This window comes from Prionailurus bengalensis, chromosome B2 (assembly GCF_016509475.1).
Source record: "Prionailurus bengalensis isolate Pbe53 chromosome B2, Fcat_Pben_1.1_paternal_pri, whole genome shotgun sequence".
Taxonomy (NCBI): Eukaryota; Metazoa; Chordata; class Mammalia; order Carnivora; family Felidae; genus Prionailurus; species Prionailurus bengalensis.
The window spans coordinates 52,949,634-54,076,034 of NC_057349.1; the positions used below are offsets into that span (position 1 = coordinate 52,949,634).

The 1,126,401-nt window shown below is 38.0% G+C and overlaps 6 protein-coding genes, 1 non-coding gene and 3 pseudogenes across 35 annotated transcripts; 7 read left to right on the plus strand and 3 right to left on the minus strand.

The window, feature by feature from the left end:
- Positions 1–5,806: 5,806 nt before the first annotated feature.
- COL21A1 (collagen type XXI alpha 1 chain) lies at positions 5,807–181,747 on the minus strand. 2 transcript variants are annotated; one of them, XM_043591678.1, is made up of 30 exons: positions 181,508–181,743; positions 133,140–133,265; positions 129,048–129,599; positions 112,403–112,571; positions 112,076–112,292; positions 109,345–109,518; positions 108,222–108,299; positions 106,394–106,402; positions 106,000–106,083; positions 98,626–98,688; positions 84,303–84,356; positions 84,159–84,212; positions 66,127–66,180; positions 64,968–65,021; positions 63,870–63,923; positions 63,699–63,752; positions 46,732–46,785; positions 26,996–27,040; positions 24,897–24,950; positions 23,654–23,707; positions 20,660–20,713; positions 18,991–19,062; positions 17,047–17,082; positions 14,139–14,183; positions 11,239–11,271; positions 10,505–10,651; positions 10,360–10,414; positions 9,669–9,869; positions 8,407–8,484; positions 5,807–7,081 (listed from the first exon to the last, which is right to left on the minus strand). In XM_043591678.1, exons 2-30 carry the CDS (start codon positions 133,225–133,227, stop codon positions 6,894–6,896), a joined length of 2,874 nt encoding a protein of 957 aa, XP_043447613.1. In that variant the 5' UTR covers positions 133,228–133,265; positions 181,508–181,743; the 3' UTR covers positions 5,807–6,893. The 2 variants fall into 2 exon arrangements, with proteins under 2 accessions (XP_043447613.1, XP_043447614.1); XM_043591679.1 differs by lacking the exon at positions 106,394–106,402 and having other exon boundaries at positions 181,508–181,747.
- Positions 181,748–229,929: 48,182 nt separating this feature from the next.
- On the minus strand, positions 229,930–230,034 carry LOC122490678. Its single transcript, XR_006299218.1, has one exon. It is a non-coding gene; the product is annotated as a U6 spliceosomal RNA (small nuclear RNA).
- Positions 230,035–395,169: 165,135 nt separating this feature from the next.
- DST (dystonin) lies at positions 395,170–891,401 on the minus strand. Of its 20 annotated transcripts, none has more exons than XM_043591680.1 (105): positions 890,775–891,401; positions 890,143–890,177; positions 824,895–825,095; positions 768,856–769,063; positions 662,841–662,902; positions 624,043–624,132; positions 621,687–621,764; positions 619,457–619,549; positions 594,655–594,821; positions 577,235–577,347; positions 577,036–577,142; positions 574,758–574,877; positions 572,556–572,651; positions 572,323–572,450; positions 568,608–568,701; positions 568,141–568,295; positions 566,386–566,851; positions 566,169–566,297; positions 565,929–566,006; positions 565,658–565,819; positions 565,463–565,567; positions 563,062–563,157; positions 562,334–562,459; positions 561,559–561,711; positions 561,011–561,165; positions 560,679–560,805; positions 560,010–560,193; positions 558,457–558,614; positions 557,542–557,720; positions 556,410–556,548; positions 555,467–555,660; positions 553,917–554,079; positions 553,120–553,203; positions 552,270–552,377; positions 551,644–551,742; positions 541,469–541,597; positions 539,198–539,286; positions 538,088–538,223; positions 534,747–537,008; positions 531,450–534,674; positions 531,173–531,322; positions 530,771–530,986; positions 530,434–530,583; positions 528,879–529,112; positions 527,500–527,652; positions 525,585–525,818; positions 524,877–525,143; positions 521,021–521,569; positions 519,783–519,959; positions 512,732–512,855; positions 509,205–509,413; positions 508,264–508,581; positions 507,579–507,745; positions 505,817–505,973; positions 504,781–504,907; positions 502,225–502,284; positions 501,176–501,417; positions 499,836–499,965; positions 496,609–496,808; positions 494,416–494,911; positions 491,540–492,883; positions 478,352–479,592; positions 475,211–475,372; positions 473,309–473,479; positions 470,572–470,738; positions 468,053–468,212; positions 467,526–467,852; positions 466,922–467,006; positions 465,476–465,717; positions 464,371–464,577; positions 454,523–454,642; positions 454,219–454,326; positions 451,984–452,202; positions 448,134–448,337; positions 446,711–446,942; positions 445,597–445,823; positions 443,549–443,671; positions 443,316–443,417; positions 440,575–440,676; positions 438,510–438,683; positions 438,021–438,176; positions 434,378–434,575; positions 433,900–434,028; positions 431,752–431,919; positions 430,760–430,915; positions 430,350–430,556; positions 426,929–427,048; positions 423,747–423,916; positions 421,915–422,074; positions 419,320–419,514; positions 418,669–418,797; positions 415,324–415,467; positions 414,031–414,219; positions 412,681–412,810; positions 410,659–410,822; positions 409,007–409,169; positions 407,545–407,699; positions 407,301–407,375; positions 406,384–406,401; positions 403,550–403,667; positions 402,158–402,229; positions 401,023–401,222; positions 400,488–400,598; positions 397,264–397,387; positions 395,170–396,444 (listed from the first exon to the last, which is right to left on the minus strand). In XM_043591680.1, the coding sequence occupies exons 1-105, from the start codon at positions 890,953–890,955 to the stop codon at positions 396,182–396,184; spliced, it is 24,465 nt and encodes an 8,154-aa protein (XP_043447615.1). In that variant the 5' UTR covers positions 890,956–891,401; the 3' UTR covers positions 395,170–396,181. The 20 variants fall into 20 exon arrangements, with proteins under 20 accessions (XP_043447615.1, XP_043447618.1, XP_043447619.1 ...); XM_043591683.1 differs by lacking the exon at positions 478,352–479,592 and adding an exon at positions 623,414–623,512 and having other exon boundaries at positions 491,412–492,883; positions 531,450–534,602; positions 534,675–537,008; positions 890,116–890,177; XM_043591684.1 differs by lacking the exon at positions 478,352–479,592 and adding an exon at positions 623,414–623,512 and having other exon boundaries at positions 491,412–492,883; positions 890,775–891,031.
- LOC122489651 lies at positions 722,642–723,017 on the plus strand (annotated as a pseudogene).
- LOC122490219 lies at positions 826,437–875,179 on the plus strand (annotated as a pseudogene).
- Positions 891,402–891,426: 25 nt separating the features above from the next.
- Positions 891,427–954,240, plus strand: BEND6 (BEN domain containing 6). Of its 2 annotated transcripts, XM_043591702.1 has the most exons (8): positions 891,427–891,836; positions 916,138–916,357; positions 928,652–928,687; positions 930,499–930,676; positions 944,085–944,305; positions 946,344–946,536; positions 947,390–947,526; positions 953,606–954,240. In XM_043591702.1, the coding sequence occupies exons 2-7, from the start codon at positions 916,238–916,240 to the stop codon at positions 947,515–947,517; spliced, it is 876 nt and encodes a 291-aa protein (XP_043447637.1). In that variant the 5' UTR covers positions 891,427–891,836; positions 916,138–916,237; the 3' UTR covers positions 947,518–947,526; positions 953,606–954,240. The 2 variants fall into 2 exon arrangements, with proteins under 2 accessions (XP_043447637.1, XP_043447638.1); XM_043591703.1 differs by lacking the exon at positions 928,652–928,687.
- An 11,176-nt stretch (positions 954,241–965,416) lies between these two features.
- On the plus strand, positions 965,417–975,972 carry KIAA1586 (KIAA1586 ortholog). Its single transcript, XM_043591704.1, is given in 5 exon segments — positions 965,417–966,567; positions 966,843–966,926; positions 971,628–971,708; positions 973,458–975,470; positions 975,472–975,972. Coding segments are annotated over 5 exon segments (2,448 nt in total). The 5' UTR covers positions 965,417–966,462; the 3' UTR covers positions 975,637–975,972.
- A 32,821-nt stretch (positions 975,973–1,008,793) lies between these two features.
- ZNF451 (zinc finger protein 451) lies at positions 1,008,794–1,097,519 on the plus strand. Of its 8 annotated transcripts, none has more exons than XM_043591705.1 (15): positions 1,008,794–1,009,108; positions 1,009,659–1,009,742; positions 1,018,573–1,018,653; positions 1,041,935–1,042,060; positions 1,047,170–1,047,281; positions 1,051,927–1,052,077; positions 1,053,314–1,053,440; positions 1,061,624–1,061,777; positions 1,062,285–1,062,432; positions 1,065,719–1,067,328; positions 1,071,621–1,071,764; positions 1,073,088–1,073,218; positions 1,074,255–1,074,441; positions 1,083,658–1,083,726; positions 1,095,347–1,097,519. In XM_043591705.1, exons 1-15 carry the CDS (start codon positions 1,009,088–1,009,090, stop codon positions 1,095,391–1,095,393), a joined length of 3,192 nt encoding a protein of 1,063 aa, XP_043447640.1. In that variant the 5' UTR covers positions 1,008,794–1,009,087; the 3' UTR covers positions 1,095,394–1,097,519. The 8 variants fall into 8 exon arrangements, with proteins under 8 accessions (XP_043447640.1, XP_043447641.1, XP_043447643.1 ...); XM_043591706.1 differs by lacking the exon at positions 1,095,347–1,097,519 and adding an exon at positions 1,092,624–1,092,947 and having other exon boundaries at positions 1,008,825–1,009,108; XM_043591708.1 differs by lacking the exon at positions 1,074,255–1,074,441 and having other exon boundaries at positions 1,008,825–1,009,108.
- On the plus strand, positions 1,060,900–1,061,036 carry LOC122490727 (annotated as a pseudogene).
- Positions 1,097,520–1,098,810: 1,291 nt separating the features above from the next.
- BAG2 (BAG cochaperone 2) lies at positions 1,098,811–1,123,144 on the plus strand. Its single transcript, XM_043591713.1, has 3 exons — positions 1,098,811–1,099,121; positions 1,110,629–1,110,738; positions 1,112,602–1,123,144. The coding sequence occupies exons 1-3, from the start codon at positions 1,099,009–1,099,011 to the stop codon at positions 1,113,012–1,113,014; spliced, it is 636 nt and encodes a 211-aa protein (XP_043447648.1). The 5' UTR covers positions 1,098,811–1,099,008; the 3' UTR covers positions 1,113,015–1,123,144.
- The last annotated feature ends 3,257 nt before the right edge of the window (positions 1,123,145–1,126,401 follow it).

The following is a 1,126,401-nucleotide window of genomic DNA, read 5'->3' on the forward strand; positions in this document are numbered from 1 at the left end:
CCAAACCATGGTTCTCACGCTGACCCCGCCAACATTTTCAGGAGAGGCCCCTAGAAGATGCAGTCCTGAGCCCCGCAAACCCGCTCTTCCTAGGTCGACATCCAGGTGGAAGCCCAAAATGTTTGGTTCATTTCCTATCTCGTGCTACACCAGCAAGCCCTCACCTTCCTGGTGTGACTGGGGTACATTCTGAAAGTTATCTGTGATTTTAGTAGAATAAATTGATGGTCTTTTATTTTCCCCTCTGCCTCTGTCTTTTCCTCTTTTATCTACACTTCTGTCCTCAGTGCCACTGTAATGAAGTTATTTTAACTATTTTTTTAAATTTTTTTTTTATTTTCAGAGAGAGAGAGAGAGAGAGAGAGAGAGAGAGCAGGGAAGGTGCAGGAAGAGAGGAAGAAAGAGAAAATCCTAAGGAGGCTCTGCTCTGACAGCCTAGATGCAGGGCTCGAACTGTGAGATCATGACCCGAGCCCAAATCAAGGGTCAGATGCTTAACTGACAGCCACGTAGGCACCCCTGTAATGAAATTTAATTAGCTTCTCCACTTCCAACTTGCCTGTTTTCATCCACTCACACTGTAGTCAGAGTGATGTATCTGTGAGGCAAATCTCAAAATCCTGCAAGATTTTTTAGTATCTTCTCCTTCCCTTTTTATCCCTTTTTCCTACTCCCACTATTTCCACCCTTATCTTTTGCCACCTCTAGCAGCAGCTTTCTAAAACCTTAAATAGAGAATTACTTCCACTTCCATTGAGCTGTGTTCTCTGGCCCAAGGCCTTTGTAATAGCTATTGCCTCTGCATGGAAGGCAAATCCATTACACCAGAATCTCGGTAGAGCCGAAACAAGAGAATTTTTTTTAAGTGCTAGGTGATTGTAATGTAACATCCCAGGTTGAAAAATCACAGTAACTTAAACCTTTTGTTTCAGAGATAAGAAAACAAATTCAGAAAAGTTATCCGAGTCATCCAATATTACATGTCTCAGGGCTCTCTTTACCTTTTTGTTGTTGTTGTCAAAATGATTGATTACTTTTTTTAATGTTTATATTAGAGAGAGAGAGACAAAGCATGAGCAGGAGAGGGGCAGAGAGAAAGGGAGACAGAGAATCCAAAGCAGGCTCCAGGCTCTGAGATGCCAGCACAGAGCCTGATGCGGGGCTTGAACTCACAAACCATGAGATCATGACCTGAGCTGAAGTCAGATGCTTAACTGACTGAGCCACCCAGCCTCGCCAAAATGATTTATTTTAAAATTTCACTTTGAATGTCATTCTGTAAGAGCTATACACCTCTCAAATTTGATTTCATTTTTATTTTTTGAGACAGTGCATGCAAGTGTATTGCACGCAAGTGGGGGAGGGAAGAAGGAGAGGGAGAGAGAGAATCTTAAGCAAGCTCTACTCTCAGCACAGAGCTGGACTTGGGGCTCAAACTCACAACCGTGAGATCATGACCTGAGCCGAAATCAAAAGTTGAATGCCTAACCAACTGAGCCACCCAGACACCCCTCAAATTTGATCTTTTAATACTATTTTGAAATAGCAACTGAATTGGGGACATGATGGAAAAACTGTCACTGTGTCTCAGTTCTCCCTTATGCAGAATGATACTCCAGTCAGCTATTTCAAATGCTCATTTTCATCTAGTATATCAATATGGGACTTTTAAAATCTATCTATCATGGGGGCCTGGGTGGCTCAGTAAATTAAGTGTCTGACTTAGGCTCAGGTCATGATCTCACGGTTCATGAGTTTGAGCCCAGCATCAGGCTCTATGTTGACAGCTCGGAGCCTGGAGCCTACTTTGGATACTGTGTCTTGCTCTCTCTCTGCCCCTCTGCTGCTCATACTCTATCTCTCTCTCCCTCAAAATAAATAGATGTTAAAAATATATCTATTCAAAGTTCCTCTGTGAAAACCTACTTTTGAAAATGCAAAACCCAGAAATAATTTAGTGAGTAGAGACAGCAATGTTCCTTATTTCAAATGTGTTATTTGGAGCAAGATAAAATTTTTCTACGTACCTTTTAAACTAAAGTTTTGTTAAGACATTCCAGAGAAAACTTTACAGCTCAATTTAACTAACTTATGGGCTTATTTCTGGTCTTTTCCCTTAAAATTGCAGAGACTTTTAATCTGAGTTTCCCTCTGTGTCCCCCATCACGCCCCACACTCCTCAGAGATTAAGCTCTCAAGGCTTTAGTCACAGAGCTGCTAATAATCTCTTGTGCTGGCATTTTATACAATCTATTGTACCAGGATGATAGGATGTCTGGTTTACTCACTTATAAACTCTAGATAATGATAAGGGCACCTTTCTGCATGCCACGGGCATAACAAAGCTAAAATACCAGTCAACTGGCCAGATTAGTAACTGAGGAAGAGCAGGAGTGAGTTTCAAATCTCTCCTTTGACAACACAGTTATCAGTTTGAAGATACAATCAAAGCTCCTAGCCATAGCACTTTAACCAGATGAACTGAATCCTACAAAGATAAAGCAGTCAGGCAAGACATCAACATATAAACAAACCTCATTAACTGTGGCTTAGGTGTGCAACTTACAAAAACCTCGTGAGCTTGTTTTTTTTTTTTTTTTTTTTTTTACCTTTGGGATAATAAAGTTTTGAGGATACAAATCTAACCATGCTTGAAAAACTGAGAAAATGTACACATTAAGTATATATACAGTGATAGTTGATATAATTAATAATACAATGAGAAAAAGATCATCCCAGCTTGGTTCCGGATATGAGTGGATATGTGTATTCTGCTGCCCTCTACTGGGCATCAAAGAATGATTTTCGGTTCCATCTCCATTGAGAATCTTTTCACAATGGAAATTAATTACTTGGTGAAGTTCTAAGAACCAAACATAAAATACAGTTCATTAAAAAAAAAAAAAAAGTTAACAAAATACAAATAAAATACCACAGACAATAAACCCCAAGGGTTTGATGGGTTTTTTTCCCCTAAATTGTTCCCACTTTACATTTTAGACCAAGATGATCAAAAATCTGGCTGAGCTTTTACTGAGAATTATTTTTATCCTTTTAAAAATTTTTTAATGTTTATTTATTTTTGAGAGAGAGAGAGAGAGAGACAATGAGCGCATGAGCAGGGGACGGGCAGAGACAGAAGGCGACACAGAATCTGAAGCAGACTTGAGGCTCCGAGCTGGCAGCACAGATTCTGATGTGGGGTTCAGACCTATGAACTGCGAGATCATGCCCTGAGCTGAAGTTGGACGTTTAACCAACTTAGCCACCCAGGCACCCCAGAATTATTTTTATCCTAAAGACTGAGAGTTTCATTCTGAATTGAAACAAATCGGATTAATCAGTTTTATCAGTATTAGTTACACAGATATAAAATGTTTTGAATAGTTAAAATTTCATCTCAAGATTTGCTAATGTCACACTGTATGTTTCTGGTAAATTATCTAACTTTATTCCATGAAATAATTTTTTTGTTTCACCTAATCCTAATACTAATCTTGCTTTTAGTTAAGTACTATTAGTATTTCTTATTCAACATATACAGAAATCTAGGCAAAAAAATAAATTTTCTGAAGACTCATACCAGAAAAAGCAAGTGGCAATTTGAACTCAGGCAAATTCATTACAGAAGTCATGCTCTTGTGACTATGTTAAAGGGTATACATGTAAAATGGTGATGATGGACATTACAATGCAAAATGTCCTTGCAGGAAAAATTCACTCACCTATTCATTTGTGAAAGTCAGTACACCATGGTTAATTTCAAATTTGTCAAAGGCAGAAATATGTTAGGACATAACATGTATCATGATAAATCACAGAAATATTTCATCTTGAGATACCAATTTTAAAAGTAGGGATACTAAAAGTAAATATGGTTTATATTCCACAGGTGATGTTCTCAGAATTCTCCCTGCTTTTCTAACTCCCCAGCTTTTGCTCATTTCCATTATCTTGACATGACTTGGTTAGGTTAATGCCTCCTCACCTTTCAAATGTGTTTATAATCTTTGCTGCAGGGAAGTTTTCACTACTTTCACATCTGTTTTATGAGCTTGTGCAGAAAATAACAAAATAATATTTTATATGGCAGTATTAAGACTGGCTGGCTTAAACAACAGAAATTAATTTTCTCACAACTACAGGCTGGAAATTCAAGATCAAGATGGGCTACCTTCCTGGCTTGTTGACAGTGGCCTTATCAGTACGTGTTCACGGGACCTTTCCTGCATGCCTGTAGAGAGAAAGAGATTGTCCTCTTTCTTTTCTCATAAGGCCACCAGTCCCATAGGATTCATTACCACCCATAAGCCCTGTCTCCAAATACTGCCACATGGGGTTGGAGCTTCCACATATGAACTTGGGAGGGACATAGCATCATCCTATACATTTCTATAGCACTTCTCCTTTCTTAGGATGAATGTATTGGAATCACCTGTTTACTTACCTACATCTCATTACACACAAGTAACTGCAGGCTAGACAATGCAACTATTCTGCCACTATATCCTTGGCCACATGGTGAGTGGTGGCTAAATGAATTAATAGGTAACACTAACTACCTATTCTGCTCCTTTAGCATGTCTTAGAAAATGCCATAATCACCTAGGAGTTAAGCCTAAACAGATACCTAGGGCTTTGCTGGAGATTGAATATCCAAACAAGCCTCATGCTATGGCTAGAATAAAAAAGTCAAGAAATAAAAGATGTTGGCAAAATGTGGAGAAAAAAGGTACCCTACTGGTGGTAGGAATGTATATTGGTGCAACCATTGTACAAACTAGTATGGAGATTCCTCAAAAAATTAAAAATAGAAATACCATATGACCCAGCAATTCCACTATTGGGTATTCACCCAAAGAATAAAACAATACTAATTCAAAAAGATGTACACACCCCTATGCTTACTGCAGCATTATTTATAGTAGCCAAATTATGGAAGCAGCCCAAATGTCCACAGATAGATGAATGGATAAAGAAAATGTGGTACACATATATACAATGGAATATTACCCAGCCATAAAAAAAAAATGAAATCTTGCCATTTGCAACAATATGGACAGACCTAGACGATATTACACTGAGTAAAATAAGTCTGAGAAAGACAAATAATACATATAATTTCACTTATATGAGGAATCTAAAAAACAAAATGAACAAACAGAAAGCAGAAACACCCCCATAAATATAAAGAACAAACTGATAGTTGCCAGAGGGGAGATGAATGGCAAGACAGGAAAAATAGGTGAAGGGGAGTGGGAGATACAGGCTTCCAGTTATGGAATGACTAAGTCGCAGGGATCAATGGCACAGCACAAGGAATACAGTCAATGGCACTGTAATAGCGTCATATGGTGACAGATGGGAGCTACACTTGTGCTGAGCACAGCATAACGTATACACTTGTTGAATCACTACGTCGCACACCTGAAACTAATGTAGCTGTGGGTCAACTATAGTTCAATTTAAAAAAAACCAAAAATGACAAAAAATTCTTGTGCGCTAACTCTGCTACTGAATGTTATGACTTGAGTCTCCCCCAACGTCCTCATCAAAGTGGCAGGATGACCTGTCAGTTAAACTAAACGCTGATCAACAGTCACTCCAGGAAGCAGGTGCTTCACCCATTTGTGTGCGTAGTATACCAAATGAATTTCTAAGTTCTTATTTCAGATGATTGAGCTTTTCAAGAATAGGGTAAATAAGTCAATAAAGTATAACCATTGAAAACAATGACCATGTGATACGGATACTACACTCAACAATCAGGTAAAATTATGTATTTTAAAAAAATAAAACACTGCAATCAGGCCTGTACAACACTTTATTGAACTTTGAATAACAAGCATGTAACAAAATTTAGAGCATGATTAGGATAAAATATCTCAAATATGTTCCTTACAAAGGCATTAAGTACAGTACACAAAGACTAATGTTTTAAAGTCTGCTAAAAATATCAAGACATACTAGAATCTGTGGAGTTACCTTTCCTCTCAACTAGAGCATTTATTCCCATTAGCTTTGCTACAATGAAAGTTAACATATAGGACCATACACATGTAATAAATGAAATGGAAAATGAAGGCATCCAACAAACATTCCAATTGCTAAGCAAGTATGAAGAATAAAGTCTTTTATTTCTGAACCATCATTTCCTTTGACAACACCAGGTACAATGAAACTGTTTTCCAAAATGTTTTTAATGTTATATAATTTGGACCATTCCCATTGGAACCAATAGTCTTTCTTAGCATACTCATTAATCAAATTTGAGAATTTGCAAATGTACTTAAGAAACACCTTACTCTCATACAGAGGTGACATTCAAAACACTGAACAACCAGCAGCCCGTTGTCCCTACCCACCAAGCACAGATGCTGGAGTAAATGACTGGCATGGCAATACAGTCTGTCCTAGCTGAATATCAGCCCTGATGTTATTTCCAATGACCAGACACATGTTTTGGCTAATGTACAAGCATGTGCTATGAGATATGAAACATGAAATTCACACAGACATGAAACTGAACTCAAATACTCTGCTGCATGGAGGCTGAATGTGAAATATTTCACAGTGACTGAAATTGACTGGCTAACAGGCAATGGTGTTGTTTTTTTTTTATATATATAATTCAACTTTGATTAAAATAAATGGACTTATAAGACACCCTTGAGATTTAGTTAATGCTACTAATCCAAAGGCTCTGAATTACTGAGGAGCCTTTAAAATCAGTATATGTGACCTTTCATATATTTTTCCTTAAGAAAAAGTAATAATAAAAACACCGAGGTACTTTAGTTTCTTTTCAAGGGATTATGTTATTATCTTCCTGAGATGCAAAAGACCATAAAAGAAAAGCACCACGCCTAGGTTGCTGAATGAGGCATCAGACACTAATAGTTTGGTCCTTTTCTAAATGGATCTCTTCCAACAATTACACTAAAACATAGCGATGGATCGCAGATTCCAGGGGGGCCTGGTTGTCCTTGGATTCCAGGTTTTCCATGATCTCCATCTTTGCCTGGGAGACCTGGGTCTCCTGGAGGACCTTCTTTGCTTATTCCAGGAGGACCCTCTGGACCTAAGAAGGGACATGATCAATATATGAACGGAGGAGTTTTGGTTTTTGATGATGATATAGGTGATTCTGTAAGAAATGGAAATGGGAAAAAAACCAAATCCTAAAAGTTTTACATATTTGCACTAATGTGAAAAGAGAAGTACTCTCTTGCTAATTCTATATACCTTCCATTTAGAAGACTATGGAGAAATGATCAGTAATTTTTATAAAACCAGGCTAAGCTATATCAATATAGCAATCACCCTGCTGATTAAGACACTGAGCTAACATTCTAATATTTTAATTGGTGGGTTGTCCAAACTTATTTCTTCCTTCCAGCATATCTTCTGCCAATTATTATAAATTAGCAAGTGAGAGATGAGTAAGCTAAAACTCTACAACTCTACTGAAGTCACTTTTGTGCCATTTTTGCAGTAAAATGATTTTTCATTACACACGTTTTTAGGTTTCCATATTTAAATACAGTGCTATTACCATGGCGTAATTGTGATCATTATACACACAAAGGTGTTACAGCACTAATTTGAGAACCACAGCCTAATTAGCTCAATTAGCATGCTCAAAGGAAGGAGAGTTAACAGGATATTATGTGAAAGGTGATGACTCAAAGTAACAAAAAACATTCAGGGTGTGAAATGGAGCAGCATAGGTTGAGGCACTCTCTACTACTAATAATTCCTGCTGCTACCACTAAGAGACATTTAGTCAGCATTTAACTACAACTGTAGATACTGTTCCAAGCATTTTACATGAAGACTTTTGAATCCTTTCATCCCCGCAAAAGCCTCACGATGTTCTAACATCTAAAATAACAGTAATAGCACCCATTTACTGAAAACATGATTGTTACACACTGTTCCAAAAGCACATGTATTAATTCATATCATTTTACAATAATGTCATGATGCAGGCAACATCTCATCACCATTTCACCAATGAGGAAATGGAAGCCTGACGAAGTTAAAATAACACAGCTAGCCAAGGCTGCCCTACGAGTCCACCACTGCAGGTGTTCTGCTTCCCTGAGAATCATAAAGAGCGAACACTGATATACACTAGATAAGCTTGGGTGACTAAAACCATTCCAGAAGTATTCTAAGGACTAGTCTTCTAAGGCATCCAAATGATAAACAAGAGAAAATCCGGAATGATTGATCAATAAGCTGGAGGAAGAAAATTCTAGTAGTTAGAGCTCAATATGTTCAATGTGAATCATTCAAAAAAGGAAACAAATGTCTTGATTTCAAATTTTTTGACATAGATTTATGCAGATTTTCTTAAAGCCAAATGTGCAGCAACACTTAGGAGCATGTACCAGTTCTTACCTGGGGGACCAGGAGGACCTTGTTCTCCAGGGTACCCAAACCCTTGGTTCCCCTTTGCCCCGTTTCTTCCTGGTAGGCCTGCAGAGTGTCAAAGATGGGAATAAGCTTACTTTTCCTATAAAATCACATCCTGCTAGATTGCTTCTTTCAAAGCTGTTAATATACACATTGGAAGAAAAATAAATTTGGGGGTGCCTGAGTAGCTCAGTTGAGTGTCCGACTCCTGATTTCAGCACAGGTTAAGATCTCAAGGTTTATGGGTTCAAGCCCCACCTCTGGCTCTGCACTGATGCGTGGAGACTTCTTGGGATTCTCTCTCTCTCAAAATAAATACAAACTTAATTTTTTTTAACAAAAAAAGAAAAATATTTTTAAAAAAAGCTTGCCACTTATTTATTATTACTAATGGGAAACAGAATTTTTGAAGCAAAAATTTCTAAAATTATCAGTGATCTAGAAGGATCTAATATTGAAATATTGAAAAGGAAAATTGTTTGGGATTATTAACCCTTGTGTTATTCATAGTTGTTTATTACTTTGATTGAACATCTCAATTGTTCACATAATACTAAATAAAAAGGAAAGAATTATCAACTGATATTTCACATAAACATTCAAAGACAATGATAAGTAAGTTGTGGGCTATTAAGAAGTTTGGTGGCAAAATATAATTTTTCCTATAATAGAAAAATTCCTAAGGTAACAGAAGTTACTGGAGTCAAAATAAAGGAAAGTGTGATTTTCTATTTAAAGACCTTCTTATCAAAGACTCAGGCAAAATCTCTAAGTGCACTATCAATAATTTCTAATTTGTAACTTCACAAGCTTCAAACTTTAATTTTTCTCTACTTTAGAATATTGCTTTAAGAAAACAGAATTGCTTTTTAACTAGTTGAAAAATTATTTTATTTTTTTATTTTTTAGAGATAGAGAACAAGCAGGGGAGAGGGGCAGAGGGAGGGGAAGGGAGAGAAAAAGAGACGGAGAGAAAAAGAGAGAGAAAGAGGGGGGAGAGAATCTTAAGCAAGACCCATGCTCAGCATGGAGCCTGATGTGGGCCTCAATCCCACAACCCTGGGACCATGACCTGAGACAAAAATCAAGAGTCAGACACTCAACTGACTGAGCCACCCAGGCACCCTGACAAATTATTTAAAGACTCAGGGATACGAAAAGCTTTTTGGCATCATAAAACCAAAGATCAACCCTTGCCTTAAATCAATTTAGAAAGCGAATACAAAATATGTACACAAGTTCAGCACCTTTTAATCCTCTGGCACCTGGACGTCCAGGAGCACCCACTAATCCAGGAACACCATCTCTTCCTGGCAAACCAGGAAATCCTCGAGGACCTTCTGGGCCTATGGGACCCGGTGGCCCAGGAATACCAGGAGAACCATGTTGAGACTGGCAATGATCACAACTTTGAATTCTTCCACTCTGAAGTAAGACTGGTAGCTGAGCTTAAAAACAAAGAAGCCCCACCCCTTAAGTTTAAATAGGCATTGGTAAAATCACTAACCACTTTTTTCACAATTTATAGATGCCCATCTCTTGACCAATAACTTCACTTCTAGGAATTTAACTGTGGAAATACTCTGTTCTATGCAATCATTTTATTATTACAATCACTTAAAATGGGGGGGGGAGTGAAAGCACCCCCAAAAAAATAGTGTAAATTATAGACATCCATATTTATGAATTACATTATCAGAATTATGTCAGAAAATTTAATTCATGTGAAATAATGATAAATTGTTTTATTAAAAAGATTATAAAAGAGTACATATTATTTTCATTTTTAAAAAATTACTCATCTAGGGAAAAAAACAGGAGTTTATAAATTTCCTTTATTTTCTTCTAATCTTACTTATATATTTTATAATTTTACCAATAATTACTATTATTTTACCAATTTTAAAAAAGTTATTAAAATCTCTGTTTGAGACTCACCTCTTAATACATCGGTGCAAACTTGTCGAATAAACTGTTCTGAAAATTCTCTTCCCTGCATCAAATTATTAGTGGGTTATAACATGTACATACCAAGTAAAAAGCAATGAAAACATGAGAAATTGGAAAGAAGCAGAATACATACAGGCTTTCCATCCAATCCTGGAGGTCCTTGAGGACCTGTTTCGCCTGGCTGCCCCTGGGGACCCATAGGCCCCATCAGGCCGTCCACCCCAGACTCTCCTTTTGGTCCAGTGGCACCTCTGATGCCAGGCTCTCCCTTTTCACCTCTCTAAAATCAGAAGAAATCTTCAAAAGTTCTGTTTCAATATTTCAGAAGGTATAACTGCATCATAAAAGTCCTTAAGGATATGAATATTAACATATACATACATATATATATAAAGTACATTATGTAGAGAACAGCTATGAAATGCTGTTATTGATCAGAGGGGAATTTTCATATCATATTCAACTGCCATTTATCCATCCATCCACCCATCCATCCAACCCCACAAATCTCCTCAATTTATTCAACATATTGTGTAGGCGATACATGTAGCACTAGAGAAACAACAAACGTGCCAGTCTTGTTCTCAAAGAGATTACATTCTAGAGAGACAAATACAGAAACACAATATTCTTTGTTAAATTTTTGCACAAAAAAAACTTAGCTCCTAATACAGATGAAGAACCAATAATATTCACAAATATGCAACATTTCACACCTAATTCAACAAATCTACATATTCTGAAAATCACTATTAAAGAACTACTGAAGAATGTGAAAGGCATTTTCTGCCAAAGCTAGATTTATTCAGCACTGAAAACTGAAGCAGTATGGACTGAAGAGAGAGCATAATACATGAAGAAACATACCTCGCCTTTTGCACCATGATGACCTTGAATTCCCTTTGAAAATTAATAGGAGAAAAAAAAACATAATAAACCTGCAAGGTACAGTACTATTAGCATGGTGTGCACCTGTTACCACACATTTAATCAAACTTTACTTTTCAATCTGAAAAGTACTGATAGAATTAGTGAAAGAATTACACATGATACTCTCTCTGCCTTTTTAAAGGAGACTAATGACTAGGTGATATGCTACCTGGATAATATAAAATTGTTAATTTATGTCACTGTTTCATTCTTAGATGTGAATATTTTTATATGCTGCAGGTCAAATATGTAGGTTAGAATGGAATTCTATGTGAATTCTATTTCAGTTCTATTCTGGATTTTAAATATGTTGCTATTTTAATGTAAATTAAACTCAATCAGGTAATATAAGGTATGTCTATTCTTTTATTTGGTGATTAAGATAAGTATTCCATTTTCCCAAGTTTATGTTCTTAAAATTAAATTTCAATTGAGTACTATTTATAAAAGATGGAATAAAGCAAAGATGCCATTAAAGGCGATTAACAGGGAAGAAAATACCCATTTGTCCTATGCCTAAACCACTCACTGCTGGCAATTCAGAGATTAGAAAAGCAGTGTGATGTATAATATGGTATTCTTCCCAAGTGATATTATACACACTGGGGAGCTCACGCATGAAACTCATTCACCGTTAGAATCACTGAATACATCTGGATGGTTCTATTAAATGATTTCCCACTCATCTCTCACATATTCATTACAATGGCAAATTATAGATGATAAGAGCTTTCAGGAAAGGCATGAAAATTTCCCATTTTTCAAATTCATTGTACACTTGGGCTCCAAAATCACCTGATATCAGTTCTGGGAAAGGGTAGAGCTTGCACACACACAGGTAGGATTTCATTATTCAAGTTTCAAATTAAAAGTCAGAGTTCTGCAATTCACTATAAAATTTAGCACATGACATTTCACACAATGAAACTTGAATTTGCATATTTATTTTGCTTTATTTCTAGGTCCCTTAAACATGGATACCCAGATTGGACAAAAGGGAAGACAAATGGGGTAAAATCAGAGTATGGCACAGAAAGAGACATACTCTCAAATTAAAACAAGAGCATAAAAACACTAAGTTTCCATGTAAAAATATATTAGTGAGTAAAACACTTCAAGATTGTTCTTTAAATATTGAAGTTTCTGCAGAAATGCTGAGGTGTTCCCTCCCAGACATAATCCTACAACTGGAGCTTGTGTAAGAGGAAACACAGAATAGGAAGTTCTCAGGACTAGAACTGAGTTAGAGCTGTGACTGAAAACACCGGTTATCTGAGAATCCACTGGGATGGTTTCATGAGAGGAACCCAACATGAAGGCCAAGAAATCACACACTTGCAGCCCTTTGTAGGATGACAGGTAACTAATAATGTTTACATTCTATTACAACTATTCAGCTGCTGAGAAGCAACAGTTGCTTTGACCCCCAGGTACTCCATTAGGGCTCAGTTACCGGTGGTGAGAACACCAGCATGCAACAAATCTTGGGCAGAAGTTTTCTAGGAAGCCCAAACCCTGCCCTAGGGTGGCCAACCACTATTTCCCTTGAGAAGTGAGGGGAAAAAAACCAAACATGTTTAGGGAAGTGTGAAGAGAGTGTTATCTGTAAGCCAGTGAGCTAGCTAAGTTGTGAGCTCAGATTCCACAGGAAATAGCCTTCTTCTCAGAAAGTTCCTGTAAGAATTTTTGGTGAAGGGCCTGGGTTGTGGAGGTTGAATGGACGAGGAAGTTAAGGTTGTCCTATGAGAAGAGCGGTTTATAGATACTGTGTGATTGACTTAGAGAAACCTAGGGGGTCAGTCTGTGCTGCCAGGGAGGAGAATGGGGTCAATGCTGGTCATGTCATCAAGTGGATCTAAGTGGAGGAGCAATAAAATTAAAAGACACATTTTACTGAGCATAGACGTAGACAGACAAACTTCGTCTTTCTCCTCTTTTGCTCTTGCTGTTGGCTTCTAAATTCTCAACTCTTTTGAATATCTAGCACTCACCTTCCATCCTATCTTACACACAACCCTGTGACCACATGCTTTTACACCTCTCTCCAATGGTCTCCGATATCTCCAGGTGAGGGACATAGAGACCCCTGTCCTTGAAGACATCACTCACAGTTTTATCCACCTATCTCCAGAACCAGTGTAATTACTGAATCTGTCTTGAATGTCACATTCGAAAGAGGTCTATCCCATGAGGGGATCATATGTACAGTCTGTCCTTTCAGTGTGGACCAAGTTGGATCTGAGCTTAACTACTGGCAGTGCAGCAGCAAACAAGCTACCATTACATACAAATCACTTTTATGCCACTTTTGGTCCAATTTGGCTGTGACTGTACTTACATGCCACATGGCAATCTCACTGAAGATAACATTTGAAAAAGTCTCTAGTGTAGGAAATTGTATCTCTGAACACACAAGAGGGAAACAAGAATATTCTTCCACTGCTTATAGGCTTCAACTACTCCCATTTCAAGAAAAAAATAAAGAGTGAATAGTAAATATGGAGATACTATCATTGTATGGCTGCCTTTGGCCAATAACTATTGTAGAAAGTAAGTGGAATTGTCTACCTTTAGCCATTTACTTGAAGAGAAAAAAGCATGGAGAAACAAGTTTCATAGTCACCAATCAGTATAGGAAAATGAAAACATAAAACATATGATTAAAGCAAAGCATTATCACCACCACCATCTGGCATTTTCTTCCTCAGATGCTTAGAATGAGCACTACCATCTATCTACCCTTCTCCCCACTTGTTCCATTTGCAAATAATCCTCTCGCAACACCATCCAGTTATGTGGTTCATTATTCCATTGTCCATCAAAGAAAACAAAAATACCTGTGACCCTGGAATCCCTTGTCTTCCATTTTCTCCCTTTTGACCCTTTAAAATTTAATAAACATCATTGATTAGCTTGCACACATATAATGCAATCTCATATAAGACACAAACTATGTATAACACTGGTGTCAAGAAGAAAGGTCACAAAAAGCAGTGATGCAAATATGCAAAATGATGTAAGAGATAAAGAAGTTAGTCTCTTAGAGGAAGAAAAAAAGAGAATCAACCCTAATATTAACGATGTGAAAAATAATTTAAAAATTCAATGGTTATGGATATGTTATTAATTTCAATGACATAATTATGTTTAGTGTTGATTATGTACATGCAAGGACAAGAAGACATCTTTAAAGGAGTTTTTAAAGATGAAAAATATATTACAAACGTGGAATACTACTCATACATCAAAAAATAAAAGGAATCTTGCCTTTTGTAACAACATGGATGGGACTTGAGGGCATTAAGCTAAGTGAAATGAGTCGGATAGAGAAAGACAAATACTGTATGATTTCACTTACATGCGGAGTGTGACAAAACAAAAACAACCAAACAAGACAAAACAAAAAACTCGAGCTCACAGATACGCAGAACAGAATAATGTTTGCCAGGAGGAAGGGGAGGGTGAGATAGGTGAAAGAGGTCAAAAGATACAAACTTCCTGCTATAAAACAAAAGTCATGGGGATGCGTGTACAGCATGGTTACTGTAGTTGATAATACCATAATGTGTATGTGAAAGTTGCTAAGAGTAATTCTTAAAAATTCTCATCAAAAGAAGAAAAAATGTTGTCACTATGTATGGTGATAGAAGGTAACTAGACACATGATGGTGATCATTTCACAGTGTATACAAATTTGAATCATTATGTTGTACACCTGCAATACAGCTGACCCTTGAACGATGGTAGGGTGACGGGTACTACCTCCCTCAAAGTCAAAAATCTGTGGATGACTTTTGACTCCCCCCAAATTTAACTACTAATAGCCCAATGTCGACCAGAAGCCTTACTAATCATATAAATTAACGTATATTTTGTATATGTATTATATTCTATATTCTTACAAGTTAGAGAAAAGGGAATGTTAAAATCATAAGGAAGAGAAATACATTTACAATACTGTATTTATTGAAAAAAATCTGCATGTAAGTGGAACTGAGGAGCTCAAACCTGCATTGTTCAAGGGTCAACTATATACTGTTATATGTCAATTATACTTCAATTTAAAAAATACTGCAAAAATATTTTGAATGAAGATCTTTAAATCAGGACAAATAAGAAGAGAGGAAAATTAACAAAGGTATAAACACATTTGTCCATTTAAAACATACTTGTGGATATCCATCATATATAATGCATGGTACTAACCCCTAAAGTACTACCTCATCCCCATGTGGGATGAGATAATTAGCAGTTTCTGGGAAAACATATACCCAGATAATAAAACAGCGACTTATCTAGTTACCTACATTTTAAATCACTCTAGCACTGTTGATTTATTCATTTATTTACTTAAGTGAATTCCCAATATTTATTGAATGATACCTATTTGCTGGTTCGTGGGGCACTGAAACAAAAACTGGCATCATCAAGTTGCTTACTGTGTGGTGGTAAAGTTAAGTCATTAAATCAAGAATGATGAAACTGCATAATTAAGCCTCTGGGCTGGATACTATGGGGACAGAGGAGGGGGCATCTGAGAGAGGTGCATCCTACAGGGTGGGGAAAACTACTCAACCTTAAGTGTAGGCTTTAGGGATAAGTAAAAGAGAGCCAAAATAGTCAAGTCAGGAAGCACTTCATGGAACAGACTTTATCTTGAAATGTGTGGGGCACCACAGAAGGATTCCTAAGCGGATGTGTAGCTTAGTTATTGCACGCTGGTAGGAGCATGAGAGGAAGCGGGGAGGACACTGGTAATCTGAGACCCATGACAAGAAATGATTAGGACAGTGCGGACAGGGAGAAGGGGCCAAGTTCAAGAGAGATTTAGATGTGAAACTACCTGTGAAGAGAGAAGAGACTGAGTTTTAGGATGGCTTTCAAGCCTTTTTCCCTGAGATCATTTCATGGGTCTACCAATTACCATGACCAAGAATAGAGTAGGAGCTGGTTTATGGGGAAAGGTGATAAGCTCTGTTTTGGACCTTTTGATGTGTGCACATGACACATTCAAACTCAGTACCAAGAGGGAAACCGGAATATGTGGGTCTAGAGTTCACAGACACTTGCTTAAAATCTACCTCACTCCTAATTTCAAAATTACAGAAATCATAATAATACTTGAGTATCTTTAGTAAAAGGTACTGAATCAACAGCTAAAAAACAATTGTTGACACTGAGACCTCAGCAGATCTTCACTCTACTATTACTTCAATTTGTAATCTCCTTTTATGCCTCCAGAAATCCTAGAACACTTTGCCCTTGTGGTAACACACCCAAATGAAATATCCTTTTCTAAATCACCCTAGATTTCCTCAACCTGATTTAATTTTTTAGTATAATTCTGCTTCCAATGATTAGTTTGAACATGTTTTATATTTGGTGTTAAATATAAAATCTTATCACATTTATTTGTGCCATAAGCCATTCAAATAATTTCTGGAAACATACATAATATAGATATGTAATATTTCAAATAAACATACTAGAAGTATGTAATACAATCTACATATGTTTGGTTGAATCATTTGATTTCCAAGTTTCTACGACAGTAAAATAGAGAATAATCTTAAAAGGAGATCTGATGTTGTCCGAAAAGTTTAGAAGAAAAGAAGAAAGCTGAGACTTAACAATTAGATACTGATGGTGAAGCAGGAAGGAGCCGGAAAAACCACGCTACAACTAAAAAGAACAAAGCCCTGATTTTATTGCCAAGCAAAAATTTTTAAAAAGCCAGCAACATACCTGAATGCCTTTTTCACCTTGACTTCCTTTGTCGCCCTGCAAAAAGGCAGATTAATGTCTATCATAATCTAGGATATTCTGTATCCTTTCAAGTAAACATATTTTTCTGCAGGAAAGAAATATATATGGTCTCCTACAAATTCCACAAGTGCCTTATATGCAGAAGCAGACTCCAAAAGGAGAAAAATCATGTTATGTCAAAATGTTCTAAGTGAATACTTTCTTGTGCTCTTACATTTCAAAGGAAAAATTATTATAATTTCTAGTTTACCAGAAATAAGAAAACTTGTCTATATTGATCACAATCTGAGGTTTAGCAAACAAACATGAGAAAACTCATTTCGGAAATTGTTTTACAAAATCAATCTGAAAAATCTTCCATTGAGCTAGTAGTAGCCACAAATTTATAGGAAACAATGAAGCAGAATATAATATTGAAACGGTATTTTTGAAAACATACACTTCAAAAATGAATTTTGGGGGTAAAATCCATATTCCATAATATAAATATTCCTGGGACTTTTCAGCTAGAGTAAACCTTCCAGACCAACTAAGTTCAATGTCCTTGTTCTTAGATCATGAATCTGCAAATCAGGAAAGATAAGCACTTGCCCTCAGATGAACTTGGACACTGTTTCCAAATGTCTTTCCTCCCTCACCATGCTCTCTAAACATTAAGAGTTTTGTGTTACAGACAACAAAATACAGGTGTTCTTTTAAAGGGCAAGTTTTGAACAAGAAATTTCTCGAAACCTCAACATATAGTCCCAGTAGGTTTATGTAATATTCACCAAGGTTCTGACACTTAATTGCTGCCCTGAGGGTCATCCCTGTCTCAGCAAGTGTTGCCTACTGCTCACTGGAACAAAACGGTCAATGATCATACTGGTTATAATAACCTAGGGGCCAAGTGCATGATACATGAGAAACAGAAAAATGAAATGGTAGCAAAACCAAAACAGCAAGGGATATAAAGGTGAAGATGTAAGAGTTTGTATCTTTTCCAGAATTAAAGTCAACATATTTACTTTTAGACTGAAATGTATATATTTGCAGTGGCATGAACTTCTTTGGCAAACGGGCTGTCAGTTGTTGCTTAAAACCACCAAACAAATACTATTTATATAGATACAGCTTCATGGTTCCTTTTTGAGGAGAGAGAGAGAGAATATGAATCTAAAATGTTGCTCTCTTACCTCACCAAAACATTTTATATCAGAATACATGATGTGTATTTTAAACTCCTTAATTTCAAATGAAATTCTATGCAATATAATCTTTCATAAATGGGAACTGCATGGTCAAGTGTTCTGGGTGTAGTTTTTACTATTTTAGACCTTTGTCCCAGTTTTGATAAGAGTAATATTCACATTTTAGTAAGAGTGCCAGACATTGAATACTTTTCCTAAAATAGTCTTGACTCACTTGGACCGACTGCAAAACAATCTGAATTTACAGGTTTTACTTAATAGAATGTTTATATTTTCTGAGCTGCATGCCTCATCCAAGGCCTTCATCTAGGAGACAATACCCATGCAGGAATGTGAAAGATGAGACACAGCTATGGGCATGCGGTTGATCATATTACACATATACCAAATATAAAGGTCATTAAAAGTACAGTCAGTCCAAATTGTGCTACTTTCACAAAAGGAAGACTTACGTGCTAATAGCTGTTTAAAAGTTAATTTTATCCTGGGGCACCTAGGTGGCTCAGTCGGTTAAGCGACCCACTCTTTGTTTCCTCTCGGGTCATGATCTTGAAATTTCATGGGTTCAAGCCCCTTATCGGGCTCTATGCTGACAACACGAAGCCTGCTTGGGATTCTCTCCCTCTCTCTCTCTTCCCCTACCTGACTTGTGCTGTCTCTGTCTCTCTATATAAATAAATAAATAAACTTAAAAAAAAAAAAAAGTTAATTATATCACCTAAACAATGCATACCTTTTTTCCTTGAACTCCCGGCAAACCTAGGTATCCCGGTTCTCCTGGGGGACCTACTGCTCCTGGTTCTCCCTAAGTAACATAGAAATTACATAAAGATTGCAGACCTATTGCTTGCGAAAGACACCACTGTTTTTATCTCTACATAAATCCCAAATGTATAACTGATGGTTACAAAGTTTGTTGACCTTTAGTTATTATTGCAGAAATAGTAAAGAATGAAAAGTTTATGGGAGTCCCAACAAAACTTGTACCTTTTCCTATCTTTGTAAGTTAAAATAATTCTGATAGCATAGATTTTAAAATTTTATACATATTTTTCATCTTTATTTTATAGCTTCAACAATAAATAGTAAAGCAGTGATAATAAACATAGGTATCTCGTTTTGTTTGCTAACACTTTCTCTTCCTCCTTGAGACTGCTTATTCTCACACTGCTACTTTAAAGAACCTATTTTATTGTTAAAAAACTGGTGAGGAAACAGTACTAAAATTGTTGAAAATCTCATTATTCATTGTTTTTATTTTGTTATATATTTTCTCACAAACACACAATACACAATTTAGTTACTAAGGTTTTCTCACTACATAAGGCCTAATTTATGTCTTTCACCAAGACATATGAATATTGTGATGTTCTTTATATGCCATTATGTTTTTAAAACATAATTTTAAATTACAGAATAGTACTTAACTGTAGTGATTTATCATCTTTAATAAAATGCCTATTGTTACAATTGGTTTTCACAATGTTTATTTTTATAAACAATATGGGGGTGAATGTCTTTGTAGTTAAATCATATGCACACTTATGTTGGTTCTTCATACACAGGGAAAAGTATTTTCTTAGAAGTAAATTCTTGAGTTGTTTTCAGTACAGGGAATATTCCATGACTTATCCCAATTTTTCTACTCTGCATCATCCCACAGGGATTATTTCCTTCATGGAATAAAGATTCCTTAAAAGTCTTAAGTAAGAACATTTCCTGAAAGTATATAGTGACGAATTATGAATGACATTTAGGTAATGTCTGTAAGACAGGGGACGCAAACCTGAATTTGCCTCATGGTTTTTGGTTTGAGTTTTACCATTAGTCCCAAACTCTATCACATTAACTAAAGCCTACTCTCTTTTGTGGAAACAGTTTTGCCCTCTTTACTTACTAGGCCCACTCCTGAGCTATTGATTATTACTCTAGATGCTAAAGGCTTGAAAAGAATTAAAATCCTATTGAAATAAACATCAATTATTTGGTTTGGAGGAAACTGGTATAAGCAGCTCTGAGTCCCCACACTGAAGCCCCATCAGGCAGTAAACAAAGGAATAGCATCACTTGTGAGAGTCATACACACTTCCTTTCAGTTACAGAAGACAGGGATATTCTCTGAACCAAAGAGTAGGTTCATATAAGCATAAGGCTTTTACCATTTCTAGGAAAATCAAGCCAAAATATATTTTGTCTTTTTTACCTAAACTGTGAGAAAGTGTCCCCAAAACAAATTAAACCCCCCATTGGCCATTTTCTTTCCTCAATGAGAACTCTGTGATAGAGGTAATCCTTAATTTCATGTAACTTTTCTTAAGGGATACACATGGTAATCTCATCAAATAATAAAGGGGACTTATAATAGTTTGAATGTATTTCCAAATGTATCAAATGATAATTACCTTTAGCCCAGAAGCCCCAGGCATCCCTTGAAGTCCAGGTTCACCTTTATTTCCCTGTCAATGCATCAAACCATTTGAGGTAAAAAAAAAAGTCATAATATATCTGATATAGACACTTAAGGGAACATCTTTTAAATAATTTTTATATTTCCAACTTTCCACCTGTTTGAAACACAGACTCTGTAGGTTAAGCCTATTTATTAAGAAAAAAAATCTTGTAAACAAGGAATGGGTCTGCACATTTATAAAGCTTTCCAAAACTGTGTTTTAAATCTAGAAGCTCCAAGTAAGGGAAGAAATTCAAATCCTCAGGCACAAGTGCTAATTAGCTGGGTCTCCATACCGCACAGGCCAGAGCCATGGATTTTGACAACATCCTATACATTGAGAATCTTCATATTTCCCTGTGTCACTTTCTCAGGATGACTCACCTTCGGTGTGCAATTGAAGGAAAGAAAATTAGATTCAAACGTACAGTGGCTTTAAAATATATATATATATATATATATATATATATATACACACACACATATGTATGTATTACATATATATGTATAAATATATGTATAAATGTGTACACACACACACACACACACACATGCATGCATATATGAAAAGAAAACTTTGTGTTCTTTGTCAGGATTTAAGTGAAGTCCTTTCCAACAAAAGTTTGAAGGACAAGACCAACTTGACAAAGAATACAAAATTATACAAAGGGTGGGATATACAGAGAGAATATGTCTGCTGGCTAATAAGAGAGACGGTCAAAGGTACTGTTGGTTTTCATACACATTCTGATACCTAAAATCCCAACCTGGTTCTGGCAAAAGCCAGAACCAAACTGGGTACACTAGTAATTAAGGTAACCAACTGCATTTTCAGCTTTTGAAAAGTTTTCTAGGTTGCTCATGTTGAGAAACATATGAACACAATATTTGGACTTCATTAAGCATTGAGCACGTAACAACGTTATTAAGCCATGGAGCATTGGTTCCTTAAAATATCTAATTTTACAAGTGATTCAGCAGAAATCCAGAGGTGACAACTTGTTTCAAGTCACATGACTTGATTATGTTACCTATCCTAATGTCATTTAGATAATAATTTTAAAAACTGGAATATAGTATGGTTCAGTAGCTATTTTCTAAAAAGGTGTTATAAACCAAATTAGAAGTTTTCTAAAGATCTACCACAAAGTTTCAGCCTCATCTTCGCCCTGTTTAATACAGCTTTGTTTTTTTTGGTCCCACTCTAGAATTCATAGCAACTGATAAGGCATAGTTCACAAACATATTAGTTGACAAAATAGGCAGGGATAAAGTAACACACAGGTAAGTAACCTACAGCTGATGGGCTGACTCCAGCCTAATGCAGGCTTTTGTAAATAAAGTTTTGCCAGAAACAGGCACATCCCTGTTTGTCCACTGCTGCTTTTGTATTACAACAGCAGAGTTGAGTAGTTGCAACAGCAACTATATGGCCCTCAAAGATTCAAATATTTACCATCTGGCCATTTGCAGAACACCTGAGCTAACATACTACATGAGGAGAATTTGAAGTGTTTCACTGAAAAGATTATATTTAAAAGGTAGGATTTTAACATTTCAAATCTATTTTTAACAAAATAATTGCACAAGTACAAGATGAGAGGAAACGAACTTCTTAGTAATTCATGTCAAAATAAACAAAGTGATTCTGGAAACAGCCACTTGCCTTCCCAGCCATATCAGCAGAATCTACTCAAATGGCAGATAACACAAAGTATTGTTATAAAACCTTTTACAGAAGTTCCAGTAGATTTAATTGACCTCCTGCTCAGTGTGAGCTAACAATGTGAAGTGGCTGATGAAATCTTAGGTTGAATTCTTAAGAATTAGAGCATCCAGAACACCCTGGGGGATCCATCGTATCCCAGTTACTTAAGAAATATACAACTACTCAGCATCTTCTTAGAAAATGACTTTGAGAAATTATGGAGAATCTCCACTTGGCAGGCCCAGTCACTCAAGGGTTTTATACCAACTCTGTGCACCCTTACTACTACCAGGACTCCACACTCCAAAGATTCACAAGGGTCTACCATTGGTGAAAGGGCAGATACTTTTCCCATGATGTTTTATCCTATTTCTTTCTCTAAGTAATTTAGAAATTAAAAGTAGAATAGATTAGGTTGTCTACTCATCTACTCATTCTGCATGCCAGGGTCTATTTCCGGGCAACATTGTCTAGTTAGAGGGTCAATGCTTCTAAAACAGCAATTCCATCATTTCCTTTGGAAGGTTGTCCTACATTCTCTAATCATTAAATAGTTGAGAATAGTTTGAGTCTAGCCAGAATGTACTTGATTTGACCCTTCTAGTAAACCAAGAAAAAAAAATAGTTCTCTTAGCACAGGATTCTATACACCTAGAAAATGGTCAAACCATGGTATTTGGAGTTGCGATTCTATCTTGAAAATAACCTAACCTGACATCCTGAATATATATGTCAGGTTTGCCTGACACTTTTTAAAGATGAAAGTAAAGATAATACACTATTTTACCCACAGTCCTGAAGGAGAGAATGCCTAATAAAACCCACTAAAAGGCATTTTACAATAAAAACTCCATATACATTCTACTAAATAAAAATATCAAGAAGAGGACTCAGAAATTGGCAAAAGTCATCCTCAATCAAAACCACTAATCCTCTATATTGGTGGGGTTTGACATGAAACTCCACAGAACTCCACATAATCCTCAGTGCCCGTGAGATGACAATAAAGGAGAAGAGGGTCAAGTAGTGAGAGATTCTGGACTTTTTCCAGCTTAAACAAGACCTGCATTACATTAGCCTACTTTATACAATTCATTTTGTCTAAGGTTTCATTCTTACAAATGACTGTTCATAGAATTAAAACCACACTTAAAATCAGTATAATTGAAAGTTTTGCTGAGGCACACAAATGGTAATTTTGCACAAAGTGTTCTGTCTTATTAATTTCATTTTATTTACCTTAGATCCTGGTGTTCCAGGCTGACCCGGTGAGCCATCACGTCCCATCATACCCTATATTTTTAAGTGGAAGTTTCAAGAGTTTTATTTCCTTCAATAAAGTATAATAAAAAATCTAACTATGCAAGATAGCCCGAAGGCCAGCAAAGACCTCTTAACGTGGTTAATCAAATAACCTACAAATAGCAAAAATTGCTGGAGAGCTAGTAAAAGACAAATGTAAAGGAAAGTTCATTTTTTTCTACATTCTTACTTTCTTCCTTATGTCATGATGACTAAGAATTAGGTTTCTTGGGGTGCCTGGGTGGCTCATTTGGTTAAGTATTCAACTTCGGCTCAGGTCATCATCTCAGGGTTCCTGGGTTGGAGCCCCGCATTGAGCTCTGTGCTGACAGCTCAGAACCTGGAGCCTGCTTCAGATTCTGTGTCCCTCTCTCTCTCTGCTCCTCCCCCACTCATGTTGTTTCTCTCTCAAAAATAAATAAATTTAAAAGTAATTAAGAATTAGGTTTCTTTATAGATGTTATCCTGGTCAACTTTACTTCCAATTTCTATTTTCTTAAATGATATTCTGAAAGAGTGACAATCTAATAAATTCTCTGAATATAACAATCTCTCTTCAAGTTACAAAATAGTCATATTTTTAACTAGCCATATGACTCAAAACAACAATAACTAGCAACAAGGAACTGATTTAATTTGGAGTCTACTTTATTTTTTAAGTGTTTATTTAGAGAGAGAGAAAACACAAGTAATGAAGGGGAGGGAGGGAGGGAGGGAGGGAGGGAGGGAGGGAGGGAGGGAGAGAGAGAGAGAGAATGAATCCCAAGCAGGCTCCATGCTTAGTGTGGAGCCTGACACAGAGCTCAATCTCACGACCATGAGACCATGACCTGAGCCAAAATCAAGAGTTGGGATGCTTAACCAGCTGAGCCACCCAGGCACCTCTGGATTCTACCTTAAATACCAAAACAAACATTAAAAAAACATTGCTTTCTCTTAAATATAGCCAAGGAAATGTGATGAGCAAAAAATATTCAATTAATATCATCAGGAAACATAATCTCAGTATGGTCATATTGAAAATACCATGTCATCACTATTATGCTTTGCTATCAATTTAGTATATTATTTCACCTGTAAAATGTAAAATACACTAATTCATAGCATAGGGTGCAAAATATTAGAAATGGCACATAATAACTATATTTCATATATCCTGATAATAATGACATTAACCTACAGGAATCCCTGGAGCTCCTTTTTTTCCTAGTGGTCCTTGAGGCCCAATTTCTCCCTAAAAATCAAAAACAGATCAAATTTAAAATTGTAAGTTATCAGTTCATTTCAGTGAATTTCCTACCAAAGCATTATAGAATAAAAATTCAATACCAATCAGCCCAACTGCTTCCCCTTTCTCTACTGTAAAACAGAAGCAACACAGTGTAAAAAACATGGTACATGGTATCTTAAAGATCTGAGCCAAGGGTCTATGGAATCACTAAGTCAAATATTTTTATTAGGAAATCATCAGTGATACTGTCATTGTTTGAAAGGAAGATCTGGAAGTTCACACAGAGTTGGTGAGGAGAGACAAGAGGGGGTAAAAATCACATGAAAAAATTTCTTATTTATCATAGATTAAGAAGTATGACAGTTAACATAAATTAATAAAAAATAGGATAGAGAATAATAGCATTTTTACTTCAATTTCTCAGATTTCTATACCCTACAAGCTAACTAGGTACTCCAAGGGAGTCTGAATCTTGAACATAAAAAAAACAACAAACAAACAAACAAACAACAACAAAAAAACAACAACCAACTCTGGAAAGAACATCTTCTGTGAGGGAGTTCTGGTCTTTCAAGAAATGGGTGAAGTCTTCAAAGATCCCTTATTTTAATTAAATACACTCTGGGTTGGGGCTATGATTAAGAGGATTCAGAACAATGTAGAAATCTTGCCAGAGGTCAAGATGCAGAAGAAAAGGCCAGAGGCATCTAGAATGTATGTTCAGCTCTTGGGAAACTGAATGGTGGGCTAACAGTGGGAAGAGGGCAAGAATCTTTAATACCTATGATGACCCAGGACTCTTAAAGGGTGCTGACATGGTACCCATGGCAACCAACAGGAGGCAGCTAGCTCTCCATGCCCCAATTAGGCTGACAGAACCCATGCCAATTAACATGAAGCAATGAGCTCATATTCAACAAGAAAGAGGAAGCAGCAAGCCACAAGACTGAGAGTTAACAGAAATAACAAAGGGCATTTGGTGGAATTGTTAAAACAGAATTAAGAACAATACATGAGATCTTTACTAATTAAATAATGGAATCATGAAAGACTATTAGGACTGCAAATGAAACAAGAGGCTATCAAGAATAAAAAGATGTTATTAAAAATTTAAACTTTTAGAAAAGTATTTTTTTAATCAACTGCTTAAATAACAGATTAGACACCGTAAAGGAAGAATAATTGGGCAATATATAAAAAAAAATTAACCAGAATGTAAGAATTAAAGATATAAAAATAAGATACTCTTTAGAAACATGGAGGGCAATATGAGAAGGAATAAAATTTCTCTAACTGTAATTCCAGAAGGAAGGAATAAAATTGGAAGAATTGTAATTTGGAGATAATGGATGATGTTTTCCAGAGTTAATGGAAACAATACCACACAGCCAGGATCAAACTGAATTCTCCCCAGGATGACTAAAGAGGCTGTGTATCTAGATATACTGTAATGAGTTTTAGACCAAAAAAACAAATAAACAAATAAAATACCTTAAAAGAATCCCAAAGAAAGGGACAGATCACTTACAAAAGAACAATACTTGGAATGAGAGCAGATGTTTCATAGTTAATAATGGCAGTCAGGAGACAATGGAAGAAAATCTTCAACATGTTAAGTGAAAATAATCATCAACTCTGAGTTGTATACCCTACAAAATTATCTCTCAAAAGCAACAGTAAAATAAACATATTTAGAATTAGATAAATCTGAAAGTTTGTTACCAAGATATCTGTACTCAAAGAAATGCCAAAGAAATAGTTCAGAAAACAGGAAAATTATCCCAAAAGGCTGGTCTAAGAGCACAAGATAGAAAAGTAACCAAATAAAACAGAAAGCATATGTATAAATCCAAATTAATATTATCCATATAGAACAAAACAAAAACTAATTATAAGGACAAATAATACTTTCTGAAATTATATCATATTTCAACAATTAACTATTGCCACTAATGTGGTAAAAATGCATTCTATGTGAAGATATCAACACTTTGCACTTGTAATAAACAGATCTAGGCCCAAATCTTTCAACTTTAATTAATACTCACCTTTTGTCCCATTAATCCTTGATTTCCAGGAAATCCTGGTAGTCCCTAAAAAGTAATAAAGTAGAATCTTAATTAAAAAACAAAACTATATAGAGAGAGAGAGAGAAAGAGAGATTGATTGAGAGACAGACTGTATCATTAAAGAAGAATAAGTCCTAATCAGATTTTTAACTGGTAAATAATGCAGAATTTCAAACCTGTATCATCCACTTACATTATAACACTGCTACTGATAATAATCCAATTTTGGAAAAGAGAATATTTATGAAATTCATTATTATATGAACATCCACTGATATTTAAAGTTTTAAATAAAGGCTTTCAGAAAGAAAAGCTTATGAGGGTATTAATTAACTTGATTTTTCTTTGAGACCAACATAAGTGATATTTAAAATAAGAAGGAGATTCATTTGAATATATTCCTATATTATTTAAAATGAATAATGCAAGAAAAACTATCACATCATAGGAGTTCGGATTCAGTACAACAGTTCCAAAGGCGCCCACTGTCTCACAACCATAATTAAAAACTAACAAGACTAACCAATATCCTCCAAATTGAGCCTTGAAACACCCAGGAACCTAATTTCTTGTATGAAATATGTCAATCTTTGTCCTAATGATTTCCTTACTGACACAATCATGAAGAATATGCAGTTCACATTTGAGAAAGAAATACAGAGAGCTCTTTCACGTGTACAATCCACATGTACAAGTTCTAGCAAGTTTCAGAGAATATTAATGCTCATTGTATACATTTGAAAACAACAGCACATTCGTTAACGGGAAAGCAATTCGACCGTCAATGAATTTACCAAAATAATCTTTCACCACCCAAAGCAAACAATGATGGTACTAATCAATTTTCATTTTTATTCATTTCTCTTAGCTCCTTTCTTGATGACACTGCAGTTGAAAGAAGTAACATTTGTATGTATATATCTATGTAGACTCGGGCAGGAAAAGGAACTTGAAAGACCAGGGAATTGGGCCCCATCGGTATTTCTTTGAAAGCCCTCTGCATCATCAGGGCTTTCGAAGAACAGCAGTACTCCTCAGAAAAGCAAGGCAGGTGGTGGAGAGGCCACTGTCAATGAGATCAAGTTATCTTCTATTCCAGGGAGAATCGGCCATTTACTTGATTTTCACATCTTGATTTTATTAGCACAACACTGGTCAATGTGTTAGCCACAATTATAGTGCAAGACACATGCATACAGTTCTAGTTTTAAAATCTGAACTTGAATCATAAATTGGAATTCAATTTGATTCTATTTGGCTCCATTTATTTTGCCACAGCACCATACCCTTTGCAGAGAAAAGATGTATCTGAGCAATGACCATCAACCAAGGGCTTGTAGTCTAGTTGAAAACACAAACCTTTAAAAACATACTAACTAGAAAATGACATAAAACCGCATACATTTTAAAGTGATGTTATAAAATATGAGCATGGTGTACCCTAAAACATAAAGTAAAATTAAAGTATTTGACTTGTATGTATAAAGAACATAAAATGATATGAATTATATCCTTCCAAGGTGGGAAATACATATTCTTAATGTAATCAGTTAAGACTAATATTGTTTCAAATAAAGGCCTCCATTTCAATAGACCATAATTTGGCATGAAACCATCTGTAATCAGCTCCCATTCAAATACACATATACACAAACCCACTATAGGTTTAGACTAATTTCTGAATTTAAATAAAATCTGTAAACTCTTATCAGATACAAGATGGCCATACATTGTTCTATAATGAAAGAGGTGCAGCTGTGGCCATTCAGTGTCCTTTAGCCCCACGAATCCCTAAAGGGGTTGTGCAATTGCTCATGATACTGTCAGACCTGAGGAACTGAGTATCTTGCTGCATGGTGCCCTTTATTGTTTAGTTTCATCACTATTCAAGTCTCTATGCCCTCACACAATCAATATCAGTATGAATCAGCTACAGATATCCCACCCCTACTCCTGTTTCTGAAGCCAATTTCAGGGTCAGAAAGGCTACATCCTCACTGTGGAAGAAAATCGGAGTTACACCCAGGCACCCTGGCCTCCACCTCCCAGAAGCCTTGAGAGCCCCCACAATTCATTTTCTGGATCCGATTTGACATCTTATTATCTAAATAGTTATAATATTAAACTTGGTCTATATTTGAATAGAGCCTCAAATGTTATTTCAGCATATCAGATACTGAGGGTATTCTGGGGGGGATTCCAGATCTGAAAAAAACAATTCTTTTTCCTATTGTCTGCTTAACATGTTAGTAAAACATTAAAATATATTTCAGAGATATGAAGTCATGTATTTTATGCTCAACTATGCCAAGAACTCTTATTTTACAAATATCAACCAAAAATATGTAAAACTACATAATATTAAAAAAGAAAATGTAAACCTGATTTATGAAAGCAATTCTTGGCAAAACTAACATAATACCATGAGCATGCCTAGAATAAAGACTGTTGACAGACTAACCAGAACTGAAACCAATCAGAGCTATATTAGTTAATAAAATTCTCCTATATTTTATTTTCCTGGGCTTCCACTTATTGAAATTCACTAAATTTTGCCAATTTTACACTAGCAGAAATATTATTCAAAACCACTTGAAATTTAGCAGTTTGCTGATCCAAAGTATTTAGTAACAATTACTTCATACAATAAATGTTTTCCAAGCAAACTATTTTATATTTCACTTTTGGCCTGTGTGGTTCTGGATTCAGGCAACTGTGATAATGTGTAAATAAGGACAGAAACAAGCATTTTCTTTGGTAAGAGTAAAGGGGCATATTTCCCCCCTTCTGTGATTTCAGTTTGGGTTTGAGCAAGAGCAGAAAGTCAACTGGAAAATCCTGCATAATGTTGTGGTGAAAAAATGTAGACTTAAAAAAATGTTCTAAAAGCTTCTCTGTAACCGTTAAACCATTGATGTATAACAAAAAAGTAATTAAGAGTTGAAATACATATTTTAGAATAAAAAGTTTGGCCCTTATTTCCTAAAGACTACTTTACAAAGAAGAAATGTGTCCATGATACATTACTTGGAAAAGATAAAACATCACTTGATACTTTCTCACGTCCCATGAATGCATTTACCTTACCCCTGAAATCAGAGCATCTTGGATCCAAGCTGCCTGTAAGTAATGCAATATTTTCAGTGTAGTAAAAACAAATCTAACCTGTTAATGGTGTTTTTCAGAAGTTTTTATTTATTTAGAGAGTGTGCATGCATGCACACATGAGCAGGGGAGGGGCAGACAAAGAGGGAGACAGAGAATCCCAAGAAGGCTCGGAGCTGTCAGCACAGTGCCCAGTGCAGGGGTGGAACTCACAAACTGTGAGATCATGACCTGAGCTGAAATCAAGAATCAGACACCTAATTGACTGAGCCATCCAGGCACCCCCATTAATGGTATTTTTCAAAATTTGTAGAGTGGTAGAGATATTTAATATACAATTATCAATATATTAGAAGCATGTTATGTTTTCTATTACATCAAGAAGTGATGTGTTTGTTCCTAAAGATTCATGAAGAAAAAGCACCTATGTTGAAAGTATTGTTCTTATTAGCTACAAAAAATCACAATGATTATTATGATTATTAGTAAAAAGCATAGTGGAAGCAGTTACAAGTTTTGACAATGAAGTCAGCCAGCCCATTAGCCGGTGGCTGATGGACTCCAGGCCTGTTATTTAAACTGTGGAATCTTAGTATCCCCATTTTTTATATGATGAAAGTAATGGGATCTGCATCACAGAGTTGGTACATTATATTAACTCTCACAAGTGCTCAGCTCAATGCTGCACATTAATGAATACATCTTCATGACTGTCTTTTCACAGCTCCTCCCTGACCTTTGAAAGTTGTGAAATAGATGAAGTCAATTCTCTCCCATGTCTCAAACTTTGTCCTCCTTCTCCAATGCAGGATGTTTTGTTTGTTTGTTGTGTTGTTGGGTTTTTGTTTTGTTTTGTTTTGTTTTTTGTCTTTCCACCTTTCTCTACCTTTGTTTCCAAAATCTCCCAGTATACCCATGATTGATTCCAGCAATCTAAGGCTTCCCCTTGGGGGTGCCAAGATGGGATTGCCCCTCATCCATTAACTGCGCCTTTTCCTGTTTGGCTAACTTTAGGACTTTTGCTTTTTAAACATTTATATGTAGTTCATCACAATTGTTTCAGAAAAAAATATAACCAAAAGTTTCAAATATATTTTCAGCTGATCCTCATGGTTTTCAATCCTTTTATAAAATTCCACACTAACTGACAGATCACTATGAATGATGTACGAAAGATTATTCTGTGGTAAGAGAAGTTCTAAAGACAAGTAACTCACAAACATAGCTGCCAAACCTAAAAGAAACCAATATATACATACTTGCAATAAACCCATAATAAGGAAATCACCAGCTTTACTAAGTCCCTGAATACTTTAACACAGTTTTACAACTGCCTTTAATCATCAAGGGGAAAAAAGTAATCTGAGTAACATTGGATGAATTTATTCTTCCCTAGCCTACAGATCAGGACCCACATGGGACTGGACCCAAAGTATCCAAAGATAAGTCATTTCAACAGAAAAATGCTTTGGTAAATATTTCTGGGATACTCATGTTTATATACAACAGAAAATGTCACCAGTTTGACATAAATAGTTAACAGGGATATTATCAGAAGGAAAAAGTGATCTGGGAGCCCCGTACAAAGTTGCTTAATGTTACAGGCATTTTTCTTTGACATCTAAAAGCATTTCTATGTTTTTTTAAACAGTATATTTATTTTGAGACGCAGAGAGAGAGAGAGAGAGAGAGAGAGAGAGAGAGAGAGAGAGCACACTCAAGCAAGCAGAGAATGAGAAGAGGAAGAGAGGAAAGAATCCTAAGCAGGTTCCACGCTGAGTATAGAGCCTAACTTAGGGCTCGATCCCATGACCGGGAGATCATGACCTGAGCCGATGGACGCTCAACTGACTGAGCCATCTGGGCACCCCTCTACATTTTTTTAAAGGCCAAAAAGATATTCTAAACAACTTTGTTATTGTACAAGTATCATTTTGAGGGACAACACAAAAAAGAGACAAATGTTTAACAAATTAACATACCTAAAAACTCAGAAGAGAAGGGGGACAGGTTTCAGAGACTCAGGGACGGTCTCTGCACTACCCACATCATGGGAAGGTTACATAACCACCCTGAACCCAGGAATCCAGAAAAATAACCTGTCCCTTTACATTATTAGCAAGTGATATCATGCATGTGAAATATATTAGTGAGTTAAAATGAATGTATACATATAGACACATTCAATTCCATTTGAAAGTAGTTCCAAAATTTTTTCCTGCTTTAGAATTTATGATCCTCTGAGAACCTAAAAAATATAGACCATATTTTTTGGTACATGGAGCTTCACCATATAACTCAAAATGTGATGAATTTCTCAGTAAGGAAAAAAAAAAGAAAATGAATTTTTCAAAGACCTTTACAGTCAACTCAGTTGCTTAGAATTTATACACTTTTTAGAGAAATTGAATTACTCTTTAAAATTTTTCATATGATAGAAGTCACCAAAAAAATTTTTAACATCAAAGGTGAAACTAGTTTGATGATGAAAACAAATGAATTTTTAACCTTAATAAAATAAAAACCAATTATATGAAAATTACATCTAATTAGATGTCCATGTATCTTTTATTTATAACCTATTTTTTAAACATGCATATATTGTTACACCAAATCATATTTATTGTGCAACTCAGCCCACTGTGAATTTTGCTCTGCTTATAAAATGTATGTCCCTATTTTCCTATTGAAAAAGGAGATAGTACACTAAAAAGCATTCACTAAAAGGAAAAAACTTAAAGGAAATTATGTTTTCTATGGACTCATGACAAATTACACACATTTAGTGGCTTAAAAGAACATCAACATATTCTCTTAAGGTTCTGTAGGCCATAAGTAATGCATGGGTCTCACTGGGCTAAATTCAAGGATTTGTCAAGGCTGCACTCCTTTCTGGAATCTGTAGTAAAAAAAAATCATTTCCTGCTCAGTCAGGTTACTGGCACAATTCAATTCCCTATAGTTCAGGGGGATGGGGGAAACAAACAAAGTGTTCTGTTTTCTTGCTAACTATAAACTAAAGACCATTCCCAGTTTCTAGAAGTTACCACAATCCTTGGATCATGGTCCCCTTCCTCCATCTTCAACAGCAGCAACTGGCTGGTCAAGTCCTTCTGGAGTTGAATCTTTTTGACCCGTTTCTCAACCATCTTCTTCCACTTCTAATTATTTGGGATTAGACTGAGCCTACTCAGATAATCCAGGATAATATCTCCATCTCAAGGTCAATGAACTTAAATCACAACTGCAAAGTCCCTTTACAATGTGAGGTAAATGTCCTGGAAACTAGGATGCAGATATCTCTCAGGGGGAGGAAGAGAGTTATTATTTTGCCTACCACAGAAATATTACCTAAAATCCAAGGACCAGATAGTTTCTAATTTATTTAAATGTCTCCAGGGTACTGAAGATGGAGATCATTGAAGTTCAAATTATGAGGCCACCATACCCTAATAACAAATCCAGTCAAGAATAATACCTAAAAAAGAAACCTCCAAGATCATCTAATTTAATACAAATGCAAATGGATTTACTATAATGTTAGTAAGTCAAATATAGCAGCGCATTAGAAAAGCAGAGAATTAACAGGGCTTGTTTCAGGATGGAATGAATGTTCAACATTAAGAACTATACCCATATGATACATTCATGTAAGTTATTAATAGTTTAAAGGAAGAACAATACAAAAATCATCTAAAAAGTACTGAAAGTGAATTTTACACAATTTATCACGCATTACTAAAAATTCTTAAGAACCTAAGACTAGAACTTGGTAAACCTAAACCTCAATCCATTGGAAACCGAATGCAAACATCATACTTGGTGAAACACTAGACATTTCTGCTTAAAATCAGTAATAAAGGCATAAGCTATATTTAGAAGTAGCGATTCCACTTACAGGAATGCATCCTTCCCCAAAATATTGCATAGTATATGGGAATATATATAACATCAATAGGAGAAGTTAGATGAAATACATCATCCATGCTATAAACAAGATAGACTTTATATTCTCTAATATCCAGATATGGCAAAACATTTATAATACTATGAAGTGAAATAAAATTTCAACAGACATGACTTTTTATCTTAAAAATGTGTATGTGTTCTGTTTATGCATTTGTATACACAAGTTTGGAAAGAATCTTAATAAATGAATAACGATCGTTATCTCTGGGCATGGGGATTGGATTTGGGTAAATGAAGGCAGATTTTGAAATTTAAAACACAACTTCTATATTTTTTTTGCCTATTTCAGAGAAGTTAAGGTATATAAAAATGAATACATAAATATAAATAAAATAAAATGTACGATAAATAGAGGCATCTAGGTGGCTCAGTCAGTTAAGTATCCAACTCTTGATTTCAGCTCAGGTCATCATCTCATGGTTAGTGAGATTGAGCCCCACATTGGGCTCTGCACAGACAGCTCAGAGCCTGCTTGGGATTCTCGCTGTCCTCTCTCTGCCCCTCCTCCCGCTCATACTAACATTTTTTTAAATGTACAATAAGTAATAAAAGTTTGCCCACAGTTTTACATTTCAAAACTTTCTCAGAAAAAAAATATATTTCCCCTCACATTTAAGTCATTCAATAAACGACTGCTAAATATTTATTTTTCAAAATAAAAAAGTAAAGATTCTAATGGTTGTGGCTATTGGGCTAAACACACACACACACACACACACACACACACACACACACACACACACACACCCATAGGGGTGCCTGGGTGGTTGACTCATTGGGTATCTGACTCTTGATTTCAGCTTAGGACCCAGCCCCACATTGGGCTCTGTCTTGACAGCATGGAGCCTTCTTGAGGTTCTTTCTCCTCTCTCTCTCTACCCCTACCCCATGTACTCTGTCTCTCTCCCTCTCAATATAAATAATTTAAAAAAAAAACTAAAATAACAAGAAGTACAGTACAACCTCAGAGATTGACTCACTGCTGTGACCTGAGAGGGTAACATGTTAGCTTAGTTTTCACACCTTGGTAGGTTATTCTCACAGATAACTTTTCACGCATTGCTAAAGACATACTGTTAGACAAAGGCCTCAGTCTTCCCATCTAGGGAAGAATAATAAATACTGTGTTTAAGAAGCAATTTCCTTGAAAAAAAATACAGGCATTTGGCATTTCTTCCTCACCATTTCTTCCATTTCTCTGTAACAGAAGTAACAGAACTTTTCTAAATAAAAATGGTAACACATCAGGTCTAAAAATTGTTTTTTTAAAGACTATAAACATCTTCAAAGCAAATATCTAGGATAATTAATAACCCACAAGTTTCCTTCAAGTCATAACAAAATAAATTTAAGTGACCAAATTCCTATCTTTGTGAGGATTTATCTATCTTCATATAAATAACTTTAGTCTTATTCAATTACATGTAGATTTATCTCTATTTTCCAAGACAGATTTGCTTCTCAAGTTTTGTCAAAAAGTTATAAATGATCTTAAATACACCAAGAATACTGAATCCATTTGGAAATATAATTTCATATTATTATTCATGGCAATATTGAAATTTATTTAGTCAGAGAAAGATATTAAAGCACATAGAACCTTAAAAAATAATGAGGTAGATAATAAGATAATAATTCCATTTTCATTTGCTAATGTCACTAAAATTAATTTTTCTCCTGGAATAGGTAACTTTGTATTTCTACTACCTTCATATTTCTCTGTTTTGATTAACCTGTATCATAGTCTTTAATATCACTAGTTTTCTTTTTTTTTTTTTATCAGACACACATAAGATAGCCATTAAAAATGCAGTTTCCTTGGTTTCAGTTCCTAATTCTGATACATTAGGGCTGGAATGGGCCAAGAAATGGATTTTTAATAACCATCTCTGGAGATTCTGGTTAAGGTACTCTGGATCAGAGCTGGAGAAACACTGTTCTACGTGTACTGAAAAAAAAAAGACTCTTGAACGTTATTTGCATTGGGGTGTTAAGCTAGAATAGTCATCAAAGAGTTTTTTATTTATGATTATCTACCAATTAAATTTTCTTATAATCCATGTTATGTCTCTCTGGTCAAAAACAACTATAGATCATTTCCCCACCAATTTTTAACCCTTCATCAAAATTCTTAATACTCAGCCTTTCATGATTACCTTCATTTGCCTTTCATGGCATTTAAGAGTCTTAACCTACCACAGGCTTTTCATATAAACCTTTGTACAATATGTTTATTGAGTAAATTTTCTATTTCTCCTAACTGGAGAACAATTGTTCCATCTAAAGCCACCGCATACAGTGTTGTACATTCTGTGATTGCTAGGAAATATTAACACCTGACTCCACATCTCAATAAGAATCTGCAACAATTCAGGACAACTAGGTGGCTAGGTTGGTTAAATGTCTGACTCTGGCTCAGGTCATGATATCACGGTTCATGAGTTTGAGCCCCACCATCAGGTTCTGTGCTGACAGCTCAGAGCCTGAAGCCTGCTTAAGATTCTCTCTTATTCTCTCTCTCTCTCTGCCCCTCCCCCGCTTGTGCTCTGTCTGTCTCTCTCTCTCTCTCTCTCTCTCTCTCTCTCTCTCTCAAAAGAAACACTAAAAATTAAAAAAAAAAAAAAGAATCTGCAACAATTCTAAAGTTCTCTAATGGTGGTTTCCCATTTTGTGTGATTAGTCATTCCATTCTTAAAATCCATTGTTCAGAAGTTCTCCATATTCCACCTAAATCCATCAGTTAAGTGCACTCTTTTTATGTAGCCAGCAGAAAGAAAATTCTATCACAACAAAGAAATTATTCATTGTTTTTAAAACTGATAGATCATAAAACTCTTTAGCCCTGATTTTAGTATTAGTTTATCAAATCAGTCTTCACGCTTCACCCGCAAGAGATCTTCACTGAAAAATCCTAGTCCCTATGTTCTACTAAAACTATTAAAAGAAATTAATATTCCAATATTATTTGATAATTTACATTGGATTGAACCATTAGGGTAATACATGACTTCTAGAATATATTCATAAATACTAGTCTACTCATGATTCATACACTCTTTTGTTAAAACATACCTTGGGTTTTTCCCCTACAACCCCTGAATTATCTATCTATGCCAAAAGCATTTCAAAGCCACACATTTTTAAGGAACCAAAATTAAAACAGTAAAGCAGCTATGACTTAACTAAGCATACATTTCAAACAATAGAACACCTCAGTATTCAAAATTATAGAAATCATTTTTATAAACCATCTAAGTACCTAGAACTATTGGCAATCAATTAATTATTAGGAGCTTACCTCATCATCAAAAATAAAAATGCACATTGGTATAAACAAGTATTTTTAAGTGCTCTTTCTCAGATATTCCCCATATGTATTTTACACACCCTAACATACTGAGAATATAAATGATTTTCTGATGTTCTCAGGGACATCAAACATTTGTCTAGTGCTCAATGTGGTAACCACAGTCAAGCATTTTGAAAATATTTCTTAAAATATAAAAACAAGAGCTGTTTAGAATGAAATAATCTAGTTACCAAAGTGTGCACTCCACATCACATCAACAATGTATTAGTTTCCACACTTGTGAAAATAGAACGAATGGAAAACATTCTCATTTCGTCTAAAACAGCCACTAATATGGATCATGAATCCAGTATTAAAATAAATATGCCTTGTCTTAAACAACACTGTTAATTCTGTAGTTTCATGCTTTGAAAATGGAGAATGTATTTGGACTAATTCAAAAGTATCATATGATACCTTATAACAAGATTAAAAGTATACAAAACAACCCCAGCCCCTGTATGACTAAAGAACATAATTTTAAAGTCAAAGTCTTGAAAGCTTTGAAACCTAGACTAAATATCCTGTACATATGGTGATGTAAGCTTCCTGTCACCCATTCTCCAGAGGTGGATGTAATCAATCCCCATGTCAGTGAGAAGTGAGCCTATGTAAGCAACATGAAGATTCTATTTACCCATATTATATGTTAACCATTCTAAGAACTAATCACACGTCATTTCCTAGGTTCGATTACATTCAACGCTCTTGTCATTTCAGAAATTGATAAAGCCTTTTTGAATTATAAGGAAACAAATAAACAAGAGAAAGACTGAAATAAATACATTTTAATGCTGATCAATAATTTTACAATGAACATATTTAAAAGATTTCTTCAGAACAACAGAAAAATGATCAGTACCATAAACACAGAGCCCCCAAATTTAAAATCCATAAAGTCACTTTATTAAAGTTGTTTGATGGTGCTCTGGTTTACTCTTCCAGTGGAATCATTTATAATGGAAAGAATTAAGTGAATCCTTTGTTAAATCTAGTGGGATTTTATTAACTAATTTATACAGATAATGTGCCATTTGTTTTTTATGTTTAAAGAAACAGATACAATGTTTTCATATTTTGGGAAACCAAAAAATTGCAGATATCACCGAACAAAGTTAATCACTCCTGCAGATAAATCAGACTTATACATTATTTTAGATAAAACCAACTTCAAAATTCATTCTAAGGGTTTACTCTCAATCAGGTTTTAAAACATAACCCACCCTGGAATCAGCAGGGGATTATTACAATAATAAATACAATTCAATTTTTCGAATATTCTAAGTTGTTAAATGCCAGCTGCCTTGATACTAAGAAATGCCATGTGAAATTCTCAGGAAACATCGGGTTAAGCTTGTTTCACTCAACACATAACAAGGATGTGTCCTTCCTGGTGCCTGAAAGAAGAGTGGGAAAAAGATGTTACAAATCTCTACAGAATATTTTAAAAAGCTTGTTACTCAAATGCCAATCAAATAGGAACAAAAACAGAACTTGGGTTTTTCTCTTCGTAATAATTTCTTCCTTCTCAATATAAATTAAAAAATACAGTCAAGTAGGTAAATAAGGATACCTCCACATTGCTAATATAATAAAGTGAATTATTCCACATGGGAAACCACCATAGCCTTTTGACATTAACTTTCCCCCAAGAAGTTTATGGATGTCTTTGGCTTATAAGCAGAAAAATGACAAGTCAAATCACCACACCAGAGAAAAGGCAATTAAACAAAACACCTACTCGTCTCTTAAGTACATGATGACTTGGACCAGTTCAGCAGCTAACATTACACCATACACACAAGCACAACATGGGGGTTTAGAAATTTTTGAAAGACATGAGGAAAGGAAACAGAAACCTCTATGAGCCAATGTCCTCGAATATATAGTACAGGGAACACCACATCTTCATTCCTAGAAAAATGATACAGCGAACATTTCCAGAATAAAAAAGGCTTAACACATGCATATTTTAGAAACGTGTGCTCACCTCCATAGCTCCAGAAAAAGTGCCATCCTTTCTCTCATCCTCATGGAGCTCCAGGGATCTTGGCTCAAAGAGTGGAGTCCAGGCCCTGCTTACACATCTTCGCCATGAGCCACAAGGGGCTGGCTGATCAGGAGAGAAGTAGCAAGCAAACGCCTCAGACCGTCTGAGGAAAAATGTTACCCTAAATACAGCATGTCATCAGGATTGAGCAGCAGGACAAGAACAGCTATGACAAAGAAGCAGTGGAAATGTTGACACCACAGATAATTTGGCCAGCAACAATGGGCCATGGGAAAGTAGCTGGTCAACATGATGATTTGCCCTAAAAGTTCATTTGGTCAAATATGGATGTTTCCAGTTTTTGTTTTTCAACTAATTGAATTTGGTGTGTTGGTGCCCTGTCATCCCATCCACTTAACTGCCCAAGGTAAAATCGGAGTGATTTGTGAAAACACATGAGGATTCCTTGAAGCAATCTGATTGTTCTCTTTTTTAAATTTTTTTTTCAACGTTTTTTATTCATTTTTGGGACAGAGAGAGACAGAGCATGAACGGGGGAGGGGCAGAGAGAGAGGGAGACACAGAATCGGAAACAGGCTCCAGGCTCTGAGCCATCAGCCCAGAGCCTGACGCGGGGCTCGAACTCCCGGACCGCGAGATCATGACCTGGCTGAAGTCGGACACTTAACCGACTGCACCACCCAGGCGCCCCAATCTGATTGTTCTCTATTCCTCCGCACAAAAATGAAAATGTCATCTGACAAGCTTAACATATTTTAAAAACAGAACAGAAAGGAAACACTGTAAGCCACTCACAATCCAGACCTCAATTTTTTTTTTATAATGTATTACAAAAACAATGGCATGCTCAGGGGAGAAAATAAACTACAGATAAATAAATGGAACATAACAGACATCAAAAACCAACCTGGGGAAAAAATAAGCCAAGTAACCAAAACAGGATTAAACTGTATGTTTACTGTGCAGATTATTTTTTATACATACACATTCATATAGTACCAATTTTTTTAAACTATGTTTAAATCCATATACATTTTGCACAGTTTATATATATAACACATTAAGTATCAGACATTTAAACTGTTCCAACCGTGCAAGACCTATGGGCCAAAAGTTACCAAATCGAATGACACAAAAATAGAAAAATGAGAAGTTCATGCATTAAGGTTTAAAAAACACTTGACAGGGGCGCCTGGGTGGCGCAGTCGGTTAAGCGTCCAACTTCAGCCAGGTCACGATCTCGCGGTCCGTGAGTTCGAGCCCCGCGTCAGGCTCTGGGCTGATGGCTCAGAGCCTGGAGCCTGTTTCCGATTCTGTGTCTCCCTCTCTCTCTGCCCCTCCCCCGTTCATGCTCTGTCTCTCTCTGTCCCAAAAATTAAAAAAAAAAAAAACATTAAAAAAAAAAAAACACTTGACAGTTTAGCAAAATTTCTAAATCAGAAGATATCTGTGGCTGGGGAGCCTTGCTTTTAACCAAACTGTCACTGAAACTTGTTTACCTATGTGCTTTAACCCCAAATGGTTTTAATCGATACATGTGCTACTACTAAGTGTGTGATAGGTATCAGTATGTGCTCACACGCCTTTTGACACGGGTCCATTCCACAAATGATTTGATAACAAGCCCCCGTGTACTACTGCCCTGTGGCTGCTGTAAAAAAAAGTCACCACAAACTTGGTCATTTGAAACAAAAGAATTTTATTCTCTCACACTTCTGGAGGCCAGAAGTCTGAAGTCCAGAGCTTAACAGGGTTGTGTTCCCCCCAGAAGCTCTAGGGGAGAATCCATTCTTCATCTCTTCCAACTTCTGGTAGCTGTCAGCATTCCTTGACTTGTAGCTGTATCACTCCCACCTCAGCCACGTTCTCACCTCTGCCTCTGAGAGACTTTAATTCTGCTCTCAGCACCTTTGAACTTGTATCAGCTACCCCTCAGGCAATCCAGGATTGTTTCTCCATCACCATATCCTAGTTTAATCACATCTGCAAAGGCCCTTCATTCAAGTAAGATAACATTTACCAGTTTCAGGCATTAGAGGGTCTGATTATCGGGGGGGGGGGGGGGGGGGGAGGGGCATTTTCAACCTAGTACACCCTAGTTATTCACAAAATCCGCCTATAATTTCCTTGAATCTGACCCACTATCTCCTATTGGAATTGTATTAGCCTCCATTTGTACATGTCTATTCTTTTCTCATTACCCAAAGCACAGGACACCTATTTAAATGTCTTTGTTATTATCCAGCAAGTCCCATGTGAAAATATCGTACGATCATCTCCCCCAGTACAAACTTATTCTCCCTGCTCTCTTTCCTATTTATTGCTTGGTCTCCCTGTGCTATCATCCATGCAGTAGAACTTTGAGAGTCATCCTTTTTCATCATTAAGTAACACATGCAATTGATCCTCGAACCCTGCTGGTCCACCTTTCAGTTCATTTCAAACCAGTCCCACCCCACTCCCTCCCACTCTCAATGTTCATGCCCTAGTTGTACTGGGGCACAGCCCAGCTAGACAGCTGCAAGGCTCTGTCCTCTACCTCAGCTCACCTTTGTCTATTCTCTTTTCTGCTGTCTGAATCACCTCTCTAAAACTTTCTGAATTTGGGGCACCTGGCTGGCTCAGCTGGTTCAGCATCTGACTTTGGCTCAGGTCGTGATCTCACAGTTCGTGAGTTCAAGCCCTGCAAAGGGCTCTGTGCTGACAGCTCAGAGCCTGGAGCCTACCTCAGATTCTGTGTCTACCTCTCTCTCACTCACACTCTCTCTCTCTTCCTCAAAAATAAACATTAAAATTTTTTTAAACTTTCTAACTCTGATCAACTCACTTGCCTACTCAAAACCTTTGAAAAGGTCCCACTGCTGTCAGATTTAAGGGCGAACAGCACAGACATATGGGGCCCTTTTGGATTTGGCTGCTACCACCCCCACAACCTCATCTTCTATTTCTATCCCATCCTTTTCATGTATCCTAAGCAGCCTGAACTAGTGTCAGCTTTTTGTAAAGTATCATGATTTCTTATACTTTGACGCTGTGGAATATGCTACAGGTTCCTGCCTTGCCAGGCCAAACAACTAGACAACTCCTATTTATCTTCCAGGATTTGGCCAAGAGACTAGCTTGTTTAGGAATGTATCTCTATGTGCTTTAAACAAGTGAATTGTACAGTATGTGAATTATATCTCAATAATGCTATTATTAAAAAGAAAAGAAGAATGAATTGGGCCAAGTGATGATCCCAAACTCATGTAGTGTTACACACATCTTCTTCAACTTTGCAAGACCCCATGTGCCTACCTCCTTAACATTTCTACTAAACTATCTACTGGCTCGTGGGACTGTTTGAGGGCAGGGCCCTCACAAATTAATCTTCACATTCTCCTGGAATAGTATAATGTCCGGCACAATGAATGATCAGACTATAATCCTTAAACGGAGCATTCCGTGGTTGAAACCAATTATAATAAGTCCAGCAAGTGTTAGAACTGAGTATCTGGTCACCTGGGTTGAAGTTAAGTACGTATAATTTGGCACTTAGAAAGTAAATCACCTTTGGGACTAAATCACCATTAGAATTGGCCTATACTAGACTTTAAAATTCAAAGTATGGGCATTTGAATGTAATTATACTTTAGACAATATAATCTTTTCCCAATGAAATATAGCCTTTGTCCTCAATTTGAATTCCAGGAATTAGGGTTCATATTTATCAATCTGCTTACAGGGATGAACCATGATCTGGCTGCTACGAGCTGTGTTTAATTAGCTTTAAAGCATTTTTCTAAGAGCTTCTGCCCTTCCAATTTAAGCTCCATTAATTTTTGGCTGCCACATTATAAAACAAAGTGAACATGTCCTTTTTAGCGGGGCTAAATCATTCATCATAAATACTTACAACCCACATCCACATGCAATGGAAGAATATTCATTTGTTTGCATTACCAAATATAAAAACTTTCATTTTCTCCTGTTTTCAAAGCTTTTCCACAAATGGTAAAGATCAATCTTCCCAGGATGTTACTTCTAACAACCAAGTTTTCATTAATGGCCAAAGGAAGGGACTAATCTGTAATTACATTCTTTATTGTAAAATAATACACATCACAAGAATTCTATCCAGATAACGTGGGCCAATTTTAGATGCTTAATCTATTAATTGCTTTCCTACGAGAATATGTCTTCTGGCCTGGGAATCCTGGCTTCTCCAGAGGTTTGCAGGAAAGAGAAAGAGAGGGAGAGGAGGGGTAGGGACTGTTCTTGCCTTCCCTGATCTGGTGGGACAGACCTGGAGAGAGTCCAAAGAGTTACACTTGGTAACTCCCAGTCTTCTATGTCGCTGGTTTAGAAGAGATTACATTCCAGATACTTCCACCGTCCCACTACCATGATTCCCTGCCCCAGCACCTTGATTGCCTTGGAACTTTGTAATTAGCTTTTGTTTCTTTATCCCTTTACTGTCTACCTCCTCTGCGAGTCTGTACGGCTCCTTGAGCAGTCCCGGTGTTTCTCTCACTAAAACCAATGCCGTATACATTCTGGGAACGCAGTGAAAACAGGAAGGGAGCAAAGAAAGAAAAGGTTTAAATCCGAAGGGCCATCCATGTTGCCTGGGATGGAATTTTATCCTAGTGCAAAAGTTCTAGATGAAGGTAAATCTTGAACAAAGTGGGAGCAGACAGGGCACAAGAAAACACAGATGGGCATCTGCTTCTGGCTGCTGTAAGGAACAGGCATCCTTGGAAGAGGAAAAGAGTCCCTGAGGGTCCCTAATTTCCTATTTATCCTATCTGGCTTAATTAACAGGATCCCAACAGTATTATTTTTAAAGTAAATATATGCCACTCACACTGCATAATTGCTCACATTTACACTTGGTCAGTCTACCCTTTCTAACATCGCTTCTGTGGGAAGAGTCACAATTCCAAATAACTGACTCAAAGACTTAAAACACAATCAACTCCAATTATAACCTGTTTTTCATTTCAGTTGTCTCTTATTTCCCTCTCCTCTTCCATTTGAACTTTCTCTCTCTCACCTGTCTGTCTTCTCTTGTCCTGCCCGTGTTCATGTGCATGCATGCACATGTGCTCACACACGTGCATACATACACACACACACACTTTGTTTGAAATAAGAACAAATAAACATACCCACTCTCATATCCAGTTACCAAGTCCTAGAATTCTTCCTCAATAATAAAAATTATGAGTCAGACATCCGGTGCTCACATTCCATTCCAATTCACACCCAGAGGCCTTATTTTGCCCATGCCCAGTCTGTCAAAATAGTTAGCAAATTGACGTCTTGATTCTAGTCTCTTCTCTTTTCAATCCATCCTGAATCTATCAGGAGCTCATAGTTGCCTCTAAAGCACTATTTTATATCACATTACTCTTGTTTTCTCATGTCACTTCCATGCAAGTGAAAAAAGTTTACTTCCCGAATTACTTCTCTCCCAAATTGGAGTTGAGGATCTCCATATTATGATTCTATCCAACTTCCCAACTTCACTTCCTACCGCCCAGTAAGGACCTATCAGTGCAGCCTCAGGACCTCATTAAGATCAGTTCATCATGGGGCACTGGGTGGCTCAGTCGGTTAAGCATCCACTCTTGGTTTCCACTCAGGTCACTATCTCATGGTTCCTGAGATTGAGCCCTGCATCAGGCTCTGCGCTAACATTGTGGAGCCTGCTGGGGATTCTCTTTCTCTCTCTTCTTTTCTCTCAATAAACAGTAAAAAAAAAAAAAATCATTTCATCATTTCTTGGGCACACACTTAACCATCCCAGCCTGTGTGCCTTTACTAATATTCTTTCTCCCTCTTGTCTTCCTTTATTTCCCAGTCACCCTTTCAAGATAAAATCAAGCCCCAAATCCTTCATAAATATTTCTCATGATACAAGATTCCCTTTCCATACTGCTTCTGCACTTGAGATAATTCCCTGCATTTGTGCAATGTTCTCACATTTTTTTTCATGTTTCCTATGTAAGCCTCCCAACAACACAGCAAAGTAGGTATGGTTAAGTATGCACACTTCACAGATAAGGAGAAAAGTTTTCAAAGAGGCAAACTGATTTAGCCAAGCTTGCACAGCTGGAGTGTGGCAGAAACTATCTTTAAACCCTGGCCTTCAGATTCCATGTTAAATCCCTACTTGGCATTTACTAAAAACTGCCACAGGTTGGCAAGGATTTGCATCATTTTTTTTTTTTACTAGATTATAAGTTCCTTGAAGGCAGTAGCTGTGTAGAGAACTTGCACTAATGCATTATAATACACAAGATGAGAAGTTAATCAATATATGATTGCGGCATCCTAAGAGGAGTTCAGTCTGTCCATGTAAGAGGCTTTAATGATTCCTCTCTCCCTCTTCTGTCCAGTATTTAGACTCTGAGGGCTCACGTGAACATGCTGTGATAAACTGCAATATATCTTGGCGATTTTTAAATTTCTTAATCTAGTTATCCCCAAAACAAACTGCAAATTCCCTAACAATAAGTAACTTTGACGAACAAAATGAGACCTGCTGATCTTTAAATGTTGGCCAATGTCGGCCAGGAGTTGTAGGAATAAAAGGCGGGGGAGACTGTAAGTGAAATTGAGTCCCCTGGCGCACTTGCTAAAGATACATATGTTGAGGATTCAGAATCGGTACTTTCTCCATCATGTTTCTTACCCCAATTCTTTTTTTTTTTTAATTTTTTTTAATGTCTATTCATTTTTGAGACAGAGAGAGACAGAGCATGAATGGAGGAGGGGCAGAGAGAGAGGGAGACACAGAATCGGAAGCAGGCTCCAGGCTCTGAGCCATCAGCCCAGAGCCCGATGCGGGGCTCGAACTCACGAACCGTGAGATCGTGACCTGAGATGAAGTCGGACGCCCAACCGACTGAGCCACCCAGGCGCCCCTCTTACCCTAATTCTTATTGAACGCATGATCCCAGAAAGCAGACTACAAAACAGCGAACCAGTGACAAGGTGACACTGACTAAAGGGTCAGCAACAGACCCTGTTGTTTGTATTAGCCATTTGTTTGCACAGGCGCAAGTACTCGTGATCATAATTCATACTGCACGGGAACTGTCTGCTGGCAACATTCTTCCTGTTTTGCAAAAAGGACTAAATAGTTCACTATTTTACAGTGTTCCATAAAGAGACGTTACGACATCTCAGACTGAAAGTTACTGAACAAGAACAGGGCATCTGACAGGAGCACTTAGAGATTTCACGACAGGAAACGAACCTCATCTTTTGGAACACAATTAAGAAGATACTCACAGGCTCTCCCCGTGATCCATCCTGACCTGGAGCACCCGGAGGTCCCACTTCTCCCTTTTAAAGATAAAAAAAGAAAATAGAGAATTCTATTTTCAGGCATGCTTATAAAACAAATATATATAAGTGAGTATTAAAGCACATTAGATACAAACATAAAAATTACTTCCAGATTATTAATAACGCTGCATGGTGACAGACAGCAACCGTACTTACAGTGAGTACAGCATAATACACAGAATTGTTGAATCATTATGTTGTATACCTGAAACTGTCTATAACACTGTGTGTCAGCTGTACTTCAATTAAAAAATAAGTTAAATAAATAATAAAATAGCAAACAAAACTTTGACTAAGAAAAATTCTAACAAGAATACAAGATTTTTTATGTATAATTATAGATCTCTATTAACAAATTAGGTAAAAAGCCTAAATAAAAGGAGATACATATCCTCCTTATGGATAGAAAATCTCTTTCATAGTTTTGAAGCTATAAAGTCTTCATAGCATAAGGATGTCAGATGTCTCCAAATTAATCAAAATTTAGTACAATTTCAATAGAAATTCCAAGGAGATTTTTGTTGTAATTTGGCGAAACAATGATAGGATTTCAATAGAAGAACAAATTACCAAAATATAGACAATCTAGGAAAAGACCAAGAGGGTGAAATGAATCCTTTCATATTTTTATCTTCCTTTTTACTTTAAAAATGATCATTCTGTTGTACTGGACCCAATGAATTAGAACATTCTTTTGGATCTATAAGAATTGATCATTCTAGGGGCACCTGGGTGGCTCAGTCGGTTAAGCGTCCGACTTCGGCTCAGGTCATGATCTCACGGTCCGTGAGTTCGAGCCCCGCGTCGGGCTCTGTGCTGGCAGCTCAGAGCCTGGAGCCTGCTTCAGATTCTGTGTCTCCCTCTCTCTCTGGCCCTCCCCCATTCATGCTCTGTCTCTCTCTGTCTCAAAAATAAATAAACATTAAAAAAAAAAATTTAAAAAAAAAAAAAAAAAAAGAATTGATCATTCTAATTTGACCTTGCAAGCAACAGTTGCATTTTAAAAACAAATAAAGCTTTCATTAAATGGATTTATAGGCTATTACTTGAAATTATTTGGCACTTTCATTTAGTATCTACCTATTAAAAAAAAAAACTTGTTTAATGTTTATTTATCTTTGAGAGACACAGAGCATGAGTGGCAGACGGGCAGAGACAGAGGGAGACACAGAATCCGAAGCAGGCTCCAGGCTCTGAGCTGTCAGCACAGAGCCAGACGCGGGGCTCGAACCCACAAACTATGAGATCATGACCTGGGCTGAAGTCAGACACTTAACCAACTGAGCCACCCAGGCGCCCCATAGTATCTACCTATTTAAAATAAACATTTTATATGTTTAAAATGCTTATTTTTAGGTAGCTATAAAAACTATCCTAGTTTTCAGTTTTACGCCTTTAAATTACTATGTTCAAATTATTTAAGCATCCTATTTTACATCCACCTTTTAGCATCCTCAAACTTTTTCCCAAAATGCCAGTGTATACAAAAGTATCTGACACTCTGCTTATAAATATTAGCTGAATTTATTCATAACATATGTAACATTTACAGATCAATACAGCTATTAAACTGCCGAGACACAAATAAGGGGTAGTGGGGGAGAAGCCTCCTAAAATACACACACAGACACAGACAGACACACCCTCAAACATTTAGGCTTTCTGAAACCTAACAGTCATTAGGAGCCATATTTTGTTTTCTGTCCAGCCAAATGTTGCATCATAACAAGCAAAGTTCTCTGCAATTATGCCACACTTTCCTTCATACCAGAAAAAACATTTCATTCTACATGAGAGCAAGAAAGTAAAACAAAAGCATTTTTCTTGTAAATGCTTCAAATGCCTGAGTGGAAACAGATCTAAGGGTAAAGAGTCTCAGAATACACGTACCGATGCATATGCCAACATTGTTTTACAGAGTTTCAGATTCTAATGAATTTCCCAAAACTGTAAAAAACAAACCACAAAACGAAGAACCTGGCTAACATAATCAGCACTTAGAAAAAAAACTCAACCGTCTCACTTTATGTAACCAGTGTTCTCCCACTTTTATGAATTCTTGCATTTCATAGGCCCAGTGAAATACCAGTGAAAGCCAAATATTTCATCTGTTCCAATTTTATTTACAAACACCAGCTGACAAGTGATGACAGAGGGAGCAAAGAATGATGTTTCCTGTAAATTAACCACATTGGGAGGGGGAGTGCTGCTGGCCTGATGGTTCTACAGAAAAGCTAATGAAAATATCAGAGAAACAAGGATATATGTAGGATCCACTAAGTTTAAAAGCTATAGGTTACCAAGTCTGAAAAATTAAAGAAAGGGGATTTGTCAGGACTTAATAAAACAGAGAAATCCTACAATGACTACATCTAAACTCAACATTAAGATTAACAGGACGGACGATTCATTCCCCCACATCAGCCAGCTCAGCCTCACTTCATGTGGGAACTTCAAAACACAACATTTCAGACCTAACAAATCAGCAGCTCTGGATGGTGGAGCCCAGCAGTCGGTTTTAACACACCCAGCTGACTCTGATGATGTGAGGGACATGGTGTATCTTTAAATCATTAGGCCACTTACCTTCCCATACCTCCAGGTACTGTCATATGTGATGCTAAGCAAATCTGTAGTTTAGATCTTCCGTATATAAAGGGAGGAGGGCAGTTGTCAAATAGGAGAAACAAGTAATCTGGAATTACATGACTACTTTAGCTGACAAAAAAACTGTCTCCTTTTACTACTCTGAAGACTTCGTCTTATTTTTTTATTCTAATTAGCAGAGGGTTTTTTAAAAGCTTACTAATCATCATCAAGGATTATCAATAATTAAGTCCCCAAATTATTTGAGGATTTATTTTCTTTCTATTCCTACTTCTTAAACATAATGATACATCATCATATGAACAAAATATCACTATTTTATTATCTATCACTAGATAATAAATAGTAATAAAATATCACTATTTTATTATCTACAGTGGTGATATTCATACTAGCTGCAACAGAATCTCCTGGAGAATTTGTTAGACTGAAAATTGTGGACTTCACCCCAGAGTTTCTGATCCAATAGGTGTGGGGTAGATGTCAGGAATTGGCATTTCCAACAAGTTCCCAGAAAGTGCTGGACGGTGGCCACCGGGACCACTGCTCTAGCCCACATCTCAAGAGACTTATACATCCTTGGTTTCGCTTACCAACACCTCTCTGTGTGAACTATAATGACACTGTACAGTTTTACACTTGGCACTGAGTTTTATGATGGCTATGCTGTTCAACAGGTATCTTGTTTATGGAAGTGTTGTTTTCCTGAGTTGTACATTCTTTGAAGGCAAGGAACATATCTACATGAGTGTTTTATCACCTACAATATTTAGAATTGTGCTGAATGAAACGCATGACTACATGTAAAGCTTTATGTCCCCTTCTTTAGAAACAACTAAAGAGCATATGAAGGAAGGAGGACTTGGCTATTTATTCTTAAATACTTGATTCCAAGAGGATAAAGGAAATGGGGAGAAACATTTATGCACAACACTACAGCACTCGCTGTTGTGAAATTACGGAGTTTGGTTATCATAAGACAGTGACAAATAATCTTTACCTAGAAGTGTGCTCTTCATTCTCTGAATAATGTTTCATTGGGAGATGAAGGATGATTTCTTTGGAGCCATTCTCCATAAAATAATTAAATGCAGTACACAACTAACCTGTGAAGTGCAGTATTGTGACGTAACCTGATCATCTGATTGCTTTCATGACCTGGAGAACCTGACACAGGCTAATTTGTTTGGCTGGTGGAAAACAAATGCCCCTAGCTCTAATCTATCATTTTGCATTCTATTATTAACTTCTTATTTGATATAAAATAACTGAAAAGATGCTATGCTAAACATTATCCCTAAATCCAATTTCTACAGCTAATGTCAACGACGATTTATTCCACAAAAAGCAGCTATTTTTAAGAAGGAAATTTAACCAAAAACAGATACGTAAAACTTGCATTGTATGTGTATTTCCTTTCATGCTGTGGTCACTGGTACTTACCCACAAAAAAAAAATTAAAATAATGGAGAATAATTTAGTTTGTGGTCATAGCAACCCTCAAAATCAGGTGTGTGACCACTAAAATATAATTTAATTTTGAGGAAGTTCCTTACTTTGTTACTAAATACTTTGACTTTGATCTTAATTCATGGTTTATTCTTAGTTTGTAAACAAATCTCTACCATACCAAAGGATATACTGAAGATATAAGACTAGGGAAGCTTCTCCCAGGTTACCAAATAAATAGACAAGAAGTTTGGGACCCATCATGCATAGAGGGGAATCACACAAACTAGGCTTGGAATTCTAGCCCTGCCATGTAAATGACCGCACTTCCGGATAAATTAATTAATCTGCATTAATCTGACCATAATGGCTAAGTGGCATTAATACTCCCAACTCTCAAGATTCTTTTATTAAGAAAACAAATTAAGAGGCTTTGTCGAAGTACCTTGCACATCTCAAGACACAGAAGGGAAGATTCATGAAAGTTGGCTATTTCATTGTCATCAAAAAATTGGGGTTTCAACAATCCTTTACCTTATGATTTGTTTTAGTCTTCACTTTTTTCAAATAATATGGTATTTTCATATTTGTACTGCTATGGCTTAGTATTATCATTTAGAAAACATGAGTATTTTTAAAAAGATGGTCAATATTTTAATCTAGCTAAAATACCACAAAAATAGTAGAGGTCATAGTTCCATCATCATTTCCTATATTGGAGAAAGATTATTTGGCTATAACATGATTTTTCAACAATTTGGTGAAAGACATTTTCAGTGGTTATTAAATTATGGCTACATGATCTAGGACACATTATTAATCTCCTCATTCTTTAGTTGCCTCATCTCTAAGAGGATAATTTCTTTTTTCCACTTGTAGTTCAATGACTTTTGAGTTTAATGGGAGAATGCATATACAATGCTGGAAGAGAGCCAGGCATGTAGGAAGTATCCATAAATTGTGTCTGTTATCATGTGTCCTGTCCTGTGTTCACTTCTCTCCAGATCCAGTTTCGACGCCATTTTTCAGTATTTCAATTGCTAACTGAGATTCTTATCCCTTTGCCTCACTGTTCAAGCACAGCACTTGCTTATGCAAACCTCAATATTGAGTTAATCAAACGGAAAGCCTCCTCAGACCCACTCTTGGGCTTCTAAGTATAGCAATGGGAGGGGAAATATAGTACCACTGTTGACCAGATGATAACTTCCAGCTTCAACTACACTTCAAAGCAGCTTCTATAGTTTCTTAATCTCTTCTGTACCACATTCTCCACAGAGTTAAAAGTTCTTTAATCAACAGAAATTCCTTTTCCCTGCCTCTCAACAGGTGATAATTTACACTTCCTTAGAGGACAGAGAAGTTAGACATCTTGCCACCAAACCAACAAACTGTCCTGAATTTACATCCACCCATTCTTTTTTTCTTCTTCTTCTTTTCTTCCTCCCCCTCCTTCTTCCATCCTTCAATTCTTCCTTCTTTCCTTCCTTCCTTTTTTTTTTTTTTTTTTTTTTTTACAGTGAAAGGGTCTCTTTCCCACAACCTAAGATAGTCCCTTCCAATTCCGTTCACTCTCCCATTCCTTCCCCTCTGCAAATGAGACAGTTATCAGTATTTAACTACTTGCTGGACATGTACTCTTAAATGTGCCACATTATAATTAAATGCACACATTATACTTCTCATTTCTCCACCTTCCCAACCAAAGGCATACTTAACCTATCCCAATAATTAATTCCATTGATTAAATAAACATCGAGGGGCACCTAGGTGGCTCAGTCTCTTGAGCATCCAACTTCGGCTCAGGTCATGATGTCATGGTTTATGAGTTCGAGCCCCACATCAGGCTTGCTGATGACAGTGCAAAGCCTGCTTCAAATCCTCTGTTCCCCTCTCTCTCTGCCCCTCACTCACGCTCTCTCTCAAAATAAACAACGTTTAAAAAAGATTCTCTCTCTCCCTCTGCCCCTGTCCCCCACTCTGATAAATAATTAAGAATAATTAAATAAAAAGCTAACTTCACTATACATAAAAAGGAGATGCTCTAGAATTAAGAAGCCTAGTAAGCTGCTCAAACTTTTACACCCCTATTACTGTAGGTCCAAATACACATAAAACATTTCAAATTGAGAAGAATCTGCAGACAATATTTAAACAAAACTACTAAATGAAAAACAGAAAATAAGAACCCAAACATTTCAGTCAATTTCCCTCATACAAAAATAAACATGAAGCAGAAAAAAAAAAACTGAAACAAATGCTATAACCTGGATTAATGTTACACAAGCATTTTCAGATGTAAGGGAAAAAAAATGACAACACAAAATAATCTCAGATATTACGATTAAATTACCTGAAAACAAGGGAGAATAGATTTAATATTTTTAAAGGTACTGAGGGGGAAAAAAACTAAACGTACCCAATAAAAATGAGTTTTTTAAAAAGATAATAAGGGTCAGAAGGAGAGAACAGAGTCAAAGAAGTCACAACACATCCAAAATTAGAGTCCTTAAGATATAAATCAAAATAATGTAATAGAACTTCTATTTAAAACTATAATCCAAGAGGCACTCTAGGGTGGCTCAGTCGTTTAAGCATCCGACTTCAGCTCAGGTCATGATCTCGTGGTTTGTGGGTTTGAGCCCTACATCGGGCTCTGTGCTGACAGCTCAGAGCCTGGAGCCTGCTTCAGATTCTGTGTCTCCCTCTCTCTGCCCCTCCCCCACTTGTGTTGTGTCTCTTTCTCTCTGTCTGAAAAAATGAATAAACATTTTAAAAAATTTAAAAAACTACAATCCAAGAGAATACTCCAAAATTAAAAGAAGTCCTGGATCTACTTTATTATAAGGATTCTGGGGCAATAAATTCTTAATTCTGGGACAAGCTATGCTATCAGACTTTACACATAAAGGTGTTTTGTTGTTGTTGTTGTTGTTTTGGGTTTTTTTAACCCTCTGGGTTACCATACAAAAAAAAAAACCTGAAGCCACTTACAAAAGAAATATAATTAGGTTGCTACCAGCAACATACATGACAGCAGTGGAGGAACATCTCAAAGATACTCAAAGAAAAACAGTGAGACAAGAGCTTATAATGTCAGTGACAAGACAGTGACAGCTAAATTGTCATTCAACTAACAAGAATATAGAAAACATGTTAAGACATAAGAATTCAGAGAACACTGTATTCACAAGCATTTCCTAAGAAATACACTATAGAAGCAGCTTCTATAAACCACAATGATGACTATAACTGATAAATATACCTGGGGATGAACCCTGAATATATTTAATTGCAGATTTGAAACAAAGGTGGGCAAAGAGTGGAAAATAGCTTATAAATATTAGAGCAGGGGAGGGGCAGAGAGAGAGGAAGAGAATCCCAAGGAGGCTCCATGCTCAGCACAGAGCCTGACACGGGGTTTGATCTGATGACACTGAGATTATGACCTGAGTTGAAATCAAGACCTAAGTGACTGACCCGCCCAGGTGCCCCACTAAAAGTAGCATTAATGAGAAAACACTGCACATTAATATCAAGGGAATACAATTGAAGCAATAATCAAAAAGAATACGTATAATTTAAATACTGGAAGCAAAAAATAGGAAAAGAATGAAAATAAATGAATTCAATTCCCAATTGTAAAACCTAGAAAAATATAAGAAAAAAGAAAGAAGTTAGGAAGTAGTATAAATGTAATAACAAAACAAAAAACAAAACAAAAAAACAAAAACAAAAAAACACACCAAAAACCAGAAATGGAAAAATCAGTGAAGTTAATAATTAAATTACAATGTTGGTTCTGTGAAAAAAAAAAAAAAAAACACAAATAGAAAAACCACAATCTCATATAATCAAGCAAAAACAAAAAAACAACAAAACAAACAGAAAATGAAAGCATAAATATTCAAACAAGTAACAAAGAGAGACAAATTACTGAAACCAAGAACTTTTTAAAAACTATAGAGGAATTTGCACAATTTTATACAAGTCCTTTGAAAAATCTAGATGGAATGGCTCATTTCCTATGAGAATGAAGTTTACTATTATTGACCCTATGAGAGATACAGTGCTCAACTTAACCAGTTTCCATGTAAGAAATAGGAAAAAGTTATCACGAAACGATTCAACACAAAAAGCATCAGGCCAAGATGACAAAAGAGAAAATGAGGAAAAACCCTGTGGTGCATGAATTCAACTGTAACTGTGTTAAGTTATTACAAAATATCAGGAATGAGAGCACATTAAAAAATCCTACATTAAACTCTATTTTTTTTCTTCAACGTTTATTTATTTTGGGGACAGAGAGAGACAGAGCATGAACGGGGGAGGGGCAGAGAGAGAGGGAGACACAGAATCGGAAACAGGCTCCAGGCTCTGAGCCATCAGCCCAGAGCCTGACGCGGGGCTCGAACTCACGGACCGTGAGATCGTGACCTGGCTGAAGTTGGACGCTTAACCGACTGCGCCACCCAGGCGCCCCCAAAAATCCTACATTAAAAGGACAAGAATATGACACCAAAATAGGCACATAGATCAAGGGAACAGAAAACCCCAAAAGAAGCCCACATTTACATGGTCAATTGATTTTTGACAAAACAGCAAAGAATACACAATGGGAAAAAGTCTCTTCAGCAACTGATGTTGAGAGAATTGGACAGCAACATGTAAAAGAATGGAACTGGACTGCTGGCTTACACCAAAAACAAAGATGACATCAAAATGGTGGAGTGCCTGGATGACTCAGTTGGTTAAGGGTCTGACTTTGGCTCTGGTCATGATCTCAAAGTTCATGGGTTCAAGCCCCACATATTGCTCTAAACTGATTGTGTGAACCCTGCCTCAGATTCTCTCTCTCTCTCCCTCTACCTCACTTCCCCTCCCCCACGTTCTCCCATACACATGCGGGCGCACTCACTCTCCCTCTCTCTCAAAAAAATAAACTTTAAAAAAATTCAAAATGGATTTAGTACCTAAAGTTAGATCTGAAATTATAAATATCCTTACAGAGAACAGAGGCAGTAATTTCTCTGACATCAACCATAGCTACTTTTTTTCTAGATATGTCCTCTGAGGCAAGGGAAACAAAAGCAAAAATAAACTACTGGGAGTACATCAAAATAAAAAGCTTCTCAGGGTGCCTGGGTGGCTCAGTTGTTTAAGCATCTGACTTCAGTGCAAATCAAAACTACAATAAAATATTACCTCACACCTATCAGAAAGGCTAAAATAGAAAATAAAAGAAACAAGTGTTGGAGAGGATGTAGAGAACAAGAAACGCTTGGGGTGCCAGGGTGGCTCAGTAGGTTGGGCATCTGACTTTGGATCAGGTCATGATCTCATGTATCATGAGTTCAAGCCCCACATCAGGCTCTGTGCTGACAGCTCAGAGCCTGGAGCTTGCTTCAGATTCTATATCTCCCCTCTTTCTGCCCCTCCCCCACTCATGCTCTTTCTTTCTCTAAAAAATAAACAAACATTAAAAAAATTTTTTTAAAGAAAAAGGAAACCTCATGCAATTTTGGTAGGAGTGTCAACTGATAACACTACTATGGAAAACAGTAAGGAGGTTCATCAAAAAGTTAAAAATGGAACTACCCTATGATACATAATTGCAATACGCAATAGGATAGTTACCTAAAAAGTACAAAAACACTAATTCAAAGGTATACATGCACCCCTAGGTTTACTGCAGCATTATTTACCATAGCCAAATTTTGAACATACCAAGTGTCCATCTATAGATGAATGGATAAAGAAGAGATGGCATATACATACAACAGACTATTATTCAGCCACAAAAAAGAATGAAATCTGCCATTTGCAACAACACGGGTGAAGCCAGAGAGTATAATGCTAAACAAAATGTCAGAGAAAATCAAACACCATATCATTTCACTCATATGTGGAATTTAAGAAACAAATGAGCAAAGGAAAAAAAGAGAGAAACAAACCGAGGAACATCTTTTATTTTAAAGATTTGTGGGGTGTCTGGGGAGCATCCAACTCCTGATTTTGGCTCAGGTCACGATCCCACGGTTCCAGGGTTGTGGGATCAACCCCTCTGTTGGGCTCCAAGTTGAGCATGGAGCTTGGTTAAGATTCTCCCTACCAGCCTGCCCTGCCCCTCTCCTATTCTCTCTCTAAAAATAAAGTATTTATTTATTAAAAATTGTTTGCTTGTTTTTTACTTACTTATTTATTTATTTATTTATTTATTTATTTATTTATTTATTTATTTTGGAGGGGGGAGAGAGAAAGAGAGAGAGAGAGAGAGAGAGAGGCAGAGAGAGAGAGAGAGAGAGAGAGAGAGAGAGGGAGGAGAGAGCGAATCTTAAGCAAGCTCCATGCTCAGCACGGAGCCTGATAGAGGGGTTGATCCCACAACCCTGGGATCATGACCCGAGCCAAAATTAAGAGTCAGACATTCAAATGACATAGCCACTTAGGCACCCCAAGACTTGTAACTTTGGAGAACTGATGTATTACCCTAGGGGAGGTAGGTGTGGGACTGGATGAAACAGGTAATGGGGATTAAAGAGTATACTTTTCATGATGAGCATCGAGTAATGCATAGATGTGTTGAATCACTATCTTGTATACCTGAAACTAATGTAACACTGTATGTTAACTATACTGGAATTAAAATTTCAAACTTCATAAAATTAGTTAATTAAACAAGAATAATGCAATATTATAAATAAAGTATGTCAACAAATTGAAAATGAAATGAACAAATTCCTTCAAAGACACAAATTAGCAAAACTTACCCAAGAAGGAAGAAAAACACTAAGTATCCCAATATTTAGTAAAAGAATTTAATTAGTAATTAAAATCTTCCTCAAACTTAAAAAGCGTATATAATCAACATACCAACCATCGTATTTTCATGTTAGCAAGAGAAAATTTTTAAAAATCTATTCACAAGAGCATTTAACAAAATAAAATTTTTGCATATGAATTTAACAAAATCACATACAAGATCTGCATGCTGAAAACTACAAAACATTTCTGAGATATATTAAAGAAAGACCATCTAGGTAGAATGATATACCATGTTCATGGACTGGAAGAACTCAATATTATTACAACCAGAACTCTCCTCTAATAAATGTAAAGATATGTACATACTCTCCCCTCTGTGAGTTGAAATTTTAATCTCAGCCCCTCTGTCCTATCATAAGTAGGAACTGGACATAGTAACTCAATTCCGTAAAGCATGTAAAAGGAAAAAAGCAGTAACTTCACAGTGAAGAAACCTGACAAACACTACCATAACCAAATGATCAAAGTTAATATAATCAATGATTAGTGAAGTGGACAGCATATATACTCTCTGATGAGTAGGACAGTTCACCTTTGTGTTATTCTTCCCTTCCCACCAAAACCATAAATAAAAAATAAAAAATAAAATACTTACAGTTACAGCCTAATCATGAAGAAACTATCAGAAAAACCCACACTGAGTGATATTCTACAAAATACGTAATCAAAGTTCTTCAAATTGTCCAAGTCATGAAAAACGAGAAAAGGCTGATAAATTGTCATTGATTAGAAGAGACTAAGGAGACATAACAAAACAATGCAATGTGGAATATCCTCAATTAGATCATGGAATAGAAAAAAGACATATGAATAAAATCCAAATAAAGTATGGAGTTTAACTTATAGCAATGTGTCAATATTGATGTCTTACTTTTGACAAATGTACCATAGCAATATGTTAACATCAGGAGAAAATGGACAGAGTGTGTAAGGGAACTCTGTATACTGTTACTTGCAACTTTTGTATAAATCTAGAATTATTCCAAACTAAAAAGTATACTGAAGCTTAGTAGTTTGGTAGTTTCTTAATAAGTTAAACCCAAATATTCATCAACCAATGAGTGAATAAATAGGAAATATCACAATAAAAATGAATAAAGTACTGTATAGGCCAAAACACAGAAAGAACCTGAAAATGTTCTGTTAAGTGTAAGAAGTTAGCCACAAAAGTCCACATACTGCCAAATTCCCTAGCAAATATTCATAACAGGAAAATCCATAGAGACAGAAAGTACATTAGAGGTTGCATAGGGCTGAAAGTAGAGGGGGAGTGGTTGGGAGGAAATTGCAAGAGACCACTAATGAGTATAGGGTTTCTTTTTGAGGTGATTAAAATGTTCTAAAATTAGATTGAAGTGACAATTTAATAACTCTAAGTATACTGAAAACCATTGAATTGTGTGTACAATAAGTTAAATAGGTAAACTATATAATGTGTGGTTTATTTATAAATAAAGCTGTTAAAAACTGAACTATAGTTTACACTTGTGGGTATACGCATGCAATCATGCTACCCAGATTAATATCAAAAAGGGCAATAAACTCAAAAAAAAAAAAAAGAAGCCCAAAGTTAGCTGGAGGAAGGAAATGATTAACATCTGAACAAAAATAAATAAAATATAGAATACAAAAAATAGAAAAAATAGGGGCGCCTGGGTGGCGCAGTTGGTTAAGCGTCCGACTTCAGCCAGGTCACGATCTCGCGGTCCGGGAGTTCGAGCCCCGCGTCAGGCTCTGGGCTGATGGCTCAGAGCCTGGAGCCAGTTTCCGATTCTGTGTCTCCCTCTCTCTCTGCCCCTCCCCCGTTCATGCTCTGTCTCTCTCTGTCCCAAAAATAAATAAACGTTGAAAAAAAAAATTAAAAAAAAAAAAAAAGAAAAAATCTCCTTGCCCTTAAAAAAAAAAAAAAGAAAAAGAAAAAATAGACAAAGCCAGAGTTGATTTTTTAAAAAGATATAAAATATGGACAAATCCTTAGTTATCTAGACAAAGAAAAAAGAGAGAAGACCCAAATAAAGTCAGAAACAAAAGAGGAGACATTACAATTGATGCCACAGAAATGAAAAAGATCACGAGGGACTTTTATGAATAATTGTATGCAAAAAAAAATTGGACATACTAAAAGAAATGGATAAATTCCTAGAAACACAAAACCTGCCAAAAGTGATATAAGAAGAAAGAGAAAGACTAAAAAGGCCAAAAACAAATGAGGAGACTGAATGAGTAATCAAAAATCTTGCAATAAATAAAGTCCCAGGACCATAGACTTCACAGGTAAATTCTACTAAACATTTAAATATGAATCCTTCTTAAAATGTTCCAAGAAATAGAAGAGAGAACACTTCCAAATCATTTTCTGAGGCCCGTATTAGCCTGCTACTAAAGCCAGACAAAACACCACAAGGAAAGAAAACCACAGTATCCTTGATGAAGGTGCATGCAAAAGTCCCCAACAAATAGTAGCAAACTGAATTCAACAGCACATTGAAAGGATCATACATCATCACTAAGTGAGATTTATCCCTGGGATACAAAGATGGCAGTATATGCAAATCAGTGTGATACACCACATTAGCAGAATAAAGATAAAAATCACATGATCAAGAAATGCAGAAACAACATTTGACAAAATTCAACATCATTTCATCATCAAAACTCTCAACAAACTAGGCACAGAAGGAACTTAATAAAGATCGCATATATGAAAAACCCACAGTGAACATCGTATTTAATGATGAAAAACTGAAAGCTTTTCCTTTATGATCAGGAACAACACAAAGATGCACACTCTTACCACTTCTTTTCAACATAGTACTAGAAGTACTAGTTAGGGAAATTAGGCAAGAAAAAGAAAGAAAAAACATCAAAATTGGAAAAAGAAGTAAAACTGTCTCTGTTTATAGATGACATAATCCATATATAGGAAAACCTAAAGACTCCACAAAAAAACTGTTCAAACTGGTAAATTCAATAAGGTTGCAGGATACAAAATCAACATATAAAACTCAATTGCATTTTTATACACTAACAGCAAACTATACAAAAAGAAAATTAAGAAAACATCATATTTATAATAGCATAAAAATAATAAAATACTTTGAAATAAACTAAACCAAAAAGGAGAAAGACTTATACACTAAAAACTATAAAACATTAATGAAAGAAATTAAGGAATAAACAAATAAATGAAAGTCATCTCTAGTTCATGGACTGGAATATTTTTTATTGTTAAAACATCCATTACCACAAATGACCTACAGATTCAGTTCAATCCCTATCATAATCCCAATGGAAATTTTTATATAAATAGAAAAAAGAATCCTAAAATGTGTATGTTCGATCCAGGAAACAAAAGCATAGGCAACAAAAGCAAAATTAGTCAAGTAGGATTACATCAAACCAAAAAGCTTCTGCACAAACAAGAAAGTCATCAACAAAATGAAAAGGCAACCCAAAGAATGGGAGTAAACATTTGCAAACCATATATCTGATAAAGGATTAATGTCCAAAATACAGAAGGAACTCCTACAACTCAACAGCGGTAATAACACCCCTATTTAAACATGGGCAAAGGAACTGAAAGGTCATTTCTGTAAAACAACATACAAATGACCAAGTATATGTAAAAGTGCTCAACATCACTAATCAACGGAATGCAAATAAGGGTATCAAAGACATATCTGCAATGCCATGTCCATTGCAGCATTATTCACAATAATCAAGACATTAAGTAACTTAAATGTGCACTAGTTGAATGAATAAAGAAACTGTGATATCTAGATAGATACAGATAAGATATACAGACACAGACATAGAAATATGGTTCATCCTCAAAAAAAGAAGGAAATCTTGTCATTTGTTACAACATGGATGAACCCAGAAGACAATGCTAAGCAAAAGCCAGACACATAGTGACAAATACTATATGATCCCACTTATATGGAGAATCCCAAACAAACTCATAGAAGCAGAAAATAGAATGGTGGTTTCCCAGAGATGGAGAGAGGGAGAGAGAGAGAAGACTGGTCAAAGGGTACAAAGTTTCAATTATACAAAATGAGTAAGTCCTAGATATCTACTGTACAGCTTAATGCCCAGAGTTAACAATGCTGTATTGTAAACTTTGAAATTAGCTAACAAGGTAGACCCTATATTAAGTGTTGTCATCACAAAAATAATAATAATAAATAGGGAGGAAATTTTTGGAGGTGACATATGTTTATGGCATTGACTGTGGTGATGGTTTCATGATTATATACTTATCTACAAACTTACCAAGTGGTATATATGAAATATGTACAGTTTTTGCATCTCAATCATACCTCAATAAAGTTTTTTTTTTTTTTTTTTTTAGGCTCCAAAAGGGATCTTCATGCAAAGCTCCAATCAAAAAATGTACAAAGAAACTAATTCCTTATTGAATACATTCTCTGACAGGTACTATGCTGGGTGCTCTATCTTTCTCAGTCCCTATACCATACCAATCTATGTAAGTAATATTTATCCCGTATTTTAAATGGAGAAAACTGAAGGTCAAAAAATTTGCCAAAAGACATACAGTTGATTAGAAAATGTCACTGAGGGGTAGAAATCCAATTCAGTTCTATTCTCTAGACTTAACTACCCCAAAAAACCATAATCTCATTTCTTGTGGCACATGGGCTTTTGATAACAGAAGACAAAGGAAAATTAAATTAGATGAATGCAAAATTTGAAGTTAAAGAGAAAAATCTGTGTTCTTTAATAGAGACTAGATTATACACTCCACAAAAATAAGGGCTGATATAGTTATGTTCCCTTCTGTACATATAGAACTTAATAAACATCAATAAATATCTGCTTAATTAACAAATGGGAAATAAAATACAGAATCACTGAAATATAATTAACAACACATGACTGAGCTCTTAAAACTAAGCCCCAGGGGCATCTGGGTGGCTCAGTTGATTAAGTGTCTGACTTCACCTCAGGTCATGATCTCATTATTTGTGAGTCTGAGACTCCTGTCGGGCTCTGTGCTGACAGCTCAGAGCTTGGAGCTGCTTCAGATTCTGTGTCTCCCTCTCTTTCTGTCCCTCCCATGCTCATGCTCGGTCTCTGTCTTTCAAAAATAAATAAATGTTAAGAAAATAAATTAAAAAAATGAGCCCCAATATTTTACATTCAGGAAGCACTATTTATAATCTTTAAGAATCATGGATATTTGGGTAACTTACATAATACTGAGGCAAATAAATGAACAGTTTGTCCAAAGGAAAAGAAAACAATGGTGGACAAAGAAAATATGGACTGGATTTCTGAGCAAGTTTGGCCTCATGATTAGGAAACCTGATGACATCTCTAAATCCAATGCTTGACCAAGCAGCCTCATTGGTTGATGGATTACACAAATCCTCTCCTTAAGTACTCAAGAAACTCATAGCAGAACAATGATGTGGGCTGTTAGCATATTCCAGACACATGGACTTAAATATATATACATGACTGGTATCTTTTCATTTAACAAGCTATAGCACAGAAAGCCCATTCCTATTTGATAATTAACCAATCAACCATTTATGTAACAGTAAGACGGTGCTAACCCACCATCGTGTTTTTCAGAGCCATTGACTTTTTCAGGGTTGGTGAAGGATTGACTTCCCAGTACCTCTTGCTTTATTTCTCCCATACTGACACCACAGAATTGATAAAGAAGTTGTTAAGGTTAAGGATGAAGTCTTCCTACCTCCCACCCAAAACTTCAATCCTTTGGGAGCTAAGAGCTATGTACCTCTGCCTCTAACCCACCAAACAAATTCAGTTTCAATGGCTTATCAAAGAAGTTCAACTTTCAAATATCCAAGGATTTTATTTCTAAGACATAGGAATTCACAACAGACTCCAAAGAAACTTACTTCATTTTTCAATTACAGTAATACAACTTTTAGCTCATTACTTTATACCAATGTCATAATGTAAAAAGTTAAATGTCAGTACATTTTTCAAATGTTCACTCACAAGTTACAGAATTCTTTTTTTAATGTAAATACCTTGTAACCAGGACTACCCATTAGTCCATCCTTTCCATGTCTTCCTGGTTCTCCCTAAAAAATAAATACATGTAGTTTAATATATTTTTGCACTAATTTTTATTTCTAAAGAAAGAGAGTATAAGATAATTTTTAAGTAAAATACTCAAGAACTTTTTCTGTCAAACTCACAGCACGTCCAGGAAGGCCAGGAAAACCAGCATTTCCCTTTTCACCTTTTGCACCCTGTATTAAAAATAAATACTTAAAAAGAAAAAAACAATCCATGCAAAACTTTTATTTTTATCTTTTTGTTCTTATTACTCAGAAAAGCTTAATTTTGTTTGTTTGTTTAGCTTTCTGACTCTGTGCTTGTGCCTTCAACACTTCCTCAAAGATTTTCTGCTCCTCAATAAAGAAAGCAGGCTTGACTTTGGCATGGGCACATTTAGCACACATGGAACCACCATGGGCCCTTCTAACATGTTTTTTTCATTTGAGGCAAATTCATAAGAACTTTAGGTCTCACAGCACAAACTCTGACGTTTGCCTGGGCACACACACGCAGATGTTGGTGCTTTCCCAACTTTGGTGGTAGTAAGGTAAACAATCCTATTATCAGGCATTCTGGACAGCCTCATTTTGCTAGAGGCTGTATTGTAGAATAGCCTATGACGGCAGTTGGACCGCTGTGAATGTCTCTAGACACCATCCTCAGAGGAGGTACAACAATGATTTTTAAATTGCAACTCAAACTTAAGTTAAAAAGTGAGTAAGTGAAACTCTTTATGTAATGACAGAATTCATGGAACTATAGCTTGTGTTGGCTCTATGACTTTTGGCAAAGCATTATTTTACCAGGCCAGTGGACACAACATAAAGATATCAAAATTACGGTGAATGCAGGATTATTATAAGCATCTAAATACAGAAACCACATCTCGCAAAATTAAAAAGCAGTGTATCTTAAACACAATATGAAGAGAATATAATCTGCCTTCAATGTGAAGAAATCAGAAGGCCCATAACATTGATTCTCCAGGGACATGCTGTTACTACTTCTCCCAAGGAATCGTTCTCCATAAATACTTTAAAAATTCAGAATAATCAATAACACAGTGTACACCTAAACCAGTTATTTTTAGGGTTTTTCATTATTCTAAATAAATCTCCTGAGAAAGATGAACAAAGCTAATTGCTGAAATGGTGGCTGGGAAAGAAATTCAAGTTTTGCATTTCCATGACATTCAAAGTTCCATATAGATACTTTGTTTTACAATCCATACTTCCCTTTTTGCCATAAAATCCAGTTGATCCTTTATCTCCTTTGGGGCCCATTTCACCCTAAAAGGCAAAATATAAATATTGGGTTTTGTTTTTTATTAAATTTTTAATTTTAATTCCAGTATTTGTTATGTCCCTTTTTATGTGATTTAACCAAGTGATTCTTCTGTGGGTACTTGAAGAAAATGTATATTCTATTTTTCTTGGATGGAAAGTGGTTTTATATATATCTTTTCAAACCATGTAATTTTAAGTATCCTTCTAGTAAAAAATGTTCTTGTTGGAAGAAAAATAACTTTAACTGAGGGTCCTCATTTAAAATAAAATATATCAGACGGCAAGTTGGCCAGAGGCGGGGGCGGATGAGCGAAACAAGTGAAGGGGATTAAGAGTACACTTATTATGATGAACACTGAGTAGTATATTGCATTGCTGAATCACTATATCATACACCTTAAACTAATATAACACGGTATGTTAACTAACTGGAATTAAAATAGTGAATTTTTTAAAAGTATGAAAACGTCCCTTACAGATTAAAGAAAAAAAGCAACACCAATTATAAACAAGGTTTAATATGTCAACATAATATAAAATAATTTAAAGTTTACAAAAGCCCTATGTTTAAGGCTTTATTAAAAAAAACAAGGAAAAACAAGGACAGATGGTACCAAAATAGCACCTACAGTTCAGGGCTTATAATTAAAAGAATTTCCATAGAGGGGTGCTGGGGTGGCTCAGTCGGTTAAGCTTCCACCTCTTGGTTTTGGCTCAAGTCATGATCTCACGGTTCGGTTCACGGGTTCGAGTCCCACATCCGGCTCTGCACAGACCCTGCTTGGAGTTCTCTTGCTCTCTACCCCTCCACCCCCCACACCCGTCTCACGCACACGCTCTCTCTCTCCCTCTCTCAAAAATAAACAAACTTAAAAAAATTTCCATATGGTAAACTTTACTCATCAATGTTTAAATACCATAAAATTTGTGTCTGGAAATTGTAAAGAAAATTTGTAAAAGCTTTCTGTACACTATGATAGTAACCCATTTATTTTAATATACTTTCATTTACACATAAGGATTTATTTATAACACACTTGTAGCATAAGTAACTTTAAATTCAAAATAAAATATGATGTGGTGAATATTAAGACTAGATTTTTTCAACCTTTAATCCTGGCATTCCATGAAGCCCAGGAAAACCAGGAAGTCCACGGTCACCCTGAAAATAAAAGTAAAATTAATGAAAGAAAATACATCAGCCTAAAAAATGTCATCATACATTCTGTAACTTCACCCTGGTCAAAGTCTACTGGAAGAAAAAATCTTCCATACGCATACATACATACGTTAAAACCATATGTCTATGAAAGATCAATCCTCATTTATCAAAGTTTCCTTTATGATCAAATAAGGAAAGTATTTTGAGACTAGGTGAACTTGCTCCATTCTGTGGAAAATGCTGTTGGTATTTTGATAGGGATTGCACTGAATCTGTTGATTGTTTTGGGTAGTGTGGGAATCTGAACATTAATTCTTCTAATTCTTGAGTATAAAATATCTTTCCATTTGTGTCATTTTCAATTTCTTTCATCAAGTGTTTCATAGTTTTCAGAGAAAAGGTCTTTCACCTCCTTGGTTAAATCAAAAAGCATGGAGACAAATGAAAATGTAAACATGATGTTCCAAAATTTGGGGGAAACAGCCAAAATCTATTAGAAGTAATACATGAATTCACTAAAGTTGCAGGATACAAAATTAATACCCAGAAATCAGTAGCATTTCTACACACTAATAATGAAACAGCAGGGAGAAAAATTAAGAATCTCATTCTCAATTGCACCCAAAAAACTGAAATACCTAGGTATAAATGTAACCAAGGAAGTAAAAAACCTATACTCTGAAAACTATAATTCAATTTAATCCCTATCAAAATACCATCAGAACTTTTTATAGAACTAGAAAAAAATAATTCTAAAATTTGCATGGAACCACAAAAGATCCCAAATAGTCAAAGAAATCTTGACAAAGAACAAAGCTGGAGGTATCATAATTCCAAATTTAAAGATCCCCTGCAAAGCTGCAGTAATCAAAACAGTATGGTACTGGCACAAAAACAAACACATAGATCAATACAACAGAATAGAGAGTCCAGAAATAAACCCACACTTACATGGTCAATTAATCTGTAACAAAGGAAGTAAGACTATACAACAGGGAAAAGACAGTTTGTTCAATTGATGGTGAAAACTGGTCAGTTACATGCAAAAGGATGAAAGTGGAACACTTTCTAACACCATACACAAAAATCAACTCAAAGGGACTTAAGACCTAAATGTGAGACCCAAAACCATAAAAATCCTAGAAGACAACAGGGCAGTATTTTCTCTCATATTGGCCATCACAACATTTTTCTGGATATGTCTGCTAAAGCAAAGGAAATGAAAGCAAAAATTAACTTTTGGGACTATATCAAAATAAACAGCTTTTGCACAGCAAAGGAGATTATCAATAGATCAAGAAGACAACCTACTGAATGGGAGAAGACATTTGTAAATGATATATCCAATAAGGGTTTAATATTTTTAAAATGTAAAGAATTTGGGGCAGATGGGTGGCTTCGTCAGTTAAGCATCCGACTTCGGCTCAGGTCATGATCTCACGGGTTTGTGAGTTTGAGCCCTGAGTCAGGCTCTGAGGTGTCAGCACAGAGCCTGGAGCGTGTTTCGGATTCTGTGTCTCCCTCTCTCTCTGCTCCTCCCCTGCTTGCACTCCGCCTCTCTCTCTCTCCCAAAAATAAATAAACATTAAAAAAAAAAAAAAGATCACTCCATTGAATACACCCTCGACACGTTGTGTACGGTGTTAGAAAGTGTTCCAGTTTCATCCTTTTGCATGTAACTGACCAGTTTTCACCATCAATTGAAGAAACTGTCTTTTCCCTGTTGTATAGCCTTTCTTCCTTTGTTATAGATTAATTGACCATGTAAGTGTGGGTTTATTTCTGGACTATTTTGTTGTATTGATCTATGTGTTTGTTTTTGTGCCAGTACCATACCTGCTTTGGATTCTGTCTCCCTTGCTCTCTGCCCCTCTCCCACTCATGTTTTGTCTGTCTCTCCCAAAAATAAATTAACATTAAAAAATATTTAAAAATAAAATAAAATATAAAGAACTTCTACAACCCAACACCAAAAAAACAATCTGATTTTAAAATGGGCAGAGGACCTGAACAGACATTTTTCAAAAGAAGACATACAAAGGGCCAACAGACACATAAAAAGGCACTCAATGTCAGTCATCATCCAAAAAATGCAAATCAAAACCACAACGAGGTATCACCTCACACCTGTCAAAATGGCTAAAATCAAAAAGAAGTAACAAGTATTGACAAAGATGTAGTGAAAAAGAAAACTGGTGCACCCACTGTGGAAAACAGTATGGAGTTTCCTCAAAAATTAAAAATAGAAATACTATATAATCCAAATGCCACTACTAGGTATTTCCACAAAAAATTCCAAAGCACTAATTCAAAGATATATGGCTTCCTACGTTTACTGCAGCATTATTTACAATAGCTAAGATATGGAAGCAGCCCAAGTGTCCACTGATAAATGAATAAAGAAATGTGATATGTATATATACTTGCATATATAATGGAATATTATGCAGATGTAAGAAAAATGCTATTTGGACCTTTCAGTAATATGGATGGACCTAGAGGGTGTTATGCTAAGTGAAATAAGTCAAACTGAGAAAGACAAATACCATATGTGGAATCTAAATCCAAAACAAATGAATAAACAAACAAAAAGCAGAATGAGATCTATAAATACAGAGAACAAACTGATAGTTGCCAGAAGGAACGGCAGTGGAGGGGGGGTCAAAATGGGTGAAGGGGAGTAGGAGATACAGGTTTCCAGTTATATAATGAATAAGTCAAGCAAATAAAAAGCACTGTATGGGGAATAGAGTCGATGAGATTGTAATAACATTGCAGTATGGCAGATGGTAGCCACCTTTGTGGGGAGTGCAATATAACATAAAGAGACACTGAATCACTATACTGTACGCCTGAAACTAATGCAATGTTGTGTGTCAGCTGCACTTAAATAAAAAAAAATTTTTTTTGAAACTTAAATCTTAATTTTTAAGAAAATTATTTATTCACATATTTTAAAGAGTAAATTTTAAAGAGTTATTAGAGTGTTTTAAAACCCTCCCAAGGCCGCTCTTTTTTTATTCTAAGCTTCCGTATCTCTATGAGCTCAAATCACGTGGTCACACTGCTACCATAGTTTCAGTTTCTAGGCTTATCTACTGACCTTCCTCTGTGAAAGAAGAGAATCAGCCTCTCATACCATCCAACATCCTCTCCCCATCTCCACTTGTAAGAAGCAGAGATCCCCTTAACTTTCTATTAAAGCTTTGGTTAAATCAATAGTCAGTGTTTCTTATATTAAGATTCACAACTAAGCCATCAATATGTTGATTGCTTGCCTTTTCCTGACCAAATGTTTGTTTTACCTACAGTTAACAAATAACCTGTTTTGGTAAGGGGGGAGGGGGTACACTAGTTTCCTATAAACTTTTTGTAATATTGAACTCCAATCTATCTCCAATTGTCAAGATCACTTCAAAACAGAATCACATACATTGCAAATTTGATATTCTTTGTCCTTCCTACAGCCTTCTCATTTGTTTCAATATACATTTGCTGTTCTATCTGTATTTATTCCCTTGTTAGGGGAATAAATCATCCAATCGCTTCCTCAAAAGGAATTTATGGGAGACAATCTTTTGAAACCTTAAATTTCTGAAAATAACTTTATCATATTCACTTAAGTAATTAATTAATTCACATATAAAAGTATGGTTTAGATTTTTCTTTCAGACGTCTGTAGGCCCTGCTCCATTCTCTTTTTGACATCAGTGTCACCAGTGAGATGTTTGAAGCCTTTCTGATTCTGATCATTTGTATATGGCATATTTTTGGGGGGTGGTTGTAGTGTTTTCCCTCTTGGAATGCTTGTAGGATCTTCCTTTTAGTTAGGGTGTATTACAGTGTAAAACTGTATAATACTAAGCATGGATGTGGTCTATAATCATCCATTATGCTAAGCACTATGGAAGACTTTCATCCATAATGACCCCATGCTTACACAGGTGGACTCAGACCACACACCCAACTCCATCCACATTTCACATTAACAACCTTCCCTCGGCTACCTCTAAGCATACTGTGTTAGAAGGCCCTCAGCAAGACAGAGACAAGAAAGAGGCCTGCAGACCGTGGGAATGGGCCTGGGGTGGTCTGTACAAGGAGTGCCAGGACCAAGGATCTGGAATGTGGTGTACAGGTGGATCATGTGCTACAGGACTGTCTCTGTGTTGGCCCTGAAGACACAGTGTTTCCTATCAAGGAGCTCCGCTGAAGCAGGATCTATCAGGAGTTCTGCATCTCTGAGGGCATTAATGACCGTTTTTCCAAGTCTTCTTCACATGTCTTCTGTCAGTTTCTTTTTAGACTTTTTGGTATCTTTAATTTTCCTAAGATATTTTCTGGTTCCTGGTGGTCAGTTCACCTGGAAGCTGATGATAAGCTCTCACTGAGTACTGTTCATTGAGATTCTCTATACATGGTGTGGTTAGGTCATTTCAGCTCTGGGTATCAGCGGATTCCCCATAGAAAGATCTTCTTTGCCTATAGTTTTGTACATCTCCACCTTTTCTTTCCAGTCTAGAAACCCTCAGTCTTATCCTCCCCAGATAATAAACTTTCAAGTCCTACCACAGTAGAAGGGAAATTCACTTAACTACACAGAGGTGAGGAAGGGATAGCAGGATCTCACTGTTCTTAAAGGAATATTCAACCATGTTTTCATTTTTAGCTCTACCTTCAATCCACCTCTATTTTCAAGAATACTTTGTATTACCATTTCCTAAGCTTTTGGGGTACCTGTGTGCATGTGTGCACATGTATGTGTGTGCACACACACAAACAGGATTCTCTCTCAAATGAATCGTATCTCTTTCTATTTTAAGATTGAGCTTCCTTGGGTCTTCGTGGGAGTTTAAGAAATAGAGAAAATGTGTATGTTCTACCCTTCATCTTCATCAAGAAGCCCTAGTGACTTACTGATACTTCAATAGTAATATCCAGAGCACCTTGTCCTGTAGGAGATAAGTTCACAACAGTCCACTGTTACAGGAGACAGCAGGACAGACACAAAAGAAGGAAGATACAAGTTGAAAAAGTATGTACATGGTATCATTTCCAATTATTCCCATTATTCCCATTCCAATTATTCCCATGGACACTTTCCACCAGGAGGCTTTAAACCTCCTGGACAGGGTTGCTATGACCTATTGTGTAGGGCCCCAATATTCATTCAGACTTATCCTGTTTTATTCTGAACCAATTGCATTCCTTATCCACGCTGGTTAATTGCAGGAAAATCTGGGAATGTACTTATCTGTCTAGACTAATACAATATTGGCCTTAATCAAAAAAAAAAAAGCAGCCTTAATTTTAACAACAGATCTATTTCCACAGAAATATTCCTTTATTTTCCATTAGTGAAAGAATGAGAGCCATTATAAAATAAATTTTTACAGAGAAGGAGCCAGGGCTAAAAGTCCAGGAATTCCCTTATCATCTCCCATAATAATTGATGGAAAATAAAAAATAAAAGTTACATTATATTTCAGATCCATCTGTATTACATTTGGATCCTTTACTTTATAAGTGTATCTGATACAAAAAGTATACTAGCTAATGGTTATACCCAAAAATCTATTCGCCTTATACTACCAAGAGAAGATTTTTATCTGGGCACACAGCTTCCTAACCAGTGACTATATTTCCTAGTCTTCTTTGCAGTTAGGAATGACCACATAACTAAGTTCTTGCTAGCAGAATGTGTGGGGACTATGAGATGCAACTTCCACATAATTGATTAAAAATAAAGTTATTGTTATGACTTCTCTTTCTCCCTTCCCATCAGATTACAATGCAGGTAAGACAGTGACCAGTGATACAGCCTTCACTGTGTAGAAGAGAACAACATTCTCAAGGAGACTAGACCAATAAGAAGGAAAAACTTGAGTCCTTGAATAAGTACATAAACTGACTACATGAGAAAAATAAACTTCTTTCTCATTTACATCACTGCATTTCAGGGTCTGTTTCTGGTCTAAACAGGAATATTTTTTTTTTTGGCTTGTAAAGAGTGTTTTCTCATGGGTAATAGCTTTCCCGTGACTACTTACATTTTCCAGTAAAGATTAAAAACAATCTGAGTGTGTGTGAGAGAGAGAGACAGAGTGAGAGAGAAGATCCACTAAAAGTCCACACATTCCAGGACTTATTAGTCCTAAAATCCAATAATTTAACCAAGGAATAAAAGAAAAAAATAAATTTAGGGGGAAACCAAGAGAAACAACAAGAAAACTGGGTATTTGGGAATTTCTTTCCCCTACCATATGTATGTAGACTCCTAATTCAAGAACCAAAACTACCTTTTGGAAAAAAAATTTTTTTTTCCTTTATGCTTGGGGCAGGTAGGAGTAGTAACCGTTTCTATAGAGAGAAAAGATTAAAGACTACCTGAGCTAGCTCTTGACTGAGCTGAGACAACTCCTTGATGGTCAGGATAGACTAAGTTACACTCTTGATAAAATGGAATTTAGGGGGATAATAAATACTTGATAAAAATACAGAAGAAAGGGGGAAAATTAGGATTCCCTATTAAGACTGGACAAAGTCCCAACTAAGACTTCCATTCTCTGGTTACAAGTTATAGAAGACATATTCTTCAAACTTTAATTTACCAGAGATAACAAACAAATCTCAGATGAAATGAAAAGACCAGCAGCATTCACCAACATTTGGATGGAAAAATTGAAAATCTGGACAAAGCTACCCTCACATGTACAAGCAAGAGTTTTTAAGTAAAATAAAAAGGCAAAGCATACATGTTAACACATAGCAGTTAAGAGGGGAGAGGAGAGAGAGGAGAGAAATGTAGTGAGGAAATGGTTGAGGAATATTGACACAATCTACAAAATACTGAACACAAAGTGTTACCCATCCACACTGCAGTTAACCTCTGAACAATGCACAGGCTGGGGGACCAACTCCCATGCGGTTGAAAATCCACAAGTAAGTTCTGACTCTGAAAATTTAACTACTAATAGCCTACTGTTAACCAGGAGCCTTACAAATAACATAAACAATCGATTAATGCATATTTTGTATGCATATTATATACTGAATTCTTAAAATGAAGTAAACTAGAAAAAAGAAACCATGAAGAAAATAAGAGGAAATATGTTTATAATATTATACGATATTTACTGAAAAAGAAATCCATGTTTAAGTGCATATATGCAGTTCAAACCCATATTGTTCACCTAAGTTATACCCATGGTTTAATATAAGTGGTTGCAAAGAAGTGGTAAAGTTAAGCCAAAACATCCACAATGGGCATGTAATGCAAAAGACAAATAAATGCTCTTGTTTGGTCATCTGCTATTGTAATCTAAGCTAATTAATACAAAACTTGGTATAGTAGGAAAAGGAGTCTGCCAAAACAATATTAAATAATATATATGGCATTGGCTTTGAGTAATGAAAAAAATTAGTTTTTGTTTAGAAAATGGCAATTCGTTTAATATAATGGTAAATATTTGATTAAAATTTTGCAATACTTGCAAAGGTAAATAATACATCAAATTAACTTAGAGCTAGAGGCAAAGAATTAAGAAAACAGAATGTTAGTATCATGAAGTGACTGGTATTGGCTATACTTGAAAGACCCTGTAAAAGAAAGAAGCTCAGAAAAGAATCAGCCAATTTGCAAGTAGTAATGAAAAGCAATAGACCAAGTCCGAAAACATGGAGATTGTAAGATACAACTTTGTTCTCATTGCTAATAGGTAAAAATTGAAACTGGAGAGGACCTTTAAAAGAAGTTCAATTAAAATAGCCTCTGTGAAGAATCAAATCAAGGGGGTGGCCATAAACACTACTCTTAAATGCTCTGAATCAGTGAAAGTGGGTCCAATAAATTCCTTCAGGCTGGACAGAATGGCTCAAGAGAAAAAAAAAAAGCCTAAGAGTGTAATAGATGTCTGATAAATTCAAGTCATCTATCATTAATTATCAGTAGTTAATTAATTAATACAGAGAGGGCCATGACTAAAGCAAGGACTGTGGATGCTGCTATTGGCTGGAATCAAAAGCCAAAGATAGAAAATTAGAAATATTCGTCTGCTGTTGAGAGAGTTGTACTACCAAAGAAGCCCTAAACCATAAAAGACTCCACAACTGTTTGAAACTTTAAGAAAAAGACTCACCCAGCATCACCATTTTTAATGTTTTTCTAGCCAGTTGTGACTAGCCACTGAATTTAGACAAAATATAGAACAAAGCAAGATTAAAAACTAGAAGAAAACAAATCATCGTTAGGTATGATTATACATCTAATACACCAATATACCTAATACCCTAAATCACTAATTCAGTTAATTGCTGCTTTAAAAAGGTAATATAGATGTAAAGGATCTGTATGCTGAAAACTATAGAAAGCTTATGAAGGTAATTGAAGAAGATTTAAAGAAATGGAAAGACATTCCCTGCTCATGGATTGGAAGAATAAATATTGTCAAAATGTCAATACTACCCAAAGCTATCTACACATTCAATGCAATCCCAATCAAAATTGTACCAGCATTCTTCTCGAAACTAGAACAAGCCATCCTAAAATTCATATGGAACCACAAAAGGCCCCGAATAGCCAAAGGAATTTTGAAGAAGACGACCAAAGCAGGAGGCATCACAATCCCAGACTTTAGCCTCTACCACAAAGCTGTCATCATCAAGACAGCATGGTATTGGCACCAAAACAGACACATAGACCAATGGAATAGAATAGAAACCCCAGAACTAGACCCACAAACGTATGGCCAACTCATCTTTGACAAAGCAGGAAAGAACATCCAATGGAAAAAAGACAGTCTCTTTAACAAATGGTGCTGGGAGAACTGGACAGCAACATGCAGAAGGTTGAAACTAGACCACTTTCTCACACCATTCACAAAAATAAACTCAAAATGGATAAAGGACCTGAATGTGAGACAGGAAACCATCAAACCTTAGAGGAGAAAGCAGGAAAAGACCTCTCTGACCTCAGCCGTAGCAATCTCTTACTCGACACATCCCCAAAGGCAAGGGAATTAAAAGCAAAAGTGAATTACTGGGACCTTATGAAGATAAAAAGCTTCTGCACAGCAAAGGAAACAACCAACAAAACTAAAAGGCAACCAACGGAATGGGAAAAGATATTCGCAAATGACATATCGGACAAAGGGCTAGTATCCAAAATCTATAAAGAGCTCACCAAACTCCACACCCGAAAAACAAATAACCCAGTGAAGAAATGGGCAGAAAACATGAATAGACACTTCTCTAAAGAAGACATCCGGATGGCCAACAGGCACATGAAAAGGTGTTCAGCGTCGCTCCTTATCAGGGAAATACAAATCAAAACCACACTCAGGTATCACCTCACGCCAGTCAGAGTGGCCAAAATGAACAAATCAGGAGACTATAGATGCTGGAGAGGATGTGGAGAAACGGGAACCCTCTTGCACTGTTGGTGGGAATGCAAAGTGGTGCAGCCACTCTGGAAAGCAGTGTGGAGGTTCCTCAGAAAATTAAAAATAGACCTACCCTAGGACCCAGCAATAGCACTGCTAGGAATTTACCCAAGGGATACAGGAGTACTGATGCATAGGGGCACTTGTACCCCAATGTTCATAGCAGCACTCTCAACAATAGCCAAATTATGGAAAGAGCCTAAATGTCCATCAACTGATGAATGGATAAAGAAATTGTGGTTTATATACACAATGGAATACTACGTGGCAATGAGAAAAAATGAAATATGGCCTTTTGTAGCAACGTGGATGGAACTGGAGAGTGTGATGCTAAGTGAAATAAGCCATACAGAGAAAGACAGATACCATATGGTTTCACTCTTATGTGGATCCTGAGAAACTTAACAGGAACCCATGGGGGAGGGGAAGGAAAAAAAAAAAAAAAAGAGGGTAGAATGGGAGAGAGCCAAAGCATAAGAGACTGTTAAAAACTGAGAACACACTGAGGGTTGATGGGGGGTGGGAGGGAGGGGAGGGTGGATGATGGGTATTGAGGAGGGCACCTTTTGGGATGAGCACTGGGTGTTGTATGGAAACCAATTTGACAATAAATTTCATATATATAAAAAATAAATAAAATATGTTAAGAGGAATAAAAAATAAATAAATAAATAAATAAATAAAAAGGTAATATATAAAAAGGTTTTTATATATAAATAGTAACCAAAATGAAAGTATATTAAAGAAAAGGCTTCATTTATAATAGAAACAAAGGACAGAACAATTCTAAGATATAAACCTGAATAATGTTTAGGACCACTATGGAAAAATTCTAATATTTTATTAAGTTTCAAGATTGAAAATAAAAAATTAAATAAGTCATAATCTTAAATAGGAAAACTCAATATTGAAATTATGTCAATGATTCTGTAATTAATCTATAAATTCAAAGGAATCCTAATTAAAACATGAATAGGAATTTCTAAAATACTGAAGGAAAGATATTGAGCTTTATCTGGAAAAAATAAGCATGCAAGTATAGCCAGGAAAATTTTGATGAAGAATAATGAGGAAGTACTAGGACTGCCAATATTAAATCATATTATGAAGTGACAACAATTAAGAACAATTTGGTGTCGGAGAGGATGTAGACAGATAAATGGAACAGAACGGAAAGCCAAAAACACCAGACCCAAATGAAAATGGAAATTTAGTAATAATGATGAGTTTTCAAATAAATGGAGAAAAAAGTGATATTCCATAAATGTTGTGGCCATTGGATATCCATTTAGGAAAAGAGAGGGAAAAATATGACTGCTCATCTACCTTTACTCAAAACAACAAAATTTTAAGGATTAAAATATAAATTAACAAGGTCTAAATATATATTCAAAATGTTATAATGTGGAATCCTTCTATATAGACACAAACATAAGGAGAGAAAAAAAATATCTCTAAAATATTTAAATTTTATGTGTGGCTGAGATTCCAAAAGCCAAGTCAAAATACATAATATAAACCAGGAAAAAATATTTTCATACAATTTATGAACTGTAATAACAATCAGCTTTTAAAAAAATCAACAGCCCAGTAGAAAGCAAAAAAAAAAAAAAGATATGACTAAAAAGCATATTACAAAGAAGTAACAAAATGCCCATGACAAAGTACTCTACCTTAATTACTAATACAAAAATGCAAATCAGATCATTACCATTTATAACTTGTACTGATGACAATTAACCTTAATGAAATTCAGTTTGAATTTGAAGAGTTTGAAGAAAGATGGGGCATCTGGGTGGTTCAGTTCATTAAGTGTCTGACTCTTGATTTCATCTCAGGTCATGATCTCTCAGCCCCTATACATGTGAGATCCAGCCCCTATACATAAGGCTCTGCACTGACAGCACAGAGCCTGCATGGGATTCTCTCTCTCCCTCTCTCCCATGCATGTGTTTTCTCTAAATAAATAAATTGTAAAAAAGAGTGTGAGGAAACATATTTTCACACACTTGCTGGGAGGTACAAACTTACTACAAGTTAAACAGGCAATTTGTATCAAAGTTTAATTATGCATTTAATCCTTTGATCCTGTAATAAATTCCAGTTCCAGGATGTTTTCCTATGGATATTCTCAGAAAAAAAATACTGAGAAATGAGAAATATATACAAAGATGTTCATTCCAGTAGTGTTAATACATACATACACACATACACACACGCACACAAACACACACAAAAACATATTAAGAACCAGAACATCCCTAATTTAGAGATTTCTTACAGTGGATAAGTACAGCCCGTAAAATATATAGCTGTGATTAACCTTCTGCCTATAGTTTCTTTCATGAATTGTTAACTCCCCTGTAACTTATAGAGATTTTGAGTATGAAACTTTTTTCTTCTTTTTGAGAGAGAAAGAACAAGCACCAGTGGGGGAAGGGCAGAGGAAAAGGGAGAGAGAGAATCCTAAGTAGGCTTCATGCTGTCAGATCAGAGCTCTACTACTGTATCCTAAGCTGATGCTGTGCTTCTAATTAATGATAATTTGCTGAATATGCAAAATATTTTCATTTTCTAAAATACGGTAAATACTTTTGAGTCTTCCAAAAATATTCTAATAAAATAATTATTTTGAGGAGTCACAGTCCTGATTGCACCCGAGCTTACAAGAGAGTAGATTCTAAGAGTATACCAAGATTTACAGTAAGATGGTTCCAATTCCACAGGTTGCTTCCAAAACTCTCATGATTCATGAACATGGCTTTGAGAGCTTGTCCATCCCATAATCTGATCTAGAATCATATCGTTTTCAAAGTCAAGATTATTTATGTGCATTGTTAAGAGAATATGAAAACTATTATTTTAAAAACCTCGTTCTTCAAAAACTTCTCAGTGTATGCATGTGTTTTTAATGCATATAATGCTTCGTTCAGTAGCAGAGGCATATAGTTCATAGATGTACATGGAACTACATGCGCGAAAGTCTTTTACTGCAAAGAGCTGACAACTTAAAAGTCTGATAATCTATGATCTAGAGTGAACAATCTCCCTTCACTTGAGAGAGATGGAAACAGGAGTCGTCTCTCATGGCACAATCGGTACGATCTAATCTCTTTCATCCAGTTCCCCCGTCCACCTATCTGCATGGCTACTGACAGGCATTCAGGAATTCTCTTCACAGTGCAGGCAACAGGGTGAAAAATGAAGAAGTCACATGGTTCAAAACTATTCTGGCTAATGCAGAAAACAACAAGGATAACAACAAAAAAAACAGACTAAAATCAAGACATTTTATTTCAACCCCCTGATTCTTGAGTAACTTTAGACAAATAATTTAAGTTCTTCATTCTTCAGTCATCCCAGCTGTTAAGTAGGAATCACCTACTTCACAATTAATATAAAATCGGCATAGTACGGCTTACTCTAGTAACTTCATAGGGCTTTTTGGGAGGACTTCATGTGATAAGAAATGCATATGGATAATATCGATACAAAACATGTCTAAAAATAAAACAGAAAAAGTGTACACACAACAATGAACGCCTTCAAGCACTCAATACATCAGAAGCCTTACATATCTCGGGTTGTTCTTTGTTCTCTCCCATAAAAACAAATGGGAGGCCCAGGCACTAATGATTTACTGGAAATTGTTTAAATCTGCTAAAATGTTTCCTCTCTTTAATACAGCAGTGGGCAATCCCCTTGGGTTTGGAGATCATGACTGAACTGGTCAGGCCTAGAAAAAAGGTAGGTTCGTGAGCTCCTACTACAGAGGCACTGCCATAGCTTCTTAGTGACCAGAGTACACCCAAAGAGAAGATGAGAAATGGCATTTACAACCAACAAAATATGAAGCACTCTGTAAAAATTAAATGTAAGTTTCAAGTTTCTCAAGGGATGCCAGTAGAGAAAAACAAAATGGGACAGAAAAAGGCATTGCAGCCAACAAATGAGGCGGGGCCTGGAGTTAATGATTCTTTTTAATAAACTGAGATGCTGAATCCATTACAAAGGCTTAAAAGAAAAGAAGCTGCAAGACCAGAGAACAATCAAGACGTTGTAAAAGTATCCACAGAAGTAATAAACACCTGGGCACACACAGGTCAGCACCCTATGTACACAAGAGGCACTTAACAAAACCTGACCTCAGAGCATATTTAAGGAAGGCACAATTAGTGCTGCTTTTTTGGAAGAAAAGCCTCTAAGAAAAGGATGTAGAAGGAAAATGTGGTACCACACCATCCATAAAAAATACAAGTTTTTTCCGAAAATCCCTGGTTTTAACAATTCCAGTTTCTTCATATTCAGATGAAGTAAAGTATTTTATTAGAAAACAGAATGTGTGGGGCACCTGGGTGGCTCAGTCAGTTGAGCATCCATCTTCAGTTCAGGTCATGATCTCACAGTTTGTGAGTTCAAGCGCTGTGTTGGGCTCTGTGCTGAAGCCTGGAGCCTATTTCGGATCCTGTGTCTCCCTCTCTCTCTTCCCCTCCCCACTCATGCTCTCTCTCAAAAATAAATAAACATTAAAATTTTTTTTAAATAAAGAAAAAAAAGAAAACATCGTGCATATGCATGTATATCTAATATTTTTACTTTATTAACTATAACACTGATCACATAAATATATTGCTATTGATATACTTATCACAAATATGTTTATATAGTTAACAAATAAATTTATATTCATTAAGGTTTATATTTAATAATATTACAATAAATGGACTCATTAAGGAAGGAGAGGAAGGGCATAGGACTGAACTCAGTCGGCAACACTCCAACATTTAGTGAATGAATATAGAAGACAAGTCAACAGTGAAAAGGTAACCAATGAAGGCAAGAGAAAATCTAGGGAAATGTGGTATCTTAGAAGCCAAGAGAACAAATTGTTCCCAGAAGAAGGGAAAAGTCTGTTGTGTCAAATGCTGCTGGGACATACAGCAAGATAAGCAGAGATCACTGGAAAACAATGACCATTGGATTTCAAAGATGGTAGATACTAGTCTAAATACACAGCAGAAGTGTGGGGTGGAAATCCTACTAGAGTGAATTAAAGGGAGAAAGGGAAGTAAGAAAGTGCAGAGAGAATAAAGGCAAACTTTTCTAGGGTGTTTCTACTATAATGGAAAGGAGAAATGGGGTGGTAACTAAAGGAGACTATATGGTAGAGGAGGGGGTTCAGTTTGGTTGGTTTCAGATGGGTCAGCCTTTAGGCTATTGGTAAAAAATTAACTAAGAAAGAAAAAACCATGACATAGCAGAGAAGGGCTAATTAATAACACAAAGTAATGGAGAAGGATAGGATCCAGAACATAAGAGGAGGACTGGACATTATGGACAGTTCAACCATATTAACAGGAAAGAGGGCAAAATTTAGACACATACACAAGTAAGAGGGTAGACAGTCATTGACATCATCTTTATCATCACTAATTTACAGGTGTTTAATTTTGGCCAAGTACATGCATAGCCTATTTAACCTTCACAACAAAACTATGAAGAAATACAATAGCACTCACTTTCCAGATTTTGAAATCCAGGTTTAAATAGATTAAGAAGCATGGCTAGGGAGTTAAGCAGTCTTAATTCAGACCCCAGTCTATAAACCCATAACTGCTTTAAGCCTCCCACCCTCACCCCCATCCAACCTTGGCCATGAGCACACCAGCATTTGGGCCTTGGGTGGTGGTGTTATCAGAAAGCTACACAGTTTGATTACCCTCCTTTTCTGAGAAAGAAGAAAAAAGTGGCAACTTCACTAAGCCAATTCTATTTCTCCCTCTCATGTCACTCTTGGCTTTGTTTTAATTTTTTAAACATTCTTTTTTTTTTGTCTTCAGACATTGTAAGAAGTAAAACCACACTAATATATACTAAGTTGGTCCTTTATTCTGTTCTCTCCACATGTATATAGGCACTCTCTAATAATAATTAACCATATAAATCACTGTAATACCACTTAATCTTTTGACTTTGGAAGTGCAGTCATGAAAGTAAGGGATTGATTTGAAATAAGGAGATCTCATTCATCACATTATACTCTTGTATGGACACTAAGGACAATGGGAAAGTAAAGTCTTGAAGGGACAATTTCAATGTTAAATGATCTAAAGAGGAAATTAAACAAAATGTGTAATTCACTCCATAATGTGACCTTAGATATAATTACTATCTCCCATGTGTTGAGAATTGAATTTTCCATAGAAAGTTTCATACTCAACTCAAAAACCCATAAATACCTATCATCCCATCAACACAGCTTAATATAAGTTTTAACAAAATATATTTCTCCCTATGATTTAAATACATGGGTCTCCTTAAAGTTGAGGAAGTGTTTTGAAGTACTTTTTCTTAAATTCCAAAGAATAGCTTCAAAACATATTATAAAATGAGTTACCAATTGAAGACCATTTGGTGAATTGGTGCTCCTTTTTAACTTTATAAATCGGTGGGGGGGGGGGGGAGGGGGACCTGCAAAATCTATACACACTCTACTGTCTGATATGTGAGCAACAAATGCTAAAGCCAGCAAGAAAGTGCATGTAGTTTTAATTTTCTTAAGTGGAAACTCCTACTATGGGAGTTCTCAGAAGAAATCCACAAAATGGAAATGATTCTGGGAAAATATCCTAATGGAGAACAGTGTTGTGTGGAACAATCTCTCAGAGGATGCTATGTGATGCCTGGAAAAAATGTCCTGTACCACCACAAGTCAAAGTCATCTCAGGGTCTATTTTTCAACCTTCCTATTTCTGAAAATTAAGGAACTATATTCTAGAGGAAGAACCAAGGAAAAGTCTTTAACTTATTCATTTACTGCAACTCTAGATAAAGAACACTCTGAAGCCACAAGGAATGTGAGAAGGAAATTTAGATGGCACAGCACACGGTGATCTCAGGCCCACAGGGACTGTGTCAGATCAGACTTTATACCCAAACAACAAATTTCAGAAAACAAGCAACTCTTGAGTGGAATTATTACTGGACTGAAAACAGAGACCTTCACATCATCTTCACTCATTTTATTCAAGAGAATGTATGACTTTGTAAAACTCATGCCCATCTATGTTGAAGACAGTACCATGACCCCATCCAACAGAGCAGTTAAAGATGTGACTAATCAAATTATTGCTATTCTTCTACCTTCAAACAGGCACTTTACTTCAATTCTTTTAAGATGAATAAAAAACACCCTCCTTTTTATATCTGGTTTCTAAAACCCAAGGGAAAAATAGACAAATTTATGCATACACCCATAGATATATTCATTCATATACTCACACTTTCATTACCTCCCTGCCATCCCCAAATCAGACTAATTGTGACAATGTTAAAAAAACAGCAGTGATCCTGTAAACCAGAATATAAGTGAGGTGTCTGCCACATGGACTCCTCAGAACAGGTATCTTCATGATCTCAGTGGAATCCCCCATTCACCTGGCAGAGGTCAGGCTATCCCTCTCAACATTGCCACAGCATGAAAGTATAAGATATGCTCCCTATCACCTCTTAATATATACCTCCATTGTTTAAGATAGGCAGAGATTTCTCAGTGGCTAAAAGGATTCATAGAGGCCACATAGAAGACAGGAGGATTTTACGCTTCTTCTTCAGGAATTTTATTGACTGCTACTGTTGTGCTCTGTCCTTTAACTCTCCCCAGATTATAAAGCTGCCCTGACCTATTCCATCTTTTCTGGCCACTAAACCTATTTGCCCTTGGGATTGTTTCAACCCATGTTATGCCCATGACATATGCCAACCTACCCCATGCTACATCCTAACTGCAACCATGCTACTTGGATGAACAAAACAGAACAGTACAAAAACAACTGTTTATTTAAGAAAGACCGTGTACCAGAGCACCTGGGTGGCTCAGTTGGGTAAGTGTCCGACTCTTGATTTCATCTCAGGTCATGAGATCAGGTCGTGAGATCGAGCCCCACGTCAGGCTCCTTGGTGAGTGTGAAGCCTACTGAGGATTCTATCTCTCCCTCTCCCCCACTTGTGCAGAGAGAGAGAGAGAGAGAGAGAGAGAGAGAGAGAGAAAGAAAGAGAGAAAGGCAGGCAGGCCCTGCACCAGGAAACATACTAAATATTTTTCACACATTATATTGTCTCATTTGATCCTCAATAAACCTATGAAAGAAGCACCAGATAGGTATCTATTAAGGAGAGGGACATATTAGAATTGGGCTATCTGTGGCTAACAGGAACATATTTCATTCACATAGTTCTCTCCCTTCTAAGAAGGTAATCCCCCCCTCAGAGTTTAACCACAAGGAGAGAACACGGCATCAGGGCAATGCCAATACCTGTTCCATCTGACAGTAGTCATCTAGTTACAACCAATTTCATCTAGTGACAAAAACCTGCTGTGAGCTTTATTAGCCAATGACCACTGACAAATTTCTGAGCCCACATATCTTGCAATTCACCAAGGGGAACACTACTGAATGGGAGTCGTCATAGGTAACATCCTTTGTCTTCCTTGAATGACCAAAGTGACTAGACACATTTTTGTTTGTGTGCATTTACCTTTTCACCATCTCTCCCTGGTTCTCCTTTGTAACCTGGTAGTCCTTGAACTCCCTAAATCAAGCACAAAATAAAATCCGGTTAGTTATGTTTTGGGTTCACTAGAAACGATAATTCTACAATGTGTATCTATGAATCACATACTTGTATGCCAGGGGATCCTGGGACACCTGGTGATCCTGCAATTCCTTGATATCCCTAAAGAAAAGTAAACACAAAATAATTAATATTTCATCATACTCACTAAGAGCAGGAATCCAGGATTCACTCTTGTCTGGAATGTCTTACACTTAAGACTTCACTTGGTGACTGTTTAAGAAACAAAAATAACAAAGTTTCAAATGCTGAATAAGGAATTAATATCCTCCAGTCTTTAGGGAAAAGGTCTCAAATATCTCTAGATTAATAAAAATAAACAAAAATGCTTCAATTAAAAGGAAGCTTTGGATTTGCAAAAACAGAGCCAATGTTCACAGCTCCCCCCCAAAAAAATGTTTTGCACACAGAAACGTATTTAACATATTCGAGAGAAAAACACATAAGATTGGAGGATTATACAAATGGACTACATTTTGAAACCACCTGATTAATGGCCATTTGAGTTAATCCTTGGAATAAATTAAGACTTGATAAATGTTATTCCTCAGAGTAAGTCTTTAACAGCCTTTGGACTGCTCATTTTAGAAAGCTGCTGATGTTACCCATGAGCATGGCTGTGACATGTCTCCCCCACCTCCCAAGGCTGGGCTGTCTGTTGAGGCAAGGGTCACTTTGGTCTCCACTGCTTCTTACATATCCCTCCAGAAACCGGGCCTTTGGCAAAACAGCACCACTGTTTCAACAAGGCAAACTATTCATTCTTCACTCAGCACATGGCAATTAAACTCCAGAACAAACTTGCAGGCCCTCAACATTTGTCTAGGTTTCCCTAGGTCAATGTCACGTTGACTTAGACCACCTGGCACCTGCAAACACATTTCATGTTCTTATTCAGATCCCATCTCTCTCGGGTCTTACTGTTTGGATATAGCTTTCTGTTGTCAACAATATTAAAACAGATGTCATTAGTGTTTCCAATTATATCTTCATTGTTAAATCCAAAAGCTTCATTTCCATGTGGCTATTTACGGCTGCTTTTTGTATTCACCCACTCACTTGTCAGCACATTTTTAGCTATGATTTTAGAGATAGCAAAATTCCCTGCTTTACCACTCCCATTTTCAAATATTCCTTTTACTATTCTTTGCTAGGTCTAACAATACTAATAACAATAATAGTTGTCTCAGCAACATCAGTCTTATTGGTTTTCTCCCTTTACATTCACTCACATTTTTTATTCTGTAAAATGCTCTCACTCTCCAAATGATAGACTATATAATTCCTACCACCAAGCATGATCCTTTCCTTCATACTCTTTCAGTTCTTCACAGTTTATCAGAGTGTATCATCATGCTTCCTCCAAGATGTCTCAACAAATTCTTCTCTTGAATCCCTGTGCCCAATCCTTAAACATTTTGCTTCACCAGTGAGTCACTCGTCATTTTGCTTCACCAGTGAGTCTCATAACAAACCTTTCCACGCTCCATATTAAACAACCTGCAGCTTTCAAGCCCAACATATGCTCTCTGGGTGGCCACTGTCTCAAGTGTCATGGGATTATGTGCCCGCTTGATATGGGAAACCCAGTCCAATTCATTTCTTTATTTGCAGCACTGAACAGAGCATTTGGCATTTTGGGTTAATCAAACTTTGGAAGAATTTACCTTCATGTAATCCACACTGCATAAAGTGTGAAAAATCCCTTTCCCGAAGGAACGAGGTTATGTTTGGGCCGCTACCGGTAGCAAATTCAAGTTTTAGTCATGCCATGTGGTTCGTGTTCCCAAGAATGGCAGGAAGAAAGAACAAAGTCAATTCACACCGTTTGCTCAGCCTCTTATCTCTACCACTCTAGTGACCACTGAATCTCTTTCCTTCAACCACTTTGCAATCAGATAGGTCTGGAATTAAATTTCAACTCTGTCACTGGTAGCACATGCCCAAGAGAGTTAGGTTACTTATAACTGCTGCCACTTAGGATGCCTCCAGATCCTTCAAAAACCTGTATGCACTTCTCTGGACAGTCTGATAGGATTTACAACAGGCTGCCGTAATTGGGAGAAACAATAATAGCAATGATTTATACAGAATTCACCAGAGTCCAGATTAAGTACTTCACTTAATTCATGTAACCCTCACAATCACCCTTTAATTAATGTAGGTGCTGTATTGTCCTTATTTTCAGATGAGGAATCTGAGGCACATAAGATTAAATAACTTGCCCAAAGTTATTCGTTAGTTGATAGAGTCAGTGGGAACACTCTCTTATCAGAAAATGCTTCATGGTAGATCTGATCTTATGATTCTAGGATAATTAATCAGATTCAAAAAAGCATATTTGCCAGGCTGCTTTTAAATTGTTTAGAATTCTGAGTGCCCAAAGAATATGAATGTTCATAAAATTCCTCAAAAGAAAGTTACCATGGAGATTGGCTATTTATCAAAATGGCCGGTCATCTGCAAAGTTCACTGTAATGAATTATTTTTTTCACATTTTTTCAAAAGTTAAGCCAAATGTTGTATCTGCTTTATTACTTTTTTTACAAAACGAATCTTTTATAGAAGATCAAAAGCTGTTCTCTTCTTCGAAGAAGTAAATTAATATGATCCATTTGTTAGAGAAGACACATCACATTTTAATGGATTAAAGCAATGTGGAGATGCCCCAGACTGTGTTCCCAGCTCACCTCTGACTCATAATGTGACCTCAGGCCGAGTGATCATATCCCCAAATCCTGGGAGGCAACTCAATAAAGTGGAAAGACAATGAATCTTGAAATTGGAAGACCTTGGGCTGAATTTTTGCTCCTCCCTTTACTTTCTACAGGATTTTGACTAACTTTGCCTAGCTAAGTGTCAGTTTCTTACCACAAACCAGGATAACAGTGCCCACTTCACTTCTGAAAAGAAACAAACGGAGTCACAGGTGAAAATGCCTGGCAGATGCTAAAAACTCAAATGTGAGTTTTTCTTTTTATGTTCTTCAGATTCAATGGCTATTGTACAAAACCATGAGAACACTTCTGCAAAATGTGTGGCACCACAAGCACATGAGGAATGGCAGATCCAGTCATCATCATGATTTAACCCTTTTGCAACATTCACATAGATCTAATGGTGAACATGTGAACAAGGCTTCAGTGTATTTTATAATGGCCCCGTTTGTTTTGTCTTTTGAAGAGTTGCAATACAAAAAATAACAAATGCTTCCCACAATATGAGAACCAAGTTGATGTGGGATTTTTTTTAACTTACGGTGAGAGGCATTCTAGAAAACTTAGTTATATAAAGAAATTCAAAGGTTATTTTAAAAGCTAGAGGAAGCATGATTAGTAACAAAATTAAGAAAAATCAAAACCACATCCAAGCTGGGGGATACCAGGGTAAACCACCAGAAGAAATTGGATGAAATTCAGAAAAATAAAATTTGGACTAAAAATCAGGAAAATAAAGGTTAACAGGGAGGAATATTACAACACACAACAATTTCCAAGAGGAGCAAGAACTAAACACTGGTTGACTCATAGCAGGGTACACTTGAACAAGGAAAATGCCCTGAAACAGAAAAAATGATAAGCTTTCCATATAGCTCGCTGAGTTTTTATTGTTCTGAACACATAGGCTTCTGTGTTTTCAGGTGGGCGTGCAAATTTCACATGATCTTTGATCAATACTGTTCGACACTAATTTTGCCATTTTGCAATTATTAGCAGGTCCAAATATCCACCCTACGGCCATGTGCAAGATTTCTGACAGTAAAGTCTTTTCCACGTTCACAGAAAGTCTTTTTGTAAATGAGTCATTTTTTAGGAAAAAAATATTCTCACTGCCAAATTGTAGGGTTGAAGAATACAGAATCAATTTAATTTCCTTCCATGATTCATAGTTATAATGCTCCAGGAAAGATGTATAGCATTGAAATGGAAATTAAGGAAATAAAATCAGCAAATGTGCAAGGGTCACAATCTCTTCTGAGCCCAATTCTGATCAGGCCATAAAATATTCTGCCAATCTAAACATACAGATCTTCTCAAGTAGTGAGGAGGATAGAGTAATCAATTTTCTTTCAGTGCTCTAAACTCTAAAAATGAGAATAAAATACAGAGAAATCATTTTGGATGTCACTCTTCTTTCTGAAATTTAAGAATGTGATTCAAAGTTTATTCTATTACATTAATTTTCTTCAAAGTTTTCCAAAATTCCCACAGATACTCTTAAGTATACAGCCATGGTAACTAAGTAACCTAAATCAAGTGTATATTTTTAATATCCACTGTGGATTCTTCTTGCCACCAGCACACTTTATAGCTCAACACAACTAAATTCAAAAAATATTCATAAATCTGTCTTTTCATGTGTAGCTAATGTAGAAACTCAACTCATTTGCCACCTAATTGAACTACCAGTCCAGTAGTTTATATGCTTTAACTGGCTGCTCAAATTACTTGACCAATGCATCTCATTAATATATATAAAATTAAACCCGAGCTAAGATCTAAGAAAGAACTGGAATGCTATGGGAGGTGAAGAGTAGATAGGGAAGCTTTCTGAAGAGACAAGCTCAAAGGAACACTAAAGGAAGCGCAGTGCAGAAGAGGAAGCCCTTCAAAATGTGCCATGAAGCATGACAAGATGAGACATATCCATGGAGACAAAAGAGACAGCACATGGGGAAGCATGCTGCAAACAAGACTGGACCAGTAGACTGCAGCTTTCATGCATAGCCTGTGGGTCTTATGAAGGATTTTTTTAAATATTTATTTTTGAGAGAGAGAGAGAGAGTGTGTGAGAGCAGGGGAGGGGCATAAAGAGAGGGAGACACAGAATCCAAAGCAGGCTCCAGCCTCTGAACTGTCAGCACACAGCCCAATGTGGGACTTGAACCCACGAACCGTGAGATCATGACCTAATCCAAAGTCGGACACTTAACCAACTGAGCCACCCAGGTGCTCCATGAAGGTTTTGGTCTTTAACCAATCCACTATACCAGAAGGTCAGACTGGAGCTCTGAGAAGCTTGCTTGCTACACTATGGAGATAACAATTATAAGTGGCAGGGGGAAGCAGAAAGACCAAGTGGGAGGTTCCTGCAGGAGAGAGATAATGGTAGGTAGAACCTGAGTCCATTCAAGGTGTATTTAATTCAACCTGATGATGAGCTACAGGATATCAGGAATCTGAAGTTATAGTATGATGCCCAGGTTTCTGATTTGTGCAGTGGATGGCAGATAATGTATCACTAACTGGGGGAATCTGGAGTAAAATACTATTATTTGGTTGCCAAATAACAGCACATTTTTTTTAATGTATTTTTGTGGACTAACATAAAAAATTTACATTTGACAATGGGAAGCTATAGACTTTTGTTGGGGGACAAAATTTCTACTCAAAGCAGACTACATTTACTATAAATGAAATTTATATCTAATTCTCTCACCCTTAAGTAAGAGTGGATGAGTGATAAATATGGAACACATCACCTGCTTTCCTATGATAGTTTGCCTTGAGCTAAGCACATAAAAGAAAAACACTGCCTACCTTTGACAACCTCTATCGATGCAGCTTGGTTCTCAGATTCACAAAACTTAATTAAACTTAGGTAAATTGCCTCATTCCCTGAGTATGACTACACTTGAAGTTATACTAAGCTTATTTCAAAAGGAAAATGTACAGTGTTGCTGGATGGCTCAGTCGGTTAAGGTCTGACTCTTAACTTTGGCTCAGATCATGATTTCACAGTTCATGAGTTCAAGCCCTGAATCGAGCTTGGTGCTGACTGTGGAGTCTGCTTGGGATTCTGTCTCTCCCTCTCTCTCTGCCACTCCCCTGCTCACTCGTGCTCTTGCTGTCTCTCAAAATAAGTAAACATTTAAAAAAACAAAAGGAGAATATGCAACTTTTTAAGGTAACCAATAGCATCTTTAATAGTTCTTAACTTCCTAACCTAAATTTCTAATAGTAACATTTTCTATTCAAAGAGAAGTGACCAATAACTAGCCTCATTCTCTTTCTGTTCTGCTATATTTTGTCCATAGTAATTACCACAATCTGGTATCACTTATTATTATTATTGTATATTCATTATTGTTGTCCCTCCCTAGCGGAATGTGAGCTTCAAAATGGCGGGTTTTGTCTTTTTTGTTCATTGCATATCTCCTCAAACTATAACAGTGCCAAGAGCAAAGTAAATACCCAATCAATATCAGGTATATGAATGGATGAATGAAAGAATGAATAAGAAAACAAACATATAAATGTTTATGGTGCCCAACCAGTCACTACTACTGATGGCTCTAAAATAATGGCAGAAACAGCCCTGCATTCATACAGATTACAATCAAAACAATACAAAATATAAGCATAAATTTATCTTTAAAATCACACATGCTAGTTGTGTTATCAATCAATTCCTTCAAGAATTTAAACAGACAAGTAATGGGGCACCTGGGTGGCTCAGTCGGTTAAGCGTCCGACTTCGGCTCACGTCGTGATTTTGCGGTCCGTGAGTTTGAGCCCCGCGTCGGGCTCTGTGCTGACAGCTCAGAGCCTGGAGCTTCAAATTCTGTGTCTCCCTCTCTCTGACCCTCCCCCGTTCATGCTCTGTCTCTCTCTGTCTCAAAAATAAATAAACATTAAAAAAATTTTAAAAAAACAGACAAGTAACATTTCTATATAATATCTACACACACATCATTATTGTATATACTATCCATAATATAAAAAAAAATAATAATAAGTAATGTACTTAAGAGGCCCATGAGGAAAACATGGAGAGATCCATACAGGAGATTTACATAAGGGGTGTGTTCGAGAAAAATGAATTAGCTAGTGGACCAAGCTTTGTCTAGGAAAGCTTTACAGAAAAATTTTAAATCACATTTTATTTTACAAAAGGGAGATAAACTACCCAAGTGGAAGATAGTTCATTTGAGGCAAGTGGTCCAAATTTTAGTTTACCAGTAAGACTCTCACGAGGGGTTTGATCAGGTGTGTGCGTGTATTTTATAGTACGGGGAGACAGTGAGACAATAAACCTTTTTGCTAAAGGAATCCAAACTGGGGTGAAGTAAGAGCTCAGGTAGAAATAGTTTTCTCTAGATGTGTATTGTATACACATTTCAGTAAGCCTCTTCTTACAATTCTCTTTTCTAAGCTAAGTAACAGCCATTCCTTTGGCTTGTAACCTCATGTACCCCATTTTCCAGGCCTTAATCTTCATGGAACTCAGCCCCAAATTGCCCACAGCTCTTAAACTGTGGAGTCCACAACTAGCACCATGTTAAGAGTCTGAGGAAAACATAAAAACTTGTCTCATGGGTCTTATTGTTCTACTACTAATTATTCACCTCCTGTCACGCTTACTCTGCAAGCGTAACTGCCAGATTTCTTCCCTTTCCTTCCATTCTCTACCATCATTCTCGACTAATTTTAAAACAGCACCTCTTGTTTGGATTACACCTGAGGTACAGTCAATTCTCCCTGACAGACATTCTTCTGAGTTTTCACTCTCTCCCCATCTCTCTCTTGTAAGTCAAATCCAAATTCTACAATTCCCCATAGTATCCTAAACCAAATCTAACACTTCAAAAGCAGGACTGTCATCTTTCTTAATATAGACATTATATATTTACTAACAATGCCAAGTATTGCATCAGCCTTTCAGGCAACCCCATTACAAATCCCTTTTCACCACGGTTAAATTTAAATAACACTTCCCAGACAAGTAAGAGCCATACGTTTATTTGGGTTGAATTTCACTACATTAGAACAGCCATTCTCCAAGTTCGCTAAATCTTTTTGGACCTCCATGTCACCCCAAATGCCAAAATAAATTCCAAAAGTGAAATCAAGAATTAAAAATTCTCAAAACTCATAATACAGTAAATGAATACAGTAATGTTCAAAAAAAAAACACTGGAAGAAATAACAGAACATTTAATTGTGAGAAAATTTTACATTACTAAAAATTAAAACAAAACTATAAACCAAATAAATAATTAAAAGCAACATTTACAACATAGATGTCAAAGAATTGATTCTCTTAGCGTATCGGAAGCTCTTACTAATCAACATGAAACATACTATCACTCCTATAGAAAAGAACAAGAGGAAAATCACTCTGTCAGACTTCTATATTCAACTACCACTTAAAATTTGTACTTGAACAGGGGCAGCTGGCTGGATCAATCAGTTAAGCATGCGACTCTTGACCTTAGGGTTGTGGATTCAAGCCCCAAGCTGGATGTAGAGATTACTTAAAAAAAAAAAATTTTTTTAATCTTTTTTTTCCTTCAGGTAGGCTTCACAGCCAGCGCAGAGCCCAACATAGCACTTGAATTCATGACCCTGAGATCAAGACCTGAGATCAAGAGTTGGATGCTTAATGACTGAGCCAGCCAGGCACCCCAAAAATAATCTTTCAAAAAATTCTACTTTACCATCTGATAAAATTTAATATATCCTAAACCAAACTCTTAATTTCCCTTGCCCTAGTTTCCATATCCATCCTTCCACATCTCACTGGAGTCTCCTTTGACTTCTCTCCCTCAAACTCAGGCAGGGTACATCATCAAATTCCATCAGCTCTAACTTCAAAATACCTCCAGAAAGTCAGCAGTTCTCTTTGCCTCACTACTTACTATCCTGATGCTAGCTGCCATCATCTTACTCCTGGGTTATTTTAAGAGCCTCCTAACTGATCCTGCTTGTGTCCTCATCTCCCTAAAATCTATTCTCAACTCAGACGTTAGAGTACTTTTGTTTGTAAGTAAGTTACATCACATCAGTCCTTTACTTAAATCCTCCAGTGGTTCCTCAGTTCACTTCAACTGAAAGCCAAAGTCATCACAATGGCCTGAAGAACCCTATTTGATCTTCCCTCCTTTCTCCCTCCTATGTACACAAATTCATCTCCTACTAACCTGCCCCCTCCCTCGTATTTGTAGTTTGATCAAGTCAGGTAACTTTGAAATTCCCCATGTGTGTTGACTACTTCTGTAAAGTTGAACCCTCCATAGACAGCTAGCCACTTTCTGGAATCTCTAGATGACACAGGGGTACAATGAAGGGGTGGGGGTGGGGACAGAGGGGTGCTGCATCATGGAGTGTGGCTCATTGACCAATCTATTCTTCTGTCTATTGGTAGCACTGTGCTATCAATATTCCTGAATCACTTAAGCCAATAATACAGAAAACCAACTCCAGATTTTGACAGTTTATTCTAGCTTACCTTTCTCTCTCAGTAAATGTGATGGCCTTCATGGAATCTTAGAAAATCAACATTGGACAGAACATGGGCCTCATCTGGCACCATCTTCTCATTTCCCAGATGAAGAAACTGAGGCCCATGAAACCAAAGCAATTTTTAAAAGCAAAACAGAGGGCAAAACAGCCTCGGATCTCTCCAAAAGCCAGAAAGGGCTTTGGTTTCATAAAGTACTTTAGTTCATGAAGAGTACTTAATAATGACAGAAAACAGACAGAAACAAACACTACTACAAAATCATAAAACAGTTCTATATATTTTCATAGTAGGCCTTCTTTCAAAAAAAAATCAATGTCATAACAGTAGAATGTCTTTACTAATAGCACTACTCTGAACTACCTAGCAGGATATAGAAATATTTCCCCTGCTTCTCTGTATATAATGATAGAATAGCAAAATAGTAATATGCTCAGACACTGCTGATAGAAATCGAGAAAGGAGGGGAAGAATTTGAAAATCGCTCTTTCATTTTGTTTGAAGGCATTTTCCTTATGAAAATCCGTATTTCTCCAGAATGGAATAATTCCTATTTAAAGCTTTAGTTGACTTGGCCTGGTTACGTGAAAGAGATTCAAGCTGCTTATTGAAGGGGATAGCACAGAACCAAATCCAAACAAAGCAGAATTCCCTTCGAATTGTTCCATCCAACTTTCCTTGGTCCAGATGGCTTCAATCGCCAGCCAGAGACTCCACCCACACCTTCCCACTCCCACTGTGCACTGGCCCTGGACACACACTAATGACCTTCAGCTGTTCTGGCTCCCAGACTCACTTTCTCTTCCTGCCCCAACTCCTATCTCCTACAGATTTCCTAAAGGAAAAAGGAGAGATTTAGGAAAAGCTGTACCTGTGGGTAAACAGATTAACATTAGAGAAACCGGTTTCTTATTGCTGCTGTAACGAATTATCCCAAACATAATGGCTTAAACGAACACACACTTGTAGTTCTGTAGGTCAGAAGCCCAACATGGCTTTAGGGAGCTAAACTCATCATGTCAGCGGGCCTGCATTCCCTCTAAAGGTTCTAGGGGGAAAAGTGTTCTTTCCCTTTACCAGCTTCTGGATGCTACCAACATTCCTTGGACATGGACACCTCACCCTGATCTCTGCTTCTGTCATGACATCTCCTCCCCTGACTCTGACACCCCTACCCCCCTCCTATACGGATCACTGTGATTATACCGGCCACTCAGATAAATTTCCACAGGATAATCTTTGCATCTCAAGATCCTTGATTTAATCATGTGTGCGGACTTCCTAATCAATACATTTACAGGTCTTAGAGATTAGGATGTGGACATTATTCTGTCTTTTCTCTAACATCAGATAGTCTCTAATACCATCTAACCTCTAATATCAGGTACTATGTACCTATCCCTATAACTATACATAAAGTCATATACACATACAAACACATACACATGTACTCAATGAGATGACATAATAAATCCATTATAGCTCAGATAAAAGTCATAAAGCAATATCCATGATTATTAGATCAGGCTTATTGCAACTAGTTTCCAGTACTTCCTTCTTGACAAAATATTTAATAAGAAAAAAAAAAGCAAACTAGAGCTGATAGCCTGTGAAAAGCTTGCTCAGCACTCACCTCGATTTATTGAATAACTTATACTAAATTATTATTATACAACTAATTAATATTAATTCTATAACTAATTTAATATAATTTAATACACTTATATATTTATAATTTATATATATTATCTATATTATTGAATTTATATTGTTAACATATATTAATTATATAGTAATATATTAATTACAATATATTAACATACATTAATATGTATCCATGTATATTAATATATTACATATACTAACATTACTAATATATTAATATAAGTACTTATATAACTAATATTTATAATTATATAACTAATTAATATTATAATTAATTGTTATACTAAATTATTATTACTGAATAATTTAGTAGTGCTCTCAGAGGAGCTCTGTGTCATTACGAGGTGCCAGCAGCTGATATTTCAGCATGTCAAGTGTATCTGCTTCGGAGGGGGAAAGCACCACAGCTACCAGTACCCAGACAGAGTAGGGCCCAGGAAAGGGTCTCCAGGGCATCCCACCACCCAGTGTGATTAGGGAAGAGTTCACACAGGGGCTCAGGCAGCACCATTACTGGGACGCAGGAGTCACAGTGAGGAATGCCACCAAGTCACATGACACTTTAAGTTATGAAGTGAGAACAGCTGGGATATAAGAAACTCCAAGGAAAATGTTGCCATGTTACAGGAGTTGAGGCTAAAGGCAAAGAGGAGATGTTAGATTAAGAACCCATTTGTTTCATTCAATTCAAATGTCTGATGATAACATTTTTCACCTTCTTTCCCACAAATCGCTACCAAGCTACTTCTGTAATTACCAGCTTGGCCTACAACGGCACAGAAAGATTCAAATGCCCATGCTGTATACCAATGTCCTCCCACCTACCTAAGGGTTTTCTTCCTGAAAACATCCACTATCGCCCAAATCACGGATATTTTCCCCCTCTGCCTCATTTTCATCATCATAAAAACATGTTACAACATGTCCCATCTCTTAGTTTTTTTTTATTTTGAGAGAGAGACACAGAGACAGAGAACACTCAGGTGCATAAGTTGGGGGAGGGGCATAGAGAGAGGGAGGGAGGGAGAATCCCACAAACTGTGACATTATGACCTGAGGAGAAACCAAGAGTCGCAGGCCTAACTAAGCCACCCAGGCACCTCTCTCCCATCTTTTAAAAAAAACCCTCCTTTTATCCAACATCCTAACCATGCAACTGCTCCATTCATCTGTTCCTCATTCTACCCCTCAGAAAAAGCATCTATATTCAGTCATCATTTTACTTCACACTTTCTCTTGAACCCATTTCAATCCAGCTTTTATACCCACCTTCCCTAAACCCCATTTATCAAGGGCCCCAATACCTCCATCTAGCAAATTCAATGGACTAGGCATAGAGCTCATTTTTCAAAACTTCTTAGCAACAATGACCCAACCGAGCACTCCCTTCTCAAAATGCTTTTTTCCCCCTGGCTTCTGGGGATGCCACCCCCTGCTGATTCTCCTCCTACTTCATTGGTCTTTCTTTCCCAATTTCCTTGGCTGCATCTTCCTCCCCTTTTTCCTCTAAAGACAGCCCAAGGCTCAGTCCACTGCCTTCTTCTCTTCTCTAATCTGTGATTACTCTCTAAATGATCGCATCCACTCTGGTGGCTTGATATAGATAAATCTACAAACGAAGGAGTCCCAACTGTGTATTTTCATTCCCTGAACTCACATCCCTGAACTCAAGATTCCTCTAATATCCTAGCAAGCACCATGGGCATCCTAGGAGAAACAAGGCATTCTCTCCCAGGGCTGTCCAGCTCAGTAAGCTGTTCACACAAAGATCCTCGGAGTCTTCCTCGACTCTTTCTTTCATGCCTCACACCTAATTTGACAGCAATTCTGGTCAGCTTTACATTAAAAAAAAAAATCCAGAATATGACCACTTATCTTCCCTTTCACCACATCAACCCATCCAAGCCAGTCTTACTTCTCCCTTAGAATCTTGAAATAACCTCCCACACATCTCCTGTTTCCACTCTTGCCCTATATAATCTACTCTCCACATAATATTCATATTTATCTTTCTAAAACATAAGCCAGGTCAAGTTACTTCCTATCTCAAAATTCCCAAATGCATTGTCATCACACTTAGAATGCATCCCAGTGTGTCAGTTGAGCAGCACCACCCCAGCCACCCGGCAGCTCCTCAGCTCTCTACAGCTTTTTGTGACCATTTTGCGACCTCTTCCAACTCCCTTCTCCAACAATCTCTCTCCAGAAAGGCTCACCTGTGTACCATTTTCCCACACAAAACCGGCGTATGAGACCCCAGCACATCACTACTTCTTCAAAAGTTGGCTATATTTTTGTATTGAATTTGTCAGCAAACCTCTCTCAGGAACTAACAAGCTCCTCTATCCTGATGGTTGGGATAGTGATAGTCTAATATCAGGCTGTGGTTCCTTCATTCCTTAAATATTACTGACTCACAATACACACCTTCCCATCTTTCATGCAATAAGTTAATGTTTCATGATAAAGAGATATTTTGGATGACAATTATCTAACATTTAAAAGCAAATTCCTCATGTTTATTTGCTGTTATAAACATGTTGACAGCTGAGCTATCTGAAAATATTTGCCTAGAATGCTTTAAAGTGGATTTGCTTTATGTTTCCTTAATTCAAAAGTCTCCCTACAGTTCTCTTGAAACTTACAAGATGCTATTTTTTTAGTCAATATATTCCAGTGCACATATGTTCTTAGGAAAATATCACTTTTAAAAAGATCTTCAACTTGAAAACTGCCATAGACATGAAGGAAAAAGACAAAAAGATTTCTGAACCTAGCTATGCATCGATACTCACTAGACAACTTTTTAAATGTAACAAAGATGCATGCAGTTTGGGGATAATGCACCTAAAAAGTGACTGGAAAGCTGATCCTATTGACCCAACCAGGCTTAATGTTCCCCTCAGCTTAACTAAACTTCAGACAGCCTTCTTCCTGACCCTAGGCTCCTGATCTCCCTCTTCTTAGAGCATTTATACTCTAGAAAATTTGTCACTTTCTCTGACCCTCTGAGTGGCATACCTTTTCAAAATTTCTTGTCAGTTTTGCAACTAGCAACGAACGTCTTTCTCAAGGACCTAGGAGCCATCCCTTTGAAATACACTCATCAAGAAAGGGAAGTACCCGGATCTTCCAGTCTCTGAGGGAGGGTAGGACCCTAACTTTGAGAAGTGCCAATTACCAAAGACAGTTGCCCTAATCACACAGGAAAACATCTGCCAAACTCAGGATAACTCAATTCCTGCCACCCCATTGATCACCCACCTAAAGTTCTCCAGTACTTTTTCACTAGCTCAGGCCAGCACGCAAGAACCCTTCCTTTGTTTCACTGAATAGAGGTCAATCTCTCTCCCTATTACAACAGTCTTGAATAAAGTCTTTCTTGCCTGTTTAACTTTACCCAGTGCAGTTTTTACTTTGACATAATCCCAGTACTGGAGATGACTAAGCTTTCAGTACTCACAGGCTTACCATCTTGACCAGATTGTCCAGGGTAGCCGGGGTTCCCAGGCTGTCCAGGTTCACCCTAGAAAGGAAAAAAAATCCTCAGTACAAAATGACCAACCATAATGATGCAATCAGATGCCTTCAAGGTTCAAACCAATTCCATTATTTGTACCTCTCTGTATGTTAAAAAACAAAACAAAACAAAAAAAAAACCATAAGTCCCAAAATAGGGTTAGAAAAATGCCATATTTTAAACACCCACTTTACCAAATAAAGGCTTTTTATTATGCAAAATTTTCAAGGATTTATTTCTGTGAGTATATCAAGTATAACAAGTGAGATACTTTTCACTAATGTAAAATGTCAGTATTTATGGCAGGACATTTTTAGAATTCTAAACAAATTAAGTGTCATAGCTAATATGGTTTCAATAATAGCCATCTTTCATTTGTAAGTCTACAGTCTTTATTCTAAATGTTACACTACAGATATCAATGACCTATAATGTCATAATTAAATTCACAATTTTTTTTAAGTCCACAGGCTCTATGATCTTACACATGGGACTCAAGTTTAAAGCTGTATGACACTCATTTCTTTTATTCCAGTCAATGCGTCTCTTTAATAATGTTAAAATTTTTAAATCTGATTATTTACATGAAAGCATGGCCAAGCCAAATAAATCTGCCCAACCCCCACAGTCTTTCACACATTTAATACCTAGAAATGAAGAAATGACCTTTGCCTTCACAATCCAAGGATGTCCAAAGAACACTATTCCCTACAATATGACAATTCACCCAGGCACATTTTATGGAACTCTAGTATGTTGCCCAATGGCATTCAGACGGTCACCACCCATAAAAAAAGGGAACGTTTTTTTGTGAGGTAAGGGAGTTGTATAATTTAATTCTAAGAAATACTTCAAAATTAATGTATTAATCTATTACTGAGTCCATGAGATCCACATGGGGCATCTTGCTTAAAAACATATACTATCAGTAAACTCCTGCCTAGAGGTAAGACAACTGATTTCAGTTCAATAATTAATTATTTAAGAAATCATTCACACAGGACCCCAATAATTGTAAGTTAACTAAACACCAATACTAAGGGTACTTTCACAGACCCAGATCTGCTAGTCTGAAATACTACTTCAGGCTACTGGTTAGGGAGATTTGTTCCTGAAAAATGGAACAGGAAAAATGGAAAGAACTATGTGAACTCTATTAAGTGGCCAATGAAGGAAGGATGGGCTTTTCACTTAGGAGCTGCCCACGAGGCACAGCACAAGGAAAGGCTAAGAAAAATGGAAATGTCATTTTTAAAAGAGAGAAAGAGTAGCTATAAATCCAGGGAGAAAAATAATGCTGAAACATGTAATGCCTTCCTGAAGAGACAGAATTTATAATTCTAACCCAAGTACTTCCATTAAGGAGTAACACTCTGGTTCTCTAGGTAGTTAGCGTTTTCTCTTTTTTATTTTTATTTTTTAATTTTAGAGAGAGAGAAAGAGAGTGAGTAGGGGAGAGGGGCAGAGGGAGAGAGAGAAATAATCTTAAACAGTCTCCATGCTCAGCGTGGAGCCCTACATGGGGATCAATCCCATGACCACAAGATCATGACCTGAGCAGAAAGCAAGAATGCGACTCTTAACTGACTGAGCCACCCAGGCGCCCTGAGTTTTACTGTTCTTATTATGAGAGGATCCACCTTCATCTCTGGCCTCCCTGCCATCCTTTATCCATGTTCAGATTGGACCTGAGGTCTTTCAACACATTCCATTTTTTTTTTTCTCTTGGCAAGAAGGTTCCCTTCCTTATCCACTTAAGAATCAATTATTCCTCCCCTGTTCTCTCACTCTCTCTCTCTCTCTTGAAAATAAACACTAAAAAAAATTTATTTTTAAGGGGCGCCTGGGTGGTTCAGTCAGTTAAGCGTCCAACTTTGGCTCAGGTCATGATCTCACAGTTCCCAAGTTCAAGTCCCGCATCAGGCTCTGTGCTGACAGCTCAGATCTTGGAGCCTGCTTCGGATTCTATGTCTCCCTCTCTCTCCCTCTGCCTGTCCCTTGCTCTCCTCTCTCTCTTGAAAACATTTTTAAAAAAAGAATCAATTATTCCTTTTTACTTGATGTCTTTTTCTTTTGAAATACGATAGCAGCTCTTAACTGTTTCCTTATTCTTAAGTAGAATTCTTTCAGTTTTTCCTTGATTAGTCTGCATTTATCATTTGAATTCAGACTCTTTGCAAACTCTTCCTTTTTTGGCAGAAGAGGCAGGGGTTGAAAATGCTATCAAGTAGAGATTCAAGAACTATTTGCCAGTTGATTTAAACTTTTTTAAAGTTTATTTATTTTTGAGAGAGAGAGAGCACAAACAAGGGAGAGGCAGGAAGAGAAGGAGAGAGAATCCCAAGCAGGCTCCGCAATGTCAGCTCAGAGCAAGAGGAGGGGCTCAAAACCATGAACTATGAGATCATGACCTGAGCCTAAATCAGACACTTAACCAACTGAGCCACCAACATGACCCTACCAATTGACTTAAGTCAAATTTCCTGTTAATGACCCTCTTTATTTGCAGCATATTAATCATCAGCAAAATCTAGGATATTAAAAGGATCTTAGAGGGTTTATTTTTTATGACAAAGCTGAAATACAGGTTTGGGATAAGAAGAAATGAGATTTGTGGTTTAATGCTGCATAAAAGTACAAAACATACTTAACATTTTACATAAATAAAAACTAGGTTTCAAGACAAAAAAAAAAAATCACTCACAAGATAAATCCAATGTGACTTTGTAAGGACCATATAACACTGGTGAACGGGCCCCAAGAGGGAAAATAATCTCTTTTTCAGGTTCTATTATTTCTGGCAGGTTTTACTGGCTATTTTGACTATTGCCCTACTATTTATTTGCAAAAACTCAGGAAGGGTTGGTGTTGTTTCCATAAAATTGGGAGAATAAAGTAAAACACTAATTTTGGAGAGACGACCAATCAGAATAAAAATTCAATTGTATTACTGTAATAAAAGCTGATGCTCAACCTTTGTTAATTATATGCTACACACTGCTGTAAGAGATTTACATATGTTAAATTACTTAATCCTTTTAATAATCCCATGACACAAGTAATTTCATTATTCCCATTTTCTGTATAGGACAACTGAGGCCCGGAGGGGTAGGTCACTTGCTTAAGGTCACACAGCAGTAGTGAAGATGTCACTTGAACTCAGCCAATGCAGGCCCAGAGTCCATGCTCCTAAACACCACTGTCCCTGCCCACATTAAAACGCATACACTGATTAGAACCAGACCTGGGGACTGCTAAGAAACTTAACATGGAAAACAATTTCCAAATACATTACATGAGACATAGGGCCTATTGTACAACTGTGACTAAATTCCCAATCCAGTTTCTTCTAATTTAGTTGAAACATTTGCACATTTTGAATTTTAGAAACTATGTGTTCAGCTGAAAAGCAATACTTACTTATGTTGAACTGAACTCGTGCCACAGGATTTTTGAGTTGTTGACAGGAGTGGAAATGTCATGGACTAAGCTAAAACATCTCTGCATCTGGCCTCTCAAGTCGTGTAAATATGAATAATTAAAGTAAGAAACAGTTGTGCTTGCAGAAGCAAGCTAATAGTTTAAGTTGCTCATCTGAAACAAAGGTCTTTGGAGCCCTTCACCTAGGCCCACATCCCAGGTATTCAAGCCCTTTTCTCAAAAATCCTCGTGCCTTCATGCTCCCCTGAAGACTTGCAGGAGTCCTGACCTACGACCTATTCCCTCCTCCCAAACCAACCTCTTCCCTCCCTCAAAACTCAAACACCCACTCACAGGATAGAAGGAATCCACTTAGTCTGGGGAAATCTACATAAAAATGTGAATGCCCGGTGGCCCCTGAAATTTTCCAAAGGCTTTTGTATTTTAAACAGAGGATACTTTGATAGCTCAAAGAAATCCCTAATCAGTGGACTGATGAGGGTGAAACAAAGGAAGTCAATAGAGATAGATACAGCTGGAGAGGGGGAGGCAGTAATTTCAGAGGAAAGGATTAGTAAGAAATTGCTCCTTCCTAAAAAGAAGACAAAACGCCTTCTTTCCACTTCTGAACTAATAGCTCTAATATCAAGGTTAGATCAAATGTGGGAGTCTGCCCCCACAAACGTTCCTATGACTACTCAAGTGGAGAGAGAACCTGCCAGTCACAAAGGTCTTTTGAAAGGGGGTGTTTGTAAATTGGGGATTGCCTGGATCTCCCATAGCACAACAAAGGCATTCCATCCCACACAAGTCAACTGGGAAGAGGGGTGAATCTTATTTGTTCAATGATTTCATAATTCGTTAAATTAAAAAACTACCATCATTAAGCACTGTTAGACACTGGAATTTCAAAGGAGAATTTAGTTTTTATTAAATGTAAAGTGCTTGCATAGAAAAATTATTCCAACAGGTTTATTGGATCCTCCCTATATTTGACATTAAGAATGCAAAATGAATTAGCTTTTCTTTAAGGAACTCGCAATCCAGTAACAGACATATATTTCTATGCTTTTTATAGAGTTATAATGCCATGGTAAGTCTAAGTACAGGCTACCACAGTTAATTTGACCTAGTTTTCCAATAGGGTTGTCCTATCTTTTGGAAACTCAGAGAATTCTAAACAGATGACTTTCTTTATCCTAGAATAAGCATTTACCCACCTACCCACACAAGAATTTCACCTCAGTTTCAGTCTCAGGAGTCAACTATCAGCTCCCAGAAATCTATTTCTGGTTAGCAGGAATACTAGATCTGTTTTTCACAGGTAACTCTATTTGATGGTTATCTACAAAACTTTCCAGAGAGCATCTAACAAAAATGCCCATTAAGTCTCAGTTCAATCTATAAGTAAAAACACTTCATCTATTTTAGTTCCAGTTGTGCTGGTCTAATTAAAACCCTATTAATTCCCCAAGCCAGAAATTCTCTAAAGGAAATACAACTCAGAGTGTTGCTAGGGATTCTGTTTTTCACATGCAGGTCCCTGATGTGGGCTAGGAACCACCTCCAGGGGAAAGAGCCCTAAAAGGATGGAAGAGTATGTGTGTGTTCCTGTTCTCCTGCCAGATTTTCTGAAGAAAATGGAAAGCAGATCTAGAAGGCACGCCAACTTGAAGATTGGTGGAAAACTGCAATTTCGCTTAAAGTAGTAGGTGGCAATAGTGTGAGATTATGACTAAGAAAATGAACATGAGGAACACATGGAACTTGGAAACACTGGATGTCAGAGGCTTTACCAGATAAGACAAAGGGTGCTCTGGAACTTTGCTGTAGAAACACATGTGAATAAAAACTGATGTCACTTCAAGACACCTAACAGATCACTAATAAAGATTCAGAAAGCATCAGAGGCATCTGATGTCTCCCCAAAAGAAGACAAACCTTAAGATACCCTAGGGGTGGCCAGAACCTCCCTGGGAGTCAGGAAAGCACTCTGGGCTTTGAGAGGTCAGACATAATGGGACTCTCATTTCCATATTATATATCTTACAGATCAAATAATTCTTATGTATAATATTTCAAATTGAATTTATATATATATGTATGTATATATGTGTGTATGTATATGTATGTATATATGTATACATATATGTATATATGTATGTATACATATATGTATGTATATACATATACATATACATATACATATAAGCCCTCTGTGGGGCTCTGCACCGACAGCACAAAGCCAGCTTGGGATTCTCTCTCTCTGCCCTTCCCCACTCATTCACCCCCCCAAAATAAATAAATAAACTTTAAAAGGAAGAACACTTAGATTAACTTACCTAAATACCATTTAAAAATACTTTATAATAATAAATTGATTATAATATACTGAAGTCAAATTCCAAACCAAATAGATTTTCTTTAAATAAAATAATGAATGTGTACTTTTATTTGTTAAATTATATTTGTTTCTTGATTTTAATGCTAGACCTGGAGTGTGTCATGAATTATCACATAAAAATGGACAGGAGAAACATGCATAAAAGATAGGAAGAATTAAATCAGATGAGCAGTTTAAAATCTAAAATTTTCAGTGATGGTGACTAAAACACTTAAGGAAATTCCATCGAAATGAACATCATAATTCATATTTATTGCTTGGTCACCTCAGGCAATAAATGATCAATACACAAAACACTCTTTTTGGCTAGGGAGTCATACCTGCTTCAAAGTTAGACATCATTTTTATTTAAGTGATACTGTAAAATACTATTAAATGAATAAGATTCACATAGAGTAGACAAACCACTTAACGTCTCAGTATCAGGCTGGGTCTAAGTGATGCCACAGTAAGTATTAACTTACACTTAATCATTCATATTTAATAGCATAGAAACATGTTCAAAATATTTAGTTATATAAAAAGTAACTAGTTGAGAAATAGTATGCACATCATGGCTCCAATCACATAAAAATGTGTAATACACAAATAAATATGTAAATGTTCATATACACATACACACAATTAACATATATACATACACAAATCAATATATGCAACTGGAAGATGTGCATATATGAGTATCACTAATAGACCTACTCCCCCAAAGTGATTATCACATAATTAAGTAAAATTAATAAATCTCTATATGCCTGTTTTTTAGAATTTAGAATTAGACATCAAACATAATGTTGAAGTCAATTTTAATATTTCTACTTCATTTTTCTATCTGAAAGTCATTTCTTTTTATTTTTAAAAAAAGTTTTCTAATGTTTATTTTTGAGAGAGACACAGAAAATGTGTGAGTGGGGGAGGGGCAGAAACAAAGAGAAAGAGAGAGAGAGAGAGAGAGAGAGAGAGAGAGAGAGAGAGAATCTGAAGTAAGCTCCAGGCTCTGAGCTGTCAGCACAGAGCCTGATGCAGGGCTTGAACTCACAAACCATGAGATCTTGACCTGAGCTGAGGTTGGACATTTAACCAACTGAGCCACTCAGGCACCCCCTATCTGGAAATCATTTTGACAAACTGAGAATTTCGAACACATCTCAACAAATGCCCTTTCTTCATTTTTTATTAGATTGTAAGGAGGTATGGTTCTTGGCATCTGGCAGCAGTCTTTGAGGGTGGTGGGAGGGAACCAGATAAACCAGCAAACAAACTAATAAAGTTCCCTCACTTTACTGTGGGCCAGGGGAATCAGTTCTAGGTTCAAAGGCACTTACAGATTAGAATATGCTTTTTTAAAAAAATCACTAAAATTCAGGTTTTAAACTGTTCTAAGACACTAGGTAGAAATTTCAATAAAGGGTCAGCGGTGCCTAGGAATTTTGGGCATTTGCTCAGCTCTTTTGTTTGTGGGTTTTAACAAGAAAAGCATGTTAGGCAGTACTCACTTTGGGGCCTTGCAGTCCTGGCTTTCCCGGAGGACAAACACAGGGAGCTGGAGTAGAGCCTACATCACTGGGACCGTTGAGGCACTACAAAGACAGAAATGGAAATAAACAACAAATGTGGGAAGACACATACATATGCATGTGTACACAGGTATGTGTATGCACCTGCATGTCTGTGCGAAATGGTAAAGGTATCTCACACTGACTTTCCAATTTTATTCAGACCAATCCAATACGAAATTCTGAATCACAAAAAGCTATGAAAACGAAATACACTCCAATGACAGAAAAAATGAGTTCTATTTGTCTAATATACTCACAGTTGATGGAAGCAAGCTAAACAGTCCCACAGTACAAATACTACCTTAAGGAGAATAATAGTTTCCAGGCCTACCTCACCATTCTGAAAGAAAAGGAAGAACAAATGGGTTTTAAAAGATGCTTTTAATTTTTTCTAAATTTTCTTCCTAATTTACAGATATTTCATTGTCCAGGTTCCAGATACATGAAGTATTGGAACCGGCAAGAGTTAAAACATTTGTTTGCAACTATCCTTAAAAAAAGTACCTATTTGTACATGTTATGAAAACATTTACAGTAGGATAAAGTAAGGAAATGAACAACAACGACGAGTGAAAGGAGTAAACGAAAATGCCAAAGCAGCTTGGTATAATGGCCACTCAGGAGCAAAAGTACCTCGGTGAGATTTATATGCCCCCTCGAACTTTCTGGAAGTCATTTAAGAACCAGAGGAAAAAGCCAAAACACATCTGAGAAAGTCACAAATTCCACGCATTAAATTTTATGCCTTTTACTTTAGGAGAACTTCTCACTCAACAATCTGTTTCTCAGTGAATAACACATGATTTTAAATAGGTTAATAATCTTTCCAAACAATAATAAATTCAATCAGAAGATAAGAAAGTGGGAATAAGATGCAAAAGGCAAACAAGCCTCATGAACTCACACCTCAGAGGAAGGGAAGAGACATAAAAACACAAAACAGTGGCTGTGAGGACTGAGAATCCACCATTTAATCCTGGGCTTTCATGATGTGGGAGGGTAATGGTAATGGCCATCACATCGATGAAGAAATATCAACAAATAAGTATATAAGATGGACTCTCAAATGCAATCACTTATTAGTACTTTTAGGAGAGATTAGAGATTCATATTCTAAGCTATAAATATCTAAAATAAAAGTTACGGTGTTTAAACAACTACCTATCTAAAAGACCAAGAATGAATTATTTCTAAAAGGTTCCATGTTGGATTTTATTATAGATCCTTCATAGCACTGCTCCACATCCTCAAGTTTTCAGAACATGTGGATTTTCAGATTATTCACAGTTTGATAGGAAAAAAGGAGATTATGACAGTATGACTTTACAAACTAAAAGAACTATAGCATGAGCTCAAATGTCACTGGAAACTTTTACAATATTCTGCCTTATCTGCATTACAAATATATATATGTGTATATATATATGTATATATATACATATACATATATACATATATATGTATGTGTGTATATGTGTATATATATATACATATATATATATATACACATACATACATACATATAGGTCCAAGGAGAGAGGGATTGATTACACACACACATACTAGGAGCAGACATATATAATCAGACTAATATTTTAGCTTATAATTATTTCCTCCTAACACATTAATGAATATAGCTACATAAATAGAAAGTGGCTTATAACCTAGAAACAAGAAAATCTTACTTAGGTAACAACAACAAAAAGAAACCTATATATTCCTTATGGTTTGAGAAAACGTGCTGATGAACAGGAAAATGAATCACTTCCTATTCTTCAGAATTGTGCTGTGTGGGGTATTCTGTCCACACATTTAATGAAATATAGAAATGTATTTACACTCTACATATTCAGACAAAGAATCCTATGTTTTTCTAGAGCAGGCCCAGCCCTGCTTCACTTGAGTACTGGAAATATCACATGCTGAGATGTGTAAAAAATACTTCCTTGTGCTCTTCCATTCCTATGTGTACAGAGATACATTATAATTTTATTTCAATTATGAAATATGTTTTAATCAATGTAACTTTATTTGCACTGACAATTAACAAACAAATTAACGCTGTATATTTAATTAAGGCTCACACATTATCTGTCATTTGTTTATTGCTCTGAAAGTACTGAAGCAACACTCGGGGGAAAATAATCCATCCTACTCACAAATCCAGGAATCTCGCATGCCGTCTCTCTGTTGTTCTGTTCTGGGTCACAGTAGATTCGCAACTTCTGGACATCAAACTAGGAACAAAACCCACTCAAGTTAAAATTGAGGCACAAGCTAATAGCTTAAGAAAAGCAACCCAAATACATGAGCTGTTATGTAAGGTTTAGCACTCAGCTAAAACATAAAAACACTAAATCTGAATACCTAAGATACAGTTGAAAGATGTGATGCAACATAATTCATAACGAAAACTCTAGCACTAAAAACAAATCTCTGATGTCCTTCAGGAACCAGTGGAGCTTTTATTATTATCTCTGTATTAAGAGCTAGTCTAGAGAGCATTTCCTAGGACACTTAAAAGCTTTCCCAGGCTTTCTGTGTTTATCCTAAATCTCTGCAACATTTCTGATTACAATAGAGTCGGCTTAAGAAGTCATCTTTCGTTTCAGACACTTAGTTGATGGCATGGAGTGTTATGTGATGAGTAGGCCAAACACCTGTTTCTATTTAAACACTACAATTTGATATGTAACATTAATACAGAGAGACCATGTGCATAATTTGGATGTGACAGTCTTCCCTTAATAGAAACACAGAGGGAAAAACACACCTTTTCAAACAAAGCATTTTTCAAGAAATGGCTATCTTTTTATACACACACTTCTCAAACCACAGATAGATACTCCAGCTTCAAAAATATTTCAAAAATATCAAAAATTAGTTTTAAGAAGAAAGAACACCAAGATGCATTCATCTTATTATATCCTCACAGCTGCAAACAAATTTTATAGCCCCTACTCACAGCTCCAATCTTACATTTTCTTTTCCAAATTCGTTATCTCCTGGGAAATATGAAATTAATGTTTCCTAAGAATGTAGAATTCTACCCTTAACCCAGGGGAACATTTTTCTAAGAATTCCTATAAAATCTATTAAGTCTAACTTTGCATTTTAATACACACTCAAAAACAAAATCCCACTAATAAACTGAATACATTTTAAGTGTCTTAAAGGAATTAATAATTAAGTCAAATGCAGTTAAATGTCATAAATACTACCACAAAGGACAGCAAGAGCTCCACTTTATACAATGCAAAAAGCAAATCATTATTCATCTACCTGAACGGTTTCTTCTTTCCCAGAATACTTTCCAATTTGAGTTTGCCCGCTGATGAAGATCCCTAAAACTGGATGTAAGGGCTTGTTTTCAATCTGTTGATCATCGATATACAGAGTTACATCTTGTTCTGTTACTAAGAGACGAATTTGATGCCAGCCTTCATCAAATAATGTCTATAGGAAGAAAGTATGGAACATTCATGAACAAAATGCTAACGATCTTTCATTTTCTTTGTTTCCATTCCTTCGCTGCCAACCATAAATCCATACCACACAGACGGTCTGTACCATATACTAATTCACCTTGACCCAAGCGGGACCTTAAACGCTACTAATTAATTAATCCCCATTTTCCAATACATATTCATTACATATTAGTAGATGTATCAATTTCCTGAAGCAATTCCTTCCAGGTCACAAAAAAAGTTCCTTATGTCTGAATCCAAATGGCTTCTCCCATTCTTCATCCTATTTACTTCATTGCAACTTTGCACCCTTAACGAGTCCATCTTCCTTGATATCCTCATTCAACTTCCATGATTCAAACCATCTTGATCATCTTCGTTTCTTTTTCTCCCTTTGCTTATTCTGTTTCTTCAAAGGCTCCTCTTCCTCACCTGCCCTTTGATGAGGTCATTCTCCACAGGTTTGTCATTGACCTTTTTCATTCTCCCGTTTGATTATCTTACAGGAAGGACAATTATTACTTCGATGGAATAACTCCCATATCTACATCAACAGCCTGGACCTCATTCCTACATATGGGACCTACAATTCTAATACTGGCTAGTATAATTTTACCAGGATATTTCACAATCAGACTGAGAGAATGTGTAAGCAAAATGAACTTGAACTATCCCCAAAACTTTCTTCCTTTCAGTTTCCCTCAGATAATAATACTTCAGTTTCTAAACCGCAACAAGTGTCTTTACCTCTTGCCCTCCCCTCAGTTCTAATAATAACCAGACGCAAAGTTCTACCAAATATGTCTTTTGACTCAAATTCACTTCTCCCTTTCCATTCTCATTACCATCGTTTAGGTTCATGGATATCTTGCTTTATCTAAATAATTTCCAAACACATCTCTAATCCTGCTCTCTCCAGGCCATTCTTCATACCTCTACTACCATTAATCTCTCTCACTAGAATTTCATCAAGAGAAGATACCACATCTTATTAATTTCCGGATTCCCAGGACCTATGCCAATTCCAGGAAAGAAATGCAAGTATTCTTTGTGAAAGCAAAAGGAGGAGAGTGAGCTGCTTTGACCATGGCACACCTATTAAAGGCTTTTAGATGGAATCCTGTCATCCACTGAATGAAGTCTAAATCCCTGTGTATGGTTTCCAGGTCCCCATAAATTGAGTTCACACCTTGTTAGCTCTTTCTTTCATGTATCTTATACTCCAAATGCAGGGGTAACCACTTTCTACCCTTTAAATAAAAACCCTGCATTTTATTATACATGATTACTCAATACTGAACCACTGACTTACATATCCTTAGCTCTCTTCATCAAAATCCTATTCGTTCTTCAAAGTCCCATCCAAAAAGCAGCTCATTAATAAGTCTTGTCCACATTTTGTATTAGAATCTACCTTTCCCTCCACTCTCCACTAATACTTAGTACTCCTATTAGATATCAGAGACCTTCAATCTTCCATTATATATAAGTTCCTTTGAGGTATGAAATAGGCCTTATTCATTTGTGATTTCTTACAGAACCTAGCAATTTGCCTTTAATAAAAATAAAGTTTTTAAAAATTTAATCTGCTTACCATATGAAATTGCATAGATGCATAATTTCATATACAACCTTGTACTCTTCCTAAATTATACAATATAGTGTAAGACTACCATAACTATAATAATGACCAAAACATAACTGTTTTTATCTCTACATCTGTATTCCGAACATATTTGACTTGGAAAATAAACTTTTATTTTTAGTTTATCAATTTTATTAAATACAGCTTCCTTCTGGGGAAACAAAAAGTCCTCCCAATAATTGTGAATTCTTTACCCATTATCTACCTGTATTTGATGTTCTAACAAATGTCTTGCTCTCAGCATTTTGTAGGACATGGTAATGTAAGAACAACCAACCAGACTTTGAAACTGACAAGACTTAACTTCAATTCCTGATGTCACCACTTACTAGCTGTGTTATTTTGAGGTGGGATTTATTATCCCTGCATTTTTTTTTTCTGTCTGTACAATGAGAGCAATACCTTCTTCCTTGGGTGGATATTATAATTACGCGTTCAGGGCATCTAGTAGTAGGCACTCAAAAAATGTGAATTAGCCCCACCCCTTAATCCCATTTAAGAAATAATTTGCCTTCAGGGCACCTGGGTGGCTCAGTAGGTTGAGAGTCCAATCTCGGCTCAAGTCATGATCTCACTCCTCATGAGTTCCAGTCCTGATGTCTCACAGCTCAGAGCCCTAGAGCCTGCTTCGGATTCTGTCTCCATCTCTCTGCCCCTTCCCTGCTTGCACTCTGTCTCTCTGTCTCTCTCTCTCTCTCTAATATAAATAAATATTGAAAAATTAAAAAAAAAAAAGAAACAAATTTCCTTCATCTGTTGCTTTTATTCAGTAAAGCAACATTAAATTATGAAGTCAGTATCTTTTCAGCCGTGTTAAAATTATGGCTCCCTTCCTCCAAACACACACAAACCTGCTAATACCACCATGAATACCACCATACTCATACCCAGGCATATTTACCTTAACTTGGGAGTCAGCAAAGGTGACCACTTGTGAGCCATTAATTATGCTGGTTGTTGTAAACAGTAATGTTTTATCCACACCATTTAAGGTAACAGCTATTTGTGGCCTTCCGTCAATGGTTAAAATTCTCCATAAATCCCACATTTTCTTGACCTTAAATCTCTGAGTGGAGACAAATACATATGATGGAGGAAGGCCTTCTGGGAAAACATTGCTAGAAAAAGAAGAATATGCATAAGCTTAAAGAATTCTCAACATATCTACAGACATACCAAAAAAAAAAAAAAAAGAAGTCAGATCAACACATAATGTCATAATGTTTACCTTGTGAATTCTGATAAGTCAACTTTAGATGTTACTTCATATCCTTTTATCTTTGTTGGTGAAAGCGGGATTCTTTTCTTAACCTTTTTCTTTACTCCCAAGCCTAAAAGAATATCAAACCCTTTCTCATCGCGAGCTGCCACTGGAATTCGTGTTGGACAAACAGATTCTACAAATCCAAAGCAAAAGCAGTATACGTTAATTAGTCACAGATTACTTCGACAAAGAAAAAATGTCAAAGGAGAAATAATAGAGAAAATAATAAAATCTAGATATGCACACAAATGTATGTAAATGCATTGTCTGAAAAAACATGCAGGAGTGATTTTGGCATTCGAAGTCTCAAAAGTCTTTTTCCCCCTAAAAAGGGATAAAAGTAAAACAAATATAAAAGAAACACTTGCTAATGTACTGTTTTAAGAACAACACCATGTTGATGTTTTTACTTCACTATTTTGAACACGAAGCAACCTGATACCAGTGGGGTAGGAGAAGACTGGAATGGCATTCACGATTCTCATCCAGTATTTGGTGTTAATTTGTCACATGACCTTGCAGAATTCTAAATTTCTTGGATCTAGGAGATGAACTCTAAGATTCCATTTTTGCATTCACAGCATTTGAGGGGTAAAAAAAGTAGGTGTCGTTCTTGATATTCTTTCCAGTTTAAGCAGTTAATAATTCCACAGTTCAAAGCACATTGTTTCTATTACTCTGGAAAAAACTGTGGGTCTTTTCTGTTCATGAAAGTACTCAAAATGAGGCTATTATCTCATCTATTATTACATTAATCATATTTATAAATAAAGACTATTTCCTTAAGAAAAATCATTAAGATTTCTATTATACAATCGTCTATATGTTATAAAAATATGGCATGCTTTTTGCTGAGAAACTAGCACCTAAAATTACGTGGAAAATTTTACATGGTTGAATGTAATTAAGCTGTTCTGTAGATATGTTGCAGTATTTTCAGATTCTTCCAAAGTCCTCATATAACATACATATTGAGCATGACTGCTTACATTTTATAGAGCAGCTAACAAAATAAAACAAGAACTCCACTAAACATACTTTAAAACAATCATTCTTACACAACATTAAGAAGAGGGAAAAGTATCATATTTACAATACAATAAAAAGTAATGAGATGGATTTTATGAGCCTAACACATACAGTCATAACTTACACCATAGAATACTGGAAATAAAATAAAGGTTTGATAGAAATAAAATAAAAAGTATTCCTGGAAAAGGAGGGACATTTTTCTCTTCGGGTCTTAAGTTTTGAAGTGACCCAATGAATTACAACCGTCTTTCTCTGGTAAGCTTGGAGCTAACTTATGGGGAGATACAGGAATGAGGCAAACACGTTGATCCAGTGAGCTTCATGAGACTGCACACCATGATTAACCCCCACACCATCCCAGCAACGCAGGGCTCACTTATTCCCTCTCCCACCTCAGAAGCAGGGTCTGCCCATTAAGCTCATACATGGTCTAGAGAGGAAGCCAGAATACACTAGCTCCCCAGGCTCACTGACTCAAGGAGAAGAAAACCGAAGGCACGCTGCCAACCATGACCAGTGACGTTTAACAAACTCACTAATCTGAAAACTCATTTTCTCATTCACCGGTAAGGAGCTAGAAAGGGATGAGAGAGGTCAGAAGAGTCAGTCTAGTTGAAGTTACTCCCAATGAAAACATGAACAGCAGGGAATGTGTTCCTAATAACACTATATTCTAGAGTTTAAATCATAAATCAATCAAATTAAATAATTCCTGTCATGATGCAGGGGTTCTTTTTTGGCAGGCGGTGGGGGGAGGTATGCAGAACAATATATGAAGCCTCATTTCAGATGCATTTGATTTAAAACTACAAAAGAAGGAAGGTCAGCTAGAAAGAAAATGTGTGAAACATTACATCATAAGAATATTTAGATCTGAATTACTCCTTTGATTTGCTTTACAAATGAGAAATTCTAAGATGTTAGATAAAGATCTCAGACTTCAAACAAGAACTTTAGCTTTAGACTTAAGCCTCTCTCTTAACCTCTCCTGAACCTCTGGATTATCATCTGTGAAGTGGGAACAATGATCTCCTTCACAGGGATTGTCTGAGGATCAAATGTGATGTATGTGAAAGTGTTTGTGACTCCAAAATGGCCCATAAGTGCAGGGGATAAAGCAATTACTGTGTTCATTCTTTTGCTATAACAAAGTCCTTTAGACTGTATTGTAATCCCCACGATTTCATGGGGGAACAGTGTAGCATGGCTTGTGAAATCAAGAATGTACCATACAGCCATGTTTTCATTGCTACCTAGCACATCTTATTAGGAAAAATGTATTTAACCAACTATATTTTCTTGAAGGTAATTTTTCTTCCCAATTTGTTCACCTGTAAAGAGAACAGTAAGATATCTTAATACATGGGATCTGAAAAAAAAGGTAGTTGAGATGCTCCGATACCAGTATTATGTTTGTATATACCTAGTTATAGGAAACTGGTAAAAGAAGCTTCCATAATAAAATGCTACGTTTTATAGATGGAGCAATTATTTTATGTATGGAACAACCAACAGTTCTGCACAAACTTCAGCGGAAACCTAGGGAAATAATTTCCCCCACTGTGTAGAAAAAAGGAATATATGCATAAGTATATAAACCACATCTAGAGAGAAGTATGGAAACTGGAAATAAGAACTGAAACGTGGAACTTATCATTCTAAATACGAGACAATTCAAATGCTAAGAGAGACTCAGTTGGGAGCCTGTTATAACACCCACAATAAGTAATTATAACAATCTAGACATACCAAGTTATTTTAAAGGAATGTATTCAGGAACAAGGGTAAAGGAAACAGAAGACCTAACTTCACAAATGATTTCCTATACCAACTACACAGTTTCAATTTCATTTTATATTTATATGTTCAGAGTATTCAGAATAGGAATGCTTTCTGGGATGAGTAAAGATTATTTATTTTAAACACTAGGGTCCAGCAATGTCTGCTTTTCAGTTTGGATGGCTTATTTTTGCTTTTCTTTCTCTTGCCTTTGGGGATAATTATCTAGAAAAATGTTGCTAGAGCTGATATCAGAGATATCACGGACTATATTCTCTTCTGGCAATTTTGTGGCTTCAAGTCTCACATTTAGAACTTTAATCCACTTTACTTTAGAATGGGAGAAGATATTTGCAAATGATATATACAATAAAAGGGGTTAATATCCAAAATTTACACAGAACTTATAAAACTCAATACCAAAAAACAAACCAATTAAAAAACGGACAAAGGACATCAATGGACATTTTTTTCTAAAGAAGACATACAAAGACATGAAAAGATCACTGATCATCAGGGAAAGACAAATCAAAAGCACAATGAGATATCAACTTACACCTGTCAGAATGGCTAAAATCAAAAAGACAAGAAATAACAAGTGTTGGTAAGGAACAGTGTAGAGGACAAGGTAAATTGGTACAGCCACTATATCAAACAGTACAGAGGTGACTCAAAAAATTAAAAATCAAAATGCCATATGATCCAATAATTCTGCTACTGGGTAGTTACCCCCCCAAAAAAAACAAAAATATGAATTCAAAAAGATTAGATGCATCCCTATGATTGTTGTAGCATTGTTTACAATAGCCAAGATATCAAAGCAACCTAAATGTCTGCTGATAGATGAATGGATAAGGAAAATGTCACACACACACACACACACACACACACACACACATGAATATTACAGAGCCGTAAGAAAGGATGAGATCATGCCATTTGCAACAACATAGATGGACCTAAAGAGTAGTATGCTAAGGGAATTAGATCAAAGAAAGACAAATGCCATATGATTTCACTTACATGTGGAATCTAAAAAAATTAAGTAAAATAAAATGAAGAAATAGACAAAAGACAGAATCAGACCTGTAATTACAGAGGACAAATCGATGATTGCCAGAGTAGAGGGAGGTAGGGAGATGGTCAATACAGGTAAAGGGGAGTGGGAGACATAGCTGATCATATTTTAATAGACATATAATGGCAGATGGTAGATACACTTGTGGTGAGCATAACATAATGTATAAACTTTTCCAACACTATGTTGTACACCTGGCCTTAAAATTATACTCAAATCAAAAAATTTTTAAATGATCCATAGAACACAGAAAAAAATATTTGCTTTTCTATTAAATCTTAGGGCTTAGTAATATAATACAGTCTTACCAAGGTCATAAAAACATGTTTTATTTAAAATTCTGCCACAGACAAGGACACAAAACCTATGTCTTGAGTCTAACTAGAACAAATTCCAGCTATACTTTTCCACCTATAAGTTAACATCATAGGAACACTAATGAATACATTATTCCAAAATATATCTGGCCTACTTTCTAAGTGCCTATTTAATCTAATTCCACATTGCCACACTATTTATATGTTGCCCCTCTCCAGAAGTCAAATATTTTATTCAGAACAAAGGAATTCTATCAAGATCTGTGGTCAGAAACCAAAAGTAATTTTACTGATCCACACCTGATAGTCCAATAAAATAGAGTTGCCTTTGGGGCCTCTGGTGCAGATCTGTGCAAGCCAGCTTCTTAAGACTTCCCGCATTGAACTTGGTTTTCATGATAAGGCAAACATGAGTACATGTCCAATTGATACACACCCCTCAATGGTATTCAGAGGCAATTTAATACATTTGCCTTTCTGAATGTCTATTATATCATGTACTTTAATATCATGCACAGGTTCATTAAAAGAAAGTACAGTCACCATTGTTTCAATTTAGTACCAAGGTACTAAATCACATCATATTAAAAATATAATAATATAATATATTAATTGTATTAATAATTAATTAATATAACATAGTAATATAATAGCAAATAATAATAAATATAACAAAATCACAAAATCAAAATAAATTATGGAAGCACAGAGCCTCTTACCAAAGATTAGTTAAATAAGAAAGAAGGTAGCCCCATCATCACACAATTTCTTTTCTCATTACAGATTGAATAATTTCATTCTCCTTCACCATCAAGTAATCCCACTGCCTTGAAATCGAGGTTAATTTAGAGTCAACAGTTCTCATCTAAGGAAGATGTCTGCCAGATGCATGGCTGACAGGCAATGGGACACAGTAAGTACAGATTTCAGCGGTAAATCAATGAGAACAAGAGACTCTTATTACTCTTTAGTATAACTTGTGCACCAACCAGACAAGTCAGAATCTTTTGCACCATTAAGTAGCCTCACTGATCATAGAATATATTATTTTTAACAATAAGAAAAATACAAAAAGTAAAAATCATTTTTGGCTTAATAAATAGTTAAGAAAGTACAATTTTAAAGTCTTACAAAATTATACAAATAACTCATCTGGTTTTGCCATTTTTCATTGTAAAAGCACTGATTATGTAATGTAATGAATTTTCTTGGTTATTCCTGCTTGAATACTATAGATGGAGAAAGGGTAATGTGTCTTGCCTTTACACACCCAGACAATAGTATGTGTATAATTCCTTTACCTCATTCTTTACTCCTTGTTTCATTTTTAATTTGGCAGAGCTTTTGTAAGATATTGCAGTTATGTATCATTTTAACATACACACCATTGCTTTTTTTTCCTTAACCATCTTAGCATGTCCCTAATGTTCCTCCTATACATGGATATTAATGTTTATAAAACATGACCTTTATCACCAAAGTTAGAGTCGTTACTTAACTCAAGATCACACTTCAAGAAAGTGATGTTGACAAAGTTAGGAATCAAACCTAGACCTGAGTTTGACTCCAGAGACTGGGCTGGAGCACCATATAATCATAACAGCTTCAGGTCTATAGAAAAAAAATCAGCCGGGGCGCCTGGGTGGCGCAGTCGGTTAAGCGTCCGACTTCAGCCAGGTCACGATCTCGCGGTCCGTGAGTTCGAGCCCCGCGTCAGGCTCTGGGCTGATGGCTCAGAGCCTGGAGCCTGTTTCCGATTCTGTGTCTCCCTCTCTCTCTGCCCCTCCCCCGTTCATGCTCTGTCTCTCTCTGTCCCAAAAATAAATAAACGTTGGAAAAAAACATTTTTTTAAAAAGAAAAAAAAAAGAAAAAAAAAAGAAAAAAAATCAGCAGACAGTGCTTTACTTTAACAGACATTGTATGGAGTTTTTAAAAATGTTTTTATTAAGGCACAATCTACATTCAATAAAATGCCCTAATTTCAACTGCACATCAACCGGCACATATTTACATGCTTATATAACTAGTACCCAGACAAGACAAAGAACACATCTAACACCATAGAAAGTTACCTCATGTTCCTTCACAGACAATAACCACCATGACCGGAGGCCACCACTGTTAGGATTTCTATCATTGATTAGTTTTGTCCATTCTTGAACTTAATATAAATAAACCATAGAGTATACTCTTTTACTTGGCTTTGCTTGCTCAACAAACATCTGTGGGATTATCCATGTTGTTGCACCTAACGGTGAATTTTTCTTTTTTTGTTGCTGTGTAGTATGCCACTGTATGAATTATAGTGTATTATGATGTATCGATCCACTTTTATGTGGGCAATCATTTGAGTTGTTTACAGTTTTTGACTATTTTTAATAAAGCTGTTATGGACATTCTTGCAGATGCTTTTTGGTAAATATATGAACTTATTTCTCGTCGTCATATATCTGGGAGTAGAACTGTTGTTTCATAGGGGATCTATATGCTTTACTCTAGCAGACGATGCCACAAGCTTTTCCCAAGTTGTTATACCAATTTTTTATCTCTACCAGAATGTCTGCTGCTACTTTAAAAGGAAGGAGGTGTTATGAAAATGAAATACATAATTAGGGGACAGAGATTATACATGATATTTCAAAGAGAGAAAAGAGCTTTAAACACTCGTAATGAAAATTATTCTGAATATTTTGCCTTTCATTCCTTTCCTAGTCATAATTAACTCATACAACTGCATCTAGATCTAATCATAAACACTAACAACAAGATCTGTATGCCATAATTTGTCAATTTTCTAAATCATGCCATAATCATTCTACTTTTCCAATGAATAATCAAATATCACTTCTCACGTAAACTATAAGCTTACTGTGTTTCTTTATTTGTAGCAAACATAGCTCTTGCCTCTCCAATTAAATGGAAAATTCTTATTTTGGGATATACCCTAAGTCCCTCACAATGTAAGTTCCCTTCAACTCAGATTAGATTCAAATCCTTTCAATCTACAGATAGAATACAAAGTGATTCCCCTAATGTTTGTTGAGATTTTATGGAATATTATACTCAATCCTTTCCTATCCATGAGACTTTATCCCACCTCCCATCCCCCATTTCTTCCTGCCCAACTTCAGTGGTCAGAAGTTCATACTATATGTATACCAATAGTAAAGAGGAAGAATGTAAGTCAGTCAGTTTTATAAGAGAGCAGAGAAGTTAATCACATACATGTTATAAAATCGTGAAAGCTAAAATACTGGCCACCTCCAAAAATATCTCAGTTGTCCTGGCCATGATTGTTGATATGTGTATCCTTACCCTTTGTGACTTCTAATGAAATACAGGTAGAATTATAGAAGTAGGATAAGGCAATGCACTAGGCCACTATTACAAAGCACTGTAAGGCTTGAATTAGATCCAACAATCTCTAAGCAAAGAGCAGTTATACAAAGTATGAGCAGCTTTTGATGGGAGGAAAAGAAAATCAGAAGTCCTAAACATCATTCCAAGTTAAACTTTATTATGGTAGAAAGCACTGGCAGGAAAAGAGCCTCTAAGTTTTATCGCATATAAGATACCAAAGTTCCACTCAAGCAGGCACTCGCCCTCTCTTTCTATCTGTCTCTCTTTCTCACTGACTCACTCAAAGAAGATAAGGCTGAAGATGCATAGTTAATTATCTTCTGACATCTGGCCTTTGGCCCCATTTGAGCAAGTCAACATAATATACTCTCTTAAAAAATAAATTTCCTGCATCATCCAAAAGACAAGATGGCAGGAAACAGAACAGTAAGAAAACACAAGTAGTTTCTGAGAGGCTATTCTTTACCTGAACCTGTACATAGTCAAGCTCAACGTACCTAAATTAAAACATAGGTCCTAAAACCGAGTAATTCAAGCCACAGGCTGCTGGATGCTCTTAAAGACACATAAGGAACCTGATTTACTCAAAGAAACAGAAGAGTGATGTCAGCAAGATGGAGGAATAGGAAGTCCCAGCCCACATTCCCCCAATGACACACTGATTTAACAATAATATACAGACAAAAATACCTTTATGAAAACTCCATATTTGGGTTGTGAAGTTGAAATATCCCAAGTGAACACAAAGCTAATAACAGCCTCATTGAAACAAGTAATATGAGTAATTAACTGTACCCACAACATTCCCTCCCCCAAGCTTGTACAAGTAAGTGCCAGGAGAGAAAGCCCTAGTTTATATTGTCCTTGGGTGGAAAAAAGAAGTGTGAAGCATGCTTCCAGGGGGCTTCCCAAGAGACAGGTTTTAGTCTCACCTCATTTAGAGCACTGACAGAACCAGAATCATTTAGATGCCTGGAAACTGCTGAAAACAAAGAAGAGTCAGTTGCAGGTTGGAGGAGGGAGCTTTTTGTGGCTAGCATGGCTCAGCATGATCAAGAGAAACATACAACTGGAATCTTCTCCCTCCGGAGAAAGAGAAAATAGTGGAGCACGTATCCAGCACTCTAGCTTTTCCAAGGGCTACCTGAGGAAATGATACTGCTCTTGCCTAAGCATGATGACAGGGAACCAAAATACTTTGGATGCCTAATGCCCACTGGGAACAAGGTGGGGAAGCTTATGGTTACAGAACTAGAAAACTTAAAGAGGTACAAACAAATACTAAAGGGAGTGAGAGATTATGAGCTCCTGGGGAAAAAAATAGCAAGCCTCTCTAATTAAGAAATTGCTCACTCAATCCCAAAGAAATGGCATCCCTCCATAAAAAGGCTTCAGGGATTCCCTCAAATCTCTAGACAAACTAACTGATGAGGGACTTCCCCTGTACAAAGACAACTGGTAAAGATTGACAGGGATGACTATTTTTTTTAAATGTGTGGATCCCAAAACAAAGCTGTAAGATACACAAAGAAACAGGGAAACATAATCCTATCAAAGGAATAGAGTAACTCTCCAGAAGCAACCCTAAAGAAACTAAAGAAACGGAGGTGTATTATCTGACAAAGAATTCAAAACAATCATCATAAAGATGCCCTATGAGCTCAACAAAATGATGGCACAAACAAAATGAGAATACCAACAGAGATATAAAATATAAAGGAAAACCAAAAAGACATCTTAAAGCTGAAGAATACAGTAATTGAACAGGGGGGGAAAAAAAAAAAAAAAAGAACTGGAGAGGCTCCAAATCAGACTTGACCAAGCAGACAAAAAGAATCAGAAAACTTAAGGATAGGTCATTTGAAACTACTGGGGCAGAGGAACAAAAATTTAAAAGGTTGAGAAAGATTGAAGAAAGCCTAAATGACTTTTGGGACACCATTAAATATACCAAATACATGTTATGGGAGTTTCAGGAGAGAAAGAGATAGGATTTAAAGTAATAACCAAAAACTTCTCAAATATAGGAAATAAAATGTACATCCAAATTTAAGAACTCAAAGAAATCCATATCAAGACATATTATAATCAAATTGTCAAAAGAGAGAGAGAGAGAATTCAGAAAGCAGCATGAGAAGCAACTTGTTATACACAAGGGTAGCCCCCCCACCCCATGACTATTGGCAGATTTGTCAGTAGAAAACTTTCCGGCCACAAAGGAATGGGATGATATACTCAAAGTGTTTGCTTAAAGAAAAATACTGCCAAATGAAAATACTATATCTGGCAAAAATGTTCTTCAAAAACACAAGAGAAATAAACAACTTCCCAGATTTAAAAAAAGCCTGAGGGAGTTCATCACCACCAGATCGACATTATAAGAAATATTAAGAAAGTCCTTTAAGTTGAAATTTAAAAACATTAAACAACACAAAAGCATTGCAAAATATAAAACTCACTGGTTAAAGTAAATATATAGACAAATTCAGAATACCATAATACTGTAACAGTGGTATGTAAGCCTCTTTTAACTATGAAATAGAAGTTTAAGAAAAGTATAAACAATACCGTAACTGTAAAAATATGCTAATACAGTATACATACATACACACACACACACACACACACACATCAATATAAGATGTTGTAATTTATAACACCAATGACAAAGTGTGAGGGGGGCAGGGAGAAGCAAAAATGTAGAGTATATGTGAATGCAATTAAGTTAATAAGTTATCAGCTTAAAATAGATTGCTATAACTACATATTTTACATAAGCCCCATGGTAACCACAAAGGAAATACCTATACAAGATACATTAAAAAAATAAGAAAAACATCAAAATATGTCACTACCAAAAAAAAAAAAAGTCAACGAAAGACAAAGACAGAAAGAAAGAAAAGAAGGTACCAAAAAACATATGACTGAAAACAATGAACAAAATGGTGATATTACATCTTTCCTTCTTGCTATTTCAGATGTAAATGGATTAAATTCCCAGATAAATTGCTGAATGGAAAAAAACAAGATCCAACTATGTACTGTCTATATATACTTTAGGACTGTGGAGACACACAAGCTCAAAGTATAGGGATGGAAAAAGATACTCTGTGCAAATAGTAACCAAAATACAGCAAAGGTGGCAATACTTAGACAAAACAGACTTTAACTCAAAAATTCAAATGACACAGGGGCGCCTGGGTGGCGCAGTCGGTTAAGCGTCCGACTTCAGTCAGGTCACGGTCTCGCGGTCCGTGAGTTCGAGCCCCGCGTCAGGCTCTGGGCTGATGGCTCAGAGCCTGGAGCCTGTTTCCGATTCTGTGTCTCCCTCTCTCTCTGCCCCTCCCCCGTTCATGCTCTGTCTCTCTCTGTCCCAAAAATAAATAAATGTTGAAAAAAAAAAAATTCAAATGACACAAAGAAGGACATGATATAATGATAAAGGAGTCAATTCACCAACAAGACATAACAATTACAAATATATAGGCACCCAGTATCATGCCACCCAAGTATCTAAAGCAAACGCTGGCAGAACTGAAAAGAAAAATAATAGACACAGAAAACACAGTCATAAGGATTTCAATAGGCCACTTCCAATAATAAACACAACATCCAGACAGAAGATCAAAAAGGGAACACAGGACTTGAACAATACTATAGACCAAAAGGAGCTAACAGACATATACAGAACATTCCACCACGTATCAACAGAATACACATTCTTCTCAAGTGCAAATGAAACATTCTCCAAAACAGATCACGTTAGGTCAAAAAATGTCTTAACAAATTTAAGAAGACCGAAATCATACCAAGTACATCCTCCAATCACAACAGAATAAAAACTAGAAATTAATGATAGAAGGAAAAATGGAAAATTTACATATACGTGGAAATTAAACAACATGCTGAGTCAAAAAACAAATCAAAAAAGAAATTAGAAAATATCTTGAGACAAACAATAACTAAAATACAACATACCAAAACTTTTGAGATGTGGCAAAATCAGTACTAAGAAGGAAATTTATAGTGATAAAAATATACATTAGAAAGGAATAAAGATCTCAAATAAACAACCTAACTTTATTCATCAAAAAACTAGAAGAACTAAGCCCAAAATTAAGAGGAGGAAGGAAATAATCTATTTTAATAATCTTTAAGATAATTAAGATTAGAGCAGAAAAAGACTTGTAACTAGTCAGGATATTGAATCAGTAATCAAAAATCTCCCAACAAAGAAAAGCCCAGGACCAGGTGTCTTCACTGGTGAATTCAAACAAACACTTAAGGAATTAATGCCAATCCCTCTCAAACTCTTAAACAAAACTGAAGAGGAGGAAATACTTCTAAACTTTTTTTTTTTTTGCCCTGATACAAAAGCCAGATAAAGACACTACAAGAAAACTAAAGGTCCATATTCCTCAAGAATACAGATGCAAAAATCCTACACAAAATACTAACAAAATGAATTCAACAGCATCCTTGAGATGCAAAAATGATTTAACCTAAGAAATTAATGTGATACACCGCATTAATAAAGCATAAAAGTTACGTGATCATCTCAATATATGCAGAAAAAACATCTAACAAAATTCACCCTTCTTTCGTGACAAAATGCTCATCAAATTAAGAAGCAATTTACCAGGGCACCTGGGTGGCTCAGTCAGTTATGCATCTGACTCTTAGTTTCTGGTCAGGTCATGATCTCACAGTTTGGTGAAATGGAGCCCTGCATCAAGTTCTGTGCTGACAGAGCAGAGTCTGCTTGGGATTCTCTCTCTCCCTCTCTCTCTGTCCCTCCCATGCTCACGCTGTCTCTCTCTCTCTCAAAAATAAAATACAAAATAAAAAAAGAAGGAATTTACCTCAACATAATAAAGGTCATATATGAAAAGCCCACCGTTAACATCATAATCAATGTTGAAAAACTAAAAGTTCTTCCTTTAAGATCAGGAACAAGACAAAAGAGGTTAGAGTGGGAGAGAGCCAAAGCATAAGAGACTCTTAAAAACTGAGAACAAACTGAGGGTTGATGGGGGGTGGGAGGGAGGGGAGGGTGGGTGATGGGTATTGAGGAGGGCACCTTTTGGGATGAGCACTGGGTGTTGTATGGAAACCAACTGGACAGTAAATTTCATATATTGAAAAAAAAATAAATTTCAAATGAAAAAAAAAGATCAGGAACAAGAGAAGGATGCCCACTCTTGCCACTTCTATTCAACTTAATATTGAAAGTACTAGCAGAGAAGCAAGAGTAATCAAATACTAATGAATAAACTTAACTAAGGAGGTGAAAGACTTGAAGGCTGAAAATGACAAAACACTGCCACAAGAAATTGAAGAAATCACCAACAATAGAAACATCTCACGTTCACAGATTGGAAAACTTAATATTGTAAAAATTTCCCTATCACCCAAAGTGATGCATCTCTATCAAAATCCCAAAAGCCAGACACAGAAGAACAAACAAGGAATAATTCCACCTTTATGAAATATCTAAAGGAGTCAAACTCCTTACAACAGAAAGTATAATGGTGGGCTGCCAGAGTGGGAGGAAGAAGGAAATGGGGAGTGGCTGTTCAATGGGCACAAAGTTTCAGTCACGAAATAGGAAAAAGTTCTAGACATCTACAGTATGACACTGTGCTTGTAGTTAACAATACTGTAGTATACACTTAAAATGTTTAAGAGATTAGATCTTATTGGTTTTTTACAACAATAAAAAAACAATAGGAAAAAAAGAAAAAAATTAGACTCTCAGATAAAGAAAGAAATCATTGCCCATTATAAAAAGATCATCCTGAAATAAGAAATGTATTGCAGGATGCAGCTTCAGGGAAATGGTAGTCTATGAAGATGAAATAATCCATGTGAGAACAAAGAGGTGAATAATATTTTGCTCAATGTGGATCAAATCATAGCAAGAGTATAAAGGTGAACAATATTAGGAAATGGTAATCCTATATGATAAGCACCTCGAGGTAAAATTTAACCATTTGTCAAAAAAAAAGGAAACTGTCAAATGATTCAAATACAAATTACATGATTACAGCAATGCATTAATCATACTTTAATACAGTTATTAAAAAGTCAAGTTCAAAGAACCTCATATACTGCTCTAAGTACAATTTCAAAAAATCACATTTTCAAAGATGGCTATTGTACAGCATGTTTGTGAACTGAATAGACACAGACATTACTTACATTCTTTCTTTGAGTGTGCATGAAGAGATTTTTGGCAAGATTTCCAATTTAATTTTTTTTTACAGACTGGATATTTCCAGTCTGTAAAAAGAATTTTTTACCCCTTTTAAGCACAGCTACTCTTTCATGTGTAATTAGAATTTTTTAAATAGAATACATTTACCAAAATACCTATCTACAAAAAATCTCTGAAGTAGTACAAATACATATTTAATCAAATTTTATTTTAGGATACAAAATAGTAAAATATCACCATGAAAAGTCTATTTTAATAATAATATATACCTAGCTTCAAAACCACAGAATTCTAATTCTAATATGACAAAGCATTTAAACATCTATGTATGTCAAATTATTTCTCAATACAACTGGGAAACAAATCTACACCCCTCTGTTCTGTTCAAGATGACAAAAGTCAACACAGTCTAACTGTTAGAGACATTAAAAAAAAAAAACTGTGATGACCTTTTCTACTTGATACAGTACCTTTTTAAAAGTTTGATTAAATAAAATGCTTAATTTCTATACCTTCTTAAATAATATAAAAAAAAATGATTAAATGTTTTTTCTGTACTATATACCCAAAACAAATTTGAAGAAAAAAGAGAATGAAACTTTTTCTAAGCCACAATCATTTAGAAATATTTCTAAAATTTTGTTTTAACATTTATTTATTTTTGAGACAGAGAGAGACAGAGCATGAACGGCGGAGGGTCAGAGAGAGGGAGACACAGAATCTGAAACAGGTTCCAGGCTCTGAGCTGTCAGCACAGAGCCCGACGCGGGGCTTGAACTCACGGACCATGAGATCATGACCTGAGCTGAAGTCGGACGCCTAACCGACCAAGCCACCCAGGCGCCCCTGGAAATATTTCTATGAAATGTTAACCAACCTATTTTTGAAGATTTTGTAGGTAAACTGGGGGCAAAAAAGCCTTTCCATGTTACACAAATATTATTTTTAGGTATATTGTATATTAAAGGACTATAATATTAAAAATAAAAGATACAAATTACTTTCCCCCTAAGTAATATGAACAGAAGCATGTGTATATCCTAATAGCATTAATGTTTACTAAAAATACAAACTTTTCCATTTCCACGGAGTTATCATAAACACAAAGTTAGATTTCATGGAATGATATAAAAATAACTGACTGATAAGTACTATATTTTCAAATGTTCTCTCACTAACCATAGAAATTTAAGTCTCTCTCAAGTGCAATTTTTAACATTTTTCCAGAGCTTTAATAATATTAGTAATTTGACCTTTGTTTTTGGAAGAAATGAGAGATTCTCATTCAGAATTCTGTACAAGAATATTCACTGTTATTTATAGTAGAAAAACTTAGAAATGAACTAAACACCATCAACTGATGAGTGGATAAAGAAGATGTATCTTCTTTATCCATACACACAGACATATACACATACATACATACAATGGAACATTACTCAGCCATCAGAAAAGAATGAAATCTTGCCATTTGCAACAACACGGATGGAGCTAGAGTGTATATGCTAAGTGAAATAAGTCAGAGAAAGACAAATACCATACGATTCCACTCCTATGTGGAATTTAACAAAACAGATGAATACAGGAGGAACAGAGAGGCAAACCAAGAAACAGACTCTTAACTGTAGAGAATAAACTGATGGTTACTGGAGGGAGGTGGGTGGGGAGATGAGATAAATGGGTGATGGGTATTAAGGAGGGCACTTGTTGTGATAAGCACTAGGTATTGTACGTAAGTGGTGAATCACTAAATTTTACACCTGGAACTAATATTACACTGTATGTTAGCTAACTAGAATTTAAATAAAAACTTAAAAAAACAACTAAACATGCAAAAATAGAAAAATTATTCAATAAATTATCTTAGGAGACTGAGATTGTCTGCTTTCACATTAATAGAGGATGAAAATTATACACACAGTAATAGAATATAAAATAATAAGAAAATAGAGTATGAAATAATATATACAATATTATTCTCATTTAGGCACATGAATAAATTCTCAGACACGCTGAAATAAAAGAGAAAGACTGGAATGAAAAAGACAAAAACTCATTAACAGGAGTAATAATGATCATGTGTGATTTATACATATTCTTGATCTTTTTTTTTTTTTTTAGGTTCATTTATTTACTTTGAGAGAGAGAGCTGGGGACAAGCAGAGAGAGAAAGGGAGAGAATCCCAAGCAGGCTCTGCAGTGTCAGCACAGAGCCAGATGCAGATTCCATCTCATGAACCATGAGATCATGACCTGAGCTAAAATCAAGAGTCGGACACTTAACCAACTGAGCCACCCAGGCACCCCACATGGATTCATATTTTTTTTAGTTTATTTTGAGAGAGAGAGAGAGAGAGAGAGAGAGAGAGAGAGAGCGTGAACTGGGGGAGGGGCAGAGAGAGAAGGAGAGAGCGAGAATCCCAGGCAGGCTCCACACTGTCAGTGCAGAGCCTCATGTGGGGCTTGCACCCACAAATCGTGAGATCATGACCTGAGCCTGAGTTGGATGTTTAACAACTGAGCTACCCAGGCACCCCTCTTCATATTGTTTATGTGTCTTTATTTCTACCATCTCTACAACACACATATTGTGATCAAAAAGAAAAAGCAACAAATATAACAAAGTATGACATTTTCCAACTGTAGATTTTTTTCAAGTAATTTTATCCAGAATAAATGAAACACAAAACCAAGTGTTCATTTCAGTTCTAACATCATAGATAATTTGACATTAAATATAACTACACTGGTATAATAAGCACAGGTTATACTAAAATGTTAGAAAATGCAATTATTAATTGTTTCCAGATTCTATTAAGGCTTACCTTCACAAAGTTTCTGCTTCATCACTTCCCTTATTTTGGATATTGCAATATAGTCTTCCACATAAAACACGTAAGTAGATGAAGGCTTATTGGCGATAGCTCTAAGTTCTGCATCCTCTGTTTCTGAGCCAACACCAATAGCAAATAAAGTGATTTTACTGTCTCTTGCTGCTTCTGCTGCATCCTTAACTTCATCTTGAGATTTACCATCCGTAAGTACCACTGCTATCTTAGTCAGAAACCGTGAGGACTTGGCAAAAAGGTAATCAAGAGCAAACTGGATGGCCTTTCCGGTCCTTGTGTTTCCACCCAGGTAGTGTATGGAGTCCATTGCGGCCATCAAGTTCTCTCCTGAATTGTGGCTTCCAAGGGGAATTTCCAATACAGGATAGTCACTATACTGGACCACTCCAACCTGAATAAACTTTGGTCCTATGTCAAAATTTTTTGTGATATTGGCAAGCCATTTTTTCACTATTTCAAAGTTTTCTGGACCAACACTGTAAGAGCCATCTAAGATGAAAACTAAATCTGTTGGAGCCGTACGACAACCTAAGTGAAAAAGAAAACCATCAGAGCACATTTGCTGTATAAAAAGAAAAACATAGGCAGTTTTTACTGCATGATTTTGAAGTAACCAACTGGGGGAGGGAGATCCTTTCACAACATACATGTGTATCAAATCACCATGAGGTACACTTCAAATATCTTACTATTTCCTATGTCCATTATACCTCAATAAAGCTTAAAATTTTTTTAAAGTAACCAGTTCACTGGAGCTATGTGGGATTAAATAAGATATACCGCCTAGCTCATGAAAATTCTTTCTGAGGGCTATTATTTTTGTTGACATTTTTTATTCTTTTATCTTAATTTAAGGATTAATGACTGAGCTTTAAAAGTAGGGAATAAAAAAGACATGCTGTATATGACATGATATCTAGATATCTCTTTGTAGGGGCAGGTATTACCGTAAAGCACCATTTTATTCTATTTCCCCACCCAATAAATGAAAACACAAAAATAAGCAAATAAATTATTTTCAGCTATACACTAGTAGCATTAAGTTATCAATGAAATATGGTTCGTTTACTGATAACCTGAAGTATTTACAATAATAAAATAAACCAACGAATAAGGGAAAGAAATTTAAAAAGAAACTTTCTGCCAACTTCAGGATTCAACTAGTCAATAAAGATCCATATTCTTTAATATAGTTAATAAAAGCTTAATAAACTGAGATCACCAATGCAGGTCCAATATCTCATTGTCAGCCAATAATATACTTGTGCTAAGCGAATCTATGTTCAAAAGTATAAAGCTATTTATTTCTCCAGAGCAATAAGGATTCTCGTTTCAAGATGCCAGGAAACACATGTGATCAGCACACCTTACATTTCTATTAAGGAAAATAAAAAACTACCGTTGGTTTAAGTTACACTTAGACAAGTTCTAAGCAGTTGTGGGGGAAAAAATCTTACTGGTCTTTTCCACACTGCACAACATGCCTCCAACCCTATTTCATTCTTTCAGTCTATATATATATTTTTTTTTTAATTTTTTCAACGTTTATTTATTTTTGGGACAGAGAGAGACAGAGCATGAACGGGGAAGGGGCAGAGAGAGAGGGAGACACAGAATCGGAAACAGGCTCCAGGCTCTGAGCCATCAGCGCAGAGCCTGACGCGGGCTCGAACTCCCGGACCGCGAGATCGTGACCTGGCTGAAGTCGGACGCTTAACCGACTGCGCCACCCAGGCGCCCCCAGTCTATATATATTAAATACCTACTCTGTGTTTGATATCCTGCTAGGTACCAGCTTCAAAGATACATAAGATATCTCAAATAGATATCAAAGTCTAGTCAGACAGACAACTGGCTGCTTAGGGAAAGTACAAAGTATTCTGAGAACATTTAGGAGGGGGTAGCAACCTAACTGTGGAAAACCAGGGTAGATTTTGTGGGGAAGCTGACTGGGAGTCTGAGGTCTGAAAGGAGAGCTGTAGCCAGGTGAAGAGGAGGACCTCCTAGTAAGAGGGGACAGTAAGTGCCAAGGCCCAGAGATAAGAGTCAAACACTGCCCAAAAGACAAACTGGTTCATTTGAGTAATTCCAATAGTTTGAAATGGAAACAGAGCATGCTGAACAGCCATACTTGCTTTCTCTTTCTCTCACTTCTGCAAAGCAACAAAAATACTACTGTTTATGGCCCATATGATAAAGGTCACATATCCCTGGAGATGGTAAGTTGGAAGAGAATGAGATGAGTCAAGGTAATATGACAACAAATTTTGTTGCAAGTCTTGTGTTTTTACTCAAATCAATGGTCTCCCTTAAGTAGTGATCAGATGCCCAATTTAAAGTTATAATGGTTTATTTTCCATAGACACTGCAAATGAGATATCACAATTGCAAAGGACAGTCGTGAAGGAAAAAGCAATGTTTACTGACAATTAGTATTTGCATTTTCATATCTCCTTAGAAGTCAATCAATCAATCTCTCTCTGCTTTCCTTTCCATTCTTTTCCTCATCTTTGTCTACTTCCATATCTAGGATGATGACAGGGCTCACAGGAAGATGCCTCAATTTTAAAATTAACTCACCCAACACAGTAACCAGCAAAAAGAAACACTATTGTCAGGTGAACATGCAGTCAAGAAATTACTTCCCCCCTCCCAAAAACTTTTTTCAATGCCAAAACATAGATTTATCTCAAAACCGTAACCATGATTATGATGCCACTCTTAAGGTGGTGGGGAAGTCCAAAAAAGCCTGAGGGACTCTAATCCAACATCCTCTGCCATGGTGACCACAGCCAGGGTTCAGGTTAGGGACAGCAGAAATGGAATTCTGCCCCAGAGGCGAATTTTCTAACCCAAGGGAATGCAATTCTTCTGGGGTTTTTTGGAAGCTGGACTGGGATTACAGACATCTGCTTTCGTTCAAGACACAAAAGGACAGGCAAGTTATGTTTACAGAGTTCTTTAGAGTTGTCCTTCCTCAATGCTATGAGACTCATTGTCTAGACCTGCTAGTGTTTGTGTGCCACTTGATTCAGTATTTATAAACTCTAACCAGGTTGTTCTTGGCCCTTCATACCCCTTTCCAGAGCCACGGAGCATATATTTCACAACTGCCAGGTGAGCCAAGAACATGGGTACAAAAGCAAGTATTGCCGTTTATAAAAGCTAGGCAAAATACCACTCCAAGAGACTTCTTCCTTAGAGAGATGAAATTACCAGTGTCACCGGGGGGAAAAAAATGGACTAAAGAGCAAAGGCATAGTTCTAATACTAGTTATGGCACTAATCAGCTGTGTGACATTAGGTAAGCCCCTTAAATTTTGCTGTATCTCTTTTCCCACCCAAAAAACCAAAGCATATCTACCTTCTATAGTGCTTGGGTTGATTAACCTATAAAAGTGTTATATAAACATTAAATTTATTATTGTTTTAATAAATTTTTAGCAAGTTGTCAAACCATATGATTTAAGTGTTAGAGAAACCATAATTAATTTATAGTAGGGTGTCTACGAGTTTTCAAATATGATTATAAGCAAAGTTTTTTTTTTTAAAGCATGATATCTATAAATAATGGCCTGGGTAGCAGAACAGCGATTAATATAACCCTCCTTCTCTAATGCAAGCTTTCCTACAGGCAATCAGAATAATAATCACCATTTACTCAGATGTCACTGTGCTAAGCCATTAAAATGCATTATCCTGTTTACGTGGATTATCTCATTATCTCTATAAGGTAACTTCATAGGATGGTCCTGATAATCATCCTATGAGGTAGATACTTCATCTTCACATCACTAACCTCATAAATGGCTGAGCATGAACTCAATATGAGACCATTTATTCCAAAGCCTGATGGGTAAAATAAACAATTACCACAGAATTTTCTCAAAATTACCTCTGATAGAAGTTTTTCCTCTCAGCTAATACGTAACACAGCAATTCATTTTATTTTAGGGCATTACAACATTAAAGACAATAAGAATAAGGTCCTTAAAAGAATTGCTTGAGCTCCACTAATTTGATTTCTACAATCGATTTGTTGATAACAAAAATGCTGATAGTTCTTACTTGATCTTATTTCTCCATCTTCAGCTAATACAGAATTCTGAAGAAGCAGGACCGAAACTATCCAAAGAAACATATTATGGTGAGCCATGTTTCTTCTTTGGTTCTAATATTTTGGTTTTAGGATTCCTAAAAAGAGAGAGAGAAAAAAAAAAAAGGAAAGTTAACTATATTAGAAAAATAAAGACAAATAGCTAGTCATTATTATAAGTCTAGATTTTTTCATTGTAATATCCAGCTGGAGTACAGTTTTTAGTAACCTTAGAATAATTTACATGTCCAAAATAGCCATATTTTTTAATGTTTATTTATTTTTTAGAGAGAGAACATGAGCAGGGAAGGGGCAGAGAGAGAGAGAGGGAGACACAGAATCCGAAGCAGGCTCCAGGTTCCAAACTCTCAACACAGAATCTGACGTGGGGCTTGAACTCATGAACTGCTAGATCATGACCTGAGCTGAAGTCTGATGCTTAACTCACTGAGCCACCCAGGCACCCCAGAAATAACCATATTCTAAATATGTTATGCAAGAGGACAATGAATAGGAGCTGAGGAAAACTGTAAGTCTTTTAATTCATAACTATCTTGAAAAGGTATAAACTTTTCTAAAACTTTGGGCTTTGCTCAAAATATTTACTAGAATTCCTCCTTTCAGCATAGCCTGTAGAGCCTTAACACATTCTTTGTATTATCTCACTGGGAGCAAACATTTTTCTTTTAAAAATGGATTTGCATTTAAGAAACACTTAAAGGGCATCTGGTAAAAATATTTACATAATAAAGCAAGCGGATTTTAATTTTTTTGAGCATTAAGAGCTATTTTATTTGATTCATAAACACTCAGTTATATGACCTTAATACGTCTTCTAAGTTAGTCCAAGGACTTCACTTCTGGTTAGAATGTGGAAAGTTGCAAGACACTATCATTCCCACCAACGCCAGATAAACTACACAACTATAGTCTTTTATACCCACTGGGAAAGACAGGATTTAAAGAAACTTAAATGAGTAAAATTTCAAAAGTTAGCAATCCTTTATACGATAGAAGAGATTCTGGGCTGATTTCATCCCTAGCAGAAAGGGAATCCTCTTCAGGAGGGTCCCAGACACAGAAAGAGTATGCCCCTAGTCAGCAATACTTGCCCATGAGTCTTAACAGAGTACATGGAACAGACAAATACTACAGAGAAAATTGAGAACAACACGGAACAACAAGAGAGATCTACCTTCCTCTCCCTGTTCAGGTATCCAGGGAATTCCTCAAATGCAAATCTTTGGCATGCTGAAGGGGGGGTGGTGGGGGAAGAAGCAACAGAACTCAACAGAAATCCCTTGGAGACATGCCAGTTCTTACCTACAGTGGAGAAAGAAAGAGAATTCAAAAAGCAGAAAGCTGGGACACCTGGGTTACTCAGTCAGTTAAGTATCTAACTGAGGCTCAGGTCATGATCGCACAGTTCATGGGTTCCAGCCCCACATGGAGTTGTGTGCTGACAGTGCGGAGTCTGCTTGGGATTCTCTTGCTCTCCTGCCCGCGCGCGCGCGCTCTCTCTCTCTCTCTCTCTCTCTCTCTCTCTCTCTCTCTGTCTCTGTCTCAAAATAAATAAGCTTAAAAAAAAAAGCAGAAAGCCAAAGAAAGGACGAGAGAGAAAAACAGAAATTGTAAATACAAAAGGCTGGAAATCATACTGACAAGCTGAAAGAAACTTCCCAAGGGTCTCGCAAGATGTGAGAAGAAGCAAGAAAAATCTGATTTTTGATCAGGATTAAAATACTCAGTATAAGCACATCCAGAGATGATGTAAAATGGCTATCATAAATATGTTAAAGGATCTAATGAGTAAGACAAACAACAATGGGCAAAAATATGGGAAATTTCAAAAGAGAGATGGAAACGTTAAAAAAAGATACAAACTGAAATGCTTGCCATGAAAAATATGTCAAAAAATAATTCAGGGGTGCCTGGGTGGCTCAGTCAGTTAAGCGGCCAACTTCGGCTCAGGTCATGATCTTGCAGTCCATGAATTCAAGCCCTGCGTCGGGCTCTGTGTTGACAGCTGAGAGACTGGAACCTGCTTCAGATTCTGTGTCTCCCTCTCTCTGCCCCTCCCCTGTTCACTCTCGTTCTCTCTCTCAAAAAAAATAAACATTAAAATTTTTTTTTAATTCAAATAAAAATGTGACATTTTAATGCTCACATTTCAGTAATCATTGAATTAGACAAAAAAAATTAATGATTGTACAGGTTTCAAAAATATCAACCAACCACCTCACTGACATTTACAGAACACCTAACAGCAGCATAATATACATTCTTCTCACTTCTATTCAAAATGTGAATATACTTCTATTCAAAACCGTACAGGAAGTCCTAGCCACTGTCATACTCAAAATGAAAATAAAAGATATAAAGCCTATAAAGAAATAAAACTATTTATAGATATGATTTTTCCATAGAAAACTTTTTGAAATCTACCAAGACATTAGTTGAATATGTCAATTTGGCAAGGCCACAAGAAACAAGGGTAGTAGGGTTTAAGTTTATATACTAGCAATAAAATTGGGGGGAAAGGGGAAATGTAATACTCTATTTAATAGTATCAGAAGCATCCTAAACCTAATGAAAAATGTGAAAGACCTCTACCCTAAAAAATATAATACATTTGTTGAGAGCAATTAAAAAAAGCAAATAAAGAATCTATATTCATCAATTAAAAGACTCAGTCTTGGTTACATGTCCATCCTTCTTAAACTGACCTATAAATTCAACACAATCCCAATTAAAATTCCAGCATATTTTTAAAAGAAAGTGATGAACTTATTCTAAAATTATATAAAATTCAAATGATTTTGAATTAGAAAAACCATCTTAAATGGAGAACAATTTTCAACAAAGAACCATCTTGATTAAGAAGAACAAAATTAAGAGAATTTATACTACTTGATTCTGACTTACTATAAAGCTCCAATAATCAAGAAAGTGTGCTCTCGGTATAAGGATAACCATACAGAATGGAACCCAGTAGAGTTCAAAAACAGACCCACACGTCTCAGTTGGTTAAGCGTCTGACTTCAGCTCAGGTCATCTCACAGTTCATGGGTTCAAGCCCCATGTCAGGCTTTGTGCTGACAGCTCAGAGCCTGGATCCTGCTTCTGATTCTGTGTATCTCTCTCTCTCTCTCTCTCTCTCTCTCTCCTCTCCTCTCCTCTCCTCTCCTGCTCATACTCTGTCTCTCTCAAAAATAAATAAACATTAAAAAAATTACTTAAAAAAAAACAGATCCACACTTACGTGGTCAATTGATTTTCAATAAAAGTGTCAAGGTAAGTGAATAAGAGTCTCTTCACTAAATGGTGCTGGATCAACTGGACAAACACAATAAAATGAACCATCTCATCCTGCATACAAAAATTAGATAAAGCATAGACCTAAATGTAAAAGCTAAAACTATAAAGCTTCTAAAAGAAAACTTAAGAGAATATTTTCATGACCTCAGGATTAGGCAAATTTTCTTAGGACACAAAAACTACTAGCAACTTTAAACATGGATACATTCGATTTTGCCAAAATAAACACTTCTGTTCCTCAAAAAACACCCTTAAGACACTATTCACAATACTCAAGAAAAGTGACCCATATCCAGAATACATACATTTTTTAAACTTCTACAGTATTACTCAGCCATGAAAAAATAAAATAAAATCTTGCCATCTGTGATGACTTGGATGGACCTACAGGGTATTATGCTAGGTGAAATAAGTCAGTCAGAACAAGACAAATACCATATTATTTCCTTCATATGTGGAATATAAGAAACAAAACAAATAAAGAAAACAGAAATAGACTAAGAGGCATAGGAAGCAAACTGCTGACAGCCATACAGGGGTGGGGTTGAAGGGCTGGGGTAACAGGAGAAGAGGATTAAGAGGTACAAACTTCCAGTTACAAAATGAGTAAGTCATGAGGATATAACAATACAGGAAATATAGTCAGTAGTACAGTAATAACCATGTCTGGTGACAGATGGTAGCTACACTTATTGTGAGGATCATTTTGTAATGTATAATATTGAATCACTGTGATACACCTAAAACTAACAAGATATTTGTGTCAATCATAGTTCAACAAATAAAAATAAAAATATTCTTTAAAAATAAAATAATTTACTGGCAAAAAAAAAACCTAAAAATCAACACTAAAAGGGAAAATAATCTGGGGTGCCTGGGTGGCTCAGTCAGTTTAGCATCTGACTGCAGTTCAGGTCATGATCTCACAGTTCTGAGTTCAAGCCCCACATCGATCATCTGTCTCCCTCACTCCCTCACTTTCTGCCCCTCCCCTGCATATTCTCTGTCTCTCTCTCTCTTTCTCTCAAAAATAAACATTTTTTAAAAAAGGAAAACAATCCATTTTTTTTTAATAACGGGTAAAATTCTTGAACAGATACATTACATAGATACAGAAATGGCCAATAAACCTATTAAATAGAACTCATCATTAGTCATCAGGGAAATAAAGGTTAAAAACAATAAAGTAACATTTCACACCCACTAAAATAGCTAAAATTTAAAATTGACAGTATCAAATGTTTTTTTGAGACTATGTGGAGAAATTGGAACTCATACATTGTTGGTGAGAGTGGAAAATGAAATAACCACTTTAGAGAACTGTTAGGTTCAGTCTCTTAGAAAAGTTAAACTATGACCAACAATTCCTCTGCTGGGTATAAAACCTAAAGAAATGAAAACATGTGCCTACAAAAAAACTTTAAGGATGTTTATAGTAGTTTTATTCATAACTGTCCCAAACTAAAAGTAACTCAAGTGCTATCAACATGAGAACAAACAAACAAGTTGTGTGGTATATTCACATAAGGAAATAACACACAGCAATGAAAATAAAGTGAACTATTGTTATAACCAACACATGAACAAATTTTAGATTTGTTCTGTGCAATGAAAAAAGTCAAACACAAAAGAATACATAAAGCATGATTCCAGTTATGCGAAGTCCTAAATCACAAAACCTACCCATGGTTCTAGAAATCAGGAAACATTTGACTTAGATGAAAGAATTCAACTGGAGGGGCACCTGGTTGGCTCAGTCGGGTAAGCGTATGACTCTTGATTTTGGCTCAGGTCATGATCTCACGGTTCATGAGATCAAGACCCACACTGGGCTCTGAGTGGCCTTGGAATTCTCTTTGTTCCTTCTCTCTTGAACTCTCTCTTGAACTCTCTCTCTCTCAAAAATAAATTCATAAAAACACTTAAAAAAAAAGAATTCAATTGGAAAGTGGCATAAGTAAACTGACTGGGTCATAGAAACATCTACACTTACAGTGATGTTATTCTGGTGTATAAATTTATCTAAGCCCATTAAACGTATGGCTGGATAATTATATAATTTGTTGTATATAAATTATACCTCGGTGAGAAACAATCCAACATCATCGCTGTCATTTTTCAAATTAGGCTGGCCCCTCTGGACAAAAAGCTATAAAGGTCAAAAAATGTCAATGAGAAGCATTTTTGGTGAGTCATCACCAGGATGTACTATTTTATGGTAATAAGTTATGCTAATAAATATTGACTGGCTTCCACCCCAAAAGCATCAAAGTGAAGTTATTCTGCTCCTCTACCAAAATCATCTTTACTATTTTTATGTAGTATCTAATTCCTTCAGAATTCCTGGGCTAAAGTTAATTGTCTAATTTTATTCAATTCTAGATAGACAGCTATTAAAGTAGATGATATAAAAAGGGCATTAAATACATGTTACAGTCATATTATTTAGCCTTTGAAACATAACAAACATAACTGGAATGTTTCATAAATGTTTTATAACTATTTCATTGTACATATGCTTAAGTGCAATGCATATAAACTGAGACATGTCCCCTGTTAGCATGTACGTCAATCACCTGGGGAGTCTGTTAAACATATGGATGCCCTAGCCCTACCCACTAGCTTCAGACTATAGAGCAAGGGAACAAACATTAAAAATAAAAAGTTTCCCATATCCATATGCTACTGTATGCCAAAGTTCTAGAAATTCTGATGTAAGGTAATACAAAAAATGATAAATAAGGAAAAAAAATTTATTTTTTTTTTCAACGTTTATTTATTTTTGGGACAGAGAGAGACAGAGCATGAACGGGGGAGGGGCAGAGAGAGAGGGAGACACAGAATCAGAAATAGGCTCCAGGCTCTGAGCCATCAGCCCAGAGCCTGACGTGGGGCTCGAACTCACGGACGGCGAGATCGTGACCTGGCTGAAGTCGGACGCTTAACCGACTGCGCCACCCAGGCGCCCCAGGAAAAAAAATTTAAACTCCTACAGTTCCTATTCCCCTGGTAGAGAAGTTAGCTAGCAACTCCAAATTGGAAAGCATTACTCAGAGAATCTCTTCAATCAAAAATGTCTCAAAATTTGCTACTCAAAAGTGGTCATATGCCACTCTTAAACATGGAAAATCCTGGAAACAATGTCTTGAAATGTCTTGGAAACATTTAACCTTTTAATGCTATAGGAATAATTCTTGATCCAGCAGAATGCAGGAATTAAACTGAGTTCACCTGTTAATGTGGATATGCATTAGGCTAAATGCACACCATGTAATCCAGGGTACAGATTTAACACTGCCACTAACTTTACCTTAATATCTTTCCCATAATGTTCAAAAAAAAAAAAAAGGAAATTGATGATCCATAATCTTCCTTTCAACTACAGAAATAATGATCCATATTCTCTGACCTCACATTCTTGTGATAATGAAAATGTGTAGTTTACAATGGTTGAGGCTACAGCACTTCATTTAATCTTGGGAAGTGTTGAAGAAAATAAGGTTTGCTTAGGTACCATGGCTTGCCTGTCACATGAGCTCTAATCAACAACAGACCCAACACTTAAACTCAGGTTCTCTCACCTAGAATTCTTGACTATTTTCATTCAACAATAAACAGTTAATAAGTGCCTATTATGTGACAGACAGGTCTGGGAATTCAGCAGCGACCAAACTAGATAAGGGATCTGTTTTCATGCAGTTCCTGTTCCAGAGGCTAAAGAAGTAACTTAGTGAGATAATTTCACATAATGGTAAATGCTGTGAAGAAATACAAATAGTAACATGTAACTTGGGGCCAGGAGAGGAAGGGCTCTTGTAGATTTAGAAGTCCAAACAGGCCTCTAGAAAGATGCCATTTGAGCTGACAGCTGAGTAATGTTAAGGAGCCAACCTGCCAGGAACTGAGGATAAACCTTCCCTTTTGCAGATGGAGAAGTTTGGTTTGTTCTACGAACAGAACAAAGGTCAGTGAAGCATGAGTGTAAGAGCAAGAGAAAAAAATGGCAGGACTAAAATGACGTACCAAGGCCTGCAGGCAGTATGTTAAATTTAGGACTGTCTTCCCTAAATGCCAAGTGAATCCAATGGAGGGTTTTAAGGATAGGTGCATCATGATCAAGTTTTTGTCACATTTAGTATATCATCCCACTTCCCAAATCAAAGAGCTTTAAAGCTTATTTATTGAGAGAGCACGTGCAGGTGTGTGCACACAAGTGGGAAGAGGGGCAGAGAGAGAATCTCAAACAGGATCCACACTGTCAGCACAGAGCCCAACACAGGGTTTGAACTCACGAACCTTGAGAGCACGACCTGAGACAAAAATCAAGAGTTGGATGCTTAACCGACTGAGCCACCCAGGAACCCCAAGAGCTCTATAAATTTTAACACTTGATTCTCAGAGAAAGCAAGACAAAGATCAACTGATCAATTATTATCCTTTTTTACTTTTTACTTCTCTTCCATTTCTTTACCCTCTGTGTTGTATCACATTTCACTGTCACAGTCCCTAACATTTTATTAAAATCAAAGTAACTACTTGTGAGTAAATTTGTGAGAACAGTGGATACAAATGAAAGCAAATTCTGTGTCTCTCGTCTCCTTGCAGTTAATGTTTCTTGCAGTGGGTCAGTGGTAAAGGCATGGGAATCAGCAGGAGGAGCCATCAGGAATGTAATACAAGCTTTCAAAATAAGGGACTGTCAGGAAAGATGCCATCTCAAAATCTGGTTGCTGTGCTCGGCTATAAAACCTTCACATAAAACTGAAGACTAAAAATAGTCCCCTCCTGGGACACTAACACTCAGGCTTCTTTATAGGCTCTGCCTTTAAACTACGTTGTAAAACAGGAAAAGGTGGAGAAACAAATGGCAGTCCTCACACTCTCATGCACACATACACACACACATCTATTGTGTTCTAGATTTCTGACGTTATTATAGAAAGAAGCATTAAGTGGGACAGATAGACTTTAAAAGGGCAAAATGCTGGCAAACCAGAAAACAAATTAAGAAATAATTCACCTATATACATATGGATGTATGTAGAGTTTGGTCTAGAGTCTGAGTTATCATTAAAACAACAGAACTATGGTTATAACATTTGCCATTTCACAGATCCAAGCAAGCCCCCCCAAAATAAATAACTAATCAATGCTACCTTGATTGTGTGTAACAATTTGTGGATATCTAAAAAATGGCATTAGTTATATTTCTCTAAGCAACAATCTAGTGTGGTAGGGCAGATGGGTAATTATAAATCCCCATTTCACAGACAGACTAACAAATTCAAAGATATTATGTTATACCTTGCAGAGTTTACCTTCCTGCTGCAGAGTGGGTGACTACTTTCGCAATTCATTTGTACATTACACAGCATCCATTAAACCCACACAAGACAAAACTCGGTTGTCTGTAGTTTGGTGGAGTGGTTTAAAACTCCATCTGGCCATAGGAGCTTCTGAATACTCAAGCAACAAAATACACACATCTGTGCAGGCATTCAAACTGAGGCCAGTAAAAGACAGCCAAGGAACATGGAGCACAGTATATTTTATTTGCCTATGCCAGCAAATCCACTGAAATCAGGCCATAGGATTCTGTCGGTAATTTAAGCTATGCTTAAAATGTAGCCCTTTTTTCTATCCGTAAATTCCTCTTATATTAACATATATTAGCCTAATTTTAATTCTTTTAATTCACCTCTAGTTTTTGAAACAAATTATTATAAAGGTAAAGACATCAATTTCCAAAGAGATAGCTAAGAAAATTTTTCAACATCTAACTCAGGTCAAATTATTCTCCAGCAACTTAATCTTCCAATTCATCCATGTTACACCAAAAAGAATGCTGGATAACAAGTCATGAGGTGTGAGTTCTAGTCATGCATGTCCCCTGTCTGCCTACTTAGAAAATAAAACATAACCATATGCAAAGTTAAACAGCAATATGGGATAATAAATACAAAATATATGGTATAAACAAAAGAGGAGCCAGGGTAAAGGAAATAGGTGGAAATGAACATTTTATGTTCATCTCAATTATGGTTTCTAAATACCATTTTCCATTAAAAGGAACCAGGGCTCTTTGGGAAAACAGCAGATTCCAGATCTATAACGACAGAAATCTTGTCATTACAACAAGGAAGTCTCAAAAACTACGGGGATTAGATCAAAAGGACCAGAGAACTAAATTGAGTAGCAATGAAAGCATCTGATCGTTAAAAATAATAATACAGTGGAATGAAGCATAACAATTTGATAAACCTATGAGTTCATAATGATAAATACAAAAAACACCATAGGTCACCTTTGGAGGTTGCTAGTATACAAGTAAAGAAAGACAAGAATTTTCTTTTCCTACATCTGTGATACTTCAGGGTAATAAAACAGTTGATGAAGCAACAGTTAATAAATGACAGGAGAATAACAGAATTAGAAAATCACATTTTGCAAGGCACCTGGATGGCTCTGTCAGTTGAGCAATCGACTCTTAATTTTGGCTCAAGTTGTGATCCCAGGGGTGTGGGATCAACCCCCCACGCGAGGCTCTGCACTGAGCATGGAGCCTGCTTGAGATTCTCTTTCCCTTTCCCTCTCCCTCTCTGTCTCCCCCACCCCGACCCCTCTCCCTAACTTGTGCATTCTCATTCTCTCTCTCAAAATAAAAAATAAAAAAAAGAAAATGACATTTTGCAATCTCTCATGAAATAATGGATCTGGGCAAGGATCACTAATGCTCCTAAAGGTCAGGCAGGAAATTAGGACACATGTATTAGACCTGTCTAACAAGAGAAAACCTGGGTAAAAAGTAAAATTTAGAGTCATTGACAAAGAAACAAAATATCGCCAAGAAAAAGGTACCAAAAAACAGGCAAAGGATAGATACAAAGCATCATTATCATCTAATTTAATAATATACTTAGAGTTCTCAGTGATCTTTAAGAATATTTTGTACAGGATGTGAAATGCATGGTTTCCACAGTAAGATGTTTCTGTAATAGCTTAGCGAAGCAGGAGAAAATTATATTCTCAAAAATTATTAGAACTATTTTTATCCATTAATGACGTGTATCTATCTGCTAAAAATCAAGGAGTGCAAGCATTATGTGGCTTAGAAAATATTAGACTGGGTTTTGCAAGATTGTATTAGGCCTGATTCTGCTATATCATATGAATTTAAGCAAGAGAGAAAGGAAGAAATCAGCTGGGACTGCTCCCTGGGACTTGGTTTTCTTTTCCATGAAAAGAAAAAGGTTGACCAGTCAGTCTGTGATAATCAGCAAAATCAATTTACATGAAGTCTTGATGTTTTGTTTTGTTTTTAACAAAAGTATAATTACACCATTGTGTAACCTGCTTTAAAAAAATAATCATAGGGGCACCTGGTTGGCTTAGTTGGTTAAGCATCTGACTCTTGGTTTCAGCTCAGGTCATGATTTCACAGTTTCTGGGTTCAAGTCCCACATGAGGCTCCACGCTGACAGCACTGGACCTATTTGGGATTCTCTCTCTCCCCTCTCCCATCACTCTCTCTGTCTCTCTCTCAAAATAAGTAAACTTAAGGGGCGCCTGGGTGGCTCAGTCGGTTGAGCGTCCGACTTCAGCTCAGGTCATGATCTCCCAGTCCGTGAGTTCAAGCCCCGCATCGGGCTCTGTGCTGACAGCTCAGAGCCTGGAGCCTGTTTCAGATTCTGTGTCTCCCTCTCTCTCTCTGACCCTCCCCCATTCATGCTCTGTCTCTCTCTGTCTCAAAAATAAATAAATGTTAAAAAAAATTATTAAAAAAAATAATAAATAAACTTAAGAAAAATGATTAAAAAAACCAAATCACAGACATTTAAGAAACAAGTTTAAGAGCCAAGACATTTTATTTCACTAGATAAGAAACAAACACATAGTGTTGGGGAGATTTACAGAAGTTCATCATGTAGTACAGAGAGCTTTCATTTATATTATTGATTGTTCTCATCCACATAACTCTTCCTTGTCCAAACTCCTCACAACCAATCACATCAACTACTTCACTAATGGATTTATGTGTAGAAGAATGGTCTCCCCAGCGAGTAAGTGTACTTGTCCATGCAAGACAAGGATTCAAACCATGGTCACTAATCACTGGGAAGTTCTCAACTCTTGCTGAGCCATAGTTTTTTCATCTGAAAAATGAGTATGATACCACAGCCCTTCTAGGACTCTTATAAAGATTAAATGATATAGCAAAGGTCTGGCTTGTGTGAGGTTAAATAGCAGCAAGGACTTACATTTCATCCTTTACCCTCACTAGATGCCCAGTCACAAACAGGAAAGTATCTTATATATGTCTTTTGAATTCCACAGAGCCCTTAATAATTCTAAGCCCACAGAAGGCAATGAAATATTTGTGGCATCATGGACTCAATACATACTTATTGAGAACCAGTTTGTGTCAGGCTTTGGGGTAGGCATGGAGAGAAAATAAAAATGAAGAAGAATGTCACAGCTCTTTGGCTGAAGATTTTTAAATCAGCTACACACTCAGTAACAAGAATATTAGAAGTATGAAGTAATTTTAACATAACTTGGAATAATTGTGACTGGAGGTTGGCCAAAGTATTTAAAAATACAAAACAAAAATAACAAAAACACATAGTCATTGTCATAACTAAATAGGAAAGATTGTAGTCTATGACCATTGTTTATCTCCCTAAATGAAAGTGTCCCTTGGGGTTAAACTTTAATGGGCAAATGTGAATATTTGTCTAATTGGAAACCTGTTTTCTTTTTCTTGGAGCAGGAAATCACAGGAAAAACATTGTAGAGATTCAAGTTCCATGATAAAGAAGAAAAAACAAAATGGGTTTTCATAGATGGGATGAAATCATGTTTCCATGGAAACCCTGAATTGGTTTGTTGCAGCCCAACTTAAGTTGGCAATTTTGGCTAATTTCAACTATAAAAATAAATTTGGCAACTTGAAAAATTTATCCATACTATCATAAAGTAATTTTCAAATGATAGCTAAATACACGGAAAGGATCTCATTAGATTAAACATGTATTTTTAATTTCTTTAATTGTTGCCAACTTCACCTGGCAAAGATATCATTTAAATTGGAAACAAATCCAATGAACTAAGTTGTGCCAGAATAAACAGAATCTAGAATATGGTTGTCTTTTGATTCTAATGTTGGAGCAAGAACAGGGACAAGAACTTCCTCTATTCCAGACTAGCAGAGTCTGTGGGTTTAATAGCATTTACTGAATCATGATAACCAAAATAGACCCAACATCCGATTCCAAACAGGCAAGGCTACGTTTGTTTTGGGGGTTTTTTTTTAGATTATTTTTTTCCAAACTAGAGATCCAGCTGATTATTGGCATATGGCTGTTAAGCCAAAGAAGGCATCAAAGTATTTATGTTTTATAGTAATATCTTTAAAATATTTTTAAACATTTTACATTTCAACAATTATGTTTTACACTTACTAAAGGTTTTACCCTTCTTTAAGGACCTCACTGTTCTACAAGGATTAGCTCTAGCCTTTGAATTTGTTTCATATGGATTTCTTTTGCGTGATCTCAAGCACTTTAGACACAACAAGAGCCAAAAGGCAAGCAAACATATACCTGATCAACTCTGAATTCAAACTGTCCAGTCATACAACCTTGATCAGCTTTTCCCAACATCCAGTAACTATCCCACAATCACATTCAACTAAAGCTTAACCTCCTATGCGTCATTCATATGACAATTCCGCAACTGGGAAACTTACAACTAGTTCTTAACAGATTATGCTTCCCTTGATTCTTTTACTTGCATGTTCCATTCTCTCCTTGCCTTCATTGCCAAGCTTCATGAGAGAAAGAGGTCTTCATTTTTTTCCCTCCAATCCCTCACTTCCTGCTAAAGCGTGATCCCACTACAATCCAGTGTCTGACTCAAGCACTCCTGTTTAAGGCACCAGTGATTTCCTAAGGGCCAAATTAAGTCAACTCTTTCTAACCATCTCTCTTAACCTCCCCTGCATTTGGCTTATATAGATGGCTTTTTCTTTTTATTGAAAATTTTCCCCTAACTCTTCCTTGACACCACGTTCCCTAGGAGTGACTTATTCTCAGACTTCTCTTAGAGTCCCTCCTATAGTAACCTTTATGTGATTAGGTTCCTGGGGTTTAGCCAGAGCCTCTGCTTTTCTAATTCTTCACACTCTCATTGAAGAACTTCATCCTCCCCTACAGCTTTAGCTTCCACTTTGATATCACCACACCACAAATGTTTATCTCCAGGGCATACTTAACTCTTGCATTCAAGAGTCCATTTCTGTTTTTTTTATTTATTTATTTTTGAGAGCGTGGGGGCAGACAAAGTAGACAGAGGATCCAAAGCAGGCTCTGTGCTGACAGCAGAGAGCCCGATGCGGGGCTAGAACCCACAAACCACGAGATCATAAGCTGACCAGAAGTCAGATGCTTAATCGACTGAGCCACCCAGGTGCCCCAAAAGTCGACTTTTAAATAATTATATTCAAAACTCTGCAGAACATCAACTTTTAAACAACCAATATACATCTCCGTTTCAACAAATCTTAAAGTGAGCTCAAAATCTACTCGTAAAAAATGGCTATTCTCTATTCCCTATTCAAGAAATGACCCTACCATTTACCCAGCTATCCTAAATCAGCATCATGTGTGTCTTGCAAAAGCTGTTTTCTGTCCATCCCCTCTCACAACTAATAACAAAATCCCCAAGGATCTATATATTTGCTCTAAACCCACCACCATATTCAGAGGCTGGGGCTTTATGATTCCATACCCATCCAAACTAGTGAAATAGATGCAGAAGAAATATTTGATAATTTCAACACACACTCATTACCTTGAAATACACAATACTATTTACTATATGAAAGTAAAAAGTTTTTTATTATGATAAAACCAAAAATCTTTGTAAACATAATAATTAATGGTGAAATGTTAGAATAATTCTCCTTGAATAAAGCCAGAAATAATACAAGGATGCTGCAATCACCACTTTTATTTAGCTCTGTAATAAACACTATCTAAGAAGATGACAAAAATAAGGTATAAGATTGAGAAATGAATAAAATTACCAAAATTCTTAGGGAAAATATCTAAATTTAAAAATCTACATTAAAATAATTAACAATAACATATTTTAAGAAAGATGCTGCATATAAAACTACACTTTTAAAAATCAAATACCATTCCATTTACTCTAGCAGCAAAAAATTTCAAAAATTACATTCTGAGATCATTCACAATGGCAGTAAAAATAATGGCATATCTAGGGAGACTAGAACAAAACTATAATTGAAGGACAAAAAGTTTTAAATATAGGGAAAATAAATGTGTTCATGACAGGACTTAATATCAAAAAGGTAACAGATTTTCCCTCAAATTAATCTAAACATTTAATGTAATTCTCATCAAAACCCTTGTGTTTTGTGTTTGATTGTGGGTGTACAAGTTGAAAAGTTGATAAAAAAAAAATCAAATGAGGGGGAAATAGGCCAAAAGTAGCCAATTTGAGGAAGAAAAATACGGAGGAATAGATTTATACTACCAGATATCAAATTTTATTTTAAAACTACAATATTTATAAAGACTCAGTATTGACAAAAGTTTAGTCCAAAACAGTGGGTATCAATAAATTATGGCCCTAGAAACAAATCTACCTACATATAAGAAATTGTTACAAAAGAGAAGTATTATTACAAGTGAGTTCTGAAGAGATGGACTATTGAATAAATGTTCTGTGATAACTAGCAATCATATGGGGGAGGGGAATTATAGATAAAATTGTACCCCTAGTGACACCATATACCAAAGCCAAGTACAGATGGATTAAAGACCTAAATGTATAAAGCAAAACTTCAAAACGCTTAGAAGAATATATAGGATACCCTCTTAACAACAGATAAGGAGGAAATTTATATTTTCATAACAAATGACATCATAAAGTTAAAAGACAAACCTAACCTGCAATAAAATATCTGCCAGGTGCACTTCCAACCAAATATTGATGCCTTGGATATTGATGCCTACATTCAGAAGAAAAAATAGAAATAATCCAACAAGACAATAGGTAAAGATTGTGAATGAGACACTCAAGAGGAATCCTAGATGTCTATAATGAAAATATGAGCAATCTTCATAATTGAAAAATACAAAATAGAACAAAATACTATTCACACCCATAAAAATGTTAACAAAAATTAAAGAGATATAGGAAAATAGCAATTCATACTCCTAAAAATGAGAATACACTAGTACAGCTATTTTGAAGAGCAATTTACAATGCTTAGTAAAGTTGAAAAAAGCATATGCTATAATCTCATGATTTTATTTCAAGGAGTACCCTGTGAAAAATACACCTATGTACAAAAGTAGATTTATCAAGGAGACATATATATCACTGCAGCATTATGTGTAACCAGAAAAAAACGGAAACGGCCTAATTGTCCATCAATAAGAGGGTGAACACTTATTTCAAGACAGTAAAAATGGATGTTCTAGGGCTATGTGTGCCAATATAAGTGAAAACAGTAAGTTCCCAGAGGAAATAAACAGTATGATGCCATCTACATAAATGTTAAACTTTACACAATAACAATGTATGTTGTTTGGGGGTACATAAGTATAGACTAAGTACAAATATATACCTGGGAATAACACAGCAACCTTCAAACAGCAATCATTTCTGGGCTTGAAGAAATGAAAGGCATGAAGATAGATCTCTAGCTGTTTATCTGAAATTTTATTACTTAAAAAAATACAGGACTGGGGCACCTGGGTGGCTCAGGTCATGATCTCGCGGTTCATGGGTTCAAGCCATGTCAAGGTGTGTGCTGACAGCTTAGAACCTGGAGCCTGCTTCAGATTCTGTGTCTCCCTCTCTCTCTACCCCTCGCCCATTTGCACTCTGTCCTATCTCAAAAATAAACAAATATTTTTTAAAAATTTTAATACAGAAATATCTGAAATAAACATGAGTGATGGGTTCATTGGTGTTTATATTATCTATGTTTAAAATATTCTCTAATTTTTTAATATTTAATTAAATGTTTAAATTTAACAATATTAAAATCCCTTAATGGCTTCCTATTGCCTTCAGGACTCAGCTCTAGCCCTCCTCAAATAAGCCCTTTCATGATTTAGTCCCCACCTAACATTCAAGAATTATCCACTCCTGCTAAACATCACAATCTGTGTGCTACCTTCCATAATGACATCTTTCCCACTCTCAGAGGGACATAGGATTCTGCCTCACACCAGAACTTCAGAGAACCTTTGATGTAACAACTGCTTATATACATGTCCATCTTCCTCCACCAAAAGGTGTTTCAGAGTGCGATCATATATTAGAAACTCATTAAATGGGGGATAGATACCTATACACAGACATCCATTGCTGAATGTCAGCCTTGTTTCCTACCAGCTTTCAGTTCACAGAGACATGTTCTTTGCCAGTAAAGAACTGGGCATAAACACTTGTATGACATTAAGTGATTCTAGGAGTTTGGGTGGCCACTATCCCTCCTCCTACATGTTCACTTAATCCAGATTTCTAGTTTTCAAAGAGTGGTGCTGCTACTTAAACTACACCTGTACTCTCTTGGGGCCCCCCATTCCTGTTCCACAACCTCAATGTGCAGAAGTGTCCACCATCCTGACCTGGCAGTGCAATTACCTGTAGATCAAGATGGAAACATTTCTGAAGATTTGTCCATATCTAGGCATTTCTGTAATTTCCTGCACAGACTGCTAAAAGATCATAGGCTTTTACTTAAAGAGATTTAAATCCTTCATCTACCACTTACTTACTTACACTTACTGTGTGACTTAAAACAAGTTTCTTCATCTCTCAGAATCTTACTGTCCTCTTCTTTTAAAGTGAGAAGTCTACCCTATGTACCTTGAAGGGTTATTGTGAATGCTAAATGAAATGGCATAAAAGCACCTTATAAAGCCTCTCACACATTATAAGAAGTCAAAACTCAGTAATTTTTTTCACTCCTCCTTAAATTTATTTAAAAAAACTATATATAATATATATATAAAATACATACATATATAATATGTATAATATAATATATATATAATATATATATAATATATATATAAAATACAATGCATACATGAGTGGAAAAACAACAGATTGCTCTAGTTGAAAAGAATTCCCCATTCTGTCCTAAATAATATAGATTACATGCAAATTTTAAGCAGGCATCCATCACTTTCCTGTAAGGTAATATACATTCACGTGCAAATGTGTATCTCTTAGTTGCCTGACTAGCGAGTTCCCAGACACAGAGTTTAAAACCACCAATTTCCCCAAGCCACACTATGCTTTACATATTATAGGCAATCAGTTAATTACATTGATGGCTCACCCACCACTGTAAGGTTTTTTTTTTTTTCACAACGATAGAGTGATGCTAATTCATCTGCATTTTCTGAGATGACTTCCTTTGGGGTCACACAACAGTGGAACGATTGGCTAGGACAAAGTGTACAGAATGCCATTGTGGAACACTAAAAGTCAACTGGCACACAGGACCTACTGCTACCCTAGTAGCTATGTTCCAACCAACCAACTAACCAAACCAGTCCAGAGACCATCCAACCCCACACAGAAGACCAACAATATTGTTTTTGGAGAAGAGCTTATTTTTAGAAAATCCATATTTTAGCTTTGAAATTGTGAACCGAGTAGAGCCAAAAGGTGATAGAACCAAAAGGAAAAACAACAAAAAGATATCCATCCCCTATTCGCACACACATAAATTTCTTTTTGGCCAAGGATGTCATTCAAAGCCCAATCCACACTAGGATGACTCAAAGAAATGCTGAGAAACCCGTCCTCTCCCCTGCTCTATTCTGTTATCCAAGTAATACCCATTGGAATCATCAACAGACCTCTTGATTACAGTCAGCCTCACACAGATGTGAGAGCCTCAATAGTTATATACAGCCAATACTATGTCAGCATTATTCAATGCCTCTGACCATGGCAAGATTCCAGTTCAATTCCTGTCCCTAACCACCTGTAGAGTCTTAGAGCTATACTTTTCTTAACATGTGTCTTTTTACTCAGGGCAAAACTTAACACATGAGGACTAAGCTGCATTTTTCTACACATTTATATTTTTTAAAGAAACAATGAAAAAATTCGAGGACCTCTGACTCAACATTCTTCATATTTAAATAACAAGATGAATTAGTCATTTCTTTCTGAAAATCAAGTACATGAGAAAATAAATTTGTATATTTATAAGGTAAGTCCTAATTACATTTTCCAAAGCAACTTCAGTGATATGCATATTCTTCAAATGTGTGAATTCTTATAAAAAAAAAATGTGGCCAGTCCATATTTTTAAGAAACTTTTTAAGTGTAGAGTTTAGTGGTAATTATAAAATATATCAAGTTTCAAAATAAGAAGAAATATATCAAGTTTCAAAATATTCTCAAATGTGATAGAAGTATGATGTTAGCTTTTTAATTAAAATAAGATTTCTACGAAAGGACATGTTACGAGTTTTGCTGAATGGTATCCTCTGTCTGAATAATTTGGCCAGTAAACAGAAGACATAATTTGGTAGAGTCCCACTATTTGGTCATCTGAAGCCAAACTACCAATTAAGTCAAGCTTTTATCTCAGTTAATCACCAGATTAGAACAGAAATCCAGCCCAACTGTGGGCTCCATAGCAGTGACAACTAAGGATTGACTTTTCTCTGAGACTCAGTATAGCATGCATTAAATGCCATCAACAAATAAGACACTTCCTACTAAAAGAAAAATAAAGGGAATGGCCCTTAAGAAAAATGGACTTATTGACTGAAAGGTACCAGAAAGTCCTTCCAACCCTGTTTCACTGTCTGTTCTTACCAACAGATAAGAAGCTGGAGCTCAGTGGGGTACCTGGGTGGCTCAGTCGGTGTTAAGTGTACAGTTTCGGCTCGGGTCATGATCTCATGGCTCGTGATTTCAAGCCCTGCATCAGGCTCTGTCCTGACAGCTCAGAGTCTGGGGCTTGCTTCAGATTCTGTGTCTCCTTCTCTCTTTCTGCCCCTCCCACATTGATGCTCTGTCTCTCTCTCTCTCTCTCCCTCTTTCAAAAATGAATGAACATTAAAATTTTTTTAAAAATTAAAAAAAAAAAAGCTGGAGCTCAGTGAGCTTAAATATTCTAACCAATTTCAAATGCAATGACAGAGCCAATATCAGCACCAAGGTCCAGTGGTTCCCAAAGCAATGTTCTCCCCAATCTAACATACTGCCTCCCTTACCTGGGAGAAGGTTTAATGTTATTGCTCTAGAAGCAACCTACAGTTGTCAGCCCATGGCTTAAGCACAAAGAAGGCTTCTATCCACAGATAGAAGATATCCCAGGAACCTCAAAACAGCTCCACCCACTCTTTAACACGTAGTAAGACACAATCCCACTCCAGCCCCAGCTCTGCAAAGCTGCAGACGCACAATTCTCCTCGTCACCGGGCCCCTCTGACAGCTGCAAGCCACAACATGTGTACAGAGATCGGAAGCCCACTCTATTAAATATCAATGTCATGAGGACTACATGTGATCATGGAGGCTCAAGCATTTCACATACTGTGACACGTGAAACACGCTATTAAAAATTCTACGTCCCCAACTGAGAAGATAACCCATTCCTTCATCTGTATGATAAAACTATCTGAACACAACTTACTACCTTTTTCTTCAAAGAGGAATGCATTAAAACACTTAACACAACACTAGCTTGATATAAAATATCAGGAAGGTCCTCAAACTTTTCTAAAGTACTTTGCTTTCAAAGCAGAGAAAACATACTTGATGAATATGAACATTCAGGGGTCTTCTACTCCTAACTGGTCTCTAACATTACTCCAAGGCATAAAAGTAGTTCACTTTGTAAAAATAAAGTGTAAGAAAACCATCATGAGTAACTTCATGGAAGTTGTTAACCATATCATTATTTTGTTCTTAATACACTTCCCAACACTTCTTAAAGTCATGGGCTTTTCCTTAACTCCATAATGAGACCACTACGTGGGTTGTCACTGCAGTACATCTACAAGGAACGGCTCCCACTTAGATGGAAATAAAACACGTCCCTCATTCATTTCCATTGCAGAGAAAATACCCAATATACAGTAAGTACTCTGTAGTTCCCATCACATGAGCACCACTTTAAAATAGTACCTGTTTACCTTGTGTGAAATGAGGCCTATTGCATAAATTCTTGAAATGCCTTTTAATTCTTGGAGTAGGTTTTATGTCTCCTCTCTTTGTGTTGAATATAATATATTGAACACATCTGTCTGGGATTTCTGAACTGGTATTTACTACTTCACACTTTTTAAATCTTGGATTCATTTTATATTCAGAAGTAAAACTAAAGGGTGCTGTCTTTATCTCAGACACAATCTTAATATTTCTCTCTGCCCACAGAAAGCAGGAAGGAAAAAAAGTTTCAACTGATTAGTATGTACGTTAAGTACTCTGAATGACGAAATCGGTGATTAGGTTCACAGAGAAAAATTATTCTAGAGGAAGGAGGGTGTCCCCATTATAATTTTGCACTGAAAATTTGCAAAATTTTTACCAATTTATGTGGGGTGAGTAATGGTAAAACCAAAGTGGTGAAACCTCTTACAAATTCAGATGATTTAAAATTTAAAAACCTGATTTGGTTTACAGAAATGTAATTAGCAAAAACGACATCTACTGTATCTATTGCTTTAGTGAACCATATCTATCCTTTGTGGTATCATCAAGATAAATTCCATTTAGTTACACAGTTAAAATAGTATTTTGCCAAATAGCTGACTTCTGTTGCGATGAATATTTTGTTTCTCTATTCACTGAATGTGATCCACTGAAATAGTGATTTTTAAGCATTTACTGAGTACCTGATTTATCGAATGCCTGATAAGCACTGAGGTATTATGAAGATGTAGTCATCAAAGCACTTAACTATGTAGAAGAAGTTTATGATAAATGCATCTTGCTTCTTCAAAAAACTAAGAGCTTTTATGGGGTAGACACTTTTTATTTTTAACAATAAGAGTATTACTGCATAATACATAGTAGAAGCTCAAATAATATTGTTTTTATGGTTAATTATATGTTCATTCATTCACTGATTATTTATTACATGCCTTTCAAATGATATAATACATGCCTAGCACATTGCATGGCACCTGGCATACAGGAGGTGCTTAATAAATGTCATGTTAGATGGAGAGATAAATAGCAAGCCAGCTACGGCTTCTATCAGGAAAAGGGCACACAATATACGTACAAAGAATTTTGATGCTACAGAAACACAGAAAATAGCCTAACTGAATCCAAGCAATTAACTAATACTGGTTAGCAGAGGGAACTAAGGGAACATTATGAAAGAAAAGTTAGAGTCAATGCCTCAGTATCAAAACACAAAGCAAATTTAATATCACTGAATGATATCAGTGCTACCTATGCCTAACTGATGTCAACCTTATCTATTTCTTACTTACTCAAGACTCAAGGAAGACCATCAGTCATTTTATGTTTTATTTAGGAATGGTTTTTACAACTAAGAAAGAGAATAACATTTGAACACTTATTATAGAGTCAGATGAAACCCAAAATGTTGTCCACACTCTGCCTGAACTCATCCAAAAACAGAAAATTTGCTATCTCTTAAATGCTACAAGGTTCTTCCTGATAGTATCCTGAATAACAGCTAACTTTTATTGAGATCCTATATGAACCAGGCAATAGATTCAACAATTACATAATTTCATTTAATCCTGTAAGCCCTTGAAGTAGCAACCATACCATTAGCTTTACTTGACAATAGGGCAGTGAGGCTTAGAGAGATTTAAAGGAAAGTAGTCACACAAAGGCAGAGCTGGAAGTCTTAAGGAAATCCCTCTGAGGTCGTATGACCTCTGCTTCCTATTACAATTCAGTGCTGGTCTTGAGGCAAAAACCTCTCTTGTTAAGTGATATTCTGTAGGTCCAGTTCTTCTTTTTGCATTAAATGCACTACTGTGTACTTAGCTCAGGGCTTCTCAACTTAGGTTGACATTTAGGACCAGATGACTATCATGGGGTCTATCCTGTGCATTTTAGGATGTTTGCAGAATCCCAGAGCTCCACCCCACAAGATGACAGTAGTACCCTCTTCCAGTTGTAACAATCAAAAATGTTCCCAGACATGACCAGAGAATAAAATCAATGCCAGTGAAAATCACAAATTTAGTCAAAAGAGGCTTGCCTCAATGATTGGCAGTTAGAAGACTTAATAAAACTGCTTTTGAACTTGGTTAAGTCTTAGATTTCATAATAGAAATCAACCACCTTATTTATAGTCCTTCACCCAAAGAATAAGGCATTAAGACAAAAATAAAAGCATCAGTTTACAATATTAAAAAGATTTAAGCTTATTGGATAGCCCTTCAGTTTCAGATGTGACATAAAGTCCATTCTTTTACCATCAGTGTTTCCGGGATTTTGCTTCTAGTTCAGAATCAAATGTTCTTATAATAGGAGATATTTCTGCCCCCCCAAAAATGATCAGGCAAATAAATAAACTCACCACACACAATTCATGGCTTGCTTATATTTGCTTTTAACTTTTTTAAGTAAGCTCTACCCTCAACATGGGGCTCAAACTCACAACCCCAAGATCGAGACTCTCATGCTCTATCAACTGAGCCAGGCACCCCTGCTTTTTACTCTTTGGTCATGAACAAAATTCTTTTAAAATTGGAAGCATTCTCCTACTATTTTACTCTGTGTTCACAGAAAACTAATTGTAAAAGACTATAATGTTCTCTATGAGGATTTTTATTATATTCCAGTCACTCACTTGATAATGGTGGTTATATTTTTCATGTTTCTCAATCCATACCTCTGCAAAGCTCTAAAATCTCATACCTATAATGAAATTGTTACATAATCTTGAGTCTTTAGTGCATTCAAAGATAAAGAAGTACCGCTTCTCTGGGGAGTAAAGTTTAAGGCATGTAATCCATCTCTATGATGAAATGCAGATTTCCTACTAGAAGACAAATCATTCATTTAAATCAGTTGAGTAGCACAGTACAAAAAGAAAATTCATCTGGTTACATTTAAGGCTCAGAAAAAATCATGTACAAAAAGATTCTTTGGCTTTCAGCCTAGAGGATTTTCATGTGATTGTCAATTGGATATATTTTCATTCAGTTTAAGCTCATATTCTTCAAAAACAGGGGCTCCCCAGGAGGTGTTAAGAGAATTTCAAAGTGGATCACACAGATCAGAACACCCAGATCCCAAAAAACTAAACCTCCTTGATGACTTTGGCAATGGTAGCCAAGTGGATTAATTCTGTGTCCTTTACATTTCTGCTCTCACACCAAAGAGATCACATGTGAATGGTTCATATATTTATGTTCTGTTAAATGCTGAGAAGGTACATATTGGGAAGAGGGAAGAGATATCCTTGGTCTATTCATAATAAAAAACTTTTGCAATCCCCCGACAAACTACACGAGGCCACTCACTTCTGAGATATGCAGTAGTCCTACCAATATCACTTTCTATGGTTATCAGTCCATGTATTAGCTGTGTTCATCTGAAGAACGGCTGCTAGTGACTGACAATAATATCAATAGAATGGAGGACAGTACCATATTTTTTCCTGTATTCTTTGATTCTTTATTGTCTAGATCATATCTTTTCCTTTCCACTGAAGAGTAAAAGTGTCCTCCATGAAGACAATATGAAGGAAAAGGTCTGTACTCGCTTATCTCACATTTCTATCCAGGCTTTATTTGGATGCCTAAGCAATATTCTTCACTCTATACCATGCTTTGCAGAAATACTGATTTGTTTGCTTTTCCAGGTAAGTAAATCATTACATTTTAAAAATTAAAAATATACGGAATTCCTCTAAAAATGTAGGTATTAGATTTACGTCATTTTCTATATATGGTGGCCAATAAAGTACATTAAAATTTTCTGGAGGCCAGCAGTAAATGGTTTCTGGTGATAAGGAAAGTTATTACATTGGTCTTACACCAGTCAAGGAGTAATTCTAAGTTCAAAAATTATATAAAAATTTTAAACAGTGTAAAACTGTATTTGCACAATGCACTCATGGTAAACTACCCTTAAATCAAAGATGCTCGGGAATGTAATGCTGTTAGCTATTGCCAGAGTAACAAAGTGCACCATACCTCCTCTTGATTAGCTGATATGTAAATAAATATAAAATTTTGCATTTTAATTGATTTTTCTATTGTAAAGTGTTACAAGACAATTCTACATGGTATTTCTGCACCCTCCTGAATCAGCTGTTGTTCTGGACTATTTCCAAAGATTGCGGGAGAAATCCCAAACAGCCTTGGGAGATGGATAGCGTCTCCCTCCTGAGATGAGGCCAGACTTGTTTCCTGACTCAGTAAAGATGATTTCTCCCTCCAGCACAAATGTTGGACAAGTCTACTAGCACCCTTTTAATAACAGGGATTTCTTAAGTTCAAAATTCCTCAGCTGTGACCTAAACCACTGCGTATTCCAGTATCCACCTGGGTCCCTCCACACTGCTCTCATGGGACTTTCATGGGCAAGAAGAACCCATGTAGACATGAAGCTCGTGCTGTCTGCTGTGTTGTGAGTAATAAAGTCCTTTATCTCTGACCCAAGAGTCTCCACTCTGCCTAAAACTGTGTCAGACTAACTTGTTAGATCTCAAATAGGGTAAAATCTCAGAACTTTCACAGTTCTTGATATAAACAAACACAGAAGAGGCACAGGAATTGTAAACGTTAAATGAGAGGCCAAATCACCATGTATAACTGAACTCCATGATTTATCATGTAGATTTACAATTTTCCTTAGCAAGAGTATATGTTATAGTCTATACTTCATGTTAGACACAATTAAAACAAAAAATACTGATTATTTTAATATTTTCTATTCTGACACCTACCTTCTTCATTTCAATAGGTGACTACTGAAGTCCCAGTCTTGGGATGTCTAGGTGGCTCAGTTGGTTAAGTGTCCAAATCTTGATCTCAGCTCAGGTCATGATCTTAGTTTGTGAGGTGGAGCCCTGCATAGAGCTCTGCATTGACAACACAGAGCCTGCGTGGGATATTCTCATTCTCTCTCTCTCTCTCTCTCTCTCTCTCTCTCTCTCTCAAAATAAGTAAATAAACTTAAAAAAAAGTAAAACAGTGACACTATGAGGCTTTTGTTTTCCTGACATTGCTCTATTTTGCCCTTACTACAAAAAAAAAAAGAAAAAATCAATATGAGCCATTTGATGAAAATAATGGTATTAGATTTCACTTGGACAACCATGCTGAAATATTACAGTTGGATAGTATCCGATTCTGTGTAACTGCATTATTTATACACAGTTAACAAAAAGTACTGCTTTAACTATCACAGCCAGTGAACCAAATCCCACCAACCACTTTTCCTAGCTTTTTCAATACTGATGATGATGGAGAACAGCGAGCCTCTTGAGTAAGATACCATGCAATATAAATTGTAACATAAAAAAAAAAACCACTCAAGACAATAAACAGGAAAAGAAAGACAAAATCCCCAAACCTCCAGGAAAAAAAATCAGGAAGAAATTTCCCTTTTTTCAAAATTCTAAAAATAAACTCACTCTAACCACTAAATTAGTCTAAACACCACTGACTCCTTCGAAGCCACAATTTAAATTTTCTTCCCACAAAACCCTTAAAGTGTTCCATTTTCCTTTCACATTATGCAAGTTACAATAAGGCTTCCATTAAAGCAAACAATTTCCTCTGTATGAAATGGCCATTTCTTTAAGTCATTTTGAGACCCTGAGCTATCAAGAAACTAAGCACTAGACCAACTGATCATCCCTGATTCAGAACACCTGCTGCTGAGTGAGGCACTGACTCAACACTTCTGAGACTCTTTTGTTTCGCTTTTAGTGGTTGCCACTGGTTCATAATAAGTAAACTTGAAAATTTTAAGCAGCTAAGTTCTCTGCTCAAGTACAGAGGGAACCTACATTAATTGGTGGAGTGACAGCAACCAACACCTACTCTGACAGCAGTGACCTGGCATTTGACTGCATAAAGGATGCCACTTGAGTAAATTTTCAGCTTCTTCCTGGACAAAGGAGGGACTCAATGAAAATAACCTACATCATAAAAGAATTTGGTCAGGATATTGGCACAAAAATATCATTTTAAAGAAAAGGACTTCAACTGGCAAGGATGTGTCACTGATATGACTCACAGGCAAAATTTTGAAATTTTTAAATATATTATGGCCTTTACATTCTTTTTTTTTATTCTCAAGTTAGTTAATGTACAGTGTAGTCTTGGCTTTAGGAGTAGAACCCAGGGATTCATCTCTTACATATGACACCCAGTGCTCATCCCCCAAAAATGCCCTCCTTAATGCCCATCATCCATTTAACCCACCTCTCCATCCACCTACCCCTCCATCAACCCTCAGTTTGTTCTCCATATTTAAGAGTCTTGTATGGTTCTTCTTTCCCTTCCCCTATGTTCATCTGTTGAGTTTCTCAAATTCCACATATGAGTGAAATTATAGATCTGTCCTTCTCTTACTTATTTCACTTAGCATAATACCCTCCAGTTCCATCCATGTTGTTGGAAATGGCAAGATTTCATCTTTTTCATTAATGAGTAGTATTCCTTTGTATATATATAACCACATCTTCTTAATCCATTCATCACTTACTGGACTTTTGGACTCTTTCCATAATCTGGCTATTGTTAATAAACATTGGGATGTATGTGCCCCTTTGAATCATCAATTTTGTATCCTTTGGATAAATTCCTGGTAGTGCAATTGGTGGGTTGTAGGGAAGTTCTATTTTTAATTTTTTGAGGAACTTCCATGCTGTTTTCCAAAGTGGCTGCACTCAGGTTGCATTCCCACCAACAGTGCAACAGGGTTCCCCTTTCTCCACAACCTCACCAACATCTGTTGTTTCCTGAGTTGTTCATTTTAGCCATTCTGACAGGTGTAAAGTGGGATCTCATTGCGGTTTTGATTTGTATTTCCCTGATGACAATCGATGTTGAGCATCTTTCCATGTGTCTGTTTATGGCCTTTACCTTTTAAATATATTAATCATTAAGAGAGCATCTTGCCTTTTTTAATCTTAAATCTCTAAAACGTATTTATAGAAGTTACAATGCGATTTTGTGATTTCGTCAGCTTATTTCAAATACTATTCCCAAGAATCAACAAAGTACAAATACTAAATAGAATTTGTTTATAGAGTACAAACACCAAACAAAATTGTTCAAAGAATCCATAGGTCTTGAATTTTACATTTTTAAACCCTACATTAGTAATGTTACCAGTGGTTAATGCATTCATGAAACTCTTAGCGATAGTGGATTCCCCAACCTGGTAGCTTTTACAATCAAGAATATATACCAAGGTAAGTCACTTTAATTTCCTCACTTAGAATAACAGGAATGTAATTTATCTTTCTAGGAATTAGAGAAAGGTAACTTCTTACCAAATGCCCCCTATCATTTAATTTACACAGATCAATTAAATGATTACACTTTTTGAGAGATAAGCATTTGCCCGTCTCGTTCATGATAGTGGAGGGAAATGAAACTACCATCGAATGTTTTTTAAATGCTTTCTGAATTAAAACTATATAAAATGAACTAGTTATTCAATTATATTAATGTTACCTGGATTTTCAGGACAGAATTCACTGGGGATGTTGACCATATAAATACACCAAAATGTCAGACTTCCAGTCTCACCAGCAAACCTGCTAACTAGCTGATCTGGTTTTAGTCACACTGTATTCAGGAAACCCCATTTTCCTAACTTAATTTAAGTTGAATTGTTTTTGTGGTGGTGTTCTTTGGTTTGCTTTGCTTTTATGGGACGATGTACTGCTTAGTAACTCCAGTACTGCAGTTTATATGAAAATCAGATGCTCCTCACTTCCACAAAGAACCAAACAAGGTGACAAAACTAAATTAGGCAAGATTTAAATTAGTTTGAGAATGAAACTTTTGATGAGACTTACCAGACATGAAAATGGGCCATTGAGAAAATACTGTGGAGATTTTTTTTTTTTTCAAGTAGGGGGAGGCCACCAACAGTTGAATGGACTTGGAATCACCCAAGTGCTTTTTCAAGCCTATAATGGTGACATGGAGGCTCTTCAAAGAAATTAAGAGAACAACTCTTTCTCAAGAACTAAATGCAGAATGCAGTTCCAGACCACCAAAACTCTGTGATGCTGGTTTGTGACCCTGACTCAGAGTCAGTGGGATGCGCTAGGAAACCACAATTCTTGGCAGATGCACATCTTATGTGCAAAGGCTTACCAGATGTGAAGTTCATATGATCCATGCTGAGCAATAGAAACAAAAATGAATTTGCTGTGTAATCTGACATGCCAGTTCATTCTATGAGCCAGCAGGGAATAGGCCTGGTCTAAAGCAAAGCTATGAAGTTTGAACTTGAGCAGAGAAAACTTCTTCAACTCCACTCCACCTCCAATTAAAACCAATCTCATATGCTTGTTAAACCCGAAATCCCACCAAAATTTATTTCTTTAAATTAAGAATTCCTGAGGTGCCTCAGTGGCTCAGTTTGTTAAGCGTCCTACTCTTGATATCAGCTCAGGTCATGATCTCACAGTTGGTGAAATCGAGCCCAATGTTGGGCTTCTTACTGCCCGTGTGGAAACTGCTTGGCATTCTCTCTTTCTCCCTCTCGCTCTGCCCCTCCCCTGCTCATGTGCACTTGCTCTCTCTCAATCTTTCTCTCTCTCTCTCAAAATAAATAAATAAACTTTAAAAAAAATTACAAATAAGAAAAAATAATTCCATCCCTGTTAAAATGGAAATTCTCTTGGGAGACATAAACTGTTATCAGTTATTTATACTTCAGTGTAAATGAATTTCGAATCCTGTCTTGACAGCTGGTTTTGATAAAAAGAATACATGAAGCTTGGTTGTTTAGATTGTAAGAGAGAAAAAAATCTTCAAGAGATACAAGTTAATAAATGAATAATTACCACTGTTATCTGTCTATTCACTCAACAATATTTATGAGCACCTACTATTCTTCAGGCAATATGCTAAGCACTGAGGATACAAAGATGAAAAAGCATAGATAAAGGCCTCAAAAAGCATAGGGTTTGGTGGAAAGACATCAAACATGCAGTTACCACAGAGAAGCAAAGATGTTAATGAAGGTGCGGGCAAGGTGCAAGAGGAGCTCAGAGAAATCAATACCTAAATCGGCCTGGCAGAGAGGAGACAGGAAAGTTTTCCAAGATGAGGTAGAGTTTGACTTGTACCCTAAGCAGAATCAGGGATTTTATCTTCTTGGGAAGATAAGAAGACAGTACCTGGTTATGCCTGGAAACATCAAAGAGCGAGATGTGCTCAGCAAAACAATATTTCTTAAGTAAAGGTGCCCGGAGTGAAGTACCTGTGGGGTATGTATGGGAGGCAGTATCTTAGTCAGCTTGGGCTGCCATAACTACATACCATAGCCCAGGTGGGTTAAACAACAGGCATTCATTCTCTCACAGTTTTGGATATTGGAAATCTGGGATCAGAATGCCAGTATATTTGGATTCTGGTGAGACCTCACTATAGGTGGGCGCCATCTTGCTGGCTATGTCTTCACTAGACCTCATCTGTGGGGAGCAGGGGTGGAGGGGAGAGGGAAGAGGGTGAGTTCTCTGGTGTCTCTTCTTATAAGAACACTATTCTATCATATCAGAGCCCCACCCTTAAGACACATTCAGTTCATAGCAGGTGGTGAGGGAAATGAATGACAAGGATGGGGTGGCTACTTAGGAAACAAATCATGAAGAGCCTTTCGTATCAAGTAAACAAGGATCCATTTCGTCTGTAAAGCTCATTCTAGGATTCCAGAGGGATTTTGACGCAGGGAGTGACATATTCTGTCTCACATTTTAGAAAGCTCACTAAGGCTTCAAAAGGGAGAATGACGCATGGGAAATCAGATGGGCCACAGAGAGGCAGTGAGGGCCTGATGCACAACAGAGGGAATAAGAAGAGGTAAGAGATATTCAGGAGCAAAAACAGACCAAGTTTGACTGATTATATCAGTGTGGAGAGGAGAAATGAGAATGACCCCAGCTCTGGCTTATGCATCTAATAGATTGCAATGTTCTTTCCTGAAAGAAAGAACTCAAGAAGGAAAACCCAATTTGTTTGCTTGGGAATACAGGAGAGAAAATTAAAACCTTATCAGTTTTCAGGAAAATTAAGTATAAGTTTCATATGTGGTATGTACATATGGAATTGTTTACTTGGCAGCGGAGTGTACGAACTCACCATGTCCCAGGAGTAGAGTAATGGGAGATAAAACTGATGCTAAGCAGAGTGAATGGATATGGATCCTACTCTGGCTTACTATCTGCTTTTGAATGCCAAAGGCTGAGATTTTCATCCATTAAAATTATTTGTATTGAACTAAACTTAAACATGTAACAGTACAAGATTAACTAAATAAATGCTGGTTCATTTATATGATGGAGCATTACAGAGGCATGATATTCATGCATTCCAAGAATAGTTAAGGACATTAAAAAAAGAGAGAGAAAAAGCAAAATACAAAACTATATAGTAAGCTAATTATAAAAATATTTTTCACATAGAACTGTCAAAAATTGTTACCTCCAGGCAGGGGCATTACAAATATGTAATTTTTGAATTGTTTCCTCATGTTTTCCAAATTTTTTATAAAGAATATATTGTTTTAAAACCAGAAATAAACTTGTTTTTAAACTGGTATATGTTTTTAGGCAAAGTTAGTATTTTTTTAAAAAGGCTCTCTCCCACCACTAGCAGAAACATAATTATTCCCTACCAATCAGGAGATGTTAGGCCATGCTAAATAGCAAAGATTTCCAAAACTTGTAGTGCCTTGTAACAACAAATGTTTACTTTTTGCCCTGGGATGGCTAGGGGCTCTGTTTCACATTCCTCATTTTAAGACCCAATCTGAGGCATATGGTCACTTGCCATGGCAGAAGTAAAGAGCTCTAACATGTCTCAAACTGGCAATTATATGTGCCAGTCCAGAAACACTAGTCAATTTCCATCAAACTCACTGGCCAGAATGAACATAGGGCTAGGAGATGTAAACCTACCATGAACCTGAAATCTATTTATTAACAGAGCTAATAATGATCATATACAACTAGAAATTCATCAGCCCCCAAGAAAAACCTATGGATTTTTTTTTTTGAGAAAGAGAGAGAGAGAGAGAGAGAGAGAGAGAGAGAGAGAGAGAGAATGACTGCATTGCCAGATATGTCACAATGTAAAATATATTCCTGTGGGTCATGTGAAAACATTTTCAAAGTCATCATTCTGTGGGTAGACAGAAACATAACGTAGATAGAAACATAGCCACGTAGACAGAAACATAACAATTTCCATACCAGGCTCTTCTAATCCTATATTCTTGGACTACCATGAATGATTGGGAAAACTTGTTCTTCCTCCATGGTATCCATCTCAAAGAACTAAGTCCAATTTTTACCTTTTGTTTGGTATAATGCTCTCTCAGTAATAAATTAAGAAACAGCATGAAGTAACTTACATTGTTAGCACCTTCTGAGAGTATTAGTTTCATTACTTTTAATTTCTCCTAAAATAAAAAATTTCAAGTTTCAAAACATTTCCCTTAATTATACAGATCCTCACTTTATTGGTTTGTTAGGAATATACACAATCTTATATTAATTTAAATGGCATTCTTGACCAAGAGAATGGTAATAAAACTTTTTTACTTTGTATGGGTATTAACTTCTAAAACAATATCATGAATGATTATCAGGCTTACTTATGTTTTGACGTTTAAGGGGAGAATCCACATTTCAAAATGGTAAAATACCTATTGTACGCAACTCTGGTCACAGAATTAATATTCCCAATTTTCAATATTCCACTTTTTATCTTCAACTAAGGAGATACAAATTTGAAACATGCATACTCCATATGTTTGTTTTTGGGGAAAGTACAATGTTTGTCAATTTAATTTCAAATTTCTCATTTCCAAAATGAATCCTTCTATTACTCTTTCTTCCATCCATGGGAAATGTTTATAAATGCTTACGTAAATGCATGAGCTTCAACCAGTCATTATTTTCAACCCTTCCCCCCAAATACCCTGCCATACTTTTTCCTACCTCCCCTTCACAGCACTACCAGTTCCAAAGCCATCCTTTTGTTTCTACAGAGAAAATACTGGTTAAACCGCCAAGAATAACAAAATGCCTCATGTAGTACAAGCTTCTTTCACCTCCCAAATGGCTCCACTGCCACTTAATTAGATATGCCAGAGAGGCTTCCTGAGGGAAAAAAAGAGTCAACGGGAGCTAATACAATCTACCGTCCTGACATTCAAGAGAACCAAATAAAACATGACTCAGTGCATTTAAAAGAATGGAAAATGAAAAGACCATCCTCAAAAATAAACTAGTGTGCAATTTTTTACCATATAAAAGGAAGCTCTGGTATGAAAAAATGATGAACATCCTGCATTTGTTAATTGAGGAAGCATTATATTCAGTTTAGTAACAGTAACTTGTTTAAAAATGATGAATCATAATACTCTGTTCCTTCCTGGCCTTATGCAGCTAGGTGTGGGGAAAAGAGGATTGTACTGGCAGCTGGACCCTCCACATCCCAGCAAGGCCTCTAAGACACTACAAGAATCTGAGCAAGAAAGCAAGCTCAGCAGGATGTCAGTAGCTCCTCTTTAAGACTAGGAGGTGAGGACCCGAGTGAGGATCTCTTCCACTTTAAATTTTCTGCAGTCCTACTCTCTTAAATAACTTACCTAATTATTTATTCCATTAAATACAAGATTAATAATTAGCTTCTTTAAACCAAAAAAAACAAACAAAAGGTCATCTCTTGCCATTATTCCAAACTGGATCTACTATTATGAATTTTCTATAAATTAACATCTTGTAATCGAAATTACCATACCCATAGCATTTCTTTTACATTCAGAGAGCTCCAAAGACAAGCACAGTATCATTCTGATCATTCTCTTTTTGTGATAGCTACTCTTTTTATGGTTATCAGACAAAAAGCAGCTCCTTGGAAATCCTCCTCCTTTTAAACAAATGAAAAGCACTATACAAATCCAACTAAATGCTTATAGTTTGGTTTTGAACCCTAAATGTATAATTTCTTAAACTATTTTACATTGTTCTCCCCCAACACACACACAACGACAGCAAATACATACTAGTCAAATTTGGATCAAATCTGGATTATCTGTCAACTGGGTGGCAAGAAACAAGTAGTACAGATCTTCTTAAATGGTCGAGAGTTTGGGAAAATATACAGTTGGGCATTGGAATGTGTTTTATTCTTCTATTTGAATAAAACAATTCCTGGCACTCTAGAAATTGGCAATAATGTACTTCAAACTGAGTAAATAATGAAACTATCCTAGGAAAAAACCAACCCAAGAGAACTAGAAAACAGTTTAGTTTGTAAATATTTTGGTTCACATCTTGGAATTGAGAAGAGTATGCTTTGTTTAAAACAGTATTTTTAAATCCCTGCTATATAAGACTAGTGTGTTAAAGAGAATGAATTATAGGAGGTGACACTGTCATTAAATATTTATAAAAATTCTTGCAGAAAGGAGCCCAACAGGGATCACAACACACAAACTCAAGATCGTATTATTACTATATAATTTCCCCCTACAATGCAAGATACTCATGACTTGGGAAACTCTCATAACTCACTGCTCACTCTGAACTTGGTTGGTTCCATTCTCTTATAGAGATTTTCAAATTCAATGGTCTAAAGCAGAAACAGCTGCACTGGACTTTGTTCATGCTGGAAAACTGACATTTCTCTAGCAAGTGCCAAGTTCAGTCTCAGAATTACAGTATGTCAGACTTTATCCAAAAGGAGATGCTCTTATTTTCATACATCATCCAAATGTTGTTCAGAAGAAATTGCAAACAAGATCCCTGAAGTCATATTAACCAGTGTCCCAAAGGAACAATTATGGCTGTCCACATATTGTTTGGTCCAAAATATTCATTTCATAGCAGAAGTAGTAAAGCAGGTAACAAAATGAGTTCTTCTCCTTTCAACAATTACAGGTGTTTTAGAATATTGTCGGATTAGCACTGTACATGATGTCTTCACAACTCCATGCCCTATACTGCTGCGAAGGTCAGAGGAAACATATTACTCAGAGCTAAAAGAAAAAGTATTCTCAGAGCAGGAGGAGGAAAAGTTCCCAGAAAGAGATAGAGTAGGAAGTGATTTGCACGAATGAGGAAGAACAAATGGCCTGTTGGACATTATTCAACTCTTTTCCATTTGTATCCACAGGAAGCCCTGAGTATGGGCTCTTAGACTGGATTGGCAAAGCAATTTCAGGTAAATTCCCCACTAGCAAAACCGGAGAGAAACAGGAAAAAGCCATGTCCAGAAGAGATTAGAATGCCCAACTCCACAATCATTAGGGGCAAGCTATGGGAAACAGGACAAAATCCATATGGTAGTAAATACAAAATCACAAAGAAAAAGATATGAACAAATATTCAATAAAAACTATCATCATCATAGAGGAAGATACAAAAATAGAAAATATAGTAACTAACACCCATAGAAAGAGTTAATACAGTCAAAAGACAACTGGCTTAAATGTACTTAATATATTCAAAAGTATATGTGAGAATATTTGACTATGGACATTAATATATTGAGAGATACCTGAGATAACTGAAGAGGAAAGGAGTGAAACAGAAAATCAAGTGAAAGAATTCTACCAAGTTATAATGCAAAAGGACACTAATTTTATAAAATATTAAAAAAGAATTTTCAGAAGGAAAAAAATTAAAAGACATATGAAGAAATAATGGAAGAAAAGCTTTCAGAGCTAAATAAAGACCTGAATCTTCAGACTTAAAGTGTCTCACAGGTTACAAATTGCTTGAATGTGGGGGGAAAAAGACCTCTTTTAGACACATACTGGTGAAATAGCATAATTCAAAGGATAAAGAAAAAAATCTTAAGTGTTTTTATGGGGTGGAGGAGAGAGGAAATAGAGAGGATACTTATTTGCTCTCTCCAAAAAAAATTACTAGGGGATAAACAAAATTAAGAGCTAGTTGTAAGATGTAATTTTTTTTTCACTTAAAAGGATTTGCCCCTACCCCTAACATTCCTCCAAGTTAAACTTCTGTCTAAAATTATTACTGAAAAAAAGTAATAATGTGCTAGAAATACAAGCTCTCAAACTGGTAGCTGGTGGGGAGTGGGAGATGGAGGGTGGTCAAGATGATAGAAATCATGTACATAAGATAAGTTATCTGAGGGAGGGGAACAGATACTAACCAGCTATTAGTAGGAAAATATGTTTTAATTTATATAAAGAAATAGAATGATAACTATTATTATATAAACAGGAATATAATTTCCAGAGATAACTGGTAAGGGAAGAAAAGGAAACAAATTTAATTCCAAACAAAGACAGAAAAAATAACAGTAATAATTATAATCAAGAACAAGAAAGCATGATAAAAACAGAAAACAAAGGAAAATGCAAAGAAAGAGAGAGTCCAAACATTTTAGCAATCATAAAACGTTTAATGGGTTAAATTTAGTATTTAGCATTTAGAGGTTTCAAATTGTAGGTGTTTTTTTTTTAAGGTCCTCCTGCATGTTGCTTACAAGAAACCCACCTACAACATGTGTTAAGTTCCAAGAACACTTCAAATCAAACTCACCTGTACTTCTTTGATGGGAGTACTAAGGTGACATCAGAAGAATACTGTGCTCAAGAGATTACAAAAATGAAAACAAATTAAATCTAAGCTTAATATAAAACAAAATGGCTCCCCAACGGAGAGTAACACCTAATGCCAACATGGTAGAAGGTTTCTAGTGATGGTGTTTAGAATTCTGCCACTTCCAGTTAATTGGTTACTGTAATTTGGGTAAGAGCACTGATGACCTGCAAATGAAAATTCCAAACAAAGCAGAGCTAAGAAAGACCCCTGGATGAATGAATAAAAGACTTTGGATTTAAAAAGATCACACCTGGATAAATAATGGACCAACTGCCACAAGACAAAATTCAAAAGAAACACAAAAAAATCCTGGGCTCCAAAATCTGGAGTGTAGAAGGCTCAGTAGGAATCTGTTGGCCTCACAGCTGGAGGTCCAAATAGACTAAAAGGTCTTAGCTAATGGTAAACTGAAGTCATTATTGTAAACTGGCTGCCAACAATTAGTTTGCTCTTGGGCTACACCCTTTCTATTCAGCAACCAATGGTCAGATAGAATCAAGCTTCAAATGTGTCTAGAGAAGGCTGAGGAGACTGGAGATGTAACTGCAAACAACTACAAAAAAAGAAGCAGTGTCAGAAATCTGATGTTTCACTTTGTTAGAAATAAGCCCGTCAACCCAATCAAAGGAGGGACACAGAGACTTGGAGCACAGCCAAGCCAGGCTTTTATCACCATTGTTGCAAGAGTGGATGTCTGAGGGACAGGCACACTCTGGGCAGTTACAGCAGACAACTTATCTCCCAGCATGCAAGTCCCTCCCCTGATTCCTCATTGACTGAGTACTACAGAGGTTACAGCCTTACCCAGACATGGCCTGTGCCCATATAAGGCAAAAAGTAGTCTGATTGGAACAAGTCTACATTCCCTGAGGTGACACAGACACTTCAGTTCTTTGGCACATGCTCATTGCAAAGCCCATGAAAATAAGCCCGCAAAAGGGAGAGGGGAAGAAGAACCAGAAGTGCAGTATCCAGGGGTTTGGGACGCCAAGGGGTGGGGGGCAATTCATACATATTTCCAATAGGTTGTAAATCTACTGTTAACTAGACGGCTCAGCTTTTATTTGTATTTCTGAAAATGAATCATCTCCCTTACTTCTCATAAGTTGTCTTCAAATACTGGCAAGGCTGCCACGTGGAAAAGAAATTAAGATTCTCCCTGTCACTCCCAGAGTACGGAATTAGGACCAGTGCCTGGAAACTCCAGGAAGGAAGTTTTCAGTTTAATTTTAAAAAGTTTTTAATAAATGGAGATGTCCCTCAAACTGAAAATTTCCCATCACTAGACGTGTCTGGAATTGGACAATACTCAGTAGGTATGCTACAGGGATAAGCATTACTGGTATCAACAGCATTTATACTGTAAACGATTATTTTTAAGATAATTTCCAAACCTATGATTTATGTTGACTGGGGTGTGTATCTAAACTGAATCATTTATCCAAACTGCACCATGCTTCTAGAAGCAGGATCTATGAAGCACATCATGACAAAAACAGACCACACCGTCCACAGTGCCTACCACCAGTATTAGACCATTTAGAGCTCCAATACAGTTTTATTTTGCCTCCTAAAAATTATACTTGAAATAGTCCATCTCCAAATGGTATCATAAGCAACCTGGGGTCATGATCAACATCAATCTATTAGGTGCCCTGGTAGCCACTGAAATTAAACTTGCTGACTCATCACTTCTCTTGTTTGGGGTTGTTGTTGGGTTTTTTTCCTCTTCATATAGCACATAGTCAATGTTTTTATAATCAGCAACATGTCCTTGTTGTGAAAATAATGAAATACACAGGAATGGTTTCCTTGGGAGTTTCTATATCTCCCCTCCCCCTTGATATATCAAAATTGCTACATTTTTAGATTTAGAACTTCCCAACTCCCTAGTGAGAATCACGGATACAGAAACTGAAACCCATTCTTGTGGATTTTGCAGGTAATAAAATACACCTTGTTCCTTTCTCCTTTTACCTTAGAACATACCGATAGATGGCTCTGAGAAAACAGAAATCCCAGAAGATTTTTAAGAGAGAAAAATCAAAACATATAGTTCTTTAGAGTCTAGAGTAATAAAGATTAGCAAAGTCTTGCACTCAAGAGAAGCAAGGCTACATGTCCTCATCACTAAGGTCTGGAAACAGTACAGTATATAAGTGGATTCCTTAGGATACTGGCTAGACCAGCCTTTCTAAGAATTTGAAGTACAAAAACAATGAAATAAACAGTAAAAACTTTCTCCTACAGCTCACTTGATGATAAATGCTCATCTTTGAAGATAAACTGGAAGACAGGATGAAGTAGAAAGTGTACACACATTTATTTTTTAAGTCATTAGTACTTAAATTAAGTTTGAAAATGTAAAATTATCTTTGTTTCTCTAGTCTTACTTAGGCTGCTTTAGGCTCAAAGTTCAGAAACATGGCAGGTTACTAGAAGGGAAATTTCAGATTCAGCTTGGCAGCCATATCCAAAATGTTTAAATGCACAAATTCATTGCATTACTCAAACTTAGTATTTAATAATGTAATACGTCTGGCCAAAAATTGTCCAATGTGAAATTACACTACCCAGCTAAAAATTAAAAATATTTAGAGGTATAGTTAAGGAAACACAGATGCACAAAATGGCTTTAACTATTCTATATCGGTAACTGGCCATTCATTTAATTGATTTAAAATGAATTAAAGATCAAAAATATTCACATTTTCAAAAAAAAAAAAAAAGAGGTTAGAGTGGAAGAGAGCCAAAGCATAAGAGACTCTTAAAAACTGAGAACAAACTGAGGATTGATGGGGGGTGGGAGGGAGGGGAGGGTGGGTGATGGGTATTGAGGAGGGCACCTGTTGGGATGAGCACTGGGTGTTGCATGGAAACAAATTTGACAATAAACTTCATATATTGAAAAAAAAAAGATCAAAAATATTCACATTTTCTTCCAGGGTTCTGACATGTATAGCCTAAAAATAATTGATTCTGATCTCCCAGTGCCTCTAACTTTCCTCTGTCAGGCCTCAGTCAGTTGAATTCAATTAATCATGGGGTTTTTTTTGTTTTTGTTTTCTGGGCTTTTTTTTTTTTTGGTTTGGTTTTTCATTTAATAGACTAAGTATTAAGTCCAAATACTTTGTAGAAACCTATGTATATCATATATGTAGAACTCACCACTGTTCTGAGAACATAGATCCAACTACAGATGCTAATAGTAAACATTCAGACTAACAGGTCTAGTGGGGGCAATTAATACACGAATGCAAATAAAACAACCTTCTTAAAGGACCCTACTGTAAGCAGCAATAAAACAGGGTGAGGGGCTTTGTGATGTGATGTCCAAAGCATCCATGGGGAAATTTGCTAAGAGAATACGAGTCTTTGAGGACAGGGATCATGTCTCATTTATTGCTACATCAATAAGATCTAGTTTAAACTACAGAAAGAAGTAAAAAATATATTTTCCATGTGGATGGATTAATGCATTTCCTATACAAATGCACTGAAATCCAGGCTGCAACAGTACAAAGGCACCTGGCTGACAAAGCAAATGGATACTCAAATCCAGGGCTACACCTGCCCATTGAAATGGCTGTCTTCTAATTTTCACAAAGCTGTGATAATGGGCTATCTATGGCCCTGACCAAAGAGATCTCTGTAATTGCTAAATCCAGGAGCTCGTCACAAACCACCTCTAGCTGCAAACAAAACTTGAGGATACCCTCAATCCCATGAAACCACCATAGTGACCTTCTGGGACTGTGCCATCTAGCAAAGAAGGACAGTCTTGCAGACTCTAGATCAATACTCACAGTCAAAAGGTGTTGCTCTCAAAGGCCTCTGTTACTGCTGCTAGTGCACTGCCAGCTTCAGGAGACTCCATCCCCTGCGTCCACACTTTCCTATTCCCCATCCCAACATGGACAATGGCAAAAATCTACATGTGCCTCTTCATGACCCAGGTTGTACAGAGGATATTTTCATCGAAATTAGTAACATGTTTTCCAAAAGATAGATATCCAAGTCCCAAGTGTGATAAAGCTGAGAAGCAGGGAGAATACTATACTTAGTATAACAAATTTGAGCTAACTTGAGTACTTTTTATCTGCCAGGCACTATGCTGAGGTGTTTATTTGAATTATTCCATTTAACCCTCCTGACCACACTAGGAAGTAGGTCCTATGCTCCTGACTTGACAGAAGGGCAAATTGAGCTTTACAAAGTTAAATACCAAGCACAAGGTCACACAGGTGCTAGGTGTCAGGGACACGACTACACAACACCCATGATCTCAGCTATTATCTTACATGCCCTCAACATCTTAGAACACAGAATATTCTTTGGGCCTTCACAAGGAGCAATAAACTGATATTCTGCTGTTACAAAAACATTCTTTGTCATTTTAGCCATGCTTTACCATCTGTAATTCGTAGTAAAGCCATGCTTTACCGTCTGTGTCTTGTTTGTAAAAGCATATGTGGCACAATATGTACTTTATGAATTACAAGAATATAAACTAATCACACTGTAATATCATCTCGCATTTGTATGAGAATTCCAAATTACAATTTCAAGTGTTTCCATCCGTAAGTCATTAGGCATTCATTTTTGCAGTATAAAAGTAACACACGTATATTAAAAAATAGACAAAACACAGAAAAGCAGAAAGAAAATACCATTCTACCAACCAAACACAACTGTTAACGTTTTGAGAAACAGGCAATTCAGAGCTCAAAAATATAATTTCATTACTCATATAAACCTGATTTCCCCCACAAACCCATAATTCAGAATCAGGGAAAAAAAATGTTTTCAAGTGTTGACAAGACCAATTTCTTTAAATATAATCCCCACATGGAGGCCGAAGAAAATTGTGTTTAGCCATCATGAAAAGGCATTTACAATTTTCTTGAAATAAAAAGATCTGTTATCTCATTATTCCTCGTCCACTGTTGTCCATCTTTAGTGAACACTGAAAAAGCATGTTCATAGAAATTTTAGAAATGCATTCTACATTTCCCAGTAGACTAATTTCCTAAAGGATTCTATCCCACATTAACTTAAACTCTATATATAGATGTCCTACGCTGAAATTCTTTACATGCCCCATATGGCCTCAAACGGTGTTTTGGTACGTAAAAACATACAAAGAGCGAAATCAAAGACTTTACAATCACACCTGCCCAGCTGTCCCTTACTGTAGGCTCTTCCAAGCTACTAGCTTTCAGGGAGTTGGTGGCAGGCTGGGATGAGAATCCAGGTTTCCCATTTCCTGGTCTAGGGCCTTCTTGGGAATAGTAAGAGCATTTATTGATTTAGTATTTGACGTGTAAGTATTACTATTACTGTTTAAATGGCAGTATAGAAATGACACATAACTTAGGCAGTAGGTACCTACTTGGCCCACTACATACTACTCACCTGCTTGCTTCCATTAAATAGACTTTGAATTAGGTTCCAGGTGCCTCCAATTCCCTGCAAGAATATGAACCCTGTCTCTTCTTTTCACCCCTGCTCCCTCCTCATTCCAAAGAAACCCAAGTAGAAACTCTACCTATACCATTCTAGTGAAGACAGTGACCGTGTCATCCCTGCTTCCCCCAGTTTTTATTTCACTCTTTCTCATTTCAAACCTTAGTCCAAAGGTGCTAGCTCACAAGTGTTTTGAACAGAACTGTCAAAGGAGCTATAAAATGGAGAAAAGGCAGACTGCCCAAGGCAAAGGGAAATTTCTCCAGAAAGTGGTGAAGTGCATACATTCTCAGGACCCTAGGTGTTAATCTTCTCCACAGTGCCTCTCTCTAGAATCAACTCTTCCTTCTTGCCAAGATACCCTTCAAATCATATTCAACCCTTTCTAAAGATTGATACATGGTAGCATGTCAAGTGTCAGTCAAAAATGGTTGAAGAAACTAAGCGACACATCAGGCAGTGACTGATTATTCTAAATTTAAATCAGAACTATTTTTGTATTATGCATTTTTTTCACTTACAGAAATTTACAAAATGTTATTTTTATATAATAAATTGAAGGGAGTTTCCCACAAAAGAAAGAAAGAAAGAAAGAAAGAAAGAAAGAAAGAGAAAGAAAGAAAAAGAAAGAAAGAAAACTGCCAATTGGCTATTTATAGACTTACTAAACTGAACTTAGCAACTTCTAAGAATCCCCCTAGGATAGCCAAGCACAGGGTGAGCCCTTGATCATTATTTGATGACTGGCTGAACGCTTACAAAGAATGTTCCTGTCTTAATATTCTATCTAATTCTGGAAACTACTGGAAAACACAGGCCTAGACATATCCCACAAAGTGGAATCAAATTCTCTTCCTAACAAAGTAGCAAAATACATATATAATAGGATTTTGTATTTTTGAAAGTATTTCAAAAGTTGTTTCAATCATTGAATCATCTATGGATTTGAAAGTTATAACACTATGACACCTACATTCTGGTGTTTATATCTGCCCCAACAGTGTAATAAAACATTTAAAAACTAAATTTCCAAAGAATATTTTTAGAACAACTTTCTAAAAGCTCAAACTTCACTAGAACTTCCTTTTACTTTGGATTTAAAAAAAAATTGTTGGTCCTTTATCTTTTCTTCTTGCCACTGATAACTCTAAAAACAGTTAACAAATAGCATAACTTTGCAATCATGGCTGAATTGACCTAAATCAAAACAACACACACAAATCAAAACAAAAACTAAACACTGAATCAAACACAAGCAACGGGCAGGATTCCCAGAAGGTCACTAAACTTGGACGTGAGAAAATTGTCAACGTTTCCTGAAATTTTCAAAGATATCTCTGAGTTTTTTCATTAGAAAAGCCAAAATGCCAAAGAAACAACAAAGAGAAAAAACTAAATTGAATCATTAGAAAAGACAAACCTAGTAGGAAAAAAATCCTTTTCCCAACTGACAGCTATAAATTTATTAGCTTGGCATTGTGGACATATTGTTTTCTGTGGTTTTCATTAAGAAAATCTTTTGAATAAATAACTCTGAACGCAAACTGGTTAAGTGGGATGGGTAGATCTGTAGCGTTCCAAAAGCATTCTCGATCTTGGATTATGTGCCTTTGTCACATCATCTGACTTTTCAGAAGGCAAAGTAGTTGAATGAAAAATGTACTGAGTAGAACACAGGAAATCTGATTTGTTATCCAGTGCTATACATGAGCCTTTCACCAAGAATGATGCCTCCAAGCCTCCGTTTCCTCTTTATATTACAAAAATTATAATACCCTTTAGCATTCTAAAAATTCTATGAGTACCTGGAAATCCCACGGATATTAATGTGTGATGTTACAGAACATGTTAAGAACATGATTACTCCTTTTCACAGTACATTAACCCAACTGATTATTTTTTAAATCAGCTTGGGCACCAAAATTCTAAAAAAATCTCCTCAGGTGATACCAACGTACAGTCAAGCCTGGGAAGCAGTGGGTTAAAGCAGGGATTCTCAAAGTGTGGTCTTTGGCCAGCAGCAAAAGCATCTGGGAACTTTTAGAAATGGTATTCAAAATGTTGTATTATTTTCTGAGAAACTTGAAGTACTTCACTTATTATGAAACAAATTCTCCCACTATTTAATACAGAAAAGCCATCACATGAACATAACCTATACTATTTTTTTCTTAGGATCCAATTTTCAGAGGTAAAAACAGAAAAGAGAGCTGCCACTTAAACCATTCATTAATTCCAAGACAAAATAACAGTAAATTCTTATTAAGCATTTACTAAGAGTCAGGTTTATATATGCTAGCTCATTTACTCCATACAACCCTGCTGAGGGAGGTAGTGTTTCCCCAATTTTACTAATGAGGAAACAGATGCAAAAAATAAAGGTATATAACTTATCCAAGTTCAAACAACTAATAAGTGGCTAGGCAGCACGGCCGAACAGTGTCCTCAACCATAAGATGGAGAAGAAAGTTAGGGAACTCGGCCTCCATGTCTGATTCTCTAAGTGAGACCGGATCACGTGCCAGGAATAAACATTCCTCCTTTGTTTCTCACAAGAATGATAATGAATCTAGCTAAAGAATTACTACTGCATGCTAAGAAATATAATCCAAAGATAATAAATACAAAGTAAAACATAGATCCATTCCAGTGATGTGTTTTACTCACAAGACTTTCAAGATTGGCCTTCATAGTAAAACCAACCACTTTGGAACAAAATAGGCCCCTGAAACCAAGTAAATGAATGCCAGGTACCTCTCATCAAAACCCTTCTCTAAGTGAGCCAGGTTATGTAAATCAAATGCAGTTAAGCTAGCCTCTCAAAGAGGATCTCTGCTCCAGTCCTTATGCCTAAAAGTTGAGAATCCTAAAATCACCGCGGGGGCATTGCAGCATTGATCATTCCTAATTGGCCACTTACCACAAGCAGTGCTGCCACATCCTGTCACTGCAAATTGCGACATCACAGGCTCTCTTGGTTCTTCAGATATATTATCCAGAACACATAATTTGATTACTGGAAGTCTGAATTTTCTTCCACATGCCCTTCATTTTCCCCATCAAGAGATGTGCTTCTGATCTCTCCTCCCACCCCCACAGCTACTTCTCATCTCATAATGAGTGAAACAGAACACTGTACTTCTATGAAATTGTAATGACAGTTACCAACATTAAGTTCTAATTATATTCAATTTAATAACATTCAATTGTAATTTCAAAAGTATCCTAATAAAGACCTGATTTCGCAAATGAAGGAGTTACTAAGATGCTTATGTGCTGGAACCTCCATTGCAGTTTAGTCTTCCAGAAGAAACGTAAGATTCGTAATAGGCAGGTACTGTTAGTTAGGTGTGAGGGTGGAGTAATAAAGCAGACGCTGGCCACACCCTCAGAGCCACCCCAAGGGTTATCATCCACACCTTCAGAGCCACTTCTAAGGGCTAAAAGAACAGGAAAGGCCTAGCCACAGAGCTGACTCAAAAGTCACAAGGGGACTTCTAAGAGCTGAGAATGAGCACAAAAGGTGCAACCTGCCCATAAGTACCTTTAAGGTCACAAAGAAAGCTCATTAGACACAGTAATAGTATAACCTCTGGCATTCAAAGATGCAAGATAAAGGCACTTTAAGTTCAAAATCTAATATTCGCTTTATCCCTGAAATCAAAGGATAATCAAGATTAATTTCCAGGTACAGAATAATCTGGCATCCTTTTTGGAATTGATACCCTATTTTTTCATGAGAACTTTTTGGTCCAGATCAGTTCCAATCAAATACCGAGCAAAGAATTGCTTTTTGTGTATGTGGTTTGAAGCATTCTGAAGTTATTGCAGCTCAGGAGGAAAAGGATTCTTAAATTACCTCACCTCCCCTTTTTGCCAGTTTAGGCCTGTCCTTGCTGTGTCCTCATTTTGCTTTCCCTGATATTGTCTTGAACAAACCTTGATGTAAGTGGATAAGGTTTCATTCTATTCTCACTCACAAGCACTTAAACACCAGGGGCGCCTGGGTGGCTCAGTCAGTTGAGAGTCCAACTTCGGCTCAGGTCATGATCTCACAGGTCATGGAGTTCAAGCCCCGTGTTGGGCTCTGTGCTGACAGCTCAGAGTCTGGAGTCGGCTTCAGATTCGGTCTTCCTTTCTCTCTGCCCCTCCCCCACTCACGCTCTATCTCAAAAATAAACATTAGGGGCGCCTGGGTGGCTCAGTCGGTTAAGCGTCCGACTTCGGCTCAGGTCACGATCTCACGGTCCGTGAGTTCGAGCCCCGCATCAGGCTCTGGACTGATGGCTCAGAGCCTGGAGCCTGCTTCCGATTCTGTGTCTCCCTCTCTCTCTGCCCCTCCCCTGTTCATGCTCTGTCTCTCTCTGTCTCAAAAATAAGTTAAAAAAAAAAATTAAAAAAATAAATAAACATTAAAAAAAAGTTTTTTAAATACTTAAGAAACACCAGATGGTACTTCTCAACTGGTTCTCTTGAATGCCACAGCATGCCACTTTTAGATGCTCTTTTACCATCTGAATTTTCTTTTGTAAGGAATGATACTGTGGAGGGCCAGAGTTCAAGACTATTTAAATGTGAATGTTAATAGATTATAAAATCCACCCGATGTTGAGATACTTCACCACAGATAGTGAATAAAGACTAATTGATTTGAAGCTAATCAAGTAAAAAAAAAAAAAATTCTAGAAAGTTCCATTAAAAACATGCACTAATATTACAAAAATAATTTGAAAATATTCCTGTGTTCACATTCTGGTAAAAAGTAAATACTGTAAATTCTAAGGGTTAGGTTGACATATGAATACAACATCTAATACAGTATTAACATATTTTTCATTTCAAAAAGTATTTGGGGATTAGGTTTTTTCTTAGTTTGAGTGTGGTGTGTATTTCAAGCTAACAAATATTTACTATTTTAAACACTTTAGTATTATTTCATTTAACTTTGACAACAATGTGAGAATTAAAAGTATGCATTATTGTACTACCACAGTCCCCATTTTACAGATGAGGAAAGTGAGGCTCAGAAAAGTTATGCAACCCTCCCAGAGCACAGGGAAGCAGAAGAGCACATTTTGAACCTGAGACTTGAGCCTCAAAGCCTCCTGTTCGTAACCACTACCTGTATTTTCCCCAGTTCTCTAAACACAAGCTCGGTACCTGTCCCTTAGCAAGCCTATATGTGACTACAGTCACAAACTCGCACAGCAAATACCAGCTTGGAAAATAAACGTTCTCTGTACAGGATGTCTTGCTACAGTTAGCACTGTGTTCACCACACCACACATGTGCTGGGGCTGGAGTCATGCCTATTCTAGCTTTTTAATCCAATGTCAGATTTTCTAATCCATTTAAGCTTATTTGCAAAGTCATTCTATTTCTGTACTAATGACTTAGAAACAGCTGGAATCTTTTCAGCCAAAATTTTGAAATCTCAGATCTCTATTAAAAGAAAAAAGGAACCACTTCAGATAATCCAGAGACCTGCAATGCTGAATTCCCTTTCACTCTGGAGAACTGGCATAAATTCCTTAAACCTCCAACTGCTTTAAAAAAAAAAAAAAAAAAAAAAGTCCTGTAATGTACACTGATGACAGGGATGATCTGGAATCTTGTCACTGGGAGCCAAAGATTCATGTTATTACAACTAGAAAACTCCTATGTACATTTCTTCTTTGGCTTCATTTCAACTCTAAGAACATAAAATTCCTATTCTCCCCTAAAGTATGCAAATTCCACTATGTCAAAATTGCTCAAGATGATAGCTAAGTCTCTATACCCTTTATAGGATCCTCCAAAGTTCCCAGTATGATTTTTTTTTTTCAATATGGGTAAAACCCTACCAATGCATACCTCGGATTTTCCGAAAAGTATGGTTTCCTTCTCCTTCTGTGGAGGGGAATCTGCAGGTGTTTGCGCGTAATTGAGATCCAACCCAATAGTTCTCAAAAGCAAGCAAATGCTAGCATCACCTGGAGAACTCAAATAACACAGAGAGCTAGGCCCTACTTTGAGAGTTTCAGTCTGTGCCCTAAAGTGTCCCTTCAAGTTCCCAGGTGAGGCTCCTGCTGCTGGCCAGAGATTACACTTTGAGAACCACTGCTTTAACTCACTGGTTTCCAAACTATTCCACGTGGAAATCACCTGAAAAGAGTTGGGTTTTTTTTGTTTGTTTGTTTTGCTTTGTTTGTTTCTTTGTTGTTTTTTTTTTAATGTGGACGCCCCAAGCCCCACTCCTAGAGACTCTGATTTAATTGGCCTGGGGTCCTGCTCAAGCACCAAGTTTGTGAAGCTCCCCCACGCGCGCGTACAGCGCAGGAATCTTCAAGAGCCTCTGGGCAGCGTCCTGCGCGTTCAGCCACTCTCCCGGCGCGCCACGTGTGGACTCCACCGCCTCTTCCAAGGGAGACGTTGGGCTTAGGGGGTACCTCACCGCACAGCATTCGTTCTCGGGGCCAAACACCTCGAGGCAGAAATCAGCACCCATCGAACCTCCCGTGATCCGTTAGCACTCAGTAACTTTGCAAGACAAACCCTGACATCCCAGCCTCCAGCCTGGGTGCGGGACTTATCTCTCAGTTCACCAACCGTTTCAGCGCAGGGAGAAACTGTACCCTCAGGCCAACCAAAACGTCAGGCTGCAGCCCCCCTGGAGGGCCATCAGGGAGAGGGGAGAAGGCAGTGTCACCTTACCTGGCGCAGCGTCCAGGGTCGGGGTGGCGTCGCAACCAGCTGCGTGTTGCACCAAGGGTTCGGGGGCGTCCCAGGGAGTGACCTGCCCCAACCGGGGCAGAATCTGGGCCGAAGCGGGCTTGCTGCCCTCCGCCCCGAGCCCCGTCTCCCCGCAGCGACCAGTGCCGAGCGCCGCGGCTGTGAAGCCTGCTCTCAGCCCCCTGGAGGCGGAGCCCGGGAGATAAGGTTCGCGCTCCCCACCCGCCCCCTTTCCGGTGGGCAAGGCCAGAGGGTGGGTTTTGGATCGCGATCTCCAAACTAGTGGAACCCTGGTAGAAACACGCTCAGTTAAAATCCTGCCAGGACCAGAAAGTAGACGACTGGAGGGGCGGACTGAGGGACTCCCCGGGAAGCGGGAAGGTTAAAGGCGACTTTCAGAGGGTGAGAGGGCAAAAGCACCAAGGGAGCGAGGACCTGGGGAGCGTCGCCTGCACTCATCAGAGGTGGCCTGCCTCTCTTGGCCCTTGAGAACGGCCCCCAGGGGTCGCCAGGGTTAGTCACCCTGCTCCGCCCTGCAGCTGACTGTGGTACCTGTCTTTGACCTAAGGTAACAGCTACCAGAACACTTGAGGGGAGTTCACTTTCACATAGGTAGGCGGTTGCCTTTGCGGCCCTAAAAGTTACAGGAAGTCCTGGAACAAGGTGACTGCCTTTGTGACAATAAAGGAATACTCATTTGTTCTGTCCATTACTCACAGAGCGCAAGAAAGTTCTTTCACAGTCCTGTGTTTACAATTCCATTGTGCCCTGGCTCCCTTTACCCCCCTCACCTGTCACTCTCCCCACTTCTCACACTGCTTCCCCACCCCCATGTGGCCTGTTTGCCACCAGTGTGTTTTTCAGTTCCTGCTTCTCTTCATTCAGGTATCACATGCCTCTTCCAGACAGTCCTTCCTGAACACTATAGCCAAATGAAATTCACACAACCATTCACATTCCCTAACCCCACTTTATTTTCAACAGATTACTCACCACTCTTTGAAATTGTATTATTTGTTCTTTTGTTTTGCATCCATCTCAAGGTAAGCTCTATGAGCGAGAATTGGTTTTGTACCTCACTTTCTGCATCTACAACAATACTTGGAACATAGTAGGTGCTCAGTAAATATCAGCTGAATGAATGTGTGAACTAATTTATCTCCAAGGGAGAATGTTCACAAAGAAATGCCTTCCTTCAATAACTGAATCCTAAATTCAGGTCAGATACAAACATCTTGGGAGAATTGTCATTTTCTGCATTTCTTCACTCATTCATTTATACATTCATGTTATAGTCCATTGGTATGCAAATATGTTTCTTCCTAGGTCTTATCAATGAAAACATAACAATTTCCCAATAAGGAGACATAGATAGCAGCTATATATATATATATATATATATATATATATATGTGTGTGTGTGTGTGTATACATATATATATAGCTGTAATTATCTGGGGACATGTTCAATGACTTCTTAGATTCTCAAAGCATGACCCTCTGCTTTTCATGTATTAAATGATTAAAAGCTTTCCATGTATTCCCATGTCTACATCTCCAACCCACGTCTCTTTCTCCAACTTTTAGCTGGACATCTTTATTTGTATGAATGACAAGCACTTCAAATAAAATGTGGTCAAGCCTGAGTTTATTATCTTTGTTTTCCTCTTTAGAAACCTGCTCCTCCTCTCTGCCTTCTTGCCTTTCTCAAAGTCACCACCAGTCATTCAATTGCTCAAGCTAGGACTTTGCCTCAGTCTTCATTCTAAAGTAAATATGACCCTCTCCTGATTAAAACACTAACATGGTTTTCCTTTGCTCTTAAGCTCTGAATTCCTTAACGTGTCTCCACGACTTTTCTCCACACTTAGGACTTGCCGCTTCCTCTCCACCTTCTCACCCCCTTATCCTTGAAACACTAGCCATACTTAACTTCCGCTGCCTCAAACCCTCCGTGCCCAGACTTCTGACTTTCATAAACTCTGAAATAATGCATTTGTGTCATTTTAAGCTGCTAAGTTTTGGAGAATTTGTTATGTGACAATAGAAAACGAATACGGTGACCATAAACCCAGATATTCTAGCAAAGTCTGAATTCCCTGGGCTATTTTCTCGAATAATATTAATTAGATATTAAAAATAAATTATTGTATTCCTCAATAAATACCTTATTAATGGGGCCCCTGGGTGGCTCAGTCAGTTAAGCATCCGACTTCAGCTCAGATCATGATCTTGCAATTCGTGAGTTCGAGCCTGGCATGCTGACAGCACAGAGCCTGCTTCGGATCCTCAGACTCCCTCTCTTTCTGCCCCTCCCCAGCTCGTTCTCTCTCTCTCTCTCTCACTCTCTGTCAATAAATAAGTAAACTTAAAAAAATATTTATTATTTAATTTTATTTGTTTAATAAACTTATTTATTATTTATTAAACACTTTAAGACTTGTCCATAAACATGTAAATTTAAAATTTAGAAAACAGAACATGCTTGCCAAATAAAATTTCCCAATTTTTGTTTTAGGACATTATTGTATCAAATCTATAATATAGCCTCTTCCTCCTCGGTAACAGAGAGCTTAGTCATAGATCCCAAAACCAGAACAGAAGAGACCAAAAAAATCCTTCATTTCCTTTACAGTCCCCTTTATCTCATCTTGGCCCCATCCAAACCCAGAATATGGATATAGAAGGAACTGTGTTACAAAAAGATTGCCTATAATTGATATATTGCTCTCTTAGAAATGCCTTCTGCCCTGACTATTCAGGGCTTAATCCTGCTCAAGCCAATAATTTTTCCTGTTCTCCAGAAGAATAAGCCTATATTATTGCACTTTAAATCTCAAATTTGCAACAGCTAAAACATATTTAACCAATCTACCACAGCTGAGCCACACAGCGACAACTAAAAGTCAGTACCATTGAGAAGCAAGTGTCATATCTGTATTGCTCACCATTATATTCCCATGTGAACAATAAACAAATATTTATTGAATGAACAAATTGGCTAATGTGACAAGACCAAGGGAGAACAACATGAGTGTATATACACTGAATGCACTGATGTTGTTCCAAGCATCAGGCTAGTCTTTTGGGATAGAGCTGCGAACCAAACAAGCCCCTGTGTTCCTTCAGAAGTAGCTAAAATCACCCTCAGTTAATGCACCATTCACAAAGGCAGCAGTTCTCCAATACTCTCTCTCGGATTGCAGGCAGGATCATCCCAAGCCAATCTTACCCTTTAAATCAAAGGCAGGCATGAAGGGAGTGAGAAGTACGATAGGCAGCTTGAAAAGGAAAAGGTGAATTACCTGACAGTCTTGGCGATGCACATCACAGAAAGCAACTCTGGATGAGTTCAACAGCAAAGGAATGTATTAGAAAGATAGTGGCCACAGAAATGATAGGAAGCCTAGAGAATCAGGCTCAAAGACAGACTGGTCGGGCCAAGATTTGTGCAGCGATTACTGCCCAACAGTCCAGTAAAGGCAACACAGCATGAGAAAACAAACTGTGTCTATTCTTCCTGCTCATGCAGCACTCTGCCTAAGACCCAAAGTCCAGAGAGAGAGTCCAGTTAGCCTGGCTTGGGTTCTAAGCCCACTCCCTCATCTGGGGATCTGACAGACCCGAAGCCAGTGGTGGAGAAACATCTGATCCTAGTACACCAGCTGACAACCAGAAACTAAGCATTGTCTGATCAACCTGACCGTAAACTCAGCTGTACCCAGTAGCACTCCTTCAAATGCAGCGTGGACTTAAGTAGTTCCCAAAGTCATGAGGAAATTGCTTGACCAGGTGGCCAACCTTGAGGCAGTTCCCATGTGAGGACTATCCAGGGTGCTAAATGAAGAGGCTTAGGTCACATGCTCCATCCTTGGAGTCAGGAGCAGAGCCGACCCAGGGCCCACAGACTGGAAGAGGGAGATGGCGTTTCTTCAGATAGAATCAGGGCTCTGTTAACTAAAAAAGAGGAAACAAACCTGAGAGAAAGGGATATTAAAAAGCAACAAATGTTCACCACATTTACACCTTTTGCTGTTCAGGCTCCAAATAAAGTTTTTTCCCAAGTGAAGAGAACCCAAAACCTCATCAGACATGCAGCTCCAAATCCAAGATGTGCATTTTTCTTGGTCAGGTTTAAATGGTCCAACAACCATGACTAAATGATAAAATTAACCAATATCAATATTAGAGAGAGAACAAGTAACTTCAATAAAGACCCCCAATTTGGTTTAAAAAAAAAGAGAGAGAGAGAGAATAAAATATATACCACCACTACTGTCAATATATCCTGCTAAGCAGGAACAGCCAAGACTGTTCCATGGAAGAGAAGTAGGTGTCCTGGTCAGCACACTAGTAGCTGCTAATTCTCTCCCAGGAGCATCTCCTTTGATCACTGATCAAAGGACATTGTTGCCAAGGTTGAGGTCTATCTGAGAAGACAACTTCCTTTAAACTCTAGGAGGCTTCTTTCAATTCCCGAGGCTAGAAACTAAAGGTCATTAACTTATCGAGTCATGTCCTTGAATCTAAACATCTACTGAGGATTCCAGTTTCCGGAAAGTAGTTTCAGTGTTCTGACCATCTCCTAGCCTCCATTTAAGCAATTATCAACAGGAATGTGGGGTGGAGAGTCTTGTCCAGTCTGACCTTTGACTCCAAACAAGAGCCAGCTACATTTTTGCAATAAATGTCATTATCCCCTCTGACAATCAGACACTTCATAACAAGAGGTACATGCAAGGGTCCTGGAGAGTAGGCTTCTTATTTCCTTCTGTGGTTCCTACCTTCCTACTGTTGATCCTACAAGCTTTATCATTGGCCAGAGAACTTGGCTTTTCCAACTATCCAAGTCCCCAGAGCACCAGGCTTTATGCCATTTCATTTTATAGGCTGCATTCAGTGACTATAAAAAGGCTTTCTTTCACCCAACTTTTCCTGTTTTTGAAATGAGTTTTAGCTCACGTGTCAATTTCTTCTAGTGTCCTACTAAAATATATCCCCAAAACATCAATACCTTCACATTTACCTTCTGTGTTTCTGAAAGACTCAAATGGTCTGAATCCCAGTTTACTACAGGCTACAGCTTAACAAACTTTCCTCCTATTGCATAATAATGGTGGCCAACTTCCTAGCCCTGGATAGCATCTTTTCCACCCTCCATCCTCCCTTGCCTAGATAATTTTACATTTTAAGCATTGTGACTTGTATCACCCTACTTCTGGCCCCAATTTCTGTATCAATTAGGGCTTCCTGGTTACAAGCACAGAAACTATTTCCAATCTACACAGAAAATGAATCCTTTTGAAATATATGAGTAGGTCACAGAAGGTCTGGAAAACTACATTAGGAAAAGAAGAACCAGATGAAATCACAGATGACAGAACTACTTAGCATGTTTAAAAGGATACCACTGGTGGTAGAAATGAGCTACTTTTCCCATTCATATATTAATCTACTCAATGTATAAAGATAGTGAATTTTATTGGCCTAGGTTGGGTCATCAGTCAACCCCTCAGATTAGGAAAGAACAAGGCATCTAATTGTACTGGCCTACTAAAACTGCCTAGCATGGAAAAGAAGAAATCCACAAAGGAAATCAGGATGCCTCGTACCATAAAAAGAAGGAATGAGTGCTGTGTGTGCAAGACAAAATAAAACAGCTACTATGGAGAAAGGAAAGCTATGCTATTTCCTTAGGACTTTTTCAGAACCAACTGTAGAGACTACTTTCTATTCCTTTCAACACCTACATTCTTGTATCATACACACACTTTGATGGTTAAATCCAAAGGGTTAATATACACTGATTGTATTCTAAGTAGGTATGGCATATAATAGCCCTACCATGGAAATAACTGGAAAATACTTCACATCCCAAAGGTCCATGATTTTTCAGTAGTGATTCTAATGGTCCCTAGTTTTGGCCCCCATGATAACATTACTGGACCACTCAATCCACAGAACAAATCATCCACACAGACTGGTTTGGGGATGGACAAATGACCCAAATTAGGCCAGGCAGAGATCTCTCTGGAATTGTGGGAGGGAGGGAAAGAGGAGTTTTTGTTGTTGTTTTTCTTGGATTTTGAACCTTAGGGACCATGTAAGTCTGAATCTTCCTAGAAGACTATAACTGAGAATGGAAACAACACAGACATCAACAGAAACACAGGAAGAAAGTACAATCAACAGATATCAGTTGAATATCTACATCCAGCCATTACTGAACCTAGTCCTACTTCTAGATTTTTTCCCTTAAGTCAATAAATCCCTCTTTTGTTTAAACCAATTTGAATTGGGTTTCTGTTACTCTCAGTGAGAAGAGTCCTAAACTGAACACTCAAAGCTGAAAGAGCCTTAAGAAAACAGAATGTCAATATAAAATCATTTAGTGTCTATTACTAGGTATTTATCCAAAGAATACAAAAATGCTGACTAGAAGAGGCACATGCACCCCACTGTTCATAGCAGCACTATCAACAATAGTGAAATTAGGCAAAGACCCCAAAAGTCCATCGACTGATGAATGGATAAAGTAGATGTGTGTGTGTGTGTGTATGTATATATATATATATATATATATATATGGAATGGAATATTACTAGGCAATCTAAAAGAATGAAATCTTGCCATTGGCAACAATGTAGATGGAACTAGAGTGTATTATGCTAAGTGAAATAAACTTGTCAGAGAAAGACAAATATATGATTTCGTTCACATGTGGAATTTAAGAAACAACAGATGAACATGGGGAAGGGAAGGAAAAATAAGATAAAAATAGAGAGGGAAGCAAACCATAAGAGACCCTTAAATACAGACAACAAAATGAGGGTTGCTGGAGGCAAGGTAGGTGAGGGGATAGACTAAATGGGTGATAAGCATAAAAGGGGTCGCTTGTTGGGATGAGCTCTGGATGTTCTATGTAAGTGAGGAATCACTATATTCTGCTTCTGAAACCAGTACTTACTATATGTTAACTAAATTGAATTATTTAAATAAAAATATAAATTAGTTAATAAATACCATGTTTTGTTATACATGAAAAAAATCATTTTGTATCTTAAATCCTTCTTAAATTTATAGCTTGAGATGCTAAATATCATTGCTTAATATTAGAGCTTGACATCAAAAATGAATATTTTTATTCCTTTTAAAATTCCAAGATCCCAGGGCACCTGGCTCAGCAGTTAAGTGTCCAACTCTTGATTTCTGCTCAGGTCAAGATCTAGGATTGGTGAGATTGCTACACTGGGCTCTGAGCTGACAGCATGGAGTCTACCTGGGATTCTCTGTCTCCCTCTCTCTCTCTGCCCCTCTCCCACTCTTTCTCTCTCTCAAAATAAATAAATAAACATGTTTTCAAAGTAACAAATGTACATAAAATCCCAAAAGCTCAAGATAATTTGACTCATATTCTAATTTTGTTGGGTGACCTACAGTTATTATTTCCGAGAGCAGGTTCTCAGATCGAAATGTGAGACACGTAAATCAGCAGGAAAAGTTGCAAAAAAGTACAAATTCACCAAAAGTGCAGTCAGAAAGAGTTAATTATTCCATTTCATAGCTTCTCTTTTTTTCATTCAGAGTCCCAAGTTCTTCTAGCCAAGAGAACACTGAATGAATTCACATTCCCCAAGGTTTGGGTCACATTTCTTACATTTTTATTTTAGGGCTAAAAGGCAAATTCAACTTCCCTAGATTTAAACCATAACAGAAATGAGTAACTACCCTATTTCCAGCCAGCTGTGGCAATGATTTCTTGTTAGACCCCTTTCCACAGAAACTCTTCAAAAGATGCTTCATTATGGTTGTTACTGTCAAGATGGAAGAGGCGATTGGCTTTTGTGGTGAAGTCATTTATATACAGGCATCATCAAAAGTAAAAGGAAGATAAATTCTTTGTTGGTTAATTTACTTATGATTGAAATTTTGTATCTAAAGTGAAAGTACATATTCAATACTGGTGTTCCTTTGAGTTACAGTTAAAAGTTGGAAATAGAGGGGTGCCTGGGTGGCTCAGCCAATTAAGCATCTGACTTTGGCTCAGGTCATGATCTCATGGTTCATGAGTTGGAGTCCTGCACACGGAGTCTGCTTTGGATTCTCTGTCTCCCTCTCTCTCTGACCCTCTCCCACTGTGCTCTCTCTCTCTCTCTCTCTCTCTCTCTCTTTCTCTCTCAAAAATAAATAAATAAACTTTTTTTAAAAAATTGGAAATAGAGGCCTGTCCACAAGGATTCCACAAGTCCCTGAATTCCTTATAGACATGGTTAGTAATGGGCTGGGATAGATTAAAAGAGAGAGAGAGAGAGAGAGAGCTCACTTCCCATTAACTTCGAAGTCGGCAGTGATATGTATCAAATTAGTGTTTCAAGTTCCAATGGATGTGTGAGTGTGCATGTGTATGTGTGGGGAGGAGGGGTAGAATGAGAAATATTTGAAGATACTGAAGTTGTTTAATGTATTTTTCTAAAAATTTTGTATTTTCTAGAAATACTGGTTCTTTAACTTTTCTTAAAGGTCATATTTTATTCCCCTGAGGGTTTGCTTAGCATCACTCTGAGATTGCTTCAAGGGTTGCATAGGACTCTGAATAATAGTTCATTCAGGGAATTATCAGTGATAACCACTTGGAGAAGACATCCTACAGTGTTCTGCTTGCTTTAAAAAGGAAAGACAATCCAGGGCACCTGGGTGTCTCAGCCCAGTCATTTAAGCATCTCTGACTCTTGTAGCTCAGGTTATGATCTCACGGTTCATGAGTTGAAGCCTCACGGCAGGCTCTGTGCTGACAGTGTGGGGCCCACTTGGGATTCTCTCTCTCTCCCTCTCTTTCTGCCCACCCCCCCTACTTGTGTTCTCTTCCTATTTTAAAATAAATAAATACATACATACATAAAAAAGAGAGATAACCCTATACTGTTTAATTTCCCAAATCATGTTAATAATCCTAGATTTTTTTCTGTCATAATAAGTCATTTATTACCCAACTTACATTTTCACCCAGGCAAATGGCTCACACTCATATTCCCTTACATTTCAGTTCTGTTTAATTCCCAATACTTTGTTTTTATATAAGTCACTTTGACCAGATTTAAGAGAGATTTCATCATATGCCTTATGAAAAATTAGGATGTTGATGAAATGATACCTATGGTCCCTTCCCAGATCTAAAGTGCTTGAACCTCTGTGGGACAGGCAAGCCATAGTCCTAATCAGACATTATAACCTGCATTTTGTTTTCCTATTTCTCATGTTCTCTAAATCAGAGCTAATTGAACAAACTGTATTCTAGATTCATTACTCTCTTTTTCAATTCTGGGTATAATATCTTTCTTTTCTAACCTTCTAGACTTATTGTTGTTCTTAAAAGGGAGAATGTATGTGTACTGAGTGTCTATATAGATTTTGCCCCAGTCTAACTGCACAGAGCCCTGTAAAACTAATCTTTTCTTAAAGACATACATGACTCTTTTCATTAGATGCAATCTCTAGAACTTGCCGTCATAAATTAGGCCACCTGCCTGCCTGACATCTTGTTGTAAAGGAACAGGGAGAGAAATATCTCCCTCTCGCTCTGCCAAGGTTTTTCCCTGGCCAAAAGCATACTCAGGAAGCCTCAGTGAAGCAGCAAAGGGCGGGGATGAATGCCTTGGCTTGGCTGTCTGCCTACCTTGCAGAAATGCCAAGTTATTCAAAAGAGCAGTCCCTCTTCTGTAGCAGATTCATCTGCTAGAATCTGTGCACAGGAGAGATGTGGCTTTCCCCTCAGGCATTTCAGGAGCTCAACTTTGATAAAGCCTTTGAGCCTGAATTTGAAAAAGCCACAATGTACCTGATTTAAAAAAAAAAAAAAAAAAGGAAAACAACAAAGGTTTAAAGAGAATCCCAGCCCATTTCTCACCATAGCTGGGCTCTGAGAGATGTGATACACAGGGTAATCACAATCGCTATACACTTTCCGCAAACGTGAACCGTGACAATTCTGAGAGGTCTGCTTGGCTCAGCTAAAAGAGCCTCACCCAAGGTTCTCATCTAGTGACTGATGAATTATAAGGGCATTAGGATTATAGAGTCTCCCTATAAGTTTTTCTGATTATTTTTCGTAAGGACAAGTTACAAGACTCTGGAGTATTTTTAGGAGGCACTTTAACCCATTAAATAGTTGCTGAATAAACATGAAGCTCTCTAGATGCCAAGCAGCCTAAGACCAGGCTAAAATTAAAGCTAATTCAATGGTCTCATATCTCTTTTCCACCCTAGTTACACTCGCCCTGCTCTTCTTTAAGGATCTGGAAAGCTTAGTCTGAGGATGGTTTCCAGGGCTTCTGATCTACCCCCTTTATCTCTGGTGGATATAGGAATGTGGACAGAGATGGAAAATATTCATTTCATAGGCATCCATTGTGTTTTCTCTTCAAATACTAGCAGAATGAATCTTACTTCCTGCACTTTCATGTCTAGTGTCCCTAAAAGTTTCTTACTTAAAAGAAATATATTTTCCCTATGAAGAGAAAAAAATGAAAATTTTTAGTGTCAAATTAGATCCTTGAAAATGTAACAAGTAAATAGTCAGAATCAGAATCAAGACATCACTTTTATGTAGTGCCAGAAGTAAAGCTTCAAAGAAAAAGAGATTCAAAACTATATCCTCCATGATATAAATTAGTTTCATACTAAGGATGAGTAAAATCTAGACTTAAGATTTTGAACCCTAAATATCTATTTTCTCACTCCACCAACCAAATAACATTAAAATGAGGGTTTCATGGCCCTTTTCAAGGGCAAAGCTATATGCTCTTTAGTCTCACATGAGAGTGAAACTAATAGTGCTTCCTCATCTGGAGGTAAATATATTGATCAATTGATGGAGAAATAAGTGTGGGCAGGTTCAGTTAGAATTTTAATGTTAAAAATGCTATAAATGAGGTTCATAATAAAATGGAGGTGGCCACAGCGTGGTTTGAAGAGGCAGAGGAGAGAACAGATGAATTAGAAGATAAAATTATGGAAAAAGAGGAAGCTGAGAAAAAGAGAGATAAAAAATCCAGGAGTACGAGGGGAAATTAGAGAACTAAGTGATGCAATCAAACAGAACAATATCCGTATCATAGGAATTCCAGAAGAGGAAGAGAGAGAAAGGGCTGAAGGTATATTTGAACAAATCATAGCTGAGAACTTCCCTGATCTGGAGAAGGAAACAGGCATTGAAATCCAAGAGGCACAGAGAACTCCCTTCAGATGTAACTTGAATTGATCTTCTGCATGACATACCATAGTGAAACTGGCAAAATACAAGGATAAAGGGAAAATTCTGAAAGCAGCTAGGGATTAACAGGCCTTAACATACAAAGGTAGACACAAAAGGGTAGTAGCAGACCTATCTACTGAAACTTGGCAGGCCAGAAATGAATGGCAGGAAATCTTCAATGTGATGAACAGAAAAAATATGCAGCTGAGAATCCTTTATCTAGCAAGTCTGTCATTCAGAATAGAAGGAGAGATAAAGGTTTTCCCAAACAAACAAAACCTGAAGGAATTCATCACCACTAAACCAGCCCTACAACAGATCCTAAGGGGGACTCTGTGAGTGAAATGTTGCAAGGAGCACAAAGTACCAGAGACACCACTGCAAGCATGAAACCTACAGATATCACAATGCCTCTAAACCCTTATCTTTCTATAATAACACTGAATGTAAATGGACTAAATGCTCCAACCAAAAGACACAGAATGGGTATCAGAATGGATTAAAAAAACAAGACCCATCTATTTGCTGTCTACAAGAGACTCATTTTAGACATGAGGACACCTTCAGATTGAAAGTGAGGGGATGGAGAACTATCTATCACACTACTGGAAGTCAAAAGAAAGCTGGGGTAGCCATACTTATATCAGACAAACTAGACTTTAAATTAAAGGCCGTAACAAGAGATGAAGAAGGGCATTATATAATTACAGGGTCTATCCATCAGGAAGAGCTAACAATTATAAATGTCTATGCACCAAATTTGGAGGCCCCCAAACATACAAAACAATCACAAACATAAGCAACCTTATTGATAAGAATGTGGTAATTGCAGGAGACTTTAGTACTCCACTTATAGCAATGGATAGAACATCTAGACAGAGAATCAATAAATAAACAAGGGCCCTGAATGAGACATTGGATCAGATGGACTTGACAGATATATTTAGAACTCTGCAATGCAAAGCAACAGAATATACTTTCTTCTCGAGTGCACATGGAACATTCTCCAAGACAGATCACATACTGGGTCACAAAACAGCCCTTCATAAGTATACAAGAATTGAGATCATACCATGCACACTTTCAGACCACAATGCTATGAAACTTGAAATCAACCACAGGAAAAAGTCTGGAAAACCTCCAAAAACATGGAGGTTAAATAACATCTTACTGAAGAATGAATGGGTCAACCAGGCAATTAGAGAAGAAATCAAAAAATACATGGAAACGAATGAAAATGAAAACACAACAATCCAAACGCTTTGGGATGCAGCGAAGGCAGTCCTGAGAGGAAAATACATTGCAATCTAGGCCTATCTCAAGAAACAAGAAAAATCCCAAATACAAAATCCAACAGCACACTCAAAGGAAATATAAGCAGAACAGCAAAGACACCCTAAACCCCACCGAAGAAGAGAAATAATAAAGATCAGAGCAGAAATAAACAATATACAATAAAAAAAAAAAACAGTAGAGCAGATCAATGAAACCAAGAGTTGGTTTTTGAAAAAATACACAAATTTGATAAACCTTTAGCCAGGCTTCTCAAAAAGGAAAGGGAGAGGGCCCAAATAGATAAAATAATGAATGAAAATGGAATTATTACAACCAATACCTCAGAAATACAAGCAATTGTCAGGGAATACTATGAAAAATTATATGCCAACAAAATGGACAACCTGGAAGAAATGGACAAATTCCTAAGCACCCACACACTTCCAAAACTCAAATAGGAAGAAATAGAAAAGTTGAACACACCCATAACCAGAGAAGAAATTGAATCAGTTATCAAAAATCTCCCAACAAATAACAGTCCAGGACCAGATGGCTTCCCTGGGGAATTCTACCAGACATTTAAAGCAGAGATAATACCTATCCTTCTTAAGCTGTTCCAAAAAATAGAAAGGGAAGGAAAACTTCCAGACTCATTCTATGAAGCCAGCATTACTTTGATTCCCAAACCAGACAGAGACCCAGCAAAAAAAGAGAAATACAGGCCAATATCCCTGATGAATATGGATGCAAAAATTCTCAACAAGATATTAGCAAATCAAATTCAACGGCATATAAAAAGAATTATTCACCATGATCAAGTGGGATTCATTCCTGGGATGCAGGGCTGGTTCAATATTCGCAAATCAATCAACGTGATACATCACATTAATAAAAGAAAAGATAAGAACCATATGATCCTGTCAATCAATGCAGAAAAAGCATTTGACAAAATTCAGCATTCTTTCTAAATAAAAACCCTCGAGAAAGTCAGGATACAAGGAACATACTTAAACATCATAAAAACCATTTATGAAAAGCCCACAGCTAGTATCATCCTCAATGGGAGAAAACTGAGAGCTTTCCCCTTGAGATCAGGAACATGACAGGGATGTTCACTCTCACCGCTGTTGTTTAACATAGTGTTGGAAGTGCTAGCATCAGCAATCAGACAACAAAAGGAAATCAAAGGCATCAAAATTGGCAAAGATGAGTCAAGCTTTCATTTTTTGCAGATGACATGATATTATACATGGAAAACCCGACAGACTCCACCAAAAGTCTGCTAGAACTGATACATGAATTCAGCAAAGTCGCGACAGAAAATTAATGTACAGAAATCAGTTGCATTCTTATCCACTATTAATGAAGCAACAGAAAAACAAATAAAGAAACTGATCCCATTCACAATTGCACCAAGAATCATAAAATACCTAGGAATAAACCTAACCAAAGATATAAAAGATCTCTATGCTGAAAACTATAGAAAGCTTATGAAGGAAATTGAAGAAGATACAAAGAAATGGAAAAACATTCCGTGCTCATGGACTGAAATAAATACTGTTAAAATGTGTCAATACTACCCAAAGCTATCTACACATTCAAGGCAATCCCAATCAAAATTGCACCAGCATTCTTCTCGAAGCTAGAACAAGCAATCCTAAAATTTGTATGGAACCACAAAAGACCCCGAATAGCCAAAGTAATATTGAAGAAGAAAACCAAAGCGGAAGGCATCACAATCCCAGATTTTAGCCTCTACTACAAAGCTGTAATCATCGAGACAGCATGGTATTGGCACAAAAACAGACACATAGACCAATGGAATAGAGTAGAGACCCCAGAATTGGACCCACAAAAGTATGGCCAACTAATCTTTGACAAAGCAGGAAAGAATAGCCAATGGAAAAAATAGTCTCTTTAACAAATGGTGCTGGGAGAACTGGACACAACATGCAGAAGAATGAAACTAGACCATTTTCTTATACCATTCACAGAAATAAACTCAAAATGGATGAAGGACCTGAATGAGAGACAGAAAACCGTCAAAACTCTAGAGGAGAAAGCAGGAAAAAAACCTCTCTGACCTCAGCCACAGCAATTTCTTACTTGACAAATCCCCAAAGGCAAAGGGATTAAAAGCAAAAATGAACTATTGGGACCTCATAAAGATAAAAAGCTTCTGCACTGCAAAGGAAACCATCAACAAAACTAAAAGGCAACTGACAGAATGGGAAAAGATATTTGCAAATGACATATTGGACAGAGGGCTAGTATCCAAAATCTATAAAGAGCTCCCCAAACTCCACACCCAAAAAATAAATAATCCAGTGAAGAAATGGACAGAAAACATGAATAGACACTGCTCTAAAGAAGACATCCAGATGGCCAACAGGCACATGAAAAGATGCTCAACGTTGCTCCTCATCAGGGAAATACAAATCAAAAACCACACTCAGATACCACCTCACGCCAGTCAGAGTGGCTAAAGTGAACAAATCAGGAAACTATAGATGCTGGGGAGGATGTGGAGAAACAGGAACCCTCTTGCACTGTTGGTGGGAATGAAAATTGGTGCAGCCGCTCTGGAAAACAGTGTGGAGGTTCCTCAAAAAATTAAAAATAGATCTACCCTATGACCCAGCAATAGCACTGCTAGGAATTTACCCAAGGGATACAGGAATGCTGATGAATAGGGGCACTTGTACCCCAATGTTTACAACAGCACTTTCAACAACAGCTAAATTATGGAAAGAGCCTAAATGTCCATCAACTGACGAATGGATACAGAAATTGTGGTTTATATAGACAATGGAATACTACTTGGTAATGAGAAAGAATGAAATCTGGCCATTTGTAGCAACATGGATGGAACTGGAGAGTGTTATGCCAAGTGAAATAAGTCAGGCAGAGAAAGACAGATACCATATGTTTTTACTCATATGTGGATCCTGAGAACAGAAGACCTGGGGGGAGGAGAAGGGGGGGGAAATGTTATAGAGAGGGAAGGAGACAAACCATAAGAGACTCTTAAATACTGAGAATAAACTGAGGGTTCATGGGGAGGAGAGGAGGGAAAGTGGGTAATGGGCATTGAGGAGGGCACCTGATGGGATGAGCACTGGGTGTTGTATGGAAACCAATTAGACAATAAATTTCATATAAAAAAGTAATTTGTAATGTTAAGTCTAAAATCAGTCATTCAAAATACAAGTAAATTCATGTAGATAGGCAAAGCAACCCTCATCTCCAATTTATACAGAATCACGTACAAACTTGGATGAATCGTATTTCTCGTACTATAGGTAGGTATTTCTCCATTACATACTTCTATTTACAATGACTGAGGAGTAAGCAAGTGCAATGAGGTCTCACAACAGGATGTATCAAGAGCAGAGGCTGCATGATTCAGGGCTGTATTGAAAGGAGAGATAAAAATATAGAGCATATGAAACTTATCCCCCCCCCACCCCGCTCAGCAAATCCTCATAACTAGCAAGGTTGGACTTGATTAACACTGTTTTATTATTGAACTTAAAATAGTTTAAGGTGGGGTAGGATACAGATTGTATTGCCAAAAAGAAAATCTTTGTAGCTCTCTTATGCTTCTGGTGGGAAAAGAACTTAGTTTGAGCTTTCTGGAAAGAAATTTGGCATTATGCATCAGAGGCCTTAAAATATTCATACCCTTTGACACAGTAATTTTGTTTTTAGGAAAATACCCAAATAGAATAATCAGAAAAGTAGGCAAAGATTTGTGCCCAAAGATATCAGTTAAAACATTATTTATAATGGGGAAAAGATTTAAAAAAAACAAATTGTGGGTTGGTTAAATGAAAGGTCAGCAAACATTTTCTATAAAAGCCCACATAGGAAATATTTTAAGCTTTGCAGACCATGCTGTCTCTGTCACAATTACCACTCTGCATCGTTGATGTGAAAACAGCACAGACAATAGTAAGTGAGTGTGGCTGGGTTCTAATAAAACTTTACTAATGGACACTGAAATTCAAATTCATGTAATTTTCAAATAGCATTAAATATTATTGTTTTGATTATCTTAAATATTTAAAAATATAAAACCATCCTTAGCTCATGGGTTTTACAAAAACAGGTAACAGGCCAGATTTTCCAACTGATTGATTAAATTATAGTATCCTCATTAAAATTATATGTTCATGTTTACTATCAGCCAAAATTATACAATTTGGTAGGGAGGTGGAAAGGGTGGAAAAAGGAGACAAAGGAGAGACTGGAAGATAATATGCTAAAATATTTATTGTAGCTATTTCTAGATTGAGAGATTATGGGTGATATGTATAATTTTTCTTTCATTCTTTAGTTTGTATTTTTTTGTATTTCCCACAATAAGCATATGTAATTCCATGATTAAAATGATATTTTAAGAACAACTTTTTTGGCTAAAAGGATTCATTTCTTTCTCATTCTTTAAACATTACTCAGAAACTTTGGACTTTCTGAAATTCTTGACAAAGCTTGCACTCTTTTTCAGCAATAACATTTAAACAACACCGTTTGTGTAAATAGAAGCTCTCAATTCATTTATTTTTAAGGGCATATCATTTTTTCAATTATATTAATTTTTTAAATTATTTTAAATTATACTAGATCTTAGCCTCAAAGTCAGGGTGTCTCCCTTACTTTTTCATTCCCTTCCCAGCCCTGCACACACTTCAGCTCTCCCCAGCTACTCAGCAAGTGCATGCTGCCCCAGCTCCCCGTCCTGGCATTAAAAATCCTCCAACTACTTCCCTCTGTCTGCATCTCCAATATACTTTCTCTAACCTCCGAGGCTTGCCATTCAAAGTCCACCTGCATGCACCCCATTCCCTCATCTCTTGCTCACCTGCTATTGGCTCCTGGTCAGTTAACAAGCAGCCTGTCACCTGCTGTGTCAGTGCTGTGGTGTACATACTAGATAAGGACTCATTCTGTAGGACCTCCAGAAATATCTTTATATTTATTTTAAAAGGGGGGTTGGAATCTTAATATCTTAACTCAATTGAATAATTAGCTGACGGACAAATTTCAGGCATCTGAGCCAGCATTTCCCAAGTGTATTTCACAAACACTTGTCTTAGGAGATATTGCAGGGGGGAAAATAAGATCTACGTTCAGATCATTTTGAGAGATGCTGCTTACAGTATTCCATTTTTGAGACTCATGATTCATAATATATATTCATAAATATAAAAGCTTTTAAAGGCTTTGCAAAGTCCAAAAGTAAAGGTAACCCATTTAACTTGTGTAATTCATTGTACCCCAAATTTATTTGTGACTTCCCTCTGTATTGCCCCCTCCCTGCCTCTGTACTTTGTTTTAATAGAAACACATAAATATCAAAAACATCCAGCAGAAGCAGTGTTCCCAAGGAACACTCTTGGAGATACCCTGACCTGGTTAATAGAAGAGCTGATTGGGAAAGTGGAGGTGGGGAAACTAATATGCTTAGCATCCCTCAAATCATTCTGCATTGGATGGTGATGGTCTCAGACTCTAAATCTGGCCCATTCTGGCCCAGGTTCCACCATATTGTCGTGGCTGCTCTAGCACTGCCGCCATTTGCATTTCTACTTAGACTACTGAGTGCCTTCAACTCCCTCCTTCTCCACTTGCTGCTTCTCTTTCTATCAATCTCTCTGATTCCTCGCCACATGTGCTATCACTCTAGTGCATTCCCATCATTACTGAGTCCTCACTCACCAACTGTGTATTTAAATTTAAATTAAAAGCACCATAGCTTTCCTTGGCTTCTGCCAAAAATTAGCATATGTTTTCAGTATCCATGAGACATACACAGCTGACATTTTTAGAAAATTACATTCCATTTGCAAAAACATATGTATCCAACTGTGATGAGATTAGATGTTCCCACATTTATTTTTCTAAGAATTGAACACATCCAATATACAGTCTTCTCTGAATGCATCTCATTGTCTCTCTTTTGGCAATATCTTTCAAATGTCCAATCACCAGGGACCTCTGCATTAATCTTTAATTCAATTAATAGCTTCTTAGAAAAACATGTACTTTTTCCAAAAGCAAATTTCTACAGCCAGTCTGCAAAGGATACAGAATAAAATATTGCTTCAGTTTACAACAGCCTTCATGAAACCTATTATTTTAGATTGTAAATACGTGCCCCATATAACTAGAGCTTAAAGAAATATATGGCCAGTTCAGTATTTATTGGTTTCCAGGCTACATTATGGTATTCTGGATTTTTTTTCTGGAAATTTTCAGATAAGTCTCTTTATCAAGGGGGAAAAGCATGACATTCTTTCTCACGTTAACATTTGGATTCTAACCCAGCAGGAGTGACCCACTGCCACTCCACCACGCACATACACAGCATGTTTCAAATTCAACAACAGGGAACAGGCAGAAAGTTTTAACCAAATAATGAGTCTGGTTTCACAGGAGAATATTATTTAGGAACCCAGGCTCAAGCTGAATTATTTTTTATCCTCCTTCAAGAAATGACTCAAAACCTGATGGAGTGATTCTTCTATAACCATGGATTTAACCCAAAAGAAAGTTGTGAGGTACTGTTAAACATTACAGGCAATGTGTAACTTGAGTGAAGATTCTTTAGAAAGTGGAAATGGAAGATAACTTTCTTCCCAAAGAAGACTGTTTTTGGAGTACAATTTTGCCTTAAATAATAAAAGCAAATTTTCACTGTCTAAATGAACTCCTTTGTCTTTTGGTTTTCTTGCCTTATTTTATAGCAAATAAGGAGTTAACCATAATTCCACTACAGGGAGCACCTCTCCTCTTGCAAGATGGGATGCTGCCTGATTCATGAATCATTTAATAAAGCCAATTAGATCTTTAAAAAAATATAATTCCACTAAAAATCCAAAGATCTTCCAATGGTCTTCGAAGTTACAACCTCTCAGACCTCTTCTCCCACACTTTCCCTCTCACTTAATCTGCTTTGGTCATAATGTCACCCACTTGCAGAAACCTGAAAGGAAGTGCCTTCTTCAATTTTGTACCACAGGCATCTCTCTTGCCTCACCCTGGGCATGGCTCTAATCCAGAAGCTAACACTGCAGTCGGGAAGATTAATCATTGTATTAGGTGAAACTAAGTTATGCTGCAATAACAAACCAGTCCCAAATTCTGGTGGCATTATTCAACAAAGAATTATTTCTTATTCTCACCACAGGCAGGCCAGCAGGACCCTCTGCTTTACCTAGGGAATTACTCAAGAAACTTAGTGATAGCAGCTTTATCATGTTGTATCCCATCTCTCTGGAACATGTGGTCTCTGGTCACTATCGTGGAGGAAGAATGTAGACTTTACCCTGCCTCAGCCCAGGAGTGACTCATGTCATTTCCTTCACATTTCATTATCCAGAACTGCAAGAGGATTGGGAAAGATAAGGAAGAAAGTAGAATATTTGATAAACCTTACTGTCTCTGCTAGACACACATATATAAATAACTACAAATGAATACAACAGATATGAATTTTAGTTATTAATGTACCTGGTTACTCAAACCTAGGCTCTTTCTTAACCCCAGGCTTTTTGAAACATAAGGCTCCTTCTGCCTGGCATATTCACCACAAATGCACCCCACTGCCAAATCCTACATTTGGCTGCTCAACCTTCAGGTCTTGGCTTAAACAGCATTTCTTCCAAGAATCCTTAAATAACCTTCCTTCTTTCAACCTAGACCCTCTACTGTGTTCTCATTTGCTTTTGTCACAATAATAATAGCTAGCATTTATTTTCTACTCTCCACCAGGGACTGTTCTGAGCACTTTCCATTTAATCCTCCCAATAAGCCAATGAGGTGGTATTGCAGCCCAAGCTCCCTAGAAAACAGAGCCTAAGATGAAAATATATATGCTAGTCTTCTATTCAGTGGGCAATCCCAGAAGCACTGGAGCCTAAGAAGAGGCCAAAGGGGCAGGAAGGACAGGGAAGACATATAAGGAACTGGCATACAGAGCTGTCCATGGTTTTGTGACATGCTAGGTGCTCACAGGAAATCAAGAGATACTGAGAGAGGCAGAAAAGTATTATTCTCTGAAAAGTTCATCCCAGTCTCCAATTAGACTGGAAGTAGTGTTTCTGTAGACACTAGACCTAGTAGCTGCAGCCTGGCTTCCTGCCCAAGAGAAGAAGACAAGCGGTTACAAGGACTGCTCCAGCTAGAAAACAAGGTGAAAATGTGGGTCTGGGGTAGTAGACAAACCCATGCCAAAAACATTTGGTTCAGGTAGTTGTGATTTATTTCAGCTTTCAGCTAAAGCAATTAATGCACAGAAACATAACAATTAAACAAGATTACACAGCTAGAAACTAACCAGGATACAAACCAGGAAATGTGGCCCCAGAACATGTGATCTCAACCACTACACTGCTACAAGAGTGCAAACTCCATGAAAGCAAGAAATGCTTTCTCCCCAGAACCCATCACAAATATAGTCTGACACATAGTAAACATAGTAAATATTTACTGAGTAAATGAATACGTTTAGGCTTAAATAAGTGGTATTTCAGGAAAAGTTAAAGAGATCAGTAGGAAAGAGAGATTATATTTTACTGGGGTGCTGTGGAAGGTTCCATGGCAGAAGTGACATCTGTGCTAGATTTTTTAAAGATCTAGAAAAAAGTTGACCCAGTAGCACAAAAGCCATATTTGGCTTCCATACTGAAATGGAAGGTTGAAATAAGGGAGTGGTAGGAAATAAGGCTTAAAAAGTACATTGGTATTGAATTGTGGAAGCCTCACCATATTCAATCACAAGATGCTTAAGTCAGAGAGAAATTCGAAACTGTACATTCCAAAAGACATTTCCACTTGTAACAATGCCCACAGCCAAGGAAGTCAAAAGTGTGCCCCATAATATCTCCAAATCATGGTTCATTTAAGCCATGTTTTAGTCTCTACTCCAGGAACCCACCATTGTTCACTCTGTTCTAGGCAAAGGTTCCATTTTGTTGTTACCCACATCTCTATGGCTAAAGATGAAGCTGTGTTCTTGTTTTCTATCAGGAGAAATGGAAAACAGCTGTTTAACATTCTCTTTATAATATGCTTCATACAATTTAGGCAGTTATTTAAACATTTTCCTGATATTTGAGCATTCACTCAGCATAGAGCATAAGAGATACTATAAGAAATATTAGAAGAAAGGGGTGCCTGGATGCAAAACCAAGAAAAGTGACCCCAGAACATGTAGTCTCAACTACTACACTGCTACAAGAAGGCAAACTCCATGAAAGCAAGAAATGCTTTATCCCCGACTCTCGATTTCAGTTAAGCATCCGACTCTTCGGCTCAGGTCATGATCTCACAGTTGGTGAGGTTGAGTGCCACATCGGGCTCTGAGCTGACAAGCACAGAGCCTACTTGGGATTCTCTCTCCTTCTCTCTCTGCTCCTTCCCCACTTTTCTCTATCTCACTCTCAAATAAATAAATAAATAAATATTTTTTTAAAAAGGAAATCTTAACAGAAAGAACAAATGATAACATTGGCTTTAGAAAGAGAAACGCGCACGCACACACACACACACACACACACAAACTTCTTAAAAAATCTATAAAGAATGAAATTATATTCCCTTATGGGAAACTCTTTAGTTTATAATGTTTTCCTTGTGACACATAAAGCATTGTCTTTGTGATAAATGAAGTCTCTCTGGAACTGATTATAACACACATGGGAAGCAAATTGCTGAAATAAATTTTTATTTAGCAGCATGAACATTCCAAATAAATTCACAAGAGTTTCATAATGCTTCCATTTTCATTTGCATTTCCATTTGGTTAATGGCTTCATGCATCAGTAGGAGCAACATAAATAGAATAATCCACAAGTCACCCTTCTGCCACTGACTCCGAATCCCACCACTTGCCTTCAACTTAAATATCTTGTGTACCTTGGAAGACATCGCCTGGTTTTCCTTCTACTTCTATGGCTGCTTTTTCTCAGTCTCCTTGGAATGCTTATTACTATCCCCCAACCATTAAGTGTCAGAATTCCTCAAGGACCAATCTTAGACACTTTCTTCTTTTTCATACTATCCCGGTTCCCTAGAAGATTTTCTTCATAAGACTTGCAAAGTTATATCTGCCTCAAGACTTGGCTGCTAATGTACAGCTGAGCCTTGAATGAGGTGGGGTTCAGGATGCCAACCCCCACACACTTAAAAATCTGTTTGTAACTTTTAGCTCCCCCAAAACTTCTTGTTGGCCAGAAGCTTACCAATAATATAAATAGCCAATTAGATTATAGTGTGTATGTTATATGTATTATATACTATATTCTTATGGTAAAGTAAGCTAGAGGAAAGAAAATGTTAAGAACATCATAAAGAAGAGAAAATACATTTAGAGTACTTTACTGTATTTATTGAAAAAATATAAGTAAAAAATATACTAGAAAAATGTAAGTGGACTCGCACAGTTCAAATCCATGTTGTTCTAAGGTCCCCTGTACATGTAACTAATTGCCCATGTGACATTGACATCTGAATGCCCACCTAGCACCTAGAACTCAACTTATCAAAAACTGAATTTGTAATACATGAACTCTCAACCTGATCCTACTCTAATGCTTTCCTTTCTCATCCCCTTCTCCTTTAACCCTATGTCTAATCAAATATAATCTAATCACCAAGTCCTATAAATATTATCTCCTCAATATTTCTAATCTATCCACTTTTATCCTTCACTGTCACCATTTGCCTAGCACAAGACACTGAAGGAGGATGTTGAATGGGACTTTCTTGCTTCCCAGGAGCCATCAGTAGTTCTTGATGAGGTTTTTTTCCCGTCTTTACACATAGAGAAGGAAAGGTACCTCTTGCAATCCAGTGAGGGACAAACTAGAAAAGAATCACTCAGAGAACTGAGATGCTTACACAAGGGGAGACTGGCGTCTCAGTCCATGGCAGATATCTGCTTACACAGAGGTCTTGTGGATTTGCCCATTGTGCTTATTTGAGCAAGAGGAGAGGACAGTTGGAGTGAGACGCCAAGGCTGAGACAGGGCTGGCACTGAAGCAGTCCACAGGCAACTTGGAAAAATCAGCAATGTGTGGGTTTGCCATGGGTCAAGTGGATGTCCCACAACTCTTGATGGGGATCCCAGACAAAAGAGGCTCTGGAGGGGACTGCCAGGGCAGATGCTAAGTGGGGAGTTGGAAGAGGTAATAGAATGCATGCAAGTTCTTCATGAAGAGCCAGAATTTGGATGCTTTTTGCATATGCGTCACTAAAGGTTAGTCAGTGTTAGTCCAAAAGAAAAAAAAAAAAAAACAGGAACTAACAGCTCAAGGACTGTAACAGAGCCAACCAAGAAAGAGACACTGTCCTTTTCCGTTCTCTCCTCCCTACTCCACCTACCAGAACAGCCTGATCCAAGAACAAACAATTGTACTCCCCACCCCCAGTGCAAAGTGGGTCTAAACTCTACTTCAAAAACACTTGTTACATAAACAAATGTGGGAGGTATCAGAATTCCAAATCCCTGTACTTAAAGAAGACTCTATATCTCATAGTTCCCATATGTGACAGATCGTGTCATCTTAATTCAGTGAACAGGGGGCCTGCTTCCATCTGTGTCATTTAATTAGACCTCTTTATGTGCTTCTGCAGGGTGCACAGGGTTGCTTTTTATATTTTCACTCTACTTGGTGATGACATTTTAGGAAAAAACCCTCTCCTAGACAGTTTTAAATAAAATTCTGTATGCTAGTTGGAGTCTTATAAGTGTAAAGTTTGTGAGATATAAAAATTAAATTCCATCTACCAATGAGAAGAAAAAGTAAGTAAATACACACCAACTAAACTTTCCTGAAAGACGAAAGCCTCATGAATTCTTTTTTAGCAGTTACTAAAGCCTGTCTCCAAGTGCTTTTAATAAAGCAATTTTACTCTGAATAACCAATCACTTTTATAGGCCTGTTATCTAACAAAAATTGCCAACACAATTATGATTTATAGCTTCATTAATGCCGATGACAAAGGACAGTGAATTTAGTCAAAGCTATCTTAGGTCATGGTTATTCTTGCCATCAAAAATCAAACTGACAGTAATATTTCCAACTCTGTAGAGAGAAATTAGCTTCATAAATAACATAAACATCTAATATAAAATTAGAAAATGTACCCTTTTTAGAAAGTACTGAACATTCTAGACCAGGAGTCAGAAAAATGCAGTGCATGGACCAAATCCAGGCTACTGCCTGTGTTTGTGAATAAAATTTTATCAAGGACAACCCCAGTGATTTGTTTACATATTGTCAACAGGGGCTTTCACACAAAAACAGCACAGTTGAGTAGTTGTGGCAGAGACTGTATGGCAACAAAGGCTAAAATATTTACTACCTGCCATCTTACAGAAAACTTGCTAACTCTTGTTCTTGCTGCAATGCATTATCTCTAGTTATGCTAGAATGGCTGCTCTCCTTTGAAAGAAAAGTAACTGAGTACCTAAATCTTTTCTGGTAGGATTCATTTAGAGATAGATAGATAGATAGATAGATAATAGAATGATAGAATGATAGATAGAATGATAGATAGATAATAAATGATAGATGAATAAGGAAGTTTCTACTTACATATAATATTTTCATTAATAGCATCTAAAGGAAATGGGGGGAAGGACATTTAAAGTGCTTTACTAATCTCATTTTAAGAATCATTTTTATTCTTTAGATAATGTGTTTGACAAAGATTATCTACCTCAAACTGTGTTCAAGAAAAGAAAACAATTTTACCATTCTTTTCCTTTGTTCAGTTAACTATTAACAGAATGTATTGACTCAGTTGCATCAATATATTTTCCACAGCATACAGCTCAGGCTGAATGTACATAATTAACTTTAAAATCCGGTTAATTTAAACTTGACTTTAATGTAAGGAACAGATAATAAACACCTTCTTCAATTCCCCTTCCAAATAGAGATCTAAATTACTAATCAGGAGTCTCAATACAGCACATATTCACACACACACACACACACACACACACACACACACAAATTATCTCTCATATCACCTAAAATAAAAAGGGGTTATAAGAGCTGTACATTGACATTCAATATAATAATATTAGTAGCCATGTCATTGAAAGCTAACAATGTGCCAGTACCCCAGAGACTGTCTAACTCTTCAGCAAATCTGCTTCCTCCTCTTCTAGGGACACAGCTGGAGGTCCCACTAATGGATTGTTCCTGGTCCACAGAAGTCTCTGGTACATGGTCCTCCATACTCTCTCTTCTCATTGATTCAAAGGAGATGATCCCAGCAACCTGAAAAACCACTGTTAAAGAGGGGAGAGCTCCAAGATGGAAGAAACCTCATTCTCCAACCAGAGTTTGGAGGAGAGCCTGCTGTCAATCAAGATTCCCCATTTTGTACATTCTGTGAGTGAGAAATTATCCTCTGTAATTCTTGCTCCATGATACCTTTGCTGACTTGTTTGTTACCACAGGTAGCATAGCTCCAACAAGTATTCTCATTTAATCCAAAGATATTTTTGTTATTACTGCTATATATTTACAATGTCTACCATATACACTAGTAATTTTTATTAATATTACCACACTAATGTGTAGCAGATTCTTAAAATGTCCTAAAACTCCTTGATCTTAGAAACCCACATACCATTTTCATCACATTTTGCATAAGTCATTTCAGATTTTAAATATCTTTGTTAAAACCAGAAAATACTCAATAAACTACAGATAAGCATGTGAACTATAACAATGCCAATATTGGTTTGTGAATTCAGAAGAGATGGGAAGTGGCTAATAAGGCAAGACTTATATTTACACTCCTGACAAATAAATGATATTTGTGCTAATTATACAAAGGCAACAGAAATCTGACTCAAATTATCATTGGTTAATTTCCATAAGTTTTTTTTTAATACTGGCCAAAATTAAAGAGCTCTGAGCATCTTTGATTTGTTGGAGCATGAAATAATATGTTCAAAGTGGCAAATTATGTCCTTTAAACCTGGATTTATTTCAAAACAATTCTGAACACTTTGTGCTATTTACATTGCAATTTTCTTTTTGTATATTTTCTATTTGGCAAGCACAGAATTAAACAAGCACCAGAACCTTTCATCTTCCTTTCCCCATAAGAATTCCTACCACCACTCTCCTCTCCCTTGAGCATTAGATCCGTCTTATTCAGCTTATGTGAATAGGCTAAAATAACCGTGGGATGTTTGAAAAACTGTAAAATAACTGCCTGGGGGTTACACTTAATGATCTCAAAAAGCATTCCAGCTGACACAACCCTACGTAAAAGCCAAAAGGGAGCAGGAGGTATGACAGGAGGGGGTTGGAGATGGAAAGGAAAAGAAGACTTTTTTTTATAAGAATGTCATTTTTGTCTTCTCGTGCTCTCATTATGTGTTGCCTACCCAGGAGTCTATAAACACTGCACCATCAACATTCCCTACAATGAGCCAAACTCCTAATAATAGCCTGAGAGGCTTCCCTCTCCCCATGCCCTTTTCCCCCTCCTCCAGATATGCAGGATATAAACTACACATTCGTGTATGTATACAGCATGGTGCATTTTACAAAGCCTGTTCAAATCTGTTTTCGCTAATCTCTAGGACAATAAGGTCCTATTCCTTGTGGCTGAAGAGGTGCATGGTCATAATCCAAATGAAAAAACTGAGGCTCAGGAATGGCAGCAGCTTCCCCACATCACACCAATGCCTGGTGAAGAATGGCCACTGCGCTAGGACCCTCCACAGACCTCCTTAAACACCTTCCTAAACACCTGAAGACTTCCACCTCCATGAACACCCTCTCTCCTGAAATAGTAATAAAAAAAACTCTAATCTCCTAGCCTTTACATAAACTATGCTCATGCACGAGAATGAAGTTGCCTAGCCCAGGCTAGGAATCAGTGGCCGTGGAAGGAGGCTGCCATGGACTGGGGACGTGTGTTGCAGAGCTGGCTGCCACGTCTTTGCTTGGGCCCGCTGCAGTTCCTGGAATCTTTGATAGTAACAGCAGGGGCCAGGAGTGCCTGTCTCCTGGCAGCCAAGCAAGAGCCACTCCTCTCTGAGGCAGCCCTCCTGAGAACCATCCTGTTCCTATTGCCAGATTTGATAACTCCAGGGTCGTGCAGGAAAAATACTGGAAATACTTAAGGGTGATTCACAAACCTCAGGTGCAAAATAAAAGCTGTGTTCATTTAATTGCTTTACAATATCAAAGGAGGTTCTTTTATGAGTGTTAGGTTATGCCTGTGAACAATACTGTCCACGAGCAAGAGATGAACCAGAAAAAGGTGTTAGTAAGAGCATGGAGGTGACTTCTGTCCACCAAGGTCAGATAGTTTTATATTTTGGCTGTATGAATCAGATGAGAATTTCTCCTCTGTCTCTAAGACCACCAACCTCCCCCAGTAATTAAATTAGTGTTTAATAGCAATGAAAGGAAACTAAGCCTGATAAATCATTCAATCCCTCACATGTTCATTTGAACACACCTTCTCGTCCCTCCACTTACCTCCTTTGTCCTACATGAATACAAACACACACAGATAATGTGGGTACCACCTTCCATTACATCCATGACCTTCCAAATAATCTATTTTACTTAACTACTATCGATGAGTTACCATCCATGCATGTCTTTCATTTGCTTAATTACTTTTTCATTGATTCGGTGAATATTTATCCAGTGTCTAGTATGGGCCAGGTCCTTGGCTAGGTCAGCTAATCTCAATTCCACATACCTTTCCTGTGGGGCTCATTTACACATTTTCTTATTAATATCATTCACTCAACAGGTATTGACTAAGTCCCAAACCATCAAGAGGTAAGTTTGAATAGGTGGCACAGAACCAGGCTATTATTGCTTTATTCTACTTCCCTCCAAGTGTCTCAACTCTTCTCCAAATTCCTGCTATTACTGTGGATTCTTTTGCACAGTTGGACACAGCTCAGTGTAGCTGTCCCTTATGGAGCCTCCAGTCTCCAAGGCACTGAACCAGTCACTGGAGGGGAAAAACAAACAAGACACTATCCCTGCCCCTCAAAGCCTCCCCAGTCCAGCAGGTGACTATACTATGCTGTGCGGAGGGCAGTCAGAGAAGCCCAGTCAAAGGCTGTAGGCAGGAAAGAAAGCAGGCTAGAAACATGTGTAGCTTGTACATTCTGTGACCAGGCCAGGAACTTAATACACATGACCTTGCATATGAACGATTTTACGATCACCATTCTACGTGTGAGGAAACTGAGGCTCAGAAGGGTGAAATAACTTACCTAAGTCTGTCTGACCCACAAGGCAAGAATGTTCATTCCTTTACACCAGACTTTCCCACAGTCGTCATAGCTCAACAGCCCTGCCTTCCGTATTCTCTGCAGCTTCTATATCCCAGATGCTCCCAGATGGGGAGGCTTCAGACACAGGACCACAATCTGTCAGAAAGAAAGAAAATGGGAGCTTTTATATGTCTTTGAAGAGAGTGACCTTTTAAAGGATAGTCACAATATCAAATAACAATGACAAAGTTACAGTTTACAAAGTCATTTATCATTTAATGCACACATGGTAAATGCTATGGGAGTATACTAAAAAAGGTTTTTTGAAAAATTAGTGTGATATGGAAAAAGGAAACTTCACCCCCAACCACCACCAACATTATCATCATCGACCTAAACAAGCACTTGCTATGTGAGCTCTAGACTTCAAGAATACTTTCAGAATTTTATAAAAGTAAAATGTCCAGCTCTGCTGATACTCTTCCTCATCATGGGCCAAGAGAATGCTTTACCAGTGCTCTGTTAACTTATCTGTCTCCTTCTTTATCCCTGTTAACTTTCTGCTGCTAACTTGGAGTGGCACTTCCAAGGCCTATGAGGTGAGTGTGCTTGCCTCCAGATCTCAAACAGAAAAATTAAGAAATAAAAGAAGTACCCACTCCTTGTATCAATTGATCATGAATATGTGGGAGGCTGAGCACAGGTGTGAATCAGATGGCACCTAGACTTGGCAGATAAAGTCTATAATTAAATAACTCCAATACTCTAAGAAAAGGTCAAGTGTCATAAGTGGGTATGGGGAAAAAAATAATCTGGGAGTTCAAAAAGGAGAACTATTGAATTCTAGAAACTCTTAGAAAATCTTTAAAATGGAATAATTTCACGGTTGTTTTGGAAGATGACGTGAGTGGGTTTTTAGAATTGCTGTTTTCTAAGTGGTAAGTTTCCATTCTAAGTATTTTTGGAGGAATTCTAAAAGCCCTGGTGCCTTCAAATTATAGTTCCAGGAATGCCAAATAAGCAACTGTTGATTGGGGTCACACACAAAAAGTCTGTGTTCCCAGATTAGAGAAGCGCTTCAGAAAGACTTAGTATTGGTTGCCATCAAAATTGTATTACAATTATAGGTAGCAATGAAGATTTTCATGGAACCCTGAAAGAAAGAAGAAAAAAAAATTGGAAAATTTTAAGCTGAAGAGAGAGACATTAGCTCCTATTGGGGGGTGGTGGTAAGTTTCATTTTAAAATAAGATTTTATCATCTCTTACACACATGGTCTTTCTATAATAAGAGAAAATAAGTTTAGAACAAATGTTCCCAGAGAAAAAAAAAGAAAATCACAAACAAAGGTACAAAGAATAGAGCCATTTTTCTATTGTTCTATTATTATGAAACATGAGAAGACCCCTGGATGCCAGATACCTGATATAAATGGTTCAAAGTGTGTCCAGCTTACGATGGGAAACGCTCCTCTGTGCTCAGACCAGAATGCAGAGCCTTGAGCAGCATGTAGACTTCTTCCAGATGCATTGATTACATGCTCAATTATGTAAACCAGATCCAGACACTTGTTTAGCTCACACAAGTTTCAATATAGGAGGGTTTCCCCAGAAATGTGTACATTGATGTTTCCCCAGAAATGTGTACGTTGATGTTAACCATCTTGCAAAGAAGGCTATCATCTGTACACAAGTTACCCAGATGATGGATTATGTTCCTCCAACAAAAATGATCCTTCCTTATACAGTAAATAAGACTCCTTGCCATCCCAAACCATGTTGCAAACCTACTACAGGGTCACTGAGTTGATGAACTCTGGTTCTTAAAAATTATTTATGTCAATAATCCCCTTCATCGCTATAAAAAAATAAGAATATGCTGTATCCACTTACCAGGCTACATAATAGCCTACTCATGTGAACTTTCTTCCCATGGCTTTCTCAGCAAAGATGTTGTTTTATGGATGAATCTCATTTAGAAAATTTTCCATGTAGGTCAGGAGAAACTTCTATTTCAATCCATTATAAACAATGTACTCTAACATTCATTGAATATGCTCAAATTTTTTGAAAAATAATTTAGCAATCTTTATAAAAGATCTTCAAAGATAAAAGCCTTAGCCCAATAAAATCCTCTTTTTAAGTATATGTCCCAGGGAAGTCAGAACATGCCTAAAGATTTATGTGCAATGTTCTCAGTGTCATACTACTCACAAAACTGAAAAAAATAACAAAGTCCAATTTTTACCATAGTAAAAAATCATTATGAACCCATTGGTTGGAACAATATAAGTCATTAAAATGTTTTTTAACAAATATTTAATCATGTAGAGAAATTCTCATAATTCAAAGTTACAAGAAAAAAAATTAAAGAGGGAGAATAAAAACTCACTGGGAAGCCATCTCCAACTTCACAACTAAGTATAGGCATGAACCAAATGCATGCTTAGAATATACCAAGATGCTAAAAGTGTAAGAGCTCTATTATGAATAATTCTTATTTTCTTCTCTAACTTTCCTGTATTTTAAAAGTATTTACAATGAACATGTACTAGTTTTTTACAGGAAGACATAGACCAACACCATTTCTGTCAGTGTTGCTCAGTGATAGAAAAACAGGTATGATTGTTGGTGTGTGAGGGGACCACAAATAAGGAAAGAAGGCCAGTCTCCAAAAGATGAATGAAAGCCATAGAAAAATGTGAGCAGCCATTTGTAGCAGGAACCAATGTTTTAAATAAAGAAGCCTTGCTGAGGAGTATGCCTTAACTCAAAAATTCCAATAAAAGAGATGTAGTCTCAGGAAGGCAGAGCAGGGACACACACACACATGCACACACACGCACACATGCACACACGCACACAAAACCTCCTCAGCTAGAGAGAGGGAGAAACAGAGAGAAGGAGAGACAGAGACAAAGAGACCTCAAACAGTAAAAACAACAAGAGTGGCCATAATTCTTTAGCTGTCAGTGCCAAACCAGGTGTTTCAGGAATTGAACTCCATCAACCTGTTTATAGTCTGCCCAGAAGTTCCATCTTCTGGCTAAGATCTGTCTACCCTACAATTTACCTACTCCAAAACACTCATCCTTCTCCATAATATGCCTTGTTTTTCCAAGTTTCTGGGTCTATGGTCACGTTTTTTCCCTTCTCCCCTTCTCTTTGCCTTCAAACCAAGTCAGATTTAGAGAGGCATCTGGTCATTAGAAATTTTTAAAGTTCCCAGGTAATTTGAATGTGCAGCCAAATGTGGGGAATCACCTATCTGGTCTCTGTTCATTTCTATTTTTGTGTCTGTCCCCCTAGCACCACCCCTTACCATCTCCCACAAATTGAATCAATAAATAACAGGGACTTGTCCATTCATTCATCCCTTCATCCAATGGGTATTTACTATGTGCCTTTATGTGCTAGGCATTATTAATTTTCATATCTGACCTCCTTTGTCTCCTTCTTCCTGCCCATTCAACATCTAGCATATAGCTTGGCTTAGAATAAAAACTCAATAAAATTGTGTTTTAATTCACTGAAATCATCACTAGGGATTTCCAGCCCTTAATCACTGTCTTAAATCGCTCTTCTTTAAGAGTGTCAATTAGCTAAGGTGTCAGGCACTTAACTTCTTTTTAACATTATACTAACTTTGTATATTTTAGATCTGGAAAGGATCTTAAAATCCAAGTGTCTCTAGGATACAACTCTAAGGATAGTGTTTGTTATGAACAGTCCATCTCACACAACACAAGGAGTTCATACATTTAAAATGTAAGTACAATGACTTCACAAAAGAATATTTACATGGGAAGTAGAAACCTCATTTCTTTTCGGTTAGGATAAGAAGGAAACACGTGACAAAAAGGTGACATCTATTAAATTAGTGTAAAGTCTTCTCGAGTACTCACATGATATGGTATTTAACTGAAAACTCCTGAGGCTCCCTGTTCTCTATTGAGTAAAATCCAAAGGCTGTTCCCACTCTTTAAACCCTTCCTTCAGGGCCGTGCTCCCTCCCCTTCCAACCCCTCTCTCCTCCTCAGCCCACCTTCTCCTAAAGGCACTATTTGTAATAAAGTTTGCTAATCTCCCAAACATGGTTTGCTTACTCTTTTCTTCCTGCCATACACATTCTTCCCTTCTGGGCTCTCACATGAAAAGGGAATGGCAATACTAATTTTTTTTTTTTTTTGCCTTTCCCCTCAGGCTTTCATACCAGCAGTTAATTAAATGTGGATTTCCACTAGCTCAATCTGTTTCAGGAAACAGAAAAGTCAAAAAGAGCAAAGGACTTAAAGTCTCCCTTGATAAGTCCTAATTAACTGGCCAATCAGAAATCATCCTAGTGTTTAGGCTAATAACTATGCCCAGGTATGATGATTTCATGCAAAGTTTAAATAGGACATACTCAGAACAAGTTAGAGAAGAGGATATCCATAAAAGACGGGTTGAGGAGAGGTCAGTTTGATTCAAAAGTGCATGCATTTGAGCACTCTGCTGCCACTGAAGTTCAGTTACACATACACACGCACACGCACAAACATATGTACACACAAGTACAAGTGCACACATACATGCACGTGTCCATACACACAGAGAGACACAAACACATACTTGCACGTGTCTGTATACACCTACACGCAGATACATACTAACATACTTGAAAAAAAACACACATATACTACTCATACATAGCTGCACATATCCATATCCACACATATGCACATGTACACAAATGCACATGTATTCACACTCTTATTTTACCTCCCAAACAAAAGTCTAAGTTCCATGAGGCTGGTACCATGTCCTCTACTTGTAAATTTCCACAGCACTTGGCACTGAGCTGAGCCCACATGAAGTACTCAACAAATACAAGTTAACTCAAAACGTTTACATAATTTTCTACATTGGTATGTCTAAATTTACTAATCATTTGACCTTCTTTATATAACTTCATATCTTGTTTTTCCCAACTGAAAACTGTGAAAAACCCCTACTTTTCTCATAAAATTATAGGGATGCTCAAAGCTCATGATCCTGGAGCACATGCACTTTTGTAAAGGGGAATGCAAGTTTGATAAAGTTCATAATCTCATCAAGTTCTATATAAAATAAGACTGGAGATGAAAGGAATGTTCATAGAGAGAGATGGAATAATCTGAGGAGCAGGAAGTTTAGATTTTCTTTTCTGAAAAGAGCAGCCTTGTTTTGTTTGCTTTTTAGCTTTTACGTGTTTAAAGATAATGCTGATTTGACTTTAGTGTTCCATGTTACAGTATCATACTAATTGTTCTTAGGGAAATAATGAATAGAAAGTGGCAGAATTATTGAGGACATTTCAGGCCTGTGAATGGATTTGCATGTTAAGAGAAACCAAACACGATCCTCGGATTGAGGCTCAAATACACATGAGACATGACATTAAACCTGATCCACAACTACATCTAAGCCCTTCAAGGCTACTTGATATACTTGAAGCAGAATGTTTTATCATAAAGCTGTATTTTTCAAACTCTTTTACATTGTGGCCAGGCAGTGGGAAGAATAATGCCCTCCTACAATGTCTACACTCTAATATTCAGACCTTGAATATATGAGGCTAAATTCAGGACCTAAAATAAGTGACAAAGCAGGCATCTTTACCCAGCAAGCACCTTATAGGACTATCTTTTCTCTCCTAAGGTTATCTGAAAATATGTGGCTCACAAATCTTTTAATAGTCTCTGACACCTACATAAGCCCACAGTAGATGCTCAGTAAATATATCTGAATGAGCAAATAAATGAGCAAATAGATGAAGAGATGAATTTGGTTGACCTTGGCACATCTTTTAGATCAGGATTTTTCAACCTCGGTACTATTGATATCTTGAGCGAAACAATCCTTTGTTGTAGGGGACTGTCTGTGCATTATAGGATGCTTAGTAGTATCCCTGACCTCTCCCCACAAGATGCCATTAGCATCTCCCACCAATTGTGAGAATCAAAAATATCCCAATCGGGGGTGCAAAATTGTTCCTGGTTAAGAACCTCCACTTTAGAACAAAGGTCCTCAGCTATGGTTGCATGTTAGAATAACTTAGAAAGACTTTCAAAAACCCAAGGCTTAGACCACACTTCAAATTAATCAAGTCAGACTCATTCAGGGTGGCATCTAGTCATCAGTAGTTTCCAAAAGGACTCAAGTGATTCCCATATGCAGCCAAATGTTGAGAATCACTTCTCTAGCTGCTCACTATTAACACTGTGGTCTTTGGACCAGCAGCTGGGCATTACCTTGGGAGAAATGGAGAATCTCAGGCCCTACCTGAGACTCAGACTCAAGATAGAGTCCAGGCAGGAGACAGAAACCACACCAATTATTTAAACAGTGAGAATTTCATATAAAGAATTGTTAACTGGAAACAAGATGAGGATGGCAGAGTGGGAAGACCCGAGCTCATCTCCTCCCGCAAACAAACCAGAACTACAACTACTTGCAGAACGAGTATCTCTGATAACTGGAGATTAACAGAAAAGACTTCACACACAACTAAGGACATAAAGAAAATTCACACTGAGATGGGCAGGAGAGGCAGAGACACAGTCTAATCAGGATGCACATCGCTGGAGCAGCAACCTGCAAATGAGAGGGCTATCACAATCATAGAGACCCTCCCTGACAAATGAGGGGTCTGAGCCCAGCATTGGGTTCTCCAGCCCAGGGGACCTGTACCAGGAAGAAGAGACCCCCTAAGGTCTGACTTAAATGAGCAGGTCTTTTGTCCAGGAGAGCTGGAGAGCAGCAGGAAACCAAGACTTTGCTCTCCAAGGGCACAAGTACAATCTTACTCACTCTAAGTCCCAGTGCAGAGGCAGCAGTTTGAAAAGTACCGTGGTTACACTTGAAGGCGAATCACTGACAAATTTTAGGGCATATGCCAAAGGGGCAGGGATCTGTTAGAATATTGTCTGATGGAAGGACTGGCAGGCATCTCTTTTTTTTACTCCCCTTCCACCTACCTGGCCTGGCACTGGTGGGAGCCATTTCTGATACGGTCCATGTGCTGTGCCAGCACCACTGGCTCTGCCCTGGGGTTCCCCTGCACACTCACCCTGCCCAACCTGCCTACCCCAGCCAGGGCACTTCTCGAGCAGTTCCCTGCCCCATCACACCCAGAGGAAATAAAGTCTAAATAAATAAGTAAAAAGATCAAGGAAACTAAGAGGTAGTTCTTTGAAAAGATAAGGAAAATTGATAAATCTTCAGGAAGATTCATTAAGAAAAAAAGGGGGGGGCCTGGGTGACTCAGTCAGTTAAGTGTCTGACTCTTGATTATTTCAGCTCAGGTCATGATTTCACACTTCATGAGCTCGAGCCCTGCATCAGGTACTGTGCTGACAGTGCAGAGCCTACTTGGGATTCTCTCTCTCTCCGCCCCACCCCCGCCCCTCTCCCACTCATTCTTTTTTGTCTCTCTCTCAAAAATAAATAAATAAACTTAAAAAGAAAAAAGAAAAAGAGAGAGAGGGCCCAAATAAACAAAATCAGAAATCAAAGAGAGATTACAACCGATACCACAGAAATACAAAGGATCATAAAAGACTACTACAAATAATTACATACCAACAAATAAGACAACCCAAAAGAAATGTATAATTCCCAGAAACATGCAATCTACTAAGACTGAATCAGGAATAGAAAATCTGAATGTATTTATCCCTATTAATAAAATTGAATCAGTATTCAAAAATTTCCGACAAACAGAAGTTCAGAACCAGATGGCTTCACAGGTGAATTCTACCAAACATTTAAAGAGTTAATACCTATCCTTCTCAAACTATTTCAAAAAATGGATAAAGAAAGGAAGGCTCCCAAACTCATTCTATGAGGCTAGCATTGCTCTGATACCAAAACCAGACAAAAACACCACAAAAAAAAAAAAAAAGAAAATTACAGGCCAATATCCCTGACGAACACAGATGCAAAAATCCTCAACAAAATATTAGCAAACTGAATTCAAAACCGCATTAAGAAAGGATCATATACCACAGTCAATACAAGGAATCCCTTGTATTCCAGGGATACAAGGATGGATGGTTCAGTATCTGCAAATCAATCAACATGATCCACCACATTCACAAAAAGAATGGTGAATATCATAAATCATATGATCATCTCAATAGATGCAGAAAAAGCATTTGATAAAATTCAATATTTGTGATAAAAACTCAATAAATGTCAGATATGATAAACCCAGAGCTAAAATCATATTCAACAGTGAAAAGCTAAACGCTTTTCCTCCAAAATCATGAATAAAACAAAGATTCCCACTCTCGCCATTTTTATTCAACATAGTGTTGGACGTCCAAGCCACCAGCAAGCAGATAAGTAAAAGAAATATAGGCATCCAAATTGGAAAAGAAGTAAAACTGTCACTATTTGCAGATGGCATGATACCATGTATAGAAAAACCCCCCACCAAAAAAACTACTTGAACTAATAAATGAATTCAGTAAAATCACACAATATAAAATTAATATATAGATTATATATAATAGATTTGTATTTCTATGTACTAATAATGAACTACCGGAAAGAGAAACTAAGAAAACAATCCCATTTACAACTTATCAAAGAATAAAATATCTAAGGATCAATTTAACCAAGGAAGTGAAAGACCTATGCTCTGAAAACTAGAAGATAATAATGAAAGAAATTGAAGATGACACAAATAACTGAAAAGATATGCCATGCTCATGGTTTGGAAGAATTAATATTGTTAAAATGTCCATATTACCCAAAGCAATCCACGGAATCAATACAATCCCTATCAAAAGATCAATGGCATTTTTCACAGAGGTAGAACAAGTAATCCAAAACTTTGTATGGAAACACAAAAAACCTGAATAGCAAAAGCAATCCTGAAAAGGGAGAATAAAAGCTGGAGGTACGATACTCCCTGATTTCAAGCTATACTACAAAACTACAGCGATCAAAACAGTATGGTACTGGCACAAAAACAGACACATGGATTAATAGAATAGAATGGAATAGAGAGAGCCCAGAGAGAAACCCATGCTTACATGGTCAACTAATTTTTGACAAAGGAGGCAAGAATATACAAGGGGGAAAAGACAGTCTCTTTAGTGAATGATGCTGGGAAACCTGGACAACTACATGCAAAACAATGAAACTGAACCACTTTCTTACACCAAAATGATTTTTGAGTTTATTTTTTATATGGTGTAAGAACAAAAAGAAAACACTAATTTGAAAAGATATTTGCACCCCTTTGTTCATCGCATTATTTACAATAGCCAACCTATCGAAGTACCTATCAATAGATGAGTGGATAGATAAAGGGTAGTATACACACACATACACACACACACACACACACACAATGGAATATCACTCAGCCATAAAAAAGAATAAAATCTTGCCATTTGCAACAACATGGGTGGATCTAGGGGATATTATGCTAAGTGAAATAAATCAGACAGAAAAATACCATATGATTTCACTCAAATGCAGAATCTAAAAAACAAAACAAATGAACAAACAAAATAGAAACAGACCTATAGATACAGAGAACAATCTGGAGACTACCAGAGGGTAGGAGAGTGTGGGAACAGGCAAAATAAGGGAAGATGAAAAGGTAGAAACTTCCAGTTATAAAATAATTAAATCACAGGGATGTAATGTAAAGCATAGGAAATTTAGTTAATATTGTGGCAACTGTGTATGATTTAGCTAGATTTAGTGGTGATCACTTCATAATGTATATAAACATTGAAGCACTGTGTTGTATACCTGAAACTAATATAATAGTGTATGGCGTCTACACTTAAATAAAAAAAAAAGTTTTTAATTGTTCATTAAATTATTAAAGTTGTTAAGTAGGTAATTGAAAGAGTAAAAATAAAGGTCAACTATATTAGGGAGATAACAACTGCAGAAAGCAGTGACCGCCTTTAAGCTTAGGGAAATACAGGAAAGAGGTTGAAACCTCTGACAGGGGACTTGCATGGCCAGTGCTGGGGTCTCTGAAGGGCACAATGAAGTTCATCTTGAGAAGGCTGGAAAAACTGAAAATTGCCACAGGAAGGACGTGCTGCTCCCAGATGGGAGAAGCACTGCTGAGGTGATGTTCACAGGGGCAGCAAGTAGATCCTTTCTCCCTCCTCCAGCTCTGCAGTCTCCCTCTAGTGCCCCAACTGGAAAAGTCTATCTAGCATGGAGCCAGCTGGCAAAGCATAAATGTGGTTTGCAGAGTCCAGCCCTTGCAACACCATGGGGAGCTTGAAAGTGTGGGTTTGGAGTTGAGAGACAATAGTTTAACAAAGGCACATCCACTGATTCAGAATCTGCATTTTAGCAAGATCCCCAGGGGGTTCCCATGCACATCAAGGTGTAGGAAATCCTGCTGCAGAGTCTGTCACTTCTTTTATCAATCCTGACTTTTAAACAAGTTACCTTAAACAAGTTACAAGTTAGTCAGTAGCTTGGCGGCAACCCCCTACTTGCAAATAATCACAATGCCAATGGTGTATTATTGTGGTTTTATACGTCTTATTGTCTCATGTGTCAAGGGAGAAAGAAATGAATTCAGGCTCTGTGTTCTCTTAAAAACTCAGTATTTCCCTCTGTTTTTCCCCTTCTAGTTCAAAGTATTACAAGCAAAAGCAAGTCGGCATTCTTTTGTTTCTTAGCACTTCCTTAAATGGCTAAGTAAAATCCAAAAACTTCAAGTGCGCAATTAATATCAACACAACAAGAGCCCTCAAGGAGATTCTGGGTCCTTTAACTCACCAGGGGACCAGTAAGTCTGAGAACTGAGTATTTCTTTACCACACAGCCGCCTCAGCTTCTCTCCGGGAAAGAGGCTGGAGTGTCTCACTCCACCAGGCATCTGGCAAATGTGCCTTGTTCGCCACGAGATACCAGGTGGGAAAGCATGGAGGCTCAGTGCCCACACACGGACGCAGCTGAAGAACATAACTGGTCTGCAAACGTCCTCCTCCAGAGCATCAGCGTGTTCTCCATAGCGTCACCTTGGCATAGCCAGCACGTTCCCAGGACAGGGGGTTTATTTGTGAACGTTCCTGGTACGCTTCTGCCACCCAGTGGACATCCTTAACTCTTATGCTTGGACTTCAATTGTGAAGTCTAGCGTTTTGAATTTATTTAAAGCTGAAGTATAATCGTTCCTAAAAACTGCCAATCTTTTTAATAAATGCATTAGAAAGTTATTTTAAATGGAATATATTCACACATGTGGGCAAGTGTAAACAACATATGCACACATATTCAATTTTACATAAATGGAAATTTATAGTATGCTTTTATAGTGAAAACACAGCTCATATGAAAGTGTGAATGAAAACAAAATGACTTTTTTTTCAAATGTGGGAAGATTCTTCATAGTTCCAAAATACACTAAGATCAGAGTTCCATATATAGGTACATGTTCAGTTTTTACGTTCAAACATTATAAATTCTCTTTCAACTTTGGCATGAAGTAAAAAAATCAAGTAACACAAAAAGTGTCAAGTATTTTGATTCAAAGGTTCACATTTGTTGCAGGCTTGCCAAAATATTTTATTTTATGAGATTGTTTTGTTTGTGTATAGGGTCATTTTTCTCACATATTTTATCAACCATGGATTCTGAGATTTTTAAGTTCTTTAAGACAATCCATGCGAAATTTAGGGATTATTCTGAATGTGGATGAGTAAATTGATGAGTAAATATGCTGACAAAATATTATATGACATTCTTCAAAGAACAACAAAAAATTGTAATTCCTAATAATCATGTATTTACTATGTAGAAACTAGAAGGCCAGATGTCTTACATTAAAAGGGGGGGAAACCCCAGTTTTAAATCATCTTATGAATTTATTCATGATTTTTGATAATTAATGAAATAAAATATGAGATTATAGATAAAGACCCTTCTGAAAATTTCATATCCTTAGGCAACTCTGACTCAATTGCTAGCAAACATATTATAGAAATCCTGCTCTTGAGTAAAAAAAAAAAAAAAAAATCAAAGAAATTTAAGAAACGTTAAGAAAAGTTTAAGGAGATAGAGAAAACACATGAAAGCTATTTGACTTTTAAATTTCATTAAAATAAATAAAAAGTTACATGACAATTTCCAAGCAGTTAGCTAATTATGCAAAAATGATTTCAGGCATTAGAAACTATCATGAAAAGGGAGAAAGGTTTTTATCGTGTTATGTTTCAACTGAACTTGAACTATAACAGCTGAGATGCACCAGCTCCTTTTGGAATTTATCCTGGTTCATTGCAAAGTGCATATGGCAAAAACTGCATGTGGTGAGTCAAACTCAATTAAAATAAGACCAGAAAATTGATTTGAAATGGCAATTTAGTTGAACCAGAACTGGACCCAAATTATTTTGTTACTCTACCAATCAAAATCATTCCAAACTCCTATCTTCACTTTACTAAACTAAATAAGGCTATCATTACAATTGCATTTTGATGTTGAATCGTACAAAAAGGCAAGATTAAATTAAGTAGCAATTTTCTGCTTCCTTTATGAGTTTGCTGCAATGTGTGAGGGCTTAACATTTTTTGCCTTTTCAGTCAAAATGAAAAATCAATTAATAATCCACAGCACAAGAGTTTGTAAAGGGTTGAGAAACAATGCATATCAGATATGTGATTTGTAAATATTTTTTTTCCCATTCCACAGTTTCCATTTTTTTTGGTTTGTTTTTGCTATAGAGTTGTAGGAGTTCCTTATATATTTTAGACATTAAAGGGGGGTTGTTAAATTATGTAAAGCTTCAGTTACACTAAATGAATATCCTTGTTCTGTCTCCACAGCTTTCCTTTTCCAGAATGTCATATGGTTGTAATTATGTAATACACAACATTTTTATATTAGTTTCTTTTTCTTAGCAATATGCATTTCTATGTCTTTATTGCAGCTTGATAGCTCATTTCTTCCTATCACTAAATAATATTCTATTGTCTGGATATACCACAGTTTATATATACATTCATCTACTAAAGGACTTCTTAGTGCTTCTAAGTTTTGGTAACTATGACAAAAGCTGCTGTAAGTGTTCACGTGCAGGTTTATATGTAGACATAAATTTTCAACTCGTTTGTGTAAATACTGAGGAGCACAATCGCTGAATCATATAACAGCATGTTTAATTTTCTAAGGAACTGCCAAACTACCTATCAAGGAGGCTGTATCATTTTGCATTCCTATCACCTGTCACTTCCTATCCTCACCAGCATTTGGTGTTATGTGTTTTGGATTTTAGCCATTCCGATCAGTATATAGTGGTATCTCATTGTTTTAATTGGCAATTTCCCAAATGACAAATGATATGGTCATCTCCCTGTTTATCTTCTTTGTTAAGGTGTCTGTTCAGATCTTCTTCTCATTTTTAAGATTGGATTATTTTTTTTACTGAGTTTTAAGAGTTCTTTTTAAAGAAAACCAAAGTGGGAGGCATCATAATCCCAGACTTTACCTCTACTACAAAGCTGTAATCATCAAGACAGTATGGTATTGGCACAAAAACAGACACACAGACAAATGGAATAGAATACAGAACCCAGGATTGGACCTACAAATGTATGGCCATTATCTTTTGGACGTTTTATAGCTTTTCATTTTACCTCTAGGCCTATGATCCATTTTGAGTTAATTTTTATGAAACTCTGTGTCTAGAATCTTTTCTTTTTTCCATATGTGGACATACCATTGTTCCAGCACCATTTGTGAAAAATATCCTTTCTCCATGGAATTGTCTATGTCAAGGATCAATTGACTATATTTGTGTGAGTCGATTTCTGGGCTCTCTGTTTCACTTACGTGTTTTCTATTCTTTCATCAACACCACATTGTCTTGATTATTATAGCTTTATAGTACATCTTTTTTTAATTAATTAATTAATTAATTAATTAATTTGAGTACGGGCACCTGGGTGGCTCAGTCGGTTAAGCGACCGACTTCGGCTCAGGTCATGATCTTATGGTTGGTGGGTTCAAGCTACACATCAGGCTCTGTGCTGACAGCTCGGAGCCTGGGGCCTGCTTCAGATTTTGTGTCTCCCTCTCTCTCTGCCCCTCCCCCACTCATGCTCTTCTCTCTCTCTCTCTGTCTCAAAAATAAATAAATGTTCAAAAAAATTATTTATTTATTTGAGTATACTTGACGCTTTATAGTAAATTTTGAAGTTCAGATGTGTTAATCCTCCAACTTTGTTTATTTCCTTCAATATTTGACTGGCTATCCTGGGCCTTTAGCCTTTTTATATAAACATTATCATCAGTTTATCAATATCTACAAAATAACTTGCTAGGATGTCCAGTGGCCTTGCACTGGATCTATAGATCAACTCAGGAAAAGCAGACAACAATATTGAGTTTCCCAATCCATGTGTATGGAATACCTATTTATTTAAATCTCTTTTTGTTTTTGTTCATCACAGTTTTACAGTTTTCCTCATATAGATGTTAGATATATCTTGTTATACCTATTTTTCTTTTCTTTTTTTTTGTACTAATGTAAACGGTACTGTGTTTTCAATTTCAAATTCCAATTGTTCATTGCTGTTATGTAGGAAAGTAACTGCCTTTTGTGTATTAACTATGCCTCTTATAAACTTGTTATAATTCCTTATTAGTTCTGGAAATTGTTTTGTTATTCTGTAGGATTTTCTACATAGACAATCCTATCATCTACGAATCAAAACATTTTTGTTTCTTCCTTCCTAAATAGTATCCTTTCTTTCTTTCTTTCTTTTGTTCTTTCTTTCTTTCTTTCTTTCTTTCTTTCTTTCTTTCTTTCTTTTTTGGACCTACTGGATTAGCAAGGACTTACAGCACAGTGTTAAATAGGAGTGGTGAGACATCCTTGCCTTACTCCTGAGCTTAGTGAGAAAGTATCTAATTCCTCACCACTAAGTATGATTTTTAGCTGTAGATTTTTCATAGATTTTTTTATCAAGTTAAAGATGTTCTATTCTCAGTTTGCTGAGATCTTGATTTACTTTAATTAATATTAGTATGTTTCAGCATTAAACTCAGTCTTAAAGCAAGGTGGGCAATATATCATCTTTCCTTTTCTAACCTAAAACTTCTAAAATAAGAGTATGTCCAACATACATCATATTTTTAAATGAAGAAAAAAAATGATAATCCAAATAACTTCCAGTGGGTGAGATAAGTAGCAATGACATTTTCCAGTCTTGAATGAAAACTATATTTAAGCAAAATAACCCTCCAATTTTCTTGGTCAAAATCACTTCTTTAAACCATTATGTATACTAATGATTTTAAATTTTTGCCTATGACACTTAGCTATGTCTCCAATTACCTCAACACATATAATAATATTTTTAAACTACTATTATGTTCCCTCTAATTTTCTCAATACAATCATAGGTGCCATGTGCAATAAACATCCAAAGCAATTTTATAATTTTTATCATTGGCTCTGGATTGTTTACAGATACACTGTACATTATGCCAAACTTCTCCTTGAGACAATATCTGGACTGTTTCTGTTATGGTAAACCAACACTTGGGAAAGAATATACCACCACATGGATGGCCAGATTGAAAACTTCATGTGAAATTCCCACAATACTAACCACCAAGAAGAGCTCTCTAGAACAATAAACTACTCTTACATTTTATCCTCACAAAAGTAATTCATAAGTGTCCATAGAACACTTAAGAAATGCTTTACCACAGGCATTAAATACAAGAAACAGATTACAGGAATGAAAGTATGACATGTTTTATCAAAGTGAGAATATGTTTCCAAAATACTGACTTATCTAGCAATCCAAAGAAGGCTCAACCTTAGCTATTACCATCCATGAGATATCTAAGACCCCTTTGAGCATGTACTCATTTCTTGAATTTTCACAGTCAACAGAACTCTTGTTGCAGCTTGATAATACAGCCTACTACTATATTAAATTGCTAATCTCCCATAGAGATCCAATATGGATCTCAGATATTTTCTAATTTTTAAAGAGGGGGAATTAAAAACAAGTTGAAATGACAATATATATGGGTAGAAAAATGACTGAGTACAGATCAAGTTTACAATGAACCTGAGTTATGCAGAATGAATATAATCTTGCCAAGTGAAAACTAGTTTCTATCATTCTCTACCCTTCAAAGTCACCTCAGTAAATTCCCCCCAAAACCTTCATATCTCAGAATTTCCTTCTAGTTATCCATTGTTTTGTTTATTCTCTTCAGCTTAAATAAGGTGAAACCTGAGATTACTTTTCACTGACCTTAAAACTTGGTTAGTAGCCATCTGGCCTTACAAAGATGGGCAGGCCCCTGTATGTGAGCCAACATACATATTTTTACTTTGCTTAATATTCTGTCATGTTGTCAAATAATTCTAATATTTGAAAAGAATGGTCGAGAATAGTTATTTACTATGTTCTTTCATTGACTGTAATTTCTTTTTATTTGGCTTCATGGGCAACTGGTTGGTATAACTCCAAAGGATAACTTAGTTTTTTATTTATGGCAACCTGAAAACTAAAGTCCTCAAGAAACAAACATGATTTATAATGACGATAAAATGAGATATTGGGAAATAGGAACAAGTTATACACAATGAAGTTATGGTTCTCAAAAGGTCACAATGCTGTAGACTGATGGCCTCTAAATACCATTACTATGACTCAGAATGTGTCCTTTGAACAGCTGAGCATTATGTTACAGTTAGGGTTTAAAAGTTGGGAGCCTTCTATTATTTTACCCTCGGTTAGGCCTCAATTCTGCAGTGTGCATTCTTCAGGGGTACACATATCTCCAGACCTGCAAAAGGGGCAAATGGAAGTAAGTGAAATCCTAGTAAAGAGTAAGAATATCTGTCTCAAACACTCAAAAGTTGTGTTAGTGTGAGCCAATTTTTTGGTTTTCATGACATTCATTTTATATTATGGAAGCAATACGAATGCTAAAAGAAAAAAATAACTTGCACACGGTTGTTATCAAACACAGACAGATTAGAAGGGGCCAAGTCTAATGGCAAGGGAGGCTGTGGCCACAATTCATGAAAGAGATGATGGTGAGTAGAACTAATGCAAGTCCGCAAGTTTGGAGAACAGCAACAGACTGGAGATGTATTTAACTGGTAGTATCAACAGGAATTGACTTTTAATTGGGTGGGGTAGGGAAGGGCCAAGTATTGTTCCCAGGTGTCTGTCTTGGACAGTTATAAACTTAGGGTGTCTTTCTGTGGGAGAGTGAGCATAGGACATGGAATAGATTGGACAGTGGGATGGCAGAGGGATGAGAGTTAAAAGCAGTTGGTTTTATTATGCCTATAGAAAACCCATATGTGCAATTGGAAGCTGGATATATGGTCTGAGGTAGAAGGAGAAATGGTGTGAAAATAGTAATGGAGAGTGAGGGATACCATTCCACCCTTAGCCCTGAGTCTAAGGGGTTGGTTGGTAGGTGATATAATTCAAGGTAGAACCAAGTTTTATTTTATTTTATTTTATTTTATTTTATTTTATTTTATTTTATTTATTTTTTTCAATATATGAAGTTTATTGTCGAATTGGTTTCCATACAACACCCAGTGCTCATCCCAAAATGTGCCCTCCTAAATACCCATCACCCACCCTTCCCTCCCTCCCACCCCCGATCAACCCTCAGTTTATTCTCAGTTTTTAAGAGTCTCTTATGCTTTGGCTCTCTCCCACTCTAACCTCTTTTTTTTTTCCTTCCCCTCCCCCATGGGTTTCTGTTAAGTTTCTCAGGATCCACATAAGAGTGAAACCATATGGTATCTGTCTTTCTCTGCCTGACTTATTTCACTTAGCAGTTCCATCCATGTTGCTACAAAGGGCCATATTTCATTCTTTCTAATTGCCACGTAGTACTCCATTGTGTATATAAACCACAATTTCTTTATTCATTCATCAGTGGATGGACATTTAGGCTCTTTCCATAATCTGGCTATTGTTGAGAGTGCTGCTATAAACATTGGGGTACAAGTGCCCCTATGCATCAGTACTCCTGTATCCCTTGGGTAAATTCCTAGCAGTGCTATTGCTGGGTCATAGGGTAGGTCTATCTTCAATTTTTTGAGGAAACTCCACACTGTTTTCCAGAGTGGCTGCACCAATTTGCATTCCCACCAACAGCGCAAGAGGGTTCCTGTTTCTCCACATCCTCGCCAGCATCTATAGTCTCCTGATTTGTTCATTTTGGCCACTCTGACTGGCGTGAGGTGATATCTGAGTGTGAACCAAGTTTTAATTAAGGAAAGGAGGTAAAGGAAGTCTTTAGAGAAGAAGTTGGGGATGTGGGGAGGTTGCTGTTATTAGAACTCTTTTGCTACAGCACAGGTATCAACATACCATAACTTCACGGACATCAACCACACAGACCAGAAGCAGACAACTAACCCTTTCGTGTTTGCATTTACATTTGCTCTTTCGGAAATATTTGGCACTATAGTTTTATAGCATTTATAGTTTTATAGCATTAGTTTATGCAAAAACATAGTATTCAATTTTAAAAATTGCAAACCAGAACCTCTTCTTAGAAATTCATCACCTTTGGGGCATTTGGGTGGCTCAGTCAGTTGAGTGTCCGACTCTTGATTTCGGCTCAAGTCATGATCCCAGGGAAGTGGGATCAAGACCCATGTTAGGCTCCATGCTCAGGGCTTACGAGTCCCTCTCTCTACCTCTACCCCTCTCCCCTCCCTTGTGTTCTCTCTCTCTCTCTCTCTCTCTCTCAAAAATAAAATAAATATAAATTTAAAATTTAAAATTTTTATTTATTTATTTTTGAGAGAGAGAGAGAGAGAAAGAGATAGCACAAGCTGAGAAGGGGCAGAGAGAGAGAGGGAGACACAGAATCTGAAGCAGGCTCTAGTCTCCGAGCTGTCAGCACAAAGCCCAAAACAGGGCTAGAACCCATGAACTGTGAGATCATGACCTGAGCTGAAGTCGGATACTTAACCAACTGAGTCACCCAGGCACCCCCCAAAATAAAAATTTTTTTAAAGAAATTCATCATCATAGAGCTTGAAGAAACCTTAAAATCACATAACTCCTTGAAACGACTTGCATTCAAGGCCATATTATTAAAGTACAGATTTCTATACCGTCATAAGTAAAAGAATAAAATAGTTTTATTCATGTGCCATTGGAGATAAAAAATATCGTCATCTTTGGGGCCCCCGGGCGACTCAGTTGGTTAAGTGGCCAACTCTTGACTTTGGCTCAGGTCATGATCTCATAGACTGTGAGCCCCTCATCAGGTTCTGTGCTGACAGTGCAAAGCCTACTTGGGATTCTCTCTCTGTGCCCCTACCCAACTCACGTGCACACACACTCTCTGTCTCTCTCTCAAAAATAAATAAACTTAAAAAAGAATTTTTAAATAAAACAAAAATAAAAATTTTAAATTTTTAATAAAAAATAAAATATTTTAAATAATATAATTTATTTAAATTATAAAAAATTTTATAACTTCATATTTTGTAATATCTGGGAGGGGATCATCAATGTGGAAGGCAAGAAAGTTGCTTACATTTCTCTGACCTGACACTTTTTTTTTTTCTTGACGGAATGCTTCACAAATTTGTAGGTTATCCTCATGCAGGACCATGCTAATCTTCTCTTTACAGTTCCCATTTTAGTATTTGTGCTGCTAAGTGAGCACTGAACTGGCACTTTTAGCTGTGTTACCTTTAGCAATTCATTTGATCCACGGACCTCCAGCTCCAAATATGGAGCTGAATTCGATCATTTCATAGATTCTGTTCAGCTAAAAATCTTTGAACCCACAAAAGGAACAGGCCCACAGAAACTTTCTTCTTTAGAACAGTGGCACAACAGGGAATTTCAGCTCGATAAATTTTAGAATGCTAAATTTGGATTTGGAAAATTAGAAATTGATTTTGTTTATTCCTCCAAATATTTAACTTGTATATTCATAGAGAAAATACTGTGACTCAGATACACTGAATGGTTCCTGGTAAAGACCAAAAAAAAAGGGGGGGGGGACAGAAAGAAACACAGAAAGATAGAAATGCATAAAGATATATCACAAGTGTTAATGACATATAATTTTAAAATAATAAAATTATCATCCCCCTCCAGCCCAGCAAAATCTGATAATGCATACTTTTGTTAATATATTTAATACATTGAGGAATATTGCTTATAATCACTATATATAGACAAATATGAGAAGATAGTATTTTAGTTCCCAAAGAAACATTTCATATTTTCATGTTTTATGAACCATATTTTATATGGCTTAATGTTTTCTGATTAGACCCTCATCTTCAACATCTTTTATCTCAGTTCTAGTGTAGGCTTCACTTAATTATGCCTATGAAAAATTTTCCCTCATAATGTCCCCTAATCCTGAACTTTCTCTAAGCTCCTCTTAAACTGAGTAATATATGTCTTACCTTAACATTATTTAATATGTTCCTTAAATAAGAAGAGTAGAGTTGGGAGGTTTTCACTCATATTAACTCATATTTCCCCTGTGGTTAAGAGATCCCTTTTCTCTACTCCCAAAAAATCCAAATATTGTTTTAATTTTACTTGCATTCTCATATATATTTCCACATTGTAAGCTATTTTCTAAAATATGAATCAAAGTAATAGGAAAATTAAACAAATCTGGCCAGCTTAGCATTTTCCATATTTAGTTGTTATATTTTTTCCTTCAGAACAAAACTCCACATAAGGTAAAGAAAAGATAGTAAATATCAGAAAGATTATGGAGCCGCCAAAGTGTGCAGGAAGCCAACATGAATATGAGGAAATTCATGAACAAATCTGCCCAAATGTGTTTATAAATGATTAAATTAATGGATAAAATGTATGGTTCTGGAATTTGCTTGAAAGTAATCAGGGTTGGGGGTGAAGGTGGGGATAGGGAGTGGGGAATAGAGTACAGATTAAACAATACTATATGTCATGGGATGATAGTTGTTTAACATGGGTGATGGGTACATGGGGTCTGTTATATGATCCTTTCAACTTTTGTGTACGTTTAAATTTTTGTAGAAAAAATATTAGTCTGTTACACCAAATGCTTAATTTATAAATAATTAAACTAGGCATTTTTTATCCTGAAATATCTTTTTAAAAAAACCAAACTACAGTAAATTATTCACTCATTAAATATAAATGTTTAATAAAGTAATCATAGATTTTTATACACTAGCTTCCTTTATCAAATAATGTATTAATCTTAAAATGTGCTGGCGACATTTTGGAGTATATTCATCAAACATAAGCTAATAATTATCATTCTACCTTTTTTTCTTTTTATTTCCTAGAGAATTATGCAAACAGGTTTGGCTTCCCATTGCTTACTTATTAGCTCAAAACACACTGAGCTAAAGTGAACAGACCAGGGTACAATTATTCAGTCTGTATTTGATTGGCAACTGATAAGCACTGCCCCCAAATCTGTTCCATGGGTTGATTGATTGGTGAATATTTAATCCATGCAGATGCTCAAAATTAATTTGCTGCATCAGGACTCCCCTTGATGCTTTATTCACTCAGTCAGCATCTATCAAATACTCTCTCTTCTTTTTTTAACCTTAACCAACTCATTCCAACAAATATATTTTGAGCACCTATAGTGTGCAGGCCACGGTTTTAACCTAGGAATTATACTAAGGCTCATTTGCTGCTCATAGAAAAGGACTCAGAAAAGCACATGGGAAACTATAAGACAAAGCAGAATAAGAACAATACTACGGTGGGCTGAATAATGGCTCCTTCAGAATGCTTACATCTTAATCCCCCAAACCTGTGAATATGTTACCTTACATAATAAAATATACTCTGAAGGTGACATTAAATTAAGGATTTTGAGATGAGGAGATTATCTGGATTATCCAGATTAACACACTGTAATAAACAAGGTCATTATAAGTGAGAGGAATACAGGAATGTCAGAGATTTGAAGATGCTATGCTGTTGGCTTTGAAGATGGAAGGACCCATAAGCCAAGGAATGTAGGTGACTTCTGGAAGCTGGCAAAGGTAAGGAAACAGATTGATTCATAAGCACAATCCTTCTAATGCTTTGGTCTTAGCCTCATAATACCCATTTTAGAGTCCTGACCTCCAGAAACTTGAGACCTTCAGAACTTGATTTATGTTCCTTTAAGCCACTTTATGTTTTTAAGTCACTAAGTTTGGGGGTGATTTGTTACAGCAGAAATAGGAAACAGGCAGATAGGAACAAAATTACTTCTGACTAGAGACATCAAGAACAGTTTTCTGGAGGAGATTAAATGGAAATATAACAGAGAACTCACTTCTGCATCCTTTAGATCTGTACTGTCTAGTACAGTAGTCACTAAATACATGTGACTAAATTTAAACTAGTACTAAAAATAAAATTTTTAGAGGATTTAAGATGGCATAGAAATAGGGGGACCCTAAGCTTGCCTTGTCCCTCAAACACAAGAAATCAATCTGAGAACTGAGAGAACAAACAGCATGTCCACAGTAGAAAAATGACCACTTCATGGAAAGTAGGCGCTGCGGAGAGTGGATTTGGGGGAGAAAAGAGCTGCAGGTGCTGCAGAGGGGAGGGAGCCCTGGTCACGGAGAAAGGAGCAAGAGAGAGAATAAGAGTGAAAACATGCACAGGGAATTATACAAGAAAAACTTCCCCAAAACCATTGACTGGGAAAAGGAGAGGGGGTGACCATTGCAAATTTTTATAAGCAACAGAACTCAAAGTCTGAAGTTGTAGAGTTCTGCACCATCACCAATGTCATACCTGGCAGGATTCGTGATGCTCTGGTGGGGAAGAAAGGCAGAGACCCTGGAGCAGGCAGCATGGTCTGAGGATCCCCTGGGTCACAGGTGGACAAACAGTTCCTCTTCTTGGAATGCATTTGGGAGTGATGGCACAGCCTCTTCAGGGACAAAAGACCCAGTGGTCACCATTGAGCTGCCTTGTTCACTAGCATAGGAACAGGGATGCTGGCTCAAAGCAGTAAGCCTTGGTGCCAACTTTCTTTTGCACTTTGTCATAAAATCAAAGCTGCTGCTTGGTCTTATGACCATTTTCTGGGACAAACAAACACTGTTTGCGCAGCAAGACCCTCCTCCACAGGATCAGAGTGGGTCCATGCCACGGGGGTCTCCGAAGTTTGGAGTTTTGAAACCCAGCTGCACCTGAGATAAAATACAGGGGTGCTGTGCCGTCTGGCAGGCAGAGAGCTCAGAGGCAGGCAAGGTGAAGGCAGATCTTGTGGAAGCCAGCTACAAAGGGGGGTGATTGTTTGCTCTTCTGTGAGGGCTTCCTGAGGAGTGGCAGGCACACAGTCCTCACTCCCAAGACAGATATGAGAGACAGCCAAGCCATTTCCCTCCACAACACTGACCAACTTCTGTAAGCAAAACAGCAATGCCAAGTGGAGGCTAGAGCTGCTTACACCTGCGCCCTGCAGGTGCATCTCTACTAGGTCAAATCCTTTGAGAATCAGCTCAGGAGGCCCCACTCCACCAAAGACAGCACAAACCTTTCATACACCCCAAGTTGAAGGATCATAGGTGCTGAAAATCTTCAGCTCTAGGGGTAACAGGATCTAGCTTCCTTTGTTTTTGTATTTTTTATGGGATACAGAAAAAGCAACTTTTAAATTTTATTTTATTTTATTTTATTCTTTATTTTTTATAATTTTTTGGATCTATCCTCTTTTAACAAGCAGACCAAAACAGACCTATGATTTAGCTTCCCTTTCCTTTTTTTTTTTTTTGACCTCTTTTTAATATAGCTATCATTCTCAGGAGCAACCACAAACAAAACAAAATAAAACAAAAAGAGTGTCCTTGACAAAATGACAAGTGGAGGAATTCACCCCAAAAAAAAGAACAGGAAGAAGTAATGGCCAGGGATTTAATCAATACAGATATAAATAAGATGTCTGAACTAGAATTTAAAACAATTATAAAGACACTACCTGGGCTTGAAAAAAAGAAAATCATAGAAGACAATAGAGAATCCCTTACTGTAGAGATCAAAAAAAGAAAAAAAAAACTAGTCAGGCCAAAATAAAAAACACTATAACCGAGATGCAAACCTAAATGAATGCCAGGACAACAAAGATGGATGAATCACAGGGATAAATCAATGATGTAGAAGATAAAATTATGAGAAAAAATGAAGCTGGAAGGAAGAGAGAAATAAAGATATTGGATCATGAATGTAGACTTAGAGAACTCAGCAACTCCTTAAAATGTAATAACATTCATACCATGAAAGTCCCAGAAGATGAAAAGGGAGAAAAAGGGGCAGTTTTATTAGAGCAAATTTTGCTGAAGACTTCCCTAATCTGGGGAAGGAAACAGACATCAAAATCCAAGAAGCACAGAGAACTTCCATTAAATTCAACAAAAGTCAGCCATCATGAAGACATAGTCAAATTCACAAAATACTTAGACAAGAAGAAACTCCTGAAAGCAGCAAGAAAAAAAAAATCCTTAACCTACAAGGGAAGACAGATAAAGTTCACAGCAGACCTATCCACAGAAACTTGATAGGTCAGAAGGGAGTGAGTGGCATGATAAATTCAATGTGCTGAATGAGAAAAATATGCAGTCAAGAGTACTTTATCCAGCAAGACTGTCATTCAGAATAGAAGGAAAGATAAAGAGTTTCCCAGACAAATAAAAACTAAAGGAGTTCATGACCACTAAACCAGCCTTGCAATAAATATTAAAGGGGACTCTTTAAGTGAGGGGAAAAAAGACGAAAAGCAATAGATTACAAAGGAACAGAGAACATCATCAGAAACAACTTACAGGCCACACAAAGGCACTAAATTCATATCTTTCAATAATCACTCTGAATATAAATGGAAAAAATTCTCCAATCATAAGACAAAGGTTATCAGAATGGATAAAATAAAAAATAAAAAGACCCATCTATCTGCTGCCTACAAGAGACTCATTTTAGACCCAAAGATGCCACCAAATTGAAATTGAAGGGATGAAGAGCCATCTATCATGCTAATGGACATCAAAAGAAAGCTGGAGTAACCATACTTATATCAGACAAACTAGATTTTAAACAAAAGACTGTAACAAGAGATGAAGAAGGGCATTACATCATAATTAAGGGGTCTATCCATCAAGATATTACATTATAAACATATATGTCCCCAACTTGGACACCCAAATATATAAATCAATTAATAACAAGCATAAAGAAACTCATTGATACTAATACAATAACAGTAAGGGACATATGATCTAAGCATAAAATCAATAAGGAAACAATGGCTTTGAATGACACACTGGACCAGATGGACTTAACAGATATAGTCAGAACATTTCATCCTAAAGAAGCAAAATACAAATTCTTCTCGAATGCACATAGAACACATTTGAGGGTCACAAATCAGCCCTCAATAAGTACAAAAGGATTGAGATAATACCATGCATATTTTCAGACTACAATGCTATGAAACATGAAGTCAGCCACAAGAAAAAATTTGGAAAGACCACAAATACATGGAGGTTAAAAAACATCCTACTAAAGAATGAATTAATTAACTAGGAAATTAAGGAAGAAATTAAAAAGTATATAGAAGCAAATGAAAATGAAAACATGATAGTCCAAACCCTTTGGGATGTAGCAAAGACAGTCCTAAGAGGGAAGTATATTGCAATACAGGCCTAACTCAAAAAGTAAGAAAAGTCTCAAATACACAACCTAACCTTACATCTAAAGGAGCTAGAAGAGGAATAGCAAATGAAGCCTAAAGTCAACAGAAGAAGGGAAATAATAAAGGTGAGAGCAGAAATAAATGGTATAGAAACAATAACAACAACAAACCAGTAGAGCAGATCAACAAAACTAAGAACTGGTTCGTTGAAAGAATTAACAAAATCGATAAACCCCGAGCCAGACTTATCAAAAAGAAAAAAGAAAGGACCCAAATAAATTAAGTCATAAATGAAAGATAAGCAATCACAACCAACACCACAGAAATACAAACAATTATAAAAGAATATCATGAAAAGTTATATGCCAACAAACTGGGCAATCTGGAAGAAATGGACAAATTCCTAGAAACATACAAACTACCAAAACTGAAACAGGAAGAAATAGAAAATTTGAACAGACCCATAATCAGCAAAGAAATTGAATCAGTAATCAAAAATCTCCCAACAAACAAAAGTCCAGGTCCAGATTCCTTCCCAGGGTAATTCTACCAGAAATGTAAGGAAGAGTTAATACCTACTCTTCTCAAGTGTTTTTTAAAAAAAGATATGGAAGGAAAACTTCCAAACTCATTCTATGAAGTCAGCATTACCTTGATTCCAAAACGACACAAAGAACCCACTAAAAAGGAGAAGCACTGGCCAATGTCCCTGATGAACATGGATGCAAATATTCTCAACAAGACACTAGCAAATCGAATCCAACAATACATTAAAAGAATTATTCATCACGATCAAGTGGGATTCATTCCTGGGCTACAGGGGTGTTTCAGTATTCACAAATCAATCAACATGATACACCACATTAATAAAGAAAGGATAAGAACCATACGATGCTGTCAATAGCTGTAGAAAAAGCATTTGACAAAATATAGCATTCATTCTTGATAAAAATCCTCAACAAAGTAGAGATAGAGCGAATATACTTCAATATCATAACGGCCATATATGAAAGACCCACAGTTAATATTATCCTCAATGGGGAAAAACTGAGAGCTTTTCCTCTACAGTCAGGAACAAGACAGGGATGTCCACTGTCACCATTACTATTTAACATAGTACTGGAAGTCTTAGTCTCAGCAATCAAACAACAATAAGAAATAAAAGGCATCCAAATTGGCAAGGAAGAAGTTAAAAATTCACTATATGCAGATGGCATGATATTCTATATAGGAATCCCAAAAGACTATACTAAAAAAGTGCTAGAACTATTACATGAATTCAGCAAAGTCACAAGATATAAAATCAACGTACAGAAATCTGTTGCATTTGTATACACCAATAATGAAGCAGCAGACTAAGAAATCAAGGAATCGATCCCATTTATAATTACACCAAAAAACACAAGATATGTAAGAATAAACCTAACCAAGAGGTAAAAGATCTGTACTCTGAAAACTGTAGAACACTTATGACAGGAATTGAAGATCACACAAAGAAATGAAAAAACATTCCATGCTCATGGGTTGGAAAAACAAACATTGTTAAAATGTCTATACTTCTCAAAGCAATCTGTATTTAATGCAATCTCTATCAAGATACTACCAGCATTTTTCACAGGGTTAGAACAAATAATCCTAAAATTTCTATGGAACCACAATAGACCCTGAATAGCCAAAGCAATCCTGAAGAACAAAATCAAAGCTGGAGGCATCATGATTCTGGACTTCAAGCTCTATGGCAAAGCTATATTCATCAAGACCATATGGTACTGGCACAAAAACAGACTCATAGATCAATAGAAGAAATAGAAAATCCAGAAATGGATCCACAGCTATGTGGTCAACTAATCTTCAACAAAGCAGGAAAGAATATCCAATGGAAAAAAGACAGTCTCTTCAACAAATGGTGCTAGGAAAACTGGACAGCAACATGCAGAAGAATGAAACTGGACCACTTTCTTACACAATACACAAAAATAAATTCAAAATGGATGAAAGACTGAAATGTGAGACAGGAAATTATCAAAATCCTTGAGGAGAACACAGGCAGCAACATCTTTGACCTCAGCTGGAGCAACTTCTTACTAGACATGTTGCCAGAGGCAAGGGAAACGAGCAAAAATGAACTATTGGGACTTAAAGATAAAAGTCTTCTGCACAGTGAAGGAAACAATCAACAAAACTAAAAGGCAGCCTACAGAATAGAAGATATTTGCAAATGACATATTATATACAGCATTAGTATCCAAAGTCTATAAAATACTTATCAAACTCAACACCCACAAAGAGATAATCCAGTTAAGAAATAGGCAGAAGACATGAAGATATTTTTCCAAAGAAGACATCCCAATGGCCATTAGACATGAAAAAAATGCTCAACATCACTCATCATCAAGGAAATACAAACCAATATCATGATGAGATACCACCTCACACCTATCAGAACGGCTAAAAGTAACATAAGAAACAACAGGATTTGGTAAGGATGCAGAGAAAGGAGAACCCTCTTGCACTCATGGTGGGAATGCAAATAGTTGCAGCCACTCTGGAGAATAGTATGGAAGTTCTTCAAAAAGTTAAAAATAGAACTACCCTATGATTCAGCAATTGCTCTATTAGGTATTTACCAAAAGGATACAAAAATATATATTCAAAGGGGTACGTGCACCCCAATGTTTATAGCAGCATTATCAACAATAGCCAAACTGTGGAAAGAGCCCAAATGTCCATTGACTGATGAACGGATTATGAAGATGTGGTGTATTATATATATAATATAAATGTTAATATATTAATATATTTATATATATGTAAATATATACACACACACACACCACATCTTCATAATCCATTCATCAGTGGACATATATATATCATCATGTGACATATATATATATATATATATATATATTACTCAGTGATGAAAAAGAATGAAATCTTGCCATTTGTAACAACTGGAGGGTATCATGCTAAGCTAAATAAGCCAGTCAGAGAAAGACAAATATCATATGATTTCACTCATATGTAGAATTTGAGAAACTTAAGAGATATGATCATAAGGGAAGGGAAGGAAAAATAAAATAAAAGCAGAGAGAGAGGCAAACCATAAGAGACTCGTAAGTACAGAGAACAAATTGAGGGTTGATGGGGTGGAAAAAGTGGAAATGAGTGATGGGCATTAAGGAGGGCACTTGTTGGGATGAGCCCTGGATGTTATATATGTAAGTGATGAATCACTGGATTCTACTCCCAAAGCAAAGACTACACTTTATGTTACCTAACTTGAGTATAAAAAAATTAAAATTTAACTAATTAATTAACTGATTAATAAAAAGATGTGGTATGTATACAGAACAGAATATTACTCAGATGTCAAAAAGAATGAAACCTTGCCATTTGTAATGACATGGATGGAGCTACAGTGTATTATGCTAAATGAAATAAGTTAGTCAGAGAAAGGCAAAAACCATATGATTTCATTCATACAGAATTTAAGAAACAGATGAATTTGTGGGAAGGAAAAAAGAGGGGGGAACAAAAAATAAGAAACTTTTAACGATGGAGAACAAACTGAGGGTTGATGGAGGGAGGTAGGTGGGGGATGGGCTAAATGGGTGATGAGTTTTGGGGCGCCTGGGTGGCTCAGTCAGTTAAGCGTCTGACTTGGGCTCATGGCATGATCTCACAGTTTGCGTGTTCGAGCCCTGTGTCGGGCTCTGTGCTAACAGCTCAGAGTCTGGAGCCTGCTTCGGATTCTGTGTCTCCTTCTCTGTTCCTCCCCTGCTCACGTTCTGTCTCTCTCTCTCTCAAAAATAAAGGTTAAAAGAAAAGAATTTTTTAAATAAATGGGTGATGAGTATTAAAGAGGGCATTTGTTGGGATGAGCACGGGGTGTTGTATCTAAGTGATGAATCACTGACTTCTACTGGAACCAATATTGCACTGTATGTTAACTAGAATTTAAATAAAAATTTGGGGACAAAAGAATTTTTAAAAAATGTATATTCAGTTTCTCAGTTGCCTTAGCGACATGTCAAGTGCTCAATAGCTACACATGGCTGATGGGTACTTTGTTTGACAAGATAGATATAGAACATTTCCCTCATTATAGAGAATTCTTTTGGGCAGCCCAACTTAGGATTCTTAAAAATGACAACAATTTCTGTTATTCCCCTGGGATATGCTATGCTTCTGATATATTATCTTAGCCAGGGTGATGGGCACAGGAACATGGCAAATGCAGAGGCTTCCATCTGACCTTCGATTGGTTATTAATTGTGCTCAGTCTTTTATTATCAATCCTGGCTGCACAATGGAATGCACTGGGGAGTTTTTAAAAATACTAATGCTCAAGCCCTTCCAAATAAACTGAACCAGAATCTCTAGGCGAGTTTGAGTATCATTATTTTTAGTGTTCTCCAGATAACTCTTTAATAGGACTATCACTGAGCAATAATTTTATTTAAATATAAGTACTAGTATTGGAAAGGGCTTTCTTTTTATTCTCATAAAAGTTACTTGGAGGCCATTTACAAATACATAATTGCGTCAAAATAATGTGTCTACCTAGTTCAGTCTTATAGTAAAAATAGGGGCACTTGTACCCCAATGTTTATAGCAGCACTCTCAACAATAGCCAGATTATGGAAAGAGCCTAAATGTCCATCAACTGATGAATGGATAAAGAAATTGTGGTTTATATACACAATGGAGTACTACATGGCAATGAGAAATAATGAAATATGGCCCTTTGTAGCAACATGGATGGAACTGGAGACTGTGATGCTAAGTGAAATAAGTCAAACAGAGAAAGACAGATATCATATGTTTTCACTCTTATGCGGATCCTGAGAAACTTAACAGAAATCCATGGGGGAGGGGAAGGAAAAAAAAAAAAAAAAGAGGTTAGAGTGGGAGAGAGCCAAAGCATAAGAGACTCTTAAAAACTGAGAACAAACTGAGGGTTGATCGGGGGTGGGAGGGAGGGAAGGGTGGGTGATGGGTATTGAGGAGGGCACATTTTGGGATGAGCACTGGGTGTTGTATGGAAACCAATATGACAATAAATTTTATATTTTGAAAAAAAATAAATAATAAATAAATAAAATATGGTACTGGTGAAAAAAAAAAGTCTCATAGCAAAAGCCTTACCATCTAATGCCGAGGAGTATGTCCAGAACAAATGAAGAAATATGTATTCATTAATACATTTATATATTTAATATAAATATATATTTGAATATATATGTTACATATAATTACATATTTACTAATATTTATAATGTTATAGAATATTTAAAACACAGTATATAAACATATTTCTATTAGTATATATGTTAATCTTTTTTCCTTTCACCAGAAATCTCTTTGACTATTTGGTCCATGAGCATACTTTAGGAATAGACATTTAAAACATGGGTTTTAGGGGCACCTGGGTGGCTCAGTCAAACATCCAACTTCGGCTCAGGTCATGATCTCAAGGTTTGTGAGTTAGGGCCCTCCTTCAGGCTCTGTGCTGATAGCTCGGAGCCTGGAGCCTGCTTCAGATTCTGTGTCTCCCTCTCTCTCTCTGCCCCTCACCCACTCACACTCTGTGTGCGTGTCTCTCTCTTCCAAAAATAAATAAACATTAAAACGTGAGTTATAATACCTGGCTCAGATGTTGCAACTGAACAAGATAACAGGAATAATAAACAACTATCACTTACGGGTTTTTTTTAAGGATAATGTCTTTTAGTTAACGTTAGATTAATCAATCACACAATTGCTCCAGGCAAGAGGAAATGAGAAGAATAAAGTTCGAATTTAGTTGTGTGTACCTTTATAGGACTTGGTACTTGGGAGAGATGGCTTAGCCAAGTGAGAGCTGACGTCCAGCTGCCAGTGTAAATGTCAAAGTCTCACATTGTTAGACCATGTTGAGAACAAGCATGCTGGAGATGACGGGCAAAAGGACATTTTTCCAGGGACTGGCTGCATGGCTTGTGCCCCTGCTCAGCTATCTTTTAAAAGATAGAGTATGGGTTTAGCAATGAAATGCCAATGCATTTTTTAAAATGTATTGAGGTATAAATGACATAGAATACTATATTAGGTTCAGGTGTACAACATAGTGATTCAACATTTGTATACATGGTGAAATTGTTACCACAGTAAGTCTTGTTACTATCTGTTACCTTACAAAGTTAACACGACATAGGGACACCGGGGTGGCTTAGCTGGTTAAAATTCCAACTTCAGCTCGGGTCATGATTTCACAGTTTGTGAGTTTTTGCCCCACCTTGTGCTCTCTGCTATCAGCACAGAGCCCAGTTCAGATCCTCTATCTCCCTCTCTCTCTCTCTGCCCCTGCCCCGCTCGCTCTCTCTCAAAAATAAACATTTTAAAAAAAACAAAGTTAATACAATCGTATTGACTCTATTTCCTACCAATGTATTTTAAAAGACACCATTTGGATAAGGAGAAAACTTTCAAAACTCTTTGTGCTAGCCCATCAAACTCTAGCTCTAAAGAATACAATGACTCTTTTCCTGGCCAAGACAAATGTACAAAGATCGTGAGTAAAAAGAATAAACCAGAGAATACAATTCTTGGATTAGTGAGCAGAGACCAGTTCCAGGATATGAGTTGTTAGATTAGAGCATTTGTTAGAAAACATGTGTTCCTGGGATAATGATGGGAGCGGTCCAGATCATAGCCCCTTGGCAGTGAGTCACTTGGGCCCCTGCATTGCCACCCCACGCATTTCAATGCCTTTTCTAGTCCTTTCTCCGATAAACAATGAAAAGAAGAAAGAACATTGGGAAGGCTGCTAGAACCCTTCGTAGTTGGGGTAAAGAAAAATTACATTCCTTATTTTCATGAGAGGGTTAGATCTCAATAAGGTAAGTTTCCTTCAAGTGGATCCACAGTATGGCTCTACAAATTTATAAGAGTTTTACTCTACTTTGAAAGACAGCAGCTAACTAACATGGTTATAGCTGTGTAAATGTATACGTTATACATATATACAGACATATACATGTGCATATATGTATATAAGTCATCATATTATATAACTAATCATTTTGATTTAAAATCACAAATGCATATCTGTATGTATAGATATAGATATAGATATGGATCTGTAAAAATAATTAGTGAACCACAAGATATTGAAACTGAAGGCTCTGACTGAAAAAAAAAAAAAACTTGCCCTTAGAAAACTTCAGCTTAACAAACACTTGTGAGGATTCATTAAATGCTCGGCTGATTCCTGACTCCACTTCCACTGAGGAGCAAATAAGACAGACATGTAACTACAGTGGCATCATCAACGGCAGAGGAATGTTCAGGACTCTGTGTGAGCATAGAGGAAAGACATGTAGCCTAATGTGATATCAGGAAGTCTTCTTGGTGGGGGTGACACCTTAACTATGTCCTGAAAAAAAAATGAGTCATGATATGCATCATTCTTGCTGAGTGAGGGTGAGCACTAAAGAGTTATGGACAGAATAAAGAACATAATGAACTAACAACAAAATTTTGTGAACAGGAAACTATAAAAAATTAAGCAAACCTGGAATATGCTGTAAAAGTGACTGCAGATGAGGCTGGAAGGAAAAGCAGAATCTAGATTACAAGGACCTTGTTTTAAAGACTGAACTTCTCTTTTGCAACCACTCATATTTGCATTTTAGATTATTCAGTCTAGCTGTAGTATGAAAGATTTAAGCGGATAAATAACGGAAGCAGAAAGATGAGTTACAAGGTTAATGCGAATAAGCAATGAAACCTCATCAACTAGAGTAATGGCAGTTGGGAAAGAGAGAAGGGATGGAGTCTGTGATTATTTTGATGATAAAACATAGATTTTGATGACTGATTGGAGAAGGAGTAGGAGAAAGAATTGAGACTGGCCCTCAGTTTTCTTGCTTGGGTGATTAAGAGGATGTTGGTATTTGTTAGGGAGTGATGAGTTTGAGTAAGAACATTCATTGAATGAAAACTTCTAAGTTCAGATTTATAATTTGCTTTGAAGTATCTGTCAGAGATTCAGATAGAAATACCCAGCAGATGCTTGCTACATGGATCTGAAGTTCAAGAGAAACTTCAAGACAAAAAGAAAGAAAGAGAAAACTACTGGGAAGGTCAAAGAATATGACTGGGAGTAAAAAATACAATAATGCATAAGACATGAGGTTGCCAAAAATAACAATGACAAACACCATTTGGGACACATCAATGCCACTAAGGTACATAAAGGGACAAAAGCATGTCCTTGAGGGACAAGGAAGGGTTAGTTAGGAAGAAAGATAGCCAATACAAATTGGTATCAAAGAAAACAAGGGAAGAGAGGTTTATAAGGAAGGTATAGTCCAGAGTGGCAAAAGCATCAGAGAAGTCAGTAAAGACGCTGGGTTCACAGCCTCCTACACTAGGAAGACTGGCCAAATGACACATGTCTTTAACGCAGCTGGTAGGAAACTAACGTGGCCAAAGTACAATGGGCTGGAATGATTTTGGGTTTCAGAATCACACAAAGCTTGATTTGATTTCTTGTTCCACCACTTACAAGGGTGGTGAGTTACTCTCTGATCCTTAGTTTCCAAAATTTTCAAAGTTAAAATGAAATAATGATAGCAAGGTGTCAGTATGGTCAGGTTCTAGTGAGAACACATCCAGGATTATAGATAGCATCTTTTGGATATGTCCTTGCATAGTGGAGAGACAGATCTCCCTCTCTATCTCTCTTTCTCTCTCTCTCTCCCTCTCTCTCCTCCTGTTCATATAAGAAGATAGTTCTATCAGATTAGGGACCCACGCTATGACCTCACTTAACCCTAATTACCTCCTTATAGGCTCTGTCTCCAAATATAGTCACACTGGGGGTTAGGGCTTCAGCATGTGAATTTGGTGGGGAACACAATTCAGTCCATAGCATAGCCATTCGGATCACTGATAAGAAGGGAATGGATATTCCAGTCAAGTCACCCTCCCTCACAACATATTCTTTGAATAAGAATAAGCACCTGAGGACAGAAACATGGATAGAGGTATTCCCATATACCCTCCCCCCCCTTGCCTCTGCCTTGCCCAGCCTATTTTCCCTTCTCTCCTGCTTTGCCCAGAAATAATGCTATGGAATTAATAAAGAGAATAAGGTTTTTAAAATTGTATTATTTTCCTAAAAGAGAAAGAGCATATATCCTTCCTTCCTTAAAATAACCCATGCATTAATTTTCCTTTTCAAGATATGACACATTTTTTAAAATAACATCAAGGACCTTGAGCCCTCCCCCCATTGAATAAATGTGCAACATGTGAGTTGTGAAAGTGTGAAAGAAGATTCCCTGCCTGGGAGGCAGGAAACTTGGATTCTAGGCTCAGTTCTACTGTAAATCATCTGTAGCACCTTGGGTAATATATTTACATCTTGAAGCTGGTTTTCTCAAATGTAAAATGCCTGGGTTGGATTTAATGGTCTTAAACTTTGTTCCATTCCTAATGTTATATAATTCTAACCATGTCAAAAAGTTTCTAAGTTTCAAAACTAAGGTTTCCATAGTCTCCAACTCGAATTGTCTATTAGAGTTCGATAAGCCTAGTTTGTGATTTTCCATGGTAAGAAATAGGCAGAGACTGTGATATTATGGCTCTTACACAATGCATTCTCTAAGTAGAACAGAAGCAAAGAGTTTTCCTTTATAACTTTTAATTAGTGCACAAGGTTGCTTTCTACATATGGCAGAACAGTGACCGTTAACCCAAGAGCATACCACTAGAGGGCAATACAGTAACATAGATTGTTATGTACGTTGGCATTTCATCCTATGGTGGATCACCTGTAAACATGATGTAATTGAATGCCTGATCACTGCCATTATTATGGGATGTCACTGCAAAGACAGAAGCCAAACTAAAAGAATAAAAATTTTTAAAAAATCAATGCAACTGGGAATTATTTAATACCAGCATGATAAATTTAGACACTTCGACTGATTATAAACAAGGCAAATGCATGAATATCAATCCCAATAATGGATTCTTTCCTTTTTATCTAGGTGTCTGACCATACAGTACAGTAAGGCTACATTCAGCTCCTTTTAAAGGATATTGCCTCATGAAGGCACCCTGACCTATTCCCTGAGCAGGGTGCCTGTGTCCTCCACCTGTGACAGCCCTCCCGGGCCTGCAGGCCTAACTTCCTCCCCTTGATTGGATCCCACAAAAACAGATAACCCATAGCTTGACCAACCAGCTATGAGGTAGCTTCACACAAAAGTTCTTCACAAATGTGGCCAGGGATGACTGGTTGCATCAACAAGTTTCTCTCACTCTGAAATTTAAATTTAGACCTATGGAGAGAATCAGTCAGTTGATTGCAGGAATATATACATGAGAAGAAAGTAAAGACTGATGATCTTGGATGCCTGCTGCTGAGTGGCCACTAGAAACGCTTATCTTTAGATCCAGGTTGAATCTTGAATCTTTCTCATTTCCAAATTACATTTCCTGTATTCTAGAAGCTGTTCCTCACTTCTTTTGAGATTTCTCTCCTCTTCTTTCTCCCTTCCTCTCTCCCTCCCTCCTCTCTCTCTTCCTCTTTCCCTTCTCTTCCCTCTGTATTTGCCTTCCTCTATTTTTACACATAGATTATTTTCAATTACCTGAGTTAGGCTAACTGGGTCCTTTTTCCTTCCCCTGAAAAGGGAGCTTAAAAGCACACCTTACAGTAACTGTAATGTTACCATGTAACATTTTCTTTTTGTACATGGTACTTAATTAAGTGTTACTATATTGCAATAACACAAACATGTCCTTGAACTACAAAGGAGTCATAAGTTTGTTACATGTTTGCTAAGAAAAACTACAATTAAAAATACGCATTTGGGGGGCACCTGGGTGGCTCAGTCAGTTGAGCAGTTGAGCGTCCAGCTCTTGATTTTAGCTCAGGTCATGATCTTAGGGCCCTGAGATCTAGCCCTGCTCTGGGCATAGAGCCTATTTGAGGTTCTCTCTCTTTCTACCCCTCCCCTGCTCAAGTTCTCTCTCTCTCTCTCTCTCTCTCTCTCTCTCTCTCTCTCTTTCAAAAAAAAAACCAAAAATATACATTTTCAAACAGATTATTCTTATTTTTATAAAAGAATTATAGTTTTATATGAATACTGAGATGTTTTTGAGCAGCAGAGTGTGTTGCAAATATCCAAATTGTAAGCCTGTTCTAGTCATTGAGGCATATTACTTCTCCAGAAGTGTCATGTAGGATTTGAAGACCACAGCCTCCTGGAGTTTCTTGCTATCATGCTGGTCCACACTCAACCTCTAGCAATTCATCGAAATTATCATTCAAATGTCCCTACCAGTTTATGGCTCTAGTGGCTTCTACTCCCGTTAAGCAAATCTCGGCTGTGACTGTCTGAATCCACCTATCTCAATCCACCTGTGAATGTCTGAATTCACCTCTCTCCACATCTCAGGGTGGCAGTTTGCTCCACAAGCTCAGTTCTCTGATGGGTCATGAAAAGTCAATGATTTTTAGTTTGTTCAGCTTTTTTTTCTTGTAAGGATGAGAGTGATGACTTATGAGCTCTTTCCATGTCAGAACTAAAACTACAAGTTCAAAGATGACTTACTGACCTTTACCATGCACCTGGTGCCGTGCAACCCATTTGATAAGCGTCCATGTCTTTAATTCTCCCCATAACATTATGGCTTTGTGCTGCAACCTCCATACTACCACAATGCCTCCTTGTTGCAACCAGCTGCAGACCCCTGGGTGAGTCCTCTTCACTGTGTGAGGATTTTAATTCCTTGTACAGCAGTTTCTCCTGTTGTAACTTCGAGCAATTTCGAGATCCATGTAGGTGATTATTCCAATATTCCAGACCCTCAGTCCCTCGATCTCCCTTCTCTCCATAGTTGACTGTGCCCTTCATGCGATCTCAGTTACCTACCTGCATAGTCATATCACTGGCAGATTTGCCATGACAAATATGAATCTCTCCATGATCTCAATTTCAAATTTGAATTTTTCTACCACTACCTCTTATCTCCCCAGCTCAATCCCTCTAGTTCTTCTGCCCTCCAAAACACTTCAAAGACAACAGATTCTCAATCTCTTAATAATACTTTTCACTGATCCCTGCTGTCTTCATCATCCATGCTCTTCTCCATCCATGGGCCATCATTATAATTAGACTCTTGTCTAGAGCCTCAAGTCACATGCCTTCTTCATTAGATTCTTTTCGTTCAACTGTCACTCTGGTTAAATCCAACTCTGTCTAATCCTAACCCTGTACCTGTGAAGTCAAATCTAACCCTGTACCTGTGACTAAAAACGAATATTCAACCACCTTGACGGGTCATAAGTCAAATATGTGTCCACTAGCACTTTGTAATACCTGGAAATCCAACAACTTGCTAGTACATTTTCTCTTCCATTCCCCTAGAGTCTTCCTCATAAATGTTGGGTCTTCAAACCTTCAAACCTTCATCTGCCTCCTCACTCTCAACTGACAACCATACTTCCGATTACTATTTCAGGGGGAAAAAACTATCAAGAGAAAACTTCCATGCTCTGTTACCACCACCACCACCCACTTATCCTGCACCTGTGCCCATGTCCTCTGCCTTTATTCCTATTATAGTTAATCTTACATCTAAATAAGACCAGTCTTCCCATGCGTACACCAGATCCTTTCCCTCTCACCTTCTCCACCATACCTTTTCTGACATCAGTGATTTTTCCTTCTCTAATGGATTATTCTCATCAACATACAAACATGCTGTAAACACTCCTATCTTCAAAAAGTATATATTTAGTATCGATCCTACTAGCTACTATCCCACTTCTTGGGCCTATTTTTCTTTCTTTTTGGTTTAATTTATTTAAAAAAATTTTTTAATGTTTATTTATTTTTGAAGGAGAGAAAGACAGAGTGTGAGCAGGGGAGGGGCAGAGAGAGAGGGAGACACAGAGTCCAAAGCAGACTCCAGGCTCTGAGCTGTCAGCACAGAAGCCCAACATGGGGCTCAAACCCACAGGCTGTGAGATCATGGCCAGAGCCGAAGTCAGACACTCAACTGACTGAACCACCCAGGCGCCCCTCTTGGGCCTAGTTTTCAATAAAACCTCTTGGAATTGTTTGTACTTGTCTGAAACTACACACACATACACACACACACACACACATAACTCTCTAACACTATCTCCTGCTTCTTCCTCTCTCTTCCTCTACTCTAGCCACAGGCCTCTTTGCTGTTTCTACAACTCACTAATCAGAACCTGTCTCAGGGTTTCACATTTTGTTTCCTTTACCTGGAAATCTCTTTCCTTTAATATCCACATGGCTTATACCTTCACTTCTTCTAGACTTCTCCTCAATTGTCACCTTATCAGAAAAGCCTAACAAATTTTTCTAAAACAACAATGAGCTCTCTCCCATCACTCCACCCAGGATTCTCTTCCCCCCTTCTCTGCTTTGTTTTATTTTTTTTCCCAGAGCATTAGCATCTTCTGAATTTTTTTTATGGGAGAGAGAGAGAGAGAGAGAGAGTAAGAGCATGAGCAGAGGACAGGGGCACAGGGAAGAGAGAGAAAGAGAGAGAGAGAGAGAGAGAGAGAGAGAGAGAGAGAATCTCAAGCAGGCTCCACACTCAGCACAGAACCCAACACAGTGTTCCATCCCATGACTCTGGCTGGGATCATGACCTGAGCTGAAACCAAGAGTCGGATGCTGAACTGACTGAGACACCCAGAACGCCCCTAGCATCTTCTAAATTTTTAAAATTATTGATACACACCAGTAAAATGTAAACTCCATAGGAGAGGGATTTTTGTCTGGTTTAATTATTGCTTTTATTCCACAGTGCCTGGACACAGGAGCATTTAATATGTATTAGCTGAATGAATACTAAATTTTGCAGACAAGGAAACCAAATTCACAGACACTACATGCAATGGCTCATCCACTGGGAGTACAGAACTGGTAAAAATTGTAAAACTTCAAATTAAGCGTGACCTTCAGGGTGCCTGGTGGGCTCAGTCAGTGGAGCATATGCAACTCTTTATCTCGGGGCTTTGGGTTCAAGCCCCACGTTTGGTATAGAGATTACTTTAAAAACAAATAAAATCTTAAAAAAACAACACACACACACACACACACACACACACACACATACACACAAACCCACCATCTTCATCACAATATAGTTAGGAATCAATTATTCATGGATCTCTCACATTTCTGCACATTTTATGAGCAGAGGCACTAACTGGTTTTGCTCCAGGCTATATTTCCATGGGTATTTATATACTGATCAGTCCTAGAAATTAGAGATGGAATCTACCTCCAGAACAAAGAGAAGGCATGCTTGCTGGTCATTTTTTAAAAATTGGATTCCCTAAGTTCAGTGCTTCTCTCCTGTAATGAAACCTACCACATGTATAGGCACAAATCTAAACCCAACACATTGGCCCAGTGGAACGTTGGACACACAGAACTCACACAAACATGCTGCTTGCTGTGCTGTGAGTAATAAACTCCTTTGTCTCTGAGTCAGAAGTTGTGACTTCTGCCATCATCAAAACTGTGGCAGGCTAACTTGTGAGCTTGCAAGTAGGTACGATCTCATACTTTTCACAGTTCTTCACAAATACTACACTACTGTTCCGAAGTGCCCCAAGTAAATTCTAGCAGTTTCTATCTCTGATTCTTAGAATCCCTAAATTTACCAAGAATATTGGTTATAGTTATCCCTTAATTCTCTGTTGTTGGCAATAGATGAATAGATTTTTGCCAATGTTTATATTCAACCCAAGGTGCCAGGTAAATCCTAATCAATGTGTTGAGGCACAAATGAGGGCCGTTCCTACTAGACAAGCCAGGGCAATATTCAGGCTGCTCACTGGACCTTAGTGAAAAGAGTAATTGGGCACTGATTTGGTGTTTGTCTGTCTTGTCCTCACTCTTCTCCATTCTAGGTGGTGTCCTCTGTATACTAGCCTGTTACCTCTTTTATCTAGTCTAGGGACAGGAAAAGCTTGCATTGCTAGTTTGAAGCTGAGTCCCTCCAAGAAGTTACCACCTTTGTTTCCTGCTTTACACTTTCCTCAAAGCAGTAGGGACTGGGCGCCTGGGTGGCGCGGTCGGTTAAGCGCCGACTTCAGCCAGGTCACGATCTCGCGGTCCGTGAGTTCAAGCCCCGCGTCGGGCTCTGGGGTGATGGCTCAGAGCCTGGAGCCTGTTTCCGATTCTGTGTCTCCCTCTCTCTCTGCCCCTCCCCAATTCATGCTCTGTCTCTCTCTGTCCCAAAAATTTAAAAAAAAAAAAAAAAAGCAGTAGGGACTGAACATTGACTGGGTTAAAGAGAAACTCTCAGAGATCAAATAATCATGAACTTGTTTAGGGTGGTCTCTGTTAGCCCAAATAGCATCCAGTTCCTAGAGCTAACACATTGCTTAGTACTCCCCTAGGAGGACAATCTCTCCATTCACTGGCCCTGAACATAACATGGCCCTAGACACCTGGACAGGAAAATGGCAGCAGCATGGAAGACAGACCCACCCCTACACCTGATTAAGGGAAAATGAGACAGAACCAGATGTCCCACCACATCTGGATAGCCATGAAATTGCATCCACTTCTATCATAGTAATATAAAAATTGAGACCCTCTATATGACTGTGTCATTCTTCCAACAGATATTTAATTAGCATTAGTTGTGATGACTGACTACGAATTTTAATACAAGGCAAGAGCAAGCTGGGAGAAACACATGATTCTATTTTGATGTAATACTTGATTAGATATGTTATCTTCCATTATCAAAGCTCTTCATACATTTTAGTTAAGCATATATATACAAAATTAAAAGATAATTAAGCATTGAAATCTTTTGATCTATCTGAAAGGAATCTAAGGCAGTTTTTTTTAATAATGGATTCTTCATTTAGATTAAATTTATTATATTAAAAATATACTTTAGGGCGCCTGGGTGGCGCAGTCGGTTAAGCGTCCGACTTCAGCCAGGTCACGATCTCGCGGTCCGTGAGTTTGAGCCCCGCGTCGGGCTCTGGGCTGATGGCTCAGAGCCTGGAGCCTGTTTCCGATTCTGTGTCTCCCTCTCTCTCTGCCCCTCCCCCATTCATGCTCTGTCTCTCTCTGTCCCAAAAATAAATAAACATTGAAAAAAAAAATTAAAAAAAAATATATATATACTTCATAATTCACATATGTTAATTCAAACTTGAGAAATTAGAAAAACATACTGAATTAGAAGCAACAAGATAATCATAATTCTCCCTCTCAAAAAGTAGCTGCAACATGGGTCCTAGCTTACCTGTTGTTTTCTCTTACATAAAACTACCCTCTTCCTCATTTCACTAGGTTCTCGAACTTTGCCAGAGGAAAGATTCTAAAAACTAATCTAACTGCAATTCAGTGATATTGCGTCACAAATCAAAAAGACAGCCCTGTCTTTCTCCCTGGTTAACAATGTTACATGGTGATCAGCTGAAACGATTCTAACAATATTTCAAGACATTTATTGCTAGAAAAGTAACTATTTTAAGTTAGGAAATTCTGAAAGACCTCTAATAAAATAACCATTAATTCAACTCATCTGTTCAGTTAAAAACATAAATTTCTATCTTGACTCGATCGGGAACAACGGTAATCAATAGAGGAGTGATTTAGTCTTAATTGAGACTAGACAGAAAAATCTAAAACTATCTCCAAAAGTTACTTGCACCGGACACCTGGGCTTGATAGAGGGAAATCTTAACGGAAAATGGGAATTTCTTCCATCCTAGTTACATACTTGGGAAATGGTTCGTGGAAATGCATGCATCTTCAGCATGGATTTTTTTTTCCTTTTTACATAAACCAATATGATCAAGTTAAACATTCTAATTTGCAGTACATGATATAAAACTTAATTACTTTGATTTTATTTTTGTGAGCCTCCTAATATTACATATTTTCTTCAAATGTTCTGAAGCTCTGTAAATATTTTAAAACACGGACAGCTTGGTTTTAGAGGAACTCTGGATTTCAGAAATTTGGGAATACATTGGGCAGAAATAAAAAATTATCTAATTTCATTAAAGGCAAGTAAAAATATGAGACTCATGCCACATGGTCTGCAGTGAATTTCAACAATAGAATAACACAGCTCCACCTAAGGAATGGAAGAAACTAAAGTAACAGGTTCAAAAATAAGGAAATGAGCATGTCTCCAGAAGCCTATCCATGGTAAAGAACAAATATCAGGTAACAGGTCAGTGGCTATAAGTCCCCCAGTAGAAGAGTCCAAGGGGAGACAGGGGTGGTCTGAAGTCAATGAGGCACTTGGATAATTTCAGAGAATTATGCCCACCTTGGAATATGGTTGAAGGTATGAACTCGACAAATCCAACATGCCTGAACTCAAATCCTGACTTTACCAGTTAGTAACTAGATACTCTTGGGCCAGCTACTGTCCTCAGAGCTTCAGTTTCTTCAAAATGGAAATGGAGATGGGCGTCTGGGTGGCTCAGTGAGTTAAGCATCTGACTTTGGCTCAGGTCATGATCTTGTGGATCATGAATTCGAGCCCCTCATCAGGCTCTCTGCTGTCAGTGCAGAGCCTGCTTCAGATCCTCTCTCTCCCTCTCTCTTTCTCTCTCTCTCTCTCTCTCTCTCTCTCTGCCCCTCCCTCCTCTCAGAAATAAACATTTAAAAACTGTAAATGGAGATGATCACAATGCTTCTCTCCTAGGATTGTTATGAGGAACAATGAACAATCATCCACATAATACACTTAGCACAAGGCCTGGTCACAAAGCAGCACCTGCAGCTGAGGAGTAGTGTTGAGAAGAGGGAAGTTGGTAATTAGGAACCAATTTGCAATCTTAAGGAATATAAAAAAGACACAGTAAAAACCCATAAACGGGGGGTCAGGCTGTCCACTGCACAATCAGGAGTTGGGTCATTTACTACCTGCTTTAAAATAAAAAAGCACATTTTCTCATTTTACACGCAAATATGACTTGGAAGCAACCTAGTAGTTGTTACAATATATAAATTTGTCCAACCCACATTCTGGTTATATTCACATCATTAATTCAAAAATTCATTTTCTATGACTCATAATCACATGGTTTCTAGAATGCGAGTGAAGAATTAATATGAGTCATCTTTTCTAACAGCCCTAACTGTATAATGTCTTTAAATCTTGCTTTGTCTAAGTTAAGCAGACTTGCTTTCCAAAGGTCACAACCTCTTCCTCTGCCAAAGATCTGAACATTTTCTTATTAGATCTTTAATTCTCTGCAGACTGCCCAGTGTGACCATGAGGTTTAATAACTTCTCATCTAGAAAGACAGTGCACGTCTTTGTCCACACAGATTAAGCTCAGCTCAGTATCACAATTTGCAAAATGCCCCTCTTTATCTTCTACAAGTGAAAACTCACCTTTATTCCTTATCTTCCAACTTGCGACATCAAATATGGAAAATAATTAGTTGATTAATTAGCTGCAGACACTTGACATTCTGATGCAAACTGTAGCTCATATTTTGCCTTTAGGAACATTTTAAATATTTCTGTTTTAAGAGGCTCACATTTTACTCCCTTTCTTCCAGATTCTTTAATTATTTCTCAGATCTTTAATTACATAAGTCAAAATAAATTGGTCATTATATAAACCAAGTACATAAACTTGTCTTTATAGTGACAGCCGCAAATAGTTTTAAGGTCAACTATTTTTAAAATACAAGTTCCTTTCATTAAAAAATTCTTACATATTTTAAAATCTATCCCAGTTCAAATTTGATATCATAGGATTCATACTGAATTCTAGGTATAAGACTCACTAGCTTTTGTACTCCTAAAGCCAGTGTATAATTGTCTCTTCATTTGCCATTAGTTTTAAGTCATGTTCCCAATCTCAAGAGCGGTAATTGAACTGGAAAAAAAAATCAAGTAGAGACTCTGCTTGTTATGTTTTCCACAAAATCCCCAAAGCCAAGGAAATACTGTTGAATTAATAAGTCACTATTAACGCATTAATGTGAGTCACAGAAAGACCAAACCTCTTTCAGTTTGATGAAACCTATACATTTGGAACCATGTCAAAGGTAGAAACACTTTAGATCTTATCTACAAAAATCACCTGGAAGAACTGATAACTATCAATGTTTGGAATTATTTCCTTAAAGGATTCCCAAATTTTTTCGAGATATTCTCTGTAATTCTTTGTAAATATGGGACTCTACCGGTGTGCCCTGGTGGCTCAGTCAGTTGAGTGTCCAACTCTTGGACATGACTCAGGTCATGATCTCACAGTTCGTGGGTTTGAGCCTCATGTCAGGCTCTATGCTAGCAGCAAAGTCTGCTTGGGATTCTGCCTCTACCTCTCTCTCTGCCCCTTCCCCTCTGCATGCTCTCTCTCTCTCTCTCTCTCTCTCTCAAAATAAATAAATAAATAAACTTTAAATAATGGAACTCTACCAGTACTGTATGTTTTACATCTACTATTTTAAAATATATAACTGAAAAGCATACTATCAAGTGGTAAGTAGGGAGAAAAATTCTAATCAGCAAATTCTGCTAACTGAGCTCACAGTCTGCTGCTCCATGATCACTGGCCTGATGAATCCAAATCTTCCCCCAGCAGCAAGGCTCCTGCTTCATGGATACAGTTTTGAAAAGGAAAGTCCATATAGTTCAGAGCCTGGGTTTAGGACCAGAGGAAACTTGGATTCAAATCCCAGCTTGGCCACCTACTTACTATAGCTGAATGACCTAGAGCAAGTGATATAACCTCTCTCATCTCAGCTCTCTCATCTTTAAAATGGGAAAAGCAGTATCTATTCACAAATTGCTTGTAATAGCATGAGGCAAATAGCACAGGCTCAAACATAATAGCTATTATCATTATGATTATTATATGACATGTATCTACTGCCATTTCAAGTTTAAGGATTCTTTAACTATAAAAACTAACTTCTTAATATTTTGTGTGCATATAGTCATACCCTCACACTCTCACACATCTGATAATTATGAGCACGACCCTCCCCGGTTTCCTGGTTCTGTGAGCTCTACCAGGGTCACAGGGCTGTAGGGAAGGAGATGGGCATGGAGGAAGTCAGCGTGGAGGCAGTCAGGAAAAGTAGTTCACATTAGTAACTAGTCAAAAGCCAAATCTGTATAACCACATTGGACCATTTCCTCTCTTGATATTTAATATTACTGCCTGAATAATGTAAACTGATTTTTTTCCCTCTACATTTACAACAGTTTAGTTCAGAGGTGAGAGGAAATGAAAAGGGTTGTTTGTCAGGAAATAAGTTCTCTGTATGCAGCTGAGAATATGCACTCAACAAAAGTTGTTTATGTAGCAATATACCTAAGTAATACCACAAACTTAAGTCACAGATGTAGTTAATGCAATGACAAACTCAGAACGCATGAAACTTTTGGATGAATCTCAACTAGTCTCCTTCTGTTTTATCATAGGTGTGACATGTGGTCCCAGTTTCCTGAGCTAAGCTTAATAAAAGTTTCACATATAGGCCAGTGATTCATAGGATAATCTAGACATCTGTAATTTCAGCATGGCAAAGATACCACAAAATTAATTTTCTTCAAGGAAAGAATCTTTAAAGAATCTTACCAATGAAACTTCTCATTGATTGTCTCATTTGACAATCAAACACCACGTGGCAAAATAATTTTATAAAAATAAAAATTATGATCTGCTTTTTCTTAAAGTATTCTGTTCAATATAACCTATTATATCTTAAAACCACTGGAAGTCTAGAACTATATTTGGTTTGCTATATTGTACAAACAAACTCAATTCTCTGAATATAAGCATATATTGATCTCAAAATATATCATTCATGTTTAAGAAAATGTAATTCATGGATTTAAATTTAAAATGTAAACATTAAAATTTAAAATTATTTGGAAATAATTTGGAGTTTATTTGAAATCATTCCAAGTAAATTTGGAAATTATTAAGCTGGACTTTTAGTAGAAACCAAATTAACTGCTGCATTGTAGAAATAAAACTACTTGCAAAAGGACACAGAAGATACAGTGTTAATATTTCTGAAACACAAAAAAAGAATAAGTTAATAGTAAATATAGTCTTTATCTAACTATGTAAATCATAAAGAAAAGTAACATTTGGGTAGTAATTACCCCTTAAGTTTTAGAACCCAAGCTCCAGGCTGGGAAGAGCTATCGTAGATAATCAGTAAGATGGTGGGATATTCAAAACACCCTTTAGGTATTGAACTTAGCTGTGAATTGGGGAAAACATTTTTTCCTAAATTGGAGTTATTTTCTTAGGATGTATTACTAGTGTGGAATTTCTAACTCAAAATATGAGGGCTTGTAATACATGCCACCAACCTGTCCTCCAAATGGGCTGCATGCCTGTCCTTCCATTAGTGGGACAGTATGAGGTGGTGTTTTTTTTTCCTCTATTGCCATTGTCAACACTAAATTATATCAGTTTTTAAAAGTGAATTTACCATATGAGTTTACAAAGTAGAGAGTGACATTATCACCCTGCTTAATTTTAATTATGAGCACCACCCTCCCTGTTCTCTGGTTCTATGAGCACTACCCAAGTTACAGGGCTGTAGGTAAGGAGATGGGCATGGAGGAAGTCAGTTAAACAGCCTAAACATTTCTAGATGTTTCTTCACCATTTGTAGTCCTCCTTTTCCAAATTGCTTATTTATGTCCTTTGCCCATTAATCAATTGGCATGTTCTTAGTCATCTGATTTCTCTGTAAAAATTCTTTATACTTTAAAAATTACAAGGACATGTTGGTCAATATTTTACCAATTTGTCATGTGCCCTTTAATTTTCATTCTATTGTGTTTTCCTTAATAAGTTTTAGATGTTCATGTACTTTAATTCTTTAAACTTTTCTTCATTTTATGGTACATTTTTTGCACTTATGTTTAAGAAGGTCTTCCCACTCGGAGATAAGAAATTGCCATGTTTTCCTCCAACTTATGGTTTCATTTTTTAATGTTTTGAAAGAGTGTTATGGAGGTATCACTGACATACAATCAACTGCACAAGTTTAAAGTGTGCAATTTGATAAATTTTGACAAACACATACACCTATGAAGCCATCACCCATTCAAGATAAGGAACATATCTATCACCCACCAGTGACATTGTGATCTGTTTGGTCTTCATCCCTGTTTCCAGAGATTTGGTCTTCATCCCCAGCTGGCACAAAGCTCCTAAAATCTTTGTAATTTCCCAGGTGCATAGAAAGATATAGGTGTCTTTTGTTAAGTTAATGAGGTGGCTTTTGGCAATCCCCTAAAGAGGGGGCTGGTTGCCAGGAAAACCAACCATGTGATTAGAGGGTTGGAACTTTCAATCCTACCCCTCTGAGTTTCAGGGAGTGCAAAGGGGCTGGAGATTGAATCAACCACCAATGGTCAATGATGTGATCAATCATGCCTTTGTAATGAGGCCTCCATAAAAACTCAAAAGGAGGGTGTTTGGAAAACTTTCCGGTTGATGAACACATAGAGGTTCTGGGGAGGAGTATGTTTAGAAAGGGCAGGGAAGCTCTGCATCCTTTCCCCATACCTCACTCTATGCATCTCTTTTATCTGGTTGTTCCTGAGTTACATCCTCTTTTTTTTAATAAACAGTAATTGAGTAAGTAAAATGTTTCTCTGAGTTCCATGAGCTACTTTAGCAAATGAATAGAACCTCAGGAGGGAGTCATGGGAGCCTCTGATTTAGAGCCAGTTAAAAGTATGGGTAACAACCTGGGCTTGTGACTAGAATCTCAAGTGGGGCGGGGGAGGCAGATATGTAGGACTGACCCCTTAACCTGTGGGATATGACATTATCTCGGAGTAGGTAGAGTCAGAATGAGTTAAATTGCAGAACACCCATCTAGGGTCCCTAGAATTGCCTTTTGGTTTGGCGGAAGCCCACCTCACATACATGTTTGAAATGAGCAATTGAATCATTTACCACCTTACAGCATTGCTGTGTAGAGTAAGTGAAATGATGTATGTAAAGCACTTTTGTACACTTTAGCCTGACATACAAAACACAATAATTTTGAGTTATAAGTGTCATTACTTCTAGACCCTGGTGTGGTGGCTTAAAGCAGCTGTATGGAGCAAGACAGTCATAAGTTAAACATAAATGACAATGAAGTTGGGCTGTTGCCCGTGAAAGAATGGCTGCATGGCCAACAAGAAGCTTGTCAAGTGGCATTAGCTTATGACTTAGTAAATTATAGAATCTATTCTTTTGTTTTGGTAAGTCTTGATTTGCTAGTGTGCCAAGAGTAAGTCATTTCCTTAGAGAGACTAACACTAGCTAGGATCACAAGTAACTGATGCAGAAGAAAGCCAATGTGTGAGCTGTAATAATAATTATAAGTGCCACATGGGTTGGATCCCTAGTCAATGTAGCCAGGACTTCTCCCTGTGGATTGTCCCTGCACTATGAGAGACTGAATATAAAAATAGACAATAGCCAGACCATATATAAACATTGAAATTTGACCCACAACCTGCAGTAATCTACAGGTTATCTGCATTAAACAGGAAATCAACTCCTTATCTGCATTAAACAACCCAGGAAGCCTGCCTGCTATGAGTCAAATGTGTGGGAAGTCAGATTGCCATCTCTGGTGACAATCCAGGAAGCTGAACAATAACTCTCTAACAATCATCCCCAAATGATCAGGACTTGATTAATAACTGACAGCATCAAAATTAGGACCAACCAGAGAAAACCAAATATGCACCCTAACCAATCACACAGAATTCCCCAATTCTACATAGCCTGCCTTCCACTTTCCCCTGCAAACAGCCTCCAATCAGGGCATACCAGAAGTCTTACTTTTTTCCTACGATTTGGCTATTCTACTCTTCTGTTTGCCTTCAAGTCTGCCAAAACACAAGTGGTGGCTGACTACCTTGCTATAGTAAGGTAGTCATATAAACATATAAAGAGTCATATAAACAGCCTTTACTTTTCTCATCTGATTGTCTTGGTTTATTTCCACAGCTGTATGGGTAAGCCAGGCTGAGCCGCCCACAGGGAGACCTGCCATGGATACCAGTTTAGTTTCTTCATTGGTAATTGCTCAGGAATCTTGAAAAATGCCTCTACTTTGTGTAAATTTTATTATTTTAGCTGGGAGAACTTGGGGACTGCCTTGCTATTGACTCAATTCACTATCATTTATTTGATGACAATGGTAATGATGACAGCGATGGTGATGAGGACGAGGAGGACAAGAGGAATAACAACAACTAATGTTTATTGAACTCTTGTAGTATTCTGAGTTCTCTGCACTTTGGTTACACAATTAACTCATAGAATACCCCCCAAATTCTCAAAGTACATCAAGTCTCATCTGAGGACTTGTTAGGACTGTAAATTCTCTGTCCCTTCCCCCCATCTACTGACTGGTCCTCCAGGTGATTCTGATGCCACTAAAGTTTGAGAGCCAATGGAATACCCCATGACATCATTTTAATTCATATCATTTTAAGATAAGAACAGTGAGGTACAAGGCAGCTGTCTAACTTGCCCATATTCACACATTTAGGAAGAGATAAAGGCTGGGTTCAAACCTGGACAGTCTGATTCTCTATACTGCCTCTCTAGCTACGAGAGAAAATATGAAAAGTTTCCAATTTTCTTTATCTACTTGGTCTATGTGGATACTATTCACTTTGTGAGTTGTAATTAAAGTGGCACAAGGACAAATGGATGAAAATAAAATATTCTGATATTAAAGATATTTTCCCCTCAGAGCCCTGAAGAAAGACCAGCCTTAGAGATTATATAAATTTCCAAGATCAACTATTTTTCCCAGTAACCACTTTTGCCTTAAGGCTATGTAACAGGGAATTACCCAAAAACACAAACTGAGATCAGTCTCAAACAAATGAGATCACTTATGTGAAAATACTTTTTAAGGAATTATACAAATTCAAGTTACCGCCATTATTGTTAGCTAGACCCAGTATCTGCAAATGATCCCCCTTGGTTCCTCTCTCTGCCCTGTGATTTAAGTAGTGTCTACTCAATGCCAAAATGTTGGTCAATGTACTGGGAGAAAGAAATCTGTTAAAGCAGTTATTTGGTACTGTCTAGTCCAAAACAATGGGTAGATCATTTTCCATCCAGTTATTTTGGCAAAACCAGCTGCTTTGTTTTGACTAAGTAAATACTTTCTATGCCTTTTTCCACATTTCAGTCTCCATGAATCCTCCTTTGCCACCCTTGTTTCATGGAATTGTTCTTAGCTAGACCTCAGCTTACTCTTCCAAAATATTGTCACACTTCTTTCTCTCTTCCAAACATGCTCTACCAATGCATTTTTCCTAGATGTTTTTCTCTATCCGCCAGCATAACAACTATGAGTGGACATGACAATATCGTATGACCTGAGTTTTAAAAATTTCCTGGGCAATGAACCTCTTTGCTATTATTTCCAACGGGTTTCACAAGGGCTTCACTACATAATAAAAATAACAATAGCAATAATAACTACTACCTTCAATGAAGCCCTGGGATGTTCCAAGATCTTCTAGTTCTCATTTCCACCCTCCCAGCCTGGACAGTGAAAGGATATATTCCCCTGAAAATAAATAATTTCTGTAAGGCGTCCTGCCCATAAACAGTCCTTGGCTGACATGAAAATGTTATAACATACTAAGAATCTTTACCTTTGTGACTCCTAATTCCTGCTTTCAACCACCAATCCGGGTTTCTGATTACGGTCTCAGCTCTGGAACCACACATTCCATTCCATGCCATGTAATCTTGGGCCTCTTAGGCCTCAGTTTTAATGTCTATGAAATGTAGTGAGGATAAATTGAGATAATGCACATGTAACCAGCTTACTGATATGTCTAAATACAGTGGAATACACACAGAAATGGTTTTCCTTCTCTCCATGTGCTGCCATCACAATGTGCTATAGCAAACCCTTTTAACTTCATTTTGGAGATATTCCATTGATTTGGAGTCATTTGCAGGTATTAAAATTAAAAGTCCCATCTACAAAAATATTTGCAAATGACATATCCAATAAAGGGTTAGTATCCAAAATATATAAAGTACTTATACAACTCAAAACCATACAAATAAAAACCTAATAATTCAATTAAAATTGGGCAGAAGACATGAACAGACATTCTCCAAAGAAGACAAACAGATAGGCAACAGACCCATGGAATATGCTCAAAATCACTAATAATCAGGGGAATGCAAATCAAAACCACCATGAGATATCCCCTCACACCTGTCAGAATGACTAAAATCAAAAACACAAGACACAATGAGTGTTGATGAGGATGTGGAGGTAAAGGAACCCTCATACATTGTTGGGGGGGTGCAAACTGGTGCAGTCACTGTGGGAAAGAGTATGGAGTTTCCTCAAAAAAATTAGAAATAGAATTACTATATGATCCACTAATTCCACCACTGAATATTTACTCAAAGAATAAGAAAACACTAATTCAAAAAGATACATGCACCTATATGTTTTTTGCAGTATTATTGCAGTACAATAGCCAAATTATGAAAGCAATCTAAGTATCCATCAATAGATGAATGGATAAAAAAGATGTATTTATATACAATGCAATATTTTTCAACCATAAAAACAAATTAAATCTTGCCATTTGCAACAACATGGATGGACCTAGAGGGTATAATGATAAATGAAATAAGCCAGAGAAAGACAAATACCATATGATTTCACTCATTTAAGAGACAAAACAAAGTGGGGTGCCTGGGTGGCTCAGTCAGTTAAGTGTCTGACACTTGATCTCAGCTCAGGTCATGATCTCATTATTTGTGAGATCAAGACCTGCATCGGGCTCTATGCTGACAGCACAGGGCCTGCTTGGGATTCTGTCTCTCTCCCCCTCTCTCTGCCTCTCCCCTGCTCATGCTCTTGCTCTCTCTCTCTCTCTCTCTCCCTCTCTCTCTCTCAAAATAAATAAATAAGCTTAAAAAAAGAAACAAATCAACGAAAGAAAAAAAGCAACAACATCAACAAAAAACAAAGTCTTAAGTATAGAGAACACACTGATGGTTACCAGAGGGAAGGTGAGGGAGAGAGGGGATGGGTGAAATCCCATGATTTGTGAAGGTGAGGGATGAGTGAAGGGGGTTGTGAGCACATTTGTGATGAGCACTGAGTAATGTAAAGAATTGGTGAATCACTATATTGTACACCTGAAACTAATATAACACTATATGTTAATTATACTGGAATTTTTTTTTAATTCAATCTAGTCCAGACCAATGTAAAGTTAGTCTCACATCCACTTGAATGCTCATTTCTCCACCTGAAGTGTCATTAACAGTCACTGGCTTTTAAACCGGTCATTTTCCTTTCCCTATTCCAATTGCTACATGACTGAGTTCCAAACAGTGAGTGACTGGGTGTATTTAATGCTAAACAAAGTTATGCTGAACTCTGGTTTGGAAGTTCTGCATATACATTCTCATCTGTGGTTCTAGTTTTTGCATATGAAAATAAGAAAAGGAATAACATGTTTTTTTCTGTACCTTGGGGAAGGAGATAAGTCAGGAGCAGGCAAACTTTAGGAAAAATTAATGTTTGATTCCAGACATGCATATACATGGTTTGTATTAGAAAAGAGCCGTAAATATCCTGGATTACTATTATGGCATAATTGAATCCCATCTAGACCACACAAGAGTTTGTTATTTTACTTCAATTCATTCTAATATATTATTTCATATTATTTCTTCTTTCACAAATCCCATTGGCCTGAGGAGGAAACTCAGTCATCCACACTGCAGTTAACTCTGACTCCATGTAAGTGAGCAAAGGAATCCCCTAGGAAGAGGGCAGCTGACCTGCCTATGTGCTAACCACCTGGATTTTACACTGACAAGACAAAATCAATGTGTATACCTTGCTTTATGCTTTATAACATGCTTCCACATATATTAGAATTTTACCATCTGGCTTATATGTCATTTCTATTTCCATTTTAGAGATGGGAAAACACTCAAATGTGTTTTGCCTACAGGGACTTGGCTAGAACACACTGGAACTGGAAAGCAGCAATTTAAAATTAAAATTATCTCCTTTTAATGGAAAGAGAAATGGAGACACAGAAAGAAACTGTAAAGCTCAAGTCACTGTGCAAATTAATAAGACTAGTGGAAGCAAAATCTGGACCTTCTTTCTTGCACATGTATACTTTTGCCAACACACCAACTGAAAATTCTGGGCTAATGGGGTCTTCTGTTGTCAGTTCTCAGCATTTGGGGGCAGGAATCCTGCAGAACATGTCCAACCAGAAATTTCCTGGGACCCCAGTCAGTTCCTCAGCAGGAAGAGACTCCCCTAGAGCTAAGTGCTGTAGGACCCATTGCTAACAACTCATAGCTGATAAAATCAAATTAAATTTTAAGGTGGAAATTGCTAAGGGAGGGACTCCATTACCTGTATATGAACAGAACTTTGGGCTGTTTCTCAAGACAACCCCAGGAAAGTGATATTTCCACGTTCCTATGGACCCACCTATAAAACGTCTCTAAGGCTCACAGGAAGCATTTCCTTTCATAGTAATCACCACTGGAGCCACCCAAAGAGAAGGCAGGACTTTGATAAGCAACTGAGTGTCTGTATCTGATCTCTGAAAAGATCCACAATATATGTTGCTTTCTGTCCTAAGGAGCAGCTGTTCACCAGTACAAATTAGACTTGCCACTCTAGTCCCATTGCCCGAGAACCCCCTAACTTCCCAGTCTGTCATTGTAATAACCTCCAGAATGCCTAATAATAATTCATGACAAACTTTTAAAAACTGCATTTTTCTTGCATATGGAAGCAAAAACTGTCAACTTCCATCACAATTTAAATGCTGAAACTTAGCTCTATTTTTGACAACACATTATTCTTTCTGGTTAGGGGAGCATTGTTTATCTGCTTTTGCCCATGGCTCTTTATACATTTCCTGGAATGGACATGAAGGTTACCTCAGCCTCTCTCAGATGCCTCCCTCCACTTTAGGAGCAAAGTCATTTTCACAATAACCGTTGATGATAAACCAGTGGGAAGTTGAGAGTGGTGGATAATGGTATTTGACTGTTGATTTCAGCCAGTTTTTATTGTGAAGAGCAACCCCAATTGCAGAGTTCAAATTTACCTTCAGAGTTTTTCTACATTCTTTTTTTTAAGTTTGTTTATTTATTTTGAGAGAGTGTGCATGCACATGTGCACATGACCAGGGAAGGGGAGGGGGGATGCAGAAAGAGAGAATCCCCAACAGGCTCTACACTATCAGCACAGACTCTGACGCAGGAACTCATGAACTGTGAGATCATGACTTGACTCAAAATCAAGAGCCAGCTGCTTAACCAACTTAGCCACCTAGGTGCCCCTCCTACATTCTATTTTTGTGGCTAGTTATTCAAATAAAATACATTATTCAATATCATAGAGATAGAGCAACTAAATTCATTATCTTACATATTTCACCAAGGACATTTTCCTACAGTGTGCCTGCCATCATATAATAGTAACAGTCACTTACAACTTACTGTAATAATCAAAATACAAAAAACTCTATTTCCAGAATCAGTGTTTCCAAGAGCATTTCCAATTTCCTATTATTTCCCCATGACAATGATTTACAAATAAGAAAAAAGAAAAGAGATGTTTCACAAGAAAATGCCATATAAAATAATTTTATAAAACTAAGTTTCAGATATTTTAGGTAATTTTTCAAGTAACACTCATCTAACTACAAAACAACCTTTTCTAAACATTAATGATTAACAATGTCTCATCATAAATCATATGTATATTTACATAACAGACTAAGGTTCCTACAGTTTTCTTATGACAAGTTGTACTAGACATCAGTTATTAAACAGGTTTCAAACTCATGCATTTATTTATCCACATATATTTTTTGAGCATTGATCGTATGTCAGGCACTGTTCTGACTCTGGGGATAAAGCTGTGTACAAGTAGAAAAAAATCCTCTCTCAGAAAGATTGCTCCATAGGAGGGTATTTTCTAACATTGTCCTTTGCTTTTTAAATTTCTAGTCCCCTTATTCCGGTCCAAAAGTCTCTCTAAAGCAGGACTTCTAAGGGCCTTCCAGTGGGCTACTTTGTTATACAACTCAAGAGGGCACGCATACTCAAATGCCAAGAAAATCTCCACAGCTACACAACAAAGCACTTCTTTCAGTGGAGACAAATGTAGTACAACTCACCATCCTGCAGGAAGCATATAGAATAGGTTCTACCTAGTCCCTAGTGCCAGAATGTGGTACCTACTTCCAAAATGGTTCCAACAATATTCACCTCATGGTATTCATGCCCTTGCATCGTGCTTTCACATGCCCAGCACATGCCCTGCTTTCACACTGAGTCAGGGTAGGTTTGTGTGACCAATAGAATGTGGCAGAAGTCACATTGCATGACTTCCAATGCTACACAAAGGCACTGTAGCTCCTGCTTGGCTTCTTGAATTGCTAACTCTGGAATGTCAGTGGCCGTGCTGTGAAGACATTAAGCCACCCTGTAGAGAGGCCCACATGGAGAGGAACTGACGTCTCCCACAACATCTGGGACTAACTTGATACCATAAGCCCCCTGAAGTGGAACCTTGAGCTCCAGCCAAGCTTTCCAATGACTGTAGCACCATCTGACACCTACCTGTAATTCCACGAGGAACCTCAAGTCAGAACCACTCAGCCAAGCTGTTTGTAAACTCTCGACTCTCGTTGCCTGTGAGAGATAATAAATGATTTATTGTTGTGTTAAGCCGTTGAGTTTTGGAGAGATTTTTACACAGCAATAGATAACTAGTACAACAGGCTTAGTATCAGCCGAACTCTTGAAAGTGCCCAGACACTACCATCTCACCCATAAGGTACTTGTTGTAATATCCTCTTCCTAACTTCAGGGAATGCTCTCTGGAAGTTCATAAGCAGTTGATACAATAAACTGATAGAGGTTACTGTGTAAACCATTGCAAATATGTTAATAGTATATATTTTCTCTACTAAAACCTTTGTATTTTTAACAAATCCTTCAGGTTAACAAACATTAGGTGTTTTCCCATATACCACTGAGCTCACCCCTCTGTGGGGCACACTGGTGAACAGAAAAGACTCTTCCTTTAAGAGCCTTATAAGGTAACAAAGGAGACAAAAGGCAGACTATGATTTGAGGCAGATAGCGTTTGGGTTGAGATTGGAAAGAGGAAGAGAACTCTAAAAGAACAGAAGTGTATGAACTAAGGTCCATGACTGATGAGGATGATATCTGGGTAGGTGACTGTTTGTAATTTTATAATAGCAATAATAATGAGTACTCATCTATAGGGAGCCTATCATATGCCACGCACCAATACATGATCTAATCTAATCTTCATACCCCAATCTGTGAAAGAGATATTATATCCTTTTTACAGGTAAAGAAACAAAGGTACTGAAAGAACAAGCCACTTTCCCAAGATCACCCAGATAGGAAATAGTGAAGTTGGAAGCTGACCTCACATCTTTTTCATGTTGAAACCAACACAGTCTTCCCACTACACCACAACAAAAACAAGCAACCTTCCTAAAGACTCAGAACATATGCATGCATGATTTCTGTGTCTTCCAGGGCCACTTACACAACCAATCTTCTCTCCAAAAAAATGCCATTAAGATGTGTTGACAGCTTAGTTTTGATTTTAAAGAAGCCAGTATGTCTTTAGACAAATCAATTCCAGAAGGAGAGTTTTGGAAAAATGCTGTGGTAACATAATGCATCTAAAAATTTCCAAGGGAGAGAAAGAAGCTGTCAGAGTAAGCCCAAGGGGCTTTTTGGTGAAAACACATTTTCCTCATTGCTCATGTCTAAATCTCTGTCTTCTCTCAACTATTCCAGGAGCCTGACTGAGTCAACCTCTGGCAAACTTAAGCACCACATATATTTTTATATGGCACCATTCACTTTTCAACACTTGGCTTTGTATTCTGACAATTTAACTTAATCTTTGGGTGAAAAATGAGTAGGACTGCTTTTCTTCATTTACCCCCTACCTTTTTTATAAAAGTACTTTTATTTATAATTTATATACAATAAAATATGCAACTCTTATGTGGACAACTCAGTGGAATTTTACATATGTATACATCTATTTATCTACCACCCAGATCTACATGTAGAACATACCCATCACCCCAAAGAGTTACCTCATGCCCTTCCAGTCAATAACCACAATTATCACTATTCTGACTTCTATCATATCAATTACTTTTCCCATTCCCCAAGTTCATATTAACAAATTATATGCACTCTTTTGGGCCTGGCTTCTTTTGTTCATTGTTTTTGCATTTCATTCAGATTGTTGTATGTATTAGCATTTACTTTATCATTGATGAGTACTATCCCACTGTACTTTTATGAAATAGTAATGAGAAATTATTAGATCTACTTGGTCAATATTTGAGTTCATCTTTTGTATTATTTGTGTCACCTCAAAAAATTACATACAACAAACCAGACACGCAAGACATATAACTTTATTATCTATAACCATCTCATCTTGCCCTGTTGTTCCTACTTTCACTGGCAGCAGAAACATACAAATAACAATTAAATATAACTTGATACCTTCCAGCTTAAAACAATGTATGTTGGTCCAAATTGATTTGGAGAGAATATGAATTCAACTCAAAGGTCCAATCCCCAATGAGGGCTATTTCTGCCTTCCCAGTGTTGTGGCTGGATGGAGGGGAAGATGTTCCTGTCTTCAGGGCAGCAGGCAGTGGGGTTTCAGACAAGAGCCACACCCAAGGTCTTTGCTGGTCTGTTGCCCACTGAGAATCTAGTCCTTTGGGTATTAGGATGCCACAGCCACTCACTGTAGCACTCTCTGGTCCCTGCCAGAGCCTCTTGCAAGAGGTTTCTACACTCAGCAATCTCCCCATCCCAACCTCAGCCCTATTTAGTCAACCAGTCCTGTCACCACATCTGCATCCCCCTTGGGTCCCAAAAATTCTCAGCTGCCTTTGCTGTACCAAACTGGAGAAATATGGGCTTTGAGGACTTATTTCTGGCCCATCAACTTAGATTCTTCAGATATTCTTAAAGTATCACCAGAGCAGCCCCATGCTCAGCATCATGTTGAACACAATACCTACATGGCTTGGGATTCTCCTATGAAGCATTTGAGAAGCTTTGAGTAAGTCCCACACCAGGCATTTCCTAACCTGTCTGGGTGTTCCCTGCTGCCCCCTACTCAGCCCCATGCCAAGGTTCATCCCTCAAGAGAAAGCCAAATCATTCCTGTCTGACCTCTTTGCCCTGTTCTCCTACTTCTCCCTCTCCTTTGTGTTGGGGTTGTGCTATAGTCATTTCATCTGCCTTCAAACCCTATAGTTTACAAAAGTGTTCTCAAAAACATTTTCAAAATATCATCCCCATACTCCTTTCATTTTTCTCATTTATCCATTCATTCACCTACTGTGGCCCACATCATTCCATAAAAGAGTAGTCGGGACTAGTGTTATAGTGCTATATAGATGTCATGATTAGAGTAAAAGAGAGGATTCTCTTCATTTATTGAACAACTGTTTACTGAGTGCTTACTGGGGCTCATGTTCTTTAGCATATAAGAAGGGCAGTTGGAGAAACCTGCTCTCTTCTCATAAGAAGCTGAGCCCAGAAGAGAAGGCGGTCATATTGAAAAAGGAACTAAGGCATATAACTGTGAGGGGCAAGGTGAGGAGTTCTAAGGTGATATATGGGATGCAGCTCAGGGCACACCCCACCTTCCATCTCCCTCATTTCCATTTCACTTTCCCTAATACCCCCACTCCTGCCCCCACAAACACTTTTCACATAACCACTCTGGGAATTCTTGCTTCAGTCATGGGAAATTCTTCCAGCCAAAGTAAGATAAGGAATAATGAAGATAAGGAGGGAGAGGTTGGTCTGTAATCCTAGCAGGTGAGCTGGTTGGAACTCAGGGCAGTAAAAGAGGCCAGCAGGGAGAGACAACTTGCTAGGAGACCAGAAAGAGTTGAGCACTGAAAATAGCCATGAATCTCAGTCAGAAATGTTAGGGAAGCAGAGAAGACAAATTTATTCTCCTTTATAATTCAGACTGGGCCAGCCTCCCTCCAGACACTTTAGGATTAGAGAAGAGGGAAATTTCCGTCCTTTGGGAAGACAGGGAGGTGGCCCTTTATAGCCCTATAAGTTTCTCCTTTTGTGAACTTTTCTTGTCAGAATTTACTATAAAAATTTTCACGTCATCTATGAAACTCAGAAAGACAAAAGGATTTGGTGTTTTCACTCAATTTCAAAAAATAGAACAAGGTGGGGGATAAAAATTCAATGTGGAAGTTTAGAATGGTTAAATCAGAAGATAAAAATGCTACACTTGTCCTTATCACTTACAGAGGAAAGGAAAATAGACTTTTCCTTTATAGAATGTTCCCTCAGGGGAAAAATGTCCCTAAAGCAGAGAAAAAAGCAGAGAATTGACTCTGATTAAGAGAAATTAAAAAGGCATTCTTTTAATCCTTGTCTAGGAATCAAACAAGCCTTGAAAATAACCCACTACACTGATAATTACCAGTTTAGTGAGACAAATGCTTTCTTCCCAGGCACCTTTAGACTAAATACCCCAGGGAGAGCAAAATGAATTGAGATAAGAAATGAAACTAGAGTTCCTTAAATTTCATGCTTTTTGTAGACAGAGTTTGGGAATCCATGAAGACCTTTTCCCACCCCCAAAACGTTAACCACATAGACTGAGGGGTTGAGTCACCATAAATCAAAATAACCTTTAGAAAACAAACTCAGCATGCAAAGCCATAATTATCTCAAGTTGCATTCTTACCAGCAAGTGGTTTTTTACCAAAGAAATTGGAGATGCTAAGGCTATCACCAAAGTGATCAACTTTTAAAAATCATCAATCAGAAAGAAAATAATTCAAAATTTCAGAGCAGTGATTTTGAACTTTTCTGCTTAAAAACCTGGGGAGGAGGAGTATAGCAATAATTTAGAGAAAATATAAAATAATATTCCTGTCCTTTGAATTAACCAGCCAGAATTATTTGCCATTTCTTCTTTTCCATTATTATTATTTACCTTATATTTCATTCTTTTTTTATTTTAATCAAGAAGCATTTTGTTGTTAAAAGAAAACAATCCAGAAGTCCACTCGAGTTGGTCCTAAAAGGGGTTTTATCCTAAGGAATTAGGGCATCTGCCGGAAGCCAAGGGCAGAAACACCGATGGCCTGTACAGGGGCCTGGGACACCAATAGGAACCAAGCAGGATCCTGTCTCCATCTTCCTCAGGCACTGACATGGATCCTTTGTCAGATCCTTTCTACATTCCCCCTTTCTTTCCACAGTGTAGGTCAACACACTTCCTTACTAATTAGTCACATGTCCCCAGAGGTCTGCTCAAAATGGCAGTTTCACATTAGAGTCCACATCAGCATGTAAGCCTAGCCAATTCAAATCTTGGTCCCAACTCAAAATTATAAGGAGAAGGAATCTGACTGGCCAGTAATGATCAAGTATGCACTTCGGGTCCACTCCAAACTTGGAGTGGGGAGTGTGTGCTGAGGGTCACGTGACCTGCCGCCAGCTCAGCAGGAATGAGACTGCTCCAGATGAAAGCCTGAAAAAGCCTAGGCAGGTGGAAAGAGCCACATGAAGGAGAGGTGAGTGAGGAAGGGTTGGCAACCTCTCAGAGCACTTGTGTTACAACCAGGGCTTAGATGTTTCATCCTCCAAGAGAATGTTACCTAATGGTAAGAGAAGAGCAGAGAAATGCCTTTTTAGCATTTTTTTTTTTTTGAGAGACAGAGGGAGAAGCAGAAACAGAGCAAGAGGAGAGGGAGAGAAAGAATCCCAAGCCTGTGCAGAGCCTGATGCAGGGCTCGAATTCACAAACCATGAGATCATGACATGAACTGAAACCAAGAGTGGGATGCTTAACCGACTGAGCCACCCAGGGCCCCTCTTTTTAGCTTTTTAAATAAGTGTTTCTTTTTATTCCTCAAAGGGCATTGCGTGTTGTCTCTTACAACATTAAGGCATTAAGTGGTGAGTACTGAAAAAATAAAGAAAAGGCAAGCTAAAATACATTTCAGGGAAATATTCAAGAATATCAGTGATTTTTCAGTTTGCTTTTGTTTTCTGAACCTGTGTCAAAGGACTTAAAGTTCTGACATCTCTCCTCCAGATGACTTAATTTAATTAGTAATCTAGAAGAAGAGGACATAAATATTATTGGGTATGTACCAGAACTGTATTCAAAGACTCACAACCAGTTGGGACTGCTTTCTACCAGTTAGTAACCTGGGGCTTTGGACTAGAGAGGACACACTGCAGAGCCAAGATGGCAGTGATGGCTAAACCCCCAAACCCAAGAAGACACCCCAGCCTCAGCTTAGCCCATTCCTTCAGCAACCCACAGAGGCCCCAGGTTTCTGTCTTTGACAGTAGAAACACTTGCCTGATGCAATGTTGGCTCATTATTTTAAAACTTTGGAAATACAATTTTCTGTAGTCAAACTTCAAATGGTTATGGTGAAATCTGTCAATGGAACATTTAATCAGTATTTATTTAACACCTACTCTGTGTCCAACCCTATGCTGTGTGTTAAAGCCCTGTGCCATGTGCCTGGCTCATGCCAGGCATGAGCTTATAACCTAGCAGGTACTACAGATTCTACATATTAGAATCTATAATTAGACGCCCAAACTGGTGCAAAGAGCTTATGGTCTATATGACTTTGGTAGCTCTGCCGAATTATCTTTTAGGTTCTTTATTGTATTCCCCGGAGGCCACTGCAGAAGAAAGTGATAAGTATTTTTGCCGTAAAGTGACTAATGTTAAGAGAGATACAAGAAAAAAGGTCCTATCAAAAGAGAAGGGAAGAAATTCACATTATTTTTCCCTTTCTCTTACCTCTTACAGCTTCTCCAGAGGGCAGGCCCATTCACCGTAACTGCACAACACACAGGAGGCTGAAACTCAGAGGAAGCCTCATTTTTCTGGATAGAGGAATCAGTAACCAGGACCTGGAGCTGGGGAGTATGGCTGAAATCTCAGAAAGGGGTTCCCTAATTCTGTATGTGAATTGACACAAGTCCTGTGATCTCCCTCAGGAGAGGGCCTTGAGAACTTAGTTATGAGATAAACTATAACCCAGTTCCAGACTAACCCTGGGTGGCCAAGAGCAGAGACCCCAAAGCATGGCAAAGCCTTTGAAGTCTGTGCTGACACTGGAACCACCACTGAAAGAAGGTGAGACAGAATTGGCAGTCTGAACCTCATGGGCTCACTGCCTTGTAAAACAAAATAAAGCAAAAAAAAAAGACATTCTCCAGATGATTTTAACAGGACACAGAGTCTTGCCACATAATATTCTGAATGTCAGAGGTGGGACTAGGGTGAGGTAAACGAAATATTTGCTTTGGGTGCAAAATTTAAAGGAGAGCAGGACCAAAAGACTCAGTGATGAAGATAAATGATATTTTAACACAATATCTTAAAAAGTCAAAATTGATGCAAAAACTTCCATGATGGACAAAATATAAACATTTTAACTAAAGACAGAATCAGTATTATTAATTTTTCCTTTTGTATGGAGCTCTAATATGGCTCAGCAGAGCACCATTACTGATGCTGGAAGCAATGTGGAAAGGAGCCCCTTCATGTAGTCTATATGGTCAGTATCCCAAAGTCCGAGGCAGAACAGAGAGGGATAGAAAGTAAATTCAGACAGAAAAACAGAACATATCCAGGACACCAGTATTGGTGACTCAAGTACTGCAACCACCATATATCACAAAAGTGGACAGGTGTGCCTCTGAAAATGAGGATATGTTGAAAGGGTTTACAAGGAGCAGGTGGACTCCCTTGCTCTACCCAGCAGGAAACCAGAGCTCCCAAGGAATTTAAATTAAGAAAATAGGACTAAGGAAAAAATGCAGTTGATGAAAGGGAGGATTGAATTAAAATCTGCATACTAAACCATGGACATTCCCACCGGAAAATTGCAATCTCCTTTCTCTCTGCACCCTGGTCTAAGAATACGAACAGAGAGGCTTATCAAGCATTGACTTATCTCCCATCCTCAACAGTAGACTAGATATTTCATCTTAGGAAGAACCCAAGAACCCTAAAGAAAAGACCTGAAAATATCAACTTCAGTGGTGGTAAAACATGTCTACAGATTATTTAGCACTTATCCCATCGAGAAGTGGAGTCCAATTTCCTTCTCTTTGACCATGGGCTTCCTTAGTGGCTCCCTCATAGTGACCACAATGTTATAGAAGTGATGCTGCAAGATTTCCCAGACTAGGTCAGAAGAGAACATTCCTACAGCTTTCATCTCACTCTCCATCTTGAAACACATGCCTTTGGAACGCTGAGGTTCTGTGTAAAATGTCTATCTACTCTGTAGCTGCCACACTGGAGAGACCACAGCAAGACAGAGAAATGACTGAAGAGCCCCAGGAGTTCTATTCTCCAGCTATTTGAGTCTTCCTAGCCCAGGAGCCAGCTATGTGAATACAGAAGCTTCCAGAGGACCCCAGCTCCACACACTCTGACAGCAATCTTATGAGAGCCAGTGGAGGAGAACCACCTATTTGAGTCCACTCAATCCCCAGAATCATGAGAGGCAACAATAACATTTAAGTATTCTTGTTTTTTTGTTTTGTTTTGTTTTTGCCACTAGGTAGACACCTATGTTTGGAGTGGTTTGTTATGAAGCAATTAAGTAATCAGAACTGCAACATTTGGAGTTCTCCCAAATAAAAATGTGGGTTTCCATCCAGTTATCCCACAGTTGTTTCCAAATGGCTATTTAGTCTTTACATGTAAATATGAATAACCAGTTACAAATCATCTCAGGAAAGCTATTAAATAAAAGGTAAAGACCAAAGCAATCAGGAAAGAAGTAACTTTGAGCAAAAAGAGACAATGCAGGGAACAGAAGAAAACCTGAACATAAGTTTGAGAAAATCTACCAAAAAGTAGAACCAAAACTTTTAAATGTGCAAGAGAAAAAGAATTGAAAAGGTAGAGAGTCTATCCAAGAGGCCCAACATCTGATGGTAGAAAATGAATAAACTATTTCCGCATACAAGAACATAGATGTATTTCACAAACAAATGTTGAATTAAAAAAATAAAAACATAAAAAAGAACACACTGCATGATTTCATGTACACAAAGTGAAAAACAGGCAAAATGAATCTATTGGAGCTAAGAGTCAGATAGCAGTTGTTTTTGAAGGGGTAATGACCAGGAAGGGCCAAGACATGCAGGTAATTTTCTGTTTCTTGGTATGGGCATCAGGCTTATAGGTGTGTTCACCTCATGAAAATTTGATCTGTTACACTCATGAATTATGCATTTTTCTGTGTATATGTTCTACTATAATTAAAATCTCATTTTAAAAATTAAGGGATAAAATCAATACATGTATTGATACTACAAGACAAGACTGAAAAAAAAGACTCAGGACCTAACTCATATAGATTTCCACTGACCACATATAGGACAACTTAAATTAAGTGTTAAGGATAAGAAGAAGAATAAATACAGTGGAATAGAACATATCTAACATGTAAAGTCCATGCTAATAAAAAGCAGTTCTCACTGATCACCCTGGATAATGATGGAAAAACAATTCATTACTTCAAGTAAAAAGAAAGAATCAGGCCTGAATTCTACCATTCCTATACAAATTAAACCTCAGAAGGAGTGAGGAGTTGGTAATGAGATTTCTCTTTATAGATCACTCCAGTTAATCAATTATAAGGGATGATAGAACTAAACTGTAATCACTTTGCAATCCCCAATAAATTAATGGAACAATGGTTACTAAGATCACAAAAAGAAAGACAAGCAGTCATTACGTGCCTCATGATGGGAGTATTTGCCACCACCTACAGGAATGGTCTTGTTCAGGGGACTGAACCTGATTCTGATCAGCCCTCTAAATACAACTGCCAATCTCCAGAACCACAGCAGACAGAGAAGCTCATTAAACAACAACACAGGGATTCAATCAGCAAAATCCAGACTATGGGCAACTCTACAGGACAAATAAATAGTTTTTCAATGAAAAAAATACAAGGAAAAAAAGAAAGATGAAAAGGGAAGCCTATAGATTAAATGAGACTTAAGAGTCCTGTCAACCAATTGTAATGCCTGGACCTTAGATGAGTCATACCTCCCCCCTCAAAAACTTTAAAAGATAAATAAATTAATAATACAAATAAATAAACAAATGCATGAATGAGACAATCAAAGAAATGTAAACCTTGTGGCCTATTTGATGTTATTTAAAAACTATTGCTCTTTTTTCAGGCATGATAATGGCATTGTGATTTTCTTTTAAAGTGTCTTTATCTCTCAGAGACACACATGAAATTCAGAAAAAAAATTTGCTTTGGGATGATTGGTAAAGATGTGCAAAGAGGGTGCCATTATGAATGATGCAGTATAAACCAAGAGTTGATGGTTGTTGAGCAGGGGGATGGGCCCCAAGGGGCCATTATACTAGAATGTTCTATTTAATATAAAGGCCTTTTCTCATCTCATGTATTACAATTATTTAAAAAAAAATAACACTGATGAAGTTCCTAAATGTACAAGCCCCCAACTTGAGGGCTTTGGCACCAAATTTGAACTTTCAAAGAGAGGAAGAGGAAAGGCGCAGAAGCCGAGGAGGAGAAAGGAAACACAAGGTTCTGTGTAGTAATCTCCCTCCTCTCTTGGCTAATTAGCAGCAAGGCACCATTATCTAAAAAGAGTAGGTCAAAGCCAAAGCCCCTGGCAATTAATTGCAAGACTAAGTATTTATTAAATAAAATGTCTATAATTTTATTGTTATTATTCATATTTAGTAAGCAGTCTTTATATTTTATTTGAATAAGGACCTCAGATTTTTTAAGTTTCTTTCTCCAAAGTCATGTGAGTGAAAAGCAGTAGAGCAGTGCAGTGAACTGTGATAGCTGTATCTGTCTTTCTATCATGACTTCTAGAACCTTAAAGAAACTCTTCCTTGGGACGCCTGGGTGGCTCAGTCGGTTAACTGAGCCACTTCAGCTCAGGTCATGATCTCACGGTCCATGAGTTTGAGCCCCACATCAGGCTCTGAGCTGACAGCAGCTCCAGCAGCCTGGAGCCTGCTTCAGATTCTGTGTCTCCTTCTCTCTCTGCACTTCCCCGATCATGCTCTGTCTCTCTCTCTCTATCTGTCACTCAAAAATTAATAAACATTAAAAAAATTTAAGGAAACTCCTCCTTGACTCCTTGATTCCATGTGGCTACAAACTCAGTGTATATCACAAGAGTGGTCATGAGATGCAGATGCACCAGTTAGACATCCCTATGCACTTAACCACAGAAATTGATCAATATTGGACCCAAACCCCAAAAAGAGTCACTTGGAATCTTTTCAGATATTCGCGTATGAGACCATTCTCTTTTTCATGGCTAAACTGGTAAGATGTGAGTCTAGGGCTTCCCGTGTCCTTCTTTTCCAAAATATGGAGAAAGTCTGCATACAGAATTAGGCTAAGCAAAGAGGGTATAAGATTGTTTGAGATCCAGAATCTAATCATGACTGTAGCTTGATCTATCTCCAGACTTCAGAGTTACAGGAACCAAAAAGCTTCTGTTATGGGTAAGCTCATTTAAGTCAGGTTTTAGCCATCTGGGGCCAAAGAACACCAACTAATGGAAGCTTTCCCTCAATTTCAGGATTCCCAGACAACCATGCCACCTCTTAGAAATTTCATCTCCTATCAAAATTAGAGGTCCTTGGGGGTTATTCTAATATGTTGGCACACATTATATTCCTCTGGGATTTTCAATAGTCATTCACTGAATGGATGATCACTGAGTATCTACCAGGTGTAGTAGACACCTATCTTTTGTCTGCCCAGTAGTCTTCTTTTTGTAGAAACTGCTCCTGCTCTTAGCTTGATCCACAATTGAATAGCTCAGGGTGGACAACTGATCCAAGACAGCCAATGAGTGAAACCTACAAAATTCCTTAGACTTTTGAATTTGAGACCCAGAGAAAGATGGCCCTATTCCTCTGCAAGGGAGGCAGTCATGAGACTAAAAACTCAGTAACTATCCATGGCCACATTTTCCCATGTAGGAGACTAATGGTCACACAGAGAGAGGAACAGAGAAAGAGAAAGGGTGAGAGCTTTGTCAGGTTTTGCTATTCCTGAACTCTTCCTGAACTCCAGCTATATCCCTGGCCTTGCTAAATTTGGATATTTCAACTTTTCCTGGGATTCTTTATTTTGTGAAACCTAGCTCTAATTAATAGCTATCATTCATTTGTAATAATTTAATGTAATCAGGTGCAATGCCATGGTCACCCCACCCTCAAGATGCTTAAAGGATAATGTGAAGACAGGTACAAAAATGCAGTTGACTTCAGAACAGAGTGATACGCTCTGTGAAGGTAGTGAGCACAAGGCACTATGCAGCCCATGGAAGAGGCACCCAGAAAAGCTTTCCAGGGGAGAAGCCAAGATGGCAGAACAGCATGGAAGTTTTTTGTGTGTCTCGTGTCCATGAAATACAGCAAGCCCAACACTAAACCATCCTGCATACCTAGAAAACTGATTGGATGATTAACACAACAATCTGCACAACCTGAACCACAGAATTCAGCAGGTCTGTGGCGTGGAGAGGTGAACTTGGTTTGCTAGAAGCCACAGAGGGCAGGAAGCTGCTTTTGCGGGCAGAGGACAGAGATGGGGGTGGCGGGGTAGAATATGGGAAAAGCAGCCTCCCCAAAAGCAGCTGGAGAGAAAGAGGAAAATTGGAAACAGCCACAGGGACTAAACTAAAAAGGGAGAAAGGAGAAAGGAGAGGGTTTAAATTCCATTAAGACTGTAAACAAGGGGAGTGCAAAGTCTGCAACTCAGCAGCTCAATACCTGGTGGTGCTCTGGTGGGAAGGACGAATCCCCAGGAACAGACTTGGGTCCAGGAGGTTCTTGGGCCACACGGGAAAAAGCAGTTCCACTGCTGGAAGGACATTTGGTAGAGACTGTTGAAGCCACCTGGTCCAAGCAGATCCCAGAAAACAGCCACATTCGCTGGTGCTGGAACAAGGTCATTAAGGGTGAAGCCTGGTGCCAGATGTGTGTTGTGATTTTCATAATCCCTGAACGCTGCTGCTACACTATCTCGCGAACTTTTTCCTGGGCAGATTGGCACCTGGCCACAGTCTCAGGGCACCAGCAGCAGCAGCAGGATCGAGCAGGCGTTCCTGGGTGCAGCTGACATTTGGCCATTGCTCGGTGAGACCCTCCTGCATAGGAGCTGAACGGGTCAAAGCCATAATCCTTCAGAAGTAAAGGGCCGTGGAAAACAGTCGCATCTGAGACAAAACTCAGGAGAGAGGTACTGCCTGGGGCTTGGTCACGGACAGTGAAGAATTGGGGAGTGGACGAAAGCTGATGACAGAGGACAGATACGCAATTGCTGATCGGGGAGGACAGAGTTCCGATACTAGAGACTCGGTACCTGGGTAACGCCATTTTCACTGCTCCCGTGCATGCACATACACACCTAAAAGCACCACAACACTCCACCCCAGTAGGCTAGCAGCGCCATCTAGTGGAGAATGGAGCCATTACACTAACCCCTGCCCAACTGGGCCAACCTCACTCTTCAAGAACACAAGTCTCACTGCCTGCTTAGTTTATGGACTATAAAGCACTTCATAGTCTAACTTCTAGGGGAAAACGAAGTAATTTTAGTCCTATTTCAATCTGATAGCAGGTCTATCTATTCAATTTTCTTTTTTTTTCTCTTTTTCACTTCTTTTTCTTGAATACAGAAAGAAAAAAATCCTTTTTATTTTCAATTTTTATTAAAAATATTTTTCTTTAATTTTTTTACTATATTTTTACTTTTATGTAAATTTTTTCAAATTCTATTTTACTTCCATCATTTTATTTTACTGTACTATAGTGTATTCATTTTTCAAATTTTCAAACGATTTCGTTTTTTTCCTCTCTTTTTTCTCCTTTTTGTTTCTTTTCTTTTTTTGAATACAGAAAGAGAAAAAATTCATTTTTATTTTTAATTTTTATTAAAAATATTTTTCTTTAATTTTTTTCTACTATATTCCTTACTTTTGTGTAAATTTTTTCAAGTTCTATTTTACTCCTATCGTCTCATTTTAGTCTAATTCAGTGTATTCGTTTTTTCAAGTTCTCAAATGATTTCCTCCCCCACACTTTTTTCTCTCTAATCTGTCAAACCACTTTCAACACCAAGACCAAAACACACCTAGGATCTAGAATCATTTATTTGATTGTGTGTGTGTGTGTAAATTAATTTCTTAACTTAATTTTTTTTAATTATAATTTTTTTTAATTTTAATTTTTCTACCTCATTAATTACTTTTCTCTCTTCAAAATGACAAAACAAAAGAATTCACCCAAAAGAAAGAGCATGAAGAAACGACAGCCAGGGATAACCAACACAGATACAAGCAAGATGTCTGGACCAGAATTTAGAATCACAATAGTAAGAATACTAGCTGGAGTCTAAAATAGATCAGAATCCCTTTCTGCAGAGATAAAATAAGTAAAAACTAGTCAGAATGAAATAAAAAATGCTATAACTGAGCTGCAGTCATGAATGGATGCCATGGCGGCAAGGATGGATGAGGCAGAACAGAGAATCAGTGATACAGAGGACAAACTTATAGACAATTAATGCAGCAGAAAAAAAGAGGGAGATTAAGGCAAAAGAGCACGCTTTAAGAATTAGAGAAATCAGTGACTAATTAAAAATGAACAACATCAGAATCATAGGGGTCCCAGAAGAGGAAGAAAGAGAAATAGGGGTAGAAGGGTTATGTGAGCAAATCATAGCAGAAAACTTTCCTAACCTGGGGAAAGACACAGACATCAAAATCCAGGGAGCACAGAGGACCCCCATTAGATTCAACAAAAACTGACTATCAACAAGGCATATCATAGTCAAATTCACAAAATACTCAGGCAAGGAGAGAATCATGAACACAGCAAGGGGAAAAAAGTCCCTAACCTACAAGGGAAGACAGATCAGGTTTGCAACAGGTCTATCCACAGAAACTTGGCAGGCTAGAAAGGAGTGGCAGGATATATTCAATGTGCTGAATCAGAAAAATATGCAGCCAAGAATTCTTTATCCAGCAAGTCTGGCATTCAAAATATAAGGAGAGACAAAAAGTTTCCCAGACAAACAAAAATTAAAGGAGTTTGTGACCACTAAACCAGCCCTGCAAGAAGTTTTAAGGGGGACCCTCTGAGGGGAGAAAAGATGAAAAAAAAAAAAAAAAAATATATATATATATATATATATATATATATATGAAAAGGAACAAAGATTAGAAAGGACCAGAGAACACCACCAGAAACTCAAACTCTACAAGAAACATAATGACAATAAATTCATATCTTTCAGTACTCACTCTAAACGTCAATGGACTCAATGCTCCAATCAATGCTCCAATCAATGCTCCAATCAATGCTCAAAAGACATAGGGTAACAGAATGGATAAGAAAACAAGATCCATCTATATGCTGTTTACAAGAGACCCACTTTAGACCTAAAGACACCTTCAGATTGAAAGTAAGGGGATGGAAAACCATCTATCATGCTAATGGTCAATAAAAGAAAGCCAGAGTAGCCATACTTATATCAGACAATCTAGACTTTAAAATAAAAACTGTATCAAGAGATGCAGGAGGGCATTATATCATAATCAAGGGGTCTATCTACCAAGAAAACCTAACAACTGTAAACATTTATGCGCCAAATGTGAGAGCACCCAAATATATAAATCAATTAATCACAAACATGAAGAAACTCATCTATACCAATACCATAATAGTAGGAGACTTCAACACCTCACTCACAGCAATGGACAGATTGTCTAATCAAAAAGTCAACAAGGAAACAATGGCTTTGAATGACACACTGGACCAGATAGACATAACAGATATATACAGAACATTTTATCCTAAAGCAGCAGAATATACATTCTTCTCCAGTGTACATGGAACATTCTCTGGAACAGACCATATACTGGGACACAAATCAGCACTCAGCAAGTACAAAAAGATCAAGATCATACCATGCATATTTTCAGACCACAATGCTATGAAACTCGAAATCAGCCACAAGAAAAAATTGGAAGGGTAACAAATACCTGGAGACTGAAGAACATCCTACTAAAGAATGAATGGGATAACCAAGAAGTTAAAGAGGAAATTAAAAAGTATATGGAAGCCAATGAAAATGATAACACCACAACCCTCTGGATTGCAGTAAAGGCGGTCATAAGAGGAAAGTATATAGCAATCCAGGCCTTCCTAAAGATGGAAAAAAAATCTCAGATACACAACCTAACCTTACACCTTAAGGAGCTGGAAAAAGAACAGCAAATAAACCCCAAAAACAGAATAAGACAGGAAATAATAAAGATTAGAGCAGAAATCAATGCTATCGAAACCAAAAAACAAAAAAACAAAAAAACACTATAACACATCAATGAAATCAGAAGCTGGTTCTTTGAAAGAATTAACAAAATTGATAAACCACTAGCCAGTTTGTTCAAAAGAAAAAGGAAAGGACCCAAATAAATAAAATCAAGAATGAAAGAGGAGAGATCACAACCAACACAGCAGAAATAAAAACAATAATGAGAATATTATGAGCAATTATATGCCAATAAAATAGGCAATCTGGATGAAATGGAAAAATTCCTAGAAACATATACACTACCAAAACTGAAATAGGAAGAAATAGAAAATTTGAACAGACCCATAACAAATAAGGAAATTGAGCTAGTAATCAAAAATCTCCCAAAAAACAAGAATCCAGGGCTAGATGGCTTTCCAGGAGATTTCCACCAAACACTGAAGGAAGACTTAACACCTATTCTCTTAAAGGTGTTCCAAAAAATAGAAATGGAAGAAGAACTTCCAAACTCATTCTAGGAAGCCAGAATTACCTTGATTCCAAAACCAGACAGAGACCCCACTAAAAAGGAGAACTATAGACCAATTTCCCTGATGAACATGGATGCAAAAATCCTCAACAAGATATTAGCCAACCGGATCCAACAATACATTAAAAAAATTATTCACCACGGCCAAGTGGGATTTATACCTGGGATGCAGGGCTGGTTCAATATCTGCAAAACAATTAACATGATTCCTCACATCAATAAAAGAAAGGACAAGAACCACATGATCCTCTCAACAGATGCAGAGAAAGCATTTGACAAAATACAGCATCCTTTCTTGAAAAAACCCTCAAGAAAGTAGGGATAGAAGGAGCATACCTCGAGATCATAAAAGCCATATATGAATGACACAACACTAATATCATCCTCAATGTTGAAAAACTGAGAGCTTTCCCCCTAAGGTCAGGAACAAAACAGGGATGTCCACTCTCACCACTGTTATTCAACATAGTATTGGAAGTCTTAGCCTCTGCAATCAGACATCACAAAGAAATAAAAGGCATCCAAATCGGCCAGGAGGAGGTCAAACTTTCACTCTTTGCAGATGACATGATACTCTATATGGAAAACCCAAAAGATTCCACCAAAAAACTGCTAGAATTGATTCATGAATTCAGCAAAGTTCCAGGTTATAAAATCAATGAACAGAAATCGGTTGCATTCCTATACACCAACAATGAAGCAACAGAAAGAGAAATCAAGGAAATTGATCCCATTTACAGTTGCACAAAAAAACCATAAAATACCTAGGAATAAATCTAACCAAAGAGGTGAAAAACTATACACTGAAAACTATAGAAAGCTTATGAAAGAAATTGAAGAAGACACAAAAAAATGGAAGAAGATTCCATGCTCCTGGATAGGAAGAACAAATATTGTTAAAATGTCACTACCCAAAGCAATCTACATATTCAATGCAATCCCTATCAAAGTAACACCAGCATTCTTCACAGAGCTAGAACAAATAATCCTAAAATTTGTATGGAACCAGAAAAGACCCCGAATAGCAAAAACAATCTCGAAAAAGAAAACCAAAGCAGGAGTCATCACAATCCCAGACTTCAAGCTATACTACAAAGCTGTAATCATCAAGACAGTATGGTACTAGCACAAAAACAGACACTCAGATCAATGGAACAGAATAGAGAACCCAGAAATGGACCCACACATGTATGGCCAACTAATCTTTGAAAAGGCAGGAAAGAATATCCAATGGAATAAAGACAGTCTCTTCAGCAAGTGGTGCTGGGAAAACTGGACAGCAACATGCAGAAGAATTAACCTGGACCACTTTCTTACACAATACACAAAAATAAACTCAAAATGGATGAAAGACCTCATTGTAGGACAGGAAGCCATCAAAATCCTCGAGGAAAAAGCAGGCAAAAACCTCTTTGATCTTGGCCACAGCAACTTCCTACTCAACACGTCTCCAGAGGCAAGGGAAACAAAAGCAAAAATGACCTATTCAGACCTCATCAAAATAAAAAGCTTCTGCACAGCAAAGGAAACAATCAGCAAAACTAAAAGGCAACCAACAGAATGGGAGAAGATATTTGCAAATGACATATCAGATAAAGGGTTAGTATCCAAAATCTATAAAGAATTTCTTGAACTCAACACCCAAACAACAAATAATTCAGTGAAGAAATGGGCAAAAGACATGAATAGACATTTCTCCAAAGAAGACATCCAGATGGCCAACTGATACATGAAAAAATGCTCAACATCACTCATCATCAGGGAAATACAAATCAAAACCACAATGAGATACCACCTCACACCTGTCAGAGTGGCTAACATTAACAACTCAGGCAACAACAGATGTTGGCGAGGATGCAGAGAAAGAGGATCTCTTTTGCATTGTTGGTGGCAATACAAGCTGGTGCAACCACTCTGGAAAACAGTATGGAGGTTCCTCAAAAAATCAAAAATAGAACTACCCTGTGACCCAGCAATTGCACTACTAGGCATTTATCCAAGGGATACAGGTGTGCTGTTTCGAAGGGACACATGCACCCCATGTTTCTAGCAGCACTATCAACAATAGCCAAAGTATGGAAAGAGCCCAAATGTCCATCAATGGATGAATGGATAAAGAAGATGTGGTATATATATATATATATATATATATATATACACACACACACACACACACACACACACAATGGAGTATTACTCGGCAATTAAAAAGAATGAAATCTTGGGGCGCCTGGGTGGCGCAGTCGGTTAAGCATCCGACTTCAGCCAGGTCACGATCTCGCAGTCCGTGAGTTCGAGCCCTGCGTCAGGCTCTGGGCTGATGGCTCGGAGCCTGGAGCCTGTTTCTGATTCTGTCTCTCCCTCTCTCTCTGTCCCTCCCCCATTCATGCTCTGTCTCTCTCTGTCCCAAAAATAAATTAAAAACGTTGAAAAAAAATTAAAAAAAAAAAAGAATGAAATCTTGCCATTTGCAACTACGTGGATGGAACTGGAGGGTATTATGCTAAGTGACATTAGTCAGTCAGAGAAAGACAAAAATCATATGACTTCACTCATATGAGGACTTTAAGAGACAAAACAGATGAACATAAGGGTAGGGAAACAAAAATAATTTAAAAACAGGGAGGGAGACAAAACCTAAGAGACTCATAAATATGGAGAACAAACTGAGGGTTGCTAGAGGGGTTGTGGGAGGGGGGATGGGCTAAATGGGTAAGAGGCACTAAGGAATCTACTCCTGAAATCATTGTTGCACTATATGCTAACTAATTTGGATATAATTTTTTTTAATAATAATAAAATTTTTAAAAAAAGCTTTCCAGAAGCCATGCTACTGTGGGGACTGAAGGACAATGGCGGGGCTAGACCAGGGAATCTCAACCTCACCACTACTGACACTTGTGGGGCTGATAATTCTCAGTTGTAGGGGGGCCGTCCTGTGACTCATAGGGTATTTAGCAGCATTCTTGGCCTCTACCCACTAGATGCTGGTCGCACCACCACCAGCAGCGGCCATACAAATAAAAAATGTCCACAGACAGTGCCAAATGTCCCACAGGGGGCAAAAAATTATCGTTTCTACCCAATGTCTTCATAATAACCATAGAGGGAGGGGTGTGCTGCATGAAATGCAGCCAACGTAAAATAATGACTGCCTTATGGAATAACAATGTGATTTCCTCATAAAAGGTATCCTTTGTGGCCAAATGTTGACAGCCTGCTTGCAACTTAAATTCCTCAAGCAGTTCCTTGGAGCATGCCTTGGGAAATATGTTGACACATACTTGTTTCTGTAGGATGAATCCCTTGGCCACCAAGTCCTGCTGTGAACCACTTCCCTCTGAAGAGGCTATTGTGCCTTTGCTGTAGATGATTAAAATTTCTCCATGGAGGAGTCCTGCTGCCCATTTACAAAAATAACGTCAACAGCCCAATTTTCACAATCCTGAAACATCATCATGGCAGCATCAGTGATTCTGGTTTGGGGTATGGTGCAGAAATACTATGGATGCCTCCATTTGTTTCCCAGAAATCGCAGCCAAAGGCCACTCGCACCAAATTCTGCAGTACCCTCTGAAATGCTTTCTGGGTTCTCTGAACATGCCATACATAATAAACTGGTTTCCTTATAAATAGGGTACCTGATGCCAGGTAACATGAACGGGTATGATCACTTTTCATTTCTTCCAGCTACTTATGAAAGGACTAGCCATAGTTCTTATGAAGTCGGCTTTCTGTAATCTTGAATCTTCCCTCGGTGCTGTAGTTTGCCTGAATGATCTGTCAATCAGAGAAGGCAATACCTACCTCAGGGGGTTATAATAAAGATTAAAGGGTCATACACAGTACTTCACTGATTTGTAAAAGTACAGTTCCTCTGCATCTGAGCATCTCAAGAATGGGAATGTATCTTAAAATCTCTAGCATCTAACTCCCCACCAGGAGGGAGCAGCCACAGTCTTCCTGTCATCGCCTGCCCCTGCACTAACGTATTGTTGACCCCGGTGACACGACTGGCAACTCTTCAGCTTTCAGCCAACAGACCATTCCAGAATCATCTGAGGAAGGAGTGTGAGTCCTGGTTGTTGTCTGAAAACCCTCTGCTGATACTTAAAGGAAGCACCACACCAAACTTTGCAGAAAAGGCGTCAGTGGTGTGGAAAGAAATCCCAGAGGTCATAGGGAAGCATCTTCTAAGGAAAGCTGTGTCACCCACATTCTTACAGGTAACAAAGAAAATGTTGGGTAGAGAAATAAGAATCTCAACAACTCTGAAACAAAAAGGGATTCAATAGAGTCTGAATGCAAAAACAAAACAAAGCAAACAAACAAAACAACAACAACAATCTTTCAGGGATTCCTTAACCAACCGAATTTGTACTTTGCTTCTTGTATATGTGCAAGGGTGATCAGTAATAAAAAAGAACATTTAGCTAAGTCCAAAATAGCTCTTGCAATATGTATACAACAAAAATTGTATGTTTAACTGCACACTTTTTCTTCCTTAATGATGCATAAAATGATGGTGTACATCACATTTGTTTTAGATTTGAGGGAATACAACACAGAGAAGGCCAATACCATGGTTCACACCTAGCTGGTTATCAACAAACTGTAGATGTTGTTGCTAGGATTTCATAGTTATCAAATCTGGTCAAATTGAGAGGCAACATTTGAGAATACAAATTTATTCTGTAAAAAAAAAAAATCTCCCAAATCAGGTGTGATACAGATGATGCTATATAATAGCTTAACCATCAAAGTCCTCTCTAAGCTATTGATTTCATGTTGAATTTGCATCCTCAAATAATAACTTAACTCCAAAGTGTAATTTCAATCCTATTCTCTCTTACACTCTTTCCCTAGTTATCTTGTCCACGTAGCAGACAGTCCAACAGCATCAGAAGGCAGGCAGAGTGAGAGAACTAGAAATTAAAGCCACACTCACCCACTGGCTTGCACACCCATAACAATCCTGTACATTGTTAAGCTTCTAGTACTTTTGGTTAAATCTCAATGGAATATAAAGGAATTCAGAAGAAAGGAACAGCTTCTGAGTATAGAATTCCCCCAAACATAGCCCCACGTCAGAAGAGATACTCAAAGAATATAAATTAAAGAAGAAAAGAAAAGATCTACAATCTCCAAATGTTCTGGGAAAAGAAGTCACATTTGTTGATATTTTTAATTGTATGAAAATACCTGTTATGGCCAAATGGATAAAAAGACATAGAGGAATGTATGTGGAACTTTTGTTCTATACAAACAGTAAAATGTGAAGTGTTTTCCCTTCTCAAAGACATGACTTCCATTTAATAGGTGTTTACCTAAAGCAAAGCATATTTTGTATACTTTCAGTGTTAAGGTTTCTACACAATACACTAAAGGTACAATACACTAAATAATGTTTCTTAAAACTTTCCCAAAATTTAACAAGAATTTTGATGATGAATTCAGTCCCCAAATGTAACTTTCTGTCAAAAGTTAGCATAGAATGGGGCGCCTGGGTGGCTCAGCCGGTTAAGCGTCCGACTTCGGCTCAGGTCATGATCTCACGGTCCGTGAGTTCGAGCCCCGTGTCGGCTCTGTGCTGACAGCTTAGAGCCTGAAGCCTGTTTCAGATTCTGTGTCTCCCTCTCTCTCTCTGACCTTCCCCCATTCATGCTCTGTCTCTCTCTATCTCAAAAATAAATAAATGTTTAAAAAAAAAGCATAGAATATATCACTCCTTTGGCATCGAAATTATTCTGTAGTAGAATTTTTCTGATAATAGGTATTTTCCAAAAACTAGTTCAAATGTATATCACATCATATAATAATATACACTACAATATATGTATAAAAACATCCAGTAACCTTAATATGAATGCTTGCAGTTGAACCCCAACAGGATTTTGTTCCCTGTAGTCTGTACCAGTCACAGGGCCCCACCTGCTCCCTTTCCTGTCCTATAAAGCTTGGAGATCGGCCTCTTCAAAATGAACCTCTGAGCCATGTCTGTGTTGTTGAGATGATTAACCATCAGAGGGCAGCAAAGCATCTCATAATACCTTTCCTTCAGTTTTTCATTCACCAAGTTGGATCATGGAATGAAGCTGTTGGTTTTCTTGTGAGCCTTTTATTATATCAGTTAATGAATTACATTTTTTAAACTTGGAAATAAGAGGTATTCAGACATTTGCCATTGATTTTCCTAAAAGTTATGTCTGAGCACACCCCCAAAGTTCTCCATATGAGTAATATTCCCATTTTTTAGTAGTGCTTAAGATTGACACATTAGGGGCACCTGGGTGGTTCAGTGGGTTTAGCGTCTGACTCTTGATTTTGGCTCCGGTCATGATCTCCCAGTTCGTGAGTTCGAGCCCCGCGACAGGCTTTGCATTGACAGCACAGAGCTTGCTGGGGATTCTCTTTCTCCCTCTCTCTTTGCCCCTCCCCCACTCACTCTCTATTTCTCTCTCTCAAAAATAAACTTAAAAGAAAAGATTGACATATTAATGCAGGATGAAAGATAAAGACTTCCAGTCTTAACCAAGTAGCATATTAAATTAAACTGGGTGATTTTGGCAGAAGGATTCTTTGCAAGATTGATGTTCTATTATGTGAGTCTGAAAAGCAAGACAAAGGAGAATTGCTGGCGCCTCTGAAGTCTCATCCGAGTCTTACATCAAAGGAAATGAAATGTATTCCTTAATCTAATTTGAGATTCTCTTTAAGTATAAAGTCGTTGCAAACTGAGGGACAATAAACTAGTGAGATATGATGTGTCCGGAACACCGCTGCATAATCTTATTTGCACTGCAAATAAATAACCACAAAACAAAGAATGCCTATTGATTATCCTAAAAAGAATGACAGACAGTGGTATTGTAGCACTGATTCTTTTTCATAGGATTTTAAATCATTCTCCTGGAATTAGAAGTCCTTCTAAACACAATGGTGATGAGAAAGCAGAGGGCAGAGACTAATAAAAGCGACCAGGGAGGGCCAGGAGGGTGTGTGCTCCATGCACAGAAAGGGAATAAAGCTGGTTGCATTGTGCCACGGCATCTGTTTCGGCTTCACACTGGTGTGGCAACGTGGACCACTCTGCAGGTTACAATAGCGGAATTCAAAATTGCAACATCAGGGAGAACAGATGCTACAGACCAGGGATGAGCATGAGATTATTGCAAACCTGATGAAAGACATGAAAAGGCCCTTTTATTAAAAAAGAAAAAAGAAATCCCTGCCACCATAAGTGTTGTGAACCTGAGAACCAATGGAAGTGATGGGGCCACAAGAGTTCACAGAAATAGAAACTGTGAGAGATAAGGGAGATGATTCATTTTCCGAAATACCAAATAAAAGCTGTGCTGTCTAGTTAACACTGGGTTTACAACCTATTGGAAATATATATGAACTCCCCGTCCCACATAATGGAGTCCCAAACCCTTAGACACTTCACTTCCTGGTTCTTCTTCCCCTCTCCGACTAATGGGGGCATATTTTCCTAGGCTTTCAATGAGCATGCGCCAAAGAACAAAGGAGGGACTGAAAGTCTCTGGGTCACCTCAGGAAATGGACATTTGTTCCAATCAGACTACTGTTTGCCTTACCTGGGCATAGGCAACCCCTGAAAAGCTGTAACCTCTGTACTACTCAGCCAATGAGGAATCAGGGGAGGGACTTTCCACTAGGAGATAAATTGTCTGCTGTAATTGCCCTGAGCGTGTCTGTTGTCAGACACCGGCTCTTGCAAGAATGTCGATTAAAGCCTCACTTCACAGTGCTCCAAGTCTTCACATCCCTCCTTTGATTGGGTCAGTGAGCTTATTTGTCACAAAACTAAGACAGCAGGAGATGCAACACGCAAGAGCAACAGGTAAAAGAAAATGTCTTGGCAAAAAGTTGGCAGCACGATTTTAAAAGGCATTGACTGAAAAGCTTTAAAATAAAAATGGTATCAGTTGAAGAGAGCAAATACCCAGGGCACCATTCCTGGGAACTAAATGGGTACATTTGAATAACAAAACCTATTTCTATAAGCCTCAGGTAGAATGCTGGAATTATTAGCATCAACCCCCACCTTTTTCTTTTCTTATTTTTTAATTATAATAATATGGATTTAAATCTTAATCACATAAAGGACACAAGACAGGAAGTCAGAAACCTGTAGTTTCTATTATTTGCTCATTATGTGATTGAGACAGGTAGTTTAGCTTTGCCGACTCATGATTCCCACAGTGTAAAATAAGAGGATTAGACTACACTACATCCTTCAAAACAGCCAGGGGAATGTCCATCTTCTGAGTTTCTCCCAGTTCATGCTCTGTCTCCTACATGAATAACCAGGGCATTGATTAGTCATGATTTTGATTGCAGGTTGCACAGTTATTTGCTTAACTTCATTTTTAATGTGATAAACATTTTTTAAAACAAGTCCAAAGTTGGAAATAGACTAAATGCTCAATGATAGGATATTATTTTTCATAATTGTGATATATCATTGGACTATCAGGTATCCATTGGAAATGACATAGATCATACAGTGGCTTGGGGAAAATGCTCATACTAGTTTAATCACAGGGAGAAAAGGAAGCTGCAAAACAGAATGATCACACTTTTTTTTTTTTTTAGTGACACCGAAATGCTAACAATGTTCATCTCTGGTTGCCAGGATTCATTTATATTAAGAACAGAAGGCTAAAGCATAAAAATTAAAAAGTTAACAGCAATTGCTGATTTGTAGGATTTTTTATGGTGTGTGTGTGTGTGTGTGTGTGTATGTATGTGCTTTTCTACAATATAAACAACACAAAGACAACTGATATCTTTTTGAAAACTCCAAAAGTCCCACTTCTACTATAGCCCTTGCAAGAAAGCCAAGCTCAGAGTGCCCTTGGGTCATTTACAAGGATATTGGGCATTGTTTTCAAGCAGACAGAACATTTTCCTTTGGCTCACTGGCCATTTGGCCTCCCAGCAAGAACAACCACCTTCCTGGTCACTGAGAGGATATGAATCAGGTCTCTAGGTTAATGGAACACAATGAGCGCTTGCCCCTGGAAACCCCGGTGAACCTGTCCCATGACCCATCCAATGCCTCACACACCAGCCGAGGCCCCACCTGATTTTACCAGATGAGGGAACACTGACAAGTAGCGAATTCAACCAAACTCAAAAGATAGTCTTGCAAGTGAAAGAAGAAAAAAGTATGTAAAGTGCGATCTCAGTGTTTTATTTTAAAAACTTATAACAGTAATAACATATGAAGGAAATTCACCAAAATGTTAGTCATGATTATCTCTGTGTGGTGGAACTATGAGTGCCTTAAATTTTCTTATTTTGCTGATCTCTGTTTTCTAAATATTTTACAATAAATATGTATCATTTTATAATTTTAAATACAATGATTAAGGGGCGCCTGGGTGGCTCAGTCGGTTGGGCGTCCAACTTCAGCTCAGGTCACGATCTCGCGGTCCGTGAGTTCGAGCCCCGCGTCAGGCTCTGGGCTGATGGCTCAGAGCCTGGAGCCTGCTTCCGATTCTGTGTCTCCCTCTCTCTCTGCCCCTCCCCCATTCATGCTCTGTCTCTCTCTGTCCCAAAAATAAATAAATGTTAAAAAATTTTTAAAAATAAATAAATAAATAAATAATAAATACATTGATTAAGAGTTATTTTGTCATTTTAATCAAGCCAATAATTTGGGATCCCCTGGTTATAAATACATCCATATCCAAGCCCATATTTATAATTATTTATAAATAAGTATAAATTTATACTTATGAAATATAAGTAATAGCTCTCTAAAAGACTGAATGGTTACAGTATTGGGATTTTTACTAAATTTACTCAAATGGCCCTGTGTTTAATGGTGGCCAGGTTTGGCTTTTACTACTGGCATCCCATCTGGGGTCTGTCCTTGAAGGAATGTTCCTCCTCCCTCACCCACTACTGATGGGGTTTTGGAGTAGTGGGGGTCCAGAGCTGATGGCCAAGAAAGAATTCTTGAGACGTCTTTGGTGCAAAAAGGTGGTGTTATTAAAGCATGGCGACAGGGCCATGGGCAGAAAGAGCTGCAATGAGGTTGTGAAGAGTGACTGGTTATATACTATGGAGTTGGGGGAAGTAAAGGCAAAACAGATGCCTCCAGAAGGACTTTCATATGCTAAAGAGCACTCAGAAGATATCTGAGGCCTTGCTATTGTCAAGCTAAAGTTGTTTTTCCTCTAGCAAGCCATCAACATTAAGACAGGAGGGGTTTCCTGAAGAAATGTTATACTCTGTATTTGCCTGAAGTATTTGTCAATGGGCTGCAGGTTCTAAAAAGTTTTCATTTTACCTGCCATTTCCTTCTTTGCTCCCCACATCAGTATGGAGGGGAGGGTAAGGTTGGGACTCCAGAAAACTGAGTCTATATGTTTCTGGAAATTAGGCTATTGATAAGATTGCCTTTTTCTTGTAATTTACTAAGACATCTGTAAACTGATGGAGACTCCTGCCCTGCATGACTGTGATCTCTATCAGTTAACCATTGGTTTTCCCTTTACCTTTGTTCCTGGGCAGCCAAGAGTGCCTGAGGAATGTCACACATCCTGGAGGGGGGTTGGGGGGGGAGGGACAGGTTGCAGGGTGTCAGCTTGTCTTCTGCTCCCTCATCACAATGAAGACACTTTTCTCTATATTAGGGCCCTGCATCTCCCATTCCTGCTGACTTTTATAAGCAAGGATCCACCCTCACCACTTCTACCTCCCAGCCCCCCCAGCTTCCTAGCCCTTCCATGAAGGACCCAGCAACCTTCCCTGGTTTCAGTGTAAGTCTTCCTATTGGGAAGCTTGTGATTCTTCCACATGACAGAACAGGCTTGAACCTCACCCCGCCCTACATTGTCCCTTGAGTCCCAAGGGCTCACTACAGCTATACCTCTATCTCAACTTCTATGAAATGTTTCTACTCTGAATCTCTGTCAGGGCCAGGTATGATCAAAGGCCACAGGAGACTAGCAGTGGCTCAGTAATTTCTCTGAGGCATTCTTTCATGAAGCAGGAATGGCTGACACCTACTATGTGTAGACCTGCATGGAGAAACAAATTAAACTAATAAATGAAAGCATGCTTTGGGAGAGTGAGGACTCACTTCCACGACCTTCTGGGGACAAGACTTAAGCCTCTTTTTACTAAGTCACTGTCCCAGATAGCAGAAGGACCAGGCCATACAGACATCATAGGCATCTTGGGATCACACACTTACCATCTATTTTAATGCTCATAGCTGTGTAAGATAGGCTTTTATACCTTCATTTTGCTGATATAGAAACTGAGGCTTGCAGAAGTTAAGAAGGTTAGCACAAGTCACACTGCTGGTAAATGTTAGAGAGAAACTTAAATACAAGTCATGTGGCTTTGTACCAGAGAGTCTCTGCTGTATCACAGTTCACTGTGGGAGTTATTTTAAATTTGGTCACCTGTGGCATTACCAGCTGGTTGTGTGTTTCAGAAGATTTGCTTCAGATGGAAATAAGTGAATCCTGGGAGAAACCTACCTGAGTGTGAGAGGTAGACCTGAGGTAATATTTATCAATTTGTACTCACCTTACACATTTTGGGTGAGGCAGTCTTCCATGTTTCAGGGTGTTCAGCATTCCTGATACCTGCCCACTAAAATCTGATTGGGATAATCCAAAGTGCCTCCACACATTTTTAAACACCCCTGGAGGGACTATGCTTTCTCCAGATGAGAACCTCTGATCTAAAAGTTGTGCCTGTATTGCTAATAGGTGACAACTGGAAACAATAATTGTACCAGTGGGAAAAAAATTACTAGACAGGGCAGATAATTTGAACTGAGCTGACCTGGACTAAGTCGGAGTTTGTATTGAACATCAGATTTGATGGCTGATGTAATCAACAAACTCTCAATAGGTTGGCTGCCAGGATAAACGCATTATGAGCATAATGAGTGTTGTGTGATTTTATTAGAATGGAAAAAAAACAAATATCTACATCTTTGACAGAGTATGTGCCTCTCTCAGCTGTCCTTTGAATTGGCAAGGATGAGTTCTTTAGTGTCCCAGACCCTCATTAATGTTAAATTCTTTCTAATTGGCAAAGGGAGTCATCGAGACAGTACTAATGGACCCTGGCAGAAGTAGCAGTGTCAGGTGCTGTAAATGAGAGAATCTAAGCAGCAACCTTTCAGAAAAGAGGCAGACAAGAATTAGAAGCCTCAATGATCCCCCACCTCCATGGAAACAAGTAGTTTCTTTTACTAGCACACAATGCTTTTACACAGATACCATCTTCAAGGGCTATTTTCTCCTGGATGTTGTTAACAGATGAATGAGCTTTCCTGTTTGACTAGGAGAGGGGATTGTGTGCTAGACCCTTTGGGGAGACCCCTCCCATAAATCCAACTTATCTCCATCCATAGCTAACCATCTGAATCACACAAGCAGCTGGTGAAAAGAGCTTTGTGCTGTGCTGTTTTTCCCATCACAAGCCTTGCCTGGTTCTCAGACAGCCAAACTGGGTGCCTTTCATTTTCTCTTGGATGGCTTTAGGGCTACAATTTGCTTTGCCATGAGTAAAGATTACATGGCAAAAGCAGCTCTGATCTTATTCTACCCAGTTTGCTAGATGATATCTCACTCTTTAAAGAGCCCAGAAAGAAAGGATTCAGAAATTCAAGCAGCCTGCTCTCTCTCACAGAAGGCATAATCATTTACCATAGCTACGATTGGGGCACTTTTCAGGCTTATACAAGAGGGACTATACAGGTTTCAAGAAAGTATTTTGGTTCCATTTTTGTTTCTGAGTCGCTGGAGAATTGAATTCTCTAAAAGCCCTGGGGTGTTGTGTAAAATTCTTTCCCCAAGAGAGGATGCTGGGATGCTCATATTATCTAAAACATTGTTTCATAGGTAACAATTCCAGAAAACATAATTTTTGAGGTTCCTAAAATAGATTCGAATACATCCTTTAATCTCAGGAATATTAAACAGTCAGGAGTCAAATTTATCAGGAAAAAAAATGACAGCTCACCACAAGCCTTCCCCCAATCTATTATTAGAGATTCTCAAATCTCTAATAATTTTAAATAGTTATCTGTACTTGACCAAAATGACTCATCAGTAATAATTTATCTTCTTTATTGTTCAGTGTTCCCCATATAAAAGCCTACATGATAGATTCCTTCCTGAGATGAAAGCTAGGATTCTTCTCTCTCTCTCTCCCTCTCTCTCTCTCCTACTGGATGGACAAGGAAGATAAAGAGATCTGTGTACCCCTTAACTGTCTCTTGATTCTAAGGTCAGTGCTAACCTGACCTTTATGCTCCAAAGAATAGTTTAATATTAAACTCGTTTAAATAGCTTGATATTTAAAACCACTCTTACCCTTTAACTTCTTGGTTCTTGAGTTCTTTTTCCCACCCTCTTGTTTTAGTGGTTTTGCTAGTTTGCTGCTTGAGATGTGTTAATGTAAGCTGTCTCGCCCCTGCTTTGGCTATAGGTATGATACAAATATAGTGTTTAGGATTTTCTAAAATATTCCTAATCTCAGATTTATTCCCAATAGTTTATCTATTTCCTTAAGGCCAGAAGACCATCCAAGGTTATAAAACCATGAGTTCCAATGTGGCAGTAAAATGTTCTCACAATCCTCGTATGCTAAAGCCTCACAGATGGGGAGGGTGGTGAGCTGGTTTGCCACTGAACAGTTCATTCATTTCACGGATTTGACTCTGAACTTCTACATCCTCTATAACAATTATTTCTTTCCAAGTCTCTTTTCATTTCACTACATTCTTCTCTTAAAGTAGGAACCCATCTCAGTACATGGGATTTTAAAGTCCCCATGAAGAATTTCAACAGCCCCTCCAAAGGAAGGAAGGAAGGAAGGAAGGAAGGCAGAAAGGAAGGAAGAAAGAGAGAAGAGAAAAGAAAAGAAAAGAAAAAAGAAAAGAAAAGAAAACTAGGAATAGAAGAGAACCTTTCTGGGGCGCCTGGGTGGTTTGGTCGGTTAAGCATCCGACTTCGGCTCAGGTCATGATCTCACAGTCCGTGAGTTTGAGCCCCATGTCGGGCTCTGTGCTGACAGCTCAGAGCCTGGAGCCTGTTTCAGATTCTGTGTCTCCCTCTCTCTCTGCTCCTCCCCTGTTCATGCTCTGTCTCTCTCTGTCTCAAAAATAAAATAAACGTTAAAAAAATTTTTAAAAAAGAAGAGAACCTTTCTTACTAGCTTTTACTGAAGACTAAAATGTCACAATTAGAGGCGCCTAGGTAGCTCAGTTGGTTAAGCATCCTCTTCTCGATTTCAACTCAGATCATGATCTCATGGTTGTAAAATTGAGCCCTGCATCAGGCTCCATGCTGAGCATGGCGCCAGCTTAAGATTCTCTCTCTCTGCCCCTCCCCTGCTTGCACACTGGCTCGCTGTCTCAAAAAAAAAAGAAAGAAAGAAGAAAAAAAGAAAAGAAAAAAAGAAAATGTCACCATTAGAGATGGATGCTTTGATTTAGAGATTTGTCTCACTTGAAAAGTCAAGGAAAGGATGAATGCAAATGTGTCTCTAACCTTATGGAATTTATGGAACTCAATGTATATTATTGAGTTTATTGGATTCCTTTTCTGAAATCACATTTTTTTTTTAATTTTTTTTTTTAATTTTTTTTTTCAACGTTTATTTATTTTTGGGACAGAGAGAGACAGAGCATGAATGGGGGAGGGGCAGAGAGAGAGAGGGAGACACAGAATCGGAAACAGGCTCCAGGCTCCGAGCCATCAGCCCAGAGCCCGACGCGGGGCTCGAACTCACGGACCGCGAGATCGTGACCTGGCTGAAGTCGGACGCCCAACCGACTGCGCCACCCAGGCGCCCCAAATCACATTTTGATAGGAGGAAAGGGGTTTAAAAAAATTAGAAAGGCTGCAGATACCGAAGCTGTAGCAGGAGGAGGTACCTGGGTGGCTCAGTCGGTTAAGCATCCAACTTTGGCTCAGGTCATGATCTCACAGTTCGTGGGTTTGAGCCCTGTGTCAGGTTCTGTGCTGACAGCTCAGAGCCTGAAGCCTGCTTCAGATCCTGTGTTTCCCTCTCTCCCGCCCTCCCCCATGCTGGTGCTCTGTCTCTCTCTCTCTCTCTCTCAAAAATAAATAAAACATTAATTTAAAAAATTAAAAAAAAAAAAGAAGAAGCTGCAGCAGGAGAAAGCATGGGAATGGAAACAAGACTAAAGGTAAGAAGATCTGGCTCACCAGACAAAACCTTGATGATGGCACAGCCTTGACAAAGCTGAGCCTGTTCAGTGCTCACATTCATCCCATGACACCTTTCTGCAAATTGGGGAGACCAGTGGACCTGTACAGGAACAGGCTTTTAGCTTTGATGGCCAAGTCTTACAACAGGAAAATCTTACAAGTGTCTGGTTGAGATCATGTCAATTCTCAGAAGCTGAGTATCAGGAATGAGAATGGGCTGCTTCCATTTGAAAAGAAATATGTTGGTTTTGTGTTTTGTTTTGTTTTGTTTTGTTTCGTTTTGTTTTGTTTTGTTTTTGAATGCAGCAACATCCAAATGTATGCCCAGACAGTGCCAAAAAAGCAACTAACCGGGAGGAGGATGTCATCTAAAGTCATATTTCTGTCTTTTTGTGCAAGCAATATATTTTGTGGAACTCTGCCCCTCTGTCAGGTTGTGAACAAAGGGAGAATTCTTCACTCCTGAGGCCATGTGGCAGGATCAATTAGGTTGATGGGATTTGGTTTGAACTCTAGGCCAACATCTCTCAAAAGGACAAATGCAGGTTTCTTCCAGATGAGTGTTCCCACAGTACCACGAGTGGAAAATTGTTTTATGGCAAGAAAAAGCAGAATGATTTTAGCAACTGATGAAGCAATAGCTTGTAAGAGATTTAATTCTCACTGGGCCAATTTGTGTTCAGAGAGAGAGATGGTCAACCATGCAAGACTAATGGCATTTCTAAGGTCTTGGGGTGTTCTTTTTACTATTAAGAACACACCTGTATACACCCCACCTTCACTTACTTAAAATATAATCTCCTCAAAGTTACATCTAGATCAGAAGTTTAAAATTTCAGGGCACCTGGATGGCTCAGTTGGTTAAGCATCTGACTCTTGATTTCAGCTCAGGTCATGATCTCATGGTTCATGGGATTTGGTCCTGAGTAGCTGTCAGCACACAGCCTGCTTGGAATTCTCTCTCTCCCTCTCTCTCTGCCCCTCCCCCACTCACATTCTCTCCCTCCCTCCCTCCCTCCCTCTCTCTCTCTCTCTCAAAATAAATAGTTAAAAAATAAAAAAAATAAAAAGAAGTTTAAAATTTCAAGAATATATGAGGTCTCTAGGATCTTACAAAGTTTAATGGCACATCAGAAATATGTAAATTTAGTAGCTTTCCCTTTTAGTTGAATCGATATTAAAATATTTAGAACTGATTGAAAATGCCATTATTCATTGATTGTATGTATGATAGATGGGGAAATCAGTCTCTAATGTCTCCTTCTTCATTGCTGCTAATAGAATCCTAATTTTGTTTGTTTGCTCATCCCTTCCCCATATGACTCAGAGTGTAAACCTGATTAGTCTAAAGCCACAAAGGTCATTTTATTTCCCTTGCCAGTGATTAGTGTAGGAGTGGGCATGTGGCCCAGATCTGGCCAATGAAATGTGAGGGGAAGTCTTCTGGGGACTTCTGGAAAAAATTTCCTCCATCTAAAAAAACAAACAGAAGTAAGAAAAAACAGTCACATTTTCTACAGGATAATTTTGTGTCTGAAATGATACTTTGAGACAAGGAGGGGAGATAATAGTCTCTTACAATACCCTGAAAATACCAGAGCAGAGAGAAAGTAACTAGATGAATGAATTAGCCTGCTCTAGAGCATCTACTTCTGGACGTCTTGTTACATGAAATAATAAATATACTCATTATTTAAGTCCATTTATCCAGTTTTCTATTCCTTGGAAGTGAAATAATTCTTTTTTTTTACTTTTATTTATTTATTTTTTATTTAGAGAGAGAAAGTGAGCAGAGGAGGAACAGAGAGAAGGAGAGAGAAAGAGAATCCCAAGCAGGTTCCACACTGACAGTGTGGAGCTTGAGCTCCCAAACTGTGAGTTTTTGACCTGAGCCAAAACCAAGAGCCAGACCCTTAACCAACTGAGTCACCCAGGTGCCTCAGAAGTAAAATAATTCTTAAAGGTTCATCATACATACCCATAAGCATTTGAGTACAATTGCTTTAGTTAAAACACTACATAATGAAGTCAAGCATTTCAAATTTGTAGTCATCTCAACACTCCAGTCGGAAATTATTCAGCAATCTGTCCTTTGATTCAGTAAGGTGGAACTGGGAATGGTATTTGCAGCATATTTGTATTTCTGTATTGCATAAATGATTCTAAGAATTAAGATAAATAAATCATTCTAGAATAATCTCACCCTTTTAAATTATTCCCTCATTTATTGATCTATAATCTGTTATTCATGGACTAGACAAAAATAAAATTTTAAAGCTCTACAGCTACAGACTTTAAAGGTATGTTCTTTAGGTACGTGGATTAATCAGGAAGAGATAAAATGGCATTTTCCATAACGATTTTAGATGAATAATGAAATGCACAACCTGACTCATGGCAGTGGAGAAAACTAAATACTGAACAGTTTGGTTTTTCTGTAGCTGAAAGAAAAGCTTGGTTAAGAGTGCAGAAGTGACATGCCAGGCAGTGACCGCTTTGTAGCTTGATTAAAATTCCAGTTGGTCATAGTTGGAACCTGGTCCTCACTCCACACTCTCTTCTTCTCACTCCCATTAAAATTCATTTACACTTCCCTGGTTTCAGAATTATCTGCTTTCAGCTGCCAGGGAAAGTCCGTTTATATTTCTTGGGAGCAAAGCTTCAAGGTCACTTCCTACCATTAATTCCCTGTCAGCAAGTGTCACTCAGGGCATTTCCTGTTCCTACTCGCAATAGCACTGAGGAAGAGAAATTCTCAATGGTCTCTAATTTTCAGTCCTCCACAGCAGTTTGCAAATATGTGCTGGTGAGCCATCCATTTCATTTAATCTTAACTATCTCGGTAGAAAAATGTCAACATAATTTCTCTACTATAAGAGAGAGTCTCAGTCCTTGCTAAGACTCTATCTGTTAAATGGGCAGCACAGTATTTTCTTCCATCTTTGGAAATGAACTAGGTTGAGTACAGACTGCTTAGAAGTCACTGCAAATAAATCCTAGGTATGAATCCAGAATATCTGCCTTTCGCTGAATATCAAAATACAATTGCTTTAGTCATCTTTATTAGCTAATCCCTTTGTTCAAATGAAAACATCCCATTAAGTAAAAAAAAAAAAAGTATTTTAATCATTGATGACGTTGTAGAGAAGGAATAATCAGTTAATAGAATGACCATTTTCACTTTCTGATTACATATGCAAGACCACAAGGAGAAAGCTTATTGAAATTTTCCAGTAAATACATATGAAATTATAGAATGCTTTGAATATCTGATCTTATTGAACGTATTTGATAAGGAGAAAAATATTTTGGTATTACTGATTTTATATTATTCAGATATTAAAAATAAGTCTGTATTCTACAAGTGGCTCAGAATATATCAGAACGGGAATTACCAGCTAGTGTGTTTTATTTTCATCCAAAGCTGATTTTTTAAGCACTAAATTAAGCTATTCTTTTCACAGACTACCTGTGAGGAAAACTACAAAATATCAAGGAAGAATATAAAAGCCTATTTAAGTAAATGGAGAGAAACATTATGTTCCCGAATTGGAACATTTTCCAAAGACAATTTGACAAAATGATTCTAAAATTTATCACAAAAACTAAACTGGCACAAATAGCCAAGCAAATTCTGAAGCACTAGTGAAAAAGAAGGAAGTCTTGCCCTCACATATGAAGTCATATAATGAAGTTACAATAGTTCAATCACTGTGGTAATGGTATGAGAAGAGACAAATGAATTCAAAATAGAAGACTCAGCAAATGCCTGCCTAGACCATCAAAAACCATCCTGCACATCACACAGCAAAAGAAATTCCAGATGTATGAGGGAGTTAAATGTAAAATTGCATCCATGAAGGAAGTGGGAGGAAACACGGGTGAAAGTATTTGATCTTGGGGCCCAGAGGCTTTTCGGGGCATAAAAGCAGCAGAAGAAAACATAAAGAAAAGAAAAAAAAAACCTGGTGTATGTGACTGCACAAGAATATAAATCTTTCCATTAAAAAAAATCCTGAACAAAGTAAGAAGGTAAACAACTGTGAAATCTTTTTGCAAGGTTTGATAAAAGGAGTTATAGGTTTAACAGAGAGAGATCATTCAAATCATTTAGGATAAATTCCATGCCCCGTGAACAAAGGTCACGAATTACATAAACGTCCATAAATCTGGAAAATAAAGCTCCACCTCAATGATACTCAAATAAACACAAATTAAAACAACCATAATACAGACTTATGCAGAACCATCTAATATTCAGAGTGATTGTAGAGATGTTAGATGTAATCTTTGCCAGGCACAAACATGTGTGTCCTGTGAATTAAATGCAAGAAAAATGCTCATGAAAAAGTATATTACAAAACAGTTGTGCTGAAGGTTTGTAATTACAGCAGACCCCCACCATTACCAGAGTGGAATACCTTCCAAGACCCCCAGTGGATGCCTGAATCTGTGGGTAGTACTGACACGTTTGTATACTATACCTTTTCCTATATATACATAACTGTGACATTTAATTATAAATTAGTAAGAGATTAACAACAACTAACAATAAAATAGAACAAGTATAACAATATAGTGTGACAAGAGTCATGTGAATGTGGTCTCTCTCTCACACTCAAAATACCCTATTGTACTGCGCTCACTCTTCCTGTGATGATGTGAGTATAACATGCCCACGTGATGAGATGACCGGACATCAATGACGTCAATGACGTGGGCGTTGTGACGTAGCAGGTAGCTGAAACTGCAGAATGTGAAACCACAGATAATGGGGAGACTAATGTATTCAAAAATATATGCTTATGTGTAAATATATGCATAGAAAATGACTTGAAGTCTCACAGGATTTTATCTACAGGTTATGGGATTCTAGGCTATTTTAAATTTCTTAAAAAAATAGATTTCTTTTTATCTTTTCTGTATTTGTCTTTTACTTTATTGATCCAAAGACAGAAACCACAAATGCCTCCTTTTCCCCCTTGGAGTCTGATTTCACTCTCTCAGGAGCAGCCACTTGAGGATACTTCTGCTCAGAACTGCCTGATTCAGACCCAGATCTGAACAAAAAATCTCTGTTCCCAGCCTTCTTCCCAGGGTTCAACTTCCCCCAGCTTTAGGTCCCTCCTTGAGCACATACAGTGAGAACTAATCAGAATCTTTCTGTAAAATGTGAGGTTTGTCAACTATATGAAAATTAAGCAGTAAAATTTGACAGACACAGCAGCTAAATACAGGGAGTGCTAACATCCCATTTAAAATAACTTTGGTCCCTCGGATGAGGGCACCGCTACATGATTAACGCAGAACTTTACCCGATGGCTGATGTTATTCCTACATTTTTCAAATGCTTTTACTCAGACCTTTTCAAAATAAACCGTAGAATTGGGCTTTATGTGCTTATATGGCAAGGTTGCTCCTTGCGATACCGTCACAAGGCTAAAGCATAAAAATCTAGTTAAGAGTTCTTGCCAAAACATGAATCAGTTGCAGCAGAATATTCTGAGCTCTGTTCTTCTTTTTTTCCATTCTCTAATATTTCTTCACATCGCAGCCCAAACAATCGCTCATAATTAAACTGAGTGAAGGAGCAGCCCTGGCAGGAAATATACTTGGCAAGGCTCCCACAGCTCTTCATTGTCTTCCACACAGAGCAATTACATCAGTTCCTTCCATTTCCAGAGGAAGAATGGATTTTGCAGAGCAACAGATGAAAATAAGAGGAAGGAGGTGGCTTATTTACATATTCCAAATCAGGTTAATGTAGATTTTTTTTATGGGAAAAGGAAATGCCTTAAAGAATTGAATAGTCATTGAACAAATCTGCTTTCACTTCCTTCAGGATCTACACCATATGCTGACCACAACCTCTGCTCACCAGTTACTCATGTCTGCTGAAAACCTCCAGGTTCAAAGGGAAATCTAGTCAACAAGTATGATAGATTCCAGAGTCTAGAAACCTCAAGAGAAGTTAAATGCCAACCATGTTTGAAAATGTAAAAATGTATCATCGTGGAATTCTTCAGCCTCTGCTATTTACTCAGTCGATTCACTGCAAATCCCAGTGCAGAAGAGGATTTACAGTCTAATGGTGTACACCAAGATAGTGTAAGATGAGGTATGTCTTAAGAGTTATTTGGCTTCAGCTCAGCTGGATGACAAAGCATCATGTTCAACCTGCTGCATCCTGAGGATGAACATCTTATCAGCTCACAGGCATGTCCGGGGCCAGGTGCCCCATCCATTTAGGGTCTACTAGATAAAGAGAGATTAGCTCCAACCTAGACTTACCCAGCCACCCTGAACATCCTTTCCTCTTCTACTGGTTTGCCCCCGCTTGGTAGCCTGGAATTTATCACGGTTCCCTAGGAGAGGACAATTAGGTTGAAGGGCCGGTTCTCACCAACCCAAAATGTGCTGGAGCCATGCAAAATCTACAGTCCAGCCTCCCACTGAGACCAGCTAAGAGAACCAAGGTCTCCATAGGAGTGTCTCAGCCATTCAGGAGCAATGAGTACCTCTTTGGATGCTAAGAAGACATTAGACTTCCTTTTCCATTTCAGAAATTCCTGACCTCTTACTCATTTCCCTTGGGCTAAAGCCCCAAAGGCCTCAGCCCCCTGCGCCATCAAAGAAGGAAAGATACAAGGCAAGCAGGAAGTAGTGTCCATCACCCATCGCCAAAACCCTGCTCTGTGAAGCTGAGATAAGCCCCCTCATGTCCAGGGTGAGCCCATGAAAGACGGAGACCAGAGACCCAAGGGGGTCAAGGCTATACATGTCCTGCCTGCCCTGAGGACTGAGAGGACAGCTCCAAGGTATTCATCCCTCCAAAGAATAAATCCTTGGGATGTGTCTTACACCAGAAAACTAATTCCACAGGGTTCCAGGTATGCCAATTCCTGGAAAGGAAAGGTTCAACCCTTGATCCTGTGCTTACAAATGGATCCCTGTACAAAACCAAAAATTTTTAGAAATAATCAAAATAGACACCTGGACCCTGCAGTTGGACACTGGCTCTCAGAGTCTCTACAACTGGAAACAATATTTTTTCAAACACAGGAGAAAGAAGCAAAATTAGAGAAAATCTGGGGAATTTTATCTGAGGATAAGGCCCAATCTATAAGGTTGGCCAATGGGCGTGGTGGTTCTCTCCCTCCTCACCCTGGTTTGTCCATGTGCCAACACACCAAGAGTATTCAGAAAGTATTGGCAGAGGAAACTCAGTAAAAATGCCCCAATAAAGAAACAAGAATATGATTTCAACAATAATGAAAGCAGCACCATAAAAGGCAGGAGTCTCTTGTTTACAAGTGACAGATGCTCAACTAAAAGGGAGTTTGTAACTTAAGCCAAAAGGGGAATTTATCAGCTTACATAAATAGGCCAGAGTTGTTTTTTTTTAAAGGCTCAGGCACATCTAGATTCAGAGGCTTCAATAATATCATCTGGGTTTTGTCTGTTTCTTCACTTCTTGGCTTTTCTTCCTTCTCTATGTTGGCTTACTTCTGCAGACCTGTTCTCCAATGACTAGCAAAGGTAGTTACTGTAACGGTGTTGGTCATTCTTTTGTTCTGCAGCATCTGGAACTCCTCTCTCTGCTTAGGGAATTTCCAACCTCATAAGTCTTGGTGGGACACGTGCTCTCCCATTGCGGAAGCTGCAAATGTCAGATGCTTGTCTTCCCAAACTGCTTTGCAGCTGGGGTTCAGACATGTAACCCAGACGACACCAGTCAAACACAGCCATCCTAAATTTGGAACCAGACACAGATAAAGCAAAGAAAGAGCAAAGGGAAAAAAAAGAGAAAAAACATTCTGAGGGCCTCCCTGACAAGCTCATGTTCCTGGGACACTGGTGGCCACATTGTGGTGGTTTCTAGGGCCCTATTCTCATAGTGTCAGCTCTAGAACCTGGAGGATTTTGTGCTCAGCTATGATGGCAATGCTGTCCTTGCTGGACCCATCCTGAGGCAATATGGGACCATATTTCTGGTTTTTGAACAAAGCATCTGATTCTCTGGCCATCCCAGGGATTCCTTCTGCTATCCACAAACATATTTCTACTTAAATCATCCAGAATGGGTTTCTATTGCTAGCACATAAGAACCTGACTGCAAACAGCTGCCCCAGATTCACACTGTCTCAGTTTAACTCCACTTGAAAAGGAGGTTCTTTAAGAGTGTATATCAATCCAGGCAAGGATTCCTATCAATGTTTTGGGGATCACATACCCACTTCTACCCCAATCATGTTGCTAGAAGAATGGGACTCTAAGATTGGCTTAACCTGTGTGAAATGTCCATGTCTGTGGCCAAGGACAATGGACCTCATGAAAGACAACCTCACAAGGATCTTACAGAATGGAGGAGGTAAACTCTCCCCAAAGGAAATAGATGTCTGTGATAAACCCTTTCCTGTTATATAGAATTTTCCCTGCTCATTGACCAGTCTTTTAAAACTGACAAACACCAAACTACAAAGAATTGAAAGAACAAATCTTGTTTACCTCTTCAGAAGAATAAAATAGGATACTGTAAAGTAAAAAAGGCAAGGAATAGGAGAAGTAGGAGGGACCTTGTGTATGGATTTTCTCAAAATAAGATAAACTATGTTTTCTTCTCTCTAGGCCTTGGAAAGTTTGTAGAACATATTTTCAATAACATCTAGACATAATTAGGAAATCACTTCTAAACAAAATCCCCACCCTGCTTTCTTTTAATTATCTCCCCATTTCTGGTCACCTAGAATGTGGTGAGATTCTTTAGTCTATGGGAAGATGATTCTCCTGGTGGACGTTTGCCAGGAAACCAGGCTTCGCTGAGGGAAAAAAAAACCCAGCTCCAATCATTACATAGTGTCGCTGCACCCCAGAGAGCAGGAGCCCCACCACATGCTGAGTAGACTCTTACATGTTGCCAGAACTCTTGGGAAGTAGGACTCAGCCGAAGGCAGAAAGCCAGTTTAGAAGAAAAGTGAGAGAAAAGCAGGGCCAGAGGGAATAGGATAGAAAGAATGTTAGAGAATGAGAGGGGGGAACATGTACGAAATTGCATCAAGGTCAGCAAAACCCTAATATAAATAGTAACAGCTGTATGCCGAGTCCCTGCAGAAGGAGTCTGTGTGGGATATTTTCCATTTGGCTTTCCAGATCCACTCTCCATGCTTCCCCGCTTTGTTCACTGACCGAGAAGTCTGAGCCATGTGGACGGCATCTATCAGTTCTCTGCTGGCTTCCAGTTGGGTTCAGCCAGTGGGAGGCACCAGCAGAAGATAGAAAAGTAGGAAGAAAGTGAGTGAGGTCTGAAATTTTACTTTCCTGCTTCTCTCCCAGCAAGACCACAGCCCCCATCAGGAAGTCGTCTCTATGTGGCTACTTGTTCTGGGTTCTGCTCACTGCCCCTTCCCCAGGCCCTTTCATGGCCGGGGTGGAAGGCACTGTCTTCTGTTCTAGCCCTAGTGCACTGCTCCATCCCTTATTGGTTTCCCTAAATCAACCCCCATAGAGTAAACAGGTCCCTTTACATAGTGGTGTTTATACCCCTTAGTTACATCAGTTGAGTATCGCCATCAGTTTCCTGCTGGGTCTGTGACTGACACAAAATGAAAACATTCTCTGAAAGACCCAATGACTGACCACAGGCAGCCTAGGGTAGGGGGTGGGGGGTGGGGGAATGGATAGATTCAAAGGCAAGAGAACAAGCAGAATTGGGATGAGGGTAGTAGATGTGTTACATTCAGTCCAGACGTGTTCTTAACATTGCATCCAAGTAGAGATGTCAAATATGTGAACGAGGGTCAACGTTTCATTTTTGGAGATGGAAGTTTAGGAATTCCTCACAGGTAAGTAGACAATAAAACTAGGAAAGTAGATAAAGTGGTTCAGGAAATAACAGGTGAGAAGAGACTCTTGATTATAATTTTTAAAAAACTAACAAAAGCCTCAAAGAGCTAAATTTCAAATGGGGAAGACAGACTGCGATCACCAACTTTTATAACCGAAGTCCCTGTAAATTTGAGATAATGTTTCTTTGAAGCAAGGAAGGGCCTTGTTAGAAAAGTTCTGCTCCACTTAAATGTCAGCATACATTTCTACAGAGATCTCATCATTGCTGTCATCCAGGTGACAAAATGGCCCAGAGATAAAAGTGACCTCCAGAGGAAAAGATTACATTCTTGAATAGAAGCAATTTCTTTTGAGAAAGAAATCATTAAGAACTCAAAACTTTAAAAAATCCTAAGTAATTCCACTTAAATATACATGTCCTTTATAAACTTTCAATCATATATTGTTTTTCTTGTAGCGTATAGTGAAACTATATATCCACATAAATGACAAAAGATGAATGAAATTTAGGTTGAAGTACATGAAACAAATTAGCAGGTGGCACTAAGAACAGGACTTGGTGAAAAATATCAAACAGGGTTTTGAAAACATGAATGGACATATATCCCCCTGTATGATATATCCATACAATGAAGTAGTTCTCTGCAACAAAAAGAAGCCAACCACTGATATACTCAAAAACACTATGAATCAAAACATTACGCTGTGTGAAAGTAGCCAGAAACAAAAGAGGCCACAGTGTATGATTCTATTTATATAAAGTTCTAGGAATGGCAAACTAATCTGTAGTGACAAAACAAAGATTTCATTGGTTGCTGGAGTCACGAATCAGACCAAGATAGACGGAAAAGAAAACTTCGAGTATGATGGAATTATTCTGTGTCTGGATTGTAGTAGTGGACTCATGAGTGTATGCATTTGTCAAAAGTCATTGGATTGGATACTTTAAGAGGACATTACTTGTTGTACAAAACTTATACCTCCACAAAAGTGATTAAAGAAAAAAAAATGTTGAGAAATTCTGTGGGCAGCTGATGCATTCTCCAGGACATGGGTGTGTAATGGATAAAAGGGAGCATGGCAACTGAAAAGGGGCAATCAAGAAGGAGGAATAAGCCAGTGGAGAGATGACACTCAAGTGTCAGGAGTAGGGCTTTTAAGGGGAAAGAGCTGACTGGTTGTCAGTATGATTCTAAGAAAAGACCTGTAGGATAATGACTGAAGCTTATCTATTGGCTGCAACATTTGAGGAGACAGTTACCACCTTTGTCAGAGAAACTTCCAAACAGTGGGACTGTGGACACCAGCTGCCTGGGAATCCACAGTGAAAAGGAAGAAGAGGACATGGAGGCAGAATGTAGAGACTTGTGTTTAGGCACCCCGGATTAGAAAAGAAGGTAGACTAAGATTCGACAGTAACCAGAGAAGGAACAGGGGAAGGGGGGGATTTTTTTTTTTTGTAATGGGAGAAACATGAGAATCATTCTATGCAGAGAGAAATATCTCAATAGAGAGGAAGAGTTTCACCCTACAACAGGCCAAGGAGAGGCAGGCTCCCAAAAGTTGAACTTGAATATGAGGGCCTTCATCCCTCATGTAGAAGAGGGGAAGAAAGTAAGGATGAGCGGATGTGTAGATAAGTCTCAGAGATGGAGAACAAGTTCAGACATTTTATACCTTATGGCCTCAATTTTTTCAATAAGTTAAGGGTCATGGAAATTTGATGTGAGGCACTAAAATAGGATAGGAGTCTTAGGAGACTGTGAATAGTCAGAGAAAAAATGGAGGGGTACATGGAAATACTCTGAAGATGGAGGGGGATGATGGATGACCTAAATTTTTTATAATTAAAGACCCATGGGGAGGACTGTGTGGTGTCCACTAGCAGGAAGAAAATTAAATATAGATAAGATATAGATGAAGTTAGATAATATATAGATAATTAGGCTAAGGCAAAATAATGTGTACTCATCAGTTTCCTCCCTTCTCCCCACCTACTCTCCTTCCCTGAAATTTATATTCATACAAAGAACCTGTTAAATTTAGAGGAGGAGGGGACGGCGAGGGTGGAGGGAATGCTCTAGTATCCTCCAGTACCAAGATGTGATCAAATAACAGTAGATATGACCTTGGCTAAAATAAAATAAACTGGAAATTAGAAGAATGCTAAACTTTGTCATTTGGGCAGTAAACACACACACACACACACACACACACACACAAGCACACACACGCAAGCACATGCAGTGGTAACATACTACATACTTTTTTAATTCAGTATCTCAGTGAGCTGTCTCATTCTCTTATAAAGCTGCATGATATTTCATAGTCTTGATGTACCATTATTTCTTTAACCAGAGAGTTACTTTAACAAGACGTGTAGCTTGTTATTAAGACTCATGTTTTTATAAATATTGCTGCAGTAAATAACATCATATGTACGTCATTTTGCAGAGAAATGAATACATCTATAGAATGAATTCCTGGGAGTGGGATTGCTAAGTGAAAGGGCATGTGACTTACTACTTAATATCGTATCATTTTACACTCCCACAGGCAAAATATGAGTGCCGATTTCCTCACAACCTCTCTGAAATGGCACTCTGAAAAAACTTACTTTTCTTTAAATTTTATTTGAGAGAGAAACAGAGAGTGCAAGTGGGGGAAGGGCAGAGAGGGAGGGAGAGGGAGAGAATCCCAAGAAGACTCCTCCTCACTGTCAGTGCAGAGCCCAACCTGGGCTCAATTTCATGAACTGTGACATCATGACCTGAGCAGAAATCTGGATACTTTTTGCTGACCAACTGAGCCACCCAGGCACCCCTAACAAAATTTTTATCTACACTAGTCTGATAGTTTTTTTTTTAATTTTTTTTTCAACGTTTATTTATTTTTGGGACAGAGAGAGACAGAGCATGAACAGGGGAGGGGCAGAGAGAGAGGGAGACACAGAATCAGAAACAGGCTCCAGGCTCTGAGCTATCAGCCCAGAGCCTGAGCTATCAGCCCAGAGCCTGACGCGGGCTCGAACTCACGGACCGCAAGATAGTGACCTGGCTGAAGTCGGACGCTTAACCGACTGCGCCACCCAGGCGCCCCTAGTCTGATAGGTTTTAAAATGACATCTGGGGGCGCCTGGGTGGCTCAGTTGGTTAAGCGGCCAACTTCGGCTCAGGTCATGATCTCCCGGTCTGTGAGTTCGAGCCCGCGTCGGGCTCTGTGCTGACAGCTCAGAACCTGAGGCCTGTTTCAGATTCTGTGTCTCCCTCTCTCTGACCCTCCCCCGTTCATGCTCTTTCTCTGTCTCAAAAATAAATAAACGTTAAAAAAAAATTTTAATAAATAAAATAAAATGACATCTGATAATTTTAAATTAATTGGCATTTCTCTTAATCTGAGGGAGATCAAGTATCTTTGTACATACTCAGGAGCCATTTGTGTTTCCTGTTCTGAGATCTGTCTATTCATTGCCTTTGCCCGTTCATTTTTCAACTAGGCAGTTGTTTTTTTTCTTACTGATTTTAATAAACTCTTTTTACCTATATACGCTAGGTCCTCATTATTCATGAATTCCGTATTTGCAAATTCACCCACTTATGAAAATGTACTTGTAATCCCCAAGTCAATATTTGCAGTGCTTTTGTGGTCATTCTCAGATAAGCACAGAGAGGTGAAAAGTGTGAGTCACCCAACCCTGCTCCCAGGCAAACAAGGTCAAACAAGGTCAAACAAGGCCATGCTCTGCCTTCTTGTTTCAACTTCCATTCTGTAAACAAGTATCCTTTTCATGGTCTACTTCACACCGCATTTTTCACATTTTTGAGTTTTTGTTGGTAATTTGGCTGTTTTAAATGGCCCTCTAACCACAGTGCTGAAGCTCTGCCTAGTCTTTCTAGGAGCAAGAGGGTTACGATGGGTTTTATTGAGAAAATATGTATGTTTGATAAGCTCCGTGCAGGCACAAGTTATAGTGCTATTGGTTATATTACACAAGGTGTCTTTACACAGAAACATGCATAGAACGAGGTTATGTATGGACTGGTTGACAAAAATGTCGTGACCAAAGCTAACAGGAAAGTACTCCTGAATTTCCCCTAAGAGAATGGTTCAGCATTTGCTAATTCAGTATTTACAGTGACTTTATAGAACATAAGACTAATGTAAATAATGATAACCACTTGGGAAGTGAACCCTCTGTGATATAGGCTGTAATTATTGTGCTCAGCCTGTCATTTGTCATTTAGTTTGGTTTCTTTGGCAAGGATATATGTTTTTTTTTCATGTAGTCATATTTATGAAGTTTTGTTTACTATACATCTCCAGCTATTGTGACTTGTTTAGAAGAAAAAGAAGAATGAGTGGAATAAACACCTGAATCCAGGTGTTACCTGCCATCTGGTCTGTGGAGCTCTGCCCAAGCAGAAACAAGATATCTCTCCATCCACTCAAATAAAACCTACCTGATACAGAGGAAAAGAAAGATTATATGTCTACTACTTCAAAGGGAAGCAATTAGATTCCCAGGAGTGCTGTTTCACTTTATCCTTGAAATATTTACTTGGGGATGGCATGAGCCCATGGCTTCAGTTACAAAGAAATGCATGAAAATGGTCACTTCCATTTCTACAAAATTTGCAGTAGGAATATTATTATACTTTGGAGGTCACATTAACTTTCACCCAACATAAGCTACAAAAGTTACTTTGGGCAATTATAATAAAACTTTCCCTTTAATCAATTTTGACTGGGATCATCTCCAAAAGAATGAAGACCTACCTTCTAGCAAAATGAGGACTATTTGGTCAATTACCAGCTAAGAGAGTCCACAAGTCGTATTTAAATGAAGCTGAAAGTGACAAACTGATTCCAAATTATAAGTCACACTTCTAGCCCCTCCACTTGTCAAATCTCAGGCGATGGCTGATTTTCAGACTCTGATAGCAACACCCTTACACAATGACACCATGCGAAAGCTTCTCCTTGTCCATTGTCCTCTCTGCCAGTAATTTGGCTTCAGCAACAGATATGAATCTGTGACCTACATGCAAATAATTCTTGATGACATGCATACAGAACTGTAAAAGGAGACTAAACAAAATCACCTGATTTGATACGTGGTCAAGTTTATCACCACTAGGGCGGCAAGCAGACCATACCTGTCAGAGCTGGTGAGCTTTACTATGTATGACCTGTACAGTTGCACCACTGAATTTTTTTTTATTTTGGTGATTAATCTGGTAAGTGTAATTTAAGTGCCCTGGAACTGCACTGGAAATGCCCAAGTCCTCCCTCCTAAGTAACCACTAGTCATTCCAGCATATACTTGTCTTTCATATGGAACAAAAGAATTGTATTGTCTCCATAGCCCCACAATTCTGTAGACAAATCAGGTGATTTTGTTGTTGTCTTTTTAAAGAAAACCACTTTATGAAGAAGCAGGCATCATCAGAGGTGAAGTTGGGAAATAGGTTCTCTGCTCCCCCCAGCCCCCTTCTCTCTCTTCCTGCACCAGGATGAACTGTGTCCCCATCTCCAGCCAACACAAAATTCATATATTGAAGCCCTAATCTCCAATGTGACTGTATTTGGAGATGGGGCTTTCAGGAGGGAATTAAGGTTAAATGAGGTCATAAGGGTAAGGTCCTAATCCAAGAGGATTGGTGGCCTTATAAGAAGAGAAAGAGCTCTTTCACTCTGGCTCTCTCTCCATCCACATGCACTCAAAAAAGGCCATGTACCCCACATGGAGAAGGTGGCCATCCACAAGCCATGAGGGGAGGTCTCACCAGAACCTGACCATACTGGCACCCTGATTTTGGACTTCCATCCTCCAGAGCTATAAGAATATAAATGTCTGTTGTTCAAGTCTGCGATATTTTGTTAGGCCAGCCCAACTAAAACCCTGCCTGTCCTTGACTTGGGGCCTGGTGTTTTCATGCTGGTTCTGAACAGCATGTGTGCAGCCATACATTTCCCCACACTGTCCCCCACCCCTATCTCAATAGCACCCACAGTCCTAATCTTTCGAGCAACTTCCTCCTCCTCCCAGTTAATCAAAACCTTGCCTCTGACTTCTATTCCCTTGGAGAAGATGACTGGATGATCCAATCAACTACTTCCTGTTATAGTGTCAATGTCTGGTAATGATTTGATGTCACATTCATTTCTCCCTCAGATACATCAGAGGCAGAGCAGGTCTCCTGAAACACGTCCACATTCCCCTCACAGATTTTGATAAGGGCAGAACAAACCTGACAATCCTGAGCTTATTCTGGAGCTGAGCAGAGGAAGGGGGATGAAGAAGCACCACCCCCCAAAGGGTAACTTTGAAGGCAATCTACTTCCTTCATAATCTTGCCCAGTACTTTTGGGAAACTGCCCAGGTCTTTGGCTTCCTATTTAACAGTCCTTCCAGCCTACCCTGTTGCCTCCATCAGGAACTTTATTACAATAATAACTTTTAAAAAGTTGAAAAGTGATCATCTCAGACAATGAAGCCGGTTGCCAGAAGAGATTTTAGAGAGTAAGGGAATCTTTCAGAACACCTCCCCATAGTTCGACATTTTTACTTATCCATTTTTTAATGCTTATTTATTTTTGAGATAGAGAGCACCAGCAGAAGAGGGGCAGAGAGAGAGGGAGACAGAGGATTTGAAGCAGGCTCCACACTGACAGCAGCAAGCCGGATGTGGGGCTCAAACTCCCATAAGATCATGACTGAGCTGAAGTTGGACACTCAACTGACTGAGCCACCCAGGCGCCCCTATTCATCCATTTTTAAGTGAGTATGAATTTTAGTCTATAAAGTCAAAGATGTAAGAAATGCCCATTTTAAAATATTTTTCCTTAGATTAAACTAAATGTAACTCTTAGCCCTCTTCCTGCTCATTTGTGTGGCATCCATCTCTCCCAAACTCCTTTTTGACCTACAGTCACACCAGAATCCAAAAGGCTAGGTAGCATGGAAATTGGGGGAAAGACCAGTAATGGTCAGTGTCTCTCAGGTGCCCCTGATGTCCTCATCATCGAGCCCACACTGCTTCCCTGAACAGGTGTCTCTGCTCCTGCACCAGGAGTGTGGATGATGCCTCAGGTACAATGACCATTTGCACCCCACTTTGACCTTCTGACTTGATCTAAGGGAAGAAAAAAGCTCTTCTCCTCTGATTGTCCTTCAAAGAGCTTAGCATAAACTTGTCAGAGCTGAGGCTTTAGGAAAACAAAAGCCAGGAAGAGAAGTGTGTCACAGACAACTTCTGCTTCCGGCCCAATAACAAAAACTTTCTCTAAGCCAAAGGAACATCAAAAGGATTGGTTACACTTGGGGAAATGGGAAAGGGAAAATGCAGAGAGAAAAAGTAATATTTTCCTAAATTATCCTGGTTCCCAAACAACAGGTCCTGAGTAGAAATATCTGATACAATTACAGACAAGTTCTTGCTGAATGTGATTAGGCAGCTCATAACAGCACCAGCCTGGGGAGAAGACTCACTCCCTACTTTGTTAATCATTTTCCTATAAACCATTTCACCTCTCTGGAAATGATTTTTCCATTTATGCATTCAGTGAACTTTTATAGGCCTATTCACTGCAGGAATTTGGAGAGAGTGTGATATAGGTCTTGGGGCTTAAAGACATGCCTTGACCTCAAGTTGCACATAGTCAGCAAATAAGCCAAAGGGTGTCATTGCAAGGACAGAGATGTGCCTGAGATGCTAGGTGAGCACCAAGGAAGGGAACTTAACATGGCCTGGAGGGGAGCAGTCTAAGCTGAGTCTTGCAGGAGTAGGTGACATGCAGGTCAAGGATGCTAAAAGGTTGGCGCTAAGGAGGCAACACTAGCAATAGAAGTGATGTATGAGGACCCTGGAGAGGCTGGCAGGAATCAAATCCCAGTGCAGCTTGTATTGGCCCCTAATACCCTAGAAAAGCTTTGGTGGAAGAAGTTGTATGCTTAGGTTTGCTTTTTTGTTTTTTTAAGCAACTTAACACAAATTTATTATCTTATAGTTCTGCAGGTCAGAGACACAGGTCTCACTGGGCTAAATTCGAGGTGTGCGCAGACCTGAGTTCCCTTCTAGAAACCCCAGAGGAGAATCCATTTCCTTGTCTTTTCCAGCTTCTAGAAGCTGGCCACATTGTTTAGTTTATGACCTCCTTCCTCCATCTTTAAAGTTAGCAAAAGCAAGCCAGTCCTCACATTCTCACAGACTTTTTTTAGAGAGGTGAAATTCATGTGACATAAAATTAACCATTTTAAAGTATACAAATCAGTGGTATATAGTACACTCACAATATGGTGCAACCACAATGTATACCAAGTTTAGAACATTTTAATCACCTCAAAAGGAAATTCCAGGCCCACAAATCAATCACTTCCCCCAGCTCTAGCTTCTGGTAACGAGCAATCTGTTCTCTGCCTCTATAGATTTACCTGTTCTGGATATTTCGTATACATGGAATCATATAATATGCGACCTTTTGTGTTTGTCTTCTTTCACTTAGCATGTTTTTGAGATTCATGCATGCTGTAGCATCTATCAGTACTTCATTCCTTTTTGATGGCTGAATAATATTCCATTCTATGACTATGCCACATTGTCTATCCAGTCACCCTTTGATGAACATTTAGGTTGTTTCCACTTTTAGCTAATATGAGTAGTGCTACTGTAAACATTTGTGTACAAGTGTTTCTTTGAGTGCCTGTTTTCAGTTCTTTTGCATACCTACTAGGGAGCAGAATTGCTGGGTCACATGGTAACTCTATGTTTAACATGTTAAGAAACTGCCAACCTGTTTTCCACAGTATCTTCACCATCTCACCTTCCCACCAACAACATATGAGGGTTCCAATCTCCCCACATCCTTGCCAACGCTTCTTAATTTCTACTTTTGTTGGTCTCTGTGTGTGTGTGTATTATAACTAACCTAGCAGGTGTGAGGTGGTGTTATTGTGGTTTTGATTGGCATTTCCTTAAAGACTATTGATACTGAGTATCTTTTCTTTTTTTTTAAGTTTATTTATTTAGTTTTAAGACAGAGAAAGAGTGCAAGCATGAGCAGGAGAGGGGCAGAGAGAGAGAGAGAGAGAGAGAGAGAAAGAGAGAGACAGGAGACAGAGAATCCCAAGCAGGATCTGCACTGTCAGCACAGAGCCCGACATGGGGCTCGATCCTACAACCCCAGGATCATGACCTGCACCGAAATCAAGAGTCAGACATTCAATCAACTGAGCCACCCAGGTCCTGTGGGTATCTTCTCAAAATTTGTTTTAAATAACTGAATTTGGAAGTTGTGTGAAAGATAGATTTAAAAGAACGTGAAAAGAAGTTTGGAAAATGAGTTTTCCAGATGAAATCTGGTGAGGCAAGGAATAAAAGATGAGAATAGGGAAAGAGAAGGAAAAATAAATTGGAGAAATATTTAGAAAGTAAAATTACCAGAATTTAGAGACCAGTTAAGTGGGGGTTGGAGGACAGGGAGAAGTCAAATTGCCCTTACTATCCTCCTCTGTAAAACAAAACGGTGGGCCATATGACACGGAGTGCTGCCCAGTGAACATTCTCTCAGAATGACTTTACCTTGCAAATATCAAAGAGGTTTATGAGGTGAAATTTACTCAGGGCTTCTCAAAATTGATGTTGCACACATATATTAACTGCTTATAAAAATAGGCCCTTCTCCATTGCAGGAACAGATGAGACAGGATAAAATTTAAGTGGAAACAATTTAATTATTTAAAATTTAATTGTTAATTAATTTAAATAATTAATCTAAACCAAGGTATCCTCTAAATATCAGTCATTGTGTTATAGACAACATTCCACAATTCAAGCGCCAAGGATTTATCACTCTGATAAAGTCTATTACCCTATCAAAAGGGGAATATGAATTCTAATGGAGATTACCTTTTAAGATCTACCAAATGCAAATATGTCAATGCTCCAATTCCCAATTAAAGGCATAGAATTTTTATTCTAAAATAGCATAATTCCATGATGATAAGGGCACAGTTACATAAGGACTAACAGATTTTATAATTTATAATTCTCTTAATTTGAGATCTGGCTTTCTCTATTCTTACAAAAACATACTCAAGTTGGCACATTTTAAAACTTAGACCTGATTTGATTAGATCCCAAACAGTTTTATTAAGAACAGTTCTTCAAAGCTATAAATGAATCAACAGAATGTTGTTTTTTATACAAGCATTCTCTTAAAAATTTAGGAATGAATCAAATCCATAAATAAATTTAAGTGGCATAATTCCAACAAGCAAGAACTGTACCCATTTGTAAAAGGTAAAAGTGATAATATTATTATGTCTGCTAATGCCAAATCAAAACAGTTTGTGCTGAATTGGACACATGAGATTATGTGCTAAAACCCGCACAATCACTGTAACACTGTCTTTTTTCAAAGACTGAGGAATCCTTTAGTTTTATTATCACTAGGTCATTAAGACAGCAAAAGAATGGAAGATTTTGCCCTTCATAAGCTATATTAAAACATCTTTCATTTTCTCAAGTGCTTTTCTCCCATTTATTCACAATTATTCATCACTTCTTTCTCTGAGCTTAGTCACCTTGGAGGCACACATTCCATTCAACCATTAAATTGAATTACCATCTTACCAAGTAATTTATATTCTCTCAATCTTTTTCCTAATAGGATATAAAATGTACATTTTTCTAGTATTCAACCTGATCATAAAACCGTTTCCACTGAGGGTTCATAGAGAGGCCATAACAAAAGTTAAAGGTTAAACTGTGAGGTTTGTGAGGAAAGGAATTAGAGAAAACATCTTCCCCTGGTGTTGTCTCCCACAGCTCATATACCAGGAACATTTTCATCCCCATGGGCTCTGCTGGGTTTAAGGCCTGCCTCAGGTCCTGACCCAGTCCTATGGGGGTAAGCAAGCGTTATAACTTCTGATCCTCCTTTTCTTCCCATCCACCAATTCCTTTGTGCAGGATATTAGGAAACTAGAAAATGTTCCTCTTTGTCTCTAGTCATATTTTCCATCTTAAAGTCTATTTTTCTCATCTTAATATAGATACTTCAGTTCTCTTATGGTTGCTGCTTGCATGGAATATATTTTTCCATCTGTGGTGTAATAAAAAGTACATATTTGGTCTTTATCCCAAGTCCCTGGCACAGAACACCTAAAACCCTTGGAATTTACTGTCTTTTGTATGTTAATGAGATGACGATTCAGGTGGGGAGAGGGGCAGGGGCATAAATAGCTTAAGAATGCCAGAAAAACCAACCATTGATTAGAGTGTTGGAACTCCCAGCCCTAACCTCCAGTCTCTGGGGAGGGAAGAGGAGTTGAAGATTGAAGCCAATTATCTGATGGCTGATGATTTAATCAGCCAGGACTACAGAATGAAATCCCCATTAAAAAAAATGCTAAGGGTTCCTGGGTGGCTCAGTTGGTTAAGCATCCAACTTCTGCTCAAATCATGATCTCATAGTTTGTGGATTCGAGCCCCGGGTCGGGATCTATGCTGACAGCTCAGAGCCTGGAGCCTGCTTCAGATTTTCTGTCTCTGCCCCTCCCTACTCACACCCTGTCTCTCAAAAATAAATAAATGATTTAAAAAAAACCTTAAATCATGGGGCTTGGAGAGCTTCTGAGTTGGTATGCACATCCATGTACCAGGAGGGTGTGCACTCTGACTCCATGAAGGAAAGAGGCTCCTGGGCTTGAAACCCTCCTGGACCCTACTCTATGTACCTCTTCATCTAGTGGTTCATTTGTATCCTTTATAATCAACTGTAACAGTAAGTAGTACACTTTATTGAACTCTGTAAGTTGTTCTAGTGAAGTACCAGACCTGAGGTAGTGGGGTACTTGTCATTGGAACCCCCAAATTTGTTGTCATCTGGGAAGAAGTGTGGGTTGCTTGGGAATCCCATTTAGAGTTGGTGTTTGAAGTGGAGACAGTCTTATGGGACTAAGCCCTTTCAACTGTGGTCTGACACTAACACCAGGTAGATAGCATCAGAATAGGACTGAATTGTTAGACATCCAGTTGATGTGAGAGAATTGGATTGGTGTGGAAAATCAACACAGATCTGGTGTCCAAAAAAATTCACACCATCTTTTAATTTCCACCTAGTTGTATCTTTGAAACTAAAGCATGAATCTTGAAGATGACAGATAGTTAGATCTTGTTTTATATCAGTCTGACAGTCACCACCTTTTAATTGGATTGTTTTACTTCTTCACATTTAATATTATTATTGATATAGTTGGATTGATATTTTACTTTAAAGTTTCTATATGTCTTATGTCATTTGTGTTCTTCTGTTTTTTCCTATACTGTGTTTCTCTGTAGTAAATAGACATTTTCTTGTGTATGATTTTATCCTTTAATAATTTTTGGATTATTTTTGAGTGATTTTTTTTAGTGTTTGCTCTAGAATCAATAATAAGTTGTTAGAATCTACTTCAGATTTACACTAACTCAATTCCTATAATATATAGAAACATTGCTCTAATATAACCCTATTCCCATCTCCTAATTTTTGTGTTATTATTGTTGGGAATATTAAAGCTATGTATGTTACAAACCCAAAGATTACAGTGTTATTGTTATTATTTTGTACAATCTTATGTCTAAGAGATAAAAGGGGAAACATCTATTTATAGAGGGTTATTTTTCTTGGTTTTAAATTTTTTTAATGTTTATTTATTTTTGACAGAGACAGAGAGAGACAGAGCATGAGTGGAGGAGGGACAGAGAGAGAGGGAGACACAGAATCCGAAGCAAGCTCCAGGCTCTAAGCTGTCAGCACAGAGCGTGATGTGGGGCTTGAACTCACGAGCCATGAGATCATGACCTGAGCCGAAGTCGGACGCTGAACTGACTGAGCCACCCAGGTGCCCCTATAGAGGGTTTTTTTTAAGTTTATTTATTTATTTTGAGAGAGAGAGAGCACATGAATGGGGAAGGGGCAGAGAGTAAGGAGAGAGAATCCCAAGCAGGTTCCCCACTGTCAGCCCAGAGCCTGACACAGGGCTTGAACTCGTAAACCTTGAGATCATGACCCGAGCCGAAAGCAAAAGTCAAGATGCTTAACTGACTAAGCCACCCGGGTGCCCCTATTTATAGAGTTTTTTTATATTAATTGTTTTATTTACCACTTTTGGTTCTCTTTATTTCTACATGGGGATTTGAGTTACCATCTGATTTCATTTTCTTAATCCAGTAGTTTACTTTCCTCTCCTGCTTCTTCGTGTTCTTGTCAAATATATTATACCTATATGTTATAGGTTCACCAAAGTAATTATACTTTCTTTTATAGCTACCTGCATAATTACCTTTACCAGCACACCTTGTTTTTTTATATGAATTCAAATTACTCTCTGTTTTAATTTCTTTTCATCATTAAGAACTTCCTTCAGTATTTCTTATAAGCTAAGTCTATTAGCAAGGAATTATCTCATTTTTTGTTTATCTGGAAATTCTTTATTTTGCCTTCATTTTTGAAAGATAGTTTTCCCAGGTATAGGACTCTTGGATGGAAAAGTTTTTCTTTCTGTACATTAACATGTTATCCCACATTCTTCCAGATTCCACTGTTTCTGACAAAAAAAAAAAAACAGCCATAACCTTATTGGGATTCACTTGTACACATAGAATCATTTTTCTCTTGCTGGTTTCAAGATTTTCTCTTTCTCTTTGACTATGATGTATCTGAGTGTTGATACCTTTGTGTTTAACTTTCCTGGAGTTCACTGAGCTTTTTGAAGAGTAAGCTAATATTTTTTTTTGTTTTGCTTTATCAAACTTGGAAAATTTCAGCCATTATTTCCTTCCGAGTTTTATCTGACTCTTCTCTCTTCTTTTCTTCTAGGATCCCTATTATATTAATCCCATAATTAAGCATTAATTATGCAACTAATGCTATCTCACATTTTCTGAGACTTCATTTTTCATCATTTTTTTCTGTTCCTCAGATTGTATAATCTCTATTAATCTAGATTCAGGTCTGTTGATTTTTTTTTCTCCTACCAGCAAAGTAGTCTGTTGAATCCCTCTAGCAGATTTCTATAAGAATAGTTCATCTATAACTTCCTGTTAGCTTCTTTTCCTAAACCCAGCAATTTGGTTCTGCCTTTCTGAACTGACCCAAGCTTGATCCCCAATTACTCCTTCCTGAGAGATTTCAGGACCTTGTCTCTACCAAATTTCATGGAAGTTTGGTCAGCATCTTTGGAGTCATGCTGCAACTATCTACTACCTGTAAGGCAAATGCCATTATTCCTGTTTTAAATAAACAAGAAAATTTAAATTCAGAATTGAGCAGTAGTTTGTTTAGAAAATGAAGGACTAGAATGCAGATCTTCAGAATTTTAACCAAACCAGTTATTGGGTTTATATAAGAATCACCTAGAGATTTGTTAAAAATTCAGATTCCTGGCTCTAGTCATTCTGATTCAAAACAATTGAGGTAAAACTCAGGCATCTGAATTTTTGACAGCACTTCAGATGATTCTAGTATAGGGAATCTGAGAATAATAATATAATGGACAACCAGTTACATGTTCAAAAGCAGTAGGAAGAGAACAACAGCCTAGCCAGGAAAATTAAAGGATGGGAAATAAAAAGAAGAGAAAGCATCCTCGTTTTCTAATTAGAGAGATTGTCACTAGTCTGAAGTCAACAGCAAGGACTTCAAGCTAGGACTTAGCGGCCCAATAGTTCTTACCCTTAATAGGAACTACATAAGAACATTATCTTAGTAAAAATATTATCCTGAATATGACTAACTTTCCCAACTCCAAATAATTTTAAAGAAAATTCTAACATTTAGAATATCTTAAGCCTTTAGCAGAACTGAGAGTTTCAGGGATGCCTGGGTGGCTCAGTCGGTTAAGCATCAGCTTCGGCTCAGGTCATGATCTCACAGTTTGTGATTTCAAGCCCCACATGGGGCTCTGTGCTGACAGCTCAGAGCCTTGGGCCTGCTTCAGATTCTGTGTCTTCCTCTGTCTCTGCTCCTCCCCCACTGACACTCTGTCTCTCTCAAAAATAAATAAACATTAAAAATTAAAAAAAAAAGAAATGAGGGTTTCAAAGTAGTATCTACAGATCACATCTGGAGTTGGATGATTTCCCAGAATATCAGCTTTTTAAAGTTTTGTATTCCATCTTATTCCAATAAGGTTTGAGATTATTTCTGTAATATATTTTGGTACGTATATTTACTAAGTGTCCATTACAACAGCCTTTTTTTTTATGTAAGTAAATAGAACAAGACCCTGACCTCAATGACTCAAACAGAAAGATGAATACATTGATTCAAACATAGTCTGTGGAATCAGGCAGCCCTAGGTCTATGTTCCAGCAACTTTCCTTATTAAGGTGAAATCATGGGCTGATTATTTGACTTCTTCTATCCTCAGGTTTTTTGTATAACAGAGAAAACAACATTGTCTACCTCACAGGATTTTGTGGGAGTTAAACAGTATATTTCTCAAAACATTAAAGACAGGACTATCTTCCAAACTTATGGTGAACATGAGACAAAGAGTTATTTAACTCATTAGTGAAGAAGCCAGCAGAATGACAAAGCTGATTCAAAGGGGTATGGGAGAGGCTCGTACACATAATAAAATGAAAGAAAGTGTTGGAATAAGATTGTTAAATGATTTAGAAAACTGGTTACTATCTTATAGAGTAACAAAACTGAAGTTATCTTTTCCATAGAAATTATTTGCATCTCTACCATTTAAAAATTATTTGAAATGTATCAGTCTGCTAGAAATTTTCATCTGATTCCATCTGGGCCTGCACCAAGAGTAAATAGAAAGTCAAACAAAGATGTATTCCTAGACAATTAGATAATCCTTGAATGGTCCTGTCAGACAATATTACAGCATGGTAAGACATGCAGTCATCATTTTGCCTTATTTCCAAGTTTTGGATAATTTTTCTTAATACATATTTAGCACAGAGCCTTCTACATAATTAGTGCTGAAAATATGATAGCATATTTATTATTTCTATCTTTACAACCCAGCTCTGCTGCATACTAGCCGGCTGATCTTGGGCGGTGTTCTCTCTTTGCTCTAGTTTTCTCAACTACAAAATGAGGATAATACCTCCCAGGGCCATTGTGAAAATTAATAAGGCTTTAATAAGTGCATAACGCTTAGTGTCTGGCACACACTAATCACTAAATAAGTGAAAGTGAATTCTTTCATTCCCCAAGTCATTTGATGTCACACTACAGCCAACATTTTCACAATAGAAGGAAATAAAAGGGAGAAAAAATATTGCTGTGATGTCAAGAGGTTGGGCACAGCTGGTTGGAGGATGCCTGAAGACCTTTTGCAGCTTGAACTTGGACTAAAGAACAAGCTATTTATAGCTGGGCTGGGAAACCAGCTTACCCTTACCTCAAACGTTATTAAAGTGAACATATTCCAGGGTTCTGAAAGCAAGATAAATTTTATACGCTTGTTTGTCTAGGTTTTGCTCTCATCCTGACATTGTAATAATACACAACATACTTTCACAGGTTACCACATGAACTGCCTGATGTTTTCAGACCAAATCTAGGCCTATGTGTCCATGACGTCTTTCCCTGGGGACGAAAACGTTAATTACTTTTTACTAAGACCAGCTTCCCTAACATGTTTGACAGCCGTATTTGACGTGGAAATAGAAAGCAAATGTCATCACCCACCAAACACTCTGTACAATCACAGCCCGTACAGCTATTTTCATATTTTCCCCTTTGTGCAAGGAGCATCTAAAATGTGTATAGGGAAAACTAATTATTGTCTTCCCAGCAATCTTCTTCTGCCACTAGCACATTGACCAATGATCAATGATCAGCTTATGCTGGTGTAAATAAAATATGCATCTGAGCTTTTCCATGAGTCATTATATGAAGGATAAAGAGCATAATTATAAATACCCAGAACCCAGAGACTCTCCAGCCATTTATTTTTTTAAATACATGAGTATTAATAGAAATAGAATTGATGGTAGCTCTGGTGGGTACAAATTACTGGGCGGCCACCAGGAGTTGTGTCTCTCTCCTCTCCGGTCACGTGTCCTAGGTTGTGAATGCAGCGTCTATGAAGCCTGAGAGTTCAGCACACTGTGACTGTCACAGAAGATGCATTTTAATAAGCACATAACAAGAATGAGAGGGGATATGTGTCATCCTTTAGCCAATGATTAGTGTTAAAACAATTGTCATGGCCTTTCCAGAAGTCATTTGTTCTTCCCTACTTATTTGTCTGGCTATTCCTTTATTGATTTACCCTCTAATAACTATATTACTGATTTCAGATCATCTGTATGTTATAGAAAATAACAAAGGAGTAGCCAAAAGCTCTGCATAATTCCACCACCTAAATATTATCCTACCAACATATTTTTATTTGATGTACTTCTAGTGTCTTTTCATGATGGAGAGAGAGAGATAAACCATACCTTTGTATACTTTTGTACATACATTTGTAACCCGGCTGGCAGGTAAGGTTGGTTCCAGTTATCTAAGTCTGTACAACAAACTTCCTCCAAACTTAGGGGCTTTAAAAACAGCAACCTTTATTTTTCTCACAAATCTAGAAGCTCACAGTTTGTGCAGGGCTTGATGGGGACAGCTTATCTTTCCTCTACCCTGTGTCAGCCAGGCAGCTTAGAGACTAGGACTGGCATCATCTGAAGACTCTCTCTTATGTAAACCTGGTGCCTAGCCTGGAAGAGCTGAGCTGGACAGCTGGTTGTCCTTGGGCATCTCTTGTTTTCTATGTGCTCTGTCCTCATGGTGTCCCCAGAATGGTAACTTTTTTTTTAATGTTTATTTCTTTTTGAGAGAGGGAGAAAGAGCACGAGCAGGGGAGGGGCAGAGAGAGAAGGGGACAGAGGACCTTAAGTGGGCTCTGTGCTGACAGCAGAGAGCCCAACGTGGGGGCTCAAACTCATGACCAGTGAGATCATAACCTGAGCCAAAGTCGGATGCTTACCTGACTGAGCCACCCAGGTGCCCCTCCAGCATGGTAGCTTTGGGTAGGCAGGGTTTAGTACATGCCAACTTAGGGTTCCCAAGGCTTGTGTACAGCTGCGGGTGGATAATATCACCTTCTATGACTTAGCCTTAGAAAAATGTAGCATTGCCTCCACCACATTCTATTTCTTTAAAACAAGTCACTCAAGCCAAGCCATATTTATGGGGAGCACAAACTGCAATCCACCTTCTAGGAGGAAGTATCAAAGAGTGTCTGAACATGTTTTAACCCCCCAGGGGAACTTAGCAACTAAATGAATGGTTGAATCAATAAACAGAGAAGGGTGAGCCACTTCTGAGAAAGGTTAAGAAAATATTTTGACACGAATCATCTATTTCTTCTGTGTGACATTATATAGCCCATCTCATTCTTGAAATATACCTATTAAAGAAAATGCATACTTTCCATGACAATAAACATTTGTTGGCTAAATGAATTTAGCAAGTCATGAGTGTCTTCCTATATCAATGAATATTTTCACAGTACAATTTTAAGGGTCGTACTGTGGGTATATCATAACTTATGTAATCAATTGCCAGTTAATCAATAGATACTAGACTATTGTTGTATCAATAACTCCATGATTAACACCCTAGAACAGAAGTCTCTATTATGTTGAATAAATTCATGAACATAGAATTTCTGGGTGAAAGGAATACATATTTTTAAAGTTTTGAATAACTACTGAAAAAATGTCCCAGTTTTTTTTTAGTAGACTCTATTTTTTAGAAGAGTTTTAGATTCAGAACAAAATTCAGCAGAAGACACAGATTTTCTATATACCCCCTGTCGCCACACATATATAGCTTTCCGACTATCAGCATCCCCTACAAAAGTGGCACCTTTGTTACAATCCATGTACCTATACTGACACATCATTTTCAGGGTCCATAGTTTACATTAGGGTTCACTCTTGGCGTTGCACAATCTATGGTTTTGGAAAATGTATAATAATGTATATCATTATAAAAACATACAGAGTGGGGCGCCTGGGTGGCGCAGTCGGTTAAGCGTCCGACTTCAGCCAGGTCGTGATCTCGCGGTCCGTGAGTTCGAGCCCCACATCAGGCTCTGGGTTGATGGCTCAGAGCCTGGAGCCTGTTTCCGATTATGTGTCTCCCTCTCTCTCTGCCCCTCCCCCGTTCATGCTCTGTCTCTCTCTGTCCCAAAAATAAATAAAAAAACGTTGAAAAAAAAAATTAAAAAAAACATACAGAGTATTTTCAAAGTACAATGACATATATCCATTATAGTTTTAAACACATAGTTTTACTGCCCTAAAAATTATCTGTGCTCTGCCTATTCTCCTTCTCTCCCTGGTAGCCCCTGGCAAACACTGATCTTTTTACTGTCTCCATAGTTTCACCTCTTCCAGAATGTCATATAATTGAAATCAAACAGTATGTAGCCTTTTCAGATTGGCTTCTTTCACTTGGTAATAGGTATTAAAGATTCCTCCGTGTCTTTTTATGGCCTGATAGCTCATTTCTTTCTAGCACTAAAAACATTCTATTGCCTGGGTGGACCACAGTTTATTTATCTGTCACCTACTGAGGGACATATTGGTTGCTTCCAAGTTTTGGCAGTTATGAATAAAGCTGCTGTAAATATCTGTGTACAGGTTTTTGTGTGAACATAAATTCTCATCTTACTTGGCTAGATACCAAGGAGTATGACTGCTGTATAATAGGCCTATGTTTAATTTTGTAAAACACCACCAAACTATTTTTTAAAGTGGTTAATAATTTTGCATTTCCACCAGTGATGAGTAAGAGTTCCTGTTGCTTCACACCCTCAGAAGCATTTGGTGTTGTCAGTGTCCTGGATTTAGGCCATTCTAATAGATTTGTTGTGGTATCTCCTTGTTATTTTAATTTGCATGTCCCTGGTGACATATGATGTGGGGCATCTTTTCATATGCTTATTTGTCATTTTGTCAAGGACATTGGCCCATTTTTTAGTTAGTTTCTTTGTTTTTTTACTGTTGAGTTTTAATATTTCTTTGCATATTTTGGATAACAGTCCTTTTCAAATGTGTCTTTTGCAAATATTTTCTCCCAATCTGTGACTTCTCTTTTTATTCATTTGACAGTGTCTTTTCTGAATCAGAAATTTGTAATTTTGATGAAATCCAAATTATTGATTATTTTTTTCATAGATCATACCTTTGGTGTTGTATCTAAAAAGTCTTCTCTAAACCCGAGGTCATCCAGGTTTTCTGTTATCTTCTCAAAGTTTTGTAGTTTTGCATTTTACATTTAGGTCTGTGAGCCATTTTGAGTTAATGTTTATGAAGGGTGTATCTTCTGCGTCTAGATTAATGCAATGATAACCATTTAGTTGTTTAGGTCCATTTTATGAGAAGCCTATTTTTTTTCTCCATCATATTCCCATTGCTTCTTTGCCAAAGATCAGTTGGCTGTATTTTTGTGGGCCTATTTCTCAGCTTTCTATTTTATTCTGTTGATCTCTCTGTCTATTCTTTCACCAATACTACACTGTCTACACTGTCTTGATCACTATAGCTTTCTACTAATTTTTGAAGTCAGTAATGTCAGTTCCCCAACTTTGTTCTTGTCTCTCAATATTGTGTTGGCTGTTCTGAGTCTTTTGTCTACTCATATGAACTTTAGAATAAGTTTATTGATCTCTACATAATAATGTGATGGAATTTTGATTGGGAATGCATTGAATCTGTAGATCAAGTTGGAAAGAATGTACACCTTGACAACATTTGAGATTTCCTATCCACAAACATGGGATATATCTGCATTAATTTAGTTCTTCTAATTTTTTTCATCAAAGTTTTGTAGTTTTCCTCATACAAATCTTATACATATTTTGTTAGATTTATACCTAAGTATGTTATATTTTGGAATGTTAATGTAAATGGTACTGTGTTTTTCATTCCAAATTTCACTTGTTCATTGCTGGTATAAAGGAAAGGAATTGACTTTACATAATGGTAAACATGCTATAATCAATTATTAGTTTCAGGATTTTTGTTGTTGATTCTTTCAGATTTTCTCTACAATCATATCATCTGCAAACAGTTTCATTTTTTCCTCCTACTTTATATACCTTTTATTACTTTTCCTTGTCTTATTGCATTAGCTAGCATTTCCAGTGTACTATTGAAAAGCAGTGGTAAGAGCAGACACCCTTGTCTTATCCCTAATATTAGAGAGAAAGCTTTGAGTTTCTCACCTTTAAATGTAACAGTAGCTCTAGGATTTTTGTAGATATTCTTTATCAAGTTGACAAAATACCCCTTTATTCCAAGTTAACTGTTTTTATTATGAATGGGTATTGAATTTTGTCATATGCTTTTTCTAAATCTATTGATATGATCATATGATTTTTCTTATCCTGTTGATGTGATGGGTTACATTAATTGACTTTTCAGTGATGAACCAGCTTTGCATACATGAGATAAATCCCACCTGGATTTGGCATGTAATTATTTATATACATTGCTGGGTTTGATTCACTAATATTTTACTGAGGATGTTTGCATCTGTGTTCATGAGAGATATTGGTCTGTAGCCTTCTTTTTTTGTAATTCCTTTGTCTGGTTTTGATATTAGAGTAATGTTGGCCTCATAGAATGAGTTAAGAAATATGCCCTGTGCTTATATCTTCTGAAAGAAATTGTAGAGATTTGGCATAATTTCTTCCTTAAATGTTTGGTAGAATTCACCGGGTAACCCACCTGAGACTAGTGCTTTCTGCTTTAAAAAATTATTAATTATTGATTCAATTTCTTTAGTAGATATAGGACTGTAATTTGTGTTGTCTCTCTCCTTTTTTCTTGATTAGCTTGACTGGAGGTATATCAATTTTGCTTATCTTTTCAAAGAATCAGCTTGTGTTTCATTGTTATTATTTGAAAAAAACTGTTATCTGTTAGATCATTTAAGAATAAGAAAAATAAGTTTTTAGTTTACTTTCGCTTATTCCTTCTTTGAATCTCTTCCTTCAGAATCACAAGTTCCTGATCTATGTCACTTTTCTTCTTTCTAAATAACTTTTAATATTTCTTGCAAGGCAAGTCTACTGGCAAAAAATTCCCTCAGTTTTCGTTTGTCTAAGGAAGTCTTTATTTCTCTTACACTCTTAAAGGATAATTTCACAGAATTCTAGGTTGAGGGGTTTTTCTCTCAGCTATTTAAATATTTTAGTCCAGTTTCTTCTTATTTGTATCATTTCCGAGAAGTCAAATGTAATTTTTATCTTTCTTGTTATATAGATAAAGTATTTTCCCTCTGGCTTCTTTCAGGATCTTTCCTTATTAATATTTGCTTTTCTGTAATTTGCAAATGATATGTCTAGTTATAGTTTTGGGGGTGTTTGTAGTTTTTGTTTATTTGTTTTGTATTTATCCTGCTTGATGTTCACTGAGTTTCCTGGATCTGTGGTTTTGTGTCTGACAATTTGGACAAATTCTCAGTCATTATTGTTTCAAATATTTCTTCTGTCTTTTTCTCTGTTCTCCTCTGACATTCCCATGATGCATATGCTACACCTTTCGTACTTGGCCCACAGTTCTTGGATATTCTGTTCTCTTTTTCTCAATATTTGTTCTCTTTGCTTTTGGGGTTTTAGGCATTCTATTGATATATCCTCAAGCTCTAAGATTCTTTCCTCAGCTATGCCCAATCTACTAATAACCCTGTTAAAGGTATTCTCTGTTCCTGTTCTAGTGTTTGTTTGTTTGTTTTTTATCACTACCATGCTTTTTGGTTCTTTCTTAGAATCTCCATGTCTCTGCTCACATTCTCCTGATCTTACATGCTGTCTACTTTACCCATTAGCACTCTTTGCATATTAATCACAGGTTTGTTTGGTTTTTTAATTCCCACTGTGATCATTCCATCATCTTTGCTATATCTGAGTCTGGTTCTGATGCTTGTTCTGTCTCTTTAAACTGCATTTTGTCATTTGGTAGGTCTTAAAATATTTTCTTGAGAGTCTAGCATGACTTACTGGATGAAAGGAACTGTTGTAAATAGCCGTTTGGTAATGTATGGGTAATGTATGGGGGAAGATTTCTATAGTCCTATAATTAGGTCTCAGTGTAATGTTTGCTTGGATTACGATTCTAAGCTGATATGTAAAGCAAAAACTGAAAAAAAATGCAATTTAAAAATAACTTAGGAACACAGATCCATGCCAAAGGGACGTGTGGTGTAATAGTATTTTATATCAATTGTGCTTCTCAGTCTAGCATTATTCCACTTCTTTTCCCATGAACTGCTTTGCTATGGACAATTTTTAAAATTCTGTATCATAATTTCTCTTACTTATATTTAAATAATTACCAAATATATAGGATTTTATCCTGTGTCTCTCAATATGCTTTCAACATTGGAATGGATTCCTTCCTATTGATCTATTTCTGATTTTGTTTAAAATTATGGCCCAGTTTTCATATGCAGTGTAAATGGCTTTTGTTGGAACTGGAAATTGTGCTTCCCAACCCCAGCTTTCCTCTAGCTCTGCTTTCAATTAAAGCTCAATTTCACTCCATTGTTGGCCATATTATGAGATGCATTATATAAAATCTAATTTGCATATACTGAAACATTAGAAGCACACCAGAGGCACTTTTTAGTTATTTAAATTCTAAAATTATTCCTTTATCCCACATCTGGTAGAATCATGTAATGTTCACTTTTTCTTAACCTCTGAAATTCCCCTGTGAGCTGTTAGCATTAGATGAAATCATCTTCAAAGACTTTGAGAAGAACTTTTTCAAAGAGTCATACCTCTAGCATCGTGCTTTTTTGTTTTATTCACACATAAAAAAAGTCCATATTCACATGAACAACTTAGCTTTACTTATTTCTATGAACACCATGGCATTATATTTATATTTAAGTAAGTCAGAAGGATCCATGATTTCTTTGGACCTCTCTCTCTCTCTCTCTCTCTCTCTCTCTCTCACGACATCCAAGATTGTAAATATTCTAATATGGTTATGACCTCTGTGGTTGTACAAAGCAGAAACCCAACACAAGCTACCTTAAACCTAGGGGCTCTAGCAATAAGTAACATCATTAGGCCTCAATCTCAATCTCTCTTCTCCTTTCCTTCATTCTTGCACAGGCATGTCTCTGTGGGACAGGATGGCCAGTAGCACCTTTGGCTATAAAGTCTGCCAGCTCAATGACCACAGTGAGACTGTACCACACTGGACTGATTTGGATTAGGTGATCTCCCTGAACCAACCACTATATCCAGAGAGTGTACTCATTGAACAAGCCAGGTTGTGTGTAGCTCCCAGATCCAGGCTCACACAAACACTTGGACCGAGAGTTGGGGAGGGGTAGTTCCCAGTGGAAAAATCAAACTGAATGCCAGAAAATAGTGGTGTATTATGGGCAGATACACAAAATAAATATCCGTTACACTCCCTAGATAGTTTGGAGAATCAGGCATCCTCACAAACCGGATCTGACTCTTGAGTCTTCTTATTCATCTACTGTGTTCAAATAAACCGAATGATTCAGTCAGCAAATCAGGTCAGTGAGAAATATTTGAAAACTTGCACTGTGTTGAAATATGGACTCCAAACATTTCTCTTCCAAGACAGTATGCTGTCACTGTTATCATTGTATGCACCAATACAGTAGCTTTCTATAGTCATCACAATGATAAGAAGCCCAGCACCAATGAAACAGAAGGGTTAATAATTTCAGTTAAAGTGACATATTTATCTCATCTTCCAAAGTCTACCAAAATCACAGTAAAATTTTTCAAGCAAAAACTCACTAGTAGAAACAGAATCGTAGAAGAGATGACAGCAAAAGGATTTTCGAAGCTGGAAAGCAGATGGACACGATTTTGGAAAGGTGAAAACTTGGCCAGCAGTGGACACAGGACCCAGAAGCAAGTCAAATCAAAGCAGAATGGATGAGAGGTTAGGAGCACCCAGTGGAGTTCAGGTGGGTCCAAAAGCAGAAGAATCTGATAAAAGTTAGGCAGTGGAGTAGAGAGATGTCCGGACCTGCCTTCCAAGCCAGAGTAGCATGGAGACTAACCTTACAGCACTCAGGTAGAAGACTGGAGGTGTAGTCACTGGAGAGGTGAGAGGAAGGAGAATGAATATTGGCACCCCAGGCATTGCTAAGTGTAGGAATAGAGTTCTGAAAACATGTGGGCCTTAGTAGAGATCTATACTAAGAAGTGAATTCCCAGCTCCCTTCTCCCAAACATTTTTAAATTTGATTTTTTAAATACAGATATGGTTGACATATAACATTGTGTTACCTTAAGGTGTGAAAGATATTGATTTAATACATTTTTATATTAGGATTACCACCATAAATTTGGTCCTGGATTTCCAGGTTATTATGAATATATAGTTGTTGAGGTAGAAGAATTGAACATACTTTGTTAACACTTTGTTAGCTTTACTTAAAGTTTTTATGTTTACACAGATATAGCATATGGGTCTCCATTTATATTTCTGCTTCAGTTTCAAGAAACAAAATTCAAAACAAACATGAATAAGGAATCTTGAGGAACACGGACAATATAGGGAACATATTAAAAACAACAAAAAGCTTCACTATAAATGATATTTGAGGATGTCCATCGACAGATGCATAGATGAAGATGTGGTGTATCTATACAATGGAGTATTACTTGGCAGTCAAAAAGAATGAAATCTTGCCATTTGCAACTACACGGATGGAACTAGAGGGTATTATGCTAACAGAAATTAGTCAGAGAAAGACAAATATCATATGACTTCACTCATATGTGGAATTTAAGATACAAAACAGATGAACATAAGGAAGGGAAGCAAAAATAATATAAAAACAAGGAGGGGACAAAATGTAAGAGACTCTTAAATACAGAGAACAAACTGAGGATTGTTGGAGGTGGTGTGGGTGGGGGGATAGGCTAAATGGGGAAGGAGCCTTAAGAAAGACACTTGTTGGGATGAGCACTGGGTGTTATACATAGGGGATGAATCACTGGAATCTACTCCTGAAATCATTATTGCACTATATACTAAATAACTTGGATGTAAATAAGTAAGTAATAACATTAAATAATAATAAAAATACATAAAAGAGAAAAAAATAAATGATATTTGAGGGAAAAGAGATAGGAGGAGACACTGCTAAGAGAACAGAGTTCCATCCCCTCCCAGTGACTCTGCCTCTTTCCTGACCTACACAGCACCATTAACTTGAGTGAACAGGGCTCCCTCAGAGTTTCTCATGTTCCATCTAAGAACATCCCCTTTTCAAGAGGTTCTACATGTTCCCATTGACACCATCTTCCATACCGCTATAGGATGGTTCCACAAAGTTCTGTATGCTCATGGTAGAAACTGTCCCCCTCCCACATTTCACTACCATTAGGCCTGAGTCTGGGGTCCTTCATAACTGAGAAAAGCAGCAATACTAGAATCTCAGCCCAATGGTTTTGTATTCCCTTAAACTGGCCCAATTGTACTCTTTCCAAGCCTTAAACATCTACTGTGACCTCTAGAACATAGGAATAAATACAAACTCAATCACAGCAATCACTCAATCCTCCATTCTCTACTTCTTTTCTGAAAATTCCCATCATTTTCTGGTTCTCAAAAAGAAAAGGCTTATCCTAAAGCCATAGCTTCCTATATGCCCAATGCAAGTGGTGGCTGCTTATCTCCCACATCCCACACACCAAAGAGCCTGGAGGAAAGAAGGGTCACCCTTCTGCTTCTCATCACTATTTCCATTTCTATCTGTTCATCCTCCTAACCCCTCAGTTCCTCTGAACCTAACCCTTCAGTTCCTCTGAAGCTCAGTTATACACACTCTATTGTCTACCATCTTTATTAGATTTCTCTATATCTCTGGGTTGCTTCTCATTCCATGACAATTCTGGCATCTAACTTGTGGCCACTTTATTCTACACTGCTTCAGTTAGAACGCCTGGCAATGTCAACATGCAGAAGACCAATCCAATATCTTGTCTGCTCACTTCCTTGAATTGCCCTCTTCCAATGATCCTTTCTCCAGCCCACCTGCTCCCAGAGTCCTTCATTACTACTTTGCATACGTGATCTGCTCTTCCATTTTGCCAAGCCCTCTTGGCCAAGTCCAGTTCCACCTACTCCACATAGGCACCTTTGCAGTTGAACATGGCTGGAAAAAAATCAGGCAGCCATGCTAACTGACCTTACTTTAAATTTGTGATCAATAACCCCACATGGGCCTTCAGGACTGATCTGCAGCACCAAAATACTTTCTTCTTCCTTTTTCACTCCTGCTTTCCTAGATTAGTATTTTATGCCTTCTCCTTTGTCCTCAATCCTCAACATCTCCATCACCATCCTTACATTCAGTTGATGCCCTTGCTTCTTATTTCACCAAATAAATAGACATGGTTAGAGGTGCCTGGTGACTCAGTCAGTTAAGCATCTGACTTCAGCTCAGGTCATGGTGTGTGAATTCGAGCCCCACCCCAGGCTCTCTGCTGTCAGCACAGAGCCCACTTTAGATCCTCTGTCTCCCTCTATCTCTGCCCTTTCCCTGCCCTCACACACATTCTCTCTGTCTCTCTCTCAAAAATAAACATAAAAAAAAATAAAAATAGACATAGTCCGAAGAGAACTTCTACATGCTACTATCACCAAATCTCCTAGTCTACCCTGCATCTGTACTTTTACACTCTGCTTTTACTCCCATTAAAAATGAATGAGTGGTCCTAGCTCTAGTCCAAGACCAGCACCTTCACTGTTTACTGGATTCCACCATTACCCCTACCTTCTCAAGAACAGATGGAATATAGTTGCCCTCTCCCTTATACTGCATCCATCAATTTTCCTTCTCAGGTAGATGATTCCTATTGGTACCGCAATTAAGAAGGAGGAGGAGAGGGACACTTGGGTGGCTCAGTCGGTGAAGTGGCTGACTTCAGCTCAGGTCATGATCTAGCAGTTCGTGGGTTCAAGCCCCACATCAGGTTCTGTGCAGGCAGCTCAGAGCCTAGATCCTGCTTCAGATTATGTCTCTCTCTTTCTCTCTCTCTCTCTCTCTCTCTCTCAAAAATAAATAATTTTAAAAAAAGAAGGAAGAGGAGGAGGACAAAAGATACTATACTTGAACTCATATCTATCTCTAGCTATCACTGCATTATGCTGCCACCCTTTCAGTGAAACCCACAAAAGAACATCTATAGTACCTGTACCCAGTTCCTCTGTTTTATTCCCCCTTGATTCCATTACAATCAGATCTTGGCCCTTATCACTCAGTCAGAATGAATTTTTCTGTGTCAATGCAAAGGTTAATCCTCAGTTTTCATTTTACTCAATTTTACAGCAGTATTTGATATAGTTAATTCCTTCTTCCCTCCAGAAACACTTTCTTCTCTTGGTTTCTAGGATAATACTCTCAGTTTTCCTCCTGCTAGGCCAACCAAGCATAACCAGCATCCTGTGCTGGTTTTTCCTCACCTTCTCAAACTCTGAATGTTGGAGTAGACTGAAACTCAGTTCTTGGAGCTCTTTTCTTTCCTTTTCATTAAATATCATGAGACATTGCACTACTAATTTATATCTCTAGCCCAGACTTTTCTTTTGAAACCTCTTATATCCAACTGACTTCTTCATAAATGAACTTGGCTTTCTAATTTTATCTCAAATTGAACATGATTAGAACTGAAATTTTAAATTTCCCTCCCAACCTGGCTCTCCTTATATCATCCTCATAATTATAAATGGCAACAACACTCTTTCTGTACTTGGTCCTAACACCTTGGATTCATTCTTGAACCCTCAATAGTGAACTCTTGTTCAGAATCTGGCCACTTCTTACTCAATTAGTCAAGTCTGAGTCACCATTACCTCTCACCTGTATTATTGCAAAAGCCTCCCAACTATTCCTTCTTTCACTATGGCCCTCCTGTTGCCCATTCTCCATGGGGCAGCCAGAATGATATTTTAAAAGTATAAGTCAGATCATGACTTTCCTCTGCTCAGAATCCTCTGTGATCTCCACCCCTGTTCCCTTTCTGACTTCATCTCTGGTTTCTCTCTCCCTTAAGGGCTCTGGACACACTAGTCTCCTTGGTTTTCCCTAAACTTTCCATATTCCTGCCTCCAGGCCTTTATACTTTTCATTTCCTCTGCCTGAAAGGCTCTTCCCCATACCACATCTTACTCTCTCACTTCTTTCTAGTCTGTTCACAAATATCACCTCATCATTGAAGCCTTTCCCGACTCTCCCATGTAACCCTGCAGCCCCTCTTCCAGGGACTCTCATCTTCCCTTTCCTCTGCTTTGTTTTTTTCATGGACTTATAACTACCTAACTGACACATTAAATATGTTTTTTGGGTTTGAGCTCCCTGAGCACAGAGATTTTATCTGTTTATTCACTGCCAGTTATGCAGAGCCTAGAAAAATACCTGGGACATAATAATGGGTGCTCACTATTTGTTGAATACATGACAGAATGAAAATAAGTTGAAAAACACGAACAGAAGCCTATAAAAGAGAGGAGTTAGAAAACAAACTAAAGTGCTCTTGAATATTAAAATACAACAGCTGGAAATAGAATCTATTAGACAGGTTTGAAGATAAAGTAGAAAAATTTCTCCCAGAAAATACAAGGGAAACCCAAGAAGATGGAAAATAGAAGACAAAAGATAACAAAATTGAAGGATTGGAATAAAAGGGAAAATACCCCAATTCTGAGAATTCTAAAAAGTAAGATAAGAGCAAAGAAATAATCAAAGAAAGAATTCAATAAATTTCCCAGAACCAAAAGACATGTGTTTCAAGATTAATGTTTGCACCAAGGGAATCCAAAATTACACAACACTCATGTAAAGATATTGGGCTATATCATACAAAATATATATGTATTTATCACTAGACCAAGCAATCCCACTCTAGGACTCTATCCAAAAGAGATACTTGCAAATATGCCAAATGACATATGCACAGGGATATTTGTTATACAGTTATTTGTGTAATAACAAAATGCTGAAAACAATCCAGATGTCTATCAATAGGAGAATGATTGAATAAACTATGTTATCCAGTTGTAAGTAAAATGTTTGAGCAATAGAAGAAATGTGACCATAAATGGAAAACTAGATAATATTAAGGCATTATTATTTATTTTTACAGAGGTAATAATGACATCATAAGTATGTTTAAAAAATTTATCTCTTAGAGGGGCGCCTGGGTGGCGCAGTCGGTTAAGCGTCCGACTTCAGCCAGGTCATGATCTCGCGGTCTGGGAGTTCGAGCCCCGCATCGGGCTCTGGGCTGATGGCTCAGAGCCTGGAGCCTGTTTCCGATTCTGTGTCTCCCTCTCTCTCTGCCCCTCCCCCGTTCATGCTCTGTCTCTCTCTGTCCCAAAAATAAATAAACGTTGAAAAAAAAAATTTATCTCTTAGAGATGCATATTGAAGGATTTATGGGTGAAATAATAGATGCCTTGTATTATCTTTAAAATATTCCCAAAAAAAAATTTTTTAAAAAGGGATGGTTGATGTAAGCCTGGAAAATGTTTATAATTATTTAATCTATATGATTAAACAACATTGTATGCAAGTATTCATTACAGTATTCTCTTTATTTTTTATTATATTTGGAAATTACTATAATAAAATATTTATTTCAAACACAATGGGTTTTTATTACTATCATTAATGTGTATTATCCAGAAATTAGTATGTACTGGAGACAAAATGAAAGTCCTAAAAGCTGAGAGAAAGGGGGAGAGGAGAGAGAATAGGTGCTGTAAAAAAGACCAAGAATTATAAAGGCACTGGACGACTAAATACTAAACCTGATATCAGACAATGAAAAAGTGCCTTCAAAATTCTGTGGAAACAACTCAAAATATGGGAGAAAGTATCTGTAATCATATAACTAACAAGAGACTTGTATGTAAAATATTAAAAGAACTTTTACAATTCAACAATAAAAAGACAAATAACCAATTAAGTTATCAGCAAAAAATTTGAATAGGCATTTCTCCAAAAAAAAATACACAAATTTCCAGTAGGCACATGAAAAGATATCCAACATCATTAATCACTGGGGGATGCGAATCAAAACACTGAGATACCACTTCACATCCACTAGGACAGCTATAAAAAAAAAAGACAAACAATAACAAGTATTCACAAGGCTGTGGAGAAGTTGGAACCCTCATACATCAGTGGCAGGATTGTAAAATGGTGCAGCTCCTTTGGAAAACAGTTTGGTAGTTCCTCAAACTGTTAAACATAGAGTTACCGTATGACCTGCAATTCTGCTCCTAGGTATATATGCAAAAGAATAGAAGACATTCATCCACATAAAAATGTATTATGCAAATGTCCATAGCAACATTATTTTTTTGTTTAATGTTTATTTATTTATTTTGAGAGAGAATGAGAGCAGCATAAGCAGGGGAGGGGCAGAGAGAGAGGGAAAGAAAGAGAATCCCAAGCAGGCTCTGTGCTGTCAACGTAGAGTATGATACAGGTCTTGATCCCACAAACCATGAGATCATGACCTGAGCCAAAGTCAAGAGTTGGACACTTAACCGACTGAGCCACCCAGACACCCCAACGGCATTATTTATAACAGCCAAAAAATGGAAACAATCCAAAGGTTCATTAAATGATAAATGAATAAGAAAAGCTGTTATATTCTTACAAAGGGATTTTATTTAGCCATAAAAATGAAAGAAGTATTGATATTACTATATGAATGAACCTTTAAAGCATTATGCTAAATGACAGAAGCCAGTCGCAGAAAGAACTTATTATATAATACCATTTATATGAAATGCCCAGAATAGGCAAATGTACACAAACAGAAAGATGATTTACGGTTGCTAAGGACTTGGGATGTGGGAGAGGACTACAAATGATTCAAGGTAGCAAAAATACTGAGGAATTAGATAGTGGTAGTGATTGCAAAACTCTGTGGATATACTAAAAACCACTCGACTGTGTACTTTAAATAGATTAATTTTATGGTGTGTGAATTATACCTCAATAGAGTTGTTATTTAAAATATTGTGAAGATGTGACCATGAGTGATGATGCTGGGTGCAGTCTGCGGCTTAATCAGTTGGCATCTACTCTTTGTCTTATTTGCTGATTAGCCAAACATCATTAAAGGTGTTCAAGCAGCCTACTCAATTTACTAATCCAGAAATTGTTAACTATTTTGGATTTGCAATCTTCCCAACTGAATCTAGTGAAAATGCTTTCTGAATTCATAGTAATGATTAAAAATCCACATTCATAGACAGTCTATTCTTGACTTACCTATGTAAAATTATTTTGAGTTGGAGAACAAAGAAAGTTGAAAAACCGTTCAAAGTGATGCTCAAGGGGTTAAGCTAAAGAGAGAGACAGAGAGTCAAACTGTGACTTAGAGCAGTGGTTACACCAAGACATGATGAGCAATCAACCACAGAGTCTGTTTTGGTATCTCTTACATTGATGAGCAGTTTGAATGATCTCTGCATGATAAAAATGGTTTGAATCAGTGGTCATATCACAGAGAACACAGTGCAATGTTGTTTTTACTCTACTTCACTTTTTGAGCACGAACTTGAATCCTCAGAAGCTAAGTTTATGAAAATAATACACATTCAGGTGAATTATTGTACCTGTCATTGCAAAAGCTAACAACCTTATTCAGATGAAACAGCAATTGAAGACATAGATTATTGATGAAAGGTAAAAACATGACATCAAACTTGTCACTGTTTTTGAAAGTTTATCACTTACCTGAATAAGAATCGGATGAAGATGAAGAGTTTAAAGATCAGACTGTGTTCTCTCAAGTCTAGGATTCCAATTTTTGTGGTAGGATCCAGTTGATTGATGGAAATGAATGATGAAGGGTTAGACTTCATCTCTCTCCGTGGGGCTTTGTGGGCATGAAGACTCCAGAACATAATGACTGTGGCTGAGGATGACATTCATCATTCACTTGCAGATCTTGAGGGGTAATCCCAGCCTTCCCTATGGAAACATTCATTTGAAAAGGCTTAAGAGAAACAACAAAAAAGTGTAAAGTAAGGATGTAAATATAAGACTGCACCTTGCCGGAAATGCTTGTCTCATGCAAAAGATGAATGCACCTGAATCACATGCACGCAGGCCACACATGGTGAAGGCAGTGCCTGTGAGCACCTGTGTAAGACAACACGCCAGAGCAGGAATTTGGTTGCATGTTTTTCTGAGATTGTTGGAAGAATACTCATCCTAAGTTCCTATGAAATCTTATTGTGGTTTTATCTTTGTTGTAACTTTTCCTAAAAAGTACTTTAACATTGTCATTGTTGTGGTTTTTATGCATGCTGTGAATGCCTATTTTCATTTTCCTTCCTTTTTAACCATGAATGTTGGAATCAGTTTTCAATGACTGCTTAGCAAGTACCATTAATAATAAATTTCTTTGAGATCAACAGGCCTAACTAGTCAGTCATTGATTAAGACTACTGATGTGTATCAAGGAAAAATTCCTTTTTATCTAAGATACTTTTGAGTGGTAGGACTCCTATCTACTGATACAAAGATGAACTGATGGGGCCAACAATGAGTACATTGCTCAGCATGCAGTCCAGCTTCAAGTCTCCCACTTTGTTCTTGCTGTATATGTGTGAGCATAACACCTAAAACCAGTTCGCTGCTACCATTTGAACCAGATAATTTAACTATACATTTATCTCCTTACCAAGCAAAACAGTGAAAAACAATATACTTAAAGAGCTTTTAGGGAAAAAAAAAAAAGAGACTTCTGGAGGGTAATTTTTTAAAGTCTTCTAGATTCTGATGCCAAATAACTAACAGTAAAAGTAATTGCAGCAAACTCATTATAAGCCATTTTTATTTTTACTTGTAGTCTTCTCAAATATTTATCCCTAGAAAGTTAATCTTGGTTACATTGTGCTACAGAGTAAAATAGCCTGTAATTTCCGGCTGTTGGATTTTAAGTTAAGATTCTCACCTACAAAATAAGAGTCAGTAAGAGTTTTTTTTTTTTCCTAACTAAATTCGAAAATAATGTTCTCTTTTTAAAGATTTTTATTTCATTTTATTTTATTTTATTTTATTTTATTTTATTTTATTTTATTTATGTTTAATTTATTTATTTGGGGGGAGGAGAGGGGCTGAGAGAATCTTAAGCAGGTTCTGTGCTGTCAGCTCAGAGCCCAAGGCAGGACTCTATCCTAGGACTTGGGTCACAACCTGAGCTGAAACCAAGAGTTGGATGGTTTAACCAACTGAGTCACCCAGGTACCCCTAAAAATAATTTTAAAAGCCTTAATTAGACCTGTTCAAAAACCATTTTAAAGATCAGCCTCAGCAACAGACATCAAGTTTATCTGGGATGAGTCTTTGGGATTCCAGACCCAGAATTCTTTAGTGGCTTTGGCCAAATGGAGTCCTCATATGTTCCAGGCCTTCTGAATTTTAATTGTTTCCTTTGGGAATAGTTTTCTGATGGAATGTGATTAGTAATAATGGCTATGCTATATTTAGATCGTCTCATCCATTGTCACCCATTCCCATCCCTTTAATTTTGGGTAATACACATTTCTCCATATGATGTACAGGAATATATTTGAAATCAATGCTAGCTCAAGCTGATGATAAATGGCTGCCAAGTGTCAAAGCTACTCATTTTTCACCGATTGTGTTCAAAGTGCAGCCTTAATGGTCATTTTTTTCCTTTTTAATGTCTTACTATAGTACCTTAACATGAGAGTTATTCAAAGTGTTTGCTCTTTCTCAACATTTTTCCTGACTCAAATCAAAATGGATATATTAAAAAAAAAAAAAAAAACAAACGAATGGGAATAAAGACAGCAGGGGGCGTTGGTTTATTTGTATTTTCACTTTCATTAATTGGAGATACAGAGATTGAAAAGAAGTTTAAGGATTGAAAAGAAGTTTAATTTAAGTTTAATTAAGGATGAGGTAAGATTTTTGTTTTATATTTGGTCACAAGAAAAAAAATCAGTTAAAAATATGAGTATTGAAGGATGTTACTTCAAAAATAATCAAGTTTCTGACTAACTCTGTATCTTTACCACTGAATAACTATGAAAGGTCAAATGGAATATGGTTTGTTTTTAAGGAACAATTTTATCATTTACTTTTAGGAACATGATTAAAATGTTACATTTGTTTCACAAATGTTTCACATATTCTTACCAACAGAAAGTATCCTATGACTTTGGTACACTGCATAGAAGACCGCTTATTTCATGGGTGCCTGGGTGGCTCAGTCAGTTAAACGTCCAACTTTGGCTCAGGTTATGATCTCATGGTTCATGAGTTTGAGCCCTGAGTCAGGCGTTGTGCTGATAGCTCAGAGCTTGGATCCTGCTTCGGATTCTGTCCCCTTCTCCCTCTCCCTCTGCCCTTCCCCTGCTCATGCTCATGTTTTGTCTCTGTCTCTGTCTCTCTCTCTCTCTCTCAATCTCAAAAATAAATAAATATTTAAAAGAAGAAGAAGATCAGTTATCTCAGGACTCCTGGGTGGCTCAGTATGCTGAGCATCTGACTGTTGAATTGGGGTCAAGTCATGATCTCAGGGTTGTAGGATAGAGCCCCATGTCGGGCTCTGTGCCAAGTGTGGAACCTGCTTGAGATTTTCTCTCTCTCTCTCTCTCTCCCTCTGTCCCTCCTCCTATTCATGTGTTCTCTCTCTCTCAAATAAAATTTTTTAAAAGATCAGTTATTTTAGTTATTTTGATATTTGTTAATTATACTAAAGAAAACTGTCTTAAAACAGTATTTATAGGGGCGCCTGGGTGGCGCAGTCGGTTAAGCGTCCGACTTCAGCCAGGTCACGATCTCGCGGTCCGGGAGTTCGAGCCCCGTGTCAGGCTCTGGGCTGATGGCTCAGAGCCTGGAGCCTGTTTCCGATTCTGTGCCTCCCTCTCTCTCTGCCCCTCCCCCGTTCATGCTCTGTCTCTCTCTGTCCCAAAAATAAATAAACGTTGAAAAAAAAATTTTAAAAAAACAACAGTATTTATAAATTGCCACTTATAAACTAAACCCTGTGACATTTAATAAAATTATTACTCAGCAGAAGTTAACATTTAATAGTGTTTGTAGGGGTAGGGAAAATCTACACATTTTAAATCACTTTTTTTTTGCTGCCTAAAATTAGAAAAATGATTTCACTTATGATATCTTATATGTTATTTTACAAAGATATTATTAATTTCTACCCATAAAAATGTACTATATAAATACTTGTTTTACATAATAATTCTATCCACCAAACTAATTATTTTCAATAAAATACTATGGCTTAGATATTTTCAAAAATTCTGAGAGAAAATAATTTCCAACCTAGAATTCTATAATAAGTCAAATAATCGATTGTGAGGGTAGGATTAAGACATTTTGGAACATGCAAGCTCTCAAAACATTCATTATTCATGCAAACTTTCTTGGGAAGTTATCAAAGAATATGTTCTAAGAAAATGAGGGAGCAAACCAAGAAAAAGAAGTATAAATCCATTAAGCAGGTGATCCAACCAGAAGAGAGATGAAAAGAGTCCAAGGTGATGCTGAAAGCAAACCCAAGGACAATAGGCCCAGAAGAGAGCCATAGGGACCCAAGGCTCCAGGAGCTATCCTCCAAGAACTGGTGACAGTGACAGACAACCTGATAGGTAACCACCTTTTAAGAGATCTATGTCTCTGGAGGACAGTCTGAGAATAAATAAGAAAAAAACACAGCAAATGGGGGGCCTGGGGGGCTCAGTTGGTTGAGCTTTGAACTCTTGATTTCAGCTCAAGTCTTGATCTCATGATTCATGGGTTCGAACCCTATGTCAGGCTTTGCTTGGAAGTCTCTCTCTCCCTCTCTCTCTCTGCCCCTCCCCCACTTGCATGCATGTGTGCACTCTCTCTCAAAATAAATAAATAAATAAATAATTTTTTTAAAGAGAAAACACAGCAAAAAAATATTTTGGGAGTATTTTTCTTGAACACTACAAAAACTATTATGTGGACTCCGAAAACAAAACAAAAGAAACAACAAAAAATGACTCTTAAATACAGAGAACACACTGGTAGTTGCCAGAGGGAGGGGCAAAATAGATAAAATGATTGAGAGGTACAAACTTCCAGTTATAAAATAAATGAGTCACAGAGATGAAAAGGACAGCCTAGGGAATATAGTTGGTACTATTATAATAATGTATGGTGACAGATGGTGACTACACTTATCGTGGTGAGCACTGAGTAGTGTATAGGAATGTCAAATCACTATGCTTTATACCCGAACTAATATAATATAATGTTGTATTAATTAATCATACTTCAATTTAAAAAATTATTAGCTCCAAGAGAAAATAAAGTTATGCAAAATGAGAAATGTAATAGTACATTAGGTGACTTAGCGGTTAGTAAGTTTTATATGAGAATTATCATATAAGCAATGTATACTGAACTATTATTATATAAATACATGGGGGGGCTGGGAGAGGGGAAGTTGTGTGAGTGTGTGAAGACTTGCATTTGTAACATCTGCAATACCCTAGGCCTATTGGAGAGGGAGCTATGAGAACTCCATCCTCTTCTGCAAAGGAGACGTCACTAGAAAATAGCTAACACTGCATAAACCAAAACTCTCAATATAGTTATATGTTCAAAACAAAGTTTTAGGTTTATTTATTTATTCTGAGAGAGACAGAGAGCAATCAGAGGAGGGGTAGAGAGGGGTGCCCCTAGTTATGTTGTTTAGAAAGATGGAGGCAAACTCCAAAAGAAATAGCGAAGAAAGTTGAAAATGTTTGCCTTTGTGAAGTAGAAATTAAGGTGAGGAGTGCTATATTTTTATAATAAACATTGTGGAACTGTTTGACTCTGAAAATATAACTTGGATTAAAATATAAAATTTGGGGGGTGCCTGGGTGGCTCAGTCGGTTAAGCGGCCGACTTCAGCTCAGGTCATGATCTCACGGTCCGTGAGTTTGAGCCCCGCGTCGGGCTCTGTGCTGACAGCTCAGAGCCTGGAGCCTGTTTCGGATTCTGTGTCTCCCTTTCTCTGATCCTCCCCTGTTCATGCTCTGTCTCTCTCTGTCTCAAAAATAAATAAATGTTAAAAAATTTTTAAAATATATATATATAAAATTTGGGGGGCCCAGTTGGTTAAGCAACCAACTTTTGATTTCAGCTCAGGTCATGATTTTACGGTTCTTGGGATCGAGCCCTGCATGCAGCTCTGTGCTGACAGCATGGAGCCTGCTCGGGATTCTCTCTCTCTCTCTCTCTCTCTCTCTCTCTCTCTCCCTCTCTCTTGCCCTCCCCCACTCACACACATGCTCTCCTCTTTCTCTCAAAATAAATAAACTTTAAAATATATATATAATTTTTTATGAGAAATATAAAAGTATACATACATAGTCAGAACTCACTTAATTCTAGCTACTATTCAGTATTCAAATCTACACAGGGAAAGAAAAATCTTAAAACACAGGCTCAAAATATCTTGAATATAAGTCTTTAAGAAGTGGTCATTAACTTTTCAACGTTTATTTATTTTTGGGACAGAGAGAGACAGAGCATGAACGGGGGAGGGGCAGAGAGAGAGGGAGACACAGAATCGGAAACAGGCTCCAGGCTCTGAGCCATCAGCCCAGAGCCGGACGCGGGGCTCGAACTCACGGACCGCGAGATCGTGACCTGGCTGAAGTCAGACGCTTAACCGACTGCGCCACCCAGGCGCCCCGGTCATTAACTTTTGAGGACGATCAGTGACTCCTTTCAAAATCTGTTGTGAATCAAGATCTCTCTACCCAGAAAAGTGAACTCAAAATTCCAGAAAGTTCACAGACTTCCTGAAGCTCATTCATAAATCTTCTGGATATCCACATATCACAATTTAAGAACCCTTATTTCAGAGAAAATAATAAATACGCTCGTATAATGTCAAAGCCTTGAAATGGGCCACATGAAAAGGGTTTTTTTTACTCACCTGAGTGGCATTTACAAAAGTGGCTGTGATCACAAGCAAGAGGTGAGCCATTACATCTCCCATACAGGTCTACTGTTCCAAGTAGATCTCAAATAACACCAGACTTTAAGCCTCTGAAATTACTTCCTTCTCTCAGTGGTTTTAGGACTAGAGGGTGGTGTTTCTCTCGCATATTAAATAGATCTCTTTGTTTCAAAACAAAAGAAAGCATACTTTGGAGATTTGATTGCACAGGATCTCCACACATTTCCTGTCTATTTGCAATGCTTTGTTTAGTTGGAAAGTGTAGGTCCACAGTTTCATCTTCTGGACCCAATTTGGCCATAAAAGATTAAAGAAACCAAAAACAGATTCTTTTCACATTAAAAATGATGAAGGCCCCATGGAATTTGGTATATGAATGTTTGCACTTAGCATAGAAAGTTTTCAAAACAACTACTGAGGCAAACCAGAATTGGCTAAGAAAGCATATTTTCCAGATTTTGTGTCATTTGGGTCCATTTTAGGGTTTTTGAAACATGTTATAGAAGACATGCACAGAAAAAAAAGAAAAGAAAAACCAAGTGAGGAAGCCTGAGGTAAAGTACTAGTTTGCAGCATCTTTGAACCAGTGAGTTTTCACAGTTGTACAATGACTATCTGTTGAGTAAGAATTAATGCCAATCACCCCCTTTAGTAATCTGTGATTCACATGCAGCCCATTGCCAAATTAAAAGGATGCCAAATAACATTAGTTACAAAATGCAGAAGAAAATTTAAGTTGCTCTTTTTTTCATGTTGGCAGGCCTCCCTACCTGAAAGAAATTAGTAAGATTTTGCCAGATGCTCACACAAAAGAAAAGAAGCCTTGTTTATTTTTTAGCCTTTTTAGAACTGGTCAATTGCAAAGCTATCTTCTCCTCTCCATTTTTCTTTTTAAATCATAAAAAGCTACCTCAGAAAGTACTCATTTTCCATATTTGGGCCTTTGTTCAATTGAATTTCACCAAAGCCCTCTCCGTTTCTTTGCTCTTTCCAAAAAAGGGCCTCATGAACAGGAATATTTGGTACAGTTATTTTTCACTATCAATTATGAGGCTTGCCTTATATGTTTTCCACATTAAATGAAAATAAATAAAGAATCTAAAAAAATTTTTTTAATGAGAATTAAGAGTAAAATTTGGAAAAAAGGTATATGTTAATCACATGCAATGAATCATATGGACATGATAAAAGACATGTCAAATAGTTCAGCACTTAACTAGTAGCAGTTTAGAGAAGAAGTCTTTAAGAGGCTCCACTACCTATAATCACCATGACCATCAGAATCATGGGTCAGATCCCAAACATACCAGCTCACCAGTGCGCCTCACCAGCACACTCGGCCTTAATGAGAAGCAAACTAAAAGTGCATTTTTTATTCTATCAGATTTTTTTCACTGACCTATTTCACTACCCACAACAGGACAGTTTGAAAGGGACTATTTAACAATACTTTTTAAATAGTGAAGAACGGCAATTAGAAAAGTAGATTAAATGTTTCAATAAATCAGTCAGAAGCTCTATTTACACTAAAGTCATTAATACTCACTAACCACCAAAGTTTTCCCCTACTTGTCTTATTTACTGGTTTGCTAACTGGAAGATGGATGGGTCTATCAAACTTTAGAGTTAGAACATTCTCCTGGATGGCATGACCAAAGATATAAATCTACTTCAGCTCTGTAATCCCAATGCCTCAGAGTCTTGCCTAATTCTTCTTTACTTCAAATATTTAAGAGACTGCTTTGTGTTTTTTGGACCCATCCATATATACCTGGAACAAGTCAAGAACTCCATTTACATTTCTTGCCTTTCAAGACTCTTTCCTTGATTGCCCTACAAAGTTATAGCTGAAGCTCTTAGTTGCCTAGACTAAACCCTGTTTGCATCTGAGTTACTTGCTTCCTCCAAAAAGCCAAAGGCTTCACCAACCTTCCATGGCAATCTCATCCCCATTGCTGTTGATTGGCTTAGGACTAGTCCTGTGAGGCAATTTTGGCCACTCACTCACCAAGAGAGGTCCTCTGGGGGCCACATGGGAAAGATATGGTCTTAAGAGGAAACGCAAAAAGAACAAAAAAGATCCGTGCTTTCTCTGGGAACATTGTCCTGTCTAGAAGGGATACTGAGGATTGTTGTCACCTCTCATTACCAGCTCAAAGATAAAGCTGATTCTCAGTGGCTGGTAGGGCCAAGGGGGTCACACAGAAGCAAAGACAGAGCCTAATAGGTTATGCCTGAAACCTGCCCTCCTTCAAGACATCCTGTAATTTGAATTAATGAATCCCTTATTGTTCCAGGGAATTGGGTGCGGTTTTTCTGACCCTTTCAGCAGACAGCAGGCTAACGTATTCAGAGGATAAAATCCAGAGGACCTTCACCCAGAAGATATTCCTTTTGGTCTCTGCTTTTTTCCTTGCTAATATTCTCATAATTCCCACTCTCCGGATATAATAAGTAGTTTAAAAAGATCAAAGGGAGAAATATCCAGACCAGAACACTCATAAAATTGCCCTCAATGCCACCTGAAATAGGCCGGGTTTCCTGAAAAGATCTTAAGGTATATCTTTGGGAAAAGTTTGGAAACTAAATTATAACAACAGAGTGATCTTGTGGGCAATAACCCATTCATGTTGGGGGTTTGAAGAAAAAAGTGACAATTCTTAAAACAAAGAACTATCTAGAAGTCATAGAAATAAGGATAAAATAGAGAGGGATAAAATGAAAAAACAATAGCAAATGTAACACAAGGATATAGTTCTCCTCACCCAAAGGAACTTAATATAGTTTGTTTGAAATGTTTTCCTTCTAAATAAATCGTATTTTAAAATTACCAATGGATAGGGGCAAAAAACAACTTCATCACCAGTTGTATATTATCAGCATTAAAATATACAACTCACACTTGTATGAATAGGCTCTTGAACACTGTAGAGGTGTCTACAGAGAGCGAGGTCTCCCCAACTTGCATAGACAACAAGGTTTTTTTTTAATGAACTGTAAACATGGAGTAGAGGCCCAAGAGTCAAAGGTAGTGTCACATTGCCATGGGCTCCAGCCTGTTGCAAGGATAGCACTCAACACATCAAGTGAGGAATAGAGGGCGCTGATCCCACAAGCTCCCTGCACCTCCCGGAACATCTGGGTGAGCGTCATTCTGGGTTTTTTTTGTTTTTTTTTTTTTTCAAACAGACAAAATTGACTCTTCAGATGGAATTGATAGAAAGTGAAAGACTGAGTCTAATGTGGTAAGAAGCTGTTAAAAGATTAGTATTGGCTTTTGGTGGAAAAACAATTATGCAAAATTACATACACATCTGCCACACACCCAGCAAACTATCAGAGAAGCCAGACTTTCTTCACATTTTACTTCTTGGACCCTTTTCAATTTTCAAATAGAATCCAGTGCTCTAGTTATTGCTTACATGCATTTTCTTTAAATAAACTCAGAACAAACTTAGAAAGCCCGATATTGTTTCCTATAGAAAAATTTTTCCCCAACCACCTCCCCAGCAGGAAATCAAAGTATAGCCTCTACTTCTGTAGTGCTTTATAGTTTTCAAAACTCTTTAACGGGCATTCATTTGACAAAGAGCATTCATTCATTCATTTGCATTATTTCATTTGGTAAAAAAATAACAAGCTTAAGCTTCTTATAGCTCTGCTTAGAGCAATTCTACAAAGATAAAAGGGCATGCATTCGTGTTTCCTGTCTCATCCATTCATTCATTCATTCAATAAGTATTTATTGTCTATGAGGTGCCAGGAGCTATTCTAAACACTGGGAATACAGCAGTGGGAAAAAGAAATGGACAAAACCCCTGTCCTCGTGGTACTTGCGTCCTCAGAAACACGATGTAACTGTTTTACATATATCCATTTAGTTATGGGCCCATCAATGGCAAATAGCTTAGTTTTTCTGTGTTTCATTATAGAAGGAGATTTAAATAATTAGTTGAAGGAGCAAGACCCCAAACCTAATACACTGAGATAGGGCACTGCTTAACATTATGAAGAAAGTTTATTAATTCATTAAGGAAAAAAATCAGGCTCCTTTGATGTATTTCTCAAGTGAGAGAGGGGGTTTTCCATATACCATAAATCCAGCAAAGAACAATGAACATCACAGTACTTCTCATATCCATTTATCACACACAGATTCACTATGTGTAGGACCTATTACACTTATTTTCACTTGAATATTTACATCAATTCTTAGATGTTGTTAAAATTATCTATATTTTCCAGATTAAAGCATACACACACACACACACACGCACGCACGCACACACGCGCACTCACATGCGCAATCTTGGAGAAATGAAGTAATGAGCCTGAAGTTAAAATTGTTGTGAGGTCTCAGTAAGTCAACAGATATATGATATGCTTAAAACAGTGCCTGAGAAATAGTGAGCATTAGATAAATACAATGTATAACTATTACTCACCAGATTTAAAGATGAGAGAACTAAGGTCCAGAGAAGTAACTGGTCTAAGGTGCAAGGCTGGTTGGTAATCACCTCCTTCCCCAGAGTGACTGACAAGGAACCTGGCTGGGCCTGATCTCCTTCATCCTGGGGTTTGTCATATCCAGTCCATCCTACATACCATAACATTAGACAGCCACCGATAGAGGACTGTTTCTACGTCATGTTTGAATACATTTGACTTGGGTAACAGAAATCAAGTAGGTAATATAACAGCCACTAGGCATAAGTCTAACCACCTGCTACTATAGAAATGGGAAAACAGGGTTCTGATAATACTGGACATAGGCTGCTCCTTTTATTGGGGGAAGGACAAGGTTGCAATGACAGTCCTAGGTAGAGGGGAAGTCCCCCCCCCACCCTGAGGAGCCAGGACAAGGCCAAGGGCACCTAGAGGTTCCCTCTCCCAGGCTCTCTTTAGTGACTAAGACATTTTACCCGGTGCAGTGGCATCATGGTTAGTTAGCATTATTACTTCTTTAGACTGACCCTGCTGGATAATATAAAGGAACTTTTGGGGGGAAGCACTTTAGTCTAAAGGCATCTCTTTCAAGGCTGGGCAATAGGCTTTTCCCAGGATGCTTCAAGAACAGATTATGTTTACAGAAGCCTCTGTGCTGCAACCGTCCCTTCCATAAGGCCTCACAGAAGAACGCTCTTCCTTATCCGTAGCTGGCTCTGGCAGTTACAGGTGGACACAATGGGAAACTGAGCAGAGTCTTGCTGCCTCCTCAGGGACTGTCAGAACCTCTTCCCACCTGTGGGGAAGTTAGAGCTGTCATCTGGCCTCCTGGAGGTCACCACAGATTGTGGGTCAAAGTTCTATCTTTATAGGTGGTCGGACCCTTGTCCCTTTGCATGTTCAGTCTCTCATCTTCACACTGAACACCCAGACCGTCTCCTACTTCGGCTGCCTGCAGGCTCTTTTCCATTGGCCCTGAAAGCTGCATGCTGCGTAAGCTCCAGCTTTAGTTACAAACCCCAAAGCGCCCTAGAAAGCCAAGTACGTGTGTCAAGCAGCTCTGACCTGCGGTATTATTCATCAAGGACCTGGTTACAATGGCAATCCTTACAGTTTTAGAAAGGAATCTCACTAAGAAGCCAGAGACAATCATCTGGTGTCACGTGGGATAGACTTCTTGGTAAAAAGATGAACAACAAGAGAATTATGAAATCTTCTTAGTCTGTTATTTAAAAGATGCAGGGGTGCCTGGGTGGCTCCGTCGGTTAAGCGGCTCAGGTCATGATCTCACGGTTCATGGGTTTGGGCCCCATATTGTGCTCTGTGCTGACAGCTCAGAGCCTGGACCCTGCTTCGGATTCTGTCTCCCTCTCTCTCTCTGTCTGGCCCCACCCCCTGCTCACACTCTGTCTCTCTCTTTCTCAAAAATAAATAAACACTAAAAAAAATTTTTTTAATGGGGCAAAAGTATCCAGCATCCTTCAATGCTAAAAGCATATAAAAAAGCTTAAAAGCCTTTGTTGCCCTCTGTCTCATAAGTGCACCCACTGGTCCAGGGAGGCTTTCGAACTCTGGAGAGGACCACATGTGACGAAATATCCTCCAGAGACCCGAGGTCACAGAGGCACTGAGACGTCCTCAAAACCCTTTTCCTCCAGCAGCCAGGAATCCCAGAATAACAGAGCCTTGCGAGGTAACCTTGGCTGAGACACGCAAGTCACACTGGTCGTAGAGTTCAAGAGGAGGTCAAGAGCCATTCAGTGCACACCACCCAATTACCGTCTATTTGTGGAAAGCGTAATTGTGTATTTTTGTTAAAGGACGACCATATGCTGAGGAGAATTGAGTTGGCAGCCTTGGTGTTTAAAGGATCCATATCATAAACAAAGTACGTGCAGAAGGAAAATTTTACAAATAAGTATTCGACTCCAAGGGAGATGGGCTGAGATGACAGATGAAAATGAACTCTGTGTAGCATTTAGTCAGGTCAGAGTGCCCAAGGTGACAGAAAAGTCACACAGCTTTCTTCAATGGACAGGCCCTGAAAAACGAGTTCCTCCACAAGCAATTCATTTACTTTCCAGCCGACCACAAACTTACCCAGTAAGCCATGAAATTGTGTCTGGAGGCAAACTGTGGCAAGGCCCAGGAAGACAGTTTATCACGTTTTGGAAAGGCTTTTAAAAATTAAAAATAGGTAAGACGCTCCATGAAAAACTAGATACCTCGTTGTGGGGTGAATCTCATTAAATTAAAAAAATAGCACCACTGAACTCTCCATTTATAGAACAAAGGTTGAAATGAGGATTTTTAAAAGGATCTCCAGGGGCACCTGGGGTGGCTCCACCAGTTAAGCATCAGACTTCAGCTCAGGTCATGATCTCATGGTCCGCAAGTTCGAGCCCCAGGAGTTCGAGCCCCGTGTCAGGCTCTGTGCTGACAGCTCGGAGCTTGGAGCCTGCTTTGGATTCTGTCTCCTTCTCTCTCTGCCCCTCCCCCATTCACACTCTGTCTCACTTTCTCTTTCAAAAATAAATAAACATTAATTAAAAAAAAACAGGATCAAAAACTAATACTCAATGTATATTTGTAGGCTCTTTCCCTGTGTCTGTCTCTAAGGAGGATTCTAGGCATACTTCTGTTCTTATTTTATATTCCCAAGTAGCAAAGAAGCTGACTGGCTTGATGAGCTCCGGGATGCTGATTGCACAAAATGTAGAGAGTGGGAAAGCCAAGAGCAATTGAAAGCTCATGGAAGGTGAAGTCAACCCACATGATAGTTGAGCCAGGGCAGATGGGGGAGGGAAAAGAGGGCTTCTACATCAATTAGGTTTAGAGTAGCCAATCTTGGAGATGAGTCTGAAGTGAGAGGAGACTTTGCAGCTGTTGTAGTAGGTAGAGAACTTGGATATGAATAATATAAGGGAAAAGAAGTTTCAAGTTTTCCTGTGCTTTATGAAAGCACACTCCTTTCTCTCCTGTTTGCTCTCTTAAAACAAAACAACTTAGTCTTTTGAGAGAGATGATAGGAAAGATTTCAGTTTCTTTTAATTATGTGCTGTTGTTGCTAGTCTGTGTTTTCAATGCCCACCCCCCCCACCCCCACAGTGACTGTGCCATATGACAACAGGGCATTATACAATTTCATTTAACAGTTGGCCTAAGGGTGCCTAGTTTTTGCCCACATCCCAGCTCTTCTCCTAGCCCCACCCCCACTTCTTGTGTTTATATCCACTAAGGTACTCTCAGAAGGAGAGACAGGATGGCCTACAACATCAGACTGCCACCATTTCTTAATGGTCTGGTCTCCCCTACCGCAATGTGGTTTCCAGGAGGGCCATGGTTGGACCCTACTTACTTTATCTCTGTATGCAGTGCTGCGTAGCATGGGGAAGTCCCTCATCAAGTAAATGTCATCCAGCCTCATGTTCTAGCCATTACCTCCTGGCTCTGTCATTGGCAAAGCCTGTAAGGGACCCAGTGTAAGTCAGCCAGCATTCTCTCTTCCAGCACACTTCTGGCACTTCCCTCTTTCTTTTCTTTTCCATTTATCCCAGAATAATAATGAATGCTGATGACAGGCACTGTACTAAGCCCTTTATATTCATTGCTTGCACTAATTCCCACAACAATTCCGTGAGGTAGGCATTATTTTTCCCATTTTGAGGTTACAGTCTGAGGCTCCGAGAAGCTTCACGACATGCCTAGGACATAGCTAATCAGTAATGAAAGTGGGACCTGAAACCCACTGGTTTCAGCCTTTTCACTGCTGTGCCATGAGGAGCAGACTGAATCTCATGTGCAGCCCTTCAGCCAGACCCTACCCTGGGTTACCAGAATCATTTTCCACCACCTCCCCACACGCCAATTCAAGAGCACCACCAGGATTCCCTTCACGTGTCCCCACAACTTTGCTCCCCTATTGCCTCCTACTGAAAGCCCCTCTTGCTTGACGCTCTATTCTACTCACCCACGTTTGAAGACACAGCTCAAATGTCTTCTCTGTCATGAGGCCATCTCTGTTTTCTCCACTCTCCACACAAAGATGGGTTTGAACTCTCTTATAATACATAATACATTCTGCCCCAAATTAGAGCAATTCTGATGCACATATTTTACCTTTTTTACCTTTTTTTACCTTTCCAGTGAGGGCATAATGATAGCAAACACATATGGCACTTACTAAGTGTCTGGGAATAACTCCATATGGTATGTGCTATAGCACAGACATCAGTAAACTTGCCTGGGGTCACAAAACCAAGTAGCAGGGACAGGGCTTGACCCAGGCAATTCAGCACCAGTGCCCATGCCATGAACCATTGGACCAACCTGCCTACATATAGCGAGATCACAATAAGTGTTTGCTGAGTCAAAGAATGTAAGAATATACAACTGCATGAATGCAAAGCAATCAATTTAGTGTAAAATTACACAGGCCATGGGGCACCTGGTTGGCTCAGTCAGTTAAATGTCCGACTTCGGGTGAGGTCATGATCTCGCAGTTTGTGAGTTCGAGCCCTGCATCCGGCTCTGTGCTGACAGCTCAGAGCCTGGAGCCTGCTTCAGATTCTGTGTCTCCCTCTCTCTCTGCCCCTCCCCAGCTCACACTCTGTCTCTGTTTCTCTCTCTGTCTCTCTCCCTCTATCTCTCTCTCTCAAAAACAAACATTAAAAAAAATTGTTTTAATTACATAGACCAGTCACAGCATTTGGTTTATCTGACATCCAGTTGCTTCAAATTCATAGCATTAAAAGGAATTTTTATGGAGTCATCACTGACTTATTTTATTCATCCAACAAAAATCTTCTGCAGACTCTGTGTCAGGCCCAGAGCTAGAAGCTACATGAGTCTGTGCCCTTGAGAACTCACACAACCCAGTGGGAGATGCACTGGGGTTGGTTACATAGACACACAATGTCTGGAACTTTATAACTAACTGTACTTGGCTGCCTTGCAGTTGTGAACCAGTGACTAACGCAGTGTCCAATCTAGGTTGACTTGCCCTTCCCCAGGTGACACTGTCTGGAGACATTTTTGGTGTCACGACTGGGGGTGTAGGTGATCCTGGCATCAGGTGAGTAGAACCCAGGGATGCCGCTAAACATCCTACCAAGCACAGGACAGGATGACCCCAAAAACAAAGAGTTCTATTGCCCCAAATGTTGATAGTGCTGAGGTTAAGAAACCTTGTACCAAAAATGTAAAGAAAAAATCCTGTATCCAAAAATCAAAGAGTCAACTAGCAGATAAATAAGTCTTGGAAAACTAATACATGGCACAGTGATTACAGACAACAGAACTGTATTATAAACATTTAACTTGCTAAGAGAATAGATCTTCATTTTTCCCAACACTAGAAAAAATGATAATTTTATGATGTGATAGGCATGTTAGGTCATGCTACAATGGTAATCATACTGCAACATAAATGTATCAAATCTATATGTCATACACCTCAAACTAACACAAGGTCATATGGCAAATATAACTCAATTTTTAAGAATCAGAGATGAACAAAAAGCTCTCATTTGAGGTACCTCCCAGACTTCTCAAGGAAAAGAAAGGCCTGTGTAAAATTGAAAAAAATAAATTAAGCCACAGCACTGATAAGGAAGCAAACAAAGCATATGCAGTAAGATAAAATCAAGTTTAAAATATCCTTTAATCTGCAGTGTTGGCAAATTAATCTAATTACCGGGAATTTTGCAAATGCTGTCAGTGGTGCTGGTGTGCCGGAAGGAGGAAGATTCAATTTCTAGCCTTCCCCAGAAATTCTCTTAGGAAAATCTGCCAGTTAGCCCTCCTTGCGTGCCACAGAGCTGAGGTTCTAGAATGAGAAACTGCTTCATGTAAGATAAAACATTCCTTCCAAACCTGAGGTGGACAGGATGCCTGGTTCAGGAATACCCATTCTATTTTAGAGATTAAATACAGATGCAGAGGCCACCTCCTGCAGACCAGACCTCCACAGGAATGACATGACAACCCCTTTCCTGGCTGCACAGCTCTGGGTGTAGGCTGCTCTTGGGCTTTTAAGGAATTCCAAAGAGGGGTCCTTTCCCCGAAATACACTCACCCAACCCTAAGGGACGGGAAGCATTCATTCTCCTATAGGACAAAGGGGGTAAAATACAGGGAATAGCACCAGGATGTTTGCGTTCAAATCCAGCTCCACCCTGTCTTAGCTGTGTGATCTAGATATACTTAACCTCTCAGTACCTTAGTTTTGTCATCTGTACAATGAGGGATAACCCATTTCATGGGGTCCCTGGAGGAATGAAATGAATTCACTTGCAGGCAAAGCATTGAGAATAATTCCTTGCACACAAGAAGAACTATAGAAATCTCAGTTATTCTAAGTAGAGCGTGAATCCCTTGGAGAAAGAAGCTTCATCTCATTGTTACGGATTTCCCTGGGCCTAGCATAGTGACGGCATTACTCCCAGAATATGTGACAGTGATTAAACTCCCAAGTGGTTTTACTTTGGTTTGATGTCAATATTTGTTTTATTTATTTTTTTTAAGTAGGCTTCACATCCAGCATGGAGCCCAATGTGGGGCTTGAACTCACGACCCTGAGGTCAAGAGCTGAGCTAAGATCAAGGGTCTGATATTTAACCTCCTGAGCCATCCAACTGCAACCCTGATGTCAATATTTGACTCATGGAGCTCCCTCATCAGTGTTAACACAAATTTGAGCTTTTGACAAGTCACTAGATTATCTGAGAACTTTTTCCAAGTTTACTTAGAGTTATAAGAGAAGTCTCACAGAAATGTAGATTTAGTTCTTTAAATGCTTTTTGAAAGTGTTTTACTCAATATGGAGAAAAGGAGCTGACAAAGGTTCACCTGGTGCTGGGGCACAAGAGTGGGAGGTGGGAAGAGGAGAACAAATATCAAAATGTTTTCTCATTTCCATCGAGATTTCTTCTTTGATACATTTGTTAATTTTTATTTCTACTTTTTATTGAATAAAGTGCCCCAATCCAAGTGTATGGCACGACGCATTTTACAGATGCCTAACTGTTCTAAACCACCAGATCCAAAGCTAGAAGGAACATTTCTAGCATCCCGGAGGGTCCACTTTCCCTTTCTTAATCCCAAAAGGGGATTAAGCCACTCTCCAACTTCCATCACTATCAAGCAGTTTTGTGAGTTCTTGAACTTCGTAAAAAGATACCTTTCTATGTTTTTCTTTCTGAGAGCTTTATTGTTTTCCTTTTCATGCTTAAGTCTATGATTCATTTCAAATACATTTTTGTGTGTATATAATGAACTACGGAGCAAGTTATTTTATAATCCAATTCATCCATTACTATTTATTGAAAACACTGTCATTTCCCGCCTGAGGTGCAGAGGTACCTTTATTATAAACCAGTTGACCTCTACGCGAGGGTCTGTTTCTGGACTTTCTAATAGGCTTTCTGTGTTCCTTTGGTATATTTGATTATCCTTTGTTAGTACCATACTGAATTAATTATGGTAGTTTTATGGTTTTATAATTTCATAAGTTTTAAAATTTGGTGGTGTACAAGTCTTCCAATTCTGTTCTCCAAATTGTCTTAGGATTCTACGCATTTCCATAAACATTTTTTTTTAATGTTTATTTACTTTTGAGAGAAAGGGAGACAAAGAGAAAGAGAGAGAGCAGGGGAGGGGCAGAGAGAGAGGGAGACACAGAATCCAAAGCAGGCTCCAGGCTCTGAGCTGTCAGCACAAAGCCCAATAGGGGGCTCAAACTGTAAATGGTGAGATCATGACTTGAGCTGAAGTCAGACACTTAACAGACTGACACATCCAGGTACCACAAATTTTAAATTCAACTTGTACATTTCTACAAAAAGAAAAATAAACAATACTTGGCTTGGATTTTTATTTTTATTTTTATTTTAGAGAGAGCACACACACATGCGAGGGGAGAGGGGCAGAGGGAGAGAGAGAGAATCTTACTTAACGCAGTGTGGAGCCTGATACTGGGCTCAATCCCATAACTCTGGGATCATGACCTAAGCCGAAATCAAGAGTTGGATGTTCAACCAACTGAGCCACAAAGGTGCCCCCAGAGAAACAACTTTTAATTTTGTTGATTTTCTCTGTTTATAATTGCTTTCTATTTTACTGATGCTACTTTTGTCTTTATGGTTTTGTTTCTTTTACTATCGTTGGGTTTAATTTGCTATTTTTAATCAAATACTTTTGATAAACAGAAGCTTAGATCGTTAATTTTCAACCTTTCTTTTTTTCTAATATTTTCTTTAAAGCAATAGATCTAAGCACTGCTTTAGCAACATTTGGCATGTTTTGATATGCCATATTTTCAGTATCATTCACTTCAAAATATTTTTTTAAATTGTTTTAATGTTTATATTTGAGAGAGAGAGAGACAGAGCACAAGTGGGAGAGTGGCAGAGAGAGAGGAAGTCACAGAATCTGAAGCAGGCTGCAGGCTCCAAGCTGAGCTGTTAACACAGAGTCTAACGCGGGGCTCGAACTCGTGAACCGGGAGATCATGACCTGAGTCAAAGTCAGATGGTTGACTGACTGAGCCACCCAGGAACCCCTTCAAAATATTTTCTTAATTTTTACTGTGATTTCTTCTTTGACTTATGAGCTAATTAGAAATATGTTGCCTAATTTCTAAACAATTGGAGATCTTTGTTCTGCTGAAATCTATCGTTCTGTTTTTGAAGACAGCATCTATATTTCTGTTTTTGCTTCTAGTTTAACTCCACTTTGATCAGAGAATATATTGTGTATTATTGTAATCCTTTCTAATTGGTTGAAATTTGGTTTTGGGGGCACCTTGGTGGCTCAGTTGATTAACCGTTGGACTTCGGCTCAGGTCATGATCTTATACTTTGTGGGTTCGAGCCCTATATCGGGCTCTGTGCTGACAGCTCAGAACCTGGAGCCTGCTTCAAATTCTGTGTCTCCCTCTCTTTCTGCCCCTCCCCTGCTCATGCTATCTCTCTCTCAAAACAAACAAACAAACAAACAAACAAACATTAAAAATTTTTAAGAAGAAAAGAAACTTGGTGTTTGTTCCAGCATATGTTCTGTTTTGGTTCTGACTTTAGTATCATGTATGCTACAGTTTGGGAATACTGATTTTTTTGTCTTATTTTATCAGCTGCTGAGGGAGGTATTTTTAAATCTACACCTATGATTGTGTATTTATATAGTTCTTTTATTTTTGTTTCATATATTTTAAGTGTATATTATTAGATACATACACATTTAGAATTATGATTTCCTACTGAACTGACCCTTGCATTATTATGAAATATCCCTCTTTCTATCCCTAGTTACCTTGCCTTAAATGTACTTGGAGAGTCATAGCTGTACCAGCTTTCCCTTGGTTAGTGTTAGTATATCTTTACCATCCTTTTACTTCCACCCTATCTAGGTCCTTATATTTAATGTGTAAATTACAAACACAAAATATTTGGGATAACTTTTTAAATCTGGTCTACCAATTTTGGTCTCTTAATCATAGTATTTAGTCCATTAATGTTTAATGTAATAACTAACAATTTTAATTACTAACTAATGTAATTACTATTATACCAATAGCATAAGTTTACTATCCTGCTTTTTGTTTCTATTTAACCTTCTTGTTTTTAACTCCTTTTTCCTGCTTTCTAAACTTCTGTTTAATCAAGTATTTTCAGTAATCTACCCTATCTTTTCTGTTGGCTTTTAATTAAGCATTATCATATTATTCTTTTAGTGGTTACTCTAAAGATTCTAATATGCATCTCACTCTTGACTACAATCTACCTTAAATCAGTACTTTCACCACTTTGTCAATAGTGCAAAACAGTTTAACCCCATGTACCTTTTTCCTGGTTTTGTGCTGTTGCTTTTGAATATTTTTCTCTCACAAATGTTATATACCCCATAAGACATTACTAGTATTGCTGCTTTAAGTTGCAAATATTTTTTTCCCACATTTACCTTCAGTTACCCTTCCTGGAGATCTTCTTTTCTTCCTGAAGATCCTTGGGATCATTTTCTTTTACTCTGAATAATTTCCTTTAAGACTTCTTGTATTAGGGGCGCCTGGGTGGCGCAGTCGGTTAGGCGTCCGACTTCAGCCAGGTCACGATCTCGCGGTCTGTGAGTTCGAGCCCCGCGTCAGGCTCTGGGCTGATGGCTCAGAGCCTGGAGCCTGTTTCCGATTCTGTGTCTCCCTCTTTCTCTGCCCCTCCCCCGTTCATGCTCTGTCTCTCTCTGTCCCAAAAATAAATAAACGTTGAAAAAAAAATTAAAAAAAAAAAAAAAAAAGACTTCTTGTATTCAAGTTCTGCTAGTTACAACTTTGCTCAACTTTTAATTGTCTGAAAATGTCTTTAATTTGTCATAATTTTTGAAGGATTTTTTTCAGAATATAGAACTTTACGTTGGCATGGTTTTTTTGCCCCCCTTCAGCACTTTAAAAATATGATCCCACTGACTCCTACTTCCATAAGTTTTGTTGAAATGTTAACTATTTGTCTTAGTATTGCTCTTTGAAGAAGATCTAGTCTGAAGCATATATGTTTCTTACTTATCCACATTTTCCATATCGCTTCCCAGGGAAGGAAGCAACCCAGCTCAGTGAAAGAGCCTGAGAAGAGTGACAGAGCCAGGAGAGTAAGTGAGTGCTAACATTAGGAAAGGGCAGGATGCAAAGCTAGCGAGAATGAGATGCACAGGGGCTCGTGGATGATGATGGGGCAGAGATGGCGAGGAGAAGTGAAGAAGTCAGAGGATTCATAATAGGCAAGAGACTCTCTAGAAACTAGGAACATGGAAATATCAGAACTTTCTGACTGTGAACACATTGCCCAGTGTAATGGATGCCAAGCGAGGCTGACAAGCACCCATAATGAGAACTATTCTTACAGAGGCTCTTAGGAAATTCCCATAGAACTACAGTTAGTGAGAATGATTTCTTATTAGTGCCTGTTAAGATAATAATAGTTGCATGCTTGCTCTGTAACAGGCGTTAAACTGAGGGCTATGGAGGCTGCCTCAGCTCATGCTCTACTAACCTAATGGAGGGGGCATATTTTAATCCATATCATAGAATGGCCACAAAGACTTGGAAAGGACAATTTGCTCAAGTTCACAGAACTAATAAATTGTGGAACCACAGTATTAACATGGGTCTGCTAGATGGCAGAATATTGTGTTTGGTAGGGGTCAGTGTATGTGGCTGAATATCCAGAATTATTTAACAAATGTTTATCCAGTACTCACTGTGGGCCAGAAAGTGCACCAAAATTAAAGAACAAAGGGGCCTTACATGCATCTAATCTTCTTATTTTGAGTGTGAAAAAACTGAGACTTTCAGAAGTTGAAAGAATTTGTAATAAAGTGACATCCTATCTTTGTCAACTATGAATGTGAGACAAGAGCTGAAAAGAACAGAAAGAAATTATAGATCTATGGATTTTTTAATGCTTATTTATTTTTGAAAGAGAGATAGAGGATGAACTGAGGACGGGCAGAGAGAGAGAGACATAGAATCCGAAGCAGACTCCAAGCTCTGAGCTGTCGTCACAGAGCCCAATGCAGGGGTTGAACTCACCAACTGGGAGATCATGACCTGAGCTGAAGTCAGATGCTTAACCAACTGAACCACCCAAGTGTCCCTATGGATTTTTATTTTAAAACATTTAGGGGGTGCCTGGGTGGCTCAGTCGATTGAGCTTCCGACTTCAGCTCAGGTCATGATCTCATTGTGGGTTCGAGTATTACATTGGGCTGTGCACTGACAGTGCAGAGCCTGCTTGGGATTCTCTCTCTCTCTCTCTCTCTCTCTCTCTCTCTGTCCATCTCCTGCTTGCTCTTTCTCTCTAAATAAATAAATAAATAAATAAATAAATAAACAAACTTGAGAAAAAGAAAACATTTAGGTGGTGACACCTCAGCCTCTGCCTCCCACAAAGATCAACAATTACATAGCTATCCACAAGCCAAAATAACTCTGGGGGAGCTCAGGAGTCCATTTTAGAAACCTCAGCAACACCATAGAACAAAAACATTGAGAATAACTGCATTTAAAGGGAAGGAAGAACAGCTCCATTCATCCTACATCATTTCACAACCTCCCACCCCACACCCCAAGGCCAGCACTGTTCTATTCTGGAGAGGAAATGCTCTAGCTAGAGAAAGTTCTCTTGCTGGGAAAGGAAAAGCAGATGATTAACCAGCTTCTACAGTCTTTCCAGATACCAGCTTCTACCTCACTCCACCTAGACACCGGCAAAGCTAGATGTAGAGAGACAGTCGGGAATAAGGAAGAGCAAGGGCTACCAGTATCAGCCATGCACCAGGAGGTTCCCAGTGACCTGCTTTGCCAAGGATCCCAGCAACTTTTGCCACTGAAAAATTCAATGACAAGCACAGTCGCTGTACATCGCCTGCAGATTTTACAGGTTTTTCATCCCACAGGTATTTTCCAGCCACGTGATTCCTCTCCAATTCCTAGCCTGCCCACCCCCAGCAGAGCCTAGAATCCCCACTAGCAACCCTCAGCCTCTGCAGCTATAGAAGTACAAAAGGCAAGGCTATAGTCCCTGTAGTGGGCCCTCATTCACAAGTGCATGCTTGAAGCTAGCAGCTCTGGCTGTGCACCTGCACACCCTTGCCCTGAATCCCATCACCAGTCTCCTCTGCTGTATACATGCCAGTGGGGAGATCCTGCAGCTACAGGGGCACGACGGAGAGCCAAAGCCCTTGCAGCTGCTCCTGGGCCTGGATGTAGGCCTCTCATGTCACTGGCCTTCCATCCTGGGCTTGCTTGCAACTACTGTGCACCTGCACCCTGCTGACCAAGTCTAATCACCAGCCTATAATGCAGTGTGTGCACCAGTGCCAAGACCCTGAGGCCATGGCTGCAGGCCTCCAGCTTTCAGTGTACCCAAATCAGAATAAGAAAGGAAGACATAAAATCATCTTTGCTGATGACATAATCTGTGCAGAAAGAAAAACCCTAAAAACCTCCACCAAAAAAACTGTTAGACTAAAGAAATTCAGTAAACTTTCAGGATATAATATGAACATATAAAAGTCAGTTCCATTTCTATACACTAACAGTGAACTCACTGAAAAAGAAATAATGAAAACAATCCCATTTACAATAGCACCAAAAGCAATACAGTACTTATGAATAAATTTAAGAGAGGAACTATAAGACAAAAAATATTAGACATTAATGAAAGAAATTGAAGAAGACACAAATAAATGGAAAGATATCACATGTTCATGGATCAGAAGAATTAACATTGTTAAAATGTCCATGCTACCAGGGCACCTGGGTGGCTCAGTCAGTTAAGCATCCAACTCTTGATCTCAGTTCAGGTCTTGATCTCAGGGCACTGGTGGAAAGACTACTTTTTAAAAAGGCCCATACTGCATCTTTTGGGATGAGCACTGGGTGTTGTATGGAAACCAATTTGACAATAAATTTCATATATTAAAAAAAAAATGCCCATACTAACAAAAGCAATCTACAAATTTAGTGTAATCCCTATGGAAATTCCAAAGGTAGTTTTCACAGAAATAGAAATAGTGATCCTAAAATACATATGGGACCAAAGACCTCAAAAAGACAATGCAATCCTGAGAAAGAAGAACAAAGCTGGAGGCATCACATTTCCTGATTTCAAACTGTACTAAAAAGCTATAGTAATCAAAACAGTATGTATGGTACTGGCATAAACACAGATACATAGACTTAAAAACCAGAAGTGAGAGCCCAGAAATAAACACTTGCATAATACTTGACGAGGGAAGCAAGAATATCCAACAGAGAAAGGCTAGTTTCCTCAGTAAATGGTGCTGGAAAAACTGGGTGTTCACATGCAAAAGAATGAAATTGGACCCTTATCTTCAACAACCTTACGAAAATGAAAGCTAAGACCTTAAACTGTAATGCCTGGAAAAATATAGGAAAAAAGCTCCTGACACTGGTCTTAGCAATAATTGTTTTGATATGACACCAAAGCATAAGCAACAAAAGCAAAAACGAGTGGAACTACATCAAGCTATGAAGTTTCTGGACAGCAAAAGAACTAATCAACAAAATGAAAAAGCAACCTACAGAGGGTCAGAGAAAGGGTGGAAAATATTTGTCAATCATATACCTAATAAGTGGTTCATTTCTAAAATATGTAAGGAACTCAAACAACTGAGGATTATATCCTGAGAATTCAACAGAGAGGGGTGCCTGGGTAGCTCAGTCAGGTAAGACACCGACTTGATTTCAGCTCGGGTCATGATCTTAAGGTCCTGGGATAGAGCCACTTGTCAGCTCTGCACTGGGTGTGGAGCCTGCTTAGAATTCTCTCTCTGTGTGTCTCTTTCTCAATAAATAAATAAACATTTAAAAATCTATATTAAAAAGGAATTCAACAGAGCAACAACAGGAAGACCCCTAGTACTATCTAAGGGATCACTAATGATTATGATAAAAAGAAACTAGTGGGGTGCCTGGGTGGCTCAGTCGGTTGAGCCACCAACTTTGGCTCAGGTCATGATCTTGCGGTCTGTGAGTTCAAGCCCCGCATCAGGCTCTGTGCTGACTGCTTGGAGCCTGGAGTCTGCTTCAGATTCTGTGTCTCCCTCTTCCTTCAACCCTCCCCCACTCATGCTCTGTCTCTCTCTGTCTCTCAAAAATGAATAAACTTAAAAAAATAAAAAATAAATAAAAAATAAATAAAAAGAAACTAATGAAAGCATTTAAGAAGAAATTTGCCTGCAATGGTACTATAAGTGAGCTTCCAGAATATGGAGAAGTAATTCAGCTACTGGGAGACCAGTACAAGTATATATGCCAGTTCCTCCCTCACAGAGATTGGACTGGCTAAGGACGACCAGCTGAAGTTTCATGGGTTTTAAGTGCTTTTGGCTCACTGAAGCTTAAGTGAGGATTTCCTTGCAATGAGCAGAATTTCCCTTCTATCCCATGTCATAAGTTTGAAAACCTCACAGCTTGTATAATGTAACCATTTGGGGTCTGCTTTTAACTTGGACTAGTGTAACTCCTTCATCCGATAAACTGAAAAGAGCCATGCTGTCTAGTCTTGAAGTCCCTCATTTAAACAGAGGTCAAGCAGTAGGCGTCTGGCAGTATCTGGCCTGAAACCAAGCAGTAATGTGATGTTTCAGTCAAGCCCAAAGCCCCAAGATCACAGCAGGCTACATCTGGCCAGAAGCTCATCAGCTCTTCCTCTTCAGAGTTCCCTGACCTAAGAGAATGTCACCACCTGAACAGCCCGCGGCAGAGCTGAGAGGACAGGATGAGGTAAGACGTCGGTGGCAGTCGTGCTGCTAGAGGGAGTCCTTGGTAGTCAAAGAAAGATCCCTGGTGTCTCCAACCTGCTGCAGACAGGGCTTAGAGTCACCATCTTCTCTCTAGTGAAGTGTGATAGGACATCTGGCTTGCCACCAAGGTTTTTTTGACCAGACATATCCGTAGCTAATTGACATCCAAACACCAGAATGTGAGACCAACCTTCTATCAGAGTTAAACTTTTGACAAGGGAACAAATTTCAAACTGATGTATCAGTCATGTAGCTGGCTGTAGACCTTGCAACTTACTAGCAAAAGCTACCCCAATGTCATGTGAAGTAACACGCTGGTTTTTTATTTAACTTTTCTTCAGTTTTAATGTTATGTAATGTATTTAACCCCCTACTTAAACAAAACTTGCTTTCAGAAACAAAAAATTAAATTAAATTAAAAAATGGCCAGAGAAATGGAGTGTGGAGAAAAGGGAACACTGGTGCACTGTTGGTAGGAATGTAAATTGGTATAGACACTATGAAAAACAGTATCCAAAAATTAAAAATAGAACTACCATATGCTCCAGCAATCCCAGCTCTAGGTATATATATACACACAGGAAATGAAACCACTATCTCAAAGAGAAATCTGCACTCCCATGTTTATTGCAGCATTATTCACAATAGCCAAGATATAGAAATAATCGAAGTGTCTATCAACAGATGAATGGATAAAGATGTGAGATAGATACAGATGTATAGACATACACATAATTGCATATTATTCAGCCATGAGAAAGAAGGAAATCCTGCCATTTGTGATAAGATGGATAAATCTTGAGGGTAATTATGCTAAGTGACATAAGTCAGACAGAGAAAGACAATACCGTATGATCTCACTCACATGTGGAATCTAAGAAACACTGAACTCATAAAAACAGAGAGTTGGATGGTAGTTGCCAAGGGCCAAGGGACTGGGGAAATGTAGAGATGTTGGTTAATGGGTATATACTTCTAGTTATAAGTTGAATAAATTTCAGGGATCTAAGGTACAGCATGGTCACTGTAGCTAACAATACTGTATTGTATACTTGGAAGTTGCTCTGACAGTAGAATCTTAATGTTCTCACCATAACAACCAAATATGAGGTGATAGATGTATTAAAAAAAACTTATCATGGAAAACACTTTGCGGCATATACATGCTTCAAACCATCACACTGAATACCTTAAACTTCTACAATTTTATATGCCAATGAATAAATTCTGGAGATCTAATGTACAGCATAATGATTACAGTTAACAATACTATATTTTTTACCGAAAGTTGCTAAGAGAGTGAATCTTAATTGTTCTCACCACACGCACATACATACAAAGACAATTGTGTGACGTGATGGAAATGTTAACTAATTCTACTGTGGTGATTATCTTGCAATATATAAGTGTATCAAATGAACACATTGTATACCTTAAACTCACACAATGCTATTATATAAATTATATCTCAATAAAGCTGGGGGGAAAAAACTCAAAAGATCAGACATGTAAATATTCCTTAGAAGTTACTCCCTCTTCTGTTCAGTTAGTCACTTAGGATGAATATGAATTAAAGGAAAATTTGAATCAAGGAAAAGTGAAGTGGGATTAACTTTTCCTCCCCACCGAAACCTGTTTCCAGGGTGAAGTCTGTGACTTCTATGCCTTTTTGTATTTGCATTTTCACGGTATGCTGTTAGGTACCTTTCGTGGAATTATCCTTCAATGTGTTTATAATGACTGTTCATAGACTGCTTGGAGACTGGTCTAATTAAATATGGCAACTGAAAGAAGCAGGACTTCCCCAACAAAGGACATGTGGCTTTTAACTGGAGTCTGGGAGACTGTAAGCATTCCGCACTTTGGCCCACCAAAAACTTGGAATGTGCCATTACAATGGCACCACATGAGATGTATTCACTGAATTAACATCTGGGTATGGTTATCAGTTTGTTTTCATCTGGAATATTCATTTTTAAAGTTTGGCCCAAGCTTCCCATTTATTTTTCAGAAGGTATATAAGGTTCCAAATACTTTAAGCAATCCGTGGCAGGCGTCAACCTGGCTCAATTTTTGGAAAGGACTCACAACAGAAAAACCCTGTGAGCAAAGTCACGTTCACGTAATTCGGGCAGATTGCTGTGGGGAGGGGAATCAGGTTGATACTAATTACATAGCAAGGGTGTTCTTTCTAGAACCCACAAAAGTAAACTTGAATCCAGTTCCAGGAATCCTCGTCGATTTCTGTCATGTAGCCTGACTAACAAGCCATGAATCATGGGAGGGCTACAGCCATGATGATTCTTATCTTTAGCCAGTACGGAACCAATGCTGGTGATAATGAGCAGCCATTTTCAAAGTATATTCCGCAGAAAGTTGATAGGAAATTAATATGGGAAAAATAACTTTAAAACATGTCTTGCAGGCAAGTAAGTTTGACACATGCCAAGTGAAATTGAAGGTAAATGAGTTGTTTGTGACAATATTTTAGAATGTTCAATGGTCTATTGTGCCTCTCCAAACTTATTTGAATATACACTTCCCCCATCCCACCCCACCCCCCCCCCGACCCGCACGCCCAAGGATCCTGGCTTCATTTTTCCTTTGCAGTGTGTCTATTCCCCTGAAGGGCCGATCACCATCCACTCTAACATTCAGCTTTCTCATTTCCAAAATAGAGTAACACTTATTTTTATGGGTTTAATATGGGGATTGAGTAAAAGTTTAAATACATATGTATTGCCTTGTAAATGACAAAGTATACAAATGGCTGTTTTCAGGCCTGGGCATATCTGGTGATAAAGACTAATGTGTACATATCTCTTCACACCTTTTGCTCTGTTTAAACATATCTGTAGCCCTTCCCAGCTTAAAAGCATGAGTATAATATCTTTCTTGGGCAACCTCATCTCTGATTATGCTACTTTGACCTCTGGTTCTTACAATTCTATCCGTGGCCTCATTATTGCATCTGTTGCACCCAATGCTAATATATACATATTCACAGCATTTTCCCAAATGCGAAACTCGGGGGAAACACAGGATTAAACAATGGTCAACAGATGTTACACATTTCATTTCAGCAGGATGTCTCAGAGCCTTCGTTATGTATGGCAATATGACCCTCTAAGAGGGATCTATAACTTACAGCATATTTTCCAAATTTATTTTACAATGGAACTTCACTTTTCTTGTGGTGTATGTGGGTCCCCGTGGTCTACAGAACACACATTTGGAAATGCTACTGTATAGGCCTGATGGAAATGAAAGGGCTCCACAGCTAAAGACAAGGAGAATCTCAGAGACCATATCCCCAGTAATCTCACACTGTCCTCTGATACTGATCAGAGGTTAGGAATGACATTTAAACTTAAGTGTGAAGTTATGGGAGCCAAATGTACCTACAGCACCCAGTTTACTTACATGAGCATAAAAATCATTTTGATAATATCACAGCTAAAAAATTTCACAGACAGCAAAATCTTGAGTAACTTAAATTTTCCTGAACATATTGAATTTTCTGGCTAATTCTAGTTAATTTAGGCTAAAAATATTTATAAAATCTATAGGTATACTTTTGGACTTTGTCAATTCAGTAAGTAAACACAATTGAAGCATGTTTTAACGTTTGAGTTTTTTTATTTGTGCAGAATGTGTATTATCCAGTGATTATAATACCATCCTACACAAGTAGAAGATTCTGGGGATTTGTCTTCAATCTTTTCTGATCTACAACATTTCCTAGAAGCTTTGTTGTTGTTGTTGTTGTTGTTGTTGTTACATTACCAAAAGTTTGTTTTCTGGACATATGCATTATATCTTAGGGTTTAGGAAGGCCAATAATTATCTTAACACCCATATTCTATTACTAATAATTGTAACTTAAAAATTTTTTAATATTTATTTACTTTTGAGAGAGCATGAGCATGGGAGGGGCAGAAAGAGGAGGGAAACAGAGGATCCGAAGCAGGCTCCATGCAGACAGCACAGAGCCCAACGTGGGGCTCGAACTCATAAACCGAGAGATCATGACCTGAGCCGAAGCCAGGCGCTCAACCGACTTAGCCACCAGGTGCTCCAATAATTATAACTTTTTAAGCTAACAACTTAACGGAAGCAATTTACCATTCCAGAAACAATTCATATTCTATTATTAATAAAACTGCAACATTGATGGTCTTTGTATAGGGTAGCTCTCTACACCACAAGACCCTCCTCCTCTCTCACTACATCCCAAAACCATAGATGACAGGGACAGGCTGAATGTCAGTCCCAAGCTTGGCCAATCAGATTCCTTCTTGTTGGAACTTGGAAATGGAATATACAATTTTGAGTGCCTGCACTTCAAGGTAGTATTTATTTTGGGTCAAGGGAAGCCATAGTTCCATAAGCCAATGAGAGCAAGTGATTTATCTATTATGACACAGGTTCAACCACCACAATAAAGACAAAAATAAAATGGCTTAAATAAGATAGAAGATCTTGTTTTTCTCTCCCAGGTAATAGTTGGAACAAAAATTGTCCACACTTGATATAGCAAAACCTCATTGCTGGGGACACAGGCTCCTTGGAGTTTGTGGCCTCATCCTTAGGGTTGCGTGGTCCAAAATAACTCTCTACCATATACATCCATAAGAAGAAGGATGGAGTAAGGAACATGCCCCCTTAGGGTCACAAAGTTGCATACAACACTTCCACATCAAACCAGAAGTTGGTCACATGGCCACACCCAGTTGCAAGAATGTCTAGAAAATATTATCTTTTGCTGGAAGGCCATGAGTTCACCTCAATGCTAGGGTTCTGTTATTAAAAGGAAAAAAGAAAAATGGATGTTGGAGATTCTGTGATTTCCCAGTTCCTGGACACCCATCCGTCCTTACTGCAATAGAAACTAGGTTCTATGAAATTCTGTAGCCTTTCAACAAGCCCTATTGTTTCTAGAGCTAGATTGACTTGGTTATTTTTCTTGCAATTGAAACAAGGCAGATAACATTTATTGCATTTATTGAGCGTTCACAATGTGCCAAGGGCTTTATGTGGATTATCTCATTTAAACATCGTAGCAATCCTACTAGGTAATTACTGTTTTTTCTCAGTTTTACACCTGAGGAAAATAAAAGGCTTGGGAAGGTCTCACAGATAGCAGGTGGCAGAGAATCATCTGAACCTGAATCTTAACCCTTGCCCCATGTTGCTGCTCTTCATCACCACCAAGGTCAGGCATGAACATGTGCACCTACAGGGTGAGGCCAGGGCAGGGCTGGGGCCTGGGCCTGAGCTGACTCACTAAAATGAGGCAGGTACCAAGGAATGACATGCAGCAATGTGACCTGGGAAGGAGCTCGGCAGGAGGCAGAAACTCAGTGTCTGGGATGAGCAGTTGAGTACGTTAATCTGAATTGTTGGGGGTGTCCACTGGGCACAAGGATGATGGATCCTGGAGCAGGCAGGCAGGCTGGCAGATGGACAGCAGTGGATAAGCTCATCAATAGGATTCCTCAACACTAACATAGAACCCTGAGAAGAGCTGTTACAGACCCCATGTTTGTGTCCTTCCCAAATTCATATGTTGAAACCCTAACCCCAGTGACGGTATTCAGAGATGGGGCCTTTGGGAGGAAATTAAGTCATGAGAGTGTGGCTCTTATGATGGGATTGTGCCCTCTCAGAAGAGGCACGAGAGAGCTTGCCTCTCTGCTCTCCACCAGGTGAAGATGCAAGGACGCTGCCGTCTGCAAACCAGGAACAGGCCATCACCAAGAACCCTTTGTGGCCTCAGAATTGTGAGAAACAAGAGTCTGCTGCTTAAGGCACCCAGTCTGTGGTAACTTGGTACAACAGCCCAAACGGCCTGAGACAAGGGCCTCTTAAAGGCCTGGCAGAGACTGCCAACTAGACAGTCCTTTACTCCTTCCAGGGAAAGGAAGGGCTCCACTTAGCATGTTAACTGCATCCTGATTGATTGCAGTTTTGTGCTGAGCACACTTACCTCTGACTCCTGAGAGAGGTCTGACCCGATGACTCATTGCCTAGAGGCTTGTCTATCATGACACCTTCTGTCCTTGTGTGGCTCAAGCAACATGGAACCAGTGCTGCTGTTGGAATTAAAGCAAGGACAGGATTACTGGAGAAGATGGCGGCATAGGAGGACGCTGAGCTCACCTCGTCCTGCTGATCGCTTAGATTCCACCCACATCTTCCTAAATAACCCAGAAAACTGCCAGAAGACTAGCAGAACGGAGTCTCCAGAGCCAAGTGCAGACAAGAGGCCCATGGAAGAGGGTAGGAAGGGTGGAGGGTGGTGCGTGCCACACAGACTGGTGGGAGGGAGCTGGGGTGGTGGAGGGGTAGCCCCCCGGCAAGGGAGAGCCACCAAGTCAGACTTGCAAAAGCAGAGGGGCTGGATGGAGTGTGTTCTGACAGCCAGCAGGACTTAACATCTGCAATGTTATAAGTCAACAGCTCTGCTCAGAGAGTGGGAGGGCAAGAGGACACCAGCAGAGAGAGGTGTTGAGCCCTGGAAGACAGAGCTCAGCTTGGCGGGAAACAAAGGCGCTGTGAAGCGCCATCTCCCTCTCCCATCCCCCAGCAAAAATTCCAAAGGGAACCAGTTCACCGAACTTGCTTGTACCATGCAAACACCCAACTCTGTGCTTCTGTGGATCCATCCCTCTGACGGGTCAGCCTCCCTCCCAATGCTGCAGGGCCCCTCCCACAGGGGACTACCGATGGCAAAGTGAGCTGAGCCTGCTCCTCCCACCCCTGTGTACCTTGCGGATCCACCATGGCTAATACACCAGATCCCATCGAAGTAGCACCACAAGCCTGGCAGTGTGCAAGTAGCCCAGACAGGTGCCACACCATTCCACAGTGAGTCCTGACCCTGAGAGAGGGGAAGATAAGGTACACACCAGTCTGACTGTGGCCTCAGTGGTGGCCTGGGGACAGACATCAGGTCTGACTTCAGCCCCGCCCTCAAACACAAGTTGCTCCAGACAGCACAGGGGAAGTGCCCTGCAGTTTGGAACCACTGCAGGAACTACCTAAAATGATGAAACAGAAGAATTTTCCTCAAAAGAAACTCCAGGAAGTAGAGACAGCTAACGAATTGATCAAAAATGATTTAAGCAATATGACGGAACAAGAATTTAGGATAATAGTCATAAAATTAATCGCTGGGCTTGAAAAAAGTATAGACAACACGAGACAATCTATTGCTATAGAGATCAAGGGACTAAGAAATAGTCATGAGGAGCTAAAAAATGCTATAAATGAGGTGCAAAATAAAATGGAGACAACCACAGCTCAGATTGAAGAGGCAGAGGAGAGAATAGGTGAATTACAAGATAAAATTATGGAAAAAAAGGAAGCTGAGAAAAAGAGAGATAAAAAATCCAAGAGTATGAGGGGAGAATTAGAGAACTAAGTGATGCAATCAAACGCAACAATATCCATATAATAGGAATTCCAGAAGAGGAAGAGAGAGAGAAAGGGGCTGAAGGTGTACTTGAACAAATCATAGCTGAGAATTTCCCTGATCTGGGGAAGGGAAAAGGCATTGAAACCCAAAAGGCACAAAGAACTCTCTTCAAATGTAACTTGAATCGATCTTCTGCATGGCATATCATAGTGAAACTGGCAAATACAAGAATAAAGAGAAAATTCTGAAAGCAGCTAGGGATAAACATGCTCTAACATATAAAGGGAGGCCAATAAGACTAGTGACAGACCTATCTACTGAAACTTGGCAGGCCAGAAGTGAATGGCAGGAAATCTTCAATGTGATGAACAGAAAAAAATATGCAGCCGAGAATCCTTTATCCAGCAAGTCTGCCATTCAGAATAGAAGCAGAGATAAAGGTTTTCCCAAACAAACAAAAGCTGAAGGAATTTGTCACCACTAAACCAGCCCTACAAGAGACCCTAAGGGGGATTTTGTGAGTGAAATGTTACAAGGACCACAAAGTGCCAGAGACATCACTACAAGCATGAAACCTACAGACATCACAATGACTCTAAACCCATATCTTTCTATAATAACACTGAATGTAAATGGACTAAATGCTCCAACCAAAAGACATAGGGCATCAGAATGGATAAAAAAACAAGACCCATCTATTTGCTGTCTACAAGAGACTCAGTTTAGACCTGAGGACATGAATGAAAGTGAGGGGATGGAGAACTATCTATCATGCTACTGGAAGTCAAAAGAAAGCTGGAATAGCCATACTCACATCAGACAAACTAGACTATATATTAAAGGCCATAACAAGAGATGAAGAAGGCGTTATATAATAATTACAGGGTCTATCCATCAGGAGGAGCTAACAATTATAAATGTCTATGTGCCAAATACAGGAACCCCCAAATATATAAAGCAATTAATCACAAACATAAGCAACCTTGTTGATAAGAATGTGGTAATTGCAGAGGACTTTAATACACCACTTACAGTAATGGATAGATCATCTAGACACAGGATCAATAAAGAAACAAGGGACCTGAATGATACATTGGAACAGATGGACTTGACAGATATATTTAGAACTCTGCAATCCAAAGCAACAGAATATACTTTTTTCTCAAGTGCACATGGAACATTCTCCAAGATAGATCACATACTGGGTCACAAAACAGCCCTTCATAAGTATAAAAGAATTGAAATCATACCATGCACACTTTCAGACCACAATGCTATGAAAGTTGAAATCAACCACAGGAAGAAGTCTGGAAAGGCTCCAAAAGCATGGAGGTTAAAGAACACCCTACTAAAGAATGAATGGGTCAACCAGGCAATTAGAGAAGAAATTAAAAAATATATGGAAACGAATGAAAATGAAAATACACCAATCCAAACACTTTGGGATGCAGCAAAGGCAGTCCTGAGATAAAAATTCATTGCAATCCAGGCCTATCTCAAGAAACAAGAAAAATCCCAAATACAAAATCTAACAGCACACCTGAAGGAAGTAGAAGCAGAACAGCAAAGACAGCCCAAACCCAGCAGAAGAAGAGAAATAATAAAGATCAGAGCATAAATAAATAATATAGAATCTAAAAAAACTGTAGAGCAGATCAACGAAACCAAGAGTTGGTTTTTTGAAAAAATAAACAAAATTGAGAAACCTCTAGCCAGGCTTCTCAAAAAGAAAAGGGAGATGACCCAAACAGATAAAATCATGAATGAAAATGGAATTATTACAACCAATCCCTCAGAGATACAAGCAATTATCAGGGAATACTATGAAAAAATATATGCCAACAAACTGGACAACCTGGAAGAAATGGACAAATTCCTGAACACCCACACCCTTCCAAAACTCAAACAGGAAGAAATAGAAAAGTTGAACAGACCCATAAGCAGTGAAGAAAATGAATCAGTTATCAAATATCTCCCAACAAATAAAAGTCCAGGACCAGATGGCTTCCCAGGGGAACTCTACCACACATTTAAAGCAGAGATAATACCCATCTTTCTCAAGCTGTTCCAAAAAATAGAAAGGGAAGGAAAACTTCCAGACTCATTCTATGAAGCCAGCATTACTTTGATTCCTAAACAAAATAGAGACCCAGCAAAAAAACAGAAATACAGGCCAATATCCCTGATGAATATGGATGCAAAAATTCTAAATAAGATACTAGCAAATTTAATTCAACAGCCTATAAAAAGAATTATTCACCATGATCAAGTGGGATTCATTCCTGGGATGCAGGGCTGGTTCAACATTCATAAATCAATCAATGTGATACATCGCATTAATAAAAGAAAAGTAAAAACCATATGATCCTGTCAATCGATGCATAAAAAGCATTTGACAAAATTCAGCATCCTTTCTTAATAAAAACCCTCGAGAAAGTCAGGATACAAGGAACATACTTAAACATCATAAAAACCATTTATGAAAAGCCCACAGCTAATATAATCCTCAATGGGGGAAAACTGAGAGTTCCCCCCCCCCATCCCGAGATCAGGAACACGACAGGGATGTCCACTCTCATTGCTGTTGTTTAACATAGTGTTGGAAGTGCTAGATCAGACAACAAAAGGAAATCAAAGGCATCAAAATTGGCAAAGATGAGTCAAGCTTTCGTTTTTTTGCAGATGACATGATATTATACATGGAAAACCCGACAGACTCCACCAAAAGTCTGCTAGAACTGATACATGAATTCAGCAAAGTCTCAGGATACAAAATGAACGTACAGAAATCAGTTGCATTCTTATATACTAATAATGAAGCAACAGAAAGACAAATAAAAACACTGATCCCATTCACAATTGCACCAAGAAGCATAAAATACCTAGGAATAAACCTAACCAAAGATGTAAAAGATCTGTATGCTAAAAACTATAGAAAGGTTATGAAGGAAATTGAAGAAGATATAAAGAAATGGAAAAACATTCCATGCTCATGGATTGGAAGAATAAATATTGTTAAAATGTCAATACTACCCAAAGCAATCTACACATTCAATGCAATCCCAATCAAAATTGCACCAGCATTCTTCTTGATGCTAGAACAAGCAATCCTAAAATTTGTATGGAACCACAAAAGACCCTGAATAGCCAAAGTAATATTAAAGAAGAAAACCAAAGTGGGAGGCATCACAATCCCAGACTTTAGCCTCTACTACAAAGCTGTAATCATCAAGACAGCATGGTATTGGCACAAAAACAGACACATAGACCGTGGAATACAATAGAGACTCCAGAATTGGACCCACAGATGTATGGCCAACTAAACTTTGACAAAACAGGAAAGAATATCCAATGGAAAAAAGACAGTCTCTTTAACAAATGGTGCTGGGAGAACTGGACAGCAACATGCAGAAGAATGAAACTAGACCACTTTCTTACACCATTCACAGAAATAAACTCAAAATGGATGAAGGACCTGAATGAGAGACAGGAAACCATCAAAACCCTAGAGGAGAAAGCAGGAAAAAAATCTCTCTGACCTCAGTCTCAGCAATTTCTTACTTGACACATCCCCAAAGGCAAGGGAATTAAAAGCAAAAATGAACTATTGGGACCTCATCAAGATAAAAAGCTTCTGCACTGCAAAGGAAACAACCAACAAAACTAAAAGTCAACTGACCGTATGGGAAAAGATATTTGCAAATGACATATCGGACAAGGGCTAGTATCCAAAAGAACTCACCAAACTCCACACCCAAAAAACAAATAACCCAGTGAAGAAATGGGCAGAAGACATGAATAGACACTTCTCTAAAGAAGACATCCTGATGGCCAACAGGCACATGAAAAGATGCTCAACATCACTCCTCATCAAGGAAATACAAATCAAAACCACACTCAGATACCACCTCACGCCAGAATGGCTAAAATGAACAAATCAGGAGACTACAGATGCTGGAGAGGATGTGGAGAAACAGGAACCCTCTTGCACTGTTGGTGGGAATGCAAATGGGTACAACCACTCTGGAGAACAGTGTGGAGGTTCCTCAAAACATTAAAAATAGATCTACCCTATGACCCAGCAATAGCTCTGCTAGGAATTTACCTAAAGGATACAGGAGTGCTGATGCATAGGGGCACTTGTACCCCAATGTTTTTAGCAGCACTCTCAAAATAGCCAGATTATGGAAAGAGCCTAAATGTCCATCAACTGATGAATGGATAAAGAAATTGTGGTTTATATACACAATGGAATACTACGTGGCAATGGGAAAGAATGAAATATGGCCCTTTGTAGCAACGTGGATGGAACTGGAGAGTGTTATGCTAAGTGAAATAAGTCATACAGAGAAAGACAGATACCATATGTTTTCACTCTTAGGTGCATCCTGAGAAACTTAACAGAAGACATGGGGGAGGCGAAGGAAAAAAAAATGGTTAGAGAGGGAGGGAGCCAAAACATAGGAGACTCTTAAAAACTGAGAACAAACTGAGTGTTGATGGGGGGTGGGTTAGGACTATTGAGGAGGGCACCTGTTGGGATGAGCACTGGGTGTTGTATGGAAACCAATTTGACAATAAACTTCATATTTAAAAAAATAAAAAATAAAGCAAGGACAACTTCCACAAAGCAGCTCATATGACTCAACAGGAGAAGGTGCTTTGGATAAAAGGTCTTCCCCCTGGCTCTGACCAGTAAGCAGACAACACACACCCTAATTAATATAGCGTCAAAATGAACTGTGCTTACCTTTTCATAGCAGAATAATTGGATGACTCTCGATGACATCTTGAGTTTAAGGAATGAAAGTTCCAAGAATCACAGATTCTAGAGGTGGTACACCTGAGAGGAATCACATGAATTCATCTAAAAGCAAAAATTCTGAAGTTTCTAATGAGAGATGAGTCAACTTAGTTTCAAATAATTCAGATTGCCGATCTTCTTTCTGTATTATTTCTACCATTTTTCTGCTGGACTCAGAGGTTTCTTGCCTTCCCAGTTGCACATGTGTCTCTAACAGCAGATGCCAGCTCAATATATTCAGAAATAAGTAGCATTTTCTTCTTTTTAAAATTTTTAATGTTTATTTTTTTAGAGAGAGAAAGGGACAGAGCATGAACAGGGGAGGGGCAGAGAGAGAGGGACACACAGAATCTGAAGCAGGCTCCAGTCTCTGAGCAGCAGAGCTCAACATGGGGCTCAAACTCACGAACTGTGAGATCACGACCTGAGCCTAAGTCGGGTACTTAACCAGCTGAGCCAACCAGGTGCCCTAGAAATAAGTGGCTTCTAGTAGAATTTTGGAATCATAGAAATCAGACTCCCAAGGGTTTTCTAACAAGTCTTGGACCTAATATTTGCCACTGTGTCTTCCTGCTTGTAGAAGGGGTTCCAGGGTGGGGTACAGAAGATATTTTCTTCTACTGGCAGACTAGAGAGATAGGAAAAGATGAAAGGGGCATACTCCTTTCACAAATGGAATTAAGATCCTTGAGTGATTAGATCATAGGAGAAGCCTGGGATGCAAAAAATAATTAACAGAGGGTAAAACCTCAGAGAGCTAACTATGATAACTTCCATAGGGACAGCCCAATCTAGGATACTACCAAGAGACAGAGAACTATTAAGATTTATTAATAACATTCATTAATAAGATTAATTTTTTTTGTAAAATTTAGGTCAGTAGTTCTCAACCTTGACTCTGTACATTAGCATTCCAATGCCCGGGCTGCAATGGAGCCAATTAAGTAGAAGCCTCTGGGGGTGGAACCCAGCCCTCAGTTGTTTAAAAATCTCCCCAGCTGAGTCCAATGTGCAACCAAAACCGAGAACCACTGATTTGAGCAAGATTTGAGAAAGAAAGTTTGAGAAGATCAGCACATGTTATTTGGAGCATTAGGTGAGTTTCATATTCAAGAGTTAGTTGCGGGGATAGGGTGCCTGGGTGGCTCTGTCAGTTAAGCGTCCGACTTCAGCTCAAGTCACGATCTCACAGTTGGTGAGTTGGAGCCCTGCATTGGGCTCTGTGCTGATAACTCGGAGCCTGGAGCCTGTGTCTTCGGATACTGTGTCTCCCTCTCTCTCTCTACCCTTCCCCTGCTCACACTCTGTCTCTCTCTCTCTCTCAAAATTAAATAAAACGTTAAAAAAAATTAGTTGGGGAAGGTGGAAGTATTGATCATCTCCAAGGAAACATACCAGGTACAAGTGAGACCTGGCAGATGGGAAGCAGCAGATAACAAGAGATCTAGGTCTCAGAAGTAAAAATCTAGGTCCGTGGGGTTTGTTTAAACAATGGAGATTCTCAGGGGACCCAGAACTGGCTGACTTCATCTCTTCCTCACTGTGGTGCCCGCTTACTGCAGAATCTCAAGGACTGTGTTAGACTGGATCACAGCTAGTGGAGACGGGCAAGAACCAGCCTCAGAAGCAGATGAAGATTTTACACAGGCAGCTGAAAGGAGTAGGGAAATGAAGCTTTATGGAATATCCCACTACTACAGAGAAAGATGTAGTTAGTTAGTAGAGGGGCCCAGTGATTCTGTTGCTATTAAATCTGGTAAGTTACTCAAGGTCTAGACTAGTTAAAAGATGAGACAAAATGGCCAACAAGCACATGAAAAGATGCTCGGGACCACTAGCCATTGGGGAAGTGCAAATCAAAACTACAAGGAGATATCACCCTGCCCCCATTACGATGGCTACTGTCAAAAACAAACAAAACAAAAGTGTTGGCAAGCATGTGGAGAAATGGGAACTCTTGTGCACTGCAGGAGGGAATACAAAAGGTGCAGCAGCTTCGGAGAACAGTATGGAGGTTTCTCAAAAAATTAAAACTAGTACTGCATGATCCAGCAATTTCACTTCTGGGGATATACTCAAAAAATAAAAATTGAAAGCAGGGCTTTGGAAAGATATATGTACATCCATAGCAGCGTTATTCACAATAACCCAAAGGTGGAGACAATCCAAATGCCTGTTGATGGATGAACGGATAAACGAAATGTGGTCTGTACACACAGTAGAATATTGTTCCGCCATAAAAAGCGAAGGAAGTTCTGACACATGCTGCAACATGGATGAATGTTGAGGACATTATGCTAAGTGAAATAACCTAGTCTTAAAAAGACCAACTTGTATGATTGCCTGGTTAAAATGGTAAATTTTGGATTACGTGTATTTTGCCACAGTGAAAAATAAAAATTATATATAACCAGATATTTTTAGGTTAGAAAAAGCAAGGTGTAGTATTGTTTATATTATGATGCAAATACTTTCGGCCAAGGAAGAGGAATGAAAGTTTGTATAATCTCTTATTTCTTGCTGTATTTGTGTGTATACATATTTCTGTGTGTGTGTGTGTGTATGTGTGTGTGCGTGTGTATATGTGTATGTACTTGTATTCATACCAAGAACCAGTGGGAAAATAAACAAAATGAATAAAATGGGATGAAGGGAAGAGAGATTGAGACTTCTTGTGACACCGCTGTAATAGTTTTGATTTTGAGTCAAGTAAATGTATGGCTTATTAAAAATTAAGTTGTTAAAATAATAAATCTAAGGACGGGCAAAGCCAAAGACAGAGAAGAGGCAGTGGAGCAAGGGTTGATCCTCTGTGGGCCTCTTGGGGCCTAATATTTAATAGACACATCAACAGTGGCTTTCTTCCAAGTGTCTGTGGTACCCATTTGTCTTTGGCTGAGACGAATGTGAGATTAAAGGGAAACTCTCCTAGGAGACAGCATGCAAAGGCGTGAGAATTGCAGAGCTGGAGGCAGGGGAGTGCCAGCCTGCCCGGGGCTGCATGAGGCCCAGCATCTTGCTGAGGATGGAGGAATCCATGGGATTAGGGCCTGGACATGTTCCCACTGAGCTGCATATTACATCTGAAGGGAACCACAGTCCCAGGAGGGAGTGAAGGCCATGTCACCCTGGAGGAGCAGAGAACATAGGACTCAAAGGGGAAAGAGCAAAAAATAAGCTGTAAACTAAATAAGCTAGATTCAAAGAGGAAGAATCCTGGAGTGTCTCAAATGCCACTCTTTGCGAAAGAAGTTAATGTACATCGAGTCCTCTCTCCCCATACTGAAATGTAGTGTCCCCAACTAACACCTTGATGCACCAGCTTTCTCTGTGGAGACTCAGTTTACAAACTGTACACTCGCTCTGGACCCCAGCTTAGCTTGACCAGCATCCCGGCAGGCTTGAAACCACGGATATCTTCTCTATTTCCCTCTCCTTCTACACCCAGGCAATGCTAATTCATCACTTTGGTCTTTGGTTGGCAAAGCAAAGTGGGTCTGGTTAGGGGAATATTATTTTTCCTGGAAAACTGTCCCGTGTAGCACACGTTCTTGTTGGATACATTTCCAGAACCAGTATTGTTAGGTCAAAGTATACGTGCATTTAAGATTCTGATGGATATTGCCAAATTGTCTCCTAAAGAGGCCATTCAATTTTCACTCTCAGCAACAGTGCATTTTGAGGGTCTGTTCTGTCATGTTCTTGCCAGCACTGTATACAATCAGACTTTTCTATATTTGCCAAACTACTAGGGGAGAATGTGATCTCATAACTCTTATATTTGAGTAGAGTTAGCCATTTATATTCGTATTTATGTATCTATTTATTTATTTAGAGTGTGTTCATGTTAACGGGGACAGGGTAGAAAGAGAGGGAGAGAGAGAATCCCAAGGAGACTCTGTGCTGTCAGTGCAGAGCCTGAAGACCTGAGCCAAAGTCAAGAGTTGGACACTTAATGAACTGAGCCACCCAGATGCCCCAGACATTTATATTCGAATGTGAATTGTATTTTCTGGTCCATTAAGAACATTTTAGCCTTTGCCATTATAATATTTTCCCCAACTTGTCTTTTGACTCTGTGGTAGTTTTTGTGATGAGCAGGTGTTTGTCTGTCTTTCCTTCATGATTCTTATATTTTGTATCTTGCTTAGAAAGGCTTTTCCCACTCTAAAATTATATTTTAAAAACTCATCTCTTGGATTGTCATGCTTTTTCAGTTTTGCTTTTGGTAAGGTGCCTTAACAGAATCTTATTTTTAGGTAAGGCAGGCTTCCACCAGTTGAAATAATGAGAACATTTTATAAAACTGGGCATATTTCTTGTATAGCTGTTCCCCCCAAGAAGTTATGGCTCTGGTTTCACCTCTCTAGGGGAATTTTCAAGTATTTCTCATAATTGTAACCTAAAAATACATCTATAGAAATATTGCTACCTCCGCGCATATGCACAACTGAGTTTTTATGCCTTGGGCAGCCTGCATTCTGTTCTGGCACCCAGACAGAGATTGTTTTTACAGTCTTAACAACTGTTTCCAGTAAACAGATTACATTGCGTGGGAGAACCAAATTTGAAAGGGGCCCCAGTTGAACTTCCATTATTTGTCAATTATTAGCATGAAGCTACTTAAAGGTTTCATGTGACAAGTCTTTAATACCATGGGCTAGAAGCTGTCCATTAAGGAAGAATTGTCCTAAAGGGTTTCATTCAGAAACATTAAGAAATGTTTCCAAAGCAATGGTTTCATCAACTTCAAAGTAAGGCCAACTTATAACTTATCTACTTACGTGATTTGGAGAGTCTGCCAGAACTATTCTAATCCCTACCTCTAAGAGGAATACTCCCAGTGTTTTATCCTTAGGGAACAAAACAGAAAATATACTTGATACTGCATCTTGGTGGTGAAAATTCCAGAATTCGTGGTAGGAACACAACCCTCCATATAAATATATTTCCAAGGATCTCCACCACCAATCAGTTCAAGAAATATCAATAAGGAGCAAAATGTTCTCTTTCATATCTCCACTGTCCCCTGTACCTACCAGGGGCTGGACAGCAGTGAGATGATCCTGCCAAAGGAACAAGAAACAGAGAAAATGGAAAGACCATAAAAAGCTATTGTTCCTCAAAGCCATAAACTGTAAAGTCATTCTGTTCCTCCCCAACCCCTAGCCCATGAAGATGATGAAATCTGGATTCCACTCTCCAAAACACCCCACCTCTGCTTCTTCTGCCCCTCAGAGCCTCAAAAACACGTCTGCATGTGATCATACATGTTTTTAATCACCAGCACCTGGAAACATAACGTTTCCCAAGCAGGGTAACCAGATTCAGCAAATAAGAATGGAAGGTGCTCAGTTAACTCTGAATTTCAGATAAACAATTAATAATATTTAATATAAGAACATCCTATGCCATGTTTGGGACTCAGACTAAAAATTTTCATCGTTATCTGCAATTCAAATTTAGCTGATGTCCTATATCTTATATAACAACTCTACTCCCAAGGCAGCCACCTTAGAACAGTTAAATGAATAAAAGTTCTTTCTCATCATGAAATAAAAATCTGTCTTCTACCCATTGGTGGTCCTTCAGATATTTAAAGAAAGCTGAGGAAGCACTAAAGTCAGACAGCTTAGGTTGAGTTTTGTTACTTTGTGACCTTGGGCAGTTTCTTTAACCTCTGTGTTTTCCATCTCCGAAATGAGATAATATTACCTGCCTTACAGGGAAACCGTTATTATTGTAGCTCTTAAAAGCCCCAAATAATGTCGTTCAGCCTAGTCAAAGTGATGGTTGGAATCAGCCACAATTCTGAGTAATGTTAATGGAAATTTAGAGAAGACTGTTTTCACTAGGGTAAAACACTAAGATTGCTGTTAACCTGTCCTGGAGGATGAAGGGGGATATCAGTTAGAGAATGTTTAGAACAGTTAGAGGATGCTTAACTGATGATTACTCTCTCTATATTCTGTATCCAGTCATCATGACATTGGCTCCTAGGTCTGTTGTCTCAAAAGTACAAAGAGCAGCTGCAGAGTATTCACAGGTGTCAATAGTTATTTCTGAACTACAATAACTGTGGTCTTGAGAGACTATATTCATCATAGAGAATAAATGTTAGTTGTTGGAAAACAATTGTTGTCAGTCCATGTAATAATTTAAGTGAATTTTTTCATCAAAGTTGTGCTAAGTAACCTATTAACTATGATTTCACTGATCTGTTATAATCAAAGTAATTAGCATACAAACTGTGCAGATTCTCCTGCAAAAAGAAATTTCTTTAGAATAATTAACTTGAAGGAATTTATATTAAGCACACAATATAAACTCTTATTCTTCCATATTATTACAGCCTTTTCCAATAGGGTTCTATGCTGTATCCTAGTCCCTTACCTGAAGCTGCCCACGTTAAGATGTGCCACAGTGAAGCAGGACTTTCTCCTCTCTTGTGCTGGGCCTTATATTTCCAGTAATAAAGCTCAAGATCATTTGAAACATCACCAACTGACTTCCACAGAGCTGTCAGTTACTCAGTTACAACCAATTCCTCTATATGCTGTGGATAAATTTCTTATATTTTGCATTTGGTTTCTTTGTTCCTAAATTTATAAAACTTGCTAAATTGTAGCTTTGATTTGTAGGTGGAAATCTAGCATATCCAGATTGTTTTTGTACTCTTCTAAATCTTTATCAACCATATATTGACTTCTTTGTTGTCATTGGTCACAAAGCAACATGCTTTTTTTTAATCTATATATTTGTTTTTAAAAATATTTTGTGATTTAGAAACTCAAGCTTTGAGGCAGGATGACTGAGGAATTTTAGGTTTAAAGCTAAAAGAGATTCCTTCTGTGTTGCAGTATATCAGAGGGAAGGGGTTTTTCTTACCACCAGTTGCTTGGTAACTAACATTCAGGTCAATTAACAGACATGCGTGACCAGATGGCTAATCACTCTAGTGTATCTACCTAACAGGGAGGCCATACAAGGGAGGTAATAAAGATGATAACAGGTCTTTGCAATATTCTGAGCTTAGTAGAAAAGCAGATCAGCTTTATTTTGCATTTTCAAACATGTGTTCTAGAATCAGGTGATCATTTTTCCTTAATATTTGTCCACAAATCTGTTAGTAGATACACGTCACATAGTTCAGTTCTGGCATTTAAAGTTCTATATATAGGTTTGGAACAGCTTTCTATCTGGCAGTGGGGAAGAAAAGGGACTTCTCTCCAAAGGCCATCCTTGATCTTAAGAGACCTAAGCCCGACATACCAAAGAGAAGAGGCAACTGTAAGCCAAGATCACTGATCCTTGGCACAGAAGATGGACTCTTCCATCCAGTTGGAGCCATAATTCAGCTTAATCCTAAACACGTTTATATATTATCCTCTAAAGCTAAGGATTTCCTTGCAAAGCTGAGCACAAATTGTGCATTTTGAATATACATCATAGTGTAAAAGGACCACATTCCTTGCTGCTTCCCAATTGTCGTTTTCTGCCTTTCTCTCTCTCTCTTTTTGCCTTTCTCTTTCTAATCTTTCCCCACATTTAGCTGTCAGGTAATTAATGTTTGTATGAACCAGGTGAATTCTGTTTTTTAAAATGTTTTACTTTTTTGTTGGCAGGAGAAGCAGGATGGGGAATAATATGTTTTTAGTTTAGTTTTTTTTTTTAAGTTCCTAAAGTACTCAAATTAAGAACAGATAAAGCAAGAAACTGATTAATAAGATGTGGGCCAGGACACGAACAATAACGCCAAGAAATAACCACTCACACAGTAGCTTGGTATAATAGATGGGCTTTGGGTTCAACCAGAACTGGCTAGTAAACATGGATTCTTCTACTTATTAACTAGGTGATTTTGAGCATGTAATTCTCAGAGCCTCAGCTCACTCCCCATTCCTTTCATACCACTGCTATCTGCCAACAGCCTTGTGAGGGTGGGAGGAGTCAAACTCCAACATGGCTCTAATATTCCTTTAGCTTTTCCCTAGAAACGCAGCACCTAGGGGAATTGGTACAGCAGCTAGGGGAGAGGATGGAGCTTGCTTGGATCTATTGATCCAGTTGTTCTGGAACAGGTACATGTAGGAAAAGTTTAATCATCAGACACTAGCTATATGAGCTATGTCTTCAGAGATCCAGAGAGTCCAAGGACATTTCTTATGCCTTGATATATTGAAAGACCCCAACCAAACATTTTCTTACGCTTGTATTAAAAACCTGTGTGATATGCCTAAAATGGCATGACATGATAAGGTATAATTAAAGAGCTAAAAGAAAAAAGTAATAGAAGTAATAAAAACTAAAGAATAGCTCTGTCCCCTGAAAACCAATGTATGTGTTTGGTATGAAAAGTGCTATCTGGATTGTCTCTGGGTTAACAATAACTCAGAGGCAAGCTGGCGTATACCTACTGTGAAAAACTCTAGTGTTGCTTCATTCTACATGACATTTCTTGGATAAACATTGGTTTGAAGTTCACAAAACTGTGCCTGCTCTTGAGGTGTTTTGTGCACTTCGGTTTTCTAGACAATGCTATGAAGCCATTCCTCTGAATATGAAAGTGATCCTACTGGCACCAAGCAAATGTCAAACCACACTGAGACATGTATACAAGGAGGGAGGGCCCATAAGAGCATGTTTTATCTTTTGCCAAACTTTCCCCTGCTTCACAAAAGGGTATGTGTCTCTTAAAATGCATACGCTGCAAATGTAAGATCCCTTGGAAAAAAAACTTGAACGAGATACTACGACCAACTAGTTAATTCCTTGGAGCTCTAGGCCAGCAGAGGAACATTTAGGTGCCAGTGACAAGCACATATTCCCAGCCGTGAACATTGGGTGTTCTCCAGTAGAGCAAATCTAATGTATCCATAGAACAGCAACCTAGAGCCTCCAGAGTTACAAAGGAAGGGGAATTAAGACGAAGGAAATTGAGGCAAGGCAACATTTAACCAAGGGGTGAGGTGGGTTCTAGTGAGTTGCCAGCCTAGAGTCTTCACTCCATCAATCCTCTCATTGTATTTGAAGAATGTTCATTAACTTCCCAGTGCCTCTCCATTGTCCCTATTAGGGAGCCACTCATGTCCATTTGTACTCTACCCTGTTTTTGTTGTTGAAAATGTCAGATAACACTCCTGTGGCCTGGGATAAACAATCTTTGCCTGGATGATTGTCTTATTTATTTCCCAATATGACACTTTTTAAGAAAGTGAAGCTTTGGAGAAACATTCCTCTTCCAAACTAGACTATGTTGAATCGGCAATTGAATTTTGATATGTCACACTCTTCACGTGTGATGAAAAGGACTTTGAGATTTTTTAGAGATTTTAAAACCTGTTTCTTCATTACATAAGTGGGTCAAGAGATTAGAATACAGCTTTTATGATTTAGTATGATGGTAGGCAGCCTTCAAAGATGGCCTCCAGTGATCCCTGCCTCCTGGTAGTCAGGCTCTTGAGTGTGGGCTGGACCTAGTGATTTGTTTCTAATAACATATGGCAAAAGTAGATAGGATGTCATTTCTGTGCTTAGGTCATGGAGAGTGTGACTTCATCTTGTTGGACTTTATTGGTCTTTTTAGTTTGCATACTTTGATGAAGCAAGCTGTTGTGTTGGAGGGGCACACATGGCAAGGAACTGAGGGTGGCCTCTAGCCTGGCAGCTAGCGAGGAACAGAGTCCCTTAGTCCAACAGTCTATGAGTTAACTTGACAACAAACTAACCAACCAATGAGTGAACTTGAGAGTGGATCATGTCCCAAATCAACTGTGACACTGATGAATGAGGCCCCAGTGGGAACCTTGACCGTAGTCTCATAAGAGATCATGAAAGCAGAGGAGCCAGTTAAGACTCATATAGATTCTTGGTTACAGAAACTCTGAGATATATTGTTTGAAATCACCCAGTTTTAGGGAAATCATTGTCCAGAAAAGGAAAGCAATATAGGTATCATTCTATTTCTACTTCTAAAGACTAAAATACAGATAAACAACTCAAGCGTCTTTGACTTTTTTTAGTTTAAGTATGTAACTAAGGATACCAACCAGAAAGTACAATATGACTTCAAAAATTTTAAACAAAATAACAACTACCTACAAAATTTATCAGTGACTTATTCTGAGTAGTGGGGTGATTAGCAATTTTATTTTCCTCTTTGTACCTTTGTGCATTTACTAACCTTTCTACAGTTAACAAACATAGCTTTATAATAGAAGTTGATAATGAAACATATCACTAAATGTGTAAGAATCCCACTTCCAAAATGCAGTCAATATAAATCAAAGGATTGTACTAAACAAAATTATTCACTGAATTAACTACCTTTTATACACGGTTCGACAAAAGCAAAGGATTCTGACACTTTTATATAAACTGACATTTAAAAGATGCATTTTCAGAGTAGGGTGAGAGCCAGATGAGCAAAAGAACATATGCGTGAAAGTACCAACATAATCTGAAATATATTTAAGTGATAGATCCAGGATAAATGCCTAGGACCACCTTGTAAAGCCCTATTGTCAAACTAAGTAAAAAATGAAGCAGGAAAATCTGAATGTACATCATTCCTTACATATCTTAATTAGATATTTTTTGTTTAGGTCACATTATATATGTTTCCACACCTGAAGTTAATTTTTGAAAAACACTTGCCTTGAAAATACTATACCATGACATGGTGAATGAAGAGTTACAATATTTATCCACATATATTTTCAATGAACTTAAACAAAAGGCAGAATATTCAAAAGTTTAATTCAGGTAAGGCATTTAGATTACTTATCTGGCAGCAAGAAGAATCAGGGCTCTGGTAACTAAGCGATGAATCAACTTTACAGGGAAACATTTTACGCATCTTGTAGTGGTTGGAGAGAAAAGGGATGTTAAATATTAGCTATCTCAAAACAGACCATCTTCCTCAGCAAGCCAATTTTAAAAGGTTGCTACTTTTTTTGGAACTAGCTAATTTGATGAGACATGAAACAATGGAAAATTAGTCTAGTTATGGAACACAAGACATTTCCAACACTCCAATTATCTTAAGATGAAGTTTGCTGCTCTGGAAAATCCAGATGTGGTGTGGCTTCCTGAGAGAGGTCACGATCGTGTCTTCTTTATGAAGGTGCCATCTTTAGAAAAGAATGTGTAGGCCCTGACATAATGGTGACGTGTAGTGGAATGACTATTGGTCTCAGTATGAAAATATTTATCTACTCATGTTCTAGCTGTGTAAGCTTGGAAAAACAACCCCCCCTTCTAGCTTCATTCAAATTATTCATTAAATGCAAATAATACTTATCTCCTATTTCAATGACTGGTTGAGAACCTCAGTAAGATATTTATTTATGTTAAGAGCTTTACAGACCAAAGTTGACATACAAATGTTAAGACTAAAAGAATCAATATGGGCATAATCAAGTATCTGAAGAAGCAAAAGATTTCCCAGGAGAAACAACTCCAAATTAATCACTGATGAGATACTGTAAATTTTTTTAATGTTTATTTACATTTGAGAGAGAGAGAGAGAGAGGGAGAGAGAGAGAGAATGAGCAGGGAAAGAGCAGAGAGAGAGAAGGATGGAGACAGAATGTGAAGCAGGCTCCAGGCTGTGATCTGTCAGCACAGAACCCAATATGGGGCTCGAACTCACGAGCCATGAAATTATGACCTGAGCCGAAGTTGGACGCTTAACAGACTGAGCCACTCAGGCCCCCCCCCATGATGGGCTTTGGAAATAATGATGTGTTCCTCCCCCTCCCCAACCCTGAATTTTTGGAGACTAGCTAAGCAGGGCTACAACCACAGATAACCACTAGCAAAGGCATGTATCTTTGCTTAACTAGGAGCAGAGGAGAAAGGAACTGTAGAACATACTTCTACCCTGTGGAAAAATGGGTGAGTAGTGGCAAAAGAAAATAGTGTAGAACAGTGACCTCTAAAGCAGGTTGTACACAAGGTGACCGCAGGGGATGTGGGAAAATAGGATATCTATTTCGAATTCCATTTTGTTTAAAAGAAAGAGGAGGAAACTAACCTTCACAAACATTTACGTTGTCTATTTCAAATATGTACATATACCTATATTGATGTTGTTAAAGATAGATCATACTCTAAGATTATGTTGAGCCTTGCAAAATTAGCTAATGATAAAATACATGCAAGAAATACCTTGGAAGAAATTAACATGCATATATTGGAAGGGTTTGTTCAAAAAACTTTTATTGATAGAAATATGCCATCAAAGAGGGCTGGAGACCACGGGCATGGAAGTTAGAGTATAAGGCCCTGGGAATTAAATATCCTAGTCTTTGCCCTGGGGTAAAAGTAGTTATATTTTAGTAATATTCTAAACGAATGGTTTGTTTTTAGGTGAGGATAACTTTTGAAAGCTTCTTAATCTCTATTCTCATATCCTATGCAGTCTTTTAATTTCAAATAATGGAGTATAATAGAAGTGTGGTAAAACAATACAAAATCCCTTTGAACACATTTTGCTTTGCATATAGTCTTAGCATGTTGGAAGCAGAAAGAATTCCGTTTTTGTCATCCTTCATCCTAACTAGATAGCCAACATTTCTATAGGCTCTGAAATTACATAAAATCAACCCAAGCTTTAGAATTCGGTAGGTTGTCAGATTTTCGTCATATGAACTATTTCTTGCACAAACGTGTTACCCATGACTCTATTCTCTGCCCAGTAGATTTTGATAAGCATGAAGTCAATCCCTAACATGACTGAAGGGAACTTATTAAAGTACTTAAAGACACAGTGTCCATCCTTGCCTTCTTTGTGGGACCCCCAAAGGTAAGTCACGGCCAAGTGGCAGTGTCATCAGATACACACACAACAGCTTGGGCACTTGTACTGTTGGGTGGTTATCTCCTCACCCAATTGACAATAAAGCACATGCATTTCAAAGCATCTTGTCAAAAAAGGAGTAAATCATTGCACTACATTACAGTTTCCCTTGTAAATGCTGAAAGCAAGTTTTACAAGGATAAAAAAAAGGCGGGGGGAGGGGGGAGCAACATCCTTTCCTAGTCTCTCCTCCTTTTCAGCTTTACAGGTCAATTCCTGACAGTCACAGGGCACCTCCCAAGCCCTTCCACCAGCATGTGCCATAAAAGGAACCAGATCTGATATTTGGCCAGGCCCATCTAGTTCTGCACTGAAATCAAAGAGGATGCTCCATTATTTCAAAACAAGGTAGCAGTACATCAGAACTAGTAAGTTTTGATTTTTTAAGATAAACAAGCTACCCCATGGTTCCCTAGTGCTTAAGAACTGTTATTTAAACAAGGAGACCTTTAGGCCAAGGTGGCTCTAATGTCTTAATTGCAAACCAAAGTTTAAGCCTGTAAATGCCTCAACGTTAAAAATCAAAATACCTTGGGATGCCCAGGTGGCTCAGTCAGTTAAGTCTGGCTTTGGCTCAGGTCATGATCTCACCGTTCATGGGTTCGGGCCCCACGTTGGGCTCTGTGCTGACAGCTCAGAGCCTGGACCCCACTTTGAGTTCTGTGTCTCCCTCTCTCTCTACCCCTCCCCCCACTCATGCTGTTTCTGTCTCTCAAAAATAAATAAAACATTAAAAATTTTTAAAAAATCAAAATACCAAGGACAACCAATTACAAACGGCCAACTAGGGCTTAAGCTATAGTCAATCAATAATTTCCTTACTTTCCTTCCTTCCTTGCTTTTGTCTACTCTCTATCTCTCCCGAGCTCCTGTCAGTGGAGCACTCCCAACCACTTCCAGTTTGGTGCTGATTCCAATAGATTTTTGCTCAAATAAACCCCTACATTGTTTTTAAAATGTTTATTTCTGAGAGCGAGAGTGCCCAAGTGGGGGAGCAGAGAGAGAGAGAGGGAGAGAGAGAATCCCAAGCAGGCCCCACACTGTCAACGCAGAGGCCAACACAGGGCTTGAACTCACAGACCGTGAGATAGTAACCTGAGCAGAAATCAAGAGCCAGACACTTAACCAACTAAGCCACCCAGGCACCACAAAACTCCTAAAGGTTTTATAAAACTCCTAAAAGTTTTATAAAAATTCCTCAGTTTGTGGCACCTGAGTGGCTCAGTTAGCTAAGCGTCTCTTTGTTTCAGCTCAGGTCAGGATCTTATGGCTCCTGAGATCGAGCCTTATGTCAGGCTCTGCACTGACAGCTGGGAACCTACTGGGGATTCTTTCTCTCTCTGTGCCCCTCCCTCACTCATGCTCTCTCTCAAAATACATAAATATTTTTAAAAAATTAATTTATCTTTTAACAGAACCAAACTTTTAAGATTTTTAGAGTTGATGGGGCACCTGGGTGGCTCAGTCCATTAAGTGTCTGACTTCAGCTAAGGTCATGATCTCATGGTTCAGGAGTTCAAGCCCCACAAAGACTCTGTGCTGACAGGTCAGAGCCTGGAGCCTGCTTCAGATTGTCTCCCTCTCTCTCTACCCCTCCCTCACTTGTGCTCTCTCAAAAATAAATATTAAAAAAAAAAAGATTTTTAGAGTTGAGATTCATTTCAATGTCATGGTTTTTTTTTTTTTTTTAAAGTTTATTTATTTTTGAGACAGAGAGAGACAGAACATGAACGGGGGAGGGGCAGAGAGAGAGGGAGACACAGAATCGGAAGCAGGCTCCAGGCTCTGAGCCGTCAGCCCAGAGCCTGACACGGGGCTCAAACTCACGGACCGCGAGATCGTGACCTGAGCTGAAGTCGGACGCTTAACCCACTGAGCCACCCAGGCGCCCCTCAATGTCATGTTTTTTAAAGAAAAAGAGAGAAAAATGAAAGAAGAGACAAGGAAAAGGAAGAAGGTGTGTGTGTAGGGAAAGAGGTGTGTCTGCTACATTCCCTGAAATTTATGGGGGGACTCTTCAGAAGTCAACCTGTGGGTAAAGGATTAGTTTAAGAGGAAACAAAGATCAGGCATCAAAGTTTGAAAAGCTCCCCATGAGGGCAACTGCTGATAACTATGAGCAGTTCCTTAAGAATTCTCTGAAGTATTTTAAACCACTTGTCTTTCTTCAAAAGCTTATTTAACTTATAAAAAAGAGAGAGAGAGAGAGCAAAATCCCCAGGTCTTTAACAGGGGTGGCATTCAAAGAGGCTGAGATAAAAAACATTCCCTTAAATTTGTCTTTGAAGTAGAAATGTGATCACACGCCAATCACCGAAGGAATAAGGACAATTCCCACTGCTTTCTCGGATGACATGTTTATAAATGCATGAATGACAACACGTGATCTGTTAGGTTAGGATTACCCTTTTCCATCAAGGACTCCCACCTGAGACCCATGCTTGGCGAGAAAAGGAACTACTATCACTTAAAAGCGGCACCTAATTTCTGTCAGTGGAGACTCCAGGCCCTTCTCTGTTGGCCTCTGTGAACAAGGCCAAGCAGGGAAAACATAATACTATCCCCATGAGCCTCAACAACATTTGCTGAGATAAATTTACGGAGTTCTGGGGAGAGTCATAACCTGTCACGCCCTAATCAGGATTGGCCATTCTTCTAACGGCCATTTTTTGTATTTAGGAAAATTTGATCACTCGATTTTTAAATGTACACAGGCCAGAAAAATATCACTATATTGTCTTAATAATAAAATCAGCACCCTGTCACACATCCCCTGGTTTTAATTCACGTTTTTTAGTGATTTGACTGATTTGCTTGTTGATGAACTGTTTCCCCCTTGAATAGAAGATAGCAAGGAACCTGCAGCCTCAGGGGAACACAGGAGCTTGCACACGGTTGGTACTAAAAATATTTGTAGAATACTGAATATATGTTAATGTCATTCTTAGTACATACCTTATTGTGTCCCTGTGTTTTGATGCCCCCCAAACTTACCCTGTCACACTATTAGTAAGAATACATCAGACGTACAACCTTTATTCAAAACAAACAAACAATAGAAAAAGTTCTTTAAATAATCAGGTATTCCACATGTTCAAGTGAATAGGTTTTATTAAATGCATACTAATATCTTTCTATAGTATGTGAGTATACATAATAAATTAAAATGTATATATTTATTAAATATAGATATAATACCAGAACATGATTATTTCAGATGAGAAATCAAAATAAACCCATTTTTAAGTATCTTTTGGTCACTCCAAATTGATATTGCTCATAAAAAAATACACGGATTTTCCCTGGGGAAAAAAATTAATTCCATAGCAATGTAGTTAAGGGACATGTTTTATTTCATAGCTTTCTGCAAGCAAAATTGCTTTGATACAAAATGAGTTCAATGATACAGGTGCTACTGTCCACTCAAGCAAAAGAAAACCTCACATTTATATGAATGCACTTTATAATTATATTCTTACAGTATAATAGGTCTAATATCCGGGACGCCTCTGGCCTCATGTGAAGCAATGGCACAGAAATGCTGTAAGGTTCTCGAATGTCATAGCACTGGCAAGTGCCTAAAGTAACTTCCTGTGAGTTCTCTGTCAGACACTGCTTAAAGAACTGTACGTGGTTGTGTTCGTCTGTCTGCCCTCCCCCTTTTAGTTTACATTTTAATGATCTCAAAATGTATGCCCGGTGTGTGTCTTTTGGCTTCTCAGAGTGTCTACAAAAGCAAGAAAATGTCATGAGGTATCCTTAACGTTAGCTGCGGCTGTCGTGCTGTGGCTGTCGGAGAGGATGAGGACTTACCTGTAGGTACAGTCACCGATTCTAGTGTGTGCTCCACACCTTACAGTGCGGAAATGTTAGTGCATGTTAGACTCTTTCCTCCCCCTCACATATGATGTGACTTTAACCCCCAGAATATCTGACAAGAAATTATACAGATAAAATAAGAAGACAAATACACAAATAAGGCCATCTGCAGAATTTTAAACTCAACTCCTTGCAATTATTTCATAATAATTTCTACATCATATTTTACATCTTTCAAACTTAAATAATAAACGCTCAAGGAAGGGCCGCGGTGGAACCAATTGCACTATCTCTTTGAGGACTTGTCCAATTTGCTGGCAGGTGATTTCCTCTGGGGCGTGGGGATTTTGGAAGGCTTGGCTGTGGAGGGCCGAGAACCTGCTCGGGGCGTAGGCCTGTGTGTCTGGGGGACAGTCTCCACATCTGAGCACACAGACTGGATTTCCGAAATGTCAAAGTCTGACGCATCACTGCCTCGGCGGCTGCTGGCCCTGCTGCCAGCTTTGCTTCCGGCTCGGCTTCCTGGTCGGCTGGGAGTCTTCTTGGGATCTGAGGAGAGAGGACGGAGTTGAACCACCCTCATTACCGGGTCCATTGACAACACATTCTTGAAACCTAATGCCACCTTTAATCTCAACACATTTTTTTTGTCACCTAGCAGGCACTCAGCAGACACTTGTGGATTCGTGGCCTTTCTGCATTCCCTAGGGTCGGTAGCCTCACTCTAAGTCAATGTAATATACAAAAAGGTAGGCTTACAGACAAAAGGTAGGTTTGGGCTTAGACAGGATTCCATTTCCTACAAACAGATATAAGGAATATACCTAGAATTTAACATTATGCTTTCCAAAGTTTAACATGTGTACCTAGGGATGTGTGCAGGGCAGACATGGGGCAAACGCTTTACCCGAGGATAAGTAATTAGAAGCACAGAGGAATTTAAAAGAGAAGTCTTGAAATTTTAAAGAAACTTCATGCTTACTGAGCCCACAACCCCAGGGACCAGGTTCACTATTCTGTGAAGAAGCAGGACTAGCACGGGTGTAAGGCCCAGTCCAGTTGGGTTTTTCCAACCACCCAAAATGGAGCCCAGGAAACTTGTAAGCAGACAGAAGAGCCAAGGCTTCCAGCGTAAAGGGGTAGGATACTGCTCTAGTTTTTTTTATGTTCATCTTCCTTTGATACTTTCCAAAAGGGATTTTCTTGTCATTTATCCCCTACCATTGTTGGAGGACAGGGCTATGTGTCGTTTTGAAAGAATACAGCACTGTCAATTTGTTATTTCATTCGCCATGAAGAAGAACAGGGACTTTCACCTTCAGATCATACCGCAAAAAGCTATCACAGAAAGAGCCACATCACACTTACCAGCAAACTGTGTTCGGACTCTGGCGGCTGCGGTGGTTATCAAGCCACTGTCGTCCCCAGAGTGGAAGCCTTTCCCTGATAAATATCCTGGAAGTCGAAGCTTGCTTCCTTGTATTGGTGTTCCCTGTATTTAATCAGTGAAAGGACATTTCAAGAAATCGTTCCTGTTCCACGATATTCCACTGACACCACGTTACAGATTGGTGGAAGCCCCTGCACTGGGCCTCCTCAGGAGGGGGAGTGGGAGAGGCTTTTCGATTAGACGTGGCATGGGGTTCTCTCCACTTGCTTCTTCCCACTCATTCCTTATTCCCTCCCTGAGTTAAAAAGGAATTCATATGGAAGAGAAAACACAGAAATAGAGCTCCCCAAAGGATAGCAAGGGGAAAAAAAAGGCAAATTAAACCGTGAGCACATTAGTATCTTTCAGGTTGTCAGTGAACATTATGGAGTTAGAAGAGTCTTGCCAGAAAGGTAGGGAGTGCATGGTACAGAGAGAGAATGGGACTCTGAAAAAGCTGTGCTTGAATATTCTGGTGCCTCCAATGCTTTTAGGGAACCAGCCAGAAATAAAACTGACAGAACAATAAGTAAATGATGCCTCAACAGTCTTCATTTAAACAAACTTAACTGCAAAAAAGAGGCAGTGACATTTTACAACTTGGTACCACATCACTTCATCTACTTTCATTTCCTTCTATGGTCTTTATGCAGGAGACACGTGGGCAACACTTAGGGAAAATTCTTTAAAAATTCTTATAGGAGTTCACAGAGAATGCCTAAAGCAATCACAACCATGAGATTTTATTATAAGCCTAAAATCACTGCATTTTTTCCAGACCACTACAACATTCTGAAAATTTCCCCAAAGTTAACAAAATAAGCAAATCTCCCATGAAGTATAAGGGATGTCACTTGCCTCAATGAACTCACAGGGAGCTGCTCAGAGGAAATGAACCTGTACAAATTATGTGGGCATTTTTTATTTTTATTTATTTTTATTTGTTTATTTAATATGAAATTTATTGTCAAATTGGTTTCCATACAACACCCAGTGCTCATCCCAACAGGTGTATATGGGCATTTTTTAAATAAAAATTTTTTTTTCTAAAACCAGAGTGAGCAAACATGAGTGGGCAGGAGGGGCAAAGGGAGAGAGAATCTTAAGCAGGCTCCATGCTTAGTGCAGAGTCCAATGTGGGGCTTGATCCCACGACCCTGGAATCATGACCTGAGCTGAAATCAAGAGTTGGACGCTCAACCAACTGAGCCACCCAGGCACCCCATGTGTCCATTTTTTTTAAAAATTAGTTTTTCTCATATTAGTTGTAAATGTGTATGTAAGACATTTTGATATATTAGAGTTGCAATTTAATATAAATGTAATATTCAAAATTCTTTACATATGTATTCTATGCATACATTTAAGGACAGAATTAATATGTGATTTGTATACGTATATAACTTAACTCTTCGGGGCGCCTGGGTGGCTCAGTAGGTTGAGCATCAGACTCCTGATTTTGGCTCAGGTCATGATCTCACAGATTGTGAACTGAGCCCTGTGATGGGCTCCATGTTGACAGTGCAGAGCCTGCTTGGGATTCTCTATCTGCCCCTCCCCTACTCGCTCTCTCTCAAAATAAACATTTAAAAAAACCTTAAATTTTCAAAATACTTTCATCCATGTAAGGATAATTAATCCTTACATTCCCCTAATCACAACTTTTTTGGCAAATGTGAAAAATGAGGGCCTGAGGAGGGCAGTGATCTGCCCAAGATCTGACAACTTTCATCTAGTTAAATTCCTAAGTTTAAAAGAATCTTGACAACCCACAAAAGAGTGAGGACCCCCAAATTATGAAACATATCACCCAAGGTGGCAGAATTCATTGCCATGTAAAATCATTCTTCTTGGAAGGCCTTGACTGCTCTTATTTTAGGGTCACCAACCCTACCTAGGATTCTCACAGACCCCTCCATAGAGGTATATACCTTAGTTGTTTTCTCTCTTTGGTTGTTTTGTCTAATGAGGCTATTTGAAACGAAACATAGTTTTATAGTAGTTTAAATAACATACTTAAACTCTAATCTGGGGGAATCTCTAGTTTTAAAAAAATTGGCACATAGCAGCATAGCCCTAAATATTTAAAACATATATGTTGCTTGAGGCCTCTTGAACTGTTCTCAGTTTTTGTTACACTAGATTCACCATAAGTGACAGGGTAGAAATGAAGGGTCAGGGAATGAGGAAGAATTGAAGAATGGATTGTTTCTGCCTCAATTCTACCATTACCAGTAATGACATTTTGAATCATGAGAGTAATGAAATTTTCTCTGCTTACCTCTTACTACTGATGTGAGGATTAAATAATAGATTAGAAAGTGTTTTGAAAAGCATACAGGGCTTTTTACAGGTACCATATATGACTTTCATAAAAGGGTCCTGGACTTCATTTCAAGCAAAGTTATTTAGGGACATCACCCCAATTATTGTACCTCTAATCAAGTATGTGATCATTTGATACCTATGTGTGTGTCATTTTACAGAGAACTTTCTTTCAAATATATTTGGTTGATTTTCACTTGAATGAAATGGTCTGATATATGAGCTAATTGGGCACATTTTACATGACCTAAATATCTTATCTCCATAAATCCTGCCATATAAAAAGCTGAAGCACACTTAAATAATAATCCTTAAAGTCTAATAAAGACACATACCTATTGAAAATGCCAGATAACTTTTTTCATACCTAAGCCACCCCCCCGCCACTGAAAACTAAAAGGCTTTTATGTCTTACCCACCCAGTGTTCTTGTGCAGAAATAAATGTAGCATACATTTGGAAGGACCTTGCTCACAGTCTACACTTAATAAATATTCTTTTAAGCAAATACTTGTAAATGACATTGCCTCTCACTCTCACCTGAAGGGGTATTGTTGCATTTCTTGCCCAAATAATGTCTAGAAGCACAAGCATACCATGAGCTCTAAAAGAAACTTGACATAAGTCTAATATAATCTCCTGTATTTCACTCTCCCAAGAGAGAAAAGACACTCTCATGTCTTCCCAGAAATGCGGAGTTGTTTATTATTTTATAGAAGTCTGTAAAAAGACGTGGTATTATCAAAAGTGCATGTGTTAAGGGAGAGGTAAAGCAATGTTAGTGGGTGACAGTTTCAGTTAAAGAAGACTGTTAGACTAGAATCTGGGCCTTACGATACCTCTGCAGACGGCACGGAAAAGTCTGAGCACTCTGCTGGTTTACAAGGAGTTGACATTTTGCTGTTTGTCAACCATGGTTTACCATAATTGCGTGTTAAAGGATGGAGAATCTGTATGGAACAATGGCAAATCAAATGTAAAGGACAGCAGATAAAAAACAAACCACAGAAAGAGATATTCATAGCAAAGAGTAATGTTTCACAGTAAGAATGATAACGATTAAAAATAAGTGGAAAGATTGGATGGCAAATTATATACATCAAAAAAATAAAATAAAAAAATAAAGCTTTATTTAAAAAGAAAAACCAATCTGAAAGGTAACCAAAGCCCCTAAATAGACAGTCTCCATATGAGCCACAAGGCAAAAGCACATATGTAGATACATGTTTTTAAATCCTTCGTGCATCATATTGTGAGAAGGGATACAAATGGAGAAGACAGGTCCTTCAAATGCTGGGGTCCCAAAACATTCAAAAGTATACCGGAGACAGTGACTGCATGGGAGAAAGACAACCTTTCCCAGCTGAGTCTTACCTTGGGTGTGCTGGTGGCAGGGACCTGTGGAGAGGCCGCCTGGCCAGCCTGACTGGACACAGATGTTGAGCGGTTGGGTGAAGCTCCTCGTGACGAAGGCCGCGATCTTCGGCCCCGGGGCCGGAAGGCTGCCATACCCTGACTGGCACCATCTGCTAAAATGAACTTCTCCCGAAGTTCCATGTTTGTCCTTCCTTTGGCTGGATTACGTGGCACACAACGAGGTACACAAGCAAAAGAGGAAGGGGGAGAAAAAAAGAGACGCTCAATCAATTTACGGGAAGAACAACCAGCTGGCACCACAGATTAAGTTGAGGATTTCAAGAACATCTTTTTGCCATGCCAACTCCAACTCAGCATAACAAAAAGTTAAATGCATTCCTTTACAATGCATTCCTTTTGGATACAAGTAAGTTTGGGAAAGAAAAAAAAATAGTGTGTTTATTCTAACACTAGACACCAGCAAGAATAACCACTATTAAAGAAAGAGTCAGCATGAAAATGGAAAGCTCATGCTAAAATATTGTTAATCCACCAGCTACTGATGCCCACATGGTTTCATCGCCCTTTCTGCACACTGAGAAGACAAGCCAGTAAGGCGGGGACTGTGTCTTTTGCATGTACTACTGAGGTAAGGAGAATGCCAGTTTTTTAACACTGGAATTAATTAAACAATAGAATTACACAGAATGAGAGATGGCTTGTTAATCATGATGACAACATATAAACTCTCAGGTTCTTCACTTAAATGAGGCAACTAGTATTTTTATTTTATGCCTCCAAAAAGTCTGTTTAACCAACATGCAAATAACAAACACCAGACCCAAGGATAGGAGATAATCAGTGATGCAACACTCATACAAACACATATGCACACGGAGAACACTCCACAAGAACCCAATGAGCAACGTGTTAGCATGTGTTTGATCACTTACAGAACACCTACGTGTGCAACACACCGGAAGTGTGTCAACGGTTCAGAATTTAAATTTGGAAGCACCAGCTCAGTTGGATATGAGTTAAGCCATACGCGATGGATGAAGCATGTTATCTTAAAACAAATGATTAAAGCGAGAATGTAAAAGTAGGAAAGAGAAAAGGTAAGAGGGGAGAGGCAAAGAGAGGGGTTGCCAACCTATAGTAGGCTGAGTAGTAGTAATTGAAGAGTTTGATTCCGAACGTAACATTTTACTCCCATGATGATGAACTAGAAAAAATGACACAGGATACCAATCACATTAAAGAATACTGTTAGCAAGAGAAGAAACAAAGTACAGTAGTTGAATATGCAAAGGGTGCTCAGATCCGGCTTTTAGCACACATTTTAGAAGAAAAGTTGCATCAGGAAAAGAAGCACTCTGAGATTTGACTCCATAAGAAAAACCTATTTGGAAGACTTGGCCGCAGCCACGATAGCCTCTCTAAGCAACTCGACAGGATGCTACACATTCTCATTTCTTTGCTTCATAAATGAAGGTACATTACTTCAGGCTGCATTTACTAAGAAAGGGAGTTTTTGTTATTTTGCCCCTTTTTGGGGTGTATCTGTGACTTGCAGAGAGCAGAGCTACCTGTAGGGTTGTATGCTGATCGAAGGTGCCCTTGGCAGAGCAGGGCTCACTCTGATACACCTATGCATCCAGGTGCCAGCACTATATTAACAAACAGGCCCCACTGGAAGAACCCCGGCCTCCCGCAGGGTAGCCTATCAGTATCAGCACAAACATCTGTGGTTGTTTGTTTAAGAGGAGCAAAATGAGCTCACAGGTTAAAGAAAATCACAGAATTTTATTGTTTCCTTTTTTCAAAGAAAAATGGACCTACTAAGTAAAGGGGACCTAACTAGAGACTGCAATCAAACGACCATTTGTAAGGTAAATCAGTTAAGAATTCCAAAATCGACTATGGGATCTGAAAGATAAGGAAAATTAAAAGATAATCAAGGACTCTGTGGCTGGTAGATATGGAGTGAGCTATACAGTAGCATATGTTTATATTTTTAATGTGCTAACCTACAGCTTCCAAGTAAGCGTCAAGTTAGCAGTTGATAATTAATTTTTAAATGTTTAGGTATTACTTTCCTTACCTTCCCCCAATTTAAAGGAAAAAAAACTTTCACTTTTAAACTTTTACCATCCAGCATGTTCAGTCTTCTTCACCTCAGTTTCCTTTCATTTTACTTCGCTATTTAATGACAGATGAACTCTTTTCCCTAGTTGATGTAATTACTGACTTTGAAAATTGCATATGGGAGCATTTCATTAAAAAATGAATACATCTACTCTAGTCTTTCCTGTCTATCACTCTCATAATTATCCAGAAGAAGTAAGAAAAAAAAATGAGAAGAACATGGTTTACATGATTGCCGAAAGTTCTTTGGGAACTTTAGGCTGACAGAGACCAATGTGAAATGTTCATTATCGTAATAAATAACCAAAATTAGACCCAGCATGTTTTTGATGCTGGGAAGTAATACAAAATTGGTATACTTTCATGGTATTATTATCATAACATAGCATCTCCTTACCCCTGCAAGGATCATTTTTCACCAAGAACTCATCAAGCGCCATCCATCCGCCTCCAACACGAACCATTACGGTACTTCGTAGGATTCGAACGAGCCTCAGCTGCTGGGAGTCCCCAAACTGTGAAGATGAAAGACAGAACCTCTAATTGTCAACAGTAAGGCTAAACACCTAAGGATGATATGCAATCTGCAGTAGCTTAAGCAACCAACTTAAATTTCTTGCTTAGTTCACAGCGATTAGTAAAATCTCGTCAAAAGGGGTTTGAAATGATCTGCGTTAGACTGCTGCATGCTGATTTAGCCCAAAGGAAACAGTTTGAAAAAAGCTACCAAGGTTATCAAGTGTAATATTGAAGCTTTGTTCCAGAAATGAATTTTCTTTATGATAGAAACATTAGTAAGGCAGTAATTGAAAGATGTTTCTAGAAATTAAACACAGACACCAAAATAAGCACTGGCCCACCTGCCAGGGCTTATACAAAATAAGATTCTAAAGAAAGCTTAGTAAACTCTGATTCTTCTTCATTAAAACTTTCTCTTATACTAAAACTATTTTCCACTGAAATCTGCAGGAATAATCTCCATAAGCTCATTCGGTTTTCCCTAAGAGCAGTTTTGACTTTAGAGAGATAAAGCAGTAAATGAACATGACCAGCAAAAATTTCACAGTCAACTAAAATTTCTGGATCACTAATGATCTGGTAAACCAATCTGTCAAAGGCTGGATTAGTGTGCCATTTTGGATTACTGTACTATTAGAACAGCCAGTGACACATTATTACTGATACAGCTTTCGAATCTAAAAGGCTTTGTCTTAAAGCTGTTTGTACCATAATTACTGACACTAATACGCAATTGTGTTCTTACCCTTTCAGTGGATTTCCAATCACTTGGATATGCTACAAATTCTGCAAGTCTGGAATAACCGTCTAGAGTACAGATAGTTTTTGATCCTAAGATTTGTTTTGAAAGCCCATGAGAAATAATTTTATACTTTGAAATCATTTCTAATAGGCTCATGTTCAGCTTGTAAAAATCACCATACTGATTTTCATGGTTGCCAACTCAACAGATACCATAGCAAAATGAACAGTCAAGTAAACATAGTTTCTTTTAAAGGCAGGTAAGAAGCAATTGTGACTTTGACTATTTGTCTGGACTCATGATGGGTAAACGGAAAACTTCACTTTAAATAGAAAACAATCTGCTGCTTTTCAATATGCTTTAACATTGAGTTTCAGGAATAGAACCTAAAACAAAGCCAACCCATGACCCTGAAACTCAAAAGGACCTGGAGAGCATGTAAGATGCACCAGCAGGAACTCATGCGTTTTACATCAACCCTTTTTATATTGCTATTTCTAAAGTAGTCCATTTTCAAGCCTTGAGATTTAAACTCTCTTATAATTGAACCGGTTCCTGAAATGTAAATTAAAATTTTGAAATTAAAATATATATTTATTTTGTTAGAAAAAAATTTGGTGCTGCTAATAAGCAAAGGAAAAGGAAGGGATTTAAAGAAAATTACCCTTAAGAAACCAGATAATTAGACAAGATACTTTCAATCCAAGATTATGTTCAAAACAAAAGGAGAATTACTATTTTATAGAGATATTTCAAGTCTAATAAATATAAATTTTTATTTTGAGAATGTATTTTCTAGACAATAACATTGCCTTCAGAATTTCTCTAATTTTCCTAACAGCCAAATCGTGATGTAGGAAAAAAATAGATTAATGTTGCTCTTTGTGTTTTCAGTAAATAAAACCATTTAAAGTGAGCATTTTTCTCATCCTTTCCACAAATAAAAAATACTACCCCAATTGTTAACTCATAAAATAATAATAAGTGAATATGACAGTAACTTTTTATATATTATACTTAATGCCAAGTTTTAAAGACATCAATTCGAAGGACCTGAAAATTTCTATTTGAAAAAATTATGTGCTTGCAATAAATGGGAGTAAGAGGGAATTTGAAACTTAAGCTACAATATGGCTTAACAACTGAGAGGCAGAGGAATATCTAATATGATATGGTCAGGTATTACAAATAGTATGCTTCTTTCCAAAAGCATACAGGGAAGAACTCTTCTCCTGTTTAAATCAAAACACAATTTCTCTTATCTTTAGTTCTAAAACTTGTGATCATGACACAGTGCCACTGGACAGTTTATACTGACTTCAATGTGAAGTCAAAATGGGATAAAGTGTGGTTTAGGATTTCATATGGGAGATACATGTCCTCAAAATGAATGATACCAGTTAAAACCTCCAGAGTTAAAATTTCTACTTGGAAAATGCAAAGCCCTAAAATTGATGATTTAGGACAAATAGGACAATAGCTGCTTTGGAGAGAACACATTACTTGTGGCTGAGTGCCAGGGAGACTTCTCACTTCTCTGTCTTCCCACGTCATTGCCTGACGCTGGTCCTTCTCTAGCTACTGTAGACCATGTGACCTCAATGGTTAAATACAGTGTAGAGATGTGTGCAGAATCAAATTTGTGTTCCAATGAGTATTTGCATAAAATACATATAACATATTATTATAAACTGGAATTAAAAATTGCATTTGCAACACTGTGACCAGTCAAGCTACAATTTATTATCTGGTTTGCTTAAAAGTAATCTCCTCATTTAAGACACACTGCAAAAAGGAATCCTGGATCAAGGATCCTTACAGCATTTACAGAAACACCACGCCAACCAACAATGTAGTAGCTAGGGCAACAGCATGGGAAAGATTGGCCATGGCAAGCTTTAATGGCTATGAATTAAAGTTAAAAAAAAAAAATCATTGGGAACTTGAGAATACATTCCACTGGTTTATACCTGATTTCCCAGGAAGAACTGATAAAAAAAAAATGAAAAATGGAAGAAAGACACAATTAGTTCAATAGGAAACTTTCTATATGACTCTAGAACACACACACACACACATACACACACACACACAATCTTTCACACTCGGGGCTCCTGGATACAGTACCTAGTTTAGAAATGTGCAGGTACCCATGTGTTCAGACTTTAAACCAAATAGGCAGAAAATTTCCTATACAAGTTTTTTTGAAAAGCTTTGGGTTTCAAATTTAGGTTAGAAATTCAAATATGTAGATGAATCTTTTCCAATGTGGAAATATACAAATTAAAATTTAAAAAAATTTCATTTGTAAATAACAAACTGTATTAGGGAAACTCAGCACATTTCCTGTCTAGCTACTACATATAAGAGATATCCCAAAACAGAGAAAAAAAAGAGAGAGGAGTGACAAAGTCACATTAGTCTTCAAATAATTGTTCTGAAGAAGGTGGACTGAGCTTTTGAGACTTCGAATGAAAGGAAAAATAACTGTACAAGTGGAAAACATTGCCTCTTTTTTCACTTTTCTAAAAATGAGTCAACATTTTTAACTTTATGGTTCTGGCTTGGAATAGCTTTGTTACTAGAAATATGAAAACTTACCTGTAGTCATAATAAAATATATTATAAGTCACACGAACCAACTTGAGTATGTGAGATGTGTTTTCCTCCTTAAAAGTAACGTACATGTCAAAGATATGTCCTAATTTACAAAATGCAGGCTATGTTTATAGAATGTAAAATGACAAAAGTTGGAATTTTATAGACCACTATATTGTGATGTGAGGTAAAAGTAATTAGCATTCCTGGAAAGCAATGCAGATCAAATTGCATACAAATTTCAATTTTTCTCCTTCAAGAGAACTAAACCGTTATTTTGCAGACTTACCCTGTATTTGTTATCTCCGATCTGTTCAACTTGAAATCGTTTTGCACATTTACACTTAGCTACTTGTCTTGTCACCTGCCAAAAAGAACAATGAAATGTCCACTTTAATGTTATTACACACTGCGGAATCCTTAAAACCTTGACAGGACAACTCAAAATGAAATAAATAAAATGGCTGCATGGGTTGTGCAGGATATCCTGGCAGCACAAGACGTTGTTGCAGGTGGCGGAAAGATAATGATACCTCATCCTCGATTTTGTCGGCATCAGTGACAGGTTTATATGCGTCTTTATTCGGATGAAGGGCCGCTACAAACTCATAGTAGTCAATGTATCCATCGCCGTCTCGGTCAAAGATGTCTGCAACTGCGCTCATCTCCAGGCGGCTGGTTGGAAACTCTAAAATTTTCAGATAATAGTAAATAGCATTACTGAGGTATAACTGACAAATAAAATTGTAAGACAATCAAAAGTGTATATTGTGATGATTTGATACACGTACGCACTGTGAAAGGATTCCTCCCATCAAGTTAGTTAACACATCCATCACCTCACATATTTATCTTTTTGTTTTGTTTTGTTTTTCTGAAAACTTAAGTTCTACTCAGAAAATTTCAATGACACAGTACAGTATTATCAACTATAGTCACCACATTATACTTTAGAACCTCAGACCTTACGGTGAAAGATTGTACTCTTGTACCAGACTCTCCCTATTTCCCCTCACCCCCACCCCCAGACGCTGGCAACCACTTTTCCACTCTGAGTTTAACTCTGTATTTAGATTCCACGTATGAATGATAATTAGGATACTCTCAGAATAAGCCATACTACATTCCCAATGAAAGTTTTTAAAAACCTAGCTATTTACAGTAACATTTGACAAAAAGATTTAAGCTTTAAAAAAAAAAAAAGGAAGAGGTATAACATGTTAATTCTGCCTCAAGACATTCTTGATTGTATTATTTTGATCTTAATGCTGCCAGTTAAATTATCAGGGTCATCAAATATATTAAAATCCTTTTAAGAAGCCGATTGACATCGAAACAAACAAAACCAGTGTATAGGACCTGCATTTATCTTTAATGACTACACCAGGGTGAATCACTTGAAACTGCTATTTTTCTAGTTCAAAAACTGTTTCATATTAGTAAGTTTCATATGGCTCAACTACCACTTTACTTAAGGAATATATGGATTTTATACATACGAATATACACATTCATATGATTGTATTAAATTTCCTTTAAGAATTACTTCCAGTAACATCTTCCAGAGAAGGTATATCCATATGACTAAACTACCAATAAAGTGACAAATACCTTAAGAATTTTTAAAGAGTTCTAATTTCCTACTAATGACAATGATCAGAATGCCAATTAGAACAAAAAAAGGGAAGAGACTGACTTGCGTTTATTGATTTCCCATTATATGTCACGCCAAACAATCTAAGAATCAAATATTATTAACTTTATTATCCTAATGAGGACACAGCTGCAGTGGAACAAGGAATATACTAATTGTGGTTACACAATTACAAGTGTGCCTGAATCCAAACCCATGAATTTTACCAAGGGCACTTTTCACTGACGGCTGTGACTTCACAGCCAAGTTTAAAGGCGATGCTTTATTGGTAACACAAGTGTAAACGGTGCTTATTTTCTTTAAAAATTACATCATTTACAGTCACCCCTGTTGGGACTTACTTGAGGAAAGAATTCCATCAATAAATTCTTGTCGGGTTATTTTCCCATCCTGATCTTTATCAATTCTCCTGAAGAAGTCCATCACTCGAGATTTCTTATGATTCATCCATCTCATGTATTTTTTGCGCCAGATATCAAAATCAAAGTTAGCAAATTCCCTCAGCTGGAAAGGACAAAATGTATTTTGGTTAATTCAGTGCTCAAATTATATCTTACACTTTATGAATAAAGTTATTTTTAATATTTTAATATTTTTATCTTCTAGATAAAGCACCTATCTTTCCCACTTCAAACAAAGGTATGATCTTGCACAGAGAACTCAGAAACATTTTTCCTGTAATTTCACTAGTGTCACTGGCTTTTCTTTACAAATAAAAGTTCCTCAAAAAGTCAAACTGAAAAAAAATTTTTTTTTAAGTTTTTATTTATTTATTTTGAGAGAGAGATAAAGACAGAGACAGAGAGAACACAAGCTAGGGAGGGGCAGAGAGAGGGGGAGAGAGAGAGAGAGAGAGAGAGAGAGAGAGAGAGAGAGACAGAGAGAATCCCAAGCAGACTCTGTGCTGTCAGTGCAGAGCCCAATGTGGGGCTTGAACTCACGAATTGTGAGATCAAGACCTGGGCCAAGATCAAGAGCTGGATGCTCAACCAACTGAGCCCCCCAGGCACCCTCAAACTGAAAATTTCTGATCATGCCAATGTGATCATGTCCCAAAGTAATAACACCTCTAGAAAGTTCTCTGCCCACTGAGCACCAGGCCCAGCGTGGTAGCACTTACCTCTGTTCTCTCTCTGCTATTTGTCATTCTACCTCCTTTAGGCTTCTAAAAATTTCCCAGTTTCAGAATCTGAAACTCTAAATCTCAGATCACAGAATATAAACAATGAAAATATATGAACTATAAACGGTTACATTTTCCAGGTAATACCAAGCAATCATATGTCAAGCTTGATCTTTTCTTTTGAATTTTTTTAAAAATTTTATTTGAGAGAGAGAGAGAAAGAGAGAGAGCAAGCAGGAGAGGGGCAGAGGAAAGGGAGAGAGAGAATCCCAAGCAGGCTCTATGCCACCAGCACAGAGCCCAACATGGCGCTTGAACTCATGAACCATGAGATTATGACCTGAGCCAAAATCAAGAGTCGAATGCTCAACTGACTGAGCTACCCAGGCGCCCCAAGCTGGATCTGATTCCTTTTCTTACGGAGTCAGCTTCTGCTTATGTTTAAACATTATAGTTTGACCCTTGAACAACATGGGTTTGAATTGTGTGGATCCACTTACATGCAGGTTTTTTACAAAATAAAAAAAGACGTATTTTCTCTTCCTTGTGATTTTTTTCTTGTGATTTTCTCAATAACATTTCCCCTCTTCTAGCGTATTTGATTGTAAGAACACAGTATATAACAAATATACAAAATTTGTGTTAATTGATTGTTATCAGTAAGGATTCTGGTCAACAGTAGGCTATTAAGCAGTTAAGTTTTGGGGGAGTCAAACGTTATACGTAGATTTTTGACGATGCGGTGTGTGGAAGGGTGTTGGTGCCTCTAATGCTCATGTTGTTCAAGGGTCAATTATAATTTTTTATTACACTGATTCCCTAAACCCATATCCCATATATCAGGGGTGCAGAATGTATGAGTTTTCTAACCTCTTCCAGTCTGTCCAAGGCATCATTAAGCTTCCTCCTTCTTTCCAGTGCGAGGAGCCAAACTTGCTGCCATTTGCTCACCAACAAGTTGACCCTGGGATTTTTGGTTTCGATTTGTGTCTGTGATCCAGAGGGATATAAGCTTGATGCTGGGAAGCGCTTTCCTGTTAAAATACAACTTTAGTTAGGAGGGCAGTTTCCAGGGTTCTGAAATATGTTAAGGCTGGGCCTTTATCGTTCCCAGCTAAGACTGAATCACCTTAATTATTTAGAAATATCCTATTTAGATGATGCATAATGTTCAAGTCCAAATCTGTTTTACTTACCAAGGATCTTTTGTATAAATTAGAGAAACATATCTTGACAAGGGCATTTAAATACTGGAATGATCTCTTATAAAATTATGTTTAAAAGCATTTTCCAGCTTAAAATCCATGCCATTTCAATGACAATGAATTACCTTGTGATCTTCTCTCTTGTTAAGGGATGATAAAAGAGATCTCCCAGGACAGTGAGACTTATCTTAGAATAAGCTACACAAACTCAGCTGCCCTTCTTAGAAAAAAGGCTGAAAGGAGGGCAGGTGAGGGCAGGAGACACTGGCCATTCATTAGAGTCAGAGCAAGATACTTTACAAGTTCCAGTCAAATATCTAAGTGTGTGTAAAATCCCAGCGTTCATCCAAATCCATTTCCCGCTGAGATTGCATGTTTCCCGTGCATAGTCTCATACCCCAATTTCCTGCCTTACTAAAGTTTTCTCCCTCTTTTCTGGCTATTTTTCACAAGTTTTTATAATGTCACAGAACAATTGTCTCAATGCATTTTCCTCATCTACCTGATTAAATGTGGCCTAGAAAAACTACTGGCCTAAAGTCATACAGGAAGTGAGTGTCCAAGCTGGAAAATGCCCAGAGTTCCTAACTCCTATTGGAGGTATCAATAGCTAATATTTATTGAGCATTTAACTAACATGCCAAGAAGTATGCTAACCACCTCACACACATCAGCTCATTTAATTGTTACCAGAATCCAATGAAGTTATAATTATTCCCTTATACAGATGAGTAAATTGAGGCTCAGACAGAGTTTAAGTAACTTGTCTAAGGTTATATCTCCCTAGTTGGTAAGTCGTGAGAAGAGCCAAGGAGTCTGTCTCCAGAGTTCTTAATCACATTGTTACCTTGCCCCCTTGTGCAATACAGTAACTAAAAGATCTGAAACCATTTTTTAAATTAAGGCACTATTCAGAAATACATCAAATATACCACTATTCAGAGATAAATTTTGCTTATTTTAAATCTTCTCCAAACCAGCTATTAATTGTTTTAAGTGTCACTTTTGACACTCTTTTGTGGAGTCAAGGTAGTCTGAGAAGTAAATAGAACCTGAAGTCATATGAACATGGGCAAAATCTATTGGACTGCTGGTCACCAATGAATAGTTAGGTCATGAACTTTACCCAAGTCATGGTTATTTCTGTTATATTCCATCTTAGGGCTAGTTATATAATGAAAGCAAATGGAGATGATGATTTCTGTTCTTGTTGCAAATTTTTTCCAGTTTCTTCTAACTAATCTAAAAGATACCCTTCAAGCAAATAAATTTACACACAGAGACCTGGATATATCTTTTTCTTTATTTTTAAATAAGTTGCTACAATATTTGAGCCCACGTATTCTTTCAAGGAAACCTTTTATGATAGAGAGCTCACAGAATCACCAATTGTTCTAAAATTTCAAACGACAATTCAAAACTAACTTCCTTGCTTAACCATATTCATTTTAAAGAAATTAGGGGGCGCCTGTATGGCTCAGCAGGATGGGTGTCCAACTCTTGCTTTCAGCTCAGGTCATGATCCCAGGGTTGTGGGATCGAGCCCCATGTCAGGCTCTGTGTTGAGTGTGGATCCTGCTTAGGATACTTTCTCTCTCCCTCTGCCCCTCTCCCCTCCTCGCATTCTTTCTCTCTAAAAAGAAAAAATAATAAATAATAATAACTAAAGAACTTAGCCACTGCTTACTTCCTGCTCGTCCCTTATCCAGGACTGGAATATGGGACTGTAATGAGGCAGGATCAGCTGCCCTCCTCTTGTAGGTCTTGGTAACTTTATCCACATCAGGTTGTTTTCTGGTCATTTCCTCCATGAAGGTCTGAAATGTCAATGTCAATTAAATACAAGTATATCAGAGAAAACTATCTTTAGAAGTGAACTAAAAACAAAAGGATAAAAGGACCATGCTATTATTTCTGGAAAAAGGAATAAACATGTTGCATCTTTGGGGGAAAAAATGTAAGCCCACATAACAAAGCATTTACTCATATGTAAAGAATATAAAATGTGATACCTGTTAAGTAATTTCAGCATTGTAACAGTGATTTGTTTTAGTTTGAAGACCACACATAATCTGCCTGGGTATCAGCCCAAGCTCTTTCTGAAGAATCTTAAAGTGAGCATTTATCTGCAAAGCAACTAGTTAACTGGGTTGGTGCTTAGAACTTCTTTGTAGCACATTTCACTTACATATTTGAAATATTTAAGATGGCTCTGATGTACAGTGATGTAAAGCATCCACATTAAATGTGGATATATTTTAAATAGTCCTGTTAACATATATGTTATGCCAAGGCAGATAAAAGTTATTCACGTTAAAGTTTCCATTTAACAGGTTTGACTATCTTGCCATTTCTTATCTCATCTCCTTAAGCTTACTGACTTACATATCCCAATATCTGGAATATGTGGCAAAGGCACAGATTGTGGTGAAAAGGGGTGAAAAAAAGAGGAGGGGGATAAAAGTGAAAAGTGGAGTAACACATTTCTGGAGTATCTGTCACATGGAAGAGCTCTCATCACAGAGAACATGGCGTGAGGCACTTCAGGGCCATTTCAGACATGGATGGCTCATACCTTCATTAAGATATAATAGCGATGTTAACTCTTAGCCAACTAAGCTTACCTTTAATAATGTATATTAAACAGACTAACAAGCAAACAAATAAGTCAGCGTTAATGTGACGCCCATCATTTCAAAGTTTAAAACAGATTAGGATAGAGCACTGGCTTTTTTTTTTTTTTTCTTAACAAGACGATGCATTCCCTTGTAGACAGGATATATTTGAAATACTGGCGTATTGGTGGACATCATGGGAGATGCTCAGCACCAGACAGTGGAATACACAAGCAGGGAGCAATAAAGAAGGGAGATCGCCGAAAGAGAGAACAGGATGGGACAGAGCTGAAAATAAAGGTAAGGAATTAGAAACCCAGGAGGAACGACTTGAGGACATGAAGGTAACAAGCACAAAGCAATCTTTTGAGCAGTACGGTGGTGAAATAAAGAACCAGGGGTTAGGATGAGATTTATTTTACCTGGTGCTCTGCAATGAGGGCTTTCACCTCTTCGATTTCCTGGGGGATGACTTCCTTGTCCTTATCACTCAATGTGGTTTCAGCCCATTGCAGCCAAGCCAGCAAAGCTTCCAACAATTCCTGTTTAGCAATGAGCCCAGCCAGAGCACTTGCTAATCTCTGTTGATGCTGCTTTGCCCAGGCCAACACCTGTTGGGGAAAAAAAAAATTTCCCTGAATTTCTTTCATCTTAATTATTTAATTGATATAAAAACCACAAAATTTAAATGTAAATTGGGATCATCCTGGGCTGGACTCATAATACTTCCAGTCTTTCTATATCCCATCCGTGGTACCAAGAGCCAGCTTGCAGAGATGGATGTCATACACATCCCAGATTTCCTCTTGTTTTCTAATTTAAGTTCAAATATGCACTTGCTGGGGGCGCCTGGGTGGGTCAGTCGGTTAAGTGTCCAACTTGGGCTGAGGTCATGATCTTGCGGTTCATGGGTTCGAGTCCTGCATCAGGCTCACTACTGTCAGCACAGAGACCACTATGGATCCTCAGGGCCCCCTCTCCAACTGCCCCTCCCCTGCTCGTGCTCTCTCTCTCCCAAAAAGAAACATTGGGGCACCTGGGTGGCTCAGTCGGGTGAGTGTCTGACTTTAGCTCAGGTCATGTTCTTGCAGTTCATGAGTTCGAGCCGCGCATTGGGCTCTGTGCTAATAAACAACTGAGAGCCTGGAGCCTACTTCAGATTCTGTGTCTCCCTCTCTCTCTCTCTCCCCCTCCCCTGCTCATGCTCTGCCTCTCTCTGTCTCTCAAAAATAAATAAATGTTAAAATAAATAAATAAACAAACAAACGTTAAAAAATTCAAACATGCATTCTCTGAAGGATCAGGTATGCTTATTCCATGTAGCACTGAGCAGAAATAAAAATAGCTAAAATCTTAAGATACAGAATTCAGTTCATGCATGCACTTCATTCCACAAGCATACGCTCATCTGAAATACAATTCAAGTGCTGGCTTATCCAACAGAGACAGTGTGTAAGTGGGACAGAAAGTAATACAGTGAACCAAATATTTGCCTTTCCATGTTGCAGGGGCATAGCTGCAAAACTATTTCAACTTTTAAAAATAAAAGTGGACTTCAGAGACAGGTAATGCACACTGGAAGGTATTTTAAAGAGCATTTTTCTTTGCAGAGGCCTCATGTTCCCACGGTCATAAATGTATCGCAGTTGCCCAAGTTTCCACACCCTCATTTTCAAAGCTGTTGCTGCTCTAATGATGACCTCAGACACACTGACCTCCTCAAACCTGGCCCGGATGATGGTTATCCAGTGCTTAATGGTGGTGATGGAGTCAGGATGGCACATGGCCAAAACAGCATCTCCCATGCTGGTAGCTTTATTCAGTGCGGCTCTTTTTTCTTCCAGTTTCTTCATGAATTCCTACAGCAGAAAGAAAGACTTCGATTAACTGTTGGCACTGGCTGAAAACAAAACTCCAGGGATGTGTATGTGACTGTCACAGTTAAATAAAGAAGAACTTCAATTGGTTTATTCACAGCTGGAAGAAATTCACTAATTGGGGCATTAAGAGAGAAGGGACAAAAATGGGAAATGAAGTACTTTCTAACAAGTATTTCAAAGTTCGAGGATAGGGTGACATCTCCTGCTTTACAAAGTATGTTACACAAAAAATACATTCTTCTAGATCTGGATATATTATATTAATAGAGAACAGGACCAAGAGAGACAGTAATAGCACAGACAGAAATAATACTGATTGCAAAAAAATATGTTCTAACAAAGAAGACAAGAAGGTTGTATATTTAAAATAGCATGAACTGTGCCAGGAATTATAGGGATATGTACCAAAAAAGTGCCATGGAAGAGAGAAGGCTCAACGAGAAATGATAAATATTTGGGGTGAGGGGGCCCAAATGTCTAGCAGGAAGGAGTCAGGGAGAGGCTAGAGGTGCTGGGGCCTGATCACCAGACAGCCTGTGTGAGAAGAGTCCCTTTCAGAGGCTAGTAACAGCCATTCTCTGCCCTGGAGGGGTGAATAAACCTTAAAAGGCTTCGAGAAGCTTTTGAATCACCTTTTGGCAAATGTCTTACACATATACCTGTACTTTACACCATCTGAACTGTAATTCATAGATACATGGGTCACAGAACTCTGAAAGTGTGGTTACAAATGAGCACCTCTGCCTTAAAAAAGGTCACATGCTTCCAAAACCCCATAATGAATGTCAGGCATCTACTAGCACCCAATCCCTCAGGCTGACAAGGGGCTGCAGACACAGTTGACGATCAGTACTACTCATGCCATGTGATCAAGGTGATGATTTGAAAATGTGTTTCCTACAGTGTCTTGTTTTCCAGGTCTGTGAAGCTGTCACATAGCTCCTACTCTGGTATTTTGCTAAACTAACCTGTTCATATAGATATCTACTGGATATGAAGGTCCACAAGATCAGAAGACTGTGTCTTATTCAATTGTGAGTCTTTGTGACTGAATAAATGCTTTTTTTTCACTTTTATTTACACATTTTTCCTGCTGTGGCATCAAGGCTTGATTAACAATATACTCCATTAACATGACCTACTTTTTAAATACCATGACCTACTTTTAAAAGTATTTTAATTTTCCCCAATATAGATCCACTTAACTGGAAGGAAAACAAAAACTTTACTGGGAAAAAGGTAACAGGTCAGTAACAGGTTGACCTACTGGAAGAGGTCAACAACAGCTGTGCTCTTCCAAGGACAGGTGACCTGACCACGTACTTTTACATCACTCCTAACCTAGCAGAGCCAGAGTCCTGCCCAGAATGCTGTCGACTGGACTAGCAACTCCCTGCTTGCATTCTGTGCCCTTCCAACCCTGAGTGCTAAGTGGTTAGTGCTCACCTGGGAAAGCTTGCCAGTTTTACAGAGGGGACTATACCGAGAAGCCTCTAGTCCTGGAGCTAAGAATTTAAATACTCTGTTTTACTTTTATTTGGTTGGAGTGTGAAGGAAGCAGGAGATCAGAAAGAATGGATGATGCTACTGCAAATTATTATTACTAAGCACCACTTACTTTTATAAAATTACATGTAATTTTTCACTATTTAAAAATATTGGGGTGCCTGGGTGGCTCAACAGGTTAAGCATCCAACTCTATTTCAGCTCAGGTCATGATCTCATGGTTCATGAGTTAGAGCTCCATGCTGGCAGTGGGGAGCCTGCTTAGGACCTGCCCCTGCCCTGCTTGCTCTCAGTCTCTCACTAAAATAAATATATTAAATAAATAAATAAATAAATAAATAAATAAATAAATAAATAAAATATTTATAAAGATAATTTGTTGTAAAAAACAAACAAAAAACCCCACAACACTACCTCTGCTCTCAATACCTGCCTCCTGGTGTTTCTGGGGGTTCCTTGCTGCTGTGAGGGTGGAGATACCACCACGAGGCTCCTTTCTGTAAGGTGTCAGACATGCAGCCTGGGCTCCAAGAGGCTATTCTAAGACCAAAGTATGTTAGTGGAACTCGATGCTGGCTGATGGTCAGCCAAGATTAATGTAAGAGATTTTCAAAACATTGAATTGAATCAAAAATTCACAATAAATTTGCTGCAATTTTCCTACTCTTATATTCTGCTTCAAATTTAAATGGTTTATGTAGCATTTCATTCTTCCAGATAACGTTAGACAAGCTCGCATCACTTTTGTTAATGACAAGGCAAGATTTCATTGCTATAGGTTAGGCAATCCATCAGTGATCACTGTAAGCAGTCTCCACAAATGATGGAATCCATGTGACACCAGAACTCATGATGTATTTCCAACTTGACCATGAAAGATAAGCTTATTCTGTGGTGTTAAACAGAACTTTTAAATGGAAATGTTGACATCAATACTGCATTGAGTGTTAGCATTGCAAATTCCTAATTCTTTAAAGTCGAGGGTTAAAAAAACAAACAAACAAACAAAAAACATGTGTTAACATGTATCTGGACCACTCTCTTAAGGGTTTTGCTAGTTCTACGCACTGTTACAAAATACAGGATGACCTGAAAACTCAATGGCCAGATTTTTACTTTGGTTAACTGTTCAACAGTGCATCTACTTACAGAATTCATTTTTAATTTATAATTTATACTACAGGCTACTTCTCAAAAGAATTGAAGTGGATCTCAATTAAAACCAGAATTGACAGAGATTTAAAAATAAAATTTGAACAAGTTATTCAGTTACTTGTCTTACTTACAAAGGTCAAAATTATTAACTTACAATTCCAATGCATTATAAATAAATTTATAAATGCCAAACGCTCATTACGGAAGTTTCGTCTTTGAAATGCACATACAAGTGCAATGAAATCGGCCAGTTTTGGTCAGAAGCCAAATAACTCCCTAGAAAATTCCCTGATTTTAGAATAACCACCCTCTTCATAAAGAAACCATGAAAAGATAGCTATACATATGTAGGGGCATGGGAACATACCTATGTAAGCCAGGAGGACACAGGTAAATTCTCAACTGTACCAGTATCTTTAATTACTTCTCAGGGAGGGAAATATTCATGCATTTGATATTTATGATCCTGGGTCTACTTGATTTTCTCATTTAGTTTTACTTAGCATCTATATAACTCACTTTATGCTGATCAATGAGAGTCCGAAGAGCATCCTCATCATCTGGGAGAGCGCCATGGAAACGAAGGGTTTGCTCCGCCTCGGCCAGCCACTCCAGGAGGGCATGCACCACCGAGTGAAATTCCTCTGCCTAATAGTTCACACACACACACACACACACACACACACACACACACACACACACAGAGACACCGCAAATAAGATCCCCAAATATGCTTGTTAGTATAGATTTCTCTTCTCAGTGAAAAAAAGTCTTAAACTGATTAATGATATGCATTATTCCCATTAAAAAGATAAAGATATATGGTGCTACTACATTTTACAAATGTAATACCTCTAATATATCACAGAGGCCTATATGAAGATTAATTCACCATTTGAACAATCTGATTTTAGATACAGGGCAGCCCATTGCACATTGAAGCTGAAAAATTAATAGAGCAGCACTTTTATGTAAAGATGAGGCAACTTCCTCTGTGAGTAATTTAAATTCTTGTCAGGAAGACCAAGGCAAGGATGTTCTAGGAATCTCCTTCTCATGACTGTCCCAGTTAAGAAAAGGGGGAACGGAACAGTTCCTCACAAGAGCAGTTCTCGTTGAGGCTTCGAAACCTTTCTCACTATGTCCAGATGCAATCTGCATGATATTTACCTGACGCAGGGCTGCTTCCAATCGGGTCTGCTTTGATATAGAAAGTGCACACACAGTCTCCCAGCGTGTGCTTAGTTCCTGCATCTGGACCTTGACCCAGGAGGAGTCGTCTCGGCTGCCCTCTATGAGCTCTCGTGCCGAGCGCTTCAGGGCCTGCACGCTGCTGGTCCTCTTCCCCAGTTCTTTCTGGAAAGCCTAAAAGACCATGTTTTTAGAAAAATTAATTTTTAATTATAAAATCAAGCCAGTAAAAGACACTGCTTGGAATATACGTACACATGACATCATGTACCAATCTCTAAGACCTACAGCTTAATGACACATACTTTTCACAGAATCTTTAGAAGCTGAGTCGTGGCACACTGCTCCCACCAGAGCACTGTTAAGAACACGGTCTTGTATAAATCTGTTCAATCTTGTAACATTCTCCTGAGTGAACAAACCCGATTTTTTTTAATGACACATTGGATTTAAATATTGGCAGCTATTCTTTATTTCAGTTTACACAAAAGAATCAAATTCTTTTTTTTTCTACGATTCTTTAGTATGGCATCCCAGCTCCTCTCAAATCATTACTCTAAGTGCCTAAATGTGCTGGCTACCTCATTACTCTTAGTTAATAAACATATCTAACAGACTAACAAATAACTAAGCAGTCCTGGGCTGTCACATGGGGGTTTTGGAGGTAATGGCAGGGAATTGTACAGGGACTTGCCATGCAGTCTTCTTCTCTGTAGCATGGCTTCAACTTTCACAGTATCCTGAGAGCTAACCTAGAATGTCAAACTTTAGAGGCTTAAATTTTTGTCATTTTGGAAGAAAAGCTTCCCCCCACCCCTTGCCTAATTTTGATGAACTCTGAGGTGCCAGGAGTTGAACTGGCTTCCTTTGACCACAGACGTAATCCAAGAAATGAGCCCAGGGTACCTCATTTCTGATCCAAAATTCTGTATATGCAGCTAGATCTTTCAAGTAACTAATGTTATGTATAGAATAAAGTTAACTTATTTTTCTAAAAAATGGTCACAAATGAGTATCACTAATCACATTTTATAATTTTGGCTATATCCATGAGTTTCTATTCTGACAATCAAATCATTCATAAAAAGGAGTCCATCTAAAACAAACCAAACATAGTGTGATGAATTCTTTGCTTGATTTCACTCTGATAGTGTTCAATGAGATGTGCCTGCAGATAAACAGACAGACACACAGAGACACACATCCATACACAGGCATAGGAAATACAGTGTCTATACAATCTGTTTGTGATAGGACGAGTCCAATAGTTCTGAGAAGACTTTCCAATGTACTTTGTATACTTAAGCCTGAGCCTTCCAATTGCATTACTAATGCTGAATGATTAACTCATTCTTGATGACCTTTAATATATAAAAAAACCTGGCAAGTGTCGAAGGGAGTAAATGTTTAGACAGTGAGTTTATACAAATGGCATTTATGTAAAAAGTAACATTACACTATTCATTACTCATTGAATGAATGCCAGGGCATAAAAAAGTTTATATTAATCATGCACAAAACATTTGTTTCAATACAGGCAAGTAACAAAACTTAAATTTTTTTATTTCTGTAGGCCTGATCCCTGTCCTTCATTTATTCTTTGATTTTTTGATAATATTCAAATGTAACACTCTTTTATAGATATAATGAGATAACAGAACCAGAAGAGGGGAAATAAATATGCTGAAAGGACCAACCATTTAAAAAGGAATAGGTAAGATCAAAACAGGATAGCTAGGGAAATATAAAGAAAACATTTTAAAAGGAAATGAATTTCCTGAACTCAAAAATAATGAAGAGAAAGAAACACAACACGGATTCACATACAGTGCTGTATGATACCTGTATATAAAGTCTACTCTGATACCACCACTCCACGTTAGTACTGTGCCCGCGAGGTTGTTTTCAAGGTTCTTTAGGTTGTAATACAACGTTTTACCATAATTTAGGACTTTATACTCCGTATCAGCTGGATATCTTGTACATTCCTTTTTACCGGCACAAAAATTTCGAATACCCTTCAGGAGGTTGCAAGAAACCACTTTTCTGAAGTAATAATCAAGTCCCTCACAGCGTATACTGATATCTCATCAATTGCTGCAGTTAAAGGGGCAAGTTTAAAACAGTTTTTAAAAACAAAAAAGCAGCCTGTCTTGACCCCCAGAGATCATGTTACAAATCCATACACTTATGCAATGACCAAGTTCCGGGTAAATGAATGAAGAATTTTAAATTATATTCCATAATTCTTTCCATGAATAATGAAAGACTGTAAAACATTCTTGGAACATGAAGCACCAGAGAATAAAATCATTTTCTAAGTTCTAAAAGGGTTTAGATTTGGAAGGTGAAAAAAGAAAAAAAAAGTATCTCACTGATAAAGTACCTTTTCTGACTCACTTTTAAAGTTGGCTTCCTGATTCTGCTCGTAGGTACACATATATCATTATTAAAGACTGGTATGTAGTATGATATGCAGTCTCTAGTTTTTAAAAGGCTGAGTTAAGGGGTTACATTTTCTTCTATACTCATGATAATCAAATGAGATAAATAAAATGTCCCAGATAATGATACCTTGTGATTATCGATCAGATTCATCACTAAATCAATGTCTCCATGGACAGGCTGGTCTTCTGCCAGCTGGGGTTCAACTCTATACAGCCAATCAATGAGGGCCTGCAAGGCATCGGTGAATTGTCCAGAAAATAACAGGGCTTCCTCCAGTTTGTTTTGTCTGAGGAAGAAGGTGGAAAAATCAATGTGAGCAACAAAAAAGCCACCTTACATATCTGAAAATCTAAAATCCATTTATGAAGGTTGAGAGTACTCAAAGAAAAAATAATATATTGGTACTCACTGCTGTTTCTTTGCTTTCCTTAGAAAATAACAAAACTTTTCTCAAATTTTCTTTTTTATTCCTTAAATACATAGCATGTGTTCTCAGAAAATTCCCTCATCATCACCTCTAGAAATCAATAGCCCTTTGGTTTCTTCGTAAAAATATATGCCTTAAAATTTTTTAATATATTGTTTCAATGTTTATTTATTTATTTTGAGAGAGAACATGCATGAATGGAGAGGGGCAGAGAAAGAGGGAGAGAAAGAATCCCAAGCAGGCTCCATGCTGCCAGCACAGAGCCCAATGCAGGGCTTGAACGCACAAACCATGAGATCATGACCTGAGCCAAAATCGAGAGTCAGATGTTGAACCGACTAAGCCTTCTAGGCACCCCTAAATTTTTTTTTTATATTTTAAATTATCATATAGTAAGCTTAACTTTTCTGGGTGTACAGTTCTATGAATTTTAACACATGTATAGACTCATGTAACTATCATCATGATCAAGAAACTGAACATTTTCATCATCCCTCAATCTGCCAAATGTTGTCTATAGTCCTAGCCTGCCCCATCTTCATCCCCTTGTATTCACGTATCTCTCTGCCACGAAGTCATTTATATGACTTAGTAAAAAAGCAGATAACCTTTTGATATTGAAGGTTTTAAATATTTTTTTAATATTTATTTATTTATTTTGAGAAAGAAGGAGAGCAGGAGTAGGCAGGGGAGAAAGAGAATCCCAAACAGGCTCTATGCTGTCAATGCAGAGCTGGACCAGAGGCTCGATCTAGTGAACCATGAGATCATGACCTGAGCTGAAATCAAGAGTCAGGCACTTAACCGACTGAGTCACCCAGGTGCCCCAGGTTTTAAAGCTTTTTAAAACCCAACCCCCAAATTTCTATATTCCTTCCATATATTCTTTAGAATATATTTTAATTTCCTTTTCTAATATAATTTTATTATTAGAATATAATATTCCATTCAATCTTGATACTGACAAAAGTAATTAGACTATGGATCTATGAAATATTTGAAAACATTTCTAAGATATTTGAATTCTTCTACTACTACATATTTCAACTGGTTCAAGTGTAATGAGAAAGAAGACTGGGAAGGAGTAGATGGAAGTTGGAAGCGAACACTGGGGTCAGATTGGTAGGACCTTGCACGACACATAAAGGAGCCTGTGTTTTGGCTCACACTCAAGGTATAATAAGTTCCTAAAAGGTATGAGAAAGGGAAATGATAAGATCAAACTTATTTTTTAAAGAGACCACCCCAGTAGTTACATGGAAATTAGCTTATGGAAAACAACAGCAAGTCAGCTATCAGATAATATGCTTAGAGAATGATACCACTTTTGAGTGAACTGAGGAGTTAAAAATAAGTAAAAATGAACAACAAAGCCTTCTCCGTGCAGATACTGTGTAAGTGGGGCATTAAAGAGAAGAAACAACTTCTTAAAGGAGGTATTTAGGTTCCTAGAAAGTTCCCACAAAGCATCACTACTGTATGTTTGAAAGAAGCCTACAAGGTAACCAAACTGCCTTAAAGAACATTTTACCTTTCCACAGATTTTCCACAGATGGTATCCCATTTGTCTCTGAGTTCACTCAGCATGTCATCCAGTTTCAGGTTGTCATCAGCCAGGGAGGTTTTCTCCTTCAGAGAACGTCCCGTTCTGTTGGTGGTGTCATAGACAGAATGCTTGGCTCCGAGTGATTTCTGAAACTCCTATATATTTAACAGGAAAACAATGTGCATTTCTACTTAGGACTACTAAATAGGTAACAGACATCACAAAAGGCATCCCTAATAAAAGGAATCTAAACAGAGGAAGACCTCAGCAAACAGGTAAGATGGTGTAGTGCTGTTGTCTACACAGGAACACACCAGGGTAGAAAAGAATCCTTACATTTTCAAACTGAAGAAGTTATTTTTCCCAGAAGCCTAATATTATGAAGAAAGTGATTTCAAAGCACAACAAATCTTGAATCTTTCATAGCTATAAACCACAAATAGTATACTAGTTATAATAAAATGGAATTGCTAATCTGCTATTGAGAAACCCAAGATTTTGGAGAGGACAAAGTAGTTAACACTCAATGAGTAACTAAATAAAGGTCTATGTGGACACAGAGTGACTCATAATGTGTAAATTTACTACAGGTTTTATTTTTTGTTTGTGGGTTTTTGGGTTTTTTGTTTTGTTCTGTTTTGTTTTGGTCAACTAGATCTGCTGTCACACATTTTGGATGTTTACAATGATGATACGTATAATTTCATCTGTGAGCCAGGGTGAGGGGCAAATAAGACCCACATCTCAAGAATCCTATGTTCCGGCCTACTGCCCCTTCAATTCACACCCCTTGGCAAGCCTATACCCCTCCTCCCCACCACTATGATGCCCTACGAACGTCTCTCAAGATCTACAGATTACTGTTCCAGTATCAAATAGCTATATTGCTAATGTGACATCTATACTTTCCTATTTTTTACATTGTTAATCTGCATGTTTGTGTATGAAAATTTCTATGTGTGGGAAAGATGGATTATATAATCTGTCTACACAACTCAATTAAAAGCTTTTCTAAAGTAGGGACACTGTCTTTGCAGGCCTCTCTCATTATCATCTTACATTTTGTGTTTGTAAGTGTGTAATACCAAGAATGAGACCACTGCTATTGCATATACAATCTCAGAGATGGGAAGGAAGGAAGGTCAACTTAATGGGCATCTTACAAGCTCATAATATATTATGGAAACACTAACACAGTGATTCTAACTCCTGGTAGCACATTAGAATCACCTTAGAGAGTAAAATGCTATGCAAATGTATAATTTTCTAAAATAATCTTGGTTATCATTACCTAATGCATTTTTATTGCCTTTAAAACCCAGACACTTTAGGTGTCTTAATATGACTAAGATATTTACTTGGTCTTATAATAGGAGGCCACTACATCTGGGATTTTTTTGTTTTTAGCAATAAACACTATTACAATACCACACTATTTCTAAAGTTTGCTTTCTGTAATTATTATTTTTTTCTTGTTATTCTAAATAGAATATTAGGGGGCGCCTGGGTGGCTCAGTCGGTTGAGCGTCCGACTTCGCTCAGGTCACGATCTCACGGTCCGTGAGTTCGAGCCCCGCATCAGGCTCTGTGCCGACAGCTCAGAGCCTGGAGCCTGCTTCAGATTCTGTGTCTCCCTCTCTCTCTGGCCCTCCCCCCATTCATGCTCTGTCTCTCTCTGTCTCAAAATAAATAAATGTTAAAAAAAATTAAAAAATAAATAAATAAATAGAATATTAGTTATAGAATCATGGCATTGACAAATTTTCCTCAAAAGAACAGATACATAAAAAAATGTTACAGCTGAATACAGGATAGATGAACACTCTTTAAAGACAGAAGAATAGCCAAAAGAGGAAAGAAAAGACTTATTTTAAAATTGGCTTCATGTGCCTTGTACCCTTATCTCAGACAAATGCTGACTTTGGTAACAAGTCACACCAGGAACAAGAGAGGATCTAGAAGGGTTCCTCGCGTATTCTTATTTCTAGGATTCTCCAACTTAAACACACAATATACTTTCCTAAGACTCCATGACATGATATCTATGTTCAAGTTCAAACAGGCAGTGTATTTTGAGAAGGAGGCTCTCGTTTCTCCATCAGGGGAAGGAAGGAAGGTGCTGCTCCCCCTCACTGTGCTCTCAGTACTGAACATGGTGGCAGCTCACAGGTAGAGGGTGCCAGCAGAATGAGCCACTCACACGCCCGCAGCTAGTCAAAGAACAGCTTCTTTCTGTCATCCTAGGATCGTGACCTCCCGAGGTGACTTAACAACCAGCATGGAAGCTATCAATCGGTATGAATATGATGGCTAGAATTTTCTGATGATGATAAACCTTACATCACCCCATTTTTTCCAGCTTTCAAAAAATTACCATGTGTCAAGCAATAATAGAAGATAGATAAATAGATAGATAGATGCTTAAAACTTTATAGTTTTTGCAGGAACCACTCTCCTTTTACCTACTGCACTCACCCTGAAGGCTGATGATCACTTTATAACCAGAATGACAGACCCAAATTCAAAAGAGTTGAGAAAGATGGGGGGGGGGGGATGTTCTTTGAATGCAATGTAGTAGGAATATAAAAGGCAGAAAATATAAAATAATATGTTTCTGCATCTTCTAGTCTACATAAGGAAGCCACTGACTCTATGTCTTTGAGGGTAAGGATAGAATTTCATATACCACATATACATAACAAAACACCAGTTTGTGCAGAGGCAACCAATTTTCCCCACATAACTGTTTGAAAGAATCTATCTGGCAAAATTTATATTACTTTTTGCTATAAAATTATCTTCTGCATAGCATTTGGCCTATGAAAGAAATTACAAGACAAGACAGATAAGTGAAAAATTGAGACGCCAACACTTGACCCCCTCTCAATCTTTTAAGTTCTAGATTGTAGAACACTGCCAGCTTTAATTTTGTATATTTTTTGTTAACAGTAATCCTAGAATGATGGTGGGATGGTCAGCAGAGAATAAAGATATTATTGCTACTTGACCAATGTGATGGGCAGCTGGTTTTAAATTTAACAGAGGTCCACAGAGGACATCTTTTTTTTTTTTTTCTAGTGATGAATAAATACACAACCAAGTAAGGATTTAAAAGGTGATCTTGAGATACAGAATGACATATATGCTATTCCTAATTATAGACCCACCTTATGCTGTGCAAGCTGTGTTTTTATCTTGTCTGGATCATTGGCAATTTCCAGTTCAGAATCCAAAGACTTCTCTGACTCCTCTAGCCACTCCATAAGTTTACTCCAAGCTTCATGGAACTGTAAAAGAAATACACATCTCAATCCAGAGAATTTCCTGGTATGCTCCCTATATTTTTAAAATAGAAATTAATAGGGGCGCCTGTGTGGCTCAGTCAGTTGGGCGGCTACTACAGCTCAGGTCATGATCTCGCGGTCTGTGAGTTCGAGCCCTGCGTCGGGGTCTGTGCTGACAGCTCAGAGCCTGGAGTCTGCTTCAGATTCTGTGTCTCCCTCTCTCTGCCCCTTCCCTGCTTGCTCTCTCTCTGTCTCTCTCTCTCTCTCAAAAATAATAAACATTAAAAAAATAAAATAAACAAAATAGGAATTAGTATTAATAAAAATGTTTAAAATACTTAATTCAAATTTCCCCTAAAAAAGAAGAAAGTAGTAGCTTTACTGGATTCGCCATGTCTTACTAACTCTTGGCTTCTGTGGTCAGGCCCCCACGGTCACTTTGTTGTAACTCATTGAAACATACAAACTTTAACAAAAATAGAAATGAGCCTAGAAACAGGGAACACCAGGGAGAATTTCCCTCCCTTTCCTTCTGCTTAGCAATTAACGTAAACTCTCAAGAGAATTTGATTTGCCCACTGCTGTCACCGACAGATCTAGGTTTACTTCTAAGGTGTTTAATTCCCATGTTAAGGAACAGGAACAAAAAGGGAAAGACAAAGGGTAAAGTTAATAAGCTCGCCTTAAAAAGTAAAAGAATAACAACAATAGAAGTCCGTAACATTCCTATTTAATACAAAAGGCGTTCAGTATCTTTACTGCTACTACCAAAATCCTCAACTTAACGCCTGGGCCTCACTTACTGGTTTTATATGTAAGAGCACCCAGAGCACTTGAATTCTAACAAAATAGAATTCTCTTTGGCCTCCATGATTTTGCAATATTCTGGTGCTATGTATACTTGGCTTCAGCCACAGTCTCTTTTCTGTTTATCACAGAGAACTAGCGGGTACTATTTTTGGATCCCAAATTGTGAAATTGGTTATAAATTATTTCTCATAATAAACTTCAGTGAACGGATACATAACAAAAACAGAAGTAATCAAAATAAAATCTGCTTTATATCAAAGCACACTAATAAAGAAATAACAAGAAGACATTTAACAATCAGCACAATAAGAGCACGGGATCACAAAGCTGGCAGCGCCCGCTGAGATCACCTCATCACAAACCTGCTCTCCTGACCCCTCCTTCCCACAACTCCAATCAATTTAAATACAAAAATAAAGAGGCCAGAAGAGGCATATAAACCGCCAAAGTCAGAGAACTATGATCGACATCTGAGCCCCAAACTAAGAAAGTAGGATAGTAAGAAATAAAGAAATAGTCACAGTGTTTGGTGGTCTTACCACAATTAATATAGGCTATAACAGATGGTAAGTTTAATGACACAAACGCACAGGTTCTAAGACTGGTCCTGCTTTAAAAACTATTTTTAAGCCACATAAATACAAGAAATGCCATACTTTTGTACCTAAAAGCAGTAGAAAATTCTTACAGATTAAGCCAAATGAGAAAATAAAATTGACAACATGGAGAAAGGAGAAAGACTTCTATAAATTAGATGTTCATAACTCAAGAAATGCCCATACTACCGAGGACACTGCTCGGTGCAGAGAAGAATGTCAGGCTTATCATTAATACTGTCTCATAAAAACAAGAAGAGACCGATTCTATTCCACAGTTTCACTGATAACATTGAACACATCATACATCCCACTCAAAAAAAGAAATAATACGGCATGTAATCCTACAACAATGCAATTTGTCATTTCTAAGCTTTAACAAATGTATGCTGAGAGCATTAATCACAGAAACATTTGACTCCCAGACATCTTTTACATCACCCAACTGAGCCTGGATCCCCAGAAGAATGGAGTCCAATACCAATTACAGAAACACGGAACTGAATGGGGCAAAAGACTCATTATAAAATTCAGCATCAACGTTACACAGAGTTTCTAGTAAAATTCAAAGATAGTTGCCAAACAAGGTGGGCACATCTCTCTCCCAGAGTACAGAGACACATAATTCTACCTCTTTTTTGTGTTTAGCCTAAGAATGGCATATTAATAGTAGGTGAAGAGAGGGGAGTTCCTTGTGAGACCCGTGAGATTCTCTAGATGAAAAGAAAAAGGAAAAAAGAAGCCTTAAAAGGTTCAAACAATTCATTTAAAAGCAGGGTGGACAGCAATAGCACTGCCAGGAATTTACCCAAGGGATACAGGAGTACTGATGCGTAGGGGCACTTGTACCCCAATGTTTATAGCAGCACTCTCAACAATAGCCAAATTATGGAAAAAGCCTAAATGTCCATCAACTGATGAATGGATAAAGAAATTGTGGTTTATATACACAATGGAGTACTACGTGGCAATGAGAAAGAATGAAATATGGCCCTTTGTAGCAACGTGGATGGCACTGGAGAGTGTGATGCTAAGTGAAATAAGCCATACAGAGAAGGACAGATACCATATGGTTTCACTCTTATGTGGATCCTGAGAAACTTAACAGAAACCCATGGGGGAGGGGAAGGAAAAAAAAAAGAGGTTAGAGTGGAAGAGAGCCAAAGCATAAGAGACTCTTAAAAACTGAGAACAAACTGAGGGTTGATGGGGGGTGGGAGGGAGGGGAGGGTGGGTGATGGGTACTGAGGAGGGCACTTTTTGGGATGAGCACTGGGTGTTGTATGGAAACCAATTTTACAATAAACTTCATATATTGAAAAAAATAAAAAATAAAAAAATAAAAGCAGGGTGGAACTGTATCAAAATACCAGAGAAGAAATGAGAGCTTGTCAACAAGCGTAAAGATTCAGAAAGGTGAGGAGTACCGAGCAGCTTAGACACAGAATCAGCCCTTTCAAGGAGCTGTCTGGAGGGCCGGTGTCTGCCTCTCAGCCCTCAGAGTTTGTGGACAAATCTGGCTTAGGACTAAACACAAGGTAGCAATATACTAAAGTCTGATGACTTACTCCAGCTATGAGAGTGGAGATTGCAAGCACAAAGGAAAAAAACAAACAAACCCAGTAACAAAAAACTTGAGCCTCTTTTTGGATCTTAGTAACAGTGGGTCTATGAAGCCAAGCTATAATCAGTCTTTTCAAGATTAGTCCCCAGGACCAGAAGGTGCTAGGGCAAAACATGATGTTCTCATTGAAACTTAGGCCCTTTTCGGATATAAACACCTTGGCCCTGTGCCATGATTATTACAACCAATACAGCCTACAATAAAAGTACTTGAATGTCATCATATATATTTCAATACCTAGAACTGATTTATTGACTAGTTTAGAAAGGTTTACCTGCTTGGCTCTTTTCCTTGCATCATCCAAAGATCTCCCTCTTTCTACTAACCGCTGAACCACTTTTTCCCACCGACTTTGTACACTGATCAGTAGATTCTTAATTAGGACAACGTCTTGTTTCTGACTGAAATACTTCAGGTGGGTCCCAGTTTTGTCCAGCTCTATTATCTGCTCACGGTGAGAATTTACTTCATTGGCGAAGACCTTTCCCAAAAAGAAGGGTGGAATTAGAAACACATGAAAAACTGTTCTGTTTTATAAGTGCTTCTGGTATATCATAAGCTGAAACCATTTTAAAGGACAAAATAAAGTTTCTAAACTACCAAATTCATACTTCTGACATGAAAACAGTCTGTGGTCTAAAAAGGTCTGAAATAAGAATACTATCCATCTGAGTTACATCATACCTTGTGTTCATCGATTTGAAACAAGACTGTGTCCAAGATAAGACTTGGCCGAGAAGCTACATTTAGGGTCTGTTCAGCCTGGGTTAGCCAGTTGATGAAGTCTTGGAGGGAATTATGGAACTCCATTGCCAAGTTGAGGGCCTCTTCCAGTTTAGTCTGCAAAGGCAGATCATTTAGTATTTGATGATAGTTAAGTGTCTTCCCCCCAGTTTAACCACTCTCTGGCAGATTTCCTTCCCATCCACCCTTTCTTTATACCTAATCTGTATTTCTGTATTACCTAAACAGTTTATGAGTGTAATGGGCCTTCACTAAAATAATGGCAAACCAAACCCCTTTTAGTAGAGTGAGAAGATCTCCCTGCAGCTAAAAATAATCTGATATACACTAAAATTGTGATTTGAGGTCAATGAACCACAGAATGCAATTACTAAACAGATGTCTTTTGTATCTTTATATAAAAAGAAAACTTGACATTCACATGATTAATCTGGGGGGGTCAAACTGATGTGAAATATATATACATTATGGTCTGTCAGTGAGGGAATACAATCTAGTATTCCTTGCCTATCATTATTCTTGTAGCATTAAACAGTGATATTTTTAATCCCTTTTCATGGACTTTTGTCATGGAAGTGCTTATTATATACACAATCATCTCACTCTCTTGACCTCCCTCTTTCCCTTCCCACTATATACATAAGTAAGTGTGATTAGAATTATTTAACAATACAGAATTCGAGTGGTTCACAAATTTAAAAATACACCTAGAAACACGTGATCTATGATCTGTGTTGGAACAGACTGCTTTAACTCTATCTTCCTGTGTGAAAGAGAATACTATTTTCAATTGACCCCATGATACCTCCAAATGTATACAAAGAAAATTTAAACATGGGGTCATTAAAAGTTCCACTGCTAATTCTACTCAGAGATTAAGTAAATCTCATGAAATAAAACATTCATTCTATTACATTAATTAAAGCACATACTTTCCTTTCATTGAGTTTGGTTTCCACCGATTCCCATTTTTCTTTCAAGTTATTTATGTCTTGGTCAATTGTCTCTGCAGATTTGGGGCATCTTGCAAGCATCTGCTGGCCTTTCTGCATCAGACTTTTGTATGTTTCTTCTTTAACATCAAAGGCAGCACAGATTTCCTACATTGAGATATCCCCCCAAGTTAAATCATTTTTAAGAGAATAAAATCTAAGAGTTCCTTTCCCAGGTCATCAATCCCAAGCCCCTCATCATACAGTCACCTTTATCTAACATACAGAATAACTGTGACACATTCAAATATTTCACTATATTAAAACAACACCTAAGCCTGTAGACATATCTGTCTGCCAGAAATCTCAGAAATGGTGCTTTCATTATCAATTCAGTCCAGCATGGTAAAGTTGGTAAGTAACTTTTATGTTATCAAGAAAGGTTTCACTGTGCAGTAACCAATCAGCTCGGTGACCCCGAGCAAGTGATTAACTTCTCTGAGCCTCGTTTTCCTTCTCTGTAACATGGGCTTTCTAAGTCTCACCTCAGACTATGACAGTGGCTATAATAATTTTTGGGATAGTTTATTTCTGTGCTCAGAAGGCACACAACGAATAGAAAGTGAAGGCTCAATACACTAAGATATTTTAAGTTGATTGTTCAGACTTTAGAATCACAAAAGACAAATTCGGGATACTATGAATATTACTCTCATTTATAACATCTTTAAAGCTTTCAACTGGAATGCAATGTGTGTCTTCTACAGAGAATACAAAAAAATTATGAAAACAAATTCAGAATTTAATATCAAAACAAGAGTTACATTCATGTAAAAACTTAAGACCAGTTCTCCACAACACCTGTATGATGGTTACTTCCTATCCAAATCCCCAAACTCAAAATTATTTACAACCAAGTGTGGTTTCAATAAGCTCTCACAACAACATTGGACATCTGATAAAGAATACAGGCTTGGATGTATAATGGCCCATTTCTTTTGCCCAATCCCCAAGCATATCTACTCTTATTTCTCAAGATACTAATTGTCAGCATTTGAATATTAAAAAAAACTTTCTGATGCAAATTCACAAGTATAAAAGAGGATTAGTTTTCAAAATATGAAACAGACTGTTTTATCTTAAAACTTCTAAACCTGAATTATAATGTAAATGAATAGGAAATGCCAATAAATCAAAGTCTAAATTCAATTTGTCAGTCTCCGTTTCTGTGAAAGAAAGCCAGAGTCTCAAGTTTCATTATTTTTTCCTCTTTTAAGAGTGGACAGTGCCACAGAATCTGGGTGGGAACAGCCCATAGGCACAATGTTCCCACTGGACAATGAACTAAACAGAAGCCTCCCTTGTTCACAGCTCATATAGGTGTGAAGTTGAAGATACGGCCCTATCACCATTAAAACAAACAAACAGGGGTGCCTGGGTGGTTCAGTCGGTTAAGCCTCTGACTCCTGTTTTCGGCTCAGGTCATGATCTCAAAGTCTCCAAGTTTGAGCCCCACCTTGAGGCTCTGCACTGAGGGTGCAAAGCCAGCTTGAGATTCTGTCTCCCTCTCTCTCTGCCCCTCCCCCATTCTATCTCTCTCTCTCTCTCTCTCTCTCTCGCTCTCTCTCTCTCACACACACACACACTCTCTCTGTCTCACTCACTCAAAATAAATAAACTTAAGAAAGTAAAACAAATAAACAAGTCACTGTTGAACAGAACAAGAATATATTTTCCAGCCTTCCATGAAACTAGATGGGAGTATCATGCTTATAGCAATAATTTTTAAGTCAATTCTGACGGCTTTCGGGATTTTTCTTTTCACTGAAGGTACAACAGTTTATAATTTACACAACGTTTTATTACTATCCACACAAGTTCATCATTTTATGGGGCAAATTAGCTTCTAAAAAATACCTAGACTTCTAGGTACTTCTGGCACACTCATCTCTGAAATAAAGAATAAGTTCTGACTTGAAAAATTTAATCAATAAATGGTGTTTCTAGCACTTACACATAAAGATTTCTGCTGTAAAACTGTATATCCTTTAAACTTTCTCCCACAATTTATTGGTCACCAGGACCCACACAAAATGGTCAGTGTCTTTCTTATTCTGAGGCTAGAGCTGTAGGAAATAATATACTTACCAGGTGGGCATTAAGCTGCTCCCTGGCTGTTTCCGGTAACCCCCCCAGAGGTTTGGAGGCTAACAGATGACGCTCCGTGTCCGTCAGCCACTGCTGCAAATCCTCAATCTCACCATGGAACCCTTTGGCCTGGAGTGATACAGAATTTTAAGTCTGGGCCATAAACACATTGTCACTTTTAAGGAGAAAACAATGTCTGAGGGAGCCCGGCCTGCTAAGCCTCTCTCTGCGTTCTTAACAACAGGCAGGTGCAAGTGGATTTGCCTTGCCTTTCTTCATGGTGAGAGCTCTGGCAGATAAGACTATTACACTAAGAGCCAGAGGGCTGCCTTCTCATCTGCTGTGTTCTTTATCCCACTTATTTTTACTCCTCTCCTACGGTACACAAATTAAACAGGGTCTGCAAACCAACGAAAGAATTCCATACTACTTTGGTCTGGAAGGCCATGAAAGGCTGAGAATCTACTCTCTTATTCACCTGGCGCAAGGCACCATCCAGCTGCTGCTTCCTTTGTTCTGTTTTTTCCAAAACATTTTGCCATCGTTGATTTAGAATCTCTAGCTTGTTCTGAAGGTTGCTTGCTTCTTCTCCTGCACTTGATGCAATCAGATCATTTCCTGCTTTGTTAACGGCTTCCACTGTGGACTGATGGGCTAGTACATCATTTTGAAGCACCTGAAAATATGAAGAGAACACTATGTTTGCTAGCTCATAACATGTTAATAGTGCTTTTAATGCAACTGTTTTATTTGCTGAAGATAGAACATTTGGAAACAAAACCATCGTCTACAGAAAGTTTTAATACTAAGAAAGTGTTCAAATGGTGGACTTCTTTTCCCTTAACTTTGCAGCTTTCCTGGATATACCTTTAGTCTACCTTGAAATGATTATCAAAGAACATTTTGCTAGTTCTTCCCATTAGAATAACCTTATATTGAGGACATTAAGTATCTAGAGATTATAATTAAAAGGTTATGAAAGTTTTCATTTGATTCAAAATCATTTTGATTGAACTTAATTTTCATGTCTTAAGTAAATAACTTGAAAAATATTTTGATTTCTATATATCCATTTTCAAATACAAAATTATTACATTCTTAGATAATGCCATGCTTTACAATTAACACTCTAAGAGGAAAAAAAAATTACCACAGACTATTCTTCAAGCTTCTCTCATTGGAAAGATGCTACAATTAACTGCTAAGTAGACAGGAATCTTATGATGCCCTGACAGTAGAGGAAAAGAGATTTCACTGGACAGCAGGAATACTCAAGCCCAGCAATCAAAAGTGTAGCTGTTCCTTTACGAGAAAATGCACATTTGAAGTGTTCACTACAGATTCCAATAAATAACACCTTCCTTATGTGCAGTGAAAATATCAGAATAGACCAATAATGCTTAAATGTGCTAACATGGGACAAGAATGTTAAGTGCAAAAAGCAACCACAAGGCTAAAAAAACCCTGAAATTACACTGAAAAGAATTTCACTTTAAAGAACAAACAGAGCTGGGGCACCTATTTGGGGTGGCTCAGTCAGTTAAGCATCCGACTTCAGCTCAGGTCATGATTTCGCAGCTTACGGGTTCGAGACCCTCTTCGGGCTTTGTGCTGGCAGCTCAGAGCCTAGTGCCTGTTTTGGATTCTGCGTCTCCCTCTCTCTGCCTTTTCCCCAGCTCACACTCTGTCTGTCTCTCTCTCTCTCAAAAATAAATAAACATTAGAAAAAATTTTAAAAAAAGAACAAATAGAGGTTAGGAATAGTTTCAAGAAAACCGCAGTTATGTTTTTGGAAACCAGAAGAAACCTTCCTCTCATGTTAGTAAGGGCCAATGGTAATCTTTCCCTAGATTCACTGACTCAGGGTTAACAACAGGAGAGAAAAGAAACATCATGTATCATCCTACATAAGGCATCCCACATCTGGAGGGAAATCCAGAACAGGGGGATTTTTAGTGAAGAGCACTAATCATCTGTGATAACTGTTTTTCTGACGATATGCACTCATTCTCTGAGGCACCTGTTAAGGAAGTTAAAGGCTATAAAATCAACTGAGGAAACATTCCCTCCCTTCCTCCAGCAACTGTGCTAGTGATTTTAAGCCCTTTAACTTGTGACCTTTGAAAAATGGAAGAAGAAGGGAGGACATATCTCTAACTGCTCAAAGGTAGATAAACAGAAATAAAAGATCCCTACCTCATGCCCGGCCAAAATAACTGCATCGTGGTGTCTCACTGTCCCACCTCTACTGGACTCTACAAAAACTCCTGTCACTGATGTATGTTGCATTTAAGGACAACTGCTAAGTTGGAATAAACATATTTTTTTTTATGCAGAGTCAGTCTGACCAGTCATTACTATTCTTAGAAAGGTATAAAATAGACATTAAATAATAAAAAATATTGATACAAAATAGGTCCTAACGGCTGGGCAGTTAGATATGGCTGGGCAATGATCATAAATAAGACAGAACCAGGTAAGAGAGGGAAAGAAATTTAAATTAGGGTACGGTTCCTGTGGGGAAAAGTATGAAAGAAGGAAAACTACCGCAAGAATACTAAAAAACTCTTTATCATAATAGGAAAGTGCCAAAAACTCACCTTTCATTTTAAAATGATAAAAATTATTAAACATTTTCTCTTTGATAATCAAGGAAAACTTATTTAAGGTCAGAATTTACGACATAACCTTAGGTAAGATGCCTTATTAATGTGAATGCTCAAGTTCTATGAAAGACTGGACTGTCAGGATAAACTCGACCAAGCATCACCTTTTATTCATTAAGCCTATTGACTTAAGAGATAGGGAATTTTCTTTTCATCTGAAAAAAAAAATCATTTATCTCACTTCTCCTGGCCAAGTCAATGGCTTTGGTCATTTGCACAAAGATTCTAACAACTGGGTCTCAGGATTTATTTTTCTAGTCAAATGAACTTTATCGTAATAAACTAGAATTCTGCTCTCAACCCCCCACAAGTTCTGCTCTGATGACCTACCTAGGCTGGATATCATCTAAGCCTTGAAGATGCCTCCGGCTATCAGTTTGGGGCCCACTGTGTTGAGCTCCATGCTTTCCTCCTCCCTAAACTCTCCAGGTTATACAGAGATAGGGTATTTTCCATTAAGAATTGTCAACCAAGGGCCACAGAGATGACAACAATGGGCACCTGGGTGGCTGAGTCGGTTGAGCATCTGACTCTTGATTTCAGCTCAGATCACGATCTCACTGTCTGTGGGTTGGAGCCCTGCATCGGCCTCTGCACTGACAGTGTGGAGCCTACTTAGGATTCTCTCTCTCCTTCTCTCTCTGCCCCTCCCCTGCTCTCTCTCTGGCTCTCTCTCAAAAATAGTCTAAAATATAAAAAAAAAAAACTTAAAAAAAAAAAAGAATTGTCAATCAAGTATCACAAAGATGACAACATAAAGTTGTTGTGTATGTACCTCAAGATATAATTAAAATTTTTAACTTAATTTATTTTTTAATTTAAAGCTATCCATCATGTTCAGGACATATAAAAACCCTCTTAAACATAATAAATATTGCTTAAAACTAATTCAGAAAGAAAAGGACTAAGACACAGAAAGCCAATGAGAAGTCAGGGAGACACGGAGACTAAAGAACAAACCTCCACAGAGTGAGAGATGCACAGGCAAGCAGCAAGATGTTAGACATGCCAAACACGCAGCAGGTGACACACACATGGCGCTAAGGGCGACCAGAGGAAAAACATACACACAGCCTGCAGCGGAACAACATTTTGAGCCTATGACTTTTTTAGGGTATCCCCAACCACTTTTAAAACTAGGCTATGTCAATCCAGTGACAGGGATAATCAGGGATTTAAACCAGTATCTGCCACGCAGCCTGGAAATTTAGCTAGAAGTTTCCCATCCTTGCCGTTTTGGATAACTGCCCTGAACAATGAGGAAAAAAAATTGTTTATAATCTTTTAAAAAGTGTGTTTTAAGGAGCTTAGCCTTCAGTTACAAATGTCAAATATGAACCTGAGCTATCACCATCAACTTGAAAAATACATAAAGAGGAAACATACCAAAACAAAACTCTGATGACATTAGAAACGCATAGAGAAGAAACACGACACGCAATCACAGCTACATACATGGTGCTTGGCGAGTTCAATTTCAATGGCCTTAGGGTCTCCTCCCACAGGCTTCTGTTCACTCAGCAGGCCCTCAGTGTGTGTCAGCCAGGCAAGCAGCTCATCCAGGGCATGCTGGAACTGGCCCAGTGCTAACAGAGCACCTTCTAGCTTATGCTACAGAAACAGTGGAGAGGAAGAAAATCCATATGAATTCGATATCATGAATGACATACATTTATAAAAATAACAAGAGCAAAAAAGAAAAATCAATTGTTGCACATTGTGTAATTCTGTAAGCATATCCAATGAAGCCCAATTATACCCTACATTTTACGTTTGACATTCCTTGTGGTTAAAAATGGCATGTCGAGAAGCAGGAAGAGTTCTAATAAAATAAGAATTTATGTAGGGGCTTCAAAAGTTTATGTGCTTAATCACCTATTTTATTTTTTAATAATGATTTTACCTGAACTTCTCTAACTTCCTAACAAAAGTCTTGGTGTTTACCTGTCTGTTGATAATTCTTTCATCCAGACTATCCCATATCAATTTCAGCTCCATCAATGGGTCTTGAACAGTGTGTTTGTCGCTCTCTTCTGTTACTTTCTTCAGCAAAAGCTCTGCTTGATGATTTAGTCTCTCCATTTCTATCTGTTGTTGGTAGGCCTCTGATTTGAATTGCTATTTTTTAAAAAAGGAGATATACAAGGAAAATGTGTTCTAAATCAAAACTTTAAACAATAAAAATTCTATGGATTCAATATTTATTCTAATTCATATTTACTATGGCCAGGGAGATGAAGAGGAATAAAATCTAACACAAAAGAATTACAAATAAAAAAAGATGAGAGAAATATACTTTCTTTATTCAATGTTTTATAAATGTTGGAAAGATATTTCTAATTTTGACATCTCACTTTTGTTCTCAATAGTACAAATTTAAGATATTTCCAGGTTAACCTTATTCCAATGCCTATTATATTCAATAAATGAGCTTTGATACAGTGACCTATATGAACCCCCCCAAAAAAATCTCTAAGAAACCCAGATTAACATTTATTTCCTGCTCAAAAACAGTGCATCCACTGAACATTTTATGTTTTCTGTAGCTGTGCTGTGTTCGTTGATATTCAGTTATTCCTATGCCTAACCTACTGCTGACTCAGAATAACATTATTTTTCTCCCAGCGCTAACATGTATTTAATGATCTTGGCTTTGGCAACCAACACAGGTTAGCAAATGGTTGCTTGTAGGAGGAAACTGTCTTTCACAAAATATTTATTTTTTATCTGTAATAGTAAATCATTAAGTAATACGTTATTAATGACTAAATAGTCCCTTAATTTTTTTCAAACATAAAAATAATAATTAAAAATAATAACTAAGGTATCATGAACACTTTCTTTGTTCTAACAAACTTATAAAGAAAATAATTTTATTCTCAATTCAAGCTAAGGACACAAAAGTGAGACCAGTTAGAGAACTGTCCAGAGGTCCTTTGGCTAAGTAAGTGAATGCACTGGGATGTAATCTCAAGACAACCTAATCTCAAAGACAGCACTCGTAAGCAGCCTGCTGCATGAAAACTACTGAGATATACGCAAATATCAAAAAAAAAAAAAATGTACACATGTAAATGTACAAAAAGTATATCATGTGCTTACTACATGATCCACATAAAGGTAAAGAAAATAAAACACAATCTAATAATGGCAACGGTAATAATTTCTAAATGAAATATTCTATATCACACATAGAGATGAAAATGCTATAATTTTAAAGCCAGATAATAAATGTATATAAACATCTAGGAGAGTTCATTGAAAATGGCATGATGTCTCTTTGGATGGGGACTTGAAATTAGGAAGGAAACAGCTGATCCCACTAGGATAAATGATCATCAGCACAGAGGAATTCAAAGAGGAAACAGTCCAGCCACTTACACAGCTGGAGATCAAGAACCACGAAAGTAAAAATTACAGAGGAAAGCAGATAGAAAACAATAAACATTTTTACAAAACAAACATTTTGGGAAACACTATTATACCAAGGATGTTTCTTCAGCCTGTTAGACTAAATGGATTACTCTGACCCACTGAAAAAAACAAAAATGTTATATGTGTATCGAGGACAATGATACACCATTGAATGAAGTTATAAAAATCCTTACAGTATGAGCTACATGTGTATAAAGTATACACCCACACCCTCCCACCCCCTTCCCCTCTTCAGTGTGCTCCCAGCATAAGGATTTCTGAAAGGCTATAGATCAAATCTTAAGAGAAGTTGTATGTAACATTTTTGGGTAGCTTTTAAAAAGCCACCTTTTTGGTTATCATTTTCTGACTTTTCTATAATGAATAGGTATTGATTTAATAAGAAGAAAACTAGTATTTTGTATCATTTAATGAGAACTTATATGCTGCTTATTATGTAATTATGCTATATTAAACTAGTTTCACAATCAAAATGTTAATACTTTAGCTATGTAAAATAAATTTGTGTCAAGAGTCCCATGAATAAAGAACATAAAAATACAATCTCTGATAAATTAATGAACCGCACGCATACCTTTAGCTCTTCAATCTGCTGCTTGACAGTTTCAAGATCTGTTCCAATTGGTGACATTGAAGCTAATTTACCACCTGCAATATCTACCCAGTCAAATATTGCCTGAAAAACACATTAGCCCATGAGTTATTAGTACATCTGAAATTGCTATAACATCCCAAGTGCTACAGAAAAGTACAATCATAAATCTATACAGATATTATGGAATGAGCCTATTTTACAAATTAAGATGGTTCACCTAAATAAGTAAAAGAAACAATATGATGAAAAAGTTGTCCCAAATATGCAATAGATAGAACCTTCAATTCTGCAACCAACTTTGCAAAGGAAATTCTTTTCTGAATGGAATCTTAGAATATTAACAACTTTCAAAAAATGCATTTGAAAAAGTTTTATAAATTCAATCACATGAAATAGACATAAGCATAGAGAATTCTAAGAGGAAGATTATGTAAATATATTGAAAGAAAAAGATTTCAAAGCCATCTGTTTTTTCCAATAAAGCAGGAAGTTTATTGTTTAGCACTTGAGTAAAATATTTGGCCCAGCTAAAGCCTTACACATTATTTAGATTAGCATAAAAATCCTGCACATACCACAATTAATATTATGACCATGATTCTGAATTACAACCTAGACTACAGAATCTATTTTTCCTGTTCTTTTTATGTAATATAAACATTTTAGGAAGGCACAACTCACATTTCTTTCAGATACTGAATGCACAAAATTATTCTGGACTTTAATGAAGTTGCCAGACCATATAGTAGGAGGAAGAATCTTGGAAACTATCTGTTATTTTCATTTATCACTAATAAACCCAATAACTTAAGCAGTAACCTGGGAAATTATATATATATAGATATATATAGATATCTATAGATATATTTATACATATATATCTATAGATATATTTATACATATATATCTATATATTTATTTATACATATATATTTAATGAGAACTTATAAGCTGCTTATTATGTAATTATGCTATATTAAACCAGTTTCACAATCAAAATGTTAATACTTCAGTTATGTAAAATAAATTTGTGTCAAGAGTCGCATGAATAAAGAACATAAAAATACAATCTCCGATAAATTAATGAACCCCACGCATACCTTTAGCTCTTCAATTAATAAAAACATATATATATATATATATATATATTTTTTTTTTTTTTTTTTAGTTTACAGTCAAACCCTGAAATGCCTAGAGCTTCTGGACCTTTCAACATCTCGTTCTAGCCAATCTCAGCTATTTAATAAATCAAGTGGCCCTTCATTCCCACAGATGATGCTCCTAACCTATAATGGGCCTTGTCTGTCTAGCAGGGGTAATGAGAGAGTAAAAGTTAAGGTGCCTCGGGGCACCTGGGTAGCTTGGCTGGTTAAGCCTCCCTCTTGATTTCATGCTCAGGTCATGATCTCATGGTTTGCGGATTTGTGCCCCACATCAGGCTCTGCAATGACGGCATGGAGCCTGCTTGGGATTCTCTGTGTCCCTTTCTCTCTGTGCCCTCCCCCACTTGCATTCTCCCTCCCTCTCTCTCTGTCTCTCAAAAACAAATAAATAAATAAACATTAAAATTTAAAAAAAAGGAAAGTCATAGCACCTAGCCAGTGACCTCTGTGGCTAATGGCTCCTGAGGTCAAAAGGCTGCAAATGGTGGCAGTGCCATCTCCAGCCATGGAAGAGGGCACAACTCAGTCATTTATTAATAATACATACAAATCATGACCTGCTCCCACAAACTGAGGGCTGGAGCCTGACTAGTTAGTTCCGGGCCACTGAAACCTAACCAATCATTTAACTCTTTGGTTAAAAAGTGGGAGAAGGAGGAAAGTTATATAAGATATTATTTGTGGTGAATTTTTTCATATATTTCCAAAGTTCAAAACACTTTCAACTGGCATGAAGCCTGGCTTCTGATATTTACTTTTACAAATATAGAAATGGAATGGCATAATAAAAAGGAAAAGATGTTCTCATCTGAGCTTTAAAAATAATATTCACTTGGTGTTATGGAAATACTCAGAAGGGCTTTTTCCATACGGTAGGAGGGTTGACAGATTCAACACTGGCCAGCCTGTTAGGAAATGGAATAAAGCTGAAGAAGGTAAGGAGAGAAATGTCCCTGAGCTGGCCTCCACCAACAAGACAATTTTTCATATGAAAAGGGAAACTTTAAAACATGGTTAATAAACTGAATGAGAACCGTTAAGGGGTGTGAAAAACAACCGTGAAAAGGAATTACGTGGATGGAAAGGAAGAAAAACATTTTACACAACAGATTATGACCTAATGAAACAGAAATCTATTTTAGTTCAACGGGGAACACTGGCTTCAAATCAAATCTCTTTTACTTCTGACTTTAGTTAAACTCAGGGATATTTTTAGATAGTGTTTACTCCTTTCATCTTACTCCACTCAACTTTAGAAGAGAACTTCGATTCAGCTCTCATTTCACTGTCTGGTGTGGAACCATTAACATTTTCCAAAAATCAAAATTTTTCTTTTCAAAGTAAATTGCACTGTGTGTATAAAAATGTAGTGAGATGTGTGCATAAATCTACACATCTATCCATTGTCAGAAATACCTTCCAAACGGCAAAACATACACTGAAGTAGGTGAGCCTACTGCACACGTATCTGCGGTGCTGGGGTGGTGTCAATGTGTAAATCCGCACGCGTCAGTCAGCCCGATTCTCCTGCCAGGAGACACGCCGCAACGCCCTTACCTGTAGTCCATCCTGGTACTGAACGGCAGCCTGCATGGCCTCCTCAAGTTTGTCCACCCGGTCTTTCCAAGCCTTATTCAGAGAATCCCAGGCTGAATTTAACTACAATATAAATATCAGAACTCTTTTAGTGTCATTTATTAGGTTTGCAACTATTTTTTTCCAAATGTGCTTTAAACAAAATCTTTTTTAAAAAAGCATTTTGATGAGAGTAGGAAATACACTAGCTGTACCTCATCTATACTCTTTTTGACAATGGGTTTATCAGGTTCCCCACATGCAGCAATGAGTTCAGAACCCAGGTTGACAACTATATCCAGCTCTTCCTGTAGTCCATCAATTTCTTCCTTAATGGCCTAGAATAAGAAATGACAGCCTGAGAGTTTTAAGCAAAAACACACGGGAACTAAAAAGATGGACACAGAGACATTAATTAGAGTTATTTCTAGGAAGTGGGATTATGGTCAATTTTATTTTCTTCTTCTTCTTTTCTAACTTTCTGCGATCAATTTTTTGAATAAGAAAGAAGAAATATTTTAAAGAAAAACAGCATCCTTTGTAATAAACATGTTTTATTCTAAAAACAATATTTAAAGAATTAATTCTACATAACAAATACCAGAACAAGCTCCTTTAAATATCAATAACAATGAAAAGTGTAGAGATATATTTTGTTTTTGATACAAAATAGTTTGGGCAATATACATTTATAATTTTCTTTATTTTTTTGAAGTTTTTAAAAATCTATTTTGAGAGAAAAGAGAGAGCATGAGCAGGGGAGAGGCAGAGAGAGGGAGAGAGAGAGAGAATTCCAAGCAGGCTCTGTACTGTCAGTGCAGAGCCAGATGTGAGGCTCAAACTCATGAACCTGGGTTCATGAGTCGAACTGCAATCAGGAGTCAGACACTCAAGTGAGCAAGCCACCCAGATGCCCTGGCAATATACATTTAAAATAGAGGTTGAGTAATCTACAACAACAACAACAACAACAACAACAACAACAACAACAACAACAAATCTAAAGTACTCCTATCCCTATGCACACAACCAAACCAAGCTTGCAGACACAGAGAACAGATAAGGTGGTTGCCAGAGGCAGGGGATGTGGGTGGGAGAAATGGGTGAAGGGGGTCAAAAGGTATAAACTTCCATTGGTTAAAAAAGAAGTCATGGGAAGCAATGTATAGCTTGGTAACTGTAGTTAATAATACTGCATTGTATATTTTAAAGTTGTTAAGAATAGAACTTAAAAAAGCAAAAGTAAAGCACAAGTTCAAAAACTTCTAACAAATTAACAATGTTAGTAGATTTAAGATAATCTAGCTTATTATGTCATTTCCCTAGGACTTATAAACTACAAAAAAAAATAGGAGAAAAATGCAGTGTACTACTTCTGCTTTAATCTTCTTGGTTAAATATATTTATTCACTCAAGAAACATTTAATAAGCATAAACCAAGCCCAAACTAGGCATTGGGGATATAAATAAAAATAGGGCTATTCCACTCAAGGGGATCAAAGTCCATTAGGAAAAAGAGAGATATAATCAGTAAGTTATACTATGTGTAGAGTCCTTTGCATGAGGACAGCATTATGAGAACACAGACAAACTTTCCTAAGTATGCAAGAAAAGATTTTTCATGAAGGCTTGCAACCCAAATGACCCTTGAAGTTTGAGTGGGATTTGCCAGAAGAGTGGTAGGAACATACGAGGGTGAGGTAACTAATCCGCAAAGATAACAGAGACTAGAAAGAGCACACCGCAGTGTCAGGGGAAGCCACTTTCTAATAAAGGAGCAGCACTCAACCAAATGGCTTTGAGAACACAGGCATGGGCTATGCTGGGATGTAAAAGGCCAGGACACTACTATCGGGTGTCTGGATTTCATTCTGTAGGCAGTGGATGCCTCCGAGTGGTTTTGAGTGGCGATACGGTAAGAGTAGATCTAGAGAGAGGACAAGGTTGGAAGTCGGGCAAGGAAAAAGACTCTGCAGGTAGGGATACCACTATGGATTACTTCAGAAGCCAAAAACGGAGGGAACAAGGGCCTGAAATAAGGCAGGAGGAGTTGAGATGAAGGGAAACTTTAAAAATACATACTCTCTCAGTGAAATATGTGGGTATAATCTATTTCCTACTATATCACTATGCATTCTACTTTTGGAACCAAATATAAACTGTAATAGAGTAATTCCAAATATTTACCAAGGGAATCCAGGTTTCATTACAACTTACTTTTTTTTTTTTTTTTTTTTTACTTTAAAGGAGATTTTCTGCTTACCTCTGCTGCTTCTTGCTGCTGTTTTACTACTGAGGGATCAATTCCAGGATCCTCCAGATCCCGGATGAAATCTTGTGTGTCTTTAGTGGTTACGACCAATGACATGTGATCACACCAGAACTTTTCTGCTAATTCCATTACATCCAGTAGTTTGGCTTCCCTTTCTTCCACAAGTGTGTGTATGTTCTCCCAAATGAAAACCATTTGGTCAAGCTTATCCTGAACAGCTATGGCACAAAATAGTATCAAAAAGGCAATATGTTAGCCTCCATTTAAGCAATAAAGCAGAATGTTTTAGTTTACACAGAAACAGTGATTCAATTTGCTAAGTATCTAAAACTGGACCCAATTTTAGTTGACCACAGTCTAGTGAGTATCACTAGACCCAATATAACATATTCTAGACAAATGCAAGCTCTCAGGGTATCCTACTCCTCCTGAACCAAGGCTCTTTCTGACAAAAGTAGACACTCAAGGGTAAGTGAGCTCAGACTAGACCTAAGTTTACCAAGTTTGAAGTTCACCAAGGCTGACCTTCATTCCAAAGAAAATGAAATAACCACTTAAGCTCTCCAAATCAAAAATACTGATGTCTGTTCAGTCTCAGGAATATAACAGTGTAGGATATGTATTTTGGGCTTGTTTCTAGAGTAACCTTATAAACTTCCACTAATCCATGTATGTACTCTTCCTTTTGACGCCCAGCTCTTATCTTTAAGATGGCTGGCTAAGGTCGTGGTTGCCATTTCTGTGGCTACAGGATACCCAGTCTGTTGTACGCATTATAAAAAGTAGTGTGTAATTAGTAATGAGAAAAAAAAACAAAAACAAAACCTAGATTTGTCCCTTAGCATCATGCTTTGAAAAACTGGTTTCGAAGTCCCAAAGAACACATGGCTTTTGCATAATGGCACACTTTGTAACACAGAAAAACATTAACAAGGGATTTTTGTACATAGCTCTTCAACCCCAATGGTAGTACCTTTTCTAAACTCTGGCATTTTGTTATGCAATTGGACCGTCCGTAAACACCAGGACAATTCTAAATGTTTAGAATTATTTAGAATTATTTTAAAGGTAAAGTTCAGTTATTTCCTTATTCTGAAATTATTACCTTTGGCAGATATGTCTTTGTCAGTGCCCTCAGATCTCGCAATCATTTCCTCTCCCCGCTTTTTAAGTGTTTCATACAATGGTTGTAGCTTCTCCATGTCTACTGACACATTCTTATTCTCACTGATCTGCTCCTTAATCTTCTCTACCTCAGCTGAGATCGAAGGCGGCTGCCTCAAACGCTCCACGATGCGTTCCAGGCTCTCAAGGATCTGGTCTATCTTGTCGTGGAACTAGAAGTGAATCAAAGGGGTCATTTATGGGGAAAAGGCCTGTGATATCAAATGTCATATTTAAATGAAAACAAAAAAAAACCCCATATAGTTAATGTCACAATCAAGAATTAAATCTTAGCTACTTTGTTAACATATCTACCCAAATGAGTGTATTCGTTAAGAAACAGTATACGTTAAAAAAAGAAAGAAACAGCATACGTTAATATATAATCGGACTAGCTGACATAAGCATTTTACCTGTTGCCTCATTTTATCATAATTCAAATTAATTTTAAAAATTAAGCCCAATAAGCTGTGTGTTTCTCTATCAAAACTGTTTTATTCATCTATACTCATTATTTTGACATCCTAAAAACGTTATATTATTAAATGTAAGATTCAAGAACATTTTTTATTAGAATACATGAATTTCTTAAGTTCTAAATTTTCTGAATTGAAAAATGTTAAAAAATGAGACCAAACAAAAACCTCCCTGACAGAACAGAAGTTTGAGCTCCATTCATGGTCAAACACATAATCAGATTCATGAAAGAATTTTAAAGTTTTGTTTGCAAAGGTACCATGGGCAATAAAGCAAAGTCATAAAACCTTGTTCAGTCATGGATTTTACACTCTCCTCAGTTTTAAAAGAATCATCATTCAGGATTATGAAAAATGGCCCACTCCACTGTCAGTGTATATAATAACAAAAGCCCAACTGTGCAGATGGAAAATCTGTAGGTAATTTCCAATTCAACTTCTTGAAAACAGGTATTTTCAAAAAAAGAAAAACATGAATTTCCAACTCTACATTGTTTCCTTCTAATTCAGTCTACACAGTCTTTCTTCTTATTGCCTTCATGGGAGTGTCTCATTAATAATGATAATAGCACTTTTCTTTTAGCTCTCCCAGTGGCAAATATTCCATTCTACTTTAGATGGACACTTAATTAAATATTTGAACAGTGATGTCAGTTGTATGTTTTTTAAGGCATTGAAAATTATTTTGTATTGTATCTGCAAGCAGGCAGAGAGAAATATAAGGATTGGACCGAGCAAATACCCCTTTTGAGAGGCAAAAACATCAGTACTCAGATTTAATGTAGTGAAATAATTCTGGTTCAAATTTAATCAGGAGATCCAAGAAAATGTTTTTCCATGCTCTGCCATTTAAACGAACTCAGTCATATTTCTGGTATAAATGATTACCTGAGTAGATTGAGAAATAGCTTCATCCAATGCCACGGCTCGCTTTTTGACATCTTCTTTAATTTGACTGTAAAGGGTGTCAGCTGCCACGTACTTCTCTTGGATAGAAAAGCCTTCCCCTGGGCTCAATTCCAGTAACTGTGGCCCAGTTTTGTTCATCTTATCTATATGAGGCTTGTGTTCGGCTATCAACTCTCGCAGTTGCTATAACAAACCAAACAACTTCTCAGTATCTCAGGGTCACACTTCCATATTACAGCTGTCTACATGCCCAATGCATCCAGCTGGCAAGAAACTCCAAACACCCTTCCCATCACAAGGCATTTAACACAGGACGGCTCATACTGCTCCTTGCCAGCAAGAGATGCCCCTGACACAAAGAATAAACAATAGTCTGGTCACGTCAAAGTCTCTTTAAGGGTACGTACAAAACTGCTCGTTGAGTGAAATAATGAATCCCAGTTCATTATGCATTTCCTATCAAGAGCAGTACACACTCTGACAAGGGTCATATTACATAAAGAATTATGAACTCACTATGTCCCCAACCTATAGAGATTAAGCCATAACTCTCGGTGTCCCTTTCTGTACACTCATGATATATGCAAAAATTCTTTAAAAGGGAGGAAGGAAGGGAAGGAAAGAAAAGGAAAGAAGTTCAGCAGAAGGCAGACATAATGACAAGAGAAAAAGTTAAGAGGATATAAGGCCATAAGGCATTGTAGTTATGTATATATTTAAACCAATATAAAATGTGTATATATAGGTTACATTACATATACCTAAGTATGACTCCATTATATGTATATATGTGATACCTATAATATACACATGTGAATAAATCCATCTGTATTTTAGAACGTTAAAGGCTACAGGGTAATCAATCTATCAGACATGTCTGTATACTGAGCATTATTGGTAAGGTGTGTTTAAAGAAAAATATATGACACATGAAATATCTTGCATAATGTCATCTAATCAAGAGATACAATGATATTTATGCCGATAAGTGGGTGTGTAATGGAGCCCCATTCCTTCTAGGAAGACAAATAAATCTAGAATATCTATACTCCATAGAACCCAGAGCCTCCACTGAGCAGTGGTTCATGGACCGGATCCAAAGCTACATCCATCTTTGCTTCCAGGTCTCTCTTAGGCTAGCCTCCCTGCACCATTGAGACGCCTTCCATTTGTACCACAGTAGTGATTAGGATCCTTAATCAGAAGCTTCTTGTCCTCACCAGAAGGTTTATCTCCAAATTATTTGCTACCTAGCCCCTAACAAAAACTTCTCTGAGAGAAATTATATTCAGGAAAGACAGTCTAGAGAAAAGCTACCAATCTTCTCCTGTAAACATTTTAATTTCTATCATTCATCAAGAAGAATCGCCAAGATAGCCACATATCTAGATACTTATTGAAAGTGCTCACTAAAATCAGTCATATAAATTATTTTGAAAATTATTAAGGAAATTGACATATCATTAACAAAGATGTCTTTTTTTTCAAGGTTTAAATCCTTTATTTTATTTATTTTTAATTTTATTTTTTTATTTTTTTAAATTTACAATGATGTATTTTTGAATACAATGCTATTTTTGAAGTTTTTCTGAAGATGGTCTCCAAACTCTTAAAAAACAGCTAAATAGACATAAATTCCATTAAAAGAAAAAGAAGGGGTTGGTCCTAATCTAACATGCTGCTCATAAGGATGTCTGTGATCTAGCTCCTGAGTGGTCCAGGCTGAGATTCTCTTATTTTTGTTTCATATTATGAGATCATCTATTCATGCTGCCTTAAGGAATGGGGGTAATAATGGTAGTAACAGCTAATAAACAATCTCACAAAAAAGCAATGTGTTACACACATTCTGGTTTCAGTACTCTACAAGGCATGTTGGTAAATCAAGTTTACACTCTGAGTTATCAAGAGACTCTCAGGTAAAATGAGAGATCTCTGCTGAGATGTCCCCAGTTGCCTAGCTTCTAGGTAGATCTCATTTGTGTAGCACCACTGTGAAACTCCTTAGTTTGGGAAGTACTGAGATGACCCTTTTTCAGACCATTCCTTTTTTAAACATCTGGTACTACCAGATGCCTACTTGGGTGTGTGTGTGGAGAAAGGGCCCAATGGGTGATGTCTTCTGCCTCATATGTAACAAAATGATTCTTGGCAACATACTGTCATACGGGTCGAGTCACAATGGAGATAATGAGTGTGACCTCAATGTATCTACCATATAATAACTGGTTCTTGGAGCCATTTTTCATTCCTGATCAGAATGAACTAGAAGATCTTCCCAAACAAATACAGCAGAGGATAAGGCTGTGGAGCTGCAGAAAAAAGGCTGTTCTACAAGGCTGTAAATATTATGAATAATTTAGTTGAATAATTTGAAGACTCAGCTACAAAGTTTTGTAGTTCCTTTATACATAAAACTGTACATTTGAGAGCTGAAAGATTATGCTAAAAAGAGAAAATTAATTCCACCTTGAAATTCAGTAATAATTCAATAATAATCTCATTCCATTATTTGATGTTATGACAGAAACACAGCTGCTCAAATCTCACCTCAGAATTGAAGAAATCCACGTTAACATTTTATATTAAAACTTATTCAGTGGATAGGCATCAGGATTTCTGCCACGAATAAACCTTTATACCAAAATTAAATTCAATTCTACATAATTTCTAGGTCTTTCTCCTGTTGCTTTAGATAGAACTTAAAATTTCCATTTTGCATTAAAGTGTTGACTAAAGCCCTCCTAAACAAACGCTTAGGGATATTCCTCAGTGCCAGTACATTAAAAAAGTAAACAAACAAAATAAGGGTGGCACATTCTTCAAACAATGATGTAATACACCACTGAGTTAAACTCTTCCTGTGTGCGCGCACACACACATGCACACACTTGCACACACACATGATTAATCTCAGAGTACATTTGTATAGATCGGGGAGACAGCAACTAGGTTCACACATCCATGACAGCAACAACTCCAGAGTTTTTCTGACAGTCTTGAACCCCCTCTCTCATTCAAACCCTTGCAAAATTTTAAGCCATGTTAATATTTAAGTAGCTGCTGAAATGAGGGCTTCATAATGCCATTTTATTTATGTTTAAAACATGATATATTTGTAGATGTAAATATACTCTCTAGCTTAATCGTATACGCTTATAGGAGCAAAAACAAACATCAAAAGAGTTCCATGCACATAAGGTTAAAAAAAAATGGGAAACAACTTGTTTTTGCACCTTTAGCATTCTCCCTTCTCACTGACTTAGCTTTTACATTATTTGTGTTTTGACACGCTGTCATATTGTCAATTTCCTCCAAGCTCAATGGCCTTGTCTGTATGATGCCGCTTTGATGTATTTCTACTATTTGCTTATATTCTAGATGTCTCCAACCAATACATATTAAGTATAAAACTTAGTCGACATATGTAAATTAAAAGCAATTCAACATGCATCAATTCAAAGTACTTCAAAAAGCTTATTTCGCTAACATTTAAAAATGAGCACTTTGCTTTTGCACCAGGATGGCTTATACTTCATACTATTCTAGGAAAGCTGGGATGTAATTGATGACATACACAATGTGGCCTCCCCACATGAGTCTTTCTCACTGTAACCCTGGAAAACAGGTGAGCAATATGAGGTAAGCAACTGTGCAGACCAGAATACAGTATTGCTAAACCCCCCCAAAATAATGTAAAACATCTAACTGCATTTAAAAAACACCATCCCAGTGCTCACTTTGGCAGCACATATACTAGAAAAACAGCATAACCATCGTGGTTCTCTTTCAATGGGGAATACAACATTCTCTTTAATACCCAGCTTACCCGGTGCTCTTCCTGCTGTTGTCTTAGAGTTTCATATTCGAGGGCTGGGGCAGGAAGCTGAGAGATGATTCTTTGTGTTTCTGTCAGCCATGGCCAAAGTTCTTCATATGTTTCCCAGAACTGGTTAACCAGGGACTGTGCTCGTTCTAGCTGTAGGTACCTCTCTGAGTTTATCTGGCAGATGGCATCATAGTTCTTCAACACCTTGTCCAGTTTTTTCTAGAAAATAAGATAATGAAATGTGCTTAGCTGGCTAAACAGGCCAAACAGCACATATACTCCAGAATGTTTTTTCTAGCACTATATGCTTAGTGCAAAGCAGGCACTCACAGATGTATGTTAAACGAAAAAAATCATTAAAACCTATTTAGATTAGGGGCACCTGGGTGGCTCAGTTGGTTAATCATCCAACTCTTCACTTCGGCTCAGGTCATAATCTCCCAGTTCGTGAGATGGAGCCCTGCATCAGGCTCTGTGCTAACAGTGTGGAGCCTGCTTGGGATTCTGTCTTTCCCTCTCTCTGCTCCTCCCCTGCTCACATGCTCATGCTCTTGCTCTCTCTCAAAAATAAATAAATTAATTAAAAATTTTAAAATGTATTTAGATTGTAACTATTTCTATGTATAAACATTCATTTTAAATTTAAAAAGACCCTTTGGGGGCTCCTCGCTGGCTTGGTCAGTATAGCATCTGACTCCTCATCTCGGGGTTGTAAGTTGGAGCCTAGCATTGAGTGTAGAGATTACTTAAAAATAAAATCTTAAAAAGAAAAATAAAGATCCTTCGGGTTCATCCATATTTTTGCACAAGGCACGATTTCCTTCCTTTTTAAGGCTGAATAATAATCCCTTCTATGCTAATGTTGTATCTTACCACAACAAAAAAACCTTTCACATATATATGTAAAAAATAGCAAAAATGTGGAACCATAAAAGTACAACTGGAGATCAAGATATATCCACACAACAGGTTTTTATATTATCATCAAAAATCATGGGATTTAATGACAGAGAACAAGCACCCCCCTCCCCCCGTCAGAAATATTAGGTGACAAAACCCAAAATATGAATAAATAAACAGACTCAGGTTTTTATGAAAAAGACAATGAGCTCTCCAAACATAATAAGCCAAATTCTTCAACTATCCTTCTAGGTCTTATAGGCTTTCTGGGCTAGAAAACAAGTCTCATATAAGTCTAGCGACATTAACATTACTTTCTGGCCAAAAGTAAAGACTCCCTCTCACAAGTGAAGTTATAAGAGGAATTGCTAGCAAAATTAATTGCACACATTAGAATCAGAGTAGAACATTATACTATACACTGTATTTTATGCGGTGATCATAGTGATCTAGATTACGGTATAAATTTACATCATAAACTAATAGCAGAAGATAAAGCACAACAGGAATCTAATAAACCACAGAATGACACAGAAAATATTTCATGATGATCTCTATTTTTCATGTCAGTCTTTATAAAAATAATACAGGGAAGATTAAATTATAAATAAGTAAATTGCCAGAATAAATAAAAGTAGTATCAATATACAGTTACATTCTATTACTTTGTCCATGGTGCACCTTGAAACCAATGCGTACTATTTAAAGAGTAATCTTAGGCATAGACATTTGCATATTTTTTTTTTTGCTATGGGATAGTTTCCTATCAGAAGCATTAGTATACATTAATTTCTTTAGTCTGCTGAGATGTCTGAATGTGAATTGAACTAAACATTTTTACTTGTGACTGATTTTCCATCAATTTAAAGGATCATTAGAAGTCTAGAAACCAGATGCTTTCTTAATTATTCAGCTCATTTTTTTCCTGTACAGCTTACCAAAATTTTATACAGAATGGATTTTAGCATTAAAGAGAACCATATATTTTGAAGCATACAGACAACAGGTGACATATAGAGTGATAATTTATACCAATAATAATGGCAATAATACAGCTAACATTAACTGAATGTTTAATGTGTGCCAGTTATTCAAGGATGCAAATTTTAATAGCTTTAGTGTCTATTAAAAAAAGTGTCCCCAGGGTGATTCCCTTAAGGAATATTCCTTTTACTTTTACTCTGTAAGTTTGAAAAAATGCCTTATTTAAATCTCATGATTCAGATGTCCAAATCGCAGCTGTGGATAAAGAAAATGTGCTGCTCTAGGACTGAGCACTCAATGCATGCCATTTATTTGAGGGTCTCAGCAGCAGCCACACAGACAAGATTATACCTTCATTGATTGCTTCTCCTCTTCACTGCACGTGGTCATGATTTTATGTCCAGATTTCACAAGCTCATCAATAATATCCTTGTGTCTCAAAATCTCCATGGTGAATTTCTGTGATTTACCAGAATAAAGATAAAAAGAGAGAGAGAGAGAGGCTGTGTGACTAAAATGAAAACAATCAGGCAAAGTAGTTAAAAATACCAAGTTACACTAGAAGGGTCTTGTAAAGTAAATCATGCAATCCCACGTTCTAGATTGGAGCACGTTAACAAGCAATTTTGATATAACTGGAAATGTACTTCTTCACCTTTTGAAGCTGCAGCTGAGCAGAGGTCTGGTCTTGCTCAAGCCTGATGTCACCCAGAGACATCAATTTCTTTTCGGTTTCAGTAATCCAGGATAATTCAGCATCAGCTGCTTGGTCAAACTAAACAGAAGATGAATAATTAGGTCAGTAAGTTCCTGTAACTGGTGCCAGAAAAATACCTACCTAAGATTTTTTAAAATATCCTAATTACACAAGTGGAAAATTTGAGCTTATCTCTTTATGGCATCCTGAAATAATTCATGGTAATCACTCAAGTTATAAAGGAGAAGTTCCCACAGAATAATTAAACACACGCTCTTAAAACACATTGAATCTGTAACATGGCATTAATTATTCTGGGACAGCTAAGTCTGTTACCTTCTTTTTGGTTGTTATAAGAATTTCCTCCGTAAGAGTACTATCCAAATTAAACAGCTAAGAAAGTGGGTATCATCTTTCAATCGCTGCATTCATCACTTTAATCCATATGATATGCAGACAGCACTCCGCTACTGACATATAAGATTCCTAGCAAAACTCATGAAATATTCCCATTTATTTATCATACTATGTGTGTATAAATGTATGTGCAAAGTATGATTGTGTATGTAGAGTATACCTGCAAATGTCTCATGTAAAATTTTTTATATCTCATTTAATAATTCACTTCCAAGAGCGTTCTTAAATATTTTACGAGGTTTTATTTTCCTGATCTTAACAATAATTCATGGTAGAAATTCATAAAGTACAGAAAAATATACAGAAGAAAATTAAAACCTGGAGTTAATACTGTTGGTATTTTAGTGAATTTTATTCCAGAAGTTGAAAAAGATTTATAAAAGTCTGGGCTAATACTGTATAAACAGTTTCATATCCTGCTCTTTCATTTATTATGAACATTTCCTATGTCATATTCTTTGAAATGTGAATTTTAAATAACATCATTGTATTCTAGCATACGTGGATATTTTCATTTAGGCACACTGCTTTTTTTGCTATTATATAAACAGACCTGTAATAAATATAAATCTCTGCTGGCATCTTCAATTAGTTCTTCAGGGTAGATTCCTAGAAGTTAACTACCAAGTCAAAGAGCATGAACTTCTTCATTACCTTGCATGAGACAGAACCTGATGCCTTCTAGGACCAAACAGGTATCATAAATGAGCAAAGTGCTCCCACAAGCACCAACGGTAAATGGTAACTAACATTGGCCTTAGTTGGAAGATTTAATGGGAAACAGACATTGCAAGCACTCAGTTACAGTACTGCCAGAACTTTAAATTTTTCAAGAGAATCTGGAAATCTAGATGAGAGCAGGGGATATATAAGTGACGCAAGAGAAGAGTAGAGATAAGATACTAGGTTAGAAAATAATTCATACGTCTAAAACACTCTGCGACACAATGCAGACTCACGGGAAGACGGAGATGTGCTTTCCCTGTTCCTCGTAAGCACACCTACAAATCCCCAGGCGTTACATACACGCCCACGTTACATACGAAACACACATAAGACTGTGAAAGGAGACAGAAGGCAGCACAACTGCTGTGGACCTTGGTGCCCGGGGAACAACACACAGTGGTGAATTCTCTGGGTTTTCTTCTTGCCTCACACATCCTAGACTGGACACTGGAGAAAATGGAACCCGGAAACACCAAGAGGCACAGACAAAACCCCAAGAGAAGTCTGCCCCCTCAGCCAGATGACCAGGAAAGGGGCATCCTAGCAAGACACAGAACTTTTAAACAATAACCACTCTGTCTAGACTCCACAGGAAAAAAGGCTGTGGTCTCACCCACACTCATGCCAAGGAAGGCCTACACTTTCGCGCTCATGAGCCTACATATCAAGGTGCTGGCACTGTTGCCAGGGTGACGTCAGAGAAGGCCAAATAGGGAGATGCAACTTTTGGTGCCACTGGCCAGTAACAAAGCTCCTGCCCACAGTATCAGTGGAGATCATGTGGGGAGCCCCCACAAGCAGTCATGAATTGCCCCTCCCTATCTCCTCCGGGGTGGTTCAGAGAAGGCCTAGTGGAGAGTCAGGATTTTCACCATGGCTCTGTGGTTAACGTAGCCACCTTCACTGAACTTCTGGAAAAGACTGCTCCGACAGCTGGAGGTCTAATCCCTACTCCCAGCCGGCAGAGATGAGGAGCACCCCTGTCAGGTGTCACGAGAGGCTGAGTGGGGAACGTAGACCTCTGCTTGCACCCGGCAGTACCCCCAGCTTCTTCTGCCAGAGTGGTGCCTGAGGAGGCCAGTCCAAACGGAAAGTTTAATTATGACCCAAAACTCCTAAGTTAGCAGCAAGAACCAAGGCCTCCAACTGAACTAAAGAAAGATCATCAATGGATGCCGATACCTAGATGACAGAAATGTTAGTACAGTCTGACAAAAATTTTCAAGGAACAATGATAAAAATGCTTTAATGAGCAATTTTAAACACCACTGAAATGAATGTGAAAAATCAGAAGGCGTTAGCAACAAAAATCCTCAGCAAAGAAAAAGGATATATAAAGAACCAAATAGAAATTTTAGAACTTAAATATATAATAACAAATAAGGTCAGAGGATGAGATCAATGAAGGGCACAGAGGAAAGAATCAGTGAAGCAAAAGACACAACAACAGAAATTACCCAAGCTGAATAATAGAAAACAGACTGGAGGAAAAAAAAAATCAATAGAGCCTCAGGGACCTGTGGAACTATATAATACAAGATCTAACATTCCTGTTGTTGGAGTCTCAGAAGGAGAAGAAAAAGAGATTGTAGAAAAAAAAACCCTCAAATATTTTAAACAATGATAAAATTACAGAAATGCAGAAATAACTTCTGGTTGTCAGGAGTTTAGGAGGGAGCAGAGGTGGGAGGCTATAAAAGGGAGATATGAGGTAGTCCTACGGTGATGAAACGTTCTGTATCTGACTGCATCGACATCAACATCCTGCCTGTGATACTGTACTATACTTTTGCAAAACGTCACCACCGGGAAAAATGGGTAAAGGGTACAATGTGACTGTCTCTATCTTATTTCTTACAATTGCATGTGAATCTACAAGTATCTTAATAAAAGTTAATTAAAAACAACAACAACAAAAGGTCTGTGTGGATAACCTCTGTGTGAGCTCCAGTTCACATTTTCCTTTTAGATAATATACTGCCAAACTGCCCTTCAGGTAGGATATACTGATTTATACAGCCACAAGGAAAGTTTTTCTGTACCCTCATCACCATGGGGTACAATTTATTTTTAAATAATATTTTCCAAGCGTATCAGTGGACTTCCCTTAATTATAAGGAAATAATCTGCCAGCAGTAACCTGGCACAGACTTGAATAGCACTGATTAAGAGTAATGTTACACTTTCAATCTCACAAAGAAAGAATAACAAATTATAGAAGTGAAAAATACTTAATAATATTATAAATTATTATAGTTTTTTCCTATATATCATGAACCCACTTGTTTTCACCTTTGCCAAATAATGAATGAGTAAATAAATACTGACGCTATTTGCAGGTCAGTTTCTTTTAGTCAATGGTTCAGATAGAAGAAAAATTTAGTAATCATGTAAATAATGGGTCCCAGCCAGGAATACAATAGAGGTATAAAAAAAAAAGGAATACAATAGAGGTGTAAAAAAAAAAAAAACTCAATTGCATAAGGATATGAAGGAGGAGATAGGGCTTAACAGACCTTTCCTTAACCTCTAAACTGCTGCCTGAATAATATCTGATAGAAACCAATACCTACCAAAACAAACAAACAAACAAAGAAACACGATGCAAAATCAGGCTGCTTTAAGACTAACATAGTGTCTGGACAGCAGATTGGAACACATTTGCCACATTGGGCTGTCCTTCAAGTGTCACACATTTAAGAGGACCAATGATATGCTGAACTTGTTCCAGACAGAAATTCAGAGTTTTAGTCCACAGACTGGGGTGAGCTCCTTTATAAGGGCAGTACTTCTAAAATGACTGTGTGTACATTTATACATTCAAACAGAATTACTCATTTTTCCTGTATTTCCCATAACTTTATACATTATTTTTTTAGCAAAGCCACATTTTTCATAAAACTTATTGAAAAGGCTCCTGGTTTGCAGACAGTAGTGTTAATAAATGTTTTTTTTTCATTGATTCGTTACTTTTTCTGCTACTGGGACAAACCAGAACAATGTGGCTTCCAGAAAAGAATCCATATGAAAGACCATATGAAAAATTGTATCTTAATCTGGTTCAGTAATTTTTATGATGTTAGTTTCAAACGGAACTACTCATTAGCAATTATTCACCAATGTGAAAAAGAAAAGAAAAGAAAAGAAAAGAAAAGGAAACGAAACAAAACAAAACAAAACAAAACAAAACAAAACAAAACATTTCGAGGCACCTGGCTAGCTACCTCAGTCAGTAGACCGTGTGCCTCTTGATCTCGGGGTATTGAGTTTGAGCCCCATGTTGGGGGTAGAGATTACTTAAAAGTAAAATTTTAAAAAAAGAAAAGGAAAGGAAAAAATTTCAACTAATTCAGGAGCTTCAATGTAGAAAAAAGAAATCCTCATGAAAAACAAGTAGAAGAGCCTTCATAGTTAGATTATTCACTTTCAAGATATATACAATGAAACTTCAAGGTAAAACTTTATTATGTGATTCCCTTAACGAATGTGAAACTGGGCAGAACAGCCCAGGCCTTTGTACCTGAGTGCAAGTGCTGCAAGATATCTGAATAAAATTTAACAGTAATGACTTTTTTCCTCTACTGGTCCCTGAAAAAACAAAGTGACAAACCACTCCGCTTGTTTGTGATCAGGCAATTTTCAGCACTTATATGACAGTCCTAGTAAATAAAGTCAGCCTATTAGTGTTAATATTAGTTTAAATCTATTTCTCTTTCTCTTAAAAAAAAAGAAAAAAAGAATCCAGTGAAAAATAGTATGGGGATACCATCTAAGTTGCCAAAATGGAAAGCTGAAACTAAAACACTGTTCCTTCAACTAAGGCAAATATTTGCTCTGCTAAAAGAAAACAAGACTGCAAGCAGAAATTTCCCTCCTGTCTTTTGAGATTTTTTTAATTAAATTAGCAAATATTTATTGTTTAGCAACAAATGGAATAGCCCCAGGGTCTTCATTAAGCAATTTACAGGGAAGCAAGGCATTTTATTTACACCTATAAACTTTCGAATGACTATATGTGTACATTTCTAATAGACCATAAAGGCTGCTTATTTTACAATGTGAACAATATGGAGAACCAGTTTATTAGACCAAATTTTAATAAACTTGTTTACTGCTCACTCAAGTAGCAGAAATTGACTTCAAATAAATTGTAGATAATATTACCATCCATAATTGCATTCTAGGAAATATTCTACTAGGTTTTATCAGTGGAATCTAACCACTGACCTACTATAACTCTTATTATAGTAGAACCAGTATTTCAGAAATTTCCAACAAGACTGTGAAAGACATTTAAGATTTTATTTATTTAAAAAAATTTTTTTTAATGTTTATTTATTTTTGAGAAACAGAGAGAGACAGAGCACAAGCAGAGGAGGGGCAGAGAGAGAGGAGACACAGAATCCGAAGCAGGCTCCAGGCTCTGAGCTGTCAACACAGAGCTCCATGTGGGGCTTAAATCCACGAACCATGAGATCATGACCTAAGCCAAAGTCGGGTGCTTAACTGAGCCACCCAGGCACCCCTAAAGATTTTATTTTTTAAGTAATCTCTACACCCAACGTGGGGCTCAAACTCAGAACTCTGAGATTGAGTCGCACACTCCACCAACTGAGCCAGCCAGGGACCCTAATAGTGAAAGACATTTTAATTGGCTATCTCGATTCCTGAAAAACGCTCTAAAACAAAAATGGCCAGCATTTTACTGAACACACTAAGTGCTTCACATGCAGTATCTTCTCTAATCCTGACAACAACTGCATCATCTGGGTATTACCATCTACTCCATTTACAGTTGAGAAAACTGAGGTAGAGAAAAGTTACCTGACTTACCAGGGCTTACCCAGCTAGTAAATGTTGGAGCTGAGACTCAAACCAAGGTGGTCTGACCCCAGAGACTGCATTGCTAGTTGCCCTATCACTGGTGCTCATATACAGTTCGGGCTTCGTGAACTCAAAATATGCATGCAATTTCACCAAAAATGGCTCATATACCACAACCGTCAATAAATAGTAGGTTTTAACTTCTTAAACATTTCTCCAGTCTCTGACAAACTACTTTTGTGTTTATCTAGAGGGTTTCTTTTAAGTGGAAATAGAGGCTTAAGAAAGGCAAAATGATAAGTGAACCTTAACTTCAAGGACGTCCTTTTACTCCCTTCCCCCGGCTGAGGATCTTATCACTTTTCCTTGATTAGCATTTCCTTCCATTTTGCTTTGCATTATTCATAACACAGCCCATATTTTCCCACCCCCAACACCTGGAGGGTCTAAACTAATCTCACTTCCGTGGGGGAGGTTTCCTACTAGTTCTTTAAAAGAAACAAACAGGTGTTATTTTTTTTTCCAAGGCTGATTCCTAATGACCTGATGAGTTGCTTATTTTAATTGCACCCAAATCACCAACCTACGTGCCTTTAATATAAAAGGGTCATTATGGCCACTCAAGCCAAGCAATTAGAACTGTTGAAGAGTGTCTGGGATTCCCAGATCCCGTGAAATACACACATTTTAGCAACTTCTGACAATTGTGCATATTAATATGAGGCAAAGGACAATGAACTTCTCTGAGGTTAAAACAATCACAATGGTGTGAATTCAGGCTATAAGTCTGCACATCTTTTAAGCGAAAGTACCTCCCCCTATTTCCACATTGCTCATTTGGTTCAATTTGCAATTAGAGAAAGAAAGCAACAAAAAGAAAGCAACAAAAAGATGCTACTTCGTGCAGGTTTAACAGGCAAAAATATGTACAGTTTCTAACTCAGATGATGGCATGTATTGTGAGAAGGAGAGACCTGTTTTGTTTTGTTTATAAAGCTCACCATCACTGTTTACTAAAGCTGCCTTGTTCTCCTCAGATATTTCCTAAAAGTAATGAATGGGCCTAATTCTTATAAAAAAGCATACTCTCTTCAGAATGTCAATGCTTGCCAATCTGTAGAGTCAGATGCATACAGTCCTCACTCATTTGTCCATAATAGAGGCAGTTTGATGATTTTTCAAACAGCAATAACTACTACTCAAATTTATAAAGGGTTCTGTCATAGGCCTCCATGATTTCAAAATTCAGTGACACATATTCTCAAAACTGTTACTATCATATAGGATAACCATAAAAAATCTAACCACATCAAATCAGAACTTTTCTAAAAACTCTGTTTAAACAGGGTGGTTACAAAGTCATGCCAATTACTAGACATCTGCATGCTCCCTTCCCTGTCCTTTTCAAACTAATTCTTTTCTATGTTTTCTTGGATATCTTTTTTTTTCTTTTTTTTTTTTAAGTGGGCTCCAACACGGGGCTTAAACTCACGACCCTGAGATCAAGACCCGAGCTGAGATCAAAAGTCAGTTGCTTAATTGACTGAGCCACCCAGGCACTCCTAGACATCTTTCCCATCGATGTTTGGAAGCCAATATACTCTGCAACAGTGACCTGACTCACAAAGTCCCTATGCTTTTCTTGAATTCCAAAAAGCAGGTTATAACATTATACAGGAGGTAGATCTGTATACAAACAGCCTTAATGCCGGGCAAAAGGTGAAACATCTTAATAGAAATTTACTTGGAAACAAAACATTCAGTTATTTAAAATCTGATTTAGCCAGGTTATTAAGAAACAAAGCATCAAATCTATAAATGTAAAAATTACCACTTCGTGTTCAAGACATACATCCTACCCTGTCAACTTGTGGGTGTGGGTATGTTGAAGGTAGGGACCTGGAAAGGAGTAGCTGTTAATAAAACAAATTGTATGTGACTATAGGTATGTCTAAAAAGATGGGACGGAGGTCAGATCACGTCCATTGTTTTAGATGGAGAAGAGACACAGAATGGTGCTTGGTCCGTTTATACACCTTAAAACAGTACAAAATGTGTGGCTAACATCCGAGTCTCCAGATATTTTTGCACCATCTCTTCTATACTGCAGAGACGAATTACTATTGTGAAAACAGAAAACAAATATTTTAGTGCCAAACTGTACTCTGGTGCTAATTCCAAGTATTTATAAGTGAGCAAAGTTATGAAATGACTTCAGTCATAAATTAGCTCCTTTATAAACTTGAAAATTATGAGTTTAGAAACATGTGAACAACCAGAAAATATCAGTGGCATTAGCATTAGCTGTATGACTTATTGGTAGTAAGACACTAGGTCTTCCTCTCTCAGAAGGAAGACTGGAAGGATAGAGATCATATTATTTACACACTATTTCTTCCACGAGTTTTTCCTGTATTCTTTCAGAAAATCTTAAAATTTTCTATAATGACTGTGTCTCTCTCTTTCTGCCCCTCCTCCACTCACAGTCTCTCTCTCAAAAATAAATAAACATTTAAAAAAATACAAGCTCAACCTGTCATCTTGCCCTTTTTATGCTCTTATTTCACTGAACTAACCACCCACAGTCAACCTCTCAAGAAAAATCATACTCCAAGAGTACAGAATAGTAGTCTTGCTATTTAGGGAAATCTTCAGTGCCAATTCTGAAATGTGGATATAAGTTTTGGGGAAAAAAATCCAGTGTTTTCATACAGTTGAATAAACTTCACAGATAAATACATTTATCCTCCTGTAATAATGAGGCATACAGACTGTGCCGAACTTTGAAAACTGAAGTCATGCAAATACATTCCTCAGGCATGAATGCTCTCCCTCACAAAAATTTCTAAGGCAGGCCTTCCGCTATCATTGTATTTCATCAGCTTTTGTGATTCTAGAGCATGGCCCTGAAATGAGGAGTGAGGCATTATGCCACATAAATTATAATACAGAACTATATAAATTACACTTTTACAGCAACCTTAGAAAATTAATTTTGGATGCTCCCACACAATCTGCTTGGTTTGTGGCTCTGGTGTTCAGCATGTATTAGTAAAGGCTTAGTTATGTGCCTTCCAGAGCTCTGCTCTGAAGTACCCTGCAATAGCACACTAATCCTGTCACAGAAGGTCTGCAGTAAGAGTCTGATGACTTAATGTAAATAGTCTGAGATAGTCAATAAAAGTTAATCAAAACACATATTATAAATTTCTATTTCCAGGACCCCACTCATCACCCAGAGTTTTCTGAGGGAGCTGTGGTGAGGGCTGGGTGCCTACAAAACTCTCTGGAACTCTAAACTCTGCATGAGTCACAGACAGGTCAGAAACAACCCTTCCCGCCGCCCCCCCCCCCTTCAGTTGAGAAAAAACACGACATCACCAACACAACTGTTTCCTTTTTAGAAAGAACACAGCCTCTCTTTGCCATTGCTGTATGTAAATGAATAGTCAGTGTGGACTTATGTGATAACTCAAAATATTTACTCACATACAGATTAGACTTAGCCAAAGCATAAAATTAGCATTAGCAATTCACATATATGTAAGCGAAAAGCACTTTGTTTGGAAAGCAGGGCTGATCTTCCCAGTGACCGATTTGCTAAGGGTATAAATCTGGGCTACAATGAGGCAGATGGCTGTTAACAATGTACAGATTAGCCTTGCCCTGCCTCGCACTCAGATGTCGAAGTAACCCAAAATCTTTTCAAATCCCTCCTTTCATTTTTGAAGCATAACAAATGAATGGAAACACTATTAATAGAAATCTTTGTTCAGGTAAAGGCTCTGAGAACCACCAGGGGAAATTTATTGCCTAGACAACAAACCGCTTGTCCCTACCTGCTGTGATCTCAGAATGGCCGCATCGATCTCCTCCACCTTTTGAGTGATGGTGTCGCTCACTAATCGGTAGCGGTCATTGTCCTCGGCCACCATTTTTTCCAGTCCTTCCCTCGCCCTCCAGGGTACCAACTCCAGTAAAGCACTGCTCACTTCGTTAAGGGAGTCCAATAAGGCTTTGCTGTCCTTAGCTTCCTTTTTCAGTTCCTGGAAACAGAATTCAGAAAAGATACAAATCTGTGGGTAATGCTTAAGAGTTAGAACAGGCTTTTCCTTTAACTGTCCTCAGGGCTAACATCCTTTGCAGGTCAATTATGCCAGGCATTGGTCCCTGAGTTTCAGTTAAGTTCTAGAAACCTTTGCTATTTAGAGCTATTTTGTAAAAAGGAAAAGTGTTTCCTGAGGAGTTCCAAAGAACAATTCATTTGTCAACACGGCAAAGATTTTATCTTTGAACTTTAATATAAATGTTTAAAATTCGGGAAACAAAACCAAGCAGGTTCACATGTATTATTCTTTGCTTTCTGGTAACCTCTAAGTAATCAGGTACTAGGAAAGTAAAATAAAGAGTAAAGTCCAAGCCAGAACTAAGTGACCCTCAAAATGAGAACGTAGTGGCTTTAAATCATCCCTGTTGAATCATTACAGGCTCAGTGAGCCTGACCTCCCCGGCTCCCTTCCACCCACATGTGATCATACTTCAGGGATGATAAAACAGAGGCTATCTCTGAAAAGAAAACAGCATGACAGAATACCACTTCTGCAATATAAGTAGAAAAGCTACCTCATGCTACGCATCTATCTTACATAAATATTGTTGTTCTAAGCAAATTATGTGTATCTCTGAAACAATGGCTTTTTTTTTCTTTCTGTTTTCATCATTCTGTCTCTTGTGTAATAAACTATACTCCCAACCATAAGACTCTGGAAACAAATTATAAATGCAGGGCTTTCATCTCTGGGCTCTTCGAAGTGTTACACAATTGATCTCCTGCCAATTTCTATTGGGTCCCCATCAAGGCATCCTTCAGCATATTAGTAACGACACGAGACTATCACCCTAAACGGTAACAAACGGATCCAAAATGCGTAAATAAAAGCCTACTTTTTGTCTCGCTTGGGCTTGGCTTGCTGCTTCTCCCGTCAGAACCTGAGTTTCGTATGAAAGTAATTCCACCTCCACTTTGTCCAGCCAGGTGCAGAGCTCTTCACGTGTGGAGTGCAGGCGCCTGGCAAGCTGCAGTGCCTGCTCCAAGGTCTTGGCTACATCCGTGCTTAATTTAGTAATGTCTTTGTACCTTGCTTTAATGGCTTCCAATTTATCTTGAATGATTAAAACTTCATCACCTAAAATTTCAAAGGCGTGTTATATCTCGAGAAAGCAAAGAAAAGCTAGAGGGAGGGTTTCTTCAGATATTATTGTACACTGATGAGATTTTCTCAGGGAGGAGAGACATTTTTCCAAAGATGATCTGACCCAAGAGAAGCCTTTTTCTAGGTTTTAATCCTTCCCGGGATTTCTGGCAAATCTAAACAGCTCTGAAAATGCCAATATAAAACCGGAAGGGGTTACAGTGCCTGCAGTTATGGGAAAGCACCACCTTCACAACTAACTATATGGCGTTTTCAGACTTCAAGCACAGGAGGTAAAAACTGCTTGGGTTCCAACACTGACTTTGCCACTCGTTACCATGCACAAGATCCTTAACCTCTTTGTGCCCTTGGTTTACTCATTATTACACAGGAATGAAAGAATCTACCTCATAAAGTTGTGATAAAAATTCAACAAGTTTATAGTTGCAAAGCGTTTAGACCAGCGTCTGGCATGTGCATATGTATATATGCAAATGTGTGCGCATGTGTGTACGTGGTACATGTGTATGGGATATGAATGTGTATATATTAAAAATAATAAACTCATCTGCACTATTCCAGTTAGGTCCTCGCTCTCCTCTACCTCATTTTCAGACACCCAGAGAAATTGCATCCTGGGCTTGAGACTCCTGGTTCAAGGTTCTAGACACTACAGTGAACCCCTCGCAACTCACAATGAATGTTACTGGCCCATACTTGAATACAGATGCTAACTGGACACAGGTACAGTGAAACTTTCCTGTGGCCAAAGGAATTACTAAAACGAATTAGACTGTATCTGTTTTCTTAGTAAGCGTAAGCATGGAGAAATGAAGTGTGTGCATAGCCAGAGAATTTGTCACTGAACGCAAACTATCTTAAAATTTTAAAAACTGGTCTACAACCTGCGTACTCATGCAGAACAACTGCCTCCCGCAAGTGGAAAATGAATGTAACCCTGCTATGTGCTATGAGTAATACACACAACTTCCATTAGGAACTCAAGTGAGATCATGAGAAAAAAAGTGAGCTCATATCCCAAAACCCCCTTGGATCAGTCTTCAAAGAATTCTGCAGAATGAAGTCTTGGAGTGGCCTCAGAATTATAAAGGATTTTGTTTTTCTCTTATCCCTAAAATATTTAGAAAGCAATGCAAAAATGCTAATTGCATGATGATCTGATTTGAAAGATTCTCACCTGTTGTTTGTTTCAGTAGTTCTAAACCATTTAGTAATGCCTGATCTACATTTTGTTTTCTGAGTAGGATGTCCTCTTGCAGAACCTAAGACACAGGTACGGTTTTTATGTTGGGGGGAAAAAAATCAGAGTTAGCTTTGGTTAATCTTAGAGAACTCTGTGTTTCATAGAGATTTAAGTAGACACCTCCCATTTTCAACTATTAATCCCTGTTCCCTTATTTTCGCCTTCTCTTTAAACCACCATGGCCCATGTTCATCTACCCTAATTCACACACTCTCTCCTTTTCAGAAAACAGACTTTGTGAAGATATTGGACGACCTGTTAATTATGAGTCTTCATGTACAACAATAAAATAGCAAACGAAAGGGGGGAATCTGGCTATTGGATAAATTCAATCTCTTTTTAAAGTGACTCCATTAGAAGTAATCTGTATATACAGGCAAAGTCTTTTTTTGGGTATAGCAATTCCCCTAAATCATAAGAACATAAAATAATCCAGAAATGAGAAAGACTTAGAAAATAATGACAAGTGAAATGAAAAAACAAAAGAAAAGAAAAGAAAAGAAAAGAAGAGAAAAGAAAAGAAAAGAAATAAAAATACCCGAAGTTCAGACTGCTGCTTCCATAACCCCTCAGGGCTGTAATCCTGGACTGAGAGCTTGCTCAGTTTGTCATGCACTTCATTCAGCCAATTCATCAGCTCAACTTCATCTTCCCCAAAAATCTTAGCATTACATAAGGCCTGCTGGAGGAGCTCAGACCTGCTGTGACTTTTCTCTTGAATCTCAATGTACCACACTTGAGAGGAGTCTAGTTTACTTTGCACCATATCTTTATCCTCCCTGGAGCTCAAAACCTTTAAGGATTGGCCAATGCTAACAGCCTGGTGCAAATGTTTATTGTGATTGATGATGTCATCTTCTAAGGCCTAAAATAAAGTTTAAGAAAAGAGAAACAAAAAGGATGGACAAATAAAAATGAAAACATAAATCAAATGAAAGAATGACATTTGAAATGGGCTTAGTTTACAATTATGCATAACACAACAGTACATAACTCAAATTTATGACATAAAACCACAAAGGAAATGGAAAACTGAATCTTACTAACGTGCAATGGTTATCTTACTTTGTGCTGTGCAATTTGTTCCTCAAGTTTAGACGCTTGGGTTCCTATGGGCTCACAGTTCGCCAGCTTCTTTTCTATGGTTGTAAGCCACTCATTCAATGGTTCTAGGGTTTCATGAAATTGCTGTGCTACCACTGAGATACCTTCCAACTGACGATTCCTATAAATGTGCCAAGATAAAGGTCATTTAGGGATGAAGAATGTGTGAAATAGTCAACAAACTTCTTTACTCAAGCTCCTGCATTCTAAACATTTTTTTGTGGAAAACAACTAAGGTTAAAATTAAGATCTGTCACATTTAAAGGACATGCTAAAATAGCTATCCTATTAAATAAAATTAAAGGTGAAGCACAGGCCAATCCCAAGCAGCTAAATCTTATGAAACTCTTAAGAAATCTGGTTACAATAATAGCTATGTAATAATAATAATAGTAATGTCATAATAACAATAGCAGCAATAATAATGACAATGATGACAATAAAAAAAAAAAACTTATTGAACACATATGCTGTGCCAAGCCTCTGTTTTAAGTGTGTTATATATTAATTAACTTCAATCAGAGCACCAGTTACTGTGACTTCCTTAATCAACTGGTCAAAATTGGATTCAAATTTTGAAGACCATCTGTAGCTCCCCCCAAAGTGGAGTGAATAGTGACTCCTTCTAAAGTAGTGTGTCGGGTCTATTCCCTCCCAACCCCCGCCAAAAAAAAAAGTACAGTGTCAGGTATATTTCCCAAAAGCAACACTTAATATTTTATGGATTAAAATATCATGAAAAAGGATTTCTTTAGACTTTTACTTATTTGAATACACTTTTATATAGTTTGAAATGCTCTTAAAAAACACATTAGTTCTTCAGTTAAAATGGTACCATGTAACTGAAAACCGACCTTCCGCCACCCTCAGTTTTTACCTAGGGCAAGAGATTGTGCCCGTCTCTATACAGAGTACCTGACTCAGTACCAGATCCTGGGACCAAGAGTGGTTGTCATAACTTTTTATCATGCATAATTCTTAGGTAATTGCATGATTTAAGAAATTTGCTTTCTATGGAGACCAAGGGAATTCTGGAAAATTGGCACATGCTACTGAATATAATTTCTGTGTATATCATAAACTACACATTTATATATCTCTTAAAACTTTCAGATGAAACATATTTGATCTTTAAAAAAATGAATATAATTATTTTTGACTTCTAAATTATTACTAAAATTCTTTTTTTCCTTTTTTAAAAATTTTATTTTAGAGACAGAGAACACACACACGTAAGCATGTAAGAGAGAGAGAGAGAGAGAGAGAGAGAGAGAGAGAGAGAGATCTCCAGCAGGCTCCATGCTCAGCACAGAGCCCAATGCAGGGCTCAATCCCATGACCCTGGGATCATGACCTGAGCCGAAATCAAGAATTGGACGCTCAACCAACTCAGCTACCCAGATCCTCCACATTCTTTTTTTTCTAAATTCAAATATCCAATCATCTAGAATCAGTGAAAATAAACTATTTTGTGACCATATTTAGTTTACTGTGATTTAAATTGTGAGTGACTTTATTAATCAGCATATAAATCATAATATGACCACTATCCTTCTATTTAATACCACTGTGAGGAAGGTTTAGGAAAAGAAAGCCATTGTGGTGGTAAAGCAGGGATCTAGACATGAATTCATTTCATTAATTCATTTATTTTTAAAAAGTACTGAGAGTATCTCTCATGGCAGTCAGGGTACAATATCCTGGTAATTCCACAAATGGAATAATCTCCCGAAACGAGACTAAAGGACATGAAGCTTTTAGCCTCCTTAGGAGCATCTCATTCTACGGTCCTACAACTATAAAATATAATTAATTCTACTCCAGTATTCAAGATTAGACAAATCCTCTTCTCTTCACCATTGTAGTTCCAAAGAAGGTAGCAATTTATGGAGATAATCATTCTGTTCAGTGGTTCGTCTAGTTTCAACCCACCCAGTCTATGTGGCTGTGGTTACACTCCAGTGTAGCTACTACTCAACACAGGTCAATGTGATCCCAACATGGAGAATGCAAAAAAAAATGTAATCAAGAAACATGTTGAGTGCAAAAGCCCATTACATGCTTCCATAGCACTCTATATTTTTGCTCTGAAATATCACATTTGTCATTACTTTTCAATGGCTATAAAACACTGACTGTACCCTGAGGACAGAAATGATCTGTCCAGCTCACCTCTAAAGCCCAAGGCCTAGCTCTATGCCTGATGCACAGTGGGCAGGTAGTAACTGCGTTATTAATAAATAAATGAATTACTCCTGAGGGAATTATTTTTATAAAACCAAGTGTTGAGATGTATCTGGTGACTACAAGACCTTACCAAGGGAGGAGGGAGGACAGCGGCACCACAGCCCTTGCTACCTGTTCACATACATGATAAACATAGGAAAATGACAGTTTGAAGAAAAGCAATATCAAAATGCAAAACATCAGTAATTAAAGACTTTGCTACTTTTTCAAAAGACCGGAAGTATGTAAGTTACCGTGTTTCAGCTTTACTAAGCAATGCCTCCCATCTACTGTCCAAGAGACTCAGCTGCTTCAGAATCTTTGCTTTGTCTGCAGGTTCTGCTGTTGCAGCAATTTTTTCTCCTTCACGTTTGATTACCTCCACAGTCGATTTGCGGTCATCCAGCAATCTTTGGAGAAGCTTGACACAGAACATTAAATACCAGAAGCAAAAGGGGAGGCGGGAGGGACAAAGAAATAATTGTGTTATCGGAATGGAAAACACAGTCTAAGTACTTTTGATATGTGACAAAATACATATTCTGTATAGATTCACATAAAAAGAAGCAGGATTTTAAAAATGGCTCATTTTGTTTAGTGATTCATTACTATTGTGTCAGACACTGTGACGGGGGCTTTTCATAGCAGATAAAACTAATATTGATAAGCCCGCTAAGCCATTCACTATTAATTTTTAATATAAAATAATAGGGTAGAAGGTGCTGCTTCAGTATAAGTCCACTGCACAGAAAGCGCAAAATTCCCATTACTGTAAAGAAATGGGAATACCTTAAACATTCAACAATCATGTCCTTTTGAGATAAGCTTAAGATATTATAAATCATTACTGTTTTCAAAACCTCTCCCCATGTTAAATCATTATAGAGAGGGAAGTTGAGACTCAGACCAACTTCACAAGCCAGTGATGCTAAATCTAGAGACTCTGGCCTCCCTTTACTAGGTGGGACTAGCTCCTACAATCCTTCATTAGGATAGAAACTAAAAAAGAGACTTCAAGTATCATGTCCAAAATGAACGGGGAATGGAACAAGTCAGAAATCCCCCAAAGCTGGCTAAATAAGACTAGTATTTCAGGATTCAGAGGCAGAAAAAAAAATGCAATTTAATTCTAAGAAGCATTTCAAAAAACTCAGAATGGAATGTTTGAAAGAAGTGGCCAGACCCAGGATTACTTTGCTCTCATCTAATCAAAACAATTATTTCATGAGCAAGTGCTATGCATAAGCACTGGTCAAGAGCAGTGAGGAAGTCACAGGTACGTAAAACGCTAAATACTTCACTGATTCCTTATTCTGACCCTGATGGATAATTAAAGGATTAAAGAAATGTACAGTTACCTAGAGGTAGCAAGCTAAGACAGCACCCTCTCCCTTTCACTTTGAGACCGCCAAATCAGGTGGTAAGAGGAACCAACATGTTTAAAAAGAAGAGGAAGAAACGCAAACTCTCTTGACACAGGTTAGAGTCATTAGAAAATCAACGAACCACAGGTGATTGAGGCAGTAGAGAGAACTCATTAAGTGGATTACTTCTGATAAACTTTAATAGCAAAGCCTCTAGCAATTAAGAAAGCAAAATCCACATCTAGGTCTTGTTGGTTAAACATAGTTCATTAACTTTGGGAGAATAACAAAGGTTTAAATTAAATAATGAATGGTAGCAATTATATTGCCATATATAATATTATACATCCTTATTACTTTATTACATTCTTATTCTTTATTACTTTATTACATATTATGAATTACATACTATTTAAAAATCATTTTTTATGTTTATGTTTCTTTAATCCTTATCTCCAAATCTATTTCTAATAGGTTAATTCCCAACATACTAGAGTCCTCAAAGAATTTTTAGAAATAGTACTGAATGTCAAAACTAAATTAAGCCTCTTAATCCATTCCTTTCTTTTTAAGATTCCACACGGGAAAAACCTTGCCAATGTGCTGTGTGCTAGGCCCCTCCCATGTGCCATTTCAAGTCATGGCTGACAAATTAGTACTGAAAATGTCACTAAATACGTCCTAACTGACCATCACCATCTGGAGCACAAAATGGTTTTTTTGGTATGTTATCATCCCTTCAGCAAGTGTGTCTTTCTTTCCAACTTGGTCCTGTATTAGTAGTGTCAAAAGACACAACACATTCTTTAGCATATATGAATCAAATATTTGCTTCTTTCGTACAGGCCGAGCCACAAGAAACGGCCTGTATTTAATCTATAAAAAAAAAAAAAGGAGTGAGAAATACAGGGTGCTAGTTATGGAATGAGTAAGTCACAGGGATAAAAGGCCAGCATGGGGAATATAGTCAATAGAACTGTAAAAGCATTGTATGGTGATACATGGTACCTCCACTTTTGGGGAAAATAGCGTAACATATAAACTTGTTGAATCACACTGTATTCTACACGTGAAACTAATGTTACATCGTGTGTCAACTATACTTTTTTTTAAAAAAAGGCAATTTCATACAGATCAATCTGCTATGTAAGGGAATGACGACATTTCCGCCCAAGTTACCTTTTCAGTGAGTGAAATCTTCCTTGACGACTCTACTGGAAACTGCATACATACCCACCCCCAGACTCCACTCCAGCACTTCCTGTCCATCCTTGCTCTGTCACTTCCTACTTATCTCCCACCCCTGCTTTATTTATCACTTGCTAACTTACCACCATGTACTTACTTTGTTTACAGTCTCTCCCTCTTCCTCCCTGTCCACTAAACCTTAAACTCAGTGAGGAACTTGCATCTTTTCTGTTCAGGGATCACTGCCAGCAGCTGAAACAAAGTCTGAAACCTGGCAGATGTTGAGTATATATTTGTTGAATGACTAAAAAATAATACCTAGAGCATCAACAACCAGTCAACTAGAATATCCTATCACTACAGAGAGTCACAAGGTAAATCTTTACTCTCATGGTTATGATGGGACATGAAACACAATACAGAAGTATCACGAACTTACTTTTTGCTCTTGTATCTGGGCCTTCACCACTTTGAACTCGGCTGATGGGGGCTTCTGGTTGGCCACAAGCTCCTCAGTGTCTGCCATCCAGCTGAGCAGGGACTCCAGGGCGTCCTGGAAGCGCCCACAGTGCAGCAGTGCCTCCTGCAGCTGGGCTGCCCGCTGAGCTACCTGCAGAGTTTCCGTTGCGACGGCTTATTTACTGGTTTCACAGAAAATGCAGTTTGCCCACCAGCCACCACTGTTCATGCTCATCTGCCCATCTGGTCACAAATTTTCTTTTCCAGGGCATCTGGGTGGCTTGGTTGGTTAAGCCTCTGACTCTTGGTCTCAACTCAGGTCATGATCTCACGGTTTGTGGGTTCGAGCCCCACAGTGGGCTCTGTGCTGAAAGCATGGAGCCTGCTTGGGGTTTGGCCTCCCTCTCTCACTGCCTCTCCCCCTCCGTCTCTCAAAAGAATACATAAACAAACATTAAAAAATGCTTTTTCTTCTCCTTTTCACTTAAAATCTGCCCAAAGCACTGACAGTGGCCAGGACTGTGGTGGAAAGGAGTCAAAGTTTAGCAAGCAAGCCAGGAAGAAAAGGTTACCATCCCAAACGGTAATGTAAAAGATGAAATCTTTGAGACTTTGGAAATACCCACTACATTTATGATTAGCAATGAATAATTCAAATATTTTAAGATTACCGAAAGAAACAATGTCTTAGTCATTTTTATTATTATCCTTTGACTTCATATTTTATTTCCTACTGATGAATATTTTAAAAGACTACATTAAAAAAACTTATAGTAGAGAGAAACAGATTTTTATTTTGCTAGGAAAATTGCCTGTGAAGTATCCAATTAAATTCTGCTAGCTCCAAGTCCTACAGGCTTTTTGGACAAACCGGACCCTTTGTATTCTAGTAAATGGAGTCTCTGTGTCCTACACAGAGATATCCTATTGCCCTTCTCACAGATCTTTTCCTTCAGGACTGAAAAAGTAGTTGGCAAGATGTTTTAAGCACTATTGAATATATTTGCACCTGACACTACATTCCAATTGTGTTTGAAGAGCACTACAGTACGAATCAGACTTTAAAGAATGATAAACGTAGTTCTGAGATCTGGCCACAATTGCCTAAGATCTCAAAGCACAGAAAACTACAAGAACAAAAACCACCACCCCCAGATAAGCACAGTCATCCCCTAACAATGTCCTGATAATTTACGTCATGCAAAGGGCTACCATTGTGTTTCAGCATGATCTCCTTAAGACACCAGAGCATTGTCTTCCAGTGTTTTCCCTCGTGGGCATTTAGAAAAAAGTGGGATCTACATCTCATAAATGAAATGCCATTTAGAGTTAATAGTCTATAGTGAGGGTGGTAAACCCTTAGTCCAGGACTGAAAGAGAGACACGGTGGCTTTCACTTGCACAGCGTGACCTATTATACAATGTAAAATTAGTTGCTGACATTTGAAAATTAGGCTTCACAGAAAAAGTGAGATTTTCAGGTTCCTTTGAAAATAGGCAGACTATCTGGCAACAGTGAACCTAGATCCCTACATGGAATGATTTGCTGGAGCTAAGTACTGGCTGTACCTTTGAAGGTGTATGTGCTCGCTCAACACAAGGTCATGAATCACGGGCCGCCTGCCATCACCCTGGCACTACTGGGCCTCTATGAAAGTCAAGTTAACGGCAGGGAGAGGTCCTATTTCACCCAGCTTACTTGTTTCATTTATGCTGCCCACTGAAGCCCTGTGGGCATCCAAGTTTGGGCTGCCGAGTTGACAGCAACATAAAAAGGTAGGCATGTTTAGGGAAGTTTAGCTACTATAAATATGATGAGTCACAACAAATGCTAGAGAATAATAATCAACACAAATGACAATAAAGGGAATGGAAAAATTACCTTCTTATTGAGAGTCTTCCACCTTGCGTTGACATCATCCAGGTCATGCTCCAAACCCTGGGTGCTGGTGCTTTTAGCAGCACTCTGAATAAGGCCCTGACCTAACCAGTTCACATCTTGCTGTTTAACCTGCAAAGGTTCAATCTCTTCTTTTTGGAATACCTGCAGTTGGAAGAGCAATCATTTATATAAATTACCTTATCTAACAACCACCAAATACAAACATTTGTTCAATGATCGAGTATCGGTTATCAGAGTTAAAAAGAATTTTTGTTGGCTATTCATATGTGACAGCTACCTTATGAATAACAGTAAGAAACTAAACTTAATATAAATTCATATTATCAAAACCACTCAGGAATTTTAAAGAATGATATTCTAAGTACCTTTAATCAGATTACCTATAAAACCAAGAAAAGAGTTTGTGTCCTCTCTCTACTGCTTCATTAGCATAAACCAGATATTTTCTATCATTCCAATATAACTCTAGTAAAAACAGTATGGAAAATGCAAAGGGGCAAAATGGTAAGATGGGCCCAAGATCAGTCTTCCTGGGCATGGACCCTTACAAGCTCCTCTAAGGGTAACTGCTACTAGCTGACAACTGAAGTTTGAGACTCAAACTGGGAAAGAAGATAACTGACAAGACAATGAGATGAGCCGAGAGGTCAATCTATAGCTTGCCAGAGGAGCCCAAATACAGAGTTAGGAAAAGAGAAAAGACTTAGGCAGGCATAGTAAATAGAATAGATCCTTACCCATCCAGCCCCCTCAATGCCTAGTGAGATGCCAAAGGATTTGCAAGAGCACAGAGACCTCACCCCACAGACGTGCTCACACACGTGGCCAGCACAGCAACTCCAGTGACTCTATGGTCACCCCCTGTACCGCCAACCATTTTCCCACGCCCTCCCTCTGACTCTCAGTCTCATCCAACTAACAGTCCTCCAGTGCCTGTTACTGGCAAACAAATCTCATGTATTAGAGTAAAATGCAAGTTCCATGAATGCAGAAAGTTGTCTTGCTTATAGTCATTCTATGTCCTGGACTTACCACAGTACCCAGCATGTAATATGTACCTAATAATTATTTGCCGAATACGTGTCAGTACAGAAAAACTGTATTTACATCTCGGAGTGGATGGCATTAACTCCACAGAAGAGAATACTGATAATACGTTAACTCTTTCATAGACATACAAATGTTTAAAATACAGGACTTAAAGGATTCCATAAAGAAAAAGAGATGAATTTAACCAAAGAAGGGAAGTTTCAGCTAGATACTAAGACACGACCGAGTTTGGGGTTTGAGTCATTACACCACAGGGCACCATATGACATACCAGTAGTCCAAGTAAATGAACAGCCAACAGAATATATGGAAACATTAAAAAGGCAAGTAACAAAATAATACTTAAAAAATTACAGAGGTAGTATGGAAAATAATTTTACACAGTATGGAAAATAATGGAGAGGCTACAAGAAAAACTGTCTAGACTCTGGCCTAAGGCATGGCGCACAAGATAGTTCTGTGTTATTGCATGTATGAGTAAATTTAGGAATAGCAAACAAATAAATGATCATTTCCCTTAGAAGTCTCTCTGCTAAAAGCCCGAGTTTCTTCTTGTATATAAAATCCTTATAGGCAATTTCCATACTGGCTAATTGTTTCTATACAGCAGTGCTGAATATAAAAAGTCAATTACACATCACCAAAGAAATAAGAACTCCTCAAATCACTGAGGAAAAAAAAAAGTTTTCATAATTTTGTGGCAAGGTGGTAAAAATAGAATTTGAAACTGAGATGCTACTTCTTTTCTATACCACTTTCTAAGTTAACTACTTCTAGGAACTAAGAGCTCTGGAGAGGTTTTACTACTTACAAAAAAGAAGGAGGGACAGTAAGAGAACTGCTGCATTCTTAATTCCAGGAACTTGTCTGGTATAGAAGGATTCAGGGAAAAGTTCTACATTTCCTGTCAGATAATGCTCAGGGCAAAAAACCCTAAGATAACATTCTAGTAAATTGCCTTAACCCCTGATCTTGGTGTTAAAGAAATCAATTTTAAGGCTGCATATCAGAGTAGGTCTGGGTGAGTCGTAATTTTCTGAAGTGCTACAAAAAATATACTAAGGGTTAAAGAAGAAAACTACGAAGGAATTGTATATTCCTAAGGGCTCAATTACTTCCTACAAATAGACTGCAAAATCCTTTACATTAAAAAAAAAAAAAAGTACTTTTAAGCCTTTAAACTAGTATGTCATCTCACGCAAGCTGAAGGAAAGGGCAACGCTGCCTAGAGCAATGACTTCATAGGCTGGGAAGAGGAACGTTTCTGATACTGTCCAAATTCCTTATCTCTCAGTGGTAACAAATACCTATGAAGAGAGACTTTCCCCCTAATCTAACCCATAAGTACACAAACACAAAGCTTAAAATAAAATAAAATTACCTCTGAGGCAAAGTTTACCAGAAGAGCTTTGTAAAAATACCAAAATAGCTGAACTTCAATCCGAGTGGGAAGAAAAAAATTACAGGCTTGACAAACAGCCTCTACTTATTACAAGGCTGCACCCTTTACTTTCTTACCTCCTTCACCGCTCACAAAAAGTTAGCAGCTATAATGACTGCAAAATACAGCACAGCTTCTCTACTTCCGTGTCCAGAGCTACTGACAGAATTCTGATTCTCAGCACATTTTAAATGTCCTTAATTTGAGTAGCCTACTTCGCAGACCACAACAATAGAATACTGTGTGTTTGTACCTTCATGACTAGGCCTGCTCAACCTTAATAAATACAACAGAACTACCCTTAAATGGCAGAGTCTTAAACCACAATTTGTGTAAAAGCCTCATGTTCACATAAACTCACAGTGGAAGCACTCTAAATGCAGGGGAACAGCCTAGAACCTGCACAAGCAACAGTAGGAATCTAAACAGCTGGGAATAATCATTCTTAAAAAAACGTCCCTAATTAAGTTGTTACAATGATCCCCTTATCAATACCTGGCATCTGGTGGGGTATTAGGCAAACTCCCAAAATAGACGACTGGGTTTGATCATTATTAGAAACACTAGTGACCACTTTAAAAAGGAACCACAAACGCCGGCATTGCAGTCTCACATTCCCCATTAATTACCTGAGCTGACTGAAAGCCATTACAGACTGTGTCCAATATTCCTGCCTGGGCCCTTGCTTTTCTGGAAGCTGCTTGCTTTCTTACTGGTATGAATTTCGGGGAACACTTTATTGGGACCACCTCCATCTCCCGGGAATAAAGGGGCACCTCCACTGCCTCTTTAGATGCAACGCTGGATTCTTCCGAATCATCTGGTGTCAACACGGTCACATTTTTTACTAAACTCGTGCTACCACAATCTGCATCGTTTCCCTCCACATCTGTGAGAGAGAGATGTAAATCCTCAGAATTTTCCAGAAATTTCCCACTTTGTGCCGTGATTTGGGATTCTCCTGATCCATAGGTTTTCCATTCTTCTCCAGTGTTAGAAATACACTGGCTTTCCCCATCTCCTGACATAATCAATGGATCACACTTTACAGTGCTCTCTTCTAAATCATTCTGCAGAAAGCAATTTTCACCATGGATTTCCCTTTGACCATTTGCACCTTTTGTTTCATCTAGTGGAGGAACATCATGCAAAATCATTTTGAAATTTTCATCAGGGTGGGCACTTCTACATGAAAGCAATGGGATTTTCTGCTCACTAATGGAATAAACAGAAAAAAATGGCCTGTATTGCTCTGCCATATGAATATCTTCAGCTGAAGATAAGCTTCTAATTCGTGACTGGTCTCCAGTTAAAATGCCCTGTTTTTCTTCCCTCTCTGCTGGAGGGCTACATAAACCAGAGTCATCCTCCTCCGACGTTAGAGAATTAGTACCCCATCTGCACTTGGTGGCCTTGGGAACAGCATCTGACATATCAGTAGGTTCAACAAAAGAGCTTTCACTTTTGTTTGCATAATCCATAAAATTGGCTGGGACAAACATTCGCCATGACCGTCTATGTTCTTTCTTTTCTGCATGGGACTTGGCTTTGGGTAATCCGGTGGTTCGAATGATATCACTATTTAGTTTGAGCGCATCAAAGATCATCTTTTCATCTAGTTTGTTAGCTTCACGACCTCTCAGCTCAAATACACTGGAAGAAGCAAGGGCACCGTTAGAGCATAGAGAACTAACATCCAGTGTTCTGTGACTGTAGGGTAAAGTCCGATCTGTAAAATGCCTGGAAGAGAGGCTACCCTTTGAACCAGAGTCTATCTGTTCATTCAGCCTAACAGTATCATAGATTGACCGCTGTGGGACATAACAGTCTTCGATATTTAGGTCCTCCTCTTCTTCACCTTTCCCTACACATGGGGGATTCTGACGTAAACAGTCTGGTCTGCTGAGTGGCTTCCCCATTTTGTAGACAATTAAAACAAATATTGCAGCTCTTGACACAGAAAATAAGAAATAAGGTAAAGCATCTTTCAAAAAAGTATACTTCTGGACAGCACTATGAAGTGTCGTCAGCATAAAGATACGCTCAAACAATATAGGTTGTGATATAGGAGGTGTTTAAGGTCATCAGTGCATCAGTCTTAAATGCAACTATCCTTTTACCTGGTTGTTTTTAAAATGATTCTTAAAAAAATAAAGTGCATTGAGAACAAAGAACAGAAATCTCCTTCCTCCCCCCTTCCCTTATCCCCCCAGGTTCCCTTTCACATACTCCAAAACACAGAAAACAAACAAACACACACAGTGGCTCAAACACTCAAAACATTCCACTGTCAGTCCATTTCCCTTTTTAGTCTAATTTTGCATCTGAGATTTCCAGGTTAAAATTTCCAAATGAGCAAGCATTTTAACAGGCTAGGCTGAATGTTAATATCGGCAGAACTCTGGTTAACTGTAATCCACTTAAAGAAGGCTTGCAAAACTCCATCTCCTTTATAAATAAACCATGCTTCAGAAACTTAAAAGACAAACACAGGGACCATGTATTGTTCAGGTCAAGGCACAAAAACAAATCCTCAGCGAAAAATAAGTTGTCGAATGCTGTTAAGAAAGTTAAATTTTTCTTTTACTTTTTTTGGGTGTAGCTATAAATAATCTTGATTCAAAAGGCAGTTTTTCTTCCCATATTAAGCTTCTTCGAGGCTACCCAAAGGAAAAAAATAGACTTTTGGACAGCCAAGCCAGGACAATCCAGCAACCGTTTAAAGTAAACAGAAAGCATGGTGTGCTATAAACTCCCCTTTAAAAAAAAAAAAAAGAACAAGAAAAAAGAAAGTCATTTCCAAAGAGTCTTATCTGATCTTCCTTAAGGCTTATTCCACCTGAGGAAACTGTAGCAAAGAAGAGCTCCGGGTTTCCTCTAAGGCACAAGCAGCGTAATTCACATTCAGCTCAAAACCAAGTCTACTCTAACCTTTGAAATTGACCAATTGTGGCCGCGGTTTGGCTTTCATTTTAGCTACAGCTGGAGAGAGGCAGAGGTGGCCGGTGGAGGAGGCAGAAAAGGAACTCCAGCAGGGACGTCCTGAGCGGTCCCCAGCTCCTTAGGGCAGTACGGTCCCCGGGAGGCATCCTCCCGAGCCAGGGCGCTTCCAGCAACGCCCTCTCTCTTCAAGCAACAGCTGCTACGTCCCTTCGCAGAGCAGCGCTCCGGGCATGCAGCTCCCTCTCTTCGCTGCTACGCCCTCCCGCGACTTAACTTCGCCGTCATCTTTTCTTTGACTCCTGGCCCCCTCTCGGGAGCCGGCGGGCTGTTTCAGGGGGAGGTACCTAGAGGCCGAGCGGCTGCAATGCAATAGCTCGGTGGTGACATCAGCGCACATCAGACCCAGTCATGGAGCTGGGGAGAGGGGCGGCTCGAGTTCAGAGATCCTCGAAATCCCACCAACTATGGAGTTCAACATAGGGAGAGATCCGAAGAGCTTGCAGAGGCAGAACCTGACACCAGGGGCTCCCCGAAGGTATCCTTTCGTCAACGCCGGTCACGGCGCTCATTTGAATATTAAATAGCGGGGGCGGAGGGGGGGAGGTAAGAAGAAAGGGACTACACAGGTCACCACCTTTCGGCTGAAACCACACCCTCATATGCTGCATTTGCACACCGTTTAAGTAGCATTTGCGATGCAAAGTGCGGATCACTTTGGATCCAATGTTGAGTCATTCCTTTTAAAAGCCCAAGTTCAAGTCTAACTGTTCTCCAGAGCAAATTATTCCTGTGGGCACGGCCCTGAGCATCGCTGCCATGAATATCAGTAGTTACTAATAACCCCACACAGTCCCCTGGAGCTTAATGCAAGGCCCAGGCAAAGATCAAGGGCAGTCAGTAACTCTGGATATTTAATAAACAAAATCATTTCCACAGATTGTTATCTATTGAACGCTCTTTGAAAACACTGAAAATAAATTCAGCAAGAAAAACCTTAACCTCTGTAAGAAAAATTAATACTTTTAATTAAATATTATAAAATCTATCTATTCTTTAGTTTACAAAATAAGCAACATTACCAGAAGTAGCAGAGTTACAAATAAAAGTAGATTGTTTTTTCTCACTCTCACAAAACAATCATCATTTGAACATAAATGATGTGGCAGGGAACTTTTGTACTTTTAATAATAACAAAATTATTATTCCAAATATGAAATACTGTTCCAAAATTATTTTTATAAACTTAAGTATTAAATCTTTTTAAAAAATCTATCTGTAACCGGAACTCTATATGTAATAACACCCATTCAACAATTATTTGATGCAATTCAGTATGTGGCTATCAATCATTAGGTTGGGGAAAAAAATATATATATATATACATATACACACACACATATAAAGCCATCTATAAAGAAAAATATGTATAAAAACACCTATCAATATCACAGTATCAATGCCCATTTTCATAGTCAAGAAGTGAAATATTTCAACAAGCACTAAATCCTATGGTACTTAAGCACAGAGGCTATTGTGAGATGCTAATAAGATTTTTTAAAAAAGTGCACACGGTTTCCTTGTTTGAACAGTAGATTGGGAACTAGGCTGAGAATTAGAAGAAACCACGGGTTTTACTCCCAACTGTCACTGTACTGATATGTAAGACTGGAAAGCTGTGTATTCATGATAATATTAACATTAAATTTTCCATGAAATGTGGATGAGTACCTTTCCCTAAACATTCTGAGATCCTCAAAGAACTTTTCCCAAAAATGGCCCCAAATCACCTTAAACTCTAACTCTGAATTATTAGCACAATATTATTTTGGCTTTACATAATGCTAAGAAAAGCAAAATGTAACCTTCACAGTTGAGGTGGCTAGTGTATTTTTTTTAACTACACTTTTAAACTACATATATAATTTGTTCATAAATACAAGCATCATCAAAAAGTGCTATCTATCAAACACCACAGTAAACACTGGCAAAACACTAGTGCACACCCCTGTCCTTATACAATTTCTTATACAAGTCCTTATACAAGGACACCCCTGTCCTGCAGAGATACAGCACCCCTGTCCTTATACAATTTATGGTACAGTGGAGCATACGGATGGGGAAATGGGTACAATATACAGTTTGGAAGTAAGGAGTGCTGTGGAAAAATGCTCTTTGGTGATTATGTTTAAGTACATGCCATTTATTTAATAACAGAATTCCTGTTTTATTAAACTAATTTCAACTAATCCTATAAATGATGAGCCTAATAATTGTTTCAAGTTAAAATTTGAACTATTAATGTTATACTGGTAGTTATGACAATTATATACATACCTACATGTGTTTATAAAGATATGGATATATAGATATACCTTTGTTACTTAAAATCACATTCCAAAAATCTATCTGGATAACTAAAGAACTCTTACATTTAGAGCAAAACTAGACTGGTTTATCTCTTCCTCCCAAATCTGACTTATTTACAGCTACTTTATTTTTTTTTTTACTTTTTAAAAAATGTTTTATTATTTTTAAGCCAGAGAGAGACAGAGCATGAGTGGGTACGGGGCAGAGAGAGAGGGAGACGCAGAATCTGAAGCAGGCTCCCGGCTCTGAGCTGTCAGCACAGAGCCTGATGCAGGGCTTCAACTCACAAGCTGTGGGATCATGACCTGAGCCAAAGTCAGACCCTCAACCGACTGAGCCACCCGGGCGCCCCTGTTTACAGATACTTTAAATGTGAAAGTTTCTGATACTAACAAAATTAAGCTATATTAAACTGTTAAATATTAATCATTATATCTAGATCTCTCACATTTTCATAAGAGAGAAATACACAATGAATAAAATAAGCAAAGTTTTTCTGAAAAATAGTCAACACTGTTATTTCATATATACAAAAGTCATAATGTTAAATGTTCCCCAAATGTGACTTTACTTACTTTATGTTGCCTACTAGATGTGATCTAGCTAAAGTATCTTCTAAAGGCAGATGATTTTGGAAAAGCACACAAATTCCAACTGAAAAATGAGCAAAGTAGAACCACGTTCTCATTTTATTTTTCTAAAGTTAAATTAAGTCTTTGAAAAGAATAATTACTGAAAACTCTTAGAATTAAGTGCAACAATCCATTTCATAGAAAAGCTAAAGGCTAATTTTATCAACTGATACATAGAGTTTTTAGAGCTGAAAGACTGGCGATATTAAGAAACTCAATGTGCAGTAAGTAGAAAATGTGTGAGTAAATGCAATATTATCCATGAAAACTGACAGAAGTATTTTCCCGGCCCAATGGCTTGCTACTGAAATCTGGATCAGAAGGCAAACAAGAAACATGTGATCTGTTGGGGTTTTTTGTTTTTTGCCGTGATGCAAAAATAAGCCTTAGGAGCAACAAATTCTGTTCTTTCTCAAACAGATGCACCACTAGATAATTAAAACTGAAAGAACCCATGTTTTTAGTTTTCAAACTAATAAACTTCTTCACATAAATGACTAAAGGATTTTTGAGGGTATTTATCAGATGGATATGCAATAGCTATTTATTTCAGTGGAAATAGTTTATATTTAAAATAAAGTAGGATATGCAGACCCCACCACAAAGGAAATAACTTTAGAAACACTTAACAGATTTACTGTTTGATCTTGATGGGAATTTATCTTGATGTGAATGTTAGCTAATAGCTTTAATCGGCACTTGCTATTTTTCCTGTGAGTTACGGAAATACTGTTTTTCTTCTATCTTCAATATGGTTTTCAGATGACAGTGGATAAAAAAATTCTACCTAACATAAAGTGATTCTATATGTAACATTATTAATTGAAATATATGCATATGTGCACTGTAACTTCTAAAAGGTAAAGTTCTTTTAAGCCATCCAGTAAGCAAAACCAATGCACCTGTTAATGATCCCCTTCAACTTCCTTCAGAAAACCAAAAACCAGACAAAACCTGAAAACACTTTTCATACTAAAACACTACCAAAGAAATAAAGTAGTCTTAAAATTAAGGTGATTAAAGGCAAGTGAGGAACAGGATAGGTGAGCACAGAGATTTTCTCAGGGTATTCTGGTTCCTGGACAGCTCCAAAAGCTCTTCCCTTAACTTACAATCACAGCATTTACCTCTGTGAGACACTGTTTTATGAACGACTGTAGATGGAGACAACCATTTATAAAACATTTACAGGTCAAACTTTTCTTAACAGGAAACCAATGTGTAATTTTATAGCCACAAAGCAAATTCTGTCTCACATGCACAAAGACACACATGCACCTTTAAGCAACTTTCCACATTAATAAATTATGTAGAACACCTTTTATCTAAAGGGACGCCTATGATAATGACAGTAGAAGCTGCAGTTTTGTGCTCTTGGGGGATTGCTTTAAAATGGTGATACAGGTTTACCCCGTTAACATCAAAACAACCAAAAAAAAAAAAAAAAGAAAAGAAAAAAAAGAATCCCCATTCCTACCCTGCCTTATAAAATCTCTGGCTAAAACTGCCGTCAGAACAACCTACTGTAATTCCCCAATCTTAATTGAAGCAAGAGAAGAGAGGACCACGCAGCATAAAGAGTGACAGCGTTAGTTAGCAAAAAGCAGGAAGAGAACCCACAGTGCCAACTTCCCTTTAGTCACTCCTTTCAGTACAGTACATTCTCGTGTTTGATGTATGAAGGGGGGCACCCCTGTGTTATGCTATGTCATATTCTCACAGGAGAATATGAGGGATTACTGATAGCACACAGATCAGCGCCGGCTCTTTGTGGCATGATTATGGTGGTCTCTGCTTGGGTAGGATTTCTCTCTTACCCAGCATGTATGATATTCCTTCTTCCTAAAATCTTAAATTCCATGTTGATGTAGCTGATTGAATGATGTGATCTTCCCATAAGGTCTATGCATCAAGTTATGGTTTCTATAGTGAGAACATTTTCATTTTTAAAAATACTAGAGGAAAAGCATCGTGCAAGTGCCTTGCTAATATACTCTAATTAACAGAAGTCCAGTCAAGTAAGAATTTTTTTCCCTAAGAAAAACTTCTTATGCAACAGCCTTATTTAATATCCTCCTGTCCTCAACAAAAATGGGGAACGATTTGTCATGGGCCTCTACATAACAACACGGGCACCCTCTTTAAAATCCACTGTGTTAAAGTGTATCTTTGGATAATTTTATCTTTAAAAATATGGTGACATCACAGACGTTGTTTTAGGATCATTTCATAAATATCTTAGGAAGATATTTGGAAAGTGATTTATTTCAGCAATACTATTTACAAATAAGGCTCAAACTGCCTGGTTTCACTTGTCTCATGATAACTGGCATTGTAGCTCACCCACTATCCAAATGAAGACACCTGGGTTAAACAATGACTTTACCTGGACCAGAGAACATGTATCACAGCAAATTAGGCAGGTGTTCTATGGTTTCAGCTTGGCTTAAAAATTCTCTGCTCCCAGGACATCTGGATGGCTCAGGTTAAGTGTCAGACTCTTGATTTCAATTCAGGTCATTACTTCATGGTTTGTGAGTTCGAACCTCACATCGGGTTCTGTACTGACAGTGTGGAGCCTGCTGGGGATTCTCTCTCCGTCTCTCTCTCTCTCTCGCTCTCTCTCTCTCTGCCCCTCCCCATTTCTCTCTTTCTCTCAAAATAAATAATTTTTTTTTAAAAATTTGGGGGGCACCTGGGTGGCTCGGTCAGTTAAGCATCCAACTTGGGCTCAAGTCATGATCTCACAGTTCGTGGGTTTGAGCCCCACATAGGGCCCGCTGCTGTCAGCATAGGATCCTCTTTGGAACCTCTGTCTCCCCCCCTTTCCCTCCCCAACTAGCGCATGTGCACAGTCTCTCTCTCTCTCTTTAAAATAAACATTAAAAAAATTCTTTGCTCTATGTAGTACTATTTCAATTTTCAAAATAAAAAGAAATTGGGTTAGAGAGCTTTGTACTGGTGATATGTTCATTTGTGGGGACAAACTGAATGACAATTTGGGGCAGCACCAGAGTGGCCAGAATAAACAGTAAACAGGTTCTGAGGTAAAACATTTTACCATGGCCTAGATAGAGGTGTGAAGGGTGTATATGCTTATTGAAACATCAAGTTTCTTTGATCTTCACTGAAGTTAAATCAATTCAATACAGTGATAGTGATTACTTCAGGATGATCAGAAGATCTGACTGGCTGTTGATGACATCACAGGAACTGCTGGGACATGTTCCTTGTATGCGAGTAGGTTACATGTGTCTTTGATAAATAAAAATGTGGAAATATTAATATTACTTAATAACGTCATTTAGACTTGAAGATAATCTTAGGCTAGTAATCTTTACCAGGAGGTAGGGATGGGGGAACACCAAAGGAAATTTTTCCCCTTCTGCCTAGGAATGGATGACAGTGTGCATAGAATTTAATGTAATATAGAGAAGTATAAGTAGAAAAATGATACTTTAGTTATCAACAGTAATAGAAAACACCTCACACTGCATACATTTTAGTCCAATGACTAATATTTAGAAGTCAGAAAACATATGGTAAACAGAACTCACACAATCAAAATAGTTTAAAGCCTTCAAGCTAACACAAAAGGTAATATTTTCAAAGACTTGGAATAGCTTTCACTGACAGTGAATTAGGACATTTGGTTGAGAACAGCATTTGTTTTTAATTATTATGTTTGGGTTGGTATCTTAAACATGAATTAATTTTGAACTTTCAAGGATATTAGCTGCTATTTCTTAGGATAATTTTTAGGGGAAAAAAATGGAAGCAGAGAGGTCTGCCTTATCTAGTTTAAATAATCCATTACCCTCCCAGTGAATAGAAGACACCTCCTACTGAGTAACTGGGTGATAGCTACTAAGTTTCAGTCATATTCCAAACTTGCTATTATGGAAAATTGTTATAAGATTTTATCCATGATTGGGTTCAACTAAAGCTACCAGATAGAGTAATGCCAAACTAAATTACATTTCAAAGTCTATAATAAACATAGACCCAGTACTTCAGTTCTCTTCTATTTTTAGAAATCATAAAAACTAATAGTTATTTTTAGCAAACTATTAGTTTTTCACTTGATACAGATTATTCTACTTGTTTTAATTTTCCTAAAATAGTATGTCAAAACTAATGTTCAACCAAAGCCTAACTGTCCAAGGAAAACTAAATTAGAATCTGAATTGTACACAGATTAATTGGCCAACTTAATCAAGAGAGACACCATCAGGAAGACCATGAACTGTTTGGTTCTGATTCCACCGCAGCGGTGGTGGTCACCGTCATCACTGCATCACTGATGACGTCATTACAGCATCCACGCATCAGGTTCTAAGCCAGGTTCACACACATTTACTTCATGTTTCTCACCACAGCCGGTTTTATAAAACACTTTCATCAAGTAAGTATTCCTGGTGTTTTTGGTTCGAAATGGACAATGGTTACTTAGCTCACCCAAATTAGGCTACAGAAGAGATGACTCAAAATTTCCCAGAGAAAGTATCAGATGTGCATCACGATGAGTCAAACTGACACAGTGTTCTGCATTATTTCCACCAAAACATCCAAGCTGTGATACTTACTACCTGTGTGACCTTGGGCAGGTCACCTAACCCCTGGCTCTCAGCTTCCTTACACAAGATGGGGATCATAATGATAGCATCCATGTTTCAGGACTGTTAACAGAACTAAAGACAGGATTTAGAATAATGTTTAACACATACTAAGCCCTCCGTAAATGTTAACTGCTTGTAACTGCTTTTTAAAAAACATACATGTACAAATAAACAGAATTAGTGACTGTATGCCACCATCTTTATTTTACCACAACAACATTCTTGTTATTTTTTCCCCTCTGTTGCTGAAATATATTAAATGCAGGTGATTTGTCCACTTGGGAGCTTCTTTTTGAGTCCCTAGGTCTCAAGACACTGAAGTTATGTCAAGATGTTCTTTATTACTAAATTTCATTAAAATCAATCAACTGCTTCCAAAGTAATCAGAAAAGAGACAACACAGCATGCTAAGTGGTTTATTTTAGAAGAAGTGACCACTTTATTTCTCTTCACAATCAAACAGAACAATCTCTGTAACATTAATGGTAATGATGCTTTAGTGCTTTTCAGTTTGCAAAACACTTTCCATGCAGTGGTGAGAGTGCTCGTCCTACCTTGCTTTTTCTTACTTTCAAAAGAATTCTCTGCATGGAGAGCCCATTTTTTTCACTGTATTCATGCTTGGGAACACAAAGAAGGAGGTATCGACAAGCAGTGGCACCAGTATTATTACTTTTGCCCATTTTCTTACAAGTAGTTGAAGTTGTAAAGAGAAATGAAGGCCTTTTTCCTACACAAATTCACAGAAAAATCCAGAGAAATGATAGGTTTCACAAAAGCACTGAACATGCTTCAATTTCATTAGGAAGAAGACTACTTGATTACTGTCATTTAAGCATTCAGATTTTGTCAGGGTTCTATAGAAAACTCCAGGGACTCACTTATCAAGCTCTCCCCCAGACCTGTGATGCAGCAATGGCCACAGAACATTTTATTTTTTATTATTTTTTTAAAGTTTATTTATTTATTTTGGGGGAGGGGGAGGGGGAGGGGGAGGGGGAGGGAGAGGGAGAGGGAGAGGGAGAGGGCGAGGGCGAGGGCGAGGGCGAGGGCGAGGGCGAGAAATACAGCACAAGCAGGGGAAGGGCAGTAGGAGAAGGAGACAGAGAATCCCAAGCAGGCTCCATACTGTCAGTGCACAGCCCAACATGGGGCTCAATCCCGTGAACCCTGAGATCATGACCTGAGCAGAAATCAAGAGTCGGCTGCTTAGCCAACTGAGCTGCCCAGGTGCCCCAGAACGTTGTTTTTCCGAGAGTGAATTCTCTCATAGGAAATCTCTATTTTGCAAAGCAGAAATAGGAAAGTTTGACAGAGTAATTAGGGAAGTCAAATCAACTGTAAGGTAGCTTTTGTGAAAATTAATTGAGGGAAACCTCACTAAAATGGGAAGTTCAGCAGGGGGAGCTCTCATGCCCTACCACTCAGTCCTCAATTGCAAATCCCACAGGAACAATCAGACCTCGCAGGTGGATACTACTCTACCGCAGGGCAGGCAGAAGGAAGGACTTAACCCTCCACCCCGATCCCCACAACAGTCCAGCCCAGGAGAGACAGAACAAGTCAGCCAGTGAGAAGCCGCTACACTTTCAAACCCCAGTTTACTCCAATAGACTTTTTGTTGACAACAGCCTTCTCTACTTCTAGCCTTCCTCCATAAAACAATGTTCCTCTCCTTTGTTCTCCAGACTTGCCTATGGTTTTGCCCTGGCATGCTTGTCCCCCATCGCAATTCTCTGCTATTCTCAAGTAAGTCTATCTTTTGCTGGTAAAGTACCTGCCAGTTTTATTTTTTAAGGTTAACACTTCCTTCACCTTCAGAAATCAAGATCTATACAGAATCACAGATTTTTAAGCCCTGAAGGAACCAGGCCTTAAACACATTTTATAAATGTGTTTTATGAATACCAAATGACCATAATAGTAATAAGAAGTTATTTTTCAAAAGTCAGTCACCTAAATGGCGTTGTTAAAGATGAGCAAAGGAAACACTATACCAAGTATAACAACGTAGAATATGATAGTCCATCTGATTCATATTCATTTCTCATGGGAAATAATTTATAGTTTTGCAAGCTCTATTTTCATTTGGCCTTGTTTTATCCTTTAGGTGCTAGTGGTGGGACTTACCGTCATACTGGTCTTTACTGCAAAGCAAAACATACCTCATGAATAGAACAAGACCCACGCCAACCCCAAAGACTGATATAGGTCCCATGCAGTCCCAATACTTAGGACCTCCTTGGTGCAGGGTTGAACCTGTCTTTGTCCACTGTGGAGATGCAACTCTCACTCATACTGTCATAAATGAGGTCGAAACCAGTGACACTGAATGCTGCCCACCATTTTTATCTAATGTTCCATTTATTAAGCATCACTCAGTGCCATCAAGTGGCAGATGTTTCTTGGCACGGAGGAGCTTGCAGTCCAATCAAAAATAATTTTTTTCCTAATCCTCTGGAGTGTGAGCCCAAGATCTTTGTTTTATAAAACCAGGATTACAACATGGAACTCCACTCTGCTTTTACAAATATGAACTTCTGGAAGAAAAAGTTTACAAAAGAAATTAAATTAAGAAGGATAAGAAGACTATAAAAAGGGAAAGAGCAGGAACAGACTATAATTCACCATCTAAACAAAATGCTGGGAGACAAACATGAAGAGAACAAGCTTTTTGTGTTATACGCTGGCCTCTGCAGCAGAGTTCAAAACATGGCTTTGCTCACTCCAGATGTCAGTTGTAAATGACATCAGACGCAGACTCTAAAATGTTAGTTTTAGGCTTGCCTAAAACTTTTCAAGTACCCTTTGACCTCTTGATATTATCTCAGGTTTTATTCCATGAGGGCCCAAATCCCTAGTAAGCTTGCAAGTCCCCACATGCCTGGATGTTACCCCCATAACATGCTCCTTCAGGCTCAAACGCTCGCTACATGACAGCCATATTAGAAGGTTCTACAAAATAGGCAATCTCCTTCAGATACCAATTATAAATTTATTTTAATAATGAAAAATAATAAAAATTTATTTTTCTAATAAAAATTAAAAATAAAGATATGAAATAAAAATTCTCTTTAAAAGTGAAAATTAAAAAATTTTTTTAAATATAAAAATGAAGAATTCCCTACCTTGAACACATTAAGCTGTTGGTTAATGGTCTCTGTTTCCATACCAACAGGGCCTTGAGACTCTTCATGTTCTTCAGCCTTCTGAAGCAGAGTAGAGAATTCCTTCAGTTTGCTGTAGAATTCTTCAAGACGCTCAACCGTCCCTTCAACTTGCTCTTCTCGGGCTTGTGCTCGGTCCAGTAACTTGTTGCATTGTTTGCTTAAAGCTTCCAAGTCCCTTTTGATTCCAACAAGATCAGGAGAGGTTTCTTCCATGGCCAGCATCCTCTTGCAGGTTTTATTAGCATTGTCGTTGCTTGCTATGAGGGCTTCTAGTTTCTTCAGAAAGGCTTTGATATCCTCCTTTTGCTTTTGCAATGTTTCTACATCTCTCCCCACTGGGGCCATACTATCTAGTTCATCATCGAACTCTGCAAACTGAGAAAACATTTCTCGGATGGTATTCTGAAAATGCCCAATGCCCTGAAGCTTGGTTTCTAAGAATGAACACCTTTCATCAACCTGTTGACTCAATGCACTATGTTCTTGAGCTAAGGTTTCTGCTTGTAATAAAACATCAGAGGTTCCCTTTGAGTCTGAAGCTTCTACCACAAGGTCTTGTGCAAGCCCCTTGACCAAATCTACCTGATGTTTCAAGGTCTGAAGGGTCTTCTGCTGAGTCTGCAACACAGTCAGGTATTTGTTACTGTAGGCCTGGGGTCCTAAGGAATCGTAGACATCTAGCTGCTCCTTTGCACACTGAAGCTGCCTTTTAGCTTCTTTGGAAACTTCTTGAAATTCTTTAAACTTCTGGGCCATGTTCTCCAGAGAGAACTTCTTACTGTGAAGTTGCTCGGTGACCATGTCTACTTTCTGGATCAGTGATTTATTCTCATCTGTAACAGCCTCTTTATCTACCTCACAGACACTGAGCAAGCTATTGGCTGAATTGTTTAGCAGTTCTACCATCCCCAAGTGTTGGTTCATTTCCTTCTGCAGAGACTGTAACTTGGCAACAGAATTCTCTGTTTCAGCAGGATCCAAGCAAAATTTTATTTCCTCCAGGTTATTTTGACATTTGTCTATCCATGGCCGGAGAGTCTCTACATGCTCTCTGTACTTGAGGGCTTTTTCCAGTGAATCTTTTACCCTGTCTTCCCGTTCTTTCACCTGCTTATTAAATCCATCCCAGTTGGTTTTAATTGAGTTAAGTTGTAACTGTAAGGCTGCCTTCTCAGACCCTTGTGTTTTTAACAAGAGATTTTCACCTTCTGCAATGGTTTTTTCATAAATATTAGACTGAGCAGACAAAGTTTTACTAAAGTCTTTCTGATCTTTAATTAAGGACTCCAAGACATCGAGTTTGGCTGATATGGGGGGACACTTGTTTTGCTCTTCTTTCTTTGTATCCAGCCAAGCCTGAAAGTCTCGAGACATTTGCTGAAATTGGTGAGAGCTCGCACAGGCTGACTGAAGGTGCTGAACATGATTCTCTAAAAATGAAATCACAGACATGTTTATTTTTCATCAAAATGTAATTCTGTCTGCGAAAAGCCAAGAGAAAGACCACCAAATAAACGTACAGAACTGGCTAAAAGGAAAGCCTGTTAGCACTAACTGTAAGAACTACAAGTGAGCTCAAGTCCGACATGGAGGCTGAGGAGGAGCAGGAGGGGAGCACCACAGGAAGAACAGAGGCTGTCAAGGCTAGATCCTGGAGCCAACTCCATTCCAGTACGAGGAAGTGATAACTGTTCAGAGTTCACGTTATTCTGGTAAATAATCCACCTCCGGTAAAATTTGACTTTTCCACTTCCGTGATTTGTACCTGTCATAGGGGCACTACGGAGCACCTGGGGACTACAGGGGTTAGGGTTCCAGCCTGGCCTCTCAAAATGCTGGAAGACCCTGGACAGATGACTAAACCTCTGAGCCTCATTTCCCCAAATGTAAATTGGCAAAATCAATAGAAGCTATTGTGGCGATTAAATGACAGCACATGTAAAGTTCTTAGCTTACTGCCTGTCACATAAAAGTGGTTGTAACAGGAATAATCACCAACACGCTAGCTAATATTCATTACCAATATCCTGTCAAAATAAAGGAGTAAATCTGAAACGGCTGCTATGATCAATAAATAAATCCAATCAATTAAAAAAGTATAAACTGAGTATTTACTAGGTGCAAGGCACTCAGTGTTACTTTCAAACAGAACAAAGATAGCAGCCAAATGCAGGCCATTCTAACGTGCAGTAACTCACTACCACTGCCTCTGACACATCCTGGCTCATCTGTCACAGAATTATGGCCACAGTAGGTGAGAGAGAAACATAGTGCCAAATGCTTCTCTTTCACACATTTCTTTAGAAAAGCTGTCTGCGGCAGAATGAAACAAAGTAACTGTAGATGAGAAAATGATACAAAGCCTTTTTAATAACTGTATTCATCTGTTTTTCTGATGCAGTGAAACTGTCACAAGACAAAAACGTTTAGATCTTTTACCTTATTTTATTTATTTTTTATTTTTTTTAATGTTTATTCACTTTTTGAGAGACAGAGACAGAGTGTGAGCAGAGCAGGGGGCAGACAGAGAGAGGGAGACGCAGAATCCGAAGCAGGCTCCAGGCTCTGAGCTGTCAGCACAGAGCCTGACGCGGGGCTCGAACTCACAGACCGCGAGATCGTGACCTGGCTGAAGTCGGACGCTTAACCGACTGCGCCACCCAGGTGCCCCAAACATTTATATCTTTTAAAAACCAGGTTGAAATATCTGAAATTTCAAAGGGCCTTCGTTCAAGGGATTTTTGCCAATTATGTGTGCAGAATTTCCCCGATGTTGCATCTGCACGTGAACAGAGAATGACTCTCTGTGCTCATGTGAGTGGCCCCTTCTCCATCTACAATTTCAGTGAGGGTAGACTCTCTTTAGGGTCCTAGCTTCCTGGCAACAGCTTGGAAATACAGAGCAGGCAATACTTGATCTCTATTTCCAGGAAATATATGTATTAAAAGAAGACAGACCAACCTGTTTTTTGTTCAATATCCTTAAATGACTTTATGATGCCTTCTAGTTGCCTACTCAGTTCTGCTTTCAAGTACTCTTCTTTAACCAGTGCTGACAAATCCTCACAGAGGGCCTGGGCCACCTTTATCTGTTTCATTTCCTGCTCTAGTTCCTGCTTCATTTTTTGGGCTGCTTCCAACTGCTGGTTCATGGCATCAGGGTGCGTGCTCACAGCCGCACTAGTGATGAGTTTATTATCCAAGTCACTCAGTTTATCAGAAAGGCTTCTCAGCAGGCTTTGATACTGTGTGCTCTTAATAATGGCTTGGTCGATCCAGTCACATCTGTCACTCAATTGTCCTGTTAGGCTGTCCCACTTTTGGGTCACAGCTGCCAGTTGCTCTTTCACAATCCCATGGAAAGAGGGGTGTTCACCAGGTCTGCTCAAAATGCTCTGACCAGCTGCAGTTAGCTGCTCATATTGAGGCTTCCGAGTATCAAATTCTTGCAGCAGGATCTAAGGCAAAGAGGTAACAAGGGTAAATAAACATACAAGTTAGTGGATAATTATGGAAAACAGAGCTTTGAGTTTCTAAACAGACATAAATGGTATTTACTTATCTAGTTTTTACTTTTGTTTTTTAGTTCCTGTTTTCCTAGCTTTTATTTCAAGGGCAGTGCAGTTATCTTAAATTAATCCAAAGAGCAGTGGTGCTTCACAGAGATAACATTTTGTCTAAAATAATATCCCTCAAAGGGGAAAAGAGAGTAAATATAGCAGTCTGGGCAAAATGAACAAAAACCCATGTACAAATTTTCATACACAAAGACAAGCACTGCTATTGGACAAGTTCATATCACACAAACACCAAATTTGTATTTTCCTACTTGTAGTTGTCTCTTGGTAGGATATTTTAAATGCTCTCTATAGCATTTTACACCAAAGGAAATGTTCAGTGATAACAATGTTAGAATACATTAACTCATGGTGCATTGATTTATAAAAGCTCTTTTAAATATAAGATTATTGACATTTATACTCTATATAAAAATTTTAGCCAATAAATCATGTTGCTCAGAATGTGCAGGCTCAACACTGACTCTCGTTATAAAATGAATGATCGAAAAATTTCCTTTTTATATTAAGTTTTTAAATGTTTATTTATTTTGAGACAGTGTGCGTGCATGTGTGTGAGCCAGTGGGGAGGGGTGGCTGGGCGGGGAGGGGCAGAGAGAGAGAGAGAGAGAGAGAGAGAGAGAGAGAGAGAGAGAAAATACCTAGCAGGCTGCGTGCTATCAGCGCAGAGCCTGATGTGGGGTTTGATCCTACAAAATGTGGTATCATGACCTGAGCCAAAAACAAGAGTCAGACACTTAAGCAACTGAGCCACCCAGGCACCCCCTAAATTGTAGTATAATATTTTATCTATCTTAGGGAGACTACCAAGACTAGGGGCAATTGTTTCTGCCAAATATTTATTTATATCTTTTGTTTTCACTATCTTCAGGGTAAGAACATAATATGAACTAGGACATGTTGACTCTAAACTACCAACACTGATTTGTGTTTTCAAAAGTACAGGATTAGCCGCACTGCTCTAATACCACTACATATACAGGAGGAAATCTAACTGGAACCACAATGGAGCTTTTTCTCTCTGACTTAAATTTCATGTATTTTTTTTCTCCTTGTGGATTTATCCACTTTGTAATTAGACTGGTCTAACCCACTCTGTTTCAAGGTTCCCTCTCTGTTTTGCTTACTCTTTCTCCTCTTCTTATTCTGTCTTTCCACCCCTCAGGGCTGTATTGCATGAGTTTTACAAGTTTCATTATCTTCTACCACAATCAAAATGAATAAAACCTCAAAGGAGCAATTTCTAAACAATAAAAAGCATATACCAGCTTCTCATAAAAATGTAATTACTTATACAATCACATTAATATTTCAAAGAAGGCCCTTTTTAACAGGGTCGGCACAAACCACAATATGACTCAAATGATCAAGGGACTTGACACACTCATGGGCTCAGGAGACTGATGCCTCCTGGCTTTGGTTCCCTGGGGGTTTCCCCACTAACCTCAGGATGTTATCTTATGGGCATCTGAAACATGACAAATACACTTCAAGGCAGTTTAAGCACATACTGTCCACAGCTAATGTATTTATAATGAAAACACTTGTCTTATTAAGTCAAGTCATGTAACACTCACCTGCACCTGCTGCCTTTGTGTGTTTAGCATATTTGGGTCAATTGACAAGGGCCCAAGAACACTGACCATCAGTTCTTTTTCCACAAGCCACTGTTTTAACTGAGCCTCTACCGTCTGGAATTGGGTTAGATTATTAGAGGATTCTTCCAGTTTTTGTTGTCTATCAACTGTTAATTGATTGAGTTCTTGCCACTTAGAATCTAAAAGAAAAAGATAAAAATAAAAGAGGTGTTTGGTTTTTATACATTAACATCACTACATGTATGAAGACTGCAGGATAGGACTCAGAATGATACATAGGTGGCTATCATTGCATCTTTGTAACTCTTCTTACACAGTCGATTAAAGCCTACTCTAAGGGTTAACGGCATTTAATGATACAGATTTTATGATGCTGGTGCTGGGTATCAACCGAAGTACATGAAAAATAAATTTGAATCTGACCCTAGAAGATAATGTAGAATAATATGGAATATTCCTTAAATCAAACAGGATCCGGAGACCCTCATTTCTTCTAGAGGTCCTATACAGTCTGTTTATTCAACAATAACTGCCCTACTAGAACGATGAACATTAATTCTTTCCTTTAATAGGAAATCTTCAATGATCAATTCTGGGCAAATGACTCCCACGTTTGTATATCCACACCCATTCTATTTTATTTAAATCACCACTGACAACCAGCTGCTTGAAAGTTACACTAGGAAATCTCACCGAACCTTCACACTTAACATAAAAAAAATCACTTTTTATTCCTATCGAAACTGGCAGATTTTTCCGATTTTAGATTACTTTGAAAGGTTATTCTCTCTTCCACGTCACTGAGAAACAATAATTCAGAATGTTCTTTCATGACTCTCCGAACTCCTATATCCTTGATCATAAAACCTGAAACCCATCCTTTACATTCCTAGTGTCCTAACGCCATTTTGGTCCTCATCATGGTGTGCCTAGACTAGTGTTTCTCAAACCCCAGCTGCATTAGAATGACCTGGAGAGATACAGGTTGCTCGGCCCCATCCCCAAAATTTACAATTCAGGAGGTCTGAAGTGGGGGCTGAAATTCTGCATTTCTGGAAAGTTCCCAGGTGACACTGATGCTGTTGCTCCCAGGAGCACACCTTTGAGAACTACAGTCCTAGACTACTAGTCTTACCACGGGTTTCCTTGTAATTAGGGTATCCCAGCTGCAACCAATTTGGTTCTAAAATAATTTCCCTTAAAAAAATCACTTAAATATGTAATTTCTGTGCTCATATCCTTCAATAACTAACTCCTCACCACCTAGATGATAAAATCGGAAGACTTCTGCCTCACATTCAAGGCCTCCCACAAACTGACCCTAATCCCTAACAGTAGAGGGTATGCAGTCTGAGATGAAACCTCTAAGCTAGCCCTGTTTATCCTACCATTATCATCCAAACAGGCTTCTGCTTACCTAAGCCCCATACCTAAAACAGCCCTATCTCCTCTCTGTATACCCCAGCTCTGTCCTTCGTCACAATTCTACTAGATTTCTCTGCCAGGAAGGCTTTCAAGCTGTTCCCACCCTCACACAGTATGCTCTCTGAGGCCAAGAGTTATTGACCAGCATTTGAACACATTAGTCACTCAATAAACAGTTACTGATGGGCATGATTAGTTGACCTGACAGATTTTTTCATCTAGCACAGTACAATAAATGGCTGTTTTTAATAGAACCCAGTCCCGAAAACCTCACCTGATAGCATCATTCTATATGGCATGTTCCAATCAAATATAATCTGACAACAAAATAATGCAATTCAAATAATGAATTGGGAGGGAGAAATATCAAAATCTTATCGGGAAGATTTTTTGAAATATGCATTTCTTACTCTCACCCCTATTCTCAAATATCTTGATAATACTGTCCTAAGTAACTCTGATACCCCAGGTGACAGCCACTGAATTAGGGACAAATTAATTATAATGCAATAGGAGTCTATAGTTGGACTAAATACAGCTTAGAACATTAGGATCCCTTAAAATAACTTTTGAAACTAAAACATATTTACAGATTTCTAAATTTATCATAGCATATCTGACTCTAATGGAAGGACAATATTTAGCTAAACATAATGGAACAATTGAAAGTAAAAGAATTCTTCTTATAATCATAGTAAACACACAGCAGTTATTATGTGCCAGGTACAGCTTGTCTGAGCCGTACACACATTAATTCATTGAATTCTCCAAACAATACTATGAAGTAGGGAAAATTAGTACCATTGTCTTACGCGCATTTTCCTTATCATTATAATAGTGAAATGGGGTGATAAGATAATAGAGCTTGTGAAGGAAGTTCCTTGTTTAGGAGAAACCATTTCTATGGGGACAGGATAGAGATGGGAGGATAACTCTAGATAAAGAGTGAAAATCACTAGATTTCTGTAGGGAGCTACTTTTTAACCCTGATGGGGAAGAGAAGAACACACAGTAGGGGCCAAACGAGTCCCAGAAGGAACTTCATGAAGGAGAAGGGAGTTTGTCTTTTCCAGACCAAAGGGAATATATATGTGTGTATGTATGTATGTATGTATGTATGTATGTATATATATATGTGTGTGTGTGTGTGTACATAATACATACACACACACATATACACATGTAAGAAATATTTAAACTAAAATATAATAAAGTATAAAAAAATAGAAACACCAAAAATCAAGTAAAAAACCAGTAATGAAAACATGTTACTCAGTGCATAGCATTTTATTTCCCAGTATCTACCCTCTTTATAAAACTAAACTTAGTTATGGTGTTTAGCAAGAAAAATACAAGATACCCCAAGTCTCAGTACAATATAATTTGAAATGGTATTTTTAGGGGCGCCTGGGTGGCGCAGTCGGTTAAGCGTCCGACTTCGGCCAGGTCACGATCTCGCGGTCCGTGAGTTCGAGCCCCGCGTCGGGCTCTGGGCTGATGGCTCAGAGCCTGGAGCCTGTTTCCGATTCTGTGTCTCCCTCTCTCTCTGCCCCTCCCCCATTCATGCTCTGTCTCTCTCTGTCCCAAAAATAAATAAACGTTGGAAAAAAAAAATTAAAAAAAAAAAGAAATGGTATTTTTAAATATGCAACATTTTAAACACGAAATATTAAGGCAAATTCAAAAGTAAACCGAGGCTGTTGGATAATTTTTTTTCTGATAAAGACTGTGATTAAAAAATAATTGTGCTTCTTTCTATTGGTGGACTCTGGTTAACATACCAATTTCTGTCAACATCTGTTTCCATTTGGGGGCCTCAGGAGTATCTGGGTTCTCCTCCAACAGCTCTGTCAATTTGTCTTTCAACTCCTGCACTTTGTTTACATTTTGCTTCAGTTCTGCCTCAAATGACTAACAAAAGGAAAAAAAAACTGTGTTAAAGTATGTCAATATCAAAAGACAAAAACACAATTACAACAGACGAAAATATCTACTGTTAGGTGCTGAAATGAGTGAGGACCAGAATTCAGCAGATAATTATTCTCCTTTCCTCTTCTTAACCAATCTTCAACTATCTGATAAAGGAATCCCAAAGAGGAACACTACTACTGTGGAGAAAATTACTCCACTTTCTGTGGAGAAAATTACTCTACACCCTAGTACCTAGGAATAATTTCTTATTATCCTCAAACAAATCCCTTTGGAAAAAAGGAAGATGGCATCAATATTGTAACTGAGAAGAAAATCAGTCTGGATAAAAGCTGGCAGGTTTGAGAATCTACTAGTGAGTCAATGCTTTTCTGGATAACACATTATAGAATTCAGATACAGGTAATCACATTTGTAGACATTTTTGCCATAATTGCCACAAAAAGTCATTTCCCCCATCTTGACAGTTGCAGAAAGAAATGCCATCTATTGAAGAAAGGGAAAGCATAAGCTACCCTATTTTATGCTGGACAGAACAAATCCCTAATACACCTACATAAATCTTTTCTAATAGTTGACTGGTTAAAATCCCAGACTTAACACGATTTAAAGGTGGCAAAGCTGGGGCATCTGGTGGGCTTAGTCGGTAGAGCATACGACTCGTGATCATTGTAGGTTGTAGGTTTAAGTCCTATGTTAGGTGTAGAGATTACGTAACAATAAAATCTTTAACGTTTTATTTTTTGAAAGACAGAGAGACAGAGTGTGGGTGGGGGAGGGTCAGAGAAAGAAGGAGACACAGAATCTGAAGCAGGCTCCAGGCTCTATGAGCTGTCAGCACAGAGCCTGACATGGGGCTCGAACCCACTAACCATGAGATCACGACCTGGGCCAAAGTCAGACACTTAACCGACTGAGCCACCCAGGCACTCCTAAAAATAAAATCTTTAAAAAAAAAAAACAAAGAAAGGTGGCAAAGTTACCCCAAACAGTTCACTCATCTTTGTAATGTCTGTGTGTAAAACAGATTCCTATTATCATCACTTTCTACAGAAAAACATATGAAACAAAACTGGCAAATTACTTGCTGAAGGTTATAGAGCTAGAAATCACAATAGGGGTCCTGAGGGTCCCATCTGAATGCTAGTCTGTTCTTTTTTAGGTCTTCAATAAATATATCCACAGAATATACCTTGTTCTGTTCAACTTGAGTCTTCACAGCTTCCGCATCTGTAGGCGTAGGTGCCTGATGCCATTTTGTTGCAGTTTTATTCATCTTCTGTAGCCACTGCATCATTGCACTTGATTCTTCCTGAGCCTTTTGCAATTTGGAGAGTTTGCTATTCAGTTCAGATATTTTGTCCTTAAGTAAGAGGCCAAGATCTTCATAACCATGGCTTATGTCAGTCATATCCTTTTTAATGGATGTTAACCCTGAAAGTAGAAAATAAAATAAAATCAGATGGACACATTTTCAAGACAGTTTAGAGTTAGAACTCTAGAAATAAGTTTGCTTTACATGTTATTCCCTTGTATTTTCTCTATATTAAGCCTACCATGATAAAGTCATAGAATTTTTAGAACTAAAGGGTTAATATTTCTAAAAAAATTTTTAGAATTGTAATACTATTTAATAACAAACAATTTAGGTACATTGCATAATACCAAAAACCATAAAATGCTATATATTAATTTCTTAGAAATCAAACTCAAGGAAATAGCTCAAAGAATGTTATTCCAAGTGACAAAATATCTTAAATTACTTAACCAGAAAAAAGGAACATAACCAAATACCAAACTGAACTACCAGGTTTCACTAACTTCAGATGAACAAAATTGCATGGAATGTTATATTAATATGATACTTATGGCAAATGACTATGATAATAAATAATTATTTTAAGTCAAGGTTGAAATTTCGATATAACTACTGTTCATCTCTAAAGATTTTTTCTCAAAAACAAAAACAAGGGGCGCCTGGGTGGCTCAGTCGGTTAAGCGTCCGACTTCAGCTCAGGTCATGATCTCACGGTCTGTGAGTTGAAGCCCCGCGTTGGGCTCTGTGCTAACCGCTCACAGCCTGGAGCCTGTTTCGGATTCTGTGTCTCCCTCTCTCTCTGACCCTCCCCATTCATGCTCTGTCTCTCCCTGTCTCAAAAATAAATAAACATTAAAAAAAATAAAAAATAAAAACAAAAACAAAGTTACTGTAATCAATAAGCACTTAAAGTTACTATTCACCTTTATTTGCCAAAATTTCTTGAGTATCTGTGGCTGCTCCTTCACCATTTATTATTCCACCTGCAAAATTATTAACACTGAAGTAGTCATAGATTTCAATAGTATTTCTACACGTTAACAGTAGACTGCATTAACTCAAACCCCATAAACAGTAGTCATTTACAAATGTTACTGCTATTTGAAAATGTAGACCACTGATTCAATTTCTAAATCAAATAAAGGTCGAAAATTTTAAGAAACTTTCTTGTCTATAAAATTCATTCTTAAAGTGGTAAGGTAACATGATCACTTTAAATACTAGTGTCAATAACTTTAGATTAATACAGTAATCATTAAGTATTAATTACAAAACAATTTTGTGATAAAATTGCTTTATTGCTAAATTTTAGTGATAATGTCCTTGAAGCTCAAAAGTTGCTCACTATGTAAGTGTGTTGCATGAAGCATAAGTGACTGACAGACAAATCCTTACTTAAAAATTTGAAAATTGTCTGGTACAGTTACACAGTGTTATTATGGGTTTAATGGAAACAGAATGAGGTACAAAGACATGAAAAGTTAAAAGTAAAACAAACACACAAACCCTATTACTAAAACCCACATTATGTCAACACAGAGACAGAAGAACACAGTGGTTAGAAATGCCTGGGCTTCAGCGTATGAGTCACCTGAATTTAAATCCCAGCCCCGCTAATTACTAGCTGGGTGACTGGACAAATTAATCACCACCCCAACCGAACGGGTGGGGATAATAATACCTAATTTAAATGCAAGAACACTGTAGGTATTCAAGACAGTTAACTGACTGCCTAGCAAATAGGAACTACTCAGTAAGTAGTAATTACTCCTCTCTAATTATATAAACATCTAGCCTTGGTTCCTTTTTGATAAGTAGAGTATTAAAATACTGAATTAGACTTTCTCATGTGAGTTTGCATTGGCTTCCTATCTAAAACACTAGACACATGAGAACAAGATTAAAACAATAATATTTCAATATCTAAATCTTAATCTAAGTTTGGTCTCTTTAAAAAAAATCACACATTGACATTTTGGTTGAAAGTGAACATATCCTGATGATGCTCAAAAATGATTCCTACCATGCTTGTTAGTTATCAAGAGTAGGAAAAAAACTTTTTTTTTGTACCTATTGCAAATACAAAGTGGACCTGAAGAACTAAAAGCACAATAGAATTCCTTTTCTAAAAACAAAGCCAAACAAAACACTTGACATTTCAGGAAATGTGATTAGAAGAGAAAGGAGAGGTCATCACACCATATATAACATTAAGTGGGCCCTTAAATGGGGTTAATAGAGCGGAATAAATGGTTGAGAGAGGCCCAGCGGGAACATCAGTCTCACAAGAGGGGCAGCTAGGGGGCTGGGAGGGACAGATAAACCACAAAGGATACTCAGATATTCTCAGAATAAAGATGCAAGATTTGCCTCCATCTGTTCTTGTATTAAAAAAAAAAACACACCAATTTTAACAACATAAATATGTTTTAAACTATTGGGGCGCCTGGGTGGCTCAGTCGGTTGAGCATCCGACTTCAGCTCAGGTCGTATCTCACAGTTGGTGAGTTTGAGCCCCGTGTCGGACTCTGTGCTGACAGCTCAGAGCCTGGAGCCTGCTTCAGATTCTGTGTCTCCCTCTCTCTGCCCCTTCCCCACTGATGCTCTGTCTCTCTCTGTCTCTCAAAAATGAATAAACATTAAAAAAAAAATTTAAACTTAAAAGCATATCCACAACTTAAATGGACTGTAGAATCATTACTTATACATGACTCTCCCCTTGTGTTAAGTGGCTCAGTCATGACTGCAATTTAGATATGCTATAGTTGTTTTCTGTACAAAATAAAGTAGATGCTAAAGGAGATGGGAATTTTTAATTTTTTTATTATTTATCTTGTTGAGAGAAACAGAGACAGCACAAGGAGAGAAGGGGCAGAGAGAGAGAGGGTGAGCGAGAATCCCAAGCAGGCCCCGCTGTCAGTGCAGAGCAGACACGGGGCTTGAACCCACGAACCCTGAGATCATGACCTAAACCAAAACCAAGAGTTGGTCACTTAACCGAATGGGCCACCCAGAAGCCCCTAGATGGGACTTTAATTTTTTAAAAAAGGAGAGATTCACCCTACACAAAAGAACTGCTTCTTTCTTTCACCTCTCCTTTCCCAGGAGACCAGACTCATTTATCAAATATTTCAAAGAGGATTTGAGCATCTCCATTAATTACGGTAAAAAAACCAAATTAGAATCTGCTCTTTCCTCTTCCCCAATCTAAAGCTCCCTATTCTTACGTATCAATCTGGCTACATTTCAACTGTAGCCTCTAAGAAAATGAACAGAAGAGGAATCTGAAATTTGACTCATTACAGATACTCCTCCATATGGGGAGCATACTTTTAGGGCATGCATATACATGCCATCTTTCTTGTCACTTTTCTTTTGTGTTTACTTTATGCATCAATTTAAAAACTAAGGTAAATGAAAGTAACAGGGTCAGACCCAATTCTTAGGGGTTTCTCCACGGATGTAAGTAAAGCACATACCTGATTTGACCGCTGCTATTGCCTTTGCAGGGGTAGTGACAGCACTGATTAGGTTACATAGTGAGATCCCACTGTTGTTTACTTTCTGAATCTCTGGTGTTTTTGAACTCCACTTCTCTTGTAATTTCTTGAGATATGAAAACACATTATTTTCCAGTCTTCATAATAGTTTCAAAGTTACACATTATAATTCAATTTCTTTAACATATCTTAAAGCAATGATGACTGTGGGTCCTGATTCATGGGGGCACGGATAGAGAAAAAGGCACCATCCCTACGTGACTGTTAACACTGTGCCCAGGTGACTGTTAACACTGTTAGCGGTGAGAAGTGAGGTATGGTCCATCCTGCATTCTGCTCCTAGCCACAGTGGAAGTCAGGCTATTTCTAGCTGCCATGGATTCCAAAGTAACTGTCAACTGCCAGTCTGAAGACTATACTCAGTAGTGGCCAAATTACAAGAAGAAAGGTACTAGAAATGATTTTTTTAAAAATGGGAATTCAGAGTTCTATTTAATAGTGAGTTTTAATCATCAAAATTTCAATGAATTTTTAAAAACATACATCTCCACAAAGTTGGGAGTTGGGATAACTGCTGTAACTGGTCATAACTTTTATGATTTGAATCAGTTGACAAGACTTGTACACTATTTGTACTAGGGATTCAAATACTGGTTACGGTGATGTATCTGAGCTAGAGTTAATTGCTGAGTTGAAGAGCAGGGTCTTTTACGTAACGTTATGAGAAATGGTATAAAAACTGAAGCTAAGTAGAGATTTGATGGGGAAGTAAACTTGGGTACTAGAACAGGCAGCCACTAATAAATATCTTTCAAAAATCAAATTAAGTCAAAGTTTGTGTTCTTCCTCAAAAGGATCAGAGCTATGTTATGACTTCCAAGTATCACCAAAATATACCGAACATAAATGAGGATCTAACTTAATATGATATTAGATAAAAAGAAACCACTAATAGTCTTTTAACCTCTCATGACTCACACAGGCAAGTAAGAATTAGTATTAGATAATGATTCACCTTAGTTTCTTCCAAAGATTTTCCTAAATCCTCTGCACCAAAAGAAGGCTGCACAATAGGAACTCTTTCTGTTGTTTCTTCTATCCATGACTTCAATGACTTAACAAGGACTTGGAAAGCATCCATCTGTTCTTGACAAGAAGATACAGCTTCTTTTCTAGATAACAAAATTATGGAAGAATTTAAGTCTCCGACAGAAAATACTCCAAAGAAATAATTACTAATAAATAAATTATTATTCTTGTATCAAGCTTACTATTAAGAAAAAAATATTCCCCTATGCACTCTCTAACCCTTGATAAGAAGAGGAAAGGTATCATAGATCCAAGTGAAATCAGCTAAATAACTATTTTATTCCTCAGGCACACTCCACAGAAAAAGATAGGAGCAGTTAAGAAATCTGTAACCCATATGGTAATGGCACTCTATAATGCTACATAAACTCTAAGGCTATATAAACAGTTTTAACATTATTTAGATTCAGCAAACTTTGATCTGTCCACTTTATATGGTGCTTAATGCCAGCAGGCACAGAACGGGCAGGGAAACATTTACACATCACTGACATGAGGAAAACATCCTGCCATCTAGTGGTTTCTATTCGACACTACAGTCCTTCTAGTGGATGGATAAACCAGGTGCCTCAGAGAGTACAGTTCTCTCCAAACTCTCCAAACATGAGGTGAGACCTGGTTACAAGAATGTTAACGACCACCTCCCCCACAGATCCTCAGAACGCTCCCCAATGAACTCTAGGATCTTTCTGTACACTAAGCACCTTGGAGGGAGGGCACATGCCCAGCAAGGAACAGCTGTGAGGACAGTCCCATTTGGTACATGAATGATGACCTATGGATGGCATGTGCGCATGTGCATGTATGTGGAATAGCAACATAGAAGAGTCCACTGAAGCTGGACTAATTACTGATGACTACATGGTCTTAAAACTGGACCATTCTGAAGGAAGAAAAAACCTAGAGTTGACCTAGGAAAAAGAATATTACTTCCGTGCAATGTGAATTAAATATTATGTGACAAGATGGAAAATGTAGCTCTGGAAATAGTATAGATAATAGCACTCAAAAGTTTTAGGTAGAGGATCCTGAAGAAATTAAGTATAGGTAAAAGATAAGTGTTTTCCATCTTTGTGGGTTCTTTAGCAAAACCAAATGTATATTCCAAACTAACATGAGATCAGAAATATGTAAAAGTCTAGCCACAAGGTTTATTTCTAAAAAGCACAGCTTTTTAGCTCAACTTAGGTTCATTTTCTCGTTTCTTATTTATTCATGGAATCATTTCTTTCTACAACTCTTTAAAAGGTAAACTATTTTACGTTTTAAAAAGGCCATCAAGAATCATTTTAAAATTGCGCATAGCTTCTGAATTGAGCCCAAAAAGCAATGAGCCATGAGCTGTCTTTCAAGGTTATTTCTGCTTTTGCAAATAAAATGTGCTATTCGCCAAAAACTTCAGAGACTATAGTGACTTTAGATTATTTTCAGTAAAACACCACCACCACTATTTTTCTTCATAATACTCTCTACTTTTAGGAAAAAGTACCGAATTTCCTTCCTAAATATTTTAACAAAAATGCACTTAATTTTAATCACAAAAAAAATGTTATCAATATAAAAGCACTTACAAAGTAGTCATATGCTTATTCTCAAGTTTTATTTCAGGTATTGACATAAGCAAAGAAAAATAATTCATTCTTTAAGTGTCAAGTAGACTAAAATCCAATTTCTTAAGGAGTGCTTACTTTTGTTTGATGGTATGCTCCATTTCCTTGAATTTCTTTGACAAATTATTTGTTTTTTCAAAAACCAGAGCCTTATCACCTGGCAAGCCATGGCTGGAGATCTCCTTCAAAAGACTGTGTAAAACTTCAAGATCTTTCTTATGTTCTAAGAATTCAGAAGTTGATTCCTACAAAGGATTTAGATATTTAATTAATAGAAGATACTGCTAGATTTTCAGATGGCATTCTATCTACCAAGAGGTATGTATGGAACCAGAATGGCTCTCCTCAGAATTTCACAGAAGAATGATCCCGCCTGTAGTCAGTACTCTAAATATAAATAAACATGCAGTAGGCTGTTTGAAAGATAACATAGTAAATTTATTTAATTTAAAAACGTACTCTTCATACTTTTTGTGGGTTCTGGCATATAAGGTACTTTTAAGATCTTTAATATGTGCAAACTGTGTATGTGAGACATGGTGTTCATTTCTAATCAATGAGCAAAACATGTTAAGGAGAAGATGGGGTTTGGGATTTTTAAAGGAGGGAAGCACAGATCCTTACCAATCTATCAGCAATTAATCTATCAGCAATCTATCAGCATTAATAATGATCGTTAATTATAATTTCGCTAATACATGTATGAGCTGGTCTTAAATGTTAATATACTTGATTAACCTCGTGATTATTAAGGAAGACACACCTGCATATATTGAGACAATTCACTAACGTCTTTTCCTGGCACATCTGTGTCAGTAAGAGCCTGAGTTTTTGTTTCTAAAAACGTTTGGAGCTTTTCTGAGAGGTTCTCAAAGAGTTCTACTTTGGTTTTGAGCTCCTCCATCTTGGCCAGTTTTTCTTTGTGTTTATGACTAGCTTCTGAAAACCGAGCAGACAAGTCTTTCATCTTGGCCTGCAGTGAGGATGCAGTGGATGGGTCTGAGGTCTCCATAAATTTCTTCACTTTTTCATTCATGGCATTTATACTGCTCTGACGACCTGCAATATCCTGTTCCAACATCTGAAATGAACCAAATAATGTGTATGTTTCACAATGATGTTTACAAATAGTATCACAGAGTGTTAAAAACATCACTATTCATAAAAACATGAGCTTGAACCACCTGTGACTGAGGCAAGTTAACGTTGGAACTGACTGACAAGTCTGATCTGTCCCTGGAGGAACACAATCCCAAATCTCTTCAAGAGAGACTGGAGAACAGCTGGCAAGTTGCCTGAGCAAGGCAGGAGGCGGCTGCTACTCAGCAGCCCCTGGGATCTAATGGAGCCCTGGGATTATCCATGGTCCTCATTTTTAAAAGGCTAGACAACAACAAGATTGATCTGATTAACCTCATGTGCAGCTGGCTGAAGCTGTGATACACACGATAGGGCTCATGTATGTGTAAGCCCTCTGAAATGAATTACACTCATGAAAAAGTATACAAAGCTCTCTCTATACTTCTTCACAGAAAAACTGTTCTGACACATGTGTTTTGGTGCAAGCAATACTGTCCAGTTATACTCAGGAAACCCCTTTTTCTATATCCTTAAATTGATCTTAAATCTACCCCTTCTTGGGACTTTTTAAACATTTTTTTTTCATCTAAAAGTGTTTTTTTTTTCTTTTTAAATGTCACTTACAATGTTTTTACTGATCACATCCTGAAGAGCAGCAGAGTTTAAGGGCACTTGACCTTGTTCTTTCAGAGAACTTTCCACACTTCCCATCCAGTCCAGCATTTCATCCAGGCCATCCTGCACACTCAGTGAGCGGGTCAAGGTTATCTGGAGTTTTTCATTTCGTTCATTAACAGACTTGGACAGATCATCATATCTCCCAACAATGTCATCTAATCCAAAGAGATCAGGAAATGTTAACCATGAAGTTCTCTTTGACCTATTCCTTTTCAAAAATACACTAAGGTGAGTCACAAAACTTCCATACCAAAATTGGAAAAAGGAAAAAGTTTAAATGATAAATTCAAAATACATAATCAGAGCACCATCTAAAAACTTAAAAAAAGAAGGAAAGCATCTCAGTGGAATATAAAAAAAAGAATTATTTCTTAAAAAATAGTTCAAATATATGCCATCTGCATTTGAAAAGAGATTTTTGGATGCATAAATATTTGAATTGTCGCAGAGACTGTTAAGTGGTCTAAACTGCTGATGTTTGGAATAAATATTGGTTCTCAACCTGACATTTCAAATTAGCCATACTTGGTAACTATATGGGGGGGTAAAGGTGACAGTCAGATACAGCTATTCTCAAGAAACAATACACAGCTATAAAAAGATTTATCAAGAATTAACCCTCACATATAAAAAGTTATCTCTCCCATGTACACATATGCATTCTCTGTCTCTCTCCCATCCCTCCCTCTCTCTCTCTCTCTCTCTCTCTCTCTCTCTCACACACACACACACACACACACAATTAAGCTTCTGTCATCCTTCACATCCTAAGCAAAGTACTCAAATGCACAGAAATTGACAGATCCAAACATGAGAAAATAAATATAATCAGAAAACAGATAATGAAAATTCACTCAAAATAAAGAGGGTTGAGGTTATGCTTCTAAAATATAAATAGAATGTATTTGAAAAGTTTGATAGCAGACAAAAGGGAAAAATAAATGTTAACAGCTTGACCTATCTCAGATGAGATTAACTTTCTTTTCAATTAAGATGCTAAAAAAAACAGCCCATTCTAGCCAATTTTTCACTCAAATATAAAGTTCTATATTTTAACATCCTACATTCTGTACTGCAGACCAAAAAAAGTTCAAAGAACAATGATTTTAAATGTATTAATCTCTCTCTGGAATAATCATCAATTTGTCACTCACTGTACAATAATTTGAAACATATTTTAATTACTTCTGAATGCTTTAGTTGGATACATTGTATGTGCAGTTAGCAGAAAACTTTGACCTGAAACCCCTCTCTAAAAGTGAAATATTTTACACGTTGTGTTTGGTCCATGGAACATAATCTATGTAAGCAATATTTCCCTTTGATTGTTTTAATATATAATGAGAAAACAGTTTGACAAATTTTCACTAAATTGAGAGGTTAAATTTAATTTAAAGAGACAATCATGCTTCTGCCACAGAACATAATGAAGCCCTGAGAATGTGGAGGCGGAGTGGAGTGGGGGGCATAGGGGAGTGCACTGAATATGCAACAAGATTCTATCAGCAGACAAAACAAGCAGCAAGTTCAAATACAAGCCCTGCTTTGAAAGTCACAAGAGAAGATACTCTGAATTGCACGTAGTGATTGATTACCAGGTGAACTGCTTCTCAAATGGGCAATTCTGTGCATCAGCAGGGTAACGTAGGCAATCTGTTTAGCCTTGCTAAGGGACGTCCCACACAAAGTCAGCTATTTTAATAAAATTAACACATCTTGAATGTTACTATTTTCGTATTTCTTAGTGATCAAATACTGTCACCGAAGTCAATTCTTGCTTTTACTAAGTGAATATTGTTTTATAAAAAGTGACAAAATGAAATCTACTGTAAGAATATTAATTTTTTAAGTGGTTGGTTTTCTTAGAGGTCACATAGATCTTAGAGAAATTCCTCTCTTAAATATATTTTCACATATTCCTAGAAACTTATACCACATAAAAATTTTAAGTCTTAAAATAATGTGTAATATGTGGAGTTTTAAACTAATAAAAATGAGACTATGTACAATTAACAGTGGGAAAAATGTCAAAATGCCTCTGCAAATAACAGCAACACATATAACATAGTCTTTCTTTCTTCTCCAAATCTCTGTGCCCAAGTCTTTAAAGCAGTTGGATGCAAATGTGGGATGTCAAAATGGTACACTGGTATATAGGAACAAAATGTTAGACCTTCCATTCATATTTTTTACCTTATACTTTAAAATGTTATGTTTTTGTATTTTATAATTATAATACACATAATGCAATAAGACAGTAACATGTACGTAACTTATAAATACACATGCATATATGAGGGTGTATGCTGAAAATTATTTGATAGAGGTGCGTGATCAAAGAAGTTTAGACATCTTTAAGAATGTAAAAAAAGTTTTCCTTCTACAGAGCAGTTTTAGAAAAGCAAAGCTTCGTCCTTCTCTTCATCTAAAATTTCTGCTCAGATTTTAATTCACACTTTCTTTGATGTGAAAACACAGGCCCAATTATCGTATAAAACATTAAGTTTTCTATTTCACATGTAGAAATATATAATAACCTGAAACCACACATTAAATAATATGAAAAGCAGCAAAGTCAAAGCAAAACATACAGTAAGACAGCAAGCATTTATCGATACCCCCACTGTGCATTTACTATAAACTAAACATTAAGAGTGGATACGAAGAATAACATGCAATAGCTCTTTTCTTAAGAAATGTTGACTCTGAGAGGGCACAAAAGCACCAACATAACTGGATACAAGTTTCTAGTATCACCAAAGAACTGGGGCAACTGGAACCCTGTGAGACCCCTCAAAGGCTTCTAGAAAATGGAGAGCTGGAAATGTTGGTTTAAAGCACATCTCTTAGCCCCACGCTCCTGCTTTCAACAAAGACAGACCCTCCAGGGAGTCTCTTTTGGCTACAGGATTAGAGGCTAGCTCTGCCCAATGCCATCAACCAAAAGAATCTGAAGTTCTACTTCCTGTGGTGAATATTACATAGAGTTTCTGTTACATTTTCTAAAAATAAAACTAAACTTTAAATATACTCCTCTCAAAGAATACAACCCCCACTCCCAATATACGTGCCGAGAAAAGCCATGCCTCTTCCCAGATTGAGAAGCACCATTTCACAGTGAAAGGCCATAAACAACACAATACACACTAGTGAACGTGTTCTCCATATCAGAATATCTTCATTTAGGATTTACCCGGGAGATGGGGCGCCTGAGTGGCTCAGTCGGTTAAGCATCCGACTTCGGCTCAGGTCATGATCTCACGGTCCGTGAGTTCGAGCCCCGCGTCAGGCTCTGTGCTGCCAGCTCAGAGCCTGGAGCCTGTTTCAGATTCTGTGTCTCCCTCTCTCTCTGACCCTCCCCCGTTCATGCTGTCTCTCCCTGTCTCAAAAATAAATAAATGTTAAAAAAAAAATTAAAAAAAAAAAAAAAAGGATTTACCCGGGAGAAAGTGAACAAGGAAATCAATACTCACCCAGTGTTTTCTGGATCTCATTCTTGGCTGGAAGTAAAGATCCTCTGGCATCTAAAAGGACTTCGGCCGTTTTTTTCAGTTTCTCTACAGCCACCTGCTGATTGGATATCTGCCCTTGCAGAGCCTGGAGGATTGAATGCCTCAGTTATACTCAGTAGGACTAAATGGTATATTTCCAGTATAAAAAAATTGCTTACAGTAAGATAAAGTTAAATTGGACAGAATAATCTCTTCATCATTACAAACTTAGAGTCCTTAGAGTAAGGCCAGTTATAAAGTGGTGTTAGCAAAGACATCAACCAGTCAGGATAATACAAATTCAGTCTTGAAATTAACCCTTGAGCATATGTTCATGATACGTGGCCTGATTCTCGATCTTGCAACCCTCTACCTCTAGCCTGAGATCCCCTTGAGTCCCCACTTTGAGACTTCAGAGGATACCCTCACTAACCACCAGAAAACAACAACAAAAATCAACCTGACAAAAAACCTCTGGGACTCTGACTCCAAGTAAGGAAACAATTAGGGATTTCCATTTCAATACAAAATCATGTTTATATCTGTTTATTCAACAAAAGTTACTTAACATCTAACAAATCCAAAATACCTTGCTATGTTTGTGAAGATCCAAAAAAAAAAAAAAAAAAAAAAAAACCCAAACAAACCAGACATAAAGCTCACCCACAAGGATCTGACAGTCAGAAAGTGTTAAGTGCTACTGGAAACTGAGAAGAGGAATAACTGGGAAGGGAACTGACATCCACCTCCATGGTGGTGAGACTGAGGTAAGTCCTGAAGAAAACGTAGATTGAGGCATGCAGGAGTGGAGAGGGGTAACAGCTCCCTGCAGAGGGACAGATGGGGACAGAAACATCCTAGGAGAAGGGGAGGGTCCCAACCAGTTAGAGAATGTGTATGGGTGAATAAACAGTACCAGGACCGGGAAGGCTTCAAATGTCTGCTAAGGAGTTTACATTTTACCCTGCAGCAATGGAAAGTTATTCAGGGCTTTTGAATAGGGACTGACATGCTCAGAGCTGTCTTAAGAGAAGGCTAAATTTGTAGCACTGTGTGGGATAAACTAAATGGGTAAGAAATGAGGGAGAGACACCAGTTAGGGGCAACTTAAGCAGTTGAGAGGCAGTGTTCTGGACTGGGAAGGTAGAATTGGTGATGGAGTAGGGGAGGGACCACAGCACTTGATAACTGGTTATCTAACACTGTGCTGTGTCATATGATAGCCACTAACTACATGGGGCTTTTTAAATTTAAAATTAATTGAAATCAAACAAAATTAAAAATTCAATTCCTCAGATGCACCAGCCACATTTCAAGCACTAAGTAGCCAAGGGTGAGGAGTGGTTACCACAATGGAGAGATTACAGAATACGTCCACCATCACAGAATGTTCTATCAGACATCACTGCTTGAGGGGGCAGGAACAAGAGAAAAGACAAGAGAAATATCCAGAGTTTTTGAGCCTAGGTAATTAATGGAATTTGTAAGTGAAAGTGGGAGCAAAGGAGAGTCTGGGAATTTATGACTTCAAAGTACTCTTAGGACCCTCATATAGGAAAAAAACCCAAGGGTGTCGGGGTGGCTCAGTCGGTTAATCATCTGACTCTTGATTTCTCAGGTCATGATCTTGCAGTTTGTGGGATCAAGCCCTCCATCAGGCTCTGCACTGATGATGCAGAGCCTGCTTGGGATTCTTCCTATCTCTCTGCCCCTTCCCCACTTGCACACTCTCTCAAAATAAATAAACATTAAAAAAAGAATTAAAAAAAAAAGAAAAAAAAACTGAAGTTGGAAAGGGAGTTGACTCTGAACACAGGCTGGAACTAGACATAAAGCACTGGAAGCCAAGACCCATGGTGAGACTGCTAGAGAAGAAAGTGGGAAAACACTGGAGAAGAAGGCCATAAGGAATCACAGAGAGTTCTACGTAAGTGATGAGAAGGGAAAAAACAAACACAAAAAACCTATCATCAAGGAGATGGAAATCGCTGGAACAATTCTGTCCCCAAAGGTTACAGGAAGACAGAAAGTGGAAAATGTTATTAATGTCATCTGCTTTAGAAAGGATACTATAACCTTGAATCTGAAGAGAAGCCCCCATTTCTCTAAGCAGATGCAGCTCAACAGGTAGGACAAAGAGAGAAGTAGAGGCAAGAACCACAGATAAGTCTTCCAGAAGTTTGGCCCGGCATTCCTAACCCCTCTGACGTAGCTGTGTCTAAATGGGCCACTGTCCACATGGGCCCCATGCTTGGCTTTCATTTCACTGAAGCTACTCAAGGTCCTCTTCCAGTCTCACATTCGGATTTCAAATTCAAATTCCCCTATGTCCAACTGTAGATGAACTCATCCCTGGCCATGGGCCCAGGTTTCCAACTGGCTCTTGATCATTTCCATCTGGGTGTAAACAGTCACCACAGACTCAAAACACTAAATCTGAACTCATCATCTCATCCCCTACACCTGCAAGTCTCCTGGTGTTGCATCAGGTGATCCAAGTAGTAACTCTGAGGCTCCTCCTAGACTCTCCCTCAACCCTCCTTTCCACATGCAAATCCACCACCAGGCCCTGACAATTTTACCTGCTTAACGGTGTTTCTGTTTTTTCTTTAATCAGACCTCTGTTCTGTATTTCGGGATCACTGCAGGATAATCTCTCACTCAACTCAAAAAAGCATCCTAACTGTGCTCCCTGTCTCCAGTGTCTTCCCTGATATAGCCTCCCCAATGTGTTCTATCTAAAATATATACTGACTAGATCACTCCTCTCTTTAAAATCTTTCAGTAGCTTCCCAGTGCCTTCATAAAAAAGGGTTGAGTATACTCTAAAAGGTCCGATGAAATCTATTCCTTAATTCTATCTTCAATATCATCTTCCACCTCCTGTTCCAGAAATGTCCAACAACACAGCTATTTTGCTCAGGCTGGACCCAATGTTTAACATCTCTACATACTAACCTTCTCATGCAACCTACCCCTCCCTGTTATCCTGAGCCTGGCCTCTTATTCACCCTTTCATAGTCAGCTGGTAACCCTCCTAACTTTCTCTTCAGCCCTAGTTCTAAGTACTCCCTGCAGGTTCTCCCATAAATGCCCTGTGAATATTACTGGGTTTGTCTCTTCTTTTAAACTGTAACCTCCTTGAAAACTAGGAATTCATTCCATTCAGCTTCCTTTTATCACTGCCTACACAATGTCTGGCATATAACATTTCTAGAATAAGTAAATGAATGAAAATAAATAAAAATATCAAGTATAAGATCCAGAAAGATCCTCTTCTGTTTCAGCCTTCATTTCAGACTAAAGCAAATGCCTACAGCCAATCACAACTATTTCCTCCACTAATTTTTATATTCAAGAAAACTTAAATGACATATGGGCAGTACATATATGTCAAAAGGCCCACTAAGCTGTGGCCAACCTGTGATTTGTGATCTGTATACCAGATCCTAACGTTGTCCCAAGAAGCCAAAGAATCTGTGTCAGAGTGGGTCTGTCTAGGAAATTCTTCCAGATGTTTAGTTATAGAAAGTATAAAAAATTCCTCAAGACAGGAACTTTACCTAGAACCAGACTGAAATCTAAGACACAGCTTACCTGCATTGCATGCTTATTTAAGAGATGGAATAAGGTTATGGATACCTCCAAAAACAGATTTTTTTAGAATGTGCACTCTCCAAGGGGAGAATCAGGGTTTCAACATCTGTGTCTTCACAAAATCTTACAGTGGGCCTAGCACATAAATGTCTACCAAATAAATATGTGTCAAAGTTCTACAAAAACATCCAATACCAAAGATGGCCCTACTAAACATCCTAAAACTTAGAAATGGATTACAAAAGAAGCATTTTTTTTCTTCCCCTCTCCCTTTCAAAACATCCCACGTCTTTTCTCTGCATAATTATGTTTAAGAGAGTCAACAGTTTTTAATTCCCAACATGTATTGGGTTATAATTTGGTGATAGCAGCGGTTTACAATACTACTTTAGGATAAAACTGCAAATTAAAATAGTCAAAAGGGTACCATATGTAGTTTTTAATGGATCTCAATGACATTAAAACATGAAAGAGCATCTATGACCGGAAATACTGAAAGATTATGACCTTGGGCCCCTTGCCTGGACCAGAGAAGCGTGAAATCTGTAAAGGGCACTTGTCCAACTCATAGAAGATTCCTGACTTGACACTATCCCTGAGATCAAGGCAAGGCTACAGGGTGGATACTGCCAGGCAGCATGACCTAGCTCCACACCTGCTCCCAAACCGAGGCCTCTCAGCTGGTCCCCAAATCCTGTCTTTCTGTGCCTCAGATGGGACAACAATTTTGTTTGGTCCATGGATTTTCCTGGAAGCCGATCCTGAGGAGGTCATTATAGCTCAGTGGTATCAGAGTGCAGACAACTCAGCTAACAGTCATTTGAATAATAATGATAATGACAATGTGCTATTGGGAGAATTATTTCACATGAACCGACTTGGGTACCCCCAAATCACATTATCTGCCCAATAGAATATGTTAGCATTGCAAATGTAGACAAAACAAAATGTGGTAGTCTTATGTGTTTATATTACTGTTAAAGAAAAATAATTTTACATGTTAATAAAAATGAAAGAAATGGAGACTACCCAACCCTCATAAAAATTTATCCTTGCTACATGCTGAGATCATCTGTGAGGAAAATATGAACGTATGCCAAGAACAACTTCAATTGCACATTTAATTTTTTAAATTATGCTGTGGCTTAATTAGAATTTAATCTCCTTTGAGACATTGCTCTCCTCTTTACTATTTCTTTGGCTGCCTTGTGACTGAAAGAATCTTCTTCCACAACACATACCAAGTAAGTTTTCCTGTTTTAGAATTAATCCATGTATCTGTTTAACTTAAAAGCCATAGCATTCTTTGGGGTTTTTCTTTCTCTTTTTGCTCCAGTTATAAAAAAATTACTTTCATATAGTATGTAATCAGTTTCCTGATAGAGACCTAACTTGAAATGTGTTGTATTTTATATACTTTCCTATACTAAAAGCACCTAACTTTTTTTTAATGTTTTATTTCTTTTTGAGAGAGCATGAGCGGGGGAGGGGCAGAAAGAGGGAGACACAGAATCCGAAGCAGGCTCCAGGCTCTGAGCTGTCAGCACAGAGCCCGATGTGGGACTTGACCTCATGAACTGTGAGATCATGACGTAAGTTGAAGTCAGATGCTCAACCCACTGAGCCATACTGTCTTTTGACACATAATCAAGTGTGACCTGAAAACTTAATTAAGGCAGATTTGTTCCAGTGCTCGTGGGAAAGAAAGAAAGAAAGGGTAAAAGCAAAGAGGTCCAGGACTGATAATGCACATCTAAAGGAAGGAAACAACCCCGGGAGGCAGCACCACTGCAGGGATTCTGACCTGGAACTGGACCTCTCCCGGGTGCCTAATGTGACCGTGAGTAAAGACAGAAGCAGCGCCCTCCACTCTCCTCTCCTCCGGGCACCTCACCTCCCTCCTTTCATCCCGTGCTTCCCATCCCCATCTCTCTGCCTTGGCCTTAACCTGCCACATTTCACTCTGGTATGACCTCCAGGCAGAAGCTGCCAGTCTCAGGCAGTAACTAACATTACAGTACCTGTTTTCCTTGTAACAGCACAATAATAATGATTTTTTGATTCTGTAACTAACAGAGGCAACTAAACTCTGAACTGTAGTTGTTTAACGGACAATACTGTGTTTACTTTCTAGCTACAGCAGCAATAAGTGACTGCTACCCACCTGCTAAAAGAAAAGACAGAACAGATTTATGAAATGAAACTTTCAAATTCAAAATTATCAGTCACATGGAACAGGAGTAAAACACTTCAAAAGTTATCTCACTACATTAAGATTTTAAAATAGGCTTTCGGTTGCACAAGTGCTCAGTCGGTTGAGCCTCCAGCTCTTGATGTCAGCCCAGGTCATGATCTCCCAGTTCGTGAGTTCAAGTCCCATTTTGGGCTCTGTGCTGACAGCAAGAAGCCTGTTTGGGATTCTCTCTCTCTCCCTCCCTTGTTTGTGCACTCTTTCTCTTTCTCAAAATAAATAAATAAACTTAATTTTTTTTGAAAAATAAATAATATACGCATTAAATTGAAGATTAATACCCACTCTTCCATTGTGGGTATTCCAAGACTTCAATTATTCAGTCTGACACCAAGCCTGCATTTTTTGAAGAGCAGGTAGACTTTTTGAGAACTGTGCTAGGTAATAACTGAAGTTTATGTCTCTAAGAATTACAGGGATACTCAATAGGAACACCAATCCTGGCCCTCAGACCCCAGATGGGACAGTGACATCCATTCTTCCTTTTCACCTGTTCATTCTTGAACAAGTATTTACTGAGTACCCACTTTGGACCATGTACTCTTCCAGGTGCTGGGGAGGTAGCAGTGAGCAAAACGGAGGAAAACACACCTACCTTCATGGAACTTACTTGCAACGAACAAAATAAAGAAGTGTAAAGATAAGTAAGTGGCCAGGGCAATAGTGGTTTTTCTTTAGGGAGGAGGGAGCAGTGGGATGTCAGCCATAACAGCAACATCCAACAGTTAAACAACAGTGGAAAAAACAATCTTATTAGAAAGAGAACTGAACTGGATGGTGAATTAGAGTTGCACCTCCCTTTAGAAAGACAAGTACTTGGGGTGCCTGGGTGGCGCAGTCGGTTAAGTGTCCGACTTCAGCCAGGTCACGATCTCACGGTCCGTGAGTTCAAGCCCCGCGTCAGGCTCTGGGCTGATGGCTCAGAGCCTGGAGCCTGTTTCCGATTCTGTGTCTCCCTCTCTCTCTGCCCCTCCCCCATTCATGCTCTGTCTCTCTCTGTCCCAAAAATAAATAAATGTTGAAAAAAAAATTAAAAAAAAAAGAAAGACAAGTACTTTTCCCATACTTTATTCCCCTTTCCTATGTGAAACCATTGCACAAGTGTGGGGAGACGGATGGCTTTCAGTAAGACGACAGAAGGGTTGATCTCTCACTTTTCTCTTTCTTTCTTGCTCTCTCTCTTACCTTGGTCTCTTCTAATTGCCTTTGCAGATTTTTAGGGTCCACAGCAATAGGTTCAGATAAGTGTTTGCTTGCTGTGACCTCACAGGCTTGGAGCCCAGAAAGAAGTCCACATGAGGCATCTTCATAGTGTTGATATTTATCCACCAAGTCTTTAAGATTATTCCCGAGGACATTGCACTAAAAAAAAAAAAAAAAATCAGAAGAAAAAAAGCGTGGGGGATTAAAATCCCACTATCTTCGCATGTATTAAAAACCTTAGGACCTATGAGTAATGCAACCTGGAAAACACCAGACTTTAGCCAAAGTTCGCGAAACCTACAGGACTAAGATTTTCTCTTTTACATGCAGAAGCATCTTCAAAGAGTAACAATAAAAACAAAGAGGTAGTTCTAGATTTATACCAATTCAAAAACATATTTACAAGATCTGGGTCTTACCCCAGAACAAAGGATTTAGGAATCAATCACCAGAGGAGGCAAATCTACCAGGGCACATTCCCAAGGAGTTTTATACACCATGTGTACAGCCATGTATTTGATGGAAAGGTTTTCAAAGTGCTTATAATAAATCACTCATATGTTACACAAGACTGATGTTGCACAAGGAGGACAAATAATCTAGATCAGAATGAAGCAAAGGCCAATAATCAATGATGCTCTTCAAACCATCTGTGCAACTTGGCCAGTGTGTTCAGCTTATACTGTAAACAGGGAAATGTTCTTCGTATTGTTTTGTTTTTAAACAGAACTCTTCTGCTTGTCCACAAGAAGAAGCTGAAACAGTCTGTTAGCCATTAAGTATTAAAATAGTGCACTGATCAAAGATATCTGCAAAACAAACAAGAGTCATATATGTGAAGGGAATTATCCGAGATGAAACGTCACCTCCCAAGCCTGAGAGGATGCAAATTAGCAAGCAAATTAGCAAGCCACGCTTTGGGCTCGGAACCAAAACATATACGCCACCTGGTGGTCAAATCAGATGCTGGCATTCTAGAGTTCAGGCTGCCTGGAAAATGCATCTCAAAACACTAACTAGGTATAACTTTAGGCTCCTAACCTTTAAACACGTTTGCAGAAGTAAAGCACATGCATAAGAAAGACGGAATGAGGATGAAACCACCTTATTTCCTCTGCTTCAGTTCTTAGATTTCTCGCCTCTAATTCCAAAACAAAAGTTAAGAGGGACAGGGTGAAAACTCTAGTCATAGTCTGATCTTCCCTTAAAAATGAAATTACCTTCGAGTAGAGAGACCTGAAGCGATCGGTAGCATGATCCAATTTTCTCTGGACTTCTCTGTGGGTTGCAGAAGTATCAATATTGTCCTGGTCAGCCTTGCTACTGCCGCTTCTCCTGCTGCAAGATTTGGCCGCTTCTAACACTCTGTTTCCAGAAATTGTGATGTACCTCAAGTCCCCTTTGTGAGAAATGACGTCTTCTGAGAAACTCTTCTGCCGTTTCAGTTTGGTCATTAAACCACTGAGGTCGTCAGCACCTGCTTCCAGGTTTTCCAGTTCTTGTTCTGACTGCTGCAGCCAGTGTTCAAACTCGCTATAATCTGCATCGAACTTTTCTAATTCTTCCTGCAGAGAATGCGTTAATTTCATTTTCTTCTCCGACTCGGCCAGTGCGGTCTCATAATGTGTTTTCAGTTCCTTCATGTTCTTCTGCAGTTTCTCTTTTTCCTCAGGAGAGAGATAGTGACCCTGTTTCTCAAGCAAGGCTTGTGCAGACTGAGTGGCCATGAGGACTGCTTGGTGCTGAGAGACGATCTTCTCATGTTGGGCCTGCGTGAAAACAAATCAGCCGTAAGGTCAGAGCGGCGATGGGGTGACACTGAGGTGTCAGGAGCCCAGGACTGACAGACTTGCTTCTCATTAACCTTGTCAAGGTGCACAGTGTATCCCGTGTACTGGTGCATTTCAGAAGAGCATGCTCTGACCACTCTAACCTTACTTCTGAGGAGGTTTCCCAATCTTCTCTAGAAAGTACTTAGATGATCACATAGGACAAGTACTGTTTTTGAGAAGTTTGGAAAAAATGTAATGAATTTCTCTTCCACGTCTAAAACAAACATCTACAGTATGATCTCAATTTACTCACTGCTTCCTCACAATCACCTTAAAGGGACTGCTAATGTCTTCAGCCAATTATTGAGCAGATAAATACAATATTTTAATTAAGAAATGATCCTGAAAAGACACATACATAGGAAAAAGAGAATTTGTTCCTTTTAAAGCTATAAAAATCCCATGACAACAATTAAGCGAGAACAATACACATTCAGAGGAGCCCAATGAGATCAAAGAGAATGCTGGAGCTACTTTGCTTCTCTGGCCCTCAGCTTCCTGCATGGGGAGAATGGAGACAATTACCCCTGCACGTCATGGGTTTGCTGAAAGGAGTACATGAGGTCACACGTGTAGAATACCTGCTGACGAGCCTGGCACGTACCAGGGGTTAAAATACACTGGAGTCCCTTTCTCTCCAGCCATGGCAGCTTCTTCCATTCCCCGCAATATGCCATATAAACGTGGCAAAAAGGAGAAGAATCCTTTTGGGTCATTTTCCACATTTCTCATAATGGTTTACAGGGAGTCAAAGGGCCTGGTAACATTAACGCCGAGCTCTTTTACTGCTTGGCTGTCTCCCACCCTACTTGAGGCACGCCAGTCTCTCAAATACTACCTCTTCCCTCACCTTGTTAGGCACCTTGTTAGGACCTCTTCCTCTGGCTGTTCTCACCAAATGGTTCTTCCCGCAGGTATCTGCCTCGCAACCCCCTTCCCCTCTGACATGTCCTCTCTATGTCTTCGCACAGATCTCATCCTCTCATGCAGCCTACTCAGATGATCCTATTTAATGCTGAAGAGTGGCTCCCAGCCCCACGCTCACCCACCTGTACCCAACGCAGCAAAACCTCACCACTTTCTAACATCCCATATCGCATAACATTTAGGTATTTGTTGTCTGACCTATCATCCTCACTCTCCTAGTATGCAAACACCATGACAGGGAATTTCATTTGCTCACTGGGGAATCCCAAGCACCTAGAGCAGTGTTGGCAACAAGGGCTAAATAAGAATAACTATATGCTGTGAAGTAGACAGGACCGAGAAGCACCGCTGTAGGGCAACTGTTCACTTTCAAGTCTGATCCCCCACTAGTCAGCAGCGAACTACCTGTATTCTCACTATCCGTAACAACGCCTGCCACACTGTGGGCACAAGATAAATATTTGTGTCTGAAGAACATTTCTCCCACAGACTGTGTCTTTGGCATTTGAAAAGGAACCACATACTATTCTCCAGTGGGTCTTCTGAACATAGTAAGTTAGACATACAGAACACCTTAGAAATTTCTGATCCACCCCCTTCCTTTTAAGGTGAGGCAACTCGGGCTGAAGGAAGAAATGCCATGGCTGAGGACATGTGGCACAACTAGAAAGAGCTAGAAACAGGCACTGGGGCTATCTCTCCACTCTGCCAGGACATCAGGAATTCCTACAGCACTTTCAGAGTCCGTATTCTTAGAAGCAAAAAGATCAGAAGGCAAACCTCATGCAGTGAAACATCTTTATGTCTCAATCCACCCACCCGTATTTTTCACTCCTTGTGTCAAGTTACTAACCTTTCCTGACTGCTATGTAATGGACTCATAAGGCATTCCTAAAGGAATTCATTAAGTTTTTCATTTTAAGAAATAATTATAGCAAGGTTCTGTAAGAGCCCCCAGAAACCATAAATATAATAAATACTTCCACTTTTCTTCTGGTTTAACTTAGATTTCCTGTAATATAAAAACCTCCCGGACAGCATTCTATTCCAAAGACTACAAAAGACAAGGACATTGAGGAAAACACACAAAACTGCAAAAGTGCCTCAAAGTCCAGTCATCTGACTGCAAAACCCAAATGCAGAAATAAAATGATCAATTGTGTGACGCTGTGAAAAAGGTTTTTCCAAAGTTGCCTTTGGTTCTGTGGTAGCATTACTGTTCACTTCAATTCACACTCACACCACAAATTTTTAAAAGGCTTTTCATTCCTCTTCTCAGCAATGCCCTTGACTATAGAGATGAGCCAAGGCTCAGGGAGAACGTGAGAGAGCTCAAGAGTGCACAGCGAGCTGGTCTGCAAATATGGAGTAGAACTTAGCACAGCAACTGAGCTCATGGCCTAGTTTTAAATCCAAACTCCAGCCCTCACTAGATATATAAACTTGGGCAAGTGACTTCTTCTGTAAAGTTACAGTCTCCCTACCTGTGAATCACGAGTAGGATGTAGCCTCAGAGGGAGCTGGGTGGACTGAATGTGTTGAGATGGAAAGAGCTAAGAAGAGTACTTGGCCCACCATAACTTCTCTATAAGTATCAGCTTATTATTACTTCTATCAATTCCTTAGAAGTCGCTTCACTTAGAAGAATGCCATAGCTAATGATTTCTCATTGTTTTTGAGTTACTTAGAATTCTCACAGTAACTTACATTTGACATGATGAACCTAGAAAATGGGACTTTACTCTTAATGGTCATTAAGGTTTTTAATGTTTTTGAGAGACATTTAACGGTTTTTGAGAGACAATTTATTTTGAAAGAGAGAATGAACATGAGAGCAGGGTAGTGGGAGGGGCAGAAAGAGAGGGAGAGAGAATCCTAAGCAGGCTCCACGCTGTCAGTGCAGAGCCCGATGTGGGGCTTGATCTCACTAACTGAGATCATGCCCTAAGCTGAAATCAAGAGTCGGACGCTTGGGGTGCCTTGGCTCAGTGGGTTGAGCATCCAACTTCGGCTCAGGTCATGATGTCGTGCTTCGTGGATTCAAGCCCTGCGCCGGGCTCTGTGCTGACAGCTGGGAGCCTGGAGCCTGCTTCAGATTCTGTGTCTCCCTCTCTCTTCAGCCCCTCCCCCACTCATGCTCTGTCTCTGTCAAAAATCAACATTAAAACAAAACAAAACAAAAAAGTCAGACGCTTAACTGACTGAACCACCCAGATGCCCTGGTCATTAAGGCTTTGAAAGATAACTCAGGTGCTCCTCTCTTTAACCGACCTGAAAAACAGAATTTGACAATATCTCTATGTGTAAAATAACCAACCTTAACTTTCTGGTATTGCTGGTTCAGATTCTCCTCAGTGGTTCCCACTTGTCCATCAACATCAGTTTCCAACAAGTTACCATTAACTTCATCCTCTTCTCCAATCGCTGACTTGCCATCACCTTCTTGAAAATGAGTCCCGTTCTGTTCAATTACCTGTCTCTGTCTCATCCCTGCCCTTTCTGAATCTTTGTCCACATTTGACAGCCAGTCCAAAAGGTTTTCTATTTTGGTTTTGCTCTCTTCCAGCTGCTTCACAGCTGCAACCTGGGCAGAGAAAGTTCACAGTAGGTATTCTGAATGCAGGCTGAGGCACTAGTTTTAAGATCATTTAACTTTAGAGTGGGGATACTAAAAGCTGACACACACTGAAAACTGAATGCAGTGAAATTAAACCTTAGAGCAACAGGCAATTACTTGGAAGTTTCCACTGTCCTTAAAAATTTTAACTACAATTGATAAGTCCTCATGTATTTCCCAAGTAGAAAGTCTTAGAATCCCACTTAAATTTTTTTTTTTTTAAGTTAAACAAAGCCAATTCTTTAAGCTTCTGTAGTATTTGGTCACTTACATAACTGGAAACCCAGAATTCTAGTCTCTGGTGCTCAGCATTGCTTACTGCTGCCTGGGAACACTTAAAAATTCAAGTGGCTGTTACACTAATCATTTTCAACAAAGCAACAGTGTACCATATATTTGAATAAAGACCTTTTCAGTTTCTTCTTTGATTGCTGTTGTCACAACTTTATCCAGCTCCTTTTTTGACTGTTCTGCCTTTAGATTAAGCTGTTCACACTTTAACTTGGCTTCATTAAGTTTCTGCTCAATCAAAGCCTTATCTTCTTGTGACAGCTTTTCACCATTCTCTTTCAAGAAGTTCTCTGTATTTTTCACTATTTCTGCCAAAGCCTGTGCACTTCCTTGCATATCTTTCTGTAATTCCTTATAACACAAAACAAAACAAAAAAAAACTTATTAAATGATTACCTATTTAATTCTTCCAGAGTTGTAATTCCAAAAGAGGGTGTGAGCAAGGAGAATCTAGCATACAGAGTTTGACAAAATATAGTCGAGTTGAGCTGGTTACTTAAATCACAATATTTAACATAATTCAAAATCTCAAACAGCATTAAAGAAAGGTGTCAGATTTTCATATTTCACAAAGGGATACGGTTTATAAAACACTGAAAATAATGAATTTAATAATATAATCTATACAAATTGGCACACACCAGGTATTCTTACATCATGTGAGCACATTTATAAGAGCTTTTAAATACATGGTAATATTTTTATTCAATTTCTAAACATTTTTTTAAGTTTATTTATTTTTCAGTGAGTAAGAGAGGGAGTGCCCGCACACGTGCACGCCTGAGCCAGGGAGGAGCAGAGAGAGAGGCAGAGAGAGAATCCCAAGCAGGCTCCACACTGTCAGCACTGAGCCCAACGTGGGGCTCGAACTCACGAACCGTGAGAGCATGGCCTGAGCCAAAATCAAGAGTCAGACGACTGAGCCACCCAGGTGCCCCTACATTTATTTTAATATATATCTCTACTCAGGATAAAAACAAAGTAGTTCTCCCAGTGAACTAACATTAAGTTCTAAACCCCAAAGCTCTCTAAAATGCAATGTTTGCTTCTTTGCCCCAGCTGTTACAGCTCCTCTCAGTCTAGATTTCTTTATGGAATTTTTATTCTTCTCTTCCTCCTTTACTTTGCATTTTCGTTCTTCATATTACACCGTTTGAACTTTCATATTATTTTTTCATATTTTTAATTTCAGCCTCATCAAATTATTCTAAGAAGTATTTGATCATGATCTCATGGGTTGGGAGTTCAAGCCCTATATCAGGCTCCACACTGACAGAATGGAGCCTGCTTGGGATTCTCTCTCCCTCTCTGTGCCCCTCCCCTGCTCATGCTCTCTCTCTCTCTTTCAAAATAAATAAATAAAACTTGCAAAAACAGAAGCATTTGAACTGAAAGAGATACTAGTTATTAAGCCAATACTATGTGACATTAACTGTGCTAGTCACTTAATTAACACACAGTATTTACTTAACTCTTAAAATCAATGAAGTGTGACCGATGAAGAAACTGAGGCTCAAACAGATTTGGTTATAAAGCTAACAGTGTGGAAGAGTCTGGGATTTGAACCAAGAGCTAACTAGTTACAATGAGAGTGTTCTTTCTCCTGATACCAATATAAATTATATCTTTACCTGCCATCACGATTTGTTCACCGAAAAGGAACAAATTGTAGAGAAAGAGGAAAGGAATAAGAAGGCGTTAAGAAAGAGAACGAGCCCAAATAAATGGCTATTTCACCTGATGTGCAAGTGAATGAGCTGGGCTTAAATACATCCAAGTTTTAACTCCTCACACAAGGTATTTCCATTAGCAACCTCCTTTTGTATCTCCTTCCCTGAGTATCTCACCAAAACCAGTCAAGAAAATTACCTGGCTTTCTTGAAATGGAAATGTAACTCTTGGTATAAAGTTTAAAGCTCAAGCCTGGAGCCATCTAAGTATGTCTTGGCTCAGAAAAGCTAAAACGATTTGGTAATAATAGCAATCAAACTTAACAGCAACATAGACCTGCTGATGCAAAACCAAATTTTACCTCCTGCTTGGACTGGTACTCCTTCAACTCGACCGTTCCATCTCCAATCACAAAGGCTTCTTGGTGACCGATCAGGCGGTTTTCAGTTTGGGTGAGGAGATCACATATCCCTTGGAGTTTCTCTTTGTACTCCTGCTGACGCTCTGCCACGATCTAAAGCGGGGCAAAATCAAAGCATCTTAAATGTGTGCACATGAACTATTGTGATTACTCCTAATTAGAACACACTTTGCAAGTTCTAATAGAAAAATCAGAACATATCTTGCAAGATTTTCTGAGTATGCTGTAAACATGATAGCAGTGGGGTAACAAATTGAGCAAGGTGACACAGAAAGTGAAAGCATGTCCCATATACAAAGGAGGAGATGTGTGGATGAAACTGCTCAGCAGAATACTGGCCATGCATATGTGTAAGAGATGGAACCTCTGACCGACAGGAAGAAACATTCCATTTTCTTAAGCTCTTGAAACCTGCGATACACACAATTAATTCTGCAAAAGGATATCAAAACAGAAGTTAGTTGTGATTTGTCTGTGAACATACTTAATACGTGTATATAGGTTATCATGCTAGAGACAAAACCTAGGTGCTTCAAGAAATAACAAAAGCATTTGCATGCAATATTTTTACTCAACCACTATGCCTAATTCCATTCCCACCCATTTGCTCATTATTGTTATTAGATGTATATTCTAATATAATTCACTAAACTAACAGATGAATTTAGTAAGTCAATACTAATACTTGCATTTTTCACTTTCCTATTACTCATACACTAGTTATTCATCTGATAGCCACTGATCATGTTTCCTAGGAGCCTAACACATACCAGGCAAGCACTAAGTATTTTATATTCATTTTTTTATTGATGCTCACAATCCTACCCAGGTAAGCACAGTGATTATTTCCAGTTTATCACTGAGAAAATGGTGGTTGAGCGGCTTGCCCTAGACCACACCCATCTGGGTGCAGCTGGGACACACTAAGCAGTCTGGCTCCACAGCCCACACTTTGCACTGCCGTGGCATACTGCCTCCCAGAGGAAGAAGACACCGTAACCTTCTTTATCCATATGTTCATCAATTTATCGAAATTTCTGAGTACTTCCATATTTCCTACTACACGGAAAAAAAAAAAATCAAGACTCCCACTTGAAAACAGTAGTTTCAAGGAGTCACAAAAAATCAAAATTAACTATAGCATTATTATGGAAAACAATATTGTTGTATACTCCAGGATCTCTACATTAACCCTCTCCATTAACTGCCTTTCCATATTGCCTTTGCATATTACACCATGATCCTTAGGTATCCTCATTACGGGTTTCGCACGGAAGAACTAAAAACAAAGAATGCCAACTCGACAAAGAAAGGCAAACCTTCTGATCATCAAGATCTTGTTCTAGCTGTAACTGAGTCTCTAAACGTTCCACCTGGGTAGTTACTGATTCCTGTACATCAAGAAAACACTTCTGAGTTGTATTTAACAGCCTCAGCAGTTGTTTGCTTTGGTTGGGAGACAGGTCTTGTGCATATTCCGAAATGAAGAACTGTACATCAAAAGCCGTGGTCTCCAGCTGCACTTTGGTAGGTCCAAGGTCTTTTAACACATTCTGTGAACAAAACAGTACAAGGTACAAAAGGGAGCTAAGCCATAATATAAAGTTTACATCAATAATATTTTTAAAATATGTTTCTTATATCATGGACTGAAGGTTTTATTGACATTTTTCATGATTTGTTTAATCAAAAATCTATTCATCACCTAGTAACAGACAGCAATGATAAAATTATTTCAGTACTTTGGTAATTAATATTATATGGAAAGACAACACCTGTAAGAACATTTTAATCTTGCCTGCCACATTACATTTAAAATGTAACTCAACAAAAAACAAAGACCCAACTTACATATACATGGCACGTTAAAGGGGGAAATCAACATTAAACTATTACTTGCTAATATTTACAATATCCATATATTTATGGTTGCTCATAAAAAAGCCAATGGAGAATTTGAAACATAAATTCAATGAGTTAGAATTTCAGTTTCTGACTCACCGGCCAGGAGCCTAAGCATCATTCATGAGGGATGCCATTCAAATTAAGAACTTGGGGAGAAAAAAAAGCCATGACAAAAGTGACCAGTACATAAATACTACTTAACTATGATGTATTTATAAGAATAATTTAACTATTATGTATTTATGTGACTAATAAATAAATACAAATTTCAAGATGTAAGTGGTGGGAAGAGAGTGGTAAGGCAATTGGAACAGCATCAGAAAGACATCCACAAAGTTGTGATTATTTTACAGTTGTGTGTATAACCATAAACGTGTGTGACACAAACATCTTCTAGAGACAAAGAAAGGAAATAATCATTTTAGATTTAGCAGTCATGTTTTGTTCTACACATTTGTTATTTTATTTATTTTTTAAGTTTTTTAATGTTTACTTATTTTGAGGGGTGGGGGGGGGAGGAGCAGAGAGAGGGAGAGAGAGAATCCCAAGCAGGCTCCACACTGTCAGTGCAGAGGCCGACACAGGGCTCGAACTCACAAACTGTAAGATCGTGACCTGAGTCAAAATGCAGAGTTGGATGCTCAACTGACTGAGCCACCCAGGTGCCCCTACACATTTATTATCTTAAACCCAGAAGTTTTTAGAAAAAAAAAATTTTTTTTTAAAAATGGGGGTGCCTGGGTGGCTCAGTTGGTTGAACATCTGACCTCAGATCAGGTCATGATGTCACAGTTTGTGAGCTCATGTGGGGCTCTGTGCTGACAGCTCAGAGCCTGGAGCCTGGGCCTCTCTCTGTGCCCCTCCCCCACTCACACTCTGTGTGTCTCTCTCTCAAAAATAAACATTAAAAGAAATTTTTTAATATGGAGGTTTTTCAATGCACTTCATCTCATTTATTTTGATACTTGCCTTGAGAAGTTGCAAACTTTTCTTCACATGTTCAGTATCTTGAACATTCATAATCTCAATATCCTTCACAGATTTGTTCTTCTCTGATATCCAATGTGAGAACAACTCAAGTTTCTGCAGAAACTCTTCATGGGAAACTGCTAGTTTAGACTAGAAAATAAAATTGCGTGTTCATTTCTGTCAATCCCCAAATTTTGAATTCCTACAAAAAATGGTTCTGTTTCAAGGGCTAATAGTATGAAAATAAAAGACTTCATCTTATGACTAAATTTTCAAACAATCAAAATTCTCTTCAAGACTCAAATTCTGACTCAGCGTGAACAGTTTCAATGCCTACCATTTCAGAGTCAATCGCGAGCGTGACGCGTTTCATCCTTTCTGAAGACACACTGCTGAGGGAAGAGAAAGCAGTCTGCAAACTTTGGTGGCCTAGACTCAATTCCTCAAGCTGTTCTCTGGGGAAGTCACTGGGAAGGGAGTTTAAAAACTCTTCGGCCAACTTCATGTCTTTTCTTAAAATAACAGCAATTGGAGCCAATCCCAATTCAAATGTCTGCAAAAAATATATATCCCAGAACTATTCAGTGAGAAACACAAATATAACTATTATTTTATATGTAATAGCATATGTAGCATATTACATATTTAGAATATAATAAATAAAATAAGCACAATGCTTATTTTTTCCTAATTAACACCAGCTGACTACCATTCATAATAGGCAGCAGACAGTTCTCACCTCTAACTGTTTAAGTTGGTTCCTCAATGTTTCCAGATTATTATCCAGAGACTCCTGGTTGTCTAATGGGGGCTTCATATTTTGAAGTAAAGCCAAATACTCGTGCATTTTTGATGTGTGCTGTAAACACTGCTGTAACTCACTGGAAAACTAAACACAAATTTGGACATGTTAAATCAATAGCCTTTACATAGTTTTTCAAAGCAAATAAAATAAATGGGATTATTCCCAAATGCTTCATGCAGCTACTGCCATTTGAAATGTAATATCAACTTACTTGTTCCATTGAGCTATCTCCTGAAGTCACTCGTTTTGACCCTGAAATACTTTCCAGATGTTCTGTGATATCACTGCATAGCTCCCCCAGCTTCTCATCACTCGGCAATGCCGATGCACACGCAGTCGGGTTTTCAAGTCCGGTATCTTTTAGGTTTTGTAAATTACGGGAACAGTGGTTTCCTTCTTCACCTTTAAGATCATCAAGAATGTGTGACTTTTCATCCACAACCTCAGTAGCAGTGGATGATTTTTGATTCAGGTCTCTGACCTGTTCTACTTTCTCTGAATATGTGTCAGCAAGCAGCTTATAGAAAATATTTTCAAGTTGCAATGGAAGTACTTTGGATGTAATACCTCTTTTCTCGAGCTCATACTCCATCTGGGTTAATTCTTTCATCAATTCAAATGCTCCAGTAATTTTCTGGCTATACTCATTCTGCTTAAGTATATTAAGGAGAAACTCAGACTTAAGATTGGCAATACAGAATGGATCATCTCTACTCTCTGCTTTTAGTTCTGGTGAGTTATTCATGGGGGAAACTCTAGAACAGTCACCAATTTTAGAATCACTGGGCACACTAGATGCTTCTTTTGCCAACTGTAATGTGTTTACCCTTTTAATTAAGCTTTGAATTAGAATTTCAGTGTCTGAACAGACTAGAGATTCTCCAACTTCTTGAGGATTCATAGGACCTTCTTCCAATCTACTTTCTACACCCTCAACAAATACTTGAGATGACTCAGGAATGTGAACCTCCTTTTCTTGGAGTCCTAGAGACAAAGCTTGTTCTTTTTGCTGCTGTTGCTCAATTGCTTCCATCTTACCGTGAATTTCTGAAAATAAGTAGTCCGTGCTTAAAGGGTTACTGGAGTTATCATTTCTTATCACATTTGTGCAGAGTTCTGGTGACACAAAATCAGTATTTTCCCCAAAGTCTTCCACGTTTTTAAGAGGAAAGATTGAAAGTGCGCTTTCATTCCTTTCTGGTGTGAAGTGACCAACTTCTGTTCCCCCTTCTGAGGCACTTTCGTTACTACAAAGATCATTCTGTTGGGCTGTCTCATTTAGAGGTGAGACTTCCTGGGTAAGAGCTGTCTTCTCTTTTGCATTATTTATTCCGAACTGTATGTCTTCTTTCACAGCAGGGGAAGCCATTAGAACACAGCTTGGTATATCTCCATTTGGTTTCAATACATCTTTTGCTTTTACATCTTTGGCACAATGTTTTAAATACGTGAACAGGTCAGATTCTTTGTCAGGTCCATCAGTGAATGAATCTTTCTCAGTATCTGTATTCCCTTCAGACAATGGAATGTCTGAAAGAATGTCATCACTGATCACTTTGGAAATTGAGGATTCAAATATCTCTTCAAGATTCTCAAACTGAACAGGACTTTTGCTGACCACTGTTTGTAGATTCTGTGGTTCATCTGCAAGAGTTACAGTTGTTTTTTTCAGGCTTCCTTTCACATTATGTTCTTCACTATCTGTGACTGGTGGAAATGGAAATTGATCATTCACTAAATCAAGATTCTTCCTTGTACTTTCACCAGGCAGAGGTCTGAGAGACCTACTCTCTTCTTGTAGCCCTTCTCTAAGCACATCTCCTTTACCTGAGCACATTTTATGAACATATGTTTCATCTTCTATTAGTATACCATTTTGGTCACTGTTCTTTTTAACTAGGCCTCTTTCAGGTACTTGATGATCTTTGGCACTTACACAGGCTACGGATGACAAATGGCTTTCCTCAGCAGGTTTTCCTGTTAAATCAGGCTCAGGACAAATGATTTTATCAAAAGGAGAGGAGTCTTGAACGGTCACATTCTCAAAATACTGATCTCCACCTTTCACAGTGTCAGTAGACTCTGGCTCTTGAATCAACTGAAACTTTACATTCATGGGATCCTTATCTACTTCAGAAGTCGAACAGGTATTAGTATTATTTAAAACACCTACAGAGCCAGAGGTGTTTTCTGATTCAGTGTCTTTAGTGATAGTCAGCAATATATCCTTAAGAGCCATGTCATGATTCAACAGGTCTTCTTTGCTTTTTCCAACAGCCTCGGGTGTACATTCTGGAAGGTTGCTTCTTTCAGTAACTAAGCTATTTTTACTAGTTGATTCTAGTTGTAAAACATTTACACTTTGCTGTTTTTCTGAACAACTGTAGTTGTGCGCTTTATCCGGGAGAATTACTTTAGTAACACTTTGATTTTCACGACCGTTTTCCTTTTCACTTACTGTGGTGGCACGCAGCTGGCTATTCATACCCTCATCTTGGTATGGGGGCTTTCCATTTTCGCCTTCTACTCCTTCTTCACCGTCACCATCATCATCATCATCAGAATTGTCATCATCATCCTGCTCATTACTGTCACATACATAATACCCATAACTTTCTTCACTTTGCACAGAATCTAAATGCTCAGTATCAGATTTAAATTCTTGTTCAGCTATATGTTCTTCTTGTCTCCTTCTCCAACACCCAGTGTCATCAAATGTTAGAGAAGCACTGAAGCTCTTTTTTCCCTCTACAATTTCATAATCAGCCAACGAGTCACACTCATCACCTTCAAGGCTGTTTGCGCTTTCACTTTCTGATACAGTTTCCAGCAACTGTCCATTGTCCTTGTCTGAGTCAGCTGAATTTGAGCGTACTCTTTCACCAGAATCGAATTCAGCTTTCTCAGTACCTGTGAGAAAACCCTGAGGAGACCGTGTGTCCTCCCTCACACTTAAGCTATCAACCAGTGCTCCCTGGGTCATCACAGAATTTTCAATCTCTTTTGAAACATCATAAAAAACATCACCAGGAGGAGCAGCCCCATCATTTTCCTCTTGCAGTGTGGCATAGTCCTCAGGCTGTAGACAATCACAATCATCACCTTCAAGAAGCAGAGAATCATGGTCGTCGTCTTCAAACAAGGGGGTATCATAAAAATCATCATCACTATCTGTGTCTGTTTCTGTCACACTGTGCTGATCATCCAGCAGTGACGTCTCATAGTCACCGGCGCAGATAGTTTCTTCAAGCAGCGATGTACCACAGATACGAGATGGGTTGGCATTATCAGTGTCACCCTGTGGAGTTGTGGCACAGGAGTACTCTTCCACTTGGGACTCATTTTTCCCGGCTTCAGGTTTCTGCTGAGAAGCAGCGTGCGGTTCTTCATCCTCACCATAAATATCTGAATTATATTTATCATTGTGAGATGGTACCTGAGAAGCAGCGTGCGGTTCTTCATCCTCACCATAAATATCTGAATTATATTTATCATTGTGAGATGGTACCTGAGGATCACTGTCACCTGTATTTAAAGGATTTTGTTGACAGTGTTCTCCCTGTAAACTGATATTGATAGCTGCAATTCCCAGAAACTGGTCTTGAAACTTTTCTCCCATTCTTTGACCCGATAACATGGTTTGGTCACTGAATGACAAAGTAGAGTCTTTACATTTGTTTCCATGGCTCTCTGTGGTATGTAAATCATTAAGACTTTCCTGATCATTCCTCAGTTTATCATGACTTAGCAAGGCACTCAGCCTGGGAGAATAGTCAAAGGTTGTCAAATCCCTGCTTATATTATCTTCATTCTCTTTTTCATTCAAATCACTGGTTCTACTAGTTTTTGATTTCATAATAGGATTTGTTATCGAGTCACTTGCAAAGTTTTGAGTATGTTTAGAATGACTACATTCACCTGCATCTTCATTTATTCCAACTTGACTTTGATTTTCACAGTTTTTGTTTTCAGAGTCTTGTCTAAGCATGCTAACTGGTACAAGTCCAGGCTGTGTTAAACACGATACAGAATTGGGAACATGCACACTGGATGAATTCTTAACTTTATGATCAGTTGCTATTATATTTGCCAGGTTTTCTGACTGATGAAATTCACTACTGGTAATGTTATTTCCCATTTCATTAAACTCTTCATCTACGGCATTCTTTCTCTCCTCAGGGATTTCTTTACACTTAGGTTCTCTGCAATAACATTTATCAAAACTAGTCAGTGAAGCTACACTGTCATCCCTTCCTCTACTTGGAGCATTATTCAGAAATACACCAGGGAGTCCTAAGACATCAAGACATTCTTTTACGGGTGTGTCCTCAAACTCGGCACTAGAGCCTTCCAGTAGCATACCAACAGCTTCATTCAAGTCTCCATCGTATAACAAAAGCCTCTGCCCTGTGTTTGCATCCATATAGCTATTTATCATCAAATAAGACAGGAATAATTTTTTAGTTTGTTCCGAGCTCTGAGTTGCCACTGGCTCTTCTCCATCAAAAACATCCTCTTCTTGCCTGTAATCTTGGACTGTGGATGGTTGGAATTTACAAAAAGAGAGCCATCTTCTGGCATTTTTACAAGCTTCTAAATCTCCCAAATCTGGCATTTTATCAGGCAGTATTATACTTTTTAAAATCGATGCCGTGTTATTATCTATAATTCCCAGCTGCTTAGCAACATCCAAACCAATGACTTGAGAAGTTTCTGGAATATAAAGAGCAGCTATTTTCTGCCTGCCATTCAGGATTTTGTATGCCAATTCATTTGTAATCAATTCTTGCTGCAAGGAAGAAGATGTAGGAAATATTTCACCAGAGTGAGGCCAGATGAGTCCCACATAGCCTCGCTGAGCCTCTAGTACCAAAAGAGCACTGCTCGAAGTTATGAGATCACACTGGACTGCTTCATCCACGGTTAAACGTTTAGCAGGATTTGAGTGGATGATTCCACCTGTTTGAACCTGATATGTGAGAATACTGTTAGCCGTGTCTCTGTCAATCACCCCTTCCATCAAAGCTTCTTCAACAGTCATTCTCTGACCAGAATTGCAATTGATCAGACCTCCAGAAAGCAGCTGTGCGCCTAATAACCTAAACATGGTTTCCCGGTCTATGAGACCTTCATGAGCCGCCCTTAAAATGCTTATGTTTCTTCCACATTTTAATGTTATTCTACCTCCTTCTTGTGGTCTCACAGGTAGAAGCCGCATCCCAGTGTTTTCCTGTAGAATACTTCTCTGTATAATATCTACTAAAGACACCTTCTCAGCGGTGCAGGGGTCAATAAGATCCTTACACATATTTTGCCTCTCCAGGACTTTAGAAAATAACGCTGAAGAAACCAAGTTCTGTTGGAAAGCCTTCTGTAGGGTCAGCTGTTCTCCGGTGGCTGGAATAACTAGAAAGCCAGTGGAAAGTAGTATCTCAAGCACTCTGACGGCCATAGATTCTGATATCATGCCTTGAGCCAAAGCTTCCAGCACTGGAATTGTGGTAGATGACATGGTGGAAATGATCTCCTTTGCTTGATTTAGTTCTTTGAGTTGGCATAAAACTTGTTCATCAATAAGGCCATGACTTTCGGCATCTTGGAGGTCAAAGCATTTTCTTAATTCTGGTGAAATCAGACCAGAAATCATCAGCTGTGTCTCAAGCAACCTGATTCCTGTGTCATAGTCAATAAGGCCTCTTAAAACTGCCTGAAAGACTGACAGGACTTCTCCAGTTGTCTCATCAAGGGTGCCTGCAATCACTTTAGCCAGCTGAAAGGAAAATACAAAATTCTCAGGTCAGTGTGTGAGCCAAGGGTGGGCAGAATTTCATGAAACTTAGTTGGCATTTTTTTAAATAAATAATACACTTCAACATGAAAATCCTCTACTTACCAAGGCGCAGCAATGCTGTGAATGTTAGGCAGCTCAAATGCACAAGTGATCTATGTCAGTGATCTATTCAACAGCACAGGATGTGATAAAAGCTTTGAAAACAACATGCATCTGTGAATTGAAAACTTAATATTATGTACATTAACAAGGTTAGTGAGGACACAACAGAGTAAATGATGATAGTGAGAAAACAGAACACATACCTAAGAAGGCAAATCATGCTCTCTGCAACTGGGTGGGATTAGTCGACTGACATGAAAGAGAGTATCAAACCCCATGCTATTGATGTTTACAGCATACAGACCTTGTTCGCAGACAGTAAAAATGAACCAGAAAAATTGTTACATACCCCCAAAATGTGACAAGTAGTGTGTAAAGTATTCCAGGGAGTAAGGAAATTGAATATAAAGATAACTTTTTCAATACTGAATATTGTGTTGCAAATTGTGAATATGTATTGTCACGTTTCAAAAGTTTAAGGACAGGCCAAATTTTAAGCGATTTCTGTTATATTGTAAGAAGATGCTAGGGCATCCTCACCATGGCAGATGGCCCAGTTTCACTCAAATAAATCTCATGGTTATCTCTAAAAATCAAAAAAGTTCCTAACATTCCAATGTCATCTTTAGAGATGACTCAAGGTTACTTTATACGTAGTAAAATACCTAATATAGCAGACGAATGGCTTTTAAAGAGAAGAGTTAGAAAAATGAATGATTCTTTTCTTTTACCATGCAAGGCAGAGATTAAGATGTCACAGAAACTGATGACGGCAAGTGTAGGACTGCATTAATACACAACACTGAGATCTCTAAATAGTTAGATAAATTCCATCCATGTTTTTTCCATGTGCACAAATCCAAGGTCATTTCTTCCTCATTGACATATATTTCTACAACCATGCAGTAAAGCTAAGAATCTTGAAAGAGCATCGTGTTTTAAAAAAATTATATTACCTTCTCCTCTACCTTTGTATCTCTTAAGGTTTGTGATTCTTGTAGTTGTTTCAGAGATTCACTGAACAATGAATTATAACTTTCTTGAAGAGATTTCACTTGTTTTTCCAATTCATTTCTTTCTTCATCTGTCATTCTAAAATAACCAGAAAGTATGAAAAAAGGAATGCAAGGCTTCAAGTGATGAAGACGACATATTAGGCTCAATGATTTTGCAAAGTAGAATCCTTTTCTAAATAAGCACGTGGTCATAAAATAAACCCTAAGATACAGATTGCTCAAGTCTCAGAATGACTGTGTATGAAAATTAAGAATGGCCCTTACACATCCAGGAATCCTTCTCTTGCCTGAGAAACAGACTGGAGGAAAGGATATGAATTAATAGATCAGCACTTCTCCAGCATATACACATTTCTAAAATAACAATTGCTGTTACCCGACAGAGGGAAATATCCTACTGTTAGTTCCAACACAGAAATGGGACAGAAAGATACCATTACTCAAGATGAAACTTGTTCAGGCTGAAGTATGAATAAAGATAAAAAAATTACAAGGAGATTAACCTGATTCTCTAAGGTACAAAACAAAGTCATTGTGGAATGATCCTGGGGACAGCCCCAAAAAGGATTTAAGAAAAGGATAGATTTCTTCCCTGCCTGAGGCACTAGCTGAAATAAATGAAGTGCTCTTTTGGAAAAAGTGGGACCAAACTATGGAAAATCAGGTTGCTGCAAGTCTCAGCAAAGAAAGTGAACAATATATCCACACACATTTTCGGAAAAGTAAAGTCACAGAGAATACTACTTAGAATTACTCTTGCCTTAGAATCTTTACTACTCACTAGCTACTGATCTTTAATCTCCCTGAACTCATTTCCTTCTCACTAATATCTGGGAATAATAGGTACATTTCAGGGTTTTGGTAAACACTAGACGTGACTAAAAGTGACAATTAAATTGCTAAGTTTATAGTTGTATGTTATTATATTAAGTAAATTTCTAATTGGCTTCCATTTTTTAAACCTCAATTAAAATTTATCATCTTTTGCTTTGTTGAACATTAACATCACTTCTCTATGTTGAATAAAAGAGCTAATAAAAACCAACATACTTGTCTCCATGTTTTGCCAAAAACAGCTGCATGGTTTGAAGTGCTTCAGATAATTGTTCCTTCTTGGTTGATATTTCTTCACTGGAAATCTGCAAGGTTAAGAAAACATGCTCAAACTCTCCCCCTCATCAAGACTAGAAAATAGTAATTTTTAAACATTAATCAAGTTTTAATTAAGATCCAGATGAAGGGACTACTTTCTGGGTGGCACAAGTCAATAACCAATCAGTGATTACCAGTGTACAGGCCTGAATAAGAAGAGTACTTTATTTAGAATGCCAATTAGGGAAAGTCTCTCTCTCTAACCATAATGCCATCATTTTCATAGGCAATAATACTACTACATCATATGGTTGTCGCATTTGTCACAGCCCAACAGTGAATAAAGGTTGCCTTAACATCCCAAGTGGCCAGAGATTTTTCACTGGCCCAACGTCATCCTTGCATCAAAAAGATACATGAACGTGGAACACTACTCCAAAAGAGTGTCTTCTTTCTCCCATGCTCTTGTATACCCTGCTCTTTTTGAAAAAAAATTATGGTGAAAGCATTAATCTGTAGATATGCAGACCAAGATTAAATATTTTCGATTTCTAAACTTTGCAAAATTCATCTATGAAAGAGGAATAAAATTTATCTGTTTAGGGAAAAGCAAGAAGTTGTAACATTTTTTCCCAATTACGCAGTGTATTACTTCTGAATACTTTCAGAAATGGACTGTTAGTCTTTTAAACAAGCAGAAATGAGAGGAAATGATGGGCAAATGAAAAGTCTATTTTCTCCCAATGTACTCTATTCAGAACAAAGTCAACTTAAAGTCTGTTTTTTTCATGACTACAGGTAATCATGAAGCCATAATGATTTTTAATACACACATTTATTACTCACATCAAATTCCCTTAAATTTCACTTGACACAAAGGCAATCTTTATTAGAGATGTAGGATTTTGGGCATGATCTGCATTTAAAAAGTGTCTACTAAATCCAGTAAAACGAATTTAGTGAAGTTTTGGGCAATTTAAAAGTGCAGAATAAGAAAATACCAAGGTTTATCATCCACATTTCTCAAAAGAAACTTGTTCCCCCAAGAAATCCTTGCTAAGGTTTATGTTCATATTTTAGTTCTTTCTCTGATAGGGGGGAAAAGGAGAAAATAGTTTAAGCTAAATATTTGTATAAAGTTGCTTTGACGGTTTGGGGTTTCAGACACCAAATGTAATTGCTTGCCAACTTCTGATTTCTTCCACACTAATATGAAATGCAGTATGTAAGACTATGAGCTAATATGGCTTTATTTCAGTTGAATACTAATCCAAGTATATACTTGGGTCTATATACTTCTCTAAGGGGAACCGCAGATAAGTTACATCTGCCCTCATATCACAGGCAAAATTAGACAAGACACTGAAGTTTTCTATTTAATTATGTCAATAATGTCTGTTTCAACTGATGACAACTGAACACTGATGCAAAGCTAGAAGAGGAAGCTAATGAGAGCCCCATCATTTCCTAGGGTCAGGCAGCGGCAGGAGGGCAAGTTGAGAAAAATGCTGCTTAACTTAGTGGAAACTTATTTTTTTTTTAAATACAGCCTCAATTCCAGTGTCAAGGCCAGCATCATCAACGCTGGACCTTAGCTATCGATGCCCTGAGAGATTCAAGTAGCACCTTCCAACGGCCATCACGGAGCACTAACATCTCACAAGCTGCAGCTATCCAACTAGTGCTGAGCAGCTGGAGAATACAGCCCACAGCACAAAAGAATTCATTTAGGTGCGGGAAATAATCTAGAATTTCCAGTGACTGACTAGAGAACACTTCTTTGTAAAATACAAAGCACAGCTAAATTAAATCCTCAAAAATGTTGATATCATAGTTTGTATTCGTTGTTCCTGAACCTTTTTGTTAACCTTTGTGAGAACGAGACCATATCTTTATGATAAGGAGTGCATGGATTTAATCTGGGCACAAAATAGGATGACTCTGCTCCTTAGCGACTCTCTTCACTATAATCAAGAAGCAGATCTAACCATTGGAAGAAGCACTAATAGTAAGACTAATAGATGTAGTTCAGGCTTTGGAATCAGAGACACCTCTTCTGCTGCATACTGTAATTCCTTGGGCAAGTTTAACCTCTCTGGCCATCATTGTAATTGCCTATAAAATTGGGGAAAATTAAGGTAAAGAACTAAAGTGGTTTTTTTTAGTTTGACTGCTTCAACTCAGTAAATTCTACCATTATTATGTTTAAACCAGAACCTCAGTGAATACCTTTTGCTTAGAGAAGGGAGATTTTCCAGCCTTCTCGTCATCTCTCAATGTCTTGGTGATATTTGATACCCATTTCTGTAATTCTTTGGCTTTTTCAACATGTTCTTTCTTTTCTTCTTCCAGTGACTTCTGACAAGTGTGAGTGGTAAAAAAAAAATATATTCCAGTAAATGATTGAGCTATGAAACTGACCTCTCCACAGAAAACAAGAATGTAGAAATATTTTTTCATCACACCAGGTTACTGAGTATTTTATTCATTTCCTTAACCATGTTTATCACACCACATAGCAGATGTACTTCCAAAATGTTTATGGTGGCAAAGGAAGCTGTGACATTCTATAATCATCAGTCTAAACTCCCAGCTGGTCTACCAATATGACAAATAAACTCAATTTTATTCATGAAGCACTAGAAGATCTCTGAATTGCTGCTGCCTTTGCATTCGCATTACAATCACAATTGTCTTCACAGAAAAGTATCAAACAAGTGAAAGCTGAAAGAGGCGTGAATGTGTACATACATATGAAAAATGCACAGAATGAAGAAAAATCTTTCCCCCTTTTCCAACACACAATGTTACTTTTAATTACAGAGTCCACCTGGAAATGGGAGATTGTGGTAAACATTTAATATGTAAAGAAAGTTACAATGTACAGAAAAATTAAAAACTTTTTCACTTTTCAAGGCCATCTGAAACACAATAGCTTCAGGGATGTGGGAACAAATTTACATCTTTCTCTTTGATTCTATGGTGCTTTTTGAGGTGCTCTTTCAATGAGTGTAATGGATCACTTAACAAATGGGAGCCCTAACCTCAGGCTGGATCTATTCAGTGACGAGGAATTCTGAAGAAAGGATGCTATGAACTTGCTGGAGTTCATCAAGTTTACCCCATATTCTAGATAAAATACCTTTTGGGGGGGGGGCGCGGTAGACAAGACTAACCTAAAAGCCAAAGGAAACCATTTTGAAGAAGAGTAAATATTTTGCGACTCTCAATTTAAAAATTATTCTCTCTTCTGAACAGTCAGCCATTTCCAGCCCTCAAGAAATAAACAGCCCTTTTGAGTATGTGACATAGTTGCTAGACTGTCTATTTAACTCATGTCGTCATGCTCTGGATGGATATGAAGTAGACAGCATCACCCCCATGCACAGTTACTTAAACACGTGCTATTACGAAGAATAGTAAAGGCTAGAAATTCCCGTCATTAAAGGTTCAGATACTTCTAAGAGTTTAAGTCCTGTGTGGAAATCAAAATCAGCTTTTTCTAAAGCTTCTTTGTATGTCAACTTTCTTTTTGTTTGAGGGCATATTATATTTCTGACATGGGACTTTTGATCTTTGAGTTTCGTAGCAATGAAAACATCTATAATACCCACTTGCAGAGCCTCTTCTAGTGACAGCCGGGAATGAACCTGGGGCTCTATCAACCCCCCGGTCAAGTACTGGAATTCCAAACATCTCATTCCCATTTCCTTACTGATGATATTTGCATTCACAGCCTCCGCCACTGACATCACTTTGTTAGTGACTGGATGGCCGATCCCCGTGATTACTAAGTCACACTGTCGCAGCTGCTGGGCAAACCCCTCATCAACAAGGCCTCTGTGCAAAGCTTCTGCCACTCGGTACTTTTTGCCGGTGAGAGGATCAATTATGCCCCCTGTGCTGACTTGGGCTTCAAGGCATCTGAGGGCAGTAATCCGGTCGACCAAATTTCTGCGGGAAGCCTTTAGGACAGAGATCCTTTCCCCAGTAGTGGTCAGCCAGTACCCCGCAATAGGACTGTGCAAATCCTTCTTGGGAACCAGCCCGCTCAGCAGGGAGTCGGCAAGTTCGGTAAGTGTGATGAGCCCTTCCTGGTACTTTTTGACCAAGGCTTTGTCAACTGTTCCCTGCTCGATAGCCTCATTGATATTGAACTGTAATCCTGTTTTAGTATCGGTCAGCATATGAGAAGGATGCCCATAAGATTCAAAAAACGTGGCTTCCTTCCACTGATACTGTTGCCCTGAAAGCTCAAGATAGGTACTTTTGTCAATTAGGTTTCTCTGGAAAGCCTCATATGCAGTCAGTTCTGCTCCTGTTTTAATATCTACTACAGAAATCCTATGGGTCTTCCCTACATTGAGATTGGAAATGCTCCTCTCCCCGAAGGGAAACAAAAAGCACTGGCAATCTACATCAAACACACACATCCGCAGTAGTTCTGAGTAATAGAGAGCTTGCTTGTTATTGGGATTAGGAAAAACTCTCGTGTTGCTGGATGGCTCGTGTAAAAATTGGAGGATGGCATTATTTAACAAGCCTTGCTGCACAGCAACTTCGGGAGGAACGCGGATGCCTCTCACAGGGTCAATGACGCCCCCACTGGCAATCTGGGCCTCCAACATATGTTTACCTTTCTGTCTGTCAAGCATTCTATTTTCCATAGCTTGGAACACTGACAATGTCTTAGAAGAATATGAATACCCCAGGGCTGCCTTCTCTGCCTCAAGGAGTCTAATTTTGAATTCGGGGTCAATAACTCCTTCAAGGATCGCATCTTCAACAGAGTAGGTCTGACCTGAAATGGGATTGATGATAAAGCCTGTTGCGGCTTGAGCTTCTAAAAATGCTAAAGCCATCATTTTGTCTATTATGATGTTCTTGGCTGCCGAGGCAAATGAAATCTTTTCTTTTGTGGATTCTAGATAAAGCCCTGCAATTGAGGTGGCTCTCGTCAAAAACTTGCTAAGAGTTTTCTGAACTTCGCCAACGGTCTTGAGACCAAGTCGCAGCTGCTCTACTGTTTTCATGTCCAGAAGCTTAGCTTCAACCAACTGCCTGGCGGTCACAGTGTGCCGGAGACCTTGGAATTTAAATTCATCGTCCCTAACTGAACACACATGATCGCCATCCAAATTCTGGAAGGTCTCTCGTTCTGAGCCTTTCTTAATAAACTCTCTCTGGAGTCCACCGGATGCTCTGCACCCTTCCAGCATCCATTCTTCAGCACTGGGACCTGGGTTCTTTTCTTGTTTTAATGTGGTGACTTCTGTGTGCATATCATACTGCTTGCTCTTAGCTATCTGTAACAGGAATTCATGAGACGTTAAAGGCCATCTAAAGAACGTGACGTCACTTTACCCATCCTTAATCCAAATATACTTCCTACAATAACAAAAGTAAGTAAAGAGAAGAAAATTTTCAAAACAAAGAGGGTTCAGGGACAAGTAATATTATTTTGAGAGTGTGAGGTTTACCTGGATGACAATAAAGGTGTTAAAATGGTATGTTTAGGGACACCTGGCTGGCTCAGTCAGTAGAGTGTGTGACTCTTGATCTTGGGGTTTTAAGTTCGAGCCCCACACTGGGTATAGAGATTACTGAAAAATAAAATCTTAAAAAAATGAAATGTTTAAAAAAGATGAAATGTGTCCCCAGAAACTGTTAGAAATTAAAGTGAACTTCTTGGTTTTCCTAGCTTTTAAAACAAACAAAAAAAACATTCTTCAGGGATGCCTAGGTGGCTCAGTCATCCGACTCTTGGTTTCAGCTCAGGTCATGACCCCATGGTTCCAGAGGCTGAGCCCTGGGGCCGACTCTGTGCTGATAGCATGAAGCCTGATTGAAATTCTCTCTCTCACCCCTCTCTCTCTGCCCCTCCCCTTCTCACGCATGTGTGCACTTGCTCTCTTTCTCAAAATAAACATTCAAGAAAAAAATGTCCATCGGAATATAATACCATAGATGTCACAGTATAACTATTACATCTGTGTATTTGATCTCAAACATTTAAAAACTAAAGAATGATAATCTGTAGTAAAGATTCAAGTCAATCACTAGAAAATGATAGCATTAGTTTCTGCCAGAACTACAAAGGGCCAATCTTGCTCAATGTTATTAAAAAATTTAGTGTAGCAGAGAAAGAAAACACAAGAGGAAACTTGACATGAGGTAGCTGATAAGGTCTCAGAATCCAGAGTATACCTCTAAGGGGGCCAAAAGCTTCGCCAGGTCCATTGCACATTTGTCATCCTGATACCTAACCGGTGGCCTGGAATTGTACAGAGCTTCATCTCTTATCTTCTCGATTTCTGACAGTTTTGTAATAGGGTTTGCCTCATCGAAAGTTATCTGTAATTCAGTGCTTGTCTGCGAAAAATACTCAGAGTAACACTGCTGGCTTTTCTCTTTCTCAAGCGGTGCCCCTGATGGCCAGAATTGGACTTCCTTTGGTATCTGGTCAACAACCCGATGTTGCCATTTTTCCTCTGATTGCTGTGACTCTCGCGTCCTTCTCAGCAATGGAGATCTGGTCGCTGGGCGAAGCTGCCCCGTGTTCCTACAGGACAGTTCTCCGGTGTGCTGACACTCCTTTACTGCCATCTCAAAATCCGGTTTGAAGGTACAGTCTTTGGCTGGGTTCTTTTTTTGGATTTCACACTGGAGCAAAACTAACTGATGCTCGTGTTCCTTTATCTGTTGATCCATCTTTTGCTTCAGGCGTTCAACTTCACGTTTCTGGGCTACCAGCTCATCTTCAAGTTTCTGGCACTTTTGGTAATGATTTGCTTCCACATTCTGCCCTCGTTGCATTTGCTCACGATACTGCTGAAGCTGTCTTTCAAGTTCTCTAATATTTGTCTCACACAGCTTGGCGTTCTCTTGAGCCCTGCAGTTTTCTTGCTGGAGAGACACAAAGTCAAGCTGGATGCCTGAGATATCCTTTTCAGTGATAACTTTGGAGTCCATTAACTTTTCCATCTTTTTCCGAAACTCCTCTGCTGAGCGTTTGAACTTGTCAGATTCCTCCTGAAACAGAAGCATCTTTCTGTGGGTCATCTGCTCCTCTATGGTCTTTAAGTGCAGCTCGTCTTGTACCTGTTTCAACCTGTTATTTAACTCCTGCACCTGAGCCTGCTGCAGCTGTACCTTCTGCTCCCCTCGTCGCTTCTCCTCTTTGGAAGCGGTCAGCTCTGCACTCAGGTTTCTAACCTCCTTCTCAGTATTCTGGATGATAATGTTCTGCTGGTCACACTTTTGCTTAAATTCACTGACTAAATTTTGACTTTTGGCCAGGTCTTCTTCGAGGCATTTAATTTTTCTATGGAAATCCTGTTCTGTTTTTGTCTGCTTATGCAAGTGTTCGTTTGTGTTGCGTAGCTGATCTCTAAAACCATCTGCCTGAATTTTCAGGGCCTCACATCTTTGCTGGATAGCCTGTTTCTCTAAAACCACGTTCGCCGATTCGGCCTGAATTCTCTGCATCATTAACTTGGTTTCATTATTCTGCCTCGTGAGCTCATCGACCTTTTGTTTTAGCGTTTCTGCACACTCATTACTTTTCTTCAATTCTTCATTAAGCTTCTGGATCTTATCATTATTTTCTTTTTCAGCTTTAATGTTTTGGAGCAACTGTGCATGGCTTTTCTCAAACTGTTCTTTTAGATGATCCGACTTTCTCTGGCAGAATCGTACTCTTTCATTAGAGGATTCCTTCTCAGCCTGAAGAGAATTCACTTGTGAATTTAAATGCTGAATATCTCTCTCCGTTACAGCACGGGTCCTAGTGATCCTGTCTACTTCTCTTTGCAGCTTCCCTTTTTCCTGTTGAAGACATTCTAATTCCAGTTCATAATTGTGCTTTATTTTCTTAAGATCATTAGCTTCCTGCAAAACTTCTTCAGCTTTGTCTGTGGTTTGGTTCAACTGCCTACTAAGTTCTCTGAGCTGTTGAGAATACCCTTCCTCCACCTGATCCTTCCTTTCCAACTCTAACTTCAGGCACTTCAGCGTATTATTTGTTTCATCCAGTTTTTCTTTTAGCAAACGAGCCTTTTCCTCAGATGAAGTTTTTTCAAGTTGAAGGGCACTGAGTTCGTACTTCAGCTCTCTCATGTCTTTTTCGGCCTTTCTATTGGCGACAGTTAGCTCATCTACCTGCTGTTTGAGTTCTTCTGTTTTCTGTTTGTCTGCTGTTCCCCTGTATGACGTAGCCTGGGCGACTGCACAGGCAGGCGACGTGTTTTCTCTACACGAATACTGCATTTCAGTTATTCTTCTTCTCGCTTCCCGTTCAATTTTCTGCTTTTCTTTCAACTGTTCCTCTGCTATCTGTTTTTGAAATGTTAGGTCTTTTTCCATCTGCTTTATCAGCTTCAAGAGTTCCTCCTCGTTGTCTCTCTTTCTTCTCAATTCTTCCATCAATTTATTTTTTTGTTGTTCCAGGTCATTGAGACTCGAATCTTTTCTTTTAAGATGATCTTCCAGGGTCCTCCTGGTGAAGGTGTTCTCCTCTAACTGGTTCCGGAAGTTCAGGAGGTTTTCTTCCACTGCTGCCCTCTTGGCCTCGGCCTCCAGGGTGAGCCTTCGCACCCGCTCCAGCTCCCGTTCTGCAGCCTCCTTCTCCCTCACAATGGTCTCCAGCTCCCTGCGGTACTGCTTGGCCTCACTCTCGGCCCTGATTTTCTGCAGAGCAATGTCTTCTACGTTTCTCTGCTGCTTTCTCAATTCATTTTCTGCAGCCTCCTTGACCTTTGGAAGTTCTTCCTCTGCTCGAGACTTCTGCTTCTTTAGTTCAGCTACCATTCTCTCCAATTCACTTATCTTTCCCGTAAGTTTGCTATTCTCAATCATTGTTGCCTTTTGACGCTGAAGCAGATCTGAATATGCCCCATGTTCAGAAGTCTCCTTACACTTTTTAATCTACAAGAGATGTTTAAAAGTGTCAAAGTGTTCTATTCAAATTTATCCACAAAAACCTGAAGCGATGCTCATAAAAGTACTTATAAAAACAAGGGAAACAAATCGCAGAACAAGCACCACCACCACCACCACCACCACCACCACCTTCCAGAGAGGAAGCTTCAGAAAGCTGGCAATGGGAAAAGCGAAAAAAAAATCCTTCATGTCAGGTTTGCTAACCCAAAGAATCTTTTCTTGTCTCTCAAGAACAATTTCATTTTGGGGCGCCTGGGTGGCGCAGTCGGTTAAGCGTCCGACTTCAGCCAGGTCACGATCTCGCGGTCCGTGAGTTCGAGCCCCGCGTCAGGCTCTGGGCTGACGGCTCAGAGCCTGGAGCCTGCTTCCGATTCTGTGTCTCCCTCTCTCTCTGCCCCTCCCCCGTTCATGCTCTGTCTCTCTCTGTCCCAAAAATAAATAAACGTTGAAAAAAAAAAATTTTAAAAAGAACCATTTCATTTTAAAAATTAGGTAGGCTCAAGATTTTACAGCAAGAAAGGAGGGACCTCACAAAACATACAGCGTGACCCCAACCTTTTACAGATGAGGACACTGAGGTGCAGGGAGGTCAAATACTTTTGAAAACCCTCACAACAGGTGAGTGACAAAGTGGGAAGTAAGACTCACAACGGCGCCCTTTCAGCTTTCACTCACAACTTAGTCCTACAAGCTAAGAACATAAAGGAACCGAATGACAATTAAGAATTTAGTTTTCAATATGTCACCCAATGGAAATTTAAAATGATATTTACATCTCTCTGTTTTATGGTTAAAGAAACAAAATATGGAGTTTTGGTACTACTTTAAAGAGTCAAAACAAGAAATAATACCTAACATGGGGAAGGAGGAAAATTATATAAAAACTTGTAATTTCTCAAGCCAAATTCCTTATTTGTTTATACTTGCCATATTATGACAATTATAATAATCAGAGTTGCTAATGCAAAGGCAGCTATAGTCCCTTTAGAAAAGATGTGCTTCATATACTCACAGATTTTGTTGTTGTTGTTAATGACATGTCTCATATGAATCCACCTTGACAAGTACCTTTAGATACTCCATAAATATAAAGATATTTGTTAAATACAAATGCTTTTAAAAATATAATTAGGGAGCCAGCTCCAATGTATAGAATAAAAAAAAATTATTTTTCAAATGATAGAAGAATCAGTCTCAGCTAAGAGGAATACATTCTGCATTGACTACAGGACTACATGATCAGGGCTAGTATATAATCCAATTTAATTTCTCTTTATTAATACCATCGGACTATTAGTTTCATATCACTAACTCAAAATTATCATAATTAGAAACAATTTAAACAGGAGTAGTGAAATTATTCTAGGTAGCAGATTTTTTTTTTCTCTGAGAGGCTTTGAATTTTAAGAATTTAATTTACATCATAGACCACACATCTTATACCACTTCTTCTAATTTTTGATCCCCAATAATTTTGACAAGAATATCAGTTGTTTCCTGCTAACCTAAATATGGTTTCTCCTAATAAGAATGTGAATATAAAAACAAATCTCATCACAACATGCAAAAATTAGTGCTCTATTTTATTTTGTTATCAGGATCAACTGGTGACACTGAATCATGCTACCTGTTTAAATATCAAATTTTCAGTATTTTTTTTGAGGTGATTTCTGTTTTTTTTTTTTTTTTCATCTCAATTCCTTATCAAAATCTTTTAAAACTTAGCTGTTGCTAAGAGGTTTTGAGCTGTTTTTTTCTTCTGTCATGTTCTGAGGTTAGAAAAATGAAAAGTCAGAAAGGACATGCTGTCCTTTAATCCCATCAATTAATGCTTGATATGTTTTTCTCTCAACACAGATTAGAAAATCTCTTTATCCATCTAATACCCATTATACTCCACTAACATTTCTTTAATTGGGTTTCATCTTTTGAAATTAACTTCTATCCCTCTTTGATTTTATGTTTATTATTTAAAAAATTCTGCTATCAGACCAAGACATCCAATGTAGGTCCTTGCAGACTGTTTCCTGGGTCTGAAAACCGAACTACGTATCTTTTATAAGACACTGCATTAATATGATCCTTTATTGGTGAATTTTTAATCAGGAATGTGTTCTATCTATTTTGAGTTACAGTCCCTGCATGGTCCTCCATAAATTCTATTGTTTTGACTTTCAATCCAATACGAATCTTTTACATTTCAAAAGATGACAAGCCTAATCTCAGGCTTTCTGAAATATTTTTTTGTTCTATCAACTTCTAGTATTATACCTCATCAGATAAACTAAGCAAAGTGGCTCATGTATGTGCAAATCACATATACACTATTAAGAAAGGAAAAGGACTTATATTTAACTACTAAATATGCAATCTAAAAGATCTACATATCATTTTAAGTGGAATCATATCTCTCAAAATCTAAAAAGGTAAAAAAAAATTATAGATGTTCTTTCACTGATGAGAGATGTATACTGATTATTTGGTCACAAATATTCTGGTTCTCCTTTTTAACTGAAAAGAAATCTAGTTATAAAGACTTGCAATTAGCTACGTTAGTGAATTAGTTGCAGAAAACTGTTAACTCTGAACAGACTAAAATAGTAGAAAATAAAGTAACATCTATTAGACATTCACTACCATTTACATTCTCTCATTATAAGAAGTGTTAACATTAAGTATAATCATCTTCAGAATTATCAACAGCCTAATTTAAAACAGCTAATGCCTCGCAATTTATTTACTTTAGCATTCTGTCTACTATTTTTGTCTGTTCTGAGGTTAGGCATAGAAAACATATTAAGATAATAAAGCATAGCATTATCCCTTCAAAATTAGATACAACAACTTTTTATGACAATGTATTTTCATCAACTGCTTGCTCTACTTCTGAATATATTTTGTGAATGTAGAATAAAAACACAGAAATCCTCCAAATTAGAATGGTACTTAAATAGTCTTTTTACCATTCACCATAGATCTTTAGGAAAAATCAAAATAAAAACCTCCACAATTCTTAAAAAGTAGTATCATTTTGTGCAAAAACCTTTCTTCTAAATTGATTGATTTTATGTTTTAAATCCTTAAAGATGTAAATCACTTTAAAATGCTTAAGAGAAATGTGTTTAAGTAGTATTTCTGTAGACATTTTAACAGTAGTAACTATACCTCAAAGAAGTATACTTCTCAAATGTGAGAAAAAATGAAAAAAATTCTGCCAAACTACCAACATTCCATAATATAAATAGAGCCATGACTCTAATAATATTAGCATCTTAGAGTGAAAATCAACAATGTCTTCCCTATTTGAGAGAATCTTAGAAACAAACTAAAAAATCCTAGGCTTCTACTCTTTCTCATTGTGATTTTCTAATTAAATAATTACTTCTCAACCATGTACAGTTTTTTTTTGTTTTCCCAAAAATATTATAGTTCCTTTTAGTTAGCTGTTCATAGTTAATGGTTACCTCCTCCTCTTCCAGCCTCTTTAATGAATCACCAGCAAATTTAATATATTGTGTCATGAGGGTGACCAGAGCAGTATATCGGGTCCTTAGGTCCATGAACTGCAAATAATGAAATAAATAATAAAAACACAATCTCCAGTGGCTCTAAGTGAGTTTAATGAATGTTGATTAATAATTATAACATTAACTAGGCTTTGTGACAGTAAAATACACAACTGCCCAATAGTGGTAAGTAGGCAGGAATGAGCTTCTTACTGCTGTGCAAACCATACTACATGACAATTCTCTAAATGTAATGATGAAGTACATTTATAATTCTCTGTAATTAATACTTAATCTTGGAATAAAGCTTTTCAAAGGATTTTCTAGAACCCTTAATAAAATGTATTGTTTTAGGTAGAGAGTTTCTTTTTTGGGACAAGGAAAAAAGTTCTGGAAATGGGCAGTGGTCATGTTTGCAAAACAGTGTGAATATACTGAGTGCCACTGAACTGCACAGTTAAAAATGGTTAAAATGGTACATTTCCTATTATATATATTCTACTACAATACAAATAGATAATTATAATTCTTTCAGTAGTGTTTCTCTCTTTTATGTCCCCTCCCTTCTTTCATGCTTTTACTACCTCTTGAATAATAAGATCTGCTGAGCTCTGCATTCTTCGGCGTTTCACTGGAGATTTTTGTTGTGAATCTACCATGGCCCGGTAGGTCATTGTTTGTAATTCATAGTCCTGTATAATGGAGTCAATAAGACTAAATTACTTAAAGCAAAGCATTGACACTTCATTCTACAGTGACTCGGTGACTTGATACAGAGAAATGGAACCTAGTTTCACTGAGCAACATTACAAAATTACTGCAAAACTACACTTTAAGGAATCTATCTAATCCTGGAATGTTTCCAAGGCGGTAATAAAAATAAGAAATATTTAGGGTGATCAGAAAAGTTTCCTAGGTCTCTTTAGAAGTTCATGGGAACATTTAGTTACAATATGCTAGTTATATTCAGCCTCCCTTTCCTCTGGCTGGGCAATGGAAGAGTAGGTCTGATGGCTAAAGCCCAGGCATTGTCAACAGCTTCAAACACATGGGAACTGTCTCCTAAGAAAGTCAAGCTCTTCCAGGGAATATTCTAGCAATAGTAAAGAAGAGAGACAGACAGAGAGAGAGAAAGAGAGAGACAGAACATACACAAACATGCACAAAATGATAAAAAAAAAAAAATTTCAGAGCTATGCATTTATTCTGGGGTGTCGTGTGTGATTGGGAGAAAATGAATGAACCCGAGGCTGACGTGTGCCTCACATGTCACAAAGAATTATTAGGTAAGTGTCACAGGGTTCAAATGAAGATTCTCTGTTTTTACTTTTTAACACAGTGGAATTATTTGCAGAGGCTTTTTTTTTTCTTCAGTATTTTGTTGACTCACATACCTGAACATTGAACTTGATGCAAGTAACTGAATCTTCTTACCTTCACTGTAGTTGAGTACTGTTCTGCATATTTTTGACACTCATCCATTTTGCTCTGTTTCATTTCTATTTCGGACACCAGCATCTATAAACACATAGAGTTTAGAAGAAAGAGAACAAGGAACTCTATGCTATTTAACTACTAAAATGCTCAGGAACTAAGAAATAACCATACCCTTTAATAATAAAGCTCTTTAGTCCTTTGTACTTAGTATGTAGTGAGGCAAATTACAAACTTCTAGATTAAGCCACATAAGTGACCCAGCCTCAGGGGGCTTCCAAAGCAAAAATTACTAAACTCCCCAGGAATTATCCAAAAGTGGACTGAAGGCCTTGGCCCCCCCCCCATTCCTGATCAAAGTGGAACTGGACACTATTGTCCCCTCAAGATGGAACAGAAATCTCAAAGAATTCAATTCTCTGTCAAATGTGGCTGTTTAATTTTCTACAGACACTAGCCATTTTTATTTATTTAAGATACTGCAAAACTATTGTGGCCACCAAAGTGCCAAAGAGATTTCCATACTAATGATTAAATGACCATACTTATGAGTAAATGATTAAATTTGAACACTGTCCCAACGTGCTATTTTCTAATGCCTTATATTTTCAAAAACGACTTCTAAGAAATCAAAGTACGTGATGGATGTAAGTTTGGACTATAGGATTTTAATATTTATGATTTACTCCTTGCCTTCCTCCAGATAGTTGCTGGCTTTCTTTTAACAAGGTAAAGGAAGATAAGGGTCATGACTCAACCAAGGCACAACCTTAGCATAAGGAACTGTTTTTACATACCTTCTGTTGATTCAACTGTGTGGCTAGAGTTTTACTATTTTCAGGCTGATTTTCCTGAATTTTTCTCTGGGTAGTTTCAACTTGCTGGATCCAATCATCTAAAGGGTGATAAGTATCTCTATAGTACTTCAGTGATTTGCCAATGCCTTCTAAGTCCCGTAACCTAAGAGAATAAAAACAAGATACTCATAGTTTCCAACAGTATCCCTTAAGAGAGTGCAAGGTATAGTGAGACATACAACGCACTAGGTACAACAATAGGGATAAGTGTAAAGAATTCAAGGCCTATCTCCAAGGGACTCACTCCATACTGGCTTAGGTTGAATATAAACATTTTGCCCTGGGGTTGTACAACTTAGTAGTTCTGATTTTTCTAGGTTCAAGCCCAACAGACTAAAACTAAAAATCAAGAAAATTGGAAACTTAACCATAATTATTATCAATTGGCATATCTTAAATACCCAAAGCTTGCATCCAATGGCAGTTCTCTTTTGAAATAATGACAAAGTATTTCAATAGGTGGCTCAACATGGACTCAGAGAGCGCTTTCTAGGAAGTGTGAGAAAAAAAAAAAAACCTCAGTTTCTATGATTTTAAGACTACTATATTAAACATTTACTACATAACATATTTTACAGAAATTAGATAACATATATTTGGACATAATTTTACTTCTCAAGAATGGCCCTGTATTATAAAAGCACTTTATTGGCATTAATATAAACATTACAATGAATGATAAAGGACAGGACTTGATTTCCTTTAAGATGAGCCCTAAAACCATCCCATTTGCTTTCACTTTTTTACTTCAGTCACTGGGTGAATGATTTCAACTTTCTTGTAACCTAAATTAAAATGAACATCAGGTCATTACAATCGCTTTACACTTCTTAGGTGTAGTATAGATTGATTCATACAGCCCTCTCAAACACATGATCCATGTTCTTACTAAGTCTTGGTTATTTGAATATTGTACATTGGCAATAACTCATAGAACTTTATTTTTTTCCTTCAGAAAAGACGAGTAGATTTACTATACCAATGCCAGAATACATCAGCAGTTTTAGCAAAATAGAGTTAAGGGGCTCCTGGGTGGCTCAGATGGTTAAGCATCCAATTCTTAATTTTGGCTCAGGTCATAATCTCAGGGTTCATGAGTTTGAGCCCCACATCGGTCTCTCTGCTGCCAGTACAGAGCTTGATTAGGATTCTCTCTCTCTCTTTCTCTCTCTCTCTCCCACTCTCTGCCACTCCCCCGCTCTCCTTCTCTCACACTCTCTCTCTCAAAATAAACATTGAAAACATTTTTTAATTAAAAGAGTTGAAAAACATTTATTTTGAAGTTAACTGTCTTGCTAAAGCCCACCAAAACAAAAAGAAATATAATTAGATAGAGCTCTTGCAATTAATCAAACTAACTATATATGGAAAGTAACTCTGTGAAATTAACTATATATGAAGTTTTAAAAAACCTAGTAACTTTAGATTTTACTAGAACACAAGGATAAGCATTATATCTGTGCTGAAACTGAACACAAGAGGATACTAACCTGTTGTCAATCTGAACGTGAATATTTTGCCACCTTTCAACTAATTGGTCTGCTTTTTCTTTGTGCCAGTCAAAATCAAGGTCCCGTTCTTTATAGGTTTTAAACATTTCATCACTGATGGCTTTAGCTTTCTGCAACTCATCCTCTAATGCATGGAATACCTCTCTCTTTTCATCTACTTCAGACCTCCATTGCTAAAATACATTAATGGGTGAAAGTTATAAAAATGTGTCAGCCACTCACTAGGCAAACACACTCTTTACCTAATTTTACAATTTATGTACAAATGACTGATATAAAATAAAGACTATCTTTCATAAACAAAAATAATATATTAGTTTGAACCATATGAAATTATCAATATCTGACTGCACTTTGATCTTTAAAAAAAGCAATTTTATAAAGTTCAGCCTAAAATAATTTGCATATCAATAAAAGAAAATTAAGCAAGACTATTTCTTAAGTATCTACTAATCTCATTGGTTAAAAGTGAATACTTGCATTAAAAATCAAAGAGACCATTTTTCACTCCTTCGCAATAATTTTATATTCATGCTTTATACATAGAAATATCAATACAGACGAGTACAATTACCTGTCTACTTCCCTTCTTGAATTAACTCCTCTACTTACATCCTTAATGTCTTAACTGCCTCTTTCAGCAAGAGAATCTACTAAAAATAATATAATTTTTAGCTTCAACTCCTTTTGCTCACATGAATTGATTATAAAAAGCTATTATCAAAAAGATGCAAATTTCAAATGAGAAAAACTATCCACAAACTAAAAATGACTCATTTATGCTAAGGTATGGCTATAGAGAGATATGAAATGAAATGAATATAAATATATTCAAATTAAGTTATTTACTTAATGTTTGAAGATCCAGGTGCTGGAGAAATAAAGTATGACCTTATAAAAGAGCCAGAAGTGAGACACATACCTTTAAGGTACTTATTAGATTCTCAATATTATTCTTGTCAGCTATAACTGCTTCCTCTTCACACAGTTTAGTTTCATAGAGTTTTACCAGGGCTTCTGCTGCTTGAGTGTTTTTCAACACCAAATTAACAGTTTTCAGTCTAAAAAAGAGAATGCAACAACAGCTTCCTATTAGTAAATGTTTATTTTCCAATAACACAGTCCTGACGCACCATAATGACGCACGATACAGCTGTTCTTCATCTTGCAGCACTGAGACATTTACTACGAGATCAACATTCAACTAACTCTCTTCTTAATGGAGGGCATGTGCTCTCATGCCCTGCCCTGCAAATGCTCTTTTGCAAGAGATTGCAACATAAGGTGGTCTTCTTTCAAACCTTATTTAGACCAAGCTCTAGAGGAAAAAATACTATGGGCTCCAACAGATGTGGGATTAAAACTATGGGCAAAATGTGGGAACACCTGTCCACATATGCTCTAATCTGAGGCACATTTCCTTTCAATATGAAGCATAATAAATCCATGGAAATATTTAGTACATTTGTTATTAAAACAAAAAAAGGGAGTATTTACTTTAATAAAGATGAATGTTTTAAATGAACAGCATGTGTATATAGGACAGTTGTATGAAGCAAATTAAAAAAAAATTTTTTTAATGTTTATTTATTTCTGAGACAGAGAGAGACAGAGCATGAGTCGGGGAGAGGCAGAGAGAGAGAGAGACACAGAATCCGAAACAGGCTTCAGGCTCTGAGCTGTCAGCACAGAGCCCAACGTGTAGCTCGAACTCACAAACCATGAGATCATGACCTGAGCCGAAGTCGGTCACTCAACTGACTGAGCCACCCAGGCACCCCATGAAGCAAATTTATATTAAGACAGTGGTTACAGGGGTGCCTGGGTGGCTCAGTAGGTTGGGTATCCGACTCTTGGTTTCTTCTCAGGTCATGACCTCATGGTTTTGTGGATTTGAGCCCAACACTGGGCTCTGTGCTGGCAGCATGGAGCCTGCTTGGGATTCTCTCTCTCCCCCTCTCTCTGCCCCTCCCCCACTCACACTCTCTCTCTCTCTCTCTCTCAAAATAAACTGTAAAAAAATAAAAATAAATAAAAAGACAGAGATTACATACTTATCTATGTAAGTGGAAGACATAGAATAGACTTGGTTCATGTTCTGAATGACCACACCGAGCTCAGACCGTAAGGTGGGCACTGATGCAGAGGTTGCTGCTTGACTGAAAAATTCTTCACATTTATTTGTGATTGTTCCCAAATCATCTTTAAGTCGCTCCAGCTCTTTCTTTAGTTTCTATAAAACAGAGAATAAACATAGGTATTGGGCTGTCACTGCAGATGGGGCATCTTTCCTAAAACAGTTTAAAAACACACAATTTACATTATAATCACTGACTTAAAAAGCTACATATTCTTGGGGCGCCTGGGTGGCGCAGTCGGTTAAGCGTCCGACTTCAGCCAGGTCACGATCTCGCGGTCAGTGAGTTTGAGCCCCGCGTCAGGCTCTGGGCTGATGGCTCAGAGCCTGGAGCCTGTTTCCGATTCTGTGTCTCCCTCTCTCTCTGCCCCACCCCCGTTCATGCTCTGTCTCTCTCTGTCCCAAAAATAAATAAACGTTGAAAAAAAAAATTTTTTTTAAAAAAGCTACATATTCTTTACTTTTTCTTTATCATGGAAAGTAAGCCACAGCATTCAAGTCTCATAATCAGTAATTCCCTTACTGCCCATCTCCTTGGGCACAAATACCTAACTCCGTGCTTCTGCATTCAGCAGGTGGTCAATAAACATAGATGACTTTCACTATGACAAGTCCAGTAATAGGGTACACATTTCTACATTTACCGGAGTCAAATATAGAACTGAATTACAGAATCCTGCTTCACAATAAGAAATAAACACATAATCAGATCTCACAACGTGACCAGTGGGCAAAGCTGAGCATATGAAGTCACTGGAGTTTGACAGTGAAGGCCACCGAGACAGTAATTTACCTTAAGTTAATTCTGTCCCAACACATTTACGAATCTCACCTCCTGCTCAGTGATTCTGAACACACTTTCATGCAAATCATCTCTTTCCAGTGGAGTGCGGATCTGTCTAATCAACCGATCTTCGCAACTCTCTAACCGAAGTCTAATGTTTCGAACTTCAGAGATGTACAGGTTATACACAGATTCCTCTTGCTCCTCTGTGAACGTAAATGTAACGTTTAGAAAATACCTTGTTTTCCGTCTTCTGGATGCTGCTGTTCGTATCCTAATGTGGCAGTGTTACTACTACTGGGACATAGCTGGTTGAACCACTGTTACCAGGCATTCACCAAAATCTCACCCTAAAGATATAAATCTCGAAACAGTGGACATCACAGTTTATGAACAGTTAATAATATTTCCCCAAAAGTGCCAATTTCTGATTTATTTTTTAATGTTTTATTTATTTTTGAAAGAGAGAGAGTGAGAGTACACAAGTGGGGAAGGGACAGAAAGAGAGGGAGACACAGAATCTGAAGCAGACTCCAGGCTCCGAGCTGTCAGCACGGAGCTGATGCAGGGCTCAAACCCAAGAACTGTGAGATCATGACCTGAGTCAAAGTCAGATGCTTAACTGAATGAGCCACCCAGGTGCCCCGCCAATTTCTGATATGATGTCCAAGGAAAGTAAATATATTATGCTGTTTTATGATCACAAAAATGTGAATTATATTAGCTGCAGATTAATTTTTTAAATTAAAAACCCTTAAAAATGAAAGGTAGGTAAAGAATTTGTTAATGTTTCAAAAAAATTTTTAATAGATTACTAATAAATTCTTTTGTCTCTAGGTAATATCAAAAGATTTCAGAATAAAATATATATTTAACAGAAGTTAACTAGACACAACCTTTTCCTCTAACCCCTGTATAAAATCCAGTTTGGATTATGGGAACTCTCTGTACTTTCCTCTCAATTTTACTATGAATCTAAAACTGCTCCAAAAGATAAAGTCTTTAAAAAAAAAAAATCCAGATTCGGTACATAGAAAAATGACTGAAACTAAAAGATCATTCGGAACATTGCATTACAAAATAGTGACAATACTGGAGGGTGCCTGGGTGGCTCAGTGTGTTAAGTGCCTGACGTTGACTCAGGTCATGATCTCATGGCTTGTGGGTTCAACCGCCACGTTGGGCTCTGTGCTGACAGCTCAGAGTCCGGAGCCTGCTTTGGATTCTGTGTCTCCCTCTCTCTCTGCCCCTCCCCTGCTTGTGCTCTGTCTCTGTCTCTCTCAAATAAATAAAAATTTAAAAAATTAAAAAAAAAAAGAAAGGAAATGCTGAAAAGCAGATGTGTTAAGAATTCACCATTTGTCATATTATTTGGTTGGCATTTTTTAATTAGTTGATCATTTAGAAATAAATGAACCTCTCTTGTATCTTCCTACCACAAACATACTTTTAATTTCTATGTCTGATAGGTAGCACTGTGCCTAACTATCATAGGTTGGGTAATAGAACACTCCTAAGATCAAGATTCCCACTGACAGCAGAAAATAGCCTGATCTAAACACCTATGGAGGGAAAAAAAGATAAAGACTCCCATGCTTTACCTCTTTCTGCTGATTTAAGAAGTTCTTGATAATACTGCTTACATACATTAACCTCCTTTTCCAGTTGCGTTATATCTGAGCCTGAAAATATTTGGGATTCCTGGCTATCTTCCAGAAAGTCTTCAAAACGAGACTGCAGGTTACTCAGAACTTGTTGATGTTCACCAGGTAACATTGTCTTTATCTAAGGAAGACCAATGATCCATGTAATCAAGTGATTATGGTACTAAGAGCTAAATTTAAACAGGACAGTTCTTAAGTTAGGGTCTCCTGGTACACATCAGTTCATATTGATAGCCATAAATAGAAGAACCATTTGAAATTAATGCAATTCTTAATTAACATTTTTGAGTTTTAAAAGATGAGGAAAAACAAGATTATAAAACATCAAAAAATGAAATCACATTATCCCATAAGTTCAAACACTATAGCCTGTCTCCTTATCAAAATGTATTAAGCACTGAATGAAATGTGATCTCCAGATTTCCCCAATTCTTACAAAGTGCCTGTATATAGCAGGTATGTAACAAATAACCATTAAATGGATGAATATTAGCATGGCTCTGCTGGGCTCCATCCTATCCTGTAACAAAAACAAAATTCCACCCCTCGTGCTAATGTGCCCCACATTTTTGGACAGATCAGGCTGATGTGTAGATTTATACTTACTGAAGCCACATTGCTAGCTCGAATTCTATCAATTTCATTGATGAGATAATGCCAGGACACTACACTCTTCATGTTTATGTGAGACTCATGCCAAAGAGTCAGGACATTCTGATACTGTTGCTCAATTCTGAAAAATATGAAAAACAAACAAACACTTAATTCTTTTCACTCCCTCTGAAAACATGCTACAATTTTTCTGTTTGTGAACTATCCCGTGTTTACTAGTTCTAGATCCTTCTGATCCTGTGGGCCTTGACAAAGTATTGATTGTTTCTTCAACCTTCAGAGAGCCTCCAAACCCAGTTCTACGTGTTTAGTGAACACATACACACCTGTTTGCAAAGTCAACTGCTTCTTTGTTTGGTGGAGGGACTGTGAAGCACACAGACGGGACCATAGCCTCATTCCCAGTGGGGCTGATGACCTTCCATTTCGCACGGTGAGAATTGTTGGCCAAAACACATTCATCATCTTTGTAAATGGTTATCTGGTTTTAAATGAAGAAAAGAATAACGCAATGAGGTCACTATCAACTAATCCTTTATCATACCCAATCTTGGGATTTTTTTGTTTGTTTGTTTTTTGAGGTAGAAAACTCTACCACGAGAACAAGCAATATGACCTCATTTTTAAAATATTAAGAATAGGGGAGCCTGGGTGGCTCAGATGGTTAAGCATCTGACTCTTGATTTCAGCTCAGGTCACGATCTCACGGTTCATGGGTTCAAGCCCCAAGTTGCACTCTGCACTGACAGCACGGAGCCTGCTTGGTATTCCCCTCTGCCCCTCCCCTGCTCACCCTCTCTCTCTAATAAATAAACTTTAAAATAAATTAAGAAATACAAGAACAGTGCCAGAAATTGGTCTACTTCTACAATACCTCAATTTGTCTGTAGTCACAGATAGCTTTGATTGGAATAGAAGTTTTGAGTGGACAGTCAGGATTCCTCGGCTTCAGCTGAATTATTGTTTTTGCTCTCCCCATCAGGCTTGCTACTGTGCTTTTATACTGTAAAAGTTCTTCTTTCTCTTCCTAAGTAATACATAAGACAGATATTGAAAAATAAAAGACTTGTACTCTCTCTTCTTTTAGGGCTTTACACAAACAAAATTGCATCACAAAAGTCCCTGACCACCTGGTTTAAACATTCAAGCCCTCCCCGCCCCCTCTGGCATCTCTCATTCCCTTGTCTTTATGAGATGTTTTTTTTTCCTCTTTAGCATTTACCACTATGCTACCTATATTTTACTCATTTACCATGTTTACTGCCTGCTCCCCCTCTCGCACAGAAGCACCAGGAATGTGGGGATTCTTGTCTCTTTTCTTCACTGCTCTATCTCCAGTACTTAAAATAGTGTCTACCATATACAAAGTGCTTACAGTTATTTGTGAAGTGCATGACTAAACACACACACACACACACACACACACACACACCACTATCAAAACATGTATTTAAAACATGAAGGCAATCACATAAAAAACACTTTTGTTGTAACTGTTACAATAAAACTGAATGTTTAAATGCCTGATCAAATGAAATACCAACAGTACCAATAAAATATAAAGTTCTGCACACATAACAATATGATGAAATACTAATCTACTCCTGATTCACAAGACTGATGAAATGCACAGGTTCTTGCACTGGTACCATTGACTCCTGAACCAGGTCTTCCAGTTTGTGAATGCTGCTTGATCTGTCACAGCTGTACTTCCGCTGAATGGCGTCCTTGAGATTCTTCAAGTAATCAGTAGCTTCTTTGGCATCATTGAAAAACTATAAAAAGATGAAAACCGGCAGCTCAAGTTTATTCAATGCCAGTCAAGCACAGAGTTGTCAAGTCCAAGTACCAGAGCCCCGTGGACCCCTCATGAGTAGGAAGAGAATAAAATCACAAGACAACTTAATAGTCACATTCCTCCTTTACCCAAACAACCACTGTTGAATTTGGATGATTGTCAGTAAATGCTAAGTGTCTAAAGCTGATATCTGTATTGTGCTTTGGCCCTATATTATTCTGGCTAAAGCTTTGTTTTACTTGAGGGTCCAAATAATTTATGAGTAGGAGTGAAATTCCAATATTTTAAAATTCCTGAAGAATAAAAAAAAAAGAGCTCTTTGTAATGACTCTTTATAATGAAATATTTCCTTGTAAAAGGCATTTATAAAATAAAGATTTTCTGACATTTTAAAAGGCTTTTAAAGGATTTCCTCCTTAATACAATGCTTCAGTCTATCCTATAGGACATTTTTCCCATATACCCTACAAAGAAAATATTTCAGTTTCTTTCCCCTGCACATTACATACATGTCCTCAATAAATAGGGAGATGCTTTCTGTAAATCGGCCCAAATCACGCTGTGATCCCATTCACATACCTCGAAATACGCGGTGTTTTCCTTGACGTGCTGCTCCACACACTGGCACAGCTGTAAGACCCAGCTCCATTGTGTCTGCATTGCCGCTCGATAGGCCTTGAAGATAAAAATCACAGCCATTGTAACTGGCTGAAGAGGAATGACATATACATACGACAAAGCTTTTAAAGGATTAGAAACTCTGCTATCGAAATAGGTGATGAGATCATTTTAACAGAGCAAGACCTGAAAATTAGGGTAGTGAAATGTCCCTCTAATACAAGAGCTCTCACTTGCACAAAGCCAGTCCTAAAAATCTAAATCTAAATTTAAATTAAATCTAAAATAAATATTTAAAAATGCACATAAAAATAGATGGTTCTGTAGTTTTCACTTGTTTTTGTTTCTAAAACTAGGCCAGCAGTTCTTGGGGTCAGGGGGGTGACTTACATACTTGTTTTTGCCAGAGAGGTTTGGGAAGAGTGAAGAAGAGAGAGGGCAATCCTTTATTTCTGTAATTCTGGAACTATAATTATTATAGTACTAGGAATCTTTATTACAAATATTTTCACTTGAATTTTGAATATAAAGTGAATCTCTTGTGAGAGCAAAAAGGTAACAGAACACCTACTTCATAAAGAAAACATAAAACACCCTTTCATATTTAAGATGCAATTCACTGACTTCCAGAAGAGGGCGATGTAGATACTTTAATGACTCAAGTAAGCCTGTCACGCTTCCCCTCCTGGAAAAAGTTATTTCTGCTGAGCTATGCTCAGGCAGGCTTTCTGAACGGAATATACAGTGTAGGAATGGAAATCTGGCAACATATCACAGTCATATTACCTGCACCCTCAAATTAAGCTACTTTGAGCAAATTGGCTGTAAAAGACATATCATTGTGAGTTGTTAGATTATTAGTTTATTTTTTCACATAACGTATGAAGAAGTGTTGATAATTAACTAAATATTACCCATGTGCCCACAAGACATTGGATAGGCCAAAAGAATCATAAAGATGACTCAAGCTTAATTTTATCCCTCAAGAAATTTTTAATTAGATTAGCATTTCTACATAAAAGTAATCAGGTTCACATTCACATTATCCAATCCCATTAAAATTCTTAGCCTGTAATCATATTTCCTAACAGTTTCATCTCTACCTTGAAGATTACTCTATTTTTAGTTTAGTATCATACAAAAGTATATCCAAATCCTTCGTTATTCTAAAGTGCTTTCCCTAATGCTCCCCACTACTCTTCTAGCTCTTTAACTGGCTCTTTAATTGGCATTTCATCTGCATGCAAGACTCTAATTTTTTTTGTTTTTAATGTTTGTTTATTTATTTATTTTTGAGAGAAAGAGAGCACAAACAGGGAAAAAGGAGAGAGAGGGAAGCACGGAATTTGAAGCAGGCTCTGAGCTGTCAGCACAGACCCAACGCGGAGCTCGAACCCACAAACTGTGAGATCATGACCTGAGCCGAAGTCAGACGCTTAACTGACTGAGCCACCCAGGTGCCCTAAGACTCCATTTTTCTATGAAGCAGGTCAAATATAACATTCCCAAAACTTCCTATTGAGGCCTAAAATTTCACTAATCTTTTGTTTTGTGGCAATTTCAGTGAACAAAGACTATCAGATTCCTCTCCTCACCTGTGAGAGTTTGAAGCATGTCACATTTTAAGTACAGCTCCATCTTTTCCCTCTGGCAATATACCACATTTGTCCATGTTTGATGCATGTCTCTCTTATATAACACCCCTTTACTTTTAGAAAGTCACTAACTCTAACTAGTACATATTAGGACTAAAAAGTAAACACACTACCACTACCGCACGGGAAACCTGATAAATCCCATACCACTTCTCCATTTCTGGATGTGAAATGTGTGCACTATGCCATGTGGCTTTGACAGACTGTTGTTCCAATATACCTCACAAAACTAGATTGTGAATAAAATTATTAAGTTAAATAATAATTGTAAATACTTCCTGGGAACATATGTAACCAGAGCTGTACTAAGTAGTAAGAGTACGTTATTTGCCTCATCTTACTACAATGCTATGGGTTAGAGGATCGCCCCCATTTTGGATAGGAGGCTAAGTCTGGTTACATGGCTTGCACGATACCACAGTATCAGGGAGGAATAAAAAAAGAGCCTTCATATTTACTATAATACATCGCTTTAGCCATGGGAGTTGACAAAGGTACCTTTATTCTAAGTGACAGGTGAGTAACACAGAAAAAGCAAGAGAGCTAAAGGCAAGAAGCACTATGATTTGTCAGAAACATTATTTTTAAGTCACGTTGTATTAAAAGTTTGATAGTTTGTATTTCTGAATTTATCAGCAATAAAAGAATCTAAAGAGTGACTATCAAATGTCAATATTCGACCATGACCGTTATGCTTCCTGACTTACCTCAATTGTCAGTCTGGCTGGGTGATTTTCCGAAAGTAGCTGCTCTGCTATCTCCTGAACTGATTTAATATTTTCTTCCTTTTGATCAAGTTCTCTCATTAATTCCTAATTTAACAAAAAATGAAGAAGTGAGGTTAGAAAAAGATCTACACCTGATATACAACCTTGGCATTCAATGACAAAGGCCATACTCACAGCATGGTAATCTTTTTTCCGAGCTATGTTGTTATTTCTTTCACTCCAGTCATAGGCAACTTCCTCCTCTTCTTTTTCATTCAACCAAATAAGTTCATTAGTTGCACGAGTTACAAAATTATGGAGTGTATCAAGGTGCCGTTCCTGATTCCTGGATGTATTCTTTGTAAGAAAAATCATTGTTAAGAATCATGTCTTTGCCAAATAGAGATAAGGGAAACAGAAAGTAAAAACAAAACAAAACAAAACAAAACAAAAAAACACAACTTACCAGGAGTTTTGCATACTGACTCTCTAATCGGTGTAACTTTTCTGCATAAGTTAGTTTAAGAGGTGCCGTCATTTGGATCTATAACATGGGATAAAAAGACATCAAGCTTAGGGATCCTAAGGAATTCTGACTCATACTCACTGTATCTATTATTTTGTTATAGGCTCTTTATATATAAAAAAAAAGAGCAAAACAATAGCTAACTAAAATGAAATATATACAGATTTTAAATTCATATACCTCACTGATTTTAGCTTCTTTAAGGCTAGATTCAAATTCTTCAATAGCTCGGTGAACGTTTTTATGATTCTCTAAATGGCTTTCAACACTTGGCAAATCTGATCCCCATTCAGTGCGGTCCAGCTGCACCTTTAAACAGAAAGATACTAGATTTAAAAAAAGAAACTAAGAGCAATAAAGACTAAAGACTAAAACTTTCAGGTAAACATTTTTTTACCTGCATCTCATCAACCCAATTCAAAAGATCTTGAACAAATTTCATGTTGATTTCCTCTTCTGTTAAATTCTGATCCAGCAAAGAAGACTTTAGAAGGGGCTTTCGGATCTGCATCAATTTCAGAGTTTGTAATGAATTGGCCTCTACTCCTGAACTGAAACTTGGAACTAATCCTCCTGATGGGAAACCAGGTGTATAAGCTGGAGTGACAGATGGAGTCAGACGGGAAGTCAGACCTGATGACAGGCCTGATGTCACACTAGAAGGGGTCAGGGAAGGCGTTAAACCCTGGGTCAGCCCTGAGTTCAGACTGGGGTTTAAGGTCTGTGCAAATCCTGAGTTTAAACTTTGAGTAATTCCTGATATCATGAGTTTTGTCTGTTCCGTCGTCAGCATGCGCCCTTTGCTGTACACCGAGGAACATTCATTCCTCAAGGCCATAATTTCATCGCGGAGTTTTGCAACCCTGGAAAGAACATCAGAAGACGTAAACTATAACGCAAAAGGCATTTTTCACAAAGTGTGAACTCTAATGCCAACTATGGACATTAGTCAGTTAACAGTAATGTATCAATTACTGGCTCATCAATTATAACAACAGAATCACACTAATTCAAGATATTACTAATTGGGAAAGGTGTGTATAAAGGGGCATAAGGAAACTCTGTATTTTCCAATCAATTTTTCTGTAAACGTGAACTGCTCCAAAAAATAGTCTATTTAAAAAAAAAATCATGGGGCACCTCAGTCGGTTAAAAGTCTGACTTGCTTTTGGCTCAGGTCATGATCTCACAGTCTTCAGATTGAGCCCTGAGACAGGCTCCACGCTGGGTGTGGAACCTGCTTAAAAATCTCTCTCACTCTCTCCCTTTGCCCCTCTCCCCCCTTGCACGTGCTCACTCTCTCTCTCAAAAAAAAAAAAAAAAGTCCTTGTAATCATACTGACAAAATTTGGCATCACAATTTTTTTCACTGAATTTGTGCAATAAGCACTTTCCATATTATCACATAGTCTTTCTAGTGAACATAATTACTGCACTACAATGTCATCATTCTATTATTTGACATGTAGGATATTTCCAAATTTTGTTATTATAAAAGATTTCTGACATGAACAAAACACTTATTTATTTATTTATATATTTTCTATATTTAAAATTATTACAAATTCCTGGAAGTGAAATTACTGGGTCAAAGCATCATTTACAATTTTTGCTTAATATGTATTATATACATATATATAATATATACAGTCTACATACTGTATATATTATATACATATAATATATACAGTATATTATATACATATAACATATACAGTCTACAACCTGAAAGGGTTCCATTCCCTACCCCTAAACCCACTTCTCAGAGACACAGAATTTTATACATTTTTTTTCAACATTTTGTTATAAATATTTTCATGATAGGATAAATCGATAACTTAAAAAATCAGTTATAAAGGATACTTTCTTATATTTTCCCTTTTCAAATGTCATACAACTATTTTAGCCGTAAGTATATTACTGCAGTATTCCATATTGTATGTGCTATAAAGTATTTTTCTATTACTTATCTTTGAAAAACAAATACCTATTTAACATCTCAAAATACATCTGAATTAAGGCAACACACATTTTCAACTGAAAAGAACATAAGAAATGTATTTCATAAAACTGCCACATTCTACATTCCCATCACAAGTGCCCATGAAGTGATTACACAAAAGGATAAGGTATGAGTACGTAGCAATCTTACCTCTGTACCAACTGATCTGCCTGGTAGTATTTTCCATCAATAAGAATCTGTACATCGATTACATGCTGGCGTAAAAGGTTCTCACATTCAAGTATATACCCGGCAATTTCTGCTTCATTCTGAAACTGTACTCCTGATTCTAATCTTTTAGAATCCTGTATTTTAAAAGAACTCAATATTAATTTCATGAAACAAGTTTCCAAACTAGCCTCAAATATGAAACTCAAAATACTGGAATGCAAAGCTACTTATTAGGTCTTCTCTGTTTTACCTTTTGGTTCAAAAATATGCTTTCTCTTTGCTCACTCTTCCTCAAGAGAGCAAACAGTGATCGCAATCTTTAACAAACTTTAAGTTTCAGTAGAAGACAATACCAAGAATCAACTAAATGTTACACAAAAATTTTATTTCACCCAAAGGTACAGACCCCTCCACCATAATCCCAATGGCTCCTAAAATTAACTTACAGACTGGAGAGCGTTTCGGGCAAGTATCAGTTTGTCTTCACAGATGACACTGTCCCTTTGAACTCGGTTGGCAATCTGCTGCAACATTTCCAACCTACAAGAAGGGACAAAATAAATTAAAGCCTTGCCCTTTGAAGTACAGAGTTTACCGCCCCTGAAAAATAATTCCCCACCAAAAGCAAAACACAATCCTACAACGAGGATTCCATACCTGTGTCCATCAAAGGATTCATTGCCGAAGCTAATGCAGGAGTTGATCAGAGTTGGACCACAATTAACCGAGAGAAAGTTTTCATTTGAATCAAGACTGGTTCGAGTGCTAGTAGTGTTACTAAACACAGAATCACTGCTACGGTAGCTGTAACTACTACTGTGCATTTTTGTTCCTGAAACGATGTTCTTTCTTTGACCATTAAAAGTAGACTAAAAAGTAGAAGGTCTGCTGAAAGCTCTACTTCTAACGGTGAAAACCACAGCTAAATGTTACAGCTTTAATAGCTCCTTAAATACGCTCCAACTTGCATATTCAACATACAGCAAATAATGTGCTGGTAACCATTCAAAAGAATCTCGCCTAAAGCCATGCGTTTGCTAGCTGAGGTTTGCCTTTTGTAGCCTGCATGAAAACTCTACAAGTATGGACAAGGCAGGCTCATCAGGGCGTCACTGAAAAATATTTGCCAAATATTTTCATCAAGAGTCATCCAGTTGCAGTCACCTAAAAAACAACTCAGGTGCCTCTCACTGAAGCCCAGGTACAATTGTAAAGGTTATTCAGGCAATACCAATCACCAGCTTAAAAATACAAATATTCAATCACAGCCTGACTTTTGTAAAGGGCCAGGTCTGTCTCTCCTGGCTAAAAGCTGGTACTTATAAGCACATGTAAACAAGTGAGTTTGATGAGAAACAAAGTACATTTCCATTTTAACCTCTATGTCATTTGTTTATTAGATTAAATTAACTGGAAAATTATCCATTTGCCTTTTTTCACATGATGTGCTCTCAAGAATGTTACTTAATCTTACTACTGTTACTTTATATTTTTAAAAGCCAAAGCAGTATGGGAGCCTGGGTGGCTCAGTTATTAAACTTCAGACTTCGGCTCAGGTCACAATCTCATGGTTTGTGGGTTCGAACCCCGTGTCATGCTGACAGTGTGGAGCCTGCTTGGGATTCTCTCCCTCTCTGTCTCTCTGTGCCTCCCTGACTCATGCTTTCTCTCTCTCAAAATAAATGAATAAACTTTAAAAAAAAAAAAAGAAAAGAAAAAGAAAGAAAGAAAGAAAGAAAGAAAGAAAGAAAGAAAGAAAGAAAGAAAGAAAGAAAGCCAAAGCACTAAAGTAGAAAAATATCAATGCAATGCTTGCAAATTCAACTTGTCTGTGCTTGTTTTTCCTTTCTATAGGTTATTACATGGCAAAAGAACATTGGTTACTTCTCCTTTACCTTTTACACACTCTCACTGCACATGGTTATTACTTGCAGTTAATAGTTAATGCCAAAAAACTTGTGTCAAGAAAAATGAAGGCGTTTATCCAACCAAGCTCCTAGAGTATTTTCATATACCCAACACTACAAAGCAAAACTGTTGCTTCTCCACTCTAAAGGTAGCTATTTTTCTTTTCAGATGGCAAGAAAGGGGAAATTTGAGAGTATCATATCAAATATAGTTAGTAAGCAGAAAAGCTTGAAATAATAACAGCAGCATTAGCATTTATTAAGCAATTATTATGTGCCAGGAAATTAACTGATCATTTCATATGCATGACCTCATCACATACTTATAAGCACCAAATGTGGTAGGTACTATTACATCCTGTTTACAAATAAGGAAACTGAGGCTTAGAGAGGTTAATGAATTTGTCTAAGATTACACAGCTTGCAAATTAAGCTAAAAATCTAATCCAGGATTCACTAGCTCCTGGACCTTGAACTCAACCACTGCATTAAAATCCGGTTACTATTCTGACAACTAAAAATCTACTCCATTATCCTTTCTGAGACATACTTTTCCATTACTTCTGATGATTAGTTTAGTGTATAATTTTAATCACCCACAATTATCTCCTCCATAAAAGGTTCACCCTGGGTATTTCAAGCTTATTTTGGCTAGATCCAGTTATGCAGATAGAATATTATACTTTAACAGAAGTGTAATCAGTATTTTCATAAATAACTGACACGTTAGCCTTGCTCTCATATCTTCAAGGCATTATTCTTTCCTATTTCAACAAGACGGGAGTCATGTGTGGAACACAAAGAACTTGAGTACTCTAGGGGCTCCCTGTGTCCCAGGCAATGCATTAAGCACTGGCAACACAAAAGACAGCAAAACCAAGTCTGTCTCCACATTCCTGGCGCTCATAACTGTGAACAGGCAGCCCTGACTCAAACGATCACAGAAATAAATATAAAATTACAACTGTGATATGAAAGAACAATACATGTAAATATGAGAGTTATAACCAAGACATCTGAACCAGCGTGGGAGACCACAGGAAGTTTCGTGAGGAAGTAACACTGGAGCCGGGATCTGAGATTGATCAGGAGTGAAGAGAGACATGGAGGATGAAAGAGACTTCCCTGCCAAAGGAACAGATGGTGCAAAGATCCTGTGTATGGAGGAGGGCAGGATCTTGGCACATCAGGGCTCCTGAGAGGCAGCCAGTGTGGCCACAGGGTAGGGAGCAAGAAGGGTGTGGAGTGAGAAGGCCAGAGAGGTGCACCGGACCACACAGGCCTATACTGTGAGGGTCAGCCCCTACGGAGCTCCCTTCCCCAATGCCATACATAGGACAGGCTGTGAGGGAAGTACTATAATGGAGGCAAATCCACTCAACAAATATCTCCTAAGGACTAAGCAGTGCTTTCCCAGGCACTGGGAGAGAGAGAATGGGAGAGAGAGAATGATAAAGAGTCAGTGATGATTTCATGGAATAACTGCGTTTGTGGAAGTAGGAATTTGAACCAGCATATCCTGAGTGTTCTCTAGAGGCCACTTCGCTGCCCTTTAAATGGAGACAGACTCGGGGCACCTGGGTGGCGCAGTCGGTTGAGCGTCCGACTTCAGCCAGGTCACGATCTCGCGGTCCGGGAGTTCGAGCCCCGCATCAAGCTCTGGGCTGATGGCTCAGAGCCTGGAGCCTGTTTCCGATTCTGTGTCTCCCTCTCTCTCTGCCCCTCCCCCGTTCATGCTCTGTCTCTCTCTGTCCCAAAAATAAATTAAAAACATTGAAAAAAAAAATTTAAAAAAATAAATAAATAAAATAAATGGAGACAGACTCGAATCTGGCTTCCATTGCCCCACGGAAGGATGGCCTTGGCAAAAATATAATAAAAAACGAAGTAAATGAACTGTTGACCTGCAAATGGATCCAGGCCCTGATGACTTAAATATAGGGGAAATGCCCACAGGTAATTTAGATTATTAGAGGAGACTTCACACACCAACCCAGCTTAGCATGTCCTCCTATTTGAACATTACTTCACTGATTTACTCTTCACATCTCTTGGATGAGTTTCTGGATAAGAAAATGGGAGAATCAGAAAGACTAAGTGACTTATCCAAGGTCATGCAGCAAAGGAAATGAAAAATATAAATGTTGGTCCTAGGCCTGCCTGGCTCCAAAACTTAAGTTCTTCCTATGAGAACAAAGAGACACCTCCCCGTGCCCAACTTGATACCCATGGCAGAAAACATCCCCAGGCCTACCTTTCTACTTCTGGTCGAAGTGCCTTCTCTCTCTCGAGCATGGCAATAATGAGTTTCCCCCACTCTTTTTCTATGTCATTTGGATGATAACCTTGAAGTAGTTTGATGCGTCCAAATTCTATCCAAATCTTGAGAAAACAAAAAAATGTAGTATGAAGCAAGGATGTAAAAAAAAAAAAAAAGAAAAAAGAAAAAGATTTATGTTTGACAATACAAAGGCAATTCCTACTTACCTCTAATAATTTATATAGGCGTTTAATTTTTGATTTTTCTGTCTCCTTTGGTGGAATTTCTGTTTCTTTAAACTGTAAATACTGATTATAAAGTGCCTAGAATGAAAGGGAAAATAAATGAAGGCCCAAATTTCAAAGACCTATTTTCATTACCGCACAGTGTACCACTTCAAATCCCACTTACTATGCTATATGCATTCAGTGGAATTGCTTTATAAAACTGACACTCAAGGACAATACTGATTCCCAGCTAGTTGGTGACTAGGTTGCAGAACGCAAGATTTGACAAGGGTGTAATTACTGATGTGTGTCGGGATTTAACATGTGCCATGCAGGGATCTGGATAATAATAAGCCATGGCAGACTTTAATATGGTTCTAACTAAAAATCTCTCATCATACAAACAAGAAAGCATATCTTTTAAAAGATTCACTTTCCAAATGCTGCCCTTTAGCTTTCAGTTTTTGGAAAAATAATCTGATGCAATTCCCAAAAGGAAAAAAATGTTCTCTTCTGTATTATGGATCTATCCTCGAAAACAGAATTCTTATCATATAGATAGGGCTAAATCTTGATTCCAGTGTCCCAGTAAAATGACCCCATGCTCCATTATAGTACTTTAACTTGTTGGCCAAGTTAACCAGATCTTTTAATAAACAAACATAGATGTTATTTGTTACAGCTATTATTATAGAAGTTTCAACTACATAATTCAATTATCTACTTTGTAGATACTAATTTGAAAATATCTTAAATATAATATTAAAAAGGACCTTCATAAAAATTATATAGATAAAACATATCCACATTAATAAGTATATACAAATCATTTCATTTTCATTCATGTTGTTTTTCTAAAAAAATTCCGTATAAATCTTCAGGCAGGATTTCTGAAGGATTCCATTCAACGTTTTACTGGTTAATGAAATTACTGGCATTTCCCCATGATGTTTTCGTCTATGTATCATGTGCTGTCCTAGGCACCAGCAAATAATCTGTGTAGCCACTCAAATTTCTTCCAAAACCTTAAGAATTTGCATTAATCAGAAGCCAATCCAAATTTACCCAAGTGTCTGGACAATAGGAACCCACTTGGAAATAAGCTGAACCTCAAATCTGCAAATTGCTTTGAACTCAAAATGCAATGTTTCAGGACACCCACTAGAAAATAAGCTCAGGATGCCATTATGTTATGTGCTAACCACCATTCCTGGTAGATGTGGTGAAAGAAGGGGGACATCTTTCTGGCCCCGGGAAGTTTTGCATCCACAAAGGGAGACATCACACAAACAACTTCAGGACACTTAAAAAGCATCATATCAACACATGCCAAGTAACTTCACGCCAAGGACAAACTCCCCATGGCAATGTGAATAAAAACTGTTCCAAAGATGTTCTGTACGGATGCATGAACACGATGAATAATTTTAACAGGACCCACCCTGGGTTATTACAGATTTTGCAATTCCAGTTTGATCAAAAAACAAAGCCTATAATTCAAGGAATTAAGACTTTATTGTTAATATTCACATTATCCGTTTATTAAAATAAAGCAGATTACTTTGTTATTACAAATCCAAATATACAAAATGAGATGATACTCATCAGTAATTTTACATATCTATAATTCTTTTATATTTCTAGGGTGTTTTTGCCTCAAAGAGTTGGACCTGTTTTTAGGTAGCATCAAACGTCTTACGAAATGGAAGTCAGGTATGTGTTTCTCATTTCATGGTGAAATAGAGTATGTGCTTCTTGCTTTACAAAAAGAAACCTCTACAGGAGTTTTTAACAGGGTTTAACCACAGGCACAATCCCAACCATGGTTAAACTTGTACCAGCTTCCCAGAGCCCTTCCTGCCTGAGCCATATGGTGGGTTCCAAGCATTCCCCATGCACCAAAAGCAATTTGGCAATGTCAGTTCCAGGGTCTCTCAAATTATATCTTTTAACTCCCAACAATTCAAAGCTAAGGGACTATAAATTTCTTTAAGGTGTTATTGCTATTATGTTTTCATTATTAACGTTTACCTCCATTTTCTTTGAGTAATGGGAGATGAATAAATTTAAAAACTGCCTATTTATTAGTGGCTTGCCAAGGGAAATTTTTCTTGAACTTCTGAAATTATGGAACTATTATAACATTATTTAAAAGTTTAATAATCAAGCCCAATCCTTTGTAACTTCTACAGTGACACAGACCTTGAGTTCTACGGGATTATTAGGAAATGTTCTCTCAGACATTGTGGTCACATGGTGTCTAATCCACTGAATGAGGTAGTTCACCATATTCTGGTATTCAATCCATTTGACTTCAACATCCTGGAACAATAAAATGACAGACAAGATCCATGTCTGCAAATAATAACATTCATATCTAACACAATTTAGTCAAAGGTCATTCTGTGAATGTATATGTCCTTAAGCTGGTCAGTCAGAACCAGCTCATTGTTTTCTCACTTTTCACACAGCCCCACATAAAGAGATGTGAAAACATGCCACCAACATCTGACAACGAAGACTGACCTAATGAGTGTCACTTCTGATCCAGAGATGGTGGCTGCCTGGGGCACTATGTTAAGATGGCTTCTGAGGCTGCATCCAAATGCAGCAGGAAGAAACACTGTGATCATTTTGGGGTTTTCCAGGCACCCACAATGAGGGAGTAAGAGCGTGCACAAGCCAAGTTAGCTGCTATGTCCTCCAACCTTTCTAGATCTAAATCCACTGTATACCTGAACTCAATGGTCTATAGAGTATGCAGGAAAGCAGACAGGAATAAAAATTATAGAAAATGTATGTGGTAGGATTACTCATTAAGCAAACCTTTTATAAAAATGGAAAGAAACTGGAAGGCTGTCACCTGCTCTGTTGAATTAAAAGTATTTGACAAGTGCTTATTGCATTCAAAGCATTATACTATGTGTTGTAATAAGAATTTAATACTTTAAGACATAATACCTTTTATCAAAGAGTTACTGTCTAGATAGGGAGGCAGGAGAGTCATAATATAAACAGTTAAGCAAAATGAAAAGCAGTAGTTAATTAAGTGCTGAAATAACTGAAACAGGTAGTATATGATAAAGGCTGAGATAAGAATCAGGTCATTATATATGTGCCTCAAAACAATCACCAAGTTATTCTTGGGAGAGAAGTCCTTGAGCAGTTCTGCAACAACCAGTAAGTGTTGGGGGGCGGAGGGGAGGAAGAGATAAAAGATAGGGAGCCCCAAGTGAGTAGGACTCTGAACCAGAAATGCCCTGGCTACCAGCAAACAGCCTGTGTTGAAACACTGTAGCTAAAAAAGGAGGTATGTAGAATTTTCAATGTCAGAGTATCTAGGCTGGACTTCACCTAACAAGCTATATGTAATCACTGAACGTTTTCAAGCCAAAGACATCAGGTTTTAGGAAGATCAATCTGGTGACCGTGTGCAGTGCTGATGGGAAGAGAAATAAAACAGAGGCAGAAAAGTGTAGAAAAGCTGTCATCCTAGTAAGGAGTACGAGGCAGGAACGGGGTGAAGGCAGGGAGAAGATAAGGCAAGGAATGGCCATGAGAAACTTTCTCAAGCAACACTCAACACTCAACTGTTGACAGACATCACAGTAAAGGATGAGAAGGAGAGCAAGTTACTCAGGGATCAGAAGACGATACACCTCTGAGAGAAAGAACAGGGAGAAGAGAATGGAAGTAAGTCCAGAAACAAAAGCACACAGAGGTGAAAAAGATGAGCTCCAAAATCTTCTAAGTAAATTAGGAATAAAGGTATCTGCAAGGGAAAGGGTGAGAAGTCCAGGGTGAAGGGGCTCATCCTCTAACGCACAACTGATGGTTTCCCGTTCTCTTCCAGAAATGCTTCCATATGTGTTCGTATGACCACTACAAAATGCACCGTTGAACTGAATTACACAAATGTTTGGGAAACAGTGGACAAATGAGGAGCCCAAAGCTCTCTGTACCACATTTCACTCTGCTTATGAAGTAGCTTGTTAATTTGGCAAAATCAAATAACCTTCCTCTAGATAATCACCTTTAAATCAGAAAAACAATTCCTAGCCAACTTATTTCATGAGATTATGAGAATTAGTAACATTGAAAGTGATCTCAGGGGTGAGATATTCTGCAGATACAGAAGGACATCAAACAGAGCAAATATAAAACAGCAGCAAGTTAAAAAGGAAAAACTCCAAAATTCGGTGCTTTAGAGCTTTTAATTATAAAATTATATGTAACTCTAAACAGCTTACTTTATGACACAGAACAAATGTTTCTGAGTTATACTTTAATTATAATGGTAGAATAGTGTCATGAAAATGCAAACAGTACTGGTTCATTAAATAGTATCTTAACTCAAATTCTTTAAAGAATATTTCACATTTAAATACTGTAAAAAGCTCTATCAAAGAATTCAGTTAACTGGTCATTAATTGGTCATTACTGAATCCGCAGCTTCAAGTAGGGAAAAATCAATACTCACATTTGCACCAATGCCTTCGCCACCTTCAGGGACTTTGGGAAATGCATCATAGAGAGATGACACATAAGTTATTACTGATTTTTCATCAGGTGAGGAGACATCAACATCTAAAAGCAGCCACATAAATTATTTCAAAATGTTGACAGATTACTTCTGACCAGACTTTCATGCCAGTCTACATCTAGTCAGAACAACTCACCTTCAGGATCCAGAAGTCTTATAACTCCAATTTTTTCTGCTACATAAAAAGCGTGCTCTAAATTTGCAAGGTTGCTTTGAACAGCAACAGTATTCATGTCTATCAGGTCCGGCCTAGGAAAAAATTCACTGCAATCAGTTAAGTTTTCTCACGTGCTAATTCAACATTACACGAACCTGTTTATCTATTTACATACCATCTCTGCAAATACTAATACTAAGCCTATGTTGAAATACAGAGATTTTCATCAAATATTTAACAATGCTTACTCTTCTCAGAAACTTTTGTGTGCTGGGGTGCTTGGATGGCTCAGTCAATTGAGGTTCCAACTCCTGGGCCATGATCTCACAGTTCTTGAGTTTAATCCCCACATCAGGCTCTGAGTTGGCAGTACAGAGCCTGCTTGGGATTCTGTCTGCCCCTCCCCCACTTGCTTGTGTACTCTCTCAAAATAAATAAATAAGCTTAAAAAAAAAAGATTCTCTCTCTCTCTGCCCCTCCCCCCGCATGTGCTTTTTCTCTCTCCCAATAAAAAAAAGAAAACTTTTGTATGCCAAAACCAAGTGTGGCAAGGAAATTATAAAAAGTTGGTAACTTTCAACAAAGTCTACAAATTCCTCATAATCGTAAACTCTACTATTCCAACAGCATCCTTCCAATCCAACTAGCATCCTCTCAGTTTCTCCCCAAACACAAATGTTTATGATGAATTCAATGCTGCTTCCTTGGCACCCACCGCCCAGTGGACAGGATGCCATGTGCTGTGATTGCTGTCGACTCATCTTTGCGAGCACTATCATCCTTTGTGAAGCCTTCACTCATCTTCACAACCTTCATTTTTCTCTCTGCTGCCTGAACTCTTTACACACTCCTGGGCCTGTGCTTGTCACTTTGGCCCTCAGAATAATCATACGCTTCCCTGCCCTATTAATTCACTATTTAATGTGCATGCACATCTTGCTTCTCACAACCAGCTAACTCTAAGTCAGCAAGAACCATGTATTAATAAACTTTTGTATTTTATCCTTCTGCTGAGACAAAGAATGACAAAGAATTAGCAGACAACAAATATCTAGCAGTAAGTTGGTAAGTAGGTTGGCTAATTAGTAATTTGAATCATAAATGAAAGACTAAAATAAGCACTAGTTTACATCTTCACAAGCATCTATGTGCATGCCTGTGTACATGCACACAGGTGCAAGCAAGCGCACACACACACACACTCATATACCAGACTTCAACCCTTTCTATTTTGTGAGACTTGCATGTTTTACTAAACCACAGGGATACTTTAAAGCTATCTCTGTCTATATACAAGACAGGAAAAGGGAAAGACTTCCCAAATACTCCTTGCATAGACAGCGGCAAAATGTGGTAGTTGGAAACTTAACACAAGGCAAAAGCCAGTCAGGAAATGTTCATCTCAAAAGCAAAGCATTAAAAGAATGCAAAAACAAATGTGGAAACAGTAAAGCTCAAAAAGAGTGGTACCCACCCTCAAAATCACTAAGAACCCACTCTTATCAAGTTCTAAGGCTGGCTCTTAACAATGTCCCACAGACATTCTGGTTTGCTCAGAATAGTCATCTGGGAACTGCAGAATGAGTGGGAGGGCTCAGAGGTCATGGAGAAGGACTGAAATGCAAATTATTTTGAATACTACTTGGAAAGCTGTTTACATGAAAAACTCTTAGGAAGGTAAACAACAATTTGCAGTCTTCTTTTTATCTGATAAGAGAGCAGACCTCAAAGAAATCTACTTACAGTTTTACAGAACTTTCAAAGTGTTCAGAACCTTGAAATGTAGCCGCCATGACCTACCTACCTATTTCCCGGGAAATTATTAGCAAGTTTGTTAATGTTTTTCATATGCACCAACATGATTACTTAAAAGTGATCCTACATTTATTATAGGAACAACAAATCTACTGACAACAATAGAGGTAAGTTACATACCTCTAAAAATAATATTTTTTACTCCCAAAGAAGTATTTTTGAAGAATCTGCCAACTTCAAGATTACTAAACAGGTGAATTTAGGTCTAGACAAAAACAAATATCTAAAGTTCAAAAAACTGTTTTGCTTCCATAAAGTTCACACATTTTGAAGAAATAAAAACCAGCCTTTCTGGGTTTGCCAAATCTCCCAACAAGAAAGGGCATGTTGTTATACGAACCCTGCCATTAGCAAGAAAGTAAACAGTGAGTAATCCCAGAGGGAATGAATAAAGTCATTGAAGAACCAAGTTTTTGACTAAGAGAATAAAACATAAAACTTCCTTCAGAATGACATAGTCATTTCAGCACAAAGGCAGCTGTATAATACACTGAGTTGAGATAAGTCACCTCTTTTATCATGATATTTAACACTTTAATGGAACAAAAAACGAAGTGACATTCCTTTATTAAAAGACTGCAGTAGAGAAAATTAATAAAAAAAACAAAGAAAAAAATTGTAAAACCACTATGAGAAACGAACAGCCTGAACGTTTTCAAAATCCTATCCCTCTCCAAACTCATCTCCTAACCATTCAGTCATTTTCAGTCTTCTACTCTGCCTTTCCTCTAGCTGTCTGGAGCTTCCAGAAGAGGCTTGTGTTGTAACCTATCTTTCTTCTTCTTTACAGGCTCACTGGGATCATATAACCTTTTAAAACTTTACCTGTTTTCCACCTACAGGTTTGTATTTTCATTCCAAAGGTTTCATTCCAGCTTAAGATCTCCTTTTTGCGGAACTTTAATAGGAAATTTTGTTCCCATTTTAGGTTTGACTAACCCAAGTCTACACTACATTGTAAACAGGTACAAGACAACAACCATGTTCCTATATTGCATTAATTTTTCTAGTTTCCCTATTTTCTTCAAACCTTTCAAAATCATATAATGTAATACTCTGCCACTGAAAGTAATATATGTTAGTCTTTTATGGGAAAAGGGCCATCCTAACTCTTAACTTGTGTCATTATTCTGGAATAATATAATCTTTTCTGAATGACTCAATGTTCACAGATAGCACTTTTAAAAAACATACATTTTTATCCTACCTTTTTTTTCCATAAATGATTAAAAACAGCTTACAAAGAAAAACACAAGAAGATACCACAAAGTAGGGACACCTGGGTGGGTCAGTTGGTTAAACGTCCAACTCAGGTCACCATCTCATGGTTCATGAGTTCTCAGCCCAGCACTGGGCTCTCTGCTGTCAGCACCGAGCTTGCTTTGGATCCTGTGTCCCCCTCTCTTTGCCCCTCCCCCACTCGTGTGCTCTGTCTCTCAAAAATAAACAAACATAAAACAAATTTTAAAAAAAGAAGATACCACAAATTATATAGTGTGAGTATAAAATCAAGATAAGACCATAAGATGAAACTGAAAGCAAAGCCAAAAGTGCAAAGCACTTGTACGCATGCTCAGTGCCCTTAATTTGTTTAAAAACATAGGACCAAAAGGTCTCAAAGTGGCTACTGCCATAATACAAAATAATTTTGGATAAAAGTAATGTTTATCTTTCATATAACACTCATGTTAAAAGAGCATTCTCTCTAAACAAAAAAATTATACAATAGGCTATACACATACACACACACACACACACACACACACACACACACACATACAAAACTGCAGGCATATATACATGTATATGGGCATTTATATTTATGTTTATATTTATATACACATATACACACACATATACATACACACACACACACAACACACATATATAGACAGACATATATTTTATATATGTTACCACCCACATTAATAGATAGCCAAACTAACAGAACATTAAAACTACGTAAGATATTTTTTGGTACAGACACCCCAAAGTAACTTTTCAGTCCTCAAATTCTTTATTATTATATTAGCTCACATGAGAATTAGATAGGATTCTGAGAGAAAATTTGACTTATGCAGTATTACAAATGGCTAAAGATTAGCACAAGACACACTACCTAAGACTTCCACATGACATCATGCCAAACACTGAAATGCTCAACTACAAGAAACATGAAACCAAGTCAGAATACTTAGACTTAGAAACGGCCATTGGAACACCCTTGAAGGGACACTGATAAAAGTTAGCTAAGAGAAGAGAGCATTAGTGCAGACACAAGATTAACAAATTCCAAACCAAAAGTATGATAATGGCTGCAAGGATAGATCTAACATTAGTAGTCAGAATCCAAATCAGGATGTTTTTTCAAAGTATGCAAAATTTATTTAAATTCATAGGGTTTACTGGGTTGTGTTGGCTCTCAATTGGCATTCAATCATTATTTACTGTGTGGGTATAGATGTAAGTTTTGGCTATCCAGGATCTGAACCCTCTTGAGAAATTTTCCCTTTTAGCAATCACGACAGAAAGAGAAACGAGCAGAGTCCATTTCTCAAAGCAAAAACACATCGGGTTTTTGTCTCTTTCCTTCGCTCAACAAATGTCCACTGCATACCTCACCCCCATACATGACACGACCTGATCAACTCAGATTCTTCCTGTAAGTCTTGCTTTTCTACATTCCCAGATGCTGTCTACTATCCTCATGTGTGTATTTGCCACAATTCATTCTAACTCTGCACTTGCCTCTCACAATGGACAGCAGGCTGCCTGAAGGCAGACCTTGTTTTAGCCATGTTTGTATCTTCAATATCTAGCATGATGCTCGGCACACGAATATTTGAAAAATGAATAAACTATAAAGAAATGGATAGCTTTGAGGACTGGAAGGTACCATCTGGCACCTGGTTCAAATTCCTGATTCCTAGGTTTGTTCCTTTTCTTTTTGTTAATTTCTACAGATAAAGCTACCATCGATAGCTTCCAATCAGGATTTCACACCCTTATCAAAATCCACATGGGACAGAACACAATGCCATTAACTTCTCCGTGAACTAAACAGACACACATCTTAAGGTTTCCTAAAGGCTTTCTCTGCTAAAAACAATCTGAAAACAGGCATGCAGTGAAAACAACAAGCAAGGGATAAATTACAAAGTTTCAAAAAGTGTAATTATCACTCTGAATTTACAGATGAAACAATTTAAGCTTTAAGAGATTAAGTAATTTCAAGAATGCAAGCTGACAAGGGCAGTCAGGATTTGAACCCAGGTGTATCTCTCTACAAAGTCTGAGCAACGTGCTGCGCTGTGCTGGCATTATAAACTGAAATCTAATTAAATCGTAACATCCGATATGAAGCTGAAAAATCAAGATAAAGAAAACAGAGAAGAATTTATGCTTCTGCTGGTGGGGAAAGTGATAATGATGATGGTAATACAAGAAACACAAGATAGTGTGTCTGTGCATGCTGGCATATCCGGAAAAATAAACTGTATGAAATAAAATGTAATTCCAGACTGTCACCCAAACAGTACTCATCAATATATACTGTAACAATGTTTTCCACACTTGGAATGGTGCTAGGCCCTACTCTAGACTGACAGAATATAGAGAAAGGCCTGGTTATCTGTATTTTAACAAGGTTCTCCCCTTCCCCCAGGGTGATTCTTATCAGGCAAGTCTGGAAACTAAATCATTTTAAAATCCTTCTTGCCTCTAATACATTTCTCATTTTCTTTCAAAATCATCCATATTCTGCACTGGCAAAAAAAAAAAAATCCATAACACTATCAGATAATTATGTAACAAGACAAACACAAAGCAGACACAAACACAAACATGCCTACTGCCTTAGACTCTCAGTAGGAGACAGCAAGCCTTTTCCCTCTTTTCCAGGGCTGATTTTTATTGCTTAAATCAAGAGGAAAAGAACACGTTTAGGATTGGAGGGGATGGGGCGGAGTCACATTTCATATTGGCCCAACTCTGGAATAGACTGTAAAACGAGGTAGCTGACGAAGACAGCTTTTGGTGACAGATTGTTTCATTGAAATAAAAACCACTTATATAAACTTCGCGATAGGAGATATCAGATCACGTGAAAGGACACTGAGCAATAATTTTCTTTCTCACACAAAAAACCAGAAAGTAGAATGGTTATTGCCAGCGTTTGGGGGGTGGGAGAAGAGTTCTGGAGATAGATGGCGGTGATGGTTTAGCAACAGTGTATTAACATACCAAATGGTAAATGTTACGTATATTTTACCACAGTTTTTCAAACTTTAAAAAAAAATTTAAGGGGCGCCTGGGTGGCGCAGTCGGTTAAGCGTCCGACTTCAGCCAGGTCACAATCTCGCGGTCCGTGAGTTCGAGCCCCACGTCAGGCTCTGGGCTGATGGCTCAGAGCCTGGAGCCTGTTTCTGATTCTGTGTCTCCCTCTCTCTCTGCCCCTCCCCCGTTCATGCTCTGTCTCTCTCTGTCCCAAAAATAAATAAACGTTGAAAAAAAAATTTTTTTTTTAAATAAAAAAAAATTAAAAAAAAAATTTTAAAGGACCATTTTTACATATTTGAGCGAAAAGGCTCTACCGAGATAGAAAGAAGTAACAGGGCTGTGACTCAGGTGTCCTGTGACTTAGTCCTAACTTGTTCTCTGACTGTGAACATGCATCCAGAAACCCGTGTCTCAGGTTTCTCATTTCTCCTACAAAAAAGTGAAAATCAAGGATTACAGAAAATCAGGAACTATAAGAATCGTCTGGAATTCCAGGGACTGTCTTGAGATTTGTGTGGCAGTGGAAGAAAGCCATTTTAGGTCTGAAGAAGCCAACTGATTTGTCCAAGGTCTCAAGAGAAGATTCATGTGAAAGTACCTGTGAAACTAAATATAAACCACTATATACATGGGTTATTAAAAAGCATCCACTGGCATGTAACCAATGTAATGAAAATGTCACAGAAGGCCTAACTTGGCACTTCGGTAACACTAATTCTAAATAATTCTTCCCAGTCAACAAACTAGCAAGTTCATTCATTCGCTCAACATTTAATAAGCACCTACTATGTGCTGGGCAGAGAGGCACTAAGAATACAGGCACTGGGCATACGAAGAACTCAGAGCTCTAAAGGGAGTTCAGGAGTAAACCAGGAGAAAACCTGGTTGGAAAGAACACCCTGAGCACCAAGGCAGAGGGGGAAAAGCCTGCACATGTTCAGGCCTGGAGGCCACGTGAGAACAAGGAGACCACTGCCTGGGATGGGAGCCAACATCAGGAGGACACATGGTGAGAGATGACTGGAAGGACGCAGGGGCAGAGATAATGCAGAATCTCATGAACTTTTTTTTTATGTTTATTTTTGAGAGAGAACATGTGCACACACGTGTGCACAGGGAAGGGGCAGAGAGAGAGAGAAGAAGAGGATCCAAGGCAGGCTCTGAGGTGTCAGCACAGAGCCCAATGCCGGGCTTGAACTCATGAGCCATGAGACCATGACCTGAGCTGAAGTCAGACGCTTAACTGACTGAGCCACCCAGAGGCCCCAAATCTCATGAACTTCTTAAAGGATTTTGAATATTTTTCTAAGAACTAATGCACTGAAGTGCGTTAAGGAGGTGACAGGACTAAATGATCAGATCTGAGGTTAGATGCAGAAGAAATCTCAAGTGTTGAAAGTATTCCCACAGAAGCCAGTAGGAAACCATAGTGACTGCAAAAGAATGTGGCAGCAGTGGAGAGAAGCAGACAGGGCAGGAGATATTTCGAAGGTCAAATCCACAGAACTTAGGGGTGTGGGCATGGATGGGAGTCAACACAGAGAGAAAAGAAAGTCAACAGGCAACCCCCCAAAAACTCCCAACATGTACTGGCCTTGTGGCTGAGTCTACAAATAGATCTGAGCAGGAAGAGCCCAAGAAACAGGAGGAAAACCAGGGCAGTGTGGAGCCATAAAAACCAAAGAAAAAAAGACTAGTATTTCAAGAAGAAAAGAATGGTCAGTAGGGTCAAATACAGAGGAGAAAAATGAGGCCTGAAAACGACCCATTGGATTTAGCCACATGGAAGACATTCTTGACCCTAGAAGAGTTTTGGTGGATTATGGGCCCAGAGGCCAGAAGAAGTGAGGTGAGGAATAAATATAGAGTAAAGAAATGTAAATGGAGGGTACAGACAATTCTTTTGACAAGTCTGGCCTTTAAGGAAAGGAATGATGTGAGGCAGTAGATGGGAAAAAAGCATGGAGTTAAGAGGGGAATTTTTTGTTGTTGTTTTATTAGCCAAGAGGCTTCAGCGTGCTTAAAATTCAAGGAGAAAGATCTGTTGAGGGAGAAAGGTTTAGTGTAATGAGAAAGAAGGTTTCTGAGGCAATGGTAGAGATGGGATCCAGAGCACAGGAGGAGGGATAACAGGCCTTGGAGAGGTGGAGGAGGAATTGGTCTGTCAAACGGGAGCAAAGATGGGCTGGGATGGAAGCAAACAAAGTCAGGTCTGTATCTTTGGTAGCAAAGAGAAAGACATTTCACTTGCTGGTGTCAGTATTCTCTGAGAGCAGGAGTGCAGATCATCAGCTAATAGTAAGGGGAGAAAAGGCAGTATGAGTGAGAGAAGGTGTGAATTAACACAATAGGAAAAGACTGCTGATCAGAACCAGTTGAAGCTGGTAAGCATGAAGTCACAGTGAAACTGATCATCTGCATATGACTTTTCCTGGTACGCTTCACTGCTTGAGTACATGCACAGACAAAGCAGGTAGCTGGGCGCGCACAGGCTCAGGCTTTGCTGGAAAACTAGTATGTACTCAGCAGCATGCAAGGAATTGAAAGGAAATTATGTGGAAATAAAAAAAAAAAAACCAAAACCTCCATTTACCTAGAAATCAGTCTTAGAACAACGTCTGTACTCCAGAACACGACGCACCTACTCACACACAGATGCATGAAGCCACATATGTTACTCAACATTTGTTCTCTGATAGATCACACAATAACAATATGTATTCAATATGCCTCACTTATCCTATGGCAGTTCAGCAGTTACCATAACAAATTCCCGTAGATGACTGTTTGGATTAAATCATGTTCAGGCTTAGCATGTTTTTACTGTTCTTATTGGTACAAAAAGTATCTCCCCTCAGCCCCCTCCCCTCAGCGGAAAAAAAAAAAAAGGACAGCAAATAAAGATGAACATGCAAGAGACCCACCCATATTTTTGTAAATGGGTGTACATATTCCTTTATGCTCCTATTTGGGCACGTATTGTAGAAGGAAACAAAGCCATGAAGGTAATTTTCCCTTTCTCAGAACTAGATGCCTCAATTTATTTCAAATTTTCTTCCTATTTTTTTCTATAAAGTAACTCTCTACCAACAAGACAGAAAGCAAAGTATGAAAAATGCTATGATTTACAGCGAGTTTTGTTAGTACTTCAAGATTGGAACCTACCAATGGAAATTAAAAGATACCTAAGGAGTTATAAGTCTCAATTCACAAAGAACAATTAACCCCATAACAGCCTCATACACTTTAACAAACACAGAGAATAGTATTGATTTTGATAGAGACCTAATTCTTTCAATACCTATATTTTAGTGAAGTTAAGTAAATCTTACTCTCTAGGGGATAAATATGCCTCCAAAAGAGGGATAAACTTACTTTTTAGTCTGATAGAAAATATTAAACCACTTCATATAACAAAATAACATAGGAACAGGAATCTGAAAATGAGTCAAAATAAAGACATATTGCAACAAAACAGACGGACCTATCAAAGAAAAATAGATGGATAGAAGATATGTCAGCTACTCTTGCAACATAAGAGAAATCTTAGTGTTAGAGAAAGGTAAGAAAATGCCGAAGGGAGCCAGGACGAAGGAAGCATATGTCAAGTTTCAAAGTAAGGGGAGTATTTCAGCAAAGCCCAGCTTCTCTTGTGCTTTACGGTCACGTGCCCTGTTATTAGTGGGTGGGCAGCAGGAAGGGAAGGAATCTGATGTTTATTACATACTTCCCAAACCTCTGGCATTGTGGCCCACATTCTCTTGTATGTTACCTCAAGACCACCCCCACTGCTGGCATTCTAACGTCTTAAATGATCACATCATTCTCAAATTTGCCAACTTACTTGGTCATTTTCCCCTAAACTCTCAACACATTCATGTTTAGACTAATAGCTTGCACACCAGAGGGAAACATAAGCCTGCAATTTCAGCTCTGGCACATACCTTAAAAGCTGAAAAAAAATTGTATGAATAAAAGGGTAAATTAAAAAAGAAGAGAGGGCACCTGGCTGGCTCAGTCAGTAGAGTGTCTGACTCTTGATTTCAGCTCAGGTCATGATCTCATTCATGGTTCATGAGTTCAAGCCTTGTGTCAGGCTCTGCACTGCTGGGATTCTCTCTCCCTCTCTCTCTGTCCCACACCCACCTGTGCACACTTGCATGCTCGCGTTCTCTCTCAAAATGAATAAACAAACTTAAAAGAAGAATAGAAAAAAATGAATGGGGTTTAATATCTGCTAGGATGTCATTAACAAATAATGGAATGTTTCTTTCTTAAAGGCATCATGGAGGGGAAACAGTACAGAAGGGTATTTCAGTGCAACTCTTCTAGCAGACAATTCAGATATAGGTCTTAAAACTTTAAATGCATTACCCTTCGACCTAGAAATTCTACTTCTAGGAACTTGTCAAACCAACACACTCACACATCTGCAAAACACACAAAGTCCAATACAATACTTTTTAATAGCAAAAAAAATGTAAAGTCCATCAACACAATACTATTAAATAATGTTACATCCATACATCAGAACACTCTGTAGCATTTTAAAAGAATAAGGTAAACCCATTTCTGCTGATATGGAAAGACATCCAAAATAAATTAAGGAGAAAGAAAAATGTGAAATAACATATATGCCATTCTCTCAACTGTGTTTTAGAAAAGATTATAATAATGTTCAAGATTCGGTGCTTATGTAAATTATACCTCAACAAGCTGACCCTCCCCCCACTCTGCCCCAAAACAGGTGTTTGTATATTCACAGAACATTTCTGGAAGACTATGAAAGAAACTGAACAGTTGTCTCTAGGGAAGGGGACTGGGTATCTGGGGAAAGAGATCACATTTCAATGCATTCACCTTTATTCTATTTGAGAATTTTACTATGTTAATGTATTACATTTTGTTAGTTGCTATTTTTTTTTATATAAAAGTCACAGATGCAAGTTGAAGTAGGGTTGTGGCAAGAAATACCTACAGGAGAACCTACTATAAAATTTACCAGGCTTTCACAGTGAGCTCTCAGAATTCAACTGTGTTGAGTTTATCTGGTAAGGCAAATAAGCAATTTGATTTTGCCTCAAAAACTGAAATACTTGTGACTTTTCCAAAAATTATAACCTTCGGGGCTCTGTGTCTTTGCCTAGCCCATGGCCACACACACACACCAGAGACCATACTTGTGTGTATGCGCACACACATACACACACCCTCAGACTTCTGGGTTCTGCAGCCTAAGGGCAGACCTGGTTCTGAAGGGAAAAAAATCCCCTCATCAACACTAATCCAACTTCCTATGGGAACATTTCAAACCCTAAAGGGCCTCCTCCCAGTATTAAACCAGTCCAATCCAGTTCAGCTTGTAAGGTGTGACTGAATCCAAGCATGCGGCTTAATCACAGGCCTCCAGGTCAGACTATTAAACATGATGATTCTGACCACAGCCTTACAGTCTAATCTTCCCAATTACAGCATCTTTAAACATTTAATGTAATGAAATATGATGGTCCCATTAAGTTCTAATTCAAAATGCAAACAATGAACAAAATAATTGCTATCCAACTACACACTCAGACAAGTGAAAAGCTTCTGGCTGCCTGATTAGAAAATATTTAAATGGCGTGCTCCTGAACACAATCTATCCTAAGAAAGTGGAGTCCTCCTTGGTTACGTAATGTATGTAAAACATGCTTGTGAAAAGAATGCCAAGGGCCTCAAAAGGAAATTCAAACCAGTGAATGGCATAAACTAAAAACAAGACTAGGACAAACAGAAACTATTAAGCAGAAATAATCTCTCTGCCAAACACACCACCCCTCTACCATGTGAGTCGTGACATATTCATACCTTTCCATCCTACCACCTTAGGTTTTCACCTGGCTCTACCGCACATGTTGCCCTGTTCTTTGTGGCCTGTGGGCGCACATTCATGTTCATGCCTGCTCAGGCAGACATGTTTTCACAGTGAGTGCTGCTGTTTGGGAACTTGGCTTTCATCAATGTTCTGGGGCAGTTATCTGCATGCAGTGACTGATAAAGTAGGACAAGTCAGGGGCTGAATGTCAAGCTAGAAGCCAGAGCTTTATTTCTCTCAAAAAGAAAAACAAAATCAGTTTTACTGTGATAACTGAGCACACACTTAAATGAGAGCACAGAAAAATCAGCTGAACGGTCTGACTGTAACACCTACTATGAAGAACATGTGTTACTAATGGGAATTTTAGTCCTCTGTATCCAAACTCTAGGAGAATGATTAATCTACTGCAGTTTAGAATCCCAGAGGCTGTTGATTCTCAGTTAACTCTACTTCTCTTGCTCATAAGCTACTTACTCATCAGATGCTTTTGTGACATCCTTTTGATCTAAGTCCATCAAATCCAGTCTACCTTGTTATTCTTTTGAATGAAAACCAAGGTTAGGGGCAAGAGTGAGGCTTATTTACCTAAGATCTCTTACCAGCTGTGGTTTTCAGGGAAAAGATTTTAATACGCTTTCAAGAAAATTTAAACTATACAAACAAAACAAGTGCAAACTAGTACAGATATGTGGTAGTTTTATTATTTGAATTCTTTCCACTGAAAACTGAACACAACAAACAGACGTTCCTAGAAGGAATCGGGAACAGAATTTCCTAAAATAGAACAGAATTTCCTAGAAGGAATCAGGAACAGAATTTCCTAACAATTTATTTATTTTATTTTTAATTTTAATTGATGATTTTAATTTAATACAATGTTGTATTAGTTTCAGGCATACAACATAGTGATCCCATAATTCTATATATTACACCATGCTCACAATGATAAGCAATAATCATGGTTACCATCTGAATCAATGACCTATTTAAGTAGAACCTATAAGAGCTATCCTTTGTAATCTCTTCCACTATATCATAGTACTTTATCATTCTTATTACCCATTGCATAATCCAGGTTCTTCACCTTCTTGGGGATAATATGACATACCCAAAACTACAGAACAGTTCATTTGTGGTTTTGCTCTCACTTATGCTGAGTGTTTTAATATTCTCTTATTATCTACAATTTTCCTCACATTATGAGATGCTGCTAATGCCATTTTCACTGACGGCTAATTCTAAGTTATGTGACTGATGTCCCTCACTAATTTCTTACGAGGGACAAAGATCTTAGTTGCCATTTATATATATACTATTCATGTAGACATTTCTTAAATTCATCGAGAATTCTCATGTATCTTTGCTGAATATCATTAGTTTTCAACACTGCCCTAGCACAGTTGCTCAGGTCAACAGTTCCATTTCTGGATATCTAGTTTACCTGCAGGGTATTATGGTAAGTAGTTACACAGAAGCATATGAGGACTTGAGACTCCTGAGCTGTCACCTCCATCATTTAAAAGGTATGTCGAGTACATTAGTTTCCCTTTTGAGCCCCAGTTTCTTCAGTAATTTAATAATGTGATCATTTAATACGCAGATAAAAATGGAAATAGTGTCATCTATTTCACAGGACTGTGATCATTTTAAAAGCTACCATATATAAAAACAGCTAACACAGAAATTGATACATGGTCAACAGTCCACACATATTTCTTGGGTGCCTTCTATGCAACAGTTACTTTCTTTTTAACTTCAGGGATGGTTTTTATTGTGTAATGTCTATAAATTACTCTTACTATAAAAATTTCTTTTTTATTTCATGTTAGTAGAGTACTGCTTACTGGGGTTAACAAACATTCTCTCCACTTCATAAGTCATATTCTATGTGGGAACACTAATAAAATTATGCTAGGCAATCCAAATTAATGTACTTAAGTTTTGACAGTATTGACAGCAACACAAAATCTGAAGGGTGCTATCATTCTGTCCCCATTTCAGATCAATATTTCTAAATCTTCAGGAGATGTGTACACAAAAATCTGACCAGATCATTTACTACAATACTTGTTTATTTTTAAATGACAAATACGGGGCATAGGAAGCACCTGGGTGACGCAGTAGGTTAAGCGTCCAACTCTTTGATTTCGGCTCAGGTCAAGATCTCATGGTTCAAGAGATTGAGGCCTGTATGTGGAGCCCGCTTGAGATTATCTCTCTCTCTCTCTGTCTCTCTGTCCTTCACCCACTCATGCTAGTACTCTCTCTCTCTCTCTCAAAATAAATAAATAAAACCTTTAAAAAAATAGTTGAAATGACAAAGAGTATCCACTTTCCTTGCAATCTCCAGAGAAATCTTTCATATTCTCTCTGGGGCGTGCAAACTTGCTTCATGAGTGGCACCACAATCCTCCGCCCATCCACTCCAGGAATCTCAAGGTTCTTTCCTGCTAAGCCCTCACTCCCTGTCAAGATCCTTCTCAACCGAGTACTCCATACAGTTAGGCTTGGTATTTAAGTAGAAACCAAACCCATGTACCACCTCAGATCATTTTTATTACATAGGTCAAATGAAACTCATATAAAAAACAACTTTTAATCTAGAAATAGACCCCCAAACCCAATTAAACGGATATGTTTCCACAGCAAGTCCAAATACATCACAAAATTTAGGGGAATAATTATCAAGTAAAAACGACTATAAATTAGACACTACTCTCTAAATGTGATTATTGCTGTCCAATATCCAAAAATCTTCTTACAGTGATATTTCAATTGTTTATAACTTTCTCTTTCCCCTTTAGAGTATTTTAAAGCATTCAACAGTGAAAACTATGTGTAGTTCAACCCCATCCATTTCTTACACATGCTAGAAGAAAAGTACTCGATCATTTTTTAAGTAAAAAGAAAAGCCCAAGTACTTTTTAGCTAAAAACAGTTCTACACATGAAAAGTTTCTTCCAGTGAAAAAGGCCACAGTAGTATTTTATGAGGCACATGATGATGAACATAAGCAACAAAGAAATCTTGTGAGCACTTGAACCTGATACTCGGTATTTCTACCATGAATTCTAACAAGGGAAAACAAAGCCAACTAGGAAATCAAAGTTCAAAGTTAAAACTAAACAATTCTTTTTTTTTTTTTAAGTTTATTTATTTATTTTGAGAGAGAGAGACAGAGAGAGCACGCACACGCACGTATGCACATGTGAGAGCAGGGGAGGGGCAGAGACAGAGAGGGAGAGAGAGACAATCCCAAGCAGGCTCCAAACCGACAGTGTGGAGCCTGACATGGGGCTCGATCCCAAGAACCATGAGATCATGACCTGAGCCAAAGTCAGAAGTCAGATGCTTAACCAAATGAGCCACCCAGATGCCCCTCTTCTCTTTAAAAAAAAAAAAAAAAAGATTTTAAGTAATCTTTACACCCAACGTGGGGCTTGAACTCACAACCCCAAGATCAAGAGTCACATGCTCCAGTGAGTAAGCCAGCCAGGTGCTCCAGTAAAGCTAAACAATTTTCTAAAATGATCACTCTGTCAAATTAAAAGTTCAAAGCAAATAATATTCAAAAGATCCAAATTCTCTCCTAAAGCAATATGAGCTCTGTAATATTAAACTTCCCCAGGAAATTTCAGCATTTCTGACACATATGTAGGAGAAAAAGACACAACATGTATATACTAATTTGTACTTATACTCTTTCACAAGTATTGAAGAGACAATGTCCGGAGACCATTGTTTTTAAAAGTCAATTATTTTAGAATAATAGCTGGCTTCTAAATGCTTTGCTTCTACTTAAAACACTTCAAAGAGAAAAGAGCACACACTCAAAGGTACATCATGACATAAATCCTTCAGGTATAACAATCCAAATATTTTTATTTAAAGGCCAAGATCTTACCATCCCAGGTATAAAATATATCCAATTATGCAGCCTTCTGATGGCCTCATGTTTTAAGTCACATAGAAGTGCAGTATGATGACAGCAATGTCTGTACCGACTAAACCCTCTTGGCACTGTGTTACTTAAGGAGATCTGGTACTTTATTTTCAACAAGTGTAGGCGAGTTGATTCTGATTTTTCTTATTAATCAGGCAAACCATACCTACCTCTACTGAAATGTCGTTCCATAAAGAAGCAGACTATTACAGTGTTATAAAGGGGCTCTGGGTGCGGATGCGTGGGAGATTCATTACAGTTTGATTGATGTTAAAATTTCCAAAATAAAAAAGAGGGAAAGAGAAAAAGATCTCTCCCCTTTGTAAAAAAAAAAAAAAAAGAGGGAAAGAGAGTAAGGTCCTCAGGGGAGTGAAAAGAAAAAAAGAAAGAGAAGGGAGACAGATGGGGAGAATGGGATTTTAAATCAAGCAGACCGAGATTAAAATCTCAGCTCTATGATGTATTAGCAGCGAGACCTTGGCAAACCCAAGGTTCCTCCTCTGCAAATGTGGGCTAATAACAGTTCCTGTTTTGTGGGACTGTTAGGAGATTTGAATGGGATAACATATGGAAAACAATGAACAGAATGCCCCACGTGTAGAAAGTTATCAAAATATTAACTATTCTATATAATTATTATTTTTATCAAATAAATTTGTTAGTCCAATGAGCTATAGCTTAAGCTTACTCTACTTAGGAAGACATTCTCCAACAACATGATATAATTTTTTCAAAACTAAGAAAAGTTACTGAGATCAACACACGTATTGTTTTCAATAAATATTTTCTGGGGCTCTAGATCCTTAGAAGACATTAAAAGCATAGAGTCAAAAGCCAGAGGCCCCAGGTCTGAATCTCAAAGCTGCCACTTGCTGTGTGACTGCAAGTAAGTATTTACTCAGTGCCTCAGTTTTTGTATGGTAACTGGGAATGATGATATAGGGATGCTGTAAGAACTAAATAAATCAATATATGTAAAAACTGCTTAGGATGGTGTCTGGCACTTTATAGTAAGTGCTATGTCAGTGTTAACGGGGATTCAGTTGTTAATAATTCTCATCCAGAAAACTGTTTACGACCCCAAAGTTGTCCTCTTTTGAACCCAGCTACTCATCAGAGTAACCAGTGTAGGAGACTGTAATTTGGACATGTGTGAGCTCTAAGTCTGAACTAAACCCTTACCCTACAACTCACCAGTTCTCCATTTGTACAATCATGCTCATCCACTTGAAGACTCTATATATCAGAGCTTACTGTCTTCCAAGTTACTAGCAAAATCCAAAGATATGATATAGCTCTGTGGTCTGTGTGTATGCACCAAGCTTAGAGCGATGATCTCGCAGTGGTAAGAATCTGATGTTTCTACTTGTACTTGGTCTGTATTTTCTAACTTTCTGCCATGCACATGTATTGCTTCTATAATAATAAAAGGTTATTTTAAAATCTGGAAATGGAAGAAACACTTCTCATATTTGTCTAAGAAAATAGACCCCACAAATTCCATACCTGTATTTATGAATGATGGCATTAAATAGTTTTCCATCTCTCCAGCAGGTAGTGAAATTTTCACACCGTATTCCAGCATAACCCTCTGTTGCCTGCTGTGTCCACAGTAGCAATCTCTCCTTCGCAGACATATCCTCTGACTCTCCAGTAACATGGATATCAGATATCTAAACACAACAGAAAGTGTTAAAATATTAGGAAGAAAGCCAGCTCAGACTGAGAAACTACTATGTACCAAGCACTTCATTAGTGTTATTCTACTTAGTCCTCATAACTCTCATTGGAAAGCTAAATGTATTTTCCCCATTTTACATACAGGGAAACTGAGTTTCAAAGAGGTTCATAGATAGAAAAGGAGGATTTAACATAAGCACCTAATTTTTTTTATTATGCCAAAATGTCACAGCACTGAGAATTCTACATTCCTCTTTATTAATCAGATCTGTAAAATAATCCAACCAAAGGTTTTGCCAAGTTCAAATGGATCCAAAGTAAAACCTACAAACTAATCTTTATTACCACCTGCAGAGCAGGATTTGATCTGACAGGTATTCTGTGTAAAGAACAAAGAAGGAAACTAGTACCTTCCCCAATTAACTACATTACATAACAATTTGACCTAAAGTCTCTTTAATTTTCTCATGAGTCCTTTCTCAGTTTACTCAACAGGATACCTTTATTAACTGATTTTTTTTCCCTATACTTTGTTCATTTTCATTTAATTTTCTAAAAGTCTCTTTCACTAAATAAAACAGGTCACCAGTTCACATGATTGACATTTTCTTAAGAACCTCTCTAACAAGGGTCCTACTTAATCTGCTGATAATGATATTAAGGCACAAAGTGACTTTACCAGGGGTCACACAGTGATTCCAAAGCTGGGATTAACACCAAGCAACAACTGTTCCCTCCATCAGTGCAGGATGAAAGCCAAGGGATCAAGAAAGACAGGCGGGAAGCCAGGATCAGGATGAGTAAATAAAGAATTGGAAGCAATATATAGGGAGGCACAAGTCATTTTGTAACAGGAAAAAAATCACTCAAGTCATGAGGTTGGCTTCTAGTTCTGGCCACTACTCCCACAGCTTTGAATAATACATTTCATGTCTGTGAGTCAACTTCCTCATCTATAAAATGAGGAGGTAGGAGGGAGAAGCAGATCATGTTTAAGACTCTCGTCAATCTAGTCTTGCCCAGAGACTGTAAATACAACACAGAAGTCAGAGGTCAGAAGAGCCAGAGTCAAAGAACTGAAAGTAGAAAATTTTACAGTCCCAGACTGAAAAAAGCCTTTGACATGCAGCAGTGCTAGGCTCAGACAGGAAGCCCTTTATTCCTCCCAGCTGCCACAAGAGCCGGAGGCCAGGCCAACCAGGAACCTGGTGCAGGCTGCAGCAGCAAAAGCCCACGCCAGGCCTGGCAGCCTCTAACACCACCACCTGGACATGATGGCGGGAGCCACACACACCCTTTCTCCAATATTCTGCATAGATCTCCATGCCCTGCAGAGCTTGCTCTCAGCCACAGTATGAGACATGCTCCTTGACAAATGATTTGAAAGATGAGCTCAGGGTGTGCCTGGGTGGCTCAGTTGGTTAAGCGTTCAACTCTTGAGTTTGGCTCAGGCCATGATCTCACAATTTGTGAGTTTGAGCCCCTGTCCAGCTCTGTGCTGACAGTGTGGAGCTTTCTTGGGACTCTCTCTCCCCCTCTTCCTCTGCCCCTCCCTTGCTCGATCTAAATTAATTAATTATTTTTATAACAAAAAAAGAAATAAATATGAGCTCATGGTCTCAATTTAATCATCTTTTCTAAGAACCTGTGCTAATCTCCACAGCATGAAAAGAACTATGTGCATGCATGAACACATTATATAGTATATACAGGACAAATTCCTTTTTCTTTAAATGTGGGGAAATAAAGAGCAGAAAAATCACCAATGTTATTCCACCCCCAACTTCCAACTGATACCCTGATCTGAAATTATGCTAGAGAGCCCTTCTAGTACATCCCAGGAGTTTAAATTCCATCTCCACCATTTATGTTCAAGTTACTCAACTGTTTCAAGACCATCCTCTGACTTGTAAAATAATGATGGTAATAGTTATTATGCTAGGTCATCAGAATTCAACACGAACACAGTGTAATGTCAGCAACTTTACTGTTGTGGTTATTATTATTCTTTTTTACAAAGGGAGAAGCAAAAATTTGGCTTTATTATTCTCCCAATTCTCCTACTGTAAAGAGAAGTAAAAAGTTGTTTTTTTTTTTAATGTTTATTCATTTTGAGAGAGAGAGAGCATGAGTGACAAGTGGGGAAGGGGCAGAGAGGGAGACAGAGAATCCCAACCAGGCTACCCACTGTCAACACAGAGCCCAACGCAGGCCTCGAACTCACAAACCATGAGATCATGACCTGAGCTGAAATCAGGAGTTGGACACTCAACCAATTGAGCCACCCAGGTGCCCTGAGAAGTAAAAAGTTTTTAAATTTGTTGCCTCAAGCAAATCAACATTTATAAAAACAAGGGTTCAGAGAAACAAATCTAGGAAACTATAAACAAGAAAGTTATGCCTCCCGGCAAAATCTCACAAGAGGCTTCTCTTAGTCTTTACAAATTATAAAATCAACTGCTTCTGGGAACCCTTACCACAAGGGAGCTCCGTGGGTGGTAATCACAACTAAATAAAGAAAAGGGAGAGAGTTGAAAAGGCGGGAGACTATTTTCTGCTGGTCAAGAACGTTCCATGCCAGTCCAGTCACTGAATTCTCTCTTCACAAGGGAAGTCAGTAAATTTCAACTACAAGGTAAGTTTAATAGGTTCAAGTGCTGCTCAGCATTTTATCCCAGGAAGGATATTAAAGGGGGAGTTCTGAGGTCGAAAAACGGTCTAAACATCAACCAGGAGAAAGCAGTATGGTCTAATTAAATAAATTTCCAATGGATGAATTTCAGACTGTTACTCCCACACACTACTTCAGGTTATTACACATGCATACACTATTTAAAAAGCTGTGATTTTCAAATGTATATTCAAATATTATGAACCAAACTTTAACATAATTAAAGACTACTAACACACTGACTCATTTTCAGCTTTTCCTGCCATTTCCAATTACCTGAGTATTATTCCTATAGGGAAACTCAAGGTATTTTTTAAAATGTCCTGTTACCATTAACTACTACCTCTCTTGAGTATATCAAACTTTTCATGATACTGTGCAATCAAAACCAAAATGAAAAATAAATTAAACTCTAAAATTTATGTCTGCAGTTGTCATTGATGACCCCTGATTTAAAATCTATGCATTCAGCACAACAGTCTGAACCCTCCCTCAGTGAAAGGTCAGGTGTGGTTCTAGGAAGTAATCAAGCTTCCTCCTTTCAGATCCTGAAGTCAATACGGAGACCAGAGAAGGTTTCCATTCATGCTGCCTGGGTTCAAATTCCAGCTCCAAGAGTAAACAGGACCACAACCCAGAGCCATCCACATCATCTAAAATCCGTTTTCCTCATTTAAAATACTTAAATTATGACAGAATTTCTACCTCTTTTGAGTGGTTCTAAAGATTCAGTAAAATAAATCCACATCAAATGCTTAGCACAGTGCCTGGCATACAAATGTTAGCTTCTCCCACCACAATTTTATTAGTAGTATTTGCCACTTAAAGTTTCTCACCAACAATCTGTCAGCTAGCACCTAAAGCAAACAAAATCCTTTACACCAGAGTTCCTTTTGGAAACTTGAAGCCCTCATGCCTCACATCCAGGTCATTGCTGGCCACCACCCAAATTCGAGCTCTTCCTGTCACTGAGCCTCCTGAGCCTGTATTTCATCCCTGTCTCATCTCTCCTGACCCAGCTTGCCACCACTCTCAAGCTTTCCAGAAATATCTATTCCAGGGTAAACAAAGGCTCCTAAAACTTCAGTACCTTCACTGCCTCTACTATTTTACTGAACTTGGTCTGTCCCTCTCACCTCCGGTCAAGTCCCACATACCACCAGGCAGGGCAAGCATATTCTAATCCCCCAGTGATGCAAAAATGATAGTTTTCAAACCGTGACCCATAGGTACAAAGACCTCACTTTTACACTGTAGGCCACTCACTCTTATATCACCACCTTCTTCTCCTTAAAAATGATCCCTGTGGGTGGGAGATGGGCTAGATGGGTGATGGGCATGAAGGAGGGCACTTGTAAGGAGTACTGGGTGCTGTATGTAAGCGAATCACTGAATTCTGCTCCTGAAAACAGCACTGCACTGTGCACTAACTAAAATTTAAATTAAAAAAAAAAAGATTCCTGCATCCCCCAAAGATCTGACACCTGGCTCAGTGTGTACCTGGCTCCATGCTGTGCCACATCCTCACAGTCCTTCTTCTCTCCACTTCATCCACTCACACATCTATTGCTACGTCCTGGACCTCATCATCTTACACCAGAACTAGTCCGCCTCCGATATTTAACTTCCGATAGTGACTTCCTGTTCTTCTACCACTTTCATTCCCCAACCCTAGGTAAAAACCACTTATCTGGCTTCACTTACATCTCACATTGCTTGATATGCCTCATTATGATCCATTCTATGAGCCCTCTTCTATCTTCACCTCTTTCTCTAGCTGGCCTGCAACACGTGATCCACCACTTCAACCAACTTCCTCAACTCCCTCACACCCTTCTCCTCGCCCTGCAAGCCCCCAGCCAAACCGCAATCCTGGCCAAGTTAGCTGCACGTCTCCCCTACTCTTCCCTATGCTATAAAGCTCTACTAGAAAACTGCAGTTCCATGTGGACTGCTGCCACCACAGGTTCCAGGTCTGCAATTCAGCTAAGCACGCTAAGAAAGCTGGCACTTTTTCTTGGTGTCCTAATTGGCCAGTTTTTCTATCCCTCACAATCTCTCTTTCAATATTCTTTACCATTTGCACGAAATTCCCTACCGTACCACTTCCTTATTTACGTTTAGCGTTCACTTTTTAATCTCCTTCTTTATCGAGAAAATAGCAACATGAGTAAGAACTCCTTCACTGCCCTGCCCTGCTACCAACAAACTTGGCTTTTGCATGACCTGCTTTTCTCATATGCTCAGAATCCTTCCACCTCCTGTCTCCTGGGGAATTCTCACTCTATCAATCATCCCCTCCACATCTGGGTCGTGGCTCTCAGTATTTAAAAATGCCCATCTCAGGGTGCCTGGGTGGCTCAGCCAGTTAAGCATCTGACTCTTGATGTCGGTTCAGGTCATGATCTCACAGTTCATGAGTTTGAGCCCCACATCAGGCTCCACACTGACAATGCCCATCTCTTCCATCCTAAAACAAAAATAAACAAGATTTATAAACTCAATTCCCTCTTCTTATCACTGTCTCTCTCTTCCAGTAAAGCAACTGAACAAAAAAAAAACGCTCTGTAATTTTCATGTTTTTTAAATAGACTTTATTTTTGTATTTTTTAGCTCTATTATCTTTACTCTTCAACCTGCTGTGATGTGGCTTCCATCCCAATCACTCCACTAAAACTAAGTAGCGGTGACCAGACAGGAAAGTGAGGGAGCTTCCTGCTTGTGACTCGATTTTCCCAGGAGAAAAAGGAAATCAGATGGTAAAATGTAACAGAGCAAGTTGTAAGCACGAAAGGAGGGAGGTCACGTGGTACCTGAAGAGCTGAAAGATATTGTGAGCAATCATCTACGACCTCCTCTTCCATAGTCTCACTTAATCAATAAGCACTCACAAATGTCTGCTAGTACCACTACGAGGAGTTGGTCATACAACCACCCTCATGGAGCCTGCAATTTAATGACAGAAAAACATCACAGAGAAGAGCTCAAGGGTTGCTTTCCAATCTGTCCATTCTCCACTCCTGATCTGTCTGAGGCATCTGTCACTGGCAGTCTTCCTCCCTGACTTTCCTGATGTCACTCCTTCCTGGTTTTCCTCCTGCATCCTTGGCCATTTGTTCTCAGTTTGCAGTAGAGGCTCCACTGCTACCCTTCCTTTAGTGCTATTCCCCAGGCTCAGTCCTCAGCACCCCCGCTTCTTCTCACGCCTCCTGTACAATCTCACCTTCTACAATGGTTTCAACTTCCCCCTTCATACCAATGACTCTGGGATCCCCATGTTGCTCCCAAAACTTACCCCTGAACATAAGACCCATAAATTCTAATTCCCTAATGAACACTTCTGTCAAAATAGTAAAACCAATCATATATTGAGCACTTCAGTGAGCCAGTGTGTTGAAGCACTTCCCAAATATCATCTCATCATCATTAGATACAATCTCATTTTACAAATGATAATGAAGCACAAAGTGGTTATGTGACTTGCTCAAGTGCACACAAACTACTAACAGGTAGAAGTAACACCTGAACTTGCATCTACCTGGCTTCACTGTGCTTTATCTCACAACCTCTTCAAACCCACTATAGAGAAAGCTGAATTTCTCTTTCTCCATCTCACTCTTCCTTCTGTATCTGTAGCTCAGAGGATGGCCTCATCATTTACCCAGTTGCTCAGAAATCAAAAACGCTGAAGTCATCCTCGATGCCTTTATCTCCATCTGTACCTATCTTCAATTGGTCACACAGTCCTATGCAGCCTCTTCTCTCCTCCCTCCCCTTCAACACACACCCCCAAAAATTCCTCATACTACAGCCCCACTGAACCACTTCTTGTTCCTTCAAGAACAATACATTTCCACAGGACACTATGCATTTATATATGCTACTACTTACCTACAGAATGCCCTCACCAGCTGCCATCCCACTCAACCCCTTCACTCATCCATCTCTTTGAAGAAGCCCCAGCTGATTCAATCTCCAGGGTCTGTGAGAGATGTCCCACCATCCTCTCTGCTTCCACAGCAGCGCATACACACACTACTGTAATAGCACGTGTTGTGTATTATTATCATCTGTTGATACATCTTCTGTCCCTCTAATATGTGAGCAAACGTACACAAAATGACAATGTCTTATTCATTTTAGCATTACAGTGTCTTAACTCTGTCACTGCTTGGCACATAATAGATAGTAAATGCCCATGAGCATATATCTTTGTGATTGAGTTAGGCACCTCTGGAATTTAAATTATTTCATTCAGGCAACCAGGATACCCTTGATCACTTCTGCTTTAGCATATACGTCAAGGTCCCACAGGAAGGAGAGGCTTTATTACCTACACTGTGCAAACTCCAAGCAAAAAAACTGATGCACCCATAAAAATGTCACTCAACCATTTTTTGTAGGTTTTTGCTTACTATCTAAACAGTAAAAATGACATATTTGGCAACATTTTCCAAAAAACTTATTTTGGCACTGTGTAAAAATAACCTAAATCTAGTATTCTCCAAGTTCAAGGAAGAGTATGATGGGAGGAGGCTGACATGTTTGAATTAAAATGTCTTTATATCCCAAGTCCAAGTGAATGCCAATGTCAATCTTACAGTATCTTTTAAGACAAAATTATGATAAGTCTAGAATGGTATGGGGTTCAGCAAAGCTTCCACCTTCTTCTAGAACTGAGTCTCACTACTGGAAATTTGAAGTTCGTATGAACTGTCAAGTTTTGGTCTGGCTTTCCACTTTACCTATAATCAAAATAATTCTTTCTGCTTATTTTCCTTAATTTTTCAACTAAGCAACTTCACTGACTTTTTTTCTGGCTTATCTGCTTTACATGTGAAATTTCAGTAAGTAGTTTTCACTTGAATTACAGAGGAAATGTTATTTCCTTCCCATAAAGTCAAGAATGTGGTTGTGCCGTGACATGGCCAGAGCAAGAAAGGGTACTTGGCCGTCTACCACCACTCTATTTATGTGTATTCCTCTTCCAAGAGGACAGTCCAAACCGAAATTTGGAAATCTACAAGGTTTTTATGTGAAGAGCAAGTATTTTCCAGAGCCCTGACAAAAGCTGGTTTACAGAGAACAGTTCCAAGCTTTAAAAATACACAGCATAAGGCATTCTCAAAAATGGCATGGTCATGTTATTAGACAGTGGGTTCTCCAAATGGGATTCTAAAAGTATTGTTCCTACTGGTAAATCTCAGAAAAATCTAACCATTTGGATAGGAAGTCCCAAAACCCATTTGAATTAAAAACATGCCTGCTGGCTATATATTTTGGCAAAATTATTTTAAACCATTTAGGGCATTAAAAAAGAATCCAGATACCAAGTATATGAAGTCATTTTCATAGTTCAGGATCCTGAGCCTTGAAAATAAAGAAGTCACCATATCTGTTTTTTTTCTTTTCACTCCATATAAGATCAAAAACTGAAATTAAAAAACCAAAAACCTCAGCCTAAAAAAAATGCTACCAACAAAACAAAAACCCTCATACTCTTTCCTACATTCACATCCCTTATTCCCACATCACCTCTACCCTTACACTCAACACTAAGATTTTACTACATAATTTCCTTTTTTCCTCTTGGCAGAGCTGAGACAACATACAATGATTGAAACATTAATAAATGGAACTAAAAGAAGGCCCAAGGGGCTTTAGGAGAAGTCTCTGGGCAGGGGAGGGGGAAAGGGTGCAGACATTATTCAAACAGAAGAAAGAAAGCCTGACCCAAATTCACACAGTTCTAACTGCGGTAGAACCAGGCATGTGCCTGCTCAGGGATGAGCTTTGTTTCATAGTGCACATCTGACCAAATGCCTCATAGAGCACCATCAGGAAATGTGAACCGCAGTCTCACCAAACAGCTCAGAGACACAATACACACCCAACAACAAATGGACTGTTTGCTTCTGCAAATGGAACCAAAGAATCCAGTGTTGGAATTCTCAAAACATAAAAGCATGAGTTGCTCCAATGCTCCTGAAACCTCCCCATGGGTGTTGACTCATTGTGCCACTCAAACTCATGCATCTGCTAGCTTCCCACATCCCTAAGGAAGACACGAGCATCAGTAACATGGATATATTAGCTGTCCCAAGACTGTTTCTAGGGGAGAGAAGGGTCTTATATTCCCTGTTTTCTCTCTTTTCCCACTACAAACTATCGAATGGCAATAATTACTATCCTTGGTCTGGACCATCACCTCTAGTCTCCAATGTCAATACTAAGGACATCCTTTAAGACACAGTCATGAGACACCTGGAATAATACTGGGCTCAAGCGAGCTTCCACCTCCTTCTGGAACTAAGCCTCAGTGTCTGGATTAGTAATAGTCTCCTAACTAGTCTCATTGCACCAAGTCTTGGCTTACTTTCAAATGCCATTTCAGGTTGTTCCTGACTCCACAGCCACAGTTTTCCAGTTCAGTTTTGGCTGCTCTCTCTAAAAAAATTTTTCTAACGTTTATTCATTTTTGAGAGATAGAGACAGAGTACGAGTGGGGGAGGGGCAGAGAGAGAGGGAGGCACAGAATTCGAAGCAGGGTCCAGGCTCTGATCTGTCAGCACAGGGCCCGACGCAGGGTTCGAACCCACAAACTGAGATCACGACCTCAGCCGAAATCGGACACCCAACCAACTGAGCCACCCAGGTGCCCCTGGCTGCTCTCTCTAGACTCAAGCCATCTCCTTCCTATTCTATGCTCAAACCATCTGAACTTTGAACCATGTGAACCACATGCTCCCTCTCTCCTAGGGTCCTCTGTTCAAGCTACTACTCCCCTTGGAACATTCTCCTCATACTCTGCCTAACATGACATAGATTAGGTGCTCAATATCTGCTGAATAAGTGGAGGGAGGGAATATACAACGCAAGATCAGAAACATGTTTCATGTTTTCATTTGAGATGAGTGAGTTTTAACCTGTCATGTCATGTAAGACTTGTCATTTTAGAAAAGTAAAACGTTTCCAATTAAGCTCACTTTCCAATAATAATAGAATGCCCTGACTACTGCACAAAAGTACCCAGCAAGCTCAAGCCCAGAGAGTACTCAGTGAGAACCCAACATTAAGCAGTGAAACTGAGCTTCATCTAAATCATTTTTCTAAAACAATTCCATAAACTTGACACAACAGACTACCTCAAAATGCCTTTCCAATAAAAGAAAACAAGCCAACATAACCCATCTCATAGCACACTCTGATTTTATTCACAGCTTATTACTAGATGACCCACTTACTGCTAACTGAATTGCAACAGCCTCACTGTGCTGGTCAGCTGAGGCCATATATGTGAAAGTCCTCTGAGCAAAGTCAATGCCACCAGACAACTGGGAGATAGGAACACCCTATTTTTACAGATGTTGTCATGGTTCTGGCATGCACTAAGAACACAAGAACAGCCAAACTGCAAAGCTGAGTCAGATACTCCCTAAAAGATTCACTTTTTAAAAAAATGCATGTATTTCATTCTTCTATACAAGGCAAATCATGCAACATTTATTTTTTTATTTTTTTAATAACTGCAATTTGTTGAAAAGATTAAAAAGCTTAATCAAATTTACTACTTAAAAAACTTATGTGTAACATGGGAAAGGCAACATCTCTGAAGTAAAAAGAACTAAGATATTCAGCTTAGAGAAAGCTATAACTATACTTAAGGATTAAGGAATCAGGGGAACTCAAGCTGAAAGCACCCAAAGGCACTTGGAGGATTCCCTCGTTTCACTTGTGAGCAAGCTGAGGCTACAAGAAGTGAAGTGACTTGACCAGCATCTCCTGTGGTAGTAGAAGGCCTAGGGTGTGGACTTGGGTCTTCTAAATTCCAATTTAGAATCAGCAAGACGTTTCTCCTTCACATTTACAAAAGAAATCTATCCTTACAACTCCCACTAATTTTTTCTCTGGGTCAGTAGCCACAGTGGGTGCTTCCTTTCAGTGTGCCTTCTGCTGGGAAAATGGCTGTCCACACATAGGTCACGAAAGAGCACCCTCTACCTTTGCCTTAACCCCTGAAGTCAAGACCCTTTTCACCGGAGCTTCTCAGTCTCTATCCTGGCAAAGTAGCTGATATATAAAATTCTACACATTTTCAGAGGAAGCTACACCCTTGGATCTCTGACATAAACTGAAGGTCAGGGTTCACAGTAATTTTCCTCACTAAACACAACACCTTAACTGACAGCATTTCCCCCACAGAATGGTAGATTTCCCCCTGGCATCATGCTCTCTTCTACTCTCATACCAGAACTACGAACGATAATGTCTCTGAAATGTACATGTACTAAGGTGTCCATAACCAATATGAGCTCCAAGAATTGGCTCATCCCAGGGGTTATTTCTATTCCGACAGGTTGACAAAATTTTTAACTAATTACAGAGTTAGATGAATATACTGTCTGACAAATGATAGGTATTCAGTAAATATTTGCTTAAGATATAGTGAGAGGATGAGTAGAGTTGGGGAGACAGAAGGAGGCAGCCTACTCTGCTTATGCATAATGCCTCATGTCCATAGGAACAAAAGAAATGCCCTGTTACGAATTTGGAAAACATATAGCTTTTCTACTCAGCAGATGGTTACAAGATGTTTCCTCTTTTCCACAGCAGCAGAAGACACTAATAAGATAGAAGTTATCAAGTACTTAACCAGAAGTTAAGTAAGTCCTTTTCACATATATTACCTCATTTAATGCTCAAAACACACCACCCTGTTTCACAGATGGGGAAAATAAGACTGGGTTAAATTTTAGTCTTCTGATTCAAGATTTCATAAGTTCCCTTTCCTCTGCCACCCCAAATCTGTACTGACTTCTTAAAACATTCCAGAAAAAGCTGTGCCTACCAGTGAACCATCTCATTTTATAAAAGCAAAAACTGATCTAATGGACACAGTAAATATAGAAATGATAGGTAATCAAATGTTCTTCCTTGTACAACACAAAACAACTATTGGTTTCAGAGGGTTGGACACAAGAGTGGTATCAAAGGAAATTCAATTCCTTCATATATTTGTTAAAATAAAAGAGGTTATATTCTATTTGAGAGAGTTCTGGTATGAAGAAGAATGAAAGCTGCACACTGGAAAAAATGGACCTCAAAATTCTTCTACCTCCAGAATTTCTTAACATAATTGTTTCACGAGTAAAAGTGTAACAATGAGAGGAACACTGGCACAGAGCCGTGGAAGGTTGTGACCTGTGTTCAATTCCAGACCCCACCACATACTAGCCCTGTGGCCTTTCTGGGCCTCAGTTTCTTCCCATGTGAAGTATCTCCTCATGGAGATGCTGAGAGCCTAAAACAACACACACACAGGGTTCAGAACAGCACCTGCCCCCAGTGAGCAGAGGTAACTGTGCACCAGGTGGGGACTACTGCATAAACTCTTTGATTCACACTACTCGACAATGTAGTCAGACAAAAGCAAATCCCATATTGAGTTTGTCAACACAGGCAAATATTTCCAAGCCAAGATGTTTGCTTCCAAAGACAACCTCTTCAAAGATGTTTTAACTATTTTGGCAGAAACAAATGTAATCAACACATTTTTAGTCAGTGCTTCCAAGTTTCAAAAATGTGTGAAAATGCTCCACAAAATATTTTTAACAGCAAAGATGGCACAAATATTTTGAAAATTCTATCTGGCTATAACGGTCTCCCTAAAAGGAAGAGTTAAATAAAGGACAAAAGCAAAAAGTTGATAAAGTTCAAGTACTAATGCTTTAAATTTAGGAAATGCTCATTTATTTCTTAATCAAATAAGGGGGAAAATATAACTATTCTCTTTGTACAGCAAAGGCTTTAAATTTTTGCACGTCCTTCATTTAATTGAAAAGATCAAAGCATTGTAATACTGAAAAAGACCCAAATTCTATGCAACTATTTCAAAACAAAATTTTCAGAAACTGGTTATGAAATCCAAGTAACAACTAACAATGGTAAACATTTTTAAAAATTAATAAATGCCTTCTCATTTTAAAAGATGAAATAGTTCAGAAAGGAATGAGTTAGTCAACTGTAAACCAAATTACCTTTGTTTTCAAAATTAGTAGACCAAAGCTATCATATAAAAGGAAAAGCATTTAGATTTTATCCTAGTGCTTGAATTCTAATAAAGAATTCTGGAGTCTAAGATTCATAAAAGACTTGGCCAAAGAAAATAATATCAAATAATTATATTTCAGCAAGTTTGAACATTAATATATTCTTCTAACATTTTGAGGTGGTTCTCAATTTAAGTTTTAAAATATGAAAGTTAATTAAAAATTAAACTCTTCATTATTTAGAGACTGATAATATAATTTCTACAATATCCACACTCCTTATTTCTCATCCTCTCTCCTTGGCTTCTTTCCTTGGTTACTGAACTATACGTTGGCAATTCACCAAAAGATGAAAAGGAACATAGGAAGAGTTTGGCTTTCATTAGTTAATAAGTGGCTACGCAGTATGGTGGGAAGTTAAAGTTCTTCATGATTACCATCCCAGAGGCCTAACTTCCAGGTAACTAAGTTTACAGTCATGGTCCCTGTCATTTGTTCTACACAAACAATGGGATATACTCTACGCAGAAAAGAGCTATGTTTTATTACTCTCAAAGTGCCTCGTTTTGGTTCAATATATAACAGGTACATAATAAGTGCCTGACAGAGAAATAAAAGAAGAGAGAGATGGAGGAAAGGGTGAAAACAGTAAACAAACAAAAAGGTACGCAGTTACATACATGAATTCATAGATATTTAAAAGTGAAAGAGAGGTATACGGGAAAAGGTAGGTAACTTGTATCAGGTTAAGAGTTCAGCTTGGTAAAAATATGTGGGTCAAGCTCTTCCACTTACTGGTTGAGTGACCTAAGCAAGTTATTTACCTTTCCTAAGGCTCAGTTTCCTCCTCTGTAAAATGGAGCTAAAAATAGAACCATTCCATAGGCTTGCTCTGAAGATTAAATATCACAACAGTGGAGTGTCTGGCATATAGTAGGACTCAACAAATACCATTATTATTAATAGCAGTTTCATGATTTAGTCCAATATTCTCCTCTTCTAGGAAATGAAACTGAGCTTAAAGAAATTTAGGGGCGCCTGGGTGGCACAGTCGGTTAAGCGTCCGACTTCAGCCAGGTCACGATCTCGCGGTCCGGGAGTTCGAGCCCCGCGTCAGGCTCTGGGCTGATGGCTCAGAGCCTGGAGCCTGTTTCCGATTCTGTGTCTCCCTCTCTCTCTGCCCCTCCCCCGTTCATGCTCTGTCTCTCTCTGTCCCAAAAATAAAAAAAAGCGTTGAAAAAAAAATTAAAAAAAAAAAAAAAGAAATTTAAAAAGTCCAAGTCGTACAGCTCTCTGGGCCAAAGGCTGACTAGAACTCAGACCTCCTGCCTCCTGGGCCCCAAATCCGCACTGCTTATCAGAAAACCTACATTGAGGGGGACCTGGGTGGCTCAGTCAATTAAGCATCCGACTTCAGCTCAAGTCATGATCTGGCAGTTCATGAGTTTGAGCCCCATATCGAACTCACTGCTGTCAGCCTGTCAGCACAGCACCTGCTTCGGATCCTCTGTCCCCCTTTCTCTGGCCCTCCCCCACTAATACTCTCCCAAAAATAAGTGAATATTACAACAAAGGAAATGAAAAGAAAAGAAAAAAGAAAAACTACATTGAGAAGAGAACAAGATGCAAATGCTAAGCTAGGGTGATGCTGGTTCCCCAAATTCAGCATTTTTAAGAAACATGCTTTTTTTTAATGTTTTTTTAACATTTATTTATTTTTGAGAGACAGAAAAACAGAGCTTGAGCAGGCGAGGGGTAGAGCAAGAGAGGGAGACACAGAATCTGAAGCAGGATCCAGGCTCTGAGCTGTCAGCACAGGGCTCGACGCGGGGCTTGAACTCACAAGCCACGAGGTCATGACCTGAGCTGAAGTTAGACACTTAGCCGACTGAGCCACCCAGGCACCCGGAAACATGCTTTTAAGAAGTATATGTCTAAAACATATGCCACGTTCTCTTATGCTCCACTAAAAGATACTCTGATCAAGTTAACTCAGGGGTAAGGTGCTTCCCATAAACATTCCAGATAATTCTACTGCAAGGACCCTGGAGTCACACTTGGAGAAGCACTGCTGTAGAAATAAGAAGCATAGGGACCTTCCTATCCATAGTCTTGGGCATTAGAATCATCTGTGGAGCTGTACCCTTATCTATTACATTAGAATCACAGGGGTGACATCCAGGCACCTGTTTGTTTTTTCAATTTTTTTAACATTTTATTTATTTTTGAGAGAGAGAGAGTGTGTGAGCAGGGGAGGGGCAGAGACAGAGGGAGACACAGAATCTGAAGCAGGCCCCAAACTGTCAGCACAGAGCCTGATGCAAGGCTTGCACCCACAAACCACGAGATCATGACCTGAGCTGAAGTTGGATGCTAAGTGGACTAAGCCACCCAGGTGCCCCCAGGCCCTCAGGTGACACTTACATGTGGTCAGTTAGAGATTCAATGGCCTATAAACAGAGAAGACAGCCATCTTTGCTGAGGTCAATGTAACAAGACTAGAAAGAGGTGGGATTTGTGAAACTAGAGAAATAAGAAAGCTTTGTGGGAAAAGCTCAAGGATAAAGGTAGGAGACCTTGTCACAAGGTACAGGAAGCATGTAAGTCTTAGACAAATAAATCCCTGAAGAAGGTGACTGCAATGAGCTCATTCCTCCCTGTTCCCAAACATGATCTGCCTTTTCCACCACTGTTTATAACACTCATCCTTCACAGATGAACATCAACTCCTATAAACATCAACCCCTGCTCTGACCTCACAGCAATATCCTTCAGCACTTTGACAATTAATCTAAGTAGGTTGCTGAGCAGCTCAAGTCAGCTACTGCCATTTACTGTGCTGCCTTTAAGGACATTACTTAACCTTAATTTTGAATTCTTCATTCTATAAAAGAAGAACTGTCAATTTTGCCTATTCATACAGTTGTCAGGATAATCAAAAGCCACAATGTTTCTAAAATCCTTTTTCTAATTCCAAAGCAATACACAAACCTAAGATACTCCTTTTTTTTATGTTCAACTCCTGATCGGAGGCAAGATGTAACAGGACTCTGAGATTTTATTTGGTAGGCACTCAAGCAGCGGCTGGCTGAGCCACCTCCACAGAACCCCTGCGCCTGGAGGAGCATTCTAGGTCAGCATAGGATGGCAAGGATTTAAAGGGGAGGTAGGTCGGTCACCTATACTAAGAATGATAAATTTCATAGGACCAGGGAAGTTAAAGTCAGAGGCCTGCACTAAGTCGAAGTTTAATAAAAGTTCAGAGAACCGTACACTATTCTACTTGGAAGCTAACTTAAAAGTCATCAACCTCAATCCTGCAGACAAATGACCAAGAGAAAGAGTGGAATCAATAGGGAAGATATGAAAAAGATCCTGAAGGATTAAATAAAAGGAATGCTAGCTAATCAGTCATTTCTGAGCTGTAATGCTAATAAAAGGGGTTGAGGGCTCTCATTTGCATTTGATTCTCCAACAAAAAAAGTAGAGTCTGGGGCGCCTGAGTGGCTCAGTTGGTTGAGCGTCTGACTCCAGTTCAGGTCCTGATCTCACAGTTCGTGAGTTCAAGCCCCACGTCAGGGGGGGCTCTGACAGCTCAGAGCCTTGAGCCTGCTTTGGATTCTGTGTCTCCCTCTCTCTCTGTTCCTTCCCTGCTCACACTCTGTCTCTGTCTCTCTCAAAAATAAATAAAGATTAAAAAATATTAAAAAAAAAAGTAGAGTCCAATGCAAGATAAATAGTTCTAACCAAGGTAATTAAGCAAACAGAATCAAACACCTCAAAAGGTGACAGGAAGAATGTCCTAAGAGAAGTTACCTAAGCTGTCGGTTCTGACACTTTGTAAGCCCCAGAATGAAGAGTCTTTTTCTGGACTGCAGGAAAATAAGACATCAAACTCTTCAGACAATGACTATCCCATTCAGTTTTCACCCCAAAAGATGTAACGCTTTGGTAAGTACTTCCACATCACAATTATTTAACAGATCTAACTGGCAGGTTTGCACCTTCTTTTCACATATATTTACCACTGAAGTTTCAAAAATCTTCAAAAATATTCCAATTAGAAAGGTAAAATCCTTGGCATGAGGATAATACAAGGCGGGGGGGGGGGGGGGAAAGAAGGTCTGTGTAGCACTTAGGAAACAGACTTTGATTTTAAGAATTTCCAATATTGAAAAAATTTTAAGGCTTACAAGAAGCCAAATTATACAAAAAAAAAAAAAAAAACACCTAGAAAACATGAAGCAAAGCAAGAGGTTGCATTAGTAAACACGGAACAGCTAACTCGTTTCTTTTCGCGCTGACATGAACTATATGCTTTCTTTTCGAAAGGTAACCCCACTGAAAACTGTAAATATTAAGGGATGACATAATATTGGCAAGGTGTGGTGATGTATGTAAACAAAAACATCTTCAGCGATTTCAGCAGCTAAGGCCCAAAATGATCATGCACACTGACCCTCATAAAACTTGATTCTATCACTGTGTCAATGATCTCTGCTGACCTTGCCAAGACTGTTTATCATCACATACCCCATTTATGTCCGGAGTTTGCGTAAAAAGACAAAGTTAGAAGTAGCTTAAAGAAAAAGCCATCAAATTCCAACTAGTAACATGTAGAGGCTGTTTTGGGTAACACATGTCTCAAGCAAGTAAATAAATTTTACTTACATTTAAATGTAAGTAAATATACATTTTGCGCTTATGTTTACGTTTTAAAGACAAGTGAAACCCCAGAGAAATAACTCATCTGAAGCTAAATATCAGTGTTAGGAATAAAGATCTCAACTTCCTGCCAGATGGTATCATACTGAAATTCCTATGACATGCTGCCCAAATGGTTTCTGATTTTAGATGGGAGCTGAGGAACAACTCATGTAACAGAGACAAAATATTTGGGTGATTTCCTCCGTGCTACCCATCCCAACACACACACACACACACACACACACACACACACACAAACTTAAAGCAAGTATATGAGTGTTCCTATGCATGAAAACCGATAGAGAACTAGAACTGACTTTTCCAAACTTCTCAATTAGCAAGCCAGCACTGACCGATAACTGTATTGTATTCTGTCTACATTTGTCATGAGGCTATTGTCTTCTCATGACTATTTTCTGATTCAATTTTGCCTACAAGTTTCCAAAAGCTATTCCACAGGAAAAGTCAAGAGATGTGAACTACAGAACTTCAGAAGATGTGCATTCTCTTTCAATGAAGCTTTTTTAAGTCTTCCGACGACAACAAAAATGTATAGGGGTTTAAAGTGTGATCAAAGAATGTGGAAATCACAGAAAATAAAAATCACAATAACCAAACCTAAGATTACAGACAATAAAACGCACCAAGAACTCTCCAACTTCCACACAAGCTAATATGAAAATAATTTAAAACAGACAAATTACAGAACCTCCCTCGGATTATAAGCACCAGGAGTACTTATTTTACACCTGCAACTCAGACTCTGCATTTCACTTACCTCATTTCCATCTGTGCCCCTGGAAGCAGAGAACACAATAGTACAGAGGGAATGACATCTCTTTTTTCCAAAGTGAAAATTGTTTATTTCATGAGGGCAGAATCTCTCAGTGTTATGCTTTTCTTGAACACTGCTATAACTTTTTGATGGGTCTTCAGAAAGCCCACTTTTTTCAGAAGATCTCTCTGTACCATAGTGAATGGAACTTAAGCTGGCTGCCTTTCGTAAAGAGAAAACCTCAGTTTTCCTTTGGAATGTTATTTCTCTCCTGTTGACAGCATCTAAATGTTCCTTCCTCTTTGCACAATATGGAGTGCTGTTCTTTTCTGGAATCCTTTCGTCCAGATCACTAACTTTTACTTCTGTTTCACTGTCATCAGCAGGAGAGGTGTCCACATGGTAAGACCGAATGCTCACAGTACTCGGCACAAGTTTCTGTTTATCATCAACTACAACTTCTGTCCCCTCTTGCCGAATACCACTTTCCGGTGTGAGGTTTGGGGCGGCAGATCCCTCCAGCACCAGTCCCCTGAGTGAAAAAGCAGGCTGTTCTCTTGAGAGCTGAACGCTGCTCTCCCTCTTGTCTTCATTGTCCTGGCTTGGCTCTACTGAGTCTGTGTCACCTACAGTTGTCTTGACCGGTTTTCTCCTGAAATATTTTCTTCTGGGAGAGTATTTTTCAGGGCTCAAAGGAGTTTTGGCAGGATCTAAATACTGTTCTTCTTTCTCAGCTCTTACACATCTGCAGACATTCCCCATTTGATATGCAGGAAATCACAGTTCCACAGATTCACTCATTTCAAAATCCAGGGCTTACCTCGATCTTCCGCATTAAGTCTGAAAGTCCCACTCTGACCTCTAATTCCTCAGACTTTGTGACCATCCTCTTCAGCATGAAGCCATTTTGCTTATGAGAAAAACACATGCAAGAAATGCCATGGCATCTTGCCCAGCTGGGTCCCTGTGTCTCATTAGACACCGTGGCTTATTTCTGGCCACCAATCCTTTTAGACAAACATTAGTGTTCACGGTAAAATTACAATGCTGCTGAGCTTTCAAGGCAAACCTCAGCTTTATCACACGAGAAGACTCTGACCCTCACTCTAACTTTCGATTTTCAGAAAAGCACTTACGCTACCAAAGTTTGCATTAACCTTTGAAACTACTGGTGGTTCAACAAATCTGAGAGCAAACAAAAAGCAAATACAGGAGTAATTTAACAAAATGTCTTTCAAATTTAGTTTCAGAGAGTCTCTACCATATAATTTTTTTCTTAAGAAAAAACAACTAATTTTGGTACTTGCCAAAAAAAAAAAAAAAGGCTCAAAAATCTATGTAAATTATACTCAGACTTTTTAAAAACATCAGCCATTAAAAAAAAACCCAACAGGATGATTCAATAGCTGAAGGAGAGATAATAAATGCTAAATTCCTAAAAATATCAATTAAAATTATTTCTAAAATCTTATAAAATAGTTTCTAATATTTTTCATATTACATTTTCATATGACACCAATTTCCAAGCCATTTTCCTTATGTGATCATTAGTATTTTCACATAAGCAAATTGATAAATTTTATGATTTAAAGCATAAAATGCTTAGCCAAAAGAAACACATGAATGTGTTTCTTTTACATGAAGGAAGGCAGTTAAACTTCATATATAACTTTTGTAATTGTACCCTAGTTAAATATTATGCAATTTTACTAGGGTCTTGCTGTAAAAATAGTAAATCAGTATGGAGCCTGATTATCTAAGGTGTGCATATTTCTAAAACTGAGTCACAGATGTGGTAAAAAGAAAATTAGTATGGCATGACTGGACTTACACGTAAGCAGATTATCATTTGACTCATTAGAAAAAAAAAATAATTGCCATTCTCTAGGTAGACTGATCAGAAGACGGAACTCATTATACTTTTCTAAATAAGAATATCCAATTAAATAGTCAAGTTAGCAATGTTGCTGATACTTGTCAATAGGCCTGTGTGATGAGGCTTTCCTTAATGATTCAAAGAGATAATGAAACAATCTCCAATGGCAAAACTGAGTATCCTAGGAGACAAACCGGCAAAAATAAAGGCTCAGATGTGGGTTTATTTTTAATTTGATTTTCAATGTCTTCATTGGCAATGGAACATTATTCACGAGAATTTAAAAGTATAATGGCTAGAGTCTGTACTGGCAAGATAAAGGCACAACTAACCAGTGATGTGCATCCCATCCGCCATTCCTTCTAGCCCTGCCAGTCTGAGCAACTGCCCCCTCTCCCAGAAATGGCCCAACTTTAGTCTCTGCCTGGAAGCTAGCATTCGTCCTGCAAAGTCTAGCTCTAATATCAGTAAAAATTTCCCTTACTCTCTAACACCTTGCTGATCCTACCACAACACTCCCTCCTCTGCATCCCCATTTTTATTTATATTGCATTGGACTCGTCACCAATAGATTTATGAACATTGTCCCAACAGATAGAACAACATACTTCATTATCTTAGTATCTCTGAATCTAGCATATGGTAACTATTGATAGAGGATTACTGTGTTGATAATGCTTATCTTCAGAGAGCCTGACTGGAAAAGAGATTCAACTTGTGATACTGGTAATAAATATATTTTTAATAACGAATTGATCTTTTAAAGTTACTTCCCTTATTTATGCAAAGTATAGAGACAAAACAAACAAAAACAACCAAAACTCACTTGGAGTGAGGATGATCACCACTGCTATAAATAGCCTTTTATCTTGGCATAATCAGAGAATCATTCTAATCTTAAATTATCAAAGTACTATGAAAAGTTCTTTCATTCAAATAAGAAGAAATATTTTTATTTTACCAAAACATTGTTGCATTCCACTTTAAACAGATCTGGGTCTAATTTTTAAATATTGGTGATAATTTAATTTAATATGCTGTAGTTCAGGTCCTAAAATACACTGGAACTCATAATACATGCCACAGGACCATTAGGATTATATTAGAAGTACTTCTGTGGCTGGTCTTCCTTTTTCTCCCAATGACAAAATGCAGAGTTTCTTAACACAGAATTCTTTTTTAAAAAGTTTATTTATTTATTTTTGAGAGAGAGACAGAGAGTGAGCATGTGGGAGCACAAGCAAGGGAGGGCCAGAGAGAAGGGGAGAGAGGGAATCCCAAGCAGGCTCTGTGCTGTCAGTGCAGAGCCCGATGCAGGGCTCGAACCCACAAACCGTGAGATCATGACCTGAGCCAAAATCGAGTTGGACACTTAACCAACTGAGTCACCCAGGCTCCCCAGTATATAATTCTTTTTTGAATGACATTTTGCTTTATATCTCTTCAAACTTAAGGGTCTATATAGACTGATTCTAATTCCCAACCATTTTCTCACATTTTGGTCTGACATTTTCTGGTTTCTGCTCCCAGTCGCTTGGGAATGTTTTCTCCAAGGTCTCCAAAGTCTTCCTTCTAGACAAAACTATGGCTTAGTCTTCATTTTCTTATTTCATACTGCTCATCATTCCTTTATAATTGAAACTCTTTTCCCCTGGCTTCAGCAATACTAGATTTTCAAGTTGCTTTCATCTATCTCTCCAAATGTTCCTTTTCTGTTTCCCCAGATGGAACTTCTTCCTCCTGCATCCCAAATCATGGGCCTTCCCTAAACTTCTGTCCTTAGCTCTTCATGTATTCAAGAGGATTCTCTCAAATCCTCTGGAGATCCCTCTCTCCAACACTTTTATACTGATAACTCCAAATGTGTCACCTGTAGCCAACTTCCCAAACTGCTCAGTGCACAGATGCACAGGACGCCCGCCACACCATCAAACCCACCCGGGAGGTCATTCATTCTCCCCTGACTATCACTCTGTTTCTCTCAGTCATCTACTGGTTTCTTGTTTGTTTTATCTGTCAGGCGCAACGGTTCAGAGTCAGCCTTAATCCCTCTCCTTCGTTCTCTGTGCTCTGTTGCTAAGCCCATTCCTTTCTTCTTTCAAAATGCCATCCCTTGGATTCAATTTTCATCCCCATCTGAGTCCTGACCTTTATCACTCTACTCTGAGATCACCACCTCGGCTTCTTAGCTTTTGTCTCCCTAACTACAGACTCTACTCATTTCAATTTATTTCATGAAGAATTGATAGATTTAGTTTCCTCAAACATTATTTTTCAGGTTCAGAAGGGTTAAGTGATGCACCCAATGTAATCAACTGCCATAAGTAAGAGTTAATGGTGACACTTAGCGCTGCCTCCCACCACAGTCTGGGTGGCTTTCTACTGCCTCACAGCGCTCTTACTCTGACATTCAAATTCCAGCCACAGCCTGTTTCCCAACTGTGTCAGTAATGATGGGATTGGCTCCCTGCTCCAACAGGCATTTTGTCTTCCCATGTGGGGTTCCTGCAGTCTCTACCCTACTAAAAGTTGTGGGACCTGATCCACTGAGGACTAATTAAAGGATCCCCAGGGGCACCTGGGTGGCTCAGTCAGTTAAGTGTCCGACTTCAGCTCAGGTCAAGATCTCACGGTTTGTGAGTTCGAACCCTGTGTTGGGCTCTGTGCTGACAGCTCAGAGCCTAGAGCCTGCTTCAGATTCTGTGTCTCCCTCTCTCTCTGCCCTTCCCTTGCTTGTACTCTCTCTCCCTCAAAAATAAACATTTAAAAGAATTTAAAAAATAATAATAATTAAAGGATCACTGAGAATGCTGAGGAACTACATATGAAATGTGCTTTTCAGCCAGTTCTACTTAGCCTTTACCCAATTCTAGAAACAAGGTCTTGGCTCTGGGCCCAAATCCTTGCTGTGGTTTAGTGCTCAGTCCCCTAATCCCCTAAGGCAGGAGTGCTCTAATAATTGGGACCCTTAGATCTTTAGGGTCTTGCCTCCAGTTCCTGCTACTGGATCACCCTGACAGCAATACCTCCACACTGTGGGAACATTCACCTGTATTAGCTACCCTGTAGTCAGGCTGGTGACACCTAGTCACCTGGGTCTTCTCCAATTTCCTACCGCTGTAATTTTGTTCACCTGCCTGTTCAGGTGCTGGGACTACCTAGACTCTAATTCCTATAGCTCTCCATACCTGTCACATTTATCCTGCTCCCAAATGAGCCCCAGGTACACTATTTCCCACTATTCCCTTACAAATCTTAAAATCCAATAAAACTTGCACAAATTAAGAAATAAGTATTATTCCTCCTGTGATTTGGTTCCAAATCCCAGCTCCTTCCTGAAGCTGGCAAGCTACCTCTTCCTCCTTTAAGGTCCAACTGAACAGCAGTCATTCAGTATGACTTGCCACATGCCTACTATGGGTCAGGCTGTGGGCTGCACAGAGAATATGCATCAGCAGGAAAATGGTTCATAAACTAAAGCAAGTTCCAGAGTTAGGATTCACCTTAAATCAAATAAAGATGTTTTTTGTTTGTTTGTTTGTTTTCAAAAAAAAAAAAAACTAAAAAATCAAAATAAGCCCTCAATGAGCACAGATTTTTTATATAAATCATAGTTAACAAATCTGCACTGACTCTCCTCAAATCCAATTTGAGAAAGTACAGGTCTACACAAAATACAGATTCTTCTAATTCAGGAGATACCGTTATGAGAATTATACTGCCATCTAGTGTCTATCAACAGGAAAAAGGAGTTTGCACAGCTGAGAAACCATTATACCAATAAAAACCATTCTAAGGATTGAATCATAAAATTTTTATGTATCTAAATCAAGTAATACTATCCAATAAATAAAAGAAATGAGTCTGCATTCCATAAAAAGAATCTGTGTCTTCCAACACTGAGACTGAAACCGCTTAAAAGTAGAAGTTAAAATCAAAATGGCTGCATTAATGCTTCAGGGAGGTTCAATTTTAAACTAAGTAACCTTTTTCCTCTCTTCCGTAAACCTCCCTTCCTCCCTTCTTAGCCTTTTGCTTCAGGAACCCAGAGCCACCTAGAAAACATGATGAACTTGGCTAGTAGTAGGTACACAATTCCTGTGGAAACCAGCTGGATCCTGTATTTCCCTATAAAATCCTGGAGCCCCTTCCTCCAGGTGGGCTTGTATTTTGAGGGCCTGAGCCTGCTGCAGTCTTCTTTGCCCAGCAAAGCAACAAAGCTATTGTTTCTCTTAAAGCTATTGTTCCTCTTTATATCCAAACTCTTGTCTTCACCATACATATTTGGGCTCCAGAGCATAGAGGCCAGTTTTCCACAACAGGATTACAAGCATCTTAGAATATTTAAGCTCATCAATACCAGGAGACAGGGTGCAAGGTTCACAGGCAGTATGTTACTTGAAAGGAAAAATTCAAATGTACTTTTTAAGAAGGCTGAAATTTATTTTCTTCCATAGGATGTAAGTGCATAATTTATTCTTCATATGAACCACTTGAAAATCAGCAATGAGAGGCTAAAAGAAATGATAACTAAGAAAAATTAAGCTTACCTGAAAGTGCAAAATTATTGTCCATATTAATCCCAAAGTCAACTTGGGATTTCCATCTGTTATGTCATCATTTCTAATATTCACTAATTTCACCTGTGTTATATGGAAAGAAGAAATAAAGAAAACTTTTTCAAACCAGCACATAAGTTATACTTACCTACATAAAATCAATTCTAAATTACACAAAGAAAAAAATTGAGTGATCTAAACACAAGTAAATCCTCAAAATATTGTCTTACTCCCTTATCTCTACTCACTTTAGATTGCAAATTATAGAGTCACCACAAAGGAAAAAAAAAGGGCGTTACTCTGTTTTTTCTTCTAGAACAAGTATTATAAGTAATCACTTTCCAATTGAAAAATACTACTGAAGTTGGGAATTCTTAAATACTTGAGATTTTAATATTAGACACAATTTTATCACTTGAAAATAAGCTTTATTTTGCTGTAACCATTAAGATACTGTTCTGAACCATAAAATAGTTTAACAACTTTCTCATACTTCTGTCACAAAGTGGGAAAAAAATTAAAAAAAAAAACTAGCATCTTTTTTCCATTTATCTACCATAAATTGTTACCAAGATAAATAAATATGTAAGTCACTGGATATTTGGAAGGCTGCTCAAATATGAAAAATAAAAATAAAAACAAACAATAATACTTAAAGCTTATTAAGTATCAAATTATGCATTTTCAGGTAAACAAATATAGTAATGATACCTATCATTTATATCCTGGATAAAAATAATTAAATATCATGAATCAAACACAATAATAACTAACATCTCACTTCCTGGACAAAACACTGACAAAAACACTTCAGACAAGGAAACATAATCAACCATCAGTCCTTATGAAAACTTCCACTAGAATTAATAATAAGGTAAACAGGAGTGCCTGGGCGGCTCAGTTGGTTAAGCATCTGCCTCTTGATCTCAACTCAGGTCATGATCTCACAGTTTGAATTTAAGCCTCTCATCCTGCTCTGCGCTGATGGTGCGGAGCCTGCTTGGGATTCTGTCTCTCCTCTATGACCCCCACCCCCCACTTGTACTCTCTCGCTCTTTCCAAATAAATAAACCTCAAAAATATTTTTTAAAAAAGAATAATAAGGTAAATAAAAGTAACATTTAACATATTTAAGCACGCAGTGTTTATCTGAGTTTAAGTAAATCACTGTAATGTTAATAAACTAAATAAATGAATAAAAAAATGGTGTTTACCTCTCCCCATTTTCCTCCCTTCCTTTTTTCCTTATTCCATTAACAAGCTAAATTGCTGCCACCTCTGATTTCTCATTGTTCGCAGTAATTTTCCATTCCCCTGATTTTCTTTCTTTCCTTTTCTCTACTATTTGAAAAATTACCAATATTTTGGCTTATACCACTATAATACCACAATGCCACCAAATCAAGATCATATCCAATATGGTTTTCATTCTTTAACCATGACTTCTTCTAAAACCTCAAGTTAGTTGGAGGTTGTTGTTTTATTTTTAACTCCTGTTAATTACCCAATATTATCTATTTATAAAAAAAAATATTGTCATACCACTAAGTATTAAAAATGCTTACACTAAGTTTTTTGAAAGTAGTCCATCAACTATTTTTTATAAAAATAATTTTATGGGGCGCCTGGGTGGCACAGTCGGTTAAGCGTCCGACTTCAGCCAGGTCACGATCTCGCGGTCCGGGAGTTCGAGCCCCGCGTCAGGCTCTGGGCTGATGGCTCAGAGCCTGGAGCCTGTTTCCGATTCTGTGTCTCCCTCTCTCTCTGCCCCTCCCCCGTTCATGCTCTGTCTCTCTCTGTCCCAAAAATAAATAAATGTTGAAAAAAAAATTTTTTTTAAATAATTTTATATACTAAGTATAAATAATAAAGTATTGCCCCACTACTAAGAACTTTTCATAGGCATTCTTAACATTCTCTTGCTACTAAAAGGTCATTAACTTCCTAGGCAAAGCATTCCAATTCTAACAGAAGGAAAATCAGTAGCTCTTATTCAGATGGAAATGCAGCCACTTATAATTCCTGTGGGCTTACACCTACTATTAACTTCCTTTTCTTTGGAGCAAATGTTTGAACATATTTTTAAATATTTGTCTCTCAAAAGCACAAAATTAAACATTATAATTGACAAATGTAACCGTTTCATCCCCTGACATGTTCCTATCTAGATGTACTCCATCACATATGTTTATATGATTATAGTCTTTGAAAAACATCATACCTGGCGTCTTTTCAAATAGTCAAGTGCAATTTGTACATTCTGTAGTCTGTGAAAACGCATCCGACCTTTTTCTCTGGGCTAAGAATAGAAAAATGCAGGGTATAAAAAACACTATAGTTTCTGATACCACTGACCATGCTAAATACACTTATGATGTATACTCTATAAATACACTTTATGCTCATCTTAACATATCAAAACAGGATTTAATATTTGGGTAAACCCATTAGATTTTTTAAATTAAAATTAAATTAAATTACATTAAATACTTTTAATTGTTTTGTATTATTTGAAATTGAATTTAAACAAATAGGGATTTCTCCAAATGTTTTATTTAAACATATGCTTTATTCCATTTTGCTTTATTTAAACAAAAGGAAAAGAAAAAATGCTACAGAACATACAGACTTTTTATAGTCATTATACTACAATTCTAGCCTACAGTTTATTAGCTTTGGATGCACAGAAAGAATTAAATACCATTCCCCATTTTGCCTTCTTAATAAAGTCTATTGTCAAGCGGGTTTTTATAATTATATATGTATGGCATGTTAATGAAAATGAGGTAAAGTAGCATGCAGTTAGTATAAAAATCACCAAGAAGGAGAAAGATGGAGTCTTACTTAGCCATGATAGAGGAAGAGAAAAAAGCAATTAAAGCCATATATTTCCTCTTTATTTTATTTTAGCTTTTTCACAAAATCAGTTGGACTCTAATAGTTTTACTGCTTAGGGATGGACATGACTGTTTATGATCTCAGGAAAACTGGCAATCCATAATTCTTTTCGTTGGTGCCGTTTTCCTTGAGAAATGTAACAAGTTAGCAGACGGAAAACATAAGGAGATAGAGCTGAGAAGATGCTTAACAAAAATACAAAGAATGGAGTTGAAATTTTTCACATAAAATCTCCCAAAAGGAAGAAAAGAAAAAAAACACTGACAGCTTAGCTTCTCAAATATGAATATTGAGAGCCAAGGCACCATAATGAAAAGACAGCAGAGTACAGAACGGAAAAATAGGTTCTATATAAACAGGTAGAAATAATGTTGGTAAATTCACCCAATGGATCCAAAAAAAAAAGCACAATTTCCAAATCAGGGGCACTTGGGATGTAGATGACAAAAGAAGCATTATCTGTCTTGCAAAGGTGGGCTGAAGTCAACTAAGTGTCATGAAGATGAAACAGTTCTATAGGTTCTACCAGGAATCCAGATTTTAAAACTTTCCCCCCTTCTAAATAAAAATAAGACATAGAAAATACATAAATAATGTCCATCAAATACCTACTGTCAGTATGATTTAAAGCATAAACTTAAATAGGAAATAAATTTCCATAAGTCCCTTCAAATAAAGCAATAGTTGCCACATTTGAAATATAAATTCCAGAAGTGGAACAAATTTGCATAAAAATTAGCAGGCTAGTTGTCAAGATTTCCACATTTATATAAAATGCATGTAAAATTCTTTAGCTAAAATGGCATCATATAATTCAATCACATATGTTCAATTACCATGCACTGCACAGTAACGTCTAAATAAATTTAAAGAGAAAATACTTCCTTTGTCCAATTTTTTTGGTACACACACATCTACCTCACTATGGGTTTTGGTCCCTTCTATAATTTTCTAAAAAGGAGCCCGAACCCATGGGTTACTTCTCTATCACGTTAGCGCTCACCGCACTGTAATGGCTAGGTTAGTCGAGTTATGGGGGCCGACACCTACCCCCTTATCCTCATCCTCCACATCCTCATGCTGTTCATATTCGCATGCTTCTGTTGCACTCACCAATCGTAAGGTCTTCAAAAAATCTCGCTCCCTTGGCTAATGAATATAACAGACACAAGATAGGACAGCAAAGACACAAGACAGACCAGAAATGAAAAGAAGAGCATGAACAGAACATAATGAAGGAGAACAAGTAACCAAGAAGGGGAAGTAATGTTCACAAAAAAGGAAATGACACCTGTGGAATGGGTTAGACCATTTTCCAGAAAGCAATGTTTATTTCCTTGCTATTTGTGAGTCTTTTAATATGTGGTTATATTATGCATCCAACCTCTGCTAAGCAAAAAAACCCAAAGGTAAAAAAAGAAGCAAGAACAAAAATAGTAGTTTTATTATAGAACTGATTACATAAGCAAAGTAGTCAAAGGGCTTCAATCTCCCAAATTCACATCACTTGAAGTCTGAAAATGATCAGGAATCTAACCAGAACTCTTTTTGCAGGCAGAATTCACAGCTCTAAAGGCGAATGTTGCAAAAATCTGAACAGTCTCTACCAACAACACACTGGTCCTTACGTAGACAGCATTACGTGTTCTTCAAACTAAATTAGGAAATTTAAAACTTACCAAGGTATCTCCCGAAAGAACCTCTAAAAGAGAGATTAAATTGTGTCCATCCCTTAAGTCTTCATAGAGATCATTCACATGTTTTCTAACCTACACAAAGAAAAGCAATTTAACTTTTGGGTCTAGAACGTAGATCATCTTTAACACAAAAACAAGAACAAGGACAAGTAGGAAACATTCCTCATACAGTGTTCATTCTTGCAGCAATATTTTCACTTTGATTTTCTCATTACTTAAAAACTAAATTTGAATTTAAAAAAAACTAAAAAAAAGTAAATTTCATATTAGTAATTCCTAAAGACAAACAAAATTGTTATCTTTTTAACATACTAGAGTTACTATAAATAAGCTTGGACAACTACATAGGGTTACAATTTTTTAAATACAGGCAATGGCAATAACCTTATTCATGATTCCCGATATAACAGCCAGAGCCACCTTAGCAAGACAAGCAAGTTTTCACCCCTCCCCCTAACCCGAGCTGGTCTTTCCTCCTATTCTTTGTGCCACTAGATACAGAAGGCCAGATATACACGTTCCACACTTTAAAATTCCAGAAATATAAGCTAGGTGAAGGGCCCATGAGACTATAGTCTTACTATTTTTGAAATTTCCTTAGTCTCTATATATTTTTCAAAAAAATTTTTAATTCACGTATGTCAAGTTAGAAGACCTCTGCCCAAACCATCCTGTGCACAACATAAATCTTCTTGTGACAGGGGGTTTTTATAACCACATTAACACTAGCACAAAGTTAACACCTAATCTATAATAGCTTCTTCCTCCATTCCACAGGCCTGATTTAAGCTTGTGACTTTAGAGCACAAAACACCAAAGATTTCCCAAAAGCTTTGTTCAGTCTGCCAAGTAGGGATATCTCCTGTAAATACTTGGCCTGCTCTAAGGTTTGTGCTAGAGAGACAAATGTCAAAGCAGGCTATTAAGATGGCTGTTCCACAGCGGGTTGGCATGTTTCCATTTTCTCACCTTTTAGTGATTCCAGGCTGCATTACTTTGTGTTGATCTCATTAAAAGAGTCAAGGAAGTGGCCCAGAGGCAGAGACCAGAATCCCACCTACATCACACATAGGGCACAAGCCCTATATGCTTGCCAGTTGGTGTGGTAAACTCTCAAAGGTTTTGTACATATAAGTCAAACTTCTTTGCATTTCCAAAATGTCAAGTGAATATACAGCACAAAATAATAACAAGATCTAAACTATGATCAAAACTATCTGAATGCATAACAAGCAAGGGCTAAAGTAAACTGGAAACAAACTTTTGATGGTTAAGTTTTTCATCCTAAAAAACTTCAAATACTATTACATTTTATTATCTTAGTTGACTACATACATATTTTCCAGTTATCTGTGTCAGAAAATACTTTTTATTTTTTTTATTTTTTTTTTAATTTTTTTTTCAACGTTCATCTACTTTTGGGACAGAGAGAGACAGAGCATGAACGGGGGAGGGGCAGAGAGAGAGGGAGACACAGAATCAGAAACAGGCTCCAGGCTCTGAGCCATCAGCCCAGAGCCCGACGCGGGGCTCGAACTCACGGACCGCGAGATCGTGACCTGGCTGAAGTTGGACGCTTAACCGACTGCGCCACCCAGGCGCCCCGAAAATACTTTTTATTAATGAAGAAAAATTCGCTTGTTTCATATTAAACTTACTAATTCCTATGTGTTTTTGCCTAAATCACAGAACTTTTTTTTTTTTTAATTTTTTTTTTTCAACATTTATTTATTTTTGGGACAGAGAGAGACAGAGCATGAATGGGGGAGGGGCAGAGAGAGAGGGAGACACAGAATCGGAAACAGGCTCCAGGCTCTGAGCCATCAGCCCAGAGCCTGACGCGGGGCTCGAACTCACGGACCGCGAGATCATGACCTGGCTGAAGTCGGACGCTTAACCGACTGCGCCACCCAGGCGCCCCTCACAGAACTTTTCAATATTTGATTACCTATCTAGGGATCATTAGCTCAAATAATGTAAGTATTAAACTTAGGCTCAACAGCTCTAAATAACTGCTGATATCAATAGTACCTATAAAATGTCCAGTAACACTGAAAGTGAGTCAAATTACGTTAAAACAAGTGTCCCCATCTTCACAGACTGACATTTTATTTTGATTTCCTAATTCCTGATAAATATCAGCTGAATCTTTGGTGTCACAAGATAACAATTCAACAGTAAAATACAGTTTAAAAAATGTTTCAGTTTCCTAAAAAAAAAGAGCATAACATATTTTAGGCAGTTCTAATTTAGAAAATCTGTAAATATCCAAAAAAGTTATAAAGTGATTATCCCTTCCATTTGGGATACCATTAAATGACAATCCCCTCAAGTTCTCAATTATATTTCAGAGATGAATCAATTTTCAAGAATATTTTCAGGAACACATCTACCACACGCATGACACATATGCATGCAAATAAGCAACCTAGAGAAATGAGTACTAATACTTTTCTTTTTTTTAATTTTTTTAAGTTTATTTAATTCTTTTGAGAGAGAGAGAATCCCAAGCAGACTCCACAATGGCAGCAGTGCCTGACGCACGAAACATGACATCATGACCTGAGCCAAAACCAAGAGTCGAAAGCTCAACTGACAGTCACCCAGCACCCTTAATGCTTACTTTTCTACTCACTCATTGGAGCACTGTAAGAATTCCTTTAGTCCCATTCCAAACTATGAATTTAATTTACAAGACTAAGGACCTACTTAAAAACCAGGCAGAAGAGTTACGCTTATCAATTTCTGCACATCGATGCCATCTAGATCTAAGTACTTCCCTGTGCATCTCCAGTGTAACGAGAAGGCAGCCTAACTCTAAAAGAGCCTGAACCTAAAAGAGATCACATTTATATAAATAATACTATGTAGTTCCTGATCCTGGCTTAATCTCTCAAAATAAATGACTTTATTGTACAGGTCTGACATTCTCAGCGCACGATCAGGATGTGGCCTGCCATGACAGGAACTAACACATAGTGCTGAGAATTCCATGCTCTCTGGTCCACTGGACCCGCCCACGCACTGCCAAAGCCACATTTCAATCCACATCCACTTCCTTTGTCATTCTCACTCTCAGACAGTTAAAGATGAAGTGTGATTCTGAACACTTATTTCATAGGAAGGCAATTTCACAACTTGCTTTTTGCCAAATCAAACTAAACCTTCTTTCTGACATCAGGGACAATTTCCAAAATCAGGCGCCATTTTTCATCATCATATATATGCCAACAGTAAAGAAAAATTAAGTTAGATATGTGTAGAGAAGGATAATAATAATATGATGCCATGCAAAACCAAGTTAGGAAAAAAGAAAACATGTAATAAGGGAAAAAAGAATGAGGAAACCTGCATTTTAGTCTTGCTTCTGCCACGGGTCTCATGAACTAGCACCAGCTGCCTATCCTCTCTAGGCCTCAATTTTCTCATCTTCAAAATAAAACTTTGCACACAGGCCTCTAGTCTAAACCAGAGAACAAAAATTCTGTGATCTGAAAATGGTACAATGGAAAGCTGTCCTTAAGTCTTATGGCTTAACTTCTTAAGAATTTTAGGAGAGAATACAGAAATACACTAATTTAATTTCTGTAATACTTGAAAAAATCCTGAGGCTATACTGCCTATTTTTCCTGCCTCAAGTGATTATTCTGAAGGTTCACGTAAATACTACATATAAAAAATGCCACACAACTGCAAGAGATACCATTATCATCATCTTTATCTTGCTATGTCAAGCAAATGTTACCATTATTAACAATAATAAATACAGGGACAGTTGGCTGGCTCATTCAGAAGAGCATAGGACTCGATCTCAGGGTTGTATGTTCAAGTCCTACCTTGGGTGTACATATTACTTAAAAATAAAATCTTAAGAAAAAAAGGAGTTATAATAATAATAGTAATAATAATAATAGTAATAATAATAAATGCAAATACATACACAATGAACTATTCCTAGGCACCTGAGGTTGTCTGTGTTCAAGTGCTTGTATTTGCTCATTTTTCTGACCACCAAAGAATGGGATGAAAGAAAATGTTAATCAACTATTAAAAGTCAGCAAATCTGCATTATGGGGAATGAGTGGTTGTGGATGAAATGAGTGGAAATAATTGGGCTTCTCTAGAAATAGCTCATCTAGTGACCAATTTATAAAGAAAAAAAGGAATTAAATAGTTAAACTGACACAGAAAAGCTTTTTATTTTGTCCTAAGCCTGAGTCATAGACATTTGGCCTGGTAACTTTCCTTCACAGATGACTATACTAACTGCCAGCAGTCTTAACCTTCTGCTTCAATTTTTAATAAAACGTTCTTTCTTCTCATTTTGGAAATTTTCCCCCGTGGGGCAAAAGAACTGTCTGAATAAATCGTGCTACGGGAAGTGATGAGCAAAGTGAAAGCAGTCTGAGATACTCTGGGATTAAATTATATAACTTGAATTACATAATAAGGATGAAGCATCATTTTCTGTATTTCATACAATTCTAGAATTTGCAGTGCTTTTTAAAAGGTGCGCACTGCATTGCATCTGCAGTTCGCCCCTAGAGGGCACTAATCCTTTGCTTAAGAAGAGTATCCTAAGGAAGGAAAATAAAGTACAAAATGGTGGGGAGGGCACACCAGGAGAGAGATTATAAACAAGGTGATAGTGATGATGACATAAGCAATACTGCAATTCATTTTTAAGATATATATGTATATATTCTGCCAGATTTACATCATCTAAATGGCTTAAATGACCAAAAACCCTACTCTGAAAATTTGTTAACTTTTGATTGTTTGGTTTGTTGTTGCCTAAGTCAAATACAACTTTGAAGATAAGATCATCATCTAGCTGTTCATTTAAATACATTTAGGGGCGCCTGGGTGGCGCAGTCGGTTAAGCGTCCGACTTCAGCCAGGTCACAATCTCGCGGTCCGTGAGTTCGAGCCCCGCGTCAGGCTCTGGGCTGATGGCTCAGAGCCTGGAGCCTGTTTCTGATTCTGTGTCTCCCTCTCTCTCTGCCCCTACCCCGTTCATGCTCTGTCTCTCTCTGTCCCAAAAATAAATAAACGTTGAAAAAAAAAATTTTAAAAATAAATAAATAAATAAATAAATAAATAAATAAATACATTTAAAACTGCCTTTTTTAAAAGTCTGATTTTGTAGTGGTTGTTGTTAATCTAGGAAAATTCCACAATGTTACTTCCCACATTTAAACTTAAAGTTACCATGTAGCTGCAGTTCGGTTCAGGTCACTAAATCTTTACTGAGCGTCCATTACATGCCCGGGTGTCATTTAACTTGTAAGTGTACAAAGATGAATAATAAGAGAGTGCCGCCTCTCGAAGCCTTCAGACTGAGGTGACAGAAATGGAGAAAAGAGCTTAATGTTCCAAGAGGAGGGAAGAGCAAGAACAAAGACAACCAGGCAAACATGCACACAACTGTGTTGTGAGCTCCGAGGAAGGAAAGCAGCCTGTGAAATGAGTGAAAGGAGAGGCAGAAGGTGAGGTGGGGAAAGGTGGGCTGGGAGACCCGGCGTGACAGCTTTGCATGCCACTTTGGGAAGAAGCTCAGACCTTTCCTGAGCAAAGAGAACCACAGAAGGCTCTTAAGCAGAACAAGGACTCAGTATCTCTGACCAATATAAAAGCTTCCTTGTAAAGTATTATCTTGAGCAAAAAATAAAGTAAAATAAAGTATTATCTTAAACCCTAATCACAGATAAAGCTATTGAGGGTCAAATCTATACACAATAATGAGGAAAGGTCTCTCAGAAAAAAGCAGAGGGAGCCTTCTATCAGTAAATCTTGGGTAAAATGCACACATCCCAGCACAGCAAGGGGCCCAACAGCAGCCACAAGAAGCATCCAAAGTCCTCTCTTAAAGAAGTCCTACATCCAAAGGATACAGTATTCTGGAAAACAACTAGCTATCTTTAGGAAGGAACATAAATAATAAAAGAAGGCTTGTCCCAAATAAGATCGCCTCACAGCCTACTAATTGAGTGAAGAGAAGAGGGACAGTCAGCTTCAGTGAAAACTATGAATTAAAATGTTTTTCAATGCAATTTTTTTTTACTTCAAACCAATACACTCATGAAAAATAAGCTACCACATTCTCTTGGGAGAGATCCTTAGAAATTCTAGTTCAAAAAATAAAAATAGGGAAGAGGAGCAAACATAAAATTAAATTAATCTATTAATATATTACCTTACTAACTAGTGATAAGTAACTAATGTTTTTAAAATACACAGATATGTTTTAAAACAATATATATTCTTGGGTAATTATGAGACAGGAAAACCAAAGGGACCCCATGAAAGAAAGAGATGGCTTTTTTTTTCCTTTGCTTCTTTTCATGCTTCTGTTCTTGCTAAGACCCTACATGTCCCTCTTACACACGCTTTAATGTATATCCTCCTAATAAAGGACAAGGAGTTAATGATTTCTTTGGAGTCTTCCAACCAATAGATAACATCTAAGGAGTGACCAGGTAGGTTGCCATGAGTGTTCTCCAAGACCACTGACTCCAAACACCTTGATGTCAAGACCCCTGGCTCCAGAGCATTAGTGACTTATGGAGGACACTTGAGCACTCATCCTAGTTGGACAAGTTCCTGGATGCCTGAGAGAACATGTACACCAGACCACCGACCTCAGTTAAACACTCCAGACCCCCTCCCCCTGGGGTGTCTGGCCAGGTCAGGCATTGGCACATGCCACTCTTGATTTCTGGGTTGTAGGTTTGAGCCCTGCATTGGGTATAGAGATTACTCAAAAATAAAATCTTTAAAAAACAAAAACTCCAGACCCCTAAGCAAAGATGAGACTCATGCTCCTTCTCCTGAGTCTCCTAGACACCATTGTCTGTAGCTGCTCTATGTCGTCAATAAACTCGGCTCTTCTTTCCTGTCAGCTCACGGCTCTTGGTTTTTTTTGTTTTTTAATTTTTTTTAATGTTTATTTATTTAAAAAAAAATTTTTTTTAACGTTTATTTATTTTTGAGACAGAGAGAGACAGAGCATGAACGGGGGAGAGTCAGAGAGAGGGAGACACAGAATCTGAAACAGGCTCCAATCTCTGAGCAGTCAGCACAGAGCCCGACGCGGGGCTCAAACTCACGGACCGCAAAATCATGACCTGAGCCGAAGTCGGCCGCTTAACCGACTGAGCCATCCAGGCGCCCCTAATGTTTATTTATTTGTGTGTGTGTGTGTGTGTGAGAGAGAGAGAGAGAGAGAGAGAGAGAGAGAGAGAGAGACAGCGGGGGAGGGGCAGAGAGAGACGGAGACACAGAATCCGAAGCAGGCTCCAGGCTCTGAGCTGTCAGCACAGAGCCTGACGTGGGGCTTGAACTCACAAACCGTGAGATCATGACCTCAGCTGAAGTCAGACACTTAACCTACTGAGCCACCAGGTGCCCCAACATGGCTCTTGTTTGATTTCCATCCTGTGAGAAGCCAAAGATCCTCTTGGCTGGTCCCGCAGGGACCCCTCTGGGTCCTCGGACCAGCCTGCCTGCATCAGTTAGTTGCTTTATCTGAACAGTTTTCTTTACTCCAGTACTATTTCTTCAAGAATTGTGAAAGAATAAAAGCTACAGTTTACATTCTACTTAAATTACTATAAATTCTAAATTGGTGCGAGCAAGTATAATGGGGAAATATCCTTGTCTGCTATAATAAAAGGCGTGTCATGCTTTTTTTTTAGTAAATATATTAGGTCAGCATTAAGGCCATACTTAATTCATATTCTTTACTGTTTTATAAAACTATAAAGATATTTATCATAAATCTTAAGGTATTAATGAATAAAATAAGGAAGCGTTTAAAACAAATCAATGTTGATCCTGGGCAGTACAAATAATCTGTCTTCTTTATGTTGGAGGCAGTAAGTTCTTTGACAAAGAAGATTTCTCTTTTAAACTTTCAGGTTTATAATCTATAATCAATTTAAAAAACAAAAGCAAAAAGGTCTTCTCTAGTCTTTCACTAAAAGGTAGAACATTAGATGGTTAAATAAAATAAAAGCATTTATTTTACTAATAAACACTTTTAAGATTTGGGAACAGTTTAGTCTTCACCTACATATTTTTTATATTCTCTTTTGCACAGTTTCACTATTATCATAGGAATCTTTTCAAAAGGCTCCTTCAATTTTTAAAATTTTGCAAGCGTGCAACTATTTTCCATAAAAATCTGTTTTGGGTTTGGGATAGTTGGTTCTGGTTTGGTTTAGTTTGGGTTTGAATCCTCTACATTTCCTTCCAGTTCTTCCCTCTAAGGGAAGATGGGGGAAAATTTATTTTTGTGTGTATTTCCCCATCAGCCTGCAGATCTTTGATCACTTGCAGAGTTGTATAGTTCTTGTGCTGAGCAATTACAAATAATGTCACTGAAAGAGAAAAATGAATTCAAAAATCAATTACTCTACTTACTTTTTTGCATCTGTCCACTGTTTTATTTGGAGTTAATTTTTATTAAAGATGTGGGCTAGACAACCTCTGTACTATAATGTCAGACCAATGAACACTGATTTATAAAGAAACCAGCATTATCCATTCCACGTAGTCTTTAAATGGAGTAGGGAAAGGAAGGATGGGGTGCACTATTTTAGCTGAGATTTAAAGGATGTTTCTGTCCAGTATTTTGTCACCAAGGGTTAAATCTAATGATGTTTGGCAGGAGGATATGGATATCACCTTTTAGAAGTTTTTCAAGTATCCTCCTAGCTCATTACTTACATATATCTTTCTTTAAACCATTTATGACTTGAAAAAAAAATCACAGTAAAAGCTATTCTATCAAGAGCAGCTCTCAATAATAACATAAGTTAAAGAGAAGGAACCAATCACTAGCATTTTTGTTTTAAACTCTACACTCAACACAGGACTTGGACTCACAAATCCCAGATCAAGAGTTGCTTGCTCTACCAACTGAGCCAGCCAGACACCCCTCATCACTGGCATTTTTATACTCACCTCTTTCTGGTTCACATTCTCACAATTTGGGCAAAAGAAACAAAAGGCTGGCCAAAGTGGGGAGGGCTATAATCACAATACTTCTAATGAATAATTAATAAGCTAGTCAATGAGACTAAATTTTTTTTTCATTAAAAACTAAATTTTTGGGGCGCCTGGGCGGCGCAGTCGGTTAAGCGTCCGACTTCAGCCAGGTCACGATCTCGCGGCCCGTGAGTTCGAGCCCCGCGTCAGGCTCTGGGCTGATGGCTCAGAGCCTGGAGCCTGTTTCCGATTCTGTGTCTCCCTCTCTCTCTGCCCCTCCCCCGTTCATGCTCTGCCTCTCTCTGTCCCAAAAATAAATAAATGTTGAAAAAAAAAATTTAAAAAAAAAAAAAACTAAACTAAATTTTGATGTAAATGTGTGACAACAATAATAATTTAATAAGACAAATCATGAAAGCTGAGCAGAATACTATTATAATAGCTAGGTACTACATGAGTTCATATGTGCCAACTCCGAAAAAACATAACTAGACATAAATTAAGCCTATTTAACCTAGATGGTCTGTAACTACAGCATCAAAGTCCTACCCTTCACCACCAACATTTTGAAAGATTCCACTGTATTTTCAAATTCTAGTTTCAAATGAAAAAGTTTGAAACAGAATTGTGCATATTTTTCAGTAAAAATCATGTAAATTCTTTTAAATTGTTAATTCCTTTTATTTAAATTACAGTCATGACCAAAATTTACAACTAGTTCACAAAATGTGCATTTCCTCAATAAATCCCCACTTAAGGACTCTGGGAAGGTTACACCGGTATCATAAGTCAGGATCAGATTAGTTACTAGAAAATGGTGATGCATTCAGGTAAATATATTCAGTTCCCATATGAAAATGAAGACAGCTCCTGGAATACAGAAACCTATCAGTCATTCGCCCCTTAACGCCAAGTCACTTCATCTGACTGATTTTCTTCTTAACACCCATTATCAATTTCAGAGAAACCTTACGTGGTTGATGATTAGATGGCATAACTTTTTTGGGAGGAGGGGGGTGGGTGGAGAGTCTGAAGGAAGCACTGCAGTGCAGGGCATGGTAGGATTCCAGAGTAAGAGCTTTTAACACTAAGAAGGCAACAGGAGAACTCTGGGTAGCTGGTGAGTGGGGACAGAAGAGTCCAAGAAAGAGATATAGAAAAGTGACAAAAATGTCAGCTACTTCACAATTCTGATTAAAGCTTGTTATGGCACCTGCTTACTGAATGCTTTTGAGTTGAATTATCTCCTTTGGGGCATTTGTCAGATGCCCTATAGAGTGTCAACGGCTGACATGTTACACAGTAATTCAACAATTAAGTAGATACTTGTCCCCAAAAAAGAACTGTCCTCTCTCTTTGTGGCACCATTTAAAATACCTTTTACAACTGGACCACTTTCTTACACCATACACAAAAATAAACTCAAAATGGATTTAAGGACTTAAATGTGAGATACTGAAACCATAAAAATTCAAGAAGAAAGCACAGCCAGTAATTTTTCTGACACTGGCCATAGTAACATTTTTCTAGATCTGTCTCCTCAGGCAGGAGAAAGAAAAGTGAAAATAAACTATTGACACTACATCAAAATAAAAAGCTTCTGCACAGCAAATGAAAGCATCAACAAAACTCAAAGGCAAGCTACTAAATGGCTGAAGATATCTGCAAATGGTATATCTGATAAAGAGTTAGTATCCAAAATATATAAAGAAATTATATAACTCAATGCCCCCCAAAAGTAATCCAATTAAAAATGGGCAGAAGACATGAACAGACATTTCCAAAGAAGACATACAGATGGCCAAGAGACACATGAAAAGACGCTGAAAAGATTCATCATCAGGGAAATGCAAATCAAAACCACAATGAGTTATCACTGCACACATGTCAGAATGGCTAAAATCAAAAACGCAAGAAACAACAAGTACTGAAGATGTAAAGAAAAAAGAACCCTCATGCACTTTTGGGGATGAAAACTGGTTCAGCCACTGTAGAAAACAATACAGAAGTTCCTCAAAAAATTAAAAATAGAATTACCATATAATCCAGTGAACTACTGGGTATTTACCCAAAGAATACAAAACGCTAATTCAAAAAGACATATGCACCCCTATGTTTTCTGCAGCATTATTTATAATAGCCAAATTATGGATGAGCCCAAGTGTCCATTGATAGATAAATGGATAAAGAACATGTGGTGTATGTATACACACACACACACACACACACAAAATGGAATACTACTCATCCATAAAAAGAATGAAATCCTGCCATCTGCAACAACATGGATGGAAAAAGACAGTATAATGCTAAGTGAAATAAGTCAGCAGAGAAAGACAAATACCATATGATTTCACTCATATTTGGAATTTAAGAAACAAAGAAAACAAGAGACAAAGCAAAGAACAGACTCTCAACTATAGAGAACACAGAGATGGTTACCAGAGGGGAGATGGGTGGGGCATGGGTGAAATAGGTGATGGGGATCAAAGAGTACATTCATCTTGATGAGCACTGGGTAATGTACAGAATTACTGAATCACTACACTGTATGCCTGAAATGAATATAACACTGTATGGTAACTATACTGGAATTTTAAAACTAATAAAAATTAAGAAAATACCTTTTACAACACCGTTGCTTATAGAAAAAAATAGGTACTATCTCAGCATACACACAAAAAATGGAGAATCGGCTAAGCCTTCAAAAAGGAACTTCATCTTACTTCATGGATGATGTCCAGCATGCTTCTGCCAGTCCTCAAGCAAACAGTGAGCCACTTGCTGGAAGGCTTGCAATAGGAGTCAGGCTCTAGGCTGGGGAGGAAGCAAGGCCCTCATAGAGAAGGGGGAGTGCTAGGCGAGTAATCAAATCCACCTGTGGAGAAGGGGCCAGGGAAGGTGGAGCCAGCAAGTGCAGATATCTCCTGGTCACAGCACCCCGGCTACTTCCCTTTCGGAGCACTGGGCAAGAGACTACCAAGGGAGGCGATCACACAAGTGGTAGCTTCATCTCTTTTTAAGTATCAAGGGCTGGAAAATCTATGGGGTCTCTCAGTAGCTTCTTTCATAGTTTTTTTTTTTAATGTCTATTTATTTGTTTTGAAAGAGAGAGCAAGCAAGCAGGGGAGAGACAGAGAGAGAGAGAAGGAGAGAGAATCCCAAGCAGGCTCCATGCTGTTAGCACAGAGCCTGACGTGGGGCTTGAACCCACAAACCATGAGATCATGACCCCAACCAAAACCAAAAGTCAGACACTTAACTGACTGAGCCACCCAGGCACCCCATATTTTATAGTTTTAAGGCCTTTACAATACTCTGACACTCTCTGATACTTTACACATAAATTAATTCACTCTTCTTTAAACATAAGCCCATTTCCTCGAGTCCTGACAAACCACTGAGAACAACTGGTTGTATCCTCTACATTAAACCTTTGAAATAACCCTGGATTATGACCAAGACAACTGTCACAGGGAGATGAACAATGAAACTATTTTTAAAGATACTTCTAGATGATGAGATTCCTCTATCTTTGCTACAATCCATGCTGATGCTTAACACCTCTTCCCTGTTAAAAAAAAGCTTCCTTAAATCCAGATGAAATTCCAACTCCCCAGTACCATGATGTATATTTCCAAAATAAAAACACTGAAAAACATATTTAGGAAACTGGCAATTTTGAACAGAGTTACAAACACAGCTTTATTCTATTAGTCACCTAATAAAAATTTTTTGACAGAGGTTCTATTAACTGTTGTTTAAAGTAATCCCTGTAACAGAATTATACCTTCTGTAGGAAGATTAAAACTCTCAAAGATGTCTTTAATTTCTTCAAGTTGATTCACTTCTTAAATGACATTACAATTTTGCCAAATTTCCAGATTCCATTTACTCAACCAAGCCCTGTGCACCACAAATACTCAACGGCTAATCCTCCCAGCTGTTCACGACCAGAGGAGATGCTGTATTTATGCCTCATACTGGAGCCTCAAATCTAAGTGTGAGTGATTTTCTCTCCAGCCTCAGTTCTGAGCACTCTCTCTTTTGAACTGACAAGACTCACCAAGAGTAGGCTTGAGCTAAGTAACACCTAGCAAATCAGAGACCCCATGTGCAAAGGTGAACCACAGGACACAGCTGTGGGTATAGTGCAAGACATATAGGCCAGTGCTTGAACAATAGAGCGCTCCTTCTAATCCCAAAGGCGAAGAGAATGTGAAAAGAAAACTGAATGCTTGGGGCGCCTGAGTGACTCAGTCAGTTAGACGTCCAGCTTCAGCTCAGGTTATGATCTCACAGTTCGTGAGTTTGAGCCCCATGGTGAGCTCTGTGCTGACAGCTCAGAGCCTGCAGCCTGCTTCGGATTCTGTGTCTCCCTCTCTCTCTGCCCCTCCCCCACTTGTACTCTGTCTCTTTCGAAAATGAATAAATGTTAAAAAAAATTTTTTTTTTAAACTGAATGCTTGAGGTCACATTCTTGAAACTACCCCTGTCATCTCTCTCCACTTATACTCATGGTATTCCATCCAACCTAAAATGCTGCTCTGCTCCCCCTCCTCTTCTGGCTATTGAAATCTTACTTTTCCCTTCCAGGTCAACCTGTAATGCCACCCAGACTAAGAAGGCTTCTCTTCTATGTTCATATATTCCATGGTTTCTTCCAGGACACCAGTAATCATTTTCCTTATAGAATCGTTTTATGTACATGATGTACTCAAACATAAGCCCCTTAAAATGACAGGGCCCTGTCTTAGGTCCTCATTGTAAATGTGGCATGCTTTTGCACAGTACTTTTCATATAGTAAACATTCAAAGACGGTTTGTTCAATAAATAAAAGATTAGTCATTTGCACTCTGCTTGTGAATGTAGGCATGCCCTCAGCTGTGGGCCCTTGAATGCCTGCCCAGTTACAGGAAGAAAAGAGCAACTGAGAAAACAGATCAAGAACTCCATTGGGCCATTTCCTAGCAAGGGATCTGTCTTTGCTCCCAGGGCCTATCATGGCATCTATGAGAGTTAGTACCTAGCTTCATGTCCTATCACACAGTTGGAGCTCAATAAATGCTGCTGAATGATTAACACACAGAGGAGAAATGTTCATTTTGGCATGCCAACCGTCTAAGTATTTTCCTGAACCCATCTAAATTAGTTTGGTGTTCTGATAAATCAGGTTATCATAACTTAATAATTAATCTTATAACAAAATGTTTTAAATAAAAATAGACATAAAGATCACTGAAACATAATAAAGTCCTAAAAGAGACCCACATATTTATGGCTTTTGACAAAATAAAGAGCAGAAGAGCAATTCTGTGATGAATCTTTACAAAATGATACTGAGAAATTCAATATCCACATGCAAAAAGAACCTTTTCCTCAAAATGGATCAGAGACCAAAACGTGAGAGCTAAAACCTATACAATTGCTAGAAGAAAACATAAGAGCAAATCTTTCTGACCTTGGGTTAGGCAAAAATTACCTATATATAGCACCAAGGGCATAAGTGGTAAAAGAAAACCCAATAATAAAAGGACACACAACCCAACTTAAAAACAGTCAAAGATCTGAATAGACATTTTGCCAAAGAAGATACACAAATGAGCAATCAACGTGTGAAAAGAGGCTCAACATCATTAGATAAATACAAATCACTATCACATGAGAGAGCATTTTGTACCCACTGGGATAGCTAAAATCAAAAAGAAAGTCAGTAAGTACTGGAAAAGATTTAGAGAAATTGGAAGCCCCACCCCTGCCCCCACATGGCTAGGGGAAATATAAAATGGTGCAACTCTAGAAAACAGTTTGGCATTCCCTAAAATGTTAAACTAGATTTACCATATGATCCAGCAATTCCATTCCTAAATAAATATCCAAAAGAAGTGAAAAAACATAACCATACAAAGACTTGCATGTTTATGTTTACAGCAGCATTATTCATAATAGCCAAGTGGAAACAATCCAAATGCCACTCAACTTTTAGATGAATAAACAAAATGTAACACATCCTTAGAATGGAAATACTACTTGACAACAAAAAGGAATGAAGATACATGCTACAACATGGTGAACCTCAAACACATTGTGCTAAGTGCAAGAAGCCAGAGAAAGGACACATTCTATTTTTGTGAAATATCCAGGAAACATGAATCTTATTGATAGAAAATAGATCAGTGGTTGCCTAGGGCCAGGGGGAGTGGGGTGCACAGGGCAGATAGTTACAGGTTTCTTTTTAGGGTGATGGAAATGTTGTAAAATTCTGCTTGTGGTGAGAGCTGCACAATTCTGTGTTTATTAAAAATTATTCAATTAAAAGGGCACCTGGGTGGCTCAGTCGGTTAAGCATCCGACTTCGGCTCAGGTCATGGTCTCAAGGTTGGGTGAATTTGAGCCCCAAGTCGGGTTCTGTAACTCAGAGCCTGGAGCCTGCTTCAGATTCTGTGTCTCCCTTTCTCTGCCCCTTCCCTACTCAACACTCTTTCTCTCTCAAAACTAAACATTAAAAAAAAAAAAAGGTTTTTTAATCATTCAATTAAAAATAGTTCAATTATACAATTAAAACCAATGAATACTGCGTGTAAATTATACCTCAAGGAAATATGTTCTTAAAAATATTTTGATCACACTTTCTTCGAGTTAATGAATGGCAGCAACATTTGCACATGAGAAATGTTTATACTCACAACAATTCAACAAGAATTAATAATAGTGCCCAGAACATAGGACAGGATGTAAGACTGTTCTAATGCATCAGTATACTCAGCTAAGATACATTTTAAAAAGAGCGTGACTTGTACTTACTGAAAAATTGTTATAAATATAATCAATTAATAATTAAATAAAAGGGCGGATCATAGTACTAATAAAGCTGGAAAAGCTGTCAATGCCAAACACTATAAAACCTTTATGCCAGAAAGGAGGTATATATTAAAAGAGCAAAAAGCAAATATAATCATAAAGGATTACCTACTAATCTAGTAGGAAACCTCTAATTTAAGTGATAGAAGAAACATTTCATCCACTCTATCAGCATTGTTCATTGAACTTGCTACTTGAAGTGGCATCTGCAATGCATATTATCCTCCATGACTGTCTTGACTCAAAGAGGATAATCACAGAAATAAAATTTTGCTTTAATAAAGCATTATACTGAGCTGGCCTTTTCAACTCCGTATTTTAAAATAAACCAAAGAGGGAAGCTCATTCAGAAAAGCAGCTATGGTATAAAATCACATTCCCAGAACCATAGCTAGCCTTATATATAGGAAAGGAATGCTACCTTCATAAAGGGATTCAGGGAAACACAAGGTGTCATATCTCATCACTAAAGTGAATATACACAAAACCTTTCCTAAAATATATGTAAAACCATTCCATCCACCAGAATCAAGAAACTTTTCCTACAAAAACCAAATAGTAAATATTTTTGGTTTTAAGGTCATATGATGTGATAACACAAAAGTGAATGGTAGCAGCTGGAGTCAATACAACTTTATTTATAGGGGCACCTAGGTGGCTCAGTCAGTTAAGCATCTGACTTGGACTGAGGTCATGAACTCAGTTTGTGAGCCCAAGCCCCATGTCGGGCTCTGTGCTGACAGCGTGGAGCCTGGAACCAGCTTGTTGTTCTGTATCTCCCTCTCTCTCTGCCCCTCCCCTGCTCACACTCTGTCTCTCTCTCTCTCTCTCTCTCTCTCTCTCTCTCTCTCTCTCTCTCAAAAAATAAACATTGAAAAATTTTTTTAAAAATACGACTTTATTTATAAACACCAAATTTGAAATTTCATACAATATTCATGTGTCCCAAAATATTATTTTTCTTTTGTTTTCAATTCTTTAAAAATGTAAAAACAATTCTTAACCTCATTCACGGTACCAAAAAATAGGCTGTGGCCAGATTTGGCCCTGAGGCAGTACACCTCTAAGCCCTCCCCCACCAAGAGTTCCAGGTTGAAACACAAACACCTTTAGGACTAGCAAGCAGCCCCTTAATCATGATCAGTCCGTCACTCTAGGAAAGAAGATGAATCATTCAATTGCCTTCTCTTGCTGTAGCAAGTTAAGAGTTGAAGCAACGGTTTTTATAAAACTTGCTCTTTTCTAATAATAAAAGCAATACATGTCTTTGCAGAAAAACTGGAAAACAGTTAAGACTAAAGGAGCTATTCCACAATGGAATAGAAAGAAAGAAAGAAAGAAAGAAAGAAAGAAAGAAAGAAAGAAAGAAAGAAAGAAAGAAAGAAAGAAAGAAAGAAAGAAAATATAAGTAAATAGGCAAACAGCTCAATATGTACTAAGGTGGAGAGGTGAAAGGGAGTTGGATGATAAAAACAGACTTGGGCTCTATGGATAACAGTAGCCCATGCTTTTCCCGTATAACTGATTACCTGGTAGACTTCCTTCAACTCATTTTCTGCCTTCAACTCAAGAGTCTTAAATATTTCAAATGGAGAAAACCAAAAAAGAATATGCTAGAAAAAGATATGTATGAAATAAAAATTGCATCACATAGAAATAAAATAAAGGAGGGGTGCCTGGGTGGCTCGGTCGGTTAAGCGTCTGATTTGGGCTCAGGTCATGATCTCCTTGAGTTCGAGCCCCGCGTCGGACTCTGTGCTGACAGCTCAGAGCCTGGAGCCTGCTTCAGATTCTGTGTCTCCCTCTCTCTCTGCCCCTCCCCACCTCGCACTCTGTATTTCTCTGTCTCTCAAAAATGAATAAACGTTAAAAAAAATTTTTTTAATAAAGGAAATGATAGAATTTGACAAAAGTTTTCTAAAAAGGGACAAAATAGTTTCTTCAGATATTTAAGAGCTGCCGTATAGTTTCTATCATTCTGGAGGGCTGGCCCAAGATAAATGAGTGGAAGTCACAATAAGCGAATTTTAGACAATGAAAAAAACAGCTCAGTTACAACCCAAGAGAACCAAAAGTTTAAGTTGTCCATTAATTAGAAAATCAGTGACCCATAAGAAAGGCTGTGAGAAAATATTTCTGCAATGACAACCAAATTAACTAGATCCTGTCCAAATCCGGATTCTAATTAAATTAAAATTAATTACATTTGCTTAAAAGCAGTCACTTTAAAACTCCTGTAGGATCTCCCAAAGGGATGTTAGTAGATACTCTTTGATAAAAAGAATCCATTACCAAGTGAATTTGTGACACACTGAATTAAACAGGGTTCTTTACCACAGAAGTTCTCGGTCTTTAATATGCTAATCTATACCATAAATCTCTTCAACCAGGGAATGCTGCTTTCCAAATTCTTTTGGCAATGGAAACTTTTTTTTTTTTTTTCCACCAGGACATCTCACACCATCACACTGGTGTTCCTGGGAACCTGATTTGAAAAATGCTGCTCTTCTGCAAAAAAAAAAAAAAAGTTTTTTATCTGATCTTGTCAACTCTGGAAAATTAATTTTTAAATTCAGCAAGAAAAGTATCAATAAGAAATTACGTTTTTACAAGAAAAAAGTGTGGAACTTAATGACCTGGATTAAACATTAAAATTACTCTACTATATACAATGCTCAGTGTTAAAAAGAAAGCCACAGACCCAAGATGGAACCACTTGGGCCAGGCAAAGTCACAATACTGGGGCTTAATACCTAACCTAATTGCAATTTCACCCTCCCCCACAAATGAAATTTTAACTGGTCAGTCAGGAATTTTCTGGTCAGCACCAATGAGGTAATCTGTCACAAAAGCCCTTGATATCCCCCAAAGGAAGATGAGGTAATCTACCTAATGAGAACCCCCAGTCCTTCCCCCTAAGGGAAGGTGACCCTGCCTGGAATAATCTTTTCTTTTGCTAATAACTTCCTTGCCCCACTCTCCTTCCTATAAAAACTTTCTATTTAATATGACTCCTTAGAGCTCCCCTCTACTTGCTAGGTGGGATGCTGCCAATCCATGAACTGCTTAATAAAGCCAATTAGATCTTCAAATTTAGTCAGCTGAATTTTTCTTCCTTAACTTAAGTAAAATCAAAGTGTCTGCAAACAGCTTAAGTTGAAGTTGATATAAAATAAAAATTAAATGTTTAAAACATTTGGGACTGTGAAAATTAATAAAAGGAAACCTCACTAAAATGGAGTTGAGAGACCAAAAAGGAGACCTGTCACACCCTGATACTCGTGATCAACTGCAGACCCAACAGGAAGAGACATACCTTGCAAGCCAATATTACTCTTACTACTGCTTTACTCTCCCAGCAGGAGAAAGAAAAGGTTTCCTCTTCCCCCAGCAACAAGCAACAAACAGCCCAGCCAATGAGAAACCATCACAACTCAACCAATGAAAAGCCACTGTACTTGCAACTCCCAGTTGACTCCAAGGGACTTTTTGTTTATAACAGCCCTCCCAACTCACCCCTTTCCACTATAAAATAGTGCTCCTCTCCTCTGTTCTCTGGACTTGCCTATGGTTTTGCCTATGTTTTTTGTTGTTGTTGTTTTTAAGTAGCTTGCTTGTACCATATTACAATTCTCTGCTATTCCTGAATAAATCCATTTTTGCTGATAAAATAACCTGCAGTTTTATTTTTTACGATTAAGAGGAACAGTAACAAATTGTGAAATAAAAGGATAGGACCAAAACTCATTAACTCAGGACAGCAGATCTACAGGAAACATTTCTACTTTTAGAACTTGTCAAGCAACAATATTTATCTTTCTGGTATAACTGTACTTATATCTAAGAAATGGGATTTATACACTGTTTAAGAATTCAGCAGGTAGTACTTTTTGGAGATTTTAACATACTGGGGGGGCTTTTTGTTTGTTTCTTTAAGAAATACTAGAAAGCTGCCAGTGCTCTTACAGAAAACATAAGCGTCAGATTCTCTGCTCAAGCAAACACAAGCTGTGTTGTGTTTGTGGCTCTGTGAACTACTTTATCTAGGTAAACTCAATCAGTGATGTGATGGCTCATAAATAATACATTTAGCTGCCAAACACTCATAGCATCTCACCTCAAACTGTCATGCCCATGGGAGGGGGAAAAAAAAGGTGTTAAAGGGAGGCTTTGCCAGACCATGAAAAATACATTCTTTATTTAGAATTCACCATTTAACTGGTGAATCTATTATTCACCAGTAAATGACTGGTGAATCTATTATTCACCAGTAAATGGTGAAATCCATAATTTTAATATTACTATAAAACCACCACAGCTGTACATTTTAGGCAGTGTCCTCTTTTCAATATATAGGCAACATTAGGACTCAATCCCATGAAAATGCAAACATCAGGACCATTTTAACCACTGCTATAGAAGACAGGTCAAACCTGAAGTTTTATGATGATCTTAAAAATCTATAGATACAAAGAGGGCACTATTCTCTCTGTTTTACAGATGAGCCAACAAAAGCATAGGAAAAGTCATGGTCACATCTCTAGTAAATAGTCAAGGGAAGATGTGAATCTAAGCAGCTCAGCTGAAAGCCTGTGCTCTCAGCCACTACACTATATACCACCTTCCCTGGATTCTAAAGGACAGTGATGAAAGATGCTATAAAAAGTAGGTATAGGCTAGAAAAACTAAGCCAAGGCACATTCCAGTCATGGCCAACTTATTTCCATCCTGGCCTCCTACCTACAACTAACTTTTTTTCTTGAATCTGTCTGAAACCCTACCAGGGATTTACCTTCCAGCAGGATGGCCAGAGGGCTCTACCATTCGTGGGCTGTGGTGAATTAGGCTCTCACCAGTCTTTCCCAGCAGGCTTCCCTCCTGACCCTAACTGAGACCAACTGCCCTGAGAGTCCAAGATGGAACATGAACACTCTGAAAAACAGTGCCTTAGGAGGATACATACATGCACTGGAGCCTGGGGTTAGAAAAAAAAAAAAGAGGGTGATTCTAAGGAATAAAGATTTAGAGTGAGGTTTAAGCTTAAACCTATTTGGGGGTGAGGGGAGGAGACCTCTTTCTCCTCTAGTGTATTAAGTCTCCTTGATGTCAGGACTTGAGCTCTTAACATCTGTAAAACAGGACATGAATCCAATAAGATCTAGTGGGCTAGCCTGAGGACAAGCAGCATTACCACATATTTTAGCCATTTGGGAAATGCAGCTCTCTAAAAATGACTTATAAGGTTGAAACTAGACCACTTTCTCACACCATTCACAAAAATAAACTCAAAATGGATAAAGGACCTGAATGTGAGACAGGAAACCATCAAAACCTTAGAGGAGAAAGCAGGAAAAGACCTCTCTGACCTCAGCCGTAGCAATCTCTTACTCGACACATCCCCAAAGGCAAGGGAATTAAAAGCAAAAGTGAATTACTGGGACCTTATGAAGATAAAAAGCTTCTGCACAGCAAAGGAAACAACCAACAAAACTAAAAGGCAACCAACGGAATGGGAAAAGATATTCGCAAATGACATATCGGACAAAGGGCTAGTATCCAAAATCTATAAAGAGCTCATCAAATTCCACACCCGAAAAACAAATAACCCAGTGAAGAAATGGGCAGAAAACATGAATAGACACTTCTCTAAAGAAGACATCCGGATGGCCAACAGGCACATGAAAAGATGTTCAGCGTCACTCCTTATCAGGGAAATACAAATCAAAACCACACTCAGGTATCACCTCACGCCAGTCAGAGTGGCCAACATGAACAAATCAGGAGACTATAGATGCTGGAGAGGATGTGGAGAAACGGGAACCCTCTTGCACTGTTGGTGGGAATGCAAATTGGTGCAGCCGCTCTGGAAAGCAGTGTGGAGGTTCCTCAGAAAATTAAAAATAGACCTACCCTATGACCCAGCAATAGCACTGCTAGGAATTTATCCAAGGGATACAGGAGTACTGATGCATAGGGCCACTTGTACCCCAATGTTCATAGCAGCACTCTCAACAATAGCCAAATTATGGAAAGAGCCTAAATGTCCATCCACTGATGAATGGATAAAGAAATTGTGGTTTATATACACAATGGAATTCTACGTGGCAATGAGAAAAAATGAAATATGGCCTTTTGTAGCAACGTGGATGGAACTGGAGAGTGTGATGCTAAGTGAAATAAGCCATACAGAGAAAGACAGATACCATATGGTTTCACTCTTATGTGGATCCTGAGAAACTTAACAGGAACCCATGGGGGAGGGGAAGGAAAAAAAAAAAAAAAAAAAAAGAGGTTAGAGTGCGAGAGAGCCAAAGCATAAGAGACTGTTAAAAACTGAGAACAGGGGCGCCTGGGTGGCACAGTCGGTTAAGCGTCCGACTTCAGCCAGGTCACGATCTCGCGGTCCGTGAGTTCGAGCCCCGCATCAGGCTCTGGGCTGATGGCTCAGAGCCTGGAGCCTATTTCCGATTCTGTGTCTCTCTCTCTGCCCCTCCCCCGTTCATGCTCTGTCTCTCTCTGTCCCAAAAATAAATAAACGTTGAAAAAAAAAAAATTTAAAAAAAAAAAAAAAAAAAAAAACTGAGAACAAACTGAGGGTTGATGGGGGGTGGGAGGGAGGAGAGGGTGGGTGATGGGTATTGAGGAGGGCACCTTTTGGGATGAGCACTGGGTGTTGTATGGAAACCAATTTGTCAATAAATTTCATATAAAAAAAATAAAAAAATAAAAATAAAATAAAAATAAAATAAAAATAAAAATGACTTATAAAAGTCCCCATTCATATGTTAAGTATTCTGTACGAATGTAGAGTCAAAAACTGACCTATTTTTTTTTAATTTTTATTTATTTTTGAGAGTGTGAGTGGGGAAGGGGCAGATATAGAGGGAGACACAGAATCCATAGCAGGTTCCAGGCTCTGAGCTGTCAGCACAGAGCCCGACACGGGGCTTGAACCAAGAACTGTGAGATCATGACCTGAACTGAAGTCAGATGCTTAACCAGTTGAGGGGCACCCAGGCACCCCTCAAAAACTGATCTTTCAATGAATACCATGGTCTCCCTAAATTTTATTTGAAAATCAGTAGTGTATTTCCATGGAGTTTTACTGAATGACAAAGAAGAGTACCTGAACAATTCTGATAAGAAATTCTTGACACAAACATCAGTGTAAGAACATATTAGCAGAGTAAATCAATAGTTCAGTGCCATCGGGCATATATGCAACAGAAGTATGCAATAGTTTTCCCAGCTCCAACAATTTCCCTCTGAAGTCATCCCTCTTTCCCTTTTTCAGAAAGCAGAAATTTCTTTTATATTACATTAAGATCAAATAGTTCTAGTGTATGGAACAGTCGAACTTGACCCACTGCTACCTTTGACACCCTGACCACTTTCATTATCAAATTATCTCAAATTCTGAACCCTCTCTGATTACTGACTTCTATCTCCTTTGCTACTTGTCTTGCTCTGTCAGCCCCTTTGATAACCAGTTTCTGAATTCTCCCTTGGATCTGCAGTTACAGCAAACGCTGATTAGGGCCTGGAAACAGGGCTTTCTTGCATTCTATGCAAAGGAGTATCTCAGACCTACATAGAAACTTAACTACATCTGCATGATGAGGTCAGGGCACATGACCCCAAAATACAGCACTTTAGCATACTGAATGTTTTACAGTGAAGGGATTTGGAAAACACCAAGTCCTGGAAGGATTTTCTGACTCCCCACATCTTCTTCCCTGAAGCAGGTCATAAGACCTTCATGTGAGAGGTTCCCTCCCTGTACCAGGAGGAAAAGAGCATCCTTATCTCTAAAGACAAAGGGACACTGAAATGTACTGAACAACTAAGCCTTGCTAAGTTTCCCATAAGTTTATTACCCTTAGCTCATACCCTTTTGTGCTATCACATTTTTCTATGACTTTCTACTCTTCATCAAATCTCATATAGAAACACTCAGGCTTAATCATTTTTTCTGGCCTTCATTTCCATATGAAAGCTTCTGTATCCCAAAATTTTTATTAAATACATTTGTATGCTTTTCTCTTGTTAAACTATTTTTTATTGTACAGTCCAACCAAAAATCTAGAAGGAGAGAAGGTAAAAAGGGTTTTTTCTCCCTTACATGCAGTAAGTCTGCAGAGAATCTACTAATTTTATTAATATATTAAGAATTTCCAAGGTATCTAGCTCCAGCCAATATTCTTCTAAATTCTGAATTAATGAAAATAGTGGATAAGTATAGCAAAACTAATTAGTACTTTTAGATAAATTAATCTCATCTATGAATATGGGTATTCATGGCCACAAATAGAAAAACTGAATTACACAGTGGAAATAACATGAAAAGCTGTCAGAACATGGAAAGTCTGGCCCTGCTAATCATGACCTGTTTGGAACCTCAGTTTTAACACCTACAATGAAACAGATCTTTTCAGCTTTAAAAGAAGAAAGTCATCATAAATTTATTTTTCCTCCAGCTAACTTTTATCTCATTCCTACCCAAAGCAATCTTTTCACTTTCCCCGTCATAGTAGTTACTATACTATACTATATTACACTATACTATACTATAAACTGGGAGAAAGTTTCATTTGGCTTTACATTCATTCATTAAGCAACCAAATTCCTCAGTATGGTCTGAGGAAAACAGCAGTGTAACAGACACTATACTAGATTCCAGGGACACACTATTTCCTAAGACAGAAACAGCTCTGTCCTCATGCAGCTTACAGTCTAGTACCAAATAAAACAAATCTTCTGGGGCGCCTGGGTGGCGCAGTCGGTTAAGCGTCCGACTTCAGCCGGGTCACGATCTTGCGGTCCGTGAGTTCGAGCCCCGCGTCGGGCTCTGGGCTGATGGCTCAGAGCCTGGAGCCTGTTTCCGATTCTGTGTCTCCCTCTCTCTCTGCCCTTCCCCCATTCATGCTCTGTCTCTCTCTGTCCCAAAAATAAATAAACGTTGAAAAAAAAAAAAAAAAAAACAAATCTTCTGCTTTAATCTACCTACTACAGAATGCATACACTTCTTCTGATGTCAAGGCCCATACAATATGATTTAGAATGTTAGCATCACTGGGGCACCAGGGTGGCTTAGTCAGTTAAGTGTCCAACTTCGGCTCAGGTCATAGTCTTGCAATGTGTGAGTTCGAGTCCCACATCAGGCTCTATACTCACAGTGTGGAGTCTGCTTGGGATTCTGTTTCTTCTCTCTCTCTCTTTCTCTCTGCCCTTCCCCCACTCTCGCTCCCTCTCTCTCAAAATAAACTCAAAAATTAAAAAAAATAAGAAGAAGAATGTTAGCTCCACTAATCAAAGTGTAATTTTTTTCTTCTTCAAAAATGCCTGAGTCAATACCCTTCCTCCAAGTAAAACAACTACTTTCAGGAATGCTGCTTGGCTTCTTTGCACAATTTTATCTGTATCTCCAAATTCTTGTAAAGTATATTGATTAGAGAAGAATGCAAATAAAAATTTATGGTCATGTGAAGAGGCCAAGCCATAATAGCAAAGACAAAGTATATAGGGATATGGCTGAGAGAAATCAGAACCAAGTAAAGTGCAATGTATCCCAACATATTGCTTTTTTCCCTTACTTCTCTATCTTCAGTTCTTCTTAATCATTCCTTAATTTTGTGCATCCTGTTGTGGCATGATGTAGTGGTAGGACAAAGTTTTTCTGTAGAGACAGACTAAAAAGCTCAGTCCTGACACATCCTACCTACTTCATGCTGGGTGGATAACTTAGCCTCCCCGAGCCCCTGTTTCCTCACTGGTAAAAACAAGGATTAAATCAGATCATGTATGTTATGTATCCAGTCAAGGATCTGGCACATGGTAAGCATTCAATAAAAGGTAGCGATGGTGACAGAATAATGATAATAATGAATAAAGAAGTCAAAAAGAAGGAAAATTGCTATTGATCACAAGATAGAATTAAAATCATCTGATGAAATTACTGAGTAAAATTTGGTGTCCTTAATTTGAAAAGGTAGTCTACTATATTCTCGACAAACACTAAAATCACTTGTAAGTGTTTAAATGACTCTCACAGGAAAAAAGTTTGTCTTCTTGTCATAAAGCAACTTTAAGTTCAAAAGGCATTTTGCTATTACTTCATCTTCCATTTTATCCCAATAAACCACTGTTCTGTATTCTTCAAAAATGTTCATGTCATAGAAGTCTGTAAAATGGCTATACAACTGTTCCCAGAACAGATTAAAGAGACATGCCAACTAAATGCAGTACCTAGGGTAGTTCAATTTTTAATTTTTTGAGGAACCTCCATACTGTTTTCCAGAGTGGCTGCACCAGTTTGCATTCCTACCAACAGTGCAAAAAGGTTACCCTTTCTCTGTATCCTTGCCAACATCTGATGATTTAACTACTACTAGGTATTTATCCAAAGGATACAAAAATGCTGATTCAAAGGGGCACATGCATCCCAGTGTTTACAGCAGCACTATTAACAATAGCCAAAATATGAAAAGATCCCAAATGTCCATCAACTGATGAATGGATAAAGAAGATGTGGTGTGTGTGTGTGTGTGTGTGTATGTATATATATCTATATATATCTATATCTATATAATATAGATATAGATATAGATATAGATAGTATATGTGGTGTGTGTGTGTGTATATATATATACATATATATATACATATATATATATACACATATATATATGTATATGTATGATAGAATACTACTTGGCAATGAAAAGAATGAAATCTTGCCATTTGCAACAATGTGGATGGAACTAGAGGATATCACACTGAGTGAAATTAGTCAGTCCAAGAAAGATACATATCATATGATTTCACTCAGATGTGGAATTTAAGAAACAAGACAGAGGAACATAAGGGAAGAGAAGGAAAAATAAGATAAAAACAGAGAGGGAAGCAAACCATAAGAGACTCTAAAATACAGAGAACAAACTGAGGGTTGCTGGAAGGGAGGTGGGTGGGGAAATGGGTGATGGGCATTAAGGAGGGCACTTGTTGGAATGAGCAGTGGGTGTCATATGTAAGAGATGAATCACTGGATTCTACTCTTGAAGCCAAGACTACACTATATGTTAACTAACTTGAATTTAAATAAAAATAAATAAGTAATAAATATTTGCAGAGGGATGGATTAATTAATTAATTTGCTCATTCATTAATTCAATACCTAACCATGAAGTGGATCCTACCCAGGAAGGAAAATGGTGCAAAAAGATCAAGCAACAAAACTTGCATGTAAACAATATATTAAAGTATCATACCAATGTAAATGTAAGAAGTTGATAACCATGAAAGAGAATACGCCTATTCTTGGGAAATGGATACTTAAATATTTAGGGGCAAAGGGCCATGGTCTATATAAATTACCTTCAAACTGTTCAGATTTTAAAAGTATAGATATACACTTACATACATACACACATATGCACAATGTCTGGGGAATGATACAGCAAAGAGGGTAAATGTTAGTAAGAGGTCATTCTGGGTAAACAGGTTACAGTGATCATTGTCCTATTTTTATTTTTGCAACTTTTTAAAATGTAAAATTATTTCCAAACAAATAGCTTAAAAATATAAAAATAAATCTCTGATCTATCCCTATTAATTAGTACTTCACATAACCTGTCATCTAAGTCATTTGAATATGTCTTCCTGGTCTTGAAAAGGATATTAGATACCACCTAGTTCAACCTCCAACCAAAATACTAATCATTTCTAATCCATCTCTGATAGACTCTAACTAAATCCCCATGAGATTCTGGTGGAACTTTATTACTGGCTAGGGAGTGAAACCATGGCTAATTGCACATCAGAGAGTTAGAGTTGTCCATACATGCATTAGGCTGAGTGGGGACCCGAAAGAAACCAGGTCCTAATCCCTGGAAACTGTGAATGTTGCCTTATTTGGAGATGAGTCTGTACAAATGTGCTAAGAATTTTGTGATGGGGAGGTGATCCTGGATTATCCCAGTGGGTCCTAACTCTAAGTGTCCTTATGCAAAGAGAGGCAAAGAGGATAACACTGAACAGAAGGAGGCAATGTGACCACAGAGGCAGATGAGAATAATGTGATCACAAGACAGGGAATGCCAGCAACCAGTAGAAGCTGAAAGAAGCAAAGAACAGATTCTCCCCTAGAGCCTCTGAAGGGAGCACGGCTTTGTTAGCGCCTCGATTTCAGCCCAGTTAAACTGATTTCAGGCTTCTAACCACCAGAACTGTGAGGGAATAGGTTATATTGTTATAAGTCACCAAGTTTGTGTAACTTGTTAGAGCAGCCATAGGAAACTATAAAAATATACCCTGCGATCAAAACACTTTCTTGACTACCTATTACTAGGCACTGAGGCCGTTTGCAGATACTTTTTTACACCCAGTTTAAAATCTTCAAATCTGAAATTATCCAGCTATCCTCTTTTTAGATTAAAAAAAAACGAAAACTGTACTCTTTCTTATAGGACTGTTCTACCAATATCTGAAAACACCCATCACATTTCTCCTGATCCTGTCTTCTCAAAACTAACTTCCCCATTGTTTTTATCATTCCTCCTCCGAGAGATGGTTTCCATGCCGTCAACATCATGACTTCCTCCTTACAGACTTTCCCTTTTACTGTCTCTTAAAACGCACTGCCATGAACTAAACAAAAAAAACCCTAGATATGGCCCAATCAGCAAACAGTACAAAAGAGCTATATACTCTCAGCTCTATTAAGACAGCCTAATTCTATTAAGACTGCATTCAGGTACACCACTGTTATAAATCTGAGGTCAACAACCCCCCTAGGTCTTGTCACATGAATTACTTCTATACCAGACCTTCTGTATCATACAGATGAACATGTCAATCTTTGAAACAGAACTTTACATCTTTCACTGTCAAATTTTGTCTTTTTGATAAGCCTAGAGATCTAGCTTTCTTGATCTATTACACTGGGTATTCTTCCCCTCTACAGGTCTGAACAGCGGGCCTTCTTTGACTTCAACTATCTGCTACAAAGCAGATTTATTAAATTAAGAGTCCCCTGGGGCAAGCCAGTAGTCATCTCTCTGTATGCTCATTACAATATGGAGTTATTATGTGAACACACAGTCAATCATGTCATAAAATTCACAATAGCCACACTTACTTCCTTAAAGCCTGTGTATGAAATGCAAGATTCTTCCTAAAATGCCAGTTACATTATGACACTCTTGTCCTCAAAAACTTCCAACATTGTTGGCTAACCATTCACATCTGTTTCTTACCTGGCTTCATTATTTACTATCCAATCTGATCTCCTTCCAGCAAATCCTAGCAATCCGCTACCTCACAGGCACTGTGCTCCCCCACCCCTGCCACCCTCTCTTCTGCACCCAGCTTAAGTCCATTTCCTCCTCCTGACACAGTCTCTGACTACTCAGAGGCACCCCAAGCCTCCCATATCTAATCTCTTAAAACCCTTACACTTTGCCACTCCTGGCACACTTTATCCTATGCTGCCCTGCCTAACTTTAATGGTTTAAATGTTTAATGGTTTTACACATATGGAGATACTTACTATCTCCAACAAAATAGCTCAATGGGGGCACCTGGTTGGCTCCACTGGAAGAACACGTGACTCTTGATCTCAGGGTCCTGAGTTCAAGCCCCACAATGGGCATAGAGCTTACTTAAAAAAATAAAATAGTTGCATGAAAACAGAATAGTTCCTAAACTGTATTTCAAATGCAGCTCTTATTATACTAAAGTTACAGCAAAGTTGAAAGTAAACATAGTGTTAATCTGAACTTTTTTCTTGATGAGGAATTTATCACCAAGGTATCATTCTTCTTCATGATGAGAAGACATTCGGAATTTCTCAATCCCAAGCTATATTCATCTACATGGAACCATTTCATACTCTTCCATACATCTCTTACTATCTTGAAATCAACGATCTCTTCACATTTGTAAGTCCTGACTTACTTCTCAATTCTACACATTGGGCCTTTAACCAGACATTTCCCCAAAAAGCTTTCAAACCTTCCCCCCTACCTACACTGTTAATCTCTTATATCACAACAGAAATAATTTAAATGTCAAGTCATATTTGTAAAGAAATCAGACAAATGTCAAGCTCAGCTTCTCTTTCAGCTTTAATCATGCAACTCTAAATTCATCCTTAAGAATTAAGTGTAGTCGGGACGCCTGGGTGGCGCAGTCGGTTAAGCGTCCAACTTCAGCCAGGTCACGATCTCGCGGTCCGTGAGTTCGAGCCCCGCGTCGGGCTCTGGGCTGATGGCTCAGAGCCTGGAGCCTGTTTCTGATTCTGTGTCTCCCTCTCTCTCTGCCCCTCCCCCGTTCATGCTCTGTCTCTCTCTGTCCCAAAAATAAATAAACGTTGAAAAAAAAAATTTTTTTAAAAAGAAAAAGAATTCAGTGTAGTCAAGACAGCAAAAGATCTGTAGTGAGGCAGATTGGAATGCATTTTTCACTTCCCCTTTAGACTGTTGTCTAACCTATGGAAAATTATATAAGCTCTCGTAGCCTTAGTTTCCACACAGTCCAAAAAATTACTAGGTGCATGACCTTGGAAAATTATGGAAATTCCCTGTGCATCAGTTTCACCATCTATAACATGGGGATAAAAATTATCAGGCCAGACTATAAGAATAGTTGTGAGAATTAAATACACTAAGACATGAGAGTGACAGATCCTGGCACATGGTTACCTCTCAAGTACTATTAGCAGCTATTATTAAATATTGGCCTTAAAATTGTAAAGTACCTAGCATACAAAAAAAACACAGCTATTGGGGTACCTGGGTGGCTCAGTTGGTTAAGCATCTGACTCTTGATTTTAGCTCAGGTCATGATCTCACTGTTCATGAGATCAAGCTCCGTGTCACGCTCTTCGCTGGGATTCTCCCTTTCTCTGACCCTCCCTGGCTCACACACTCCCTCCTTCCCTCTCTCAAAATAAATAAACTTAAAAACATTGCTATTATTTTCTAAACCATATTAGAATATTTGCTGGTTATAATAAAACTGATGGTTATTGAAATATTTATCCATTTGTCTATGACAGGGGTTCTCAAAATATGCCCCCAACTTACCAGCATCAGCATTTTATTAGAAACACGAATTCCTGGAACTTGTTAGAATGGAAATTTTTAGGCCTTATCCCCAGTCTAGTAAATCAGAAACTCTCAGGTAAGGCCCAGTAATCTATTGTAACAAGCCCTCCAAGTGAGTCTGATGGAGCTAGAGTTTAAGAACCACTCATATAAGTCTAAGATCTTTAAAAAATATATCTTATTTACAGACTCTAAGAACCAAAGCACTGTCTTATACTTTCAGAAGGTGTATTTATCATTACCCTTTATGAAGTCAATGCTTCAAATATTCTCCCATCTCATCTGTGCCCACAGATATAAAATCACTCAAGAAGAATGTGATGGTCAAGAACACGGAGCAAATTAGAGCTTTTTCTCTATTCTCTGAACGCTATCACTATGTTCTCAGCATGAGGATTTACATTTCCTTCTAGCCACCAAATCAGAAAATAAAGAATGGTGTAATTGATTCAGTGTAGCCATGAAGTCGTTGACTTTAAAATGTAGGCAAAGAATATCCATGCTATGAGTAAATGAAGAGTTCCAAAGATATGATGGAACAGAGACAAAAATCAGATAGTCAGTTGGGTGTCTCCCATGTGGCAACCAAGCAGGTTAATACCAAATAGGGTGTGGTGCAATATTGGAACCCGGGGCCTCTTCCGCTCCAAATGCATTTATATATCAATAAATTAAAATTCAGACCAAATATTCTATTATACAACATTAAGGAATAAACTTACAGTATAGCTAACCAGTACTGAGGAATCTATCTCTACTATAAACTGCCAGTTAGATGGATCCAAGGTAAGGAAAGCCCCTTGTAAGGACTTCTTCAGATTCCAACGTTCTAAAAATTGTTCAGCCCCTTCAATTATTCCTCTTTAATGCAGCCTCTCAGCCATGGCTCAAATGCTAATTCTGGGTCCAAGTCAACAATTAAAGAGAATCTTCTGATCTTTGATAACTGTTGAAGTATTTCAGAAAATTGGGCCCTCTTGGTGGATCAGTCAGTTAAGCATCCAACTATTTTGTCTCAGGTCATGATCTCATTAATTATGAGATCAAGCTCCTGGTTGGGCTCTGCGCTGACAGCTCAGAGCCTGGCTGGTATTTTCTCTCTCCCTCTCTCTCTGCCCCTCCCTATCTCACAGGCACACATACACATGCATTCTCTCTCTCTAAAAATAAATAAATAGGGGCGCCTGGGTGGCGCAGTCGGTTAAGCGTCCGACTTCAGCCAGGTCACGATCTCGCGGTCCAGGAGTTCGAGCCCCGCGTCGGGCTCTGGGATGATGGCTCAGAGCCTGGAGCCTGTTTCCGATTCTGTGTCTCCCTCTCTCTCTGCCCCTCCCCCGTTCATGCTCTGTCTCTCTCTGTCCCAAAAATAAATAAACGTTGAAAAAAAAAATTTTTTTTTAAAAATAAAAATAAATAAATAAACAATAAACAAACAAAAAAATGGCTTCATTGTTTCTTGTTTTCACCAGAGTAAGGCAAAAGTTAAATCACGGGTATTTAAACCTTAGGTGCTATTTCTTATACTATGGTCTTGTTGATTTCTAGACAGCAAGACAGAATTGCATGTGATCACAAAAAAACTAAAAAGTGATAGAAGATCCTCTAATTTATAAACTTCCATAGGTAAAATGGACATAAAAAATACTGTAAGTAATAGAAGACTGTCATCAATTTTATGTTTTAGAACAACCCTCTGGGTAAAATTTAGCTAAGTGAAGTCACAAACATTTTTGATAACAACAAGCTCATGGTTTTTTTTTGTTTTGTTTTGTTTTTTTGTTTTTTTTTTAAACTTTTTTTTTTTTAATTTTTTTTCAACGTTTTATTTATTTTTGGGACAGAGAGAGACAGAGAATGAACGGGGGAGGGGCAGAGAGAGAGAGGGAGACACAGAATCGGAAACAGGCTCCAGGCTCTGAGCCATCAGCCCAGAGCCCGACGCGGGGCTCGAACTCACGGACCGCGAGATCATGACCTGGCTGAAGTCGGACGCTTAACCGACTGCGCCACCCAGGCGCCCCGAAGCTCATGTTTTTTAATACTATAATTAAAATTATGCTAATAACAATACATAAATGTTACCTAAACCAGTAGTTTACCTCAATATCCAATTTGCAAGGTAAACAATCCAGTCTACTCAGGGTGTGAAGAGACTTACAGAGGAAAACAGACTTGAATGTGTCAACTGGATTTTAATAAAAGTATTCTTTTTTTTATGGTGTTTTTTTTTTTTTTTTGAGACAGAGAGAGAGACAGAGCATGAGCAGGGGTGGGGCAGAGAGAGGGGGAGACACAGAATCTGAAGCAGGCTCCAGGCTCTGAGCTGTCAGCACAGAGCCTGACGTGGGGCTCGAACTCACGGAGTATGAGATCATGACCTGAGCTGAAGTCAGACACTCAACCGACTGAGGTACCCACGCACCCCTTAATAAAAGTATTCTGAAAAATAATGACTCAAAAGGAAAACACTCTTGCCAGAACAATCAGTTTAAGGACAGGCTTAGTCCTACAACTGAAATACCAGAACACTAAAATTTAAATATATTTAGAAAAATGCCAGAGTCATCTTGTTCACAGCAAATGGAAGTTTTAATTAAGCAATCTATTTACTTTAAAATGTAATTTTAGCTATGATGAATATAAATCAAGGCTATATTTTTAATATGGTTTTTTTTATAAAAAAAAAAATCCTAACCAAATATTTTAAGGAAAAAAATGTTTATACACATGGATATAATAGTAACTCAATCAATCATTTATAAACTTTACAGTGTTTACCTTTCTCAGTCATATAAACTTTTAAAAACTGACCATGCCAGAATCATCCCCTAAGCACTGGGCATATGCTATTTTGCAGCTGCATAAACCATAACTTCCTAAATCACAGGGAGTAATTACAAGTAGTTAAAACCATAGGCAGAAAAAAGTAAACATAACCTCATAGCCAAGGGAGACCTGCTGGCAGATCTGCAACATCTCACACTGCACACGGAAAACAAACACCGGACACAGCCCCTCATTCTAATTTGTATTCTCATCCCAGGACTTCTGGTGCAGCTCTCCCAGTAAAAGTTGGTGTGGAAAGCTTTCCCTTCTGTAAATGAAGGAAGAAAATTGGAGGATGTGGAAGATGCCCTCCAGTTGTGAATCTAAGTGAAATCACAACTGAGGAATAAAAATGGCCAACCTTTCAGAAGTATGGTGGGTCTTCACTGATTCCCTTTCTGTGAGGAGAGTGTGTGGGAGAAGAGGAAAGAGAGGAATAAAAAAGAACTGTGAGCCCCAAGATCAACCCATAAATGACTGGGCGCAGGGTATAGGGAGGAGAGGAAGGTACAGCTAACAGGATTACCTCAAATAAGTAATTCTTCAGTGTCCCAGCAGGACTCTAAGGCAAGAAGGCAATAGGTCAATCTATCTCCTCAACAGGTTCTGAACCTAAACCCCAGCTTTTTCTAAAATGAATAAACTAAAAGGGAAAGTACTTGAGGCAAGGAAAGGGACTTGGATGAGGGAGGCAGAAGGGTTCCAGAGGCAACTTATACAATGTGCCAGTTATCATGCTTTATGCTTAAATGGATTATGTCCTTTAACTCCTCACACTAATCTATCACTGCCACCATTTTACAGAGGAGAACCTAAGAAGGTTAAGGTCACACAAATAGTAAACTGCAAAGCCTGGACACAACCCCCTGTCTGTCTAACCTCTCTTGCCTCCCATCTTTGGCTTACATGTCACAGACTAGCAACTTTGAAGGAGACATTCTTCTTTCAAAGACAATTTGCTCTAAGTTACCAGAATATATAAGTTATCACCTGAGAAGAAAAACTCAGTAAAGGAGTCTGTTCTGGGACTAAACCTCTCAATCACCTCACTGCCCAAACAAGCAGAACTCCCTGGAGTTCTCCCAGGACAGTTCTCCCTGGAGGCAAAACTGTGGTGGAGAGAACAGGGTAAAATAAAATAAATTAAAATAAATAAAACAATAGCTTAGAAAAGGCAAACTTTGTAAGAATTATTTCAGAAGATGGAGAATAATTCCTAGCTGGAATTAGCACTCCCAGGCAGCTGAGCCAAGGGCAGGGTCTCCAGACCCTGGGCCCCACAGAGCCATCCCGAGGCACAACTCTGGGGCTGTGAGAGAGCACTCCTAGTGCACAAGACAGCCATTCCTGCCCTCTCTTCCCCCTTTAACCACCTCCCTCGCCTCTCCTTCTCTCTTTTTTTCCTATAATTCCCCCTTTCCTGTAATTTTCCTCCCTTCCCCATGGTTTAAGGACTACTTGTGACTACAGTTAAAAGTGACAAAACATAAAGAAGGCATGTAGAATTATTCAATTATCTAAATGATTTCATTCCCAGTTTTTTCTCTCCTTACCCATTTTTACTTTATTGACCGCTTTGTCGTGGTCCTCCTTTCCCATGATCCCATTTTATTGCAAACTCTATAAATAACATACTTCTCATTCACTGAAAAGGAATATGGTAAGGCAAAAAATATATGGGACCTGCTACTCTCCTTTCTCTGTTTCTCCCTTGAAGATGTTCAATATTTCAAGTGAAGAATATAAAAAAATCAATACAGAAAAAATACTACTTTCAAATATGAAAATTTTTACTTAAAATTCATATACTTATTTTATATTTCCCACTAATTGGATTACAACCAAATGGCTACCTAGAGCAAAAGCATCCAGCATCTTTTTTCTTTTTTCTTTTTTTTTTAGTGAGACAAAAGAGGCTGACAACATAGTGCAACATTCCTCAACCAATGCTTGAATGAAACATGGAAAAGTTCTCAGAAGGCTGCCCTTTCTCTGGTTATCTAACAACAAAACTAACCTTAACAGCCTGGTGCCTCTAAAAGTTTTAGGATATTGGATTATTTTTCTTCACTTGAGGTTAAAGCTATAACTTCAGACATAAAAGAATTAAAGATTAAAAACTATGTTCTCACATATTTGAGTTTTGTGCCAGAAATCTCAGTGCACAATTCTTAAGATTATAAGGGAAGACTACTTTGAGCTGATACTAGACCAAATCAGAACAAGAATGTAAGTAACTGACAGTGGTAGTTAGCCAAGACTATGTAGTCTGACTTTCCCCCACTCCCTAAAATGAATTCTCATTTAATAAGAGTTAATTTTAAATTCTGACCCTATAACATACTCCAAAAAACAAAAACAAAAACAAAAACAAAAACAAATAAACTAATCTGACTGAAACCCTCATCAGTTGGATTGGCATCTATCTAATAGCTATTGCACATAAAAATAACATATTTTCCCCATTCTTACTGTGTTGCAGCAAAAGTAAACTTTAAATCTTGAGATCTGTCATTTTATTTAACAAAACAAAACAAAACAAAACAAAACCAGGTCACATATTCCAGGTAAATCAGGCTTTGAACCTTTGCTGTCTGATTCTGAAGGCTATGTGTGTATAACCACTAAATTAAACCACCTTGGGCAGCTGCTAGAAGAATTAAATGATTTAATGTTTACAACATATATTACACACAGTGAGAATACTCTTGCCAAACACTGCGATGGGTCCTAGGAGTAAATAATATAGCCTTTGTCCTCTAGCAGCTCGAATGGTATTTTGACATTTTTAGCAATGGAAATCTCCTTTTACTCAACCATTCAATTTATGAACTACTTATAAAATGAATGGCCCGATCCAACACACCTGGCACACAGTAGACTCTCAATAAATACCTATCCAGGGCCCGTGCTATGGTTCCTATAGAGGCTGTGTTTCTACTTCTACTTCTCTTTGGCATCCACTGCCAGCAGTTGTAACGTGATTACCAACCTGGAAGTATAGCAGCTATGCTCCAGAAGATGTAGGACAACCCTCTGTGCCCACTGACATGCCCACCCCTACACAGCCACAGCTACAAAGGTTGCTAGGGCATCAGCCACCAAAAGGGAACCTCTTCATCAAAAACTTTGCTTCCCTTGGATTCACCTCAGAAATGGGGAAATCTTGTCAGTCTTCAGCTCCAAAGTTCCATACCCTTAACCTCATAATCAGCCCACCTATGCCCCAGCCTGTGGAAGAGTCCCACTCACACTTTGTGTGTGATTAGACAAAAGCTTGAAAGAGGGTAGGTACACGGCTGGTATCTTTTGTTAGTATTCACAATATATTTCCTAACAAAACCATCATAAAGCAGAATGTCTCAACCTCTTATCTCTTGCCAACACATCAAAGGATTCAGCTCCCATCAACAACAGAACTTATTCTCTCTTTTTTTTTTTTATAGAAATTCTCACTTGGAGAGTGGGTGACATGGCCTCCCTGAAGGACATATCAGAATTTGGGGAAAGAATTTTGTCAATGGGTAGTGAGACAGAGGGGACTACAACATCCCTCAGGTAATTTTGATATGTCCCTTGAAATAAGAATCACTTTTATAGAAGGCTATTAGATGCTAGTACATTATTGGTACTACTTTGCTACATGATGCTTTAAATACGATTAGTAGAGTAGCTTTAAGAATGTAACCACATTCAAAATAATGTGGTTTGTGTGTGTGTGTGTGTGTGTGTGTGTGTGTGTGTGTGTGTGTGAGAGAGAGAACTCTTTCTAAGTCTCACACTTAAAACATTACCTGTTTCCAACTTTAGGACTGTCTGTAAGAGGGGAAAAAAGTGACTTATAGTTCATTGCGAAGTTACACAGGTGCTTTAGCTGAGATTTATAGGGTGGGATCCAATAACTCCATGAAACTGTATGCAAATTTTGTGTGCATGTGTATTTTTCTAGAGAGCCTATATCAGATCCTCAAAGTGTCCCATAGCACACAAATAAATATTAATTTGAGAACCACAACTATTTACTACACAGAGAAACACAGACATTAAGCCAATATCAATGTCATACTAAGTACAAGAAGAAAAAGAAGTCTAGACTTCAGTCTCTACAATCCATCTTTATTCTCATATAAGTAACTGTCTGCCATCCACATAAATCTGAGGCCAGAACCTGGTCTGAATCTTGAGAGAGAAAAAATCTTACTGGAGAATTACAGTTTTTCCATGCCCTAACACATAAATATTTACATACTTCTTAAACTGCTGAGATTTTTTTTTAAGTCCGATAATAATAGGTTTTTCTAACATCACAGAATGCACTATAATCACTGGGTACTTATTTTCTCACCTTCATCATTACCTACAGGCCACACACCAGGTAATCACAGATGCCTAAAATGCATATGAAATGCTCTGGAATTTAAACTTTCAAGTTGGTATTGAAATGCTATGCTTCAGGGGCACCTGTGTGGCTCAGGTGGTTAAGCCTCCAACTTTGGCTCAGGTCATGATCTTGTATTCGTCAGTTGGAACCTCTGTGCTTATAGCTCAGAGGCTGGAGTCTGCTTCGGATTCTGTGTCTCCCTCTATCTCTGCTCCTCCCCCGCCCGCACTCTGTCTGTCTGTCTGTCTCTCTCTCCCTCTCAAAAATAAATAAACATTTTAAAAAATTTAAAAAAAGAAAAGCTAGGGGTGCCTGGGTGGCTCAGTCAGTTAAGCATCTAAGTTCACCTCAGGTCACGATCTCACAGTTTGTGAGTTTGAGCCCTGCATCGGGCTCTGTGCTGACAGCTCAGAGGCTGGAGCCTGCTTCAGATTCTGTGTCTCCTTCTCTCTCTGCCCCTCCCCCACTTGCACTGTGTCACTCTCTCTCTCAAAGAAAAATAAACATTAAAAAATTTTTTTAAAAAAAAGAAAAGCAATGCTTCAGAGTTATACATTACTGCACAATAAATTAAAGTAAGCAAAACAATTCCAAGATGTGAAAATAATAAACTGACCTTCATGAGATGCTGATTTATCCATTTTGTAAACGTTTTCTTTTGAACTTTGTCCCGTTCATCTGGAAGGGGGAAAAAAAGATATAAAATGAGGTTGGTAAAAACTACGACTTCAACTGTGATTATGAAAGGTATTCGAAAAATACCGGTTAGTACACTTGAATTTTCCTGTTAAATTTTGCCAACTTACAGCTATCTGTAAGAAGGTTAGAGATCCATCTGTCAGACTGGTCTCTGCCCAGTGTTGTATTTGCCAGTGCTACTCCATTAGACAAACCCCTCTGCGCATTCTGTTGCATATACTCCATCACAACTATCACAACCAGGAAGTTGTGTAACAAAAACCTTACTACCTTCAGGTGAGCCCTTGCATTGAACTTCACAAAGCACTTGACCACATATTACATCCCATCTGGTCTTCCAACTAAAAGAGGGAAGAGTAGGTAGTGTCATTGCCATCTCACAAAAGAGGAAAACAAGATTTAAGAGAGGTTAAACTATGCATATTCAACAAAATATTTAAAACTGTGATAATTACATTCAGGTCCGTTGGCCGAAATAAACTCTGGTTTAATGACTAACCATACTGCTTTTCTCCTAGACTCCCAGTTTTGAATTGTTTGGTAAAAAAGAATACCCCAACTAGATCCTCAGTATGATACACCCTAGTTAACACAGACATGGTACACAGAAGGCTGAGGGATGGCTTCTTGTGATTTAAAGAGAAAGAACACTAGAATATTGTGGTTCTTCAACAATTATTTCAAAAGAGAACCATAATCTTCCAACACCCAGAACTGACATTCAAAACTACACTACCTTCTTCCTTCCTGGTTCTAGGCAGCAATTCCCTACATACTCGTTTCCATTCTTCCTCCTTTATGCATCTGGGATAGTACTTTCTTCTTCCTTGGTGGTCTTCTCTCCTTCTCTGCCACAGTTTGAAGCTCTCTATTCTTTCCCTAGGGGTAGGCTATGTCTCACTCTCTTCCTCCTCATTCTTCATCCCTGAGTGTCCTTAAACTATTTTAATGGAGCAGAAGTGCCTTTGAAAAATTTGTTCTATTTATTAAAAGTATTTATGGACATTGTTAAGGGGATTGGATTCAGATAGCTGTGTAGCAACATCCTAAATTCACCTTCTCTTACTGACACACCAAATCTACAGCCACATGTGGATGAATTCCCTCTGAAAGGGACCTGAAAACTAGCTGAACATCTCCTCTACAACAAAGGACAAAAGAACCACACTGAGACAGGTAGGAGAGGCAGAGACACGGTTTCGCTGGTGCAATGACCCACAACCAGCAGAGATCTCACAAATATGGAGCATCTCTCTGACTGGCAAAATACCTGTGTCCCACATCAGACACCACAACCTTTGGAACCTGCACCAGAGAAATGTGCCCCCAAGACATATGGCTTTAAAAAATAACAGGGCTTATATCCAAGAGACCCAAAAGGCTGTGGGGAACAGAGAAAGTCTACCCTTAAAGGACTCAATCACCCAGTCACTCAGCACAAAAGCAGCAATTTAAAAATGCACCTAGACCACATGAGAAGATTCATTAGCTCATCTTAAAGCTTCTGCTGGAGGTGCAGGGGCATACTGAAATTTTCTCTGGATATGGAGGTACTGTCATTTTTTTACTCTCACACCAGTTTGCTAGCACCAGTATTGGCAGGCACCATTTTTGGACTCCCTCATCTTGCTCATCCTACTGGGCTTTCCCAACCCCCACACAACTTCTCTGTACCCCCCTCACCATCCTCCCCCCACTACAGCCCCACTTCAGCTACTTTTGTTTTTTGTTTTTTGTTTGTTTTTTTTTTTAGTAATCTCTACATCCAACATGAGGCTCAAAACCACAACTCTGAGATCAAGAGTCGCTCTTCCAACTGAGGCAGCCAAGTGCCCTGTGGCCCAGCTCCACTTCAGCCGGCAGGCAGACTTATATCACCCCAGGCTCCCCCAAAGCACTGCTGAAGGTTGTGGGCTAGCCCCAGCCCTAGGCTCCCCTTTGACTCAGCCAAAGCCAGTGGGCACACACAGTGCACACAGGAGTGACCCCTTAAGCACTTGTCTCTGGTGGCCAGTGTGGACTGCATTGCTGGGCTCCATGAAACTAAAACAACAGAAGAGATAGTTTCTGGCAAGCTACCACCCCCAGGGCAAAGCACAAATATTAGACTGAAACATGCCCCCAGTCTTCCTGTGAAAAATGCCTATTTACTGTTCTTGGAGCATTAGCCAGAGGGGCAGGCTTCAGGTTTACCATACGGCTGTAAACCACAGAGGAGTTCTCAGACAATATAGTCTGGAAGACGCATCTCTGCACTCTCCCTCTGCCTTGCTACAGCTCACAGGTACCTCCCAGACAGGAGCTTATACACTTATCTGGAGCTCTGAGTTTTGCAACTGTTGCCAAAAGGACATCTCTAAATCATGTGGTCTGCAAGCCCAGCAGAAGTTATGACTGTGGTCCCACAGGACTGTATATATTTGCATACTTTAAAAGGTATGCCAGACCTGCCTCAGGGTCTGGTTTCCAATGAGCTGGAAAATAAATGCTGGCTGAGATTACTCCCTTTGAAACACTGAGAGGAATTCGCACAATCTCAACAACTGAGACCTGTCAAGAATAAAGTAGGCTGCTTGAATAATCACAAAGGTTTGAGAGACAACCAAGAGGTAGGGCAAGGTTGAATGATAAAGTTCATTGCCTATACAAAACCACTCCTTCAAGACTGAGAGAGGTAGGTGATTTGCCTGATACACAGAAATGAACACAGAGAGACAAGCAAAATGAGGGAACTGAGGAATATCTCCCAAGCAAAAGAACAAGATAAGACCCCAGGAAAAAAAACTTAATGAAATGGAGATAAGTAACTTACCTGATAAAAGTTTGAGTAATGGTCATTAAGATACAGAACTTGAGAGAAGAACAGATGAACTTCAACAAAGATAAAAACATATATATATATAAGAATATACCAAATAGAAGTTATAGAGCTGATGAATAGAACAACTGAACTAAAAAACACATCAGAGGGGTTCAAAAGCAAATTAGACGAAGCAGAAGAAGAGATCAGTGACCTGGAAAACAGGGCAGTGGAACTCACCCAAACACAAAAGCAAAAAAGAAAAAAAAATAATTTTTAAAGGGGAGACAGCTTAAGGGACCTATAAAACAACATCAAGCAGAAACATTTACATTATAGCAATCCCAGAAGGAGGAGAGAGAGAAAGAAAGAGAGAAAAGGGCAAAAGACTTTTTTGAAGAAATAATGGCTGAAAATTTCCCTAACCTAAGGAAGGAAGGAGACATCCAGGTCGAGGAAGTACAGAAAATCCCAAACAAGATGAATCCAAAGAAACCCACTCCAAGAGACATTATAATTAAAATGTCAAAAGTTAAAGAAAAAGATAGAATCTTAAAAGCAGCAAGATAAAGACAACTTGCTACATACAAGGGAAATCCTGTAAGACTATAAGCTGATTTTTCAGCAGAAACATTGTGGGCCAGAAGGGAGTGGCATGATATATTCAAAAGAAAGGAAAAAAGGAAAAAACTTCCAACCAAGAATATTCTACCCAGCAAGTTTATCGTTCAGAATTCAAAGAGACAAAGAGTTTCCTAGAGAGTCAAAGGCTAAAGGTATTCATCACCACTGAACTGTCCTTCCAAGAAACTTCTTCAAGCTGAAAAGGCACTAAATAGCAAGAAGAAAACATATGAAAGTAAAAATTGCACTGAGAAAGCAAATATATAATAAAGGTAGTGGATTTACCACTCATATATCTATTATGAAGGTTAAAAGATAAAAGTGGTAAAATTAACAGTAACTACAATAGCAAGTTAAGGGACAAAATATGTAAAATATGGCATCAAGAACACAAAACATGAGGGTGGGGGGAAAGTAAAAAGGTACAATTTTGAGAATGTCCTCAAATTTTACTATCAACATAAAATTGATAAAACTGTTATATATAAGAATGAAATAGCTGAACCTCATGGTAACCACAAAGCAAAAACCTAGAGTGGATACACAAAAGATAATGACAAAGGAAACTAAACATAACACTAAACAAAAGTCATCAAATTACAAGGTAAGAAAGCAAAAGATGAAAGGAATACAGGGGAACTATAAAAATAGCCAGAAAACAATGAACAAAATGACAGGAAGTATATACTTATCAATTATAGATTTAAATGTAAATGGGCTAAATTCTCCAATCAAAAGACACAGAGTGGCTGAATGGATTTAAGAAACAAGACTTATCTATACATTGCATACAAGAGACTCACTTCAGATCTAAGGACACACACAAACTGAAAGTGAAGGTATGGAAAACATACTCTATCCAAATAGAAACAAAAAAAAGCTGCTATGGCTATACTTACATCAGATAAACTAGACTTTAAAACAAAGACTGTATAAGAGACAAAGAAGGACATTACATAATGATAAAAGGTCCATCCGACAAAAGGATGTAAAACTTAAAATATTTATGCACCCAACATAGAAGCATCTAAAAATATAAAGCAAATATTAACAAGACCTAAAGGGAGAAATTGAAAGCAATACAGTAGTAGTATGGGACTTTAACACCCCACTAATATCAATGGATGGATCATCCAGACAGAAAATTAATAAGGAAACACTGGCCTTAATTGATACAGCAGACCAGATAGATGTAATACATATATACAGAATATTCTATCCAAAAGCAGCAGAATACACATTCTTCTGAAGTACACATGGAACATTCTCCAGGATAGATCAAATATTAGACCAAAAAACAAGTCTCAATAAACTTAAGATTAAAATCATGTCAAGCATCTTCTTTGACCACAATGGTATGAAACTAGCAATTAATTACAAGAACAAAAGTGGAAAAACCATAAGTACATGGAGCTTAAACAACATGCTACCAACCAATAGGTCAATTAAAAAATAAATCAAAGGGGTAATCAAAAAATACCTTGAGACAAAAGAAAATGGAAATACAACATTCCAAAATGTGTGGGATACAGCAAAAGCAGTTTTTTTTAATGTTTTTTTTTTATTATTTATTTTTGAGACAGAGAAAGAGCATGAGCAGGGGAGGCATAGAGAGAGAGGGAGACACAGAATCTGAAGCAGGCTCCAGGCCTGTGAGCACAGAGCCTGACATGGTGCTCGAACTCACAGACCGCGAGATCATGACCTGAGCCAAAGTCAGACACTCAACCGACAGAGTCACCCAGGTGCCCCATAGCAAAAGCAGTTCTAAGAGGGAAGTTCACAGAAATATAGGCCTGTCTCAAGAAACAATGAAAAGTTCAAATAATCTAACTTTACACCTAAAGGAACCAAAAACTAAAAGCAAACAAAGCCCAAAGTTAGAAGGCAGAAAATAATAAAGATCAGAGTGGAAAATACTTCCTCAACTTATAATGGGGTTATATCCTGATAACCCCATCAGAAATTGAAAATATCATAGGTTGATTATGTATATATTATGCCAAAACCTATGTAACACCAAGCTTAGCTTAGCTTAGCCTACCTTAAACATGCTCAGAACACTTCTTAGCCTACTGTTGGGCAAAATCAACTAACACAAAGCCTATTTTATAGTAAGTGCCAATTCATCATGTAATTTATTAAATACTGTACTGAAACAAGAAACATAATGGTTTTAAGTATATCAGTTGTTTACCTTTGTGATCACATGCCTGATTGAGAGCTGCAACTGACACTGCCCAGCATCATGAGAGAGCATTGTACCACCTATCACAACCTCAGAAAAAGACCAAACTGAGAGAGTGACTCAGTCAGTTGAGGGTCTGACTTCAGCTCTGGTCATGATCCTGCGGTTCATGCGTTCAAGCTCCGCGTTGGACTCTGTGCTGACAGCTCAGAGCCTGGAGCCTGCCTCAGATTCTATGTCTCCCTCTCTCTCTGCTCCTCTCCCATTCATATTCTCTCTCTCTCTCTCAAAGATAAACATTAAAAAAAAAGATTTTTTTTTAAAGAAAAAGACCAAAATTCAAAGTATGGTTCCTACTGAATGCATATCACTTTCACACTGTAGTAAAGTTGAAAAATTCTAAATCGAACCATAATATGTCAGGGATCATCTATACATAAAATAGAGACTGAAAAAAAACAAAAACACAATAAAAAAAAGATCAATGAAATTAAGAGCTGGCTCTTTAAAAAGATAAAGGTGACAAACTTTACCTAGACTTACCCAGAAAAAAAAGAGAGTTCAAATAAATAAAATTAGAAATGAAAGAGAAGTTGTAACTGATACCAAAGAAAATACAAAGAATCATTAAGAGATTACTATGAACAAATTATATACCAACAAATTAAACCTACAATGGATAAATTCCCAAAAAACATACAATTTTCCAAGAACGAATCATAAAGAAATAGAAAATCTGAATAGAAAAATTATCAGTAAGATGACTGAATCAGTAACCAAAAACAGTCCCAACAAACAAAAGTCCAAGACCATACAGCTTTCACTGTTGAGTATGTTAGCTGTGGGTTTGGCATATGTGGCCTTTATTATATTGTGGTATGTTCCCTTTATACCCACTTTACTTTTTATCATAATGGATGCTGAAAACTGTCAAATGCTTTTTCTCAAATATTGAGATAATATAATTTTTATCCTTCATTTTATTAATGTGGTGTACCATTTTGATTTTTTTTGGAGAGAGAGAGTTGGGGGATAGGTGGAGGGAAAGGGAGAGGGAGAATCTTAAGCAGTCTTTACGCTCAGCATGGAGCCCAACACAGGGCTCGACCTCGTGACCCTGGGATCATGACCTGAGCTGAAATCAAGAGTCATACACTCAACCGAGCCATCCTTACACCCCTCATTTTGACTGATTTGCAAATGTTGAACCATCTTTGCATCCTCAGAATAAATCCCACTTGATTATGATGTATGATCCTTTTAATGTATTGTTGAATTCAGTTTGTTAATATTTTGTTGAGCAATTTTGCATCTAAGTTCATCAGTGATATTGGCCTGTAATTTTCTTTTTTGTGGTATCCTAATCTCCGTTTTGGTATCCATGTAATGCTGGCCTTATAAAATGAGTTTGGGAAATGTTCCCTCCCCTTCAATTTTTAGAAATAATTTGAGAATAGCTATTAAATCTTTGAATGTTTGGTAGAATTCACAGATAACCAAAAGCAAATGAAAAGGCATTCAACATCACAAATTGTCTGAGAAATGCAAATCAAAACCACAATAAGATATCACTGCACACCTATTTAAAATGGCTGTTATCAGAAAGACAAGAAATAACAAGTGTGGGAGGGAATGTGGAGAAAAGGAACTCTCATGCTCTGCTGGTGGGAATATAAATTGGTACAGCCATTATGGAAAACACTATGGAGATACCTCAAAAAAAATTAAAAACAGAACTACCCCATGATCTAGCTATTCCACTTCTGGATATTTATTCAGAGAAAATGAAAACACTAATTCTCAATGTAAAATCTCTAGGTATGACTCTCCTTATGACCAATGCTATCAATAATTGTTAACCAACATAATCATTCACAAAATATGTATTAATTCTTCCGTTGGCCCTTTTGGGGTATCATCTATACCTCACTCACCTTTGCCTACCCCACAGTAGACGCCAAAATGTTTTTATGCACTTAACAAATAAATATGCCCATAATGGGAATTATGTTTCAAAAAGCACAATCGAGTTCAAGATAATAATATGTAATTATTTATATACATAAATCCTTGCATACAATAAGCAAATGAAGCATAATGGTGTTTTAAATGTCTTTCAACCTTGCCATTACTAAAGAGTTCAGAATGAACCTAAATTACTAGTACATAAGGCAAGACCAAAGAAAAAGGAGCAACCTATTAGTCCTACTTATGATTAAAATGTAGATTCTATATATCTTTCATTTACTCATTCATTCCAACATCTATCGGGCCATATGATGAGCCCAGTGTCATAGTGGTACTTGAATCACCATGCTGACAGAGCACTGGCCCTTGCTCTCTGGAGGACATCATCTAGATAAGGCACCTGGCATGAAGGCAATGTGATGAACATACTAACTGAGCAAATGATGTGGCACTCACCATGTAAGCAAGCACAGCTGAGAGAAAGACCAACCCTGCCCAGGGCAATCAAGGAGGACAAGTAGATTAGCAAGACAGAAGCCAGCTATGTGTTAAAACCCACGTGTTATGATTCCCTTCAGAGTTGCTTCCACTATCCCAACATACTGTCAACTTTCAAATGGAAGTGCTGAACACAACTCAGTCATAGACTGGGTGCTGAGGAATCTAGCCCTGCTATGCCAGTGAACTTTGGACAAGTGAATGAAAACAACAGAACCCCTGCACCAAAGTCTAGCACTCGTATCACCTTTCCGGCAGTGCTTTTCCAAGCCTCCAGCAAAAAGAAAACAGAGTATGGGAAAAAGAAAAATCACTTCTTAGCGATATCCGCATTATTCCTATCCAATTAATAATCTAGGACCCTAATGTTAAATCATCAAGAAAAACATTAACATGAATTATTAATTAAAAATCTTCATCGTTAAAGAATAGACAGCTTCCATATCACGTTACAGAATATGGGATTAAGGCATTTCTGTAACTCTACTCCAAAATTTTATTAATTTATTGAATCGTCATGTTATAACACAATCTCTAACAAATTTACTCTCTATCATTAAATTTAACATATACACATTATATAAACTCTTCTCCTCTTGGCACATAATGGTTAATAAAATATATTTCTTATTTTCTAAATTAATAAAAAGTGGTCCTATATTTTAAGGAATGTGAAAAAGTAGAACATGTTCTAAAAACTAATCGTATGTTGATTAATTTCTTATCTACATGATCTATCAAGAATGGTGATTTAATCAAACAATTTACCTCCCAGTACAGACAAGAGATTCACTTAAATAATACATAACTCTAAAAAGGCTATTTTGACTGCTCAGGTTTGGCTGTGGTGGTTTTTGCTAGGAACTCAAAAACACCGCTGAAAATGTAAGATGGGAGCTAAATATCTGGCAAGTAATGCTGAGGTAATACCCGGGGATTATGACTCACAACTAAAGTACATGCATAAGGGGAGAAGGTTTAAGCTAAGTAACACACACAATTTGTAGGTTCTGATACCGTTTTCTACCAGTAACAAACCTAAATCTTTTCTTTCAAACCCTAATAAACCTAGATGACTCCCATTCAAGTATATCAAGTTCTTTTAAATGCTAGAAGCCTCCCACAGTGCTACAATAATGAGGAAAGAGGTAATGTCAACTTTAAGGGCCTCAACTTTCCTCAGGAAAGCAACTTACAATCAGAGAATAATTTAAGTCTGGGGAGAATGTGATTTGCCACTTTCCATAGGCATTATTTCAAAAGGGAGTTATTTCAAAAGGGAGTATTCCAGATTACACCATCTAATTTTCCAATTACAAGTCTCATAATGCTTCTTTATTTCACTTCAGTAAGGGATGTCTAACTTTGAGATTTATATTTAGGGCAATGTTACTATGACAACAAAAAAGGAAAACAATTCCTGAGATTTTAACTGATTTTACTGGTTTTACAGACTATCCAGTTATTTTTCTGAATGAATTTTTATAATATTCCTCTACTGGAAAACTATTTCATTTATAGAGTAAGTACTAAGTAAAAATATACATCTACAAGCACATTAAAAAAGTACAACCTGGCTGAAAACATGTAATGACACAGAACACAAAGAGAATTTGGAAAAACACAAACGTGCAAAAAGAGCACTGATTATTATTACAAACTACACTGCCTGGTTTTCAGTAAAATCCAATCAAAATTAAATCCACTTAGTATCACATGTAAAGTAAATATTAATATTATTTAAACACATATCCTATGACAACAATATGGTGAAAAATCTCTCCAGGGAGCCTCGGAAGTGGTTATGTGAGCCTGGCCAGATTTCTGAAGGGTGCCCCACAGTCTGCTAAACTCCCGCCACACGAACCAACACAGGGAATGCAACTTTCCTTTCTCAGTTCTGCAAACATGAAAGTGGTATTACAGGTGAGACTACTAACCCATACAGCACATCAGCCCCACCAGCTTGGCGTTCCAGTCTTGATCATTTTTCATGAGCTGCCCCATCATTCTGCGAGAAATGTGTCCAACAGTTCCCTAAGCTTTTCGTACAAACTCTGATGTGTCAGAGTCCTGTTAACTTTCTATGTAGAAAGAAAAACACTGACTAGACACTCCCACTTGCAAGCTGAAAACTAGTCAACTCCCCCTTTTAAACAAACATGAGCAAAGCCAGCCTCCTGCACTATTTTGTACAGAATATATACAACTATTATTTTTTAAAAAGCTTAATTATCCATTTTTCCTTTTAATTTTAAGCTGTTCACATGAAGTCCCTTAATTTAAAAACAGAGTTTTGATTTCCTAAGTTTTTTTCAATAAGGCAAACCAATAGGATGTTACATTTCACTGCTGAACTAGCTCATCACATTCTCTAACACCCCAGGCAGAATTCCCCTGGAATAAAAGACAACACCCAGCCTAACTTGTTTAACTCATCCCTGAAATCCATGCTATGAAGGTGATTTAGAAAGCTCAACTTTATATGCTAGATACATATCCTTCAGGGGGGATTCCAACAGCAAGAATTTGTGTACATTTCACAAATATTTTCACTTCAATCACAATTCTTTGAGCTGGACGGTACCTCTTCATTTTAAAGACAGAAAAACTGGGGCACCTGGGTAGCTCAGTTGGTTGGGTGTCCAGCTTTGTCTCAGGTCATGATCTCACAGTGTGAGTTCAAGTCCCGTATTGGGCTCTTCACTGACAGTGCAGAGCCTGCTTAGGATTCTCTCTTTCCCTCTCTCTCTGCCCCTCCTCCACTTGTGCTCTCTCTCTCTCTCTCTCTCTCTCTCTCTCAAAACAAATAAATAAACCTAAGTTTATTAAACTTAACCTACCTTTATTATTAAACTTAAGTTTATTTATTTATTTTGAGAGACAGCAAAAGTGGGGGAGGGGCAGAGAGAGGGGCAGAGAGAGAATCCCAAGCAGGCTCCACACTGCCAGTGCAGAGCCCAACACAGGGCTTGAACCCATGAAACCACAAAATCATGACGTGAGCCAAAACCAAGAGTCCGACGCTCAACCAACTGAGCCACTCAGACACCCCGACAAATAAACCTAAAAAATACACACACACACACACACACACACACACACACACACCCCAAGGTTTGGGAGATTAAGAAACCAGCCTAAGATTCCATAGCCTAAGTGGGATCTTAAATCTGATTCCAAAACCCACTTCTTTTCTATGTTATCAAACAACAGAACCCCTAATCTAATAATGCAAGAAAAACAAGGGGTCTCCCCTCAGATTTATGAGATCTTCACTTCAGAGCATGAATGAAAAAATGTCAAGAGGTGAGAACCCCTGGGGTCCCTGGCTGGTCCTGAGTGCGAGCTCCACACTGGCTGCAGAAATTACTAAAATAAATAAAGAAATAAAATTTTAAAAAGAGAGAAAAGAATGAGAACCCCTGTTCAAAGAGGCAACAAACCAAGCATCTTCAAGACTCTGATGTTGTCTGAAACATTAAACAAACAGATCTACGTGAATAGAAACTGTACAAACCATAACTCAAAAACAACAAACAATAACAAAAAGATCACTAGTTATTTTCAGCAATAAGAGAGCTAGCAAATTTGCTCATGCCACGGGAAAAGAAACTGCAAATATAACAGTTGCCAATATGCTTTGAAATTATCCATATATGATCTTTAACTTTATTCTCAATATATCATAAATGAAAAAATATCAATTTCTACAGAAAAGTTTAAAGTATCTACTTAGTATTCTTCACTTCCTTTCTCTCCCTTTTGAATTGTCTTTGTTTTATTAGAGCCTCTGTCTCCCCTATAGAATAACCTGAGCCTACCCATTTCACTGAAAGAGGATTTTATTTTTTTTTTTTTTTTAATTTTTTTTTCAACGTTTATTTATTTTTGGGACAGAGAGAGACAGAGCATGAACGGGGGAGGGGCAGAGAGAGAGGGAGACACAGAATCGGAAACAGGCTCCAGGCTCTGAGCCATCAGCCCAGAGCCTGACGCGGGGCTCAAACTCACGGACTGCGAGATCGTGACCTGGCTGAAGTCGGAAGCTTAACCGACTGCGCCACCCAGGCGCCCCGAAAGAGGATTTTAATAGTAGCAATGTGGAAGCACTTACTATTTGCCAGGTATTATTCTCAGCAACATACATACAATACACATATATATACTGCATATTATCCTCACAACAATTCTTTGAGATTATGCCTACTTACAAAGGAAGAAACAGAAGCTTAGAGGTTCAACAACTTGCCCAGGATCATACAGTTACTAAGGCAAGGGGTAGGAAGAGGATGCAATTTGCAAAAGCACATTCAATATTGTAATTTCATACCTGCAAAACAAAATGCTAACTTCTTAATAAGTTAACAACAAAAAGTAAAAAATGAGCCTTGGACAATTCCTCAGTGGTGAAGATACACAAAAGATGGAATTCGCCTTCTGCAGGTAAGTCATTCTCAAGAGTACAGGAAGGCTAATCACAATGCTTTACCAAGAAGTCACATTTAGGGGAAGGATGAGTTTTCTGTTTATTAATAAATAAGGTTCAGATGTGAATTTCAAAAGAAGATTGGACAATACTTTGCAAAACGCTCTATCTTTTAAAAAAGAAAGAAAAGATGAAGTGTTGAGTGATGTGGAAAAAAGTTGGGGGAGGGAGGAATAAGGGGATGGGTCTAGTCAGTTTCCCCACCACTGCCCAGAAATAGCTCTGTAGTAGAATACAGTGAAAATAGCAAGGCAAAAGCTCTAACATTTCTCATGACAGAAGGAAAACTGGCTGGAAAAAATAGTTGGAATCAGTGGGAAGACCAGCTCCTGAAACTGATGATAATGTACAGTTGATGACCAGGGAGCTAGGTAAAAATGGATCAGACCTGATGCACATCACCACCCCTCCCTCTACCCAGTCCCACCTATGGCCCTGTGATCAGACAGCCTGCACCCAATCATCACCTAGGGGCTCTGCCCCTCATTCTCCTAACAACTCCCTTGCCCACTTGATGTGACCCTCACAGTGACCCTAGCCAATATCAGCTGTTGACTGGAGATTGTAGGTGAAATGGTAAGAGGAAGGGAGTCCTTATTCCCATTTTAGTTGAAAAATCTTACCAAATATTCCCAAAGAAATATCATTATGGTTTATATGAGTATAGAGCTACTACTAATCCAACTTTCCCCCACTGTTCTGTGTGACCACAGACTTAGGACTACAGACCTACAGGAAGATACTTAACATTTCTGACCTTAGCCACAACATCTGCCCCCGTCCCTGTTTTGTTAAAAAAGCAAGATTCTTATTTGGAAAATTTCACCAAAATCATGCCATGAAATTATTCATCTTAAAAAAACACACACACTTTACAAAACAGTGGAGGACTCCATGGGTGAAAGCATACCAATATTATTCCCTGTAAGTTCTTAGCTTAGTCACTACTGCAAAATCTCATAAACTTCAAGCCTGATCTCCCAATAATAAGCACTGTTCTGCCTCTGTTCTAATTACTTTCATATTACTTTAAATTTAAATTCCCAATGCTGATGGATTTCTCAGCTTTCGTTTTTTACAACTATTATTTTTTAGATCTGAAGCTAAATGAAATTGACATTATTTTCTGTTGCAGTCCCTCCTTGATGAGAGCATAATTAGTCTACTGCTTCTGAGCTCCTTAGTAAGTATGACTAAAAACCACACTTAAAAAAGGGTTATTGGAATATCTAAATTACAATCTTCATATAGAAGTCCTTTACATTTTCAAAAATCCTTAATCCTTCTGCCAACAAAATGAAGATAGCTTAAAGAGGAGATATTTCAAGATAAGCACTGACAACGCATCTCAAAGAGTTATACTATCTGGCAGTATATGAAGAAATTATACAATATTAGAAATGAAAATGAGAAAAAATGTTTCATGATTTTATTTTTAAAAAGATTTTTTTAACATTTATATTTGAGAGAGAGAGAGAGTGTGTGTGTGTGCACATGAGCAGAGAAGGGGTGGGGAGGAACAGAGAAAGCCAGAGGCAGAATCTTAAGTAGGCTCCAGGCTCTAAGCTGTCAGCACAGAGCCCGATGTGGGGCTCAAACTCACAAGCCCCGAGATCAGGACCTGAGCCAAAGTCAGACGCTTAACTAACCGAGCCACCCAGGCGACTATAAAAAAGATCTTATTTTTAAGCAATGAGGGCTTGAACTTAGAACCCCAAAATCAAGAATCACATGCTCTACCAACTGAGCCAGCCAGGTATCCTAAGAATGAGAAAATTATTTAAACAAATGAAACCATTAGAAGAAAATACAGAAAATTGTGTTTTAAAAATAGTTGAGTAGGAAAAGTGTTACAAAACAAGTTACAAAACCCCTGGGAAAAAATGAACACATAGAGGCAGACAAGGGGCAACTGAGAAGCTCAGTCAGTTAAGCGTCTGACTGCAGCTCAGATCATGATCTTGCAGTTTGTGAGTTTGAGCCCCAAGTCGCTCTGTGCTGACAGCTCAGGGCCTGGACCCTGCTTCAGATTCTGTCTCCCTAGCTCTCTGCTCCTCCCCCACTCATGCTTGGTCTCTCTCTTTCAAAAATAAATAAACATTAAATTTTTTTTTTAAAAAGGCAGACAAATTTGACAAAGCACTGATATAACAGTGACACTATAAATGATGCTTAAAAGAAAGCATAACTGAGAGAAAATATATGCTACATAGGTAGTATACACCAAGAATATCCAAAATATATGAATAATTTCTATTAATCATTAATAAAAAAGACAGCCCCTTTCCAATTACAAATGATTTGAACATACAATTTGAAAAAGAAGGAATGCAAATGGCAAATAAAAACACAGAGAGGGGTGCCTGGCCGGCTCAGTTGGTGGAGCGTGCAACTCTTGATCTCTGGGGTCATGAGGTCAAGCCCCATGATGGGTGTAGAGATTACTTAAAAAATTAAAAAACTTAAAAAAAAAGACATGGGGAAATGCTCAACCACCCTTCTAATTAGGAAATGCATGTGAATCAAATGATTTCATAACAGCATAAATTTATAATAATAACTAATGCAGAGAAACTGGTAGTCCCAAACAACATTGGTGAAAGTATGTACTGGCAAAAACTTTTTTGATGAAAATTTGTCAGTATTCATTAAAAATTAAAATGCATATAACTTCCTGAACCAACAAGTCCACTTGTTGGAAATTTAAAGCACTATGTGCTTATAAATGATTAGCATACCAGGATGTTTACTATAGCAAAATATTTGAAACTATTTAAATGTCAATCAATAGGAGGCTAGATGAATGCATTATATGTTACCCATCCTACAGAATATTAATAATGGAAACCTTGCACATAGTGACATGAAAAAGATTCCAAGAAAAAAAAGCAAAATACTGAACAAATATGTATGTGTGTGTGTGTGTGAGTGTGTGTGTGTGTGTATAAGATGCCCATCAAGTTGGAAAGAGCAATGTCATCAGAAGAGGGTGGAAGCTGGAAGGAGTGGAAATCAGTGTGATATACTGCCTATTTCATTCTTCATATTTCTATACTGAGTGTTTGAATCTTCCACAAGGAAAACATGAATAATAACTATGAGAAAAAAAAGGTGTTTCAAGTTCTTTTATTCATTTATGTATCCAACACTCTGGCAGACTCTATAGAAGATACAGAAAAAAAACTAAGACATGGGCCAGACTACCCCTACTCAGATCTGAAGATGGAGCTAAACACTTCAGGTATGGCTGGGTTGCTCTTACGCTGCTGGCTGCAGAAGGAAAGGGAGAGCAGGAGAGAGAGGGGAAGAGAAAAGGGAGGGGAATGGGAAGGAGAAAGGTGCGTAAGAGGTTGGGAGAAGAGGCGGAGGCTCAATTGGTGATGTCTTTTCAGAGGATGATTGCCCAGGCTGGGATACAAAGTGATGACACTGTAGAAAGTCTCTGCAAGGAGAATCAATAACTGAGAATATACTCAGAAATTACCATGCTCAGAGGGCGTCCTTGTTTGAAGTTTAATTGCCACAGAACAAAATATAGGAATTGTTCTGCTCTCCTTTGCCAGGAATACAAAAACAGGACAAGGATAGAATGTGCTAAGTAAGCTGAGGCATAGATGTAGAACAATAGAGGCCATCAATCTCTCCACACAAATGCTTTTTGGTATATCCCCTCTCCTGCTATCACCACTCCCCACAATCAATGATCAAATCCCCTACTTCCCTGCCAGCGCAGTGGCTGTGGGCTGAGGATCCACAGTATCAGATCCACATTACAGTGGCTAGGAACAAAAAAGTATTGGGTTCTGGCTCTGACGGATTTATTGGTATCTGTTCTCATAACTGGCCAAGAACTGGGATATAAAACACCGACAATCTGATTTTAACCTAATTTCTCCTACCTGAGCACACTAAATGCTCACATGTAAAGAACTAATTATAGTTACACCGCTAGAACATTTAAGAATTGTATATGGTCTAACTGCTGTCATTCTGAGTCACAGTTAAGGGTAGAAAGCTTTTTTTCTTTTTTTTTTCTTTTTTTTTTCTTTTTTTTTTTGTAGGCTCCATCTCTAATGTGGGGCTTTAACTCACTACCCTGAGACTGAGAGTCACATGTTCTACTGACTGAGCCAGCCAGGTTCCCCAAAGGTAGATAGTTTCTGCAATTCTTTATCTGTGTTACATAACTTAAGGAAATTAGAGTTCTTTTAGAGTTTTCAATCTTTGCCTTTCTTTCAGATTCAAAGGTCTGGTTAATAATATCCCAGGGGTGGCTGGTGGCTCAGTTAGTTAAGCATCTGACTATTGATTTCGGTTCAGGTCAAGATATCATGGTTGTGAGCTCAAGCTCCACATAGGGCTTGGTACTGAGCATGGAGCCTGTTTCAGATTCTCTCCCCTTCCCTCTGCTCCTCCCTCCTATGAGTGCATGCTCTCTCTCCCTCTCTCTCTCTCTCTCTCTCAAGAAAAAAAAATTCATAGCCCAAAGTACATAGTTATTATATAAATTGACAAAACAAAGAAACATCATTTCCACATTATTTATATATGAGAAAATTCACCAAGATTATGAATACCTGAGATCATGTGGGGTTTTAAAGTCCTTAGTTTTGAAAACTTTTACAATTGTAACTACCATATGGAAGGAAAAACAGAACCACTCACTTAAAATTCAAATTAATACAAGATATCCTCAAAAAATTGTCAAAGATCTCCAATAGCCCAGAGAAAAATACAATCAACAAATTATAATTAATGCATACAGTGTCTCAAATTCCTTTCAGATTGTATTTGTTAGTTTCTGAAAGAATATTTCTTCTTTCCTTTATGTTTTTTTCTGTCCCAACCAATACCTTATTTAGACAATATATGCCTATGTAAGTTTATTTTTTTATGTTTATTTATTTATTGGGGGGGGTGGGGATGGACAGAGAGAGGAGGAGAGAAAGAATCCCAAGTAGGCTCCATGCAGCCAGCGAAGAGCCCAACATGGGGCTTGAACTCACAAACCGTGAGATCATGACCTGAGCTGAAATCAAGAGTCAGACGCTTAATCAACTGAGCCACCCCCGTTTTTTTTTATGTTTATTTATTTATTTATTTATTTTAATTTTTTTTTCAACGTTTTATTTTTATTTTTGGGACAGAGAGAGACAGAGCATGAACGGGGGAGGGGCAGAGAGAGAGGGAGACACAGAATCGGAAACAGGCTCCAGGCTCCGAGCCATCCGCCCAGAGCCTGACGCGGGGCTCGAACTCACGGACCGTGAGATCGTGACCTGGCTGAAGTCGGACGCTTAACCGACTGCGCCACCCAGGCGCCCCTATTTATTATTTATTTTGAGAGAGAGAAAAAGAGTGCCCATGTAAGTTCATTAAGTAATTAGGTGCCTCTAGACTTTAAAACATAAAATAATAAAAGTAATTTCCCTCTATATACTTCACTATCTGCTCCATTTGGTAGGCTATGAAGACAAGGATAAAAGACCTACACAAACATGAGTCCAAATCCTGGCATCAACACTGACTAACAACTTCAGATTGGGAAAATGGTTTAACGTGTGTTAACTCAAGTTTCCTCATCTATAAAACTGAGTGACTGTCATCACGTACATTACTACATACCAAGTACACAGTATTAATATAAGCACTAAGATGAGAATAGTATAAATATGATAGAGTAGACCTCAACAAATACTACGGGATTCCTAATCATTTTAATTCAATTAGCAAATATGTATTAAGCACCTACAACAAATGTCAAGTGTCAAATTCAAGTCAAAGTTACCATGGCATGCGCTACAGAATTTCACATCATCTCACAACTACTACTGTATTTGTGTATCAGGACCTCCATTTTACTCGTTAAAAATAAGTACATATCAAAGAATTTAAACCGGTCCAAGGTTTCTCTAAACAAGGAAGCAGCAGAGCTGGGATTTGACCCAGAATTTCGAATGCTCTTTCTACTTTTTACTACTACAAATAAGACATAGAGTGACTCAAACCCATATACTCTCTAGAATCAAGGAACCTAGAAAGGGACTTAAGACAAACAGGCGCTTTAATTTCTTATCATACCAATTCCAGAAAAAGAAAAGAACAAAATAAAATGCCCTCAGTTATTGAAGAAACTATCTCTCCAGTAAATAAACTGCATAAAACTTCTCTATATAGTGAACTAGAAAACAAAAGAGAGAAATCCTTAATTCTTCTCAAGGTGACAGAGTAAATCAATGCAAAGGACAAAAAAAAACTTGGGAGTTCCTATCTCTCTATGGTAATAGACAGTGGGTTATTGCACAATAGAACATTCTTATTCTGTTTACCTTGAATATAATCAGTCTTTCTTGATAAGTATTGGCTGATACCATGAACATGTCACAGTAGCCCAAGGAACAAAACCAAATATAACTTAATATACGGTCTAATATTCATCTAACAAATTTCATTCTCCATGAAAGAGAGTGACCTACAATTCTTTTTTCTTTAAACAGAGGTATAATTGACATCTAGGAGTCTTAGTAACTTCTTTTATAGAGTTGTGATCTCTTTTACTTTGAACATGGATTTGAGTATTTTTTCAGGTTGTGAGGCTACATTTCTCAAGTCAAAGGAAACTAGAGGGTGATTCACAGGCACAATACTATTCACTCCTTTGATACAACAAGGCCAGTCATGGAGTGAGTCAACAGCAGGAATAAAGAATAGGGAACACCCAAGACAACTACTCTGAACCACTGGAAAAAAGTTTCAGCCGGGGCTTGTTTTATAATAAAATTATCTCCCACCCAAAGTTTTGTGTTTAAATGTAGTTTTCAGCATGTAGGGCAACTGTTTCAGTTATAGCATCACCACACATGCCCCAGTGGGCTTCAGAAACCACGCAGCCAGTGACCTAAATTCATCCTAGAAGGGCTGTGGTGGCACCACCGTGCACCTCCCCCACCCTCCCCTCCCTGTGCCCCCCGCAGCCGCACCCATGAGCGCACATGAGCAAAAGGAAAGACGCACATACTAATAAGCTTCTGGAGTGCCAGGAGACTTCTCCCTGAGGCTTAATTCCTCTTGGGGGGAAAAAGATCTTCAAACTTGTTTTAGCCAGAGATGCACTCTGCCAACCAAAGCTTACCCAGAACACAACAGGTAAAAAGGATGGAGATGAAATAGCTCTGACTGAAGTGACAGGAGAAAAGAGCTTCTCCCTAAATTACCCCCTAGAGAACATCACCTTTCCACACCGCAACTTTCTATAGGACTCTTGTCCTGTCCACCTGCTTTTTTTCCTGGAACATAAAATTTTGAAGAAGTGGATACTCTTCTCAGATATCCTTCCAGCAACTTTTAAAATATTCTATGCTCCTTTATTTTCTACTATTAGAACAGTGATCTCAAACTTTCAAATTCCATGACTCTTCTAACTATCTTCATAAGAAAGTAACATGTCACACTCTAGTCCCCTAAAAGGAAGAAAAAAAGAAAATATATGTAAGAAAAGAATAGATACTGCAGTTTTTTTCTGTTTCCACATGTATTAATGAGTTGATAAATGATATAACGAAAATCAGGGCTAGCAGAGCGAAGGAGAAATTGAATAATGATGTGCCAATAATAACAGATGCATATAAGGAAGTTTTGCTAATTCTTTGTGGTAAAAATAGGCACCCTGAGGTAGTGCTGGTGGGAAATTCTAGTGGCAATTTGGCAATACTATTAAGAAGCTTTTAAAATGTTGGTAACATTCATGTGTTCTGACATAGTAAATACAATGCTTGACATTTCTAGAATACTTACTGTGTGCCAGGCCCTGTCCTAAACATTTTATATCTTCACAGTGGAGGTCTATTATTATTCTTAATTTACAGATGAGGAAATGGAGGCAATGAGAAGTAATCTGTTCAAGGTCAGACTCATAACTCTGATTCTATACTGTCTCTGGGATACAGTCTAGAAAATCCAAAATTCAGAATACCACTTATGTAAGAAAATATTCATTTCAACATTAAGTACAATTTTTGTCTGATAATATTCAATATTTTTAAGGTATTATTATTACCTATTAATAGAAAAAATGTAAAATAATCTAAATATCCAAGGATAGAAAAATGATCAAATCATTTATGGCATAGCCACACAATGATTATTCATTCACTAAATAAATTATACTTAAGAGTTTCAGTGACGTGAAAATGTCTATTTACAACATCAATATTTTCTTCCAATTTTTCTTTAAGAAATAAATAAATATATATGTTTCTTCAAGAAATAAATATATATATACACATATGTATGTATATATACATACACACATGTATGTGTATATACATTTATACACTTATGTGTGTGTGTGTATACACACACACACACATATATATTACAATTGAAAGGGAGGGTTGCACAGCAGGTATTCTTGTGAGATTTTTGAGACCTCCTCAATTTCTACAACTTTTTTAAATGTCTCATGCCTTGCCTTCCTCACTGCTACTGGTATCATTCTGAAAATGTGTAGCTACTTCTGAACTACCAGACTCAGCCATTTAAAATACAAAGGAATTTTTCCCAGGAGACCAGCTACCAGGTTCCCTCAGAGAAGAGGGCACCACCATGTGGTCCATTAGCTATAAACCAACTGAGCATTCAGCAACTTCTGCCTGGCTACTTAAATGGAACTTGTAACTAAAATTTATGTCAATAATCAAGTACTTTCAAGGCCCCTAAGCCCAGAGGTGTGATTCGGGAATCTGCTTTAGACCAAACTTATTCCAAAAGAAAAAGTGGAGGGAGGGCATAGAGAAATTGTTAGTTTAAACCTCAGACATCAACTGACACCTAGTGCCTAAAAGACTCAAAGATTAAAATATACAAATTCAGTCTCCATTTTTAATATACAAATCTCTATAACTAAATTAGCAATGGCTTGAATTGTATCTCCTACAAAGCTTAGATTTACATGTCCCTAAGTATTAAACATCTCACTAAAGCTCCTACTATTTCCAAACCCAGTCCTTTTTTTTTCTTTTAATGGGCCATGCTTTCTTCAGAAGATAGCATTCCATTAGCTCAACAAGCATCTCTTGAGAACCAACTAAGTGCCAGGCGAGTACTATGCATAGGCAATACAAAATGGAATGAATGAGTCATACAAATTGCCTTGATCCAGCGGGAAAGAGACTGGGAAGCCAAACTGTGAAACCACATGAGAAGCTATGATAGAACTGTGCAAATGAGCTTAGTCGACTTTTTACTTTTTTTTTTAAATGATTTTTTTAAGTTTATTTATTTATTGGGGGGATGGGAGAGGGAGAAAGAGAATCTCAAGCAGGTTCCATACTGTCGGCGCAGAGCCAGATGCGGGGCTCAAACTCATGAAACATGAGATCATGACCTGAGACACCATCAAGAGTCACTTAACCGAATGAGCCACCCAGGCACCCCTTAGCCATTTTTTTTAATTGAGGTTTAACTAATAAAATAAAACAAGTAAATATTAAGTGTTCATTCAGTTCGGAGTTTTGACAATTGTTTGCATCCTATACCCAGCACCCAAAACAAGATATATAACATTTCCATCTTCCTTGTGGTGCTTTGCAGTCACTGTCACATCCCTGCACCCAGGTCATCTGATTTCTATCACTTATAGATTAGTTTTGCTTTTTCTAAAATGTCATATAAATAGATCCTATCTGAGTCCAGCTTCTTTCACTCAGCATAATATTTTTTTAGATTCCTCCATGTTGTGGTGATTTGTTCCTTGTGATCACAAAGAGGTATTTCATTAAATGGATGTTTATTCATTCACCCCTGATGGATGTTGGGGACTTTCCAACATGACAGCAATTTATGCCACTATGCATAACGCTGAGTTTTATCTTTTTTGTTTCAACCCTTAGATTTATATTTGTGTGTCTTTAATGTAGGGGGCAGGGAAGGTGGAGAGTGTAAGGGAAGAATGAATAGGGTATGCAAAGAAAATAGATAAGGGAGAGAAGGCAAATTTATGAGAGAATTAAAGGTGAATAGGCATGGATAAAGTATGTGATGCATCTGGAAGAATCATGGATGGTTAGACCCAATTAAAAGGTCTGTAAAGATATGCCATGCTAAGGAATGGGGAACTCCATCAGCAAGGCAACGGAGAACAGTAAAAAGAACTTTCAAAATGAAGTGTTTTCCTTTCAGCCTCAGTGAGGCAGTATAGAACACACCAACTTTGAAGGCAGAAAGGCCTGGCCTCAAATCCCCACTCTACTACTAACTCTGTGGGCAGGAACAAGTTAGTAAAACTCCCTAAGATTTATTTTATCTGTAAAATGGAGGGGCGCCTGGGTGGCGCAGTCGGTTAAGCGTCCGACTTCAGCCAGGTCACGATCTCACGGTCCGTGAGTTCGAGCCCCGCGTCAGGCTCTGGGCTGATGGCTCAGAGCCTGGAGCCTGTTTCCGATTCTGTGTCTCCCTCTCTCTCTGCCCCTCCCCCGTTCATGCTCTGTCTCTCTCTGTCCCAAAAATAAATAAACGTTGAAAAAAAAATTTTTTAAAAAATGGAGAAAATACCACCCATTTCAAAGACTTGTAGAGATTCTGGAAAAAAAAAGAATAATGAATGCTATGTAGCTAAGAGAATGCTCAGCATAAAATAGTAGCTCCTCTTAATGCTGTCTGATGGATTTTAGTACACTCATCTCAAACATTTACAGGAATCTAAGTGACGGCAATACATCAGAAGCATCCTTGATGGCTTCTGCTAATCTGACACTACTTCAGTGACTGCAGATTTATCAATGAGATCTCTGGTAACCCATTTTTAAATTAAGTTAACCGATTTTCTCAGGAGAAGATTTTTAAGGAAGATACGAAAAGAGTGAGCACAAGTTAACAAAATGAGGTTTGGAAGCAGCAACGGAAAATTTATCATGGCTACAGATTCAACTAGATACTTGTTCATAGGTTATTGATACCCTAAAGAAACAAGCCTGATGGTCCAGTTACAGTAATGATGCAACAGCATAGCCAGTTAAAGGCTCCCTAGCTTTACCCTGGGGCAAAGACGATAGTAATGCTTTAAAACAGAACTTCCTGTTGGGGCACCTGGGTGGCTCAGTCAGGTAAGTATCCAACTCTTGGTTTCAGCTTAGGTCATGATCTCATTGTTCACAAGGTCAGGCTCCTTGCTGATGGGTGCGGAGCCTGATTGAGATTTTCTTTCTCTCTGCCCCTCACCTGCTCATGTGCACATGCTCACTCTCGCGCACTCCCTCTCTCTCTCTCTCTCTCTCTCTCTCTCTCTCTCTCTCTCTCTCTCATAAACAAATTCAAAAAAAACTTTAAAACAAGACCTTTCTGTTTACATAAACCATTTCAGAAATCCACTTAAATACTACTGATCTTACAAAAGAAATTAAGACTGTTTTAGCAAAAGGGATGAGAAAGAAATTAAAGTATTATATAGTGATACATGCTATTCCAACTGACCTCTGGTAGGAGCATAACAACTTTTATGAAGTGAAACCCTTTAAAGGAAATTAATTCAGCAGAGGAAATAACTAACTTTTTTGCAGATAATGACCTTTTAAAAAGTGTAAACAAAATACACTGACATTCATACTAAAGGTAAATTTTTATCTGACTTTGCACATTTTTTAATTTTGTTTCTGCAGATGGGGTGTGCACAACTCATTCTTTTTAGAGTCTATGCTCTTAACTAAGAAATCCAGACCTAATTTACTTTAGAATGTCGTCTACCACAGGGCCTTCAGAGTAAATGTGTTCAGTCAGACCATCTCCTTTATCACCAGTTCCACTCTCCTGGCAGCCTCATGAATATATATTAGCTAACTAAGATTTATTAACTAAATCTAAAATGGCTTAATTATAGCAACTGTAGACATAGCCCTTGAAAAGACCAAAGAGCTATGTAAATATGACCACCAAAATCAAAATGTTACATATATTAGCTCTGGATTCAAACAAACTGAGCCATGAATATTTTAGTGTAATAAAAGAAATGACATCATAGTTCCAAGATAAATTTCTAAGACATATACATATACATATATATATACATATACATATATATATACATATATATACATACATATATACATATATATATATATATATATTTTTTTTTTTTTACAGGGGGAGAGACAGAGAGAGTATGCACAAGTGTGGGAGAGGAGCAGAGGGAGAGAGAGAATCTTAAGCTCCATGCTGAGCAACACAGGGCTCCATCCCATGATCCTGGTATCATGACCTGAGCCCCAACACGGGGCTCGATCCCACGACCCTGGGATCATGACCTGAGCTGAGAGTTGGATGCTCAACCAACCAAGCCACCCAGGTGCCCCTCTAAGACCTAAAAATATTTTTTAACAGTCAAACTACACATAAAGTATTGAAATTAAAACATATGTTCTTTATTTCATAAGTCCTGGATAATTTCAGCTAACTATAAGTTATTTAGAGGTTAGGTACTTTTCAGAATCAGAAATGGATCAGACAGGAAATTGGATTATAAAAGTAAATATAATTGGATTATCTTTTCTATTTCACTGGCTTGTGGTAATGCCACCCAATGCCTATTTTTTTTCCAGCTTCAAAATGTATCCCAGGACTAGAGAAAATACCCAGGAGGGCATGTTCTAGAAGAAGTGGAGTGGATTGCTGAAAGGAACATGCAATACAGGGATATTATGAGATATGATAGAAGTATATAAAATATAGCTTCTACCATCAAAGAAATCTAACTATTTGACACAAAATGGGAAGCTTCTTGACCCCACGTAGCATGGGAACTGAGAGCACAGGACTAGTGTAATCTTGAGCACTCATGACAGACTTGCGGAAGGTAGGAGAAGCCGTACACACTCGGTACAAGGAACTAGAGCAGAAGTACACAAAAGGGGATGAGCATAATGTGAGATGAGGAAACTAGTATATGTAAAATCATGCTGTACTCCAGAGTCTGCAGAGTGCTTTCACATGATCATCCCACATTATATGCACATACATTTGATGAGGAAGATACTTATTCACATTTAAAGATGAAAAAACCAAGGTACTAATAGATGAGAGTGATTTATCCAGCATCACCTAAGTGGTAAGTAGGACTTGAACACAGGTCTTTGGATTACAAAGTCCCATAGTCCTGTAAACTATGTAAGTCCAGCAAAGACACGGATTTCAATGATGTCAAATTTAAAAAGACTAAAATTTTCACACACCTTAAAAGCAAGTGTAATAAGATAACATTTTGAAAATCACTTACACATCTTCGTTTGCCTTTTGGCATAAAGTGTTCATCGGCCTTAAAAAAAAAAAAAGGTTACAGAGGGGTGCCTGAGTGATTCAGTCGGTTAAGTATCCAGTTCCTGGTTTCCACTCAGGTTATGATCTCAGGGTTCATGGGGTCAAGATCTGCATGGGGCACTGCAGCACGGAGCCCGCCTGGAATTCTCTCTCTCCTCTCTTGGGCCCACTCCCACCTCAAAATAAATAAACTTTTTAAAAAAGTTACAGAAATGCTACAGTAAGATGAATAATCACTTCTGACTTAGAAAATAGGATCATTAAGCAACACTGTGTAACTTTGCTAGCCATGCTCTCTGTTTATCTAGACAGAGTTTGACAAATTGCTTTATTCTTTCCCCTATCCCTACCTCCTTTTAATCAGGGACCTCATGTGGCTCACAGAATTCTCCTCCAGCATAGAAAACATACCCCCCCCCCCTTCCAGTTGTAACAGCAGAGCCACAGGACTAGTTGAAGGGAATATTTGATACAGGGAAATGTGGGATATGAAACAGGTATATTGTGGGAGAGAACATAAAGAGGCTAGACCAATTTTCTAGGCCCAGCCTTTGGCCCTGAGAGAAAGAGGTTCATTCACAGTAACGAGTGATGTGGAAGGCAGAGGGGGCTCTTAGCCCTGCTCTGTATTGGGTACCCTGTGAACGGGGCCATCTGTGGCTCTACTTAGAATAGACCAGACACAGGAGTACCTGTGAGTCTGGCTGGGGCACTGGCCACCGGGGTCATCCCTGGCAAGAAAAAGAGGCTCTATATCGCAAGGGCTGGAGAGCAGATCATGTGAGTCAGGAACAACTGAGGATCCCAGCCAGACTTTAGATACTTGGTAGCACCAACAAACCAAGGTGAAGTCAAGTAAATGATGGGCACGGCAAAGCCACAAGAATGGGCCCCAGTTCACTGTTTGCTGAGTTGGGAATTGGTGGTGCCAGGCATCAGGCAAGAAGAGGCATCGCCCAGAAGGCAGAGGTAATAATAAGGAAGATAAAGACCCTGGTTAAGTATGGGTACCTTGTTTCCCCATAAAGGCAAGGTTGCAGAAGCCACATCTCTACTTATAGGTGCCCAAAGAGAAAAGGAGAGAGACTACTCCCTAGAACTAATAAGCATTTTTATCCAGGAGAGTCAGAACAACAGAGATTATTCAAAAGACCACATCAGACTAAGCTTTACAACAGATTCAACTCTAGTAATTTTCTTGACTAATCAGAAATGGTAGAATTCATGAAGACGGCCAGAGATATTATAAAGTTAAAGAAAATTTTTTCTTGGCATTTCCAAGTTTAACCATGAATTAAATCTTTCAACCCTACCGCAACAGGGCAGAAAATCTGCTTTACACAGAGCACAACGAAGAGTGATGCTATTTTCTCAGAAGGGGTATTAAGACAAAAGTTCTGTAAGCAACTGTATGTGGTATGGGGATGAATCACTGACTCGAAGCTAGTTCGGTCTTGCATCAATAATGGCTAATATATCCTTTCAGACTATTTCAAGTGTAAAACAAAGGGGGGGGGAACCCCATGATGGAGTAGAACTATACCTTTAGAAAAGTGGAACCTGAAACAATGCAACTTTGCATTACTGAGAAACGATGACAGACAGCCCCATTATGTCTATACCAGAGATGGGATTGTTCTTTTTCAGGAAAGGCTTTAAGAATTTAAGCTAAAACAGTGACAGTCTGTACACAGATGTGTGCCATCTGCTAGTAAACATCAGATGTCCTTACAAATCCAAGTGTTTATAATAATAAGGAAGGAATGGCTACAAGTCATATGTGAACACAGATGTAAATCAAAACATTCGTAAGCTTACTGTGCATTTTCTAACCATTTTCTGTCTATGCTGCACCATATAAGGTGGCCAAAGTTCCGGCAAACTAAATGGTTCTTTTCAAATTAACAGTGCGTAGCAAAAACTGTTGATGACTCTCGCCATAATCCCTAGTAAGAGAAATCCTGATCTTAATGGGGTCACATGGTTGCCTCAAATAAAAACTATACTTCCCCAGCTTTACTTTCAGCAAGAGTGGCCAAATGATAAAATTCTGACCAGTGAAATAAAAGCACAAGTATCATATGGCAACTCATATGGCACCTGCCAGGGCCTGGTGAACTCCTTATGCCTTCTTCCCTCTTTCCTCCTCTCTACAGGCTGGGAAGCCAAACTGATGGAAGAAGTCCACACAGTCATCTCAGACCACGAGGCTGTTTCAGGAACAAGGTAAAAGGACTCTAAGTCGCTGATGATGGTGGTATTCAAGAGCATTTGTATTAATCAGCACTGATGAGACAGAGCTTAGCCAGCCCTGGACTAATTCCTGATGTACTTCCTTCACATGATAGAGAAGTAAACTTCATTTTAAGTCCGTGTTGTTTTAATTTGCAAAATAGGGTTATTATTAAACTGATTCTCATCCTAACCAAATACAGGGTTTTCCAGCAAACTGCTACTGAGTCCTTTAAAATGGAAAATTTCAGAGAAGAGAAATAGATAGCACTTATAAAGTACAAAGTAAAGAATTCGTATAATCATGTATACCATGTATCCTCTCTCAAACAGATCCCCTAATTTTCAGCTAGATGCATGGTCACTGGGAAGAAATATACATTTCCCAGTCTTCCTCGAGTTAGAGATGGCTATGTCCTGGCTAAGTTCTGGCCAGTGAATGTGAGAAATGACTGCGCTGTGTCTAGGGAGTACCCTTAAAGAGAAAGGCAGTGCCCTTTTCTGTACTTCCTCCGTCCAGATGCCTGGAATAAAGATGCAGTGGCAAGCATCTAAGAACCATGTGAGGGTAACAATGTAGGATGGCAAAGCAAAATGATAGAAGGAACCTTGTTCCAGTTACTACTGCTGTGTAACAAACCACTCCAAAGCTTAACTATGCAAGATAATCATTTCATTAGCCTGGGGAATTCTATAGGTCAGAAATTCAAACCCAGTACAAGGGGACATCTTGTCTCTGTTCCACAGTGTCTGAGCCTCAGCTGGTAAAACTCAACAGATAGAATGCCTGGCAGTTGGGGGGCTAGAATCATTCGGCAGCATCTTCACAACTGTAGGGGACCTTATTTGGGGCAGTCAGCCAGATCACTCATAGGCAGCCTCCCTACTGGCCTCACAGAATAACGACCTCAGGGTAGTCAAACTGCTTTTGTAGTAACTCAGAGCTTCAAAAGCAAGTGTCCCAGACAAGGCAGAAGCTGTATCACCTTTCCTGACCTAACTTCAGGAAGTCACATCGCATCACTAACCCCACATTCTATCGGTTCTGAGTCAAGTGTCCAACCAGATTCGAGAGGAGAAGGCAACGACTCCACAACCTTTCAATGGGAAAAGCAGCTAAGGAACTAAACACATGTTTTACCACCACCACAATCTGTGACCCTGAGCATCATACTAGCCCTGGCCAAACTCATGGGCCTGAGCTGCTTACCAGCCTGGATTCCCCCACTAAAGTGGAATTAAAAGTGATCATTTTTTGAGCCACTGTTAATTGTGGGCCTCTGCGGTAAAATTTTAAAGAAATACTATGCACCCCAATATTTAGAAACAGATCAAACACAATTAGCAGTAATGTCTATCTCAAAAAACTAATTTTACACCTACGAAAATGACCCTGTAATTACAATTCATTTTCTATTATCAGCTGTCGGCATATCTTCTTCAGGCAATATTATTAATGAAAATTAGAAACCCCTAATACACTACAACCCAGTCATTAGCATGCTTCCCACTTCCCTTCCTGGCTTGGTGCATTATGGGGTTTCTGAGCCCAGACAATAAAGATGCTGACATAGCCAAGAAGCTGCAGCCTGAAAAACAATGAGTTCCAGATGCATGCACTGTGCAAATGTGACTGAATGGGCCCCGAAGCCTTTCATATCACAGCTACTCCCCCAAAGACCCTACTCTAGGCCGAGTAAAGCACTCATTCCACCCGCCTTTCCTGTCATGCATTTATAACTCAGCAAAGAGAATTTAACAGTTTTACAGGATCATTTCATATTCTAATCATTTAATATACACTGGATATATCATTATCCTTTTTTTTTTTTAATTAACAAAAAACAGAATTTCCACATCCTCAAATCCTCTCAAAACAAAGCATGTAAAAGGATCACTGGTTCCTTCATTCCCCTCAAAACAAAAAAAAAAAAAAAAAAAAAAGGAAACAAACTTTGAGAGCATTCTAATTAATAAACTGTACAAGTCTGATGATTTCAAAATACACTTAAAACCACATATTGCTTTGAAATATTGCTTTGATGCAAATATGTAAATATGCATCTAGAGGAGAATATTTTATACCAAAATCCATGAATGCAGAATTCAGAAAAATAAAGGTTTTTGAAACAGGTTAAGTTAAAATGAAGTCCTACAAGTCAGGTCCAGCTGCGTGATATGAGGGAAGCTACTTGCTCTCCCTGAGCCTTAGTCACATAGGTCTGTGAAATGGAACCAACTGCCAAGAAATGTCACAAGGATTAAATACAGCACCCGGCACAAGGCAGATATTCAGTGTATGTTAGATCCACTTCAGTTCAAGGACCACTAACTCACTAAATGACTATGCAGACCACCTAATGTCTCCACAGCCTCCTTTCCAGATCACAAAATATTCCATCTCACTTGCAAAAGGTATCAGACTGTGCCGGGGTTCCAGTAAACAGAGAATACAGGCAACATTCACTGAAATAGAAAAACCACAGGTTCCCTTTGATAGAATGGCACTGTGACTAGACCATTTCGTGTGCTGCTGTTGCTGGATGACACAGACTATAATATCCCCAAGAGAAGGCTGACAGATCTGTATTCTCTATACTGTCTTTGTCTGTCAATCACAGGCAGAACCAACAGAATGCTGTTTCATCTGCAGCCTGGCATGGTCCCTAACGGGTCCATGTCAGTGCTGTCTCCTGGAGCACACTGGAGACAGCATGGCAGTCAGGCAATGCTAACAGTGTTTTTTCCAACAGGGCTTGGGGTTCATCTTTCTCACAGGTTTCCTCCTATATTTAGCAAGTGACATTAAGAACGGGGTTTGTGGTTTATGAAACATAAGTCTATTACCTATTTAAAGGATACCTCACCTGCAAGATGGATCTCTATATATTTAGCTCCCTAGGAAATGTAGGAACATTACTTTTTTAAAGGAGCTTTTGTTACAGAAGAATTATTTTAAAATATTGAGAAGAGCACAATAAACTGCCATGGATCCATCACAGAACTTAAACAATTATCGACTCTCAGACAGCATATCATGTCATCCATGAATATTTCAGCATGTGCCTCCAAACAGTAAAATCTTCCTTAATATCATGAAATAAAAGTTCAACATTTTTTTGTTTGGTGTAGGATCTCAGTGACTTAAACACATTGCAGCTGCCTGATATGCCTCCTTACTCTCTTTCAATCTATAGGTCCCCTCCTTCTCTATTTCCTTGCAATTTATTTGTTGAAGTGGGCAGATCATTTGTCCTATGGTTTCCCAGTTGGAATTTTGGTGATTGCACCCTCAATGTACCAGTTAACACATTCCTAATGTTTGCTATGAATCAGAAGTTAGATCTAGCTAATTGATAAGAGTCAAGCACATAAAATCTGTCTGTCTCTTTTTTTGTAGCAGCCATTAATGATCATGGCCTTGAATGCAGTAGGCATAGAATAGTAGCATTCCAACTCTGTCATTCATTTTTCATTTTGAAGCGAAACTATTTCAAGACACTTGTTGGGATGAGCACTGGGTGTTAGACATAAGGGATGAATCACTGGAATCTACTCCTGAAATCATTATTGCACTATATGCTAACTTAGATGTAATTTAATTTTTTAAATAAAGTAAGTGAAATAAACTCGATACACAGGAAAAAGAATAAAAATAAAAGCTAAACTATTTCTGTAAAGAGAATCTTTCTTCTATTAAATATTTGTTTACTCTCAGGTATAGGTACAGGTTCATACACATAAACACGTAATACTTTCGCTTTATTTCAAGTTTCCAAATATTGAGTTGGTTCCTAAAACTTTCCAGGATGAGGTGGCTGCCAGACAAAAAAGGGGGTGGGGATTAAGAAGGAAAGCTTTGTATTTCTAAATTTCTAGATTTTCATAAGCCATGTTTTCAGACAGAGAGAACACAGGAAAAGCTTGATAGGGAAAAAGATGCTCTATTCTGCACATAACAAGTAAAACAGTTGGCTTTTCTAGTCTAAATTCATCTTTTATTTTAGTTTTTCAGTTCTGATATAAATTCTTTGCTTTATAGTCAGTAAATCTCTCTGGTAAACCAGATGCTAATTGCTAGAGGAAAACTTGACAAAACTTGAGGAAAAAAACTAAAAGATTTTTTGCCATTTAGCAAATAATATGTTGGCTTTACCTTTTCCCTATATATGATAAGTTAAAAAAATACTCTGCAGAAAGGGTATAATCTTGTTTCAAAAAATAATAATAAATAAGTACCTATAAATGGAAAACATAAAAATGTGAATACATAGTTTCACACATTTTATGACAAAAGAAGGGAAGAATGTACAACAAACTGTTAATACTAGTTACTGCAGGAGAGGCACCGGGGTGGCTCAGTCAGGTCAGCCTCTGACGTCTGATTTCAGCTCAGGTCATGATCTCAGAGTTCGTGAGCTGGAGCCCTGCACTGGGCTCTGCACTGACAGCACAGAACCTACTTGAGATTCTCATTTCTCTCTCTCTCTCTCTCTCTCTCTCTCTCTCTCTCTGCCCCTCCCATACTTGTGTTTGCTCTTTCTCCCTCTCAAAATAAACATTAAAAAAAAAAATACTAGTTACTGTGGGAAAGGCAGAATGGGGAGAGAGGAAAACAACTTTGTATTGATTGGTCTGCTTGTTACAACAAATTTGTGTTGCTTTCCTAACTTGGAAGCTGATGATTGATAGCAACAATATATAGGTTAAACAATTTTCAGAGTCCAAGAACAATAGGAGCTTCTTTTACTTCTAGATGCTGAAAGAACATCCATAACATAAAAAGCCAGCAATAAAGAAACAAACTAGGATTATAGTGCCTTCTGAGAACTGCTGATGGACTGACTACTGAAAAGTGACAAAAGACTACAAAATCACTCCCTAAGCCTGCAGACGCACAGGACAGGATAACTGACAAACATACCTTTTATTTTGCACAAGAGAAGATCCTCAAAGGAACAAGTGACTCTCTTTTTAAGAAGACAAGGGACCCTACATATCAAAAAGGTATGTACCATAGTTTTGATATTTTTGTGTTTGCCTTCTTAAATAATATTACAATGTTTTAAATTACTAAATTTTTGGTATTCAAGTAGGATTTTTTTTTAAGAAATCAAGTATTCAGGAGCACCTGGGTGGCTCAGCCAGTTGAGCATCCTCTAACTCTTGATTTTGGCTCAGGTCATGATCTCACAGTTCGTGGGATCGAGCCCCATGTCAGGCTCTATGCTGACAGTGCAGAGCCTGCTTGGGATTCTCTCCCTCCCTCCCTCTCTGCCCCTCCCCTGTTTGCATACACACACACTCACACTCTCTCTCGTTTTCTCCCTCTCAAAATAAAAATCAAACTAACATGAAAGAAAGAAAGAAAGAAAGAAAGAAAGAAAGAAAGAAAGAAAGAAAGAAAGAAACAAAGAAAGAAACAAAGAAAGAAAACAAGCAAGAAAACAAGCACTTCCTGGCTCTTGGCTCAACCAGAAAGCTACCATCACTGGCTTTGAATCTCTTAAGTAGGGAAGATTAAGAAAAGATGACAATAAGGATGCCAGAAGCCACATTACAAGAGAAGTCATACTAGCCTCTAGCCATCTTCCTGGCTGAGTACCTAGAAGGAGTTGGAAAATGGCTACAGATTATGGCCTTGAATATTCCTTTCAATTAGAATAGATTCAAAAGGAACCTTACTTTAACAGAAAAAAATCAAGTGAACGGTAATTCTCAAAATTTAAACATAAAAATTTTCAATGAAAATGTACCACATAAACACCACATAAAACTCTGCAAACAGAACCACAAAAATAGAATTCAAATATAAATTAATCCAAAATCTATCTACCAGGTAAATAAACAGTATAAGCTACAACTATCTTTTTTTTTCAATATATGAAATTTATTGCCAAATTGGTTTCCATACACCACCCAGTGCTCATCCCAAAAGATGCCCTCTTCAATACCCATCACCCACTCTCCCCTCCCTCCCACCCCCGATCAACCCTCAGTTTGTTCTCAGTTTTTAAGAGTCTCTTATGCTTTGGCTCTCTCCCACTCTAACCTCTTTTTTTTTTTTTTAATCTTCCCCTCCCCCATGGGTTTCTGTTAAGTTTCTCAGGATCCACATAACAGTGAAAACATATGGTATCTGTCTTTCTCTGTATGGCTTGTTTCACTTAGCGTAACACTCTCCAGTTCCATCCACGTTGCTACAAAGGGCCATATTTCTTTCTTTCTCATTGCCACATATACAACTATCTTTTTAAGGAAAAAAAGAAATCAATTATAATAATTTCAAGATGACTAATGAAATCACAAGATGGTTCTGCTACATACAGGGAGCATCACATCCCAATGCTGTCCATAAACCAGGCCTTCCTGGATCCCTGGTCTTCCCATCACATCAACAGTCTTTCCCTGAAGGACCAACCCTTTTAGCAGCCACAGTGATAATAGTTAGGCCATGAGAACCATTCTGTCCTTTTCCATAGAAAAAAAGGTAGAAAAAATAAAGAAAGAAACCAGTTACACAAGATCCCGTATTACAGAATTCCATTTACTTGAAATGGCTAGAATAGGCAAAACCATAAGGACAGAAAGTATGCCTTATGCGCTGCCTTAGCATTGGGGCAGATAGAGAAAATAGGGCATGACTGCTAAAGGGTATGGGGTTTCTTTTCAATGTGATAAAAAAATATTCTAAATTTGACTATGGTAATGGTTGCACAATTCTGTGAATATTCTAAAAACCACTTTAACTGGGTGAATTACACGGTATGTGAATTCTATCTCAATAAAGCAATTACAAAAAAAAAAAAAACTAGGGGGTAGTTAGTTCTCTGTAAACGTGTTCCTTACAGAAGAAATTAAGACATAGAATAATCATGGTTAAAATGAGATTTTTGACTATAGTAGGATGACACTTCCAAATAATACTGCAGAAAAAGGATGTATTGATGAGTTCAGTACATATAGGACCGCCAACTCTGTCCTAATTTCTTATATAGAAAAAGTGACAGGGGCACCTGGGTGGCTCAGTCGGTTAAGCGGCCGACTTCGGCTCAGGTCATGATCTCGCGGTCAGTGAGTTCAAGCCCCGCATCGGGCTCTGTGCTGACAGCTCAGAGTCTGGAGCCTGTTTCAGATTCTGTGTCTCCCTCTCTCTGACCCTGCCCCATTCATGCTCTGTCTCTGTCTCAAAAATAAATAAATGTTAAAAAAAATTTTTTTAAAGAAAAAAGAAAAAAAAGAAAAAGTGACAGACTCTTGTTTTTAAAACACAAAGATAGAAACGTTCCCTAAATTCAAGTAAAATCCATCATAATCCATGAAGACAATCACTGTATATTACAAACCTACTTATAGATATTATATTTGCAATTTTTTAGTTTTTTGTTTTGAAATAATGGGACTTAAAAAAAGTTACAAAAATAGTACAAAGAATTCCAATATCCTCTTTCATTCACATTCTCCAAATCACAAGATCTTTCACCGTCATAACATTAGCAACACACTCTTCCTGCCTAAAATGTTGTTACAGAGAGGCAAAAAATTTTTTAAAGAAATACTCCATTTCCATAAATTACAACCTTTCTTGGAGGCAGGGGGAGACGAAGAGGTTGACATGGTCCCTACTGGCAACACACTCTTTCAATGGCTTCTCCCTGGTCAATTACTAAATGAGAATTCCAACTGCACATGTAGATCTAATGTAGCTGTCAGATACTGATCAGAAGATGCCCTGCAAGTAGTATCGCAATCTGGCAAGAGTCTAGGGCAAACATGATACTTGCTTGTATGCACAATCACCCTGGCACCAAATGCATTTATAACCATGTAGTATGTAAGTATATAAAATCAACACATTGCACTCCTTAAACTTACACGATGTTATATGCCGATTTTATCTTAATAAAACTGGAAACAATTATTTGTACAGTTTTTTAAAAATACAGATGGCTAGGCTTCACCCTAAAAGATTCATACATGCCTGGATTAGGGTCCTGACATGTTAACCCCAGTTTAAAAACCTATGAAAAACCTAAGCTTGAATCCTACAACTGTGCTTACACTTCCTTCTGACAAACTCAGAAAAGGATTAATCAGGTTTTCACTCAATGACACATCAAATCAAGAAATAAGATCTTCCACCAAAATCATTTTTTACCCAATAATTACATACGGAATCTTGATTTATGAACATGAACAAAGCTTTTGCTTTCAGTATTCATGTGCTATTATTTAATGCACCTTACAGCTGAGCATCCAAAACCACAAAAGCAATTTATTTCTATTACTTAACAGTATTCTACCTACTCGTGGCACAGATGTCAACCTTGAGCAATAGTGTAGAAATTTTAAAACAGACTCACATAATTCAAAAGTAAAAAAGGAGCCTTGGAAACCATGTCGTGTGGCCTGCCCACCTTCTCCTAGCCCCAACAGAGATGGGCTTTAAAACCTGCTCCTCCAGACTCTAGCACAAGAGTGCTATCTGCAAACTTTTAATACACTTATCTCCACTCACAGTTCACACCACATCCCCTCATACTATGTATGTGTGCACGTCCATATCCCTCTCCTGATTACACTTCTTTAAAGACAGAAATCCCGCCTTAACTACTTTGTTCCCCTTCCTTCAATGTCATTCACAGTTTCATTCAAGAGACAAGCAATAACAGAGCACCTGGGTGCCCAGTCAGTTAAGCGTCCAACTCTTGATTTCAGCTCAGGTCATGATCTCATGGTTTGTGAATTCGAGCCCTACATCAGGCTCTGCACTGTTAGATTGGTATTCTCTCTCTCTGTCTCCTCTCTCTTTCTCAAAATAAATAAGCTTTTTTAAAAAAACAAAAATAACCTTTAAAAAAGACAAGTAACAATAGCAAGTCATGCGATAAATGTCTACTTAACAAAACACTGTAAAATAGTTGCACAACTATTTTCTCCTTACCTCTTTTTTTTTTTTTTTACCTCTTACATATTTTTAGGTCAAAACCAAAAAAAAAGTGATTTCTTTTTCTTGATTAGTTTATTGTAGTCATTCAACAAGCACTTATTTTAACACCCACTATGTACTCTGTACCATAGCTAAAACAAATTTATGAAAATAACACATATACAGAAAGTAGTTCCTCTTTGTTTATCCTTAGGGATATGGCATCTATGGCCATATGTTCTAATTTTCTCCTTACATATACCAGGCATATTAGCATAAGCATTAATTTATTTATGCCTCATTTATCTGATCATTTGCCTAGTATATGAAAATGCTTCTGCTCTCTGCTTGGATCAAGTCTCTAGCTTTCCTCTTTCATCAATTAATTGAGAAACAGAGAAAGAAAGGGGGAGAGAGAGAGAGAATAAAAGCAAAGGGGTCATCTACCATTTACCCCCAGAAATATAGGTTCAACCTAACAAGGAACTCCAGTGCTTTTTCTTGTCATCTGTATTTTTTACCTTCAAGAATGTACTCAGATTAAGTACACAGTTAACCTAACGTTTGCAAATATTTTTGCTATCTAGCATGGAAGTATCTGTCTAACGTAACTGAATACCACAAATTTACAGGTTAATAATCAACCTAACAGTAGTTACACTTCAATTCTAAGAAGTCTCCAGCCCAAATCTAAACACCCATCCCTGAGTTTCCTTCCTAATAACCTAAACCTCTTCCCAGTGTGCATACACGCAGGTACACATGCCACATACAATCCCAGATGCTTTGAGAAAGACACCTATCTGGTTGGACCACTTCCACCTGGACAGGACTCTCTGATCGTCACTGCCCAGTTTTCCTGCGCTCTCCAGTGGCTAAACAGAAAAATGCAAGTCACCAACAAGCAAAGCAACAAGCACATTTTCCAAGACTATTTTTGGTCCAACTACTTTAACAGCAAATAACATTTGCTATTCAGGCTGGCAGCCTTTTCTTCTACTTCCTTTGGTCTCTGTCAATATTCTGTAACTTTTAGTGTCCCATTCACATGCTGGTTGGCCTTCGATGCCCCATCTGCACTAGCAGCCTGAGATCCCCTAGCTGCAAGTCAGGCCTCTTTTTTCAAGTCCAGCTACCTCACTATTTGTGGTACTATATGGAAGAATGACCTTGTTTCATTTATCTTTATAGTTCTAGCAATAAGCACAGAGATGGTATTCAAATAGTTCTGTAAAGAAGGGAGAAAGTTAGGAAAAAGATGTTAGGAAGGGTGTTAAAAAGGAGGTAGGCAAAGGAAGAAGCAAAAGACATCAGTTTCAGACCCCAAATCTACACACGATTGCCTGCCACTAGCTGGCTATATGGGCAGGGACAGCTTATTCACTGGGCCCGGTTTCATCACCTATAAGATTACTGGACTACAGTCTATGACCTCTAAGATTCCATGACCTGTACGTTCTACTGTCTTATTCTCTTATACAAATGCTCATCATGCTAGTGAAGGTCACCACAGAAACACCCATTTTCAATGAGATTGTTAAAAGCAAAGCCTCTACAACCTCTTTCACTACTTTCATATCTCTGAAGATGTCTTTTCTCCCCTAATTTTATGCTGCAAAATATTTTTAGTTTCAATAGAAGTGGACATGGAAATCAGTAAGTGAGGACTTAATTATTTTCAAATTATGAATTTGGTAAGAATTATGGTACATTATTTGTAGAATTATGGTAAGAAGTCACTGCAGGAAGATGTTAGGTAAGAACTGGATCTACCAAGAAAAGGAATGAATTCTGATCAACCATTTGGTAGAAATAACATAGGAAACACAAGCATGCCAAGACATCATAGAGGGCCACGTGACAGAATAAAGGTACATGCAAAAGTCAAGATATGCAAGACTGATTTGGGGTCTGAGTTTTGAGGCACAGGTAATGAGAGGCAGCAGAAACCAATCTGCCTAGAGAGTGGGGACGTGATGATGGTGGGGAAGTATAAATTACAGTTATCAGACAGACAGCTTGAGGCCCACCAAGCAGACCCAAGTTAAAGAATTACTAGTGTCTGGAAAAACCTCCAAGGATTTGAATGAGAATAAAATCCTTGGTCCCTGACAAACTACCAGAAGCAAACTTTCCAGGAGTGGACTTACAACGGCCTCCTCTTCAACCTTCCTAAGCAAGAGAAAACCCATCAGTTCCTTTGAAAAATATCTACACTCTAAATATTCTAAAAACACCTGAATAACATTTCCTCTCAAGACTTGGCAAATTTGATTTGGGGTTCACTGCATTTACATGAACTGTATGTGGGCCAAGAAAATCTAAGTGAAACTATTTGTCTCACTCAGCTGTGCACACGCACAACTTCTTACACCACAACTTCATGGGACGAAGAACCCCAATCCACCTAAGCTAACTGTGGAAGCTGAACCTCGTTTCTCAAAGATATGTTAACCAAAACATGGCTGCACATTTTGTTAAAGCTTACTGGCCTGAATCTTTAAGTCAAAAACATTGCAATTTCTATGATAAGGTATGAAGAGCATTTTCTTATAAAACAAAAGTGCCTGGCAATCATTGACCCATGTTTCATGACCTTTTCACATCACAAATGTCACTCATTCATGGACAATGTCTCTTTCAATCATTCCTTCAACAAACACTCATTGAGTACCTACTATGTGCCAGGTACCAACCAGGCGGAGATCTAGCTTTGAAATCCTGGCTATCAAGCATTGCCAGCTTTCTACAACTTGCCATCTCCCATCTCAGACATAGAAGGCCTTTCTCTGCAATTGTTATAGCACCTTTAATAGTCCAGATTATACAGGGGAATCCCAATTCTCTTAAACGAGAAGCACAAGTGGACTACTAGTGTTCTCGAAATCTACTGAGTCGGTGGTTTCTCTTCTATTTTAACGTGGCTGATGCCCTTAAGCCACTCATAAATAACACAGTAAGGAAAACCTATTATTACCACCAAAAGCAGCTGCACCTTGTCACTAATCAATAAATTTTCTCAAACACTATTTTAGTTTGGTTTAAATACTGACTTCATCTTATAAGTCCCCAGGTTTAAGGATCAGGTAAGATAAAATGACTGGGCACCAAGCATCCTTTCACACAATTAATGCCCTAGCAGTCACCAAATCATTCTTTCATCATTCACTGTTGAAAATTAATATTTATTAAAAACCTGCTATGTTTTATGAGGTGGGGACACAAAGAGCCCTGCCATTTGGAACTAAATTCTAGCAGAGAAAGAGACACAATGAGCAATAACAATAAACATAACAAGTAAATATATCCGATGGTAAAAGTGATGATAGCTACGGAAACAAGCAGAGAAGGTCAAGAAAGAGTAAGAGTGTATAGGGTCAGAGCAGGGAAGGAGTTAAGTATAAGTTCAAATAAAATGATCTGAGAGTCCTCATTGGGAAGATGGCAGACATTTAAATAAGACTTGAAAAGGAGGGGGTGTAGCTCAGTGGTAGAGCGCGCACTTAAGTAAGACTTGAAAGAGATAGAGTCAGCCAGGCAAATATCTGGGAGAATGACATTCAAGGCAGAGGCAATGGACATTGCAAAGGCCCTAAGACAGAGTGTGCCTAGTGTATTCAAGCAAGATCAAGAAGGCCACTGTGTCCAGAAGGAAGAGATTGGAGGGAGAGAGCATTAAGAGATGAGGTCAGAGAGGTAACAGAAAAGCTGGCTACTGAAGGACCACATAAGTCATTTCAAGGACCTTTAATTTGACTCTTCCTGATATGAGATGCCACTGGAGGAATTTGGGGAGAAGAATAACAGATCCGACTTATGTTTTAAAAGATCCTTATAGCTTTTATATCGGGGGTGGGGGGAGATTTTCCAAGACAGAATACTTATCAAGTGCTTATCCCTGGGGTAGAAAAATTAATCCCATCTAGAATAGCCAACACAATACTGAAGGATAATAAAGTAGGAGGACTGATACTACTCAATTTCAAGATTTACTATAAAGCTACAGTAATCAAGACAGTGTGGTATTGGCAAAAGAACAAAGAGATCAATGGAAAAGAATAGAGAGCCCAGAAATAGACCAACACAAATATAGCCAAATGATCTTTGACAAAGAAGCAAAGGCAATTCAACAGAGAAAGGATAATCTTTTCAACAAATGGTGCTGGAACAACTGGACAGTCACATGTAAAGAAAAATGAATCGAGGCACAGACCTTTCACAGAAATTAACTCAAAATGATCACAGGCTGAAATGTAAAATGTACAACTATAAAACTTCACAAGATAACACAAAAAAATCTAGGTGGTCTTGTATTTGGTGGTGACTTTTTAAATACAATAGCAGTAACACACTCCATGAAAGAGAAATAATAAATTGGACTTTACTAAAATTAAGAACTTCTGTTCTGCAATAGACACTGCTCAGCAAATGAAAACATAAGCTACAGATCAAAAGAAAATACTTGCAAAACACATATCTGAAAAAGGACTATTATCTAAACTATACAAAGAACACTTAAAGCTCAACAATAAGGGGGCACCTGGGTGGCTCAATCAGTTGGGTGTCCAGCTGTTGATTTCGGCTCAGGTCATGATCTCACGGTCATGGGATCAAGCCCCATGTCACACTTGGTGAGGAGTGCAGAACACAGAGCCTGCTGGCAATTCTCTCTATCCTTCTGCCCCTCTCCCACTTGTGCACGTGCATGAGAGCACTCTCTCTCTCCTTCAAAATAAATAAATTTTTAAAAAGCTCACTCAACAAAAATAAGAAAACAAACAACCTAACTGAAAAGAGGGCAAAAGATCTGAAGACACCTCACCAAAGAATATATACAAATGGCAAATAAGCATATGAAAAGATGTTCTACATTTTACATCATTAGACAATTGCAAAAACAAACAACAATAAAATACCACTAAACACCCAAATGACCAAAATCTAAAATAACCGACAACATCAAATGCTGACAAGGACATCAAGCAACAGAAACTCTCATTCATTGCTGACAAAAATGGAAAACAGTACAGCCACTTTGGAAGTCAGTTCAGTTTCTTACAAAGCTAAACACAGTCTTACCGTATAATCCATTAACACCCTCATAGATATTTACTCAAATGAACTGAAAACTTATGTCCATACAACAATCTGCAAATTGATGTTTACAGCAGCTTTATTCATAATTGACAAAAATTGGAAGCATGCAAGATTTCCTTCAATAGATGAATGGATAAACTATGGTACATCCATACAATAGAATATTCAGTGTTAATAAAAAATGGGTAAAGGGGGTATAAATTTATTTTTTTAATTTTTTACTGTTAACAAAAAAATAAAGAAAAAGAAAATTGAGCTATTAAGCCACAAAAAGATATGGAGGAACCTTAATAGCATACTGCTAAGTGAAAGAAGCTAATATGAAAAGGCTACATACTGTAGGATTCCAACTATTAGAAAAAGCAAAAACTGCAGTGACAGTAAAAGATCAGTGGTTTCCAGAGGCTAAGGAAAGGGAGGAAAAGAGGGAATAAACAAGTGGATCATTTTATTTTTAGGGCAGTGAAATTCATCTGTATGATACAATAAAGGTAGATAATACACATTACACATTTGTCAAAACCCAAAAAACAGTACAACAACCCAATGTAAACTATGGATTTTAGTTAATAATAATGTATCAATATAGGTTCATTAATTGTAATCAATGTACCACATTAATGCAAAAGGTTAATTTAACAAGAAGGAAATCTATGGGAAAGAAGGGGTATATGGGAACTCTATAGTTTATGGCCAATTTTTTATAAACTTAAAACTGTTCTACAAATAATTATTCCTACCCTCAAAATCCTTATTCTCTCATTACATTATACATATCCTGCCCACTTCCAAAAAGGAGTTAAGATGACACACAGAAAAAGGATAATACAAGCAGAAATAAAACATCAAAAACCATGTCTAAGGAAAGCAATACAATTATACCAAAACGTCAGCTAAAGAGTTACTTTCAATATTCTTTTGCTTATTTCCTTCCATCGAACCCCATTATATTTTCTCATTGCTCCGTGAATCGGCCCTTCAGAGCACCTATTCCAATTATAATTTGGCCTATATGATTTCATCAATGTCTGTGCTCACGTTAAATTGCTCAAAAGCACATAAAGAAGTTAAGTAATGTAATAGTAACCAGGAAGTTATAAATTTATAAAGTTATAAACTGAGGTTTAGACAAGTTAAATAATGAAAGGCCCCAGCTTAAAAATAGCATAGCTGGGCTTTCAAAACCCAACTGACTTCAAAGCCTCATAGTCTTGGCATTACACTATAAAGTATGATATAATTTCTACACTGTATGTTATCTTCAAACTGTCAAAGTTTTAAAGTGATTCAATAAACATAACTCAGTGGTTCAGATGAAAATCAACCTAACTCAATCAAAAAATACCACAACTGTTCCTAACTGCAGACTCTCTTAACAGATTAAAACCCAGAGTGTGAGATGCCCTATTTTATTCTACACATCTGCCCAGAGCTCAGGGCTCAGGTCTACTGCTTATAGAACACAACTCTGCCATGTTCTCTTTATTTGAGTCCTGGAAAGTAATTAGTGTTTCACAAGACGAACTAGAATTTTCCCCAGACTTGTTTTTGCTACACCCTTTAACATGTGACTCGAATGCCTGCTGCCTTTAAAAATGTAAACAAATAACCAGCCAGGAAACTAAATTATCAAGGGGTAAGGTAGGAGTTTGAGAAAGGGAAAGTGCTATTTATAAAAGTATCTCTTCTGGACAATTTACACACAGGTCTTAGAGCTACCACATCCCAAAATAGCTTATCATTTAAAATAACTCTGTGACCACACAATTATCAGGAGATATCTTAACTACATTCCTGTTAGATAATAGAATCTCTTCAAAAGGGAATAGAATTATAAACATTACCTAAGAAAACTGGGTATTACTTTAGAAGTTCATAAATTCTTTCACAAAGGGTCCCCAATTTAAGCTAATGCTAATCCTCGCACTGGTATGTGACTAAAATTGTCTGCAAAGAGCAGTTGTCCAACTGACATTCTGACTCTGTCTGTAATGTAATAGTTAAAGAATGTGGTGTCATTTAAGGAGACACTATAATTTTCTGTGTTGAATGTAGACTATTAAAATGTTTGTAAACCATTAAACAATAAAAATTATTACTTCCAACCATTCTAAATGTACAAATAATCACCAAATGAGTACAAAAACCTGGATCAAAACAGTCAGGTGTATGGTCTGTTTTTGACTACTTATGGGCAAAATGCTAAGGTTCCATTTTCCTATCCAAAGAACGAGAAATATCTGTATACTGCCTGCCATGAACACAAACTGCACATACTAATCACACCTACAGAACCAAACTGCAACATGTAAATGGGAGCCACTAATAGTTTAGGGATCATAGGTCCCTTTAAGAACGTGATAAAACCTGTCAAATTTCTTCCAAATATACACAGTACATGTACATGAAGGCAAACTTTTACCTCAAATGTATGGAGTACCTGACTTTTAACCTCAGTTTAAAAACTTCTAACCTGGAGAAAAACCCCATTGCAAGACTGCTAGACTTGCCCTATGGTTTCCAAGACACTAGGACAGTGACTTCTATGTAAAGTGTTAATACTGCAGGTGAGAAAACACAGTGTCACTAACAAAATTCACTCTGAAAAAGAAACCGCAATGGGAACAGTGAAGAGTTACACCCTACTATGTGGGGTCCAGGCTGTTTTAAATATTAAGTCTGTTCTTAAATACTGAGAACAAACTGAGGGTTGATGGGGGGGTGGGGGAGAGGGGAAAGTGGGTGATGGGCATTGAGGAGGGCACCTGTTCGGATGAGCACTGGGTGGTGTTGTATGGAAACCAATTTGACAATAAATTATAATTTAAAAAAATTTTAATTTAAAGAATTAAATAAATATTAAGTCTGTGAAAAAAGCTGACCTATCAAAATCTCAACGTTTAAAGTAGATATAATTTTAGACTTTTTAAAGCCAATTTCTGTTACATACGCACTTTATCATTTGGTAAAATCAAATGTCAAATTTATGCATTAAAAAATATAGAGCAAATTTTCAATATAACATCTGAATTATTTCATGTGATAGAAAATAAGAAAATAAGAATTTCATGTGATAGAAAATTATTTCATGTGATGAAAATATTTCATGTGATAGAAAATAAGATAGAAAATTAGTTATTTATTAGCTAAGCCATGAGAATAAGTCTCTTAAACTGACATTTTTACTGCAATGACACTCTCTGTACTAGCAGAGCACAGGGGAGGAGCCTGCACGGTGGAAACAGCACTCCACTGTGAGTCAAATACCTTCAATCTGTTCCTTGAACTGCAACTGATTAGCCATGTGACTCTGATCAAGGCATTACCTTTCAGAATCTCAATTCTAAAAAAAGTCATAAAATTGAGGGATATACTATATGATCTTTAACAATCTTAATTATATTTGAATTTATGAGTCTATCCAAAGTAAACAATGAGAGTCAATTAGTACGACAGAACAATCAGAATTACAAGTAACTTTATTATAGGTGGCCCTACAATAACTTTTCAAATATGAGCTAGTTCCCTCAGAAAGGCTGGCCTATAGTTAGGTCCACTCAAAGTCACTGGGGATGACTCCAGCTTCCAGGATGACTCCCCATAATCCATATCTTCTGTTATTCACACCCTTATGTAGTCTTGTCTCACACTGTACCAGGGCTGCCTGTGTGACCAACTGCATACGGTCCAAGATTAGGTCATAAACAAAAGAGTCTTACCCTCCAGTGCCCACTCTCTCGTCACTGCTCTTGGATCTCTGGCTCTGAGGAAAGCAAGCTGCCATGATGTGAGCATGTTGTGGCTTCTGGCCGACAGCAAAGAACTGAGGCCGGCCAAAAGCACATGAGAGAGCCCAGAAGCAGACTGTCTCTGGCCCCCACCGAGCCTTGAGATGACTCCAAGAGCTGTCTGCCACCCAATGGGTTCCATCTTGTAATGTCAGAAAAGGAAGGAAGTGCTCAAAAAACAAAGCAACAGGGGCACGTCAAAAACACACAGGGGCCACCTGGGTGGCTCAGTCAGTTGAGCATCGGATTCTTGATTTCGACTCAGGTCATGATCTCACAGCTTATGGGATCAAGTCCCACATTGGGCTCTGCACTGACAGGGCGGAGCCTGCTTAGGATTCTCTCTCTCCCTCTCTCTCTGCCTGTCCCCTGCCCACACACTCGCTCTCTCTCTCTCTCTCTCTCAAAATAAATAAGTGAACATTTTTAAAAATTTTTAAAAACAAAAAAAGACACATAGGAACCAGCCTGCAAGAGCATCTAATGACCAATGCTGGAATACTTTGAAAAACAAGACAAGTAAAAGAGTACTGGATTACACCCAAAGTATAAAATAAACATCCACAAGTCCACATTGATATAAATGACTAAAGGAATAAAAAGATAAATGGGGGAGAAAATTTTTCCTCAAAGAAGAACCCCAAACAGTTTATGTAGATAGTCCTCTCTCAAGGACGTGAAGCTTAATTCCTCATCCCATGTGTACAGGCTGCACTTAGTAACTTGCTTCCAAAGAACGGGGTATGTAAAGATGAGGGAAGGAAGAAACCCAGCAAACATGACCTCAGAGAGGTAATCAAGATTAACACCACAGAAAGTCAAGTTGAAAGCATATGCCCTTGATATGATGAGTTAAGAAGGGCACTTCACCTCTGTGGTCCTTCTTGAAAAACCCTGTAATTCCAAACCACAAAAAGGACATCAGACAAATACAAATTGAAGGACATTCTACAAAATATCCAAAGAGTACTCCTTGAACTGTCAAGGTCATCAAAATACAACTACCCTACAACCCAGCAACTGCACTACTAGGTATTTACCCAGAGGATACAAAAATGCTGATTTGAAAGGGCACACGCACCCCAGTGTTTATAGCAAAGCTATCAACAAGAGGCAAATTATGGAAAGAGCACAAATGTCCATGATGGATAAAGAATGGATAAAGAAGAGGTAGTGTGTGTGTGTGTGTGTGTGTATGTATGTGTGTGTGTGTGTGTGTGTGTGTGTGTGTGTGTAACAGAATACTCCTGGACAATGAAAAGAATGAAATCTTGCCATTTGCAACAACGTGGATGGAACTAGAGCATATTACACCAAGCGAAATAAGTCAGAGAAAGACAGATATCGTGATTTCACTCGTATGTGGAATCTGAGAAACACAACAGATGAACATAAGGGAAGGGAAGGAAAAATAAGATAAAAACAGAAAGGGAGGCAAACCATAAAAGACTCTTAAATACAGAGAACAAATGAAGGGTTGCTGGAGAGGAGGTGGGTAGCAGATGGGCTAAAAGGGTGATGAGCATTAAGGAGGGCACCTGTTGGGATGAGCGCTGGGTGTCATATGTAAGAGATGAATCACTGGGTTCTACTCCTGAAAACAAGATTACACTGTATGTTAACTAACGTGAATTTAAATTTATAGATAAATAAATAAATCTTAAAAACAAAAACAAAACAAACAAACAAAAACACTTGTAAAGTCTAAGAAAATGTCACAGCCCAGAGGAAACTAAAGAGATAACAACTAAATATAATGTGGTATCCTGGATAGGATCCTGGAATCGAAAAAGGATATTAAGGAAAAACCAATGAAATCCAACTCAAGTATGTAGTTTAATTAAAGGCAGTATGTACGAGGGGCGCCTGGGTGGCGCAGTCGGTTAAGCGTCCGACTTCAGCCAGGTCACGATCTCACGGTCCGTGAGTTTGAGCCCGCGTCGGGCTCTGGGCTGATGGCTCGGAGCCTGGAGCCTGTTTCCGATTCTGTGTCTCCCTGTCTCTCTCTGCCCCTCCCCCGTTCATGCTCTGTCTCTCTCTGTCCCAAAAATAAATAAACGTTGAAAAAAAAATTTTTAAGGTAGTATGTATGAGTGTTAGTTAGCTGTGACAAATGTGCATACTACCATAAGACACTAACAACAGGGAAAACTGGGCACAGGGTATTCAGGAACTATCTGCACTGTCCTACAAGTTTTCTACAATTTAAAAACTTCTAAAAAGTTCTTTTAAATTTTTTAAAAACTTCAAAGAGGTTGCATATTTTGAAAAATGTTCTGAGAAAAACAAGACTCTGGACCTAAGCTTCCTACTAAAAATATTTTTTAAATAGACCAATTCTACACCTAAATTATTCATTTTTATTTTTTAAATCTTTAAAAAAATGTCTTGCTCACCAAACCTCCTTTATCACACCTAGGGATTTTATTGTGTACAGCATTACAACACAAATGGTCTACTTAAAAACCACAGTCAAATCAAGACTTGAAGGTCTTCTACATACCAAACAGAAAGAGAGTTTTGAGGAGACAGACACTACGACAGCTTGATTTGAAAATTTTAACAATTACACTAGTGGAGTACATATGCAAGTTTGGGCACCCTAACAGGGCTTATTATGTCTTACAAACTAATTTACTAGAAATTAAGAATGAATGTTGCTCATCTCCATGCTGAGATGAAAATGCCTATCTGTACTACTTACTGTTCTTTCCTCAGTAGTGGTTCCTAACACTTTACTTGAATTAACCCTGCTTTCTCTATGCAAATACTAAACGGCATGTAATTAAACTCAGAAATGCAAGAAAGTATAAACAAAGAAATACAAGCTATTTTTGTCTTGAGATGCAACAAATAGGAAGCCCTGCTTCCTGCCCAAACTCGGAACCAATTGAGAAATGAGATAAAATGGATAAAAGATAAATCTTAAGAGAAACAATTTAGATATGTGGATAAGATAGGAGAAGAAAGCAAATAGGAGACCAAAACTTCAGCTTTATTGCCAATAAAACCTAAATTGGAGAACATTACTTACCACAGACAAGGAGGTAGTGTCCAAATACTGAGACTCATAACTGAACAGACTTGCTGTCCCAGTCACAGGCAGCACGGTACCCTGCAGATGGAACAGCATGTCCCTATAAAACTTACGGCATGGTGGAACAGGCTGAGCTACGGGCAGCTTGTTCATAAGAGACAGAGGAAGAAGCAGTGGTCCACATATGCCTGCTTCCTCACTTCAAACTCACCAGTCAGATTAAATCCCCTCTGCTCTCCTGAAAAGGTGTAGGAAGGTAAAGTACTACACTAATGGACTCTCCATCACAGGAATGAGGAATAAGCATCCCCCTCCACAAGAAAAGAGTGAAACAACCAACATGTATTTAGTTGCATCATGTTAGGTACTATATAAAATACTAAAAAATGCAAAAGAAAGCCTAACAAAATTTAAATATGCATATCCCTTGGCTTCAGTATTCCATTGTTGCAAATTTATTCTATGTATGTACACACGCAGTTTGAATAGATCTAAGAAGTACTTGCATTCCAAGGAACTGGATTACAAGGAAATGGGAGATTTTCACTTATCTCTGTCTCCCCTAATCAACATCATGAATTTCGAACACAAAAATAAAACAAAATTGTCTAGGGCAGTATCACTGTGCAGAATTGAGGCAGGAATATAACAAACAGATTACAGATCTGAGAGCCTGCTGGAGCCCAAAGTCTTCCTTATTTTTTATTTTGTTCTTACTTAGTTTCCTTAGTTGAAGGAAGCTGAGCATCTATAGGCCCCTACATCGATCTATTTATATTCACATATCAACATTATCACTTTATAAACCTATCACTGTGTTAGAGCTAACTCTCTGAGAAATCACCTTCTCATCCTTGAGACCCACCTCAGTACCTATCATACATGAGTTAAATAAGTGTGTGTGTGTGCGCGCGCACGCACGCGCGCGCATCTCAAATTTTGTAAAAACAAAACTAAACAAGAGTCTGCTTCCAGGACATGATTCATTCCCCCACCTCCAAGCCTTAAGATTGTGACAAGAGGTAGCCCTTATAATTTTCATGTTCACCCCATTTTTTAAAGATCCCTCACATTTGACCAATGTGTGCTTGTTCTGCTAGCAGATAGGAAACCTGGTTTCTTCAGAATTGAACACTAATCTTGTCTGACCTTGTTCCGGTGTTTAAGTTCCTGATCAGTCCACAATGAAAGCCAAAGACCTACTTGTTGATCTCTGTGTTCATCTCCAAGCCCTAGAGTTCCTGATTATCCCTCCCCTTGAAATCATGCTCCTAACATTCCAGTCTATTTTAACCCAAGATGTCCCTAAGAATAATGAAGTGTCGCATGCATTGATAGCAAAGGTCCATCAATAATGAGAAAGAAAATCACTCATCACTTGGATGTGTGTCACGTGCCTTTTTAAAACTCATACCCTAGAAGATCAGACAGCAACTGCCATAACCACAGATGGCTGAGAAAATGGGTTCAGAAATATTTTATGGGTATCATTATATTCATGAGAAAATAGCCTAAATTCTCAACTCCAAGGTCAGACAGAAATCCTCACTATGAGGAATCTTGCACTTCTTATGATCTTATTAGTCTACTAAAATGGGAAATTAGTTGCCTAAAAAGCTAAATCTAAGTTCATCACTAGGCAGAGTGCAATTTCCCTGAAACCATGATTTACTGCATAGTAAAAATTATCTACCAATTTGTAGATTCTAACTTATTGAAGTGTTGAGTTTTGAATTAGAAAATGTCATCAGAGTCTGAACAAAGACAGTTAACAGTAACACTCAATGAATTTACTGAGTTACCATGTGCCAGGCAGTATTCCAAGCAATCTACATGTAATAACTCATTTCATCTCACAATAACTATGATGCAGGTACAATTACTACTTCCATCTTATAAATGAGGGGCATGAGGCACCAGGGTGTTTAAGCTACCAGAGTCTGAGATAGCACAGGGGACTCTGCATCTGAGCATATATAGTGAAACTTCCCTAAGGTAAATGCCCGTGGAATGAACAATATTCTATTAACAAAAATTAAGTATGTGCATCCTTTTTACCATCTTTGCTTTTACTTCAGATGAATAAATTGATGCTCAGGGAGATATAGTAATTTAACCAAGGCCACTTAAACCAAGACTTGACTTGGAAGTACAGGATCTCTAAAACAAACTAGACTAAATATTTTGCATTCCTAGACGCTGGAGAAATGATACAAAATAGCTTGAGGTATTTTATGAACTGAAGTACTTCATTATCTAAGACAGGCTACAATTCTCACCAGGGTTAGCATGCAAAAACGTGAAACACTATAACATACACCACAAAAGATAACATTAGACTTCCAACATTTCAGAATTAAAATCAAAGAGAAGAATACTAATTACTCATGGGGGGTTTTTTTTTGGTCATCATACTTAGGGATTATTAATGATTCAATAAATGCCAGACTTTGTTTTTAAAAAAGAAAAAAAGAAGCATGGCTATTAAGGAATTCTAACTTGGAATGGTTTAATAACTTCCTTTGTACAAGTGAGTACAATATTAACTTGATAAAATCAATATTAGGAAAGAAAAAAGACACAACTTTCATGAAATACACACTCTCTTAAAAATGAAACTCTAAACATTTAAATTTAATTTTGACAGTTACGAAGAGAAATGCTCTATTAAACTCTTCATCATCAGATATTTTGAGAAGCAAAGCATATGAAATAATTGTGCAAGATACACTAGTTGGTATCTAGCTCTTGAAAAAAGGACTGGAGATTATTTGCACAATCAAGAGAAACCTTCTCTGTATAGTGACTATGGAGAAGAATGCAGAGTTAAGAAACTTGAGTTCTGTCATTTAGACACAGAATCTACTTTTTTTCAAGTATTAACAGCATCCAGGTATTTTTCAACATGAATATACATTTCTATAACACTCTGTTTCAGTTAAATGATGGATGCACCATAATCTATTTAACCAATTCCCCAATATTAAACAATTATACTTGTTCCCAACTTTTTATCATTATTATATACAGTGCTATAAACGACACCCTTGTTAGCCTTTTGTGTACGCTTATTTTCCCTTATAATAAATTCTTACAAGTGAAATTTCAGGCAACATGAAAAAATACATTATCCTGCAAAAAGACTATATCATTTTTAGTATTAGCAAAGATATTATTTGAAATAGCACAACATGAAACACATTTAGATCTAATTTTTAAATATTTGTATTTTATAACCATACATATACAGAAATGTATCTATCTGCATGTATATGTATACATATATACATACACACAGCACACAAATACATCTCTATTATATAAGCAGTATCTGTTTAAATACTGTGTTTATTTATCTATTGCTATGGTTAAAAAAAAAACTGTGTAACATAAAAATTACCATCTTAACCATTTTTAACTATGAGTTCATTAGTATTAAGTATACTCCCATTGTTGCACAACCAATCTCCAGAACTTCTTCATCTTGCAAAACTGAAACTCTGTACCAATTAAACAACCATTCTGTTCCTACCCCCACCTCCACCTCCACCTGCCATCCCTGGAAACTGCCATTCTACTTTCTGTTTCTATGAATTTGACTAGTGTAGATACTACATATAAGTGTTATCATACAGTATTTGTCTTTTTGTGACTGGCTTATTTCACTTAGCATAATGTCCTCAAGACACACCTATGCTGCACAATGTGTCAGAATTTCCTACCTTGTTAAGGCTGAATAATAGTCTACTGCATGTACAAACAACATTTTGTTTATCCACTCGCCCATCAATGGACATCTGGGTTGCTTCCAACTCCTAGCTATTATGACTAGGGCTGCTATGTAAAATACTGTGCTTATTTACAAATATTTATAAACACAGTAAAATCCTTTATTAGGAGTCCTTGGCACAAAGAATTCCAATTATTTTATTAAGAAGAGCAGATAATTCCACTTTATATGGCTTACAACTTCACCCTACAGAGGCAGGGGGTGAGGGATGGTAGAGAAAGAGACAGGAAAGTCTATCCCTTCCACCTCTCAGCCCCCAGAGTTCTCATATTGAGCATGGAATCACTGAGTCACTACCGGGAACAGGAACTCTTCCTTGCCTGACCTCAAAAGGTATCAGGCTTCAGCCTCTACCAGATGGAGTTCCAGCAGTCCACCTCCAGCTAGAGACACTCCCTCGTTTCTCCGTATGCACAGGCTGCTCCGTGGGTGTTCAGATCACACTTCTTGGAGACTGTCCTGTTACTCTTCCTGGCCATGCTTTCACTTACTAACATTGGGAATCCATTATTTCTCCAGAGCTGGTTATCTCTGACTTGCCAGAAGGTTAAAATAAAAATATTTTTTTTTGTCCAATCCCTATGGTTTCTCACTTATACTTACTATCTACTATGACAGACAGTAGGTGCTATGATGCCCGTTTTACAAAAGAGAAAAAAATAAGGTTCAGAATGCATTAGTCATTTACCCAATGTCACAAAATTTTATTAATTTTTTTATTACGTTTCTTTACTTTTGAGAGGCAGAGAGAGACAGAGCATGAGTGGGGGAGGGGCAGAGAGAGAGGGAGACACAGAATCCAAAGCAGGCGTCAGGCCCTGAACCGTCAGCCCAGAACCCGATGCAGGGCTCAAACCCACAAACCGTGAGATCATGACCTGAGCCGAAGTCGGACACTCAACCGACTGAGCCCCCCAATGTCAAAAAATTTGAAAAAGCCACACCAAACTTGGAAAATAAGTCTATAAAATTTAAAACTTCCAGTCTTTTCACTATTTTATGCTACATCTTACAAATTCTCTTGTTAATTCTGTCACTAACACCTACGGCAGATAAAAACCATTATTCTCAGAACATCAAGTTTACACACTTTGGACACTTTCTCATTTAGAAATCTACAGAGAACACACACCTTTTTCCTCTTTTTGGGCTACGTCTAAGAATATGTCATCAGTAACTAAATATATCTGCCCTGTGTATTTACTTTAATTTGTTCAGAAAGAAACTACATTGTGCTAGTTGGCAAGTTAGAAACAAAACATGTTTCATTACCTTATTTTCTAAATTACTCATGAGCTTAAAACATAGCATTAACCATATCCCTGGGTGAAGGAGTGTGATAATGCATTAAAAAATAAAATAATAAAAATAGGTTTATACTAGCCCAAGAAACCTAAATGTACCCAAAGATTACAAAGACCAAACAAAAGAAAGCAGCCAGATGCTTTCAACAAAAGAAATGCCCATTTCCCTGCCCTTGGCCCACAGTACCAAAGGTAGTTTGGTCAGAAGCTGCCCAACAGGAATGGTACTTATTAGAGAGTAATAATCAACCTAATAAATTCTTCCACACTTGGGAAAGTTTAAGGTGAGAGATAAGAAGCAGAGACACCTAGAATGAACAAGAAAAACCATTCTAGGCCAAGAGAACAAGCCAAAGGCTGCCTTATATTCAAGGCCACAATGTACCCTCACACTAAATCCTTTATCCTTTAATCCTTTTCCAGTAGTCTGAGTGAAATCTCTGTGCCCTGAAACCAAGTAAAATTGGTAAGAATAAGGTGAGGTAACTGATGCACTATTTTATATACGCTGTAGGAGACAGCAATTGGGGAAACATATGAATGTTGCTGGGAAGCATGAAGAAAGAATGGGAGAAGGTAAAGGGTTCCATGGTATTAGACTTGAAGAGTGAGTATCAGTAATAAATTTATGATTTGTAAAATAGACATCTATATCCTAACTATTTCTATTAAAAGGACCTAGAAACAATGATGACCAGGCAGCATTAAGCACATCTAGTGTCCAGATCTTGATTATGAAATACAAAGCCCCGTTGAAATAAACTAGAACTCCTTAGAGAAATAAGTGATTCCGGATCTGGGGCAAGGAAAGCACAAAGTGAGCTTGAAACATCTTGTTATTCCAGAAAGCAAAGAAATGCTTAAAGATTAATAAGAACGTAGTAAAAAGACACAGAAGTCAGCTTCAAGGAACTCCCACTAGTTCAACTTTGGACAATTCAAGCATCAAAAGAATAGCAATGGCAATGGATTCTAACACACTGAATAAAAAAAGAAAACATAAGTCAACAGTGAAGTTTAAAAACAAAAAAACAGGGAGTGGGGCAGGGGCAACAGGGGACAAAGGAAAGCTATTCTTTACAGAAGAATGCCAGCTAATAAATGAGAAAGAAATTTTTACTATTAGATAATTGAATCAGGCAAGGATCAAGGATCCTAATCATTGGGTAAAAAGCAACTGGGGAAGAGGATATGTACAAACTACTCACAGATAATGCATTAATTATAAGAGAGAAAAAGTACCCAAAAAGGATATTATTACAATGGAGACCTGGCAGATAACACCTTAATTAAGTGATCAGATTTAATGGGATATACCGGCATGTATCTCCTGATATAATCCAGTAAGAAATACAGCCTATCACCTCTACAACATTTGTGTGAAAAATGTTTAACCTGAATCCAAACATGAGGAAATGATTAAAAAAAAAAAAAAAAACAGACTGTGGGACATTCTAAGACAACTGATAAGAAGGCACCTTTTCTAGAATAGATGAGACTAAAGATATACACTAACCAATACAACATATGATCCTTATTTAGATCTTGGGAGTCCTAAGGAATAGAAAAGAATTAGGTAGCTAAAGGTTGGAGAAATCTAGGAAATAAGATTATAGACAAGTTTCTTAGGGATGAAAATGGTATCACAATTAGGTAACAGAACGTCCTTATTCTGAATACATACATAATTATTTGGGGACAAAGTATCATGACATATGAATTTAATTTTTAATGATTCAACAAAAATTAAAAATAAGGAGACAGCACACCAAAATGTTAGCAATCAGTAAACCTAGGTGAAGGGTATACACAGTATACATTCTTTCAATTTTTCTACAGATTTTAAGTTTTTCAAAATAAAACAGTGGAGGGAAAGCAATCTACCCACAAAGAATTCTAACAACCAAAAGAGGTTCAGAGGTAGAACACTATGCTTTGAAGAGGAGAAAAATATTTGCAGGGGTGCCTTGGTTGGTTAAGCATCTGACTCGATTTCAGCTCAGGTTATGATCTCATGGTTCATAAGCTCAAGCCCCACATCAGGCTCTGCGATGACAGTGCAGAGCCTGCTTGGGATTCTCTCTCTCTCCCTCTCTCTCTCTCTCAAAATAAATAAATAAACTTAAAAAAAAAAAGAAAACCATTTGCAAAAAGAAAAAAGGTTTCTGGTTAGTGTAAACATTAAAAATCTAGCTTATTCTCATTTCAGCAAATATGTTGTATTTAAGACCTGCTTTCTAAGCTTCTATACAGCAAAGGAAACAATCAACAAAACTAAAAGGCAACCAACGGAATGGGAAAAGATATTTGCAAATGACATATCGGACAAAGGGCTAGTCCAAAACCTATAAAGAGCTCACCAAACTCCACACCCGAAAAACAAATAACCCGGTGAAGAAATGGACAGAAAACATGAATAGACACTTCTCTAAAGAAGACATCCAGATGGCCAACAGGCACATGAAAAGATGCTCAACGTCGCTCCTCACCAGGGAAATACAAATCAAAACCACACTCAGATATCACCTCACGCCAGTTAGAGTGGACAAAATGAACAAATCAGGAGACTACAGATACTGGAAAGGATGTGGAGAAATGGGAACCCTCTTGCACTGTTGGTGGGAATGCAAACTGGTGCAGCCGCTCTGGAAAGCAGTGTGGATGTTCCTCAGAAAATTAAAAATAGACCTACCCTATGACCCAGCAGTAGCACTGCTAGGAATTTACCCAAGGAATACAGGAGTACTGATACATAGGGGCACTTGTACCCCAATGTTTATAGCAGCACTCTCAACAATAGCCAAATTATGGAAAGAGCCTACATGTCCATCCACTGATGGATGGATAAAGAAATTGTGGTGTATATACACAACAGAGTACTACATGGCAATGAGAAAAAACGAAATATGGCCTTTTGTAGCAACGTGGATGGAACTGGAGAGTGTGATGCTAAGTGAAATAAGCCATACAGAGAAAGACAGATACCATATGGTTTCACTCTTATGTGGATCCTGAGAAACTTAACAGAAACCCATGGGGGAGGGGAAGGAAAAAAAAAAAAAAAAGAGGTTAGAATGGGAGAGAGCCAAAGCATAAGAGACTGTTAAAAACTGAGAACAAACTGAGGGTTGATGAGGGGTGGGAGGGAGGGGAGGGTGGGTGATGGGCATTGCAGAGGGCATCTTTTGGGATGAGCACTAGGTGTTGTATGGAAACCAATTTGACAATAAATTTCATATATAAAAAATAAATAAATAAAAATAAATAAATAAATAAATAAATAAATAAATAAATAAATAAATAAAAAGCTTAGGATTAAAAAAAAAATCCTAATATAGTCAATGACTGATTTAAGGACAATAATTCAAGCTCTTTCGTTGAAACTGCACAGTGTTTTTGTTGTTGTTTTGTTTTTAAAAAATTTTTTTAAGGTTTATTCATTTTTCAGAGACAGAGCATGAGCGGGGGAGGGGCAGAGAGAGAGAGGGAGACACAAACTCCAAAACATGCTCCAGGCTATGAGCTGTCAGCACAGAGCCCTACGCGGGCCTGAACTCACGGACAGCAAGATCATGACCTGAGCTGAAGTCAGACGCCTAACCGACTGAGCCACCCGGGCGCCCCCCCCTTTTTTTTTTAATTTTTTGAAACCGCACAGTGTTTTTAAGGTTTCTAAACTAAACATTTTATTTTAATACAGGCTGTCAACCTGCATTGCAGCAGAACTTTAAATAACTTTTCCAAATTTAACTTTCAGTCCTACTAATTACAGCATGATCCTCCACCAAAGAACAGCAAACACCAGCTATTGCCAGACCTCTGCAGACATTACATATACCAAGTAATCTGAAATTCAGAGTTGACATGCAAAATGGAATCATTATGACAGTCTAAAGCCTTTCACTATCTCTTTATATTTCATTTACAATCACATTACTTGTTTCTGATTGAATAGGTCAAATTGAACTAACAGCTTACCTCCCCTCTCTGCTGAAAACACATTACACTGACAGTAATTGGATCTGTTTGTAGGATACACCCCAAAAACAAGGAGAAAGGAAAAGAAATTGTTAAAAAAAAATGGGGGAGCTAGAAAGCAAATGAACTGGTGGTACCTGAACAGAGAACTGAACCCTAAGCCAGTCCTGAGGAAAGCTGAGAGAATGAACCTGATTCATACCTTGAAACTCCCAAAAACCACACCAGAAATTCATGGTATCAGGTAACCTTGGAAATTACGGTGCAGGTGGGACTTGAAACAGATGGGCAAGGTGTAAGAAGCAGATTTACCTCCCTCAGATGATTTCCCAACCCCCAAAAGGCGAGATTTATTGTCTGGAGAGAGTGAAACAGAGACAGGGTCTCTAATCTGCATGACGAGACACAGATAAGACAGGAGACTAAGTATGAGTTCATATACTAAAAACGAACAGCTTCCAACCATCTCCTGCCCACTCAGTTCCTTCAGCTGGAGTTGAAAGCATTATTCTCTGCGGAATCTGACCAGCCCATGACAGAGGACCTTGAGACATTGATAGCAAGGTTCCCCACAGCACAATGGCCCAGGCAGATTATTCCACAGTAAAGGCTAAGACTGACAAGTCTATCACACAGCCAGAGCTTCCACAGTCAGCTTTTAAACATGAGTAAGCAGGCAGCCAAGGAAAACTTCTGAGGAAAGCTTTGAATGTTAAAGGAGGGGACTAAAACAAGTAATAGATTTTTAAAAATTAACTTAGAGCAGGGGTGCCTGGGTGGTTCGGTCAGTTGTGTATCCGACTCTTGATTTCGGCTCAGGATGTGATCCCAGGGTCATTGGGTTGAGCGCCATTTGCAACAACACGTATGAACCTTGAGAGCATTATGCCAAGTAAAATAAGGCAGGGAAACACAAACGTATGATCTTACTTATATGTGGAGTCTAAAATAACCTAACTCGGGGCACCTGGGTGGCTCAGTCAGTTGAGCGTCTGACTTGGACTTCGGCTCAGATCATGATCTCACGGTCCGTGGGTTCGAGGTCCGTGTTGGGCTCTGTGCTGACAGCTCAGAGCCTGGAGCCTGTTTCAGATTCTGTGTCCCCCTCTTTCTCTGCCCCTCCCCCACTCATGCTCTGTCTCTCTCTGTCTCAAAAATAAATAAAAACATTTTAAAAAGAAAAGAAGAAAAGAACCTAACTCAACCGAAACAGAGAGTAGACTGAATGGTTGCCAGGGGGTTGAGGAAATGGGGAGATATTGGTCAAAAGGTTACAAACTTTCAATAGAAAAATGAGTAAGCAGCATGGTGGCTATAGCTAATGCTATATTTCATACTTGAAGGTTGCTAAATCGGTAAATTTTAAATGTTGTCATTACAAAAAAGAACATGCTAACTAACTATGTGAACTGAAGGATGTATTAACTAACCTTATTGTGGTAATCACTTCACAATATGTACATATATCAAATCATCACATTGTATAACTTAAACTTACACAAGGATATATGTCAATTTTATCTCAATAAAGATCGGAGTCAGGGGGAGAATGGAAGTCCATAAAAAATGAATTCTTGGAAAAGAAGAACAGAAATGAAAAATTTCAGTGGAAGGATTGAAAGGTCAAACTGAGCAAATCACTTAGAAACCAAAACAACAGGAATAAACTACAGAAAATAAAAGAGACAAGCAGAGGACCTACAAACAATACAACAGGGGAACTTGAGAAAAGGAAATAAAAAACTTCCCAAAATTCCTTTTGCCTTCTTGCATCTGAGACTGCAAGATGGGTCATCAGAAGCTCTGTTGGGGCCATCCGAGGATATCTGGCCAGGGATCTCGCTCTTACTGTGTCTGCTCAAACTAGCACAATCTGATCCAGAAATACAGCCTCAATATGTACTGCCAGTGTTTCCATCAGTATGTGACGGATATGGGCTTCTATAAGGTGGATTAAGTGAATTTCCTTGAATGGGTCTTCTAAGAGATCTACCTGAAGTACAGATATCCAAGATACCTGCCTTAATGCTAACTCGTTGTACTTCAAATAAAAATACTTTAATTGTTAAGTACTCTAATGTGAAAAAACAACTTCCCAAAATTAAAGGATGTAAGTCTCCATATTGATGGGACAATCAAGTGGGTAGCTCGATGGATGAAAAGAGACCCACATCACAACATATCATCATGAAATTTTAGCATACTGGAGAAAAAGATCTTGAAATAGTAGTTCTCAGCCTTGGCTGCATATTTGAACTACCTAGGGAGCTTTACCTGCATATTTGAATTACCATGTTTTGGCTCCCGTCCAGAACAACTACCTCAAAATCTCTCATACTAAGATTTGGTTTAAGTTCCCAAATGATTCTAAAGTGCAGCCAGGACTGCGAACCACCATCCTAAATTTGCCCTGAAGCTAAGGAAAAACAGAGAGAGAGAAGGAGGGAGAACAATTTTGAGATTTTTTAACAGCAATAATGAAAAGTCCAAAAGATAACATGTCAGCACTTTCAAAATTCTGAAGGAAAATTTATTCTGAATCTAGACAGTAGCAATTAAGTGTAAGCACATACCAAAAACTTTTCCAGAACACTGAGGTCTCACAAGATTATGTTCCCTGCATCTTTCCTCAGGATACTACTTACAAAGGTAGTTCACCAAAAGAAGGCTGTAAACCAAGGAAGAGGAAGGAATGGAATGCAGCAAACAAGGAACTAACACAGGGGCAGGCAAATGGTATCCCCAGAATGATGGATAAGTGCCCCAGAGATAGAGGGCAACCAATCCAGAATGGATTCCCACAATTCTGTGAGGACAGTAAACAAAAAGATAAAATACCTCATGTATTTGAACGTATTAAGAGAAAATTTTAACAACTGGAGACAATCTGGGGATGGATTTGTGATAAGTCCCTAGAAAACTAAGCAAAGAAGAAAGATAATTATTAACTCCAGAGAACACAATAAGTTGTACAAGAAAAGAAAAGTCATCATATTTTACTCGGTGCCCTCAGTGTAAATAGCATTTACTAAACAATAATGTGAACACACAACAATGATCTGGACAAAAGAACGACACAACTACACTGGAGGACAGGATTGGGAGTGTGATGTGTCTGATGGCAGAAGAGGGTAGAGTGGGTTAAATGCTCACCCTCCACAGAAAGAATCCACTATACAATGCATAAAACAAAAAAAACAATAAGGCAATCTAAAAATCTATTATTTAATGATACAATTCAAATTCCAAAACAGACAAAAGTCTACAGTACTTGCCTCTAGGTGCAAACAATAGTTGGGGTGGTGGGCATAAATGGTTATGGAAGGGACTGCTGGTTCTTGTAATAAGTTTTATAGAACTATTTCACTTTTAAATTACAAGAATGATCCATTTAAAAACGGATCCAATAAAAAATAAGACTAAATTATAAAAAACAAAAGCAGTCTATAAGCAAGGTACATCTTCATCTGTCACAACAAAAATAGAACATGTCTATAGACAGCATATTTTTTAAAATAACAATATAAACATTTCATTTGGAGACATGTAAGTAGCCACCAGAAAAACTAAAACATGATTCCAAATGGCACTTAAGGACAAGGGAAGAAAAGGGAAGAACTCCAGAGCTGAAACTATTCATTTTCATTACAAATCCTTCTGTACTGTTTGATTTTGTAACCATGTGCATATATTATCATGTTTAAATAAAGAATGTATTTAAAAACATATTCCAAAAAAAGGGTTTTTTTAATAGTTTGCTATACTCACTGAAATTAACTTTAAAAGTTAAGTCTGTTGATACAATTCTAGCTCATTTTTCTAATTGATATATAGTAGTACTCACTGCCCAATTATAAAATCACTTATTTATCCATTATAAAATTGACAGGCATTTAGGTTATTTCCAAAGTTTCTCTATTAAAAGCAACAGGATTTGAAAAAAACCTCTTGTATCTACTTATACACATGCAAGATTTTCATCTGCTCAGTTGTCTTCAGAAATTTTGTCCTGTGTGCCCCCAAAGAATTTTAACTCTTTACACATTTTCTAAAAATTGAACTCCAGACTTCATTCGGATTTCACTAGTTTTTTCATAAAGTCCTCTTTTCGCTCCAGGACCACATCCAGAGTGAAACAATGCATTTTTTTAGTTGTCCCATCTCCCCATCTCAAGGGCTATTTTTCAGTTATACTTGGGAGAAGCTTGTTTAAGGAATGTCAATTGGTACACTTAAGCAAATCATTTTACTGAGACTCTGTTTACTTTGCTGTAAAGTGAAAAAATACCATTACTGAGAAGATCTAATAAAATAATGATACAAAAAGGCCCTTAAAACTTTGTTTTCTATATCAGGAGTATGTATTTGCTTAATATGTATTATTCACAAGCTAGACACGGATCAGAAATGTTCTCCTCTTACAAAACGTTCAGATAAAAATTAAAACCCTCCTGGGGTGCCAGGGTGGCTCAGTTGGTTAAACACCTAATTCAGGTTATGATCTCAGGTCATGATCTCACAGTTCGTGAGTTCAAGCTCAACATCGGGCTCTGCGCTGATGGTGCCCAGCCTACTCGGGATTCTCTCTCCCTCTCTCTCTCTGCCCCTCCCCTACTTGCATGCACGCTCTCACCATCTCTCTAAAAAAATAAATAAATAAACTTAACAAAAAACTAATACCCTCCTTTTCCCCTAGAACATGCAACTTCATCTTTGTAACTACATGGAGAAACCAAAGACTTGACGTATTCATAAAGGGTTTCTACATATAAAATTGTTGAAAAACTCTTGGGAAAAAGAATCATAGCGATGAGTGAAAAGAAATGACATGAAACTTACTAAGTGTTCTAATCTTAAGGACATGTCACATAATAAACCTTAAGGGAGAAACTAAAGCTGATTCCTAATTTCGTTTTTTTTTTTAATGTCTTTATTTTTGTTTTTGAGAGAGAGCGAGAGAGCAAGCAAGCGAGCACGAGCAGGGGAGGGGCAGAGAGAGAAGGAGACACAGAATCTGAGGCAGGCTGTAGGCTCTGAGCTGTTACACAGAGCCTGACGGACCCAGGGCTCGAACTCACAAATGGCGAGATCATGACCTGAGCCTAAGTCAGATGCTTAACCGACTAAACCACCCAGGCACCCTGCTGATTTCTACTTTCTTAACACTACTCTCAGTTTTACTTATTGTGTTTTCATTAATCTGTTTATATTTTATATTTAAGGAATAATCAGAAGACAGATTTGAAAACAGCATTCTAAGTACAATGAATCATGACATGAACTCAATGACATTATAATGAGAAATATAAGGATTACATTTCCTGATGTCCATAGACTATGAGCAAAAAGGTTCTTAAATTTATGGATTCAAGTACCATTTGTCTTAAAACTCTTGGGAAAAGATATTTAAATAAATCATTTAAATTTGGTAAGAGGAACAAATTCAGCAAATATCACTTTAAGTAGAGGCATGTAAGATTTTGATAAATATTTTTGTTTGGACTTTAATACCACTAGATTTTTGACAAACTCAGAACATCCTAGTAACACTCAACCACTGAAAAATATACCAAATATTGACTCTTCACTGCTAGCCAGACCCTAAGGACCTCAAGACAAAGACATCTTTTAGGACACACATGAGCTCATGGGAACATACTAACTTATCTCAGATAGCACATTGCTCTACTTTTTAGGAGCAAGACCTTTCCCTTGCTCTACACACATAACACCCATTGATATCCATGGGAGCCTGATGCAGGGAAAGAGCACCATGTGGCCTCTTCTAAAGAAAAAAAATTATGTCTGCTTTTGAATGCTGTTTGCCACCTGGCCTCCAGCCAATCCAATATAAACATCACCATTCATGGAGTATTGGATATTTCCTTGTCTTCAGTGAATTCCAGACTTTTGAAAAGGTCAAAATTCAATTTGAAAAGAGGAAAATCATTATACTTAGGAAGGTCCAAGGCATAGTAAGAATATCATACAGTACAATACTGGCAAATGATCCAAAATACTGTAGCTGACATGAAAATCTATGCAATAATAGCTGCCATTTGGGGGTGTTTTTACTATGTGCTAAGCCCTAAGCTAATTGCTTTACATACGTCATCTCATTTCATCCTCAAAAACTCCTATAAATGGATATTATCCATATTTTTCAGGTAAGAAAAGTAAAACTTAGGTACACTGGCAGAGCAAGGTCATAAAACCCTTGAGCTCTTAAAATACTATGGCATATTTACCATTGACTTTAAAACATGGACAATGACATTAACTATTTGGAAATAGCCTATTCCTTTGGAAATTACTTTTAAAATTCATCCTATAATCTTAGTTGATACCTTGCTTTGCTTTCTAAAGGAGGCTTTTTAAAAATTTCCTCAATCTCTATAATAGCAACACTACTGCTTAAATATACCTTCAGTCTCTTAAGTGTTCAGGAGACTGCAAAATATAATAAAGGATGTATAAGATACTCTTGGACTGAATCTGAGTGCTACCATCTTTTATTTAAATTCATCACTGCCATTTTCTTTTGATATAATTATCGAATCTCCACCAACCATTTTCCTGACAACCAGAGGCAGAACTCCCTTTCCCATCAGAAAGCTATGAGAAGAGCATCCATCTCATACAGCCCCTAATACGGATCTTACAAGCAGGCAGACCAAGCTGGCCAGCAAGTCCAAATTCCTTCTAACACAGCAAGTGCTCAAACATTGTTTAACAGTATTCCAAGATGTCACCCTCCTATTAAAGTTTTAAGACAACTCCCTAGCATGCAGTGCCACAGGAATTTCTGTGGTTCATGGGGAATCTGGACAACACAGATACAATTTCTTTGTAACCGACTCTCCTAAAGTGGGGATCATGGTGTAGGAAACAAGGCAAGGTTTTCCCATCACATGAACACAAAGGGCTGAAGCCAAGGGCCGTGATCCCATTTCACAGAATCTCCTAAAGTCTTGAGTATCTAACACAAGACCAAATTCAATCTTCAAGTTATTACAATTAAGTTGTTTTCTTCAGTGCATGAATCTGAACATCTTTAAATTAGATTTCATTCATGAAATCAAGTTATCAAGACACAGGCTACACTAATATATGTATACTCAGTAATTAAGTAGCAAAACATGCCAAGGGCTCTAATTATTTTTTATCTTAAGGATTAAATGGATGGTAACCAGATATAGATCATCTGTGACTCTGCAATCTGAAGGATTTAGAAAATTTCCAAATTCTCAACATCAGGTTATTGCAATTACTTTCAAATTCAGTTCTGCAAAAATGGGTCATTAAACAACATGAAAAATAAATGTTAAAAAAAATACTTTAAGGTAGTTTTGGCCCTAGTTACACAGAAAACAGAGATAAGTGTTTTGGCAGCACTGAAATTTCTCATTAATATACCAATTTAAAAACAAGATACATGAAATATTGTATTGCTTACTCCAAAAAATTCCCAACATCCTGGGGCTTTAAAATATATTATCAGTGTCTCCTGACAATTAAAATTTGAGAAAGTTAAATACTTATTTCCCTGAAACCCACTGCAATAGTACATTTCTCAAGAAACATTAACACGGAAGGCATAGTACCTAATGACCACAATGAAGTAACTCCAGTAAATACATTTTCACAAAGGAGAGGATCATAACTGTATTAAACCAAATACAGACCCTCTACAGATCTTATTAGAGCAAGCCTTTTAATCTAATGATAATAATTATCAGTAGACCCTGACAAATAAAAATACTTTTTCCCCATGCCTGATTCATAACTAGTAGAATAAACAACTTTTGCTACTATATTTTTGCAGGTAAAATTAAATTTTGGTTTCTACCTTAATGTTCTCTACATTCCCGTTTTACTTCTTATCTGTGCACTAATTTTCCCAACAATATTTAATGTTAATTTTTTTCCAAGTTTTGTGATCCTAAAAATCTTTATGATCTTGGGTTAGGCAAAAACTTCTTAAATAGGACATCAAACGCATGAACCACACAAGAAAAAAAAAAAAAACAGAAAAAGTGGATTTCATCAAAATAAAAAAAGTCTGCTCTTCAAAATGGTCTATGTCATCCCCACTTCCATATACACCATTGCTTTTCCTGTAGCTTTATCTCCGGGGAGAGGGGGAATGCACTAATCTTCGATCTAGCAAGAATATCCAATCCACTTGGCAACTGCATTCTTTCCACTGGATGTTAATAAACTGACATCCTGGTTTATACATCAGTGTCCTGAGAGTGCATTTACCTGGAACGGGTCAGTCTTCCTGAGTGGAGACAAGGCTGTAGTCTCTACACCTAAAAAACTAAAACCCGGGGCGCCTGAGTGGCTCAGTCGGTTAAGCGTCCGACTTTGGCTCAGGTCACGATCTCACTGTCCGTGAGTTCGAGCCCCGCGTCAGGCTCTGTGCTGACTGCTCAGAGCCTGAAGCCTGTTTCAGATTCTGTGTCTCCCTCTCTCTCTGACCCTCCCCCGTTCATACTCTGTCTCTTTCTGTCTCAAAAATAAATAAACGTTAAAAAAAAAATTAAAAAAAAAAAAAACTAAAACCCAAATCCTGGGCTACAGCAACTTCACCCAAGTAACACCCCAATGACTGTCAAACTACCCATTCAAACCCCAGTAAAGTCTCCTATCTATTTTTTATCTATAATGAACAGTACTTTTGCAAGCTGGTGCTCTAAGAAATCAATTGAAATTTCCTACACTGATTTTTTCCCCCAAAGATACATTTTGCTTCAGTCTACTGAAATGGTTAATTTTAAATACATTTTAAAATTATTATCATTTTTAATTTTAGAGAGAGCACAAGTGAGAGGGGCAGAGAGAGAATCTCAAGCAGGCTCCACACTCAACGTGGAGCCCAATGCAGGGCTCAATCCCATGACCCTGGGATCATGACCTGAGCTGAAATCAAGAGTTTGAGCCACCCAGGCATCCCAACTCTTTTTTAAATTACTTCACATTTACAGAAAAGTTGCAAAAATAATAAAAGAATTTCTGTATACTCACATTCCCCTAAGTGTTAACATTTTACCATATTTTCTTTGTCTCCTCCTATCTATATCTATACCTACCTAATCTACATCTATATATACACGTGTGTATGTGTGTGTATAAAATTTTTAAACCATTTGAGAGAAAGTTACAGGCATGATTTCCCCTTACTCTTAAATACGTCAGTGTCAATATCCTAAGAACAAAGATATGTGATAGTTGACTTTGATGCTAAATGCTCCAGCAAGTCTGAGAACAAAAAGAACAAAGAGAAATGAACAGTTTGAAATAAAAACAAAGAAAACCAGAGTCATAAGTTACCAAAATCTGATATAGTGGAGGAAAAAAAAAAACCCTTACAATGCAGGTTTGCCATTATCATATAGGATAATGGACAAGATAAGTCCATTAATAATGGACAAGTAGGGAAAAAAATGGCCCACCATTTACCTAATATCTTGTGATCATTTCCTAAATTAAATAATGAAATTATACACAACTGCATCTAACCAGCATTTGTTTAACATAGAAAACTATGGACTATGGACTAGTGGTTACGAGAATCAGCATGAAACATCATTCTATTTATTAATGCTACTCTAATTAAGCTCATTTCACATAAATAGTAAAAAAAAAATATTCTACAGTACATTTTCCCTTAGTATGCTTCATTTGAGAGGTTTGAAAAAAAAGAACCACTGATATTTTTATAATTAGCAGATGGAGCACAATCTAATAATAGAAACTGGACATTTTCTACCACCTGCTGGTAGTCTGTGTTTATTAGTCAGTGATAAGGATTTCGGTAATTTCTGAATAATGGTTAGTAGGCAAATTTGTTGCATGAGGCCTAACATGAAGCAGATGCCAGACTGCAATGTGGATCCCATGGCGCTGTGTAGCCTTCTCTATTGCCCACCATCCTCTGTGGCTGCCTGTGATGTCAAATCACTCAGCATCTGATGGCAAAGGGAACAGCTGGGAGGCAGGAGTGTGTGAGGACTACCCACGCTATTGGCCCAAATCTCCGCACCCTCTCTTGAAAGGCACTAATCCCGCTTTTGCCCCCTAGATTTGCTCCTTTATGCTCTCCTTTAAGCTCCATGATACCATCCCACCCCGAATTCCCTCAATCTCTCCTCCTCCAAGTCAGTCCCATCAGTCACAAGTATTCCTGGAATGGGGCTGGCCTCAGGGAACAAACCTCAACTGCCCCTCCCTGAGTGAAGCATAACTTCTGGATGGCTCCATGCATCTTTTCCCATGGAGGTCTGAGGGTGCAGTCTGAAAGGAGTCTAGGGATCTTTCAATTCTATATTAAACAAACCTGTTGCACAACCTAGCCATTTGGGTGGTAGCATAAATTAAATTTTAAAATATTGCCCCCCTTTAATTAATTTATTATGTAATAAAACATCAGAAACCCAACAAACTAGAGCTTCCAGTATACTATCTTCATAGCTCTACTTGAAAGAAAAATTGCAGGGGTGCCTGGGTGGCTCAGTCAGTTAAGCATCCAACTTCGGCTCAGGTGATGATCTCACAGTTTGTGAATTCAAGTCCCGTGTCGGGCTCTGTGCTGACAGCTCAGAGCCTGGAGCCTGCTTCGGATTCTGTGTCTCCCTCTCTCTCTGCCCCCTCCCACTCGCACTCCGTCTCTCTCTCCCAAAAGTAAGCATTAAAAATTTTTAAAAGAAAGAAAGAAAGAAAAAAATGCAAGTAATTAAAATATAAATTGACGGTTGGTGTCAGCACACAGTTAACACAACCTCCCATCTTCCACTTGGACAGCTGGTAAAATCACAGTAAATGTTCCCACTGCTGACTCACTCGGTGGCAGATTCTGAAAGCCTCAGTTAGGTCTACCACCCTGAACTAAGACTGGAAAAGAGACAGATTTTAGATAGACTTTCAATTCCAAGAGTTTAACTTTTAAAAATCTTTTTTCCAGGGGTACCTGGATGGCTCAGTCGGGTAAGTGTCTGACTTCGGCTCAGGTCATGATCCCACAGTTCAAGAGTTCTAGCCCCATGTCAAGCTCTGTGCTGGCAGCTCTGTGGAGCCTGCTTCAGATTCTGTGTCTCCCTCTCTGTCTGCCTCTCCCCTGCTCACACTCTGTCTCTCTTTCTCTCTCAAAAATAAATTTTAAAAAAAATTTTTAATTTTTAAAATCTTTTTTTTGCTTCCTTTTCACATAACAAATTTCATGAACCATTAAATTTTGCAATTTTTTAGGAATTTAAAATATACCATTTTTATTTGTCAATATTAATTTACTTTTGTATGTGTGTCTCCCAGTTGTACTTAATGTTAGGTTGAAGAAAATAAAAGAATGACAACCTATATATTCAGTAAGCAGCTAAAATGTGTATGTCTGCTAAAAAGATATGTAATATTAACATCATATTTCTATGCAACATGATTTTGCCCACCAGACACTGTGGCATCTTATTAGTAACAGATTATAATGCCAGTTATTCATAATTATGCAACTCTAAACATCCTAATTTGCATTCAGTGATGGGTAAATGTTTGTGTGGTCTATGTAAAAAATTATTTTCCTATCTTTTAAGAACCTAATCATTTGTAATCCCCGTTCAGAAATATATGATCATTGCATATAATGTTAAAGCAGTAAAGAACATTAAAGTAACTTAGTACAGGGGCAGCACCTGAATGGCTCAGTCAGTTAAGCGCCAGACTTCAGCTCAGGTCATGATCTCAAGGTCGTTGAGTTCAAGCCTCGTGCCAGGCTCTGTGCTGACAGCTCAGAGCCTGCTTCAGATTCTGTGTCTTCCTCTCTCTCGGTCCCCCACCTCCACCCCATCCCCTCCCCATGCTCACACTCTCTCTCTCCTTCAAAAATAAGTAAACATTAAAAAAAATTTTTTTAATAAAAACAAAAGTAACAAGAAAATCCACTCACCAGATACGCTAAACTACTACCACAACAACAACAACAACAACAACAAAAAGTTAAGAGATTTACCCAAGGTCTTACAGTGAAGAAATAGCCATTTCAGGTCAACTCCAAGTACTTCCTGACCCCACGTTTCATTCCTACTGCTACATCATATTGTCTTCATTAAAAAGTATAAGGACACAGGCCCCCCTCAGGCTGGAAAGCCTCAGCTTTACAAGGGACCCGGTCCAGACTTCCCCTGCAGCTGCTGGGGGCAGCGCTGTCATCGCTGTCATCGTGGGGGAAAGCCCAAACCTGGGGGATAAGCAGGAAGTATTAGGCCCCTGGTGGGGTATAAAACAGGAAGCCAAATCTTAGCTGACCCAAGGGAGGGATCCAGAGAAAAGCCAGCTCTTCTCCCCATGCTATATCCAGGTGTTTGATTTTTCTGAAAGGAACTAGGGGATGTACTCTTCCCACAGAAACCACAGGATGTTGTAAAACCCAAAGACACCTTGGCTTCCTAGCGCAGCAATTAAGGAAACATGCTATGTGGTACTGAAACCCTATCTAAAAAGAAACTCTGAAACAAATCCATTTGTTAATTAGATACTGACTGTTGTTCATTTTAAATGGGGCGGGGGGAGGGGTGTTCTACAAGCTGATAATGAAACTGTGTGTCAACTTCATTTTCCCTTTTGCCAGGTAAACATAGTAAGTGACCTGATCTTTCTCTTTTTGGACAAGTCAGAATCTGAGATGTCAATGTCAAAGCTGTGCTGAAAACAGAAGAAAACATTCACTTGTCTACTAATGGATGGGATGAGGAACATGAACTCCTGGGTAAGCAAACAACAAACATGCTGCACTGCTTAATGATTATGGCAAATGACTGAAGTCTAACAAAAATTCTCAGCAGATGTAGAAGGCATATCTTTTTAACAGTTTATTTAATTTTAAATTAGGCTTTTCAACTGCTTGTTTGAAACTATTTTTAGTCTTTCAAAAATTTACTTTTTTAATGTTTTACCTGCTTAAGAAAAAGTAGATCATAACTAATTCTAATTAAGATGAGAATTTACCAATAAGCCTAATTAAATTTTTTTCAGAAAAAAAGTCTAAAAAGTAGAAGAAAATATAAACTTGAAACATAAACTGTATTCCACAAAAGGAGAAAATATACTGAGGTAGGCCCTATAAAACGCAAAATTTTCAAAGGGCAAATCTAAACTAATATCTACTTGCCAAAAAACAACTTTTAATATTCTAAAACATTTATGCTAAATAAATTTTTTTTTCAACGTTTATTTATTTTTGGGACAGAGAGAGAGCATGAACGGGGGAGGGGCAGAGAGAGAGGGAGACACAGAATCGGAAACAGGCTCCAGGCTCCAAGCCATCAGCCCAGAGCCTGACCATTTATGCTAAATAAAGTGGATTAATGTTTTAAATATGACAAATTATCAAAAACTCAAATTCCACCATTAACAGTGAATTGAAAGAATCACATGTTTATCTTCAAACCTGAGAATAACAGATATTTACACAACCCTTGCTATAACTATACTCATTCAAGCCACTCATTTAACAAATATTTTTAAAATTCTGTTTTAATATATTTAATTCTTATGCTACTTAATATATTTGCCTAAATGAACTACAAATACTAAAAAAATCCCAGTTCTTTTATCCTCTGTCAGCCAATCTTTTACCAGATTACAAGTAGAAAAAATGAAATAAGTATCTTTCACTACTCATTTTTAAAAACTACTGAACCTAGAGGAACCTGGGTGGCTCAGTTGGTTAAGAATCCAACTCTGGATGTCAAGTCATGATCTCATGGTTTGTGAGCTCCAGCCCTGCATCAACTCTGCACTGACAGCACAGAACCTGCTTGTGATTCTCTCTCTCCCTCTTTCTCTGCCCCTCCCCCCTCCTCTCTCTCTCAAAATAAAAATAAATTTTAAAAAAAATCACTGAGCATAAACATGCTTTTTGTATCAATTCAAAATAAGTTGATTCCCAAAGAGAAAATGATTTAAGAATATGAATGCAATAACTGCGATGGTACCAACACACAAATGAAATTACTCATTATTATGTATTATACAAATGAATAGGTTTATATAGGGAGAGTATGCTTCTACAGGACTTCATTGTTAAAGTATAACGTTCAAGTATGTGAAAAATGAGCAAAGAAAATAAGCTATTTTATTTTTGCTATTACACAAGGTTTTTCTATATGAAATATGATGTTGTGTCTCACTAAAAAAATAAAAAGCAAAAAGCACTCTTTGATCAAAATCCTTCCACAAATCGAAGGATTGAGAGAATGACAGAATGCTTCTATTTGGGGATGTCAGTGAATTAAAAATCAGCAGAGACCATCCTGGTGACAGAAATAGCACCTGCCGCTAACAGTCCTTCAGAGCAGGATTTGACCTCCTATTAAGTCTATGACAGACCAAAGAAAACACTTAATTGAAGCCTATCTCTTCAACCCTGTTTGCCACACAGCAGTTTTCTCCAACAACATTTGTCACAACAATAGTTACAGCTGTGCTTTCAGAGAAAGAAAACCTAATTGCACTGTACAATAGAAATATCAAAAAATTCTCTTAAGACATTTGCCAGCTGAGGAGAGGACTGGACTCCAAAGCTGATTCTAGAAATATATTTTGGTCAAGGTGTCTCATGATATTTTAGAAGTATAATTGCTCAATCAAAATATTATTGAACAAAAATAGTCAGAGGCAAAGCACATGCTAAAGGGTTTTACTATTTGTTCACTGGTACATTCACCATGTACGTTGCAAAGATGATCTGAAGTTACTTGTAAGATTACAGCCAGATACCATAAATGAGAAAGGGGACTGTGGTAAAGACAGCGTAGTGCAGGTGGGAGATGACGAGTACAGACTCCATAGGCAAAGAGCCTGCACTGGAATCACAGCCCTGCTGCTCACTACAATTCCTGTGTCATCTTGGGTAAGTCACTTACCCTCTCTGTGCAGCCATCTCCTCATCTGTAAAATGAGCTCCTGGGGCCGTTATGCAGATTAACTTCACATACATAAAGCATTTACAACAGTACCTGGCCAGTAAAGAATTGCATAGAAATGCTGGCGTAAAAGGGAGAGGTGGGGAGGAGAATAAGGTAGAATAGAAAATGTATCCACAAATAAGGCCAATGCACACAGCCCCTTATAACATATATGACTTGTTTTTATCTTAGCCATAGTTTTACCCATTACACCAAGGTATAAAAATTCAAAACTAAAATTGGTGTGTTTAATACTCATTACATTTTCACAGGACAAGACATCTTTAGTAGATGGTGTCTATGCTGGCCAAATTAATTAAGCACGGTATTTACCCGGCATGAGTTTGCCAAAGAAGTTTGACCAATTCAGGAAATTTTTATAGCACAGTGGAAGTGTTCCACTTTGAGAACTGGGTGAAAGGTCTGTGCATGTGCCTTTAAAAACGATCGCCACAAAGGGGAGAAGATACCTCTGAAGCCTAAATCCCAGCACCTCTGCTCTACCAAATTTGGAGCTTGAGGCCATTTCAGAGGACAACAGGAGTGCAAATGAGGTTAAACTAAACAGCTAATCCTGAAAGTAAATTATAAAATATTGTAAACATCTGATTTCCCACTTTTTCCAATTTAAACACTTCAACCAATGATGGCCCAAACAGTATTTTCAATTATATTTCACTAAAAAAAAACTCTGCAAAATTATATAAAATGTAGTATAATCTACTCTTACAAATATCTGCTAAATCTAGATAGATACGGACATTTAGGCCACAGTGATTATTCCATATAATTTAGGTATTTGATAATAAAACAGTGGAAGTTTATGGCCACATTCCCCAGCTCTGAACAAAGTTAAGACCGAATAATTTATTTAACTTTCCTTTCTTCCTCTGCTTTACATAAGAACTTAGGGGTTTCTAACAATAAAATGTCTATACAAGGAATCCCTGAATTTTGACCAAAGGACAACTTTAAGGTAGGAAAATAAATAACACAAAGGAATGTGCCCCCAATCTCATTAACGTCACAGTCCCACCCCTCTCTCCCTGACTGCTGGCTTAGTTCCAGTTTTATACCCCTATTTAATGAATTCGGTTCCATAGCATAAGATGAACCCAAAGTCACAGGGTGTAAGGTGTTAATGAACTGACAAAAACTTACAAACCTTGGGAAACTGCTTACCTGGTATTTTTCAGCTTCCTGTAAAAATCAACCTAATGCAAAAAGTCATTTGATACTCCCTCAGAAGAACAGGGAGACCTGTGTTTCTACAGCTCCTTTATTATACATGTCCCACTTTCAAGGAGAGGAGGCTGCACCATTTATAGACTCAGGCAAGTACACAGAGTTAGCCAGGCACCCAAGAGCTATGGCATGTGCAAGGAAACTTATCTTCGTCCCTCAAGTATTATTATAGGCCTATGGTTCAACTGCATAGCAATGGCACTCTACTGTAATTGCTCTGCTTGCTCATTATAAGCATCCCGGCAGATTATTAACAGACCTTATCTATGAAAAAACAGTATGAAAGGAATCCCCTATTTTCTTGCAGGGCTGTGGTGGTGACAGTAAGCAGGAAACACTCAATGAGGCTCAAAGGTCCAAGCCTGATCAATCTATGCCTCCCTTAATTTCAAATTTCATATATTTTAAGTAGAAAGAGAAACTTTTTTTTTAAGTTTATTTATTTATTTTTGAGGGGTGGGAGACAGGCAGATAGAGAACGGGACAGAGAATCCCAAGCAGGCTCCACACTGTTAGCGCAGAGCCCAAGGCAGGGCTGGATCCATGAACCATGAGATCATGACCTGAGCTGAAATCAAGAGCTGGATGCTTAACCAACTGAGCCACCCAGGCACCCAAGAAACTTTTTAAGGTTTATTCATTTTGGGGAGACAGAAAGGGCGGTGGGGGGGGCAGAGAGAGGGAGACACAGAATCCGAAGCAGGCTCCATCCCGTCAGCACAGACTCTGACTCAGGGCTCGAACTCAAGAACCATTAGATCATGATCTGAGCTGAAGTCGGACACTGAACGGACTGAGCCACCCAGGCGCTCTGGAAGCTGTTGTAACCAGATACTTCTTTTTTGCTTTTTTTATATACTCTCCAAGGTCTTTACACTATATATACAGTGTAGCTTGTCAGAAATAATGTTCATATAAAATTTTTTAAATTCTGTCCTACCAAGATCTTTGTGGTCTCTGCTTACTTCTAATTCCACACTGTTCTAAAAACCAAGTACAAATTCAGCCTTGTGAGATCCTGTGCAGAGAACTCATCACCAAGCAATGTCTGGACTTCTGACCCATGGAAATTGAGACAAAAAATGGGTGTTGTTTTAAGCCACTTGAAAAAAAAAGGAATTAAATAGATACTGAAAAACAATGAGAAAACGAAGAAGAAGAAGAAGAAGAAGAAGAAGAAGAAGAAGCCTAAAAAGTACTTATAAGAAAATTTCAAAGAGGACTATTACTTTTCACTTTGGCATCTCCCTTTCTAAAGATACTTCTCTTCAGGTAACCTTACTGATCTAATCATTTCCTTGGATGAAGAATTTATTTTTAAAGGCAACTTCACAGTTTAAACCAACTGAGAAAACAGCATAGCCTTTCCAAGTGAATCTAAGGGACATTTGATTTGATTTGATTTTTCTTTTCAGAAGAAAACAAATTATATTGTTTATATTGCAGGTTGGATATCCGAAAAACAATTTGAGAAAATGAGACTTTTGATGAAGTACTGTGAGATAAACATTCGGTTTTATTTTTTTTTTCAATAGCAATAGTATTTTATTACTAACCTCTATGGCAAGAAATGAGGTCATATTTCCTTTGACTATTTGCCCCCATTCTTACTCAAAACAGCATAATACAAATTAGCCAAACTTATCATATTTTATTTTTTATTAAATATTTTTGTGCTAAAGGTAATCATGATGATTTTTCTAAAGGTTAGTGGACATCACCTCTGGTCTCCATTATGATCAACTAATATAGGAAAAGTTATGCTATCTGGTATTTTACCAGAAACTTCTAAAACTTTCTGTGGCAGGCAGAATAAAAGTCCCCCAATAATACCCACATCTTAATCTTGCAGAACCTGTAAATACATTACTTTACATGGCAAAAGGGACAGTGCCATTGTGATTAAGTTAAGGATCCTAAGGTAAAGAGACTATCCTGGATCATCCAGCTAGGTCCAATATAATCACAAGAGTCTTCGTAAGAAGAAAGCAGGAAGATCAGAGTAAGAGAAGATGTGACAAAGAAACAGAAGTGTAAGTGATGTGGCCACGAGCCACAGAATGAGGGCACTTTCTAGAAGCCAGAAAAGGCAAGGAAACAGATTCTCTCCCCTACAACATCTAGAATAGGTTTGCTGACAGTCTGATTTTAACCTCTAAGACCTATTTTGGACTTCTGACCTCTAGAACTGTAGGATACCAAATCTGTATTATTTAAGCTAGTACATTTGTGATGATATATTATAGAGCAGAAGGAAACTAATACAACTTTCTTCCAGGGCAAATTGTCAATTTTTTTGTTTTTAAATAAGAAGAATCATGCTATTATGAAAGGAAGGGCCAGAGGAACGAAAGAGGAGGAGAGCAAGGTTTCTGCCTCCTAAAGGTTCAGCAAAGGACACATTAACATGAATGTTTTTATCTTTTAACGTATCATTCTGTGGCACCACGAGAAGTCACAAGACAAACCAAATGGGGCAAGAGTCATTAAGCTTTTCAATATTAAATACCCTTTTTACTTCAGCTTGTGCCCTACCCTTCATGAGTCCCATGAAGAGAGTGTCATCTCCCAAATGAACTACATTTAACAAATTTTCCTTTTTGATATACTGTACTGTCAAGCAGATATGGTGATCAACCTAAAAACTCAGAGTAAATTAATATAACTCTGCCAAAAACAAAGCAACCTGATAATCTGGCCAACCTTATTTGGGATGTTTCTGGAATACAGAGAAGGGTCCTAATCCCAAGGGTTTCAAGTACTCTGATGTATAACCACCTACACAGAGCAATATCACCACCTTTTAGTGAATTGCACATTTTCTAAAGGAACCAGTTCTCCACCACCTGCCCCAATCTTTTTCCAGCTGCTTAATAAAAGAAAGCTTTTACTTTAATGATAATACATGTACACACTTAGCAATGGATCTGACCCTGGGTCATCATTCAATTAATATTTGTCTCTTTTCCTCTTCTACTCCCCCCCTTATTGCCTTTTCCATCTTCAAAATGATATACTACAGCAAATCCTAGATGACATGTATATCAACACAACAAAAACATTTCATTCAAACCAATTCAGAAGTCTCACATTCCTAATCTCCAGAATTCATCTGTCAGCACCAAAAACGTTATTCTGATATGCTTCATCATTCCTGAAAATAATTCACAACATCCACCAGAAGTACAAGTGAGCTCTGAAATGGCCAAAACAACATTGACCAGAGAGAAGGAAGAGATGGACAACTGGGGAACACCGCAGAGTGAAGCATTAGTCACTTAACCGTCCGGGGGAGACTGTACATTCGTCAAAAAGGTCTTCAGAAAAACAGCTCAATGAAGTAACACATTACTACCTCTAACTTAAAGGTTCTAGGAATTATACAGCAATTTCTTATAATTCCACTATGTCTCATAAATATAGGGCTATCAGTTTTACTTACTGAAATTATATAAGACAGCATATATTGATTCTTAATTATAATTAAGGAAAAAATATTTATTGGGCCTCTTCATCCTTATTTGAACTTAGGGTTTTGTAATAATGTCTCTAACAATATAATCGGAAGTGCCTTTTTAAAAAATGTCAATTCTTTAAGGCAACATTAGGAAACAGCTTTATATATGCAAAAGGTCAAGAAATCTTTACATGTGCTTCATTAAGACATGTCAAAAATTAACAGGTGCTAAAATAGTATTTATGGAGCCCCGCTGTGTGTCAGGCACTCTGCAAGGGTTGGGTTACTATTGTGATGAACAAAATAGATACTGTCCTTGCCTTCAATGTTTACAAGCCATTGTTAGTCTTTATGAACTGCCTATTGAAGTCTCTGGTCTGTTTTTCCGCTGAAAAGAGTATCTCTTTTCTTGTTGATTTAAATAAACATATTTATTTATATAAACATACCATATAGTAAGGATAGTACTTTGTCATAAATAAAAATGCAAATAAAATCTAAGCAATTAAACAAGTCAAAAGATAATTCTGAAGCATGAGTAATTTACTTAAAATTTATCATACCTACTACTGCCTCACATTCAAGAATATCTTTACACTTGGGGCACCTGAGTGGCTCAGTCAGGTAAGCATCCAACTCTTGGTTTCAGCTCAGGTCATGATCTCCCAGTTCGTGAGTCTGCACCCCACATGGGCCTCCACACTGACACTGCAGAGCCTGCTTGGGATTTCCTCTCACCCCCGCTGGTTCATGCACTCTGTCTCTCAAGATAAATAAAACTTAAAAAAAAAAAAGAGTATCTTTATTCTCAAGAGATAGTTTGCAAGATGGTTAAGAGCACAGGCTTTTGAGACAGGTGGCCTAGTTTTAAATCCCAGCTCTGCCACTTTTGCCAACTTCTATTTGGGCATGTTATTTGACCTCTATCCGCCTCAACTTTACTGCAAAATGGAGATAATTCAAGCACCTAATTCATATGCTTACTTTGAGGCTGATGTAATGCACAAAAAACACTTAGACTATGCCCAGCAGCTATGTGCTCACTAAGTATTACCTATTTTCAGTAGTATATTAGTGCCAACTCATAACAGCTTGAGTGAGAGCTGACTGTTGAATTTTCAGGATTTTGTTAGCCAATTTTTAAATATAGACTTCATTAAAAATTAAATTACATAAAGCTACACTTAAACTACATTTGAATAAACTACATTAACAAAAATAAATTAAAAATAATAAATATTCAAAACTCATCACTAATTGACTACATGTTACTATTATCTATGATCTTGCACTCATTTCCATCTATTGCATCCACCATACGTAGCGTGTTACTGCGCAGCTCTTTTCAATCTGTGGTGTCACTGGGGGCAGTCAGTGGTGTCAACTAGGTAGCCTGAAATCGACCATGGTCAAAGTATTTATATTATAGAAAAGAGCAAATGCTATAAATCAAGTCTTTTTTTTTAACTGGTTGTCAAATATTTATCAGTACACCACTGCCTGTTATTCGACCGATTATTATAAGTCATCTTTAATTTCTTTTTCACAGGAAAAAAAGGGTGACAAATCAAAATGTTAGTTATCACTAGTCTATTTCTTATCCCTGTTGGTACTATGTATGCAAACTTGATTGCCAAGCTCAGGTTCCTTTTCAAAACTGTGTCCCTAAAGGACCACATACCTTTGTCTCTAACTGCACCAGACAGGGGCCTCGCTTTTTCTGTCTACCAAAGCAAGAGAGATTCAGTATTCTTTAAAAATAACAAGTCTAATCTGCCATGATTCACTACGAAGGCCACCTTAAGGAGATAAAAGTTAAGTGCCAAACTGTCATCAGATATAGTCCACACATCTCTTAAAATTGTTTTGACCTTCTGACTTACTTAGCAACTCAAGTCAATATCAACAAGCCCACAGTCAGTCTAACTGAAACACAAATATTAACTTTCAAACTAACAGTCAAGTACTCAACTGCCCATTGCATGTCATATGTTAGGCCCTAATGCGATAAATACACACATAATGTGTTCAAAGAGACCAACTAAATGTTTCGAGTTATGTTAAAAGTGTGGCAATGTTTACAGAATGGAGCTTGCCAAGGAAACAGGTTGGCTGGCCCCTTGAGATTACCCTACTTGGTCAGGACCAGAGAGAAGGGGAAGTACAGCACATGCATCTATCTGGGTGCTTAAGTAGCACAATGACTCTTTCAGGGCAGCTTGATTAAGTAGAGAAAGCATTAATCTAGAAATCAGAATATCTGGGCTCCAGTTCCAACTCTGGTGCTAACTAGTTCTATGAGCTTAATATTTCTGAGCTTAATTCTCAGACATAAAATGCAAGAGCTAAATTACACAATCTCGGCTCTATGATTCTTATCTACTGTTCTGAATAAATGTGCTGTCACTATTAAAGAATCTTTCCTCTCTGCCTGGCCTACTATGGTAACATAGTTTTATTAAGCTGAATCAAATTTAAATACCACATAAACAGAAACATTTACATTTAATGTGAAAATATAGAAATGTTATGTATCCCATCTTAATTTTCCAGCTACCAACTTTTACATTTTTAGGGTTATACCAACACAAAGGCAAATGCATGAACAGACCATACTTTTTTCCTTTCTGTACCCTTCACAAAGCTGAGTTCCAGAACTTCCATCAAACAGAAAGAACTTAATAAACATGGATAAATTTTATATAAAAGACCTTGAAGATTTAAGTCTACATTTCTATAGTCTATCTAATTATAATTTTAAAAAATCAATACAAAATTTAAATGCACATGAGCCTTAAAGAGAAAGGGAGGACCTTCGACTTCTGAGCATCATAAAGTAACAGGGGCTGGATTTACTTTTCCACTTTACAAAACTATTTTTGCCTTTAAAAAGAGAGATAAGGGGCACCTGGGTGGCTCGGTCAGTTAAGCGCCCAACTTCAGCTCAGGTCATGATCTCATGGTCCGTGAGTTTGAGCCCTGCGTCAGGCTCTGTGCTGACAGCTCGGAGCCTGGAGCCTGCTTCAGATTGTGTGTGTCCCTCTCTCTCTGCCCCTCCCCTGCTCATGCTCTGTCTCTCTCTCAAAAATAAACAAACATTAAAAAAAAATTAAAAAGAGAGATAAAATTTATGAAACCACAACTTTTGAACATTAGGCAGTGGGCAGAACAGATGACAATGATCTTTGAGAAAGGGGAAACAAAACAAGGTGAGCCCTGCTATCACCCCAGCTTACTGCCTGGATGAGTTCCCAGGCTACAGTGTGTGTGTGTGTGTGTGTGTGTGTGTGTGTCGGGGGGGGGGGGTGGTACAGCTAGAGATGGGAAGAGAAGAGAGCCAGTAGTCTCCCTCAGTTGAGGAGACAAGGGTTAATCTGAGGAGGTTAAGACAACCAGAATTTGAAAGGCAGAGAACCAGAAAAAACTGCACAAGAGCAAACTCTAGAGATATGCAAGCAATTGTATCTTTATCTGACTGTTGTGTACACTATACATAAGGAAACTAACAGAGATCAGGTAAAGAACCATCAGAAAGCAACAGGCAGAACACAAAATGGTATTGCCTCTGTAGTGGGGAAAATCAACCCTACACTAAAGCCTGCTCTGGTCCTGTCTAACAAAACCTTAAAAACAACCCTTGACAAGATTGCTTCATTCTAAACATTTAACTATACCCCAAAACAAAACTGAGAAACACTTAAAATAACACATTAAAAAATTTCAGCACGTGGAGCGCCTGGGTGATTCAGTCGATTAAGCACCTGACTCCTGATTTTGGCTCAAGTCATTATCTCACAGTTTGTAAGATCAAGTCCTGTGTCAGGCTCTGCACTGACAGAAGGAAGCCTACCTGGGATTCTTTCTCTCCCTCTCTCTCTGCCCCTCCCCCACTTGCACTCTCTCTCATTCTCTCAAAATAAACAAACACTTTGTAAAAAGAAAAAAAAATAAATTGGCATCTATATAAAAAATTACCAGGCATGTAAGAAAGCTGGGAAGTAAAACCTATAATGAGGAAAAGTAATCAAAGAAACAGATCCAGAACAAATAATAGAAGTAGTAGACAAAGATATTAAAATAGCTATTAATACACTTCATATGTTAAAAAAGATAGAGGAAAGCATATTAAGAGAAGACACAGAAGAAATTTAAGAAGACCCAAACTGAACTTAATAGAGATAAAAAATACACTTGGTTGGATTAACAGTAAATTAGACACTGTAAAAGAAGAGAGTAATAAACCTGAAGCTAGTAACTCTAGTTAGTTAGGTTAAGAAACTGAATATGGAAAATTTTAAGGTCAAAACCCTCAGTGGAAATTCATTCATTCAACAATTTAAAAAACAAAATAATTAGTATCTAAAATACGCCAAATATCATGATAAGCACTGGAAAGATTTAAAAGACTTAAATTTAAAAAAATATTTTCCACAGTTTCCCAACTTAGTTTTGCAAACCTCAAGAGTTTTCAATATTCCCTTATTTGATGATCTTATAAACAAATATGCATTTTGTTTTCCTTAATCTCCCCATTGTATTTCCATATCATTGTTTACTATCAGGTACTAGAGTAAGTATATTATAATGATGGGGTTAGCTTATATTCCAATCCAAAGAAAAAGAAACTGTGCTATAATGGGGCTCTACCATAACTTCTTTATTCCTACTCGTTAGAGAAATAAAACTAAATGAAACAAGCTAAGGAATATAGGGCATACTGGCTTCACCAGGTAAAGAGCATACAAAGTTCCTCATAAGATACTTTTTCCTACTGAATATATTGCACCTTAATTGTTCCAGAATTCATCTTGCTGGTTTTCCCTTATAGACTGAGATTTCCCAAGGAAAGCAACATCACCCTTTTCATCTTTGTGTATATCATGGGCACCCAATGATATACATTTATTCATTATATTCATTTATTCATTATACATGATATACATTTATTCATTATATTCATTTATTTATTAAATAAATGAATGAAAAATTAAATGAGATTAAAAACAAACAGGAACTCTGGCTAAGGACCCCACTTCTTAGAGACCATTATTACATTTCTCTGCCCTACTCAAGTCAGGGCCTTCTCGCCCCAGTGGATGCTGCCTAAGAAGACAGCCTGCAAGTGTACAATCAAATCAAATGATGAAAATGATAGCTGAGGTCATAATGAACCACCTCAGCCATAAACAACCACACAAACCATAAGTCTGTAAATTGTTTATGAAAGTGCCAGATGGTCTATTAAGGCAATGTCACTTAATACCAACAATGTTGCTTATAAATTATACCTATCAAGATCCCATGGATGAATCTTTTCTCAAAAACCAGCACTGTTTCATCATATACAAGCAAATATTTAATAATTTTCTTCTTTTAAACTTTCCACTTTATTTGTGGTGGTATTTATATTTATTACAGAAGTAACAGATACTTTTTTCAATTGTTAACTACAGAGATTGAAAAATAAAATCTCACCCCTTGGAGTTGACTATTTTTAACAGTTTGGTTCCTATCTTTTATAGTTCTATATTTTAATACAGATTTTTTCTTTTTTTATAAAAATGCCATACGTATCAGTCTTCCGTCTTTTAATTTTCTTTAAAAATATATCAGAGAAATGTTACAGGGAAATACTTAGAGACCTCACTCATATTCTTTATTAGTTTAACATAGAAATATCAAATTTTACTCAACTATCCCCTACTGAGAGTCATTCAGGTTGTTTTCAGTATTTCGCTATCATAAATAATGTCATATTCAATATCTTGAGTTTTACCTGCCACAAAGATCCTAAAATTGTGGTGGGTCAAAGAGTAAATGTGTCTTCAGCAGCAACCTCCCCTCCCCAAAGATGGCAGCAAATCACGTCATAAGCATGCATGAGAGTAGTGTTTCCCTACATTCTTGCTAGTACTGGACGTTACACTATGCTAAATGCTTTTGGAAGATGATGACAGGAGTCCAAGTCATTACTAACTTTAAAAATATATAGTATTTCTTGTTTTCTAAAATCCTTAAACTTCTCCACAGACTTGCCCACTGTCAAACATTTGCCAGTTATCTTCAGTTAACCAATGAGCAGGGCTATAGAAATTTACTTATAAGTTCCAAACAACCAACTTATAACACATTTTCTCTTAAAAATGCTGTTTAAATAAAGATGAGATATATTTTTAATTTAAAAAACGGTAAACAAAATTATTGATGTATAATATATACTGACACTTTGTAGTTAATCTAGAATAATTAAAATATATAACATTGGATCTATTTTCTAAAAGTTTCATAAATACATACAATAGGGGTCACTTTCCAAATCACATCCTTCCCAACCATATACTTACCTGCTGTTATCATAGAAGGAACTGAGGAGACTGGGACCCTCAGAAGAAATGCATACGAGCAGGGAAGGAGTTGGGGGTAAAAGATGAGGAATGGAGTCAGGCCACCATTCATCTAAAAACCCCTATCTCCCAACTTCCTAGAAATACCAAGAGCTAACCTCCCTCTCCTTTTTTCTCTACTCTTTCCCTCTCCACAGCCCTGCCTCACACACACACCACAGGCCTATTTGAGTTGTGAGCAAACTTTCCATCCCTTCCACTGCCACTCCTACCTACCTTCTAAATGTATTAGAATTCAGGCCACATACCATCATATTCTCCTCTTCAGTCCTGATCCACAGCAGAAGGGAAGGGTATGATTCCACCCAATCCTCAGAATGCAGGCCACAGGGAAGGGGTAAAGTATGGGTGTGCTCAGTGGCCCACATACCACCTTCCTGGAGCCTGCATCTGATAGTTAACTAGGAAACAGCCAAATCTACATGCTGATCAAAAAGCTGCAGCCAAATTGTCACAGGACCTTTCAACATGGAGGGATATTTTAATTGCATATTATAATTCCAATTTATATTAAGCCCAATCTATTTCTTAGAGCCCCAGAACGCTGATGAGCCTGCTGCATTACTGACCTAACACGGGACCCTAAAATATACAAACATCAGGGACACCTGGTTGGCTCAGTTCATGGAGCAGGTGACTCTTGATCTCGAGGTTGTGAGTTCGAGCCCCACGCTGGGTGTAGAGATTACTTAAATAAAAACTTAAAAAAAAAACACATCAAATCCATCACTGAAAACTCAGCATTCTTCTTGCTGCATGTCTAGAATAACACGGTCATTACGACTTCTGCTATTGCCTGACTTTCTCCACTCATTTCCTTACTAATTCCCTAGCCAGCCATGGCTTTTTCATTAAGTGACTTAGATATACCCAATGAAAGCATCCCTTCTATCTACCAGCAAGTAAAGAAGGAGACCAAGCAATGTGGAGAACCAGAAATCAGGAGACCCCAAATTAGATCTCGCTTTACCCTTTGCTGGTCCCACTTCCCTGGACTTCAGTTTTCTCGAGTGTAAAATGAAAGGACAGAAAGTGAGCACACTCAATGTTTCTATCTTTTCCATACATCAACCATAAGCTATGTACTTCTCAAAGGCAGGCAGGTAGGAAAGTACAGTCAGGGTTAGATACAGAAGTCTCCAATAGCTCTGTTCCTTTGGGAGGTAGGGGAGAACAATGGAAGGGAAAAACAAATCTAAAAAGCATGGGCATGAGCAATCCCCCAGAATGAAGGCACTTCAAAACTAAACATGACAATCCATAATCCTGAGGCTGTAGCTCCATCTCAGACTCAAAAAAAGGCCAGCCATGAACTATTTGCTCACATTCATTACTAAAGAATACTAAGTACCATGAAAGAAATCTTCCGTTCAACCAGAGATGGAGAAGGAAGCTCGAAGGAAACAACACTTTAGGCCTTTCCTCAAAATCACGTATGGTTATCATTTAAGTAAACCCAAAAGAAACACAGACCTAGACATGTAAGAACAGTGCATAGTGACAGAACAGATGACAATCTTAAAACTTCCAAAAAGAGCTCATTTGCACACATCTGAAGTCACCAAGTTTACATATCATTAATGCATGTGATGAGAATGAAACAACTTTTAAAAATATGAATTTCTTCCAAAGTTCTACACCAATCAGTGTTACAGATAAACCTAATCCTCCAAAGCACTGGTTAATTCAGTACCATTAATAAACAATACAGTCTTGAAGACTAAGCACAAGGAAATGAAATACACATGCAATCAATGATTTTCAAACTATATCAAAAACCCTGAAGACATTTAAAAAAGGTTTTCAGGGGTGCCTGGCCAGCTCAGTCAGTAGAGTATGCAACTCTGAATCTTGGGGTTGTGAGTTCAAGCCCCACATTGGGCTTGGTGCCTACTTTAAAAAAAAAAGTTTCAAAAAGAATCAGTAATAGTTTCTGAAAAAAACAAAAATCATGAATATGGTAAACATTTCAAAAATTAAAAATGAGACAGATGCCATAAACAATAAATAGAAAATATGTCAGAAAGTGATGTCAAGGATAAATGGACAGATCATACCAGTATAAAGTGAAACATTCACAACTCAACAAAAACATAAAAGATCACTAACTTTCTTGTATCTATCACTTAAGGATCTAACATACTTTTTGGCACACAAAAACACAGAATAAGTATTTTCTAAATGAATAAATGATGTATCAATTCATTAAAGCAAGTATTATAGGATGGTAAGAAACCTTGGCAATCATTTATTTTAATTTATAAACCCATCCAAATCTAGTTAGTTATCATAAGATTCAGGAATGGAAACCTGATTATTAGTCATTGCTTTCTTTATTGTTGAATTTCTAAAACTCAGAGTAATTAGAATTTTTAAGTTAGATATAAAACTCAAGAATCCACTCAATCATGAATTAGGCACTTCCTTAGAAGTAGTTCATTGTTAAGTGGCTTATATAATCTATGATTTCTTTATTATCTTGAAAACTTTTATTTCTGAAGTTTGTAATTAGGTCAAAAGATATCACCACAATAATATTAACCAAAATCCACGAGGATACAAAACTTTCATGACACTGTTTATCCCACTACATAATGGAATACACAAGTCAGTCATTAAAAATGTTTTGAAATAATATTTAATGGCATTAGAAAATGCCATGATATATTAAGTGAATAATAAGCAGGATACAGAGCTTTACACACAGTGGCCCAAATTCTTAAATGTTCTATATTAAGGAGAAAAGAGAAATGAAAAAAAAAATAAAGAAATATGTCAGAACATTACATATTTGGATAACAGAACTACATATTATTTTTATTCATATTTTGTATATTTCCTTATTTTCCAAAAATGTTAGCGAGTTTGTATCAGATTTTTCTTCTCACATTCCCCCAAGTACTTACACATTTCTTCCTTTTCCATTGAGTAATACAGAAATTACACCCTTTAGTGAATAGGACAGTTTTTCCGCCTAAATGTTAAACCCTGTAATTTTAAGAGTTGCTTCTATTAACAATGGAAATAAAGGATAACAGAATTTTTCCCTCAAGTAACTAAATCCTCAACAGTCAGGAATAGAATTTATCACTAAAATTGATGGATTATGGATAGACCAAAACCATGTTAAAAATAAAAGCTTATGGATTATGGAGAGCCCAAATCTACATTACATAAAAAGTAAAACCAGGGTGCCTGGGTGGCTCAGTCTGTTAAACATACAACTTCAGCTCAAGTCATCATCCCATGGTTCAAACCCCACATCAGGCTCCACGATAACAGTGCAGAGTCCGCTTGGGATTCTCTGTCTGTCTCTCTGTCTCTCTCTCTCTCTCTCTCTCTGTCCATCCCCCACTCACACTTTCTTTCTCTTTCAAAATAAATAAATAAACTTAAAAAAAAAAAGAAGTAAACCATACTTCTCTCCTTCCTAAACATGGACATGTACCAATCCCAGCACATATTCAATGGCTATTCACTCAAACAAAGAATATTCACCTCTTATCAGATACATTACTCATAATCTATATTATTAATAACTTTGTATATAAAGATGGGCCATAATTGTCTATAGTAGAGTGCTCTTCCTGACCAGCTATCAGAGAATCAAGATTCTAGTCTCCAGTCAGCCACTGAATCAATGCAATCATAGGAACCTGTTTTCCTTGGTTATAAAATAAGGGCACTGGCTTTTATGTTACTTGTCTGAGAGAATTGTTATATGAATCATATTATATCAAACACATAAAGATATGACAAACACATAAGGTACTATAGTTATTATGATCATCAGCCTAATTCAGAGTTTCCTAAACCATGTTAAGAGTATCTCATTCAACCTTTACATTTGCTGAGCCACACCTTAGAATTATTTCTCACTACTAAGTCCTTAGATTTGATAATATGTGTGATATTAGTAGAGTCTTTAAAAAAAGAAGATAAAATTTTTGACTTAACACTGATACCTAAAAATGAAATGTGTGGTTTAAAGTATTGATTAAACAGGGGCACCTGAGTGGCTCAGTCGGATGAGCGTCTGACTTCAGCTCAGGTCATGATCTCACGGTTCAGGGGTTCAAGCCCTGCATCAGGCTCTGTGCTGACTGCTTGCTCAGAGCCTGGAGGCTACTTCAGATTCTGTGTCTCCTTCTCTCTCTGCCCTCCCCTGCTCATGCTCTGTCTCACTCTGTCTCTCAAAAATAAATAAATGTAAAAAAAAATGTTCAGTATTGATTGAATCATTCTGATAATATTTTCCTTCAATTGCAGAGTGAATGAAACACCAGGTCATACTGCCCAGATGAAATGGTAAGGTGGAGAAAGCCCTCTGCTGATGCCATCCACCCCTCACAAACAACACCAAGTCTCCTCCCCTTACTGAAATTCTGCTTTCCTCAAATAGCCAACTCGGCTAGTAAAACCCTGGAATGTTCACATTACTCCTCTTTTGTGCCACTCACTTATAATGCGTAGAGCTGGTCCACCTTCCTCACCAAAACTGTGTCTTTGGGAGGCTACAGTCCTGTAGTCCTATGTTCCTCTTCCTTTTGCAGACCCTAGTTCCTCTGCACATTTTTAAAGCATATGATCAACAAATATTTAGAATTAAACCACATATTCCAGCCATGCCTGGGTGGCTCAGTCGATTAAGCATCCAACTCTTGATTTCGGCTCAGGTCTTGATCTCACTATTTGTGAGTTCGAGCCCCACATTGGTCTCTGCGCTGACTCCATGGAGTCTGCTTGGGATTCTCTCCCTCTTCCTCTCTCTCCGTGCCTCCCCTGCTCTGTCTCTCTGTCTCTCTGTCTCTCTCAAAATAAATAAATAAATAAATAAATAAACAAACAAACAAACAAACTTTGGTCAGGGGGGTGGGGAAGATCATAAAATGAACCACCAAATATTTCTTTTATCATTCACCTCTTTCCCCTAGCAAAGGTAGTCGATGGTGTTCCAGCATTCATCATTGTTCACTCACAGTCTGTGGCTCTTCTAAAATACGCTGAAAGAAAAATCAGGTAATCTTGTTCTACCTCTTAACTCACATGATTTTAAAACTCAAACATTATCACTTAGTTAAAGGCACTGTCTTCAGTTTAAGGGACAAGAGTAAAACTTTGTGTTCTTAGATATTACATACATATAGCTTTACACCCAGGCTATAATCAAATCGCCACAACAAAAACTTGCTAAACAACTAAAGCTAACAATTATCTATGTAACCCTACTTCTGATCACATTTTAAATAAGTAATCCAATATCCTAAGAGTTGAACTTTCATATGTTTTGCAGGACATGGACTACTAACTGCAGTTTATCCTTAAAATAGAACAGTTCAACTAATTTTAGACTCAAGTGCTATAAAGCATCATAGCTGCCAACCAACTGGATACCTGAATCGTAGCAGCAGCATATGCAGATAACTGAGCAAACTGTCAAGATAGCTGAACTCTGGGACACCACATGTAATCCTCTGAAGTAGCTACAATATTTAATGCATGTACCCCAAAAAAATTGTAGTTAAAAACAACATGACCGTATGAAAGGAAATAATCAGGGCCTTATTTATTTAAATAGTATCTATAATATGCAATGGTTTGCAAGTGTCAAAAGGAGGCAACTGTATAAAAAGTCATTAGCCATTTGCAAAACACATTATCTACTGAAAGACCATTATCTAAAACATACAAAGAATTCTTAAAACTCAACAATAAGACAAACAATCCAATTAAAAAGTGGGCAAAAGGCCCAAATAGACACCACACCAAAAGAGTAAAGATGGCAAATAACCATATGAAAAGATGTTCCACATCATATGTCATTAGGGAACTGCAAATTAAAACAATTCAAAACCATTTCACACCTTTTAGAATGATTAAAATCCAAAACACTGACAACACCAAATTCTGGTGAGGATGCAGTGCAACAGGAACTCTCATTCATTGCTGGTGGAAATGCAAAAGGGTACAGCCACTTTGGAAGACCGTTTAGCAGTTTATTATAAGATAACAAAGCCTTACCATACGATCCAATAGCTGTACTCCTAGGAATTTACCCAAATGAGTTGGAAACTTCTGTCCATATAAAACCCGGCTCACAAATGTTTATAGCAGTTTTATTTATAACTGACAAAAGCTGAAAGCAAGAAAGATGTCCTCAATAGATGAGAGGATAAACTGCGGTACATCCAAATAATGGAGTATTAGTCAGCAATAAAAAGAAATGAGCTATTAAGCCATGAAGGGACGTGGAGGAACCTTAATTGCCTATTACCAAGTGAAAGAATCCACTGTGAAAAGGCTACAAACTACATGATTCCAACTAGAGAACTTCTAGAAAAGGCAAACTATGAAGACTAAAAAGATCGGTAGCTGCCAGAGATTCAGGGATGAAGGAGGATGAATAGGTAGAATGCAGAGTATTTGGGGGCAGTGAAACAATTCTGTATGATACTGTAATGGTAGACATGTGATACATGCATTAGTGAACCCTAATCTAAACTATGGATCTTAATAATAATACATCAATATTGGTTTATCAATTATAACAAAAGTACCACACCAATGCAAGATATCAAAAGGGGAAACAGTAAGGGGTGAGGAAGGAGTATATGGGAACTCTCTGTACTTTCTGCCCAATTTTTCTATGAATTAAAAGTACTTTCAAAGTAGTCTATTCACTCAATAAAATAAAATAAAATAAAATAAAATAAAATAAAATAAAATAAAATAAAAGCTACTGGCCTAGGAGGAGCCAGAGGACTTGAGTCATCTATGTAATCTCTGTTGCTCAGAATACTTCATGTGTACTACTTTATCCCACCTTCACTGAGCCAGTGAGGTTGACTTGATGCATCAGACCTCAGCAGGTTAATAAAGGTAGGACAAAATAAGCCACCAAGTAGTAGTATTCCATGCCAAGAATCAAGAATGCATACAGTCACACTGGCATGGCCAGCATGGAGAACTGTAACACTGCAAATAAGGGCATGTTTTAATTCACTGAGACAATAGTATCTTTGTAAAATGTCTTTAATACCAGGATTCACTGGGAAATATTTTCACCCACTAGAGAAAAATCAAGACTTTGTCAATTCGCTTTGACGATTCTTTCCAGGAAACATTTCAGGCATGTATCAAAGCGGCCACATTCATTGGTGACATTTACAAAACTTAATTCTTTTCAAAATCTCAACCTAAATACACACTGAAAATGCTCATCTTAAAATTTTATTTTCCTTTCATGGATATCTAATAATTAGAATTTATAATCCAGCTAAGATATATAACAGTTCAATCTCCAAAGTCTATTTAACACTTGAATTGAAATAAATCTCTATCAATTTTTAAGCTATTAATTTTTTTTCAACGTTTATTTATTTTTGGGGGGGGGGGGGGACAGAGAGAGACAGAGCATGAACGGGGGAAGGGCAGAGAGAGAGGGAGACACAGAATCGGAAACAGGCTCCAGGCTCTGAGCCATCACCCCAGAGCCTGACTCGGGGCTCGAACTCACGGACCGCGAGATCGTGACCTGGCTGAAGTCGGACGCTTAACCAACTGCGCCACCCAGGCGCCCCTGAAGCTATTAATTTTAATGTCATGCATCCATTTAACACATCCCAAGCAGTTGTAGTATTAATCAAAATCACAATCCTAATAAAAATTTTTTCATAAAAACAACTTCTGCAACATTTACCAATGGAATGAAACTCAAAATATATAGTATGTCAAATATACACTTTATGTTCAAATGCCATGGCCACCATTTACAGCAATATGATCTTAGGAAAATTAACTTCTCTAAGCCTCAATTTCCATATGGGCAAAATGGCAGTAGTTGTAGCAAAGATGAAAGAGTTATGAGAATTAGAAATTATACATATATAATTCATTCGCAATACCCAGCACTGTCTGGCATATAAGTAGGTAAGCATATAAATGGTAGCTATTATTTTTACTATTTTCAGTTAGAAATTAAAAGCTTCACCCATAAATTAAAGGATGGCTTAGAACTTACAAGATCATGTAACTACTGCACTTCTTATATACCAAACAAAACTGACTACAAATCTGAAGTTTACATGGGAGGGAAAAAAAAAAGACTTTTTGAAATAAAACCAAACACTACAAATTACTGAAATATATTGAAAGATTTGTTTTTAATAACTTACAGTTATTTCTACAAAGGATCTTAAACCAGCAATTTTATTTGCTTAAAGAAAACAAATTCACTGCTCTAAGATACTACAAATCCTGCTCAGAGTATTCCAACAAGATTGATAAGCCATTACTTCAGGAGCCCTACATTAAATGGAACATTCCAGTTTTCTAGGTCATACTACTTGCTGTATTTCCAAAGTCAAGCAAAACAGCATTCATACCATTTCATTACCAAAGAAGGTCTAATAATCATTTATATTAAAAATTTGTTTTGGGTCACCTGGGTGACTCAGTCGATTAAGCATCCAACTTCAGCTCAGGTCAGGATCTCACAGTTTCATGAGTTAGAGCCCCTGCATCGGGCTCTCTGCTCTCAGTGCAGAACTCACTTTCAGACCCTCTGGTCTCCCTCTCTGACCCTCCCTTGCAGTCACACTCTCTCTCAAAAACAAACGAACATTTTTTTTTTAAATTGTTTCAGGGGCACCCAGGTGGCTCAGTTGGTTAAGCAACCAACTCTTGATTTCAGCTCAGGTCATGATCCCAGGGTCATGGGATCGAGCCCTGCATGGTGCTTTATACTGTCCACACATGGACCCTGCTAGGGATATTCTCTCTCTCTCTCTCTCTCTCTCTCTCTCTCTCTCTCTTTCTCCCTCTGCCCCTCCGCTGCTCACTCACACTCTTCTCTCCTCTCTCAAGATAAATAAACTTTAAAAAAAAAATTGTTTCAAAAAGATACTTTCTAATTAACACACTACACATTTTTTTTTACACAAATTAAAAAGAAAACGCTCCAGGCTTCTTCAAATGTAACTTCAACAATGAAAGTTGCTGCACCCCTTCCCAGTCCCATACACAGAACCAACCAGTCAGCCATCCTGTCAACTTCTATAATTTCTCTTGAATCAGCCTTCCATTCCAACCACCATAATTATACAGCGGCCTGTCTCCCTACTGTCACCAAAGTTATCTCTCTAAAAGCTATTCTCACTGGTAACATTCTACTGAAGATCATTAGGGTTCCCTTCCCTACCTACAGAATAAAGCCCAAACCTGATCCTCAGTGAGGCATTCAACACCCTTTCGATCTGCCCCAACGTAACCCTCCACATTCACCCACTTCCATTTTCCTACAACCTCTACACACTTGCATCTCAAAAACTTATTGTGCACTTTAGCCAAACGCTCAAAATGGATTCTATGGTTATAGTAATGAAATGGAATGGTCACACTAGTCTTTCCTCTTGGAGCTTTCCTCCCTGGTACCTTCACCTCACAGAGTAAAATCCCTTTCGACCATAAGTACAACATCCAACGCAAGCAGAATTATTTGCTTCCTCTTCTGAAAGAGATAATAGTAGGTTGAAAAATAACAGCAAAGAAAATTGCATTAAAGAAATAAACTAACAAATGGGGCACCTGGATGGCTCAGTCAGTTAAGCATCCGACTTCAGTTCAGATCGTGAGTTCGAGCCCCATGTCAGGCTCTGCGCTGACAGCGCAGAGCCTGGAGCCTGCTTCAGATTCTGTATCTCTGCCCCTCCCCCCACTCACACTCTGTCTCTCAAAAGTGAACGTTTAAAATAAAATTTTTAATAAAAAAAGAAATAAACCAAAAAATAAATAAATCCTTATTCGATCTGTTATAGAAATAATGATGTATTTCAGCAGATAGCTGCCTGAAATTCCTTTTTGGAAGTAAGTAGCATGTGATTTCCTAGTTTTCTAAGAGCTGAAAAATGGACACAAAAGCCTTTCTTTTCAAAAGAAAAGTCCCATGTAACAGAAGTACCCAAGTTTCTTTTTAATTAATAAGAAATACTAAATATTCTAAACTACAAATCCTCTCACTCAATTCGTTCATCAGACAAACGGTCAGATAATCTTACACATTTTTATACTCAGTTGTAGAGCTAAAACAGAAAGGAACACCCAACAGCCTCGATACTCTCCATCTTTCTGTCACCTCTATAGCTTCAGATGTTTTCACAATCTTCAATTTCATGAAGACACTTTGGTCAAACAGTCCAGCTCTCCAGAGCCAGGCTCCTGGGCACACATGACCCAAACGCAGAAACACTGAAGTTTCTTTGCCTGGCTACAGATTAACTGTAAGACAATAAATTTTTCCCACTGCCTCTCCTTACATGTCATTTATTACCTAAAACATCACCACTGAGCCAGATAATAAGCATCTCCACATCTCTCAAATAAAAAAACTTTCAAAAGCATAAAGCTTTTTTAAAAGTCCCTGGGTAAATAAATGTTGAGAAATCTACAAAAGTCTAAGTCAAAACAAAAGAAACCAAAGGAGCATCAGTCTGATATTTTGGGTTCAATGTTAAATTCACTAACAATATCTAATAACTGCAAACATTCCTAGACTGATAGTGTTCCTTATGGTAGGAGGCAATGAATAAATTATTTGGCCAATTTGAAATTACTTTCAAATCCATGTTGTAACATTATAAAACATTCAACTGTGTCATTTTGAAAATCCTCAAAGATTTCAGAAGAGCTCTCAGATATTCTCTTAAATTTTAGCAAAGTCAAATATATTGTGTTATGGTCGTTAACATGTGCCTAAACTTTAAGTTTTGAATTTCAGGGCAGATACTTTTCCGTCTGTGTGCCAGACACTGCTGGTTGCAAACTCTACATCCATTTTTTTCTAATCCTTTAAACCAACACAAGTTCAACTGTGTTCAAGCGGGTACTTTCCTAGTCTGCTATGCAGATAGCAGTGACCATTTTAATAGTTCCCGTGAAGGAGATACTAGTGAAAGTTGCTAAGTGGGCTTCTAAAAAAACTCTTTAAAAGGAGGCCAACTCAACTAGTTTGCACCTTTTGTCCTTTGTCCTTGCACTTCTTCCTCCATGTGGAAGTAAGACACAAGGGATAGAAAAGGAGCAGCCATCTTGTGATGACAGAATGACCACATGATACACAAGTGGCTAAGCAGCAATATAGAAGTCCAGGTCCTGTAGGCAAATCGAGGTATCCTTCAACCCTGGTCTGCCTACCTGCCTACCATGACCTCTCAGTACCTGATACAAAGAAACACTATCATCTGTTTTCTGTTACAAACAATCAAATACAATTCTAACACTTACTACCAGATTAAGCCTATTTCATTCATTAAAGGAAAAGAAAAAACCAAGACTAATACTGTTATAACTAGCTACAATATAATACTATCACAATGCAGCACAGTTGAAGTTCACTATTACACAACTATTACATTAACCTGTGAGCAGAGCATGAGCAGGTGAAATGCGAAATCAAGTTTTTGCAGCATCCTGGAATCCAAGTGAAACCACTGAGCAAGATCATCAAAGACTACACAGTATGAAGGGAAGGAAAGTTCCTGGAAACCTTTACACTCCAACTTTCAAATCAGATGGCACCAGAGTAGTTTACACAGCAAAAGGACAGGATTTTTGCCAACCACACATCTATGCAGGCCATAAAACTGAACTTGAAATGAAAACTACAAGTGCAGTGATTCTCAGTCACCAAGCACAAAAGCAGAATTACATAGCCCTGAGAGAAGGGACTGAAGCAATTACTCAAAGTTTTCATGGAAAACAAAATTTTTTTTCCTTTTTTTCCTAAGTAATCAAAGACGATTTTTACAAGTAACAAATCTGGCATGCAGCTTTCAAAGAGAATGATAGTGAAACATTTTTTTACAGCTGTGTGGGGATAACTGATTAATTTCCAGATCAATGGGAAGACATTCATTTGGTTGCACCAAAATAAACTACCTTTTTAAGTCTAAACTGTATAAAATAAGATTTGCTGGGTTCATATTAATGATGTCATTTTTCACATTTAACATCCTTTTCAAAAAGTAACAACATTGAGAAAATTAAAGCTTCCAATGACAGATAACTAGCAGAATTTCACGGATTAAAGTGACAGCTACTTAGTATGAATAATATAAAAACATAATTAAGTATAATAGTATACAGGTTAGTTTCCTTACACTGACCAGAAAAAAAAAAAAAAAAACAAGAGGGATTATTCTGTCCTTTTATGCTAAGCTACTAAACATGTTTTGTATTACATGGTAAATACAGTAGATAAGCTAATAAATATTAAAGAAAGCCACTGACATGGGCAATTTCTAGCATAAACAATAATAAGTAAATATGTTTTATTTGTAAATAAATGCCTTTACTCCCCCTGACTGTGCTGTTAGCTGAAGTAATGTGATGTTTTTTTAATTGGATACCCTGAATATTCTGACTGTATGTTTTATAAGAGGACTACAATATGAATCAGAGCACTGCACTCCTCTCTGCAGCAAATAGCTCTGTGTTATTCTAATTCAGCAAACAGTTGACTATTTTTACTCAGAAGTAACGGACCAAAGCAAGACACGAGAATAGGCCACACCGTAAGTAATTAGGGCTCACTCACTTGCCACTACTGGGTTTTCTACAAAGGACTAGGTTGGAAGTCCTTGCAAGGCCATCTGAGGACTAAGCCTGACAAAACTCTCAGCTCCTAAACCCAGTACTCATAATTGCTGACAGTAGATTATTACAACTCTACGTTTCTGACAACAGACAAATTTTGAATTTGTTCCAGCTGACTCCACCACTTACACTATTCAACAGCTGGGGCATATGATAACTTGGCAACCTGATAATACACTAGCTGAATGCAAACTCATTCTGTAACCAAGGAACTTTGTCAGAAATAAAAGTGAAAATAACCTCTCTTAAGTTCAAATGGGAAGGCGAGATGTTTGAACAATGCATGATTTCAGAAAATGAGCAACTGTACTTTGAAAGTTTAGTGAACTGACACTCCCTATTCAAAGCCTACAATTCTTTCCTGATTAGATCAGCCCCCACAGCAAGTCATTGGGATCATAAGCACTATAGTGAAGTCATCGTATTGGATACTGATGGGAAATCATAACTGGCTTCAAAACACATTGGGAAACAATGAGTTTTCCAGGTCTCCAGTCTTTCATATGATACACTAACCAATACTCTTACTTTCCTTTACAAAACTAAATGAAACATAGAACATCTATAAAGCCAAGTACAAATTGATGACCTAAGCATTTTAAAACCACAAAGAAAATGAAGGAAACAATCCTCACTTTTTTCTGTGAAATTTTGGACGTGTTTGAAAAAGTGTATGCCTAAGTGCAATACTGATCATTAGGTCATAATTAAAATGAAGTGTCATGAAAACTGCAATGGCCTTCAGATCTTTAATTTTCTTTTATTTCCAAAGGCAAATAGAAACAAGCTTTTCAATAATGTCTGCTTCTGCAAGAGAAGTCTAATCAGCACTTCAGTTACTGTTTTCAAAGTCACCTGAAAACAGCCACGTATCACTGAGGCAAAACTCGATGAGACAAAAATTCATATGGCTATAATTTTTTTCGGAAGTATAAAATGTTTATGCTTTAGAACTTTTCAACTTTTTTCTTTGGGATTTTAAAGAGCACAGGTGCGTGTCTTCAATAAGGTTTACTAGTCTATATTGCAATGTTTCTCATTTTTAACGTTCTGGAGACAACTGATTAAGAAAGACATAAACATGAGAATATTACACAGTACACAGACATAAATGCTACCAATGTGCTTTCGCCTAAAATACCACTGCATTTGCTCAGTGGCAGTATTATACACAATAGAGTCTTGGCACAAAGGAATTCTGATTGTGCTGTTTACAAAATTCTACGTGGATTAAAAGAATGTCAATAATAAAACACCTTCTAGAAAGAGATAAAACATATTACTGGATGGGTTTTGAGATTTTTGGAGATTTGGAATTTAATTATTCAATTCAGTATTTTATATTTCTACTAATAGAAAACTATTAATGCGGGCCATTTTTAACCATATAATGCCCATTCAAATTACAGAAATTGAGCCCAAAGCCAATATTCGAAAGATCTAAAGCCATTTGAATCCAAGATATGAATCAGACCACTATTCACTATTAATATATTAAGACTCTGTGAGCTACCCTTGGGTGTGCAGTGTTTCGGTCTCCTTACTGTGTCTCTGTACGCACTGAAAAATGATTTCCAGAGACAAAAAGACCCTTTAAGAGGAGATGGTGCACTTTAAGATCGAAGTAAACAATACTAAAATATGAAAAATTTATCAGGTTGGCACAGAATTTCCCCAACATAAAGTATAGGCAAAAAAAAAAAAAATCTCAAAATATATTGCTTTATATTTAAATTTACAAGAGTCGCTGACTTAAGTCTTTCATCCATCACAATCAAATAATTTTTATGACACATAAGAACAGGTATATAGTCACAAACCATAAACTTTTTTCAAATAAAATCGTTCTAAGAAAAATGATTTGGTGATGCACTCAGTGGTGAAACAGCCCATCTATTTAAGAACCCCAGAACCTTTTGTATAGGGTTAACCAATACCCCATGCAAAGCAAGAGCAGCAATGCCTTAGTAATTCTATGGAGAATTACTCGGTACCCACCCTCCCAGGAAGAATTATGATTATGCATAGTACTTAACAGCTTTTACAAGGGAAAGAAAAATGCAATGTGCTCAGAACCCAAACCCCTTCCCCCCACGCCACAGCCTATCAAAGGGCGTCTCCAGACCATCGCCCACCCCACCACCCTTCTGTGAGTCAGGGTTACTGAATCCCTTCCAAAAAGACCTGGTCCATTCCCAAGACTGGTCCAGACACCTGTTTACCTATGCCCAAGCCGTAGTGGCTCTGGTTAAGCAAAGATAACGGTTACCCGGCTGGTGCGTGCCAAGCCCCGCAGCCCAAGCACCGGGTACCACATACCTTTGTACCTCTCCAGGACATCCTCATAGGCCTGGAGGTACTCCTGCTCCTCCACGTACAGGTAAGCAGCTGGCGAGAGGTACCCCGCCATGCCGAAGTTTATCTAAGCGATGACTGGCCAATTCCCCTTTCCCCCTCCTAACCCCGGGAGTCAGCAAGACGCTGCCTAGGGAACTGGAAAAGCGGAAGGAGCGGCACGCTGGTGGAGAGCACTGAAGCCGGAGACGCAGAGCCCGGGGCGCGAGGGGGTGGTGGGCGCCGGAGCCGGCAGAGGAAACGCCCAGGCCCCCTGGCGGGCTGCGGGTGCCAAGCCGCCGCTCCGGGGAGCCAGAGTCCCTCTCAGGTTTCAGCAGCAGCAAATCTCAGCAAGCCCGGGGGCGGCGACAAGCAGCGCCACACCACGCGGAGGAGCCTGGAGCACGGTGGGGACAGGCGAAGGGCGGCAGGCGCCGGGACCCTCTTCGGCCAACGCGGTCGCCACCCTGGCCCTGCGATGGGTGCCTGTTCCGGGCCGGGCCGAGGCCGCGGCGGCGGTGCGAGAGGACTGGCGCGCTGCCTCCGCCCGGGATGCTGCGCGGCGCATCTGCGGCATTTCCTGGCCGCCGCGCCGCAGACACTCGCCCGCGCCCCCGGAGAAAGGGAGGGGGGAGGGCGGAGGGCGGAAGGGAGGGGGCAAGCGCGGCGGTCAGCGCCCGGGCTGGCTAGGCTCCGACCCCGGCGCGGCTCGGCCCCTCCCTCCCAGGCTGCGCCGGGAGCCCCGTGGCCCCCTCCCCGGCCCGCCCACCTAGGTCGGTCTTGCTGCCAAGCACGCCCACCCCCGGACACTGGCCGGCCAGCCCGGATCCCCAAGGGTGAGGTTTCTATTTGGGACCCACAACAGGTGCCTGGGAAACAAAGCCGCAGATCGCGGTCACTGACGAGCGCAGGATACCCCCCCCACCCACCCCCTCAGCCCCTCGCTGAGCAGTCTGCGGTTCTCCCCGGGGAAGGGGTGACGCGGAGGAGAGTGGAAAATACACTTCAACCCAGCTTATGGCATAGAGGGACTCAGGTCACTCAGTGGTAGCAGCACGGGACGGGGCCGGGTGGGGGGGCGAGGGGGGGGGTCCCTGCTCTGGGCACATCTCGGGGGCGGGGCGGCGTGGCCTCTGCAGGTGGCCCTGCGCGTCAGGGCCTGACAGCCTGGAAGCTACTGCGCTTGCGCAGCCGGCGGACCAGCCCTCGGTCCCTCCCTTCCGCCCCCCAGAGCCTGTCGGCGCATCTGCCGCTGGGCTCCTAGGAAGCGGCCACAGCCAGGTCAGTTCACAACGCCCCCAGGCTACTGTGTCCCCTCCCTTCTTCTCTCTACCCATTATTCATTCCACACAGTACTGGTATCCACTGAATTTGAGTAAACTGGATACAATTCTCTTAACTTTGGCATGTCATATACTAAAGTGGTGAGTTTTAAGGGTCCATTGGTGGAACCAGTGGGTACTCAGATCATGTAAATGGATGTGTTTAAGAGTACTGATTGAAGTCAGGCTGCCTTGGATGGCATCCTGCCTCCTTTCTGTGTGACGAGGCCAAGTTCCTTATCCTCTCAGAACTTCTCCATCAGTAAAATGGGGGGATAATAGTGCCTACCTTATAAAGTTGTGGCTTTATACGTGTTAGCTACTATTAATAGATAAATCAACTCATTGTTGACCATCTGACTTATGACAGCTTCACCTTTTGCCCACATCTTCCTTCCCTATTTCTTCCCTTCATATGTACTGACCTTTTGTCCTTGATGATATTTTTTTCCTTTCCCTTTCAGTGTTGCAAATCTGGAACATTTTCCATTAACTCTTAGATGGGAATGAGTACTCACTGAAAAACTATATGCTCTCAAAAAAGCCTTATTTGAGTTATAACTGGAAATCTTTACTTCTCCTGAGCAACTGGCCTACTTTTGTTATTCCAAACAAAGCAAAACCGTATCTCACCTTTCTACCCTGACCACTGGCTTATAATCTGAGTTTGAGCCCATGTCCCACCAAGCACTTAGGATCACTAGTTTTCTTGCAACTTGGTATGTGTTTATGTACACATTAGTGCATGAAGTAATACACATGCGTTATTTGTGACACCTTCTTAAAATGAAAGAGTTAGCAATTAGATCCCTGAGACTCATTCCATTTATAGACCATAGAGGTACACAGATCTCTCAAAACTGTTTTGTGTCCTTCACAATGAGTAGGGTCATTGAGGGTACAGTCTGAGTCTTCATCAAAGACTGAAACCCAGTAGCACTCCGTTTTGTGAATATAATCAGTGCTCTCTTAATTGATTTTAACTCTCTGTTTAAGGAACCAGTCAAAATGAACAGCAGCAGCATTTGGGCTTTTCTGTAAAAACAGCCTTTGCCCCATGCATGCTTGGAATGGTAATATTGGGTCAACCTGATAATAATAATAGTCTATTCCATATGGAAGCAGCAGTTAAGCACAGCAGTTAAGAGGTTGGCCTCTGGAGTCAAGAATGTTTGAATTCAGATCATAGATCCACCACTTCCTAGTTGTACAATCGTAGGAAGAGTCTCTCTTCCTAAGTCTCAGCAGGTTTCTGCACTGGAAAATGGAGAAAATAATTATACCTACTTCATAAGGTTGTTGGGAGACTAAATGAGATAATGTAGTAACTGCTTCTAAGAGGATCTGGCCATCAACAAACTCATTTATACAGCATTTGCCATGTGCCAAGGAATTCACAAAAGGTTTTACATTCACTACTTTATTTACTCACCACGGCTATAACCCCCTTTGATAAAGAAAATGGAGCTGAGAAAAATTCAGGAAATTGCTGAAGAAAACACAACTGACTAATGATAGAGGGAGAATTAAAATCCAAGTTTACCTGAGTCCAAAGTCTGACTCTGCTTAGATCCTTCAATTCCCACTTCAAAGAATTTACATGGGACAAAAATCCCTATTTTAAAACAGCACTGTCACCAACAAACCATGTACGTTTATGGGCACTTCAATACTAAAACACCCAACTTACAGGGAACCTGTAACTAAGAACAGCAGATCTATATTGTTCTTATGTAAAAGCCATTTATACAATGGATATTACAAAGCCCCATCCCTCACACTTCGTCATCTTATTCTCACATTGACCCTGTGAGAGAAAGGAAAGGTAAACAGTCTCAGATTTTAAAATGAGAGAACTACAACAAGTGCAAAAGCACTTTTAAAATCATAAAGTGTCAGACATGCGACACCAGCACCAATAAGATTCTCCAAAATGTGAACCTGATTATGTCACTGCACTGCTGAAAAATCTTCCAAGAATTCCCCCACCCCTTACAACACAAATAGTCCAGTCTCCTCAACATTGCACACAAGCTCCTCTATAATTTCTGCTATTCCCTACCAAACTCGATGCTTTACTACGCCTATTACTTGAAGTTTCCATTTATCATATTTTCCCACTTTTTTTAAGCACTTAACTCTGATTTCTAGATTGCCTTAAAGTTTCCATTTAAACACATCTCCCTACCTTTGTTCTTGTGGTACCATCCCTCTGAAGTGGTGTTCCCATTCCCTCTATTTCCATCAAGCTCTTCAAATCTCACCTCAAGTGGCACTTCCCCCCAGAAGCCTCTCAGGAACCTTCCCTCTCTGTCCAAGCTAGTTAGACTCTCCTCTAGATTCTTTTCATATTAGGTACTTATAGTCATTACAGCTAATCTCTCACACCATGTTGTAAGTATCTGACAACACATCCAGTTATCATACTGAACAAAAACTTCCTTAAAGGCAACAGTATGTGCTTTTCTTCATTTTATTCCAGGACTCAATAAATTTTTATTAAATGTGAATTAATTAAGGTATCCCACAGACCATACGGTCTTTTTGACTCTAGGCATTTTCATGTTCAATTCTATCTTTGTGACCTTAAAAACAAATAAAAATATTGGACTTTCAACTCCTTTATTACTAGGTAATGAACACTATTGACAGCCTCATACCATTTCTGAACCTCATCCCATGTCTTACTAGGGATGAATTTCAAAGACGGGGTGAGTTTTGGGCAGACTGAAAATGTCTAATAAAGAGTCAAAATCTTTTTTTTTTTTTAATTTTTTTTTTAATGTTTATTTATTTTTGAGACAGAGACAGAGCATGAACGGGGAGGGTCAGAGAGAGAGGGAGACACAGAATCGGAAACAGGCTCCAGGCTCCGAGCCATCAGCCCAGAGCCTGACGCGGGGCTCGAACTCACGGACCGCGAGATCGTGACCTGGCTGATGTCGGACGCTTAACCGACTGCGCCACCCAGGCGCCCCTAGAGTCAAAATCTTTTAATAGTATGTTTTCAAACTCCACAGCATCAAATTCCCTCAACTTATCTTCACACGGGGTGATCAGCAGTGATCTTATCTTCACATGGGGGTGATCAGCAGTGTATTTAACACATAATATATCTGAATTTCATATTTTAGCCACATTATTATTAAATAGATATTTGAAGACTGGCCTCCAAGTCTCTGCTCCCAAGGTATGATTATTGTGATTTGTGTAGAAAACAGCAACTTACTAATATTTATTTTAAATACAGTAGCACATTTCCATAGTAGGGCTGCTTATTCTATTCATAATTTTGTTTTCTTTTTGATTAATATCTTAAAAGTATGTAACTTGAGGGGTACCTGGGGTAGCTCAGTCTGTTGAGTGTCTGACTTCAGCTCAGGTCATGATCTCATGGTCTATGGGTTCGAGCCCTGCATCAGGCTCTGTGCTAACAGCTCAGAGCCTGGAGCCTGCTTCGGATTCTGTCTCCTCTCTCTGCCCCTCCCCTGCTCACACTCTGTCTCTCTCAAAAATAAATAAACATTAAAAGAAATTTTTATAAGTATGTAACTTGGAAGTCTCAAGTGCATTAATAACCACTGACTTCACAGCGATCCCCACAAATAACTCGACAAACATTTTACGAGTAAGACATGGCTCCTGCCCTCAAAGAGTCTGCAGTCTACCAACATCAGCAGCTACTTGCCCACTGCATCCCACCAGAACTGCCAATTCTTCCATTTCTTCCCCATCTGCAGGGTACAATGACAGTCTCCCCAACTTCTCCTGACTTCCTGCCTAGTTGTCTTCCTCAGCTTATATAATATCATTCCCCCTGACAAACACCTGATCCGTCCTGCTCCCATAACCCCTTCCTGCACTAATGAAAACAAAATATCCACTTCTGCCACCACAACAAAACCCTCGAGCCAAAAGCACCTCTTCCTTCCACAAAAATGCACAGAACACAGGTATCCTGTTCTGATGGGCCAGGCTTTCCACAAAGACCCAACAACTTCTCTCAGTACCCTCTTTTCACCTATCTTCCCTTTCTGCACAGCCAAAGATAGGGTGGAGTCACCGTCTCCTCCTCTCAGTGCCCCGGACCTGCATGTAGTTGGGGGAAAAGAGGGGAGGTACAAGGAGTCAGGCCTCAGTGACTAAACATTTTTTAGTACTTGAGGAAGGCGGTGAGAGCTAGGTCTGTCCCAGCTCCCCCAAGCCACCCCTGTTCACTCTCACTTGGCTCCAGAACAGTCTCCCTCCTAGATCCTCCCTCCTCCTACCCTTTCCCGGCTCCACCCCTCCTCTCAAAGGCCTGGAAGAGACCAGCCAGCATCTCACAACAGACAGAAGAAGCTCAAGGCTGTTGCCCCAGAAACCCAGACTACAGAATGGCTGGCTGGGCGCTGTTTGTTTTTCCCGTAATCAGAAAATCCCACTGGGGGGACCATAGGGGGAGTCTCAGCTGCTGTGGTGGCTGGGATCTGGACTATTCCCCACCAGCCCCCTCAGAGGAAGATAGAATACCAACTTTGCATTATAGTGGGAGGCAAAAGAAACTGGGTGGGCACCCCCACCCCAGGAGTGGAGAGGAAAGAAGGCCAGATTCACTGACTGCAGAAACTAGCTCTGGAAAAAGCCTGACCTTTGGCCTTTGCAAGAGCCCCAAAAGACTTATACCATTTCTGAGAGAGAGAGAGAGAGAGAGAGAGAGAGAGAGAGAGGGAATTATTGAGGGAATTGAGGAACAATCACCCCAGGAAGCAAGTCTCATGCACAGAACACAGAAGAGAGAACCACACTAGCACTGCAAGGTTGGAGGACTGGTTTCCTCAGTGTTCTCAGCTTTCAGCTGGGTAAAACAAGCCATCCCTTCTGGTTCGACTTTTACAGCCAATGCAAGGGAACACCGGTAACAGAACAGAAATGTTGGCACCTCCCATAAATTAATTAATCAGGAATGCATGATGGCTAAGCCCTGAAAAGCACCAGGGACAGAAAGCTGCTATGGACACATGATGCTGACAGAGATGCTACATTTAAAAAAAAAAAAAAAAAAAAGGCATCCAAGTTGCTGAAGTACCCTCTACAATCCTGGGTACCAAAAGCCAGGAATCTACCCCAGTTAAATCTGCGTAGCTCAGTGTCCCTGGGCAAAAATGGAAAAGAAGGCAGCTTTCTCACAGCTTCTAGCAAATGCACTAGGAATCACATAAGTTAATACTTTCAGAATGTCACAGTAGCTACAGCGTGTAAATAGGAAAGTTTAATGCAGATGTCTGTAAATATCCCCTTGCATTTCAAAGGTATCAATTCATCCAACCCGAAGACAAGGCCAAACAGCTTAGTCACCAGCAGGCTGGGCAAACTGCTTCTTGATATAAATCAGGCATAAAGTAAACATGGTCATCCTCCTCCCCCACCTAGAGCACCAATCTACGCCCGCCCGGTGCATCAGCAGCTCCCAGCTACGGCCCCGGCCCCAGGGGGTAGAGGGTGAATTTCGCAACTCTCTCTAGGCTCCATCCTCTCCCCGGATGCGCTTACCTGCTATCCTAAGCACTGCCCTCTCAGCGGGGTCCAGCACCGAGCCCCCGTGAATCTTTCTTTTTGATCTCTCATGTTTAGGCAAATTCCAGGGTAAGGTGTCTCCCGGCGCTGGAGATGCCGAGCCAGATTTCTGGCTGAAATCATCTTCATCAGAAAAATCCGCAGAGGAAGACATAGAGCAGCGATAGGACGCGTTCCCGGAACTCTACAGAGGATGACACAGAAAAAAGCATTAATAGCAAAACACTCACATATGCTCATCGCTTTCAACAGTCCCCTCCCTGCCCCCAAACTGAGTCTGGCATCCTGCACCATCCTCAATGCTGAGGGGAAACACAAACAAGAAATGAAACCCAGGGCTCACCATCTTTTCTTGGCCGTGTCTCGGACGGCAGAAACAAAACCCAGGCGGTCCCAATACATAGGAGATTTGCACAGAAGTGTGTGGCCTGCGGTCCGGCCACCGGCTCACAAATGACTGGCCCAACAATGAAGCCAGAATCAACAGCCTTCCTGTTACAAATCTATAGTATCTGGCTCCCCCAGCAGGACAGGAGAAACATTTTCCATTACTAGACTGCTGGTGAATTCATTAATGCAACTAACTCGAAGTTTCAAAAACAAAGCACAAATGCAGGATGTTGAGTCCCAATTCCTTTCCGTTTCAAGTCGCCTCACAACTGGAGTCTCCTTTCTGACGAGTTGTAAGCCCCTTGTCCTCTTTACTTAATTTTCTTCATGAGATTGAAGCAGGTTCCCAGAAAGGAGCAAGGAGGGAGGAAGGACAGATTCTGAGAAGAGCTTTTCTTAAGACTGGGGAGAACACAAAAGACTGTTTTCAGAAGCCCAAGACAGATCCAATAAACAAACATCTGAACTCAGTTGAGAGTTCTTCAGATAATTTAAACTTCTAGCAAAGTAACAGCTGCCAATAATGTGAATGAGGATGATGCAGCTCAGTGACAGGAAACAGCTCTTCTCAGCTCCTGGTCATTACACAGTGAAATGAGAAACAGGATGCTTCTACCAAAGCACTTTGCCTGAAGGTTAGTCCTCCCTTCGTCCAGCAGGAACAAATCTGCAGGATCATATCTTGCATCAAAAGGTTCTATCTTCCACACAGGGAAAAGGCACGAGATATTATTCCTGCCTTCTTTACTGAGGTAGGTTTGTGATTATTTAGAGAGCTGCTGGCTTGCTGTGGAAATAAGGATGTTATCTGTGCTGCGAACAGTGATATAAATAAAGTACCGAGGGGGAATCTGTACTTTCCCATTTAGAATTCCACTTGCTAAAAAAGTAAGGCTCGTTGTAAAGATGGCAAACTGGTGCAACTCAAATTCCCGAAATGGATCTTGCAGGCACAGACTCCTAAGAAGCAAGTTGCAGACCGGAATCAGTGAGGCATACTCCAATTTGAGCAAAAACACTGAGCTGCTCACAAAAGCAGTGGCGACTGCAGCAAAACAGGCTGTGTGAGCAACATCCCAAAGCACTCACTCATGGCCTGTGAAGCAAACTATAAGTGAATCAGGACTATTAATCTTGCCTCCGTCTATTCAGGCATGTTGCTACACATGGTCAACACCACCATTTTAAAAGTACACATATTTCCCAGCAAGTAAAGTGTCTAAGATTTATCTTGCGCCCTATTCTTTCCCAAAGAAGTGGTCTCCATTTTATTTTACCTGACATGTCATCGCCTTGGCTAATTTATTTATTTAGATTTTTGTGTGTTTTCCTCATGGCAATAATGTATGAGGCAAACATGAGGTAAATAAATAAAATTGATTTTCTAAATTGTTGCTAGAGTCCACAGAGAGTTGTGAGTGGGTATTAAGTCAGTCACAGAATGCCATTATCAACCTAATTTATTTTCCATGCTTTTCTGAAAATTCATCTTGCACTCTCTGATGTCGTGTTATTGGCTACATCTGTGGAAAAGGGTGACATTCTTAAAGACTTTCAAAAGGGTATTGGGTTTCTTTGGTTGCCTTGTCTTCCTTAAAATGGCTTCCTACCTGTCCTTACTTAAGGTCATCCCTTATCTGCGAGATTATATTTCTTGCTGTTGCCCGCACAATTTCACTGACTATAGTAATTTGATTGTTTATCTTTACAGACAGACTTAGGGAGTAACTGTTAAAGAACTGCTCCTTTCCAAAAACCACTGGTTATTGATTTTTGTAGATAGAGTAATTTTTTTTAATGGCCAGAGTCTCAGCTGATTGAACAGCAAAATGTGATTTATGCCATGACATAAACACCATTAATCACACATAGCCAGATGGGAACAGTTACTACCCCTGGACCCAAGGGTGTTGACTGGGGCAGCTTCTAATCTGGTAGTGTCACTGGTAAACAGATAAGAGAGAAAAGGAAGAAAAGACCATCAGCAACACTTCTTTCAGCAATATATCATATGAAAATATAGACACAGATACACAGACCAAGGGAAATCATGCATATTTCTCTTTGGTCAAGTCTCCCAAGCTACATAACAAAAGCATTTTAAGAACGTATTAGGGTTTTTTACACAATAATTTCCATAAACACTTTTAAAAATGTAAGTAAACTATACAAAATTAGGCCCATTTGAACCTTGAAAATTGAGAATGGATTTAAATGAAGCTGCTTTGAAGGTAATCAATCCTATAAAACTGTTATATTTTTTATTGATTTGAAATGATTTGATTCATGTCAGTATCTTGGAGACTGGAGGGAAGAGTGTAAGAATATAGTTCCTGGGGTGCCTGGATGGCTCTGTCAGTTAAGCGTTCAGCTCTTGATTTTGGCTCTGGTCATGATCTCACAGTTCATGAGATTGAGCCCCGCATTGGGCTCTGCACTGATAGCATGGACCCTGCTTGGGATTCTCTTTCTCCCTCTTCCTCTGCCCCTTCCCAACTCATGCGCACACTCTCTCTCTCTCTCTCTCTCTCTCTCTCTCTGTCTCTCTCAAAATAAAATGATTAAACTAAAAAAAAAAAAAAGAATACAGTTTTCTTTTCGAAAAAGCTAACCTGTTTTCTGGCCCCAAATCCATAGCCTCACGTTTGATGTGGAGTTTGCAGGGATTAGACAAAGGAAGAGGGCTCTTGTGACCAGCAAAAGCCCCAAGATCTTATCTCTAATTGCCTAAGGTTTGATTCCTATTAAAATATAAACATCTATGTCCATGAATAAGAGATTTGATAATTACAGTATATCCATACAATGAACTAATGAACTACACTGCAGCAATTAAACAAAAATGTTACCCATCTACACTAGGATTCCTTTTAAAAAGTGTGTGTGTCTCTGTGTGTGTGTGTGTGTGTGTGTGTGTGTGTGTGTGTAGATGGATAGATAAATAGATAGATAGGTGATTGATAAATTGGTAAACAGAAGATAGGTAGATAGATAACTATTTACCAGTGTATAAACAATGGTTTCTCAGAATGTTGACTAATATTATAAATAAATGGACTTAATTTTATTCCTTATAATTTTTAAATTCAAAACAAGTACTCAAAAATATTACTAAAAAGAAAGTTACTATGCCAAGAGTCAGAGAAAATAGCAAAGGCCCTGAGAAGAAGTAACTAGTTAGCCAGTGTTTTTAACCATTTGGGGCTCACAGGCACCCCTGAAAAGCTGAAGAAATCTATGGGAACATCTCTCCAGAACAGAACACATGGACAAATATACACAAACTTTGCACATGATTTTATGGAGTTCACTGACACACTGACTCCAGGTTAAGGACCCCAATTTACACCATCGTCTGTCATCACCATTTGGCATTCATGTTGAGTACAAAAGAAATAGGAAAGCACTGTGGACTGTGCAGAAGAAGAAGAAAGGGTAATTAGGAGGATAAAGACAAAGTTGGCCTGGGTCATAATATTTTTAACATTTGGCCTTTTTTTTTTTAATAAAGGACTGTGAACCACTTCAGGACTGATGTTGGGTCTCTAACCAAAAACACCAGGTTGTGAGAAATCTAAACACCCTGTATTATGTCTTATTACAACCTAGTTATTAAGGCAGTCTTAACAATTGAATTAGATCACCAAAACTCTAAAATGACTTTCCTAACAGCCAGTGCATTCACATGCTATAAAAACAACCCAAATGTCTTAAAGCCAAGATAATTAGAGAATGCAACATTTTTAGAAGGGATCTAAACAATAACTTCTCTAATTGAAACCCCGGTGGGGGATCTGAGATAAGTACAATGGAACTGCCTAAATTGGAAGCCGCCCAGTCTTAGCACCCTGATCCGCAGGAAAATGCCAGGAAGTTGTCTCTGCACTAGGCATTCTCTAAATGCAATGGAGAAACAAGTGCAGAGATAAGGGTTTGTAAAAGAGCCAGACTTTTAGGATCCCAGAGACTGGACAGGTGACTTCCACAAACCTGCATACCTATATTTTATGCACACTTCTGCAAATATATTTCCAAAAGTTTACCAAAAGGTTAAAAACTAAAACACATAAACAATTAGATTGTGGGGCATTCTATAAAATAACTCTTCTGTACTCTTCATAATGGTCAACGTTGAGAAATATACACACCAAACAAACAGAGCAAGTTATAAATTTAAAAATAAATACAGCAGGGGTGCCTGGGTGGCTTAGTGAGCTAAGTGTCTGACTTCGGCTCAGGTCATGATCTCACAGTTCATGGGTTTGAGCCCCGTGTTGGGCTCTGTGCTGACAGCTCAGAGCCTGGAGCCTGCTTCAGATTCTGTGTCTCCTCTCTCTGCCCTCCCCTGCTCATGCTATGTCTCTCTTTCTCTCAAAAATAAAAATAAACATTAAAAATTTTAAAAATAAAATTAAAATTAAAATAAATGAAGCATACTAACAAATTTGTGAACCTTGATGAGATTCTATACTTTTGTTTTAAGCTAAAAAGAATATGTTAGGGACAACTGGGAACATTTGAACATGGATTATGGATTGTTTATTAGATAATATTGGGAAATTATTGTTTATTTTCTAAGATGTGATAATGATACTGTGATTGTATAGGAAAGTGCCTTATCCTGGGACACTTTATCCTTATCTTCCAGGGTGAAGAAACTCTTGATGTCTGCACTTATTTTCAATTGTTTAAAAAAAAAAAAAAACGAGAGAACTGGTAAATATAGCAATAGGTTATGGCCCAACAGGTTATCTGTCCCTCCCCTGCTCATGCACAGGCATTCATTCTCTCTCTCTCTCTCTCTCTCTCTCTCTCTCAAAATAAATACACTAAAAAAATGAACATAAAAAATAATAAGTATTCACAATACTACTCTTTCAACTTTTCTACACATTTGAATATTTTCAAAATGAAGAGTTGGGTGGGGGACAGGGGTGGACACATAAGTAAGACCTTTCTCGGTTTCTCTGAGTGTTGCTTAATCTAGGCCTGTTCTCACAACATCGAGATCCCTGGACTGCAAATACACAGTGATAGTGTCCATCTCAGTAATTTTTCATAGTATTTCTTGATATACACTTTGAGAAGCACCAAAGCAGTAGCCTAAATCAACAAGACACCAGAGAAAGGTGATGTGCTTGCCTTAGTCCTAAGTATAGTTTTAGATGAAAGGATATAAAAGAGACTTCACCAGTATTCGTTTAATATACAATCCAGTGAACACAAAGTTGGTTCAAAATCACATTTTTAAAAAATTTTTATATAAACAAAATAAAAGACATCAAAACTTGAAAAACGTGAAGATCTGGGGTACCTGGGTGGCTCAGTTGGTTAAGCGTCCGACTCGTGATATCAGCTCAGGTCTTGATCTCAGGATCATGAGTTCAAGCCCCATATTAAAAATAATAATGATAAAATTAAATTAAATTAATTAAATTAAATTAAAACCATGAAAATCTAATTTTGTTTAAAATCCCATTGATTAGGTAAATATATAGTAAGGCCCAAAACAACTTGTATGCTAGTTTTTTATTGGGAAACAAGTCAAAAAAGCAAGGGCCCATTATCTGATATTACAGATCCTAGAGAAAACAATCTCTACCACAAATAAACAGATGTTGATGAAAACAGTTAAGGAAAATGTAAGAGTGTATTTAAACCCTTGAAAACCAAATGAATTATGATAAACTGTGGAGACTATGTGCTTGTTTTAAATTTTTTTAAAACCTATTTGAACAATTCAGTATATCTCATCAAATAAATAGTTTTTAATTAGCCTCCCAACTGGAAACCACTTTTAAACAGTAAGAGGGAGGGAGCTTCTGCTTTGACGAGACATCAGCTATCTCCCACTCTCTCCTTTTAGGGGACATTTGCAGGAGCCCTTAACTGAAAGGGGAAGAAGAGCCTAGGTGGAGTTAGGGGGAAAGAGAGGTCAGAAGGAAGGGAAGCTAGAAGGCTCTTGGATCTCACTCCATGGAGGAGGCTTTGGGCAAAGAGTTAAGGAAGTCAAAGGTTTCTTTTAGGTGGACAGGGTGAGTTCATCAGCCTCTGAAAGAAGAACACTGGAATTCAGGACACAAATTCTTCCTAGAAAGATTGTGGATTAAAAGTGTTCCATGGGGGGCACCTGGGTGGCTCGGTTGAGCGTCTGACTTCAGCTCAGGTCATGATTTCATGGTCCGTGAGTTCGAGCCCCACATTGGGCTCTGTGCTGTAGTTCAGAGCCTGGAGCCTGCTCGGGATTCTGTGTCTCCCCTCTCTCTCTGCCCCTCCCCCACTCATGCTCTGTCTCTCAAAAAAATGAATAAATGTTAAAAAAAATAAAAACAAAAAAAGAGTGTTCCTTGATATTATGTTTCTGGGGAAACTGAGCTCACACATCATTTTCCTCTAGCTGTGTAGGAAGCTCTACAAGATAAGCATCAAAGACTCATTTCTGGGAGGAGTATGGCTGAGATTCTAGGCAGTCTTGGCTTCGTACTAAAACATTCTCCAAGACTTCCTTCCTTTCAGTATAACCATCACGTTCTAACTACACACATCATTTATTGAATGACCATAGTCAGGAAAAATACTAAGCATTTTCTTTCATATCTTATTTAATACTCACTGCAACCCAAGAAAGAAACAGATGTTTGGAGACGCTAAGTAACTTGTCCACAGTCATTCCATCAGTACAAATTAGAGCCAGGATTTCCATCTGGGTCCTTTGACCCCAAAGCCTGTGCTCTCAACCATGTGTTGTTAAATGCCCTAAAATGTGTCTTAGGCACTGGGAGGAACATCTTAACATACAGCCCTCAGAGGTCTTACCATTTATTTGGGGAGCTCAAAATAAGTAGACTTGTTCTGTGCTCAGTACTAAACCCAAAGGACAGAAATGATCAGAGACAGTTGTCAGTTCACAAAGAAAAAACATACAAAAATAAACAACCCTTAAAAGTGGAAAGGACTTGGAGCACCTGGGTGGCTCAGTCGGTTAAGTATCCGACTTTGACTCAGGTCATAATCTCACAGTTCATGGGTTCAAGCCCCACATCAGGCTCCGCACTGACAGCTCAGAGCCTGAAGCCTGCTTCAGATTCTGTCTCCCTCTCTCTCTGACCCTCACCTGTTTGTGTTTTCCCATTCTCTCTCTCAAAAATAAGTAAATAAAAATTTTTTTTTAATTCGAAAAAAAAAATTGGGAAAGACTGCTTTGTATGATACTGAGCACCTTCCTACTGCAAGGGACCAAGTCTGTGCTGAGGGGAACACTGAGTTTACTCTGGTCTCTCCCAACTCTAAGATTCTTTGGTCCTAGGTGTTCTGACACTGCCCCAATCATCCCCCCAAAAGGATTACAAATAAAAGAAAAATTATATTAGGTATCAAAATATGAAAATTTTCTAAAATTATAAAAATATTTAAAAATAGCACAGATTTTTTTGCAAGTCCTGCTTAATTTGGTCATATTAAAATTATAGAAATAGAGACATCAAAACCAGTCTGCATTTGAGGACCTGTAGGTAGTCTTTCCAAACTGACAAAGGACATTTCCAATAATTTGCCTAAAGAAAAAGCAAATGCAACACTGAAAATAGCCCCACATAACAGAAACAGATTAGGAAGACAAACTCAAATGCCAAAAACATCTCTTTAACTAGAGAATACATAATCTTATATTTTAAATGGCTACTTATTTATATCAATCAATTAAAAATATGTCTTAAGTAGGGGCACATGGCTGGCTTGGTCAGTGGAGCATTCAACTCTTGATCTCAGGGTTGTGAGTTTGAGCCCCTACGTTGGGTGTAAAGATTACTTAAAAATAAAAATCTTAAAAATAAATATGTCTGAAGTACACATCGGCTCCTGCCTTGGAGGAGCTTAAAATCTAACTGGCAGAGCAGAGGTGATAAAATAGCCAACTTATATTTAAATATTATCATCTTAATGTGTTAAGCTGAAAAATATCTCTTCCATAAGATAATGTAAATGTGTACATAAAGATATGATTAATAATATAAAGTCAATTGGGAGAGAGATGCTGAGTCAGGAAACAGTTTACTGCATCTATAGTCTCTTTAGAAGCCACGATGGAGATGCAAGCATTTTGTACCTGCCTCGTTCGTCCAACAGTATCATATCCAAAACTGTCAACTGCTGATACAGCCATCCTACAGATGCATTGTGACTGGCCTACTCATTTTTTAAAACTAGTGACAGACATTTAAAAACTGGGAGTTTTATAAGAAAATTAAGATATGGAGCTTTGAGCCTAATAGTATTTCCGCTTTTCAGAAAGGACATGTGCTTTCTAGTCTGACACAGTCCGTACCTGGCCCACTTCATTTACTTATGATGCCTGGCATAGGATCCAGCATAAATTAAGGCATAAATGAAAGTATGGGTGATACTGGTGCATTCAGAAAGTAAACCACAGAGGTGAGGAAAGTAGGGGATAATAATGGTAATCAATAAAAAGAGGATGACCATTTAGGGGCGCCTGGATGGCTCTGTTGCTTAAGCCTCCAACTCCTGATTTCGGCTCAGGCCATGTTCTCATGGTTTGTGAGATTGAGCCCCACACTGGGTTCTGCACTATCAGCACAGATTCTCTTGGGAATGGTATTGGGATTCTTGGGATTCTCTCTCTCTCTCTCTCTCTCTCTCTCTCTCTCTCTCTCTCTCTCTCTTCCTCCCCTGCTAGTGCACACTCTTTCACTCTCTCAAAATAAATAAACATTTAAAATTTTTTAGAAAGGGGATGGCAGTTTAAAAAACAATAAGAAGAAAACCAGAAAAGAGGGGACAAAACAAAGGAAAGGGTTATCAAAATATCTCAGTTAAATTAGTGTCAAACAGAAACAGAGGACTCTATGTTCCTGCTGACATCCAAGTGCTGATCTCATTCTGCTCCATTCCCAAAAACTCTGGTTAACATTTCAAATGCCCAGGAAATGGAAGTGAACTGTATGCCTTGGTAAATGCTGACTCATGATCTCCATGAACTTGGCAGGACCACCCACCCATTGCTACTGCTGCTGACTCCCACTATTGTTCGCTCCTGCCCCTCCCCATGGTCAAATCTGCTACCAAATGTTTCTCCTACCTTTGTCTAGGTCATGGAAGAGGTTTTGATTCCAAATACTCTCAATAGCCAGTACAGAACTCTGGCTTCTGTTAAAAAGAAGATGTGGGCTATGATCACACATGTGGGGCCCTAAGATATAAGCACAGGACATTTGCAAAGACCAAACCCCAACTACTATCTATGCTGACTAGTCATAAAGTTCAAGATATGTGCATATCACACCAAAGACTGAATGCTAGGTAAAAACTATATGACCTTGGGAAAACTGTTTGGCCTCTTTGGGCTTTGGTTCTCTCATCTGAGAAATGGGAAATGTAACAGTGCATAAGACATAAGGTTGTTGGAGCAGAATAAATAATACATGAAAAGTGCTTATAGCAATGCCCAACATGGAGAAAGCATTAAGTAAATTTTAGCATTAAGTGACGTTAGCTAATCACATTGGCATGATCCAGAGGTATATGACTAACTCCAGTAAAGCCAACATGATTTGTCATTTCAGGGAATTTGAAGCAACAAACAGAGACAGAGACTGGAAGTTATTGGAATTAGGTCACGTAAGTAACAGCTCTCAGCACACAAGGTCCATGTAGTTCCCATATCTATCCTTCCTATCCATCCCAAGCTTGGTTGTTGAACCTTCAGTTCTTTGAGATGTCCTTGTATCTTTCCATTCCTCTTTTTTTCTTTTAAATTCATTGTCCCCATTGTTGGAAACAACAACAAAAACTTAGACAAACACATTAGTATTAAAAGAAAAAGCAATTATAGGTATTCAATTCTTCCCTGCAGAAACATAAGCAGGGTTGTCTTTCTACCTTCATTTTCATTACCTGTCTTCATTAATGAGACTTCAGAAAATTGCTTTTGATAATAGCTTTTACAGAGTTATTCTCTCACTTCAAATAGTTACTGCTTAAATGAAGTGGAAAAAATTACTTTTTAATTTAAAAAAGGAGCCTTACTATTGCACTGAAACCAAGTACATGACATTTTAAGTGCTTGGCACTTCCACTGTCCCTTTCTGAGAAAAACAGGGCTTGATCCCAGTGTGTTAAGTGAAGATGATCCTGCTACCATAAGCCACATCTGATTGGAACCATGGATCACTGACTGAACATAGGAGGCCCAATGCCTCTGAGCTGACTTGGTGGAAAACTCTGCCCAGCTGGGATGTTTCATGCTGGATGATGGCAGTCCAGTCCAACTGCAGCCTCTCCTCTGGGGAATAAATCCAAGTACATTCCATTTGCCCTTAAGTAGTATTTGGGCTTTCCCAAAGATGCACTGTACATCCCACTCTGAGAACACTTGAGATCCGTCTGGAATATTTGTGTGGTTCAAAGCCCCTACATCTGCACTAAGGGCTACCTCAGACTTCATCTTCTTTTTGTAATAGATGTCTCTTTCAGAAGGTAATCTGGGCCTGTCCCTTCTTTTCTTTATCCCTAGGGGAAGCTATGTGTCAGGGCAGGCAGCAGAAACAGCCTGCAAGAACACTTGGCTGTTGAGACTAGGGCATAGAAAAGGGTAGAAAGTTCTGGAGAAAAGGACTTGCCCCAGCCTAAAAAGAGGCCCACTTGGGCTACAAGGAACATCTGTGGATCCTGGAGCAGGGGACTTCTTGAATCTGAGAAGATAAACCATACAGACATGGCTGCCTGGTATGTCTAGGGGTACCAACCCTATGGTGCACCTTTCAAAAGATCCCTGTGTCCGGAGAGTAACCCAGAAACAGCCTAAAGGGCCCAAAGGGGCAGCCACATCACAGGGGGTATGTCAGCATAACCTAGAGTCACAAATATTCTTTCCTATTCATTGACACTTTGGCATCTTCTAAGAACCCAGAACATTAACACAACTCCAAGATGGATGAAGCAAGGACCATCCAACCCAGCATAATGGAAGAATGGGAGTCAAAACCTAAGTTGAAATGAAAAAGAGAGAGAGAGAGAGAAAGTGATATATCTTACACCAGAGTTTATAGATTCACACTCCCTGCATGAGCATGACTGTTTCATATTTACTTTAGAATTCCAGTTCTTGGGAGTGGGCCCCTCATGACTATCTGTTGAATGGATCCACTGGCTTGTAGCTCAGCTTCGGTAGCTGGTTCTCATGTGAGTACAGAATCAAAGAGGAAGCTCTGTCAACTAGGGCTACAAATGTCCTGAGTATCTGTCTGCCTCTCCCCGCACCCACGCATGCGCGCGCGCACACACACACACACACACACACACACACAGCCCACCAACAAAATCACCACAGCAGCTGCCTCCTCCTCCTTCTTCTTCCTCCAGCATCATTTTTCTTTTTAAGGCTACCTTGAAGTACTCTAGAACCATAGTAGAAGGGAATACACTTGCTTGCTCCACATCCAGAAAACACTATGATGAATTCTAGCAGAAACACATGCACACTATGGAATAAACAGAGAGCTGTTCCCTTGTGCCCTACTTCATTTCCTCCTGCACTGGTCCTGTGTATGTATCCACAGCACAGGAACCAGCTGGAAAGTTGGCAGTGAAGAATCCAGGTATCTTCAAAAGTCTGTTCAGCGAAAATCATTGTTTATTGGCGTGATGGTTAATTTTATATATCAACTTGGCCAGATCATGGGTGTGGGTCAGCCTCAGCAATGCAGTTGTAGGCCCTAAGAGCAAAGACTAAGGTTTCCTGTAAATGAAGGAATTTTCCTCAAGACTACAACACAGGAAACTTGCCTGAGTTTCCAGCCTGTAACATCAACTCTTATCTGAATTTCTATCTTGTCAAACTCTCCTAAGATTTTGGATTTGCCAGCCCTACAAACACATGAGCCAATTCCTTAGAATAAATCTGTATGTATATCTGTCCTATTGGCTCCATTTCTCTGGAGAACCCTAAGTAATACAACTAGCTTCAATATTACTTTCTCAGAGTTTTATAAATCACCTTTCCTGCATTTCGGGGAACTAGAAACACATGGTATAATTCACATTTTACACTTTAATGGAAAGAAAAACAATACAGAACTTTTATCAGGCCAGGTCAGAAGGCTACAATGGTTCTTCCAACTCTACTATTCACCACCCATACTACCATTAGAAAGTTATTTAACTTCTCCAACTTTCCCAGATTCTTTTATAAATTTTTTTTTATTTTCAACGTTTTTATTTATTTTTGGGACAGAGAGAGACATAGCACGAACGGGGGAGGGGCAGAGAGAGAGGGAGACACAGAATCGGAAATAGGCTCCAGACTCCGAGCCATCAGCCCGGAGCCTGATGCGGGGCTCCCCGGACCGCGGGGCTCCCCGGACCGCGAGATCGTGACCTGGCTGAAGTCGGATGCTTAACCGACTGCGCCACCCAGGCGCCCCTTCCCAGATTCTTAATGTGGATAATCATATCTTCCTCACTAATGTTAGGCAGTATAAAATGAGATAATGGGGGAGTCTGGATGGCTCACGTGGTTAAGTATCCAACTCTTGGTTTCAGCTCAGGTCATGATCTCATGGTTCCTGAGTTCTAGGCCCATTATCAGGCTCCTCATTTGACAGGACAGAGCCAGCTTGGGATTCTCTCTGTTCCTCTCTTTCTGCCCCTCACCCATGCACTGACACATGTGCTTTCTAGCTCTCTCTCAAAAATAAATAAACATTTCTTAAAAAATGAGAAAATGTATGTAAAGCATCTAATATGATGCCTGCCTAGCACATAACACTCAATATATTTTACGGCATTTCACTCTAAGAGGAAAAGATAAAATGAAAACAAAGTAAAGAGTACTTAGAATAGCAATGATTATAGTTATATTACCAAAAAGTATACCATTTTGAGGACTTGAAAAAAATTTCCAGCATTATTGAGAAATAATTTACATTCATCACTATATATGTTTAAGGCATACAGCATGATGCTTTGATTATCAGATAGTGTGAAATGACTACCACAATAGATTCAACATCCATCTTCTCATACAGATATAATAGGACCATCTGGGTGGCTCAGTCAGTTAAGCATCCAACTTAAGACTTCAGCAGTTTGAGCCCCGTGTCCAGCTTTGTGCTTACAACTCAGAGCCTGGAGCCTGCTTCAGATTCTGTGTCTCCCTCTCTCTCTGCCCCTCCCACACTCGCACTGTGTATTTCTCTCTCTCAAAAATAAATAAACATTTTTTAAAAACTCAAACAGATACAATAAAAAGAAAAAAAGAATAAAGGGGAGGAAATTGTCTCCTTCTGATAAGAACTCATAGAATCTACTTTCTTAAACTTTTCTATATATCATATGGCAGTGTTAGCTATAGTCATCATGTTGTATATTATATCCCTAGTATTTATTTATATTATAATTGAAATTTGCAACTTTTGACCATCTTCCTCCAATGTCCCCTCCCTCCACCTACCACCTCTGGTAGCCATAAGCCTGATGTATTTTTCTGAGTTTGGGTTTTTTGTTTTCTTTTTAATTTTTAAAAAAAATTTTTTTTAACGTTTATTTATCTTTGAGACAGAGAGAGACAGAGCATGAACAGGGGAGGGGCAGAGGGAGAGGGAGACACAGAATCCGAAACAGGCTCCAGGCTCTGAGCTGTCAGCCCCGAGCGGGACGTGGGGCTCAAACTCACGGACCTCGAGATCATGATCTGAGCCGAAGTGGGCCGCCCAACCGACCAAGCCACCCAGGCGCCTCTTAAATTTTGTTTTTTAACTTTTTTTTTTTCATTTTTGAGAGACATAGGGAGACAGAGCATGAGCAGGGGAGGGGCAGAAAGAGAGGGAGATACAGAATCTGAAGCAGACTCTAGGCTCTGTGCTGACAGGCTGACATTAGTGAGCCTGATGTGAGGCTCGAACCCACGAACCGTGAGATCATGACCTGAGCCAAGTCAGACGCTTAACCAACTAAGCCACCCAGGCGCCCCTGAGTTAGAGTTTTTTGCGGTGTTTATGTGTGTGTTTAGATTCCACATATAACTGAGATCATACAGTATTTATTTTTCTCTGACTTATTTCACTTAGCATAATGCCTTCAAAGCCCATCCATGTTGTCACAAATGGTAGGATTTCCTCATTTTTATGGATGAATAATATTCCATTATATATTCATACCATAATTTCTTTATCCATTCATCCATCATTGGACATTTAGTTCATTTTGATGCCTTGGCTATTATAAATAGCACTGCTAGGAACACAGAGGTGCAGATACCTTTTTTTTTTTTTTTTGAGTTAGTATTTTCATTACTTTTGGATATATTCCCAGAAGTAGAATTGTTGGATCATATGGTAGTTGTATTTTTAATTTTTTGAGGATGCCCCATACTGTTTTCCATAGCAGCTATACCAATTTACAATCCCACTAACAGTACCCAAGTGTTCCCTTCCTCCACATCCACACCAGCATTTATCATCTCTTATCTTTTTGATGATGGCCATTCTAACAGGCCTGAGGTGACATCTCATTGTGGTTTTAATTAGCATTTCTCTGCTGACTAGTGATGTTGAGCATCTTTTCATGTACCTGTTAGCTTTCTGTATATCTTTTTTGGAGAAATGTCAATTCAGATCCTTGGCCTGTTTCTTAATTGGGCTATATGGGGGAGAGGTTTGGTTTTAATTTTTGTGTTGTTAGGGGTTTTTTTTGGAGGGGCAAGTTTTAGGGGAGGTTTTTGTTATTGGAAGTTGTTTCATTTTGCAATTAAGTTGTAGTATTTACATGTTTTGGATATTTACTCTTTATGAGATATATGGTCTGCAAATAGTTTTTCCCAGTCCATAAGTTGTTTTTATTTTGTTGATGGCTTATTTTGCTGTGCAGAAGCTTACTAGTTTGATGTAGTCCCACTTGATTATTTTTATTTTGTTGTTTGTGCTTTAGGTGTCTTATCCAAAAAATCATTACCAAGACCCATGTCAAGGAGTTTTTTTCCTGTGTTTACTTCCAGGAGTTTCATTGTTTCACATCTTACATTTAAATCTTTAATCCATTTTGAGTTAATTTTTGTGAATGGTGTAAGATATGGGTCCAGTTTCATTCTTTAAATGTAAATATACAATTTACATATAAGTATCCAGTACAACTTATTAAAGAGACTATCCTTTCTCCACTGAGTTTGTTGTTGTTGTTGTTGTTGTTGTTGTTGCTGCTGCTGCTGCTGCTGTATTTTAAGTAGGCTCCACACCCAGCATGGAGTCACAACTCTGAGATCAAGACCTGAGCTGAGATCAAGAGTCAGACACTTAACTATCTAAGTAAGACACCCAGGTGCCCCATCTTCACTTAGTATTCTTGGCTCCCTTGTAAAATATTAGTTGACTGTATATGCGTAGGTTTATTTATAAGCTCTCTATTCTGTTCCACTTGTCTAATTGTCTGTTTTAGGCCACTACCATACTGTTTTGATTACTATAGCTTTATACTATAGCTTGAAATCAGGAGGTGTGATACATACTGCTTTGCTTTTCTTTCCCAGGTTTTCTTTAGATATTTAGGGTCTTTTGTGGCTCCATATAAATTTTAGAAGTGTTTTTTCTACTTCTATAAAAACAGTATTGATGTTTTAACAACATTAATTCTTCAAATCCATGAACACAGGATACCTTTCCATTTATTTGTCTACTCTGATTTCTTTCCTCAATGTCTTATGATTTTCAATGTAGAGATCTTTCACCTCCTTAAATTTATTCCTGTTTTATTATGTTTGATGCTATTGTAAATGGGATCAATTTCTTTTTCAGAAATTTTGTTGTTAATATATAGAAATGCTACTTATTTATATATGTTAATTTTGTACCCTGAAATTTTACTGAAATCATTGATTAGATTTAACCATTTTTTGGTTGAGTCTTTAGGATTTTCTATACATAAAATTACGATGTCTGCAAATAAAGACAATTTAATTCTTCCTTTCTGATTCTGATACCTTTTTTTTTCCTTGAGTAACTGCTCTAGCAAAGACTTCCAGTACTATGTTGAATGCAAGTGGTGAGTAGTCACCCTGTCTTATTCCTGACCTTAGAGGAAGAGTTTTCATCCTTTTACCACTGAGTATGTTACATATATGGCCTTTGTTATGTTGAGATATGTTCTTTCTATGCCTAATTTGTTAAGACCTTTTTATCATGAACAGATACTGAATTTTGTCAAATGCTTTTTATGCATCCATTGAGATGATCATATAATTCTTTTCTTTCATCCTATTACTGTGATTTGTCACAATAATTAATTTGTGTATGTTGAAGCATCCTTGCATCCCAGGGATAAATCCCACTTGGTCATAGTGAATGATCCTTTTAATGTGCTATATTCAGTTTGCTATTATTTTATTAAGAATGTTTGCATCTAGATTCACCAGGAATACTGGCTCGTAGATCTCCTTTCTAGTAGTGTATTTTTCTGGTATTGATATCAGGATTATTCTGGCCTTGAAACATGAGTTTGGGATTGTTTTCAACCCCCCCCCCTTCCATTTTTTGGAGGAGTTTAAGATAGATTTGTGTTAATCCTCCTTGAAATGTCTGCTTATGGGCCCCTGGGTGGCTCAGTCAGTTGAGTGTCCAACTTCGGCTCAGGTCATGATCTACAGTTAGTGGGTTCCAGTCCAATGTGGGGCTCTGTGCTGACAGCTCTGAGCCTGGAGCCTGCTTCTGATTCTGTGTCTCCCTCTCTCTCTCTCTGCCCCTACCCCACTCACACTCTGTCTCTTTCTCTCAAAAACAAATAAACATTAAAAACTTTTTTAAAAATAAAAAATAAATATCTGCTGAAATTTAGCAGTGAAGGCATCCGGTACTGAGCTTTTCTTCATTGGGAGATTTTTTATTACTGATTTAATCTCCTAACTAGTATTTGGTCTACTGATACTTCTCTTTCTTCCTGATTCAGTCTTGGTAAGGTGTATGTTTCTAAGTATTTTTCCACTTCTTATATGTTGTCCAGTTCCTTGCATATAGTTGTTCATACTAGCATCTTATGATCCTTTGGATTTCTGAGGTGTAGTTGTAATGTGTACTTTTTAATATATAATTTTGTTGATTTAGGCCTTCCCTCTTTTCCTTGGTAAGTCTAGCTAAAGGTTTGTCAGTTTTGTTTACCTTTTCAAAGAACCAACCCTGAGTTTGGTTAATTTTTTCTATTGTTTTTCTCTCCCATATTTCATTTATTTTTGCTCCACTCTTTATTATTTTTTTTTCTTCTGCTAACTTTGGGATCATTTTTTTCTTCTTCAAGCTCCCTAAGGCATCAAGTTAGATTGTTTATTTAGGAGCTTTCTTGCTTCTTAATGCAGGCTTTTATTGCTATGGACTTGCCCCTTAGAACTGCTTTTGCTGCATCCTCTAAGGTTTGGTGTGTTGTGTTTTCATTTCTGTTGGTCTCAAGAAACTTTTTTTTTTTTTTTGGTAAACAGAAGTTTATTAACAATGTGAAGACACAAAACTGGGTACAAATGTGGTACAGCTGCCCCTGAAGAACCAGGGTACTAGCCATTGTACTCTCCCCAAAATCTGCTCCCCCTGCCTGCCCCACTTCCTCCAGGCATTGCCACCTGGAAGTTCTACCTCTGCGCACTGCTGGGCTGTAACCCAGGTCGCAGGGAAGTCTGGAAAAGGCTTTCAGCTTCAGGAAAGCACTACAGACACTAGAACAAAAGCCAGATGACCCACATCAGGTTAAGAAGTTTTCCTCTTCCTAATTTATTGAGAGTTTGGGGTGGGGGCGGGGGGTTCTTAATCATGAACAAATACTGATTTTTTTTTTAGAATGTTTTTTTCTGTTTTTCATTAAAAAGATCACAGGAGTTTTTCCTCCTCCCTTTTCTCTTAACACATCCAGACACATGATGAGGTATTCTGATCATAAACCACACTGTATCCCTGGTGTTTTTTAATGCCCTGGGATTGCTGTTTGCTGTTACTTATGCCTTCCACAGCTTTGCTATTTTTTTAGACAAGATGCTAAGCTGCTGTGACAGAAATGCAGGGGCTTTAATAAGCCAGGCATCCACCTCTCCCCTGGATCACTGGGTCCTGCTGCCCATCCCCTAGCACGTGACTGAGTCCCTGTGACTCTGCCCTTGGGGCGGAGCTCACAGTCTTAGTCTCATCTCATTCGCTCAAACTTAGTGACCTTGCAGCACAGTGCGGGGGGATGCAGGCTCAGGATGGTGAGACACGCCTCTCAGCAGGGAGTTTGCTACGAAAAGGAAAGCGGGGTTGCCTGTCGTCCTCAGTGGTGTGCCGATTTTGCCCAGTTTTGTCTCACTGATCCTCCCTATTGATCCATAGGATTCTGTTTCCCCATTTCTGCTCTTTGTTATTTCCTTCCTTCTGCTTCCTTCAGATTTGCCTTTTTTCCTTCCTAGGGCTGAGTACTGAAGTCATTTTATTTTACATCCCTTTTGTTTTTAAATACGTTTGGGGAAAGGAAGTTTCCTCTAGTCAGGGGGATATTTCAAAGATTTAACTGGTGCAAGGGGAATACCAGCCAGAATGGATCAGAGAGAGGGGGTTCTATGTTTACCCGCTGGTTTGAAACGCATCAGTCTCGCTGCGGCTGCATTGCCCCTGTGTGTCTGACATCTCTCCAGCTTGTCTTTCCTCTTGTCCTCCCGGAGGTGCTCTGGCTGCCTCCCACAGGTGGGCACTGGGCTGTTCGGGTCTAAATATTTCACAGCCTGCATTGGATTTTCTCACGCATGAGTCATTAAGGGTGCATTCTCCAGTCTCCATCATCTAGGGGGCATTCAGCTGTCTTTTAAGTGCTGATTTCTAGTGCACTTGCCCTGTGTTCAGAGAATAAGGGCTGTACCACACCGATTCTGTGACATTGGCGGCCATTTCCCTTATCACTGAACACGTGGTCACAGTCATGGGTGTTCCGGATGGAAAGACTGAGTGGTGAGCACATGGGCTCAGTCTTCAAGAAACTTTTTAATTATCCTTTAATTTCTTCTTTGATCCCTTGATTGTTCAGAAGAGTGTTGCTTAACATGTGTTTGTGAGCTTTCCAATTTTCCTCTTGTTACCGACTTCCTGTTATTGAAATCTATATAGATTTCCTGCCATTTAGGTCAGACAAGATACCACTACCATTGCCTTCTTGTTAATTATTTTCTGGTTGTCTTATTTCATAGATCCATTGTTCCTGGTTTCTTATCCTGCTGTCGTTTTGTATGTGTGATCATATCTTTTGGTATTGGTATACTTTGATTTCTTTACCGTATTTTTTGTCTAATTATTATAAAATTTCCCCTCCTGGTTACCCTAAGGCTTACATAAAAACATCTTAAATTTGTAACACGCTATTTTAAACTGATACCAACTTACAATAGAATTCATATACTCAACACTTTTACTCCTTCTCTCCCTCACATTTTAAGTTATTGCTTTACAACTGACCTGCTTTTTATATCATGTAACTAAATAACAAATTATTGTATTTATAGATACTTTTGCTATTTTTATTTTTCTTCCTTTTAAGCTAAAATTGTGAGTTACGTACCATTACACTACCATGTTGCAGAATCTAACTATGACTATATATTTACCATTATAGTGAGATTAATATAACCTTTTTGTGTTTTTACGTTAATTAGCATTCTTTTACTTCCCTTCAAAGAGCTCTCTTTACCATTTCTTGTAAGGCAGTTCTAGCAGCCATGAACATCCTCACCTTTTGTTTGTTTGGGAAAGTCTTTATCCTTCCTCATTTCTGAAGGATACCTTCAGAACAAAATTCTTGGTTGATAGTTATTTTCTTTCAATATTTTGCATATGTGATCCCATTCTCTCCTGGCCTAAAAAGTTTCTGTTGAGAAATCCACCAATTATCTTATGGGAGTTCCTTTGCATGTAACTTCTCTCTTTTCTCTTGCTGCTCATAAAATTCTTTCTTTGACTTTTGACCATTTAATTATAATGTGTCTCAGTGTAGCCCTATTCAGGTTCAATCTATTTGAGTTGTTTGGGCCTTGTAGATCTGTTTGTCCATTTCTCTCCCCAGATTTGAGAAGTTTTCAGGTATTGTTGCTTTAAATATATTTTCTGCCCATTTCCCTTTCTCTTCTGGAATTCCCATAATGCAAATATTGTTTATTTTCACTGTGTCCTATAATTCCAGTCAGCTTTCTTCACTCTTTTCTTTTTCTCCTTTAACTGGGTAATTCTTTTTCTGCATAGTCTGCATCTACTTTTGAAACTCTCTATTGAATTGTTCTGTTCAGTTTTTTTTAACTTTTCAACTCTAAGATTTCTCTGGTTTTTGTTTTTTTTATTTTGATGGTTGCTATTTCCATCAAGCTTATTTTGCTTGTGCAGTTTTCCTTGTTTCATGTAGTTATCTATCTGTATTTTCTTGTAGCTCACTAAACTTCCTTAAGAGGATTATTCTAAATTCTTTGTCTGACAGTTCATAAATCTCCATTTTTTCACATTTTTATTTATTTACTTTTTAAGTAAGCTCTATGCCAACATAGGACTTGAACTCACAACCCTGAGATCAAGAGTTACATGCTCTACCTTCTGAGCCAGATACCCCATACCAACAGGCATCCCATAAATCTCCATTTCTTTAGGGTCAGTTATTGAAGTTTTATTAGTTTCCATTGGTGGTATCATATTTACTTAATTTTTCATGATCCTTCATCCATTACATTGGAATATTTGAATAATGAAGCTCTTCTTTCAGACTTTGTAGATTTGCTTTGGGAGAGACAGTTCTTCACCAGTCAGCTCAGTTTGGGTTTCTGGGCGTGTCTGCTGGTAATGTCTTTGGACAGAAGAGACCTACTATTATGGTCTATTTTGGGGCAAGGCAACTGTTCAAGCTATGATGATGGGGATGGGAGAATGTGCCACTGGCTGCAAACAGTTGGCTAGGACTGCTGGCTTGGTTCCGTCCCCAAGTGAGGCTGTAGGATGGGCTTCACAGTTGCCTGACTTCTCTGGTGAGGCTTGCTAGATGGTCAGGACTGGGGACTGTATTCAGTAATGGATGAGGCTATGAATTGACTTCTTTGCCCTTACAGAGTAGCAGGCCAGAACCCAGGGTCTGTGCCACTAATTGGGAGCCCAAATCAGGCCTGGGTGGGCACTGAATTCCATGGTGAAGTGAGGCCACTGGTTTCACTCTGTAGACAAGGAAATCCATGGGCTGTGCTCTCTGTTCATGTGTCAGTGTATATGGGACTGCTATATGGGCTTCACAGCTTCCCAAACGTTCTGGTTAGGTTCCATGGTCAGACAGGCATGAACGGGACTATGAATTCAATTCCCTGCCCAGGCACTGCAGGGGAAGCCACTTGAAAATCAGTATAGCTCTTTGTTATCTTAACTCAAGCTGACCTGCACCCCAAGTTCCCTAGCTGAACAGGGCCACTAGCTTTGCTCTGCAAACCATTGGCTCTGTGTGCCTTTCTCTCAGTTCAAGTGCCACTGGCCTACAGAGTTTCCAAGAGCTGTCTCCAGCCCTTCTGATCCGATGAGACAGAAATTCTCTCTCCAAGTGAGTGAAGCTGTGACTCAGCACCTTGCCTGGGTGTGAGCAAACTGGGCTCTAGAGCCAACAAAACTTCATTTGAGAATCTGAATCAGGCAGTCTCAGCTCCCTTGCCTGGGCAGGAGGGGACAGGGCCACTCTGGGCTCCTCTCAATTTCCCAAATAAGCTCTCCAGGTAGCAGGGGCTGAGAACTACCCTCAATGTTGGCTATGAATTAATCTCCCTACCTGTGCAGTAGCACAAGAACGCTCCATAACCAGTACTGGCTTTGCTCTGAGGACAATCTGCTCTGCTAGTCCACTTCTTGGCTTGAGTGCCACTGGGCTACACAGCTTCCAGGAGTTGTTGCTAGTCAGATGGAGCTGGAAGGCACTCTCCACAGTGGGTGGGGTGGCTCAGCACCTTGCCTGGACATGTGCCAACTGAGCTCTAGGACTGGAAAAACGCCTCATGTGAGGAACTCAATCAGGCAGATCTGCACTCCGCCAAGTTCCCTGGTCAGAGTACATGTCCAACTTGGTTCTGCAGATTAACAAAACTGCTGGTTGGGATTACTACTCAGGCACTACTATAAGGTCAGTCTGCTAAGATTCGTGTGCTAATTGAGGCAAACCCTTCCCCATTCTCCACCAGTCAGATTCCTAGTGGATGCAGATTCCCCTGCAGTCTCTGAAGTGCAAGATCAGAGTAGGCACTCCTACAAAATGACCCACAATGCTGGGAGAGGCTGGTTGTCCCCCTGGGTTCTCTTTTCCCCCTGGAGAGACCACAGGCTCAGGGGAGACCAATCTACATGGTACTGCACTGACCTGGGAGAGGGGCAGTGCAGTCACAGAGTAGCCGCTTCTCTTACTTTTCTAATGTGTCTGTCTTGGTCTCTGAGGTGTAGGGGGGCTTCAACCTCAACCCTGTATTCTAGGATCCTCTCAGGGATGTCTTGTTCTACACTATATGTTAGTTGTTCTTCTTGTGAGGAGAAGCAAAGTCAGGAATGACCTATGTCATCATCTTGGTGATATCACCCTGAAAAAAACTTTACCCCCTTTCATATCACCTACACACTGATGCCTAAATTTCCAGTAATAATGATTCATCCTTTGGGTTTAAAGCTTTTTATTTCTAATCAAACCTCTCATAGATAGAAAACAGTAAGTGGTATCAGTCATTTATACTTTAGTGTGAATAAGGTAATCGGATTACATCCTAAAGAAATATTGTTTTTTAATTTTTTAAGTTTATTTATTTTGAGAAAGAGAGCACACAAAATCAAGAGTCGGATGCTTAGTCGCCTGAGGCACCCAGGCACCCCCTGAAGAAATATTCTGATAAAAGGAAGAGGGGGAGCATGGGTGGCTCAATTGTTAAGCATCTGACTTCAACTCAGGTCATGATCTCGTGGTTCATGAGTTCGAGTCCCACATCAGGTGAGTTCGAACCCCACTTTGGGTGAACACAAGCCCTGCTCCAGGTAAACACAAACCCCACTTCGGGTAAATCCTGCTCCTGTCTCTCTCTCTCTCTCTCTCTCTCTCTCTCTCTCTCTCTCTCCCCCTCTGCCCCTCCTGAGATTCATTGTGTCTCTGCCCCTCACTCACATGCTCGCTCTCTCTCTCCCTTTCTCTCTCTCTCTCTCTCAAAAAAGAAAAAGAAAGGAAGAAAGAAACAAACAAACAAACAAAGAGGAAGAGGAAGAGGGAACACTGGCACTCTTAGAAGTAAAGCAAGTTAAGCTTTGCCTACCTCATAATTTTTCCTAGAGCCAGTCTATCACAGTACAGAGATGCAGTGAGCGAAACAAGTCTCTATACTAGCAGAAATACAGTCTGGCCCTAATTCAGAATACTACTCAAGGGAAATACTGTGTAGGGCACATGTTTTCATTTAAATGCAAAAATCTGCTCCTCTGTTTCCCTAGTTCAGAGTACAGCCTCATCATCACCTCTTTGCAGAGTCATAGAAGCAGATGATGGCCTTATCTTCTCACCTGCCTTCCTCATTCTCCAGTGAGAACATAATCTTTCATGTGATCCGATGGAGTCAGAAGATCTATCAAAACTGGTGCCATAATGTCTGAAATTCTCCCGTTATAGATTCACTCTTCAGTGTTCCTCTTCTTGTGACAGGCTTGTAAAAAACACAGACTTATAGGAGGGAAAATAAAGAACTGAGGTCTCGAGTCTGACAGAACAATGTCTCCTGGTCCAGCTTCACCACTGATTGGCTATGTGACTGTTGGACTTAACCCTTTTAAGTTTGGGTTCTCTAATGTATAAAGAAAATCTACTTCCTAGAGTTGCTGTTAGGATTAAGTGAGCTACTGCCCATTGCCTAGCATGGTGCCTGGCTCACAGGAAGTGCTTAAGAAATGCCAGCCACTGTTACTGTCCTTAACGAGCAACAATAAAAATGCTGCCATCATAAAATGTCTGTGTCTTTATAACTTCTTTTCTTGCACAGTTTCACTTACTTATGGTTATCTCTGGAACCACAGAGCTGATAATGTCTCCAAACCGGAGACAATTTAAAACAGGAAACAATGGTAGTCATTTGTTTATAAAAAGCAGTGTTCTTGTTTCAGAAGAAGCTATAGCTTTCGCTTCCCTAGTATCCTGAAATGTCTACATCTCAGACTTCCTCATTCTTTTCTCTAATAAACAGACAAGTTTGCCTGGAGTCATGGAGATTACATGTATTCTAGAAATACACTTAAGAAATCTCTGTTGCCTGCTTAATACTTCCATAAATTCTGAAGATTATTAGTTTTTTTTTAACGTGAAATGTCTAGGTTTTCTAAATTAATTGTAAACGTGGGGAGGGAGTCAGTTCATTTTATAAAACATGTAAATATTCATGTTTTTAATTTATAGAAATAAAAAAACTTGACAAGCTTAGCTCACCATGGTATATAAACAGGGAAATAATATAGCATAAAAGTATTCAACCTAGAGGTCCTCTTTCCAGTTGTGACTCTGAAGGTTTCAGGACATATGATATGTGGCATCTTGGGTCATTTTTCTGAGCCTTGATTCCTTAAAGTGACAACTCAGGCTGGATGACTTGAGATTTCTAAATTGTCCATGGATCCATCATCTCTAAAGTTTTTTTTAATGCCCAAATTCCAATATCTCTAAAGTTTTGCCTTCAAACTTATACACAGCCTGTTTACATAATAAATTTATCCTGAACTAAGTTTAAAATCTAGTGGATTAGAGATAGCATATACTGAGTATCACATATAAGACAGAAAATAGGGGCGCCTGGGTGGCTCAGTCAGTTAAGCATCTGACTCTTGATTTCAGGTCAGGTCATGATCTCATGGTTCATGAGATCGAGCCCTGTGTTGGGCTCTGCGCTAACACTGAGGAGCCTGTTTGGGATTCTCCCTCTCCCTCACTCTCTGCCCTTCCCCTCCTCATACTCTCCCCTCTCTCTTTCGAAATAATAAATAAACATTAAAAAAAGAAGAAAAAAGAAACAAAAAATATCCTCTCCTAATCCCATAACTCATCCGTCCCTCAAAAAAGTGTATTTTGGACTATAGCATTTTTTTAAAGTTGTTAGTTACCAAAAACAATACATAAAATTAAGAAATAAAATAAATTGATGACCATAATTGCTATTTCACTCATTTATCTGGATTATTTTTGTCAGAAATATTTTCTCTATTTGACGTTTTATGTTCAACTGTAACAAAACATTATACCGTTAAAAAGTTGATTTGGCTTAACTGAAATGACAAATATGTATTTGTCAATATGAAATTGGACACTTGAAAATCAGTGAGTCACTAGAGTATTTCTCAATACCCTATACGAGCATGAATTCTACTGTCTGCAGGAAATGAAGGTGCTGTGTCATCTGCTTGAAGGATAAGAGATGAGAAGCAGCTGGCTCAGTGTACTGCACAGCCCTCCGTAGAAATGAAATTATACTAGAAATGCTAAAAGTCACGTCTTGACCCCCTGGCCAGAGATGGGGGGAGAATGAACTGTAATGATCAGCTTTTTTAACTCTTGATGGCTCTAGGGACAGAAGCTAGAACGTTGGGGTACCCACAGCTCTGACCTAAGAGAACCCATTTAGGGGAACCCATTTAGTCAGAAAAATAAGACTAGGGTTTCCCAGACATATTGCAAACTTGGCATCCTAACATGCCTTCCTACTATACAAACATTAAAATGCTGGATAAAATAACAATATATATATCTTAATGCATCAGTGAGGTGCAAGAAAGTTAAGGAAACCCTCAGAAGCCAGAGAGATGAAAAAGCAAAAACACAAAAACAGAGATGACACACTGATCTGGGAGACCTAAAGGTTCACTTTGATGACCAAGGGCAAGGACAGAAGACAAAGAAGAAAGGCAGTCTGATCAGAACACTCACAAATAAAGCCAGGGGAAGTATGAATTAGAAATACTAAACAAAATACCCTCAGAGAGCAAGGACACTTGTCTGTCTGAGGCCTGAGGCTGGACACAGTAGGAAAAACATTTTCACAACCCCAAGCTGGTTCTCATGTGTGTTTTGTGGCCAACTACAGCACCTAGCCGGTATGAAAAACTCTGACACTAAAAGTTTACTTTTAGATTTCCCACAGTTACTAAAGCCTGGCAAAAATAAAAGAAGATCCTCTCTGGAGAAATGTACCTTCAGTCCAGGACTCTAAAACCCCCACAAAATTCCAGCAGAGGAAAGCTCATGATAAAAAGTTGCAAAGCCGAGATAGGTGGGATGAGTGAAATGGGTGAATGGAGTCAAAAGATACAAGCTTCCAGTTATAAAGTAAGTCATGTTGATGTAATATAAAGTGTGGCAACTATAGTTACTAATGTAGTATTGCATATTTTGAAAAAGTTGCTAAGAAAAAAATCTTAAAAGCTTTAATCACACACAAAAAAAATGTCACTCTGGAAGTAGGGGAGGGGGGTTTAAACTAGACTTACTGTGGCGATCATTTTGTAATATACACAAATAATGACTCATTATGTTATACAACTGAAACCAATATAATGTTGTATGTCAATTGTACCTCAATTTTTTTTTTTTAAGTTGCAAAACAGGGCTCCTGGGTGGCTCAATCAGTTGAGGGTCCAGCTTCAGCTCAGGTCATGATCTCATGGTTCATGAGTTCGAGCCCTGCTGAGAGCACAGAGCTGCTTTGGATCCTCTGTCTCCCTTTCTCTCTGCTCCTCCCTTGCTTGCACGTGTTCTCTCTCTCTCTCTCTCTCTCTCTCTCAAAAGTAAATATTTTAAAATAAATAAATGAATAAATAAATAAATGTAAATAAATAAATAAAAGCTGCAAAGCATAATGAGACAAGGCCCCACTGGTGGGACTACAAGCACAACATACAGACACAAACCCATAGACAAAACCTTCAGGTATATTATCAGACACTAAATATAAAACAAGTGTATTTTATCCACATAAACAAAGTAGAAAAGACATTAAAAATAGGAGTTAGGTATAAGAAATTACCAAAAAGAACAAAGCAATGAAAAATATAATAATTTAAGTTAAAACCCAGTGGACAGAAAAATATAAAGAACTCCCGCAAATCGATAAGAGAAACATTAGCAACCAAATGGGAAAGGGGCAAATGAAATGGACATTTTGCAGGAGAGGAAACGTATATGGCTACTAAGCATATGAAAAGATATTTGGCATCATTACTGATCAGAGTAAAGCAAATCAAACCCACAGTGAGATAACACATTACATGAATTCAGTTGGCAAAAATGTTTCAAGTCTAATATCAAGACTACTCCTGCTCACTTACCCATGGTAGATGGAAGTATAAGTGGTACAAATACTCTGAAAACCAGTCTGACATCATTTCACTGTTTAACTTTCATGTATGCCCTATGATGTAGCACTTCTGCTAAGCATATATCCAAGAAAAACCTACACATGCAGTGTAAATGGCATATGCCAGAAAACGCAGAGTAGCACTGAAATAAGTAAAGGCCTGGGAACAAATGCCCATCTACAAGAGTAAATGAACAAACTGGCACATTCACACAAAAGTCGAAATGAATACACTGCAATGGCATGCAACAGCACGGCTGAACACTGGCAACGCAATATTAAGTGAAAGTGCATTCCAAATAATTACATAAGGTATGGTCATCTTTCTTATTAAGTTAAAAACACCTAAAAATTTTAAATATGAATTATTTAGGAATACATAGAGAGGCAATAAACTCTGAAAAGGCACACAAGAGAATGATGTAAATATTTCTGAATGATGGCTACCTTGAGTACTGACAGTCAGGTGGCTGGAGAGACCATATGGTTAGACAGAGATCAGATCCTGGCCAAGATCCTAGCTTTTGTTTTGAACGATGGGTTGTGGGTACCAGATAAATAGATAGATAGATAGATAGATAGATAGATAGATAGATAGAAAGGCAAACCAGGCCAGGCATGCAGCCAGTGATAAGAGGGTGTCAGGTATTAGTCATCTTACTTTTTTTACCCCTCTTTATTACCATCATGCCATCCAAAACCCTGTCAATCATAACTACATTTGTGAGACATTTTATAGCTCATATTGTCAAAATATTATCTTGCTGACTCTCTGCAACAATCTTATGAGGTATATATATTGCTGTTGTTCTCATTCTACATCTAAGAAAACTACAGCTCAAAGAGATAAAGTGATTGTTCTAGCTTAAATCTAGGTCTTAAAACTCCTAGTTCTTTATCCTTTCCTACATGAGCCTGAAGAATACCTGCCCTTTCTAACCTTTCTCACCACCCACCCCCACTGCAAATCACATGACATTGAAAAGATCTCAAAGAAATAATAAATTAAGCCTCCAAATCACCAAAGGCAGATACCAAAATCAACGTGTTTGAGAGAGACGATTCCTCAGATTAGTGGATCCCCTTCCTATCTTTACTAACACCTTCTGAACAACTCCTCACGGAGCTTATATTTAGAACCCAAGCCAGAGACGTTTTGAGATGTTTACAGGCCTATGACTGTTTTAGAAGTTCTTCCCATATCACATCAGACTTACAATTAGATACATTTTACATATTTTTTTCATCAAATATTTGAAAGAGCTTTATTTCCATAAATTTTGCTAAAATAACTTTTTGAATTGATTTTAAATTTCATTTACGTACAATTATATAAACGTTGAATTACAGCTGCCTGTTGAAATAGTGATTTATTTTGCAGTCACTTAATTTAAGACTGTTTAAGTTCAAGCTCCAAACCTTTTTAGAACCAATAATGTATTTAAGTCTGTCAGACTACAAACAGACTAGAATCTAAGGGACAGAACACCTGGCCTTCTGGTCTGCACCAAGGCTGAAGACCTTTGATGTAGATGACTTCACTGAGGTCCATTTCTCAAGCCGCTGACATCTCTGTACAGGTGGACTCACTCACTTCTGCCATCATTGACTACTGCCTCAAATTCAAGCCCCATGGGCAACTGTCCTCTCAAAGACTATCATCCTCCTATCTATATCTCCTCCACCACTGCTCTCCCTGTCAACTTTTCTAGATGCCCTTTGGAACCTCCATTTCACAGTCAACAAACTCCACCTTCTCACAGAAAAATACCAACTCCACTGGTTGCCTTACCTGAATCACTTATTAAGCGCCCACTCTCGGCATCCCTGCATTCCTCTCCCAGAGGCTGCTCCTTTTCCCGTGTATCCCATCAAAAGCCTGCCCCTCTCTTACGTCCCAGTATCATCCAATGCCACTCCCTTCTCCTTTCTGAATTGTCCAACCTTTGGCCACACCTCCTCATTCACTAAGGACTTTGGCATTTGACTCAATGCTTCATCACCACATTGAGTGTCATCATCATCCAGGAAGATTTCCACATCATTTGGATGAGCCATCTAACACCTCGGTCATAAAAGTTCCTAACCTTCTGAACTCAAATAATCTTCACCTTCTCTCCTCTTCTGACCCATGGCCCCATTCTGGATGACATCACTGGAACTGAACCAACTCTGAAACTTCTCATTCCAATCCAACAAGATGACCTCAAATTTCTGGCTAATTTTCTCAGCACTTTTCAGGTTAATCAGACCTCCAACCCTCTTTGTTCATCATCAGATCCATTACTGCCCTTATGATTTCCTGTTCTTCCTCATCTTCCTCATTTCCTGGTGTATCATTTCGAGCATTCTCTTGACATCAATATCCTAGCCACCTTTTCTAGAGCTATCAATTCCATCCTCCATGTTGTATCAACCAAAATGTTCACCTTAACTCCTGATCCTAAATTGCAAAAACCTGCTTTGAAAATATTATTCAACCAGTCAGTTTGATCCCCTGACAAGTGTACAAATTTCTAATGTCAAATTAGGCCGTCAGCACTGTTCCTATTTAACAACCTCCATCAATCCCAAAATGTCTCTATTTCTGCTCTTACCTCCACCTTCATTCTGTGTAGGCCCAAAGAAGGCCTCCCTTTCCTCTTACCAAAACATCTCAGATGTCTCCCATCTTAAGAAAGAACTTTCTGAATCCTACATCCTCCCTAGCTTACCGCCTAAATTCCTTATTCCCTCCTTAGGTAATCTACAAATGCTCTCTCCATGTCCTCATCTCCCATTCATTTTTCCCCATTCATTTTTAAATTTACTTTCATCTTTATCAAAGTAAGACAGGCCCATAATCTAGGAAGCAAATAACATTAAAAAGTATTTGGCTTAAAAGCCTTTTATGCAGATATATGCTTCTGTCACTAATACAAATCTCTGATGAAATGTAACTTTATCAAAAAATGTTCCTTGAGCATGCAATATAAAACTTTTCAGCCCACCATTCTACCCCCATCTTTCCCCCCGCTTACCTCAAGCCTTTTTTTCATACCATTTATCATTTCCTAACATAGTGTATATTTAGCTATTTGTTTATTATCTTTCTCCCCTTTTTAGAATACATACTCTATTTTTATAAGATCTGTGTCACAGAGCACACATGTATTAAAATAAATTTAGTGGGATTAATGAAGATACATTATAATTGTAATAAGATATTAAACTAGAACTTTTTGTTCTGTGTTAGCTGATGCCCCAAATGCCAGCAATGATACATAAGGACCCCTATCCTACAATCCTAAAAGGATCCTAAAGAAAAATGCTAGAACAGCACAACTAAAAATATTCCCATGGGATGATGCCAGTCTGAGAACTATTTTACTAGTTTGCTACAAGGTAAATACAGAAATTGAGAATATTTACAAACTTTTTCAATAATTTGACATTGCTCGGCAAATACAAATGGTCAGTAGACTTGCCTTGTTGAACAGATCATTTCAGGCGCTGCTGAATTCATGTGGTAAGTCACCCGTGACATAAGCTGACAATCAGTCATGCATTAAAGGACCATATGTTGATCTTCAATGTATTGAAAATTAAAAAACAAAAATCCTTCCCCACAAGTGTGTGAAAAGTATTTTGCTAGAGCATCTATGAAAGCCATGTTAAGTCACTGTAATATGAATCAGAGCAACAAGAGTCCATCATCCACTCCAAGAGAGCGGACAAAGCCAGAAACCAAGAGAAATTGCCTTGGAGGAAGCTAGTGATGCCTTGAGCATTGCCTCCTGGAAAAGGAGTTGGTGTGCTTACCCTACACCTTATAATAAGAAAGAGTACAAGGAGATCTCCTGAAGGACTAAACATGTCTCCCTGGGGTTACAGAATATAAGACAATAATATAACTCTCACCAAGAGAGTCTAAAGGTGAAGACTGTGGCTGGAGTGAAAAAGCTGCCCGGGATTGAGCTGCCCATCCTGACAGACAAAGGCACAAGCTTTTTGGGGACGTAACATGGGTCCCAAGGGAGAGGAACCTAATTTAGATTCCTATTCAAGGGGATCCTATCCAAAAGGACTTTGTGGATGGAAGAAGGGACCAAATAGAGGAGGTGAATTATCAGAAGCTCAGGGGGCCAAGGGAGAATACACAAGCGAAGTAAAGATATTTCCCACAATGAAGGGAACTGCAACACAGGCAGAGTGTACCGATGCCAGATCTTAACTACATAGGCTGTGCAAACCTAGTCTTGTCCCCTCTTCTCCTTGGGCCAATCCTAGAACAGTCAGGAGCAACAACTGGACAGTACGGGAGAAAATGAAGAAGAAAAAGAGAAGCCAACTATGTCCTTTGCCATTTCCCAATTCTGGCTCAGGCTGAGGGAAAAGAGGAATATTAATTTCAAATAGGAGTTGTGATCATGCACAAGACCAGACTGGGGTTATGCTATTACTAGACTGTGCTAAAATCTTTAATGTTTGAAAGAAACCCAGGGGTTTTCCACTTTTGCAAAAAAGTTGTGAAACCTGTATTACATTTTTCCATAGAAGCAGATGGTGATTTAAATGGATATTGGGAAGAAGGAATAAGTTTGATTTCTCTTTCTATTCTAATCAATAAACAGGTTATACACAAAAATGGTGGTCTTGGGCTCTCCTCCCTCTCTTCCTAGATGTAACCACTTCCAAATCTTTGGTTCTCACCACATTTGTCTTTTAGTTCTACATGTTTGTAGAATAATATGCACATAGTGGTATCTCTAGATTCATTAATTTTATTTTTTTTAAGTTTTATTCATTTATTTTGAGAAAGAGAACAGGGAAGAGGCAGAGAGGGAGAGAGAGAGAATCCCAAGCAGGTTCCATGCTGACAGTGCAGAGCCTGACTCGGGGCTTGATCTCAGGAACTGTGAGATCATGACATGAGCCGAAATCAAGAGTCGGACACTTAACCAACTGAGCCACCCAGGCGCCCCTAGATTCATTAGTTTTAGGTATTATCTACTGAGTTCCTACCATGGTAGACAAATTATACCTTTCTTACATAAATTTTGCTTAAATCCACATTCAGTGATTTCATGATTGATTTTATGTTGATATTATTCATGGTTTAATCAAGTGCATATCATGATTAAATTTCCTTGCTTATTCAAACTTCCATTTTTCTTACAGTTAATTATTGCCTCATTTATTTCTATTTTCTTTATTTTAATCTCTATGATTTCCAGTTTGTCTTTAAGATTTGCTCCAGGGCCCCAGCTCAGGTGCTGGCGTACCAAAGCAGGATGGGGAAGGGAAGGATCAGGCCCAATCAGACACTAGGGAGGCTCAGGGAAACTACAGGGGACCTGGTGAGGGCATCACAGCAGAACTGCCCCATCAGCACTACAGGATGATGCCCAGAGGAGACTCGCCTAGACCCAATGACCCAATTCCTCTGCCATCCAGGAAGACAGTGGCCAGGCTGAGGTAGGAGAGCAGGCAATGCCCTAATTTGGCATCTTTTTCACCTGCAGCCACACTGGCTTCAAAGATGTGCCAGGTCTCCCCCTGGACTGCCATCCTCAACACCCATCCCAGAAAAACACTGTTCGCCTGCCGCTCTGACTATGCTTTCTGACACATACCAAGAGCTGTGTACAACTCGTCTCAGTGTAGATTTTCCATATGGCCAAATCTGACCCTTTGTTATTCCTGTAGAAATCTCTTCAGGAGACCTCCCATCCTCTCATCTCAGCCAGTTGTTACCTACCTCTGCTGCACAGATAGGAGTTTGGGACCATCTTCTATATCATCCTACAGATTCTCTTCACCTCCTTCCTGTGTTAATCCCCAGTTTCTTAGATCCCACATCTTTTTCTTTCTTGTTTTATTACGTCATCTGAGAGAACAGATCTTCTACCAGTCAAGTAAGAAAAGATTCACCTGATATAAATTTTGCGAATCCCTGCAAATGTGACAATGTCTTGATCCTCACATTTTATTGACAGCTTGGGCTTAACTTTCCGCATTGGAAGTCATTTTCTCTCAGAATTTTAAGAGCAATTCTCCACTGTCTTAAAGCTCCTGATATTTTTCTAAAGTCCAATAACACTCTGTTTCCTCATTCTCTTTTAAGTCAGCTCCGAGGAATAGTTTATATACAATAAATATACCCATTTTAAGTCATTCTGTGTGAGGTCTTCTTCCCTTCTACTTCCTTCCTTTCTCCTTCCCCTCTCCCCTCCCTCTCCCCTCCCTCTTCCTCTCAGCTTCTATAGGATTATCTTATTATCCCTAGTGTCCTGCAATCATACACTGAAATGCCTTAGCATAATGTCTTTTATTCATTCATTGTGTTAGGTACTCAGTTGGTCTTTTTTTAAGTTTATTTATTTATTTAATTAATCTTTACACCCAATGTGGGGCTCAAACTCATGACTCTGAGATCAAGAGTCACATGTTCAACTAAGTCAGCCAGGCACCCCCATTTGTAGGTCTTTTTAATCTAAAGACTCACATCCTTCAGTTCTGAGACCTTTGTTGTTGTTTTATTTCTTTGATAATTTTCTCCTCACTATTTTCCTCTTCTTTCTTTTTTCAGATGTGGGACCATCTGGAACCATTCGATAAAGTTATCTTTTCTCTCCAATTGTCTGTCTACTTTCTGAAAGATTTCATTAACTATAAACTTCAAGACAGTGGGTGTGCTATCATTTTTAGTTTCTTCCTTTTTTATATTAGGGAGAGAGAGCATGCAAGTGGTGGGGGAAGGGGGGAGGGAGAGAGAGAGAGAGAGAGAGAGAGAGAATCTTAAACAGGCTCCACATTCTGCAGAACCTGACATGGAGCTTGATCCCAAGACCCTGGGATCATGAACCAAGTCAAAATCAAGAGTCGGATGCTCAACCAACTGAGCACCCAGACACCCCTCATTTTTAACTTCCAAGAACTCTTTGCTATGCTTTGCTCCTTATTATTTTTTAATTACATATTATTTTCATTTCATGCATGTCTCATGAAAAACTGCTCAAGACTTGGAAATGGGCAAAAGAGAATATTAGGTGTTCTTCCAATGGAGCGTTGAGTGCTGCCTAGCAAACCCTCAGGGAATGATCTAATTCTATAGGGGTGGGCACCTTTGATTGACTTTCTATTGACTAAACCAGTGGTTGTCCCACTTAATAATGTATCAATCAGTAGCACTTGGAGGGCTTGCTAAAATGTCTGCCAGACTCTGCTCTCAGAATTTCTGATTCAGTTGATCAGAACAAAGAACAAGCTCCCCGGTGATTCTGTGCTTCTGGACTACTTTGAGAACTACTAGACCAAGCTATTTATAACCCTGTAAGAATAAAGGTAACTTGTAATAAAACAAATTATTATTTTTAAAATTTTTTTAATGTTTATTTAGTTTTAAGAGAGAGCGAGACAGAGACAGAGCGTGAGCAGGAAAGGGGCAGAGAGAGAGGGAGACATAGAGTCCAAAGCAGGCTCCAGGTTCTAAGCTGTCAGCACAGAGTCTGAGACAGGGCTGGAACTCACAAACCCTGAGATCATAACCTGAGCCGAAGTCAGATGCTCAACCGACTGAGTCACCCAAGCGCCCCTTAAACAAATGATTCTTGTCCATAACAATGCAAATGAATTTTGTCCAATGATCCAATTGATTTAATTTCCACCCAGCAAAAATGACAACCCCAATATTACATATTATTCACCAGTAAAATATTAATCTGTTTTGCATCTATTAGCAAATTTACTTCTGCAGTCTTGACTAATTATATATCTCCTTCAGACTCTCCTCTGAATTTACCTTATTATCTAACAGGCTCCTGCATTAATTCATTAATAAGTTTAATAAAATCTTTAATACATGCTCAGTTTATATTTTTGGAGGGTCATGTTTTTAATTCTTTAATTATATTTAAATAGATATAACCTCTTACTCTTTCAAAGATGTTAAGAATTTTCTTCATCTCTCTATATTATCACTATCTCCTCTGAGTTCCTCTTTTTATTAGTTAGTCTGGGGTTTTTGTTTTCTCTCCTTTATGTTGGAGGCTTTCTTCAATATCTGGTGATGATTAGCCACCCATTCACATTCAGGACTGAGATACTAAAAAACTCACTGAAAACTCTGGAAACATGATTTAGGTTTGTCCAACTAGTGGGCTTGGCCAAAGCATGATTTGATGAAATCTGTCAACTGGTAGGATTCATTACCAAGCAATAAGGTAGCAGTTGACTTTTTCATAGGATACCCACTAAAATCTGCCTTCCTCAGGGTGGTTTGATTTCTTCAGAGAAGGGTCTTCCAGTCTCCTGCCTAGGAACTATGAACCTGGATGCTGGCATTTTGGAGGGGAGTGAAGTTCCTGAGGTGTAGAAGTCTTATCACATTTACACACCCCACATCTCACTCCTGCCTCTTCAATGCCTGTTATTCCCAAATCCATAGTCTCTCTGACCCAATTTCTTCAGAAATTATACTTTTCATCTCCTGTAGAAGTGAGGAAGAAGGTGTCTGAATGAATAAAAAACGTGCCTAGTCAAAATGCTCCTTATGGAGACTTTCAAACAGTTCCTATTTGTGGTCCTCATCTCATTTCCACCTGAAACAAAACAAGGTGATTCCTATTCCTAACCATGTCTCGGGTGCTCAGAAGGGGGCAATAGTTAGATTCTCTGTACCTAACAGAGGTTAGGTACCTAACCTTGGCTAAGTCATTTACATTTCTCCATTTGCTTTCATCTTCATGTACTGTGGTTCAAGGTTACAAATGTCTCTCACTTTCCTCAAAGATTGACTTTGTCTCTCAGTTTCTTGTTCTCCTTGTTATTTTGGAGCAATCTTGCAAGAAGAATCAGGAATTGAAATCCATCTACTTGCCACCTTGAAATCAAAAGTCCCAGGTACTCATAAATACGCTGAAATCTAGTTTCTGCCCAACATTATACATCTAAAATGTTCTCCCCTCAAAAACACTTAAGTCCTCTTTGTTGCTGCTTAAAATTCAGAACACAAATTCAGTCTTCACCCTTCTTAATTCCTTGGCAATATTTTACATCTTTACCACTCCTTTCTTGGAATTCAGTCTTCTCTTGGCTTCTGTGACACCATTCTCCTCTGGTTTTCTTCTCTGGTTGTGTCTTCTGTTTGTTTCATCCTGATGGATTCCTCTTCCACCATTTAACCCTCATATACCACACATACAGAATCCAACATATCTTCCCCCTCCCCTACACCACACCCTGTTCCTCTCATCTTGCTTTCTTCCCACTTTAGTGAGACTACAGAATCTACCCGTTTGCTAAAGCTAGACACCAACTAAAAGATTTTTCTTTTTTCCTCATCCCACATATTATTTGTTACCAAGTTATATTTAATCTAATCCTTTATGGCTCTCAAATTAATTCCTCTTTTCACCTACATTATTACTCAATTCAAGCCCTAATCATTTCTTACTTGGACCAAAGTATTAGTCTTCCTGACTCTAACCCTGTAGCCTTCCAATCCAACTGGTACATTGGCACTAATCTTTCTAAACAGGAATTCTCGTCATAACCCTCCCTTACTCACTGTCCTTAGGGCCCTCAATGCCAAAAGATAAAGGTTCAAATTTTTTAGCAGGGCAAACAGGGCCCTTTGTGACCTTACTCATGTCCAGCCTCGAACTCTCTACCTGCTTCGTTAGGAACTATTTCTAGTTCCCCAAAAGGAGCAGAGCTCTCTCATATTGTTCCTTCAGGACATGCTGCTCCCTCTGCTTGGAAGGTTTTCCCCTATTTCTTCAACAGTGCTTCAATACTCAGCTCAGTACCACACTTCCTCCAGGAAGCCTTCTCTGAACTTCCTATTTTGAAATAAGTGACTCTCTAATATTCTCTTAGAACACCTTCTATCACACTACATGGTAACCATCTGTTTGTCCCCTTCCATAAGACTATAATATCCTTAAAGTCAGAGACCTTATGTTATTCACCTCCATATCTCCAACACATCTAGAACCTTATTCCATACCTAGGTTCTATGTAAGTAATAATAGTAAACAGATATAACATCCATTATCTGCCAAGTACTGTTTTGAGCACCTTAAAAAGATGAATTAGCACAATAACATTATGAAGTTATGACCCCAATTCTATAGTTGAGGAATCTGAGCCACAGTGAAGCTAAATAACTCACAGTACCCAAAGGCACTGAGGTAATATGTGCTAAAGCCAGAATTTACTCTCACATAGGCTGTGTGGTTCCAGAATATGCACTCTTAGCCACTCCATCATAATGTTTATATTTGCAGAAAGGTTAAGTCTTAGCCCAAGCAAAATAAATTGGGCCCAACCCATTCATAAACCAGGTGCTCTTATAGCATGTGACATAAAAAGATTTTAGTTTCTGTTCCCATGAGAAATAACTTTCAAAAGAGTATCAAGAACAGTTGTTTTGGATGTATAAAATACAATCCAACTTGGTATTCCTTCTCTTTCTTCTATTCCTCTTCAGTCTGATTTCTCACCGTACGACTTTCTCCTATTCCATGATGGCTAAACATAACTATTCAGGAAAAAAAGTAGACCAGAGATTCATTATTAAAAATTTATTGAAATTCCACAATGCCCTAGGGCTAAGGGTTAGAACACAGAGCACAGTCTCTTTCTCCTTGGGGAACATAATTCTTCTCATTATTAAAGTCAAAACACGAGACAGAGCTACTACAAAGAAATTACTTTGGAAAAATAATTTTAGTATGCTTCTAAGAAAGCAGTGCAATTCTATTTTTTGACTTATCTGGCTCTTCAATTAGAGATATTTTAAAACATCAACTAATGAAATACTTCTACAATGCCTTGTAATAAAAACGCCTCTTACTCAAAGTTATATATACCTAGGGAAATAAAAAGAACCAGCAAAAATAACTGAGAATATAAAGCAAACACTAAGTAACTGCCAAAAGAATCAGACAATGTTGGGGCACCTGGGTGGCTCAGTCGGTTAAGTGTCCAACTTCAGCTCAGGTCATGATCTCATGGCTTGTGGATTCGAGCCCCACATCGGGCTCTATGCTGACAGCTCAGAGCCTGGAGCCTGCTTCACAATCTGTGTCTCCCGCTCTCTCTGACCCTCCCCTGCTCATGCTCTGTCTCTCTCAAAAATAAATACACATTAAAAAAAAAAATTTTTTTAAAGAATCAGACAATGTCTGATATCCCATTTACTCATCTTCCCACCCCAGCTCCCACCTTCAAACCACCAGTTTATATGTATATTACAAAATGAACCATCTAAGTTTTTAGGAGTAGGCCATGGGCCACAGAATTCTAAACTCTCCAACCATACTGTCTTTCACTCCTAAAAAATAGACTCCTAGAAATAGCACAACTCAAAAGGACATCACCAATCAGATATATTTAATCCAGGTGGTTTTTCTTTATTGGTAAAAATCACAAATTTCTCTAATTTGTCATCAGTGGAAGAAATCAAGTCTGACTATAGTTCACACTTTATTAAATGGGAGATTAATATGCTGTTTCACAGAAACAAAGAAAGAAAGAAAGAGAAAGAGAAAGAGAAAGAAAGAAAAAGAGAGAGAAAGAGAAAGAAGGAAAGGAAAAGAAAAAGGAAAGGAAAGGAAAGGAAATGAAACGAAATGAAACGAAACAGGACCGAACAAAAGGATGGAACGTGGTGCCAAGAATATTGACTAATGACTCTTTAACATCTCTTCTTTAAACTCCAAAGAGCTGAATGAACACATGACGCTCCACTTTAAAGTATATGGTCAGCTTGAATGCTGAATGTATGACTTTTGCCCTTCTGAACTCCTGGGACAAAGAATCATACTAAATAATGTTTAACCTTCTTGGAATGCAGGAAAGGCTGAAACTGATATGTCACAACTGATTATAATCACAGTCCAAGGGACATGGTTACTCTGATAGCTAAGAAAAAGGAGCTCATTTTCAACATTTATGCTGGGTATTTAAAAATAATTTTTCTGCAAGTGATAAAAATTCATAGCATGAAAGCACATGCCCTATAAGGACCCACTGCTTCTTTTTTTTTTTTAATGTTTTTATTTATTTTTGAAGGAGAGAGAGAGACAGAGCATGAGCAGGGGAGGAACAGAGAGAGAGGGAGACACAGAATTCGAAGCAGGCTCCAGGCTCCAAGCTGTCAGCACAGAGCCCCACACGGGGCTCAAACCCACAAACTGTGAGATCATGACCTAAGCCGAAGTCAGACGCTTAACCGACTGAGCCACCCAGGTGCCCCAAGGACCCATTGCTTCTTAAAGATCCATGCCTAGCTGTCCAGTTTCTGCAAAACTGAACAGAGTAATTTTTTTGCATTTAGCACAGCAGCTAAAAATTATAATCTTTTCTCAATTATCCATGCCTACTTCTAATAGGGCTAATATATAAGTAAAATTCACAGATAATTCTAAAGCATCCTAATTAAAATAGTTTCAAGCTTTCTTAAGTAAGCTTTAAACAGAACTAGAAATGTGTAAATCATCAGCTTGCCTCTCGATTTAAACAACAGAAAAATAGAAGTATGAGCAGCAAAAGAAAGTAAAGAATCTACTTCAGGAAAACCATCTCCTGAACAGAAAGTCACATAATGGAATGCAATGTCAATATTAAAGATTAACTAAAATCGATTAGGCAGTTCAATAGCTTGCATTTCCACCATCATCAAAATTTCATGAGCTCTGTAAGAAGACAGAAGTATAATTTGCTGGAAGAAGGTAACACTGCAAAAGAAGAATTCTGTTTACCAAGAAAAAGTTTTAAGATGAGGTATCACTTTAAGTTTCAGCAAGACAAAGTCAAGCAGTGTTGCCTTTTGAGTCAGTTTTGTTTTAATAATGATTCTATTTTCATATCAATAAATCTACCAAGAATGAAAACAGCAATCTCAGACAAAATCAGTTTTTTGATATTAAAATGAAAGAATATGCCTATATAATTCTTCACCTGTTTTACATTATTTGTTCAAGTTTTAAATAATAGCACACTTTTACACCATTCACCAACATGCTATTATAAAATTTTCTGAGCAAAAAAGCTGACAAATAAGCAATAGTCCTTTGTTAAAAGAAAAAAGAAATGAAAAGCCTCAAAAGATGGCCACAGGAATATTTCCCCCTTCTGTCTTTCTAAAAACCTTCTAATAGTAAATTATCTAAAATTTGGAAACGTTATTAACAAAACTTTAGGCTCACTCTATGGAAAACAAAAGTCACAGGAGAGACATAATAAAGCCAAGTGGTGATGATATAAATTTCACACAAATAAGTGTTTCATTTTTTTTAATGTCTTAAATTTGGTAGTATAAAGTACTACCATTTACACATTGTCCACCTTCACCAATACAAGTTTTGGTCAGTGCTGTTGGGATTATATTCCTACATACCTTTCCTCCTCCACCCCATTGGATTCCCAGTGAATCCCAGAGATCTTAATATCTCATTACTATTTTAGTACATCTCTCTAAAAGATATGGACTACTTTTAACGAAATTGTAATACCATTACCAATCTCAAACATTAATAAAAATTTCCTAATACCATCAAATATCTCATTAGTCCCCAATTTTCTCAAGAATTCTTCTTTTACTTGTGGTTTGTTTATCCAAACAAGGCCTATACATTACATTTAGTTGATAGGTTTCTAAAATCTCTTTTAATCTATAGATTACCCCTCCTGCTTTTTTTTTTTTTCCTTACAATTTGTTTCTTGAAGAAATCAGAGTGTTTATCCTAAGGTTTCCCACAATCTGGATTTTACTAACTGTATCTTCAGCAAATTGTTCAACATATTCCTCTGTCCTCTTTATTTTGTGTAAGTCTTTAATTAGAAATAGTAGTTTGACCTGATGTAGGTTCATTGTTTTTCACAAGAATATTAATCTTAAGGGTTATATAAGGCACCTAATGTGTATTGTTGGGGTTAGCAGTCACTGCTGATCAATGTTTCAGTTCATTATTTCATTAGGGTCTGCAAAATGGTGACACTGGAATTTCATCATGCTTTCTTCCCTCAACAACTATCTGATTTACTGTATAGAATAATTCTTATAGCCAAGACCAGATAATGCTTGATTCCTTTCCCTTTACCATTTTTCAGAAAAATGACTTGGTTCATTTAGCATTCTCCAAAGGTCATTAATCAGGTGGGGTTTTTTTTATATCATAAATTCATGGATTCTAAATATACTGATGTGTGTCAATCCACTGTGATCATTATTCTTATTGATCAGGCAGTAGGAACCTCTCCAAGTTTACTCCTGGTCCTTCTGACAAGACCTCAGTAATCTTGGATGCTTCCTTGCTTTCTGATTTGACAGGACGTGCCACTTTCACTCTATATTTCTTGCTCCAAATCTGCATCAGCCATTTCTCCAAGGCTGCTGAGGATGCCCCAACTGGATCCCCTCAACCCAGCCAGTACACTCCCAGCTGCAGCTGGTCCTGACTGCTAATGGCTCACAGCTGCTCCTTCTTCAAAGAACTCCCCTGGGCTAAACTCAGCTTCCTCCCACTTCCACCTTGGTGGCCAATGGCCAGTGGCTAACTGAAGTGGGGGACTAAAGGGTCACTTCCAGTTGAGACTAATTCTGGAGTGCAATTTGTGCGCCAAATTCTAATACAGGACCAGGTTGTAACTAGTTTCCCGCCAAGCCTTTGTCCTTGCTTATTAGCTTTTGCTCTCTGGCCTGTCCTGCTTTCTTTATTCTCCTCCCGAGAGCTGTCCTTCAATAAATCACTTTCACAAGGATGTCCCCTCCTCAGGATCTGCTTGAAAAACCCTACCATTAGTTTGTTTACATAAGAAATGACTTTAGGAAACTATAATATGGCATTACTACTGGATTGGTCGTTGTCTCTAAACCTGTTCAGTGGACGGAGCCAGGAAATACTTTTTTTTAATGAAAAAATTCATTATGAGTTCAAACTGATATTTCCAATTCAATTTTACGATTATAAGGGTTTACTTCTCTGATGTTATTATACCTGCATCTCTTCCCTCCCCCACTGAAAAACATCAACATAGCTATTTGCTAAATAAAGCTTCTCAAGTTTTTCGATACAGAACATCAATCAATCATGAAAGAATACAATCTTTGAAATTAATATCAGGTTTACATTGTTTTAGATCAATATTGCTTATTCTAATATGTTTTCATTCATATGCAAATGATCATACAGTAGCCTTTAAAACCTCAACTAAGAATTTACATTCTAAGTAGTTTCTCTTTTTTTAAGAGTAATGCTACCAACTGTCACTTCACTTATATGAAATATGTCTTGCCACCTGATACTCGATCCACAGTCATGCCCACACTGTGCCTACAAGGACATATCCTCCCATTAGCAATTAAGTCCTTTTCCGAGCATTTGCTACTTATGATTACCTCTTATTTACCTTTTGTCTCTCCTACTTCGTGATAATTTAAAATAAGCTAAATGTATATCTCCTCTGATGTTCCTATCATTCAAGTCCTTATTCCATTAACTTTTATTGTAATTCTTCTGCCTCTTTGCCTGCAGTTGCCGTTTAAACTCAATTTCTTTTTTTTAATGTTTATTTATTTTTGAGAGAGAGGGAGACAGAGTATAAGGGGGAGAGGGGGCAGAGAGAGAGACAGGGAGACACAGAATCCAAAGCAGGCTCCAGGCTCTGAGCTGTCAGCACATCACCCGACATGGGGTTCGAACCGAGCCAAAGTCGGATGCTTAATTGACTGAGCCACCCAGCCGCCCCTAAACTAAATTTCTTTTTTAACTGTAGTAAAACACACCACACAAGAAATTTTTCATCTTAACCTTTTTTAGTGTACAGTTCAGCAGTTTTAGGTACATTCACACTGTGGTGCAACCATCAACACCATCCACCTCCAGAAACCTTTTCATCTTGCAAAACTAAAACTCTATACTGATTAAACAACTCCCCATTCTCTCTTCCCTTCAGCCCCTGGCAATCGCCATTCTACTTTCCATCACTATGATTTCACTACTCTAGGTACTTCATAGAAGTATAATCATACAGTATGGATTCTTTTTCCTGACTGGCTTTTTTCATATAGTATAATGCCTGCAAGGTTCACCTATATTGCAGCACATGTCAGAATTTCCTTCCTTTTGAAGGCTAATATTCCATTGTACAGTTGATCCTTGAACAACACAGGAGTTAGGGGCACCAACCTCCCACGCAATCAAAATTCATGTATAACTTTTGACTCCCCAAAAACTTAACTACTAATAACCAATTGTTGACCAGAAACCTTACCAATAAGAAACAGTTAGTTAACATATATTTTATATGTTGTACCTACCATGTAAGGTATTCTTACAATAATACCTAACTTTTCTTATTTTTTTTTTCCGTATTTCTAAGCTATAGGTTTGTCTGCAAATTTTTTTCAAATTGTCAAAAACCACCAAAAAAATTCCCCGTGTATTTATTGAAAATAATCCACATATAAGAAGACCTGTGCAGTTCAAACCCGTGTTGTTCAAGAGTCAGCTGTACATATATATCACATTTTGTTAATTTATTCATCTGTCAATGGACACTTGGGTTGCTTCCACCTTTCCACTAGTATAAATAATGCTACCATGAACATGGGTATAAACGTATCTCTTTGAGACCCTACTTTCAATTCTTTTGGTTATATATCCAGAAGTGGGATTGCTGGATCCTATGGTAATTCTATTTTAAATTTTTTGAGGAACTGCCATACTGTTATCCATAGTAGCTGCACCATTTTACATTTCCAGTAACAATGCACAAGAATATTTCAACCTAATTTTTAACACCAGATTAAATTATGTATCTAATCTTCATTCATCGTAGTGACACTGAGCTGCACACAGTGGAGGTCAATGCTGATAAGTCAGTGATATTCCCTAGCATCAGAGTCAATTACCTACATTACCATATGATAGTTGAGCAGGATGTGTGAAGGCTGAGGCACGAACTAGGTACTATTAGTCTAAGGCAGACCTGCCAATGCATTGGTGCCCTAGGATAGCCGGTACAGACAATGCAGACTGAGCAGGCTCTCAAAAATATATAACTAATACGCCCTAGGACTGAATCAGGTAGAGAAAATGATTAATTCCTACAATCTACTGGAATCTATAGTCTCGTCCCTGAAATTTCTCACCTAATTCCTCAGGTGTTATCTGAGTTAGAGCTCACCCAAACAGATTACAGGGATAAGGGACATCTGCTTCTATTTAGACCTATGACTTTGGGTCAGTCCATTACTCTTTGAGGCTCAGTTTTGTCAGATTCGGTTAACAACATATTCCCTACTCAATGCATAAATTGGTTGTTCAGATTAAATGAGCTAATGAATATGAACATGCTTTTAAAAAATATGAAGTACTACTTACCGACAAAGTGCTACTGCAAAACAATAATTTTCCAGAAACATTACTTTCATTTCCAGAACTGACCTCTCTTTTCCCAAGGCACAAACTAAGCTCTCTTTGCTTATGTTCAATTTCTATAGTTTGATTTTCCTGAACTACACTTATCACTTCACACCCAGGGGGGTGGTGAGGAGGGGGGCACACTACTGACAGAAATCAAACAGATCCTTGTCACTCACCAGGAGATGGTCTGGAGGAGTGCAATGAAAGTGATATGTAGAAAAGTTGAGAAAAAGAGAAAAGGTCCAAAGAGATGTAACCAGGAGCCTAGAAAACAAACAGCTTTTTGATTCCAAGTACATTAAGTTGTTACTTTAGAGGTATCTAACAATGGAAGATCTTATCATTCAAAGGACTGGAGCAAAGGAGAATCTTGCATTAGGAGAACCTTTGAATCAGCTAAGCTCTAAGATCCCCTCAAAACATTTTGATTCCACAAGGGCTGATAGTAACACAGTAGCAGGTGGGCCTAGCTTCACTCTCTCTACAAACAATAGAAAACAGGGAAGGATCTTCTATTGTAACCCATGGGATTGAGGACAAAGATCAAGGAGTCACCTCAGGCAAAGAGGGCTTTTAAATGCCAAAGGAAGCTACTGGAGTGTGTCCTTTAAAATAAAGGAATTTATCCCCACCCACATTCCCAGCACAATTTAAAGACTGTTCTGGTTAGAAGTAAGAAACTAGACCATCTTTGAAGGGGCTTTCTTTTCAGTCCTTTGATCCACAGTTGTTCATGAAAACTCGGAAAGTTTAAGTGGCTATCTAACAGAGACTATCTGACACTTGAGTTTTCTTCAAATGTCCTTTGCTTGAGCTTAAAGAATTGAACAGATCACCCAGAGTACCAGAAATATTTAAATGGAATGGCAACAGGCCTTGATGTCGTCAAAATGCTGACCTAGGAAAGAATCACGAGTTAGAAAGATACACTTACTCTTCTCCAAGCAAAGCGCATGAATCCCTTCACCAAGTTAATCTTGGTTCCATGAATTGTTTGAGAAATTAAACTCTACCTGTATGAGCACTGTTCATTCAACATAGTCCACCTACCTGGCATGCTTCTGTGTGCTAATTATTCTTTCACCTATTGTTACCAAATTTATAGTACATAAAATCTTTTGTAAGATACCATAAGGGAGGCATAGCAATATATAGCAGACTCAGTAAGTTGCATGGGCATAATTCAAAAAATCCTTTTGAGGCAGTTAGCAAAAGAAATTTGACTTTATTAATTCAATTCACTCTCTAGAACTCCAAAGAGAAAAAGAAAACAAACATTTCCTTTAGAAGCTTCATACTTGCCAATTAATTAAGGCAAAGTAAGGTATAAGCTGTATAGTCAAGCCTTCCACAGAAAGGGAAGTGTCCTGAGGTTATGCAAATAAAGCTGCCTGGTCCCACATATTTGAAAAGGAAAAGGAAGACCATTTAATAATTTAAGCAGGAAAGGAACAGGGAAACATCCTACTATATTTTCAGTGAGATCAAGGATGTGTGGTTAATCTTTTCCACACTGCAGCAAGCTCCCAACTACAAAGATGACCTGAAATCCTGCTAACACTATTTTTTTTAAATGAAAACTATGCAATGTTCCAAAATAGTTTGCAGCCTTAAAATAACCTGAACTGCAATGAGAAAAGCAGAAAATTTCCCCAAGGCTGGAAACCAGAATCCAACAACAGAAGGCTAAAGTCAAGGAAGCAGTTTAGTAGGAGAAAGAACAGGAGAGAATAATCAGTGGGTTTGGGAAATCCTTTTCTGCTACCTTCTCTAGTTTCTACCTGAGTTGCCTTTTCTTGGCCAAAAATGAATATCCTTAAATGAAATTCAAGGGCCCGAAACCCATCTCTCCTTAAGGTATCTGTATTTCTTATGTGTGTGTATATATCACAAAGATTCACTTTTCTGTGTCACTGAAAATAACACTTGTATTCAGATGTGTGTACTTTTTTTTATCTCCTACCTCCCATCTCTGGCAACTACCAATCTGTTCTCTGTATCTGTATTTCTTTTTTTTTTTTTTAAGTACTTTTTTAAATGTTTTTTAATTTATTTTGAGACACAGAATGTAGCACATGCCTGCGCACAAGCAGGGGAGGAGCAGAGAGAGAGAGAGAGAATCCCAAGCAGGCTCCCTGCTACCAGTGAGGAGCCCAATATGGGGCTTGTGAGATCATGAGCTGAGCCCAAATCAAGAGTCAGATGCTTAGACGCTTAACTGACTAAGCCACCCAGGTGCCCCCTTTTTAAAGTTTTTTTTATTTAAGTAATCTCTACACCCCATCTGGGACTCGAGCTCACAACCCCAAGATCAAGAATCACATGCTCTCCCAACTGAGTCAGCCAGGCGCCCCTACATCTATTTCTGAGGAAGAGTTAGAAGTTATAAATGAACCTTAGTCCTCTTCCCAACCTCTCAATACTGGAGAACCCCAAGGCTCAGTCCTCAAGTCTCCTCTCTATCAACATTCACTTTTTGGGTCATCCCATCCAGTCTCATGAATTTGGTAACGTTTCTATACTCATGACCCCCAATCCAGGCTCAGGTTTTCCATGAAATTCAGACACTAGGATATCTAATAGATATTTTCTAACTTAACATATCCAAATCAGAAATGTGATTTCCACCCATCAGCCCAAACCTGCTTCTTCTTCAGTGATCACCATTTCAGAAACCCAGACCACCAATTGTCTGTGCTAAGCCCACCTGCCCTCTAACTCCTGAGCCAAAATTATTATGATAGGACAATACAGGAGTCAGTAGGCAGAAAGGGAAAGATTAGGGCCTGAGGTCCCCGGGTGGGGAAAAACACCTATTTTTGAAAAATGCTGGGAGTGTCTGACCACAGCAAGACCTCTCAGGCATAAGGTTCCTCTTAATAATGTAACAGACCTCTCCTACTCCCCCTCAGGTTTCACCTCTGGAATTTGACCTAAGACCTAAGAATGGCCATAGACCACCCCTCATACACTGGAAACGACCCAGTCAGGAATGGACAACCCAGCACCTCAAGCTATCCAGCCAATAAGGGTAGAACCTGAGAAGGAACAGGGAGGAAGGCAGGAAGAGGGAGGGCTCACCAGCACCGTATAAAACAAGGACCCTTGCCTAGAGTCCTCCGGCATTCACTTTTGAATGTCCCCTCTCTGAAAGAAAGCGTTCCTACTATTCTTCTTTCCTAATCTTATATTCTAATAAACTTTTGCCCTGCTGCTCATTTTGTGTCCAGCTCTTCATTCTTCAAAGTGGCGAGACAACGAATCCCGGGTATTGTGGTAAAAGAAATCCTGCAATATTATCAGGCTCAATAATTCAGTTACTTGCCGTGCAAGCCTCATGGGCCAAAGTTTTGCCAGCAGGGGGAGCAAGCTACGGCTTGGGCTGGGACCTGGGAACACCAGCAATTTTTAATCAGATATTCTTGCACCTCCGGGAGAAAGTCTCAGAAATTTTAAGTCACAAGGAAATGGAGGCGATGTTGTTGTACGAAAAATGAGAAGCAGCGAAATGTAACAAGAATGGACTCAGTGTGCCTGATTATTTGCAAGTGCTCTAAAATTTTCATTTCCCCTCGTCCCACCCCCAACACAAACACATAAATACCTCCTGGGGCTGAGTGTTGTTATACATTAACGGGTTCCTATGAGAGGGCAAGAGGCAGAAAGACTCTTACTACTCCCTACCACAAAAAGGGAGATTCAATAAAATGCATGGCGAAAATGAGGTTTGGAGTTTATCTACGGTTTTTGATACCATTTCTACCACCTGTGCAGGTAGGAAAACTGAGACTCAAAGTGATTAAAATACATGAGGAGGGTTCCTTAGGATAAACATCTAGCACTAAAAATATGATCATGTGAATTTCTCCATTGTCCAGTCAGGGTGTTTAGGCTTAAGTCTTATTTATGTTATCTACCAGTTGTGTGACCTTGATAAGTTTTCCCTTCTGGAAAGTGAGCACCTACCCCAGAGAACAGCTGGGAAGATTAAGCGAGAAAAAACAGGGAAACACAGGAGAACAATGCCCACTGTTGCCCACGTGGTAGTTAAGTGTGCACTCATGGTAAACGTGCCATAAATGTGAGAGCTCTTGCTATTGTGTGTTATCACGATGAAAAGGAGGTTTAAAACTCTAGGATTCCAACACAAAAGTTTTCTAATGTCAAAATACTAAAGGACAAATGGAGATCTGGTGCTAAGTATCTTTCCTGCTCCAAAGTGATGGAAAATTCCTAAGTATTCCAGTGACATGTCTTAACATAAGTCCCAAGACCTATTTAACTAAGAGAAAAATCTGGATAAATTTTTAGCTAACTCACTCTTAGAAACATTCCAAAGGTGTGAAATAAAATGCACATATATTATTAATCAAGTTTATATTAGTGATCTCTATTACAAATTCATATAGGCACATTTGAGTATAAATTATAGATTCAGAGGGGCACCTGGGAGGCTCAATCGGTTAGGTGTCCAACTTCGGCTCAGGTCGTAGTCTCAGTTTATGAGTTCGAGCCCTGCGTCGGGCTCTGTGCTGACAGCTCAGAGCCTGGAGCCTGCTTCAGATTCTGTGTCTCCCTCTCTCTCTGTCCCTCCCCTGGTTTTACTGTGTCCATCTCTCTCAAAAATAAACATTTAAAAAAATTTTTTTTAATTATAGAATCAGAAAAATAGGTTAGAGAAGCCAAGGATACAAAAGTATAATGCATTCCATGTGGCCTGTGGCCTACTTCATCAAGGGGCTGGTCCCAATGCAGGTTGGCTGAAACTGTACTGTCACATTTTCTGATCCATCTCCTTTGATGTGGGAATCAAAGGCAAAAGAAAAACTTTCCTTACAACTTTTAAATTTCCTTACAACTTACAGCCCATTGATGAGTCCTTGAGACAGGCAGAGTGACCTTCCTTTAAGAACTCAAGTGCCTCTTGGGGCGCCTGGGTGGCGCAGTCGGTTAAGCGTCTGACTTCAGCCAGGTCACGATCTCGCGGCCCGTGAGATCGAGCCCCGCGTCAGGCTCTGGGTTGATGGCTCGGAGCCTGGAGCCTGTTTCCCATTCTGTGTCTCCCTCTCTCTGCCCCTCCCCCGTTCATGCTCTGTCTCTCTCTGTCCCAAAAATAAATAAACGTTGAAAAAAAAAATTTATAAAAAAGAACTCAAGTGCCTCGATGTTAATACTTTGCTAGGGGCAAAAGGCAATCTTAGCTTAATATTATCCTAACCTCCAGGATCCTGTAAGTCTCCTTTAACATATAAAAATACCTTTGGAAACTTTCTTTATCTCAAACCCCCAAGATATATGTTAGCAATCATCCTCTAAGCATATGGCCCACTGATATACATCTGAAGGGTCTCTTGATTGAGGTTTTACTAGACAGTAATAAATGACCCACCTCTTCCTAACAATAGCTAGTCCCCTCAAGGTCCTGGAAACCTTGCTTCCAAAATTCCTAAGAGACTTACTCTATCCCTAACCCCCTCCCAACTTGAAAGTATATAATCAATTGCTCCTCACAACCCCAGTGCAGTTCTTTCTGCCCACGGGTCCTGTCCCCATGCTTTAATAAAACCACCTCTTTGCACCAAAGACGTCTCAAGAATTCTTTCTTTACCATTTTCTCTGAACCCCAATATTTCCACATCATCCTTCACAGCCACATCCTATTTCAGGCTTTCTCACTGTTAGGGCTGTTTATTATTCAGATGGCTACTAGAAATGCCTAGAGTGCTTCATATAAAGTCATTGAAATAATCCTGAATCACCACAGCTGATTTATTCTGTCCATCTCCAAGACACAATCAGAGTTGACTTGATGGCAACCCATGACTTTCTCCAAATGTGTAAGCTAGAAAAGGCACAGGCTTTGGGCACATGTTGAATAGGGTGGCTCTAGCAAGAACTACTGACTGCACTTATAACCAAATCCAGAAGAGGGCACAAGGCCTTAGCTCAAGTCCACATATGGTAATAAAAACATGGACATGTCAGCAGAGGCCCTAAGTTTCCAGAAGGTTGAACAGGAATCATGTGACATAAGATACCAACAGCCTCCTCACCAACTCTGACAATTTCCAATCTCTAAAACGACCCTAGAGAGGTGCCTGGGTGGCTCAGACAGTTAAGTGTCCAACTCTTGATTTTGGCTCAGGTCATGATCTTACAGTTCGTGGGTTTGAGCCCCATGTTGGGCTCTGCGCTGACAGTGAGGAGTCTGCTTGGGATTCTCTCTCTCCCTCTCTGCCCCTCCCTGGCTTGTGCATACTCTCTCTCAAAATAAATAAATATTAAAAAAGTTTTTTAAATGAAGCTACCCTAGGAGCTGCAGATAGAGGGGGGAGGTGAGCTTTACCTGCCCCCAAAGAACCCTCTCCAGAATTTTCTTTTTTTTTGCCCTAAACAACCAAGTAGCTTCCACTGCTATTTCCTGCCTCTCATCTCTCTCCCTTCCAATTCCTTCTGAAGAAGTGAGAGTCAAGGTCATCATCTGATTCCCCAGAAGCAGTGATCACCAGATTCCAGCATAGCATCACCTGTTAGACCCAAGTTCAGGCCCTAATTATACCTACAGTACTACAGTACTTACCTGACCCCTCTCCTGCTCCCCACGGACTCACCCCGCTCATGTTTAATCTTCCTAAAATTGTGCTTTAATCATACCTCTTCTAGTTAGACCTCCACAAGCACAAAAAATGGAGTTTAAACACAGTGGCTATCTAGAATGTTCTGGCCCCAGCCTCTTTTCCAGCTCTACCTTATACTTCTCTCATATAAATCCCCAAATCCAGTCCAACGGTTCTCAGTACTTTTACTAATTCCACTTATCATACCTAACTTCTGCTGCTTAGTCAATTCCTGCCAATATTTTATTTTGTTTAATGTTTATTTATTTTTGAGAGAGAGAGAGAGAGAGAGAGAGAGAGAGAGACAAAGCACAAGTAGGGGAGGGGTAGAGAAAGGGAGAGAGACACAGAATCTGAAGCAGGCTCTAGGCTCCGAGATGTCAGCGCAGAGCCTGACACAGAGCTCGAACTCACAAACCGTGAGATCATGACCTGAGCCGAAGTCAGATACTTAACCGAATGAACCACCCAGGGGCCCTGCCAATATTTTAAAGCCCAATCTGTGAAACAGTTATCCCATGACCACCCTAGGTGGGGTGTGGACGCTCTCTGTTCTCTGAATTCCTACATTGTATAAGCTATATGTCATATATAAATATCACTCATTCGTGTATTCATTAAAATGCATTCAGATGCCATTCTCCAGGAGATATTCTAGACAGATGACATAGCCTCCAAATAAGTCAAGGTGTAGGAAAGGAAAGGAAAAGAAGACATTACCAATTTTTGTTTATTCTAAGCAGGTCATTGTACCATGTATTTCCATGTGTCAGTTCGGTTCATCCTCACAACTCACTGAGGTAGCTAGCTACACTTTACAATAAGAAATCTGAGTCTCACAGAGTTAAACAACCTGGCAAAGATTACCTGATACGCTTTTTGTTTTTTGTTTTTATTTTCCACTATCCCTGACCCCTCTCAGACTCTCTTCCCATGTCTCCCTTGCTCTCTCCTTGGGATGATGATCTCTATTCTTCGAATCATCCAAGCCCCTTTGCCCTCTGTCTTCTAGTTAGGGTAGGTAAATGGAAACCTATAACCTATATACACTCGCCCTGCTCCCTCCCTTCCTGACTCACTGAATTCTGGCTGTGGCTTCACTCCTCCATCCCAGTTCCTATGAAAGGTTCTTTCATGGCCCCAGCAATTCTTACCAGGATGCAGGAAGACCAGTGCCATCTGCCACCTCTTCAGGCTAGGAATACTAGGTGGGCAGACTCCACCGGAAGGTTAGTGACGCACTTAGCCCTGCCCACACCTCTGTAAACAGTCCCTTCATTAAATTCTCTTCAGTTAAATTATCTTACATGCTACCTGGTTCCTGCCAGGTACACAGAGAAGAACTTGAACCCATGTCCCTCTTACTACAGAGGCTGACTTTTTCTTTTAAGATTTTTATTTTTAAGTAATTTCTACACCCAATGTAAGGCTCAAACTCACAACCCCGAGATCAAGAGTCACATGCTCCACTGACTGAGCCAGCCAGGTGCCCCATGCCTGCCTTTTTCACTTAGATAATTGCTATGCAGGAGATCTGTACAAAATGCTGAGGATCAAAACAAAAGGTATCTCACTGTGATAGGAAGGACCGGAAAAGCCTTTTCTGAACAAGTTGCTTGATCATGGGTCAGTCTTAAGAGGTGAATTGTAATTCACCAGGCAAACAAAGAGGGAAGACAGGCATTCAAGGACAAAATGGATATCAATTTCAAAGTCACAGAGCTGGGGCACCCAGGTGGCTCAGTCAGTTAAACATCCGACTTCGGCTCAGGTCAAGATCTTAGGGTTTGTGAGTTCAAGTCCCACATCAGGCTCCATGCTGAGAGCTCAGAGCCTAGAGTCTGCTTTGGATTCTATGTCTCCCTCTCTCTCTGCCCCTCCCCTGTTTGCAGTCTGTCTCTCTGTCTCTCTGTCTCTCTGTCTCTCTCTCTCTCTGTCTCAAAAATAAATAAACATTAAAAAAAAAAGTCACAGAGGAATATGTCTTATTACCCAAGGCAGTTATGTACAGTGCTCATGAGAGAATAATGGTGGTTGAGGGTTTCAAAACTGTGATGATACTCACTTACCCAACCTGAACCTGAAATCTGAGGTTAGAAGCAACAAAGAATTCACTGTATTCCGGTCAAGAGAATCAATGTGCCTATTTCCTACCTTCAACAGATCCCCATCACAGAAGATAAACCCAACTGTTTAGCATAATATACAATCCCTTGATGATCTGGCCCTGCCTGACCCAACCAGTCTCATCCACCAGCACCACCTCCAGCTGTTCCCTGAGGACGATACACCTTGTCACACCTCTGTGCTTTTGTACATGTGCTTCTCATCAGAGATACAAACTCCTCTGTCAGGATTCATCTCAGGTGTCTGCTTCTCTGTAAATATTGCTGGCCCTCCAAGATGCTCAACATGCTTCCATGGTACCTTGTCCTTAACTCTACAATAGCATTTTCATAACACAGACATGCATCATATTTACTTGCTTGCATGCTGGCCATGGACTCAGCTGTGTGTTCCTACAGGCCATGTACTATAGCAAGGTGGCAGACTGCAGAGGTAAGTGCTTGGGTTCCAAAAGTGGGCTGCCTAGATCCAAATCCTAGACTCTGCTGCAAACAGCTAGGTAAATGTAGGCATGTTATTTATCCTCTTTGAGCCACAGTTTCATTACCCATAATATGAAAATAATAACAACATCTACTTGATAGGGCTGTCAAGTGAGTCCTATTATACAGTAAGCCCTCAATAACTGTTAGTTATTCAGGGCACCCACGTGGCTCAGTCGGTCAAGCATCCTACTTAGGCTCAGGTCATGAACTTGTGGTTCATGAGTTTGAGCCCTGCAATGCACCGGGCTCTGTGCTGTCAGCGTGGGGCCCGTTTCAGATCCTATCTCCCTCTCTTGCCCCTCCCCTGCTCACACTCTCTCTCTCTCTCTCTCTCTTTCTATCAGAAATAAACATTAAAAAAAATAACTGTTGGTTATTCAAATAACTATTTATTTGAATAAATAAATAACTGTGCATCCCTTATTTCCAAATAAACAAGCTTATATTTGTTGAGAGTGAATAAATTTTCCTACCACTTCATATTAGATACCACATAGATACCTAATAGCTTGTTTCACTAAATCATGAAAAGAACACTCTCATTTCTAAATATGTGCTTATTTTACAATCGTTTAAAGACAAACAGGACCTCTTCTGTAAAGGAACTTAGCTTCTTGCCATCATTGTTGGCCTGCTCACTGAGTCAGACATTCTCCCGGCCTTCTAGCAATCTCCGCATGTGCCCGCGATGCAGTTACCTCCACAGAAGGGCAGTTCCACTTTAATAATGTACAAAAACTTACTAACAAGTCAAATCTTGATGGTTCCCCTAGGTTGGCATAAAGAATGACAAAAATAGGCTCCCCCTAACATAAAAGCGAACCACAGGGAAACTTCTTCTAAATGCTAAAGCAATGTAAAACTATTGCAGTTATGAAATATTTTTTACAAAGTTTTCATGTGGCATTTCTAAGCCCCAAATCCTTGACTGCCACAGCCTTGGTCAAAAGTCCACGTGTGAGAACCTGAACCAAGAAAAAATATCAACGCACATAGAACAATGGGGTCGACAGGTGGAGACCGGCTCCCAGGTGAGGGCTTTTCCCAGATAAGGTAGCACTGCAGCCAACAGAGATGCAGAGCACTTAGTTAGAAGAGGACAACACTGCCTGCTGCCATGGACCCAAACGAAGGCCAAACCAGAGAAGGCTAGCACCCTTACCATCACCCTGGCTGGCTGCAGAGAGCAGCACAGGCCTGAGTGGCCCAAGAGCCTCCTCCTGGAGAGGAGTCCCACCTTTCCTTGCACTGCTTCTCCTTTACTGATACTAGGTTGGCTGCTGCCCCTCTTCACCAACTCCCACCCTGTCATTATTGCCCCTCAGCCTGTTGACTCAGTGATGCCTGCTCGAAATCTAGACCCTGGCTCTAATGGGGCTCAATATCCACCAGTTTTTAAATCACTCCATCTGCAGTGATCAACTCTGGCCTCTTTGACAACTCTCCGGCCCAGTGCTTTCTGTGAAATCACACTCCCTGGAATTCATATGGGTTCATAGCACTTGCTGAGGATCACAAGACAGTACTCTGATTAGTTAATCTGGCAATTTTCTCAAAGAACAACCACGCCATGTATTTAATAATCTTCTAAAAGTTCTCTACTTACAGGCCTTCGGGTTGAAGCACCTTGAACGGAATGATAGAATTCTGGCTGGACTCGGCTATTTTTCTTGATTCTTCGTTTCCTCACTGAAATTTCTTGCTCACTCTGATGGTGAACTTCCACCACAGGTTTGGCCTCTTCCAGGCGAGCAGCTGCGGCCGCAGCAGCACGTCTTCTAAGATGCCGAGGGCTTGCTCTGAATCCCTGTGGCAGAAAACAAACCCAAACAAATCCAGATTTGTATTGAGTTAGTTTGGTGATCCTCTGGGGCTAGTTACACAAAGGGCTCCAAAAGTCACCAAGCTCAAGGAGGTCATTTACAATCCCAAAGGGAGTATATACGTAGAAGGAGGCTCAACCTGCAACATTGTGTATTCTGTCAAGCACCTCAGGGTCTCAAGACCCAGAGTTACTCTATGTTAAGAAATGCTTTTAGGGGCAAGTGGGTGGCTCAGTCAGTTAAGCATCTGACTCTTGATTTCATTTCAGGTCATGATCTCACGGTTCATGGGATCAAGCCCCACATTGGGCTCCACGCTGACGGTGAGGAGTGTGCTTGGGATTCTCTCCCTCCCTCTCTCTGCCCCTACCCCCTCTCTCAAGATAAACAAATAAACATTAAAAAAAAAGAAATGCTTTTAATTCAGTTAAAAAAAAAACTAGCAAGTGAGCACATTGATTTACTTTTGTGTATATAAGTCAGACTGCATGTGAAGAAGGATATTTCTTTCCACTCAGGCATGAAGCATGGCATATGAGCAGGACTGAATACTGTTACATGGCCAAGTGTTACTCTATATTCCTGAGAGCAGACTCTGAAGGTAAGAAAGCAGGAATATAAAACATCATTATAAAACACCATAAAGATTTAAAACTAAATGGAGGCAATGCAGTAAAGCAAAGAGTACAAGTTTAGCTAAACCATATTATGCATCTGGGAATATAGAACGTTGGAAAATACCAAAGAATTACATAAAATAGTCTCTGTCCTCATGTCGCTTACAATTTACTGAAGAACAGAAGTGCATGTATACATTGGCATGTATAATTAAGAGTTAAAGTGGGCAACTGAGGACACTCAGTGCTAGCAGATCTCAGAGGAGGAATCAATGAATGAAGCTGAAGATAGTCTATATTTGGCTTAGTTATGTGGGTGGCATCTGAAGAATGAATAGAATTTACATTCCAAGCAAGGAAAACAACATAAGGAATGAATGAATAAGTAAAATGATGGATGGATGGATGGATGGATGGATAACATATTTATGCAGCAATAGGAAACACTATTTCATGATGTACCAGGAGGACCATATAAGTAAGCTATGCACAAAGTATGGTGGGAGACCAGAGTGTAGGGGGTGCTAAATGCTTCAAGGAGGGTTGCAGGTCTTCTCATTTTTAAAAGATTTATAAAAACTACTTAAAGACTGCAGTAAAAGCATAAAAGATGGAGGGTAAGAATTTCAGGAGAAGAAGCAGTATGAAAGATTAATATGTATGGGGGATTCCCGGTGAGAGACATGGGAGAAGATCTGAGGTCTGATTATGGAGACCCCGAATACCAAACTGAAGGACATGAACAAGGAGAAAAAAGACAAAAGTAGGGTGTGACCCACAGAGTCAAAAGAAGCACTGAGGTCATCAAAAATCAATAAGGAGAAGATGCAAATGGAGTTGGCAAAACACATTAGCCTGTTCCCATCCCTTCTCTGTGTGCAAGCTCAGCTGGGTCCTCTTGTGTCCAAAACAGTCCCAGAAGATCGCTACAGTTCCCACATAATCCAAGAGATACTACAGCAGCTAGGAGAGAGGAGGATTACAAAGAGGGAGCTGGGCCAATCACTAAAATGCCTTCTAGATCAGAATTAGGACCAAACAGAACCAACAATCACGCAACCTGCCTTTTAAATATGCAAGTTCATGGACATCCTCCCCCCAACCCCCACCCCCGCACACACAGGAACACACGCACATGCTCTCTCTCCCCTCTCCTTTCTTCTTTCTGAATTAGACTCTGTAGGGGTGAGGCCAAGAGCATCAGTTTTTGGTTTGGGTTTTTTTTTTTTTGGTCATTCTCCTTCTCTTTTATTTTTATTTTTATTGATGTATAGCTGACACACAACCTTACATTAGTTTCAAGTGCACAAAGAATTTCTGTTTTTAACAAGCTCCTCTGGTAATTTTTCTGTGCTTTGAAGATTGAGAGCTTAGTCTCACCACAAGGTGGCACTAACCTCCAGATCCGCTGCATTCTTTCTGGTTCAGAAATGAGTGAATTTCTGGTAGAATTAACAAAGTACTTGCTAATACACTAACTTCTGTCATAGAGGGTGAGTGAGTATATTTCTTTGGTAAGAATGTAGATCCTCCTTCTCTTATGTTTCTATGAGTCATAAGCAACCAAATTTTGTTTAACCTGTATTATTACCAATACTTCTTGCTGGCCTACAAATTCTAAAAACACTTGGGAAAAAAGCACCATAAAAATCCCTTAATGAGATGCCCTCAAAAAAAGTTTAAGAAAAAACATGTAGGTGCAGGGGTGCCTGGGTGGCTCCATTGGTTAAACATCAGATTCTTGATTTGGGCTCAGGTCATGATCTCATGATTTCGTGAGTTCAAGTCCCACCTCAGGCTCTTCACTGACCATACAGAGCCTACTTGGGATTCTCTCTCTCTCTCCCCCTCTCTCTTTGCCCCACCCCCACTCACACTTTCTCTGTCTCTCCCAAAATAAATAAGTAAACTTTAATAAAAAAAAAAAAAACCAACATGTTGGACGTTGGTGCAGTCATTCCAGACAGCAATAATCCAATAAACCTGCATCCCTGTATCTACTCTAGAGAAATTCTAACAAGTATGAGGGTATTTAAGGTATCATATTATTTGCGATAATAAAAATTTTTTAAAAAGTTTAAAGCATCCTTCCTTAAACTTCATAATTTTCTTTACACCTTCACATTATTTCAAAGATCTGAGCACCACCATGTGATTTCTATTATAGCCAAATACACTTGCACTATTTTTAAATAAATCTTTATAAGCACTACAGTATACAGTACACAGACACCAGCCAGACTCTCTGTGTTCAAATACTGCCTCTGTCACTTCCTAGTTGTGTGATTTTCGAGAGTTACTTAGCCATTTCTTCATCTGTAAAATAGTAATGAAAACTAGAATTTATTTCATAGGGCTGTTGAGAAGAACAAATGAATTAACATATGTGCTTAGAAGAGCATCTGGCAGTCAGAGTGGCCAAAATGAACAAATCAGGAGACTATAGATGCTGGAGAGGATATGGAGAAACGGGAACCCTCTTGCACTGTTGGTGGGAATGCAAATTGGTGCAGCCGCTCTGGAAAGCAGTGTGGAGGTTCCTCAGAAAATTAAAAATAGACCCTACCCTATGACCCAGCAATAGCACTGCTAGGAATTTACCCAAGGGATACAGGAGTACTGATGCATAGGGGCACTTGTACCCCAATGTTTATAGCAGCACTCTCAACAATAGCCAAATTGGGGAAACAGCCTAAATGTCCATCCACTGATGAATGGATAAAGAAATTGTGGTTTATATACACAATGGAGTACTACGTGGCAATGAGAAAGAATGAAATATGGCCCTTTGTAGCAACGTGGATGGAACTGGAGAGTGTGATACTAAGTGAAATAAGCCATACAGAGAAAGACAGATACCATATGTTTTCACTCTTATGTGGATCCTGAGAAACTTAACAGAAACCCATGGGGGAGGGGAAGGAAAAAAAAAAAAAGGTTAGAGTGGGAGAGAGCCAAAGCATAAGAGACTCTTAAAAACTGGGAACAAACTGAGGGCTGATGGGGGGTGGGAGGGAGGGGAGGGTGGGTGATGGGTATTGAGGAGGGCACCTTTTGGGATGAGCACTTGGTGTTGTATGGAAACCAATTTGACAATAAATTTCATATATTTAAAAAAAAAGAGCGTCTGGCATATAGTGATACGTAAGTGTTGCTATGATTATTATGTATTTCACTTGCGTGAATAAAAGATATTATTGAAAACAAAAGTATGTTATTAATCAGATGTAAACAGGAAAATGAATCACACCACAGGTGTGCACTACTGACTGCCACACATGAGGCATGGCTGAGAGACCAATCACCCTTAATCATTAGGGGAGAGTTCTTTTCTCCAGAGAATTCAGAGCACTTACTCCCTAGTGAGTCAAACTATCTGGGTTTGAATATAAGCTGTGTCATTGAGTAGGTATGCAAATTACTTCTCTGTGTCTCCATTTCTTCATCTGTCAAATACATATAATAATAACTCTCTCATGGAGTTTGATGGTGCTTAAATGAGATAATCTATATTAGGTACTCACAACAGTACAAATAATACAGTAAGTCAAAAAATTACCACCATTATTATTACTATATCCTTTCCTGGACGTTGCAGCAGCAATTCACACATAATTAGGTCACAGTTATGACTACAAACTTATAAACAACATGGAGTCATCACTGAGCAATCACCCTAATGGTTTTCCTGGAATTACAGGATTGTACGTTTATTAGATTTGCTTGTCCTAAATACTCTGAAAAATACTATTTTATTAATAAAATAAAAAATATTTTAAAACAGCAGGTTTTTTACAGATGTTAACAGGACTTGATGGTGTCAGTATAAAGTCCATTTTTGTCTACTCACTTGATCTTGCCTGGATACACTTTAACCAGTAGGTGATAAACACTTGGAAGTCTCTCAGCAGTGAATGTCTGCCATTTTTAGACCACCCTAATTTATCAGCACCTTTTGGGTAACAACTTCTCAAGAGATGCAGTCTTGATACAGAATGCTCCACAGCCCACTCTAGATTTTGCCTCTTAATGACCTATACGGTTAATAGGTAGACACATGGCCAAGGCTCAACCAAGTAAAGTTTCTCTGCTTGGACAATGAATATTAAATTGAGGGATGTAAAGCCTGAAAAAAAAAATCAGTAGGAATTCATCAGTCTAGTGACTATGCCAAAGACCTTCTGAAGCTGCCTGGTTTAATCTGTTCCAATCATTCAGTCTTGCCTGTGAGTTTAATCATGTATTTGTAATAAATTCTCTTTTGGTTTACATCAGATTCTGTTGCCTGCAAACAAAAAACCCCAGTGTATACTCTTCTGTTACGCTTTTAGATGGTTAGCTCTTTCCCTTGAAGGCTGAGTATTCTGACCAACCCAGTTTAGTTGTGTAGACTGGCATAAAAAAGGAGGACACATTAATAGTAATAATTTACTAACACCACTTAGGTCATAAGCCTATTATATGCCTTTCTTAAGCAAGCAAACTGAGGCTTATCAGGGCTAAGTAATCTACATAAGGCAAAAACTTGCAATTTCTTAGAAAAGCCCAGATCATAATTCAGGTCTATCCAATTCCAACTCAACACCAGTGCCCTTAGCACTCTGCTATGAAGCACAGATTATATATAGGATAGTAATGCATTCAGAGATAGTGTTCTACATATATTCTCAGGACTAAGCACCAAGGAAGTGCTCAGAAATATATGTAGGTTGATTAAAACAAAAAAAAGGTCTGTAAACAATTTAGGTAAGTGAAGAAGAAATTGAAAAAGTTAACATTTTCAGGTGAGAATTATTGTTGGATAAGATCAAACTACCATCTAGTTTACTGATGAAGCAACTGAACAAATGGAAACTTAACACATTGAATCACTGAGCATTTAAATAGAATTGTTTTCGGGGCACCTGAGTGGCTCAGTCAGTTGGGCACCCAACTTTGGCTCAGGTCGTGATCTCATGGTTTGTGAGTTCAAGCCCCACATCGGGCTCTCTCTGATGACAGCATGGACCCTGGAGCCTGCTTCGGATTCTAGGTCTCCCTGTCTCTGCCCCTCCCGCACCTGTGCTCTCTCTCTCTCTCTCTCTCCCTCTCTCTCTCTCTCTGTCTCTCTCTCTCAAAAATAAAATAAACATTAAAAAATTTTTAAATAGAATTTCTTTTGAGGGGCAGGAGGTAAGAAGCTTGCCCCCTCCCTCGAACACAGATAAATATCAAATCATTCTTAACAGCCAAGAAATCTATTGGTGGTCTTAGAGAACAAAACTGCATATCTACAAACCAGAAGAAAGACCCATGGAAGACAGAAACTGCACAGAGTTTGTGGGAGAAAAGAGCAGCCAGAGGAGGGAGCCCTGACCATGGTGGGGACAATGACAGGGAACAAAGAGAGAAAAGGCATGGAGGTGGTGGGAAGAGCAAAACACACTCAGGGGAGGGACTGCACGAGAAAACTATTCCCCAAAACCTTTGACAAGGAAAAAGGAGAGGGTTACAATATCACCAGTTTTCTATAAACAGCGGAGTGCAGATTCCAACATTTGAGAGGTCTGTGACATTGCCAGTTTCACCCCCAGGGGAGCTGAGCAGTGCTCTGTATCCCCAGGGTCACACAGGGAGATGCGGTTGCTCTGCTTTGAGTACATTTGGTAGAGGTGATACAGCCTCTCCACCGGCAAAGGATCCTGCACCCGACATCCAACTGTCCCATTCACCAGTACAGGTACAAACACACCAGCTGAGGGCAGCAATCCCTAGTGCCAGCTGTGTGGTGCAATTTATCATAAAATCCAAACCACTGCACAGTCGTGCAGCCGTCTTCTGCAACAAGCCAACACCCAACACAATGCAGAGACCCTCCCCCAGAAGATCAGTGTGGATCCATGCCATGGGGGTCTCTAAAGTGTGGGGTTTTGACACAGAGCTGTGCCTGAGTTAAAACACAGGAGTCCTGCACCATCTGGCAGGTGGAAAGCTTGGACACAGGATGAAGGCAGGGATCTGACTGAAACCAGAAACAGAGGTGAAGTCACTGTTTTCCCAGCTGTGAGGGCTTACCTAACAGGAGTGGCCACCCATTTCCCACTCCCAAGACCAGAGAACTGGGTGAAGCCGTTTTCTCTCCTACCCCCTAGCTTGATCCACCTCAGTAAGCTAAACAGCATCACCTAGTGGAAAAGGGAGCTGCTACACCAAGCCCCACCCCCTTGCACCCTCCAAAAGAGCGATTGCACATAATAATCAGAGCAGCAGACCCCTCTCCCTGAAGACCAGCACAAACCCCTCACGCATACCAAGTGTATTGATGATAGAGTGCTGCAAAGCTTCAGTTCTAGGGGAAATAGGATCTAGCATCCTTTGGGTTTTTTGTTTGTTTCTTTTTGAGTTTTTTTGTTTTTATCTTTATTTTTGTTTGTTTTGTTTGCTTGTTTGATACAGAAAGAGCAATTTTTTTAATTTTTTAATTTTCCTTTTATTTTCTTTTATTTTCTTTCTTTATTTCTACCTCTTTTCTGTCAAGCTTCTCATAACAAGCACCCCAAAACATATCTAGGATCTAGCTTCTGATACATATTTCATTTTTTAAATTTTTTTCTTTGATTTTTAAATTTTTATTTGGTTTTATTCTATTTTTCTTATTCTTTCTCTCCAAAATAACAAGACAGAGGGATTCACCCCAAAAGAAAGAACAGGAAGAAATGACAGCCAGAAATTCAATCAGTGCAGATTTAAGTAAGCTGTCTGAACTAGAATTTAAAACAAAAATTGTAAGGATATTGACTGGGCTTGAAAAAAGCATAGAAGACACTAGAGAATCCTTTACTGCAGAGATATATTAACTAATATCTAGTCAGGCCAAAATTAAAAATTATATAACTGAGGTGCAATCCCAAATGGAGGCCGTAAAAATGAGGGTGGATGATGCAGAGGAGCAAATCAGTGATATAGAAGATAAAATTATGGAAAATAATGAAGCTGAAATGAAGAGGAAACAAAGGTTACGAAGGAACCGAAGGCAGACTTAGAGAACTCAGTGATATACTAAAACATAGTAACATTCGTATTATAGGAGTCCCAGAGGATTAAAACAGAAGAGGGGGCAGAAGGTTTATTCAAACAAATTATAGCTGAAAACTTCCCTCATCTGGGGAAGGACACACACATAAAAATCCAAGAAGCACAGAGAACCCTCATTAAATTCAACAAAAGAAGATCATCATCAAGGCATATCATAGTCAAATTCACAAAATACGCTGACAAGGAAAGAATCCTGAGAGCAGCAAGGGAAAAAAGTCCTTAACCTACAAGGAAAAGACATATCAGATTCACAGCAGATCTGTCACAGAAACATGGCAAGCCAGAAAGGAGTGGTAGGAAATATTCTATGTGCTGAATGGAAAAAATATGCAGCCAAGAATTATTTACCCAGGGAGGCTATCATTCAGAATGGAAGAAGAGATAAAGACTTTCCCAGACAAATAAAAACTAAAGGAGTTTGTGACCACTACAACAGCCCTGCAAGAAATTTTAAGGGGGACTCTTTATGAAGGGAAGAAAAAGACCAAAGCAACAAAGACTAGAAAAGACCAGAAAACAACACCAGAAACACCAATTCTACAGGTAACACAATGGCACTAAATTCGTATCCATCAATAATCACTCTGAATGTATATGGACTAAATGCTCCAATCAAAAGATATAGGGTATCAGAATGGATAAAAAAACCAAGATCCATTTATATGCTGCCCACAAGAGACTCATTTTAGCCTTAAATACACCTGAAGATTGAAAATAAGGGAATGGAGAACCATCTATCAATGCTAATGGATGTCAAAAGAAATCTGGAATAGCCATACTTATATCAGAAAAACTAGATTTTAAACCAAAGACTGTAACAAGAGATGAAAAAGGGTACCATATCATAATAAAGGGGTCTATCCAAGAAGGTCTAACAATTGTAAATATATATGCCCCCAACTTGCCCCTAAATATGTAAAACAATAAATAACAAACATAAAGAAACTCATTGATAACAATACAATAATAGTAGGGTACTTTAACACCCCACTTACAGCAATGGGCAGATCATCTAATCAGAAAATCAACAAGGAAACAATGACTTTGAATGACACACTGGACCAGATGGACTTAACAGATGTATTCAGAACATTCCATCCTAAAGCAGCCGAATACACATTCTTTTCCAGTGCACATGGAACATTCTTCAGAAGAGGTCACATACTGGGTCACAAGTCAGCCCTCAACAAGTACAAAAAGACTGAGATCATACCATGCATATTTTCAGACCACAGTGCTATGAAACTTAAAGTTAACCACAAGAAAAAATTTGGAAAGACCACAAATACTTGAAGGTTAAAGAACATCCTACTAAAGAATGAATGGGTTAACCAGGAAGTTAAAGAACAAATTTTAAAAAATACATGGAAGCAAATGAAAATGAAAAAACAGTGAAAACCCTTTGGGATGCAGCAGAGGTAGCCCTAAGAGGGAAGTATATTGCAATTCAGGCCTACCTCAAGAAGTAAAAAAGGTTCTAATTACACAACCTAACCTTATACCTAAAAGAGCTAGAAAAGAAACAGCAAAGAAAGCCTAAATCCGGCCAAAAAATAGAAATAATAAAGGCTGGAGCAGAAATAAATGATACAGAAACAAAGAAACAAAAAATCAGTAGAACAGATCAATGAAAATGAAGGGCTGGTTCAAAATGAATTTGGTTTATTCTTCTCAAACTGTTCCAAAAAATAGTAATCAAAGGAAATGGTTATGAAGCCAGCATTACCTTGATTCCAAAATCAAGACCCCACTAAAAAGGAGAATCATAGGCCAATATCCCCAATGAACATAGATACAAAAAAACTCAATAAAATGTTAGCAAATCGAATTCAACAAGACATTAGAAGAATTATTCACCATGATCAAGTGGGACTTATTCCTGGGCTGCAGGGCTGGTTCAATATTCACTAATCAATCAACATGATACACTGCATTAATAAAGAAAGGAAAAGAGCCACGTGATCTTGTCAATCAATAGATGCTGAAAAAGCATTTGACAAATTACACCATCCATTCTTAATAAAAACCTGTAACAAAGTAGGGATAAATGGAACATACCTCGACATCATAAAGGTCATATGAAAGACCCACAACAAATCGCATCCTCAATGAGGAAAACCTGAGAGCCATTCCTCTCTGGTCAGAAACAAGACAAGGATGTACACTCTCACCATTACTATTTAACATACTACTGGAAGTCTTAGCCTCAGCAATCAGACAACAAAAGAAAATAAAAGGCATCCAAATCAGCAAGGAAGAAGTCAAACCCTCAGTGTTTGCAGATGACATGAAACTCTATACAGAAAACCCAAAAGACTCCACCAAAAAATTGCTAGAACCGATACATGAATTCAACAAAGTCGCAGAATATAAAATCAACACACAGAAATCTGTTGCATTTCTATACACCAACAATGAAGCAGCAGAAAAAGAAATCAAGGAATTGATCCTGTTTGCAATTGTATCAAAAACAATAAGATACCTAGATACCTAAACCTAATGAAAGAGGTAAAAGATCTGTACTCTGAAAACTAGAGAACCCTTATGAAAGAAACTGAAGAGAACACAAGAAAATAGAAAAGCATTCCATGCTCATGGACTTGAAGAACAAACATTGTTAAAATGTCTATACTACCCAAAGCAATCTACACATTTAATGCAATCTCTATCAGAATACCACCAGCATTTTTCACAGAGCTAAACAAACAGTCATAAAATGTGTATGGAACCACAAAAGACGCTGAATAACCAAAACAATCCTGAAAAAGAAAAACAAAACTGGAGGCATCATGATCCCAGATTTCAAACTATATTACAAAGCTATAGTCATCAAGACAGTAGGGTACTGGCACAAAAAAAAAAAAAAAAAGACATAGATCAATGGAGCAGAATAGAAAACCCAGAAACGGTCCCAAAACTATACAGTCAACTAATCTTCAACAAAGCAGGAAAGAATATCCAATAGAAAAAAGCCTCTTAAACAAATGGTGTTGAAAACTGGACAGGACAGCAACATGCTGAAGAATGAACCTGGACCACTTTCTTACACCATACACAAAAATAAGTTCACAATGAATCAAAGACCTAAATGTGAGTCAGGAAAACCATCAAAATCCTAAAGGAGAACAAAGGCAGCAACCTCTTTGACCTCAGCCTGAGCAACTTCTTACTATACACATCTCCAAAGGCAAGGGAAACAAAATCAAACAACTATTAGGACTATTAGGACTTCATCAAGATAAAAAGCAAAGGAAACAACCAATGAAACTTAAAAGGCAGACTACTGACTGGAGAAGATATTTGCAAAAGACAAATCTGATACGGAGTTAGTATCCAAAATACTATAAGGAACTTATGAAACTTAACACCCAAAAAACAAATAACCCAGTTATGAAATGGGCAAAAAACATGAACACTTTTCCAAAGATGACATCCAGATGGCAAACAGACACATGAAAAGATGCTCCACCTCACTCATCATCAAGGAAATGTAAATCAAAACTCAATGAGATACCACCTTACACCTGTCAGAATAGCTAAAATTAACACCACAAGAAACAACAGGTGTTGGTAAAAAGGGGAACTCTATTGCACTGCTGGTGGAAATGCAAAGTGGTGCAGCCACTATGGAGAACAGTATGGAGGTTCCCCAAAAAACTAAAAATAGAACTACCCTAGAATCCAGCAATTGCACTATTAGGTATTTGCCCAAAGGATACAAAAATTCAGATTCAAAGGATTAATGCACCTCAATGTCTATAGCAGCATTATCAACAATAGTCAAAGTGTGGAGAGAGCCCTAATATCCATCGACTGATGAATGGATAAAGAAGATGTGGTACACATGTGGAATATTACTCAGCCATCAAAAATAATGAAATCTTGCCAGTCACAACAACGTGGATAGAGCTAAAAGGTAATATGTTAAGCGAGGTGAGTTAGACGAGAAAGACAAATACCATATGATTTCACTCATGTGGAATTTAAGAAACAAAACAGATGAGGGGCACATGAGTGGTTCAGTTGGTTGAGCGACCAACTTTGACTCAGATCATGATCTCACAGTTCGTGAGTTCAAGCCCCACTTCAGGTTCACTGCTGTCAGCACAGAGCCCACTTTGGATCCTCTGTCCCCCTCTCTCTGCCCCTCCCCTGTTTGCACTCTCTCAAAAATAAACATTAAAAACATTTATTTTCCTCAGAAGGAGAGGAAAGAGGAGAGAGGGAAACAAACCACAAAAGACTCTTAATGATAGAGAACAAACTGAGGGTTGATGTTAGGGTGTGGGTGGGGTATGGGTTAAAAATGAGTGATAGGTATTAAGGAGGGCACTAGTTGTGATGAGCACTGGGTGTTGTATGTAAGTGATGAATCACTGAATTCTACTCCTAAACCGATATTGCACTATATGTTAGCTAACTAAAATTTAAATTTAAAAAGTTTCTTAAATAAACAACAAAATAAATAAAATTGCTTTTGTGTTGTTGCTATACCTGAGAACGCCAAGGTTGAGGTTAAGTGTACATGATACAAATTGACCATATACAAATATTATGATACTCAATAAGCTGATATTTTCATAAAGTATATAGTAATTCCTCATAAAAACTCTTTGATTCTCTTCATCCAAGCTAGAAATAGTGTATAGCAGAAGTTCTTGGGTCCATGGATAAAATTCTAGGCAAATCAAGAGGACAACTTATTTACTTGGATGGGGAAAAATCATGTCTTTACTTTCACTGACTGCTACTTGAAATTTGCCATATCACTCAATTGTGAATGTAGGCTATAAACCTGATACTATTAGCAGTATTGGTGACTTTTGCCACCAAAATGAATCAAATATATTTACATATTTAATTATAGTCACTGCAGGTATTTGAAATACCATTTATAATCATCATTACTTCAAAACCACAGTAGTCAACATATCTGCCACTAAAACTTCTTATTTAATTCATCAATAAAGAAGTACATATTCTGCTCTGTCCAAACTGTTAATAATTTATAATCTTTCAATATAATTGGATTCCTTTATAATTACACACACACACACACACACACACACATAATGTTATGCATTTAAAACATTCTGAAACTGAGTCCCTGGGCTTCACTAGACTGCCAAAGAGGTTTATGGCATAAAATGGGTCTAGAATAGAGAAAATCTCAGAAATGAGTTTATGACAAATACTGTTATATGTTAGCTGCTCACCAAAACCCATGCTTACCTCTTTTTCCTGGGCACAAGCTAAGCTGGACATTTCCCAGCCTCCCTCACACTTAAGTAGAAGAACCAACAGGTAGAACTAAGTTCTAGCCAATGAAATATGAACATAAGTAATGTATGCTTTTTTAAATTTTGTTTTAACATTTATTTATTTTTGAGAGACAGAGCATGAGCAGGGGAGGGGTAGACAGAGAGGAAGATACAGAATCCAAACTAGGCTCCAGGCTCTGAGCTGTCAGCACAGAGCCTGACGTGGGGCTCAAACCCTCAAATTGCGAGATCATGACCTGAGCTGAAGTCGGACGCATAACCAACTGAGCCACCCAAGCACCCTGTATACTGTTGTTTTTTAAGTAGACTTCACACCCAGAAAGGAGCTCAATGCAGGGCTTGAACTCATGACTCTGAGATAAAGACCTCAGATGAGATCAAGAGTTGAACCCTTAACTGACTAAGCCATCCAAGCACCCCAATTTATGCCATTTCTGGAACTAGCCCATGAATACTTCCCACAGCCATTTCTCCATGCTCTTCTCTTTGGGCCGAGATGAACTTCAGAGCAGATTTGAAAGTCACATATTGAAGACAGTAGTGACTTTATCATACCTGAACACCTGCGTGGAGGAAGCCACTTTGCCAAACTGTTTGCCCACTACACCCTTAAATGAATGACAAACATATTTCTACTCTGTTTGAGCTATTAAAGTGTATATTTGCTATGGAAGCTTGCATTACCCTAATTCAGTGGTTCTTAAACTTTATCAACAATCAGAACCACCAGGAACTGATTAAAACACCAAGTGCTGGTCCCCACCCCTGGATCTTCCAATTCAGTAAATCTGGGATGGTGGCTGAGAATTTACATTTCTTTTTTTTTTTAATGTTTGTTTATTTTTTAGAGAGAATGAGAGAGAGAGAGAGTAGGGAAGGGGCAGAGAAAGAGGAAAACACAGAATTTGAAGCAGGCTCCAGGCTCTGAGCTGTCAGCACAGAGCCCGATGCAGGGCTCAAACCCACAAACCATGAGATCATGACCTGAGCCGAAGTCAGAAGTTTAGCCAACTGAGCCACCCAGGTGCCCTGAGAATTTGCATGTCTAACACATCCTCAGGTAATGCTGATGCTGCCATCCCATGACTATACTCTGAGAATCCTTGCTCTAATACCAGCTCCTGCCCCTTGCTGTATCATCAGTGAGCGATGTTGGTCATGATAACACTGTTCCTTATTGTACTATGTGCAGTAGGACCTTCAAGATTAAAGCAACTTTGTCATTTGTGGTTTTAATAATCCTACACTAAAAGAATGACCATGGCTAACATTAACAATTCAGGCAACAACACATGTTGGTGAGGATGCAGAGAAAGAGGATCTCTTTTGCATTGCTGGTGGGAATGCAAACTGGTGCAGCCACTCTGGAAAACGGTCTGGAGGTTCCTCAAAAAATTAAAAATAGAACTACCCTATGACCCAGCAATTGCACTACTAGGTATTTATCCAAGGGATACAGGTATGCTATTTCAAAGGCGCATATGCAACCAAATGTTTATAGCAGCACTATCAACAATAGCCAAAGTATGGAAAGAGCCGAAATGTCCAGCGATGGATGAATGGATAAAGAAGATGTGGTATATATATATACAATGGAGTATTACTCAGCAATCAAAAAGAATGAAATCTTGCCACTTGCAGCTATGTGGATGGAGCTAGAGGGTACTACGCTAAGCGAAATTAATCAGAGAAAGATAAATATCATATGACTTCACTCATATGAGGACTTTAAGACACAGAACATATGAACACAAGGGAAAGGAAGTAAAAATAATATAAAAACAGGGAGGGGTAAAACATAAGAGACTTAGATATGGAGAACAAACAGAGGGTTACTGGAGGGGTTGTGGGAGGGGGGATGGGCTAAATGGGTAAGGGGCACTAAGGAATCTACCTCTGACATCATTGTTGCACTATATGCTAACTAACTTGGATGTTAATTTAAAAATAATAAAAGAATATAATAAAAGAAAAGAAAAGAAAAAGAAAAAATAGTGAACACTCAAAAAAAAAAAATGGCCATGGAAGTCACTCTATCAGCTGGGTAAGAAATAATATATCTAGAGCTACATTTTTGTTTTCAGAGAATGTATTCTCTGACAAATAAGGGATAATGGGGCAAAATATTACCTTTTTAAAGTCTTATTTTCTAATAATCATCTTTGGTATAGATAGTTTCTAGAGGTATGGTGATAGCAAGAAGTCAGTTTCTAATCTTTAAAAAGTCTAAGGAATTGAACCCTTATTTTAGATAAGGTTTCCCAGATTAGCACTGTAGTGTTTCTTTTATACTGACTATATTCTATCAACTGGTTATTAGTTCCTGCTAATCAGAAGCTCTGATTGGGGACAGAGAACCTTGATAATTTTTCTAATTGCAAGTGAATTCTAACTTAAATGCAGTTTTGTAAACAGAAATCTTTTAAAATATCTTACAGATGTCAATCATTCCCTTCTTGGACCCATGTCCCACCCACATGCTGCCTGGGAAAGCATGTTTTGTACCATGGCATCCCACCCCTCTCGGTCATGGTTGCTGGGTCTTGATACTTGAGCTGTGTACCTCTCTTTAGAGTTTGAGAGAGAAATACCAAGAGCCTGGACCACTTAGCACAGAAGTTAAAACTGAAAAAAAAAATCATTTGTAGACAAGTGATGAAACTCTAATATGTACACGTATAGCCTAGGATTCTTACTTTTTTATTTATTTTTCTTTTTTTTAGTTTAGAGAGAGAGGGGGGGCAAGGGGCAGAGGAAGAGAGAAAGAGAATCTTAAGTAGGCTCCATGCTCAGTGTGAAGCCTGACTGAGGGCTCGATTCCACAACCCCAGGATCATGACCTGAGCCAAAACCAAGAATCAACAGACTGAGTCACCAAGGAGCCCCTATATTCTTATTAAAATGTAGATTGTGGGATCTGAGATTCTGAGTTTCTAACAAGCTTCCAAGCTTCTAATGCTGTTAATCTGCAGAGCTAACCTTGGGTCACAAGGTTGTAGAAGCCTGATAGAAACTCTGTGGCTCTTGTCTAGGCTGACAGGAATGGGGCATAGAAACCATGGTGAGGAGAGAACAACCAGTTGATAACAGAAGGAAAAGCTGAAGCCAATGGAGTAGTTCTGAGCCCCACCTTTGGCATTCACTACAGGGAGGAGGGAGGCCTTGAAACCACCACCAGCTCTCCACGCATCCCTGCGAAGCCAGCATCAACTATGAATCTTTTTCTTAAATTCCACTAAATGACACATACATTCTTAAAACATACCCTAAAATACAGTTGGTCTCTGATTCTGCACCCAAATGAGCCTAAGACACAAAACATGGCCTCCATGGTTGGGGCAGGGAAGAGAGTAAAAGGAGACTTTGAGGTTAAAACTATTGGAAATACGTCTCCTGTAAGGAGCTTAAAGTGCTTTTTAATTATAACTGTTAGATTCACCTAAGCAGGGATCATAGGGTACACTCAGAAAACAACTATATTCTTTCTCCCTGCTGTCTTTCAAATCCACGATGAAGAGTTAGTTTTCTCCCAATGCTACACAAAATTTTGAATGGACTCTATAATTTTTCTGGTCATTCTCAGATAATTAAAAAGTCTTCTAGCCACTTCTAGTCACAAAACCAGTGCCATTTCAATGAGGTCATATCACTCTTCCTGGTTTCCTCTTACACAGAGTTTAAAGTGACTCTAGGCTCTTTTTCCCTAAGAGATCCGTAAGAAATTCTCATGCATCCTTTGCCCCAACACATTCTGGGAAAGTAGGCTATTCCCAATGCAGCCAACTCTGCTCACTCCATCATTAGAGCATCCCGCCAGCCACAATCTTTGAAATCATCCCACGTGGTCTGGCACCAGCCTTGGCACATACACTCTGAGGACACAAGTCAAGCTCTCCCCATGGTCTCCCTAAATTCACTCTCACTAGGCTTAAGAGGGCTTAGGGTGAGACATGGGTGCACTGCTAAGCAATTTTCCAGACTCTAATCCTGAGCCACCCAATACACTAGCTACTGGCCACATGTGGCTATTTGCATGTAAATTTTAATTAAAATTAAACTACAAATTCAGTTTCTCAGGCATACTAGCCACATTCCGATTGTTCAATATACATGTGGCTAGTGGTACCAGATGATGCAGATAGAACTTTTCCATTATCACAGAAGGTTCTATTGACAGCTGCTCTAACCTTTCATAACTTGATCCTCAGCCTTTATCCATTTAGCTCAAAACTGGTGATGGGTGATCATAAATGGAAGTGTAGGCTAACTGTCAAGGTGAGCGACACCAAATCTCAGTACACCAACACAATGAAAGTTTGTTTCACTCACAGATCAGCAAGCAGGATAAGTGCTCTGCTCCAGAGAGGCATTTAGGGCACGAGGCACCTTCCATGTTGTGACTCTAGATCCACAACGTCCTCTCCACTCTGCTAGTTTGTGGAGAAAGAACCAGGATTGTGTGGGAGGGTTGCAAAGGTCCAGGCCTATAAATGGCACACATCATTTCTCCTTACATTTCATTAACTAGAACTCAGTTACATGGCCATCACTTAACTGCAAAGAAAAGTAAAAAATGTATTTAGGTCATGTGCCCAGAAAAAGAGAGCACAGATCTTGGTGAGGAACAGCAAACTGCCACAGAACTAGTGGCAGAACCCATTTTAGAGCCACCTCCTTTGCAAGTCCTGTAGAAGGGGTCTAGCTCTTCTCTCTGGCAACGTGAGCCTTACCAACCACATCTCTCCGGGCAAACTCAGGCCAGAAGAGTTCCATTTACTCTTATTGCATAGTTAAACATAATTTGAGCCCCATTTATTTAACTTTTCCCCAACACTGTTCAGCTGTAAACTACATCCAACTTCAATTCTTTTTTTTTCCAACTTTCTTTACAGTTGCATAAATAATAATAATTTATAGTCATAGAGCACTTCCTATTTGTCAGACACTGTGTATGCATGATCTCATTATTTCTTATAATATGCCTAGGAGTTAAATACTATTGTGATGCCCATTTTACAGATAAGAAAATGGACATTTAGTATCTACCCTAGGGTTGAAACCCAGGCAACCTGACCCATGTTCTCTATCAGGGGTGACAAATTATGGCCAAATCTGACCCACTTTTTCTGCACAGTTTGATTGGAATACTGCCATGCCCATTCATGTATGTATTGTTTATGGCTACTTCTGTGCTACAAAAGCAGAGGTGAACAGTTGCAAAAGAGTTCATATGGCCTCAAAGTCAAAAATCTTTATTATTTGGGGTTTTGCAGAAAAACTCTGCCAACCCCTGCTCTACCATATCCTATAGGGTCTTAAGCATTCTGCTTCTATCACAGAGAAAAAAGTAATTTTGACTCGGTGTTTTAGTCTGCTAATCTGTGCTCTCCATCAACAACCTGGTCTGTGAAATATAAGGTCCATCTAATTTCCCTCTGGCAGCCATGTCTACCCCATCTGCTTGTGGTTTCACATGCAGATTAAACAACATCTGTTATGTTGTTTCATCAAACATATAAACAATACTACTCAAGGAGGCATTTGCATTATCTTTCTAATAAAGATTATAACTCTTCCCTGATATTTTTTATATCAGTATTATAACTATCAAACCAAAGGTTTATACAAGTTTATCAACCCAGCTGTTTTGGGTACAACAGGTTTCAATCCTTCAGCATTCCCACCTCCTGCTTTAGTTTTTAGAGATAAAGCCATCAGCACAGAGTGACAGTGAATTTTGTGGGCAATGGCAATCCAGTAAGGCAGGGCTTATTCTGTTGAAACTGGCCTATACTCATTTTTCTCTTAGGATTCATCAACATCATGTTTTTTACCAAAATAAACCATAAGAAGAAAATAAATATCTTAACTTTTAAGAGACTCTCAGAGTATGAAACCTGCCTTGCACTAGTTATTAAAATCAAGTTAGAAGTAGGGTAGAAACTGCATCCACCATAGCGGAACTATAAGAACATTTTAAAGGATGCTGTGGGACACCACCCAAATCCCACATTTGTGAGCCAGATGCCTATTTCCCCGGGTGCCAGGAGTGATGGTAGATCCTGGCTGTTAGCAGAATCCCATGGTGGAAACAGCTTGCCCTCAGCTTGAAAGCTAGCAGCTTAGCTAGAGTCAACGCCCCTCTCCAAGGGCCAATGCTGGTCAGTGGAAAGGTGAGTGCTCGCCTCAATTAGGGACATTTCTGAAGGGCCTCTCAGCTGCAGAACTTGTGGGATCAGCTGAGGCCTCTGTTGCACATGCATCACAATCCTACTTCTCTCTCTGACCATCCTGCTTCCCTCCATCCCTTTAAGTGTTGTTCCCAAGGGCACTCCCCAGTCAATCCCCTGCATATAATCTCCATCTCCAAGTCTCTCCCTAGGAAGCTGACGTGCAACAAACATGAGACTGATTTCCTAAACAGTGCCATCAATAACTTATGAGCCATATTTAACACTCACTGAAAACAAAGAATCAGCAATAAAGAGCTTCCCAGAAGACAGAAAATCTATCAATACAAAAAATGAGAGTAACAGCAAAATATCAGGCAGTGTATATACATCAGTGTAGCAACACAATGCAGAAGCAGCAGTCATTGGGAAGTGAAGCAGGGAGCAGACAGAGTCCTAGAGAGAAGCTGAAGCTCCACTCAAAGCTAAGGAGGGCAAGTGGGGAAGGCTGCCTGGGAAACAGGAGCAGTCAGTGCAATCTGCTCTCGCTGCAGCCAGAGCTCAGCTCAGCGCCTCTTGGCAACGAGGCTCCAGCCCTGGGCACAGACGGTCATGCGCAATGACAGGCTCTATAAATAGCAGAGCAACCAGCAAATCATAACCTAGCCTTCACAATTGCAGATCAAGAGGTCCTACAGATGATTCTTTAAATGTGAGCACAATCTGTTTGTATGCAGCTCTTTTCTGACCTACCTACTCAGAGACATCATCACTAACAGCATGTCTACAAAACAAAAAGAGTCACAGTTTAAAACATGATTATGTCAGAGACAATGTCCTTTTCAAGATAAGAAGCAAGGAAATATAAAACAAGGAATCATGTTTTAAGAGGTGTTTACAACTTCCCAGTTGCAAATGCTAAGAAGCCAGATACCACCCAAACAGCAAGATTTCTTTTTTTAATATTTTTTAATGTTTATTTATTTTTGAGAGAGAGAGAGAAAGAGATAGAGTATGAGCAGAGGAGGGGTACAGAGAGGGGGTCAGAGGATCCAAAGCGGGCTCTGTGCTGGCAGCAGAGAGCCCGATGTGGGGCTTGAATTCATCAACCAGAGATCACGATCTGAGCTGAAGCTGGAGGCTTAACTGACTAAGCCACCACTAAGGCGCACCGCCCGCCCAAACAACAAGACTTCTGAAATGGTATCCACACTATGCAAAGACTATTACTCACACCAAGCAAAGGCCACAAGACCAATCATAAGAAAGAAAGCAGTGTAAAGGGGCATGGGGAGAGAAAAAGGGAGCCATGGGAAAAGCACTGGAGGAAAGGCAAGAGAGAGGAAGGCAAAGATAGGGAAGGAAGGAAAGAAAACAAGAGACAAAGAAGGGAGGAAAAGTGTGCTAATTTGCAATAGGTCACAGCAAAGTCCTACCAAAGTCCTGACATGGTCACTAAGTCTTCAAAGACATCCTGAATACCACTATAAAATCAAAGCCTTTAAGAATATTGAGTCAATTTATCAGACTGTGAATCAGAAACAATTCAAGACCCAAGAAAGGACAAAATGAAGACCTAACCGTATATGCAAGCTGAACAGCTAACACTCTATACCAAGGAAGAATGGGTGGTTAAACCAATGTTACAACTACAGCTACATCAATAGCATCATCCCCAACCAGCTATTCTCAAGTAATAGCTTAGTCTTAAAGTCCAACAACAATCCTAATAAAGTATTGTTTGAGAAATTCCTAAGTTGAGGCTGATTCTATCATGACTCAGGCCAATTCAGCCACAAGATGAATAGAGTCTCACTAGATTGAGGGGCAGACAGGTAATGGGGGCAAGCAGCAAGCCAGACCTGGTCAGTTATGAGTATGGAACAGACAAGAGCCAGTGGGTTGGCACAACCGTGAGAGCTTCAGGCATCAAATACTCAAAAGTTCAGCAGGCACTAGGTGACTGATTCAGGCAGAGGACCTGGGTAGCCATAATGGGTAAAGGCCCCAAGACCCATAAGTGTCCTCACTGCTGCCAGCCTCCCTTCCACACTGAACTCTTTTTTTTTAACTTTATTTATTTTGGGGAGGGGGAGAGAGAGAGAGAGAGAGAGGGAGGGAGGGAGAGAATGAGTGGGGGATGGGCAGAGAAAAAGGGAGAGAAACAATCCCAAGCAGGCTCCACATGTTAGCGCAGAGCCCGACAGGGGATAGAACCGAGAACTGTGAGATCGTGACCTGAGCTCATATCAGGAGTCAATTGCTTAACCAACTGAGCCACCCAGGAGCCTCACACTGCACTCTTGACCCTGCCCAGGATCTAGCAAATGAAAGGCATTAGCCCTTCAGCTGTCAAATGTTCTGATTAGTCAATGCCTACTTTCTACAGGTTGTTAAATATTTTGAATTTTGAACATCAACCCTGACAATGTATAAAGTTAACAAAAGCTATTCAGGCTTTTGGGTTCGAGTTCAGGGCAGGATTTCAAGTCCCAATGGTAAGCTACAGACTAAAACAGTAAAGTGGGATAGTCATTTACTGAGCCCCCAAGCAAGAAGTGGCAAGATGGATACTTGCCAAGCTCACCAGCAGCAAGCCTCAGGCACAACGCCTGTGAAGCAAGCCTAAAAACAGCATGGGCAGAGGCTTCCAGCAAACACTGCTCTGATCAGACAGGTCTCAGAAACTGTCCCCACTGAGGATGCACAGAACAGGAAGGACTGGCCATTTCTGCCCCCAGTCTGAAAGCTGAACCTTTGCCCTGATGATACTAATGGAATGTGTATTTGGTCTGTGTTCAAGTCTTAAATGCTTTTCTGGCAGCACATGCCCTCTCAAAATCTGCTTACTCTCAAGACATACTTATCAGCAAGAAAAAAAAAAAAAACATTTTCATGACCTAAAATCTTCTGATAATTTATACTAAGTAAAGAGAAAGAGAAGAAGGAGCAGAGAGAGCTAACAGGACCAAGGTCCAAACAAAGACAGTTAATCGAAGGATTGTGAGAAATGTTTGTGGCTAGTCCATTTCAAGGGTAGCTATGACATCTTTTACTGCTTATTTCTGCTCTGTCTTTGACATCTATCACATGGACATCAGCAAAAATCTGTTAGAGGTCACCTTTTTCCCAAGGTGATATAGTAGCTAAAAGCTTTAAAGAGATTGTATTACTCTCTCTTGCAGTTATTCGGGCAAGAGCTATCAACTTTTTAACCTCGATCATATGATCCTGTTGACTTTTCCCAGTTGATTGATTTGAGTGGTGTTTATTTCCATGTGGCTTTTTCACAGTATTTATTACAGTTTGACTTATCTAAAATGCATTCCTGGATATAAAGGCAGTGACATGCTTCATTTCCTTTTGTATCCTTCTTTGTTCCTACTTATAGATATGGCACAAGTATATTCTTAATATGTTTTGGGTTTGATCTTCCTTTTTCAAAGATGCATTTGTCTAAAAATTTCAGAAAAGAACAAATTGGAAACTTGAACCTACCAAAAAGAGTTCATACCACATTCTTTCTGAACTATATAAATAAATGAATGTGCCTGTTTTGTATCTCCAAACACATCCCTCCAGAGTAATAACTAGAAAGTTAGTAAATAGCATCCTGATTTTGTCCCCATGCTTGCAGAGATGCCTACAGATGTACAAAAAAGTTTTAAAAGAAATAGGATCTTGCTATATATACATATATATTGTTTTATACTTTGCTCTTTTCATTTAACAATAACATAGATATAGATTTTAAAATTATACAGGGGCAGCTGGGTGGCTCAGTCTGTTAAGCATCTGACTTCGGCTCAGGTCATGATCTCACAATTTGTGAGTTTGAGCCCCACTTCGGACTCTGTGCTGACAGCTCGGAGCCTGGAGCCCACTTCGGATTCTGTGTCCCGCTCTCTCTCTGCCCCTCTCTGCTCATACTCTGTCTCTCTCAAAAATAAATTAAAAAAAAAAAAACATGAAAACAAAATTATACAGATAGTACATTATTTTTAACAACTGATTTTCTAGTATATGGGTATGCCATACTTTATTCTGATTAAAATTTGGGGTATTTCTGTTTGTTTCTATTATAAACAGTGCAATCAACAAGACACTTCTGTATCTTTAACTACATCTCTACTTAGAAATGGAATTGCCAGGGGATGCCTGGGTGGCTCAGTCGGTTAAGCATCTTGTCCAACTCTTGATTTTGGCTCAGGTCATGATCTCACAGTCCATTGGATCAAGTCCCTCATCGGGATCTGCACCATCAACACTTGGGATTGTCTCTCTCCCTCTCTCTGTCTGTCTCTCTCTCTTTCTCTGCCCCTCCCCCACGTGCACTTGCGCTCTCTCTCTTTCAAAATATATTTTCTTAAAGAAAGAAATGGAATGGCCAGGCCTCAGAAAAATCACATTGCAAAGATACTACCAGATTTGTCTCCAAAAATGTAGAACCATTTTGAGGCGCTTGAGTAGCTCAGTCGGTTAAGCATCCAACTCTGGCTTAGGTCATTATCTCACGGTTCGTGAGCTTGAGCCCTGTGTCAGGCTCTGCGCTCATAGCTGGGAGCCGGGAACCAGCTTCAGATACTGTGTCTCCCTCTCTCTCTGCCCCTCCTCTGCTCGCACTCTGTCTCTCTCAAAAATAAACAAAACATTTAAAAAAAAAACTTAAAAATGTACAACCATTTCTACCATTATTTTTTACATGTGTTCATTTTTTATTATAAAAAATTTCAGAATATAAAAAAGAAGGTAAAAGAGAATAAAGAACTTTAAGTACCCACCACCCAGCTTCAAGAACTATCATATCATTCCATCCCTCTTGATTTAAAATGCCATTTTCGGGAGCACCTGAGTGGCTCAGTTGGTTAAGCATCTGACTCTTGATTTTGGCTCAAGTCATAATCTTACAGTTCATGGGATCAAGGCCCATGTTGGACTCTGCACTGACAGCACAGAACCTACTTGAGATTCTCTCTCTCCCCCTCTCCCACTCGCATGCTCTCTTTCTCTCTCAAAATAAATAAATAAACCTAAAAAAAAATGTTTCAGGGGTGCCTGGGTGGCTCAGTCGGTTGAGCGACCGACTTCGGCTCAGGTCATGATCTCACGGTTTGTGAGTTCGAGCCCTGTGTTGGGCTCTGTGCTGACAGCTCAGAGCCTGGAGTCTGCTTCTGATTCTGTTTCCTTCTCTCTCTGTCCCTCCCCGACTCATGCTCTGTCTGTCTCTCTCTGTCTCAGAAATAAATAAATATTTTTTAAAAATTTTTAATAAATAAATGTTTCAAATGCCATTTTTATCATTTACTAAACCTCTACATATATTTGGATATGTATCTGAACACTCTGTTGTACTTGAGTCAGTGTGTTTTTTTTATAATGATACATATATAAATACAAATTGTTCATAAAACAATACAAATATACTCTTTATACTGCATTCTAATGAAATAAAAAATATAGTAAAATACAGACCAACTACTATAACAAATAGATCCAAAACTACAGTGATTCAAACAAGATAGAAATTCATTTTTCTTGTGGCCAGTTCACAGTTGATAGGTGGCTCTGAGCCATGAGGTCATATAAGGAGGCAGGATTCTATCCTATCACTGCTCTACCTTCCCCTCAGGTATTCCTTGTCAATACATTTGACATACCACACAATTCCTTTCCAAGCATGGAAAGAAAGAAAGGGACTGTGGAGACAAGCAGCTTGTTTTAAGGACTTGACCTAGAATGTTCATACATCACTTTCACTTATATCCAATTGGACAGAACTTAACAGTACTGCCAGAGAGGCTGAGAAATGGAGCCTCTAGCTGTTTCACCATATGCCCACTCATAAGTATAGAGTATTTGTATTACAAAAATAGGGGAAGATTGAAATTGGAGGAAAAATTCAGTCTTTACTATAAAAGTGAGTGTAAAAAATGTATGTACCACAGAGTTTGATTATCTTTAAAGGCACTTAAACCAGTTGTCAAATATAGAAATAAATTATGCTGCTTTATATTATAGAAAGACAAGAAGTCCAAAATTCCCAAATTGCTAACTTTCAGTGATGACAAGAGACCATCAGTAGCAGATATTTTCAAATAAACCAAACAAATAAAAGTGATGGTTGAATAATTAGCAGGAAAGTAATTGGTTTTTTAAATTTGTGGATTAAAAAGGGTGTTTTGAAAATGGGTATTTGAATATATTTCTACTAACATATGATTTTGTTCCCCTAAAAAAAAGTAAATTCATTATCTAGAAAAGCTAATTCTATAGATTTTAAAATTTGAAAAGAGTTCTTTAGTCAGTTTAAAAACCACCCAAATAAAAATTTTCAGTGAGTTTTAGAATCCTGTTTAAAAATATAAAATTAGGCACGGCTGGGTGGCTCAGTCAGTTGAGCGTCCAATTTCAGGTCATGGTCTCACGGTCTGTGAGTTCCAGCCCCACGTCCAGCTCTGTGCCAACAGCTCAGAGCCTGGAGCCTGCTTCAGATTCCGTGTCTCCCTCTCTCTCTGCCCCTCCCCCGCTCATGCTCTGTCTCTCTCTCTCTCTCTCTGTCTGTCTCTCTCTCTCTGTCAAAAATAAATAAACGTTAAAAAAAAATTTTTAATAAAAAATATATAAAATCAATTCCTTGAGATTAGTTCATAACAAAACCAACTGACAAGAAATATGAAAATTTACTACCAAATTTTATTTTTAAATAATTTTGCATAATCAACGAATGAAAGTTGAAAACTGTCATAATTGTAAGAGCAGTCATCAATGCACTTTTTCCATTTGAATCTTTTTTTAAGTTATCTTTTACAGCTATGACAATGGCTAAAACCAAATATCAAAATAAATGGAACTTAAAATAATATTTGAATTTCTAAATCATAGTGTTAAGCAAAGATTTTTTTTTAAGGTTAAACATGTTTAATTACATTTTTCTCAGAGTGAAATTTGTTATAATAAATTAATATGGGGATATAGTATATAATTTAGAAATAAATACATATATATATTGAATGTGCATGCTGATATTTTACTGGTGGTATATACAATCAAAACTGAGGATTGCTCATAGAAAAGGACTTCAATTATTTGTGTATTTGTCTTTAACATATAAAAGAGGAAGAACTCTAAATGGACCAGTAATCATAGAAGGTACTAAAGAGGGTAAAAGAAAGCTCTAACATGAAAAATGGTTCTAGGCACAAAGATATTACACACATAGCCCCCATTTAATGCCAACTACACAGCACTGAATTATTATACTACAGTTTGTTTCTGAATTAATTTCCTCAAAAATATAGTCACATACACCTATATGTACATTATATTATATATAATTATATCATATATCTTATATATCCCTTTCTATATATATGCATATATTATGTAATATATAACATACAATATAACACACAATATCATATTGTACATTACATAATACAATTATATAATGCTATATATTATATATTAATTATATATTACATATATAATATGCATATACATCTATATATATCCCTTTATACATATATATGTGTATGTATGTATTTAAGGAAATTATTATCATATATAATCCCTTTAAAAATACACATATAAGTTCCTATTGCCATTAACAATTAAAATTCCTGTGTTTCCCATATGCTGTATGCCAGCATAGCTCTCAGACAATAAATGGACTCCAAGCTAACAAATACGAGTGCCCTTTACCACAAATCCTCCAAAGAGCATGTTGTTGTATATTGAGCATATGCTGCAACATGTAATGATTACTCCACTCTAGCCCGTTTTTAATTAGAGTTCTGGCTAAAATTTTTGATTCACAATTATTGACGAAAAAGTGTGCCAGTGATAGCTCTAGCCCTGTATGCCAAAGAGAAACAAAGGAAGTAGGATACACTGAGCAACAAAATGTGAGTTTCACAATGGCTCAAGGCAACCTCAAAGAAACGACTGCAAAAATAGGAAACAAAGATTTGAAACTAACTGCAACTTTATGGAGATCCTTGACAGAAAAAGCGACCAACACTTTGATGAACTATAGCTAGAAGAATGGCTAAGACAAATAGTTCATTCCACAGAATCTGAAGAGAAGAGGGGAATGATTGCCAACTCACACTGGCAGGAAACACATCCCAACAGCACTGACTCAGTTAGCACTGCCATTTCCAGGAGTTGGAAAGGGCTATGCATGCATCATCAAGTTCTATCTAAGCTTACAACAGATAATTATTACTCAAAGTATTCCAAGAAACAGAATAAGATGAAAAATGTCTTAATTCATTTTAAGATGCTACCACAGCCTAAAAATAAACCTTGATACATCCAAGAGAAGCAACTGTAGACCAATCTAACATCTGAAGATAAAGAGATTCCAAATAAAACCCTACCAAAACGCTGGCAGTGAGTTAAAATACTAATAACCCAAGACTAAATAGAGTTGTCCAGTTATTAGAGGCTGACCCAACAACACGAAACCCATGTCCCCCGGACTAAGCCTGAACTATGAGCCATAGTGAAAGATTTCCCAAAGTAACTAAGGATCCCCACAGATTTGCTGAGGAATTTGATATAGTGTTTCAAACTTACATGCAGGTTTCTCAGATTTCTACCCAGATGGTTCACATGCTCGTTGGTGAAGGTCAAGCCCACCAACTGGGTGGGTTGTTGCTGAAAAATCTCTGGAATTGCAGATAGGAACCCAATCCCCTGCCTTGTTATATAATGAGGTTCAGGCAATCACTAAATGACTTCACCTGGCAATCCCTAGGGCTTTCTCAAAACCTGTTCATCGGAATAAGAGTCAATGAGGGGCACCTGGGTGGCTCAGTTGGTTGGGCGTCCGATTTTTGGTTTCGGTTCAAGTCATGATCTCATGGTTTGTAGTTTCAAGCCCTACGTTGAACCCTGCACTATCAGTGCAGAACTTCCTGGGATTCTCTCTCTTCCTCTCTCTGCCCCAGCTTGTACTCTCTCTCCCAAAATAAATTAAAACTAAAAAAAATAAATAAAATAAAATACTCTGGCCATTAAGAAAAAAGTCAATGAGGAGTGCCTGGGTGGCTCAGTCAGTTAAGCATCTGATTCTTGTATTCGGCTTGGGTCATGATCTCACAGTTTGTGAGTTCAAGCCCCATGTAGGGCTCTGTGCTGACATTGCGGTGCCTGCTTGGGATTCTCTCTCCGTCTCTCTCTCTGACCCTCCCCTGCTGGCTCTCTGACTCTCTCTCTCAAAAAATAAATAAACAAAGTCAATAAGCCCTTGAATTATTATTACTATTATTATAGCTGTTGTTTTTAAGGAAAGAGTTTTCAAGAAAAAATCTGGCCTTCCTATAGATGTCAAATCCATTCAGGTAGCCTTCAATTCTATGTTCATCAATATGCTGAACCAGGACCTTCCCCTTCTAGTTAAAAGGACTGGGATGGAATGGTAAACCATCTCCACTCCAGCTTTTTAATTTAGTAAATCAGCTCGCCCACACCCTAGGTGATTCAACTAAAAGGAAGACCACTAAAACCCTTAATTTTCAGCTCCAACAAATGGAAGCCCCTAAACAAAACCAAATCTCTCCTGGCCTTTTTCATTACCGCAAAAAGCCAGGACACTGGAAAAAGGATTGTTACAAAACTCAAGCACACCAAGTCCCTTCAGCCCTCTACCTAGTCTTTCCAGTGCCCTCCCAATGATGGGGCCCTGAGCAACCACAGGAGCTTTTCTCAATCCCTCCTCTTACTCTGCTTAGAGAAACAATTCTCCGGATGGGGAACGAATCTTATCAACACCAGAGCTACACTCTAGGTGTTCAGCCTCACTGCCATAAAAAGCCCCTGCCTCCGAGTACTAAAACAGTTCTTAGCTCCTCTGCCCCTGTTCATTTATTGGGACAAGATTTCTTAGGGAAGTATCATGCCAGAATTTCTTCCTCCTGAAAGGGGTAATTCTAGAATTTGATACCAAGAACCAAAATAGCCAAGCAGGTGAATCAAATGACCTTTAAACATATTTTGTGTGTTCTACCCCTGACAACACTACACCTAACTTTAAAGATACTATTTGTCCCCATTGGATCAGCCATAAGGCATCAAGCCTACAACAGATTATAAGGCTCAGGGCCTTATTATCCTCTGTACTAGTATCCCTTGTCACCCTATTATTTCAAATACCCATACTTTGTCAGCATACATCCCCACTGAAAGCAAATTTTTCACTGTAATTAATTTATGTAGCACCTTTCTTACCATCCCTAAGGATAAGGCAGCCAATATCTCTTTGTCTTTATTTGGGAGGGAAAAAAGTCCTTCATATTTCTCCCAGCCTTTAAAGACTGACTTAGATGCTCAGACCCCTTCACAAGAAGACAGTATCCACTTGTTAAAACTTTTTCTTTTAAGTTTATTTATTTATTTTTGAGAAAGTAAGAGTGCAGGCAGAGGAGGGGTGGAGGGAGGGGGACAGGAGAAAGAGAGAGAATCCCAAGCAGTCTCCACACTGTTAGCACGGAACCCACTGTTAGCAGGGCTTGATCTCATGAACCAAGAGATCATGACCTTAGTTGAAATCAAGAGTTGGCTGTTTAATCAACCAAACCACCCAAGCACCCCAAAACTTTTTTAAAATGTTTTATTTATTTTTGAGAGAGAGTGTGTGTGAGCGGAGAAGGGGCAAAGAGAAAGGGGGACAGAGGATCCGAAGTGGGCTCTGCGCTGATAGCAGCAAGCCCGGTCTGGGGCTCAAACTCACAAACGGTGAGATCATGACCTGAGCTGAAGTCAGAATCTCAACCAACTGAGCCTGGTGCCCCAATGTTAAAACTTAAAGGTACACAAAGAATCCAAGGAAAAATTTCAGTTTCCTCAAACTCAGATTTGATATTTGTGGCACATGATCTCAAAGTCATTTCAGGAATGGCACTTTCCCAAGATGCCATTCAGATCATGGCATCATGAACTTCCCAAAATGAAGTTTTGGGAAAAAAAACAAACCTGACACTATCATTTGGGAAGATCAGGATGACTTAGCCTTAAAGCCTTAAAGGAAAGAATGTTAAATACCCCTGCCCTTGAACATTAACTTTCTTTCTTCTTTTCCCTCCTGAAAACCCTGCCAACCTTCTTCCCTCTTTTGCCAATAATGCTCCTCATGACTGCCTGACTCTGACAAATTGCCTCCTGATAATGCTAACTTTTCATGGCTTACCAAAAGTTCTTATTTAACAGACGAAAATGATAAATATTATTCTGAGCATACTACTGCAATTCCTTCTGAAGCAGGCATGCTTTGGAGTAGCTCATCACTTTGGAATACTATGGGAAACAGTGAGGCTTCCTCTCTTCCAGTGGGGACAAAATTCAAAATGGCCTTTATGTCCAGGAATTATTAGCTATTATCAAAGTCCCTGGGCATTCCAAATTTGATTCCTTAGAGGCTAAAGGAAACAACCTAATAGATATTTCCACAGAGAACTCTGCTCTCAAAGGAATCAATGACCATATCTCTGTCCTGATCCTAAGGGATGCTCCCCCAAATGATAATGTAGAAGAACCAACTACAGATTTCCAATAATCAGCCCAAGGAAGGAAAAACAACATTGGAAAGCTAAAAACCATTGGTTTGATGAAAGAAAGAAAGAAAGAAAGAAAGAAAGAAAGAAAGAAAGAAAGAAAGAAAGAAGGAAAACTTGGACCAAATAATAATCCAGGCCCACCAGAGACTAAAATTTCCATTACTGACTACTAAACAGACATTGAATCATTGGTCTACTGATGAAATGATAACCTTTATGAACCAATACTGGTTGGGGAAATATTAAGGCCACAAAGAGTGCCTACTTTGCTTGCCACCTCCTGCCCGAAATACAATTCAAGAAAACCTGTCCTCACTGCCCCCGGACACTTTAAATTTCCCAATAAACTATATGAGGTTTGGCAGATGGATTTTATACACCTTCCCCTGTCTCATGGATATAAATATGTCTTGGCAATGGCTTGTATGTTTTAAAATATTACTTCTACCTGGGGAATGCCCCTGAAACTTCATAACCAGGGAATTCACTTCACCAGCCAAATGCTTCAACAAGCCTGTGCCATTTGGCCAATCTTACTTTCACTCTCAATCCTCAGGGTTAGTAGAACACACTACAGCATTATTAAGACTCAACCGGCAAAATCTGTAGACTCTCCAAATAAGCTAGCCAAAAGCAATGCCATTAGTCCTTCTGAATCTCAGGTCTACCATTTTTGGAACCCATAAACTCTCACCCTTTGAGATAATCACAGGATGCCCAATGCACTTGGGTCATGCTTCTTCTGACCCATAGCTGGTTAAGAGGGATATACTTCTATTTGTTTCTACTGGGAATAACCATACTTTAGCAGAACAGCCTCTCAAAAGCATGTTCCCTGGAGACAAAGACCAACAACATCACAGATTGCAGCCTGGAGATTTCAACTATTGGAAAAGATATCTTCACAAAGACTCTTCTCAACCATGTTGCAAAGGAACCAACGCTTGTGCTGCCAAACCCCAAGGAAAAGACTCTTGGATCCATGTGTCACATCTAAAGAAAGCACCAAACCCTAACTGGACCTGCAAACCAAGTGGTGACCTGAAAATAAAGATTTCCAGGAATTGAAGCAGGTTAATAGCTGAAAGAGACCATTTTCCCAAGATGACTGGAACAAGCATGTATACTTTTTTCTCACTATTGCATTTTACTTTATTTCTTCCCTCTCTTTCTTAGCCCAATCTATCACAAAAGGGAGAAACCGTTCTGTCTACTGGATCTGTCACCAAGAATTCTGATCTGCTCATGATGTTGGAGATCCCTCAGTCTTCTATCTGTTCCCCTGCATCTAAGGGAAATGTAAACGAGCTAACTCCACTTTGCAAGGCTTTTAGAAAAGACTCCTTTAAGCTAGGATAGTTCCCTGCAGAATGTCTGCTCTTTATCTTGTTCTGTAATATCATTTTTAAGCTTTATACCTGTTGACTGTCAAACTTTTGTAAAAATGACATGCCCAATATGGTGATGTTAGCTTGGTGCTTCAAGATGATCTCAAACACTTAAGATACAAACCTCAGATGGGAAATGCCTGAGAATTCTCCCTTCTACCCTTCCCTGTTACTGAAATGTGACCTCAGTGATTTCAGTCTGCACACTTTCCCTACAATTGGGACATAACAATCAAGAAAAGTCCTTCTTGGCACTAAGGGATGAAATCACTTTAGTGTTGGAAACCACTAAATACAAAAACCCCAACTCTTGATCAGCAAGCAATGCTTTCAAGTAAAGATCTTGATCAAAGGGAGAAATGTGAAAATAAATAAAGGAAATTTCATTAAAAATGGAGTTGAGAAACCCTGAAAGGAGAGTTCTCATGCACTACTACCCACCTTAAGAAGCATACCTCAACAGGAGAAAGCTTACTTAACCTATCCCAGCAGTAAGAAGGAATAACTTGCCCAGCAACAGCCCAGCCAATGGGAAACTGCCACATTCAGCCAGTGAGAAGCCATAATAGCCCCTCCAGCTTCCTTCTTTCCCCTATAAAAGCAAGCCCCTCTCTCCTGTTCTCTAGACTTGCTATGGTTTGCTTGTCCTGAAATGCCATTCTCTGCTATTCCCCAAAAAAGTTTATTTTGCTGGTAAAAGAGCTGGCTTTTTTTTTTAAGGTCAACATGCTTTAAGAGGATGGCTGACACAATTTATATTATTTCATCTCAGCTTTGGCCATCTAAGGTTTTTAATAATATTCTTTTATGGTGGAGGATATTTGATGAAAGCAATAAATTAAACATATCTAGAGAGGAAGACATTTTTAGCACCAAATGTACAAAATCATCTTTTCTCATTTTTAAACATGTCCCTTATTTTAATTTAGCCATCAGAAGTATAAGCTGTTTCCACAATGCAAGAAAGTTCTCTCATTTCACCTGTGTACCCTAAAATGTTCCTAAATAACTTCTCATTCATAGTATAAAAAAAAATTTTTTTTTAATTTTTTTTTCAACGTTTATTTATTTTTGGGACAGAGAGAGACAGAGCATGAACGAGGGAGGGGCAGAGAGAGAGGGAGACACAGAATCGGAAACAGGCTCCAGGCTCTGAGCCATCAGCCCAGAGCCCGACGCGGGGCTCGAACCCGCGGACCGCGAGATCGTGACCTGGCTGAAGTCGGACGCTTAACCGACTGCGCCACCCAGGCGCCCCTAAAAAAAATTTTTTAATAAAAAAAAAAGTAAGCTAAAATGAGAGGTAATGTTCTTGCAAGATGGAAAGGGACTTGACCCTGCTTACCCCTTTTGTGGTTAGAATACTTCCAACAAAGGAGTGAAAACTACATATCCACGAGCATTGTGGGAAACACACGCAAAGAAGCTACCAAGTACTGGATGTGGTCATTTGAGTTTAAAGTACAAATGCTTGCTTAAAAAAAAAAAATGTTTATTTAATTTTATGAGGTAGGAGAAGGTATGGATTACAATATTCTATTTCAGGCCAAACTTTGATTGAATTGGCTAACATAGTTGTGCCTGCTTTTTTTTTTTTTTTTTTTTTTTTTTTCATAGGGATTAAGGATCACTGATTTGGGCACCTTAATGGTTGGCTAATTTAAAAAGTTGTCTTGGCATAGTCATGCTGGGGCAACAGGTCACAAAAAATACATAGTCAAAATAGCATTAAATAGGAAGGATGTTACTTTCCCATCTAGATCCTGCAGAGATTGGCAAAGCCAACAGTCACAAGTCAAAGTTCACCTACCCTTCTCAGAGATGGCAGAAAAGGAGAAAGGCATCGACTTTCACCCTAGTGGTGGGAGGTGGGAATGAGCAGGATGCAAAGCCTAGCACAGAGAAACAAGAGAAAATTCCTCTGCTTAGGATGTAGAGAGACCAAGAAAAAGAAAAACAGAAGAGCTAAAGAATAAGAGACAGAACAGCCTAGGCCAAGAGTTCTGGCCTGACCTTGACAGAGCCCTGGCACTTCCCTTCACCACCCCCACAGTTTTGGAGCATTCACCTAAACCCTACACTGCTAAAACTTTAACTGGGATCCAGTGTGCATTTATTTCAGGTAAAGGCAGCAGCAGTGGTCTCCACATTGTGTACCTTTTGGAGAGGAGGCACATTTCCCTGGGAAGGACACTCCAGCTGGAGAAACCATAAGATAGAGTCCCCTTGGTTTCTCTCCTCCACTCACATTCCCCACTCCCTAAAGGAAGACAGAAACTAACTCTGTGGGATAGGAATGAAGGCACTCATACTGATTTAGAGGTAAGAATCAGCCTTCTTATATCACAGTTGATAAAACCAAACTGTCTCACCAAAAGGAATAAACACTTCTGAAGTAAGGTTATAAAATCAGCGAATTTATACCATCCCTGGCAAACAATTTTTCCTTATTTGGGGGTAATGCTAAACTCTTTACAAAGATTAATTTTAACTCTTAATGTAATTCAATGGTAAGCACATATATGTAAATTTTCTCCAAAACTGTCCCACTCTCCCTACACAATTCAGCATAACTAAACATAATTTAGTACACTGATAAGAAAGAGAAAACTAAAACATAAAATATCTACCTAGAGATAAAGAATAAAGAATACCTAAGTACATTAAGGTCTACCTTGGGCAGGTAGCATCAGTGCAGCAGTAAGATAAGGGTGACAATATTTATATATTCATGAATAACTTCTGTAGCTAAAGTGGGTCCAAAGAATTCTAAATCCTCCCGTTGTCATCCAAACACAGATTGCCAATTAAAATTTTTCTAGCTGCTCAAGATGGAAAAACATTCAAGCTAAACATAATCCCGTGCTCTATATTTATACTTTCCAGGTGGAGGCACCATGGAAAGAGCTTTAATTTCCCTCAAACCCCTCAACTTAATCCTCTGCTTTCAGGTCATCTCGATCTCCCAGTGGATCTATTTTTAGCATCTCTTATTATTCCCGTTCATTCTCTTATCTCTACTATCATTTCCTGAAGCAGGACCAAATTTCCTGATGCAGGGAAAATAAACACAAATTTTCTGATACAAAAGGTGGATTATTATAATGCTACCAGAGGATTTTTAGACTTCCATAGCCTTGAAAACTGTCTTTCTGATTTATTCTGATATACACCTTCTGAGGAAGCAGATTTAGAAAGGTGTGTTGCCAGAAAAGCATCTGCACTGTAAGCGTAAATCAAATATAAGTTAAATCCACTCTGAATGAAAGCATTATGCTTACTTTTCATACAGTGCAAGTAGATTACTCAGAACCTACCTTTTAGCGTCTAGCACATAGTACTGAAGTCATGTAGCCATTCACCATTTATTTTTCTTTTTTCTCCACTTTTACTTGGGCTTTAGTCATTCAATAATTCAACCAATATTTTTTGAACCCTCCTATGTGTGCAGCACTGTACTAAACACTGAAAACAAAAATAAATAGACACAATGCACCCTCAGGAACAACCAGTCCAAAGGAGAACACAGACTTAAAAACAAGTGATGCAATGAAGGGGACATAAAGAAGTATGCTCAGCAGACATTATGGGGCAATGGAGGAGGTGGTCTGCTCATGGCAGGAGGAGGGGAGAATCCACTGTGTAAGAAAAGCCAGGGTCACAGCAAAGCAGTCAACAAGGTCAAGGGCAAGAAAATGGCCACTGGTCAGAGAAAGGAGGATGCATAACAGCACTGAAAATAAATGATGAGCCATGAATCTAGAGATGGGATCAGAAATTTAAATAAGGCATTCTTCCATTTTCCCCTTATTCACTCCAAGGTGACCCTGATGTTTTGGAGTTTTTTTAAAAGAAGGCTAGAGACACCCCCCCCCTCAGGTTTCTGAGTGCTAAGTTTATTAAACCTATTTAACTGAGTCAGTGGAAAGATACACTCTCCTCAACCCAGTACAGTTATGTCTCACCTCAGATGTAAGTGCACTTGGAGAACTTAAAACAGAAGACACAAGAGACACAAAACATAAAGTACCAGCACCCAAGATTCTGTCATGAACATATTTATGATTCTGTTATTAAAATGCAAATATGTGATATATGCAGGGTCATATAACAAAAACTGTATCAGTTCAGAGTAGGTAACCTCAGCAGGCACTGGCATCAGAATAGGATGGAAAAGAGGAGCAGATAAGAGGCAGAATTACTTAAAGACATAGTACAATAATTATGGGATTAAAGGGCACCAGAGACACACTGCCTATTTCAGTTTGGTTTGGACCAGCTTTTCTCAACCAGACCAGCTAATTCAGCATCAAACATCATTTTCTGAGTCATTCTGGATTAATTTAATAAAATAATCTCCTAGTATATGATACCAAACTAGCACCAGTATCAGAGAATCTCCTAAAGGGATGCCACCAAACTTTAAGAAGCAAAAGCCAGACAAAACAACAGAAACTTATAAAGGCTGATGTAAAATGCTATAGGAACTGTTCCAGAGTTCAGAAAAAAAACATGGGAAACCTAAAACTTTTATGAAGCAAATACAGCATTGAAATAGAACCCTGACATAGGCTACCCAAAAAGAGAAAACCTCAGACCAATCTCATGTATAAAGATTAATGCAAAAATCAGGGGCGCCTGGGTGGCGCAGTCGGTTGGGCGTCCGACTTCAGCCAGGTCACGATCTCGCGGTCCGTGAGTTCGAGCCCCGCGTCAGGCTCTGGGCTGATGGCTCAGAGCCTGGAGCCTGCTTCCGATTCTGTCTCCTTCTCTCTCTGCCCCTCCCCCATTCATGCTGTCTCTCTCTGTCTTAAAAATAAATAAACGTTGAAAAAAAAATTAAAAAAAAAAAACCCCAATAGTTCTGTGTTTCTGAAGTCTTGGTTTAAAAAAAAAAAAGAAAGAAAGAAAAACCACACAATCATCCCCATTGGCACAGAAAAATCACTGGGGCAAAGGATTCGGAAAACAATCTGGATCAAAACATTCAGTAAGACAGGAATAGATGAGTCACAGACTGGGTCCTTTCAGGAAAGCAGAAAGCTCATCAGCTCATCAGCTCATCAGCAAGCTCAACAGAGGGGACTGAATAAAGGGAATTGGTGAAACAGGTGTTGGAGGACTGGAAGAGCAAAAGGAGGACACTGAGCTAACCTAGACATAATAAATGCAGCTGCCACCCATTAGTTGGGGTGAGGGTGGGAAGAGATTAGGTTACATGAATGTGGGCGCTCAAAGGAGAGGCTCCACAAAGCTGGAGCTCAGAGGGTGAAAGGGGCACACTGTAGAGGGGCCATTAGTTCCTCAGGGGCTCAGAGGAGGAAAGTGCCTCTCAGTTGGGGCTCATTCCTCTGAAGAGGGATCACTGCCTGGCTTCGGCTGATACCTATGAGGGGAGGTGATGCAGCTGGTTCTGGCATTCCTGAGAAAAAGCTGGAGGTCTGAGGTGAACTACCTTTACTAAAGGGCACCTCTGACAGGAACAACAAGAGACAGGAAGTGCTTCTCCCTCCTCCCAACTTCCAGACTCCCTCTAGTGCCCCCTATTGACAGATCCCAATAGGAAGCAGCTGTCAAAGGCATCTGAGAAAAGTAGCCTGCAGAGTCCCGGACCCTAACTCCAGGGACTATAGTATGTAAGGTCAAGGTGGAGCTGAAAGAACAGAAAATAAATTACCAGCACAGATGGATGGTCCTGAAACATAATAAAATGTATTTATTTAAACCCAATACCCAGCTTATGCTTACCAGGGAAATACCAAAGATATCGTCAGTAAAGTCAGGCACTGGAAAAGGATACCTACTGTCATTACTACTATTTAACATTTTCCTGGATGTCCACACATACCAATGAAATAATAAATTCACAATAGGAAAAGAGGATGTACAATAATCTCTACTTGCAGGGGATATGTTTGGGGGTTTTGTGGGGTTTCTTGTTAAGATTTTATTTTTAGTGCTTGCTTTGGCAGCACATATACTATAAGATTTTATTTTTAAGTAATCTCTACACCCAAGGAGGCTCAGCCCTGAGATCAAAAGCCACACATTCTACTGACTGAGCCAGCCGGCACCCCCAATGATATGTCTGTATACCTGGAAAACACAAAAGATTCCACTGAATCTACAGTGATTCCACTGTATTACAAACAGTAAAATAGGTAAGTAAGCAGACTATAAGGTTAAGATAATGAAACCAATAGTTTTCATATATAGAAACTACAAACAGAAGATATAATGAAAAAAAGACCCACTTTTAATCACAACCGAAAAGATAAAATACTGGAAATAATCTTAACAAGAAATGTGGGGGAAATACATGAAAAAGACTCTTCCACAAAAGAAGAGTTTAAAATAGAAAAGCATAGGGGCACCTGGGTGGCTCAGTCAGTTGCGCATCCCACTCTTGATCTCGGCTCAGGTCATGAACTCAGAGTTCGTGAGTTCAAGCCCTGTGTCAGGCTCTGCATTGACATCATAGAACCTGCTTGGAATTCTCTCTTTCTCCCTCTCTCTCTGCCCCTCTCCCACTCGTGCTCTCTCTCTCGAAATAAATTAATTAATTAAAAAATAAATTAAAATAGAAAAGCATACCAATTATTAGATGGGAAAACTCAAGATCACAAACTCAGTTCTCCTTTAACAAAATTTACATTTAACATGATCTCTATAAAAATACTAATCTTTCTCTTAGAATTAGACAACCTTGTTCTAATATTCATATAAAACAGGAAAAAATAAAAACAGCAATGCAAAGGGTGCCTAGGTGGCTCATTTGGTTAAGTATACAACCTGTAATCTCCACTCAGGTCATGATCTCATGGTTACTGAGATCGAGCCCAGCACTGCACTGACAGCACAGAGCCTGCTTGGGATTCTCTTTCTTCCTCTCTCTCTCTGCCTTTCCCCAGCTCTCTTTCTCTCTCTTTCTGTCTCTCTCTCTCTAAAAATAAATAAATAAACTTAAAAAAAAATAGCCAAGTAAAAGAACATCCCAATAAGAGAGGACATATTATGAAGCATCAGTAATTAAGACAAACCATTATGGAAGGCCATATGATAGTATTTATCAAAATTGAAATACATAAATCTTTGACACCATAATTCTCCTTCTGGGGGTTCATCTTACAGACAACATTTGCACACATGTGAAATGTGTTTTATATTTAAGCATGGTTTGTAATAAAAGATTAGAAAATTCCCAAATGTCATAAATAGGGGATGATTAACTAAATTATATTTGTATCAAAGGGGATGCTATGCACCTATAAAAAAAATTAGAGCACTCTCTATAGAAAGTTCTCCAAGATACATTAAGCGGATAAAACAAGATGCACAACAGTGAATACAGCACATTACTATGCATATGAAAAAGGAGAAAAACAAAATATATATTTATTTCCTTGTAAAAAGAAAAATAATAAAGGATTCACAATAAACTTAGAACAGTGGTAATCTAAGATTTCCTAATATATGAGGAACAAGAATGGCATAAGAATTCTCACTGATATATTTTTATTTTATATTTTAATTTTTGAATCATGTGAATGTTTTACATGCAAAAATAAAACAAAAATTAAAATAAATAGGCAATTAACCACAAATACTGCCTAACTAAATCTTTAAGTTCTACAGAGAAGAGATACCAGCATACAAAAAGTTTTTCCGGTTACTTTTTTCCATTCTCCTAGTCCCATTACTAAAATCCCATGTGCAAAGCCAGAAAAAACAAACAAATAACAACAAACCCCATTTACCCTTTGATTCTATGCACAAGTATAGCAACTCTCAGGAAAATGCAGGTATAGCCAAACAAGAGAAAAAAGAAAACATGAACACTAACTTCAGTGAATGACAAATTTCTCCGCGAATGATACATCACTATAAGGAAAGAGAGTTCCACAAAGGCAAGGGCAGGTCTTATTCAATCTGATTTTATTCCACTTAAGCTTCTGACAGAAAGGCCTCTCTCAGTCAGTTGAGTTCACTCTTCTAGTAAGACCGAGCCCTTCAGAATTCGTGGCCCAGAGTAAACTGCACTCCAGGCTCTGGTGGTTCCTGGATGGATGAGGAAAACAGGGAAGGGAAGTGGTGATGGTTTCAGAACCTCTGGCCTCATCTCATAAATCTCAGTACCCAGTCCAGGGGCCTGTGTCGTATCCTGGTTTTGCAGGGCTCTGATTTGGGGATCTACTAAAGTAGTTGCAGCAAAGGTATCGATTAGCTAGATTTCAGCTGCTAGAAGGATTTAAAGCAAGAGCTAACAACGTTGAAGGGGCAGCTTGAAGGAAACCCAAGCATATCTCCTTCCCTTTTACAGGTGGTCCCTCAATTGTACCGAACGGTTTTTTGAAAACACAGAAGAAATAAAATGTGCAAAGTCACACTGAGAGACTTAGGTTTCTGGCCTGGAAACCAAAATATAAAATTAAAAAATCCTTAGTTATAGCTCCCCTTTTGTATACAATTTTGAAGTAGAGTTCCAGAATTCCATACATTTTCCTTACTTTTGCTTTTTTTTTCCCAAATAATAAAAGACTACATGGAGGGTTAAAATTGGTGAGCATCCATTTGAGACTAAGAATCAACTCTTGCCTCACATGATTTTTTTATATCTTCGCCTGAAGTTCATTAGCTGAATAAAACTTAATTTCCTTATCACCATCATTAGTATTTCCAATGTTCGTTCATGTATATAAAAAAATACCAAAAAAAGCAGTAAAATATCCAAATAATTGCACAAATGCTGCTGAACAAAGACATTAATATTGCTGAAACTGGTTACAGTCAGGCCTCTCTCAAAATATTCCTTTGTCAAGATTGAATGACATAATCCGAAACCCTGGCATGAAAACCTGTTTAGCGATGGCATTAATATACTATATGAAAGGGAAGGTTATACACAGTCAGAAATCTGAACAGACAAAGCAAGCCTTTCTATTGTGGAATTCAAATATCAGACACTTCCTGCTGTCTCCCTGTCAGTCTTTTATAACCTGGAATGAATTAAGCTGAAGTGATTATCCTCTAATTATATCTAGCTGCATTCTTCAGTATGGAAATGACATTCTGATGGGAGGTGAAGACAGACGTTTGGGGAAGAAAGGCAAAAGGGATTTTAGAAGCTGAGGGGAATTCAGGGGTAAAGCAAGCCCAGGTGAGACCTTGAAGAAAGTGTTCTGAGAAGCCAAGAAACAGGCACCTGGAGGAGCAGAAGAATGAGAAAAAGGGAAGTGGGAAAACAGCAGAACCAAATTTCAACTACTCTGTGTTTTCTCAAATATGCCCTAGTGACTCCAATTACTTTACCCACTTAAGCCCACTCATCCATTCATCAAATATTTACCAAACATCAAATATTCAACAAATAGTAAGTACCCATTCTGTGCCACACGCCACACAAGGCTGTGGAGACAAGATAAAAACTACAGTTGACCCTTGAATAATATAGGTTTGAACAGCGCAGGTCCACACGCAGATTTTTCTTTTTTACATTTTTATTTAAATTCCAGTTAGTTAACACAGGGTAATGTTAGTTTCAGGTATACAATACAGAGATTTAAACACTTCCATACAACCCCCAGGGCTCATCACAAGTGCACTCCTGAATCCCCATCACCTATTTCACCCATTCCTCCCCTTCCTTCCCCTCTAGTAACCACCAGTTTGTTCTGTATAGCTAAGAGTCTGTTTCTTCTTCTTCTTTTTTTAATGTTTCTTTTTATTTTTGAGAGAGACAGAGACAGAGCGCAAGTGGAGAAGGAGCACAGAAAAAGGGAGACACAGAATCTGAGGCAGGCTCCAGGCTCCTAGCTGTTAGCACAGAGTCCGACGCAAGGCTCAAACTCATGAACCACGAGAGCATGAGCTGAGCTGAAGTAGGACGCTCAACCAAAGAAGCCACCCAGGTGCCCCAAGAGTCTGTTTCTTGGTTTGCGTTCCTCTCTCCTTTCTTCCCCCCTTTGTTCATTTGTTTTGTTTCTTAAATTGCACATATGAGTGAAATCATATGGTATTTGTCTTTCTCTGACTGACTTATGTTGCTTAACATAATACTCTCTAGCTCCATGCGTGTTGTTGCAAATGGCAAGATTCTGTACTTTTTTATGGCTGAGTAATATTCCATTGTGTATATACCACATCTTCTGTATTCACCCGTCAATCCATGGACACTTAGGCTGTTTCCATAAGTTAGCTATTGTAATAATGCTGCTATAAACATCAGGGTGCATGTATCCCTTAGACTTAGTATTTTTGTATTCTTTGGGTAAATACCTGATAGTGCCTTTGCTGGACCATAGGGTAGTTCTACTTTTAACTTTTTGAGGAACATCCATATTGTTTTCCATAGTGACCACACCCACCAACAGTACAAGAGGTTCCCCCCTCCTCCACATCCTCGCCAACACCTGTTGTTTCTTGAGTTGTTAATTTTAGCCATTCTGACAGGTCATACAATTTTGTTTTGTTTTTTATATACAGCACAGTACTATAAATGCATTTTCTCTTTCTTGAGTTTTCTTAATAACATTTTTTCTATGTTACTATAGGGATACAGTATATAATACATATAACATACAAAATATGTGTTAATCAACTATTTATTTTATTGGTAAGGTTTCCGGTCAACAGTAGGCTATTAGTAGTTAAGTTTTTGAGGGGAGCCAAAAGTTATACGTGGATTTTCAACTGCTGTGGGGGTTGATGTCCCAACCCCTGCATCAAGGGTCAACTGTACAGAGCGCCTGCCTTAGGAAGACAGATGTGTAAATCCCTACACCTAGTCCTACAGAGGAGAATGTTTGAGAGAATTAAGTGGGGATTGTGAGATAAAGGAAGGAAAAAGGTGATGTTCAGTCCTCGTTTTTAAGTAGGAGTAGGAGTTCACTACACACACACAAAGAGTAGAGGAATTCTGGCACTGGGAAAAGTAGGAGCACACAGAGGAGGACAGGGAACATTGAACAGCTGGGCCTTGTTTGTGTTTAGGTAATGTACGCATTAGAGGTAGGGTGGAGCTGAGACTGAGAAAGGGTATACTGTAAGCAATGGGAAGCCGTTAAGCAAAAGGTGTGGAAGATCAGATCTGATTATACTGTTACTAGCTACACTACACTATACTATACTATACTATACTATACTATACTAGCTAACTCTGCTAACAGTACAATAAAAGGTAAACTGCAAGCCAGAACCAAGGAGACTGGATAACAGACTATTTTAAGAGCCAGTTCCTACACTGTCTCTGGCTTATGAACTTTACATTTGTCACCATTGCATTTTATTTCATTAGAGGCTCATCTTCTCTGTTATTGCCCTTACCGAGTGATTTACAATTTATGCTCCAAACAACATACATTTTTAAGAGTGAATGGGAGCACTAATCAGGTGGGATATCAAAGCAATAGACATAAACTCAAACTTTCCATGGCAAAGAAGGTGATAAAATCTCTCCATCACTGGGAGTTACGAGCATAACACATATTTTGATCCTAGAAAAATGGCAACTCTTGACTTCCCATTTACTTTTTGGGGTTTTTTAACTACTTTTTGTATGCTCTGAGTTTACAAACTCTAGCATGTTGGCTGTAAATGGTTCATCTCAGCTGGAGGCTAGTTTACTAATTTGTTGATCAACAGCCCACGAGCTGTCTCACTGTGGCACACATATAGTCTCCGTTATCAAAATGGAAAGATCATCCTTTTTGACTATCCCGGGTTGGTTGCCCTTGCAAAGGAGGATGCCTCCAGGCTAGCCCTTCCAAGGTCATTTAACCTGCACTCAGGAAACATAATTTGAATACTAACCTTAAAAAGCATAATTAGGAAACTATATTTGCTTACAGAAAATCAATACAGGATATCCCAAGGCCAAATATTGACATCCACTAAAAGACTTTCCTATTGTTTCTTTTTTTTCCTACTATTTCTTTGAACAATATAGATAACAAAGAATTACCATATATCTAAAAAGATTTTTTTTTTTTAGTTTCCTGGATTATTCCCATACACTCTTGCTATCAGTTTGGCAGTATCTGTTTTTCTAAGCTACACACACTAGTTCAGCTTTAATTAAAAGCCCTGTTGCCATAGTTTCTCAGAAAACAGCTCAAGGCATGCTTGAGTCCATTATTTTCTTGAGGTTTCTAGAGAAATTATAATGTAGCAGTAGCCAGCCAAAATTTCCTAATTTTACCTCCCACCCAGTACAGCATATGATTCAGACATATAGCTAGATATTCTAAATATTTTAAGAGGGTCTAAACAACTAAGAATGTTATTTAAAATTCAGCCTTTGGTTTCTTCTGTTCTTCTACATCAGTATTGTAACCAGCAGACTACAGCTAAAAGAGCAGACCAAGGGGGAATTCAGCCCCTCAGTCTGCATCTGACTGCACCTGTGGAAAACACCAGCACATTTTTCTTTCTAATAATAATGGACAAAATGCACTATATTTACAAGTTATAATAATCATATTGCTTCATATATTCTAATAACTCAGAAATTTAAATTCCAATATGCTTGAAAACGACCTCTCAGAAAATAGATTAAATATTGTAAATTCACTCATTTAAGAATTTCAAAAATTAGTAAGTGGAGCTCAGAGATCCATATTTCTTAAAGCTAAAACTTGATCCGATCTGAATCCCATCTTGTGTTCAGATGGCAGTTATCACTGTCTGTAAGTCCTAAAGAGCAAGCTCAAAGGTTGCTCTGAGCTTTCAAGGTTCAAAAATGTGAATTAACATTGATCCCTATGAATCTTAGAAGAGGCAAATGCCAGTTCAGCTTGCTCTAATTCAGCCCCATTCCTCTGATGGGTAGCTATGAGCATGGACTATGCAGGTAAAAGGACCAGAGTTGGGGGGCGCCTGGGTGGCTCAGTCGGTTAAGCGTCCGACCTCGGCTCAGGTCACGATCTCGCGGTCCATGAGTTCGAGCCCCGCGTCAGGCTCTGGGCTGATGGCTCGGAGCCTGGAGCCTGCTTCCGATTCTGTGTCTCCCTCTCTCTCTGCCCCTCCCCCGTTCATGCTCTGTCTCTCTCTGTCTCAAAAATAAATAAATGTTAAAAAAAAAATTTTTTTTTAAAAAAAAAAGGACCAGAGTTGGAATTTCAACTTGGAACAACCTCTGTAGGACCTTAGGCAAGTGATGATTAAATGAGATAGAACATATGTAAAGATAGGAAAGCTCTCAGGGAATGGCAGCTATTACCATTTCCCCATCTCTGACCCAGGATGTGGGGCAGGATAAGATCTCACTATTTCCAGGAAAGCCTAAAATCACCCTGCCCTTTTTGACTATTAATTTAAGAGCTAATATAAACTACTTGATTACTGATTTTCTTCAACTCAAATATTACATAGATCATTTGACTTCCTCATTCTCTAACACTAAGCATCCTTTTATTCTCTTTTTTCTATACAAGATGGACAGATTCTAAAAACTATCTGAGAGATAGTAGGACCATATTTCCAGCCAGGAGTATAAGGAAGTAAAAAAATTCCCTATGCATGTTAGATTTGTAGGTACTTGCTAATGAAAAAATGCAGGGTGAATGAATGAAGTTTCCATTCATCACAGCTATGTGTCTCTTTACGTTTCAATCGATAGGTTTATATATTTTAAAAAATCACATACATGTACTATTTTCATGGATCCTCAGAATATCCTGCAAAAAGAACAGTTATTACTATTTCTGGTTTACCAAAGAAGAAAGTAAGCGTTGGCAATATTAAGTGATTTATGCTAGGGAAGCTAAAGAATGGGACTTGTCCTCAGGTCTTTTTTATTTTTTTAAACATTTGTTCGTTTATGAGAGACAGAGAGCACAAGCAGGGTAGGGGCAGAGAGAGGGAGACACAGAATCCTCAGCAGGCTCCAGGCTGTCAGCACAGAGCCCAACTCGGGGCTCAAACTCACAAGCTGTGAGATCATGACCTAAGCCAAAGTCAGACACTTAACCGACTGAGCCACCCAGGTGCCCCTGTCCTTAGGTCTTTTAACAACTAAGTTGGGATCATGTCCACTATACCACTTGACTTCTGCAGCCCTATTACTGCAGCATGGTAAAGACAAGCAGAGATACATTGCCCCAGGGAGTTTTTGTAGCCCCATATATTCCCTGAATATGTATGTCTTCACTGTTAAACAAACTTGGAGCACATCAGCGTCCATGCTGTAAGTAAAAGATATGAGCTAGAATTTCCAGTTGTACACTATAGATTGAGAATAACTTTATGAATTACTATCTCTCCAAGCATTACTGATAATATACAGGAAGTTATCTACAACATCTCACACCTGAACCATAGTGGGAATTAAAGCTCAACTCACCTCACCCTGCCAAAGGCATTACCCAGGACACATTTTTACCTGGCAGAGATTTTTGAAAATGATCCCAACCGTAACTAGACAAAGATACCTGGTTATCTTAGTGCAGGACTTCTTTTTTTTCTTTTTTTAATTATTATTATTTTTTTTTTTTAGAGAGCAAGCACAAGCAAGGGGAGGGGGCAGAGGGAAAGAGACAAAGAATGTTAAGTAGGCTCCACACTCAGCATGGAACCCACACAGGGCTAGATCCCACGACCCTGGGGTCATGACCTGAGCCAAAATCACGAGTCTAGACACTCAACTGACTAAGCCACCCAGGCGCCCCAATACTGCAGGATTTCTTAACTGGAATCTATCTCTGCCCTAGGAATTCACACATGAGCATTAAAAGGACCTCCTTAGTCACTTGCATACGTATATGCAAACATATATGTCTATGTATCCCTAACATTTCTGGAGATATAGACCATAGATTTCATCAGATTCTTACAATGTCCCTCAGAAGTTGAGATCCCACAAGAGGACTTCAGAACAGTAGAAATAGACCTCATTATTATAAATTAATTATTAAACTTTTAAGTTTCTTTTTTCATTGCAAATTTCTGTTATATTACATCACTTTTGAAAAGCCAGACAGTTTTGGGGCGCCTGAATGGCTCAGTTGGTTAAGCATCCATCTCTTGATTTCAGCTCAGGTCATGATCTCACGGTTCACAGGAGAATTGGGCTCTGTGCTGACAGTGTGAAGCCTGCTTGGGATTCTCTCTCCTGTCCCTCCCCTCCACTTGCTCTCTCCTTCAAAATAAAGGAACTCAAACAAACAAAAACTAGATAGTTTCACCAAATCTTCTCAAATATATTTGGGATTCCTTTGGGATGCCCTTTAGCAGCTTTTAAAACAAAAGGCAGTTAGCTACACTCTACATCCGTCTGAAATGCTTGAAAATGTCTGCTTTCTCCTCCATACAGTTCACTGCAGAATGGGTAGTGGCAGGAATTTACTTATTTAACGTTTGTTTGTTAATGATTCTCCAGAGTTGGCCAGTTAGTTACTTAAAGCTTGTTAATGGTCTACTGCCTAATTCTTAATGTGAGAATTCTATTCTCTGTGTAAATAACATCAATAACATGATAAAATGTATATTGTTTTCTCCAAAATCTGAGGGGTGTTCTTTAAACTCAGTCTATTTCGTTTCCAGAAATTAGAAGGAAATCTAGAGAACACATCAATCTGGAGAATGATGAGATTGATCAGAAAAGAAAAGAAACTTTTCCAAATGAAAACATATTAAAGTTACTAAAAATTCTGTATGATTAAATAAATGGAATCTGCAGTGTTACATGAGTTATACGTAGCAATACACACTTCATTTTAGATGGCAAAATTCTACAAGATTTTCCAAAAAACAAATAAATAAAAGGGAGAAAAGCAACAGGCTTAAGGTGGAAGGAGGATAGACAAATTAAAAACGTATCAGGGTTTTGAGTACAGTAAAGTAGAATAAGCATATGTCTCCCCTTGAACACAACTATATAACTGAACAGAATGCACAGAGCAACTAGCTATCTGAGGATTCTGAAAAGCAACTAGTAACAAGGAACTTGAAGGAAAACTGCCAGAACTCGAAGTATCACCAAACTAATCATGAGTTTGCCATTTTTCGTCTCCAGTATCCCCCAGACTGAATGCAATGCAGCTGCACACCCTGAAACCCAGAGCTAGGTACTGAGGATCAGAGACAGAGAACTCCAAGAGAAGACCCCTTATTCTGACTTGCAGAGTGAGGAAGGGAGTGCAAAAATCCCCCCATTTTTTCTCCTAACTTCCAGCCCTCAAGCAATCCCACTGGCAGTGACATTAGAAGTCCCAAAAGAATAGGAACTAAAACTCTTAGGAAGGAAACCTTCCTCTCTGATCCCAAGACAGTGGGGTCAACTCTCACCACTTTATATTCTCTCTGTCTTCCTGCCATTTAGCCCTGGATGCAGGCATAGTCACAGAAGTATGCAACAGAACACACACTTTTTAATGAAAGCCCCAACTTTCTGACCAGATAGAAGAAAAAAGAAATCTGAAAGCACTGCCAACTATACAGAAAGACAAAGAACTAAAGGGGAATACTATTAAGCCAACAAATTAGACAATTTAGATGAAATGAACAAATTCCTACAAAGATACAAATGATCAAACGGACTCAAGAAGAAATAGAAAATTTGAGTAGGCATATAAAAAGTAAAGAAATTGAATATTTAATTTTAAATTGATAACTTAAAATAGTCCCACAGAGAAAACACCAGCCTCACATGGCTTCACTGATGAACTCTACTAATATTTAAAAGAATATCAATAATTCATATAAAATAAAGAAAAATTCTAAATGGATCAGAGACTACATGTAAGAATCAAAACTCTAAAATTTCCAGAAAAAAAATAACAGAAAATTTTCATGACTCTAGGAGGCAAAGAATTCTTAGATATGATATCATAAAGGAAAATAATTGATAAATTAGACTTAACAAAAAAATTAAAATTTTACACTTAAAAAGGTAGCACTAAATAAATAAATGAAAAGACACGGTGCTGGAACTCTGAGCTGTCAGCTCAGAGCCTAAAGCCTGCTTCAGATTTGTGTCTGCCTCTCTCTCTGCCCCTCCCCCGCTCATGTGCTGTCTCTCTCTCTCTCTCTCTCTCAAAAAATAAACATTAAATAAATAATAAAATCAAGTTAAGTCATTAATCTGTTCCTCTACACAATTGATTTATTTTGAGAACATTATATAAATGTTTGATTCTTATATGTAGGACATAACCCATTGTTCATTATTTTTGTTAAATCCTATATAGCCTTTTACCGTTTCATTGGTATGTTTCATTCATTTATATGTATGTGATAATAAATATATCTGATCTTCAGTCTAAAAAAAAAGATGAATTGTACAATGTTGAGGCAGAGACAATGAATTATGAAGGCAGCCCAATTACAGTAACACTGACAACTTTGAAAATGTCTGTACAGTCAATGATTTCCTTTGGGTGCTTTGGCATAACACCACCTGTGGTCTGTGATTCAAGGCTGTGCATTTCTGTGGATAGCATTTAGTACTATGTAGGAAGATGCACAGTCAGAAGATGAAGAGGAGGAAGATGTGAAACTCCTAAATATACCTGGAAAGCGATCTGTCCCTGGAAGTGGTAGTAAAGTTCCACAGAAAAAGGTAAAACTTGTTGTTAATGAAGATGATGATATGATGGAGAGGAGGAGGAAGATGATGATAATGATGATGATTTTGATGAGAGAGCTAGAGGGAAAACCCCAGTAAAGAAATCTATATGATATATTCCAGCCAAAAATGCACAGAAATCAAACCAAGAATGGAAAAAACTCAAGACCATTAATACCAAGATCAAAAGGTTAAGAATCCTTCAAAAAAACAAGAAAAAAAAAACCCTTAAAACACAGAAAGGACCTACTTCCATAGAAGACATTAAATAATGCAAAATGCAAATAAGTTCAGAAAAAGGTAGTTATCTTCCCAAAGTGGAAGCCAAAGTCATCAATTATGAGAAGAATTGCTTTGGATGACTGGCCAGGTGGCATATTCAAGATCTCTGGCAGTGTAGGAAATCTATTTTTTTTTAATGTTTATTTATTTTTGAGAGAGGGTGAGCACTAGCCAGTGAGGGGCTGAGAGAAGTGGTTACAGAGGATCTGAAGCAGGCTTTGTTCTGACAGCAGCCTGATGCTGGGCTCGAACTCAACTCAAGATCCGTGAGATCATAACCTGAGCCAAAGCCAGCCCCTTAACTGACAGAGTCACCCAGGCGCCCCTGAGGAAGTCTCTTTTTAAACATTTTTTTAATGTTTATTTATTTTTGACAGAGAGAGAGAGAGAGAGAGAGAGAGAGAGACAGAGCATGAGCGGGGGAGGGGCAGAGACAGAGAGGGAGACACAGAATCCGAAGCAGGCTCCAGGCTCTGAGCCGTCAGCACAGAGCCCAACGCGGGGCTCGAACCCACAGACCGCAAGATCATGACCTGAGCCAAAGTGGCACGCTTAACTGACTGCGCCACCCAGATGCCCCAGGAAGTCTCTTTTTAACAAACTAAACAGTTTGTTAAAATTCTCCCATCTTGGGGCACCTGGGTGGCGCAGTCGGTTAAGCGTCCGACTTCAGCCAGGTCACGATCTCGCGGTCCGTGAGTTCGAGCCCCGCATCAGGCTCTGGGCTGATGGCTCGGAGCCTGGAGCCTGTTTCCGATTCTGTGTCTCCCTCTCTCTCTGCCCCTCCCCCGTTCATGCTCTGTCTCTCTCTGTCCCCAAAATAAATAAAAACGTTGAAAAAAAAAAATTTTAAATAAATAAATAAATAAAATTCTCCCATCTTATTTCACTGCTGTGAAAGTTTCTATCTGGCTGTCCTTTTTATGATGCAGAGTGAAAACTTTCCCTACTATGTTTGATAAATGTAGTCCAGGTTCCATTGCCAAGACTGTGTTGTCCAAAATGCCTGTTTAGTATTTTTTTAAGTAGGTTTCGCACCCAGTGCAGAGGCCAACGCGGGTCCTGAACCTACAACCCTGAGATCAAGACCCGAGCCAAGATCAAGAGTTGGATGCCTAACTGACTGAGCTATTCAGGCACCCCCAAAATGCCTGTTTAATTTTTAAAGATGGAAGTCCATGCTTTGCTTGGTTTTAAGTATGTATGGAATGTTACAACAGGATATTGTAGTAGTGGTGGTCAGACAAATGGAAATGGTGGGAGACAAAAAAATACAGCTGAAATACTCAGTATTTTAATAAAATAATAAAAATTAAAATGGCCAGGGTGCCTGGGTGGCTCAGACAGTTGAGCGTCCAATTCTTGATTTTGGTTCGGGTCATGATCCCACCACATGGGATTGGAATTCTCTCCTTGGGATTCTCTCTCCCTCTCTCTCTACCCCTCCTCTGCTCTCTCTCTCTCTCTCTCTGTCTCTCAAAATAAATAAATACACTTTAAAAAATAATGTAAAATAAAATAAAAATGGCCAAAGATTTGAACCATATGAACATGAAAAGATGCTCAAAATCATTAGTCATCAGGGAAATGCAAATTAAATTTGTAGAATACCACTTCAGACCCACTAGAATGGCTATAATTAAAAAGGCAGACAATAATAAGTACTGCCAAGGATGTGAAGATACTAGAACCCTCATACATTGCTGGTGAGAATATTAAATTGTATAGCCACTTTGGAAAACAGTTTGACAATTTCTTTAAAAATTAAACATAATTTTATCATATAAATAAGCAATTCTACTCCCAGGTATCTACCTAAGATAAATGAAAACATATGTCCACACAAAGATGTTAAGCAAATATTCATAGCAGCATTATTTATAAACAGCTAAAAACTGAGCGGGGGGAATTCAACGTCCATTAACCGATGAATGGATAAACAAAGTGTGGTATATTCATAGAATGGAATGCTAATCAGCAACAAAAATGAACAACAAAGTACTAAAATATGCTACAACATGGATGAACCTCAAAAACATTAAGCTACATGAAAGAAGCCAGAGGCAAAAAGACTACATGTTATATGATTCTACTTATATTCAATGTCCAGAAAAGGCAAATCTATAGATACTGAAAGTAGATCAGAGGTTTTATGGGGTGAGGGGTTGGTTGGGGAGCCTAGGTGGCTCTGTTGGTTGAGTGTCCAACTTCAGCTCAGGTCGTGATCTTGAGGTTCATGAGTTTGAGCCCCGCATCAGTCTCACTGCTGTCAGTGCAGAATCTGCTTCAGATCCCCCATCCCCTTCTCTCTCTGCATCTCTCTCTCTCTCTCTCTCTCTCTCTCTCTCTCTCTCTGTGTCTCTCTCAAAAATAAACATTAAAAAAAAAAAGAACCACTATAGGGTGAGAGGTGAGAAAAGGAATTAAATGCAAACAGGCATGAGAAATCTTTCTGAGGTGATGGAAAATATTCTAAAACTGGAAATTATATGTCAAAAAATGTTCAAAAATTAAGCCAGGGCTAGAAATTTCAGGTGGAAGTAATTTACATATATATAAAATCTGAGATATTGGAATAGGCTGTCCAGGGAAAACAATAGAAAAACCTTAAAATGAGTGCTTTGAGGAGTGTAGTACACAAGCAAACCAGAGAGAAATCAAAAGATTACCTATGGTAGATTGCAAATGTGACCACAATTCTCTGCATCAGGACTCTTATTTCCCCCACTCCCTGTGACCTGCCGTGGCCAAAATAATGTGTGAACAGAGGCACTACATATGTTCAGAGCCTAGACCTCAAGAGGCTTCGCTTATTCCACATCTGGAACCCAAATCTAGCCACAAGTGAACCAACTTGGGTTGCCTTACTGGAAGAGGAGAGACCTGTCGAGGAAAACTGAATGTGCCTGAGGCAGACCAAAGACACAGGAGTTCTGGCTGCAATGAGCCAAGCCTGACTCAGACCAGAACCACTGCCCAGCCAGGCACAGCCCAAACTGTCAATCTCTACCTCCTAGGCACAGAAATAGAAAAGGGGTCAATGAGATTGACTCAGGTCTGGGAATTGTCAAAGTCACTGGTGGCAGAGCAAGTCACTGCAAGAGCAAAGTGAGAATAACAGTAAAAACTTCTTTATACAGTCAGCTAAGGGTCTGTACTGAGCAGAAGGGCAAGTGAAGTTAAGTCAGATAGGCTGAAAGTTAGGAGAGACTGAGACCAGAGGTCTTGATGAAGGTAAGGAAGAAACTCATCAGGAATATGTGATGAAGTACAGAGAAAGGAGGTTGTGTAATCAGAGATATTTCAGAATTCAAGATCTGGGAGTTACAGCAGTTCTAAGACATGATGAAATATGCTCAGGATGGAAAACTGAAGGCTATATATAGACATTTGTCCATTTCATCTTCATTGTCAAGTTGTGTAGAATAAAATTGTATAGAATATTCTCTTAGTCTCTTAATGTCTGTGGGTTCTATAGTTACAAACTCTCTTCCATGTATCACAACAGTGATTTTTGTTTTTCTCTTGATCAGTCTAGCTAGACATTTAAATACTTTGTTGATATTTTCAAAGAACCAACTTTATTTTCTCTGTTGTATGTTTTTTCTCTATTTCATCCATGTCTGCTCTTTATTATTTCCTTCCTTCTACTTACCTTGTGTTTACTTTGTCCTTTTTATCCCTTAGCTACTTAAAATTGAAAATTTGTTCAGATTTTATATCTTTCTTCTTTTCTAATATAACCAGTTAAAGCTATATGTTTTCCTCTAAGCACTGCTTTGGCTGCATCCCACTATTTTGAGATGTTGTGTTTTCATTACCATTTAGTTCCAAATATTTTATGGCCCAGAATATAGTCTGCCTTTGTGAATGAGTCAGGTGAGTATGATGTTCTATAAGTATCAGTTAGTTAATGATAGTTGATGGGGTTAGTAACATCACCTATATTTCTATTGATTTACTCTATGCATATTCCATCAATTGCTGAGAAAAGAATGTTAAAATCATCAAGCATGATTACAAAATTGTCTATTTCTCCCTCTATATTTTTTTAAGATTTTATTTAAGTAATCTCTACACCCACCATGGGGCTTGAACTTATAACCCTGAGATCAAGAGTCACATGCTCTACTGACTGAGCCAGCCAGGTGCCCCTAAAATTACCTCTAAATTTGGTAATTTTTACTCCATGTATTTTGAGGCTCTATTATTAGATACATACATGATTATGTCTCCCAGAACATTTAGCCCTTTTATCATTATGGAACATCCCTCTTTACCTATCTCTATTTGCCTTGATACCTATTTCATCTGATATTAATATGGCCACTGTGACGTTCTTTTCATTATCATATGCATCATTTATTTTTTCCATCCATTCACTCTCAATCTAACTGGGTCTTTAAGTAAATCTCTTATAAACAGCATACAATCAGATCTTACTATGTATCCATTCTGATAATCTGTCTCTTAGTTGGAGTGTTTAGCCCACTAATATTTAATGCAACTATTAATATGGATTTAGGTCTAACATTTTATATTTTATTTTCAGCCTGTCCTCTCTGTTTTTTTGTTCCTTTGTTTCTTCACTCCTTCCTTCTTTGGATCATTTGGATATCTTTTAGGATTCAATTTGGGTTTATCTATCAGATTTGCATTGTTTTTATTGGCTATTCTGTGAATTATAATGTGTATTCTTAACTTTTCACTCTACTTAGAGTTAATATGCCACTTAATATAAAATGTAGAAATGTTACAATCATATAGGGAGTCCATTTACTCCCCTGTACTGGTCTATACTATATGGTCAAATCTCTATATATACATCATACATCCCACAATACAATGTTACAATTCGTGCTATAAACAATGTATTTCAAAGAAATTAAGAGGAATGAAATAGTATTATATATTTGGTATTTCTGATCTGATGCTCTTTATTCAAATTTAGCACCACATTTCTCAAAACTAGTTGAGCAGAGATTACCAAACCACATTTGGCCCTCATGTGGCATGAACGCATAAATTACACATTAAAACTGCCCTAATCTTTTCCCTTAAGATCATGACAGTTAAAACAATACCACCTGAGGGGTACCTGGGTGGCTCAGTCGGTTGGGCAGCCAACTTCGGCTCAGGTCATGATCTCACAGTTCGTGGGTTCCAGCCCCGTGTTGGGCTCTGTGCTGACAGCTCAGAGCCTGGAGCCTGCTTTGGATTCTGTGTCTCCCTCTCTCTCTGCCTCTTCCCCACTCACACTCTGCGTCTCTTGAAAATAAATAAATGTTAAAAAAAAAAAATACCACTTGACACCAATGTGATTATAAACAAAACATAAAATTCTGGCACTGGAACTGAGTGACAATACTGGTGATAAGGTATATTGATTACAAGACAATTCAGAATATACTTACATTGACTTTTCATTCTATAAATTGGAGTAAAAACATTAAATATTAAAATTTTTGTTCAAAACTCCCACATCAAAGTATGCAAATCCCTTCAATAACAAACAAAAATGTCAGGGAATATTTTCAATTCATTTTTAAAAGTGCCTGAATCTGTATTTTCAAAGTAAACACACGATGTTAACTAAGGCATAACTATCTGAAATAAAAAATGAAAATCATTTTAAAAAATGAAAACCATATATTTCTCTTTAAGTAAAATGAATATTTGGAAATACAAGAATATTTGGAAATATTCCAAATATTCCAAATACAGGAATATTTGGAAAGTTACAGAATCCATGAAAATTGAGAGTTAAACTGACTTTAGAAAACATCAAATATTCAATCATTTAGCAAACATTTACTGAGCTTTATTGTGTGCCAGACAGTGAGCTAAGAACTAGGGACTTAACACTACCCTCAAGATACTCAAAATCTTGCAGAAGAGACAAACAAAAAACCTCAATTACTATTATGAAGAGGGAGCTAGGAAAGTTTCTCAAAGCAATGACTTATGAACTAAATTTTTAAGGAAAGTCAGAAGTTAGCCTTTCGTGCCTGAGTATTTTTGTTTTTATTGGCAGTGAGTGGGCAATGAGAGGAATGGAAGAGAAAGAGAGGCTTTCTCAGCTGGAAATAATATGGACAAAAACAATAATCCTAAAAGGTCATGGTCTGTTTCAAGAATTGTAACTGTAGACAAATGGTTAGAATAGAACTATCACAAGGACATCAGTATAGGGATCATTTTGATGTTATATTAAGAAAGTTGAACTTGGGAGGCACCTGGGTGGCTCAGTCAGTTAACCATCTGATTTCAGCTCAGGTCACGATCTCACAGTTCATGAGTTCGAGCCCCATGTTGGGCTCTGTGCTGACAGTGTGGAGCCTGGAGACTGCTTCAGATTGTGTGTGTGTGTGTGTGTGTGTGTGTGTGTGTGTGTGTGTGTCTCAAAAATAAATAACAATTAAAAAAAAAAGAAATAAAGTCGAACTTGGGGCTCCTAGCTGGCTCAGTCTGTGGAATATGCAACTCTTGATCTCAGGACTGTAAGCTCAAGAGCCACACTGGGTGCAGAGATTACTTAAAAATAAAAAATAAACCTAAAAAAAAAGTTGAATTACCTTGAAGGAAGTGGGAAGCCACTGAAAGATATTAAATAGAAGAGGAATATGGCTTATCCAACCTTCCTCCCTTGACTACCTCTACTACAGAAACTAGGAAAAATAAAAGCTCATATACCAAGCTTTCCTTTCAGATAGACTCTGACGCAGTTCTGACCTGTGAAGTGTAAGAAAAAACTTAATGTGAAAGGCTTCTGGCAAAAATTTTGATCCTGATGAACATCTTTCCTGTCCCTTCCTCTCCCTTCCTTGAATTTGGCCATGATGTCTGGAGCCATGCTAGCCATCCTGCAACCATGAAGCTCAAGCAAAGGCTGCAGCATCTCCAGACTTCTTGCTATGAGAGAATACAAATCCCTGTTTATTAATAATCCATTTTTATGTTGGGATTACTTGAATAAGATTGTCTCCCTGACTAAAAAAACATTTAAGAATTTGTATTTGAGAATGATCCTTATTAAATTAGTGTGTATGGACTGGGGATGAGGAGGCAGGGAGGCTGCTCTGGAGGCTTATTATAGGGCCTGAACTAAGGTAACCATAGTGGATGTAGTAAAGGAGGCATAGACTCCAGAGAGATTTAAAAGAGGACAGGATAGACAGGAAGGGATCTGTCATATCTTCCAGATTTCTAGTTTGAGCAGCTGCAGAGGGTAGGGGTGAGGGTAGTGCCACTCTTCAAAACAGTGGCAGTTAGGGTTTGGGACTGATGGGTTCACTGTTCAGTTTGAGATACCTATGGTACCTCCATGTGAAAATGAGGGAAAAGTCATTGACTGTCTGTATCTGGAGGTCAAGAGTGAAGTCTGAATTTGAGGTACAGATTTCAGAGTAACCATTATATGTAAGTAAACTAGAACAGTAAGTATGACTAGATCCTGCAAGAGGAGTTTGAATAGGGCAGGCAAAACTAAGGCCCCACACATCTATTAAGATAAAAAAGTAGGTTAGTTGTGGCTTAGGGCTGGGGGATGGAACTAGGAAGGGGGAGTGGGGAGTGACTGCTTACAGGTATGGAGTTTCTTCTGAGGGTAATAAAAGTGTTCTAAAAGTAAACTGTGTGATGGTCGCATAACCTTGCAGATACACTAAAACCCACTGGCTGAAATATTTAACAACTTGGAAATCATTGATGAGCTAACAATGAGTGATATTTTTTGTTTATTTTTTTATTATTATTTTATTATTATTTATTTATTTTGAGGGAGAAAGAGAGCATGAGCAGGGGAGGGGCAGAGAGAGAAGTAGAGAGAGAATCCCAAGCAGGCTCCATGCTCAGCACACAGAGCCCAATGCAGGGGCTCTCTCTCATGACTGTGATATCATGACCGTGAGATTATGACCTGAGCCAAAATCAAGAGTCAGATGCTTAACCAACTGAACTACGCAGGTGCCCCAAGAGTAAGTGATTTTTAGTAGCAGTGGCAGAAGCCAGATTACACAAAGTTGAGGAATAAATGAGAGGTGAGGAACAGAAGGTGACAAAGAATCTTTTTCAGGAAATGTTTCTTGCCAACAGAAGAGCTGGTGGTATAGGGAGGTTTGTATTGTTTTCAAAAGGCAACACAGGGGCTCCTGGGTGGCTCAGTCACTTAAGTGACTGCCTCTTGATTTCAGCTCAGGTCATGATCTCATGGTTCATGAGATCAAGCCCAGTGCCGGACTCCCTCGTGCAGAGCATGAAGCCTGCTTGGGATGATCTCTCTGTCTCTCTCTCTCTCTCTCTGTCCTCCCCCCCACCCTAGCTCATGCTCTCTCTCTCCCTCAAAATAAATAAACAAACTTAAAAACAAAAAAGGCAGTACAAATGATTCTTATGTGTTAAGGAAAGGAGCCTACAAAGGGGAAGCAAAAGAAGTTAACAGAGGAGGGGATGATTCATGGACCAACATCCCCCAAGAGCTAGGAAGAAAAGGAACTCACCACATAAGCATGAAATACTAGAAAGGAGGACAGATGGGTTGTCTATCAGACTAGGAGGAAAGTTTAAGATATACTTTGTTTGTAGGAGCCAAAAAGTTTATTGCTTGATGGCACTGATATTCTCTGTGAGTTAGGAGGAGACAAAAGTCACAGGCCGAGGGTGAAGGAGTAAGCTTGAGGATTTAAGGAGGACATAAACACTTAGAATAATTCCTATGGGAGACATATTTGCAAGGAAGAAGTTTAAAAGCAGAGACATATTTCGAATACTTTAAAAAACTGTAATATATTTCAAAAGCTGTTCAAAATGGGCTTGTACATAACAAATTACCTGCAAATTTATTATACTTGGCATTAAGATTTGTAATGACCACACTGAACACATGAGCAGGATGTCACAAATTCCCGGACATATGGTATCTGCAGTTAAGATACAACCCAGTGAGGGGCGCCTGGGTGGCGCAGTCGGTTAAGCGTCCGACTTCAGCCAGGTCACCATCTCGCGGTCTGTGAGTTTGAGCCCCACATCAGGCTCTGGGCTGATGGCTCAGAGCCTGGAGCCTGTTTCCGATTCTGTGTCTTCCTCTCTCTCTGCCCCTCCCCCGTTCATGCTCTGTCTCTCTCTGTCCCAAAAATAAATTTAAAAAGTTGAAAAAAAAATTTTTTTTTTTTAAAAAGATACAACCCAGTGATACTTGAGCACTGGACCTGAAAAACGTTTATCCTGCAAAAGTGCAGCTTCTGGGTGACCAGAAAAGCCCATACCCACTCATTTTCCCAGGCCCTCTGCAGCAGTGGACATGACTCTCCATTCTCCCTGAGCATACAAAAACAAAAAAAAAACAAAAAAACAGTGATAGGGCTGTTTTGCTATAGTTGCTGAGAAAGAAATCAAAAAGTGATTTTTTTGCTTCTCTTGAGAGGGCTCATAGCAGGTGCCTTCCTAAAGTGTTCAAACAAAATAATGTTATGCCAAAGTCCTTTGCTAACTGTCAAGTAGTATGCAAAAAATATTGTTATTGTAGCTGGCATCCACTTATATTTCTACCTCTACACTTCTTTTTGCAATCTCAGGAACCCTTTTTTCTAATCACATTAGCATATTCTGAGCTCTGAAAAGAGGCACATGCCTTCCTAAATCTTTGCCTATCCTCACGTGTTCTGCTGGGGGGTTGCTCTCATTTCCTCTCTGTCTTGCCAGATACCACCCAACCTGAATGCTTCAGTGTAAATATCACCGCCTCCTGCAAGGCCTTTCTGATCACCCTAGCTAGAAGCAGTCATTTCACCAGGACGATTCCAACCATTCCTTTTCTATACATAATTTGTTCCTTGGTATTTTTGTTAATTATATCTTTATCTTCATCTGCCTTAATCTCCTAGAAGGCAGGAATCATGTTTTACATGATGCCTTTTTAGCATGATGCTTTGCACATAGCAGAAACATGGCCTATTACTTCTGGAGGGGCTTCAGATATCATCTTCATGTTACCAGTGAACACCAAGTCTAAGTCTCAGAGATACTAAGAGACTTGACCAAGATCACCCAGTTAGTGGCACAGCTGGAACCCCAAATCAGGATTTTAAACTCTACGCTTACCTTCCTTTCTTTAAACCAATACTTGTTGTTAGCCTAGTTCTATTTTGTAATCCAAATCTCAAAAAAGAGTCACTCTTGAGCCTTAATATTAGACAAAGATTCAAACTTCTCTGGAAAAGCTTTTGTTACAACTTTTATCTAGATGCATTTAACTGGCTTGGATTGCACGGGGGAAAAATGGGTTCCTATTCTTTCTCCTTTTTTTTTCCTTTAGCATTCTGTTTGGTTGCCATGTAGCTAATACAAGGGTAAATTATATGGTAGTGGTGACTCTGGCATAATAAAGCTCTGTGAACAGGGTGAATTTGTCTTTTTTTACAAATGTATTGGCTGTACTTGTACACCCTAGCCTTTGATGCTCTTGCCACACTTGTGATTCATAGTTGGAAACAGCACAGCAGTTCAGTTACCGTAACAGAAGAAACCAGCAACTATACAATTTCAGCACTGATATTGGAAATGACCTAGAAGCAATCGTCAAGGACAGGGCTATACCTCAGACCTTCGGTTAGCCCTACTATCTAACGTCACACTTTGTACAGAACAAAAATGTAAATGTATTTATTTTGAAAATAACTGAGTGAAGCTAAATTAATACCATATCATGTGTAGACTTCAATTTATGACTGATTTAATTAGTATAAATTAATTTAGACCTAGAATTTAGTTCTAAGCAAAGAATTTATTTATAAAGATAATCCAATTTAAAAGAGAGCTAAATAATAAACTATCACTTTCTCTAATTCACTAAATTGGGTAATTCTCAATGAAATACACAAGTTTAACGAGAAGCTATGAAATATGATTATTTCGCTGACCATTCTTGCACAGTTTGTTAAAGGAACACTCTGAGAACATAATGAGGCCAAGAGTTTGTGTGGACTATCCTTTCATCTACGATAACTTGGATAATCATTGGAAGTCTAAAGGATTTCCCTAATTCAGCTTTGTAAGAAATTCACTCAATTTAGCTTGTCTCTTTCATTGAGAATGTTGAGCATATTATTCTCTGAGCTATGAGTGACACAGTTAAACACCATAGGGCAGACAAAATGTAGCCAGGGAGTTCTTGTCTTACTCAGTCCTTATCTTGCTATGTGACTCTTTGAGAACTGCTTAGCTTGAGTTAACTCTTTTGGTTCCTTAACCTGAAACGGGAAGTGAAGATATTTACTCAAATCCTGATAGACACACAACACAGTCATCCCCTTCCTTATATGAAACAAGGCTCCCCTTATTCCACTGAGCTGATGAATAGGGATCATTTACCACTGTTCACTCCGGGTATTCTCAAAGGGCATTATAATTGTCTTCATCCTATTGAAGTACTCCCAAGGCTCTTTCTTGAAATCTCATGGTACCTCAATTACCCATATCACTTTCTGAAATTTCCTTAAAATCAGGATTGTCACTGCCTGATTTTTACCACAGGAATCCAGTGTAACAGTTAACCATTGTGTAAAGTCACAGCATAAAACATTATAAATCCTCAGGAAAAGTACACTTCTTAGATGTTCAGATTGAATACTTGGGTTTCTAAACTGTGTCCTACTTCAATGTGAAATCACTTCTCTTCATTTGCTATGAAAACAAAAACTACACAAATTCTTTATATTCAGACATAAAACACACATTTCTATCTATCTGATTGGGTCTTTATATCTGTCGGTAAGTTGGAGTTATAGTGTTCAGACCTTGCTGGCTGGTTTAATAATTTCACATTTTCATATACTATTGTTAAAATTTAGAGGACTGTTGGGGCATCTGGATGCCTCAGTCAGTTGAGCATCTGACTTCAGCTGAGGTCATGATCTTCTAGTTCATCAGTTCAAGCCCCACATCAGGTTCACTGCTATCAGCACAGAGCCTGCTTCAGATCCTCTGTCCCCCTCTCTCTGTCCCTTCTCCACTTGAGCGCGCTCTCTCTCTCTCTCTCTCTCTCTCTCAAAAATAAATAAACATTTAAGCAAAATTTAGAGGACTATTAAGACAGTAAAGATGAATTTGCAAGTGTTGGTAGATGGTTACATTTCCAAAACATCTTATAAACATCTATGTTATTTAGTTGTAGCTTCATGAGGAAGAAATTAACTTCATGTTGAAGAAATTTGTTTATTATATACTTTGTGAGAAAAACAAAGCTGGAGCTCCTCGGGTGAGGGATGTGACTTTCTTCACAAAGCAAAGTGGGTCTTGATGCCATGGTTTTCCCCTCTGGACAAGTATGACTATCTGGGAAGGAATATCCTGAAATTTCCTGTCCAGTTGGACTCCTTCCTGAGCATGTAGGTAGCAGAAGCAATAACCTCTGCCAAGCAAAGCAGCACAGGGCTAACAAACTTCTTCACATGTGCAAGGGCTTTCCCAAAGCTCTTTCACATTTCCAAATGAGTCAGCATATCCTAAACTCATTTTCCTTATTTGACCACAATGGAAATGCTGAAAGTGAATTAGATTGGAATGAAGAAGGCACTAAGTTCTTAGTTCAGTATGATTATGACTGGTCAAAAACTCAAAACATTTTCTTTGAGAAATATTTTGCAGCAGCTACTGCTAAAAAGCAACAAGAATATCCATTATGCTACTCAAATTCTAATTTTTTGAAAAGCTGGAATCCAAAAAATTCAGAGGTATTTCTCAAGGAGAAAATCCTGCAAGAAATGGCATTTTGATTAAAAGGGAGTAAAAAAAAATAATTCCCAATGTTTTCCTTAAAGGAAAATGTTTTATTTGTGGTAAGCATAAAACAGTGAAAAAATGTGGCACTCTCATGCATTTGGGATGTTCACATAACTTTCTTTGAGTAGTTTACCAAAGAAACTTGGTACAGAAAGACACACAGATAGCCCATCAACAAATTAAGCTAATACTGTATTTAATTTCCTGAGAAAAAAACATTCTAACCAAATTCATTTTGTTATAATTAGTGACTTACATTTTTAATACAAACTCCAGGGCAATTTTAAAAGCTGGAAAGAGATTCAGCAAATGTTGAATTCCAAGCAATATCCTGAGAATGTGCATTTTTTTTTTCTGCCCAACTCTGGGTTCTATTTGCCAATTTATGAGAACTGGCACACACTGAGAAATTTTTTTATTCATTCAATAAATATTTATTAAGAACCCACTATATACCAGGCAGTGGGGATACAGCCCTAAAAGGAGAGACATGGTTCATGTTCTCAAAGAGTTCATATGCTAGCAGATTAGGCAAATATGAAGTATAGACAAGATGTCAAATTGGATTAGGAATTGTGTGAAATGAGTTAAAGCATTAAACAACTGTCCCCAGCCTTCCTAACCAAATGCAAGCACAGGATAAATGCTTAACTGAGAGATAACTAAACAAGACATAGTCCTATTGCATTTTTTCATTTGTGTTTTAGCTAAAATGCCTAATGGTAAATAAAGTAATTCATAACAGGATTATTGTGGTTCTATCACTTACTTGTATGGAGCTGGTAATCTCTTCTTAAAATAAAAATCCTAAATTTTGATGTTTGCACCCTGACCATTATTTATTTTTGTCACATCTAAATGAGTTATTCTATTCAATTAAGCAGATATTCAAAAATGTTGCTTCATAACAGAGTTTATGTTGTTTCCTTTAAGTTTGAATTAATTAGTTGAATTAAGACTTCATTTAAATTGTGCAAAGATTTTTATTTTTACACATTTTTAAATTCAATTTTATAACCTGTAATGGTAGCTACCCGTTACTGAATATTTACTATGAGCTAAGTGGGTTGTTTTTTGGTTTTGGTGTTTTTTTTTTTTAACATAATTACTTGTAAATTTCCCCTCCCACTGTAACCCTGCAAGGTACTATTTTACAGATAGGGAAACTGAGATGCTGAGAAGTTAAAGAGAGTTTTCCAGAACCACACAGCTAGTTAGTGAAAAGAGAGAAATGGAACCTCTTGATTATCTGACTGGTTAATTTATTCTCTTAAGTATCCTAAATTGAGAAGAGAGTTCTCACCCACCCTCCAGGGCTACATGCAGTGGGATTACTCACTGTGCAACATTATAGTGATGTTGTAATAATTCAATTAAAGCTTTCAAGCAACCAGAGTCCAAGAAAACATCTATGGTGCAATAAAACATCTGATTAACTAGTGAAACGAAATGTGAAATAACGTCTCAGGTAAATAGCAAGTAAATGGAGGGTGTCTAACTACCAAGTCTTTGCTAAAATGAGTAAACCACAGCAAGCATCGTTACTGGTAACCTCCAAGCCTGGCTGTGTGAAACTCTCCTAAAAAGAGGGAAAATTGTCTCACACTAAGTAGGGGGTTGGCCTGGAAATTCATAAAGGAATGCTGGGCCTGGGAGAGCTTGGGCTTTTTGTTTTGTCCTACCTTCAGTGGGGCTGGTCCTATAACAGCCCCACCTAATCACGGCACCCATATCACCTGCTCACGTAGGGATGGTCTGCATTCGGAGAGCAAAGACCAGCGCACGGGATCAGATAAGGCCGGATCACAACCACCGTCCTTTGCAAAAAGCATCAGATGGCCCGAATAAAACATGGGCAGCTTTATGAGTGAGTAAGAATGTACACTGGAAAGACTAAAATGAAATGCATATGGATCAAATTGCTCTGCACCAACCTCCTAAGAGCTCCCCTCTGTCGTTGGCTCTCCAAGGGAACCACCACAGCCAGCTCACAGCACCCAGACAGCTTCCACCCGCAAATTACATATTGTAAACGAAACTGAGATCCACCCCGTGGCGAAGTTTCCTAAGGTCTGTAGCGCTTTTAAGGGCCGTCTTTCTCCCTCCGGTACAGTGGCTCCACCACACAAGAAATCCGCTAACACCGCGGGTTCGGCGGGCACCAACGGTGGGGAATCGCTTAAAAAGAAACGTCACTTTAGGCTTGGGGGCAGCATGCTTGCCATTCAATGCCCTGCTGGTTTCTTAACACGCATATGATTAATATTGGTACTCAGGAAAGAGAACTTCTTCTGACCTTGAGCGTGCGCGCTAAATAAATTACCTCAGAACGAAAGTGGTGGGATCTCATAACAGCATCTGGGGAGAAAAGAGAAAAACGAGACTTCATTTAACTCCTTGCTCTTCACCTGCCGAGTTACTAAGGCCTTACCTGAGGGACAAGGGTCGGGAAGACACATCCCGGACGCCTTAAATTCAGTGGGGACATACTATAGGGCGGGGAGGTTACTAGGCCATCGATCTCTAGGTGAGTTCTCCGCGAGAAGTTTCAGGGAAAGTTCTGGGAGAGTTGGGGAGCCCCGAACTCTCCGTGCCTTACTTTCTTACCCCTAAGCTCCAGCGATGGATGGGTGGAGGGAGGCTGCCGCAGCCCCGGATTCCGCTCCAATTACCCTTAGGGCTCTAGCAAACTGCCGCTAAGAACTGGCGTCCGTGCCTCCTCCCCTCCCAGCTCTGGGCATCACCGTGGGTATCCCAACAGAGACCGGAGAAAGGCGGTGAGGGCAAAAAGGGCAAGCAAAGAACGTTATATACATAAACGTACTCAGCTTGCGAAGTGGGCAGCGATGGGGGTAGGGACCGCAGCGCTGAAGGGAGAGAGAACCCCGCTTCACTCTCCAAATCGGCTTAAATGTTCCTCCTAGCCCGAAAGAAAGCCGTCGCGGCGTGTCTTACCTCGGCTCCTTGAACGACCCGAAAAGACCGATTTCATCGGATGCCTCCCTTTCTGGAGCCTGCGGTGCCAGCAGCAAAAGAAGACGATGGTGGCGATGGTGCCCAGCAGAAGCAACAAGAGGAAGAGGGCACATTGGATGCTGTAGGGTCTCAGCAAGACGAGGAAAGCCGCGGCGATCATGGTGCGGGCGAGGCGGGGGCGGCTCGGCGGCGGGGCTGGAGGGCGGCGGCACAGGCACCCGCGCCGGGCGCACCACGGAGCGGCGGGCACGGGCGAGCGCGGCTCAGCGCGTCATGCCCGGCGCTCGCGGCCCCGCGCCCAGCCCAATGGCTGCGCACCCCGCGCCAGCCGCGCTATGCGAGTGATCCAGGGCTGCGGGGAGCGCTTGCCATGACTCAGCAGACGGCGACGAGGCAGGGACTTGGCGGCGGGGAGCCTCCCCCCTCTCTCCCCAGGCGCCCCCGCCCCCGTCCGTGCGCAGCCCCCGGGCGCAGCCCCGCCAGGGACGCGGCGGGCTGGGAGGAGCAGCACTGCCGCCGCGGCCACCCGGGTCCCGCGCATCGTCTTGCGGCCGCCGCCGGCCTCGGCATCCCACAAGCCGGGCGCACGTGGGTCGGGGCGGGGACTCGGCGCCCGGGCTGCGGCGGCGGCGGCGGCGGCGGCCCGCGGGGGGCGGGAATGGGGCGCCGCGGCGGGGGCTCGCCTGATGACATCACGGCCGGGCTGCGGCAACGCGGGCGCGCGGACATGGCTGCGGCGGCTTCGGCGGCGGCCGCGGGCTGCGCCCGGGCCTGAGCGCCCAGCGCCCTCCCGCGGGGCCGCCCGCCAGCCCGTGCGGTCCGCGGGTGCACAGATCGCGCGCCTCTCCGCTCCCCGACACCTGGGGCTTCCACCTATCCAGCCTCCCTGGGCCGAACTGCTGGGGAGCCCGGCGACAGGGGGCGCCAAGGAGCCAGGGGGAAAACCGTGAGGCGCTGGCGGGAGCCTGCAGGCGGTGCTACCCCCACCTCCCACCTCCCCGCGCCCCGCCCCGAGGTTGGGGCTTTGGAGGATGCAGCCGGGTGAGCTATTGCTTGCGGGGGGTTCCTCGCACGCTAAAGCGTGAATGCCGGGAAGGGCCTTCCCTGGGAATTGGGGTTTTCCAAGAACGGGAGGCCCACCCTCTCCAAGCCTCTCTAAAGTGGGAGCGCTCCCCGGTAGAACGCTCCGGTCTGCAGACATGAACTGTGACACCCCCAAATCTAGGTGCTATTTCGCAGCCGAGAAACGGGCACTTCCATGCATTTACCGTCAAGCCCTGACTCATCTAGTGCGTTTGGAGAGAGAGGCAATTTAAGATTTAGGGACCTGGCAGATAAAGGAAGTTGGAGATTGGCTTGTAAATATTTTGAGGAGAAATATTTCAGGGAGTGTGAGGAAATAATGATCTGTCACACTCAAAATGAACACATTCCCTCCGGCCCCCTCCCGTTTCTTCATAACCAGCAAAAAGTATATTGTTGATGCCGGGAGATTTTACAGTGGTCGCTGGTGCAATGCCAACGCAGAAGGTGTGGCGGGAGCGCCGCAGTGTGCCTTTCTGCGGACAGCCACCGCCACCTGGCCCGGACGCCGCTGCGGCTGCAGTCTGCGGCATCGGTTGGCCTTGGCAGGCCCAGCGCTCGCTCGCTATACCGCGTTAAGCTGCACCCTAGGCAATGCAGGCGTTTCCTGTGGGGGGCTGTTTTTAACTTGTTTTGTTTTATTTACCCGCATAAGGCAACTGCAATTATAGTGACATAAAGTAACATATTACTGCATTTGTGGAGTTTCTAATAACTACGAAGGTGGACTCTTACTTTGGAACATTTGAGACACTGAAGAAATTGTCATAGAAAAGTAATTTGTAAAATTCTGAAAAGCATTCAAACAATAGATGACAATACTTAAGTTTTATTTGCATGTAGGAATTTTAAATCAGTATTGTTTTCTAACTATACAAAATCAACAGTGCAACTCTGCATAAAAGCTTAACCATTGATGTTCTTAAGGCCTAGAGCACATTACCATGTGTAAGCATTAAAGGAAATTCCAAAAGGCATTGGCTAATGCATTTCCTAAATGCCAGATTCATAAACGTGGGAAATCACGGATTAAATGTTCTTATGTACAACATGTTTCCTAAAACAAAATAAACAGTCAAGTTGTTGACATGTTGTATCACATTCGGTCGTTTGTCAAGTTGTTGACATGTTGTATCATATTCGGTCGTTTGGGTTTGAAGATGCAAGGACCTTGCTTGCAGATGCTGTATAAGATGCTGTATATGGGAATGTTGAATGTCAGAGAATAGGCTATATACTACAAGTCAGGATAGGCTTCAGAGGCCCCTGGCACTCGCGGTCTGACAGGTAGGATAGCCTCATGTTCACATTGCTCAAAGGTCTCCTGATACCGCAGCCCACTGCAGTGAGAGATTGTACTCCTGTCCATTGTGCAGGAGTATTGAAGAGTGTCCACAATGTGTGGCACATCAGGAAAGGAAGAATTCTTTACTGCATTGACTCCCAATGGCCCAGTAGAGTAATTTAAAACAACAACAAAAATGAACTAACCTTTTGCAAACATTGGGAGAAATGACTAATAGAATTTAGAAAGGTCAGTTTTACTTTGATACTTCTCACTGACTAAAATTTGTGAGTGAGCTAAAATGGTCTAAATATCCTTGAAACATGTCTAAGACCACAAACACAGCATAGTAACCAATTTGCTCCAAACTCTGCATTTTTAACAACAAAAAGCAACTAAATAGCAATTATGGTTTTCTGAGCTATTACTTTAGCACAATTGTTATCATCCTGTGTCTTGCTGCAGCCATTTATAAGTTTCAAGTATACACAAGAACATCATTTATCTCTCTTGGCAGACAAATGCTTTAACTGCGTGCAGTAGGATTATAGATATTTCTTTTTAGATGCATTTGTGTCTGTTCTTTACATCAGTTACCTCAAGGATACTAATAATAAGGAAACCAGATCATTGATAGAATTTAGTATTTAGGTTCCATTGTTTTCTGATTTGTTGCTAATTTATCATTTCCATCTCCAAATAATGGCATGTTATTAATTGCTTCTTTCTGTGTGTTTATGTAATGCTAATGCATTGTGGAATTTAATAAATATTAAATTAGCCAATCAATCCTTTTTGGAAGTTAATTTAATAGAATTCATATATTTTCTTTCTGCTAGGTTTTCATTACAAAGAATAATTGACATTGTATCAAAGGCACAAAAAGATTAAGGTTTGGCGGTAGGAATGGAGGAGGAAGGTCCTTGGTCAATGTTTCATATGAAGAAATGAGCAATCAAGATGGAAAAGTATATATAATATTTTGATTTTTTATGATAGTGAGTTAGCTCAGTCACCCAAGAGAAGACAAATGAGTTGATAAAAATAGGAGTGTTTGGTGTCAGGAATGTAGAAGATGACCTATCACGCAGCCCTTCTTCCCTTTGGATTCTCAGCCAAATTGGATTGAGAACACACATGAGGAACCAAAAGGAAACAAAAATATTAACTTTATTCAGAGTAAAGTCAGATTGAAGAACATGGCTTAGATTCAAGGCCAAAATGAGATATCTTATTTCTTTTCTCCTAACTCTGCACACCCATCTGGTCACAGCTGAAGAACTACAGGCCTTCCCAACACTAGGGCACTAGGATTCTACTTCTTACCAGGAGACCAGAGGCCAAAAAGAGCGTGACACTCTCCCACTCATGAGGTTTGCAGCATTAGTGAACAAGAGACAGGACCATATGTGAGAAGGGGACCTTTCATATATCAACTGGAAGGCCCTCCTCAACTTCCCCCATCACTGAGTCATTTGCCTCCCAAAGTAAGAGTGAGTAACGGACTTTAATAAAGATAGAAGCTCTGTGGTACTTCTCTAAGAGATGGGAAGTTGTGGCACAAATTCCTAATTCATGGGTCAGGAGAAGCATCAGGAAGAAAAGGAGGCTCCACCCTAAGCTTTGTGGTGACCAACTTAGAGAAAGGGAGGAATGAAGATGACTCAACCTTTGAGCTAGGGTGGTAGGACAATTCTGTAGGAAAAGAGGACAAACTGAATCTTAGACCCATTGAGAGAGAGGCATCAGAATGTCCATGTAAAATTATCCAACAAGCCCACGGAAACATGGGTAGAAACGTCAGAACCGGAGACAGACTGGGAGTCATGAACATGAATTATAGTTGAGGTCATGATGGACAAAATGACTAAGGAAGAGAAACTAGGAAACCAGAACTTTGGAACCAGAACTTTGGAGACAACTTTCATTTGTGGACTGCAGAGGACAGCAGAAGGCAAGTCCACGGAAGCCAGAGTAGGAAGTGTTCCAATTTAGTGGCACACTAGAACAGAGGCACAAATGGGAGGGGAAGGTGTACAAGGACTGAGGACTGGTGATGAGGTGACCTTCCAGAGTACTGATTCATTGTGGTGGGGAGAGGTTAAAACCAAACATCAACATGTTGAAGAGGGAGTAGGAGGTGAAAACAGTAGAGAACCTCTGTCCACAATCTTTGGAGAAATTTAACCCTAAAACTTAAATTCTAACTCTAAAAGTTAATTCATCTAAAAGGGACAAGTAGAGAGACCTGGATTAAAGCCTGAGTAATGGTTTTTTGGTTTTTGTTTGGTTTTTGTTTTGTTTTGTTTTGTTTCTGTTTTGTTTTTTTGGTCAGAATAGGGGTACCTAAACAAGTTTCCAGGGAACCTGAGAAATGGAACCAACAGAGGGAGGGGAAATTGAGAGTTAAAGAGAGGAGGGAAGAAGGCATTCTTCTGGCCAGGTGTGGTTTAGCTGTTTCTTTGAACTTACCTGCAGTCTTCTCCCCACCCCCACCCCCATGGGTTCTTTCTGCTCTCCAGCTGCTTTTGACTCTGCAGTTAACACTCACCCTGACTGGTTAGGATGGCTCCCTGCCCATGGTCTCCTCCCCACCATCCCTGACTACTAACACTCAAACTAGGAGAGTGATTTTTTTTTAGACAAAGATAAGGAATGTCTTGGAATGTAGCCCAGGTTATCTGTAAGCTTTTATTACAACTTAAATGGAAGTGAGTGTATTACCCAACTGATAATCACACAATGACACTACATAAAAATATGACCCCTTTGGAAACAAAAAGTGTAGGTAAGAATGACTCTAGCAACAAAGTTTTAGAAATGGATCTTATTGAGTTTGGACTGGTGAAGCTTTTCACTCTCAGAATTTAAGTGGCATAGGAGAGCCTTGGTGGCTCAGTCAGTGAGTGTCTGACTTAGGCTCAAGTTATAATCTCACAGTTTGTGGGTCTGAGCCCCATGTGGGGCTCTGTGCTGACAGCTCAGAGCCTGGAGCCTGCTTTGGGTTCTGTGTCTCCCTCTCTCTCTGCCCTTCCCCTTCCTGTGCGTTCTCTCTCTCTCTCTCTCTCTCTCTCTCTCTCTCTCAAAACATTTTTTAAAATTAAAAAAAGAATTTAAATGACATAAAAGGAAAATTGAGAGGTATCTGAGGCAATGTGTTGTATCACCTATTTATTCACAAATGGCTTTTCATGACAGAGTGAGACCAAGACCTGTGCCAACAAAGCACATGTTCTTGTGTTGAAAGGTAAAGGAGCTTCATTATCTAGAAGAACCTACATCATCTAATGTAATCTTGGAGGCAATTTCTAGCCACCAGAATCAAGGGAGCCATCATGTGGGTGGATGTCTTTTTAAAATTTGTGTTTATGAAGGAAAAATTATTATTTGCAGTAATATCAAATATTATTTTCAGTACATGGGAAAGGACTCATCTTGCCATAATAAAAACTTTTGAAATAACTTACAGGCATCATTGTAAGAGAAAATATTTCAAGTGAATCATTCCAAATTGTTCTTGTGACATTTTAGGACTTTTAGAGCCTAATTAGGATTTATTGTCCTGTGGGTTACAGAATCTAGAATAATGCTGTTGGGGCATGGGGGGAAAGTTATTTTTTGTGAACATTACAGATTTCTCAAAAAAAAGTCTACGGAGTCTGAGAGTTTTTTTTTAAAATGTCAGTGTAATTGAATTCATCTACTCTAGAATGCTTTGCAGACAGTTTTTGGAAAGTAATCATTTATTATCCACAAGCAAATAGAATTCATTTATGTAGTTTCTAACATTGAGTGTGGGATTAGTCATGCAGCAAAATACTAAGTCATTTGGCCAGAAAATTTACTCATAGTTGTATGAACTGCCAATGGAAAATTTGAGAGCTGTTCATAAATCAAATTATAAAGCTCTTAGAGTTATAAATCACTGAGCAGCATTGTTCATTACTATTCAGAGAGTGTAAAATATTTCCACCATTTCTAAGTAAGGGCAATTTACAAAGCAAGTTTGAAAGCTGAAGTTAGTGCCTTCGAGTTCCAAGGTAAGGCTTGTCATATAAGATACAAGCATTTGTACTGCATTCTCAAGTGAAAGAAGAAAAAAAGTAAGATAGGAGGTTTATAGTTGCATAGTAAATATGCAATGATAAAATCTTTTCAAATGTTATTTATTTTTGAGACAGAGAGAGAGAGGGAGGGGGGGAGGGAGGGAGAAATAGTGAGGGAAGGACAGAGAGAGAGAGGGAGACACAGAATCTAAAGCAGGCTCCAGGCTCTGCGCTGTCAGCACAAAGCCTGACACAGGGCTCAAACTCAGGAACCATGAGATCATGACCTGAGCCGAAGTAGGTCACTTAACCAACTGAGCCACCCAGGTGCCTTGAGATGAATAAAATCTTGACTAATGTTTCTGCATAAAATCCCATATTATCTTAATGAAATGATAGCAACATTTCCAGCTAAATTTCCTCCATTTCTTATAATAATATTTTGTAGCCTTTTTGCATTAAATATTTTGTTCTAATAATTTATATGCTAATTCATCAGCATGCTGATAGCCTGAAAGAATAATGTCACTAAGCAGAGGTAACAAATATCCCAAGAAGAACAGAGAACTTTTTTTTCATTTTTTTTATTTTTAAATTTTATTTAAATCCAAGCTAGTTAACATATAATGTATTATTGGTTTCAGGAGTAGAATTTAATGATTCGTCACTTACATATAACACCCAGTGCTCATCCAAACAAGTGCCCTCCTTAATGCCCATCACCCATTTAGCCCATCCCCCACCCACCTCCCCTCCAGCAACCCTCAGTTTGTTCTCTGTATTTAAGAGTCTCTTATGGTTTGCCTCCTTCACTTTTTATCTTATTTGTCCTTCCCTTCCCCTATGTTCATCTGTTTCATTTCTTAAATTCCACATATGCGTGAATCATATGATACTTATCTTTCTCTGACTGACTTATTTCATGTAGCGTAATACACTCTAGAAGAACAGAGAACTTTAATGAGTAACTGATGATTAGAAAAACTGTTTTCAGTGACACACAATTCCACAGGTTATTGAAATTATCCCAATATAATGACATCCCACAGATCTAGAACAGAAAGAAAAGTATATCTTAAAATGTCTTGATTAACCTCGACACACTTTCTGGAGTAAAAAAGAGAAACAAAACAGCAAACACACCATATTAGAATATAGTAAAGTTTGCATTTCAATGAAGAAAGCCAAGAAACTAAAGCCTGTTCTTGCTGGTCCTATCTGCTGCAGGAGTTCTTAATCTGGAATTCATAAACAGACTTCTAGGGTCCTGAAATTATGCATAAAAAATGTGGGTCCCTTTTAGGGACCATGATCCATAGTTTTCATCAGGTTCTTAAAGAGTTATTAAGGAGAGAGAGATGAGAGATAGAAAGAGAAAGGAAGGAAGGGAGGGAAGAAGGGGAGGGAGGGAAGAGAGGAAGGAAGAGAGAGGGAGGGAGAGAGAGAATCATCAGAACCATACAGATACCACGTTTCTGCAGTATCAAATGATTCTCTCGTTTCATCCACATTAGCATCACCTAAGTACCTCCCCTGAGACTGGGAGAAGTGTCATAAACACTGTCAGTCTAGGATGAGTTGAGGAAACTCTCAACTCTAACCTATAAAATTTCAGGGACATCTCCCAAATGCAGGCAAATGCTGTCCACCCTGAGACTAACTGGACATGATCTGCTGTGAGTTTCCTGTCCTCTTACAACTTTGAACAGGTTAGGAAAGAGGCAAGTGAGTTCCCTAAGGTAATTTTCATTGAGATGCCAGTTCTAACACTGAAAGGGAAGACTGGGTTAACTATCTAGGACCACTTCCATAGACCTCTATCATGGAAAGAAGGGCTAACTTGATTCCTGAGCTGTCTTCAGGCCAGTTAAGTATCCCAATTTATAGCTAGATGTTTGGATAGATAAGTCTATTCTGAGCCAAAAACACTGGTCCTAAAATTTAGTTCTGAGCTCAGGGTCTGCAAGGATCTCCATAGTCTTAAGGCTTAAAAGAAAGGCAGAAGGACTTAGTATCCAGCTCCCCAAAACTACTCCTAGACATCCTGGTGAATGTAGCAATTACTCTTACTAAATCCTGCCTCAACCCACAATCTTTGAGGCTTTGCAACATTCTTCCTTCTGTGGAAACTTGGTAACTGGGGCCCTCAATCCAACAAGGATAATCCTTCATTTGGTATAGAAGACTGCCTGTCCATACCAAGCACTCAGCTCCATCTACTCATACGTCTAGCTTCCCACATTTGCCATGCTTATGAACTTTGACTCCCCTGCCCCCCCAACATCACCATATTTTCAGAACACTTGGCCCCAATGTCTCATCACTGTGATCCCATTCTGCCACATCATGAGTCTGGTTATTTCATCATTTGACTTTCTCATTCCAGTGGACAGGCCCAGTTTCCAGGGGTGTTCTGATCTCTCCGTCTGGCTGGTTCTATTTCCTCCAGGTTCCCTTCTGACCCTCTAGACTGTGAAGGGTTTGGTGACACAACATTTATGTGTTCCACACAGACTTTGAACTGATGCCATTACTTACTTAAGTGTCCCAGCCCGCTCTGAGTCTAGTAGGCACTATTCTTTGTAAGTAAGCACAATTGCTTTTTGTGTCCATTTGAAACAAGGCAGGAATCCACCTTGAGAAGACACGATAGGACTGCAGTTAGTGTACCAGAACCCCTGGTGGTCTGCCTTCTGTGAGCTGTTGAAGTCTGGGTTTCAGTGCCTGGATTAAGAGACACCACCAGCAGCACCCTGGGAGTTGGTTGGTCCAATCTTATTCATCTGTCCCTCTCACTCAAAGGGCGTGAGACAACATGTCCTGGACTTTTGCATTACTGAATGGCTGTCCTGGGGTGGACAACCAAGTTGTTTTAGTAAGTAGCTAATACTTCTGCTAAATGTTTCTTTACATACATTTACTCATTTAATCTTCACAGCAACAATGGATAGGTACTACTCATCTCTATTTTATAGATAAGGACCTTGAGGCATAGAGAACAGAATTTCCACCAAGATGACACAGCCAGCAAGTGCCATGATTCTCCAGCACTTCAAAAACCATATGGTTTCTGTTGCATGCTTTTCATTTACACTGCCTCCCTGCCCACTGCAGCCCCTTCCCTGAAGGAATTCCTCCCAGTTAGGTTTGGGAAGCTACCCTTTCTCTCATCTGACTGTCCTTAGGCTAACCCAACTCAGATGAATGAGGGCCAGCCAGATACTCCAGCAGTATATCAGCTGTTTCCCAGCACACAAGAGATCTTCTCCTCCCCTTTGAGGGATTTTCCTAGAGTACTTCCTCTATCCTTCAGTCTAGCAAGACTTCTTTTATTGAAAATTACCATTTCATTGCCCCATCATTGGGTAAATTCAAATCAGTACCTCCAGGAAGCTAAACAGGCTTGGGGGGCCAAGCAGAGTCCCACTTTGGAAAAGGGCCTCTATTAGAGACCATCTTTCTGTCTTTCATAAAAGGGGCACCTGTCTGGCTCAGTGGGTGGAGCATGTGACTCGGGTCTTGAGTTTAAGCCCCACATTGGCTGTGGAGCCTACTTAAAAAAAAGGGGGAGGATTGGTCTAATAATTTTTCTTTATACTTTTAAATAAGATTGTGGTTTGTCTCATATAGTTCACAGGCATCCAAGTTAATTAACTATGTTTCTTAATGCCTCCCCCACTGCTGCCCCTTGTAAGCCACCACTCACCAAACACACACACACTATATGTGTAATCTAAGCTATATGAAGAGGATCTGGGTCTTTTTCCTTCAATTAAGAATAAAAATGCTACTATTAATAAACTAAATAAATCAATTAATAAATATGCTATTAATATACCTAACATATAGTCTCATAATGGTGTTATGAGACATAATACTGTTATTATCACCTTTTCACAGATGGGGAAACAGGCACAGAAATGTGACATGGTTAGTAAGTATTGGATCTATGGTTATGGATCCAGACAGTTTGATTGATTCTAGGTCCTGTGTTTGTGACCACTTATGTGACACTGCTTTATTATCTAATATATTTAGAAGAGATTCAGACTGGAAAACTCTCTCAAATGACATACGTAGCAAGACTTTACCTCTACCAAAAAAAAAACCAAACAAACAAACAAACAGAAAAAGGTATTTCAGTCAGCTTTCTATCCTTTGGTAGGAGGATGTTTAGTCCTCCCCCTCTTGCTGTGAATAAGATGAACATCTTCCTGAGGTTCTGTCCCCCCTTGGCTGTTTGAGCAATTTCTCCACTGGAATTCAGAATCCTGGATTCACAACATTGTCCCAAAATGCCACCACCATTGAGCCCCCTGTTCCTCTCAATCTTTGACACTCTTGAACCTTGAGGTTGACTTCCACACTTTGAACTCACAGTACCCATCTACCCTTCCTTGCTTTTATATAGCTCTCTAGACTTTAGCTGGATTGAGTAGATCCATTCCATTTCCTTGGGCTTCCTTCTTTGATCAATACTTGCATTCTCCACCCTTAACTAACTTCCTAGTCCTGACTTGCCCTATGGCTGCCCACACCCAGGTTTGGCAATACAAGTAACAGAGAAGACATGGCCCTTTATATTTCCTTCCCTTTTTATCATTCTATGAATTTATTGATAGAAAAATACTATAAGTTGTAAAGACAGATGAATGCATTTTTCTAATGACCTATACATAGGAGGTAGGGAAATAACTTAATAAAAAGTGTGAAATGTAGGTGATCATTTTTTTTAATTTTAATGTTGCTTTAACGTGGTATGAAAAAATATTAGGATGAGAAAGTTATTGGTAGCAGATGAGGGGGCAAACCACTTAAGGTGATTTATTAAGTAAATTATCTCAAGTATGTGACTCAGCATATTAATTATGTTTAGACCTCAACTTTTGAGACCATAAAAGTAAAAAATTAATAGAGACATTGTAAATGCTAACCAGTTATTTCATTAATATATGATAATAATATAGGGTATAATGGGGCAGATATTTCAAAGAGAAATTACTTTGTCCTTTCATGTTATAATTGATATGATAAATTAATATTTGAAAGTTGAATCACTCCTGATTTTTATGCATAGACATTGATTCTTGCATCAGAATTATTACATTTTGTGAATTTCAGAAATTGGTCTAAAATTTAATGTTCTAGAATATGATTACTTGAAGTAAAAAGCATAATGATCTCATCTTGCCCTCAGCTTTCAAGATGAATAGAATGATCTGCATTAATCAAAAAAATGTGAAATGGAAGATGATTTACATGACTTACAGTTATTCTAAAATGTAACTTTTAATTGATTTACTTTCCTTTATGCTTAACTCTGCATCTGTTTCTGATAAATGGGGAAAAGTCACATAAATACCAAGGGTTGGTGGGGGTGCAGGGAAGATGGTAACAGAAAAATAGCCACAACTTCTCACAAAAACTGATGTTTCCTAGAGATTTTGGAGACCCTGGAACCACAGGAAGCCTTGTCCAGAGTCCTTTTAAGTTTTGCATATACTTTCTTGTGCAGGCTTTCAAATAACTCCATGCATGGCTACAAGCTTTTCATAGACAATTGATAGGGATAAGTAACATTGTAGAGGAGGTAAAGATTGTCTTCCACCATTCCCAGCCTCTGGTTTCTGTGCTAATACCTCTCTGTATAAAAGTCTTCTTCCTAAACACATTAAGATGAAAGTAAGCTATCTAACTTCAGGAAAAACAAAAGCTGGATCATTTAGCATCTGGCTCTCTTGCCAGATCAAGAGAAACAAAGAAACTCTAGTATAGATGATGAAGCTAATGTGGATGGCTAGTGTCAGTCCATTCAGGCTGCTATAACAGAATACCAGAGACTGGGTAACTTACAGAGACAATGGAAATTTATTTCCCCAACTTCTGGAGGCTGGAAGTCCAAGATCAGAGGGCCAACATGGTCAGGTTCTAGTAAGACCCTCTTCCAAGCTGCAGACTGCTGACTTCTCACTTGGTAGAAGGGATAAGGATCTCTCTGAAGCCGTTTATATGAGAGCACTAATTCCATTCAGGAGTGCTCCCCCATCATAACCTAATCACCTCCCAAAGGCCCCATCACCTGATACCATGACCTAAGTGGGGTAGGATTTCAAAATACAAATTTGGGTGGGGGGAGAGTGTATGTGGAGGGCACCCATTCAGACCATAACAGCTGGGTGTGGGGAAACCAAGAGGAACAATGCTGTACCCCAGGGTTAGTCATAATGGAAATGTTTACAGACATAGTCTCAAAGGGAGAGGAAAAGAAATGGTATTCCAATATGAAAGGAGAAGATCATATAGACAAAGCTACTATAAAAGTCTGAGATGACCCCATAAGAAAGGAGGCAAGAGGTTAAATTCTCTTTGACTCTTTGTCCTCCTTCCCTTTGATCTCCTGCTTGGACACCCCACTGGCTAAATCCAACTGGGAAGAGGATAAGAAGCCCAAACAGGTCAGCTTCCTAATTAGGCAGCAGAATAGAGATGGCTAGAGAAGGGAGATGGAGGGATGAAGGGAGGGTCTCCAGAACTTGTGTCTGAGCAGGACTACAGTCCTAAGAAGCAGGTCAAGACTTGTCTCTCAGGGAGTGGGACTACAAAGCAGAAACTTCAGCAAGGAGGACACTTTAAGGGACTTAGTCAAGCGAAGAAAGCAAAAAACCTAGTTACTGGAGTTAACGGAATCTTTTGCAAGGTGATTTGATGATTAGTTTCTAAGTTCTGGCTCTAGAGACCTTCTTTAGCCTGCTTACGAGTTAGCAATTAGGAGTGGTTGTCAGGGTCCACTAGAAACCCAGTTTCCTCATCTGTCAAGTATGAATTATAATTGTACATATCCTAGAGAACTACCATGAGAATTAAATGAGATAGTAGAGGTAAAATGCTAGCACAGTACCTTATGTATAGTAAGCACTCAGTAAATGTTAGCTGTATTTTTATTGTTATTAAATGAAGGAGACAGGATTGGAGAAATGTCATATAGGGCAGGATGTCATATAAGGGCAGTAGGGTGACCAAAATTAACTCCTTTCCTAGATAGTGATTACATAGAGGCCATTGCATGGTATCACTGCTTACTAGTTAAATTAGTTTTATTAAAAGTATTTCTGCAAACCCTGGGCCTGTAAGATTGTCTTTTTCTTTTCCCATCATGGAAAGTTAAAAATGTTTCAGGTATACAGTCCTTCAAACATATTTTACATTTCCTAGGCTCACACATAGTCTTCAGTCTAGTCTAAGTAATGTCATTATAGTTTGGCTCTGTTGCTGAATCATCCTAAAGTATATTGATCATCTTTTTAATCAGGACATTGCTGGAATAACTTGGAAATTGAAAATGGGTTAGATGTTCTTTGGAAATGGAAGGAGTAAAAAGAGTGAGTTGAAAACCTCCCTATTGGACATGAGTACAACCTAGTAATTTCTATGCAGAAATCAAGAGCACTTTGATGAAAAAGTCATACAAGCCCCAGTTTTGCTCATAGAGTGTTGTGGGTATTGCAGGAGAAGCCATTCTGATCTTGATTTCTCTTCCTCTAGCATATATATAATTTTCTAAAAATACTATGGATCTCCCTCCCCTGTGTCCCACTTTACTAGAGGCTGAGTTGAAACTGGGAGCCCATTTCACAGAGAACATTAAACTGACCAGTGAATATTTAGAATTATGTTGGCACCATTTTCTTGGCACTTTGGAACTCATTTAGAGGGAAGTCTTCAGCCCATATTCTGACCTGGGTAGTGCAAAGGACCTTTTATGTCTGAACATTCCAAAACTGATATGTAGAAAAAACAATCCGAAACTTTTGAAAATTATGTAAGGGCAACTAGGCTTTACTATAGTGTTGTACTTGCCTTTCACATTTTTTATTCAGTTCATAACAGAGAATTTATATTGCGATTCAAAGGCCAATGAGAATTACATTGAATTATATTTTGATATTCATCTATTTTTATTAAATTTGGTGACTTTTGTTTATTACAATTTCAGAGGTGGGCTTCTGCCTTTTGAATTCCGATATTGACTATATCAACTTATTAAAAGTAAACCTAAATGCATTAAGAGTTTATATTTTTATTAACTTCATTTGCTTTCTTTAGTTATAAAGCTACCCTTTCTCTATGTCTCATTTTGTAGATAGTATGTTTTTCATAATTTGGATGTTGCTTAAAACATTGTTTTTCATACTATGAGCTATAACCTATTAGTGAGCTGTGAAATCAATTTAATACGCTATGATCAGCACTTTTAAAAATAAAACAATATAGTAAATAGACTAGAAATGGAGAGAGTGTATCACATATAGTAAGGGTGAGAATGTTTCATGAATTTTCTTTTAATTTTGTGTGTTTGTTTCCCAGATCAAAATGTAAAACCTCCAAAAAAGGTTGAAAGCCACTGACTTATATTGTTCAACCAACCACATATCATAGGTGCACTCATGGCTGTGCTTATGTTTAATTTCACATTCTACATGTACTATCTAGGGAATTAATGAAATGATTTCTTCTAGCAAAAAATAAAAAATAAAGAAGGGCAGATAACTACTAGGTGAATCTTCTACTATCAGAAACTAAGAGTGTTTAATACCAAATTCACAATATTCCTTCTGAACTTGCTAATTGGCAGGTAATATAAACATTGAATCATCTGTTTGTAGATGGTGTAACAGAATATTGGCCTGAAGTCTCCTGAAAAGTAGTCATTCTAAAAGAGGTTTGATATGTCCCTTCTGGTTGGTCTTGAAAGAATTGTGTGTTTTTGAGGAAACTTGAGGATTTACTCTTTAACTAAATCATATTACCGATAGACTCCAGCAAAAGTCTGCTAGAGCTGATACATGAATTCAGCAAAGTCGCAGGATACAAAATCAATGTACAGAAATCAGTTGCATTTTTATACACCAATAATGAAGCAACAGAAAGACAAATAAAGAAACTGATCCCATTCACAATTGCACCAAGAAGCATAAAATACCTAGGAATAAACCTAACCAAAGATGTAAAAGCTCTGTATGCTGAAAACTATAGAAAGCTTTTGAAGGAAATTGAAGAAGATACAAAGATATGGAAAAACATTCCATGCTCATGGATTGGAAGAATAAATATTGTTAAAATGCCAATACTACCCAAAGCGACCTACACATTCAAAGCAATCCCAATCAAAGTTGCACCAGCATTCTTCTCGAAGCTAGAACAAGCAATCCTAAAATTTGTATGGAACCACAAAAGACCCTGAATAGCCAAAGTAATATTGAAGAAGAAAACCAAAGCACGAGGCATCACAATCCCAGACTTTAGCCTCTGCTACAAAGCTGTAATTATCAAGATAGTATGGTATTGGCACAAAAACAGACACATAGACCAATGGAATAGAAGAGAGACTTCAGAATTGGATCACAAATGTATGGCAAACTAATCTTTGACAAAGCAGGAAAGAATATCCAATGGAAAAAAGACAGTCTCTTTAACAAATGGTGCTGGGAGAACTGGACAGCAATGCGCAGAAGAATGAAACTAGACCACTTTCTTACACCATTCACTGAAATAAACTCAAAATGGATGAAGGACCTGAATGTGAGACAGGAAACCATCAAAACCCTAAAGGAGAAAGCAGGAGAAAACCTCTCTGACCTCAGCCGCAGCAATTTCTTACTTGACACATCTCCAAAGGCAAGGGAATTAAAAGCAAAAATGAACTATTGGGACGTCATCAAGATAAAAAGCTTCTGCGCTGCAAAGGAAACAGTCAACAAAACTAAAAGGCAATTGGCGGAATGGGAAAAGATATTTTCAAATGGCATATCGGATAAAGGGCTAGTATCTAAAATCTATAAAGAACTCACCAAACGCCACACCTGAAAAACAGATAATGCAGTGAAGAAATGGGCAGAAAACATGAATAAACACTTTTCTAAAGAAGACATCCAGGTGGCCAACAGGCACATGAAAAGATGCTCAATGTCTCTCCTCATCAGGGAAATACAAATTAAAACCACACTGAGATATCACTTCACACCAGAGTGGCTAAAATGAACATATCAGGAAACTATAGATGCTGGAGAGGATGTCGAGAAACGGGAAACCTCTTGCACTGTTGGTGGGAATGCAAACTGCTGCAGCCACCCTGGAAAACAGTGTGGAGGTTCCTCAAAAAATTAAAAATAGATCTACCCTATGACCCAGCAATAACACTGCTAGGAATTTACCCAAGGGATATGGGAGTGCTGAGGCATAGGGGTACTTGTACCCCAATGTTTATAGCAGCACTCTCAACAATAGCCAAATTATGGAAAGAGCCTAAATGTCGATCAGCTGACAAATGGATAACAAGATGTGGTTTATATATACAATGGAATACTACTTGGCAATGAGAACGAATGAAATCTGGCCATTTGTAGCAATGTGGATGGAACTGGAGAGTATTATGCTAAGTGAAATAAGTCATACAGAGAAAGACAAATACCATATGTTTTTACTCTTATGTGGATCCTGAGAAACTTAACAGAAGACCAGGGGGGAGGGGAAGGGGGGGACAAAAGTTACAGAGAGAGAAGGAGGCAAACTATAAGAGATTCTTAAAAACTGAGAACAAACTGAGGGTTGATGGGGGGTGGGGGAGAGGGGAAAGTGGGTGATGGGCATTGAGGAGGGCACCTGTTAGGATGAGAACTGGGTGTTGCATGGAAACCAATTTGACAATAAATTATATATAAAAAAATCATATTAGCAGGAGAAAATTTTATTACAGGTAAGGTTATTACAAAAGCAACGTTTTTGTAAACTAATTTTCTCCAATATTCTTATTGTGTTTACAACACATAACATAAACTTTACCATCTTAACCATTTTAAGGTATATAATTCAGAGGCATTAAGTACGTTCACATTGTCATGTGATCATCACCACCATCCATCTCCAGAACTCTTCATCTTGCAAAACTGAAAGTCTATACCCATTAAACAGTAACTTCCCATTCCCCCTCCCTCCACCCTGGAGTTATCCTCAACCCCAGTGACCTCGGAGTCTGATATCCATTACCATCACTAAATGATACTTAACAGGTCTGTATCAGTTATATTTGGCAAAATTCAGTTTTATCAAATAATAACGATTTGCCGTAGGATCTTCTATGTACGTATTATGTCTCTCAAGTACTGATCTTAATTTATTAGTAATAATGTACAGTGAAGTAAGGCACTGAGGAGAGAAAAGTTAAAGCAGCTGGCTTGTTCTACAGGAAAAGAAGTGAAGATGGAAGAAAAGAAAGCAGGTGACAAGGTTTAAACTGCATTTAAATACTGTAACTGAGCCCCTATGGCGTTCAGCAAACTAATGCTCATCTGCTCGCCACCTATTTTTGTACAGCCTGTAAGCTAAGAATGCTTTTTCATTTTTACATCGTTGAAAAAAATCAAGATAAGCATAACATATCATAATATGTGAAAATCATACAAAATTAAAGTTTCAGTGTTCATAAATAGTTTTATTGGAACATATCCACACTTACATGTTTACGTATTATTATGGCTGCTTTCATGCTATGAGGACAGAGTTGAGTTGTTGTGACAGAAACTATACGAGGCAATCTCATCATTTTGTACTGCTGCTCAGTATCCCACAAATCACAGTAATGCAGTTACAATAACTTCACAGTGTTTTAGTGTCATGCATATTGTCATACCAAGGCATTTTATTTTATTTATTTTTTATTACCAGTGCATGACAATCATGTCAAAAAAGAAAAAGAGAGAAAACTGCATTTCAGGTTTTTTTCTTTTTGAGAGACAGAGAGAGAGAGAGAGAGAACAAGTGGTGGAAGGACAGAGGGAGAAGAAGAGAGAGAAGCTTAAGCAAGCTCCACACTCAGTGCAGAGCCCTAAGCAGTGCTTAATCTAACCACTGTGAGATCATGACCTGAGCAGAAATCAAGAATCTGATGCTTAACTGACCAGGCGCCCCAAGTATTACATGCTTTTTTTTAAATGCTTATTTATTTTTGAGGAGGGTGGGGAGAATGAGTGGGGGAGGGGCAAAGAGAAAGGGAGACAGAGGATCTGACAGCAGTGAGCCGGAGGAGGGGCTTGAACTTAGGAACCATGAGAACATGACCTGAGCCCAAATCAGACACTTAACCAAGTGAGGCACCCAGCAACCCCCCCTCCCCTCAGGTGTTTCATGCTTTTAAAGCAGAGTGGGGTGTGGATTATTTTGTCATCAAATTGGGCAAAGCATTGCATTTATGATACAGTGACACCATAGGTGTGCTAAAAGAACATGATATATGTCAACGTTACCAAACTAAGCATTCGTCCCAATATTCACAATTCACAAGACAGCAACAGTCAGAAAAATTAGAAAATGTAAAATGAAATATCTCATCCCAGTAGAATTTCTTCACAAAAGTAAGAAATGGGGGGTTCCTGTCTGGTTCAGTCAATAGAACATGCAGCTCTTGGTCTTGGGGTCATGAGTTTAAGCCCCACATTTGGCATAGAGCTTACTAAACAATCAAATGAAACAAAATGAAGTGAAAATGCAACCAAAATAAGTTTCTGAGTGGTTCATTTGATAGCCAAGCAAGGAAAACCATTTACAGATCATGCCAGTAGCTGAAGACATGTGCCCAGAAAATAAACTTAAGACCATTAGACTTTCAGCAAAAAACAGTTGTTCAAAGAACCGAGAACATTGGGGACAACATAATAATCAATTTAAAAACAAGGCAAATAAGGGGCTCCTGGGTGGCTCAGTTGGTTGGGTGTCCAACTTTGGCTCAGGTCATGATCTCGCAGTCCATGAGTTCAAGCCCAGCGTCAGGCTCTGTGTTGACAGCTTGGAGTCTGGTTCGGATTCTGTGTCTCCCTCTCTCTCTGCCCCTCCCCCACTCATGCTCTCTCTCTTTCTCTTTTTCTCTTTCTCTCTTTCTCTCTCTCAAAAAAAAAAAAGAATTGTTTTAATTTAAAAAAATAAAAATAAAAACAAGGCAAATGACTGAGTTTTTCTTGGCACTTGATGATTTCAACAGATGCTACTGATACTGCTCAGTTGTTCTTGTTTATTTGGGAGGAATTGCTGAATTTAGAGTGACTGACAAATTAGCCTCTATAAATACTCTTTGTGAAACAACCACAGGAGAGAATATTTTCAAAGAGGCTGGGAAAACAATGATTCAGTACAACCTGAAGTGGAATCTACTAAGATGTGTTACAATTGATGGTGGTAGAAATATGTGTGTAGCAGAAAAAGGTTTCACTGGAAAAATTTACAAACTTGTGAAAATATAAGGTGTTTAAAGCTACTGTCATTCATTTTATAATTTATCAGCAGGTACTTCACAGAAAATATTTTGAACATATTCCATGCTTTTTAAGATAGCTTTATTAAAATATTATTTACATACCTTACAATTTACCCAATTGAAGTTTACAATTCAATATTATTTGTATATTCACAGAGCTGCACAACCATCACCACAATCCAATTTTTAAGAAACATTTTTGTTCTCTCTACATGAAAGGGTATTCTTATATGCATTAGCAATCATATCTCCTTCCTTGCCACAATCTCTTATCCCTAAGAACCCATTAATCTATTTTCTGTCCCTATAAATTTGACTATTCTTGAGATTTCATATAAATGGAATCACATAATGTGTGATCTTTTGTGACTGGTGTCTTCTACTTTGCATGTTTCCAAGGGTTATACATATTGTAGCATCAGAACTTTATTTCTTATTGCCTAATAATATTTCACTCTAGGGATATGCTACATTTTATGTATTTCTTCATAAGTTGATAGGCATTTGTTTTTTGTTTTTTACTTTTTAGCTATTATGAATAATATAGCTATGCACATTTGGATACAAGTTTTTGTGCGGATATATGTTTTTTATTTCTCTTGGGTATATACTTAGGAGTAGAATTGATGTGTTACAGGATGACTCAATGTTTAAATTTTGGGGGAATTGCCAGACTTTTCCAAAATGCCTGCACCATTTTGCAATCCCACGAGCAGTGTATAAGGGTTCCAATTTCCAACACTTATTATTTGCTGTCTTTATTATAGCCATCTTAGTGGGTATGAAGGGACATCTAATCATAGTTTTTATGAGCATTTCTGTAATGATTAATGACATTGACCATCTTTTTTGTGTGATTATTGGCTATTTGTATATATTCCTTGAAGTGATGCCTGTTTAAATCCTTTGCCCATTTAAAAAACTGGATTGTCTCTTTATAAATGCGTTGTAAGAGTTATTTATGTATCCTGTATACAAGCCCCTTATGAGATCTATTTTCAAATATTTTCTTCCATTGCATGGGTTACCTTTTTTACTTTCTTGATGGTCTCATCAAGATGGTGAAGATAATGGTTTTGTTGTCATATTTATAAAATCATTGGTTAACCCAAGATCACAAAATTTACTCCTGTGTTTGCTACTAACAGTTTATAGTTTTAGTTCTTACTTTTAGGTCTATGATCTAAATGTAAATTTTGAATTAATTTGTGTGTATTGTGTGAGGTAAGATGCGCTCTTTTGCATATGAATTTTTAGTTGTTCCAGTACCTTTTGTTGCTAAGACTCTTCTTTCCACATTTAATTGTCTTTGCTTCCTTGTCAAAAATCAATTGACCATAAATGTAAAAGGTTTATTTCAGGATTCTCAATTCTACTCTAATGATTTATATGTCCATCCTTATGCCAGTACCACACTTTTTTTTTAAGTTTATTTATTTACTTTAAGAAAGAGACAGCATGAATAGGGGAGGGGCAGAGAGAGAGGGAGACAGAGAATCCCAAGCAGGCTCCACACAGTCAACGTGGAGCCTGACCCAATGCTCAAACCCATGAAACTGTGAGATTATGACCTGAGCCGAAACCAAGAGTCAGATGAATGCTCAACCGACTGAGCCACTCAGGTGCCCCAGTACCACACTGTCTTGATTACTGTAGCTTTGTAGTGAGATTTATAATTGGAAAGTGAGCATATTCCAAGTTTCTTCTTTTTCAAGATTGTTTTGGCCATTCCCAATCTTTTGCATTTTCTTATAATTTTAAGATCATTTTGCAATTTGTGAAAATATCATTATCATTATTGAACCAATAGTGTCAATGGTGAATTTCATTCTTGTGGACTTGGCCATCATCAGTTCCATGAGTTTTTTCAGAAGTAGAAGTTGAATATTCTAACTTGCCCTGCTGTACAGCATTTCAGTAACCTTAGCAATGGTGAAGTTTCACTGCAAATGTTTGAATTCAGGGCCAAGACTGAAATTTTTTGTGAATGAGAACTGCCCTCAACCACTCCTATGGAAGGCTGAATGGCTTTTGGAATCCTGAATGACTAATGGAAATTAGCTTTTGCTGCAGACTGAATGTTTCTTAATGAATTCGTTAATAAACTACAAGACAAAATTGCAAGACAAAACATGTACTTATATGCAAAACTTACACTCAGGTAAAGTCATTTCAATAACAACAAATATGTCACTCATAAGTAATGTCTCCAGCTACTTTATACACTTCCCCTGCTGCCATAAGTGAAAACAAGAATTGAGATGTTCATCCCCATTCAGATTTACACCAGATGTAATTTTCCAGTTCAAATTACAGTTCCAGTATTGTGTCTCAGACTTCAATGAATGCAAAGAAAATGCAAAGAAATGCAAAAACCTATTTCAAAATACATTTAACTGTGCAATGAGGGGCTTCCACCTAACCTTTAATTGGAAGTAATTAATTGTTGCAATGGAGTCGCACACTAAAGGCAAATATCAAAAGAATTTAGTAGAATTCTATAAAAGTCTACTAGGAGGGGCACCTGGGTGGCTCAGTCAGTTGAGTGACCAACTTCGGCTCAGGTCATGATCTCACAGTTCATGAGTTCAAGCCCCGCGTCCGGCGCTGTGCGGACAGCTGGGAGCCTGGAGCCTGCTTCAGATTCCGTGTCTCCCTCTCTCTCTGCCCCTCCCTCACTCACGCTCTGTCTCTCTCTGTCTCAGAAATAAATAAACATTAAAAATTTTTTTTAAAGTCTACTAGGAGATGAATATCCTCAATTAAAATTATTTGCTTATATTGGGAGGTATGAACTATCTTGGGGATGATTGTGTTACATGATTTTTTTTAACTCAATACCCGGGATTTGTTTTCTTGCTGCTTCGAAGAATGAAGAAGTAGACACAAAATAAAATGAGCAGCAGGCAAAAGTTTATTAGAGTATAAGATTAAGAACATCTTAACTAAGAATATCTTACCTATATAAGTATAAATAAGAATATTATGAAAGCTCTCTTTGCAGAGAGGGGACATTTGAAAGTGAATACCCTCCCACTATGGTCCCTTGCCTACTATAGGTCCCTTGTTTTATAAGGTTTTAGTCACCTCCCCTTTCCTTTCTCCCTTGTTCCTTTTCAGGTTCTACCCTTAATGGTATGATAACTAGGTGGTGGGTTGTTCATTCCTGATTGGCTCGACTTCATTGTGTGAGGAGTCAGATTATGGTTATACCATCCTTCATATAACATAAGTTTTATGGTTTATTTATTTTAGTTAAGCATTTTGTATTAGGTATTTTGTTTATTTATTTTTGAGAGAGAAGGAGTGCACAAGGGAGCAGGTGAGGGGCAGAAAGGGAAGAGAGAGAGCATCCCAAGCAGAGAGATGGAGAGAGAATGCCAAGGAGGCTCCATACTGTCAGAACAGAGCCTAATACAGGGGTCAAACCCATTGAACTGTGAGATCATGACCTGAGCCGAAACCAAGAGTTGGATGCTTAACTGACTGAGCCACCCAGGAGCCCTTTAGTTAGGTATTGTCATTGTCAAATTCCTTAGGGGAACCTGAAGGGGGAGTCGGTGGTATCTGTTACATTCTTAAGAGGAAACTTACAGCTGAGGGAATTTGCTTGAGGTCAGACATTCCCAGAAGAAATGTTTTAAAATGTGTTTTTCCCCACTCAGGGACCTCAGGTTGTAACCTTTCCCTCTCTGCCTACCGAATCCTATCTTTCCTAGCATAATTGTGCAATATTGTGAATATACTAAAAAACCAGTGAACATACAATTGAAATGATTAAAATAGTGAATTTTACCTCAATTAAGAAAATTACAAACTCATGGATTAATATCAGTATATGACAGCAACTATTGGTGTAAAAGACATTTTCAGATCTGGAATTTATAAAATCTCATTGCAGGTCAGCATTAACAATGAACACCTGCAAATGATTTTGATGGTAAGGAAAACTTTGAACCCCAATTAAACAAGATCTTAGTTTTAAAAATTCTATTCTCATTAGAATTGTCATACAAAAAGTTGTATTCAATTATCATTAGTATATTTTCAATTTTGTGAATAAAAATTTTGTGAAAATTTATTTTTCTTTTGCTATATAAGAACTACATAATATCCTCGATTTTGCCTCTTGACCTGCAAAACTTAAACTATGTGACCCCTTTAACAGAAAATATTTGTCAAACTTGCTCCTGGTAAATGGTTTAATGATATTTGCTAGCAGTGGAATTTTTATCTATGGAATGCTCTTGATTGTATATCCTTGATTTAGGATTGCTTATGGCAAACATACCTAGAATCAATGGCTTTATAACTTCCTGGAAAAGGTCACGCGAGGTATAGAACTCTGAGGTTATAAAATGGTGATGTGTCATAACCTAAACACTCCTCACTGTGTGAGATGACCCTCAAACCTCATGTAGAGGCCTCACTTATTCTAGACCACAGAGTACCTATGTGATCTGAAAAGAGAGGACCTACAAAGCCAACAAAATGCCCTAGAGTGCACCCTACTTGACCTGTGCCTCTTGATTGCTTGTATAATTGAAATTGTTAATAAAGCTTGATGCTTGATAAGATCTCTGATATTTGTGGTTCAGATATGATAGCCCAGTCCCATGTGTGAGCTTAAGTATTCTTCATATATTTGAAAACACAAAGTAAGTTTTCAAAGAGTCACAATAAGCAATTTTGGCAAGACCATCCCACATATTATTTGACACTTGGAGTAGAGAATGATGAATTTCTCTTAAAGTAGGTACAAGTACCATATTTATTATAAAAGGATTATTTAGTGTGATTTGGTAAGGAGCATATATTACCTTCTGCTCAATAGTGTACATATTTCTTGAAGTCCCTTTGAGCTCACTTCCTTCTGTAGTTAAAGTTTTATTATTTATAATTAAATATCTTTTCATAGAAATAAACCAATATATGCAAGTAATAAGGATGCTAAGACCAAATGTACCATATCATCTGTGTATAGCAAAAATTAAATTTGAACATTTCAACCCTGTTCTACCTAAGAATTATCATCTGCTTTATCAGGTTTTAAAAAATGATTATCCCTCAAAAATTTTTTTGAAATGTATTTTTGCCTTTGAGATATATTTTTCTTCCATTCTTTATGGTACAATTCTTAAAGTTACACCAAGGAAAATCTTCCACCTCAAAACTCTAGGTTTTCAGGAAAAGAAAAAACCTTTAAGCAATTCTTATTGATTTCCTTTGGAATATTTTGATCTTGATGAAATCTGCTATTATTAATGCCTTTTACAACTTTGTCCTGTGAAATACTGTTTGCATAAATTTATAATGTTTCTACGTTGGTTTTTAGACTCCTCATAACTGACTGACAAGAAAAAACTTGGAAAAATGGAAATTTTTCTTACACTATTTCATTTTATAAGTGACAACTCACTGCATATCAGTCACATCACGGAAACATGACAGCCTCGTGATGATGAAATTGGAAGACTTTTGAATCAAATGAAAATGTGTAATAAATTGGTCAGTGGGAGAAAGATAAGAAGCATTTAGTAAAAGTACTACTTGAGTGGCTAGTGCCATTATGAAACATATAGTTGCTAAATATATTATGTATCCCTTTTTGTTTTTGTTTTTAAGGAAAAACATTGATGTTGGGGCTACGTCCAGAATAGCATCATCTACATGGGCACTCCCTCTTCCTACAATTTCAGAAAATATTTGATAACTACTTGAGAAAATGCAGAAGATCTTGCAAACAGATGACATTACGAATACCCAAGCTCTTAGAAAAGGAAAAAGGAAAAGGACAGAGACAATGGACTCAGAGAATGCAAATAGTGACATGGATAAAGGACAGGTTGGTGTTTTGTTACCTCAATGTCATTTTTGTATCTAGCTCCAGCACAATTCCATAATTCTTTTCATAATGTATGAGTTAGTACTTTCCCGTCTTCTATTAACTTATGCTTCCTTTTAATTCTTTATTCAACTAAGGGAATAAAATGCCCTGTTCTCTTTGTGATGTTGAACAAGTTGAGTGAAAAACTTACTCAAGTCATTTTATCTCCTTCCATATAAGTATGACCAATTATGCCATTGTTCAAACTTTCCCTCATATTCTGGGAAATGAAAGACCAGCAAACTGTCAGAAACTATTTTTCCTCTCAAAAAGTACTGAAGAAATTGAGATATCTCTTTAGGATTCAGTTTCTTTTCTTTTGTAACTCCAATTTGTGGCCCACGTTCATCACTGGTTTGGTCTAGGATCCTTTCTTATTTTTATTCGTTTATTCTTTTTTGATTGGAATTCCCCACTCCCATACTCCTCTTATGCTTTGGACAATCTATCAGTGTGTTTATTCTGGATCTTTTTATTTGTGTGTCCTTGCAATATATATATTTGTGTATGCCTTTATAATACATGTAGTGTTTATGTGCACGTATTCTTATACAATTTTTTAAATACATACTATACATTCTCATAGTTTAAAATATTTTTTGGTCTTCCGGGGATGGTGTCTAGGGGCATTCAGGATGGTCTGGCATTTGACACACTGTCATAGGCGTACAACACAGCCTCTAGCAAAACTAGGCTGTTCCAAAACCCTGGTAATGGAATTGTTTACCTTTATACTAAGAAAGTTAGTAAATCACCAAAATTTGCCTGTAGAGTGTGCTCGGTCCATCTTTAAGGAGCTTGTGTGTGAGGCAAGACCTAAAGTTCTTATGAGGTTCTCTAAAACGAAAAGACATGTCAGCAGGGCCCATTGTGGTTCCACGTTGCCAAATGTGTGCTTGACAGGATCAAGCACGCTTTCTTTATTGAGGAGCTGAAAGTCGTTGTGAAAGTGTTGAGGGCACAGGAAGAGTCAGAAAGCAAAATAAATTATAAAGCTTTTCTGAGTTAAAAAAATCAAAAGGCATATATATATATGTAAACATACACACATTTGTGTGTGTGTGTGTGTGTATTTTTTAAGGGGAACTGTGAAAAGTCTCCCTCACATCCCTGTCTCCCGTCCACCCTGTTCCCACTTCCCATCCACCCCCAATAGGTAAACCACATTTATTGCTTTCTTGTTTATTCTTCCAGTGTTTCTTATTCGAGTAAAGCAAATATAAACATAGATATTTTTATCCCCTCTTTTGTACAAAAAAGTAACTTACCAGACATGCTGCTTAGTACTTTGCTTTTTTACTTGATTTTTTTAGTTTATTTTAATGTTTTTTAATGTTTATTTATTTTTGAGACAGAGCATGAGCGGGGGAGGGGCAGAGAGAGAGGGAGACACAGAATCTGAAGCAGGGTCCAGACTCTGAGCTGTCAGCACAGAGCCCAACGTGGTGCTCAAACCCATGAACCGTGTGAGATCATGACCTGAGCTGAAGTCAGATGCTTAACTGACTGAGCCACCCAGGCACCTCTATTTATTTTCAGAGAGAGAATGAGTAACTGACTGAGCCCTTTATTTAATGTTTTTTGAAGATCTTTCCACTAGTACATAAACAAGTTTCTCTCTTTTTTTCAAATGTTTATTTATTTTTGAGACAGAGAGAGTTGGGGGGGGAGGGGCAGAGAGAGAGGGAGACAGAGGATCCAAAGCACAGAGCCTGATGTGCGACTGGAACTTATGAACCACAAGATCATGACCTGAGCCGAAGTCAGATGCCTAACCAACTGAGCGACCAGGTGCCCCAGAACTTTCTCTTTTTCACAACTCCATATTATTCCACTGTATGTATGTACCAATCTTTACTTACCAGTATTACATTGGTATAATATATACCTCAACCCGTGTCAGATTTTTCAGTCAGCACTGTTTTTAACATTTATCTATATTGCTATTATACATCTGATTCATCATATCTAACCACTGCATAGCACCAGATTTTACTTGCATTGTCCTTTTCTCCAATGATGAATACCTAAATTTCCTGCACCATCTTGCTACTACAAACAATGAAAAAAAAAAATACCCTCATACCTGTCCTTTTAAGAAACAATGTGAGGGTTTCTCTGGAATAAACACATAGGAAGGATGACTTATGGCTTATAAGTTATATGTTTGTTTCTAGTTCATTTGACCAGATTTTATAAGATTACTTTCCAGAATGTCCACATTGGTCCACATGCCCAGAAGCAGCACACGAGGGACTCCTATATTTGTACTTCCCTACCATCACTTAACATTTATACTCATATTTTATATTTCTGGCAATGATGGGAGAAAATGACATCTTTTCAATTTATTGGTGCAGATTTCGGGGATTCAGTAGTTCACTGAGGAGTAAAAAAGTCACAAGATCTTGCAGGCCAGTGTTGTGATTTCTTTAGCAATTTATTTTCTTCAGAAAGTTAATAGCTTTCCAGATTACTTATTTCTATTTGATTCCATGGTTAGTAACTACAGCCAGAGATCTTGGACCAGAGATTTGGTCATAAATAAGCTTGAAAACTCTCCTCTTTTATTATGGTATCTGTGTTCATCCTCTTTTCTCTCCAATTTATGGCAGTTATCTAATGGCCATGCGAAACAATAAGCTCAAAGGTAACACACTGAATTTGATACTTATCATTGGGACAGATCTCAACAGATATCAAGAGAAGCTCTTGAGAAAGCCTCAAGGTTAGTCTTACCTCCTGCTGTTTAGATATGGCAGTAATTGGCTTTTCAAACCTTGAAGATTTAACATTACTGATTATTGGTAAATTTAGATTGTAGGCTACATTCAGGTGAAAGGAGGTAGAAAGAGAAAACCTTCCTCTTTGCAAACTGGTTAACTGACAAGAAGTCCCTGGTATACACCAAATTTCTTTTTCCAGGCTCAGTAAACACCTGGTCTGCCTTCCAAAGTATTCCAGATGACAGGTTTACCAAATATGTCACAAGGTCTGACAAGAGTCAACAGCTTTCCAACACATTATATCTCTGCTTTTTTTGGACGACAACCTGATCTCTAAATGATTCAAACATATGTCAGGTTTTGGATATCTTGCTTCTAGGTACCAAAATCTGTATTAGTTATGATGCATGTTTCAAAGGCTGTAACAAGGCCCAAATATAACAGTGGCTTTATACATGATGGAGGTTTACTTCCCTTTCACATAACAAGGGCAGCTCAGGCTTACTATGGCAGCTCCACAAAGTTGGGGCTTTCTCTTATCTTGCTGGTCTACCTTACTCAACACAGAGCCTCTGTCTCTGGGTCCAAAGTGACTACTCCAGCTTCCACCATCATGCCTTCCTCTCTGACAACAGAAGAAGAATATAGGTGGCAGACATGCCTGTTCCTTTTAAGGTCATGATCCAGTAGTGGTACACATTGCTTCTACTTCTATCTTATCGATGGACGCTTAGTCACATAGCCACACTGAGATGCACAGGAGCCCGGGAAATGTAATCTTCAGCTGACAGCTACCTGCCCAAGTAAAAACCTATCACTCTAAGAAAAATGGGGGAACACATACCTGGAGAGAAGTAGTAGTCTCTGTCACTGTCCACTTTTCTATTGGACTCTTATCTTTTCTGTTGGTTTTTTTAGTCTATTCTAGAGGGTTTCCTGTTCTATTCTTATCGATTTGCACAAATACCATTTCTACTGAAGAAATTTAGTCTCTTATGGTTTTTGTTTTTGCAAATATCTTCTCCCAATCTGATATTTGTCTAATTAATTTTATATTTTCCATTGATGTTTACAAATAGATTTGCTTTTGCCTCATTTCATTTATTTCTTTTAGGAATTTGCTAAAAATGGTAAGAACTAGGCCACAGATTCTAATTTTTTTGAATTTCTCTCCATAGATTTATGGCATCCTTCAGTTTTCAAAAAAAAATCTTTCATTTTTATTTAGCTAAATCCATCATTTTTTTCCCTTTATGTTAGCTACCAGGATTTATGTGGCTAATGTGAGTACATTAGCTACTTGCCTACATATGATAATAGTAATTTTCATTAGCCTTATATGTATTATATATGTCACATAGATGCATATATATAATAATGAAATACATGAACATATACATATACTTGTATATTTATAAAATAAGGAATGAGGTTGAATGTATACATTATAAATCATGCAAAAATGTAATTGTATTTTCTATAACTGATCCTACTGGGCTTTCATTTCTCCATCCCTGCTTAACAAGAAAGAAAAAAGCTTCAACTTGCTTATTCACAGTGAATTACATTTAGAGTTTTCTAGTTTTTAAAAGTCGCTTTGAACTATTGGTATTTTAGTTTCAGTCATTTCCAGGTCCTTTGAGAGTTCTGTTGGCACAGCAGGTAAAGTTTGCCATCCTGGCCCCCACTGTTTATTCTTTTTTTCATCTTGATAAGTGTACTTTTTAATCTCCTTCACCGATTTCACCGATCCCCCCACTCACCTCCTTTCTGGTAACCAACAGTTTGTTCTCTATAGTTAAGAGTCTGTTTCTTGGTTTCTATCTCTCACTTTTTTTTCCCTTTGCTCATTTGTTTTGTTTCTTAAATCCCACAAATGAGTGAAATCATATTGTATTTGTCATTCTCTGACTGACTTATATTATACTCTCTAACTCCATCCATGTCATTGTAAATGGCAAGATTTCATTCTTTTTTATGCCTGAATAGTATTCCGTTGTGTATATATACCACATCTTACTTATTTATTCATCTATCAGTGGACACTTAAGCGGCGTCCATAATTTGCCTATTGTAAATAATCCTACAGTAAACAGGGATGCATGTATCCCTTTGATTAGTGTTTTTGTATGCTTTGGGTAAAAACCCGGTAGTATGATTACTGGATTATAGGGTAGCTCTGTTTTTAATTTTTTCAGGAAACTCCATACTGATTCCACAGTGGCTGTACCAGTTTGCATTCCCACCAATGGTACACAAGTGTTCTTTTTTCTCCACATCCTCATCAATACTTGTTGCTTCTAGTGTTTTTGATTTTAGCCATTCTGGCAGGTGTGAGGTAATATCTCATTGTAGTTTTGATTTGCATTTCCCTGATGATGAGTGATGTTGATCGCCTTTTCATGTGTTTATTGGCCATCTGTATGTCTTCTTTGGAGAAATATCTGTTTATGTCTTCTGCCCATTTTTAATTGGATTATTTCTTTTGGGGGTGTTGAGTTGTATAAATTATTTTTTCTTTTATTATTATTTTTTTAGAGAGAAATCAAGTGGGGGAGAGGGCAGAGGGGGGAAGAGAGAGAGAGGGAGATCAAATTTTAGGCAGGTTACATGTTCAATGTGGAGCCCGACGCAAGGTTCAATCCCATGACCCTGGAATCATGACCTGAGCCAAAATCAAGAGTCAGGTGCTCAACCAACTGAGCCAGGCACTCCTATACTATAAGTTATTTATGTATTTTGGATACTAACTCATTATTGAATATGTCATTTGCACATGCCTTCTACCATTTAGTAGGCTGCCTTTTCATTTTGTTGACTGTTTCTTTCGCTGTGCAGAAACTTTTTTATTTTGTAGCCCTGACAGTTTGTTTTTGCTTTTACTTCCCTTGTCACAGGAAAAATGTTGCTATGGCCAATGTCCAAGAAATTACAGGCTGTACTGTCTTCCAGGATTTTTATGGCTTTAGGTCTCACATTTAAATCTTTAATCTAATTTTGAGTTTATTTTTGTGTATGGTGAAAATGAGTGGCTTAGTCTCATTGTTTTGCATGTGGCTTCTTCAACACCATTTGTTGAAGAGATGGTCTTTTTTCCATCGTATATTCTTTCTTCCTTTGTCAAAGATTAATTGACCATATAACTGAGGGGTTATTTCTGGGTTTACTCTTCTATTCCATTGATACATGTGTCTAGTTTTAAATGTCAGTACCATACTGTTTTAATTACTAAAACATTGTAATAATAACTTGAAGTCTGGAATTGCGATAATTCCAGTTTTATTTTTATTTTTCATGATTACTTTTGGGGCATTTGGGTATCTCAGTTGGTTGAGCGTCTGCCTTCAGCTCAGGTCATGATCCCGCAGTTCATGAGTTAGAGCCCCACATGGGGCACACTGTTGTCAGTGCAGAGCTCACTTAGGATCCTCTGTCCCCCTCTCTCTGCCCCTCCCCTGTTTGCACTCACTCAAAAGTACATAAACATTAAAAAAAAATGCTTTGGCCATTCAAGGTCTTTTGTGGTTCCATACAGATTTTAGGATTGTTCTAGTTCTGTAAAAAATGCTTTTGGCATTTTGATAGGGATTGCATTAAATCTGTAGATTACTTTGGGTAGTATGGACATTTTAACAATATTTTGTTTCTCCAACCCATGAGCATGGAATGTCTTTCCATTTGTCTGCATCATCTTGAATATCTTTCATCAGTGTTCTATAGTTTTCAGAGTACAGGTCTTTTACTTCTTTGGTTAAGTTTATACCTAGATATTTTATTGTTTTTGGCGCAATTATACATGGGATTGTTTTCTCTTTTTTTTAATGTTTATTTTTGAAAGAGAAAAAGACAAAGTATGAGTGGAGGAAGGTCAGAGAGAGAGGGAGACACAGAATCCGAAGCAGGCTCCAAGCTGTCAGCACAAAGCCCCGTGTGGGGCTTGAACCACGAACCGTGAGATCATGACCTGAGCTGAAGTCGGAAGCTCAACCGACTGAGTCACCCAGGTGCCTCTCTTTTTTTTTTAAGTTGATTTATTTTGAGGGGTGCGTGGGTGGGTGGCTCAGTGGGTTAAGGTCCAACTTCCGCTCAAGTCATGATCTTGTGGTTTGTGAGTTTGAGCCCCGCTTCAGGTTCTGTGCTGACAGCTCAGAGCTTGGACCCTGCTTCAGATTCTGTGTCTCCCCCTCTCTCTGCCCATCCCGTTTTCATGCCCTGTCTTTCTCTGTCTCTCAATAATAAATATTTATTTATTTATTTTGAAAGAGACAGAAAGAATGTAAATGGGAGGAGGGGCAGAGAGAGGGGGAGAATCCCAAGAAAACTCCACTCTGTCAGCACACAGCCCGACACGGGGCTTGAACCCACAAAACCTTGAGATCATGACCTGCGCAGAAATTAAGAGTCAGATGCTTAACTGACTGAGCCACCCAGTCACCTCTAGGATTGTTTTCTTAATTTCACTTTTTGCTGCTTCATTATTAGTGTACAGGAATGCAACAGATTTCTCTCCATTGATATTTTATCCTGCAACTTCATGAATTCACTTATCAGTTGTAGTAGTTTTTTGGTAGTCTTGAAAGTGTTCTATAAATAGTATCATGTCATCTGCAAATAGTGAGAGCTTTACTTCTTCCTTACCAATGTGGTTGCCTTTTAATTTTTTATGTTGTCCAATTGCTGTGGCTAGGACTTCCAGTACTATGTTGAATAAAAGTGGTGAGAGCAGATATCCTTGTCTTTTTCCTGACCTTAGGAGAAAAGCTCTCAGTTTTTCACCATTGAATATGATGTTGGATGTGTGTTTTTCATATAAGCCCTTTATTATGTTGGGGTTACCCTCCAGATCTATTTTGCAGAGGGTTTTTATCATGAATGGATGCTGTACTTTGTCAAATGCTTTTTCTGCATCTATTGAAATGATCCTATTATCCTTTCTCTTATTGATGTGATGTATCATGTTGATTGTTTCACAAGTATTGAACCACTCCTACATCCTGGGAATAAACCCACTTGATTGTGGTGAATGACTTTTTTAATGTCTCACTGGATTCATCTTGCTAATATTTTGTTGAAGATTCATGACAGATATTGGCCTGTACTTCTCTTTTTCTGTGGTGTCTTTATATGGTTTTGGAATCAGGATAATACTGGCCTTGTAGAATGAATTTCATGTTTCCTTTCCTCTTCATCTTCTGGAATAGTTTGAGAAAAATAGGTATAAACTCTTCTTTAAATGTTTGGTAGAATTTGCCTGTGAAGCCATCTGTTCCTGGACTCTTGTTTTTTGGGAGTTTTTAATTACTGATTCAATTTCATTCCTGGTAATTTGCCTGAACAGACCAATTCTTTCTTTAGCTTTGGTAGGTTATATGTGTCTAGTAATTTATCCATTTCTTCTAGGTTGTCCAATTTGTTGGCATATAGGTTTTCATAATGTATTACACTTGTTTCTATTTCTGTGGTAATGGTTGATATTTATCCTCTTTAGTTTTTTTTTTAATGTTTATTCATTTTTGAGGCAGAAAGACAGAGCACAAGCAGGGGAGGGGCAGAGGGTGAGGAAGATCACAGAATCTGCGGCAGGCTCCAGGCTCTGAGCTGTTAGCACAGAGCCTGAGGTGGGGCTCAAACTCACGAATCGCAGGATCATGAACTGAGCCAAAGATGAACACTTAACCAAACGAACCACCCAGGTGCCCCCTCATTAGTAATTTTGTTTATTTGGGTGGTCTCTTTTTTTTTTTTTTTTTAGTGAGTCCAGATAGGGGTTTATCAATTTGGTTGATCTTTTCAAAGAACAAGCTCCTGGCTTCATTAATCTGTTCTACTGGAGTTTTTTTAGTTTCTATACCACTTATTTCTGCTCTAATTTTGTTTTCATTGATGTCCTTTTTTTCTTTCTTTTTTAAATTTTTTTAATATGAAATTTATTGTCAAATTGGTTTCCATACAACACCCAGTGCTCATCCCAACAGGTGCCCTCCTCAATGCCCATCACCCACCCCTCGCTCCCTCCCACCCCCCATCAACCCTTAGTTTATTCTCAGTTTTTAAGAGTCTTTTATGGTTTGGCTCTCTCCCTAACTTTTTTTTTCTTCCCCTCCCCCATGGTCTTCTGTTAAGTTTCTCAGGATCCATATAAGAGCAAAAACATATGGTATCTGTCTTTCTCTGTATGACTTATTTCACTTAGCATAACACTCTCCAGTTCCATCCATGTTGCTATAAAGGCCATATTTCATTCTTGCTTATTGCCAAGTAGTATTCCATTGTGTATATAAACCACAATTTCCTTATCCATTCATCAGCTGATGGACATTTAGGCTTTTTTCATAATTTGGCTATTGTTGAAAGTGCTCCTCTAAACATTGGGGTACAAGTGCCCCTATGCATCAACATTCCTGTATCCCTTGGGTAAATTCCTAGCAGTGCTATTGCTGGGTCATAGGGTAGATCTATTTTTAATTTTTTGAGGAACCCCCACACTGTTTGCCAGGGTGGCTGCATCAGTTTGCACACCCACCAATAGTGCAAGAGGGTTCCCGTTTCTCCACATCCTCTCCAGCATCTATAGTCCCCTGATTTGTTCATTGTAGCCACTCTGACTGGCATGAGGTCATATCTCAGTGTGGTTTTGATTTGTATTTCCCTGATGAGGAGTGACGTTGTCTGCTCTAATCTTTATTACATCCCTCCTTTTCCTGGATTTGGGGTTTTGTCTGTTCTTCTTTTCTAGCTCCTTTAGATGTAAGGTTAGGTTGTTTATTTGAGATTTTTCTTGCTTCTTGAGGTAGGCCTGTATTGCTATAAACTTCCCTCTTAACACCACTTTTGCTACATCCCAAAGATTTTGGACCATTGGATTTTCATTTTCACTGTTTTCATGTAATTTTTTATTTCTTCTTTTATTTATTAGCCGACCCATTCATTATTTAGTAGCATGTTATTTAACCTCTATGTATGTGTGCTCTTTCCAGATTTTTTCTTTTGGTTGATTTCTAGTTTCACAGCATTGTGGTCAGAAAAGATGCATGGTAAGATTTGATTTTCTTTTTATTTTATTGAGACTTGTTTTGTGGCCTAATATGTGCTCTATTCTGGAGAATATTCTATGTGCACTTGGAAAGAATGTGAATACTGCCATTTTAGAATAGAATGTTCTGAATATGTCTGTTAAACCCATCTAGTCCAGGATGTCATTCAAAGCCACTGTTTCCTTATTGATTTTCTGTTTGGATGATCTGTCCATCATTATATAAGTGGGGTGTTACATTAGTTACCATAGTAGTCCCCTACTATTATTCTATTACTATTGATTATTTCCTTTATGTTTTCTATTAAATGTTTTATGTATTTGGGTGTTCTGATCTTGAATGCATAATTATTTACAATTGTATCCTTTTGTTGAATTGTCCCCATTATTATTGTATAGTGTCCTCTTTGTCTCTTGTTCCAGTTTTTGTTTTAAAATCTATTTTGTCCTGGGGCGCCTGGGTGGCGCAGTCGGTTAAGCGTCCGACTTCAGCCAGGTCACGATCTCCCGGTCCGGGAGTTCGAGCCCCGCGTCGGGCTCTGTGCTGACTGCTCAGAGCCTGGAGCCTGTTTCCGATTCTGTGTCTCCCTCTCTCTCTGCCCCTCACCCGTTCATGCTCTGTGTCTCTCTGTCCCAAAAATAAATAAAAAAACGTTGAAAAAAATTTTTTTAATCTATTTTGTCCTATATAAGTATTGCTACCCTGGCTTTCTTTTGACATCCATTTGCATGATAAATGTTTCTCCATCCCTTCACTTTCTTTGCTGCTGTTGTTGTTGTTGTATAAGAGAGGTGCAGAGGGGCAGAGAGAGAGGGAGAGAGGGAGAGAGGAGTGGGTTTCACCTGAAGCAGGGCTCATGTTCACCTGAAGTGGAGCTTGAGCTTACCTGATGTGGGACTCAAACTCACGAACCATAAGATCATGACCTGAGCCAGAGTCAGATGCTTAACTGACTGAGCCACCCAAGTGCCCTCCATCCCTTCACTTTCAATCTGCAGGTGTCTTTTTTTTTTAAAGAAGAGACTTTTTAATTTTTTGTATTTTTAAATGTTTATTTATTTTGAGAGAGAGAGAGGATGAGCAAAGTAGGGGCAGAGAGGGAAGGAAAGAGAGAATCCCAAACAGGCATCAAGCCCAGCATGGAGGAGCCAACACTGGGCCTCAGTCCCATGACCACGAGATCATGACCTCAGCCAATATCAAGAGTCAGATGCTTAACCAACTGAGCTACTCAGGCAGCCCTGAAATGAGCCTTTTATAGGCAGAAAATAGATGGGTCTTGTTTTTTATCCATTCTGTCACCCTATGTCTTTTGATTGGAGTGTTTAGTCCCTTTACATTCAAAGTAATGATTAATTGATATGTGTTTATTGTCACTTTTATTTTTTTACTTCTTTGTAGTTGTTCCTATAGATTTTCTCTGATCCTTTCTTCTCTTGCTCTCTTTCATGGTTTGTCAGCTTTCTTTAGTGATATACTTGGATACCTTTCTCTTTATTCCTTGCATATCTCCTGGTTTTTTATTTGTGGTTACCACTAGGTTTTTATATAACATCTTCTGCATAGAGTAGTCTATATTAGGTTGATGATTGCTTAAGTTTGAAACCATTTCTTACTCCTCCCCAACGTTTTAGGTATATAGTGTCATATTCTACATCCTTTCATTTTATGAATACCTTTGACTGGTTTTTACAAAAATACTTACTTTTACTGCTCTTGTATATTTTACTTTTCATACTCTCCTTTATGGTCTTTCCTTTATATTCAAAGGAATATTTCTTGAAGGCTTGTTTAGTAGTCATGAACTCTTTTATTTTTTGTCTGAGAAACTTTTTATTTCTCCTTCGATTTTGTATGATACTCTCTGATAGAGTTTTCTTAGCTACAGCTTTTTCTTTTCAGGAGTTTGAATGTATCATTCCACTTCCTGCTGTCCTGCAAAGTTTCTGCTAAAAATCCACTGATAGCCTTATGGAGTTTCCCTTGTATGTAACTGTCTTCCTTTCTCCTGCTGCTTTAAAATTTTTTTCTTTATCATTACTTTTTGCCATTTTAATTACTATGTGTCTTGGTATGGACCTTCTTGGGTTGAATTTGGGGGCTTAGGGGAATCTCTGTGCTTTATAGATCTGGATATCAGTTTCCTTCCCCAGATTAGGGAAGTTTTCAGCTATTATTTCTTCAAGTAAATTTTCTGCCTTCTTTTCTCTCTTTTCTTCCTCTGAGATCTCTATAACATGAATGGTATTATGCTTAAGGGGGTCACTGAGTTCCCAAAGACTATTCTCAATTTGAGCAAAAGGAAGGAAAGAAAATGAGTTTTTCTTAGCAAAATTAGTTTTTGCTCAGCTTAGTTACTCTCCATTACTTTGTCTTCCAGGTCATTAATTCATCCCTCGCTTCATCTAGACTGCTATTTATTCCATCAAATGTATTTTAAATTTCAATTATTTTGATCTTGATCTGATTGTTTTTTTATCTCTGTGTTAAAGGTCTCACTGATGTCCTGCCCTCTTTTCTCAAGTCCAGTGAGTATCTTTATGATCATTACTTTATTATTTTATCTATCTATCTATCTATTTTTAGAGAGATTGAGAGAGCATGCATAGGGGAGAGGGACAGAAGGAGTAAGAGAGAGAGAATCCCAAGCAGGCTCCATGTTCAGCACAGACACAGGGCTTGATCCTACAATACTGGAATCATAACCTAAGCTGAAATCAAAAGTCAGATGCTCAACTGACTAAGCCACCCAGGCACCCCTTATCATTACTTTAAAATCTCTATCAGACATATTACTCATATCCATTTTGCTTAGGTTCCTTGCTAGTATTTGTTCCTTTTCTTTCATTTGGGACATATTCTTGCATCTCCTCATTTTGTTTAACTCTCTGTGTCTGTTTCTCTGTGTTAGAAAACTCAGCTACTTCTCTTGCCATTTACAATAATAACGTTACAAAGAAGAGGTCCTCTATTGCTCTGTACTGCAGTGTTCCCTATTCCCCAGGGCCTAACACTTCAAGGAGTGTCTCCTATGTGTGTTGCATGTGCTCTGCTGTTGAATCTTGGCCTTTTTTTCCTTCAGTCCAGTTGTCTGCAAAAGTTTTCTTTGCCTACTGTGGGAATTGTTTGGTCCCTAGCAGGAGTGGGGCCCACTGCCACCTTCTAAAAGGTTCTGGAATTGTGTGGTCTCTCTGTCTACACACTGAACTATTTCTGTTTCACCAGTTTCCTCAGCACTTACCTGTTTCCTGACAAGGACAAAGGGACCATTTGGATTCTCTAGCTGCTTTGTAAGAACTCTGGAGAGTCTGGCTGCTCTCTCTGGTCCAACTGTCTAGATACTAATATTGGCCATTTCAGATTTATGACCCTGAGAAAGACCATGTTGACATGATGCTAATGCTGGACATCATGCCTCTTTGGGGAGTTTTTAATGCACTGAGAGGGAGGGAGCCAATCCTATTGCTCTAAGATTGCCCCTCATTTATCTGGATGTTTCTAACATATACCCTTACCCCGTGATCCTTCTCCCTTCCCCTCAAACAGTGGGGTCAGGAAGAGCAAAGACACTTGAATATGATTTCCTGCCATTCCAGCTACTTATTCCCTAGGCTCCTCCTGGCACCAGAATGTCTCTTCCTTTCCTGTACAACAGAAACTTTCTTTATGTCATACCTTTATCTCTTATATTCTAAAGTTTATTTTTAAAAACTTTATACTCCAGCCTTTTAGGTTTGGATCTTTATAAATTCATTACCAAGGCAAATTTGGTAATTTGAGGAAATCCTTTTCTGTCTCAACACAGCCTGTGTTTTGCAACTCAAATGTGTATGTTTCATAGTATTGTCTTGCTATTGATCTTAAAAATTATTTTTAAAACTAAAAGGAAAGCATGAATGTTTTGTTCTAGGTGAATCTTCTCTCTCTTTTCTCTGATGCAATAAACCCCAAAATTTCTAACAGTCTCAACAGAGAGACTGTGAGTGAAGAGTTAGGGGGAAAATGGAGGGTGGGGATGAGTTACAAATATTTGAGTGGCAGTCTGGTTGATCCTTCTCTGTTATACTATTTTCCTACTTTATATTCTTCACTGAAGTTAGACAGAATACTGATTTTTGCTATGTGAGAGATGTGTGCATGAAACTTTGATGTCTTACCTTTTTCTGAGCTCTCCTGGAGAGAGGAAGACAAAGCTGAGGCTAGTTCACTAGGTAAGACATCTGTAGCAGGAAATGCCCAGGAGATGAGGGTTTTGTAGGTCCCTTCAGCACACAGAACATGGGATAAACCATTAAAGTCACTTTGAAGCTTTCTTTGTTGTGCCTGCCTTGTATTTTAGAGAGACCCATATTCAGGAAATGCCTTTCTGCCTGGTGAGAGCTCCAGTGAGGAAGAAGAGCCTTTAGCAGAATTGTCAAAGGAGGAATTGTGCACGAAAATAAAAAGCCTGAAACAAAAACTAACAAACACCCGGAAAGAAAACAGCCGACTTCGACAGTCTTTGGTCATGCTTCAAGGTAAACTTTGAGAAAACTGACATTTTTAGATGAAAGGGAAAATATATGATAAATGAAATCACCTGTCAAGAATGAAAAAGAAAATCACTACCTTAGAGAAAAAAATCAAACATCACATTTAAAAAAAATCTGTGATTTTCTAAGCACTCTATTGAAGCCTTTAATTTATAGCTTAGACAATTTTAGATTATTCCTACAAAATACCAAATGTTGTATTCACTTAATAACATTCAGTGGATACTTACTGAGCATTTAATAGAGGCTACTTACTGTGGTAGGCCCCAGAAAGAAAAGATTACTAAGACAGAACAAATACACAAAGGTGTTTATGATGTATTGATCTCATTCCCCTCTGCCAGGGAAAGCACTAGAAAATGAGGCCTGTTATGATCTATTACAGAATTACTGGAATTAAAGATCCCATATATTAAATTGTAGTTTTGTAATTGGGAAAAGTGGTTTGAGAAAATAATCACAAATTATTGAGAAATAATCACATTCCATTGAAGACTGATAAATGAGAAAGATCCATCTTTGCAAATTAAAAACCACTTGGTATAATGCCTTCTGTATGGTCTTATATTGTATTTAAGTATTTATTTTTCAAAAATTATGTTTTCCATTTGCAGTTCAGCACTAGGCACTATTTTGTGCTGCTGAATATTTGGCAATCATATGCTATGCTGGTCAGCATCTTGTTGTAAAACAGTAAATACACAGAACATTTTGAAAATAAATCCCTCTGGCTTCTGCACAAAATGAGTGCAAATAACACAAGGAAGAAAGTGAAGAAGGACCACTCTCTAACAGTACTGCAGTCATCCAGACTAACAAGATGGCAGCCTAGCCCAGGGTGATAGCATGGATGCAAAGAGGATAGTTCCACATATTTTTGGAGGCAGAAATGATCAGAGACAGATAGAACATGGTGATGAGCTAGATTTACAAAGTAATGACTCACATGCTTTCCTAAGTATATTTATTAAATTGAAGACTTCATAATTTTATATAAAAACAGCTACATCTTAAATATGTTTATTTCATCACCAAGCCATTATCTCTTTATTTTTTTGACTTTAAATATTGAATTTTTGTAACCAATGTTTTTTTCTGGTGAGGTTTTTGCAAATTTCAAAGAATAGATAATTTTCATTTTTATTTAATCTGTTCCAGAACTTAGAGTATGATTAAAAGCTAGTTTATAAACATAGCATAAATTGCTGGTTCGAAGTATTGATTTTTGAGTTATAGACTTTAGTTTGAATCCCATCTCTGCTTATTAGCTATACAACTTTGGCCATGTCACTTTCCTGGGCCCTCAGCCCCACCTTCAATCTTCTTATCTACAAAATGGGGATGAGGGTAATCTGTCATGTCTTTCCTGCTATGAAGATTAAAAGAGATCATTGGAAGAAATGCTTTCCCCAGAGCACATGATAGGTGGTCAGTAATGGCATTTATTATTATTATTGTCTCTGTTTTTATCAACACCAGAACTTGACACATAAAGCCCAAAAAGAAAATTATTAGACCAATCTTTGTTACACATTTAGATGAGAAAATTCTAAATGAAAGAGTAGCAAATGAGTCTCAATAGTATATGAAAGGAATCACTATGATCAGTTTTTTCTCTCTCCCATACTCCCAAATACCATTTCATTTTCTTCCCTCTCTGCCAATTTCTCATACCTCCTCCCATATCCTCGCTTTCAGGTGATGACTTTGCTTCCAACTTCACTGTGAAATTGGAGGATATGAAAGAGACTGTCATCTCCCTGCACACATGCTTTATTTATTTTATTTTTTTATATTTTAAGTAAGGATCTCTGCCCAACTTGGAGCTTGAATCCATGACCTCAAGACCAAGAGTTCCATGCTCTACCAACTGAGTCAGCTGGATGCCCTATCCTTGCACCCATGCTTAATGCTTCACTCTCTCCTGTCGCTCATGATGACCTATCCTCTTGTAGGGCCAAAGGCAGTATCTGTGCATCAGATACCATCTTCTTTTACCTAAGAACAGAGCTCTGGAGGTTCTCCCTGCTCTCTGCTACAAGATAAAATTTTCTTCCTCTAATGAATCATTCCCATTAAAGTCAGACATACCATTATTTCTCCCATTTAAAAAACAAAACAAAACAAAACCCCTTTCAGGCATTTTGCTTTTCCACCTTCTACCCTATTTGTCTCCTTCCCTTTAGAGGAAGAACTCCCTAAATGACTTGACACTACACACTGTGTTCAGTTTTTCCCCTTTTATTGTCTCTGGCTCCACTTCAATTAGTTCCTTTTCCTTCTATTGTAACTTCTTTTCTCTTGATCAGCAATAACCTCCATATATAAGCTTGCTAGTAACAAAGTACCACAAATTGGGTAGCTTAAACAACATAAATGTGTTGTCTCCCACTTCTAGAAGCTAGGATTCCAAAATCAAGGTGTCAACAGGGCCACACTCCCACTAAAGGTGCCAGGTAAGTTCTCTCTCAGTTTCTGGTTGTTCCTTGGGTTGAGGCCACATAATGCCAGTCTTCATATGGTGTTCTCCCTGTATGCTTCTCTCTCATCATGTTTAAAAGTCCCCCTTCTTATAAAGACACCAATCATACTGGATCAGAGCCCACCCTAATGATCTCATTTAACTTGATTACATCTGTAAAGACCCTACTTCCCAAGAAGGTCACATTCTTAGGTACTGGGGTTTAGGACTCCAAAGTTTCTTTTTTGAGGGGACACAATTCAACCCATAACATTACATATTGCTAGCCTCGAAATCCACTTCTCAATGATCATCTAACTACCGTGTAAGAGCAGACTGCAAAGTGGTTATCTTTTGCTCAGTAATTCTTTAAAACTCTCTGAACTAATAATCAGGGATCTTTTTCAACTTATAAAGCCTACTAACTAAGAAAAACAGCAGAATATATATGCCACTTTAGACATTCAGAATGGCAAATGTATTTGTGCTATATATGTATGTGTTAAGCATTTGAAACTTATCTTGTGGACCACAACTGACTAACACCATAAGATATAAGAGGCAGGGGCACCTAGGTGGCTTAGTTGGTTAAGCACCTGACTCTTGATTTTGGCTCAGGTAGTGATCTCACGGTTTGTGGAAGGAGTGCCACATCGGGTGCTGCACCGATACCACTGAGACTATTTGGGATCCTCTCTCTGCCTCTTTCTCTGCCTCTCCCTTTCTCAAAATAAATAAATAAACACTAAAAAAAGAAGATATAAAAGAGAAAAAGGTGACATATCTATTGTATAGAAGGTATCCATTTATTTTGTCATTATTTTTAGAAAATGAATGTGTACCATAAAAAGGAAAGCATTGACTAAAAACTCAAGTCTCATAACTAACGAGATTACAGTGAAGAATAAAAAATTAGTTAAGTTTTGCCCAGATTTCTTTAAGTATGATATAAAGCTTAAGTGAAATATGTGTGACTCTCCCTTCTTTCTTGAAATCCTGCTAAAAATAAACTTAAAATGCATAAAAGGAAATGACAAGAAAACCTGAAAGAAGACCACAGGAGATAAAAGATACCAATAAAATTTTACAACCTGAAAAACAGATGGATGAGTAGTGACTAACTCTGTAGAAATCTGAAAACTCAGTGTCTGTGATGGGGGTGAGGAGGGGATAGAGGTAGAGAAATTAAAAAGAAATAAGTCATATCACACCACAGAACTATAAATGGTTTAGGAATTGTCCGTGTGAAAGGGATTAGGATAGTGCTGGTAGTGTGAAAAGACCTACATGAAGAGGTCACTGAAAGGAGGAGTCACTGAAAGACCTACACAAAGACACTTTGGGACCACAAAGTTACATATTCTTCCCATGCTGTCTGCAACTACCACTCTTCACCACAGCAAAAGATGGAGGTTTTCTCTCAGGAGGGGTTGAACCAGAGCTATGAACTCAGGGACACTGGGCACACCTGAGGGAAGGTGATTATTTGAGGAAACCTTCTATCATGGAAAACAGACCAAAACAAACTAAGAGAAAAATAAAGTCAAAGGAAACAGATAATTCAGGGAGCAGAAGAAATATACATGATATAAGAACAGGGTAATTTAAGAAATGAATATCCACCCAGGGGCACCTGGGTGCCTCAGTTCCTTAAGCATCTGACTTTGGCTCAGGTTATGATCTCATGGTTCATGGGTTTGAGCCCCTCATTGGGCTCTGTGCTGACAGCTCAGAGCCTGGAGCCTGCTTTGGATTCTGGGTCTCCCTCTCTCTCTGCCCCTAACCCACTTGCATTCTGTCTCTGCCTCTCTCAAAAATAAGTAAACATTTTTTAAAAATTAAAAAATAATTTAAAAAAAAAAGGAGAAAAAGAAAAGAAATGAATATCCAAAGACCAAGCGGGGAGAAACCTAGAAATTCACTAAAATGTCTGGAAGTTAAAGTTAAGAAAATCTTGTAGATATTAGAGTAAGAAGACCAAGAAAAGGAAAATAGAGAAGATTGGGAAAAATAAAGAATTAGTCCTGGAAGTCAAATGCTCAAAGAGAAGAAGTTCTTTTTTATTTTAATTTAAAAAAATATTTTATTTCTTTTTGAGAGAGAGAGCAAGAGCGGGGAAGTGGTAGAGAGTGAGGGAGACACAGAATCCAAAGCAGACTCCAGGCTCTGAGCTGTCAGTACAGAGCCTGCCCTAGGGCTTGAACCCACAACTCAGGTCAAGATCATGACCTGAGCCAAAGTTGGAGGCTTAACAGACTGAGCCATCCAGGCACCCCTTAATTTTTTTAATGTTTATTTATTTTTGAGAGGGAGAGAGAGAGAGACAGAGTGCAAGCAGGGGAGGGGCAGAGAGAGAGAGGGAGACAGAATCTGAAGTAGGCTCTAGGCTCTGTGCTGTCAGCACAGATCCAGATGCGAGGCTTTAACTCATGTACTGCAAGATCATGACCTGAGCCAAAGTCAGTTGCTTAACCGACTGAGCCACCCAGGTGCCCCCAAAGACAAAAAATTCTAACAGATGAAAGAAGAAGGAGAAGCTAACTGACTAACACAAACTTTTAGATTAAAATATACCACCAAAAGCAAAAAGACTTGACTAAGTCATAACACTGTGAACTTTTAGAACACCAGAAGTAAAGGGAAGACCCAAAAGCTTTCAGAGAGAATAAGCATGTCCCAGGCTAAGGACTGGAAATCAGAATAGCATTGGCCTTTTCACCAACAACAAAGGAAGCTCCAAGATAATTATGCAATGCCTTCCAAATCTAGACTTCTATACCCAGTGATTTATCAGCCAAGTTTGAGGGTAGAATAATAATACTTTCACACTTATAAAATCTCACTAATGTGCTTCCTATGATTTCTTTTTCAAAGGTAACAGAGGATGCACTCCTCCCAAATGAGAGAGTAAATCTAGAAAAATAAAAACATGATATCCAGAAAATTGGTGGTCCAATTCAGGAGAAAGACAAAGAGGGGCCATAGAATGAAAGTGAAGGGAAGCTCCAGGATGACAAGTATACAGTGGCCTAGAAGCAGCTAGCCCAGATTATGGAGGGGTATGGAGGGCTCCAGGGGAGAGAACTCCAAGAAAAATATGAAATTGATAAATGACATGATGTATCCAAATATAATGAAAGGAGATTTTACACCTCCGACAGGAAGTTTAGAGATGTATAAGTGAGAGAAACAGTGTAAAATAATAATAGTAATAATAATAATAATAATGTAATTATTAACTCTATGGAAAAATGTTTTAAAGAAAAGGAATTGTGAATAATATTTGCATCACTATAATAATGTAAGCACAATATTTATTGAACTAACAATTGTGTTACCACTATTCTGGGGTGATGAGAAGAGTGTGTACATGTTTGCATGTGATTAGCAGGTGTGTGTGTTTCTGTGTGGCTGGGGGAGGATTTGAAAGAGAGCAATATTGTCATACTACATAGTTGAAAATCAGTAAGTTGGGTTGCCTGGCTGACTCAGTCATAGATCATGTGACTCTTGATCTTGGGGTCATGAGTTCAAGCCCCACATTGCACGTACAACTTACCAAAGAAAGAAAGAAAGAAAGAAAGAAAGAAAGAAAGAAAGAATTATATGGATCTGAAAAAAAACAGTAAATAGTTGTATATGCATATTATTATTTAAGACTATGAAGGTAAGTACCAGAAGAAGCATGTAAATGGATTGGAATTGGTGGTCTCTAAGAGTGTTAGTCAAGAGAGGTGAGTGACAGGGCAGAGGACTACTGTTATTCATTATAAGCCTTATTTTACTTAAAAACTGATCAATAACGAGTACATGATAGGTGTTCAAATCTAGCAGCTATCATTTTTTTTTAATCAGTAATTTCCTTATAGGTCAGAAATTGCCAATTATATTTCTAGAAGAGAAAAAAAAAATCTAGTCACATTAATTACAAACAACTATAAAATATCTACTAACAACCCTAATAAGAAATGTATGTGATCAACGAAGAAAAATTAAAAAATCACTGGAGGGGCTCCTGGGTGGATCAGTCGGTTGAATGTCCAACTCTTGATTTCAGCTCAAGTCATGGTCCCAGGGTCATGGGATTGGGCCCTGCGTCAGGACTCTGCATTGGACATGGAGCCTGCTAAAGACTTTCTCTCTCTCCCTCTACCCCTATCCCCAGCTTGTGCTCTCTCTCTCTCTCTCTCTAAAATAAAAACAAAAACAAAAACAAAACAAAACAAAACAAAACCCAAAACCTCACTGGAGAAATATACAAACCTAAATTAATGGAGAGGTTTGTCACATTCATTGATGAGAGGAGAAGATACCAATTCATCCCCAAATAACTAATAGTTTGAGTGGAATTCCAACAAAAATACTAATGATTTTTTGTTTTGTTTTGTTTTTGGGAATTTGGCAATGATTATTATAAAGTTAACCTGAGAAAATAAATAGGCAAAATCAATAAAGACCATTCTGAAAAATAATATGTGTATAACCTATCAATATTAAATCATATAAATTTCCAATTATTAAAAATGACTTGCTAGTGCAAGATCAGCAGATTAGTGGAACAGAATTTATATACCCCAAACAGAACCTTATATGTGATAAAGAAACTATCCTAGAGGCCATATGGCATAAAGGTAAAGAGTATAGATTTAGAGGGGCCAAACCACCTGGGTCCAAACCCTGGCTCTGCCACCTACTAGCTGTGTAACCATATTCAAGTTGTTTAACTGCTCTGTGCCTCAGTTTCCTCATCTCAAAACTGGAAATAATAAAAGTACTTAGCTGGGTGACATGCGAAGCATTCAGAACAGAACTTGGCTGTGTAAGTATTTGCTATTCCAGGGTTCACTATCACAAATCATCAGGGCCAGCGTCATGGATGCCTGACCTGTACAGTCCCTGACAACCCTACTCTTAGAGAGGTCCCAAATACTGGTTAAAAGCTCTGCTGTCACCATATTAAAATTTTAAAAAAGGTTTGAACAAGGAGTGCTGCATTTTCATTTTTGCAATGGGCTTGGCAATTTATGTAGCAAGTCCTGCAAGTTAATCAGAAAAAGGATAAATTATTCAACAAATGGCCCTGGGGAACTTGATATTCCAGTGCGTGTTGGGGGGAAGGTTGGGCAGCTTCAAATTAGGTGGTCATTTCACACCATATGGCACACTAAAATCATAGCTATACAGTTTAAATAAAAATGCCATCTTCTGAATTTTGAGTGGGAAGTACTGGTTTAAACACATGATGAAATTTATCTTTAAAAATTAATAATACATATTTTCTAATACTGTTTGTTCATTGAATAGGCCTAGACACATGAACTCAAGAGCAAAGAGCCCTTCTAGCACCTAGATATGGTCTTATAATAACATTTCCTTCTAAAAGGAGCTAGGGGGGTTCCTTGGAGAAATGGCTGATTCCAGAACTTGCACAGGAAATGTACAAAATGAGCCTTGTTGGGGCCTAGAACAGGAAATATAGATGAAAATCTTGTCATACCAGCAAGCAAGGCAGTTAGCAAAGACTATGTAGACATGCCAACCAGAAGAGGTTCCCACTGGCCAAAGATGGGACAATTTGAGTTTCAATAATAATGATACCCGCAACAGGTTATCATGTATATTTAAATGCATGAGTTCATAATGGTATTCAAAAAAGAAAAAACTTAATGATCATCTGGAAACTGGCAAATATAGATAAAAAGTCAAGTATTTGCCCTGTCATTATTTATTATATGAAATGAACCGAAGCATAACCAAACAGTTGATGGGAGGAAGTTTCCCTTTGTACAAGAATTCTAGCCAATAATTGAAGAAGAATTAGAATATCACCATTTTTCAACCCCTTATGATGTAATGAAATATAAATGGTGATCATCAGTGACAGCTAATACCCCAAGAAACATTAACCATGCATTCTATCACTACCTGATAGAATTTAAAACACTACCTAAATCTTATCAAGACTTTATATGTAATTACCAATTTAGAGCAAATACAGGGAACAGAATAATAAGTTAAACATGACTTGTAGATACAATCAGCAAAATCCCACTGCAGGAAACCCTGTAAAACTTACAGCCCAATTTCTTCAGTTAATAAATTCCAAAGAAAAAACTAGGACAGAGAGGGAAAAAAATCTATAGTTTATAAAAGGACAGTAACTAATCATAACATGTGGACTTTATTTGGATCCTGATTCAAATAAAGAAAAAAACAACAGTAATGAGAAAATCAGAGAAATTTGGACATTTATTAGTTTTTTTTAACGTTATTAAAGAACTGTTGATTGTCACAATGGTGTTGTGTTTCTATTTTATATTTATGTAATATTTTTATATTTTAAACATATATGTTTATGTTTTCTTGCCTTTAGAGATACATATGGAAATATTTACAGATAAATGAGATGCTGCCTATGATTTGTTGGAAGTATTCTTGTGGATGGAGAGAAAGTGGATGGGGGTTTAAAGAGAACAAGACTGGCTATGAGATGAAACTGAAGGATGGATATATGGGAGTTTACAATTTTTGTTTATGTTCAGAACTATCCATTAGAACTTTAAAAATTATATCCAGGTGGAAAAAGCTCATTTGTAAAAAAATATTCAAACCATACAAAATATATGACTATTTTACTGATCTGAAAGGTGAATGACTTTCTAAGCATAAAATAAATAATACACTGAAGAAGACTGCTACTTTATAATAAAAACTAAAAATGTGTGTATGCTTTCAAAATATCATGAAATTAAAAGATAAACACTCTAAGAAAAATGCTTGCAACTTATGACAAATAAAAGGTTAAAATGCTTAACATATAAGGGAGTAAATAACAATAGCTAACACACTGTGCTTATAACACATTAGGCACAATTATAAGCACTTCACAAAAACTGAATTATCAAAAATAGAAAAAGTACTGTCTGGCTCAGGTGGTAGAACATGAAACATTTGAACTCAGGGTCATAAGTTTGAGCCCCACATTGGGCATAGAGATTACATTTAAAAAAAGTACTGGGCACCTGGGTGGCTCAGTCGGTTAAGCAGCTGACTTTGGCTCAGATCATGTCTTGTGGTTCATCAGTTCAATCCTCAAGTTGAGCTCTGTGCTGACAGCTCAGAGCCTAGAGCCTACTTCAGATTCTGTGTCTCCCTCTCTATCTGCCCCTCCTGCACTTATGCTCTGTCTCTGTCTCTCTCTCAAAAATTAAATAAACATTAGAAAAAAGTTTTTTAAGTACTAATATTCCATGGTCTAACAGATAATTCATAGAAGGTCATATAATCAATAAATAAGTATATATTTAACTTCACAATAATAAAATAATTGCAATTTAAATTTTATTAACATTTCAACCTATCTAAATAGTGAAGATTATTGTTAGTGGTTAACACCTGTTGTTGATGCTGGAGTGAAATGCTGACTTCTTACATTGTAAGTGGGTGTGTAACTTGGAAGAATCTTTCTCGAGAGCAAGTATTAGTTGAGGTTGGACAATATTTATACCTTTGACCCTATTATTATGCTTTCAGGAATTTGTAGCATTGTTGTGATCAGAGATACATATGAAGATGTATGTGCTAGGCAAGGCATAAAAGTTTTGTTTGAAATAAAGAAAAATTGGAAGCAACCTAAATTTGAAAAAAGGGAGCATTTAAATACATTATAAAACATCAATACCTCAGAATATTAGGGAACCATTAAAATCATGTTTTCAAGTGGAAAATAACCCATCAACAGGTGAATGAAAACTTTAATTATGAAGTATCCACATATTAAAATATTAGCAATGAAAAGGAATGAATAACTGATACATACAACAACATGAATGAATCTCAAAACATTATGCAGAGCAAAAAAAAAAATAAAGTCAGACCAAAAAAACTAAGAATATACCATTTGAAACCATTTATGTGTAATTCTAGAACAGGTAAAACTTATCTCTGACCAAAAAGTCAAATCAGTGGTTGCCTCTAAGGCAAGTTTAGAGATTGACTCGGAAGGGACAAGAGACAACTTTCTGGATGGATGGAGATGTTCTGTATCTTGTTGGGTGTCCATTAACTGGGTATATCACTTTGTCAAACTTATCCCCTTTTACCTACTTAATTTCTGCTCACACTTTGTGTAGGATCTTGCCTTTGAGTCTATGTAAATTATACCTCAAAAGATCGTATTTTCCAAGAAGATTTAGTGAAATAGGCAAATATTAAACTTACAGTTTTAATTGGAAAAAAGAACCATGAAACAATGCTATGTATATAGTACAGTCCTAGTTATGTAAAAGAAAATACATGAATATGGGTGAAGATACACAGAAATGACAAGAAGGATACATTCCAATGAACATGTCCAACTTTCATTATTAGGAAAAAATCAGTAAATATTCTTCAAACCTCACTTTATAGAAAATTCCCTTTTTCTCTTTACATTCTAGCTGCCTTCTTACAGTTCCTCAAGTATAGAACTTGCATTTCCTTTGCTTCTGATGACCTCCTCATTTCCTCCAGCTATTTAATCCCTGCTCAGCCTTTGGCTCTCAGGTCAATCTTGATGTCCCCAGAGAAGCCCTCCATATGCCTCCCCTCCCCAGGCTGAGTTAAACATATTATGCCCCTCTCTTGTGACACTTAACAATTGTAATTTTTCATTTATTTGTATGTACCTCAAGTTAACCCAACTGCAAAGTTAAGGGCACTGCCCTCTAGACTGCTACATTTGCCTAACTCTTCGGATGCCAACTATAAGCTCAGACATTTTCCAAAACCACCCTCAGCTCCATTAATTTTCTAGAGAAACTCACAACCCACTGAAAATTACAGGAAAAGAATACAAATTAGAACCAGCCAAAGTTGGAAGACACACATAGGGCAGAGTCAGGGTGGCTTCCAAATGTGAGCTTCTGTTGTCTTCAGGATGCATTGCCCTCCTAGCATTTCTATGTTACAATATGCATGAAGTATTGTCCATCTAGGAAGCTCACTGGAACTCCAATGTTCAGAGTTTTTATTGAAGGTTCATTGTGTAGGCATGATTAATTGATTGATTGGTTGGTTGCGTATGTTGAACTCAGTCTCTAAATCATTCTAGCTTTCTGGCTGTGGTCTGCTTCCACACTAAGACTATTGGGTGGGATTGTCCACATGCTGAGATATATCTTAGCATAAACTATCAGGTGTGGGCTGAGAGGCTCACCCTGAAAAACAAAGACATGCCTCCTGTCACTCAGGAAATTCCAAGGGTTTACAGGCTACCTTTCAGGAACTAGGTGGTTAGGTGGAGGCCAGATCTCTCTTTAAGCAGGCCAAATTCTTACTCTACACCATGGTTGGGTAAATAGTGCTCCTCCCCCTCTTTCCTCCACCTCAGTTCCAAAAGGCCAGGATCACATTTGGTTTTGCTCCCAGTCTCAGTCTTAGCATTTAATATGGTGTTTAGCAAATGTTGACAATCTACATAACATAGTTGTTTATGGCATGGAATTGCCTAAGTCTGAATTTGAATCTTGGTCTTCTTTTCACTAACTGGGTTGACACTGGATGGGATTTTTAACTTGTCTCACTGCCTAATTGTCCTCATCTGTAAACTAGGGGTAATGATAATATCTATCTCAGAGAGCAATGAGGATTAAATGAATGAACATCAGTAAAGTTCTCAGAATAGTGCCTGGAACAGAGTAAAATCTAGATAAATGTTTATTATTAAATGCTCAATAAATAATGCTTATTGAATTAGTGTCTGGCACATGAGAGATGCTTAGTAAATATCAACTGAAAGAATATAAAAGAAGATTTTCTTTAGTAGATTTTACTATTTTTCTATTAATATGGTACCAGGTGTATTGATTTGTACATATTATCAATATGCTGGTTTTCAGCTTTCAAATCAAATAGTGGTCTAAAATTATGGCTTAATAATGTGCTTAAGAAAAGTCCAAAAATGCTTTAGAGTCTTTTTATTTCTCCAACATCCAGTACCCTCAAACATAGAGTGGGAGCTAAATTAGATAGGGCTCAATGTGTCTTCCAACTCCAACAAAATGTTATTTGTCCTTAGGAAACAAACTAGATATAACAACAGAGAAGACCATTTTACATGGAGACATGATCACCTTTGAATGTGTAAGTTTCCATTTAAAAAGGAACAAAGAGAACATTCAGCTGATTACCAAAATTCATCTTTAATATGTGAAAACATAGTTTTGAATTATGGCAATAGATTTTTATTAATTTGATGAAATTTGACTCCTTGGAAAACCACACACAAGCATCATTGAAATGTTATTTTAATAAATTTAAATAGAAATGGTTTATTTTACTGATCACTTAAATTGGCCTGATATACTGGGAAGGTGATTGATAATAGAATCAGTAATGTCTCCAAATGAGATTTAAAACTTCCAGATAATACTATTAACGATTAGAAAAAAAGAATCAACTCGTTAATTCATTTTCATTATTTTATAATTCATTTAGTTATTTTAGTTATGAAGTAATGCATTTTTTTTAAGATTATTTATTTATTTATTTATGAGAGAGAGAAGGGAGAGACAGAGAATCCTAAGCTGGCTCCACACTGTCAACACAGAGCCCAACATGGGGCTTGAACCCACAAACCATGAGATCATGACCTGGGCCAAAATCAAGAATCAGACGCTTAACTGACTTACTCACCCAGGCACCCCCAATAACCAAATATTTTTAAATTGATTTACCATTATTAAGCCATTGTTAAATTAAATAATAAAAAGTGAGTATGTCCCAATTACTTTTCTTGCCATGCTTAGTTTCTAAAAGTAGAAAATGTTAACAATTTGTCCCACCTATTTCTATACATGCAATATAATATACGTATACCACAATAAAAAATAAGAATACATGCCCCTGTTATTAAAAGTATTTGTAAACTGTTACTCTTTCTTGCCATTTTAGTGTTACCACAGGCAGTCACCCAGTTTGAAGAATTGGTTGGTATGGCAGAGGCCCTACTTAAGGGTGGAGGAACTATGTCTACATCTGCGTCTACCCTCTGGAGAGCAACAAACAACTCCTCACCAGATTCATTTGCCTCAACATGCAGTAATTCTAATTCTAATTCCAGTTCACCAATTTCCTTGAAGGCTGAAGAAGAGCATCATACTGATGAGAAACAGGTGAGTTGGAATACTCGCCCTTTCTTTTTCTGGGATATAGTAAATACAAAAATTAAAAGAAGACTACAAAATGATGGAGCTCCTGGCTGGCTCGGTCCGTGGTCCATGGACTTGGTTTGAGTACCATGTTGGGTATAGAGATTACTCAAAAATTAAATCTAAAAAAAAAAAAAGACTACAAAATAATCATTGTTTTATCAGATAACTTTAGGTAACTTTAGGTCATGACCATAACACTGCAATTACATAAAACAATTTTTTTACAATAAATCAAAACAACATTTGTTTCACAAATATCCAATTTAGAAAACTAAAGTCAAATTGTGGTCAATGATGAGGTTATTAAACTGGACAACTCTTTTTTTTAAGTTTATGTATTTACTTTGAGAGAGAGAGAAATGCAAGTGGGGGAGGAGCAGAGAGAGAGAATCCCAAGCAGGCTCCAATGCTGTCAGCACAGAGCTGGATCCAGGGCTTGAACTCACAAACCATGAGATCATGGTTTGAGCCAAAGGCAGATGCTTAACCGACTGAGCCAACCAGAAAACTCTTAAACCAGTGATAGGTAACTTTGCATTAAGGATTACAAAATTACATCATTGGGAGAAGGTAAATTTCAGCCTCTGCATGCTGAATAAACATAGTTCTTTTCCTACTTCCCTAATTTCTCTTCATCAAGTAACAGAAGCTGAAAAGACAGAGTTTCATTAGAATGAGGTATCAGCTTTGAAAATATGCCTTCCAGAGCAATAATTAAATACTACCAATCTAACATTGAGAATATTTGAATCTTGGTATATCAGTTTCTTTTTGCTATATAACAGAAGGCCACAAACTTTGTGATTTGTAATAATACAAACGCATTATCTCAGAGTCCTATAGGTCAGAAGTGTGGTAAAAAATCAAGGAGTCAGCAGGTGCATTCCTTTCTGGAGGCTCTATGGAAGAATCTGTTTCCTGCTCATCTAGGTTATCACAGAATTCAGTTTCTTGTGGTTGTTGAACTGGGTTCCCGTTTTCTTGCTGACTATACACTGGAGTCCATTCCCACTTCTACAGGCAACCATATTCCTTGGTTTGTGGTCCATTCCACCATGACAGGCAAAGCCTCTCTCACTCTTCCACTCTGTTCTCCTTCTTCTGCATTTTTTTCTTAATATTTATTTATTTATATTTGAGAGGTGGGGGGAGCATCAGAGAGAGAGAGAAAGAGAGAATCCCAAGCAGGCTCCGCACTGTCAGCGCATGACCTGAACCGAAATCAAGAGTTGGACGTTTAACCAACTGAGCCACCCAGGTGCCCCCTGCATCTTTTTTCTGATCCACTCTTCTGCCTCCCTCTTCTGCATCTAAGTGCTCTGTGATAAAATTGGGTCCATCTGTATAATCCAGGATAATTTTCTCATCTCAAGGTAGTTAACTTTAATCACGCCTACAAAGTTGTTTTTCCCTTATAAGGTAACATATTCACAGACTCCAGGGATGGGGTTATCTTCAGTGGGCCATTATTCTGCCTACCACATTTAGTAGGAGGTGTTGGGGATGGGACTCATTCTTAAACCATCAAATCCAGATCACATACAAGAATTTGTATGTACTCTGGGACAAACACTACATAAATATTGGGAGTTATATCAAAGATAACATTGAACTTGAACCCCTGAAATGTAAAATACATATTAAAAGTAAATTCATCACCAGGGTGCCTGTGTGGCTCAATCGGTTGAGTGTCTGACTTCCGCTAGGGTCATGATCTCACAGTCCGTGAGTTCGAGCCCCTTGTCGGGCACTGTGCTGACAGCTCAGAGCCTGGAGCCTGCTTCAGATTCTGTGTCTCCCTCTCTCTCTGCCCCTCCCCTGCTCATGTTCTGTCTCTGAAAAATGAATAAACCTTAAAAAAAATTTTTTTAAAGTAAATTCATCACCTTAAAGAACGTTAATTGTGTTTTCTAGTGTGTCTTAACTCAATCAGTAATATATTTCTGCAGATACTTTCCTTTTCTTTGTTCAGGTTCAATCATTATTTTGTATTTTTTAGTTCAAGATTGAAAAATGGCAGATTGCCCGTTGTAACAAGAGCAAGCCTCAGAAGTTTATTAATGATTTAATGCAAGTACTTTACACGAACGAATACATGGCCACACACAGCCTGACGGGCGCAAAGTCCTCTACTTCGAGGGACAAAGCTGTAAAACCAGCTATGAATCAGAATGAAGTTCAAGAAATCATAGGTGATAATATAATTGTAGTACATTGTCACATTAATTTGAAATTCTTTTATCATTCCAAGTTAAGTCATTGTTTCATGGTCTTTTTGTTGTTTATTTTTCTATGAAAGGAAAATCTCAAGATAGCCTAAACCTCTTATTAAATATAGTATATTTTGCAGAAAAAATTTATATTAAAGCAGTCATTAAAATAAAACTAAATCTTATTTCAGTGACATGTTTGAACTTTTTAAATTCATAGCTTTAGAAAAATGCTTTTCAAAATCCTTTCAAACAAAATTTCAAGTAGCAGTTTATATCTTATTTTCTGTTTCTTATCTTGGTTGTAAATCCCTTATCTTTTATGCTAGAAAAATAGAGGCTAATTTCCTATTTATGGTTTTTAAGTTAATGAATCTCCTCAAAGATAATAATCTAGATTACCAAATAATTTTTTTTTGCAAATATCAAACAAATTTAGGAAATCACTGAATCTGAGCTCTCTGTATTTTAATATACCATTTCTTAGCTACAAAAGGATCAGTCAGAATCTAGTTGTTTCAACTGTTTGCTGGGAATGGATAAAAATAAATTCCTAACATTGTGGAGCAAGGGGATCTAGACTTAAGAGCAAGTAGCAAGGTTAAAGTTGAGTGGTACCATAGGAAGACATAGACCTTCCATATATCTTGCTTTGCTTTGAAAACCCTGCCTATATACTCATCTATTTAAATATCTCATGGGTGTTTGGGCTGCCTTTGCAAAGTGGAGACAAAAGTATAATGTGAATTGTTTGATGTTTTATCTCAGTTCATACCTTATGATGCAAAGGCCTCAAAAAGTGTTTTTGTGTATTTGTTGTTGTTGTTGTTTACAGGAGTCACAAAACAGTTATTTCCCAACACAGATGATGTTTCAATTAGGAGAATGATAGGGCAAAAGCTAAACAACTGTACCAAGAAGCCAAATTTAAGCAAAAATCTGAACTCTCAGGATATTAAGTAGATCCTTTTGGTAAGTCTGCTCAATCTTCACAATCCTCTCAATGGGGCCAAAAGATGTAATACTTTTATCCCTGGAGTAGCATTCCGTGAACACTCTTCTAGAGAATACTAGTGGCCTGTGAAACACTAATAGGTATTCGTGGGGGTGAAGGTGAAGATGGGGAAGGGGATTTCAATTTGGGAAATGCTAAGTTCAGATACAGATTTTCCTTTCCCAGAGCTTCTCCGCATATTTTATACTCTTTAAAATGCCCAAGTGCACCAGAAATCTCTAAAATGGATAGAGTATGAGTGGTTTTCAAATGTGTTTTACTGAGAAACTTTTCTTTCTTTTTCACAGAATGTATGTTTACTTATGAGTGGGGGTAGAAAGGAGCCAGAGGAGGGACACTTGATAATTTAAGAATTGTTTCTCTAGAACAGGGGAGACACAGACCCCAGGGAGATCTCTGAGGTACATCAATGGGACTGAACTTACAACTCCAAACAGTGGTTCATGCACCAACTCTGGCTGGAAGTCCTGAAGGGTCCCCTCTGCCATCCTTCCTTCTGCTTCTCGCTGACTTTAAATCTTTAAATCAGTTGTTATAGTTTGTATTTGTTTGATAAGGATTTTTACCAAGATGTTTCTACTATACTAAGAGAAAGAATTATTGCTAGTGAGTTTTGAAGGAAATACACTTCATGATCAGGCCCTGCCCTTAGGCAAAACTGTTCAAGTGGAATTTTGTGTTTGCTTTAGCAACCCAGTGTCCCAGCTGGTTCACTTGTGCTCAGCTTTCCTCTCCATTATTTTGATGGAAAATATGTGGGGAAAAAATGCAGTATTATGTTTTTAATATTTTTTGATAAACAGAGGTGTATGGGAAATACATGAGGGCAGGTTTTTCTTCCATTTTCTTGGCTTCTATCTTTGACTTTGACTTTACTTGTTCTCTGCCTAACTCGAGCCACCTTTGACACCATTTTATTTTGCCTTTATTTTCTGTCCGTGTTTTAAATGGGATTTGGGCCATGTGTAATGCAGTAATTCTCCCCACCTATCCTCCACCCTGACTACTACCCTACCGCCTTTAATGGCCCCTTACTATTTTGCTATATAACTGAAGCCTCAGTCTGATGAGGGTCAACAATAGTTTCTCTTCCTTAAAAACAAAACAAAACAAACAAAAAACCACTTATAACGACTGCAGGGGGTTCCTTCCCTTGGCTCATCCATACTGGTAGACTGACTTACAGATTTATAAAAGATAGGATATTTGTATCCTTTTTCTGATGAAAAATTTCAGTAGGCTGTGAATCCCACAACTTTCCAGTTGGGAAATAATTGCTTAAATGAGCCCTTAGAACTGCTTGTTTTGACATGAGGCTACCCAGTTATCCAAGTAGCTAAGTTCCCTTGCTAAATGCCATGTAACCAGAACTCCAAGGGTCTGCTATATAGGGCTACCTTTTGGAGCACACAGTTATATTTTAGAGCTGTGCATAGTATTTCAATATCCCAACTTCTGCCTTTTTAATGCCTCAGCCTGCCAAGGGTAGGCACAAAACTCAACTCTGACTATCAGTCAGCAAAGTGTTAAAGAAATTAAAGCTAAAAGGGTTTTATATCAATTTTGCTTGTACTCGCATCCCAGTAGTACTGTTATTAATCACCTGACTATGGCAATGATTAAAATAGAAAAAAGGAACAAATCTTTTGCTAAGAACACAGCATGTTCTGGTGCCTTCTGGGCCTGAGCCTTACTTTGTTGACAACTTGCTTGGAATGGAAATGTGCATATTTTGAATCAGAGGTGGAGATTAACCCTAGAATGGAAAAACATTTTTTAATTGGCAGGTATCTTTCATTTGAAGTATAGCTAAATCCAAATTAATTGGCAGGTAATTAATTTAATTGGCAGGTATCTTTCATTTGAAGTATAGCTAAATCTAAATCATTTCAAAAGGCCTGAGAAAACATGCTGGGAAAGACAGGGTCATATCAAACTTAATTTAGCCATGTTTCATGAATAAGTCTGATATAGCACCATCTAGTGGAATGCTGCTATGTTTTTCTCTTCTTGGTCATTTAACAGGAAGGAGCCTGAAGATGACTGCACTTACTCAGGCAAACCATACTCCCTCCTCATCCCACCCCCAAAAGTATTCTTTGGAAAAATAACTTTCTTTGCATTACTATTAGCAAGGCAATATGCACTGCAAAATCATGTAGACTTCCACAAATTCCTGTGCATCCACAAAGCCCAGCAACCCCCACCCACGGGCCCTGTGGTAGACCATGCCCTCCACCCAGTACTGAGTGCAAGGTTGCCACTGGTGGCTTGGATTTGAAACAACTGTTTCCCAGATAAGATTTATTTCTGAGAGGATAGGTCCTAAATTCCACCGTTCTTCCCTTTTTATCTATTCTCTCTCACTCCTATGACTGCCCTCAAGTTGCCTGCAGCTTATGCTTTGCCAAGAGCTTTATGTTGCCAACCTTTCTGGCCTCCCTCCATTTTTTTTTTCTTATAGGAACTGAGGCAAATAAGAATTACAGAATATTAACATATCGCCTCTATAACATCCCACTAAATGGTCAAACAGCCTTCTCCTGAAATTTCCAAAGCTACCTCAGCCTGTATAATCTCCACAATAACATTACATATGCATTTATTATTACTTAAAGATTATCCAATATAGCAGTGCTCAAATAGGATGGGACGGATTTTTGTCCTCTGCCTCCCAGCTAGGAGATACTTGAAAATGTCTGGAGATATACATCATTGTCACAACTGGATGATACTACTGGCATCTAGTGGACAGAGCCACAGATGCTGCTAACCATCCTACAAAGCACAGGACAGTCCCCCTCACGACAAAGTATTACCTAACCCAAAATGTGAATTGTGCCAAGATTAAGAAATCCTGGTCTAAAATGATTTCTTTACTTTGCAGATAAAGAAACTAAAGCCAAAATGAAGTTAAGTGAATTGCCAAGATGATCTGATTAGTAACTATTAGAAAGGCAACACGAACATATAGTTCTTTGTATTTTTTGAAGAACCTTTTCTTAATCATTTTTTAAATTTGAGTGTAGACACAAAATGTTACATTACAGGTGTACAACATAGCAATTCAACAAGTTTATATATTATGCTATGCTCACCCTAAGGGTAGCTACCCTCTGTAACCATATGACACTATCACAATACCATTGACTATATTCCTTATGCTGTGCCTTTTATTTCCATATTTATTCATTCCATAACTGGAAGCCTGTATCTCCCAATCCGCTTCACCCATTTTGCCCATTCCCCCCAGTCTCCCCTCTGGCAACCATCAGTTTGTTCTCTGTATTTGCGGTATAATTCTGCTTTTGTTTATTCTTTTTATCTTAAGATTCCACATATGAGAGAAATCATATGGTATTTGTGTTTCTCAGCCTGACTCATTTCTCTTAGCATAATATTCTCTGGGTCCATCCATGTTGTCACAAATGGCATGATTTCATCCTTTTATGGCTGCATAATACTCCTGTGTGTGTGTGCGCACGTGCGCGTACGCACACACACACACACACACACACGCACACACACTATATCTTCCTTATCCATTAGTCTATTGGGCTTTTAGGCTGCTTCCATATCTTGGCTATTGCAAATAATGCTTCAGTAAACACAGAGGAGCATATATCTTTCCAAATTACTATTTTCATTTTCTTTAGGTAAGTACCCAGCAGTAAGATTATTGGATCATATGGTATCTGTTTTTTATTTTTTGAGGAAACTCCATACTGTTCTTCACAGTGGCCGTACCAATTTACATTCCCACCAATGGCGTGTGAGGCTTACTTTTCCTCCACATCCTTGCCAATGCTTGTTTTTCTGGTGTTTTTGATTTTAGTCATTCTGACATGTGTAAGATAATGAATGTCTCACCGTGGCTTTGATTTGCATTTCTCTGATGATTAAATGATGTTGAGAATCTTTTCATGTGCTTATTGACCATCTGTATATCTTCTTTGGAAAATTGTCCATTCAGGCCCTCTGCCCATTTTTTTAAGTGGATTGTTTGGGTTTTGTTTTGGTTTGGTTTGGTTTTTGATGTTGAGTTGTATCAGTTCTTTATATATTTTAGATATTAATCCTGTATCAGATATGTCATTTGCAAATATCTTCTCCCATTCAGTACGTTGCCTTTTTGTTTTTGTTGATGGTTTACTTCCCTGTGCAAAAGCTTTTTATTTTGATGTAGTACTATAGTCCTTTGTATTTCTTATTGCACTAGTCATAGTTCTCCAGAGAAACAGAACCAATAGGATGTATATAAAGAGACATTTGAAGGAATTGGCACACACAATTGTGAGGTGTGGTGAGTCTGAAATCTGCAAGACAGGCTAGCAGGCTAGAGACCCAGGAAGAGTTGATGTTGCAGTCTTGAGTTCAAAGGCAGTGTGAAGGCAGAATTCCTCCTTCCCCAAAAAACTTCAGCCTTTTCTCTTAAGGCTTACAACTTACTAGGTGAAACCCACCCATATCATGGAGGATAATCTGCTTTACTGAAAATCTACTGCTTTAAATGTTAATCCCATCTAAAAAATACCTTTATGGCAACATCTGGACTGGTGTTTGGCCAAACAACTGGGTATCATAGGCTAGCCAAGTTTACATATAAAATTATATGTTTTAGGGTCAGAAAGTCTGGTTTTGAAGACTGTTCCTCTTCTTAATAAATGTGTGGCCTTTGGAAAGTCACTTGAACTCTCTAAATATCAATTTATACAGGGATAATACTACTACCTTTAAGAAATACAAAATTATGAATACACAATCAGCTAAAATTCCACAGAGGCTCCACATCCAAAATGGGGCTCAAACTTATGACCTCGAGATCAAGAGTTGCATGCTCTACTGACTAACCCAGCCAGACGCCCCAGTATGACACACTGTTTAAAAGTTAACAAATTTCTCAAATATCACATAATGTAGGGGAAATTATATAATATTTTGCTAACAGCTCTATAATACTTTCATCCTACTTTTTTTGAGTTGCATACATGTTGATTGCCTCTTCATTTGACAAGTTTATAATCGCCTTTTCTACAGAAAGAATAAAAAAATAATTTGGCTATCCTCTAGTATAGTAGATTAAATATGTATTTTTTTTCTTTTTGACATTTTTAAGAGTTTTCTTTCAAATTCTTGACTCTTTTGTAGCAATATAAATTTTAGGATTGTTGTCAAATTTGGGGAAACCTCTGTTAAATTTCTATGATACCTGAGCTATAAGATTTCAGGGCATTTCAAGCTTTCTATGGAGTGAGTCCTCTTAGACATTCTTTGAATTGACCATAGTCATATTTTTGCTAAAGGATACTACAAACTGGAATGGCCACCATTAATATAACTACAAATCGGAGACATGACAAAGCACAAAAGGATATCCCAGTCAATCCGTGGTAAAATCCCAGAAATACCCACTGCCACCCCATGGTTACAATCAGAGAGAAAATATGGCTAAGGGGCAGTTGAAAGGGAAAGGCAGTGGTCTCAACTGATTATAGTCGAAATATCTAACTTTTGCAAATTTAACAAAAATAAATAAACATGTGAACATATTGGAAGGCACTCATGCAAGCAATCTTTATTAACTTTATAGTAATTCTGCCTCTAACCTAGCTCATTTGGTTTTTGTGACTTTTGAAAGAGGTAAACCAGATTTGGGGAATTGCCTGCTATTTAAGCAGTCAATAAATGTTACTGAAGAATGACAAACAGAATTGGTGATAATTTTTTTAGGATGATTGATGGGTATGTGGGGATGGTTCATTTTACTTTGTGGATTTGAAATTTTACCCAATACAAAGATTTTTTTAAGTCATTTGAGATAAAAATATATGTAAAATATTTTAACTGTTGTCTATGCTGGAATTTCTCTGAATAGATGATAAAATAATTTCTACGTCACCTCAGTAGTAATAGTTCCTATTAACAATTTGTATTTTTAGGCAAAAATTTATAGTAGGCACAATAACTCATACAACTGTTAAAAGCACTGTAAGAACTCTAACATAAATTTGTTTTTTTGAAATTTGCTTTCTCTAGGTATTGTAGGTATCTGAAATAAAACATCTTCAGTTTTGAATCTAACATTGGATTTTGTTGGAGAATCTGCAACCTCCCTGGCAGTGAGCACAGAGAGACATGGTGACAGGCTGGGAGATGTCTGGAATATCGCTGGCTCTCGATGGAGCAACAAGCTTGCTGAAGAAGCTGCATGTAGATTCCACCATAAATATCAGTGATGCATCAAACCAGAGAATTTCTAGTAGTCAAATAAGCATGCAATATGGTTTCTTGGAAATATGCATTTTCCTGTCCCCAAACGCTTCTCTGCACAGCTAACTTAACACAATAGAGCTCTTACCACAGCAACAAAAACTTCAACCCCTACGATTTGTCATTGTCCTAAATAATCAGTCACTGTACATTTATTATAGCCAATGACTTCCCAGTTTAGTGTTTGGATCTTTAGCAAAAGCGCATGCTTGGAAAAGTAAATAGTAAATAATCAATGTACATGAATGTGAGGACAGCAAAGTTGGTCTAAAATTTGATGATCATATCTAACCAAGTAATGGTGTTTTCACAATGAAGTTACAGGGTTATTCTTCCCTGTTACCTAAAAATGTATAAAACAGGAATCCGAAAAAAGTGAAAGCAACAAGACCTTTTTATTTTATTTTATTTTATTTTTTTAATTTTTTAACGTTTATTTATTTTTGAGACAGAGAGAGACAGAGCATGAACGGGGGAGGGTCAGAGAGAGAGGGAGACACAGAATCTGAAACAGGCTCCAGGCTCTGAGGGGTCAGCACAGAGCCCGACGCGGGGCTCGAAATCACGGAGTGTGAGGTCGTGACCTGAGCCGAAGTCGGCCGCTTAACCGACTGAGCCACCCAGGCACCCCAAGACCTTTTTTATTTTAATATGAAACTATTCCACTGCACTCCTAGGAAAGAAAGAAACCCAAGTTTTTGTGACTGTTGAAACAATGTATTGATTTCAGAAAAATTTTTGTTTGTTTACATGCTTCTAACTTTTTATTGCCCAAAGTATATTAAATACAGATGTGTAATATAAAACATAAACATCATCTAAAATATCCTATATAAGATATTACATCATATGTATTTGGTTGGTTTTATTGCTACACTCCTTAGTTTTAACTGGTTTGATTCCATAGTATCAGTAGAAAAAAGAATTGAAAACAAAATCATATGGGATGGATAATCACACAAAAAGAAAAATACCATTTTTTAAATGAATGAAAGATAAAACATTCTTCATCAAGAGGCTTCTACTTTGATGTCAGGTTGTCACACATGACAACTTTGCAATGACAAGCCATGCTTCTTCAGTGTACAAGGTCATATTTAAAGTTGGAAAAGAGGATGCATATAATAGTTGGAAAGTTCAGAGTTGTGGACCCAGGGAACATTCCATAATGCTGCTTGATAAAAATGTGGTCGTACAAAATAAATATGATAAAGGAAATAACTTATGTTAACGTTTGCTACTTTTACTTAAATATAAATAAATCCCATTGAAAACATAAAAAGTATTTGCTTGTTTCTTATTAATGTATAAAATCCAGGGAAAAAATCTTTTTCTGGGCTGATTTTCTGTTGTCTTCCTACATGGAGATGATAGTTTCCTTAAGATTTTTACCTAGTAGATGGAACACTAAAAAAGAAAAAAAAGAAAAAAAGAAAAAAAAAAGATTTTTACCTTGTAATGGAACGTGTGGTCAGTGTCTTCATCTGTTTATTATAACATCATTTTCCTGTAAATGTCTTTGATGCATTTGTAATTTTTATAGCTCTTTTCACATTTTCTCTTACACAATCGTTGTGCTGATGTCCTGCCATAGCCTTTCTTCAACATTAATTTATAATGACATGGTTTTTCCTGGTCCGGCTATTTGCAGGTGAGTGCATGGATGGTGGAGGGGCCAGGGTTCCCTGCCAGGTGTCAGACCGTTCAGAAGCCCTCTCTTCGCAGTCACAGAGACCACAGATTCCAGCCAGCATGGCTCCTCTGACAAGATATTGTGTAGCCCTCCTCCCTTTGGTCCTCTGACCCAAGCTGAGTCTGAAAGGATTTCTGTTCCCAGCCCTGCATTCCCAGGCCCTTCACCAGCAGCAGCAAACAGGACAGAGCCCTTGCACTTACCGATGAGCCCTTGACCTTCATGGAGTAAGATTCTGCTGGATCTTTCTGAGATGTGCTGTTAGGAGCCCTCTCAGAGAGATACTCTGTGCATTTTCTCTGCATCCCAACTTGTGACTTCTGCTGAAGCTCAGCTTACGTTACCCCTCAGTTATTAGATTTATAGGCTATAGCGTTTGCATTTCTGGATGAGTTTCTCCTTTCAGGAAGTATGCTTTGCTGCTACTTTCTGAGGCCTGCTACTCATAAGGGGCCTTGACATTGTCCTTGCATTTTCTGCACAATTTAACCTTTAATAGCAACTTTTAAGTCCTTGGTTTCTGCAGGTATCATCCATTGCCTGTTTTGCTAAAAATAGCAAGACAGGGCACCTGGGTGGCTCAGTTGGTTAAGCAACTTGGTTTCAGCTAGGGTCACGATCTGGCAGCTTGGGAGTTCGAGCCCTGCATTGGGCTCCGCACTGACAGCGCAGAGCCTGCTTAGGATTCCCTCTCCCTCCTTCTCTGCCCATCCCCTGCGTGCACATGCTCATATGCTCTCTCTCTCTCTCTCTCTCTCTCTCTCTCAAAATAAATAAACAAGCTTAAAAAAAAAATAGCAGGACAGGGTGTTGTGCAGGTGTTGGTTTTTTCCCTCCTTGTTGCTTTGATTTCTTACAGTAAGGAAAAGGTAAATAAGGCTTACTTGGATGTTCTTACCAGAGTTACATCCATTGTTGCCACTGTAGGATTGATGGAAGAATTAAATTCACCAAGTTAAATCTGAATCAGATTAACAACTAATTTTTTAGTATATCCTTTGCAATATTTAAGATATACTTACACTAAATACTCATCCGTCTTAAATTCAAATTTAACTAGATGTCCTTTATTTTTATTTGCCAAATCTGGCAGCCTTAGCCTATCAAGAGCATAATGGGATCCTAATTCTCATTCTTTTATTCATGATATGCTTTCCCATCTTCTCTGAGGTTCTTTTGACCTTGTCTTTCCCTGATACATTAAAATTTTATAGAAATGTCTTGTTCTCCATCTCTTTTTATTCATTGTTCAGGAAACATGCTTGTCCTTTTCAATATGGATACCTCTAGCTTTTAATTCTGGGAAATATATATAGGACATATATAATTAATATAATATTAATAATTAATATAAACACAATTATAAAATATAAATTTATATATTTATATATTTATAAATTATAAAGTATATATTTATACATAAAATATAAAGTATACTTAAGTATATATGATACAATATCTATATTATTTATATTATATTAAATACTGTTACACAAACTCTCAGTGTCCCAGATGGTCCTGGCTATAATAATTCTATTAATGATGGTGGAGATAACACGTTTCTCCCTTCTTCCACCCAAATTCTTCCTTACATTGCTGTCCTTTGGGATTTATTAATTTTTTAAACATCCTTTTTTATTTTAATTTTTTTAATGTTTATTTATTTTTGAGAGAGAGAGACAGAACATTAGCAGGGGTGGTGCAGAGAGAGAGGGAGACACAGAATCCGAAGCAGGCATCAGGCTCTGAGCTGTCAGCACAGAGCCCCTGACTCAGGGCTCAAACCCACAAACTGTGAGATCGTGACTTGAGCCGAAGTCGGATGCTTAACCAACTGAGCCATCCAGGCACCCGTAAGTATTCTTTTTAGGAAAGAATCAGGAGAAAAGTGAAATATAATAACTATTCTTTTTCACAAATTTCTTGATTATTCTCATAATAGTCATAAATTTCTTCCTCTAGATGATTTTTAAAATACTTCTGTCAACTTTCCACTCTCAAAAACAGAAAGGCTGAAATTTTTATTGGGATTATATTTATATACTTACATTTATTTTTTCCGTATAGTTCCTACACATATTTTTAAAAATTTTTTCTAAGACTTTACTTAATTTCACTTGTTAGTTAACATATAGTGTAGTATATGTTACTTAAGTCAGTTAACATATAGTGTAGTATTGGTTTCATGAGTAGAATTTAGTGATTCATCACTTACATATAACACCCAGTGCTCATCACAACAAATGCTCTGCTTAATGCCCATCACCCATTTAGCCCATCTCCCACTCTCCTCCCCTCCAGCAACCCTCAGTTTTTTCTCTGTATTTTAAGAGTCTCTACAGTCTGCCTCCCTCTCTGTTTCTATCTTACTTTTCTTTCCCTTCTTCTATGTTCATCTGTTTTGTTTCTTAAAATCCATGTATGATTAAAATCATATGGTATTTGTCTTTCTCTGACGGACTTATTTCACTTAGCATAGCAAACCCTAGTTCTATCCACGTTGTTGCAAATGGCAAGATTTCATTCTTTTTGATTGCTGAGTATATTTCATTGTACATATATGTACCACATCTTCTTTACCCATTCATCAGTTCAAGGACATTTGGGCTCTTTCCATAATTTAGCTACTGTTGATAGTGCTGCTATAAACAGAGGGGTGCATGTGCCCCTTCAAATCATTATTTTTGTATCCTTTGGATAAATACAAATCCTTTGCTAGGTTGTAGAATAGCTCTATTTTTAACTTTTTGAGAAAACTACATACTGTTTTTCAGAGTGGCTGCCCCAGTTTACATTCCCACCAAAAGTGTAAGAAGTTTCCCCTTTCTCCACATCCTCACCAACATCTGTTGTTTCCTAAGTTGTTAATTTTACCATACAGTTGTGGGTCCATTTCTGGGTTCTCTATTGATCTATGTTCCATTGATCTATGTGTCTGTTTTTGTGATAGTACCATACTGTCTTGATGATTACAGCTTTGTAATACAGCTTGAAGTCCGAAATTGTGACTTTGGTTTTCTTTTTCAACATTACTTTGGCTATTTGGTGTCTTTTCTGTTTCCATACAAATTTTAGCAGTTTGTTTTAGCTCTGTGAAAAATGCTGGTGTTACTTTGATAGGGATTGCACTGAATGTGTAGACTGCTTTGCGTAGTGTAGACATTTTAACAATATTTGTTCTTCCAACCCATGAGCATGGAATGTTTTTCCATTTCTTTGTGTCTTCAATTTCTTTCATAAGTTTTCTATAGTTTTACTTCTTTGGTTAGGTTTATTCCTAGGTATCTTATGGTTCTGAGCACAATTGTAAATGACATTGATTCCTCGTTTTCTCTTTCTGCTACTTCATTATTGGTGGATAGAAATGCCATAGATTTCTGTACATTGATTTTATATCCTGTGACTTTGCTGAATTCATGTATTGGTTCCAGCACTTTTTGGTGGAGTCTTTCAGATTTTCCACATATCATGTCATCTGCAAAGAGTGAAAGCTGGACTTCTTCCTTGCTGATTTGAATGCCTTTTATTTCTTACTGTTTTCTGATTGCTGAGGCTAGGACTTCCAGGACTATGTTGAACAACAATGGTGAGAGTGGCCAACACTGTCGTGTTCCTGATCTTAGGGGAAAGGCTTTCAGTTTCCCCCACTGAGGAGGATATTAGCTGTGGGTGATCTTACACATATTTCAAGGCCTAGATATTGTATTTTATACAATGTTAAGTAATATAAGTGATAATAGGCATTTTCATCTTATCTTTCAGTTAGTCTCTGACAACATGTTAGGGGATGGATGCTATCTATCTTCTTATAGTTCAGTTTGCATCTCTCTATTCATATATGTATAAGGGGACATCTGTATTACTTCTCTTGTAAACAGTCTTTCATAGTTAACTTACTTAAAATCTCAAGTCATTAAAAGCTAGAAGGGATCATGGAGTCTCTTGTCATTTTACAGATGTGGAAGTTAATCCAGAAGTTAAGGGCCCAAGTATTGTGTTTCAGAAACATAAGTTTACCAGATTCATTACCTCCAGATAAGTGTGGTCAGCCTATGCAGGAAAATCCAAAGTGAGGGAAAAGATAAATTAAGAGAATGAGAAATGAGTTTATAACCCCCTTGTAACATCTTAACTCATAAACCACTATAACTGACCCAAATCTCAAGTGAAACCTTAGTATATATTTCCCCACAGTTAAAAAAAAAAATCTGGCTTTGAACCCTGAACCAATCAGCAAATAACTTCTTTTTCCAATCTTCCTATTCTAACCAGCTCCCTACTTCACAAAACACCCACTACAAGCACTTGATCCAAGCATTAATATACATGTATGTATGTTTGTATTTTGCCCTAGAAGAAAAGACATTTACTCTGCTCTGTACGCACCTAATAGTCATTTTATTTAAGTTTATTTATTTATTTTGGGGGAGAGAGAGAGTGCATTCGTGCGAGCAGGGGTTGGGGGGAGAGAGAGAGGGAGAGAGGGAATCCCAAGCAGGCTCCACATTGTCAGCATGGAGCCCAACGCCGGGCTTGATGTTACAAACTGTGAGATCACAACTTGAGCCAAAATTAAGAGTTGGTTGCTTAACCAACTGACTGAGCCACCCAGGCACCCCGCAATACTCATTTTAAAAGTCCTCCCTGACCTTCCCAGATTAACATGATTCTAAACTGTGCCTATGGGGCATTCTGTCTTACTGCAGAAAGCTAAATGTACTTGGTTTATTAAGACACGGGCAGGTCACTGATGTTCTTCTGTTGTAGAGTTTTAACAATCTGAAGGTGCTGCCTAGATTCTGTTGAGCTCCCTGTTTCCACACTCCTTGATATGGCAAGAGGGGGCAAATTTGAGAATCTTTGGGTCTGCACCCATTCAAATTCACTTGACCCATAATAATGAAGTAAGTTTCACACTGAATGAAGCTCTGAGCTTTATTAAGCTCTTTGGCACTAAATTTATTTTTGATTCCCAGGACTAAGAATAAAACTTTGGGTTCTGTTTTGTTATCCTTTGTCCTTTTGTTAAAAGTGGCCTGTATTTTTTACTCCTGTTTAATTTTTGCTTTTGTTTTGGTTTGTCTCTATGAAGTCTATAGACAGAAAACAGGCATATATTTGGTAAGCCTACCATTCAAATTACTTGTGGAGAATAAAGAATAAAAAAAAAAACAACATCATTATACTGGAATCCTTTGAACAAACTTGGTTTAGGTCATCTTTCAAAACTTTGTAAGAACACTCCTTAGTCTTATCTTTGTGCTTCTGAGAACTGCCTTGATTATTTTCAACGCCTGAACTGGGACCAGAGGTTTTCATGCATAGTGGTAATGACAGCAAGCCATTAGTTAGGATATGGAGACACAGAAACCATAAACAATGCTTCATCCAGGTCAGTTCTCATGGGGTTCTCTGCCTCTCCATTACATCACTACAGTTCTTACTCACCATGCCATTTTTTCAAATGGCACAATTTCACTAAGAATAATCAAGAACGACAGTGGCATCTTGGGGGAATCTTTAATTATGACTGATTGTCCTTTTCGGAGGGACTTAGAACAATAAGGTGACAAAATACCTAACCAAGAAGGTCAGCCTTCTTTGATTGCCATCAGAAAGAATCAGAGCTTAGTTTTGACAATAGAATTGCTTCCCAAAAGAGTCTATGGCTAAAGCTAATGAAAAAATGTGAAAAATTTAGTATTGTTTCACTCTTGGGAATTCCCTATTCATCTTGTGTCCTTTCTCTACTCCATTATACAATCTCCCTTCCTTTTTTTAAATTCAAGTATAATTGACTACAGTGTCATATTAGTTTCAGATGTACAATATAATGATTAAACAATTCCTTTTTTTTTAAGATTTTATTATTTTTTAAGTAATCTCTACATCCAGCGTGGGGCTCAAACTTGTAACCCCCAGATCAAGAGACACATGCTCTACTGACTGAGCCAGCCAGGCATCTGTAAACAATTCTATTCACATACACAATCTCTCTTCTTTTTATGTTCCACCTACCATTTAAACACACAAAGGTCATCTCCTTTCCCACCTGAACTTGTAATTGTAAAGTTGAAATTTTCACTTAAAATTATCAAGAGTAGATTTTGAACCAAGACGAAGGCAGATGTGAAAGCCATATTTAAAGAATTTCTAAAACCTCAGGAAAAATTAGATACATTTAAGAAGGAATTCTGAGTGCTCCTATCTACTCAAAATCTCAATCTTCTTGATTTAAACTAATTAGTGCATTTATTAATATGCCCCAAGGAAAAAAACACTTGATTACAAAAAATGAATTGGAGAATGCCAGAAAATGACCTAAGTGTTCTGAAAAACTATAGAACTGAAGAATACTTAAAAATGCTGTAGTAATCAGGAGCACACCTGGCTGGCTCAGTCAGAAGAACATGCAACTCTTGATCTCAGGATTGTGAGTTCAAGCCCTTTGTTGGGTATAGAGACTACTTAAATAAAAAGGGGCGCCTGGGTGGCTCAGTCGGTTGAGCAGCCAACTTCAGCTCAGGTCATGATCTCGTGGTCCGTGAGTTTGAGCCCTGCGTCGGGCTCTGTGCTGACAGCTGATAGCCTGGAGCCTGTTTCAGATTCTGTGTGTCTCTCTCTCTGACCCTCCCCCCTTCATGCTCTGTCTCTGTCTGAAAAATCAATAAACATTTAAAAAAATTTTTTTAAATAAATAAACACTTTTTCAAAAATCTTTTTAAAAAATGTAGGAGTAATTACATTAATCTTCTTAAGGCTATATCTCAAATCCGCCCAATTTCTAGAATTGAGTAGAAATTGATCCAGTCCTGTAAACAAAGGTAAGGAGAATCCAATGAGGATATAAAGTATCACCCAGTAAGAATTTTTAGGCAGTATTCTGGAACGGATATATAGATGTTTCCACACCATGTCCATCTTCTTTAGAAATGGATCAAAATGTGAATTTTTAAGTTAGCTGTGTAAACAAAAGATTGTGTGGTAAATCATCCCTTGATCCAAGCTACAACAAATGTCAGAATCTTTTGTAAGTGTTCCAGTGACAATGAGTACACCTAACACCCAGATCTTGGTTAAATACCATTTCCCACCAAAGGAAAAGGGGCTTCTTATAGAAATGGCTGATTCCAGGGCAGGGGCAGAGAAGGTACCAAATGTACTTGGAACATGGTATGTTATGCCAGAAAGTAAGGGACTGCTCAAAGAATGATGGCCATGTGAGGCTGCAAAAGGGACTACAACTGGCCAAATTTGGGACAAACTGGCATCAAAATAAATTAGGACTGTAATGGATTATAACCCATTGAATAAAACAGAAATCCATGAATCCATAATGATAATAAATCAAAAAGTAAGGGAGACGGGAAGACCCTTTATTATATAGCAGAATGCCAATTAAAAATATGGGAAGGGTGGTAGAGTTGGAAAATTACTATTTACAACTATAATAGTAAAGATTGATCAGGCAAGATTGAAGTGTTAAGTTTCACGAGAAAAGGGTATTTGCATATTCTCAGTGAATTATCCCACAGATTGATTATACACTGCAAGGAGAAAAATCTATGCAGTAGAAAAAAATAGAAGAAAGTGGACAATACTTTCACCAGATGATTATCACCAATAATCTTCATCATCAATAAGGGGCAGATGGATATCATGTGTCTCTGAATGTGATTCCCTAAAAGCAACACAAGATCATGTATGTAGTATTCTGGTCAGAGACATAACCTGCATGTGATCATGAAGAAACACTGACAAACTTAAACTGAGGAATATTCTGTAAAATAATGGCCCATATTCTTCAAAAATATCAATGTCATGAAAAAAGGAAAGGTTGAGAAACTGTTCAAAATTAAAGAAGAATAAACAGATATAAAAATTAAAATTAAAAAAGGAAATCCTGCCATTTACAACAGCATGGATATACCAGGAGGACATTATGCTAAGCTAAATAAGCCAGACACAGAAAGATACTGCACGATTTCATGTGTGAAATGTAAAAAAGCTGAACTCAAGGAATCAGAGAGCAGAATGGTGATTACCAGGGACTGTTGCGATGAGGGAAACGGAGAGATGTTGGTCCAAGAGTACAAACTTTCAGTTATGAATAAGTTCTGAAACCTAGTGTATAGCGTGGTGACTATAATAATAATGTATTATATACTTGAAATTTGCTGAGAGTAGATCCTTTTTTTTTTAAGTAAGCTCCATGTCCAATGTGGGGCGTGGATTTGTGACCCCAAGATCAAGAGTTACATGTTGTACCAACTGAGCCAGCCACGTGCCCCAGGATAGTAGATGTCAGGTGTTCTCACTACACAGACACAAAAATGGTAACTATTTTTGTGATGGATGTATTAATTAACTTAATTGCGGCAATCATTTCACAATGTATAATAATATCAAAACATCATGTACATGTAAATATACACAGTTTTATTTGTTTACCATACCTCAATAAAGCTAGGGAAAAAATTGCTTTATTTCTGTAATAGCAATGAACAATCAAAAATCATAACCCATTGAATAAAAATAGAAATCTATGAATCATGATAATGGATAGATAAATCAAAAAGTAGGGGAGTAGGGAAGACCTTTTTTATAGTAGAATGACTACTGAAAATGTGTGAAGGGTAAAATTTCTAGAAGGAAATAAAGATGAAAATGTTTGTAACTTTGTTTAGGCAAAGATTTCTTAGATATACCACCAAAAGCATGATCAAGAAAAGCAAAAAATTGGCAAATTAAACTCAATCAAAAGTAAAACTTCTCTTTGAAAGACAATTTTAAGAAATGGAAAGTCAAGCCACAGACTGGAAGAAAATATTTGGAAATCACATATGTGTTAAAGGACTTGATTCCAGAATAAATAAACAACTCTTAAAATTCAATAACAAGAAGATAATTTACAGAGTGGGCAGAAGATCTTAACAGACAAGACCGATGAAGATACATGGATGGCAAATGAATGCATAAAAAGATTTTCAACATTATTAGTAATTAGGTTAATACAAATTAAAATCACAATGGGATATCACTACATACCTATTAGAATATCTAAAATGGAAAAGACTATCCATGCAACAATTACTGAATTGAAAGGCATAACCATATTTGGGCTCCAGCCACATAATCACTGCCTGTTTTCCAACAATGTAACTAAATGACTCCCACCTGCAACCTTTCAAAGTACTTGTTCCACTGAAATCCCACCAGCACATTAAAGAAATTGTTTAAATGCAAATCTCTCCTAGACTTTTAAGAGATTTAAAAATGGTTAATTTACATACAGCTTTTGAGTCTATCATCTTGGCAGATGTTTCTTTTTCTCAATTTTCATCTGCAAGTCCCAAATTAGCTGGTACAAATGCACCTGCAGTTTTAGTCCACTTTGTGGAAATGCAAACAGATTCATCAAATACTAGCTAGGATGTAAGTAATCAAACACCATGTTCTCCTTTAGACCAGCAAAAACAAGCCTTCAAATGAGAAAGTAAATATCTGCTGGGCATAAATAACAGACATAGATAAAGTCAGCTGAAAAATTAACAGACAGTATTTCTCCCAAAGAAATACTGCACTTGTAGAATCAAGGTGACCTTGGTGACTACTACTATCTTATTTACACAATGAGAAAATTTGTTCCCAAACTCATAGAGTAACAACATTGTTGTTTGAAAATCTATCAGTAAGAATGAAATAGCCCTTCCATGGCTGGTCACTGACACACAGAGAACAAGCCACATATCAAACCAAGTGCAAGGCTACAGATAAGAGGGTTCTGGGCCAACAATTAGTATGTATGTTAATTTTGTAGTTTTTAAGTTAACAGGACTCTGGGTCCAAACTGTAGTCCAGACGTGACGTTGAACTCTTACACACAGCCCTAATTGGCTTTGAACCTATCAAAATACTGTTTCATTTAAATTTCATCTACCTCTACCTTCCTAAAAATTTCCTAATTACTCTATTGCTTTGTCTTGTGAGATGCCTTAGTTCCTCTGCTGTGTGATCTCACGCATTGTAGACCACTGTCAAAATCATAAAGGGGATTTTGTGGGACCACAGATAGGTTAGGTGATCTTGGTCTGATAGGGCTAGGAGGAAAAGCTTTAAAAGTATATTCTCAGTTAACACATGTTTTCATAAACTGTATCTGTTCACATTCGTTAATGTGTAAATACTGAAAAGAAAAAAGTTGGCCACTATTTAGTAAGGAAGTATCTGAGCAAACAACGAAAGAGCATTTTAACACTACTGATCTAAATTATCTAGAACGATATTTGTATTGAAAGAGGGGGAGGAGAAGAAAAAAATTAAAAAGTAGAAGAAAGGTGGGGAGAGGGAGACAGATTAAGAAAGAAAAGCCATCTATTAATACTACTTTGGTACCGTAAAAGCCTAGAGGAACGCAACCGCCGCATCTCACAGTTCCTTTCCACTTTTCAAATATACGCGGGACGGTCTCGGGCGGCACTAGAACTACAACTCCCAGGTTCCTGCGCGGCGCGGAGAAGGCAGGCCGGGACTGTGCGAAAGAGACTCCGGGGGATAGCGGGCCACAGCCGGCCGCTCCTCCTTTTAAAGCGGTTTCGCACCTCTTTCCGCCCGCGGCGTCGGTGGCGTCGATGGCGGCGGCGGCGGCGCCATCCACGCAGGGGCGGGTCACGGCGGCGCGAAGCGGTGCTGGGCGGGAAGGGAAGTCGTGGCGGCGGCGATCGTAGCAGCGGTGGTGCTGTCAAGTTAGGCCGTCGGAGGTGAGTGGTGGAGCGTCGGGCCGCGGCGTTCTCAGCCGCGCCGCGAAAGGGCTTTGTGTTTTGTTGAGTGTGCGGCCTGCCGTGCGCCCGCGGGGCGAAAGCCTCGGCGTCTCGGGCCGAGCCCAGCGTTCGGGCCTGGTGCGGGTCCTAACGACGACCCAGCGGTAACAATGGCCGCCCGGCCGCCCCCGGTCCCCTACGCCGGCCCCGGTGCTCCCTGTTGTCGCCGCTCTGCCCGCGAGAGCGACATTTTGAGACAGGATCGCCCTTCGGCGGTGAGCGCGCATCCCTCCTCCTCGAGCAGATAGGGGAATTCGCAGGGGCTGGCGAGTCGTTTTCGGCGTCCGCTCCCCATGGCTCCGCGTCTGCTGAGGCAGAACGCGACTCCATGGAGTTCTGTTCTTAGTCGGATTTGCATGCAGTTGTGCTGTTAGGTTTCCTCAAGAGCTCGTGGTTTTAAAAAGCTCTTTCTTTTTCGTTCCTTTTGGGAAAGTCTCTTCCACCAAGTACGTGGCTGTATAGATAAGCGTGTTTTGGCTTATTTTTATAGATAATAGAATCTGTCCCTCCAGCTGGGCCCGAGGCATCTGAGTCAACAACGGATGAAAATGAAGATGACATTCAGTTTGTTAGTGTAAGTAGCAACGACATTCGGGTTTTTCCTAGAGTTCCAAGACTGCGCGTGGTAAGCCATTATGTGATTGTACTGCACCTGTCCACCCCTCATTGAGCAACTGTGTACGAACGTCGGATAGGTACTAGACACCGGGGAGCGTGGCGTAGGATTAGGAAATTTACCCAAAGAGGCCTCTGAGCAGCTGCGGTAGCCGTCACAAAGACTGCCGAAAGTCCGTGGTGCTCACTCCATCACGCTTCTCGTGCGTTTACTTAGCGCTGTTTTAATGCTTAGTCTAGGCGTGTTTCCAAGAGGGACAAGGTTGTCCTGTAACAGATGACGATGCAGGCGAGAGAGAGAGGACAGGTGATGATGAGGAAGGAGGTAGAGAACAAGAAGGCTTGCAAGAACTCAAAATCTGAGCGTTATGTAGCTGCATAACATGAAGGCGACTAGCTTGAAGACTTCCCTGACCTGTGAGATCATGGTGTTTGTTACAGCATAGTGCAGGAGTTGATGTTCATATGGAGATCCCTGCATCACCAGGAACACACATATTTTTCAGAATTTCGTCCCTTCGGGTCAGTGGTCTTTAAGCATTACCAAGCGTAAATGTGCGGATTGCGGGGCCTCACCCTTCCATTCCCACTGACTCAGAATTTGTAGGTGGGACCTAGGAGTCTTCCTTTTGGAAAGATGAAAGGACATATGAATCTCTGAACCACAGTTTGTAAAGCCTTGGTTTAGGCAGAGTGGGGGTTATGACGTATTTGGAGATGATTTTCACCCAAAACTGTAAAGAATTCCAAAGACTCAGCTTAGAGTGGTGTCTTAGCTACCTAAAAACTTGTCCAAACCAGTAATTACTTGAGGTTTGCTGTGAAAGGTGTATAATTTTTTTTTAAATGAGTGCCTGTTTAATGTATGTTTGTTCTTGAATTGCTATAGATTTAGGGCAACCTGATAAACCACAATTTTTTTCATAAATTGTTTTTTAAATCAAATAAATTCTCATCTTTAAACGTTGTGGTGTTAACATGTTGTTTCTTGTAGGGTCATATAGAAATTCTTTACAAGATTATTTCTGTGACATTCTTGCCCATTAATTGTACACATGGTACTCCCCCTTTTTTTTGACACTTGGTACTTTATAAATTTGGGGGTACAAAGAGAGGTTGTATGCTAACTCTGCCTTCCCTGTGTTGTGGAGTAAATGATGTAACTATGAAAATTGAAGATCCACAGTGTCTGTTTTTGTAGTGAAAAGTATTTGGAAAGAGTATTTCATGGGTCTTCAGGAAAAGTAATTTTGGTTCCTCCTGACTGTGGTATAAAAATCAAAGCAAATGGGACATTATGATCTTCATGATATTTTGTGCAGCCAGAACTAGGAGTGGCATAGATGTTATATGACACATGCCTTTGAGAAATGGAAGGACTCTACAAAGTTAAGGTTGGAAAAATGAATAGGTACAGGTTTGTGTAACACTCTGTGGATTAAAGTATTATATTCTAAATTCTTACTGAGTTGCTATCTGATTGAGTTGCTTACTGAGGTTTAAAACTCTTAATTTGAATTTAATTTTAAATACAGAGAATCTTTTGTATCTTTAAAAAAAAATTTTTTTTTAATGTTTATTTATTTTTGAGAGCGACAGAGACAGAATGCGAGTGGGTGGGGACAGAGCGAGAGGGAGACACAGAATCCGAAACAGGCTCTGAGCTGTCGCTCAGAGCCCGACGTGGGGCTCGAACTCACGAGCTGCGAGATCATGATCTGAGCCGAAGTCGGACGCTCAACCGACTGAGCTACCCAGGTGCCCCTGTATCTTTGCATCCAGAGTTTTGTACCTCCAACTTGATAGAACCTCTTATTTAGCCTTGTTTCCAAAAATTGATCAAATATTTGACAGCTCCATAAGGAGAAATGAATTATATAGGCATACCATGTTTTATTGCACCTCACAAATGCTGTGTTTTTACAAGTTGAAGGTTTGTGGCAACCCTGTGTCAAGCAAGTCAGTTGGCACAATTTCCCAATAACATCTGCTCACTCTTGTGTCTTTGTCATGGTTCAGTAATTCTCACAGTATTTCAAGCTTTTTCATCATTATTTTGTTGTGATCTGTGATCAGTGATAAATCACTGAAAGATCAAATGATGTTTAGCATTTTTTAGCAATAAAGTATTTTTTAATTAAGCTGTGTATGTGTTTTTTAGACATAACACTATTGCACACTTAAAAGACTACAGTATAATATAGACATAACTTTTATGTGCACTGGGAAACCAAAAAATTCATTTGACCCACTTTATTGTGATATTCACAATATCATTCCTGGCAGTATTTTGGAAGTATGCTTATGTGGATCTAAGTAGAATTGCAGTATCAGAAAGGAGAGTAGGGATGCGTGGGTGGCTTGGTTGGTTGAATGTCCAGCTCATGATTTTGGCTTCAAGTCATGATCACATGGTTCATGGTTTGAGCCCCATGTTGGGCTCTGCGCTGGTGGCATGGAGCTTGTTTAGGATTCTCTGTCTTCCTAGGCCCCTCTCCTCTGCTCACACACTGTCTCTCTCTCAAAATAAATAAGTATAACATTAAAATCTAAGAAAAAAGAGGGGCGCCTGGGTGGCGCAGTCGGTTAAGCGTCCGACTTCAGCCAGGTCACGATCTCGTGGTCCATGAGTTCCAGCCCCGCGTCAGGCTCTGGGCTGATGGCTCAGAGCCTGGAGCCTGTTTCCGATTCTGTGTCTCCCTCTCTCTCTGCCCCTCCCCCATTCATGCTTGTCTCTCTGTCCCAAAAATAAATTAACGTTGAAAAAAAAAAATTAAAAAAAAAAATCTAAGAAAAAAGAGGGTAAAAATATTTCTGTTGCTTTTAAATGGTTACACACACACACACACACAAAACTGATGATTTAATTCTACTTTATTTTTTAATTTAATTCTACTTTAAAATACATTAAGAGGGGCACCTGGGTGGCTCAGTAGGTTAGGTGTCCGACTCTTAATCTCAGCTCAGGTCATGATCTCACGGTTCATGAGATTGAGCCCCAAGTTAGGCTCTGTGCTGACAATATTGAGCCTGCTTGGGATTCTCTGTCTCATTCTGCCTGTCCCCTGCTTGTGTGCACGTTCTCTCTCTCAAAATAAATAAATAAGCTCTTAAAAAAACTCTTTAAATAAAAATAATAAAATTAAATAAAATACATTCAGAAACAGAATTTACTTCCCTTTGTAACCCCATTCTGTGCTGGCTTCCACCAGGATGTGCTTATTTCTTCATGTTTTTTATATTACCATCTAGTAAAGATGAAATGCTGCTGGGTATGGTTCTCTGCTTGAGGATTCTTCAGATACAAAAAGAACATTTTTTTGTGTTCCTTTTATATCTTTTATCAAGAAGTATGTTACTGGGGTGCCTGGGTGGCTCAGTCAGTTAAGTGTCTTTCTGCCCAGGTCATGATCTCACAGTTGATGAGTTCAAGGCCCACATTCAAGCTTTGGATCCTCTGTCCCCCTCTCTCTCAGCCCCTCCCCCGCTTGCAATCTGTCAAAAATAAACATAAAAAAAAAAGTATGTTACCACTTGATGTATTCTAGTATGGATTCCTTAGTCTTTTCATATAAATTTCTTTCCAGCCTTCATTTTGCATTAGAGCATCTCCTTTGTGTTCTGCCATATAAATATATATGTATGTGCAGCTAAATAAACACAATATCCTGAAAGAAAGGAATGATAGAAATTTGGGGGTACAAAAAAAGCCCTTTGTTATAAATTTTACTATAATATATATACAGAAGACTGTACTTCCTCATTGTTAGTCTTCACTCTATTTCAATACATTACTGTTTGTCTGGATTATCTTGTTACTAGTCTTCCCACACTTCATACTTTCCTCATCTTGAAACAGAGCTCTAATTGTTGTTCCTATCTCAACACTATTGATTGATTCATTTACCTATAGAATAAAATCTAGGTTTTTGAGCCAGGTATTTAAGGCTTCATGTGTGTTGCAGGTAGTATGTATGTAAAGAAAGAATTGAGAAAATCAGGGCTTCATGTTTGCTTGTGTAGGATGTGGAAGGTAAAGCAGAGCTATTGAAGAACTATGCAATTTTGAGCTTAGATAACTAAAAGATTATTGATAGTCATACATTTAAAAAATACACTACCATGAGGTCTGTGTCTTTTTTTTTTTTTAATTTTTAACGTTTTTTATTTATTTTTGAGACAGAGAGAGACAGAGCATGAACGGGGGAGGGGCAGAGAGAGAGGGAGACACAGAATCGGAAGCAGGCTCCAGGCTCTGAGCCATCAGCCCAGAGCCCGACGTGGGGCTCGAACTCACGGACCGCGAGATCGTGACCTGAGCTGAAGTTGGACGCCCAACCGACTGAGCCACCCAGGCGCCCCTGTCTCTGTCTTTTTAATACCATCCCTGTACTCTTCCCATTTTCAAAGGAATCCACATAGTTTTATTCCTCTATGTAGATTTAGTTTTTCTTTGGGTTTTGTCATTGTTACTTCTTCATCTCCTCTGAGTCTTTCATGTGCTGCTTTTGTTTCTGATTATTCTGTTCCACCTACAAGACTTCCTCTCTGGAGGAATTCTTGCTAATTCCAACAACAACAACAAAAACCTATTGATTGTAAATGCAAGTTTGGTTTGAATGGTTTTCATGACTTGTGAATTTGCTCAATCCTTTTTTAGGAAGGACCATCAAAACCTGTTCTTGAATACACTGATCTGGTCTGTGGTGATGATGAAGAACGTAGCATCTATCATAGTGATGTAAGTACATTATATCTGTGGTTTTTCAGTTCTGTCATCAAGTGCAAAATGTGTTAGAGGTGGCTTGAACTGGCTTGCAAGAACTGATGGTTCGATTTTCAGGAGTTTTATGAGCTGATTTGTTAAACATAGCCGTTATTAAAAACTAAAGTGTATAAACCTACAAGGAAATAAATTACTACATTTAAGGTAGTAAATACTCAAAACTCCTCATAACTTTATTTATTTACGTCTGTTGTATCTGTATGATAGAAATATTTTATAACAGCATACTCCTCCTGCAACATGATTGGAGTATTTACACCACGGTAATCAGCAAACTCAAAATTGGGGCTTGATTAATTATTTATTGATTATCTGAACTTCAGAAAGTGATGGATAAAATGTTAATGTAGAGTAAGCCAAAAGATGTAAATTACTAAACTGTATGTAATATGAACAATTGAGGAAAACTTGCATTATTTGAAAACTCTCCTTTGATTCAACAAAGATGTTGATATCATTGGTGACTGAGTGGAGTTCTGATATAAGTCTTCATTTTTTTCACTTTTTACCTTATTTGTTAAATGAAAACGTTAACCACTTTTTACATTGGAAGTATACTCATTTTTAAATCATACGAGCAGCTTCTTTGTTGGATGATAAACATTTGTAGTCAGATTTCATGACGTTACTGGTTATAAAATTTTGAAAACTGGGGTGCCTGGCTGGCTCAGTTGGAGGAGCATGTGACTTGATCTCAGGGTTGTGAGTTTGAGCCCCACACTGGGTATAGGGATTACTAAAAAATAAACAATAAATAAACTTAAGAAAACAACGTGGTAGTGAATTTTTCAACAAATAGCAAGTCGTATTGAAGTTATAGGTACAAACTGAAAGGCAAGGTAAGTGATTTAAAATTTATTTCTAAAATCATTAACAAATTTTTTTAATGAGGTTATTTTTGGTTTTTTAGATATAGGGCTCTGTTACTTCAACCTAGAGTGCTTTCTCTTTCTTTCTTAAAGTTTTTTTTTTTTGTTTTTTTGTTTTTTGTTTTTTTAGTTTATTTATTTGAGAGTGACAGAGACAGCACAAGCAGGGAAGGGACAGAGAGAGAAAGGGAGAGAGAATCCCAGGCAGGCTCCATGCTGCCCATGGAGAGCCCAATGCAGGGCTTGAACTCATAAAACCACGAGATGATGACCTGAGCCGATACCAAGAGTCTGACACCTAACCAACTGAGCCACTCAGGCACCCTGTAAGTTTTTATTATTATTTATATTTATTTTTGAGACACACACACACACACACACACACACACACACACACAGAAAGTGGGGGAGGGGTGGAGAGAGAGGATCCCAAGCAAGCTCCACACTCAGCGCAGAGCTCAACACAGGGCTCGAACTCACAGACCATGAGATCATGACCTGATCTGAAATCAAGAGCTGGCCACTTAACTGACCGAGCCACCCAGGCACCTTCAGGTTATTTTATTTAATTTTTTTTAAGTTTATTTATTTTGAAAGAGACCATGTGAGCAGGGGAGGGGCGGAGAGAGAGACAGAATCCCAAGCAGGCTTCACACTGTCAGCACAGAGCCCCACTCAGGGCTTGAACTCATGAGCTATGAGATCATGACTTGAGCCGAAATCAAGAGTCAATGCTTAACTGACTAAGCCAGCCGCCCCCATTAACAGAAACTTTTACATCAACTCTTAAAGTGTTATCGTGAACTTGACTTATATATGTAAAATTATTTTTCAGATTCTGTTCCCTAAAATGCCAAAACGACAGGGAGATTTTTTGCATTTTTTAAATGTGAAGAAGGTGAAAACAGACACAGAAAGAAATGATAACAGAAATCATTGTGGACTGTCCAAGTCAGAGGAATCAAATTTCAAATATGTTGAAAAACCAGTCATTGAAGAAAATCCATCATGTTCATCAAAGGAAGAAACAGATAATCTTGTGCTTCCAGATTGTTGGAATGAAAAACAAGCATTTATGTTTACAGAACAGTACAAATGGCTTGAAATAAAAGAAGGTAAATTAGGATGTAAGGATTGTTCAACAGTTCGGCATTTGGGATCAAAAGCAGAAAAGCATGTCCATGTGTCCAAGGAATGGATTGCATATTTAGTAACCCCTAATGGCAGTAATAAAACTACTAGACAAGCTTCTCTGCGGAAAAAAATTAGGGAACACGATGTTTCTAAAGCCCATGGTAAAATTCAGGATCTGTTGAAGGAATCAGTTAATGACTCAATTTCTAATTTAGTGCATAAAAAAAAAAATAAAAATATTGATGCTACCATAAAAGTTTTCAATACAGTTTATAGTTTAGTAAAACATAATAGACCTTTGTCTGATATTGAGGGGGCAGTAGAATTACAAGAGAAAAATGGAGAGGTCAGCTGTTTAAATACACGATACAGTGCAACAAGAATAGCAGAACATATTGCAAAAGAAATTAAAATGAAGATATTTAAGAATACGATAGAAGAGAATGCCAAAATCTGCATCATAATTGATGAGGCATCTACAGTTTCAAAGAAAAGCACTCTAGTGATTTATCTCCAATGCACAGTTCAGTCTGCTCCCGCACCGGTTATGTTGTTCGTTGCTTTAAAAGAATTGGTCTCCGCCACAGCAGAGTTTATTGTCAATACGTTATTGAATACTTTAAATGATTGTGGGTTTACTAATGAATATTTGAAAGCAAATTTAATTGCATTTTATTCTGATGGTGCTAATACAATGCTGGGAAGAAAGTCTGGAGTAGCTACAAAGTTGTTAGAATATTTTCCTAAAATCATTATTTGGAACTGTTTAAATTATCGATTACAGTTGTCACTTGATGATTCAATATCTGAAATAAAACAAGTTAATCATTTTAAACTATTTCTTGATAAAATTTATTCCATTTATCACCAGTCTAATAAAAATCAAAACAAGCTTTTAGAAAATGTAGCTAAAGATCTTGAAATTGAAATTGTTAAAATTGGCCGGGTAATGGGACCAAGATGGACAGCATGTAGTTTACAAGCTGCTACTGCTGTATGGCATGCATATCCTGTATTATATATGCATTTTTCTCATTCTTGTTCTGGTTTGGCAAAGAGATTATCTAACATTAATTTCTTACAAGACCTGGCTTTAATGATTGACATTCTTGAAGAATTTTCACTACTTTCAACTGCATTACAGTCAAGATCAACTAACATTCACAAAGCACAAAAATTGATCAAACGCACCATAACAGCTTTGGAAAATTTAAAAATCAGTACTGGAAAGCATGAGTCTCAAATTGAGGGTTTGATTAAGTCAGATAAGTTTAAAGATATTCCATTTAATAAAAACAATGAATTTAATGCTCTTCCAAGGAGTATGTTACTAGAAAATATAATTGAACACATGCATTTACGTCTTTTATCTGACAGAAACCATGACGAAAGTATTTTTAATTATTTTGACTTGCTAGAACCTTCTACATGGCCTTATGAAGAAATAACTTCACCATGGATAGCTGGTGAAAAAAAATTATTTCATCTATGTGAAATTTTAAAATATGAAATTGATTTGAATGATTTTCAAGAATTTGTACATGATAATATAAAATCAAACAATGTTTCAATTCCTATAGCTATACAAAAAGCTAAAAAGATAGTTAACACTATTGCAATCAATAATGCTGAAGCTGAAAGAGGTTTCAATTTAATGAATATAATTTGCACAAGGGTGAGAAATAGCTTAACAATAGATCACATATCAGATTTAATTGACAATAAATTTATTGGGGAAGGAGTTAGCAGATTGGGATGCAACTCCATTTGTAACGTCCTGGTCAAATTGTAACCATAGGTTGGCTACAGATAAAAGAGTTAGGCAAAAATCAGCAAAAGCCTTCTGTGAGAATCAGTTGGCTATATGGAACTTACAATAAAGGGTATTGTGTATGTTTTTATCATTTGTAAATTGTGTGCTATACATCTCTTATACATAAAAAATTCTTTGAAAGTCAATTGTTAAACTTTTATTAACATGTTGTTTAAAAGGCATTCTCCAAAAAGCTAAAGTTGATTGTTTTTAGGAGTTACATAGTTAGAGATTAGCCCACGTCTGCTAGAGGGCCATGATATATATTCTGTACAGAACATCCAGCCATTTCCACTTTTGCTGTCTTACTTTTTACTTAAGATGCAAAAGAATAACAACCCAGTCAAGTTCTAAGCCCTAGAAATTATATGGATGCAAAATGAAATAAAAATTGCAAACCTTTTGGCTCTTTCTCATTTCTGTATCTGTGCTAATACAGTAATCTCTAGCACGTGTGGCTATTAAGCACTTGAAATGAGCTCAGTAGGACTAAGCAAATTTTTAATTTCAATTAAATATAAAAAAGTGTAAAATATTTTAAAAACTCAACTTTTAGAAATACATTTGTTACCTTGCTTATGATTCTTGTAGCGTGCCTGTCAGACTCATGTGTCATGTCTAGTATTACATAAAAACACATCACTGAATTGGTGTCAACAGATTCAGTGCACATAACTTTTTTTCTATGAATTGATATAGCATTTTTATCTGAGTATTTTATATAGACAACAGGAACTGGTGATACTTATATAAATCATACTGGTAATTAGATTGAAATACCTATTTTAATTGTAATTATTTTTCTAGTTTAGACATGAATATGAACACATTTTTAAATTTAAAATGAAGGCATACTGAAAAAGAAGTAGAGATGCAGAAGCTAGTACTACAACTGGAACAGTAAACAAGCTGGAAGAAGGTACGTTACAGATTTCATGATGAATGGTAATTGCAGTGGCTGTGGGCAGAGGAAAACGAGCTGTTACTTAACAAACACAGTAGACTGGGTAATATTGAGACTGTTTCAGCAAATGCATAATGACTGAATGAAAATCTTTCAAAGTCAAAAAAGAATTGAAATTTAGCTACTTGAAATCAGAATTAAATGTTGAACAAAAAATTTTTTTAGCAATTTTTAAACGAGTTGAGCTTGTAAGTTTGGCCAGCTATAAAACAGCTTAAATTTTTACATGAAATAGAACTGGTTTTAGATGGATAGATAGTGAAATATTCAGTAATAGAAATTGTTAGAAAATTATGAGGTAAAGCCTAAAAAATGTTTTATTAGGAAAGTGCAGAGTCCTTAGTTAAGTAACCAAACTTTGTTTATACAAGACCTTTCTTATATACAAAAGATAAGTTGATTTAAAATCTGAAAAATTCCTTTTTTTTGGATGAGTTATGTAATAGGTGCAACTCAGGTGAAACTTGGAGTGCATTTTGTCTTACAGGACTTAAACGTTTATGAAGCAATAGTTTGAATTTGTGGCCTAAAAAAATGACCCTTGTGTAGCTTTTTTTTTTTTTTTTGTAAGCTCTGTGCCCAATGTGGGGCTTGAATTCACAACCTCAAGATCAAGAGTTGCTTCCTCTATTGACTGAGCTAGCCAGGTGCCCCTGTGTAGCTATTTTTTAATCTTTTACATTTGTCACAGGAGTTTCAACTAGATGAGAAAAAAGTTACTTCTATCACAGTAAATGGTACTCCAGCCAGGTTAGGTAAAATGTCATACTTTATTGAAATTTTTAGATGAGACATTTCCCTTATTGGTTCATTCTACCTATATGATACATTTTGAAGATAGTTGTCAATTTTCTGAAATGGTCTCTATGAAAGGTGTCATGGATACAGTTGAATATTCATTTAATGAGTGCAAACACTATGAATCAACATCAGCTTAAAGGATTGCTGAAAGAATTAGAAGAATGAATTTAGTGATCTTATGTACTCTGCCAGTTGGTTGAACTGTGGAAGTAAAAACTTACTGTAATGTTAACACTAGTTCAGGATTTTCTTTAACAACAAAAAAATGCTAGCCAAATATTTAATACTTAAAAAGAGAAAATGGTGGAGGCACCTGGCTGGCTCAGTTGGCAGAGCATGTGACTCTTGATCGGGAGGTCATGGATTCAAGCCCCATGTTAGACAAGAGCTTACTTTAAAAACAAGTTAAAAGAAAAAGAGTAAATGGTGGTTTTCTCCCCATTGAATCTAAATTAGATCTCCCCAGTGATCTAAATTTGAAGCTGCAAGGAAAAGAAAAAGCCTATTTGTGTCCTACTTAGACAAGCACTAAAATTTATTTTGAAATAGAAACTTTTAAAGATAAATATAAATAATTTCACACGTTTTTCTAATATGAGTCCGTATGCACAAACTTTTAACTGTATTTGACATTGTTATGTAAATTTACTATGTAAACTATAAGAAAATTTGAAAAATGTTTTATTTATTGATTAATTTGCTTTTAAATTTATTCCATAATTCTGAATTTGATGTTAACAGTACTGAGCTGACCCAAAATTAATCGAATTTACTTAGACAAATACAGTCTTCAAATTGATATGCTTTTGCTCTGAAGGCAAATCAATTCTTTTTAAAAAGATGAATGGGATTTTTTTCATTATGGATGTAATTATTTTCTTGGAAAATATTCTTTTCTTTCAGTTATTAGAAAACTGGAATAATTTGAGTATATGAATCTATTTTTCAACTAAATTTTATGAAATTTATATATAAATCAAGTATTTGTGATAAAAAAGGCATTCAGATTAATAGATGTGCTTTACATGTAAAATACACATCAGATTTTAAAGACTTAGCATGTATAATATCACATTAATAATTATTGGTAATATGTTGAAAAATATTTTGGTTCTATTGAGGTAAATAAAATATTAAAATTAATATTATCCATTTATTTTTACTTTAGAATTGTATATGTGGCTTACATTATTCTGTTGGACAGTACTACTCTATATGATGGTTACTGTCAAGTAAGGATTCCTTCAATCCAGACTTCATTCTTGACTTCAAGATCCATAGTCAACTTCCTTCTCATCATTTTCACATTGTCCCATAGGTATCTCAAACTGAGTATGTCCAAACCTGAACTTATCAGACCTTCACTATATTGGTCTCAGAGAACAGCACAAACATCCATCCTGTTGCTCAAACTAGAAACTTAGAAGACACTTGAAATTATTTCATCATTTTGCCCTATCTCTAACATCTTTTAAATATCTCTGTAATCTATATTTTCTTCACTATCCCCACTGTAGTTACCTTAGTTCAGGCCCTTGTTTTTCTTGCTTAGAATTCTTTAATAACTTCCTAACAAGTCTCAGTACCTTTATTTTGCCCCTTCCTTTTTCTGTTTTTTTTTTAATATGAAATTTATTGTCAAATTGGTTTCCATACAACACCCAGTGCTCATCCCAACAGGTGCCCTCCTCAATGCCCATCACCCACTTTCCCCTCCCTCCCACCCCCCATCAACCCTCAGTTTATTCTCAGTTTTTAAGAGTCTCTTATGGTTTGCCTCCCTCCCTCTCTAACTTTTTTTTTTCCTTCCCCTCCCCCATGGTCTTCTGTTAAGTTTCTCAGGATCCACATAAGAGTGACAACATATGGTATCTGTCTTTCTCTCTTTGACTTATTTCACTTAGCATCACACTCTCCAGTTCCATCCACGTTGCTGCAAAAGGCCATATTTCATTCTTTCTCATTGCCACGTAGTATTCCATTGTGTATATAAACCACAATTTCCTTATCCATTCATCAGTTGATGGACATTTAGGCTCTTTCCATAATTTGGCTATTGTTGAAAGTGCTGCTATAAACGTTCAGGTACAAGTGCCCCTATGCCTCAGCACTCCTGTATCCCTTGGGTAAATTCCTAGCAGTGCTATTGCTAGGGTAGATCTATTTTTAATTTTTTGAGGAACCTCCACACTGTTTTCCAGAGTCATTTTGCCCCTTTCTTAACCCATCCTCCACACTAATTCAGGAATGGACATTCTAAAATACACATTTATTCTTACAATTTTTATTAGTTAGAAAAACATTCAGACTCAGATGACAGAAAACCAAACTTAAATCACTTAAATGGGTTTATAATCTTGAATAAGAAATCTGGAGATGGCTGCAGACTCAATAGTCTCATTGCTGTGTTATCTAGGATGCTTTCGGTCTTCCCCTTCAGGTTATAGGATGGCTGGCACAGTTGTAGACAGGCTGGAGTTAAGCCAAGAAGGCAAGGGGTGGAGCAAGCCCTGTGTAGTCATCAGGAAATCAAAAGCTTTGCCAGAAGCCTTTTCAAGTAGATTTCTATTTTACTGACAAGAACTTTGTCAACATGACCATCTCTCACTGCAAGAGAGGTTTGGAATATGAACCTCTACCTTTTCTAGCTTCTTTAGTAAATATAGACAGTGGAGAAAGGGGAGTGGATGTTGGGTTAGCCAGTCTGTTAGGTTACCATATTTCTCTACTACTGAAAATCCTTCACTCGTTCCTCGCTTTCTTCAAGATAGTAAAGTTCAACCTTTCTGATTCACTTATAAGAAGGCAATGTTTTTGCCTTTGTCCCCTACTAGTGAGTGTCTTAAAAGGAGTCTATAATCCTGGTTAGTAGCAATGTCAAGCACATAGGAAAGTTCAGTAAATGAAGTTTCATACATATGAATTTATTTTTATGAATTGGTTATCTCACCAAATATTCCTATTTCCCAGGGGACTTCTAAGGGAAATAAAATACAGTTTTTAATTTTAGACATATTGGTATGAACTAAAATTTCACATTTACTTTGAAGACATACTGGGGTAATTCTTTAAAATGAGTTGAAAACATTGCCTGTTTTATGTAATATTTCAGACATGTTACCAGTTTTAGACAGAATTTTCAGCAAGAATTTCAATATCTAGCATTTTTAAAAAATTACAAGGGACGCCTGGGTGGCGCAGTTGGTTAAGCGTCCGACTTCAGCCAGGTCACGATCTCGCGGTCCGTGGGTTCGAGCCCCGCGTCGGGCTCTGGGCTGATGGCTCAGAGCCTGGAGCCTGCTTCCGATTCTGTGTCTCCCTCTCTCTCTGCCCCTCGCCCGTTCATGCTCTGTCTCTCTCTGTCCCAAAAATAAATAAACGTTGAAAAAAAAATTTAAAAAAAAATAAAAATTACAAATGATAATGTGAAACAGAAACACAAACATCTTCTTATCTGTACTGCCCAGTTTCATGACTTAAATTTGTGTTTTAGTTTCCAATCACATTGGTACCAAATGATACTTGTTATGAGTTAATGAGAAAGGTCAAGAACAGTCTTACTATATAATTTATATGTTTATCCCGAAAGGGGACAGTGGTATACTTTGGTTGTATTTAAGTTCAAGTAGTTTTGAGAAGTGGTGCAGATTTGACAAAAAAGCATGAGAAATGGTAAATAAGCAGATATAAAAGACCATTTTCTTGTTAATTTCTTTAAGATATAGCAAAATTAGGGCACCTGCTTGGCTCAGTTGGTAGAGCATGCAGCTCTTGATCTTGGTGTTGTAAGTTTGAGCCCCATGTTAGTGTAGAAATTACTTAAAATTGTTAATTACTTAAAATTTGTAAAAAAATTAAATACAGCAAAAGTTATAACATTGGTTCATCATATACACTAGAGGATAAAAAAGTGGAGGTGATGGTATAGGAAAGTATTTGGTTGTAAAGTTTCTATGTATTACATGAGATGATACAATGTTAATTAAGTAGAAACAAAGTTAAGAATGTACATCTTAATTCTTAGAATAACTAACTTACTTAGAATAACTAAGAATCCAATCACTTCTTGGAATTCTCTCTCTCTCTCTCTCTCTCTCTTTCTCTTTCTCTCCCCTCTCGTATGGCCCTCTCCCCTGCTCGCATGCTCTCTCTCTAAAATAAAATGTTAGGGGTGCCTGGGTGGCTCAGTCACTGAAGCATCCAACTTTGGCTTGGGTCATGATCTCACCGTTCCTGAGTTCAAGCCCCATGCCGGGCTCTGTGCAGATAGCTCAGAGCCTGGAGCCTTTTACAGATTCTGTGTCTCCCTCTCTCTCTCTGCCCCTCCCCCCCTTTCAAAAATAAATAAACATTAACAAAATTAGTAATAATAAAATTAAAATCAGAGTTACAACTGAAAAAGCAATTGATGGAACTTTGTTAAATATTCAAATATCGAAAAACAGAGCAGGGAAAGGTACAGAAGAATAAAAAACAGAATAAACAAAATACAATTGTAGATTTAAATATAGCCATTGCAATAATTACATTAACTACAAATGGTCTAAACATACCAATAAATAAGGCAGATTGCCAAAATGAATAAATAGCAATACCTACCTCTGTCCACTAGAAATCGATTTTAGATAAAATCACAAGTCAAAAATACCTGGATGGAGAAATGTACTTTGCCCTGTTCCTCCTGCTGTGTATAACTAAAAACCCTGAATACATTATATATAAATAAACACATAAGAAGATTGAAAGATGGAGAGAAGGCAGACCAGGTAGGGAGGGGCCTTAGAACTCAATAGAACCACAGAGTGGTGAGTTTCTGGAGTTTTCTGTTTGCCTCATATATCTCAGGCTGAAGAAGCTGAACAAGCTAGCAATCTGGAAATGCCAATGGATGCAGACAGAAAAAAAAAAAAAATGCCTGCCTTGTCATGGTCAAAGGATCAGGAAAGGGCAGGCTAGCGAGACAAAACGTATTATTTTACACAATAACGTCTCTATTTCAGGCAAATACTATGGAAAAACAGTAGCCACACTTCCACTCAAGGCTGCCAAGGCCAAGTGGGGAGCCTGGACTCCTATCCTGGCCAATTTACAATGAAGTACCCCTAACCCTAATCCTAATCCTAATCCCCATCCCCCACTGAGATGTGTCAGGGGAGGCCTAATGCAGAGTCATGATTTTTACCTTTGCCCAGTATAAGAAGCCCTTCCCTCACCACCTCAGGTATTACAGAAGTTACTTAGGGGGCCTGGACGTCCTCACCACCTGGGAGTACATGGCAGCAACATCCCCTTTCTGCTCCTATAGTGGTGTCTGAGAAGAACACCTAAAGTAGAAAGTTTATGATGTAGAATCTCAAAACAACCAGTATGGCAGTATGTCTAGGTTCGTTGGTTGGTTGGTTGGTTGGTTGGTTGGTTGGTTGGTTGGTTGGTTTTGAGAGAGAGTGCAACCAGGGGAGTGGGGGAGAGAGAATTCCAAGCAGGCTCTAGGCTAACAGCATGAGATCATGACCTGAGCCCAAATCAGGAGTCAGACACTTAACTGCCTGAGCCACCCCGGCATCCCTGTCTGGGTTTCAATAAAAGATCACATGTCATTCCAAGAACCAGGAACACCTTAAAAAAAAATAAATGGCAACACTAAGTTGACAGAGATGTTAGAAATAGCTGACAAAGATTTTAAAGCAGCCATCATTAAATGCTTAAGCAAGCAATTAAGAGCAAGCTTAAAATAAATGAAAACAGAATGTCTCAGCACAGAAACAGGAAGTCTCAGCCAAGAAATAGAAGCTATAAAGAACCAAATGGAGATTTTAAAACTGAAAAATACAATAACCTAAATAAGAAACTAAATGAATAGGCTTAACAGAAGAATGGATGAGACAGAGGAAAGAATCCATGAACTTGAAGATGGAACAAAAATTACCCAATTGGAACAACAGAAAATAGACTGGAAAAAAAAAAATGAGTCCAGCCATAGAGACCTGTGGGACAATGACAGAGGATCTAATATTCATGTCATCAGAGAGCTAGAAGGAGAAGAAAGGGCAGGGCTGAAAGAGTGTATTAAGAAATGTTGGCTGATGGGGTGACTGGCTGGCTCAGAGCATGCGACTCCTTTTTTTTTTTTTAATTTTTTTTTTTAACGTTTATTTATTTTTGAGACAGAGATTGACAGAGCATGAACGGGGGGGGGGGGGGGGGGTCAGAGAGAGGGAGACACAGAATCTGAAACAGGCTCCAGGCTCTGAGCTGTCAGCACAGAGCCCGACGCAGGGCTCGAACTCACGGACCGCAAGATCATGACCTGAGCCAAAGTTCGGCCCTCAACCGACTGAGCCACCAAGGCGCCCCTGATCATGCGACTCTTGATCTCAGGGTTGTAGGTTTGAGCCCCACGTTAGGTAGAGATTACCTAAAATTACAATCCTAAATATATTGCCTGAAAATTTCCCATACTGAGCAAAGACAGAACCTCAATTCAAGAAGCTGGCTATGGGGAGGAGAAAAACAAAAGCCAAAAGAACTTTAAACAGGATAAATCAAAGAAATCCAAACAACATATATCAGAATCAAATCTATGAAAACTAAAGAAAAAATCTCTTTACATATATATGTGTGTGTGTGTGTGTGTGTGCACACACATACACATATACACACATATGTGTGTGTATATGTGTGTGTGTGTATATATGTGTGTGTGTGTGTATATATATGTGTGTGTGTGTGTATATATATATATATTTAAGTTTATTTGTTTTGAGAGACAGGGAGGTGAGGGGAGAGAGAGAGAGAGAGAGAAAATCCCAGTCAGGCTCTGTGCTGCCACCGCAAAGCCTGACACGGGGCTCAAATTCATGAACCTTGAGGTCATGACCTGAGCTAAAATCAGGAGTTGGACGCTCAACCGACTGAGCCACACAGGTGCCCCTAAAGACAAAAATCTTGAAAGCATTAAGGGAGAAAGACACCTTATGTATAAGAAGAAATAATTTGAATGATGGAAGAGGCAGGAAGGTGGTGGTACATCATTTTCCAAGTACTGAAAGAACTATCCACAAAGAGTGCTATATGCAGAGAAAATACCCGTGAGGAATGAAGAATTCAAAATATTTTCAAGATGGAAGGAAAACTTCTTTAAGAAAATTTGAACTCAATGCACCTTTGCTAAAAGAATGACTGAAGGAAGTTCTATAAACAAATGAAGCCATTAAAGAAGGAATCTTAGAATAATATTAGAAAGGAAGAAAATACAGTAAGTAACAATAAAGGCAAATAAGCAGAACAATGTTATTTGAAAGTGGATTCGTTGTATGTAGATGTATGTTGCAAATGCTAGAGTAACCACTAAATTTTTTTTTTTAAGTTTATTTATTTTGAGAGAGAGAAAGAATCCCAAGCAGGCTGCATGCTGTCAGTGCAGAGCCCGACACAGGGCTCCGTCTCATGAACCCCGAGATCATGACCTGACCTGAAATCAACAAGAGTCAGACACCGAACCAACTGAGCTGGGTTAGGTGCCCTAACCACTAAAAGTTTTTTCAAGTATAATTGAGATGCTGAGAGAGGAAATAAAATAGAATTATATAAAATGTTCAATTAAAACCAGAGAAGGTTTAAAAAAAAAAAGGACTGAAACACAAAAGAAAAGAAAGAGCAAGCTAACACATAGAAAAGTAGTATATATTAATCCATCTATACCAGTAATCACTCTAAATATGAATGTTCTTTTTTCTTTTTTAAAATCCAAGTTAGTTAACATACAGTGTAATAATAACATATAGTATAATTCAGTAATAGAATTTAGTAATTCATCACTTATGTGTAATAACCAGTGCTCATTCCAACCGAGTACTCTCCTTAATGCTCATCACCCATTTAACCCATCCCCCCACCCAACAACCCTCAGTTTGTTCTCTGTCTTTAGAGTCTCTTATGGTTTGCCTCCTTCTCTGTTTTAATCTTGTTTTTCCTTCCCTTCCCCTATGTTCATCTGTTTTCTTTCTTAAATTCCACATATGAGTGAAATCATATGATACTTATCTTTCTCTAACTGACGTATTTCACTTAGCATAATACATTTTAGTTCCATCCACGTTGTTGCAAATGGCACTATTTCATTCTTTTTGATCACCAAGTAATAGTCCATTGTATACATATATATGTTTGTATACATATATACACATATATATGTGTGTGTGTGTAGATATATATATATAAATGTGGATATATGGATAAATGTGAATGTTCTAAATATACCAATTAAAAGAGATTGTTGAATAGATTTAAGAAAACAACAAGATCCAACCATATGTTGTCTACAAGAAATATTTAGGTAGAAATCTAACAAAATATGTAAAAGATCTATATGAGAATAATTATAATACTCTGATGGAAGAAAGCAAAGAAGACCCAAATATATTGAGAGTTATCCCAGGTTCATGGATAGCAAGACTCAGTATTGTTAAGATATCAGTTCTTCCCAGCATTATTTATAGTTTTAGTGTAATCCCAATCAGAATCCCCACAAGATAATTCTGTGGGTATCAACAGACTGATTCTAAAGTTTATATGGAAAGGCAGAAGAAACCCAGAGTAGCTAATACACTGTTAAAGAAAAAGAACAATTTTGGACGATTAACTCTACCTGACTTCAAAACTTGCTATGTGACAGTCAGGACAGTTTAGCATTGGCAAAAGAATAGACAAATTTGCAGAACAGAGTAGAGAGCCTAGAAATAGACCCATAAACATATAATCAACTGATCTTTAACACGGGAGCAAAAACAAGAAAGGATAATCTTTTCAACAAATGGTGCTGAAACAACTGAATATCTACATGTACAAATTGCTATGGTACATCTGCAGCATAGAATACTATACAACACAAAGGAACAAACTATTCTTATTTTTTAAGGTAAACTATGCCCAACGTGGGGCTCAAATTCATGACCCTGAGATCAAAAGTTGCATACTTTTGGACTGAGCAAGCCAGGCATCCCCAACTTATTTAAAACAACTTACATGAATTTCTATATAATTATTCTGAATAAAAAAAAGTCAATCTCAAATGATTACATAATGTAGGGTTCCATTTGTGTAACATTCTCAAAATGCAAAATTTTAAAAATGGAGAACAGATTAGTGGTTGCCAGGAGTTAAGGATAAGAGGGAAGTGAGTGTGTCTATAAAAGGGCAGTGTTAAGGATCTTGTGCTGATGGAAATGTTGTACATCTTGATTATATCGCTATGAGTATCCTGGTTGTGATATTGTGTTATAGTTTCATAAGATTCGCCAAGGGAAAACTGAGGAAAAGATACATAGTATCTCTATTATTTCTTAAAACTACATGTGAATCTAGGGTTATCTCAAAAGAAAAAAATTTTTTTTCTAAACATTTATTTATTCTTCAGAGACAGAGATCAAGTGCAAGCGAGGGAGGGGCAGAGAGAGAGGGAGACACGGAATCTGAGCTGTCAGCACAGAGCCCGATGCGGGGTTTGAACTCATGAAATGCAAGATCATGACCTGAGCCAAAATCAGATGCTTAACCAACTGAGCCACCACCCAGGTGCCCCTAGAGTTATTTTCTAAGGACGAATCCATGAGAAAATAAATGAAAAAATAACTTCTCAAATAACTGTCAAGTTGTGAAATCAAGAAAGAAAATCCAAGGGAATAAAAAGTATATATTTTTTAATGTTTATTTTTCAAGGAAAGAGAAACAGAGTGTGAACAGAGGAGGGGCAGAGAGGGAGGGAGACAGAATCTGAAGCAGGCTCCAGGCTCTGAGCTGTCAGCACAGAGCCCAACGCGGGGCCCAAACTGATGAACTGTGAGATCATGACCTGAGCCAAAGTCGGACACTTAACTGACTGAGCCATCCATCACCCCACAAAAGAAAATTTTAATTAAACTAAAAACAGTCTAGACATGTTTGATGATGTAGTCAGTAGTAGTAGTATACAGCTATGGTTTCTCTCTTGTCCTAGGTTGGTAAACTCAACAGAAACCTAAGTGCAATTACACTGATTCACTCCTATATATTATTGGAGGGGAGCGAATTTTCATTATGAGCAAAACCATACTAGTACAAATCAACAAATTTTTATAAATTTGAATGTGTGCAGGAAGCCTAGCAACCCTCACTGCATACCCTGTGATAGATTGGGCCTTCCACCCACTACTAAGTTCAAGGTAGATGCCATTGACCTAGTTTTGAAGGGCAACGTAAAGATGACCTAGTGGGATCTGTCTCTTTCTTTTGTTTTTGTTTTTTTTTTTCGTACACAGTGAAACTGAAGTTTCCAGAGGTCAACAAAATTGCCATGGCCACATAGTTTGTCATGAACAGTTAACCAATACTATCTTATGGTTCTATTCAATATTTTGGGGAGTGAAAATGTGATTTTATGTCATATTTCACCTTTTAATATCTACATGACTTTGGAGAGTTGATTGATCTCTCTGAACTTCAACTTACTAACCTTTCAACAAAAATAATGTAATAACTTCATGAACGGTTCTAGGTTTTGTAGGTTTTGCACACTAAATTTGGCAAGCTCTATTTAAGAAAAAAAACCCACAAAATTATGACTACCATGTTACATACAATTTGAAGTATTTCTTAGGCCAAGAAAATCATACACATGGAGTCTCTCTTCATTTAACAACTTTGTAATTATAATTTTCTTTTTAATTTTTTTTAATGTTTATTTTTGAGAGAGAGCGCATGCTAATGGGGGAGGGGCAAAGAGAGAGGCAGACACAGAATCCGAAGCTGGTTCCAGGCTCCGAGCTGTCAGCACAGAGCCCGACACAGGGCTCGAGCCCACGAACCACGAGATCATGACTTGAGCTGAAGTCGGACACCCAACCAACTGAGCCACCCAGGTGCCCCATGTAATTATCATTTTCTATAGGAGGAACAGAAAACTAACTTGGAGTATCTTCTAACATAAGCTGATGGAAATTTGCCTTTTATTTTTGATAGCTCACAGAGGTTTCTTTCAAATTCTCAACTCTCAACTAGTAATGCAGTGTCATTTTTAGGATTGTTGTCAAATTTGAGGAAACCTCTATTGACTTTCTTTGATATATCTGAGCTATGAGATTTTAGGGCATTTCAAATTTTCTGTAGAATGAATGTCTTAAATATTTTTTGAATTGGCCACATTCAGGGTATTCTTAGAAGACATCCCAAACTGGAGATGGCCAGCAATAATGTAATTAGATATGGCAGAGAGATTGCAAAGCACAAAAAATATTTCCAGTCAATCCTTAACAAAATCTCAGAAATACCTACTGCCACCTCTACTTCCGCTACAACAGGAAGGGAAAATGCAAATAAGGGGCAGTTGAAATGGAAAGAGACAGTAGTCTTAACTGACTATGGTAGAAACAGACATTTTTACATACTTTACAAAAACATAATAAACATGAAGATATTGATAGGGCCCCTTTTTTGGAAGGTATTCATGTATAGAAACTATTAGCTTTGTACTAATTCTGTCACTGACCTAGTTCATTGGGTTTTCTTGAGTTTTGAATGAGGTAAGGCAGGCTTGGGATGTTTCAGACACTTAATAAGGAGTCAGTAAATGTTACTGAAGAATGACAGAATTGTTGATAATTTTTTTTTTAATGTTGCGTGTGTGGGGAGAGAGGATTCATTTTACTTCGTGGTTTTTTTTTTTTTCAACGTTTATTTATTTTTGGGACAGAGAGAGACAGAGCATGAACGGGGGAGGGGCAGAGAGAGAGGGAGACACAGAATCGGAAGCAGGCTCCAGGCTCTGAGCCATCAGCCCAGAGCCTGACGCGGGGCTCGAACTCACGGACCGCGAGATCGTGACCTGGCTGAAGTCGGACGCTTAACTGACTGCGCCACCCAGGCGCCCCATTTACTTCGTGTTTTTAAACTTCCCTAATGAATCTTGTTTACTTATTTATTTTGAGAGAGGGAGTGCATGTGTGTGTGCAAGCAGGAGAGGGAAAGAGAGAAAGGGAGAGAATTCCAAGCAGGCTCTGTGCTATCATTGCAGAGCCTGACATAGGACTCAGTCCCACGGCCATGAGATCCTGACCTGAGCTGAAATCAAGAGTCAGACGCTTTACCGGCTGAGCCATCCAGGTGACCCTATGCTGGAATTCTTAATAAATTATACAGTTCCCAACTCGCCTTATGAATAATGGTTCTTTACAATTCGTATTTTTAAGCAAAAAACTTGTTGATACAAAAATAATATACAACTATTAAAAATATTACAAAACAGTGCCATAAATTTGCCCTATTTTTAAAAATTTGCTTTTTATAGGTACCTGAAACAAGGCATTTTCAGTTCTGAATCTAACTGGATTTTGTTGGAGAATCTGCAGCCTCCCTGGCAGTGAGCACAGAGACATAGTGACAGGCCAGGAGATGTCTGTAATATCACTAGTTCTCTTCATGGGGCAAAAAGCTTGCTGAAGAAGCTGTACATATATTCTACCCTAATTATCAGTGATTGATCAGGTCAGAGAATTTAGTAGCCAAATAAGCATGAGGTATGTTTACTTTGGAAATATGCATTTCTCTATCCCCAAATAAAATTGGTATGTGGAAAAATTGTAAGTTACATTCCTACCTCATACCAAATTCCAGAAAAAAAATTAAAGATGGAATTAAGAGTTAAAATTGAAGCTATAAAAGAAAAATTAACATTGGTGAATATTTTTATGTTCTTTAAAAGGAAAGAACAGTCTTAATATAAAAGATGCAGCAAAAGGGCCAAAGGAAAAACTAATGTATGAGTTCCTACATGTGTATTTGGTAGACTGCTTTTGTGGTAGAATGTGTGGCCAATATTTTCATCTGTTCTATGACATCATTTTCCTGTAAATGTCTTTGATGCATTTGTAATTTTTATAGCTCTTTTCACATTTTCTCTTACACAATCGTTGTGCTGATGTCCTGCCATAGCCTTTCTTCAACATTAATTTATAATGACATGGTTTTTCCTGGTCCGGCTATTTGCAGGTGAGTGCATGGATGGTGGAGGGGCCAGGGTTCCCTGCCAGGTGTCAGACCGTTCAGAAGCCCTCTCTTCGCAGTCACAGAGACCACAGATTCCAGCCAGCATGGCTCCTCTGACAAGATATTGTGTAGCCCTCCTCCCTTTGGTCCTCTGACCCAAGCTGAGTCTGAAAGGATTTCTGTTCCCAGCCCTGCATTCCCAGGCCCTTCACCAGCAGCAGCAAACAGGACAGAGCCCTTGCACTTACCGATGAGCCCTTGACCTTCATGGAGTAAGATTCTGCTGGATCTTTCTGAGATGTGCTGTTAGGAGCCCTCTCAGAGAGATACTCTGTGCATTTTCTCTGCATCCCAACTTGTGACTTCTGCTGAAGCTCAGCTTACATTACCCCTCAGTTATTAGATTTATAGGCTATAGCGTTTGCATTTCTGGATGAGTTTCTCCTTTCAGGAAGTATGCTTTGCTGCTACTTTCTGAGGCCTGCTACTCATGAGGTCCCTTGATGTTCTCTTTGCATTTTCTGTTTAATTTTATTATTTTTTCAACATTTATTTATTTTTGAGAAAGAGTGCAAGTGATGGGAGGGGCAAAGAGAAGAGGGCAGAGGATCCAGAGCGGGCTCTGCTCTGACTGACAGCAGAGAACCCAGTGCAGGGCTCGAACCCATGAACTGCCAGACCATGACCCAAAGTCAAGACGCTCAACTGACTGAGCCACCCAGGCACCCCTCTATTTAATTTTAATTGGTTTTCTTTTGGGTTCCACAGATTTTGTCTGACACCTCTTTGCTGAAAAAGTGGGGCAATATTTTTTTAATCCTCTTTCATTTTGTTGTTTCTAATTTTTTCTTGTTGCTTTGATTTCTCAGGAGGAGAAAGAAAGTTAGGTTACCAATGTGTTCATACCATAGAGTTACATCCAGTTATATCCAGTGTTCAGAAGCCTAATGCAACTCTGATTCTCATTCTTTTATTCAGAACCTGTTTCCTCATACTCCTTAAGGTTCTTTTTGTCTTCTCTTATATACTAGAACTGGATGAAAATGTGCCTGTTGTGTATCTTTTCATATGCATTGTTTGGGGCACATGATGGACCATTTAAATCTGGATACTTGCATTTCTTCAATTCTGGGAAAATTTATTACTTATTATATAATTTTTAAAGTTCTCCTCCCCATTTTTCATTTTATCTCTCTCTGGAATTCCAGTTGTCCTAGAAGTCCAATCATTATGGACTGAATCTCTAGGTCTCCTATCATTTCTGTACAATTTTTCTTTTAAGTCTCAGCTTTTTTTTAATCTCAGCTGGGAGATTTCTTGGCTATATAACTTGAATGTGTCAAAACTCTAATTTTTTTTTTAATGTTTATTTATTTTTGAGACAGAGAGAGACAGAGCATGAATGGGGGAGGGTCAGAGAGAGAGGGAGACACAGAATCTGAAACAGGCTCCAGCCTCTGAGCTGTCAGCACAGAGCCCGACGCGGGGCTCGAACTCACGGACCGTGAGATCATGACCTGAGCCGAAGTCGGCCGCTTAACCGACTGAGCCACCCAGGCGCCCTAAAACTCTAATTTTTAAGACCTGTTTTTTATTCTCTGATAAGTTTCTTTTTTATTAAAATACTTTATTTCTGGATTTCCTTTAGCCTTATGAAAAAAATTTAATAAATTATTTTGTAGGCATTGTGTTTCACTCAAGACCCCTTTTCCTCATTATTTTAAATTTACTTTTCTTTTCCAAGGCCTTTCTGTTTGAATCCTGGATGTTCTTTCATATTTAATCTGTTACCTGGGTAGCTTCACTTATGAGTCACTGGATAGAAAGCCATTTGTTTGGGGGGGGGGGGCATCCTTCATATCAGTTTGATACTGAATCTTGTGGTTGGTGTTGAATTGCTCTCCAGATCTTCTGGTACTCCTGGCTGATAATATTTTACATACAAGACAGAGAAAAGGGACTGGAAGTAACAGTGTTTCAGTGACAGACTTTGTGTGAATTCCCTTTTCAGTTCTCACTCATGCCCACAACTATACCCAATGCCTTGGGCCCTGAATGTCTGCTTTTGACTAAGTGCAGAAAATGTCTTCTGAATAGATAGGTGGAGATGTGTAGGAGGAGAGATTTATAGTTTCTGTATGCAGTCTCTCAAACTCTCTTTGATATGTGGAACCTTATCCCCATTATCCATTATATCTGGTATCAATTATGAGCCCCTCCTGGGTTTTCTGGGGCAAACTGGTTTGCTTCCTCTTCCCTTGAAGTAAGTTACTACTCTATTTTCTGTCTCCCATAGTTTTCTCAACTGTCTAATGGAAACAATATCAGATAATCCCTCATAAGGTTGTTGTATGAGTCAAATGAAGTTACGTATGTAATATGCCTAACAGAGCACCGAACTTGAAGTAATCATTCTACAAATGGCAGTTATTAGTGTTATAAAACCTCTCAAAATCCCAGACAGTCCTATTCATATTAATTCCCTAAACAGTAGTGCCCAAAAAATCTGTTGGTGTTTTTGTGGACTTAATAATTTCTGTATATTCATCTAAGGAATAAAATTGGAAGAGAAGTAAAATAAATTCATGCTTTAATTCTGCCATTTCAGTGTCTTAATTACTAGAGATTTATAAATTATAGCATCTGATAGTTAATTATAACTCAATGTTTTTTAAGAATATTATTACTATTTTCATAAATTTATTAATCTAGATGAGTTTTAGAATCATCTGGTCTTCCCCACCTCCCTTTTCCCCAAAAATACCCTTGGAACTTTTACTGGAATTACACTTAAGTAATTTTCAAATCTGGGAAAAAGTTGTATCTTTACAAAACTGATTCTTCCAATTCAAGTACATGGACAGTTTAAATTGTAATTTTTATTTTCTTTAGTAAATATTTGCATTTTTAAAATATAGGTCCTATGTACTCATAAACTTAATTCTTTGGCATTTCATATTTTTATATGTTGCTACTCCAAATGAAACATTATTTTTATTTTTGTAATTGGTCATTGTTATATAGAAAAATAGTGATATTAATATGTTTTCCTTTTTTTAAATTTTTTTAATGCTTATTTTTGAGAGAGAGACAGAATGTGAGTCGCGGGGTCGGGGGGGGGGGGGGGCAGAGAGAGAGGGAGACACAGAATCTGAGGTAGGCTCCAGGCTCCAAGCTGTCAGCACAAAGCCTGACGCAGGACTCAAACCCAACTATGAGACCATGACCCGAGCTGATATCAGACACTTAACCAGCTGAGCCACCCAGGTGCCCCAATATGTTTTCCTTTTAAGTCTCCATATTACCCTTTTGATTCACATTAGTTTTCCAAGTTGGGGGGGAGGGGAGATTTCTTCTTCAAATAATGGTTTTTTTACCTCCTCTTTCTAATGCTTTTTGCTCCATTCTTTTCCTTGGAGCATTACTTGTGACTTCTAGACATAGGAGTAGTAGTAACAGGCAAGTTTATTTTCTCTCTTAACTTAAATAGGAATGTCTTTAGAGTTATGTCTGATTATTTATTTTGGCTGGAGACAAGACATTCTTTAACAAATGTCCCATTGATTGGTATTTTGCTTTTGCTGCTTTAAGCAACAATGAACAAGAAAGTACACACATGTGCATACACGCACAAATCTTGCACATAACTCTCATTAAAGGAAGACAGTTATTTGGGATTCTAATACCTGGGGCTTTTGTGGTAAATAATCAAGCTCTATCCTCAGAGGAAAAAAAAAAAATAGACCATTTTATATTTGAGTGACAGGAGCCAGAGGTGAAAAAGAGGGAAAAGGAAAAGAAAGGAACTGTGTCTAGCTCCTTGGAGTTACCTGCCACACAATCCTGGTAGCATTTCCAGGATCGTTTGCTTCCCACGTCATTCTGTTTTATGATCACACTAGAATGGTGTGAAGACTATACCTCATGATTTTTAAAGTAATCTATTTGGCATTATTTTTTTCTATTGTGAATTAAGTTGAACATGTGAACAGCAATTGCTACATCATAAATTCAAAAGTGGTTGAGGGACGCCTGGGTGGCTCAGTCAGTTAAGCGTCCGACTTCGGCTCAGGTCACCATCTCACGGTTCATGAGTTAGGCCCCGTGTGGGCTTTGTGCTGACAGCTCGGGGCCTGGAGCATTCTTAGAATTCTGTGTCTCCCTCTCTCTCTGCCCCTCCCCCACTCTCACGCTCGCGCGTGCTCTCTCTCTCTCTCTCTCTCTCAAATAAATAAACGTTAAAAAAAAAAAAGTTGTTGAATAGGTAGAGCCATTTGCTCCTTAACCAAATGACCTTGATTGTATTACTTCTGTGGGTTATTTCATGTACATTTTTTCTAATTTTTGTCTACTCACTTTCCAACTGTTCTCTTTTCCTATAATTTTCAGTATGCTTACAGGTAGTAAGTCTACTCTATTTCTGTTATCTGCTACTGATCATCCTGGACTCAAGAATGCACTACACCCACTTAATGTAATTAAAGAGTAAATAGGCTAGGGGCACCTGGGTGGCTCAGTCGGTTAAGCATCCGACTTCGGCTCAGGTCATGATCTCACGGTTGGTGGGTTCCTACCCCACGTCCCGCTCTGTGCTGACAGCTCAGAGCCTGGACCCCGCTTCGGGTTCTGTGTCCACCTCTCTCTCTGTTCCTACCCTTCTTGTGCTCTGTCTCTCTCTCTCTCAAAAATAAATAAACATTTAAAAAAAAAAAAGTAAATAGGCTATGACAGGTCTGAGGATACCCCACATGATTAGTAGAATAATTTTTAGGTAGTGACAAATTTATTTTGGGTTCTAGAGAACTAACAAAAATTATTTAAATTAATCAATTATATTAATTTTGAATGAGTAATACATGCGCACAGTAAAATATTTTAAAGATCCAAATGCTTCCATATTGAAAAATGTCTTATATCGAACACATGACCCAGAGGCAACCACTCCTATCACCTTCCTATATTTCCAGATTGTCTATGCGTGTACAGTCATGCACATATATTTTTCAAATTGTAGGATTTTGTATACACTATTCTGATCTTTGTGTTTTTTTAGTTAACATAAAGATAATTGCATATAAATACATAACACTGCTTTATTCATTAGAATTTTTTTTCTTGTAGTATAACATACATACAAAACAATGTATTAGCTATGAGTGTACAGTGTGATGATCTTCCACAAATTGAACATACTTGTGTAACCATCACCCCAGAAGGTCATTTGTGCCCCTTCCAGCACTATTCAACCACAATTTCCCAAATAAAACCACGATCCTAATTTGTTTTTAAGTTAACTCTACACCCAAAGTGGGGCTAGAAGTCACTACCTGAGGTTAAATGTCACATGCTCTACTTACTGAGCCAACCAGGCACCCCAATCCAAATTTCCAATAGCCAATTTTGTATGGTTGCAACTGTTTCCACTGTATGGGTATATCCTACTTTATTTGAAATCACTTTGAGTTGGACGTTTGGGTTGTTCCCAGTTTTTTATTGTTACAAACAGTCCTGCTAGGAGTATCCCTGTGCATGTGCCGTTTCAAGTATTTGTGAATACATCTGAAGGGTAAGTTCCTAGAAAAGAGTATTACACATTTTGTTATTACCGAATTGCATTTTGTTAATAAACTTATAATTCTAGCAAACCTATAGGATGCCTCTTTCCCCACATCTTTGCTTTGTACAGCATATTCTAAAATTTTTATCTTTACAATATGTATAGATGAAAATTATGTGTACTTTTAGTTTTTACATGTTTCTTTATGGATAAGTGTAATCATTTCTTATATGTTTAGGAGGCATCTTATTTTCTTGTGAGTAGTCTTCATATTCTTTACTTTTTAACTGAAAGTCATAGGATATTAAGAGTACAAAGGAACCCATGTCTTCATTTGTATTCTGTTTTTATATTTTTAAAGATTTTACTTTTTTAAATTTTTCCCCAAAGTTTATTTATTTTGAGAGAGAGAGAGAGGGCAGAAGTGGCAGAGAGAGAGAATCCCAAGCAGGCTCCACACTATCAGCACATAGCCAGACGTGGGCTTCAAACTCACAAACCATGAGATCGTGACCCGAGCCAAAACCAAGAGTCAGACGCTCAACCACCTGAGCCCCCCAGGCATCCCAGTTTTTATTTTTAAGTAATCTTCATACCCAATGTGGGTACTTGAACCTACAACCCTGAGATCAAAAGTTGCTTGCTGTACCCACTGAGCTAGCCAGACACCCCTCCATGTCTTCATTTTTATTTTATTTTTTATTTTTAAATAGACTCCACACCCAATGTGGGGCTTGAACTCATGACCCGGAGATCAAGAGTCAGATGCTCCACCGACTGAGCCAGCCAGGCACCCCTATGCCTTCATTTTAAAGTATGGAAATTTTTCCAAGCAAAGTTACATCGCAAGATATTATTGTATTTGAGATAATAATGGCTATCAGAATCATTACCTCTAAATAAATGAGATGTACTTATACATGAAAACCCAAAATGAATCAAAAGCTAATTTAAGGGATTGAGAAATATGCTTATGTACCCAGTGAAGATCTTAACTCATAAACTACAGTAACAGACTCAAGGCCCAAGTATCCCCTTAAAGTTCTTAACTCGGGCCACATTAACAGACCCAAAGTAAAGCCATAAGAAACATCTTCCTCCAGTTCAAAAATCTTGCTTTAGGGTACCTGGCTGGCTCAGACAGTGGAGCATGTGATTCTTGATCTCAGGACTGGGTTTTTGAGCTCCACATTGGGTGTAGAGATTACTTCAAAATAAAATCTTTAAAAATAAACAATTTTTTTTTAATTAAAAGTCTTGCTTTGACTGTGATGAGCACTGGGTGTTGTACGGAAGTGTTGAATCAAATCACTACATTGTACACCTGAAACTAATATTACACTGTATGTTAACTACCTGGATTTTAAATAAAAACTTCAAAAAATAAAATAAATATTCTAATACAGGGGGAAAAAAAATCTTGCTTTAAGCCTGAATCAATCAATAAATAACCTTGCTTCTCCAAACCTACCTATTCCTGTCAGTTACTCACATTTAGGACCTATATTAAAACCACTCAGCACAAATATTAATACCCATTCAAAGGCCCTTCCTAACCTTCTAAGATTGTGATTCTCCTAAACTTTGCCCTGGTGTGTGTCTGTATTGGGGGAGGTAGGGGTTCTCCTTTGATGTAGCAAGATAAGTATAATTGGCTGATTGTTACTTTGGCATGTCACTGTTGATCTTCCATTGGTGGGCTTTGGCAGTTTTGAGGTCCCACAGAGACTCTGTTAAGATCCTTATTACCATGGACCAGGAACTTCAACATGGTAGCTCTGTGCATATCTGAGACTCCTGAAATCTATTTGCCCATAATGATGTGGTACTTTCATAACTGAATCTGAGCTTTAAGCTTTCATGGTGCCTTTCAACATAAGTTTATTTTTACTCCTAGGATTAAGAATAAAATGTTAGATTCTGATCAATTTGTGTTATTTTGCCTTTTGGTTAAATTTGGCTTGTATCATTGTCTCCTCTTCCTTTTTAGCTTTCATTTTGATGTCTTCTGTGTTGTTTTTCTGTAAAAGAAAATCTTTGAGGAGGGGACAAAGCATAGGGCTGATGAGCCTACCATTTGAGTTAGCCCTAAGGACTAAAAAACAAAGTCTTGTTACAGTGTCATCCTTTCCACAAACTTTGACTAGGGTCATCTTTCAGAATCTTATAAAAACTCTCCTAAGTATTGTTTCCTTGCCACTTAGAACTCACTTGATTATCCTCACCTGTTTGAACTGGGACTGCAAGTTGTCATGCCTACAGTTAATGACAGTCAGCCATTAGTTAGAACATGGAGACAAAAGGTGCAAAAACACCACTCTCTGAGTTTTCATGGGTTAGTCTACCCTCCATTGGGATGGGCACGTGCTTCTTTTTATGTTTTCTCATTATTGTCGTAACTAATGCTCCTATCTTTCTAAATGCCACAATTTTACCAAAGGAAATTGAGAACTACGTTGGACACTTTGAGGAACTTTATGAGCAAAACTGTACATTTCAGAGGGGCATATGAGAGATACATTTGATGGTAAATTTTGAATTAATCTGGAGAATTTAAGTCTTGGCTTCCCTGAATTATACCAAATAGCATTTTTATTAGTATGTCCCTAAGGAATTAAGGCTTTGTTAGAAAAGGTGGAGATAGGAGCACCTTGGTGGCTTAGTTGGTTAGATGTTTGACATTTGACTTCAGCTAAGGTCTTGATTGGGCTCTGTGCTGGGCACGAAACCTACTTAAAAAAAAAAAAATGAACATAGAAAATTAAAAAAAGAGGGTCTAAATATTTCTGAGGTCTAAAGAACTCCATCTAAACATCATCCATGCCAGCAAAGGCTGATCAGGGAGTTCAGATTTCTTCTCCCATCAGCCTGTAAGCAGGTGTGCTCATCCCACTCCTCCCCCACGGGGCTAAGAAGAAAAATCACATTGTACTAATCAATTGACACCGAAAAGGCATTTAACAAAATCAGCGCTCATTCGTAATTTTAAACAGTTTTTAAAAAAACACAAAAACCCTATAGTTAACATTACACTTGGTGCTGTAAGAGTTAATACTGAGATTAGGAACAAGACGAGGATATCCATTCTCATCACTTTTTCAACATAGTTCTGGACATTCTAGCCAGTACATGGAGGCGAGAAAAAAAATAAAAGGCACACAGATGGTAAAGAAAAAAATCAAAACTGTCCCTATTTGCAGACAATTGACTATATAGATAATCCCAAGGAGTCTCAAAAAAAACAAAACAACAACAACAAAAACCAACCGAAAACCTTGCTAAAACTAATAATAAGTGAGTTCAGCAAGGTTACAAACACCAGATCAGTATACAAAACCCAACTGTATTTCTGTATACTAGCAATAATCATATAGACACCAAAGGTAAAAATACAACTGTTTACCATCTTTCTACCAAAAAACCTTAAATATAGGATTATATGCTAAAAACTACACAGTGCAAATGAAAGAAATCCTAGAAGACCTAAATAAATGGAGAAATGTGTTCATGGATTGGAGTACTCAATATAGTAAAAATGTCAATTCTCACCAAACTGATATACAGCTTTAATGCACTTCCAATCAAAATCCCAGCAAGAATTTTGTAGATTTAGACAAGATTATTCTAAAATTCATATGGAAAGGCAAAGGAACTAGAATAACTAAAACAATTTTGGAAAAGAAGAATAAAGTGGGAATAATCAGTCTACTTGATTTCAAGACTTACTATAAAGCTTAGTAATCAAGATTGTGTGATATTGGTAGAGGGATAGACATAGCTCAATGAAACAGAATGGAAAACCTAGAAATAGACCAACACAAACATCTCCAGCTATTTTTTTTCCAGCTGAAAATATAGCTGAAAAAGCTGAAATATAGTTTTTTCAACAAATATTGCTGAAGCAAATGGACATCCATAGTCCAAGAAAATGAGCCTCAACCTAAACTTCATACCTTATAAAAAATTAACTCAAAATCGATCATAAACTAAAACGTGAAATGTGAAATTTCTATAGACTTCTAAAGATTTATAAAAATTTTTAGAAATTTAGAAATTTATTTTTTATAAATTTATAAAGGTTTCTATAAAAGTTTTAGAAAAACCAGGGTAAAATCCTTGGGATCTAATGTTTGACAAAGTGTTCTTGGAGTTAACACCAAAAGCATGATCCATAAAAGGAAAAATTGATAAAATGGATTTCATCAGGATTAAAAGTTTTGCTCTGTGAAATACACTGTTAACAGATGAAAGACAAGCTACAGAGTCTGAGAAAATATTTAGAGACTACATATATGATGAAAGACTAGTACCTAGACTATATAAAGAGGTCTCAAACTCAATAGTAAAAAAAAAAAAAAAAAAAAATCCAGTTAGAAAATAGGCAAAAGACATGAAGAGACATTTTGACACACAGAACATACAGATGGCAAGCACATGAAAAGATGATCAATATCATTTACCATTAGTAATATACAAATTAAAGCTACAATGTGACAGCACTACGCACTTAAAATGGCTAAAATAAAAAATAGTGACAATACCAAATACCAGCAAGAATGTGGAGAAACTTGATCACTCATATATTGCTGATGGGAATGTAAAGTGTTACAGCAACTCTGGAAAACAGTTTGGCTAAACCATTATGACTCAGTTATTGCACTTAGGGGTATTTATCCCAGAGAAGTGAAAATTTACGTTTACATAAAAATCTTTACAGAATGTTCATAGCAGCTTTATTTGTGACAGCCAAAAGCTGGAAACAATCCAGCTGTCTCAACATTTGAATGGTTAAATTGTGTAACATCCATACCTTGGAATACTACTGAGCAATAAATAGTAATGAAGTATTGCTACATGAAAGGACCTGGAAGAACCTCCCGAAAATTATTCTGAGTGGAAAAGAAAGCCAATTCCAAAAGTTATATATTGTGTGATTCCATTTATATAGCACTATCTGTATCTATATATATCGTCTCTCTATATAGATATAGGTATGTATAGCATTCTTGAAATGATAAAATTATAGAAGTGGAGAACAGATTAGTGGTTGCCAGGGGTTAAGGAGGAGTTGGAGCTGGGAGGAAAAAGGGTATGGCTAGAAAGGGGCAACAGGAGGAATCCTTAGACATACAAAATATCCTTACACATAAAAAATCTAGAAGAGGGGCGCCTGGGTGGCGCAGTCGGTTAAGCATCCGACTTCAGCCAGGTCACGATCTCGCGGTCCGGGAGTTCGAGCCCCGCGTCAGGCTCTGGGCTGATGGCTCGGAGCCTGGAGCCTGTTTCCGATTCTGTGTCTCCCTCTCTCTCTGCCCCTCCCCCGTTCATGCTCTGTTTCTCTCTGTCCCAAAAATAAATAAACGTTGAAGAAAAAAAAATCTAGAAGAATCTCCAGACAGATTTTATATCTTAGCTGTATCACTTGTCAACATCTTGGTTGTGATAGTGTAGTACAATTTTGAATAATGAATAATGTTACATTGGGGAAACCGGGAAGAGGGTATATGGTATTTTTCCATATTCTTTTTCTCTTGTTTTAAGCAGCTACTACTACCTTTGCTGGCATGGATGATATTTAGATGGAGTTCTTTGAACCTCAGAAATATTTAGATCCTTTTTTTTATTTTCCTATGTCCACCTTTTTTTGTTTTGTTTTGTTGTCTTAGATATCCTATTCCATGCTTCTCATGAAAACTAGGCAGCCTACAGCTTATCTTGAATGTCCTCCCAATTGCCTTTCACCACAATTTCCTCTGTTCTTGAAAGTATCTGTAGGGTTGAAGTTAACCACCACCCATTGCAATGAAGTCAGCTCCTTTGTGAAGAGGTTGGGAGCCATGTGTTGCACAGCTTGCTTCTCCTCTGAGGTAAAATTTCTAAACTAGGGCTCTGGACACTGGCAAGCTTCTCTTTTAGTGACACCTCATTCAAGGAGCTAACCAGTTGGTGGAGGAATGGGGGCATCAGCCTGAGGTCCTCTGGTCTTCTCTCTTCTTGCACAGACATTGCCTTACCAGGTGAGTCAGGGGTGACAAAGGACTAAGTATTCTCAGTGTGCTGTGTTCAAGGCAGAACTTCTATTCCATTAGTATCATTTGTATGGAAAACGAGACTCACTACTTCTCAACTGCACTCACCTGAGATAGTCTCAGCAACAGGTAGCTGGGGACAAGATGAGAAATGCTGATATCCTGCTCGTTCCAGGAAAAGAGCTCTCTCTAACCAGGAGCTAGGGGTTAGTGAGTAGAGAGGGAGCCCTGTGCTTTTGGCTGCAGCAATCTGGAGTAGATTCTCTGCCTCACTGAGCTGGGAGGGGAGTGGTAGGGAGTGATCTTGGTTTGAATACCACAGACTCTTCCCTTGGTTACAGAATTTTCCTAGATTTTCTTAAATAGATGTTTCTTCATTTGCTGTTTGTCCTCAGGATTGCTTCCATAGGCTTTAAGTGTTTTTTTAGATATAATCTTCACCAGTTTCACTTTGGGAACAGGTCAGCCTAGCCCCTCACATGATCATGCCAGAAGTACTATGAATTATTTTTTACAAGTGCATGTGAATTTAAACTTATCTCAAAAGAAAATAAATCAGAACATAAATATGTAGCATGGCTAAACTACATCTAAGACACGTGTTATAGGTCTTACAGTAGAAAAAGTAGACCAACAAGAAAAGTAGTTAATTATCTCTGATATTCTAAACCCCTAATATCTACAAAGTGATCACCAGGTAACATGCAAGGAAGGCTCTTGACATGATTCTGAGTATCTGTATTCTGTGTACAAACATCAAGAAATCATGTAATGAAATTTTTTTAACATTTATTCATTTTTGAGAGACAAAGTGTGAGTGGGGGAGGGGCAGACACACACACACACACACACACACACACACACACACACACACACACAAACAGAATCCAGAGCAGGCTCCAGGCTCTGAGCTGTCAGCACAGAGCCTGACGCAGAGCTCAAACCCATGAACCACGAGATCATGACCTGAGCCAAAGTCAGACACTTAATCGACTTAACCATGAAAAGGTTTTTTTTAAGGAAATCAATGAATTCATAATTAAAATTTTTAAAAAGAGAGGAGGCAAGACTCTTCCTTATAGAAAAATGCCAACTAAAAAAAAGTTGAAAGACTGTAGAGTTGGGACATTATCATTTTGTAACGATCATAGTAAAGGTTGATAGAATATGCTCTCTATAAAGGAATGTTTACGTGGTCTGAAAGTATACCCTCACAGATTGCTTATTAGTTTTAAGGGATAATACTGGATAACACCTTGAACAGATGATTAAAATTAATATCCTCAATGAGGGGCAGTTAACCATCATGTGCTTCTAGATGCAGTAATCTAAAACACTTCAACATCACTTACAGTATTTTGTCTGGTAATGCAAAACTTGAATCTAACAGTAAGGAAACATATGAAAAACCAAAATTGAAGAACATTTTATACAACAATGGACGTTTGTACTTCAAAAAAATCAATAGCATGAAAAAAAGGCTGAAAAAGGGCTCCAAATTAAAGAAAAATACACACATAACAGCTCAATGCATTACATGATCCTGGAGTAGACAATTGATATAATGTGATAAAGACTATAGATTAGAAAAAAAACAGTATCATATGAATGTTAAATTTCCAACTTTTAATATTACTACTTTTTTGGACTGCATGTTTTTGTGTCCCCCAGAATTCTTATGTTGAAACCCTAATTTCCAATGGATGGTATTTGGAGATGGGACCTTGGGGAGGTAATAGGTCTTGAGGGTGGAGCCCTCATGATGGGATTAGGGTCCTTATAAGAAGACCCTAGAGAGCTGTTTTCCATCGTGTAAAGATATAAGATATATATCTTGGACTTCCCAACCTCCCAATCGAGACTAATAAATGTTTGTTATTTAAGCCACCCATTCTGTAGTAAATTATTAATAGCAGCCCAAGCAGACTAAAACAAGTACTATGGTTATGTCAAAGAAAATCCTTGATTCTTAAGAAACACCCACTGGAACATTAAGGTGTTAAGGAGGCATGATACATGCAACCTGCTCTTTGATGATTTATAAAAGTATATGTGTATACATAGATCTCTCTGTGTGTAGACAATATGATAAAACAAATATTTTTCCTGCAGTTTTTCCTTAAGTGTGAAATCATACAGAGATGTCTTGCTCCTGTTTAGGATTTTTCATTCTCCTTTAGCTTGTGTGAAGAAACAAATATTAAAAATGCCTTCAATTCCTCCACAGTTTCTCTTTGGTAAATAGACTTTGACAACTATTCTAACATGTACATTATCATAGAAGTTAGAGAGATCTTAATACTTATGATTGGCTAGCAAGATTGTTAACAATTATATCTACACTTATGCTGTGCAACAAGACCAATTCCTTCATTGAATAAAAAGCAATTTTAATACTTTTGGTTGTCTGTGGTGTTTTCAAAACCCTTGTGACCCACTACAAACTGAACCATTGAAAGTTTTGTTCACTGGCTTTACATGGAGGAATAATGTCACTATGATGCAAACACAGTGAAAAATGTCCTTCAAATAGTCCTACAGAGGGGTAGGAAGTTTTGCAAATTACTCAAAATGTGTAATAATGGCACCAAAAACTACTCTCCCCAGTTTCCTCATACAGGCAAATACATCACTGCTTGAAGGGGGAAATGTCTACATTTTAAAGAAGTAACAATTACAGCTTGCTTTAATGAAAAAAGTGGCTTGTACTTCTGAATGAACCATAGAAATGAAAAACCCTCTTTTGTTCTGTGCTCCAACAGGCTTCTTTTCCTTATGTGCAACACTTGTACAGAATTCTAGACCTGACAGGAAAAAAGAAGTTGCATTTATAGACCTATGGGCTAGTCTTTTATACTCTTTTCAGAACCAAATGCTTTTTGTTCTGCTCCCATAACTCCCAGGAAATGATTATGTCAACTGGTTCTGTATTATTCTAAGAGCCATCTTCTTCCCTGAAGAAAATTCTGTTTTGGAATAAATGCCTATAAATCCATTTCTTTATCAGTAGTTGTTGAAGAGACCATTGTAGTTGCCAGGTCTTAAAACCAGAGCATTTAATCAAAACCAAATATGGTCTTAATAATAGAATTGCATTAGAAGTATTTGTGCTTTTACTAAAGTATAGTAAGATTTGGTTCTGTGTATACATGAATTCTTTGGCCCAAATTGAATGCTCTTTAAGTAAATTACAGGCACATGATACTTCCCCTTTTTTCAGACTTATGAAAATATTGTATAATTCTCAATGAGGGTTTGAGCCTTTTAATGCATTTAATTTGCCTCTTGGTGGCATTCTCTTAGTTAAGAACTAGGTCTCCAGAATCTTAAATGCTGCTGTGCAGCCAATATTCAGACAGATGGTTCTATAAATAATCATTCAACAAAAAAAGCAAGTCAATAGAAAACTGATGAAAACAGGGGTACCTGGGTGGCTCAGTCGGTTAAACATCCAACTTGTGGTTTCAGCTCAGGTCATGATCCCACAGTTCGTGAGTTTGAGCCCCACATCAGGCTCTCTGCTGTCAGCACAGAGCCAGCTTCAGATCCCCTGTCCCCATCTCTCCCTGCCCCTCCCCTGCTTGTGCTCTTTAAAAAAAAAAAACAACAAAAACTGATCAAAACTAAAGTTGAAGCTTAAACTTATTTGTTAAATTGTGAGTTTAAAGAATAGTATCATGGGAATGCAAGCTGGTGCAGCCACTCAGGAAAACAGTATGGCGGTTCCTCAAAAAACTAGAAATAGAACTACCCTACGACCCAGCAATTGCACTACTAGGCATTTATCCAAGGGATAAAGGTGTGCTGTTTCAAAGGGACACATGCACCCCCATGTTTCTAGCAGCACTATCAACAATAGCCAAAGTATGGAAAGAGCCCAAATGTCCATTTATAGATGAATGGATAAAGAAGATGTGGTATATATACAGTGGAATATTACTCGGCAATCAAAAAGAATGAAATCTTGCCATTTGCAACTACGTAGATGGAACTGGAGATAAGGTATTAGGCTAAGTGAAATTAGAGAAAGACAAAAATCGTATGACTTCACTCATATGAGGACTTTAAGAGACAAAACAGATGAACATAAGGGAAGGGAAACAAAAATAATATAAAAACAGGGAGGGGGACAAAACAGAAGAGACTCATAAATATGGAGAACAAACTGAGGGTTACTGGAGGGGTTGTGGGAGGGGGGATGGGCTAAAGGAGTAAGAAGCACTAAGGAATCTACTCCTGAAATCATTGTTGCACTATATGCTAACTAATTTGGATGTAAATTTAAAAATGATATTTCATCAACTTAAAAAAATGATAAAATGCGCAAAGGACTTAAAATATTTCTCCAAAGAAGACCTACAAATGGCCAACAGGTATATGAAAAGATGCTCAACATCACTCATCAAGGACATGTAGATCAAAACCACAATGAGATATCACCTCTTAACAGAATGACCATTATATAAAAAACAAAAAAATATGATCTAGCAATCCTACTTCCAGTCATTTACCCAATGATTTGAAATCAGAATCTCAAAGAGAGATTTGCATTCCCATGTTACCTGCAGCATTATTCTCAATAGACAGTGTGGAGTGTGGACATTACCTAAATGCCCATCCACAGATCAAAGGGTAAAGAAAAGGAGATTTACATACACCATGGAATATCATGAAGCCGTAAAAAAGGAAATTCTGTTATGTGGTCTACCTAACATGAATGAACTTTGAGGACATGATGCTAAGTGAAATAAGCCAGTCACAGGACAAATATGGCACAATTCCACTTACACGAGGTACCTAAACTAGTCAAGCTCATAGAAACAGAAAGTAGAATGGTGTTGGCCAAGGGCTGGAGAGAACGAGAGCGGGGATTTGCTGTTCACTGGGGTTTACAGTTTCAGTTACGCAGGATGAGCAAGTTCTAGACACTGCTTATACTTAATTCTGTGTTATACACTTCATTAACGGGGTAGAGCTCATGTTATGTGCTTTTTGCCTCAATAAAAACTAATAAAATACGAATATTCTCCACCAAAAGAAAGAATAGTATCAAAATAATGTCACTCATCTAGATCTAAAAAATCTATTATGTTGTTTAGGATACAGTCTAAGAGAACTAAATTAGAGGAGTTACCAAAACCAGTGGTAGGCTCCCTCCCTAATCTAAACTCATAAAGCAAAATAATGGATCCACGGCCCAAGTAAAACATAAAAAAAATAGCCACACAGAAAACATTTCCCCATAGTTAAAAAGTCTCCATTTTGAACACTGAACCATTCAGGAAATAACTCTGCTTCTTCCAAATCTAATCAGTCCCTACTTCACACGCTGGCCTTAACATCATGCAAACCAATCTCTTAATTTCCTCAGATTGAGAGACTCCTAAACTTTGTGGTTTCTTCTCCTTTGCTACACTAAGCTAAATAAACCTGGTTTTGTGGTAACTACAGGCATATCTCTAATCTTCTGTTAGTGTGTTGCAAAGGATTTTCTTAAAAACACACAGTCTAGCTACCCAGAGAAAATTACTGTTGATGATTAAGTAGTTTCCCTAATTCAGGCATGGTTTTCTTGGCAGTTGACATGGTTCTTATCATATTACTTATCTTGCATTTTTGAAAAACAGGATTTTAGAAATTTTAGCTACACATTTTCAATGGAGATGAAAACACTATAGAATTATATTGGCAGAATACATCCCAAAGTTTAACCATTTCATTTTCCAGTCACTAGACATTTAAATGTTTTACAATTTTTCTATTACAAACCTGTCATAAATAATATTTTGCATACATATTTTCCTACAGACTAAGGTATGTCCTCAGGAGAAAGCCTTGCATTGACAACTGAATTGAAGAACATGAGAATTTGGGAGCTCCAGCCAGAGAAAGCTCGTTTTCCGATAGTTTTACCCATTAACTCCTACCTGTAATCAGTCTTTTATTCTCAAATTTTTCAAGAATTTTCAAACTTAGGCAGAAAAGCAAATGAAGTCATAAAGCACTTGCTGGAAAAGCAGAAAATAACAAATACCAAGAATAATTACTATAGGCATAAATAATCAGCTAGGTTTGGACATAGGCAAAAACAGGCATCTGAAAATTTAAAAGAATTTTCCGACTTTAAAAGTTCTTTTCAAAATTGTTGGTGTAGAAAAAAAAAAAAAAAGCCGGACAGTTTTGTATGACATTAAAGTGAGAAAAACCACACAAGTAAACATGAGTCAACTATTTTAAAGACTGCTTTTTGAGTATGAACGCTGAAAAAAAAGTAAGCTATTTTAGTAAGGTAATACTCTGAGAATATCTTTAAACAGCGCATGTTTTCACTGGCCTAGAGCTTAATGATAGCTAGGCCTCGGCTCCCTGGATTCTTGCTTCGCCAGTTTTCTTCAGGCCAACCTGGAGACTGGAACTCTGGTCCTCAATTTGCCTACTCGGGTGTATTAATACATGCTATGGCTGAGAGAATGAAGCTAGGGAACAGGTGAGTAACATAAAGACACCTCGGATTTCTTTATCTCAAAATTCAACTACACCTTTACATTTCGGGCCCACCGCAAAAAATACAAAAATAAAAAAGGAATATGAGAATTTAATCGCCATCATCCGCCATTACGCCAAAACTGACACCGGTGAGCTTCGTTTCCACACCCATACAATACCCAATTGCAAACACACCTCCACATCCCTGTTCCTGCCCTTCACTATGAAACAGAACCTAGCCCGCCCCGGCTCCGCAAAGCTGCAGCTGACGTCAGCGTGGCAAAATGTGTGCGCCATGCTTTGGAGTCCTTTTCCGCGGTTTGCTACTGACGCCGGGACGGTCTCGGGCGGCACTAGAACTACAACTCCCAGGTTCCTGCGCGGCGCGGAGAAGGCAGGCCGGGACTGTGCGAAAGAGACTCCGGGGATAGCGGGCCAGAGCCGGCCGCTCCTCCTTTTGAAGCGGTTTCGCACCTCTTTCCGCCCGCGGCGTCGGTGGCGTCGGCGGCGTCGGCGCTCACGCAGGGGCGGGTCACGGCGGCGCGAAGCGGTGCTGGGCGGGAAGGGAAGTCGTGGCGGCGGTGGCGGCGGGGACAGCTGCGACGGCGGCGGTGGCGGCGGGGACCGCAGCAGCGGTGGTGCTGTCAGTTAGGCCGTCGGAGAAATGGGAGACCCGGGGTCGGAGGTGAGTGGTGGAGCGTCGGGCCGCGGCGTTCTCAGCCGCGCCGCGAAAGGGCTTTGTGTTTTGTTGAGTGTGCGGCCTGCCGTGCCCCCGCGGGGCGAAAGCCTCGGCGTCTCGGGCCGAGCCCAGCGTTCGGGCCTGGTGCGGGTCCTAACGACGACCCAGCGGTAACAATGGCCGCCCGGCCGCCCCTGGTCCCCTACGCCGGCCCCGGTGCTCCCTGTTGTCGCCGCTCTGCCCGCGAGAGCGACATTTTGAGACAGGATCGCCCTTCGGCGGTGAGCGCGCATCCCTCCTCCTCGAGCAGATAGGGGAATTCGCAGGGGCTGGGGAGTCGTTTTCGGCGTCCGCTCCCCATGGCTCCGCGTCTGCAGAGGCAGAACGCGACTCCATGGAGTTCTGTTCTTAGTCGGATTTGCATGCAGTTGTGCTGTTAGGTTTCCTCAAGAGCTCGTGGTTTTAAAAAGCTCTTTCTTTTTCGTTCCTTTTGGGAAAGTCTCTTCCACCAAGTACGTGGCTGTATAGATAAGCGTGTTTTGGCTTATTTTTATAGATAATAGAATCTGTCCCTCCAGCTGGGCCCGAGGCATCTGAGTCAACAACGGATGAAAATGAAGATGACATTCAGTTTGTTAGTGTAAGTAGCAACGACATTCGGGTTTTTCCTAGAGTTCCAAGACTGCGCGTGGTAAGCCATTATGTGATTGTACTGCACCTGTCCACCCCTCATTGAGCAACTGTGTACGAACGTCCGATGGGTACTAGACACCGGGGAGCGTGGCGTAGGATTAGGAAATTTACCCAAAGAGGCCTCTGAGCAGCTGCGGTAGCCGTCACAAAGACTGCCGAAAGTCCGTGGTAAACGCTTCTCGTGCGTTTACTTAGCGCTGTTTTAATGCTTAGTCTAGGCGTGTTTCCAAGAGGGACAAGGTTGTCCTGTAACAGATGACGATGCAGGCGAGAGAGAGAGGACAGGTGATGATGAGGAAGGAGGTAGAGAACAAGAAGGCTTGCAAGAACTCAAAATCTGAGCGTTATGTAGCTGCATAACATGAAGGCGACTAGCTTGAAGACTTCCCTGACCTGTGAGATCATGGTGTTTGTTACAGCATAGTGCAGGAGTTGATGTTCATATGGAGATCCCTGCATCACCAGGAACACACATATTTTTCAGAATTTCGTCCCTTCGGGTCAGTGGTCTTTAAGCATTACCAAGCGTAAATGTGTGGATTGCGGGGCCTCACCCTTCCATTCCCACTGACTCAGAATTTGTAGGTGGGACCTAGGAGTCTTCCTTTTGGAAAGATGAAAGGACATATGAATCTCTGAACCACAGTTTGTAAAGCCTTGGTTTAGGCAGAGTGGGGGTTATGACGTATTTGGAGATGATTTTCACCCAAAACTGTCAAGAGTTGCAAAGGCTCGGCTTAAAGTGGTATCATAGTTAGAGAATACTTCTACTCTAAACCATTTTCTGAATACTGTAGTTATTTGAGGTTTGCTGTGAAACGTGTATAGTTTTTCTTAATAGATTGTAGTGTTTTTATGTTTGTTGGTTTGGGACAGTTTGTAAAGCTGGTTATTAAATGATATCCTCTACATACCCCAACATTAGGGCCATTGTGGTGAAACCATTTTTGTATTGTCTTTAATTGGTTTATTGAGGAGTCTTTCACGAGATCATTTTTTTGGCTGTCTTCACCATTGCTAGTGCATGTGGTACTTTTTCCTTTTATTTATTTTCAGAGTGAGAGAGAGAGTGCAGGTTAGCATGCAACAGGGTGAGGGGCAGAGAGAGAGAAAGAGAATCCCAAGCAGGCTCCACCCTATCAGCACAGAGCCTGGCGTGGGGCTTGATCTCACAAACTGTGGAATCATGACCTGAGCCAAAATCAAGAGTCAGATGTTTAACCACCTGAGCCACCCAGGTGCCCTTTGTCCTTTTATTTTAATTCTAGTGTGGTTAACATAGTGTTAAATTAGTTTCAGATGTACTTTTTCTTTTTCTTTTTTTTTTTTTTTAAAGTGTTCAGTCATTTTGAGAGAGAGCATGGGAGCAGGGAAAGGGGCAGAGAGAGAATGCTAAGCAGGCTCTGTGCTGATAGCAGGACTCGATCTCATGAATTTTGAAATCATGACCTGAACCGAAATCAAAAGTTGGATGCTCAACCAGCTGAGCCACCCAGGTGCCCTAACAGTGGACTGAAGTATGTTCGTAACAGGATTCTATGGCTTCTTAGGGCAAATACTTCAGGTTGTTCCTGAATATTGGTATTTGGGGAATATTCATCTTGATATTTGTGTATATGAAAGAATGCTATACTTCTTTATAAACTATGGGTGTTGGGTTGAGAATCACAGATGGAATTTATAAAAATAAGATTTGAAAAACTTTTTGGTACTTGTGGAATAAAAAATTATAGCATGTATGTAACTTAAGCATAATAATGTATTAAGCTGAAGTTTAAAATACTCTTTATTTTTGAAATATTGTTTTAATTTTAGGGGCCCCTGGGTGGTTTATTGGTTAAGTATCCAACTTCAGCTGAGGTCATGATCTCACGGTTCATGGGTTCAAGCCCCATGTCAAGCTCTGTGCTGACAGCTCAGAGCCTGGAGCCTTCTTCAAATTCTGTGTCTCCCTCTCTCTCTGCCCCACCCCTGCAAGTGCTCACTCACTCACAAATAAAACATTAAAAAAAAACTTTTTAAAAATATTCTTTTAATTTTAAATGTAGAGAATATCTTACATCTTTGGGTCAAGAATAAAAAATCTATAGTGCAGGGGCGCCTGGGTGGCTCAGTTAATTGAGCATCCAACTTCGGCTCAAGTCATGATCTCATGGCTTGTGAGTTCAAGCCCCACGTCGGGCTCTGTGCTGACAGCAAGGAGCCTGGAGCCTGTTTCAGAATCTTTGTCTCCCTCTCTCTCTTTCCCTCCTCTGTTCATGCTCTGTCTCTCTCTCTCTCTCTCTCTCTCTCTCTCTCTCTCTCAAAACTAAATAAACATTTTAAAAAATTAAAAAATATAATGTATTGTGTGTGCACCTTGATACAACACCTTGTATTTATCCCTGTTGGCAAATACAGGTTCAAAGTTCTGATAGTTCCAAATGGAGAAGTGAATTATATGTATTAAGCACAATTACAGTTTTAGAAGAGATCTATGAAAAACATTGCTTCTACATTTTTAGTGATAACACTTAAATGATAATTAATGATAACAATTCTATTTTAAAATAAATTGAGATAGAGCCTTCTACTTCTCTCTGTAAACTAATCTTATCCTTGACTCCTTTAGGTGATGCTCATCCAGTAAAGATAACAAATTGTTCTCTGCTTAAGATTTCTTCAGATACAAAAATGGCATTATAATGTTGCTTCTTGATTTACTCTGGCTTGGATTTCTTAATTCACGCTCATTAATCTAATTTTCCCGTCTTTGATCACATGGTGGCACAGCAGTCTTTCAGTGGTTTGCAAAATATAGAGCCTGAAACCAAACAGTGTGCTGAAGGAAAGAAATAATAAGGATAATAAATCCCTTTCATTTAAATTACGTTGAAATATACGTACAGAGAACTGCACGGTTTATAAGTGTACAGTTTGATTTTTGCAAAGCCAATACCTGGGTGATCTCAAACAGAATGTTACCATAGCAAAAACTTTTTATTTAAGGATATTGCTCTCATTTTCTGTTTAGCTTAATAATACAGGTATATCTCCACCACTCCCAGTTATTGTAAAGTAGAAACATTTGAAACCTATGAAAACTTTATAAGCTAAGAGGGTCTAAAGCAAAGAAGCAGTTACCATTTACTTATATGGAAAAATTTTCAGCATTTCCAGACCCCAAAAATAACCTCTTTTTGGCTTTTCTGATACCTTAAAACACATCTTGCTAATGGATGTCCAAAATAAATTGAGATAAAGTACAGATGTTTACAGACATAATCCAAAGCTGTGAAATGCTGAGTTTAGTTCACAGGGAAGCAGCTTGGCAGTGGTACTCTCGCTGCTTGGGGTGCACACCGCCTCTGTAATGGTTTTCTGCAAAACAAATGCTGTACAGTATTTGTGTTTTTCTTCCTTTTTTTTTGTTTGTTTTTTGTATAAGAGAAAATCTTCAGATTTACTTCAGTTAGTGAAAACTGATACCAATGTAGGTCTTTCGTAAAAGTGAAATGGTGTTAACACAAGCTTTTGAAAACTGAGAATATTTTTCTGGTCCCTTATTCAGCCACCATCTTTCTGTCTTTCTTTGAAACTTTGTATATTTTAGTTAATTTACTCCCAGAAAATGGTTTTAGCCAAGAGCTGATGACATGATTTTTCACAGTGCTACTTGAGACACAAAGGCAACCTATTATAATCTTGGTAATAGCACATGAGATTTAGGTTTAAGTCAAGATTATTGGTATAATGTGGAATCATTGAACATTTGGAAATAGTGAAGGAAATCAAGGTATAATTTCATCAGTAGCTTCTGAAGCACATAGGTCAAGTGATAATACTTAAACTGCAGTAGGTAAGAGTCATGGGCACAAATGTGAAGGTATCTTGACTGGGTGTCTTGCACCTATATTTAGCTCAGTAAATAAAAATAATGTTGGAGCTCATGATATGCAAAGTCATGAAGTAAGTACTCTAGAACTACGAAAGATTAACTGAAAATAGGTCCTACCTGTAAGTGCCCATATTTCAATGTGGAAGATAATATAGGTTATGAGAACTGTGTAAATGGTTGTAGAAAGTAGTTATTTTATAAAAAGTACCCGGTGCTATATAAAAAAATAAAGGAAGCCTTTTTGGCCTAGGTAACATTTAGTATTTGTATTTAAAAGAGCATTTTGAAAAGAAATAAGGAAAGGCATCAAAATGGGAAAGCAGGGAAGATGCTGTGTAGTTTTGGAGGATAAAAATTTTTAAAGTGAAAGAGAAAAGGGTGGGCCAGATAGTGTAGATTTTGAATTGTGGACTAAAAGTGGCAGTTGGGAACCACTTGGAATTTTTGAACTGGATAAGTAAACTATATCCCTGATCCTGTAACTGGAAATCTATTGAAAAAACACATGCATTATTAAAATTTTAGATTAGAGTTTTGCACCGGTATTCAAATCCATATTCTTTTAGACTTGGGTAAACTGCATTTCTTACAGTCCATATCTTAGTGTATTGACATTATTTTCCATTTACAGTTGACCCTTGAACAGTGGGTTTGAACTGCGTGGATCCACTTGTATGTAGGTTTTTTTACAGTACTATAAATGTATTTTCTTTATGATTTTTGTAATATTTTTGGCTTTATTGTAAGAATACAGTATATAATAACATCATACAAAATACATGTTAACCAACTGTTTATGTTATTGGTAAGGCTTCCAGTCAACAGTAGGCTTCTAGTAGTTATGTTTTGGGAAGTCAAATGCTGTATGTAGATTTTCAATTCCGTAATGGAAGGGAAGGTCATAGCCCAAACCCTCATGTTCTTCAAGGGTCAACTGTTGTAGGTAATTGGTGTTTGGTTTTGTATGATCATTTTTCTAGTAACAGGAATGAAAGCTTTTTGTGTCATTAATTTTTTTTTTTTTTTTTTTACTTAGAATATTAATATTAATTCAGCTGTGTTACTAAACTGTTTTGTTTGTGCCTGTGCTCCTGGCCCTAATTGTGCGGCCTTCGGGAGTAGAATCCTTTGATTTTGTTATTGGTACAAAAGGGATGATGAGAATGATGGTTTACTAGTTGATGAATTGAGCAAATTCAAATAAAATGCCTTTAATTGGAGGACAACATGCATTTATACTTGTTAAGAACATAGGCAGTCACTGTAAACATTTTAAGAAATGTTTCTTGACATAATACACATTCTTATGGGGAATTAATAACTTATTTTTTGGTTAGTGTTATGAGTTATTCAGATTTGAGGGCAATAGCAAGAAGTCTTTTTTTCTCTTTTTGAAGGAAGACAAAGTCTCTTAAAAACTTAGGTAATAAGGGATTGATTTAAAAAAGCATGTAGGGTCACCTGGCTGGCTCAGTCAGTAGAGCATGTGACTCTTGATCTCAGGGTTGTGAGTTCAAGCCTCACGTTGGATGTAGTGATTACTTAAAAATAAAATTAAAAAAAAAATGTAGTGTGTATACTTTGAACTTAACCTCAGAATTATAGTGACCACACAGCCGGTTATATATTTAGAGAATCAGGTGTACCTCACTTAGTTTTCTCATTTGTTAAATGGAATAATAATAATAATTCACTGTTTCACCTTATAAAGTAATTGGGGATTAAATGGAATCATTTACATGAAAAGTTTAGTACAGTTCCTGTATAGGGCTCAAAGACAAATGTTGTTGATGAGTAGTAAAATTAATGGAATACTAAAATGTTTTGATTCTTTAAGTTCGTTATGGTGGCATTTTTTCCATATCCATAACTAAAGTTTAGAGTGTGTGCATATAAGTAATATTTTCCTTGGGGATACTTCTCTTATTTTTTAACTCAGCCTCTGCTTTTTTTGGTGGTCTCAAATACATGTCATCGTAATCTACCATTCTTTCACGTATAAACCCATAATTATTTGCTGAGTGAATCAATAAATATTCTAAATGACTCTTGGTTTTTCTCATTTTTGGATTTCCTACCCAGATTGTTTTTACTCTTTTAATTAGTGTGAATCATATGAAGTTGTCATTTTTCACTAGTTCAGGAATAGTTGGTTGCATATCAGTCTAATGGTTCACCCTAGCAGTAAATTTGTAGTAGTCTTCTTTCATCATTTCCTGCTCCTGCTGTTTTCTGCTATTTCTGCAGCTGTTTTTAAATCCCATCTGTGACCATTTTCTTTATCCTGGGTTTGGGGGGGGAGGGGGAGGGTTCCTCTTCTACTTTTTGCTTTGTACTCTGTTACCTTCTTTCGTCTCTTTTTTCTCTGTTTATGGAAGCTCTCTGCCCTTCCCTCTGTGTATTTCTGGTAACCTGGAGACTTTCTTGGTGGGCTGTTGCTATGGACATGTAATAACAATTTCTAATGCACATTTCTTGAAGAGCCCAAAGTTAAGGTGTTAGAACAGGAGAAGCTAGCATATTTTTATTTCTTCTACTTCCTTGAATTGAATGTATAACATTAACAGTGGTAGATTGTAGTCTAAAGGTAGGTGAATCTTCTCTGTTAACCATAATTGGAGAATATCCTCTTTTCTAAACTTCCCATCTTTAGGGGTACCTGGGTGGCTTAGTTGGTTAAGCGTCTGACTTTATCTCAGGTCATGATCTCATGGTTCGGGAGTTCGAGCCCCGCGTCAGGCTTGTGCTGACAGCTTAGACCCTGGAGCCTGCTTTGGCTTCTGTGTCTCCCTCTCTGTCTGCCCCTTCACTGCTCATGCTCGCTCACTCTTTCTCAAAAGTAAACATTTAAAAAAAATAAAAAACATTTTTTTAAACTTCCATTTTTACAGCTCAGGCAAAAATCTTAAATTACTTATTACATGATCCCTGTCCTGAAGTTCTGGTCTCTGGTTTTATCGTAGTGCCTAGATAAAACCTGTCTGCAAGGATAGCAATTTTCTGCTTGAGGAGAAGTTGTAGCCTAAGGGAGAAACAAGTTATCTTTGAGACGGAATGTCTCTTCTAAGGAAGAGGATGTTTAAAGATCTTAGCTTCTGTGTCCTGACTCTAGTCTTTCTCTGTTAGTTTATCCACTGAATAGATCGCTTTGCCTTGCCAACAGTCAGCTTTCTGCATCCTAAGAGATCTTTCCCTCAGCTGTATTCTCTTCCTGTGTTCCTTTCTCTTATTCTCAACATATTAGAATTTAAAAAATAATATTCTTTACTCATGGCCTTACTGCCTCTTTTTTTTTTTTTTTATACTTTATTTTTGGGTAATCTCTACAACCAACGTGGGGCTCAAACTTACAACCCCAAGATAAGAGTCGCATGCTGCATTGACTGACCAGCCAGGCGCCTCTGTTGCCTCATGTTCTACTTAATATTTTAGAGCCTGGCTTTTATATGCTTGCTACTTTCTTGAAAGTTGTTTTCAGGCATTTAAAAATCTTGTTGCCAATTTCAGTGGCAGTTTTTTTGGTTGTCCATGTTTTTGACTACATTTTGCATTGACAACTTTTTGAGGATTCTCTAGTGTTTTTGAATTTATCCATTCCTGATTCTTCTTCAGTCTTTGATTACCTGCTTAGCTCTTCTTGAGTCCTAAAATTCCAGCATTTCCTCAAGAGCCTCATTAAATTTCTTCTTTTTCCTCATTGTTTTCTTTGTTAGCAATATCATAGTTCAATTCAGTCTTCTAGAGGAACCCCTCCCAAATCTGTATTTCTAGCTATGTTTGTACATCCAGATTTCAGCCCTGCATTTCTGGCTTCTGCCAGTTAACTTTGTGTGCCACTGGTACATCAACCCATTATGTTCAAAAGAGTGTCGGCTTCCTGTTTCTGAATTCCAGATATATCCAGCTGGTTGTTCAAGCTTGAAACCTTAGGGACTTCTTTGATTCCTTTTTATTGTTGGAATTTTGTTTTTTATAGCCAATCTTTTTTTTCTTTTTTAATACCCATGTGTTGTCTTGTATATATACTACAACACTATTCTCTTTGCTGCTGTTTTTTTTTTTTTTTTTTTGCATTATTTGACTGATTAATTACCCTGCATTTCCCACTCTCCATACTCATCTACATGATTAATTTTAAAGCACAGTACTCATGTTTTCCTTATCTTAGTATTTATTGATTCCCTCTTGCCTATGGAATAAAATCTAGGCTTTTAGGCCTAGTATTCAAGGCCTGATATATGATGCAGTTAGTATGGTTGGAAGCAGGATGGAGAAGAATCAGGTTTGATGTCTGACTATAGGAGTGGGAAATAAAGCCAAGCTGTTAGAGAACCACATGTTTTTGAGTGTGGTTATCTAACAGGTAATTAATACTCATCCCATCTAAAAAACATTGAATCATATCTGTGTCCTTATAGCACTAATTCCTTTATTATTAATAATCCTTCCCCGAAGAATAACATTGTCTTAATATTCTACCAAGGTTTAAACTCTTCCTTTTAGATCTTGTCATTAGTTTTTTTTAATGTTTATTTTTTATTTTTGAGAGAGAGAGATAACGAGCAGGGGAGGGGCAAGGGTGGGGGTGCACAGAGCCAGCTGAAGCAGGGCCCAAGCTGCTCTTAGCATCCTGATGTGGGGCCTGAACTCATGAAGTGTGAGATAATGACCTGAGCCGAAGTCGGACACTTTACCAACTGAGCCACCCAGGTGCCCCAATATCATTTCTTACTCATGTACTCTGAATATTTTTCTGTGTGTGTTCTAATTATTTTCTGGCGCCCATTGGCCGCCTCTTTAGAGGAATTCTTGCCAGTCCCAACAAAAAAGTGATTGTTTTAAGTGACTGGTTTAGTTTGAATAACTACATGACTTGTTAATTTGCTTGATTCTTTCATAGGAAGGACCATTAAGACCTGTTCTGGAATACATTGATCTGATCAGCAGTGATGATGAAGAGCCTAGCACCTCCCATAGTGATGTAAGTACATTATATTTGATTTGCATTTCTTTCACTTTAGTCATTTAAGAGGCCTTGTCTAAGACAATTACCAAGTCAATGATGGCTGTGTTTAGGAGCTGTAGTACTTGAGTGAATGGCCCATTTCTGTAGAATGAGCCATAGAAGGTATCCATTGAGTCCTTTGCCCAGAACATCTCCTACTTCCAGTTTTGTTTTTTACTTTCAGTGAGAATGTGAAAAGATAACATGATACAGCAAAGTTCTAAGACTTGAAGATGGTATCTGATAAAAGAGAAATGGAATAAAAACTGCAAGTGTTTTGGCTCCTTGTGCCCTTCTCCTTTCGTATCTCTCCTTAGGTGCCATGTATAACTGGATCCTTTTCTTCCAGAACCATGTGGCCACAGAAAGTTTGTTTTATCTTGGAAGAGAGGATGTGTGAAGATCCTTTAGAAAATGGAATGTGGGGAAGGGTTATAGGTGGTATAGTACTTCAGTTGTCATTCCTTTTAACCTTCTCTATTCATCACATATTTGGGGTGTTTTTTTTTTTTTCTCTTACCTGTGATTTATTGGTTGTGGGTTTGACCCTTAAACTAATACTTCCCTTACTCTGAGAACCAAACTAGCTGAGCCCTTTGTAGTAACCTTGTCTTTCTTTTGTCTTAGCCCAAGTTTCTATTAATGGGCTATTGTCTTGATGGATTGATGGGTTGGAGACTCCTGGCCGGAATACTTCTTGCTTTATATTACAAGGGATTGAGACTTGGACTTGGAATCAGTATGCCTAGGTTTTAGCCTGAGCTTTACTCCTTAGTAATTTTGTGACTCTGGATAAATTAAGTAGCCTTTAATCTTAATTTCTTTATCAGATAATAATACCTACCTCACAGGGTTGTTGTGAGGACAAAATGAAGTGACAAATACATACTATGTAAGCTCCTTGGAAACTACAAACCATAAAGTAGGACTATGCAACTGGCAAGTTTTATCATTATTCATTTATGTTATTCATGGAGAGGGAACAAGAATCTTTAAAGGACTTAAAAGTGACTCTTCAGTGGGGACTTTGAGAAATATTTTTGTGTGTGTGATTTTCAGTGGAACTTTTCCCAAGTTCTCTATACTATTATAAACTTCTACTTGTTGACTTACATACATTGGATGGGATTTTTTAAAAAAAAGATTGTTAATCACCAGTAGTCTCACCACCTCTTCTTGTCCTAGCAGAAGACTGAGCAGTAGGCTAAGATGGCACCAGTTGAACTGGGCTTGTTTTTACTCTCTTTTTTAATAGAGTGCCAGATTATTGCCAGTAGTTGGTATTGGGTTTTGGGGGTAGTGAAGCTTGTGGCTTTGACTTCTATGATCCCCTTGCAGACCTGTAGTGGATTGCATCTTTCATTGTTATAATAATTTTAAAAATTGAGTTCTACTTACTGGTCATGCATCTCTGCACTTGAAAGTTAACATATTAAAAGCATTTTTTTTTCTTCCTTGGTTTTCTTGTTCATGTGGATAACCCAGAGAATGCCTGAGTCTAAGGTGCCATCCTCTGAGAATCATCGCCCAGAAATGTGCTCTAGCTGCAGTGTTCCTCTTCCCATTGGAGACAGCAGCTCCTCCTCTGGGAGTTGCACCAGCAGTCCACAAAGGATAGTTTCTCAACCTTCTTCTGTTGAGAACCCATTGGAGAACCAGAAAAATGATCAAAATAATTCAGATATTAAGATTTCTGAGACAGAGACACTTAAACCATCAGAAAATTATCAGACTCTGCCTTCATCTCCAGTTCTGGTCCCCCAAGAATCTTTGGCCTCTTCAGAGGTCAAGGAGGATTTACCTGTAGAGTCTTCTTCAGCTTCACAGCATGGACAAGATGCCATCCTTTATCTTCAGACACAGGTGGCTGAGATGTCACGAGTGATACGTGATCTGCAGTCTAGGAGCTGTTTTAGATTCCATCATTCTAGGCCAACTGAGAACTCCTCAGTTCCGTGGGACATCTCCACCTCCAAGGATGAAAATTTATCTACGGTTGATGAAGAAGCTGACTGCAAGTCCCCCTCAGCTGATGACAAAGGGCAGCCAACTGATCCCAGTCAGTCTAGTTTCACAGGTCTTTTGAAAAGAATGGAACAAAGAGGTGTTATAAAGAGAGTAACATTACAATCTGAAGCAGAATCATGTGAAGGGAAACCTGATTATGTGACCTCTAAGAAACGTTTGGTTCCTCCATTGCATCCTCTTCTGAGAATTGCCACCACTGAGGTTTTTAAAGACCCTGCTGATTGCCATCCTTCTTCCTTCATGGGGCACAGAGTATATCCTGTGGCCAAGGATACCTCTCCTTTCCAACCAAATCCACCAGCCGAGGGCCCTATTGTAGAAGCACTAGAGCACAGCAAAAGAGGAAGCACAACATCTCCTCTAGATTCTACCTCAAAAGAAATGGAGGTCATGGGTTGTAGATTCTACCATGCTGCTTCCATTGCAGCCCGAGCTGCTAGTTACATGGCCTATATGACTCAATATCAGCGTAAACTCTGGGAAGACATGGAGGATCTGGTTCATGACCCAGAGTTTGATCGTGGAAAAGCAAGATGTATAATATCGGATGGTATGGATGCTGGCCTTTGGCAGCTTTGTACTACTAGGGACATAATGGATTCTGTAGTCAGAGTTATGGCCATGGCAATAGACTACAGAAGACAAGCCTGGCTCCGACTTACATCTCTCACTAAGAAAACCCAGGAGAAGATCTCACACTTACCCTTTGATGGTACTTCTCTCTTTGGACAAGATGTAAATGCTGTTGTTGCAGAAGAAAACAGTATAAAAGAAAATGATTATAGAGACCACAACAAATACTATAACCAACATCGATACTTTTATAGTCATGATCAGAAAGCACATTATCACAATAGAGGATATTCCAAAGGAGATTGGTACAAACCTCGAAACCACCCCTATAGATATAGAAAAAAGGGAGAATCTCCAGAACGCCATGGGTACAAGAATTAATAACCTGTTTGCATTCAGCAGTGTAGTCATCCAAGATCCTAACTATTTTACTTGTTCCTCCCCACTCAAATAGGATCTACAGGTAGGAGGTCACCTCAGAAAATAAATGCATGTCTGGAATTATCACAGCTAACATGTAATTCTAGACTTTTGAAATAGAGACTTATGTTTTATTGGCCAAGTGACAGTAGAGACTTCCATCTGAGTAGGGTTGGACAAACGTTTACCCATTATTTCTGGTCCAAAGTAAGTTCAGAGGAGGGTACTCAGGAATCTGAATCCTCTTGTGCTTAAAAAAATATAAATGATTTGTTCCTCAGGAAAATCTTACTGGTAAACTGAGGACTAGCAGATCTGGGGCCTGGAAATAACCTGCTACTAGGTCTCTGTTTACTAATGCCAGAGGCAAATCCTTCATTTTTATGTCATCAGTGCTTCCTTGTTCGGGCTTCACCTTGTCAGATCTTCACAAAATGACAAATCTGTTGTGCTCTGTTTATGTCAGGACAATCTGACTCTTCAAGAGTCCATACTACTCTCAAGCTCTCTGAGACTTCAGCATCAACCGTGCAACTCTGTCAAGAACTGGAATACAAATCAAATTTTGCCAAATCCAGTTTGCTTCCAGTAGGATGGCTAGATGTTACAGGTCTACTGTGGACACCAGCTGGAAAAAGACTTTCCTTCTTGTAACATCTCTAAAAATTTTCACAGTAACTGTCCGTATCGAGACTGATGGCTACAGTGTCATTACCACTCAAAGCTACATGTGAGAGAATTCTTTGTTATCGTCATGGCCTAAGTCTTTGACCTGTCAAGCTCTCACATATAAACAAGCTGTGAGACCCATCATGGTGTTCTCTCAGGATATTCTAGGCCTTTCACCAAGATGACCTTCTTAAACAAACCTACCTTCTAAACAGTTAAACTTTTTGAGCTTGATAATTCATCACTCTAAACACAAAAAGGAAATGTGCATTAGTGTCCTGGAAATAAAGGATGTTCTACAATCCAGGCATGCAAATCTGAACTCTTATAGGAGAATTCCAAACATGCCTGACAATCTGGTCCTCTTACTGTAATAAAGAGGGATGCCATCAAATAGATGATGTTGAGAATCCTTAAGTGTTAGAGTATAACTATGGATGTAGTAAAGAGAACATCTCATGCAGTTCTGTTTCTGGATATCTGTTTAAACAATAACATCCAGTAATGATTTCTTAAAAGTCTGAAATCAAGACTTCAGTAACATGTTCTTGGTTTATTGGTCCCTTATTCTAGTCAGACTCTTAATCATGAGAGACGACTTATCTTTTTGCTCCAAGTTGGTTCCATTAATAGTTCTTCACAATTCTGGAACTGGCAGCAGATACCTCAATTGTATATTCCACAGTATCTTTTTAATCTCAAGGCAGTGGCTGTGTAGTATACCAGTCCTTAGATCCTCGTTTTCGCAGCATGACTTCAAAAATGGAAGAAGTGTCAAGTTTGAGGGGTCAGAGTCCATCACCTAGTATTATTTGCTTGACAGCCCCCCAAAAAATTTTTTTTATCAACAGACTTAACATTTTGTATCTTCTTAGTTTGTAAAACATCTGCATTTTTTCATCTGCTTGGTCAAAATATTTTGGATCTACTGTTAGTGGAATATAACTGTTTTAGGGTTCATGTGGTTTCTATTTCTGCCGTAGTTCTTGCACAGTGGTGATTTACATTTTCTCCAGTGCCCCACTTTTTAATAGTTGAAGCTCATTCCCCCTCCATTGTAACTATATTCAGTACCCTTTTTACTACTTTTCTGCCTCTGTCTGATTGTTGAAGACACAACAGAGGTTGAAGACTCATAAATCCCTACTTAGAAGTTATTTTATTTTGTCAGATAATTTCAGAATACTATGTTGGTCCCATTTGTAGATTAAGCTTAACAGACTTGATAGAGGAGATGATCTTGCACATTTGTTCATATCTAGATTTAGCATTTACCTTGAAAGACACAAGGGCCTAAGAAATCATAAAGATTTTTATAGTTTGATATGTATCACATCAGTTAAGTGGTCTCATGTGCCCTTGACATGGCACTGTATAGCTTCTTTTTTGAAAGGACTAGTCACAGGTGAATTCAGTGAAGAGAGAGACCTTGGAACTGTTCTATATGGCTACACATAGTTCCGAGTTAGCTAAGGCTACTTTAATCTCCCACTTGTCCATTTCTCCCCTTTCCTCCCCTGAATCAGGTAGTGGGTTACAAATTTGATGATTTTTGAGGTACTCTTACTTTCCAGAATCCGAATCAAAAAATGATACGTGAAGATGGGATTCTCTGAAACTGCTTTGGCACTTCCACTTAACACAGGCCTCCTTTTAAAATTTTTGTTTTTAATTGTGGTTAGAGACAAGACAACATAAAATCTACCATCTTAACCATTTTTAAGTGTACAGTTCACTTGTGTTAGCTCTATTTACGTTGTATAGCTCCTCAAATATTTTATAAAACAGCATTGCTGTTCTTGTGTTATTTATGTTGCTCAGTAGTAAAGTTAAAATTGCATTACCACTCTCCAGTTGATAGACTCAAGCATCTCCAGAGAATTTTCCTAAAAGTGAAAAGAAATCCCCGAATTGTTGACTGGGTAACTTCTGAAAGGGATTTGGATTTGGCAGTTGAGTGGGGATTGTCAGAATGCAGTAAATGGGAACAGCTTTTAGCTATAGATCAGTCTCTTGACTGCAGAAGAAACAGTATTCTTAACTTGTTACTTAAAAATCTTTCTCTGGCATACTTGAATGATAATGGTGTTACAAAACTAAAAATGGGGACTTGTTGTAGGGAGACAACCCCAATAGCATATGGAACTCACAGTTAGATAGTAAGTTTTCTTACTGTGCCTGCCATGGGCAGAGCCTGCCACAAAAATTCTCCATTAGGTGAACCTGTTTAAATATCTCTAGGTTTTCGGGAAGCTTTGGGATAATTGCAAATTTAATGATTTGGTATTCTCAAAAGGGATGTGTCTAATGATCCTTTTTCTTCAAAATGTTTTTTCTCACCTAGACATAAAATATATGTGAAGACAATATGATTTTTTGCAGTTACTGTGTACAGAGAAACAGTTTCCATTGTTATATGAAGTGCCTTTTTAAATTTCACCCTGCTTAAAACTTAACATTTTGGTGTCTTGCATATGTTGCTGGTGGTATTTATGTGAGTTCTGTACAGTTATTTGGTGTTTTTTTTTTGGAGTCTTGTAGTTTATTCATCATCTGTACAATTGCACTATCTAAATGTACTCTCCTTCTGAATGTTCATTTGTTTTCTTTATAGCACTGTTGATCCATTTCAGAAGGTTATAGAGTATGCCCTTCCCCCTTATTTAAATAATGTTATGGTAGTTCTTTTTAGTTATTAATGATTGGCTCAGTTTCCTGGGCATTAAGGCAGCTTTGTTTTCTTTCTGCAGGTTCTAGGTTTTCTGATTGAGTCATTTGTCTATCTAACCTTGTTCTAAGCCATGGTAACACAACTTATATTTGATAAGTGGAAGTGTTTGCTTGGTAAGAAGAAACAAGGACTTTAGGAAAAGCAGATTTCCTGATACTTTATCCTTTGTTTTCAGACAGTGTGACAACTTCCTTATCAATGTAATTGTATTTAAACTTTTTTTTTCCTTACTGTGTGGCAGCTTCTTAATAATTCCATTTATTTACGTAGCCCTCAAAATGACATTTTGAGGGGAGCATAAAGTCTTTCAGGATACTTGGATACTATTTAGTATGTTACATTAGTACTATACTAATAATTTACTGAATGATACCTAAGTGACCTGATTGATAATGTCCTTAAGGGTCCAGTACATCCAGGATAACCTCAGGTACTAAAAACAAGGAGGTTGGAATAGACACAATCCAGAATCCCTTCTAGCTATAAAATTGGATACAGAGTTAAATGACATGGATAAGTAGACTTAACTGCCACATTCACTATTCTTGAGGATGTAATTTAGTGGGATTCTGATGAAGGTTAGAAATCATGGATTAGGTCTTTGTAGGAATAGTTTATAAAGGTTGCAATAACTGAAAACTTTTTTTTTCTTTAACGTGAGGCATATCTTGCCCCAGACTTGCACTGCTTATGTTTCCTCGTCTTTTGAAATTTGCCATTCTTAATGTTAGTGGCTAGTCTAATAATGGATTGTGATATCTGTGTACATCTTATGCATGCCATTCAGTTCGCCAGGTCCATTCTGTATAGTTTTCATTTGTGGATACACAAACCCATCCTTCCATTTTTCACTTAAAATATACAGGTGGAAGTTATTTAACTGATGATCGCTTTTGAATGCAAATCTTTTAGTTATTTTTCCAGAAATAAAGAGTTTTGTAAGCCATTAAGAAATTCTTTTATGAAATTTCCCGTCCTGTATGAATGATGAAATATTGTTTTATTAAATCTTTTTTTTTTTAAATTGATTAGTGGGACAATATTTTTGTAATATTTTTGTCTTTTTTGTTTGCTTGACTTTATAGTAATGAAAACTTTTTATAGTCGTGTTCGGTATCATTGAGTTATGTTATTACTGGAAATTATGTTTGCTTCCAGTGGGATATATCTGGAAGTGATCACAGTCCAACCATGTCCTTTTGATGTTATCATATCGGTTATTTCATTCTTTATTTGATCTTTTCTTCTCCCTTATGTAACACATCTTTCTGGAAGGATGTCTGATCTTCCCCTAATCTCTTTGATGTAGATTATATTTTTTATTCTACCAGTAATTACTAGCCAGTATTTTGATGTGGCTTTGTATACTTAAATACAATGCCTTCAGCATTATTGTAAGAGATTTTCTAGTCTTCTTTTTTAATGTCCTTTTTTTTAAAAGTAGCCAGTCCAGTCTCTGGAACTATTATTTTCTGGCTATTGAACTTTCATCAGTTTTAAATGCTTTCTCATTTAATAGTAGTATTTTCTCATTTTATAATTTTCACACAAATGTATTATTACATACGGTTTATGGCTAATTGCATCCTCATAAAAAAATTTAAGCCCATTACCATGGAGTTATAGAACAGTGCTGACATATAGTGTATCTTAAAGTTAACTAGTTTTCTCCAGGTCTTAAGGGCTTTACATGTTTTATTGAGATAACTGTCTATTTCAAATGGTCTCTTGGATTTTCTGATGCCTTGTCAAGAATTCAACAAGAATTCTCAGGTTGTCTGTACTTTCTTTTAGGACTTTGGAGATCTCTCAAGTTGTATTGAGTTTTCTAATAATCCTAACTAACTATATTCTTTGGTAGAAGTGAAAGTAAATGCTTTATATCTAGTGGTATTTTAAATTTCTCCCTTGATCTTAAATGCTTTAGGTGTTATTATGAGTTCTGTTAGTAGTCTTTTTACAAGACCTACTTTGATACTGTTTTTTTCCCATGAGCTATCTATGTTTTCTGTTTTCTTTCATTGCCCATAAGAGTAGCTCTATCACGTCATTGAGTTTGAAGGGCTACAGTTAGACCTCTTGTTAACTCCCACTTTTATCTGTGATGGCTGTTTTATACTACTTAGTGTGCATTTAACACTAATGTGCTATGAGAACTATCATGTTTGTGGTCCCTTTTATCTATAGCACTTTTAATTCGTGGGGCAACAATGATGTGGACGATTGGGGGAAAACATTTTCCAAGTCACTAAATAGTCTTAAATTTTCAGTTACATTTTTTTGAACATATTTAATTACATTAAATATCCAGCTGTTAGGTGTGCAGCCCATTCCTTTCTGCCTTGGTTCTAGTCAGTTTTTTATTAACCTCATTTAGATTCTTAGCAAGAGTTGCATGCATGTTGGTCTTTGTCTAATGGCTTATAACAACTCCTATTTACATTTAGCAAAAATATATTTTGAGATCTTGAAAGCACCTTGATAGCCTTGAATCTAACTATTGTCTTCCTACCTGGGAAGCAAGCAGAGGAGAAAATTTTCATTTATAGAGCTTACATTTACTAGGCTGTGTGCTAGAAGTTACAAGGCGTTCTTGAGGAAGAAATTCATTCTGATTTTGCAGATGAGGAAATGAAACATCATTAAACACCTTGTTTAATTGGTGAAACCAAGCTTTGAATATAGACTCTTCCTCCAAAGTCTGAATTCAGCATTATACTAGGCTGCCTCTGTATTTTTCAAGGCTCTACTAAAGTCTTAACTTTTCTGATGAGCTAACTTGACATACACTAATCTTTTTCTTCCCTAAACTTTGTGTTTATGGTTGTACTCTCATCCCTTAGTATTTGATGTCTTATATTAACTAATTCCTGGTCATTTCATGTGTCAGACGAGAAACCCTAACTTCTTAGTTTTCCCATTGAGATTTCACTGTGTGGGACTAAGATTGTTCTTGATGCATGGTCATTGGCTTGTTTCATGTATTCCATTCATTTTCAGCACTGATCATTTTAGTCATGGTTTTTTTTTCTTACCTTTTTTGTTTGTTATATCACAACAATTTTGTTTCAGATACACAATTTTTTTTTTTTTTTTTTTTTTTTGCTGGCATCTTTAGGATATTGGCTAGGGAAAAAGGTGGAATGATGCAACACACATGGTATTTAAATTCAAAGACCTTGATCCGAGTATTAGCAAGTCATTTATTTTCTGAGCCTCAGTTTTCCTACTCTCAAATGAGGTAATGCGCAGAAGTACTTTGAAAACTCAAAAGTCAAATATAGATTTCTTTCATAGTTGTGCTGTTTCTACACACATTCATAGATATAACTGTGGGATGGTATTGGGTATAAGTACAGGTACATTTAAGATGTATATTTAATAGCATGTAATAGTTCTTGTCATCAGATCATGTTCCCCTTGTTTACAGTTTTTTAAGGCTCAACCATTAAGCTATATTGCAAACCCATCAATGGACTAAGTCATTGAAAGGCATATTTAAAATAGTTGCTTTTCTCAAGTGTAAGCTAAGAAATGCTTATGATAATAAGATAAAAGAATGTAGAATGAAGAGCTAGGATATGTAGGTACGTGTATACAGTTTTTGATGGATGCTGTTTTGTCACTTTGTGTCTGTTGGCAACAAACTTTTATCATCATTATCAATATCTATCTGCAGGCAGGCACTGAGGAAGGTCTGGGGGTACTGGGAGTTCATAAGAGATGGTGTATTCTCTTAAGAGAAGGAAATACCAATACAATGTAATTGTCCTGTTTAGAGGATTGTCTGTGATGAGGTTGGAACAAAAGAGAGGACCATCTAGAGGGATCAAGGAAGCTTTTCTTACTTAGTAAATACTTGAGCTGGGGTTTGGAACATGCTTAGAGAAGAGCCAGTTGGACTAACGGAGAATCAGGAGCCAGGCATTGAAATGAATCAGTGCATACAAAGGCATGTGGAACATCACATCTGGTTTCAAAATTGTAAGGAACAGCCTTTATGGGGCACAGTTTGAGATGCAGCTGAAGAAAAAGGATAAATTACCCATGAAAATGTATTGGTTCCTACTTATTCAAAGTGTACCAAGTTTGTATAGCCGTTACTTGTAAGGTTATAGAAGTAGTCTGTCTGGAGTTCGCTTTGTACCATAGTCTCCTGTGGACATCTAGAACAATTCTTTTTCTTCTCTGAACTGTGCCAAAGGAGGGTTTTTGGTCAGTGCACCACCAGCTCCAGGGATAGACAGCTCAAGTAGTGGAGAAAGAACTGAGGCACCGGTAGAGAACAACTTTGAAGATGAACAGGATGATGACACTGAAGTGGAATGTTACATTATGGGTATACAGTTGTATACTTCATGACCTCCTATTGGCATTGTGTCCTTAGTGTAGCTAAATGTGGCTAATCTCCCTGTATGTTGGTTTGTAGATAATTTGAGGGTGGATTTGGGGAAAATGAAGATATTTCTAAAAATGTTGCTTCATTGGAGTTTGGAGGTGTTGTATTGAAGAAAGACCTGTGAACCTTGTGCCAGTGGTATCTCCAGCAGCACCCAGAATGCATTTTGTCAACTTCCTGTTTGTTTTTTCTCTGGTTTGGAGTTTCTTTTCTTGCTTTTGTTGCCACTTTGTCACCTTTTCTCTTTTCATAATTCATCCTTTTTCTTTCTGTGCCAGAGATATAGCAGTGGCACTCAGGGTTAAAGCTATAACTCCCCCTTTGCAGCTTCAGAGATATTTTAAAATTCCCAAGTTCCAAAGTTGTTTTTTTTGTTTGTTTGTGGTCCTATGCTGAAGGAGAATCAATGTCATTCTTCCCAGGAGGGATTTTTATAAGTATAGATACTGGCAATTTACCGAAAAGACAATACAGGAAGAAGAATCTTACCTAACACGTTTGGTGGTTACTGGCCTTCTTAAATGAATAAAGTACTTTACAGAATGGGATATATCTGTATGTATGTTTTTAAGTTTGCTCATATAAAGCAGATGTTCTGTGTACTTTGTATTTGTAAACAATAACCAGTTGGGGGTGGGAAGATGATTGCTTTGTATAAAAGGGTTGTTTCCTGGTTCCAAAGCTTTGCTGCTGGAGATGGTAAATAAATATTGTACTGCTTTGCTGTGTTTATCCCTTCTGCTCTCTCTGTATTTGAATATAAAATTCTTGAGAAAAATTGTTGCTTTTCAAAATGTTATTTTGGGGTATGGTTTGAGCCATAGGTTGGGCAGAAGAGGCTTCTGGTAAACAGAACTTCTGGGAGTACAAACTTCAGATCGAACTGTGGACCCCGGCTTTAGAATGAGCAGTAATAAGCAGGCTTTGGAATTTGAGTTTGTATTAAATAATGCAGTTGTTTCAGGAATTCTTTTAAAATTAATTGCATTCGTCAGATGGATAGATAATATGACTTACAAAGTTAATTACAGTTTCGCATTTGATTGCTCCTTTGAGCTTTTTTTAAACTTGGAATCCCTTATAGAGGATAAGGATAATGGCCAGAATAATCATTCTCCAGTTAACACCCCTCTTGACTAGTTTGTGCCAGCTGGTATTCAGGAAGGATGCTGTAACAACAAATAAACCTCTCCCTTGGATTGTTCTCTATATCCCCTCTCCCTAATCTTCTTCCCCCCCACCCCCCCACCTCCTACAAAGCTAATCTTTCCTTATTACTGGCTTTTCTGTAGCCAAAAAAGCACCTTTGGTGTGTCAGATAGGGAACTGGGTTGTTGTGATCACCTCTCTGGATAACTATTTTTACAGTGCTTTCTCCTAGCTTACATTATCCTGTAAGGAGTGAGAATTAGTCCATTTCACAGAGCGCTCCATTGGCTATATTCATTATTTCCATTAAAAAAGTAATTTTGTATAACGCCAAATTTGATAGTTACTCAACAACTAAAATGCTTTTTAGAGATTGGTGATTTTAAAATATGTCAGTTGCTCATTATAAAAAAGCCTCAAAATGATATAATGCCACAAACTATTATAAAATGATAATTTCTTCCGTGAAGCCCTGCCTTGTTCAGTATTGTTTCTAGAAAATGCTTTACAAAAGCAGATTTATTCTTTTAATTCTGTATTTCCTTTAACTTAATCTTGGCAAATATTTCTAGGAAAGTGACTTAATGGCAGTAAGAAGCTCAACTTTTGGGTGAGCAGATGAGTGAAGAGTAAAATGGAAAATCTGCCTGTATTTAATATTTTAAAAACATTTATTCATGAGACCTTAGAAAAGTTTTATTAAATGGATTATAGCCTGTTTTCTCAGCATTCAGTGCCAAGTCCAGTTCTTAACTACGAAAGGGGAGTTGGCAAGTATATGGCACTTGGCTTCTTAAACTATAATACACTGAAGGATTGAGTGAATGGTTCAAGAAATGGGCATTTGTAGATGAATTTTGAAAGAAAACCCACCTGTGAAATTCAAGTTATAGTTAAAATTACTTTTGGGACATTGTTAGCTTTCTTGTGAATAAATATGTATATTTAGAAATTACCTTGGTCATTGGAAAAGTTAAGAATGTTGCTTTCTATTTTTATATTCCAAAAAGAAAAAGAGGATGGTCAGGTCTAGGCTAAATAAACTAGTATTTTTAATTTGACTAAATATGCTTTTAATAATTTAAGTACACTTAAAAGTACAAATGGGTATGGGTACTTCATAATTTTTTAAAGCATACATGTATTTTGCTTTTTGCTTTAAAACAGTAATGGTGTTTGACATCAAAACTGTAAAATACACTTTCCTGATAGCCCTTAAGTCTGTTGAATTGAATATGACTTACCTTAGTTATGATTAGTATCTTTTTCTGTTAGGTTTGGAAAATAATGTTATCTTGTCATTGGATTTCTTAGAGGGAAAAATCTGGAGGAAAAGAAAAGTTAAATACAATTTACTAACAGATTATGTTGCTTCTAGATACAGAATTTCCATCTACCTTTATAAAGTATAAATGTTAAACTTCTATTTTTGTAAGGGATTAATTTAAACCAAATCTATCATTCCCAAACAAAAGAGTGAGATCCTCAGTTCTTTTTGTCTTTATGCTATCTTGTTTGTTAAAAATTGAAATTTCATGGGGCACCTGTGTGGCTCAGTCAGTTAAGTATCCTCCTCTTGATCAGGTTCAGGTCTTGATCTCAGGGTCGTGAGTTTAAGCCCCATGTTGGGCTCTGCACTGGGTGTGAAGTCTACTGAAAAAAAAATTGAAATTCTGTAAATAATTTTATTACATGTGCTCACTGTAGAAATATTAGGAAATAGAGATAAAAAGGGAAAAAAAAACCTTTCCAGACAGAAAGAAACAACTGCTATTAAGATTTGATTTATAGCTTTCTAGATTTTACTTAACATATTTAACAAAAGACAAAATTATTTTCACTTAAATACAAGTTAGGGAAAAAAGACATTGAAATATATATAGATGATAACTTCATCGATCGGCGGTATTGTGCCATTTTGTCATTAATTTGCCTATTTAATGATATTGTATGATTTTATAGTTCACATAGATGTTTCACATGAATGTTAGAAATTTTAATAGTATCCAGGAAATCTTAGCTCATTAAACTTGACTAGTAAGTGAAAGTATTAATTACTTTGGTGAAAATTTTGTCTAAATAGTAGTCACCCTGGATGTGACTCCTCATGATCTTTTATGATCAGGATTGTGAGTTCATGATCAAAACTAATTTGAAGCTCAACTGAACTGATTTTGAGGTGGTTATTGGCCTGTAGCAAAAAGAAAAATCAGGATAGTGCAGCTAGTTTTTCACAAGGCTAGATTTGTTTAATATGAGACTATTAAGGGAAATTTTAAAGGATCAGCCTAAGGTTGTGTCTTTACTCGTAAGAAATGGTGACCATTGATATTAGTTCCTTTAAAATGCCCTTACTTGGGGTGCCTGGGTGGTTCAGTCAGTTAAGAGTCCATCTCTTGATCTCAGCTTAGGTCTTGATCTCAGGTTCCTGAATTTGAGCCCTGCATTGGGCTCCACGCTGGGCATGAGCCTACTTTAAAAAAAAAAAAAAAATGTCCTTAGTTGACAAAATAAGGGACTCCTATCCCAGGCTTTGCTTTTCCCTCTGCCCCCAGTTATGTTGACACATTGAATCCCATTATTACGGATTAGATCTCATAAGAGATTCTTCCTTTCCTGCCCAAGTTATACCTTACTTCTAGCTTGGAATTTTTGCTATGACTCAACTCTACTACATTAAAACATAAACATTTTGTCCTCAAAAACAAAAGAAGTCTTACTTTCACCTGTGCAGGCAGTCCTTGGAGATTTTGCAGGTTTGGTTCCAGACCACCACAATAGCACAGATGTTAAGTGTGCAGTAGTAGTATGTCTAAAAAAATATACATACCTTAATTTAAAAATATTGCTAACAAATGCTAGCCATCATCTGAGCTTTCAGTGAGTTTTAACCTTTTTTTCTCGTCTTGCCTCGATGATGATGGCTTCTGACTGACCAGGTTGGTGGTTGCTGAAGTTTGTGGTGGCTGTGGCAATTAATATAAAATTACAGTGAGGTTTGTTGCTTTGATTAAGTTTCAGAAACAATCTCTCAAGCGGGGTAATATTCTGAATCCTTTGTTGTCATTTCAGCAGTCTTCACAGCATCCTCACAAGAGTAGATTCTATTTCAGGAAATCTCTTTGCTCATTGATAAGGAGCTCCTCATCTATTCAAGTTTTATCATGAAATTACAGAAATTGAGTCACATCCTCAGGCTCTACTTCTTGCTAATTCCAGTTCTCTTGCTATTTCCACCACATCTGCACTTCCTTCCTTTTTCCCGGAAGTCTTGAACCCCTTGATGTCCTCCAAGAGGGTTGGAATCCATTTCTTCCAAACTCCTCTTAATATTGATATTTTGACCTCTTCCCATGAATCACAAATGTTCTTAATGGCCACTAGAATGGTAAATCTTTCCGGAAGGTTTTCAATTTTCTTTGCCCAAATCTCTCAGAGGAATCACTATGTATGGAACTATAGCCTTACAGAATAAATTTCTTAAATAATAAGACTTGCAAGTTGAAGTTGTTCCTCAATCCATGGGCTATAGAATGTGTGTTGTGTTAGCAGGCATAAAAACAACATGAATCTCACTGTGTATCTCCAACAGAGCTCTTGGATGACCAGGTGCATTGTCAGTGAGCAGTAATATTTTAAAGGAGTTCTTTTTCAGCAGTAGGTCTCAACAGTATGCTTAAATTCAGTAAACCATGATGTAAACAGATGTGTTATCATCCTGGCCTTATTCCATTTATAAAGCACAGGCAGAGTAAACTTAGCATAATTCTTAAGGACCTTAGGATTTTAGAATGGTCAATGAGCGTTGATTCCAACTTAAAGTCACCAGCTGCATTAGCCCCTAACGAGAGTCAGCCTGTCCTTGGAAGTTTTGAAGCCATGCATTGACTTCTCTCTAGCTATGAAAGTGCTAGATACTATCTCCTTCCATTAGAAGGCTATTTCATCCACATTGAAAATCTGTGGCTTAGTGTAGCCACCTGCTGCTTCCCTTTGCATTTCACTGTTCACTGAGACAGCTTTTCTTAAGCCTTGTGAAAACAACTAGCTTCAAACTAGCTTTTCTTTTTCCTCACTTAACCCTTCACAGAATTGAAGAGAGTTAGGGCTTTGCTCTGGATTGGGCTTTGGCTTAAGGGAATGTTATGGTTACTTTGTTATGGTTGCTTTGATCTGTCCATACCACTAAAACTGTCTTCATATCAGCAATAAGGCTGTTTTGTTTTCCTATCATTCGTTTGTTCACTAGAGTAGTACTTTTAATTTCCTTTAAGAACTTGTCCTTTGCATTCACAACTTGCCTTTTTGGTCCAAGAGGCCAAGCTTTCAGCCTATCATGGTTTTCAGTATGCTTTCCTCACAGAGCTTAATCATTTCTAGCTATTAAAGTGATAAATTGTGCAACTCCTCCTTTCATCTGGACACTTAGTGGCTATCATCAGGTTATTAATTGGCGTAATTTCAATATTTAGGTCTCAGGGAGTAGGCCTAAGGAAGGAGAAAGCGACAAGGGAATGGCCAGTCAGTGGAGCAGTCAGACAGCGTTTATGCAGTCTTTATATGTAGTTCATGGCACCCCAAAACAATTATAGTAGTAACATCAAAGATCACAGATCAGCACAACAAATACAATAGTGAAAAATTTTGAAATTTTGCAAGAATTACCAGAATGTGACAGGCATAAAGTGAGCAAATACTGTTGGGAAAATCACATCGATAGACTTACTGGATGCAGGGCTGCGACAAACCTTAAATTTGTAAACGTGGTATCTACGAAGCACAATAAAATGAGGTATGCCTGTCTGTGCTTAACTTTCATGGATATGTGTACTCAGATTTAACCCGTATTCTTAATCTGACTGCCATTTCTAGGACACAACTCAAATTTGCTTTGTATAAAACCCAAGTCTTAGATAAAAATCTAAAGAATATACCAGGGGATATAAGGAGTTCATAGTGTCCAGGGTGAGCAGAAACAGGATCACAGAGAGAGGCCATATTAGCCTGGCTTCTGAGGTTCTGGAACAGCTTTTCTTCCTGTACCCAGTGTGTCCCTTATTTTGTAACCTTCCGACTCCTGATCACCCACAGATTTTTTGTGTGTGTCAGACTGGGATTTTAACCATACCTCTGGTTCCCAATTAAAAAACAAACAATATTCATAAATTTTTTTCCATGGTCCCCGAACTAGGATATGCCTTTTAACATTTTCTGACTTGACAACTTTCTTCTTAATTCTATGAAAACCCCACACAACTTCCCCAATGGGAGAGGAGAGGGTATGGAAGAAAAACTGATGCAGAGAATGATCTAAAATAGAGGCAAACAGACTCTCCCCCTCCCCAGTGTATCTCTTGAGACCATCATATTCTTCTCCCAAAAAATAACTGAGTGGGTAGCATTTTCTTGCAGATTATTTGCTGTAACCCTGGACTCAGTAGTATTCTTTAATAGTTTCTAATATGGAAGTTAATCCAGGGTGAGCACAGCAAGTGCTTCAAGAAAGATGGCTCTGAAGATCCTATAGCTGCTAACGTTTTATTCTTTTTGTTTTCTCTGTTTGGCTTAAAACAACAGAAATTTATTCTCTTACAGTTCTGGAGACTAGAAGTCCAAGTTTGGCCAGACCATGCACTCTCTGACCACTCTAGGGAAGGGTCCTCACCTCTCTCCTCACTTCTAGCGGTGGCCGGCAGTCCCTGGCTTGCAGTTTCATCACTCCTGTTTCTGCCTCTGTCTCCCATGACATTCTCCCTGCGTGACTTAGTCTCTTCATGTGGCATCATCCTCTCTGTGTCTTTATTCTTACCATTCTTACCTTTGAGAGCCAATTCCATTTCTAGCTTGAGAATTTACATATCTGAAAGTCTGACCATAGAGAAACTCTAAGGACCTAAATGCTTATTAATACTACAGGCTTTGGGGAAGATTGGCAAATCTGGCCTAAGAAGAACACTCCTAGAATTTTGTGACTTCACGTTAAATAACAATTCAGTATTTTGTCACTAATGGAATGGTGGAGACTCCCACACCTAAGAATATAGTGGCCCCTTTTCATCTTAATTCTACAGAAACATTTAATACACTTTCGTCTATCCTGAAATGAGTTCACTTTCTGCCCGTGTTCCTGACAAATAACACTATAGTTTTGATTCTGCTTTTGAATCAGTAACAAGGTGGCCTGCAGTAAGTTTTTTTCCTCTTGCTTCTTTCTGATAAGTTAAAATATATTTCCGAACATATTGATTCTTTGAATTACCTGTTCTATTTTTGTGCAAAATAAGGTCTTCTGCGACCTAATAGGCAAAATCCCTAGTATGTGTTTTAATATCAGTCATCTTGTTTTTCCAGTGCATGTGTGTTTTCCCAGAACCATAGAAGTATGTAATTCAGTAAGATCTAGAGGCTGCCCCTCATCTTGAACCCCTAAAAATGGAAATTCAAAGGATTTGGCTTCCTGGAGTGAGTGTGTGTTCATAAATAACCCATTACTCATGCCTGGCTTAAACCAGCAACCGTGATCCCCAAACCTAAGTTGTGATGGAAAAATATATGAGTATCATCCCCTGCCTCATATAATTAATTTTTGTCATTTTAAATGGCAGAAGTCTCAAAGTTGAAGTTCACTCTTTCTCTGGCTGCCATTCATTCCTTTTTAGCTACTCCTAGCAGATTGTCTTTCATATCTACTTATGTGCTTTCAATATAGGTAGCCAGAGGTGGGGTTTTTGGGGCTTGGGGTTTGTTTTTTGTTTTTTATTTTTAAGAAGAAAATAGAAACTTTCCCCTTTGAGGAAAAGAAGGAAAATAAATTCAAATGTCTTTTGTTTTCAGTATCAGAGCTGTTAGGTCTTTTGAGTCCTTCAAAGTCATGAAAGATTAAATAAACAGATCAGAGTTAGCTGGGAATCACAGAAGTAATCTTTTGATTGATATAGTCAGCTAGTTCATTAAGTGTTAACGTAGGCTACTGATAACTAAATATAGGAAAAATAATTTTAGCAAACAATAATACCAACAGTCTTTATTTGTTCTCCAAAAGGTAATGTTCTAGGACTAGAGACTAACTTTAGAATGAGGTTGAAGAGATCTAAACAAATGTATAAGTGCTGATTAAAGGTACTAAATAATTTATCTTCCTAGCTTATGAGTATAGTTTGAATGGAGTAAAATTCTTACCTATATTTTGTGACTAATGGATTACTAAAAATTTTTCCCGTTGGATATATAATCTGTTTGAGACTTTAATTTTCAGCTAGTTTTCTGCCCAGCATATGTTCAAAAATTTTAAGTTTATTTATTTATTTATTTATTTATTTTGAGGTAGCACACAAGCAGGGGAGGGCCAGAGTGAGAGGAGAGATCTCAAGCAGGCTCCACACTGTTAATGTGGAGCCAGATCAGGGTTTGAACTCACAAATCATGAGATCATGACCTGAGCTGAAACCAAGAGTCAGATGCTTAAACCAACTCAGCCACCAAGGTGCCCCGAGAGTATATTTATAATTTATAATGTAAAGCAGAGAATCCTTAATTGTGCTTTAAAGGAAACTTCAAGAAGAATAAATATTATGTAAAATCTTCCTGAATGAGTGTAACTTCAGAAGTATTTCAGAATGGTTATTTTGTAGTGGCCTAGGAAAAAGTAAAATGATAGTGAACCATCAATTCAAGGGTAGTTCTTCCTGCATTAGAATTACCTTAATCCAGAACATGGCCTTCTTTCTGTCCCCAGAATTGTGATCCAACAACATATTTTTATAGGTAAACCCTAATTTATACCTTGTCTACCTTGTGTTCATGTGACCTTGGTTTACTTAACCTTCCAAGCACAACTTTTACTAGAGTTTAAAACCTAAAAAGTGTATCTGTTAGGAAAACTAACATACTCTAGGCCCATGTTTGATTATCATTAACTTCCTTAAATTAAAAAATTCTTTTAGAATCTACTCTAGATTTCCTTCTCAAGGTAGTATTTACATTTTAAATAAAGGGGTATTATTTTGTCTTCCCAAAGAGTAAATTTTTGTTTTTAAGACAGGTAAAGATGTCTTTACTAAAGGATCAGAGCTCTGATAAAGATTTTTGTGACTCTTTTTCTAATAAGCTGCATTGTTCTATGCCTTGTAAAAGAATATTTTGGTGAAGTTAGGAGAATGTCATCTATTACCTGGTACAAGGGTATATGTAGGCTGGCCAAGTGGTCAGAAGTCAGCTGGAACTACTTGTACCAAAAGTGATTCTGTGAGCATTTCTTGTTCCAAAGATGCAGCTTCATATTGAAAATACCATTTTGACCTTTTCATGTATACTCACTTCAGTGTAACTTTTGTGTACTTGGAAAGTCACACTTGATGTTTGACATGGTTGATGATGCAACTCTATCCCACTGTAGATAAAATTTGGGTTGCACATAAATGACTGATTTGCCTACAGAGTGATACAGAGTAACCCAGTCTTTCTAGTAGAAAAAAAACTTAATAGACTTTATTTTGGGGGGAAGTTTTAGGTTTACAGCAAAACTGGGAGGAAGATACAGAGATTTCCTGTATACCTCCTGCCCCTGCACATGTACAGCTTCCCTCATTATCAACATCCCCCAGCATAATGATACATTTGTTATAGTGAGTGAACCTAGAGTGACACATCATTATCACTAAGTTCATAGTTTACTAGGGCTCACTATTAACGTACATTCTGTGAGTTTATAAAAATTTGTGATAACAGGTGTCCCCTTTATAGTATCATACAGAATAATTTACTGCCCTGCAAATCTGTACTCTGCCAGCTCATCCTCCCCTCTCCTCAACCCTGGGCAACCACCGATCTTTTTTACTATCACCATAGTTTGGCCTTTTCCAGAATGTCATATAGTTGGAATCATACACTATGTATAGCCTTTTCAGATCGGCTTCTTTCATTTAGTAATATGTATTTAAATCTCCATGTCCTTTCATAAACTGATGACTTTTTTTTTTTTTTTTTTTTTTTTGTCGACTCATTTCCTTTCAGCACTGATATTCTATCATCTGGATGTTCCACAGTTTATCCATTCACCTACTAAAACACATATTGGTTGCTTCCAAGTTTTGGCATTTATGAATAAAGCTGCTACAAATATCTAATTACACAGGTTACTTCACCCCTAACTACTATATATTTGTGTGTTCGTTTTTTATTTTTTTTAATTATTTATTTTGAGGGAGAGCACTAGCAGGGAGGGGCAGAGAGATTAGGAAAAAGAGAGTATCCCAAGCAGGCACCACACCAGCAGCACCGAGCCCAATACAGGGCTCAAACTTCTGAAACTGGGAAATCATGACCTGAGCCAAAATCAAAAGTCAGACGCTTAACCTACTGAGCCACTCAGGTGCCCCTGCATGTTGTTCCTTAAGAAAGATCATGTCATCTGTGAACAAAGAGGATTTTATTTCTTGATTTCTGGTTTGTCTGGCATTGATTGGGGGAAATTTTTAGTCATTGCATAAAGTTTTCTGTTCTTTCTTCTCGTATTTTTTTTATGTATGTGTAACATCTTTTGTAACAATTCTTGGATATTCCATTTTGTGCGTTTTTTTTGATCTTTGTTTTGTTTTTTAGTTTTGGGAGTTTCTGTGGCCGTATTCTCAAGCACAGAGATTCTTTCCTTGGCAGTGTACAGTCTACTAAGGGCACTGTCAAAGGCATTCTTCATTTCTCTTATAGTGTGTTAGATCTCTACCATTTCTTTTTGATTCTTTCTTAGGATTTCTCTCTCTCTTACTTACATTACGCATCTGTTCTTTCATGTTGTTAATCATAGTTGTTTTGAATTCCTGATCTGATCATTCTAACATCCTTGCCGTGTCTGCCTTTCTGTGCTTGCTCTGGCTCTTCAAACTGTGTTTTTTGCCTTTTAGTGTTCCTTATAATTTTCGGTGGAAAGGTAGATAAGATGTGTTAGGTAAAAGGAACTGTGGTAAATGGGCCCTTATAATGTGATAGTAAAGAATGGGGCGTGGTAGCACTGTATAGTCCTGTGATTAAGTCTCTGTCTTGTTGAGCCTGTGCCCCTGGACTGTGACCTTCAGCAGTGCTTCTCATTCCCTTCTTTCAATCGGGAAGGATGGCTAGTGTGGCCTGAAATTGGGTATTTCCCTTTCCCTCATGTGGAAGGCTAAATGGAGCTAGATTGGGTCTTTCCATTTTCCCAGGTTGCTTAGGTTCTGATAAAACTCCTACAAGGTTACCTTCTGGTAAAATAGTTGTTGGTGAGGGCAGACCTTGTTAAGAACAGAATGTTCTGGCATATTTCAAAATGTTTACCTTTCCTCTCCCCCTGCTGGAAGCATGAAGGGATTTTTCTCCAGTGTTTACTGTGAGAACCTGGTAGAACTCCTTGGAGGTAAACTCACAAAAGTGTGAGGGCTCTCCATGACTGGGTCATCCTGCGGTTGTTAACTCTTAGAATTATCCCAGTGAGCCTCTCACAATCCATCAGTTACAGTTGAGGTTTTTTGCCTTTATTGCTTCCTGCTGAGGTTTCCACTCATGGGTTTTTGCTCCATTTACTTGGGATTCTCTGTATTTGCCCCCTGTCTTTTTTGGAGTACCAATTTATACTGTGACCTCACTTCTCTGGTGGATCTAAGAAGAGTTGTTCACTTTTGGTTTTTTCAGCTTTTTACTCGACAGAATGAAGTGGTAGCTTATAAGCTCCTTACATGTTGGACTGGAAACTGGAAGTTAGATCTATTTTTTTAATCAATAATTTCTCTTAAATAAATATTGTTCTGGCATTGCTGAAAAGCCAGAATCAAGGATGTTTGTACTGTTAGACCTTTTAGAGGTGGACTAATGGCTTAATGGCATTACCTTATAGATCAGAAGAACAAAGCAACACCAAACTCTTCAATATCCAGATGATTATAAAGTAAATAAAGATGATAAATTGTCCTTAGAAGCTAGTTTATCTAACTTTCAGAAAATGAAAGATGTTGGTGGATAATTGACCTATAAAATACTACATGAAATACATAATACACAAGACATGTTCTTAGAAATTTGCTGATGATAAAAGTAAATTTTTCTTGAGTGCCTGGCTGGTTCACTCAGAAGAGCATGTGACTCTTGATCTCAGAGTCATGAATTTGAGTACCATGTTGCGTGTAGGGATTACTTAAAGAAATAAACTACAAAAAAAGGTAAATGGTTCTTTAGTACAATAACGCTTTGGTAAATGGATTCGTTATCCCAAGGCTTGTTTTGTTAGTTAAAAAAAAAAATGAAAATGTTTTTTTCAATTATAGGATAATGTTAAGCATAAAGACTATATTGACCATCAGAAGGATAAAGTTGCTTTAACTCTGGCTCGTCTAGCCCGCCACGTCGAAGTGGAGAAACAGCAGAAAGAGGAGAAGAATAGAGCATTCAGGGTATGTGGTTGGTGTTTTTTAGTTGGTGTTTTACCAAATTATAGAATTGTTTAGAATACAATTGTAAAGAGAAACTTGTCATCAAAAAATGTGTAATTGAATCCAGTTCAATATGGACTCTAGATAGCTCATTAGTAGTAATTCATAATAACTTTTTATATCTCTGTCTTTAGTTTGTTAGATTCTGATCATATATGTATACAGGAGAAAAAATTGACTGGGCTTTATTTTTGGGAATTAAAAATCATGGGATTTCTTACAGCAGATAAGCAATTAAGGGTTTCTGATTACTATATCACAAGGGTGAAAAGAGTTTATTGGTGCTTTCATAGATATAAGCTATTAAAAGAAAGGTTATTAGAAAGCTATTAAAAGAAAGGTTTTTCTACTAAATAGAATCAGACCGCTTTCTCAAACTTGAGCCTGTCCCTTCAGATTAAATCTATTGCTAAAAGGAAGGAATTTTGAATCAGGTTTGTCAAAAAGCTGCTATGTGGAAAATGAAGCCTAATTTAGAATATCTAATGATGTAAATCTTTTTCTTCACTTGCTTTAGAAGGCCCTGGATGAATTACTTAAACAACCCCTCAATACTGAGGCACTTGGCTGGCTCAGTCGATGGAACATGTGACTCTTGATGTGAGCATCATGAGTTTGAGCTCCATGTTGAGGGTAAAATTTACTTTAAAAAAAAAAAATTTTTTTTTTTTTTAATAAAATTTAAAAAAGAATCCCTCAGGGCTGACAAATGTCTGTTAGGAGTAGAAAGTTGATGAGTTAGGTAAATAAAGCTTCATACTAGGACTTTGGCAATGGAAATTGAGGGGTGCCTGGTTGGCTCAGTCAGTATAACATGCAACTCTTTTTTTTTTTTTTTTTTTTTTTTTTTTTTTTTGAGAGAGAGAGAGTGACAGAGCACACATATGTAAGGGAGAAGGGCAGAGGGAAAGCAAGAGAAAGAATCTTAAACAGGCTCCATGCTCAGCACAGAGCCTAATGTGGGGCTACATCTCACAACTGTAAGATTGTGACCTGAGCTGAAATCAGGAGTCAGGCCCTTAACCAACTGAACCACCGAAGCACTCCTACAACATGCAACTCTTGATTTCAGAGTCATGAGTTCAAGTCCCATATTGGATGTAAAGCTTACTTTAAAAAAAAAAAAAAAAAGAAAAGAAAAATTGAAATCATGGCACTGCCAGCGGCTTGTTTGGGTTTCAGCAGGTCACTTAGCTTTTATAGACTTTGTACTTTAATTTGGTAGGGATAGAGTTGGAGATAATCTCCCAGGTTGGGATAAGCACTATGACTTTATAATTTTAACATCTGTGTTTTGATTGCTTGTCCATTGGTTATCTTAAAGGAATTTGTATATTTCTAGCCTCTGTTTTAGTATCTCCTAATTTGGTATAGAATAAATTAATATTCTTTACATTTAGAAATAGATTTGTTTGGGGACTTTTACTTCATAATGTAATACCAGTTAAACTAGTGCATAGTATTCTAGTTGTATGTTTAAAATGTTTAATGCATAGAAATATAAAAAAAATAGGATCATTTCTTTCCTGGCAGAAATAATAATCAATTTTAAGGAAGATTTTTTTTCCCCCCAAACTATGTTAAATGTATTGTTTATGGGTCATGGGGAAAATCTTGAGAGAGGGGTGATTTGCAAGCTGTCCTTTTCCACAGATTTCCTGAATGATGCTAGCTTCTTTTCCCAGGCAGTGTTCCCATATGGATAATAAAGCGTCTGTGATGAGTTCAGAATCTTATAGGCACTATGATAATTGGTGCTTTTCTCAAGGGTGGTTTCAGCTTCTACCCATATAAATGCTGATTTATTCTGTTAAAGACTTTACCTCAGCATTGAATGAACTTCTTGAAATTGTGAGATTCTTGTTTAATCAGTTGTGAAGAATAAATGTATCGAAATTTCTTTTTTCTTAAAATTTCTTTTTTTTTTTTTTCCAAGTTTATTTATTTTGGGGAGGGGGAGGCAGAGAGAATCCCAAGCAGGCTCTAGCACGGAGCCAACATGGAGCTCAAACCCACCAACCATGAGATCATGACCTGAGCCAAAATCAAGAGTCAGACGCTTAACCAGCTGAGCCCCAGGTGCCCCGAGATTTCATTTTCCTTTTTTTTCTTTCTTTCTTTTTTTTATGTTTATTTATTTTTGAGAGAGAGACAGAGCGAGAGTGGGGGAGGACAGAGAGAGAGAGAGGGACACAGAGATTTCAAAGCAGACTCTAGGCTCTGAGCTGTCAGCACACAGCTGGACATGGGGCTCAAACCCGCGAACCTTGAGATCATGACCTGAGCCACCCAGGTGCCCCTAAGATTTCATTTTCTAAGGGAGAAAGTAACACAGATGCTTTAGTTCACTGCTTGCTATCCATTCATGATTTTTTAAAATTTGGTTTCCTGTATAGATAACTTCTTTTTTGTTTTAACTAGATGACAGAAAACAAAAATAAACTACCCAGAAAGGAAGATAATGAAACGAAAATAAAAATAACTGTTGAGGAATTTTAGTGGATTATAACTCTGACTAAAACTAGATATAGTAGAAAATATCTTCCAACTATTCTTAGGCCTTTGTGAATTATTGATATTTTACTATTAAGGTGAATTGCTCATCTTTTGTGATGGAGTGGTTTTATAGAAAAAAAGAAAATTCATTAAAACCTTCACTGCATATGGGGTACCTGGCTGTGTCAGTCAGTAGTGTGTGCAACTCTTGATCTCAGGGTCATGAGTTCAAGCCCCGCTTTGGGTGTGGAGCCTACTTAAAAAGAAATTTTAAAAAATCTTGGGGCACCTCAGTGGCTAAGTCGATTAAGCATCCCACTTTTGGTTTCAGCTCAGTTCATGATCTCATGGTTCATGGGTTCACACCCCACATGGAGCTCTGTGCTAATAGCGCAGGGCCTGCTTAGGATTTTCTCTCCTGTTCTCTCTACTCTCTCCTACTTGTGTGCAAACACCTGTGCTCTCGTGCTCTCTCAAAGTAAATTTCAAAATCTTCACTAGATAAATTACTTTCAGAGATAATGTTGTGTTGACTAGTTGACCAGCTACCAGCTTTGCTTGTGGCTATACTGTAAGAGTTAAGATGACTTACAAAAAGGGGTATAACCCTAAAGTTTGTGGAAGAAGCTTCATGACAAAGGAAAAGTAGTGGGTAATTTGGGGATGACTTCAGCCAACAAGTGTTTTTTGAGCATTGACTATCACCAGAGAGTTCAAATTCTGTTATAAAAAATGTCAGAACTTTTTAAAATTTGTTTATTTTTAAATTTTGACAATTTAAAATAAATAGGCTGTTGGCTGGCATGTAGTTGTACTTGATCTTAATCTAAGAGTTTTTATTGTGATCAATTTTTGTAAGGAACTATGATAAGTAGTTTAATTTTGTACATTAGAAAACGTCTTTGGAGTCTACCAGAGGCTTACCATATTGCTTCTTTGGATAAACTAGCCTTGTTTTCCATAACATATTACTCAGAACACTAATACTGCAGGATATACTTTGGAAAAAAAAATTTGATAATTTCTTGAGATACTGCATATTCTCTGTGTGGAAAATCACACAGACATTGACGCTTGAAGGCTTTGGAAGTCCTGCACTAAAGGAGACTTTTAAATTTTGTATTAAAAACATTGCTTCTATACTTACTTAATTTGATTATAGGGAATTTTTTAAATCTCTATATGATGCTTGTTAACATCTTTGAGAATTAGTATCGTATGGCTGTACTTTGAACAATGTTGTATAGAAGATTTTTTTCAGATTTAAATCTTGAATCTCCCTGTTCCTGTACTTTTTGATAGAAGATCTTGTTGTATTGCTAACTAGGCCATTGATTATTCTGGCTTGTCTCTTACAAATCTAGCATTTGTGACTTTGTGATTTCTTTTTAAGAACAACTTTGTTGAGATGCAGTATGGTATACTAGTTAAGTGCATGGATTCTAGAATCAAATTGTGAGAGTTTAAATCCTGTCATTGTTATTTATCCTTGGGCAATTTATTTGACCTTTCTGTGTACCTCAGTTTTCCCATCATAAAATGCAAACAGTAATAGTACCTGTCTCACAAAGTTATTGTGAAAAATCTAAAATGCTTTTAGAATAATGGCGTGATAAGTCATCAATAAGTGTTAATTGTTAGATATAGCATGATCAGACAGTATGCAAAAGATTTACAGGTAATATACAGGAAGAGTTAGAAACTAACAGTCTAAAGCACAAGTCTAATTTCATGGTTGGTCCTGGCCTGCCACCTTTTTTTGTAAATAAGATTTTGTTGGGACATAGCAATCCCCATTTGTTTACATGTTATCTATGGCTGCTTTCATGCAGAGTTGAGTAGTTGCAGTAGGGACTGTATGGTCTGCAAAACCTAAAAATATTTACTGGTCCGGCCCTTTATGAAAAAAGTTTGCCAATTGTGGATCTAGATGGTAATAAATGCTTTATACTGGCACATACTCAATACTAATGAATATCTGCTCTTATTAATACTATTCACTGAACAGATATTGAATAGGCTTCTGTATACTTCAGAACATATGTGGAAAATTCAAAAAGAATGTATACTGGTTTAAAAATGAAAATAATCATTCATATTTCCATTCCCAGAGATAGTCATTGACATTTTGTATATTTACTTTCAGCATTTGTTCCCCTCTGCAGCAGATGTAGTTACATATAGCTTGAAATTAATATTTATTTATATTTGGCCTCATTTGTTTAATACTATTTGGTGATCTACTTGATATAAAAATACATTCCTACTTCACTGAAAAAGTTTGATTAATGTTTCTAATTGACTTTCACGAAATATATATACATAATTAAACAGTACCCATTGTTGGAGATGTAGGTTGTAGCAAACTTTGTGCAAATACAGATAACATTGGAATCAGTATCTTAGAGCATGAACTTTGTTTTGACTTTTCTCTTTGGGATAGATGTCCAGATGTGGAGTTACAGGGACAAAGGATAATCAGCATTTTCTGATCACTAGTATGTTAAAATCTTTTTCTTAAGGAAACCAGGTTAGTAATCATAGGTTAATTAATTTTCTTCTTAATATCTTTAGGAAAAAATCGATTTTCAGCATGCTCATGGGTTACAGGAATTGGAATTTATTCGAGGACATTCTGATACAGAAGCAGCAAGACTGTGTGTGGACCAGTGGCTAAAAATGCCAGGTATTCTTTAGAGATCAGAGTGGAACACTGAGGTTACTGAGCTTCCCTAAAGCCTTAATGCATTATGTCTGTATTATTCAGTTGCTAGTAGGTGTATAAAGTATTGAAATTTAGTTTCAGTAATTAATAATGGCCTACTTTACCACTTGTCTTTCTACATTGGCAAACGTGTATTTTGATTATAATAGGCTCTCCTTGATCTCATTAGATACTGCTCATGTATTTATTCGTGTTATTTTATAGTTGTTAGATGGAATAGTGCATGTGTTTTGGGGAGGATTTTTAATGGATTATTTGGGGTCAGGAAAGGCTTCTCTAATGAAATGGATTTTAATCTGAGATCTAAAGAATTCATGTTTATTTATTTATTCATCAATGCAGCCTGTATAGATATTTGGAAGGAAGTGTCCACATGAGAGTCTCATCTAAAGCATTGGGTAGCTTCTTCACTAACTCTTTGCAGACCTTAGGTTCCTGAAAGAGTCACTATGGAACATTTTCCCCCCAACAGATAATTTGATGGAATCTTTAAGAGCCAGTGGGACAGTCACACCATGGCAGCTTTTCTAGCCTGTCTTGTAGACAAAACAGTGAGCCTTTTAAAGGCTTGGGATATCCACAGAAATCTTAGCTGTGGGTATAATCCACAGAAGATTTCATTGAAAAAGCCATTAGAAATATCTGCTCATGCAGGGGTGCCTGGGTGGCTTAGTTGGTTGAGCATCTGACTCTTTATCTCGGGTCAGGTCATCTCACGGTTTCTTGAGTTCGAGCCACACATTGGACACTGTGCTGACACTGTGGAGCCTGCCTGGAATTCTCTCTCTCTGCTCCTCCCCACCTCTCACTGTGTGTGTGTGTGTGTGTGTGTGTGTGTGTGTGTGTGTGTGTGTGTGTGTGTCTCAACATAAATAAACAAACAAACAAAAGAAATAACTGCATGCAGTACTCAACTTGAACCTAGATATCTTGTTATTCTGAAGTTGTTTTCAGAGGGGTTTTCTTTGAATCAGATTACCACTGATGGGATAATTCCAAAGTTCTCTAGTGCGGTTTTTACCCTGTTATTTTGAATTGAAACGTTTGCATGTCTGTCTTTGTCAGACTCCACACTCTGGGGACAAAGACCAAGGTTTGTAATTCTTTTTTGTGTGAGTGCCTAAAAAGAATGCTCAGCATAGAGATAATAAATGCTGGTTGAATATTAGCCAAAGCAGGCTATAATCATTTGCATATGAATGCAGAAAGAAGCCTAGGACTTGAGTTCCAAATGTGACTGTCATTCAACTAAACAAAAGAATTGTTTGGCATTCCAGACCTACTTTAGCAAAAGATACTTAGAAATTGTGGTAAATGATTTTGCCTCTTGGGTTGTTCTTTGTAAGGCTTAGAGTAATAAAAACTTCCTCTTGATAAGCATTCTGTTCTTAGTGCAAGTTAATGCCTTTAGTTCACTGGTTTCCCCTTAGCTACATCAGAGTCACCTGGGAGCTTTTTCAACGTTTTTATTTTTTTTTTATTTTTTTTTTATTTTTGGGACAGAGAGAGACAGAGCATGAACGGGGGAGGGGCAGAGAGAGAGGGAGACACAGAATCGGAAACAGGCTCCAGGCTCTGAGCCATCAGCCCAGAGCCTGACGCGGGGCTCGAACTCCCGAACCGCGAGATCGTGACCTGGCTGAAGTCGGACGCTTAACCGACTGCGCCACCCAGGCGCCCCTCACCTGGGAGCTTTTAAATACATACCTTGGCTTCATCTCCAGAGATAATTCTAGGACATCTATAGTTTTGGAAAGATTCCTAGGTAGTTTTGATAGAGAAATGGACTATTTCATCTATAAGATGTCTTCTAAAAATAGTTTATCTCATGTGAATCTAACACCTTCAAGTCCTGTCTAGAGTGCTAGTTGGCCTGGTAATATGCCCCTTTAGGCATACCCCTAGCTTCCAGGTTGGCACAATATTTTAATTCCTTGTAAAATGAATTCATGAGCATCTGTTTATAGATCTGTCGGAGCAGGTCGGGGGAACAAATGAGTCATTTAGCTGTGTCTTCATGTCTTGGTAAGACTTTTTATTGTATATATCTTCAGGTCACACCTGACTCATTGGTGGCTGATGAGCTTAAGCGTGGATTTAAGGTCTTCAGTTATACTCTTTTTATAAGATGGTTTTATTTTTTTTGCTTGCTCCCTACAAAAATACTATAAAATGAAAGTTTGGGATCTATTTCTAGAACAGCTGCTTCAGCACTGACTATATTTGGTATGATGCTATTCCATAAATTATCTTTAGAAAGTGCTGAGATATTTGGATAGGGTATAGCTGAGGAAACAGAGATGAGTCATTGTTTTCTTAAATTACAGAAAGTGAGATTCTACTTTAAAGTAGCGCTAAGGGACTTGTTCAATCTATTCCAAAGTATCCAGCTTTGTAATTCAGTTCTTTGATTAGAAGTAGTTTAAGTACTTTATTGATAATTACTCTACTAGAAATTCATCTTTTATAGATCTTTACAGTTAGGCCAGTTTGTATACATTTGAATACTTCATAACTTAAAAACAACACTCTCTTTTTTTTTTTTTAACTTTTTTAACCTTTATTGATTTTTGAGACAGAGAGAGAGAGCATGAACGGGGGAGGTTCAGAGAGAGATGGAGACACAGAATCTGAAACAGGCTTCAGGCTCTGAGCTGTCAGCACAGAGCCTGATGTGGGGCTCGAACTCACGGACTGTGAGATCATGACCTGCGCCGAAGATTAAAATATGATTAATGCTATATGCTGTTCAGTGTTGGCAGAACACATTGATAAACATTTTGGCAGCTTTTAATGGAGGCCTTCCCCCATGAGGACTAAAACAGAAAAGCAGTTGAAACCTTAAGTTTGTATAATAACCATTTGGAGATCTTAAAACTAGATCTTAAAACTAGATGATTTTAAAAGAATAATTCATTCTATTTAAATCTTTAAGTTCTATTTAAATCTTTAAATCTGCCATAAAGATAAATAACTTAGTTTTCTATTGTATGAAATATTCAAGGTATTGAAACAATCCACAAATAATTATAAAAGGGAGTCAATAATCAAACCGTCTGTGTATAATCATGTGATATACAGTCAGAATCCTCCTGGCAGTTTTACATTTCATGGTTTATACAGTGTGACTACAAAATTTCCATCATATATCATGCATTCAGAATTTCCCTGGGAACAAAATTTGGCCAGGGGTATTAGTCTACAAGAGTTGTGTGATTATAAAGAGAGGGGATGAAGAATGGATCAGGATAGAGGAAGATTAATTAAGAGAAAGTAGTGATGAAAAGGGGTGCTTGGCTTGCTCATTCAGTAGAGCCATGTGACTCTTGATCTTGGGGTTGTGAGTTCCAGCTCCTCTTTGGGCATGGAGTTTACTTTAAAAAGAAAGAGAGAAACTAGTGATAGGCAAACTTTGAAAGGAGAAAAAGAGAGGTGGCTGGGTGGCTCAGTTAAGTGTCCAACTTCAGGTCAGGTCATGATCTCAAGAATGGTTTTTGAGTTCAAATCCTAAGTTCAAGTCCTGTGTCAGGCTCAGTTCTTATAGCTCGAAGTCTAGAGCCTGCTTTGGATTCTGTGTCTCCCTCTGTGTCTCTGTTCCTCCCCCACTGGCACTTACTTTCTCGCTCTCTCTGTCTCTCAAATAAGATTTAAAAAAAATTTTTTTTACATGAAAGGAGAAGAAGAGGGACAAAATAGAATAAATAGGAAAGAGGTAGTAACAATAAGTAAATCTCTGCTTTGTGTTCTGTAAATTTATTACTGAGATCTCCATTATTTGATATCCAGGTTGGAACTCATTGGTCAATGGCTGGTTTCTTCAGAAAGTACCACTCTTATTTTCCTTGCCTCCCTGAACTCTCCACTCTTCCCCGCTCTCCCAGCTGTATTTTTTAACATAATTTTCAGAGAACCCCAATCTTTTATAATATAGCTAAATCTTCTAATGTGTTTAAGATCGTTAAAAGAGAAAAAAAAATTAGATCTTTGCCAGTTTATATAAATGAGAAAGAAGGGTATGGGTCTGTGGAGCAACTGCTTTTCTAATCAGTATTTAATGTTTGACATTTCTTGGCTGTTGAACTTAAGAAAATAGAGTTTTTTCCCCCAGAGAATGTTACTTAAAGATGTTAACAGCATTCAGGACTCCTGACTGGCTCAGTCAACAGAGCATGTGACTCTTGATCTCAGGGTCTTGAGTTCAAGACCCACACTGGCTGTAGCAATAATAAACATACAAACACACTTAATCCCTATACCTATTTCAAAAACAAAAAGAAAGGGCACCTGGCTAGCTGAGTCAATAGAGCATGTGACTCTTGATCTCCGGTTGGAAGTCCGAGCCCTACATTGGGTATAGAAATTACTTAAAAAAATAAAATCTTTAAAAAACAAAAAAAAGATGTTAACAGCTTTATTTGTCCCAATAACTATTTATTTTTAGGTTATCATATGTTTTATTAGAAAGCCAAGACATTTTTAATTATAATTAGGATCACCCAGTTGATGCTATTTCATAGTATTTATTGTTTTGCCATAATTTTGGTTACCTGTCCAAAGGACAAATATCTGAAGTAGGAACTTAAGAATTTGTATTCCAATAATGCAGGACTCAAAACAGGCACAATTAATTCTGGAAAAAAAAGTTCATTCCGAAGAGGAGGCCAGATGCAGGTGTCTGGGAAACCAATTTTATGTCCCATAATGCACTGTAACAAGGAATTTGATAATGGACACCTTCTCTTAGGACATTTGAAAAGGTGAGTGTGATACTCAGAATAGTGGATACTGAAGAGCAAATGTGTTACAAAGTGATTTCATATAATGAAAGCATGATGCACTCATGCCATTGTAACCATAGCTTTATATTCCAGACAAATTGTTTTATACTCTTATGATAGTTATTTTAAATTTATATTTCTTAGGTTTCCTAGAAGGCCTAAAGTCAGATTTCTCTAGTTATATTCTTTTCTTTAAAGACTTGTAGCATTTAAGTATGTATTTATCCTAATATGTCTCATAAAATTTTGAACAGATTTTTACATTGATATGCAGTTGAATCCGTTGTAGAGAAATCCAGCCCATAAATGCAAATTTCAAGAGACACAAAACACTTATAGATATTTCGTTTAGCCTAAAGAAAGCTAATATGGTATTACAAAAGAAATGTTAAAAGCAAACCAAATGTAGCAAAATTAATAATAAATATTCTATTTATAAACCTATCTTATTAACTTACTGAATTTTTTTAATAGTAGAGCTTGAGAAAGTAAATATCAGGGAATAGCAGTATTAAAGGTATTAAACATTCCTACCTTCATAATCTCTCCTTCTAATAGTTTAAAGATGGAAATTGAGAATTTGGGGTCTCACAACCTTTTTCATTTCTAGATGTCTCACCCTACTTATGCATTAACCTACCTATAGAGCCTTTTGTACGGTCTTCAGCATTCTATAAATAACTAGGTAGCATACTATATCTAAAGACTTTTTAAAAGTGTTTGAGGCAGTTTAAAATGACACTTATTAAATGATTAAAGTGAACATTAAAAGGATTAAAAGCCATTTTTAGGAAGTAGGTGTGTGCCAGAAATCTTGACATGAGATTATAATTCTGTTGATTCATTTACAACTATTAGTAAATATTGTGGCAAATAAGGCAAAAAGGAAAAGATGATGGCTCTATAACTTTCAGACTGGAATTGTACCAGTTAAGCAAGACATGCTTAAATCCATTTTATTGGATTTTAGATACTTTTATGAAATCTTGAGCTAACTGTTGGTCACTGTTTGAAGGGATTGTGTGGCATTTAGGAGTCATTTGATATTTCTTGAACATGAAGAACGTTTTTAATATTTCAATAGAAGAGTATAAATTTCTGAGTGTGTTGTGTGTATGTGTGTAAACAAATAAGCAAATGCTTAACAAATGAAGCAACATAGTTTGGCTCCTAAAATGTGGACTTTTCTAATGCTACCTCTCTTTTGCCGAGTAGGTTTGATCACTCTCCATGTGATCCGACAATTACACTACATGGACCATTCGTCAATTCCTTTGCTTGTGTAGTATGTTACAAAAATTTTGTTACTCAACAGCAATATAGGGATCATCTTTTTGCTAAGGTAAGAGGATGTCCTAAGAGTAGGTATTTTTTCTAGAGAACCATGGAATTTGATGCAAGTGTTTTCTTGCTGCTCTTAAGCCTGAAGTCACTAGTGGTGCACATAAGGGTCAAGAGTAAAATGATTGGAACATTAAATTTTTGTGGACAGGTAAACTTCATGACTGAAAGCCAGCACTCCTAAAGATTATCATCGAAGCCCTTCCTTTGATGGAGTTGCTCTGTGGAATTAACGTTCTTCAAGATGCTTATGATGAGAACTAGAACTTTAATCTTAAGTCTGCTGCCTTTCACTGCCTGTTGAAATGTTGGAGCCATCTAGTAAATTAAATAACAATTCCTTTATTAATGCTAGTGTTAAGAAATCTAGTATACAAAAGGTTGTTTTATGTAACTCACATTAGGTGTTAAATCTCAAGGGAGACAGGTTGATTCATGGCATACACAAATCTGTATAATAGATGATTCTGTAGTGTGTGTTTACTATATTTGAAATTATATATCTATAATGACTTATTAACGTTACAAAATGTTACTTGTACAATATGTTCACTGTGGAGAAAATTTTTTTTCATTTTTAAAAAAAATTTTTTAATGTTTAGAGAGAGCACAGGCGGAGGAGGGGCAAAAAAAGAGAGTGGGACAAAGGATCCAAAGCCAGCTGTGTGCTGACAATAGGGACCCCAAAGTGGGGCTTGAAATTAAGAACCATGAGATAATGACCTGAGCCGAAGTTGGACACTTAACCAACTGAGCCACCCAGGTGCCCCTTAAGTTTTTACTTTATGAACGCTCAGTGTTCATCATGACAAGTATACTCTTCAATCCCTATCACCTATTTCACTCATCCCCTCTAGTAACCATCTGTTTATTCTCTATAGTTAAGAGTCTGTTTCTTGGTTTGTGTCTCTCTCTCTTTTTTCCCCTTAGCTCATGTTTTGTTTCTTAATCATACCTATGAGTGAATTTATAGGGTGTTTGTCTTTCTCTGCAGATGGCAAGATTTCATTCTTTTTTATAGCTGAGTAATATTCCATTGTGTATATATACACCACATCTTCCTTATCCATTCATCAATCGATGGATACTTGGACTATTGTAAATAATACTGCTATAAATATATGGGTGCATTATCACTTTGAATTAGTGTTTTTGTGTTCTTTGGGTAAATACCCAGTGGTGCGATTACTGGATCACAGAGTAGTTCTATTTTTTAACTTTTTAAGGAACCTCCATACTGTTTTCCAGAGTGGCTGCACCAGTTTGCGTTTCCACCAACAGTACACAAGGGTTCCTTTTTCTCCACATCCTCGCCAGTACTTGTTTCGTTTGTTTTTGATTATAGCCATTCTGACAGATAAGAGGTGATATCTCATTATAGTTTTGCTTTGCATTTCCCTGATAATGAGTGATGTTGAGCATCTTTTCATGTGTCTGTTGGTCATCTGAATGTCTTTGGAGAAATGTCTGTTCATGTCTTCTGCCCATTTTTTAATTGGACGATTTGTTTTTTGACTGAGTTGTATAAGTTCTTTATATATTCTGAATACTAACCCTTTATCGGATATGTCATTTGCAAATGTCTTCTCCCATTTAGTAGGTTTCCTTTTAATTGTGTTGATTGTTTCCTTTGCTGTGCAGAAACTTTTTATTTTGATGAAGCCCCAATAGTTTATTTCTGCTTTTATTTCCCTGGTCTTGGTAGAAATATCTAAAAAATTCTTGCTATGGCCAGTGTCAGAGATTACTGCCTGTACTCTCCTCAAGGATTTTTATGGTTTCAGGTCTCACATCTAGGTCTTCAATCCATTTTTAGTTTGTTTTTGTGTATGGTGAAAGAAAGTGGTCCAGTTTCGTTTCTTTTTTTTAATTCTATTTTTTTTTAATGTTTATTTATCTATTTTGAGAGAGATAGAGGGATAGGAAGAAAGAGAATCCCAAGCAGGCTCCACATTGTCAGGACAGAGCCTGACATAGGGCTCAAACTCATGATCTGGGAGATCGTGACCTGAGCTGAAATCAAGAGTTGGACCCTTAACCAACTGAGCCACCCAGGTGTCCCCAGTTTCATTCTTCTCCATGTTGCTCTCCAATTTTCCCAGCACCATTTGTTGAGAGAATATCTTTTTCCCATTGGCTATTCATTTCTCCTTTGTCAAAGATTAATTGACCATATAATTGTGGGTTTATTTCTGGGTTTTCTGTTTTGTTCCATTGATCAATATGTCTATTTTTATGCCTGTGCCCCACTGTTACAATTACTATACCTTTGTAATATAACTTGAAGTCTGGAATTGTGTTACCTCCCGTTTTGTTTTTATTTTTCAAGATTGCTTTGACTATTCAGGGTCATTTGTGGTTCAATACAAATTTTATGATTATTTGTTCTAGTTCTGTGAAAAATGCTGTTGGTATTTTAATAGGGATTACATTAAATTTGTAGATTGCTTTGGGTAATATAGACATCAACACTATATGTACTTCCTATTCATGAGCATAGAACATCTTTCCATTTCTTTGCATCATCTTGAATTTCTTTCATCAGTGTTGTATGGTTTTCAAAGTATAAGTCTTTCACATCTTTGGCTAAGTTTATACCTAGGTATTTTATTGGTTTTGGTGCAGCAGGTTCAGTACACACAAAACAGTCAATGTGATATATCAATAAGAAAAAGGATAAAAAACATTTCAATAGATACAGGAAAAGCATTTGACAGAGTACAATATCCATTCATGATAAAATCCCTCAACAAAGTAGGTCTAGAGGGAACATAACCTCAACATAAAAAAGGCCTTTTGTGAAAAACCTACAGCTAACATCATACTCAGTGGTGAAAAACTGAGAGCTTTTCCCCTAAGGTCAGGAACAAGACAAAAATGTCCACTCTCACCACTTTTATTCAGCATAGTACTGGAAGTCCTAACCACAGCAGTTGGATAACAAAAAGAAATAACAAAGATCCACACTGGTAGGGAAGAAATAAAACTTTCAGTATTTGCAGGTGACATGATACTATATATAGAAAACCCTAAAGATTCCAAGAAACTACTAGAACTAATAAATGAATTCAGTAAAGTAGCAGGATACAAAATCAACGTACAGAAATCTGTTGCAATTCTATACCCTAATATGAAGCAGCAGAAAGTGAAATTAAGAAAAAATCTGATTTACAGTTGCATCAAAAACACTCATAAATATTTTTATGTAAGATCAGGTGTGTGAGTTTTTCTGTAATTAAGAAAATCAGTGTGTTAGGAGCATCTAGGTGTCTCAGTTGGTTAAGTGTCTGATCCTTGATTTGCCTCAGGTCATGAGTTCACAATTAGTGAGTTCGTGCTCCAGCTCTGTGCTGACAGTGTAGAGCCTGCTTGCAATTCTCTCTTCCTCTTTCTCTGTCCCACTCCCTGCCCCCTTGCATGCATGCATGCTCGCTCTCTCTCTCTCAAAAATAAACTTAAAAAAAGAGAAAAGCAGCGTGTTGTAAACATGAGTGCTTAAACATTTGTTGAATCGATGCATACACTTTAAGTCAATGAATAGTATTCTTCCGTATGAATATATTATAGTTCATTTAATTTCCTCTTAGATGTATCAGTTTCATTTTTTTGTTATTAAAAGCAATACCACATTAAATATCCTGATAGCTTAAAACCTATAATGAATCATAGCTGTGAATACAACTATATGCTGAGTGCTGTGAATCCTAGCAAACCATCAAACCTGGGGATGATTTGGGGGACTCCCAACACAAGTGATAACCTTAATACTGGCAAGAGGTTATTGTAATAGGACAGTGACATGATGAAAATAATGCTTTATACCTTTTAGAGTTAGAAGGACTTTTAATTCTAGAACCCAATTCCTTCTCTTTCTTAGGGATACCAAAGAGATCGAGTGGTATTAGGATGGTAGCAGTGTTCAAGGTGGATCCATAGGTGTAGAAAGGAGACTGCTTTAGGTGACTTTTGCAATAATTTAACTTTGAGATGAAAAAAGGCTTTGCTTAGGTAATGGCATTTAGAATAAAGACCTTAAAGTGAAACAAAAAGAAATGACAGGGCTTCCTATTATGACAAAGGTTTAAGGAGAGAAGAGAAAAATGATACAAGAGGACTGCGTTCCATAAATTTTTTTGGTGTTTTCACTTGGTGACTAGTATTCTTCCTTTTTCAAAACTAGAGTTCTTTCAGAGCCTGTTTCCCTATTCCAGGCTGTAAGTGTTTTGTCTATTTTAGTGAGCAAATTATTTATCTTTTTTCTTTAGTAAATCTGAATAGGTATTTTAACCTTAATTAATACTCTCATTTGTATTTTCCCAAATTTCATTAATTTGTTCCCTTTTTTTCTGAGAATTACTTATTCCATGTTGTTTTGCCTGGTCTCCAGGAAGTAAATTTATGATATTTAGCCTTCTGAGAAGCATTATGGTAAAATGGAGCAAAGGCTTTGATGTCCAGACAGACCTGGATTCTACTGTCGCTTTTATTAGCTGTATGTACTCAGCAAGTTAAGGAACATCTCTGAGCTTTATTTGTCTCTAAAATAAAATTGTTATACTTACACGCAAGATTGTTGAGAGAAAATATAATTCTTTCTAAAGCACTTAGGCCTTAACAAACAGCTCTCATTAAATGCTCCTTATTGCTTATTCTTTGGAGAGTCCGTCACCAGAACTCTAAAGGAAACTGGTATGCACTAATTATAATTGCCTATCTTAAATCAGCCAGAAGAGGTCACTAGAAGATTGTATACCTGTGAATTCTGTTTTGTAAAGATGGCATTCTTCGGTGAAAGAGAATGAAATTACCACAATTTGCATTTTTTGCCTTGCTTCCCTCCTCTTTCCCTTTCGTCCCCAATTTCTTCTGTCTGTGCTAATGTTTCTTAAACTTAATACACTAATCACTTGGGAATCTTGTAAAATGCAAGTTCTGATAATAAATTGAGGTGGGACCTTGGATTCAAGATTCCTAACAAGCTTGTAGGTGATGCCAGTGCTTCTTGTCCTTGGGTCACACTTTGAGTAGTAGCCAATGTCTAGTGGTTTTTAACATTAAAGCCATTCAATGAGTGGTATATCACTAGATAGCTTCCTGCTTTTCTTCCGTTTAATGCAGGTGGTAGAGGACATATTGTAAGCTTCAGTGTACCTCAGTGTCACTTGTGGGTCAATAGGCACAACCACTCTTTCTCATTCTCTTCCTAGGGGCCAGCCTATCATTTAAGGTTATTTTTCCCTGTTTTTAGCCCATCCTCCCTAGCCCTAGGCAACCTGTAAACTATGGTTTTGCCTTTTCTGGGCATTTCATATAAATGGAATCTTAAAATATGTGGCCTTTTGTGACAAGATTCTTTTATTTACCATAATGTTGTCAGGGTTCATCCATGTTGTAGCATATCAGCACTTCATTCCTTTTTATTGCCAAGTAACATTCCAGCATATGGATATATGCCACTTTTTCTTTATCATTTCATCACTTGGTGGACACTTGAGTTATTTCTACTTTTTGGCTGTTGTGAATAATGTTGCTATAAATAAATGTATAAATCTTCGTGTGAATATGTCTTTACTTGTCTAACAGGTTAAATTGTTGGGTCATATCATACTTATGTTCAGTTGTTTGGAGAACTGCCAAATTGTTATCCAACACACTGTACCATTTTACTTTCTTACTAGCAATATATGCAGATGCCAGTTTTTCCACATTCTTATCAACACTTATGTGCCTTTTAAGCTAGCCTAGATCCTAGTGGGTAAAAAGTAATATTTTATTGTGGTTTAACTTGGTTTAGATATACAAATGTGTATGGTGTATTTTATTTTAATATAGCTGAGAATATAGTGGTAGAAAAGAATTGAATAACTATTTCCCACTTATTCCCCTAGTTTGCACGAGCTAATATGCTATGCTTTTGCAATTGTTATATTTCAATAAAATTTTATGTAGGATCACATTCTTGTTCTATTGAGCAAATATTTTAAACAAGCTTTATATTGAATCCATTTATAACTCACAGTTGAACTAAGAATTATTTTGTTAGCATTCTTCAAGTTAGGGACATTTTTATAAATTGGTGTTTAAGAAATGCCTTTAGTGCTCTTATTTAGAGCTTTCTAAGTATCTTCTTAGATGTGATCTTCTGCAGGGCACTCACTAAATTAAAATGGGGTAAGGTATAGTGGAAAGAGCATAGAATTTTTAATCAAAGGTATAAGACTGTTTGAATGGTTATTTTGTCTCTTCCCAGGGTACAACTTGATTGGAGGGAAGTGTTGACTTAACTAAATTTAGTTTTCTCATTTATAAATAATGAAAATAGTACTTCATGGGACTATTGTAAGGACTAAATGGAAAAGCACGTTTTGAACCCTAATGTGCTTCTTCACATGTGCTCAATATAAATGTAAATTTCTTATTCCTCTTTCTGTTGCATCTTATTAGCACTATATAAACTTTCTATATCCCTAATGTTAATGATTGTAAATTTAAAAAGACACAGTACAACTTCTAAGGCTATTACTCTAAGGACCATTAACAAGATGTCAAATTATATTTATACACAAGCACATATACACAGACATAAATATAGATACTTTAAAGTAGTTACAGCTTTGGGGCGCCTAGCTGACTCAGTTGGTAGAGCATGTGACTCTTTTAAAATTTTTCTTTTTTTTCTTTTTTCTTTTTTTTTTTTTTTTTTTGAGATAGAGCGTGAGCAGGGAAGGGGCAGAGAGAGAGGGAAACACCAAATCAGAAGCAGGCTCCAGGCTCTGAGTTGTCAGCACAGAGCCTGACACGGGGCTCAAACCCACGAAGTATGAGATCATGACCTGAGCTGAAGTCAGATGCTTAACTGACTGAGCCACCCAGGTACCCCAAGCATGTGATTCTTAATCTTGGGGTCGTGAGTTGGAGCCCCGCATTGGAGGTAGAGTTTACTTTAAAAAAAATTTTTATATTTAGAACATTTTCAATTTTGAGATAGAGGAGCCTCTTAACCAAGTGGACACCTAGAAAGACATACCTATTTGACTATATTAAAATTTTTAAATGACCACATCAAAATTCATAGATATTTGAAAAATGCTTGCAAAATGAGCATCAGACAGAAAGTTATTTTTTATAATGAAGAAATGATACAAGTTAACCGGCAGGGGAGAAAACAAAACCAACTGAAACATCAGACAAAAGGGTATGAGTAAGCAATCCACAGAATATGGAATATCCATAGAATTGTATGAATTAAAAAAAAAAAATCTATAGTAGCTATTGTACCAGGCTCATTCATTGCTAGGGAATGTGTGAATTGGTAGAGCCTATTTGAAAAACAATCATACAGTATCCTTTAATATTCAAGTAATAAACCTTTTAACTCAGTAGGGCCACTCCTAATAATGAGAAAAATACGTCTGTAAATAAGGATATGTATTCAAGGTTGTTTATAACACCGTTGTGTTATTGCTTCTTGGCCTTTTGGCTAAGATCAAGTGTAGTATATGTTCTTATCAGTTTGTAACACCATTGTGTTGTTTATAGTGGCAAAAAAAAAAAAAAGTCTGGTAATGAATAGTTACCTAAGTCTTAGTAAACCTACACTGGTTTACAACCAGTTGAGAACTTTGCAACCATTGAGAAGAATGAATTAGAGGTATTCCAGTTGATTTTTTTAGGCATTTTCATTAGGTATTGTGGAATAAGAGAACTAAGAAGCAGAAGAGTCTGTAAGATGACAATATTTGGTAAAACAGTGGCAGTTCCCTGTGTGTTTATTTCTATATATTTTTGTAGATTATTAAGCATGGAGATATTTGTGGAAGAATACATATATATAAACATAGGTTATATTGCAGAGTAGAGTGAATAAAGCAAAATGGAAGAAAAAGTGTACGTGATATGAAAACATTTATTAACACAATATAGATGTGTATATAAAAGAAAAATATATAGAAAGCAAATTTACTTGTATATTATCACAAAAAGATGGTGAAGAGTTAAGAAAAAAAATTTTTAATCCACATAGGCAATTTAATGATAAAAATTCCATAGTTCACACTGAGGAAAGAAAAGTTCTCTTGTTAAAAACTGGTACAGAATATTCCAAATCAGAAATTTTGAAAGTTGATTTTTAAAAATTGAATATTGATTTTAGTTGTCTGTAATACAGCTTTGCTTGTATTTTAGGAAGCTGCAGATGATGGACATAAAAACAACCTTCTTCCTCAGATTATTCAGTGTTTTGCGTGTCCAAATTGCTTCCTTCTTTTTAGCAGCAAGGATGCGTGTTTGAAGCATATGTCTGGAAAGAATCATTTCCATCAGAATTTTAAACTGAGTGGTATGTTAATACTCTGTTCTGAAAATTATTAAAGTACTTTAATCTTTGGTGATTTACCATACTTCTCAGATAATTCTTGAGGTAACTTATCCTCACATTGGATTGGAAACATGAAAGTGAAAGATTGTCTTAATTTTTGTTTTTCAAAAAAGATTCTCAACATTGATCTGTACCAGCAGTAAGGTTTAGTTACTTTGAGGAATGAAGAGAAACTTGGAAAGAAAACATTTCTTTATGTAATAAATATAAAAAATAATTTTTGATGTAATAATAATTTTTATATGTCCATAATATCTGGGAAGTTGGGTGTTTCTCTGCATTAAAGGTTCAGATTTTGAGCATGAGTTCAGCATCCTTTGTACTTACGGCTGGAAAATGACTTCTCTTAGTTTTTTAGCACAACAATCTTTTACATATTCCAGCCAATGTTGAGAAAGGCAAAGGGGAGGAAGGTTGGGTTGCTATCTGCTTAAATCTTTGCAAGTTATAGTGTATTTTGTCTTTCAGATGACAAGGGAATAGCACAGCCAATATCATTTCCATCTTTTGCAAAGAAACTTCTGATCTCTCTCTGCAAAGATGTCCCATTTCAAGTTAAGTGTGTGGCCTGCCACCAGACACTACGTTCTCACATGGAGCTCACTGCCCACTTCAGGTTTGTACAGGTCTAGTCAGGCTGTAAGGGAATCCTGCCCAAGAAGCTCTTTACCAGCAGGAGGATTCAATAGGATGTTTTTCTATTTCATGTTCCTCTGCTTTTAAAATGAGATTACATATTAGTCTGGAAATTAATCAAATTTAACATAATGAGAGAAGTTGAAGGTGTGGAAAAAGTGGATATATTGATATTGCTGTGAATGTAAAACCAACAGTTCTATTTGTGTTTTTCTCTGTATGTTTGTGAAGAGTGTGTGTATGGGGGGAGGAGTGGGTTAACTTACCTTTAAGTGTGACTTGCTTTTAAGTCAACCAGAATGGAAAGTATAATATACATATGAAAATTAAATTTCAGTGAAAGACCAAATTTATCAAATAATCAAGTGTGATTTTTTTTTGTCTTTGCAATGGAAATTATCAAGCAATGTACAACCCCAGTATACCTTTTACCCAGCTTTAGGATTTAGCAACACATGGCAGTCGTGTTCATTTATATTCTCACCCCCCTGCAAGTTATTATTTTGCGGTAAATCATGTCATTCTGTCTGTAAATACTTCTATATATAACTATAAATGATAAGGACTCCTTTTTTTAAAAAAAATCCTATAATACCATTATCACAACTTAAAAAACTGGTATTTTTAATAGCATCAAATACCTAATCAGTTATAAAATTTCCCTGATTATCTCATAAAGTTTTTTGTTTTACATTTGGTTTCTTGGAATCATGATCCAATCAGTCTGTACATATTTTCTATTTAGGTGCTCTGTCTCTTAGGTCTCTGTTTTCCTGTTATATCATTAAAATATATTAAAAGTTCGTATCTACTAAATTGCATTCATTTAAATAGAACAATTATTTTCACAAACCTTCGAGTAAAATATGTTCTCAATAAACAAGGCAGTAGAATATAATTACTCTGTATATACCCAGTGTAACTACTAAGGTTAGCAGTCCTGGTTCTGACTTATATTTCGTGAGTTCAAATCCTGGTTCTACCTGTTATTTTTATTCTTAATGTTTTATTATGTAAAATTTCAACTGTATGAAGTCAGCAGAATAGTCTAGCGAACCTCCATTTACCCATTTTATTCTATACATCTTTATGCTCCTTATTCCCCTTATTTTTTTTAAAGTTTATTTAACCTGAGAGAGAGAGTGTGTGTGTGTGCACCAGCAGGGGAGAAGCAGAGAGAGAGAGAGAATCCCAAGCAGGCTCTGCACTGCCAGCACAGAGCCTGATGCAAGGCTCAAACTGACAACTTAAGAGATCATGATCTGATCTGAAATTGGACGCTTAACTGACTGAGCCACCGAGGCGCCCCAGCCCCTTAATTATTTTTAAAAGTTCTTTGTTTTTGAAATACAAATTAAATTAATCACAGCGTACACATCTTAACTTTTATGATTTTGACATAAAATCACAGATAGATACCTACATCTGTTAACCTATGCTTTTATCATAATATGTTACCTGTCTGTGGAAAGTTCCATTGTGTCCCTTTCCAGTCATTTCCCACCCTCTTACCCTGCTTGCCCTAGATATTTTTTCCACCTTGCATTGGCTTCATCTCCTTGAGAACTTCATGTAATTGAAATCATGTAGTATGTACTCTCCTGTATTTGTCATAATATCTGCAAGATACACCTATGTTGATTAGTACATTGTTCCTCTTTATTGGTGAGTAGTATTTTATTATGTGAACTTAGCACAATTTGTTTATTCATTCTCCTGATGATGGACATTTGGATTTAAAGTTTTTAGCTATCATAAATAAAGCCACTGTATATATTTTGTACAAGTCTTTTATGGACATATGTTTTCATTCCTCTTGGATTAATATCTAGGAGTGGAATAGCTGGATTAAAGAGTAAGTGTATATTTAATTTTATAAGAAACTACTACATACTTTCCCAAAGTGTTTGTACCAACAAGGTATGAGAGTTCCAGTTTCTCTGCATCCTTGCCAAGGTTTGGTATCGCCAGTCTTTCATTTTAGCTGTTCTTTGAGTGCCTCTTTGTGGTTTTAATCTGCATTTCCCTGATAAACAATGATGTTGGGCACTTTTTCATGTGCTTATGGGTGATTCATTTATCTTTTTTTGTGAAATGTCTGTTCAAGTATTTTGCTAGTTTAAAGATTGGATTGTTTGCTTTTTTCATAGTGAATTGGAATTCTTGATATATTCTAGATGTAAATATTTTGTCAGAAATATGTGACTATATTCTGTCCCAGTCTAGACTTTGCTATCATATTAATTATGTCTTTTGTGGCTGTCCATCCTCTTTCCTGAGTATCCTTTGCTTATTCTTCAGGAATATATTTTGTTTACTTCAACTTTTATGAATGTCAGCTTTTTTAAAGCTTTTTGGTTTTTTTAGCGTTTATGTTTATTTCTATAATTTGTCTCAAAACAAATTTTTGCTGATCTTTGAAACCACCAGCATTTGACTTTACTGATGATTCTCTGCTTTTTGCCCATTTTTTACTTTGTTGATTTCTGCTCTTTAAACTTTGGGTTTATGGGGCACCTGTGTGGCTCAGTTGGTTAAGCGTCTGCATTCGGCTCAGGTCATGATCTCATGGCTTGTGAGTTTGAGCCCCACGTTGGGCTCTGTGCTGACAGCTCAGAGCCTGGAGCCTGCCTTGGATTCTGTCTCTGTCTCTGTCTCTGTCTCTCTCTCTCTCTCTCTGTCTCTCGCTCTGTCTCTCTCTCTGTCTCTGCCCCTCCCCCATTCACGCTTTGTCTCTCAAAAAAATAAACATTTAAAAAAATTAAACTTTGGGTTTAATTTGCTTATGTTTTTCTAGCTTCCTATAGTAGAAGCTTAGATTGACTTTGGACCTTCTTTTTCTGTATAAACATTTAAAGTTATAAGTTTTCCTCTAAGCATTGAATTACCCTTAGATTTTGATAGGTTGTTTTCTTTTTCACTTATTTAAAAATATTTTTCCTTTTCCCTTTTAATTTCTCCTTTGACCCATAGATTTAGTAGAAATTTGTTGTTTAATTTCTAAGGATTAGGGATTCAATTTCCAAATATTTGTATGAATTTTTTTGATCCTTTGATTCTAGTTTTACTGTTCTGTACATGGATTAGAAACAGACAAAATATAGGTAATACTCAGGTACTCTGAGGTAAAATTATTCTGTAACCTGCATTTTTATTGAAAAATATCTTTTAGTGCTTTTTGTATACATTGTTTATAATTCCTATAAAAAGCAGAGATACTGTATTTAGAAAGTACTTACAAAAGAGGTTTTTTTCATCTAATTTAGAGTTCGTTGTCGAAATGCTGGTCCTGTAGCTTTGGCTGAGAAGAGCATTGCCCAAGTTGCAGAAAAATTCGTATTAAGAGGTTACTGTCCAAATTGCAACCAAGTCTTTGCGGATGAAACCAGTACCCGAAATCACAAGCAGAATTCAGGGCACAAAGTCCGAGTCATTACCTCAATGGAAGAATCAGTCTTACTTTATTGCCATAGCAGTGAAGGGAACAAACCTTCTTCTGACTTGAATCTCTTGCTAGATCGATCAAAATTTTCATCACTTAAAAGAACCATGTCTGTTCAAGAATCTAACTCACAAGATTGCACCACTGTTCCAAAAAAGAAGATGAATTTAGAAGGTAAAAGCCATGAAGGTACAGTTTGTGTTCAGAAAGAAAAGTCATTTGTTAAAACCTGGTTTTGTGAATGCCATCAACAATTCCTAAGTGAAGATGCAGTAGAAAAACATGTTTTCTCAGCAAACACAATGTGTTATAAGTGTGTGGTCTGTGGAAAGGTATGTGAAGATTCAGGGGTCATCCGTTTACATATGAGCCGGATTCATGGAGGGGCACATTTAAATAACTTTCTTTTCTGGTGTCGGACATGCAAAAAGGAGTTAACAAGAAAAGAGACTATCATGGCACATGTGACTGAATTTCATAATGGACACAGATATTTTTATGAGACGGATGAGGTAGAAGGTGAAACTTTGCCAACATCCTCTGCAACATTGGTGAGTAATTTGACTGCTAAGAATCCTTCTTCAACTATTACTATTATTGATCATTCTCCAGCAAATAGTCCTCCAAGGGGTAAATGGCAGTGCCGAATTTGTGAAGATATGTTTGATTCCCAGGACTGTGTAAAACAGCATTGCATGTCTTTAGCAAGTCACCAGTTTCATAGATACAGCTGTGCCCATTGCAAAAAGACTTTTCACAAGGTTGAAACACTGTACCGACATTGCCAAGATGAGCATAACAATGAGATAAAAGTTAAGTACTTCTGTGGGCTTTGTGATCTTACCTTTAATGTGGAAGAAGCATTTTTAAGTCATTATAAGGAGCACCACAGCACAGATTATGTGTTTGTGTCAGAAAAAACTGAAACTTCAATTAAAACTGAGAATGATTTTCCAGTAACAGAGACCAGTAACCTGTTAACCTGTGGTTGCCGTGAGAGTTACATCTGTAAAGTTAACAGAAAGGAAGATTATGGTAGATGTCTCCAAATCATGCTGGATAAAGGTAAACTGTGGTTTCGCTGCACCTTGTGTTCAGCAACAGCACAGAATGTAACTGACATCAATACTCACATCCATGAAGTGCACAGAGAAGAAAAGAGTGAGGAGGAAAAGGAGCAACGGTATGTCATCAAGTGTGGCACTTGCACCAAAGTGTTTCACGATCCTGAGAGTGCTCAGCAGCACTTCCATAGAAAACACTGCTTTTTACGGAAACCCAGTGTGGCTCATTTCGGATCTGAGAAAACAAGCCTGTACAAGTTTGCTGCCAGTGCCTCACGTCCAGAGAGAAAACTAAAACAGGCAGTAAGCCATCCAAAAAATTCAGAGATGGAGAAGGGAGCCGAGAATGACCTAAGCTGTCAGAATATAGGTATGGCATTACAACTCTAATGTCTGTGCAGATTTCACATACTGATAGAGAAACATACATGTATTGTAGCCATCCTTGTTTTTAAATTTATTTATTTTGAGAGTGTCCACACAAGCGGGGAGGAGGCAGAGAGAAAATCCCAAGCAGGCCCTGCACTGTCAGTGCAGAGCCCAATACAGGGCTGCATCTCACTAATCCATGAGATCATGACCTGAGCCCAAATCAAGAGTTGACACTTGGGGCACCTGGGTGGCTCAGTCGGTTGAGTGTCCAACTTCAGCTCAGGTCGTGATCTCACAGTTCATGAGTTCAAGCCCCGCATCAGGCTCTGTGTGCAGACAGCTCGGAGCCTGGAGCCACCTTCAGATTCTGTGTCTTCCTCTCTCTCTGCCCTACCCAGTCTCACTCCCTCTGTCAAAAATAAACAAACATTAAAAAAAAAAGGGGGGTTGACATTTCACCGAATGGGCCACCCGGGTGCACCTGTGGCCATCATTTTTGTGAAAGCTAATGATGATTCAGTTTGAAGTAAGAAACATGGTGGGATGATACAGTAATCATTATAGCATATACTTTTGGGGGATATGTATTCCTAAATACAAATACATACTAGTATTTAAATATTCATTTAACTACTCTAAACTTAAGGGGACAAAGAGTATATATTAGATTTAAACACTATTTAAGATAACATTGTCTTTTATAAGAAGCATGGGAATTTTGAGAGATGAAGAAAATTGATAGTCTTTCTGAAAGTCAGATTTAAAATTTATATATATATATTTATATATATAAATAAAATTTATATATATATTTATATATATTATATATATAAATGTTATCCTTAACATTTAGATTCTTCTTATCATTTAGAAGGTTCATTAAGAAGATAAATCCAGTGAACTCTTTGTGTTTATATTTTGACTTTATTCTTTTGTTGTTGGAAAATTCTTTTTTTTTATTTAATTAAACTTGTTTTTTTATTCCAGTATAGTTAACATAGTGTTATATTCATTTCAGGTGTACAGTATAGTGATTGAACAGTTCTATACAGAACTCGGTGCTTATCATGATAAGTGTACTGTTAATCCCCTCACCTATTTCACTCATCCTCCCCATCCACCTCCCCTCTGATAACCACTAGTTTTCTATATTCAGAGTCTGATTTTTGTCTTTTTTTTTGTTTGGTTGGTTTCTTAAATTACACATGAGTGAAATCGTATGGTACTTGTCTTTCTCTGACTGACTTATTTCCCTTAGTATTATACTGTCTAGATCCATACATGTTGCAAATGGCAAGATTTCATTCTCTTTTATGGCTAATATTCCATTGTATATATACACCACATCTTCTTTATCCATTCATCTATCCGTGGACACTTGGGTTGTATTTATAAGTTGGCTATTGTAAATACTGCAGTAAACATAGGGGTCCATATATCTTTTTGAATTAGTGTTTTCATATTCTTCAGATAGTTAGTAGTGGAATTACTGGATCATATGGTAATTCTATTTTTAATTTTTCAAAGAATCTCCATATTTTCCATTGTGGCTGTACCAGTTTGCATTGCCACCAACAGTGTATGAGGGTTCCTTTTTCTCCACATCCTCATATTTTGGCTTTATTCCGTAATTATGAGAAATCTTAATGTTCACTTCAGAATTTATATATTTTTGTTATGATTTTCTGGAAAGCAGAGCTTTTACTTAGACTTAAAATAGCAATTAGAAGTAGAGTTACAAATGGTAGCAGGAAACCAGGGAGAAAATTGAGGTATAGATCCCTTTGTACTTAATCTAGATAAGACTCCCTAAGTGTAGGTGTGCTGGGTGGCTTAGGTGCTGTCAACACAGAGCGAGCTTTGGATTCTTTCTCGCCCTCTCTCTCTGCCCCTCCCCCCTCAAAATAAATAAATAAACTTAAAAAAAAAAAGAGTAAGTCTAGAAGAGGACAATGGTTTTATTTTGTTTAGAAGTATAATTTGTCGTGGTTAGAATATAATTTTAAGTCCATATTCTTTTAAATAAATATGAGCTCTTGGTAAGTTACACAGTGTAGAGAGGGGACAATGAGGATATGTGAAAATTTTGGCTAAAATTTTTTTATAAACTATTTTTATGAACTACTGAGTTTATACAGGCTTGCTGTATATAGCATTTGTAGATCTTAGCATCATCTTTAGTCATGGCATGTTTTATGTAAGAAATGATTACATGACATACTATCAACTCATTCAGTTCTACTTTTAACAGTGAAGCAGTGATTACACTGTTTTTATGTTCTCTTGTGCTTTTCTCTTGTTCTCCCGATTACTTTTGGGAATTTATGTCGGTCTGTGTTTGATAGATGATTGTAGTATCTAAATCTACAATTACTAAGAATTAAAAAAAAATTTTTTTTCCTTAGTAATTTCTACACCCAGTGTGGGGCTTGAACTCACAGCTCCATGATCAAGAGTCACATGCTCCACTGACTGAGCTAGCCAGGGGCCCTTACAATTACTAAGAATTTTAAGACAAGATAAAAGAAGATAGGTGGCTTGGAAATGGGAGAGGATGGCAGTGCAGTATATTTGAGGGAGGCTGTATTAGATGGAGTAGAACCTAGTCATTTTAAAAATAATTTAAAATGTTAAGGTTTGCATTGGTACACTGGAAACTTTAAGGCCTTATCAAGATAGAAAATTATGAAAGAAGTGAAAGAGATGGGGAACAAGAGTTGGAGAATGGTGGAAGAAGAAAGAACTTAAGAGAACCAAGAAAGATGTGTTTATGGTAGGAGGTGCTGATGTGCCACCAGTACCTATTATGCACCACTTTATGGTAGAGGGTTGTCATTTATTTCATTTGTGCTCTGTAGGTTTTTAATCACATAGCTAGCAGGTTACTAATAAATCAGTCTAGATTGGGAAAAGAACATAATTCTGGTGGGGAGAAGTTCTTACCAGGTAACCTTGAAATTTTATTCTAATATATATATTTTAAATGTTTTTAGTTATTTTTGAGAGGTGAGGGAGCATGAGCAGGGGAGGGGCAGAAAGAGGGGGACAGAGGATCCAAAGCAGGCTCCAGGATGTCAGCATAGAGCCCAGTTCAGGGCTTAAACTTTCACAAACTGTGAGATCATGACCTGAGCCGAAGTTGGATGCTTAACTGACTGAGCCACCCAGGTGCCCCACCTTGAAATTTTATTTGATGGATGGTGCAAGCTTTTGGTTTTTCAGCCTTAAAACTTGGTCTTTTAGTTCTCCCAGTACATTGTTTTTTAATTATCATTTATTTTATTATTATTATTTTATTATATTTTATTATTATAAACAACTTTTAAAGAAAGTCTTAGCTATAACAGATTTGGTAATGATGGAAGTAATTTTGGAAGTGGCGGAAGCTATAATGATTTTGGCAGTTATAACAGTCTTCAAATTTGGGACCCATGAAAAGAGAAAAGAGACAGAAGCTCTGGCCCGTATGGTAGTACAGGCCAATACTTTGCCAGTCTACAAAACTAAGATGGCTATGGCAGTTCCAGCAGCAGCAGCAGCAGTAGCTATAGTAGTGGCAGATTTCAATTACTGCCAGGAAACAGCTTAGCAGGAGAGGAGAGCCAGAGAAGTGACAGGGAAGGTGTAAGTTACATGGATTTGTGGACTCAGACCAGCATATTGGTGGCAGAGCCTAGCTGCTACATACAAAGAAGACATGTTTTAGGCAATATTCATGTGTATGGGCAAAAAAAATGAGGACTGTATTTCTGACTAATTGTGTGACAGGTTTTTTTAATTTATTTTTTAAAAAAATTATTAATGTTTATTTTTGAGAGAGAGCAGTGTGCATGCAAGTGGGGGAGAGGCAGAGAGAGATGAAGACACAGAATCCAAAGCAGGCTCCAGGCTCTGAGCTGTCAGCACAGAGCCCAGTGCAGGGCTTGAATCCACAAGCCATGAGATCATGACCTGAGCCAAAGTTGGATGCTCAACCAACTGAGCCACCTCAGTTGTTTTTTGTTTTTGTTTTTGTTTTTTTTTTAATTAAAAAGAGAAAGACAGGCTTAGCATCAATGGCATGTATTTATAGAAAGAATAATAAAATTTTGGAAGTATTCAGAATATTTTTTTTCTGGTGTAAATATACTGTATCATGTATAGGTTTGGATCTCATGAAAAGGTTTAAGTAGAAATTAATAATATTCAAGATTAATATTTTTGCATATTCTCTAGTATCTTTTAAACTTGAGAAATTAAAGCGTTTTTAGCTAATTCTTACCAAATTCTTGTTAATGTTTCTCTTCTCAGATGAAGAAGTTGTTGAACTTCCAGATTTGGATTATCTGCGAACCATGACTCATATAGTCTTTGTAGACTTTGATAACTGGTCAAACTTTTTTGGTCATCTACCAGGGCATCTTAACCAAGGAACATTCATCTGGGGCTTTCAAGGTATGATTGATAAGGAAAACATCTGATACCTTCTCCTCTTTTCTCCATTAGAATATGTTCCACATTAAAAGGATTGCTCTTGAACCTTCTTGAATAGAACATACAAATGTAATTGCAATATTGTCACTTTGCCTTGTAGCTACTTTGCCAGAATATTTTTCTCTTTACATTTCTTTGTGGTGAATGTTAGCTCTCTTTGGTGACCTAAAGTTTGTGGATCTTTTGATACATATTGAAAAAACATTTACAGTACCTACAATGTGCCAGGTACTAATGCTTGGTATTAACCCATGCTTACTGATTATTATATTTATCTCCTTCTTAAAACATAAGGCAGGATGCATGAGAAGTTTATTTTTTCCAAAGTGTAAAGCTAATAAATAATAGAGTTAGCTTTTGAACTTGGACTGCTTGGCTACAGAACTAGTATGATTTTCAAATTGCCATAATTGCCTCTTCAGTTCATCCTTACTGAACTGAAGTTCATAAATACGCAACTTCATCTAAATATTTCTTTACAAACCATTGACCAAACAGGGAGAGAGATGACTATGATTTATGGAAGTTTAGTATAGTGAGCATCCAATAAACTTTATGTTTGATAGGCAACAGCATATAAGTGGATGATTTGGGGTGCCTGGGTGGCTCAGTTGACAGCTCAGGTCATGATCTCACGGTTCGTGGGATTGAACCCTGTGTTGGGCACTGCACTGACAGCATGTTGCCTGCTCGGGATTCTCTCTGTCCTTCCCCCCCACCTCACACTCTCTCTCTCTCTCAAAATAAGTAAATAAACATTTTAAAAATAATTTTAAAAAAACAAAGAGGAGGACTGGATTTAGGATAGAGACATACTGACCTCAAAAAAATTAAAAAAGAAACGTACTGACCTGGATAAATACTCTAGTACAACCTTTTAGTAAATTTAGCTTTGCTGATTGCCTATCATTTCTATCCACTGAATAGTCTTGACATATTTGTTAAAAACAAAACAAAACAAAATTAATGCTTACGTTTATATGGAATTATACCAGTCAGAGACTCCTTACACATAATTACTTTTGATTTTTCTTAACATAATCTATGAGTTTTCAGATTAATGGGCAGATGCAGGGAAGGTGGCCTACTTTGCCAAGATTGCAAAGCAACAAGATGGTGATGCCTATACTAGAACTGAGTTCTGCATTCTAATCTAGTACTTGCCCTCTAAAAAAATCTTTTTCTAGTGTGTTTTTTCTTGATAGAGCTTTCAGTTGTAGCTACTGTTCAGTTCTCTTTTTTTCTCTGTTTGACTATCATTTATGCCTTTTCTAAAAATAATAGGAGGAAACACCAATTGGAAGCCTCCACTCAACTGTAAGATCTATAATTACCTGAATAGGATTGGATGTTTCTTCCTTCATCCTCGTTGTAGTAAAAGAAAAGATGCTGCTGATTTTGCCATATGTATGCATGTGAGTGATTGTTTTATTCAAAATCTAATGTGAATCTAGGACCCATTTGGAATTTTTTCTTCACTTGAATCGTAATGACAGTATAGAGCATTCTTCAGTGCTATATTTTTGTATAAAACCTTCTACATAAGATTCTGCTGATGACTAATGAGAGCAAGGACCCATATCATACTTATTTACTGCTTTCCCCAATTCCTAGCAGACTCCCAGCTACCCATTGTAGACCCTCAACTATTTATAGAATAATGATCAATAGATGACAGTGTATTTGATGTATGCTGAGATACTTTCACATTTTAACATCTCTGAAATTGGGAGACACCTTAACAATCACTGTTGGCCTAGGTGAAATTTGCATTTGCTTCTCTGTCTACCAGTCACCTAGAGAAACTACCAACCTGAGACCCATTTTAAATTAAATTCTCTGCTTAAATGTAAGTCAGTTTACATGTCGCACTGATAACATGAATTTACTCTGTAACCTTGTTAACTCCTGCTTACATTTTAAACCACAAAACATTTTCTTTTCCATCTATTCAGTGCTAAGATTGAATTATGCAGATTACCTTGCTTACCTTCTCTCTATGGCAGATTTATATCTTATTTATCCTTAGATTAAGTGTGTAACCTTTGTAGCATTCCAGCCTCTTATTTGACTTCCTTTGGTATTTTTTTTCTTTCTTAGTGGCACATAAAATAGCTTATCTTATAATTCGTGGCAGTTTACATTTGATTAAATGTGTTATATTTTATTTATGAAGGAGATCTTTGTATCATACTTTGGTGGGAGCTAGAGAACAAGTTAAATAAACCTTTTTAGGGGTGCCTGGCTGGCTCAGTTAGTGGAGTGTGCAACTCTTGATCTCGAGGTTGACTTTGAGCCCCGTGTTGAGTGTAGAGACTACTTTAAAAAAATAATAAAATCGTAAAATAAATAAATAAACCTTTCTAGGTATGTGTTCATACTGAAATAGATGTAATGGTTTAAAACTCAAATACTGATTTTTATCAACATATGCGTTTTGTTCCAACTTAGGCTGGCCGTCTAGATGAACAACTACCCAAGCAGATTCCTTTCACCATCCTCTCAGGAGATCAAGGTTTTCTGGAGCTAGAGAACCAATTTAAGAAGACTCAGAGGCCAGCACATATACTAAACCCTCACCATTTAGAGGGAGATATGATGTGTGCCTTGTTAAATAGCATATCTGATACTACCAAAGGTACGCAGCTGCAGTCACAGTGCAAACCACCCAAGAGGAGGAGACTTCACTGCTGAGAGAAACCAATAAACTGCTGTCCACTAGTGAACTACTGGCTGCTCACTAAAGCATCATGCTCTCATACTTTTTTTATTTTTTCCTTTTCTCCCTTTCATTTTTTAGTGTTTTAGAGAAAGGATAATTTCATAATTTTCTGAAGCCTTTTCTGATATAATAGATAAAATCTGTGTTCATGTATATAAAATACATATTCATGATTTGAAATATGTTAGTATAATTTTGCAAAGCTCAGAATCCAGATTTTCACTATTTCTGAAATTCCAAATTTATCTTCAATTTTTCTGAAAGCTAATTGCTTATAGATTAAACCAGAAAGAATAAATAATACTATGGCAATTAAAAAAAAAAAAAAGATCATTTTAAGAGATTGGCAGGGATGAAATGAAGCCCTGAGAGAGGTTTAGTTCCTTGAAAGAGGTACCTTCCTGTCCTATTCCCAGAACTTAAACTGTCTTCTCTGACATTCTGATATTGTTCAATGAAAGGACGTGCTAATGTTCACTTTCACTACCAAGCATTTAAGAAAGGATGTAATTCTAGGGAATCAGATGAGTTTTTTCATAATTTCTGAAGTAAATGTGAATAGAAGAAAAGAACAAAAGAATAATTTTTAAATATCCTAATGGCTTCCAGTCATGAATAAGATTTGAAGATATTGATGAATGACCTCAATGAAAACGTATCTTTGGCATTTTTATCATAAGCTTTTTTTTTTTTTTAACTCTTAATTTATTTTTGAGAGACAGAGACAGAGCATGAGCAAGGAAGGGGCAGAGAGAGAGACACAGAATCTGAAGCGGGCTCCAGACTGTAAGCTGCCAGCACAGAGCCCGATGCGGGGCTTGAACCCACAAACTGTGAGTTCATGACCTGGGTCGAAGTCGGCCACTTAACCGACTGAGCCACCCAGGCGCCCCTTTATTATATGCTTTAAATTTTCCAACTCTGCTGTCCGCCTAGGTATTTTTTTCTTTCAACATTTTTGGAGCCACATTTTGATTGAAAACCCATTCTGAAAAATTTTGCTCTAATCACTCATTACAGTGGATCAGTTTACTTCTGCCAAGTTAGGAATCTTTAATCTACTAGCCCAACTCTGCTCTTTAAAGGAAAATCAACTCTGTTTTGCATATTTATGTCATTCTTTAGTACTGAATTTTATCTTCCTGTTCTATAATTTTTGTTTTCATCTGTTTGCTTTTTCTGTCTCTGGCTGCTCTTTTTTTTTTTAATCTTTTTCTTTTATTTTTTTGCCATCCTGTCCCCAGTCCTTAACAACATCCACTTAATATCCTGTGAAATACCTAAATTTTTACCTTCTGCCACCCTAGACCACCTTTTTTCCCTTTTCTTATGCTGCTGATTTGGGAAACATTTCTTTGGTAATTTCCAACGTGAAACTTATTATCGGTTTGCCTTTCTTACCAACTTGATTTGGAATGAGAGCTGCATATAAGTAGGTCTGCATGGGTGTATTAGGGTTGGAGGTAAGATATAGGTTATTATATTCTGATTGTTCCCCTCTCAGTGCCCCTTATGCTCTAGGTGTGTGTGTGTTTTTGGGTTTTTTTTAATCAGTTCATAATCAGTGCTCTTATGAATTTACTGCTCTTTGAGGGCACCTGTGTACTTTATTCTGAATTTTTATGAAATGCAGAGATTGTACTACAGTGCATAAAAGAAAGGCATGGGCTTTGGTTTGAATGCTAACTTTGCTGCCTCCGTGCTGTGTGATTTCAGGCAAGTTACTGAACTTTTTCTGAGCCTCACTTTTCATATCTATAAAGTCATAAGAATGATATGTATAAAATGTCTAGCACAGCATATAAAGTACTGTGGGTATTTAATAGCAGCTATTTTTATTATTACTACCATAAGAAAAAAATATGATTCCTAGCCACTACTTTTTATTTCTGTTTTTTCTAATATTTTTTATTGTGGCAAAATATATGGAAGATTCACCATCTTAACCATTCTGAAGTGTATGTATATAGTTCACTGGTGTTAACTACATTTACATTTTGTGCAGCCATCACCATCATCCATTTTCAGAGCTTTTTTCATCTTGCAAACTGAAACTTTATACCCATTAAACAGTAACTTCGCACTCCCCTTTCCCCAACCCCTGGCAAATACCATTCTTCAGTATTTTGACTAAGTACTTCATATAGGTGAAATCATACAGCATTTGTCTTTTTGTGGCTGCCCTGTTTCACTTAGCATAATGTCCTCAGGCTTTATCCAGGTTATAGCAAATGTTAGAATTTCCTTCCTTTTTAAGGCTGAATGATATTCCATTGTATGTATAGACTTTTGTGGGAAATCAAGTAGGTATGTCCTGGGTTAAGAGATTATAAGGGAACACATTGCAAAGCAGAAAACTGCTTTCTGGCCTTGCTGAAAACAGCAGCCAAGCTTTGTTAATATATACCTAGGGGTTAGGTCCTGCCTATGCTCACAAATTCCTTAGACCATGTTATCACATGGAATATTTTACCCTGTCTTAACTTGTTTTTCTGCACGTTTTCTGTACATTCTTAGTGGCATGTAGCCCACTGAGTATTGCACAATGTTATCCTAAATGTCTGCTCAGTAAACATGGGAGCTTGAGAGCAGCTCGGAGAGACTTCCCTAAGCCTCCCTCTTGCATGGAATCTTGAACAATCCTTTCTGTCATCCTCAGCCTTGCTGGACAAAGCCAAAAGCTGAACCCACAGACTGTTTTTTGCTTATCTGTTTGTCCATCAGTGGATGCTTACATTGTATCCATGTTTTAGCTCTTGTGAATAACTGCTATGAACATAGATGCACAAATATCTCTTTAAGACCTTGCTTTTTATTTCTTTTGAATATGTACCCAGAAGTGTAATAGCTGGATCATATGCTAATTCTATTTTTAATTTTTTGAGAAACTTCATACTGTTTGCCATAGTGACTATATCATTTTACATTCCCACCAACAGTGTACAAGGGTTCCAAGTGTTCTGTATCCCTGCTAACACTTGTTGTTTTCTAGGTTTTGTTTGTTTTTTATAGTAGTCATCCTAATTGGTATGAAGTGGGATCTCATTGTGGTTTTGATTTCCATTTCCCTAACAATTAGTGATGTTGAGCATCTTTTAATTTTTTTAAATTTTTAAAGTTTATTTATTTTGAGAGAGAGGGAGCGAACACACAGAGGAGGGGCAGAGAGAGAGGGAGACAGAGTCCCAAGCAGGCTCTGCACTATCAGCACAAAGCCTGACATGGGGGTCGAACTCATGAGCCATGAGATCATGACCCAAGTGGAAGTCAAGAGTCAGACACTTCCGACTGAGCCACGCAGGTGCCCAAGCATCTTTTCATGTGCTACAGCCACTACATTTTAAAAGTAATGAAAATTACTAAAATTAAGTGGCCAAAGATGTGTAGAATCCTTCAATCATGAGTTTTCATTTAGACCTAGATTTAAAGATACTTACGTAGCTAGCTCTAAAATTCAAAAAAAATAAGGTATACTGAATCACAGTATGTTCAGATTCAGTTGAAGACAAATTTTTTTCTTTATGGAAGGCTTAAAGACATCAAATTGACTAGTAGTGAACTTTATAATAAGAAAAAGAACAGTCCTTGGATAACTTTATTCCATCACCTTTCCTAATAAATGGCTTTGAAAAATAGTAGAATAATAGCGTTTGTTTAAAAATGATATTTGATATGTATTGGGATTTAGAAAATTTCTCAGTGTCCACAAATACTGTCATTCTTCTTAGGTCTTTAAGGTACTTTTGGTTACCACAAGAATGCCAGGGTAACTCCTCCCTCCTAGCTTATTAGGACAGTGTTCCTATCTTTAGATTTGAAAATAAGACCGTTTGGGGTGGAAATCATTGGACCTTTCTGAAAATCTGACAAAAAGCTATGTTTCTTTCCTCAAAAATGAACAGGTATAGGAGCACCTGGGTAGCTCAGTTCGTTGAGCATCTGACTCTTAATTTTGGCCCAGGTCATGATCTCAGGGTCCTGAGATTGAGCCCTACAAGAGATTCGTCACTGACAGTGGAAGCTGCTTAAGATTCTCTCTCCCTCTCCCTCTGTCCCTCCTCTGCTTGTATGCTCTCTCTCTTTCTCTCTCTCTCTCTCTCTCTCTTTAAAGTTTGTTTGAGAGAGAGCACACACACATGCAAGTTGGGGAGAGGCAGAGAAAGAGGGAGAGAGAATCCCAGGCAGGCTCCACACTGTCAGCAGAAGGCCTGATGTGGGGCTCGAACTCACAAACCATGAGATCATGATCCAAGCCAAAGTCGGATGCTTAACTGACTGAGCCACCCAGATGCCCCACCCCTTTCACTCTAAAATTAAAAACAAAAAAACTTGTATATGCAATATCAAATACAATTTCAGGGGCTTTGTGGTCTCAAGGCTCCTAGTTACTGATTAACCCACAAAACTCTTTAGAATATGACAAAAATTCATACTGCAAGTAACATACAGTGAGAAGTTCTCTCATATTAGTCATTATTTTATAGACAGTTTGCTGATTTTTCAGGTTTTGTAAATCTCCATCATAGCATAAACAAATGATAGAAGTTTGAACCTGTTATTTCTTTATAATTTTTCAGAAATTTTCTATTGTTAGGACCAGAAAGTGGTATTACTGAACTGGAGCTTCCTATATAAACAAGGAAGAATCTATTGAATAGTGTCATGAGAATCTGTGACAATGTTGTATCTTTAGTTTTTGCCAGTTTTTCAGTTAATGGAAGGTTTTTTTCAGGAAGTATTTTTCACAGTAGAAATAAATACAGTCTGAGCGGCTGGTTCCCTATATAAATGTCAAGTCAGTTCACCATAAGATATTACTTTTTTTGCTTGGTAGGGAGGGAACAGCTAAGTAGCTTTACTACTGGTACTTTTTAAAATCTCTCAGAGCCAAAGCATAAGAGACTCTCAAAAACTGAGAACAAACTGAGGGTTGATGGGGGGTGGGAGGGAGGGAAGGGTAGGTGATGGGCATTGAAGAGGGCATCTTTTGGGATGAGCACTGGGTGTTGTATGGAAACCAATTTGACAATAAATTTCATATATTAAAAAAATCTCTCACTTAGAGTAAGTCATTTACTCTTTCTGGCAACATAACCCTTTAGACTAAATTTGAGATTTGAACGTGGCATGGCTTTTGCCCTGTAAATTAAATTCTCTCTCCTTCTAAGCCTCAGGATTCAATCACCTACATTTTGATTACAGCTATGATAAATATATAAATCTCTGTAGAGCTATTTTAGAACACCTATAATTTGACACCTTTGGCCCTCTTATCCTTCATTAGTTCTATTTTATATTGTACTCACTTTTTAAAAATGTTTATTAATTTATTTTTGAGAGAGCACAAGCAAGGGAGGAGCAGAGAGGATGGGGGAGACACAGAATCTGAAGCAGGCTCCAGGCTCTGAGCTGACAGCTCAGACATGGGACTTGAACCCACAACCACGAGATCATGACCTGAGCCAAAGTTGGACACTCAACCAACTGAGCCACCCAGGCGCCCCAGTTGTTCTCACTCATTTAAAACTTTACAGGGGATGCCTGGGTGGCTCAATTATTTAAGCATCTGGCACTTTTAGTTTTTAATGTTTATTTATTTTGAGAGAGAAATCATCAGTGGAGAGGCAGAGAGAAGGGAAGAGAGAATCCCAAGCAGGCTCCATGCTCTTGGCACAGAGCCCAATACTGGGCTTAATCTCAGGAACCATGAGATCATGACCTGAGCTGAAATCAAGAGTCAGTCCACTGACTGAAATCAAGAGTGAGCACCCCAGGTGCCCCTAAGTGTCCAACTCTTGATCTCTACTCAGGTCTTGATCTCAGGGTCGTGAGCTCAAGCCCTGCATTGATTCCATGCTGGGTGTGAAGCATACTTAAAAAATAAAATGAAAAAAAAAAACTTGCCAAGAAACATGGATCCTTTCTAGTAATCCTAATCAGAGGAGCCAGGTATACTTTCTCTTCCTCTAGATCTTTTTTTTTTTTTTTTTTTTTTTTTTTTTACATTTTATTCACAAATACATGTTCATTCTAACTCGACTCATTTTCCGAAGATGCAAATATAACTTGTCACTTAAATGTTTTTAAGGAGAGAAAAGGAACTAATCTTTATTGAGGGCCTACAATGTGCCAGCCACTCTCCTGGCTGCTTTTTATATTTGTAGTGGTTGAATATGTTTAAACATGTTTAAAGAACAACTTCCACATGTTATTTAATTACCTTTTCAACACTGTGAGGTAGGATGTGTTAAGATCATCCCATTTCGTGGAGGTCCAGAAAGGTTAAAATAAGCTACCTGTGGCCACACAGCAAGTATTTTTCTCTTTATCAGTATCTCCTGGTAAGGCTGAGCCTTTTACTGATACAAATATCTGATTTTATGATGTAGAGAATCCAGTGCGAATTATTGACTCTAACCATCTCCTTGAAAAAGATAAAGACGTTTTGCTGTAGTGTTGACAACACAATTGCAGAGTTTATATAAAGATACCAAGTATGAGAGTTTAACAAAAATAACATTTAGGAAGATGTATGGGGGTGGACAGAAAATTAAAAGATTTGATTGTGAGTTTTGGTATTGCTGATTATATATCAAACACAGCCAAGGAAAGTGATCAGCACTGTGAGTTCCCTAATATCTTTCATAAAAACAAACAAACCCCTATCTTAGCCATACTTTATAATGGCTGAATTTCTACATCACCTTTTCTTTTTCTTTCTTTCTTTTTCTTTTTCTTCCTTCCTTCCTTCCTTCCTTCCTTCCTTCCTTCCTTTCTTTCTCTCTCTCTCTCTCTCTCTCTCTCTCTCTCTTTCTTTCTTTCCTTCTTTCTTTTTCTTTCTTTCTTCTTTTCTTTCTTTCTTTTTTCTTTCTCCATTGGTGGCAATTGCTTATATAAAAAGTTCTGGAGGTGCCTGAGTGGCTCAGTGGGTGAAGCCTCCAACTCGATTTCGGCTTGGGTCATGATCTCCCCACTTGGGATTCTCTTTCTCCCTCTCTCTCTGCCCCCCCCCCCCCCGCCACTTGCTCTTTCTCTCTCTAAATAACTAAACTTTAAATAATTAAAAAAAAAAAAAGAATTCTATGGGCTCTTAGAGATCTAATTATATAACAGAAGTTAGCTGTATCTTGTAGTTTAGTTGAAGAATATTAATTTATGTAAAATTTTCTTTTTAAAAACATAGTTTTGTATGTTCAGTTGTTTATAGTTCTTTAGTAATTAAACATCTTTGAGTTTTATGTAAAGTATTAACTTCCCTAGACTATTTTTTCAAGGTTGAACTTGATATTATGAATTAATTCAGTGTGAAAGCAGATTTTACTATGCTTCAAGATAATTTTTGTTGAATCTGAGTACCATAGGGCCTAGGACTTTGTCATACCTGTTTGGTGTATGTCATCATTTTGGAATGAATGGATGGAAGGAAGCATTAAGTATCATTGGTATCTATGGAATCATACCAATTACACAAAAATTTTTAAGTTTTTATTTATTTTGAGAAAGATACAGAGACCAAGTCGGGAAGGGACAGGGAGAGAAGCAGACAGAATCCCAAGCAGGCTCCACACTGTCAGCACAAAGTCTGATGCAGGGCTCAAACTCAGGAACCATGAGATCGTGACCTGAGCGAAATCAAGAGTTGGACGGTTGACTGGGCCACCCAGGTGCCCCCCCAGTTACACAAATTTTTAAAGCCATCTTAAGTATGAAACATAAAAGTTCACCCATGTCATGAAAATGTGGCTGACAGAAGTAGCATCATGCTGTATCCAGTAGTCATTATATAAAATAATTGTTGAACTTAATTCTAAAAGTCTGCCAGTTGTTTCTTCAGCCTGTTACTGAGACTATCCACAGGTTGTTGGTTAGGACACCATCCTAAAAATCTATGTGATACAATTAATTCTTTGTAAGTCAATGAAAACAGGAAAGAATATTCATGATTTTCTCTGTTCTACAGGTGGGGCTGACTGAGGCAAAGAAAACCTTTTTTAATTTTTGCAACCTAGTGTCATGCTAATCCTTGTGATTCAAACCTACACTTTTGCCTAAGCCTTGTATGCAATGATGAATTGTTTAGTCCAGTTAAAACATTCTGCTTTTGACTGGCATTGCTTTTGAATTGAAATAACAGAAACCTTGGGTACTTTCTCATTGTTCCTAATGTCTTTAGGCTTAATTTGTTGTTCTTCAGATAGTAAATGTAAAGTTTTATTTCCCTAAAACATAGCTTGAAATATTTGAGTTTGTAAGTGTACATAACAGATTATAAAAACAGCATTAGTATTTTTGCTGGAATGGCAAAAGATGGCTTACAACAAATTTCTGCAACAAAGAAATATAAGTGAAATATAGTGATTTTTATTTATAAATACTAAAAATCTTAAATTTTTAAATGTATATTTAAGTTTTTACCTATTTTCCACAAAAGCAAATATGTCCATATGACTTATATTCAGGTATTTAATTTCTGATTCAGTCACTATGATGTATATATTGATTTAAATGTAGTTAAAGTGATAAATCAAGTCTTTGCTCACTGGTTCAAATTTTAAGTGACTTTTGCAATACCTGATCAGTCATATCATTTTTATATAGACTTAGGTTTTCATTATGAAAGTATATAAGACATCAGGTAAGTGAGTTTGTGCCATGAAGAAGTATTGCTAATTTAAGCCTGTGGTCTCTATGGCAATGATGCATGATAGTCAAAATATAGAAGAACTTTATCTCATCATTTTAGAAATTTTAAGATGATTTCATGTAACTTAAACTTGGGAGTTTATTTGCTAGATTTAAACAAACATACTAGCTTTTCTTAATTTCTAGGTTTTTTTAATAATAGAATTTTATATTAACAGTTGTGCTAAAATAAATTTTTCAAATAATTTGAATATAGAGCTGAAATTGAATTAATTTCATTAGCCTTTTTTCCCCCTTGATTTATTTAAGTAGTATTTGGTAAGCATTTTTTAAAAGGAAACCTATAGGAAAAGTGGTATAATACTAATGAATTGTAATTAGTAAGCTTTGCTATGGTAGAAGTGATTGAAAATAATATTGTTTGAGACTACATAAATGATGGCACAATAACTGTTTCAGAAATATATTTGTATTTATTCTGCCTTACAGAATGTGATAGTGATGATAACCTGGGTATAAAAAATACTTCAATAGAAGAAGAATTCACATCCACAGAAGGTAACCTAATGGAGTTAATCCTTTTCCTACTTCACTGTATCTGTATTTTTTAATTGCTCCCCTTCTTACCACTTCATCCACTCCTACTCCCTCCTATTAACCTCCTACCCCTGAGTTTCAGAAATATTGTTTCCTTGTTTAAAGGAGAGTTTGCATTTTCTTTTTTTTTTTTTTTTTTTTTTTAAACATTTATTTATTTTTGGGACAGAGAGAGACAGAGCATGAACGGGGGAGGGGCAGAGAGAGAGGGAGACACAGAATCGGAAACAGGCTCCAGGCTCTGAGCCATCAGCCCAGAGCCTGACGCGGGGCTCGAACTCACGGGCCGTGAGATCGTGACCTGGCTGAAGTCGGACGCTTAACTGACTGCGCCACCCAGGCGCCCCGAGAGTTTGCATTTTCTTATGGAAGTTGAATCAAGGACAAAAGCCTAAAATAATTATTTTCTGACCCTTTGCAGAAAAAGTTTTCTAACCCTAGGCTAGGAGAAGATTTTGGTTTCCTAATTTTTCTTTATTTCAAGTAGTATTGAATTAAGAATATTATAAGTTAGGGGCACCTGGGTGGCTCAGTCAGTTAAGCATCCAACTCTTGATTTCATCTAGGGTCATGGTCTCACGATTCATGGGATCAAGCCCCACAAATCCTCCACTAGTGCGGAGCCTGCTTGGAATTCTCTCTTTCCCTCTCTTTCTGCACTTTTCCCCCTTGTGCATACATGTTCTCTCTCTCCTTCTCTCTCTCTGTCAAAAAACAAGAATATTACAAGTTAAATGTGGAACTATGAAAACAAGCACTTCTATCTGATTATTAATGGGCTGTTTCTATAAATTAAGTCTTTCCCTCTTCTTAAAGGAAAAGCTGTTTTCTTCCATAGGTTAAAGAGAACTTTTTTATTCACATCGAATAGTTTCCTGGCTGTACCACTATTTAGTTGTGTCATATGCTTTTATTTTGGTTTTTCCATAACAGACTGTGCTTTTTAATAACCATAGGGAAAAACAAAACAGTGATTTTAGAAAATGGTTTAAGCTTCACTGAAGAAGTTTAACTATTTCAATGACATCTTTAACCTTAAAGGACAACAGAAGTCTTAATATATTCCAATAAAGTATTTGTTGTTGGAGATTTGAGAATGGGAATGTGGAGACTAGAATGTAGGGAGGAAAATGTGGCTAAACAAGCATAGAATAGCCCAGCTGATTTATTTTCTGTGTATTTGCTTGATCTCTCACATAATGCAATTGTTTAAGAGCATACCCTGGGGGCTTCTGGGTGGCTCAGTCGGTTGAGCCTCCAACTTTGGTTCAGGTCATGATCTCTCGGTCTGTGAGTTCAAGCCCCACGTGGGGCTCTGTGCTGACAGCTCAGAGCCTGGAGCCTGTTTCAGATTCTGTGTCTCCCTCTCTCTCTGCCCCTCCCCCACTCATGTGCTTGCTCGCGCTCTCTCTCTCTCTCAAATAAATAAGCATTAAAAAAATTTTTTTTAAATTTTTTTTTTCAACGTTTATTTATTTTTGGGACAGAGAGAGACAGAGCATGAACGGGGGAGGGTCAGAGAGAGAGGGAGACACAGAATCGGAAACAGGCTCCAGGCTCCGAGCCATCAGCCCAGAGCCCGACGCAGGGCTCGAACTCAAGGACCGCGAGATCGTGACCTGGCTGAAGTCGGAGCTTAACCGACTGCGCCACCCAGGCGCCCCCCAATTTTTTTTTTTTAAAAGAGCATACTCTGTGCTATTAGGAGTTTAGGAATTTGAGTCTGGCAGTGGACTTGATTCATCAAAACTCTAGTCTTATAACCAAAATTCAGTGGTTAAATAAAGTTGGCAGTAAATCTGCAACCTAAATGGAAGCAAGTTTTTTTGACCATCTTGTTTTCCCAACATGGTTTTTCAAGGTCTGGCTCACTGCTTAGCAGCCACATAATAATGAGTTAAACAAATGAAAGAACTTTCGTGAGTTAAAAACAAAAACAAAAAACCTGCCACCTAAGTTGTTTATCAAGACCACTAAAAGATAAACACCACTGAGCATCTAAGTAGTTCAGACTTGGCAGCCTTTATTTTCCACTCATGACTTAATCCCATGGAAAATGCCACACAAAATTATAACTTTTAAATAACCACCCTTGAGGAGCTTTCACAGTTTTTATGGTTCCTAGCTGACCCAGGAAATCTGAGATATGTATAATGCAATGTGTACCAGAGTTTCTAACATTTTGTTATCTCTGGCTGTTTTATGATTTGGAGAGTTTTTACATTTTTGTGATTCTTCAGTTTGGCAAAAAGATTGCTATTAAAGAATTCAGGAAAAGATACTTTAAACTACTTGTCATATGAGGTAAGAATGTAATGCTCTAATTCTAAGAAAAATCAAAGTGTTATGTGTGTGTGTGGTTTTTTTTTTTCTGATGCTTTATATAAATAAGTTTGACAGCCCACAGTGTTCCATGTTAAGTTAAGGAATTTGGTCTCTGCAGTTTCCTCTGATACTCTTCTTTTTCCCCTTTCACCCAACAAGAACTAGCTCAAATATCATCTCTTAAGTTGCACCGTAGAGACTTGACATTTTGTAGGCATTGTTGTTTGGTCATTACTTTTAGAGTTACCCTTTTTAGAGAGAGCTAACTGCTGCCTCCTCTAGCCTTCCTCTGTACCATACCAAACATATTTATCTGCTTGTGTATTATCCCCTTGAGAAGTAGGATCATGTGTTTTGTTGTTTTGTCTTTTTTTCAATAGCACCTAGCTCCTGGTGTTTGGCACTAAAATGATTGCCTGTTGAAGAATATACTTATAACAAACTCAGAATATGTTAGAGCTAGCAGGACCCATCTCTCTAAAGCTAAGTAAGGGAAATTAAGATTAAGGCCATTTGGGGGTGCCTGGGTGACTCGATTGAGCATCTGACTTCGGCTCAGGTCATGATCTCGAGGTTCGTGAGTTCCAGCCCCTCATTGGGCTCGCTATTGTCAGCACAGAGCCCGTTTTGGGTCCTCTGTCCCCCTCTCTCTCTTCCCCTCCCCATGTCTCAAAAAAATTTTTTTAATTAAAAAAAAAAAGATAAAGGCCATTTGGGTGAGATAAGAGTGGGTGATTTATTGACCCTGCACCATGGAAGCAAAGTGGTATTTTAGTGCAGACTTATTAGCAAAACTTAAAAAAAAGGTTAAATAACTTCTCAAGCCTCTTTTCATTCTTTTTCTTTCCGGCACAACATTGTAACTGCCTGACAAATAGTGGCAAAAGGCAGGATAAATCTTGTGACTTTTTGCCTTGAGGAATGGTAGTTTCCTTACCCACACTATGTACCCCCATGATGATTTGTCTCATTCTTTGCTGCTGTTCTCTATAGACCAGTATCAGATTCTGACTACCCATGCCAATCATAAATATCTTCTGTAATCTATTTTGTATACCAGACAGGGGAAGTAGGGACCACATAGTATGGTGGTATAGAGTGTAGACTTTGGATTCAGACTGCCTTGGTTAAAAACTCAGCTCTCAATTAATAGCAGTCATCATATAATTAATATTATAAGTAGTAAAACATTGTGGCTAGTTGAATGAACAAATACAGAATAAGAGAGAATAATATGTTTATTTTTTAATTCAGCTAATGTTTAAGAAAACACTAATCTCAACAGCTCTGTAAGAGTCAGAATATTCTCTTCATTTTACATAAAAATGTAGTCTTCTAAACATTAAGTAATTTGCCTCCAGATTCTCAGTCTCAAAATGATGGGGCATGATTCATATATAAGTATCCTAACTCCTATTACTGAGTTCTTGCCTATTCTGCAATAATTACCTCTTTTTCAAAATGAATGAAATTAAGGCAAAGACCTACTTCCCACAAATTGTCTTTATTTCTTCATATAGCTTTCCGTTATTGTTTAATGTTCTTTCATTTCAACCAAATGGATTCCCTTTAGCATTTCTTGTAAGGCAGGTCTGCTAGTAACAAACTCCCTTACCTTCTGTTTATATGGGAAAGTCTTCATTTCTCCTCCATTCTTGAAGACTAGTTTTGCTGGATATAGAATTCTTGGTTTATAGGTCTTTTTTCCAGCACTTTATTTTTTCTTTCTTTTTTTTTTTTTTTTAATTTTTTTTTTTCAACGTTTATTTATTTTTGGGACAGAGAGAGACAGAGCATGAACGGGGGAGGGGCAGAGAGAGAGGGAGACACAGAATCGGAAACAGGCTCCAGGCTCTGAGCCATCAGCCCAGAGCCTGACGCGGGGCTCAAACTCACGGACCGCAAGATCGTGACCTGGCTGAAGTCGGATGCTTAACCAACTGCGCCACCCAGGCGCCCCTCCAGCACTTTAAATATGTTATCTCACTGCCTTCTGGCCTCCATGGTTTGATGAAAATTAAGCTATTAATTTTATTATTGAGAATTTCTTATACATGATGAATTGCTTCTCTCTTGCTGCTTTTGTTGTTTTTGGCTTTTGACAGTTTGATTATAATGTGTCTCAATGTGGATCTCTTTCAGTTTCTTCCTGGAGTTTGTTGAGCTTCTTGGATGCATAGGTTCATATCTTTCATCAAATTTGGGCTATTTGTTTGCCATTATTTCTTCAAATATTCTTTCTGCCCCCTTCTCCTTCTGGGGCTCCCATAATGCCTGCCTTCCTGCATTTGATGGTGCTCCACTGGTCTCTTAGCCTCTGCTTGCTTTTCTCCATTTTTCTTTCTGATCTTCAAACTGGATAAATTGCCCTATCCTCAAGTTTGCTGATTCTTTTTTTTTCTGTTTGCTTAAATTTGTTAAACTTTTATAATGAATTTTTCATTTCAGTTGTACTTTTCAGCTCCAGAAGTTCTATTTGCTGGCTTCTCATACTTTCCATCTCTTCATTGATAACTTCATTTTGTTCATACATTGCTTTCCTGGTTTCCTTTAGTTCTTTGTCCATAATATACTTTAGCTCTTAGAACTTATTTAAGACAATTGATATAAAGTCCTTGTCCAGGAAGTCCAATATCTAGGCTTTCTCAGGGACAGTTTAATTCATTTTTTTTTTCCCTTCAAATGGGTCATACATTTCTGTTTCTTTGTATTCTTTGTTTTTGTTGTTGTTGAAAACTGGATATGCAAATACTACAGTACTTCTGGAAATCAGATTATATCTCTTCCCCACAGTTTGCTGTTATTATTAAAGGTTGTAATTGTCTGTTTGGTTGGTTGTTTTTCCAAACTACAGTTGACCCTTAAACCCAATGGGTTGGGGCACTGAGACCACCCAACACACAATCAGAAATTTATATTCCCAAAAACTTAACTGCTAATAGCCCGCTGTTGACTGGAAGCCTCACCAATAACATAAACTGTCAATTAACACATATTTTGTATGTTATATGTGTTATATACTATTTTCTTAAATAATCTACAGAAAAAAAATGAAGAAAAACATAAGGAAGAGAAAATACATTTATAGTACTGTACTGTATTTGTATTTATCAAAATCCATATAAAAGTGGACCCACACAGTTCAAACTTGTGTTGTTCCAAGATCAGCTGTATTTTTGCAAAAAATACATGTCTGGTCCTCAAAGTATCTAAGTCTCTATTTTTTTAATTTTTTTTTTTTTTAATAGTATCCACACCCAACATGGGGCTCGAACTCACATGCTCTTCCAACTGAGCCAACCAGGCACTCCTGAATCTCTGTTCTTTTAGCTTGTGTTCAGCTAGTGTTTTACCAGAAACTGCCTTGATTACCAGAAGCTCAAAACAAAACAAAACAACCTTTCTTAGTGTTTGCAGTTTGGCTCTGTGCTGAAGCTCTTCAGCATTTAGCCAGGCTTGCACTGGGCCTACAAATCAGCCAGTGGTGAAAGCTTAGGGTCTTTTCAGGTATTTTCTTAGCGTGCATCCTGTCCTAGGGCATGTGCAGGTGCTTTTGAATGCCCTAATTTCCCGAAGAAAGTTTCTGGGGGTTTTCCTTCTAGGTGTTTATTAGGCAGTCTTTTGTATGTCTCAACTATAATCTTTTGCTCCAGGCTATGTTTTGTTGTGTGTTTTTTTTAATTATTATTCACCTTAAAATGTTTTGAGCAATGCCCACTGCTTTTTGTTCCTAAATGGGTTCTGAGCAAGGCAAAACAGAGACATATGCCTTGTATCCATCCTTTTTGTAGCCCCCAGAGTCCCCAGACAGACTAAAACAAACAAACACAGTAATTTGTAATTTCTACTGTACTCCATCTGGAACTAGGGACCAGAGTCCCATACCAGGAACATTCTCTGTTGTTTTCAAGACTGCTGCCAAGTCAAGGAGGTGGTGAAGAAAGGGCAAGTAAAAATACCACTAGGCTTTCCTCCTGGTTCTTTTTTAAGTTTATTTATTACTTATTTTGAGAGAGAGCATATGTGCATGGGCAGGAGAGGCAGAGAGAAAGTGGGGGAGACAGAATCCCAAGCAGGTTCCATGCTGTCAACTCAGAGTCTGACTTGGGGCTCGATCCCAGGGCCGTGAGATCATGATCTGGGCCAAAATCAAGAGTCACTTAACCAACTGAGCCAGCCAGGTGCCCCTTTCCTACTGTTTTTATGTTGTCTTTTTCTTGATTTAATGTTTGCTTAGTTGCTGTGAACCTTTGAATGTTTTTCAGACTTTGGACAAAGTTGTTTCTGATGGTTTCTGTGTGTGTTTCAGTGTTTCTGTGGAAGGATGGGTGTTTGCAGCTGGTTACTCCACCATTTTGTTGAATTCACTCCAAGACTGATTTTATTTCTTCTTTAAATGTTTTAGAGAATTCACTGGTAAAACTATCTAGGCCTGGAGTTTTCTTCCTGGGAAGTTTTTTGATAATAGATTTATTTTCTTTAATATATATAGGTGTTCAGATTTTGTTTAATTTTGTGTCAGTTTTTAGAGAATTGTGTTTTTCAAGAAATCTGTCCATTCTAACTAAATTGTCAAATATACCAAATGTACTTTTTATTTCTGTAGGATCTGTGGTGATATTTCCTCATTTGTTACTGATATTGGTAATTTTTGTTTCCTGTCTTTCCTGATCAGTCTAACTTGAAATTTATCGATTTTTTTTATCTTTTTCAAGGAATGAACTTTTTTTTTTAAGTGTTAATTTTTTTTGAGAGGTGGGGACGGGAGGGTAGAGAGAGAGAGAGAGAGAGAGAGATTGGGAGAGAGAATCCCAAGCAGGCTCCATGCTCAACGCAGAGCCTGATGTGGGGCTCCATCCTATGATCCTGGGATCATGACCTGAACCAAAATCAGGAGTCAGACGCTCAACCAGCTGAGCCACCCAGGTGTTGTTCCTAGTTGTTTTGATTTTACATAGATCTCATTTCTCTGTTGAGATTTTCTATGCATTCATCCTTAAGTCCTTGAAAATACAAATTTTCTAAAATTCTTTTCTCCTAATTCCAACAGCTCAGTTATCTTGGGGATTAGTTTCAATTGGCTATTTTTCTTGACTGTTGGGTTACATTTCTTTTTCCCCTTGCAAATCAAGTGATTTTTGATGTATATGGATATTCTGGATGTACATTGCAGATTCTTTGGATTTTGGTTTTGTTTTTTTTTTTCTTTTGAAGGCGGTTACCTGATAGACCTAATCTCCAACCTCTGCCTCTTCCACAGCAGGCAGTAGCTAAAGTTGCTTACTTCTTTTACTTCCAAACTGTTGTTTTTCACTCAGAATCTTAGATCGTCTCCTTTGTATGCAAAGTTTAGAAGTCAACTAAAAATTGGTAGATTTCGAGGATCCTCCTTCTGTTGGTTTCTTGTTTCTTCTGGAATACCCTTATTTTTTCAAAACTTCCTTTCCTTTCCCCAGCTCCACTTTCTAGCTTCTATGATTCAAACTCTGTCTATGATGCCTTAAGCCACACAGTTTCACTTCCTGGGTTAAGTTTTATTCTTGTTCTACAAGGACTGAGGAATACCGTGAGGCAATAAAACCATAAAGCTGAAAATTGAACCCTGTGCAGTTTGCTTCTTTCAGTGATCAGCTTCTGTCCTGTTTCTACCTGATTTTTTTGTTCTCCAGTGCCTTAAAATAGTTCATAATTGTTATCTACGAGAGGGCTAATCCACAATAAGCTACTCCACTATTATTAGAAGTGGAACCATTTAATTGTTTTTGTATATTTTTAGTTTTCTGTTTTCTTTTAATTGGTTTGTAAGTTATATACCTTATTTCTATTTTTTTGTGCTTATATTGGCATTTTGCCACATTTTTACGTGTAATTTAAAAACTAAAGTATACCTACATGCTGTCTGCCTCTGCAATAAGAAAAGGACTCTAAAACCCTTCAATTCTGATCCTCTCCTCCCAACTTAGATGCTAGTATTCTCCAGTGTTTGGTTCTCTGGGTGTAAATGTGTATAGTATAATGAACACAAAAATTGTACAAAAGATCTTACATCCCTCAGGTTAAAAAAATGGAATAGCACCAGCATGTTAATTTCCTGGGGCTGCCATAACTACATACTACAAACTAGATGACTTAAAACAACAGATTTATTGTCTCACAGCTTTAGGGGTTAGAAAACTAAAGTCAAGTTGTCTGTAGGGCCATTGTCCCTCTCCTAGCTTTTAGTTGTTATAGGCAATCATAGGCACTCCTTGGTTTATGAATGCATCACTCCAGTCTCTGCCTCTGTCATCATGTGGCCATCTTCTACCTGCGTGTCTGTCTTCACATGGTATTTTTTTCTTATAAGGACACCAGTCATGTTGGATTAGGGCTCACCCTAGTGACCTAATCTTAAATTGATTATATCTGCAAAGACCCTATTTTCAAATTAGGTCACATTCCTGGGTACTAGGGATTTGGACACATGTTTGGGTGGAACGTAATTCAACAACAACCAGTACCTTAGAAGTGTCCCCCTCATTTCTCTCTTCCAGTTACTTCTCCTGCACTCCTTCCCAAAAAAGGTTAGTGGCCACTATCATGTCTTGAAATACTAGTTTAGTAGTGCTCGATTTTGAACTTTATTTAAAGGGGATCATACAGATCATCATTGTCCAATATAATTTTCTGTGATGAAAATACTTGATATCAGCACCCATATGGTTGCTAATATTCATGTGTGGCTATTAAGCACTTGAAATGTAGCTTAACTGAGGAACCGAATCTTAAATCTCATTTAATTTTAATTGATTTAAATATAAATAGCCACATAGAGTCAGTGGCCATCATATTGGACAGCACAAGCAGAGTCTATATATTCTTTTGTGTCTGGGTGCCTTTTTTTTTTTTTTTTAATGTTTATTTTTGAGAGAGTGCACAAGCGGGGAAGAGGGAGAGAGAGGGGGACAGAGGAGCCAAAGCTCGTTCTGTGCTGACAGCAACAAGCACAATGTGGGGCTCAAACTCATGAACCATGAAATCATGACCTGAGCTGAAGTTGGAAGCTAAACCGACTGAGCCACCCAGGTGTTCCTTTGTCTGGGTGTCTTCTAGTCGAGTTGTTTTATAGATTAATCCAGGTGTTAGCATGTAGCTTTTGTTTGTTCATTCCTAATATCTGAATAATATTCTATTTTACATATATATCTCAATTCACCTATTTATAGACATTTGCTTTGTACTTTTTGTCTGTTGCAAGTAATACTACTGTGAATGTTCTCATACATGTCTTTTATTTTTTTTAGTTTTTTTTTTAACGTTAATTTATTTTTGAGACAGAGAGACACAGAGCATGAACAGGGGAGGGTCAGAGAGAGAGGGAGACACAGAATCTGAAACAGGCTCCAGGCTCTGAGCAGTCAGCACAGAGCCCGACGTGGGGGCTCGAACTCATGGACCGCAAGATCGTGACCTGAGCCGAAGTCGGACGCTTAACCGACTGAGCCACCCAGGCGCCCCCATACATGTCTTTTAATACACATATGTGTGCATTTCTGGGAATATATACCTAGGAGTGGGATTGCTTGTGTTCAACTTCAGAAGGTAATGCCAAATTGTTTTTCCAAAGTGGTTGTGCCACTTTCTTTTGTCCTGTGTTGCATATGTGAGTTCCCATTGATGTACATTTTCACTAATCATTTAAATTATCTGATCTCTTTAATTTTAGCTAGTGATGAATATATACTGTTATTTCTTGGTAGTTTTAATTTACATTTTTCTGATGAGTAAGGTTATTGACCATTTTGACATAATCTTTTGTGCTTTTTCAAATTTCTTAACAGTTTTCTTGTGGATTATTTTATTGATTGTTCAGGGTTGAAAATTTTTTAATACTTTCTGGGTACAAGTTCCATGTATTGTAAATATTTTCTCCCACTGTATGTCTTGCCTTTTTACTCATTTAATTTTGTCTTTTTTTTTTAATGTTTATGTATTTTGAGAGAGAGAGGGAGGGAGGGAGGGAGAGAGAGAGAACCCCAAGCAGGCTCCATACCGTCAGCACAGAGCCACACGTGGGGCTCAAACCCACAAACCATGAGATCATGACCTGAGCCAAAATCAAGAGTCGACATTTAATTGATTTAGCCACCCATGCTCCTCATTTAATGGTGTCTTTTAATGAATAAAAGTAATTTTAATACATTCCAAATTACCGTAGTTTTCCATAATATTTTTTTAAATTCTGTTTAATAAATATTTCCCTACACTGAGGTCTTGACGCTGTCCCCTTGAATTATCTTCTAGAAACTGGGCCACACTCTTAATTACTATAACTTTATAATAAGTTTTCATATTTTTTTTTTTAATTTTTTTTTTCCACGTTTATTTATTTTTGGGACAGAGAGAGACAGAGCATGAACGGGGGTGGGGCAGAGAGAGGGAGACACAGAATCAGAAACAGGCTCCAGGCTCTGAGCCATCAGCCCAGAGCCTGACGCGGGGCTCGAACTCACAGACCGCGAGATCGTGACCTGGCTGAAGTCGGACGCCTAACCGACTGCGCCACCCAGGCGCCCCAGTTTTCATATTTTTTATAAGTGTTGTCACCTTGTTTTTCTTTGCTAGGAAGCAACTTGGGTTTTCTTTGTATTTCCTCATCCCTTTGAATTCATCTTAGGGCAACTCCCTGACCTAGAATCTAGCTTTAACTTAACACACATTATACACTAGCCTGTAGCTTTTTTTTTTTTTTTCCTTAATGTTTGTTTACGTTTGAGAGAGAGAGAGCACAAGCAGGCAAGAGGCAGAGAGAGAGAGAGAGAGAGAATCCAAAAGCAGGCTCCAGGCTCCAGGCTCCGAGCTGTCAGCACAGAGCCCATTGTGAGGCTCGGACCCACAAAGTGTGAGATCATGACCTGAGCCGAAGTTGGACACTTAACCTACTGAGCCACCCAGGCACTGCAAACTAAATTTTTAATCTCTTTGAGATTTTGGCATTTCGTGGTTTTGCCTATATCAACTCTTATATGCATTGCCTCAAGTGATTCTAGAAGGTTGTTGACTTTCCATGTCCCTAAATGGAAATAACTTGCAAGTTCCTTATTAAGCTCATATTTATTACAATTCAGCCTGAGACTATATCCAGATTCTTATTGTTTTGAAATACTCAAATTTTATGAAGAAACTGTCAAATCATCCCAAGTGTTGTTGATGAGATCTATATAAAGCATGTATTTATTTTCTGCCCTAAATATTAAAATTCTGTCTTTTAATGCAGATGTGGAATTAGAAGAAGCTATTAGAAGAAGTCTTGAGGAAATGTAATTATAAAGATATTACCACACAACATCAAGTGGCCTTGAAGAGACTCAGAATAATGAATTCTTGAGTTTGTTTTCTAAAGGAGACCAGAAATCTGTTAGTACAGATGTATTTGGAAACACGCTTTTTTTGCTTTTGCATCTGATACTTGCTTTGTATTTTTGTGCTATTTTGCAAAAATGTACAGAGGAGTAGAATACATGTTAATGCAAATATAAATCATGTATTCTAATATAGTTATCACAGTTTTCCAGTCAACTTTGAATTTATATATTTAGGTTAAAAGAATTAAAAAATAGAGAAGCCCTTGACTATTGTTTATATGTTTCCCAAATAGCATTAGTGCTTCAATTTTATTTGTACTGTACAATGATTCTAGTTTATTTTTTTAGAGTGAAAATGAATATAAATAAAGCTGTCATAGATCAGTTTTCCTGTAAATTCCATTTCTTATGTGGCACTAGTATAGAATACCATTGAGATCTTTGTTTATGATTATTAGAAGAGAGTAATGAAAACTGATCATGGAAACAGATTAAAATTTTTACCAGCAGTGTTCTTTGTGGGTTTCACTCAGATGTATATTCCTACTTTAACTGGGGCAGCACACTGTAGAATTTAAAAAAAAAGACAAACCCTAATTTCTTTGAAATTATTAAAAAGAAACCTTTCCATTCCTTTTACCTGCTTAGACTATCATGTGACTTGTATTATCTACTATTTAAAGGGAATGATGTCAAAATGTTTGCATAGAATTAAATGTATTTTTAATAATATTAGTCTTTTTCTATATATATTTGTGTAAACATAATCTTCAAAAAATAATGTTAAAGGTCTACTCAGGAGTAATCTTCCTTAATTAACCCTTTAAAATTTTTATTTCATTGTAAGTGTCTTCATTTTAATTAATCATTAAATTGTCAGTCTCCAACATTTCATATTACCCATTTAATTTTTAAATGTTCAGGCTCCATTGTGAATAATAAAAAACATTACATAATTAGAAGACTAAGAAGGGCTTATCACAGTATCTTTGTGTATATGCTTCATGACCAGAAATGTCTTTCCTAAAAATTTTGAGTAGTAATTCCATACAAAACTTAACATTTTCTATAAATATAAATTTTTTCTTTAAGACAAAAAAAAAATCATCGCTAAAATTTTCTTCTTTGCAACCAGATATTTTAGTGTAAAATACAATTACTGCTTGTTTTTGTTTACTATAGTCTTTCCAATCCACATTGGAAACAATTTGTGTTTTTATTTCGTAAGATGTCAGTTCTGTCCTACCTGCTTTTATTTTTTTTAAGTAGACATGTAGGTTGAGAACTTACCATTTTTCCAAAATGACCATATTGTACTTTTCATTTGTATGTTAAAGTCATCAAGCAAGGCTTTAGGAGGTAGTCATGAGCTGGACCTTAAAGAGCTTTCCAGGAGCTTGCTTGCTCAATAGTGAGGAGCACAAAGGATGATCCAGAAAGAAGAGTGCTGAAGCAGATGTGGGAAAGAGAAATCAACACCTCTCTGCCAGAGGTGCCACACACAGATGTTCTGTTAAGAAGTTTTTGTGGTGTGTATGGTAAAGAATAAATGAAATTTTTTATATGACAGTAAAGGGATATTTAATCATGACCATTAAAAAAAGATAATTGGGTCGTTCAATATTTTATTTAATAATTGTCACTGATTATATTTCTACTTGTTAAGCAATTAAAAAGTCATTTTTTAATTACTTCATAATTTGAACTTAATTTAGACACAAAGAGGAGAGGTAATTAGATGGTATTACAGAAAATTATATGTATTATTATCAAAAGTGATTAAAAAAACAAAAGTAAATATGTTTCTGACATTGACAAAGATGCTTATCTTCATTACATCATTAATTTATTTTTCTTTCATGCATTCCCTCACACAGTATTTGTTGAGTACTTACCATGTGCCACTGACTGTTCTAAGCACTGGGATATACCAGTGAGCAAAGCAAAGCCCACACTCCTTTATGATTTGCATAACTGGTGAAGAGAGGGTTGGATAGAGTGTTATACATTATCATAAACAAGTGTATCCAATGGTGGTAACTAAAGAAGGAAAAATAAAGAAGGGAAAGATCCTGTTTCTGAGAATTAATGGTGTGATCTGCCTTCTTTAGAAGGGTTACTGTAATTACTGTATTGAGAATATACACCAGAGGCAAGAGGAGAAGTAAGACCAGACAGGAAGGTGTTGGGAGTAATCCAGGTGAGAACTGATGGTGGCTGGGACCACGGTGGTAGCAGTGCAATTGGAGAGAAGAATCAGTACATTCTAAAAATAAAGGGGAGGGGATTTACTGATGGATTGGATCTACAGGATAGGAGAGAGAGAGAGTCCAAGATGATTCTAAATTTCCATGATATACTTTCAAACCATTCACAACATCTCTTTGGATTCCAAGTTTGTATCATGATAATGGCAAAATATATTTAATGAGGTCAAATAATCCCCTACACCAATAGTTTATTAGTATTTAGATGGAGTTCAGAGGGAACTGGAATCCAGACTTACAGCACTCCTCTCTGTTCAGGTATTTAAATGTCTTTGATCTCAGATTAAAGGTGGTAATTCAGCTTTAAACTGTTATTATCTATCATTTAATGTGCCCTGTATATATATTCTCATCCTTGCAATATGAGGCGGACAGCTATAATGAGATGGGAGCAAAGCACAAGTTTTTAAGTACATAAATCTTTGTATTCCCTGTCCTGTTCTTTCACTGACCTTTATAGTGTCTGCCCTAGTGACTTGCCGTATCTTTTTAACAGATTTAAATCAATTGGATGTGAAAGACAAAGAATGATGGGGTAGCTTTTTCTTTCTTTCCTTTTTCTCCCCCCCTCTGTAAGCTTCAGTGGTTTTATCCAGGCTTTCATTTATTCCACCTCAGGAAAGGAAATGTTGAGACAGGGTCGGGCAAGTACAGACTGCCAAGGAGCCGAACTTAGATGCCATCGGTGCCACAAAGGAACCTTTTCTCCCCATATCAAAGGATTTTAATGGTTTTGGTTTGGGCGTGAATTAGGAGAGCTGGGAGAAACTAAGCGAAGCCATCACTGGGTAATACCCACAGCCTACCATTAGGTACCTTGGCTTGTGGGGAATTGGCTACATCCAGGCTGCACAGAGTCGGGGGCGCCCAGAGGTAGGGGTAGAGGGCTGTTCTGTGAGCCTCCTCTGGGGTTTCGGTTGTTTCCAGGTCTGGAGAGCAAGAAGGGGCGATCGAGTTAGGTCCTCCCCTTCCTTCGTCAGCCCCTCCAGGTGCCTCGGAGGCCGCTCCTCCGGCCCCGGGCCCTGGCTGCCCACCCTCGAGGCCCCGTGGCCAGCGAGCTCCCTCCCGCAGCCGCAGTCGCTCCCCGCCGGGGACCGTAGCCCTGAGCCCGGCGGGCGGCGCGCCTGCCCTTGTTTGGCCACGCGGCGGCGGCGGTGTCGGCGCATCCTCCCGGGCCGCCCCCCGCGGGCGTCAGAGGGAGGCGGGCGCCCCGCGCGGTGACGGCGACGCCTGCGGCCGCGGGACTCTCCACTCGCCGCCGCCGGAGAGGCCGGTGACCTCTTGGCCGCCCCGCCTCGGAGGTTCAGATGGCTCAGGCGAAGATCAACGCGAAAGCCAACGAGGGGCGCTTCTGCCGCTCCTCCTCCATGGCCGACCGCTCCAGCCGCCTGCTGGAGAGCCTGGACCAGCTGGAGCTCAGGTGAGCGGCGGGGCGGTCTGCGGGCGGAGGCCGTGCGCTGCGGGCCGGTCCGGCACGGTCCCGGGGCAGGCTGCGGCCACAGAAGTTGCTTGCTTGAGATTTGTTCTTCATGGGGATGGTGCAGTTTTCTCTTGCCCTTGGTGGATTTTCCTCTCCGTCGGAGAGAGAACGCATGCGATTTAAGAACCTGTGAGCGCATTATTGGTGGCCACGTTCTCGTTAACAGACCTGAGCGTTTGGGAACGGAGAAAAACCAGAGAAGGTAAAAGTTAGAGTGGCGTTATTTGAGATTACAGACTGTGACACCCCGTGTCTACAGAACTTCTAGAACCTTCTGAGTGCCAGTGTGTGGTCTTCCCAGGTGTTTTTTAACTTGCTCTTTTCCTATTATTCATTTTTAAGAGCGGCAGCAGTTTACTGGTGAGTGATCAGTTTCTTTGCTCCAAAACCCAGCAGAGCAAAAAACCTAAAAATCCAGGGACCCGTCTGATAGCAAGGAGTAGGGAGGAGTAGGACAAATGAGGGGCTGCGGGGAGAACAATGGCTGGGTACTTGGTGTAATAAGACCCTGCAGCTTTCGTTTTCCTCCTAACCCTGCATGCAGCCTTTCCGTTAGTTTCACAGTATTTGTGTGCCTCCTTCCGTAGAAGACATTGACTGTACTGACTGACACCTTCTTGAAAGTGCTAATCATTGGCCCAAAAGCATAAGATAGTCACCCGTTTTTTTTTCCTTCTCAACTGAATAAGATTTTATTAAGTAATACAGAGTTACGCTTATGTGCAATCTCTAAGTAATTTATAATAAATTTTGGAAATACTTGTTTCCCTTAGTGTATTAAAACTTTTATGTACTTCTTGTAAACGTTTATGTCACCAAAGTTACTGTGACAATTGTGTGCAGATGTAGTTAAATGAAAATCTTATTAAGGCTCTGCAGCCCCTGAAACTACACCGAATTTTTTTTTCTATAGTTCTCACCAGGTTCTGGAGGAGCAAAGAAGTATGTAAGCCAAAAATTTTAGGAAGCAGTGCATGTATGTCTTTATCTCCCTGGATTTATATACCAAAATAAGAAGGGGTGTCTATTTGCCAACAAAGTGCATTCATAACCACAGTATATCTCAGCAGTTGAGGCAATTATTATTATTATCCTGAGAAAAGAGTCAAAAGATGAGAAATTCTCCTTCCAGGATGATTTCATGGATGGCAACACATAGGGAAATCAGAGCCAAAACCACACTAGAGTTCGGCTCAGAATGAGACAAATGGAACAAAAGAAAACTAAGGCTTCCCCATGGTTGAGCTTGACGCATTCAGCCCCCGGAGAAAGTGGAACAAGACTGATCAGTAGCTTCAAGCTACTTAATGCCCCTCTGAAGAATAATACTTCTTTTTATGTGGCAGCGCTACAAGTAACTCCCCACATCCTCCTGAAACCATTATTACACTGTATGTTAACTAACTTGGATTTAAATAAAATTGTAAACATAAAAATAAATGAAAAAAAGATGAGGAAATGAAGACACTGAAAACAAAACAAAACAAAACAAAACAAAAAAACAAGTAACTCCCGCATCTCCCCAGGTATTTAGAACTTTGAGGGCACGTTCTTAACTATTTCAGGGCTCTCTCCCTCCCGGTCAGAAACGATTTTTCCTGAAAGGAATGAGGAGGATTTTGCCCTTCCCTTCTTCAAGCTGAGTCATTCTCCTCAAACTTGACTTAACACCTCGTGTGTGGTAGGTGGAAAAGCAGGCAAGTACTTATCTTTAAAGGAAAGCCTCTGTTCTGAGTATTAGTACATTCTTAATGTTTGATTAATGTGAATTGATTACTGTATACAAGTGATTACATTATAAGTTGTTTAATTAACCCTTGAGCTGAGGAAGAAAGACTGATTAAAATGTGCTAATTACTCATTTTAAGGACTTACCTAGTAATTTTAGCCTTTTGTAAGCTTTGGTTCTTCCTTAAAATAAAAAGTAATACTGATCTAAGGAAGTATTTTAGAAGGTAGTGAAAATAAAAATGCAAATGCTGATGCTTTAAAGTTCCTTTGAAACCACATGAGCAGTGTCACAGAGCACCGCACTATTAAAAACTAGCCTCATGCCTAGATCTGTTTGTAAAAGAAAACATATTCAAGGTAATTTTGCTCTAATAGTTTAATTTTATATTAAGGATGACTCATAAGGCAGTGTTTTAGGTAGAATAAATCACTGTAGTTTGTACTTAGAAGCTTGCATTTACTGTTCCCCAGCCATACTAATTGTGTCATTTGTGGTAAAATGTCTTCCATATGAAACTGAAAACAATTTGCTGAATGCTTTATGAGCTAGAGTATGAACTGGTGGCGTATGTGAGTTTTTAAATGCTTTAAAATGTTTGGCAGCATTCTACAAATTAAAGGAATTCCATTTGTTTCTAATACTTTACCATGACACTGGCCTTTCTTTCGTGACTCCATCTCATCTCCTTTTTTGCTTCCTCCTGAAAAGGTGATTCCTTTCTCTCCCAGTTTTTTGACCAATTCTAAATGGCATCTGACTTTTACATTCATCAGTGGCTCAAGACACCTTGCTTATTATTGTTACTTTTTTTCAAGTCACTGTAATTTATGAATAATACATGCTAACAATGATTCGTTAAATGAGCACTGACTCTGTATACCAGGGCCCATTCCTTTGTGGAAGTTACTATTACCTCCATTCTCCACATGGGAAATTGAGGCTTAGGAAGATACATGACTTGTCCAGGGTCCCCCAGCCAGAACCCAGGAAGACTGGCAATAGAGCTTAATAATTCATGCCTGAATTCTCTTAAAGTTAGATGTGTCTTACTGTTACCTGAAGCTGGGTTTGCCTCTTGGTGGGTGTCAAGCCAAAAGATACAACCAAGCCAAAGAATAGGAAAAGGAAGGGTTTTACTTGCAGCAAGTGAAGGAGAACATGGGGGATCTTTCCCAAGCAGTGTGTCCCAGAACAACAAGATTGGGGGAGTTTTAAGCTAAGGGTGTATATATATTCAGGAAGAGGCTTGCACAGTGGGGAATACAGCATGGCAATGGGGTGACTGATTCCAAGTCAAAGTCACAGGGGCTGCAAAGGGTCAGCAGCATCTGTTCCCTGGCATCAGTTGGTCTGGGATCTGAGTACTCAAAGGGGTTTAAATCCTGTAGAGATAACTCAGGAGTGTGCATCAGGTCAGTCTTTGCTTTCTGACTATGATTAGACTATCTCCTGGCCTGATGGTGGCTGTTCTCACATTCTTTCACAAGATGGTTTGGGGCCTAAAATGACTTCTCTTACATCAAGAAAGCTATGTCTGTCTTTCTTTGCCCAGGGACCCCTAACTCTTGCTGCTTACAGTATTTCAAAATGGAGGAATAGTATATGCATGAATATATGACTTTACTGAAAGAAGTGAAAAATCCCTTTTTTTTTAAAGATTTTATTTTTAAGTAATCTCTACACCCATCATGGGGCTTGAATTTACAACCCCAAGATCAGGATTCACACACTCCACCAATTGAGCCAGACAGGTGCCCCCAAAATTACATTTAAATTGGTGTTGAATACAGTAAATACTGAACACCTACTGATGCCAAGTATTGAGTGGCTCCTAGAAGGCTCTCGATGGTAATGAAGATGTTTGAGATATGGGTTGTGGAGAGTGGCAGAGGGGAAAATGATAGGACTGCAAGATTGTTCACAAATTTCCCAAAACTGGTCACGTTGTAGGTCCTTCCCCTGCCCAGTGACTTACCCGACAGAGAATGAAGGGTTGGGGCTGGGAGTAATATGGATCATTTGGCTGAAAGTTTCCTGTTGCTTGAAGTTTCTTAGGGTGTGCCAGTGTCCCACGAGTCACAAAACAAGTGGCCTCAGAGTTAATATTGAACAACAGCCTATAATTTAAAAGAGTGCTTCTCATATACATTGTCATTTGAACCTTACAAAACCCTTTGAGGCAGAGGAGGGCACAAGAATGTTATCTCTTTTAGAAATGAGGGAACCCAAGTCCAGAGGGATTGAGTGGCTTGCCTAAGGCCGCAGTACTAATGAGAGGCTCCTAAGCACCAGTTCCATCTTCACACTGCAGGGTTGCAGTGGTGAGTGTATTTTCATATTTTGGTGATGATTAGGAAAACTTACTCAAAATCTTACACTGCCTAGAATATAAGTAATCCTTGTAGCATTCTTTATATACAAGGGTATTTTTTTAATTTTTATTTTTTATTTTAATTCCAATATAGTTAACATACAGTGTTATATTAGTTTTAGGTGTGCAATATAGTGATGCAGCCATTCTTTTTTTTTTTAAGTATATATATTTTTTTAAGTTTATTTGAGAGAGAGAGCAAATGGGGGAGGAGCAAAGAGAGAGGGAGACCGAATCCCAAGCAGGCCCCACACTGTCAGCACAGAGACCGAGGAGGGGCTCAAACTCACGAACCGTGAGGTCAGCCGCTTAACCGACTGAGCCACCCAGGTGCCCTGATTCAGCAAGTCTATACATTACTCAGCTCATCAAGGTAAGTGTACTCTTGGGGCACCTGGCTGGCTCAGTAGAGCATGTGACTCTTGATTGAGCCCCACATTGGGTGTAGAGATTACTTAAAAATAAAATCTTTAAGCAGCACCTGGGTGGCTCAGTTGGTTAAGCATCTGACTTTGACTCAGGGTTTGTGGGTTTCGAGCTCCGCGTCAGGCTCAGAGCCTGGAGCCTGCTTCAGATTCTGTGTCTCCCTCTCTCTCTGCCCCTCCCCCACTCACGCTCTGTCTCTCTCTCAAAAATGAACATTAAAAAAAAAGAAGAAAAAAAAAGATAAGTTTTCTCTTAATCCCCTTCACCTATTTTACCCATCCCACTCCCTCCCTCCCTCTGGTAACTGCCAATTTGTTCTCTATAATTAAGGATCTTGTTTTATTGTTTGTCTCTCTTTTTTTTTTCCCTTTGTTCATTTGTTTTGTTTCTTAAATTTCACATATGAATAGAATCATATGTTATTTGTCTTCCTCTGACTGACTTCGCTTAGCCTTATACACTCTAGCTCCACCCGTGTTGTTGCAAATGGCAAGATTTCATTCTTTTTTATGGCTGAATAATATTCCATTATGTATGTGCATACGTGTGCGTATGTATATACACATCTGCTTTATTCATTTATCTATTGATGCACACTAGGGCTACTTCCACAATTAGGCTATTATAAATAATGCTGCAATGAACATAACAGTGCATATGACCTTTCAAGTCAGCATTTTTGTACTCTTTTGGTAAATACCCAGTAGTGTGATTACTGGATCATAGGGTAATTCCATTTTTGGTTTTTTGAGGAACCTCCATACTGTTTTCCAGTGTGTGCACCAGTTTGCATTCCTGCCAACGGTGCACAAGGGTTCCTTTTTCTCCACATCCTTACCAACACTTGTTTCTTGGATATGAGTATTTAATAAGAGATGGACTATGATTTTAAGAACCTATTTTAGAAATTATTTATTTCAACTAAATTCATGATAGGAGCATTTGCCATTTCTCTTCCTTTGTATGAAAGCACAAGTTCTTGGTATTTATAAGCCTGAGTCCATAATGGTAAGTGTGTAATAAATAGCATGAAGCTAATGTTTACCAGCACCAATTCTAGACACATGACATGTAGTAACTCATAAACATAATTGTTGTAGTCAGTGCTGTCAGTCAACTGTGTTAAACTCTTTACCTGCTTTACTTCATTCAGTCACAACCACCATCTCATTATCCCTATTTCATAAATGAAGAAATTGAGGCAAAGAGAACTTAGGTTACACAGCCAGTAATTGGCGGTGCCGGTTTGAACAGTGTGACTGAAAAGCCATTGTGGCTTCACTGAATGCTGTGTTAGTGGACATATCCACAGTAGCCTCAGTCTGGTGAAGTCGCTGTCAGGCCTCACAAGTGTATCATTTTGCTACCTAGGCTGCAGAGATGTGTGAGGTTCAGGAGACCCGAACACTAGTGGAGGATGTGGGCACTTCAAGTTTCGCCCTCCTAAGAATTTCTGGCTAAAATTTCTTTGTGTTAAGCCTGCTTAGTTGCGATTTTATGCAGAGTTTTCCAGGAGTACAACCCAGGCCAGCCATGGTATGAGGATTTCTTTCCCAATTTTGGACATGTAGCTCTTCTAGGATCTGTTAATAAAAACAGAACCACCCTTCTCCGTCAAGAGAAGTGTTGTCAAATGATGTTTAAAAACTTGAAGGGTAAAGTGAGGTGGTCCAACACTTGTCTAACCAGAGTCCCGGAGGAAAATAATAGCACGGAGGACAGGGAATATTCGAAGATACTATGACTAACAATTTTCTAGAACTAAATGGAAGGGTTGTAGACAGAAAGATTTATATGTGAGATGAATTTAAGGATCTCAGCTGACAAACAGTGCAAATATTACTTACATAAATTTAAGTAGAGGTCTAGGTTCAGCTAGAGGGAACTGCACATGAAAGGTCGATGGTGCCAAAACAAACAAACAAACAAACAAAAAAACCTTGAAATGTTTACATTCTAAAGAATGCATTTTACCTTTGCTATGAAATGAAAAAAGTATACATAAAAATGTGTATGAGAGGTTCCATTAAAAGTGAAGTCTGTTTATCACAGGGAAAATGCCCTGGCAATTTCTAGCCTTGGGGAGAAAAACAAAAACAAAACAACAACAACAACAAAAAACCCCACAACCCTTAAAAGTTCCATCTAGTGTCTTCTGTATTTGGGGCGTCTGAGTGGCTCAGCCAGTTAAAGGTCTGACTTTGAGTCAGGTCATGATCTCATGGCCCATGGGTTTGAGCCCCATGTCAGGCTGTGTGCTAACAGCACGGAGCCTATCTGTCTTCCTCTCTCTCTGCCCCTCACCAGCTCACGCTCGCTCTCTCGCTCGCTGTCTTCAAAAATAAATAAACATTAACAATAATTTCTTCTGCATTTGGTCTCATTTAATGACAAAATATCTTCCTTATATTTATGGGGTTTTTTTCTAGAGCATCTCCTCTTAAACCAATTTCTTGTTAACAATTCCGTGAACTTACTGTCATAACTTGATGTAAATGAAGCTTTCCTTTTTAGAGTAACATTTAATTCTCTATCATTGTGCATTTGAGTACAAACTCAAAGAGTGTTGAAAAATTAATCTCTTCTTTCAGCATCTTCTCATTTACTAATCACATGATTCATCTGTGTCATTTAAACAGTATAGTCATGGTTTGTGTTTTTCGCATAAATATTTCATATTGGTGCCTACTCAATCTCTCTTCTATGTACTGGGCCCTAGGTTATCTGCCTGAGAGTTTGCTAATGTAAAATATTGAAGTACGCAATGAATGGTGCTGGAAGTGGGCCTGCTGTTGGCATTATTGCTGTTTTATAGAATATTGGTTTTATTGTGCTTTCCAGCCACATTTGTCACATAAGATTCTTACCAGCTCTTTGTTTTTCTGGCTCTTATGAACACAAAGTTCAACATATATTTAGTATCTTGATGAACGAAGAGACCGTGTGACTTTATAGTCTATCAGTGCTATTTTGGGGTCTAACAGGTGGATGGCTGTTGGGGAAAAGGCAAATGTGTGCTTAGGGTGAGTAGGGGAAGCCTTATATGGAGTGGACATGTGTTCAAACATTAGTGAAGTTGTTCCTTCTGTGCCCACTTAAGGCAGCAATCAAGATTAGATCTTCATGATCTCATGATTCTCAGGCCATCTGAATACCGAGGATCTAAGTCTGTCACTGTTCATTTTGCAGAAATGGCAACTTACTTAGTTACAGGATAACGTATAGCAAGAAACTGCCCTGAAAACAAACCACCCTAAACATACAAGATTTTCTTTTTTTCTGTTCTCATAATTCCACAGTCTTGTTCTTTGGTGACTGGGTGTGTTCATGTGTATGTGTAATAAGAGCACATGTGTATTTATTTATACTCAAGGGAATTAGGAAAAGTAGTGCTTCTATAGCTCGATCTGGTCTTTATACCAAAAACCTAAACAGGCATTTCCTTTAAATTCAGGAAAAGACACAGGTGCCCTGTCTAATCACCACTGCTTAATAAAGTAACAGAGGACTTTAGTCAATACTAAAAATAAATTAAAATAGGAGCTGATAGGATTGAAAAGGAAGAGATTAAAACTGTCATTTTGTGCAGATGATATGCCCACCAATCTAGACGAATCACTGAATCAAACGATAAATTATTAAAATTAATAAATAAATCAGTTACCAAGTACAAGATGAACCTTCTAAAAGCAGCATTTCTCCAACCAGCAATAACCAGCAAGAAATTATAATTTAAAATATTCACAATAACAACAGTATCCTCAAAGGATCAAAGCACTCAGAAGAGTCCACAAAGACTACCATTAAGAATACTTCAAAACTCAGGGTACCTGGGTGGCTCAGTTGGTTAAGTGTCCGACTCTTGGTTTCGGCTCGGGTCATGGTGTCATGATTTGTGAGTTAAAGCCCCAAATCAGGGTTTGCACTGACAGTGTGGAACCTGCTTGGGATTCTCTCTCTCCCTGTCTCTCTGCCCCTCCCCTGCTCATGTTCTCTGTCTCTCTCTCTCAAAATAAATAAGCTTTAAAAATATGTTTAAAAATTTTTAAAAGAATACTTCAAAACTCTAAGAATATAAAAGAGGGGTGCCTGGCTGGCTCAGTCAATTGAGTATGTGACTCTTGATCTCAGGGTCGTGAGTTCAAGCCTCCCATTGGGTGCGGGGATTACTTAAAATAATAAAATCCTTTTTTTTTTAGTTTATTTTTTTGAGAGACAGAGAGAGAGAACATGTTGAGCAGAGCAAGAATCCCAAGCAAGCTCTGCACCAGCAGCACAGAACCTGATGCCAGGCTCGGACTCACTAATTGTGAGATCATAACCTGAGCCAAAAATCAAGAGTCAGACAGGACACTTAACTGACTGAGCCACCCAGGCGCCCCCCAAAAATAAAATCTTAAAAATATAATAAAAAAATAAAAATAGAGAAGATAGAAGATGATCTGAATAGATGGAAAGACACATCATGCTTCTGGATAGAATGGCAGTATGCTAAAGATGCCAAATTTATCTCAGTTCTTTGAGAAACCTGATAAACTTACTCTAGAGTTAATATGGAGAATTAAAAGTCTAAATAGCTAAGTTATATTTAAGATTAGGGGACTAGTTCTGCCAAATATTAAGGCATATTACCAGGCTGTTGCTGTTTTTTAAAAAATGGGTGTTGGTGTAAGAACAAATATACTAGTAGGGGCACCTGGGTGGCTCAGTCAGTTAAGCATCCGACTTCGGCTCAGGTCATGATCTCACAGTTTGTGAGTTCGAGCCCTGCATCGGGCTCTGTGCTGACAGCTTAGAGCCTGGAGCCTGCTTCAGATTCTGTGTCTCCCTCTCTCTCTGCCCCTCCCCCGCTCATGCTCTGTCTCTCTCCTTCAAAAATAAATAAAAACATTAAAAAAGAACAAATAGGGGCGCCTGGGTGGCGCAGTCGGTTAAGCGTCCGACTTCAGCCAGGTCACGATCTTGCGGTCCGTGAGTTCGAGCCCCGCGTCGGGCTCTGAGCTGATGGCTCAGAGCCTGGAGCCTGTTTCCGATTCTGTGTCTCCCTCTCTCTCTGCCCCTCCCCCGTTCATGCTCTGTCTCTCTCTGTCCCAAAAATAAATAAACGTTGAAAAAAAAAAAATTAAAAAAAAAAAAAAAAAAAAGAACAAATATACTAGTGAATGAAATAGAGATTTCTAAGAGTAGACAATCTATAAATCATTGGAGGAAAGGTAGATTTTTGGTGGATAGAATGTTGGAGAAGCCGGTTCACTATTTGGAGAAAATAAAGCAAAATCCTTACCTAAACACATACAAGGTGGATTCTAGATGGACTAAAACATAAATATGAGAAAGATAAAGCAATAAAGTTAATAGAAATATAGGAAAATATCTCAGGACTTAGGATGGAAAGATCCTGAAGCAAAACTTCAAAAGCATAAACCATAAGGCAAAAGAAAAGCAAGAAAAGATCAATTTGATCACTTCAAAGTAAGAATGTCTGTTCGGTGAAGTATATCCCAGACAAAATTCATGTATGATAGAATGGGAGAAGATAATTATAATGTCTTTAACTAACGTGGGATTAATTGCTTGAACATGCAAATCAACAAGAGGACAGTAACCCCTGTTTAAAAAAGATAAACAAGGGAGGGAGGGAGGGTGAAAAAGAAAATGAAATGAAGTGAAAATAGGCACAGGCTATGAAGAAGCTAACAAGAATACAAAGAGATGTCCAAAATTATTAGTAATGACAGACATGCAAGTTAGGTACGAACATATCACTGCACACTTACTAGACTGGCAACAAGTAGAAAGTTGGAAAATGCTGAGTATTGGTAGGGCTTTGAGTCCACAGGGATTCCTCTGCTTTGCTGCTGGGAATATTGTCAAGGAGTTCAGGACAGGGCCCCCCAGAATGTGCCACTTTGGCATGTGGGTTATTTTGAGCTGAAGGCACTTGAGAACCTGCAGGCTCAAGAGAAACTTTTACCCCTCCCTTAACCACACAGAAGAATCTAAATTAGGGGTGTTTCCCAAAATAAGGGTTATAAACAGAGATAAATTTTATCTGAATGGCCCATCTTTTTGGTAAGGCAAACATCTAATTACCAAGCATCTGATCTTCTTTTCACCCTGTGAAGTATATTCCTTTTGTCCGAAGTCCCAGACCCCTACTCCCTCTTTCTTCATTCAGAATGACGTATACACCTCATTTTGCCTGACCATCTTTGGAATTTCGTCCAATGTACACTGTTATATTTGATTTTCTCCTCTTAATCTGTCTCATGTCAATTTATTTCTTGGTCCAGCTAGAAGGACCTTTGAGGGGACAAGAATTCTTGCTTCCAGACAGTGGTCTAGCATAGCCATTCCAGAAGAACAATCGTACCCTTGTCTCAGCAATCCTGCCCTGGGATACATCCTAAGGAGATTCTCATTCAGTCCATGAGGGGACATGTATTCGTGTAAGCATTTTTTGTGGTGATGGAAAGTGAGGGGATAAGGTGGGTGTCTCCACTGGGAGAGTGGATGTAAAACCAGCTGGATATGCATGAAGTATATGATATGCAGCAATCAGAAGCTACTGACTAGATGTTCACATAGGAAGCTGGATGGTTCTTAATAAAATAATGCTGAGGGGAAACAGAGTGAGATATAAATTGAAAATAGGTGAAAACACAAATACACGTTTTGTTAAGAACAAGTACAAAATAGATAAACACTAAACAGAATGGTCGCCATACAAGCAGGGAGAAAAATGGGAGTGGGGTAGGCGGATTTAAAACAATAGAAAAGTTAAAGAACTTTTTAAAAAGGAATAAAGAATTTTTGAAAGGTGCTCCTAGTGATCTTGAAACTTGAGTTGGAGCACATGATAGAGATGAGGAAAACTAAACTTCCATATGGTAACTTTCGTTTTCCCAATTTCTACAGGGTGGAGGCTTTGAGAGAAGCGGCAACTGCTGTGGAGCAAGAGAAAGAAATCCTCCTGGAGATGATCCACAGCATCCAGAATAGCCAGGACATGAGGCAGATCAGCGATGGTGAGAGCATTTCCATGGAAGGGAGCTCATCTTTTCCACTCCGTGAAGGGATTTGGGATACACATGGGTCCATGTTCGCTTGACTTGAGGAATGAGCACGCCTGGCTTTGGCATCTCCCGTGAGCAGCAGACAGCAGCTGCAGCTGTCAGTCTATTACAACAAGAGCCACGTACCCAGAGGTCACCCTTCTGGCCCACCCCCTACCTCAGGGACATGATTGGAAATGGTAGAAAAGGCCTCTAAGCTGCAGAAGAGGTAGCCCCGAGCAGTAAGGCTGTGGCTTTGACCTCAGGCTCACACTTCTAACTTCAGCTCCTCAGAAGTTATTGGACCATAGAAGTATAAAAGCAGAGAAGACACAAAGGGAGGGGTTGAGGTATAACTTAAAGAGAGGAAGGAGAGAAAATGCAGGGGAAATAAATTATGGACCCGATAAAACCCCATTAATGTAAAAATGTGCTATTGTTTCCATACGAAAAGCATGACTGCCCATGGAGAAACAGGGTACTTGTAATTTCCTTTCACTAGCAGTGGGTCTTCCTAATTTGGTTGCCCTGGTGCTTCCCGGGACAAGCTAATAGGCCAGCAGCTGGTACCATGAATGTGCCATCGAACTCCAGGCCCTGAAATGTTAGACATGCACAGTGGGGTTAAGACCTAGCCAGTCTTTTCCCCATCCTGGCCAAAGATCCATGAATTAGGAAGTAAGTCACAGAACAGAACACACATAAGATTGCTGAGTTTTTCATATAAATAATGAAATGTTGACCCAGCGCCCCTCTCCCCACCATTGCCTCTCTGTGCTGGCCAAGACTTATACTACTAGCCTGCTTAAATTTGGCTGGAGAAGATGAAGCCAGTGTCTCATTCTGAGGCCAGCTTTTTCTCCACTACTGTGGCTAAGTTTTTGTCAGCCAAAATTGGGTCATTGTATTCTGATACACGTGCAGACTATGTCATCCGAAAGTATACCTCTTGGCATGAGAATTATTTCAAGCTGATTATTTCTGAGAAACTGCAGACACAGGAGAAGCTCTGAAAACAGAGTAGAAGTCATTCTTTTGTAAGGGAAGTTTAAATTTACAAAGGAAAGTTCCATTTGTAAGGAACTCTGTGTACCAGAAAGAAGGATGACTAGAAGTCACAAGAAACTCTTATCTATGCAGAAAGCACCTACTACATCTGCAAAACAGCCTTAGCCTGGTTTATCCTGCTTTTCCTGGTAACCTCCCTAAGGAGGGAAAGACCTCCCTCAACATCTTAGTCCTTAGCTGAAGATGGTTTTTAAGGTGGTGGCTCAGACCATCTCAGGGAGTTAGACCATCTCCGTTTCCCTGGCAATCTCTTATGTATATTTGAAGTATACATATTAATAAATTTCTGGGTTTTTTTTCTTGTGAATCTGTCTTTTATTACAACGTTTCTCAGCCAAGAGCTCAGAAAGGTACAGGGAAAATTCTTTTTCTTCCCCTACGTGCACATCCGTATGGAGAGATCCACCGTATCTGATCTCTTGTCTACCCAGCACAAAGTCCTGGTTATGTTCACTATTCACTCTGTGTTAAGACTTGATCTCCATCCCAGTTACAAATGTATGCCCGCCCAAACTTTTTCAAACATGACCACTTGAGAAGTCATCTGGTATCCCATGTATAAAGACTTTCAGGGAAAGGTATTCTGCAACCTCTCTTTGTAATACACATAGTTAATCTTATGTGCTATAGTTTTAACTTTTACTCTAAAAATTTCATAGCAGAGGCACTACAGAAAATAGTTTTAGCCACAAAAGAATGCCTTTGTGTTCTCAACATCAATAAATTTATATCTCATATTGATTGATACTTTAAACTTTCTACGTTTAGGAGAAAGAGAAGAATTAAATCTGACGGCAAACCGTTTGATGGGAAGAACGCTCACCGTTGAAGTTTCAGTAGAAACTATTAGAAATCCCCAGCAGCAAGAATCCTTAAAGCATGCCACCAGGATTATTGATGAGGTGGTCAGTAAGTTTCTGGATGATTTGGGAAACGCCAAGAGTCACTTGATGTCACTGTACAGTGCTTGTTCATCTGAGGTGCCATCCGGGCCTGTTGACCAGAAGTTTCAGTCCATAGTGATTGGCTGTGCTCTTGAAGATCAGAAGAAAATTAAGAGAAGATTAGAGACTCTGCTTAGAAATATTGAAAACTCTGACAAGGCCATCAAGCTGTTAGAGCATTCTAAAGGAGCTGGTTCCAAAACTCTGCAACAAAATGCTGAAGGCAAATTTAATTAGTTTTGAAACAGAAGAGCACTTACAAATAATGACATAAAAATGGTTAAATACTAGTTCTTTATGTTAGGCATAACATTTGATACTGATTATTTCAGATGAGGAAAATATCCCAGTGTCATCAGTTTTGTGATTAACATAATTAAAACTAGAAGTATTTTAATTATCTTTCTAGAAATTTTTAGATTGAATTCTTGTCTTGTATTAGGATCTAGCACCTAATATATATTTTTTTTACTATTCTGTGGTTGAATACTTAGTATATAGGAGAGAGTTAGTGCTCAGCCTGGGGCAAAAGCATTATTTTCCTTCCTGGGCTTTATCTGGCGTGGAGATACTTGGGCACATGGGGCATTTGGTTGACTAGAAATTCTTTACTTAATCAGCACACACACTTACTACACATCTACTGTTAACTAAGAAGTGTGCTTTAAAGGGATCCCAAAATAAGAAGCTTTCCCTCCATCTTTTTCATAAAGCACCTTTTTTGGACATCTGAATCAATTTTGACTTAAGATTTATGCATCTGATAATATGAATATATTTCTTCCTGTGTGTGAAAACATGGCATAAAGTGTGAGAGAATTCACCTGATTTTACCACTGTGAACAACTATATGTCCACTTCATCTTTTTCCAAATGCATCATTTCTCTCAATTTGTACTCATTATTGAAATGCGGTATTGTAACTTGCCTTTTTTTAAAAAAAAATGCTGCTATAAAGTCTGCTAATTGTCAACTTTAAAACCTCTATTCCGTATAGTTGTATAATTTACTTAGCCATTCCCCTAACTAGGCATTTAGGTTGTTTCCAGGTTGTTTCTTATTCCTGCAACATATTTATATACAGAGAGCTTTTTCCTTTTTTCTTTGTTTTTGATTTTCTTTGTATAAGTTCCCAGCAGTGGGATTTACCAGGTCAAAGGGTATATACATTTTCATGACCTGACATATTTCCAAATTTTTTGGTATAAGAGTTACATCAATTTATACTGTCTTCAGTATATTAAAATGTGGCTATTTCACTAAAAGCTTCCGAGAATCGAGCATTGTTTTTTCTAACATTAGACATTAGACTAAATACCTGAATTTAGTTTGCATTTTGTTTACTAACAAGGTTGACCTGTATATTGATGATTCTTTTATGTGTGATAAATGAAACAACCGTAGAACACTTTCATTTGTTAGAAGTAACTAGTGCTGTGGATACACAAAAACCTCGACTTCCCCTCAAATACTACTTCAAAATGAATACATCAAACTCAATTTTCATGAGAATGTAGGTATTCTTTCACACTGGGGGAGAAAGAGAGTCAGGATCCAGATTAGCTTTATATATTTATAGCTTGCAATGCAAACAATATTGAGCTTCATTTTCTGGGCAAAAATGTCAAATTAGCCTCTCTTCATAAAAAGCAATTACAATCTGAGAACATTATGGTTTTGATTGCCATTGCTAAGTCGGCCTCATTTAAATCTTTCCATTTCATGGGGAACATTAATTCTCATTGATAACTGTGGTCAAAGCCGCTTGATTTTGTCAGTTGACTCTCATTTGCTATCATCAGGTTCACTGTCAGATAAAGATGTTCTTTTTGTGCCATCTTTACTAGCTTTTTGAAAATTAAGAAACAAGAATCAAGTTTTCTTCCAGTTCTCAAGGACTGTCAGCATCTTTGAATCCCTTCCACCCTGGGAGATACTCCCACTTCCCGTTCACTTGTTCACTCCATGTTAGCCTAGGACATTTTCTACCACGTGTTTTGGCCCCGCCTCCTCAACCTTTGTGCTCTTCATGTTGTTTCTTCCCCATTTTTTTGTAGTGGAGATTCATTGGAGGCCAGTCCTTATCACGGACTTGAAGAGCTGTGGTCTACCATCTCCAGGCTGCCTCAGTCCCTGGCCTGCAGCACCTGTAGCCCTCTGTATCTCCAGCCTGAGCCACATTCCAGGGGCAAGGACCTCAGTGTGTTGATTCTTAGCATTTTTATTTATTATAAGAATGAGTAGAAGTGCAATTCATTTTTAAATGATGAAACTACCACGAGTCACATTAACCTTCATCTGTCATCTTTTTTTTTAAATTTTTAATGTTTATTTACTTTTGAGAAAGAGAGACAAGGGAGAGTATGAGCAGGGGAGGGGCAGAGAGAGGGGGAGACGCAGAATCCGAAGCAGCCTCCAGGCTCCAACCTGTCAGCACAGACCCCAACACCGGGCTCAAATTCACAAGCTGCGAGATCATGACCTGAGCTGAAGTCGGGAGCTCAACCAACTGAGCCACCCAGGTGCCCCTGTCATCTTTTATATAGATAATAGTCTGGGACTACAATGGAATTCAGAGTATATTATTTGTCTTTTATTCATACATTCCCTAAAGCCCCATTCCTTTTTTTTTTTTAATGTTTATTCATTTTTTGAGAGAGAGACAGACAGAGCCTGAGGGGGGAGGGGCAGAGAGAGAGGGAGACACAGAATCCAAAGTAGGCTCCAGGCTCTGAGCTGTCGGCACAGACCCTGAAGTGGCGTTCAGACTCATGAACTGCAAGATCACTTCTTACCATTTACTGAATGTAGCATACAGTTTTTGGACAGCCCTGCTTCCATCCTTCATGAGACTGCTTCCCAGTAGAGTGTCCCTATTCCTACACTGGCTCTAAGAGTGCAGCTTGCAGGACCAGCCAAGGAGTTGACAGGAGAGCCTTCAATGTGCATCAACTGAGGACAGAGTGATATTGCCACCCCGTGAAAAGTCTGAGAAATGTAGAATTGTCCCTCCTGGTATTTAAATGTAGGAATCATTGACATTAAAAAATAATAATAAAAATCCTGAAAGCTTTCAGAGGGATAGGAAGGAGAGAGCTAACAGTAATGAATGTGAACTGGGTTTTCCAGCTGTGCTGCCCTCCCAGTACCAGTACTGCATCCACTAGGGGGCACCATTCATGCTATTCTATGGGAATGGTATCCTGTGACTGGAACATTAGCAAGTCAGGTATGATGCAGAGGGACACAATAGTGAGTACAGACATAGTCCTCTGCATTGATGCAGGTCACTCTAGCACTCCAACTCAAAATGCTTGGAATTCACTCTAAGGAGATGACCAATTAATTACAGAACTCTGCTTAAACATGTTACAATTGGAAAGCATGAAAGAATTTAACAACCCCTGAAAGGAACAGAGTAAGGATCTGGCAAACAATTACATCCAATGATTTTTAAGTAGGAAATATCCATACATGTGTCCCTTTCAAGTGACTGAGAGAAATGCTGATACATGTGGAGGACACATATGTGATAATGCTATTTTTGAAGGCTGGATTTTGAAATTCCTCAATGACAAAAATGAAAGTAAAAGCTGAGAATTTTAGAAAAGGCAAGGACAGTAGTGAAATTGAACTTGTGTGTGTCTACTCACAACAAGCAAGCAAAATGAAATGGACCTCTGTTTAGGGACATGACTACATTCTTAAGCTTTCAATCATGATCAAAGAGTAAACAACTTGAACTGGGTCACACTAATCTTTAATTACCCACCTGAAATATTGGGGGTACCCAGCTGACCAGGCCTTAGAGCATGCAACTCTTCATCTTGGGTTTCTGAGTTCAAGCCCCATGCTGGGTGTAGAGCTTATGTAAAAACAATAAAACAAACAAACAAAAAAAAAAAACATTGTGGGAAACATGCTTCCCTTGCATATAGTTGGCATTCAGATCACTGGCATTCACTCACAGCTGTTTGGTGAGGGCCAATTTCAGTATCTAGCCCAGCTTTTTTTTTTTTTAAGTTTATTTTTCAAAGAGAGAATACAAGTGAGGGAGGGGCAGAGAGAGAGAGAGAATGGGAATTGCAAGTAGGCTCTGCACTGCCAGCACAGAACCCAGTGTAGGGCTCGATCTCATGAACCGTGAGGTCATGACTTGAGCCAAAATCAAGAGTCAGACACAACCAGCTGAGCCACCCAGGCACCCCTCTCGTCCAACTTTAATATGCAACTAATTTGGGCACGATTTGTGCAGGAATTTGACAGAAGCTGTCAGAAAAGATTGAAAAACCTGGCATTGGAAAACTGACCTAGAATTTGGATCCAGAGAGTATTATAAGTACATATTCAAGTGGAATCATCAGCCCTCAGGTCTGAAGATGATACAGCCCTGGGACAGAACACACATAGTGGCTTTAAGCTTTGCTGCAGGAAGACTTGAGTTCCTAACCCCAGCTCTTATCAGCAGAGAGCCGCAAGAATATCCCTGACCTCCCCAGCTGTAAAGTCAGGATGATAATGCTCCTGTGAGTTATGAACTTTAAATGAGATGCCATATGCAAGGTGCTTAGGATGGTGGCTAACATAGAAAGCACTTGCTAAATAAATTTGAATAGGGGACTCCTGACTGGCTTAGTCGGTGGAGCATCTTGATCTCAGGATTGTGAGTTCAAGCCCCATGCTGGATGTAGAGATTATTTATATATTTTTTAATGCTACAGTTATTTTGCACAGGGAAAAGTAAATTTATTACTTGAGGGTGGAGCACAAAAGCCTCAAAACAACATTTCTTTAAAATAGACTTTATTTCTTTAAAACAAACTTCATTTCTAAGACAAAATTATTTAAGCCACAGTGCTACTAAATTGCATTAAATATCCCACTATCAATAAAATCACTATGCTAAATATTGGCAGAGTATCTAAAACATGAAATAGGGGTGCCTGGATGGCTCATTTGGTTAAGCTTCTGACTCCTGATTTTGGTTCAGGTCATTATCTCACGGTCATGAGATGAGCCCTGGGCTGGTGTGTGCTCTGAGCATAAGCCTGCTTGGGATTCTCTCTCTCCTTCTCTCTCCCCCCCATCCCACTCACGCTCTCTAAAAATAAATAAACATTTTTAAAATAAATAATTAGATAAATATGAAAATTTTTAAGTTCAGAATTTTATTTTTTTTTTATTTTCTAATGTTTATTTTTTTTTAATTTTTTTAACGTTTATTTATTTTTGAGACAGAGAGAGAGCATGAACGGGGGAGGGTCAGAGAGAGGGAGACACAGAATCTGAAACAGGCCCCAGGCTCTGAGCTGTCAGCACAGAGCCCGACGTGGAGCTCGAACTCACTGGCCGTGAGATCATGGCCCAAGCCGAAGTCGGCCGCTTAACCAACTGAGCCACCCAGGCGCCCCTCTAATGTTTATTTTTGAGAGAGAGAGAGAGGCAGAGCATGAGTGGAGGGTGGGGAGAAAGAGAGAGACACAGAATCCAAAGCAGCCTCCAGGCTCTGAGCTGTCAGCACAGAGCCCAACACAGGGCTCGAACCCACTGACCTCAATATCATGATCTGGAGTGAAGTCAGAAGTTTAACCTCCTGAGCCACCCAGGTGCCCCAAGTTGTTCCAAATTTTAAAGAAGTTACATTATAGGAGCACCTGGGTGGCTCAGTCAGTTAAGTGTCCAACTTCAGCTCAGGTCATGATCTCAGGGCTCGTGAGTTCAAGCCCCATGTCACGCTCTGTGCTGACAGCTCAGAGCCTGGAGCCTGCTTCGGATTCTGTGTCTCCCTCTCTCTCTGCCCCTCCCCTGCTTGTGCTCTGTCTCTTTCTGTCTCTCAAAAATAATAAACATTAAAAAATATTTTTAATAAAAAAATTACATTATATCTTTTACTGCTTTGTTCCACACTATTGATGCACGTTACACAAAATTTTAGTTTTGAAATTCATTTATTTTTTGATTATTGGATTTATCTTTCATGAAATTTTTATTAAGTAGTATATTTTATTTTTTTATTTTTTTTTTTAACATTTATTTATTTTTGAGACAGGGAGAGACAGAGCATGAACAGGGGAGGATCAGAGAGAGGGAGACACAGAATCTGAAACAGGCTCCAGGCTCTGAGCTGTCAGCACAGAGCCTGACGAGGGGCTCGAACTCACGGACCACGAGATCATGATCTGAGCCGAAACCGGCCGCTTAACCGACTGAGCCACCGAGGCGCCCCTAAGTAGTATATTTTAAATTAAACAAGGGCTTAACTTTAACTCCAACCCAATAGCAATACATACAGGTGGTTTTCCATTCAAATTTACAAAAGCATTATTTAATAGTAACAAAAGTACATAAGGGGTTCAGTTTTCCTTTTAATCCAAAGGGTTATTTGTTTGTTTAGAGGAGGGGGACATGAGTGGGGAGAGGGGCAGAGGAAGAGGGAGAGAGAGAATCTTAAGCAGGCTCCACACCCAGTTCAGAACCAGAGGCAGGGATCAGTCTCACGTCCTGAGCCAAAATGAGTCAGATACTCAATCACCTGAGCCGCCCAGGCACCCCCAATGTTTTTATTTTTAAGGGACATTTACCAACATCCTAACATAGATATTTCAAGAGAGAGAAGAAAAGGAGCACCCTGTAATAAAAGCTATTACAGCCAAATAACATAGTTACCTAGGAGTTAGGCAACTGGACATTTCAGAGTCCACTGTGGTTTTAAATACTTTCTACTAGCAAATAAAGTCACTTATATAGTAGGCTTATGTATTTTAGGGTGAAAACGTAAAGAGTTATAATGGCATACATGATATTTGTAACAGTTAAAACTGAATAAATCTACCTTTTAATTAAATGACTGCAGTGTGGGACAAATTTCCACCTCACCAGTCATTTTGTTTTCAGAGAAACAGATGCCCTAACGATAGAGTAATGGGAGTGCTTCAGCAACTATTTAAAAGGTTTGGAAAAGGATGCTAACAATTAACATTTTATGTTAAAGTCACTTTAAGGTAGACACTAGGTGCTGAGGACATTTGCTCATTCTAAGGTCTTCAGAAAATATCCCAGTCCTTAAAAGTCACAGGCACTGTGAAATACATCATTGAGAGTTCTTTCTAAGCATTGCATTCTGTGACCAGAAGCCTTTTGGGGTACAGCAATCCCACTACCACCACCACCTTCTTTCCTTTTGTTAACCACGCCCTTAAGTACACCCTCAGGGCAAAATGTCCTTGATCTGCTCTAGAAATAAGACACCTATTCCGGAACATTCTCCTCAGAGCTGGTCATCCTGGTAGTCCCCGATTTATACTCCCCAGCCTCTAGTCTATAAAAACAAGTCTAACGGGAGCTGAGGTTGCAGCGATCTACTCATCTTACTGCCTTCCTGACACTAAAGACACAGCTTCTGTCCCTACTTCCCCTTAACAGACCATTTCTCTCAAGCTGGATTTGTCCACTTTTTTCTTCAGTCTTGTGGCTCCTTTTGCTTTTGGAGTCGTTTTGCATATAACTCCCTATCATGGAACACACTGCCAACTTTTGAAACAACCACATAACTTCCTTCCACAGTGAAGAAAGGTATTCACCCTCTTTTTGGTAGTGCTTTACTTTATTTTTAAAAAGCAGTATGTGTGCTATCATTTGGGGGCAGATAAAAGGAAATCATTTGGCCCGGTTTTTTGTTTCACTGCAGCCGACCCTTGTACAACATGGAGTAACTGGGGTGCTGGGGTGCAAGAGCACCTGGCTCCAGGGGCTCCAAACAGACCAGGATCGGCCACTCGCAGCTGAAAATCCAAAGGCAGAGGGATGAGAGGCAATGAAACAAGAGTTTATTTCAATGATGCCGACACGGAAGACAGCAGACTACTGTCCCAAAAGCTGTCTTCAAAGTGCTGAAATACTTCGGGGTCCCTGGGTGGCTCAGTCAGTCAGGCATCTAGCACTTGATTTTGGCTCATGTCATGATCTCATGGTTTGTGAGATTGAGCCCCATGTTAAGCTTTGAGCTGACAGCACAGAGCCTGCTTGGCATTCTCTCTCTCCCTCTCTCTGCCCCACCCCCCACTTGTGCGCACATGCACGCATGCTCACACTCTCTCTCAAATACACTTCCCAAAAAAATCATAAAGAAGAGAAAATACATTTACAGTACTGTACTGTTGTGTATAAAAAAATGTGTATAAGTAGACCTGTGGATCCGTGCAGTTCAAGAGTCAACTGTGTATCTGAGCCTGTATTTTTCCTTCACTTGAAAAAAAGAAAGGGTGTTCTGATTCTTGACTCATGGCCCAAATTTTTAGAAAGAAATTCCTGTAACATGTATAAGAACAATTCATTGTTTCTCTTCAGTTTGCTAGAAATTCTTTCAGAAAGCATCCAATTCTATTTGCTTTAGTTTTGTGCTTACTCAGCAGCCTTCTGACTTGCAAATTGGTCTCCTAAATGTACATACCCACAAGAAAGAAAAAATTCAGAAAAGAAGAAAAATGAGAAAGACGGAAGCATGAAATGGAGGCTTCTGCTTTTTTAAGCAAGAGATCATGTTTTGTGAAGAAACCTTCAGGTCTGGTTATCATCCTTGGTATATATCCTACTTACGAGACTAACATTCTGCTTTATGTATATAATAAGCTTCTTGGAAGATGATTGGTTTCCCGTTCCCTAATCATCCCTTGAGTGAACTGGTAGAATACAATTCTTAAACATATAAATCTGAGGAGTAGAATCTGGACCTGCCATGAGTCCCTGAAGCAACCTAAAAGCACCCAGAGGTGTCTTTGTAATTATCACCAATTCATCATCAATGCAACACTTGTTTTGTCCTGCATTCTTTCTGGGGTTTTTTTTTTTTTCTGTCTACATTTAAATTATGTCCCGTGAGGGAAAAATATTTTAGGAGGAAATTCAAGACAATCATTTTTTTTATAGCAGAATTTCTGAATCTCTGAAGGCTTGATAATGCCCAAATTAACCTGTTTATTTTTTTTAATTTTATGTATTTTTGAGAGAGACTGAGAGAGTGTGAGCAGAGGAGGGGTAGGAGAAAAGGTGAATCTCAAGCCAATAGCACAGAGCCTGATGTGGAGCTCGAATTCATCAAACCATAAGATCATGACCTGAGCCAAAACTAAGAGTCAGACACCTAACCTGACTGAGCCACCCAGGCACCCAAAGCCTGTATGTTTAGAAGGAACCAACTATAACTTGGGATAGAGAAAAAAGCATTTAATACTTTGCTCAGTTCATAAACTCTATATCCATTTGACCTTAAAGTATGAGATAATTGAGTTCACTGTACTTGTATTATTAAGGACCCTTATGGAATATAGTGTAAATGAAATTTTTCAAAAGGGAAATAAATACAAGTTTACCCTTTTGATATATTTTGCCAAATTGCTCTCTGAAAGGATTGATTTCATTTCTCTTCCAACAACATACCAGGCTTCCCCCACTCCTAAAAGTAGAGCCATCCTATGAAAGCTTTAGCCAAAATGGCATAAAGCAGGGGCACCTGGCTTGCTCACTCAAAAGAGCATGGTACTCTTGATCTCTGGGTCATGAGTTCAAGCCCCACATTGGGTGAGAGATTACTTAAAAATAGATAAATAAATAAATAAATAAATAAACTCTAAGTCAAACTGGTGTAAAGCAAAGAAGCAATTACCATTAATTTACATGGAAAAACTTTTCATCATTCCCAGACCCCCCCCGCAATAACTTCTCTTAGGTTTTTCCAATATCTTAGAACACATCTTGCCAGTAGATGCACAAAATAAACGGAGACAGAGCACAGAGCATAGGTGCTCACAGGCACAGTTCAGAGCTGTGGCCAGTCATGCTGAGATGCTGGGTGTGGATCTCAAGGAGTTAGGCAGGGCCTCTCTCGCTGCTCAGGTGCCCACTGCTTGTACCATAACAGTCCGCTGCAAAACAAACACTCAATGCTATTTTCGATTTTTATCTTTTGTTTTTTGTTTTTGTTTTTGTTTTTGTTTTTTTGTAAAAGCCAAAATCCTCTTTGGACTTCTTTTGGTTGTGAAAACATGTACTAATGTAGGTCTTCTGTACAAGCGAGGTGTCATAATGAGAATTTGTGAAAAACAGGATAACTACCTATCTCTTCCCCCACAGCTTTACTCACATTAAATAGTGTTATGCTGTTAATCCTTGTCAATTAGATACAAGAAAAATTATATCCTCATTGTTTAATTTCATTTCCTTAATTGTGTATGATATTAATACACTTTCCTGTATTTCTTTTCATATTCGACGTGTCGTCTTTGCCCATGTTTCTATTCAGCTGATGGTCTTTTGCGTATTGATGTATGAGTCCTTTCTACATTAAACAAACTAGCCATTTATCTGTCAAATGTTGATAGTACTTTTTCTTAATTTGTTATTGGTTTTGTGTATTATTATTTGTAATTCAAGGTGAGTTTTTGAGACAACAAGCATTTACCAAGAAACAATAAAGTAATCTCTGACTACATCAAACTAAAAAGCTTCTGGGGTGCTGGGTGGCTCGGTAGGTTAAGCAACCGGCTCTTGATTTCAGCTCAGATTATGATCGCACAGTTGTGAGATGGAGACCTATGTCAGGCACTGCACGAACACTGCAAATACTGCTTAGGACTCTCTTTCTCTGCGCCCCCCCCCCCAAGCTCTCTCTCTCTCTTTCAAAGTAAATAAATAAACACTCACAAAAACGTTTAAAAAGCTTCTGCAGGGGCGCCTGGGTGGCTCAGTCGGTTAAGCTTCCGACTTCAGCTCAGGTCTTGATCTTGCGGTTCACAAGTTCGAGTCCCACGTCAGGCTCTATGCTGACAGCTCAGAGCCTGGAGCCTGTTTCACAGATTCTGTCTCCCTCTCTCTCTGCCCCTCCCTGGCTTGTACTCTGTCTCTCTCTCTCTCAAAAATAAATAAAACATTTTAAAAAATTAAAAAAATAAAAAGCTTCTGCAGAGTAAAAGAGACAATCAACAAAATGAAAAGGCAACCTACAGAATGGGAGAAAATATTTGCAAACCATACATCTGATGTGGAGTTAATATCTATATAAACTATATAAAGAATTCATACAACTCAACAGAAAAAAGAAAGTCCAGGGACTTCTGACTGGCTCAGTTGGTAGAGCATGTGACTCTTGATCTTGAGGTTGTGAATTCAGGCCCTATGTTGGGTATAGAGATATCTTAAAAAAAAAAATCCAATTAAAAAAAAAGGTAGAGGAACCAAATTGGTATTTTTCCAAAGAAGACATAAAAATGGCCAACAGATACATGAAAAGATGTTTAATATCACTAATCATCAGGAAAATGCAAATTAAAACTACAAAACTCACACCTGTTAGAATGACTGTCATCAAAACAACAATAATAACAACAACAACAACCAAGAAATAACGAGTGTTAGCAAGGATGTGGACTTGTGCACTATTGATGGGAAAATAAATTGGTGCAATCACTATGGAAAACAATAGGGAGGTTTCCCCCAAAACAGTCCCATATGATTTAACAGTCCCACTTATGGGTACAAATCCAAAGGAAATGAAAACAGTATCTTGAAGAGATATATTTACTTTCATGTTCATGGCAGTATTATTCACAAGAGCCAAGACATTGAAACAGCCTAGGTGTTTGTCAGTGGATGAATGGATAAAGACAATATAAACATACATATAATGCAATAGTATTCAGCCATGAGAAAGAAGGAAATTTTGCCATTTTCAACAACAGGGGTGGACCATGAGGGCATTACGCTAAGCAAAATAAGTCATTTAGAGAAAGACAAATACTTTAAGATATCAGTTACACATGGAATCTGAAAAAGCCTAACACACAGAAACAGAGTAGAATTGGCGGTTACCAGGGACAGGCATGTGAGGGAAATGAGAAATGTTGGTAAAGGGTACAAACTTTCAGTTATCAATGAATAAGTTTTGGAGCTCTAATGTGTTGCATGGTAATTATAGTTAATAATATTGTATTACTTATTTGAAAGTTGTTAAGAGAGTGTATCTTAAATGTTTTTACCACAGGGTGCATGGGTGGCTCAGTCGGTTAAGTGTCCAACTCTTGATTTCAGCTCAGGTTATGGTCTCATGGTTTGTGAGTTTGAACCCTGAGTCGGGCTCTTTGCTGATAGGGCAGAGCCTGCTTGAGATTTTCTCTCTCCTTCTCTCTATGCCGCTCTCTGCTCTCTCTCTCTCTCTCTCTCTCTCAAAATAAATGAACTTAAAAAAAAGAAATTATATTTAAAAAATGTTCTTACCGCAAAAGAGAAATGAAATGATAATCATGTGACATGATAGAATGTTAGTTGACTCTATGGTGGCAATCATTCTTCAATATGTTAGTATATCAAATCAACACATTGTACACCTAAATTTACACAATCTTATATGCTCATTATATCTCAGTAAAGCTAAAAAGTTTTTTCCAAATAAATCTTAAATGTTTCTTTTTTAAAAATTATCTTTTAATGTTTATTGATTTTTGAGAGTGAGAGAGACAGAGCACGAGCAAGGGAATAGCAGAGAGAGAGAGAGAGACACAGAATCTGAATCAGGCTCCAGGCTCCTAGCTGACACACAAAGCCTGACCTGAAGCGAGGCTCAAACCATGAACTGTGAGATCCTGACCTGAGTTGAAATCAAGAGATCCTGACCACGAAGTCAGACACTTGACCAACTGAGCCACCCAGGTGCCCCTAAATCAAATAAATTTTAAGAAATGAAATGAAGAGGAGCAGAGAGTATAAAAGGATCTAGGGGCATGTGGCCGGCTCTGTTGGAGGATCGTGCAACTGTTGATCTCAGGGTTGTGAGTTTGAGCCCCATGTTGTATAGGGAGATTACTTAAATAAAAATAAAACTTTAAAAAAAGGATCTAAAAGGTAATCCCAAGCCTCCCAATTGAGAAATAAAGAGTATTTCAGAGAGGACATCTCTCAGCACACTATTTCAACAAAATCAAATTTATGTAAGAGAAAGGCCTGGGCAGTGAAGGAGAACAATTATATATTTTTTAATGTTTATTTATTTATTTTGAGAGAGAGAGAGAGAGAGAGCACATGAGAGCAGGGGAGGGGCAGAGAAAAGGGGAGAGAATCCCAAAAGGCTCCATCCTGTCAGCACAGAGCCTGATACAGGGGGCTCAATTGCATGAACTGTGAGATCATGACCTGAAATCAAGAGTAAGAGTCTTATGGGAGCCTGTGTGGCTCAGTTGGTTAAGCATCTGACTTTGGCTCAGGTCATAATCTCACAGTTTGTGAGTTCAAGCCCCACATTGGGCTTGCTGCTCTCAGTGCAGAGCCTGCTTTGGATCCTCTGCCCCCTCTCTCTCTGTCCCTCCCCCACTCAAGCTCTCTCTTTCAAAAATGAATACACATTAAGAAAAAGAGAGAGAGAAAAGAAAAGAGATGCTTAGCCAACTGAGTCACCCAGGCACTTCAACAAAGATTATTTTTTATGTTCTAACAATTGATGAGCACCCTAAATCCAGAAGTGTATGCGATGGTACAGACTAGCTAGCCCATTGAGACAAGAACAAAAGGTGACAAACCAAAAAAGGAAATCTAGAAAGAACTGACTATTCCCTGACTCACACTGGCTAGGGATTATAAT

Excerpts from the sequence above, each read along its gene's own strand:
- COL21A1 (XM_043591678.1), bottom strand. The coding sequence starts at position 133,227 with ATGGCTCACCATAATATGTTTCTTTGGATAGTTTCGGTCCTGCTTCTT. Across the intron at positions 24,951-26,995 it reads AAGGATTAATGGGACAAAAG|GGAGAAATTGGGCCTCAAGG; the intron begins GTGAGTATTAAT and ends TTTGATTTTTAG. Across the intron at positions 20,714-23,653 it reads CTGGAACACCAGGATCTAAG|GGAAATAAAGGTGAACCTGG; the intron begins GTAAATAAAATG and ends ATGCATTGACAG.
- DST (XM_043591680.1), bottom strand. The coding sequence starts at position 890,955 with ATGATCGCCGCGGCTTTCCTCGTCTTGCTGAGACCCTACAGCATCCAA. Across the intron at positions 558,615-560,009 it reads TCTTAAATCAGCAGAAAGAG|AGGAGCAAGAGGAATCTGTG; the intron begins GTAAAGCATGGG and ends TTACGTTCACAG. Across the intron at positions 555,661-556,409 it reads ATCTAATAAGTACCTTAAAG|CAATGGAGGTCTGAAGTAGA; the intron begins GTATGTGTCTCA and ends AATGTATTTTAG.
- BEND6 (XM_043591702.1), top strand. The coding sequence starts at position 916,238 with ATGCAGAAGATCTTGCAAACAGATGACATTACGAATACCCAAGCTCTT. Across the intron at positions 928,688-930,498 it reads GCCCTCTTTTCTCAAGTCCA|AGAGACCCATATTCAGGAAA; the intron begins GTGAGTATCTTT and ends CTTGTATTTTAG. Across the intron at positions 944,306-946,343 it reads ATCATACTGATGAGAAACAG|TTCAAGATTGAAAAATGGCA; the intron begins GTGAGTTGGAAT and ends TGTATTTTTTAG.
- BAG2 (XM_043591713.1), top strand. The coding sequence starts at position 1,099,009 with ATGGCTCAGGCGAAGATCAACGCGAAAGCCAACGAGGGGCGCTTCTGC. Across the intron at positions 1,099,122-1,110,628 it reads CTGGACCAGCTGGAGCTCAG|GGTGGAGGCTTTGAGAGAAG; the intron begins GTGAGCGGCGGG and ends CAATTTCTACAG. Across the intron at positions 1,110,739-1,112,601 it reads CATGAGGCAGATCAGCGATG|GAGAAAGAGAAGAATTAAAT; the intron begins GTGAGAGCATTT and ends TTCTACGTTTAG.
- ZNF451 (XM_043591705.1), top strand. The coding sequence starts at position 1,009,088 with ATGGGAGACCCGGGGTCGGAG. Across the intron at positions 1,042,061-1,047,169 it reads AGAAGAATAGAGCATTCAGG|GAAAAAATCGATTTTCAGCA; the intron begins GTATGTGGTTGG and ends TAATATCTTTAG. Across the intron at positions 1,047,282-1,051,926 it reads CCAGTGGCTAAAAATGCCAG|GACTCAAAACAGGCACAATT; the intron begins GTATTCTTTAGA and ends CCAATAATGCAG.